The sequence below is a fragment of the Halichoerus grypus genome, chromosome 6 (genome assembly GCF_964656455.1).
Source record: "Halichoerus grypus chromosome 6, mHalGry1.hap1.1, whole genome shotgun sequence".
Taxonomy (NCBI): Eukaryota; Metazoa; Chordata; class Mammalia; order Carnivora; family Phocidae; genus Halichoerus; species Halichoerus grypus.
The window spans coordinates 61,992,285-62,919,938 of NC_135717.1; the positions used below are offsets into that span (position 1 = coordinate 61,992,285).

General features: G+C 38.2%; 7 protein-coding genes, 2 long non-coding RNA genes and 5 pseudogenes across 27 annotated transcripts; 8 read left to right on the top strand and 6 right to left on the bottom strand.

Annotated features, from left to right (window-relative positions):
- Positions 1–25,890: 25,890 nt before the first annotated feature.
- Positions 25,891–157,586, top strand: LOC118551008 (ankyrin repeat domain-containing protein 26-like). 2 transcript variants are annotated; one of them, XM_078075238.1, is made up of 38 exons: positions 25,891–26,324; positions 29,520–29,634; positions 29,787–29,960; positions 32,218–32,324; positions 34,033–34,170; positions 36,252–36,319; positions 45,154–45,190; positions 50,245–50,317; positions 52,902–52,959; positions 53,070–53,254; positions 57,092–57,221; positions 57,528–57,589; positions 67,050–67,143; positions 69,366–69,394; positions 69,488–69,560; positions 72,121–72,149; positions 72,243–72,315; positions 74,665–74,693; positions 74,787–74,859; positions 79,097–79,179; positions 81,614–81,771; positions 90,238–90,408; positions 92,715–92,748; positions 93,096–93,234; positions 97,952–98,165; positions 99,820–100,003; positions 100,954–101,091; positions 102,568–103,524; positions 104,975–105,127; positions 108,929–108,999; positions 109,329–109,422; positions 112,562–112,674; positions 120,066–120,195; positions 139,225–139,515; positions 140,384–140,601; positions 142,045–142,273; positions 156,182–156,227; positions 157,340–157,586. In XM_078075238.1, exons 1-38 carry the CDS (start codon positions 26,074–26,076, stop codon positions 157,477–157,479), a joined length of 5,361 nt encoding a protein of 1,786 aa, XP_077931364.1. In that variant the 5' UTR covers positions 25,891–26,073; the 3' UTR covers positions 157,480–157,586. The 2 variants fall into 2 exon arrangements, with proteins under 2 accessions (XP_077931364.1, XP_077931366.1); XM_078075240.1 differs by lacking the exon at positions 34,033–34,170.
- Positions 157,587–206,024: 48,438 nt separating this feature from the next.
- LOC118555525 (ankyrin repeat domain-containing protein 26-like) lies at positions 206,025–717,635 on the bottom strand. 15 transcript variants are annotated; one of them, XM_078075224.1, is made up of 46 exons: positions 717,424–717,635; positions 715,601–715,742; positions 714,379–714,590; positions 712,514–712,697; positions 711,334–711,545; positions 332,808–333,810; positions 329,899–330,013; positions 329,568–329,741; positions 327,232–327,338; positions 322,914–322,981; positions 313,789–313,825; positions 308,667–308,739; positions 306,113–306,170; positions 305,818–306,002; positions 301,832–301,961; positions 301,464–301,525; positions 297,974–298,067; positions 295,656–295,684; positions 295,490–295,562; positions 293,104–293,367; positions 289,959–290,041; positions 287,641–287,698; positions 287,346–287,530; positions 283,354–283,483; positions 282,986–283,047; positions 279,494–279,587; positions 277,178–277,206; positions 277,012–277,084; positions 274,626–274,889; positions 271,481–271,563; positions 269,279–270,346; positions 266,132–266,280; positions 257,589–257,622; positions 257,102–257,240; positions 255,832–256,045; positions 254,006–254,171; positions 251,385–251,537; positions 247,069–247,139; positions 246,640–246,733; positions 243,391–243,503; positions 235,916–236,045; positions 223,655–223,945; positions 222,574–222,788; positions 220,904–221,132; positions 207,379–207,424; positions 206,025–206,270 (listed from the first exon to the last, which is right to left on the bottom strand). In XM_078075224.1, the coding sequence occupies exons 6-46, from the start codon at positions 333,056–333,058 to the stop codon at positions 206,131–206,133; spliced, it is 6,033 nt and encodes a 2,010-aa protein (XP_077931350.1). In that variant the 5' UTR covers positions 333,059–333,810; positions 711,334–711,545; positions 712,514–712,697; positions 714,379–714,590; positions 715,601–715,742; positions 717,424–717,635; the 3' UTR covers positions 206,025–206,130. The 15 variants fall into 15 exon arrangements, with proteins under 15 accessions (XP_077931350.1, XP_077931351.1, XP_077931349.1 ...); XM_078075225.1 differs by having other exon boundaries at positions 712,556–712,697; positions 715,559–715,742; XM_078075223.1 differs by having other exon boundaries at positions 715,559–715,742.
- LOC144382324 (jupiter microtubule associated homolog 2 pseudogene) lies at positions 347,560–348,293 on the top strand (annotated as a pseudogene).
- LOC118533185 (coiled-coil domain-containing protein 7) lies at positions 360,714–503,276 on the bottom strand. The gene is given in 17 exon segments (XM_078073997.1): positions 360,714–360,743; positions 361,239–361,457; positions 371,194–371,225; positions 388,470–388,564; positions 390,419–390,504; positions 406,001–406,090; positions 406,522–406,552; positions 421,215–421,233; positions 421,236–421,289; positions 439,992–440,048; positions 441,122–441,183; positions 449,772–449,938; positions 455,823–455,855; positions 456,401–456,421; positions 486,788–486,871; positions 501,763–501,855; positions 502,998–503,276. Coding segments are annotated over 17 exon segments (1,452 nt in total).
- On the top strand, positions 444,120–445,886 carry LOC144382029 (uncharacterized; annotated as a pseudogene).
- LOC118533187 (ankyrin repeat domain-containing protein 26-like) lies at positions 503,284–529,323 on the bottom strand. Of its 3 annotated transcripts, XM_078075243.1 has the most exons (6): positions 528,809–529,323; positions 528,514–528,698; positions 524,552–524,681; positions 517,596–517,624; positions 517,431–517,502; positions 503,284–503,328 (listed from the first exon to the last, which is right to left on the bottom strand). In XM_078075243.1, exons 1-6 carry the CDS (start codon positions 528,834–528,836, stop codon positions 503,302–503,304), a joined length of 471 nt encoding a protein of 156 aa, XP_077931369.1. In that variant the 5' UTR covers positions 528,837–529,323; the 3' UTR covers positions 503,284–503,301. The 3 variants fall into 3 exon arrangements, with proteins under 3 accessions (XP_077931369.1, XP_077931368.1, XP_035944176.2); XM_078075242.1 differs by having other exon boundaries at positions 517,431–517,624; XM_036088283.2 differs by lacking the exons at positions 503,284–503,328; positions 517,431–517,502; positions 517,596–517,624 and adding an exon at positions 524,068–524,245 and having other exon boundaries at positions 528,809–529,322.
- LOC144382325 (putative ankyrin repeat domain-containing protein 26-like protein) lies at positions 529,426–552,813 on the bottom strand. The gene is made up of 6 exons (XM_078075244.1): positions 552,424–552,813; positions 546,495–546,609; positions 546,164–546,337; positions 537,122–537,158; positions 531,782–531,854; positions 529,426–529,899 (listed from the first exon to the last, which is right to left on the bottom strand). The coding sequence occupies exons 1-6, from the start codon at positions 552,498–552,500 to the stop codon at positions 529,851–529,853; spliced, it is 525 nt and encodes a 174-aa protein (XP_077931370.1). The 5' UTR covers positions 552,501–552,813; the 3' UTR covers positions 529,426–529,850.
- LOC144382326 (uncharacterized) lies at positions 559,859–563,786 on the top strand. Its single transcript, XR_013449016.1, has 3 exons — positions 559,859–560,205; positions 560,538–560,631; positions 563,755–563,786. It is a non-coding gene; the product is annotated as an uncharacterized LOC144382326 (long non-coding RNA).
- LOC118552734 (jupiter microtubule associated homolog 2 pseudogene) lies at positions 563,793–564,546 on the top strand (annotated as a pseudogene).
- LOC144382180 (patched domain-containing protein 3-like) lies at positions 576,356–595,694 on the top strand. The gene is made up of 4 exons (XM_078074137.1): positions 576,356–576,625; positions 588,343–588,484; positions 591,277–592,547; positions 595,674–595,694. Exons 1-4 carry the CDS (start codon positions 576,356–576,358, stop codon positions 595,692–595,694), a joined length of 1,704 nt encoding a protein of 567 aa, XP_077930263.1.
- LOC118542634 (ankyrin repeat domain-containing protein 26-like) lies at positions 663,924–793,585 on the bottom strand (annotated as a pseudogene). Its single transcript, XR_013448623.1, has 16 exons — positions 793,455–793,585; positions 725,830–726,000; positions 723,477–723,510; positions 722,990–723,128; positions 717,597–717,635; positions 715,702–715,742; positions 710,116–710,215; positions 709,346–710,001; positions 707,720–707,872; positions 703,834–703,904; positions 703,405–703,498; positions 682,456–682,758; positions 681,376–681,590; positions 679,711–679,937; positions 665,280–665,325; positions 663,924–664,169 (listed from the first exon to the last, which is right to left on the bottom strand). The product of XR_013448623.1 is annotated as an ankyrin repeat domain-containing protein 26-like (transcript).
- On the top strand, positions 792,149–795,225 carry OTUD1 (OTU deubiquitinase 1). The gene has a single exon (XM_036103036.2). The coding sequence runs from the start codon at positions 792,546–792,548 to the stop codon at positions 793,989–793,991; it is 1,446 nt and encodes a 481-aa protein (XP_035958929.1). The 5' UTR covers positions 792,149–792,545; the 3' UTR covers positions 793,992–795,225.
- A 22,276-nt stretch (positions 795,226–817,501) lies between these two features.
- LOC118542656 (nucleoside diphosphate kinase, mitochondrial pseudogene) lies at positions 817,502–817,953 on the bottom strand (annotated as a pseudogene).
- Positions 817,954–856,689: 38,736 nt separating this feature from the next.
- LOC118542646 (uncharacterized) lies at positions 856,690–874,849 on the top strand. The gene is made up of 4 exons (XR_004920706.2): positions 856,690–856,726; positions 857,651–857,815; positions 858,905–859,095; positions 873,870–874,849. It is a non-coding gene; the product is annotated as an uncharacterized LOC118542646 (long non-coding RNA).
- Positions 874,850–927,654: the final 52,805 nt, after the last annotated feature.

The following is a 927,654-nucleotide window of genomic DNA, read 5'->3' on the forward strand; positions in this document are numbered from 1 at the left end:
TCTTTTAAACAGTTTATTCCAGTAATGTAGAATGTCTTTCAGTGTGGGTTTTTCTTATGTTTCCTTATGACTACATTCAGATCAGGGACGCCTGGGTGGCTCAGTTGGTTAAGCAACTGCCTTCGGCTCAGGTCGTGATCCTGGTGCCCTGCGATCAAGTCCTGCATCAGGCTCCCTGCTCAGTGGGAAGCCTGCTTCTCCCTCTGCTTGCCGCTCCCCCTGCTTGTGTTTTCTCTCTCTCTCTGACAAATTAAAAAAAAAAAACAACTTAAAAAAACTCAGATCATATATTTTTAGCAAGAGTATGAAGTGGTCCTCTACTCTTCTCATTGCATCCTATCATGTGACCTACAATTTTGATTTGTCCCATTGTTGGTCATGTTAGCATTGATCCTGGAGGTAATATCTGCCAGGTTTCTCCTCTAGAATGGTAACTTTCCACTTTATAATTAATTAGTATTTTAGGGGAAGTACTTTGAGACATGTAAATATCTCCTTCTCAGACACCCTGTGCCAGGCCACGTCTTCTGCAGATGATTGACTGCCCCACAGGCTCTGAAAACACATGCTGGGCTGTTCTTTCCCTTCAGTCTGTGATACCGCATTCTATGTTGTTGACCTTTCAGGGGTGTTCCAACACTGTGCAGGGTGGCTCTCCCACGTTTATGCCTTCCCCATTCTATCCAGGCTCCAACACCTCACTCTGGGCCACCACAGCTCCCTGTTTCTGTTTCTATGCTTCTCAACTGAAAATTTGGGAATAGAAAGAAGAAAGGGGGAAAAGGCTCCATAGGTCTTTTATACTCAACTTGTCAAGCTTTACAAAGCAAAGATTCTGATTAGAATTGCATTGAATCTATAGATAGTTTATAGGGAAAAGACATAATACTGAGTTTTCCTAACAGTATTTTAATTGATTAACTCTCAATGTTTAAAAAATTTCCTATAAAGGTCCTGCAGATATTTTTTAGATTTATTCCCAGTTATTTAATACTTTTGACCCCATTATAAATATTATTTTTAAAAATCAATTTCATTTCCTGTTTGTTGCTAGCTTGTAGAAATAAAATTATTTTGCATCTTGAGCTTAGATTCACCTATCTTGCTAAACTGTCCTATTTTATTGTTTCTCACAATTCTGGAGGCTGGGAAGTCAAAAATCAAGGCACTGGCAGATTCAGTGTCCAGTGAGGGCCAGCTTCCTGGTTCATGGATGCTGGTCTTCCTCCTGTTTCCTCATGAGGCACAGGGCTAAGGGAGCTCTCTCAGGTATCCTTTATTTATAAGGGCACTAGTCCCATTCATGAGGGCTCTACCTTCATGACTTAATCACTTCCCAAAGCCCCCACCTCCAGATAATATTACATTGAACATTAAGATTTAATACATGAATTTGGGAGTGGGGGGAACAAATATTCAGTCTATAGCAAGGCTGTTCCTTGTTCTTGGCCATGTAGGCTTCCCCAATATGGCTGCTTACTTGATGAGGCCAACAAGGAGAATTTCACTGCAGAGAGGGCTCAGTCCTCTTTTAAGGGTTTCACCTGCTTAAATCAGGCTTACATAGAATAATCCCCTTCTGATTAACTCAAAATTAACAATTGTATCTGCAAAATTCCATTACATTTGCCATTTTCTAATGGCTAGAGTCAAGTCACAGATCTTGGCTACACTGAAGGGAAAAGTATTATAAAAGGTGAGAACACCACAGGGCATTTATTATGGGGTCACCTAGGGTCTTTCTGTTACAATTATATTAACAAAGTTCCCTTCTACTACTAGTTTTGTAAGTTTTATCATGAATGTTGAAAGATAATAGATGTTTGTTTTGCATATATTGAGATAATTTTTTAAAAATTTGTCAATGTGGTGAATTACATTATGTGCTCATGTGAAATCAACCTTGCATTTCTTAGGTAAACTGAATTTAGTTGTGATTTCATTTGTCTGTTGCATACATTGCTACTCTTGTTATGATGATATCTTGGTGAGGATTTTCTCCTCTCTGTTCATGGATAATGATAATGCAAGGAGTTTTGAATACTTTTAACTCAATTTACATGGCTCCAAACTTATGCGTATTGTTGCTTTGTGTTTTAATTCTTTCTTGTATCTTTAAAAAATACTCGACATTTTTATAACTTTTACATGATACTGTCAGCGTTCATTTAAAATGAACTACATATTAATTTTTTTTCCCTCTCCTCTTGCATCTCAGAATTTCTATTTGGGATTATTTTTCTTCTGTTTGTTTATGTACATTCTTTAAAATTTCCATGAGTGAGAACTGCCAGGTAATGAATCTCTGTCTAAAATGTCTTTATTGGGCGCCTGGGTGGCTCAGTTGATTAAGTGTCTGCCTTTGGCTCAGGTCAGGATCCCAGGGTCCTGGGATTGAGCCCCACTTCAGGCTCACTGCTCAGCGTGGAGTCGGCTTCTCCCTCTCTCTCTGCCCCTCCCCCAACTTGTTCTCCCTCTCTCACTCCTTCTCTCTCACTCTCTTTCAAATAAATAAAATCTTGAAAAAATAAATAAAAATGTCTTTATTTTCTCTTACTCTTGATATACATTTTCACAGCATAAAGAATCCTAGGTGAGTAGTTATTTTCTTTGATCATACAGAAAATGTCATTCCACTGCCCTTTGTCTTTCATAATTGCTCTTTAGAAATTAGCTGTCCACCTGTTTCTCCTTTGAACATAATCTGTTCCCCACTCTGTTCCTTTTCCCCACTATTTTTGGTTGCTTTAAAGATTTTACTCTTGGGGGGGGAAGAATTCTTTTTCTTTGTGTGTTTACTCCAGTTATGCCATTATGGGTCTAGATTTGGATGTCTTACTATTTATCTTAATATTAATAATGTTCCATAATGAGAATTCCATTTACAAGAGCTCCAAAAACCATAATATACCTAGGCATAAACCTAACCAAACACGTAAAGGATCTATACTCTAGAAAGTACAGAACACTTATGAAAGAAATTGAGGAAGACACAAAGAGATGGAAAAACATTCCATGCTCATGGATTGGAAGGATAAATATCGTTAAAATGTCTATGCTGCCCAGAGCAATTTAAACTTTCAATGCAATCCCTTTCTAAATACCATTGACATTTTTCACAGAGCTGGAACAAATAATCCTAAAATTGCTATGGAACAGAAAAGACCCCGAATTGCCAGGGGAATGTTCAAAAAGAAAACCAAAGCTGGAGGTATCACAATGCCTGACTTCAAGCTATGTTACAAAGCTGTAGTGAAGACAGTATGGTACTGGCACAAAAACAGACACATAGATCAATGGAACAGAGTAGAGACCCCAGAAATGGACTCTGAACTCTATGGTCAGCTAATCTTTGACAAAGCAGGAAACAACATTGAATGGGGAAAAAAAGACAGTCTCTTCAATAAATGGTGCTGGGAAATCTCGACAACCACATGCAGAAGAGTGAAACCAGACCATCCTCTTACACCATACAGAAAGATAAAATGGATGAAAGACCTCAATGTGATACAGGAATCCATTAAATGCTAGAGGAGAACATAGGCAATAACCTCTTTGACATTGGCCACAAGAACTTTTTCAAGTCACATCTCTAAAGGCAGGAGAAACAAAAGCAAAAATGAATGTTTGGGACTTCATCAAGATAAAAAGCTTTAGCAGAGCAAAGGAAGCAGTCAACAAAACTAAGAGGCAATCCAGAGAATGGGAGAAGATATTTGCAAATGACATTTCAGATAACGGGATGATATCCAAGATCTATAAAGAACTTCTCAAACTCAACACCCCAAAAACAAACCAGTCAAGAAATGGGCAGAAGATATGAAAAGATACTTCTCTGAAGAAGACATACAAATGGCTAACAGACACATAAAAAAATGTTCAACACCTTACACCACCTTACACCAGTTAGAATGGCCAAAATTAACAAGACAGGAAACAAGTGTTGGCACAGTTGTGGAGAAAGGGGAACCCTCTTACACTGTTGGTGGGAATGCAAGCTTGTACAGCCACTCTGGATAACAGTATGGAGGTTCCTCAAGACATTAAAAATAGAGCTACCCTATGACCCAGCAATTACACTACTAGGTATTTACCCCAAAGATACGTATGTAGTAAAAAGAAGGGGCACATGCACCCCATAGTTCATAGCAGCGATGTCCACAATAGCCAAACTGTGGAAGGAACTGAGCAGCCATTCAACAGATGAATGGATAGAGAAGATGTGGTACATATATACAATGGAATATTACTCAGCCATCAGAAAGGATGAATATTCACTATTTGCATTGACATGGATGGAACTGGAGGGGATTATGCTAAGCAAAATAAGTCAAGTTCCTATGTGGAATATAAGGAATGGAGTGGAGGACCACAGGGGAAGGGAGGGAAAACTGGGAAGAAAACAGAGAGGGAGACAAACCGTGAGAGAGACTGGACTCCGGGAAACAAACTGAGGGTTACAGAAGGGAGGGGGCCAGGGGATCGGGTAACTGGATGATGGGTATTAAGGAAGGCACATGTTGGGATGAGCACTGGATGTTATATGCAACTAACGAATGGTTGAAAACTACAACAAAAACTTATGATGTATGATGGCTAACTGAACATAATACAAATTCATTTGGCCTTTTGAATCTGTGATTTGGTGTCTCAGATTAAACATATTTACACTTTCTTATCTAGCCTCCATATTTCTTCACCTCTCTTTCATGTTTCCATGGTTGTTTTTTGGTCTCTTCCCTTATATTCTCAATTATTTCTTCTCTTTTCCTAGTTAATTTTCACCTCTGCTGTATCCAGTCTGCTGTCTTACCTATCCATAGAAATTTTAATTGGGGTTATTGCATTTTTAAAATAAGTTTTCTTTGGGTCTTTAAAAAATCTATTTAAATAATATAGTTTTTCATTATTTGAAGACTATGTTTTGTTTTTTGTATCATTAACTGAGGATCTACTTCAGGGGAGGAAAAGATGGCGGAGGAGTAGGGGACCGTTTTCTAACCGGTCCCTGAATTGAGCTGGATATCTACCAGACCACTCTGAACACACAGGAAAGCAGCCTGAGGTATAAGAAGATATATCTAGATCTCTACAAACAATATCACAGGCAGTTGATTTTGAGGTATGAAGTGGGGAGCCGTGATTCTGCAGGCAGATATTGGAGGATAAACGGCAGCAGGAGGGAGCCTGGCCGTCGGGATCCTACACCGCTAGTGAGCGATAGCCTCCCGCGCTGGGGACGGGGCACAGACTCGCACACCGGTAGTGGCAGGGAAAGGACTTTAGGGCAGCCACTGGACTGAAACCTGGAGCGGTGGGGTGCATGGGAACTGGGGGCGGCTGTCAGTTTTAGAAACACAAAGGGCAGAGACGTGCCCTGACCAGGAGGCGAGGACTGGGAGTGCTGCTGAGGGGCACACAACCCAGGATGCTGTAGTTCATAGCACAGACAGAAGCGGAGATAGTGTGGCCTGGAGAGCTCACTGAAGAACAGACTGCGATCTTTCTGCTCTGAGGCAGAGGGTTGGAAATGATCTCTTCTGCGCTGGCTCTCAGAAGAGATGCAGAAAGCCACCAGGGAAAGCCGCCAGAGAACAAAAGCCCCCCAAAACCGGTTTTCACTGAGCCCATCCCCCGCCACAGGGGGCAGGGCAACTGCCCAAACAGGGTTGCCAGAGTAACAGCATGGCAGGCCCCTTCCCCAGAAGACAGGCTGGAGAACAAGAGGCTAGCAACCCTAAGGCTTCTATAAAACAGGTGCATCTTGCTTGGGTCATGGTCAATAATTTGGACTCTGTACATTCCCTCAACCACCCCTCAACTGAATGACTAGGAGAAGGAACCCCCAAAATAAGAAAGACTCAAGAGACTGTGACTTCTGCCACAGATTTATAAATGGATACAGATATAACCAAGATGTCAGAGATGGACTTCAGGGTAACAATTGTGAAAACAGTAGCTAGAATGGAGAAATTGATTAATGGCAACGTAGAGTCTCTAAGGGCAGAAATGAAAGCTGAACTGGCAAAACTTAAAAATGCTATCAATGAGATCCAATCTAATCTAGATAATCTAACAGCTCGGGTAAGCAAGGCAGAAGAACGAATTAGTGATCTAGAAGACCAATTAATAGACAAGAAGGAAAAAGAGGAGGCCAGGGAAAAACAACTCAGAATCCATGAAAATAGAATCAGAGAAATAAGTGACACCATGAAATGTTCCAATGTCAGGATTACTGGGATCCAAGAGGGGGTGCGAGAGAGGACTAGAAGATATATTTGAGCAAATCTAGCTGAGAACTTCCCTAATCTGGGGAATAAAACAAATATTTGTGTCCTAGAGGCAGAGAGGACCCCTCCCAAGATCAGGGAAAACAGGCCAATGCCCCGGCATGTAATAGTAAAACTCGCAAATCTTAGAACCAAGGAAACCATCTTAAGGGCACTTAGGGGGAAGAGATTGCTTACATACAGAGGGAGGAACATCAGAATAACGTCAGAGCTAGCCACAGAGACCTGGCAAGTCAGAAAGGGCTGGCAAGACATATTCAGACACATGCAGCCAAGAATACTTTATCCGGGAAGGCTGTCATTTAGAATGGATGGAGAGATGCAGAGCTTCCAAGAGCAGCAGAAACTGAAAGAATATGTGACCACTAAGCTGGCCCTGCAAGAAATATTAAGGGGGGTTCTATAAAAGGAGAAAGACCCCAAGAGTGATATAGAACAGAAATTTACAGAGGCAATCTATAAAAATAAGATCTTCACAGGCAACATGATGACAATTAATTCATATCTTTCCATAATCCCTCTCCACCTGAATGGCCTAAATGCTTCCATAAAGCAGCACAGGGTTGCAGATTGGATCAAAAGACAGGACCCATCCATATGCTGTCTACAAGAGACTCATTTTCAACCTAAAGATACATCCAGACTGAAAGTGATGGGATTGAGATCCATCTTCCATGCCAACGGACCTCAAAAGAAAGCTGGGGTAGCAATTTTTATATCAGACAAATTAGATTTTAAGCTAAAGACTGTAATTAGAGACACAGAAGGACACTATATCATTTTTAAAGGATATATCCAACAAGAAGATCTAACAATTGTAAATATCTACACCCCCAACATGGGAGCAGCCATCTACATAAGCCAACTGTTAACCAAAATAAAGAGTCATATTGATAACAATACGTTAATTGTAGGAGACCTCAATACTCCACTCTCAGCAATAGACAGATCATCTAAGCGAATATCAACAAAGAAACAAGAGCTTTGAATGACACACTGGACCAGATGGACCTCATAGATATATACAGAACATTCCACCCTAAAACAACAGAATACTCATTCTTCTCGAGTGCACATGGAACTTTCTCCAGAATAGACCACATGCTGCATCACAAATCAGGTCTCAACCAATACCAAAAGATTGAGATAATTCCCTGAGTCTTCTCAGACCATAATGCTTTAAAACTGGAACTCAATCACAAGAAAAAATTTGGCAGAAATTCAAACACTTGGAAGCTAAAAATCACTCTGCTCAAGAATGTTCGGGTCAACCAGGAAATCAAAGAAGAACTTAAACAATTCATGGAAACCAATAAGAATGAAAACACATCGGTCCAAAACCTATGGGATACAGCAAAGGCGGTCCTAAGGGGGAAATACATAGCCATCCAAGCCTCACTCAAAAAAATAGAAAGATCCCGAATTCACCAACTAATTTTACACCTTAAAGAACTAGAGAAAAAGCAACAAACGATTCCTAATCTACGCATTAGAAGAGAAATAATTAAGATTAGAGCAGTGATCAATCAGTTAGAAACCAGAAACACAGTAGATTAGATCAACGAAACTAGAAGCTGGTCCTTTGAAAGAATTAATAAGATCAAAAACCACCAGCCAGACTTATCCAAAAGAAAAGAGAAAGGACCCAAATTAATAAAATTGACTAACACCAAGGAAACAGAATCAATTATTAAAAATTATTATGAACAACTATATGCCAATAAATTGAGCAACACCTGGAAAAAATGGATGCCTTCCTGGAAACGTATAAACTGCCTAGACTGAAACAGGAAGAAATTGACAACGTGAATAGGCCAATAACCAGTAAAGGGATTGAAGCAGTGATCCAAAATCTTCCAAAAAACAAGAGTCCAAGGCCTGATGGATTCCCTGGGGAATTCTACCAAACATTCAAAGAAGAAATAATACCTATTCTACTGAAGCTGTTTCAAAAACTAGAAACAGAAGGAAAGCTTCCAGACTCATTCTATGAGGCTAGCATTACCTTAACCACCAATCCAGGTAAAGACCCCATCAAAAAGGAGAATTTCAGACCGATTTCCCTGATGAATATGGATTCCAAAATTCTCAACAAAATCCTAGCTAATAGGATCCAACAATACATTAAAAGGATCATCCACCACGAACAAGTGGGATTTATCCCCGGGATGCAAGGGTCGTCCAACATTCGCAAGTTAATCAGTGTAATAGAACACATTAATAAGAGGAGGGAGAAGAACCATATGGTCCTCTCAATTGATGCAGAAAAAGCATTTGACAAAATACAGCATCCTTTCCTGATTAAAACTCTTCAGAGTAGAGGGATAGAGGGAACATTCCTCAAGTTCATAAAATCCATCTATGAAAAACCCACAGCGAATATCATCCTCAATGGGGAAAAGCTGAGAGCCTTTCCCTTAAAATCAGGAACATGACAAGGATGCCCACTCTCGTCACTATTATTCAACATAGTACCAGAAGTCCTAGCAACAGCAATCAGACAACAACAATAAAATAAAATGTATTCAGATTGGGAAAGAAGAAGTCATACTCTCTTGGCAGATGACATGATACTTTATGTGGAAAATCCAAAAGACTCCACCCCCAAATTACTAGAACTCATACAGCAATTTGGTAATGTGGCAGGATACAAAATCAATGCAGAGAAATCAGTTGCTTTCTTATACACTAACAATGCAACTGTAGAAAGAGAAATTAGAGAGAAACGATTCCATTTACAATAGCACCAAAAACCCTAAGATACCTTGGAATAAACCTAACCAAAGAGGTAAAGAATCTATACTCTACGAACTACAGAACACTCATGAAGGAAATTGAAGAAGACACAAAAAGATGGGAAAACATTCGATGCTCATGGATCAGAAGAATAAACATTGTTAAAATGTCTATGCTACCCAGAGCAATCTATACCTTCAACACCATCCCGATCAAAATTCCCATGATATTTTTCAAAGTACTGGAACAAACAATCCTAAAATTTGTATGGAATCAGAAAAGACCCCGAATCCCCAAGGAACTGTTGAAAAAGAAACGTAAAGCTGGGGGCATCACGTTGCCTGATTTCAAGCTATATTACAAAGCAGTGATCACCCAGAGAGCATGGTACTGGCACAAAAACAGACATAGGGACCAATGGGACAGAATAGAGGGCCCAGATATGGACCCTCAACTCTATGGTCAAATAATCTTCGACAAAGCAGGAAAAATTATGCAATGGAAAAAGGACAGTCTCTTCAATAAGTGGTGCTGGCAAAATTGGACAACTATATACAGAAGAATGAAACTCGACCATTCTCTAACACTATACTCAAAGATAGACTCAAAATGGATGAAAGACCTCAATGTGAGACAGGAATCCATCAAAATCCTAGAGGAGAACATAGGCAATAACCTCTTTGACATCGGCCATGGCAACTTCTTTCAAGATAACATCTCCAAAGGCAAGTGAAACAAAAGCAAAAATGAACTTTTGGGACTTCATCAAGATGCAAAGCTTCTGTACAGCAAAGGAAACAGTCAACAAAACAAAGAGGCAACCCACAGAATGGGAGAAGATATTTGCAAATGACACTACAGATAAAGGGCTGGTATCCATGATCTATAAAGAACTTTTCAAACTCAACACCCAAAGAACAAATAATCCAGTCAAAAAATAGGCAGAAGACATGAACACTTTTAAAAAGAAGACATACAAATGGCTAACAGACACATGAAAAAAATGTTCCTCATCATTAGCCATCAGGGAAATTCAAATCAAAACCACATTGAGATACCACCTTACACCAGTTAGAATGGCAAAAATTGACAAGGCAAGAAACAACAAATGTTGCAGAGGTTAAGGAGAAAGGGGAACCCTCTTACACTGTTGGTGGGAATGCAAGTTGGTACAGCCATTGGAAAACAGTATGGAGGTTCCTCAAAAATTTAAAAATAGAGCTACCCTATGCCCCAGCAATTGCACTCCTGGGTGTTTACCCCCAAGACATAGATGTAGTGAAAAGAAGGGCCATATGCACCCCAATGTTCATAGCAGCAATGTCCGCCATGGCCAAACTGTGGAAAGAGCTGAGATGGCCTTCAACAGCTGGATGGATAAAGAAGATGTGGTCCATATATACAATGAAATACTACTCAACCATCAGAAAGAATGAATACCCAACTTTTACATCAACATGGATGGGACTGGAAGAGATTATGCTAAGTGAAATAAGTCAAGCAGAGAAAGTCAATTATCATAGAGTTTCACTTATTTGTGGAACATAAGGAATAGCATGGAGGACATTAGGAGAAGGAATGGAAAAATGAAGGGGGGGAAATCGGAGGGGGAGACGAACCATGAGAGACAATGGACTCTGAGAAACAGACTGACGGTTTTAGAGGGGAGGGGGGTGGGGGATGGGTTAGCCTGGTGATGGGTAATAAGGAGGGCACGTACTGCATGGAGTACTGGGTGTTATATGAAAACAATGAATCATGGATCACTACATCAAAAACTAATGATGTATTGTATGGTGACTAACATAACATAATAAACTAAACTAAACTAAAATAAAAAACAAAAAAAACCCCTGAAGATCTACTTTTAACAAGAAATAAAGGTTGGGGCGCCTGGGTGGCTCAGTCGTTAAGCGTCTGCCTTCGGCTCAGGTCATGATCTCGGGGTCCTGGGATCGAGCCCCGCATCGGGCTCCCTGCTCAGCAGGAAGCCTTATTCTCCCTCTCCCACTCCCCCTGCTGTGTTCCCTCTCTCACTGTGTCTCTCTGTCAAATAAATAAATAAAATCTTTTAAAAAAAAAAAAGAAATAAAGGTTAAGGGTAGAGACCACTAATCAGAAAATGGGAATGACTACACTTTTGTTCTTTTTTATTTTTTAACTTTAAAATGTAAAATGTGAAAACCAAACCCCACACTAAAAAGGAGAACTACAGGCCAGTATCTCTGATGAACATGACTAGCAAATCAAACTGAAGAATACATTAAAAGAATTATTCACCATAATCAAGTGGGATTTATTCCTGTGTTGCAGGAGTGGTTCAATATTTACAAATCAATGTGATACACCACATTAATAAAAGGATAAGAACCATATGATCCTCTAAATGGATACAGAAAAAGCACTTGACAAGAAACATCATCTGTTCTTGATAAAAACCCTCTACAAAGTAAGGATAGATGGAACCTACCTCAATATCATAAAGGCCATATAGGAAAGACCCACAGGTAATATCATCCTCAATGGGGAAAAACTGAGAGCTTTTCCCCTACGGTCAGGAACAAGACAGGGATATCCACTCTCACCATTACTATTTAACTATTGTTAAAATGCCTGTGCCACCCAAAGCAATCTACACATTTAACACAATCCCTATCAAAATACCACCAGCATTTTTCACAGAACTAGAACAAACTATCCTGAAATTCATATGAAACCACGGAAGACTCTGAATAGCCAAAGCAATCCTGAACAAGGAAAAACAAAGCTGGAGGCATCATGATTCTGGATTTCAAGCTATATTACAAAACTGTAGTCATCAAGACAGTATACTACTGGCACAAAAACACATAGATCAATGGAACAGAATAGAAAACCCAGAAGTGGATCCACAACTACACAGTCAACTAATCTTCTATAATACAGGAAAGAATATCCAATGGATATTCAACAAATGTTTTGAGAAAACTGGACAGCAACATGCAGAAGAATGAAACTGTACCACCTTCTTACACCATACATAAAAGTGAATTCAAATGGCTGAACGACTCAAGTGTGAGACAGGAAGCCATCAAAATCCTGGAGGAGAACATTGGCAGCAACCTCTTTGACCTTGGCTGGAGCAGCTTCTTACTAGACACATCACCAGAGGCAAGGGAAACAAAAGCAAAAATGAACTATCGGGACTTCATCAAGATAAAAAGCTTGTGCGCAGCGAAGGAAAAAAAAACTAAAAGGCAGCCTACGGAATGGGAGAAGATATTTGCAAATGGCATATCTGATAAAGGGTTAGTATCCAAACTCTATAAAGAACTTACCAAACTCAACACCCAGAAAACAAATAATCCAGTTAAGAAATGGGAGGAAGATATGAATAGACAATTTTACAAAGAAGACATGCAGGTGGCTAACAGACACATGAAAAGATGCTCAACATCACTCATCATCAGGGAAAGGCAAATCAAAGCCATGATGAGATACCACCTCACACCTGTCAGAATGGCTAAAATTAACAACCCAAGAAACAACATGTGTTGGTGAGGATGTGGAGAAAGGGGAACCCCCTTGCACTCCTGGTAGGAATGCAAACCGGTGCAGGTACTCTGGAAAACAGTATGGAGTTTCCTCAAAAATTTAAAAATAGAACTACCCTATGATCCAGCAATTGTACGACTTGGTATTTACTCAAAGGATACAAAACTACAGATTCAAAGGGGTATAGTTCCCCTGATGTTTATAACAGCATTATCAACAATAGCCAAACTATAGAAAGAACCCATCAATCCATTGACTGATGAATGGATAGAGAAGATTATATAATGGAATATTATTCAGCCATCAAAAAAAATAAAATCTTACCATTTGCACCGGTGTGGATGGAACTAGAGTGTATTATGCTAAGCAAAATAAGTCAGAGAAAGACAAATACCATATGATTTCACTCATATGTCAAATTTAGGAAACAAAACAGATGAACATATGGCAGGTGAAAAAAAAAGAGAGAACCAAACCATAAGAGACTCTTAACAAGAGAGAACAAACTAAGTGGTGATGGAGGGAGGTGGGTGCGGGATGGGCTAGATGGATGATGAGTATTAAAGAGGACACTTGTTATGATGAACACTGGGTGTTGTATGTAAGTGATGAATCACTGAATTCTACTCCTGAAACCAATACTGCACGGTATGTTAACTAACTAGAATTTAAATAAAGATTTTTAAAAATGTGCGATGTGATGAGTTGATATATGTATATTTGTGAAAGGATTCTCACAATCTAGTTAATTAATGCATTCTGCCCCTACATATTTATTTATTTATTTATTTATTTATTTATTTATTTATTTAATTTTTGGTGAGAACACTTGTTTTAGTTTCTTAGCAAATTTCAATTATACAACACAGAGTTATCAACTATAGCCACCATGTTATGCATTAGATCTTCAAACCTTATTCATGTTATAACTAAAAGCTTGTGTGCTTCTACCAACCTCTACACATTTTCCCCACTCTCTAGCCCCTGCAATCACCATTCTACTCTGTTTATATGAGTTCAAGTTCAAAAACATTTTTTAAATTTTTTAAAAAAGATTTTATGGATTTATTTGACAGAGAGAGAGAGACACAGCGAGAGAGGGAACACAGCAGGGGGAGCAGAAGAGGGAGACGCAGGCTTCCCGTGGAGCAGGGAGCCCGATGCGGGACTCGATCCCAGGACCCCGGGATCATGACCTGAGAGGAAGGCAGACGCTTAACGACTGAGCCACCCACGCGCCCCCAAAAACATTTTTTTTAGATTCCACATGTACTGGTATCATGCAGTGTTTATCTTTCTCTTGCTTACTTAGCATAATGCCTTTTGAGTCTATTCATGTTTTTGCAAATGATAGGATTTTCTTATTTTAAAGGATAATATTCCTATCTATCTATCTATCTATCTATCTATCTATCTATCTATCATCTATCATCTATATATCATCTATCATCTATCTATCTATTTGTCTATCTATCATCTGTCATCTTCCATCACATTTACTTTATCCATTCATCCATCAATGGAAACAGGATTTTTCCCATACCTTGGCTGTTGTGAATACTGCTGTGAACATAAGAGTATAGATGTCTTTTTGAGATAATTTAATTTCATTTGGATAAATATACCCAGAAGTGGGACTCATGGATCATATGGTAGTTCTATTTTTAATTTCTTGAGGAACCTCCATACTGTTTTCAATGGCAGCTGTGCCAGTTTACATTCCCACCAACAATGTATGAATGTTCCCTTTCCTCCACATTCTCAGCAGCATTTGGTACCTCTTGTTTTTTTTGATAATAGACATTCTAACAAGTATAAAGTTATTTCTCATTGTAGTTTTGCTTTGAATTTCTCTGGTGATTAGTGATGTTGAACACGTTTTCATATATGTGTTGGACATTTTTATGTCTTGGAAAAATGTCCATTCAGGTCTATTGATCATATTTCAATTGGGTTATCTAGCTATCTATTGAATTACATGAGTTCCTTGTATATTTAAATATTAACCCCTTACTGGTTATGGTTTGGAAATATTTTCTCCCCATTTCATAGGTTGCCTTTTAGAAAAATTTTTTTATGTTAATTACTCAGTGCTCATTACAAGTACCCTCTTTAATTCCCATCACCTATTTCACCCATCTCCCCACCCACCACCCCTCTGGTTACCATCAGTTTGTTTTCTATAGTTAAGAGTCTGGTTTTTTGGTTTGTCTGTCTCTCTTTTTTTCCTCTTTGCTCATTTGTTTTGTTTCTTAGGTTCCAAATATGAGTAAAATCATATGGTATTTGTCTTTCTCTGACTGACTTATTTCACTTAGCATTATATTCTCTAGTTTTATCCATGTTGCTGCAAATGGCAAGATGTTGTTCTTTTTTTTTTAAAGATTTTATTTATTTATTTGACAGAGAGAGACATAGCGAGAGAGGGAACACAAGCAGGGGGAGTAGGAGAGGGAGAAGCATGCTTCCCCGCGGAGCGGGGTGCCCGATGTGGGGCTCGATCCCAGGACCCTGGGATCAGACCTGAGCCAAAGGCAGACTCAAGGCCTGAGCCACCCAGTCATCCCAGAACTTTTTTTCATTAATTATATCATTTGACTCTTAGTTTGTCGTAATTTTAATCGATAAAAATATTTTGTGTTTAACTCTATCATTATGAATAATTGCAGTTCTCATAAATTCTGCTTCATTTCTGTTTGAATAAAAACAGCAGAATTGGGACGCGTGGGTGGCTCAGTTGGTTAAGCGTCTGCCTTCGACTTGGATCTGATCCAGGGTCCTGGGATCAAGCCCCGCATCAGGCTCCTTGCTCAGTGGGAAGCCTGCTTCTCCCTCTGCCTGCCGCTCCTCCTGCTTGTGCTCTCTCTCTCTCTCTCGCTCTCTCTGATAAATAAATAAAATCTTTAAAAAATAATTAATTAAAACAGCAGAATTTTCCAAAATTTGAAAAAGGGCTTCCTTAATTTTGTATTCATATCCACGCTTTGCTACCTAACATTCCCCACCCCACCCCATCTGACCAGCAGATACAAAGAAATAAAAAGACAAAGACACAAAATTTGTCCTCTTCTGTCGTTACCACCTGGATTTTGCAAAAACAGCCAGATTTAAAGGATGTGACATTGTGGTGCTCCAGGAACAAACAGAAGTTTTCCTCTTTCTGCACTGAGCTACTTTTTCCCCAACTGCCTTTTACAATTCTTTTTTCATTTGGATCCTAGGGTTATCAAAAAACTGACAGTGTTCATTAAAATATATGAACTAAAGTTCACCACAACACAAAAAGAACAGAGTGAAACTGATGTTAGTGTAGAATTTTGGGAAATGAGTAATGCTCCCCAAATTCCACATTCATGGTTATCATAAACTTTTATAGCTAGAGGGTATAAAAGTAATTATCAACTTTAATCCCATTTTCCACTGATAAATGGGAGTAGAACCAAAAAAGGTTAAATGATTTGTCCAAAGTTCCTAAAGTGGCATTACCTAGCATCTTATGGCACCAAAAGAGATGATACAATTCTTTAATGCTGAATCAGGTAAGTTATCAAACAAATTCATTAAATTAATCAGATACATTGAAAGTATGACACTGGCACAGTAATTTAATATCTTAATTGGGGACAAGGTGCTTAGCTACTTTTTCTTTTAAAGGAGGATATCTCTTGATTTTTGTCTATTTTTAAAACTCAATTCACCTCAAAAGTCAGTTTTTTCCCTTCGAGTTAAATACTGAAGGTTTCTAAAGGTTTATGCTACCTACATTATAAAAACCATACATGTCAAAATGTACCATACTTTATTAAACATAATATGAAGGTTTGACTCAACAGAAACATGTGAGAAAGGTGACCAAAAAAAAAAAAAAAAAAGTGGAGGGGGGCACCTGGGTGGCTCAGTCAGTTGGGCCTCTGACTCTTGATTTTGGCTCAGCTCATGATCTCAGGGTTGTGGGATTGAGCCCTGCATCAGGCTCCATGCTCAGTGGGGAGTCTACTTCTCTCCCTCTCTCTCTCTCCCTTTGCCCCTCCCCTTGCTCATGCTCTCTAAATAAATAAATAAATCTTAAAAAAAGAGTCTGTTTTTTAAAAATGTGGAGGAAAAAAGTGATAATACAAATATTTGTTATTAAAAATATCTCAAAGTGGTCCTGTTGGAATTCTAAGTTCCAAGAGTGAGTACAAAGCAGAAAAGATTGCACATACTGAAACAATAAATAGGTTTAGCTGAAATGTTTGTTTATATCCTTTCTCTTAGTCATTGCTTCTTTCCCATTTTATTGTTTATGGAAATGCAATTTATATTTAAGCCAATAGATAAAAATAAAAACCCTTGAGATGGGGCACCTGGATGGCTCAGCGGTTAAGCGTCTGCCTTCAGCTGAGGTCATGATCCCAGGAGCCTGGGATGGAGCCCCATGTCAGGCTCCCTGCTCAGCAGAGAGTCTTCTTCTCCCTTTCTCTCTCCCTCTGCCTCTGCCCCAGCTCATGCTCGTGTACACATGAGTGCTCTCTCTCACATAAATAAATAAATAAATCTTAAAAAAAAAAACCACTAGAGATTATTATATATTTTTTTAAAGATTTATTTATTTTAGAGAGAGAGAGAGCATGAGCAAGAAGGGCAGAGGGAGAAGGAGAGAGAAGGAGAGAGAAACTAAAGCACACTCCACGCTGAGCACAGAGCCCAATGCGGGGCTTAATGTCATGAACCTGAGATCACAACCCAAGCCAAAACCAAGAGTCGGATGCTCGACTGTGCCACCCAGATGTGCCAGGATAATTGCATTTTTTTAAGTTTTTTTTTTAAGATTTTATTTATTTATTTGACAGAGAGAGACACAGCGAGAGAGGGAACACAAGTAGGGGGAGTGGGAGAAGGAGAAACAGGCTTCCCGCTGAGCAGGGAGCCCGATGCAGGGCTCGATCTTAGGACACCGGGATCATGACCTGAGCTGAAGGCAGATGCTTAACGACTGAGCCACCCAGGTGCCCCAATAATTGCATTTTTTAAGGAATTTTCTTTACGGTTACTCTGGTTCACGAGGTCACATGGTGCATAGCTATATTAGTTTCCCAGTTCATATGCCACTTGGGAGACTTACAGAGAAACTTAAGGAAAACAAATCATAAGAATGTTTTCCTGCACTCCTATCATTTAGATAGTAGAAATAATCTATTTCCAAACACAAGTACGTATTTAGACAACCCCATTTTATACACGAACTTTTTTCCTAAGTGGAAAATCAAAATGACGCAGATAACTGATAAACAGAAAAAAACAAAAGAGCAGCAGCAAAGTGAACCTCTACCACTTTTTGAAGTTGAACTTTCTTTTTTTCCAAATCCAGGATGTCTATCCATAACATGCCCATCTCGTTCTTAAACTTTTGAACATCTTGCTGTAATTCTTCTTTTAGACATACTTCTGATGTTCTGTAACTACATGGTGGAGAAGAACTCACATTTTCTAATTCGGGTTCCATACTTCTATAGTTATTAGTACTGTTATTAACTGCACAGAATGGCTTCTGGAACAAGACTTTTGTTTTCTTGTAAATGTTTGTAACAGCAGAACTTTTGTGCCTTTTTATTTGAGCCATTTGTCTCACCTCACTGGAGCGGGAAAACCTTTTGTCAAAATGGCTTTCTGAATCACTAGACTGAGGTATACGTCCAATGTCTAATTTAGAATTAGTGCTATTTTGGTTCATACTTTTTGCCATTTGCATGTCAAACTCTTGGTCTTCTTTCACTTCAAACGTAGCGAGTGGGTTCCTTACTTTTTTAGTTTCTGTATCACTTTTAAAACTCTTATTTTTGTTAAAAACATGCTCAGTGTCTGGTTTGTTATCATTTTCACAGTCTGATTTATTTTCACTTAAAGAAAAATCAGAAGATGCCTGGCAAGCATATTTGAGACTAGACTTTTTTTGTTCAGGAAATGCCTGAAATACTAGAGGGACAGGCACTGCAAATATATCCTCTTTCTGACAATCAAGTCTATCATTTGTCAAGTTAGAAGGTATTTCCATTAAGTTTGCTCCTTCTTTAAAGTTACCATGTAGTGACTCTTCCTTAGGATAAGGAGCAATTTTGTGTTTTTCACAAGTTTCACCAAACTTCCGCTTTAACTCACTGGTGATGTGTTTTAAATTATTTTTCCACACTAATTTGCCTTGTTTGATCGAGATTTCCTCACGCTTTTGCACAGAAGGATGTTCTGAATATACAGATATATTATCCTCTCTATCACATTTCTTATTCATTTCTGCTTCTCGAGACATTTTTTGCAGATGCAAAAGTGGAACATTAATTTGCTGGGTTTGATTTTCAGATGTCTTTTCTGCCAGGATACATGTTTGTGAAATACCTTTATCCTTAAGTAATCAAGTATGGACAAAGAAAAATTAGAAAATAATTAAAATTTAACTGTTAAATTTCTTAATCTATGTTAAGCTGCTCCCAAGTCACTATACTGTAACAAAGAAGTGACAAATAACTCGCCCTGGCTTAAGACAGAAGAAAAACATAAATCCATAAACTTAACTTTGTCAGTTTTTTTGAAATAAACAATTCATTACATGTTACATCTACCAAAAAATGAATTAGATTATTTTTAATGTTACAAACTTAGAAACATTTTATCTCACCATACCTTAAATAGTGAGCCCCTACAGTGCATTTGAGGATTTTCTTTAAAGATTAATAACTAGAGAATAGGCAAATTTTCAATTATTAGGAGCCAAAATCAGTTAACATGAATCAGAAAGAAAATTCCTAAATCTCAATTCAAATTATATAATATGATAGTGTTATACATCACTATAATTATCTGCTTATATACAGCTCTAAAATAATGTCCACTGAGAGTGGATAAGAAAAATGTTAATAATACTTACTGATTTCCTATGCTGAAATGAAATAACTGAAAATGTTATTATTACCCAACTACAAAGGTCCCACCCTGGAAGGTGTGATTCTACAATAGGCAATTGTGCTGATTTTATGACCCCACTCTCTGAAGTCAACTACACAGAGATCACAAGGTAAAATAAATCTTTAATCTTGGCATCAGTGACTGGCAATACAGAACTGCACATTTTGAACCACTGAGAATAATTACTCCTTCTACATGAATCTGAGTCAGTAGTCATCATTATTATACTGCTCATAATTTCAACTGCTTAAACATATGATTCAATATTTGATGTTACCATCTTTATCACATAAAAAGTTACAAAAATATGAAGAAGGAAACAATATTCAGGAATATTTTTTTTCTCAATTCCAAGGATGAAGTTTAGCTCTAAGTTACTATAAATTCTAACTATTTTAAGTTTTGTAACTTGTAAAATTTTATAAAAACTAAATATTAAATTATAATCTATTGACTTCAATATGTCCATTCAAAAGATTATTTCATTTGAACTGTGTTACATTATTAAAGCAGGAAAAACAATATAAAATCGGAAATTTAAATTTAAACTTAACTTTTTACATACCTGTAGGTGGTTATTTTCACTTTCAAGTCTTTTTTGCTCTTCCTCTGATGTCCTTTCTAAGTCTAGTTCTGCTGGCCAATCTATATATTTAGTTAAAATGGACTACTTAGAATGGTTAGATAAAAGCTATAACCTTCTTAAAAATAGAAAATGACATTTTATCTATTGATAGTTTAAATTAAACTTAATCTTTAGCTGAATATTTACTTTAAGAAATACTTTTAATTATAGAAAACTTCAACAAACCATTTGGGAAATACTAAATGTCATCAGGTTAAAGACATACAAACATCTCAAAGATTCATTCACAAGTTCATCCACCTAACATCAATGAACAAAACAATCAGAAACAAAATTTTATAATGCAGCAGAAACATATAAAATCACAACAGACTATTCTTTACCTTGTAACAGCACCTCTTAACACCCAAAGCTTCAACTACAACATTATTCATGGTTTCCAAAATTATTAGTATTTTTTATGCCTTTATTAGTGTACAACCTTTCTATGGGTGTATGTCCCTGATGAGTGTAAACATTCCTCAAATGTTTTCGTCTACTACTTGATAAATTTCTTCACATCTTTTAGGACACAGACTACTATGTAAAGTCATCCTTGATTATGGCTATTCTTCCCCAGATAAATAGGGGTCTCTTTCTTCAGGGCTACCTTAGTACTTTACCGATTTTTCTAGTGTATCTTCACCACCTGAACTGTAAATTACTTCTTTATTTATCTATTTCTTTTGCTCCTGGACTGTATGGGACAATCTCTCTCACTCTCTCTCTTTTTTTAGAGAGGGGGAGGAGCAGAGAGAGAGAGAGAGAGAGAATCTTGACCGGGCTCCAAGCCCAGCACTGAGCCCCAGACGGGGCTCGATCTCACAACTCTGAGGTCATGACCTGAGCCGAAATCAAGAGTTGGACGTTCAACCGACTGAGTCACCCAGGTGCCCCTGTATGGGGCAATCTCTTAAGTCATCTCTGTGTAAACAGTCTTTATTTTACTCAGTAATTATTTACAGAGTTCCCAGTAAGTGCTAGGCACCCAGGTTTAAAGAAGCATGTAGATAAAAGGTGTCAGGAATGGTTTTCCTGGGGATAATGCCTGAACTGAAATTGAAAACAGTTGAGGTCAGCCAGATTCAAAGGGGTTAGAGGGAGGAAAACGGGGAGAGTACGCAAGGCTGTAGTAAGACAAGGGAGAGAAGCACACAACAGGGTAAATATTTGTCTAAAATACAGGGATCTAAGAGGAAGACATCACCGGCAGTTCAGAATGCCAGAGAAAAGGGCAGACAGCAGAAAGGGTTTCAGAGTTTGGCAGAAGTCAAGATTATGAAAGCTTTATATGTAATTTTAAGATACCTGGACACAAATATATTTTCAACAGTGGTTCATAGTCATATTTACATTTGAGACAGATCACTCTAAATGCTGTGGAGAGGGATGAATTTGAGGGGCACTGTAATAAAAGATGGGAGATGAATTAGAAGGCAGTAATGCAAAATAAAGATGAAGTACACCTGCACTGACAGAATGGTTCCAGAAATATTGAGGATATAAAATGATCAGGGCACAGTACAGAAGAAATCTGTATTAAATGAATAAACACACAATCTTGGGTCCCTAGAGAACTAACTTTGCTCATTACTTTATAAAAGGCATCAAGTGAGAAGAGAAACAATCTACATGAACGTTTTAAGTTGCTTGTATTTATAATTTTAGTTTCAGATCTTCCTTTGTTTCAGGAGCCTGTAGGTATTTTAAAAGTCCTACTTCTTGGATCTACCAAGCTCATGAAGAAGTAACAGCAAACAAGTCACTTGTATAGGTAAATAACTTTGGATTTATTGCCTGTACGCATTACTCTAGGAGATAATTGAAAATCTTTTGAAAATACAGTGTTAATTCTACAAGGAAAGAAAGAACATAAAACTACAGGGGTGAAAAAAATATTGTACGATTTATTAGTACAGACCTGATCATATGAGTGATAAAAGGCATGGAATGAACTGGTACATTAAGTAGAGCACACATTAGAGGTGGTTAATCAATAGACAGAGTATCTTAGTAGAATTAAAATTGACTTTCCATATATTATTTTTAAATAATATAGTGCTCCTTAAAACCAATATTCCATTTATTTATTAAAAATAATAAAGGGTGGGGCGCCTGGGTGGCTCAGTCGTTAAGTGTCTGCTTTCGGCTCAGGTCATGATCCCAGGGTCCTGGGATCGAGCCCCACAATGCGCTCCCTGCTCAGCGGGAAGCCTGCTTCTCTCGCTCCCTCTCCCACTCCCCCACTTGTATTCCCTCTCTCGCTGTGTCTCTCTCTGTCAAAAAAATAAAATCTTAAAAAAAAAAAATTAAAAAAAAAATAATAAAGGGAGGTGCCTGGGTTGCTCTGTCAGTTAAACAGCTGCCTTTGGCTCAGGTCATGATCCCAGGGTGCTGGGATCAAGTGCCGCATCGGGCTCCCTGCTCAGCTGGGAGTCTGCTTCTCCCTCTGCCACTCCTCCCACTCATTCTCTCAATTTCTCTCTCTCTCAAATCAATAAAAATTTTAAATAACAACAATAATAATAAAGAGGCACCTGGGTGGCTCAGTGAGTTAAGTGTCCAACTTTTGATTTAGGTTCAGGTCATGATCTCAGGGTCATGAGATTGAGCGTCCCCCATCAGGCCCTGTGCTGAGCGTGAAGCCTGCTTGGGATTCTCCCTCTCCTTCTCTCCACTCATCTCTCTCTCTCTAAAAAGATAAAATAAAAATAATAAAACAAGGAGATGGACTATGCATACATAGCTGAGAAGATGATACTATATAGTAAATTCTCAACTATTCCCATTACTGCTGGGAAAGCCAACTCTAAAACAAAAGTCATACAGAACATAGGAAATATTTTAATATTTGATTTGGGAAGGTGTTTTTTTTAGTTACAATGAATATAGCTTGACCAAGACTTGTGAATTTAGAGCTATAAAATAAAGCTAAGAAACTATGTTTTGAGTAAGCAATCTTTAGATCTCTACCTAGTATTCCCAACTGGTCCCAAAGTTCTAAATATAATCCTGCTACCTACTCTCAAGTGAATGCTAAAAACTAGCCCAAAGGAAATTACTTTCTCGTAATTCTCATTCAGATGTTCCTTTGGTAAGAGGAAGAAGAGAAAGAGCGCACAAGCAGGGGGAGCAGCAGGGGCAGAGGGAGTAGCAGGCTCCTCACTGAACAAGGAGCCCAATGTGGGACTCGATCCCAGGATCCTGGGATCATGACCTGAGTGACAGGCAGATGCTCAACTGACTAAACCACCCAGGCATCCCTATCTTCAGAAATTTTTAAGCCTTGGACAAACATCACAAATTTATCTGAGAAATGAAAGCCTCGGGTGATCTAATCATTTCCATGTAAAAAGAGAATAAGTCTCAGTCCACACTAGATCCAAAAACTACAGTGCCATGAAACAGAAAATGAATATATAACAAAAATACTTCCCTTCTCTTTTTTTAAACAAGATTGTCTGAGTTAAACCTCTTAAGACAAGGGAAAGAAAAAAGCAAGAAATGCAGAAATGAAACCTTAATACCCTTAAGGGCATTAAACCTTAACGGACCCTTTATCATTTTGTATCCATGAACCCTATACATGGTTTAAAACAGTTCTCTCATGTCATCTGAGAATCCCCGGAGTTCCAAGATCCATCCATTCAATAATGCTAAATGTTATTTGACATTTTCACTCTCATTCTCTTATTAAGTGTACCGTGAAGTTTTCTAAAAATAGGATACATGATAGTATCACAACTCGCATGATTAGTGGGTCAGAGCTCTAACGGCTAACAATGTATGATCGTGTATGCTTATATTTTAAATGCTTGTTTTAATTTCTAATATGGTAAATTTCAACACTTAAACATAATTCCTAATAATTTTTAAATAGTATAAAAGGACCCTAAGGCCAATAAGTTTCAGAATTACAGTTTTAAAAGATTGTGTCTACCGAATATTAGAACTAATTACTTCCCGCAATTTTAAAAATCAAAGACACCACACACACACACACACACACACACACGAGTCCACTAATCAGAACATCTGTTTGGCTTAAGATGATCAACATAATAACACTAAGAAGAAATAAACTTAAAACACAATTGACATGATAGCAAGAGAAGCTTTACTCTAGGGAAAGGTCAGAATTGAAATAAACATTGTGAACACTGGAAAAATCTGAGAGTCTAATAATTAACTTCTGGGAATCCCAAGGAAGTAATGGGATTCCAAACTGGGAACTTCAGGATTTCAAAACATAAAAGTAGAAACTAGAGCTAAAGCTTACATTTTTCAAATCTCTTTTTCTTATGCTTATAAATATCTTTTGTTCAAACATGGGTATCAACAATGGTATCTACCTTATTTATGTCAAATCCTTCAGTTAAATTTGCCACCAAAAAAAAAAAAAAAAGAATTCAGAGTAAGAACACTGTGAGCATTTCAAATATTTTAGTCTACTTCTTTCCACTGTGAAATCTGTATTGTAAAATTTACCTGAGTTGGATGTTTGTTTTTCCTTGACTTCTACTGTTTTATTAGGAACAGAATCTTTCACTTCAACGGTAGGCTGAATGGGTATTGAAACAATATGATTAAGACATGATGTACCTTTCATACAATCTGTAGTTAAAAATTCAAAATAAAAATATAAAAGTTTTACCTTCATGTAAGGATATCTTTTAGGAGAATCTAAAAAGCAAAACGGACATAATGTTAATTATATGTAAACATGAAAGGCAACTAAACATTCATGCAGTTAGTACTAAGCTGAATCCTCATGCTTGGCTCTGAAAATGATTACATTAGGTTTTGGTGTTCTGTTTCTGGAGATAGGAAGGTGGGTTAGAACAGCGACAAGAGAGAAATATGAACCCATTATAAATATTGAAAAAAATGCGAATATATGTATTCAGTGTCATACTTACTGATAATAACAATTGTAGCATTTAGGGAATGAACCCTATAATCTCTTTTGTTTCTAAAATTAGTTTGATTTGGTAGATCATGTTAGTCTTTAAAAGGTTTTTTTGAAACAGCTATTATATCAAAAAATTAGCCATCTTAAAAAAAAAAACAGCCAAAGCTTCCATATTCAAATTAATCTCATTTGAATAATGAATACCAATACAACATATATCTTTGATGTCTCATAGATCTGAGGAGGATGAATGAGTGGCTGTTTTACCCCAACTTTAGCACTCCATCTGCTTTCAGTATTCTTTACGGAGCAGCTATAATTTAATCTGTTTTAGTGCAAATACACTCAAGCCATCTAAAGTGAATTCTCTCGAGTTTCCCCATCAACTCCAAAATTTCCTAGCTAACACGCCTTTCTTTCATGTGGCGGGGAACGCAGAAGCCCAACCACCTGAGCCACCCAGGAGCCCCTGAAAACGGCTTTCTATTGCTGCATCTGCTCAATTGCATGGAGACCGGCTGGGGCCCAGAGGGATATGGAAGAGGAATAAACTGAGGGAGAGCTTTTTTTAAGGAAGTTTTCTGGGGAACGAGGCATTCAACATCCTGAATTTCATGCACTCTAGCCCCAGTAGTATAGGAAGAGTGCTTTTCCTCACCGGCGAGTCTAACTTCTGCAAATGTTAAGAAACGCTCAGCCAACTCTGGCCGTTTGAAGGGCAACCCAGCCCGGCTCACAAGCGATCGCTGAGATTTGAGAAACTTGGACCTCGCACATGCGCTTTGGGCACCGTTGGCCGCAGGCCCTTTGTGCGCACTCACAGCGACGCCGGTTTGTGAGGTGCGCAAGCGCATTTGTGTTTGGCGTCATTACTTTGTTACGTTATCCTGCGCTCAAAGATTACAAACCTCGGAATTTCGCTACTGTGATGTAGTGGCGAGGCGGGTTTGGCTTATCTCTAGCGCTAGTGTTGGGCTCTAGAGGCGGTGAAAAGCCGAGGGGAAGGTGAAGTGTTTGTGAAGCCTCCAGGCTTTGCGATGAAGAAGTTTTTTAGCTTCCGGAGTAAGAAGGACGGGTCGTCCTTTCGCGTTACCAGCTCGCTGAGGGACGGCCCGGGCATCCTGCGTGAGAAGAGAATTGGAACCAACAGCTTCGGGTGGGGGTACAACATCCAAGACAAAGATCTCAAAAAGATCCACAGAGTTGCCAGCATGGGCAATGTAAGAAAACTGCAGGAGATTCTATTTTTCGGGAAACACGGCGTGGACGAAAGAGACAAGATGAACAGGTAATAGGGACTTGGAGGCCGGCTGCCCGAGACGGCGGGGAGGAGGTGGGGCGGGCCGGGAGAAGCGCGCACCTTCCCGGCTCCGCCTGTGGAACGGAGCCCTCCTGTCACCGAGGGCGCTTTGCGGTCTTCCCTCCTGAGGCCCCGCAGCAGGGGTCTAGCGCCCAGGCCGGCTGTCTGAGCATGAAAACGAAAGCTTCAGCTGCCTTTGGACCCACTCATAATTCCCCGTGTAGACCACTTTACAGACAGGTGTTTTTTTTTTTTTTTTTTTTTTTTTAAGATTTTATTTATTTATTTGACAGAGACAGCTAGAGAGGGAACACACACAGAGGGAGTGGGAGAGGGAGAAGCAGGCTCCCTGCTGAGCAGGGAGCCCGATGGGGGCTCGATCCCAGGGCCCTGGGAACATAACCTGAGCTGAAGGCAAGCACTTAACTGACTGAGCCACCCAGGTGCCCCTCTTACTTTCTATTTAAAAAAAATTTCGGAGTGCGGGTGGGGATTGGTATCTTCTGACAACGTTTAACCTCTTCAGAAGTAAAGGGAATGTTTTTATCTGTACTTGTAGATTTTATTCATACGTTAAATATATACATGGTTTTTGTTGTGTGTAGCTTTATTTTTTTTTTTTTTTAAAGATTTTATTTTATTTATTTGACAGAGAGAGGCAGCTAGAGAGGGAACACAAGCAGGCGGAGTGGGAGAGGGAGAAGCAGGCTCCTGGCCGAGCAGGGAGCCCGATGCGGGGCTCGATCCCAGGACCCTGGGATCATGACCTGAGCCGAAGGCAGACGCTTAACGACTGAGCCACCCAGGCGCCCCTGTGTGTAGCTTTATTACATATAAATGATTATAGATTAATCATTTTATTTTAGTTACATCCTTATGAAAATAAATAATATAAATGATACTATAAAAGTGTAAAAAATTTTAGTTGTGTCCTTATGAAAAAGATCAAAAATAGGAAATATAAATGATTTTTGCAATTTCAGATGTATTGCTTTACTTTATAAAAGTTTTCTTTAAAAATACTGAACTCTGGGGTGCCTGGGTGGCATAATCGGTTGAGCATCAGAGTGTTGAAATCGGCGTGGGTCGTGATCTCGGGGTTGGGGGGTGGAGCCCCATGTCGGGCTCCATGCTTGGTGGGGAGACTGCTTGAGATTCTCTCCCTCTCCCTCTGCCCTTCCCCCTGCTTGTGCATACTCTCTCTTTTTCTCTAAAAGAAATAAATCTTTAAAAACTATTGAACTCTCCAACTGTATTTATCTACTCTTTCAATCCATTTATTTATCAAATAGAATCTGAACACGTTATGTAGGAGACATACTCTACCCAGAATCTTTTCATTCTTAAAGACTTCATGTTGCCCAGTATTAGTAAGATGAGAAATTCTATTTATTTAATTAATTAATTTATTTAAAAGATTTTATTTTTAAGTAATCTCTATACCCAACAGGGGGCTTGAATTTATATCATTGAGACTAAGGTTGCATGTTCTACTGATGAGGCAGCCAGGTACTACTAAGATGAGAAATTTTATTTTATTTTTTTAATTTTAAGAAAAGATTGATTGATTTGAGAGAGAGAGAGAGAGTGAATGGCAGTGGCTGGGGAGGGAGAAGGGAGGGTTAGAGGGGGAGAGAGGATCTCAAGCTGACTCCACGTTGAGCATGGAGCCCGAGATGGGGCTCGATCTCAGGATCTGGAGATGATGACCTGAGCCAAAACCAAGAGTCGGACACCCAACCAACTAGCCACCGAGGTGCCCCTAAGAGGAGCAGTTTTAAATTGAAGTATTAGGACTTAATCTCAGTTAAAGCTTTTCCTCCTTCCTTTCAAACGAAAACATTTCTGAAGATAGGAAATTGTAAAAGTTAACCTTTACCTGTCCTTTTGAAATTTATAATAGTATTAAATATTACTATTGATAATTGGTAGTACTTGATTTTCATGTGATTTATAAATCTAAATATTTAATAAAATGAGCTGTCCCTGTTTATTTAAATCCTGAGTTTCCTTTGGCTTAAAGTTTCTTGAAAATCAGAGTAAGAATTACTTAAAAAACGTTCTCCGTTATTTTAATCCTCTTTTCCCATAATGCTTTCAGGAACTAAAATTTATTGAAATGCCAGGCATATGACTAGAACTGCAATAGACCTGTTGTGTATGTCATTATTTCATGTAATGTAAGGCACCATAGATTGTCTGATGCCCCAGTATTTTCTGTACCAATAAGAACTTTTAAAACAATTCTGCCAATTATAGTTGTAAGACATTTTGAATTATAAATTGCATTCCAATGTCAGAGATATTAAAAGGTGACAAAATGAGCATCTTAGAATCACTGAAATGTAGTATTCTTTTTTTTTTTTTAAAGATTTTATTTATTTATTTGAGAGAGAGAGAATGAGAGAGAGCACATGAGAGGGGGGAGGGTCAGAGGGAGAAGCAGACTCCCCGCCCAGCAGGGAGCCCGATGCGGGACTCGATCCAGGGACTCCAGGATCATGACCTGAGCCGAAGGCAGTCGCTTAACCAACTGAGCCACCCAGGCTCCCTGAAATGTAGTATTCTTGCCAATCCTTAAAACATATCTACAAAGTAGGCATAATTGTATCACTTTACCTAATTGGATGTTGTCTTTGTAAAATAGTAGTAATAGTAATAGTTATAATAATATTATATAACAAACTTTGCTTAGATCCTCATTTAAGCATCACGCCGAGGTCTTGTGAGATAACTAGTCTTTATTTATTATTATTATTTTTTAGTAATCTCTATACCCAACATGGGGCTCCAATTCATGACCCTCAAGATCAAGAGTCACATGATCTTCAAACTGAGCTGGGCAGGGGCCCCGAGATAACTATTTTTATCCCCATTTTGTTGATGAGGAAATTGGGGATAAGGCTAAGTAGGTGATAACTGTTAAGTGACAGAGTTAAAGTAGGATTCAAACCCAAGTTAAGCTGAATCCTGAGGTCATGCTCTACCTACTCAGATAGGCTGCTCTTTATTAGTGTGGTGAAGAATCACTAATAAATATTGTACTTTCTTCAAAAGAAAACTAAATCTTTGTTTTGGAGTCATAGGAATAAGATGCTATTTAACGTTTACAATTACATGAATTAACTGTGTGTTTTGACATAGTGCACTATAATTTCCTAAAAAGTTCTTTCACTTTCGTAGGACTGCTCTCCATTTGGCCTGTGCCAATGGCCATCCAGATGTCGTTGCTGTCCTAGTGGAGAGGAAATGCCAGCTTGACCTCTTTGATAAAGATTATAGGACTGCTCTGATGAAGGTATGTGGAAGCAGCTGGGTCTGCCTGAGATGGATTTAATTACTTAGAATGAAAACTTATTGCATTTGAACATAACTAATTGGTGAAACCTGTGGCATGTTTACTTCAAATTCCCAGAATTGACACTCTGTTTCTTGGTATAATACTGACAGGCTGTACAATGTCAGAATGAGAGATGCGTGACTATTCTTCTAGAACACGGTGCTGATCCAAATCTTACGGACATTGCTGGCAATACTGCTCTCCACTATGCCGCCGTTGGTTCGAATACATCAATAGCAGAGAAGCTGCTTTTACACCATGCAAATCTTGAAGTGAGAAACAAGGTACAGATCAACTGTATTTATAAACTATTTGAAATAATATATATATGTATATATAAATATTTTTAGCCACAAAACATTTTATTTACGTATTTATTTATATGTGTAATAAATACATATACTGAATTCTATACATCAGGTCCTGTCATCCTGGACACAACTCCAAAGCCAGGGCAGGGAGGGCTAGAGAAAGGTGATGCCCATGGAGAGGGCAAAGTTCTGTCTCCCAGCCCCACTTCCACCCCAGAAAGAAAATCTTCCCATTAGTGCTTGGGAGTGGATGGTGGGCTCAGAGCCCACAAAGGATTGAAGGCCTAGAGGGGAGTGGAGGTGATGGAGGCTGGGTGCTGTACAGTGGCTTAGGAAATGGGTGCTGCTGCGAATGGGTGGGAGACCCTGACCCAGTGGGGTAACTTGGGTGAATGCAAGTGGGAGGAGAAAGCAGCAGGTTGTAGGCCCTGGGCACTCGAGACCCCAAGGTTCTGAAAATGAGAGCAAGGGGATCAGGTCATGACATCCTACAGGGGCATTTACTTGTGCTTGTAGCCACTCTTCCCGCCACGTACCACATTGGGGTCTCCCATTTCAGAGAGTAGTTCCTGCTCAGCCTTGTGTAGTTCCTCAGTGGGGTGGTAGCTGTACGTGGGGAGTAGTTGATGACCATGCTCCCCAGTCCACCTTCTGTTTCTGTGACATGCATTATTTCTACCACTGCCCTTACAGAAACACTGTTGGTTGACATAGGTAGGGTCAGTTTTTCATATTTGGAAGCTCCTGCATTCCCTGAATGAAAAGATTTTGAAATAACTTAATTGTCTAAGATTTCACTTTAATGATACTTTTTTTTTTTTTAAGATTTTATTTACTTGAGAGAGACAGAGAACAAACATGAGTATGGAGGAAGGGCAGAGGGAGAGGGAGAAGCAGGGGAGCCTGATGCAGGGCTGGATCCCAGGACCCCGGGGGTCATGACCTGAGCCAAAGACAGTCGCTTAACTGACTGAGCCACCCAGTTGCCCCAAAGCCACTCTTTTAATTCCGAGTCCATCTCCTCAGTGACCCATTTGGATCAAGAGTGCCTTATGTTGACATCTGGGATCCTGATACCATTGATAGAAGAGAATCAAGCATGTTTGTGTAACCTGGAGAAAACCTTCTTTTTTTTTTTTTTTTTAAAGATTTTATTTATTTATTTGACGGAGAGACAGCGAGAGAGGGAACACAAGCAGGGGGAGCGGGAGAGGGAGAAGCAGGCTTCCCGCTGAGCAGGATGTAGGGCTCGATCCCAGGACCCTGGGATCATGGCCTGAGCCGAAGGCAGACGCTTAACGACTGAGCCACCCAGGCACCCCGAAAACTTTCATCTTTATTGGAAAACTCTCAAAACTATATCCCTGAATCTCTAATTTCTCAACTGTTAATGCCACAAAAAAGTATTGTCAAATGGGGATAAGCAAATTTAAACGGATTTCTTTTGTGCTAGTTATATAGTGCAGTTTTGTAATATTTCTCAAACATAGATGCTCATTGAATCTTTCTATTGGGGCACAGTACTTACCTTCCAGCAAAGTATATGTTCTTTGGAATGTAATTTAAAAAACACTACTCCAGAGATAATCATTTAGGTTGTTAACTCAATAAAAATACTTAGAGCATTTACTGCTATGTTTTAGATTTTGGAGATATAGAGAAAAAAAATAATCCCTTTCCTCAAGAAGCTCTTGGTTTAGAGGGGGTGCAATAAAATAACTAGAGTATACCATAATAAATACTGTGATAGAAGCCAAGATTCTTGGAACCAGTCAATGAAGTGAGTTTTGGAGAATGACTGCAGTTAATCTGTTGAAGAGGTGGAAGAGGGCTATTTAATTTAGTTTTATTTATTTTATTTTTTAAAAAAGATTTTATTTATTTATTTGAGAGAGAGAGAGAGTGGGCGAGAGAGCAGGAGCATAGGGGCGGGGCAGAGGGAGAGGCCAACTCCCCTCTGAGCAGGGAACCTAACTTGGGGCTGGATCTCAGGACCTTGGGATCACGACCTGAGCTGACCTGAGCCCAAGGCAGATGCTTAACCGACTGAGCCACCCAGGGCCCTTGAGGAGGGCTATTTTAAAGAGAAGGAGCAGCTGGTGAAAGCACAGAAGGGTGAGAGTACTTTCTATATTATATATTTGAGTTTAGAGGATCCTTTATAAGTTTTAAAATTCAGTGTGGAAATATGTAATTTTGTAAATTGTAAATTGTTTTTGCACTTTTACAGGATGAACTCACACCATTTTTACTTGCTGTAAGTGAGAACAAACAGCAAATGGTGGAATTTTTAATAGAAAAAGAAGCAAATGTACATGCAGTTGATAATTTGCAAAGGTACAGTAGTTTTGGGTTTTTTTTTAAACCTTATATTGTTCTAGAGTGGCACAGTTAACTCAAGTCAAAGATTAACTTAATAAGAAGAGGATTCATTTATAATTATATAGTGAAAAATGTCAACATGTCATCAGTTAGGCAGAAAGCAATTATTCTGACGGGGCAACATGAAGAACAGTATATGGTAGAATTTATATTCCTTCATATTATTGACTGATGTCATTTGCAGTCTTTTTTTTTTTTTTTTTGCCATATGATTTTAGCTAAAGGGGTTTCATATTAGTTTTATTAGTTTTATAACGTGTGGACTCCTAACTTTTATTTTACTTTATGATGCAATATTGGACTTCTTAACCCTTTTATAGTATTTTTGAAACTTCTAGTTCATATATATTTTCCTTGAAAGATGAATATTAAACATAAATAGGAGTTGCTGTGTCTTTTGGATGACTCTTTAAATTGCTTTTTGTTTTTGAAGAATACTGATGTTGGATGATCCCTAAGTGATTAATAATTACTATTACCAGATAATATGGGCTCATCATCCTTTTTCATGTTCAGTATATTTTTTTTGTTTTCATTGGTCAGGATAGAAGGATGAAAGATAACTTTAATTGAATAGACTTTTCCTTTAATGAGGACAAATCATAGGTGGGTGATAAAGAGAAAAGAGATGGGCTTTAGATTGACACAAGACTAGGTTTAATTCCTAGCTTTCCTACTTGCTGGGTGTGTGACTTTGGAAACATTACTTAATCATAACCAGATACATTTCCTGATATGAAAAGGAGGATAATAATATATCCTTCAAGGGTGGTTGTGTGTAATATTTTATATATATATAGCATTTAATTTAGTGCCTACCATGTGCTTATCTTAGCATCATTAACTGCAACTATGACTGTTTTATTACCATTAGTATGAATACTGTTATTTTCAGCCTGCAAATAAGCTTTTTTATTTTTTTATTTTTAAAGATTTAATTTATTTGAGAGAGAGAGAGAGCGCATGAGCAGGGGGAGGGGCTAGAGCATGGAGCCAGATGTGGAGCTCGATCCCAGGACCCCGAGATCATGACTGAGCTGAAGGCAGACACTTAACCGACTGAGACACCCAGGCGCCCCTGCAAATAGCTTTTTATACGGACCTGTCCTCTAGATGGCTTGGAAGTACACTGTATCAGATTAAGGAAGAAATGGGAAATTCTTTTTTAAAATCTTTAGCTATTCAGATAAGTGACCTCAGCATAGTTTCTTGTCCATCAAAGGACTTTTTTTTTTTTTTTTTTTTAAGATTTTATTTATTTATTTGACAGAGAGAGAGACAGCTAGAGAAGGAACACAAGCAGGGGGAGTGGGAGAGGGAGAAGCAGGCTTCCCGCCAGGCAGGGAGCCCGATGCGGGGCTCCATCCCAGGACCCTGGGATCATGACCTGAGGGGAAGGCAGACGCTTAACGACTGAGCCACCCAGGCGCCTCCATCAAAGGACTTTAAATTAGCAACTTCTGTCATACCCAAGTAGGAGAAGAGGCTTCTTTTTTGTCCTTTCATTTTAGCCATGGAGGTATTTACAAAGATGAGCACTTGAACATGTTAATGGTCAATTCTGTACTGACAGGCAAGATATTAACCTGATAAAGTATATCAAATTAGCTGTTTAAATAACTCTTAAGTTCCTAAGGGTGAAGTTCTCTCTTTGTTATTTTAGAACAGCCCTCATGCTTGCTGTACATTATGATTCTGCAGATCTAGTCAGGGTTCTTCTTCAGCAAGGTATTAATATCTTTTCTGAAGATGTGTGTGGATGGACTGCAGAACAATATTCTATTTTTAATGATCTTAAAGTGTGTTTACATTAAAATGTTAGTTATTACTAAACTGAGGTATATAATAATTTAACTGTTAGGTTTTTTTTTTTTAAGATTTATTTATTTATTTGAGAGAGAGAGAGACACAGCGAGAGAGGGAACATAAGCAGGGGGACTGGGAGAGGCAGAAGCAGGCTTCCCGCTGAGCAGAGAGCTTGATGTGGGGCTCGATCCCAGGACCCTGGGATCATGACCTGAGCCGAAGGCAGACGCTTAATGACTGAGCCACCCAAGCACCCCTGTTAGTTCTTATGTAACAGATGAGAGTTCATTGTTTGATTCAGGCATTTTTGGGATGGCAGTGAGTTAGCCCACATGATATGCCAGAAATCAAGAAAAAGGCTAGACTAGTAAGAAGTAGTAATGGGTGCAGGATTTTTTATCTCAGGACTATTGAGACCTTTATCCTTAGGGATCCTAACTGTATCTCTTTCATTCCAAGTATAACTGTTATGCATGGGGTACAAATAATGTTACATCTGTGTTTTTTCTTTTCCTTTCTTTCCTTTTTTTTTTTTTTTTGTAGATTTTATTTATTTGAGAGAGAGACAGAGAGAGAGCACGGGTGGGGAGGGACAGAGGGAGAAGCAGATTCTCTGCTGAGCAGGGAGCCTGACGTGGGGCTCCATCCCAGGACCCCAAGATCGTGACCTGAGCCGAAGGCAGATGCTTAACTGACTGAGCCACCCAGGCACCCCAACATCTTTGTTTTTTCTAACTAGTTACTTGGGTCTTGAGATGTTCGGTTTAGTAGAAAACCCTATACTTTCCCTTGAGGGCTATCTCCTATACTTTCCCCCTTGAATTTTCCAAGAACCTGAGGAGTTCCCTAAGACCAAAGAGACCATCTTTTTTCACAAGTCATTTGGAAGGAAAAGACATTCTTATCATTCCCTTGTTTCCTCTGATTCTACTACTACAGCATTGCCATTGAAACTGGTTCTGCGGGGCGCCTGGGTGGCTCAGTTGGTTAAGCGACTGCCTTCGGCTCAGGTCATGATCCTGGAGTCCCAGGATTGAGTCCCGCATCAGGCTCCCTGCTCAGCGGGGAGCCTGCTTCTCCCTCTGACCCTCCCCACTCTCACACTCTCTCTCTCAAATAAATAAATAAATAAATAAATCTTAAAAAAAAAAGTAAGAAAGAAACTGCTTCTGCAGTCTGGTCATGATTGACCTTTGCTCCTAGGATGCCCTTGCTGATCCACATTCCTCAGTCTTCATGGTGATCCACAGTTAGACTTCAAAGTTACAACTTTTTTTTTAGTTTACTACATATGCTTATATGCTCAGCTATTCCAAAGCACCAGCACCCTGTTCTGTCAGCTGGGCCTCCTGGCTTTAGCCACTCACACCCTTCCCTTCACACTCAAAAGCTTTACGTGAAGCCCATATGTTAGCCCAGACCTTCAGGATGAATTATCCTTGTCTTTTCTGCTAGCAGATGGTAGTTGGGACCATTCTAAGCTGTTGAAGAGGTTTAAATAATGCTGTAGGAAGAGACTGGACTTCTCTTTCTCCTTTGTTACTAGACCTATATCCCAAGCCTGCTTTAAATCCTGTCGAGTGCCTTTTCTTATTAGGTGATGAAAGGTCTCATATTGCCCTTCCCAGAGTAGTGGGCATCACCTTTCCCGAAAGGCCATGTTTTGGGTTTAATATTTCATTAAATCCTCTTAACAACCTTGTAAAATAAGGCAGTAAGATGCCTGTTTTATAGAGGAAGTCTTTGAGCCCAAGAGAAATGGCTTGTCCAAGAGGAAATACCTGTGAGACTTAGGACTTCTGAGTTCTAGACACTTTCCATTATGGCAAGCTAACTCTAATTTACTATTTACTAAATTACTAATTCATGACTGGTTCACCTTACTTTTTTCTCCTTTAATTACATACTTAATAAAAAGTGTATAGAACTTACAAATTTGAAGTATATGGGGTACTTCAAGTTTTGATATTAGTTCTGATATTATTTGAAATACTCCTAAGAATTTGATATTTGGTAAATGTTTTTCATATCAGTATTAAAATAGTAACATTGCTTATCACCCTTTTTTATATGTAGCAGTCGCCAATTAATTGCCGAACATGGAGAAGAAATACTTAACAATTATTTGCAAAGTAAGAATGCAGGTAAGACTTTTCAGAGTGAATTACTTTTGGTGGTCCTAACATAGATGAAGTCAGAGTAAGGAAGTTTTGATAATGAAAGAGCAATGGAAAAAAAAAAAAACCTAATGTGTAAATTACATATGTATTTTTTTCTTACTTTTCTTTTCTTTCTTTTTTTTTTTTTTTTTTTTAAGATTGTGTCTATTTATTTGACAGAGAGAGATAGTGAGAGAGCACAAGCAGGGGGAGTGGCAGGCAGAGGGAGAGGGAGAAGCAGGTTTCCCGCTGAGCAGGGAGCCCGATGTGGGGCTTGATCCCAGGGCCTGGGGATCATGAACTGAGCTGAAGGCAGACGCTTAACCAACTGAGCCACCCAGACACCCCTATTTTTTTTTCTTTCTTAATTTCTTTCTCAATAGTCTAGTATTCAGGATTATTTAAGAAGTTAATTGTAGGCATTGCTGTCATGAACAATGGGAACAAATCAGAGGGAGACAAACCGTGAGAGACTGGACTCCGGGAAACAAACTGAGGGTTACAGAAGGAAGGGGGTGGGGGGATGGGGTAACCAGGTGATGAGCATTAAGGAGGACACGTGTTATGATGAGCAGTAGGTGTTACATGCGACTAATGAATTGTTGAACACTACATCCAAAACGTACGATGGACTATATGCTGGCTAACGAACATAATAAAAAAAAATTAAATAAAGTACCTCAGTATGAACAACAACAACAAAAGAAGTTAATTGTAGGTAATTTAAAATATGAGGCGGTATTGTCTGAAAAGAAATTCATTATTTTAGTCATGACCCCTAAAATCCCATATGATATCTTTGTGTAAATAAGAAAAAGAGATTTTTAAGTTAGTATGTTTTATGTTTTCTCTATAAGCGTATTATAATAAATTGAACCTGTTATGAAAATGGATCTTTTAATTTTTACAAGTGGATTACATTTAGTAAATATTATTATATAGTGATTTGTCTCCTTAAAAAAGGAACTATCCTTAAAACTGGGGACTTTACAATACCTTCCTGGTATCGTAAACAAATGGCAAACAATAAGAACTGCAAAACTTAGCTAGTATGCAGCAATACCAATGAGACTTTTTTTTTAAGATAACTGTCTATTGGTTTTGCAATTTACCTATTTTCATTTGTTCACTTAACAAATAACTATCAAGTGTCTTTTAGTTCCTAACTGTTATTCTGATGTTGTAGAACGCAAACATTCAAAAAACACAATCCCTGCCCTCCAGGAATTTGTTACTATCATTGTCATTTTTATTATTTACTCTGCTTTATTCAGTGCTTACTATGTGCCAAGTCCCCCAGTGCTTATGATTACCATTGTTATTTTTTTATTGGCATTTAATATGTTCCAGATACTATGTCCATACTGAGGAATTAGAGTTTTAGGAGAGTGGGTAGAATTTAGGGTAAGTATGCAGACTGAATAGGAAGTTTGCCAGGTAAAGTGGCAGAAGGACGATGTTTGGCAGGAGAAACATCCATCAAGATTACATGTTTTGCAGACGGAACAGCAGTGCAAAGGCTAAGATGTACGAGTGAACTTTGGAGGATTTATGAGCAGTTCAGTTTTGCCAGTACAAAAAGTGTGCTATGGGAATGGTTGGAATGAGGTGAATACTTAGCTAAGGCAAGCTTATGAAAGTTTTTCAGTCCTATGGAAAGGAGTAGATCTTACCCTGTAGACCTTGGGAACTTTATCAGGTACAATGCTTTTAGCTGCAAATAATAGGTGACTTATAACAGTGACTAAAACAGGGGCACCTGGGTGGCTTAGTCAGTTAAGTGTTGACTCTTGGTTTTACACAGTCTCGGGTCATGAGATCAAGCCCCACATCACGTTGGCCTCCGTGCCCAGCACGGAGTCGGCTTGAAGATTCTCTTCCTCTGCCCTTCCGCCCATTCGTGCACTCTCTTGCACGCTTCTTCTCTTTCTCTCTCTCTCAAATAAATAAATCTAAAAAACAAAACAAAACAAAACAGTGACTAAAACAATAGGAACTAGAATTGTTTTGATGGTTCAGTGATGTCATCAGGATCCCAGTTGTCTCTTTTTCAGCTTTGAGGTTGGCAGTATTTCATGTCTCCCTTCCTGGTTGGCTAATTAGCAACAGCTCCAGGCCTAGTCTCACATGACAATATCCAATGACTGGAAGGACTGTTTTTCTTTATATGTTTCTTTCATTAATTAACTAATTAATTTATTTAAGATTTTATCCATTTATTTGACAGAGAGAGAGACAGCGAGAGAGGGAACACAAGCAGGGGGAGTGGGAGAGGGAGAAGCAGGCTTCCTGCGGAGCAGGGAGCCCGATGCGGGGCTCAATCCCAGGACCCTGGGATCATGACTTGAGCTGAAGGCAGACGCTTAACGACTGAGCCACCGAGGTCCCCCCTATATGTTTCTTTTAAATAAGAAGGAAACTCAGAGGCTTGCAGTGAATTTCCTCTAACATTTTATAGGCTAGGTTATATCGCATGCTTGTTCCTAAATCAGTCACTGGTAAATCAGGTACTGTGATTAGCTTAGAATAATCATTTCTCCTTTTGAAGCTGGGGTGAGGCCACCTTCTTTGTGTATGGGGACAATAAATATCCAACTAAAGTTGTAGTTCTCCAGCAAGAATGAAAAATTACGGAATGGCTACTGGGGAGGGAGCCAGCAGTATTTGATGCAGGGATTCATTGGGGAATTTGAAGCAGAAGGGTAATAAGATTAGATTTGAATTAGGGCCCTCTGGTTATGACATAAAATAGGGATCACCAAGCTTTTTCTTTCAAGGGCCAGATCGTGACTATTTTAGACCATGTGGTTTCTCAACTACAATTACCATTGTAGTATGAAAGCAGCCATAGCAATATATAGGTGAATAGATGTGACTGTGCTCCAATAAAACTTTATTTACAGAACCAGATGGCAGGTCAGACTTGGCCTGTGGCCGTAGTTTGCTGGCCCCTCATGTGGAGGATGTATTGAAGGAAACCATGTAAAGAGACTGGAAGACAAAGGAAGCTTATATTTCCTTAGCCTAGTATCAGTCCATTATGAAATTTTCACCCTTCTATACTGAAAAAGTCAGGAGGCTCAGTTTATTCAATTTAAAATGTTGTTCTTTTTCTAGGCCTTATGTCTTTCTCATTTTTTAAAATTTAAACAGTTTTTTTTAAAGATTTTATTTATTTGAGAGAGAGAGATAGGGAGCACAAGTGGGGCAGAGGGGCAGGGGCAGAGGGAGAGGGAGTAGCAGACTCCCCGCTGAACAGGGAGCCCGATGCGGGGCTTGATCCCAGGGCCCTGAGACCATGACCTGAGCTGAAGGCAGATGCTTAACTGACTGAGCCACCCACGCGCCCCCTTTCTCATTCATTTTGCTTAAAAATTTTTTATTCATTGAAGAAATAACAATAATAGTTGGTGGCTTTTTTTTCCCCTGTGGAAGTCATCAGTTAAGAGCTCATGTTTGAGTAGAGCAGTGGCAGGGTAACTATAAAGCAGAGACAGAAAAGAAGTATAGTTAATATGATTTCATGATTATTAAATGTAAAAAGTTAGGGGAGAGAGGAAATCTAAGAAGATTCATATGTTTCCAGGTTGTACACTAGCATTTAAATTGGACATGAAGAATGAGTAGGACTTTATCGGATGAAGAGAGGAGAGCGGTGGGAATAGGGAAGACCAGGTTTTTTTCTGTATATGTTGAATTTGATGGAATGTCCATGTAGTATATTTTCAGTAATTGGATAATCGAATACTAGGAGTTTCTAGCTGGAGATAGAGCTTCAGGGTTGGAGGTGCAGATTTGAAATAATCTGATTAGAATTATTAAGCAAAGTGATAGCTTGGACAAAGATTGAGCTTGTCCATGGTGGAGAGACATATAGAATGAGAAGGAGGCCAGTGAACAAACCCTGGGAATACCAATATATAAGGATGGATGGAGGAGTAGGAGTTAGTAGAGAAGACTGAGGAGTGACTGGGGAAACGTAAGAGAGGAATTAGGGGAAGTGATGTTGAAAAAATTAAAAAAAAATTTCAAGGAGGCGTATTACTGAAAAGAAAGAAATTACTGAAAAGAAAGTTGGAATTCACTTTTAAAAGCTCTTTGGTGGTAACCTTTTCAAAAGAATTTTTGAGTTGTACGATCTATTATTTACATGATTGGTACTTTCTACGTCCAAATATGGAAAAATAACACATCAAGTAAGGTCCTATGTAACTTTTTTGTAACTGCAGTATCTACCCAGACAGGGTCAAGGGAAAATGGTCTAGCCTGGTGAGTAGACTTGCCAACATTTTTCCATAATTGTCAAAACCTAGGAGTCAAGTGGAGGAAAAGTGTTGTCTTTCTTACCTGTTTCTGGTGGAGATACTTGAGTTTTTCCTCAAGTCCTTGATACACTCTTCTGGACGAATACGAAAACAAAAACAGCAACAGGCAGGAAGCCACTGTCAGGCCCTATCTCTGATATGGAATCATGATGCAGCTGTATTTTGAGAGTTTTAAATATTGATCAGAAATAGTTTACAGACCTGCAGTTTGGAGGCTTTTGACCTCTTTTAAATATTTTATGGCAGAAAACTAGTATAATACCGAGGAGAAAATATAAGGTGATATGCTGAATATACTAGTCTCACTAGTTCAGGAATTCTATGTCAGTAAAAACAGTCAATACCTGACTATTTTGGTTAGTGCTGTCTCTCTTGATCCCCTTTTCATTCGCCTTCTTCTAATATCTCCACTTTTACTGCTCCTTTCTGAATTTCATCTCTAAAGAAAGCACTAAGGAAAATTGTCTTGGAATCCAACACTATTAGAACACATTTCTACCATATGTATGTTTGACATATATGTGTATTTCCTTCTAAGATAATGGGCTACCTAATCTAAAGTGTATCTCATATTTTATTAGTTTCTTGTGCTAAATTTCTTTGCATCGGTATCGTAGTGACAAAGTTAGTGATGATGGTCTGCCAAGACTGAAAGCATTTTCTGGATTGTCAGAAATTTTTATCTGATACACTTTTAATGTGACATGCTTTTATATTTTTTTCCAGAAATTGGTAAACTGTGACTTAACAAGAATATGTGGCCAAGTAGATTACCAAGTTTTTAACCATCTATGTATATAAGATAACTCACTTTGTTTTCCCCCAAATGAGCCCTATTGATCTTTAATGATCAAATCCTCTATTTTCAGGGTGGAACGGATAACTCATCTTATATTTTGGATGGAGTATTTTTGGCTTTTCTTTTTTTTTTTTTTAGGGATTTTATTTATCTACTTGACACACAGAGAAATAGCAAGAGCAGGAACACAAGCAGGGGAAGTGGGAGAGGGAGAAGCAGGCTTCCCGCAGAGCAGGGAGCCCGATGTGGGACTCGATCTCAGGATCCTGGGATCATGACCTGAGCTGAGGGCAGACGCTTAATGACTGAGCCACCCAGGCATCCTATTTTTGGCTTTTTGACTAGTTTGTCGACAACTGCCTTTAATAGGTGAACTATGCTTTTAATTCTATAAGAAATTAAGGAAAAGACTGGAAACAAAACTCTATAATCAATAGTGTGTTGTTAAACTGTGTATGATAGTTATATATTTTTCTATAATTATCCCAGTTACCTTATTGATTCATAACTACCATAAAAATGGTATTAAGCCCTATTTATTTATGTATTTATTTTCTTTTAAGATTTTTTTTTTTATTTATCTGACAGAGAGAGACACAGCGAGAGAGGGAACACAACTAGGGGGAATGGGAGAGGGAGAAGCAAGCTTCCCGCTGAGCAGGGAGCCAGATGTGGGGCTCAATCCCAGGACTCTGGGACCATGACCTGAGCTGAAGTCAAACACTTAACCACTGAGCCACCCATGCACCCCGAATTAAGCCCTATTTAGTTGGAGAAAATTGATGTGATCTTTTCATTTTTTTTATAGGAACTTTTATACTGTAGAACATATTGGTAATGATCAGGATTCTCTTTTTTTTTCTGATTAAAATAAGATTGTTGCTTGTTTGACATTATTTTCTAATCATTATGTCATCTATTCTTTTTATGCCTTTATTCAGATGGGTATAGAAAAACAGGAATCTCCAAGGCAGATACTAAGAAAACCAGATTCAAGGAAAGGTGTTCTGTGAAATAACCTTCTGACTGTAATCATGTATAAAACATCAACCCAAATCATAAAAATTTCATATAATGCAGTTAGTTGTATTAGAGGCTCCCAGAACGACACCCAGATTTGGTTATTCACTAGAAGAACTCACAGGTCTTAGCATATTTGTACTCATGCCTTTGGTTTATTACCGTGAAAGGATACAAAGCAAAATCAGCACAGAGGAAAGGTGCATGGAGTGAAGTCTAGAGGAAACCAAGTGCAGGCTTCTAAGAATCCTCTGCCTATGGCTGTCCTTAATTCCTCCAGCATCAAATTATGACAACACATATGAAATGTTGTCTGCCAATACAAGAATCTTATAGAGACTCAGTGCCTGAAGTTTTCTGGAAATGGTAATCATGTAGGCATCTTCTCCCTAGCGTATACCAAAATTCCAGGTTCCCTGAAGGAAATCAAGTATACAGGATAAGACACCTGGTTTGTACCAACACTTAGGCACAGCCACTCTTACCAGCTATGGAATGGTGGGAACCCTCCCCAAATCCAAGTTCACGGATACCAACCAAGGGCCAGCCATTCAAGTGGGATCTAATGGTGGCAGTCTTTGGCCTGCTCTATGGAATCTTTTTTGCACAGGAATTATAGCCCTGACTTAATTTTTGTTGTTGTTTAAGATTTATTTTAACAGCAAGTAATATGATGGTATCACATGGTACTGGTTTCAGTACATGATCTGTATTAAATTGAAGTGCTGGTTACTTTTTTGACTTTTGGTGAATATTTAACAGGTATTTGTACATAAATTACTGGGGCAGTATCAGGTAATTATAATCTGTTTTTTTTATCTTATTAAACTTTCATTATGATTCTTAGATTAAACAATGATGTCTGATTTAAAATTAAAATAAAAATTCTTAATTATATAGATAATCCAGTTTTGTTTCATATGATAGTGAATCCCTGTTTATAAGATTCGATTATATAATTGTCCATTATTTTCTTGCCTAAGTATGCAATTAAAATTATTTGCTTTATGTATTTTCATATACTTCAATTTGGTGGATAATACCTGTATTCTGTTACTTCGGTCTTTATCTTAATTTTCACGGTGGCTGTATCTTACTTTAATACATGGTGATTGCAGGCTTAATGGATACCTTTTTTTTCCTTCACGATAAATAGACCTTACTTTTTAGAACATTTTCAAGTTAACAGCAAATATAGCAGAAAGTACAGAGAGTTTCCATTTACCCCATGTTCCCATACACGCATAGCCTCCCCTGTTGTCAACATCCTGTGCCACAGTGATACATTGTTTTATTTACATTAACTCATCTTTATCATCCAAAGTCCATAATTTACATTCCGGTGCAGTCTTGGTGTTGTACATTCTATTGGTTTTAACAAATGTATAATGACATGGAATAGTTTCACTGCCTTAAAAGTCCTCTGTGCTGTGCCTATTCATCCCTCCCTTTGCCTCAACCCTTAACTCCTAACTTGAAAAGTTTGCCTTTTTCCAGAATGTCATATAGTTTCAGTCATACAGTGGATATCCTCTTGAATGTTTATTTTTTTATTTATTTTTATTTTATTTTATTTTATTTTTTTAAAGATTTTATTTATTTAAGTGAGAGAGAGAGAGAGAAAACTCGAGGAGGGGGAGGGGCAGAGGGAGAGGGAGATGCAGACACCCCCGCTGAGCAGGGAGCCCGATGCGGGGCTCGATCTCAGGACCCTGAGATCATGACCAGAGCTGAAGGCAGATGCTTAACCGCTTAACCGACTGAGCCACCTAGGCGCCCCTCTTCTTGAATGTTTAAAAAATTAAAATTCCAAGGTAATTGAATGTAGTGATTCAAGATATTCTTTGTCCTTTTTTTTTGTTTTGTGTTCATCAGTGTAGGATCTGATGACATATGCCTTACAGACTGAAAAAGTGTGATTTCTATAGACATTTGTCACATAATGGGGAGGGTTGAGAACAATGACATCATGTACTACTACCTAGCACTAACCATTGGTACCATCCTGGTCTAAGAGGTGGGTCTAGATAGACTCTCTAGCAATGAAAGTAGATAGTCTCAAGAGGTTATACTTTATAAAACCAGAATCACTAAAATCACTAAAATCTTTCATACTTACCCCAATTGGAAATAAGGCCAGAGAGAGTCTGTTTGCTATGTTTTGCCATGCTGCAAAGTACAGTGGCTATAGACCATACTTTGTGATGAGATGTTTCATCCTAAACTTAGCAGTCTCTGCTGAAGAGCTGGAGAAGTTCTGTTGTGTTACAGCAAAATAAATACAGTCTCTTTTAACTGCTCCTAGTAGTGGAAGTCCAGAAGAATCATGTTATTTAGGTTTGACATTGTCGGTCTATGATAATGATTCTGCTAATGATACCATTTTCTGTCAGTCTCATAGGGTTTGGTTACAATTATGGTCATTATAAACATTCACTTGGAGGTATCAGATTCTGATAAATACCATTCTTTTCTTGCATTTGGTAAATGTAGAAGAGAAAGTAAGATTTCTTAATGCATTAACTGCCTACCAATAATATAATTAATACTCATTCCAGTGTGGTTTCCAGGTGTGATCTTGAAGGAATGCTTTTTAACAAATCATCAGTCTTATACTTTTAATATTCTGTATTTTTCTATTGTTGATTTAAAATGTATTTTGCTTTTTTCTTTAGTGGCGGATAAGAGTTCTGAAGAAGAGTCTTTAAGCAGGTAGGATTTTTATGGAGTCTTTAAAATTATGTGTTAACTAAGGGAATGCAGAGAAAAGCATTGGTTGAGTTCTGCTCTGGGCTAGACACTATATTATGTGCTTGACATTTATTACTTATATAGTCATTACAATAGCTTCACAAAGTAGCTCTGCTATTATAGCCTATTTTTTATTAGTCAGCTGTGGTGCAGGGAGGTTGATTAATTGACCTGTGATTGCATAGTTAAGGTAGCAGACCCATGATTTGACTGTCAGCCTGTGTGACTCCCACCTCCATTCTTTTGTCCCTCAGCAGCACTGGGATTAAGATACAGATCCTAGTCAGATCAACTCAGTCAAATTTAGTTATGTGTTAATCCTGATTTAGAGTTTTCTTAAGAAACCAGGTTAGTTCAAGCATTTGTCCTAATGTATTTGACAACTAGTGATAACTAGAGGTAATTACTGCAGTGGTAACTAGTTTCTTGTTTTTACTGTCAAAGATTTTAGGGTGGATCTCAGGTACCTATGGCCACAGTACATAGCTTTTACATAAGCAAGACCTAATCAGGCAAATTCTTAGATATAGTGATGTCTGCTCTCCTTGAGATGAATGATTTTTCCAGAAGTGAAGGATATGTAATCTAGGTATAGACCATGTTGCATTAATTAAATTTATCATCTATTTAGAGGATATTTCTAAATGATTCTCTATTTACTGACTTCCCAGTCTAGTTTTCCCTTTAGGCTAGTACCCTTGACTAATTCTGTGAGGCTTCTTTTTTTTTGTAGACCTTTTTCTTTTTCTCCATGACTTTTCTATAGTCTTTTCTTGATTTCTTTTTTTTTTTTTACTTTGTCCTCTGCTTTTCTTGGTGTTTCTTTTAGTCCATTAATTGTTTCCATTTCTGCCAGCTAAATAGTCTCTGTTTTTCTATAGACAAAATTAAAAGCACATAGAATTTCAGGATCTTAAGGAATCTTAGAGATGAATTAATCGAAATACCCTCTGGTACTGCAACCTATGTTCAACATCCTCACCAAGTGGTTGTTTAAATGGAGAATTTGAAACTCAAAAGAGATTAAAAGTGACTTATTTGGATATGATAAGTGACAGAAATGAGATTTAAATTCAGGTTTTTTCCTTTTTTCTCATCTTGTAGGTAAATGTTTTAATAATTGAAAGATGGGGAGGGGGTCTTGTGAACACAGTGAAGGGGGGTAAGGAAGGAATTAGCAGGAGAGGCCAAATTTCAAGAAGAATAACACTGGGTTGGATAGTTTTAGAAAAGATGTCAGAATATTGGGGTTTATGATAAGTTAGATAAAGATGAGTTATAGGAATGAAGGATACACACACACACACACAAAGGAATGAAGGACACAGGATATTGGGAGTTGTTTAGAAAGGCATATTAAAATAGAGGGTTGAAGAGAATCTTGAGCAGCTTTTTTGTTTGTTGGTTTAATTGAATGAACTAGCATACTTCAGGTTTTCTGTTGAGAGATCTTAAAATCATTTGAGCCACTGGGAAGAATCTTTTTACAGCATATAAGAATGTGATATCACCTCCTTCCACCCCAACTTACAGAGAGTGGCTTAGATCCTCTTGAGTAATAGGCGGAATGGAGATTCTACACAACATAGATGTATGGCCCAAGGTAGCGGTCTCCTCACTCCACCTCTTTTCTTAATTCTCTGAAGCCCTGCCCATGTACATGTAGGGTTTGGTGGGGTACGACTGGCTGTCAAATCAGTAACAGAGTTTTATTTGGGTAGTTGATAACATGTCTACGTTGAGATGACTACATGGATGACTGAAACTCCATTTAGCTTGTTCTCCAGGAGCAGGAAATGGCTCCTACTGTTGGTCATTTGAGCCTATCCTTGTTTTGGGAGTCTGTACTTTCATAGGCTAAAGACTTAAAGGTTGGAGAGTACCACTGAGCCCTGCAGAAGAGTGATAATAGGAGTGGGAACTCACAGAAAGAAAGTATTAGGCAGTGTATAGGGAAATAGAGGCACAGCTACCCGGACTCTGTTTTTATAGCAGTCTCTCTTCTTGGGTATCTAGTGCCTGTGAAGGTTTTTAAGGTCTTGCTAGTTTATGTAGACCTAAATAAGGCAGGACCTGTGAAGGAAAAAATTTGGACCTTATAATTTTTAATCTTTTAATCTGGGAATAGTATTCCCACTAGTAACATAAATTTGTTCTTTAACATTTATATATTTATTTATTTCTTTTAATTGAAGCATAGTTGACACAAGATGTTATGTTAGTTTCAGGTGTACAAGGTAGGGCTTGAACAACTCTATATGTTACACCATGCTTACCACAACTGTAGCTACTATCTGTTACTGCAAAATGCTATTACAATACCATTGACTATATTCCCTATGCTGTACTTGTATCCCTGTGACTTACTATAACTGGAATCCTGAACCTCCCATTCCCCTTCACGCATTTTGTCCATCCCCACCCCCTTCCCTTCTGGCAATACAGAATTCTCTCTATTTCTGGGTCTGTTTCTGCTTTTTGTTTGTTCATTTGTTCTGCTTTCTAGATTCTACATATAAGTGAAATCATTTAGTATTTGTCTTTCTCTGACTTATTTCACTTAGCATAATACCCTCTAGGTACATCTACATTGTTGCAAATGGCAAGATCATATTCTTTTTTATGGCTGAGTAACATTCCTCTGTGTGTATATGTGTGTGTGTGTGTGTTTGTAAGAGATACATCTGTTGATGGACACTTGGGTTGTTTCCATATATTGGCTGTTGTAAATAATGCTGCAGTAAACATGGGGGTGCATATATCTTTTCAAATTAGTGTTTTCATGTTCTTTTGAAAGTAAATAACCAGTAATGGAATTACTGGATCTTATGTTATTTTTATTTTTAAAATTTCAAGGAACCTCCATACTGTTTTTCACACCATTTTCTATCCCCATCACCAGTGCACAAGGGTTCCTTTTTCTCTACATCCTCACCAACACTTGTTTTTTGTGTTTTTGATTCTAGCCATTCTGACAGGTGTAAGGCGATAATTCATTGTGGTTAACTTTTGAACAATTAACTTTCAAACATTTCAGAGAATTCCTTGCCTGTCACTCTTAGTTATGGGAACTAAGACTGGGTCTTTACTAGGTATTTCACATCTTCGGAGAGGTGGAGGCAAGATAGATAACGAAAACCTTTTTAAAAACAGAGACCAAATTTTGAAAGACTTGTACTCTAACAACTATAAAACATTGATGACAGAAATTGTGTCAAGACAGAAGAAGTGGAAAGACGTTGCATGCTCATGGATGGGAATAACACATATTGTTAAAATGTCTATACTACCCAAGGCAATCTACAGATTTAATGCAATGCCTATTAAAATACCAACATTTTTCACAGAACTAGAACAAACAATCCTAAAATTTGTATGGAACCACTGAAGACCTCGAATAGCCAAAGCAATATTGAAAAACAAATTGGAAGTATCACAATTCCAGATTTCAAGTTATATTACAAAGCTGTAGTCATCAAAACAGTATGGTACTGGCAAAAAACAAATATAGGTCAGTGGAATAGAACAGAAAACCCCAGAAATAAACCCATAACTATATGGTCAATTAATCTTTGACAAAGCAGGAAAGAATATCCAATGGAGAAAAAACAGTCTTTTCAACAAATGGTGTTGGGAAAACTGGACAGCTACATGCAAAAGAATGAAACTGGACCACTTTCTTTAAAAATAAACTCAAAAATGGGTTTAAGACCTAAATGTGACACCTGAAATCATAAAAATACTTGAAGAGAGCACAAGCAGTAATCTCTCTGATATTGGCTGTAGCAGTGGTTTGTTGTTTTTTTTGTTTTGGTTTGTTTTTCTCTAATTATGTCTCCTGAGGCAAGAGCAATAAAAGCAAAAATAAACTGTTGGGACTACATCAAAATCAAAAGCTTTTGCACACTGAAGGAATCAGTCCACAAAATGAAAAGGCAACCTATGAATAGGAGAAGATCTTTGCAAATGACATATCTGATAAAGAGTTAGTATACAAATATAAAGAACTGATAGACCTCAACACCCAAAACACAGCCCAGTTGAAAAATGATCAGAAGACATGAACAGACATTTTTCCAAAGAAAACATACAGATGGTCAACAGGCACATAAGAAGATGCTCAACATCACTCATCATCAGGGAAATGCAAATCAAAACTACAATGAGACACCACTGCACACCTGTCAGAATGACTAAAATCAAAAACACAAGAAACAAGTGTTGGCGAGGATGTGGAGGAAAAGGAACCCTCTTGGATTGTTGGTGGGAATGCAAACTGGTGCAGCCACTGTGGGAAACAGTATGGAGTTTCCTCAAAAAGTTAAAAATAGAACTACCCTATAATCGAGTAATTGCACTACTGGGTATTTACCAAAAAATACAGAAACAGCAATTCAAAGGGATACATGCACCCCTATGTTTACTGCAGCATTATTTACAAGAGTCAGCCCAAGTGTCCATTGATAGATGGATGGGTAAAGAAGTGATATACATACACAATGGAATATTATTCAGGGATAGAAAAGAATGGAATCTTGCCATTTGCAATGAAATGGGTGGAACTAGAGAGTATTATGCTAAGTGAAGTCAGTCAGAGAAAGACAAATACCATATGATTTTGCTCATATGTAGATTTTAAGAAACAATAAAAATAAGCAAAGGAAAAAAAAAAAAGACAAACCAAGAAACAGACTCTTAACGATAGAGAATAAATTGATGGTTACCAGAGGGGAGATGGGTGGGGGAATGGGTGAAATAGGAGATAGAGATTAAGGAATGCACTTGTCATGATGAGCACTGGGTGATGTATGGAATTGCCAAATCATTATATTGTATACATGAAACTAACATAGCACTTGTATGTTAATGATACAGGAATTAAAATAAAAACTTACTAACAAAAACAGAGGCCAAATTTTAATTATATCAAGAAACTTCATTCAGTAAATAGCTGACCTTTCATTCAATTTTTCTTTTTAATGAACTTGTTTTTGTTGTATGTTTTTGCTCTAAAGTATTTCCATTAAACCTGGTACTGATGATTCATGGCCTACATCAGATGATGAAGACTTTAATTTTGATATCAAGGTAAAGTACTCTTGTGAAATATGTTTTCCTGCTCTGAATTTAGTTTGTATATTATTTACTCTTAAAATTTAGCAGTGGCCTCCCTATCATCATTTTATATTTGTAATGGAAAGTAGACCAGAAGAAACCATTTTGTAGAATTTTTTTTTTAGTCTGGTAAATACTGAAGGTGGAGGCTGAAAAAAATGGGCTGGAAAATACATAATGACAGGAAAATTATATTGGGAAAAGCTTTTCCATAACGGAGGAAATAAGATATTTGGTCAAGGATAAGGATTTTTCTGTGAGTTTTAAGTTATCTTAACATGACTTTTCTTTCTTTCTTTCTTTATTAATATGACGTTTATAATACTCATGCCTAAATGAAATCTTTAGTGGATTCAATTATTGCGGACATTTTTTCCCTTGGTAACATATAGTTTTACAAAAGACTTTTTTCTCTATTTTTATCCTTTGTTGTACATTTAGACTAAAATAATATTAGAAATTGTGGAAATTCAGAAATTTAAATTGTTTCTCAAAATTTATATGGCAAAGGTATTCCACTGTGTTTTCAAAATAATTCCATTAAGAGTAGAGTTAAAACTTTATCTAAGTGAAGAATACATGTTTTGCCTAAAATAATAATCAGCTCTAGAAGCAGAGGCTCTTCATACCCATATGGTAAAATGTCCAATTTCAGAAATCTTTTATATTACACTTTTTAAAAATATCTACTCAATCTTCGTATCAGATTCTAAAATTTAAAATTTCATTCTTATTTAAATATTCATTTTAAAGCCCCTGCATCATTATAAGCTACTGGATGTTAGGAAACGTAATTGTGCATCTCCTGGAACACCTAGAATAAAGTCTTACTTGGAAGAAGCAATTTAATATTTTTTGAATGTGAATAAATGAGCAGACAGATGGAATTCTGTATAATGGAATGTTATAAGTGCATAATGTGTCATAATTAAATACATGAATTTTTAAAAAGATGGCTCAAATTTATATTCTTATTTTTTAAGATTTACTTATTTGAGAGAGAGCGAATGAGAGAGAGAGACCACATGAGAGTGGGGAGGGTCAGAGGGAGAAGCAGACCCCCCGCTGAGCAGGCATCCCCCCCCCCCATGCGGGACTCGATCCCGGGACTCCAAGATCATGACCTGAGCCGAAGGCAGTTGCTTAACCAACTGAGCCACCCAGACGCCCTATATTCCGTTTTTATGTTTAAGATTTATAAGTGCAAATGAATGATGTTGAGGAAATAAATAAATAAGAAAAAAGGTTACAGTGTATTTTTTAGTATCCTCTAATTGTGAGCTCAGAATTTTCTTTTTTTTTTTTTTTTTAAGATTTTATTTATTTATTTGAGAGAGAGAGAGAGAGAAACAGCATGAGAGGGGAAAGAGTCAGAGGGAGAAGCAGGCTCCCCGCAGAGCCAGGAGCACGATGTGGGGCTCGATCCCAGGACTCCGGGATCATGACCCGAGCCAAAGGCAGACGCTTAACCAACCGACTGAGCCACCGAGGTGCCCCATGAGCTCAAAATTTTAGATAAAAATTCATCAACTTTTTTCTTTAACCCCATCTGTGTCTCATTAGATATATCCTTTCAAGGTGTACATTTCTCCTTAGAATTCTCATTACGAATTCTTTCTCCATGTAGAAAGTTGATGTGTTAGAAACATTTCTTTTTCTATTTTTTTCTCTCTGTAGTAATAATTTTTTTTTTTTTTTAAAGATTTTATTTATTTATTTGACAGAGAAAGACACAGTGAGAGAGGGAACACAAGCAGGGGGAGTGGGAGAGGGAGAAGCAGGCTTCCTGCTGAGCAGGGAGCCCGATGTGGGGCTCGATCCCAGGACCCTGGGACCATGACCTGAGCCGAAGGCAGACGCTTAACGACTGAGCCACCCAGGCGCCCCTGTAGTAATAATTTATAGCTTTCAGGTACTGATAAGGTAAAGGTAAGTGGAAAAAAAATTTTTCAGTATATGTAAATATGATTATGGATATACTATAAACAGAAGTCTCATAAATTTTTTGAATTACATATTATAAATATATTACGTATATATTGTAAATATATACATTACATATATATTATAAATATATCTGAAACAGAGGCTTTCGTTCATAGTATATCCCTAATAACACTGACTTTTCTCACTCTACAATTATTTGTTTATAAATACTGTAGTAAAGAATTTAATTTTTTCACTATAAAGTAAATTGTTGGGGTGCAGGTGCCCCTTCAGATCACTATGTTCGTATCCTTTGGATAAATACCTAGTAGTGCAATTGCTGGGTTGTAGGGTAGCTTTATTTTTAACTTTTTGAGGAAGAATTTATATAATAATCAGTTAGGGGTAAGGAAAATAACATTTTGGGACTAGCTATTAAATCTCTCATAATCCTCATCCCAGGAGAAAATATAGGCTTAGTAAATGGCAGAACTGAGATTTGAATCTACATTTGAATGATTCCAAAACCTGTGTGCTCTGTGTAGTGGTGCTCATTTGATAATGGGGTATATTATAATTATTTTATCAAATGTGATACTTGTGATCCTTAAAACTATTAATTTTTTTCTAGACTGTCCCAAAACCAAACTTAAGAGCGCTAATGAATGCTTCTGAGCAATTCAAGAATGGTAAGCTATTTGAAGACGTGTTATTCACTGATTTTTGTCCATTCTTGTATTATTCAGTAATTCAAAATTACAGATATTTTCATGTTCTTTTTATTTTGTTTTTTACTAAGTGGGAACAAAATGCGGCCCTATAACACTAGGAGGTAGAACCTTATCTGAGCACGATAATTCTGATTATGAAGATGAAAATATAGTTGGACTTCTTTACAAACCACCATTCAAAGCCAATGACTTTTCTTGTCCTGCTTTTTCAAAACCTTCTGTCAAGTCGTTAGCAGGCCATGGTGTGATAAAGGTAAGTTGTTCTGTTTTAAACTTTTTTCCCTATTTTTTTCACATACCATCCTCTTGATCCTTATAATGAAAAGAATCTTAGGAAAAAACCGAAGTCCTCAAGATCATAAGGGGAAATAATGTAATAACAACAGAGAGGTAAGTACCAGATTGAGATTTATAAAGCTTGGTGGGAGTAAACAATTCTTAGGTATGCCATTATGGAAGGAAAGAATTAGAAAGCAACTGGAAAGAACAGCTAGATGGATGTGAAGAGGAGGGAGGGGGTGGGGGGAAGAATTCATTTAAGAAGGGCAAGATGAATGTAAAGATTGAAGGGTTGAGAGAGATTATTATAAAAACACAACAGCAGTAGTGAGGCTAAGGGAGAGCAGATACTCTGTATTACAAAATATGGTAGAAATTATTTTAAGTGCAAAATAAGAAAACAAAGTCAAGTAATAAAAAAAATGCTTAGACTCTTCTGAATGACTTACAGCTGACTTTTATGAAGAACTGGAAGAAAATTTTATCCTTCCATTTAAGTTTAATAAAGTGTGCTATCTTATATTTAATTTAGCAAAACCTGTGTTTATAGATAATGCAAAGTGAAATCTGTTTTAGGCCTTAATCAGATTTATTATGAATTTTGAATTTTTGGCCATTGTCTTTCTTGTGGTTTCTTTCTTTCTTTTTTTTTTTTAAGGTTTTATATATTTATTTTTGTGAGAGAGAGAGTGTGAGTGCATGAGCAGGGGGAGGTGCAGAAGGAGAAGCAGACTCCCCACTGAGGAGGGAGCCTGATGCAGGACTCAATCCCAGGACCCTGGGATCATGACCTGAGCTGAGGGCAGACTCTTAACCAACTGAGCCACCCAGGTGCCCTTTCTTGGGGTTTCTGATTTAACTTCCTGTGTGGTAGAATCTTGGTAGGTTTTAGATCTTTTTGAGACTAAAGAGAGGAAATAAGTAAACATTTAGTCTTTTCATTAATTAAAACTGAAATTTCTGATTATGTAAGTGAGGTTCTTAATCTTTATCCAATAAATGAAATAAATTTTAAGCTTGCAACACTCTTAAAGAAAAAATATAAAATTTTGTTTCTGGATTGTGATTTATAATTTATTTTTAATTGTATCTGCATTTAATAGATACACAGACACACATCAAATGAATGAACTCAGAATTTATAGTTTTTTTCTAATATGAACTGTTTGTCATTGTAGAATCATAAGGAAGGAAAGGTTGCCAACAGAGTATACAGAATTATTTCTGGAAGATGATTTTTACTTTTTCAAATATCTCCAATAGTAGATACATTTTATATTATTCTCAGGAAACTTTAGTATTCATAGTTGTTAATTTTTGTTTTAGATTTAAAAAATTTTAAGTAATCTCTATACCCAACATGGGGCTTGAACTCACAACCCTGAGATCAAGAGTCACACACTCTTCCGACTGAGCCAGCCAGGCGCCCCCATAGTTGTTAAATTTAACATGTGAATTCTTTCATATCTGAAACTCAGAAATACTGGTGATTTGATTTTTTTTTGTCCCTTTCTTCTTTCCTCATGTGAATATTGGGTCCTGCTTGATAATCATACATGTATTTGGAGACTTTAAAACCTTCAACTTGGATGATCATGATTATTAATTTTTTAATACTAGATTCTTTCCCCAATCTTTAACTACCATCCTATATTCATAGATAGGAAATTAGAGCTATTAGTATGCTGTTCACAGTGGAATAAGAAAATCATGTGAATTTTAAAATAGGGTTTTATATTTTTCTCGTACATTGTAGTAGTATTTAAAGATGCCTCAAAATTCTGTAATCCCATAAGTATTTCTCTTCTACAATTTACATCTTTTAAAATTAATTTTTAGAAAAGTATTCTTACAAAATCTTGAATTGGTGTTTTGCAATTAAATCTTTTTATTAATCTTAAAAATGCTATTCATTACAGAAATTAATACTTGCCTATATATATATTTTTTTTTTCTAAATATTCATTTCAGAGAGAGAGAGAGAGAGTCGGGGGGAGGGGCAGAAGGAGATGAAAAGAGAGGGAGAGAAGCAGACTCCCCACTGAGCATGGAGCCTGATTTGGGACTCAATCTGACAAACCTGAGATCATGACCTGAGCCAAAATCAAGAGTCAGATGCTTAACCAGTTGAGCCACCCAGGTGCCCACTAACTTGCCTATATTAATAAAAGTATATTTTCTGTCCTTGAAACTAATGTTGAAGTGTATAAAGAAATATTGAATCCCATGGTTTTTCCCCCCTGCTTTTATTTTTATTCTGAAAGTTTCAGAGTTCTGTGTAGGTTTACATTATTTAATTATATCAGGTTAGTATATTTTATAGATATTTATGTTTTATTAACATCATGTGCTTTTCCTGTCATTTTTTCCTACTCCAAATGTATTTGTCTAAAACTTTCTCCTTAAGTCTCCTGGGTGCTTCAAATTTGGTACGTCCCAGATTGAAGACTTTGTTGCTGACCCTTTCCTCTTCCCTGACTTTTTGTAATCTGCTTTGTCATTTGTTTTCCCCATCCTAGTATATTGTACCACTGAAACACTGAAGCAGGAAAAATCCTGGACTCCAAACTTCCCTGAAATTATTACATCCGCGGGCACCTGGGTGGCTCACTTGGTTAAGCATCCAACTCTTGATGTTGGCTCAGGTCATGATCTCAGGGTCCTGGTATCAAGCCCTGTGTCAGGCTCCATACTGAGTAGGGAGTCTGCTTGAGGATTCTCTCTCTTCCTCTCCCTCTGCCCCTCCCCCTGCAACGCACACACACTCTCTCTCTAAAAATAAGTAAATCTTTAAAAAAAAAAAATCCACCACATCTCTACCTCTGAAACCAGTAATACATTATATGTTAATTAATTGAATTTAAATTAGAAAAAGGGACGCCTGGGAGGCTCAGTCGGTTAAGTGGCTGCCTTCAGCTCAGGTCATGATCTGGGGGTCCTGGGATTGAGTCCCAAGTTGGGCTCCTTGCTCAGCGGGAAGCCTGCTTCTCTCTCTGCCTGCCACTCCTCCTGCTTGTGCTTTCTCTGTCTCTGACAAATAAAAAATCTTAAAAAAAATAAAATAAAAAACAAAACAAAAAAATCACCACATTCAGTATTTTGTCCCTGCTTACCATTTTTCATATCTTATTATCATAATTTACTCTCTCACGTATAGTTTTGAAATACTCTTCTGGTTTTGGTTCCTTTATGTTCATCTTTACATTGCTGTCAGACCTTTCTAAAATATATTTCTGACGATGTAACTCCTCTGCTTATTTAGTGGATCCCCATTACATGAAGGAGAAAGTTCATATTCTAGCATGACACTTGCCTTTTTTGGTTCAGTCCTGATTTTCCAATTATCTCTCTCTATCCCATTCCCAAAAGTTGTGTTCCAGTTTTGCCACATTCTGGAGCTATCGTCACTTACTGCGTTATTTCATACTTCATCCTTTCGCTCATTCTAGAATGTCCTTCGCACCCTCCTTGTGCACCTTGTCTGTCTGTCAATATACAGCCCTATCTGCAGCATTTCCTGAGCTTCCCATTTGCAACTCTTTTCTCCTTTGTGCCTTCACTGTGCTTTATTCAGTTCACCTGTAGAACTAGTAAATGATACTCTTCTGTTCTTAATTGTTTTGGTCCATCTCTACCCCTACTAGCATATAGGGCAGTCTCTGTCGTTTATATTTCCAGCTTCTCCCAGGATAGTGCCTATGACTTGACGGGTACGGTATGTATTTGTCTTTCTGAGTGAGTGAGTGAGTGAACAAGTGAATTCATGTGATGTTTTCTGAAGTTGGGTTTTTGTTTTGTGTTGTTTTTATAGGAAGGAGAGGTGCAGCCAGCAACTGGAAAAGAGGACAGTGGTATTAATATTACTGAAAGTGCTCCACAAGAGCAAACAGTTAAGGACAATCTGACTTCTGCTGATAGAGCATACAAAAGTAATAGTAGTGGTAAGTTAGTAAACATCTGTGAATTTTTTCCTATGCTCAAATGCTAGTATAAAGAAATCTGAAAGTATGTAGATCCAGATATGTTATGCATTTCATTAAGATATTTTTCTTTTGCTGTCTTTCTTTTTAAGTATCCCGACTACTACCAACTTTTTCTTCCTGAAAATAATTCAACCCTCTGAAAATCTTTACTGCTATTACTTTTATTTTATTGAAATATTCATGAGTGGGGATAAGCTTGTATATATGTTTAAAATTCATACTAATACATGTTCTCATTAATGTATCTGTGACTGTATTTTATAGTTACGATGTCAGCATTAGGAGTAGGAGAAGAGGAAGATGGAGAATCACCTTGGGATTCTGAGGTACTGTTTTCTTCTTATTATTTTAAAATATAAGCATTGAATGATGTTAAAGCATAAAAGGGATGCTTAGACTTTACTGTGTCATCTCTGCATTTGCCCATAAAAACTATTTCCTTATACTTTTTACCTGTAATTGATAAAATAATTATGTGCTAAATATAATAATACAGCATAATACAGTTCTGCTAATTTGCAAGCTTATCTTAATGAAAGCTATGTAGTATTATTGCAGAAAACTGAGGTTTAGGAGTGATAAGGAATTAGTTTGCGTTTTGAAATTAAGTTATCTAAAAAACTAAAGAATTACTCCAGGCCAACCTATGGCCAGATGTGATTCTGTGGTGTATATGGATGTGCAAAATTCCTGATGAGATGTAGAAAGTTTGGATTATAGTTTTTTACAACTTGGAACTTGAAAAGCTAATGCCTGGGACTTGAAAGTATTTCATATATACATATATATATATATTTTAAGATTTATTTATTTATTTGAGAGAGAGAGAGTGAGTGAGCAGGAGAGAGAGGGAGAGAGAATCTGAAGCAGACTCCCTCTGGGCGCAGAGCCCTACTGATACCAAGAGTTGGACACTCAACTGTCTGAGCCATCCAGGGGCCCTGAAAGTACTTTATTTGGATTGTCAAGTAGATTTACAAGGAGCATTGGGATTATAATAACAATTTGGCTTAGTGGTGTTTTATTTATTTATTTTTAAAAAGATTTTATTTATTTATTTGAGAGAGAAAGAGATAGAGAAAGAGAGCATGAGCTGGGGGAGGTGCAGAGGGAGAGGGAGAAGCAGGCTCCCCACTGAGCACATGGGGCTAGATCCCAGAACTGACTGAGCCACCCAGGTGTCCCTGGTTTAGTGGTGTTTTAATAGGTAAAAGCCATTTTGGATAGTTAAAATAGTATGCATTGAGTATCTTTGTGGCAGCCATACTTGTAGAAACATAAGTATAAAGTAATGATGACCTATTCTAAGGTGACAGACTGTGGAAGGAGGTAAAAAGGGCCTGATGTCTTAGCACAGGCAGGTGCTACACAATGGTGCAAGCACCGTATTTGAAGTCAAAAGATGTGCTAGCATCCTGGTTCTGTCACTTGGTAGCTGTGGGATGCCAGAAAAACTTGTTTAACCTGTTTGAATGTCAGTGACCTCATTCATAAAAACGGTACTAATACCTACCTCTCAGGTATGTGTAATGAACAAATGTGGTAAGAAATGTGAAAACACTTTGTATACTGTAAAGGCTGCTATAGAAATATAGGACAAAAATGATCACAGCAGTATTTAGTGATTTATTAAATATTGAGGATACTTTTTTAAATGTGAAGATTTCTGAAGGACAGTAAAATAAATGGCAGTAGTGTCAAGAAAAGAATGGGAAAGTAAGAACGGGAAGGTGGATTTCTAAGTTGGGGTATGTTACGTTTCAGTGACATTGTATAGGTATACAGTTGACCCTTGAACAGGATGAGGTTGAATTGTGTGTCCACTGACACACAGACTTATTTTTTTGATACAGTGCAGTACTGTTAATCTGTTTTCTCTTCCTTATGATTTTCTTAATAAACTTTTCTTTATATTGTAAGAGTACAGCATATAATACATATAACATACAAAATGTGTTAATTGACTTTACATTATTGGTAAGGTCAGCATTAGGTTATAATTTTCTCTGACCTTCCATGCTCAGTTTACAGAGTCAATGGCCAAATGAGGATTAAGACGTAGATTAGATCTAGAGAGCATATACAAGGTCTTCTATTTAAATGTTTTGGTTTTTAATTTACATTTTTCCTATTTTTAAGTCTAATTGCTTTTAAAGTAGGAAGTTCAATAGGAGATTAGTAGTGAAGTTTTTGGGGAATCAAAAGTTATATGTGGATTTTTGACTGCACGGCTGTCAACGCCCTTAACCCTTGCATCGTGTAAGGGCCGACAGTATAGTGACTTGGTACCTGAGAACTTCTCAGCGAGGTGATTTTATTTATGTTTTAGAGAGAGAGAGAGAGCGTGTGAGAGGGGTGGGGAGGGGCAGAAGAAGAGGGAGAGAGAGAATTCCAAGTAGGCTTCATGCTCAGCACGGAGCCCGACATGGGGCTTGATCTCATGACCCTGAGATCATGAACTGAGCTGAAATCAAGAGTTGGACACTTAACTGATGCTGCCATGCAGGCACCCCCTCAGTGAGATTATTTTAAATGTTTTAACCTTAAATACATTTCTGTTATTGAATATCAGCTACGTACCAGGCTGTGTAAGTTGAGGGGTTAGGCTGTAGTGGTAGGAGCAGAAAAAAATAAGGAAACAACAATCCATTGTAAGTTACTGTAAGTGCTTCATATAAAGAAAATGGAAATGTTAGGTTAGGGAATTTTGGGGGAGTTTGTAATTAGGATGGGGATGAGAATGGGAGTGGAATTTTGTTAGTCAGGAAAGATCTCTCTGAATGTGGCAAGAGCCGCCAAGTGGCGGATGACAAGGACCAGTCGTGCAAAGGTCTTGGAGAAGGACATTCTAGACGGAGAGAACCATGGATCACATCTATTCATCATTTCACTCTTATGTCTGGGAATGACCAGGAAGCAGGAAGATCCACCCATTGTCATAATCATTGTCATTGTTGTGTGTAGAAAAGAAAATGTGCATACTAAAATAAGTGCCTGGTACATTTTAGGTAATTAATAAATAAATGTTCTTATTCTTCCCTTATGAAAGCTTACTATACTTTTTTTTTTTTATTTTATTATGTTATATTAGTCACCATACATTACATCATTAGTTTTTGATGTAGTGATCCACGATCCATTGTTTTCGTATAACACCCAGTGCTCCATGCAGTACGTGCCCTCCTTAATACCCATCTCCGGGCTAACCAATCCCCCCTCCCCCCCCCTCTAAAACCCTGTTTGTTTCTCAGGTCCATAGTCTCTCATGGTTCATCTCTCCCTCCAATTCCCCCCGCCCATTTTTCCCTTCCTTCTCCTAATGTCCTCCATGTTATTCCTTATGTTCCACAAATAAGTGAAACCATATGATAATTGACTTTCTCTGCTTGACTTATTTCACTTAGTATAATCTCCTCCAGTCCCATCCATGTTGATGTAAAAGTTGGGTATTCATCTTTTCTGATGGCTGAGTAATATTCCATTGTATATATGGACCACATCTTCTTTATCCATTCATCTGTTGAAGGGCATCTAGGCTCTTTCCACAGTTTGGCTATTGCGGACATTGCTGCTATGAACATTGGGGTGCATATGGCCCTTCTTCTCACTACATCTGTGTATTTGGGGTAAATACCCAGTAGTGCAATTGCTGGGTCATAGGGTAGCTCTATTTTTAAATTTTTGAGGAACCTCCACACTGTTTTCCAAAGTGGCTATACCAACTTGCATTCCCACCAACAGTGTAAGAGGGTTCCCCTTTCTCCACAACCTCTCCAACATTTGTTGTTTCTTTCCCTGTCCATTTTTGCCATTCTAACTGGTGTAAGGTGGTCTCTCAATGTGGTTTTGATTTGGATTTCCCTGATGGCTAATGATGATGAACATGTTTTCATGTGTCTGTTAGCCATTTGTATGTCTTCTTCAGAGAAGTGTCTGTTCATCTCTTCTGCCCACTTTTTGACTTGATTATTTGTTTTTTGGGTGTTGAGTTTGAGAAGTTCTTTATAGATCTTGGATACCAGCCCTTTATCTGTAGTGCCATTTGCAAATATCTTCTCCCATTCTGTGGGTTGCCTCTTTGTTTTGTTGACTGTTTCCTTTGCTGTGCAGAAGTCCCAAAAGTTCATGTTTGCTTTTGTTTCACTAGCTTTTGGAGATGTATCTTGAAAGAAGTTGCTGTGGGTGATGTCGAAGAGGTTACTGCCTATGTTCTCCTCTAGGATTTTGATGGATTCCTGTCTCACATTGAGGTCTTTCATCCACTTTGAGTTTATCTTTGTGAATGGTGTCAAGAGAATGGTCGAGTTTCATTCTTCTGCATGTGGCTGTCCAATTTTCCCAGCACCATTTATTGAAGAGACTGTCTTTTTTCCATTGCATGTTTTTTCCTGCTTTGTCAAAGATTATTTGGCCATAGAGTTGAGGGTCCATATCTGGGTTCTCTGTTCTGTTCCATTGGTCTGTATGTCTGTTTTTGTGCCAGTACCATGCTGTCTTGGTGATCACTGCTTTGTAATATAGCTTGAAATCGGGCAACGTGATGCCCCCAGCTTTGTTTTTCTTTTTCAACATCTCCTTGGGGATTCGGGGTCTTTTCTGATTCCATACAAATTTTAGGATTGTTTGTTCCAGCACTTTGAAAAATGTCATTGGAATTTTGATCGGGATGGCATTGAAGGTATAGATTGCTCTGGGTAGCATAGACATTTTAACAATGTTTATTCTTCCGATCCATGAGCATGGAGTATTTTTCCATCTTTTTGTGTCTTCTTCAATTTCTTTCATGAGTGTTTTGTAGTTCCTAGAGTATAGATCCTTTACGTCTTTGGTTAGGTTTATTCCGAGGTATCTTAGGGTTTTCGGTGCTATTGTAAATGGAATCGTTTCTTTAATTTCTCTTCCTGCAGTTGCGTTGTTAGTGTATAAGAAAGCAACTGATTTCTGTGCATTGATTTTGTATCCTGCCACATTACTGAATTGCTGGATGAGTTCTAGTAGTTTGGGGGTGGAATCTTTTGGGTTTTCCACATAAGGTATCATGTCATCTGTGAAAAGAGAGAGTTTGACTTCTTCTTTGCCAATTTGAATACCTTTTATTTCTTTTTGTTGTCTGATTGCTGTTGCTAGGACTTCTAGTACTATGTTGAACAACAGTGGTGAGAGTGGGCACCCTTGACGTGTTCCTGATCTTAAGGGAAAGGCTCTCAGCTTTTCCCCATTGAGGATGATATTCGCTGTGGGTTTTTCATAGATGGATTTTATGAGCTTGAGGATTGTTCCCTCTATCCCTATACTCTGGAGAGTTTTAATCAGGAAAGGATGTTGTATTTTGTCAAATGCTTTTTCTGCATCAATTGAGAGGACCATATGGTTCTTCTCCCTCCTCTTATTAATGTGTTCTATCACATTGATTGATTTGCAAATGTTGAACCACCCTTGCATCCTGGGGATAAATCCCACTTGGTCGTGGTGGATGATCCTTTTAATGTATTGTTCGATCCTATTAGCTAGGATTTTGTTGAGGATTTTGGAATCCATATTCATCAGGGATATCGGTCTGAAATTCTCCTTTTTGATGGGGTCTTTGCCTGGTTTGGGGATTAAGGTAATGCTGGCCTCATAGAATGAGTTTGGAAGTTTTCCTTCTGTTTCTATTTTTTGAAACAGCTTCAGTAGAATAGGTATTATTTCTTCTTTGAATGATTGGTAGAATTCCCCAGGGAATCCATCAGGCCCTGGACTCTTGTTTTTTGAGAGGTTTTTGATCACTGCTTCAATCTCGTTACTGGTTATTGGCCTATTCAGGTTGTCAGTTTCTTCCTGTTTCAGTCTTGGCAGCTTACAGGTTTCCAGGAAGGCCTCCATTTCATCCAGATTGCTCAGTTTATTGGCATATAGTTGTTGATAATAATTTCTAATAATTGTTTCTATTTTCTTGGTGTTAGTCATGATCTCTCCCCTTTCATTCATAATTTTATTAATTTGGGTCCTTTCTCTCTTCTTTTGGATAAGTCTGGCCAGTGTTTTATCGATCTTATTAATTCTTTCAAAGAACCAACTTCTAGTTTCTTTGATCTGATCTACTGTGTTTCTGGTTTCTAATTCATTGATTTCTGCTCTAATTTTAATTATTTCTCTTCTAATGCGTGGCTTAGGCGTCGTTTGTTGCTTTTTCTCTAGTTCTTTAAGGTTTAGAGTTAGTTGGTGAATTCGGGATTTTTCTATTTTTTTGAGTGAGGCTTGGATGGCTATGTATTTCCCCCTTAGGACCGCCTTTGCAGTATCCCATAGGTTTTGGACCGATGTGTTTTCGTTCTCATTGATTTCCATGAATTGTTTAAGTTCTTCTTTGATTTCTTGGTTGACCCAAACATTCTTGAGCAGCGTGGTCTTTAGCTTCCAAGTGTTTGAATTTCTGCCAAATTTTCTCTTGTGATTGAGTTCCAGTTTTAGAGCATTGTGGTCTGAGAATATGCATGGAATAATCTCAGTCTTTTGGTATTGGTTGAGACCTGATTTGTGACCCAGTATATGGTCTATTCTGGAGAAAGTTCCATGTGCGCTCAAGAAGAATGAGTATTCTGTTGTTTTAGGGTGCAATGTTCTGTAAATATCTATGAGGTCCATCTGGTCCAATGTATCATTCAAAGCTCTTGTTTCCTTGTTGATTTTCTGCTTAGATGATCTGTCCATTGCTGAGAGTGGAGTATTGAGGTCTCCTACAATTAACGTATTGTTATCAATATGACTCTTTATTTTGGTTAACAGTTGGCTTATGTAGATGGCTGCTCCCATGTTGGGGGCATAGATATTTACAATTGTTTGATCTTCTTGTTGGATAGACCCTTTAAGAATGATAGAGTGTCCTTCTGTGTCTCTTATTACAGACTTAAGTTTAAAATCTAATTTGTCTGATATAAGAATTGCTACCCCAGCTTTCTTTTGAGGTCCGCTGGCATGGAAGATAGATCTCCATCCCTTCACTTTCAGTCTGGATGTATCTTTAGGTTCAAAATGAGTCTCTTGTAGACAGCATATGGATGGGTCCTGTCTTTTGATCCAATCTGCAACCCTGTGCTGTTTTATGGGAGCATTTAGGCCATTCACGTTGAGAGTGATTATTGAAAGATATGAATTAATTGTCATCATGTTGTCTGTGAAGACCTTGTTTTTATAGATTGTCACTGTAAATTTCTGTTGTAGATCACTCTTGGGGTCTTTCTCCTTTTATAGAACCCCCCTTAATATTTCTTGCAGGGCCGGCTTAGTGGTCGCATATTCTTTCAACTTCTGCCAGTCGTGGAAGCTCTCCATGTCTCCATCCATTCTAAATGAAAGCCTTGCTGGATAAAGTGTTCTTGGCTGCATGTTCTTCTCATTTAGTATCCTGAATATGTCTTGCCAGGCCTTTCTGGCTTGCCAGGTCTCTGTGGATAGGTCTGACGTTATTCTGATGTTCTTCCCTCTGTACGTAAGGAATCTCTTCCCCCTAACTGCCCTTAAGATGGTTTCCTTGGTTCTAAGATTTGCAAGTTTTACTATTACATGCCGGGGTGTTGGCCTGTTTTCCTTGATCTTGGGAGGGGTCCTCTCTGCCTCTAGGACTCGAATGTTTGTTTCATTCCCCAGATTAGGGAAGTTCTCAGCTACGATTTGCTCAAATACATCTTCTAGCCCTCTCTCTCTCTCCACTCCCTCCGGGGTTCCAATTATTGTGACATTGGAACGCCTCATGGTGTCACTTATTTCTCTGATTCTATTTTCATGGATTCTGAATTGTTTTTCCCTGGCCTCCTCTTTTCCCTTTTTATCTATTATACTGTCTTCCAGATCGCTTATTCTCTCTTCTGTCTCAGTTACCCTAGCTGTTAGATTATCTAGATTGGATTGGATCTCATTGATAGCATTTTTAAGTTCTGCCAATTCACCTTTTATTTCTGCCCTTAGAGACTCTATGTTGCCATTAATTGATTTCTCCATTCTAGCCATTGTCTTCACAATTGCTAGCCTGAATTCCATCTCCGATATCTTGGTTATATCTGCATCCATTTGTAAATCTGCAGCATAAGTCATAATCTCTGAGTCTTTTCTGTTTTGGGGGCTCCTCCTCCTAGTCATTCTGTTGATGGGTGTTTGAGGGAATGTATAGAGTCCAAATTATTGACCAGAACCCAAGCAAGATGCACCTGTTTTCTTGGGACCTTAGGGTTGCTGGCCTCTTGTTTTCCCAGCCTGTCTTCTGCGGGAGGGGCCTGTCATGCTGTTACTCTGGCAACCCTGTTTGGGCAGTGCCCTGCCCCCTGTGGCGGGGGATGGGCTCAGCGGGAATTAGTCTTTGGGGCTTTTGTTCTCTGGCGCCTTTCCCTGGCGGCTTTCTGCCTCTCTTCCGCGAGTCAGAGCAGAAGAGACCATTTCCAACCCTCTGCCTCAGAGCAGAGAGAACACAGTCTGTTCTTCAGTGAGCTCTCCAGGCCACACTGTCTCCGTTTCTGTCCGTGCTGCTATAAACTGCAGCGTCCTGGGTTGTGCGCCCCTCCGCAGCGCCCCCAGTCCTGCCTCCAGGTTGGGGCACCTCTCTGCCCTTTGTGCTTCTAAAACCGCCAGCCGCTCCCAGTTGGCGCGCACGCGCAACTCCTCCGCTCGGGGTTCCCACCCTGGGGGTTGCAGTTCACGGGCGGGACACGGCGCACCGTGTTTCCTTCTCGGAGGCTGCACTTCGCGTGCGCGTGACCATCGCTCCGGGTTTCTGTCCAGGGGGCTGTGGTTCGCGTGCGCGCGACCCCGCCGGTCTGGTTTTCCACGCCAGGGGCTGCCCTAATGTTCTTTCCCGACGCTACCGGTCTGCGAGTCTGTGCCCGGTCCGCAGCGCGCGAGGCTGTCACTCACAGGCGGTGCAGGATCCCCACGGCCAGGCACCCTCCCGCTGCCGTTTATCCTCCGATATCTGCCCGCAGAATCAGGGCTCTCCGCTTCGTACCTCAAAACCAACTGCCTGCGATATTCTGTTTGTAGAGATCCAGATCTTCTTACATCTCAGGCTGGTTTCGTGGGTGCTCAGAGTGGTCTGGTAGATATCCAGCTCAATTCCGGGGGCCAGTTGAAATAGGGTCCCCTACTCCTCCACCACTTTCCCCCCTCCGCTTACTATACTTTTTGAAGAGTTTCACACCTGTATCTAAAATTTTTTGCTATTATTTAAATATAATTTCAAGGAAAGTTTTTCTTCCTACTTTGCCATTTCATTCAACCATTTCTCCTATCAATAAAAAGTCCAAGCCTTTGTTTATCTAAATGAAGCAGCAGCTACCACAGTGTTCTGTTTATACTCAACATGATATACTCCAAGGCTTCTCATCATGTCAAGTATCTTACTTTAGCACTGAAAAAGTTTCTGCCATTAGGAAGTTTAAATTTGTAGCAAATATACTTATTAAAGAATTTGTTTAAATACATATTTTTAATGTCCTTTTATTTTGGTGGGAAATGCAAAGGAGAGTTAGGTGTTTTGTTAGTTCCTGTTGAAATGTACATATAAATCAGTCTTCTGTCTATGAAAGTATTTACTCTGGCCTTCCATGTTCAGTTTACAGAGTCAGTGGGCAAATGTAGATTAAAAGATACACTTAATCTAGAAAGCATATATGAGGTTTTTAGATGTTTTGGTTTTCAATACATGCTTTTCTTATTTGTAAGTCTGATTGCTGTTAAAGTAGGAAATTCAGATATTTTCTTAGAAAAGGATTAGGAAGTCTTTATGCAGCTCATTTTTGATGTTAATTTTAACAGAGTATTTCTGAGAGTCTTCCAAAGAAAGACATTAAACATTTATTTGGAGCTGCGGATCAGAAAGGACCACGTATATTAAATGAACAAATAGAAGGTAAGAATTGTATTTTCTTAAAAAGTCATTTGATAGAATGTTAATTTAAAATGGGAATACTGATATGTTCTAATATACAAAGAAAGTCACCTATTAAATGCATAGAAAGGAGAAAGATGTGAAAAGGAGATCAATTGTATATCTTATCAGGTGTCAGCAACAGATTAAATTGAGAGTGCCACTGAAGGAGGTAAATGACTGGTTCCATTTCAAGATACTCTAAGACCTAAGGAACATCAGGAAATAAGAGGAAAAGAGGGAATGATGAGAAAGGCGGAGAGTACCGGGAGTAAATGAAGGACAAAGCAGCTCTTTATAGTGGAAGGTGGTAACATAAAATAATTCTTTTAAAAGGAAGAGCAGAGTATTTGAAATGCAGGAATAATATCAAGTGAGCTTCCAGTACCAAAGTTTGTCAGAATAGTATGCCACAATTTTTCCACTCTTACTGATTTCCTCACTGTTGGGAAGACATTAAGGACTGGCATAGCTGATTATGCAGAGCTATGTCCTAGTCAGCTATAAATGTATATATCTTAATGTCATATAAAATGGTGGCACTTCATAAGATAGTATCATTTAGTGCAAAATAAGAGAATTGGAAGGAAGAAGAGAGCAGGGTCAGTTAGGGGGAGATCAAGGAAGCTTTAGCCCTGATAAAAAGTCCATTAGAAAGTTTATGACTTTTTTTTAATTTTATTTATTTATTTGACACAGAGAGAGAGACAGCGAGAGAGGGAACACAAGCAGGGAGAGTGAGAGAGGGAGAAGCAGGCTTCCCGCCAAGCAGGGAGCCCAGTGCGGGGCTCGATCCCAGGACCCTGAGACCATGACCTGAGCTGAAGGCAGATGACTTTTAATACATTTTCAGTTTTGGAGAATCAATAGTGACAAACTTGAGGCTTTTTCTAGAAGGTTCAGTTAAGGTAAAGGAATGTGGCAACAGACTCAGTATGGACCAGAATTTCTCAAATTTTAGTGAATCATCCGAGACCTTGTTAAAAATGCACATTGTGAGCAGCAGGTCTGGGATTCTGCATTCTGACTTCTCAGGTGATGCCAGTGTTGGTGGTCCTTGGGTCATGTGCTCTGTAGCAAGGATGTAGACTTCCCTTTAGAGAAATCTGGAAGGGCCATTGGATAGTTCAAGACATAGTAGGATCAAGGAAAAGCATTATTTTGTTTTTATTGCTGAGCATGTTTTTAGCTAGAGGGGAGCAAGGAGATGCAGAAATAGAGGTTATAGATGTACCATACTATTGCTAAACAAAGAGGAAAGAAGTGGTGGAGATAATCCGTTATAAAAGGGATGTAAAAGCAGAATAATCAAGAACATAGATCCAGAAATTACTTTTTTAAAAAATTTATTTATATTAGGGAGAGAGCGAGCGAGCGACCAGGGCGAGGGGCAACGGGAGAGGGAGAGAGTATTCTTAAGCAGACTTCCTGCTGAGCCTGGAGCCCGATGCGGGGCTCAATCCCAGGACCCAGACATCATGACCTGAGCCGAAATCAAGAGCCAGGCACTCCCTGAAATTACTTTTGAAGAAGGTGGATAGTGAAGGGAAGGAGGGAAGAAAGAGAGGCGTGTTAGCTAGGAAATTTTGGAGTTGATGAGGAAGGTCGAGAGAATTCACTTTAGATGGCTTGAGTATATTTCCACTAAAACATTAAATTACAGCTGCTCCACAAAGAATACTGAAAGCAGATGGAGTGCTAAAGTTGGGGTAAAACAGCCACTCATTCATCCTCCTCAGATCTATGGGACATCAAAGATCTCTGTTGTATTGGTATTCATTATTCCAATGAGATTAATTTGAATATGAAAGCTTCGGCTATTTTTTTTTTAAGATAGCTAATTTTTTGATATGATAGCTGTTTCCAAAAACCTTTTAAAGACTAACATGCTCTACCAAATCAAACTAATTTTGGAAACCAAAGAGATTATAGGGTTCATTCTCTAAATGCTACAAATGTTATTATCAGTAAGTATGACACTGAATACATATATTTGCATTTTTTTTCAATATTTATACTGGGTTCATATTTCTCTCTTGTCGCTGTCCTAACCCACCTTCCTATCTCCAGAAACAGAACACCAAAACCTAATGTAATCATTTTCAGAGCCAAGCATGAGGATTCAGCTTAGTACTAACTGCATGAATGTTTAGTTGCCTTTCATGTTTACATATAATTAACATTATGTCCATTTTACTTTTCAGATTCTCCTAAAAGTTATCCTTACGTGAAGGTAAAACGTTTATATTTTTATTTTGAATTTTTAACTACCGATTGTATGAAAGGTCCATCATGTCTTAATCATATTGTTTTAATACCCATTCAGCCTACCGTTGAAGTGAAAGATTCTGTTCCTAATAAAACAGTGGAATTGAAGGAAAAACAAACATCCAACTCAGGTAAATTTTACAATACAAATTTCACAGTGGAAAGAAGTACAGTAAAATATTTGAAATGCTCACAGTCTTCTTATTCTGAATTCTTTTTTTTTTTTTTTGTGGCAAATTTAACTGAAGGATTTGACATAAATAAGGTAGATACCATTGTTGATACCCATGTTTGAACAGAAGATATTTATAAGCATAAGAAAAAGAGATTTTTAAAATGTAAGCTTTAGCTGTAGTTTCTACTTTTATGTTTTGAAATCCTGAAGTTCCCAGTTTGGAATCCCATTACTTCCTTGGGATTCCCAGAAGTTAATTATTAGACTCTCAGATTTTTCCAGTGTTCACAATGTTTATTTCAATTCTGACCTTTCCCTAGAGTAAAGCTTCACTTGCTATCATGTCAATTGTGTTTTAAGTTTATTTCTTCTTAGTGTTATTATGTTGATCATCTTAAGCCAAACAGATGTTCTGATTAGCGGACTCTCTGTGTGTGTGTGTGTGTGTGTGTGTGTGTGTGGTGTCTTTGATTATTAAAACTGCGGGAAGTAATTAGTTCTATCCTAATATTTGGTAGACACAATCTTTTAAAACCATAATTCTGAAACTTTTTGGCTTTAGGGTCCTTTTATACTATTTAAAAATTATTAGGAATTCCAAAGAACTTCTGTTTAAGTGTTGATATTTACAATATTAGAAATTAAAACTAGCCTTTAAAATACAAGCATACACGATCATACATTGTTAGCCGTTAGAGCTCTGACCCACTAATCATGCGAGTTGTGATACTATCACGTATCCCATCTTCAGAAAACTTCACCGTACACTTAATAAGAGAATGAGAGTGAAAATGTCAAATGACGGGCGCCTGGGTGGCTCAGTCGTTAAGCGTCTGCCTTCGGCTCAGGTCATGATCCCAGCGTCCTGGGATCGAGTCCCACATCGGGCTCCCTGCTCCGCGGGAAGCCTGCTTCTCCCTCTCCCACTCCCCCTGCTTGTGTTCCTGCTCTCACATGTCTCTCTCTGTCAAATAAATAAATAAAATTAAAAAAAAAAAAAAAAGAAAATGTCAAATGACATTTAGCATTATTGAATGGATGGATCTTGGAACTCCGGGGATTCTCAGATGACATGGGAGAAGTTTTAAACCATGTACAGGTTTCATGGATACAAAATGATAGAGTGGCCCTTGTGGTGAAATGTGCATTAAGGTTTCATTTCTGCATTTCTTGCTTTTTTCTTTCACTTGTCTTAAGAGGTTTAAATCAATCTTGTTTAAAAAAAAAAAGGCAAGTATTTTTGTTATATATTCATTTTCTGTTTCATGGCACTATAGTTTTTGGATCTAGCATGGACTGAGACTTACTGTGTTTTTACATGGAAATGATTAGATCACCCGAGGCTTTCATTTCTCATATAAATCTATGATGTTTGTCCAAGGCTTAAAAATTTCTGAAGATAGGGATGCCTGGGTGGCTCAGTCAGTTGAGCGTCTGCCTGTGGCTCAGGTTATGATCCCAGGATCCTGGGATCGAGTCCCACATTTGGCTCCTCGCTCAGTGAGGAACCTGCTTCTCCCTCTGCCTCTGCTGCTCCCCCTGCTTGTGTGGTCTCTCTCTCTCTCTGACAAATAAATAAATAAAATATTTGAAAAAAAAAAAAAATTCTGAAGATATTGGTGCATTGAGGAAAGAACATTTCCATGTAATTAAAAGTAGTACCATTCATTAAAAGGTTTTTGAAATCCCATGTCTTTAGAACACACGGTGCTTATTTATTTATTTATTTATTTATTTATTTATTTATTTATTATGGGATCATGACCTGAGCCGAAATCTCGAGCCAGAGACCCAACCGACTGTGCCACCCAGGCGCCCCCAGAAATTACTTTTGAAGAAGGTGGATAGTTAAGGGAAGGAGGGAAGAAAGAAAGGCGTGTTAGCTAGGAAATTTTGGAGTTGATAAGGAAACTCGAGAGAATTCACCTTAGATGGCTTGAGTGTATTTGCACTAAACAGAAAAATTATAGCTGCTCCGCAAAGAATACTGAAAGCAGATGGAGTGCTAAAGTTGGGGTAAAACAGCCACTCCTTCATCTTCCTCAGATCTATGGGACATCAAAGATCTCTGTTGTATTGGTATTCATTATTCAAATGAGATTAATTTGAATATGGAAGCTTTGGCTGTTTTTTTTATTTTTTAAGATAGCTAATTTTTTGATATGATAGCTGTTTCAAAAAAACCTTTTAAAGACTAACATGATCTACCAAATCAAACTAATTTTAGAAACAAAAGAGATTATAGGGCTCATTCCCTAAATGCTACAATTGTTATTATCAGTAAGTATGACACTGAATACGTATATTCGCATTTTTTTCAATATTTATAATGGGTTCATATTTCTCTCTTGTCGCTGTCCTAACCCACCTTCCTATCTCCAGAAACAGAACACCAAAACCTAATGTAATCATTTTCAGAGCCAAGCATGAGGATTCAGCGTAGTAGTAACTGCATGAATGTTTAGTTGCCTTTCATGTTTACATATAATTAACATTATGTCCATTTTACTTTTCAGATTCTCCTAAAAGTTATCCTTACGTGAAGGTAAAACGTTTATATTTTTATTTTGAATTTTTAACTACCGATTGTATGAAAGGTCCATCATGTCTTAATCATATTGTTTTAATACCCATTCAGCCTACCGTTGAAGTGAAAGATTCTGTTCCTAATAAAACAGTGGAATTGAAGGAAAAACAAACATCCAACTCAGGTAAATTTTACAATACAAATTTCACAGTGGAAAGAAGTACAGTAAAATATTTGAAATGCTCACAGTGTTCTTACTCTGAATTCTTTTTTTTCTTTTTGTGGCAAATTGAAGGATTTGACATAAATAAGGTAGATACCATTGTTGATACCCATGTTTGAACAAAAGATATTTATAAACATAAGAAAAAGAGATTTTTAAAATGTAAGCTTTAGCTGTAGTTTCTACTTTTATGTTTTGAAATCCTGAAGTTCCCAGTTTGGAATCCCATTACTTCCTTGGGATTCCCAGAAGTTAATTATTAGACTCTCAGATTTTTCCAGTATTCACAATGTTTATTTCAATTCTGACCTTTCCCTAGAGTAAAGCTTCACTTGCTATCATGTCAATTGTGTTTTAAGTTTATTTCATCTTAGTGTTATTATGTTGATCATCTTAAGCCAAACAGATGTTCTGATTAGTGGACTCTGTGTGTGTGTGTGTGTGTGTGTGTGTGTGTGTGTGTGTGTGTGTGTGTGTGTGTGTGTGTATGGTGTCTTTGATTATTAAAACTGCGGGAAGTAATTAGTTCTATCCTAATATTTGGTAGACACAATCTTTTAAAACCGTAATTCTGAAACTTATTGGCCTTAGGGTCCTTTTATACTATTTAAAAATTATTAGGAATTCCAAAGAACTTCTGTTTAAGTGTTGATATTTACAATATTAGAAATTAAAACTAGCCTTTAGAATACAAGCATACACGATCATACATTGTTAGCCGTTAGAGCTCTGACCCACTAATCATGCGAGTTGTGATACTATCACGTATCCTATCTTTAGAAAACTTCACCGTACACTTAAAGAGAATGAGAGTGAAAATGTCAAATAACATTTAGCATTATTGAATGGATGGATCTTGGAACTCCGGGGATTCTCAGATGACATGGGAGAACTGTTTTAAAGCATGTACAGGGTTCATGGATACAAAATGGTAGAGTGGCCCTTGTGGTGAAATGGGCATTAAGGTTTCATTTCTGCATTCCTTGCTTTTTTCTTTCCCTTGTCTTAAGAGGTTTAAATCAGACAATCTTGTTTAAAAAAAAAAAGGAAAGTATTTTTGTTATATATTCATTTTCTTTTTCATGGCATTGTAGTTTTTGGATCTAGCGTGGACTGAGACTTACTGTGTTTTTACATGGAAATGATTAGATCACCCGAGGCTTTCATTTCTCATATAAATCTATGATGTTTGTCCAAGGCTTAAAAATTTCTGAAGAAATGGACGCCTGGGTGGCTCAGTCAGTTGAGCGTCTGCCTGTGGCTCAGGTCATGATCCCAGGATCCTGGGATCGAGTCCCACATTGGGCTCCTTGTTCAGTGAGGAGCCTGCTTCTCCCTCTGCCTCTGCTGCTCCCTCTGCTTGTGCGCTCTCTCTCTCTGACAAATAAATAAATGAAATCTTTGAAAAAATAAAAAAAATTTTCTGAAGATATTGGTGCATTGAGGAAAGACCATTTCAGTGTAATTAAAAGTAGTACCATTCATTAAAAGTTTTTTTAAAACCCATGTCTTTAGAACACATGGTGCATATTTATTTATTTATTTATTTATTACGGGATCATGACCTGAGCCGAAATCAGGAGCCAGACACTCAACCGACTGTGCCACCCAGGCGCCCCCAGAAATTACTTTTGAAGAAGGTGGATAGTTAAGGGAAGGAGGGAAGAAAGAAAGGCGTGTTAGCTAGGAAATTTTGGAGTTGATGAGGAAACTCGAGAGAATTCACTTTAGATGGCTTGTTGTATTTGCACTAAAACAGGTAAAATTATAGCTGCTCTGCAAAGAATACTGAAAGCAGATGGAGTGCTAAAGTTGGGGTAAAACAGCCACTCCTTCATCCTCCTCAGATCTATGGGACATCAAAGATTTCTCTTGTATTGGTATTCATTATTCAAATGAGATTAATTTGAATCTAGAAGCTTCAGCTTTTTTTTTTTAAGCTAGCTAATTTTTTGATATGATAGCTGTTTCAAAAAAACCTTTTAAAGACTAACATGATCTACCAAATCAAACTAATTTTAGAAACAAAAGAGATTATAGGGCTCATTCCCTAAATGCTACAATTGTTATTATCAGTAAGTATGACACTGAATACGTATATTCGCATTTTTTTTCAATATTTATAATGGGTTCATATTTCTCTCTTGTCGCTGTCCTAACCCACCTTCCTATCTCCAGAAACAGAACACCAAAACCTAATGTAATCATTTTCAGAGCCAAGCATGAGGATTCAGCTTAGTACTAACTGCATGAATGCTTAGTTGGCTTTCATGTTTATATAATTAAGTATGTGTCCATTTTGCTTTTTAGATTCTCCTAAAAGATATCCTTACATGAAGGTAAAACTTTTATATTTTTATTTTGAATTTTTAACTACAGATTGTATGAAAGGTCCATCATGTCTTAATCATATTGTTTCAATACCCATTCAGCCTACCGTTGAAGTGAAAGATTCTGTTCCTAATAAAACAGTAGAAGTCAAGGAAAAACAAACATCCAACTCAGGTAAATTTTACAATTCAGATTTCACAGTGGAAAGAAGTAGACTAAAATATTTGAAATGCTCACAGTCTTCTTATCCTGAATTCTTTTTTTTTTTTTTTTTGGTGGCAAATTTAACTGAAGGATTTGACATAGATAAGGTGGATACCATTGTTGATACCCATGTTTGAACAAAGATATTTATAAGCATAAGAAAAAGAGATTTTTAAAATGTAAGCTTTAGCTCTAGTTTCTGCTTTTATGTTTTGAAATCCTGAAGTTCCCAGTTTGGAATCCCATTACTTCCTTGGGATTCCCAGAAGTTAATTATTAGACTCTCAGATTTTTCCAGTGTTCACAATGTTTATTTCAATTCTGACCTTTCCCTAGAGTAAAGCTTCACTTGCTATCATGTCAATTGTGTTTTAAGTTTATTTCTTCTTAGTGTTATTATGTTGATCATCTTAAGCCAAACAGATGTTCTGATTAGTGGACTCTGTGTGTGTGTGTGTGTGTGTGTGTGTGTGTGTGTGTGTATGGTGTCTTTGATTATTAAAACTGTGGGAAGTAATTAGTTCTATCCTAATATTTGGTAGACACAATCTTTTAAAACCGTAATTCTGAAACTTATTGGCCTTAGGGTCCTTTTATACTATTTAAAAATTATTAGGAATTCCAAAGAACTTCTGTTTAAGTGTTGATATTTACAATATTAGAAATTAAAACAAGCATTTAAAATACAAGCATGCACGATCATACATTGTTAGCCGTTAGAGCTATGACCCACTAATCATGCGAGTTGTGATACTATCACGTATCCTATCTTTAGAAAATTTCACGGTACACTTAATAAGAGAATGAGAGTGAAAATGTCAAATAACATTTAGCATTATTGAATGGATGGATCTTGGAACTCCGGGGATTCTCAGATGACATGGGAGAACTGTTTTAAAGCATGTACAGGGTTCATGGATACAAAATGGTAGAGTGGCCCTTGTGGTGAAATGGGCATTAAGGTTTCATTTCTGCATTTCTTGCTTTTTTCTTTCCCTTGTCTTAAGAGGTTTAAATCAGACAATCTTGTTTAAAATTAAAAAAAAGGAAAGTATTTTTGTTATATATTCATTTTCTGTTTCATGGCATTGTAGTTTTTGGATCTAGCATGGACTGAGACTTACTGTGTTTTTACATGGAAATGATTAGATCACCAGAGGCTTTCATTTCTCATATAAATCTATGATGTTTGTCCAAGGCTTAAAAATTTCTGAAGATAGGGACACCTAGGTGGCTCAGTCCGTTGAGCGTCTGCCTGTGGCTCAGGTCATGATTCCAGGATCCTGGGATCAAGTCCCACATTGGGCTCCTTGCTCAGTGAAGAACCTGCTTCTCCCTCTGCCCCTGCTGCTCCCCCTGCTTGTGCGCTCTCTCTCTCTCTTCTTCCTCTTACCAAAGGAACATCTGAATGAGAATTATGAGAAAGTAATTTCCTTTGGGCTAGTTTTTAGCATTCACTTGAGAGTAGGTAGCAGGATTATATTTAGAACTTTGGGACCAGTTGGGAATACTAGGTAGAGATCTAAAGATTGCTTACTCAAAACATAGTTTCTTAGCTTTATTTTATAGCTCTAAATTCACAAGTATTGGTCAAGCTGCATTCATTGTAACTAAAAAAAGCACCTTCCCAAATCAAATATTAAAATATTTCCTATGTTCTGTATGACTTTTGTTTTAGAGTTGGCTTTCCCAGCAGTAAAGGAATAGTTGAGAATTTACTATATAGTATCATCTTCTCAGCTATGTATGCATAGTCCATTTCCTTGTTTTATTATTTTTATTTTATCTCTTTAGAGAGAGAGAGATGGGTGGAGAGAGGGAGAGGGAGAAAGAGAATCCCAAGCAGGCTTCACGCTCAGCACAGGGCCTGAAGGGGGCGCTCAATCTCATGACCCTGAGATCATGACCTGAGCCTAAATCAAAAGTTGGACACTGAACTCACTGAGCCACCCAGGTGCCTCTTGATTATTATCATTGTTATTTAAAATTTTATTGATTTGAGAGAGAGGGAAATTGAGAGAACGAGTGGGAGGAGTGGCAGAGGGAGAAGCAGACTCCCAGCTGAGCAGGGAGCCCGATGCGGCACTTGATCCCAGGACCCTGGGATCATGACCTGAGCCGAAGGCAGCCGTTTAACTGACTGAGCCACCCAGGCACCTCCCTTTATTATTTTTAATAAATAAATGGAATATTGGTTTTAAGGAGCACTATATTATTTAAAAATAATATATGGAAAGTCAATTTTAATTCTACTAAGATACTCTGTCTATTGATTAACCACCTCTAATGTGTGCTCTACTTAATGTACCAGTTAATTCCATGTCTTTTATCAGTCTTATGATCAGGTCTGTACTAATAAATCGTACAATTTTTTTTTCACCCCTGTAGTTTTATGTTCTTTCTTTCCTTGTAGAATTAACACTGTATTTTCAAAAGATTTTCAATTATCTCCTAGAGTAATGTGTACAGGCAATAAATCCAAAGTTGTTTACCTATACAAGTGACTTGTTTCCTGTTACTTCTTCAGGAGCTTGGTAGATCCAAGAAGTAAGACTTTTAAAATACCTACAGGCTCCTGAAACAAAGGAAGATCTGATACAAAAATTATAAATACAAGCAACTTAAAACAATTCATGTAGATTGTTTCTCTTCTCACTTGATGCCTTTTATAAAGTAATGAGCAAAGTTAGTTCTCTAGGGACCCAACATTGTGTGTTTATTCATTTAATACAGATTTCTTCTGTACTGTGCCCTGATCATTTTATATCCTCAATATTTCTGGAACCATTCTGTCAGTGCAGGTGTACTCCATCTTTATTTTGCATTACTGCCTTCTAATTCATCTCCCATCTTTTATTACAGTGCCCCTCAAATTCAGCCCTCTCCACAGCATTTAGAGTGACCTGTCTCAAGTGTAAATATGACTATGAACCACTGTTGAAAATATATTTGTGTCCAGGTATCTTAAAATTACATATAAAGCTTTCAAAATCTTGACTTCCTCTTAGATCCCTGTATTTTAGACAAATATTTACCCTGTTGTGTGCTTCTCTCCCTTTTAGACAAATATTTACCCTGTTGTGTGCTTCTCTCCCTTGTCTTACTACAGCCTTGCATACTCTCCCCGTTTTCCTCCCTCTAACCCCTTTGAATCTGGCTGACCTCACTGTTTTCAGTTTCAGTTCAGACATTATCTCCAGAAAAACCATTCCTGACACCTTTTATTTATATGCTTCTTTAAACCTGGGTGCCTAGCACTTACTGGGAACTCTGTAAATAATTACTGAGTAAAATAAAGACTGTAAACACAGAAATGACTTAAGAGATTGCCCCATACAGGGGCACCTGGGTGGCTCAGTTGGTTGAGTGTCCAACTCTTGATTTCGGCCCCGGTCATGACCTCAGAGTTGTGAGATCGAGCCCCATCTGGGGCTCAGTGCTGGGCTTGGAGCCCAATCAAGATTCCCTCTCTCTCTCTCTGCTCCTCCCCCTCTCTAAAAAAGGAGAGAGAGTGAGAGAGATTGTCCCATACAGTCCAGGAGCAAAAGAAATAGATATATAAAGAAGTAATTTACAGTTCAGGTGGTGAAGATACACTAGAAAAATCGGTAAAGTACTAAAGTAGCCCTGAAGAAAGAGACCCCTATTTATCTGGGGAAGAATAGCCATAATCAAGGATGACTTTACATAGCAGTCTGTGTCCTAAAAGATGTGAAGAAATTTATCAAGTAGTAGAGGAAAACATTTGAGGAATGTTTACATTCATCAGGGACATACACCCATAGGAAGGTTGTACACTAATAAAGGCATAAAAAATACTAATAATTTTGGAAACCATGAATAATGTTGTAGTTGAAGCTTTGGGTGTTAAGAGGTGCTGTTACAAGGTAAAGAATAGTCTGTTGTGATTTTATATGTTTCTGCTGCATTATAAAATTTTGTTTCTGATTGTTTTGTTCATTGATGTTAGGTGGATGAACTTGTGAATGAATCTTTGAGATGTTTGTATGTCTTTAACCTGGTGACATTTAGTATTTCCCAAATGCTTTGTTGAAGTTTTCTATAATTAAAAGTATTTCTTAAAGTAAATATTCAGCTAAAGATTAAGTTTAATTTAAACTATCAATAGATAAAATGTTATTTTCTATTTTTAAGAAGGTTATAGCTTTTATCTAACCATTCTAAGTAGTCCATTTTAACTATATAGATTGGCCAGCAGAACTAGACTTAGAAAGGACATCAGAGAAAGAGCAAAAAAGACTTGATGAAAGTGAAAATAACCACCTCCAGGTATGTAAAAAGTTAAATTTAAATTTAAATTTCCGATTTTATATTGGTTTTCCTGCTTTAATAATGTAACATAGTTCAAATGAAATGATCTTTTGAATGGACATATTGAAGTCAATAGATTATAATTTAATATTTAGTTTTTATAAAATTTTACAAGTTACAAAACTTAAAATATTGTTAGAATTTATAGTAACTTATAGCTAAACTTCATCCTTGGAATTGAGATAAAAAAAAATTCCTGAATATTGTTTGCTTCTTCACGTTTTTGTAACTTTTTATGTGATAAAGAAGATAACATCAAACATTGAATCATATGTATAAGCAGTTGAAATTATGAGCAGTATAATAATGATGACTAGTGACTTAGATTCATGTAGAAGGAGTAATTATTCTCAGTGGTTCAAAATGTGCAGTTCTGTATTGCCAGTCGCTGATGCCAAGATTAAAGATTTATTTTGCCTTCTGATCTCTGTGTAGTTGACTTCAGAGAGTGGGGTCATAAAATCAGCACAATTGCCTATTGTGGAATCACACCTTCCAGGGTGGAACCTTTGTAGTTGGGTAATAAACAATAACATTTTCAGTTATTTCATTTCAGCATAGGAAATCAGTAAGTATTATTAACATTTTTCTTATCCACTCTCAGTGGACATTATTTTAGAGCTGTATATAAGCAGATAATTGTAATGATGTATAACACTATCATAGTATATAATTTGAATTGAGATTTAGGAATTTTCTTTCTGATTGATGTTAACTGATTTTGGCTCCTAATAATTGAAAATTTGCCTATTCTCTAGTTATTAATCTTTAAAGAAAATCCTCAAATGCACTGTAGGGGCTCACTATTTAAGGTATGGTGAGATAAAATGTTTCTAAGTTTGTAACATTAAAAATAATCTAATTCATTTTTTGGTAGATGTAACATGTAATGAAATGTTTATTTCAAAAAGCTGACAAAGTTAAGTTTATGGATTTATGTTTTTCTTCTGTCTTAAGCCAGGGCGAGTTATCTTTCACTTCTTTGTTACAATATAGTGACTTGGGAGCAGCTTAACATAGATTAAGAAATTTAACAGTTAAATTTTAATTATTTTCTAATTTTTCTTTGTCCATACTTGATTACTTAAGGATAAAGGTATTTCACAAACATGTATCCTGGCAGAAAAGACATCTGAAAATCAAACCCAGCAAATTAATGTTCCACTTTTGCATCTGCAAAAAATGTCTCGAGAAGCAGAAATGAATAAGAAATGTGATAGAGAGGATAATATATCTGTATATTCAGAACATCCTTCTGTGCAAAAGCGTGAGGAAATCTCGATCAAACAAGGCAAATTAGTGTGGAAAAATAATTTAAAACACATCACCAGTGAGTTAAAGCGGAAGTTTGGTGAAACTTGTGAAAAACACAAAATTGCTCCTTATCCTAAGGAAGAGTCACTACATGGTAACTTTAAAGAAGGAGCAAACTTAATGGAAATACCTTCTAACTTGACAAATGATAGACTTGATTGTCAGAAAAAGGATATATTTGCAGTGCCTGTCCCTCTAGTATTTCAGGCATTTCCTGAACAAAAAAAGTCTAGTCTCAAATATGCTTGCCAGGCATCTTCTGATTTTTCTTTAAGTGAAAATAAATCAGACTGTGAAAATGATAACCAGACACTGAGCATGTTTTTAACAAAAATAAGAGTTTTAAAAGTGATACAGAAAATAAAAAAGTAAGGAACCCACTCGTTACATTTGAAGTGAAAGAAGACCAAGAGTTTGACATGCAAATGGCAAAAAGTTTGAACCAAAATAGCACTAATTCTAAATTAGACATTGGACGTATACCTCAGTCTAGGGATTCAGAAAGCCATTTTGACAAAAGGTTTTCCCGCTCCAATGAGATGAGACAAATGGCTCAAATAAAAAGGCACAAAAGTTCTGCTGTTACAAACATTTACAAGAAAACAAAAGTCTTGTTCCAGAAGCCATTCTGTGCAGTTAATAACAGTACTAATAACTATAGAAGTATGGAACCCGAATTAGAAAATGTGAGTTCTTCTCCACCATGTAGTTACAGAACATCAGAAGTATGTCTAAAAGAAGAATTACAGCAAGATGTTCAAAAGTTTAAGAACGAGATAGGCATGTTACAGATAGACATCCTGGATTTGGAAAAAAAGTTCAACTTCAAAAAGAGGTAGAGGTTCACTTTGCTGCTGCTCTTTTGTTTTTTTCTCGTTATCAATTATCTGAGTCATTTTGATTTTCCACTTAGGAAAAAAGTTCGTGTATAGAATGGGGTTGTCTAAATATGTAATTGTGCTCTCTCTCTGATAAATAAATAAATAAAACCTTTAAGAAATTTATAATTAATGAAAAAAAGTTCTTTTTAATGAATAATGTAGTAACAATTATCCTTAGTATCGAATTTCCATTACAGATTAATGAAGAAAAGAAGAGACACCAAAGTAATGGGACGGCAGTATTAGAAAATGTGTATGCTGTCGCTGCTGCTGCTGCTGGACTAACTCAACAAAGAGAGAGTGGGAAAACTGAAAACCACCTCTTTCCTGTTGGGAAAAAGGAAGATTCTGATGGGTAAGCCTATGGCAATATTTCAATAGTAGGTAATTATTATTTTCCTATAAAACAAATTCTAGTTGGAGCTAACATTCATGATTAACAAATTTTATATTTTTAGTAAGGCTAGTCCATCCTGGGTGCTAATCAGAAAAATGCAAATAACGAGATACCATTTTTTGCAGTCATAGTGATAAATATTTTATTAAAAAAATAATAACCAAAGTTAGCAAATGTGAGGAAAAAGGCATTCCTATACACTGTTGTTAGATGAAAGTGGTAAATCCTTTCTGAAGGGTGATTTAGCAGTGTGTTTCAAAAATTTTAAATATGCTGTCCCTTTTTTAAATTAATTTTTTAATTTTTTTAAAAGATTTTATTTCTTTACTTGACAGAGAGAGACACAGCGAGAGAGGGAACACAAGCAGGGGGAGTGGGAGAGGGAGAAGCAGGCTTCCTGCGGAGCAGGGAGCCCAATGCGGGGCTCGATCCCGGCACCCAGGGATCATAACCTGAGCCGAAGGCAGACTCTTAATGACTGACCCACCCAGGCACCCCATATGCTGTCCCTTTATTCCAATGCTTCATTGCCAGGACTAGATCCTATAGGAAAACATGACTTGCGTAAACACACACACACACACACACACCACACACACACACACACACACACACGAACACATTCTAAGGACATTTATTGTACATTATTGTATATATAAAATATGACAGATATGTTAAGGATATTTATTATAGCATTGTCATATCAAAAAGTTGGAGATAGTCTAAATAGCCGTCAATAAGGAAGTAAGTTGTCACCCCTATAAGACAATGTAACATGCGACCATTTGAAAAAATGAATTTAGGTCTACATGTACTGATTGTTTAACAAAGTATATTTAAAGTGTTCGGTTTGATGTCATGTCTTATGGAAATTTTAGAATGCTTTTAATATCTGCTGAGTTGCAAAAGGAAGTTACCTGCTACACTGGCACTCTATCTTATTACCAACAAAATTGCTAGCTATTAGGTTTTTGGTTTTGGTTCCGTTGAGCTTGAGTGTTCAAATGTTGGACTCTCAAATTGATCTGAATATTACCAAGAGATTTCGTATGTCAGCTTGTCCCATATTCTATATAAACATTTGATTTGGTGATCCTTGTGCTATAAACCAAGATGTTCCTAATGCACTGAATCTTCTTTTGAAGGTACCTTGCATGCATGCTATTAACCTTCCTTTTTAAAGAGAATATATTTCTATATGCACCACACCAAATTTTTCAACAGTGACTTCATATTATATAATTTACGAAAATTCATTTTACAAAATAGGAATATTTTCTGCATTCCAAACCCCTTATACTTCTCTTATAGAATTTTATTTTTTTTAATTTTTTAAATTAAATTTAATTTTTTTTAAAGATTTTATTTATTTATTTGACAGAGAGAGAGAGACAGCGAGAGAAGGAACACAAGCAGGGGGAGTGGGAGAGGGAGAAGCAGGCTTCCCACCGAGCAGGGAGCCCAATGTGGGGCTCGATCCCAGAACCCTGAGACCATGACCTGAGCTGAAGGCAGATGCTTAACAACTGAGCTACCCAGGCGCCCCTCTTATAGAATTTTAATATGACTAATTATTTTGGATATATCCTGGAGTTAGATGATTTTTATCAAGCATGAAATATTGCTGTTGAAACTTAATAGTTTTTCTATGGTCTTTCTAAGCATGAGAAAAAGTGATAATCAGGTTATATAATATTATATATATATTATATATCTAGAAAATTTTTAAGGAGTCTTTTGGTTTTATAGTTTTGTGAATTATTTAATGCCTTGGTCTGCCTTTTTTTTTTTTAAGATTTTATTGATATTAGAGAGAGAGAGTGCGTGGTGGGGGAGAGGGACAAGCGGACTTGGCACTGAGAGCAGAGCCCCATGCGGGGCTCGATCCCACAACCCTGAGATCATGACCTGAGCCAAAATCAAGAGGTTTAACCAACTGAGCCACCTAGGTGCCCCCTTGGTGTGCCATTTTTTTAAAAAAACATTTAGTGCTACATGTATGTAATTTTAAAAATTATATTACAAAATATATTACAGAAATACTACATCATCATTGTGTAAGGATTGAACTAAACAAGAAAATTAAATCATCTATGATCATTCCTCTTAGCTCTGAAATCCTTAAAAGAACCATGTACACTCACTGATCCTGATTTACCTCCTATTCATTCTTGAATTCTCTCTGGTAATTTTCACTCCCACTACTCCAGAATTGATTTTTCAAAGGTTACCACTGATTTTCACTTTAATAAATCTAGACATAATTTCTTAGATCTCATTTTATTTGACCTATCAGCAATATTTGACCCAATGGAGAACTCTCTTCTCCAAAATTCTGTCTTCATTTAGCTTTCAGGATATCACTCACTCACCTGGTTTTCCCCCTGCCTTTCTAGTCTGTACATCTCAGCCTGATTTGCTTCTTTCTCCTCATCCCCCACCTCTTACTTACACATTGACATCTTCCAGGAATCAGTCCTTGATTTTCTTTCTCTTGACTTTTACTATCTTGTATATTCTAATGATCTTCAGGTTTATATCTCCAGCCCAAATCTCTCTGCATAATTCCGGACCTACATATCAAACTGCCTATTTGATATCTCTTTGGGATAGCTATTGGGTATTACGAACTTAACATGTCCAAAATCGAACTACTGATATTCTTTCTTATACCTGCCCTTCTTGTCTTTCCTAATTGAGTTAATGACAGTTCTTCCAGTTGCTCTGCCAGAAAACTTGGTATCATCTTTGACTCATGTCTTTTTCTTTTTCATACATGTCACATCTAATCTGTCAGCAGATCTTGTCAGGTCTTCCTTCAAAAATATATCCAGAAGCCAAATATATCTTCCATGACCAAGCCACTATCATCTGTTGTGTGTATAAGTGTAATAATTAACTACTTGGTCTTCTTGTTTGTTCTTTTGTCTTTTCTCTGTTTCCATTAATTCTAAACACAGTGGATCTATTAAAACGTAAGTCAGATTATGTCTTCCTCTGCTCAAAACCTAATTGCCTCCTATTTCACTCAGAGTACATGCCAAAGTTCTTCCTAACACCTACAAGGCCTTGTATGATCTGTTCATCTTGGTCTCTCCCTGTCCCTTACTGCCTCACTCCTATTTTCTGTCCCTTTCACGCTGTCCAGCCACACTGAATTTCTCACTTTTTTCCCCTCACTATAAACACTTCAAGCATCCCTCTGTACTTGATGTTGACTCTAACTGGAGTGCTTTTCCCTCCAATACCCTCATGGCTTGCTTGCTCCTTGCTCCTTCCTTTTTTTTTTTTCCCCTTCAATTTTTTGCTTAAAAGTTACTTTCTTAGCAGGGTCTTTCTTGGTTATCCCGATTACCTCTTTCCCTACAGCACATCAAAATTTGATTTCTCTGCTTTAGTTTTTCTCCTCTAGTACTATCTTACCTGTGTAGTTTATTGTTATTGTGTTTACTTCACTCATGAGTAGGATTTTTATCTGTTCATCGCCATGTCCTCAGTGCCTAAAAAACGTTCTAGCATATATAGTTCTATTCACGAAATGTTTATTGAGTGAATGGAGTTTAACCTGCATGTATTGTTTTTTGACATCATACTAACTCTCACTTAAACAAAAAGAAAGTTTGATATGGGTCCATTCTGACAATTTAATCTGTCAGTTGTATGCATTTTTTTTTATTTTGGGGGGCCCAATATTGTGGTTACTTGCTATTTATTCTTTTACTGGTATTTATGTTAGATTTAATTATGGTAAAATGGATCAGAGGAATAGCAAACTTCATTTATATTTTATTAAGGAAAATGAAATATGGTGGTAAATTATAGGACTTTAAAAATTGTTGCCAAAGGATTATGAGCCCTCAATATCTGAAATAAAAAGATGAAGTTGGAATTTATTGCCTACTAGTAAGATAGACCTATGCTGGTCACTTACAGTCTTTTCTGACAGAGCAGTCTGCTATTCTTATACAGGGTTTTGGGAAGAGTAGAGTTGAAGGTTTGGGGGACTTTCAGAGAATTAAGTGCTTTGTCATCATCTGAAACACCATGGTAATTTGGGTGAGACTGTTGTTGATTGGTTGGCACACAAGGAATGTGTATGGAATGGTTTTGTCTCCTATTGGCTTTCTTTTAGAAGGGAGGAGCTGACACTGGTTGGTGGGTGAGTGAGGCCAGTGGGCATTGATCAGTCACACACATTTAAAACTGGTTGTGGTGGCTTCTAGTTCCCATGGCTTCCTATTTGGGTTCCCCCCCCAAGTTTGAGGTGACTTTAACTAGATGTTTTCTATTTAAAAGTTGCTTCTATCAATTGTGTTCAAAATGAAAGCTATTTCATATTCTGTAATTATAGATTTATTTTTGAGATTTGGGTTAAGAAGAATTCTTTAATAATTGCCTTCAGGAAGATCCTTCTTTTTTGGATGTTAAATTTTAACTAGAAGAGTTATCTGTGTAACAGTTTTAAGACAATAATTGCTAGCTCTGTTTTTGTTTTCAGTGCTCTTAGGGGCTCATGTTCAATTCCTAAATTAATAATCTCCTGTGGGAAATTTCAGTCTTTTTGTAAATTTATGTAGCTATAGGCTGCTCATATTCTCTTGCATACATTTAGTCCGTGAAAAAGTAATTATAATTTTCTGTTGGTAAATCTAGCTTTTTATATTAGGATTAAATACTAGGCTAAAAGTATACAAAAGTTACCAAATCATTTTCTTTAAAACAATTTAAAAATTTTTTTTATTTATTTGTAAGACAGAGAGAGAGAAAGAGAGCGAGAGTGAGCGCACAAGCAGGAGGGAGGGGCAGAGGGAGAGGTAGAAGCTCAGTGGGGAGCCTGATGCAGGGCTAGATCCCAGGACCTGGAGATTATGACCTGAGCCGAACGCAGACACTTAACCGACTGAGCCACCCAGGCAGCCCCAAATCATTTTATTTTCAAACAAAATTAACCAGGTTATTGCTATTTTTGAGTGATATATATAATGACATATGAGTATTTTTGAATTTTCTCCAGATTTATTGAGGTATAATTGACAGATAACTGTGTAAGTCTAAGGTATACCTATATTAATTTAATACACTTTTATATTGTAAAATGGTAATAGTGTGAATAACTCCATCATCTCACATAATTATCATTTCTTTTTTAGCAACTCTCTTAGCAACTTTCAAATATATAATACAATATTGTTAACTGTAATCACCATTCTGTACATTAGAGCCTCAGAACTTACTACTCTTGTAACAGGAAGTTTGTATCCTTTGGCCAATATCTGCCCATTTCCCACAGCCTCCTACCCCTGGCAAGCACCAGGGTGTAAATTTGTTTTATTTTTTAAGTTTCTACATGTAAGTCAGATCATACAGTATTTGTCTTTTAGTGTGACTTATTTCATTTAGCATAATTCCCTCAAGGTTCATTTATGTTGTTGCAAATGGCAAGGTTTCCCTCTTTTTTGTGGCTAAAATATTCCGTTGTAAATATATACCACATTTTTTAAACCCATGGATCCATTGATGGACACTCAGGTTGCTTCCCTGTCTTGGCTATTGTAAATAATGCTGCAGTAAACAGGGGTGCAGATACCTCTTCGAGATGATTTCATTTCCATCAGAAATGTTCCCAGAAATGGGATTACTGCATCATATGATAGTTCTATTTTTAGTTTTTTGAGGAACCTCCACAGTGTTTTGCGTAGTGGCTGTACCAATTTACAGTCCCATAACAGTGTGCAAAGATTCCCTTTTCTGTACATCTTTGCCAGTGGTATCTCTTGTCTTTTTGATGAAAGCCATTTAACGGGTGTGAGGTGATAGATACATCATTGTGGTTTTGATATGCGTTTCCCTGATGAATAGTGATGTTGAGCCCCTTTTTTGGTACCGTTGGCCATTTGAGTATCTTCTGAGGAAAGCTGTCTATAAAGGTGCTTTGCTGAGTTCTTATTTGAATTATTTGTTTTTTGCTGTTGAATTGTATGAATTCCTTACATATTTTAGATATTAACCTTTTTTCAGATATGTGGTTTGCAGATATTTTCTTCCATTCTGTAGGTTGCCTTTTCATTATGTTACTTGTTTCTTTTTTGTTTTTTAGATTTTATTTAAATTCAAGTTAGTTAACCTATATTGTTTTATTAGTTTCAGGGCTGGACTTTAGTGATTCATCACTTGCATGTAATACCCAATGCTCATCACAAGTGCCCTTCCTGATGCCCATCGCCCAGTTACAGCATCTTCCCACCCACCTCCCCTCCAGCAGCCCTCAGTTTGTTTCCTATAGTTAAGACTCTCTTACGGTTTGCCTCCCGCTCTGTTTTTATCTTATTTTTCCCTTCCTTCCCCTATACTTGACGTAAATGGAACTAGAGTGTTGCTTGTTTCTTTTGCTGTGGAGAAACGTTGTTCCATTCTTTTTGCTTTTGTTGCTTGTACTTTGGATGTCATATCCAAAAGCATTGCCAAGATCAATGTCAGGGAGTGTTTTCCGTTTTCTTGTAGGAGTTTTATGGCTTAAGGTTGTCCATTTAAGTCTTTAATCCAGTTTGGGTTAATTTTTGTGAGTGATGTAAGTTAGGGGTCCAGTTTCATTCTTTTGCATGTGAATATCCAGTTTTCTCAGCATCATTTATTGAAGAGATTATCTTTTCTTCTTTAAGTGTTCTTGACTCTATGCATGGGTTTATTTTTGGGTTCTTGATTCTGTTTCATTGGTCTTTGTGTTTGTTTTGATGCAAGTTCCATATACTGTTTTGGTGACTATAGCTTTGTAACAGTTTGAAAACAGGAAGTGTGATGCTTCCACCTTTGTTGTTCTTTCTCAGGACTGCTTTGGCGGTTTGGGGTCTTTTTTGTTCCATACAAATTTAAGGATTGCTTTTCCTATTTCTGTGAGAAATGTCACTGGAATTTTGACAGAGATTGTATTGAATCTGTAGATGGCTTTGAATAATGTGGATATGTAATATTAATTTTTCCAATCCATAAACAATGAGATATCTTCCTATTTGTGTCTCTGCTCTTTCTTTTATCAAAGTCTTGTAGTTTTTAGTGTACATATCTTTCACCTCCTTGATTGGATAATTTGAAAGTTTTAAAATTTGAAAATTTTAAATTCACAGATTTTTTTTTGGATCCATTTTCCTGTCAGTGATTTCTATTGCTTTTTTGCATTTCATTCACTCTATTATTCAGCTCCAGAATTTTTGTTTAATTCTTTTTTACTATTTCCAGCTCTTTTTTTAAAAAAAGATTTTATTTATTTATTTGAGAGAGAGAGAGAAAGAGAGCAAGTCAGGGGAGGGACAGAGAGAGGGTGAGAGAATCTCAAGCAGACCCGGGGCTCGATTCCATGACCCTGAGAACATGACCTGAGCCGAAATCATGAGTCAGACACTTAACTGACTGAGCCACCCAGGTGCCCTTCCAACGCTTTATTAAACTTCTCATTTTATTCATATAGTGTTTTTCTCATTTTATTGAATTGGCTTTTTTTTTAAAGATTTTATTTATTTATTTTAGAGAGAGTGTGTGTGTGAGTGGGGGGAATAGCAGAGGGAGAGGGACAAGCAGACTCTGCACTGAGCGTAAGCACGATGCATAGCTGGATCTCATGACCCTGAGATCATGACCTGAGACAAAATCAAGAGTCAGACGCTTAACTGACTGAGCCGCCCAGGCACCCCTGAATTGGCTTTTTGTGTTTTCTTGTAGCTCATTAAGTTTCCTTAAAACTGCTATTTTGAATTCTTTTTTGGATAAATTACAGATCTCCATGTGTTTGAGATCAATTACTGGAAGATTTGGTGTCATATATCCTTGACTTTTTATATTCTTTGAAGTTTTGCATTGCTGTCTTTGCTTTTGAAGTAGCCTTTAATGACTACCTTTCCAATGTGTCCAAACCTGAATTTTTTTTGCTCTGGTGGTGTGCTGGAACTTTTCTGCAGGAAATCTGGTTTTCCAAAAAGTCTCTCTCATCTATGGGTGATTATCTAAGACAGTGTTTTCCAGGGGCTCCCAGATGTGGCTGAGAGGAAGGGGCTGGAACCAGTTTATGGGCTATTGCTGGGTCCACAGCTGGACATGTAGTGAGTGTGCCCGTTACCCGATGCATGGGTAGGCAAGACTTTTCCTAGGTCCCTTGGTGCATGGTCCTTGATTCCACAGCTCCTACAAAGAGATCCATAGCAGTTTTGTCCCCACAAATGACATTGTATTGTAATTGTATATTTATCTGTCTTTGAAGCAAGGGATGTGTATTTCCTTGTATATGGTTGGATTTCATAACTGTTCTGTGAATTAATAAATGTTCATTGAGATGGGTAACAGAATTTTACAAAAAAATTGTTTTTATTCTTTACCAGTAAAATTATTAGAAAACATTGGCTTTTTAATGAGTATTTTAACTGGATTTTTTTAAAGTAGTGATCCTGGTTTGCATATGAAGGAAGTAAGGAAAGATGAAAATGAAAAACGGACATCAAAAGTATCTGTGATGACACCAGGGCTTGAGAAGCCTGATTCCCTACCTTCTCGTCCACTACAAGTGAATGATGACAGCACTTCAAGTGAAATGGATCAGGATGAAGTAAGGTAAAATCTATAAATTCTTTATTTCCCTCTGAAGGAAGTTTAGCAGTGATTACTTTTTAGGGAAATAAAACGCTGTCGTGTAGGTACAGGCTAAGGCAAGAAATACTCAAGTATATCAGATACACTGCTTGAAAGGTTAAGATGAGGACAAGTGACTTTGACAAGGAGCAGTTTCAATAGTCACCATGGAAGCTGGACTGTAATGAATAAGTATACAACTCCTTAGAGAATTTTTACGGGGAAAGGTAATAGAGAAATGGATGATAACTGAAAAAGAATGTGGAATTCAAGGGAATTTTCTTTCTTTTTTAATTTTAAGATGGGAGCTTTTAGAGTACATTTGTATGCTGCTGGAAATGATCCAATAGAGATAGACATGGTTATTTAATTTTGTTTGCATTTCCAAATATTAGAAAGCTTATTGATTGTATTACATTATCTTTTTTTTTTTTAAGATTTTTTATTTTTTATTTGACAGAGAGAGAGTACAAGCAGGGGAGTGGCAGGCAGAGGCAGAGGGAGAGGGAGAAGCAGGCTCCCTGCCCAGCAGGGAGCCCGATGTGGGACTCGATCCCAGGATCCCGGGATCATGGCCTGAGCCAAAGGCAGACGCCTAACGACTAAGCCACCCAGGCGCCCCTATTTTAAGATTTTTTTATTTGCTTGACACAGAGAGAGAGAATGCACAAGCAGGGGGAGTGGCAGGCAGAGGGAGAGGGAGAAGCAGGCTCTCCGCCGAGCAGGGAGCCTGATGTGGGACTCGATCCCAGGACCCCGGGACCATGACCTGAGCCGAAGGCAGATGCTTAATGACTGAGCCACCCAGGCGCCCCTGTATTACATTATCTTTTAAAGATTACAGTAATTGTCCTTAGTATTCCTATTCATGTAGTTTTGTGGCAAGAGGTTGTTGTTTGGTGTTTTGGGGTTTTTTTTGGATTTTATTTATTTGACAGACAAAGACATGGCGAGAGAGGAAACACAAGCAGGGGTAGTGGGAGAGGGAAAAGCAGACTCCCGCTGAACAGGGAGCCCGATGTGGGGCTCGATCCCGGGACCCTGGGACCATGACCTGAGCCGAAGGCAGATGCTTAACGACTGAGCCACCCAGGTGCCTGTGGCAAGAAGTTGTTGATTCAGAATTGGTTCCCCAGTGGAGTATTGTCATATAATTGAATGTGCAGATACTATCATTCATAGACTTAAAAGTATATAAATAATAGTAAATATACAAACCCTTAGGCCATTCTGAGTAGAACTAATCATTCCTTGATGATTTTAGATATTCAGTGCCTTTGACAGTATCATGAATAGCTATGGTTTTGTTAGGGACTTTGAAGTATCTGGTTGCATTAAGTTAATATTTGTTTAGATTCTGGGGAAAGGGGAAAGACTTTATTTATAATTGAAAAATAAACTATTAATCTATCATAGATTATTACTTTTAGATTATAAAGTTCTCATTACAAAAGCCATGGTTCCTGTACCGACAGTGTCATTGACACAGATTGTGTGCTCAGTAAGTATGTATTTGTGAATAAACAGTTGAATAAATAGATGAATGCCATTCATGAACTTCTTCAGAAGAAGCAGATCTTTAGTTTATTGAAAGTAGATTTTCAATATTGCCTAGGTATGAAGTCTTTTTATTTTAAAAAAATGTGTAAGATTCATAAATTATTATTTATAATTATAGCTAGAAATGGAATAATAGTAGATTCATTTGCTGTCATATTACTTGGAAACACTTAAATATTACTTTCACCACATATTGTAAAACACATGTTTTGAAGGCACATATCCTAGATTTGAATTCTGGGTCTACCCCTGACCAGCTGTATGGGCTTGGGGAAGTGACTTATTTCTGTGCCTCATTTTCTTCCTGTGTAAAATACCTAATATAATTACCTATGTTTATAAGATTGTTGTGAGGCTTAAAATACTTTCAAGATGTGTAAGGTGTTCATAATAATGCATAGTAGTTGTACAGTAAATCCTCAAAACACTAGTATCATGATTATTAAAAAAGGGTTTCTTTCAAATAAGAACTTAACTTGCACTTTCCCAATAGTTTTTAGAGCCAATAAAAGCTTGTTTTTATTGAAAATGACAACAAAAAATGTGGTATATTTCTTCGTATCAAATAATGGAAGTAACATTATGCTTTTCCTTTGCTTTTTGTCCATTTGATCTAAATTTAATGCTTAGTTAATATTATTAATAATATTGTTTAGATATGATTTAGATATTCTTTGTATTTTAAGTATTTAATACTTGCCTGAAAAGAATTGTCTTTTTTTTTTTAGACCTGCAAAGAAAACGTCTCATGAAAAGAAAGAGGTAAAAAAATATGTATACTTCTATTTCATTTATTTTTTAATTTTCACTTTATTATATTACTTTGATAAATAATATTTATTAGAAATATTATTCCATGGTAAAAAATTACTTTAGGAAGGGTATGGTGAAAAAATAGAAAATCTTCCTTTGTTGTATAGACATTTATTGTGAAAAAGTTATTCAGAAGTACTAATTATTGATAAAGGTCGTTTTGATAAAAATCAGTTCTTTTAAAAAGTACCTATGTTTTTGCTCTTATAAAAGGATGGGTATTTATCATCTCTCTACACTTAGTGTATTTTATGAATATTTGGGGGACATTTTGAAATAGTATTTTTTATTTGTAGGTCAAAAAGCAAATTAATTTTATGGATGAGCTTGACTTAACTGAGTCATCTGGAACAGCTTCAGAGGATTCCAAGTTGCCTTGCTCTAATTATATGAGTTGCAAGTCGCTAATTGTACAAGTTGGCAAGGATTGTAAAGGTAGGACCGTTGTATAAATAGAAAGCCTTTGTACTGTAGTGATATGTGCACATCTTGTATAGTGCTGTACCACACAACAGTCATGAGCTACTCATCTCAGAAATATCTTTTATATGAAAATAGAGAACTGTTGATACTCTCAGCCAAAGGGCTATAATTTCCACTCTATGTTTTGTCATGGGAATGGCACACCTGATGTGTTGTTAACTCCGCTTCTCTTCTGTGCCTTCACCCAAGGTCAGGTTACCATTATTTTTCTCCTAGAATACTGAAATAACCTCAGGACTGTTTTCCCTGTCATTCCACCTCCCAGAATCTTGGTCTACACTGCAACCATAGTTATCATAATTTTTAAAAATTCATGTTTCATCACGTTACCCCCTTGCTTAAAGCTTAGCTATTACTTCTCATTGCTCTAAGGTTGAAAGACCACAGTACTCTAGCTTCATCTTGTATTGTTTCATATCCCTCTTTTTTTTTAATTTTTTATTTTAAAGATTTTATTTATTTGACAGAGAGAGACACAGCGAGAGAGGGAACACAAGCAGGGGGAGTGAGAGAGGGAGAAGCAGGGTCCCCGCGGAGCAGGGAGCCGGATGTGGGGCTCGATCCCAGGACTCTGGGATCATGACCTGAGCCGAAGGCAGACGCTTAATGACTGAGCCACCCAGGCGCCCATGTTTCATATGCTTCTTTCCATCTGTGTCTCAGCCACTGTTTTAGATGTTTTTTCCTATAATAGAGCACTTTTTCCCCCAACAGCTTTAGTTAGGTAAACTGCACATATATGAAGTGTATAATTTGATAGAGTTGACATATGTATATGCATATGAAACCATAACCGTAATTCAGGCAGTTAACATATCTATCACCCGTAAGTCTCATGTCTCTTTATATTCCCTTGTCACGAAACTGCCAAATTGTTTTCTAAAGTAGTTGTACCATTTTCCATTCCCACCAGCAGTGTATGAGTTCTGATTTCTCCCTGTATATTCATGAACACTTAGTATTGTCAGTTTTTTAAATCTTAGCCATTCTGATGGGTATGTAATATATATATCATTATGGTTTTAATATACATTTCCCTAATAACTGATAATGTTGAGCATCTTTTCATGTGCTTATTTGCCATCTGTATATCTGCTTTGAACTATCCAAATCCTTTGTCATTTTAAAAATTAGGTTGTTTTCTTATTTGTTGAGTTTTGAGAATTCTTGTATATTCTAGATATAGTTCCTTTATCACCTATATATATTTTTTAAGATTTTATTTATTAATTTGACAGAGAGAGAGACAGCTTGAGAGGGTACACAAGCAGGGGGAGTGGGAGAGGGAGAAGCAGACTCTCCGCTGAGCAGGAAGCCCGATATGGGGCTCGATCCCAGGACCCCAGGATAATGACCTGAGCCGAAGGCAGACGCTTAACGACTGAGCCACCCAGGCGCCCCTCACCTATACTTTTTTGTAAAGATTTTCTCCCAATCTGTGACTTTTCATTCTCTCAACAGTGTCTTTTGAAGAGCAGTTTTTCTTTTTGATGAAATCCAGTTTATCCATTTGTTCTTCTATGGATTTTTGCTTTCGGTGTTCCTATCTAAGAAATCTTTGCCTAGCACAAAGTCAGAGGTTTTCTCTCATGCTTTCTTTTAGAAGTTTCATAGTTTAAAATCGAAGTTTTATAGTTTTAGGTCTTACGTTTAGATCTGTGATCCATGTGATCCATGTCATCCATTTTGTATTCTTTTTTTTTTTTTTTAAGATTTTATTTATTTATTTGACAGAGAAAGAGAGAGCATGAGCAGGGGGAATGGCAGGCTGAGGGAGAGGGAGAAGCAGGCTCCCCGCTGAGCAGAGAGCTGGACATGGGGCTCGATCCCAGGACCCTGGCATCATGACCTGAGCCAAGGCAGACACTCAACCAGCTGAGACACCCAGGCGCCCCCATTTTGTATTCTTTTTTTTTTTTTTTTACTTATGATGCATAGTATGGATCCAGGTTCATTCTTTTTGCATATGGATATCCAGTTGTTCCAGCACCATTTGTTGAAAAGGCTATATTTTCTCCACTTCATGCCATTGTGTCTTTGTCAGGATCAGTTGACCATATGTGTGTGGGTTTATTTATGGACTCTATTCTGTCCCATTGATCTCTTTGGCCTTCTATATGTCAATATCATGCTGTTTTAATTACTACCAGTTTATGATAATTTTTGAAATCAGGTAGTTAGTGTTAGTCCTCCAGTTTTGTTCTTTTTCAGGGTTCTTTTGCTATTCTATTCTAGATCCTTTGTGTTTCCAGAACATGAATTGTATTTATTTTATTTATTTATGGTTTCCACATGAATTTTAGAGTCAGCTTGTCATTTTCTAAAAAAAAAAAAAAAAAACAACAACTCTGGTGGTCTTCTGGAGATCAGGTTTGGATTATGTTGAATCTACAGATTAATTTTAACAATATTGAATTTTTCAACCCCGAACAGAGTATCTCTCTCCATTTATATAAGTCTTCTTTAATTTTCTTGCTAATATTTTGTAGTTTTTAGTGTATAGCTATTTTTATCTTTTATGATATTACCTGTGGTTATTTTTTATTTTTCAATGCAGTTTCAATTTTTTAATTAATTAAAATTAATTTTTAATTCTTAATTTTAATTTTTTGTTGCTAATATGTAGAAATACAGTTGATTTTTGTATAATGATTCTGTGTCCTCCAAACTTGATGAGTTCATTTATTAGTTCTAGTAGCTTTTTAAAAAATTCTGTCGGATTTTCTACATAAGCAAAGGTTATCAAACTTTAACTCCTGTTTTACTAATTTCTTAAGGTGGAGCCAAAGGTCATCAATTTGAGACTTTTCTTCTTTGTTAATATATACATTCAGTGCTGTAAATGTTCATATGAGTGCCACTATAGCAGGATTTCAGAAATTCTAACATGTTATGTGTATTCAGTCCAGAATACTAATTTCTTTTTTCAGTACTTCTTTGACCCAGGGGTTATTTAAAGATTTTATTTATTTGAGAGAGAGAGAGAGAGCATGAGCTGGAGGGGAAGCAGCCTTCCCTCTGAGCAGGGAGCCAAATGTGGGGCTTGATCCCAGGACCCTGAGATCATGACCTGAGCTGAAGGCAGATGCTTCATCAATTGAGCTACCCAGGTGCCCTGACCTAGGGGTTATTCAGATGTGTGTTAATTAGTTTGTGGTCACAGAGCACACTTTTATGACTTCAGTCCTTTTGACTTACTCCTTTTATTACAATTTATTTTATGACCCAAAATATAGTCTCTTTTGGTAAGTGTTCCATGGATACTGGAGAAGAATGGTGGTGTTCCAGTCTACTATATCCTTGCTGATTTTCTCCCTATTGAAATCTCAGACTATAATTGTGAATTTGCCTGTTTCTCTGTAATTCTATCGATTTTTGCTTTATGTATCTTGAACCTATTAATAGATGCATAAACATTTAGGTTTGTTATGCTTCTTTTAATTGACCCTTCTATCATTATAAAATGACCTTATTTATTGCTGCTAAAGTTTTTTGCTTTGAAATCTATTTTGTCTGGTATTAATATAGCCACTCAGGCTCAGCATTCTTTTGTCAAGTTGTTAATGTGGTCTCTCATATTTCTGGCCTTTTAAAAAATTTGTGTCTTCACACTTAAAGGGTATTTTTTTAATAGGTGGCATATAGTTGGGTCTTCCTTTTTCATCCATTTCGACAGTCTGCCTTTTAATTGAGGCTTTTAGACCATTTTCATTTAATGGGATTATTGATGTAGTTGATTTGAATCTGTCATCGTATTGTTTGACTTCTATTTGTCTTTTCTGCTTTTTGCTCGTATTCTCCTTTTTCTGCTTTCTTTTAAATTAATCAAGTAATCTTTATGATTTCGTTTTATTTATGTGAGTATGTATATGTATGTATTTTGCATACTCTAGCTATAACTCTTTAGTTGTGCTGTTGTAGTGTAGTGTAGTTTAAAGTATATGACTTAAGCATCAGAGTCCACCTTTGAGTAATATTATGCCCCATCACAGTAGTTTAAGAAAACTATAATAGCTTACTTCCATTTCTTCTCTCCTAGCCAGATCCTTCTGGATCTGTGGGATGATAGTTTTCATTATTTAGAAAGGTTTTGGTCATTTTTTCTTCTGTTTTTTCAAGATTTTATTCATTTATTTGAGAGAAGGAGAGTGAGAGAGCACGAGCGGGGGAAGGGGCAGGGCAGAGGGAGAAGCAGACTCCCCAGTAAGCAGGGAGTCTGACACGGGGCTTGATCCCAGGACCCTGAGATCATGACCTGAGCTGACGCCAGATACTTAACCGACTGAGCCACCCAGGCACCCCGAAAATATCTTTTATAGTGAAGTCATTCAATATCTATTTGTTTAAAGTATGAGTGAGTGAATGTGAAAGCACACAGTCCTTTATATGCAAAAAGTACTCACATATTTTATTTCTTTTTTTTTTTAAAGATTTAATTAAATTATTTGAGAGAAAGAGAGCATGAGTGGGGGGTGGGAGAGAAGAACAGAGGGGAAGGCGGGGGAAGAATCTCAAGCAGACTCCGTGCTGAGGGTGGAGCCCGGCGTGGGGCTTGATCCCACGACTCTGAGATTATGACCTGTGCCGAAACCAACAGTTGGATGCTTAACCAACTGAGCCACCTGGCACCCTATGTATTTTATTTGTTTCTGTTTTTTCTCTGATGTAGATTCTACTACTTTAGTAAAAATCCAGGATGCGATTCTTTCGTATAAAAAATTAGTAGAACTTAAAAAAAATCAGTGTAAACAACTTGAAAGAAAAAATAAAGAAATGGAAAATAAAGTTAATGGACTACAAAAGGAGCTATCAGAAACAAAAGAATTGAAATTGCAGTTGGAGCATCAAAAAGTGAAATGGGAACAAGAACTTGTCAGTTTGAGGTATGACATCTTGGTTTTAAGGAAATATTTGAACTACTTACCTTTTTTTTTTTTTTTAATAGGCTCCACAGCCAATGTGGGGCTTGAACTCACAGCTGTGAAGTCAAGAGTCGCATGCTCTACCAACTGAGCCAGCCAGGTGCCCCTTGAACTATTTCCTTTTGTACTACAGATGTGTAGGAGAAGTTTGATAATTGCTAACTTCCCTTCTGGAATTTTTATAGGGAAGAAAATGTCTTTAGTAGTGTGAAGTATGAGATTCTTCAAAATAATTCAGCAAGTTCTTGACAGTGAATACTTCTACTGATAATTTAATGTATATTCCAAATCCTAATTTTAATGACCATATAGAAGTCCACCATATGGAATCCTCATTATTTAACAAATTGAATTTTGGTTATTTTCCATTTTTCTATACTTTAATTAGTGCTGTAAGGAATGTCTTTTATATAAATCTGTTTCTACAATTCTGGTTACTTACTTGGATTAAATTCTTCAATATAGTATTGCTTGCTTAAAGTATAAAAATTTTTAAAGAAGGTCTTTGATCCTATTTTTAAATTGTTCTCTGGGAAGTTTATATTAATTTATATGCCCATCAACAGAGTATGAAATGGCCATTTATCTCAAGATAGGAAAAATTTTAAAAATTTATTCAGTTTGAAACATATGCAGCGATTAAAAAGTAAAATGGAAAATGATTACTGCTAAGTTTTTTCAAAATCTCTCTTATAAAATTAATCCAAAAGTCTATGCTGTAAGCACAGATGACTCTTTATTGTTTACTTAATTAATATGGATCCTGTGTTCTAAAAGGGGTTTTCAGATGATTTATAAAATGGATAATAGGGGCGCCTGGGTGGCTCAGTTGGTTAAGGGTCTGCCTTTGGCTCAGGTCATGATCCCAGGGTCCTGGGATCGAGCCCCATCTCCAGATGTCTGCTCGGCGGGGAGCCTATTTCTCCCTCTCCCTCTGCCTGCTGCTCCCTCTGCTTGTGCTCTCTCTCTCTGTCAAATAAATAAATAAAATCTTTAAAAATGTAAAATGAATAATCAACAAGGTAAATTGAGAATATTGCAGAAGAAGAAACATAAAATGTGTAGGGCAACAGATACTAGACTCCCCAGCCTAGTCCTGGATCACCGTAATCTGCAGGTGTATGTTGTGTAAATGACATCTGCAGGTGCTGTCTTAGACTGCAATTTATTTTTGGAGGTACCTGTGATGTTTTGTGAAGTAGAAATTTACTTCTAGTGAATTTATAAACTGTTTTATAAAGAGCAACTTCTCTTTTTAATTAGTAACTACATTATCTGTTCTAATGGAGGAGTAATTATGACTCTATGGGAAAAATGATAATTTTAATTCTAACTTTCTTGAATAATTTCAAAATTCCTCTCTCTACAATATCTACCAGAGTTAGTACTAAAACTTATTACTAAGCTGCATAATGCTTTCTCATTGCTTCTTTTCAACTATATATATCTTTTGGAAGAGATTGAAGTGAGAAAGTAAACATGAGCCCGAGAAAGGAAAAAATTTGAGAACATAGAAATTTCATTTGGATAATAAACCAACATATGTGGAACCAGATCATAAAATGAACTTTTTATTAGTTACAAAACATTTTAAAATAAGCACATTTATTTGCAGATTTACCTTAAAACAAGAAAAAGAAAAAAGAAGAAATGCTGATAAATTATATGAAAAAATGAGGGAGCAATTCAGAGAAAAAGAAGAGCAGTATAATAAAGAAGTTGAAATGAAACAACAACTTGAACTTACTCTTGCAACAGTAGGTGCGGAATTGAGGACTGTAAGAAATAATTTGGACCAGGTAAATCTTTGATAAAAATTGCATATTTGCATCAGTATGATTTATAATATACCCTTGATTTAATGTATATTATTTAGGTATAAAATAGATAAAAAATTTAATTTTATCCTAATAGGAAGTATAATATTTTTAGCTAAAATATTAACTTATTGGAATTTTTGGCTTCTCATATATGCTCTCTATATATTTTCTGAATGAAGGGTTTGAAGGTAAATTGAGATAAATGTGAATGTTTCCTTTTTTTTTTTTTTAAGATTTTATTTATTTTTAGAGAGAGAGCATGAGCAAGGGAAGGAGTAAAGGGGGAGGGAGAGGGAGGAAAAAGAATCTCAAGCAGACTCTGCACTGAGTGAAGAGCCCGACTCAGGTTTGGATCTTACAACCCTGAGACCATGACCTGAGCCAAAACCCAGGGTAGGACACTTAACCAACTGAGCCACCCAGGCACCCCAGTTTTGGATTTTTTATGTTAAAATACAGGCTCAATCGCCTTGAGACTATGATGGAACCAGTTAAATGTTTTGTAAAGAAATTTTATTTTCACATACTATATCTTCTTGTATTTTTACTTTATGACAAATTTAGCTGTCATTTAAATTAAAATTTGAGTTATTCATGCAGGATAAAATCCTTGTATTTAAAAAGGCTACCTCTTTTGAACATTATTTTTAAGTTCTCTTAAGCTTTTGATTTTTTTTTTAAAGATTTTATTTACTTACTTGGCAGAGAGATAGAGAGAGAGCACAAGTAGGCAGAGAGGCAGGCAGAGGGAGAGGGAGAAGCAGACTCTCCACCGAGCAGGGAGCCCAACGCGGGGCTCGATCCTAGGACCCTGGGATCATGACCTGAGCCGAAGGCAGCCGCTTAACCGACTGAGCCACCTAGACGCCCCTGACTTTTTTTTTTTTTTAATGGTGTGATCCAAAATCCTAATGAAAATATGTCTCTAGGTTGTAGAAGAGCGAAATGACGCTAAGTTACAACTTTCTCGAGAACAGAATGCCAGAGTATTACAAGATGGAATTCTAAAGAATCACCTTTGCAAACAAAAGGAGATAGAAGTGGCTAATAACAGAATGAATTCTGGGGTATTTTCTTTAGTTATTTTTAAGTCCATGTGTGTATGTATTTATATGTATATACATTTTATTTTCTGAAATTATTATTTTTTCTCCATGTATGCGTATATATATTTTAAAAACCAACGCTGTAGATCATGGAAAGCATAGAGGATTTTTAAAGCATATATATGTGTGTGTGTGTGTGTGTGTGTGTGTATTTGGGGGGGCATAGGGGGTGGTGACATTTTTGGTCCAGTGGATAAAGTAATATCCTTAATTTAAATGCGTTTGTCTGCAAGAGTCAAATAGTGACATTCATAATGTCCTCATCCAAAGGAGAGGCTTTTATTATTTTCCATAAGAATTGTTGAGCTTTCCACATGCTCAAAACTATTGCTACTAACAACATATGTTTCAATTTTTGGCAGTTACTTCATCACCTCAGTATTGAAAGAGAAGCTAGCTTAACACTGCCACTGATGAACAGGAGAAGAGTGTAGCCTGTTCAGAGACTTTCTTTTGGATTTAGTCTCTACTTTTGAGAAAAGTAGCAATTTGCTCCAAGTAGTATCCTATTTCATTACAAGGCGCTTTTGAAACAATTATATGCTAATGATAATTTATTGATGAGTGTTTTATTCCTAATAAAATAGCTCAGTGTATTTTCCCCTATTTTAAACATTTTAAACATCATGAAGAGGAAATAAAATTTATTGCAGCAGCAAATAATCTCATGATTTTTCTAAGAGCTGTATAAATTTTACCTTATTTACCATCAGTATTTTGAAATATAAGGCTTCTTTTGTATTTTTGATTTACACTAGAGAAGAGCTGCGGTTTGGTGTAAGAGCACTAGTAGTGGAGTAAGAAGACCTGGGGAAAGTCCTGCAGCTCACTTAATATTTTAAACCTCTCCATTCTAGATTTGTGATAACTAAAAAGTTCACTGATGTCGGTAGAAGTGTTTATAGTATAGTGCCTAGATTTGTCAGTTATCAGTAGATGTAATTCTTATAAGTGACTATAGAAATGTTAGAAAAGTAGAATTTCTATGGAATATTGTCAGGAAAAAAGAATTTTAGGAAATTTAATCTGTCAAAATAAATGCAGAGCTAGGGATTTTATTGTGGGGTAGCTGTGTTAGATATCAGACTGTAAATTCAATTTTTAGTGTAATCAGATTTATTAATCTTTTATTTCAGGCTTTCTGGGTTTGTTGAAAATCAGAGAAAGACCTTTCCAGTTCTGAGATTCTTAAAAATTTTGTCTTGGTTTCTTTTTTCCTTTCATGCATTCACTGTCTTCAATTAAATTTTTGAAACTGGGAATTTATGCTTGTATAAAGTTTGAGGTTTGGACCCAACTTTATTTTTTTCCAGTTGGGATATCCACTTACTGCAACCTATTCATTGTATAAACATAGGTTATTCTTTAATTTCAGAGAAAATCAGGATAATGTCATTTTATTGAGTTCCAGCTAAAAGTCTCCTTTGTTTTACTTAGATGTCTAATAGTCATAAAGAAGAAAAAGATCTGTTGCCTAAAACCCACATGTGGCAGGATGAAATTGCCATGCTAAGACTGGAAATAGACACAATAAACAATAAGAACCAGGAAATGGAAAGTAAATATTGTGAAGACATTGAAATTATGAAAGAAAAGAATGTCAGTCTTCTAAAGACCATAAAACTGAATGAGGAAACATTAACAAAAACAGAATTAGAATATAGTGGACAGATTAATGCTCTGACCACTGAGAATACAATGCTAAAGTCTAAACTGGAGAATGAAAAGCAAAACAAAGAAAGACTGGACACAAAAGTTGGATCATATCGAGCTAGACTAGCTACTGCTCTAGAGGATTATGATCAAAGTCAGGCGTCAAAAAGAGACCTAGAACTTGCTTTCCAGAGAGCAAAAGATGAATGGTTTCGTCTGCAGGACAAACTGAATTTTGATGTGTCTAACCTAAAAGAAAACAATGAGCTTCTTTCTCAAAACCTTTCTAAAGCTGAAAGTAAATTCAATACTTTAGAAATTGAGCTCCATCACACAAGAGATGCTCTCAGGGAAAAGACTTTGGTTTTAGAATGTGTACAAAGAGACCTAAGTCAAACACAGTGTCAGAAAAAGGAAATGGAACACATGTATCAAAATGAACAAGATAAAGTGAATAAATTCATTGGAAAGCAGGAATCCTTAGTGGAGAGATTATCTCAACTACAAAGTGAAAATATGCTGCTTCAACAGCAACTAGATGATGCTCACAACAAAGCTGCCAGTAAAGAAAATGTAGTAATTAATATCCAAGACCAGTTTCAGGATATCGTAAAAAAACTTCAAGCTGAAAGTGAAAAACACGGTCTTTTGCTGGAAGCAAGCAATAGAGAGTTAATCAATGAATGTAATCTTTTAAAAGAAAGAATGTATCAGTATGAAAAGGAGAAAGTAGAAAGAGAAGTAAGTATCCAGAAAGATAAATATTTTTCAAGCTTTCTAAGAGAAAATTCAAAGTAATACTTGATTATTATTATTATTTTTAGAGAGAAAGAGTGCACCTGCACATGAATGGGAGTGGGGCAGAGGGAGAGGGAGGGAGAATCCCAAGAGGTCTCCACATCAGAGAAATCCACCTCATGACCCCGAGATCATGACCTGAATGATTATGGCTGAATTTTGAATCTAGTTGAATATAAAAAATATATAGACTATGATTCAGCATAACTTGTATCCAGCAAATAAAAATTAGACTTGAGAGGTGCTTTAATTTGAATAAAATTGTTGTGTCATCTATGAAAGTTTAAGAGGTTAAGTTATAAATTGTTAATAGTAGGCTGATACTAATAATTTAGTCTTATACTGCTAAAATAATAATTTTAATCTTTGTCACCACATTTTAATACCATGATGAACAGATAAATGGAAATGTTCATACCTGCAATGAGCATGTTGAAATTGAGATTCAATTAAGTGGATTCACTTGACGGTTTACTCCAGATTTCCCACGTGAACTGAAGTGTAGATGCTGTATCTCAGTACTTTTCCTTTGGTAGCTTTTTATACATTTTAGGTTGGAATAATTTTATTTTTATTTATATAAGTTTGAATTTTTAGTCTGAAATCATGTATCTTATGACCTTTTAACCCTTTGCAGGCACTTTTCATTAAATCATAATTTGGGACAAGTGTGGTGAGCTTTAGCAAAACTGTTTGATTTAATCTTCCCACTGCTATTTATAATTTTTTAAGGCAATTTTACAAATAATTTGCTTATTTCAAAGCTCAATGACTATCATTTGGGCATAAGTTTGTCCAAAACAAAGAGAATTGATCTGCGTTGGTGGTATAGTGGTGAGCATAGCTGCCTTCCAAAACAAAGAGAATTGTATCTGTAATATATTAATTTGGCATTGGATCTCCATTTTCGGATTAATGGGGGGTGGCAAGATTCTTGTACTGTAGCAGGAATGGAGGTCAGGGAGGGAGGTGAAAGCCAGGTTATCTAGGGCCTTGAAGCCCATTAGAATGACTTCACTTTTGTTCTGAGATAGTGATCTATTGGAAGGATTTGAGCAGAGGATTGAATATGTGAGGAACTTTGACATTAATTTAAGCCTCTAATGAAAAAGAGGGAAAACATTTCATCATGTAGAATTTACCACTGCTAGGCCCACCTATATACCCATTTCTTTTTGAGACTTCAGTAGGGTGGGAAGCTTTGCAGATTCATCAACAAGGAATGGATAGTGGGGCTGAATTAATTACCTAAGTAACATAACACTGACTAGGCAGGAGGATAACACCTGTATGTGGTGATATTTTTTGAAGTACATATGTTAGAGTTATATATTATTAACATAACTTAATAGTAAGATAATTTATAAAATCAGTAACAGAAACGTCTTATTAGGTAGCTGTGAGACACCTTCAACTAGAACTGGCTGATGCCCTAAAAAAACAATCTATGTCAGAGGCTTCGCTGGAGGTTACATCACGTTGCCGTATTAATTTAGAAGATGAGACTCAGGATTTGAGGAAGAAATTAGGTCAAATCAGAAGTCAGGTATGTATTAAATGTAGCATGTCAACAGTTAATCTGTAGCAGGTTAATATAAAGTGTTTTAGGATGCTGATTTCCATGGACCATTTTCTTTTGTATTTTCATTATAATTTAGTGTAATTTTAGTATCTTCACAATGCACTTATTTCTTAAACTTTGACTTTCATTCTGCTATTTGTGTTATACATTTTTTTTTCTTACAGTATTTACCCTTAGGAAAGTTGAGACTTATGCATCATTCCTCACAGAAATTGAGGGACTTTTTTTTCCTACTGTACAATTTTTTTAAAGATTTATGTAGTATTTGAGAGAGAGCGAAAGTGCGTGCGCATGCACACGCGTGAGTAGGGGGAGAGGCTGAGGGAGAGAATCTCGAGCAGACTCCCTGCCTAGCACAGAGCCCCACGCCAGCTCGATTCCATGATCCTGAGCTGAAATCATGAGTTGGATGCTTAACCAACTGAGCCACCCAGGTGCAATGTTTTTTAATGATCTCTCTGTTACCATGATGAGGTGAGCCATATGAAATCAGAAGATAATCTTTAATGGAATGTTTCAGACAATGGTCTTATTTCTCATGTTCACTTTTATGAACGGATATAGAATCTGTATTGATTTTAGGATAACTTGTACAGAAAAGTCATTTTACAAACCAGTTGAACTTAGGCATTTCCTTCATTGTCTTTTCCTTTTAGATATATTGTAAATGCCTAGAAATATTCAGATCATGTGTGGTATATACACCCAAAAGAGAGAATTAAGAAATTAAGAATGGGTCCTGCCATTGGATTTTTTTTTTTTTTAAAGATTTTATTTATTTGACAGAGAGAGACACAGCGAGAGAGGGAACACAAGCAGGGGGAGTGGGCGAGGGAGAAGCAGGCTTCCCGCCGAGCAAGGAGCCTGATGTGGGGCTTGATCCCAGGACCCTGGGACCATGACCTGAGCCGAAGGCAGCCGCTTAATGACTGAGCCACACAGGTGCCCCCATTGGATTTTTTAAAAACTTTATTGAGATATAATGCACATACCATACAATTCACCCATTTAACATGTATAGTTCAGTGTTTCTGATTATATTCATAGAGTTGTGCAACTATCACTGCCATCAAGTAGAACATTTTCATCACCCTGAAAAGAAACCCTTAGCCCTTGAGCCCCCAGCCTCAGGCAACCACCAGTCTACTTCCAGCCTCTATAGAGTTGCCTATTCTGAATATTTCATATAAAGGGGGTCACACAATGTGTGGTCCTTTGTGACTAGCTTCTTTCACTTAATGTTTTCAGGGTTCATCTGTGTTATAGCATATATCAGTGCTTCATTTTCTTTTTTTTTTTTTAATTGTCAAACAGTACTCCATTGTGGGCCAAAACCTTTGTTCATTCTTCATTTGATGCACCTTTGGGTTGTTTCCCACTTTATGGCCATTAATAATGCTGCTCTGAACGTTGATTTAATTATTGTCTGGACATCTGTTTTTATTTCCCTGCCATCAGATTTTATCCTCTGAGTTAATTGGGTTGATTTCACCATCTCTCAGCCTTTTACTCATGCTGTCCTTTCTGTCCTTTTACTTTCCCTTCCTCTTGCCTAATCCGACACTACTCAGACCTGGCTCATAGTCTCTCATTCTCCATGAAGCTCTCTCTGACTCTTCTAATTCCCACTGACTTTACTCTCTTCACACTTGTCTCATCTAGTCTATGCAGAACAATTTAGTCCTTTATTTTACATTGGTTTTATTTTTTTCATGAGAGATAATTTTGTCTTTCTAAGTACACATTTATCTAAGGGGGAAAATATGGGATATGCATGGTACCTATCCTTGTATAAATTGAGAATATTTTAACTTAACAGTGTTTAGGATAAAATTAAGTACTTTACCATATCAATAATTTCTGATTGAAAACATTGACATAACAAAGCTTTTATTCTAAATGTATTTTAAGCAATTGAATGTAAAATTGAAAGCATTTAATCTGACACAGGAGAACTGTTCAATCAAATGCTTGTTTTTTCCCCCTCACTGTGGAAAAACAGTCTAAATTTGCCTTTCTTCATTTTGTAGCCAGTACTGAGATTACTTTACCAACTATGAAGCTCCGGGCACAGCTTTTCTTTTTTCTTTTTTTTTTTTTTTTTACCTTTCTTTTTTAAAGTTTGTTTGTTTGTGTATTTATTTATTTATGTAATTTCTACACCCATTGTGGGGCTTGAACTCATGAGCCCAAGGTCAAGAGTCGCATGTCCTTCCCACTGAGCAGCCAGCCAGGCGCCCCTGGGGACAGTTTTTTCTGATATGCCATACCACATAGCCTTAATGTATTCATCAGAGTACTTGCTAAAGCAGTGTAACACAGACAGTTGCTAAGATAATATAAACATGAAATGATTTGGGAATGTTGATTTAGCAAGAGTCCATTATTTCCACGTCAGTGGCTTTACCTTGCCTCTGATGGTCATGTACATATTTATTACTCAGTCTAGGAGGTACTATTTGCACTCTAGTACATGAGATTGTCCACTGAGTAGTATAGAGAGGAAGTAAGTTAAAATTATTATAAGTGGAAACAAGTACTGTTAGCTAGTGGAATTGGTAAAAGTTTTTTGAAGTACTGAGGATGTATTCTGGGCCTCATGCTCCCCATTTGCTGCCACTTTCAGTGGTATGAAGAACCATTTCAGTATAACTTGTATAAGAGACCACTTTCATTGGCCTGCCATCTGCCTAAAATATCAAATATTATTAGAACATAACCTACAGCAACAATAATAATGCTAATTGCAGACAGAATTTGGTGTGTGCCACCTACCCTTCTAAATAGTTCATGTATAGGGGCACCTGGGTGGCTCAGTTGTTAAGTGTCTGCCTTCGGCTCAGGTCATGATCCCAGGGTGCTGGGATCAAGTGCTGCATCGGGCTCTCTGCTCCGCCGGAAGCCTGCTTCTCCCTCTCCCACTCCCCCTGCTTGTGTTCCCTCTCTCGCTGTCTCTCTCTCTGTCAAATAAATACAATCTTTTAAAAATAAAAATAAAAATAAATAGTTCATGTAAATTTCCTAAATTAATCTTCCCAACATCCCAGTGTGGTAGATACTATTATTATCTTCATTTTACAGAGAAGAAACTGAGACACAGAAATTTTAAGTAATTTGTTCCAGGTCACACAGCTAATACCCAGTGAGTTGGGATTCAGACCCCAGGCATTCTGGTTCCTACGAAGATAATGCCTCTCATACTATTCCATGAAATATCTAGTTGTCACTGAAAGCAACATGTTAACTTTTATAATCACTGGAACGGCCATGGTCATTCACATATGTGAATATTTAAAACTATAATTGATGTGGTACTTAGAATACAAAAATAGAAATGTTTACCATAAGGTAATTTCCTATCTTTCCCCCTTTGACCAATATATAAATTTGTAGGTTTAGCTGATAAAATATAATTTAAAAACATTAAAAACGTGACATGTTAGTAACTAGAGAAGTCAGCAAACTTTTCTGTAAGAGGACTGTAAATATTTTATTTTATTTTAAGATTTTATTTATTTGAGAGAGAGAAGGAACAGTGGGGAAGGGCATAGGGAGAGAGAGAGAGAGAAGCAGAGTCCCTGTAAATATTTTAGGCTTTGTAGGCCATAGGTCTCTGTTGCAGCAGTTCAAATCTGCTGTAGCCATAAATCAGTATGTAGAGGAGAGTGTGGCTGTGTCCACTAGAATTTTATTTACAAAAACAGCTGATGGTGGTTTTATGCTAGATTACCAGTAGTTAAAATATTTCTTTTTTTTCTTTTTTAGTTGCAAGAAGCGCAAGATCGACATGCAGAGGCTGTAAGATGTATTGAGACGTTGAAAGATCACGTGCAAAAGTACAATTTAAAGCAGTACAGAAAATAACGAGTATTTATAAAGCAGATAAGCAGTGTAGTATGAGAAATATATCAGTTATGATAATAAGTACATCATTGTTAAGCTGGGTAAAAATTTCAGCTTTGTGCTATTTGGAAATACATAAATTTTGCATTTTATCTTTAAATTTTGCACATTAACTATAAAACACAACCAGAAAAATGGCACAATTGCCAAATCTACTTTTTAAATTTTTAAGAATTTTGTAAGACCTTCAGATGTTTGTTTAGAAATTATACGGTACTTTTATAATTTATGTGTGAGAATAATTTTAAAATATTCATTTTAGGCTTGAAGTTGAAAATGCCAAGTTAAAAGTTACAGTCAAAAAACAAGCGGGCAAAATTGAACAACTTCAGGAAAACCTGTTAAGTACAAGTTCGGTGAGTCAGTCTCTTAATTTCTGTCCTGCTGAAAAGGAATTTTTATTTCTCTAGTACTAGTATATAAGACTATTTTGGATAATATGAAAATTCTCACTGATAAAAATGTTTATTATATTCATATGGTTGCTACTTTCTACTGGTAGTATAATTCCTCTTTATAGATGAAGTTGACTGAATTCGTAAATTAATAATTTTTATAGTAAGATTGTAATAAAAAAGATTGTGGTAGTCTAAGATATGCAATATTTTATACATACCACATTTTATTTATCTATCTGGCAGTGGACAATTGAGTTTTTCCACCTTTTGGCTATTGTTAGTAATGCTGCTGTGAGTATTGGTATACAAACGTCAGAGTCCCTACTAATATTTTTCAGTATGTTTAAAAATTCCCAAACTTTGAGTAATAATTTGATCTTGAATTCTGACTTTCTCTTGTAATCCAAACCCTTCAGTGAGATTTGAGAATGGATTACTTTCATGATAATTTGTTGTGATTTGTAATTATAAATTTGTAATTTGTTGTCTTCATCAAGAATGACTACTAGGTCATTATGCAAACATTTTTCTGAAAGGAATATATTTTTCTCTTTGTTGGATTTTGAAAAGGAAAAGAGATGCCAGTGAAAAAGTGGAAATGACTGCTCAATCAGGGCCTTACATAGTAACAGTACTCCTAGCATTCACTGCAAGTTCAGGAACTAATTTTTTTTTCATTAATTTGAGTTAATCAGCCTTTCAGAGATTTAACAATCCAATCTCAGAAAAGATTAATGTGCAATCCTGGATTCTAACTTATTGATATGTAGTGAAAACTATATAACTATTTACCAAGCAGAACCGGATTATCATGCCACTTATACCCTCCTTCATAGGAGAGGCTACCAATGATTTAAGATGAGAAGACTGCATTGTGAGTCCTAAGTTGGAACAATGAGGTAGATGCACCTACCACTAGTTTCTTTTAGTAACAAAAGCTGCATCCTTGCAAATTTCATTATACAGCTATACCTATCAGGGGAACTAGCACATTCTGTTGACTGGTCCTTTTTGTGGCCAAAGAAGCATCAAAAATTATTTTTTTTCTAGATTTCCTATAAATTAGTCACATTGTATTACTATAGTTTTCATTGAGTAAGTAACGTGACAGTATGTGAATGAGAATGCCAGAAGTTGTCCCCCTACAGTGTCATATAGAAATCTATTAAGGAAGGTATCAAATCTTGTAAAGTTTGTAAGAATATCTGTAGGTATTCTGTAGATTCCAATGGAAATGAATTAGGGTTATGACATAAAATTATTAGCCACTTTAAGGTCTACCCTGTGAAACAAAAACTTAGCTTTCAACCAACTCAGTCCATAGTCCTAACATCTCTAGAAGGATTTTGTCTCCTGAATCCCCAGGCCAGAGACTACCTGGGTTAAGATATTTGATCGACATAGTTTTGAGATGAAGAGTCTGAATTGGATAGAAGAGATAGCTCTAGGCTGACTTAAGCTTCGAAACCATATAGTCAACTATGTGTCTGAAAAGAACTTTAGAAGAAGACTTCCATAAGATCCAATCTCTATGGAATAGGAAATTATTCAAAAGAAAACAAAGGCAAACAATTGATAGTCTGACCCTTGTGAGAAACATTTGCATCAGAAAAGAAAAGCAAGACAGAGTATGGTGGTCAGCATCCTAAGGGTAAGGGTGCCCCCTGAGATGACAAAATAACAATACACTCAAAGTAATACCAAAAAGAGTCAACATAAAATGTACAAGATTAGCTGTCTAGGGGTACCCGGGTGGCTCAGTCAGTTAAGTGCCTTCTTTCGGCTCAGACCATGATCTCAGGGTCCTGAGATCAAGCCCTGCTCAGCTGGGAGTCTGCTTCTCCCTCTCCCTCTGCTCGTTCCCGTATTCATGCTCTCTCTATTTCAAATAAATAAATTTTAAATGATTAAAAAAATGAGCTGTGTATAAAGCTAATCCGCATCAGGTAATGGTTTTTGAGTGTGTGGTTGAGAATATTGTCTATGAGGAACTAGAAGGAAGATCAAAAAGTAGAGATGACCTCAGTAAAGGGGTCAAGGCTGGAAATATAGATTAGAGAATCTGGTTTTGAAGCCTTGAGATTTAACCAACTCTGAGAGGATTTGATAAGAGCAATAGCAAGGGTCAGGGACTAACAGCGATTGCTGTCATTTAGAAATAAAATGGGATTAGAGAGCAGAGGGAGGGTATGGTCATTGTTTTCAGCTGTTGCTGAGAAGTAAAGCAGGATAAAGACTTTAAAAAAAAGATCCTTGATGACCCTCAAAATTTTTTAGTGGAATTCCAGGATTGAAACTCCGATTTTAGTGTAAAAGAAGAAAATAAGTGTTGGAAAGATGAATCTGTGGATGAGATGACACATTAAAGAATGCTCAAGTCCAGTGAAAGGGGAGAAGCAGGATGATAGAAAAAGCTGCAAGAGTTAAGCAAAAGTTTTTATGTAATATCGAGAAGACTTAAACTTTATTTAAAGAGAAAGGTAGTTAATAGAAAAGAAGAAATTGAAACCTTGCGGAGATGCTTGCAATGCTAGCATAGAATGAGAGTATCTCATTCTAAAGTCAGACGATCATCAAAACTGTAATGGGGACTGCATGGGAATTTTTCAGAGATTATCTTAAAAAGGTATGATCTCACAAAACCCAGAGTATCTTAAGCTTTGGATGAAAATATTTCTAGGGCATCTTTAGAAACTAAAATGTAAATATAACCACTTTTTAAAATTTTTCATTAACACTTAGTATTAATATGGGTAAGAACCTCTGTATTTAACAAGTAAATTTTGGGAATTCTAGAAAAAATAATGATGAAAATGTAAAATCAGTTTAAGCTGTTTTTAAGAAAGGTCCTTATATTTGAAATTTGTACTTATTGGCATCAGGTTTATAAAACTATATTATGTAAAACTTAAAATTATAAATTTCAAACTACATTATATAAATTTAAAATTATAAATTTATGAAATTTATAAAATGTAGTTTATGAGCCTTTCTAAACACTTTATTACTTATGAATTCATGAGAAATAATATTTTATGAGAGAAGAATGAGTATCTAGATTTTTAAATATAATTTTCTTTAAAAATTTTTTTCAAAGTCTGATGATGAAAAGGGACAGATAAAGAAATTTATTCAGTTGAAACAATCTCTGGAATGTAGTTTGGATCAAGAAATGAAGAAAAATGGTGAATTAGAAAAAGAGATTACTAGGTAAGACTGTAATATTTCAGATAATTTTAACCATTAATTAACTGATTTAAATGTAATTTTACTTTATTAAATACAAATACTTGCCAAAATATTACACTTACTCTTTAATGATTCCTTAAATAATAACAACAGTTCCTTTAACAATAACAACTGTAAGTTTCATTGTCCATGTTGAAGAGTTTCTGCAAGATATCTTTTGTCTTTGGTAATATTTCCTGTTAATAGTGTTCTTCCCTTCCAACAAGTATTTTAATATCTAAAAACCTGTGTCACTGTTTAATCATATCAAAAGTTATCTTGGTTTGGCTTATATTTTCTTTTTTTTTATATTATTTTTTAAATTTAAATCAGTTAACCAACATAAAGTATATTAATTTCAGTGATTCACCAGTCTTATATAACACCCAGTGCTAATTACATTAGGTGCCCTCCTTAATGTCCACCATCCAGTTACCCCATCCTTCTCCCCTCCTCCGCTCCAGCACCCCTCAGTTTGTTTCCTTTGATTAAGAGTGTCTTGTGATTTGTCTCCCATTCTAATTTCATCTTGTTTTATTTTCCCCTCCCTTCCCCTATGCTCCTCTGTTTTGTTTCTTAAATTCTACATAGGAGTGAAATCAAATGATAATTATCTCTCTGACTGACTTATTTGGCATAATACCCTCTAGTTCCATCCACGTCATTGCACGATTTAATGTTTTTTATTGGCTGAGTAATAGTCCATTGTATATATCTACACATCTTCTTTATCCATTCATCTGTCAAGGGACATCAGGGCTCTTTCCACAGTTTGGCTATTGTGGACATTGCTGCTATATACATTTGGGTGCAGCTGCCCCTTCGGATCACTACATTTGTATCTTTGGGGTAAATCCTTAGTAGTGCAATTGCTGGGTCGTTGGGTAGCTCTGCTTTCAACTTTTTGAGGAACCTCCGTACTGTTTTCCAGAGTGGCTGTACCAGCTTGCATCCCAGCAGCAGTGTAAGAGGGTTCCCGGTTGTCTGCATCCCCGCCAACATCTGTTGTTTCCTGACTTGTTCATTTTAGCCATTCCAACAGGTGTGAGGTGATATCTCATTGTGGTTTTGATTTGTATTTATTTCCCTGATGCCGAGTGATGTTGGGCACTTTTCCATATGTCTGTTGACCATTTGATTGTCTTCTTTGGAGAAATGTCTGTTCACGTCTTCCACCCATTTCTTGACTGGATTATTTGTTCTTTGGGTGTTGAGTTTGATAAGTTCTTTCTATATAGATTTTGCATACTAGCCCTTTATCTGATATGTCATTTGCAAATATCTTCTCCCATTCTGTCAGTCGTCTTTTGGTTTTGTCGACCGCTTCCTTTGCTGTGCAAAAGCTTTTTATCTTGATGAAGTCTTTGTTTCCCTTGCCTTTGGAGACGTGTCTAGCAAGAAGTTGCTGCGGCCCAGGTCACAGAAGTTGCTGCCTGTGCTCTCCTCTAGGATTTGGATGGGTTCCTGGCTCACATTTAGGTCTTACATTCATTTTGAGTGTATTTTTGTGTATGGTGTAAGAAAATGGTCCAGTGTCATTCTTCTGCGTGTGGCTGTCCAATTTTCCCAACACCATTTGTTGAAGAGACTGTCTTTTTTCCATTGGCCGTTCTTTCCTACTTTGTCGAAGATTAGTTGACCATAGAGTTGAGGGTCCGTTTCTGGGTTCTCTGTTCTCTTTCATTGGCCGATGTGTCTGTTTTTGTGCCCGTACCATACTCTCTTGATGATTATAGCTTTGTCATAGAGCTTGAGGTCCAGAATTGTGATGCCACCAGCTTTGGTTTTCTTTTTCAACATTCCTTTGGCTATTCAGGGTCTTTTCTGGTTCCATACAAATTTTAGGATGATTTGTTCCAGCCCTGTGAAACAAGTTGATGGTATTTGATAGAGATTGCATTGAATGCACAGGTTGCTCTGGGTAGCGGTAGCATAGACATTTTAACAAATTTGTTCTTCCAATCCATGAACATGGAGTGTTTTTCCATTTCTTTGTGTCTTCCTCAGTTTCTCTCATGAGTGTTCTATAGTTTTCAGAGTACAGATCCTTTGCCTCTTTGGTTAGGTGTATTCCTAGGTATCTTATGGTTTTTGGTGCAATTGTAAATGGGTTCGACTCCTTCATTTCTCTCTCTCCTGTCTCATTGTTAGTGTATAGAAATGCAACTGATTTCTGTGCATTGATTTTATATCCTGTCACTTTGCTGAATTCCTGTATGAGTTCTTGCTGAATTCCTGTATGAGTTCTAGCAATTTTGAGGTGGAGTTTTTGGGGTTTTCCACATAGAGTATTACATCACCTGCGAAGAGTGAGAGTTTGACTTCTTCTTTGCCAATTCTGATGGCTTTTATTTCTTTTCATTGTCTGATTGTTGAGGCTAGGACTTCTAGTACTATGTTGGACAACAGTGGTGAGAGTGGACATCCCTGCCATGTTCCTGACCTTAGGGGAAAAGCTCGCAGTTTTTCCCCATTGACAATGATATTCGCCATGGGCTTTTCATAGATGGCTTTTATGGTATTGAGGTATGTGCCCTCTATCCCTGCACCGTGAAGAGTTTTAATCAAGAAAGCATGCTGTACTTTGTCAAATGCTTTTTCTGCATCTGTTGAGGGGATCATATGGTTCTTGTCCTTTCTTTTATTAATGTAGCGTATCACACTGATTATTGATTTGTGGATGTTGAACCACCTTTGCAACCCAGGAATAAGTCCCACTTGGTTGTGGTGAATAATCCTCTTAATGTACTGTTGGCTCCTATTGGCGAGTATCTTGATGAGAATTTTTGCATCCGTGTTCATCAGGGATATTGGTCTGTAATTCTCCTTTTTGGTGGGGTCTTTCTCTGGTTTGGGCATCAAGGTAATGCTGGTCTCATAGAAAGAGTTTGGAAGTTTTCCTTCCATTTCTATTTTTTTGAAACAACTTCAAAAGAATAGGCATTAATTCCTCTTTAAGTATTTGTTAGAAATCCCCTCGAAAGGCATCCGGCCCTGGAGTTTTGTTTGTTGGGAGATTTTTGATTACTGCTTCAATTTCCTTGCTGGTTGTGGGTCTGTTCGGGTTTTCTCTTTCTTCCTGTTTCAGTTTTGGTAGTTTATACGTCTCTAGGAGTGCATCCATTTCTTCCAGATTGCCTAGTTGGTTGGCATATGGTTGTTCCTAATATGTTCTTAAAATTGTTTGTATTTCCTTGGTGTTAGTTGTGATCTCTCCTCTTTCATTCATGATTTTATTTATTTGGATCCTTTCTCTTTTCTTTTTGGTAAGTCTGGCCAGGAGTATATCGATCCTATTAATTCTTTCAAAGAACCAGCTCCTAGTTTCGTTGCGCTGTTCTACTGGTCTTTTGGTTTGTATTTCATTGATTTCTGCTCTGAACGTTATTAATTCTCTTTTCCTGCTGGGTTTCGGCTTTATTTGCTGTTCTTTCTCCAGCTCCTTTAGGTGTAAGGTTAGGTTGTGTATTTAGGACCTTTCTTGTTTCTTGATTGAGAAAGGCTGTTGTCGTTCTGTACTTCCCTCCACGGATTGCCTTTGCTGCATCCCAAAGGTTTTGAACAGTTGTGTTTTCATTTTCCTTTGTTTCCATGAAATCTTTTAATTCTTCTTTAATTTCCTGGTTGACCCATTCATTCTTTAATAGGATGCTCTTTAACTTCCATGTATTTGAGTTCTTTCCAAATTTCCTCTTGTGATTGAGTTCAAGTTTCAAGGCGTTGTGGTCTGAAACTCTACAGGGAATGATCCCATACTTTTGGTACCGGTTGAGACCTGATTTGTGACCCAGTATGTGATCTCCTCTGGAGAAAGTTCTATGTGCGCTCGAGAAGAATGTGTATTCTGTGGCTTTAGGCTGGAATGCTCTGAATATATCTGTGAAGTCCATCTGGTCCAATGTCGACCTCGGAGAGTCGTGGACGTGGGGCGGCGAAGGAACTGAGGAAAAGAGACGACAGTAGAGCGAGGCACAGGGGACCCCGAGCAAGCAGCCCAAGGTCCCGAGGTTTATTTTCCATAATCTTATATACCTTCTACAGCGATATAGATCTATAATGATTTACAGCAGGGGCTTAGTAAGGCACATTCTTCCATGTACATAGGATTAGTCCAGCATGTATGATAAGAATCTTTAAAGCAGGACAAGGGAACAAGGAGGGCAGTGCACAGTGTGCTATTTACAGGACAAGGGAACAAAGAGGTAAGTGCACAGTGTGCTATTTACAGGGCAAGGGAACCAAGAGGGGAGTGCACAGTGTGCTGTTTACAGGTGGCTTCGTATCTACAAAACATCTTCTGCTGCGTACTTTAGAACAGACCACACACGTCCCAAGGGCATTTCACTATGATCCTTTCGGCTTATTTTTAACCATGCAATCTCAAGTTTTCTCAGAGATCTCGGAGTCTGAACGAACATGCACCAGTGTTTGTTGTGGCATTCTGTTTCCCACAGTCCAGTGTGTCATTCACTGTTATTATTGTATCATCATCAATGTGTTTCTTTAATTTTGTTATTAATTGCTTTATGTCATTGGCTGCTCCCATGTTAGGGGCACAAATATTTACAATTGTTAGGTCTTCTTGTTGGATAGACCCCTTTAATTCATTATGATAGTGTCCTTCCTCATCTGTTATTACAGTCTTTGTTTCAAAATCTAATTTGTCTGATGTAAGGATTGCTACCCCAGCTTTCTTTTGATGTCCATTAGCGTGATAAATGGTTTTCCACTCCCTCACTTTCAATCTGGAGGTGTCCTTGGGTCCAAACTGAGTCTCTTGCAGACAGCATATCGATGGGTCTTGCTTTTTTATCCAATCTGATACCCTGCGTCTTTTGATTGGGATATTTGGCCCATTTACATTCAGGGTAACTATTGAAAGATATGAATTTAGTGCCATTGTAATACCTGTAACGTCACTGTTTCTGTATATTGTCTCTGTTCCTTTCTGGTCTGTGTTACTTTGGGGCTCTCTCTTTGCGTAAAGGATCCCCTTTAATATTTCTCGCAGGGCTGGTTTAGTGATCACAAATGTTTTAGTTTCTGTTTGTCCTGGAAACTCTTCATCTCTCCTTCAGTTTTGAATGACAGCCTTGCTGGATAAATAAAGTATTCTTGGCTGCATACTTTTCTCGTTTAGCACCCTGAATATATCATGCCAGTCCTTTCTGGCCTGCCAGGTCTCTGTGGTTAGGTCTGCTGCCAGTCTAATGTTTCTACCCTTGTCGGTTAAGGACCTCTTGTGCTGAGCTGCTTTCAGGATTTTCTCTTTGTCTCTGAAATTTGCAGGCTTCACTACTATATGTCGAGATGTTGACCTGTTTTTATTGATGTTGAAGGGGGTTCTCTGTGCCTCCTGCATTTGAATGCCTGTTTCCTTCCCCAGATTAGGGAGGTTCTCCAGTATAATCTCTCAAATATACCTTCTGCCACCACCCCTTCCTCTTCTTCTGGGATCCCAATTATTCTACTATTGTTTCGCTTTATGGTATCACTTATCTCTTGAAATCTCACCTCGTGATCCAGTAGTTTATCTCTCTTTTTCCTCAGCTTCTTTATTCTCCGTCATTTTGTCTTGTATATCACTACTTCTCCTTTCTGCCTCATTTATCCTAGCAGTTAGAGCCTCTATTTTTTTAGAGCCTTGATATTTGATTGTATCTCATTAATAGCCTTTTTGGTATCGACTTGATTAGATTTTAGTTCTTTTATTTCTTCAGAAAGGGATTCTCTAGTGTCTTCTATACTTTTTTCAACCCCAGATAGTATCTTTATCATCGTTATTCTGAACTCTAGTTCTGACCTCTTATATCCATACAGATTAGGTCCTTGGCAGTCATTACTGCCTCTAGTTCTCTTATTTGAGCTGAGTTTTTACGTCTTGTCATTCTGTCCAGAGAATAGATGAATGAGCGAACAAAATACTAAAAGAGCAACAACAACCCCAGTGAAATATACACTAAACAAATTAGAAGAGACCCAGAAACAAACAAACAAAAAGAAATAAGAATATACTCAGGTGAATAGAACAGAGAAATACACTGGATCCTGTGTGTATTTTGGTCTGTTTGTTAGAAAAGTACATCCCAAAATTGGAAAGAAAGAAAAACTTATATATATATATATATATATATATATATATATATATATACATACACAAAAATAAATACAATGAAAGGATAGAATGTAATTGTAAAAATGAAAATTAAAAAAGACTTGCAGAAAGTGGTTGCTTTTCTTTTCTTTTTTAATACTAACATACAGTGTATTATTTGTTTCAGGGGTACAGATCTGTGATTCATCAGTCTTACATAATACACAACGGTCACCACAACACATACCCTCCCCAAACGTGGTCGCTTTTCTATTTGTAGAATTGCGGCAATTCTTTTCTTAGATCTCCGGTTGAGTTCACAGGTGTTCAAAATCATTTTATAGCTATCTAGTGAGTTCCGGACCAGACAAAACTAAGCTCTCCTACTCCTCCACCATCTTTTTTGATTCAACTTGCTTATATTTTCTTTCTACATTTTTGAATTATAAAATATAGAGAGAAAAATATATGTCTGACTTAAAGAAGAATAAAATTAGCAATCATGCTTTTACCACTCAGATTAAAAAAAAAAAAAAAGGAGTTTTTTCCAATGTGTGTAGCTCCCACAGGGCTCCCTTTCTGTTTTTTTGCTGAGTACTTAAATTTGTTCTCTGATATTCTCTCATTTAACTGTCTTTCTCTGCATTGTTTTGCAACCTTTTCACTTTGTTAACAGTGTCCTAGCCAAGATACATAACTTCTTTCCTAAAACAGTCTCATAGACCATCACACATTATCTCTTTGCTGATTTCCTTTCTTCTAAAGCTTTGTCTCTTCATTTTTCCTCTCAACTCAGACTTTAAAGATTTTTCTTTCTTGTTCTTTTTTGAGTGATCTCCTTTGATGTTTTTTGTATGTATTTTCTTTTCTTCTTGTAGACTGTGGTTAGTGGGTACCAAAATGTATTTTTGTGTCTTTTTAAAACATTCATGGATAAGTATGCTTTTCTTCTTCACCTTGGATACTGGTCTCTGGTTTATAGTCACTATTGAATAATAGATTATTATATTAACATACTGAAAATAAATATTAATAACTTATGTATAAGAACTCTTAATTTAGTTACAGTATTAATTCTGCCATATGTGTCATAAAAATTTTCTTCATATTTTTTACCTGAGATTATAATTTAGTATGTTCTTAAACAATGTGAGATTGGGACAAATGAGAGATCATAATTTATAGATTTGTTTATATGATAGAACATATTGTGTATTTAAACAATTATTAAATATTTATTCTTAAAGAACCTGACTTACTCATTCTATACCTTCTGCAGATTTAAGAAACTCTTAAACGTGACAAGGAGAAAGTTAAGTGAATATGAAGATGGAGAGCTTACTTTCCCTGGAAATTCAAAAACCAATCAAATTGAAATGGAGAGTCAGATTAATATGCTAAAACAGAAGGTAATTTTTAATTAGTTTTGGGACTCCAAAATCATTTAATTTTGGGAAATAAGTCACTCAGTGCTTTGAGCAGTGAAATGTTTTCTATTAATTTTATATACGTGCTACATTTTTTTTTTTTTGGTAACAGCTTTATTGAGATAAAATGAACGTAATATGCATATTCAAAGAGTACCACAATCAATTTTAGAACATTTTTGTCACCCTGGAAAGAAGCCCTGTACCTTTTACCTGTCACCCTATGCTAGTTTCCCCTTCCCTACTCTTCTTAGCCCTAGGGAACCACTACTTACTCTCTGTCTTTATAAATGTGCTTATTTTGGACATTTCATATCAATGGAATCACACAATGTGTGGTCCTTTGTGACTGCCTTCTTTCATTTAGCATAATATTTTCAAGTTATACCTATTTTGTAGCATGTGTCAGTACTGTATTTCTTTTTATTGCTGAATAATATCCCACTATACAGAGATACCACATTTTATTTATTCATTTATCAGTTGGTAGATCTTTAGATTGTTTTGCTTTTTGGCTGTTGTTAATAATGCTATTGTACACACACACGTACAAGTTTTTATGTGAACATGTTTTCATTTCTCTTGGGTGTATACTTACAAATGGAATTGCTGGGTCATATGGTAACTCTTCTTAACTTTTTTTTTTTTTTAACCCTTTGAGGAACTGCCACACTGTTTTCCAACATGGCTGCACCATTTTACATTTTCATCAGCAGTATTTGAAGGTTCTCATTTTTCCTGATTTTTGCCAATGTTTGTCATTATCTGTTGTTTTTATTATACCCATCCTAGTGGGTGTGAAATGGCATCTTGTGGGGTTGTTTGTTTGAAGTTTTAAAATTCTAGTTAGTTAACATATTGGTTTCAGGAGTAGACTTTAGTGATTCATCACTTACATACAACACCCAGTGCTCATCACAACAAGTACATCATTCATCTAGCCCACCCCCCATCCACCTCCACTACAGCAACACTTAGTTTTTTCTCTATAGTTAAGAGTCTTTTATGGTTTGCCTCCCTTTCTCTTCTTTTTTTCCCCCTTTCCCCTGTGTTCATCTCTTTTGTTTCTTAAATTCCACATATGAGTAAAATCATATGGTATTTGTTTTTCCCTGACTGACTTGTTTGGCGTAGCATAATACACTTGATGAGTTCCATCAATCTTGTGGCTTTGCTTTGCATTTTTCTTAAAGCTAATGATGTTGAGGGGCACCTGGATGGCTCAATTAGTTAAGCATCTGCCTTCGGCTCAGGTCATGACCCCAGGGTCCTGGGATTGAGCCCCACATCTGGCTCCCTGCTCAGTGGGTAGCCTGCTTCTCCCTCTCCCTCTGCAGCTCCCCCTGCTTGTGCTCTCTCTCTCTCTGTCAAAGAAACAAATAAAACGTTAGAAAAAAAAACTAAACAAAAACTAATGATGTTGAGTATCTCATCTTTTTATGTGGTTATTATCCATTTCTATATCTTCCTTAAAGAATGAATCAATTCTTTTGACCATTTCTTTATTGGATTGTCTTTTCATTATTGTAAGAGTTATATATATATCCTAAATACAAATCCCTTATCAGATATAGGCTTTTCAAATATTTTCTCTTATTCCGTAGCTTGCCTTTTCACTTTCTTGATGGTGACATATGAAGCAAAGAAGTTTTTGATTTTGATGAAATATACTTAATCTGTTTTTGTCTTCTGGTGTCCTAAGAAACCATTGCCAAATCCAGTCACAAATGATATGTTTTTTTCTAAGAGTTTTATAATTTTAGCTCTTATATTTGGAGTTAATTTTGTATATATGCTATGAGGTAGAGGTCTAATTTTATTACTTTGTCCCACTACCATTTGTTAAAAAGACTATTCTTATTCCATTTAATTGACACCCTTGTTGAAAATCAATTCACCATAATGTGACAGTTTATTTTTAGATTGTCAATTCTAATACATTTATCTATATGACTATCCTTATGTCACTGCCCAATCAAATTTTATGAGAATTCTTCCCTAGTCGTCTTGCAAATTTATCACTCACTTATGTACTAATAAAAGTGTAGTAGAACTTAACTTTACTCCTGTAGAAATTTTTTGCTTCTTGAAGGAGCCTTTTACCAGCTTATCCCTTGCTGACTCCATGATGGGATGAGAAGTCAGACTCAAAAAGATAGAGTCCTGTTTCTTTTCTCCATTCATATCTTGAGTCTCTCATTCAGTGCCTCCCACATCCGTTTCCATCAAATCTTGGTCATAGGATCTGCTGTCTACTAGTTACTTCATTATGTTTTATTAACTTATTATAAAGCATAGACTCATCCATAAATTCCACCATCCAGGAAGGAAAAGATGAACTCTGGGCTGTCAGCTTTCCTGTTTTGAAATCTTGGTAATCCATCATCTTGTAATTCACAATTAGGTACTATTTTGACCTGGTTCTTCTGTATAACACAGGTGCTGATCCTGTTCTTGGCACAGATCCTACATTCTCAGAAAATACAGTTGTCTGTATCCCTCTTCTTTTACTTTAAATAGAAAGATATGTTCTTTAATAGCTCAATAAATAATTCGTGGAATAAATATTTCATTACATTATTTCAAGAATACAGCTGTAAAATATCAGGTAGTATTTAATTGAGTTATCAGAGACAAATAGTAGATTAGCAATTTGAATGCCAGAAAAATTTTAAAGCCAGTTTGTATGATATGGAAAAGCATTGTGATACAACATAAAGATGAGATGGTTTTACTTACCTCCCCACATAAACAAGCTTGGAGTAAGATAAAGGAGAAATTATATTTAATTAATTATTTTTTTTACGATTTTATTTATTTATTTGACAGAGAGAGACACAGCAAGAGAGGGAACACAAGCAGGGGGAGTGGGAGAGGGAGACGCAGACTTCCCATGGAGCAGGGAAGCTGATATGGGCTCCATCCCAGGACGCTGGGATCATAACCTGAGCCGCAGGCAGATGCTTGATGGCTGAGCCACCCAGGCGCCACCTATATTTAATTTAAATAGTGCCAATGGACAGTACATTTGGTTTGCTACTGAAAAGATTAAAAATGATTCCATATTGTTCTCTTTATTTCCTCACTGAGGAAAGGAGAATGAAGATTGAATATTAGATTGATTAAAAAATACTCAAAGCTGGCTATTTCTTTTAGAATTTCAGTTAATGGAGGTCATGTAAAAGGTCCAATTTTGGTTATTAAACTATTCCTAGTTTTCCAGCTGTTATACTTCAAATCATATTGTCTTTCTGCTTGCCGGTCGTTCTTCTCCCCTAACTTGAGGGGAAAATCTATAGAGGCATTCCTGCCTAGTTATAATAATTTGTAATTGAGGCGTATCTTAGAAAAATGTCTTAAGAGAAAGGAAGATGGTAGCAGAGTAAGAGGAGCCTAGGTTCACCTAATACCTGAAGACTGACAGAAGAAACTCCACAACTAAAGAGACGGAAGAGGACACATCGAAGAGGGTAGAAGTACAGAGATGTGGTTTAGGAGAGAAACAGATTGTGGCTGCTATAGAGGGGAGAGATTTGTGGTCATAGAGAAGGGCAGGAGAGGCGTACATGGAAATGCACAAAGAGAACGTTTCCTCATACCCACTGGCTTGGAAAATGAGAGGGGCTGAATTTCATGAGTTCTTACAACTAGGGGGGCTTAAAGCCTGGAGTTCTAAAGGTCATCATGCTTAGCTGGGATAGAGCCTGTAGGGCACTGTGCTGCTCTTGGAGAGAAGGCAGGTAAACAACCTGGGAGCATACAGCATGGAAACAGTGATCTGAACAGTGCCTGGGGCATACAGTGGGGAGATTACTCACTCTTCTCAGAGCGTGTCCCTGAGAGGCAGTGTTCACGGAGATATTTCTCTAGGAACAAAGGAACCAGCTGGTGCCATTTCCCTCCACTGCCCCTCAGCACCAACACAGAGCCTCCAGTGGGAAGCGGTTCAGCTCTGACACTGGCTGCCTAATTTGCTTACACCAAACCATCCCCTTGCACTCCAGTGGAACTGACCTGATCAATCATTCTTGCCTCAGTTCCAGCACAGCAGGCCTTCCCCCCCACCCCCCCAGAAGACCCCTGCCCACAGCACGTCTCCTGAACAGATTCAGGAGGGCCTCAGTTCCAGTGGAGGTGGTGACAGGTCTCATTTCACAAGCACACCAGAGCACACCTAATTTAAAAGTTGCTATATTCCAGCCAGGTACCAAACACTGCCCACAGCAGGTGGGGAGAGCCTCTGCAGATGACTGGCCTAAAGGATAGAGCAGCCAGAACACAACAGCAGAGTGCATGCAGCACACACTACAGACACTACCCTCAGTGCCAGACCCTGGGCACTACATGACATCTTTTTCATAAGTCCATTACTTTCAGGAGCAGGTGACATAACTGGCTTTTCTAACACAGAGAAGCTGGTAGAGATGTAGACAAAATGAGAAAACAGAGGATTTTATCTGAAATGAAAGAACAGGATAAGGCCATGGGGCCAGAGATTTAAGTGAGGCAGATATAAATATCATGCCTGATGGAGGATTTAAAGCACTGTTCATAAGGATACTCACTGGACTTGAGAAAAGAATGGAAGACATCAGAGAGACCCTTACAACAGAGATAAAAGAAGTAAAAAAGAATCAGAGATGAAGAGTGCAATAAATGAGATTAGAAACATACCTGATGCAATGAACAGCAGGCTGGAAGAAGCAAAAGAACAAATTAATGACCTAGAAGACAAAGGAATGGAAAGCAATAAAGCTGAAGAAGGGAGAGAAAGAAGAATTATGCAAAATGAGACAAGACCTCGGGAACTTAGTGACTCCAACAAAAGTAATAACATTTGTATTGTAGGAGTCCCAGTAGAAGAGAGAGAAAAGGGGTAAGAAAATTTATTTCAAGAAATAATAACAGAAAACTTCCCTAATCTGGGGAAAGCAACACACATCAAGATCTAGGAGGCACAGAAACCTCCCCTCAAAATCAGCAAAAGCAGGCCAACACCAAGATACATTATAATTAAATTTGCAAAATATACTGATAAAGAAAACATCTTAAAAGCGGGAAAACAAGTCAGTAACTTCCAGGGGAAACCCCTTAAGGCTGTCAGGAATATTTTCAACAGAAACTTTGCAAGCCAGAAGGGAGTGGCATGATATATTCAACATGGTGAATGGGAAAAATCTATAACCAAGAATACTCTTTCCAGCAAGCCTATTACTCAGAACAGAAGGAGAGAGAGAGTTTCCCAGACAAAAATTAAAGGAGTTTGTGACCACTAAACTAGCCCTGCAAGAAACATTAAAGGGGACTCTTTGAGTGGAAAAGAGAGACCAGAAGTGACAGTATAAAGGCAAGAAACACAAAAGTAAGAAAAATAAACATTTATGTAAAAAATAATTTAAGAAACTCAGAAAAAAAGTATATAAAATACACCTTTCGAAAGCATGGGGAGAAGAAGAGAAAAGAATTGGTTCAAACTTAAATGACCAGCAACTTTATATAGACTGCTATATGCAGAAGAGGTTATATACAAATTATATATCAAAAGCCACTAATAGGGGTGCCTGGGTGGCTTAGTTGGTTAAGCATCTGACTCTTGATTTCAGCTCAAGTCATGATCTCAGCGTTTGTGAGATTGAGCCATGCGTTGGGCTCTGTGCTGGGCGTGGCTTCTGTTTAAGATTCTCTTTCCCTCTCCCTGCCCCGCTCATGTTTTCTCTAAAAAGAAAAGAAAACCAAAAACAAAACCACTAATAAACATGCAAAGAGAAAGAGTCCAAATATATCACTAAAGAACATCAGCAAAGCATCAAAGACACAAAAAAGGATCAGAGAATAATCTCCAGAAACAACCACAAAACAAGTAGTAAAATGAACATATCTATCAATAATTACTTTGGATATAAATGGGCTAAATGCTCCAATCAAAAGACATAGGATGTATATGCTGCCTACAAGAGAGTCATTTTTGACATAAGGATACCAGCAGATTGAAAGTGAGGGGGTGGAGAAACATGTATCATGCAAATGGACTTCAAAAGAAAGCCAGAATAGCAATACTTATATTGGACAAAATAGAGTTTAAAACAAAGACTGTAACAAGAGACAAGGGCATTATGTCATAAGAAAGAGGACAATCTGACAGGAAGAAGATCAATTGTAAATATTTATGCACCCAACATGGGATCACCCAAATACATAAAACAATTAATGACAAACATAAAAGAACTAATTGATTATAATACAATGATACTATGGTACTTTATTTTTAACATATATATATACAGTTTTTTTAAATATATATAAAAATATATTTTTATTTTTTTTATTTTTTTATTTTTTTAATTTTTTTTTATTGTTATGTTAATCCCCGTACATTACATCATTAGTTTTAGATATAGTGTTCCATGATTCATTGTTTGTGCATATCACCCAGTGCTCCATGCAGAACGTGCCCTCCTCAATACCCATCACCAGGCTAACCCATCCTCCCAACCCCCTCCCCTCTAGAACCCTCAGTTTGTTTTTCAGAGTCCATCGTCTCTCATGGTTCTTCTCCCCCTCCGATTTCCCCCCCTTCATTCTTCCCCTCCTGCTACATTCTTCTTCTTTTTTTTCTTTCTTAACATATATTGCATTATTTGTTTCAGAGGTACAGATCTGAGATTCAACAGTCCTGCACAATTCACAGCGCTTACCAGAACACATACCCTCCCCAGTGTCCATCACCCAGTCACCCCATCCCTCCCACCCCACCCCCCACTCCAGCAACCCTCAGTTTGTTTCCTGAGATTAAGAATTCCTCATATCAGTGAGGTCATATGATACATGTCTTTCTCTGTTTGACTTATTTCGCTCAGCATAATACCCTCCAGTTCCATCCACGTCGTTGCAAATGGCAAGATCTTATTCCTTTTGATGGCTGCATAATATTCCATTGTATATATATACCACATCTTCTTTATCCATTCATCTGTTGATGGACATCTTGGCTCTTTCCACAGTTTGGCTATTGTGGACATTGCTGCTATAAACATCGGGGTGCACGTAGCCTTTCGGGTCCCTACTTTTGTATCTTTGGGGTAAATACCCAGTAGTGCAATTGCTGGATCATATGGTAGCTCTATTTTCAACTTTTTGAGGAACCTCCATACTGTTTTCCAGAGTGGCTGCACCAGCTTGCATTCCCACCAACAGTGTAGGAGGGTTCCCCTTTCTCCGCATCCCCGCCAACATCTGTCATTTCCTGACTTGTTAATTTTAGCCATTCTGACTGGTGTGAGGTGGTATCTCATTGAGGTTTTGATTTGGATTTCCCTGATGCCGAGCGATATTGAACACTTTTTCATGTGTCTGTTGGCCATTTGGATGTCTTCTTTGGAGAAATGTCTGTTCATGTCTTCTGCCCATTTCTTGATTGGATTCTTTGTTCTTTTGGTTTTGAGTTTGATGAGTTCTTTATAGATTTTGGATACTAGCCCTTTATCTGATATGTCATTTGCAAATATCTTCTCCCATTCTGTCAGTTGTCTTTTGGTTTTGTTGACTGTTTCCTTTGCTTTGCAAAAGCTTTTTATCTTGATGAAGTCCCAATAGTTCATTTTTGCCCTTGCTTCCCTTGCCTTTGGCGATGTTTCTAGGAAGAAGTTGCTGCGGCTGAGGTCGAAGAGGTTGCTGCCTGTGTTCTCCTTTAGGATTTTGATGGACTCCTGTCTCACATTGAGGTCTTTCAACCATTTGGAGTCTATTTTTGTGTGTGGTGTAAGGAAATGGTCCAGTTTCATTCTTCTGCATGTGGCTGTCCAATTTTCCCAACACCATTTGTTGAAGAGACTGTCTTTTTTCCATTGGACATTCTTTCCTGCTTTGTCGAAGATTAGTTGACCATAGAGTTGAGGGTCCATTTCTGGGCTCTCTATTCTGTTCCATTGATCTATGTGTCTGTTTTTGTGCCAGTACCATACTGTCTTGATGATGACAGCTTTGTAGTAGAGCTGGAAGTCCGGAATTGTGATGCCACCAGCTTTGCTTTTCTTTTTCAACATTCCTCTGGCTATGCGGGGTCTTTTCTGGTTCCATACAAATTTTAGGATTATTTGTTCCATTTCTTTGAAGAAAGTGGATGGTATTTTGATGGGGATTGCATTGAATGTGTAGATTGCTCTAGGTAGGATTGACATCTTCACAATATTTGTTCTTCCAATCCATGAGCATGGAACGTTTTTCCATTTCTTTGTGTCTTCCTCAATTTCTTTCATGAGTATTTTATAGTTTTCTGAGTACAGATCCTTTGCCTCTTTGGTTAGATTTATTCCTAGGTATCTTATGGTTTTGGGTGCAATTGTAAATGGGATCGACTCCTTAATTTCTCTTTCTTCTGACTTGTTGTTGGTGTATAGGAATGCCACTGACTTCTGTGCATTGATTTTATATCCTGCCACTTGACTGAATTCCTGTATGAGTTCTAGCAGTTTTGGGGTGGAGTCTTTGGGATTTTCCACATAAAGTATCATATCATCTGCAAAGAGTGAGAGTTTGACTTCTTCTTTGCCGATTTGGATGCCTTTGATTTCTTTTTGTTGTCTGATTGCTGTGGCTAGGACTTCCAATACTATGTTGAATAGCAGTGGTGATAGTGGACATCCCTGCCGCGTTCCTGACCTTAGGGGGAAAGCTCTCAGTTTTTCCCCATTGAGAATGATATTCGCTGTAGGTTTTTCATAGATGGCTTTTATGATATTGAGGTATGTACCCTCTATCCCTATACTCTGAAGAGTTTTGATCAAGAAAGGATGCTGTACTTTGTCAAATGCTTTTTCTGCATCTATTGAGAGGATCATGTGATTCTTGTTTTTTCTTTTGTTAATGTATTGTATCACGTTGATTGATTTGCGGATGTTGAACCAACCTTGCAGCCCAGGGATAAATCCGACTTGGTCGTGGTGAATAATCCTTTTAATGTACTGTTGGATCCTATTGGCTAGTATTTTGGTGAGAATTTTTGCATCCATGTTCATCAGGGATATTGGTCTGTAATTCTCCTTTTTGATGGGGTCTTTGTCTGGTTTTGGGATCAAGGTAATGCTGGCCTCATAAAATGAGTTTGGAAGTTTTCCTTCCATTTCTATTTTTTGGAACAGTTTCAGAAGGATAGGTATTAATTCTTCTTGAAATGTTTGGTAGAATTCCCCTGGGAAGCCATCTGGCCCTGGGCTTTTGTGTTTTGGGAGATTTTTGATGACTGCTTCTATTTCCTTAGTGGTTATAGGTCTGTTCAGGTGTTCTATTTCTTCCTGGTTCAGTTTTGGTAGTTGATACATCTCTAGGAATGCATCCATTACTTCCAGGTTATCTAATTTGTTGGCATAGAGTTGCTCATAATATGTTCTTATAATTGTTTGTATTTCTTTGGTGTTGGTTGTGATTTCTCCTCTTTCATTCATGATTTTGTTGATTTGGGTCATTTCTCTTTTCTTTTTGATAAGTCTGGCCAGGGGCTTATCAATCTTGTTAATTCTTTCAAAGAACCAGCTCCTAGTTTCGTTGATCTGTTCTACTGTTCTTTTGGTTTCTATTTCATTGATTTCTGCTCTGATCTTTATTATTTCTCTTCTCCTGCTGGGTTTAGGCTTTATTTGCTGTTCTTTCTCCAGCTCCTTTAGGTGTAGGGTTAGGTTGTGTACTTGAGACCTTTCTTGTTTCTTGAGAAAGGCTTGTATTGCTATATACTTTCCTCTTAGGACTGCCTTTGCTGTATCCCAAAGATTTTGAATAGTTGTGTTTTCATTTTCATTGGTTTCCATGAATTTTTTTAATTCTTCTTTAATTTCCTGGTTGACCCATTCATTCTTCAGTAGGATGCTCTTTAGCCTCCATGTATTTGAGTTCTTTCTGACTTTCCTCTTGTGATTGAGTTCTAGTTTCAAAGCATTGTGGTCTGAAAATAGGCAGGGGATGATCCCAATCTTCTGGTACCGGTTGAGACCTGATTTATGACCTAGGATGTGATCTATTCTGGAGAATGTTCCATGGGCACTAGAGAAGAATGTGTATTCCGTTGCTTTGGGATGGAATGTTCTGAATATGTCTGTGAAGTCCATTTGGTCCAGTGTGTCATTTAAAGTCTTTATTTCCTTGTTGATCTTTTGCTTAGACGATCTGTCCATTTCAGTGAGGGGGGTGTTAAAGTCCCCCACTATTATTGTATTGTTGTCGATGTGTTTCTTTGCTTTTGTTATTAATTGCCTTATATAATTGGCTGCTCCCATGTTAGGGGCATAGATATTTACAATTGTTAGATCTTCTTGTTGGATAGACCCTTTAAGTATGATATAGTGTCCTTCCTCATCTCTTATTACAGTCTTTGGTTTAAAATCTAATTTGTCTGATATAAGGATTGCCACCCCAGCTTTCTTTTGGTGTCCATTAGCATGGTAAATGGTTTTCCACCCCCTCACTTTCAATCTGGGGGTGTCTTTGGGTCTAAAATGAGTCTCTTGCAGACAGCATATCGATGGGTCTTGTTTTTTAATCCAATCTGATAGCCTGTGTCTTTTGATTGGGGCATTTAGCCCATTTACATTCAGGGTAACTATTGAAAGATAGGAGTTCAGTGCCATTGTATTGCCTGTAAAGTGACTGTTACTGTATATTGTTTGTGTTCCTTTCTGGTCTATGTTGCTTTTAGGCTCTCTCTTTGCTTAGAGGACCCCTTTCAATATTTGTTGTAGGGCTGGTTTCGTGTTTGCAAATTCCTTTAGTTTTTGTTTGTCCTGGAAGCTTTTTATCTCTCCTTCAATTTTCAATGACAGCCTAGCTGGATATAGTATTCTTGGCTGCATATTTTTCTCATTTAGTGCTCTGAATATGTCCTGCCAGTCCTTTCTGGCCTGCCAGGTCTCTGTGGATAAGTCTGTTGCCAATCTAATGTTTCTACCATTGTAGGTTACATATCTCTTCTCCCGAGCTGCTTTCAGGATTTTCTCTTTGTCTCTGAGACTCGTAAGTTTCACTATTAGATGTCTGGGTGTTGACCTATTTTTATTGATTTTGAGAGGGGTTCTCTGTGCTTCCTGGATTTTGATGCCTGTTTCCTTCCCCAAATTAGGGAAGTTCTCTGCTATAATTTGCTCCATTATACCTTCTGCACCTCTCTCTCTTTCTTCTTCTTCTGGGATCCCAATTATTCTAATGTTGTTTCGTCTTATGGTATCGTTTATCTCTCGAATTCTGCCCTCGTGATCCAGTAGTTGTTTATCTCTCTTTATCTCAGCTTCTTTATTTTCCATCATTTGGTCTTCTATCTCACTGATTCTTTCTTCTGCCTCATTTATCCTAGCAGTTAGCGCCCCCATATTTGATTGCACCTCATTAATAGCCTTTTTGATTTCTACTTGGTTCGATTTTAGTTCTTTTACTTCTCCAGAAAGGGTTTCTCTAATAACTTCCATGTTTTTTTCAAGCCCAGCTAGTATCTTTAAAGTGATGATTCTGAACTCTAGATCTGACATCGTACTAATGTCCGTATTGAGTAGGTCCCTGGCAGTCAGTACTACCTCTTGTTCTTTTTGTTGAGGTGATTTTTTCCGTCTTGTCATTTTGTGCAGAGGAGAATAGATTAATGAGAGAACAAAATGCTAACAGGGTAACAACGTTCCCAGAAAATATACTCTAAACAAATCAGAAAAGACCTGAAGCAGTGGGAAAAGAAAGGGAAAGAGAGAAAAAAGAAAAGGAAAGAAAAAAAGAAAAAAGAAAAAGATAAAGATAAAAACAAACAAAAGCAGAACAAAACAAAACAAAACAAAAACAGAATGTGATCAAATATGATCAGGCTGGATTATAGATCAGTGCCACACACTAGATTTTGGGTGTATTTTGGTCTGTTAAAAGAAAGTCCCTCCCAAAATTTTAAAGAAAGAAAAACTTATATATGTACAAAAATAAGGGTTGATATGATGAAGGGATGGAATATGACTGTAAAGATGGAAATTATAAAAAATTTTAAAAAAGGATTTGATAAGTTGTTTGAAAAAAGAAAGAAGAGGATTAAAAAAAAAAAAGAAAGAAAAAAGGGAGAGAATGTGATCAGGCAGGGGAGTAGAAAAAAACCATACACTAGAGATTTAGAGTATATTTTGATCTGTTAGAAGAAACTATCTCAAGATTTTAAAGAGAAAACAACTTATATATATATATGCCAAAAATACGGGTAACTACTATGAAGGGATAGAATATGACTTTAAAAATGAAAAATAAAAATGTTTTTTTTAAAAAAGGGATTGATAAGATGTTGGTTGAAAAAGGGAAAAAGAAAAATTCAAAAAAAAAGAAAAAAGGAAAAAAGAAAAAAAGACAGTTAAAAAAAAATAATTAACTTTGAAAGACTAAAGAATCATGGTAAAAAAGCCATGAATTCTATGTGCAGTATTCCCCTAGCGCTGGAGTTCTGCCGTTCTCATTGATCGGTAAACTTGGTCTTGGCTGGCTGTTCTCGCTGATCTTATGGGGGAGGGGCCTGTTGCCGTGGTTCCCAAATGTCTTTGCCGGAGGCAAAAGTGCCCCGCCCTTGCCCGGTCCAGGCTAAGTAATCTGCTCGGGTTTGCCCTCCGGAGCTTTTGTTCCCTGCAAGCTTTCCGTACAGCTTTGGAGGCGGAGAGTGAAAATGGTGGCCTCCCAGTCTCCGCCCCGGCGGAGCCGAGAACTCGGGGTCCCGCTCCTCAGCGAGCCCCCAGAGAAAAGCCGTCAGTCACTCCCGTCTCCCCGGTCTCCGGCCACACTCCGCGCTCACCCGGCCTGTGACCGCGCCTTTCTATCTGGCACCCGACCCCGGGTGGAGTCTCCAAACCCAGCAGATCCCTGCCGTGCACTCCCGCACCTCTCCTCCCGGGGAAAGAAGGTGAGTCTCCCCGGATCTGCCGCTTGTTGGGTCCCTGCTGGAGGAGCAGTGGCCCGACTGTGCCGCGGATCACGGTCTATGACAACCCCGAGCTGAGAGCCCGCGCCTGGGCTCCGTCTCTGCAGCCGGCTTCCCCGCTCCGATACCTGGGAGCTCTGCCGCACTCAGGCACCCCCGGGCTTTCTGTGACCCCGAGGGTCCTGAGACCACACTGTCCCGCGAGGGTTCCACCCCCCACTTCGCCACCAGAGTGACGTCCCTCAGCGGAGCAGACTTCTAAAAGTTCCGATTTTGTGCTCCGTGGCTCTATCACTTGCCAGAAGCGGCCGACGGAGGCCCCTCCCCCACCGTCTATCCTCCCGAATGTCGCCTCGGATTCACTTCTCCGCACGTCCTACCTTCCAAAAAGTGGTCGCTTTTCTGTTCAGAGAGTTGTTGCTCTTCTTTTCTTTGATCTCCTGTTGAGTTTGTAGGTGTTCAGAATGGTTTGATCCCTATCCAGCTGAATTCCTGAGAGGAGACGAAATCCAGGTCTCCTACTCCTCCGCCATCTTGCTCCGCCCCCCTAAATATATTTTTATATATAATATATAAATATATAAATATAAAATATATTTTTAAATATATATATATATATATATATATATATATATATATATATAGTTTTTTTTAATGAAATAAGTTCCTTTTATTCCTAATAATAAAAGTATCCATGAACACAATGTACAGTTTGGATATTTTAGCAAGGAATAGAAATAATCAATAGTTGGGTACTTTAACACCCTACTTACATCAATGGACAGATCAACTAACAGAAACTCAACAAGGAAACAATGTCTTTATATGACACACTGGATTAGATGGACTAAAGAGATATATTCAAAATATTCCACCCTTAAACAGCAGAATACACATTCTGAAACATTCTCTAGAATATATTACATATTAGGCTACAAAACGGGCTTAATAAATACAAAAAAGATTGAAGTCATACCATGCACCTTTTCTGACCACAATAATATAAAACTAGAAGTCAGCCACAAGAAACAATTTGAAAGACCACAAATACATGTTGGTTAAGTAACATTCTACTAAACAATGAATGGACCAACTGGGAAATAAAAGAAGAAATTTAAAAATACATGGAAACAAATGAAAATGAAACAATCGCCAAAACTTTTGAGATACAACAAAAGTGGGCCTAAGAGGGAAGTATATAGCAACACAGGCCTAGCTCAAGAAGGAAGAAAAATCTCAAACTACCTTACACCTAAAGAAGCTAGAAAAAGAATAATAAATGAAGCCTAGAGTCAGCAGAAGGAAGGAAATAGTAAAAATTAGAGCAAAAATAGGGGCACCAGGGTGGCTCAGTTGGTTAAGCAGCTAACTCTTGATTTCAGCTCAGATCATGATCTCAAGGTCCTGGGGTTGAGCACTGCTTCAGGCTCCATGCTCAGCAGGGAGTCTACTTGAGGATTCCTTCACTCCCTCTCCATTTGCCCCTTTCCCCACTCTCTCTGTCTCTCTCTCTCAAATCTTTTAAAAAAAACACAGCAGAAATAAATAGTATAGAAACTTAAAAAAGATAAAAATAGAAGAGATCAATGAAACCAGTTGCTGGTTCTTTGGAAAAATTAATAAAGTTGACAAGGCTCTAGCCAGAGTTACAGAAAGAAAAGGGAAAGGACCCAAATAAATAAAATCACAAATGAGAGAGGAGAAATAACAACACCACAGAAATGCAAACAGTTACGAGAGAATATTATGAAAAAGTATATGCCAACAAATAGACAATCTAGAAAAAATGGATAAATTCCTAGAAAGATATAAATTACCAAAACTGAAACAGGAGGAAATAGAAAATTTGAACAGACCGATAACCAGCAAAGAAATTGAATCAGTAATCAAAAAACTCTGAACAAACCCAAGTCCAGGACCAGACGGCTTCAGAGGCAAATTCTACCAAGCATTTAAAGGAAGAGTTAGTACCTATTCTTCTCAAACTGTTCCAAAAAAAAAAAAAAAACAGAAAAGGAAGGAAAAGTTCCAAATTCATTTTAAGTGGCCAGTATTACCATGATACCAAAACCAGATAAAGACACCACAAAGATAACTACAGATCCATATCTCTGGTGAACCTAGATGCAAAAATCCTCAACAAAATACTAGCAAACTGAATCCAACAATACATTAAAAAAACCATCACCATGATCAAATGGGATTTATTCCTGGGTTGTGGGGGTGGTTCAATATCTGCAAATCAATGTGATACACCACATTAATAAAAGAAAGGAGAAGAATCATCTGATCATTTCAATAGATGCAGAAAAAGCATTTGAGGAAGTACAACGTCCATTCATGATAAAAACCCTCAACAAAGTAGGTTTAGAAGGAACATACTGCAACATAATAAAGGTCATATATAAAAAATGCATAGGTAATGTCATCCTAAATGGGGGAAAATGGAGAGAAAAACTTCTTAGATCTCGCTTCTAGTTATGTGCTGCTTCTCATTAGCACTGTTTGTCATTTGATAAGTTAATCTTGACATTTATTACTTCCCACTTTAATGGAGACCAATTTCTACTATATAAGTTATGTATCTTATTAACTCTTTTTATCACCCATTTATCTGTTTATCTTTTTTGTTTTTTTTTAACAAACTCCCCAAAGTTTAGTGGCTTAAATAAATAACATTTATTTTGTTCACAAATCTGTTAGGAAAAGTGTGGCCAGGACAGCTTGTTTCTGTTCCCCTAGCTTCAGGTGGGGCAGCTGAAAGGTTTGGGGATGGAAGTGTTTGAAGGTTTGTTCAATCACTTCTGGTGTTGTTGATGCTGGCTGTTGACTAGGACTATAGCTAAGGCAGGCAGCTGAAACACCTAGACTCTCTTTGTGACCTGAGCTTCCTCACAAGTTGGAGGGCTAAATTCCAAGTAAGCAGCTTGAGATACAGAGCAAGGCAGAAGCTCTATTGCTTCTGTAACCTAGCCTTGGAATACACACAGCATCACATTCACCATATTCTGTTTGTTAGGAGATAAGTCACTAAGATTGGCCCACGGTCTTTTTATTTATTTATTTTTAATAGAATGAATATTTAAAAACCTATGGACACATTTAAAAACCAGCATATTTTTGTATTCCTCCAACATGAAAAATACACTCACCTCCTGCCAGTACCTCCCACAAATCTCAGTTATCATGGCATTAGATTCAGGCTTGAATCCAAGATCTTACCATTTTAATCAGGTGCAGTGGGGATAAGGTGTCTGAAGTATAGTCCCTTGAGTTCAAGTCCTCTCAATATGAAGACTTGGGAATTAAAGTGACAGTTCTCTACCACTCAAAATGCAGAATGCTGGTAACCTGCTAAGGACTCTTCCATTCAGAAAGAAGATGGGAAGCACGCTAGTCCATAGCAGTTTTGAAATATAGCCTGAAGCATGCTGTCAGTTCTTTAGTTAGGACTTAGTCCTAACCATGGGAATACTTCTCCATGGCTCTTTGCTTTACTCTTTGAGCTCTTGGTTCTGTCCTTTTCATAAGGAATGACCTGTGTTTTTAGCTGTTTTTTCAGCCTGCTTCCTCCCTGTGGGATTTCTAAGACCCAAAGGCCTATTTTCAGCTTGTACTATCTTGGTCTCTTTTAGTCCAAGCTCGCTAACAGTGTTTTTGCTTCTCTAATTCTCTTCACTTTTTTTTTTTTTTTGAAGATTTTATTTATTTGACAGAGAGATAGCACAAGTAGGCAGAGAGGCAGGCAGAGGGAGAGGGAGAGGCAGGCTCCCTGCCGAGCAGGGAGCCCGATGCGGGACTCGATCCCAGGACCCTGGGATCATGACCTGAGCTGAAGACAGCCGCTTAACCGACTGAGCCACCCAGGTGCTCCTAGAATTCTCTTCACATTTTGAGTTTTCTGTGAATATTATTGGATTTCATGCCATTAGAAAAGCCATTCTCCTGGGTCTTTTTGAGATAAGCTTTTCACCTCAGGTTTCCTGTGAACCTCTTATTTGACAATGCCTTTAAAATTCTTATACTCTTAAGATCCTTAAAGAAATTGGAGGCACGCCTTAAATCCTTCCGAGGTGTTAATAAAGGGTTTTATAGTCTTGGCTTCATCCATAGACCATGTTTTCCTCGATTTACTGTTAACCCAGAAGCCATTTATTTTAGCATTATTTGACAATTCAACATGTGGAGAGGCTGTAAATGAGAAACAGATATTTGAACCCAGCAAGTCCTGGTTCCTTCATATTGAATAGTCTTTCTTTAGCTTATCTCCCCTATCAGTTTCCTTTCAAGTGGTTTGTGGCATGAGTTTCTTTCCCTCTAGTGTCCTTTTCTTCACTTGTCTAGAAACCTTTGCTGTAAGCCTCTTCAAGGGCCATCAGGTTTCCACTAACAGTCTCTTGGAAGCCCTTTTGGTTTTCATTCTTACTCTTCTCTACATCCTTTCAGGTTCCACCTACCTCCTGGTTCAAAGGAGGTTTATTTTTAGTTTGTTTTGTTTTTAATGGCAGCACCCCATTTTTAATATCAGTATCTGTGCCAGTTATTTATTGCTGCATACTAAACCATCTCAAAACCTAGTGGCTCAAAACAGCATTTATGTTGTTCACACATCTTTAGACAAGGCTGAGTAAGGCCAACTCATTTCTTCTTCATTTGGCATCACCTGGGATGACTGGAAGCTGGGAACTAGAATCATCTAAAACCTTATTCTTGTTCATGCACATGTTTGGCTGTTGAGGCTGCCTTTTGACTAGGATGTTCGCTGGGGCAGTCTCAGCTGCAGTATCTGCATGAGGACTCACTAGGTGGCCTGGGCTTTCCCACAACAGCTGGATTCTAAGGGTGAGCTTCCGTAGAGAAAGTCAGATGGAGGCTATCTCACATTTTGTAACATGGCCTTAAAAATCACACAGCAGTTCTGCCATATTCTATTCACTAGAAACCAGTTACTAAGGCCAGCACATATTAAGGGGGGCGATTGTCATGGGAGAAGTGTCAAAGAATTTATAAAACCACCACATCCCTTCACCTTGTCTTACCAATCATATCTAAAGGAAAGAAGTTCTTCCCAATTCAGCATCACTGAAACTCCAGCAAGTTTTTTGGTTGTTTTTGTCTTATTTTGTGGGACGTAACAAAGGATTATAATACTCTTGAATTAAGGTTTTTTGTTTTCTTTTGTTTTGTTTTGGTCCAAAAATGTATGGATCATCTCACTAAATTTTTTTACTGAGAGATGCGATTTCTCAACCTTGCAAATCATTTCTTCTCAGAATGCAATTCAAATTAGTGTAAAACATTTGTAATTCAGAAAAAGGCTTATGGCATTAAAATCAGTCTTTATAGATTCATTAATTAGAGTTTTATTTTCAAAGTCTTATTTTGGTAAGCATTTATTTGCTCAGACCCACATAAGTCAATATGATATTCCTAAAACTTCTATAAAAATTATGGAGTAGCAGGGCACCTGGGTGGCGCAGTCAGTTAAGTGTCTGCCTTCGGCTCGGGTCGTGATCCTAGCATGCTGGGATTGAGCCCCACGCTGGGCTCCCTGCTCAGTCGGGAGTCTGCTTTTCCCTCCCCCTGCTCTTGCACTCTTGCTCTCTTGCTCTCTCTCCCTCTCAAATAAATAAATAAAATCTTTTAAAAAATTATGGAGTGTTAAGATGAGGGAAGGGTTAAGGGACTTTCTACTAGGAGATGACTTACAGTTATTTTATGGAGGAAAGATCTGAAACAATCATAGAAAAATAAAAATATAAATGTGTGGCAAAGAGAACGATAGCAGAGATCTCTTTTAGTAACTACTAGTGGTTTTAATTTTGTTCTTGATTTTCTGAGTTATTTGAGGTTCCACATTCCAAGACTCTACTTACAATATAGATAACATTTTGTTGAAAATGAATTTATTTTAAAATTTGAGCACCTGGCTGGCTCTGTCAGTAGAGCGTGTGACTCTTGATCTTAGGGGTTGTGAGTTCGAGCCCCTTGTTGGGTGTAGAGACTTAAAAATAAAATCTTTAAAAAAAAGTTTGGTCATAGTTTTGCATTAGACTATTTTCACTCTACTTCCAAACTGTATTATTTTATTCATGCAGGTTGATGATCTTACAGCAAAACTGGAAACTGCGTCTTCAAAATGTCTATACCTGGATGCAAACAACCAGCTTCTTACCCAGGAGTTATCATCTATGAAGGAAATGCAGAAGAAATACGAAAAACTAAAGAAGAATAAAAAGAAGTTGGAACAACAAGTAGTAAACCTCAGAAGTCATGTAGAATTCAGTATGGTAGAATACAGTAAAATAGAACAATATAAACGGGAGCTTGAAGAAAGAACAAGATTGGACATAACAGAAAAATTAAAAGAAGCCAATCTGTTTCTCCAGGTTAATTTATTGATCTGTAGTATGCTTTAATCATTTCACTGCAAGTTACATTTTGGTTATATGCACTGTATAGTTTTCCTCTACTTCCTTTATAGCAATTTGGTAAATTTCTGGAAGCATTTGTTCCTTCTCTTTAAAAATTTCAGTTTTCATCATCATTCTCACTAAATTGATTTTTCAGAATGATTCACAGTAAGAATCATTTTATTTTTTAAGATCAGTTGGTATAAAACAAGACTATTGACAGGAAAAGAAAAAATGGTGTTTTAAAAATTTTAACCATGGGGTGTCTGGGTGGCTCAGTTGGTTGAGCAGCTCAGGCTCGTGAAATCAAGCCCAGCATGGAGCCTACTTAAAAAAAAAAAAAAAAATTGTACCATACTTGGATTATTTTTTTTAAAAGATATTTATTTATTTATTTATTTAGAAAGCACGGGTGAGGGGATACACAGAGGGAGAGAGAGAATCCCAGGCAGACTCCATGCTGAGTACGACACAGGGCTTTATCTCAGGACCCTGAGATCACAATTGAGCAGAAACCAGGAGTTGGTCGCTCAACCGGCTAAGCCAGCCAGGCACCCCCTGTACTTGGATTATTCTTAAGTTGTAATGTTCAGTTTTTAAAGGTTTTAAATGATTCTATTATTCTCTGAATTACCAGATTGCATGAGTTCTAATATAAGAATGATTGAACTTTATCATTCAGATTTAATTCAGTTGACATTGATGATAAATATTTTCCACTTCAGCTTTTTTTTCACATTTACAATTGCTCTCTGAATCATTGACTCAAAACTAAAGGAAAGAAATATACTATAATTACCCAGATTATAACTTATTTTAAAAGTATGCTTTTAATTTGCTTTAGACACAAGTAGCATCTCAAGAACGCTTAGGACAGTTAAGAGAAACTAATAATGCTTCAATAAGAAATCAAATGGAACTCAGAATTAAAGAACTGGAATTTGAACTATCCAGAATGAAAAGTTCTCAAGAAGATTTTAATAAAACAGAATTGGAAAAATACAAGCAACTCTACCTAGAAGAATTAAAAGTTCGAACGTCGTTGACAAATGAACTGAACAAGTAAGTTAAAACAGAATCATAGAAAATAGATTTAGCTTGTTAACTTGCCTCTAAAGCGTAATTTTTATGGAGCCAGGTTCATGAGATGAGTAGTAAGTGAAAGCCAACTAGATAGTTTAATTTTGGAAAATGATGTTTGTAAAAGAACTTACCTTTGAAATGTTAGTCCAAGACAGTTTGCATCTCTCCTCCTTCTTTTGGTTTTACGTGATTTTATTTTTTTCCGCTTAATATTTTCAGTTAATCTGATCTTCTAGTCTTTAAGCTAATTGTTAGAAGCTTTATAATTTAGACAGCATGGTATTATAAAATTGTTTGTCAGAATTGCCCTAAATAGAAATGAGTTTATTAATATTAGTGAGTTTATTTTTGGAAGAGTACATCTTTAACCCAAACTGCACATCCTGGCAGCTTGGTAAATTTACTTTTTTGATTGTGATTTTTGTTATTATTACCAAATGGAGGGTGCTTTGAAACAAACTGTTCTTTATAGTTTTTCTACCTTACATAAAGGTATACATGTGAAATACAAAAAGATTCTCCTAGGGGCGGAAGGCAGTATAATTCCCAAAGTGGCTAAAAATAGCACCATGGTGGACATGAGGAGGGGCTGGGTGAAAGACAGAAAGGGTAGATTCCACCTCCAGTACCCTGGTAACTGTGTTATAACCTAATTGGCTCTGGAGCTGTTTTCTTTCTTTCTGATCACAACTCTGCCATCTAGCAATTGTTGGTCTAAATTATTCCTCAGTGCCAAATGCTCGATTTCTCTGAGGTAATGAGTGAAATGTACAAGAGTGGTGAAAGCCAATGCTTGAAAATGTCTTTGAGGGATGGTTTATTTTTACTTTTATTTTAAAGATTTTATGTATTTATTTGACAGAGAGCGAGCGAGTGAGCTCAAGCAGGGGGAGCGGCAGGCAGAGGTTGAGGGAAAAGCAGGGGCTCCATTCCAGGACTCTGGGGTCATGACCTGAGCCGAAGGCAGATGGTTAACTGACTGAGCACCCAGCCCCCCGGGATGGTTTTATATTTTTATATCTCTAAACTGGTTTACTAAATATAAGTATATGTAATGGCACCCTGGTTTACTAAATATAAGTATGTGTAATGGCGTCCTCAAGAATCTTGTAAGTACAGCCATTCCAGAAGGCAGCAGGTATTACCTGTTAAGCCATGTGCATCACTAATAGCCATTTCTCTCCCTCCTTAATTTGAATTACTTGTTAGTTAGGAATCTCTAGAAATATATGTACTTCTTTAGAACAATTTTAAACCTATCATTATATATTGTAGGTCTGCTGTGTCACATTTTCAGTGTTAAAACACCGTTTAATGGCACATTCTGTTTACTATTATGGAAACTTTAAAAAAATGCAAGTCATTTAGGAATGATCTGGGGAGAAATGAAATACTAAGCATTGTGTTTTGTAATCTTAACAGGACTAATGAGAAGCTGGCAGAGACCAGTACCAAACTTCTGGTGGAGAAACAGCAAAAAAAGTCTTTGATTAATACTATTACTATGAGCCCTGTCCTAGAATTGCCTACTTTTAGAAATATTAATAATAGTTCACTGTTCAATAGAAATGTTGCTACAAGAGAAAACCTAGTGATTCCTACCTCAGGCTCATGGCCTACAAATAATGGCATTGAGACTTTCTTGGCCAAGGTTAGTTATCTTTTTTTCCTTGGGTTTCAGATTTCTGATATAATTTTTGTTTTTAATTTGGTGAAATTCTGAGTTGTTTAACACACACTAAGTAAAAGTCATAATTATATGTGCTAATAAAGAAATGAGACAGAAATTTTATGACTATTTTTAGTTCCTGGAGCTCTTACTTTCAAGAGATACCTATTATTAACTTTATTTAATAAATATAACTAAACTGACATATTTTATTATTTTTTTAAAGATTTTATTTATTTTATTTTATTTTTTTGAAGATTTTATTTATTTGACAGAGACACAGTGAGAGAGGGAACACAAGCAGGGGCAGTGGGAGAGGGAGAAGCAGGCTTCCCTCCACGCAGGGAGCCCGATGAGGGGCGCAATCCCAGGACCCTGGGATCATGACCGAGCCAAAGGCAGACGCTTAGCGACTGAGCCACCCAGGCACCCCTAAAGATTTTATTAATTTAGAGAGAGAGAGTGCGCAAGAGGGAGAGAGAGCATGAGACTTTCAAGCAGACTCCCCACTGAGTGTGGAACCCTACGTAGGGCCCAGTCTCATGACTTATTTTCTTACTTGAGAGTACATTCTTAATTGCTTTCTTACTTATAGCATTTTTTTTTTTTTTTTACTTATAACACTTCTATTTCAAGTTTTACAAAATGTCTTGTTGAGCAGTTGTAGAGCATTTTCTAAATAGCTAAATCAAGCAAATATTTGATTTTTTTTTTCGAGAGGGAGTGCAAGCAGGGGGTGAGGAGCAGAGGGTAGGCAGGCTCCATGCTCAGTGCCGAGCCCGATGTAGGGCTCAGTCTCACAACCCTGAGATCATGACCTGAGCCAAAATCAAGATCAGACACTTAACTGTGACTGAGCCACCCAGATGCCCCACAATTTGAATTTTTAAAAAGAAGTTCACATATATCTACCTTGCCATCACTTGAATGACTGATGACTAAGATGGGAATGATAGGGAGTCTTTAAATAGCAGCTAGCTTCCTTTGTGTATCATTGTTATTGAAATATCCATTTCGGGGTGCCTGGGTGGCTCAGTCATTAAGCGTCTGCCTTCGACTCAGGTCATGATCCCGGGGTCCTGGGATCGAGCCCCGCATTGGACTCCCTGCTCCGTGGGAGGCCTGCTTCTCCCTCTACCACTCCCCCTGCTTGTGTTCCCTCTCTCGCTGTGTCTCTCTCTGTCAAATAAATAAATAAAATCTTTAAAAATAAAAAAATAAAAAATAAAATACCATTTCAATGAATGCACATAGGTTTATGGTTTTGATGGTATATTCATGGTCTTATTAATGTAGACAAAAGTAGCATAGGCACATGGTAAATGAGGCCTCAATCTTGTTCCTTCATTCAGCATCCTTATTGTCTTGCTCTCTTCCCTTCCAATTTGAGGACTTTCTTTAGTGTTATGCTTGGATGCCTTTAGGTTTTTGGTTTGTGATCACCATGAAGTTCATATATAACATGCTATGTATATAGCAATCTATTTTAAGTTGATGGTTACTTAAGTTCAAACACATTTTAAAAACACTACATTTTTACACCCCACCTTGTTTTATTTACTTGATGTCTTAGTTTACATCTTTTTATTTTGTGTATCCCTTAACTAATTACTGTAGATATAACTGATATTACTACTTTTGTCTTTTAACCTTCATACTGGCTTTATAAAAGTGATTGATCTATTACCTTTAGTGTATGTTTGCTTTTACCAATAAAAGCAGGCAGATGCTTAACCGACTGAGCCACCCAGGCGCCCCCCAATAAAACTTTCTTTCATAATTTTATTTACTTCTAGTTATGGCCTTTCCTTTTTTTTCTTTTTTTAAGTTTTTATTTATTGGGGCGCCTGGGTGGCTCATTCATTAAGCGTCTGCCTTCGGCTCAGGTCATGATCCCAGGGTCCTGGGATCGAGCCCCGCATCAGGCTCCCTGCTCTGCGGGAAGCCTGTTTCTCCCTCTCCCTCTCCCCCTGCCTGTGATCCTGCTCTCACTGTGTCGCTCTGTCAAATAAATAAATAAAATCTTAAAAAAAAAAAAAAAAGGTTTTATTTATTTGACAGAGACAGCCAGAGAGAGAACACAAGCAGGGTAAGTGGGAGAGAGCGAAGAAGGCTTCCTGCTGAGCAGGGAGCATGATGCGGGGCTCGATCCCAGGACCCTGGGATCATGACCTGAGTTGAAGGCAGATGCTTAATGACTGAGCCACCCAGGCACCCCTCCTTTTTTTTTTTTAATTTTAATTTATTTATGAGAGAGAGAGCAGAGCAAGCGAGAGAGAACAGAAGTGGGAGGGGAGGGCCAGAGGGAAAGGGAGAAGCAGGCTCCCTGAGCAGGGGGCCTAATGTGGGGCTCGATTCTAGGAGGTCCCTTAACCTATCCTCATTTTTAAAATTCTTTTTTTTCTTTTTGGCCTGGAGGATTTCTACTACCCTGTCTTGCAGATCACTGTCTGTTCTGCAGCTTTCAATCTGCTGTTGATTCCCTCTGGTGTATTTTTCATTTCAGTTATTGTATTCTTTAGCTCTGATTGGTTCTTCTTTATATGTTCTCTTTGTTGAAGTTCTCACTGAATCCATCCATTCTCCTTCCAAGTTTGCTGAGCATCTTTATGACCATTACTTTGAACTCTTTATCAGGTAGACTACTTATCTCTGTTTCATTTAGTTATTTTTCTGAAGTGTTGTATTGTTCTTTTATTTGGAACATACTCCTCTGTCTCCTCATTTTGTCTGACTTTCTATGTTTGTTTCTGAAATTGTTCTTTTCAAATTTTTCCCTCTTTAAAGTATGTTGCTTTGAACAATGAATGTTAGTTATAAAGTCAAGGAAGAAGAAAACATTTCTAAGTGTTGTCTGGTCATTTTTCTTGTTGGAACTGTGGTGGAGTAGGTGGCAGATGACATTGCTCTTCTTTTTCTGAGTTGAGAACACAGGAGTCAGGCAGGTGGAGATAAGCTTAGTAACTTTATTACTAATAAATACTAACAAATAGGAGGATATGGTTTAGGTAGGTAGCCACAGCGAGCTTCCCAGTACTTTATCCCAAATTAGGCACTTCCACACACAGTTGTAATGGAAGGAACAAATGTTTGATGCCCATCCCACAAAGATGAGAGCAGACTTGAATTCATGCTACTATGGCAGGCACATCTTTTTAAAGAAGAGATTTGGAACCATGTATGTATTGCTTAGTGCCTTCTCCCAAATTCACCCTTTAGGTAAATCTCCCTTCCTGTCGTGAGGAAGGTAGAGAAAAGTCCTCACATGGAAATGAAGGTTTACCTATAATTTCTGACTTGATTTAAATTATAATTTAAGTTAATCATGTCTTTTGTACATACCAACTAATGATGAGAGGTTGGACAAAGCATGCTAGATGGTAAAGAGAAATCTGTTTTGCATTTTAAATTTTGCTATAAATAACCCACAACATAGGTAACTCATTTGTTGATTGATTTGGATAAACCAAGTTTTATTTGAAGGAAATGACTAATTCTTTCAAGGAAGAATTTCCTCAGTTTCAGGTTCTTTGGTTCAACTAAAGATTTTCTCCTTCAAGTTCCTTGTCCTTTGGTTAAAAAAATTTGTGCTTATAAGTTGCGTATGTTGACTGTTACTAATAGGAGTTAAGATAACTTCTGTTCCTTTCTTTTTGTTCATGACTTTAAAATTTATAATTTAGTTAGAAAGCTATTTTGTGCCTAATGCCTGAACATTATTGAGCCACACGACAAAGTTTTATGTATTCATATTCTCTGAGTTATAGTTAAAAATGCATGCGTTGTTCCTGAATATGAGGAAGTAACTGGCATAAAACTCTAGGCTCAGTAAGACCTAAACCACATTCCTGGCTTGCAGCCAGGTGGTTTTTTGACCTCAGGCAAACTACAATCTCTCTGGATCCTTTTTGTCTCTTATGTAAAATTAGGGACTTTGACGAAGTTAGTGACTTTTATATCTTTGGAAAAACTTTTTTTCCAAAGAATAGAACTTAAATTTTTGTGGTTTATTTGCATTAAACTGTATTATATAAAACAGAGACAGGTAGAGCTGTTTCGCTAAAGGAGAGATGAGACTACACCTGTAAACTTCCTTGTCCCTCAATCCTGCTGTGTCTCCAGTGGAACCTTAGATTTCTATGGGCATAGTTTGAAAACTAACAGTTATGAGAAAATCCTTCTAGTTAATAATTCTTCAAATTAAAATTTGCTGATACATTGTACGTTGCTTTTCTGTGTATAATTTTCTTACCCTCCTGTATTTTTGATAAATGGGAAAGTATAAATAAAATTGCAGATGTGTTCTGTTTATTAAGGACTTCAAGCTATTTCTACTATCTAAGCACAATTCTTACCTGGAAATAAACAAAGGTCACAGAAGTAAATTTTTAGGAAAAGAGCTTTTGGGGAAAAGATAGTAACATTACATTGGTAGTTCCTTAAGTCACGTCATATGAAAAAGTGGTTTATATTTTACATAGTATTTATTAATGGTATTATTGCTTCAATAAAAATTACTCCCATCAAGTGGTATTGAGTTATTAATTTTACAAGGCCTGTCTAGTAGTGTTGTCAGATTATTTGTTTCATAAATCCTGAATATAATGTTACTGTCAAAAAGTGTCATGGTTCCTCAAAAAATTAAAAATAGAAATACGATACAATTCAGTAATTCCACTACTGAGTATTTACTCAAAGAAAATGAAAACACTAATTCGAAAAGTTGTATGCACCCTGTGTTTTTTGAAACATTATTTACAATAACGAGAGTATGGAAGCAACCTCTGTGTCCATCAATAGATGAATGGAAAAAGAAGATGTGTTATATGCATATAGTGAAATATTACTCAGCTATAAAAAAGAATGGGATCTTGCCATTTGTGACAACATTGGTAGACCCAGTATTTTGCTAAGTGAAATAACTCAGAGAAAGGCAAATACCATATGATTTCACTTATGCATGGAATCTAAAAAACTAAACTACTAATAGCCTAGTTCGACTTAATTTCTCTATCTTCTGGAAGCCTTACCCATAACATTAAATAATCCATTAACACGTGTTTTGTACATTACAGGTATTATATACTATATTCTCACAATAAAATAAGCTAGAGAAAAAAATGTTATTGAGAAAAACATAAGAGAAAATACAGTACAATGCAGTATCAAAAAAGGTCCATGTGTAAGTAGAGTAGACCTGTACCGTTCAAACACATGTTGGTCAAGGATCAACTATATATTACAAGTATTCCCATCTAGAATGTTCTTACTTAGATCTTTCTTATAAAAGGTATCCTTTCATTTAATGCCGAAAATGGGGTCTAAAGTAGGGTACTGAGGGGTGCCTTGGTGGTTCAGTCAGTTAAGTGTCTGTCTTCAGCTCAGGTATGATTCCAGGGTTCTGGGATAGAGCCCCGCTTCAGGCTATCTGCTCAGTGGGAGTTTCCTACACCCTCTCCCTCGGCCCTTCCCCCAACTCGTGCACTCTCTCTCTCTCTAGCTCTCATTCTCAAATAAATAAAATTGCTGTGAACATTGGGATACAGTTGCCCCTTCCGATCACTACCTTTTTATCTTTGGGGTAAATCCTTAGTAGTGCAATTGCTGGGTCGTTGGGTAGCTCTGCTTTCAACTTTTGAGGAACCTCCATACTGTTTTCCAGAGTGGCTGTCCCAGCTTTCATTCCCACCAGCAGTGTAAGAGGGTTTCCCGTTGTCTGCATCCCCGCCAACATCTGTTGTTTCCTGACTTGTTCATTTTAGCCATTCCAACAGGTGTGAGGTGATATCTCATTGTGGTTTTGATTTGTATTTATTTCCCTGATGCCGAGTGATGTTGGGCACTTTTCCATGTGTCTGTTGACCATTTGATTGTCTTCTTTGGAGAAATGTCTATTCACGTCTTCCACCCATTTCTTGACTGGATTATTTGTTCTTTGGGTGTTGAGTTTGATAAGTTCTTTCTATATAGATTTTGCATACTAGCCCTTTATCTGATATGTCATTTGCAAATATCTTCTCCCATTCTGTCAGTCGTCTTTTGGTTTTGTCGACCGCTTCCTTTGCTGTGCAAAAGCTTTTTATCTTGATGAAGTCTTTGTTTCCCTTGCCTTTGGAGACGTGTCTAGCAAGAAGTTGCTGCGGCCCAGGTCACAGAAGTTGCTGCCTGTGCTCTCCTCTAGGATTTGGATGGGTTCCTGGCTCACATTTAGGTCTTACATCCATTTTGAGTCCATTTTTGTGTATGGTGTAAGAAAATGGTCCAGTGTCATTCTTCTGCGTGTGGCTGTCCAATTTTCCCAACACCATTTGTTGAAGAGACTGTCTTTTTTCCATTGGCCATTCTTTCCTGCTTTGTCGAAGATTAGTTGACCATAGAGTTGAGGGTCCGTTTCTGGGTTCTCTGTTGTGTTTCATTGGCCGATGTGTCTGTTTTTGTGCCAGTACCATACTGTCTTGATGATTACAGCTTTGTCATAGAGCTTGAGGTCCGGAATTGTGATGCCACCAGCTTTGGTTTTCTTTTTCAACATTCCTTTGGCTATTCGGGGTGTTTTCTGGTTCCGTACAAATTTTAGGATGATTTCTCCAGCCCTGTGAAACAAGTTGATGGTATTTTGATAGAGATTGCATTGAATGCACAGGTTGCTCTGGGTAGCGGTAGCATAGACATTTTAACAAATTTGTTCTTCCAATCCATGAACATGGAGTGTTTTTCCATTTCTTTGTGTCTTCCTCAGTTTCTCTCGTGAGTGTTCTATAGTTTTCAGAGTACAGATCTTTTGCCTCTTTGGTTAGGTGTATTCCTAGGTATCTTACGGTTTTTGGTGCAATTGTAAATGGGTTCGACTCCTTAATTTCTCTCTCTTCTGTCTCGTTGTTAGTGTATAGAAATGCAACTGATTTCTGTGCATTGATTTTATATCCTGCCACTTTGCTGAATTCCTGTATGAGCTCTAGCAATTTTGGGGTGGAGTTTTTGGGGTTTTCCACATAGAGTATTACGTCACCTGTGAAGAGTGAGAGTTTGACTTCTTCTTAGCCGATTCCGATGCCTTTTATTTCTTTTTATTGTCTGATTGCTGAGGCTAGAACTTCTAGTACTATGTTGGACAACACTGGTGAGAGTGGACATCCCTGCCGTGTTCCTGACCTTAGGGGAAAAGCTCGCAGTTTGTCCCCATTGACAATGATATTCGCCATGGGCTTTTCATAGATGGCTTTTATGGTATTGAGGTATGTGCCCTCTATCCCTGCACCGTGAAGAGTTTTAATCAAGAAAGCATGCTGTACTTTGTCAAATGCTTTTTCTGCATCTATTGAGGGGATCATATGATTCTTGTCCTTTCTTTTATTAATGTAGCGTATCACACTGATTTGCGGATGTTGAACCACCTTTGCAGCCCAGGAATAAGTCCCACTTGGTTGTGGTGAATAATCCTCTTAATGTATTGTTGGCTCCTATTGGCGAGTAGCTTGATGAGAATTTTTGCATCCGTGTTCATCAGGGATATTGGTCTGTAATTCTCCTTTTTGGTTGGGTCTTTGTCTGGTTTTGGGATGAAGGCAATGCTGGCCTCATAGAAAGAGTTTGGAAATTTTCCTTCCATTTCTATTTTTTAAAAACAGCTTCAGAAGAATAGTCATTAATTCCTCTTTAAGTGTTTGTTAGAAATCCCCAGGGAAGCCATCCGGCCCTGGAGTTTTGTTTGTTGCGAGATTTTCGATTACTGCTTCAATTTCCTTGTTGGTTGTGGGTCTGTTCGGGTTTTCTCTTTCTTCCTGTTTCAGTTTTGGTAGTTTATACGTCTCTAGGAATGCATCCATTTCTTCCAGATTGCCTAGTTGGTTGGCATATAGTCGTTCCTAATATGTTCTTAAAATTGTTTGTATTTCCTTGGTGTTGGTTGTGATCTCTCCTCTTTCATTCATGATTTTATTTATTTGGATCCTTTCTCTTTTCTTTTTGCTAAGTCTGGCCAGGGGTTTATCGATCCTATTATTTCTTTCAAAGAACCAGCTCCTAGTTTCGTTGCTGTGTTCTTTTGTTCTTTTGGTTTCTATTTCATTGATTTCTGTCTGATCGTTATTAATTCTCTTCTCCTGCTGGGTTTCAGCTTTATTTGCTGTTCTTTCTCCAGCTCCTTTAGGTGTAAGGTTAGGTTGTGTATTTAGGACGTTTCTTGTTTCTTGAGAAAGGCTGTTGTTGCTCTCTACTTCCCTCCCCGGACTGCCTTTGCTGCATCCCAAAGGTTTTGAACAGTTGTGTTTTCACTTTCCTTTGTTTCCATGAATTCTTTTAATTCTTCTTTAATTTCCTGGTTGACCCATTCATTCTTTAATAGGATGCTCTTTAACTTCCATATATTTGAGTTCTTTTTAAATTTCCTTTGTGATTGAATGCAAGTTTCAAGGTGTTGTGGTCTGAAACTATGCAGGGAATGATCCCATACTTTTGGTACCAGTTGAGACCTGATTTCTGACCCAGTATGTGATCTCTTCTGGAGAAAGTTCCATGTTCACTCGAGAAGAATGTGTATTCTGTGGCTTTAGGCTGGAATGCTCTGAATATATCTGTGAAGTCCACCTGGTCCAGTGTCGACCTCAGACTGTCGTGGACCTGGTGCGGCGAAGGAACTGAGGAAAAGAGATGACAGTAGAGTGAGGCACAGGGGACCCCGAGCAAGCAGCCCGAGGTCCCAACGTTTATTTTCCATAATCTTATATACCTTCTACAGCGATATAGATCTATAATGATTTACAGCAGGGGCTTAGTAAGGCACATTCTTCCATGTACATAGGATTAGTCCCGCATGTATGATAAGAATCTTTAAAGCAGGACAAGGGAACAAAGAGGGGAGTACACAGTGTGCTATTTACAGGACAAGGGAGTAAAGAGCGGAGTGCACAGTGTGCTATTTACAGTTCCAGGGAACAAAGAGGGGAGTGCACAGTGTGCTGTTTACAGGTGGCTTCCTATCTACAAAACATCTTCTGCTGCGTACTTTAGAACAGACCGCACACGTCCCAAGTGCATTTCACTCTGATCCTTTCGGCTTATTTTTAACCCTGCAATCTCGAGTTTCCTCAGAGATCTCGGAGTCTGAATGAATATGCACCAGTGGTTGTTGTGGTGTTCTGTTTCCTGCAGTCCACTGTGTCATTCACTGTTATTATTGTATCATCATCAATGTGTTCTTTAATTTTGTTATTAATTGGTTTATGTCATTGGCTGCTCCCATGTTAGGGGCACAAATATTTACAATTGTTAGGTCTTCTTGTTGCATAGACCCCTTTAATTCATTATGATAGTGTCCTTCCTCATCTCTTATTACAGTCTTTGGTTTAAAATCTAATTTGTCTGATATAAGGATTGCTACCCCAGCTTTCTTTTGATGTCCATTAGCGTGATAAATGGTTTTCCACTCCCTCACTTTCAATCTGGAGGTGTCCTTGGGTCTAAACTGAGTCTCTTGCAGAGAGCATATCGATGGGTCTTGCTTTTTTTATCCAATCTGATACCCTGCGTCTTTTGATTGGGGCATTTGGCCCATTTACATTCAGGGTAACTATTGAAAGATATGAATTTAGTGCCACTGTATTACCTGTAACGTCACTGTTTCTGTATATTGTCTCTGTTCCTTTCTGGTCTGTGTTACTTTGGGGCTCTCTCTTTGTGTAAAGGATCCCCTTTAATATTTCTCGCAGGGCTGGTTTAGTGATCACAAATGTTTTAGTTTCTGTTTGTCCTGGAAACTCTTCATCTCTCCTTCAGTTTTGAATGACAGCCTTGCTGGATAAATAAAGTATTCTTGGCTGCATATTTTTCTCGTTTAGCACCCTGAATATATCATGCCAGTCCTTTCTGGCCTGCCAGGTCTCTGTGGTTAGGTCTGCTGCCAGTCTAATGTTTCTACCCTTGTCGGTTAAGGACCTCTTGTGCCGAGCTGCTTTCAGGATTTTCTCTTTGTCTCTGAAATTTGCAAGCTTCACTACTGTATGTCGAGATGTTGACCTGTTTTTATTGATGTTGAAGGGGGTTGGGTTTTCTGTGCCTCCTGGATTTGAATGCCTGTTCCTTCCCCAGATTAGGGAGGTTTTCTGCTATAATTTCTCAAATATACCTTCTTCCACCCCTCTTCCTCTTCTTCTGGGATCCCAGTTATTCTACTATTGTTTCGCTTTATGGTATCACTTATCTCTTAAATTCTTGCCTCATGATCCAGTAGTTGTTTATCTCTCTTTTTTCTCAGCTTCTTTATTCTCCATTATTTTTAAAAAATGTTTTATTTTTTTAAAGGTTTTATTTATTTATTTGACAGAGACACAGCAAGAGAGGGAACACAAGCAGGGCGCGTGGGTGAGGAAGAAGCAGGCTTTCCGCTGAACAGAGAGTCCGATGCGGGGCTCGATCCCAGGACCATTGGATCATGACCTGAGCCAAAGGCAGACACTTAACAACTGAGCCACCCAGGTGCCCCTATAGGCCATCATTTTATTTTGTCTTCTGTATCACTACTTCTCCTTTCTGCCTCATTTATCCTAGCATAGCCTCCATTTTTTTTTTATTTTAAGTACATAATTTTTATTAAGTACAGCTCAGTAAGTCTGGAAAAGATAAATAAATAATGTTTTATTGGGGCACCTGGGTGGCTCAGTCATTAAGCATCTGCCTTCGGCTCAGGTCATGACCCCAGGGTCCTGGGATCAAGCCCCGCATTGGGCTCCCTGCTCTGTGGGGAGCCTGCTTCTCCCTCTACCCCTCCCCCTGCTTGTGTTCCCTCTCTCGTTCGTCTCTCTCTGTCAAATAAATAAATAAAATCTTTAAAAAAATAATGTTTTATTTCACCATTACCCATATGTATGTGATAAATTTTTTAAAATTTCATTTTAAAGATTTATTTATTTATCTGACAGAGACAGAGATAGTGAGAGAGAGAGCACAGAGAGGGAGAAGCAGACTCCCTGCTGAGCAAGGAGCCCAACATGGGTTCGATCCCAAGTCCCCGGAATTATGACCTGAGCCAAACGCAGCCGCTTAACCAACTGAGCCACCCAGGCACCCCTAAAATTTCTCTTCAGTTAGCTGACATATATCATTAGTTTCAGAGGTAGTGTTCAGTTAATCATCAGTTGTTTATAACACCCAGTGCTCTACATATCACATGTCCTCCTTCATGCCCATCACCCACTTACCCCATCCCCCCACCCACCTCCCTTCCAGCAAACCTCAGTTTGTTTCCTATAGTTAAGAGTCTCTCATGGTTTGTTTCCCTCTCTGGTTTCTTCCCATTTTAGTTTTCTCTCCCTTCCCCTATGATTCTCTGCACTTTTTCTTATATTTCATATATGTATGAAACCATATGATAATTGTCTTTCTCTGATTGACTTTTCTCTCAGCATAATACCCTCCATTTCCATCCACGTCAGTGTAAATTGTAAGATTTCATCCTTTTGATGGCGTAGTAATATTCCATTGTATTTATATATACCACATCTTCTTTATCCATTCATCTGTTGATGGACATTTGGGCTGTTTCCACAGTTTGGCTATTGTGGATATTGCTGCTATAAAAATTGGTGTCCAGGTGCCCCTTCTGATCACTACATTTGCATCTTTGGGGTAAAGACCTTGTAGTACAATTACTGGGTCATCGGGTAGCTCTATTTTTAACTTCTTGAGGAACCTCCATACTGTTTTCCAGAGGTAGAGCCTCCATTTTTTATTGCATCTCATTAATCGCCTTTTGATTTCGATTTGTTAAGCTTTTAGTTCTTTTATTTCTCCAGAAAGGCATTCTGTAGTGTCTTCTGTGCTTTTTCAAGCCCAGCTAGCATCTTTATAATTGTTATTCCAAGCTCTAATTCCAACATCCTACTTTTATCCACACTGATTAGGTCCCTGTCAGTCAGTACTGCCTCTTGTTCTCTTATTTGAGGTGAGTTTTTCCATCTAGTCATTCTGTCTAGGGAAGAATAGATGAACGAGAGAACAAACTACTAAAATAGCAACAACGACCCCAGAGAAATCTACTCTTAACAAATCAGAGGAGACCTGAAACCAAAAAAATAAATAAATAAGAATTAAAGATGAAAGAGAATATAATCAGGTGATGAGAACAGAGCAGTACAGTAGATTCTGGGTGTATTTTGGTCTGTTTGTTAGAAGAAACTACATCCCAAAATTGTAAAGAAAGAAAAACTTATATATATGGAAAAATAAAATTAAATACACTGAAAGTATAGAATGTAATTATAAAAATGAACATTGAAAAAGTTTTAAAAAACGAGTTGATAAAATAAGATATTGGTTGAAAAGGCAAAAAAATTACAATTGAGAGATTAAGGAATCATGAGAAAAAGCCATGACTTCTATATAGTAATTTCCTCTAGTGCTGGAGTTTTGCAGTTCTGTGTGATCGGTAAACTTGGTCTTAGCCAGATGTTCTTGCTGATTTTCTGGAGGACAGGCCTGTTGTGCTGATTCTCAGGGGTCTTTGCTCCAGCACTATTGCACTGCCTTTGCCAGGGAGCCAGGCTAAGTCAGGGCCTCGGGACTGCTCTATGTGGCTTTTGTTCCCTGAAGGCTTTCCACACCACTTTATAGGATGAGAATGAAAATGTCAGCCTCCCAGTGTCCAGCTCTGGAGCTGAAAGCTGGCACCCTCCACTCTTCAGTGTGCCCTCATGGAGAAGCTGTCAATCACTCTTGTCTCCCTGGTTTCTCTCTGCATTCTGTGTACACCCAGCCTGTGACTGAACATTTTTATCTCAGGCATACAACCCCCTTCGGAGTTTCCAAACTTTGCAGTCTCCTGTGGCATGCATTCATGCCACTCCTCCTGGGGGAGGGAGGGAGGTGTTGCCCTGGTTCTGCTGCTTGTACGGCCCCTGCTCTGAGAGCGGTCGCCCAACTGGCTGCCGTTTGTGGTTTATGGCAACACTGAGCTGAAAGCCCCCTCCTCAGTTTGGAGTTTCCAAACTTTGCAGTCTCCTGTGGCATGCATTCATGTCACTCCTCCTGGGGGAGGGAGGGAGGTCTTGCCCTGGTTCTGCCGCTTGTATGGCCCTTGCTCTGAGAGCGGTCGCCCAACTGGCTGCGGTTCGTGGTTTATGGCAACACTGAGCTGAAAGCCCCCTCCTCAGCTCTCTGATTGAAGCCGGCTTCACTGCTCAAATGCCTGGGAACTCTGCCATACTCAGGCACCCCCATTCTTTCTGTGACCCTGGGGATCCTGAGATAAGGCTGTCCCACCTAGCATTCCACCCTGCTTCTGCACCTGAGCACCTTTCAAGCAGGGATGTCCCTCACCGGAGCAGACTTTTGAAAGTTCTGATTTGCACACCACTGCTTTATCACTTTCTGATAGCCGGCTTATGGAGGCTCCCTCCCCGCCACGGTTTATCTTCCCATGTATCACCGCAGATTCGCGTCTCCACACCTCCTACCTTGCAGAAAGTGGTCACTTTTCTATTTGTAGAATTGCAACAGTTCTTTTCTTAGATCTCAGGTTGAGTTCACAGGTCTTCAGAATGATTTGAAAGCTATCCAGCTGAATTCCAGGGACCAGACAAAACTATGGTCCTCTATTCCTCCGCCATCTTCCTCTTCTTCCAGAAAGTATGTATATTCAGTAGACCAATATTAATTGTACTTTTTATCAGATTCATCTAAATAGCATTACATATGTTTCTTCTCAATTACCTAAAATTAAAATAAGTAGGGATTTATTTCATTTATATGATTATCTTTCTATTTAGGCAATCCCTAACTTAGTTTTATTCTCTAAAAGTGTTCTTTAAAGACCACATTTCATAAGCTATATATAGTTCCTACAATAATGTCTCTTGTTTAACTTGAACATTATAAATAATATTTGACTTATTTCAGATGCAGCAGGAGATGGAAAGGAATATAACTAGAGAACTAGAAGAAGGTATGTTGCCAAATTTATGAATGAATATGGTCATTGATTTCTGAAATGAACTATGAATAGTAAATTGCATCCCTGTCCATTGTTTGGATAATAGGTACTACATTAAATTTTTTTAATATATAGCTAATAAAAAATGTAAAACATAAACATAATGAAGAGCATAGTTATTCCTCATTTAGTCATCGTGTTCGTTCAGACTTTTTAAAAAATCTCCAAATGTCAATGTAGCTGTTATTATTTCTGGCTATAATCTTCCTTCACTTCTGCCATTCCTATGGAACCGTCAACCTGAATACGTGGGCTTTCTCAAATTCTTGTTTCTGCTAGTGGTATAAGACCAAGAAAACCAGACTTGTCTTAGTAATAGTTAAGCAATTATAGTCCATACAGCTGTCACTTGACAGGTGATATTTAAATCTCCAGTCACTGATTTTGTCATTGGCTTACCTTTTGCCATTGAGTAAAATTGCAAGTTCCTTATATGGAATAAAAACACCCAAGTCAATTTGGTTCTTGCCAGATTATTCAGCCTTCTCTGTCGCTACTTACCCTACTCTGTTGCTTTGCTCTAGCACCTCTTCAGCGTAGACTACTTGCAATTCCACAAGTGTTCTTCCTCACTCTTTGTATATGTTCTTTGTATATGTGTCTTCCCTCCACCTGGCACACTTTTTCCTTGTACTTCAGGTATCAACTTACATATCACCTCCACCAAAAAGCAGACAGTATTGATAGAAAACTAGGATGTCCCTTTTGTGTGTTCTTATAGTGTCTTGTTTTATACCTGTCATGGTATATTCAGCTCTAAAATTGCCTGTTTGATTTTTCAGTTTCTAGTATATGATTGTTCAGGGTGGGCTCTGTCATCATCTTGTAATGTCATCTTGTAATGAGAAAACGAGAAGCTCTGATATTTATGCACAATAGCAATTAACTCGGTGGGCAACCATGAGCAAAATATATTTAAAAGTAATCTTGTATTTTATATTGTAGTTCTATGTAGATATTTTTCATTCTTCTTAACACTCATAAGGCTTCAACTTTGTTTTTTACTAACTTCTAGTTAACTACAAAGTATTTTAGATAAAGAATGTAATTCTTTTTCTTTTCAGCTGCTGCTGAATTTGAATCAGACTCATGGTGTAAGACCTCCTCTTTAGAATCTACTTATGAATCACATGTAAATGACGATCTACTAGTGAAATCGTCAAAAGAATATTTACACATTTTGAAGAAAAATTATATGTTCTGAAAGACAAATAGTAAAAATTTATTTACTGGATGTTTGTATAACATTTTAATTGTGTCCTACTAAACGTATTGTGTAAAAAATCTTTAATAAAGGAAAATAGTTCTGGATCATGTGTGTAATGAAAGTTTATATAATATTTTAAGCTATGTTTCTTGGCACCTAATTAACTTTTAAGCAGGTTTTATACGTGGAAACCAGCACTATTGGGTTTTACATGCTTCACGCTGCCCAAATACCAGCTTTTTAAACAGCACCCAAGCAACCAAATTGTCATTAGTACTTCAGGGGTGTTAATTGATAGCGTTTTTGTATTTTCCAGTTTATATTACTACATATGGACCTAGAGATTTACACAGACATCATTTTGATATATTGCTGCTAAGGCTATTGTCAATGTTTGTATGTATTACAATTTTTATAGTGCCATAAAACCTATGTATAATTTTAATTTTAAGTACTGATTCATAGCTCTTTCCTCATGGTGAAATAAGATTTGCCTAAGGCTTTTCACCTTTTCTGTTTATTTTTGATTTACTTTTTGAAAACAGTCTTAAAATTAGAGAAAAGAAAAATTAGAGAAAGAAAAAAGAACTTTTTCCCTCAGAACCATTTGCAAGTAAATTGTTATATTATGCCTGATTCCCATAGCATTTATATCCTACAAGTCAGTATATTCCACATAACTACTGTACAACCCTGACAATCAGACAATTAGCTCTAATACAATTAACACTTGAATAATGTGGGGATTAGGGACACTGACCGCTTGCAGTCAGAAACACGTGAATAACTTTTGACCCCCCAACTTTTGACTTTACTAATAATCTGCTGTCGACCAGAAAACTTACTGGTACCAGAACAGTCAATGAAGCTGTGTTTTGTATGTTATATGTATTCCATATTACATTCTTCCAATAAAGTAAGGTAGAGAAAAGAAAATGTTATTGAAATCATAGGAGAAATACATTTACAGTACTATCATGTATTTATTGAAAGCATCTGCATATAAGTGCCCCCATTCCAACCATGTCAACTATACATACTATCATTTTTTTTTAAAGATTTTATTTATTTGACAGTGAGAGCACAAGTAGGCAGAGCGGCAGGCAGAGGGAGAGGGAGAAGCAGGCTCCCTACTGAGCAGAGAGCCCGACGTGGGGCTCGATCCCAGGATGCCGGAATCATGACCTGAGCCAAAGGCAGACACTTAACCAACTGAGCCACCCAGGCACCCTGTACATTCTCTCATTTAATCCTCATATTTTTAAGTTTTGTCACTTGTCTGTAATATCCTGTACGTAAGGAAGGTCCTGTTCAGAACCATGTATTTAATTCAGATGTTGTGTCTCTTAGTTCTTTCAGTTTAGAATCGTTCCTTAGTCTTTCCTTAATTTTCACGACTTTTAATCTTTTAAACAGTTAATTCCAGTAATGTAGAATGTCTTTCAATGTGGGTTTTTCTTATGTTTCCTTATGATAAAATTCAGATCAGGGACCCCTGGGTGGCTCAGTTGGTTAAGCAACTGCCTTCGGCTTAGGTCGTGATCCTGGTGCCCTGCGATCAAGTCCTGCATCAGGCTCCCTGCTCAGTGGGAAGCCTGCTTCTCCCTCTGCCTGCTGCTCCCCCTGCTTGTGTTTTCAATCTCTCTCTGACAAATTGAAAAAAAAAAATTTTTTTTTAATATTGAGATCATACATTTTTAACAAGAGTATGAAGTGGTCCTCTACTCTTCTCATTGCATCCTATCATGTGACCTACAATTTTGATTTGTCCCATTGTTGGTCATGTTAGCATTGATCCTGGAGGTAATATCTGTCAGGTTTCTCCTCTGGAATGTTAACTTTCCACTTTATAATTAATTAGTATTTTAGGGGAAGTACTTTGAGATATGTAAATATCTCCTTTCTCAGACACCCTGTGCCAGGCCACGTCTTCTGCAGATGATTGACTGCCCCACAGGCTCTGAAAACGCATGCTGGGCTGTTCTTTCCCGTCAGTCTGTGATACCACATTCTATGTTGTTGACCTTTCAGGGGTGTTCCAACACTGTGCAGGGTGGCTCTCCCACTTTTATGCCTTCCCCATTCTATCCAGGCTCCAACACCTCACTCTGGGCCACCATAGCTCCCTGTTTCTGTTTCTATGCTTCTCAACTGAAAATTTGGGAATAGAAAGAAGAAAAGGGGAAAAGGCTCCATAGGTCTTTTATACTCAACTTGTCAAGCTTTACAAAGCAAAGATTCTGATTAGAATTGCATTGAATCTATAGATAGTTTATAGGGAAAAGACATAATACTGAGTTTTCTTAACAGTATTTTAATTGATTAACTCTCAATGTTTAAAAAATTTCCTATAAAGGTCCTGCAGATATTTTTTAGATTTATTCCCAGTTATTTAATACTTTTGACCCCATTATAAATATTATTTTTAAAAATCAATTTCATTTCCTGTTTGTTGCTAGCTTATAGAAATAAAATTATTTTGCATCTTGAGCTTAGATTCACCTATCTTGCTAAACTGTCTTATTTTATTGTTCCTCACAATTCTGGAGGCTGGGAAGTCCAAAATCAAGGCACTGGCAGATTCAGTGTCCAGTGAGGGCCAGCTTCCTGGTTCATGGATGCTGGTCTTCCTCCTGTTTCCTCATGAGGCACAGGGCCAAGGGAGCTCTCTCAGGTATCCTTTATTTATAAGGGCACTAATCCCATAATGAGGGCTCCACCTTCATGACTTAATCACTTCCCAAGGCCCCAACCTCCAGATACTATTACATTGAACATTAAGAATTAATATATGAATTAGGGAGTGGGGGGAACAAATATTCAGTCTATAGCAAGGCTGTTCCTTGTTCTTGGCCATGTAGGCCTCTGCAATATGGCTGCTTACTTGATGAGGCCAACAAGGAGAATTTCACTGCAGAGAGGGCTCAGTCCTCTTTTAAGGGCTTCACCTGCTTAAATCAGGTTTACATAGAATAATCCCCTTCTGATTAACTCAAAATTAACAATTGTATCTGCAAAATTCTGTTACATTTGCCATTTTCTAATGGCTAGAGTCAAGTCACAGATCTTGGCTACACTAAAGGGAAAAGGATTATAAAAGCTGAGAACACCACACGGCATTTATTATGGGGTCACCTAGGGTCTTTCTGTTACAATTATATTAACAAAGTTCCCTTCTACTACTAGTTTTCTAAGTTTTATCATGAATGTTGAAAGATAATAGATGTTTGTTTTGCATATATTGAGATAATTTTTAAAAAATTTGTCAATGTGGTGAATTACATTATGTGCTCATGTGAAACCAACCTCGCATTTCTTAGGTAAACTGAATTTAGTTGTGATTTCATTCGTCTGTTGCATACATTGCTACTCTTGTTATGATGATATCTTGGTGAGGATTTTCTCCTCTCTGTTCATGGATAATGATAATGCAAGGAGTTTTGAATACTTTTAACTCAATTTACATGGCTCCAAACTTATGTGTATTGTTGCTTTGTGTTTTAATTCTCTCTTGTATCTTTAAAAAATACTCAACATTTTTATAACTTTTACATGATACTATCAGCGTTCATTTAAAATGAACTACATATTTATTTTTTTCCCCTGTCCTCTTGCATCTCAGAATTTCTATTTGGGATTATTTTTCTTCTGTTTGTTTATGTACATTCTTTAAAATTTCCATGAGTGAGAACTGCCAGGTAATGAATCTCTGTTTAAAATATCTTTATTGGGCGCCTGGGTGGCTCAGTTGATTAAATGTCTGCCTTTGGCTCAAGTCAGGATCCCAGGGTCCTGGGATTGAGCCCCATTTCAGGCTCACTGCTCAGCATGGAGTCCGCTTCTCCCTCTTTTTCTGCCCCTCCCCCAACTTGTTCTCCCTCTCTTGCTCCTCTCACTCTCTTTCAAATAAATAAAATCTTGAAAAAATAAATAAAAATGTCTTTATTTCCTCTTACTCTTGATATACATTTTCACAGCATAGAGAATCCTAGGTGAGTAGTTATTTTCTTTGATCATACAGAAAATGTCATTCCACTGCCCTTTGTCTTTCATAATTGCTCTTTAGAAATTATCTCTCCACCTGTTTCTCCTTTGAACATAATCTGTTCCCCACTCTGTTCCTTTCCCCACAATTTTTGGTTGCCTTAACGATTTTACTCTTGGGGGGGAAAAAAGAATTCTTTTTCTTTGTGTGTTTACTGCAGTTATGCCATTATGGTTCTAGATTTGGATGTCTTACTATTTATCTTAATAATGTTCCGTAATGAGAATTCCATTTACAAGAGCTCCAAAAACCATAATATACCTAGAAATAAACCTAACCAAACAGGTAAAGGATCTATACTCTAGAAACTACAGAACACTTATGAAAGAAATTGAGGAAGACACAAAGAGATGGAAAAACATTCCATGCTCATGGATTGGAAGGATAAATATCGTTAAAATGTCTATGCTGCCCAGAGCAATTTAAACTTTCAATGCAATCCCTTTCTAAATACCATTGACATTTTTCACAGAGCTGGAACAAATAATCCTAAAATTGCTATGGAACAGAAAAGACCCCGAATTGTCAGGGGAATGTTCAAAAAGAAAACCAAAGCTGGAGGTATCACAATGCCTGACTTCAAGCTATATTACAAAGCTGTAGTCAAGACAGTAAATAATATTTGACTTATTTCAGATGCAGCAGGAGCTGGAAAGGAATATAACTAGAGAACTAGAAGAAGGTATGTTGCCAAATTTATGAATGAAGATGGTCATTGATTTCTGAAATAAACTATGAATAGTAAATTGCATCCCTGTCCATTGTTTGGATAATAGGTACTACATTAAATTTTTTTAATATATAGCTAATAAAGAATGTAAAACATAAAAATAATGAAAAGCATACTTATTCCTCATTTAGTCATCGTGTTCATTCAGACTTTTTAAAAAATCTCCAAATGTCAATGTAGCTGTTATTATTTCTGGCTATAATCTTCCTTCCCTTCTGCCATTCCTATGGAACCGTGAACCTGAATACGTGAGTTTTTTTGCTAAAGTGGCAGAACTTAAAAATGCTATCAATGAGATCCAATCTAATCTAGATAATCTAACAGCTCGGGTAAGCAAGGCAGAAGAACGAATTAGTGATCTAGAAGACCAATTAATAGACAAGAAGGGAAAAGAGGAGGCCAGGGAAAAACAATTCAGAATCCATGAAAATAGAATCAGAGAAATAAGTGACACCATGAAACGTTCCAATGTCAGAATTACTGGGATCCGTGAGGGGGTGGCGAGAGAGGACTAGAAGATATATTTGAGCAAATCTAGCTGAGAACTTCCCTAATCTGGGGAATGAAACAAATATTTGTGTCCTAGAGGCAGAGAGGACCCCTCCCAAGATGTAGGAAAACAGGCCAACGCCCCAGCATGTAATAGTAAAACTCGCAAATCTTAGAACCAAGGAAACCGTCTTTTTTTTTTTTTTTTTTTTTTTTTTTAGATTTTATTTATTTATTTGAGAGAGAGAGAATGAGAGACAGAGAGCATGAGAGGGAGGAGGGTCAGAGGCAGAAGCAGACTCCCTGCTGAGCAGGGAGCCAGATGTGGGACTCGATCCCGGGACTCCAGGATCATGACCTGAGCTGAAGGCAGTCGCTTAACCAACTGAGCCACCCAGGCGCCCTCAAGGAAACCATCTTAAGGGCACTTAGGGGAAAGAGATTGCTTACATACAGAGGGAGGAACATCAGAATAATGTCAGACCTAGCCACAGAGACCTGGCAAGCCAGAAAGGCCTGGCAAGACATACTCAGGGTACTAAATGAGAAGAACATGCAGCCAAGAATACTTTATCCGGCAAGGCTTTCATTTAGAATGGATGGAGAGATGCAGAGCTTCCACGACCGGCAGAAACTGAAAGAATATGTGACCACTAAGCCGGCCCTGCAAGAAATATTAAGGGGGGTTCTATAAAAGGAGAAAGACCCCAAGAGTGATATACGACAGAAATTGACAGGGACAATCTATAAAAACAACATCTTCACAGGCAACATGATGACAATTAATTCATATCTTTCAATAATCACTCTCAACGTGAATGGCCTAAATGCTCCCATAAAATGGCACAGGGTTGCAGATTGGATCAAAAGACAGGACCGATCCATATGCTGTCTACAAGAGACTCATTTTGAACCTAAAGATACATCCAGACTGAAAGTGAAGGGATGGAGATCCATCTTCCATGCCAGCGGACCTCAAAAGAAAGCTGGGGTAGCAATTCTTATATCAGACAAATTAGATTTTAAACTAAAGTCTGAAGAAAGAGACACAGAAGGACACTCTATCATTCTTAAAGGGTCTATCCAACAAGAAGATCTAACAATTATGAATATCTACGCCCCCAACATGGGAGCAGCCATCTACATAAGCCAACTGTTAACCAAAATAAAGAGTCATATTGATAACAATACGTTAATTGTAGGAGACCTCAATGCTCCACTCTCAGCAATGGGCAGATCATCTAAGCAGAAAATCATCAAGGAAACAAGAGCTTTGAATGACACACTGGACCAGATGGACCTCATAGATATTTACAGAACATTCCACCCTAAAACAACAGAATACTCATTCTTCTTGAGCGCACATGGAACTTCCTCCAGAATAGACCATATACTGGGCGACAAATCAGGTCTCAACCAATACCAAAAGATTGAGATTATTCCCTGCATATTCTCAGACCACAATGCTCTAAAACTGGAACTCAATCACAAGAAAAAATTTGGCAGAAATTCAAACACTTGGAAGCTAAAGGCCACGCTGCTCAAGAATGCTTGGGTCAACCAGGAAATCAAAGAAGAACTTAAACAATTCATGGAAATCAATGAGAATGAAAACACATCGGTCCAAAACCTATGGGATACTGCAAAGGCGGTCCTAAGGGGGAAATACATAGCCATCCAAGCCTCACTCAAAAAAATAGAAAAATCCCGAATTCACCAACTAACTCTACACCTTAAAGAACTAGAGAAAAAGCAACAAACGACACCTAAGCCACGTGCTAGAAGAGAAATAATTAATATTAGAGCAGAAATCAATGAATTAGAAACCAGAAACACAGTAGATCAGATCAAAGAAACTAGAAGTTGGTTCTTTGAAAGAATTAATAAGATCGATAAACCACTGGCCAGACTTATCCAAAAGAAAAGAATAAGGACCCAAATTAATAAAATTATGAATGAAAGGGGAGAGATCACGGCTAACACCAAGGAAATAGAAACAATTATTAGAAATTATTATCAACAACTATATGCCAATAAACTGAGCAATCTGGATGAAATGGAGGCCTTCCTGGAAACCTTTAAGCTGCCAAGACTGAAACAGGAAGAAATTGACAACCTGAATAGGCCAATAACCAGTAACGAGATTGAAGCAGTGATCAAAAACCTCTCAAAAAACAAGAGTCCGGGGCCTGGTGGATTCCCTGGGGAATTCTACCAAACATTCAAAGAAGAAATAATACCTATTCTCCTAAAGCTGTTTCAAAAACAGAAACAGAAGGAAAACTTCCAAACTCATTTTATGAGGCCAGCATTACCTTAATCCCCAAACCAGGCAAAGACCCCATCAAAAAGGAGAATTTCAGACCGATATCCCTGATGAATATGGATTCCAAAATCCTCAACAAAATCCTAGCTAATAGGATCCAACAAACATTAAAAGGATCATCCAGGGGTGCCTGGGTGGCTCAGTCGTTAGGCGTCTGCCTTCGGCTCAGGTCCTGATCCCAGGGTCCTGGGATCGAGCCCCACATCGGGCTTCCTGCTCCGCGGGAAGCCTCCTTCTCCTTCTCCCACTCCCCCGCTTGTGTTCTCTCTCTCGCTGTGTCTCTCTCTGTCAAATAAATAAATAATAAATCTTTAAAAAAAAAAAAAAAAGGATCATCCACCAGTAACCAAGTGGGATTTCTCCCCGGGATGCAAGGTGGTTCAACATTCGCAAATCAATCAATGTGATAGGACACATTAATAAGAGGAGGGAGAAGAACCATATGGTCCTCTCAATTGATGCAGAAAAAGCGTTTGACAAAATACAACATGCTTTCCTGATTAAAACTCTCCAGAGTATAGGGATAGAGGGAACATTCCTCAAGTTCATAAAATCCATCTATGAAGAACCCACAGCGAATATCATCCTCAATGCGGAAAAGCTGAGAGCCTTTCCCTTAAGATCAGGAACACGTCAAGGGTGCCCACTCTCACCACTATTGTTCAACATAGTACTAGAAGTCCTAGCAACAGCAATCAGACAACAAAAAGAAATAAAAGGTATTCAAATTGGCAAAGAAGAAGTCAAACTCTCTCTTTTCACAGATGACATGATACTCTCTGTGGAAAACCCAAAAGACTCCACCCCCAAATTACTAGAACTCATCCAGCAATTCAGTAATGTGGCAGGATACAAAATCAATGCACAGAAATCAGTTGCTTTCTTATACACTAACAACACAACTGTAGAAAGAGAAATTAGAGAAACGATTGCATTTACAATAGCACCAAAAACCCTAAGATACCTCGGAATAAACCTAACCAAAGAGGTAAAGGATCTTTACTCGAGGAACTACAAAACACTCATGAAAGAAATTGAAGAAGACACAAAAAGATGGAAAAATACTCCATGCTCATGGATCGGAAGAATAAACATTGTTAAAATGTCTATGCTACCCAGAGCAATCTATACCTTCAATGCCATCCCGATCAAAATTCCCAGGATATTTTTCAAAGTGCTGGAACAAACAATCCTAAAATTTGTATGGAATCAGAAAAGACCCCGAATCCCCAAGGAACTGTTGAAAAAGAAAAACAAGGCTGGGGGCATCACGTTGCCCGATTTCAAGCTATATTACAAAGCTGTGATCACCAAGACAGCATGGTCCTGGCACAAAAACAGACATATAGACCAATGGAACAGAATAGAGAACCCAGGTATGCACCCTCAACTCTACGGTCAAATAATCTTCGACAAAGCAGGAAAAAACATGCAATGGAAAAAAGACAGTCTCTTCAATAAATGGTGCTGGGAAAATTGGACAGCCACATGCAGAAGAGTGAAACTCGACCATTCTCTAACACCATTCACAAAGATAAACTCAAAGTGGATGAAAGACCTCAATGTGAGACAGGAATCCATCAAAATCCTAGAGGAGAACATAGGCAGTAACCTCTTTGACATCGGCCACGGCAACTTCTTTCAAGATAACATCTCCAAAGGCAAGTGAGACAAAAGCAAAAATGAACTTTTGGGACTTCATCAAGATGAAAAGCTTCTGCACAGCAAAGGAAACAGTCAACAAAACAAAGAGGCAACCCACAGAATGGGAGAAGATATTTGCAAATGACACTACAGACAAAGGACTGCTATCCAAGATCTATAAAGAACTTCTCAAACTCAACACCCAAAAAACAAATAATCAAGTCAAAAAATAGGCAGAAGACATGAACACTTTTAAAAAGAAGACATACAAATGGCTAACAGACACATGAAAAAAAATATTCATCATCATTAGCCGTCAGGGAAATTCAAATCAAAACCACATTGAGATACCACCTTACGCCAGTTAGAATGGCAAAAATTGACAAGGCAAGAAACAACAAATGTTGGAGAGGTTTTGGAGAAAGGGGAACCCTCTTACACTGTTGGTGGGAATGCAAGTTGGTACAGCCACTTTGGAAAACAGTGTGGAGGTTCCTCAAAAATTTAAAAATAGAGCTACCCTATGACCCAGCAATTGCACTCCTGGGTATTTACCCCAAAGACACAGACGTAGTGAAAAGAAGGGCCATATGCACCCCAATGTTCACAGCAGCAATGTCTGCAATGGCCAAACTGTGGAAAGAGCTGAGATGGCCTTCAACAGCTGGATGGATAAAGAAGATGTGGTCCATATATACAATGAAATACTACTCAACCATCAGAAAGGATGAATACCCAACATTTACATCAACATGGATGGGACTGGAAGAGATTGTGCTAAGTGAAATAAGTCAAGCAGAGAAAGTCAATTATCATAGAGTTTCACTTATTTGTGGAACATAAGGAATAGCATGGAGGACATTACGAGAAGGAATGGAAAAATGAAGGGGGGGGGAATCGGAGGGGGAGACGAACCATGAGAGACAATGGACTCCGAGAAACAGACTGACGGTTTTAGAGGGGAGGGGGGTGGGGGATGGGTTAGCCTGGTGATGGGTAATAAGGACGGCACGTACTGCATGGAGTACTGGGTGTTATATGAAAACAATGAATCGTGGATCACTACATCAAAAACTAATGATGTTGTATGGTGACTAACATAACATAATTAAACTAAACTAAACTAAACTAAACTAAAAAACAAACAAACAAAAAAAAAACCCTGAAGATCTACTTTTAACAAGAAATAAAGGTTAAGGGTAGGGACCACTAATCAGAAAATGGGAATGACTACACTTGTTCTTTTTTATTTTTTACCTTTAAAATGTAAAATGTGAAAACCAAACACCCCACTAAAAAGGAGAACTGCAGGCCAGTATCTCTGATGAACATGACTAGCAAATCAAACTGAACAATACATTAAAAGAATTATTCACCATAATCAAGTGGGATTTATTCCTGTGTTGCAGGAGTGGTTCAATATTTGCAAATCAATGTGATACACCACATTAATAAAAGGATAAGAACCATATGATCCTCTAAATGGATACAGAGAAAGCACTTGACAAGAAACATCAACTGTTCTTGATAAAAACCCTCTACAGTGTGGGGATAGATGGAACCTACCTCAGTATCATAAAGGCCATATAGGAAAGACCCACAGGTAATATCATCCTCAATGGGGAAAAACTGAGAGCTTTTCCCCTACGGTCAGGAACAAGACAGGGATATCCACTCTCACCATTACTATTTAACAGTACTGGCAGTCTTAGCCTCAGCAATCAGACAACAAAAAGAAATAAAAGGCATCCAAGTTGGCAAGGAAGAAGTCAAACTTTCACTATTTGCAGACAACATGATACTCCATGTAGAAAACCTGAAAGACTCCACCAAAAAAATTGCTAGAACTAATACATGAATTCAGCGAAGTCACAGGACATAAAATCAACATATAGAAATCTGTTGCATTTCTATACACCAATAATGAAGTAGCAGAAAAAGAAATCAGGGAATTGATACCATTTGCAATTGCATAAAAAAAAAGATACTTAGGAATAAACCTAACCAAAGAAGTAAAAGGTCTTTTTTCTGAAAACTACAGAACACTTATGAAATAAATTGAAGAGGACACAAAGAAATGGAAAAACATTCCATGCTCATGGATTGGAACAAGCATTGTTAAAATGCCTGTGCCACCCAAAGCAATCTACACATTGAACACAATCCCTATCAAAATACCACCAGCATTTTTCACAGAACTAGAACAAACTATCCTAAAATTCATATGAAACCACAGAAGACTCTGAATAGCCAAAGCAATCCTGAACAAGGAAAAACAAAGCTGGGGGCATCATGATTCTGGATTTCAAGCTATATTACAAAACTGTAGTCATCAAGACAGTATACTACTGGCACAAAAACACACAGATCAATGGAACAGAATAGAAAACCCAGAAGTGGATCCACAACTACACAGTCAACTAATCTTCAATAATACAGGAAAGAATATCCAAGGGATATTCAACAAATGGTTTGAGAAAACTGGACAGCAACATGCAGAAGAATGAAAGTGTACCACCTTCTTACACCATACATGAAAGTAAATTCAAAATGGTTGAAGGACACAAGTGTGAGACAGGAAACCATCAAAATCCTGGAGGAGAACATTGGCAGCAACCTCTTTGACCTTGGCTGGAGCAGCTTCTTACTAGACACATCACCAGAGGCAAGGGAAACAAAAGCAAAAATGAACTATCGGGACTTCATCAAGATAAAAAGCTTGTGCGCAGCGAAGGAGAAAAAACTAAAAGGCAGCCTATGGAATGGGAGAAGATATTTGCAAATGGCATATCTGATAAAGGGTTAGTATCCAAAATCTATAAAGAACTTACCAAACTCAACACCCAGAAAACAAATAATCCAGTTAAGAAATGGGAGGAAGATATGAATAGACAGTTTTACAAAGAAGACATGCAGGTGGCTAACAGACACATGAAAAGATGCTCAACATCACTCATCATCAGGGAAAGGCAAATCAAAGCCATGATGAGATACCACCTCACACCTGTCAGAATGGCTAAAATTAACAACCCAAGAAACAACATGTGTTGGTGAGGATGTGGAGAAAGGGGAACCCCCTTGCACTCCTGGTGGGAATGCAAACCGGTGCAGGTACTCTGGAAAACAGTATGGAGTTTCCTCAAAAATTTAAAAATAGAACTACCCTATGATCCAGCAATTGTATGACTTGGTATTTACCCAAAGGATACAAAACTACAGATTCAAAGGGGTATAGTTCCCCTGATGTTTATAACAGCATTATCAACAATGGCCAAACTATAGAAAGAACCCAAATGTCCATTGACTGATGAATGGATAGAGAAGATTATATAATGGAATATTATTCAGCCATCAAAAAGAATAAAATCTTACCATTTGCACCGGTGTGGATGGAACTAGAGTGTATTATGCTAAGCAAAATAAGTCAGTCAGAGAAAGACAAATACCATATGATTTCACTCATATGTCGAATTTAGGAAACAAAACAGATGAACATATGGCAGGTGAAAAAAAAGAGGGAACCAAACCATAAGAGACTCTTAACTAGAGAGAACAAACTAAGTGGTGATGGAGGGAGGTGGGTGGGGGATGGGCTAGATGGATGATGAGTATTAAAGAGGGCACTTGTTATGATGAACACTGGGTGTTGTATGTAAGTGATGAATCACTGAATTCTACTCCTGAAACTAATACTGCACGGTATGTTAACTAACTAGAATTTAAATAAAGATTTTTAAAAATGTGCAATGTGATGAGTTCATATATGTATACATTGTGAAAGGATTCTCATAATCTAGTTAATTAATGCATTCTGCCCCCTACTTATTTGTTTGTTTGTTTGTTTGTTTATTTATTTATTTATTGGTGAGAACACTTGTTTTAGTTTCTTAGCAAATTTCAATTATACAACACAGAATTATCAACTATAGCCACCATGTTATGCATTAGATCTTCCAACCTTATTCATGTTATAACTAAAAGCTTGTGTGCTTCTACCAACCTCTACACATTTTCCCCCCTCTCCAGCCCCTGCAACCACCATTCTACTCTGTTTATAGGAGTTAAAGTTCAAAAACATGTTTTTTAGATTCCACATATACATGCTATCATGCAGTGTTTACTTTCTCTTGCTTACTTAGCATAATGCCTTCTGAATCTATTCATGTTTTTGCAAATGATAGGATTTTCTTATTTTAAAGGATAATATTCCTATCTATCTATCTATCTATCTATCTATCTATCTATCTATCTATCATCTATCTATCTATCTATCTGTCTGTCTATCATCTATCATCTTCCATCACATTTACTTTATCCATTCATCCTTCAATGGAAACATGATTTTTCCCATACCTTGGCTGTTGTGAATACTGCTGTGAACATAAGAGTATAGATGTCTTTTTGAGATAATTTAATTTCATTTGGATAAATATACCCAGAAGTGGGACTCATGGATCATATGGTAGTTCTATTTTTAATTTCTTGAGGAACCTCCGTACTGTTTTCAGTGGCAGCTGTACCAGTTTACATTCCCACCAACAATGTATGAATGTTCCCTTTCCTCCACATTCTCAGCAGCATTTGGTACCTCTTGTTTTTTTGATAATAGACATTCTAACAAGTATAAAGTTATTTCTCATTGTAGTTTTGCTTTGAATTTCTCTGGTGATTAGTGATGTTGAACACGTTTTCATGTATGTGTTGGACATTTTTATGTCTTGGAAAAATGTCTATTCAGGTCTTTTGACCATATTTCAATTGGGTTTTCTAACTATCTATTGAATTACATGAGTTCCTTGTATATTTAAATATTAACGCCTTACTGATTATGGTTTGGAAATATTTTCTCCCCATTTCATAGGTTGCCTTTAAAAAAAAAAAATTTATGTTAATTACTCAGTGCTCATCACAAGTACCCTCTTTAATTCCCATCACCTATTTCACCCATCTCCCCACCCACCTCCCCTCTGGTTACCATCAGTTTGTTTTCTATAGTTAAGAGTCTGGTTTTTTGGTTTGTCTGTCTCTCTTTTTTTCCTCTTTGCTCATTTGTTTTGTTTCTTAGGTTCCAAATATGAGTAAAATCCTATGGTATTTGTCTTTCTCTGCCTGGCTTATTTCACTTAGCATTATATTCTCTAGTTTTATCCATGTTGCTGCAAATGGCAAGATTTTGTTCTTTTTTTATGGCTGAAAAATATTTCATTTCTATATACCACATCTTCTTTATCCATTAATCTATCAATGGACACTTGGGTTGCTTCCATATCTTGGCTATTGTAAATAATTCTGCAATAAATATAGCAGTGCACGTATCCCTTTGAATTTGTGTTTCTGTTATCTTTGGTTAAAAACCCAGTAGTGCAAAAAACAAAAACAAAAACGAACAACAACAACAACAAAACCCCCAAAACAAAATACCCAGTAGGGTAGTTAGTTCTATTTTTAACTTTTTGAGGAACATCCATACTGTTTTCCACAGTGGCTGTACAAGTTTGCATTCGCGCCACCAACATTGCGAGAGGGTTCCTTTCTCTCCACCTCCTCACCAACACCTGTTATTTCTTGTGTTTTTGATTTTAGCCATTCTGACAGGTGTGGGGTGATATCTCATTATAGTTTTGAGTTGCATTTCCCTGATGATACATGATAATGAGCATCTTTTCAAATGTGTGTGTTGGCCATCTGTATGTCTTCTCTGGAAAAATGTCTGTGTCTTCTGCACATTTTTAAATTGGATTATTCATTTTGTGTGTGAGTTTTATAAGTTCTTTATAGATTTTAGATTCTAACCCTTTATTGGGTATGTCCAATTTAAAAAGTCAGAATGGCTTTGGTGTGATGTTTAGGATTTTCTATATATAAAATCATGTCATCTGCAAATAGATACAACTTACTTTTTCCTTTCTGATTGAGAAGACTTTTAATTTTTTTCCTTGCTGATTGCACTGAGTAGGTGTGGTGAGAATGGGCATCCTTGCCTTGTTCCTGATCTTAGATGAAAAGTTTTTAAGCTTTCATCATTGAGTGTGATATATGTGGGCTTGTCCTGTATGGCTTTTATTATGTTGAGGTATGTTTCTTTCTATACCTAATTTGTCGAGGGTTCTTATCATGAATGGATGTTGAATTCTGTCAGTTGCTTTTTATGCATCTACTGAGATTATCATATGATTTTTATCTTTTATTCTACTAAAGATGTTATTTATTATCTATTATTATTATTATTATTGTTTTTTATTGACTTGCATATATTGAACCATCCCTGCATCACAAGGTTGAATCCTGCTTGATCATAGTGTAGGATACTTTTACTGTGATGTTGAATTTGGTTTGCTAATATTTATTGAGAATTTTTGCATCTACGTTCAGAGGGGATATTGGTCTGTGGTTTTGGGGGTGGGGGGTTTGTTTTGTTTTGTTTTTTACTTGTTGTGTTCTTATCTGGCTTTGGTGTCAGGACAATGCTGGCCATGTAAAATGAATTTGGGAGTGTTCCTTCCTCTTCAATTTTTTGGAAGAATTTGATAAGGATTGTTGTTAATGCCGCTTTAATGTTTGGCAGAATTCAACCCATGTAACCATCTGGTCCTGGTCTTTTTGTTGTTGAGAGGTTTTTGATTACTGATTCAATGTCCTTTACTCATTATTGGTCTGTTTGTATTTTCTATTTCTTCATGATTCAGTCTTTATAGGTTATATGTTTTTATGAATTTATATGTTTCTTTTAGGTTTCCAATTGTTGCCATAGAATTGTTCACAGTAATCTTTTATGATACTTGTATACTTGTGGTGTCAGTTATAATGTCTCCTCTTTCGTTTCTGATTTTATTTAGTTAAAAGTTTTTTCTATCTGAGTATAGTTAACACAGTGTTACATTAGTTTCAGGTGTACAACATAGTCATTCAGTTTCTCTATCCCTTATGCTATGCTCACCACAAATGTAGCTACCATGTTTTTTTTTTTTTTTTTGAACCACTTAAAAAAAGAAAAGATTTTATTTATTTATTTGAAAGAGAGAGCACAAGACAGGGAGGAGGGGCAGAGGAAGAGGGGGAAGCAGACTCCCTGCTGGGCAGGGAGCTCAATGCAGGACTTGATCCCAGAACCCTGAGATCATGACCTGAGCTGAAGGCAGATGCTTAACTGCCCCTATAGCTACCATGTTTCACTATACAAACAATCACAGTAAGATTGACTCTGTTCCCTATGCTGTGCCTTTTATTTCCATGACTTCTTTATTCCATAGCTAGAAGTCTGTATCTTCCACTCCCCTTCGTACATTTTCGCCCATCCCTTCCCTCCTACTCCACTGGCAACCATCAGTTTATTCTCTGTACTTATAGGTCTGATTCTGCATTTTGTCTGTTTATTCATTGGGGTTTTTTGGATTCCACATTTGTCTTTCTCAGTATGACTTAATTCACTTAGCATAATACCCTCCATGTCCATCCATTTTGTTGCATATGTCACGATCTCATCCTTTTTAAGGCTGCATAAAATTCCATTTTGTATTTCTTCCTTATCCATTTGTCTATTGATAGACATGTAGGTTGCTTTCATATCTTGGCTATTGTCAATAGTGCTGTAATAAATAGAGGGATGTATATATCTTTTCCAATTAGAGTTTTCATTTTCTTGGGTAAATAGTAGTGGAATTACTGGGTCATATGGTATTTCTACTTTTAATTTTTTTGAGGAACCTCCATATTGTTTTTCACAGTGTCTGTACCTGTGTGCACTCTCACCAACAGTACACAAGAGTTCCTTTTTCTTCACAGCCTCGCTGACACTTACTATTTCTTGTGTTTTTGATTGTAGCAATTCTGACAAGTATAAGGTGATATGTTATTGTGGTTTTGATTTGTATTTCCCTGATGATGAGTGATGTTGAACATCTTTTCATGGGTCTTTGGTCATCTGTATGTCTTCTTTGGAAAAATTCCTTTTCAGGTCCTCTGCCTATTTTTTAACTGGATTTTTGTTTGTCTGTTTGTTTAGTGTTGAGTTATATAAGTTCTTTATATACTTTAGATATTAACCCCTTATTGGATATATCTCTTGGAAGTCCCTTATTCTGTAGGTTGTCTTTTTTTTTTTTTTTAAGATTTTATTTATTTATTTGACAGAGAGAGACACAGTGAGAGAGGGAACACAAGCTGGGGGAGTGGGAGAGGGAGAAGCAGGCTTCCCACTGAGCAAGGAGCCCGATGTGGGGCTCGATCCCAGGACCCTGGGTCAGGACCCGAGCTGAAGGCAGACGCTTCACGACTGAGCCACCCAGACGCCCCTGTAGGTTGTCTCTTTTTGTTGTTGTTTATGGTTTACTTTGCCATGCAAAAGCTTCTTATTTTGATGTAGTCCCAATAGTTTATTTTTACTTTTGTTTCCCTTGCCCTAGGAGATATATCTTAAAAAAATGTTGATATGACTAATATCAGAGAAATTACTGCCTGTGTTCTTTTCTAGGATTTTTATGGTTTTAGGTCTCACTTCTAGGTCTTTAAGCCATTCTGAGTTTATTTTTGTGTATGATTTTATTTATTTATTTATTTTAATAAAAGATTTTATGTATTTATTTGAAAGAGAGAGATAGTGAGAGAGAGCACAGGCGAGGAGGAGAGGGAGAAGCACCCGCTGAGCAGGGAGCCTGACACGGGGCTCGATCCCAGGACTCCGGGATTATGACCCGAGCCGAAGGCAGACGCCCAACTGACTGAGCCACCCAGGCGCCCCTGTGTATGGTTTTAGAAAGTGGTCCAGTTTTATTCTTTTATATGGCTGTCCTGTTTTCCCAATACCATTTATTGAAGAGATTGTCTTTTCCCCATTTTGTATTCTTGCCTCCTTTGTCATAGAATAACTGACCTCATGAGTACCGGTTTGTTTCTGAGCTCTTTTCTGTTCCACTGATCTATGTGTCTATTTTTGTGCCAGTACCATAATGTTTTGATTACTACAGCTTCGTAGTATATCTTGAAATCTGGAATTGTGATACCTCCAGCTTTGTTTGTTTTTTTTTTTTTCTCAAGGGTTCTTTGTCTATTTGAGGTATTTTGTGACCAAGAAAAAAGGAGAAAGGACCCAAATAAATAAAATCAGAAATGGAAGAGGAGAAGTAACAACTGATACCACAGGAATACAAAGTATTATAAGAGAATACTGTGAAAAATTATATGGCAACAAATTGGACAACCTAGAAGAAATGGATAAAATCCTAGGAACATATAATCTTCCAAAACTGAATCAGGAAGAAATAGAAAATCATTTCTGATTTGATTTATTTGTGTGGCCAAATTTTTGTTTTCTTCTTCTAAGTGTAGCCTAAATTTTGTTTAGTTTTGTTAATCTTTTCTATTATTTTTCTGGTCTCTTATTTATTTCTGCTCTGATATTTATTATTGCCCCTTTCCCCCCCAACATTTATTTACTTGTTGATTTTCCATCTGGATGGTTTATCTACTGTTGAAAGTAGGGTATTGAAGCCTTCCACTCTTATAGTATTGCCTGTTTCTCTCGTCAGAACTTTTTTTTTTTTTTAAGATTTATTTATTTATTTTAGAAAGAGAGTGTGTGCAGTGGGTAGGGGCAAAGTCAGAGGGAGAGAGAGTCTTAAGCAGACTCTGTACTGAGTGCAGAGCTTGATGTGGGGCTCCATCTCATGACCCTGATCATGACCTAAGCTGAAACCAAGATCTGGATGCTTTCCCAACTGTGCCACCCAGGCACCCTTCTCTTCAGATCTAGTAGTATTTGAAGTAGGTGCTCTCATGTTGGATGCATATATATATTTATGATTGCTGTATCTTCTTGATCAATTGACTCTTGTATCATTATATAATGACCTTCTTTGTCTTTTGTTACTATTTTTGGCTTAAAGTCTATTTTGTCTAATGTAAGTATAGTTACCCCTGCTCTCTTTTGGTTTCCACTTGCATGGAATATATTTTTCCGCCCATTCACTTTTAGCCTATGTGTATTAAAGCTGAAGCGAGTCTCTTGTAGGAAGCATATATTTGGGTCTTATATATTTTATCCATTCAGCCACTCTATGTCTTTTCATGGGAGAAATCAATGCATTTTCATTTAGAGTAATTATTGATAGGTAAAGACTTACTTCCACCATCTTATTGTTTCCTAGCTGTTTTATAATTCCCTTATACCATTCTTCCTCTTTTACTGACTTCCTTTCTGAACTGATGATTTTCTGTAGTGGTATGCTTTGACTCTCTTCTATTTATCATTTGTGAATCTATTGCACGTTTCTGCTTTCTGGTTACCATGAGGCTTATGTGAAACATCTTATATGTATAACAGTCTGTTTTGAAGTAGGCACCTCTTCTGAACTTTATGTCCTGACTTTGGTAATAAAAGACTTTTACCTCAGAGTGGGGGCACGCTGATGCAGGACACCAAGTGTGGGGTGTGGGTGGCAATGGGCCTCTTTGGCTCAGGCTACTGAGGTCCACAGGATTGATAACTCTGTGGTCCTTGGTGAGCATTCAAGGGGTCCGTAGTGGCTTCAAGGGCAGTTGAAGTCCTCAGTGGCACTTCCAGGTACAATGGCTAGGGACCAGGCAGGTAGTGGTGGTGGCCAGAGCTTGTGGTGACATACTTGGCTGCCGGGTCTAGCTGCAGGTGCCAGTGTAGTGTCATGTGCCAGTTGGGCACATAATGTAGTGGTGGGGTCAGGGCAGGCAGCGAAGGACAAGCCCAACTACAGGCTCACGGACATGCACTACTGTGGCCGCTGTATATTGCCATGGGTGCACAGCACTGTAGACTGTTGACAGGAGTCACACCTAGGGTGTGTGGGTGCACAGCTGGAGGGGCTAGCTGTGGCACAGGCCAGTGATAGAATACAGGGCCTAATCCAGGCCCACAAGCAATTACACAAGTCCTGGCTGTTGGTGTGCTCCCCTATGCCTCCACAATCTTACTCCAAGGCATGCACATGTCAGTGGAGGCCAGTGACAGTTGTCAGGCTTGCAGTGTGCAAGTGCACAGCTGGATGGGCTAGCCCCAAGTGCACACATGGTGGTGGGGTCCGTGTCGAGGGCCTAGGCTGGCATCTTACAATTGTGCAACTCAGAGGCCTGGGCTGACTGCTGGTGCAGTTTCCAGGCTCTTTTGGGAGCCAGAGAGAGGAAGTAGTGGGAAGAGACTCAGACAACTGGTGCCAGCAAATGCCAGTACATTGTGGGGTGAAAGCTGGTGAAAACTGCAGGGGTTCCATGGAGGCTAAGTTGGCTATTGATTTCTTCAGTGGCAAAAGCTGTTGGGTTTCTCTGCAGCGGGTCCTGCTGCATGGCTGCTTTTAGTAGCTCCTGTGTTTCTTCTTGTTTCTAGCCATCTCTGTACATCTCCCCTTTGTTGGTCTCTGGATGGGGTAAAAGTGAAGTGGGACCTTCCTGTGGTACCCTGAAGGCTGGGGAAGCTGGTCACTCACTCTGCTTTTCCTTTTCTGGTAAGTGGAACTCTTTCTGGCTGGGGATTTCCCTCTTGGCACTGAGCAGTGCCCACTTGAAGGGTGAGATGATGCAGGCAAAAATGAAGGGTTCTTCTTTTCTTATGCAGTTATTCTCAAGTTTTTTTGTTCCACTGTGTTTGTTGCTAAAGTTTCTTAAGAGGACTCCTGAGCTCTCCCAGAGCCATTTTTGTTCATGGATAGCTGTCTGATTGTTGATCTTTGTGAAGGGATGGAGGTCTCCTACATCGCTATTTTGGTGATGTCACTCCCAGCTTTCCCGGATCTTAACATTCACTCCAAAATTTGTGAATCCTTGTGCTAGATAGTAAAAGAGGGAGAAGTCGAGAACAATGTTTTATTGATCCTGAGTTAGCACAATTCCTTATATTGACAGTCATTAAAAACTTACCTTATTTACTTATCATCACTCTGACCCTTATGATTAATTTTGGAAGTAAAAGCTGCAATATTTTTATTATTTCCTTTATCAAGCACTAGAAGGCCATACCACAGTCTGGGGAGTCATCAGTGCCACTGCTGTCAATCAAAGCCAGCTACTCTCATCACCAGACCATCTCAGAGGAAGAGGAGGGTCCTACAGAGCATCTATTTGACTCATGTTGACCCCTTAAGAGCACACTACAACTAGGCTCACAGCATGGGAATGTCTGCTAGAGATCCCACTAAAGTGGAGACCTTGGCAAACACCATTGGGAGAAACAGGCAACAGGGGACTCCTGCTCTGAAGGTTGGTCAGTGAAAGGCAGCAGTGGCCACACTGAATCTGCAGTGGGAATAATAGGCCTCATTATGTTGCTTCTAATGATGTGCCGTGTGAAGATCCTTCCATCTTTGTGTTATGTAGACAGTGTAAACAGCATAAACACTAAGAGGTTTTGAATCTGTCCATTCCAGCAAGCCTGGAGGCTTGGGAAGAATCCTAAGAATTTATCAGGGGAGCTAGGGTTAGCAGTTTTGGATTTGGGGGGAACCAATGTTCATGTTGTCATTAGAGAGTTGAAGCAGTAATCCCAGAATCTTAGGAGGCTAAATGAAACATTTTTACAGTCTGCAGGTTCCAGGAAGTCCCTTCAGCTCCCAAAGGAAGACATGGCTTATTATATGGGTCAAAGTGTTTAAGTATTACTGCAAAATCTGGCCTACACAGCACCTTGCAGAAGGAGCCACACAAGCTACCTGTACAGGAACGCATTTGTAATCACTTCCTCAGAGCATCTAAGGCAACATCTACAATCAGCAGCCAAGGAGGGAACAGTTCAAACCTGGGTTCCCGCTCAGCTGATATTCGTGTTCTGTGGAAAGGGACTCTATTACCGATGGATGGGAAAGATCCTGCTCAAATGTGAAGCAGTGTTCAGAGAAAAATCCTGGGAAATTGCCAAGTTGTTTCTCCAGGATGATCCCACAAGTCTCCTTGAATTTTTCAAGTCCTGAAATAACCCAACCTCTCCTTTGTATGCTCCAAGTAGCTTTGACAACTCTCCTGAAATACTGGGGCACTGTGCCTAATGCCATATTGGATTCCTCAGTGGGAGAAGTTGCTGCCATCCACTGTGCAGGGGTCATTTCTTTTGAAGATGCTGTGAAGGTGATCCACTGCCAGAGCAGGTTACAGGCAGAGGTGGTTGGAGGGAAAACGGTGGTTGGAAGCACTCCTGCAGAGGAGATCTCAAAGGCGCTTGTCTTTCTTTCCATGAAGGTGTGCATTTTAGCCTTTAACAGTTCTAGCTCCTGCACTCTGTCAGGAGAAGCAAAGCTATAGCCAGGTGTTGTGAAAAGCTGGATCAGGACTTTGAGAAAAGGAATATACTTCTGCATATCTTATCAGTTCCAGCTACTTATCATCGTTATATGATGGATTTAATACTCAAAGATGTTGAAGAGTGCATTGGGAACTTGGTGAGGAGGGAATCAGAAATAGAACGGATTTCAACAGTCACAAGAAAAACAACCCCTGAATGAGATTTTGCTACTGGCAGATATAGGTCCAGGCCTGTTTGAGAGCCAATTGCCTTCACCCAGGTTGTCACAGCTACAACCAAAGGAAGGGAAAATGCTGTGTTTGTTGAAACAGCTCCAAAGAGAGGAATCCAAAGAAATAACAGGGAAATCTTAAGTGAAGAAATCTTAATTTTTCCTTCTCTACAACCAAATGAAGAGTATGAGACCCTTTTTGATTTGATAAAATCTCTGAATTTGGATACATCCTTAATTGGCCATGCTTTTTTGAAGGTTTGAAAACAACTCCAATAGGTTACCCAAAATATTGGTTTGATCACAAGAATCTTAAGACTTCTTTAAAAAGTCTTCAGTTGTGGAACAAAATTGTTTACTTCAACACCCTCTTTAAAAAAAAAAAAAGATTTTATTAATGTATTAATTTATTTATTTGAGAGAGGGAATGAGTGGGGGAGAGGAGCAGAGGGAGAGGGACAAACAGACTCCCCACTGAACAGGAAGCCTGATGCAGGGCTTAATCCCGGGACCCTCAAATTATGACCTGAGCCATAAGCAGATGCTTAACTGACTGAAACACCTAGGCGCCCCACTTCAACACCCTATTGTCAGTGGTACCAATGACAACTTAGATTTTACCTGTTTTGTAACTTAGGATAGGGCGTCTTATGTTTTTGAGCACAAAAACAATGGGACTCCTTTGGTTCCTGTTTCCTGGTTTGTGGAATCTGTTTTGGCCTGTGTGCTGGACAGTTTAAACCTCCAAGTACCTCTGAGTACATGTCAGGTAAGAGTGGGTTTCTTTTCCTTTTTTTTTTTTTAATAAGATTTTATTTATTTATTTGACAGAGAGAGAGATAGCAAGAACAGGAACGCAAGGAGGGGGAGTGGGAGAGGGAGAAGCAGGCTTCCCACTGAGCAGGGAGCCCAATGTGGGGCTCGATCCCAGGACCCTGGGATCACGACCTGAGCCGAAGGCAGACGCTTAATGACTGACCCACCCAGGCACCCCAAGGGTGGGTTTCTTAGCTTCCTGTGTGGTGAGCCAAAACTTCTTAGATATGAATGAGCAGCTGGAATCAGGAGAAAGAGAAACTCTCCCTCTGCCTCTCCCACTTGTGCTCTCTTTCTCTCTCTAAAATAAGTAAATAAAATATTTAGAGAAAACAATAGGGATGAGAATCTCTGCTAATTGAACTAATTACCTTCCTTTGTATGTGAAACCAATTAAGTAAATTCTTCAGATAATCTTTTGGTATTTAGGGAAAATTCTGACTACTAATTTATTTTTAGTGGAATTTTGTACAGATTATTCAGATAAAGAATCAACAATGACCAAATTGATTGGAAAAGTCCTAATCAAATAAATCTTACATTTTGGTCAGTAAAGACTAATTTTTTATTTTAATTAAAAAACCATCCATCGGTAATAGAGTCCCTTTCCACAGAACACGAATATCAGCTGAGCGGGAACCCAGGTTTGAACTGTTCCCTCCTTGGCTGCTGATTGTAGATGTTGCCTTAGATGCTCTGAGGAAGTGATTACAAATGCGTTCCTGTACAGGTAGCTTGTGTGGCTCCTTCTGCAAGGTGCTGTGTAGGCCAGATTTTGCAGTAATACTTAAACACTTTGACCCATATAATAAGCCATGTCTTCCTTTGGGAGCTGAAGGGACTTCCTGGAACCTGCAGACTGTAAAAATGTTTCATTTAGCCTCCTAAGATTCTGGGATTACTGCTTCAACTCTCTAATGACAACATGAACATTGGTTCCCCCCAAATCCAAAACTGCTAACCCTAGCTCCCCTGATAAATTCTTAGGATTCTTCCCAAGCCTCCAGGCTTGCTGGAATGGACAGATTCAAAACCTCTTAGTGTTTATGCTGTTTACACTGTCTACATAACACAAAGATGGAAGGATCTTCACACGGCACATCATTAGAAGCAACATAATGAGGCCTATTATTCCCACTGCAGATTCAGTGTGGCCACTGCTGCCTTTCACTGACCAACCTTCAGAGCAGGAGTCCCCTGTTGCCTGTTTCTCCCAATGGTGTTTGCCAAGGTCTCCACTTTAGTGGGATCTCCAGCAGACATTCCCATGCTGTGAGCCTAGTTGTAGTGTGCTCTTAAGGGGTCAACATGAGTCAAATAGATGCTCTGTAGGACCCTCCTCTTCCTCTGAGATGGTCTGGTGATGAGAGTAGCTGGCTTTGATTGACAGCAGTGGCACTGATGACTCCCCAGACTGTGGTATGGCCTTCTAGTGCTTGATAAAGGAAATAATAAAAATATTGCAGCTTTTACTTCCAAAATTAATCATAAGGGTCAGAGTGATGATAAGTAAATAAGGTAAGTTTTTAATGACTGTCAAAATAAGGAATTGTGCTAACTCAGGATCAATAAAACATTGTTCTCGACTTCTCCCTCTTTTACTATCTAGCACAAGGATTCACAAATTTTGGAGTGAATGTTAAGATCCGGGAAAGCTGGGAGTGACATCACCAAAATAGCAATGTAGGAGACCTCCATCCCTTCACAAAGATCAACAATCAGACAGCTATCCATGAACAAAAATGGCTCTGGGAGAGCTCAGGAGTCCTCTTAAGAAACTTTAGCAACAAACACAGTGGAACAAAAAAACTTGAGAATAACTGCATAAGAAAAGAAGAACCCTTCATTTTTGCCTGCATCATCTCACCCCTCAAGTGGGCACTGCTCAGTGCCAAGAGGGAAATCCCCAGCCAGAAAGAGTTCCACTTACCAGAAAAGGAAAAGCAGAGTGAGTGACCAGCTTCCCCAGCCTTCAGGGTACCACACGAAGGTCCCACTTCACTTTTACCCCATCCAGAGACCAACAAAGGGGAGATGTACAGAGATGGCTAGAAACAAGAAGAAACACAGGAGCTACTAAAAGCAGCCATGCAGCAGGACCCGCTGCAGAGAAACCCAACAGCTTTTGCCACTGAAGAAATCAATAGCCAGCTTAGCCTCCATGGAACCCCTGCAGTTTTCACCAGCTTTCACCCCACAATGTACTGGCATTTGCTGGCACCAGTTGTCTGAGTCTCTTCCCACTACTTCCTCTCTCTGGCTCCCAAAAGAGCCTGGAAACTGCACCAGCAGTCAGCCCAGGCCTCTGAGTTGCACAATTGTAAGATGCCAGCCTAGGCCCTCGACACGTACCCCACCACCATGTGTGCACTTGGGGCTAGCCCATCCAGCTGTGCACTTGCACACTGCAAGCCTGACAACTGTCACTGGCCTCCACTGACATGTGCATGCCTTGGAGTAAGATTGTGGAGGCATAGGGGAGCACACCAACAGCCAGGACTTGTGTAATTGCTTGTGGGCCTGGATTAGGCCCTGTATTCTATCACTGGCCTGTGCCACAGCTAGCCCCTCCAGCTGTGCACCCACACACCCTAGGTGTGACTCCTGTCAACAGTCTACAGTGCTGTGCACCCATGGCAATATGCAGTGGCCACAGTAGTGCATGTCCGTGAGCCTGTAGTTGGGCTTGTCCTTCGCTGCCTGCCCTGACCCCACCACTACATTATGTGCCCAACTGGCACATGACACTACACTGGCACCTGCAGCTAGACCCGGCAGCCAAGTATGTCACCACAAGCTCTGGCCACCACCACTACCTGCCTGGTCCCTAGCCATTGTACCTGGAAGTGCCACTGAGGACTTCAACTGCCCTTGAAGCCACTACGGACCCCTTGAATGCTCACCAAGGACCACAGAGTTATCAATCCTGTGGACCTCAGTAGCCTGAGCCAAAGAGGCCCATTGCCACCCACACCCCACACTTGGTGTCCTGCATCAGCGTGCCCCCACTCCAAGGTAAAATTCTTTTATTACCAAAGTCAGGACATAAAGTTCAGAAGAGGTGACTACTTCAAAACAGACTGTTATACATATAAGATGTTTCACATAAGCCTTATGGTAACCAGAGAGCAGAAACGTGCAATAGATTCACAAATGATAAATAGAAGAGAGTCAAAGCATACCACTACAGAAAATCATCAGTTCAGAAAGGAAGTCAGTAAAAGAGGAAGAATGGTATAAGGGAATTATAAAACAGCTAGGAAACAATAAGATGGTGGAAGTAAGTCTTTACCTATCAATAATTACTCTAAATGAAAATGCATTGATTTCTCCCATGAAAAGACATAGAGTGGCTGAATGGATAAAATATATAAGACCCAAATATATGCTTCCTACAAGAGACTCGCTTCAGCTTTAATACACATAGGCTAAAAGTGAATGGGCGGAAAAATATATTCCATGCAAGTGGAAACCAAAAGAGAGCAGGGGTAACTATACTTACATTAGACAAAATAGACTTTAAGCCAAAAATAGTAACAAAAGACAAAGAAGGTCATTATATAATGATACAAGAGTCAATTGATCAAGAAGATACAGCAATCATAAATATATATATGCATCCAACATGAGAGCACCTACTTCAAATACTACTAGATCTGAAGAGAAGGGTGCCTGGGTGGCACAGTTGGGAAAGCATCCAGATCTTGGTTTCAGCTTAGGTCATGATCAGGGTCATGAGATGGAGCCCCACATCAAGCTCTGCACTCAGTACAGAGTCTGCTTAAGACTCCCTCTGACTTTGCCCCTACCCACTGCACACACTCTCTTTCTAAAATAAATAAATAAATCTTAAAAAAAAAAAAAAAAAAAAAAGGTCTGACGAGAGAAACAGACAATACTATAGGAGTGGAAGGCTTCAATACCCTACTTTCAACAGTAGATAAACCATCCAGATGGAAAATCAACAAGTAAATAAATGTTGGGGGGGAAAGGGGCAATAATAAATATCAGAGCAGAAATAAATAAGAGACCAGAAAAATAATAGAAAAGATTAACAAAACTAAACAAAATTTTGGCTACACTTAAAAGAAGAAAACAAAAATTTGGCCACACAAATAAATCAAATCAGAAATGATTTTCTATTTCTTCCTGATTCAGTTTTGGAAGATTATATGTTCCTAGGATTTTATCCATTCCTTCTAGGTTGTCCAATTTGTTGCCATATAATTTTTCACAGTATTCTCTTATAATACTTTGTATTTCTGTGGTATCAGTTATTACTTCTCCTCTTCCATTTCTGATTTTATTTATTTGGGTCCTTTCTCCTTTTTTCTTGGTCACAAAATACCTCAAATAGACAAAGAACCCTTGAGAAAAAAAACAAAAAAACAAAGCTGGAGGTATCACAATTCCAGATTTCAAGATATACTACAAAGCTGCAGTAATCAAAACATTATGGTACTGGCACAAAAATAGACACATAGATCAGTGGAACAGAAAAGAGCTCAGAAACAAACTGGTACTCATGAGGTCAGTTATTCTATGACAAAGGAGGCAAGAATACAAAATGGGGAAAAGACAATCTCTTCAATAAATGGTATTGGGAAAACCGGACAGCCATATAAAAGAATAAAACTGGACCACTTTCTAAAACCATACACAGGGGCGCCTGGGTGGCTCAGTCGGTTGGGCGTCTGCCTTCGGCTCGGGTCATAATCCCGGAGTCGTGGGATCGAGCCCTGTGTCGGGCTCCATGCTCAGCGGGTGCTTCTCCCTCTCCTCCCCGCCTGTGGTCTCTCTCACTATCTCTCTCTCTCAAATGAATACATAAAATCTTTTACTAAAATAAATAAATAAATAAATAAAATCATACACAAAAATAAACTCAGAAGGGCTTAAAGACCTAGAAGTGAGACCTGAAACCATAAAAATCCTAGAAAAGAACACAGGCAGTAATTTCTCTGATATTAGTCGTATCAACATTTTTTTAAGATATATCTCCTAGGGCAAGGAAAACAAAAGTAAAAATAAACTATTGGGACTACATCAAAATAAGAAGCTTTTGCACGGCAAAGTAAGCCATAAACAAAAACAAAAAAAGACAACCTACAGGGGCGTCTGGGTGGCTCAGTCGTGAAGCGTCTGCCTTCAGCTCGGGTCCTGACCCAGGGTCCTGGGATCAAGCCCCGCATCGGGCTCCTTGTTCAGTGGGAAGCCTGCTTCTCCCTCTCCCACTCCCCCAGCTTGTGTTCCCTCTCTCACTGTGTCTCTCTCTGTCAAATAAATAAATAAAATCTTAAAAAAAAAAAAAAAGACAACCTACAGAATAAGAGACTTCCAAGAGATATATCCAATAAGGGGTTAATATCTAAAGTATATAAAGAACTTATATAACTCAACACTAAACAAACAGACAAACAAAAATCCAGTTAAAAAATAGGCAGAGGACCTGAAAAGGAATTTTTCCAAAGAAGACATACAGATGACCAAAGACCCATGAAAAGATGTTCAACATCACTCATCATCAGGGAAATACAAATCAAAACCACAATAACATATCACCTTATACTTGTCAGAATTGCTACAATCAAAAACACAAGAAATAGTAAGTGTCAGCGAGGCTGTGAAGAAAAAGGAACTCTTGTGTACTGTTGGTGAGAGTGCACACAGGTACAGACACTGTGAAAAACAATATGGAGGTTCCTCAAAAAAATTAAAAGTAGAAATACCATATGACCCAGTAATTCCACTACTATTTACTCAAGAAAATGAAAACACTAATTGGAAAAGATATATACATCCCTCTATTTATTACAGCACTATTGACAATAGCCAAGATATGAAAGCAACCTACATGTCTATCAATAGACAAATGGATAAGGAAGAAATACAAAATGGAATTTTATGCAGCCTTAAAAAGGATGAGATCGTGACATATGCAACAAAATGGATGGACATGGAGGGTATTATGCTAAGTGAATTAAGTCATACTGAGAAAGACAAATGTGGAATCCAAAAAACCCCAATGAATAAACAGACAAAATGCAGAATCAGACTTATAAGTACAGAGAATAAACTGATGGTTGCCAGTGGAGTAGGAGTGAAGGGATGGGCGAAAATGTACGAAGGGGAGTGGAAGATACAGACTTCTAGCTATGGAATAAATAAGTCATGGAAATAAAAGGCACAGCATAGGGAACAGAGTCAATCTTATTGTGATTGTTTGTATAGTGAAACATGGTAGCTATAGGGGCAGTTAAGCATCTGCCTTCAGCTCAGGTCATGATCTCAGAGTTTTGGGATCAAGTCCTGCATTGAGCTCCCTGCCCAGCAGGCAGTCTGTTTCCCCCTCTTCCTCTGCCCGTCCTCCCTGTCTTATGCTCTCTCTTTCAAATAAATAAATAAAATCTTTTCTTTTATTAAGTGGTTCAAAAAAAAAAAAAAAACATGATAGCTACATTTGTGGTGAGCATAGCATAAGGGATAGAGAAACTGAATGACTATGTTGTACACCTGAAACTAATGTAACACTGTGTTAACTATACTCAAATAGAAAAAACTTTTAACTAAATAAAATCAGAAACAAAAGAGGAGACATTATAACTGACACCACAAGTATACAAGTATCATAAAAGATTACTGTGAACAATTCTATGGCAACAATTGGAAACCTAAAAGAAACATATAAACTCATAAAAGCATATAACCTACAAAGACTGAATCATGAAGAAATAGGAAATACAAACAGACCAATAATAAGTAAAGGACATTGAATCAGTAATCAAAAACCTCTCAGCAACAAAAAGACCAGGACCAGATGGTTACATGGGTTGAATTCTGCCAAACATTAAGGAAGCATTAACAACAATCCTTATCAAATTCTTCCAAAAAATTGAAGAGGAAGGAACACTCCCAAATTCATTTTACATGGCCAGCATTGTCCTGACACCAAAGCCAGATAAGAACACTACAAGAAAAAAACAAAACAAAACAATCCCCCCACCCCCAAAACAACAGACCAACATCCCCTCTGAACATAGATGCAAAAATTCTCAATAAATATTAGCAAACCAAATTCAACATCACAGTAAAAGTATCCTACACTATGATCAAGCAGGATTCAAACTTGTGATGCAGGGATGGTTCAATATATGCAAAGCAGGGCGCCTGGGTGGCTCAGTCGTTAAGCGTCTGCCTTCGCCTCAGGTCATGATCCCAGGGTCCTGGGATCGAGTCCCACATCGGGCTCCCTTCTCGGCAGGAAGCCTGGTTCTCCCTCTCCCACTCCCCCTGCTTGTGTTCCTGCTCTCGCTCTCTCTGTCTGTCAAATAAATAAATAAAATCTTTAAAAAATATGTATATATATGCAAAGCAATAAAAAACAATAATAATAATAGATAATAACATCTTTAGTAGAATAAAAGATAAAAATCATATGATAATCTCAGTACATGCATAAAAAGCAACTGACAGAATTCAACATCCATTCATGTTAAGAACCCTCAACAAATTAGGTATAGAAAGAAACATACCTCAACATAATAAAAGCCATACAGGACAAGCCCACATATATCACACTCAATGATGAAAGCTTGAAAACTTTTCATCTAAGATCAGGAACAAGGCAAGGATGCCCATTCTCACCACACCTACTCAGTGCAACCAGCAAGGAAAAAAATTAAAAGTCTTCTCAATCAGAAAGGAAAAAGTAAGTTGTATCTATTTGCAGATGACATGATTTTATATATAGAAAATCCTAAACATCACACCAAAGCCATTCTGACTTTTTAAATTGGACATACCCAATAAAGGGTTAGAATCTAAAATCTATAAAGAACTTATAAAACTCACACACAAAATGACTAATCCAATTTTAAAAATGTGCAGAAGACACAGACATTTTTCCAGAGAAGACATACAGATGGCCAACACACACATTTGAAAAGATGCTCATTATCATGTATCATCAGGGAAATGCAACTCAAAACTATAATGAGATATCACCCCATACCTGTCAGAATGGCTAAAATCAAAAACACAAGAAATAACAGGTGTTGGTGAGGAGGTGGAGAGAAAGGAACCCTCTCGCAATGTTGGTGGCGCGAATGCAAACTTGTACAGCCACTGTGGAAAACAGTATGGATGTTCCTCAAAAAGTTAAAAATAGAACTAACTACCCTACTGGGTTTTTTTGGGGGGGGTTGTTGTTGTTGTTGTTCGTTTTTGTTTTTGTTTTTGTTTTTTGCACTACTGGGTTTTTAACCAAAGATTACAGAAACACAAATTCAAAGGAATACATGCACCCCTATATTTAATGCAGAATTACTTACAATAGCCAAGATATGGAAGCAACCCAAGTGTCCATTGATAGATTAATGGATAAAGAAGATGTGGTATATATACAAATGAAATATTTTTCAACCATAAAAAAAGAACAAAATCTTGCCATTTGCAGCAACATGGATAAAACTAGAGAATATAATGCTAAGTGAAATAAGTCAGGCAGAGAAAGACAAATACCATAGGATTTTACTCATATTTGGAACCTAAGAAACAAAACAAATGAGCAAAGAGGAAAAAAAGAGAGACAGACAAACCAAAAAGCCAGACTCTTAACTATAGAAAACAAACTGATGGTAACCAGAGGGGAGGTGGGTGGGGAGATGGGTGAAATAGGTGATGGGAATTAAAGAGGGTACTTGTGATGAGCACTGAGTAATTAACACAAAATTTTTTTTTAAAAGGCAACCTATGAAATGGGGAGAAAATATTTCCAAACCATAACCAGTAAGGGGTTAATATTTAAATATATAAGGAACTCATGTAATTCGATAGATAGCTAGATAACCCAATTGAAATATGGTCAAAAGACCTGAATAGACATTTTTCCAAGACATAAAAATGTCCAACACATACATGAAAACGTGTTCAACATCACTAATCACCATAGAAATTCAAAGCAAAACTACAATGAGAAATAACTTTATACTTGTTAGAATGTCTACTATCAAAAAAAACAAGAGGTACCAAATGCTGCTGAGAATGGAGGAAAGGGAACATTCATACATTGTTGGTGGGAATGTAAAGTGGTACAGCTGCCACTGAAAACAGTATGGAGGTTCCTCAAGAAATTAAAAATAGAACTACCATATGATCCATGAGTCCCACTTCTGGGTATATTTATCCAAATGAAATTAAATTATCTCAAAAAGACATCTATACTCTTATGTTCACAGCAGTATTCACAACAGCCAAGGTATGGGGAAAATCCTGTTTCCATTGATGGATGAATGGATAAAGTAAATGTGATGGAAGATGATAGATGATAGATAGATAGATAGATAGATAGATAGATAGATAGATAGATAGATAGATGATACATAGATATATAGATAGGAATATTATCCTTTAAAATAAGAAAATCCTATCATTTGCAAAAACATGAATAGACTCAGAAGGCATTATGCTAAGTAAGCAAGAGAAAGATAAACACTGCATGATATCATGTATATGTGGAATCTAAAAAAAATGTTTTTGAACTTGAACTCATATAAACAGAGAAGAATGCTGGTTGCAGGGGCTGGAGAGTGGGGAAAACGTGTAGAGGTTGGTAGAAGCACACAAGCTTTTAGTTATAACATGAATAAGGTTGGAAGATCTAATGCATAACATGGTGGCTATAGTTGATAACTCTGTGTTGTATAATTGAAATTTGCTAAGAAACTAAAACAAGTGTTCTCACCAGAAATTAAATAAATAAATAAATAAATAATAAATAAATATGTAGGGGCAGAATGCATTAATTAACTAGATTGTGAGAATCCTTTCACAATGTATACATATATGAACTCATCACATTGCACATTTTTAAAAATCTTTATTTAAATTCTAGTTAGTTAACATACCGTGCAGTATTGGTTTCAGGAGTAGAATTCAGTGATTCATCACTTACATACAACACCCAGTGTTCATCATAACAAGTGCCCTCTTTAATACTCATCATCCATCTAGCCCATCCCCCACCCACCTCCCTCCATCACCACTTAGTTTGTTCTCTCTAGTTAAGAGTCTCTTATGCTTTGGTACCCTCTTTTTTTTCACCTGCCATATGTTCATCTGTTTTGTTTCCGAAATTCGACATATAAGTGAAATCATATGGTATTTGTCTTTCCCTGACTGACTTATTTTGCTTAGCATAATACACTCTAGTTCCATCCACACTGGTGCAAATGGTAAGATTTTATTCTTTTTGATGGCTGAATAATATTCCATTATATAATCTTCTGTATCCATTCATCAGTCCAATGGACATTTGGGTTCTTTCTATAGTCTGGCTATTGTTGATAATGCTGTTATAAACATCAGGGGAACTATACCCCTTTGAATCTGTATCCTTTGGGTAAATACCAAGTCGTACAATTGCTGGATCATAGAGTAGTTCTATTTTTAAATTTTTGAGGAAACTCCATACTGTTTTCCAGAGTACCTGCACCGGTTTGCATTCCCACCAGGAGTGCAAGGGGGTTCCCCTTTCTCCACATCCTCACCAACACATGTTGTTTCTTGGGTTGTTAATTTTAGCCATTCTGACAGGTGTGAGGTGGTATCTCATCATGGCTTTGATTTGCATTTCCCTGATGATGAGTGATGTTGAGCATCTTTTCATGTGTCTGTTAGCCACCTGCATGTCTTCTTTGTAAAATTGTCTATTCATATCTTCCTCCCATTTCTTAACTGGATTATTTGTTTTCTGGGTGTTGAGTTTGGTAAGTTCTTTATAGATTTTGGATACTAACCCTTTATCAGATATGCCATTTGCAAATATCTTCTCCCATTCCATAGGCTGCCTTTTAGTTTTTTCTCCTTCGCTGCGCACAAGCTTTTTATCATGATGAAGCCCCGATAGTTCATTTTTGCTTTTGTTTCCCTTGCCTCTGGTGATGTGTCTAGTAAGAAGCTGCTCCAGCCAAGGTCAAAGAGGTTGCTGCCAATGTTCTCCTCCAGGATTTTGATGGTTTCCTGTCTCACACTTGAGTCCTTCAACCATTTTGAATTTACTTTTATGTATGGTATAAGAAGGTGGTACACTTTCATTCTTCTGCATGTTGCTGTCCAGTTTTCTCAAACCATTTGTTGAATATCCCTTGGATATTCTTTCCTGTATTATAGAAGATTAGTTGACTGTGTAGTTGTGGATCCACTTCTGGGTTTTCTATTCTGTTCCATTGATCTATGTGTTTTTGTGCCAGTAGTATACTGTCTTGATGACTACAGTTTTGTAATATAGCTTGAAATCCAGAATCATGATGCCCCCAGCTTTGTTTTTCCTTGTTCAGGATTGCTTTGGCTATTCAGAGTCTTCTGTGGTTTCATATGAATTTTAGGATAGTTTGTTCTAGTTCTGTGAAAAATGCTGGTGGTATTTTGATAGGGATTGTGTTCAATGTGTAGATTGCTTTGGGTAGCATAGACATTTTAACAATGCTTGTTCCAATCCATGAGCATGGAATGTTTTTCCATTTCTTTGTGTCCTCTTCAATTTATTTCATAAGTGTTCTGTAGTTTTCAGAAAAAAGACCTTTTACTTCTTCGGTTAGGTTTATTCCTAAGTATCTTATTTTTTTATGCAATTGCAAATGGTATCAATTCCTTGATTTCTTTTTCTGCTACTTCATTATTGGTGTATAGAAATGCAACAGATTTCTATATGTTGATTTTATGTCCTGTGACTTTGCTGAATTCATGTATTAGTTCTAGCAATTTTTTGGTGGAGTCTTTCAGGTTTTCTACATGGAGTATCATGTTGTCTGCAAATAGTGAAAGTTTGACTTCTTCCTTGCTGACTTGGATGCCTTTTATTTCTTTTTGTTGTCTGATTGCTGAGGCTAAGACTGCCAGTACTGTTAAATAGTAATGGTGAGAGTGGATATCCCTGTCTTGTTCCTGACCGTAGGGGAAAAGCTCTCAGTTTTTCCCCATTGAGGATGATATTACCTGTGGGTCTTTCCTATATGGCCTTTATGATATTGAGGTAGGTTCCATCTATCCCTACACTGTAGAGGGTTTTTATCAAGAACAGATGATGTTTCTTGTCAAGTGCTTTTTCTGTATCCATTTAGAGGATCATATGGTTCTTATCCTTTTATTAATGTGGTGTATCACATTGATTTGTAAATATTGAACCACTCCTGCAACACAGGAATAAATCCCACTTGATTATGGTGAATAATTCTTTTAATGTATTGTTCAGTTTGATTTGCTAGTCATGTTCATCAGAGATACTGGCCTGCAGTTCTCCTTTTTAGTGGGGTGTTTGGTTTTCACATTTTACATTTTAAAGGTAAAAAATAAAAAAGAACAAGTGTAGTCATTCCCATTTTCTGATTAGTGGTCCCTACCCTTAACCTTTATTTCTTGTTAAAAGTAGATCTTCAGGGGTTTTTTGTTTGCTTGTTTTTTAGTTTAGTTGTTTAGTTTAGTTTAGTTGTTTAGTTTACTTTAGTTTATTATGTTATGTTAGTCACCATACAATACATCATTAGTTTTTGATGTAGTGATCCACGATTCATTGTTTTCATATAACACCCAGTACTCCATGCAGTACATGCCCTCCTTAATACCCATCACCAGGCTAACCCATCCCCCACCGCCCTCCCCTCTAAAACCGTCAGTCTGTTTCTCGGAGTCCATTGTCTCTCATGGTTCATCTCCCCCTCCGATTTCCCCCCCTTCATTTTTCCATTCCTTCTCCTAATGTCCTCCATGCTATTCCTTATGTTCCACAAATAAGTGAAACTCTATGATAATTGACTTTCTTTGCTTGACTTATTTCACTTAGCATAATCTCTTCCAGTCCCATCCAAGTTGATGTAAAAGTTGGGTATTCATCCTTTCTGATGGTTGAGTAGTATTTCATTGTATATGTGGACCACATCTTCTTTATCCATCCAGCTGTTGAAGGCCATCTCAGCTCTTTCCACAGTTTGGCCATTGCGGACATTGCTGCTATGAACATTGGGGTGCATATGGCCCTTCTTTTCACTACATCTGTGTCTTTGGGGTAAATACCCAGGAGTGCAATTGCTGGGGCATAGGGTAGCTCTATTTTTAAATTTTTGAGGAACCTCCACACTGTTTTCCAAAGTGGCTGTACCAACTTGCATTCCCACCAACAGTGTAAGAGGGTTCCCCTTTCTCCACAACCTCTCCAACATTTGTTGTTTCTTTCCCTGTCCATTTTTGCCATTCTAACTGGTGTAAGATGGTATCTCAATGTGGTTTTGATTTGAATTTCCCTGATGGCTAATGATGATGATCATTTTTTCATGTGTCTGTTAGCCATTTGTATGTCTTCTTTCGAAAAGTGTTCATGTCTTCTGCCTATTTTTTGACCTGATTATTTGTTTTTTGGGTGTTGAGTTTGAGAAGTTCTTTATAGATCTTGGATATCAGTCCTTTGTCTGTAGTGTCATTTGCAAATATCTTCTCCCATTCTGTGGGTTGCCTCTTTGTTTTGTTGACTGTTTCCTTTGCTGTGCAGAAGCTTTGCATCTTGATGAAGTCCCAAAAGTTCATTTTTGCTTTTGTTTCACTTGCCTTTGGGGATGTTATCTTGAAAGAAGTTGCCGTGGCCGATGTCAAAGAGGTTACTGCCTCTGTTCTCCTCTAGGATTTTGATGGATTCCTGTCTCACAGTGAGGTCTTTCATCCATTTTGAGTTTATCTTTGAGTATAGTGTTAGAGAATGGTCGAGTTTCCTTCTTCTGTATATAGCTGTCCAATTTTGCCAGCACCATTTATTGAAGAGACTGTCCTTTTTCCATTGCATGATTTTTCCTGCTTTGTCGAAGATTATTTGACCATAGAGTTGAGGGTGCATATCTGGGCTCTCTATTCTGTTCCATTGGTCCCTATGTCTGTTTTTGTGCCAGTACCATGCTCTCTGGGTGATCACTGCTTTGTAATATAGCTTGAAATCAGGCAACGTGATGCCCCCAGCTTTATTTTTCTTTTTCAACAGTTCCTTGGCGATTCGGGGTCTGTTCTGATTCCATACAAATTTTAGGATTGTTTGTTCCAGTACTTTGAAAAATGTCCTGGGAATTTTGATCGGGATGGCGTTGAAGGTATAGATTGCTCTGGGTAGCATAGACATTTTAACAATGTTTATTCTTCTGCTCCATGAGCATGGAATGTTTTCCCATCTTTTTGTGTCTTCCTCAGTTTCTTTCATGAGTGTTCTGTAGTTCCTAGAATATAGATTCTTTACCTCTTTGGTTAGGTTTATTCCGAGGTATCTTAGGGTTTTTGGTGCTATTGTAAATGCAATCGTTTCTCTAATTTCTCTTTCTACAGTTGTGTTGTTAGTGTATAAGAAAGCAACTGATTTCTCTGCATTGATTTTGTATCCTGCCACATTACCGAATTGCTGTATGAGTTCTAGTAATTTGGGGGTGGAGTCTTTTGGATTTTCCACATAAAGTGTCATGTCATCGGAAAAGAGAGTTTGACTTCTTCTTTGCCAATCTGAATACACTTTATTTTGTTGTTGTTGTCTGATTGCTGTTGCTAGGACTTCTGGTACTATGTTGAATAATAGTGGCGAGAGTGGGCATCCTTGTCGTGTTCCTGATTTTAAGGGAAAGGCTCCCAGCTTTTCCCCATTGAGGATGATATTCGCTGTGGGTTTTTCATAGATGGATTTTATGAACTTGAGGAATGTTCCCTCTATCCCTATACTCTGAAGAGTTTTAATTAGGAAAGGATGCTGTATTTTGTCAAATGCTTTTTCTGCATCAATTGAGAGGACCATATGGTTCTTCTCGCTCCTCTTATTAATGTGTTCTATTATACTGATTGATTTGCGAATGTTGAACCACCCTTGCATCCCGGGGATAAATCCCACTTGTTCGTGGTGGATGATCCTTTTAATGTATTGTTGGGTCCTCTTAGCTAGGATTTTGTTGAGAATTTTGGAATCCATATTCATCAGGGTTATCGGTCTGAAATTCTCCTTTTTGATGGGGTCTTTACCTGGATTGGGGATTAAGGTAATGCTGGCCTCATAGAATGAGTCTGGAAGCTTTCCTTCTGTTTCTATTTTTTTGAAACAGCTTCAGGAGAATAGGTATTATTTCTTCTTTGAATGATTGGTAGAATTCCCCAGGGAATCCATCAGGCCCTGGACTCTTGTTTTTTGGGAGGTTTTGGATCACTGCTTCAATCCCTTTACTGGTTATTGGCCTCTTCAGGTTGTCAATTTCTTCCTGTCTCAGTCTAGGCAGTTTATAGGTTTCCAGGAAGGCATCCATTTTTCCCAGGTGTTGCTCAATTTATTGGCATATAGTTGTTGATAATAATTTCTAATAATTGATTCTGTTTCCTTGGTATTAGTCAATTTTATTAATTAGGGTCCTTTCTCTTTTCTTTTGAATAAGTCTGGCCAGTGGTTTTTGATCTTATTAATTCTTTCAAAGGACCAGCTTCTAGTTTCATTGATCTGATCTACTGTGTTTCTGGTTTCTAACTGATTGATCACTGCTCTAATCTTAATTATCTCTCTTCTAATGCGTAGCTTAGGAATCGTTTGTTGCGTTTTCTCTAGTTCTTTAAGGTGTAAAGTTAGTTGGTGAATTTGGGATCTTTCTATTTTTTTGAGTGAGGCTTGGATGGCTATGTATTTCCCCCTTAGGACCGCCTTTGCAGTATCCCATAGGTTTTGGACCGATGTGTTTTCATTCTCATTGGTTTCCATGAATTGTTTAAGTTCTTCTTTGATTTCCTGGTTGACCCAAACATTCTTGAGCAGAGTGGGCTTTAGCTTCCAAGTGTTCGAATTTCTGCCAAATTTTTTCTTGTCATTGAGTTCCAGTATTAGAGCATTGTGGTCTGAGAATATGCAGGGAATAATCTCAATTTTTGGTATTGGTTGAGACCTGATTTGTGACACTGTATGGGGTCTATTCTGGAGAAAGTTCCATGTGCACTCGAGAAGAATGAGTATTCTTTTGTTTTAGGGTGGAATGTTCTGTATATATCTATGAGGTCCATCTGGTCCAGTATGTCATTCAAAGCTCTTGTTTCTTTGTTGATATTCTGCTTAGATGATCTGTCTATTGCTGAGAGTGGAGTATTGAGGTCTCCTACAATTAACGTATTGTTATCAATATGACTCTTTATTTTGGTTAACAGTGGGTTATGTAGATGGCTGCTCCCATGTTGGGGGTGTAGATATTTACAATTGTTAGATCTTCTTGTTGGATATATCCTTTAAGAATGATATAGTGTCGGGCGCCTGGGTGGCTCAGTTGGTTAAGCAACTGCCTTTGGCTCAGGTCATGATCCTGGAGTCCCGGGATCAAGTCCCGCATTGGGCTCCCTGCTCGGCAGGGAGTCTGCTTCTCCCTCTGACCCTCCTCCCTCTCATGCTCTCTGTCTCTCATTCTCTCTCTCTCAAATAAATAAATAAAATCTTTAAAAAAAAAAAAAAGAATGATATAGTGTCCTTCTGTGTCTCTAATTACAGTCTTTAGCTTAAAATCGAATTTGTCTGATATAAAAATTGTTACCCCAGCTTTCTTTCGACGTCCATTGGCATGGAAGATGGATCTCCATCCCATCACTTTCAGTCTGGATGTATCTTTAGGTTCAAAATGAGTCTCTTGTAGACAGCATATGGATGGGTCCTGTCTTTTGATCCAATCTGCAACCCTGTGTCGTTTTATGGGAGCATTTAGGCCATTCAGGTGGAGAGTGATTATTGAAAGATATGAATTTATTGTCATCATGTTGCCTGTGAAGACCTTGTTTTTATAGATTGCCTCTGTAAATTTCTGTTCTATATCACTCTTGGGGTCTTTCTCCTTTTATAGAACCCCCCTTAATATTTCTTGCAGGGCCGGCTTAGTGGTCACATATTCTTTCAGTTTCTGCCGCTCGTGGAAGCTCTGCATCTCTCCATCCATTCTAAATGACAGCCTTGCCGGATAAAGTATTCTTGGCTGCATGTGTCTGAATATGTCCTGCCAGCCCTTTCTGACTTGCCAGGTCTCTGTGGCTAGGTCTGACGTTATTCTGATGTTCCTCCCTCTGTATGTAAGCAATCTCTTCCCCCTAAGTGCCCTTAAGGTGGTTTCCTTGGTTCTAAGATTTGCGAGTTTTACTATTACATGCCGGGGCATTGGCCTGTTTTCCTTGATCTTGGGACGGGTCCTCTCTGCCTCTAGAACACAAATATTTGTTTCATTCCCCAGATTAGGGAAGTTCTCAGCTAGATTTGCTCAAATATATCTTCTAGTCCTCTCTCGCCACCCCTTCACGGATCCCAGTAATTCTGACATTGGAACGTTTCATGGTGTCACTTATTTCTCTGATTCTATTTTCATGGATTCTGAGTTGTTCTTCCCTGGCCTCCTCTTTTTCCTTCTTGTCTATTAATTGGTCTTCTAGATCACGAATTCGTTCTTCTGCCTTGCTTACCCTAGCTGTTAGATTATCTAGATTAGATTGGATCTCATTGATAGCATTTTAAATTCTGCCAGTTCAGCTTTCATTTGTGCCCTTGGAGACCCTACGTTGCCATTAATCAATTTCTCCATTCTAGCTACTGTCTTCACAATTGCTACCCTGAATTCCATCTCCTACATCTTGGTTATATCTGTATCCAATTATAAATCTGAGGCAGAAGTCACAGCCTCTTGAGTCTTTCTTATTTTGGGGGTTCCTTCTCCTAGTCATTCTGTTGAGGGGTGGTTGAGGGAATGTACAGACTCCAAATTATTGACCATGACCCAAGCAAGATGCACCTGTTTTATAGGAACCTTAGGGTTGCTGGCCTCTTGTTCTTCAGCCTGTCTTCTGGGGAAGGGGCCTGCCGTGCTGTTACTCAGGCAACCCTGTTTGGGCAGTTGCCCTGCCCCCTGTGGCGGGGGATGGGCTCAGTGAAAACCGGTTGTGGGGGCTTTTGTTCTCTGGCAGCTTTCCCTGGTGGGCTTCTGCGTCTCTTCTGAGAGCCAGTGCAGAAGAGATCATTTCCAACCCTCTGCCTCAGAGCAGAAAGATCGCAGTCTGTTCTTCCGTGAGCTCTCCAGGCCACACTATCTCCGCTTCTGTCCGTGCTGCTATGAATTACAGCGTCCTGGGTTGTGTGCCCCTCAGCAGCACTCACAGTCCTCGCCTCCTGGTCAGGGCACGTCTCTCCCCTTTGTGTTTCTAAAACCGACATCCGCCCCCAGTTCCCATGCACCCCACCGTTCCAGGTTTCAGTCCGGTGGCTGCCCTAAAGTCCTTTCCCTGCCACTACCAATGTGTGAGTCTGTGCCCCGTCCCCAGCGCGGGAGGTTATCACTCACTAGCGGTGTAGGATCCCGATGGCCAGGCACCCTCCTGCTGCCATTTATCCTCCGATATCTACCTGCAGAATCACGGCTCCCCGCTTCATACCTCAAAATCAACTGCCTGTGATATTGTTTGTAGAGATCCAGATATATCTTCTTATATCTCAGGCTGATTTCCTGGGTGTTCAGAGTGGTCTGCTAGATATCCAGCTCAATTCAGGGACCGGTTAGAAAAGGGTCCCCTACTCCTCCTCCATCTTTTCCTCCTCTGAAGTACATCCTCAGTTAATGATAAAAAAAACAAAACATATTCTTCAAATAATGAAAAACTATATTATTTAAATAGATTTTTTAAAGACCCCAAGAAAACTTATTTTAAAAATGCAATAACCCCAATTTAAATTTCTATGGATAAGTAAGACAGCAGACTGGATACAGCAGAGGTGAAAATTAACTAGGAAAAGAGAAGATATAATTGAGAATATAAGGGAAGAGACCAAAAAACAACCATGGAAACATGAAAGAGAGGTTAAGAAATACGGAGGCTAGATAAGAAAGTGTAGGGGCGCCTGGGTGGCTCAGTCGTTAAGCGTCTGCCTTCGGCTCAGGTCATGATCCCAGGGTCCTGGGATCGAGTCCCACATCGGGCTCCCTGCTCGGCGGGGAGCCTGCTTCTCCCTCTCCCACCCCCCTGCTTGTGTTCCTGCTCTCGCTATGTCTCTCTCTGTTAAAAAAAATAAATAAAATCTTTAAAAAAAAAAAAAAAAAAAAAGAAAGTGTATATATGTTTAATCTGAGACACCAAATCACAGATTCAAAAGGCCAAATGAATTTTTATTATGTTCAGGTAGCCAGCATACAGTACATCATAAGTTCTTGTTGTAGTGTTCAACAATTCGTTAGTTGCATATAACACCCAGTGCTCATCCCAACACGTGCCCTCCTTAATACCCATCAGCCGGTTACCCCAACCCCCTACCCCCTCCCTTCTGTAACCCTCAGTTTGTTTCCCGGAGTCCAGCCTCTCTCACGGTTTGTTTCCCTCTCTGATTTCTTCCCATTCAGTTTTCCCTCCCTTCCCCTGTGGTCCTCCGCTCCATTCCTTATGTTCCACATAGGAACTTGACTTATTTCGCTAAGCATAATCCCCTCCAGTTCCATCCATGTCAATGCAAATGGTGAGTATTCATCCTTTCTGATGGCTGAGTAATATTCCATTGTATATATGTACCACATCTTCTCTATCCATTCATCTGTTGAAGGGCCTCTCAGTTCCTTCCACAGTTTGGCTATTGTGGACATTGCTGCTATGAGCTATGGGGTGCATGTGCCCCTTCTTTTTACTACATACATATCTTTGGGGTAAATACCTAGTAGTGTAATTGCTGGGTCCTAGGGTAGCTCTATTTTTAATGTCTTGAGGAACCTCCATAGTGTTTTCCAGAGTGGCTGTACAAGCTTGCATTCCCACCAACAGTGCAAGAAGGTTCCCTTTTCTCCACAACTTTGCCAACACTTGTTTCCTGTCTCGTTAATTTTGGCCATTCTAACTGGTGTAAGCTGGTATCTCAATGTGGTTTTGATTTGTGTTTCCCTGATGGCTAGTGATGTTGAACATTTTTTTATGTGTCTGTTAGCCATTTGTATGTCTTCTTCAGAGAAGTGTCTTTTCATATCTTCTGCCCATCTCTTGACTGGTTTGTTCTTTGGGTGTTGAGTTTGAGAAGTTCTTTATAGATCTTGGATATCAGCCCGTTATCTGAAATGTCATTTGCAAATATCTTCTCCCATTCTCTGGATTGCCTCTTAGTTTTGTTGACTGCTTCCTTTGATATGCAAAAGCTTTTTATCTTGATGAAGTCCCAAACGTTCATTTTTGCTTTTGTTTCTCCTGCCTTTAGAGACGTGACTTGAAAAAGTTCTTGTGGCCAATATCAGAGAGGTTATTGCCTATGTTCTCCTCTAGGATTTAATGGATTCCTGTCTCACATTGAGGTCTTTCATCCATTTTATCTTTGTGTATGGTATAAGAGGATGGTCTAGTTTCATTCTTCTGCATGTGGTTGTCGAGTTGTCCCAGCACCATTTATTGAAGAGACTGTCTTTTTTTTCCCATTCGATGTTCTTCCCTGCTTTGTCGAAGATTAGCTGACCATAGAGTTGAGAGTCCATTTCTGGAGTCTCTACTCTGTTCCATTGATCTATGTGTCTGTTTTTGTGCCAATACCATACTGTCTTGACTACAGCTTTGCAATATAGCTTGAAGTCAGGCATTGTGATACCTCCAGCTTTGGTTTTCTTTTTGAACATTCCCCTGGCAATTCAGGGTCTTTTCTGTTCCATAGCAATTTTAGGATTATTTGTTCCAGCTCTGTGAAAAGTGTCAATGGTATTTAGAAAGGGATTGCATTGAAAGTTTAAATTGCTCTGGGCACCATAGACATTTTAACGATATTTATCCTTCCAATCCATGAGCATGGAATGTTTTTCCATCTCTTTGTGTCTTCCTCAATTTCTTTCATAAGTGTTCTGTAGTTTCTAGGGTATAGATCCTTTACCTGTTTGGTTAGGTTTATTCCTAGGTATATTATGGTTTTTGGAGCTCTTGTAAATGGAATTCTCATTATGGAACATTATTAATATTAAGATAAATAGCAAGACATCCAAATCTAGACCCATAATAGCGTAACTTCAGTAAACACACACAGAAAAAGAATTCTTTTCTCCCCCCCGCAAGAGTAAAATCTTTAAAGCAACCAAAAATTGTGGGGAAAAGGAGCAGAGTGGGGAACAGATTATGTTCAAAGGAAAAACAGGCAGACAGCTAATTTCTAAAGGGTAATTATGAAAGACAGAGGGCAGTGGAATGACATTTTCTGTATGATCAAAGAAAATAACTACTCACCTAGGATTCTCTATGCTGTGAAAATGTATATCAAGAGTAAGAGGAAATAAAGACATTTTTATTTATTTTTTCAATATTTTATTTATTTGAAAGAGAGTGAGAGAGAAGGAGCGAGAGAGGGAGAACAAGTGGGGGGAGGGGCAGAGAGAGAGGGAGAAGCCGACTCCACGCTGAGCACTGAGCCTGAAGTGGGTCTCAATCCCAGGACCCTGGGATCCTGACCTGAGCCAAAGGCAGACACTTAATTAACTGAGCCACCCAGGAGCCCAATAAAGCATTTTAAACTGAGATTCATTACCTGGCAGTTCTCACTCATGGAAATTTTAAAGAATGTACATAAACAAACAGAAGAAAAATAATCCCAAATAGAAATTTTGAGATGCAAGAGAGGGAAAAAAAATAAATATGTAGTTCAATTTAAATGAACACTGACAGTATCATGTAAAAGTTATAAAAATGTTGAGTATTTTTTAAAGATACAAGAGAGAATTAAAACACAAAGCAACAATACACATAAGTTTGGAGCCATGTAAATTGAGTTAAAAGTATTCAAAACTCCTTGCATTATCATTATCCATGAACAGAGAGGAGAAAATCCTCACCAAGATATCATCATATGAAGAGTAACAATGTATGAAACAGGCAAATGAAATCCCAACTAAATTCAGTTTACCTAAGAAATGCAAGGTTGGTTTAACATGAGCATGTAATGTAATTCACCACATTGACAAATTTTTAAAAAATTATCGCAATATATGCAAAACAAACATCTATTATCTTTCAACATTCATGATAAAACTTAGAAAACTAGTAGTAGAAGGGAACTTTGTTAATATAATTGTAACAGAAAGACCCTAGGTGACCCCATAATAAATTCCCTGTGGTGTTCTCACCTTTTATAATCCTTTTCCCTTAAGCGTTGCCAAGATCTGTGACTTGAATCTAGCCATTGGAAAATGGGAAATGTAACGGAATTTTGTAGATACAATTGTTAATTTTGAGTTAATCAGAAGGAGATTATTCTATGTAAGCCTGATTTAAGCAGGTGAAACCCTGAAAAGAGGACTGAGCCCTCTCTGCAGTGAAATTCTCCTTGTTGGCCTCATGAAGTAAGCAGCCATGTTGGGGAAGCCTACATGGCCAAGAACAAGGAACAGCCTTGCTGTAGACTGAATATTTGTTCCCCCCACTCCCAAATTCATGTATTAAATCTTAATGTTCAATGTAATAGTATCTGGAGGTGGGGGCCTTAGGAAGTGATTAAGTCATGAAGGTGGAGCCCTCATGAATGGGATTAGGGCCCTTATAAATAAAGGATACCTGAGAGAGCTCCCTTGGCCCTGTGCCTTATGAGGAAACAGGAGGAAGACCAACATCCATGAACCAGGAAGCTGACCCTCACTGGACACTGAACCTGCCAGTGCCTTGATTTTGGACTTCCCATCCTCCAGAATTGTGAGAAACAATAAAATAAGACAGTTTAGCAAGATAAGTGAATCTAAGCTCAATATGCAAAATAATTTTATTTCTATAATCTAGCAACAAACAGGAAATGAAATTGATTTTTAAAAATAATATTTATAGTGGGGTCAAAAGTATTAAATAACTGGGAATAAATCTAAAAAATATCTGCAGGACCTTTATAGGAAATTTTTTAAACATTGAGAGTTAATCAATTAAAATACTGTTAGGAAAACTCAGTATTATGTCTTTTCCCTATAAACCATCTATAGATTCAATGCAATTCTAATCAGAATCATTGCTTTGTAAAGCTTGACAAGTTGATTATAAAAGACCTATGGAGCCTTTTCCCCGTTTCTTCTTTCTATTCCCAAATTTTCAGTTCAAAAGCATAGAAACAGAAACAGGGAACTGTGGTGGCCCAGAATGAGGTGTTGGAGCCTGGATAGAATGGGGAAGGCATAAAAGTAGGAGAGCCACCCTGCACAGTGTTGGAACACCCCTGAAAGGTCAACAACATAGAATGTGGTATCACAGACTGAAGGGAAAGAACAGCCCAGCATGGGTTTTCAGAGCCTGTGGGGGCAGTAAATCATCTGCAGAAGACGTGGCCTGGCACAGGGTGTCTGAGAAAGGAGATATTTACATGTCTCAAAGTACTTCCCCTAAAATACTAATTAATTATAAATTATTAAGGCAGACGCTTAACCATCTGAGCCACCCAGGCACCCCTGATCTGAATTTTTTTTAAGTTGTTCTTTTTCTTGGTGTTTTTTTTTTTTGTAATTTGTCAGAGAGAGAGAAAACACAAGCAGGGGGAGCGGCAGGCAGAGGGAGAAGCAGGCTTCCCACGGAGCAGGGAGCCTGATGCAGGACTTGATCCCAGGACACCAGGATCATGACCTGAGCCAAAGGCAGTTGCTTAACCAACTGAGCCACCCAGGCGTCCCTGAATTTTATCATAAGGAGACATAAGAAAAACCCACATTGAAAGACATTCTACATTACTGGAAATAACTGTTTAAAAGATTAAAAGTCGTGAAAATTAAGGCAAGACTAAGCAACTATTCTAAACTGAAAGAACTCAGAGACACAACATCTGAATTAAATACATGGCTCTGAACAGGACCTTCCTTGCATATAGGATATTACAGACAAGTGACAAAACTTAAAAACATGAGGATTAAATAATAGAATGTACAGGGTCCCTGGGTGGCTCAGTTGGATAAGCGTCTGCCTTCGGCTCAGGTCATGATTCCGGGGTCCTGGGATCGAGCCCCATGTCGGGCTCTCTGCTCAGTGGGGAGCCTGCTTCTCCCTCTCCCTCTGCCTGCCGCTCTGCCTACTTGTGCTCTCACTGTCAAATAAAATCTTTAAAAGAAAATGATAGAATGTATAGTTGACATGGTTGGAATGGGTGCACTTATATGCAGATGCTTTCAATAAATACATGATAGTACTGTAAATGTATTTTGTCTTATGATTTCAATAACATTTTCTTTTCTCTAGCTTACTTTATTGGAAGAATATAATATGGAATACATATAACATACAAAACACAGCTTCATTGACTGTTCTAGTACCAGTAAGTTTTCTGGTCAACAGTAGATTATTAGTAAAGTCAAAAGTTGGAGAGTCAAAAGTTATTCACGTATTTCTGACTGCAAGGGGTCAGTGCCCCTAACCCCCACATTATTCAAGGGTTAATTGTATTAGAGCTAATTGTCTAATTGTCAGGGTTGTACAGTAGTCATGTGGAATGTACTGACTTGTAGGATATAAATGCTATGGGAATCAGGCATAATTTAACAATTTACTTGCAAATGGTGCTGGGGGAAAAGTTCTTTTTTCTTTCTCTAATTTTTCTTTTCTCTAATTTTAAGACTGTTTTCAAAAAGTAAATCAAAAACAAACAGAAAAGGTGAAAAGCCTTAGGCAAATCTTATTTCACCATAAGGAAAGAGCTATGAATCAGTACTTAAAATTAAAATTATACATAGGTTTTATGGCACTATAAAAATTGTAATACATACAAACATTGACAATAGCCTTAGCAGCAATATATCAAAATGATGTCTGTGTAAATCTCTAGGTCCATACGTAGTAATAAAAACTGGAAAATACTAAAAGGCTATCAATTAACACCCCTGAAGTACTAATGACAATTTGGTTGGTTGGGTGCGGTTTAAAAAGCTGGTATTTGGGCCGCTTGGAGCATGTAAAACCCAATAGTGCTGGTCTCCACGTATCAAACCAGCTTAAAAGTTAATTAGGTGCCAAGAAACATACCTTAAAATATCATATAAACTTTCATTACACACATGGTCCAGAACTATTTTCCTTTATTCAAGATTTTCACATGATACGTTTAGTAGGACACAATTAAAATGTTATACAAACATCCAGTAAATAAATTTTTACTATTTGTCTTTCAGATCATATATTTTTTCTTCAAAATCCGTAAATATTCTTTTGACGATTTCACTAGTAGATCGTCATTTGCATGTGATTCATAAGTAGGTTCTAAAGAGGAGGTCATACACCAGGAGTCTGATTCAAATTCAGCAGCATCTGAAAAGAAAAAGAATTACATTCTTTATCTAAAATACTTTGTAGCTAACTACAAGTTAGTAAAAAACAAAGTTGAAGCCTCATGAGTGTTAAGAAGAATGAAAAATATCTACATAGAACTACAATATAAAATACAAGATTACTTTTAAATATATTTTGCTCATGGTTGCCCACCAAGTTAATTGCTATAGTGGATAAATATCAGAGCTTCTAGTTTTCTCATTACAAGATGAAACTACAAGATGATGACAGAGCCCACCCCTGAACAATCATATACTAGAAACTGAAAAATCAAACAGGCAATTTTAGAGTTGAATATACCATGACAGGTATAAAACAAGACACTATAAGAACACACAAAAGGGACATCCTAGTTTTCTGTCAATACTGTCTGCTTTTTGGTGGAGGTGATATGTAAGTTGATACCTGAAGTAAAGAAAAAGTGTGCCAGGTGGAGGGAAGACACATATACAAAGAACATATACACAGAGTGAGGAAGAACACTTGTGGAATTGCAAGTAGTCTACACTGAAGAGGTGCTAGAGCAAAGCAACAGAGTAGGGTAAGTAGCGACAGAGAAGGCTGAATAATCTGGCAAGAACCAAATTGACTTGGGTGTTTTTATTCCATATAAGGAACTTGGAATTTTACTCAATGGCAAAAGGTAAGCCAATGACAAAATCAATGACTGGAGATTTAAATATCACCTGTCAAGTGACAGCTATATGGACTATAATTGCTTAACTATTACTAAGACAAGTCTGGTTTTTTTGGTCTTATACCACTAGCAGAAACAAGAATTTGAGAAAGCCCACATATTCACGTTGACGGTTCCATAGGAATGGCAGAAGTAAAGGAAGATTATAGCCAGAAATAATAACAGCTACATTGACATTTGGAGATTTTTTAAAAAGTCTGAATGAACACGATGACTAAATGAGGAATAAGTATGTTCATTATGTTTATGTTTTACATTTTTTATTAGATACATATTTAAAAAATTTAATGTAGTACCTAGTATCCAAACAATGGACAGGGATGCCATTTACTATTCATAGTTTATTTCAGAAATCAATGACCATCTTAATTCATAAATTTGGCAACATACCTGCTTCTAGTTCTCTAGTTATATTCCTTTCCATCTCCTGCTGCATCTGAAAGAAGTCAAATATTCTTTATAATGTTCAAGTTAAACAAGAGAAATTATTGTAGGAATTATATATAGCTTATGAAATGTGGTCTTTAAAGAACACTTTTAGAGACTAAAACTAAGTTAGGGATTGCTTAAATAGAAAGATAATCACATAAATAAAATAAATCCCTACTTATTTTATTTTATTTTATTTTATTTATTTATTTTTTTAAAGATTTTATTTATTTATTTGAGACAGAGAGAATGAGAGAGAGAGAGCACATGAGAGGGGGGAGGGTCAGAGGGAGAAGCAGGCTCCTTGCTGAGCAGGGAGCCCGATGCGGGACTCGATCCAGGGACTCCAGGATCATGACCTGAGCCGAAGGCAGTCGCTTAACCAACTGAGCCACCCAGGCGCCCAAATCCCTACTTATTTTAATCTTAGGTAACTGAGAAGAAACATATGAAATGCTATTTAGATGAATCTGATAAAAAGTACAATTAATATTGGTCTATAGAATATACATACTTTCTGGAAGACGAGGAAGATGGTGGAGGAGTAGAGGACCATAGTTTTGTCCGGTCCCTGGAATTCACCTGGATAGCGTTCAAATCATTCTGAAGACCTGTGAACTCAACCTGAGATCTAAGAAAAGAACTGTTGCAATTCTACACATACAAAAGTGACCACTTTCTGCAAGGTAGGAGGTGTGGAGACGCGAATCCGCGGTGATCCATGGGAAGATAAACCGTGGGGGGGAGGGAGCCTCCATAAGCCGGTTATCAGAATGTGATAAAGCAGTGGTGCGCAAATCAGAACTTTTAGAACTCTGCTCCGGTGAGGGACATCCCTGCTTGAAAGGCGCTCAGGTGGAGAAAGCAGGGTGGAATGCTAGGTGGGACAGCCTTATCTCAGGATCCCCAGGGTCACAGAAAGAATGGGGGTGCCTGAGTATTGGAGAGTTCCCAGGCATTTGAGCAGTGAAGCCAGCTGCAATCAGAGAGCTGAGGAGGAGGCTTTCAGCTCAGTGTTGCCATAAACCACAAACCGCAGCTAGTTGGGCGACTGCTCTCAGAGCAGGGGCCGTACAAGCAGCAGAACCAGGGCAAGACCTCCCTCCCTCCCCCAGGAGGAGTGGCATGAATGATGCCACAGGAGACTGCAAAGTTTGGAAACTCCAAAGGGGGTTGCATGGCTGAGATAAAAATGTTCAGTCACAGGCTGGGTATACACAGAATGCAGACAGAAACCAGGGAGACAAGAGTGATTGACAGCTTCTCCATGAGGGCACACTGAAGAGTAGAGGGTGCCAGCTTTCAGCTCCAGGGCTGGACACTGGGAGGCTGACATTTTCATTCTCATCCTATAAAGTGGTGCGGAAAGCCTTCAGGGAACAAAAGCCGCATAGAGCAGTCCCGAAGCCCTGACTTAGCCTGGCACCCTGGCAAGGGCAGTGCAATACTGCTGGAGCAAAGACCCCTGAGAATCAGCACCACAGGTCTGTCCTCCAGAAAATCAGCAAGAACATCCGGCTAAGACCAAGTTTACTGATCACATAGAACTGCAAAACTCCAGCACTAGAGGAAAATACTATATAGAATTCATGGCTTTTTCTCATGATTCCTACATCTCTCAATTGTAATTTTTTTTGCCTTTTCAACCAATTTCTTATTTTATCAACTCGTTTTTTAAAACTATTTCAATGTTCATTTTTATAATTACATTCTATACTTTCCTTGTATTTAATTTTATTTTTGCATATATAGAAGTTTTTCTTTCTTCACAATTTTGGGATGTAGTTTCTTCTAACAAACAGACCAAAATACACCCAGAATCTACTGTATTGCTCTGTTCTCATCACCTGTCTGATTAAATTCTCTTTCGTCTTTAATTCTTACTTATTTACTTTTTTTGGTTTCAGGTCTCCTCTGATTTGTTAAGAGTAGATTTCTCTGGGGTCGTTGTTGCTATTTTAGTAGTTTGTTCTCTCATTCATCTATTCTTCCCTAGACAGAATGACTAGATGGAAAAACTCACCTCAAATAAGAGAACAAGAGGCAGTACTGACTGACAGGGACCTAATCAGTGTGGATAAAAGTAGGATGTTGGAATTAGAGCTTGGAATAACAATTATAAAGATGCTAGCTGGGCTTGAAAAAGCACAGAAGACACTACAGAATGCCTTTCTGGAGAAATAAAAGAACTAAAATCTTAACAAATCGAAATCAAAAGGCTATTAATGAGATGCAATAAAAAAAATGGAGGCTCTACCTCTGGAAAACAGTATGGAGGTTCCTCAAGAAGTTAAAAATACAGCTACCTGATGACCCAGTAATTGTACTACAAGGTCTTTACCCCAAAGATGCAAATGTAGTGATCAGAAGGGGCACCTGGACACCAATTTTTATAGCAGCAATATCCACAATAGCCAAACTGTGGAAACAGCCCAAATATCCATCAACAGATGAATGGATAAAGAAGATGTGGTACATATAAATACAATGGAGTATTACTATGCCATCAAAAGGATGAAATCTAACAATTTACATTGCCGTGGATGGAAATGGAGGGTATTATGCTGAGAGAAAAATCAATCAGAGAAAGACAATTATCATATGGTTTCATACATATGGGAAATATAAGAAAAAGTGCAGAGAATCATAGGGGAAGGGAGAGAAAATTAAATGGGAAGAAACCAGAGAGGGAAACAAACCATGAGAGACTTTTAACTACAGGAAACAAACTGAGGTTTGCTGGAGGGGAGGTGGGTGTGGGGATGGGATAAGTGGGTGATGGGCATGAAGGAGGGCACATGATGTGTAGAGCTTTGGGTGTTATATACAACTGATGATTAACTGAACACCACATCTGAAACTAATGATATATCATATGTCAGCTAACTGAAGAGAAATTTTAGGGGTGCCTGGGTGGCTCAGTTGGTTAAGCGGCTGCGTTCGGCTCAGGTCATAATCCCATTGTCTTGGGATGGAACCAATGTTGGGCTCCTTGCTCAGCGGGGAGTCTGCTTCTCCCTCTCTGTGCTCTCTCTCTCACTCTCTCTGTGTCTGTGTCAAATAAATAAAATCTTTAAAATAAAATGAATTTTTAAAAAAAGTTATCACATACATATGGGTAATGGTGAAATAAAACATTATTTTTTTTAAAGATATTATTTATTTATTTGACAGAGAGAGACTAATGAGAGAGGCAACACAAGCAGGGGGAGGGGAGAGGGAGAAGCAGGCTCCCCGCAGAGCAGTGAGCCCGATGAGGGGCTCGATCCCAGGACCCTGGAATCATGACCTGAGCCAAAGGCAGACGCTTAACGACTGAGGCACCCAGGCGCCCCAATAAAACATTATTTACTTATCTTTTCCAGACTTACTGAGCTATACTTAATAAAAAATATGTATTTAAAATAAAAAAAAAATTGGAGGCTCTGCTAGGATAAACGAGGCAGAAAGGAGAAGTAGTGATACAGAAGACAAAATAAAATGATGGAGTATAGGGGCACCTGGGTGGCTCAGTCGTTAAGCGTCTGACTTTGGCTCAGGTCATGATCCCATGGTCCTGGGATCGAGCCCCGCATCGGGCTCTGTGTTCAGTGGAAAGCCTGCTTCTTCCTCACTCACACCCCCTGCTTGTGTCCCTCTCTTGCTGTGTCTCTCTCTGTCAAATAAATAAATAAAATCTTTAAAAAAAAAAAAATTTTTAAAAATGATGGAGAATAAAGAAGCTGAGAAAAAAGAGAGCTAAACAACGACCGGATCATGAGGCGAGAATTCAAGAGACAAGTGATACCATAAAGCGAAAAAATAGTAGAATAATTGGTATCCCAGAAGAAGAGGAAGGGGGGGGTGGCAAAAGGTATATTTGAGAAATTATAGCAGACAAACTCCCTAATCTGGGGAAGAAAACAGGCATTCAAATCCAGGAGGCACAGAAAACCCAACCCCCTTCAACATCAATAAAAACATGTCCACACCTCAGTATGTAGTAGTGAAGCTTGCAAATTTCAGAGACAAAGAGAAAATCCTGAAAGCAGCTCGGCACAAGAGGTCCTTAACCGACAAGGGTAGAAACATTAGACTGGCAGCAGACCTAACCACAGAGACCTGGCAGGCCAGAAAGGACTGGCATGATATATTCAGGATGCTAAACGAGAAAAATATGCAGCCAAGAATACTTTATTTATCCAGCAAGGCTGTCATTCAAAATTGGAGGAGAGATAAAGAGTTTCCAGGACAAACAGAAACTAAAACATTTGTGATCAGTAAAAGAGCCCTGCAAGAAATATTAAAGGGGATCCTTTACGCAAGGAGAGAGCCCCAAAGTAACACAGACCAGAAAGGAACAGAGACAATATACAGAAACAGTGACGTTACAGATAATACAATGGCACTAAATTCATATCTTTCAATAGTTACCCTGAATGTAAACGGGCCAAATGCCCCAATCAAAAGACGCAAGGTATCAGATTGGATAAAAAAGCAAGACCCATCGATATGCTGTCCGCAAGAGACTCATTTTAGACCCAAGGACACCTCCAGATTGAAAGTGAGGGAGTGGAAAACCATTTATCATGCTAATGGACATCAAAAGAAAGCTGGGGTAGCAATCCTTATATCAGAGAAATTAGATTTTAAACCAAAGACTGTAATAAGAGATGAGGAAGGACGCTATCATAATGAATTAAAGGGGTCTATCCAACAAGAAGACCTAACAATTGTAAATATTTGTGCCCCTAACATGGGAGCAGCCAATGACATAAACCAATTAATAACAAAATTAAGGAAACACATTGATGATGATACAATAATAACAGTGAATGACACACTGGACTGTGGGAAACAGAACGCCACAACAACCACTGGTGCATGTTCGTTCAGACTCCGAGATCTCTGAGAAAACTCGAGATTGCAGGGTTAAAAATAAGCCAAAAGGATCAGAGTGAAATGCCCTTGGGACGTGTGTGGTCTGTTCTAAAGTACGGAGCAGAAGATGTTTTGTAGATAGGAAGCCACCTGTAAACAGCACACTGTGCACTCCCCTCTTTGTTCCCTTGTCCTGTAAATAGCACACTGCGCACTCCCCTCTTTGGTCCCTTGTCCTGCTTTAAAGATTCTTATACACGTGGGACATATCATATGTACATGGAAGAATGTGCCTTACTAAGCCCCTGCTGTAAATCATTATAGATCTATATCGCTGTAGAAGGTATATAAGATTATGGAAAATAAACCTCGGGACCTCGGGCTGATTGCTCGGGATCCCCTGTGCCTCGCTCTACTGTCATCTCTTTTCCTCAGTTCCTTCACTGCCCCAGGTCCACGACTCTCCAAGGTCGACACTGGACCAGATGGACTTCACAGATATATTCAGAGCATTCCAGCCTAAAGCCACAGAATACACATTCTTCTCGAGCGCACATGGAACTTTCTCCAGAAGAGATCACATACTGGGTCACAAATCAGGTCTCAACTGGTACCAACAGTATGGGATCATTCCCTGCATAGTTTCAGACCACAACGCCTTGAAACTTGAACTCAATCACGAGGAAATTTGGAAAGAACTCAAATACATGGAAGTTAAAGAGCATCCTATTAAAGAATGAATGGGTCAACCAGGAAATTAAAGAAGAACTAAAAGAATTCATGGAAACAAAGGAAAATGAAAACACAACTGTTCAAAACCTTTGGGATGCAGCAAAGGCAGTCCGAGGAGGGAAGTATAGAGCAACAACAGCCTTTCTCAAGAAGCAAGAAAGGTCCTAAATACACAACCTAACCTTACACCTAAAGGAGCTGGAGAAAGAACAGCAAATTAAGCTGAAACCCAGCAGGAGAAGAGAATTAATACTGATCAGAGCAGAAATCAATGAAATAGAAACCAAAAGAACAGTAGAACACAGCAACAAAACTAGGAGCTGGTTCTTTGAAAGAATTAATAGGATCGATAAACCCCTGGACAGACTTAGCCAAAAGAAAAGAGAAAGGATCCAAATAAATAAAATCATGAATGAAAGAGGAGAGATCACAACCAACACCAAGGAAATACAAACAAATTTAGGAACATATTAGGAACGACTATATGCCAACCAACTAGGCAATCTGGAAGAAATGGATGCATTCCTAGAGACGTAGGAACTACCAAAACTGAAACAGGAAGAAACAGAAAACCTGAACAGACCCACAACCAGCAAGGAAATTGAAGCAGTAATCAAAAATCTCGCAACAAACAAAACTCCAGGGCCGGATGGCTTCCCTGGGGAATTCTAACAAACACTTAAAGAGGAATTAATGCCTATCCTTCTGAAGCTGTTTCAAAAAATAGAAATGGAAGGAAAACTTCCAAACTCTTTCTATGAGGCCAGCATTGCCTTGATCCCCAAACAAGACAAAGACCCCACCAAAAAGGAGAATTATAGACCAATATCCCTGATGAACATGGATGCAAAAATTCTCATCAAGATACTCGCCAATAGGAGCCAACAGTACATTAAGAGGATTATTCACCACAACCAAGTGGGACTTATTCCTGGGCTGCAAAGGTGGTTCAACATCCACAAATCAATCAATGTGATATGCTACATTAATAAAAGAAAGGACAAGAACCATACGATCCCCTCAATGGATGCAGAAAAAGCATTTGACAAAGTACAGCATGCTTTCTGGGTTAAAACTCTTCACGGTGCAGGGATAGAGGGCACATAACTCAATACCATAAAAGCCATCGATGAAAAGCCCATGGCGAATATCATTCTCAATGGGGACAAACTGCGAGCTTTTCCCCTAAGGTCAGGAACACGGCAGGGATGTCCAATCTCACCATTGTTGTCCAACATAGTACTAGAAGTCCTAGCCTCAGCAATCAGGCAATGAAAAGAAATAAAAGCCATCGGAATCAGCAAAGAAGAAGTCAAACTCTCACTCTTCGCAGGAGACGTAATACTCTATGTGGAAAACCCAAAAGACTCCACCCCAAAACTGGTAGAACTCATACAGGAATTCAGCAAAGTGGTAGGATATAAAATCAATGCACGGAAATCAGTTGCATTTCCATACACTAACAATGAGACAGAAGAAAGAGAAATTAAGGAGTCGAACCCATTTACAATTGCACCAAAAACCGTAAGATACCTAGGAATAAACCTAACCAAAGAGACAAAGGATCTGTACTCTGAAAACTATAGAACACTCATGAGAGAAACTGAGGAAGACACAAAGAAATGGAAAAACATTCCATGTTCATGGATTGGAAGAACAAATTTGTTAAAATGTCTATGCTACCGCTACCCAGAGCAATCTGTGCATTCAATGCAATCTCTATCAAAATACCATCAACTTGTTTCACAGAGCTGAACAAATCATCCTAAAATTTGTACAGAACCAGAAAAGACCCCAAATAGCCAAAGGAATGTTGAAAAAGAAATCCAAAGCCGGTGGCATCACAATTCCGGACCTCAAGCTCCATGACAAAGCAGTAATCATCAAGAGCGTATGGTACTGGCACAAAAACAGACACATCGGCCAATGAAACACAACAGAGAACCCAGAAATGGACCCTCAACTCTATGGTCAACTAATCTTCGACAAAGTAGGAAAGAACAGCCAATAGAAAAAAGACAGTCTCTTCAAGAAATGGTGTTGGGAAAATTGGACAGCCACATGCGGAAGAACGACACTGGACCATTTTCTTACACCATACACAAAAATAGACTCAAAATGGATATAAGACCTAAATGTGAGACAGGAACCCATCAAAATCCTAGAGGAGAACACAGGCAGCAACTTCTGTGACCTGGGCCGCAGCAACTTCTTGGTAGACGTGTCTCCAAAGGCAAGGGAAAGAAAGACTTTATCAAGATAAAAAGCTTTTGCACAGCAAAGGAAGCAGTCGACAAAACCAAAATATGACTCACAGAATGGGAGAAGATATTTGCAAATGACATATCAGATAAAGGGCTAGTATGCAAAATCTATATAGAAAGAACTTATCAAACTCAACACCCAAAGAACAAATAATCCAATCAAGAAACGGGTGGAAGACGTGAACAGACATTTCTCCAAAGAAGACATTCAAATGGTCAACAGACACATGGAAAAATGCCCAACATCACTTGGCATCAGGGAAATAAATACAAATCAAAACCACAATGAGATATCACCTCACACCTGTTGGAATGGCTAAAATGAACAAGTCAGGAAACAACAGATGTTGGCGGGGATGCAGACAATGGGGAACCCTCTTACACTGCTGGTGGGAATGCAAGCTGGTACAGCCACTCTGGAAAACAGTATGGAGGTTCCTCAAAAAGTTGAAAATAGAGTTACCCAACGACCCAGCAGTTGCACAACAAGGATTTACCCCAAAGATACAAATGTAGTGATCCGAAGGGGCAACTGTATCCCAATGTTTACAGCAATTCTATTTATTTGAGAATGAGACCTAGAGAGAGAGAGAGTGCATGAGTGGGGGGAAGGGCCGAGGGAGAGGGAGTAGGAGACTCCCACTGAGCAGAGAGCCTGAAGCGGGGCTCTCTCCCAGAACCCTGGAATCATACCTGAGCTGAAGACAGACACTTAACTGACTGAACCACCAAGGCACCCCTCAGTACCCTACTTTAGACCCCATTTTGGGCATTAAATGAAAGGATACCTTTTATAAGAAAGGTCTAAGTAAGAACATTCTAGGTGGGAATACTTGTAATATACAGTTGATCCTTGACCAACCTGTGTTTGAACGGTACAGGTCTACTCTACTTACACATGGACTTTTTTTGATACTGCATTGGAGTGTCTTTTCTCTTATGTTTTTCTCAATAACCTTTTTGCTCTAGCTTATTTTATTGTGAGAATATAGTATATAATACCTGTAATGTACAAAACACGTGTTAATGGATTATTTAATGTTATGGGTAAGGCTTCCAGAAGAAAGAGAAATTAAGTCGAACTAGGCTATTAGTAGTTTAGTTTTTTAGATTCCATGCATAAGTGAAATCATATGGTATTTGCCTTTCTCTGAGTTATTTCACTTAGCGAAATACTGGGTCTACCAATGTTGTCACAAATGGCAAGGTCCCATTCTTTTTTATAGCTGAGTAATATTTCATTATATACATATAACACATCTTCTTTATCCATTCGTCTATTGATGGACACTGAGGTTGCTTCCATACTCTCGTTATTGTAAATAATGTTTCAAAAAACACAGGGGTGCATATAACTTTTCGAATTAGTGTTTTCATTTTCTTTCGGTAAATACTCAGTAGTGGAATTACTGAATTGTATCGTATTTCTATTTTTAATTTTTTGAGGAACCATAACACTTTTTGACAGTAACATTATATTCAGGATTTATAAAACGAATAATCTGACAACATTACTAGACAGGCCTTGTAAAATTAATAACTCAATACCACTTGATGGGAGAAACTTTTATTGAAGCAATTTTATAATACCATTAACAAATACTATGTAAAATATAAACCACTTTTTCATATGACGTGACTTAAGGATCTACCAATGTAATGTTATTATCTTTTCCCCAAAAGCTCTTTTCCTAAATATTTACTTCTGTGACCTTTGTTTATTTCAAGGTAAGAATTGTGCTTAGTAGAAATAGCTTGAAGTCCATTAATAAATAGAACACATCTGCAATTTTATTTATACTTTTCCATTTATCAAAAATATAGGCGGGTAAGAAAATTATACACAGAAAAACAATGTATAATATTAGCAAATTTTAATTTGAAGAATTATTAACTAGAGGGATTTTCTCATAACTGTTAGTTTTCAAACTATGCCCATTGAAATCTAACGTTCCACTGGGGACACAGCCAGATTGAGGGACAAGGAAGTCTACAGGTGTAGTCTCATCTCTCCTTTAGCTAAACAGCTCTACCTGTCTCTGTTTTATATAGCACAGTTTAATGCAAAAAAAAAAAAAAAATTAAATTCTATTCTTTGGAAAAAAAAATTTTCCAAAGGTATAAAAGTCACTAATTTCATCAAAGTCCCTAATTTTACATAAGAGACCAAAAGGCCCCAGAGAGATTGTAGTTTGCCTGATGTCAAAAAAACCACCTAGCTGCAAGCCAGGAATGTGGTTTAGGTCTTACTGAGCCTAGTTTTATGCCAGTTACTTCCTCATATTCAGGAACAACACATGCATTTTTAACTATAACTCAGAGAATATGAATACATAAAACTTTGTCGTGTGGCTCAATAATGTTCAGGCATTAGGCACAAAATAGCTTTCTAACTAAATTATAAATTTTAAAGTCATGAACAAAAAGAAAGGAACAGAAGTTATCTTAACTCCTATTAGTAACAGTCAACATACGCAATTTATAAGCACAAATTTTTTTAACCAAAGGACAAGGAACTTGAAGGAGAAAATCTTTAGTTGAACCAAAGAACCTGAAACTGAGGAAATTCTTCCTTGAAAGAATTAGTCATTTCCTTCAAATAAAACTTAGTTTATCCAAATCAATCAACAAATGAGTTACCTATGTTGTGGGTTATTTATAGCAAAATTTAAAACACAAAACAGATTTCTCTTTACCATTTAGCATGCTCTGCCCAACCTCTCATCATTAGTTGGTATGTACAAAAGACATGATTAACTTAAATTATAATTTAAATCAAGTCAGAAAATTATAGGTAAACCTTCATTTCCATGTGAGGACTTTTCTCTACCTTCCTCACGACAGGAAGGGAGATTTACCTAAAGGGTGAATTTGGGAGAAGGCACTAACCAATACATACATGGTTCCAAATCTCTTCTTTAAAAAGATGTGCCTGCCATAGTAGCATGAATTCAAGTCTGCTCTCATCTTTGTGGGATGGGCATCAAACATTTGTTCCTTCCATTACAACTGTGTGTGGAAGTGCCTAATTTGGGATAAAGTACTGGGAAGCTCGCTGTGGCTACCTACCTAAACCATATCCTCCTATTTGTTAGTATGTATTAGTAATAAAGTTACTAAGCTTATCTCCATCTGCCTGACTCCTGTGTTCTCAACTCAGAAAAAGAAGAGCAATGTCATCTGCCACCTACTCCACCACAGTCCCAACAAGAAAAATGACCAGACAACACTTAGAAATGTTTTCTTCTTCCTTGACTTTATAACTAACATTCATTGTTCAAAGCAACATACTTTAAAAAGGGAAAAAGATGAAAAGAACAATTTCAGAAACAAACATAGAAAGTCAGCCAAAATGAGGAGACAGAGGAGTATGTTCCAAATGAATGAACAATGCAACACTTCAGAAAAATAACTAAATGAAACAGAGATAAGTAGTCTACCTGATAAAGAGTTCAAAGTAATGGTCATAAAGATGCTCAGCAAACTTGGGAGGAGAATGGATGGATTCAGTGAGAACTTCAACAAAGAGAACATACAAAGAAGAACCAATCAGAGCTAAAGAATACAATAACTGAAATGAAAAATACACCAGAGGGAATCAACAGCAGATTGAAAGCTGCAGAACAGACCAGTGATTTCCAAGACAGGGTAGTAGAAATCCTCCAGGCCAAAAAGAAAAAAAGAATTTTAAAAATGAGGATAGGTTAAGGGACCTCCTAGGATCGAGCCCCACATTAGGGCCCCTGCTCAGGGAGCCTGTTTCTCCCTTTCCCTCTGACCCTCCCCTCCCACTTGTGTTCTCTCTCGCTTGCTCTGCTCTCTCTCTCTCTCTCATAAATAAATTAAAATTAAAATAAAAAGGAGGGGTGCCTGGGTCGCTCAGTCATTAAGCATCTGCCTTCGACTCAGGTCATGATCCCAGGGTCCTGGGATTGAGCCCCACATCGGGCTCCCTGCTCAGCAGGAAGCCTTCTTCTCTCTCTCCCACTTACCCTGCTTGTGTTCTCTCTCTGTCTCTGTCAAATAAATAAATAAAATCCTAAAATAAAAAAAAAAGGAAATCCATAACTAGAAGTAAAAAAAATCATGAAAGAAAGTTTTATTGGGGGGCACCTGGGTGGCTCAATCGGTTAAGCATCTGCCTTCGGCTCAGGTCATGATCCCGGGCCCTGGGATCGAGCCCCGCACAGGCTCCCTGCTCCGTGGGAAGCCTGCTTCTTCCACCCTTCCCCTGCTCTCTCTCTCAAATAAATAATTTTTTTTTTTTGAAGAAAGTTTTATCGGTAAAAGCAAACATACACTAAAGGTAATAGATTAATCACTTTTATAAAGCCAGTATGAAGGTTAAAAGACAAAAGTAGTAATATCAGTTATATCTACAGTAATTAGTTAAGGGATACACAAAATAAAAAGATGTAAACTAAGGCATCAAATAAATAAAACAAAGTGGGGTGTAAAAAGGTAGTGTTTTTAAAATGTGTTTGAACTTAAGTAACCATCAACTTAAAATAGACTGCTATATACATAGGATGTTATATATAAACTTCATAGTGATCACAAACCAAAAATCTAAAGGCATCCAAGCATAACACTAAAGAAAGTCCTCAAATTAGAAGGGAAGAGAGCAAGACAATGAAGATGCCGAATGAAAGAACAAGATTGAGGCCTCATTTACCACGAGCCTATGCTACTTTTGTCTACATTAATAAGACCATGAATATACCATCAAAACCATAAACCTATGTGCATTCATTGAAATGGATGTTTTAATAACAATGATACACAGGCTCAGGTCATGATCTCAGGGTTGTGAGACTGAGCCCTACATCAGGCTCTGCACTGAGCATGGAGCCTGCTTACCCTCGGCTCCTCACCCCCTGTACTCCCTCTCTGAAAAAAAAAAAAAACAAATATTTGCTTGATTTAGCTATTTAGAAAATGCTCTACAACTGCTCAAGACATTTTGTAAAACGTGAAATAGAAGTGTTATAAGTAAAAAAAAAAAATGCTATAAATAAGAAAGCAATTAAAAATGTACTCTCATTTAAGAAAATAGGTCATGAGACTGGGCCCTATGTAGGGTTCCACGCTCAGTGGGGAGTCTGTTTGAAAGTCTCATGCTCTCTCTCCCTCTTGTGCACTCTCTCTCTCTAAAATAATAAAATCTTTAGGGGCGCCTGGGTGGCTCAATCATTAAGCGTCTGCCTTTGGCTCAGGTCGTGATCCCAGGGTCCTGGGATCAAGCCCCGCTTTGGGCTCCCTGCTTGGAGGGAAGCCTGCTTCTCCCTCTCCCACTGCCCCTGCTTGTGTTCCCTCTCTCACTGTGTCTCTGTCAAATAAATAAATAAAATCTTTAAAAATAAAATAAAATAAATAAAATCTTTAAAAAATAGTAAAATATGTCAGTTTAGTTATACTTACTAAATAAAGTTAATAATAGGTATCTCTTGAAAGTAAGAGCTCCAAGAACTAAAAAAAAAATCATAAAATTTCTGCCTCATTTCTTTATTAGCACATATAATTATGACTTTTACTTAGTGTGTGTTAGTTAAACAACTCAGAATTTCACCGAATTAAAAACAAAAATTATATCAGAAATCTGAAACCCAAGGAAAAAAAAGATAACTAACCTTGGTCAAGAAAGTCTCAATGCCATTCTTTGTAGGCCATGAGCTTGAGGTAGGAATCACTAGGCTTTCTCTTGGAGCAACATATCTATTGAACAGTGAACTATTATTCATATTTCTAACAGAAGGCAATTCTAGGACAGGGCTCATAGTAATAGGATTAATCAAAAACTTTTTTTGCTGTTTCTCCACCAGAAGTTTGGTACTGGTCTCTGCCAGCTTCTCATTAGTCCTGTTAAGATTACAAAACACAATGCTTAGTATTTCATTTCTCCCCAGATCATTCCTAAATGACTTGCATTTTTTTTTTAAAGTTTCCATAATAGTAAACAGAATGTGCCATTAAACGGTGTTTTAACACTGAAAATGTGACAGAGCAGACCTACAACATATAATGATAGGTTTAAAATTGTTCTAAAGAAGTACATATATTTCTAGAGATTCCTAACTAACAAGTAATTCAAATTAAGGAGGGAGAGAAATGGCTATTAGTGATGCACATGGCTTAACAGGTAATACCTGCTGCCTTCTGGAATGGCTGTACTTACAAGATTCTTGAGGACGCCATTACACATACTTATATTTAGTAAACCAGGATGCCATTACATATACTTCTATTTAGTAAACCAGTTTAGAGATATAAAAATATAAAACCATCCCGGGGGGCTGGGTGCTCAGTCAGTTAAACATCTGCCTTCGGCTCAGGTCATGACCCCAGAGTCCTGGAATCGAGCCCCTGCTTTTCCCTCAACCTCTGCCTGCCGCTCCCCCTGCTTGATCTCACTCGCTTGCTCTCTGTCAAATAAATACATAAAATCTTTAAAATAAAAATAAAAATAAACCATCCGTCAAAGACATTTTCAAGCATTGGCTTTCACCACTCTTGTACATTCCGCTCATTACCTGAGAGAAATTGAGCATTTGGCACTGAGGAATAATTTAGACCAACAATTGCTAGATGGCAGAGTTGTGATCAGAAAGAAAGAAAACAGCTCCAGAGCCAATTAGGTTATAACACAGTTACCAGGGTACTGGAGGTGGAATCTACCCTTTCTGTCTTTCACCCAGCCCCTCCTCATGTCCACCATGGTGCTATTTTTAGCCACTTTGGGAATTATACTGCCTTTCGCCCCAGGTGAATCTTTTTGTATTTCACATGTATACCTTTATGTAAGGTAGAAAAACTACAAAGAACACTTTGTTTTAAAGCACCCTCTATTTGGTAATAACAACAAAAATCACAATCAAAAAAGTAAATTTACCAAGCTGCCAGGATGTGCAGTTTGGGTTAAAGATGGACTCTTCCAAAAATAAACTAATATTAATAAACTCATTTCTATATAGGGCAATTCTGACAAACAATTTTATAATAACATGCTGTCTAAATTATAAAGCTTCTAACCATTAGCTTAAAGACTAGGAGATCAGATTAACTGAAAATATTAAGCGGAAACAAATAAAATCACGTAAAACCAAAAGAAGGAGGAGAGATGCAAACTGTCTTGGACTAACATTTCAAAGGTAAGTTCTTTTACAAACATCATTTCCCAAAATTAAACTATCTAGTTGGCTTTCACTTTCTACTCATCTCACGAACCTGGCTCCATAAAAATTATGCTTTAGAGGCAAATTAACAAGCTAAATCTATTATCTATGATTCTGTTTTAACTTACTTGTTCAGTTCATTTTCCAATGATACTCGAACTTTTAATTCTTCTAGGTACAGATGCTTGTATTTTTCAAATTCTTTTTCATAAAAATCTTGAAAACTTTTCATTCTGGATAGTTCAAGTTCCAGGTCTTTAATTCTGATTTCCATATGATTTCTTATTAAAGTATTATTAGTTTCTCTTATCTGTCCTAAGCTTTCTTGAGATGCTAGTTGTGTCTAAAGCAAATTAAAAGCATACTTTTAAAATAAGTTTTAATCTGGATAATTATAGTATATTTCTTTCCTTTAGTTTTGAGTCAATGATTCAGAGAGCAATTGTAAATGTGAAAAAAAAGCTGAAGTGGAAAATATTTATCATCAATGTCAACTGAATTAAATCTGAATGATAAAGTTCAATCATTCTTATATTAGAACTCATGCAATCTGATAATTCAGAGAATAACAGAATCATTTAAAACTTTTAAAAAGTGAACAATACAACTTAAGAATAATCCAAGTACAGGGGGTGCCTGGCTGGCTTAGTTGGTTGAGGGCCCGACTCTTGGTTTCTGCTCAATCGTGATCTCAGGGTCCTGAGATAAAGCCCTGTGTCGTACTCAGCATGGAGTCTGCCTGGGATTCTCTCTCTCCCTCTGTGCATCCCCTCACCCGTGCTTTCTAAATAAATAAATAAATATCTTAAAAAAAAATAATCCAAGTACGGTACAATTTTTTTTTTTTTTTTTTTAAGTAGGCTCCATGCTGGGCTTGATTTCACGAGCCTGAGCTGCTCAACCAACTGAGCCACCCAGGCACCCCATGGTTAAAATTTTTAAAACACCATCTTTTCTTTTCCTGTCAATAGTCTTGTTTTATACCAACTGATCTTAAAAAATAAAATGATTCTCTACTGTGAATCATTCTGAAAAATCAACTTAGTGAGAATAATGATGAAAACTGAAATTTTTAAAGAGAAGGAACAAATGCTTCTAGAAATTTACCAAATTGCTATAAAGGAAGTAGAGGAAAACTATACAATGCATATAACCAAAATGTAACTTGCAGTGAAATGATTAAAGCATACTACAGATCAATAAATTAACCTCGAAAAACAGATTGGCTTCTTTTAATTTTTCTGTTATGTCCAATCTTGTCCTTTCTTCAAGCTCCCATTTATATTGTTCTGTTTTACTGTATTCTACCATACTGAATTCTACTTGACTTCTGAGGTTTACTACTTGTTGTTCCAACTTCTTTTTATCCTTCTCTAGTTTTTCATATTTCTTCTGCATTTCCTTCATAGATGTTAACTCCTGGGTAAGAAGCTGGTTGTTTGCATCCAGGTATAGACATTTTGAAGATGCAGTTTCCAGTTTTGCTGTAAGATCATCAACCTGCATGAATAAAATAATACAGTTTGGAAGTAGAGTGAAAATAGTCTAATGCAAAACTATGACCAAACTTTTTTTTAAAGATTTTATTTTTAAGTCTCTACACCCAACACGGGGCTCGAACTCACAACGCCCAAGATCAAGAGTCACACGCTCTACTGACAGAGCCAGCCAGGTGCTCAAATTTTAAAATAAATTCATTTTCAACAAAATGTTATCTATATTGTAAGTAGAGTCTTGGAATGTGGAACCTCAAATAACTCAGAAAATCAAGAACAAAATTAAAACCACTAGTAGTTACTAAAAGAGATCTCTGCTATCGTTCTCTTTGCCTCACATTTACACTTTTATTTTTCTATGATTGTTTCAGATCTTTCCTCCATAAAATAACTGTAAGTCATCTCTTAGTAGAAAGTCTCTTAACCCTTCCCTCATCTTAACACTCCATAATTTTTAAAAAGATTTTATTTATTTATTTGAGAGGGAGAGAGAGCAGGAGAGCAAGAGTGCAAGAGCAGGGGGCGGGAAAAGCAGACTCCCCACTGAGCAGGGAGCCCAGCGTGGGGCTCAATCCCAGCATGCCAGGATCACGACCCGAGCCAAAGGCAGACACTTAACTGACTGTGCCACCCAGGTGCCCTGGTACTCCATAATTTTTAAAGAAGTTTTAGGAATATCGTAATGAATTATGTAGGTCTGAGCAAATAAATGCTTACCAAAATAAGACTTTGAAAATAAAAATCTAATTAATGAATCTATAAAGACTGATTTTAATGCCATAAGCCTTTTTCTGAATTACAAATGTTTTACGCTAATTTGAATTGCATTCTGAGAAGAAATGATTTGCAAGGTTGAGAAATCACATCTCTCAGTAAAAAAATTTAGTGAGATGATCCATACATTTTGGACCAAAACAAAACAAAAAACCTTAATTCAACAGTATTATAATCCTTTGTTAACGTCCCACAAAATAAGACAAAAACAACCAAAAAACTTGCTGGAGTTTCAGTGATGCTGAATTGGGAAGAACTTCTTTCCTTTAGATATGATTGGTAAGACAAGGTGAATGGATGTGGTGGTTTTATAAATTCTTTGACACTTCTCCCATGACAATCCCCCCCCCCCCAATATGTGCTGGCCTTAGTAACTGGTTTCTAGTGAATAGAATATGGCAGAACTGCTGTGTGATATTTAAGGCTAGGTTACAAAATGTGAGATAGCCTCCATCTGACTTTTTCTACGGAAGCTCACCCTTAGAATCCAGCTGTTGTGGGAAAGCCCAGGCCACCTAGTGAGTCCTCATGCAGATACTGCAGCTGAGACTGCCCCAGCGAACATCCTAGTCAAAAGGCAGCCTCAACAGCTAAACATGTGTATGAACAAGAATAAGGTTTTAGATGATTCTAGTTCCCAGCTTCCAGTCATCCCAGGTGATGCCAAATGAAGAAGAAATGAGTTGGCCTTACTCAGCCTTGTCTAAAGATGTGTGAACAAGATAAATGCTGTTTTGAGCCACTAGGTTTTGAGATGGTTTAGTATGCAGCAATAAATAACTGGCACAGATACTGATATTAAAAATGGGGTGCTGCCATTAAAAACAAAACAAACTAAAAATAAACCTCCTTTGAACCAGGAGGTAGGTGGAACCTGAAAGGATGTAGAGAAGAGTAAGAATGAAAACCAAAAGGGCTTCCAAGAGACTGTTAGTGGAAACCTGATGGCCCTTGAAGAGGCTTACAGCAAAGGTTTCTAGACAAGTGAAGAAAAGGACACTAGAGGGAAAGAAACTCATGCCACAAACCACTTGAAAGGAAACTGATAGGGGAGATAAGCTAAAGAAAGACTATTCAATATGAAGGAACCGGGATTTACTGGGTTCAAATTATCTGTTTCTCATTTACAGCCTCTCCACATGCTGAATTGTCAAATAATGCTAAAATAAATGGCTTCTGGGTTAAGAGCAAATCGAGGAAAACATGGTCTATGGATGAAGCCAAGACTATGAAACCCTTTCTTAAGACCTTGGAAGGATTTAAGGCGTGCCTCCAATTTCTTTAAGGATCTTAAGAGTATAAGAATTTTAAAGGCATTGTCAAAATAAGGTTCACAGGAAACCTGAGGTGAAAAGCTTATCTCAAAAAGACCCAGAAAATGGCTTTTCTAATGGCATGAACTCCAATAATATTCACAGAAAACTCAAAAAGTGAACAGAATTATAGGGGCACCTGGATGGCTCAGTCGGTTAAGCAGCTGTCTTCAGTTCAGGTCATGGTCCCAGGGTCCTGGGATTGAGTCCTGCATCGGGCTCCCTGCTTGGCAGGGAGCCCGCTTCTCCCTCTCCCTCTGCCTGCCTCTCTGCCTACTTGTGCTCTCTATCTCTCTGTCAAATAAATAAAATCTTCAAAAAAAAAAAAAGTGAAGAGAATTAGAGAAGCAAAAACACTGTTTGCGAGCTTGGACTAAAAGAGACCAAGATAGTACAAGCTGAAAATAGGCCTTTGGGTCTTAGAAGTCCCACAGGGAGGAAGCAGGCTGAAAAAACAGCTAAAAACACAGGTCATTCCTTATGAAAAGGACAGAACCAAGAGCTCAAAGAGTAAAGCAAAGAGCCATGGAGAAGTATTCCCATGGTTAGGACTAAGTCCTAGGTAAAGAACTGACAGCATGCTCCAGGCTGTATTTCAAAACTGCTATGGACTAGCGTGCTTCCCATCTTCTTTCTGAATGGGAGAGTCCTTAGCAGGTTACCAGCATCCTGCATTTTGAGTGGTAGAGAACTGTCACTTTAATTCTCAAGTCTTCATATTGAGAGGGCTTGAACTCAAGGGACTATACTTCAGACACCTTATCCCCACTGCACCTGATTAAAATGGTAAGATCTTGGATTCAAGCCTGAACCTAATGCCATGATAATTGAGATTTGTGGGAGGAGGTGAGTGTATTTTTCATGTTGGAGGAATACAAAAATATGCTGGTTTTTAAATGTGTCCATAGGTTTTTAAATATTCATTCTATTAAAAATAAATAAATAAAAAGACCGTGGGCCAATCTTAGTGACTTATCTCCTAACAAACAGAATATGGTGAATGTGATGCTGTGTGTATTCCAAGGCTAGGTTACAAAGGTAATAGGGCTTCTGCCTTGCTCTCTATCTCAGGCTGCTTACTTGGAATTTCACCCTCCAACTTGTGAGGAAGCTCAGGCCACAAAGAGAGTCTAGGTGTTTCAGCTGCCTGCCTTAGCTATAGTCCTAGTCAACAGCCAGCATCAACAACACCAGAAGTGATTGAACAAACCTTCAAACACTTCCATCCCCAAACCTTTCAGCTGCCCCACCTGAAGCTAGGGGAACAGAAACAAGCTGTCCTGGCCACACTTTTCCTAACAGATTTGTGAACAAAATAAATGTTATTTATTTAAGCCACTAAACTTTGGGGAGTTTGTTAAGAAAAAAACAAAAAAAGATAAACAGATAAATGGGTGATAAAAAGAGTTAATAAGATACATAACTTATATAGTAGAAATTGGTCTCCATTAAAGTGGGAAGTGATAAATGTCAAGATTAATTTATTAATGACAAACAGTGCTAATGAGAAGCAGCACATAACTAGAAGCAAGATCTAAGTAGTTTTTCTCTCCATTTCCCCCCATTTAGGATGACATTACCTATGCATTTTTTATATATGACCTTTACCCTATGTTGCAGTATGTTCCTTCTAAACCTACTTTGTTGAGGGTTTTTATCATGAATGGACGTTGTATTTCATCAAATGCTTTTTCTGCATCTATTGAAACGATCAGATGATTCTTCTCCTTTCTTTTATTAATGTGGTGTATCACATTGATTGATTTGCAGATACTGAACCACCCCCACAACCCAGGAATAAATCCCATTTGATCATGGTGATGGTTTTTTTAATGTATTGTTGGATTCAGTTTGCTAGTATTTTGTTGAGGATTTTTGCATCTAGGTTCACCAGAGATACTGGCCTGTAGTTCTCTTTGTGGTGTCTTTATCTGGTTTTGGTATCAGGGTAATACTGGCCGCATAAAATGAATTTGGAAGTTTTCCTTCCTCTTCTGTTTTTTTGGAACAGTTTGAGAAGAATAGGTACTGAGTCTTCCTTTAAATGCTTGGTAGAATTGGCCTCTGAAGCCATCTGGTCCTGGACTTGGGTTTGTTCAGAATTCTTTGATTACTGATTCAATTTCTTTGCTGGTTATCAGTCTGTTCAAATTTTCTATTTCCTCCTGTTTCAGTTTTGGTAATTTATATGTTTCTAGGAATTTATCCATTTCTTCTAGATTGTCTATTTGTTGGCATATACTTTTTCATAATATTCTCTCATAACAGTTTGCGTTTCTGTGGTGTTGTTATTTCTCCTCTCTCATTTGTGATTTTATTTATTTGGGTCCTTTCTCTTTTCTTTCTGTAACTCTGGCTAGAGCCTTGTCAGTTTTATTAATTTTTCCAAAGAACCAGCAACTGGTTTCATTGATCTCTTCTAGTTTTATCTTTTTTAAGTTTCTATACTATTTATTTCTGCTCTATTTTTTTAAAGGATTTGTTTGAGAGAGAGAGAGAGTGGGGAAAGGGGCAAATGGAGAAGGAGTGAGGGAATCCTCAAGTAGACTCCCCACTGAGCATGGAGCCTGAAGCAGTGCTCAATCCCAGGACCTTGAGATCATGACCTGAGCTGAAATCAAGAGTTAGCTGCTTAACCGAGCCACCTTGGTGTCCCTATTTCTGCTCTAATTTTTACTATTTCCTTCCTTCTGCTGACTCTAGGCTTCATTTATTATTCTTTTTCTAGCTTCTTTAGGTGTAAGGTAGTTTGAGATTTTTCTTGCTTCTCGAGCTAGGCCTGTATTGCTATATACTTCCCTCTTAGGACCACTTTTGCTGTATCTCAAAAGTTCTGGCGAATGTGTTTCATTTTCGTTTGTTTCCATGTATTTTTAAATTTCTTCTTTTATTTCCTGGTTGGTCCATTCATTGTTTAGTAGAATGTTACTTAACCAACATGTATTTGTGGTCTTTCAGATTGTTTCTTGTGGCTGACTTCTAGTTTTATATTATTGTGGTCAGAAAAGGTGCATGGTATGACTTCAATCTTTTTTGTATTTATTAAGGCCTGTTTTGTGGCCTAATATGTGATATATTCTAGAGAATGTTTCAGAATGTGTATTCTGCTGTTTAAGGGTGGAATATTTTGAATATATCTCTTTAGTCCATCTAATCCAGTGTGTCATATAAAGACATTGTTTCCTTGTTGACTTTCTGTTAGTTGATCTGTCCATTGATGTAAGTAGGGTGTTAAAGTTCCCAACTATTGATTATTTCTATTCCTTCCTAAAATATCCAAACTGTACATTGTGTTCATGGATACTTTTACTATTAGGAATAAAAGCAACTTATTCCATTAAAAAAAACTATATATATATACATATACATATATACATATATATACACTGCCTCTCAGGGACATGATCTGAGAAGAGCGAGTAATCTCCCCACTGTATGCCCCAGGCACTGTTCAGATCACTGTTTCCATTATATATTATATATAATATATATATATATATATATATATATATATATATAAAATAAAGTACCATAGTATTATTGTATTATTATCAATTAGTTCTTTTATGTTTGTCATTAATTGTTTTATGTATTTGGGTGATCCCATGTTGGGTGCATAAATATTTACACTTGATCTTCTTCCTGTCATATTGTCCTCTTTATTATGATATAGTGCCCTTGTCGTTTGTTACAGTCTTTGTTTTAAACTCTATTTTGTCCAATATAAGTTATTGCTATTCTGGCTTTCTTTTGATGTCCATTTGCATGATACATGTTTCTCCATCCCCTCACTTTCAATCTGCAGGTATCCTTATGTCAAAAATGAGTCTCTTGTAGGCAGCATATACATCCTATGTCTTTTGATTGGAGCATTTAGCCCATTTATATCCGAAGTAATTATTGATAGATATCTATAGATAGATAGATACATATCTATCAATATGTAGGTGGTTGTTTATCAACCTCCTTATCAATAAGGAGGTGGTTGTTTCTGGAGATTTTTGTCTGATCCTTTTTTGTGTCTTTGATGCTTTGCTGATTTTCTTTAGTGATATATTTGGATTCTTTCTCTTTGCATGTTTATTAGTGGTTTTGTTTTTGGTTTTCTTTTCTTTTTAGAGAAAACACGAGCGGGGCAGGGAGAGGGAAAGTGAATCTTAAGCAGATGCCATGCCCAGCACGGAGCCCAACGCAGGGGTCAATCTCACAACCCTGAGATCATGACTTGAGCTGAAATCAAGAGTCAGATGCTTAACCAACTAAGCCACCCAGGCACCCCTATTGGTGGTTTTTGATATATAATTTGTATATAACCTCTTCTGCATATAGCAGTCTATATTAAGTTGCTGGTCATTTAAGTTTGAACCAATTCTTTTCTCTTCTTCTCCCCATGCTTTAGATAAGGTATATTTTATATCCTTTGTTTCTGAGTTCCTTAAATTATTTTTTACATAAATGTTGATTTTTGATACTTTTGTGTTTCTTGCCTTTATACTGTCCCTTTTGGTCTCTGTTTTCCACTCAAAGAGTCCCCTTTAATGTTTCTTGCAGGGCTAGTTTAGTGGTCACAAACTCCTTTAATTTTTGTCTGGGAAACTCTCTCTCTCCTTCTATTCTGAGTAATAGGCTTGCTGGAAAGAGTATTCTTGGTTACAGATTTTTCCCATTCACCATGTTGAATATATCATGCCACTCCCTTCTGGCTTGCAAAGTTTCTGTTGAAAATATTCCTGATAGCCTTAAGGGGTTTCCCCTGGAAGTTACTGACTTGTTTTCTTGCTTTTAAGATGTTTTCTTTATCAGTATATTTTGCAAATTTAATTATAATGTATCTTGGTGTTGGCCTGCTTTTGTTGATTTTGATGGGAGTTTTCTGTGCCTCCTAGAGCTTGATGTCTGTTGCTTTCCCCAGATTAGGGAAGTTTTCTGTTATTATTCCCTGAAATAAATTTTCTTACCCCTTTTCTCTCTCTTCTACTGGGACTCCTACACTACAAATGTTATTACTTTTGATGGAGTCACTGAGTTCCCAAGGTCTTGTCTCATTTTGCACAATTCTTCTTTCTCTCCCTTCTTCAGCTTTATTGCTTTCAATTACTTTGTCTTCTAGCTCATTAATTCGTTCTTCTGCTTCTTCCAGCCTGCTGTTCATTGCATCAGGTATATTTCCAATCTCATTTATTGCACTCTTCATCTCTGATTCTTTTTTTTAAATTCTTTTATCTCTGTTGTAAGGGTCTCACTGATGTCTCTCATTCATTTCTCAAGTCCAGTGAGTATCCTTATGATCACTGCTCTAAATCCTCCATCAGGCATGATATTTATATCGGTCTCACTTAAATCTCTGGCCCCATGGCCTATCCTGTTCTTCCATTTGAGATAAATTCCTCTGTTTTCTCATTTTGTCTACGTCTCTACCAGCTTCTCTGTGTTAGAAAAGCCAGTTATGTCACCTGCTCCTGAAAGTAATGGACTTATGAAAAAGACGTCATGTAGTGCCCAGGGTCTGGCACTTAGGGTGGTGTCCGCAGTGTGTCCTGCATGCACTCTGCTGTTGTGTTCTGGCTGCTCTATCCTTTAGGCCAGTCATCTGCAGAGGCTCTCCCCACCTGCTGTGGGCAGTGTTTGGTACCTGGCTGGAATGTAGCAACTTTTAAATTAGGTGTGCTCTGGTGTGCTTGTGAAATGAGACCTGTCACCACCTCCACTAGAACTGAGGCCCTCCTGAATCTGTTCAGGAGATGTGGTGTGGGCAGGGGTCTTCTGGGGGCGGGGTGGGGGGGAAGGCCTGCTGTGCTGGAACTGAGGCAAGAATGATTGATCAGGGCAGTTCCACTGGAGTGCAAGGGGACGGTTTGGTGTAAGCAAATGAGGTAGCCAGTGTCAGAGCTGCGCCACTTCCCACAGGAGGCTCTGTGTTGGTGCTGAGGGGCAGTGGAGGGAAATGGCACCAGCTGGTTCCTTTGTTCCTAGAGAAGTATCTCCGTGAACACTGCCTCTCAGGGACATTCTCTGAGAAGAGCAAGTAATCTCCCCACTGTATGCCCCAGGTACTCTTCAGATCACTGTTTCCATGCTGTATGCTCCCGGGTTATTTACCTGCCTTCTCTCCAAGAGCAGCACAGTGCCCTACAGGCTCTATCCCAGCTAAGCCTGATGACCTTTAGAACTCCAGGCTTTAAGCCCCCCTAGGTGTAAGAACTCATGAAATTCAGCCCCTCTCATCTTCCAAGCCAGTGGGTATGAGGAAACGTTCTCTTTGTGCATTTCCATGTACGCCTCTCCTGCCCTTCTCTATGACCATAAATCCCTCCCCTCTATAGCAGCCAGGATCTGTTTCTCTCCTAAACCATATCTCTGTACTTCTACCTTCTTCAATGTGTCCTCTTCCCTCTCTTTAGTTGTGGAGTTTGTTCTGTCAGTCTTCAGGTATTAGGTGAACCTAGGCTCCTCTTACTCTGCTACCATTTTCCTTTCTCTTAAGACATTTTTCTAAGATACGCTTCAATTACAAATTATTACAACTAGGCAGGAATGCCTCTATAGATTTTCCCCTCAAGTTAGGGGAGAAGAAAGACCGGCAAGCAGAAAGACAATATGATTTGAAGTATAACAGCTGGAAAACTAGGAATTGTTTAATAACCAAAATTGGACCTTTTACCTGATCTCCATTAACTGAAATTCTAAAAGAAATAGCCAGCTTTGAGTAGTTTTTAATCAATCTAATACTCAATCTTCATTCTCCTTTCCTCAGTGAGGAAATAAAGAGAACATTATGGAATCATTTTTAATCTTTTCAGTAGCAAACCAAATGTACTGTCCATTGGCACTATTTAAATTAAATATAGGTGGCGCCTGGGTGGCTCAGTCCTTAAGCATCTGCCTTCGGCTCAGGTCATGATCCCAGGGTCCTGGGATGGAGCCCACATTAGGCTCCCTGCTCCACGGGAAGCCTGCTTCTCCCTCTCCCACTCCCCCTGCTTGTGTTCCCTCTCTTGCTGTGTCTCTCTCTGTCAAATAAATAAAATCGTAAAAAATATAATTAATTAAATATAATTTCTCCTTTATCTTACTCCAAGCTTGTTTATGTGGGGAGGTAAGTAAGACCATCTCATCTTTATGTTGTATCACAATGCTTTCCCATATCATACAAACTGGCTTTGAAAATTTATGGCATTCAAATTGCTAACCTACTATTTGTCTCTGATAACTCAATTAAATACTACCTGACATTTTACAGCTGTATTCTTGAAATAATGTAATGAAATATTTATTCCATTAATTATTTATGGAGCTATTAAAGAACATATTTTTCTATTTCAAGTAAAAGAAGATGGATACAGACAACTGCATTTTCTGAGAATGTAGGATCTGTGCCAAGAACAGGATCAGCACCTGTGTTATACAGAAGAACCAGGTCAAAATAGTATCTAATTGTGAATTACAAGATGATGGATTACCAAGATTTCAAAACAGGAAAGCTGACAGCCCAGAGTTCATCTTTTCCTTCCTGGATGGTGGAATTTATGGATGAGTCTATGCTTTATAATAAGTTAATAAAACATCATGAAGTAACTAATAGACAGCAGATCCTATGACCAAGATTTGATGGAAACGGATGTGGGAGGCACTGAGTGAGAAACTAAACATATGAATGGAGAAAAGAAACAGGACTCTTATCTTTTTGAGTCTAACTTCTCATCATATCATGGAGTCAGCAAGGCATAAGGTGGTAAAAGCCTCCTTCAAGAAGCCAAAAATTTCTACAGGAGTAAAGTTAAGTTCTACTACACTTTTATTAGTACATAAGTGAGTGGTAAATTTGCAAGACGACTAGGGAAGAATTCTCATAAAATCTGATTGGGCAGTGACATAAGGATAGACATATAGATAAATGTATTAGAATTGACAATCTAAAAATAAACTGTCACATTATGGTGAATTGATTTTCAACAAGGGTGTCAATTAAATGGAATAAGAATAGTCTTTTTAACAAATGGTAGTGGGACAAAGTAATAAAGTTAGACCTCTACCTCATAGCATATACACAAAATTAACTCCACATATAAGAGCTAAAATCATAAAACTCTTAGAAAAAAACATATCATTTGTGACTGGATTTGGCAATGGTTTCTTAAGACACCAAAAGAAAAAACAGATTAAGTATATTTCATCAAAATCAAAAACTTCTTTGCTTCAAATGTCACCATCAAGAAAGTGAAAAGGCAAGCTACTGAATAAGAGAAAATATTTGAAAAAGCCTATATCTGATAAGGGATTTGTATTTAGGATATACATAAATAACTCTTACAATAATGAAAAGACAATCCAATAAAGAAATGGTCAAAGGAATTGATTCATTCTTTAAGGAAGATATAGAAATGGATAATAACCACATAAAAAGATGAGCTACTCAACATCATTAGTTTTTGTTAGTTTTTTTTTCTAACGTTTTATTTGTTTATTTGACAGAGAGAGAGAGCACAAGCAGGGGGAGCCGCAGAGGGAGAGGGAGAAGCAGGCGACCCGCTGAGCAGGGAGCCAGATGTGGGGCTCAATCCCAGGACCCTGGGGTCATGACCTGAGCCGAAGGCAGACGCTTAACTAATTGAGCCATCCAGGTGCCCCCTTAACATCATTAGCTTTAAGAAAAATGCAAATCAAAGCCACAAGATTGATGGAACTCATCAAGTGTATTATGCTAAGCCAAACAAGTCAGTCAGAGAAAAAAAAATACCATATGATTTTACTCATATGTGGAATTTAAGAAACAAAACAGGTGAACACAGGGGAAAGGGGGAAAAAAAGAAGAGAAAGGGAGGCAAACCATAAAAGACTGTTAACTATAGAGAAAAAAACTAAGTGTTGCTGTAGTGGAGGTGGATGGGGGGTGGGCTAGATGAATGATGTACTTGTTGTGATGAGCACTGGGCGTTGTATGTAAGTGATGAATCACTATATTCTACTCCTGAAACCAATATGTTAACTAACTAGAGTTTTAAAACTTCAAACAAACAAACAAACAAAAAACCCCACAAGATGCCATTTCCCACCCACTAGGATGGCTATAATAAAAACAACAGATAATGGCAAACACTGGCTAAAATCAGGAAAAATGAGAACCTTCAAACACTGCTGACGAAAATGTAAAATGGTGCAGCCATGTTGGAAAACAGTGTGGCAGTTCCTCAAAGCGTTAAAAAAAAAAAAAAAAAAGAAAAGAAAAGAAAAGGTTAAAGAGAGTTACCATATGACCCAGCAATTCCATTTGTAAGTATATACCCAAGAGAAATGAAAACATGTTCACACAAAAACTTGTACATGTGTGTGTACAATAGCATTATTAACAATAGCCAAAAAGCAAAACAATCTAAAGGTCTACCAACTGATAAATGAATAAATAAAATGTGGTATGTCTGTATAGTGGGATATTATTCAGCAATAAAAAGAAATAAAGTACTGACACATGCTACAAAATAGGTATAACTTGAAAATATTATGCTAAATGAAAGAAGGCAGTCACAGAGGACCACATATTGTGTGATTCCATTGATATGAAATGTCCAAAATAGGCAAATTTATAGAGACAGAGAGTAAGTAGTGGTTCCCTAGGGCTAAGGAGAGTAGGGAAGGGGAACCTAGCATAGGGTGACAGGTAAAAGGTACAGGGCTTCTTTACAGGGTGACAAAAATGTTCTAAAATTGATTGTGGTACTCTTTGAATATGCATACTACGTTCATTTTATCTCAATAAAGCTGTTACCCCAAGAAAATGTAGCACGTATATAAAATTAATAGAAAAATCTGTATTTCACTGCTCAAAGCACTGAGCGACTTATTTCCCAAAATTAAATGATTTTGGAGTCCCAAAACTAATTAAAAATTACCTTCTGTTTTAGCATATTAATCTGACTCTCCATTTCAATTTGATTGGTTTTTGAATTTCCAGGGAAAGTAAGCTCTCCATCTTCATATTCACTTAACTTTCTCCTTGTCACGTTTAAGAGTTTCTTAAATCTGTGGAAGGTATAGAATGAGTAAGTCAGGTTCTTTAAGAGTAAATATTTAATAATTGTTTAAATAGATAATATGTTCTATCATATAAACAAATCTATAAATTATGATCTCTCATTTGTCCCAACCTCACATTGTTTAAGAACATACTAACTAAATTATAATCTCAGGTAAAAAATATGAAGAAAACTTTTATGACACATATGGCAGAATTAATACTGTAAGTATATTAAGGGTTCTTATACATAAGTTATTAATATTTATTTTCAGTATGTTAATATAATAATCTATTATTAAATAGTGACTATAAACCAGAGACCAGTATCCAAGGTGAAGAAGAAAAGCATACTTATCCATGAATGTTTTAAAAAGACACAAAAATACATTTTGGTACCCACTAACCACAGTCTACAAGAAGAAAAGAAAATACATACAAAAAACATCAAAGGAGATCACTCAAAAAAAAAAACAGAAAGAAAAATCTTTAAAGTCTGAGTTGAGAGGAAAAATGAAGAGACAAAGCTTTAGAAGAAAGGAAATCAGCAAAGAGATAATGTGTGATGGTCTATGAGACTGTTTTAGGAAAGAAGTTACATATCTTGGCTAGGACACTGTTAACAAAGTGAAAGGTTGCAAAACAATGCAGAGAAAGACAGTTAAATGAGAGAATATCAGAGAACAAATGTAAGTACTCAGCAAAAAAACAGAAAGGGAGCCCTGTGGGAGCTACAGACATTGGAAAGAACTCCTTTTTTTTTTTTTTTTTTTTTTTAATCTGAGTGGTAAAAGCATGATTGCTAATTTTATTCTTCTTTAAGTCAGACATATATTTTTCTCTGTATATTTTATAGTTAAAAAATGCAGAAAGAAAATATAAGCAAGTTGAATCAAAAAAGATGGTGGAGGAGTAGGAGAGCTTAGTTTTGTCTGGTCCGGAACTCACTAGATAGCTATAAAATGATTTTGAACACCTGTGAACTCAACCGGAGATCTAAGAATTGCTGTAATTCTACAAATAGAAAAGCGACCACGTTTGGGGAGGGTATGTGTTGTGGTGACCGTTGTGTATTATGTAAGACTGATGAATCACAGATCTGTACCCCTGAAACAAATAACACACTGTATGTTAGTAATTAAAAAAAAAAAAAAAAAAAAGAAAAGCAACCACTTTCTGCAAGTCTTTTTTAACTTTCGTTTTTACAATTACATTCTATCCTTTCATTGTATTTAATTTTATTTTTGTATATATATATAAGTTTTTCTTTCTTTACAGTTTTGGGATGTAGTTTTCTAACAAACAGACCAAAATACACACAGGATCCAGTGTATTTCTCTGTTCTGTTCACCTGATTATATTCTTTTTACTGGTTCTGAGTCTCTTCTAATTTGTTTAGTGTATATTTCACTGGGGTTGTTGTCGCTCTTTTAGTATTTTGTTCACTCATTCATCTATTTTCTGGACAGAATGACAAGATGGAAAAACTCAGCTCAAATAAGAGAACTAGAGGCAGTAATGACTGCCAAGGACCTAATCAGTATGGATATAAGAGGTCAGAACTAGAGTTCAGAATAACGATGATAAAGATACTAGCTTGGCTTGAAAAAAGTATAGAAGACACTAGAGAATCCCTTTCTGAAGAAATAAAAGAATTAAAATCTAATCAAGTCAATATCAAAAAGGCTATTAATGAGATGCAATCAAATATAGAGGCTCTAAAAAAATGGAGGCTCTAACTGCTAGGATAAATGAGGCAGAAAGGAGAAGTAGTGATATACAAGACAAAATGACGGAGAATAAAGAAGCTGGGGAAAAAGAGAGATAAACCACTGGATCACGAGGTGAGATTTCAAGAGATAAGTGATACCATAAAGCGAAACAATAGTAGAATAATTGGGATCCCAGAAGAAGAGGAAGGGGGGGTGGCAGAAGGTATATTTGAGAGATTATACTGGAGAACCTCCCTAATCTGGGGAAGGAAACAGGCATTCAAATCCAGGAGGCACAGAGAACCCCCTTCAACATCAATAAAAACAGGTCAACATCTCGACATATAGTAGTGAAGCCTGCAAATTTCAGAGACAAAGAGAAAATCCTGAAAGCAGCTCGGCACAAGAGGTCCTTAACCGACAAGGGTAGAAACATTAGACTGGCAGCAGACCTAACCACAGAGACCTGGCAGGCCAGAAAGGACTGGCATGATATATTCAGGGTGCTAAACGAGAAAAACATGCAGCCAAGAATACTTTATTTATCCAGCAAGGCTGTCATTCAAAATTGAAGGACAGATAAAGAGTTTCCAGGACAAACAGAAACTAAAACATTTGTGATCAGTAAAAGAGCCCTGCAAGAAATATTAAAGGGGATCCTTTACGCAAAGAGAGAGCCCGAAGTAACACAGATCAGAAAGGAACAGAGACAATATACAGAAACAGTGACGTTACAAATAATACAATGGCACTAAATTCATATCTTTCAATAGTTACCCTGAATGTAAATGGGCCAAATGCCCCCATCAAAAGACTCAGGGTATCAGATTGGATAAAAAAGCAAGACCCATCGATATGCTGTCCGCAAGAGACTCATTTTAGACCCAAGGACACCTCCAGATTGAAAGTGAGGGAGTGGAAAACCATTTATCATGCTAATGGACATCAAAAGAAAGCTGGGGTAGCAATCCTTATATCAGAGAAATTAGATTTTAAACCAAAGACTGTAATAAGAGATGAGGAAGGACACTATCATAATGAATTAAAGGGGTCTATCCAACAAGAAGACCTAACAATTGTAAATATTTGTGCCCCTAACATGGGAGCAGCCAATGACATAAACCAATTAATAACAAAATTAAGGAAACACATTGATGATGATACAATAACAACAGTGAATGACACACTGGACTGTGGGAAACAGAACGCCACAACAACCACTGGTGCATATTCGTTCAGACTCCGAGATCTCTGAGAAAACTCAATTTGCTGGGTTAAAAATAAGCCGAAAGGATCAGAGTGAAATGCCCTTGGGACGTGTGTGGTCTGTTCTAAAGTACGGAGCAGAAGATGTTTTGTAGATAGGAAGCCACCTGTAAACAGCACACTGTGCACTCCCCTCTTTGTTCCCTGGAACTGTAAATAGCACACTGTGCACTCCCCTATTTGTTCCCTTGTCCTGTAAATAGCACACTGTGCACTCCCCTCTTTGTTCCCTTGTCCTGCTTTAAAGATTCTTATCATACAAGCTGGACTAATCCTATGTACATGGAAGAATGTGCCTTACTAAGCCCCTGCTGTAAATCATTATAGATCTATATCGCTGTAGAAGGTATATAAGATTATGGAAAATAAACCTCGGGACCTCGGGCTGATTGCTCGGGATCCCCTGTGCCTCGCTCTACTGTCATCTCTTTTCCTCAGTTCCTTCACCGCCCCAGGTCCACGACTCTCTGAGGTCGACACTGGACCAGATGGACTTCACAGATATATTCAGAGCATTCCAGCCTAAAGCCACAGAATACACATTCTTCTCGAGCGCACATGGAACTTTCTCCAGAAGAGATCACATACTGGGCCACAAATCAGGTCTCAACCGGTACCAAAAGTATGGGATCATTCCCTGCATAGTTTCAGACCACAATGCCTTGAAACTTCAACTCAATCACAGGACGAAATTCGGAAAGAACTCAAATACATGGAAGTTAAAGAGCATCCTATTAAAGAATGAATAGGTCAAACAGGAAATTAAAGAAGAATTAAAGAATTCATGGGAACAAAGGAAAATGAAAACACAACTGTTCAAAACCTTTGGGATGCAGCAAAGGCAGTCCGAGGAGGGAAGTATAGAGCAACAACAGCCTTTCTCCAGAAACAAGAAAGGTCCTAAATACACAACCTAACCTTACACCTAAAGGAGCTGGAGAAAGAACAGCAAATAAAGCCAAAACCCAGCAGGAGAAGAGAATTAATAACGATCAGAGCAGAAATCAATGAAATAGAAACGAAAAGAACAGTAGAACACAACAACAAAACTAGGAGCTGGCTCTGTGAAAGAATTAATGGGATCGATAAACCCCTGGCCAGACTTAGCAAAAAGAAAAGAGAAAGGATCCAAATAAATAAAATCATGAATGAAAGAGGAGAGATCACAACCAACACCAAGGAAATACAAACAATTTTAAGAACATATTAGGAACAACTATATGCCAACAAACTAGGCAATCTGGAAGAAATGGATGCATTCCTAGAGACGTAGAAACTACCAAAACTGAAACAGGAAGAAACAGAAAACCCGAAAAGACCCACAACCAACAAGGAAATTGAAGCAGTAATCAAAAATCTCGCAGCAAACAAAACTCCAGGCCGGATGGCTTCCCTGGGGAATTCTAACAAACACTTAAAGAGGAATTAATGCTTATTCCTCTGAAGCTGTTTCAAAAAATAGAAATGGAAGGAAAACTTCCAAACTCTTTCTATGAGGCCAGCATTACCTCGATCCCAAAACCAGACAAAGACCCCACCAAAAAGGAGAATTACAGACAATATCCCTGATGAACACAGATGCAAAAATTCTCATCAAGACACTTGCCAATAGGAGCCAACAGTACATTAAAAAGATTATTCACCACAACCAAGTGGGACTTATTCCTGGGCTGCAAAGGTGGTTCAACATCCACAAATCAATCAACGTGATATGCTACATTAATAAAAGAAAGGACAAGAACCGTATGATCCCCTCAATGGATGCAGAAAAAGCATTTGACAAAGTACAGCATGCTTTCTGGGTTAAAACTCTTCACGGTGCAGGGATAGAGGGCACATACCTCAATACCATAAAAGCCATCTATGAAAAGCCCATGGCGAATATCATTCTCAATGGGGACAAACTGCGAGCTTTTCCCCTAAGGTCAGGGACACGGCAGGGATGTCCAATCTCACCACTGTTGTCCAACACAGTACTAGAAGTCCTAGCCTCAGCAATCAGACAATGAAAAGAAATAAAAGGCATCGGAATCAGCAAAGAAGAAGTCAAACTCTCACTCTTCGCAGGTGACGTAATAATCTAGGTGGAAAACCCAAAAGACTCCACCCCAAAATTGCTAGAACTCATATAGGAATTCAGCAAAGTGGCAGGATATAAAATCAATGCACAGAAATCAGTTGCATTTCTATACACTAACAATGAGACAGAAGAAAGACAAATGAAGGAGTCGAACCCATTTACAATTGCACCAAAAACCGTAAGATATCTAGGAATAAACCTAACCAAAGAGGCAAAGGATCTGTACTCTGAAAACTATAGAACACTCACGAGAGAAACTGAGGAAGACCCAAAGAAATGGAAAAACACTCCACGTTCATGGATTGGAAGAACAAATTTGTTAAAATGTCTATGCTACCACTACCCAGAGCAATCTGTGCATTCAATGCAATCTCTATCAAAATACCATCAACTTGTTTCACAGAGCTGGAACAAATCATCCTAAAATATGTACGGAACCAGAAAAGACCCCAAATAGCCAAAGGAATGTTGAAAAAGAAAACCAAAGCTGGTGGCATCACAATTCTGGACCTCAAGCTCTATGACAAAGCAGTAATCATCAAGACAGTATGGTATTGGCACAAAAACAGACACATCGGCCAATGAAACAGAACAGAGAACCCAGAAATGGACCCTCAACCCTATGGTCAACTAATCTTTGGAAAAGCAGGAAAGAATGGCCAATGGAATAAGACAGTGTCTTCAACAAATGGTGTTGGGAACATTGGACAGCCACATGCAGAAGAATGACACTGGACCATTTTCTTACACCATACACAAAAATAGACTCAAAATGGATGTAAGACCTAAATGTGAGACAGGAACCCATCAAAATCCTAGAGGAGAACACAGGCAGCAACTTCTGTGACCTGGGCCGCAGCAACCTCTTGCTAGACATGTCTCCAAGGGCAAGGGAAACAAAGACTTCATCAAGATAAAAAGCTTTTGCACAGCAAAGGAAGCAGTCGACAAAACCAAAGACGACTGACAGAATGGGAGAAGATATTTGCAAATGACATATCAGATAAAGGGCTAGTATGCAAAATCTATATAGAAAGAACTTATCAAACTCCACACCCAAAGAACAAATAATCCAGTCAAGAAACGGGTGGAAGACGTGAACAGACATTTCTCCAAAGAAGACATTCAAATGGTCAACAGACACATGGAAAAATGCCCAACATCACTTGGCATCAGGGAAATAAATACAAATCAAAACCACAATGAGATATCACCTCACACCTGTTGGAATGGCTAAAATGAACAAGTCAGGAAACAACAGATGTTGGCAGGGATGCAGACAACGGGGAACCCTCTTACACTGCTCGTGGGAATACAAGCTGGGACAGCCACTCTGGAAAACAGTATGGAGGTTCCTCAAAAAGTTGAAAATAGAGCTACCCAACGACCCAGCAATTGCACTACTAAGGATTTACCCCAAAGATACAAATGTAGTGATCTGAAGGGGCACCTGCACCCCAATGTTTATAGCAGCAATGTCCACAATAGCCAAACTGTGGAAAGAGCCCTGATGTCCCTTGACAGATGAATGGATAAAGAAGATGTGTAGATATATACAATGGAGTATTACTCAGCCAATAACAAAAATGAAATCGTGCAATGACGTGGATGAAACTAGAGGGTATTATGCCAAATAAGTCAGTCAGAGAAAGATAATTATCATTTCATTTCACTCATATGTAGAATTTAAGAAACAAAACAGAGGAGCATAGGGGAAGGGAGGGGAAAATAAAACAAGATGAAATTAGAGTGGGAGACAAATCACAAGACACTCTTAATTATAGGAAACAAACTGAGGGTTGCTGGAGTGGAGGAGGGGAGAAGGATGGGGTAACTGGATGATGGACATTAAGGAGGGCAGCTAATGTAATTAGCACTGGGTGTTATATAAGACTGATGAATCACTGAACTCTACCTTGGAAATTAATATACTTTATGTTGGTAACTGAATTTAAATTTACAAAATAATATAAAAAAAGAAAATATAAGCCAAACCAAGATAACTTTTGATATGATTAAACAGTGACACAGGTTTTTAGATATTAAAATACTTGTTGGAAGGGAAGAACACTATTAAAAGGAAATATTACCAAAGAACAAAGATATCTTGCAGAAACTGTTCAAGATGGACAATGAAAATTACAGTTGTTATTGTTAAAGGAACTGTTGTTATTATTTAAGGAATCATTAAAGAGTAAGTGTAATATTTTGGCAAGTATTTGTATTTAATAAAGTAAAATTACAGTTAAATCAGTTAATTAATGGCTAAAATTATCTGAAATATTACAGTCTTACCTAGTAATCTCTTTTTCTAATTCACCATTTTTCTTCATTTCTTGATCCAAACTACATTCCAGACATTGTTTCAACTCAATATATTTCTTTATCTGTCCCTTTTCATCATTAGACTTTGAAAAAATTTTTAAAGAAAATTATATTTAAAAATCTAGATACTCATTCTTCTCTCATAAAATATTATTTCTCATGAATTTATAAGTAATAACGTGTTTAGAAAGGCTCATGAACTACATTTTATAAATTCTATAAATTTATAATTTTAAATTTATATAATGTAGTTTAAAATTTATAATTTTAAGTTTTATATAATATAGTTTTATAAACCTGATGCCAATAAATACAAATTTCAAATATAAGGACCTTTCTTAAAAACAGCTTAAACTGATTTTACATTTTCATCATTATTTTTTCTAGAATTTAAATTGCCAAAATTTACTTATTAAATACGGAGGTTCTTACCCATATTAATACTACGTGTTAATGAAAAATTTTAAAAAGTGGTTATATTTACATTTTAGTTTCTAAAGATGCCCTAGAAACATTTTCATCCATAGCTTAAGATACTCTGGGTTTTGTGAGATCATACCTTTTTAAGATAATCTCTGAAAAATTCCTATGCAGTCCCCATTACAGTTTTGATGATCGCCTGACTTTAGAATGAGATACTCTCATTCTCTGCAAGCATTGCAAGCATCTCCACAAGGTTTCAATTTCTTCTTTTCTATTAACAACCTTTCTCTTTAAATAAAGTTTAAATCTTCTCGATATTACATAAAAACTTTTGCTTAACTCTTGCAGCTTTTTCTATCATCCTGCTTCTCCCCTTTCACTGGACTTGAGCATTCTTTAATGTGTCATCTCACCCACAGATTCATCTTTCCAACACTTAGTTTCTTCTTTTACACTAAAATCAGAGTTTCAATCCTGGAATTCCACTAAAAAAATTTTGAGGGTCATCAAGGATCTTTTTTTTAAAGTCTTTATCCTGCTTTACTTCTCAGCAACAGCTGAAAACAATGACCATACTCTCCCTCTGCTCTCTAATCCCATTTTATTTCTAAAGGACAGCAACCGCGGTTAGTCCCTGACCCTTGCTATTCCCCTTATCAAATCCTCTCAGAGTTGGTTAAATCTCAAGGCTTCAAAACCCGATTCTCTAATCTACATTTCCAGCCTTGACCCCTTTACTGAGGTCATCTCTACTTTTTGATCTTCCTTCTAGTTCCTCATAGACAATATTCTCAACCACACACTCAAAAACCATTACCTGATGTGGATTACCTTTATAGACAGCTAATATTTTTTAATTTTTTAAAAATTTATTTATTTGAAATAGAGTGCATGAATAGGGGAAGGAGCAGAGGGAGAGGGAGAAGCAGACTCCCAGCTGAGCAGGGCTCGATCTCAGGACCCTGATATCATGGTCTGAGCCGAAAGCAGGTGCTTAACTGACTGAGCCACCCGGGTACCCCTAGACAGCTAATCTTGTACATTTTATGTTGACTGTTTTTGGTATTACTTTGAGTGTATTGTTATTTTGTCATCTCAGGGGGCACCCTTACCCTTAGGATGCTGACCACCATACTCTGTCTTGCTTTTCTTTTCTGATGCAAATGTTTCTCACAAGGGTCAGACTATCAATTGTTTGTCTTTGTTTTCTTTTGAATAATTTCCTATTCCATAGAGATTGGATCTTATGGAAGTCTTCTTCTGAAGTTCTTTTCAGACACATACTTGACTATATGGTTTGGAAGCTTAAGTCAGCCTAGAGCTATCTCTTCTTCCCAGTCCAGATTCTTCACCTCAAAACTATGTCCATCAAATCTCTTAACCCAGGTAGTCTCTGGCCTGGGGATTCATGAGATAAAATCCTTCTAGAGATGTTAGGACTATGGACTGAGTTGGTTGAAAGCTAAGCGTTTGTTTCACAGGGTAGCTAATAATTTTATGTCATAACCCTAATTCATTTCCAGTGGAATCTACAGAATACCTACGGCTATTCTTACAAACTTTACAAGATTTGATACCTTTCTTAATAGATTTCTATATGACACCGTAGGGGGACAACTCCTGGCATTCTCATTCACATATTGTCACGTTACTTGCTCAATGAAAACTATAGTAATACAATGTGACTAATTTATAGGAAATCTAGGAAAAAAATTATTTTCGATGTTTCTTTGGCCACAAAAAGGACCAGTCAACAGAATGTGCTAGTTCCCCTGGTAGGTATAGCAGTATAATGAAATTTGCAAGGATGCAGCTTTTGTGACTAAAAGAAACTAGTGGTAGGTGCATCTAACTCATTGTTCCAACCTAGGACTCACAATGCAATCTTCTCATCTTAAATCATTGGTAGCCTCTCCTATGAAGGAGGGTATAAATGGCATGATAATCTGGTTCTGCCTGGTAAATAGTTATATAGTTTTCACTACGTATCAATAAGTTGGAATCCTGGATTGCACATTAATCTTTTCTGCGATTGGATTGTTAAATCTCTGAAAGTCTGATTAACTCAAATTAATGAAAAAAAAAAAAAGTTCCTGAACTTGCAGTGAATGCTAGGAGCACGATGTTACTCTGTAAGGCCCTGATTGAGCAGTCATTTCCACTTTTCCACTGGCATCTCTTTTCCTTTCCAAAATCCAACAGAGAGAAAAATATATTCCTTTGAGGAAAATGTTTGCATAATGACCTAGTAGTCATTCTTGATGAAGACAACAAATTACAAATTTATAATTACAAATCACAACAAATTATCATGAGAGTAATCCATTCTCAAATCTCACTGAAGGGTTTAGATTACAAGAGAAAGTCAGAATTCAAGATCAAATTATGACTCAAACTTTGGGAATTTTTAAACATACTGAAAAATATTAGTAGGGACTGAGACTTTTGTATGCCAATACTCACAGCAGCATTACTAACAATAGCCAAAAGGTGGAAAAACTCAATTGTCCACTGCCAGATAGATAAATAAAATGTGGTATGTATAAAATATTGCTTATCTTAGACTACCACAATCTTTTTTATTACAATCTTACTATAAAAATTATTAATTTATGAATTCAGTCAAGTTCATCTATAAAGAGGAATTATACTACCAGTAGCAAGTAGCAACAATATGAATACAATAAACATTTTTATCAGTGAGAATTTTCATATTATCTAAAATAGTCTTATATACTACTACTAGAGAAATAAAAATTCCTTTTCAGTAGGACAGAAATTAAGAGACTAACTTACCAAACTTGTACTTAACAGGTTTTCCTGAAGTTGTTCAATTTTGCCCGCTTGTTTTTTGACTGTAACTTTTAACTTGGCATTTTCAACTTCAAGCCTAAAATGAATATTTTAAAATTATTCTCACACATAAATTTTAAAAGTACTGTATAATTTCAAAACAAACATCTGAAGGTCTTACATAAATTCTTAAAAATTTAAAAAGTAGAAGATTTGGCAATTGTGCCATTTTTCTGGTTGTGTTTTATAGTTAATGTGCAAAATTTAAAGATAATATGCAAAATTTATGCATTTCCAAATAGCGCAAAGCTGAAATTTTTATCCAGCTTAACAATGATATACTTATTATCATAACTGATATATTTCTCATCCTACACTGCTTCTCTGCTTTCTAAATACTCAAGTTATTTTCTGTGCTGCTTTAAATTGTACTTTTGCACGTGATCTTTCAACGTCTCAATACATCTTACAGCCTCTGCATGTCGATCTTGTGCTTCTTGCAACTAAAAAAGAAAAAAAAGAAATACTTTTAACTACTGGCAATCTAGTATAAAACCACCATCAGCTGTTTTTGTAAATAAAATTTTACTGGACACAGCCACACTCTCCTCTACATACTGCTTTATGGCTACAGCAGATTTGAACTGCTGCAACAGAGACCTATGGCCTACATAGCCTAAAATATTTACAGGGAGTCTGCTTCTCTCTCTCTCTCTCTCTCTCTCTCTCTGCCCTTCCCCACTGTTCCTTCTCTCTCTCAAATAAATAAAATCTTAAAATAAAATAAAATATTTACAATCCCCTTACAGAAAAGTTTGCTGACTTCTCTAGTTACTAAAATGTCACATTTTTAATGTTTTTAAATTATATTTTATCAACTAAACCTACAAATTTATATATTGGTCAAAGGGGGAAAGATAGGAAATTACCTTATGGTAAACATTTCTAATTTTGTATTCTAAGTACCACATCAATTATAGTTTTAAATATTCACATATGTGAATGACCATGGCTGTTCCAGTGATTATAAAAGTTAACATGTTGCTTTCAGTGACAACTAGATATTTCATGGAATAGTATGAGAGGCATTATCTTCGTAGGAATCAGAATGCCTGGGGTCTGAATCCCAACTCACTGGGTATTAGCTGTGTGACCTGGAAAAAATTAGTTAAAATCTCTGTGTCTCAGGGGTGCCTGGGTGGCTCAGTCATTAAGCGTCTGCCTTTGTCTTGGGTCATGATCCCATGGTCCTGGGATCGTGCCCCAAGTCGGGCTCTCTGCTCGGCGGGAAGCCTGCTTCTCCCTCTCCCACTCCCCCTCCCACTCCCCCTGCTTGTGTTCCCTCTCTCACTGTGTCTCTCTCTGTCAAAAAAAATAAATAAAATATTAAAAAAAAATTTCTGTGTCTCAGTTTCTTCTCTGTAAAATGAAGATAATAATAGTATCTACCACACTGGGATGTTGGGAAGATTAATTTAGGAAATATACATGAACTATTTATTTTTATTTTTATTTTTTAAAGATTGTATTTATTTGACAGAGAGAGAGAGACAGCGAGAGAGGGAACACAAGCAGGGGGAGTGGGAGAGGGAGAAGCAGGCTTCCCGCGGAGCAGAGAGACCGATGCAGCACTTGATCCCCGGACCCTGGGATCATGACCTGAGCCGAAGGCAGACACTTAACAACTGAGCCACCCAGATGCCCCTATACATGAACTATTTAGAAGGGTAGCTGGCACACACCAAATTCTGTCTGCAATTAGCATTATCATTGTTGCTGTAGGTTATGTTCTAATAATATTTGATATTTTAGGCAGATGGCAGGCCAATGAAAGTGGTCTCTTATACAAGTTATACTGAAATCATTCTTCATACCACTGAAAGTGGCAGTAAATGGGGAGCGTGAGGCCCAGAATACATCCTCAGTACTTCAAAAAAACTTTTACCAATTCCACTAGCTACCAGTACTTTTTTCCACTTATAATAATTTTAACTTACTTCCTCGCTATACCACTCAGTGGACAATCTCATGGACTACAGGGCAAATAGTACCTCCTAGACTGAGTAATAAATATTTACATGACTATCAGAGGCAAGGTAAAGCCACTGACGTGGAAATAATGGACTCTTGCTAAATCAACATTCCCAAATCATTTCATGTTTATATTATCTTAGCAACTGTCTGTGTTACACTGCTTTAGCAAGTACTCTGATGAATACATTAAGGCTACATGGTATGGCATATCAGAAAAAACTGTCCCCAGGGGTGCCTGACTGGCTCAGTGGGAAGAACATGCGACTCTTGACCTTGGGCTCATGAGTTCAAGCCCCACAATGGGTGTAGAAATTACATAAATAAATACACAAACAAACAAACTTTAAAAAAGAAAGGTAAAAAAAAAAAAAGGAAAAAAGAAAAGCTGTGCCCGGAGCTTTATAGTTGGTAAAGTAATCTCAGCACTGGCTGCAAAATGAAGAAAGGCAAATTTAGACTGTTTTTCCACAGTGAGGGGGAAAAACAAGCATTTGCTTGAACACTTCTCCTCTGTCAGATTAAATGCTTTCAATTTTACATTTAATTGCTTAAAATACATTTAGAATAAAAGCTTTATTATGTCAATGTTTTCAATCAGAAATTATTGATATGGTATAAAGTACTTAATTTTTTAATGTTTTATTTATTTATTCATGAGAGTCACAGAGAGAGGGAGAGAGGCAGAGGCAGAGGGAGAAGCAGGCTCCCCGCCTAGCAGGGAGCCCGATGCGGGACTCGATCCCAGGACCCTAGGATCACGACCCGAGCCGAAGGCAGACGCTTAACAATCTGAGCCACACAGGCGCTCCTGAAGTACTTAATTTTATCCTAAAAACTGTTAAGTTAAAATATTCTCAATTTATACAAGGATAGGTACCATGCATATCCCATATTTTCCCCCTCAGATTAAGGTGTACTTAGAAAGACAAAATTATCTCTCATGAAAAAAATAAAACCAATGTAAAATAAAGGACTAAATTGTTCTGCATAGACTAGATGAGACAAGTGTGAAGAGAGTAAAGTCAGTGGGAATTAGAATAGTCAGAGAGAGCTTCATGGAGAATGAGAGACTATGAGCCAGGTCTGAATAGTGTAGGATTAGGCAAGAGGAAGGGAAAGTAAAAGGACAGAAAGGACAGCATGAGTAAAAGGCTGAGAGATGGTGAAATCAACCCAATTAACTCAGAGGATAAAATCTGATGGCAGGGAAATAAAAACAGATGTCCAGACAATAATTAAATCAACGTTCAGAGCAGCATTATTAATGGCCATAAAGTGGGAAATAACCCAAAGGTGCATCAAATGATGAATGAACAAGGGTTTTGGCCCACAATGGAGTACTGTTTGACAACAACAACAAAAAAAAAACAAAAAACTGAAGCACTGATATATGCTATAACACAGATGAACCCTGAAAACATTAAGTGAAAGAAGCTAGTCACAAAGGACCACACATTGTGTGACCCCCTTTATATGAAATATTCAGAATAGGCAACTCTATAGAGGCTGGAAGTAGACTGGTGGTTGCCTGAGGCTGGGGGCTCAACGGCTAAGGGTTTCTTTCCAGGGTGATGAAAATGTTCTACTTGATGGCAGTGATAGTTGCACAACTCTATGAATATAATCAGAAACACTGAACTATACATGTTAAATGGGTGAATTGTATGGTATGTGCATTATATCTCAATAAAGTTTTTTAAAAAAAGTTTTTAAAAAATCCAATGGGGGCGCCTGGGTGGCTCAGTCATTAAGCGGCTGGCTTCGGCTCAGGTCATGGTCCCAGGGTCCTGGGATCAAGCCCCACATCAGGCTCCTTGCTCGGCGGGAAGCCTGCTTCTCCCTCGCCCACTCCCTGCTTGTGTTCCCTCTCTCGCTGTGTCTCTCTCTGTCAAATAAATAAAATATTAAAAAAAAAAAAAAAATCCAATGGCAGGACCCATTCTTAATTTCTTAATTCTCTCTTTTGGGTGTATATAGTACACATGATCTGAATATTTCTATGCATTTACAATATATCTAAAAGGAAAAGAAAATGAAGGAAATGCCTAAGTTCAACTGGTTTGTAAAATGACTTTTCTGTACAAGTTATCCTAAAATCAGTACAGATTCTATATCCGTTCACAAAAGTGAACATGAGAAATAAGACCATTTTCTGAAACATTCCATTAAAGATTATCTTCTGATTTTATATGGCTCACCTCATCGTGGTAACAGAGATATCATTAAAAAACATTGCACCTGGGTGACTCAGTTGGTTAAGCATCCAACTCATGATTTCAGCTCAGGATCATGGAGTCGAGCTGGCGTGGGGCTCTGTGCTGGGCAGGGAGTCTGCCCGAGATTCTCTCCCTCTCCCTCTGCCTCTCCCCCCACTCACGCGTGTGCATGCGCACGCACTCTCGCTCTCTCTCAAATAATACCTAAATCTTTAAAAAAATTGTTTAGTAGGAAAAAAAAGTCCTTCAATTTCTGTGAGGAATGATGCATAAGTCTCAACTTTCCTAAGGGTAAATACTGTAAGAAAAAAAAATGTATAACACAAATAGCAGAATGAAAGTCAAAGTTTAAGAAATAAGTGCATTGTGAAGATACTAAAATTACACTAAATTATAATGAAAATACAAAAGAAAATGGTCCATGGAAATTAGCAACCTAAAACACTTTATATTAACTTGCTACAGATTAACTGTTGACATGCTACATTTAATACATACCTGACTTCTGATTTGACCTAATTTCTTCCTCAAATCCTGTGTCTCATCTTCTAAATTAATACGGCAACGTGATATAACCTCCAGTGAAGCCTCTGACATAGATTGTATTTTTAGGGCATCAGCCAGTTCTAGTTGAAGGTGTCTCACAGCTACCTAATAAGACGTTTCTGCTACTGATTTTATAAATTATCTTAGTATTAAGTTATGTTAATAATATGTAACTCTAATATATGTACTTTGAAAAATATCACCACATACAGGTGTTATCCTCCTGCCTAGTCAGTGTTATGTTACTTAGATAATTAATTCAGCCCCACTCTCCATTCCTTGTTGATGAATCTGCAAAGTTTCCCACCCTACTGAGGTCTCAAAAAGAAATGGGTATATAGGTGGGCCTAGCAGCGGTAAATTCTACATGATGAAATGTTTTCCCTCTTTTTTATTAGAGGCTTACATTAATGTCAAAGTTCCTCACATATTCAATCCTCTGCTCAAATCCTTCCAATAGATTACTATCTCAGAACAAAAGTGAAGTCATTCTAATGGGCTTCAAGGCCCTAGATAACCTGGCTTTCAACTCCCTCCCTGACCTCTTCCTGCTACAGTACAAGAATCCTGCCACCCCCCATTAGTCTGAAAATGGAGATCCAATGCCAAATTAATATATTACAGATACAATTCTCTTTGTATTGGACAAACTTATGCCCAAATGATAGTCACTGAGCTTTGAAATAAGCAAATTATTTGTAAAATTGCCTTAAAAAATTATAAATAGCAGTGGGAAGATTAAATCAAACAGTTTTGCTAAAGCTCACCACACTTGTCCCAAATTATGATTTAATGAAAAGTGCCTGCAAAGAGTTAAAAGGTCATAAGATACATGATTTCAGACTAAATATTCAAATTTATATAAATAAAAATAAAATTATTCCAACCTAAAATGTATAAAAAGCTACCAAAGGAAAAGGACTGAGATACAGCATCTACACTTCAGTTCATGTGGGAAATCTGGAGTAAACCGTCAAGTGAATCCACTTAATTGAATCTCAATTTCAACATGCTCATTGCAGGTATGAACATTTCCATTCATCTATTCATCATGGTATTAAAATGTGGTGACAAAGATTAAAATTATTATTTTAGCAGTATAAGGCTAAATTATTAGTATCAGCCTACTATTAACAATTTATAACTTAACCTCTTAAACTTTCATAGATGACACAACAATTTTATTCAAATTAAAGCCCCTCTCAAGTCTAATTTTTATTTGCTGGATACAAGTTATGCTGAATTATAGTCTATATATTTTTTATATTCAACTAGATTCAAAATTCAGCCATAATCATTCAGGTCACGATCTCGGGGTCATGAGGTGGAGTTCTCTGATGTGGAGCCCTCTTGGGATTCTCTCTCCCTCTCCCTCTGCCCCACTCCCATTCATGTGCAGGTGCACTCTTTCTCTCTAAAAATAATAATGATAATCAAATATTACTTTGAATTTTCTCTTAGAAAGCTTGAAAAATATTTATCTTTCTGGATACTTACTTCTCTTTCTACTTTCTCCTTTTCATACTGACACATTCTTTCTTTTAAAAGATTGCATTCATTGCTTAACTCTCTATTGCTTGCTTCCCCCAAAAGACCTTGTTTTTCACTTTCAGCTTGAAGTTTTTTTACGATATCCTGAAACTGGTCCTGGATATTAATTACTACATTTTCTTTACTGGCATCTTTGTTGTGAGCATCATCTAGTTGCTGTTGAAGCAACATATTTTCACTTTGTAGTTGAGATAATCTCTCCACTAAGGATTCCTGCTTTCCAATGTATTTATTCACTTGATCTTGTTCATTTTGATACATGTGTTCCATTTCCTTTTCCTGACACTGTGTTTGACTTAGGTCTCTTTGTACACATTAAAAAAAAAAAAAAAGTCAAAAGCTTAAGAGAACTTAAAAAAAATGTTCAAAAGAAGTAGCCTTTTTAAATACAAGGATTTTTATCCTGCATGAATAACTCAAATTTTAATTTAAATGACAGCTAGATTTGTCATAAAGTAAAAACACAAGAAGATATAGTATGTGAAAATAAAATTTCTTTACAAAACATTTAACTGGTTCCATCATAGTCTCAAGGTGATTTAGCCTGTATTTTAACATAAAAAATCCAAAACTGGGGTGCCTGGGTGGCTCAGTTGGTTAAGTGTCCTACCCTTGGTTTTGGCTCAGGTCATGGTCTCAGGGTTGTAAGATCCAACCCTGAGTCGGGCTCTTCATTCCGCGCAGAGTCTGCTTGAGATTCTTTTCCCTCCCTCTCCCTCCCCCTTTACTCCTTCCCTTGCTCATGCTCTCTCTCTAAAAATAAATATAATCTTAAAAAAAAAAAGCCAACCTTCACATTTATCTCAATTTACCTTCTATCCCTTCATTCAGAAAATATATAGAGAGCATATATGAGAAGACAAGAATTCCAATAAGTTAATAATTTTAGCTAAAAATATTATAGTTCCTATTAGGATAAAATTAAATTTTTTATCTATTTTATACCTGAATAATATACATTAAATCAAGGGTATATTATAAATAATATTGATGGAAATATGCAATTTTTATCAAAGATTTACCTGATCCACATTATTTCTTACAGTCCTTGCAAGAGTAAGTTCAAGTTGTTGTTTCATTTCAACTTCTTTATTATACTGTGCTGCTTTTTCTCTGAATTGCTCCCTCATTTTCTCATATAATTTATCAGCATTTCTTCTTTTTTCTTCTTCTTCTTTGAAGGTAAATCTGCAAATAAATGTGCTTATTTTAAAATATTTTGTAAGCAGTAAAAAGTTCATTTTATGATCTGGTTCCACATATGTTGGTTTATTATCCAAATGAAATTTCTATGTCCTCAATTTTTTTCCTTTCTCGGGCTCATGTTTACTTTCTCACTTCAATCTCTTCCAAAAGATATATATAGTTGAAAAGAAGCCATGAGAAAGCATTATGCTGCTTAGTAATAAGTTTTAGTACTACCTCTGGTAGATATTGTAGAGAAAGGAATTTTGAAATTATTCAAGAAAGTTAGAATTAAAAATTATCATTTTTTCCCATATAGTCATAATTACCTCTCCATTAGAACAGATAATTTAGTTACTAATTAAAAAGAGAAGTTGCTCTTTATAAAAAAGTTTATAAATTCACTAGAAGTAAATTTCTACTTCACAAAACATCACAGGTACCTCCAAAAATAATTTGCAGTATAAGACAGCATCTGCAGATTACTGTGATCCAGGACTAGGATAGGGAGTCAAATATCTATACATTTTATATAGATAACCCTATACATTTTATGTTTCTTCCTCTGCAATATTCTCAATTTACCTTGTTGATTATTATTCATTTTACTTTTTTTTTAAAGATTTTATTTATTTATTTGACAGAGAGAGTGAGAGAGCACAAGCAGAGGGAGCAAGAGGCAGAGGGAGAGGGAGAAGTAGGCTCCCTGCCAAGCAGAGATCTGGAGATGGGGCTCGATCCCAGGACCCTGGGATCATGACCTGAGCCAAAGGCAGACCCTTAACCAACTGAGCCACCCAGGCGCCCCTATTATCTATTTTATAAATCATCTGAAAACCCCTTTTAGAACACAGGATCCATATTAATTAAGTAAACAATAAAGAGTCATATATGCTTACAGCATAGACTTTTGGATTAATTTTATGAGAGATATTGAAAAAACTGAGCAGTAATCATTTTCCATTTTACTTTTTAATCGCTGCATATGTTTAAAACTGAACAAATTTTTAAAATTTTTCCTGTCTTGAGAAAAATGGCCATTTCATTCTCTGTTGATGGGCATATAAATTAATATAAACTTCCCAGAGAACAATTTAAAAATAGGATCAAAGACCTTCTTTAAAAATTTTTATGCTTTAAGCAAACAATACTATATTGAAGAATTTATTCCAAGTAAGTAACCAGAATTCTAGAAACAGATTTATATAAAAGACAATCCTTACAGCATTAATTAAAGTATAGAAAAATGGAAAATAACCAAAATTCAATTTGTTCAATAATGAGGATGCCATATGGTGGACTTCTATATGGTCATTAAAATTACGATTTGGAATATACATTAAATTATCAGTAGAAGTATTCACTGTCAAGAACTTGCTGAATTATTTTGAAGAATCTCATACTTCACACTACTAAAGACGTTTTCTTCCCTATAAAAATTCCAGAAGGTAAGTTAGCAATTATCAAACTTCTCCTACACATCTGTAGTACAAAAGGAAATAGTTCAAGGGGCACCTGGCTGGCTCAGTTGGTAGAGCATGCGACTCTTGACCTCACAGCTGTGAGTTCAAGCCCCACATTGGCTGTGGAGCTTATTAAAAAAAAAAAAAAAAAAAAAAAAGGTAAATAGTTCAAATATTTCCTTAAAACCAAGATGTCATACCTCAAACCGCTGAGTTCTTGTTCCCATTTCATTTTTTGATGCTCCAACTGCAATTTCAACTCTTTTGTTTCTGATAGCTCCTTTTGTAGTCCATTAACCTTATCTTCCATTTCTTTATTTTTTCTTTTAAGTTGTTTACACTGATTTTTTTTAAGTTCTACTGATTTTTTATACGGAAGAATCGCATCCTGGATTTTTCGTAAAGTACTAGAATCTACATCAGAGAAAAAACAAAAAATCAAATAAAATATATAGGGCACCTAGGTGGCTCAGTTGGTTAAGCATCCAACTGTTGGTTTCGGCACAGGTCATAATCTCAGAGTCGTAGGATTGAGCCCCACGCCAGGCTCCACCCTCAGCACGGAGTCTGCTTGAGATTCTTCCCCCGCCTTCCCCTCTGTTCTTCTCTCCCACCCCCCACTCATGCTCTCTTTCTCTCAAATAATTTAATTAAATCTTTAAAAAAAAAGAAATAAAATATGTGAGTACTTTTTGCATATAAAGGACTGTGTGCTTTCACATTCACTCACTAATACTTTAAACAAATAGATATTGAATGACTTCACTATAAAAGATATTTTCGGGGCGCCTGGGTGGCTCAGTCGCTTAAGTGTCTGCTGTCAGCTCAGGTCATGATCTCAGGGTCCTGGAATCAAGCCCTGTGTCAGACTCCCTGCTCCGCGGGGAGCCTGCTTCTCCCTCTCTCACTCCCCCTGCTTGTGTTCCCTCTCTCGCTGTGTCTCTCTGTCAAATAAATAAAATCTTTAAATTAAAAAATTAAAAAAAATAGAAGGATATGAAACAATACAAGATGAAGCTAGAGTACTGTGGTCTTTCACCTTAGAGCAATGAGAAGTAATAGCTAAGCTTTAAGCAAGGGGGTAACGTGATGAAACATGAATTTTTAAAGATTATGATAACTATGGTTGCAGTGTAGACCAAGATTCTGGGAGGTGGAATGACAGGGAAAACAGTCCTGAGGTTATTTCAGTATTCTAGGAGAAAAAATAATGGTAACCTGACCTTGGGTGAAGGCACAGAAGAGAAGCGGAGGTAACAACACATCAGGTGTGCCATTCCCATGACAAAACATAGAGTGGAAATTATAGCCCTTTGGCTGAGAGTATTCAACAGTTCTCTATTTTCATATAAAAGATATTTCTGAGATGAGTAGCTCATGAGTGTTGTGTGGTACAGCACTCTACAAGATGTGCACATATCACTACAGTAATATACATACAAAGGCTTTCTATTTATACAATGGTCCTACCTTTACAATCCTTGCCAACTTGTACAATTAGCGACTTGCAACTCATATAATTAGAGCAAGGCAACTTGGAATCCTCTGAAGCTGTTCCAGATGACTCAGTTAAGTCAAGGTCATCCATAAAATTAATTTGCTTTTTGACCTACAAATAAAGAATACTATTTCAAAATGTCCCCCAAATATTCATAAAATATACTAAGTGTAGAGAGATGATAAATAACCATCTTTTTATAAGAGCAAAAACATAGGTACTTTTCAAAAGAACTGATTTTTATCAAAACGACCTTTATCAATAATTAGTACTTCTGAATAACTTTTTCACAATAAATGTCTATACAACAAAGGAAGATTTTCTGTTTTTTCACTACACCCTTCCTAAAGTAATTTTTTACCATGGAATAATATTTCTAATAAATATTATTTATCAAAGTAATATAATAAAGTGAAAATTAAAAAAAATAAATGAAAAAAATTATACATATTTTTTTACCTCTTTCTTTTCATGAGACGTTTTCTTTGCAGGTCTAAAAAAAAACAATTCTTTTCAGGCAAGTATTAAATACTTAAAATACAAAGAATATCTAAATCATATCTAAACAATATTATTAATAATATTAACTAAGCATTAAATTTAGATCAAATGGACAAAAAGCAAAGGAAAAGCATAATGTTACTTGCATTATTTGATACGAAGAAATATACCACATTTTTTGTTGTCATTTTCAATAAAAACAAGCTTTTATTGGCTCTAAAAACTATTGGGAAAGTGCAAGTTAAGTTCTTATATGAAGGAAACCCTTTTTTAATAATCATGATACTAGTGTTTTGAGGATTTACTGTACAACTACTATGCATTATTATGAACACCTTACACATCTTAAAAGTATTTTAAGCCTCACAACAATCTTATAAACATAGGTAATTATATTAGGTATTTTACACAGGAAGAAAATGAGGCACAGAAATAATTAACTTCCCCAAGCCCATACAGCTGGTCAGGGGTAGACCCAGAATTCAAATCCAAGATATGTGCCTTCAAAACATGTGTTTTACAATATGTGGTGAAGGTAATATTTAAGTGTTTCCAAGTAATATGACAGCAAATGAATCTACTATTATTCCATTTCTAGCTATAATTATAAATAATAATTTATGAATCTTACACATATTTTTTTAAAATAAAAAGACTTCATACCTAGGCAATATTGAAAATCTACTTTCAATAAACTAAAGATCTGCTTCTTCTGAAGAAGTTCATCAATGGCATTCATCTATTTATTCAACTGTTTATTCACAAATACATACTTACTGAGCACACAATCTGTGTCAATGACACTGTTGGTACAGGAACCATGGCTTTTGTAATGAGAACTTTATAATCTAAAAGTAATAATCTATGATAGATTAATAGTTTATTTTTCAATTATAAATAAAGTCTTTCCCCTTTCCCCAGAATCTAAACAAATATTAACTTAATGCAACCAGATACTTCAAAGTCCCTAACAAAACCATAGCTATTCATGATACTGTCAAAGGCACTGAATATCTAAAATCATCAAGGAATGATTAGTTCTACTCAGAAGGGCCCTAAGGGTTTGTATATTTACTATTATTTATATACTTTTAAGTCTATGAATGATACTATCTGCACATTCAATTATATGACAATACTCCACTGTGGAACCAATTCTGAATAAACAACTTCTTGCCACAGGCACCTGGGTGGCTCGGTCGTTAAGCATCTGCCTTCGGCTCAGGTCATGGTCCCAGGGTCCTGGGATCGAGCCCCGCATCGGGCTCCCTGTTCAGCGGGAGTCTGCTTTTCCCTCTCCCACTACCCCTGCTTGTGTTTCCTCTCTCGCCATGTCTCTGTCTGTCAAATAAATAAAATCCAAAAAAAACCCCCAAAAACCAAACAACCTCTTGCCACAAAACTACATGAATAGGAATACTAAGGACAATTACTATAATCTTTAAAAGATAATGTAATACAGGGGCGCCTGGGTGGCTCAGTCATTAAGCATCTGCCTTCAGCTCAGGTCATGGTCCCGGGGTCCTGGGATCGAGTCCCACATCAGGCTCCCTGCTCGGCGGGGAGCCTGCTTCTCCCTCTCCCTCTGCCTGCCACTCCCCCTGCTTGTGCATTCTCTCTCTCTGTGTCAAGCAACAAAAGCAAAAACAATGGAACAATGTTTCTCCACAGCAAAAGAAACAAGCAACACTCTAGTTCCATTTACGTCAAGTATAGGGGAAGGAAGGGAAAAATAAGATAAAAACAGAGAGGGAGGCAAACCATAAGAGACTCTTAACTATAGGAAACAAACTGAGGGCTGCTGGAGGGGAGGTGGGTGGGAAGATGCTGTAACTGGGTGATGGGCATCAGGGAGGGCACTTGTGATGAGCATTGGGTATTACATGCAAGTGATGAATCACTAAAGTCCAGCCCTGAAACTAATAAAACAATATAGGTTAACTAACTTGAATTTAAATAAAATCTAAAAAACAAAAAAGAAACAAGTAACATAATGAAAAGGCAACCTACAGAATGGAAGAAAATATCTGCAAACCACATATCTGAAAAAAGGTTAATATCTAAAATATGTAAGGACATCACACAATTCAACAGCAAAAAACAAATAATTCAACTAAAAACTCAGCAAAGCACCTTAATAGACAGCTCTCCTCAGAAGATACTCAAATGGCCAACGGTACCAAAAAAGGGGCTCAACATCACTATTCATCAGGGAAACGCAAATCAAAACCACAATGATATATCTATCACCTCACACCTGTTAAATGGCTTTCATCAAAAAGACAAGAGATACCACTGGCAAAGATGTACAGAAAAGGGAATCCTTGTACACTGTTATGGGACTGTAAATTGGTACAGCCACTACGCAGAACACTGTGGAGGTTCCTCAAAAAAGTAAAAATAGAACTATCGTATGATACAGTAATCCCATTTCTGGGAACATTTCTTTTCTTTTTTTTTTTTTAAAGATTTTATTTATTTATTTGAGACAGAGAGAATGAGAGAGAGAGAGCACATGAGAGGGGAGAGGGTCAGAGGGAGAAGCAGGCCCCCTGCCGAGCAGGGAGCCCGATGCGGGACTCGATCCAGGGACTCCAGGATCATGACCTGAGCCGAAGGCAGTCGCTTAACCAACTGAGCCACCCAGGCGCCCCATCTGGGAATATTTCTGATGGAAATGAAATCATTATCTCGAAGAGGTATCTGCACCCCTGTTTACTGCAGCATTATTTACAATAGCCAAGACAGGGAAGCAACCTGAGTGTCCATCAATGGATCCATGGGTTTAAAAAATGTGGTATATATTTACAACGGAATATTTTAGCCACAAAAAAGAGGGAAACCTCGCCATTTGCAACAACATAAATGAACCTTGAGGGAATTATGCTAAATGAAATAAGTCACAGAAAAAGACAAATACTGTATGATCAGACTTACATTTAGAAACTTAAAAAAAAAAACAAATTTGCACCCTGCTGCTTGCCAGGGGTAGGAGGCTGTGGGAAATGGGTAGATATTGGCCAAAGGACACAAACTTCCTGTTACAAGAGTAGTAAGTTCTGAGGGTCTAGTGTATAGAATGGTGATTACAGTTAACAATACTGTATTATATATTTGAAAGTTGCTAAGAGAGTTGCTAAAAAAGAAATGATAATTATGTGAGATGATGGAGTTATTAACACTATTACCATTTTACTATATAAAAGTGTATTAAATTAATATAGGTATATCTTAGACTTACACAGTTGTCTGTCAATTATACCTCAATAAATCTGGAGAAAATTCAAAAATATTCATATGTCATTATATATATCACTCAAAAATAGCAATAACCTGGTTAATTTTTTTTGAAAATAAAATGATTTGGGGGTGCCTGGGTGGCTCAGTCGGTTAAGTGTCTGCGTTCGGCTCAGGTCATAATCTCCAGGTCCTGGGATCTAGCCCTGCACCAGGCTCCCCACTGAGCTTCTACCTCTCCCTCTGCCCCTCCCTCCTGCTTGTGCGCTCATTCTCACTCTCTTTCTCTCTCTCTCTCTTACATATAAAAAAAAATTAATTTTTTTAAAGAAAATGATTTGGTAACTTTTGTATACTTTTAGCCTAGTATTTAATCCTAATATAAAAAACTAGATTTACCAACAGAAAATTATAATTACTTTTTCATGGACTAAATGTATGCAAGAGAATATTAGCAGCCTATAGCTACATAAATTTACAAAAAGACTGAAATTTCCCACAGGAGTTTTTTTTTTTTTTTTTAAGATTTTATTTATTTATTTGAGAGAGGATGAGAGGAGAGAGAGAGCACATGAGAGGGGGGAGGGTCAGAGGGAGAAGCAGACTCCCCGCTGAGCAGGGAGCCCGATGCGGGACTCGGTCCTGGGACTCCAGGATCATGACCTGAGCCGAAGGCAGTCGCTTAACCAACTGAGCCACCCAGGCGCCCTCCCACAGGAGATTATTAATTTAGGAACTGAACATGAGCCCCTAAGAGCACTGAAAACAAAAACAGAGCTAGCAATTATTGTTTTAAAACTCTTACACAGATAACTCTTCTAGTTAAAATTTAACATCCAAAAAATAAGGATCTTCCTGAAGGCAATTATTAAACAATTCTTCTTAACCCAAATCTCAAAAATAAATCTATAATTACAGAATATGAAATAGCTTTCTTTTTGAACACAGTTGATAGAAGCAACTTTTAAATAGAAAACATCTAGTTAAAGTCACCTCAAACTTGGGGGGGAACCCAAATAGGAAGCCATGGGAACAAGAAGCCACCACAATCAGTTTTAAATGTGTGTGACTGATCAATGCCCACTGGCCTCACTCACCAACCAAGCAGTGTCAGCTCCTCCCTTCTAAAGGAAAGCCAATAGGAGACAAAACCGTTCCATACACATGCCTCATGTGCCAACCAATCAACAACAGTCTCACCCAAATTACCATGGTGTTTCAGATGATGACAAACCACTTAATTCTCTGAAAGTCCCCCAAACCTTCAACTGTACTCTTCCCAAAACCCTATATAAGAATAGCAGACTGCTCTGTCAGAAAAGACTGTAAGTGACCGGCATAGGTCTATCTTACCAGTAGGCAATAATTCCAACTTCATCTTTTTATTTCAGATATTGAGGGCTCATAATCCTTTGGCAAGAATTTTTAAAGTCCTATAATTTACCACCATATTTCATTTTCCTTAATAAAATATAAATGAAGTTTGCTATTCCTCTGATCCATTTTCCCATAATTAAAACTAACATAAATACCAGTAAAAGAATAAATAGCAAGTAACCACAATATTGGGCCCCCCAAAAATAAAAAAAAATGCATACAACTGACAGATTAAATTGTCAGAATGGACCCATATCAAACTTTCTTTTTGTTAAAGTGAGAGTTAGTATGATGTTAAAAAACAATACATGCAGGTTAAAATCCATTCACTCAATAAACGTTTGTTGAATAGAACTATATATGCTAGAACGTTTTCTAGGCACTGAGGACATGGCGATGAACAGATAAAAATCCTACTCATGAGTGAAGTAAACACAATAACAATAAACTACACAGGCAAGATAGTACTAGAGGAGAAAAACTAAAGCAGAGAAATCAAATTTTGATGTGCTGTAGGGAAAGAGGTAATCGGGATAACCAAGAAAGGCCTTGCTAAGAAAGTAACTTTTAAGCAAAAAATTGAAGGGGGGAAAAAAAAGGAAGGAGCAAGGAGCAAGCAAGCCATGAGGGTATTGGAGGGAAAAGCACTCCAGTTAGAGTCAACAGCAAGTACAGAGGGATGCTCCAAGTGTTTATAGGGAGGGGAAAAAAGTGAGAAATTCAGTGTGGCTGGACAGCGTGAAAGGGACAGAAAATAGGAGTGAGGCAGTAAGGGACAGGGAGAGACCAAGACGAACAGATCATACAAGGCCTTGTAGGTGTTAGGAAGAACTTTGGCATGTACTCTGAGTGAAATAGGAGGCAATTAGGTTTTGAGCAGAGGAAGACATAATCTGACTTACATTTTAATAGATCCACTGTGTTTAGAATTAATGGAAACAGAAAAGACAAAAGAACAAACAAGAAGACCAAGTAGTTAATTATTACACTTATACACACAACAGATGATAGTGGCTTGGTCATGGAAGATGTGTTTGGCTTCTGGATATATTTTGAAGGAAGACCTGACAAGATCTGCTGACAGATTAGATGTGACATGTATGAAAAAGAAAAAGACAGGAGTCAAAGATGATACCAAGTTTTCTGGCAGAGCAACTGGAAGAATTGTCATTAACTCAATTAGGAAAGACAAGAAGGGCAGGTATTAAGAAAGAATATCAGTAGTTCGATTTTGGACATGTTAAGTTCGTAATACCCAATAGCTATCCCAAAGAGCTATCAAATAGGCAGTTTGATATGTAGGTCTGGAATTATGCAGAGAGATTTGGGCTGGAGATATAAACTTGAAGATCATTAGAATATACAAGATAGTAAAAGTCAAGAGAAAGAAAATCAAGGACTGATTCCTGGAAGATGTCAATGTGTAAGTAAGAGGTGGGGGATGAGGAGAAAGAAGCAAATCAGGCTGAGATGTACAGACTAGAAAGGCAGGGGGAAAACCAGGTGAGTGAGTGATATCCTGAAAGCTAAATGAACACAGAATTTTGGAGAAGAGAGTTCTCCATTGGGTCAAATATTGCTGATAGGTCAAATAAAATGAGATCTAAGAAATTATGTCTAGATTTATTAAAGTGAAAATCAGTGGTAACCTTTGAAAAATCAATTCTGGAGTAGTGGGAGTGAAAATTACTAGAGAGAATTCAAGAGTGAATGGGAGGTAAATCAGGATCAGTGACTGTACATGGTTCTTTTAAGGATTTCAGAGCTAAGAGGAATGATCATAGATGATTTAATTTTCTTGTTTAGTTCAATCCTTACACAATGATGATGTAGTATTTTTGTAATATATTTTGTAATATAGTCTTTTAAATTACATACATGTAGCACTAAATGTTTTTTAAAAAAATGCCAGACTAAGGGGGACACCTGGGTGGCTCAGTTGGTTAAACCTCTTGATTTTGGCTCAGGTCATGGTCTCAGGGTTGTGGGATCGAGCCCCACATGGGGCTCTGCTCTCAGTGCCAAGTCCGCTTGTCCCTCTCCCCCACCACGCACTCTCTCTCTCTAATATCAATAAAATCTTAAAAAAAAAAAAAAAGGCAGACGAAGGCATTAAATAATTCATGAAATCATACAACCAAAAGACTCCTTAAAAATTTTCTAGATATATAATATATATATAATATTATATAACCTGATTATCATTTTTTCTCATGCTTAGAAAGACCACAGAAAAACTATTAAGTTTCAACAGCAATATTTCATGCTTGATAAAGATCATCTAACTCTAGGATATATCCAAAATAATTAGTCATATTAAAATTCTATAAGAGGGGTGCCTGGGTAGCTCAGTTGTTAAGCATCTGCCTTCAGCTCAGGTCATGGTCTCAGGGTTCTGGGATCGAGCCCCACATTGGGCTCCCTGCTCGGTGGGAAGCCTGCTTCTCCCTCTCCCACTCCCCCTGCTTGTGCTCCCTCTCTCGCTGTCTCTCTCTCTGTCAAATAAATGAATAAAATCTTTAAAAAAATTAAATTCAATTTAAAACATTTTGAAAAATAAAATTCTATAAGAGAAGTATAAGGGGTTTGGAATGCAGAAAATATTCCTATTTTGTAAACTGAATTTTCGTAAATTATATAATATGAAGTCACTGTTGAAAAATTTGGTGTGGTGCATATAGAAATATATTCTCTTTAAAAAGGAAGGTTAATAGCATGCATGCAAGGTACCTTCAAAAGAAGATTCACTGCATTAGGAACATCTTGGTTTATAGCACAAGGATCATCAAATCAAATGTTTATATAGAATATGGGACAAGCTGACATATGAAATCTCTTGGTAATATTCAGATCAATTTGAGGGTCCAACATTTGAACACTCAAGCTCAACGGAACCAAAACCAAAAACCTAATAGCTAGCAATTTTGTTGGTAATAAGATAGAGTGCCAGTGTAGCAGGTAACTTCCTTTTGCAACTCAGCAGATATTAAAAGCATTCTAAAATTTGCATAAGACATGCCATCAAACCGAACACTTTAAATATACTTTGTTAAACAATCAGTACACTGTAGACCTAAACTCATTTTTTCAAATGGTCGCATATTACATTGTTTTATAGGGGTGACAACTTACTTCCTTATTGACGGCTATTTAGACTATCTCCAACTTTTTGATATGACAATGCTATAATCAATATCCTTAACATATCTGTCATATTTTATATATATAATAATGTACAATAAATGTCCTTAGAATGTGTTCGTGTGTGTGTGTGTGTTTACACAAGTCATGTTTTCCTATAGGATCTAGTCCTGGCAATGAAGCGTTGGAATAAAGGGACAGCATATGGGGCGCCTGAGTGGCTCAGTCGTTAAGCGTCTGCTTTCGGCTCAGGTTATGATCCCTGGGTGCCGGGATCGAGCCCCGCATTGGGCTCCCTGCTCCGCAGGAAGCCTGCTTCTCCCTCTCCCACTCCCCCTGCTTGTGCTCCCTCTCTCGCTGTGTCTCTCTCTGTCAAATAAAGAAATAAAATCTTTTAAAAAAATAAAAAAATAGATTTAAAAAAGGGACAGCATATTTAAAATTTTTGAAACACACTGCTAAATCACCCTTCAGAAAGGATTTACCAATTTCATCTAACAACAGTGTATAGGAATGCCTTTTTCCTCACATTTGCTAACTTTGGTTATTATTTTTTTAATAAAATATTTATCACTATGACTGCAAAAAATGGTATCTCGTTATTTGCATTTTTCTGATTAGCACCCAGGATGGACTAGCCTTACTAAAAATATAAAATTTGTTAATCATGAATGTTAGCTCCAACTAGAATTTGTTTTATAGGAAAATAAAAATTACCTACTATTGAAATATTGCCAAAAGCTTACCCATCAGAATCTTCCTTTTTCCCAACAGGAAAGAGGTGGTTTTCAGTTTTCCCACTCTCTCTTTGTTGAGTTAGTCCAGCAGCGACAGCATACACGTTTTCTAATACTGCCGTCCCATTACTTTGGTGTCTCTTCTTTTCTTCATTAATCTTTAATGGAAATTTGATACTAAGGATAATTGTTACTACATTATTCATTAAAAAGAACTTTTTTTCATTAATTATAAATTTCTTAAAGGTTTTATTTATTTATTTAGGGGGAGGGAGGTACAGACAGAGGGAGAAGCAGGCTCCCCGCTGAGCAGGGAGCCTGATGAGGGACCGATCCCAGGACCCTGGGATCAGACCTGAGCCGAAGGCAGACTCTTAAGGACTGAGCCACCCAGTCATCCCAGAACTTTTTTTCATTAATTATATCGTTTGACTCTTAGTTTGTCGTAATTTTTATCGATAAAAATATTTTGTGTTTAACTTTATCATTATAAATAATTGCAATTTTTATAAATTCTGCTTCATTTCCGTTTGAATAAAAACAGCAGAATTGGGACGCGTGGGTGGCTCAGTTGCTTAAGTGTCTTCCTTCGGCTCAGGTCTGATCCAGGGTCCTGGGATCGAGCCCCGCATCAGGCTCCTTGCTCAGCGGGAAGCCTGCTTCTCCCTCTGCCGGCCGCTCCTCCTGCTTGTGCTCTCTCTCTCTCGCTCTGTCTGATAAATAAATAAAATCTTTAAAAAATAATTAATTAATTAAAACAGCAGAATTTTCCAAAATTTGAAAAAGGGCTTTCTTAATTTGGTATTCATATCCATGCTTTCCTACCTAACATTCCCCACCCCACCCCATCTGACCAGCAGATACAAAGAAATAAAAAGACAAAGACGTAAAATTTGTCGTCTTCTGTCGGTACCACCTGGATTTTGCAAAAACAGCCAGATTTAAAGGATGTGACATTGTGGTGCTCCAGGAACAAACAGAAGTTTTCCTCTTTCTGCACTGAGCTATTTTTTCCCCAACTGCCTTTTACAATTCTTTTTTCATTTGGATCCTAGGCTTATCAAAAAAGTGAGTGTTCATTAAAATATATGAACCAAAGTTCACCACAACACAAAAAGAACAGAGTGAAACTGATGTTAGTGTAGAATTTTGGGAAATGAGTAATGCTCCCCAAATTCCACATTCATGGTTATCAAAAAATTTTATAGCTAGAGGGTATAAAAGTAATTATCAACTTTAATCCCATTTTCCACTGATAAATGGGAGTAAAACCAAAAAAGGTTAAATGATTTGTCCAAAGTTCCTAAAGTGGCATTACCTAGCATCTTATGGCACCAAAAGAGATGATACAATTCTTTAATGCTGAATCAGGTAAGTTATCAAACAAATTCATTAAATTAATCAGATACATTGAAAGTATGACACTGGCACAGTAATTTAATATCTTAATTGGGGACAAGGTGCTTAGCTACTTTTTCTTTTGAAGGAGGATATCTCTAGATTTTTGTCTATTTTTAAAACTCAATTCACCTCAAAAGTCAGTTTTCTCCCTTCGAGTTAAATACTGAAGGTTTCTGAAGGTTTATGCTACCTGCATTATAAAAATCATACATGTCAAAATGTACCATATTTTATTAAACATAATATGAACGTTTGACTCAACAGAAACATGTGAGAATGGTGACCAAAAAAAAAAAAGTGGAGGGGGGCGCCTGGGTGGCTCAGTCAGTTGGGCCTCTGACTCTTGATTTTGGCTCAGTTCATGATCTCAGCGTTGTGGGATTGAGCCCCGCATCAGGCTCCATGCTCAGTGGGGAGTCTACTTCTCTCCCTCTCTCTCTCTCCCTCTCTCTCTCCCTTTGTCCCTCCCCTTGCTCATGTTCACTAAATAAATAAATCAATCTTAAAAAAAGAGTCTGTTTTAAAAAAATGTGGAGGAAAAAAGTGATAATACAAATATTTGTTATTAAAAATATCTCAAAGTGGTCCTGTTGGAATTCTAAGTTCCAAGAGTGAGTACAAAGCAGAAAAGATTGCACATACTGAAACAATAAATAGGTTTAGCTGAAATATTTGTTTATATCCTTTCTCTTAGTCATAGCTTCTTTCCCATTTTATTGTTTATGGAAATGCAATTTATATTTAAGCCAATAGATAAAAATAAAAACCCTAGAGATGGGGCACCTGGATGGCTCAGCAGTTAAGCGTCTGCCTTCAGCTCAGGTCATGATCCCAGGGGCCTGGATGGAGCCACATGTCAGGCTCCCTGCTCGCAGAGAGTCTACTTCTCCCTTTCTCTCTCCCTCTGCCTCTCCCCTGGCTCATGCTCGTGTACACACGTGTGCTCTCTCTCAAATAAATAAATAAATAAATCTTCAAAAAAAAAAAAAAAAACAACACTAGAGATTATTATATGTTTTTTTAAAGATTTATTTATTTTAGAGAGAGAGAGAGAGAGACAGAGAGAGCATGAGCAGGAAGGGCAGAGGGAGAAGGAGAGAGAAACTAAAGCACACTCCACGCTGAGCACAGAGCCCAACGCAGGGCTCAATCTCATGAACCTGAGATCACAACCCAAGCCAAAACCAAGAGTCAGATGCTCGACTGTGCCACCCAGATGTGTCAAGATAATTGCATTAAAAAAAATTTTTTTTTTAATTTTATTTATTTATTTGACAGAGAGAGACACAGCGAGAGAGGGAACACAAGCACGGGGAGTGGGAGAGGGAGAAGCAGGCTTCCCGCTGAGCAGGGAGCCCGATGCGGGGCTCGATCCCAGGACCCCGGGATCATGACCTGAGCCCAAGGCAGATGCTTAATGATTGAGCCACCCAGGCGCCCCGATAATTGCATTTTTTAAGGGATTTTCTTTACCGTTACTCTGGTTCATGAGGTCACATGGTGCATAGCTAAATTAGTTTCCCAGTTCATATGCCACTTGGGAGACTTACAGAGAAATTAAGGAAAACAAATCATAAGAATGTTTTCCTGCACTCCTATCATTTAGATAGCAGAAATAATCTATTTCCGAACACAATTACGTATTTAGACAACCCCATGTTATACACGAACTTTTTTCCTAAGTGGAAAATCAAAATGACTCAGATAATTGATAAAGAGAAAAAACAAAAGAGCAGCAGCAAAGTGAACCTCTACCTCTTTTTGAAGTTGAACTTTCTTTTTTTCCAAATCCAGGATGTCTATCTGTAACATGCCTATCTCGTTCTTAAACTTTTGAACATCTTGCTGTAATTCTTCTTTTAGACATACTTCTGATGTTCTGTAACTACACGGTGCAGAAGAACTCACATTTTCTAATTCGGGTTCCATACTTCTATAGTTATTAGTACTGTTATTAACTGCACAGAATGGCTTCTGGAACAAGACTTTTGTTTTCTTGTAAATGTTTGTAACAGCAGAACTATGGTGCCTTTTTATTTGAGCCATTTGTCTCATCTCATTGGAGCAGGAAATCCTTTTGTCAAAATGACTTTCTGAATCACTAGACTGAGGTATACGTCCAATGTGTAATTTAGAATTAGTGCTATTTTGGTTCATACTTTTTGCCATTTGCACGTCAAGCTCTTGGTCTTCTTTCACTTCAAACGTAGCGAGTGGGTTCCTTACTTTTTTAGTTTCTGTATCACTTTTAAAACTCTTATTTTTGTTAAAAACATGCTCAGTGTCTGGTTTGTTATCATTTTCACAGTCTGATTTATTTTCATTTAAAGAAAAATCAGAAGATGCCTGGCAAGCATATTTGAGACTAGACTTTTTTTGTTCAGGAAATGCCTGAAATACTAGAGGGACAGGCACTGCAAATATATCCTTTTTCTCACAATCAAGTCTATCATTTGTCCAGTTAGAAGGTATTTCCATGAAGTTTGCTCCTTCTTTAAAGTTACCATGTAGTGACTCTTCCTTAGGATAAGGAGCAATTTTGTGTTTTTCACAAGTTTCACCAAACTTCTGCTTTAACTCACTGGTGATGTATTTTAAATTATTTTTCCACACTAATTTGCCTTGTTTGATCGAGATTTCCTCACGCTTTTGCACAGAAGGATGTTCTGAATATACAGATATATTATCCTCTCTATCACATTTCTTACTCATTTCTGGTTCTCGAGACTTCTTTTGCAGATGCAAAAGTGGAACATTAATTTGCTGGGTTTGATTTTCACATGTCTTTTCTGCCAGGATACATGTTTGTGAAATACCTTTACCCTTAAGTAATCAAGTATGGACAAAGAAAAATTAGAAAATAATTAAAAATTAACTGTTAAATTTCTTAATCTATGTTAAGCTGCTCCCAAGTCACTATATTGTAACAAAGAAGTGACAAATAACTCGCCCTAGCTTAAGACAGAAGAAAAACATAAATCCATAAACTTAACTTTGTCAGATTTTTTGAAATAAACAATTCATTACATGTTACATCTACCAAAAAATGAATTAGATTATTTTTAATGTTACAAACTTAAAAACATTTTATCTCACCATACCTTAAATAGTGAGCCCCTACAGTGCATTTGAGGATTTTCTTTAAAGATTAATAACTAGTGAATAGGCAAATTTTAAATTATTAGGAGCCAAGATCAATTAACATCAGTCAGAAAGAAAATTCCTAAATCTTAATTCAAATTATATACTATGACAGCATTATACATCACTATAATTATCTGCTTATATACAGCTCTAATATAATGTCCACTGAGACTGTATAAGAAAAATGTTAATACTACTTACTGATTTCCTATGCTGAAATGAAATAACTGAAAATGTTACTGTTTATTGCCCAACTACAAAGGTCCCACCCTGGAAGGTGTGATTCTACAATAGGCAATTGTGCTGATTTTAAGACCCCACTCTCTGAAGTCAACTACACAGAGATCACAAGGCAAAATAAATCTTTAATCTTGGCATTAGTGACTGGCAATACAGAACTGCACATTTTGAACCCCTGAGAATAATTACTCCTTCTACACGAATCTAAGTCAGTAGTCATCATTATTATACTGCTCATAATTTCACCTGCTTAAACATATGATTCAGTATTTGATGTTACCTTCTTTATCACATAAAAAGTTACAAAAATGGGAAGAAGCAAACAATATTCAGGAATTTTTTTTTTTATCTCAATTCCAAGGATGAAGTTTAGGTATAAGTTACTATAAATTCTAACAATATTTTAAGTTTTGTAACTTGTAAAATTTTATAAAAACTAAATATTAAATTATAATCTATTGACTTCAGTATGTCCATTCAAGAGATCATTTCATTTGAACTATGTTACATTATTAAAGCAGGAAAACCAATATAAAACCGGAACTTTAAATTTAAACTTAACTTTTTACATACCTGGAGGTGGTTATTTTCACTTTCATCAAGTCTTTTTTGCTCTTCCTCTGATGTCCTTTCTAAGTCTAGTTCTGCTGGCAAATCTGTACATTTAGTTAAAATGGACTACTTAGAATGGTTAGATAAAAGCTATAACCTTCTTAAAAATAGAAAATAACATTTTATCTATGGATAGTTTAAACTGAAGCTTTAGCTGAATATTTACTTTAAGAAATACTTTTAATTATAGGAAACTTCAACAAACCATTTGGGAAATACTAAATGTCACCAGGTTAAAGACATACAAACATCTCCAAGATTCATTCACAAGTTCATCCACCTAACATCAATGAACAAAACAATCAGAAACAAAATTTTATAATGCAGCAGAAACATACAAAATCACAACAGACTATTCTTTACCTTGTAACCGCACCTCTTCACACCCAAAGCTTCAACTACAACATTATTCATGGTTTCCAAAATTATTAGTATTTTTTATGCCTTTATTAGTGTACCACCTTCCTATGGGTGTATGTCCCTGATGAGTGTAAACATTCCTGAAATGTTTTCCTCTACTACTTGATAAATTTCTTCACATCTTTTAGGACACAGACTGCTATGTAAAGTCATCCTTGATTATGGCTATTCTTCCCCAGATAAATAGGGGTCTCTTTCTTCAGGGCTACCTTAGTACTTTACCGATTTTTCTAGTGTATCTTCATCACCCAAACTGTAAATTACTTCTTTATATATCTCTTTCTTTTGCTCCTGGACTGTGTGGGACAATCTCTCTCACTCTCTCTCTTTTTTTAGAGAGGGGGAGGAGCAGAGAGAGAGAGAGAGAATCTTGACCAGGCTCCAAGCCCAGCACTGAGCCCCAGACGGGGCTCAATCTCACAACTCTGAGGTCATGACCTGAGCCGAAATCAAGAGTTGGACACTCAACCGACTGAGCCACCCAGGTGCCCCTGTATGGGGCAATCTCTTAAGTCATCTCTGTGTAAACAGTCTTTATTTTCCTCAGTAATTATTTACGGAGTTCCCAGTAAGTGCTAGGCTCCCAGGTTTAAAGAAGCATGTAGATAAAAGGTGTCAGGAATGGTTTTTCTGGAGATAATGCCCGAACTGCAACTGAAAACAGTGAGGCCAGCCAGAATCAAAGGGGTTAGAGGGAGGAAAACGGGGAGAGTATGCAAGGCTGTAGTAAGACAAGGGAGAGAAGCACACAACAGGGTAAATATTTGTCTAAAGGGGAGAGAAGCACACAACAGGGTAAATATTTGTCTAAAATACAGGGATCTAAGAGGAAGACATCACCGGCAGTTCAGAATGCCAGAGGAAAGGGCAGACAGCAGAAAGGGCTTCAGAGTTTGGCAGAAGTCAAGATTATGAAAGCTTTATATGTAATTTTAAGATACCTGGACACAAATATATTTTCAACAGTGGTTCATAGTCATATTTACATTTGAGACAGATCACTCTAAATGCTGTGGAGAGGGATGAATTTGAGGGGCACTGTAATAAAAGATGGGAGATGAATTAGAAGGCAGTAATGCAAAATAAAGATGAAGTACACCTGCACTGACAGAATGGTTCCAGAAATATTGAGGATATAAAATGATCAGGGCACAGTACAGAAGAAATCTGTATTAAATGAATAAACACACAATCTTGGGTCCCTAGAGAACGAACTTTGCTCATTACTTTATAAAAGGCATCAAGTGAGAAGAGAAACAATCTACATGAACTGTTTTAAGTTGCTTGTGTTTATAATTTTTGTTTCAGATCTTCCTTTGTTACAGGAGCCTGTAGGTATTTTAAAAGTCCTACTTCTTGGATCTACCAAGCTCATGAAGAAGTGACAGCAAACAAGTCACTTGTATAGGTAAATAACTTTGGATTTATTGCCTGTACGCATTACTCTAGGAGATAATTGAAAATCTTTTCAAAATACAGTGTTAATTCTACAAGGAAAGAAAGAACATAAAACTACAGGGGTGAAAAAAATATTGTATGATTTATTAGTACAGAACTGATCATATGACTGATAAAAGGCATGGAGTGAACTGGTACATTAAGTAGAGCACACATTAGAGGTGGTTAATCAATAGACAGGGTGTCTTAGTAGAATGAAAATTGACTTTCCATATATTAGTTTTAAATAATATAGTGCTCCTTAAAACCAATATTCCATTTATTTATTAAAAATAATAAAGGGAGGTGCCTGGGTGGCTCAGTCAGTTAAACGGCTGCCATTGCCTCAGGTCATGATCCCAGGGTCCTGGGATCAAGTCCCGCATCGGGCTCCCTGCTCAGCTGGGAGTCTGCTTCTCCCTCTGCCACTGCTCCCGCTCGTTCTCTCAATTTCTCTCTCTCTCTCAAATCAATAAAAATTTTAAATAACAACAATAATAATAAAGAGGCACCTGGGTGGCTCAGTGAGTTAAGTGTCCAGCTTTTGATTTAGGCTCAGGTCATGATCTCAGGGTCATGAGATTGAGCCCCCCATCAGGCCCTGTGCTGAGCGTGAAGCCTGCTTGGGATTCTCTCTCTCCCTCTCCCTCTCCCTCTCCCTCTCTCCACCCATCTCTCTCTCTCTAAAAAGATAAAATAAAAATAATAAAACAAGGAGATGGACTATGCATACATAGCTGAGAAGATGATACTATATAGTAAATTCTCAACTATTCCCATTACTGCTGGGAAAGCCAACTCTAAAACAAAAGTCATACAGAACATAGGAAATATTTTAATATTTGATTTGGGAAGGTGTTTTTTTTTAGTTACAATGAATATAGCTTGACCAAGACTTGTGAATTTAGAGCTATAAAATAAAGCTAAGAAACTATGTTTTGACTAAGCAATCTTTAGATCTCTACCTAGTATTCCCAACTGGTCCCAAAGTTCTAAATATAATCCTGCTACCTACTCTCAAGTGAATGCTAAAAACTAGCCCAAAGGAAATTACTTTCTCGTAATTCTTCTTCAGATGTTCCTTTGGTTAGAGGAAGAAGACAAATGTCTTGCTAAAAGATATTCTGTTTGGTTGTAGGTTGCATAAAAGGAGTAAACACAAAGTAAATTTTGCCACAAAATTATTTTTGAAAAATCAGAACTATGGGGAAGTCATGGAGAGACTGAATTCTCTATGCTTCTTTATTACCTGGTTTGTGCTCTCTGCTTTCTGGTAGCTCTGATTTACACAGGTCATGGAGTTTATCATTCTCTAACAGAAACACAACTCCAATATTATTAATCTTTTCTTTCTCTATGAAGGTCGTCCGTCCAAATTCTGTGGATGCTGACTGACTTTTGGTCACCGATTGTGATACAGATGGGCCTTTATCATCAACTCTCAAATCCCTGGATCTTTGACAAGGCTCATTAGAGTGGCACAAACCCACAGAAGACTTCCAACAGGAAAAAACTGAAAATAAAATTTCATTTATTAGAATGTAAGTAATAATATAAACTTGGGAAATTTTTATAAATCCTTTTCTCAGAGAAGGAGTCCCATGTCCCACTCTTTTCCCAGACACACTACTACTCATTCGTACCTTATTGTGTTACACATGTCCTATACTTGCCATTCACACAGCTGTATTTAACTGACTCTTTCTTTTTATACTCTAGTATTCCATAGTTTAATTTACTCACCAAGCTCTAGTACATATTCTGTATTCCATAAGAGCTTTTGGTCATTAATAATTAAGATTTTCAAGAGTATGAATTTTTTTAGGAAGAAAATTTATGTCTACCTTTTATGTTTAAATATGTACCGTGGGGGTGCCTGAGTGGCTCAGTCGGTTAAGCGGCTGCCTTCGGCTCAGGTCATGATCCCAGGGTCCCGGGAGAGAGCCCGACGTCGGGCTCCCTGCTCAGTGGGGTGTCTGCTTCTCCCTCGCCCTCTGCCTGCCTCTCTGCCTACTTGTGCTTTCTCTCTATCTCTCTGTCAAATAAATAAATAAAATCTTTAATAAATAAATAAATAAATAAATAAATATGCACGGTGTGTTCTAAAGACATGGGTTTTAAAAAAACTTTTGATGAATGGTACTACTTTTAATTACAGTGAGATGGTCTTTCCTCAATGCACCAATATCTTCAGAAATTTATTTTTATTTTTTAAAAGATTTTATTTATTTGTTTGTCAGAGAGAGGGAGAGAGCGCAAAGCAGGGGGAGCAGCAGAGGCAGAGGGAGAAGCAGGCTTCTCACTGCGCAAGGAGCCCGATGTGAGACTCGATCCCAGGATCCTCGGATCATGAACTGAGCCACAGGCAGACGCTCGAAGGACTGATCCACCCAGGCATCCCTATCTTCAGGAATTTTTAAGCCTTGGACAAACATAAATTCATCTGAGAAATGAAAGCCTCGGGTGATCTAATTATTTCCATGTAAAAACAGAATAAGTCTCAGTCCACACTAGATCCAAAAGCTACAGTGCCATGAAACAGAAAATGAATATATAACAAAAATACTTTCCTTTTTTTTTCTAAACAAGATTGTCTGATTTAAACGTCTTAAGACAAGTGAAAGAAAAAAGCAAGAAATGCAGAAATGAAACCTTAATGCTCATTTCACTACAAGGGCCCCCTTATCATGTTGTATCCATGAACCCTGTACATGGTTTAAAACAGTTCTCCCATGTCATCTGAGAATCCCCGGAGTTCCATGATCCATCCATTCAATAATGCTAAATGTTATCTGACATTTTCGCTCTCATTCTCTTATTAAGTGTACCGTGAAGGTTTCTAAAGATAGGATACGTGATAGTATCACAACTCGCATGATTAGTGGGTCAGAGCTCTAACGGCTAACAATGTATGATCGTGTATGCTTGTATTTTAAAGGCTTGTTTTAATTTCTAATATGGTAAGTATCAACACTTAAACAGAAGTTCTTTGGAATTCCTAATAATTTTTAAATAGTATAAAAGGACCCTAAAGCCAATGAGTTTCAGAATTACGGTTTGAAAAGATTGTGTCTACCAAATATTAGGATATAACTAATTACTTCCCGCATTTTTAATAATCAAAGACACCACACACACACACACACACACACACACACACACACAGAACATCTGTTTGGCTTAAGATGATCAACATAATACCACCAAGATGAAATAAACTTAAAGCACAATTGACATGTTAGCAAGTGAATCTTTACTCTAGGTAAAGGTCAGAATTGAAATAAACATTGTGAACACTGGAAAAATCTGAGAGTCTAATAATTAACTTCTGGGAATCCCAAGGAAGTAATGGGATTCCAAACTGGGAACTTCAGGATTTCAAAACATAAAAGTAGAATCTGGAGCTAAAGCTTAGATTTTTAAAATCTCTTTTTCTTATGCTTATAAATATCTTCTGTTCAAACACGGGTGTCAACAATGGTATCTACCTTATTTTTGTCAAATCCTTCAGTTAAATTTGCCACCAAAAAAAAAAAGGAAAAAAGAAAGAAAGAATTCAGAATAAGAAGACTGTGAGCATTTCAAATATTTTAGTGTACTTCTTTCCACTGTTAAATTTGTATGGTAAAATTTACCTGATTTAGATGTTTGTTTCTCCTTCACTTCTACTGTTTTATTAGGAACAGAATCTTTCACTTCAACGGTACGCTGAATGGGTATTGAAACAATATGATTAAGACATGATGTACCTTTCATACAATCTGTAGTTAAAAATTCAAAATAAAAATATAAAAGTTTTACCTTCACGTAAGGATATCTTTTAGGAGAATCTAAAAAGCAAAATGGACATACAGTTAATTATATGTAAACGTGAAAGCCAACTAAACATTCATGCAGTTACTACTACGCTGAATCCTCATGCTTGGCTCTGAAAATGATTACATTAGGTTTTGGTGTTCTGTTTCTGGAGATAGGAAGGTGGGTTCGGACAGCGACAAGAGAGAAATATGAACCCATTATAAATATTGAAAAAAAATGCAAATATAGGCATTCAGTGTCATACTTACCGATAATAACAATTGTAGCATTTAGGGAATGAACCCTATAATCTCTTAGGTTTCCAAAATTAGTTTGATTTGGTAGATCATGTTAGTCTTTAAAAGGTTTTTGTGAAACAGCTATCATATCAAAAAAGTAGCTATCTTAAAAAAAAAAAAAAAAGCCAAAGCTTCCATATTCAAATTAATCTCATTGGAATAATGAATACCAATGCAACAGAGATCTTTGATGTCCCATAGATCTGAGGAGGATGAAAGAGTGGCTGTTTTACCCCAACTTTAGCACTCCATCTGCTTTCAGTAGTCTTTGTGGAGCAGCTGTAATTTAATCTGTTTTAGTGCAAATACACTCAAGCATCTAAAGTGAATTCTCTGGAGTTTCCTCATCAACTCCAAAATTTCCTAGCTAACACGCCTTTCTTTCTTCCCTCCTTCCCTTCACTATCCACCTTCTTCAAAAGTAATTTCTGGGAGCGCCTGGCTCTTGATTTCGGCTCAGTTCATGATGTCGGGGTCCTGGGATTGAGCCCCGCATCGGGCTCCAGGCTCAGCAGGGAGTCTGCTTAAGGATACTCTCTCCCTCTCCCGTTGCCCCTCGCCCTGGTCGCTCGCTCGCTCTCTCTCTCTCTCTCCCTAAAATAAATAAATAAATTTTTTAAAAAAGTAATTTCTGGATCTATGTTCTTGATTGTTCTGCTTTTTTACATCCCTTTTATTACGGATTATCTCCACCACTTCTTTCCTCTTTGTTTAGCAGTAGTATCTTACATCTATAACCTCTATTTCTGCATCTCCTTGCTCCCCTCTAGCTAAAAACATGCTCAGCAGTAAAAACAAAATAATGCTTTTCCTTGATCCTATTATGTCTTGAACTATCCAATGGCCCTTCCCGATTTCTCTAAAGGGAAGTCTACATCCTTGCTACGGAGCACGTGACCCAAGGACCACCAACACTGGCATCACCTGAGAAGTCAGAATGCAGAATCCCACACCTGCTGCTCACAATGTGCATTTTTAACAAGGTCTCGGATGATTCACTAAAATTTGAGAAATTCTGGTCCATACTGAGTGTGTTGCCACATTCCTTTACCTTAACTGAACCTTCTAGAAAAAGCCTCAAGTTTGTCACTATCGATTCTCCGAAACTGAAAATGTATTAAAAGTCATAAACTTTCGGGGTGCCTGGGTGGCTCAGTTGTTAAGCGTCTGCCTTCAGCTCAGGTCATGGTCTCAGGCTCCTGGGATCGAGCCCCGCACTGGGCTCCCTGCTTGGCGGGAAGCCTGCTTCTCCCTCTCTCACTCCCCCTGCTTGTGTTCCCTCTCTCGCTGTCTCTCTCTCTGTGTCAAATAAATAAATAAAATTTAAAAAAAAAAAGTCATAAACTTTCTAATGGACTTTTTATCAGGGCTAAAGCTTCCTTGATCTCCCCCTAACTGACCCTGCTCTCTTCTTCCTTCCAATTCTCTTATTTTGCACTAAATGATACTATCTTATGAAGTGCCACCACTTTATATGACATTAAGATATATACATTTATAGCTGACTAGGACACAGCTCTGCATAATCAGCTACGCCAGTCCTTAATGTCTTCCCAACAGTGAGGAAATCAGTAAGAGTGGAAAAATTTTGGCATACTACTCTGACAAACTTTGGTGCTGGAAGCTCACTTGATATTATTCCTGCATTTCAAATACTCTGCTCTTCCTTTTAAAAGAATTATTTTATGTGACCACCTTCCACTATAAAGAGCTGCTTTGTCCTTCATTTACTCCCGGTACTCTCCGCCTTTCTCATCATTCCCTCTTTTCCTCTTATTTCCTGATGTTCCTTAGGTCTTAGAGTATCTTGAAATGGAACCAGTAATATAGCTCCTTCAGTGGCACTCTCAATTTAATCTGTTGCTGACACCTGATAAGATATACAATTGATCTCCTTTTCACATCTTTCTCCTTTCTATGCATTTAATAGGTGATTTTCTTTGGATATTAGAACATATCAGTATTCCCATTTTAAATTAACATTCTATCAAGTGACTTTTTAAGAAAATACAATTCTTACCTTCTACCTGTTCATTTAATATACGTGGTCCTTTCGGATCCGCAGCTCCAAATAAATGTTTAATGTCTTTCTTTGGAACACTCTCAGAAATACTCTGTTAAAATTAACATCAAAAATGAGCTGCATAAAGACTTCCTAATCCTTGTCTAAGAAAATATCTGAATTTCCTACTTTAACAGCAATCAGACTTACAGATAACAAAAGCATGTATTGAAAACCAAAACATCTAAAAACCTCATATATGCTTTCTAGATTAAGTGTATCTTTTAATCTACACTTGCCCACTGACTCTGTAAACTGAACATGGCAGGCCAGAGTAAATACTTTCATAGACAGAAGACTGATTTATATGTACATTTCAACAGGAACTAACAAAACACCTAACTCTCCTTTGCATTTCCCACCAAAATAAAAGGACATTAAAAATATGTAGTTAATCAAATTCTTTAATAAGTATATTTGCTACAGATTTAAACTGTTCCTAATGGCAGAAACTTTTTCAGTGCTAAAGTAAGATACTTGACATGATGAGAAGCCTTGGAGTATATCATGTTGAGTATAAACAGAACACTGTGGTAGGTGCTGCTTCATTTAGATAAACAAAGGCTTGGAATTTTTATTGATAGGAGAAATGGTTGAATGAAACGGCAAAGTAGGAAGAAAAACTTTTCTTGAAATTATATTTAAATAATAGCAAAAAATTTTAGATGCGGGGATGAAACTCTTCAAAAAAGTATAGTAAGCTTTCATAAGGGAAGATTAAGAACATTTATTTATTAATTACCTAAAATGTACCAGGCACTTATTTTAGTATGCACATTTTCTTTTCTACACACAACAATAACAATGATTATGACAATGGGGTGGATCTTCCTGCTTCCTGGTCATTCCCAGACATAAGAGTGAAATGATGAATAGATGTGATCCATGGTTCTCTCCGTCTAGAATGTCCTTCTCCAAGACCTTCGCACGACTGGTCCTTGTCATCCGCCACTTGGCGGCTCTTGCCACGTTCAGAGAGATCTTTCCTGACTAACAAAATTCCACTCCCATTCTCATCCCCATCCTAATGACAAACTCCCCCAAAATTCCCTAACCTAACATTTCCATTTTCTTTATATGAAGCACTTACAGTAACTTACAATGGATTGTTGTTTCCTTATTTTTTCTGCTCCTACCACTACAGCCTAACCCCTCAACTTACACAGCCTGGTACGTAGCTGATATTTAATAACAGAAATGTATTTAAGGTCAAAACATTTAAAATAATCTCACTGAGGGGGTGCCTGCATGGCAGCGTCAGTTAAGTGTCCAACTCTTGATTTCAGCTCAGTTCATGATCTCAGGGTCATGAGATCAAGCCCCATGTCGGGCTCTGTGCTGAGCATGAAGCCTACTTGGAATTCTCTCTCTCCCTCTTCTTCTGCCCCTCCCCACCCCTCTCACACGCTCTCTCTCTCTCTAAAACATAAATAAAATCACCTCGCTGAGAAGGTCTCAAGTACCAAGTCACTAGACTGTCGGCCCTTACACAATGCAAGGGTTAAGGGCGTTGACAGCCGTGCAGTCAAAAATCCACATCTAACTTTTGATTCCCCCAAAACTTCACTACTAATCTCCTATTGAACTTCCTACTTTAAAAGCAATTAGACTTAAAAATAGGAAAAATGTAAATTAAAAACGAAAACATTTAAATAGAAGACCTCGTGTATGCTCTCTAGATCTAATCTACGTCTTAATCCTCATTTGGCCATTGACTCTGTAAACTGAGCATGGAAGGTCAGAGAAAATCATAACCTGATGCTGACCTTACCAATAATGTAAAGTCAATGAACACATTTTGTATGTTATATGTATTATATGCTGTATTCTTACAATATAAAGAAAAGTTTATTAAGAAAATCATAAGGAAGAGAAAACAGATTAACAGTACTGCACTGTATCAAAAAAATAAGTCTGTGTGTCAGTGGACCCACAACTCAACCTCATCCTGTTCAAGGGTCAACTGTATACCTATACAATGTCACTGAAACGTAACTTAGAAATCCACCTGCCTGTTCTAACTTTCCCATTCTTTTCTTGACACTACTGCCATTTATTTTACTGTCCTTCAGAAATCTTCACATTTAAAAAAAAGTGTCCTCAATATTGAATAAATCACTAAATACGGCTGTGATCTTTTTTGTCCTATATCTCTATAGCAGCCTTTACAGTATAGAAAGTGTTTTCACATTTCTTACCACATTTGTTCATTACACATACCTGAGAGGTAGGTATTAGTACCATTTTTATGAGTGAGGTCACTGACATTCAAACAGGTTAAACAAGTTTTTCTGGCATCCCACAGCTAGCAAGCGACAGAACCAGGATGCTAGCATATCTTTTGACTTCAAATACGGTGCTGGCACCATTGTGTAGCACCTGCCTGTGCTAAGAGATCAGGCCCTTTTTACCTCCTTCCATAGTCTGTCACCTTAGAATAGGCCATCATCACTTTATACTTATGTTTCTACAAGTATGGCTGCCACAAAGATACTCAATGCATACTATTTTAACTATCCAAAATGGCTTTTACCTATTAAAACACCACGAAACCAGGGACACCTGGGTGGCTCAGTCGGTTCTGGGATCTAGCCCCATGTGCTCAGTGGGGAGCCTGCTTCTCCCTCTCCCTCCGCACCTCCCCCAGCTCATGCTCTCTTTCTCTCTCAAATAAATAAATAAAATCTTTTTTAAAATAAATAACTAAAACACCACTAAACCAAATTGTTATTATAATCCCAATGCTCCTTGTAAATCTACTTGACAATCCAAATAAAGTACTTTCAGGGCCCCTGGATGGCTCAGTCAGTTGAGTGTCCAACTCTTGGTATCAGTAGGGCTCTGCGCCCAGAGTGGAGTCTGCTTCAGATTCTCTCTCCCTCTCCCTCCTGCTCACTCACTCTCTCTCTCAAATAAATAAATAAAATCTTAAAATATACACACACACACACACACACACACACACACACACACACACACATATATATATATATATATATATATATATATAATACTCTCAAGTCCCAGGCATTAGCTTTTCAAGTTCCAAGTTGTAAAAACTATAATCCAAACTTTCTAGATCTCATCAGGAATTTTGCACATCCATATACACCACAGAATCACATCCGGCCATAGGTTGGCCTGGAGTAATTCTTTAGTTTTTTAGATAACTTAATTTCAAAACGCAAACTAATTCCTTATCACTCCTAAGCCTCAGTTTTCTGCAATAATACTACACAGCTTTCATTAAGTTAAGCTTGCAAACTAGCAGAACTGTATTATGCTGTATTATTATATTTAGCACATAATTATTTTATCAATTACAGGTAAAAAGTATAAGGAAATAGTTTTTATGGGCAAATGCAGAGATGACAGAGTAACGTCTAAGCATCCCTTTTATGCTTTAACATCATTCAATGCTTGTATTTTAAAATAATAAGAAAACAGTACCTCAGAATCCCAAGGTGATTCTCCATCTTCCTCTTCTCCTAATCCCAATGCTGACATCGTAACTATAAAATACAGTCACAGATACATTAATGAGAACATGTATTATTATGAATTTTAAACATATATACAAGCTTATCCCCACTCATGAATATTTCAATGAAATAAAAGTAATAGCAGTAAAGATTTCCAGAGGGTTGAATTATTTTCAGGAAGAAAAAGTTGGTAGTAGTCGGGATACTTAAAAAGAAAGACAGCAAAAGAAAAATATCTTAATGAAATGCATAACATATCTGGATCTACATACTTTCAGATTTCTTTATACTAGCATTTGAGCATAGGAAAAAATTCACAGATGTTTACTAACTTACCACTACTATTACTTTTGTATGCTCTATAAGCAGAAGTCAGATTGTCCTTAACTGTTTGCTCTTGTGGAGCACTTTGAGTAATATTAATACCATTGTCCTCTTTTCCAGTTGCCGGCTGCACCTCTCCTTCCTATAAAAACAACACAAAACAAAAACCCAACTTCAGAAAACATCACATGAATTCACTTGTTCACTCACTCACTCACTCAGAAAGACAAATACATACCGTACCCGTCAAGTCATAGGCACTATCGTGGGCGAAGCTGGAAATATAAACGACAGAGACTGCCCTATATGCTAGTAGGGGTAGAGATGGACCAAAACAATTAAGAACAGAAGAGTATCATTTACTAGCTCTACAGGTGAAGTGAAGAAAGCACGGTGAAGGCACAAAGGAGAAAAGAGTTGCATACGGGAAGCTCAGGAAATGCTGCAGATAGGGCTGTATATTGACAGACAAGGTGCACAAGGAGGGTGCGAAGGACATTCTAGAAAAGGTAGAATGAGCGAAAGGATGAAGTATGAAATAACTCAATAAGTGACGATAGCTCCAGAATGTGGCAAAACTAGAACACAATTTTTGGGAATGGGATAGAGAGAGATAATTGGAAAATCAGGACTGAACCAAACACAGCAAGTGTCATGCTAGAATATGAACTTTCTCCTTCATGTCATGGGGATCCACTAAATAAGCAGAGGAGTTACATCGTCAGAAATATATTTTAGAAAGGTCTGACAGCAATGTTAAGATGAACATAAAGGAACCAAAACCAGAAGAGTATTTCAAAACTATACGTGAGAGAGTGAATTATGATAATAAGATATGAAAAATGGTAAGCAGGGACAAAATACTGAATGTGGTGATTTTTTTGTTTTGTTTTTTACTTTTTTTGTTTTTTTAAGATTTTTTATTTATTTGCCAGAGAAAAAGAAAGCACAAGCAGGAGGAGTGGCAGGCTGAGAGAGAAGCAGGCTTCCCGCTGAGCAAGGAGCCCAACTTGGGACTCAATCCCAGGACCCCCGGATCATGACCTGAGCTGAAGGCAGCCACTTAACCGACTGAGCCTCCCAGGTGTCCCTTTTTCTAATTTAAATTCAATTAATTAACATATAATGTATTACTGGTTTCAGAGGTAGAGATGTGGTGTTTTTTTTTTTTTTTTAAAGATTTACTTATTTTTAGAGAGAGAGTGTGTGTGTGCGTGCAGGGGGAGGGGCAGAGGGAGAGGAAGAGAGAGAATCCTCAAGCAGACTCCCTACTCAGTATGGAGCCTGACACAGGGCTTGATACCAGGACCCTGAGATCATGACCTGAGCCAACATCAAGAGTCGGATGCTTAACCAAGTGAGCCACCCAGGTGCCCCTGGATGTAGTAATTTCAGGGAAGTTTGGAGTCCAGTTTTTCCTGCTTCAGTGTTTCAGTGGTACAATATACTAGGATGGGGAAAACAAATGACAAAGCAATTACAAAAAGCCAGGGAAGAGGAATGGGTCAGAAACAACGTCTTCAATCTGGGACATGCCAAATTTGAAGCACCCAGGAGACTTAAGGAGAAAGTTTTAGACAAATACATTTGGAGTAGGAAAAAATGACAGGAAAAGCACATGACGTTAATAAAACATAAATATCTATAAAATATACTAACCTGATGTAATTAAATAATGTAAACCTACACAGAACTCTGAAATTTTCAGAATAAAAATAAAAGCAGGGAGGGAAAAACCATGGGATTCAATAGTTCATTTATATACTTCAACATTAGTTTCAAGGATAGAAAATATACTTTTATTAATATAGGCAAGTTAGTGGGCACCTGGGTGGCTCAGCTGGTTAAGCATCTGACTCTTGATTTTGGCTCAGGTCATGATCTCAGGTTTGTCAGATTGAGTCCCAAATCAGGCTCCATGCTCAGAGGGGAGTCTGCTTCTCTCCCTCTCTTTTCCTCTCCCTCTGCCCCTCCCCCCGACTCTCTCTCTCTCTCTCTCTCTCTGAAATAAATATTTAGAAAAATATATATATATAGGCAAGTATTAATTTCTGTAATGAATAGCATTTTTAAGATTAATAAAAAGATTTAATTGCAAAATACCAATTCAAGATTTTGTAAGAATACTTTTCTAAAAATTAATTTTAAAAGATTTAAATTGTAGAAGAGAAATACTTATGGGATTTTAGAATTTTGAGACATCTTTAAGTACTACTACAATGTACGAGAAAAATATAAAACCCTATTTTAAAATTCACATGATTTTCTTATTCCACTGTGAACAGCATACTAATAGCTCTAATTTCCTATCTGTGAATATAGGATGGTAGTTAAAGACTGGAGAAAGAATCTAGTATTAAAAAATTAATAATCATGACCATCCAAGTTGAAGGTTTTTAAGTCTCCAAATACATGTATGATTATCAAGCAGGACCCAATATTCACATGAGGAAAGAAGAAAGGGACAAAAAAAAAAAAAAAAAAAAATCAAATCACCAGTATTTCTGAATTTCAGATATGAAAGAATTCACATGTTAAATTTAACAACTATGGGGGCGGCTGGCTGGCTGGCTCAGTCAGAAGAGTGTGTGACTCTTGATCTCAGGGTTGTGAGTTCAAGCCCCATGTTGGGTATAGAGATTACTTAAAAGTTTTTAAATCTTAAAACAAAAATTAACAACTAGGAATACTAAGTTTCCTGAGAATACTATAAAATGTATCTACTATTGGAAATATTTGAAAAAGTAAAAATCATCTTCCAGAAATAATTCTGTATACTCTGTTGGCAACCTTTCCCTCCTTATGATTCCACAATGACAAACAGTTCATATGAGAAAAAAACTATAAATTGTGAGTTCATTCATTTGATGTGTGTCTGTGTATCTATTAAATGCAGATACAATTAAAAATAAATTATAAATCACTATCCAGAAACAATTTTATATTTTTTCTTTAAGAGTGTTGCAGCTTAAAATTTATTTCATTTATTGGATAAAGATTAAGAACCTCACTTACATAATCAGAAATTTCAGTTTTAATTAATGAAAGACTAAATGTTTACTTATTTCCTCTCTTTAGTCTCAAAAAGCTCTAAAACCTACCAAGATTCTACCACACAGGAAGTTAAATCAGAAACCACAAGAAAGGGCACCTGGGTGGCTCAGTTGGTTAAGAGTCTGCCCTCAGCTCAGGTCATGATCCCAGGGTCCTGGGATCGAGTCCTGCATCAGGCTCCCTCCTCAGTGGGGAGTCTGCTTCTCCCTCTGCACCTCCCCCTGCTCGTGCACTCACACTCTCTCTCTCACAAAAATAAATATATCAAATCTTAAAAAAAAGAAAGAAAGAAACCACAGGAAAGACAATGGCCAAAAATTCAAAATTCATAATAAATCTGATTAAGGCCTAAAACAGATTTCACTTTGCATTATCTGTAAACACAGGTTTTGCTAAATTAAATATAAGATAGCACACTTTATTAAACTTAAATGGAAGGATAAAATTTTCTTCCAGTTCTTCATAAAAGTCAGCTGTAAGTCATTCAGAAGAGTCTAAGCATTTTTTTTATTACTTGACTTTGTTTTCTTATTTTGCACTTAAAATAATTTCTACCATATTTTGTAATATAGAGTATCTGCTCTCCCTTAGCCTCACTACTGCTGTTGTGTTTTTATAATAATCTCTCTCAACTCTTCAATCTTTACGTTCATCTTGCCCTTCTTAAATGAATTCTTCCCCCCACCCCCTCCCTCCTCTTCACATCCATCTAGCTGTTCTTTCCAGTTGCTTTCTAATTCTTTCCTTCCATAATGGCATACCTAAGAATTGTTTACTCCCACCAAGCTTTATAAATCTCAATCTGGTACTTACCTCTCTGTTGTTATTACATTATTTCCCCTTATGATCTTGAGGACTTCCGTTTTTTCCTAAGATTCTTTTCATTATAAGCATCAAGAGGATGGTATGTGAAAAAAATAGGGAAAAAAGTTTAAAACAGAACAACTTACCTTTATAACGCCATGGCCTGCTAACGACTTGACAGAAGGTTTTGAAAAAGCAGGACAAGAAAAGTCATTGGCTTTGAATGGTGGTTTGTAAAGAAGTCCAACTATATTTTCATCTCCATAATCAGAATTATCGTGCTCAGATAAAGTTCTACCTCCTGGTGTTGTAAGGTCGCATTGTGTTCCCACTTAGTAAAAAACAAAATAAAAAGAACATGAAAATATCTGTAATTTCGAATTACTGAATAATATAAGAACGGACAAAAATCAGTGAATAACACGTCTTCAAATAGCTTACCATTTTTGAATTGCTCAGAAGCATTCATTAGTGCTCTTAAGTTTGGTTTTGGGACAGTCTAGAAAAAAATTAATAGTTTTAAGGATTACAAGTATCACATTTGATAAAATAATTATAATATTCCCCATTATCAAATGAGCACCACTACACAGAGAACCCAGGTTTTGCAATCATTCAAATGGAGATTCAAATCTCAGTTCTGCCATTTACTAAGCCTATATCTTCTCCTGGGATGAGGATTATGAGAGATTTAATAGCTAGTCCCAAAATGTTATTTTCCTTACCCCTAACTGATTATTATATAAATTCTTCCTCAAAAAGTTAAAAATAAAGCTACCCTACAACCCAGCAATTGCACTACTAGGTATTTATCCAAAGGATACGAACATAGTGATCTGAAGGGGCACCTGCACCCCAACAATTTACTTTATACTGAAAAAATTAAATTCTTTACTACAGTATTTATAAACAAATAATTGTAGAGTGAGAAAAGTCAGTGTTATTAGGGATATACTATGAACGAAAGCCTCTGTTTTAGATATATTTATAATATATATGTAATGTATATATTTACAATATATACGTAATATATATATTTATAATATGTAATTCAAAAAATTTAAGAGACTTCTGTTTATAGTATATCCATAATCATATTTACATATACCGAAAAATATTTTTCCACCTACCTTTACCTTATCAGTACCTGAAAGCTATAAATTATTACTACAGAGAGAAAAAAATAGAAAAAGAAATGTTTCTAACACATCATCTTTCCACATGGAGAAAGAATTGGTAATGAGAATTCTCAGGAGAAATGTACACCTTGAAAGGATATATCTAATGAGACACAGATGGGGTTAAAGAAAAAAGTTGGGAATTTTTATCTAAAATTCTGAGCTCATGGGGCGCCTTGGTGGCTCAGTCGGTTGGTGAAGCGTCTGCCTTTGGCTCGGGTCATGGTCCCGGAGTCCTGGGATGGAGCCCCACATCGTGCTCCTGGCTCTGCGGGGAGCCTGCTTCTCCCTCTGACTCTCTCCCCTCTCATGCTGTTTCTCTCTCTCTCGCTCTCAAACAAACAAATAAATAAATAAAATCTTAAAAAAAAAAAAAGAAAAAATTCTGAGCTCACAATTAGAGGATACTAAAAAATATACTGTAACCTTTTCTCTTATTTATTTATTTATGTATTTCTTCATTAATCTTTAGTGGAAATTTGATACTAAGGATAAATGTTATTACTTTATTCATTAAAAAGAACTTTGTTTCATTAATTATAAATTTTTTAAAGATTTTATTTATTTATTTACCTGAGAGAGAGCACAAGCAGGGGGAGGGAGGTACAGACAGAGGGAGAAGCAGGCTCCCCGCTGAGCAGGGAGCCTGATGCGGGACCGATCCCAGGACCCTGGGATTAGACCTGAGCCAAAGGCAGACTCTTAAGGACTGAGCCACCTAGTCATCCCAGAACTTTTTTTCATTAATTATATCGTTTGACTCTTAGTTTGTCGTAATTTTTATCGATAAAAGTATTTTAAATTATTAGGAGCCAAGATCCATTAACATCAGTCAGAAAGAAAATTCCTAAATCTTAATTCAAATTATATACTATGACAGCGTTATACATCACTATAATTATCTGCTTATATACAGCTCTAATATAATGTCCACTGAGACTGTATAAGAAAAATGTTAATACTACTTACTGATTTCCTATGCTGAAATGAAATAACTGAAAATGTTACTGTTTATTGCCCAACTACAAAGGTCCCACCCTGGAAGGTGTGATTCTACAATAGGCAATTGTGCTGATTTTAAGACCCCACTCTCTGAAGTCAACTACACAGAGATCACAAGGCAAAATAAATCTTTAATCTTGGCATTAGTGACTGGCAATACAGAACTGCACATTTTGAACCCCTGAGAATAATTACTCCTTCTACACGAATCTAAGTCAGTAGTCATCATTATTATACTGCTCATAATTTCACCTGCTTAAACATATGATTCAGTATTTGATGTTACCTTCTTTATCACATAAAAAGTTACAAAAATGGGAAGAAGCAAACAATATTCAGGAATTTTTTTTTTTATCTCAATTCCAAGGATGAAGTTTAGGTATAAGTTACTATAAATTCTAACAATATTTTAAGTTTTGTAACTTGTAAAATTTTATAAAAACTAAATATTAAATTATAATCTATTGACTTCAGTATGTCCATTCAAGAGATCATTTCATTTGAACTATGTTACATTATTAAAGCAGGAAAACCAATATAAAACCGGAACTTTAAATTTAAACTTAACTTTTTACATACCTGGAGGTGGTTATTTTCACTTTCATCAAGTCTTTTTTGCTCTTCCTCTGATGTCCTTTCTAAGTCTAGTTCTGCTGGCAAATCTGTACATTTAGTTAAAATGGACTACTTAGAATGGTTAGATAAAAGCTATAACCTTCTTAAAAATAGAAAATAACATTTTATCTATGGATAGTTTAAACTGAAGCTTTAGCTGAATATTTACTTTAAGAAATACTTTTAATTATAGGAAACTTCAACAAACCATTTGGGAAATACTAAATGTCACCAGGTTAAAGACATACAAACATCTCCAAGATTCATTCACAAGTTCATCCACCTAACATCAATGAACAAAACAATCAGAAACAAAATTTTATAATGCAGCAGAAACATACAAAATCACAACAGACTATTCTTTACCTTGTAACCGCACCTCTTCACACCCAAAGCTTCAACTACAACATTATTCATGGTTTCCAAAATTATTAGTATTTTTTATGCCTTTATTAGTGTACCACCTTCCTATGGGTGTATGTCCCTGATGAGTGTAAACATTCCTGAAATGTTTTCCTCTACTACTTGATAAATTTCTTCACATCTTTTAGGACACAGACTGCTATGTAAAGTCATCCTTGATTATGGCTATTCTTCCCCAGATAAATAGGGGTCTCTTTCTTCAGGGCTACCTTAGTACTTTACCGATTTTTCTAGTGTATCTTCATCACCCAAACTGTAAATTACTTCTTTATATATCTCTTTCTTTTGCTCCTGGACTGTGTGGGACAATCTCTCTCACTCTCTCTCTTTTTTTAGAGAGGGGGAGGAGCAGAGAGAGAGAGAGAGAATCTTGACCAGGCTCCAAGCCCAGCACTGAGCCCCAGACGGGGCTCAATCTCACAACTCTGAGGTCATGACCTGAGCCGAAATCAAGAGTTGGACACTCAACCGACTGAGCCACCCAGGTGCCCCTGTATGGGGCAATCTCTTAAGTCATCTCTGTGTAAACAGTCTTTATTTTCCTCAGTAATTATTTACGGAGTTCCCAGTAAGTGCTAGGCTCCCAGGTTTAAAGAAGCATGTAGATAAAAGGTGTCAGGAATGGTTTTTCTGGAGATAATGCCCGAACTGCAACTGAAAACAGTGAGGCCAGCCAGAATCAAAGGGGTTAGAGGGAGGAAAACGGGGAGAGTATGCAAGGCTGTAGTAAGACAAGGGAGAGAAGCACACAACAGGGTAAATATTTGTCTAAAGGGGAGAGAAGCACACAACAGGGTAAATATTTGTCTAAAATACAGGGATCTAAGAGGAAGACATCACCGGCAGTTCAGAATGCCAGAGGAAAGGGCAGACAGCAGAAAGGGCTTCAGAGTTTGGCAGAAGTCAAGATTATGAAAGCTTTATATGTAATTTTAAGATACCTGGACACAAATATATTTTCAACAGTGGTTCATAGTCATATTTACATTTGAGACAGATCACTCTAAATGCTGTGGAGAGGGATGAATTTGAGGGGCACTGTAATAAAAGATGGGAGATGAATTAGAAGGCAGTAATGCAAAATAAAGATGAAGTACACCTGCACTGACAGAATGGTTCCAGAAATATTGAGGATATAAAATGATCAGGGCACAGTACAGAAGAAATCTGTATTAAATGAATAAACACACAATCTTGGGTCCCTAGAGAACGAACTTTGCTCATTACTTTATAAAAGGCATCAAGTGAGAAGAGAAACAATCTACATGAACTGTTTTAAGTTGCTTGTGTTTATAATTTTTGTTTCAGATCTTCCTTTGTTACAGGAGCCTGTAGGTATTTTAAAAGTCCTACTTCTTGGATCTACCAAGCTCATGAAGAAGTGACAGCAAACAAGTCACTTGTATAGGTAAATAACTTTGGATTTATTGCCTGTACGCATTACTCTAGGAGATAATTGAAAATCTTTTCAAAATACAGTGTTAATTCTACAAGGAAAGAAAGAACATAAAACTACAGGGGTGAAAAAAATATTGTATGATTTATTAGTACAGAACTGATCATATGACTGATAAAAGGCATGGAGTGAACTGGTACATTAAGTAGAGCACACATTAGAGGTGGTTAATCAATAGACAGGGTGTCTTAGTAGAATGAAAATTGACTTTCCATATATTAGTTTTAAATAATATAGTGCTCCTTAAAACCAATATTCCATTTATTTATTAAAAATAATAAAGGGAGGTGCCTGGGTGGCTCAGTCAGTTAAACGGCTGCCATTGCCTCAGGTCATGATCCCAGGGTCCTGGGATCAAGTCCCGCATCGGGCTCCCTGCTCAGCTGGGAGTCTGCTTCTCCCTCTGCCACTGCTCCCGCTCGTTCTCTCAATTTCTCTCTCTCTCTCAAATCAATAAAAATTTTAAATAACAACAATAATAATAAAGAGGCACCTGGGTGGCTCAGTGAGTTAAGTGTCCAGCTTTTGATTTAGGCTCAGGTCATGATCTCAGGGTCATGAGATTGAGCCCCCCATCAGGCCCTGTGCTGAGCGTGAAGCCTGCTTGGGATTCTCTCTCTCCCTCTCCCTCTCCCTCTCCCTCTCTCCACCCATCTCTCTCTCTCTAAAAAGATAAAATAAAAATAATAAAACAAGGAGATGGACTATGCATACATAGCTGAGAAGATGATACTATATAGTAAATTCTCAACTATTCCCATTACTGCTGGGAAAGCCAACTCTAAAACAAAAGTCATACAGAACATAGGAAATATTTTAATATTTGATTTGGGAAGGTGTTTTTTTTTAGTTACAATGAATATAGCTTGACCAAGACTTGTGAATTTAGAGCTATAAAATAAAGCTAAGAAACTATGTTTTGACTAAGCAATCTTTAGATCTCTACCTAGTATTCCCAACTGGTCCCAAAGTTCTAAATATAATCCTGCTACCTACTCTCAAGTGAATGCTAAAAACTAGCCCAAAGGAAATTACTTTCTCGTAATTCTTCTTCAGATGTTCCTTTGGTTAGAGGAAGAAGACAAATGTCTTGCTAAAAGATATTCTGTTTGGTTGTAGGTTGCATAAAAGGAGTAAACACAAAGTAAATTTTGCCACAAAATTATTTTTGAAAAATCAGAACTATGGGGAAGTCATGGAGAGACTGAATTCTCTATGCTTCTTTATTACCTGGTTTGTGCTCTCTGCTTTCTGGTAGCTCTGATTTACACAGGTCATGGAGTTTATCATTCTCTAACAGAAACACAACTCCAATATTATTAATCTTTTCTTTCTCTATGAAGGTCGTCCGTCCAAATTCTGTGGATGCTGACTGACTTTTGGTCACCGATTGTGATACAGATGGGCCTTTATCATCAACTCTCAAATCCCTGGATCTTTGACAAGGCTCATTAGAGTGGCACAAACCCACAGAAGACTTCCAACAGGAAAAAACTGAAAATAAAATTTCATTTATTAGAATGTAAGTAATAATATAAACTTGGGAAATTTTTATAAATCCTTTTCTCAGAGAAGGAGTCCCATGTCCCACTCTTTTCCCAGACACACTACTACTCATTCGTACCTTATTGTGTTACACATGTCCTATACTTGCCATTCACACAGCTGTATTTAACTGACTCTTTCTTTTTATACTCTAGTATTCCATAGTTTAATTTACTCACCAAGCTCTAGTACATATTCTGTATTCCATAAGAGCTTTTGGTCATTAATAATTAAGATTTTCAAGAGTATGAATTTTTTTAGGAAGAAAATTTATGTCTACCTTTTATGTTTAAATATGTACCGTGGGGGTGCCTGAGTGGCTCAGTCGGTTAAGCGGCTGCCTTCGGCTCAGGTCATGATCCCAGGGTCCCGGGAGAGAGCCCGACGTCGGGCTCCCTGCTCAGTGGGGTGTCTGCTTCTCCCTCGCCCTCTGCCTGCCTCTCTGCCTACTTGTGCTTTCTCTCTATCTCTCTGTCAAATAAATAAATAAAATCTTTAATAAATAAATAAATAAATAAATAAATATGCACGGTGTGTTCTAAAGACATGGGTTTTAAAAAAACTTTTGATGAATGGTACTACTTTTAATTACAGTGAGATGGTCTTTCCTCAATGCACCAATATCTTCAGAAATTTATTTTTATTTTTTAAAAGATTTTATTTATTTGTTTGTCAGAGAGAGGGAGAGAGCGCAAAGCAGGGGGAGCAGCAGAGGCAGAGGGAGAAGCAGGCTTCTCACTGCGCAAGGAGCCCGATGTGAGACTCGATCCCAGGATCCTCGGATCATGAACTGAGCCACAGGCAGACGCTCGAAGGACTGATCCACCCAGGCATCCCTATCTTCAGGAATTTTTAAGCCTTGGACAAACATAAATTCATCTGAGAAATGAAAGCCTCGGGTGATCTAATTATTTCCATGTAAAAACAGAATAAGTCTCAGTCCACACTAGATCCAAAAGCTACAGTGCCATGAAACAGAAAATGAATATATAACAAAAATACTTTCCTTTTTTTTTCTAAACAAGATTGTCTGATTTAAACGTCTTAAGACAAGTGAAAGAAAAAAGCAAGAAATGCAGAAATGAAACCTTAATGCTCATTTCACTACAAGGGCCCCCTTATCATGTTGTATCCATGAACCCTGTACATGGTTTAAAACAGTTCTCCCATGTCATCTGAGAATCCCCGGAGTTCCATGATCCATCCATTCAATAATGCTAAATGTTATCTGACATTTTCGCTCTCATTCTCTTATTAAGTGTACCGTGAAGGTTTCTAAAGATAGGATACGTGATAGTATCACAACTCGCATGATTAGTGGGTCAGAGCTCTAACGGCTAACAATGTATGATCGTGTATGCTTGTATTTTAAAGGCTTGTTTTAATTTCTAATATGGTAAGTATCAACACTTAAACAGAAGTTCTTTGGAATTCCTAATAATTTTTAAATAGTATAAAAGGACCCTAAAGCCAATGAGTTTCAGAATTACGGTTTGAAAAGATTGTGTCTACCAAATATTAGGATATAACTAATTACTTCCCGCATTTTTAATAATCAAAGACACCACACACACACACACACACACACACACACACACACAGAACATCTGTTTGGCTTAAGATGATCAACATAATACCACCAAGATGAAATAAACTTAAAGCACAATTGACATGTTAGCAAGTGAATCTTTACTCTAGGTAAAGGTCAGAATTGAAATAAACATTGTGAACACTGGAAAAATCTGAGAGTCTAATAATTAACTTCTGGGAATCCCAAGGAAGTAATGGGATTCCAAACTGGGAACTTCAGGATTTCAAAACATAAAAGTAGAATCTGGAGCTAAAGCTTAGATTTTTAAAATCTCTTTTTCTTATGCTTATAAATATCTTCTGTTCAAACACGGGTGTCAACAATGGTATCTACCTTATTTTTGTCAAATCCTTCAGTTAAATTTGCCACCAAAAAAAAAAAGGAAAAAAGAAAGAAAGAATTCAGAATAAGAAGACTGTGAGCATTTCAAATATTTTAGTGTACTTCTTTCCACTGTTAAATTTGTATGGTAAAATTTACCTGATTTAGATGTTTGTTTCTCCTTCACTTCTACTGTTTTATTAGGAACAGAATCTTTCACTTCAACGGTACGCTGAATGGGTATTGAAACAATATGATTAAGACATGATGTACCTTTCATACAATCTGTAGTTAAAAATTCAAAATAAAAATATAAAAGTTTTACCTTCACGTAAGGATATCTTTTAGGAGAATCTAAAAAGCAAAATGGACATACAGTTAATTATATGTAAACGTGAAAGCCAACTAAACATTCATGCAGTTACTACTACGCTGAATCCTCATGCTTGGCTCTGAAAATGATTACATTAGGTTTTGGTGTTCTGTTTCTGGAGATAGGAAGGTGGGTTCGGACAGCGACAAGAGAGAAATATGAACCCATTATAAATATTGAAAAAAAATGCAAATATAGGCATTCAGTGTCATACTTACCGATAATAACAATTGTAGCATTTAGGGAATGAACCCTATAATCTCTTAGGTTTCCAAAATTAGTTTGATTTGGTAGATCATGTTAGTCTTTAAAAGGTTTTTGTGAAACAGCTATCATATCAAAAAAGTAGCTATCTTAAAAAAAAAAAAAAAAAGCCAAAGCTTCCATATTCAAATTAATCTCATTGGAATAATGAATACCAATGCAACAGAGATCTTTGATGTCCCATAGATCTGAGGAGGATGAAAGAGTGGCTGTTTTACCCCAACTTTAGCACTCCATCTGCTTTCAGTAGTCTTTGTGGAGCAGCTGTAATTTAATCTGTTTTAGTGCAAATACACTCAAGCATCTAAAGTGAATTCTCTGGAGTTTCCTCATCAACTCCAAAATTTCCTAGCTAACACGCCTTTCTTTCTTCCCTCCTTCCCTTCACTATCCACCTTCTTCAAAAGTAATTTCTGGGAGCGCCTGGCTCTTGATTTCGGCTCAGTTCATGATGTCGGGGTCCTGGGATTGAGCCCCGCATCGGGCTCCAGGCTCAGCAGGGAGTCTGCTTAAGGATACTCTCTCCCTCTCCCGTTGCCCCTCGCCCTGGTCGCTCGCTCGCTCTCTCTCTCTCTCTCCCTAAAATAAATAAATAAATTTTTTAAAAAAGTAATTTCTGGATCTATGTTCTTGATTGTTCTGCTTTTTTACATCCCTTTTATTACGGATTATCTCCACCACTTCTTTCCTCTTTGTTTAGCAGTAGTATCTTACATCTATAACCTCTATTTCTGCATCTCCTTGCTCCCCTCTAGCTAAAAACATGCTCAGCAGTAAAAACAAAATAATGCTTTTCCTTGATCCTATTATGTCTTGAACTATCCAATGGCCCTTCCCGATTTCTCTAAAGGGAAGTCTACATCCTTGCTACGGAGCACGTGACCCAAGGACCACCAACACTGGCATCACCTGAGAAGTCAGAATGCAGAATCCCACACCTGCTGCTCACAATGTGCATTTTTAACAAGGTCTCGGATGATTCACTAAAATTTGAGAAATTCTGGTCCATACTGAGTGTGTTGCCACATTCCTTTACCTTAACTGAACCTTCTAGAAAAAGCCTCAAGTTTGTCACTATCGATTCTCCGAAACTGAAAATGTATTAAAAGTCATAAACTTTCGGGGTGCCTGGGTGGCTCAGTTGTTAAGCGTCTGCCTTCAGCTCAGGTCATGGTCTCAGGCTCCTGGGATCGAGCCCCGCACTGGGCTCCCTGCTTGGCGGGAAGCCTGCTTCTCCCTCTCTCACTCCCCCTGCTTGTGTTCCCTCTCTCGCTGTCTCTCTCTCTGTGTCAAATAAATAAATAAAATTAAAAAAAAAAAAAGTCATAAACTTTCTAATGGACTTTTTATCAGGGCTAAAGCTTCCTTGATCTCCCCCTAACTGACCCTGCTCTCTTCTTCCTTCCAATTCTCTTATTTTGCACTAAATGATACTATCTTATGAAGTGCCACCACTTTATATGACATTAAGATATATACATTTATAGCTGACTAGGACACAGCTCTGCATAATCAGCTACGCCAGTCCTTAATGTCTTCCCAACAGTGAGGAAATCAGTAAGAGTGGAAAAATTTTGGCATACTACTCTGACAAACTTTGGTGCTGGAAGCTCACTTGATATTATTCCTGCATTTCAAATACTCTGCTCTTCCTTTTAAAAGAATTATTTTATGTGACCACCTTCCACTATAAAGAGCTGCTTTGTCCTTCATTTACTCCCGGTACTCTCCGCCTTTCTCATCATTCCCTCTTTTCCTCTTATTTCCTGATGTTCCTTAGGTCTTAGAGTATCTTGAAATGGAACCAGTAATATAGCTCCTTCAGTGGCACTCTCAATTTAATCTGTTGCTGACACCTGATAAGATATACAATTGATCTCCTTTTCACATCTTTCTCCTTTCTATGCATTTAATAGGTGATTTTCTTTGGATATTAGAACATATCAGTATTCCCATTTTAAATTAACATTCTATCAAGTGACTTTTTAAGAAAATACAATTCTTACCTTCTACCTGTTCATTTAATATACGTGGTCCTTTCGGATCCGCAGCTCCAAATAAATGTTTAATGTCTTTCTTTGGAACACTCTCAGAAATACTCTGTTAAAATTAACATCAAAAATGAGCTGCATAAAGACTTCCTAATCCTTGTCTAAGAAAATATCTGAATTTCCTACTTTAACAGCAATCAGACTTACAGATAACAAAAGCATGTATTGAAAACCAAAACATCTAAAAACCTCATATATGCTTTCTAGATTAAGTGTATCTTTTAATCTACACTTGCCCACTGACTCTGTAAACTGAACATGGCAGGCCAGAGTAAATACTTTCATAGACAGAAGACTGATTTATATGTACATTTCAACAGGAACTAACAAAACACCTAACTCTCCTTTGCATTTCCCACCAAAATAAAAGGACATTAAAAATATGTAGTTAATCAAATTCTTTAATAAGTATATTTGCTACAGATTTAAACTGTTCCTAATGGCAGAAACTTTTTCAGTGCTAAAGTAAGATACTTGACATGATGAGAAGCCTTGGAGTATATCATGTTGAGTATAAACAGAACACTGTGGTAGGTGCTGCTTCATTTAGATAAACAAAGGCTTGGAATTTTTATTGATAGGAGAAATGGTTGAATGAAACGGCAAAGTAGGAAGAAAAACTTTTCTTGAAATTATATTTAAATAATAGCAAAAAATTTTAGATGCGGGGATGAAACTCTTCAAAAAAGTATAGTAAGCTTTCATAAGGGAAGATTAAGAACATTTATTTATTAATTACCTAAAATGTACCAGGCACTTATTTTAGTATGCACATTTTCTTTTCTACACACAACAATAACAATGATTATGACAATGGGGTGGATCTTCCTGCTTCCTGGTCATTCCCAGACATAAGAGTGAAATGATGAATAGATGTGATCCATGGTTCTCTCCGTCTAGAATGTCCTTCTCCAAGACCTTCGCACGACTGGTCCTTGTCATCCGCCACTTGGCGGCTCTTGCCACGTTCAGAGAGATCTTTCCTGACTAACAAAATTCCACTCCCATTCTCATCCCCATCCTAATGACAAACTCCCCCAAAATTCCCTAACCTAACATTTCCATTTTCTTTATATGAAGCACTTACAGTAACTTACAATGGATTGTTGTTTCCTTATTTTTTCTGCTCCTACCACTACAGCCTAACCCCTCAACTTACACAGCCTGGTACGTAGCTGATATTTAATAACAGAAATGTATTTAAGGTCAAAACATTTAAAATAATCTCACTGAGGGGGTGCCTGCATGGCAGCGTCAGTTAAGTGTCCAACTCTTGATTTCAGCTCAGTTCATGATCTCAGGGTCATGAGATCAAGCCCCATGTCGGGCTCTGTGCTGAGCATGAAGCCTACTTGGAATTCTCTCTCTCCCTCTTCTTCTGCCCCTCCCCACCCCTCTCACACGCTCTCTCTCTCTCTAAAACATAAATAAAATCACCTCGCTGAGAAGGTCTCAAGTACCAAGTCACTAGACTGTCGGCCCTTACACAATGCAAGGGTTAAGGGCGTTGACAGCCGTGCAGTCAAAAATCCACATCTAACTTTTGATTCCCCCAAAACTTCACTACTAATCTCCTATTGAACTTCCTACTTTAAAAGCAATTAGACTTAAAAATAGGAAAAATGTAAATTAAAAACGAAAACATTTAAATAGAAGACCTCGTGTATGCTCTCTAGATCTAATCTACGTCTTAATCCTCATTTGGCCATTGACTCTGTAAACTGAGCATGGAAGGTCAGAGAAAATCATAACCTGATGCTGACCTTACCAATAATGTAAAGTCAATGAACACATTTTGTATGTTATATGTATTATATGCTGTATTCTTACAATATAAAGAAAAGTTTATTAAGAAAATCATAAGGAAGAGAAAACAGATTAACAGTACTGCACTGTATCAAAAAAATAAGTCTGTGTGTCAGTGGACCCACAACTCAACCTCATCCTGTTCAAGGGTCAACTGTATACCTATACAATGTCACTGAAACGTAACTTAGAAATCCACCTGCCTGTTCTAACTTTCCCATTCTTTTCTTGACACTACTGCCATTTATTTTACTGTCCTTCAGAAATCTTCACATTTAAAAAAAAGTGTCCTCAATATTGAATAAATCACTAAATACGGCTGTGATCTTTTTTGTCCTATATCTCTATAGCAGCCTTTACAGTATAGAAAGTGTTTTCACATTTCTTACCACATTTGTTCATTACACATACCTGAGAGGTAGGTATTAGTACCATTTTTATGAGTGAGGTCACTGACATTCAAACAGGTTAAACAAGTTTTTCTGGCATCCCACAGCTAGCAAGCGACAGAACCAGGATGCTAGCATATCTTTTGACTTCAAATACGGTGCTGGCACCATTGTGTAGCACCTGCCTGTGCTAAGAGATCAGGCCCTTTTTACCTCCTTCCATAGTCTGTCACCTTAGAATAGGCCATCATCACTTTATACTTATGTTTCTACAAGTATGGCTGCCACAAAGATACTCAATGCATACTATTTTAACTATCCAAAATGGCTTTTACCTATTAAAACACCACGAAACCAGGGACACCTGGGTGGCTCAGTCGGTTCTGGGATCTAGCCCCATGTGCTCAGTGGGGAGCCTGCTTCTCCCTCTCCCTCCGCACCTCCCCCAGCTCATGCTCTCTTTCTCTCTCAAATAAATAAATAAAATCTTTTTTAAAATAAATAACTAAAACACCACTAAACCAAATTGTTATTATAATCCCAATGCTCCTTGTAAATCTACTTGACAATCCAAATAAAGTACTTTCAGGGCCCCTGGATGGCTCAGTCAGTTGAGTGTCCAACTCTTGGTATCAGTAGGGCTCTGCGCCCAGAGTGGAGTCTGCTTCAGATTCTCTCTCCCTCTCCCTCCTGCTCACTCACTCTCTCTCTCAAATAAATAAATAAAATCTTAAAATATACACACACACACACACACACACACACACACACACACACACACACATATATATATATATATATATATATATAATACTCTCAAGTCCCAGGCATTAGCTTTTCAAGTTCCAAGTTGTAAAAACTATAATCCAAACTTTCTAGATCTCATCAGGAATTTTGCACATCCATATACACCACAGAATCACATCCGGCCATAGGTTGGCCTGGAGTAATTCTTTAGTTTTTTAGATAACTTAATTTCAAAACGCAAACTAATTCCTTATCACTCCTAAGCCTCAGTTTTCTGCAATAATACTACACAGCTTTCATTAAGTTAAGCTTGCAAACTAGCAGAACTGTATTATGCTGTATTATTATATTTAGCACATAATTATTTTATCAATTACAGGTAAAAAGTATAAGGAAATAGTTTTTATGGGCAAATGCAGAGATGACAGAGTAACGTCTAAGCATCCCTTTTATGCTTTAACATCATTCAATGCTTGTATTTTAAAATAATAAGAAAACAGTACCTCAGAATCCCAAGGTGATTCTCCATCTTCCTCTTCTCCTAATCCCAATGCTGACATCGTAACTATAAAATACAGTCACAGATACATTAATGAGAACATGTATTATTATGAATTTTAAACATATATACAAGCTTATCCCCACTCATGAATATTTCAATGAAATAAAAGTAATAGCAGTAAAGATTTCCAGAGGGTTGAATTATTTTCAGGAAGAAAAAGTTGGTAGTAGTCGGGATACTTAAAAAGAAAGACAGCAAAAGAAAAATATCTTAATGAAATGCATAACATATCTGGATCTACATACTTTCAGATTTCTTTATACTAGCATTTGAGCATAGGAAAAAATTCACAGATGTTTACTAACTTACCACTACTATTACTTTTGTATGCTCTATAAGCAGAAGTCAGATTGTCCTTAACTGTTTGCTCTTGTGGAGCACTTTGAGTAATATTAATACCATTGTCCTCTTTTCCAGTTGCCGGCTGCACCTCTCCTTCCTATAAAAACAACACAAAACAAAAACCCAACTTCAGAAAACATCACATGAATTCACTTGTTCACTCACTCACTCACTCAGAAAGACAAATACATACCGTACCCGTCAAGTCATAGGCACTATCGTGGGCGAAGCTGGAAATATAAACGACAGAGACTGCCCTATATGCTAGTAGGGGTAGAGATGGACCAAAACAATTAAGAACAGAAGAGTATCATTTACTAGCTCTACAGGTGAAGTGAAGAAAGCACGGTGAAGGCACAAAGGAGAAAAGAGTTGCATACGGGAAGCTCAGGAAATGCTGCAGATAGGGCTGTATATTGACAGACAAGGTGCACAAGGAGGGTGCGAAGGACATTCTAGAAAAGGTAGAATGAGCGAAAGGATGAAGTATGAAATAACTCAATAAGTGACGATAGCTCCAGAATGTGGCAAAACTGGAACACAATTTTTGGGAATGGGATAGAGAGAGATAATTGGAAAATCAGGACTGAACCAAACACAGCAAGTGTCATGCTAGAATATGAACTTTCTCCTTCATGTCATGGGGATCCACTAAATAAGCAGAGGAGTTACATCGTCAGAAATATATTTTAGAAAGGTCTGACAGCAATGTTAAGATGAACATAAAGGAACCAAAACCAGAAGAGTATTTCAAAACTATACGTGAGAGAGTGAATTATGATAATAAGATATGAAAAATGGTAAGCAGGGACAAAATACTGAATGTGGTGATTTTTTTGTTTTGTTTTTTACTTTTTTTGTTTTTTTAAGATTTTTTATTTATTTGCCAGAGAAAAAGAAAGCACAAGCAGGAGGAGTGGCAGGCTGAGAGAGAAGCAGGCTTCCCGCTGAGCAAGGAGCCCAACTTGGGACTCAATCCCAGGACCCCCGGATCATGACCTGAGCTGAAGGCAGCCACTTAACCGACTGAGCCTCCCAGGTGTCCCTTTTTCTAATTTAAATTCAATTAATTAACATATAATGTATTACTGGTTTCAGAGGTAGAGATGTGGTGTTTTTTTTTTTTTTTTAAAGATTTACTTATTTTTAGAGAGAGAGTGTGTGTGTGCGTGCAGGGGGAGGGGCAGAGGGAGAGGAAGAGAGAGAATCCTCAAGCAGACTCCCTACTCAGTATGGAGCCTGACACAGGGCTTGATACCAGGACCCTGAGATCATGACCTGAGCCAACATCAAGAGTCGGATGCTTAACCAAGTGAGCCACCCAGGTGCCCCTGGATGTAGTAATTTCAGGGAAGTTTGGAGTCCAGTTTTTCCTGCTTCAGTGTTTCAGTGGTACAATATACTAGGATGGGGAAAACAAATGACAAAGCAATTACAAAAAGCCAGGGAAGAGGAATGGGTCAGAAACAACGTCTTCAATCTGGGACATGCCAAATTTGAAGCACCCAGGAGACTTAAGGAGAAAGTTTTAGACAAATACATTTGGAGTAGGAAAAAATGACAGGAAAAGCACATGACGTTAATAAAACATAAATATCTATAAAATATACTAACCTGATGTAATTAAATAATGTAAACCTACACAGAACTCTGAAATTTTCAGAATAAAAATAAAAGCAGGGAGGGAAAAACCATGGGATTCAATAGTTCATTTATATACTTCAACATTAGTTTCAAGGATAGAAAATATACTTTTATTAATATAGGCAAGTTAGTGGGCACCTGGGTGGCTCAGCTGGTTAAGCATCTGACTCTTGATTTTGGCTCAGGTCATGATCTCAGGTTTGTCAGATTGAGTCCCAAATCAGGCTCCATGCTCAGTGGGGAGTCTGCTTCTCTCCCTCTCTTTTCCTCTCCCTCTGCCCCTCCCCCCGACTCTCTCTCTCTCTCTCTCTCTGAAATAAATATTTAGAAAAATATATATATATAGGCAAGTATTAATTTCTGTAATGAATAGCATTTTTAAGATTAATAAAAAGATTTAATTGCAAAATACCAATTCAAGATTTTGTAAGAATACTTTTCTAAAAATTAATTTTAAAAGATTTAAATTGTAGAAGAGAAATACTTATGGGATTTTAGAATTTTGAGACATCTTTAAGTACTACTACAATGTATGAGAAAAATATAAAACCCTATTTTAAAATTCACATGATTTTCTTATTCCACTGTGAACAGCATACTAATAGCTCTAATTTCCTATCTGTGAATATAGGATGGTAGTTAAAGACTGGGGAAAGAATCTAGTATTAAAAAATTAATAATCATGACCATCCAAGTTGAAGGTTTTTAAGTCTCCAAATACATGTATGATTATCAAGCAGGACCCAATATTCACATGAGGAAAGAAGAAAGGGACAAAAAAAAAAAAAAAAAATCAAATCACCAGTATCTGAATTTCAGATATGAAAGAATTCACATGTTAAATTTAACAACTATGGGGGCGGCTGGCTGGCTGGCTCAGTCAGAAGAGTGTGTGACTCTTGATCTCAGGGTTGTGAGTTCAAGCCCCATGTTGGGTATAGAGATTACTTAAAAGTTTTTAAATCTTAAAACAAAAATTAACAACTAGGAATACTAAAGTTTCCTGAGAATACTATAAAATGTATCTACTATTGGAGATATTTGAAAAAGTAAAAATCATCTTCCAGAAATAATTCTGTATACTCTGTTGGCAACCTTTCCCTCCTTATGATTCCACAATGACAAACAGTTCATATGAGAAAAAAACTATAAATTGTGAGTTCATTCATTTGATGTGTGTCTGTGTATCTATTAAATGCAGATACAATTAAAAATAAATTATAAATCACTATCCAGAAACAATTTTATATTTTTTCTTTAAGAGTGTTGCAGCTTAAAATTTATTTCATTTATTGGATAAAGATTAAGAACCTCACTTACATAATCAGAAATTTCAGTTTTAATTAATGAAAGACTAAATGTTTACTTATTTCCTCTCTTTAGTCTCAAAAAGCTCTAAAACCTACCAAGATTCTACCACACAGGAAGTTAAATCAGAAACCACAAGAAAGGGCACCTGGGTGGCTCAGTTGGTTAAGAGTCTGCCCTCAGCTCAGGTCATGATCCCAGGGTCCTGGGATCGAGTCCTGCATCAGGCTCCCTCCTCAGTGGGGAGTCTGCTTCTCCCTCTGCACCTCCCCCTGCTCGTGCACTCACACTCTCTCTCTCACAAAAATAAATATATCAAATCTTAAAAAAAAGAAAGAAAGAAACCACAGGAAAGACAATGGCCAAAAATTCAAAATTCATAATAAATCTGATTAAGGCCTAAAACAGATTTCACTTTGCATTATCTGTAAACACAGGTTTTGCTAAATTAAATATAAGATAGCACACTTTATTAAACTTAAATGGAAGGATAAAATTTTCTTCCAGTTCTTCATAAAAGTCAGCTGTAAGTCATTCAGAAGAGTCTAAGCATTTTTTTTATTACTTGACTTTGTTTTCTTATTTTGCACTTAAAATAATTTCTACCATATTTTGTAATATAGAGTATCTGCTCTCCCTTAGCCTCACTACTGCTGTTGTGTTTTTATAATAATCTCTCTCAACTCTTCAATCTTTACGTTCATCTTGCCCTTCTTAAATGAATTCTTCCCCCCACCCCCTCCCTCCTCTTCACATCCATCTAGCTGTTCTTTCCAGTTGCTTTCTAATTCTTTCCTTCCATAATGGCATACCTAAGAATTGTTTACTCCCACCAAGCTTTATAAATCTCAATCTGGTACTTACCTCTCTGTTGTTATTACATTATTTCCCCTTATGATCTTGAGGACTTCCGTTTTTTCCTAAGATTCTTTTCATTATAAGCATCAAGAGGATGGTATGTGAAAAAAATAGGGAAAAAAGTTTAAAACAGAACAACTTACCTTTATAACGCCATGGCCTGCTAACGACTTGACAGAAGGTTTTGAAAAAGCAGGACAAGAAAAGTCATTGGCTTTGAATGGTGGTTTGTAAAGAAGTCCAACTATATTTTCATCTCCATAATCAGAATTATCGTGCTCAGATAAAGTTCTACCTCCTGGTGTTGTAAGGTCGCATTTTGTTCCCACTTAGTAAAAAACAAAATAAAAAGAACATGAAAATATCTGTAATTTCGAATTACTGAATAATATAAGAACGGACAAAAATCAGTGAATAACACGTCTTCAAATAGCTTACCATTTTTGAATTGCTCAGAAGCATTCATTAGCGCTCTTAAGTTTGGTTTTGGGACAGTCTAGAAAAAATTAATAGTTTTAAGGATTACAAGTATCACATTTGATAAAATAATTATAATATTCCCCATTATCAAATGAGCACCACTACACAGAGAACCCAGGTTTTGCAATCATTCAAATGGAGATTCAAATCTCAGTTCTGCCATTTACTAAGCCTATATCTTCTCCTGGGATGAGGATTATGAGAGATTTAATAGCTAGTCCCAAAATGTTATTTTCCTTACCCCTAACTGATTATTATATAAATTCTTCCTCAAAAAGTTAAAAATAAAGCTACCCTACAACCCAGCAATTGCACTACTAGGTATTTATCCAAAGGATACGAACATAGTGATCTGAAGGGGCACCTGCACCCCAACAATTTACTTTATACTGAAAAAATTAAATTCTTTACTACAGTATTTATAAACAAATAATTGTAGAGTGAGAAAAGTCAGTGTTATTAGGGATATACTATGAACGAAAGCCTCTGTTTTAGATATATTTATAATATATATGTAATGTATATATTTACAATATATACGTAATATATATATTTATAATATGTAATTCAAAAAATTTAAGAGACTTCTGTTTATAGTATATCCATAATCATATTTACATATACCGAAAAATATTTTTCCACCTACCTTTACCTTATCAGTACCTGAAAGCTATAAATTATTACTACAGAGAGAAAAAAATAGAAAAAGAAATGTTTCTAACACATCATCTTTCCACATGGAGAAAGAATTGGTAATGAGAATTCTCAGGAGAAATGTACACCTTGAAAGGATATATCTAATGAGACACAGATGGGGTTAAAGAAAAAAGTTGGGAATTTTTATCTAAAATTCTGAGCTCATGGGGCGCCTTGGTGGCTCAGTCGGTTGGTGAAGCGTCTGCCTTTGGCTCGGGTCATGGTCCCGGAGTCCTGGGATGGAGCCCCACATCGTGCTCCTGGCTCTGCGGGGAGCCTGCTTCTCCCTCTGACTCTCTCCCCTCTCATGCTGTTTCTCTCTCTCTCGCTCTCAAACAAACAAATAAATAAATAAAATCTTAAAAAAAAAAAAGAAAATTCTGAGCTCACAATTAGAGGATACTAAAAAATATACTGTAACCTTTTTTCTTATTTTTTTATTTCCTCAACATAGTTCATTTGCACTTATAAATCTTAAACATAAAAAGGGAATATAGGGCGCCTTAGTGGCTCAGTTGGTTAAGCGACCGCCTTCGGCCCAGGTCATGATCCTGGAGTCCCGGGATCGAGTCCCGCATCGGTGTGCCCGCTCAGCAGGGGGGTCTGCTTCTCCCTCTGACACTCCCCACTCTCATGTGCTCTCTCTCTCTCTCTCATTCTCTCTCTCTCAAATAAATAAATCTTTTTTTTAAAAAAAGGAATATAAATTTGAGCTATATTTTTAAAAATTCATATATTTAATTATGACACATTATGCACATTACTTATAACATTCCATTATACAGAATTCCATCTGTCTGCTCATTTATTCACATTCAAAAAATATTAAATTGCTTCTTCCAAGCAAGACTTTATTCTAGGTGTTCCAGGAGATGCACAATTACGTTTCCTAACATCCAGTAGCTTATAATGATGCAGGGGCTTTAAAATGAATATTTAAATAAGAATGAAATTTTAAATTTTAGAATCTGATACAAAGATTGAGTAGATATTTTTAAAAACTGTAATATAAAAGATTTCTGAAATTGGACATTTTACCATATGGGTATGAAGAGCCTCTGCTTCTAGAGCTGATTATTATTTTAGGCAAAACATGTATTCTTCACTTAGATAAAGTTTTAACTATACTCTTAATGGAATTATTTTGAAAACACAGTGGAATAACTTTGCAATATAAGTTTTGAGAAACAATTTAAATTTCTGAATTTCCACAATTTCTAATGTTATTTTAGTCTAAATGTACAACAAAGGATAGAAATAGAGAAAAAAGTCTTTTGTAAAACTCTATGTTACCAAGGGAAAAAATGTCCGCAATAATTGAATCCACTAAAGATTTCATTTAGGCATGAGTATTATAAACGTCATATTAATAAAGAAAGAAAGAAAAAGAAAGAAAGAATGAAAGAAAGAACGAAAGAAAGAAAGAAAGAAAAAGAAAGAAAGAAAGAAAGAAAGAAAGAAAGAAAGAAAGAAAGAAAGAAAAGTCATGTTAAGATAACTTAAAACTCACAGAAAAATCCTTATCCTTGACCAAATATCTTATTTCCTCCATTATGGAAAAGCTTTTCCCAATATAATTTTCCTGTCATTATGTATTTTCCAGCCCATTTTTTTCAGCCTCCACCTTCAGTATTTACCAGAGTAAAAAAAAAAAAAGAAATTTCAACTCGTCATATCTCTACAAAATGGTTTGTTCTGACCCACTTTCCATTACAAACATAAAATGATGATAGGTAGGCCACTGCTAAATTTTAAGAGTAAATAATATACAAACTAAATTCAGAGCAGGAAAACAAATTTCACAAGAGTACTTTACCTTGATATCAAAATTAAAGTCTTCATCATCTGATGTAGGCCATGAATCATCAGTACCAGGTTTAATGGAAATACTTTAGAGCAAAAACATACAACAAAAACAAGTTCATTAAAAAGAAAAATCGAATGAAAGGTCAGCTATTTACTGAATGAAGTTTCTTGATATACTTAAAATTTGGCCTCTGTTTTTGTTGTTTTTATTTTAATTCCTGTATCATTAACATACAAGTGCTATATTAGTTTCATGGATACAATATAATGATTCAGCAATTCCATACATCACCCAGTGCTCATCATGACAAGTGCATTCCTTAATCCCTATCTCCTATTTCACCCATTCCCCCACCCATCTCCCCTCTGGTAACCATCAATTTGTTCTCTATCGTTAAGAGTCTGTTTCTTGGTTTGTCTTTTATTTTTTCCCTTTGCTCATTTTTATTGTTTCTTAAATTCTACATATAAGCAAAATCATATGGTATTTGTCTTTCTCTGACTGACTTCACTTAGCATAATACTCTCTAGTTCCACCCATTTCATTGCAAATGGCAAGATTTCATTCTTTTCTATGCCTGAATAATATTCCACTGTGTATATATATCACTTCTTTACCCATCCATCTATCAATGGACACTTGGGCTGACTCTTGTAAATAATGCTGCAGTAAACATAGGGGTGCATGTATCCCTTTGAATTGCTGTTTCTGTATTTTTGGGGTAAATACCCAGTAGTGCAATTACTGGATTATTGGATAGTTCTATTTTTACCTTTTTGAGGAAACTCCATACTGTTTCCCACAGTGGCTGCACCAGTTTGCATTCCCACCAACAATCCAAGAGGGTTCCTTTTCCTCCACATCCTCGCCAACACTTGTTTCTTGTGTTTTTGATTTTAGTCATTCTGACAGGTGTGCAGTGGTGTCTCATTGTAGTTTTGATTTGCATTTCCCTGATGATGAGTGATGCTGAGCATCTTCTTATGTGCCTGTTGACCACCTGTATGTTTTCTTTGGAAAAATGTCTGTTCATGTCTTCTGATCATTTTTCAACTGGGTTGTGTTTTGGGTGTTGAGTTCTATCAGTTCTTTATATTTGTATACTAACCCTTTGTCAGATATGTCATTTGCAAAGATCTTCTCCTATTCATAGGTTGCCTTTTCATTTTGTGGACTGATTCCTTCAGTGTGCAAAAGCTTTTGATTTTGATGTAGTCCCAACAGTTTATTTTTGCTTTTATTGCTCTTGCCTCAGGAGACATAATTAGAGAAAAAAAACAAAAAACAAAAAACAAAACCCACTACTACAGCCAATATCAGAGAGATTACTGCTTGTGCTCTCTTCAAGTATTTTTATGATTTCAGGTGTCACATTTAGGTCTTAAACCCATTTTTGAGTTTATTTTTAAAGAAAGTGGTCCAGTTTCATTCTTTTGCATGTAGCTGTCCAGTTCTCCCAACACCATTTGTTGAAAAGACTGCTTTTTCTCCATTGGATATTCTTTCCTGCTTTTCACAGATTAATTGACCATATAGTTATGGGTTTATTTCTGGGGTTTTCTGTTCTATTCCACTGATCTATATTTGTTTTTTGCCAGTACCATACTTTTTTGATGACTACAGCTTTGTAATATAACTTGAAATCTGGAATTGTGATACTTCCAATTTGTTTTTCAATATTGCTTTGGCTATTCGAGGTCTTCAGTGGTTCCATACAAATTTTAGGATTGTTTGTTCTAGTTCTGTGAAAAATGTTGGTATTTTAATAGGCATTGCATTAAATCTGTAGATTGCCTGGGGTAGTATAGACATTTTAACAATATGTGTTTTTCCCATCCATGAGCATGCAACGTCTTTCCACTTCTTCTGTCTTGACACAATTTCTGTCATCAATGTTTTATAGTTGTTAGAGTACAGGTCTTTCAAAATTTGGTCTCTGTTTCTAAAAAGGTTTTCGTTATCTATCTTGCCTCCACCTCTCCGAAGATGTGAAATACCTAGTAAAGACCCAGTCTTAGTTCCCATAACTAAGAGTGACAGGCAAGGAATTCTCTGAAATGTTTGAAAGTTAATTGTTCAAAAGTTAACCACAATGAATTATCACCTTACACCTGTCAGAATGGCTAGAATCAAAAACACAAAAAACAAGTGTTGGTGAGGAGGTAGAGAATAAGGAACCCTTGTGCACTGGTGATGGGGATAGAAAATGGTGTGACAAACAGTATGGAGGTTCCTTGAAATATTAAAAATAGAAATACCATAGGATCCAGTAATTCCATTACTGGTTACTTACTTTCCCAAAGAAAATGAAGACACTAATTTGAAAAGATATGCACCCCCATGTTTACTGCAGCATTATTTACAACAGCCAATATATGGAAACAACCCAAGTGTCCATCAACAGGTGTATCTCTTACACACACACACACACACATACACACAGAGGAATGTTACTCAGCCATAAAAAAGAATATGATCTTGCCATTTGCAACAATGTAGATGTACCTAGAGGGTATTATGCTAAGTGAAATAGTCAGAGAAAGATAAATACTATATGATTTCACTTATATGTAGAATCTAGAAAGCAGAACAAATGAACAAACAAAAAGCAGAAACAGACCCAGAAATAGAGAGAATTCTGTATTGCCAGAAGGGAAGGGGGTGGGGGACGGACAAAATGGGTGAAGGGGAATGGGAGGTTCAGGATTCCAGTTATAGTAAGTCACAGGGATACAAGTACAGCATAGGGAATATAGTCCATGGTATTGTAATAGCATTATGCAGTAACAGATAATAGCTACACTTGTGGTGAGCATGGTGTAACATATAGAGTTGTTCAAGCACTACCTTGTACACCTGAAACTAACATAACATCTTGTGTCAACTATGCTTCAATTAAAAGAAATAAATAAATATATAAATGTTAAAGAACAAATTTATGTTATTAGTGGGAATACTATTCCCAGATTAAAGATTAAAAATTATAAGGTCCAAATTTTTTCCTTCACAGGTCCTGCCTTATTGAGGTCTACATAAACTAGCAAGACCTTAAAAACCTTCACAGGCACTCAGATACCCAAGAAGAGAGACTGGTATAAAAACAGAGTCCGGGTAGCTGTGCCTCTATTTCCCTATACACTGCCTAATATTTTCTTTCTGTGAGTTCCCACTCCTATTATCACTCTTCTGCAGGGCTCAGTGGTACTCTCCAACCTTTAAGTCTTTAGCCTATGAAAGCACAGACTCCCAAAACAAGGATAGGCTCAAATGACCAAGAGTAAGAGCCATTTCCTGCTCCTGGAGAACAAGCGAAATGGAGTTTCAGTCATCCATGTAGTCATCTCAACATAGACATGTTACCGACTACCCAAATAAAACTCTGGTTACTGATTTGACAGCCAGTCGTACCCCACCAAACCCTACATGTACATGGGCAGGGCTTCAGAGAATTAAGAAAAGAGGTGGAGTGAGGAGACCGCTACCTTGGGCCATGCATCTATGTTGTGTAGAATCTCCATTCCGCCTATTACTCAAGAGGATCTAAGCCACTCTCTGTAAGTTGGGGTGGAAGTAGATGATATCACATTCTTATATGCTGTAAAAAGATTCTTCCCAGTGGCTCAAATGATTTTAAGATCTCTCAACAGAAAACCTGAAGTATGCTAGTTCATTCAATTAAACCAACAAACAAAAAAGCTGCTCAAGATTCTCTTCAACCCTCTATTTTAATATGCCTTTCTAAACAACTCCCAATATCCTGTGCCCTTCATTCCTTTGTGTGTGTGTGTGTGTGTGTGTGTATCCTTCATTCCTATAATTCATCTTTATCTAACTTATCATAAACCCCAATATTCTGACATCTTTTCTAAAACTATCCAACCCAGTGTTATTCTTCTTGAAACTTGGCCTCTCCTGCTAATTCCTTCCTTACCCCCCTCACTGTGTTCACAAGACCCCCTCCCCATCTTTCAATTATTAAAACATTTACCTACAAGATGAGAAAAAAGGAAAAAACTTGAATTTAAATCTCATTTCTGTCACTTATCATATGCAAATAAGTCACTTTTAATCTCTTTTGAGTTTCAAATTCTCCATTTAAAGAACCACTTGGTGAGGATGTTAACCATAGGTTGCAGTACCAGAGGGTATTTTGATTAATTCATCTCTAAGTTTCCTTAAAATCCTGAAATTCTATGTGCTTCTGATTTTGTCTATAGAAAAACAGAGACTATTTAGCTGGCAGAAATGGAAACAATTAATGGACTACAAGAAACACCAAGAAAAGCAGAGAACAAAGTAAAAAAAAAAAAAATCAAGAAAAGACTATAGAAAAGTCATGGAGAAAAAAAAAAGGTCTAAAAAAAAAAGAAGAAACTTCAAAGAACTAGTCAAGGGTACTAGCCTAAAGGGAAAACTAGACTGGGAAGTCAGTAAATAGAGAATAATTTAGAAATATCCTCTAAATAGATGATAAATTTAATTAATGCAACATGGTCTACACCTAGATTACATATGCTTCACTTCTGGAAAAATCATTCATCTCAAGGAGAGCAGACATCACTATATCTAAGAATCTGCCTGATTAGGTCTTGCTTACGTAAAAGCTATGTACTGTGGCCATAGGTAACTGAGATCCACCCTAAAATCTTTGACAGTAAAAACAACAGACTAGTTACCACTGCAGTAATTACCTCTAGTTATCACTAGTTGTCAAATATATTAGGACAAATGCTTGAACTAACCTGGTTTCTTGAGAAAACTCTAAATCAGGGTTAACACATAACTGAATTTGACTGAGTTGATCTGACTAGGATCTGTATCTTAATCCCAGTGCTGCTGAGGGACAAAAGAGTGGAGGTGGGAGTCACACAGGCTGACAGTCAAATCATGGGTCTGCTACTCATTAACTATGCAATCACAGGTCAATTAATCAACCTCCCTGCACCACAGCTGACTCATAAAAAATAGGCTATAATAGCAGAGCTATTTTGTGAAGCTATTGTAATGACTACATAAGTAATAAATGTCAAGCACATAATATAGTGTCTAGCCCAGAGCAGAACTCAAGAAATGCTTTTCTCTGCATTTCCTTAGTTAACACAAAATTTTAAAGACTCCATAAAAATCCTACCTGCTTAAAGACTCTTCTTCAGAACTCTTATCCGCCACTAAAGAAAAAAGCAAAATACATTTTAAATCAACAATAGAAAAATACAGAATATTAAAAGTATAAGACTGATGATTTGTTAAAAAGTATTCCTTCAAGACCACATCTGGAAACCACACTGGAATGAGTATTAATTATATTATTGGTAGGCAGGTAATGCATTAAGAAATCTTACTTTCTCCTCTACATTTACCAAATGCAAGAAAAGAATGGTATTTATCAGAATTTGATACCTACAAGTGAATGTTTATAATGACCATAATTGTAACCAAACCCTATGAGACTGACAGAAAATGGTATCATTAGCAGAATCATTATCATAGACCGACAATGTCAAACCTAAATAACATGATTCTTCTGGACTTCCACGACTAGGAGCAGTTAAAAGAGACTCTATTTATTCTGCTGTAACACAACAGAACTTCTCCAGCTCTTCAGCAGAGACTGTTAAGTTTAGGATGAAACATCTCATCACAAAGTTTGGTCGATAGCCACTGTACTTTGCAGCATGGCAAAACATAGCAAACAGACTCTCTCTGGCCTTATTTCCAATTGCAGGTAAGTATGAAAGATTTAGTGATTTTAGTGATATAAGGTATAACCTCTTGAGACTGTCTACTTTCATTGCTAGAGAGTCTATCTGGACCCACCTCTTAGACCAATATGGTACCAATGGTTAGTGCTAGGTAGTAGTGCATGATGTCATTGTTCTCAACCCTCCCCATTATGTGACACATGTCTATAGAAATCACACTTGTCACTATGTCTGTAAGGCATATGTCATCAGATCCTACACTGATGAACACAAAACAAAGGACAAAGAATATCTTGAATCACTACATTCAATTACCTTGGAATTTTAATTTTTTAAACATTAAAGAAGAGGGGTGCCTGGGTGGCTCAGTCGGTTAAGTGGTTAAGCATCTGCCTTCAGCTCCGGTCATGATCTCAGGGTCCTGAGATCGAGCCCCGCATCAGGCTCCCTGCTCAGCGGGGGTGTCTGCATCTCCCTCTCCCTCTGCCTCTCCCCCACCTCGAGTTTTCTCTCTCTCTCTCTCTCAAATAAATAAATAAAATCTTTAAAAAAATAAAATAAAATAAAATAAAATAAAATAAATATAAAAAATAAACATTCAAGAAGATATCCACTGTATGATTGCAACTATATGACATTCTGGAAAAAGCAATACTTTTCAAGTTAGGAGTTAAGGGTTGCGGCAAAGGGAGGGATGAATAGGCACAGCACAGAGGACTTTTAAGGCAGTGAAACTATTCCATGTCATTATACATTTGTTAAAACCAATAGAATGTACAACACCAAGACTGAACCGGAATGTAAATTATGGACTTTGGATGATAAAGATGAGTTAATGTAAATAAAACAATGTATCACTGTGGCACAGGATGTTGACAACAGGGGAGGCTATGCGTGTATGGGAACATGGGGTAAATGGAAACTCTCTGTACTTTCTGCTATATTTTGCTGTTAACTTGAAAATGTTCTAAAAAAGTAAGGTCTATTGATCGTGAAGAAAAAGAAAGGTATCCATTGAGCCTGCGATCACCATGTATTAAAGTAAGATACAGCCACCATGAAAATTAAGATAAAGACCGAAGTAACAGAATACAGGTATTATCCACCAAATTGAAGTATATGAAAATACATAAAGCAAATAATTTTAATTGCATACTTAGGCAAGAAAATAATGGACAATTATATAATCGAATCTTATAAACAGGGATTCACTACCATATGAAACAAAACTGGATTATCTATATAATTAAGAATTTTTATTCTAATTTTAAATCAGAAATCATTGTTTACTCTAAGAATCATAATGAAAGTTTAATAAGATAAAAAAACAGATTATAATTACCTAATATTGCCCCAGTAATTTATGTACAAATACCTGTTAAATATTCACCAAAAGTCAAAAAAGTAACCAGCACTTCAATTTAATACAGATCATGCTACTGAAACCAGTACCATGTGATACCATCATATTACTTGCCGTTAAAATAAAATCTTAAAACAACAACAAAAATTAAGGCAGGGCTCTAATTCCTGTGCAAAAAAGATTCCATAGAGCAGGCCAAAGACTGCCATCATTAGATCCCACTTGAATGGCTGGCCCTTGGTTGGTATTCGTGAACTTGGATTTCGGGAGGGTTCCCACCATTCCATAGCTGGTAAGAGTGGCTGTGCCTAAGTGTTGGTACAAACCTGGTGTCTTATCCTGTATACTTGATTTCCTTCAGGGAACCTGGAATTTTGGTATACGCTAGGGAGAAGATGCCTACATGATTATCATTTCCAGAAAACTTCAGGCACTGAGTCTCTATAAGATTCTTGTATTGGCAGACAACATTTCATATGTGTTGTCATAATTTGATGCTGGAGGAATTAAGCACAGCCATAGGCAGAGGATTCTTAGAAGCCTGCACTTGGTGTCCTCTAGACTTCACTCCATGCACCTTTCCTCTGTGCTGATTTTGCTTTGTATCCTTTCACTGTAATAAACCAAAGGCATGAGTACAAATATGCTAAGACCTGTGAGTTCTTCTAGTGAATAACCAAATCTGGGTATCGTTCTGGGAGCCTCTAATACAACTGCATTATATGAAATTTTTATGATTTGGGTTGATGTTTTATACATGATTACAGTCAGAAGGTTATTTCACAGAACACCTTTCCTTGAATCTGTTTTTCTTAGTATTTGCCATGGGGATTCCTGTATTTCTATACCCATCTGAATAAAGGCATAAAAAGAATAGATGACATAATGATCAGAAAATAATGTCAGACAAGCAACAATCTTATTTTAATCAGAAAAAAAAGAGAATCCTGATAATTATCAATATGTTCTACAGTATAAAAGTTCCTATAAAAAAATGAAAAGATCACAAAGATTTTCTCCAACTAAATAGGGCTTAATTCGGGGTGCATGGGAGTCTCAGTCGTTAAGCGTTTGCCTTCAGCTCAGGTCATGATCCCAGGGTCCTGGGACTGAGCCCCACATCGGGCTCCCTGCTCAGCGGGAAGCCTGCTTCTCCCTCTCCCATTCCCCATAGTTGTGTTCCCTCTCTCGCTGTGTCTCTCTCTGTCAGATAAAAAAAAAAAAAAAAAAATCTTAAAAGAAAATAAATACATAAATAAATAGGGCTTAATACCATTTTTATGGTAGTTATGAATCAATAAGGTAACTGGGATAATTATAGAAAAATATATAACTATCATATACTGTTTAACAACCCACTATTGATTATAGAGTTTTGTTTCCAGTCTTTTCCTTAATTTCTTATAGAATTAAAAACATAGTTCACCTATTAAAGGCAGTTGTTGACAAACTAGTCAAAAAGCCAAAAATAGGACGCCTGGGTGGCTCAGTCGTTAAGGGTCTGCCTTTGGCTCAGGTCATGATCCCAGGATCCTGGGATCGAGTCCCACATCGGGCTCCCTGCTCCGCGGGAAGCCTGCTTCTCCCTCTCCCACTCCCCCTGCTTGTGTTCCTGCTCTTGCTATCTCTCTGTGTCAAGTAGATAAATAAAATCTCTAAAAAAAAAAAAAAAAAAAAAAAAAAAGCCAAAAATACTCCATCCAAAATATAAGATGAGTTCTCCACTCCACCCTGAAAATAGAGGATTTGATCATTAAAGATCAATAGGGCTCATTTCGGGGAAAACAAAGTGAGTTATCTTATATACATAGATGGTTAAAAACTTGGTAATCTAATTGGCCACATATTCTTGTTAAGTCACAGTTTACCAATTTCTGGAAAAAAATATAAAAGCATGTCACATTAAAACTGTATCAGATAAAAATTTCTGACAATCCAGAAAATGCTTTCAGTCTTGGCAGACCATCATCACTAACTTTGTCACTGTGATACAGATACAAAGAAATTTAGCACAAGAAACTAATAAAATATGAGATACACTTTAGATTAGGTAGCCCATTACCTTAGAAGGAAATACACATATATGTCAAACATACATAGGGTAGAAATGTGTTCTAATAGTGTTGGATTCCAAGACCATTTTCCTTAGCGCTTTCTTTAGAGATGAAATTCAGAAAGGAGCAGTAAAAGTGGAGATATTAGAAGAAGGCAAATGAAAAGGGGATCAAGAGAGACAGCACTAACCAAAATAGTCAGGTATTGACTGTTTTTACTGACACAGAATTCCTGAACTAGTGAGACTAGTATATTCAGCATATCACCTTATATTTTCTCCTCGGTATTATACTAGTTTTCTGCCATAAAATATTTAAAAGAGGTCAAGACTCCAAACTGCAGGTCTGTAAACTATTTCTGATCAAAATTTAAAACTCTCAAAATACAGCTGCATCATGATTCCATATCAGAGATAGGGCCTGACAGTGGCTTCCTGCCTGTTGCTGTTTTTGTTTTCGTATTCGTCCAGAAGAGTGTATCAAGGACTTGAGGAAAAACTCAAGTATCTCCACCAGAAACAGGTAAGAAAGACAACACTTTTCCTCACACTTGACTCCTAGGTTTTGACAATTATGGAAAAATGTTGGCAAGTCTACTCACCAGGCTAGACCATTTTCCCTTGACCCTGTCCGGGTAGATACTGCAGTTACAAAAAAGTTATGTAGGACCTGACTTGATGTGTTATTTTTCCATATTTGGACGTAGAAAGTACCAATCATGTAAATAATAGATCTTACAACTCAAAAATTCTTTTGAAAAGGTTACCAGCAAAGAGCTTTTAAAAGCTAAATCCAGCTTTCTTTTCAGTAATTTCTTTCTTTTCAGTAATACGCCTCCTTGAAATATTTTTTTTTTAATTTTTTCAACATCACTTCCTCTAATTCCTCTCTTACGTTTCCCCAGTCACTCCTCAGTCTTCTCTACTAACTCCTACTCCTCCATCCACCCCTTATATATTGGGATTCCCAGGGTCTGTTCACTGGCCTCCTTCTCATTCTATATGTTTCTCCACCATGGACAAGCTCAATCTTTGTCCAAGCTATCACTTTGCTTAATAATTCTAATCAGATTATTTCAAATCTGCACCTCCAACCTTGAAGTTCTATCTCCAGCTAGAAACTCCTAGTATTCGATTATCCAATTACTGAAAATATACTACATGGACATTCCATCAAATTCAACATATACAGAAAAAACCTGGTCTTCCCTACTCCCACCGCTCTCCTCTCTTCATCCGATAAAGTCCTACTCATTCTTCATGTCCAATTTAAATGCTAGTGTACAACCTGGAAACATATGAATCTTCTTAGATTTCCTCTCTCCCCTAACTTTTTACATTCAATAATCATGAAATCATATTAACTATACTTCTTTTCGGTCTCTGCTTTATATTTCCCCTGCCACTGCCCTACTCAAACATGAGCTCTTAACTGATGACTTCCAGAGGGAAAAAAAAGCCACCAACTATTATTGTTATTTCTTAAATGAATAAAAAATTTTTAAGCAAAATGAATGAGAAAGGGGGCGTGTGGGTGGCTCAGTCAGTTAAGCATCTGCCTTCAGCTCAGGTCATGGTCTCAGGGCCCTGGGATCAAGCCCCGCATCGGGCTCCCTGTTCAGTGGGGAGTCTGCTACTCCCTCTCCCTCTGCCCCTGCCCCTCTGCCCCACTTGTGCTCCCTATCTCTCTCTCTCTCTCAAATAAATAAAATCTTTAAAAAAACTGTTTAAATTTTAAAAAATGAGAAAGACATAAGGCCTAGAAAAAGAACAACATTTTAAATTGAATAAACTGAGCCTCCTGACTTTTTCAGTATAGAAGGGTGAAAATTTCATAATGGACTGATACTAGGCTAAGGAAATATAAGCTTCCTTTGTCTTCCAGTCTCTTTACATGGTTTCCTTCAATACATCCTCCACATGAGGGGCCAGCAAACTACGGCCACAGGCCAAGTCCGACCTGCCATCTGGTTCTGTAAATAAAGTTTTATTGGAGCACAGTCACATCTATTCACCTGTATATTGCTATGGCTGCTTTCACACTACAATGGTAATTGTAGTTGAGAAACCACATGGCCTAAAATAGTCACGATCTGGCCCTTTAAGGAAAAAAGCTTGGTGATCCCTATTTTATGCCATAACCAGAGGGCCCTAATTCAAACCTAATCTTATTACCCTTCTGCTTCAAATTCTCCAATGAATCCCTGCATCAAATACTGCTGGCTCCCTCCCCAGTAGCCATTCCGCAATTCTTCATTCTTGCTGGAGAACTACAAGCTTATTTGGATATTTATTGTCCCCATACACAAAGAAGGTGGCCTCACCCCAGCTTCAAAAGGAGAAATGATTATTCTAAGCTAATCACAGTACCTGATTTACCAGTGACTGATTTAGGAACAAGCATGCGATATAACCTAGCCTATAAAATGTTAGAGGAAATTCACTGCAAGCCTCTGAGTTTTCTTCTTATTTAAAAGAAACATATAGGGGTGCCTGGGTGGCTCAGTTGGTTAAGCGACTGCCTTTGGCTCAGGTCATGATCCTGGAGTCCCTGGATCGAGTCCCACATCGGGCTCCCTGCTCGGTAGGGAGTCTGCTTCTCCCTCTGACCCTCCCCCCTCTCATGTGCTCTCTCTCATTCTCTCTCTCTGAAATAAGTAAATAAAATCTTTAAAAAAAATAAAAATAAAATAAAAATAAATAAAAAATAAAAGAAACGTATAGGGGGGACCTCGGTGGCTCAGTCGTTAAGCGTCTGCCTTCAGCTCAGGTCATGATCCCAGGGTCCTGGGATTGAGCCCCGCATCAGGCTCCCTGCTCCGCAGGAAGCCTTCTTCTCTCTCGCCCACTCCCCCTGCTGGTGTTCCCTCTCTCGCTGTCTCTCTCTCTCTCTCTCTCTCTGTCAAATCAATGGATAAAATCTTAAATAAATTAATTAGTTAATTAATGAAAGAAACATATAAAGAAAAACAGTCCTTCCAGTCATTGGATATTATAATGTGAGACTAGGCCTGGAGCTGTTGCTAATTAGCCAACCAGGAAGGGAGACATGAAATACTGCCAACCTCAAAGCTGAAAAAGAGACAACTGGGATCCTGATGACATCACTGAACCATCAAAACAATTCTAGTTCCTATTGTTTTAGTCACTGTTTTGTTTTGTTTTGTTTTTTAGATTTATTTATTTGAGAGAGAGAGAAAGAGAAGAAGCGTGCAAGAGAGTGCACGAATGGGCGGAAGGGCAGAGGAAGAGAATCTTCAAGCCGACTCCGTGCTGAGCACGGAGGCCAACGTGATGTGGGGCTTGATCTCATGACCCGAGACTGTGTAAAACCAAGAGTCAACACTTAACTGACTAAGCCACCCAGATGCCCCGTTTTAGTCACTGTTATAAGTCACCTATTATTTGCAGCTAAAAGCATTGTACCTGATAAAGTTCCCAAGGTCTACAGGGTAAGATCTACTCCTTTCCATAGGACTGAAAAACTTTCATAAGCTTGCCTTAGCTAAGTATTCACCTCATTCCAACCGTTGCCATAGCACACTTTTTGTACTGGCAAAACTGAACTGCTCATAAATCCTCCAAAGTTCACTCGTACATCTTAGCCTTTGCACTGCTGTTCCGTCTGCAAAACATGTAATCTTGATGGATGTTTCTCCTGCCAAACATCGTCCTTCTGCCACTTTACCTGGCAAACTTCCTATTCAGTCTGCATACTTACCCTAAATTCTGCCCACTCTCCTAAAACTCTAATTCCTCACTATGGACTTAGTATCTGGAACATATTAAATGCCAATAAAAAAATAACAATGGTAATCATAAGCACTAGGGGACTGTGGCACATAGTAAGCATTGAATAAAGTAGAGTAAATAATAAAAATGACAATGATAATAACAAATTCCTGGAGGGCAGGGATTGTGTTTTTTGAATGTTTGCGTTCTACAACATCAGAATAACACTTAGGAACTAAAAGACACTTGATAGTTATTTGTTAAGTGAACAAATGAAAATAATTGCAAAAGCAATAGACAGTTACCTTAAAAAAAAAGTCTCATTGGTATTGCTGCATACTAGCTAAGTTTTGCAGTTCTTATTGTTTGCCATTTGTTTACGATACCAGGAAGGTATTGTAAAGTCCCCAGTTTTAAGGATAGTTCCTTTTTTAAGGAGACAAATCACTATATAATAATATTTACTAAATGTAATCCACTTGTAAAAATTAAAAGATCCATTTTCATAACAGGTTCAATTTATTATAATATGCTTATAGAGAAAACATAAAACATACTAACTTAAAAATCTCTTTTTCTTATTTACACAAAGATATCATGGGATTTTAGGGGTCATGACTAAAATAATGAATTTCTTTTCAGACAATACCGCCTCATATTTTAAATTACCTACAATTAACTTCTTTTGTTGTTGTTGTTCATACTGAGGTACTTTATTTAATTTTTTTTATTATGTTCGTTAGCCAGCATATAGTCCATCGTAAGTTTTGGATGTAGTGTTCAACAATTCATTAGTCGCATGTAACACCTACTGCTCATCATAACACGTGTCCTCCTTAATGCTCATCACCTGGTTACCCCATCCCCCCACCCCCTCCCTTCTGTAACCCTCAGTTTGTTTCCCGGAGTCCAGTCTCTCTCACGGTTTGTCTCCCTCTGATTTCTTCCCGTTGTTCATGACAGCAATGCCTACAATTAACTTCTTAAATAATCCTGAATACTAGACTATTAAGAAAGGAATTAAGAAAAAAAAAAAATAGGGGCGTCTGGGTGGCTCAGTTGGTTAAGCGTCTGCCTTCAGCTCAGTTCATGATCCCCAGACCCTGGGATCAAGCCCCACATCAGGCTCCCTGCTCGGCGGGAAACGTACTTCTCCCTCTCCCTCTGCCTGCCACTCCCCCTGCTTGTGCTCTCTCACTATCTCTCTCTGTCAAATAAATAGACAAAATCTTAAAAAAAAAAAAAAAAAGAAAAGAAAAGAAAAGAAAGAAAAAAATACATATGCAATTTACACAGTAGGTTTTTTTTTTTTTTTTTTTCCATTGCTCTTTCATTATCAAAACTTCCTTACTCTGACTTCATCTATGTTAGGACCACCAAGAGTAATTCACTCTGAAAAGTCTTACCTGCATTCTTACTTTGCAAATAATTGTTAAGTTTTTCTTCTCTATGTTCGGCAATTAGTTGGCGACTGCTACATATAAAAAAGGGTGATAAACAATGTTACTCAAACAATGAATCGTGGAACACTATATCTAAAACTAATGATGTAATGTATGGGGATTAACATAACAATAAAAATTTTTTTTAAAAAAAGGATGATAAACAATGTTACTATTTTAATACTGATATGAAAAACATTTACCAAATACCAAATTCTTAAGAGTATTTCAAATAATATCGGAACTAATATCAAAACTTGAAGTACCCCATATACTTCAAATTTGTAACTTCTATACACTTTTTATTAAGTATGTAATTAAAGGAGGAAAAAAAGCACGGTGAACCAGTCATGAATTTGTAATTTAGTAATTAGTAAATTAGAGTTAGCTTCCCATAATGGAAAGTGTCTAGAGCTCAGAAGTCCTAAGTCTCACAGCTATTTCCTCTTGGACAAGCCACTTCTCTTGGGCTCAGAGTCTTCCTCTATAAAACAGGCATCTTACTGCCTTATTTTACAAGGTTGTTAAGAGGATTTAATGAAATATTAAACCCAAAACATGGCCTTTCGGGAAAGGTGATGCCCACTACTCTGGGAAGGGCAATATCAGACCTTTCATCACCTAATAAGAAAAGGCGCTCCATAGGATTTAAAGCAGGCTTGGGATATAGGTCTAGTAACAAAGGAGAAAGAGAAGTCCAGTCTCTTCCTGCAGCATTATTTGAACCTCTTCAACAGCTTAGAATGGTCCCAACTACCATCTGCTAGCAGAAAAGACAAGGATAATTCATCCTGAAGGTCTGGGCTAACATATGGGCTTCACGTAAAGCTTTTGAGTGTGAAGGGAAGGGTGTGTGTGGCTAAAGCCAGGAGGCCCAGCTGACAGAACAGGGTGCTGGTGCTTTGGAAGCTGAGCATATAAGCATATGTAGTAAACTAAAAAAAAGTTGTAACTTTGAAGTCTAACTGTGGACCACCATGAAGACTGAGGAATGTGGATCAGCAAGGGCATCCTAGGAGCAAAGGTCAATCATGACCAGACTGCAGAAACAGTTTCTTTCTTACTTTTTTTTTTAAGATTTATTTATTTATTTATTTGAGAGAGAGAGCGTGAGAGGGGGGAGGGTCAGAGGGAGAAGCAGGCTCCCCGCTGAGCAGGGAGCCTGATGCGGGACTCAATCCTGGGACTCCAGGATCATGACCTGGGCCAAAGGCAGTCGCTTTACCAACTGAGCCACCCAGGCGCCCCGCAGAACCAGTTTCAATGGCAATGCTGTAGTAGTAGAATCAGAGGAAACAAGGGAATGATAAGAATGTCTTTTCCTTCCAAATGACTTGTGAAAAAAGATGGTCTTTTTGGTCTTAGGGAACTCCTCAGGTTCTTGGAAAATTCAAGGGGGAAAGTATAGGAGATAGCCCTCAAGGGAAAGTATAGGGTCTTCTACTAAACTGAACATCTCAAGACCCAAGTAACTAGTTAGAAAAAACAAGGATCTTGGGGCGCCTGGGTGGCTCAGTCAGTTAAGCGTCTGCCTTCGGCTCAGGTCACGATCTTGGGGTCCTGGGATGGAGCCCCACGTCAGGCTCCCTGCTCAGCAGGGAATCTGCTTCTCCCTCTGTCCCTCCCCCACCCGTGCTCTCTCTCTGTCTCTCTCTCAAATAAATAAAATCTACAAAAAAAAAAAAAAAAGAAAGAAAGAAAGAGAAAGAAAAAACACAGATGTAACATTATTTGTACCCCATGCATAACGGTTATACTTGGAATGAAACAGATACAGTTAGGATCCCTAAGGATAAAGGTCTCAATAGTCCTGAGATAAAGAATCCTGCGCCCATTACTACTTCTTACTAGTCTAGCCTTTTTCTTGATTTCTGGCAAATGATGTGGGCTAACTCACTGCCATCCCAAAACTGCCTGAATCAAACAATGAACTCTCATCTGTTACATAAGAACTAACAGGGGCGCCTGGGTGGCTCAGTCATTAAGCGTCTGCCTTCGGCTCAGGTCATGATCCCGGGGTCCTGGGATCGAGTCCCGCATTGGGCTCCCTGCTCAGCGGGAAGCCTGCTTCTCCCTCTCCCACTCCCCCTGCTTGTGTTCCCTCTCTCGCTGTGTCTCTCTCTGTCAAATAAATAAATAAAATCTTTAAAAAAAAAACAAAACTAACAGTTAAATTATTATATACCTCAGTTTAGTAATAACTAACATTTTAATGTAAACACACTTTAAGATCATTAAAAATAGAATATTCTGCAGTCCATCCACACGCATCTTCAGAAAAGGTATTAATACCTTGTTGAAGAAGAACCCTGACTAGGTCTGCAGAATCATAATGTACAGCAAGCATGAGGGCTGTTCTAAAATAACAGAGAGAGAACTTCACCCTTAGGAACTTAAGAGTTATTTAAACAGCTAATCTGATATACTTTATCAGGTTAATATCTTGCCTGTCAGTACAGAATTGGCCATTAACATGTTCAATCGCTCATCTTTGTAAATACCTCCATGGCTAAAATGAAAGGACAAAAAAGAAGCCTCTTGTCCTACTTGGCTATGACAGTAGAAGTTGCTAATTTAAAGTCCTTTGATAGGGGCGCCTGGATGGCTCAGTCGTTCAGCGTCTGCCTTCGGCTCAGGTCATGATCCCAGGGTCCTGGGATAGAGCCCCGCATCGGGCTCCCTGCCCGGCAGGAAGCCTGCTTCTCCCTCTCCCACTCCCCCTGCTTGTGTTCCCTCTCTAGCTGTCTCTCTCTCTCTGTCAAATAAATAAATAAAATCTTTAAAAAAAAAAAAAAAGTCCTTTGATGAACAAGAAACTATGCTGAGGTCACTTATCTGATGGTAAAGATTTTAAAAAAGAATTCCCCATTTCTTCCTTAATCTGATACAGTGTACTTCCAAGCCATCTATAGGACAGCTCCGTATAAAAAGCTATTTGCAGGGGTGCCTGGGTGGCTAAGTCGGTTAAGCGTCTGCCTTCAGCTCAGTCATGATCTTGGGGTCCTGGGATCGAGCTCTACGTCTGGCTCCCTGCTCTAGCCCCTCCCCCTGCCCATGCTCTCTCTCTCTCTCAAATAAATAAAATCTTTAAAAATAAAAAATTAAAAAAGCTTATTTGCAGGCTGAAAATAACAGTATTCATACTAATGGTAATAAAACAGTCATAGTTGCAGTTAATGATGCTAAGATAAGCACGTGGTAGACACTAAATTAAATGCTATATATATATATAAAATATTACACACAACCACCCTTGAAGGATATATTATTATCCTCCTTTTCATATCAGGAAATGTATCTGGTTATGATAAGTAATGTTTCCAAAGTCACACACTTAGCAAGTAGGAAAGCTAGGAATTAAACCTAGTCTTGTGTCAATCTAAAGCCCATCTCTTTTCTCTTTATCACCCACCTATGATTTGTCCTCATTAAAGGAAAAGTCTATTCAATTAAAGTTATCTTTCATCCTTCTATCCTTACCAATGAAAACAAAAAAAATATATATATATACTGAACATGAAAAAGGATGATGAGCCCATATTATCTGGTAAGAGTAATTAATAATCACTTAGGGATCATCTAACATCAGTATTCTTCAAAAACAAAAAGCAATTTAAAGCAAAGAGTCAGCCAAAAGACAAAGCAACTCCTATTTATGTTTAATATTCATCTTTTAAGGAAAATATATAGGAAGTAGAAGTTTCAAAAATATTATAAAAGGGTTAAGAAGTCCAATATTGCATCATAAAGTAAAATAAAAGTTAGGAGTCCACACGTTATAAAACTAATAAAACTAATATGAAACCCCTTTAGCTAATATAAAATCATATGGCAAAAAAAAAAAAAAGACTGCAAATGACATCAGTCAATAATATGAAGAAATATAAATTCTACCATATACTGTTCTTCATGTTGCCCCGTCAGAATAATTGCTTTCTGCCTAACTGATGACATGTTGACATTTTTCACTATATAAATTAATCCTCGGGGCGCCTGGGTGGCTCAGTCGTTAAGCGTCTGCCTTCGGCTCAGGTCATGATCCCGGGGTCCTGGGATCGAGCCCCACATCGGGCTCCCTGCTCTGCGGGAAGCCTGCTTCTCCCTCTCCCTCTGCCCCTGCTTGTGTTCTCTCTCGCGCTGTGTCTCTTTGTCAAATAAATAAATAAAATCTTTAAAAAAAAAAAAAATTAATCCTCTTCTTATTAAGTTAATCTTTCTGACTTGAGTAACTGTACCACTCTAGAACAATATAAGGTTTAAAAAAAAACCCAAACTACTGTACCTTTGCAACTTATCAACTGCATGTACATTTGCTTCTTTTTCTATTAAAAATTCCACCATTTGCGGTTTGTTCTCACTTACAGCAAGTAACAATGGTGTGAGTTCATCCTGTAAAAGTGCAAAAACAATTTATAATTTACAAAATTACATATTTCCATACTGAATTTTATATAATATAGAAAGTACTCTCACCCTTCTGTGCTTTCACCAGCTGCTCCTTCTCTTTCAAATAGCCCTCCACAGGGGGCCTGGGTGGCTCAGTCGGTTAAGCATCTGCCTTGGGCTCAGGTCAGCTCAGGTCATGATCCCAACATCCTGGGATCCACCCCCAAGGCAGGCTCCCTGCTCAGAGGGGAGTTGGCCTCTCCCTCTGCCCCGCCCCTATGCTCCTGCTCTCTCGCCCACTCTCTCTTTCTCTCAAATAAATAAATAAAATCTTTTTTAAAAAATAAAATAAATAAAACTAAATTAAATAGCTCTCTTCCACTTCTTCAACAGATTAACTGCAGTCATTCTCCAAAACTCACTTCATTGACTGGTTCCAAGAATCTTGGCTTCTATCACAGTATTTATTATGGTATACTCTAGTTATTTTATTGCACCCCCTCTAAACCAAGAGCTTCTTGAGGGAAGGGATTGTTTTTTTTCTCTATATCTCCAAAATCTAAAACATAGCAGTAAATGCTTTAAGTATTTTTATTGAGTTAACAACCTAAATGATTATCTCTGGAGTAGTGTTTTTTAAATTACATTCCGAAGAACATACACTTTGCTGGAAGGTAAGTACTGTGCCCCAGTAGAAAGATTCAATGATCATCTATGTTTGAGAAATATTACAAAACTGCACTATATATCTAGCACAAAAGAAATCCGTTTAAATTTGCTTATCCCCATCTGACAATACTTTTTTGTGGCAAACATTAACATTTGAGAAATTAGAGTTTCGGGGATATAGTTTTGAGAGCTTTCCAATAAAGATGAAGGTTTTCGGGGTGCCTGGGTGGCTCAGTCGTTAAGTGTCTGCCTTCGGCTCAGGCCATGATCCCAGGGTCCTGGGATTGAGCCCCACATCCTGCTTGGCGGGAAGCCTGCTTCTCCCTCTCCCGCTCCCCCTGCTTGTGTTCCCTCTCTCGCCATCTCTCCGTCAAATAAATAAATAAAATCTTAAAAAAAAAAAAAAAAAAATGAAGGTTTTCTCCAAGTTACACAAACATGGTTGATTCTCTTCTATCATGGTATCAGGATCCCAGATGTCAACATAAGGCACTCTTGATCCAAAAGGGTCACTGAGGAGATGGACTCGGAATTAAGAGAGTGGCTTTGGGGCAACTGGGTGGCTCAGTCAGTTAAGCGACTGTCTTTGGCTCAGGTCATGACCCTCGGGGTCCTGGGATCCAGCCCTGCATCAGGCTCCCCTGCTTCTCCCTCTCCCTCTGCCCTTCCTCCATACTCATGTTTGTTCTCTGTCTCTCTCAAGTAAATAAAATCTTAAAAAAAAAAAAAGTATCATTAAAGTGAAATCTTAGACAATTAAGTTATTTCAAAATCTTTTCATTCAGGGAATGCATGAGCTTCCAAATATGAAAAACTGACCCTACCTATGTCAACCAACAGTGTTTCTGTAAGGGCAGTGGTAGAAATAATGCATGTCACAGAAACAGAAGGTGGACTGGGGAGCGTGGTCATCAACTACTCCCCACGTACAGCTACCACCCCACTGAGGAACTACACAAGGCTGAGCAGGAACTACTCTCTGAAATGGGAGACCCCAATGTGGTACGTGGCGGGCAGAGTGGCTACAAGCACAAGTAAATGCCCCTGTAGGATGTCATGACCTGATCCCCTTGCTCTCATTTTCAGAACCTTGGGGCCTGGAGCGCCCAGGGCCTGCAACCTGCTGCTTTCTCCTCCTACTTGCACTCACCCAAGTTACCCCACTGGGTCAGCGTCTCCCACCCATTCCCAGCAGCACCCATTTCCTAAGGCCCTGCACAGCACCCAGCCTCCACCACCTCCACTCCCCTCTAGGCCTTCAATCCTTTGTGGGCTCTGAGCCCACCATCCACTCCCAAGCACTAATGGGAAGATTTTCTTTCTGGGGTGGAAGGGTGGCTGGGAGACAGAACTTCACCCTCTCCATGGGCATCACCTTTCTCTAGCCCTCCCTGCCCTGGCTTTGGAGTTGTGTCCAGGATGACAGGACCTGATGTATAGAATTCAGTATATGTATTTATTACACATATAAATAAATACGTAAATAAAATGTTTTGTGGCTAAAAAAATTTATATATACATATATATTATTTCAAATACTTTATAAATACAGTTGATCTGTACCTTGTTTCTCACTTCAGTATTTGCATGGTGTAAAAGCAGCTTCTCTGCTATTGATGTATTCGAACCAACAGCGGCATAGTGGAGAGCAGTGTTGCCAGCAATGTCCGTAAGATTTGGATCAGCACCGTGTTCTAGAAGAATAGTCACGCATCTCTCATTCTGAGATTGTACAGCCTGTCAGTATTATACCAAGAAACAGAGTGTCAATTCTGGGAATTTAAAGTAAACATGCCACAGGTTTCACCAATTTGTTATGTTTAAATGCAGTAAGTTTTCATGCTAAGTAATTAAATCAAATCCATCTCAGGCAGACACAGCTGCTACCCCATACCTTCATCAGAGCAGTTCTATAATCTTTATCAAAGAGGTCAAGCTGGCATTTCCTCTCCACTAGGACAGCAACGACATCTGGATGGCCATTGGCACAGGCCAAATGGAGAGCAGTCCTACGAAAGTGAAAGAACTTTTTAGGAAATTATAGTGCACTATGTCAAAACACGCAGTTAATTCATGTAATTGTAAACGTTAAATAGCATCTTATTCCTATGACTCCAAAACAAAGATTTAGTTTTCTTTTGAAGAAAGTACAATATTTATTAGTGATTCTTCACCACACTAATAAAGAGCAGCCTATCTGAGTAGGTAGAGCATGACCTCAGGATTCAGCTTAACTTGGGTTTGAATCCTACTTTAACTCTGTCACTTAACAGTTATCACTTACTTAGCCTTATCCTCAATTTCCTCATCAACAAAATGGGGATAAAAATAGTTATCTCGGGGCCCCTGCCCAACTCAGTTTGAAGACCATGTGACTCTTGATCTTGAGGGTCGTGAATTCGAGCCCCATGTTGGGTATAGAGATTACTAAAAAATAAGAATAATAAATAAAATAAAGACTAGTTATCTCGCAAGACCTCGGCATGATGATTAAATGAGGATCTATGCAGAGTTTGTTACATAATATTATAACTATTACTATTACTATTATTTTACAAAGACAACATCCAATTAGGTAAAGTGATACAATTATGCCTACTTTGTAGATATGTTTTAAGGATTCACAAGAATACTACATTTCAGTGATTCTAAGATGCTCATTTTGTCACCTTTTAATATCTCTGACATTGGAATGCAATTTATAATTCAAAATGTCTTACAACTGTAATTGGCAGAATTGTTTTAAAAGTTCTTATTGGTACAGAAAATACTGGGGCATCAGACAATCTATGGTGCCTTACATTACATGAAATAATGATATACACAACAGGTCTATTGCAGTTCTAGTCATATACCTGGCATTTCAATAAATTTTAGTTCCTGAAAGCATTATGGGAAAAGAGGACTAAAATAACGGAGAATGTTTTTTAAGTAATTCTTACTCTGATTTTCAAGAAACTTTAAGCCAAAGGAAACTCAGGATTTAAATAAACAGGGACAGCTCATTTTATAAAATATTTAGATTTATAAATCACATGATAATCAAGTACTACCAATTATCAATATTAGTATTTAATACTATTATAAATTACAAAAGGACAGGTAAAGGTTAGCTTTTACAATTTCCTATCTTCAGAAATGTTTTTGTTTGAAAGGAAGGAGGAAAACCTTTAACTGAGATTAAGTCCTAATACTTGAATTTAAAATTGCTCATCTTAGGGGCACCTCGGTGGCTAGTTGGTTGGGTGTCCGACTCTTGGTTTTGGCTCAGGTCATGATCTCCAGATCCTGAGAGCGAGCCCCATGTCGGGCTCCGTGCTCAGCGTGGAGTCAGCTTGAGATCCTCTCTCTCCCTCTAACCCTCCCCTCTCCCTCCCCAGCCACTGCCATTCACTCTCTCTCTCTCTCTCTCTCTCTCTCTCTCTCAAATAAATCAATCTTTTCTTAAAATTAAAAAAATAAAATAAAATTTCTCATCTTAGTAGTACCTGGCTGTCTCAATCAGTAGAACATGCAACCTTAGTCTCAATGATATAAATTCAAACCCCATGTTGGGTATAGAGATTACTTAAAAGTAAAATCTTTTAAATAAATAAATAAATAAATAAATAAAATAAATAGAATTTCTCATCTTACTAATACTGGGCAACATGAAGTCTTTAAGAATGAAAAGATTCTGGGTAGAGTATGTCTCCTACATAACATGTGTTCAGATTCTATTTGATAAATAAATGGATTGAAAGAGTAGATAAATACAGTTGGAGAGTTCAATAGTTTTTAAAGATTTCTTTCTTTTAGAGAAAAAGAGAGAGTGTGCACAAGCGGGGGGAAGGGCAGAGGGAGAAGGAGAGAATCTCAAGCAGTCTCCCCACCAAGCATAGAGCCCGACATGGGGCTCCACCCAACAACCCCGAGATCACGACCCACGCCGATTTCAAGACTCTGATGCTCAACCGATTATGCCACCCAGGCACCCCAGAGTTCAGTATTTTTAAAGAAAACTTTATAAAGTCAAGTAATACATCTGAAATTGCAATAATCATTTATATTTCCTATTTTTGACTTTCTTCATAAGGACACAACTAAAATTTTATAAACTTTTATATTATCATTTATATTATTTATTTTCATAAGGATGTAACTAAAATGAAATGATTAATCTATAATCACTTATACATAATAAAGCTACACACAACAAAAAAACATGTATATATTTAATGTATGAATAAAATCTACAAGTACAGATAAAAATATTCCCTTTACTTCTGAAGAGGTTAAACGTCAGAAGATACCAATCCCCACCCGCACTCCCAAATTTTTTTTAAATAGAAAGTAAGAGGGGCACCTGGGTGGCTCAGTCAGTTAAGTGCTTGCCTTCAGCTCAGGTTATGTTCCCAGGGCCCTGGGATCGAGCCCCCATCGGGCTCCCTGCTCAGCAGGGAGCCTGCTTCTCCCTCTCCCACTCCCCCTGGGTGTGTTCCCTCTCTAGCTGTCTCTCTCTGTCAAATAAATAAATAAAATGTTAAAAAAAAAAAACAAAAAAAAAAAACACCTGTCTGTAAAGTGGTCTAACGGGGAATTATGAGTGGGTCCAAAGGCAGCTGAAGCCTTCGTTTTCATGCTCAGACAGCCGGCCTGGGCGCTAGACCCCTGCTGCGGGGCCTCAGGAGGGAAGACCGCAAAGCGCCCTCGGTGACAGGAGGGCTCCGTTCCACAGGCGGAGCCGGGAAGGTGCGCGCTTCTCCCGGCCCGCCCCACCTCCTCCCCGCCGTCTCGGGCAGCCGGCCTCCAAGTCCCTATTACCTGTTCATCTTGTCTCTTTCGTTCACGCCGTGTTTCCCGAAAAATAGAATCTCCTGCAGTTTCCTTACGTCGCCCATGCTGGCAACTTTGTGGATCTTCCTGAGATCTTTGTCTCGGATGTTGTACCCCCCCCAGAAGCTGCTGGTTCCAATTCTCTTCTCAGGCCGGATGCCCAAGCGGTCCCTCAGCGAGCTGGTAACGCGACAGGACGACCCGCCCTTCTTACTCCCGAAGCTAAAAAACTTCTTCATCGCAAAGCCTGGAGGCTTCACAAACACTTCCCCTTCCCCTCGGCTTTTCACTGCCTCTAGAGCCCAACACTAGCGCTAGAGATAAGCCAAACCCGCCTCGCCACTACGTCACAGTAGCGACATTATGAGGTTTGGAGTCTTTAAGCGCAGAATAATGTAACCAAGCAACGAAGCCAAACACAAATGCGCTTGCACACCTCACAAACCAGCGTCGCTGCATGTGCGGACCAAGGGCCGGCGGCCAAGGGTGCCCAAAGCGCATGTGCGAAGTCCAAGTCTCTCAAATCTCAGCGATCGCTTGTGAGCCGGGCTGGGTTCCCCCTTCAAACATTGGCGGGAGTTGGCTGAGCGTTTCTGAGCATTTGCAGAAGTTAGACTCGCCGGTGTGGAAAAGCACTCTTCGTATACTACTGGGGCTAAAGTGCATGAAACTTCAGGATGCTAAATGCCTCATTCCCCAGAAAACTTCCCTAAAAAAAGCTCTCCCTCAGTATATTCCTCTTCCATATCCCTCTGGGCCCCAGCCGGTCTCCATGCAACTGAGCAGATGCAGCAATAGAAAGCCGTTTTCAGGGGCTCCTGGGTGGCTCCGGTGGTTGGGCTTCTGCCTTCCCCGGGGCATGATCCCGGGGTCCTGGGATCAAGCCCCATCTCCAGATGTCTGCTCGGCAGGGAGCCTACTTCTCCCTCTCCCTCTGCCTGCTTCTCCCTCTGCTTGTGCTCTCTCTCTTTGTCAAAGAAATAAATAAAATCTTTAAAAAAAGTAAAATGAATAATAATCAACAAGGTAAATTGAGAATATTGCAGAAGAAGAAACATAAAATGTATAGGGCAACAGATATGAGACTCCCCAGCCTAGTCCTGGATCACAGTAATCTGCAGGTGTATGTTGTGTAAATGACATCTGCAGCTGCTGTCTTATACTGCAAATTATTTTTGGAGGTACCTGTGATGTTTTGTGAAGTAGAAATTTACTTCTAGTGAATTTATAAACTGTTTTTATAAAGAGCAACTTCTCTTTGTAATTAGTAACTAAATTATCTGTTCTAATGGAGGAGTAATTATGACTATATGGGGAAAATGATAATTTTTAATTCTAACTTTCTTGAATAATTTCAAAATTCCTTTCTCTACAATATCTACCAGAGTTAGTACTAAAACTTATTACTAAGCTGCATAATGCTTTCTCATTGCTTCTTTTCAACTATATATATCTTTCGGAAGAGATTGAAGTGAGAAAGTAAACATGAGCCCGAGAAAGGAAAAAAATTGAGAACATAGAAATTTCATTTGGATAATAAGCCAACATATGTGGAACCAGATCATAAAATGAACTTTTTATTGCTTACAAAACATTTTAAAATAAGCACATTTATTTGCAGATTTACCTTCAAACAAGAAAAAGAAAAAAGAAGAAATGCTGATAAATTATATGAAAAATTGAGGGAGCAATTCAGAGAAAAAGAAGAGCAGTACAATGAAGTTGAAATGAAACAACAACTTGAACTTACTCTTGCAACCGTAGGTGCGGAATTGAGGACTGTAAGAAATAATTTGGATCAGGTAAACCTTTGATAAAAATTGCATATTTCCATCAGTATTATTTATAATATACCCTTGATTTAATGTATATTATTTAGGTATAAAATAGATAAAAAATTTAATTTTATCCTAATAGGAACTATAATATTTTTAGCTAAAATTATTAACTTTTTGGAATTCTTGGCTTCTCTTATATGTTCTCTATATATTTTCTGAATGAAGGGATAGAAGGTAAATTGAGATAAATGTGAAGGTTGGCTTTCTTTTTTAAGATTTTATTTATTTTTAGGGAGAGAGCATGAGCAAGGGAAGGAGTAAAGGGGGAGGGAGAGGGAGGGAAGAGAATCTCAAGCAGACTCTGTGCGGAATGAAGAGCCTGACTCAGGGTTGGATCTTACAACCCTGAGACCATGACCTGAGCCAAAACCAAGGGTGGGACACTTAACCGAGCCACACAGGCACCTCAGTTTTGGATTTTTTATGTTAAAATACAGGCTAAATCGCCTTGAGAGTATGATGGAACTAGTTAAATGTTTTGTAAAGAAATTTTATTTTCACATACTATATCTTCTTGTATTTTTACTTTATGACAAATCTGTCATTTAAATTAAAATTTGAGTTATTCATGCAGGATAAAAATCCTTGTAGTTAAAAAGACTACTTCTTTTGAACATTTTTTTTTAAGTTCTCTTAAGCGTTTGACTCTTTTTAAAAGATTTTATTTATTTATTTGACAGAGAGATAGAGAGAGAGCACAAGTAGGCAGAGAAGCAGGTAGAGGAAGAGGGAGAAGCAGACTCTCCACCGAGCAGGGAGCCTGACGCGGGGCTTGATCCCAGGGCCCTGGGATCATGACCTGAGCCAAAGGCAGCCGCTTAACGACTGAGCCACCCAGGCGTCCCTGACTTTTTTTTACTGGTGTGATCCAAAATCCTAATGAAAATAGGTCTCTAGGTTGTAGAAGAGCGAAATGACGCTAAGTTACAACTTTCTCGAGAACAGAATGCCAGAGTATTACAAGATGGAATTCTAAAGAATCACCTTTGCAAACAAAAGGAGATAGAAGTGGCTAATAACAGAAGGAATTCTGGGGTATTTTCTTTAGTTATTTTTAAGTACATGTGTGTATGTATTTGTATGTATATACATTTTATTTTCTGAAATTATTATTTTTTCTCCATGTATGCATATATATTTTTTAAAAACCAACACTGTAGATCATGGAAAGCATAGAGGATTTTTAAAGCATGTATATGTGTGTGTGTGTGTGTGTGTGTGTGTGTATTTGGGGGGGCATAGGAGGTGTTGACATTTTTGGTCCAGTGGATAAAGTAATATCCTTAATTTAAATGCGTTTGTCTGCAAGAGTCAAATAGTGACATTCATCATGTCCTCATCCAAAGGAGAGGCTTTTAGTATTTTCCATAAGAATTGTTGAGCTTTCCATATGCTCAAAACTATTGCTACTGACAATATGTGTTTCAACATTTGGCAGTTACTTCATCACCTCTGTATTGAAAGAGAAGCTAGCTTAACACTGCCACTGATGAACAGGAGAAGAGTGTAGCCTGTTCAGAGACTTTCTTTTGGATTTAGTCTCTACTTTTGAGGAAAGTAGCAATTTGCTCCAAGTAGTATCCTATTTCATTACAAGGTGCTTTTGGAACAATTATATGCTAATGATAATTTATTCATGAGTGTTTTATTCCTAATAAAATAGCTCAGTGTATTTTCCCCTATTTTAAACATTTTTAACATCAGGAAGAGGAAATAAAATTTATTGCAGCGGCAAATAATCTCATGATTTTTCTAAGAGCTGTATAAATTTTATCTTATTTACCATCAGTATTTTGAAATATAAGGCTTCTTTTGTATTCATGATTTACACTAGAGAAGAGCTGCAGTTTGGTGTAAGAGCACAAGTAGTGGAGTAAGAAGACCTGGGGAAAGTCCTGCAGCTCACATAATGTTTTTAACCTCTCCATTCTAGAATTGTGATAACCAAAATGTTCACTGATGTCAGAAGTGTTTATAGTATAGTGCCTAGATTTGTCAGTTATCAGTAGATGTAATTCTTATAAGTGACTATAGAAATGTTAGAAAAGTAGAATTTCTATGGAATATGGTCAGGAAAAAAGAATTTTAGGAAATTTAATCTGTCAAAATAAATGCAGAGCTAGGGATTTTATTGTGGGGTAGCTGTGTTAGATATCAGACTGTAAATTCAATTTTTAGTGTAATCAGATTTATTAATCTTTTATTCCAGGCTTTCTGGGTTTGTTGTAAATCAGAGAAAGGCCTTTCCAGTTCTGGTGGCACCTGGGTGGCTCAGTCGTTTAGCGTCTGCCTTCGGCTCAGGTCATGATCCCGGCGTCCTGGGATCAAACCCTGCATCGGGCTCCCTGCTCCGCGGGAAGCCTGCTTCTCCCTCTCCCACTCCCCCTGCTTGTGTTCCCTCTCTCACTGTGTCTCTGTCAAATAAATAAACAAAATCTTAAAAAAAAAAAAAAAAAAGACCTTTCCAGTTCTGAGATTCTTAAAAATTTTGTCTTGGTTTCTTTTTTCCTTTCATGTATTCACTGTCTTCAATTAAATTTTTGAAACTTTGGGAATTTATGCTTGTATGAAGTTTGAGGTTTGGACCCAACTTTATTTTTTTCCAGTTGGGATATCCACTTACTGCAACCTACTCATTGTATAAATATAGGTTATTCTTTAATTTCAGAGAAAATCAGGATAATGTCATTTTATTGAGTTCCAGCTAAAAGTCTCCTTTGTTTTACTTAGATTTCTAATAGTCATAAAGAAGAAAAAGATCTGTTGCCTAAAACCTACATGTGGCAGGATGAAATTGCCATGTAAAGACTGGAAATAGACACAGTAAACAATAAGAACCAGGAAATGGAAAAGAAATATTGTGAAGACATTGAAATTATAAAAGAAAAGAATGTCAGTCTTCTAAAGACCATAAAACTGAATGAGGAAACATTAACAAAAACAATATTAGAATATAGTGGACAGATGAATGCTCTGACCACTGAGAATACAATGCTGAAGTCTAAACTGGAGAATGAAAAGCAAAAGAAAGAAAGACTGGACACACAAGTTGAATCACATCGAGCTAGACTAGCTACTGCTCTAGAGGATTATGATCAGAGTCAGGCATCAAAAAGAGACCTAGAACTTGCTTTCCAGAGAGCAAAAGATGAATGGTTTCGTCTGCAGGACAAACTGAATTCTGATGTGTCTAACCTAAAAGAAAACAATGAGCTTCTTTCTCAAAACCTTTCTAAAGCTGAAAGTAAATTCAATACTTTAGAAATTGAGCTCCATCACACAAGAGATGCTCTCAGGGAAAAGACTTTGGTTTTAGAATGTGTACAGAGAGACCTAAGTCAAACACAGTGTCAGAAAAAGGAAATGGAACACATGTATCAAAATGAACAAGATCAAGTGAATAAATACATTGGAAAGCAGGAATCCTTAGTGGAGAGATTATCTCAACTACAAAGTGAAAATATGTTGCTTCAACAGCAACTAGATGACGCTCACAACAAAGCTGCCAGTAAAGAAAATGTAGTAATTAATATCCAGGACCAGCTGCAGGATATCTTAAAAAAACTTCAAGCTGAAAGTGAAAAACAAGGTCTTTTGCTGGAAGCAAGCAACAGAGAGTTAATCAATGAATGCAATCTTTTAAAAGAAAGAATGTATCAGTATGAAAAGGAGAAAGTAGAAAGAGAAGTAAGTATCCAGAAAGATAAATATTTTCAAGCTTTCTAAGAGAAAATTCAAAGTAATATTTGATGATGATTATTATTTTTTGAGAGAAAGAGTGCACCTGCACATGAATGGGAGTGGGGCAGAGGGAGAGGGAGAGAGAATCCCAAGAGGGCTCCACATCAGAGAACTCCACCTCATGACCCCGAGATCGTGACCTGAATGATTATGGCTGAATTTTGAATCTAGTTGAATATAAAAAATATATAGACTATAATTCAGCATAACTTGTATCCAGCAAATAAAAATTAGACTTGAGAGGGGTTTTAATTTGAATAAAATTGTTGTGTCATCTATGAAAGTTTAAGAGGTTAAGTTATAAATTGTTAATAGTAGGCTGATACTAATAATTTAGCCTTATACTGCTAAAATAATAATTTTAATCTTTGTCACATTTTAATACCATGATGAATAGATGAATGGAAATGTTCATACCTGCAATGAGCATTTTGAAATTGAGATTCAATTAAGTGGATTCACTTGATGGTTTACTCCAGATTTCCCACTTGAACTAGAGTGTAGATGCTGTATCTCAGTACTTTTCCTTTGGTGGCTTTTTATACATTTTAGGTTGGAATAATTTTATGTTTATTTATATAAATTTGAATTTTAGTCTGAAATCATGTGTCTTATGACCTTTTAACTCTTTGCAGGCACTTTTCATTAAATCATAATTTGGGACAAGTGTGGTGAGCTTTAGCAAAGCTGATTTAATCTTCCCAAGGCTATTTATAATTTTTTAAGGCAATTTTACAAATATTTTGCTTATTTCAAAGCTCAATGACTATCATTTAGGCATAAGTTTGTCCCATACAAAGAGAATTGTATCTGTAATATATCAATTTCGCATTGGATCTCCATTTTCAGATTAATGGGGGGTGGCAGGATTCTTGTACTGTAGCAGGAATGGAGGTCAGGGAGGGAGGTGAAAGCCCGGTTATCTAGGGCCTTGAAGCCCATTAGAATGACTTCACTTTTGTTCTGAGATAGTGATCTATTGGAAGGATTTGAGCAGAGGATTGAATATGTGAGGAACTTTGACATTAATTTAAGCCTCTAATAAAACAGAAGGAAAATATTTCATCATGTCGAATTTACCACTGCTAGGCCCACCTATAAACCCATTTCTTTTTGAGACCTCAGTAGGGTGGGAAGCTTTGCAGATTCATCAACAAGGAATGGAGAGTGGGGCTGAATTAATTATCTAAGTAACATAACACTGACTAGGCAGGAGGATAACACCTGTATGTGGTGATATTTTTCAAAGTACATATGTTAGAGTTATATATTATTAACATAACTTAATACTAAGATAATTTATAAAATCAGTAACAGAAACGTCTTATTAGGTAGCTGTGAGACACCTTCAACTAGAACTGGCTGATGCCCTAAAAAACCAATCTATGTCAGAGGCTTCGCTGGAGGTTACATCACGTTGCCGTATTAATTTAGAAGATGAGACACAGGATTTGAGGAAGAAATTAGGTCAAGTCAGAAGTCAGGTATGTATTAAGTGTAACATGTCAACAGTGAATCTGTAGCAGGTTAATATAAAGTGTTTTAGGATGCTAATTTCCATGGACCATTTTCTCTTGTATTTGCATTATAATTTAGTGTAATTTTAGTATCTTCACAATGCACTTATTTCTTAAACTTTGACTTTCATTCTGCTATTTGTGTTATACATTTTTTTTCTCTTACAGTATTTACCCTTAGGAAAGTTGAGACTTATGCATCATTCACAGAAATTGAGGGACTTTTTTTTTCCTACTAAACAATTTTTTTAAATATTTATGTATTATTTGAGAGAGAGCGAGAGTGCGTGCGCATGCACACGCGTGAGTGGGGGGGAGGCAGAGGGAGAGAATCTCGAGCAGACTCCCTGCCCAGCACAGAGCCCCACGCCAGCTCGACTCCATGATCCTGAGCTGAAATCATGAGTTGGATGCTTAACCAACTGAGTCACCCAGGTGCAATGGTTTTTAATGATATCTCTGTTACCATGATGAGATGAGCCATATAAAATGAGAAGATAATCTTTAATGGAATGTTTCAGGAAATGGTCTTATTTCTCATGTTCACTTTTGTGAACGGATATAGAATCCGTACTGATTTTAGGATAACTTGTACAGAAAAGTCATTTTACAAACCAGTTGAACTTAAGCATTTCCTTCATCTTCTTTTCCTTTTAGATATATTGTAATTGCATAGAAATATTCAGATCATGTGTAGTATATACACCCAAAAGAGAGAATTAAGAAATTAAGAATGGGTCCTGCTATTGGATTTTCTTTTTTTAAGATTTTATTTATTTGACAGAGAGAGACACAGCGAGAGAGGGAACACAAGCAGGGGGAGTGGGCGAGGGAGAAGCAGGCTTCCCGCCGAGCAAGGAGCCTGATGTGGGGCTTGATCCCAGGACCCTGGGACCATGACCTGAGCCGAAGCCAGCCGCTTAATGACTGAGCCACCCAGGCGACCCCATTGGATTTTTTAAAAACTTTATTGAGATATAATGCACATACCATACAATTCACCCATTTAACATGTATAGTTCAGTGTTTCTGATTATATTCATAGAGTTGTGCAACTATCACTGCCATCAAGTAGAACATTTTCATCACCCTGGAAAGAAACCCTTAGCCCTTGAGCCCCCAGCCTCAGGCAACCACCAGTCTACTTCCAGCCTCTATAGAGTTGCCTATTCTGAATATTTCATATAAAGGGGGTCACACAATGTGTGGTCCTTTGTGACTAGCTTCTTTCACTTAATGTTTTCAGGGTTCATCTGTGTTATACCATATATCAGTGCTTCAGTTTTTTTTTTGTCAAACAGTGCTCCATTGTGGGCCAAAACCCTTGTTCATTCATCATTTGATGCACCTTTGGGTTATTTCCCACTTTATGGCCATTAATAATGCTGCTCTGAACGTTGATTTAATTATTGTCTGGACATCTGTTTTTATTTCCCTGCCATCAGATTTTATCCTCTGAGTTAATTGGGTTGATTTCACCATCTCTCAGCCTTTTACTCATGCTGTCCTTTCTGTCCTTTTACTTTCCCTTCCTCTTGCCTAGTCTTACACTATTCAGACTTGGCTCATAGTCTCTCATTCTCCATGAAGCTCTCTCTGACTATTCTAATTCCCACTGACTTTACTCTCTTCACACTTGTCTCATCTAGTCTATGCAGAACAATTTAGTCCTTTATTTTATATTGGTTTTATTTTTTTCATGAGAGATAATTTTGTCTTTCTAAGTACACATTTATCTAAGGGGGAAAATATGGGATATGCATGGTACCTATCCTTGTATAAATTGAGAATATTTTAACTTAAGAGTTTTTAGGATAAAATTAAGTACTTTATACCATATCAATAATTTCTGATTGAAAACATTGACATAACAAAGCTTTTATTCTAAATGTATTTTAAGCAACTAAATGTAAAATTGAAAGCATTTAATCTGACAGAGGAGAAGTGTTCACTCAAATGCTTGTTTTATCCCCCTCACTGTGGAAAAACAGTCTAAATTTGCCTTTCTTCATTTTGCAGCCAGTACTGAGGTTACTTTACCAACTATAAAGCTCAGGGCACAGGTTTTTTTTTTTTTTTTTTTTTACCTTTCTTTTTTAAAGTTTGTTTGTTTGTGTATTTATTTATTTATGTAATTTCTACACCCATTGTGGGGCTTGAACTCATGAGCCCAAGGTCAAGAGTCGCATGTTCTTCCCACTGAGCCAGCCAGGCGCCCCTGGGGACAGGTTTTTCTGATATGCCATACCACGTAGCCTTAATGTATTCATCAGAGTACTTGCTAAAGCAGTGTAACACAGACAGTTGCTAAGATAATATAAACATGAAATGATTTGGGAATGTTGATTCAGCAAGAGTCCATTATTTCCACGTCAGCGGCTTTACCTTGCCTCTGATAGTCATGTAAATATTTATTACTCAGTCTAGGAGGTACTATTTGCCCTGTAGTCCATGAGATTGTCCACTGAGTAGTATAGCGAGGAAGTAAGTTAAAATTATTATAAGTGGAAAAAAGTACTGGTACCTAGTGGAATTGGTAAAAGTTTTTTGAAGTACTGAGGATGTATTCTGGGCCTCATGCTCCCCATTTGCTGCCACTTTCAGTGGTATGAAGAACAATTTCAGTATAACTTGTATAAGAGACCACTTTCATTGGCCTGCCATCTGCCTAAAATATCAAATATTATTAGAACATAACCTACAGCAACAATAATGATGCTAATTGCAGACAGAATTCGGTGTGTGCCACCTACCCTTCTAAATAGTTCATGTATAGGGGCACCTGGGTGGCTCAGTTGTTAAGTGTCTGCCTTCGGCTCAGGTCATGATCCCAGGGTCCTGGGATCAAGTGCTGCATCGGGCTCTCTGCTCCGCGGGAAGCCTGCTTCTCCCTCTCCCACTCCCCCTGCTTGTGTTCCCTTTCTCGCTGTCTCTCTCTCTCTGTCAAATAAATACAATCTTTAAAAAATAAAAATAAAAATAAAATAGTTCATGTATAGTTCCTAGATTAATCTTCCCAACATCCCAGTGTGGTAGATACTATTATTATCTTCATTTTACAGAGAAGAAACTGAGACATAGAAATTTTAAGTAATTTGTTCCAGGTCACACAGCTAATACCCAGTGAGTTGGGATTCAGACCCCAGGCATTCTGGTTCCTACGAAGATAATGCCTCTCATATTATTCCATGAAATATCTAGTTGTCACTGAAAGCAACATGTTAACTTTTATAATCACTGGAACGGCCATGGTCATTCACATATGTGAATATTTAAAACTATAATTGGTGTGGTACTTAGAATACAAAAATAGAAATGTTTACCATAAGGTAATTTCCTATCTTTCCCCCTTTGACCAATATATAAATTTGTAGGTTTAGCTGATAAAATATAATTTAAATACATTAAAAATATGACATTTTAGTAACTAGAGAAGTCAGCAAACTTTTCTGTAAGGAGATTGTAAATATTTTATTTTATTTTAAGATTTTATTTATTTGAGAGAGAGAAGGAACAGTGGGGAAGGGTAGAGGAAGAGAGAGAGAGAGAGAGAGAGAGAAGCAGACTCCCTGTAAATATTTTAGGCTATGTAGGCCATAGGTCTCTGTTGCAGCAGTTCAAATCTGCTGTAGCCATAAAGCAGTATGTAGAGGAGAGTGTGGCTGTGTCCACTAAAATTTTATTTACAAAAACAGCTGATGGTGGTTTTATACTAGATTGCCAGGAGTTAAAAGTATTTCTTTTTTTTCTTTTTTAGTTGCAAGAAGCACAAGATCGACATGCAGAGGCTGTAAGATGTATTGAGACGTCGAAAGATCACGTGCAAAAGTACAATTTAAAGCAGCACAGAAAATAACTTGAGTATTTATAAAGCAGAGAAGCAGTGTAGTATGAGAAATATATCAGTTATGATAATAAGTACATCATTGTTAAGCTGGATAAAAATTTCAGCTTTGCGCTATTTGGAAATGCATAAATTTTGCATATTATCTTTAAATTTTGCACATTAACTATAAAACACAACCAGAAAAATGGCACAATTGCCAAATCTTCTACTTTTTAAATTTTTAAGAATTTATGTAAGACCTTCAGATGTTTGTTTAGAAATTATACAGTACTTTTAAAATTTATGTGTGAGAATAATTTTAAAATTTTCATTTTAGGCTTGAAGTTGAAAATGCCAAGTTAAAAGTTACAGTCAAAAAACAAGCGGGCAAAATTGAACAACTTCAGGAAAACCTGTTAAGTACAAGTTCGGTAAGTCAGTCTCTTAATTTCTGTCCTACTGAAAAGGAATTTTTATTTCTCTAGTTGTAGTATATAAGACTATTTTGGATAATATGAAAATTCTCACTGATAAAAATGTTTATTGTATTCATATGGTTGCTACTTGCTACTGGTAGTATAATTCCTCTTTATAGATGAAGTTGACTGAATTCATAAATTAATAATTTTTATAGTAAGATTGTAATAAAAAAGATTGTGGTAGTCTAAGATAAGCAATATTTTATACATACCACATTTTATTTATCTATCTGGCAGTGGACAATTGAGTTTTTCCACCTTTTGGCTATTGTTAGTAATGCTGCTTTGAATATTGGCATACAAAAGTCTCAGTCCCTACTAATATTTTTCAGTATGTTTAAAAATTCCCAAAGTTTGAGTCATAATTTGATCTTGAATTCTGACTTTCTCTTGTAATCTAAACCCTTCAGTGAGATTTGAGAATGGATTACTCTCATGATAATTTGTTGTGATTTGTAATTATAAATTTGTAATTTGTTGTCTTCATCAAGAATGACTACTAGGTCATTATGCAAACATTTTCCTCAAAGGAATATATTTTTCTCTCTGTTGGATTTTGGAAAGGAAAAGAGATGCCAGTGGAAAAGTGGAAATGACTGCTCAATCAGGGCCTTACAGAGTAACATCGTGCTCCTAGCATTCACTGCAAGTTCAGGAACTAATTTTTTTTTTCATTAATTTGAGTTAATCAGCCTTTCACAGATTTAACAATCCAATCGCAGGAAAGATTAATGTGCAATCCAGGATTCCAACTTATTGATACGTAGTGAAAACTATGTAACTATTTACCAAGCAGAACCGGATTATCATGCCATTTATACCCTCCTTCATAGGAGAGGGTACCAATGATTTAAGATGAGAAGGCTGCATTGTGAGTCCTAGGTTGGAACAATGAGGTAGATGCACCTACCACTAGTTTCTTTTAGTCACAAAAGCTGCATCCTTGCAAATTTCATTATATAGCTATACCTATCAGGGGAACTAGCACATTCTGTTGACTGGTCCTTTTTGTGGCCAAAGAAACATCGAAAATAATTTTTTTTCTAGATTTCCTATAAATTAGTCACATTGTATTACTATAGTTTTCATTGAGCAAGTAACGTGACAATATGTGAATGAGAATGCCAGGAGTTGTCCCCCTATGGTGTCATATAGAAATCTATTAAGGAAGGTATCAAATCTTGTAAAGTCTGTAAGAATAGCCATAGGTATTCTGTAGATTCCACTGGAAATGAATTAGGGTTATGACATAAAATTATTAGTTACCCTGTGAAACAAACACTTAGCTTTCAACCAACTCAGTCCATAGTCCTAACATCTCTAGAAGGATTTTATCTCATGAATCCCCAGGCCAGAGACTACCTGGGTTAAGAGATTTGATAGACATAGTTTTGAGGTGAAGAATCTGGATTGGGAAGAAGAGATAGCTCTAGGCTGACTTAAGCTTCCAAACAATATAGTCAAGTATGTGTCTGAAAAGAACTTCAGAAGAAGACTTCCATAAGATCCAATCTCTATGGAATAGGAAATTATTCAAAAGAAAACAAAGGCAAACAATTGATAGTCTGACCCTTGTGAGAAACATTTGCATCAGAAAAGAAAAGCAAGACAGAGTATGGTGGTCAGCATCCTAAGGGAAAGGGTGCCCCCTGAGATGACAAAATAACAATACACTCAAAGTAATACCAAAAAGAGTCAACATAAAATGTACAAAATTAGCTGTCTAGGGGTACCCGGGTGGCTCAGTCAGTTAAGCGCCTGCTTTCGGCTCAGACCATGATCTCAGGGTCCTGAGATCGAGCCCTGCTCAGCTGGGAGTCTGCTTCTCCCTCTCCCTCTGCTCCTTCCCCTATTCATGCACTCTCTATTTCAAATAAATAAATTTTAAAAAATTAAAAAAAAAATTAGCTGTCTATAAAGGTAATCCACATCAGGTAATGGTTTTTGAGTGTGTGGTTGAGAATACTCTCTATGAGGAACTAGAAGGAAGATCAAAAAGTAGAGATGACTTCAGTAAAGGGGTCAAGGCTGGAAATGTAGATTAGAGAATCTGGTTTTGAAGCCTTGAGATTTAACCAACTCTGAGAGGATTTGATAAGAGGAATAGCAAGGGTCAGGGACTAACCGCGGTTGCTGTCCTTTAGAAATAAAATGGGATTAGAGAGCAGAGGGAGGGTATGGTCATTGTTTTCAGCTGTTGCTGAGAAGTAAAGCAGGATAAAGACTTTAAAAAAAAGATCCTTGGGGCGCCTGGGTGGCTCAGTTGGTTAAGCGACTGCCTTCGGCTCAGGTCATGATCCTAGAGTCCTGGGATCGAGTCCCGCATCGGGCTCCCTGCTCAGCAGGGAGTCTGCTTCTCCCTCTGACCCTCCCCCTCTCATGTGCGCTCTCTCTCTCTCTCTCTCTCTCAAATAAATAAATAAAATCTTAAAAAATAAAAAAAAGATCCTTGATGACCCTCAAAATTTTTTAGTGGAATTTCAGGACTGAAACTCCGATTTTAGTGTAAAAGAAGAAACTAAGTGTTGGAAAGATGAATCTGTGGATGAGATGACACATTAAAGAATGCTCAAGTCCAGTGAAAGGGGAGAAGCAGGATGATAGAAAAAGCTGCAAGAGTGAAGCAAAAGTTTTTATGTAATATCAAGAAGACTTAAACTTTATTTAAAGAGAAAGGTAGTTAACAGAAAAGAAGAAATTGAAACCTTGCAGAGATGCTTGCAATGCTTGCAGAGAATGAGAGTATCTCATTCTGAAGTCAGGCGATCATCAAAACTGTAATGGGACTGCATGGGAATTTTTCAGAGATTATCTTAAAATGGTATGATCTCACAAAACCCAGAGTATCTTAAGCTATGGATGAAAATGTGTTTCTAGGGCATCTTTAGAAACTAAAATGTAAATATAACCACTTTTTAAAACTTTTCATTAACACGTAGTATTAATATGGGTAAGAACCTCTGTATTTAACAAGTAAATTTTGGCAATTTAAATTCTAGAAAAAATAATGATAAAAATGTAAAATCAGTTTAAGCTGTTTTTAAGAAAGGTCCATATATTTGAAATTTGTATTTATTGGCATCAGGTTTATAAAACTATATTATATAAAACTTAAAATTATAAATTTTAAACTACATTATATAAATTTAAAATTATAAATTTATGAAATTTATAAAATGTAGTTTATGAGCCTTTCTAAACATGTTATTACTTATGAATTCGTGAGAAATAATATTTTATGATAGAAGAATGAGTATCTAGATTTTTAAATATCATTTCCTTTAAAAATTTTTTTCAAAGTCTGATGATGAAAACGGACAGATAAAGAAATTTACTGAAATGTTCCAGGCCCCGGAGAGCGACGGAGGCCAGGCGGGCTCGGCCATGAAGCCCCCGGGAGGAGAGGCCAGCAATCTTTTTGGAAGTCCAGAAGAAGCTGCTCCATCAAGCAGGCTCAATAGGATGGCATCTAATATTTTTGGACCAACCAAAGAGCCTCAGAACATGCCTAAAAGGACCAATCCTCCAGGGGGGAAAGGAAGCGGTATCTTTGATGAATCCATGCCTGTGCAGACTCGACAGCATCTGAACCCACCTGGCGGGAAGACCAGTGACATTTTTGGGTCCCCAGTTGCTGCCACTTCACCTTTGGCACACCCAAACAAACCCAAGGACCACGTGTCCTTGTGTGAGGGAGAAGACCCCAAATCAGCCCCTAAAGCCGCAACAAGCTCGTTGCCTGGAGAAGAACCCAGTGAGAAGGGAGGGCCTGGAGAAGTGGGCCGTGCCCAGCAGCCGGGGCCCATGCCCGCGGAGGACAGCCATGAGCCCAGGTTGGGCCCGCGGCGCGCTCTCATAACAAAGTCCTCAACCCACCTGGAGGCAAATCCAGTATCTCCTTCTACTAAGAGGGGCTGCTGCTTCACCTGTAGCCAGACAAGAACCCGGAGAGATAGGATTTCAAATACTATAGTTTCTTTTAGCCCAAAGGAGCCGGGTGGGGAGAGGGTCTGCTGTGTATCTGAAGCCGCTGCTCAGGCCCCACTGCTGTCACAGAGCTGGGGGGAGCTTACCTCCAGACTGCGGGAGACCTGTCTTGGTGGGGATAAAACGGGACTCACTGTAACTGTGCATGTGACGGGACTCAACGAGGGGCGTGGGGGCAGGTGGTGCGAGGCCACGCTGAGGCCTGGTGGCGTGGGGCTGCCCACAGCCTCGCCACACTGGCGCTCTGCTGGCCGACCGGGGGTCTGGGGATCATGAACACAGTAGCAGAGTTTAAGTTTAAAGCCTTGGCAAGAAAATAAGAAACAACCTGTGTGTTGCTGTGGGATAGATGGGCAAGGCACAGGCCAAAACAATACTGGTGGGGACTGGGGTCTCTGGCTGGCCCGGCAGGTTCTCACCCCATTCACCACGGGACCATTTCCATCCCTGGGACTGCCTCTGCAGGCCCCCGGTGCCTCCTTTCCAGTCAGCCCCAGTGTGGTGCTCTGCACGCTTCCTGAGCCACCTCGGTTGCTTGTCCTCGGCAGCTGTCGACAAAAACCAAAAAGTCATTCTCAGTCTCATGCTTTATGGAAAGATTTTGTGCCCTGATCCTCTGAGGTGCTCCATTTCTGCCATCTAAAAGCTTGGCCAGATCATACGTAGAAATCTCTGCCTTTCATTCCCAGGCTGGTTTTGCTGTGAATTGTTCCTTCTTTTCCTGAGTGGCCTCCTATCTGGCCTGTGCCCTTCTCCAGGGATGCAGACAGCTCCCTTGTCAAACCACAGCTCTTCCTGTGGGCAGCTCTTCCTGTGGACAAGCAACCGAGGTGGCTCAGGAAGCGTGCAGAGCACCATACTGGGGCTGATTGGAAAGGAGGCACTGGGGGCCTGCAGAGGCAGTCCCAGGGATGGAAACAGTCCCGTGGTGAATGGGGTGAGAACCTGCGGGTCCTGTGCCCTTCTCCAGGGATGCAGACAGCTCCCTTGTCAAACCACACCTCTTCCCCACCCCCACCCCCCGCCCCCGACTCCTGCAGCTGTAGAACTGTCCACATGCATCCAGGCAATGGGGTGACTGAAATCCTTCATGCGTCTTTACTCCTGTTGACGGTGGGAAGAAGAGATGCTTCAGAACCTTGGGTTCTTCGGTTTGAATCTTTAATAATATCTAAAAAGCTTTTCTAAAATACCAGCTTTACATAAGACTCTGCCCTGTTTCTGACAACCTTTCTAGGAAAAAGTCAGTTGCTCAGGTACAACCGAGAGGAAGAAACTTTGCTTAGCTGCTCTTTATAAAGCTTTGCAGAACCTCTGGACCATATTCAGTTTCCAGAAGAAACCTGGAGACCTTGGCCCAGAAAATTAAGTAGTTTGACATCGAAGTCTCAACTAGCTGATTCCATGATGCTTGTCGGCACAGAGGACGGGCTGGCCAGAGCGCTGTTGCTTTGGTCCCGGCAGGCAGAGTTTCTCCCGGTTGGCCCTACAGGGCTCAGTCTCAGACCTTGCACCTCACTCATGTTGGACCAACAGTTAACAGAGGACAGGCTTCAGGTCGGGGTACATCTTGGTATGAGAGCCTACAAAGCTAATGCTAGGTACTAAAAATACCTGCATCATGACTGAAATTTAAAAAAGCAACAATGCTGTGTTTCATCGTACCCACAGTGGCCTAGACACTTAAGTGCCTGCAGGAGCTATCTGCTGAGCTCTGCCTCTTACACCTGGCACACTGGGGGGACCTGCACGTGGCTTTGTCAACCAAAGACCGTTTGTTTTCCCCCTTTCAACTGCCCTGTTCACTCAGGAGGCAAGAAACTCTTTCCATGTGACTCTCTCAAGTAGTTCCTGTCTCCCCCCTTCAAATGGCCACTTATAGGAAAGTTGTTTGGAATTCAGAGCATTTTTTTCCCCATTAGAAAATGTCATAAATGGTAGTTAGGGTTTAAGCCCAAACACAATAACTTTTGCTTAATGCAATGTTCTCATGGTAGAAGTGAACTTCCATTTATGACTATGTTTTCTTGTGGTTTTTAGTATGCAAGAAAATGACCCGTGGATGCCAAATTGGATTGCCAGGAACCCTGACATTGTACTGCTGGGCCCTGTGGCTTCGCCCCTTCCCTCACTGTCCACCCAGTTCTGTCCATCAGCAGGGATATTGGGTGGAGATGGGGAGCAGAGGTGGGGATGCAGGCAAAGGAGAACTGTAGCAGGAGCCTCTGTGCAGTGTAGACAGATGTCCTGCCTTCCTTTTCTCCCCAGCCTTCCCTCCCTGGGGCTGTAGAAGTGGGTTTAGAGTGCCTGGTAGTCTGGTAACTGGGAAAAGCAGGAGAGGACTTTCTGCTCCTGTGAGCCGGATGGAGGTGGCCATTTATATTTGGAAAATGCTCTATACATCGGGGACTGCCTGTATTTGGAAATTCATTAATTCAGCATCCTGTTCTCAACCTCTAAGCTGCATTTTGAAATTATTAGTCTGTATTTTTATTAAACCTTAAAACTTCTTTTATGTGCATTTGGTGCCAAATTTTTTCTAGAGCTGTATCAAAAACAAGAAGCCTGTACTCACATCAGAATGTAGTTTTGATAGGGGCATTTTGTTTTTACAAGGCAGGATTGGGTATAACTGTGGAATTAAACTTAGCAATCATGTAAAAAAAAAAAAAAGAAATTTATTGAGTTGAAACAATCTCTGGAATGTAGTTTAGATCAAGAAATGAAGAAAAATGGTGAATTAGAAAAAGAGATTACTAGGTAAGACTAATATTTCAGATAATTTTAACCATTAATTAACTGATTTACCTGTAATTTCACTTTATTAAATACAAATTCTTGCCAAAATATTACACTTACTCTTTAATGATTCCTTAAATAATAACAACAGTTCCTTTAACAATTACAACGGTAATTTTCATTGTCCATCTTGAAGAGTTTCTGCAAGATATCTTTGTTCTTTGGTAATATTTCCTTTTAATAGTGTTCTTCCCTTCCAACAAGTATTTTAATATCTAAAAACCTGTGTCACTGTTTAATCATATCAAAAGTTATCTTGGTTTGGCTTATATTTTCTTTTTTTTTATATTATTTTTTTAAATTTAAATTCAGTTAACCAACATAAAGTATATTAATTTCCAGGTAGAGTTCAGTGATTCATCAGTCTTATATAACACCCAGTGCTAATTACATTAGGTGCCCTCCTTAATGTCCACCATCCAATTACCCCATCCTTCTCCCCTCCTCTGCTCCAGCAACCCTCAGTTTGTTTCCTATGATTAAGAGTCTATTGTGATTTGTCTCCCACTCTAATTTCATCTTGTTTCATTTTCCCCTCCGTTCCCCTATGCTCCTCTGTTTTGTTTCTTAAATTCTACATATGAGTGAAATCAAATGATAATTATCTTTCTCTGACTGACTTATTTGGCATAATACCCTCTAGTTCCATCTACGTCATTGCACGATATTTTTTCTATTGGCTGAGTAATATTCCATTGTATATATCTACACATCTTCTTTATCCATTCATCTGTCAATGGACATCAGGGCTCTTTCCACAGTTTGGCTATTGTGGACATTGCTGCTATAAACATTGGGGTGCAGGTGCCCTTTTGGATCACTACATTTGTATCTTTGGGGTAAATCCTTAGTAGTGCAATTGCTGGGTCGTTGAGTAGCTCTATTTTCAACTTTTTGAGGAACCTCCATACTGTTTTCCAGTGTGGCTGTACCAGCTTGCATTCCCACCAGCAGTGTAAGAGGGCTCCCCGTTGTCTGCATCCCCGCCAACATCTGTTGTTTCCCGACTTGTTCATTTTAGCCATTCCAACAGGTGTGAGGTGATATCACATTGTGGTTTTGATTTGTATTTATTTCCCTGATGCCGAGTGATGTTGGGCATTTTTTCATGTGTCTGTTGACCATCTGAATGTGTTCTTTGGAGAAATGTCTGTTCACATCTTCCACCCGTTTCTTGACTGGATTATTTGTTCTTTGGGTGTTGAGTTTGATAAATTCTTTATATATAGATTTTGCATACTAGCCCTTTATCTGACATGTCATTTGCAAATATCTTCTCCCATTCTGTCAGTCGTCTTTTGGTTTTGTCGACTGCTTCCTTTGCTGTGCAAAAGCTTTTTATCTTGATGAAGTCTTTGTTTCCCTTGCCTTTGGAGACGTGTCTAGCAAGAAGTTGCTGCGGCCCAGGTCACAGAAGTTGCTGCCTGTGTTCTCCTCTAGGATTTTGATGGGTTCCTGTCTCACATTTAGGTCTTACATCCATTTTGAGTTTATTTTTGTGTATGGTGTAAGAAAATGGTCCAGTTTCATTCTTCTGCGTGTGGCTGTCCAATTTTCCCAACACCATTTGTTGAAGAGACTGTCTTTTTTCCACTGGCTGTTCTTTCCTGCTTTGTCGAAGATTAGTTGACCATAGAGTTGAGGGTCCGTTTCTGGGTTCTCTGTTCTGTTTCATCATGTTTTCCTATAGCGTATTGTTGATTCTAGATTCTATCCCAGGCCTGAATTTTACCTAACTCAGTTTCTTTCATACAGAGATTAGCTAGCTTTATCCTTATTCACCTGTGTCAAAGACTTCTGATGTTCACCAAACTAACTTTCTTTTCTTAAGGCACATTACTGGTGTATATTTCTAAGTCCCTCCTATAGTTAAATGTGGTAAATTAATTATGAGAGAAAATGGTGTGTACCTCTTCCAGCCTGGTCAGTGAAAATTGACTCATGTTTGGTCTTCCATCTCCTCTTCTGGTAGCTGGATATCTATGCCTAATGTGGCCCAGGAAGCCAATGTAAGATGGCAAAACCTCCATATGCCAGGATACTGGAATGACCCTGTAGAGCAGGACTCCCTAACACAAACATGGACCCTGAACTTCCTGGAAGTATTTACATGAGGAAATAATTTTCTATCGTATGTGAGCCATTACACATTCTGGGCCTATATGTGATAAGAGTTAGCCTATATATTAAGTAATATACCACCATGGGTTTTCATATTGACTATGTAGATAACTGGACAGAACTAAATGATGATAACATGATAATGATAACATTCACACAGTGCTTCATGATATACAAAAGCATTTGACAAACATTATCTCATTTTACTCTAACATGTTTATAAAGTATTATCATCCTCCTATATCTAAGGGTTTTATAGAAAAATATGTTCAGCTCCTGACACATAGAAAAGATAATAGGTCTTACCCTAACCTCTAATTTTAAAAAGACTACTATTCCAATAAGCAACTTTAAAAACAGGTACAAAAACAAAGAGGAACTACTTCTTAAATATGTCATTAAGATATACATATGACAGACCTTTTGTGTAATGCAATCTAATGTCCAGTAGTAGGAGTTCTAAATATTTTTCTTTCACTCCTTTTAAATTTTAAGTTTCTATCACCAGTAGCACAGGGTGATAAGCTGGCTTCCCTATGAAACCAGGCCCAAGAGCACTGGGAACATGCCACCTCATTTGAGAAAACTCTCTCTTGATATTAGTAATATCACAGCTCCACAGCCAAACAAGGCATTGTAATACCTAAGACAGCTATATCAGCAAAAGAAATGAAATATATTTATAGTTACAATATATAGGTAAGACCTTATGAATTATAGGATCAACACAAAGCAGTTCTTCCTTTCTGACAATTGAAGACCAAACTGCTTAACTTAGCATTCAGTTCAAGAGTTTTCACAATCTCATATCAATCTACTTGTAGGCAGTCTCTAAAATGGCTCCCAGTGATCCCTGTTTCATGGTATTCATGCCTGTTGTATTACCCTCCCTTATTTTTGGGCTGGCCCTCTTGACTACTTCTACTTCTAATGAATAGGATATGGCAAAAGTGATAGGATATCACTTCTGAGATTAGATTCTACCTTTCTCCATCCCTCCCTGCCGCTTTCCCTCTCTTTCTCCCTGTTTCTGCCCTTGCTTCCATGTTGTAAGTACCTTCATGGAAAGGCCTCCATGGCAAGGAACTGATGTCCCCAAGCAACATCCAGCAAATATCTAAGGGCCAACAATAGTTACATGAGTATATACTGAGCCCAGAAGTATATCCTCCTCCAGTTAGGTCTTGAGCCAAATGCAGCCAAGGCCAACATTGACATTGAAAATCTGATTTTACCACTTTACTGCCCAGCTCTTGTTTTCTTTGACAGTGATAATGCTATGACTCAGATAGAATCAGATTCATCACTGGACTCCAGAACACTCACCCAGGACCTCAATTTTTGTGCATTTTTGAAGCCATTGTCTTAACTCCTGATTAATTGAGGATCCATTGGTGAGTCCAACTCCTAAACCATTGTTCCATGCAAATGTCCACTGAAGCTAGTAGGGACAGATTTTGATTCTTAAGATTCTGAGTAGACTCCAGAATCTGGTTAGAGTCTCATATAAGTGGAGGCTGGATTAGATTTCCAGGCTTCTCTATTTGTAAGAGGCTAATCTGTAAGGAACAGAAGCTATGTTTGAGTCCTAAGTTTTCTGTTTAAGTATAAAGGTACCAATAGTTAAAAACGTGGGAATTCTCAATTGACTGAAAACCTTTGAAACCTCTTCCTTCCCATCACTAATGTTTCTCCTTCCTCTTTTTATCACCTTCAATCTTCACTAAGGTTCTCTTAAATCCTTTGGTATGTCCCTCTTTAACCACCAACCTCCCTCATCCTTCTGCCTACCCTGCCAGGCTTTCCCTTTCCGACTTGAGCCCCTCGGTTCCCTATAGTCACTTAAACATTAAGCCCCCATACTCCCTATGAAGAGATCTCAAGAGACTCAGACACCCAAATGCAACCATTTCAGGCTGAAAAGAGAGAAAGGGGCTATTTGAAAACAAAATTAGTGTTTTGTCCACTTGATGAGCCAGATAGCCACTAGACATCTTTTCAGTCACTCACCTAAAACTTAGTCCACACCTCCATTAGATTACAGATCAAGGCAAAATGTCCCTTCCACAAATATTGACAAACATGTAACCTTAACTTGTCCCAGTTGCCAGAAACACAATTTGAATAAAAATATAAAGTTGAAAAAAGATGAGAGCTAACTCTTCCATATAAACCAGTTGTTTGTATTACGTTTTACTGATTCAAGTCTAAAATTTTAGAATGAAAGCATTAAGATCTCTTTTTGCATGTTTGTATGTTTGTTTATATGTGTGTGTTTTATATACGTGTGCTATTTTTTCCTCCAAATGATATCATCAAATTACTCGATAAAATCTCTTAAAGGAGTTCTATTCAAATTAGCTTAGAGATGAATGAGTGCCATTATAAATTAAGTATTTCTAAGACAACTCCCAAAAATACAAAAACTAACACAAATGTTTTGGTGGGTTTTTTTTTTTTTTAGATTCATATGATCTGGAATATAAATTGGTAAATAAAGCTAGTTTTAAAATTGTTGTTAAAATAAAAGCAGGCATATACTGAGATGTCAGCTTTAATACATGCAGACATAAAATTTTTTTCTGCCTAAGTTCACTAGTCAAACAAGCTTACATTATAGCTGCTAAATGTTTACAATTATAAATTATAAATCTAACGTAAGAACAAAATGTACAATAAAAATGGATTGCTTCAAAATCATAGGGTATAAAACCAATGCACAGAAGTCTGTTGCATTTCTGTACACTAATAATGGAGCAGCAGAAAGAGAAATCAAGGAATCAATCCCACTTAAAATTGCACCAAAAACCATAAGATACCTAGGAATAAACCTAACGAAAGAGGTCAAAGATCTGTATTCTGAAAACTATAGAACACTTATAAAAGAAATTGAGGAAGATACAAACAAATGGAAAAACATTCCATGCTTATGGAATGGAAGAACAAATATTGTTAAAATGTCTACTATACAAAAACAATGAATCACGGGTCACTACATCAAAAACTAATGATGTATTGTATGGTGACTAACATAACATAATAAAATTTTTTAAAAAAATGTCTATGCTACCGAAAGCAATCTATACATTCAATGTAATCCCTATCAAAATACCACCAGCATTTTTCACAGAGCTGGAACAAACAATCCTAAAATTTGTATGAAACCAGAAAAGACCCCGAATAGCCAGAGGAATGTTGAAAAAGAAAACCAAAGCTGGTGGCATCACAATGCCAGACTTCAAGCTCTATTACAAAGCTGTGATCACCAAGACAGCATGGTACTGGCACAAAAACAGACATACAGACCAAAGGAACAGAATAGAGAGCCCAGATATGGACCCTCAACTCTATGGTCAAATAATCTTCGACAAAGCAGGGAAAAATATGCAATGGAAAAAAGACAGTCTCTTCAATAAATGGTGCTGGGAAAATTGGACAGCTTTATACAGAAGAATGAAACTTGCCATTCTCTAACACCATACACAAAGATAAACTCAAAATGGATGAAAGACCTCAATGTGAGACAGGAATCCATCAAAATCCTAGAGGAGAACATAGGCAGTAACCTCTTTCACATCAGCCACAGCAACGTCTTGCAAGATACATCTCCAAAGGCAAGTGAATCAAAAGCAAAAATGAACTTTTGGGACTTCATCAAGATAAAAAGCTTCTGCACAGCCAAGGAAACAGTCAACAAAACAAAGAGGCAACCCACAGAATGGGAGAAGATATTTGCAAATGACACTACAGACAAAGGGCTGGTATCCAAGATCTATAAAGAACTTCTCAAACTCAACACCCAAAAAACAAATAATCAAGTCCAAAAATGGGCAGAAGACATGAACAGACACATCTCCAAAGAAGACATACAAATGGATAACAGACACACGAAAAAATGTTCATCATCATTAGCCATCAGGGAAATTTCAAGTCAAAACCACATTGAGATACCACCTTACACCAGTTAGAATGGCAAAAATTGACAAGGCAAGAAACAACAAACGTTGGGGGGTTGTGCACTTCCTTTTAAAATCCAATTTTAGTAAGAATCCTAATAAGTCAATTTAGCAACAGTGCCCCATTCTCCATAATTGATCTCCCTCAATACTTAAGCAGGTTCCTCATCCTTCACTATCCCCCAGGTGATAGCTGATCACACTTTTTTGAACACTACATCAAAAACTAACAATGTACTGTATGGTGACTAGCATAATATAATAAAATTAAATTTTTAAAAAATAAAGTAAGGATTTTATTTATTTATTTGACAGAGAGAGAGAGAGCACAAGCAGGGGAAGCGGGAGAGGGAGAAGCAGGTTCCCTGGTGAGCAGGGAGCCAGACGTGGGGCTTGATCCCAGAACCCTGGGATCACGACCTGAGCCAAAGGCAGTCGCTTAACTAACTGAGCCACCGAGGCACTCCTATAGCTGATCACTCTTGCCTATCTTTGGCAAAGATCCTGTTAGGTCAGTTCAGCCAGAATCGCCATTACACCCCCAATGTTTCCTCTTAGTAATTTTCCACTGACCACCAACCTACTCTTTGGCTATAAATTTCTACTTCCCCATGGTGTATTAGGAATTGAATACAGTTCTATACTGAGGTCTTTTTTCTCCTATTGCAATGGCTTTGAACAAAATCTGTTTTTACCACTTGACTGCCCAGCTCTGATTTTTCTTTGATTGCATCTTTGTGAGAGACCATGAACTAGAGCATCTAGCTAAGCCTTCTTTCTGGATTTCTCACTCACAGATACTATGAAATGATACATGTTTGTTGTCTAAGCCACTAAGTTTTGGAGTAATTTATTACGTACCAAAAGATAACAGCCCTTTTTGTTCTTCATTCATTTTTTAACCAGATGAATTTTAAGAAACAAGGGAGGGAGAAACAGTGTTGAAAACAAAGAGAGCTAATTATGCAAAATCATGAAGGTGAGAGAAAACATAGTGTGTTCCATGAACTTAAGGAAGTTCAGTGTAGCTAAAGCATAAATATATGTTTGTACGTGTGTGTGCACACTCATGCTTATGAAGTAATGTGCAGTGAATGGGTGGGGGGGGGTGAGGGCTAATTAAAAATGAGGCTGGCATCTCAAGAAAGGACCAGATCTGACACCTTAACCCATAATTAGGAATCTGTACTTCAACCAAAGAATAATGGGAACCATTAAAGATTTTAGGCAAGAAAGTTAACATGAACAGATTTCAATTTGAAAGATGACTAGACATCAACATGGAGACTGGACTAAAGACAATAAATTCTGGACAAAAGGACAGCAATTAGAATCCTGGTAGCATCCTGGGAATTGCCAGTGAAATCGGAAAAAAAAGGGCAAAATTTTATGGCTAATAATTGGATTGATTAAAAAAAAAGAAGAGACAAAAATGATTCCCAAGATTCTAGTTTCAGCAATTAGGTGTATGAGGATGCCAGGAAATTGTGACTAGTGGGAGAAGAAGCAGTCTAAGAAGAAAGCAATTAGTTCCTTTTAGGACATGATGAATTCTAGATGCTGTGGACCATTTCAGTAGGTAAATTCAGTAAGCTGATAGATAATAGGTCTGGAAATTAAGTGATACTTGGGTTTGACACAAGATTTATTTGGCACTTGAAGCCATAAAGGTATATAAGCATGCTCAGAAAGAATATGTGGAATAAAAAGAGAATCCAGGAGAGAAAACTCAGAGAAACACCAACAGTTAAAAAATGGGCAGCACAAGAGACCAAAACACAGAAATATAAAGAAAACCAAATAATCATTCTGTCTCTAAAACAAAACGCAGAATTCATTAAAAATAAATGGTCAGGGGGCACCTGGGTGGCTCAGTGGGTTAAGCATCTGCCTTTGTCTCAGGTCATGATCCCAGAGTCCTGGGATAAAGCCCCACATCGGGCTCCCTGCTCAGCGAGGAGTCTGCTTCTCCTTCTCCACCTGCCCCTCCCCCTGCTTCTGTTCTCTCTCTCTCACTCTCTCAAATAAATAAAGCTTTAAAAAAAAAAAAAAAGGAAGAAGGAAAGAAATGGTCAAACATGATCAAATAATGCTAAGAGGATAAGTGAGATAAAACTATAAAGCATCCTTCAGAATAAGATCAAGTAAGTTTGTTGTGACCTTGGCAAAAATAGTTTTAATATAGTAGTTGGGAAAAAAGGTTACAGTTAAGTGAAGAATTACTATAAGAACATGGAGACAGTGAGTATGAACAACTTCTAATCCATCAAAATCCTCAGTAATGATTCCTGTTTCATTATTACCAGAGCAGGCCAATCCAAATAAATGATATTATATACACCATCCATGCAAAGAACCTAGTATATAGTAGGTGTTTTATAAGGATTGTTAAACTGAATATTTAATAAGAGAGGTGTGTGTTAATCTATTGAAAAACCACTAAAAATAAAAATCACCTGCCCAGGTTGCAGGTGATGAAGTTACCTGGTAAAATGCTTCAGGTAATGAAGTTGCTCTTTCAAAATCATCTTACTTTTTAATCTAACATTTTCTATTTAACTCGTCATATACAACAGCCTTTATTTTGGTTATGGGGAAAATCCTGGGAAATAAAAAAACACTAGCCCATTAACAAAGTGAGGGTTCAAATGCAGCCACACAGACAGGAAAAGAAGATATCCTGACATGATTTTGAAGCCAGAAAGACCTAGGTTTGAAGTCTACTTCAACATTACTATGATGTTGCATAGTTAGTGTTTTTAGGCTCCAGTTTCATCTTCAAAATGGGGGTGCTTATAGCTATCTTACTACTTATTGTGTAAATGATTGGCACCTATTACTTATTGTGTAAATGACTAGCACATATACATAAAATCATCAGCATATTTTATAATGATAGAGGATATAGAATGCCTAGCACATTTTAAATTGTGTTGCCACACTTTATCTTTGTTTTAAGCCAGTTCACAGAAACATGCATTTCTAAAAAATTTGCTTTTGTATACAATTCAGGGCAAAAAACAAAAACAAAAAAACCCTAATAACCTTAATAATTTCTTTTTCACTAAGAGCAATTTCTTATCTTTCCAAGAAGAAACTGACATAGTTTGCAATTAAAATTATATACAATGGATTAAATAGATGTTGGGGATTAAGGAGTGCACTTGTGATGAGCAGCAGATGTTACACGTAAGAGTTGAATCACTAAATTGTACACCTGAAATTAACATTACACTGTATGTTAACTAACTGGAATTTAAATAAAAACTTAAAAAATTATATACAAAAAAGATTAAAATAAGGATAAAATTACTGTGTGATGATAGTCTCCTTACAAAAGCTAGAGTATTGGCCTTTAATTTTACTTTATTAATTTCCCATTTGCTAGTTTTACTATGCTATCTCTTATACACATAAACTCTCATTCTGAAAACAAGAAGGAAGGACACTAAAGAATATAAAATATTAAAGAAATGAGGGACCTGATAATAGCTATCCTGCTAGAACAAAGACAAGCAAAATTATATTCTTGACAGTTTTGCTTTACTTCTTGAACTTTTTCCATTACTTGTTAATAAAGTTGCTTATGTGTAGACTGTTCTTTTCTTCTAAGGCACAGATTGATAAATCTCAATGTTCAAGAAAGAGCTTCTGAATCCACTGCACAACACAAACAAAAATACATTTTTTCAAGAATTTTTCCCCACAGATAATAGCTACACTTGCAGCAAGCAAAGCATAACATACATACTTAACAAGTCACTATGTTGTACACCTGAAACTAATACAACATTGTGTGTCAACTGTACTTCAGTAAAAAGATAAATTTGAAAACCTTTCCCCATAGTTTAGCATTTATATTTAATTTTGTTAATTTATAGCAAAAATCTTTAGTCTATTTTTTTCTGGCTCTCAAATCTCGGGTGTTTATATCATCATTCAAAACCAATACATACCTAATTTATAAATTTGTATTCAAGACAATGAATTGCTATAACCAAAGGTAAAAGACAAAAGGTCCAAGCAAAAAAACAGGGCAGGGTTTTTTTGAAATAATGTATACAGATGAAGTAAACAACAATATAAAAGAATCTTACAGCACAGATTACTGTTTTTCTGTCTCTACTGTTTTCTCTATTTCAGTAACTTCCTTACCTGGAGGTGTTCTCGGATTTTAGAATTTGTCTTTTGTCCACCTGAATCTGTAACTAGTGATTTCCTTCTTCCTCTCTCCAATAGTATATCTTTTGAATCTTCAACTTTTATTTTACTAATACCCATTTCCATTGTTGTCTTGGTCTTCCCTTCACTTTTAAATAATTCTTTCCCTTGATTTAGGAAATAGTCAAGTTGATGCTTTGCTCTTTCAGCTTCCTGTTTTTAAAAAAGTAATGGTTTATCAAGTATTATGTGTGACATTTTTCTGTCAATATTACAACTTTCGGGAATAAGAATATATTCATGTCCACATTACTTCTCAATTTTATTTTTACTAAATTGGAGAAGCTGAATTAAACCACTGGTATAATCCATAGTTGAATTAACCCATAGATTAAAATTAAAAACTGAAGAAATGCCTTCCACTTTGAGGGCTATTTTTATATCCCAGGAAGTTCCCCTATTATTTTTTTTTAAAGCTCTAATTATTAGAGAGGCATAATGAAACTAAATAAAAGGTATACATTAGAAAAGGTGATAGAATGTAACCAAGGTAATTAATATCTATAGTGTCAAATAAAAGAAAATGTGGAAAATAATTTATTTCTTCTAGAATATAAGGTTTTTAAATGCCACTTTTAATAATTTTTTTCTTAGATCAACAAAAATAAAGTTCACAAATAATCTCACCACAAACAGAAAACTCACTGTTAAGATTTGATATATATCCTTTTTCATTATTTCTAAATATAACTAGTGCATATATGTATTTTTAAAATTTTTAGGCTCCTACTATACATACATGATATGCTCTTTTTATTAAATAATGTCATAGATATGTTCCAATGACAATAAATGTACATCTAAATCAGAATAGCTAATAGAAGGACATTTAATAGTATACTTTTATTTAGCAAATTTCTTATTAGGGACATATTGGTAATTTAAAAATTTTTGCTATTAAAATTTTTTATATTATATACTTGTACAAAATCCCTGTACACACTTTTCTTCTTTATGATAAATTTGTGTAACTGCAATGATTCAATGAAAAGCCTATGTTGTCCCAAAACTTTTGCTATATATTTTCTTCCAGAGAAGTATTAATTCATAGTAATAGAATTATATAAAAGATTACTTATTTTAGCATATATCTGCAAATATTAGACATTGCTGTTCCTAAAATTTTTACTGAAATGGTAAGTAAAAATAAAATCTATCGCACTGTCATGTTAAGTTGCATTTATTTGATAACTAGTGAGGTTGGATATATTCATATGCATTTATTGCCCTTGTGTGTTTCTAAGCTATGACCTGCCTGTTTGTGTCTATTTGGGGGAATATTTGGGGGAAGGGCATTCATATTTCTTATAGATTTGTAAAAGATCGTCATATAAAACATTCTGTTAAGAATTTGCATTTATCTTTATATCTAATGAATCTTTTACCATACAAAAGTTTTAAATTAATAATAGCCAAATATATTGCAATATTCCTTTGCAATATGATGCTTAGAAAACCTTGCTCTAGCCAAGACCATATAACTGTTACCCAGTGTTTATTCTAACATCACACTTCATTTATTAATTTTGGATCTTAAATCAAGCTGCAACTTATTTTGATGTATGTCACAAACTATTACATGAGAACTACTTTTTCATAGTAGTTTACTTTTTGTGACTATTTTGTCTTTCTATAAAAAAGTTTCAATAACTAAAACTATAATATACTAAATTATTACATTCCTTTGAATCTGTTTCTGGATTTTTTATTCAGAACCAAATCCAGAACCACATTGCTTTAGTTATTATAGTGTGTTACATTACATATTGATTTTTGAATGACCAAATCCTTATTATTCTTTTGTATAGTCACCAGTTTCTTATCTCAATATATTCTGTAATAATTCTGTTAAATTAAAAAATAACTCAATTTACATCCAGAAATAAATTGCTTTAAATCTATATATCAATTTGGAAAAAAGTAGAAAATTGAAATATTTATAATATTGAACCTTCAAAACCAAAAATATAAATTTCTATTTCTTCACTATTCATCTATATCCCTCAGTAAAGTATGTTTTTCTTCATTAAAAAAAAAAAAAACTCTGTATTTTTTGTTAAATATGCTACTCGAGTATTATAAATAGAATCATCTCTACACATGAAAAAATGCTCAACCTCACTTGGCATCAGGGAAATACAAATCAAAACCACAATGAGATACCACCTCACACCAGTTAGAATGGCAAAAATTAACAAGTCAGGAAACAAGGAATGTTAGCAAGGATACAGAGAAAGGGGAACTGTCTTACAGTGTTGGTGGGAATGCAAGCTGGTACAGCCACTCTGGGAAACCGTAGGGAGTTTCCTCAAAAAGTTAAAAATAGAGCTACCCTACAACCTAGCAATTGCACTACTAGGTATTTACCCAAAGGATACAAATGTGGTGATCTGAAGGGGCACCTGCACCCCAATGTTCATAGCAACAATGTCCACAATCCAAACTATGGAAAGAGCCCAGATGTCCGTTGACAGATGAATGGATAAGAATATGTGGTGTGTGTGTGTATATATATATATATATATATATATATATATATATATACACATATATACATATACACATACATACATACAATGGAATATTACCCAGCCATCAAAAAGGATAAAATCATACCATTTACAACGACATGGATGGAACTGGAGGGTATTATGCTAAGTGAAACAAGTCAGTCAGAGAAAGACAATTATCATATGGTTTCACTCATATGTGGAATTTAAGAAACAAAACAGGATCATAGAGGAAGGGAGGGAAAAATAAAATAAGATGAAATTAGAGACAGAGACAAACCATAAGAGACTCTTAACTATGGGGAAAAAACTGAGGGTTGCTGGAGGGGAGGTGGGTGGGGGGATGGGCATTAAGGAGGGCACTTGATGTAATGAGCACTGGGTATTATACGCAACAGATGAATAACTGAACTCTACATCTGAAACTAATGGTACACTATATGTTAACTAAATGAATTTAAATAAAATAAGTAAAATAAATAAATAAATAAGTAAATAAATAAATAGAATCATCTCCATTATGGTTTCTAAATGGTTGTTTTGGATAAAAAGGAAACCTATTGTTTTTTTCCTTTTCCTTTCTTTAAATTTTTTTTTTTTTTTTAAGATTTTATGTATTTGCGAGAGAGAGAATGACAGACAGCATGAGAGGGGGGAGGGTCAGAGGGAGAAGCAGACTCCCTGCTGAGGAGGGAGCCTGATGTAGGACTCAATCCCAGGACTCCAGGATCATGACCTGAGCCGAAGGCAGTTGCTTAACCAACTGAGCCACCCAGGCGCCCTCCTTTCTTTAAATTTTAACTCCTGTGTAGTTAATGTACAGTGTTATATTAGTTTCAGGTGTACAAAATGGTGATTTACCATATATTACTCAGTGCTCATCAAGATAAGTGTACTCTTAATCCCCTTCAACTATTTCACATACCTTCCCACCCACCTCCCCTCTGGTAACCATCTGTTTGCTCTGTGAAGTTAAGAGTCTGTTTCTTGTTTTGTCTCTCTTCTTTTTCCTTTGTTTGTTTTTTCTTTTTTTAAAGATTTATTTGAGAGAGACAGCATGAGCAGAGGGGAGAGGCAGAAGGAGAAGCAGGCTCGCCGCTGAGCAGGGAGCCCGACATGGGGCTGATTCCAGGGTCCCAGGATGATGACCTGAGCCGAAGGCTAATGCTTAACCGACTGAGCCACCCAGATGTCCCTGTTTGTTTTGTTTCTTAAATTCCACATATGAGTGAAATCATATGGTAACTGTCTTTCTCTGACTGGCTTACTTCACTTAGCATTATACTCTGTAGCTGCATCCATATTGTTGCAAATGGAAAGATTTTGTTCTTTTTTATTGCTGAATTATATTGCATTATATATATATATAATATATATATTGTCATATATGTAACACAACACATATAACATATATATATAACATACATGTTATATATATATAACATACATGTTATATATATATAACATACATGTTATATATATATATAACATCTTCTTTACCTATCAATGGACATTTGGGGTGCTTCCATAGTTTGGCTATTGTTAATAATGCTACAATAAACATAGATCCCTTTGAATTCATGTTTTTGTATTCTTTGGGTAAAATATCCAGTAGTGTGATTCCTGGATCATACAGTAGTTCTGTTTTTAATATTTTGAGGAATGGCCATACCGTCTTCCACAGCGGCAGCACCCGTTTGCATTCCCACCAATAGTGAGCGCACCAGGGTTCCAGTTTCTACACATCCTCATCCACATTTGATGTATGTTGAGGTTTTCATTTTAGCCATTCTGATGGGGTGAGATGATATCTCATTGTGATTTTGATTTGCATTTCCCTGATGATGGGTGATGTTGAGTATGTTTTAATGTGTCTGTTGGTGATCTAGATGTCTTCTGCCCATTTTTATTTTATTTTTTTATTTAAATTCAATTAGCCAAGGTATAGCACATCATTAGTTTTTTATATAATGTTCAATGATTCATTAGTTGAATATAACACCCACTGCTCATCATATTATGTGCCATCTTTAATTCCCATCACCCAGTTACCCCATCCCCCCCACCCCCTCCCTTTCCACAACCCTCAGTTTGTTTCTGAGAGTCAAGAGTCTCATATGGTTTATCTCCCTCTCTGATTTCTTCCCATTCAGTTTTCTGTCCCTTCCACTATAGGCCTCTGCACTATTCCTTATGTTCCACATATGGGTGAAACTATATGATAATTGTCTTTCTCTGATTGACTTATTTCACTTAGTTCCATCCATGTCGATGCAAATGGTAGATATTCATCCTTTCTAATGGCTGAGTAATATTCCATTGTATATATGAACCACATCTTCTTTATCCATTCATCCACTGAAGGACATCTCGGTGTCTTCCACAGTTTGGCTATTGTGGACATTGCTGCTATAAACATTGGGGTGCAGGTGCCCCTTCAGATCACTATGTTTGTATCCTTTGGGTAAATACCTAGTAGTGCAATTGCTAGGTCATAGGGTACCTCTAATTTTAACTTCTTGAGGAACCTCCATACTGTTTTCCAGAGTGGCTGTACTAGCTTGTCATTCCCACCAGCAGTGTAAGAGGGTTCCCCTTTTTCTGCATCCTTGTCAATGTTTGTTGTTTCCTGTCTTGTTAATTTTTGCCATTCTAACTAGTGTGAAGTGGTATTTCATTGTGGTTTTGATTTGTTTTCCCTGATGCTGAGTGATGCTTTTGAACATTTGTTCATGTCTGTTATCCATTTGTATGTCTTCTTTGGAGAAGTGTCTGTTCATGTCTTCTGCCCATTTTTTGACTGGGTTATTTGTTTTTTGGGTGTTGAGTTTGAGAAGTTCTTTATACATCTTGGATACCAGCCATTTATCTGTAATGTCATTTGCAAATATCTTCTCCCATTCTGTGGGTTGCCTCTTTGTTTGGTTGACTGTTTCCTTGGCTGTGCAGAAGCTTTTTATCTTGATGAAGTCCCTAAAGTTCATTTTTGCTTTTGTTTTCCCTGCCTTTAGAGACATGTCTTGCAAGAAGTTGCTGTGGCTGATGTCAAAGAGGTTACTACCTATGTTCTCCTCTAGGATTTTGATGGATTCCTGTCTCACATTGAAGCCTTTCATCCATTTTGAGTTTATCTTTGTGTATGGTGTAAGGAAATGGTCCAGTTTCATTCTTCTTTATGTGGCTGTCCAATTGTCCTAGCACCATTTATTTAAGAGACTGTCTTTTTTCCATTGGATATTCTTTCCTGCTTTGTCGAAGATTAGTTGACCATAGAGTTGAGGGTCCATTGTCTTGCTGCTTTTAAATTTTTTTCTTTATCCCTATATTTTGTAAATTTAATTACAATATGTCTTGGTGTCAGTCTGCTTTTGTTGATTTTGATGGGAGTTCTCTATGCCTCCTGGATCTGGGTATCTGTTTTCTTCCCTAGATTAGAGAAGTTTTCAGTGATTATTTCTTCAAATAAATTTTATGCTCCCTTTTCTCTCTTCTTCTTCTTCTGGGACTCCTATAACACAAATGTTATAACCTTTGATGGAGTTACTGAATTCCCTAAGTCTATTCTCATGTTGCATAATTCTCTCTTGTTCAGCATCATTGCTTTCCATTATTTTGTCTTCTAGGTCATTAATTTATTCCTCTGCTTCTTCCAGCCTGCTGTTCATTGCATCAAGGATCTTTAACCTCATTTATTGCACTTTTCATCTCTGATTAATACTTTCTTAATTCTTTTATCTCGGTGGTAAGGGTCTCACTGATGTGTTCCATTCTTTTCTCAATCCCGGTGAATATCCTAATGATCATTGCTTTAAATTCTCCATCAGGCATATTATTTATATCTGCTTCACTTAGATCTCTGGCCACAACCTTATCTTCTTCTTTCATTTGGGATACATTCCTCTGTCTTCTCATTTTTTCTGACTCGGCCTTGTACTGTGTGCTAGAAAAGCCAGTTATGTTTCCCTCTCCTCTTCTAAAAGTAAGGGCCTTATGAAGAAGAGGTCAGGTAGTGCCCAGGGCCTAGAGGTTCAGGGAGTGCCTACAGTGTGTTGTATGTCTTCTGCTCTTATGTTCTGGCTGCTCTATCCTCCAGGTCAGTCGTTTCAGAGGCTTTCTTTGCCAGCTGTTGGCAGTGTTTGCTGAATGTGGTTAGTTTTAATTAAGTGTACTCTGATCAGCTTGTGAAATGAGACCTGTCACCACCTCCACTGGAACTGAGGCCCTGCAAAACTCTCTGATTGGTAGATGTGATGTGGACAGGGGTTTGTGCTGGTCTTCTGGGGGATGAGCCAACTGTGCCAGGACTGAGGTAAGTGTTACTGAGAAGGGCAGTTCCACTGGAGTACAGGGGAATGGCGCTTAGTGTAAACAAGCTAGGCCACCAGTGTCCACATTGCACTACTTCCTGCAGGTGGTTCTGTGTTTATGTTGAGGGGTGGGGCAGGGAACTAGTGACCAGCTGCTTTGTTCCCAGAGAGGTGTCTCAGTGAATGCTGCCTCTCAGGGACATGCTCTGAGAAAAGCAAATAATCTCCCCACTGTGTGCCCCAGGCACTCTTCGGATAACTGTTTCTATGTTGTATGTCCACAAGTTGTTTGCCTGTCTTCCCTCCAAGAGCAACACACTGCCCTCTGGGCTCTATCCCAGCCAAGCCTGTTGACCTTTAAAACTGCAGGCTTTAAGCTGTGCTGGTTGCAAGAACTCATGAAGTTCAGCCCCTTTTGTTTTCCAAGCCAATGACTTTGAGGAGACCTTCCCCTTGTACATTCCACTGCATGCTCTTCTCTCTCTTGCCATTCTCGATGACCACAGCTGCTTCCCCTCTGCCACAGCCAAGATCTGTTTCTCCCCTAAACCACATCTCTGCACGTCCTATCTTCTTTGATGTGGCCTCTTCCTGTAGTTGTCAGTCTTCAGGTTGGTTTCTGTGGTATTTAGGATGATTTGATAGTTACCAGGTTATATTCATGGAATGAGGTGAGTCTAGGGTCCTCCTATTCTGCCATCATCTTCCTGTCTTCTCTCTTGCTACTTTAATTTTTTTTTTTTCTTTATCAATACTTTTTGCCATTTGATTACCATGTGTCTTGGTGTGGACCTCCTTGGGTTCATTTTGTTGGAAGATCTCTGTGCCTTCTGGATCTGGATATTTGTTTCCTTTCCCAGATCGGGGAAGTTTTCAGCTATTGTTTCTTCAAATAAGTTTTCTGCCCCCTTTTGTCTCTCCTTCTGGGATCCCTATACTGAAAATATTATGCTTGATGAAGTCACTGAGTTCCTTAAGTCTGTTCTCATTTTGCATAATTTTTTTCTCTAACTTGCTCAGCTTGATTGCTTTCCATTATTGTCTTCCAGGTCATTTATTTGTTCCTCTGCTTCCTCCAGCCTGCTATTTATTCCATCATGTGTATTTTTAATTTCAATTATCATGTTCTTGGTCTCTGCTTGGTTCTTTTTAATCTCTTTGTTAAGGGTCTCACTGATGTCTTCCACTCTTTTCTCAAGTCCAGCGAGTATCATTATAATCATCACTTTAAATTCTCCATCAGGTATAACACATATCTGTTTCACTTAGGTCTCTTGATATGGTTTTGTCCAATTCTTTAATTTGGAACACGTTCCTCTGTCTCCCATTCTGCCTAAGTCTCTTTGTCTGTTTCTGTGTTTTAGGAAAGTCAGCTACATCTCATGCTCTTAAAAGTGGCCTTATGAAGAAGAGGTACCATAGTAGCTGCACTGCAACATGCCCTGTCCCAAGGAACTGATGCTCATGGGGTGTCTCTTACATGTGTTGTGTGTGCCCTGCTGTTGTGTCCTAGCCACTTTTTTCTTCAGTCATCTGCAGAACTCTCTGCCTATTGTTGACAGTGTTTGGTCCCTGGCTGTGGTGGAGCACATTTTACAAGGTACACACCAGTCTGCTAGTGAAATGAGACCTGCCACTGCTTCTGTGGCAGTGGACCAGTGCTGCATGGGTAGGGCACACAATTTTAACAAGGTTGCAGCTTGGGCTTCCATAGGGCCTGCCACCACTGCCAGGACCAAGAGGACCAAAATGAGTAGACCAAAAAAGGAGGTATTGGTGAAGTTTGCATGGGTCTTCTGGGGAAAGGGATCCACAGCACTGGGACTGAGGCAAATGGGAAGTTTGGGTCTACTGAAGGGTGAGAGGGTGGGGCTTAGTGTAAGGTACTGAATGTTGGCGTCATGCTGGTTCCTAGAGATGGCCTTATGTTTATGCTGGAAGGTGGGGAAGAGTGAAGGCACCTAACACCTCCTTTGTTCCTGGAGGGGTTTCCCTTTGATTCTCACCACTCTGAGATGAGTAAATAACTCTCCCTCCCATGTATTCCAAGCATTTTTCAAACTGCTGCTACTATGCTGTGCCTCCATAAGTTGTTTATTGTGCTGTCTCATTAAAGACAGGACTCAGCTTCCTAATACCCTTGGGGCTCTCTCAGAGCCAACCTGCTAATTTTTAAAATTCCAGGCTTTAAGTCCTGCTACTTGTAAGAACTCACAAAATTTGGAGCCTCTTGTTTTCAAAGTCAAATGTTACGGAGATTCATCTTCTCCGTGCAGGCTCCCCAGTGTAATGGTCTGCTTCTCTTCCCTCTTTTTACTCACAGTGTCCCTTCCTCCTGGGGACAGTCCCACATGCATGTTTAGCTTCCCACCATGTCCTCACCCTGCCTACCCTCTTCAATGTGGCCTCTTCTCTACCTTTAATTGTGGAGTTTGTTCTGCCAGCCTTCAGGTTGTTTTCTGGGTTATTTATGCTGATATGAGTGTTATCTAGCTATATCTGTAGGATGAGCTGTGCTTAGGGTCCTCCTATTCTGCCATTTTCCCAGCCTCCTTCCATTGCTTTTTTATATCTATTTTATCTTCAGCCACATTTTGGAATTATATCATTAATAAATTTGTGTATTATCTTGCATTTTTTCAAAGGAAAAGTAATATAAAAATAATTATACTTTTGTCTATCCACTTATGAAAATGTTTGTAGCTTTTTTCATTTCTTTAATCATTTAACAAGAATTTCATAAAGAGTAGTAAAAATCAATATCCTAGTTTAATTGAGTTGAGCTGGAATGCCTGCATTATTGTCCACATAACAGTGTCTCAGTTTGAAATAGATTTATTTTATTTGATTAAGGAAGTTTACTTTTCTTTCTATTTTATTGTTTTGAGTAATAATGAATATTAAATTTTATTAATATATTCCTAGTACATAAAATGAAAGTACTTTAAATCTGGAAAAATAGTACAATACATAGACCTATTAGTTTTCAAGGTCAAAATTATTCATTTAAAAGTTGTTTACAGATATTTCTTTCACTTGTTAACAATTTTAAAAGAAAATAATGTAATTTACCTGGCAAGCCTGTTTCAGTTGTTCCTGAAGGACTTTTTCTCAATTTCCGGAGCATGTGCTCCTTTCTACGATGTAATATGAGGGAGAAAATGCATTCATTTTAGTATTTCTGTTTCTATGAATTTATTGTTACAATTATTATCTTTCTAAAATACACAGATAGCCAAGATGATGACTGGAGCACACACATTACTTGCACTTTTCTCAGGAATAATGGTGGATAATTTCTGCAGCTGAATCTTCCTATTGATTTTCTATAGGAAAGCTGACTTGAATCTGATAAATTATTACTACAGTAAGTTAAATATTTCATTTCTTCTTTTCTCTAGGCCTGAAATATTTAGATACAAACATTTCAAATTTTATGAAAAGAAGCAACTCTACTCTTAGCAGAAAATAAACATAGTTTTGACTTTGTGAGAATGAATGGATTCTGTTACACATGAAATGTCTCAGCAATTCTCCATCAGATGAGAGACAGTTTGAGGAATCATATCTAAAATCCCCAGCTCTGTTTCCTGTATAGCAGGGCAAGTACCTACAGGACAGACCCTGCCACACATAAAAACTACAAACCCTGAACAAAATATAAATATCAACACTGGATAGCAACCAAGAATAGGTAGATTCTTGAGAGAAGGTGATGCTTGGAAGAAGAAAGAGTCCTAGGTAAGATTCTTGTTTCCTGGCTTCTAGTCTGAGGGCAAGCCCTACCTGAGCCAGACAGGGCATCTAATAGCTGATTTAAAAAAAAAAAAGAGTTTTTACACCTTGCAAACCAGAGGAAGGAAATCAGGGCAATCATAACCACTGAAAAACTTAGGGGAAGTCACACAAAAGAGACAATGAGAGAAGGAGACCCAAACTCTGTATAAACCCTTCCCAACCTGCCCCCGCCAAGCCCTGAACCACATATGCATAGGGAAGACCAAGCAGCCTACCAAAACCTAAAAGAACTGAAATGCAATTTGAGCTGCTTCCTAAACACAGAATTTTCATTTTGCATCCAATAATGTTAAGTATATTAATGCAAAACAAACAAAAATAAGCCATACCAGAAGAATATAGCAGAATCCAGAGTTTGAACATGATATTCCCAATATTCAGAATACAATTCAGAATTACTTGACATTTAAAGAAACAGCAAAATGAGACTTACTCATAAGATAAAAACAATCTACAGAGAGTGATCCCAAGATAGATTTGATTTTAAAATTAGTGTACAAGAATTTTAAAGCAATTATAACAATACCCAAAGTAAGGGCAAATATGTTCATAATGAAGGAAATAATAAAAATTTCAGCTGATTATTATGACCTATAAAAAATAGCCAATGTAAATTACAGTAGAGAAAAATACAGTACCTGAATTTTAAAAATTTAAAGGATGAGCATAGGTGCAAATTGGATAGGACAGTGGAAAGAGTCAGACCATTTGAAGATACATCAGTAGAAAATACCTATCTAAAGACATAAGAACAAATATTTTAAAAATGAAGAGGGACTGAGGAACATTTGGAATACTATCAAATATCTAACATGTAATTGCTTTCTCATAAGGAAAAGAGAGAAAGTGATAGAAAAAATGGTTGAAAAAGTAGCTGAAGATTTCTCAAATTTGGTAAGATTTACATACTCAAGATGCTCAGCAAACCCCAAGTTGATGTATATAAAGAAAATCATGCCTACACACATCAGAGTGAAATGTTGAAAACCAAGTGAAAAGAGAAAATCTTAAAAGTAGACGAAGAGAATGCCAAATTACATGAGAGAAATCTTGATTTAAATGACTGCTTCTCATCAGAAAAATATGAATTTTAAATGAAAATGGAAAACCATCTTCAAAGTGTAGAGTAAATGTTTCTCTTCTGAAAGTGTTATTTTAAGAAATGGAAGAAAGATTTAAATCTATATTTTTATTCTCATTGAAATTTGAGAGGATACAAATACAACATCTATAAAAACAGAAAAAGGTAATAATGAGGACAAAAGCCTTCTAGCTCCTGTTCAAGAGATCTCTGTCTAGGACTATAATGTACTGTGGAAACTCACATTCATAAATAGGCACAGAAATGAACAAGCCATCTACTGGGACTAAGTAACTTCAGAGAGGAAGACCAATTTGAATGATACAAAGAGGTATCCCCACTAAGGCAGATCTAAAGGGACAGACAGAAAATAACTACAAGAAAACAGAACTCAGAAAGCTCTGATGGATGCAATTATAGCCATAAATTAAGAGCCCCTGAGATTATTTTTTAAACATAGTTTTGAACTTAAAATGTCGAGAGGGAAGACACTATTGGATTTCCTGGAAAGACGGCAGAGTAGGAGGATCCTAACTTCACCTCATCCCACAGAAACAAACAGATAACACATCAGTGCAAATAACCCAGAAAAAGACACAAAGACTGGCACAACAAACTCCACAACTAAATGTAGAGAAAAGGCTACATCGAAGAGGGTAGGAAGGGTGGAGACACTGTAGGGACCTAAATGGATAGTGCGCCATCCATGGGAGGGAGTGGTCTGTTGGCACAGAGAGGGCTAAGAAATAGACTATCACGCTGAAGACCCTGAACAGGGAAGATGAATCCCCATAGCATTTGGCTCTGAAAATCAGGGGGGCCAGATTTCATGAGTTCTTACAACCAGCAGGATTTAACCCTAGAATTTTCAAAAATCAGTGGCTCCACTCTAAAAGAGCCTGGAGGGTATTAGGAAGCTGAGTCCTCAGCCTTAAAGAGAAAGCACAACTGCTAGTAAGATACAGCTTAGAAGCAGCAGTTTCAAAAATATTTGGGCATATAGGAGGGAGAGTTAGTTAGTAATCCCAGACTTCACTGAGGAACTTCTCCAGGAAAAAAGGAGCTAGCAGGTGCCATTTCCTTCCCCATCCCACAGCATAATCACATAGCCACATGTGGGAACCAGCCAGGCACTGGCGTTCACTACCTAACTTCCCTACACCATCCCTTCCCCCCTCCAGCTGAGGCTGCCTCAGTCCCAAAACTGTGGGTCCCCTCCCCAGAAAACCAGTGCAAACCATGCCAACACTGCATCTCCTGAATTCTTGCAGAGGACAAGTGCATATTATTAAGACTGCACTCCCCTGAGCAGCTGTGGCTGGCTCAGTCTCAGCAGTGGCTACGCACCCCTGTGGGAAGAAGACAGACACAGCCTTATTAAAAGAGCATGCCCCACTACTTTCAAGGGCAAGAGATGTAACTGACTTTCCTAACACACAGAAACAGACACAGAGAGTTAGGCAAAATGAGGAAACAGAGGAATATGTCCCAAATTAAAGAACAAGACAAAATCATAGCAAGAGACCTAAGTGAAACAGTTCTAACTCATAACCTAAGTTCTGCCTGATAATTTAAAGTGATGATTATAATGATATTCAGTGGACTTGAGAAAAGAATAGAAGACGTCAATGAGACCTTTAACAAAGAGATTAAAAAGAAAACAGAGATCAAGAATATGACAATTGAAATTAAAAATACACATGATGGAATAAATAGCAGGCTAGAGGGAGCAGAAGAACAAATAACCTGGGGGCGCCTGGGTGGCTCAGTTGGTTAAGCGACTGCCTTCGGCTCAGGTCATGATCCTGGAGTCCCTGGATCGAGTCCCGCATCGGGGTCCCTGCTCGGCAGGGAGCCTGCTTCTCCCTCTGACCCTCCCCCATCTCATGTGCTCTGTCTCTCTCTCTCATTCTCTCTGTCTCAAATAAATAAATAAAATCTTTAAAATTAAAAAAAAAATTAATAACCTGGAAGACAGAATAATGGAAAGTATTCGAGCAAAGTAAGTGAGAGAAAAAAATATGTATACAAAATGAGAACAGACTTAAGGAACTCAGTGACTTCATCAAGCATAATAATATTCACAGTATAGGGATCCCAGAAGAAGGAGAGACAAAAGGGGGCAGAAAATTTATTTAAAGAAATAATAGCTGAAAACATCCCTAATCTGGGAAAGGAAACAGATATCCAGATCCAGAAAGCAGAGATCCCCCAACAAAATCAACCCAAGGAGGTCCACACCAAGACATCTGTTAATCACAATGTAGTGAGAAAGAGAAAATTTTTTAAGCAGCAAGAGAAAAAACTATTACATACAAGGGAAACCCCATAAGGATATCAGCTGCTTTTCAGCAGAAACTTTGCAGGCTAGAAAGCAGTGCCATGATAAATTCAAAGTGCTGAAAGGGAGAAATCTGCAGCCAATAATACTCTATTCAGCAAGGCTATAATTCAGAATAGAAGCAGCGATAAAGAGTTTCTCAGACAAATAAACACTAAAGGAGCTCATGACCACTAAACCATCCCCACAAGAAATATTAACAGGGACTCTTAGAGTGGAAAGGAAAGACCATAAGTGAGAATATGGAAAGTACAAAACACAACAAAAGTAAAAATAAGTCTATCTGTAAATATCAGTGAAGGGATTCACAAAATAAAAGGATTTATAATATGACACCACATACCTAAAATAGGAGAGAGTGAGAGAGTAAGGAATGGGTTCCAATTTAAGTGACCATCAACTTCATACAGATTGTTACATGCAATGTTCTATACAAATCTAATGGTAACCCCAAACCCAAATCCAGTAATAGATATGCAAAGAATAAGAAAAAGAAATCCGAGTGTATCACTAAAGAAAGCCAGCAAATGATTAAAGATAGCAAGAGCTAAAGGGATCAGAGAAAAACTATAGAAACAACCAGAAAACATGTAACAAAATGGCAATAAATATATATCTATCAATAATTACTTTGAGTATAAATGGATTAAACACTCCAGTCAAAGGACATAGGGATACAGAATGGATAAAAAAACAAGACTCATCTATTTCAGACCTGAAGAGACCTGCAGATTGAAAGTGAGGGAATGGAGAAACATCATGCAAATAGATGTCAAAAGAAAACTGTAGTAGCAATACTCATGTCAGACAAAATAGACTTTAACAAGATTGTAATGAGAGGCAAAGAAGGACACTATATAATAATAAAAGTGGGCAATCTAACAAGAAGATACAATTGTAAATTTTATGCACCCAACATGGGATCACCAAAATACATAAAATGGTTAATAATAAAAATAAAGGAACTAATCCATAGTAAGAAGAGAATTTTAACACCCCACTTACATCAATGGACAGATCATCCAAACAGAAAATCAACAAGGAAACAGTGGTTTTGAATGAATGACACATTCATGAATGTGTGAATGAATGAATGACACATGAATGAATGACCAGATAGATTTAACAGATATATTCAGAAAATTCCATTCTAAAACAGCAGAATACACATTCTTTTCAAGTACATATGGAACATTCTCCAGAATAGACCATATATTAGACTACAAACAAGTTTCAAGAAATTCGAAAAGATCAAAGTAGTACCCTGTACCTTTTGTGACCACAACGCTATGAAACTAGAAATCTACCACAAGAAAAACCTGGAAAGACTACTAATATATGGAAGTTAAATAACATGCTACTAGACAATGAATGGGTCAACCAAGAAATCGAAGAAGAAATCAAAAACTACATGGAGACAAATGAAGCAAAAACAGAACAGTCCAAAATCTTTGGGATGCAGCAAAGGCAGTTCAAACAGGAAAGTTTATAGCAATAAGGCCTACCTCAAGAAGGAAGAAAAATCTCAAATAAGCAACCTAACCTTACACCTAAAGGAGATAGAAAAAAAAAAGAAAAAGCAAAACACAAACCCAAGAGAAGGGAATAATAAAAATTAGAGCAGAAATAAATGATACAGAATTAAAAAAAAAAAAAACAACAACAACAATAGAACAGATCAATGAAACCAGGAGCTGGTTCTTTGAAGAGATGGACAAAATTGGTAAACCTCTAAACAGACTCATTAAAAAAAGAGGACTCTAATAAAACAAAATCACAAATGAAAGAGGAGAAATAACAAATGACACCACGGTAATACAAAAAATTGTAAGAGAATATTATGCAAAATTATATACCAACAAATTGGACAACCTGGAAGAAATGGATAAATTCCTAGAAACATATAACCTACCAAAAATGAAGCAGGAAGAAATAGAAAATTTGAACAGAATAATTACCAGCAAAGAAATTGAATCAGGAATCAAAAAAATCCCAACAAAGAAAAGTCCAGGACCAGAGGACTTCACAGGCAAATTCTGCCAAACATTTAAAGAAGAGTTAATACCTATTTTTCTCAAACTATCCCCAAAAAATAGAAGCCAAAAGAATGCTTCCAAAATCATTCTATTAGGCAAGCATTACCCTGATACCAAAACCAGATAGACACCACAAAAAAAGAGAACTGTCACCCAATATCTCTGATGAACACAAATGTAAAAATCCTCAACAAAATACTAGTAAACCAAATCCAACAATACATTAGAAACATCATTCACCACAATCAAGTGTATTCCTGCAATGCAAGGTTGGTTCAATAATTTCATGATGCATGACATCAATAAAAAACATATGATCATTTCAAAAAATGTAGAAAAAGTATTTGACAAGGTACAACATCCATTCATAACAAAAATCCTCAACAAAGTAGTTTAACAAGAACATACCTCCACATAATAAAGGCCTTATATGAAAAACCCACAGCCAACATCATACTCAATTATGAATAACTGAGAGCTTTTCCCCTAAGGTCAGGAACAAGATGTGGATGTCCACTTTCATCACTTTTATTCAGCATTATACTAGAAATCCTAGCTAAAGGAATCAGACAACAAAAAGAAATAAAATGCATCAAACTGGTAAAGAAGAACGAATTTTCACTATTTGCAGATGACATGATACCATATATAGAAAACTCAAAACACTCCACAAAAAAAACTACTAGAACTGATCATTGAATTTAGTAGGGTACAAAATAAATGTATAAAAAGCTGTTGAATTTCTATACACTAATAATGAAGCAGTAGAAAGAGAAATTAAGAAAATAATCCCATTTAGAATTACACCAAAAACATAAGATACCCAGGGATCAATTTAACCAAAGAAGTGAAAGACCTATACTCTGAAAAGTAGAAAACATTGATGAAAGAAATTGACAATGGCACACAGAAATGGAAAGACATTCCATGCTTATGGACTGGAAGAATAAATAGTGTTAAAATGTCTACACTGGGATGGCTGGGTGGCTCAGTTGGTTAAGCGTCTGCCTTCGGCTCAGGTCATGATCCCAGGGTCTTGGGATTGGGTCCCACATCAGGCTCCCTGCTCAGTGGGGAGCCTGTTTCTCCCTCTGCCTGCCACTCCCCCTGCTTGTGCTCTCTCTTTGACAAATAAATAAATAAAATCTTTTAAAAATAATAGTAAAATAAAATAAAATGTCTATACCATCCAAAGCAATCTACAGATTTAATGCAATCCCTATCAAAATACCAATAGTATTTTTCACAGAACTAGAACAATCCTAAAATTTATATGGAACCACAAAAGACCTCAAATAGCCAAAGCAATCTTGAAATTGGAAAGCAAAGCAGGAGGTATCACAATTCCAGACTTCAAGTTCTATTACAAAGCCATAGTAATCAAAACAGTATGGTACTGGCACAAAAATAGACACATAGATCAATGGAACAGAATATAAAACACAGAAATAGGCTCCATGATTATAAGGTCAATTAATCTTCAACAAAGCAGGAAACAATATGCAGTGGGAAAAAGACCTTCTCTCCAACAAATGGTGTTGGGAAAACTGGACAGCAACATGCAAAAGAAAGGAATTGGACCACTTTCTCACAGCATACACAAAAATAAACTCAAAATGGTTAAAAGACTTAAACGTGAGCCTGAGACCTTAAAAATCCTAGAAGAGAACTCAGGCTTTAATTTCTCTGACATTGACCACAGCAAAATGTTTCTAGATAGGTCTCCTGAGGCAAGGGAAATAAAAACAAAAATAAACCGTCAGGACTACATCACAATAAAAATTTTCTGCACAGTGAAGGAAATAATCAATAAAACCAAAAGGCAACCTATGGAATGGGAGATATTTGCAAATGACATATCTGATAAAGGGTTAGTATCCAAATAAATAGAGACCTGATAGAACTCAACACCTAAAAAACAAATAATCCAATTAAAAAATGAGCAGAAGATATGAACAGGTATTTCTCCAAAGAAGACATCAAGATGACCAACTGAAAAACAAAAAGATGCTCAACATCACTCATCGTCAGGAAAATGCAAATCAAAACTACACTGAGATATTACCCTCATACCTGTCAGAATGACTAAAATCAAAACACAAGAAACAACAGGTGTTGGTGAGGATGGGGAAGAAAAGGAACCCTGGTGCAGTGTTGGTGGGAATGCAAGCTGCAGCAGCCACAGTGGAAAACAGTATGGAGCTTCCTCAAAAAGTTAAAAACAGAACTACCTTAGGGTCCAGTAAATCCCAATACTAGGTATTTACCAAAAAAAAAATACAAAAACACTAATTCAAAGGGATACATGCACCTCTATGTTTATTTCAGCATTATTTACAATAGCCTAATTACTGAAGCAATTCAAGTGTCCATCAGTAGGTGAATGGGTGTAGAAGATGTGGTGTGTGCATATATATATATATATATGATGTAAGTGACACCAGCTTCATAGATTGTTACATGCAATGTTCATAAGAACAGAATCTTTCCATTTCCAACAATATGGATGGAGCTAGAGAGTATAATGCTAAGCATAATAAGTCAGTCAGAAAATGACAAATACCATATGATTTCACTCATATGTAGAATTTAAGAGAACAAATGAACAAAGGCAAAAAGAGAGAGAGAGGCAAACCAAGAAACAGACTCGTAACTATAGAGAACCAACAGATGGTTACCAGAGGGGAGGTGTGTGAGGGGATGGGTGAAATAGGTGATGGGGTTTTAAAGAGTACACTTATCATGATGAGCACTGAATAATATATAGAATTGTTGAATCACTATATTGTGAAACTAATACGAGGCTGTGTAATAACTATATTAGAATTAAAATAAAAAACAATTTAAAAAAGTCAAGAGGAAGTGGAAAGGAGAAAGGCTACTTTTGAGAATAGATTTAGAACTATTGTCAAGTAAATGGAATAAATATTTCATAGTACAGAGCAAACACATAAATAGAAAACAAGACCAAAAATATAGAAAACTTAAAAATTAGATCTAGGAATCATAATATTCAAATATTAGTTTCATAAGGGTAAAAGAAAAAAGATAATAATAAAATAAGTAGGAAAATAAAACTTAGTTGATTAAATAAAAAAAAAATTAGGATCTGGTAAAATTTCTATACTTCAATGAGAAATAAAGATAAGAAGTAAGAAGACTGGGTCCCAAATAACATCAAAGTACTATACCCACCTGAAACTCTCTACCCAAATTTTCCAGGAGAGAAAAATAATATTCTGTCATGTTTAAGCTATTGAATTGTACAAGGTCTCTCTATATAGCAGCCTAGCCTATTTACTAATAAAAATAGAGTTAAATAAAGCAAATCTAGATTTAATTGAATTTTATATAAAGAGAGAAAGGGAAGGGAGAGAAAGAAAGGGAAGTCTCCACTTATGGTAGACTAAAATGGCCATAAATTCTTTATAGTAGCTCCCCTCAAATGTGGAGTCCATTTCTTCAACTCCTCAAAACTGGACTGCCCTGTGACTAGCTTTGGCCAATAGGATACAATGAAAATGGCAGTATCTGAGGTCTGAGCTTATTAGGCCTCAAGACGTCTTCCAGGTTTGTTTTGCTCTTGCTGCTGGGAATCCTTCTGTAAGATACCCTGGGCTAGCCTCCTAGAGGATAAGAGACTAGAAAGAGGTCCCATCTGTCACAGATGCCCCAGCTGGGATTTCATATATATGAATAAAGCTATCTAAGATCATCCAACCCAAGCCAAGCCTTCCCAGAGAGAACACTTAACCAGTCACTAAGAGAAATAATGAATATCTGTGGTTTCAAATCACCAAGGTTTGGAATACTTTGTTATTTAAGAAAACATAACTGGTATACTTAGCAATAGAAAATGTGTATTCTTTTATGTCATTAGAACATTTACAAAAATTGAATACTGGGTTGGATTATTTCCACAATTTTTCCCACTCTATGCCACTCTTGTGAATTTTGGCTAACCTTATGACTTCCTTAAAGAATGTGGTGGAAAACTTTCAATCCGACAGTCTCTAACAAGCTTTACAGGTTTTGCTTTTGCCAGTGTGGAGAATTGATATTGGAAGCTGAAAAACAGGGTAGGGACTCTGTTATGTAATTATAGAACAATTAACAAAACTCAGGCCTAGAGTAACTTGCAGGGTTAAAAACATACCTAATAAACTTGTGGATCTGGCTAAGGAAATTTCCAGCCAGAATTCTAAAAATACTATTCGGCTTATACTACTGAAATGCAATAAAGTTATTGCAAGAGAAATAAACTAAAGAAAGAACTGTTCAATTTTAAAGCAGATATTAGAAGACATATAGAGAATCCAGGACAGTATCTCCAGCCCACAAAAGAAATTCTCAAAGTAAGAAATTACTTTAGGGCAAAGATCAAAGTCATAGTACTGACAGTAAAATGTAGCCGCAGAGTCAAAGTCAAATCAAGGGTGTAACTACAAGACTCCCTGTTAAGACCTCGGAAACACTTAAATATTCTTTGTGGATCCTCCAAAGACAAAAGAACTTGAATAATCTTGAAGGTATTGTCCTGTAGAAGCCTGACATACTTTAAGTAAAAAGAAGTCTATTTCAGAAAGAATTATGGTTGCAGCTTTGGGGTATAAGAATGAACAGTAACATACACAGAAAACAAATTTTTAAGAGAAACACCATCATATTAGACTAAAAAAGACAGCGACGTTTCAAAATGAAAAGAGATCTCTAGGTCCCCAGTAATAGATGAATAGGAAGCAGGCTGAGTGAGCTATTCAGCTGCAAATGTGGGCAATTTCTTATGGCAAAGGAATGATGATTCAGAGAGTAGAATATATGTACCACACTGCAAAATAAGAGCCACTTTATTTTGGATTTAGGAAATCATTCCCAGGGAGCAAAACTAGACCTCAATCAAAGTACATACCCCACCCTGAAAGTCAGGAGAACTGGTGACTTGTGTCTAGTTAGATTTCAGGATTGCCTTCTGTTTTCCCCCTATTTGAGTAACAGTGTCTATTGCAATTATCCTATCCTTTTCTCAATAGTATGTGTTAAGTATGTGTTGGGAGGGATAGGGTAGGGTAACTTCCCTTTTTAGATAGCAGATCTCCAGATCAAGAAGAGCTCTGCCAAGAACCCGTATCTAGACCTGGTACAGATGATAAGACCCTAGACTTTAAGATAAAACTAGAGTGTAATGAGATTTTAGAAGGAAGGGGTGAGCACATTTTGCCTGTGGAAAAAACATTAACATGTGGCCAGAGGAAAGATTATCACAGACTATTTCCAAAAATGGCCATCTATAATTTGTCCCACTCATACATACATATATATATATATTCTACTTCTCTCATCAAGACTCTTTTCCCTCCCTGTGAGTCTGGGCTGGCTCCTAACCAATAAAATGTAATGGAAATTATGTTCTCAGGCTTCTGAGCTCAGATCATAAGAGATCTTGCAGCTTCTACTTTTGACCTATTAGATTCAAGCTGCCATGGAAGGATGCTTGGGCTTGACTATTAAATGATAAGGAATGACATGAGAAAGATTCAGTCCTTAGCCATTCCACCAACCACCAGACATCTGAGGAATTAAAAATGAACAAAAAGGGGGAGAAGAAATTAATAAAGATGAAGATTAAAGGAATTAAATAGAAAACAGTAACAGCAACAAGAAATAAGACGGAACAGTTAAATGAAACCTAAAATCAGTTAGTTGAAAGCACCGGTAATACACAATCGCCTGACAAACCTGATTGAGAGGAAAACAAACAAAAAACAAATACTTCTATAAATGAAAAATAAACGGAAAAAGAGATACAGGAAAAAGAAAACAAAATAAATCCTAAAATAGCATAATGTAAACTTCTAACCAATGGCTTTGAAAAAACCATTAAAAATGGACGAATCTATATTAAAATAGATGCACCAATAATCTCAAAAGGAATTGGGACAAGTGGTCAAAGAGCTATCATTTCTTTTAAAAAAGGCTCCTAAATGATTTCTATATAATCTTCAAATTATGTCTCCCTCATTAAAAAAAAAGTCCTTTTTAAATTCTGACTAAATGTACATTTGTTATATTAATTTGAAAAGATCAATATTTTTATAACATTAAATTTTCCCATTTGGCAACACTAAAATTTAGATTACAAGAAGTACTACTTACAATTCCATCTTAATAAATTCATATAACTTATAATTAACTACTTTATCACTGAGTTAAATTATTCCAAAAACCCTCTAATTGTTCTTCCTGACTGCAAAATCCAATCTGTACCCCAAAATTCATCTTTCATAAAGCTGGCACAGTAATCTTAATAAAAAATACCAAATGGATCATTCTTAATATTCTTCAATAAATCCCCATTTCTTACTCAAAATACAAACTATTAATACCATCCATACTTGGCCTCTCTCAGGATTCCTACTACTCTTCTCCTTAATCCAAAAATCCTATCATACTCAAGCACTTGAATTTCTCTGAATAACCTCTGTTCCCTCGGGTCTTTGTCTTTATACATATTATTTCTAAATAGAAATCCTTCCTGTTTTCTAACACCATATTCTCAATTGCTATGTCATAATTCCCTTTTTATATTGCATTTATTATGTTGGAATTAGGGATATTATGTATCAACTACGTGCTAACATATTCAGCTTTGAAATTAATATAGTCAATTATCTCAATTTTTTTAATAAATTCTTTAGAAGCCTTAGATTAAAAAATTCAGTATTTTTATCAAGTCTGCACCTTCTATATTACATTATATTATGATATATGCAACAAATTTATTCAATTTATTCACGTACATATAGAATGCAATTATAGTTACTGTTTATATATTTAACATCCTTAATACATAAAGAGTAAGTACTTTTTTTTTTTTTTTAAAGAGTAAGTACTTTTAACAGAAAGAGTTCTTGGCACTATGCATAGAAAAGACAAGTTAAGTTTCTATAAACTTTAAAAATTGATGATCCTTGAAAAGAAACAATAAATGGGGAGATCACATTTGCAAGTATGCTCTTAGTCATTTTAGCCCCACCAAAAAAATAGAGAGGATCCTGGGCTATCCAGTCCAACCAGGGTACATCTTATAACTCTTCAAATCTGGTCAAGTTATTTAATATCTCTGAGTTTCCTCTTCTAAAAATGGAATACAGTAGTCTCCCCTTATCCATGGTTTTGCTTTCTGCAGTTTCAATTACCTATGCTCAACCACAGTCTGAAAGCAGTTGACTATAGTCAGAGATCAATAGTACCTTAATGCTATGGCACAATGCCTATGTAATTTCACCTCACTTTATCTCATCATGTATACATTTTATCATCTCATGTCATCACAAGGAGGAGGAATACTGTACAATGAGATTTGGAGAGAAATCACATTCATATAACTTTTATTGCAGTATATTGTTAAAATTGTTCTATTTTTATTATTGTTGTTAATCTCTTACTGTGTCTAATTAATAAATTAAATTCTAGCATAGGCATGTATGTATCTATGTATGTATAAGAAAAAGCACAGAATATACAGGGTTTGGAACTATCCACAGTTTCAGGCATCCCCTGAGGGTCTTGGAATGTATCCCTATGGACAAGGGAGGACTACTATGATAGTAATTACTGCTAAGCCTACTAAAATATGGCATATGTGATTTGACTCAGAAAACAGTCAAATATGTAAAATATTTCTATATTCTAAAATTTTAGGTTACAAAAAAATATGTCCTCATCCATATGATTAAGCTGCCAATTAACCCACCTAGTGGATAGTTGCCTAAAGTAAATACACTCTATTTTTCTAACAAATAATCTGAAAAGCAAGTTAATAGAATAACAAAACACTTTATAACATTTTATCTAAGCATGATTTTGAATTTTTTTTTTTTTAAGATTTTATTTATTTGCGAGAGAGACAATGAGAGACAGACAGCATGAGAGGGAGGAGGGTCAGAGGGAGAAGCAGACTCCCTGCTGAGCAGGGAGCCTGATGTGGGACTCGATCCCGGGACTCCAGGATCATGTTCTGAGCCGAAGGCAGTCGCTTAACCAACTGAGCCACCCAGGCGCCCCAGCATGATTTTGTTAAGTACAATTCTGCTAGTCCATATGATGTCTTTGATGAAAAAAGACCCTTTGTTCAGGCAAATGCAGCCATATGCCAGGGTACACAGTTGGCAAACCATGGGCTGGATTTCAACATCTGCTTTTCCCTTAACCCACTCCCTGCACAATTGTACAAAGTAAGGGCAGCCTTGGGTCCAAATGGATTATTTAATCTACATCCTTGAAAAGAATGTTAGAATAATTACTGGAATAATGATCCTCTAAAAGGTACACAACCAACAGCAACAAAAAACTAGTTCATTTAAAAACTAAAATAAAGTTTTATAGGACTTATTAAAACATTTTAAAAGCATTATAATTACTTGAACAGATAGATAATAATACCAACTGATTCTATTATCCATGCTGCCCGAGGAAGCAAAACCAAATATATTTTCGCTAACTGCAAATGCTGAGTAGGGTTCAGAGAACCTTATTTGCAGTTCAGATTTCACTACCAATTTATTCTTTAACCCCAAGCAAGTCACTTTTTAGCTTCTATTGATCTCTGCAAAATAGCCTAGATCAATGATAGTTCAGAATAGAGTTTGGAAGAGGAAAATAAATTCCTTTAAAATTCTCATTAAATCCATAGACCTTCTCCAGAAAAAATTATACTTACACAAAAAATTTTGACTTTAAATTCAGACAAAAAAGAAATTTTAAATGACATTAGCTGCCACAGACGGAATGTTTATGCCCCCCCTTCCAATATTCATATACTGTAACCTAATCCCCATGTGATGGTATTTGGAATCACCTTTGGGAGGTGATTAGGTCATGAAGGTATTACACTCATGAATGGTTTCATGCCTTTATAAAAGAGGCTCCAGAGATCTCCCTTGCCCTTTCTGCCATGTGAAAACACAGAAAGAAGATGGCCTTCTATAAACCAGGAATTTGGCTCTCGCCAGACACCAAATCTGCTGGTGCCTGATCTTAGACTTCCCAGCCTCCAGAACTGTAAGAAATAAATGTTATTTAAGTCACCCATTCTTTATCAGAGAATCCTACTGTGGTCTGAATTTTTGTGTCTCTCCTCCCCTCCCCCGCAAATTCATATGTTGAAGTCCAGTGCCCAGTGTGTTGGTATTAGGATGTGGGGCCTTTGAGAAGTGATTAGGTCATGAGGGCAGAGCCCTTGTGAATGAGATTAATGTCCTTATAAAAGAGGCCTGAGAGAATGCCCTTGACTTTTCTACCATGTGAGAAAGAATAAGAAGTCTGCAATCCAGAAGAGGGCCCTCACCCCACCATATTGACACTCTGATCCTGACCTTCCAGACCCCAGAACTGTGAGAAAGAAATTTCTGGGGTTTTTAAATTTCATTTTATTTTTTTTAAAGATTTTATTTATTCATTTATTTAGAGAGGGAGAGAGAAGGCGTGCACACACATGAGAAGGGAGGGGCAGAAGGAGAGAGGGAATTTCAAGTAGACTCCATGCTGAGCATGGAGCCCCACACAGGGCTCGATCCCACAACCCTGAGATCATGACCTGAGCTGAAATCAAGAGTCAGATGCTCAACCAACTGAGCCACCCAGGCACCCCAAATTTCTGTTGTTTATAAACTACCCAGTCACTGATATTTTTTTAAAACACTCTGAATGGACTAAAACACAGTCCAAATGAACTAAAACACTAACTTCTAATATTAATTATATAATGGGATTACAATAATTTGATTAATATACAAAATACTGTTCTATATAAAAGAAAATGGTAAATGTGGTAGGCAGAATTCTAATATGGCCAGCATGATCTCCATCCCTGTGGTTATGCTCTGAATATTCCACTCCCTTTGAGTATGGGTGGGACCTGTGATTTGCTTCTAGCCAATAGAAGATAACAAAGTGATGAGATGCCACTTACTTTATTAGATTGTAGTATATAGCTAAAGTGACAAGATATCATTCTCATGATCATGTTACATTATTTAAGGCTCTGTCTTTGCCAAAAAGAGAAATCTTGGGCTGGCCTTGAGGAAGAAGCAAGCTGCTGTGATGTAAACTGCCTGTGGAAAAGGTCCCATGGCCAAGTGCCTCAGTCCTAGGAAGGAACTGAAGTTTGACACATCCACTTGAGCTTAGAAGAGTACCCTAACTAATAGAATGGAATAGAGCCTACCTAACACCTCAACTGCCTTTAGTGAGCATAGGACCAAGCTAGGACATAGCTAAGCCTGCTCAGCCTCCTCCTAACCCACTCAAACCGTGAGACGATATAAGTTGTTTTAATAACTGAAAAATTTATGGTAACTTGTTATGCAGAAATAGAAAATTAAGACCATAAAGCTGAATATTTTATATTCAATATCTCAAGTGGTACTCTCATTTTCTTCCCAAATTTACATTACCTGATTCTTAAAGCATTCAGGTGCATGCTTGTGGGACCCTTAACTCCAGCCACTCACTGAAATGAGTGGTATGATGCTCTGGCTGTTATTTAAAAAAGTTTAACTTGTACCAAAAAAAAAAAAAAAAAAAAAAAGTATTCCAAAGTCAAGATGAAATAAAAGGTTACTTACCTTTCATTGGATCACATAAAAAAGAGTGGGCTCTATAGTTCACAATTACTGAAGGGCTTTTTCTTATTTGATTTTTATAACTCTTATATCTCCTTTTTGAGATAGAGAAGATATTGTTTTACCCATTTTACTGACCAAAAATATAAAGCTCAAGTAGTTTAAAGGGACTTGTCCAGTGTCACAGAACTTAGTAAGACCCTGTTTTAACTCCCAATCTGATCTTATTTCCTCCATGCTATTACCTGTAGTTGAGTAAACCATGGTAATCTTCATAACCTTGACAATAAACATGCTTGGATTTACCATTTTATTTTCTGAAACTTACTGAGAAAAGTCAACCAACAGGGAAGAAATATCTTAGAAAGAACTTTAATAGACACATACAAATATACACACATATACATACACATCCCTATGTTCACATGCATACTAATGTTGTCTACACATATAATTATCAGAGAATATACTAATTAAATTTAGATGCATAGAGAGAGTATGTGTTCTTACCTGGACTTGAAGCAAATCTCCTTTTATTTTAAAGACTTTGACTAGAGATTTCTTCCTGTTATTAAAAAGGTTTTTAAATATATCATGATATTTTAAATTGCATGACTGATTTCTTGAGTAGTACTTAAACCATTTTTAAATAAAATTTCTCAAAAGAAATTCATATTTTTAAGAATCATAATCCATATAAATGATAAATAATTGAATAATATTTCTCAAGCTAATTTCTCATTGGTATGATTAAAATATGGAAGTGAGATAAGGCAAGGATTTTCAAAGTACATTGATCATTTTTTCCTCTCTGGTCATCTTTTCTTAAGTTTTCATTTAAATTCCAGTTAGTTAATATACAGTGTAATATTAGTTTCAGGTGTACAATGCAGTGATTCAACACTTCCATACAACACCCAGTGCTCATCACAGTGCACTCCTTAATCCCCATCACCTATTTAGCCCACCCCCTTACCTACTTCCCCTCTGGTAACCGTCAGTTTGTTTTCTATAGTTAAGAGTCTGTTTCTCGGTTTGCCAACAACACAAGAAACAGTAGGTGTTGGCAAGGATATGGAGAAAGGGGAACACTCTGACACTATTGGTGGGAATGCAAACTGGGGCAGCCACTCTGGAAAACAATATGGAGCTTCCTCAAAAAGTTAAAAATAGAACTATCCTACGATTCAGCAACTGCACTACTAGATATTGACCCAAAGAATACAAAAATACTAGTTCAACAAGATATATGCACCCCGATGTTTATAGCAGCATTATCTACAAAGGCCAAATTATGGAAACAGCCCAAGTGTCCACTGACTGATGAATGGATAAAGAAGATGTGATATGTGTATATAGATATACAAGTGCACTTGTGATGAGCAGTGGGTGTTGTATGGAAGTGTTTAATCACTGTATTGCACACCTGAAACTAATATTGCACTATATATCAAATAACTGGAATTTAAATAAAAACTTAAGAAAAGATGACCAGAGAGGAAAAAATGATCAATGTACTTTGAAAATCCTTGCCTTATCTCACTTCCATATTTTAATCATACCAATGAGAAATCAGCTTGAGAAATGTTATTCCACACACACACACACACACACACACACTGGAACACACACTGGAACATTACTCAGACATTAAAAAGAATGAAATCTTGCCATATGCAACGATGTGGATGGAGCTAGAGAATATTATGCTAAGGGAAATAAGTTAGTCAGAGAAAGACAAATACCATATGTGGAATTTAAGAAACAAAACAAATAAGCAAAAGAAAAAAGGAAAGAGAGTGGTCATCTTTTCTGAGACAAAGGTCAAGGCTGTTTGTCCATCGAATTTCTTTTCAGAATTTGTAAAACTCTATAATTGAATTCACAGTTTCTTTTAAAAATACTTTTATATTAGGATTTGACTAAAGCAAATTCAAAATGCAAAAAAATATTTTATATTACTAAAGAAAATATTCACTTAATAAGGCCACTTTACAATAATCCACATGCATAAAAAATAGATAATTGATTTTATAAAATAAGTACAATCAAGAAGTAGAGTAAAAAAAAGAACAGCCCAGACTAAAGAGTTAATGTGCAAATCACCAATCATTAACCAAACCATCAAGGAAACAATGTAAATCCTTTTGTCCCTAAAATGACTTTCAGATTTAATTCTGTTTACTTATTCCTTAATATCTTGTGTTTCATTCTCCTCTAACCCCCCTTTAGCTCTTTCTTCTTCCCTCCTCAGTCCTCTCCCACCATCATATCCTGGTCTGCTTATAAAACTATGTATTACATAGTGTTATATCTTTTAGAAACTGTTAATAAGTTATGCTTATATGACCTCAAATTGTATAAAATGAAAATACAAATTAACAAGGAAAAAATATTAACATGTAGCTTTATGTCTTACTCTTCTGAATCCTCAGGTTTTCCTTTGTCTTTTTTCTTCTCAGTTTTTATAGTTTTCTTTGTCCTATTGTACATTGACTTTGTTTTCTGTGTAATTTTATATGAGCCAGAAATAGATAGTTAATGAGGTAATAAATTAGACGGAAATAAAAGATAATAAACATTACCAAGATTTCAATTTTACTTTGAGAATCACTATGCTATGTTTCAAGGAAAATTATCTAAACAGAAGCAAAACAAAATTAAGGATACAGTCGGAATGTTTCTTATGGCAATTTACTCTATATATAAAAAAATTAAGTTCCCCTGGCAAATTACAATCAATTCTTCTATAATATAACATATGCCTTCCTGAAAATCATCTCACTATGAAAAATCATGCACTAAAGGACTTCAGGATATATGAGAGAAATGAGGTATGGTGCCCAGCATGCAAAAAACACTGTCAATGATACATTTTAAAAAAAATAGAAACCTAATAAAAACAGTTGTTTTACACAGTTAAATGATTTAAGAAATACTTAGTATGAGAAATATAGCTAGCTCTTTATCTTGAGGAAGACTTGACACTTGTTTGTGGAAATGAGCATTGAATAGGTTGCAACTTGTTATTGTGGTTTTGGAAGAAGGGTTATCTAAAATCGGACAAAAAGTTGTAACAGATGTGGACTCGTGTGGTATACTAAAAACATGGTGAACCGAGATAGTGTATAGAGTAAATTTTCTGCTTTCACCTTGTACCTTTTGCAGATGAAATTGTACATAAACATGTAAAATTCATATTTGGTTCAAATTGTTTGTGTTCAAACAAATTTGCATTTCAAAGCAAATACAGGAGAACTAACCACATACTTTAAAGTATTCTTGAACTACTATGTAGTACCAGATTGTTTTATATAAGAAATTGAGAAAAAACTTAACCATTAGATTATTGAAATTTTTAGATGGCCTTAATAATAGAGACATATTAAGGCACACATTAGGTGTTTATTTCCTGTTTTATACCAAAACTCCCAATAGACACAAATTCAGCAGTGGCAAAGTTCTCTCACAAGTTAAACAAAAAGTGTAATAATACCTCATAAAATATGAAAAATAAGTATAATTTTTAATGAGAATTGTTAAGGTCCCCAAATAACTTTCTAGTTTAAATATGAGTTTTGGGATATATTCCCTATATGGAAAAATCTAATATACATTGACAATCAAAAAATACTTTAAAAAGGAAAAGGAAAAAGACTAAAAAATAGTGCTAAAAAAATGATCAACAGATTATCTGTGAGTTTTGAGAGAACTTAAAGTGACTAACATGCTTATAATTGCAGTACATGATGGAGAGAAGAGGTATGGAAAGAAAATATATATTTGAAGAAACAATGGCCAAATTTTTTTTTTGGAGTAATTTTTTAAAAATTTTTTATTGTTATGTTAATCACCATACATTACATCATTAGTTTTTGATGTAGTGTCCCATGATTCATTGCTTGTGCATAACACCCAGTGCTCCATGCAGAGCATGCTCTCTTTAATACCCATCACCAGGCTAACCCATCCTCCCACCTCCCTCCCCTCTAGAACCCTCAGTTTGTTTTTCAGAGTCCATCATCTCTCATGGTTCATCTCCCCCTACGATTCCCCCCCTTCATTCTTCCCCTCCTGCTATCTTTTCTTTTTTTCTTAACATATATTGCATTATTGTTTCAGAGGTAGAGATCTGTGATTCAACAGTCTTGCACAATTCACAGCACTCACCATAGCACATACCCTCCCCAATGTCTATCACCCAGTCACCCCATCCCTCCCACCACCCCCCACTCCAGCAACCCCCAGACTGTTTCCTGAGATTAAGAATTCCTCATATCAGTGAGGTCATATGATAAATGTCCTTCTCTGATTGACTTATTTCGCTCAGCATAACACCCTCCAGTTCCATCCACATCGTTGCAAATGGCAAGATCACATTCCTTTTGATGGCTGCATAATATTCCATTGTATATATGTCCCACACCTTCTTTATCCATTCATCTGTCGATGGACATCTTGGCTCTTTCTACAGTTTGGCTATTGTGGACATTGCTGCTATAAACATCGGGGTGCACGTACCCCTTCGGATCCCTACATTTGTACCTTTGGGGTAAATACCCAGTAGTGCAATTGCTGGATCATATGGTAGCTCTAGTTTCAATTTTTTGAGGAACCTCCATACTGTTTTCCAGAGTGGCTGCACCAGCTTCCATTCCCACCAACAGTGTAGCAGGGTTCCCCTTTCTCCACATCCCCACCAACATCTGTCGTTTCCTGACTTGTTAATTTTAGCCATTCTGACTGATGTGAGGTGGTATCTCATTGAGGTTTTGATTTGGATTTCCCTGATGCCGAGCAACGTTGAGCACTTTTTCATGTGTCTGTTGGCCATTTGGATGTCTTCTTTGGAAAAATGTCTGTTCATGTCTTCTGAACAATGGCCAAATTTTATTTTCAAATTTGACAAGAACTTCATAGCCACAAACCCACAATAATAAAAGGAAAACTACCTCCAAGACATATCATAACAAAATTATTAAAAGCAGTGATAAGGATAAAATCTTAAAAGCAGACAGAGGAGGAAAGTAGATTATATACAAGGATAAAATGGACAGCAGACTTCTTTTCAGAGACAAAGGAAAAATACCTTTAAATACTAGAAGAAAAGAAACAGTCAAACCTAGAATTCGTTATTCAGAGAAAATATCTTTCCGAACTGAAGGCAAAAGAAAAAAAATGTTTGTCAGAAATCAAAGAGCTGGAAAATACATCAGCTGCTGACCTGAACAAAAAAAAATTACGAAGAACCCTTAAAGCATAAGAAAAATGATACTAGACAGAAAAAAGAAAATATACAAATTAAAGACCAACAGAAATAATAATTAAATGAGTAAATAAATATAAAATATGACTGTTTTTCTTATTATTTAAATCTCTTTAAAAGGTAATAGTTTACAGCTAAACTAATAGCAATGTGTTGTGCAGTTTATATCATAGGTTGTAAAATGTATGAAAATAATAGCACAAAGGCTGGAAAAGGACAAATAAAAGTATATTATCTTAAGGTTCTTAAGTGATTTCATTTTTTTTAGGTTTTATTTATTTATTTTAGACAGAGATAGAGAGAATGAGTAGGGGCAGAGGGAGAGAGAGAGAGAGAGAGAGAGAGATCTCAAGCAGACTCTATGCTGAGCACAGAGTCCAAGGAGGGGCTCGATTTCACAACCCTGAGATCATGATGGAAGCCAAAATCAAGAGTCGGACACTTAACTGACTGAGCCACACAGGCGCCCCGGTTCTTAAGTGATTTCATATTACTTGAATATAGACTGCAATAACTTAAAGCCAGACTGTAAGCCCTTTGCTGTAAAGCAACCAATAAAGCAATCAATTGAGCAGCAAATACAAAAGTAATAAAGATTTTGTTACCTGGAAGTGGGGTGCTATTGTAACATATAACTAAAAATGTAGAAGTGGCTTCAGAATTGGGCAGTAGGCGGAAACTGAAAGAATTTTATGGAGCATGAAAAAAAATATTTAGCAAGTTATGAAAAGAAGAAAAATACTTCAACCTGATAAATGATATTGAGAGAGAAAAAGAGGCAGGCACAGGCATGCTGACTGACCACAGAAACAAGTAAACATTCCCTTTAAAATCGGGAACAAATGAAAAATACCCACTCTCATCATGTCTATTCAGTATCATTCTAGAGGTCAGTATCATTCCAGTGCAGCAAGACAAAAAAGAAAAATAGCATTACAAATTGGAAAGCAAGAAAATTTAGGCTATTATTATTCACACATACTTTGACTTTGCAAGTAGGAAATAAAAAGCTAATCATTATGACAATGTAGGTAGGTTTTGGGATGCAAAATTCAATACACAAAAATTTATTACACTTCTCTAACAACAGTTTAAAAATATCTTTAAAAAGACAGCAATTAAAATAGCATAAAAATATGAAACATTTAAGATTAACAAAATGAATGAGCTTTATGAAGAAAATCACAACATTGTAAGCATTAAAAAAACCTTCAAAATGGAGACATTTTATGTTTATAAAAAAAAAATAGGTATATCTTTTTTTTTTTTTAAAGATTTTATTTATTTATTTGAGAGAGAGAGAATGAGAGAGAGCACATGAGAGGGGGGAGGGTCAGAGGGAGAAGCAGACTCCCTGCCGAGCAGGGAGCCCGATGCGGGACTCGATCCAGGGACTCCAGGATCGTGACCTGAGCCGAAGGCAGTCGCTTAACCAACTGAGCCACTCAGGCACCCAAAAAATAGGTATATCTTGATAGCCTAGATGTAAATCTCTACAACCTGATGTACAGATTCAATGCAATTGTAGAATTTGACACGTTAACCCTAAAATTTATATGGAAATGCAAAGACCAAAAATTAAATAAATTCTTATAAATAACAAGGTGGGTTGACTTGTCCTACAAAATATTAGGACCTATTCTAAATCTCTAGTCACTAAGGATCCCAGGCATTAGCACAGAACTAGACAAGACCAATGGAATAGAATAGAAAGCAGAAACAAATCTTTAAGCAGTGACATTTTCCAGAAACAGCATACCAAAACATACACACCTAGAAGATCCCATTTAGGAAGCTATAATAGAAAGCCATGTGTTAGCAGAAATGAAATAAGTAAGGAGACAGCAAACGGTAGGCCAAATGTGCCTTGTGGCCTTTTTTGTAAATAATTAAGTTTTATTGCAACATAGCCATGCTCATTCATTTATAACTATTTTCATGCCATAGAAGCAGACTTAAGTTGCAACATAGGCTGTATGGCCTACAAAACCTAAAATACTTATCTAGCCCATTACAGTAAATGTTTGCTGATATCTGGAATAACAAAATGGTTAATTTAATAATTAGAGAAACACTACCAAGTTATAGCAGACACAGGATATTTGTGCCCAGTACCCTTTTTACCTTTGTTAAGAAACAGCACCACATTTTAAGGTGGGTTCTGCACCTCCCCCATCTCAAACTGTCCTGGTGACATTTGACCTAAGCAAAGTCAATCAGATCCAATCACCTAAAAAATGACTATTATGGAAGGGAAGCAGTTGGGGCTGAGTAATTCCAGAGTCAGTATCCAAAGAGATGGGAGGGTGGCGGAATAGCCATAAACTCCCTCTCTAAAAATTCTCTGAAAGGACAGAAGTAGCAGCTGTCCATGAGCTCCTATTATTTTGACTCCAAGAGTTGTCCTGGTTCTATCCCTCACCAAATATATTGTTCAATTTCCCTTCAATTCTTTGAATTATCCTAATACACATCCAATAAATCTCTTGCTTTATATAGGTTCAGTTTCTCCTGCTTGTAAAAAAAGTAAATAAACCCTTTAGGTGACATCTGGGAAACTACCGATTAAGATTTGGCACACAAGGATAGTAATCAAATGTAGCTTTAATTAAAATTTGTTGAATACACATAAATAGACCATTTTCCAAAGAAGACACACAGATGGCCAATAGACACATGAAAAGATACTTATATTCACTCATCATCAGGGAAATGCAAATCAAAACCACAATGAGATATCACCTCACACATGTAAGATTGGCTAAAATAAAAAACACAATAACAAGTGTTGGTGAGGATGTAGAGAAAAATATATCCTTGTGCACTGTTGGGGGAAAGCAAACTGGTGCAGCCACTGTGGAAAACAGTATGGAGATTCCTTAAAAAATTAAAAATAGAACTACCTTATAATCCAGTAATCGCACTACTGAGTATTTAACCAAAGACTAGAAAAACACTAATTCGAAAGACTGAATGTACCCCTATGTTTATTGCAGCATTATTTACAATAGCCAAGCTATGGAAGGAGCCCAAGTGTCCATCAGGAGATGAAAGGATAAGGAAGATACAGTATACATATACAATGGAATATTACTCAGCCATAAAAAAAGAATGAAGTCTTGCCATTTACAACAACAAGGATGGATCTAGAGGGTATTATGTTAAGTGAAGTAAGTCAAAGGCAAATACCAAATGTTTTCACTTATATGTAGAGTCTAAAGAACAAAACAAACAATAAGAAAAACTGAAACAAACCACTAATACAGAGAACAAACTGGTGGTTGCCAGATGGGAGAGAGGTAGGAGGATGGGCAAAATGGGTAAAGGTGAATGGGAGGTACAGGTTTCCAGTTAAGGAATGAACAAGTCACAGGAATAAAAGGTACAACCTAGGGAATATAGTCAATATTATTATACTGTGTTGTATGGTGACAGATGGTAACTACACTTGTGACCACAGTATAACATATAAAGTTGTTGAATCACTATGTTGTGCAACTGAAACTAATGTAACATTGTGTGTCAACTATACTTCAATTTAAAAAGTTGGTTGTCTACAAAAATTAAATTATTAAGAGAGATAATTAAGTTAGGAAAGTAAGCCTCCTTTGGAAGAAAACTGATATATTTGTTATTCAAAATCTTGAGCTTGACATAATTCTATAGCCATTATTCTCTTCTTACCATCCTATTACACCAACACTCTTCTCTGAAAAAATACTCTCTCTCAAGATCTCTTCATCACTACTTTGTGTGGATATAACATTACTACTATACATGTAGTAATGCTCCTTCCACATTTCTCCTTCACATTTCCACACAATGATCAGAAATGCTACAAGTAATTTCCAATGAAAGAAGAGCAGTCATTCACTGATTACATCTCACATAGTAAAGTATTGGAAATGTAACCACTGAACTTTAATATATTTTATTTTCAAGTTTTCATTTAAATTTCAGTTAGTTAACATACAATGTAATATTAGTTCCAGGTGTAGAATTTAGTGATTCATCACTTACATACAACACCTAGTGTTCATCAGGACAAGTGCCCTACTTAACACCCATCATCCATTTAATCCAGTTGAAGAGTGAAGCAGTAATGATGTGCAGGAACGGAGACAAAAATGAATAAGAGATATAATCTATCAACAAGCACCAAAGTTTCTATAAATCAAACAGGAAAACCTTGTTGTATCACAGATGATATATAAAAGAGGCCCATACAAAAATCATTGTTCTACAGAGAAGAATAATTGTAGTTTAGAGACATAAAACCTAAAGATATAACACAAGAAAGCAAAATCAGAAACTGTGGCAACATCCTCAAGTCATCTACAAAACTCCCAAGTTTTTTGAATGTGGATCTAACACATGATTAAAGTGTTGCGGGGTGCCTGGGTGGCTCAGTCGTTAAGCGTCTGCCTTCGGCTCAGGTCATGGTCCCAGGGCCCTGGGATCGAGCCCCGCATCCGGCTCCCCGCTCTGCGGGAAGCCTGCTTCTCCCTCTCCCACTACCCCTGCTTGTGTTCCCTCTCTGGCTGTCTTTCTCTCTGACAAATAAATAAAATCTTAAAAATAAATAAATAAATAAATAAAGTGTTGCGAAATTCCTACACTTGGCCAGACTATTCAATTATTTAATATGATAATTTACTACTTTATATCTATTTATGTACTTATTTTTTTTTTAATTTTCTATTCCTACTTGGAACTATACTTAAATGAAATTATTCCTAACTGAACATATGTGACAGCCTTGATCTTATATTGAACACTTGTGTAGGATCACTGCTTCTCTAACTGATTAAGTAGCAAATTTACTGGGCCTCCTTCTGCTTCCTCCTCTACTAAGGAAGAAATATCAAGAAATCAACATTAATTAATTCAAGAGTACTTTCCTTTATTTTATGTTGACCTTACATTGAAACACAGTTTATAAATTTAAAAGGTTAATAAAAATTTGTTTTAAACCATTTGATGTTGTCTATACTTTGACTTTTGTAAGCTATTTAAAAATAGCAAAGGAAAAAAAAAGCAGACAAATTTTATCCTTAGTATTTCTATTCACTCTGCCTGGTATTGTGAACCTGTACACATGCATTACATAACTGCAAATACAATAAAATGTTTTTAAAATATATTTGAGGAGGTGGGAGAGAAGATGGCAGAAGAGTAGGAGGACCCCAGACTCGTCTCATCCCACCAACACTACTAGATAACTATCAAATCATTCTAAATACTGCAGAAATTATCCTGAAGACTAACAGAACAAACTCCACAATAGGAGAAAGAAGCCACATCAAAGAAGTTATGAAGTAGGGAGACATGGTTTGGGGGAGAAACATGATGAGTGATCAGAAGGCCAGCTGAGGACAAAGCAGAAGCAGGCACCCTACATGGCGGCAACCCCCCCTCCCCCCGTGATATGTGTGACATTCCTCAGGCACTCCTGTCTGCCCTAAAGCTAAGGAAAGGAAAAACAAATAGTTAAATAATAGAGATCACAGTCCTGCAGGACAGGAGTCTCCCTCAGTTTACAAATGTCCTAGTGATTTACAAGGAAGAAGCCTTCTTATCAATAGCCGAACTTCCAGAGACCCATAACTCAGTTTCCTGAAGCCCTAACATCACCCTCCCCTCCATAAAATCGAGGGAGGCTGAAGCAGAAGGAAATGTAAATAAAATTCAATTTCTTTTAAACCTACAGCCCATTGATAAGGATGTGTGATAGGAGGAATATAACATTCCTCCAGGAAGCTCCCAACTATCTTACTGTTAATGCCTTACTAGAAGGAAAAACAACCGTAACTTGACAAATAGCAAAACCTCCAGTATCCTGTGTGTCTTCTTTAATACATGAAAGTTCTTTCAAAACCTCCCTTTTCCTTACCTTCCCCCACCCCATAGTATATAATCACCACCCCTCACAACCCCACCGCAGCTCTTTCTGCCCATGGGTCCTGTTCCCATGCTTTAACGAAATCACCTTTTTTGCACCAAAGACATCTCAAGAATTCTTTCTTGACTAGCCTCAAACCCTAAAGTCTTTCCTAGATCCAAACAGACTTTTGGTGCTGCGGAGGAGAGGGAGCTGTGGTCATAGAGAAAGGCAAGTGAGAGAGAAGCACACAGGGTAATGCACAAGGAAAACATTTCCCCAAAGCCATTGGCTGGGAAAACAAGAGGGGTGGATTTTCCTGAGCTCTTGCAACAGATAGGGCTTAAAGACTGGAGTTTGAAAAGTCACCAGGAATGGCTGGTATACACCCCAGAGGGCATTGCCCTACTCCTGGAGAAAAGGCAGGTAAATGACCCAAGGACAGATGGTGTGGAAACAGCAATCTGAAAAATGCCTGGGGGCAGCATTTACAGTGATGCCTCTCTGGGGACAAAGGAGCTGGCTGGTACCATTTCTCTCCCCCACCCCTCAGCATAAACACAGAGCCACCTGAGGTAAGCAGCACAGCACCAACACTAGCTGCCTAACCTGCTTACACCAAGTGCTATACCCATGCACTCTGGCAGTACTGCCCTTCTCCATCAAGCCTGCCTCACTCCCAGCAGAGCAGGCCACTCCCCCAGAAGACCAGCAGAAACCCCTGCCCACAGTACATCTCCCAACAAGAGAGTTTGGCAGGGTTTCAGTTCTAGTGGTAGTATCAGGTGTCATTTAACAAACAGACCAGAGCAAGCCTTGTTAAAATTCACCACATTCTGGCCAAGGACCAAACACTGCCAACTGCAGGTGAGGACAGCCTCTTCAGATGACCGGCCTGAAGGATAGAGCAGCCAAAATACAGCAGCAAAGTGCAAGCAGCACACATCAGAGACACTCCCTGGAAGTGCCAGGCCCTGGGCACTATAAGATCTCTTCCTCATAAAGCCATTATCTCTCAGGAGCAGGTAACATAACTGGCTTTTCTAACACAGAGAAGGCAGAGACTTAAACAAAATACCAAGACAGAGGAATTCATCCCAAATGAAAGAACAAGATAAGGTCATGGCCAGAGATCTAAGTGAAACAGATATATGTAACATGCCTGATGGAGAATTTAAAACAACAGTCAAGGATACTCACTGGGCTTGAGATAAGAATGGAAGAATTCAGGGAGGCCCTTAACCCAGAGATAAGAGTTAAAAAGAAATCATTCAGAAATGAAAAATGCAATAACCAAGATTAGAAATAGACTGGATGTAATGAATACAAGGCTCAAAGAAGCAGAAGAACAAATAAGTGATACAGAAGATAAAATAATGGAAAATAATGAAGCTGACAAAAGAGAGAAAGAAGAATTATGGAACATGAGAACAGACTTAGGGAACTCAGTGACTCCACCAAACATAATAACATTCATATTATGGGAGTCCCAGAAGAATAGGAGAGAGAAAAGAAGGCAGAAAATATATTTGAGGAAATAATAGCTGAAAACATCCCTAATCTGGGGAAGGAAACACAAATCCAGATCCATGAGGCACAGAGAACTCCCATCAAAATCAACAAAAGCAGGCCAACAACACCAAGACATACTGTAATTAAATTGGCAAAATATAGTGATAAAAACATCCTTAAAAAAGCAGCAAGACAGGGGTGCCTGGGTGGCTCAGTCGTTAGGCATCTGCCTTTGGCTTGGGTCGTGATCCCAGGGTCCTGGGATCGAGCCCCGCATCAGGCTCTCTGCTCAGTGGGAAGCCTGCTTCTCCCTCTCCCACTCCCTCTGCTTGTGTTCCTTCTCTCGCTGTCTCTCTCTCTCTCTCTGTCAAATAAATAAATAAATAAATCTTAAAAAAAAAAAAAAAAAAAAGGCAGCAAGACAAAAGTCCCTAACTTACAAGGGAAGACCCATAGAGCAAGCAGGATATTTTTCAAAAGAAACTTGGCAAGCCAGAAGAAAGTGGCATGATATACTCTAAGTACTGAATGGGAAAAGTCTGCAGCCAGAATATTCTATCCAGCAAGGTTATCATTCAAAATAGAAGGAGAGATAAAGAGTTTCCCAGAGAAACAAAAACCAAAGGAGCTCATAACCACTAAACCAGCCCTTCAAGAGATATTATAGGGGACTCTTTGAGTGGAAAAATCTCCAGAAACACCGACTTTACAGGTAATACAATAACACTAAATTCATATCTATCAACAATTACTCTGAATATACATAGACTAAACACTCCAATCAAAAGACAAAGGGTGTCAGAATGGATATAAAAACAAGACTCATCTACATGCTGCCTACAAGAGACTCATTTTAGAACTAAAGACACCTGCAGATTGAAAGTGAGGAGATGGAGAAATATTTACCATGCAAATGCAGGTCGAAAGAAAGCTGGAGTAGCAATATTTATGAGACAAATTAGATTTTAAACCAAAGACTGTAACAAGAGATGAAGAAGGAAATAATAAAGGGGACTATCCGACAAGAAGATCTAACAATTGCAAATATTTATGCCCCCAAGATGGGAGCACCCAAATATATATAACAATTAATAACAAACATAAAGGAACTAATTGATAATAATACAATAATAATAGGGAACTTTAACACCTCATTTACATCAATGGACAGATCATCTAAGCAGAAAATCAACAAGGAAACAATGGCTTTGAATGACATACTAGACCAGATGGACTTAAGTTATATTCAGAACATTCCATCCCAAAGCAGTAAAGTATACATTCTTTTTGAGTGTACATGGGACATTCTCCAGAATAGATCACATACTAAGTCACAAATCAGGCCTCAACAAGTACAAAAAGATTGAGATCATACCATGCATATCTTCCAACTACAATGCTATAAAACTTGAAGTCAACGACAAGAAAAAATTTGGAAAGACCACAAATACGTGGAGGTTAAACAATATGCTACTAAACGATGAATGGGTCAACCAGGAAATCAAGAAGATATAAAAAAAAATTGTGGAAACAAATGAAAATGAAAACACAATGGTCCAAAACATTTGGGATGCAGCCAAAGTGGTCCTAAGAGAGAAGTATATAATAATACAGGCCTACTTCAAGAAGCAAGAAAAATCTCAAATAAATAAACTAACCTTACACCTAAACAAGCTAGAAAAAGAACAACAAATGAAGCCTAAAGTCAGCAGAAGGAGGGAAATAATAAAGATTAGAGCAGAAACAAATGCTATAGAAACTAAAAAAACAATAGAACAGATCATTGAAACCAGGAGCTGGTTCTTTGAAAAATTTAATAAAATTGATAAACCCCTAGCCAAACTTATCAAAAAGAAATGAGAAAGGACCCAAGTAAATAAAATCACAAATGAGAGGAGAAATAATCACAACCACCACAAAAATACAATTATAAGGGAATATTATGAAAAACTGTATGGCAATAAGCCTGGAAGAAATGGATAAATTCCTAGAAACGTATTAACATACAAACTACCAAAATTGAAACAGGAAGAAATATAAGATTGAACAAACCAATGACCAGCAAAGAAATTGAATCAGTAATAAAAAAATCTCCTAAGAAACAAAAGTCCAGGGCCAGATGGCTTCAAATGCAACTTCTACCAAACATTTAAAGAAGAGTTAATACCTATTCTTCTCAAATTATTCCAAAAAAATAGAAAAGGAAGGAAAAATTCCAAATTCATTCTATGAGGCCAGCATTACCCTGGTATCAAAACTAGATAAAGACTCCAATAACAAAGAAAACTGCAGGCCAATATCCCTGATGAACAAGGATACAAAAATTCTCAATAAAATACTAACAAACAAAATCCAACAGCACATTAAAAAATCATTCACCAAAATCAAGTGGGATTTATTCCTGGGCTGGCTGCAAGTGTGGTTCAATATTCACAAATCAATCAATGTGACACAGCACATTAACAAAAGAAAGGATAAAACATACGATCCTTTCAATAAATGCACAAAAAAAGCATTTGACAAAGTACAACATCCATTGTAAAAACCCTCAACAAAGTAGGGATAGAGGGAACATACGTCAACATCATAAAAGCCATATATGAAAAACCCACAGCTAATATCATCCTTAATGGGGAAAAAATGAGACCTTTTCTCCTACAGTCAGGAACAAGACAGGGATGTCCACTCTCACCACTGTTATTTAACATAGTACTGGAAATCCTAGCTACAGCAATCAGACAACAAAAAGAAATAAAAGTATCCAAATCAGCAAGGAAGAAATCACATTTCACTATTGGCAGATGACATGATACTCTATACAGAAAATCTGAAGACTACACCAAAAAATTTGCTAGAACTGATACACGAATTCAGTAAAGTTGCAGGATACAAAATCAACATACAGAAATCTGTTGCATTTCTACACGCCAGTAATGAAGCAGCAGAAAGAGAAATCAAGGAACCAATCCCATTTGCAACTGCACCAAAAACCATAAGATACCTAGGAATAAACCTAACCAAAGAGGTAAGAGATCTATACTCCGAAAACTATAAAACACTGATGAAAGAAATTGAACGTGACACAAAGAAATGGAAAGACATGCCATGCTCATGGATAGGAAGAACAAACATTGTTAAAATGTCTATATTACCCAAATTCTACACATTTAATGCAATTCCTATCAAAATACCAACAGTATTTTTCACAGAGCTAGAACAAACAATCCTAAAATTTGTATGGACCCACAAAAGACTCCAAATAGCCAAAGCAACCTTGAAAAAGAAAAGTAAAGCTGGAGGCATCACACTTCCATACTTCAAGTTATATTACAAAGCTGTAGTGATCAAGACAGTATGGTACTGGCTCAAAAACAGGCAAATAGATCAATGGCACAGAATAGAAAACCCAGAGATGAACCCAAAACTACACACATTCAATTAATCTTCAACAAAGCAGGAAAGAATATCCAATGGGAAAAAGACAGTCTTCTCAACAAATGGTGTTGGGAAAACTGGACAGCAACATACAAAAGAATGAAACTGGAGTACTTTCTTATACCATACACAAAAGGACTGAAGGATTAGGATTAAAGACCTGAATGTGAGACAGGAAACCATCAAAATCCTAGAGGAGAACACAGGCAATAACCTCTTTGACATCAGCTGTAACAACTTCTTACTAGGTATATCTCCTGAAGCAAGAGAAACAAAAGCAAAAATAAACTATTGGGACATCAAAATAAAAAGCCTCTGCACAGAGAAGGAAACAATCAACAAAACTAAAAGGTAATCTTTGGAATGGGAGAAGATATTTTCAAATGACATATCTGATGAGGGGTTTAGTATCCAAAAAAATATAAAGAAAATATAAAACTCAAAACCCAAAAAACAAATAATCCAGTTAACAAATGGGTAGAAGACATGAATAGATATTTTTCCAAAGAAGATATCCAGATGGCCAACAGACACATAAAAACATGCTCAACATCACTCATCATCAGGGAAATGCAAATCAAAACTACAATGCAATATCTCCACGCATGTGTCAGAATAGCTAAAATTAACAACCGAGGAAACAACAGGTGTTGCCAGGATATGGAGAAAGGGAAACACTCTTGCACTGTTGGTAGGAATGCAAATTGGTATAGCCACTCTGGAAAACAGTATGGAGGTTCCTTAGAAAGTTAAAAATAGAACTACCCTACTATCCAGCAATTACACCACTAGGCATTTACCCCAAAAATACAAAAATAATAATTCAAAGGGATACACGCACCCAGATTATCAACCAACAGCCAAATTATGGAAAGAGCCCAAATGTCCATTGACTGTTGAATGGATAAAAAAGACGTGATGTGTATACACACACACACACACACACACACACACACAAACATACAAACATACATACATATGGACATACACACATACACACGATGGAACATTACTCAGCCATGAAAAAGAATGAATTCCTGCCATTTGCAATGACATGGATGGAACTAGAGAATATTATGCTAAGCAAAATAAGTCAGAGAGGGGCACCTGGATGGCTCAGTCGGTTAAACATATGCCTTCAGCTCAGGTCATGATCCCAGGGTCCTGGGATTGAGCCCCACATAGTTAACCCCACATCGAGCCTGTTTCTCCCTCTCCCTCTGCTGCTCCCTCTGCTTGTGCTCTCTCACTCTCTCTCTCAAATAAATAAATAAAATCTTTAAAAAAAAATAAGAGAAAGACAAATACCATATGATTTCACTCATATGTGGAATTTAGGAAACAAAACAAACGATCATAGGGGGAAAAAAGAGGAAAACCAAGAAACAGACTCAGCTATAGAGAACAAATTGAGGGTTACCAGTAAGGAGGTGGGTGGGGGAATGGGTTAAGCAGGTGATGGGGATTAAGGAGTGCACTTATGATGATGAGCACTGGGTGTTGTATGTAAGGGTTAAATCAGTAAATTGTACACTTGAAGCTAATATTAATACACTGTATGTTAACTGGAATTTTTTTAAGACTTAAAAAGAAAATATATTTGAAAACTCTAATTAATTGGAATTTTTTTTAAATGAAATGAAATTTTAATAAATAAATATTTGGCCTAGAAATGTCTTTTGGAATGTTTAAATTTTATGTCTGTTTTTCATAGCATTTTTTTGGTTTTAATAGCTAATATGGTAATTTAGAAAATAGCATTATTTTATTTTTTAAAGCACAGCTGTTAACTATTATTAATATCAAAAACATATTATAAAACATTTAAATATATCTTTAATTTCTATCCTACAATAATACGGTTTTTTAGGTATTCTACCATTTTCAGACACTAAAATTGAACTAACCTCAGTATTCTTCAGCTTTTGTAATTCATTTTCCAGCCCCAATTTCTCCTCTAATAACACTTGAAAATCACTTTCCATTTCTTTGAATTTCTAAAAACAAATATTATAATTTTAGTAATAATGAAAAGCATACATTTCAATATAGAGAAATTATTTGGGCACTTAATTATTAAAGTAAGAAATTCTTCATTAACTCATGAAAATATGAACCATTGGTATTAATCTGCATAATGAATGATAATTGGGGCTGAAAGAGGCAAACAAACTAGAAGTACAATGAATAGAAATTTAGAAGACTATAGGGTATTATAGTTCAATATTTCAGAAGTGAAGGGTTTTTGAGTGATAATAAGGTCTAGTAAAGTCAAAGAAGACAAAGCTTCCCAGCACACATATGCATAGAAATTTCTTGAATAAACTGAGGAAGTATTGAATCTTTAAGATTATTCATCCTGACAATTTCTAGAATCTAACATTATCAAGGGCAAAGTGCAATTTCAAACTGAGAGTGCTATACTTACAGCCTCTAACAAACCTTGATCACTCACAGCTCTGAAAAACAAACCAAAAATATCTATAACGTATTATCCTTTTGCATTTTTATTTTTACTTATATAACATACTTACATATTTTCTTTGAAAAAAATTAAGAATACAAACAAGGTTGAAGTACACTTTGACTACCATTCCAAAAATCGAATTCTCTCTCTAGAGATATTATCAGATTGCTGTGTATCTTTTCAGAACTTGCTTGATGCATTCATAAAATGCTACATGTACCTATTCGATTCTATAATTTTTGCTAGTGGGTTAGATGACTGTTTTGTTTTCTTTTTCACATAAATGGCATCAATGTATATATCGTCCTAAACTTATTATTTTCACTTAACCCAATGTCTGAGATCTATTTATATTAATAAATACAGATATATTTCACTCCTTTTAAGTACCACTTCTTGTTCCATAGCAGGATTTGGCAAACTGTTTCTATTAAGAGCCAGATAGGAAATATTTTAGACTTTGCAGGTCAGATGATCGATCGGTCACTACCCCAGCTCTGCAAAAGCTGCTAGAGATGATAGGTAAATGAATGGGTCTGGCTAGATTTGACTCAGGGGCTGCAGTTTGCTGAACACTGCTCCAAGGTATGAGTAAACTATATTTTTGATAAATGAGTTATTTATTATAATCCAATTTTTTTAAGCTTTAAGATATAATTAACATACCATCCAATTCATTTATTTAAAGTGTACAATTCAATGGGTTTTAATATATTCACCAACTTGAGCATCTATTTTAGCTATTAAATTTTAGAACATTTTAATTACCACAAAAAGAAACCCTGTACCCGTTAACAGTCACTCCCCATTCTTCCCAGCACTGCCTCAACACTGGCAGACACTAATCTACTTTTTGTCTCTAGAGATTTGCCTATTCTGGATATTTCATTTAAATAAAAATATTTTTTTTTTATTTTATTATTGAAAGCTCTTTAGCATAATGTTTTCAAGGCTCATCCATGTTGTGGCATATATCAGTGCTGTGTTCCTTTTAACTGCCAAATATTATTCCATTGTACAGGTGTATACATTTTATTTATCCATTCATCAGTCTATGGGCATTTACATTGTTTCCATTTGGGGCTATTATGAATAATGCTACTATGAATATCCATGGACAAGTTTTTGCTTATATATGTTTTCGATCACTCAGGTATAAACCGAGGAACAGAATTTCTGGGTCATATGTTGACTTTGTATTTAACATTTTGAAGAACTGACAAACTCGTTTCCATAGCAGACACACCAGTTCAATTCCACCAGCAATGTATGAGGGTCCCAATTCCTCTGCATCCTTGCCAACAATTGTTATTGTCATCTTTTTTTTCTTACAGCCATCCTAATGGGTGTGAAGTGGTATATCACTGCAGTTTTGATTTGAAATTCCCTAATGACAATGATATTGAATATCATTTCATGTGCTTATTGACCATTGGTATATCTTGCTTCAGAAAATGTCTATTCAGATTATTTGCCCATTTTTAATTTGGGTTATTTATCTTTTTATTATTGAGGCATAAGAGTTCTTTATATATTCTAGATACAAGTCCCTTATCAAATAGATGATTTGTGAATAGTTCTTGCATTCTGAGTTACCTTTTCACACTCTTGATTTATCATTTGCAGTACAAAAGTTTTTAATTTTATGCAAGTCAACTTATCTATTTTCTTTTCTTTTGTTGGTTGTGCTTTTGGTGCCCTATTTAAGAAGCCATTACCTTACTCAAGGCCACAAAGATTTATTCCTATGTTTCTTCTAAAAGGTTTATAGTTCTAGCTCTTAAATTTAGGTCTTTGGTAATTTTTGAGTTAGTTCTAGTGGAGAGCACGAAGAAAGGATGCAACTTCGTTCTTTCGCATATGGACATCCAGTTGTCGAAATACCAGTTATTAAAAAGACTATTCTTTCCACAAATGATATATCCAATAAAAGGTTAATATCCAAAATATATAAAGAATTTACAGAAGTCAACACCAAAAAAACCCACAATCTGATTTTTAAATGGGCAAAGGACATGAATCGACATTTTTCCAAAGACATACACACAGCAAACAGACAAATGAAAAGATACTCAACATCACTAATCATTGGGGAAATGCAAATCAAAACCATGATAAGATATCACCTCCCACCCTCTATAATGGCTAAAATCAAAAACACAAGAAGTAAGCGTTGGTAAGGATATGGAGAAAAAGAAACCCTTGTGAACTTTTGGTGGGAATACAAAGTGTTGCAGCCACTGTGGAAAACAGTATGGAGGTTCCGTAAAAAAAATAAACAATAGCACTACCTTACAAATCCAGTAATCACACTACTGGGAATTTAACCAAAGAATACAAGAACACTAATTCGAAAGGATAGATGCACCCCTACGTTTATTGCAGCACTATTTACAATAGCCAAACTATGGAAGCAGCCCAAGTGCCCATCAATAGATGAATTGATAAAGAAGATATACAGATATAGATGATATAGATATAGATGGATATACACACACATTCAATGGGGTATTTATTCAGCCATATGAAGAATGAAGTGTTGCTATTTGCAACAACATGGATCTAGAGGGTACAATGCTAACTGAAATATGTCAGAGAAAGACAGATATCATATGATTTCACTCATATGTGGAGTTTCTTGTTTTCTTTTTTTTTTTTTTTTTTAAGATTTTATTTACTTATTTGACACAGAGAGAGATAGCGAGAGCAGGAACACAAGCAGGGGGAGTGGGAGAGGGAGAAGCAGGCTTCCCGCCGAGCAGGGAGCCCGATGTGGGGCTCGATCCCAGGACCCCGGGATCATGACCTGAGCCGAAGGCAGACACTTAACGACTGAGCCACCCAGGCGCCCCCATATGTGGAGTTTAAGAAAACAAACGAACAAAGGAAAAAAGGGAGAGAGACAACCCAAGAAACAGACTCTTAAATATAGAGAACAAACTGGTGGTTACCAGAGGAGAGGTGGGTGGGTGGATGGATGAAATAGATAAAGGGGTTTAAGAATACACCAAGTAATGTATAGAATTGTTGAATCATCTTATACACCTCTGAAACTAATATGAGACTCTTTTAATTATACTTGAATAAAAAATAAAAATTTTTTCTTAAAAAAGACTATTCTTTTCTCCACTGAATTGTGTTGGCCTCCCTGTTAAAAATCAATTGACCATAAATTTAAGGGTTTATTTCTGGACATTCTATTTTATTCCACCGATGTATATAGGTCTAACCTTATGCCAGTACCACATTGTCTTGATTACAACAGCCTTGTATTAAGTTTTAAAATTAGTTAAATGTAAAAGATAATAATAAAAAAATAATTAATTAAATGTGAGTCCTCCAACTTTGTTCTTCTTAAGATTTCTTTGGCTATTCTGGATTCCTTGCATTTGTACATGAATTTTCAGATCAGCTTGTCAGTTCATCAAAAAGAAAGTTGAGATTTTGACAGATTGCATTGAATCTATAGATCAATCTGAGGAGCATTGCCATCTCAAGATTATTAAGTCTAACAGCCCATGAAAATGGAATGTCTATCCATTTAATTAGGTCTTCTTTAAGTTCTTTCAACGTTTTGCAGTTTTCAGTGCACAGGTCTTACACTATTTTTGTTAAATTCTTTCTTGTTGTCTGTGATGTTATTTTAAATGGAATCGTTTTCTTTATTTGTGGAATGTTCATCACAGTGTACTAGCTTCTTAAGGCTGCTGTAAAAAAAAATATCACAATCTGGGTAACTTAAAACAAAAATTTATGCTCTTACAGTTCTGGAGACTATAAATCTAAAATTAAGTTGTTAGAGCCATGCTCCCTCTGAAACTTCTAAAGGAGAATCCCTGTTTGTCTCTTCTAGCTTCTAGTAGTCCCTGGTATCCTTTGGATTGTAGTAGCATAAATCCAATCTCTGCCTCCATAACTTCTTCCCTCTTTGTGTACTGTCTTCTCCAATTATTACAAGGATACCAGTCATATTGGAATAAGGACCAATCCTATCCCAGTATGACCTCATCTTAACTAATTACATCTACAATGACCCTATTTGAAAATAAGTTCATTATGAGATACTAGGAGTTAGAGCTTCAACATAACTCTTTGGGGAACACAATTCAACCTGTAACAATTAGTGTATAGAAATACAATTGATTTTTATTTATAAATATTGTATGCAGCAAAATGTGAATTTATTTCTTCATATATATTTTAGTGGATCCCTTAAGATTTTCTGTATACAAGATCATGACATCTACAAAAAGAGGTAGTTTTACTTCTTCCTTTCCAATATGAACACCTTTCCTTTTTTTTTTTATTTTATTATGTTATGCTAATCACCATACATTACATCATTAGTTTTTGATGTAGTGTTCCATGATTGTTTCCGTATAACACCCAGTGCTCCATTCATTACATGCCCTCTTTAATACCCATCATCGGGCTAACCCATCTCCCCACCCCCCTCCCCTCTAGAACCCTCACTTTGTTTCTCAGAGTTTACAGTCTCTCATGGTTTGTCTCCCCCTGAGGGGGTGGAGAGAGAGAGAGAGGCCTAGAATATATATTAGAGCAAATCGTAGCTGAGAACTTCCCTAATCTGGGGGATGAAACAAACATTCGCGTCCAAGAGGCAGAGAGGACCCCTCCCAAGATCAAGGAAAACAGACCAATGCCCCAGCATGTAATAGTAAAACTCGCAAATCTTAGAACCAAGGAAACCGTCTTAAGGGCAGTTAGGGGGAAGAGATTCCTTAGATACAGAGGGAGGAACATCAGAATAACGTCAGACTTATCCACAGAGACCTGGCAAGCCAGAAAGGCCTGGCAAGACATATTCAGTGTACTAAATGAGAAGAACATGCAGCCAAGAATACTTTATCCAGCAAGGCTGTCATTTAGAATGGATGGAGAGCTGCAGAGCTTCCAAGACAGGCAGAAACTGAAAGAATATGTGACCACTAAGCTGGCCCTGCAAGAAATATTAAGGGGGCTTCTATAAAAGGAGAAAGACCCCAAGAGTGATATAGAACAGAAATTTACACAGACAATCTATAGAAACAAGGATTTCACAGGCAACATGATGACAATAAATTCATATCTTTCAATAATCACTCTCAACCTGAACAGCCTAAATGCTCCCATAAAACGGCACAGGGTTACAGCCTGGATAAAAACACAGGACCCATCCATATGCTGTCTACAAGAGACTTATTTTGAACCTAAAGATACACCCAGACTGAAAGTGAAAGGATGGAGATCCATCTACCATGCCAACAGACCTCAAAAGAAAGCTGGGGTAGCAATTCTTGTATCAGACAAATTAGATTTTAAGCTAAAGACCGTAGTTAGAGATACAGACAACACTATATCATTCTTAAAGGGTCTATCCAACAAGAAGACCCAACAATTGTAACTATCAATGCCCCCAACATGGGAACAGGCAAACACATAAGCTTGGGTTGTGGTCAATCTGGAAACACGTTCAGAGGAATAGGTATTGAGGAGAAAAAAGATGGCGGAGAAGTAGGGAACCCTATTCCAACCGGCCCCCTCCTCTCTAGGAATTCTAGTACTATGTTGAACAATATAGAGTCAAAATAGTTATATTGATAACCAAAATAAAGAGTCATATTGATAACAATACGTTAATTGTAGGAGACCGCAATACTCCACTCTCAGCAATAGACAGATCATCTAAGCAGAATATCAACAAAGAAACAAGAGCTTTGAATGACACACTGGACCAGATGGACCTCATAGATTTATACAGAACATTCCACCCTAAAACAACAGAAGACTCATTCTTCTCGAGTGCACATGGAACTTTCTCCAGAATAGACCACATACTGCGTCACAAATCACATCTCAACCAGTACCGAAAGACTGAGATTATTCCCTGCATCTTCTCAGACCATAATGCTTTAAAACTGGAACTCAATCACAAGAAAAAATTTGGAAGAAATTCAAACACTTGGAAGCTAAAGACCACTCTGCTCAAGAATGTTTGGGTCAACCAGGAAATCAAAGAAGAACTTAAACAATTCATGGAAACCAATGAGAACGAAAACACATCAGTCCAAAACCTATGGGATACTGCAAAGGCGGTCCTAAGGGGGAAATACACAGCCATCCAAGCCTAACACAAAAAAAAAAAAAGAAAGAAAGAAAAATCCCGAATTCACCAACTAACTCTACACCTTAAAAAACTAGAGAAAAAGGAACAAACGATGCTTAAGCCACGCATTAGAAGAGACATAATTAAGATTAGAGCAGAGATCAATGAATTAGAAACCAGAAACACAGTAGATCAGATCAACGAAACCAGAAGCTGGTTCTTTGAAAGAATTAATAATATCGATAAACCACTGGCCAGACTTATCCAAAAGAAAAGAGAAAGGACCCAAATTAATAAAATTATGAATGAAAGGGGAGAGATCACGACTAACACCAAGGAAATAGAAACAATTATTAGAAATTATTATCAACAACTATATGCCAATAAATTGAGCAACCTGGAAGGAATGGATGCCTTCCTTGACACCTATGAACTACCAAGACTGAAACAGGAAGAAATTCACAACATGAATAACGAGATTAAAGCAGTGATCAAAAACCTCCCCAAAAAACAAGAGTCCAGGGCCTGATGGATTCCCTGGGGAATTCTACCAAACATTCAAAGAAGAAATAATACCTATTCTCCTGAAGCTGTTTCAAAAAAAAAGAAACAGAAGGAAAGCTTCCAGACTCATTGTATGAGGCCAGCATTACCTTAATCCCCAAACCAGGCAAAGACTCCATCAAAAGGAGAATTTCAGACCAATATCCCTGATGAATATGGATTCCAAAATCCTCAACAAAATCCTAGCTAATAGGATCCAACAATACATTAAAAGAATCATCCACCATGGCCAAGTGGGATTTATACCTGGGATTCAAGGGTGGTTCAACATTCACAAATCACTCATTGTGATAGAACACATTAATAAGAGGAGAGAGAAGAACCATATGTTCCTCTCAACTGATGCAGAAAAAAACATTTGACAAAATACAGCATCCTTTCCTGATTAAAACTCTTCAGAGTATAGGGATAGAGGGAACATTCCTCACGTTCATAAAAACCATCAATGAAAAACCCACATTGAATATCATCCTCAATGGGGAAAAGCTGAGAGCCTTTCCCTTAAGATCAGAAACACAACAAGGATGCCCACTCTGGTCACTATTGTTCAACATTGTGTTAGAAGACCTAGCAACAGCAATCAGACAACAAAAAGAAACAAAAGGTATTCAAATTGGCAAAGAAAAAGCCAAATTCTCCCTCTTCACAAATGACATGATACTTTATGTGGAAAATCCAAAAGACTCCACCCCCAAATTACTAGAACTCATATAGCAACTCAGTAATGTGGCAGGATACAAAATCAATGCACAGAAATCAGTTGCTTTCTTATACACTAACAATGCAACTGTAGAAAAATTAGAGAAATGATTCCATTTACAATAGCACCAAAAAGCATACGATACCTCGGAATAAACCTAACCAAAGAGGTAAAGGATTTATACTCTAGGAACTACAGAACACTCATGAAAGAAATTGAAGAAGACACAAAAAGATGGAAAAATATTCCATGCTCATGGATCAGAAGAATAAACATTGTTAAAATGTCTATGCTACCCAGAGCAATCTATGCCTTCAATGCCATCCCAATCAAAATTCCAATGACATTTTGCAAAGTGCTGGAACAAACAATCCTAAAATTTGTATGGAATCAGAATCGCCAAGGAAATGTTGAAAAAGAAAAACAAAGTTGGGGGCATCATGTTGCCCGATTTCAAGCTATATTACAAAGCAGTGATCACCAAGACAGCATGGTACTGGCACAAAAACAGACATATAGACCAATGGAACAGAATAGAGAGCCCAGATATGGACCCTCAACTCTATGGTCAAATAATCTTTGACAAAGCAGGGAAAAATATGCAATGGAAAAACACATTCTCTTCAATAAATGGTGCTGGGAAAATTGGACAGCTTTATACAGAAGAATGAAACTCGACCATTCTCTAACACCATTCACAAAGATACACTCAAAATGGTTGAAAGACCTCAATGTGAGACAGGAATCCATCAAAATCCTGGAGGAGAACATAGGCAGTAACTTCTTTGACATCGGCCACAGCAACTTCTTTCAAGATACATCTCCAAAGGCTAGTGAAACAAAAGCAAAAATGAACTTTTGAGACTTCATCAAGATAAAAAGCTTCTGCACAGCAAAGGAAACAGTCAACAAAACAAAGAGGCAACCCACAGAATGGGAGAAGATATTTGCAATGACACTACAGACAAAGGGCTGATTTCCAAGATCTATAAAGAACTTCTCAAACTCAACACCCAAAAAACGAATAATCAAGTCCAAAAATGGGCAGAAGACAGGAACAGACACTTCTCCAAAGAAGACATAACAATTGGCTAACAGACACATGAAAAAATGTTCATCATTATTAGCCATCAGGGAAATTCAAGTCAAAACCACATTGAGATACCACCTTACACCAGTTAGAATGGCAAAAATTGACAAGGCAAGAAACAACAAATGTTGGAGAGGTTGTGGGAAAAGGGGAGCCCTCTTACACTGTTGGTAGAAATGCAAGTTGGTACAGCCGCTTTGGAAAACAGTGTGGAAGTTCCTCAAAAAATTAAAAATAGAGCTACCCTATGGCCCAGCAATTGCACTCCTGGGTATTTACCCCAAAGACACAGATGTAGTGAAAAGAAGGGTCATATGCACCCCAGTGTTCATAGCAGCAATGTCCGCAATAGCCAAACTGTGGAAAGAGCTGAGATGGCCTTCAACAGCTGGATGGATAAAGAAGATGTGGTCCATATATACAATGAGATACTACTCAACCATCAGAAAGGATGAATACCCAACTTTTACATCAACATGGATGAGACTGGAAGTGATTATGCTAAGTGAAATAAGTCAAGCAGAGAGAGTCAATTATCATATGGTTTCACTTATTTGTGGAACATAAGGAATAGCATGGAGGACATTAGGAGAAGGAAGGGAAAAACAAAGGGGGGGGATCGGAGGGGGAGATGAACCACGAGAGACTATGGACTCTGAGAAACAAACTGAGGGTTTTAGAGGGGAGAGGTTGGGGGGATGGGTTAGCCCGGTGATGGGTATTAAGGAGGGCACGTAGTGCATGAAGCACTGGGTGTTATTCGAAAACAATGAATCATGGAACACTACATCAAAAACTAATGATGTACTGTATGGGGACTAACATAACATAATAAAATAAAATTTAATTTAAAGAAAAAATTTTAAAAAGTAAAAAAAGAAAAAGTATTAGTTCTTTCTTAAATGTTTGGTAGAATTCCCCTGGAAAGCCATCCAGGCCTGGACTCTTGTTTATTGGGTGGTTTTTTATTACTGCTTCAATTTCCTTGCTGGTTATGGGTCTGTTCAGATTTTCTATTTCTTCCTTTTTCAGTTTTGGTGTTGGTCATGATCTCTCCGCTTTCATTCATAATTTTACTTATTTGGGTCCTTTCTCTTTTCTTTTTGGTACGTATGGATAGAGGTTTATTGATCTTATTAATTCTTTCAAAGAACCAGCTTCTAGTTTCATTGATCTGTTCTGTTCTTTTGGTTTCTATTTCATTGATTTCAAAGTTCTAATCTTTATTATTTCTCTGCATCTGCTTGGTTTAGGCTCTATTTGCTGTTCTTTCTCCAGCTCCTTTAGGTGTAAGTTTAGCTTGTGCATTTAAGTGTTTTCCAATTCTTTGAGAAAGGCTTGTATTGCTATGTACTTCCCTCTTAGGACCGCCTTTGCTGTATCCCAAAGGTTTTGAACAGTTGTGTTTTCATTTTCATTTCTTTCCCTGAATTTTTGTAATTCTTCTTTAATTTCCTCATTGACCCATTCATTCATTAGTAGGATGCTCTTTATTCTCCAAATGTTTGAGTTCCTTCTAAATCTTCTCTTGTGATTGAGTTCAAGTTTCAATGCATTTGTGATCTGAAAATAGGCAGGGAATAATCCCAATGTTTGGGTATCAGCTAAGACCTGATTTGTGACCTAGGATGTGATCTATTCTGGAGAATGTTCCATGTCCACTCAAGAAGAATGTGAATTCTGTTGTTTTAGGATGGAATGCTCTGTATATATCTGTGAAGTCCATCTGGCCCAGGGTGTCATTCAAAGCCCTTGTTTCCTTGTTGTTGTTCCAGGGTGTCATTCAAAGCCCTTGTTGCTGTGAGTGGGGTGAAGTCCCCTAGTATTACTCTATTATTATCTATGTTTTTCTTTAATTTTATTATTAATTGGTTTATATAATTGGCTGCTCCCAAGTTAAAGAGCATAAATATTTATAATTGTTAGATTCTTGTAGGATAGACCCTTTAATTATGACACTATCCATAGTGTCATAGTGTCATCTCTTATTACAGTCTTTGGTTTAAAATCTAATTTGTCTGATATAAGGATTGCCACCCCAACTTTCTTTTGATGTCCTTTAGCATGATAAATGGTTTTTCCACCCCCTCACTTTCAATCTGGAGGTGTCTTTAGGTCTAAAATGAGTCTCTTGTGGACAGCATATAGGTAGGTCTTGCTTACCCAAACTGATACCCTGTGTCTTTTGTTTGGAGTATTTAGCCCATTTACATTCAGAGTAACTATTGAAGGATATGAATTTAGTGCTATTGTATTACCTGTAAAGTCCCTGTTTCTGTAGATTATCTCTGTTTCTTTCTGGTTACTGTTACTCTCGGACTCTCTCTTCACTTACAGGACCTCGCTTAATATTTCTCACAGGGCTGGTTTTAGTGATCACAGATTCTTTTAGTTTCTGTTTGTCCTGGAAGCTCTTTATCTCTCCTTCCATTCTGAATGACAGACGCTGGATAAAGTATTCTTGGCTGTATGTTTTTCTCATTTAGTACCCTGAATATATCATGCCAGCCCTTTCTGGCCTGCCAGGTCTCTGTGGATAGGTCTGCTGCCAGTTCCTACCCCTATAGGTTAAAGAGTTCTTGTCTTGAGCTGCTTTCAGGATTTTCTCTTTATCTCTGAAATGTGCAAGCTTCACTATTTCATGTCGGGGTCTTAAACTATTTTTATTCATTTTGACGGGGTTCTCTCTACCTCCTGGACTTGAATACCTGTTTCCTTCCCCAAATTAGGGAAGTTCTCAGCTATGATTTGCTCAAATATACCTTCTGTCTCTCTCTCTTTCTTCTTCCTCTGGGATCGCAATAATTATTTTATTTTGCTTTATGGTATTGCTGATTTCTCGAAGCCTCCCCTCATGGTCTATTAGTTGTTCTTCTCTCTTTTCCTCAGCTTCCTTCCTTTCCATCAACTTGTCTTCTATGTCACTGACTCTCTCTTCTGCTTCATTTACCCTAGCTGTTAGAACATCCATTTTAGACTGCATATCAGTTAAGCCATTTTAAATTTCAGCCTGATTAGATTTTATATCTGCACTAAGAGATTCTCTGGTGTCTTTTATGCTTTTTTCAAGCCCAGGTAGTAATTTTATAATCATTATCCTGAATTCCGGCTCTGACAGTTTACTTATATCCATATCGATTAGATTTGTGGCAGAGAGTATTACCTCTGGTTCTTTGTTTTGTTATGAATTCCTCCTTCTAGTCATTTTGCCCAGAGCAGAAATAGATGAATGAGAGAACAAAATCAAAACTATCAACCACGACCCAAGAGAAGTACACATTAGACAAATCCAAGAGATCAGAAACCAAAAAAGAAAAGAAAAAAAGGGAGAAAAGAGAGAATGTAATCTCACAGGCGGACAAAACCGGGTAATCCACTTGGTCCTGGGTGTATTTCGGTCTGTTAGAAGACACTAAATCCCAAAATTGTAAAGAAAGCAAAATTTAGACATATATACAAAAATAAAATTGAATACAGTGAACAGAAGCCAAAAATGAAGAATATATCTATAAAATGTAAATGTAAAAATGAAAATTAAAAAAAGACTTAAAAACAAAGAGTTGATAAAATAAGAAACTAGTTGAAAAGGAAAAGAAAAAGAAAATTTTAAACCGAAAGACTAAAGACTCATGTGAAAAAGCCTCCAATTCTTTATACTATTTTCCCCTAGCACAGGAATTTTAAACTTGGTATTTGCCTGAGGATCCTGCTGGTCTTCTGGTGGAGGGGCCTGTTGCACTGATTCTCAGGTGTCTTTGTCTGGGCAGAGTTGCACTGCCCCTTGCCAGGGGCCTGGGCTCAGTGTATGCTGCTTTGGGTTGTACTATGTGGCTTTTGTTCCCTGAAGGCTTTTTGTACCACTTTAGAGGATGGAAAAAAAAAGTAAAAAATGGTGGTGCCCCAATCTCCAGTCCTGGAGCTGAAAGGTCCTGGCCCCCACTCCTCAGTGCACCCTCGGGGAAAGGCAGTCAATCCCTTTCATGTGGGCCAAACTCCCCAGACTCCTGTGGTGCGCACCCACACCAATCCTCCCAGGGGAGGCAGGGGTGTCTCACCACCACCCTGCTGCTTGCTGGGCCCCTTCTCAGGGCGCATTTGCCCAATTGTGCATGCACTCCCGCTGCTCCTCCAGGGGGGAAGGAGCTGGATTTCACAGTGGTTGTCACTTGCTGGGCCCCTACTCTGACAGCAGTCCCCAACAGTGCTGTGGTTCGCAGTTTATGGCAACATCTAGCTGAGAGGCCACTCGGGGGCTCACTAATTGTAGCCGGCTTCCCTGCTCCAATGCTTGGGAACTCTGCCACATTTAGGCCCCCCCTTTCTTTATGAGACCCTGGGGATCCTGAGACCACACTGTCCCACCTAGGATTCCACCCCGCTTCACCACCTGAACACCTTTCAGGCAGGGTCATTCCTCACAGGGGCAGACTTCTAAAAGTTCCGATTTTGTGCTCCACTGCTATATCACTTTTTGGTAGCCTGCTGACAGAGGCTCCCTCCCCCCATGATTTATCTTCCAATATATCCCCTCAGATTCACATCTCCACACCTCCTACCTTGCAAAAAGTGGTCACTTTTCTATTTGTAGAATTGCAGCAATCCTTTTCTTACATCTCAGGTTGAATTCACAGGTGCTCAGAATGATTTGATAGCTATCTAGCTAATTCAAGGTACCAGATGAAATGCGGCTGTCCTACTCTTCCACCATCTTCCCTCCCTCCTAGTTCTGAGGTTATTATATCTTAAAACTGCACTAAGCCTTTTGTCACACCCTATCTTTATTTTAACAGAATTTTCAAGGATGTAACTGTAACAAGTTGTATAAAGAGGCATCAATGGAGACCCTAAGTTCCCAGTATCACATGCCAAAGTAATGGGTGAGGCAGATGACCATTAGCACTTAAAAAAAAAAAAAAAAAAAAAGCAGGCAACCAAGAAAGAGCACTAAAACCTTTCATTGATATGGACAGTATAAAAAGGGTCAGGAAAGAAGATTTAGAAAGAGTATTTCTCTTCAGAGAGCTATTGGGTGCCTTGAGCCATATACGAACCCTTAAGGGAGAGGAGGATATGCTTGCCCTGATCTCAAGCCTAGTGAGAGGCATTTTAAGGAGAATACTTAGAAAATTTGGTGTTATCTGCAGTTATGGAGAAGGAAGCCAGTGACAGTCAAGTAAGACTTTTCCTGTATACCTTACACCTTTATTCCCTCTCTTCCCAAACACATGGAGAACAGAAACTACAACTAGTTAGTTGGAAAGGAGGTAATGAAAGAGAAAAGCCAATCATAAACCCTAGCAGTTTTCAGCTGGTATACTAGGTAGGAGGAAAAGGAAATTTTAACTTAGAATAAAAATTAAAATATTGACTGTAATATTTGACAAGGAATTTTAATTTCCCAATTAGGACAGTGCTTCTAAATTAAATTTAAATTAATTATTATCTGAGAGTAATCAAAAAAGTCATGATTTACCCTAGTTTTTATCCGGGAGCAGGGGGGAAATAAGCTTCAATTAGCAAATATAAATGAAACAAAAGTGTCCAAATAAAAGTTGATTTGTGATTTCATTCTACAGGACACGCTTTTTCAACATACAAGTTTTTTACTAATTTAATCTTAGTCACCTGAAAGAACTGTGGGTAATTCACAGTGACTATTCTAGGTACCTCATATAAATGAAATCATATAACTTTGTCTTCTTGTGACTGCCTTATTTTACTTAGCATAATATCTTCAAGGTTCATTCATGTTGTACCATATGTCAGAATTTCCTTCCTTTTTAATACTAAATAATATTCCATTGTATGTATGTATCACATTTTCTTTATCTATTTATCCGTTTTTGGACACTTGGGTTGCTTCCACCCTTTGCTATTGTAAATAAGGCTACAGTAAACATGAGTGTCTTTGAGACCCTGATTTCAATTTTGCAGGGTATCTAACCAGAAATGAAATTACTGGATCATATGGTAATTACATTTTTAATTTTTTGAGAAACTGACGTACTGTTTTCCACTGTGGCTATACAATTTTATATTCTGCATGATTATAATTTTAAAATTACCATATCACAAAAATTGACATAAGAACACTAAAGTTTTTTAACAGTGGTCTTATTTATGTTTCCAATTTTTCTAAAATATATGTCTACTCATTTTCATAATTAAGAAAAGGAGTTATTTTAAAAGCTTACCTCTCCAACATATTTGACTGTTTTCAAATATTTTCAACATGACATCCAATCGCTTCCTCAGGGAATAAGCAGTTTCTATCATGAAGAAAAAGGAAAAAATGTAAAGGTATTACAAATGGCTAAAACTATACCTCTATGCTGATATAACTCACTGCTATATGTGTGAGAACTAGTGAACATAACGAGGAGACAGTACTCAAGGAACAAATGCTTATGATAAATATAGTTACCATTTTATTAAAGTCCCGATATGTCACTATGCTACTTTACCATTCTCTTAATCCTCAAAATAACCCCCCAAAAAAGGTATTGTCACCATTTTCAAATAAATAAATAGAGTCTTAGAAAGGTTCTATAACTTGATCAAAACTATGCATCTAGTAAGTGACAAAACTGGATTGAGGTCAGTATGTGTGACCTCCTTATAACATTGCATATAAGAGGACTCTCAGATGCTAAGAGAAAACTGCTTTGGTTGCTGCTGCTAAATCAATAAAGTCTATGTGAAGATCCAACAATCGATTAAGTTTTCCACCTGAAACAAATAACCAAAAGGTTAACTAAAATGCTACTTAAAAGGAAAGCAACATAGGGGTGCCTGGGTGGCTCAGTTGGTTAAGCGACTGCCTTCAGCTCAGGTCATGATCCCAGGGTCCTGGGATCGAGTCCTGCATTGGGCTCCTTGCTCAGCAGGGAGCCTGCTTCTCCCTCTTCCTGCCACTCCCCACTGCTTGTGCTCTCTCTCTCTCTCTCTCTGGCAAATAAATAAATAAAATCTTAAAAAAAAAAAAAGAAAAAAAGGAAACCAACATAATGAGAATCCATTGTAATCAATGAAGTCTCAGGGTAATAACACAAGATTCTTCAATCTTGTAACACAAAAAGTATATGACAGAAGACAAACTTCATTAAGTTTGATGCTAGATAAACCAAACATGGAATGTACAAAGATAATATTAAATAACATGGAAGTAGTCCACAGTTCCTAAATATCAATTATATTTTTTTCTATTCCACATGTCAAAATAGTGATATAGAGAAATATGATAAATGTTTAGGCACTGAGAAGAGAAAGGAAGAGGATAGAAATCAGCTGAGCCTTAAAGAATGGTAGAGTTTTATTAGAAAAAAACAGCAAAGTCATAAATAAAGACAGGAAATTAGAAATGTGCAACATATATCAAGGGAACCAAATAAGTAAACATGATTTCATGGGTCATGAGATCAAGGCCCAAGTCGGGCTCCCTGGCAGCGGGGAGTCTGCTTGAGATTCTCTCTCTCCCTCTGCTCCCTCCCCTCACTCATGCTTTCTCTCTCTCTCTCAAATTAATAAATAAAATCTTTTAAAAATAAAATAAGTATATAAAGAAACGAAGTAAACTAGAGGCTTTGCTTTAGGAGAGTGAATACTCCTTAAACATTCAAAATGTGTATTAAAAGGAGTCATCTTTAGAAAAATCAAATTTAGAATTTTTTATAGGCAAGAGAGAATACTTAAAATGCATAAAATATGAGGCACCTGGGTGGTTCAGTCAGTTAAGTGTCTGCCTTCAGCTCAGGTCATGATCTTGGGATCCTGGGATCAAGGCCTGCATCAGGGTCCCTGCTCAAGCGGAAGTCTGTTTCTCCCTCTCCCTCTGCCCTCCCACCCCTCATTCACACTCTCTCTCAAATAATTAGTCTTATAAATAATAAATAAATAAATAAATAATAAATGAATAATATATTATACCATATCAAATTAAGATTAATTTGATAATAGCATAGGGCATCATTTAAAATTATGCCCTGGATTTGGTAAAGGATTACAAAGAACATCAACTGTTATTTCTGTCACAATTTGAAAGTACAGTTCACAGAAGGGAGAAAAAGGCCCTGCTATGGACCAATATTCGTCTGTTGAAACCCTAATCTCCAATATGATGGTACTTGGAGATGGGGCCTTTGAGAGGTAATTAAATCATTAGGCACATGAGATACAAGAGACAGGAGAGAGGCTACTTCCTTTCTCTATTTTCCATCATTTGAGAGGATAATCTGCAAACCAGGAAGAAGGCTCTCAGAAGAACTGACCATGCTGGAACCCTGATCTCAGACTGCTCAGCCTTCAGAATCATTAGAAATAAATTTCTGTTGTGTATGTCACCCAATCTGTGGTATTTTGTTATAGCAGCCTAAACTGACTAACACAGGCCTCCATCTGTGATGCCACTAATTTAGGAATTTCAACTCAGTATCATAGAACGTATAGATGGAAACATTATACTTCCATTACCAGGTGGAATAGTTTGAGGAATCAACCAATTGTTCTTCCTCAAATTCTCATTATGAATAATTTGAAAACCAAAAAATAAAAGAGATCAGGAAACCCATTTCTTTATTTTTTTCTTTTATTATGTTATGTTAATCACCATACATTACATCATTAGTTTTTGATGTAGTGTTCCATGATTCATTGTTTGCGTGTAATACCCAGTGCTCCATTCAATACGTGCCCTCTTTAATACCCATCACCAGGCTAACCCATCCCCCCACCCCCCTCCCCTCTAGAGCCCTCAGTTTGTTTCTCAGAGTCCGTAGTCTCTCATGGTTCGTCTCCCCCTCCAATTTCCCCCCCTTCATTTTTTAAGATTTTTTTTTATTTTTAAGTAATCTCTACACCCAAGGTAGGGCTCAAACTCACAACCCCGAAATCAAGAGTCACATGCTACTGACTGAGCCAACCAGGTGCCCCCATTTCTTATTCTTACTGAAATGTTCTGGTGAAGATCCTCTTCCGGAGAAGAGTACCCCTGGTTACCAAAGTGGCCTATGAAGTAATTTTGAAGTAGCTAAAATGGGAAAGGGAGATTTAGCTGCATATTGTGGGGGAATGTGGACCTCTTTTATCTCTTTTATAGAAGCTGCAGTATTTTATTAATTGATAAAAATTATTAATAATTAATGCATATTACTTATCAGTTGACAGGTTTTCTTTTCCCTCTTTGGAAGAGGTCTGAGAAACAGCTAACATGTAGGATTCATGCACATAGATGGATTATAAAAATGGGACAAAAATGTATATAAAATGCTTTTATCTTGCTTTATCCCCTTAAATGTCAAGGAAAATGTTTCTAAGCAGTTTATGTAAAGTTATTCTTTTTAAAAGCTACACAACATTCCATTGCTATGAATTGACCATAATTCATTTAGTCAGTCCTAAAATGCATGTTGTTTCCATGGTTTTGCTTATACAAATATACTAAGAGTATTACTGCTTGTAGAAACAGAAATATAAAAATTATCTATATGAGCATCTCTGGGAGAATTATAAATTATGACATAACCATAAAATAGAATACTATATGTCCATTAAAACTGCTAATACATCATGCCAGTATCTCTGTTGAGACAAATTCCTAAAAATAAAGGTGTTCGTTGTTAAGGTATGCACATTTCTATTTTTACAGATAATACTATAGTGAGTTCCATAAATTTGAGAACAATTTTCATTCAAACCAATGAAGTATGACAGAGTTTTTCTCCATATGGTCACCAATATTAGTTGTTATTAATGTTTAACTTCAATACTGTCTTATAAATAAAATATTTTTTCCCATAATTTTAATTTTCATCTCCATGATCCCTAATCAAGTCAAGCTTCATTTCATTTGTTTTTGGACATTTTTATTTCTGCTTCTGTGAAATGCCTGTTCATATGTCTGTTCATTTTTCTCCTGAATTGTTTGACTTTTTATTATTCATTTGTAGGGGCCAATTAATACTAGTATATAATGTGTAACAAATATCTTCTCGTCTGCTATTAATTATTTACTTACTAATATTTATGGATTATTTCAAATGTACAGAATTTTTATACTTAGTCAAATCTATTGATTTTTTCTTTTATAGTTTCTGGGCTTTACTTCATTCTTTAAAAGTCTCAAGATAAATTAATCCCCTTAGTTTTATTTTATATTTTATAATCATGAACTTTGGCATATTTACTGAGTCATACATAAAAATATATTTACCATTTAATGAATAATTACAAAGCAAGTATCCACACAACCACCACTCAAAGTCAACAACTGGGTGCCTGGGATTGCCAATATCCCAGAAGCTCTTTATGTGTCCCTCCCCATTCACAACCCTTTCCTTCAGCCTATTATCCCATTTTTTCCTCATCTTTATATCTTTTCCATCTTTGTTAATATCCCTAATCAACATATTTTAAATTTTCCCAGCTTTTAGTTTCTTACAAATGAAAATACTCCCTGTATTTATGACTTGCTTCTTTCAATCAATATTACATTTGAAAAATTAATGGTGTTATGAGTAGCCATTTCATTTTCATTAGGGTATGATTTTCCATTGCATGAACAGGCCACAATTTGTTTATCTACTCCACTCTACAAATATTTGGAATCTTCAATTTTGGGGCTATTACAAAAAAAAAAAAAAAAAAACAAAAAAAAAACAACTTGGTATGAAAATGCTTGTACATGTATCCCAGAGCATATGGACAAGAGTTTAAGGACATCACCAAAATGGCAGAGTAGGAGACCCAAGCTTCCATCTCTCCCCAAAGATCAACCACTAAACAGCTGTCCATGAATGAAAACAACTCAGGTAGGGCTCCAGATTCTACTTAAAAACTGCAGCCACACACTGAAATAAAAAACTTAAGAATAACTGCATAAAAATGAAAGGAAGAAAACCTTCTTTGTGCCTGCACTATCCTATTCCCCAAACCATCATTACTTAGCACCAAACGGGAACTCCCCAGCTAGAAAGAGTTCCCCTGTCTGGTAAAAAAAAAAAAAAAAAAAAGAGTAGGGTCAGCAACCAGCTCACCCAGCCTTTCCTCAACTCTATAAAGAATCTACTTAGGTTTCACCCCACCCAGAGACAGGTGAAGCTGACACCTATAAATACAGCTAGGAAAAAGGAAGAAGCACAGGTGCTACCAATATCAGCCACAGAGCCTGAGTCACTATGGTTCCCTGTGACCTGCTCCACAGATGACCTCAGCAGCTTCCATCACTGAAGAAACCAATGGCCAGTACAGCCACTGAGAACACCCTGCAGATTTCACTGGGTTTTGTCCCACAGGTATTTGCATTGGCTGATGCCAGCTGCCTGAATCCCTTCCCAATTCCCCCTCACCCCCCCCCCCACACACACACACTACCACCACCACCACTGGAACCCAAGAACCAAACCAGCAGCCAGCCCAAGACTCTATGGATGTGCAAGTAAAAAACCCCAGCCTAGATCCCCATAGCTAACACTCACAGCCATGTGGTCACTCAGGGCTAACCCCTCCAGTTGTATACCTGCATGCTTCCAGCTCAACCCATCACCAGCTTCTACTGCCATGTGCATGCCCAGAGGGAGACTAGGTAGTCAGAGAAGAGCCCTGCCAACAGCCAGATCCCCGCAGCTGTTTGCAGGCCCAGAGAGGCCCCTGTCTTCTGTCACCGTCCTGCACCACTGCACTCACCTGTTGCTAGCCCTTCCAACTGTGCACCTGCATACCCCTAGCCCATTACCAGCCTCCACTGCTGTGTGCCTCTAGCAAAACCCAGACGCCACAGCAATGCACCCAGACAGCCAGGTTCCCCAAGCTCTCTGTGTGCCCACAACTGGCCTCAGCAGTTGATGTCTTCCCTGGACCCCACCGCTACATATGTGTTTACAACTGGCCACTGCCACTACACACACACCTGCTGCTGGCCTTCAGCCAAGTGTGTACACCAGCTCTGGCCACACCACTGTTTGCCCTGGTCCCTTGTGGCTAGAACCTAGAAACAATGCTGAAGACCTCAACAGTCTCTGAAGTCTCTGCAGACTCCTATAATATTTGCCAAGGACCATGCAGTTGTTGATGCAGTGGACTGCAACAGCCTGAGCCAACAACTCACAATACCTCCAGACTAGTTCTGCCACACACCCCCCATACTTGGCACCAGACCATAGGGTCATGTCACACTCCAGCATCCCCCGACCTGTAGTTGAAGATCTTTCCTTACTGAAGTCAGTCTATAAAGTCTAAAAGAGGCAACTCCCTTTGCAAATGTACAGACAACTATGAAATGATACAGGGATCACAGAGAATCAGGGAAACCTGACTCCACCAAAGGAATACAATAAATCTCCAGTAACTGGTCCCAAAGAAATAAAGATACAGGACTTGCCCATAAAAAAGGAAATCCTGCCATTTGTGACAACACAGATGGACATTGAGTACATAGTGCTATGTGAAATAAGCCAGAAAGAGAAGAACAAATACTATATGATCTCACATGTGGAATCTAATGCTGGAGTGGTAGGGGAAATTTCACCCAGTGAAATCTGCAGGGTGTTCTCAGTGGCTGTCCTGGCCATTGGTTTCCTCAGTGATGGAAGCTGCTGAGGTCATCTGTGGAGCAGGTCACAGGGATGGGGGGTGGCTGGGTGATAGACATTGGAGAGGGTATGTGCTATGGTGAACGCTGTTGAGTTGTGTAAGACTGATGAATTGCAGACCTGTACCTCTGAAACAAATAATACATTATATGTTAAAAAAAAAAAAAAAAAAGAAGTGAAGAAGAGGATAGCAGGAAGGGAAAAATGAAGGGGGAAATCGGAGGGGGAGATGAACCATGAGAGACTATGGACTCTGAGAATCAAACTGAGGGTTCTAGAGGGGAGGGGGGTAGGAGGATGGGTTAGCCTGGTGATGGGTATTAAAGAGGGCACGTACTGAATGGAGCACTGGGTGTTATATGCAAACAATGAATCATGGAACACTACATCAAAAACTAATGATGTAATGTATGGTGAGTAACATAACATAATAAAATTCTAAAAAATAAAAATAAAAATATTGAAAAAGAAACAGGGAGTAGGATGGTGGTTTCCAGGAGCTGTGGCATGGAGGAAATGGGGAGATGTTGGTCAAAGGGTACACATTTTCAATTATAAGTTCTGGGAATCAAATGTACAACATGGTGACTATGGTTAGTACCGTATTGTATACTTGAAAGCTGCTATGAGAGTGGAGCTTTAATGTTTTCACCATAACAACACCAAAAACAAAATGGAATTATGTGAGGTGCAAGATGAATAAACTACCCTTATTGTAGTAGGCATTTTGCAATATATACATATCAAATAATTTTGACCACCTTAAACTTATATACATCAATTATATATCAACAAAGCTGTGAAAAAAGAGTTTAAGGGTATATACATCCATAACTTAAAGAAAAGCAATTTTTCAAAGTGAGTGTGCCAGGCACCTGGGTGGCTCAGTCAGTTAAACATCTGCATTGGGCTCAGGTCATGATCCCAGGATCCTGGGATTGAGTCCCACATCAGGCTCCCTGCTCAGCCGGAGAGTCTCCTTCTCCCTCTGCTCCTCCCCCTACTTGTGCAATCTCTCTCCCCTGCCCCCACAAAAATAAAATAATTATTTAATTAAAAAAAAAAAAACAAAGTGATTGTGCCAATGTATACCTCACTCGGTGTATATATGAGGATTTCCTCTTGGTATATGCCCTTGTTAACACTTAATATTGTCACAATTTGGATGCCTTTTATTTCTTTTTGTTGTCTGATTGCTGTGGCTAGGACTTCTAGTACTATGTTGAATAGCAGTGGTGATAGTGGACATCCCTGCCGCGTTCCTGACCTTAGGGGGAAAGCTCTCAGTTTTTCCCCATTGAGAATGATATTCGCTGTGGGTTTTTCATAGATGGCTTTTATGATATTGAGGTATGTACCCTCTATCCCTATACTCTGAAGAGTTTTGATCAAGAAAGGATGCTGTACTTTGTCAAATGCTTTTTCTGCATCTATTGAGAGGATCATATGATTCTTGTTCTTTCTTTTGTTAATGTATTGTATCACGTTGATTGATTTGCGGATGTTGAACCAACCTTGCAGCCCAGGGATAAATCCGACTTGGTCGTGGTGAATAATCCTTTTAATGTACTGTTGGATCCTATTGGCTAGTATTTTGGTGAGAATTTTTGCATCCATGTTCATCAGGGATATTGGTCTGTAATTCTCCTTTTTGATGGGGTCTTTGTCTGGTTTTGGGATCAAGGTAATGCTGGCCTCATAAAATGAGTTTGGAAGTTTTCCTTCCATTTCTATTTTTTGGAACAGTTTCAGAAGGATAGGTATTAATCCTTCTTGAAATGTTTGGTAGAATTCCCCTGGGAAGCCATCTGTCCTGGGCTTTTGTGTTTTGGGAGATTTTTGATGACTGCTTCTATTTCCTTAGTGGTTATAGGTCTGTTCAGGTGTTCTATTTCTTCCTGGTTCAGTTTTGGTAGTTGATACATCTCTAGGAATGCATCCATTACTTCCAGGTTATCTAATTTGCTGGCATAGAGTTGCTCATAATACGTTCTTATAATTGTTTGTATTTCTTTGGTGTTGGTTGTTATTTCTCCTCTTTCATTCATGATTTTGTTGATTTGGGTCATTTCTCTTTTCTTTTTGATAAGTCTGGCCAGGGGCTTATCAATCTTGTTAATTCTTTCAAAGAACCAGCTCCTAGTTTCGTTGATCTGTTCTACTGTTCTTTTGGTTTCTATTTCATTGATTTCTGCTCTGATCTTTATTATTTCTCTTCTCCTGCTGGGTTTAGGCTTTATTTGCTGTTCTTTCTCCAGCTCCTTTAGGTGTAGGGTTAGGTTGTGTATTTGAGACCTTTCTTGTTTCTTGAGAAAGGCTTGTATTGCTATATACTTTCCTCTTAGGACTGCCTTTGCTGTATCCCAAAGATTTTGAATAGTTGTGTTTTCATTTTCATTGGTTTCCATGAATTTTTTTAATTCTTCTTGAAACATGAAAAAGTGTTCAATATCGCTCGGCATCAGGGAAATCCAAATCAAAACCTCAATGAGATACCAGCTCACACCAGTCAGAATGGCTAAAATTAACAAGTCAGGAAATGACAGATGTTGGCGGGGATGCGGAGAAAGGGGAACCCTCCTACACTGTTGGTGGGAATGCAAGCTGGTGCAGCCACTCTGGAAAACAGTATGGAGGTTCCTCAAAAAGTTGAAAATAGAGCTACCATATGATCCAGCAATTGCACTACTGGGTATTTACCCCAAAGATACAAAAGTAGGGACCCGAAAGGCTACGTGCACCCCGATGTTTACAGCAGCAATGTCCACAATAGCCAAACTGTGGAAAGAGCCAAGATGTCCATCAACAGATGAATGGATAAAGAAGATGTGGTATATATATACAATGGAATATTATGCAGCCATCAAAAGGAATAAGATCTTGCCATTTGCAACGACGTGGATGGAACTGGAGGGTATTATGCTGAGCGAAATAAGTCAAACAGAGAAAGACATGTATCATATGACCTCACTGATATGAGGAATTCTTAATCTCAGGAGACAAACTGAGGGTTGCTGGAGTGGGGGGTGGGGTGGGAGGGATGGGGTGACTGGGTGCTGGACACTGGGGAGGGTATGTGTTCTGGTAAGCGCTGTGAATTGTGCAAGACTGTTGAATCTCAGATCTGTACCTCTGAAACAAATAATGCAATATATGTTAAGAAAGAAAAAAAGAAGAAGAAGAATGTAGCAGGAGGGGAAGAATGAAGGGGGGGAAATCGGAGGGGGAGAAGAACCATGAGAGACAATGGACTCTGAAAAACAAACTGAGGGTTCTAGAGGGGAGGGGGTTGGGGGGATGGGTTAGCCTGGTGATGGGTATTGAGGAGGGCACGTTCTGCATGGAGCACTGGGTGTTATGCACAAACAATGAATCATGGAACACTATATCTAAAACTAATGATGTAATGTATGGGGATTAACATAACAATAAAAAAATTAAAAAAAAATTGTCACAATTTTTTTAATTTAATTTAATTTTATTCTGTTATGTTAGTCCCCATACAGTACATCATAGTTTTTGATGTAGTGTTCTATGATTCATTGTTTTCGAATAACACCCAGTGCTCCATGCAATACATGCCCTCCTTAATACCCATCACCAGGCTAACCCATCCCCCCAACCCCTCCCCTCTAAAATCCTCAGTTTGGTTCTCAGAGTCCATGGTCTCTCATGGTTCGTCTCCCCCTCCGATTCCCCCCCTTCATTTTTCCCTTCCTTCTCCTAATGTCCTCCATGCTGTCGCTTATGTTCCACAAATAAGTGAAACCATATGATAATTGACTCTCTCTGCTTGACATATTTCACTTAGCATAATCTCCTCCAGTCCTATCCATGTCGATGCAAAAGTTGCGTATTCATCCTTTCCGATGGCTGAGTAATATTCCATCGTATATATAGACCACATCTTCTTTATCCATTCATCTGTTGAAGGGCATCTCGGCTCTTTCCACGGTTTGACTATTGCGGACATTGCTGCTATGAACACTGGGGTGCATATGGCCCTTCTTTTCACTACATCTGTGTCTTTGGGGTAAATACCCAGGAGTGCAATTGCTGGGCCATAGGGTAGCTCTATTTTTAATTTTTTGAGGAACTTCCACACTGTTTTCCAAAGTGGCTGTACCAACTTGCATTTCTACCAACAGTGTAAGAGGGCTCCCCTTTCCCCACAATGTCTCCAACATTTGTTGTTTCTTGCCTTGTCAATTTTTGCCATTCTAACTGGTGTAAGGTGGTATCTCAATGTGGTTTTGACTTGAATTTCCCTGATGGCTAATGATGATGAATATTTTTTCATGTGTCTGTTAGCTATTTGTATGTCTTCTTTGGAGAAGTGTCTGTTCATATCTTCTGCCCATAATGGACTTGATTATTTGTTTTTTGGGTGTTGAGTTTGAGAAGTTCTTTATAGATCTTGGAAATCAGCCCTTTGTCTGTAGTGTCATTTGCAAATATTTTCTCCCATTCTGTGGGTTGCCTCTTTGTTTTGTTGACTGTTTCCTTTGCTGTGCAGGAGCTTTTTATCTTGATGAAGTCTCAAAAGTTCATTTTTGCTTTTGTTTCACTAGTCTTTGGAGATGTATCTTGAAAGAAGTTGCTGTGGCCGATGTCAAAGAAGTTACTGCCTATGTTCTCCTCCAGGATTTTGATGGATTCCTGTCTCACATTGAGGTCTTTCATCCATTTTGAGTTTATCTTTGTGTATGGTGTTAGAGAATGGTCGAGGTTCATTCTTCTGTATAAAGCTGTCCAATTTTCCCAGCACCATTTATTGAAGAGACTGTCTTTTTTCCACTGCATATAATAGTAAAACTCGCAAATCTTAGAACCAAGGAGACCATCCTAAGGGCAGTTAGGGGGAAGAGATTCCTTAGATACAGAGGGAGGAACATCAGAATAATGTCAGACTTATCCACAGAGACCTGGCAAGCCAGAAAGGCCTGGCAAGAAATATTCAGAATACTAAATGAGAAGAATATGCAGCCAAGAATACTTTATTCAGGAAGGCTGTCATTTAGAATGGATGGAGAGATGCAGAGCTTCCAAGACCAGTAGAAACTGAAAGAATATGTGACCACTAAGCCGGCCCTGCAAGAAATATTAAGGGGGGGTTCTATAAAAGGAGAAAGACCCCAAGAGTGATATAGAACAGAAATTTATGGAGATAATCTATAGAAACAAGGACTTCACTGGCAACATGATCACAATAAATTCATATCTTTCAATAATCACTCTCAACCTGAACAGCCTAAATGCTCCCATAACACGGCACAGGGTTGCAGGTTGGATAAAAAGACAGGACCCATCCATATGCTGTCTACAAGAGACTTATTTTGAACCTAAAGATACACCCAGACTGAAAGTGAAAGGATGGAGATCCATCTACCATGCCAATGGACCACAAAATAAAGCTGGGGTAGCATTTCTTAATCAGACAAATTAGATTTTAAGTGAAAGACTGTAGTTAGAGACACAGATGGACACTATATCATTCTTAAAGGGTCTAGCCAACAAGAAGATCTAACAATTGTAAATATCTATGCCCCCAACATGGGAACAGCCAACTACATAAGCCAACTGTTAACCAAAATAAAGAGTCATATTGATAACAATATGTTAATTGTAAGAGACCGCAATACTCCACTCTCAGCAATAGACAGATCATCTAAGCAGAATATCAACAAAGAAACAAGAGCTTTGAATGACACACTGGACCAGATGGACCTCATAGATTTATACAGAACATTCCACCCTAAAACAACAGAAGACTCATTCTTCTCAAGCGCACATGGAACTTTCTCCAGAATAGACCACATACTGCGTCACAAATCAGGTCTCAACCAATACCGAAAGATTGAGATTATTCCCTGCATCTTCTCAGACCATAATGCTTTAAAACTGGAACTCAATCACAAGAAAAAATTTGGAAGAAATTCAAACACTTGGAAGCTAAAGACCACTCTGCTCAAGAATGTTTGGAACAACCAGGAAATCAAAGAAGAACTTAAACAATTCATGGAAACCAATGAGAACGAAAACACATTGGTCCAAAACCTATGGGATACTGCAAAGGCATCCTAAGGGGGAAATACATAGCCATCCAAGCCTCACTTTTTATTTATTTTATTTTATTTTTTTATTTGAGAGAGCGAGAGAGAGCACAAACAGGGTGAAGGGCAGAGGGAGATGCAGACTCCCTGTTGAGCAGGGAGCCTCGTTCGGGACTTGATCCTGGGACTCCAGGATCATGACCCGAGCCAAGGCATTTACCCAACAGACTGAGCCACCCAGGTACCCTACACTATTTAATTTTTGATAGTCTGAGTGGTATGAAACACTTTCCCATTGTGGTTAATTTGCAATTCCTTGATTATTCAGTTTTATTGGCTATTTGGATTCCTTCTTTGGTTAAATTTCCTTTTTTTTTTTTTTTTTTTTTTGCCTGCTTTTACTGAAATAATTGTCCTTTTTTCTGGATTTGAAATAGTTCTTTATGTCCTTTGTATACTAATTATTTGACAGTTTTCAGTATTCAAAATCTCTTTTCCACTCTGATTTATTTCAAATTTTCCTGATAGTGTGTATTGACAAACTGAAATTTTTAATTTTAACATAGTCAACTTTATCAAACTTATCCCTTATGACTGGTACTTTTATGTCTGGTTTTAAAAATCGTTTTCTTACCACATAGTAATGAGGATATTCTCTTAAATTATCCAAGAAAATACTTATACTTTCGCCTTTCGTATGTAGGTGTTCAATGACATGGAGTTAATTTTTGAATATGTTATGAGGTAGTGCTCCAATTTTATTTTTCTCATATAAGTATCAATGGTCACAATACCACTTATTGAAAATGTGCTGTTTTCTCAACTTACCTATAGTGCCACTTCTGTCATGTATCATGTACCTAAGTGCATAGGTCTGATTTGGGGCTTCGATGATATTCAGTTGGCCTCCTTGTCTATCTTTACCCTGTCTTAACTATTACAGCTTTATAATAAGCCTTCCATCTTGGAAAAATTTTTTTTTTCAAATTTTATTTTCACTAGTATCCAAAAAGATGCACTTCCTACAGATAAATTTAATGAAACCTTACAAGAACTTTTTTCTAAAAACTACAAAACATTGCAAAAACAAATTAACAAAGACTTAAAAATGGCGATATAAACTATTTTCATGTAATGAAAACATCATCAAGTTAAGAAACTAAATGTTTGATTTTGAGTTTATTTTTGTGCATGGCTTAAGAAAGTGGTCCAGTTTCATTCTTCTGCATGGGGCTGCCCAGTTTTCCCAACACATTTGTTGAGAAGACTGTCTTTTTTCCATTGGATATTCTTTCCTGCTTTGTTGAAGATTAATTGACTACATAGTTGTGGGTTCATTTCTGGGTTTTCTATTCTGTTCCATTAATCTATATGTCTATTTTTGTGCCAGTAACAGACTGTCTTGATCACTACAGCTTTGTAATATAACTTGAAGTCAGGAATTGTGATGTCTCCAGCTTTGCTTCTCTTTTTCAAGGTTGCTTTTGCTATTTGGGGTCTTTCGTGCTTCCAAACAAATTTTAGGATTGTTTGTTCTAGCTCTGTGAAAAATGCTATGGGTATTTTGATAGGAATTGCATCAAATCTGTAGATTGCTTTGAGTAATATAGACATTTTAACAATATTTGTTCTTGCAATTCTAAATGTGAGACAGGAAACCATTAAAATCCTAGAGGAGAACACAGGGAGTAACCTCTATGACATCAGCTGTAGCAACTTCTTACTAGATATGTCCCTGAGGGAAGGGAAACAAAAGCAAAAATAAACTATTGGGACTTCATCAAAATAAAAAGCTTCTGCATAGTGAAGGAAACAATCAACAAAACTAAAAGGTAACCTTTGGTATGGGAGAGAATATTTGCAAATGACATATCAGATAAAGGGTTAGTATCCAAAATATATAAAGAACTTATAAGACTCAACACCCAAAAAGACAAATCATCCAGTTAACAAATTGGCAAAAGACATGAATACATATTTTTCCAAAGACACATAAAAACATGCTCAACACCACTCATCATCAGGGAAATGCAAATCAAAACTGCAATGAGGTATCACCTCACACCTGCCAGGACAGCTAAAATTAACAACACAGGGAACAAGAGGTGTTGGCAAGGAACCCTCTTGCACTGTTGGTGGGAATGCAAACTGGTGCAGCCACTCTGGAAAACAGTATGGAGGTTTCTGAAAAAGTTAAAAATAGAAATACCTTATGATCCAGCAATTGCACTACTAGGTATTTACCCAAAGAATACAAAAATACTAATTCAAAGGGATACATGCACCCTGATTATCAACAAATAGCCAAATTATGGAAAGAGCCTAAATGTTGATTGACTGATGAATGGATAAAGAAGATGTAGTAGAGGAGATGGATGATAGACAGATAGAGAATGATCAATAGAGAGATGATAGATGATAGATAGATAATTGATAGATGATAGATAGATAGAAATATATACAATGGGATATTTCTCAGCCATGAAAAAGAATGAAATCTTGCCACGTACAATGACATGGATGGAGCTAGACACTATTATGCTAAGCAAAATAAGTCTGTCAGAGAAATATGATATCAACAAACAAAACAATCATGGGTGGGGGGAGAGAGAAAACCAAGAAACAGACTCTTAACTATACAGAACAAACTGTTACCAGAGGGGAGGTGGATGTGGGGATGGGTTAAATTAACTCAAAATAGATCATAGATTTAAATGTAAAATGCAAAAATATAAAACTTCTAGAAGATAAAATAGGAGAAAATCTAGATTACATTAGGTTTGAAGATGACTTTTAGATACAACAAAAGCACAACCTATGAAAGAAAAAATGAATAATTTCAATTTCATTAAAATTAAAAACTTCCTGGGGCACCTGGGTGGCTCAGTTGTTAAGCGTCTGCCTTCGGCTCAGGTCATGATCCCAGGATCCTGGGATCGAGCCCCACATCGGGCTCCCTGCTCAGCGGGAAGCCTGCTTCTCCCTCTCCCACTCCCCCTTCTTGTGTTCCCTCTCTCATTGTCTCTCTCTCTGTGTCAAATAAATAAATAAAATCTTTTAAAAAAATTAAATTAAGTTAAATTAAATTAAATTAAATTAAATTAGAAACTTCCATTCTACAAAAGGTGCCATTAGGAGAATGAAAAGAGAATCCACAGACTGAGAGAAAATCTTTGTGATTATCTGACAAAAGGCTTATGTCCACAATATACAAAGAACATTTAAAACTCAATAATAATAAAGCAAATAACCCAATTAAAAATGGGTAAAATATCTGAGCAAATACCTCACCAAGGATGGCAAAAAAAAATATGAAAAAATTCTCAACATCATATATTACAAATTAAAACAGTGAGATACCACTAAACAACTTTTAGAACGGCTAAAATCCAAAATTCTGACAACACCAAATGTTAACAAAGGTATAGAGCAACAGGGATTCTCATTCTCATTGTTGGTAAGAAAACGAAATGATGCAGCCCCTTTGCAAAACAGTTTGGCAGTTTCTTACAAAACTAAACACACATTTACTATATGACCCAGCAATTGCATTCCTTGGTATTTACCCAAATCAGTTGAAAAACATGTCTACACGAAAAAGTTAAGTTTGCAGCAGCTTTTCTGTCATTGCAAAAAATTAGAAGCAACCAAGATGTCTTTCAATAAATAAATTGATTAAACAAACTATGATGCATCCACACAATGGATTATTATTTAGTAATAAAAAGAAATTAGCTATAAAACCCAAAAATCATTAAGCAGGAAACTTAAATGCATATTGTTAAGTAAAAGAAAGACTGTATGAATCCAAATACATAACATTCTTGGAAGGGCAATACTACAGAGATATCAAAAAGATCAATAATTGCCAAGGACTCAGATGGATGGAGGGACAAATGAATAGGTAGAACATGGGATTCAAAACAGTGAGACTCTTCTGCATGATACTATAATGGTGGATACATGACATTTTACATTTCTCAAAACCTATAGAACTCTGTTGCACAAAGATTGAACCCTATGTAAACTATGGAGTTCAGGTAATAATATATCAATATTGGTTCATCAATTTTAACATAGGTAGCACATTAACGCAAAATGTTAAAACTTTGTGCAGGGAGTAGGAGGCAGAGAATGGATATATGGGAACTCTGTACTTCCTGCTCAATTTTTCTATAAACCTAAAACTGCTGTAAAAAACAATTAATTCCATGGGTGGCTCAGTCAGTTAAGCATCTGCCTTTGCCTCAGGTCATGATCCCAGGGTCCTGGGATCGAGCCCCACATCGGGCTCCCTGCTCAGTGGGGAGCCTGCTTCTCCCCCTGCCTGCCGCTCCCCTTGCATGTGCGCTCTCGTTCTCTCTCTCGCTCTCTCTCTCTCTGACAAATAAATAAATATTTTTTTAAAAGAAAAGTTAATGCCACTAATTATGAAATGAAGCAACATCAAAATTAAATGGTGGTATAAAAACAGAGTGGAATACAAAGGTAGCTTTTGTCTTGTTGATTAGGCTATGCTATCAGAATTTAGAGAACGGGAAGAGAAGAGAATAAAGTTTGTCTGGATAAGATTAAAAAAAAAAAAGGTACTTTTAACAGAAAAAGAGTGTATACAAGTAAAACTGAACAATATTGAGACAGTAGATCTATATCAAAAGAGCCCAGGGACTGAGGCCGCTGCCATGGAAAAAGATAGTTCATGGATACAGAGAATAGATTGGTGGCTCCCACATGTAGGGGGTGGAGGTGGGGTGGGCAAAATGGGTGACGGAGGTCAAAAGATACAAACTCCCAGTTATAAAATAAGTAAGTCATGGAATGGAATGTACATACAGGATGGCATCTAGAGTTAGTAATGCTATATATTGCATATTTGAAAGTTGCTAAGAGAGTAGACCTTAAAAGTTCTCATCACAAGAAAAAAATTCTTGTACGGTGTGGTGATAGATGTTAACTAGACTTATTGTGATGATCATTTTGCAATATATACAAATATCATACACTTGAAATTAATGTCATGTTGTATGTCAATTATACCTCAAATAAATGAATGAAGAAAGAGACAGAAAGTAACAGACAGACAAAAAGAAAGAGAATATTTTGAAATCATCACTAACATTTCTACTATCATATTTTATTCTTTTGGCTTGGTTGGAGGATATGTTCCATCAGCCCATATGTGGGCATAAAGACTTCTGGTTTTGTCCATGATAGAGCATCAGGGACTAGAATTATCCTTTCACTTTAAACCAATTAAAATCTGGATGAAAATATGTGAAAAAGCAATATTCAGACATTGGAAAACAAAAGGTGCAAGACACTAATCTCGGACAGAAGGAAAACAAAGAAACAGAGCCCTTTGATGACCCCATCTTACTTCCTGACGTTTCCAGGCCACAGCAAAAGGAAGGGGGACCCAAACAGAGTCTATTGTTCTCCTGGAGTTCAGAGACAAGGTTTAGAGGTTTGGAAGCCCAAAGAAGCTAGAATTCAAACGGCACAGCATTAGAGAGAAGGCAGGTGCACAGATAGAGAGAGAGCTCCGTAGATGTGCAGAGGGTTTCCTTTGAGGTAGAAAGAAGTTTTCGCTCTCCACTCCAAAGCTCTAGATAACTTTCTCTCCATCTAGTCATTCAGGACTCTCTTGGGTCAAAGGTATCTACAGAACTTGGGAGTGCTGTAGCATCAAGCTGCCCTCGGCTTAGATATGGCAACATTAGGGTTTAAAGCTGAAGTTGAAAGAGGACAGGATTCCCATCAACCTTTTCCGACCAAATCTTATTTTCCACTTCTAAATTGTATTCTATAACATACATTACATGATTGCTTCAAAATTCTTTCCAGTACTAAGACATAAGCAAGGTAGTTTCTCCCTTCTGTTGATAAGTAGTCAGGAGTTTAACGTACTAGTTCTAGCAGCTCTTTATATTAATGAACTGACAGGCACTCAGCTGTTGTCAAGGAATTAGTGCATATGAGATGATCTATAAGTCATAGAAAAAAAAATCTACAAATGACCTCTTAAATTTATCACTGTTCATCTCAAAGTCCTAGCACTCCTGAAACATTTCAGTAGCATATTCCAATCAAAACTAAAAATCCTTCAATCCAAGTGATAGCAAGGTATTCCTCAAAAATTAATCTATTTTTTGTGGCATGTAGCCTTCACTAGGAATTTCAATCCTTGATTGATAGCCTGCTCAACTGTATGACTCCAAACCCCAAGGAATCTATGTTATTACCATAATAATAACTTTAAATTATAGAAAATTATAAAAATTAATGCATTTGACATGTTATTAACACAATAATGCTTAAACAAGTAGAAACTTACGTGGATCAGTTGCAGAAACATCTATAAATTCTTCAGTTGAGTGGGTTTTTATGAATTCTGAAATAATAGTAAGTTTGTCATATGTTTCAAATATCAATTATATGTATTGAATTTAAATTTCATAGTTTTATTTAAATAGCATTAAAGAGAAAGAAAACTCTAAGAAAAACAACAGAGCCGTCAACACTGGAGATCCCCCGAGTCAGGCAACACACGGTAATATCTGAACGAATGTGTATCAACTAAGTGATATGAACTCATCGTCTTCTCAACAACACTTATTTTTCCTCTTCTATTCTCTTAACATTACCATGATTTAATCTCCCTTCCTTTCATATCCAGTCACCAAGTTTTGCCCATTTTACCAGTAAATTTTCTCAAATCTGCCCCTTTTCTTCTTATTTGTGCTCTAATGTAAGCACTTACCACACACCTAAAACAGAGCAATAACTTCCCTTTCCTATTCCTAATCCCCAAATGTAGCTTCTACAAATGGCCAGAATAATCTGTCTACAATTGAATCCAATGCCACTTCCCTACAAAAAGTCTTCAGTGATTCCCTATTATATATGAAAACAAAATTCCTTAGCACACCATCCAATCCCTCTGATTGGCCCTTTCTTACCATATCCCTACTTACTGCTGCACATTCTAATACCATTCTACTTGTAATGTCCTGCTCATGCTGTTTGTCCATGCTACATCCTCTTTGTAAAATAGCAGATATCTCCCTTCTTCACTTGACTAAATTTTATTCATTCTTTAAGGTTGCATAAAATCTTCCCAACTTCCTTGGGTTGAACAAATTGGCTATCTGTGGACTCACTGCCAATTACACATAAATTTTATCACGTGTTACACTATATATTAAAGTGATGCATAATGTGCTTGTGTCCTTACTAAGTTATGTATTTCATGGTGGCTAACAACCATGGTTTATTTGTTTTGTTCAACTCCCAGACTCTGAAACATAAGAACTTTTACTGAAAATATTAAACTCACTACTGAATATCTTTTTAAATTTGCTAGTGTATAATTTTATGGCTATCAATTTTTAAACTCTAAGTCTCAAAATGTTAATGTAATGTAGAAAACCCTATAAATGCTAAACATGTATAAAATATCATCACCTTCGATTATCTGCTGTACAGCTTCGTAACTATGCACTGCTCCTGGTGAATTTTCACTATCCCTGTTAAAATTTTAATAAGTACAACATTTATTTATTATCAAAGAATAAGAGTTAAGAAATAGAATATATGCTCTAGATATATGTAGTTTATAAAATAAAATTTAACATAATCTTTAACCTTTATTCAGACACTAAGGTAAATTAGTATAATTGCAAGCAAATAAGTATAAAAGTCACACTATGTAATTCTATGAATGCTATATATTCCATGAATATAATTAGGTATACCAACAACATTAACAACAAAAATAGCAAAAGTAAATTGGGTAGAAGCATGAGATTTAATAGTGTAATCGTTAAGAACACAAGTTCTAGAGTCAAACTGCTTGGCTCAAAACTTGTTTCATGCACTTACTAATTTATGATTTGGGGTAAGTTACTTAACCCCTCTGACTTACAGTTTCTTCATCTATTAAAATTCGGGTATTAGAGTACATATCTCATAAAGTAGTGGTAAAGATCCAATACATGTAAAGTTGCAAGGAAAATACCTGTACACACCAGACACTTAAATTTCAGGTGTTACTATTAATATATGGTCTGAAACTAATTTTGTGCCTCACAATAGATAACTCAAGTGACTCTATCTGAGCCTCTGAACTAAGGATCCAGTTATGTAGTGCTTACTGGAGCCAACTCAAGCGCCCCTCCTTTTATTCCTTTAAATCTAGTCATTGACAGAGATATAAATAAAGTAATCGCATAATAAACAGTAGTCCCTCCCAATTACTCTAACACTGTAAAATAAATGGGTTAGTATATGTCCAATGCAAAAAATGGCTCTATGTAAATTTTTACTTAGATAAGTTACTATACCAGATATAGTTGGCAATAACAGAATAATAGGGGAACAAATGAGTTGATTTAATTCAGATACTCAAAAAGTTATACATATTTATTTACTGTTTATATGTGATAGGAAATATGTAGATGTGTGTGACTAGTTCTGAACTTGAGGAAATAGTCTTTCCAGGAAGACTTACACATAAATCATTAATTCATAATACAAAATTACTAGGTACAGGCATACATTATTTTATTGTGTTTCACTTTATTGCACTTCAAAGACTGCATTTATTACAAATCGGTTTGTGGCAACCCTGCTTACGGAAAGTCTATCGATGCCATTTTTCTAACAGCATCTGTTCACCTTGTGTCTCTGTGTCATATTTTGGTACTTCTCCCTATATTTTAAGGTTTTCATTATTATTATATTTGTTAGGGCTATCTGTGATCACTGATATTTGATGTTCCCATTGGGATTGCTTGGGAGTACCATAAACCATGCTCATATATGGCAGCAAATTTAACAACAGCTGTTGTGTGTGTTCTGACTGCTCCAACTAGCCTGTCCCCCACCTCTTTCCCTCTCCTTGGGCCTTCCTATTCCCTGAGACACAACAGTACTGACATTAGGCCAGTTAATAACTTTATAATGGCCTCTCAGTGTTCAAGCTAAAGGAAGAGTCTCATGTCTCTCACTTTAAATTAAAAACTAGAAATGATTAAGGTTAGTGAGGAAAGTACATCAAAAACCAAGATAGGCTGAAAGCTAGACCTCTTGCACCAGTTATCCAAGTTCTTAATGCAAAGGAAAAGTTCTTGAAGGAAATTAAAAGTGGTATTCCAGTGAATACACAAATGATAAGGAAGCAAAATAGTTTTATTGCTGATCCAGAGAAACGTTTACTGGTCTGGATAGATCAAACCAGCCATATTATTCACTTAAGCCAAAGCATAATTCAGAGTAAAGCCCTAACTCTTCAATTCTATGAATGCTGAGAAAGGTAAGGAAGCTTCAGAAGAAAAGTCTGGAACTAACAGAGGTTGGTTCATGAGATTTAAGGAAAAGAAGCCATCTGCATAACATAAAAGCACAGGGTGGAGCAGCATGTGCTCATGCAGAAGCTGCGACAACTTATCCAGATTTAGCTAAGATAATTAATGAAGGTGGCTACACTAAATGACAGATTTTCAATGTAGGCAAAACAGTCTTTTATTGGAAGAAGATGGCACCTAGTACTTTCATAGCTAAAGAGAATCAATGCCTGGCTTCAAAGCTTCAAACAGGCTGATTCTCTTGTTAGGGGCTAATGCAGATGGTGACTTCAAGCTAAGCCAATGCCCATTTACCATTTTGAAAATCCTAGGTCCCCTAAGAATTATGCTAGAGAGGTTGGAAGATGACGGCAGAGAAGGAGAACCCTAGGTTCACCTGGTCCCATGAATACAACTAGATAAGAATCAAATCATCCTAAATACCCCAGAAATCAACCAGAAGACTGGTAGAACAAACTATAGCTAAATGTAGAGCAGAGGCCACATCGAAGAAGGTAGGAAGTAAGGAGATATGGTTTGGGAGAAAAACGGATTATGGCCCTGTGGTGGGTAGGGAGCTGCAGCCATAGAGAAGGGCAAGAGACAGACTAGAGCTCACATGGAAGATGAATCCCAATAGCAATTGCTTTGAAAAGCAAGAGGGGCTGAATGTCGTGAATTCTTGCAACCAGTGGGGCTTGAAGCCTGGAATTTTAAAGATCCATGGGTTTGGCTGGGAGAGACCCTGGAGGGCACTGGGGTTACTCTTGGAGAAAAGGCAGGGTAAACAGCCTGTGAACATACAGCATGGAAACAGTGATCTGAAGGGTGCCTGGAGCACAGAGTGGGGAGGTTATATGCTCATCTCCCACCATGTCCCGGACAGGCAGTGTTCACAGAGAGACCCCTCCGGGAACGAAAGAACTCGCAGGCACCATGTCCAAAACCTTCGGGATACTGCAGAAACAGTTCTAAGAGGCAAGTTTATAAAGGCCAACCTCAACAACAACAACAAAATCTCAAATAAACAACCTAACCTTACATCTACAGGAGCTAGAAAAAGAACAACAAAACCCAAAATCAGCAGAAGGAAGGAAATAATAAAAATTAGAGCAGAACTAAATGATACCAAAACTTGAGTCCCTCTCTGAGGATCTAGACCCTGATGCTGAAGCTCGCTCCATCTCAGGACTGTGACTGGGATCTCCAAGATTTGGACCCCATATCTTCAAGTTTCCACCTTGATCCAGACATCATTAACCCTGTCCCTCTGGTTCTTTTTTTTTTTTTTAAGATTTTAATTATTTGAGAGACAGAGAAAGCAGGAGCAGGGGGAGGGATTGAGGGAGAGGGAGAGGGGAGCTGACTCCCCTGCTATGCAGGGAGCCCCAGCGGGGCTGATCCCAGGACCCTGAAATTATGATCTAAGCCAAGGTCAGATGCTTAACCAATTGAGCCAATCAGGCGCCCTGTTCCCCCGGTTCTTGACTCAGTGTGCACCTCGGCCCCACCAAAGCCCCAGACCTCACCCCCTCTCATTCAGGCTCACTGCTACACCCAAGGTCCTGGCACTAGCCCCACGGTGCTCCCTGCACCTGCCAGCCCTCTCCAACCCTTGTCCTGACCGGATTATGGTCAAGCCTTCTGCCGCTGCTCTGGACTGAGCCAGCACTGCCACACCCACAGCGGCAAGAAGCCAGACTGCTGCCTGACTTGCAGTAAGTCGTCCGGCCACGACGCCGCGCTGGCACAGCACCGCGGCATCCACACCGGCCGGTGGCCCGACCCGAACACCATCTGCAGCAAAGCCTTCAGTTGGCACTCCACACTGCTGAAGCAGTGCGGCGGCCACAGCCCCAAGAAGCCGCAGCACTGCCCCGTGTGTGTCAAGGCGTTCGGCGCGGCTTGCTGCTAGCGCAGCACCTGCGCATGCACAGCAGCCTTCGGGCGTGCAAGTGCCCAGTGTGCACCAAGGGCTCAGGCAGGGCTCAGCGCTGTTGAAGCACCTGCGAGTGCACACCGGCGAGCGGCCATTCCCATGCCTGCAATGCGGCAAGGCCTTTGGCCAGAGCTCAGCACCTTGGCAACACCAGTGCTTGGGGGCGCGCGCGCGCGGGCGCACACACATACACACACGCACACACACACACACACACACACACACACACGGACACACGGCAGAGCGCCCCTACCGCTGTCCCCACTGCCACAAGGCCTTCGGCCAGAGCTCCAACCTGCTGCATCACTTGCGAATCCACACCAGCAAACAGTCCTATGCCTGTCCCCACTCTCCAAGGTGTTTGGTGGGAGAGCTCCTCCCTGCTGCAGCACCTGCATATGCATTCCGGGCTGTGCCCCCTACCGCTGTCAGCTCCGTGGCAAGGCTTTCTGACAAGCCTCCAGCCTCACCACGCACAAGTGGGTGTATGAGGGTGCAGCTGCAGCTGCCACCACAGTCCAGGGCCTCAACCCTGCTTCAGTGTTGAGGCCAGAGCAGGTCTCCCTCCTGGGTCCTGATGCTCTCTCTTCCTGCCTCTATCCTGGGGCTTAGCCCTGAACCCAGCTCTGGCCTTGGTCCTGACCCTAACTCTGTGCAGGGCTCCCTCCCTAATCCCACTCCAAAGCTGTTTCTGGCTCTGAATCTACCCTCACTCCTGATTCTGTCATACCTTCTGACCCTAAGCCTCGTCACAAGGCCAATCCTGACTTGTGGCCAGCCTTGACCATGGATCTGGTCCCTACCCTACCAGGATCCTGTACCCAACTCTGAGTCTCACCCTGAACCCTGCTCTCCCACCCATGACACTGTCAGTCCAGCCCTCCCTACTGGCTAGAGTCCTGAGTGAGTGTAGGAGCAAAGGACACTGCTGGGGCCCCATGGCTGAAGTGGACTCCCAACACTCAAGGGGCCTGGGAAAATTGGGTGTCATGTAGTTCAGTAATATCCTCCCACTGCCTCTTGGAAAAAAAAAAAAAAAAAAGGATAGAGAATCTAAAAAACCAAAACCAAACAAAAAACAGGTAAATAAAACCAAGAGGAGCTGGTTCTTTGAAAAAATAAATAAAATTCGTGAGTCTCTAGCCAGACCCATCAAAAAACAAAGAGAAAGGACCCAAACAAAATTACAAATGAAAGAGGACAAATAACAACCAACACCACAGAAACACCAACAACCATAAGAGAATATTATGCAAAACTATATGCCAACAAATTGGGCAACCTAGAAGAAATGAATAAATTCCTAGAAACATATAAACTACCAAAATTGAAGCAGGAAGAAATAGAAAATTTGAATAGACTAATTACCAGCAAGGAGATTGAATCAGTAATCAAAACTCCCAAAGAGCAAAAGTCCAGGACCAGACAACTTCATAGGTGAATCCTACCAAACATTTAGAGTTAATACATACTCTTCTCAAACTATTCCAAAAAATAAAAAAGGAAGTAAAACCTCCAAATCCATTCTATGATGCCAGCATTACCCTAACACCAAAACTAGATAAAGACACCACTAAAAAAGAGAACTACAGGCCAATATCTTTGATGAACACAGAAGCAAAAATCCTCAACAAAATACTAGCAAACCAAATCCAACAATACATTTAAAAAAATCATTCACTACAATCAAGTGGGATTTATTCCTGGGTTGCATGGGTGGTTTAATATTTGCAAATCAGTCAACACGATACATGACATCGGTAAGAGAAAGGATAAAGAAACCATATGATCCTTTCAATAGATGAGGAAAAAGCATTTGACAAAGTACAACATCCATTCATGACAAAAGCCCTCAACAAAGTAGGTTTAGAGGGAACATACCTCAACATAATAAAGGTCATATATGAAAAACCCACCGCAAATATCATACTCAATGGGGAAAAACTGAGAGTTTTCCCTCTAAGGTCAGGAACAAGACAGGGATGTCTATTCTCACCAGTTTTATTCAACATAGTACTAGAAGACCTAGCCACAGCAATCAGACAACAAAAAGAAATAAAAGGCATCAAAATTGGAAAAGAAGTAAAACTTTCACTATTTGTAGATGACATGATACTCTAAATAGAAAACCATAAAGACTCCGCCAAGAAAACTGCTAGAACTAATAAATTAATTCAGTAAACTCACAGCATACAAAATCACTATGCAGAAATTTATTGCACTTCTATACCCTAATAATGAAGCAGCAGAAAAAGAACTTAATAAAACATTCCCATTTACAAATGCACCAAAAATAACAAGGTAACTAAGAATAAGCCTAACCAAAGAGGTGAAAGACCTATACTCTGAAAACTGTGAAACACTAATGAAGAAACTGAGAACACAAAGAAATGGAAAGACATCCCATGCCCATAGATTGGAACAACAAATATTGCTAAAACGTCTATACTACCCAAAGCAATCTACAGATTTAATGCAATTCCTAAGAAAATACTAATAGCATTTTTCACAGAGCCAGAACAAAAAATCCTAAAATATATATGGAATGATCCTGAAATGATCCTGAATTTCCAAAGCAATTTTGAAAAAGAAAAGCAAAGGTGGGGGTATCACAATTCACACTTCAAGTTATATTACAAAGCTACAGTAATCAAAAAGTAGATGTTGGCACAAAAATAGACATATAGATCAATAGGAAAGAATAGAAAACTCAGAAATGAACCCATGGTTATATGGTCAATTAATCTTCAACAAAGCAGGGAAGAATATCCAATGGGAAAAAGTCAGTCTCTTCAACAAATGGTGTTGGGAAAACTGCAGAGCAACATGCAAATGATTGAAAATGGACCACTTTCGTAAAGCATACACAAAATAAATTCAAAATGGATTAAAGACCTATACATGAGACCTGAAACCATAAAAATCCTAGAAGAGAACATAGGCAGTAATGTCTCTGACATTGGCCATAGCAACTTCTTATTAGGTAGCTCTGCTGAGGCAAGGGAAACAAAAACAACTATTGGGACTACATCAAAAAGCTTCTGCACAGCAAAGGAAACAATCAACAAATCTAAAAGGCAAGAGATGGAATGGGAGAAGATATTTGCAAATGACATATCTGATAAAGGGCTAGTATCCAAAATATATATAAGGAACTGATACAAATCAACACCAGAAAAAAAAAAACAAAACCCAAATAATCCAATTTACAAAGGGGCAGAAGACAAGAACAGACATTTTTCCAAAGAAGGCATCTAGATGGCCAACAGACACATAAAAGCATGCTCAACATCACTCAGCATCAGGGAAATACAAATCAAAACTACAGCGAGATATCATATCACACGTGTTAGGATGGTTAAATGTAACAACACAAGGAACAACAGCTGTTGGTGAGGATGTGGAAAAAAAGGAACACTCTTGCACTGTAGGTGGGAATGCAAACTGGTGCAGCCATGGTAGAAGACAGTATGGAGGTTCATCAAAAAGTTAAAAATAGAACTATTCTATGATCCGGTAATCCCACTACTGGATATTTACCCAAAAAAATATCAAAAAAATTCAAAAGCATACACACCAATGTTTATAGAGCATTATTTACAACAACCAAATTACGGAAGCAGCACAAGTATCCATCAACTGATGAATGGATAAAGAAGAAGTGGTATATTTACACAATGGAATATTACTCAGCCATCAAAAAGATGAGATCTTGCCATTTGCAATAACATGGATGGAGCTAGAGAATATAATGCTAATTGAAATAAGTCACTTAGCAGAAAGACAAATACCATATGATTTCACTTACATGTGGATTAAAGAAACAAAACAAACAGGCAAAAGTGGAAAAAAAGAGAGAGACAAATTAAGAAACAGATTCTTAATTACAGAGAACAAACTGATAGTTACCAGAGGGGAGGAGGATGGGAGGTTGGGTGAAAGAGGTGATGGGATTAAGGCGTGCACCTGTTGTGATGAACACCGGGTGATGTATCAACAATTCTGTTGAATCACTATATAATCACTAAAAAAATAAAATAACAAAAGTTGAGTAAATCAGAGATCTAATGTACAACATGGTGTTTACAGTTAACAATACTGTTGTATACTTGAAATTTGCTAAGAGTGTGGATCTGGAGTGATCTCACCACAAAAAAAAAAAAAAAAAAAAAAAAGTAACTGTGAGGTGGAATAAAAGTCATGAAAGGTATTCTGTGATGATAATTTATTCATCTATTTAATTTTAAGGCAGCTAAACCTCAAATATCAAAAGTGAGTGTCAACAGTTAATAGGAGTATCATTGTAGTCACAATTTGAATCTTCCATCTGTCAAAAAAAAGGCTTTTCTCAACTAAAAAATAGGAAATTATTCTTTGGAACATATCCCTGTTCCTTTGAAATTTTTAAAAATGCTGTTCATAAACAATTATTTAATTATATCCTAGTTTCCTATTTATTATAGAAGCTACATAATCAAACTGTGAGAAGATTTTAAACCCAGATATTCAAAGCCAGCCATGTCCAATAGAACTTTCTAACAACAACCACATTGGTTACTAGGCAGTTGAAATGTGGCTCATGTGACAGCAGAATTGATTTTTTAATTAAATTGAACTCAATTTTAATTTTAGTAGCCACACGTGACTAGTGACTACTGATTGGACAGTGCCATTTCAAACTATAAAAATTTCAAATAGGAGCAAGCTGACTATTTGATTTGATTTAGAAACTCTATGTACAGTATAATATCTGAACCATTATCTTACATGCATTGCTAAGTATATACCAATTCATTGTTTTGAATTCTATTAACTCTTATATTTTCCTTACTTGGCTTTAGACAATGCGGTCCTCAAGGAGTATTTAGACTGTTGTTTAAGGCGATTTTTCAGTACTTCTAGTTCTTGCACCTGCTCTACTACTTGCTCAATGTTTAAGGTGACTCTTTTGTCAGGTGCTGGAAACTCTGCCTCTAAAAAAGTTTGATCTTTACTTATCTAAAATGATAAAATTAGCCAGTTACTTAGGAAATACCCATTTTGCTCCTATACCTCAAAGAAATTTCATCATTTACCATATTTAAATAATTTTATAATACTCTTATCTATTGCTATAATCACATACTGATATTTTATAAATATAATTTTACGAGTAATTACCTAGCAACAGAATTATAGCTAAGTGTTGACTTTTACATGTCAAAACTCAATCTTCTGTTTAATATCTAAATATATAAGAATTTTAAGCAAGTTCAATAATAATTGAAACAGGATCAGTCTTACCTATGATAAATATGGAAAGACAGTAATTTGCTCTCAAAAGCAATACCTTCTACTAGTAACTCCCAGAAGTTAATATATAAAAGTCTATGAAACTGGCATTCCTTGGTCTGTCTGGGAAAAACTGAGACCCATTTGGGCATCTCAAGACTTTTAGAATAGACCAAGGGACAGAATAATGAGCAATCAGGAGAATCAGTAAGATACACAGAATAATATGATAGACCATAACTGATATTCTACGTATTAAGTCTGTTTAAAGAAAGCTGAGCAAGATGAGTGTCTCCCCGCTAACAAAAAAAAAAAAAAAAAAAAAAAGGCACAATGAAAGAAACACAGAAACAGCCAATATGTGGAGACATAAACAAGCAGAGTAGCAATTGAGACAAAATTTTTTTTTTTTTTTTTACAAAACAGCAGTGATCTACCTTTGTATATATACAGTTCCAACCCTAATGATAGGAGTGGAAGCTAAAAAAAAAAAAAAAAAAAAAAAGAGGTAGTAGTCAAGACATAGACGTAAAACCTAGCAAAGAGAAATTCTAGCAATGGGATTTAAAAGAGACTTCATTTTAGTAATGCCTACTTGAAATGGAATTAGGATATAATAGCAGGAAGTATATACTGGGCAATGAACTAGAAGTCTGAAATTGAGGGATGCAGAACAGGTGGAAGGGAAATAGGAGATGTATGGAAACTCTATGGACAAAGGCGTGATCCCAAAAAGAGGACATAATTTGGTATATCAGATATATTGCCAAATCATAAATGGAGTCTAAAAGTGATGTAGCCAGTTATCAATTTATTGCCTCTCATCTAAAAATCCATTCTTCATTGTCCTGCTTATAACAGTGGAACATTTCTCTCTTGACAGGTATCATGTTAACCTTTATTGATAGACGGTCCTAGACACTACAGAAAGAAGCAGCTTTCTTCCTAACTCTGTTATCTCTTTCTGCTTAATCCTAGGACACTGCATAATATACCTAGTAGAGCACACTCCAGAAAGTTTCAACAGCACCACCCCCATAGGTGTCTTCCTCACAAGGTCCCTGGCATGACTCATTCCCTTGGGCAGCTTCTCCCAGAACTTCTTAGCAAAATCTACCAGTGCAGAACCTCTCTCTGGGAAGCTTTTTAGCATACCACCCTTGTAGGCATCAAGAGGTATAGTACCTCCCTGGAAGATGGCTTTTCCCAGCACCACAGAGGACGGCTTCCCAATGTACTGCCATCATGGGCAGCTTCCCAGTAAATCCCAGTTCCCACCAGCATGGCACCCCAGCAAACTTCTCTGCCACTCAGTGATGACAGCTGCTCCTTCTTCACGGGTGCAGACCTTAGCCCTGGGTGAGGAAGAGGGTAAGGAGAGGGGTATTAAGATTTGTTCCTTAAGTACTATGCTTCCATCCTATCATCAGAGGCTGCTCTTTATACTTTCTATCCCTGTATTCTTTAGAGTTGTCTTTATCACTTATTCTCCTGTTATAATAATTCTTTATATTAAACTTTTCCTATTCAGATTACTGTGTAGTTTTTATCTTTTGATCAGTCCCTAAGTGATACATTATATTTCCCATTAGGAATTCAATTTAAACTTAAGTCCTTTCTGGGAGAAGAGATGATGTCACAGAACTAAAGGAATATGGAATAGACAATGAGATTATAGGCTATAAGATTTCATCAAAGAGACATACTGGGCACAGGTTCCAGCAGAACAACTCTGAAGCTCAAAGGCTACATGCTTATCCTACATTTCTCTGCTATGGCTCACCATACATTATGAAGGCTTCCACATGTATCTTGTTAATGCAACAAGACCACAAGTATATAAACCAGCATGTACTAACAATAAAATGTGTCAGCAATAAATATGAGATTATTCCACAATTCTCAAATGTTAGTGTACATAATAATCCTCTAAAAATCCTATTAAAAAGTGGATTCCTAACCTATATACACACAAGAAAACTTTAATTCAGTAAGTCTGACTTGGAGTTCTGAAATGTGCATTTGTAACAGGTATCTTGGGTGATATTTAAACATGATCCATCAAATATATTTTAAGAAACACTCATCAAAAGGCAGAAGATAATACACTTTGGCAATGTATCTGATACACCAAATTAAGTAATTATTCAAAAGAATTAATTATGGATCTAAAAACTAAAAAATTTAGAATTCCAGATCAGAAGTTTAGTTGTACACTGAAGATTCCTCTTGATGAACATGAATGCATAAATCAGGATTTCAGGAATACCAGAAATTATGGTAACTGGCACTAAGATGTAAATAGTAGATACAGAGAAAAATAGACACATATGACAGCTATTTAGGTTATAAAATCAAAAGGACTCAGGAATGTACTGAATATTAGGAAATTGAGTTGTCAAGGTAAATCACCACACTTCTGGTTTACCCAAATGGATAAATACTACTACCATTCACTGAGATACGGAATACTGGAGGAGGTATAAGTTTAGGGGTAAAAAATTCTTGGCTTTGACTCTTTGGGTTTGAGGTGAAATAGTCTAGAGGAGTTCAGAGGACAGTTTTGAGCAAGAGGTGTATATTTCTAAATTACCAGTATAAAGGTAATACTTAAATAGAAAAACTGGTTGAGGTTGCCTAGGGGGAGAAGTTCAGAGTAAAGAAAAAAAAGGAAGGCACAGAATGAAATCTCAAAGCACTCCAATATTTACTGGTTAGAAAAGGAAGGTGACTCTACAAAGTAAACAGCTGAAGAGGTAAAACAATAGCCAGGAAAGTGTAATTCACAAAAGCCAAAGAAATAGTGTTTTAAAAATGAGGAAATGATCAACAATGTCAACTATGGCTGAGGTAAAGAAAATTGCCTATTGAATTTCACAGTATAAAAATTGCAGAGAACCATACAGAATGTTTTCTTTCTTATGGAGAGAGAATCCGGTCTGGGTAGGCTGAGAATGCTTTGGAAGTAAGAAGAGTATATACAGTAGTAAATTGATATCAAAAAAATTTAGTTCTGAACCAGTAAAGTATGGCCCTTAGCTGAACTGTTAAATTTTTATAGAAAATCCATAGACAATTCCAATTGTTTTGATAGCCCTAGTTGGCCCAGATTAACCTCCTCACTAAGTGCCAGTTTTTATTAAAAAAAAAAAAAAAAAAACTCAACTAGTTTCATTGTTCCTAAACTGTCTGCAAGGCTTTTCTCTCCTTTTTAAAAAATTTTTTTAAAGATTTTATTTATTTATTTATTTGAGAGAGAGAGAGAGCAGGAGCAAGGAGGGGGCAGAGGGAGAGGGAGAAGCAGGTTCCCTGCTGAGTGGGGAGCCGGACAAGGGCTGGATCCCAGAACCCTGAGATCATCACGTGAGCCGAAGGCAGACACTTAATGAACTGAGTCACCCAGGTGCCCCTTCTCTCCTTTCTTTTATAAATCTTGGGTTTTGCCTTTATTCTCCAACAATAATCTAACAACTATTTTCCTCGTGAGTAAATTTGCATACAAAATAATTTTTAAAAGTTGGTTATGAACGGCAAAAGAGAAATAGGCCTGTAACTGTAGGGAATGTGGCATCAAATTAGAAAGATATGAGCATATTTAAAACCAGAAAGGAATGACACAATTTATTAGGAAAAGTTTAATATACAAGAATGATTAATCAAGTTTCTTAAGATCCAGAACAAGTAAAAGAATGAGTTTTATGTAGGAAGAGGAATAATATCTGTTTAACAAGAGGAAAGGAGTGTAGAATGAGCATGGATATAAATAAATTTTTATTTGATAGCAGAAAATGAAGGAGTTCTAGCTGGTGGCTTGTATTTTCAAGCATTTTAAGTGACTGACTGACAGTGAAAATGAAAATGGGACAGAGGGAATGTGCGTTTGAGATGATAGATGAAAAGGATTGAAATTCATTTTGGAAATACAAAGGAATTGCCAGGCAGTATTTGGAATAATTATGTCTGAATAACTGTGTCACTTCATCAGTGTTTCACAGCTAAGCTAAAGGCCCAAAGAGTAAATAATTGCATTTATTCAAGGTTAAATTTTGTTAAACGAGTGCAATGAAAAAAGCAAGAGGTAAAGAAGAGTAGGAAGTTAAGAAATTCACTGTTATTAAGTACATATTCTCCAAGCTTAAAAGAAAAATGAGTAAAAAACCTACAGGAAGGTTAAGAAATGAATGCACTAGTGGTCTTGATAAAGTCAAAGAGTGGCCAGAATAGTATTTAAATAATAACTGATAAGATAGGAATTTGTAGTTCAAGAATAAGTTGCCTGAATTAGTGATTTTTAAAATAAAGCAATTTGGTTAATGATAAGGTCTAGACTATGACAGGAAGTGAGGGTCAAAGGTAAAGAAAGACACTAGTTCTGGGGAGATGAGTCAAGGAACTGAGAAGCTAGGATTTGGGGTGGGTCTTCACACTGACAGGACTAGGAATAAAAAGAGGAAAGTGAGACAAATCCATGAATAAAATAGAATAAAAAGAAGTTGGTAGATGAAAGGAAGAAGGCAGAAGGCAAGCTAGACTGTTCAAGTTGCAAAGTATGCATTTTACAAGAGGGGAGAACAGTGGACTTCACCTCAGTTCTCCATCTGTGGAAAGATAATGATCAATCTACCATAGTCAAAGAAGAACTACTTAACACTCTTCCAATGTCAACCATATCTATCCTAAAGCAAATAGTATACAGTCCATAAAAGTCTACTCTGGAGCCAAAGGTAAAATAATAAGAGGGTACTAGGAGATAGTTACAATTTCTATCTTTACTTTTTAATTTTATATCCCAAATAAATGAACCTATTTAAATTAAAGTACCTGGGATTCAAGAGTGTTTAATTGGACTAAACCATAAGTATAACCAAGGGAGAACAAGAATCATTCTATAAATCACTGAGGCTACCCTAGAAATCATTCTGCTATATTAACAGCATAAAGCCTTTCCCAAAATAGAATTAAAAACCCTTAAGGTTAGAGACCACTAGCTTTCAAAATGGTCATAAAACATCTGAAAATCTAAAGTACAAAAAAGAAATCATTAAAATAACATTAAGTTTAAAGAAAACCAATATATAATTTTATAAGTAAATAGATTATCATATTATACATGCTTTTTTTATTTTTTTTAATTTTTTTAAAGATTGTATTTCTTTATTTGACAGAGAGAGACACAGCGAGAGAGGGAACACAAGCAGGGGGAGTGGGACAGGGAGAAGCAGGCTTCCCGTGGAGCAGGGAGCCCAATGCGGGGCTCGATCCCAGGACCTGGGATCATGACCTGAGCTGAAGGCAGACGCTTAACGACTGAGCCACCCAGGCACCCCTATACATGCTTTTTTAAATACAGGAGAAATGTTTAAGTTGATAAGTTTTGTCTTGTCACTTACTCTTCTATGTAAATTAGGAAAGAATGATAATTTAATTTTAGGAGAAACAATGTGTCAAACTCAGAGAATTCCAGATACATGCAGGAATGTAGTGTGTAATCACTGAGAAACATTTTGTTCTACCCATTTATTCCTTCTCTATCTAAATGAAAAGATTATAAACAACGATTATTCAAAATTTTAATATCAATTTAATTCACTATTAAGAAATGTTATATTACCTCTTCCATCTGATTGACCTGTCGCTGAAACCACTTAAAAAAAAAAAAAGGAATACTTATTGGCAAGTTATTCAAACATATAGGTACACATGAGTGCATTTGTGTGTGTGTGTGTGTGTGTGTGTGTGTGTGTGTGTGTGTGTGTTGTCTCTTCATCTATCAAATGTCAGCCCTGAACCAAACATCATTATCCTAGGGTTCAGAATGGGCCTAATGCAACATACAACTCAAACATAACATTTTTAAATATGTATAGTAGCAAGTTTGGGAATTTTTTTTTTTTTTTAAAGATTTTATTTATTTATTTGACAGAGTGAGAGATAGCGAGAGCAGGAACACAAGCAGGGGGAGTGGGAGAGGGAGAAGCAGGTTTCCTGCCGAGCAGGGAGCCCGATGCGGGACTCGATCCCAGGACCCTGGGATCACGACCTGAGCCGAAGGCAGACGCTTAATGACTGAGCCACCCAGGCGCCCTGGGAATTCTTTTTACTTCCTCAAAACTTAGAAACCTCTTCTTCATTAATATGTATTTCTGTATTAAATGTTAGTAGGTTTAAACTGCAATATATTGAACATACCTTAAAAAGAGATTCCAAAATCTGGAAAATAAAGTTTTAATTAAAACATTTAAAAATAAAAATTCTTCACAGTGTATGATGTAATAAAATAAGTCTCTATAATTCTCAATCAGAAAAATGCACAAATTACTACAACTATAACTCTATAATCCAAAATCATAATACGTTTATAATTACAGATATAGTTTTTAGTATATCTTGCATAGACAATTCTAGAAAAATTTCCATCTTTAAAGATCTATATTAGGATACCCCAAAATAATTCACATATATGATTTCATATATTTTCTTAATATAGATAAGGAAAAAAATTAGGATTCCTCTTGGAAGAGATTTTTTTTCTTAGAGCAGAGAATATAGTAATGAAAAGCATTATCATAAGAACATTATCTCTTCAATAGGACTTTGCTCTGATAACGGGCCTAAAAATCAAGATATAAAATATTATACTACTACTTGATATTTTTGATTGAAAATGCAAAGAACTGGTTCGGGAGACTGTGACAGAAATTGAATATCCAAAATGAATCATACAATCCAAAATACCAGTATTTAACACTTAGAAAATGTAATGTTAAAATGATTATGTTTGCCACACAAAATAAAAGCCCATTCTATCATATCCAGATAAGAGTTTTTAATCACTTTGGTAAAGAAAAATATTACTACATTCATTCAGGCAGTAAAAAAAAGCTACTTAACTAAAAAATCAGGCTAGTCTAAAATTCCTCTTCTGTCACACTAACTCTAAATCAATAGTTCAAAAATTGTGGTCCCACAATCAAAAGCATCAGCATCACCTAAACAAAGATATTCATTGGCAATGTAAATTCCTAGGCCCTACCCCAGTCAACGGAATCAAAAACTCTGGGAGTAGGGCCAGCAATTTGTGTTTTAACTAGCCCTCCAATTGATTCCACTGCACGCTAAAGTTTGAGAATCACTGTGCTAAGTAATAAGAAATCAGAAATCTAAGCAAAAAGGGCTGAGATCATCAAGAAAACATACCAAAGTAAATAAATATCCAAGTCTGAAGGAAAATATTTTCAGCTACATAAGGATTTAGAAACTAATGTTCACTGAGGCATACTACCTTGTAATAAACTCATTCTTCCCACTATCAAAAGAGATTCCACGGTTCTCAAAACCTCTTTTCCTATCTCAGAAGATGATGGGAAACCATCATATATCAATTCATCCACTCATTAGAGCCAGAGTTCAACAACTATTTAAACTACTAAAAGCCTGGAGAACAAAGGCTTCCTCAACTACTGAGACATCAGTTCTAGTAATGTTAAATCTAGTATACGTGCTGCTGAAGTGAGCACTAGTAATGCTAAATCTAGAACATTACTGATAAAAGTGGAAACAGACCAGAAGTGAGAAAATCGATTTTAGGCAAACACTAAATAGAAAGAGAAAATTCTGTGAAAATATGGAAGAATATATATAAAGTTCCCCAGGAAAATATTAAACTTCCAACTCTAATTTTAAAGATATTATCATGTAAGTGTGAAGCCAAGATAAAACTATTTTCAGAAATTCAAAGGCTCAGAAATGTTTTCACCACACATTCTAACCTAGCAAACAAAAACAAAATTTTTTCTTAGAATAGTGAACACATGAAAAAACTATAGGCAAGGTAACCAATAAATACCCTCCTCTTATTGTTTCAACTTTTTATTTAAATTCCAATTAGTTAGCATATAGGGTGATATTAGTTTCATGAGTAGAATTCAGTGATTCATCACGAACATATAACACCCAGTGCTCATCACAAGTGCCCTCCTTAATACCCATCACCCATTTAACCCATCCCCCGCCCACCGCCCCTCCAGTAACCCTCAGTTTGTTCTCTACAGTTAAGAATCTGTTTTAAGGTTTACCTCTTTTTTCCCCATGTTCATCTGTTTCATTTCTTAAATTCCACATATGAGTAAAATAATATGATATTTGTCTTTCTCTGACTCACTTACTTCACTTAGCATAATACACTCTAGCTCCATTCACGTTGTTGCAAATGACAAGATTTCATTATTCTTTATGACGGAGTAACATCCCATTGTGTATATATACCACGACTTCTTTATGCATTCATCAGTAAATGGACATTTGGGCTCTTTCCATAATTTGGCTATTGTTGATAATGCTGCTGTAACATAAACATCAGGGTACATGTCTCCCCCTCTTTGGATTAATATTTTTTTTTAAAGATTTTATTTATTTATTTGAGAGAGAGAATGAGAGAGAGAGAGAGAGCACATGAGAGGGGGGAGGGTCAGAGGGAGAAGCAGACTCCCTGCTGAGCAGGGAGCCCGATGTGGGACTCGATCCCGGGACTCCAGGATCATGACCTGAGCCGAAGGCAGTCGCTCAACCAACTGAGCCACCCAGGCGCCCTGGATTAATATTTTTTTATTCTTTCAATAAATACCAAGTAGTGGAATTGTTAGATCGTAGGGTAGTTTTATTTTTAACTTTCTGATGAACTTCCATACTGTTTTGCAGAGAGGCTGCACCAGTCTGCATTCCCACCAACAGTGTAAGAGGGTTCTCCTTTCTCCACATCCTCACCAACATCTGTTGTTTCCTGTGTTGTTAATTTTAGCCATTCTGACAGGTGTGAGGTGATATTCATTGTAGTTTTAATTTGTATTTCCCTGATGATAAGTGATGTTGAGCATTTTTTCATGTGTCTGTTAGCCATCTGAGTAAATACCCCACTCTTAAACAAAATTGTGGCTTTGGGGCTGGCACTCAATGCCACTGTCATAAAAGACTTCCTAATGAGAAGATGGCATAATATTTTTTAAAGTGAAATAATAACCTGTAACCAAAATTCCAGATAGGCATATTGTGTCACTGAAGCCAAGAGAAGTCCTGAAGGACTGGCAGCTTTTGCCTTTGTTTCATCTAGCTCAAAACTCTCTCAAGGCAAAAAACAAACAAAGCAAAACAAAAACAAAAGAACAAAAAACCCAGCTAAGTAGAGGGCATTCCTCTTTCACCTTTGGCTTATCTTTATCTCAGGGGAAGCAGAAAATGAAGGCTAACTCAAGATTTGCAAACAGCCTGGCTAAGCTTTGAAGGAGTGCCCCAACACAGAGCCAATCTTAAAGGAACAGGAAAAAATTTTTTTCTCCTTTTCTTCTTTCTTTCTTTCTTTCTTTATTTTTTTTGTGGCTCAAGGCATTTAAGGAAATCTTTCTCAAATCCACCAGCTGACCACAAGCAACAGGAACAGAGGCCTGAGAGACAAAATATTTAATCAAGGAATACAGACTTTCAAAATAAATAGTTAGACTTCTGGTTTCCAATCCAGCATTCAAGGAGCCTGGATCTTTTGTTTATCTTTTTAAAGAACCAGCTCTTGGTTTCATTCATTGATCTTTTACTTTATTAAAAGTCTTTTTATTTTTTTGTGTTCTGATCTTTATTAGCTTTTCTTCCTTCTATTAACCTTGGGCTTTGGTCTTTTTCTGGTTCATTTAGGTAGATTGCTTATTTGAACTTTCTCTTGTTTCTTGAGGTAGGCCTGTGTTGCTATGTATCTCCCTATTAAGATAGACACAATTGATAACCCTTAGCCAAACTCATCAAGGAAAAAAAGAAAAAAACTCAAATAAATAAATTCAGAAAGAAAAGAGAAGAATCAACTTACACCACAGAAATACAACAGAAAATAAGAGAACACTATGAAAAATTATATGTCAGCAAACTGGACAACCTAGAAGAAATGAATAAAATCCTAGAAATAGGCAATCTTCCAAAACTGGATCAGGAAGAGACAGAAAATCTGAAGACCAATTACTAGTAATGAAATTGAATTGGTAATCAAAAACTGCCCAAAAATAAAAGTCCAGGACCAGATGGATTCATAGGTGAATTCTGACAACCATTTAAAGAAGAGTTACTACCTATTCTCAAACTATTCCAAAAAATCAGAAGAAAAAGGAAAGTTTCCAAATTCATTGTACAAGGCCAGCATTACCCTAATACCAAAATCAGACAAAGACACCACAAAAAAAGAAAACTATAGGCCAATACCATTGATGAACATAGATGTAAAAATCCTTAACAAAATACAGGCAAACCACATTCAACAATACATTAAAAGGATCATTCACTACGATCAAGAGGGATTTATTCTGGGGCGCCTGGGTGGCTCAGATGGTTAAGTGTCTGACTTTGGCTCAGGTCATGATCTCAGGGTCCTGGGATCAAGCCCAGTGTTAGGCTCCTTGCTCAGCAGGGAGTATGCTTGTCCCTCTCCCTTGCCCTCTGCCCCTCCCCCACTCGTGTGTGCTCTCTCTGTCTCTCAAATAAATAAAATCTTTTTTAAAAAAAGAGGGATTTATCCTGAGGGGGCAAGGATGGTTTAATATTCACAAATCAATGTGATACATCATATCAACAAAAAAGATTAAAAATCATATGATCATCTCAATAAATGCAGAAACAGCATTTGACAAAATTCAACAGCCATTCGTGATAAAAATTCTCAAGAAAGTGGGTTTAGTAGAAACATACATCAACATAACAAAGGCCATATTAAAAAAACACACAGCTAACATCATATCCAATGGGGAAAAAAAAATAGAGCTTTCCCCCTAAGGTCAGGAACAAGACAGGATGTCTACTCTCACCACTATTAATTAATTCAACATAGTACTAGAAGTCCTAGCTACACCAATCAGGCAAGAAAAATAAATAAAAAGCATCCATATTGGTAAGGAAGAAGTTAAACTGTTGTTATTTGCAAATGGCCTAATACTATATATAGAAAACCCTAAACTATTAGAACTATTAGAAATAATAAAGGAATTCAGTAACATTGCAGAATATAAAATTAATATGCAGAAATCTGTTGCATTTCTAGCAAGATAGGAGAAGGAGAAAGTAAGAGAACAATTGTATTTACAATTACACCAAAAGAAATTAAATACCTAGGGATAAATATAACAAAGGTGGTGAAAGACCTGTACTCTGAAAACCATAAAACACTGATGAAATAAATGAAAGATAACACAAACAAATGGAAAGATATTCCATGCTCACGGATTGAAAGAATACTGTTAAAATGTCCATACTGCCCAAGGCAATCTACAGCTTTAATGCAGTCCCTATCAAAATAGCAATGGCATTTTCACAGAACTAGAACAAACAATCCTAAAATTTGTATGGAACCACAAAGACCCCAAAGAGCCAAAGCAATCTTGAAAAAGAAAAACAAAGCTGGAGGTAGCAGAATTCCAGATTTCAAGATATACTACAAAGCTGTAGTAATGAAAACAGTATGGTCCTGGCACAAAAATAGACTCATAGATCAATAGAACAAAATAGAAAATCCAGAAATAAACCCATGCTTGTATAGTCAGTTAATCTACAACAAAGAAGGCAAAAATATACAATGGGGAAAAAACACTCTCTTTGATAAATGGTGCTAGGAAAACTGGATAGCTATATGCAAAAGGATGAACCTGGACCACTTTCTATACCATACATAAAAATAAACTAAAAATGGATTAAATACCTAAATGTGAGACCTGAAACCATAAAAATCCTAGAAGAGAACACAGACACTATTTTTTTTTTTTTTTTTTTTTTTACACTGACCACAGCCACTTTTTTCTGGCTAGGTCTCCTAAGGAAAGAGAAACAAAAGCAAAATAAACTATTAGGATTGCATCAAAATAAAAAGCTTTTGCATAGCAAATGAACCACCAACAAAACAAAAAATCAATATACTGAATGGGAGAAGATATTTGCAAATGATGTATCTCATAAGGGGTTAACATCCAAAATATACAAAGAACTACATAACTCAAAACCAAAAGAAAGAAAAGAAATAAAAACACAATCCAATTAAAAAAAGGGCAGAGGACTTGAACAGACATTTTTCCAAAGAAGACATATAGATAGCCAATAGATACATGTAAAGATGCTCAACATTATCAGGGAAATGCAAATCAAAAGCACAATGACATATCACCTCAGCTATCAGAATGGCTAGTATCAAAAAGATAAGTAACTACAAATGTAGGCAAGGATGTAGAGAAAAGGGAACTCTTGTATACTGTTGGTGGGAATGTAAGCTGATGCAACTGTTGTGGAAAACAGTATGGAGATTCCTCAAACTAAATTTAGAAATGCCAGTCTCTGGTTTTGATTGAAGAATTTAATCTATATTTATTTAATTTATATTTATTATATTAATATATAGAATTTAATCTATATTTAATCTATATTTATTTATTTATTTTTAAAGATTTAATTTATTTATTTAAGAGAGAGCATGAGTGTGGGGGAAGGGCAGAGAGAGAGGGTGAAGCAGACTCCCTGCTGAGCAGGGAGCCTGATGTGGGGCTCCAGGACCCTGGGATCATGACCTGAGCTGAAGGCAGACACTTAACTGACTGAGCCACCAAGGTCGCCTTAACCTATATTTAATGTAACTACCTCCCCGGAATGATTTATTTCTGCCAATTTGTTATTTTTCTGTAGATCATACTATTTTGAAACTATTAAACTATTTGAAACTATTTTAAAAGCTCATTTCCTCTATTAATTCCTTTTGTTTGGTTTAACTTTTTGTAGTATACTCTTTTGATTCCTTTCTCATTTCCCTTTTTATATATTTTTAAATTATTTATTAGTAGTTACCTTAGGGTTACAATGAATATCATAAACCTTTAATAGTATAGTTTGAATTGATGCTAATTTAACTTCAAAATTACACATCTCTGTTCCTATACAGTTTCATCCTCTCTTTCTACTGTCATAAATTAGATCTTTATACATTGTGTACTCATTAACATAGATTTATAATTACTTATGTTTTATGCTTTATATTGTATTGAAAAAAGTATTCAAAAACCAAAAATACATTATTTTTTGTATTTTTTATTTAACTACATAGTTACTTCCTTTCTTATTTTTTTATTTGAATATATTTGACACACAATATTACATTAGTATCAAGTATACAACACAGTGAAGGGATTCAACAACTCTGTAACTTATGCTATGCAAGTATAGCTACCATCTATCACCATCCAATGCTATGCCAATGCCATTGGTTATATTCCCTACACTATACCTTTCGTTCCCATAATTTATTCATTCCATAGTTGGAAGCCTGTATCTCCTATTCCCCTTCACCTATTTTGCCTATCGGCTACCTTCTGCTCTCTGGCAATCATCAGTTGCTTCTCTGTATTTATAGATCTGATTCTGCTTTTTGTTTATTCATTTGGTTTTTTAGTTTCCACATATAAGTGAAATCATACAGTATTTGTTGCATTGGTGGTATAGTGGTGAGCATAGCTGCCTTCCATACAGTATTTGTCTTTTTCTGACTTATTTTACTTAACATAATATCTTCTAGGTCCATCCATGTTGCCACAATGGCAAGATTTCATTCTTTTTCATAACTGAGTAATATTCCATTATACATATATATATGTGTGTGTGTGTGTCTCACGCACACACACACACACACACACACACACACCACATCACCATTATCAATTCATCTATCAATGGACTCTTGGGCTGCTTCCATATCTTGGCTATTGTAAATAATGTTGCAATAAACATAGGGTTTCCTATCTTTTCAACTTAATATTTTCATTTTCTTTGGGTAAATATTTGGTAGTGGAATTATTAGATCATATGGTAGTTCTATTTTTAATTTTTTGAGGAACCTCCATACTATTTTCCACAGTAGCTGTTAAAGTATAATGAATCTGAACTAATTAAGAATAATTTAGTCATACTTCTTTAGTCATTTAAGTTGGGAGAGATTTTTGTATATTCTTGGTATTTAAGGACTGTTTAAAATGAGATTGTCATAAAATGAAATTTAATGTTTTAGAATAATGAGATTTTAGTAGATAAAAAGAAATAATATTTTTATTCCACTATAGTAATTGTTATTTTCATGTTACCACAAAACTACCTGGCAAAAAACTTCCTGCTTATTTCTAAAATATTAAAAAATTTTTTGAAATAAAATGAGATTATAGATAATAAACCAGTAGTGGAGATAAAATGATACACAAAAAAATTATTCAATCTAAATTAAGGCAGGGTGGGGCACCTGGGTGGCTCAGTCAGTTAAGTGTCTGACTCTTGATTTCGGCTCAGGTCATGATCTCAGGGTGTGAGATAGAGCCCTGAATCAGGCTCCACATTCAATGGGCAGTTTGCTTGAGATTTTCTCTCTTTCCCTCTCCCTCTGCCCTTTCCCCCGCTCAAATAAATAAATAAATAAATATTTTTAAAAATTAAAAATAAAAAAATAAAGGCAGGGCATGACAGAGGATCAATACCAAAAAATAAAAAAAAAGCAAAATGGCAGTCTTACACCCAAACATGTTATTTTTTTTTTTTTTAAGATTTTATTTATTTATTTGACAGAGAGAGACATAGCGAGAGCAGGAACACAAGCAGGGGGAGTGGGAGAGGGAGAAGCAGGCTTCCCGCAGAGCAGGGAGCCCGACGTGGGACTCGATCCCAGGACCCTGGGATCATGACCTGAGCCGAAGGCAAACGCTTAACGACTGAGCCACCCAGGCGCCCCCAAACATGTTATTATTACACTAAATGCATATGGTCAAAACAGTCCAATTAAAGGCAGATATCATCAGACTGAAAATTAAAAAAAAAAAAAACAGTTTGTCTATAAGAAACACATTTTAAATAGAAAGATATAAATGGGTTAAGAAGAAGAAATAGCATGACAGCACCAATTGTAAGAGTAACTGTATCAATATCCGACAAAGCAGACTACAGAATGAGAAATATTATCATAGACATATGAAATACTATTTCATAATAACCAAATGGTCAATTCATCTAAAAAGCATAATAAATTATTGGATTCAACTAATGATATTTTGCTTAGGATTTTTACACCTGTTTACAAGTAAAATTGCACTCTAATTTATCTTTATCTAAATGTCTATATAAGCTTTAGGTACAAGAATATGTTAGCCTCTTATAACAAGTTGGGGAATTATCTGGGTTTGGGTTCCGCCAAAAGCAGATACTGAGACAAGAATCATGTGAAGTAGTTTGTAAGGCAATCCCAAAAAATATGGGGAGAGAGTGGAGAAATCAAAGAATGGTGTGTATAGACCATAAACATGAGTTTTTACTAGGAGCAACTGAGTCTCAATCTCATGAGGGACCATTTTAGAGCATGTGTGAATATACTTCATATATGTCCACAAAGGATACTTACTCATCAATTCTGGGAATATTAACTCTGCAGCAATTCCAGTCTGCCAGTCAAAAACACACGATGTACTTCAGTTAGAAGCTAGCATGAATTTCTGAACTTGGATCAGACAGTTGTTTGAGGTTCAGTGGAACTATTATTGTACCTCTAGTAAACAATTCCACCCCTGTAGGATCACAGCCTCCAATCCCGCAGTACCTAGACTTGCAGGGACTGGAAATAAATATTCCCAAAGTGGATCATTGGGAGTGATGAGAAGAGGAGCCAAATCTACTTCTTTGATTCCTGGATCTGTGTAACTCTAGTAACTGGGAACATAGCACCACAGTTGGTTCAACATATATACCACATCTTGCTGGACAACACCTTACCCCCCTCGTGTTGTATTATTATTGAGATCAGCCTAAGAACTATTATATACTCCTGGTGAACCAAAGCTTTGATCATTGTATGGAGACTCATCTCTAATTTTATTTGCCTTAACTTCTAATTTGTCTAACAATAATAAAGCTATGCTAGCTTTAAGTTACCATATATTTATCATTTTACTTTCCTTTATTTATTTTTTTAGTTTTTTTATTATATATTTTGTAGTCACCATGCAGTGCATTATACCCCAGAACTTCTTGTACCTTTTGATCATCATCATCCATTTCTCCCACCTCTCACCACCACCACCAAACACCACCACCCCGCTGCCACCTCTGGCTACCACCAATCTGTTCTATGTTTCTATGAATTAAGTTTTTTAGATTCCACATATAAGTCAGATCTGACTTATTTCACTTAGCATAATGTGCTCAAGGTCCATCCATATTGCTGCATTTGGCAGGATTTCCTTCTTTATGGAAGAATAATATTCCATTATATAGAGAGATATCACATTTTCTTTATCCATTCATTGATTGAGGGACACTTAAGTTGTTTCCATGTCTTGGGCTTTTTTAAAAAAAAGACATTATTTATTTATTTGAGAGAGAGTAAAAGAGAGGGAGCACAAGCAGGGAGGAGGGGTAGAGGGACAGGGAGAAGCAGACTCCCTGCTGAGCAGGGAGCCCGACACAGGACTCAATCCCAGGACTCTGGGATCATGACCCAAGCCAAAGGCAGACGCTTAACTGACTGAGCCACCCAGGCGCCCCTTTGTCTTTTACCACATTGTGAATAATGCTGCAATAACCATGGGGGTGCATATATCTCTTCAAGACAATGATTTCATTTCCTTCTGATATACACCCAGAAGCGAAATTTCTGGATCATAGTGTAGTTACATTTTTAGATTTTTGAGAAATTCCACATTTTTTTTCCCATAGTGGAAATTTACATTACCACCAGTAGTACACAAGGGTTGCCATTTCTCCACATTCTTGCAAGCATGTGTTCTCTTGTCTTTTTGATGATAGTCATTCTAACAAGTATGAGGTGATATCTCGTGGTTTTGATTTGCCTTTCCCTAATGACATGTTCAGTGACACTGAACACTTTCCATGTACATGTTGGCCATTTGAATGTCTTCTTTGGAAAAAAATGTCCTCTGCCCATTTTTTACTTGGATTGTTTGGGTCTCCCCCCAGGGAATCATGTAAGTTCTGTATATATTTTGGATAGTAACCCCTTATCAGACATATGCTTTACAGACATTTTCACCCATTCTGTAGGTTGTCTTTTCATTTTGTTGATGGCTTCCTTTACCGTGTAGAAGCTTTTTAGCTTGATGTAGTCTCATTTATTTATTTTTGTTTTGTTGCCATTGCTTTTGATATCACATGCAAAAGAATCATTGCCAAGACTGACCTCAAGAAGCTTACCCCCAAGTTTTCATCTAGTAGTTTTATGGTTTCAGGTCTATATTCAAGTCTTTAACCCATATTGAGTTGATTTTTATGTATAAGGTAAGATAGGGGTCCAGTTTTCCCAAAACCATTTATTGAAGAGACCATCCTTTCTCCACTATATATGCTTGGCTCTTGTGTCATATATTAATTGATCATATATGTGCGGGTTTATTTCTGGGCTCTTTATTCTTTTCCATTAATCTGTGTTTTTATGTGAATATCACACTATTTTGATTACTATAGCTTTGTGATAGAGTTTGAAATAGAAGACTGATGCCTCCAGCCTTGTTCTTTTTTTCAAGATTGCTTTGGCTCTTTGGGGTTTTTTTTTGTCATTCCATACAAATTTTAGGATTTTTTTTTTCTATTTCTGTGAGAAAATATCATTGGAATCTTAATGCAGGCTGCACTGAATTTACAGATCACTTTAGATAGTATTGATATTTTAATATTATTCTTCTGATCCATGAACACTAAGTATATTTCCATTTATTTGTATCTTCTTCAATTTCTTTCATCAATGTCTTATAGTTCTTAGTGTACAGATATTTCACATCCTTCACATCCTTAATTTTTTCCCTAGGTATTCTATTCTTTAATTTTTTACTTTCAACCTTTCTGTATTTTTATGCTTTAATATGTCTCTAGTAAACATATAGTTTAAATTTATTTTTCATCAATTTTTCTCTCTTAATTGGTACATTTAATTGGTATATTTACTGATATATTTAGATTTATTTCTACTCTCTTACTTGTGAATCAACTTCCTTATTTTTTCCCTCTACCTTTTTAGAATCTTTTGGATTTTTTTTTTTTTTTGTCATTCAATTTTCCTCTACTAGAGTAAAAATTCTACATACTACTTATATTATAAAAAAAGAAATTTTTAACAGGAATACCTAACTTATTGAAGTCTTTACTATTCTCCCAAAAAATACAAGGACCTTAGATTATACTATAATTGCAGTTAATTCCAAATCTAAGTTCTTTCCTAATGTACATAATTATCATGCATTTTGATTCTATTTTATTTTCTTATCCATAAGATTTAAATTATTAATATATATTTATATTACATGCATATATATACACTCATTCAGTGTTTACTACATTTATCATGTTGGTTGCTCTTTCTACTTGTTTCTCAGACCTTCCCTCTGGGTCATTTTCTCTCTCCAAAAAACACCTCTTAGTGTTACTTTCTGTTTGTTATTGAAGTATAATTGACACACTATGTTACATTAGTTTCAGGTGTACAATATAGTGATCTGACAACTTTATACATTACAAACCGCAAATGTAGCTACCATCTGTCACCATACAACGCTATTACAATACCACTGACTATATTCCCTATGCTGTAACTTTCATCCCTCTGACTTATTCATTACATCGTTTAAAGCCTGAACCTCCCACTCCTCTTTATTCCTTTTTGCCCACACCCATCCTCTCCAACAACCAAACTCTCCAGTTTATTCTCCATATTTATGGCTCTGTTACTAATCTTTTGTTTGTTCATTTGTTTTTTTTGTTTGTTTTTTTGTTTGTTCATTTCTCTAGATTCCACATATAAGTGAAATCATATAATATTTGTCTTTCTCTAACTTATTTCACTTAGCATAAAACGCTCTAAGTCTATCCATATTGTCACAAATGACAAGATCTCCTTCTTTTTATAGCTGAATAATATTCCATTGTGTGTGTGTGTGTGTGTGTATATATCACATCTTCTTTATCCATTCATCTAGTGATGTACACTTGGATTGCTTCCATATCTTAGCTATTATAAATAATGCTGCAATGAACAAGGGGGTATATATATCTTTTCAAGTTAAAGTTTTTGTTTTCAAACTTAAACAGGTGAAAGTAGTAAAGGAAAAAGAAAAAAGAACTAATCCAAGTAACTCATCAACATAGAATTTAACATATACCTTATACTCAGTCTTGGACAAGAATGCTGCTAAGGGTGAGGGGGGGCAGGTAGTTCAAAAGAAATCACAAAATCTTTTTAGTAGGTTTGTTTTTGTAGTGATACAGGAGAAGAAATTCTTAAATAATCTTGGAAGTATTATAAGGTTGAACAAAAGAGTAAATGTACTGATGTTAAGAGTTAGAATTCTAACTGTGGAAAGAAGGACATATACATATGAAATGAAGGAAGGTAAGAATAAGCCCTGAGTTGAGAGACTGGTATTAAAGGTGTCTGTGACAACTCCAGATTTCTTTTTTTTTTTTTTTTTTAAGATTTTATTTATTTGAGAGAGAGAGAGAGACAGCGAGAGAGGGAACACAAGTAGGGGGAGTGGGAGAGGGAGAAGCAGGCTTCCCACTGAGCATGGAGCCTGATGCGGGGCTTGATCCCAGGACCCTGGGATCATGACCTGAACCGAAGGCAGCCGCTTAACTGACTGAGCCACCCAGGGCTCAGTCCATTCATGTATATATGCACTTTATTTGTAAATAGGAATATAAGTATATGAACTGTGTATATGTATATGTGTGCATATATACATACATTTCCTAGTTCTGTCTGCTGAAATGGCATAAAAGCATTTATCCCAGGATCACTGGACACAATTAACTATCAGATATTGGTTTCTAATGCCATTCCACATCAAAGAAACAGGATTTTATCAGCAAGACGCTGAATATGAAGCCTGAAACCCTCCTTTCCCTGGAAAAATAGGGATTTAACATCAAACAAACCAAATGCCTCTGAGAAATCCCAAAACCAGTTAAAAGTTTCCTGTATCTTAGGCAAAGACAAAACCAACCACATCAAAGTCCACTAAAAAAGATTTGATACTCTCAACATTAACTTGCCAGATCCTCTCCTTATTCTCACATGGCAGCACAATTGGGAAGAAATCCTCAACTCTTGTTTTCCCCTTGGGGATGGAAAGGAGTAGAACACACATCCAATATTCTGACATTTGGGGCAAGGGGTTATCCAAGCAGCCAGTTTCCCTCTTGCCTCTATCCAAGTATTGACAACAATAGGATGCCAGATTGAGAATCTCTGAGAACTAAGACTAGAATACACGATGCACTAGGGTTTGCAGTACCAAAAACAGACACAGGGTGGAGCGCCTATACTGAAATTTATAGCAGCACCAGGGAGGCACTAGGGGGAGTACCTGAGTAGAAACCTACAAGCCTCTTCTAATAGATTACATGCACAAGCCCAGAGAAACACGTATTCAAAAAAGACTGAAGAGGTCTCCAGAATCCAGGCAGACTGAATGGAGAAAGTCCTCCCTGTAGGAAATCAGACCACAAAATCTAGAAGAGTTGGTTGACGCTTCAGAGACCAGATCTGCACAACAAAAAGTAACAAGACATACAAAGGAAAAGGGAAACCATGGCACATTTAAAATTAAATCTCCAGAAACTAAAGAAGCAGAAATATACGAATTGCCAAAGAATTCAAAATTGTCATCATAAGGATATTTAATGAGCTAAAAGAGAGCACAAAAAGACAACAAAGGAAATCAATAGATGAGCATGAGAATATTGAGGAAAAAAAAAACTATGAAGAAAAACCACACAGAAATTCTGGAACTACAGAATACAATAATCGAATTGGAAAAAAATCCATTAGGGGAACTCAACAACAGACTTAACCAGGTAGAAGAAAGAATCAGCAAACTAGAAGACAAGACTTCCAAAATAATCAAGGCAGAAAAGGGGGGAAAAAAAAGAGAGAGAGAGAAAGAGAGATCCTAAAGGACATATGGGATACCATGGAACAGAACAAAATATGTATTATGGGAATTGAAGAAGGAAGAAAAAAGAAAGGGGCGTGGAACTTATTTGAAGAAATAATGACTGAAAATTTCTCAAATCTGAGGAGAAAAATAGACATACGAATTCAAATAACTTGAAAAACTCCAACTAGGAAAATACCTGAAGAGATCTACCCTGAGATCAAACTGTCAAAAGTCATAGAGAATTTTGTCGACAGCAAGAGAAATACAACTCAGTACATACAAGAAAGTTCTCATCAGATCATCAGCAGATTTCTAACCATTAAGATTATGGGCTACAAGGGAACAGGATGATATAGTCAATACACTGAAAGAAAAACTGCCAAACAAAAATACTATATCTGGCAAAACCATCCTTCAAATATGAGGGAGAAATCAAGACTTCCCCAGATAAAAAAAAAACTACTCAAAGGAAACCATCACCACTAGACCTTCCTTATGAGAAATCCCGAAGGGAGTCCTAAAAGTCCTAAAAGTTAAGGAGAAAAGACAATAAACATCAACACAAAACCATATGAAAATACAAAATTCCCTGGTAAAGGTAAATATATCCACAAATATCCTGTAGTATTGTAAAATACATGAATAGATCACTTATAAATCTGGCACAGAATTTTTTAAGATGAAAACTAATTATAAATTTAAAGTAATGGCTTGCAATGTAAAAAGAGGTAATTTATGTCATGAGTAACAAAACAGGAGGGACAGGGATGTAAAAGAGTTTTTATAGGCAATTGAAGTTGTTATCAGTTTAAAATAGATTGTTATAACTTTAATAAGTTTTATATAATTGCAATGGTAACCACTAAGGAAATATCTATAAAATATACACAAAGGGAAATGAGAAGGGAATCAAAATATGTCATTACAAAAAAAAAAAAAAAAAATCAACAAAACACAAAAGAAAATACCAAGAGAGAAAAAGAGGAACCAAAAGCTACCAGACAAACAGAAAACATTAACAAAATGGCAACAGTAAGCCCTTCCTACCAGTAATTACATTAAATGTAAATGGATTAAACACACCAACAAAAAGACACAGATTGAATTCATTATTTTTCTTAAAAATAAAAAAAAAAGATCCAACTATATCCTGCCTATAACAGGCTCTTTTTAAATCTTAGGACTCACACAGGCTCAAAGTAAAAGGACAGAAGAAAACATTCCATAGAAAAAGGAATTTAAAGAAAGCAGGGGTGGCCATTCTTAGACAAAATAGAGATTAAGACAAAACTATCAAAAAAAGAAAAAGAAGGATAGTACATAGTGATATTAGGGTCAATTCACTAGGATGATAAAACAGTTATAAATACACATACACCTAACATTAAAGCACTCAAATATATGAAGCAAACACTAACAGAACTAAAGGGAGAAACAGCAACACAATAATAGTAGGACATTTCAATATCCCCACTTTCAGTTATGGCAAAAACAATCAGACAGAATATCAATTAGAAACAAAGGACTAAACAATACTGTAAAATAGACATAACAAACATACAGAATACCCCACCCAACAACAGCAAAACACATGTTCTTCTCAAGCATACATAGAACATTCTCCAAGATAGACTACCTGTTAGGACACAAAGTAAGTTTTAACAAATTTAAGATCAAAATCACACAAAGCATTTTTTCAAACACAATGGTGTAAACTAGAAATCAGTATCAGAAAGAAAAAAAAAAATCCACAAACATGTAAAAATTAACATGCTCTTCAACAATCCATAGATCAAAGAAAAAATCATAATGGAATTTAGAAAATATCTGAAGGTAAATGAAAACAAAAAACAAAATACTATGGGATTCAGCAAAATCAGTACAAAAAGTTTATGGTGGTAAATGTTTACATTTAAAAATCACAAATGAACAATCTAACCTTTCACCTAAAGGAACAACAACAAAAAAATTTTAACCCAGATTTTGCAGAAGAAAGGAGATAATAAATATTAGAGCAGAGATAAATGAAATAGAGAATAGAAAAAAATCAATTATACCAAGAGTAGTTTTTGAAAAGATTAACAAAAGTGAACAAGCACTTGGCTATATTAAGTATGAAAAAAAGAATATTCAAATAGCTAAAATTAGAAATGAGAGAAGAGATATTATAATGATGTCCACTCCACTCAAAGACAAAAGATCATAAAAGACTATTGGATAACATAGAAGAAATGGATAAATTCCTAGAAACATACAATCAATCAAGGCCAATCCACGAAAAAATAAAATATAAAAAAATCTGTACAGACCTGTAACTAGTGAGGAGATTAAAGCAGTAATCAAAAACCTCCCAAAAAAGAAAAGCCCAGAACCAGATGGCTTCACTAGAGAATTCCATCACTTAAAAAAAGAATTAACACCAACCTTTCTCAAACTCTTCCAAAGAATCAGAAAGGAGGAAATTCCCAAACCAACTCCATAAGGCCAGCATTATCGTGATATCAAAACTACACAAAAACGCAAGAAAACTACAGACAAATATCCCTGATTAATAATGATAGAAAAAAAGGATGCAAAAATCCTACAAAATACTAGCAAAAAGAATTTAAAAGCACATTAAGGGACACTTGGGTGGCTCAGTCAGTTAAGTGTTCAGCTCAGGTCTTGGTCTTATGATCATGAGTTCAATCCCAGTGCTGGACTCTATGCTGGGCGTGGAGTGTACTTTAAAAAAAAAAAAAAAAAAAAAAAAGAAAGCACACATTAAAAGGGTCACACAGTAAAACCAAAAAGGATTTATGTCTGGAACACAAGCCTGGCTCACTGTTTGCAATAACATGAAACAATGTAATACGCTACATAAACAAAATGAAGGACAAGAACCACATGATCATTTCAATAGATGCAGGAAAAGCTTTTGATAAAATTCAACACTCCTTCATGATTAAAAAAAAAAAACTCAATAAACTAAGAATAGAGGAAAACTAACTCAACATAAAAATCCATATATAAACAGGCCATAGCAAAGAGCATATTCACTGGGAAAAGACTAGGAGGTTCTTCTCTAGGATCAAGAATAAGGCAAATCTGCCCATCTCACCAGCACTATTCAGCATAGTACTGGGAGTTCCAGAGAAATTAAAAAACAACAAAAAGAATAAAAGGCATACAAATTGGAAAAGAAAAAGCAAAATTATCTCTATCTGCAAATGACATGATCTATATGCAGGAAACCCTAAAGATTACACATACACACACATACACACATGCACACACACAGACACACACACCACTCACACAATGTTAGAACTAATAAATTCAGCAAAATTGCAGGACACAAAATCAACACTCAAAAAAATCTGTTATATTTCTATATATTAACAATGTCCAATCCAAAAAGAAAATTAAGAAAACAATCTCTTTTACTATAGCATCAAAAATCTAAAAATATTTAGGAATAAACCTAACCAAGGAGGTGAACAATATATACACAGAAAACCGAAAACACTGCTAAAAGAAATCAAAGATACAAATAAATGGAAAGACATCCCACGCTCATGGATTTGAAGACTTAATATTGTTAAAATATTTATACTATCCAAAGTGATCTACAGATTCAATGTAATCCCTATAGAAATCCCAATGGAATATTTTGTAGAAATAGAAAAAAACATACTAAAATACACATGGCATCTCAAGATACCCTGAATACCCAAAACAATCTTAAAAAAGAAAAACAAAGTTGGAGGCTTCAAACATCCTGATTTCAAAATATACTACAAAGCAACTGTAATTAAGAAAGTGCCTTATTGGCATAAAGATATATACATACCTACACATAAAACTGATACAGTTTTATTATACCACAGTTCAATTATATCTCGATTTTCAAAAATTAAAAAAATAACCTGACACAAATGTAACATTGTGTCAACTACACTTCAATAAAAAATAAAGTAAAAAATTTAAAATATAAAGAGACCAACAGAACAAAACTGAGAGACCAGAAATAAACCTTTGCATATATAGCAAAATAAGTCTTGGCAAGAGTACCAAGACAACACAATGAGGAAAGAACAATCTCTTCAACAAATACCACTGCGGAAACTGGATATCCACATGCAAACAAATAAAACAAAATTGGACCCTTACACCACTTACACCATGTACAAAATTAACTCAGAATAAATCCATGACCTACATATAAGATCTAAACCTATTACACTCCTAGAAGAAAACAGAATAAAAACTTCAGGACACTGGATTTGGCAATGGTTTCTTGGACATGACTTCAAAAGCAAAGGCTTATTAACAAAAGCAAAAATAAATAAGTGAGACTATATCAAACTAAAAAGTTACTGCATAGTCAAAGAAACAATCAAGGACATGAAAAGAGCAATCTATAGAAAGAGAGAAAATATTTGCAAAGCATATATTTGATAAGGGGTTAATATCCAAAATATATAAGGAACTAATACAACTCAATAGTAAATAAATAAATAAATAAATAAATAAATAAATAAATAAAAATGGGCAAAAGACATTTTTTTCAAAGGAAGACATACAAATGGCCAACAGGTACATAAAAAGGTGCTCAGCATCATTAATCATCAGGGAAATGTAAATCAAAATCACAGTGAAATACTACCTTACACCTGTTAGAATGGCTATTACCAAAAAGATAAGAAAAAACAATTGTTGACAAAGATTTGGAGAAAAGGGAATCCTGTGCACCATTGGTGGGAAGGGAAATTGGTACAGCAGCTATGGAAAACAGTATGAAGACTCTTCAAAAATTTAAAAACAGAACTACCATATAATCTAGTGATCCCACTTCCAGATATATATCCAAAGGAAACAAAATTAGTATCTCAAAGAAATACCTGCACTCCTATGTTCACTGCAGCATTATTCACAATAACCAAGATATGAAAACAACCTAAGTGCCCATGGATGGATGACTGGATAAAGAAATCGTAATACACACACACACACTGTGATTTTATTCAGCCATAATAAAATAAGGAAGTCCTGCCGTTTGTGACAACATGGGTGAATCTGGAAGACGTTATGCTAAGTGAAATAAGCCAGACACGAAAAGACAAATATTGCATGATCTCACTTACATGTGGATAAGAAGAAAGAAAGAAAGAAAGAAAGAAAGAAAGAAAGAAAGAAAGAAAGAAAGAAAGAAAGAAAGGAAGGAAGGAAGGAAGGAAGGAAGGAAGGAAGGAAGGAAGAAAGAAAGAAAGAAAGAAAGAAAAAGAAAGAAAGAAAGAAAGAAAGACCACCAAACTCAGAGTAACACAGAGTAGAATGGTAGTTACCAGTGGCTGGGGGTCATAAAGAGTTATTGTTTAATGTATATAGTTTCAGTTTTGCAAGATGAAAAGAGTTCTGAGATGGACAGAGGTGATCATTGCACAATATTAATGTATTTAATAACACTGAACTGTACACATAAAAATGGTTAATATAGGGGCGCCTGGGTGGCTCAGTCGTTAAGCATCTGCCTTCGGCTCAGGTCATGATCCCAGGGTCCTGGGATCGAGTCCCACATAGGGCTCCCTGCTCAGTGGGAAGCCTGCCTCTCCCACTCCCCCTGCTTGTGTTCCCTCTCTCGCTTTGTCTCTGTCAAATAAATAAATAAAATCTTTAAAAAAAAAAAAAAGCTAACATAAAAAAAATGGTTACTATAGTAAGTTGTACAGTATGTGTATTTTGCCACAATAAAAAATTAGAGAAGATATATATCAATGTACATATAAATGAATGTGCATATACAGACATACACAACATGTGTGTACATATATATGTGTGTGTATAAATGTGTATATGTATATATATGTGCTTGTGTGTATATATACACTCACAGCATGCTAGAAAACATTTTCTAAAATGTTAATGATGCGTATATACTAGATTGAGACTACAGGTAACATGTTTTCCTATATACTTTTCTCAATTTCAAATGTTCCACAATAATATGTTTACAATAAATGGCTCCTGGGTGGCTTAATCAGTTAAGAATCCAACTCTTGGTTTCAGCTTGGGACATGATCTCAGGGTTTTGAGATCCAGCCCCCAATTCAGACTCTGTGCTTAGTGGTGAGTCTGCTTAAGATTCTCTCTCCCCTTCCCTCTGTCCCTCCTCTCGCTCATGCATTCTCTCTCTCAAAATAAATAAATCTTTAAAAAATAATAATATGTTTACAATCAGATAAGAAACAATAAATACTATTTTCCAAAAGTCAAAAAATAATAAAAGTTGATCCCATTTACAATTACACCCACAAGCATAAAATACCTAGGAATAAATCTAACCGAAGAGGAAAAGGATCTGTACTCAGAAAACTATAGAATACTCATGAAAGAATTTGAGGAAGACACAAAGAAATGGAAAAAAGGTTCCATGCTCATGGATAGAAGAACAAATCTTGTGAAAATGTCTATGCTACCTAGATCAATCTACACATTTAATGCAATCCCTATCAAAATACCATCAACTTTTTTGGAAGAAATGGATCAAATAATCCTAAAATTTGTATGGAATCAGAAAAGACCCTGAATAGCCAGAGGAATGTTGACAAAGAAAAGCAAAGCTGGCGGCATCACAATTCCAGACTTCCAGCTCTCGTCATCAAGACAGTATGGTACTGGCACAAAAACAGACACACAGATCAATGGAACAGAATAGAGAGCCCAGAAATAGACCCTCAACTCTATGGTCAACTAATCTTTGACAAAGCAGGAAATGGAGAAAAGACAGTCTCTGCAACAAATGGTGTTGGGAAAATTGCACAACCACACGCAGAAGAATGAAACTGGACCATTTCCTTACACCACACACAAAAATAGACACAAAATGGATGAAAGGCCTAAATGTGAGCCAGGCACCCATCAAAATCCTTGAGGAGAGAACGGTGGGAAAAAAAAGATGGTGGAGGATTAGGGAAAGCTATTCCAACTGGTCACCGGAATTGAGCTGGATATCTACCAGACCACTCTGAACACCCATGAAATCAGGCTGAGATGTAAGAAGATAGATCTGGATCTCTACAAACAGAATATTGCAAGTGGTTGGTTTCCAGGTATGAAGCAGGGAGCCATGATTCGCCGGGCACATATCCGAAGATAAACAGAAGGGGGAGGGAACCATGGGGATCCTGCACCACCAGTGAGCCATAGCCTCCCGCGCTGGGGACAGGGCACAGACTTGCAGACCGGTAGTGATGGGGAAAGGACTTTAGGGCAGCCCCCCTGGACTGAAACCTGGAGGAGTGGGGCCCGCGTGCGAACTGGGGGTGGCTGGCGGTTTTAGAAGCACAAAGGACAGAGATGTGTCCGAACCTGGAGGCAAGGACTGGGAGCGCAGCTGAGGGGCTCACAACCCAGGATGCTGCAGTTTATAGCAGCACAGATAGAAACGGAGATAGTGTGGCCTGGAGAGCTCACTGAAGTACAGACTGCGATCTCTCTGCTCTGAGGCAGTGGGTTTGAAATAATCTCTTCTGCTCTGACTGTCAGAAGAGATGCAGAAAGCCACCAGGGAAAGCTGCCAGAGAACAAAAGCCCCCAAAACACAGTTTTCACTGAGCCCATCCCCCACCAACCCCCACAGAGGGCAGGGCAACTCTGCCCAAACAGGGTTGCCTGGGTAACCGCAAGGCAGGCCCCTCCCCCAGAAGACAGGCTGGGAGAACAAGAGGCCAGCAACCCTAAGGTCCCTTGCTTGGGTTGTGATCAATAATTTGGACTCTGTACATTCCCTCAACCTCCCCTCAACATAATGACTAGGAGGAGAAACCCCCAAAATAGGAAAGACTCAGAGACTGTGACTTCTGCCATAGATTAACAAATGGATACAGACATAACCAAGATGTCGGAGATGGAATTCAGGGTAGCAATTGTGAAGACAATAGCTAGAATGGAGAAATCGATTAATGGCAACAGAGAGTCTCTAAGGGCAGAAATGAAAGCTGAATTGGCAGAATTTAAAAACACTATCGATGAGATCCAATCTAATCTAGATAATCTAACAGCTAGGGTAACTGAGGCAGAAGAACAAATTAGTGATCTAGAAGACCAATTCATAGACAAGAAGGAAAAAGAGGAGGCCAGTGAAAAACAACTCAAAATCCATGAAAATAGAATCAGAGAAATAAGTGCCACCACGAAACATTCCAATGTCAGAATTATTGGGATCCCTGAGGGGGTGGAGAGAGAGAGAGGACTAGAAGATATATTTGAGCAAATCCTAGCTGAGAACTTCCCTTATCTGGAGAATGAAACAAACATGCATGATCTAGAGGCAGAGCGGACCCCTCCCAAGATCAAGGAAAACAGACCAATGCCCCGGCATGTAATAGTAAAACTGGCAAATCTTACACCCAAGGAAACCATCTTAAGGGCAGTTAGGGGAAAGAGATTCCTTAGATACAGAGGGAGGGACATCAGAGTAACCTCAGACCTATCCACAGAGACCTGGCAAGCCAGAAAGGGCTGGCAAGACATATTCAGGGCACTTAATGAGAAGAACATGCAGCGAAGAATACTTAATCCAGCAAGGCTGTCATTTAGAATGGATGGAGAGATGCAGAGCTTCCAAGACCAGTAGAAACTGAAAGAATATGTGACCACTAAGCCGGCCCTGCAAGAAATATTAAGGGGGCTTCTATAAAAGGAGAAAGACCCCAAGAGTGATATAGAACACAAATTTACAGAGACAATCTATAGAAACAAGGACTTCACAAGCAACATGATGACAATAAATTCATATCTTTCAATAATCACTTTCAATGTGAACAGCCTAAATGCTCCCATGAAATGGCACAGGGTTGCAGACTGGATAAAAAGACAGGACCCATCCATATGCTGTCTACAAGAGACTCATTTTGAACCTAAAGACACATCCAGACTGAAAGTGAAGGGATGGAGATCCATCTTCCATGCCAACGGACCTCAAAAGAAAGCTGGGGTAGCAATTCTTATATCAGACAAATTATCTTTTAAGCTAAAGACTGTAGTTAGAGACACAGAAGGACACTACATCACTCTTAAAGGGTCTATCCAACAAGATCTAACAATTGTAAATATCTATGCCCCCAAGATGGGAGCAGCCAACTACATAAGCCAACAGTTAACTAAAATAAAGAGTCATATTGGTAACAATATGTTAATTGTAGGAGATCACAATACTCCACTCTCAGCAGTAGACAGATCATCTAAGCAGAAAATCAACAAAGAAACAAGAGCTTTGAATGACACACTGGACCAGATGGACCTCATAGATATATACAGAACATTCCACCCTAAAACAAAAGAATACTCATTCTTCTCAAGCACACATGGAACTTTCTCCAGAATAGACCACATACTGGGTCACAAATCAGGTCTCAACCAATACCGAAAGACTGAGATTATTCCCTGCATCTTCTCAGACCATAATGCTTTAAAACTGGAACTCAATCACAAGAAAAAATTTGGCAGAAATTCAAACACTTGGAAGCTAAAGCCCACTCTGCTCAAGAATGTTTAGGTCAACCAAGAAATCAAAGAACTTAGACAGTTCATGGAAACCAATGAGAATGAAAACACATCAGTCCAAAATCTACGGAAAACTGCAAAGGCGGTCCTAAGGGAAATACATAGCCATCCAAACCTCACTCAAAAAAACAGAAAAATCTCAAATTCGCCAACTAATTGTACACCTTAAAGAACTAGAGAAAAAGCAACAAACAATGACTAAGCCACGCATTAGAAGAGAAATAATTAAGATTAGAGCAGAGATCAATTAAACAGAAACCAGAAACACAGTAGATCAGAGCAATGAAACTAGAAGCTGGTTCTTTGATAGAATTAATATGATCGATAAACCACTGGCCTGACTTATCCAAAAGAAAAGAGAAAGGACCCGAATTAATAAGATTATGAATGAAAGGGGAGAGATCACGACTAACACCAAGGAAATAGAAACAATTATTAGAAATTATTATCAACAACTATATGCCAATAAATTGAGCAACCTGGAAGAAATGGATGCCTTCCTGGAAACCTATAAACTCCCAAGACTGAAACAGGAAGAAATTGACAACCTGAAGAGGCCAATAACCAGCAATGAGATTTAAGCAGTGATCAAAAACCTCCCCAAAAAACAAAGTGCAGAGCCTGATGGATTCCCTGGGGAATTCTACCAAACTTTCAAAGAAGAAATAATACGTATTCTCCTGAAGCTGTTTCAAAAAAATAGAAACATAAGGAAAGCTTCCAGACTCATTCTATGAGGCCAACATTACCTTAATCTCCAAACCAGGCAAAGACCCCATCAAAAAGACCGATATCCCTGATGAATATGGATTCCAAAATCCTCAACAAAATCCTAGCTAATAGGATCCAACAATACATTAAAAGGATCATCCACCGCGACCAAGTGGGATTTATCCCCGGGATGCAAGGGGTGGTTCAACATTTGCAAGTCAATCAATGTGACAGAACACATTAATAAGAGAGAAAAGAACAATATGTTCCTCTCAATTGATGCAGAAAAAGCATTTGACAAAATACAGCATCCTTGCCTGATTAAGACTCTTTAGAGTATAGGGATAGAGGAAACGTTCCTGAAGTTCATAAAATCCATCTATGAAAAACCCAAAGCAAATATCATCCTCACTGGGGAAAGCTGAGAGCCTTTCTCTTAAGATCAGGAACACGACCAGGATGCCCACTCTCACCACTATTATTCAACACAGTACCAGAAATCTTAGCAATAGCAATCAGACAACAAAAAGCAATAAAACGTATTCAAATGGGCAATGAAGAAGTCAAACTCTCTCTCTTCGCAGATGTCATGATACTTTATGTGAAAAATCCAAAAGACTCTATCCCCAAATTACTAGAACTCATTCAGCAATTCAGTAATGTGGCAGGATACGAAATCAATGCACAGAAATCAGTTGCTTTCTTATATACTAACAATGCAACTGTAGAAAAAGAGATTAAAGAAATGATTCCGTTTACAATAGCACCAAAAAGCATATGATACCTTGGAATAAACCTAACCAAAGAGGTAAAGGATCTATAATCTAGAAACTACAGAACACTCATGAAAAAAACTGAAGACACAAAAAGATGGAAAAACATTCCATGCTCATGGATCTAAAGAATAAACATTGTTAAAATGTCTATGCTACCCAGAGCAATCCATACCTTCAATGCCATCCCGATCAAAATTCCAATGACATTTTTCAAAGTGCTGGAACAAACAATCCTAAAATTTGTATGGAATCAGAAAAGACCCCAAATCGCCAAGGATATGCTGAAAAAGAAAAACAAAGTTGGGGGCACCACGTTGCCTGATTTCAAGCTATATTACAAAGCAGTGATCACCAAGACAGCATGGTACTGGAACAAAAACAGACATATAGACCAATGGAACAGAATAGAGAGCCCAGATATGGACCCTCAACTCTATGGTCAAATAACCTTTGACAAAGCAGGAAAAAACATGCAATGGAAAAAAAACAGTCTCTTCAATAAATGGTGCTGGGAAAATTGGACAGCTATATACAGAAGAATGAAACTTAACTGTTCTCTAACACCCTACACAAAGATAAACTCAAAATGGATGAAGGACCTCAATGTGAGACAGGAATCCATTGACATTGGCCACAGCAACTTCTTTCAAGATACATCTCCAAAGGCTAGTGAAACAAAAGCAAAAATGAACTTTTGGGACTTCATCAAGATAAAAAGCTTCTGCACAGCAAAGGAGACAGTCAACAAAACAAAGACGCAACCCACAGAATGGGAGAAGATATTTGCAAATGACACTACAGACAAAGGGCTGATTTCCAAGATCTATAAAGAACTTCTCAAACTCAACACCCAAAAAACAAATAATCAAGTCCAAAAATGGGCAGAAGACAGGAACAGACACTTCTCCAAAGAAGACATACAAATGACTAACAGACACATGAAAAAATGTTCATCATCATTAGCCATCAGGGAAATTCAAGTCAAAACCACATTGAGATACCACCTTTCACCAGTTAGAATGGCAAAAACTGACAAGGCAAGAAACACCAAATGTTGGAGAGGTTGTGGAGAAAGGGGAACCCTCTCACACTGTTGGTGGGAATGCAAGTTGGTATAGTCACTTTGGATAACAGTATGGAGGTTCCTCAAAAAATTCAAAATAGAACTACCCTATAACCCAGCAATTGCACTACTGGGTATTTACCTCAAAGACATAGATGTAGTGAAAAGAAGGGCCATACACACCCCAATGTTCATAGTAGCAATGTCCACAATAGCCAAACTGTGGAAAGAGCTGAGATGCCCTTCAACAGATGAATGGATAAAGAGGATGTGGTCCATACATACAAAGGAATATTACTCAGCCATCAGAAAGGATGAATACCCAACTTTTACATCAGCATGGATGGGACTGGAGGAGATTATGCTAAGTGAAATAAGTCAAGCAGAAAAAGTCAATTATCATATGGTTTCACTTATTTGTGGAACATAAGGAATAACATGGAGGACATTAGGAGAAGGAAGGGGAAAATGAAGGGAGGAAAATTGGAGGGAGGGACGAACCATGAGAGACTATGGACTCTGAGAAACAAACTTAGGATTTTAGAGGGAAGGGGGTTGGGGGGATGGGTTAGCCTGGGGGTATTAAGGAAGGCACGTACTGCATGGAGCACTGGGTATTATATGAAAACAATGAATCGTGGATCACTACATCAAAAACTAATGATGTATGGTGACTAACATAATAAAATTAAATTAAAATAAAAATATAAAATCCTTGAGAACACAGGCAACATCCTCTTTGACCTCAGCCACAGCAACTTCTTCCTAGAAACATCACCAAAGGCAAGGGAAACAAGGGCAAAAATGAACTATTGGGACTTCATCAAGATAAAAAGCTTTTGCACAGCAAAAGAAACAGTCAACAAAACCAAAAGACAACCGACAGAATGGGAGAAGATATTTGCAAATGACATATCAGATAAAGGGCTAGTATCCAAAATCTATAAAGAACTTATCAAACTCAACACCCAAAGAACAAATGATGCAATCATGAAATGGGCAGAAGACATGAACAGACATTTTTCCAAAAAAGACATCCAAATGGCCAACAGACCCATGAAAAAGGGCTCAACATCACTTGGCATCAGGGAAATCCAAATCAAAAGCTCAATGAGATACCACCTCACACCAGTCAGAATGGCTAAAATTAACAAGTCTGGAAACGACAGATGTTGGCAAGGATGCAGAGAAAGGGGCACCCTCCTACACTGTTGGTGGGAATGCAAGCTGGTGCAGCCACTCTGGAAAACAGTATGGAGGTTCCTCAAAAAGTTGAAAAGAGAGCTACCCTACAAACCAGCAATTGCACTACTGGGTATTTACCCCAAAGATACAAATGTAGTGATCCAAAGGGGCACATGCACCCCAATCTTTACAGGAGCAATGTCCACAATAGCCAAACTAGGGAAAGAGCCTAGGTGTCCATCAACAAATGAATGGATAAAGAAGATGTGGTGTATATATATACAATGGAATATTATGCAGCCATCAAAAAAATGAAATCTTGCCATTTGCAATGACGTGGATGGAACTAGAGGGTATTATGCTAAGTGAAATAAGTCAATCAGAGAAAGACAAGTATCATATGGTCTCACTGATATGAGGAATTAGAGAAACAAGACAGAGGATCATAGGGGAAGGGAGGGAAAAATGAAACAAGACAAAACCAGTGAGAGAGACAAACCATAAGAGACTCTTAATCTCAGGAAATAAACTGAGGTTTGCTGGAGTGGAGGGGGGTGGGAGGGATGGGGTGGCTGGGTGATGGACATTGGGGAGGGTATGTACTATGGTGAGCGCTGTGAATTGTGTAAGACTGATGAATCACAGACCTGTACCCCTGAAACAAATAATCCAGTATATGTTAATTAAAAAAATTTTTTTTAATAGTATTATATACATATTATAGGCAAAAAATATTTTCCAAAATAATTAAATATACTGAAATGTAGATGGGGATGCATATGGATTCTGAAATAAAATTAACTTTGTTTTGTTAGTCTTTTCAAAAGGTAATATTTGGGACAGTAAAAGGCAGTAAGACCAATAGATTATAGTTCCAAATGGAATCAAAGCACTTTTGGAGCCAGAATATTAGACAGTAGTACTTTTACCCTCACTCAATAGTACATACCAAATAGTATGTTCAGTATTATATCATTTTTTCTAAATCTTTATAACTTTGGAAAATCAGGAAGGGAAACAAAAATATGTTAACAGTAGTTGGTTATCTTGGGGAAATAGGATTATGGTAATTTTTGTTTTCTTCTTTATGCATATCTTTTTTGAAATTTTCATTAATTATGACATATTACTTTTGTAATATAAATTACCTTATTTGGATGGAACTGGAGGGTATTATGCTAAGCAAAATAAGTTAGAGAAAGACAAATACCATATGATTTCACTCATACGCAGAATTTAAGAAACAAAACAGATGAACATAGGGAAAGGGAAGGAAAAATAAAATAAGATAAAAACAGAGAGGGAGGTAAACCTTAAGAGACTCTTAACCGGGCGCCTGGGTGGCTCAGTTGGTTAAGCGACTGCCTTCGGCTCAGGTCATGATCCTGGAGTCCCTGGATCGAGTCCCACATCGGGCTCCCTGCTCGGCAGGGAGTCTGGTTCTCCCTCTGACCCTCCCCCCTCTCATGTGCTCTCTCTCATTCTCTCTCTCTCAAATAAATAAATAAAATCTTTAAAAAAAAAAGAGAGACTTAACTATAGGAAACAAACTGAAGGTTGCTGGAGGGGTGGGGGGGATGGGATAACTGGGGGATGGGCATTAAGGAGGGCACTTGAAGTAATGAGCACTGGGTGTTATACGCAACTGATGAATCACTAACTTCTACCCCTGAAACTAATAATACACTATATGTTAACTAAATTGGATTTAAATAAAAATTTTTTAAAACACTAAAATATAAATACTATTAATACTATGTTTTCGGGGCCCCTGCGAGGCTCAGTTGTTAAGCGGCTACCTTCGGCTCAGGTCCTGGGATCGAGCCCTGCATCGGGCTCCCTGCTCCACGGGGAGCCTGCTTCTCCCTCTCCCACCGCCCCCCCAACTTGTGTTCCCACTCTCGCTGTCTCTCTCTTTCTCTCTGTCAAATAAATAAATAAAATCTTTAAAAAAAATACTATGTTTTCATTTGTAAATATGAAAATACTAATGACCCAATCAATGCTGTACTTAAAGGAAAATTCACAGATCTAAATGCCTACATTAAGAATAAAAAAGTAAATAAAACTTTCTAATGCCTTTTATAACTCCTTAAGGCATTGTATTTAGACTAATACTGCTGAATGGATTATCACATTCAAGTTCAAACAACCAGTATAGCTTTAAATATTGTATTACTAAAATTGTTATTAATAACAATTAATGATTTTAATAAATTAATATACAATTTATTAATACAAAATTTAACATTATTAATAATTTAAATCATTAAAATAGTAAATATTTTATACTTGACAGTTTACACAGAATACATACATTACGTTCTTCCTTAGCTGCTTCTTCTAACTGAGCAGCAAATTGTGAACAACATCTCAAGAATGAATTCAGATCATCCCCAACCTTTTGAAAAGAATAACAAAAAAAAGTTACTTTCATTTCAGAATCCATATGCATCTCCATCTACACTTTAGTATATTTAATTATTTTGGAAAATATTTTTTGCCTATAATTTATGTCCCTTCAAACCTATAAGACAAGAAATCATGCTCCAAATGCTATACTAGCAAATTCCTCCAGAAAGTGAAAGAGAGTACATTCTGGGGGCTGGCCCATTAATGACATATATCCTGCTATGCCTCTTTTATTCTCCCCTGCATCACTGCAGAAAAGCAAGCATCCCAGATTTAAACTCCTGAGAGTTATGAATACCCAAAAAAAGGTAGCCACTCTGTACACAGAAATATATAGAAATATCTCTTTGTGTTAGAAAATGAATGCTCATTATGACTTCTCAATATAAGTATACTTGCCAAGAGCTGTAGTCTTTTACCCTCACTCAATGGGCAAATGAACACTTTGAGGAAAAAATAGTGGCAGATGAAAACATCATAATGACTGAATCTTTTCTAGTAGAGTAGTGATTTGTAAATCAGAGACAACCTATGGTACACAAACCTCAGATGCTCATATAGAGTTAGGATTCTCATAGAATGTTCTCCATGAGGAATATGTTCATTTAACACCACATTTTAAAACATACTCACAGGCTGATACACTTTTTTTTTTTTTTTTTTTTTGTCATGAAAAAGACTTATACCCATATAGGAGAGGGGGAACAACTGAATTAATCATTCAGGAAAGTGGGAAAATGAATGAACTAGGTTTATTAATTATAAATATAAGATGAGACTATAAGCATACTTGGGGATTTTTTCTCCTACTCACATTCAGATGCCACAAATATAGAGAAGATGGTGACTGATTTGATCAGGGTTGCAGTTTCACAAAATAAAATCAATATAGCATGGCAGGGCAAGAAATTACATATGCTTGGGAGCAATAATAATAATGGACCATGGAAGTTAAGCTAGGTAAGTTAAGACCACAAGGAGGATTTGGGACAGTAAAAGGCAGTAAGACCAATGGATTATAGTTCCGAATGGAATCAAAGGACTTTTGGAGCCAGAATATTAGACAGACTAAGTGGGAAAGATAAGAGGTAGTGACCACAGATTAAGATGATTGAAACAAATTATGGAAAAGTTAAAGTTATTGGTTATGACAAAGACTAGAGGATACCATCTTGTCAGTTGCTGAGATAGGATAGAAGACAAGATCATTGGAGGAAAGGAATTCAATGAACTGAGATGTTGGATTATTTGCAAAGATCATCTACATGGATATCAAAATCATCCAAAATTATGACAACAGTGTTGTGAGACAAGTATATAATAGTCTTAAAATAGTATCACTTATACTATTATTATAGTATTTTAATGGTCATTATAATAGAGACTATTAGTTGCCTACTAACAGGACCTCAATTTTATTGGGGATGCCAACATGCATAGCTAGTAATAATAATAATAAGGGGCACCTGGGTGGCTCAGTCAGTTAAGTGTCTGCCTTCGGCTTAGATCATTATCCCAGGGTCCTGGCATCAAGCTCTGTGTTGGGCTCCATGCTCAGCGGGGAGCCTGCTTCTCCCTCTCCCTCTGCCCTCCCCATGCCACTCGTGTTCTCTCTCTCTCTCAAATAAATAAATAAAATCTTTAAAAAATGACAATAATAATAAAATTTCCAGCCTCCTTTACCAATAAGGGTAGCCTCGTGTCCCAATCAGACCAATGAGACAAAAAGAGATTGTTGGGCAGCACTTCTAAAAAGATCTTTAAAAAGGAAGCAGAAATGCCACTTATGATTATGATGTGAAAATGTATGAGAGGTATTCACTTTGGTGTTAACATCCAGAAAGGACGGGGCACCTGGGTGGCTCAGTCGGTTAAACGTCTGCCTTCGGCTCAGCTCATGGTCCCGGAGTACCAGGATCGAGCCCCACATTGGGCTCCCTGCTCAGCGGGGGGTCTGCTTCTCCCTCTCCCTCTGCTCCTCCCCCTACTCATGCTCTCTCTCGATCTCTCTCTCAAATATTTTTTTAAAAGAAAATTAAACATCCAGAATGGAAAAATATATAAAATTATATAATTATCACCCCTTTCCTTGAAGATACTGAAGGAGAGGATAGGATAAAAATCTGATGAACTGAACTCCACAGAAGAACACTTTATAGATAAGCAAAGAACCAAAGACATATCCATACCTAAAGGGAGCATGGTGGAGAAAGAGTGCTTGGTCTAGTGTGTGCAAGGTGTGTCAAGTCAACCAAGTCAAAAAGCAGGCCTACCATTGACAAACAGAATTCAGAGGATGAAGAAAAACCGGCTGAGCCCTTGACAGCCATTTAGGCTAGCAGAGAGACTGGAATGAGAAAAGCTCCCAAGGCAAATCACTCAACTCAACCATTTTTCTTCTACCAAACCCCTCCCCATTTGAATTTTGCCAATATGGTAGCAGAAAAGGAGGCCTACATTCCTTAGGAATGGTCAGAATTAAAAAGTCTGACAATACCAATTTTGGTAAGGATGTACAGCCACTGGAACTCTCCCAGAGAGCTGGTAGGAACATAAATCGTTTCGCCACGTTGGGAAGTAGTTTGGCAATTGCTCATAAAATTAAACATACACTTATAAATCACCAGTCCTATTCCAAAGCAATTATCCAAGATGAATAAACACATATGTCCCCCCAAAGACTTGCACACAAATGTTCACAGAAACTTCATTCATATGGAGGGGCACCTGCACCCCAGTGTTCATAACAGCAATGTCCACAATAGCCAAATTGGGGAAGGAGCCAAGAGGTCCTTCGACAGATGAATGGATAAAGAAGATGTGATATATATCACATCTATCCATATATATATATGGATATATCACATCTATCCATATATATATCACATATGTCCATATATATATCTCACATATATCCATATATATATATATATATATCACATATATCCATATATATATATACACATACAAATGGATATATATGGATATATAGATATATATACACACAATGGAATATTACTCAGCCATCAGAAAGGATGAATACTTACCATTTATATTGACCTGCATGGAACCGGAGGGTATTATGCTAAGTGGAAATAAGTCAATCAGAGAAAGACAATTATCATATGGTTTCACTCATATGTGGAATATAAGAAACAGTGCAGAGGACCACAAGGGAAGGGAGGGAAAACTGATTGGGAAGAAATCAGAGAAGGAGAAAAACCATGAGAGATTCTTAACTATGGGAAACAAACTGAGGGTTCCTGAAGGGGGGTGGATGGGGGAATGGGGGAACTGGGAGATGGGCATTAAGGAGGGCACGTGATGTGATGAGCACTGGGTGTTATACACAACTGATGAATTGTTGAACACCACAACTGAAACTAATGATGTACTATGTGTTGGCTAATTGAAGTTAAATTGAAAAAAAAAAAAAAATGAAACTTCATTCATAACAGCCAAAATAGCTACTGGATCCAACAACCTAAATGTTTATTAACTGATGAATGGATAAACAAACCGTGGTAAAGCCATACAATGGAATATTCTTCACAATAAAAGAAACAAACTACTGATACATACAACAACATGGAAGAATCTCAAAAACATGATGATGAAATAGGGAAGACTAGATATATAAGGCTACATATTATATGATTTTATTTATAGGACATTCTAGAAAAGGCAAAAGTATAGTGATGGATCAGTAGTTGTCTGGAGCCAGGGTAGGAGAGAATTGACTGTAAATGGAGTACAAGGAGGCTTTTGGGGATAATGAAAATGTTTTAAGGCTTGATTGGCATTTACACAACTATAAAAAAAACAGGAACTAAGAAACAGAGGAATCTCATCCTGCATGTTCTTGTGGTAATTGTATTTTGAAGCTCTGCCAGGATTGAACCAAGATGTGAACCAAAACTTTAAAATCAGAGTTCAAACTCTTGCCAGCTAAAATACTGGCAATATCAAAGAAATCAGCCCCTCAGGGGAAGCAGCAATAGGAGAGATTATGGGTTAGACAAATCAGGCAACAATTCAACTTAATTAAAATATGGACCAGTTCCTGCTCAAATCAATTCTTGTAGGAAAGAATTATTAGCTGTTCATCCTAAATGCCAGAAAGGAAACAGTAAGCATTCTCTAGAAAATAAACATTGTACCACAGTTTCCAATGTGGTAGAAAGCAGGAGAAATATAAAACCCCCTAAAAAGTAACCAAAAGATAATACTAAATATGAAAATTATGATATTTAAAATAAAAATTTCATTGGCTAGAATTTAACAGCAGATCAGACACCACAGAAAGGATTGGTGAATTTGAAGATAGGATAACATATATTGCCCAAACTGAAGCACAGAAAGAGAAAACACTGAAGTAAATGAAGAGAGTGTGAGTGACTTCTTACACAGTATCAAGCAGTCTAATAGAGGTGTAATTAGAATCTCATAAAAAAGGAGCAGAGAAGCAGTAAAAGATCTAAAGAAATAATAATTGAAAATTTCCAAATTTGTTGGAAAACATCAACTCACAGATTCAGCTTGATGGACTCTGAACAGAATAAATATACAGAAAGCCTCAGCTAGGTATACCTTCTATCAAACTGCTAAAGCCCAAAGATAAAATCTTTAAAGCAGACAGAAAAAAATAGGGAAACAATAATATAACACAATAGCACAAAAAAACATAAGTGAGGTCAATGTTATTATACTGTTATAATGTTCTCACATGAGAAATGAAGTGTATAATATTAATTCAAGGTAGACTGTGGTAAGTTTAAATACATGATGAATCCCTAGAGCAAGCACAAAAAAAAAAAAATTGCCTAAAACTAAGAAAATAAAATGAAATGCTAAAAAATACATAATTAACTCAAAACAGAAAAGAGTAAAGAAGCAAAGAAGATATGGGACAAAAAGCAAATAGCAAGAAAGTAGACTTAATTCACATTATTTCATGAATGTGTCATTATAATAAATTAATTACATGGCAATACATTTAATTGTATCAATTAAATGTAAATGAACTAAACCTATTAAAAGACAGACATTGTCAGACTGGATAAAAAAACAGATGCATCTATATGCTGTTTCAAAGAGGTACGGTAAATAAACATCGTTTGAAAATAAAGTTTGAAAGAAGATATAATACACAATAGAGGGAGGAGCAAGATGGCGGAGGAGTAGGAGACCTAAATTTCATCTGGTCCCGGGAATTCAGCTACATAGGGATCAAACCATTCTGAACACCTATGAACTCAACAGGAGATCGAAGAAAGGAATAGCAACAACTCTGTGAACAGAAAAGTGACCACTTTCTGGAAGGTAGGACGTGCAGAGAAGGGAATCCGAGGCGATATTCGAGAAGATAGACGGGGGTGAGGGGGCCTCCGTCGGATGCTACTGGCAAGTGATAGAGCAGCGGCGCACAAAATCGGAACTTTTAGAAGTCAGCTCTGCTGAGGGACGTCGCTCCAGTGGCTAAGCGGGGGATGGAACCCTCACTGGGACAGTGTGGTCTCAGGACCCTTGGGGTCACAGGAAGACCGGGGCTACCTGAGTGCAGCAGAGCTCCCAGGTATCGGAGCGGGGAAGCCGGCTGCAGAGACGGAGCCGAGGAGTGGGCTCTCAGCTCCGGGTTGCCATTAACTGTGATCCACGGCACAGTCAGGCCACTGCTCTTCCAGCAGGGACCCAACAAGCAGCAGATCAGCAGGGAGACTCCCCTTCCTCCCCTGGGAGGAGCGGCGTGGGAGCGCACCGCAGGGATCTGCTGGGTTTGGAGACTCCACGCCGTGTTGGGTGCCAGAGATAGAAACGCTCGGTCACAGGCCAGGTGAGCATGGAGTGCAGCTGGAGACCGGGGAGACAGGAGTGACTGACTGCTTTTCTCTGGGGGCTCACTGAGGAGTGGGGCCTCGAGTTCTCAGCTCCTCCGGGGTGGAGATTGGGAGGCTGCGATTTCACTCTTGTCCTCCAAACCTGTACGGAAAGCTTGCAGGGAACAAAAGCTCCCGAGAGCAAACCCGAGCAGGTTACTTAGCCCAGACCAGCAAGGGGGGGGGGGCAATTCCGCCTCTGGCAAAGACATTTGGGAACCATGGCAACAGGCCCCTTCCCCAGAAGATCAACAAGAACAGCCAGCCAAGACCAAGTTTACCGATCAATGAGAATGGCAGAACTCCAGCACTAGGGGAATACTGCACATAGAATTCATGGGTTTTTTCCCATGATTCTTTAGTCTTTCAAAGTTAATTTTTTTTAACTTTCTTTTTTTTTTTAATTTTTCTTTTTCCATTTTTCAACCAACATTTTATCAATCCCTTTTTTAAAAAATCTCTTTTAGCCATCAAAAGGAATGAGATCTTGCCATTTGCAACGATGTGGATGGAACTGGAGGGTGTTATGCTGAGCGAAATAAGTCAATCAGAGAAAAACATTTATCATATGACCTCACTGATATGAGGAATTCTTAATCTCAGGAAAAAAAACTGAGGGTTGCTGGAGTGGGGGGTGTGTGGGAGGGATGGGGTGGCTGGGTGATAGACACTGGGGACGGTATGTGCTATGGTGAGCGCTGTGAATTGTGCAAGACTGTTGAATCACAGATCTGTACCTCTGAAACAAATAATGCAATATATGTTAAGAAAAAAAAGAAAAAGATAGCAGGAGGGGGAGAATGAACGGGGGGAAATTGGAGGGGGAGACGGACCATGAGAGACGATGGACTCTGAAGAACAAACTGAGGGTTCTAGACAGGAGGAGGGTAGGAGGATGGGATGGCCTGGTGATGGGTATTAGAGAGGGCACGTTCTGCATGGAGCACTGGGTGTTGTGCACAAACGGTGAATCATGGAACACTACATCAAAAACTAATGATGTAATGTATGGTGATTAACATAACAATAATTTTTTTAAAATCTTTTTTATTTTTCATTTTTAGAGTCATATTCTATCCCTTCATAGTAGTTAACCTTATTTTTGGTATATATATATATATATATATATATATGTTGTTCTCTCTTTAAAATTTTGGGATAGTTTCTTCTAACAGACCAAAATATACCCTAAATCTCTAGTGTATGGCTTTGTTTTAGTCTCCCGCCTGATCACATTCGATCCCTTTTTTTTTTTCTTAAATTCTCTTCTTTCTTTTTTCAACCAACTTCTTATCAATTCCTTTTATAAAATCTTTTATAATTTTCATCTTTACAGTCATATTCCATCCCTTCATAGTATTAACCCTTATTTTTGTACATATGTAAGATTTTCTTTAAAATTTTGAGAGGCACTTTCTTCTAACAGACCAAAATACACCCAAAACCTAGTGTGTGGCACTGATCTATGCACCAACCTGATCATATCTGAACATATTCTGGGTTTTTTTGTGTTTGTTTGTTTTTATCTTTTTCTTTTTCTTTTTTCTTTCTTTCCCTTTCTTTTCCCCCAGTTTCAGGTCTGTTCTGATTTGTTTAGAGTATATTTTTCTGGGGATGTTGTTACCCTGTTAGCATTTTGTTCTCTCATTCATCTATTCTCCTCTGGACAAAATGACAAGATGGAAAAAATCACCTCAAAAAAAAGAACAAGAGGCAGTACTGACTGCCAGGGACCTAATCAATATGGACATTAGTAAGATGTCGGAATTAGAGTTCAGAATGATGATTTTAAAGATACTAGCCGGGCTTGAAAAAAGCATGGAAGATACTAGAGAAACCCTTTTGGGGGAAATAAAAGAACTAAAATCTAACCAAGCCGAAATGAAAAAGGCTATTAATGAGGTGCAATCAAAAATGGAGGCTCTAACTGCTAGGATAAATGAGGCAGAGGAGAGAGAATTCGTGATATAGAAGACCATATGATGGAAAATAAAGAAGCTGAGAAAAAGAGAGATAAACAACTACTGGATCACGAGGGCAGAATTTGAGAGTGAAGTGATACCGTAAGGTGAAACAACATTAGAATAATTGGGATCCCAGAAGAAGAAGAAGAAAGAGAGAGAGGGGCAGAAGGTATATTGGAGCAAATTACAGCAGAGAACGTCCCTAATTTGGGGAAGGAAACAGGCATCAAAATCCAGGAGGCACAGAGAACCCCCCCCAAAATCAATAAAAATAGGTCAACACCCCAACATCTAATAATAAAACTTACGAGTCTCAAAGACAAAGGGAAAATCCTGAAAGCAGCTCGGGAGAAGAGATCTGTAACCTACAATATTAGAAACATTAGATTGGCAACAGACCTATCCACAGAGACCTGGCAGGCCAGAAAGGACTGGCATGATATATTCAGAGCACTAAATGAGAAAAATATGCAGCCAAGAATACTATATCCAGCTGGGCTCTCACTGAAAATAGAAGGAGAGATAAAAAGCTTCCAGGACAAACAAAAACTAAAGGAATTTGCAAACACAAAACCAGCCCTACAAGAAATATTGAAAGGGGTCCTCTAAGCAAAGAGACAGCCTAAAAGTAACATAGACCCGAAAGGAACACAGATGATATACAGTAACAATCACCTTACAGGCAATACAATGGCACTAAATTCATATCTTTCAATAGTTACCCTGAGTGTAAATGGGCTAAATGCCCCAATCAAAAGCTACAGGGTATCAGAGTGGATAAAAAAACAAGACCCATCGATATGCTGTCTGCAAGAGACTCATTTTAGACCCAAAGACACCCCCATTTTGAAAGTGAGGGGGTCAAAAACCATTTACCATGCTAATGGACACCAAAAGAAAGCTGGGGTCGCAATCCTTATATCAGACAAATTAGATTTTAAACCAAAGACTATAATAAGAGATGAGGAAGGACACTATATCATACTTAAAGGGTCTATCCAAAAAAAGATCTAACAATTGTAAATATCTAAATGGGAGCAGCCACTTATATAAGCCAATTAATAACAAAAGCAAAGAAACACATCGACAACAATACAATAATAGTGGGGGACTTTAACACCCCCCTCACTGAAATGGGCAGATCACCTAAGCAAAAGATCAACAAGGAAATAAAGACTTTAAATGACACACTGGACCAAATGGACTTCACAGACATATTCAGAACATTCCATCCCAAAGCAACAGAATACACATTCTTCTCTAGTGCCCATGGAACATTCTCCAGAACAGATCACATCCTAGGTCATAAATCAGGTCTCAAACAGTACCAAAAGATTGGGATCATTCCGTGCATATTTTCAGACCACAGTGCTTTTAAAATGGAACTCAATCACAAGAGGAAAGTCGGAAAGAACTCAAATACATGGAGGCTAAAGAGCATCCTACTAAAGAATGAATGAGTCAACCAAGAAATTAAAGAAGAATTAAAAAAAATTCATGGAAACCAATGAAAATGAAAACACAACTGTTCAAAAGCTTTGGGATGCAGCAAAGACAGTCCTAAGAGGAAAGTATATAGCAATACAAGCCTTTCTCAAGAAACAAGAAAGGTCTCAAATACATAACCTAACCCTACACCTAAAGGAGCTGGAGAAAGAACAGCGAATAAAGCCTACACCCAGCAGGAGAAGAGACATAATAAAGATCAGAGCAGAAATCAATGAAATAGAAACCGAAAGAACAGTAGAACAGACCAACGAAACTAGGAGGTTGTTCTTTGAAAGAATTAACAAGATCGATAAACCCCTGGCCAGACTTATCAAAAAGAAAAGAGAAATGACCCAATCAACAAAATCATGAATGAAAGAGGAGAGATCACAACCAACACCAAAGAAATACAAACAATTATAAGAATATATTATGAGCGACTACATGCCAGCAAATTAGATAATCTGGAAGAAAAGGATGCATTCCTAGAGATGTATCAACTACCAAAACTGAACCAGGAAGAAATAGAAAACCTGAACAGACCTATAACCACTAAGGAAATTGAAGCAGTCATCAAAAATCTACCAACAAACAAAAGCCCAGGGCCAGATGGCTTCCCAGGGGAATTCTACCAAACATTTAAGGAAGAATTAATACTTATTCTTCTGAAACTCTTCCGAAAAATAGAAATGGAAGGAAAACTTCCAAACTCGTTTTATGAGGCCACCATTACCTTGATCCCCAAACTAGACAAAGACCCCATCAAAAAAGGAGAATTACAGACCAATATCCTTGATGAACATGGATGCAAAAATTCTCACCAAAATACTAGCCAATAGGATCCAACAGTACATTAAAAGGATTATTCACCACGACCAAGTCGGATTTATCCCTGGGCTGCAAGGTTGGTTCAACATCCGCAAATCAATCAGTGTGATACAATACATTAATAAAAGAAAGAACAAGAACCATATGATCCTCTCAATAGATGCAGAAAACGCATTTGACAAAGTACAGCATCCTTTCTTGATCAAAACTCGTCAGAGTATAGGGATAGAGAGTACATACCTCAATATCATAAAAGCCATCTATGAAAAACCCACAGCGAATATCATTCTCAATGGGGAAAAACTGAGAGCTTTCCCCCTAAGGTCAGGAACACGGCAGGGATGTCCACTATCACCACTGCTATTCAACATAGTACTAGAAGTCCTAGCCACAGCAATCAGACAACAAAAAGAAATAAAGGGCATCCAAATCAGCAAGAAGAAGTCAAACTCTCACTCTTTGCAGATGATATGATACTTTATGTGGAAAACCCAAAAGATTCCACCCCAAAACTGCTAGAACTCATACAGGAATTCAGCAAAGTGGCAGGATATAAAATCAATGCACACAAATCTGTGGCATTCCTATACACCAACAACAAGACAGAAGAAAGAGAAATTAAGGAGTCGATCCCATTTACAATGGCACCCAAAACCATAAGATACCTAGGAATAAATCGAACTGAAGAGGCAAAGGATCTGTACTCAGAAAACTATAAAATACTCATGAAAGAAATTGAGGACGACACAAAGAAATGGAAAAACGTTCCATGCTCATTGATTGGAAGAACAAATATTGTGAAGATGTCAATGCTACCTAGAGCAATCTACACATTCAATGCCATCCCTATCACAATACCATCAACTTTTACCATGAGAGACTATGGACTCTGAAAAACAAACTGAGGGTTCTAGAGGGGAGGGAGGTGGGAGGATGGGTTAGCCTGGTGATGGCTATTAAAGAGGGCACGTTCTGCATGGAGCACTGTGTGTTATATGCAAACAATGAATCATGGAACACTACATCAAAAACTAATGATGTAATGTATGATGATTAACATAACATATTAAAAAATAAGATTAAATAAATAAATAAATAAATAAATAATACCATCAACTTTTTTCAAGGAAATGGAGCAAATAATCCTAAAATTTGTATGGAACCAGAAAAGACCCTGAATAGCCAGAGGAATGTTGAAAAAGAAAAGAAAAGCTGGTGGCATCACAATTCTGGACTTCAAGCTCTATGACAAAGATGTCATCATCAAGACAGTATGGTACTGGCACCAAAATAGACATATAGATCAATGGAACAGAATAGAGAGCCCAGAAATAGACCCTCAACTCTATGGTCAACTAATCTTCAACAAAGCAGGAAAGAATGTCCAATGGAAAAAAGACAGTCTCTTCAACAAATGGTGTTGGGAAAATTGCACAGCCACATGCAGAAGAATTAAACTGGACAATTTCCTTACACCACACACAAAAATAGACTCAAAATGGTTGAAAGACCTAACTGTGAGACAGGAGTCCATCAAAATCCTAAAGAAGAACACAGACAGCAACCTCTTCAACCTCAGCCACAGCAACTTCTTCCTAGAAACATCGCCAAAGGCAAGGGAAGCAAGGGCAAAAATGAACTATTGGGACTTATCATGATAAAAAGCTTTTGCACAGCAAAGGAAACAGTCAACAAAACCAAGGGACAACCGACAGAATGGGAAAAGATATTTGCAAATGACACTTCAGATAAAGGACTAGTATCCAAAATCTATAAAGAACTTCTTAAACTCAACACCCAAAGAACAAATGATCCAATCAAGAAATGGGCAGAAGACATGAACAGATATTTTTCCAAAAAAGACATCCAACTGGCCAACAGACACATGAAACAGTGCTCAACATCGCTCGGCATCAGGGAAATCCAAATCAAAACCTCAATGAGATACCACTTCATACCAGTTAGAATGGCTAAAATTAACAAGTCTGGAAACGACAGATGTTGGCGGGGATGCGGAGAAAGAGGCACCCTCCTACACTGTTGGTGGGAATGCAAGGTGGTGCAGCCACTCTGGCAAACAGTATGGAGGTTCCTCAAACAGTTGAAAATAGAGCTACCATATGATCCAGCAATTGCACTACTGGGTATTTACCCCAAAGATACAAATGTAGGGATCCGAAGGGGTATGTACACCCCGATGTTTATAGCAGCAATGTCCACAAAAGCCAAACTATGGAAAGAGCCAAGATGTCCATCAACAGATGAATGGATAAAGAAGATATGGTATATATATACCATGGAATATTATGCAGCCATCAAAAGGAATGAAATCTTGCCATTTCAACGATGTGGATGGAACTGGAGGGTATTATGCTGAGCAAAATAAGTCAATCAGAGAAAGACATATATCATATGACCTCACTGATATGAGGAATTCTTAATCTCAGGAAACAAATAAGTCAAGCCAAAGACATATATCATATGACCTCACTGATATGAGGAATTCTTAATCTCAGGAAACAAACTGAGGGTTGCTGGAGTGGTGGGGGGTAGGAGGGATGGGGTGGCTGGGTGACAGACATTGGGGAGGATATGTGCTATGGTGAGCGCTGTGAATTGTATAAGACTGATGAATCACAGACCTGTACCTCTGAAACAAATAATACATTATATTTAAAAGAAGAAGAAGATAGCAGGAAGGGAAAAATGAAGGGGGGGAAATCGGAGAGGGAGACGAACCATGAGAGACTATGGACTTTGAGAAACGAACTGAGGGTTCTAGAGGGGAGGGGGGTGGGGGTATGTGTTAGCCTGGTAATGGGTATTAAGGAGGACACATACTGCATGGAGCACTGGGTGTTATACGCAAACAATGAATCATGGAACACTACATCAAAAACTAATGATGTATGGTGATTAACATAATAAAAAAAAAGATATAACACACAATGACTAATCATAAGAAAGCTGGTATCAGATAAAGGAGACATCAGAACACAGAACTGTATCAAAAATAAAAAATAATTTTGGACTTTCAGTTCTGGCAATGATGGACTAGGCCCATTCCTCTAATCCTCCCTCCTGCAATTAAAATACCATAGACAACACAACAAACCAATACAGGAAAATTGAAACATAGAAAGAGAAAGGCAGAGTTCTCAAAACTTGAGGAATACATGAATTCCTTAGGTTTTCTTTTTACCTACATATAAAATGTAGGGAGCACTGGAACCTGGAACTTCCAATAAGCACAGACTTAAAAAAAAAAAAAAAAATCCCATAAGAAAAGCCAAAGAGGGCACCTGGGTGGCTCAGTCAGTTAAGCGTCTACCTTCAGCTCAGGTCATGATCCCAGAGTCCTGGGATTGAGCCCCACATCGGGCTCCCTACTCAGCAGGGAGTCTGCTTCTCCCTCTCCCTCTGCCCTACTCATGCTCTCTCTCTCTCAAATAAATAAATAAAATCTTTAAAAAAAAAGAAAGAAGAAAGGAAAGAAAAGTCAAAGGACTGTGAAAAGGTGTCTCTAGCATAATCCAAAAACTTTCTGACTATACCTATCCTACCTGAGCCAAACACCAAGAAAAAAAGTGCACCTCTACCCATATGTGTCAGTAGGGCTGAAAAATAATATGGCAGTGAAAACTGGCCCTCCAATTCCCCCATCAGAGTGGTGCTGGTGAAACTAAGCAGGGAACTGAACTTCCATTCCTGTCTGGAAGTAGTAGTCACAATGAGTCAAAGATATCTGCTCCCATCACTATTATTAAATATAATGCTGGAAGCCAGAGCCAGCACAAGAGAAAGAAATAAAAAGCATTCAGACTGGACAGGAAGAAGTAAAATTGTCTCTATTTGAGAATGATATAATTATCTATGTAGAAAATTCCAAGAAATCTATAGAAAATCTAGAATGAAAAAGTACACTGAATAAGATTGCAAGATATCAGATAAACATATAAAAATCAATCATATTTCTATATACTAGTAACAAACACGTGGAAACTAAAATTAAAAACAATGCTATTAAAAATCATTCCAAAAAACATGAAATATAAATGCATAAATCTAACAAACCATGTATAGGATCTGTATGATGAAAATTATAAATTGGTGATAAAAGAATCAAACAAGATCTAAATAAATGGAGAGACATACCATGTTCACGAATTGAAAGACTCAACATAGCTATTTTATTACATGGAGCCAAACTCAATCCCTAACTAACAAAAGTAATTAGAAAAATAATACTCTACAAGTATTAAAAGTACAGTTGAATATTATGAAATGTGTAAAATAATTCAACTCCTCAATAGATTAAAGGAGAACCACATACTTAATCACCTTAACAGTTACATAACTTCACTATATACCAGGCATTTGCTAACACTCAATAACTTCTTGGTTTTGTTTTATTTTTTAGCAAAATAGAAATAGAAGAATACTTTCTTAACATGATAAGGAATATACAACTCAAACCAACAAGTAACCAAATGTTTAAAGATTAAATAGAATAGGAATTAACAATAAAAGTAGGTTTAGAATATAGATATGTCTTAATTAAACTTTAAGCAGAGGATAGAAAAATAAGTACTCTACTTTCAAGTTCCCTAACTGGGTCATTTTCATGGATGGGGAATTCATTCTGAGAATATAAATGGAATCCAAAAGAAAATCTTAACCCTTTTCAGTGTTAATGTCTCTACATTAGGGTTATATATACTTACCAATAAAGTTAATTCCTCAGGTTCAGGCTTCACAACTGATTTTTCTCCACTTTGAATGCCAAATCCATAGGTTTCTTCCAAAGTAGAAACAACCTGTGAGTGAATCAAAGAAAATTAAGTATTTTTATAGTTTAAAATTATTATATTAAATGTAAAAAGACATTTAATCAAACATGTCAGGATGTTCTTAGCAGTGAGACTTATTTCTGCCAGTGCCACAAACTTAAATTTTCCATCTCACACCCCATCTCATATCACCATAAAGAAATGATGCGAAACAGTCCTTGACTCTACCCCCTAGCAATGGAGAAAGTCCCAATGACTCTTTTTTCTGTGTTGACAGGCATGTAAAAGACTATGAATAGTTGAAGCATCAACTCCACTTATTACCAAAGTATTCCTCAAAATATGACTGACTCAACTTTCTTCTTTGAAGAGAAGTGGGCAAAACAGAAATGGAAACCAAAGAGCCATAAAGGAAATTCTCTGAGCTAACGCCTCAAACTTTGAGGAAATTTATATTTTGGAAATTTGACAAACTATGTTCTTTTTATATTTGTACTACTCCTCATTGTTCTCATTTGGTATTTGGTACAACCACAATTCAATTCTGGATCATTGTGCAAAGAGAAACTCAGAGAAAAAGGAAATTTTTTTCCCCAACACTAAGAGCTAAAGTTTCTAAAGTGCTGAGAAGACTTAGCATAGCAGGAATAAGACTTAGAAAGACCTATCGTTAGAAAGATCTGCTTTCAAGGCTGGCGTTGGACTGGTGTCTCAGTACTTGGATTTTAGGTGTGTTCCCATCATTCACTGATAACGGTGGCTCATTGTCCCTAAACTGTCTGCACAATGTGGTTTATGCTAAACATCTGCTTTCCTTCAGGAGTCTGGAATTTCGGTACATGCTAGGCAAAGTATCCAATAAAACTCTGGGCACTGAGTCTCTAATGAGCTTCTCCAACAGACATTTCACGTGTTGTCATAATGTGTTATTGGAGGAATTAAGCACATCCTGTGTGACTTTAAAGGAAGAGGAATCTTGGACCTAGTTTCCTCCAGTCTTCACCCCATAAGCCTTTTCCTTTTGCTGATTTTGCTTTGTACCCTTTCACCGTAATAAATCTTAGCCATCAATAGGACTATATTTTGAGTCTAGTGCACCTTCCTAACAAATCACTAAGCCTGGCGCTGGTCATGGGGACCCCAAACACAGGGACCAACAAGTGTCTTACCATCTTCAGATGTTTGGTAATTTTCCTGATCAATTCATCTTCTGCTATTAACTCCTTTGTCTTACTTGATGGAATGGGCAAAGCATACCTTACGATGGATTCCCCTGTTGGTGGAGATCCTACGACCATTGGTTCGAGTTTCTCACGTACTGATTTTGTACTATGTTTTTCCTTTGGTTTAGGTGACAATGGTAAATTCAACAGTCCTTTTTTGTAAGTGAATTCTGGAACATTTGCCAATTTATTACTAGCGGCTAACAGGTGTTTTGCTGGCTTCATTTTGTGATTTTACTTTGCTTCCAAATTATAGATGAAAAAATTGTATTCCTCCCTGTGAATAAAACATTAAGATTTCAGATTAAACATTATGGCAGGATTATCAATCACCATGAAGATGGTGAGTCCCAAAATCAGCTCTACAGGAATTACAAAATGGAGAGAATAATGTTCCTAACAATAAATACCAACAAAAAATTAAAAAAATAAGCAAATAAAAAATACTGTGAGATATCCCTACAAGTGGCTGAAGGCTGATTTATGTATGGGCATTTAGGATGGGGGCTGAAGAGACAGAGACAGTGGCAGGAATGAGAGAATTTCTTTAGGAAACTTTAAAATTTTATTCTTACCTTTCCCCCATTTTTTTAAGGTAATATATGCCCTTTACCATTATTTCTATAGGAATAATAGCCTAGGCCCAGTAATATCAAGGCAACACCAAAGTTGGACTGAGATAAAAAGTACAGACTGGACATGTCTTAGGCTTTCATTCTTCTACTCCTCCCTCTCTCCAAAGCTGATTAAAACTCAGGACAATGCCTTTTCCCAAAGAGTTTTTTTTATTTTTTTTAAAGATTTTATTTATTTATTTGACAGAGAGATAGAGAGCACAAGTAGGCAGAGAAGCAGGCAGAGGGAGAGGGAGAAGCAGACTTCCCACTGAGCAGGGAGCCCGACGTGGGGCTCGATCCCAGGACCCCGGGATCATGACCCAAGCCGAAGGCAGCCGCTTAACCGAATGAGCCACCCAGGCACCCCTCCCAAAGAGTTTTAAACTATATGCTTGACCATGGGAATTGTCTCATAGACTGACAAAATTAATATAGAATAGCATTGGTTCTCTGTTGTCTGAACTTAGATGTCTCATTGTTGTAGGTTGAACTGTGTCCCCGAAAAAAATATGTTCAAGTTCTAACCCCTGGCACCTGTGAATATGACCATATTTGAAAATACAGTCTTTGCAGAAGTAACCAAGTTAAGATGAGGTCATACTAGATTACAATGGGCCCTAAATCCAATGGCTAGTGTCATTATAAGAAAGCCATATAAGGCCACCTGGGTGGTGCAGTTGGTTAAGCATCCGACTCTTGGTTTTGGCTCAGGTGCTGATCTCAGGGTCATGAGATCGAGCCCCATGTCAGGCTTTGCGCTCAGCGTGGAGTCTGCTGGGGACTCTCTCCCTCTCCCTCTGACCCTCCCCCTTTAGCACCACTCTCTCTCTCTCTCTAAAATAAATTATTTTTTTTAAAAAAAAGAAATCATGTAAAGACACCATAGAAAAACAGGGGTAAAGGTCATGTAATGACAGAGGAAGAGACTAGAGAAATGCAACTACAAGCTAAGGAATGTTAAAGATTGCCAGTATCCTTGCTAGGAAGAAGCAAGGGGAGTTCTTCTCTAGAACCTTTAGAAGGAACGTAGCACTGCAAACACCTTGATTTTAGATTCCTAGACTCCTGAACTATGAGAGAATAAATTATTATTGTTTTAAGCCACTTACTTTGTGGTATTTTGTAATGACAGCCCTGGGAAACAAATACACACATATAATTTCCCTAAACGATGGGAGGGACATAAACTGGGGCCTGGCTTTTGACCATTTTATGATAATAGATTACCAGACAAGAGTAGCCGACACTCCCAAGGGCATATGAGCTCACAGATGAAAATAACTTGACCCTGAAAAATACAAGTTTTGCAAAAGAAAAACAACAAACTGGAGGGAAAAAAAGTCCAAGGGCTCCTGGGTGGTTTAGTCAGAAGAGCATGTGGCTCTTGATCTCAGGGTTGTAAGTTCCAGCCCCACGCTGGGTATAGAGATTACTTAAATAAACACATACATACATACATACATACATACAAACTTAAACCAAAAATACACAAACACCCCCCCTACACACACACACACACACACACAGAATATTAGCAATAGAAAACAGGTACACAGGGTATTTTTTTAAAGACTTGAGTAGAAATATTACAAATGAAAAATGTAATAAACAACATAACTGATCACAGACTAATACTGCTGAAGAATAAATTGGGAAAATGGAGGATCAGACTGAGGTGTTCTGCCAGAAAGCAGCAGAAAAGATAAAGAAATAGAAATGAAAAATAAAGATGTGTAGAATTATATAAATGCCAAAAACCACACAATAGAAGATCCAGTGAGAAAGAAAATATGGACAGGAGAGAAATATTTGAAGAAATAATAAAGATAAATTTCTCAGATTTAAGAATAGTGGCACCATAGATCAAAAGTGTTCACAAAATGCCAAAAAGTAAACAGATAAACAACAAAACACAAACACAGAATGAAATATAAGAACCTCAAAGAGAAAAATCTGAAAGATTTCAGAAAGAGTATATAACCTAAAAAGGAGGAAGAATTGAATTTCCACCAGGTTTTAATAACATCTCTCCTCAAAGGATTGATCTTGTCTAACTTGAAAGATCTTGTCTAAATTGAAAACGCCCTGGATGCAGAGTTTAGCTGAAGGATAAAAATGATGCAAAGATAAGCAGCATTTATCACACATTCTTGAACATGAATAAAGTGAAATGTATAATATATATCATCAGTAAGTATTAAGAGTTAATATCAGATTTTAAAGAATTTAAAAAATTAACAATCCTATGAAAAATGGGAATATATAGGCCTGCATTTGTTGATACCAAAAAAAAAAAAAAAACATGATTAAATTTTTAGAGTAGTACCTAGTATAGAGAGGGTCATCTAATAAATTTTAAGAGCCTGATAATAGGTATTTTTTTTATTTAGCCGAAACCATGGCAAAAGTCAGTGGCATCCTGTTAGCACATTGCTGCAAAATACAAATATTAACACCAAATAATAGACTATTTAGGAAGTAAAATAAACCAAATAATAAATATTATAGGATACATTATGAATAAAATCAGTTGAATAAGGTTTTTAAAAACTAATTATTTCTCACTTATTTTGGACACAATCCCTCAAGTAAAACACAGAAGGCACATAACAATTATTGATATAATTGTGGATTTCCAAAATGCAAATATTTCTATATGTGAACATGTATTAGGATTTTAACCAATAGATGACACAGCTGGAGAAGAATCATACACATTTTTAAGAGCTTACCAAAAAAATAGTTTAAAAATATATAATATATATATACACATATATGTATGTATGTATGTATGTATATATAACTGGGATACAATGCCTCAAATACATATGAGAAAAACAAAGCAAAGAGAAAATACTCAAAAACTAAAATTCTATGACATTTTGCACAACTTGTCAAGACATTTTTTTAACTTGGTCATGAATGATAGAGCAAAAATATGACAACACTGAAAATTTTTATTTCATTCACAAACTATACAACAGCTTTATTGTTTTAGAAACACCGCAGTTAATTAAAAACATGGTCACCAAACATGATTTTTAAATCATAATCAAATAAGTATTAGGAAACATTATTTGATGCCATGTCACTAAAAATTTATTTTGAAGGAAGAATGCAATGCTCTTTTGGAAACTGTTCATAATAATAATAAATATATACATTATAGAACATAAGCCAAAGTCCCCTGTTGGGAAATATTCCCTTTTTTTATATTTTTCTCATATTAACTGCGGCATAATGTTTTAAGTAAAGTTAATGTAGTAAGCGATACAGAAACCAAAATTCAATTTACAAAACTAAAAAGCATCAAAAGAATTTCAAAGAAATTATATTGCCAAAGGCATTCCATCAAAAGTGTCAGGTCTGAGAGAGAAAGACCAGCAAACAAGACTTAAGAATGAGTGACTAATGAGTCAGAAGGTAAAACCAAGAGGGGATACACAGAAAATACAGTGAGAAAAACTTATGCCTGAGCGATGATCTTTGTCAAATGCTGGTCAGGTAAGAGGAAGACTAAGAACCAACGGATTTAGCAACATGGAGGTAGGTCACTTGTGACCTAAAGTACAGCAACAATTTCAAGAGTGATGGAGGTGAATGCCTGATTGACCTAAGTTCAAAAGAGAATTGTCCAAGAGGAAGTGGAGACAGTGAATATGAATGTTAAGCACCTGAGAAATTGTGCTACAAAAGGGAGTAAAATATGGGCAAGAGGAAGATTTTTTTTGGATGAGAAAAGTAACATGTTTGTATACTGTCATAGGTTAAATCATGTCCTCTCCCCAAAAATATGTTCCAGTCCTAACCCCAGAACCTGTGAATGTGACCTTATTTGGGAATAAGGTCTTTGTAGATGTAATCAAGTTAAGATGAATTCAAGCTGGACTAGGGCGGTCCCCACCCCCTGAGTGGTGTATTGGAAGAAAAAAACAGACTTAGATACACACAGGACAGAACACCACGCGAAGGCAGAGACTGGCCCAATGACTCTACAAACTAAGGGACACCTACGACTGGCAGCAGCCTCCAGAAGCTAGGAAAGAAAAACATGGAACAAATTCTCCCTCAGAGCCTCCAGTAGGAACCAACACTGCCAACACTTTTCAGCCTTCAGCCTTCAGCCTCCAGAAGTCAAAGAGAATAAATTTCTGTTGTTTGTGGTACTTCTTTTAGGCAGCCCTAGGAAACTAATACATATGCTGATGGAAATGACCCAAGAGAAAGCAAAATGTATTTACTGGTATAGAAGGAAATTGATGGGATGATATCCTGGAGTAAACAAGGGGAAATGGGTTTTAACGCACAAATGCGCCCGTGCACTTAAGGTAGGCACAGGTTACATTTATCTGTGGTAACAGGAAGGCTGGGATGCCGGCCACGTCAAGAAACCAAGTAAGGAAAAGCCGGGACACTCACCAGGTGCTACAAAACCACCTCATCAATGAAGTCCACATGCACATACAAATAAAGGTCACGTGGAGTGAACGCTTGTATTTACAAGAAAATGTTTAAGGATTTTACATAGTCTCTTCATTTAACCCTCCCAATCATGCTAGGAGGTGTACGTTATATCACCACAGATTTGCTCAAGTTCATCAGTCACCTGCTACCACGGAGACAGATCCGGTCCTCCTTCCAGGGGTCACTTCAAACCCTCTCATGATACAGTACACAATGAAATGGGGGTGGGGGGCACAGGATAGGAAAGCTCTGATTTGCCTTAGAGGCACAACTGCCACTGAGAGAGGAAAAGTAAACGCTTTTGCCAGAGAACCCAACGCAAACTCTCACAATCCGATGAGGAAAGTACCGCGCACGCCTCCGCTCCTAGCAGCCCGTGTACCTGCCGAGGCTGTGGGAAGCCAGGCTCCTGGGTGGTTTTGCCTGGGCGAAGAGGACTCTAAGGTGAAAGAGTTGGAAATTCCGAGCCTCCCAGACTTCCTACAAGGCGGGAGCCTGCAAACCCTGCAGACTCCAGCCCTGCTATTTTACAAACTGACATTTGGGCGGGAAGGCCGGGCCTCTGCGCCCTGAGACGGCAGCAACGACCAGGACCCGGCGCACAGCCGCAGGGTAGGCGGTTGACGCGCGTCACCGATGCCCCCCAGCCGCGCGCGCCCCCGCCGCACCCCCCCCCCAGCCGCGCGCGCCCCCGCCGGCGAGACCCGCGCAGCGCGAGGAGCCAGAGCTTGAGCTGAGTCTTTTCGCCCAGTGGAAGGCGAGAGGAATTTCGGCAACGGTGGAACCCTAAAAAGTAGTTAGGTTCAAACCGCGCCCTCTTTCTCGCTCCCCAGGCTTCCCTCCGGGACGCTGCACAAGTGAGATTCTTTTAGACATTTGGCCTAAAGAAATAAAACAGGGGCCTATTCGGTGCTTTGAGAACTTGGGCTTCACCTGCAAAACCTGGGCCTCCAGCCGCTCATCTGCTGCTATCTAAAGTTATTTTCAGTCCGAGGATTTGTAGAGTCCTTTACCAGACTCTAAGCTCCCACGGAATTGTGCTGCGGCTTCGCGGTTTTAAAAATAAAACGGACTAAAAAGTTGAATCGTGCCACATAAGCAGTGTCTTGCCATCAGTTTCTCTGCCCTGCTTTCATATGCAATTTTCCAACGTAGAGCTTTTTTGATAGTTTGACTTAATTCTTTTTTCTCTTAAAAAAAATGAAGGTTATTGATTTAAAACACTCTCCAAATAAAGTTTTATTGCCCGAAGTAAAGTGTTTTATATTTAAAAATACTAACTTGATATAATTTAATTTTTAATAATGGCTGTGTTTGGTTTACTCTACGAATATTCAAATAAATAGTCCAGAGCAAAAGCTGAAACAAGAAGTGCAAAAATGGAAGAGGGCTCAAGATCGAGGCATAGAAGGATCCTGAACTCACCTCTTCCCCCCAAACACAAGAAATCTACAGCTACATATGGAGAATTTCCCTCTGCAAGGGACTTTGAAAGCTAGCTGAACAGCACCTCCACAACATAGGAGAAAAGGGCCACATTGAGACAGGTAGAAGAGGTAGAGACCAAATCTTGCAAGAAACCCCACCCCAGGCTCAGCAGACCCACAATTAGGAGAGATCTCATAATATAGGGGTTGTCCCTGAGGAGGGAGGGATTTGTGCCCCACACCAGGCACCCCAACTCTTGGGGCCTCTACCAGAGAGACAAGCCCCCAAAATGTCTGGCTGTGAAAACCAAAGTTTACTTCCAGGAGAACCACTATAAATACAGAACAGAAAATCCACTCTTAAAGGGCTTGTGCACAGACTCACTTGCCACCCTCAGACCCCAAGGCAAATGCAACAATTCAAAAGGCAAAGGAGATTCATTTGCTAATCTTAAAAATATTTCAATTTATGTTCAATTGATACTGTGGTCATTGCAAGGATCTGGGACAATTTAAATTCTGACAAAAAGTGGAATTTCCCCTTGACTCGCGCATTTTCTAATTTTCAGTTATATAGAAGGTATGTGACACATTTATTCATATACATGAATCCAATATGCTTATATGTAACGAACTTTCTATATATTGAGATATACATGTTTAAAAGACAGGAAACATTTGTGTTTTATCCTTTCCTAGGTATCAGCACACAATAATAAATGCTTGTTGAGTGAATGTTGTCACTTTTTTTCAAAAGTGCAAAAATGTGGGGCGCCTGGGCAGCTCAGTTGGTTGAGCGACAGCCTTCAGCTCAGGTCATGATCCTGGAGTCCCTGAATTTTTTAATAAAGAAACAAAATGATCTATGTAGAAAATCTGATGAAATCTTCAAAAATTAATAAGTTTAACTTGGTTGCAGGATACAAGATCAAAATACAAAAATCAACTGCGTTTCTATATGCTCTTGATGAACAATGAGGAAGTAAAATACCATAAATACCACTTCCCATGGCATTAAAAATATGAAGTATTTATGCATAATGCTGAAAAATGTGCAAAACCTCTACACTGATAACTATAAAAAATTGCTGAGAGAAAATAAAGGTCTAAGTAAATGCAGCAATACCATGCTCATGAATTAGAAGATTTAATAATGTTAAGATGTCACCTCTCCCCTACTTAATGTATCAGTTCAAAACAACCCCAATCAAAATACCAGCAGGCCTCTTGGAAGAAATTGGCAACCTGATGCTAAAACACCTATGGAAATGAAAAGAACCTGCAATAACCAAAACAACTTTGAAAAAGAATACAGTGGGGGGGCTTCAAACAAAAAGCATAGTCCCAGAGGAGTTCCTGGTGCCCCTGGGAATAAAGTCTTATTTACAACTGCTGAGCAACGCCCTCCCTCCCCCAGGTGGCACCCACAGCTCTCATAGCACGCAGCTGACAGTGGCTCCAACATGGCCTCCCAGCCGCTGACACACCTTAGGGTTCTTTCTTCTGTTCAAATCATTGAGAACCTATGTTTTTTGGAGAGACTGCATAATGGCAGTCAGTCCAATCTGTTCTTTGTTTGTTTATAATAACAGTTCGGTGGGATTTGTCCATCCCATGAAATGCCTGAATAATAGGTATGGGAATGTGTGTGAGAACGACAACAAAAATTTTCATAAGGTTTTGCATAGGAGGTGAAGAAACGGGCCATTTGCTGCTATTTCCAATACTGAGAAGTAAGATTAAGAGAATAGCAATCAAATTGTAGTCAAAGCCATGTGGCAGATAGCAATTCAGAAGTCAGTTAAATTCAGGACGCCTGGGTGGCTCAGTCGACTGGGCGTCTGCCTTCGGCTCAGGTCATGATCCCGGGGTCCTGGGATGGACCTGCATCGGGCTCCATGCTCAGTGGGGAGTCTGTTTCTCCCTCTGCCTGCTGCTCCCCCTGCTTGTGCTCTCTCTCTTTGACAAATAAATAAAATCTTAAAAAAAAAAAAAGTCAGTTAAATTCAAGGAACTTGCAATAGTTTGGGAGGGCTGGACCAAGATACTGTCCTTGTGAGGAAGGGTCCAGGAGCTATGCTAAAAGACAAAAGAATATTAATATTCTTTCATTTCCCAGTACCTCCCGCTGTTTAAGGTGTTGCATCCCCAGGTGCTTAGGTTTTCTTCCTATCCTTCCATTGCCACAAAATTAATGTGTCCCATTCCTGTAACTATAACTTCTTTCAAATTGTCCTCCACTCTCACCCAAATTTTTCATCTAGAAGAATCAGTCAGAAACAAGAGATCCAAAGGGGTTTTTTTTATAAAGACCCGCTATGTCCCCTTCTTTCTGCCCATGTGGGCCAGTATGTGGGAGAGTACAGACCCAAGGTGGGACAGTAAGAGCTGGAATACTATACAGTATATGCTCTATGATTTCCCATGGGATTTTCTCTGTTTCAAGGAACTTTCAGTAAGAGGGCCAGAATGCCCTTATGGCCAGAAAAAAAACATCTCAAATAACTCAGACTTTGTACTGTCATCTTTGAAATCATCTAAGATTGGCTTGATAGAATTCAGGAGCAGTTGAGCCGTAAGAGGGCCAAACTATGGTCATTCCTCTTCAAAAAACATTACATGTCCCTCCCCCTCATCTCCTAAGCTAACAATCCAAAGTTCTAAAAATTTGCATGAATTCTCCCCATAGGGGTCACAAATTTCCCCCTTTTGCATTTGGTGTATATGTGTGTCTCTGTAAGTGATGTCTAAAAAGGATCAGAACCTTCCTCTAACCTGGGATGGATCTTAGTACCAATTGTTTCAACAGGGCAGGCATAAGGCTAACCATCAAATTGTCCCTTCAGCCCCCACCCCAAGGAGTAAGAACAACTAAGTTATCTACCATTCAGGCAGCTACCGTTGACCCTACTTCCCAGTATACGGCCTGCAACCATCTCCCTCCTCAGCAACAGGGAACAGAGTGGATACTTATTTATTGCTTGATTGAATAATTGAATAATATGGCTGCTACTAAATCCCAAGGATGTCCCTCAAATCATATTAAATGGGGAAGCTCTGGTCTTTCCTATTCCAGAAAGCCAGGTCTTGTCAATATTCAGTCTTTTTTACTGAAACCATCAAGAACTATGAAAGGTCTACAATTTTCCTTACCTGCTGGAAAACAAGTTAGCCTGCCACAATATCATAGACACTGGCATAACATTTGAGACTCCTGGGCTAGAGACAAAGGACCACTTATTAATCGCAGCAATAACAGCAACCAGAGTTGCTGGCTCCCCAAGCCCCAATTCCTACAGGGCAAAGCAACAATGGCTAGGTAATGCTGGCACACTCAGTGAGTTGGGCTCCCTGAGAGAGACAGCCCCGGTCTTCTCTGAAAACACTGCTAGCAAACCTTCTCATCTATTTTCCAGTGAGAGACATTGTCTTTATTATCATGAACAGCCAACAAATCTGCCCTCTGTCCCAGAGAGAGATGCCGTGTTTTCCAAAGCTATTTGCCGTACAAATCTCCTTGGAAAGGTATCCAGAACAAAATCTATCAGAAGATATGCAGAAACAAGAGAGAATCATGGAGAACTATCTCCCAACAGCTCCATCAATACATATTAAGTCAAAATGGATCATAGGCCTAAGTGAAAACCTAAATCTATAAAGCTTCTAGAACAAAACATAGAAGTAACCAGGATGACTTTATAGCCAACAAGGTCAAGAGTCCAAAGAGCTTGACCCACATAGAGGCACCTTGCCTAGAAGATTTAAGGAGGCACTCCCTTTTAGGTCCTGAGCCTGCACTTGCACAACCCAGAAAGTACCTCCTGAAATTTGTGATTATCCACTTGGGCTTGCCATAATCTCCATGCTGCATCTTTTTCCATTACTGATAGTTCCAAATTTGTTTTCCTTAAGTATCTCTGTAAGTCTCCCAAGTGGCATATGAACTGGGAAACTAATTTAGCTATGCACCATGTGACCTCCTGAACCAGAGTAACCGTAAAGAAAATTCCTTAAAAAATGCAATTTTCGGGGCTCCTGGGTGGCTCAATCATTAAGCATCTACCTTGGGCTCAGGTCATGATCCCGGGGTCCTGGGATTGAGCCCCGCATCGGGCTCCCTGCTCAGTGGGAAGCTCCCTGCTTCTCCCTCTCCCACTCCCCCTGCTGTGTTCCCTCTCTTGCTATCTCTCTCTCTGTCAAATAAATAAATAAAATCTTTAAAAAAAAAAAAGTCACAAACAAGGTCTTAAGTAGAGGCATGTGGATAGACATGAAATTTTCCATATCACACGTAATTACCTACTAGAAGACATCACCACAGAAGAAGCACCAAACAACTTAGTAGATAAAACAATATAGCTAATTGATGTTAGCCAAACTTTGTCCTCATTCATACGAACCTGGCACAGTGGGTGCCAATTGTTTCAACAGGGCAGGCATAAGGCTAACCATCAAATTGTCCCATGAAGGCTTTCAGCAGCCTGTACTCTTTGCTTCAGGTTCTCTCTTGAAGGGAGATGTCCCCACATGAAAGAAGTGGTCACAGTAGGAGAGATGGGGCTACACATCAGTCCAAAATCATGGATTTCCTCTTACCAAAGCCAATCAAGCTACTGTTGCCTCTGAATATCCACCATGACAGCAACAGAGGCCAATAACCTAGTGTGACATTATTCCTTGAGGAGACCACCTACCTGGCCATTTGGTGGCAGGTTGATTAAATTGTGCCCATTCCACCCTGGAAGAACCAGTGAAATATGTGGGTCTGGAAACCAAGGGATAGAAGCAGGAGATATCCCAGTTAGCATCATTCCCAATAACCACTAAGGAACTTTGTTCTTTTCTTCCTGCAACTCTGGACTTCGAAAACTTAAAAGTCTAACTCCCCAAAGGAAAAAGCAAGCCTCCTATTGAGCTACAAGCTAGAGCTGCCAGGGCTGCCACCTAGACATCCCAGGATCCTTGTATCTAGGAACCAGGAGGCTGGAAGAGGAATCACTGTGTTTACAGGCATAAATAATACTGATCAGCAGGGTAAACTAGAACTAATGTTACACAATGGTAGCAGGGAGGAATATATGAAATTTGGGTGATCCGCTTGAGTGCCTCTTGGTACTCCCTTTCCCAATTACAACTGTGAATAAGCAAATGCAGCAAACCTAGCCTAAGAATTGTGTGGGTCTAGGGGTCAGACCACCCAGGAGTTTGGGTCACACCACCAGGTAAGCTGTCATGACCAACAGCGGGGATAGCCGAAGACAAGGAAATTTAGGATGGAGGCGGGGAAGGGAATGGATAGTGGAGAAGTGTTTCAGCCCCCAAACCAACTGCAACAGTGCAGACTGTAATTTGGCCCATAAACCTCCCTCTTTTTAAGTTTATTCTCAGGAAGAAAGGTCCATAGGAGCTGTGGAGGAGCTGCGCCTGAATGTGTAGGAGAACTACATGTGAAGCAAAGCATGAACTGTGACAGCCATGAAGACCTCACCTGTGCCGATCACATCTCCCTTCAAGAGAGAACCTGAAGCAAAGAGTACAGGCTGCTGAAAGCCTCCAGCTGTGGATAACTTCAGGCTCTGTCTCAGCCTTTGAGCTGAGTCCACTTGCCTCCTTGAGCATCCCCCAGCCCATAACTGAGCACACAGTGATATAAAGCCTTGCTATTTTGGCCAATGTAGAACTCCTCCATGGGCATTCTTTGGACTTGAGATCTCCACTGGGCTTCCAGAGACTTTCTCACAGCTATGCCACAGTCTGATGCTCGAAATCTTTTTACTTAACCCTCCTTCCTCCTCCCTCGCCTTTCACAGGTATCAGATCTGCATCATCATCTGAAAGCTTCCTCTGCCCCTCCTGCTCCTTCTCTCCTTTAACTTTCACTGTTGTAACCCCCAATAAATCTTTCACTTATAACTCATCTTGGCATCTGCCTCCTGGAGGGCCCAAATCAACAGAGACCTAAATGTAAAAACAAAAACCATAAAGCTAGGAGAAAACATGAGAGAACATATTCGTGATCTTGATATAGGCAAAGTTGTCCTAGACAAGACACAACTATAATATGAGTTGACTGGTACTTAGACAAGTGCTAACTATAAAAAAAGAAGTTTATAAACTGCACTTCTTCCAAATTTGAAAATAAATTATCTTTCAACAAATGAATACATAAACAAGCTATGGTGTATCATTACAATCATTAATACTGTTCAGCAATAAAAAAAAGGGAACTATTGATACACAAAACAATTTGGATGAATCTCAAAGGCATTATGCTCAGTGAAAGAACCCAATCTCAAAAGGTTACACACTGTATCATTCCATTTATATGACATTCTCAGAAAGACAAAAACTGTAGTAAGGGAGAAAAGATCATCAATTTCCAGGGGTTAGAGGTGGGGGATTATTTGATCATAAAAGGATAGCATAAGGGAGCGTTTTGGCATTATGAAACTATTCTGTATCTATATACACGATGATTATATCCATGCATGTGTTAAAATTCACAGAAATGTACACCAAAGAAGTCAATTTTCCTATATGTAATTTTTTAAATACAAATTACAAAAATAATCCCCCATGTATTGATGCTTCGCTTAAAATTATTCAGTGAATGAATGTTTGGAACTAAAGTTGCTGGGGTATATGGTAAGGGTGTGTTTACTTTTGTCAGAAGCTGCCAGGCTGTTTTCTAGGGTGTTCTATATCTTCATTGGGATAGTGGTCACACACTATGTACCTTTGTCAAAACTCATCAAACTGAGCACTTAAGGTGGCTGCAATTTATTTTATGTAAAATATACGTCAATAAAGCTGATTAAAAAGAAAATATTTTAAATTATTCCTACATATCAAAAACAAAAGATTTGAACAGGTATTTCATAAATGAATGCATAGCATCAATAACATTATTTCTCATTAAGGCAATGCAAATTAAAATACAGTGAGATACTGCAAATTAAAATACAGTGAGATACCACTACATAACCACTAGAACTGCTAAATATTACTGAATACCACATGTTCTGAGAATATGGAACAACTGGAATTCTCATACGTTGCTCATGAGTGCATGAAATGACAACACAATTTTAGAAAACATTTCGGTCATTCCTTACAAGTTAAACATAATCTTACCCTCTGACTGAGCAAATCCATTCCTAGGTAATGAAACATGTACACAAAAAGACAAGAGCATGGAATGTTTAATCATAATAATACCAAACTTGAACCGTACAAATGTCCATCAACAGGACGACGAGTAACCAAACTGTGTCACAATCATAGGACAGAATGCTAATCAGCAATATAAATAGCAATCACCGCCACACACAATAACCTAAATCTCACAGACATTATGTTAAGCAAAAGAAGCCAACACAAAAGTGCAGATACTGCATGATTCCCTTTATATGAATTTCAAAAACAGTAAAACTGATATATAGTGATATATATTAGTCAATCTCCAAGATGCCCTCAATGATCCTTGTCTCCTGGTTTTCATATCCTTGTGTAGTCCCCTCCTACACTGATCCATGTCTGGCCAAGCGACTGATACGATGTTAGGGGTAAAGGCCAGAACTGAAATAAACATTGTGAACACTGGAAAAATCTTAGAGTCTAATAATTGACTCCTCGGAATCCCAAGGATTTTTAAAAATCTAAAGCTTAGATTTTTAAAATCTTTTTCTTATGCTTATAAATATCTTTTGATCAAACATGGGTATCAACAATGGTATCTACCTTATTTATGTCAATTCCTACAGTTAAATTTGCCACCAAAAAAAAAAAGAATTCAGAATCAGAAGACTCTGAGCATTTCAAATATTTTAGTGTACTTCTTTCCACTGTTAAATTTGTATTGTAAAATTTACCTGAGTTGGATGTTGGTTTTCCTTCACTTCTACTGTTTTATTAGGAACAGAATCTTTCACTTCAACGGTAGGCTGAATGGGTATTGAAACAATATGATTAAGACATGATGTACCTTTCATACAATCTGTAGTTAAAAATTCAAAATAAAAATATAAAAGTTTTACCTTCACGTAAGGATATCTTTTAGAAGAATCTAAAAAGCAAAATGGACATACAGTTAATTATATGTAAACATGAAAGCCAACTAAACATTCATGCAGTTAGTACTAAGCTGAATCCTCATGCTTGGCTCTGAAAATGATTACATTAGGTTTTGGTGTTCTGTTTCTGGAGATAGGAAGGTGGTTAGGACAGCGACAAGAGAGAAATAAGAACCCATTATAAATATTGAAAAAAATACGAATATATGTTCAACGGAACATGCAGTTAGGATTTCAAAGTAAGATTATGTTTCAAATGACTACAACTAAAATAGAAAAGTGCACATATACCAATGTGAACATGCTGATTGATGGGGAGAAAAGCAATTTTTAATCAGAGGAACAAATCATGACCCTGAGAGAATAAGCGTGAAAGCCAATGGTAGAAGGCAACAGCACATCCTTAATGCAGTACAGCAGAATCATTTATACCCTTATCCTACAAGTATTTACCATGTTCTTCAATTTGCCCCATAATTTAGGCAGTACACAGTTGTGATGATAGTTCAATTGAATGCATAACTTAGTTTTCATCAGAGAAAGTGTTATGAATTCATCAGCTTGGATATACACTTGTAGGATAATAGTTAATAAAAGTATTCATTTTTGCCCATACCCATGTGGCCTATTGCTATGCCTACATTTCTTGTATCCTCTAGTTTAGCCATCTTAAAGTTTCTTGATCCACTCATGCAAGAAGGTATATAAAACACATCTAAGAAGTGATGTATAATAAGCTTTCAATATGGAAATATGACTACCAAAATGGACAAAATCAATTTAATTGCCACAGAATTTTTAGATACTGAAAATCATTTGTATTTCAAAATCAGTGTCATACTTACTGATAATAACAATTTTAGCATTTAGGGAATGAACCCTATAATCTCTTTTGTTTCCAAAATTAGTTTGATTTGGTACATCATGTTAGTCTTTAAAAGGTTTTTTGGGGGCGCCTGGGTGGCTCAGATGGTTAAGCGTCTGCCTTCGGCTCGGGTCATGATTCCAGGGTCCTGGGATCGAGCCCCACATCGGGCTCCTGGCTCAGCGGGGAGCCTGCTTCTCCTTCTCCCTCTGCCTCTCTCCCTGCTCATGCTCTCTCTCTCTGTATCTCTGTGTCTCAAATGAATAAATAAAATCTTTAAAAAAAAAAAAAAAAGGTTTTTTTGAAAACAGCTATATCAAAAAATTAGCTATCTTAAAAAAAAACAAAACAGCCAAAGCTTCCAAATTCAGATTAATCTCATTTGAATAATGAATACCAATAAAACAGAGATCTTTGATGTCCCATAGATCTGAGGAGGATGAATGAGTGGCTGTTTTACCCCAAGTTTAGCACTCCATCTGCTTTCAGTATTCTTTGCGGAGCAGCTATAATTTAATCTGTTTTAGTGCAAATACACTCAAGACATCTAAAGTGAATTCTCTGGAGTTTCCTCATCAACTCCAAAATTTCCTAGCTAACACGCCTTTCTTTCTTTCCTCCTTCCCTTCACTATCAACCTTCTTCAAAAGTAATTTCTGGGGGCACCTGGCTGGCACAGTCGGTTGGGTGTCTGGCTCTTGATTTCGGCTCAGGTCGTGATGTCGGGGTCCTGGGATTGAGCCCCGCATCAAGCTCCAGGCTCAGCAGGGAGTGTGCTTAAGGATACTCTCTCCCTCTCCCGTTGCCCCTCGCCCTGGTCGCTCTCTCTCTCTCTCTCTCCCTAAAATAAATAAATAAATTCTTAAAAAAAGTAATTTCTGGATCTATGGTCTTGATTGTTCTGCTTTTACATCCCTTTTATTATGGATTATCTCCACCACTTCTTTCCTCTTTGTTTAGCCATAATATCTTACATCTATAACCTCTATTTCTGTATCTCCTTGCTCCCCTCTAGCTAAAAACAAAATAATGCTTTTCCTTGATCCTATTATGTCTTGAACTATCAGTGGCCTTTCCAGATTTCTCTAAAGAGAAGTCTACATCCTTGCTACGGTGCACATGACCCAAGGACCACCAACACTGGCATCACCTGAGAAGTCAGAATGCAGAATCCCAGACCTGCTGCTCACAATGTGCATTTTTAATAAGGTCTCGGATGATTCACTAAAATTTGAGAAATTCTGGTCCATACTGAGTCTGTTGCCACATTCCCTTACCTTAACTTAACCTTTTGGAAAAAGCCTCAAGTTCATCACTATCGATTCTCCAAAACTGAAAATGTATTAAAAGTCATGAACTTTCGGGGTGCCTGGGTGGCTCAGTTGTTAAGCATCTGCCTTCAGCTCAGGTCATGGTCTCAGGCTCCTGGGATCGAGCCCCGCACTGGGCTCCCTGCTTGGCGGGAAGCCTGCTTCTCCCTCTCCCACTCCCCCTGCTTCTGTTCCCTCTCTCGCTCTCTCTCTCTCTGTGACAAATAAATAAATAAAATTTTAAAAAAAGTCATAAACTTTCTAATGGACTTTTTATCAGGGCTAAAGCTTCCTTGATCTCCCCCTAACTGACCCTGCTCTCTTCTTCCTTCCAATTCTCTTATTTTGCACTAAATGATACTATCTTATGAAGTGCCACCACTTTATATGACATTAAGATATATACATTTATAGCTGACTAGGACACAGCTCTGCATAATCAGCTACGCCGGTCTTTAATGTCTTCCCAACAGTGAGGAAATCAGTAAGAGTGGAAAAATTTTGGCATACATCTCTGACAAACTTTGGTGCTGGAAGCTCACTTGATATTATTCCTGCATTTCAAATACTCTGCTCTTCCTTTTAAAAGAATTATTTTATGTTACCACCTTCCACTATAAAGAGCTGCTTTGTCCTTCATTTACTCCCGGTACTCTCCGCCTTTCTCATCATTCCCTCTTTTCCTCTTATTTCCTGATGTTCCTTAGGTCTTAGAGTATCTTGAAATGGAACCAGTCATTTAGCTCCTTCAGTGGCACTCTCAATTTAATCCGTTGCTGACACCTGATAAGATATACAATTGATCTCCTTTTCACATTTTTCTTCTTTCTATGCATTTAATAGGTGATTTTCTTTGGATATTAGATCATATCAGTATTCCCATTTTAAATTAACATTCTATCAAGTGACTTTTTAAGAAAATACAATTCTTACCTTCTACCTGTTCATTTAATATACGTGGTCCTTTCTGATCCGCAGCTCCAGATAAATGTTTAACGTCTTTCTTTGGAAGACTCTCAGAAATACTTTGTTAAAATTAACATAAAAAATGAGCTGCATAAAGACTTCCTAATCCTTTTCTAGGAAAATATCTGAATTTCCAACTTTAACAGCAATCAGACTTACAGATAACAAAAGCATGTATTGAAAACCAAAACATCTAAAAACCTCATATATGCTTTCTAGATCAAGTGTACCTTTTAATCTACATTTGCGCACTGACTCTGTAAACTGAACATGGAAGGCCAGAGTAAATACTTTCATAGACAGAAGACTGATTTATATGTACATTTCAACAGGAACTAACAAAACACCTAACTCTCCTTTGCATTTCCCACCAAAATAAAAGGACATTAAAAATATGTAGTTAATCAAATTCTTTAATAAGTATATTTGCTACAAATTTAAACTGTTCCTAATGGCAGAAACTTTTTCAGTGCTAAAGTAAGATACTTGACATGATGAGAAACCTTGGAGTATATCATGTTGAGTATAAACAGAACACTGTGGTAGCTGCTGTTTCATTTAGATAAACAGGGCTTGGAATTTTTATTGATAGGAGAAATGGTTGAATGAAACGGCAAAGTAGGAAGAAAAACTTTTCTTGAAATTATATTTAAATAATAGCAAAAATTTTAGATGCGGGGATGAAACTCTTCAAAAAGTATAGTAAGCTTTCATAAGGGAAGAATAAGAACATTTATTAATTACCTAAAATGTACCAGGCACTTATTTTAGTATGCACATTTTCTTTTCTACACACAACAATAACAATGATTATGACAATGGGGTGGATCTTCCTGCTTCCTGGTCATTCCCAGACATAAGAGTGAAATGATGAATAGATGTGATCCATGGTTCTCTCCGTCTAGAATGTCCTTCTCCAAGACCTTCGCACGACTGGTCCTTGTCATCCGCCACTTGGCGGCTCTTGCCACATTCAGAGAGATCTTTCCTGACTAACAAAATTCCACTCCCATTCTCAACCCCATCCTAATTACAAACCCCCCCAAAATTCCCTAACATTTCCATTTTCTTTATATGAAGCACTTACAGTAACTTACAATGGATTGTTGTTTCCTTATTTTTTTCTGCTCCAACCACTACAGCCTAACGCCTCAACTTACACAGCCTGGTACGTAGCTGATATTTAATAACAGAAATGTATTTAAGGTCAAAACATTTAAAATAATCTCACTGAGGGGGTGCCTGCATGGCAGCGTCAGTTAAGTGTCCAACTCTTGATTTCAGCTCAGTTCATGATCTCAGGGTCATGAGATCAAGCCCCATGTCGGGCTCCGTGCTGAGCATGAAGCCTACTTGGAATTCTCTCTCTCCCTCTTCTTCTGCCCCTCCCCACCCCTCTCACACGCTCTCTCTCTCTCTCTAAAAAATAAATAAAATCACCTCGCTGAGAAGGTCTCAAGTACCAAGTCACTATACTGTCGACCCTTACACAATGCAAGGGTTAAGGGCGTTGACAGCCATGCAGTCAAAAATCCACATATAACTTTTGATTCCCCAAAAACTTCACTACTAATCTCCTATTGAACTTCCTACTTTAAAAGCAATTAGACTTAAAAATAGGAAAAATGTAAATTAAAAACCAAAACATTTAAATAGAAGACCTCGTACATGCTCTCTAGATCTAATCTACATCTTAATCCTCATTTGGCCATTGACTCTGTAAACTGAGCATGGAAGGTCAGAGAAAATCATAACCTGATGCTGACCTTACCAATAATGTAAAGTCAATGAACACATTTTGTGTGTTATATGTATTATATGCTGTATTCTTACAATATAAAGAAAAGTTTATTAAGAAAATCATAAGGAAGAGAAAACAGATTAACAGTACTGCACTGTATCAAAAAAATAAGTCTGTGTGTCAGTGGACCCACAATTCAACCTCATCCTGTTCAAGGGTCAACTGTATACCTATACAATGTCACTGAAACGTAACATACCCCAACTTAGAAATCCACCTTCCCGTTCTTACTTTCCCATTCTTTTCTTGACACTACTGCCATTTATTTTACTGTCCTTCAGAAATCTTCACATTTAAAAAAAAGTGTCCTCAATATTTAATAAATCACTAAATACGGCTGTGATCTTTTTTGTCCTATATTTCTATAGCAGCCTTTACAGTACACAAAGCATTTTCAAATTTGTTACCACATTTGTTCATTACACATACCTGAGAGGTAGGTATTAGTACCATTTTTATGAATGAGGTCACTAACATTCAAACAGGTTAAACAAGTTTTTCTGGGATCCCACAGCTACCAAGTGACAGAACCAGGATGCTAGCATATCTTTGACTTCAAATACAGTGCTGGCACCATTGTGTAGCACCTGCCTGTGCTAAGAGATCAGGTCCTTTTTACCTCCTTCCATAGTCTGTCACCTTAGAATAGGTCATCATCACTTTATACTTATGTTTCTACAAGTATGGCTGCCACAAAGATACTCAATGCATACTATTTTAACTATCCAAAATGGCTTTTACCTATTAAAACACCACGAAACCAGGGACACCTGGGTGGCTCGGTCGGTTCTGGGATCTAGCCCCATGTGCACAGTGGGGAGCCTGCTTCTCTCTCTCCCTCCGCACCTCCCCCAGCTCATGCTCTCTTTCTCTCTCTCTCTCTCAAATAAATAAATAAAATCTTTTTTAAAGTAAATAAATAAAACACCACTAAACCAAATTGTTATTATAATCCCAATGCTCCTTGTAATCTACTTGACTATCCAAACATAATACTTTCAGGGCCCCTGGATTGCTCAGTCAGTTGAGTGTCCAACTCTTGGTATCAGTAGGGCTCTGCGCCCAGAGTGGAGTCTGCTTCAGATTCTCTCTCCCTCTCCCTCCTGCTCACTCACTCTCTCTCTCACTCAAATACATAAATAAAATCTTTATATATATATATATATAAAATACTTTCAAGTCCCAGACATTAGCTTTTCAAGTTCCAAGTTGTAAAAAACTATAATCCAAACTTTCTAGATCTCATCAGGAATTTTGCACATCCATATACACCACAGAATCACATCTGGTCATAGGTTGGCCTGGAGTAATTCTTTAGTTTTTTGGATAACTTAATTTCAAAACCCAAACTAATTCCTTATCACTCCTAAGCCTCAGTTTTCTGTAATAATACTACACAGCTTTCATTAAGTTAAGCTTGCAAATCAGCAGAACTGTATTATGCTGTATTATTATATTTAGCACATCATTATTTTATGAATTACAGGTAAAAAGTATAAGGAAATAGTTTTTATGGGCAAATGCAGAGATGACAGAGTAAAGTCTAAGCATCCCTTTTATGCTTTAACATCATTCAATGCTTATATTTTAAAATAATAAGAAAACAGCATCTCAGAATCCCATGGTGATTCTCCATCTTCCTCTTCTCCTAATCCTAATGCTGACATCATAACTATAAAATACAGTCACAGATACATTAATGAGAACATGTATTATTATGAATTTTAAACATATGTACAAGCTTATCCCCACTCATGAATATTTCAATAAAATAAAAGTAATAGCAGTAAAGATTTCCAGAGGGTTGAATTATTTTCAGGAAGAAAAAGTTGGTAGTAGTCGGGATACTTAAAAAGAAAGACAGCAAAAGAAAAATATCTTAATGAAATGCATAACATATCTGGATCTACATACTTTCAGATTTCTTTATACTAGCATTTGAGCACAGGAAAAAATTCATAGATGTTTACTAACTTACCACTACTATTACTTTTGTATGCTCTATCAGCAGAAGTCAGATTGTCCTTAACTGTTTGCTCTTGTGGAGCACTTTCAGTAATATTAATACCATTGTCCTTTTTTCCAATTGCCAGCTGCACCTCTCCTTCCTATAAAAACAACACAAAACAAAAAACCAACTTCAGAAAACATCACATGAATTCACTTGTTCACTCACTCACTCAGAAAGACAAATACATACCGTACCTGTCAAGTCATAGGCACTATCGTGGGAGAAGCTGGAATTATAAACGACAGAGACTGCCCTATATGCTAATATGGCTAGAGATGGACCAAAACAATTAAGAACAGAAGAGTATCATTTATTAGTTCTACAGGTGAAGTGAATAAGGCACAGTGAAGGCACAAAGGAGAAAAGAGTTGCATATGGGAAGCTCAGGAAATGCTGCAGATAGGGCTGTATATTGACAGACAGACAAGGTGCACAAGGAGGGTGCAAAGGACATTCTAGAAAAGGTAGAATGAGCGAAAGGATGAAATATGAAATAACGTAGTAAGTGACGACAGCTCCGAATGTGGCAAAACTGGAACACAATTTTTGGGAATGGGATAGAGAGAGATAATTGGAAAATCAGGACTGAACCAAAAAAGGCAAGTGTCATGCTAGAATATGAACTTTCTTCTTCATGTAATGGGGATCTACTAGATAAGCAGAGGAGTTACATCGTCAGAAAGATATTTTAGAAAGGTCTGACAGCAATGTAAAGATGAACATAAAGGAACCAAAACCAGAAGAGTATTTCAAAACTATACGTGAGAGAGTGAATTATGATAATAAGATATGAAAAATGGTAAGCAGGGACAAAATACTGAATGTGGTGATTTTTTTGTTTTGTTTTTTACTTTTTTTTTTTTTTTAAGATTTTTTATTTATTTGTCAGAGACAGAGAAAGCACAAGCAGGAGGAGTGGCAGGCAGAGAGAGAAACAGGCTTCCCGCTGAGCAAGGAGCCCAACTTGGGACTCAATCCCAGGACCCCCGGATCATGACCTGAGCCGAAGGCAGCTGCTTAACTGACTGAGCCTCCCAGGCATCCCTTTTTCTAATTTAAATTCAACTAAATAACATATAATGTATTACTGGTTTCAGAGGTAGAGATGTGGTGATTTTTTTTTTTTTAAAGATTTACTTATTTTTAGAGAGAGAGTGTGTGTGCGTGCAGGGGGAGAGGCAGAGGGAGAGGAAGAGAGAGAATCCTCAAGCAGACTCCCTACTCAGTATGGAGCCTGACACAGGGCTTCATACCAGGACCCTGAGATCATGACCTGAGCCAACATCAAGAGTCGGATGCTTAACCAAGTGAGCCACCCAGGTGCCCCTGGATGTAGTAATTTCAGGGAAGTTTGGGATCCAGGATTTTTCCTGCTTCAGTGTTTCAGTGGTACAATATACTAGGATGGGGAAAACAAATGACAAAGCAGATTACAAAAGGTCAGGGTAGAGGAATGGGTCAGAAACAACGTCTTCAATCTGGGACATACTAAATTTGAAGCACCCAGGAGACTTAAGGAGAAAGTTTTAGACAAATACATTTGGAGTAGGAAAAAATGACAGGAAAAGCACATGATGTTAATAAAACATAAATATCTATATGTGAACCTACACAGAGCTCTGAAATTTTCAGAATAAAAATAAAAGCAGGGGGGAAAAAACCATGGGATTCAATAGTTCATTTATATACTTCAACATTAGTTTCAAGGATAGAAAATATACTTTTATTAATATAGGCAAGTTAGTGGGCACCTGGGTGGCTCAGCTGGTTAAGCATCTGACTCTTGATTTTGGCTCAGGTCATGATCTCAGATTTGTCAGATTGAGTCCCAAATCAGGCTCCATGCTCAGTGGGGAGTCTGCTTCTCTCCCTCTCTTTTCCTCTCCCTCTGCCCCTTCCCCGACTCTCTCTCTCTCTCTGAAATAAATATTTAGAAAGAAAATATATATATATAGGCAAGTATTAATTTCTGTAATGAATAGCATTTTTAAGATTAATAAAAAGATTTAATTGCAAAACAGCAATTCAAGATTTTGTAAGAATACTTTTCTAAAAATTAATTTTAAAAGATTTAAATTGTAGAAGAGAAATACTTATGGGATTATAGAATTTTGAGGCATCTTTAAGTACTACTACAATGTACGAGAAAAAAATATATATATGTAAATATATTTATAAAACCCTATTTTAAAATTCACATGATTTTCTTATTCCACTGTGAACAGCATACTAATAGCTCTAATTTCCTATCTATGAATATAGGATGGTAGTTAAAGACTGGGGAAAGAATCTAGTATTAAAAAATTAATAATCATGATCATCCAAGTTGAAGGTTTTAAAGTCTCCAAATACATGTATGATTATCAAGCAGGACCCAATATTCACATGAGGAAAGAAGAAAGGGACAAAAAAAAAATCAAATCACCAGTATTTCTGAATTTCAGATATGAAAGAATTCACATTTTAAATTTAACAACTATGGGGGCGCCTGGCTGGCTCAGTCAGAATAGTGTGTGACTCCTGATCTCGGAGTTGTGAGTTCAAGCCCCATGTTGGGTATAGAGATTACTTAAAATTTTTTAAATCTAAAACAAAAATTAACAACTATGAATACTAAAGTTTCCTGAGAATACTATAAAATGTATCTACTATTGGAGATATTTGAAAAAGTAAAAATCATCTTCCAGAAATAATTCTGTATACTCTGTTGGCAACCTTTCCTTGCTTATGATTCTACAATGACAAACAGTTCATATTACGAAAAAAACTATAAATTGTGAGTTCATTCATTTGATGTGTGTCTGTGTATCTATTAAATGCAGACACAATTAAAAATAAATTATAAATCACAATCCAGAAACAAAATTCTGTATTTTTTCTTTCAGAGTGTTGCAGCTTAAAATTTATTTCATTTATTGGATAAAGATTAAGAACCTCACTTACATAATCAGAAATTTCAGTTTTAATTAATGAAAAGACTAAATGTTTACTTATTTCCTCTCTTTAGTCTCAAAAAGCTCTAAAACCTACCAAGATTCTACCACACAGGAAGTTAAATCAGAAACCACAAGAAAGGGCACCTGGGTGGCTCAGTTGGTTAAGTGTCTGCCTTCAGCTCAGGTCATGATCCCAGGGTCCTGGGATTGAGCCCTGCATCAGGCTCCCTCCTCAGTGGGGAGTCTGCTTCCTCGGCACCTCCCCCTGCTCGTGCACTCGCATTCTCTCTCTCACAAAAATAAATATATCAAATCTTAAAAGAAAAGAAAGAAACCACAAGAAAGACAATGGCCAAAAATTCAAAATTCAGAATAAATCTGATTAAGGCCTAAAACAGATTTCACTTTGCATTATCTATAAACACAGGTTTTGCTAAATTAAATATAAGATAGCACACTTTATTAAACTTAAATGGAAGGATAAAATTTTCTTCCAGTTCTTCATAAAAGTCAGCTGTAAGTCATTCAGAAGAGTCTAAGCATTTTTTTTATTACTTGACTTTGTTTTCTTATTTTGCACTTAAAATAATTTCTACCATATTTTGTAATATAGAGTATCTGCTCTCCTTTAGCCTCACTACTGCTGTTGTGTTTTTATAATAATCTCTCTCAACTCTTCAATCTTTACATTCTTCTTGCCCTTCTTAAAAGAATTCTTCCCCCCACCCCCTCCCTCCTCTTCACATCCATCTAGCTGTTCTTTCCAGTTGCTTTCTAATTCTCTCCTTCCATAATGGCATACCTAAGAATTGTTTACTCCCACCAACCTTTATAAATCTCAATGTGGTACTTACCTCTCTGTTGTTATTACATTATTTCCCCTTATGATCTTGAGGACTTCGGTTTTTTCCTAAGATTCTTTTCATTATAAGGATCAAGAGGATGGTATGTGAAAAAAAAATAGGGAAAAAAGTTTAAAACAGAACAACTTACCTTTATCACACCATGGCCTGCTAACGACTTGACAGAAGGTTTTGAAAAAGCAGGACAAGAAAAGTCATTGGCTTTGAATGGTGGTTTGTAAAGAAGTCCAACTATATTTTCATCTTCATAATCAGAATTATCGTGCTCAGATAAAGTTCTACCTCCTAGTGTTATAAGGCCACATTTAGTTCCCACTTAGTAAAAAACAAAATAAAAAGAACATGAAAATATCTGTAATTTCGAATTACTGAATAATACAAAAATGGACAAAAATCAGTGACTAACAGGTCTTCAAATAGCTTACCATTCTTGAATTGCTCAGAAGCATTCATTAGCACTCTTAAGTTTGGTATTGGGACAGTCTAGAAAAAAATTAATAGTTTTAAGGATTACAAGTATCACATTTGATAAAAGAATTATAATATCCCCCATTATCAAATGAGCACCACTACACAGAGAACCCAGGTTTTGCAATCATTCAAATGGAGATTCAAATCTCAGTTCTGCCATTTACTAAGCCTATATCTTCTCCTGGGATGAGGATTATGAGAGATTTAATAGCTAGTCCCAAAATGTTATTTTCCTTACCCCTAACTGATTATTATATAAATTCTTCCTCAAAAAGTTAAAAATAAAGCTACCCTACAACCCAGCAATTGCACTACTAGGTGTTTATCCAAAGGATACGAACATAGTGATCTGAAGGGGTACCTGCACCCCAACAATTTACTTTATACTGAAAAAATTAAATTCTTTACTAAAGTATTTATAAACAAATAATTGTAGAGTGAGAAAAGTCAGTGTTATTAGGGATATACTATGAACGAAAGCCTCTGTTTTAGATATATTTATAATATATATGTAATGTATATATTTACAATATATATGTAATATATATATTTATAATATGTAATTCAAAAAATTTAAGAGACTTCTGTTTATAGTATATCCATAATCATACTTACATATACTGAAAAATATTTTTTCCACTTACCTTTACCTTATCAGTACCTGAAAGCTATAAATTATTACTACAGAGAGAAAAAAATAGAAAAAGAAATATTTCTAACACATCAACTTTCCACATGGAGAAAGAATTGGTAATGAGAATTTTAAGGAGAAATGTACACCTTGAAAGGATATATCTAATGAGACACAGATGGGGTTAAAGAAAAAAGTTGAGGAATTTTTATCTAAAATTCTGAGCTCATGGGGCGCCTCGGTGGCTCAGTCGGTTAAGCGTCTGCCTTTGGCTTGGGTCATGATCCCGGAGTCCTGGGATGGAGCCCCACATCGTGCTCCTGGCTCTGCGGGGAGGCTGCTTCTCCCTCTGACTCTCTCCCCTCTCATGCTGTTTCTCTCTCGCTCGCTCTCAAATAAATAAATAAATAAAATCTTTAAAAAAAAAGAAAATTCTGAGCTCACAATTAGAGGATAATAAAAAATATACTGTAACTTTTTTTCTTATTTATTTATTTCCTCAACATAATTCATTTGCACTTATAAATCTTAAACATAAAAAGGGAATATAGGGCGCCTGGGTGGCTCAGTTGGTTAAGCGACTGCCTTCGGCTCAGGTCATGATCCTGGAGTCCCGGGATGGAGTCCCACATCGGGCTCCCTGCTCAGCGGGGGGTCTGCTTCTCCCTCTGACCCTCCCCCCTCTCATGTGCTCTCTCTCTCTCATTCTCTCTCTCTCAAATGAATAAATCTTTAAAAACAAGGAATATAGGGTGCCTGGGTGGCTCAGTTGGTTAAGCGACTGCCTTCGGCTCAGGTCATGGTCCCGGAGTCCTGGGATCGAGTCCCACATCGGGCTCCCGGCTCAGCGGGGAACCTGCTTCTCCCTCTGACCCTCTCCCCTCTCATGCTGTTTCTCTCTCTCTCTCTCTCAAATAAATAAATAAAATAAATAAATAAATAAATAAATAAATAAATAAATAAAATAAAATAAAGGAATATAAATTTGAGCCATATTTTTAAAAATTCATATATTTAATTATGACACATTATGCAGATTACTTGTAACATTCCATTATACAGAATTCCATCTGTCTGCTCATTTATTCACATTCAAAATATATTAAATTGCTTCTTCCAAGCAAGATTTTATTCTAGGTGTTCCAGGAGATGCACAATTACGTTTCCTAACATCCAGTAGCTTATAATGATGCAGGGGCTTTAAAATGAATATTTAAATAAGAATGAAATTTTAATTTTTAGAATCTGATACAAAGATTGAGTAAATATTTTTATAAACTATAATATAAAAGATTTCTGAAATTGGACATTTTACCATATAGGTACGAAGAACCTCTGCTTCTAGAGCTGATTATTATTTTAGGCAAAACATGTATTCTTCACTTAGATAAAGTTTTAACTATACTCTTAATGGAATTATTTTGAAAGCACAGTGGAATACCTTTGCAATATAAATTTTGAGAAACAATTTAAATTTCTGAATTTCCACAATTTCTAATATTATTTTAGTCTAAATGTACAACAAAGGATAGAAATAGAGAAAAAAGTCTTTTGTAAAACTATATGTTACCAAGGTAAAAAATGTCCGCAATAATTGAATCCACTAAAGATTTCATTTAGGGCGCCTGGGTGGCACAGTCGTTAAGCGTCTGCCTTCAGCTCAGGTCATGATCCCAGGGTCCTGGGATCGAGTCCCACATCGGGCTCCCTGCTCTGCGGGAGGCCTGCTTCTCCCTCTCCCACTCCCCCTGCTTGTGTTACCTCTCTCGCTCTCTCTCTGTCAAATAAATAAATAAAATCTTTAAAAAAAAAAATAAAGATTTCATTTAGGCACGAGTATTATAAACGTCATATTAAGAAAGAAAGAAAGAAAGAAAGAAAGAAAGAAAGAAAGAAAGAGAGAGAGAGAAAGAAAGAAAGAAAGAAAGAAAGAAAGAAAGAAAGAAAGAAAGAAAGAAAGAAGAAAGAAAAGTCATGTTAAGATAATTTAAAACTCACAGTAAAAATCCATATCCTTGACCAAATATCTTATTTCCTCCATTATGGAAAAGCTTTTCCCAATATAATTTTCCTGTCATTATGTATTTTCCAGCCCATTTTTTTCAGCCTCCACCTTCAGTATTCACCAGAGGGGGGAAAAAATTCAACTCGTCGTATTTCTACAAAATGGTTTTTCTGACCAACTTTCCATTACAAACATAAAATGATGATAGGTAGGCCACTGCTAAATTTTAAGAGTAAATAATATACAAACTAAATTCAGAGCAGGAAAACAAATTTCACAAGAGTACTTTACCTTGATATCAAAATTAAAGTCTTCATCATCTGATGTAGGCCATGAATCATCAGTACCAGGTTTAATGGAAATACTTTAGAGCAAAAACATACAACAAAAACAAGTTCATTAAAAAGAAAAATCGAATGAAAGGTCAGCTATTTACTGAATGAAGTTTCTTGATATAATTAAAATTTGGCCTCTGTTTTTGTTATTAAGTTTTTATTTTAATTCCTGTATCATTCACATACAAGTGCTATATTAGTTTCATGTATACAATATAATGATTCGGCAATTCCATACATCACCCAGTGCTCATCATGACAAGTGCATTCCTTAATCCCTATCTCCTATTTCACCCATTCCCCCACCCATCTCCCCTCTGGTAACCAACAATTTGTTCTCAACCGTTAAGAGTCTGTTTCTTGGTTTGTCTTTTTTTTTTTCCCTTTGCTCATTTTTATTGTTTCTTAAATTCTACATATGAGTAAAATTATATGGTATTTGTCTTTCTCTGACTGACTTCACTTAGCATAATACTCTCCAGTTCCATCCATTTCATTGCAAATGGCAAGATTTCATTCTTTTCTATGCCTGAATAATATTCCACTGTGTATATATATCACTCCTTTATCCATTCATCTATCAATGGACACTTGGGCTGACTCTTGTAAATAATGCTGCAGTAAACATAGGGGTGCATGTATCCCTTTGAATTGGTGTTTCTGTATTTTTGGGGTAAATACCCAGTAGTGCAATTACTGGATTATAGGGTAGTTCTATTTTTAACTTTTTGAGGAAACTCCATACTGTTTCCCACAGTGGCTGCACCAGTTTGCATTCCCACCAACAATCCAAGAGGGTTCCTTTTCCTCTGCATCCTCGCCAACACTTGTTTCTTGTGTTTTTGATTTTAGTCATTCTGACAGGTGTGCAGTGGTGTCTCATTGTAGTTTTGATTTGCATTTCCCTGATGATGAGTGATGCTGAGCATCTTCTTATGTGCCTGTTGACCATCTGTATGTTTTCTTTGGAAAAATGTCTGTTCATATCTTCTGATCATTTTTCAACTGGGTTGTGTTTTGGGTGTTGAGTTCTATCAGTTCTTTATATTTGTATACTAACCCTTTGTCAGATATGTCATTTGCAAAGATCTTCTCCTATTCATAGGTTGCCTTTTCATTTTGTGGACTGATTCCTTCAGTGTGCAAAAGCTTTTGATTTTGATGTAGTCCCAACAGTTTATTTTTGCTTTTATTGCTCTTGCCTCAGGAGACATAATTAGAGAAAAAAAACAAAAAACAAAACCCACTACTACAGCCAATATCAGAGAGATTACTGCTTGTGCTCTCTTCAAGTATTTTTATGATTTCAGGTGTCACATTTAGGTCTTAAACCCATTTTTGAGTTTATTTTTAAAGAAAGTGGTCCAGTTTCGGGCGCCTGGGTGGCTCAGTTGGTTGGGCGACTGCCTTCGGCTCAGGTCATGATCCTGGAGTCCCGGGATCAAGTCCCGCATCAGGCTCCCTGCTCAGCAAGGAGTCTGCTTCTCCCTCTGATCCTCCCCCATCTCATGCTCTCTCTCTGTCTCATTCTCTCTCTCAAATAAATAATAAATAAAATCTTTAAAAAAAAAAAAAAAGAAAGTGGTCCAGTTTCATTCTTTTGCATGTAGCTGTCCAGTTTTCCCAACACCATTTGTTGAAAAGACTGCTTTTTCTCCATTGGATATTCTTTCCTGCTTTGTCACAGATTAATTGACCATATAGCTTTGGGTTTATATCTGGGGTTTTCTGTTCTATTCCACTGATCTATATTTGTTTTTTGCCAGTACCATACTGTTTTGATGACTACAGCTTTGTAATATAACTTGAAATCTGGAATTGTGATACTTCCAATTTCTTTTTCAATATTGCTTTGGCTATTCGAGGTCTTCAGTGGTTCCATACAAATCTTAGGATTGTTTGTTCTAGTTCTGTGAAAAATGTTGGTATTTTAATAGGCATTACATTAAATCTGTAGATTGCCTTGGGTAGTATAGACATTTTAACAATATGTGTTTTTCCCATCCTTGAGCATGCAACGTCTTTCCACTTCTTCTGTCTTGACACAATTTCTGTCATCAATGTTTTATAGTTGCTAGAGTACAGGTCTTTCAAAATTTGGTCTCTGTGTTTAAAAAGGTTTTCGTTATCTATCTTGCCTCCACCTCTCCGAAGATGTGAAATACCTAGTAAAGACCCAGTCTTAGTTCCCATAACTAAGAGTGACAGGCAAGGAATTCTCTGAAATGTTTGAAAGTTAATTGTTCAAAAGTTAACCACAATGAATTATCACCTTACACCTGTCAGAATGGCTAGAATCAAAAACACAAAAAACAAGTGTCGGTGAGGATGTAGAGAAAAAGGAACCCTTGTGCACTGGTGATGGGGATAGAAAATGGTGTGAAAAACAGTATGGAGGTTCCTTGAAATATTAAAAATAGAAATACCATAGGATCCAGTAATTCCATTACTGGTTGTTTACTTCCCCAAAGAAAATGAAGACACTAATTTGAAAAGATATATGCACCCCCCATGTTTACTGCAGCATTATTTACAACAGCCAATATATAGAAACAACCCAAGTGTCCATCAACAGATGTATCTCTTACACACACACACACACAGACATATACACACACAGAGGAATGTTACTCAGCCGTAAAAAAGAATATGATCTTGCCATTTGCAACAATGTAGATGTACCTAGAGGGTATTATGCTAAGTGAAATAAGTCAGAGAAAGACAAATACTATATGATTTCACTTATATGTAGAATCTAGAAAGGAGAACAAATGAACAAACAGAAAGCAGAAACAGACCCAGAAATAGAGGGAATTCTGTATTGCCAGAAGGGAAGGGTTGGGGGACGGACAAAATGGGTGAAGGGGAATGGGAGGTTCAGGATTCCAGTTATAGTAAGTCACAGGGATACAAGTACAGCATAGGGAATATAGTCAATGGTATTGTAATAGCATTATGCAGTAACAGATAATAGCTACACTTGTGGTAAGCATGGTGTAACATATAGAGTTGTTCAAGCACTACCTTGTACACCTGAAACTAACATAATATCTTGTGTCAACTATGCCCCAATTAAAAGAAATAAATAAATATATAAATGTTAAAGAACAAATTTATGTTATTAGTGGGAATACTATTCCCAGATTAAAAGATTAAAAATTATAAGGTCCAAACTTTTCCTTCACAGGTCCTGCCTTATTTAGGTCTACATAAACTAGCAACACCTTAAAAACCTTCACAGGCACTCAGATACCCAAGAAGAGAGACTGCTATAAAAACAGAGTCCGGGCAGCTGTGCCTCTATTTCCCTATACACTGCCTAATATTTTCTTTCTGCGAGTTCCCACTCCTATTATCACTCTTCTGCAGGGCTCAGTGGTACTTTCCAACCTTTCAGTCTTTAGCCTATGAAAGCACAGACTCCCAAAACAAGGATAGGCTCAAATGACCAAGAGTAGGAGCCATTTCCTGCTCCTGGAGAACAAGCGAAATGGAGTTTCAGTCATCCATGCAGTCATCTCAACGTAGACATGTTACCAACTACCCAAATAAAACTCTGTTACTGATTTGACAGCCAGTCGTACCCCACCAAACCCTACATGTATATGGGCAGGGCATCAGAGAATTAAGAAAAGAGGTGGAGTGAGGAGACCGCTACCTTGGGCCATACATCTATGTTGTGTAGAATCTCCATTCCGCCTATTACTCAAGAGGATCTAAGCCACTCTCTGTAAGTTGGGGTGGAAGTAGATGACATCACATTCTTATATGCTGTAAAAAGATTCTTCCCAGTGGCTTAAATGATTTTAAGATCTCTCAACAGAAAACCTGAAGTATGCTAGTTCATTCAATTAAACCAACAAACAAAAAAGCTGCTCAAGATTCTCTTCAACCCTCTATTTTAATATGCCTTTCTAAACAACTCCCAATATATTGTGTCCTTCATTCCTTTGTGTGTGTGTATGTGTGTGTAACCTTCATTCCTATAATTCATCCTTATCTAACTTATCATAAACCCCATATTATGACATCTTTTCTAAAACTATCAACCCAGTGTTATTCTTCTTGAAACTTGGCCTCTCCTGCTAATTCCTTCCTTACCCCCTCTTCACTGTGTTCACAAGACCCCCTCCCCATCTTTCAATTATTAAAACATTTACCTACAAGATGAGAAAAAGGAAAAAACTTGAATTTAAATCTCATTTCTGTCACTTATCATATCCAAATAAGTGACTTTTAATTATCTTTTGAGTTTCAAATTCTCCATTTAAACAACCACTGGGTGAGGATGTTAAACATAGGTTGCAGTACCAGAGGGTATTTTGATTAATTCATCTCTAAGATTCCTTAAAATCCTGAAATTCTATGTGCTTTTGATTTTGTCTATAGAAAAACAGAGACTATTTAGCTGGCAGAAATGGAAACAATTAATCGACTACAAGAAACACCAAGAAAAGCAGAGAACAAAGTAAAAAAAAAAAAATCAAGAAAAGATTATAGAAAAGTCATGGAGAAAAAGAAAAAGGTCTACAAAAAAAAGAAGCTTCAAAGAACTAGTCAAGGGTACTAGCCTAAAGGGAAAACTAGACTGGGAAGTCAGTAAATAGAGAATCATTTAGAAATATCCTCTAAATAGATGATAAATTTAATTAATGTAACATGGTCTACACCTAGATTACATATCCTTCACTTCTGGAAAAATCATTCATCTCAAGGAGAGCAGAAATTACTCTATCTAAGAATTTGCCTGATTAGGTCTTGCTTACGTAAAAGCTATGTACTGTGGCCATAGGTAACTGAGATCCACCCTAAAATCTTTGACAGTAAAAACAACAGACTAGTTACCACTGCAGTAATTACCTCTAGTTATCACTAGTTGTCAAATACATTAGGACAAATGCTTGAACTAACCTGGTTTCTTAAGAAAACTCTAAATCAGGGTTAACACATAACTAAATTTGACTGAGTTGATCTGACTAGGATCTGTATGTTAATCCCAGTGCTGCTGGGACAAAAGAATGGAGGTGGGAGTCACACAGGCTGACAGTCAAATCATGGGTCTGCTACCTTAACTATGCAATCACAGGTCAATTAATCAACCTCCCTGCACCACAGCTGACTCATAAAAAATAGGCTATAATAGCAGAGCTACTTTGTGAAGCTATTGTCATGACTATATAAGTAATAAATGTCAAACACATAATATACTGTCTAGCCCAGAGCAGAACTCAACCAATGCTTTTCTCTGCATTCCCTTAGTTAACACATAATTTTAAAGACTCCATAAAAATCCTACCTGCTTTTAGACTCTTCTTCATAACTCTTATCCGCCACTAAAGAAAAAAGCAAAATACATTTTAAATCAACAATAGAAAAATACAGAATATTAAAAGTATAAGACTGATGATTTGTTAAAAAGTATTCCTTCAAGACCACACCTGGAAACCACACTGGAATGAGTATTAATTATATTATTAGTAGGCAGTTAATGCATTAAGAAATCTTACTTTCTCCTCTACATTTACCAAATGCAAGAAAAAAATGGTATTTATCAGAATATGATACCTACAAGTGAATGTTTATAATGACCATAATTGTAACCAAACCCTATGAGGCTGACAGAAAATGGTATCATTAGCAGAATCATTATCATAGACCGACAATGTCAAACCTAAATAACATGATTCTTCTGGACTTCCACGACTAGGAGCAGTTAAAAGAGACTGTATTTATTCTGCTGTAACACAACAGAACTTCTCCAGCTCTTCAGCAGAGACTGTTAAGTTTAGGATGAAACATCTCATCACAAAGTTTGGTCTATAGCCACTGTACTTTGCAGCATGGCAAAACATAGCAAACAGACTCTCTCTGGCCTTATTTCCAATTGGGGTAAGTATGAAAGATTTTAGTGATTTTAGTGATTCTGGTTTTATAAAGTATAACCTCTTGAGACTATCTACTTTCATTGCTAGAGAGTCTATCTGGACCCACCTCTTAGACCAGGATGGTACCAATGGTTAGTGCTAGGTAGTAGTGCATGATGTCATTGTTCTCAACCCTCCCCATTATGTGACAAATGTCTATAGAAATCACACTTTTTCAGTCTGTAAGGCATATGTCATCAGATCCTACACTGATGAACACAAAACAAAACAAAAGAGAGGACAAAGACTATCTTGAATCACTACATTCGATTACCTTGGAATTTTAATTTTTTAAACATTCAAGAAGAGGGGCACCTGGGTGGCTCAGTCGGTTAAGCGGTTAAGTATCTGCCTTCAGCTCAGGTCATGATCTCAGGGTCCTGAGATCGAGCCCCGCATCGGGCTCCTTGCTCAGCGGGGGTGTCTGCATCTCCCTCTCCCCTTGCCCCTCCCCCTCCTCGAGTTTTCTCTCTCTCTCTCTCTCAAATAAATAAATAAAATCTTTAAAAAATAAAATAAAATAAAATAAAAATAAATTTAAAAATAAACATTCAAGAAGATATCCACTGTACGATTGCAACTATGTGACATTCTGGAAAAAGCCAAACTTTTCAAGTTAGGAGTTAAGGGTTGAGGCAAAGGGAGGGATGAATAGGCACAGCACAGAGGAGTTTTAAGGCAGTGAAACTATTCCATGTCATTATACATTTGTTAAAACCAATAGAATGTACAACACCAAGACTGAACCGGAATGTAAATTATGGACTTTGGATGATAAAGATGAGTTAATGTAAATAAAACAATGTATCACTGTGGTAAAGGATGTTGACAACAGGGGAGGCTATGCGTGTATGGGAACATGGGGTAAATGGAAACTCTCTGTACTTTCTGCTATATTTGCTGTTAACTTGAAAATGTTCTAAAAAAGTAAGGTCTATTTATCATGAAGAAAAAAAAAAGGTATCCATTGAGCCTGCTATTACCATGTAGTAAAGTAAGATACAGCCACCGTGAAAATTAAGATAAAGACCGAAGTAACAGAATACAGGTATTATCCACCAAATTGAAGTATATGAAAATACATAAAGCAAATAATTTTAATTGCATACTTAGGCAAGAAAATAACGGACAATTATATAACCGAATCTTACAAACAGGGATTCACTACCATATGAAATAAAACTGGATTATCTATAGAATTAAGAGTTTTTATTCTAATTTTAAATCAGAAATCATTGTTTAATCTAAGAATCATAATGAAAGTTTAATAAGATAAAAAACAGATTATAATTACCTAATATTGCCCGAGTAATTTATGTACAAATACCTGTTAAATATTCACCAAAAGTCAAAAAAGTAACCAGCACTTCAATTTAATACAGATCATGCTACTGAAACCAGTACCATGTGATACCATCATATTACTTGCTGTTAAAATAAAATCTTAAAACAACAACAAAAATTAAGTCAGGGCTATAATTCCTGTGCAAAAAAGATTCCATAGAGCAGGCCAAAGACTGCCACCATTAGATCCCACTTGAATGGCTGGCCCTTGGTTGGTATCCGTGAACTTGGATTTGGGGAGGGTTCCCACCGTTCCATAGCTGGTAAGAGTGGCTGTGCCTAAGTGTTGGTACAAACCTGGTGTCTTATCCTGTATACTTGATTTCCTTCAGGGAACCTGGAATTTTGGTGTACGCTAGGGAGAAGATGCCTACATGATTATCATTTCAAGAAAACTTCAGGCACTGAGTCTCTATAAGATTCATGTATTGGCAGACAACATTTCATATGTGTTGTCATAATTTGATGCTAGAGGACTTAAGCACAGCCATAGGCAGAGGATTCTTAGAAGCCTGCACTTGGTTTCCTCTAGACTTCACTCCATGCACCTTTCCTCTGTGCTGATTTTGCTTTGTATCCTTTCACCATAATAAACCAAAGGCATGAGTACAAATATGCTAAGACCTGTGAGTTCTTCGAGTGAATAACCAAATCTGGGTGTCGTTCTGGGAGCCTCTAATACAACTGCATTATATGAAATTTTTATGATTTGGGTTGATGTTTTATACATGATTACAGTCAGAAGGTTATTTCACGGGACACCTTTCCTTGAATCTGTTTTTCTTAGTATTTGCCTTGGAGATTCCTGTATTTCTATAGCCATCTGAATAAAGGCATAAAAAGAATAGATGACATAATGATCAGAAAATAATGTCAAACAAGCAACAATCTTATTTTAATCAGGAAAAAAAAAGAGAATCCTGATGATTATCAATATGTTCTACAGTATAAAAGTTCCTATAAAAAAAGAGAAAATATCACATAAATTTTCTCCAACTAAATAGGGCTTAATTCGGGGCACATGGGTGGCTCAGTCATTAAGCGTTTACCTTCAGCTCAGGTCATGGTCCCAGGGTCCTGGGCTTGAGCCCCACATCGGGCTCCCTGCTCAGCGGGAAGCCTGCTTCTCCCTCTCCCATTCCCCCTAGTTGTGTTCCCTCTCTCGCTGTGTCTCTGTCAGATAAATTAAAAAAAAAAATCTTAAAAAAAATAAATACATAAATAAATAGGGCTGAATACCATTTTTATGGTAGTTATGAATCAATAAGGTAACTGGGATAATTATAGAAAAATATATAAATATCATACACAGTTTAACAACACACTATTGATTATAGAGTTTTGTGTCCAGTCTTTTCCTTAATTTCTTATAAAATTAAAAACATAGTTCACCTATTAAAGGCAGTCGTTGACAAACTAGTCAAAAAGCCGAAAATAGGACGCCTGGGTGGCTCAGTCGTTAAGGGTCTGCCTTCGGCTCAGGTCACGATCCCAGGATCCTGGGCTTGAGTCCCACATCGGGCTCCCTGCTCCGCGGGAAGCCTGCTTCTCCCTCTCCCACTCCCCCTGCTTGTGTTCCTGCTCTTGCTATCTCTCTGTGTGTCAAGTAGATAAATAAAATCTTTAAAAAAAAAAAAAGCCAAAAATACTTCATCCAAAATATAAGATGAGTTCTCCACTCCACCCTGAAAATAATGGATTTGATCATTAAAGATCAATAGGGCTCATTTGGGGGAAAACAAAGTGAGTTATCTTATATACATAGATGGTTAAAACTTGGTAATCTAATTGGCCACATATTCTTGTTAAGTCACAGTTTACCAATTTCTGAAAAAAATATAAAAGCATGTCACATTAAAACTGTATCAGATAAAAATTTCTGACAATCCAGAAAATGCTTTCAGTCTTGGCAGACCATCATCCCTAACTTTGTCACTGTGATACAGATACAAAGAAATTTAGCACAAGAAACTAATAAAATATGAGATACACTTTAGATTAGGTAGCCCATTACCTTAGAAGGAAATACACATATATGTCAAACATACATATGGTAGAAATGTGTTCTAATACTGTTGGATTCCAAGACCATTTTCCTTAGCGCTTTCTTTAGAGATGAAATTCAGAAAGGAGTAGTAAAAGTGGAGATATTAGAAGAAGGCAAATGAAAAGAGGATCAAGAGAGACAGCACTAACCAAAATAGTCAGGTATTGACTGTCTTTACTGACACAGAATTCCTGAACAAGTGAGACTAGTATATTCAGCGTATCACCTTATATTTTCTCCTTGGTATTATACTAGTTTTCTGCAATAAAATATTTAAAAGAGGTCAAAAGGCTCCAAACTGCAGGTCTGTAAACTATTTCTGATCAAAATTTAAAACTCTCAAAATACAGCTGTATCATGATTCCATATCAGAGACAGGGCCTGACAGTGGCTTCCTGCCTGTTGCTGTTTTTGTTTTCGTATTCATCCAGAAGAGTGTATCAAGGACTTGAGGAAAAACTCAAGTATCTCCACCAGAAACAGGTAAGAAAGACAACACTTTTCCTCACACTTGACTCCTAGGTTTTGACAATTACGGAAAAATGTTGGCAAGTCTACTCACCAGGCTAGACCATTTTCCCTTGACCCTGTCCGGGTAGATACTGCAGTTACAAAAAAGTTACGTAGGACCTTACTTGATGTGTTATTTTTCCATATTTGGACGTAGAAAGTACCAATCATGTAAATAATAGATCGTACAACTCAAAAATTCTTTTGAAAAGGTTACCACCAAAGAGCTTTTAAAAGTTAAATCCAACTTTCTTTTCATTAATACGCCTGCTTGAAATATTTTTTTTAATTTTTTCAACATCACTTCCTCTAATTCCTCTCTTACATTTCCCCAGTCACTCCTCAGTCTTCTCTACTAACTCCTACTCCTCCATCCACCCCTTATACATTGGTATTCCCAGGGTTTGTTCACTGGCCTTCTTCTCATTCTATATGTTTCTCCACCCTGGACAAACTCAATCTTTGTCCAAGCTATCACTTTGCTAAATAATTCTAATCAGATTATTTCAAATCTGCACCTCCAACCTGGAAGTTCTATCTCCAGCTAGAAACTCCTAGTATTCCATTATCCAGTTACTGAAAATATACTACATGGACATTCCATCAAATTCAACATATACAGAAAAAAACGTGGTCTTCCCTATTCCCACCGCTCTCCTCTCTTCATCCGATAAAGTCCTACTCATTCTTCATGTCCAATTTAAATGCTAGTGTACAACCTGGAAACATATGAATCTTCTTAGATTTCCTCTCTCCCCTAACTTTTTACATTCAATAATCATGAAATCATATTAACTATACTTCTTTTCTGTCTCTGCTTTATATTTCCCCTGCCACTGTCCTACTCAAACATGAGCTCTTAACTGATGACTTCCAGAGGGGAAAAAAAAGCCACCAACTATTGTTGTTTCTTAAATGAATAAAAAATTTTTAAGCAAAATGAATGAGAAAGGGGGCGCATGGGTGGCTCAGTCAGTTAAGCATCTGCCTTCAGCTCAGGTCATGGTCTCAGGGCCCTGGGATCAATCCCTGCATCGGGCTCCCTGTTCAGTGGGGAGTCTTGCTTCTCCCTCTCCCTCTGCCCCTGCCCCTCTGCCCCTCTGCCCCACTTGTGCTCCGTATCTCTCTCTCTCTCTCTCTCAAATAAATAAAATCTTTAAAAAAATTGTTTAAATTTTTAAAAATGAGAAAGACATAAGGCCTAGAAAAAGAACAACATTTTAAATTGAATAAACTGAGCCTCCTGACTTTTTCAGTATAGAAGGGTGCAAATTTCATAATGGACTGATACTAGGCTAAGGAAATATAAGCTTCCTTTGTCTTCCAGTCTCTTTACATGGTTTCCTTCAATACATCCTCCACATGAAGGGCCAGCAAACTACGGCCACAGGCCAAGTCCGACCTGCCATCTGGTTCTGTAAATAAAGTTTTATTGGAGCACAGTCACATCTACTCACCTATATATTGCTATGGCTGCTTTCACACTATAATGGTAATTGTAGTTGAGAAACCACATGGCCTAAAATAGTCACGATCTGGCCCTTGAAAGAAGAAGCTTGGTGATCCCCATTTTATGCCATAACCAGAGGGCCCTAATTCAAATCTAATCTTATTACCCTTCTGCTTCAAATTCTCCAATGAATCCCTGCATCAAATACTGCTGGCTCCCTCCCCAGTAGCCATTCCGTAATTCTTCATTCTTCCTGGAGAACTACAATTTTATTTGGATATTTATTGTCCCCATACACAAAGGTGGCCTCACCCCAGCTTCAAAAGGAGAAATGATTATTCTAAGCTAATCACAGTACCTGATTTACCAGTGACTGGTTTAGGAACAAGCATGCGATATAAACTAGCCTATAAAATGTTAGAGGAAATTCACTGCAAGCCTCTGAGGTTTCTTATTTAAAAGAAACATATAGGGGCGCCTGGGTGGCTCAGTTGGTTAAGCGGCTGCCTTCAGCTCAGGTCACGATCTTAGGATCCTGGGATGGAGCCCCACGTCAGGCTCCCTGCTCAGCAGGGAATCTGCTTCTCCCTCTGTCCCTCCCCCACCCATGCTCTCTCTGTGTCTCTCTCTCAAATAAATAAAATCTACAAAAAAAAAAAAGAGAAAGAAAGAAAGAAAGAAAAAGAAAGAAAGAAAGAAAGAAAAAGAAAAAACACAGATGTAACATTATTTGTACCCCATGCATAACGGTTATACTTGGAATGAAACAGATACAGTTAGGATCCCTAAGGATAAAGGTCTCAATAGTCCTGAGATAAAGAATCCTGCGCCCATTACTACTTCTTACTAGTCTAGCCTTTTTCTTGATTTCTGGCAAATGACGTGGGCTAACTCACTGCCATCCCAAAACTGCCTAAATCAAACAATGAACTCTCATCTGTTACATAAGAACTAACAGGGGCGCCTGGGTGGCTCAGTCGGTTAAGCATCTGCCTTGGGCTCAGGTCAGCTCAGGTCGTGATCCCAACGTCCTGGGATCCAGCCCCAAGTCAGGCTCCCTGCTCAGAGGGGAGTTGGCCTCTCCCTCTGCCCCGCCCCTATGTTCCTGCTCTCTCACCCACTCTCTCTCTCTCTCAAATAAATAAATAAAATCTTTTTTAAAAAATAAAATAAATAAAACTAAATTAAATAGCCCTCTTCCACCTCTTCAACAGATTAACTGCAGTCATTCTCCAAAACTCACTTCATTGACTGGTTCCAAGAATCTTGGCTTCTATCACAGTATTTATTATGGTATACTCTAGTTATTTTATTGCACCCCCTCTAAACCAAGAGCTTCTTGAGGGAAGGGATTATTTTTTTTCTCTATATCTCCAAAATCTAAAACATAGCAGTAAATGCTTTAAGTATTTTTATTGAGTTAACAACCTAAATGATTATCTCTGGAGTAGTGTTTTTTAAATTAGATTCGAAAGAACATATACTTTGCTGGAAGTTAAGTACTGTGCCCCAATAGAAAGATTCAATGATCATCTATGTTTGAGAAATATTACAAAACTGCACTATATATCAAGCACAAAAGAAATCCATTTAAATTTGCTTATCCCCATCTGACAATGCTTTTTTGTGGCAAAGATTAACATTTGAGAAATTAGAGTTTCGGGGATATAGTTTTGAGAGCTTCCCAAAAAAGATGAAGGTTTTCGGGGTGCCTGGGTGGCTCAGTTATTAAGCGTCTGCCTTCGGCTCAGGCCATGATCCCAGGGTCCTGGGATGGAGCCCCACATCCTGCTCGGTGGGAAGCCTGCTTCTCCCTCTCCCACTCCCCCTTGCTTTTGTTCTCTCTCTCACTGTCTCTCCGTCAAATAAATAAATAAAATCTTTAAAAAAAAAAAAAAAAGATGAAGGTTTTTCTCCAGGTTACACAAACATGCTTGATTCTCTTCTATCAATGGTATCAGGATCCCAGATGTCAACATAAGGTACCCTTGATCCAAATGGATCACTGAGGAGATGGACTTGGAATTAAAAGAGTGGCTTTGGGGCAACTGGGTGGCTCAGTCAGTTAAGCGTCTGTCTTTGGCTCAGGTCATGACCCCCGGGGTCCTGGGATCCAGCCCTGCATCAGGCTCCCCTGCTTCTCCCTCTCCCTCTGCCCTTCCTCCATACTCATGTTTGTTCTCTGTCTCTCTCAAGTAAATAAAATCTTAAAAAAAAAAAAAAAAAGTATCATTAAAGTGAAATCTTAAGACAATTAAGTTATTTCAAAATATTTTCATTCAGGGAATGCAGGAGCTTCCAAATACGAAAAACTGACCCTACCTATGTCAACCAACAGTGTTTCTGTAAGGGCAGTGGTAGAAATAATGCATGTCACAGAAACAGAAGGTGGACTGGGGAGCATGGTCATCAACTACTCCCCACGTACAGCTACCACCCCACTGAGGAACTACACAAGGCTGAGCAGGAACTACTCTCTGAAATGGGAGACCCCAATGTGGTACGTGGCGGGCAGAGTGGCTACAAGCACAAGTAAATGCCCCTGTAGGATGTCATGACCTGATCCCCTTGCTCTCATTTTCAGAACCTTGGGGCCTGGAGCGCCCAGGGCCTGCAACCTGCTGCTTTCTCCTCCTACTTGCACTCACCCAAGTTACCCCACTGGGTCAGGGTCTCCCACCCATTCCCAGCAGCACCCATTTCCTCAGCCCCTGCACAGCACCCAGCCTCCATCACCTCCACTCCCCTCTAGGCCTTCAATCCTTTGTGGGCTCTGAGCCGACCATCCACTCCCAAGCACTAATGGGAAGATTTTCTTTCTGGGGTGCAAGGGTGGCTGGGAGACAGAACTTCACCCTCTCCATGGGCATCACCTTTCTCTAGCCCTCCCTGCCCTGGCTTTGGAGTTGTGTCCAGGATGATAGGACCTGATGTATAGAATTCAGTATATGTATTTATTACACATATAAATAAATACATAAATAAAATGTTTTGTGGCTAAAAAAATTTATATATACATATACATATTATTTCAAATACTTTATAAATACAGTTGATCTGTACCTTGTTTCTCACTTCAAGATTTGCATGGTGTAAAAGCAGCTTCTCTGCTATTGATGTATTTGAACCAACGGCGGCATAGTGGAGAGCAGTGTTGCCAGCAATGTCCGTAAGATTTGGATCAGCATCGTGTTCTAGAAGAATAGTCACGCATCTCTTATTCTGACATTGTACAGCCTGTCAGTATTATACCAAGAAACAGAGTGTCAATTCTGGGAATTTAAAGTAAACATGCCACAGGTTTCACCAATTTGTTATGTTTAAATGCAGTAAGTTTTCATTCTAAGTAATTAAATCAAATCCATCTCAGGCAGACACAGCTGCTACCCCATACCTTCATCAGAGCAGTCCTATAATCTTTATCAAAGAGGTCAAGCTGGCATTTCCTCTCCACTAGGACAGCAACGACATCTGGATGGCCATTGGCACAGGCCAAATGGAGAGCAGTCCTACGAAAGTGAAAGAACTTTTTAGGAAATTATAGTGCACTATTTCAAACCATGCAATTAATTCATGTAATTGTAAGCATTAAATAGCATCTTGTTCCTATGACTCCAAAACAAAGATTTAGTTTTCTTTTGAAGAAAGTACAATATTTATTAGTGATTCTTCACCACACTAATAAAGAGCAGCCTATCTGAGTAGGTAGAGCATGACCTCAGGATTCAGCTTCACTTGGGTTTGAATCCTACTTTAACTCTGTCACTTAACAGTTATCACCTACTTAGCCTTATCCTCAATTTCCTCATCAACAAAATGGGGATAAAAATAGTTATCTCGGGGCCCCTGCCCAACTCAGTTTGAAGATCATGTGACTCTTGATCTTGAGGGTCGTGAATTCGAGCCCCATGTTGGGTATAGAGATTACTAAAAAATAATAATAATAAATAAAATAAAGACTAGTTATCTCACAAGACCTCGGCGTGATGCGTGATGCTTAAATGAGGATCTATGCAGAGTTTGTTACATAATATTATTATAACTATTACTATTACTACTATTTTACAAAGACAACATCCAATTAGGTAAAGTGATACAATTATGCCTACTTTGTAGATATGTTTTAAGGATTCGCAGGAATACTTCATTTCAGTGATTCTAAGATGCTCATTTTGTCACCTTTTAATATCTCTGACATTGGAATGCAATTTATAATTCAAAATGTCTTACAACTATAATTGGCAGAAATGTTTTAAAAGTTCTTATTGGTACAGAAAATACTGGGGCATCAAACAATCTATGGTGCCTTACATTACATGAAATAATGATATACACAACAGGTCTATTGCAGTTCTAGTCATATACCTGGCATTTCAATAAATTTTAGTTCCTGAAAGCATTATGGGAAAAGAGGACTAAAATAACGGAGAATGTTTTTTAAGTAATTCTTACACGGATTTTCAAGAAACTTTAAGCCAAAGGAAACTCAGGATTTAAATAAACAGGGACAGCTCATTTTATTAAATATTTAGATTTATGAATCACATGAAAATCAAGTACTACCAATTATCAATATTAGTATTTAATACTAGTATAAATTTCAAAAGGACAGGTAAACGTTAACTTTTACAATTTCCTATCTTCAGAAATGTTTTCGTCTGAAAGGAAGGAGGAAAAGCTTTAACTGAGATTAAGTCCTAATACTTGAATTTAAAATTGCTCATCTTAGGGGCACCTCGGTGGCTAGTTGGTTGGGTGTCCGACTCTTGGTTTTGGCTCAGGTCATGATCTCCAGATCCTGAGATCGAGCCCGATGTCGGGCTCCGTGCTCAGCGTGGAGTCAGCTTGAGATCCTCTCTCTCCCTCTAACCCTCCCTTCTCCCTCCCCAGCCACTGCCATTCACTCTCTCTCTCTCTCTCAAATAAATCAATCTTTTCTTAAAATTAAAAAAATAAAATACTTAACAATAAAATATTTTAAATAAATAAATAAATAAAATAAAATAAATAGCATTTCTCATCTTACTAATACGGGGCAACATGAAGTCTTGAAGAATGAAAAGATTGTGGGTAGAGTATGTCTCCTACATAACACGTGTTCAGATTCTATTTGATAAATAAATGGATTGAAAGAGTAGATAAATACAGTTGGAGAGTTCAATATTTTTTAAAGATTTATTTCTTTTAGAGAAAAAGAGAGAGTAGGCACAAGCGGGGGGAAGGGCAGAGGGAGAGGGAGAGAATCTCAAGCAGTCTCCCCACCAAGCATGGAGCCCAACATGGGGCTCCACCCCCAACCCCGAGATCACGACCCACGCCGAATTCAAGACTCTGATGCTCAACCGAGAGCTGCCACCCAGACACCCCAGAGTTCAGTATTTTTAAAGAAAACTTTTATAAAGTAAAGCAATACATCTGAAATTGCAATAATCATTTATATTTCCTATTTTTGATTTTTTTCATAAGGACACAACTAAAATTTTATAAACTTTTATAGTATCATTTATATTATTTATTTTCATAAGGATGTAACTAAAATAAAATGATTAATCTATAATCCCTTATATGTAATAAAGCTACACACAACAAAAAACATGTATATATTTAATGTATGAATAAAATCTACAAGTACAGGTAAAAACATTCCCTTTACTTCTGAAGGGGTTAAACGTTGTCAGAAGATACCAATCCCCACCGGCGCTCCCAAATTTTTTTAAAATAGAAAGTAAGAGGGGCACCTGGGTGGCTCAGTCAGTTAAGTGTCTGCCTTCAGCTCAGGTCACGATCTCAGGGTCCTGGGATGGAGCCCCGCATTGGGCTCCCTGCTCAGCGGGGTGCCTGCTTCTCCTTCTGCCCCTCTCCCCTTTCGTGCTCTCTCTCAAATAAATCAATAAAATCTTTTTTAAAATAAATAAATGAAAAATAAAAATAATTGAATAAATAGAAAGAAATTATTTTTGTCTGTACAAGATTCATATTCTTGCTCTTCTCCAGGATTACTTCATTGATAATAAACTTTTATTAGAATTTTTACATACCTTTTCCTGTAGAAATCACAGATTTATTTAAAGGAAAAGAAAAATTCACTTACAAATGCTCAGAAATAACAAATTTTATATTCTGTACACTTTTTTGGCTAACACAAAACCATAGACTGTGTGTATAATCAAAATGATTTTTTTAAGGTTTATTTATTTGAGAGACAGCACAAGCAGGCGGGAGGGGTAGAGGCAGAAGCAGACTGCCCACTCAGCAGGGAGCTGGATGGGGACTGGATCCCAGGACACAGGGATCATGACCTGAGCCCAAGGCATACCTTTAACCAACTGAGCCACCCAGGCGCCCGCAAACGGATTTTTTCCCCTCATTTAATGATTCCCTAAGGTACAGCTTTGCATGTCAGTGTATATCTATTATTTAAGCCACCTTCAGTGGTCACATATTATTCCATCCTATAGATACACTGCCATTTATTTATAAAGGCCATTAAATGAGTTCTTAATACATTGCTATTTTAAATCGTGCTGACAAAAGCAAATTGTATGACATTTATCTCTATTTCCTAAAGCTATTTTAGTTTAAATAAAATTAATGGGTAAAGAGAATACATAGCCGAGACTACCCGAGCGACCGCGATCCCCGCGAGTTTGCTCCCTCGCCCCGAGAGTACACCTACCGCGATTACGGCCACTCCAGTGCCTGCGACGACTGCCCCTCGAGAGGCCAGGGCGACCGAGACGGCTACGCGGGGCGCGACCGCGACTACGCGGACCATCCGAGTGGAGGCTCCTATCGAGACCCCTTCGAGAGCTACGGGGACGCGCGCAGCGCCGCCGCCGCGCGGGGGCCCCGCCTTCTTAGGGCGGAGGAGGCCGCTGCGACCACTACCGCGGCTGCTCGCCTGACGTGTATGGCGGCGGCCGCGACAGTCACGGCGGCGGCCAGAGCGACCGCTACTCGAGGGGCCGCGACCGGGTGGGCAGAGCCGAGCGCGCGCTCTCCCGGCCTTGGAGGGGGTGCCCTCCCGCGCGATTCTTACAGCCGCTCTGGCCGCAGGGTCCCAGGGGCGGAGGCCGCCTGGGAAGCCGGTGGGAGAGAGGGGGAGGCCGCAGCAGATACTAAGTACTGACAGACTCGGGACCGAAATTCCGTTTTCAAGGAAACTAACGAAGTCTGTGCTCTGGTAAACTACCCAAGGACTAGTACAAGGAAGACTTGTTTTCACCTTTTAAGAAGTTTCTGTTAACTTCCTCTCCATAATTTTTGTGCTTTGGGGAGGAAAAAGTTAAAACTCGTTTAATTGCGTTTTGGAATTGTTAACGTTTCTTTCAACAAGCTCATGTTAAAAGTATAAGACTTGAGAAAAAAAAAAGAGAGAATACATATTTTTTTAATGTGGTACTTACCACCGAACTATGTGAAAAGTCAAGAACAACTTAAACTTTAAGCAGTAGTATAAGTATCATCACTCCTTATCTTCACAAAGGTTGTAGATGGAAAGCATATTTCACTCCTTTTTTTTTTAAGACTTATTTATTTGAGAGAACACGCACGAGCAAGGGGGAGGGGCCGAGGGACAAGCAGACTCCCCACTGAGCAGGGAGCCTGATGCCAGGCTTGATCCTAGGACCCTGAGCATATGACCTCAGACGAAGTCAGATGCCCAACTGACTGAGCCACCCAGGCACCCATATTTCATTCCTTTTTTAATTTGAATTTCTTTTCTTACCAGGGACACTAAATATTTTTTCCTATAACCACTGGTCTCTTGTAGATATGCAAAGAAGTTACTTTGCGTAATTTCAAATTGGTTTTTCTTTTTGATTTAAAAGACTTCCCTATAAAACGAAGATATATTATCGTGTCTGATACAAATACATTGTAAATATTTTGCAAGTACATTGTCTTTTATTTTGTTATTATTTTCTGATATACAGAGTTTTATTTTTTTATGTTGCTAAATCAACCTCCAGAATTGTTGCTTTTAAAGTCATTCTTAGGATGGTCTTTGTCAACATAAAAAATGGGTATGTATGCAATTGTGTTTTCTTCTGGTAGTTTTCTTATTTTGCATTATTTAAAAATTTTAATCTATATTCACCTGGAACTTACTTCTGTGAGATAAAATTGTAGTTTTCTCCAAATACCGGATATTTCTCCACCACTTATGAATGATTCACCTTTTCCTACTAATATGAAATGTCACCAGTATCAAGTTATAAAGTCTTATGTATATTTGGGTGTTTGGCATTTTCTAGTCTGCCCCATTCATATATGTGTCTTTTCAGCTGTTAGTAAATGTATAATTTGTGGAAATTTAAGGTACATTTTGGTTTCTGGAAGGGCAAATCTGTATACTATATAATTTTTTTGTTTTTTTTTTACTTTTAATTCCAGGTAGTTAACATGCAGTGTCATATTAGTTTCAGGTGTACAATATAGTGATTCCAAAAATTTTCTTAATTTCATCACGATGATAAAAGAGAGCATGTTAGCTCAAGACTTTTAAAACCATGATGATTTTATTTGCTTTATGGAATATCGATAAGTATAGGAAGAGTACACATTTTGAGAAATTAGTCTTCCTATTCACGAAAAGAACCATCTTCCCAATTCGAAATTTCCTTGGAAGGTCCCTCAGTAAATAACATACATACAAAGTGCACACAGATATAAATTATATATTGGATTATATCGAAAGAATTTTTAGCCCAGAAGTTGATCTGTTATGGGAATAGATCTTTTTTATAACATTATCCTATAAAAAGATGTCCCTTAAAAATAAAATACTATATATACTTAATTTCTATTCTCTCACTATTGAAATTTGGTTAAATCACGTCGAAACTGTCTGTAGAGGCACCTAGGTGGCTCAGTCGGTTAAGTGTCTGCCTTCCGCTCAGGTCAGGATCCCAGGGTCCTGGCATCGAGCCCCACAGCGGGCTCCCTGCTCAGCCAGGAGCCTGCTTCTCCCTCTCCCACTCCCCGTTTCTGTTCCCTCTCTAGCTGCCTCTCTCTGTCAAATAAATAAAATCTTAAAAAACAAAAACAAAAACAAAAAAAAAAAAACCACCTGTCTGTAAAGTGGTCTAACGGGGAATTATGAGTGGGTCCAAAGGCAGCTGAAGCCTTCGTTTTCATGCTCAGACAGCCGGCCTGGGCGCTAGACCCCTGCTGCGGGGCCTCGGGGGGAAGACCGCAAAGCGCCCTCGGTGACAGGAGGGCTCCGTTCCACAGGCGGAGCCGGGAAGGTGCGCGCTTCTCCCGGTCCGCCCCACCTCCTCCCCGCCGTCTCGGGCAGCCGGCCTCCAAGTCCCTATTACCTGTTCATCTTGTCTCTTTCGTTCACGCCATGTTTCCCGAAAAATAGAATCTCCTGCAGTTTCCTTACGTCGCCCATGCTGGCAACTTTGTGGATCTTTCTGAGATCTTTGTCTCGGATGTTGTACCCCCACCTGAAGCTGTTGGTTCCAATTCTCTTCTCACGCCGGATGCCCAAGCGGTCCCTCAGCGAGCTGGTAACGCGACAGGACGACCCGCCCTTCTTACTCCCGAAGCTAAAAAACTTCTTCACCGCAACGCCTGGAGGCTTCACAAACACTTCACCTTCCCCTCGGCTTTTCGCCGCCTCTAGAGCCCAACACTAGCGCTAGAGATACGCCAAACCCGCCTCGCCACTACATCACAGTAGCGAAACTCCGAGGTTTGGCATCTTTGAGTGCAGAATAACATAACCAAGCAGCAAGGCCAAACACAAATGCGCTGGCGCACCTCACAAACCCGCAACGCTGCATGTGCGGACCAAGGGCCGGCGGCCAAGGGTGCCCAAAGCGCATGTGCGAGGTCCAAGTCTCTCAAATCTCAGCCATCGCTTGTGAGCCGGGCTGGGTTCCCCTTCAAACATTGGCGGGAGTTGGCTGAGCGTTTCTGAACATTTGCAGAAGTTAGACTCGCCGGTGTGGAAAAGCACTCTTCCTATACTACTGGGGCTAGAGTGCATGAAACTTCAGGATGCTGAATGCATCGTCCCCCAGAAAACTTCCCTAAAAAAAGCTCTCCCTCAGTTTATTCCTCTTCCATGTCCCTCTGGGCCCCAGCCGGTCTCCATGCAATTGAGCAGATGCAGCAATAGAAAGCCATTTTCAGGGGCTCCTGGGTGGCTCAGGTGCTTGGGCTTCTGCCTTCCCCGGGGCATGATCCCGGGGTCCTGGGATCGATCCCCATCTACAGATCTCTGCTTGGCTGGGAACCTACTTCTCCCTCTCCCTCTACCTGCTGCTCCCTCTGTGCTCTCTCTCTCTCTGTCAAATAAATAAATAAAATCTTTAAAAAAAGTAAAATGAATAATAATCAACAAGGTAAATTGAGAATATTGCAGAAGAAGAAACATAAAATGTATAGGGCAACAGATATGAGACTCCCCAGCCTAGTCCTGGATCACAGTAATCTGCAGGTGTATGTTGTGTAAATGACATCTGCAGATGCTGTCTTATACTGCAAATTATTTTTGGAGGTACCTGTGATGTTTTGTGAAGTAGAAATTTACTTCTAGTGAATTTATAAACTGTTTTATAAAGAGCAACTTCTCTTTGTAATTAGTAACTAAATTATCTGTTCTAATGGAGGAGTAATTATGACTATATGGGGACAATGATAATTTTTAATTCTAACTTTCTTGAATAATTTCAAAATTCCTTTCTCTACAATATCTACCAGAGTTAGTACTAAAACTTATTACTAAGCTGCATAATGCTTTCTCATTGCTTCTATTCAACTATATATATCTTTCGGAAGAGATTGAAGTGAGAAAGTAAACATGAGCCCGAGAAAGGAAAAAAATTGAGAACATAGAAATTTCATTTGGATAATAAACCAACATATGTGGAACCAGATCATAAAATGAACTTTTTATTGCTTACAAAACATTTTAAAATAAGCACATTTATTTGCAGATTTACCTTCAAACAAGAAAAAGAAAAAAGAAGAAATGCAGGTAAATTATATGAAAAACAGAGGGAGCAATTCAGAGAAAAAGAAGAGCAGTATAATAAAGAAGTTGAAATGAAACAACAACTTGAACTTCCTCTTGCAACAGTAGGTGCGGAATTGAGGACTGTAGGAAATAATTTGGATCAGGTAAATCTTTGATAAAAATTGCATATTTCCATCAGTATTATTTATAATATACCCTTGATTTAGTGTATATTATTTAGGTATAAAATAGATAAGAAATTTAATTTAATCCTAATAGGAACTATAATATTTTTAGCTAAAATTACTAACTTATTGGAATTCTTGGCCTCTCATATATGCTCTCTATATATTTTCTGAATGAAGGGATAGAAGGTAAATTGAGATAAATGTGAATGTTGGCTTTTTTTTTTTTTAAGATTACATTTATTTTTAGAGAGAGAGCATGAGCAAGGGAAGGAGGAAAGGGGGAGGGAGAGGGAGAGAAAAGAATCTCAAGCAGACTCTGCGCTGAATGAAGAAGCCGACTCAGGGTTGGATCTTACAACCCTGAGACCATGACCTGAGCCAAAACCAAGGGTAAGACACTTAACCAACTGAGCCACCCAGGCACCCCAGTTTTGGATTTTTTATGTTAACATACAGGCTAAATCGCCTTGAGACTATGATGGAACTAGTTAAATATTTTGTAAAGAAATTTTATTTTCACATACTATATCTTCTTGTATTTTTACTTTATGACAAATTTAGCTGTCATTTAAATTAAAATTTGAGTTATTCACGCAGGATAAAAATCCTTGTATTTAAAAGGCTACTTCTTTTGAACATTTTTTTTTTAAGTTCTCTTAAGCTTTTGACTTTTTTTTTAAAGATTTTATTTATTTATTTGACAGAGAAATAGAGAGCACAAGTAGGCAGAGAGGCAGGCAGAGGGAGAGGGAGAAGCAGACTCTCCACCCAGTAGGAAGACCGACGCAGGGCTCAATCCCAGTGCCCTGGGATCATGACCTGAGCCGAAGGCAGCCGCTTAACCGACTGAGCCACCCCGGCGCCCCTGATTTTTTTTTTTAATGGTGTGATCCAAAATCCTAATGAAAATATGTCTCTAGGTTGTAGAAGAGTGAAATGACGCTAAGTTACAACTTTCTCGAGAACAGAATGCCAGAGTATTACAAGATGGAATTCTAAAGAATCACCTTTGCAAACAAAAGGAGATAGAAGTGCCTAATAACAGAATGAATTCTGGGGTATTTTCTTTAGTTATTTTTAAGTACATGTGTGTATGTATTTGTATGTATATACATTTTATTTTCTGAAATTATGTTTTCTCCATGTATGCATATATATATTTTAAAAACCAACACTGTAGATCATGAAAAGCATAGAGGATTTTTAAAGTATATATATATATATGTGTGTGTGTGTGTGTGTGTGTGTGTGTGTGTGTGTGTGTATTTGGGGGGGGATAAGGGGTGATGACATTTTTGGTCCAGTGGATAAAGTAATATCCTTAATTTAAATGTGTTTGTCTGCAAGAGTCAAATAGTGACATTCATCATGTCCTCATCCAAAGGAGAGGCTTTTAGTATTTTCCATAAGAATTGTTGAGCTTTCCATATGCTCAAAACTATTGCTACTGACAATATGTGTTTCAACATTTGGCAGTTACTTCATCACCTCTGTATTGAAAGAGAAGCTAGCTTAACACTGCCACTGATGAACAGGAGAAGAGTGTAGCCTGTTCAGAGACTTTCTTTTGGATTTAGTCTCTACTTTTGAGGAAAGTAGCAATTTGCTCCAAGTAGTATCCTATTTCATTACAAGGCGCTTTTGGAACAATTATATGCTAATGATAATTTATTGATGAGTGTTTTATTCCTAATAAAATAGCTCAGTGTATTTTCCCCTATTTTAAACATTTTTAAACATCAGGAAGAGGAAATAAAATTTATTGCAGCAGCAAATAATCTCATGATTTTTCTAAGAGCTGTATAAATTTTATCTTCTTTACCATCAGTATTTTGAAATATAAGGCTTCTTTTGTATTTATGATTTACACTAGAGAAGAGCTGCGGTTTGGTGTAAGAACACTAGTAGTGGAGTAAGAAGACCTGGGGAAAGTCCTGCAGCTCACTTAATGTTTTTCACCTCTCCATTCTAGAATTGTGATACCTAAAAAGTTCACTGATGTCGGTAGAAGTGTTTATAGTATAGTGCCTAGATCTGTCAGTTATCAGTAGATGTAGTTCTTATAAGTGACTATAGAAATGTTAGAAAAGTAGAATTTCTATGGAATATGGTCAGGAAAAAAGAATTTTAGGAAATTTAATCTGTCAAAATAAATGCAGAGCTAGGGATTTTATTGTGGGGTAGCTATGTTAGATATCAGACTGTAAATTCAATTTTTAGTGTAATCAGATTTATTAATCTTTTATTTCAGGCTTTCTGGGTTTGTTGTAAATCAGAGAAAGACCTTTCCAGTTCTGAGATTCTTAAAAATTTTGTCTTGGTTTCTTTTTTCCTTTCATGCATTCACTGTCTTCAATTAAGTTTTTGAAACTTTGGGAATTTATGCTTGTATAAAGTTTGAGGTTTGGACCCAACTTTATTTTTTTCCAGTTGGGATATCCACTTACTGCAACCTACTCATTGTATAAATATAGGTTATTCTTTAATTTCAGAGGAAATCAGGATAATGTCATTTTATTTTTAAGCCATGCTTAACCAACTGAGCCACCCAGGTGCAATGTTTTTTAATGATATCTCTGTTACCATGATGAAGTGAGCCATATAAAATCAGAAGATAATCTTTAATGGAATGTTTCAGAAAATGGTCTTATTTCTCATGTTCACTTTTGTGAACGGATATAGAATCCGTACTGATTTTAGGATAACTTGTACAGAAAAGTCATTTTACAAACCAGTTGAACTTAGGCATTTCCTTCATTTTCTTTTCCTTTTAGATATATTGTAAATGCATAGAAATATTCAGATCATGTGTAGTATATACACCCAAAAGAGAGAATTAAGAAATTAAGAATGGGTGCTTCCATTGGATTTTTTTTTTTTTTTTAAGATTTTATTTATTTGACAGACAGAGACACAGCAAGAGAGGGAACACAAGCTGGGGGAGTGGGCGAGGGAGAAGCAGGCTTCCCGCCAAGCAAGGAGCCTGATGTGGGGCTTGATCCCAGGACCCTGGGACCATGACCTGAGCCGAAGGCAGCCGCTTAATGACTGAGCCACCCAGGTGTCCCCATTGGATTTTTAAAACTTTATTGAGATATAATGCACATACCATACAATTCACCCATTTAACATGTACAGTTCAGTGTTTTGATTATATTCATAGAGTTGTGCAACTATCACTGCCATCAAGTAGAACATTTTCATCACCCTGGAAAGAAACCCTTAGCCCTGGAGCTCCCAGCCTCAGGCAACCACCAGTCTACTTCCAGCCTCTATAGAGTTGCCTATTCTGAATATTCCATATAAAGGGGGTCACACAATGTGTGGTCCTTTGTGACTAGCTTCTTTCACTTAATGTTTTCAGGGTTCATCTGTGTTATAGCATATATCAGTGCTTCATTTTTTTTTTTTAATTGTCAAACAGTACTCCATTGTGGGCCAAAACCCTTGTTCATTCATCATTTGATGCACCTTTGGGTTGTTTCCCACTTTATGGCCATTAATAATGCTGCTCTGAACATTGATTTAATTATTGTCTGGACATCTGTTTTTATTTCCCTGCCATCAGATTTTATCCTCTGAGTTAATTGGGTTGATTTCACCATCTCTCAGCCTTTTACTCATGCTGTCCTTTCTGTCCTTTTAGTTTCCCTTCCTCTTGCCGAATCCTACACTATTCAGACCTGGCTCATAGTCTCTCATTCTCCATGAAGCTCTCTCTGACTATTCTAATTCCCACTGACTTTACTCTCTTCACACTTGTCTCATCTAGTCTATGCAGAACAATTTAGTCCTTTATTTTACATTGGTTTTATTTTTTTCATGAGAGATAATTTTGTCTTTCTAAGTACACCTTTATCTAAGGGGAAAAATATGGGATATGCATGGTACCTATCCTTGTATAAATTGAGAATATTTTAAGTTAACAGTTTTTAGGATAAAATTATGTAGTTTATACCATATCAATAATTTCTGATTGAAAACATTGACATAACAAAGCTTTTATTCTAAATGTATTTTAAGCAATTAAATGTAAAATTGAAAGCATTTAATCTGACAGAGGAGAAGTGTTCAATCAAATGCTTGTTTTTTTCCCCCTCACTGTGGAAAAACAGTCTAAATTTGCCTTTCTTCATTTTGCAGCCAGTACTGAGATTACTTTACCAACTATAAAGCTCCGGGCACAGCTTTTCTTTTTTCTTTTATTTTTTACCTTTCTTTTTTAAAGTTTGTTTGTTTGTGTATTTATTTATTTATGTTATTTCTACACCCATTGTGGGGCTTGAACTCATGAGCCCAAGGTCAAGAGTCGCATGTTCTTCCCACTGAGCCAGCCAGGCGCCCCTGGGGACAGTTTTTTCTGATATGCCATACCACGTAGCCTTAATGTATTCATCAGAGTACTTGCTAAAGCAGTGTAACACAGACAGTTGTAAGATAATATAAACATGAAATGATTTGGGAATGTTGATTTAGCAAGAGTCCATTATTTCCACGTCAGTGGCTTTACCTTGCCTCTGATGGTCATGTAAATATTTATTACTCAGTCTAGGAGGTACTATTTGCCCTGTAGTCCATGAGATTGTCCACTGAGTAGTATAGAGAGGAAGTAAGTTAAAATTATTATAAGTGGAAAAAAGTACTGTTAGCTAGTGGAATTGGTAAAAGTTTTTTGAAGTACTGAGGATGTATTCTGGGCCTCATGCTCCCCATTTGCTGCCACTTTCAGTGGTATGAAGAACCATTTCAGTATAACTTGTATAAGAGACCACTTTCATTGGCCTGCCATCTGCCTAAAATATCAAATATTATTAGAACATAACCTACAGCAACAATAATGATGCTAATTGCAGACAGAATTTGGTGTGTGCCACCTACCCTTCTAAATAGTTCATGTATAGGGGCACCTGGGTGGCTCAGTTGTTAAGTGTCTGCCTTCGGCTCAGGTCATGATCCCAGGGTCCTGGGATCAAGTGCTGCATCGGGCTCTCTGCTCCGCCGGAAGCCTGCTTCTCCCTCTCCCACTCCCCCTGCTTGTGTTCCCTCTCTCGCTGTCTCTCTCTCTCTCTGTCAAATAAATACAATCTTTAAAAAATAAAAATAAAAATAAAATAGTTCATGTATGTTTCCTAGATTAATCTTCCCAACATCCCAGTGTGGTAGATACTATTATTATCTTCATTTTACAGAGAAGAAACTGAGACAGAAATTTTAAGTAATTTGTTCCAGGTCACACAGCTAATACCCAGTGAGTTGGGATTCAGACCCCAGGCATTCTGGTTCCTACGAAGATAATGCCTCTCATACTATTCCATGAAATATCTAGTTGTCACTGAAAGCAACATGTTAACTTTTATAATCACTGGAATAGCCATGGTCATTCACATATGTGAATATTTAAAACTATAGTTGATGTGGTACTTAGAATACAAAATTAGAAATGTTTACCATAAGGTAATTTTCTATCATTCCGCCTTTGACCAATATATAAATTTGTAGGCTTAGCTGATAAAATATAATTTAAAAACATTAAAAACGTGACATTTTAGTAACTAGAGAAGTCAGCAAACTTTTCTGTAAGGGGATTGTAAATATTTTATTTTAAGATTTGATTTATTTGAGAGAGAGAAGGAACAGTGGGGAAGGGCAGAGGAAGAGAGAGAGAGAGAGAGAGAGAAGCAAACTCCCTGTAAATATTTTAGGCTTCGTAGGCCATAGGTCTCTGTTGCAGCAGTTCAAATCTGCTGTAGCCATAAATCAGTATGTAGAGGAGAGTGTGGCTGTGTCCACTAAAATTTTATTTACAAAACAGCTGATGGTGGTTTTATACTAGAGTGCCAGGAGTTAAAAGTATTTCTTTTTTTTCTTTTTTAGTTGCAAGAAGCATAAGATCGACACGCAGAGGCTGTAAGATGTATTGAGACGTCGAAAGATCACGTGCAAAAGTACAATTTAAAGCAGCACAGAAAATAACTTGAGTATTTATAAAGCAGAGAAGCAGTGTAGGATGAGAAATATATCAGTTATGATAATAAGTACATCATTGTTAAGCTGGATAAAAATTTCAGCTTTGCGCTATTTGGAAATGCATAAATTTTGCATATTATCTTTAAATTTTGCACATTAACTATAAAACACAACCAGAAAAATGGCACAATTGCCAAATCTTCTACTTTTTAAATTAAGAATTTATGTAAGACCTTCAGATGTTTGTTTAGAAATTATACAGTACTTTTAAAATTTATGTGTGAGAATAATTTTAAAATTTTCATTTTAGGCTTGAAGTTGAAAATGCCAAGTTAAAAGTTACAGTCAAAAAACAAGCGGGCAAAATTGAACAACTTCAGGAAAACCTGTTAAGTACAAGTTCGGTAAGTCAGTCTCTTAATTTCTGTCCTACTAAAAAAGGAATTTTTATTTCTCTAGTAGTAGTATATAAGACTATTTTGGATAATATGAAAATTCCCACTGATAAAAATGTTTATTATATTCATATTGTTGCTACTTGCTACTGGTAGTATAATTCCTCTTTATAGATGAAGTTGACTGAATTCGTAAATTAATTTTTATAGTAAGCTTGTAATAAAAAAGATTGTGGTAGTCTAAGATAAGCAATATTTTATACATACCACATTTTATTTATCTATCTGGCAGTGGACAATTGAGTTTTTCCACCTTTTGGCTATTGTTAGTAATGCTGCTGTGAGTATTGGCATACAAACGTCTGAGTCCCGACTAATATTTTTCAGTATGTTTAAAAATTCCCAAACTTTGAGTCATAATTTGATCTTGAATTCTGACTTTCTCTTGTAATCTAAACCCTTCAGTGAGATTTGAGAATGGATTACTCTCATGATAATTTGTTGTGATTTGTAATTATAAATTTGTAATTTGTTGTCTTCATCAAGAATGACTACTAGGTCATTATGCAAACATTTTTCTCAAAGGAATATATTTTTCTCTTTGTTGGATTTTGAAAAGGAAAAGAGATGCCAGTGAAAAAGTGGAAATGACTTCTCAATCAGGGCCTTACAGAGTAACATCGTGCTCCTAGCATTCACTGCAAGTTCAGGAACTAATTTTTTTTTCCATTAATTTGAGTTAATCAGCCTTTCAGAGATTTAACAATCCAATCTCAGAAAAGATTAATGTGCAATCCAGGATTCCAACTTACTGATACGTAATGAAAACTATGTAAGTATTTGCCAAGCAGAACCGGATTATCATGCCATTTATACCCTCCTTCATAGGGGAAGCTACCAGTGATTTAAGATGAGAAGACTGCATTGTGAGTCCTAAGTTGGAACAATGAGGTAGATGCACCTACCACTAGTTTCTTTTAGTCACAAAAGCTGCATCCTTGCAAATTTCATTATATAGCTATACCTATCAGGGGAACTAGCACATTCTGTTGATTGGTCCTTTTTGTGGCCAAAGAAACATCGAAAATAATTTTTTTTTCTAGATTTCCTATAAATTAGTCACATTGTATTACTATACTTTTCATTGAGCAAGTAACGTGACAATATGTGAATGAGAATGCCAGGAGTTGTCCCCCTACGGTGTCATATAGAAATCTATTAAGGAAGGTATCAAATCTTGTAAAGTTTGTAAGAATATCCGTAGGTATTCTGTAGATTCCAATGGAAATGAATTAGGTTATGACATAAAATTATTAGCCACTTTAAGGTCTACCCTGTGAAACAAACACTTAGCTTTCAACCAACTCAGTCCATAGTCCTAACATCTCTAGAAGGATTTTATCTCATGAATCCCCAGGCCAGAGACTACCTGGGTTAAGAGATTTGATGGACATAGTTTTGAGGTGAAGAATCTGGATTGGGAAGAAGAGATAGCTCTAGGCTGACTTAAGCTTCCAAACAATATAGTCAAGTATGTGTCTGAAAAGAACTTCAGAAGAAGACTTCCATAAGATCCAATCTCTATGGAATAGGAAATTATTCAAAAGAAAACAAAGGCAAACAATTGATAGTCTGACTCTTGTGAGAAACATTTGCATCAGAAAAGAAAAGCAAGACAGAGTATGGTGGTCAGCATCCTAAGGGTAAGGGTGCCCCGGAGATGACAAAATAACAATACAGTCAAAGTAATACCAAAAAGAGTCAACATAAAATGTACAAGATTAGCTGTCTAGGGCTACCTGGGTGGCTCAGTCAGTTAAGTGCCTGCTTTTGGCTCAGACCATGATCTCAGGGTCCTGAGATCGAGCCCTGCTAAGCTGGGAGTCTGCTTCTCCCTCTCCCTCTGCTCCTTCCCCTATTCATGCACTCTCTATTTCAAATAAATAAATTTTAAAAAATTAGCTGTCTATAAAGGTAATCCCCATCAGGTAATGGTTTTTGAGTGTGATGTTGAGAATATTGTCTATGAGGGACTAGAAGGAAGATCAAAAAGTAGAGATGACCTCAGTAAAGGGGTCAAGGCTGGAAATGTAGATTAGAGAATCTGGTTTTGAAGCCTTGAGATTTAACCAACTCTGAGAGGATTTGATAAGAGGAATAGCAAGGGTCAGGGACTAACCGCGGTTGCTGTCCTTTAGAAATAAAATGGGATTAGAGAGCAGAGGGAGGGTATGGTCATTGTTTTCAGCTGTTGCTGAGAAGTAAAGCAGGATAAAGACTTTAAAAAAAAGATCCTTGATGACCCTCAAAATTTTTTAGTGGAATTCCAGGACTGAAATTCCGATTTTAGTGTAAAAGCAGAAAATAAGTGTTGGTAAGATGAATCTGTGGATGAGATGACACATTAAAGAATGCTCAAGTCTATTGAAAGGGGAGAAGCAGGATGATAGAAAAAGCTGCAAGAGTTAAGCAAAAGTTTTTATGTAATATCGAGAAGACTTAAACTTTATTTAAAGAGAAAGGTATTGAAATTGAAACCTTGCAGAGATGCTTGCAATGCTTGCAGAGAATGAGAGTATCTCATTCTAAAGTCAGGCGATCATCAAAACTGTAATGGGGACTGCATAGGAATTTTTCAGAGATTATCTTAAAAAGGTATGATCTCACAAAACCCAGAGTATCTTAAGCTATGGATGAAAATGTTTCTAGGGCATCTTTAGAAACTAAAATGTAAATATAACCACTTTTTAAATTTTTTCATTAACACGTAGTATTAATATGGGTAAGAACCTCTGTATTTAACAAGTAAATTTTGGCAATTTAAATTCTAGAAAAAATAATGATAAAAATGTAAAATCAGTTTAAGCTGTTTTTAAGAAAGGTCCTTATATTTGAAATTTGTATTTATTGGCATCAGGTTTATAAAACTATATTATATAAAACTTAAAATTATAAATTTTAAACTCCATTATATAAATTTAAAATTATAAATTTATAAAATTTATAAAATGTAGTTTCTGAGCCTTTCTAAACATGTTATTACTTATGAATTCGTGAGAAATAATATTTTATGAGAGAACAATGAGTATCTAGATTTTTAAATATAATTTTCTTTAAAAATTTTTTTCAAAGTCTGATGATGAAAAGGGACAGATAAGAAATTTACTGAGATGTTCCAGGCCCCGGAGAGCGACGGCGGCCGGGTGGGCTCAGCCATGAAGCCCCCGGGAGGAGAGGCCAGCAATCTTTTTGGAAGTCCAGAAGAAGCTGCTCCGTCAAGCAGGCCCAATAGGATGGCATCTAATATTTTTGGACCAACCGAAGAGCCTCAGAACATCCCTAAAAGGACCAATCCTCCAGGGGGGAAAGGAAGTGGTATCTTTGACGAATCCATGCCTGTGCAGACTCAACAGCGTCTGAACCCACCTGGTGGGAAGACCAGTGACATTTTTGGGTCCCCAGTTGCTGCCACTTCACCTTTGGCACACCCAAACAAACCCAAGGACCACGTGTCCTTGTGTGAGGGAGAAGACCCCAAATCAGCCCCTAAAGCCACAACAAGCTCGTGGCCTGGAGAAGAACCCAGTGAGAAGGGGGGGCCTGGAGAAGTGGGCCGTGCCCAGCAGCCGGGGCCCATGCCCGCGGAGGACAGCCATGAGCCCAGGTTGGGCCCGCGGCCGCGCTCTCATAACAAAGTCCTCAACCCGCCTGGAGGCAAATCCAGTATCTCCTTCTACTAAGAGGGGCTGCTGCTTCACCTGTAGCCAGACAAGAACCCGGAGAGATAGGATTTCAAATACTATAGTTTCTTTTAGCCCAAAGGAGCCGGGTGGGGAGAGGGTCTGCTGTGTATCTGAAGCCGCTGCTCAGGCCCCACTGCCGTCACAGAGCTGGGGGGAGCTTACCTCCAGACTGCGGGAGACCTGTCTTGGTGGGGATAAAACGGGACTCACTGTAACTGTGCATGTGACGGGACTCAACGAGGGGCGTGGGGGCAGGTGGTGCGAGGCCACGCTGAGGCCTGGTGGCGTGGGGCTGCCCACAGCCTCGCCACACTGGCGCTCTGCTGGCCGACCAGGGGTCTGGGGATCACGAACACAGTAGCAGAGTTTAAGTTTAAAGCCTTGGCAAGAAAATAAGAAACAACCTGTGTGTTGCTGTGGGATAGACGAGCAAGGCACAGGCCAAAACACTACTGGTGGGGACTGGGGTCTCTGGCTGGCCCCGCAGGTTCTCACCCCATTCACCACGGGACTGTTTCCATCCCTGGGGCTGCCTCTGCAGGCCCCCGGTGCCTCCTTTCCAGTCAGCCCCAGTGTGGTGCTCTGCACGCTTCCTGAGCCACCTCGGTTGCTTGTCCCTGGCAGCTGTCGACAAAAACCAAAAAGTCATTCTCAGTCTCATGCTTTATGGAAAGATTTTGTGCCCTGATCCTCTGAGGTGCTCCATTTCTGCCATCTAAAAGCTTGGCCGGATCTTACGTAGGAATCTCTGCCTTTCATTCCCAGGCTGGTTTTGCCGTGAACTGTTCCTTCTTTTCCTGAGTGGCCTCCTGTCTAGGCCTGTGCCCTTCTCCAGGGATGCAGACAGCTCCCTTGTCAAACCACACCTCTTCCCCACCCCCACCCCCCGCCCCCGACTCCTGCAGCTGTAGAACTGTCCACATGCATCCAGGCAATGGGGTGACTGAAATCCTTCATGCGTCTTTACTCCTGTTGACAGTGGGAAGAAGAGATGCTTCAGAACCTTGGGTTCTTCGGTTTGAATCTTTAATAATACCTAAAAAGCTTTTCTAAAATATCAGCTTTACATAAGTGACTGTTGACTCTGCCCTGTTTCTGACAACCTTTCTAGGAAAAAGTCAGTTGCTCAGGTACAACCGAGAGGAAGAAACTTTGCTTAGCTGCTCTTTATAAAGCTTTACAGAACCTCTGGGCCATATTCAGTTTCCAGAAGAAACCTGGAGACCTTGGCCCAGAAAATTAAGTAGTTTGACATCGAAGTCTCAACTAGCTGATTCCATGATGCTTGTCGGCACAGAGAACGGGCTGGCCAGAGCGCTGTTGCTTTGGTCCCGGCAGGCAGAGTTTCTTCCCGTTGGCCCTACAGGACTGTCTCAGACCTTGAACCTCACTCATGTTGGACCAACAGTTAACAGAGGACAGGCTTCAGGTCGGGGTACATCTTGGTATGAGAGCCTACAAAGCTAATGCTAGGTACTAAAAATACCTGCATCATGACTGAAATTTAAAAAAGCAACAATGCTGTGTTTCATCATACCCACAGTGGCCTAGACACATTTTTTTTATTTTTATTTATTTATTTATTTATTTATTTATTTATTTATTTAATTTATTTATTTGACAGAGAGACACAGCGAGAGGGGGAACATAAGCAGGGGGAGTGGGAGAGGGAGAAGCAGGCTTCCCGCGGAGCAGGGAGCCCGATGCGGGGCTCGATCCCAGGACCCTGGGATCGTGACCTGAGCCGAAGGCAGATGTTTAACGACTGAGCCACCCAGGCGCCCGGAGAGAGAGAATCTTAAACAGGCTGCACATCCAGCACGGAGCCCAACATGGGGCTTGATCTCACAACCCCAAGGTCATGACCTAAGCCAGAATAAGGAATCAGATGCTTAACTGACTGAGCCACCCAGGCACCCCTAAGATTTTATTTTTAAGTAATCTCTACACGCAACGTGGGGCTTGAATTCACAACCCCGAGATCAAGAGTCCCATGCTCCACCGACTGAGCCAACAAGGCGCCCTGCTGTTCTTTTTTCTTTTTTTTAATGACAGATTACTTACAAAAAAAACCCAAAAACAACAATCAGGTTGTTAGCAGAGCTCTAATCAGCAAAAATAAATGCCAAAAGGTAGCAGGAAAATATCTTTTACATACCTAAAGTAAAGAACTCATAACCTAGAATGCTATACATAATAAATTATTCAAGAAGGAAGATAATGCAATGTATATATTCAAGTATGAAAAAATACGAGTTTACTCCTTACTGACATTTGTGAAGAGACTGCTGAAGAATATGTATCCATCAGCCATAAAACTGATTCAAAGAATGAAGGAGGAAATTCAATGGTGAGCAAATTCATTTGAAAAACACAGCTAAACTAAATGAAGTATTGAGTGTGAAAAAAATAACCACAGTATGGGGTGCCTGGGTGGCTCAGTTGGTTAAGCGTCTAACTCTTGATTTTGGCTCAGGTCATGATCTCAGGGTCCTGGGATCGGGCTCCAGGTTCAGCAGGGAGCCTGCTTGAGGATTTTCTCTCTCCCTCTCCCTCTGCCTCTCCCCGCCCCATTCTCTCTCTCTCTCTAAAATAAAAATAAATAAATCTTTTTTTTTTTTTTTTTTTTAAGATTTCATTCATTTGACAGAGAGAGACACAGCGAGAGAGGGAACACAATTAGGGGGAGTGGGAGAGGGAGAAGCAGGCTTCCCACAGAGCAGGGAGCCCAGTGCAGGGCTCGATCCCACCAGGATCATGACCCAAGCCGAAGGAACACGCCCAACGACTGAGCCACCCAGTCGCCCCCAAAATAAATAAATCTTAAAAGGAAAAAAAAATAACGACAGTAATTTTCATGGATGTGTGTAAAAATCGGAAAATTCTAGATAACAATACTAGCAAAGCTGATGGCAGGGTGTTTCAACTTGAAATAAAAAATTATAAATATTTCTGCTGCTTTTGGAAGAGAACAGCTAATAATTAACCTTAGAACTTGTTGGAGAGGGGCACCTGGGTGGCTTAGTTGGTTAAGTGCTCAACTCTTGATTTTGGCTCAGGTCATGATCTCAGGGTCATGAAACTGAGCCCTGGAGTCAGGCTCCCCACTCAGTGAGGTGTCTGCTTCTCTCCCTCTTCCTCTCCTTCTGCCCCTCCCCCTGTATGTGTGCTCTCTCCCCCTAAAATAAATAAATAAATCTTAAAAAAAGGAAAGAACTTGTTGGAGGAATGTAAAACTAAGATACATGTTAAAAATTTAAGAGGAACTTTTAAAGCAAACCACGAGAATCAAGAAAAAAGTACTACTCCAACAAAAAGAGCAAGAATAAAAATAGAAAAAGCAAGTAGGGGTAAAAGCTTGGTAAAAAGATGACATAAGATAGGATAAATTCTAAGGAAATTAATAAATTTTTGAAAATTTATCTTTAGAATGCTACCCATCAAAACCTATAGGGTCATTAATCCAGTATGTAAGTGAAAAGTCATAGTTTTACATGCATTTATTATAAAACAAGAAGCCGTCAACTTAAGTCAGAAACAAATTTAAAAAGTTGGAAGGAGAAAATAAAGGCAAAGGTAGAAATTAAAGAAACAAGGATCAAAGAATTTTAAAATAGTTAAATTGCAAAATCAAAACCTGCTTCTCTTAAAAGAGTAGTAAATAAAAAAAGCTTTAAAAGCCTTCCTAAGGAAAAAAGAGAGTAGACACAGATTAATATTAAGAATGGAAAAAGGGTCAGAAGTATAGATAAAGAATAGATTTTTTTTAATTCAAAAAATGTTTGAAAATGTTATGGCAATTTAAAAATTAATGACAAACACATTTTTAGAAAAATTATCAAGTTGGCTGAAAAAGAAATTTAACACCTGATTCACCCAATATTATCAAAGAAATTGAATTGGTTGATAAAAATTTCCATCTCTTAAAGGCACTAGACCCAGAGAAGTCACAGGACAGATTTAGCAATCTTTGAAGAAATAGGTTGTTTCTGGTCCACTGGGAAGAAGGCAGAGTAGGAGGGCCCTAAGCTTGCCTCCTCCCACGGATACAACTAGATAACACTCACAGCAATGTAAATCACCCAGAAAATGACCCAAGACTTACACAAGAAAGAGAAGAAGTCACATTGAAGAAGGTAGGAAGGGTAAAGACACGGAAGACGTGGTCTAGGAGCTAAATGGACCGTGGACATCCTTGGTGGAGAGGGAGCTGGTGGTGCAGAGAAGGGTACAAAACAGACTTGCACACTGGAGAGCCCACAAACGGGGAGGACAAATCCCCAAAACATTTGCCTTTGAAAGAGAGAGAGGCCGAACTTCATGAGTTCTTATAACTAGTGGCACTTGAAGCCTGGAATCTTAAAAACTGGCAGGCTCACCTCTGGGAGAGCCTGGAGGGTGTTAGAAAGCAGAGTCCCCACCCTTAAAGAGACAGCCAACAAACAGGCCATGCAGATACAGCACTAGAACCAACAGTTTGAAAAACAGATGGGGCAGACAGGAGGGAGAGTGATTTCCTCATATCAGAATGTGGCCCAGAGAGATAAGGATCATGGGAAGACCCCTGCAGGGACAAAGGAACTGGCAGGTGCCATTTCCCTCCCCGTGGCCCCCAGAAAAAAACAATGGCCATCTGTGGGAACAAGTGCTGTGTCAATACTTGCTACCTAACTTGTTTGCACCAAGCCCCCAACCCCTTGCTTGGGCAGATCCACCCTTCCCAGTGCTGCAGGGCCCCTCCCCGAGAAGACCAGGCCACCTGTCCACCACATCTCCAGACCAGCACATTTTGCGGGACCTCAGTTCCTGCAGCAGCAGGGGCAGGTCTCATTTTGCAAGGAGACCACTGCACATCTTGTTAAAATGCACCCCCACCACTGTTGGGGACCAAACACTGCCCACAATAGGCAAAGAGAGCCTCTGCAGACAACTGGACAGAAGGAAAAAGAGGCCAAGACTCAACAGCAGAGCACACACAACACAGAGGAGACACTCCCTGAAACCCCAGGGAACAGGGGACACTGCATTGCAAGGCACTATAGGACCTCTTCTTCATAAGGCTACTATTGTTAAGAGCAAGAGAAGTAGCTGATTTTCCTAACACACACAAACAGACATGGTTAGACAAAATGAGGAGACAGAGAAATATCTCCCAAATGAAAAGACAGCACAAAACCACAGTAAGAGACTTAAGTGAAATGGATATAATTCTGATAGAGAATTTAATGATCATAAAGATATTCACTGGACTTGAGAAAAGAGTGGAGGACATCAGCGAGACCCCTTAACACATAGATGAAAAAGAACCAATCAGAGATCAACAAGACAATAAATGAAATTAAAAATATACCTGGTGGAATAAATAGCAGGCCAGATGAAGTAGAAGAGTGAATTAATGACCTGGAAGACAGGAATGGAAAGCAACCAAGGTGAGCAAAAGAGAGAAAAGAAAATTATGCAAATTGAGAATAGTCTTAAGGAACTCAGTGACTCCATCAAGCATAATAACATTTGTATGGTAGGGGTCTCAGAAGAATAACAGAAAAGGTGGCAGAAATTTTATCTGAAGAAATAATAGCTGAAAACTTCCCTAATTTGGGGAGGGAAACAGATATCCAGATCCAGGAGGCATAGAGAGTGCCCCAAAAACTCAACCCAAGGAGGTCCACACCAAGACACATAGTAATTACAATGGCAAAAAGTAGAGATAAAGAAAATATTTTAAAAGCAGCAAGAAAAAAGAAGACAGTTACTTACAAGGGAAACCCCATAAGGCTATCAGCAGATTTTTCAACAGAAACTTTGCAGGCCAGAGGTAGTGACATGATATATTCAAAGAGCCGAGAGGGAAAAATATGCAGTTAAGAATACTCTGTCCAGCAGGACTATCATTCAGATAAAGAGTTTCCCAGACAGGTGTGCCTGGGTGGCTTGGTCAGTTAAGCCTCCAACTCTTGATCTCAGCTCAGGTCTTGATCTCAGAGGTGTGAGTTCAAGCCCCTCATTAGACTCCACGCTGGGTGTGGAGCTTACTTTAAAAAAAAAAAAAACAATGGAGTTTCCCAGACAAATAAAAACTAAAGGAGTTCATGACCACTAAACCAGCCCCACAAGAAATATTAAAGGGGACTTTTTGAGTGGAAAGGAAAGAACATAAGGGAGAATATGAAAAGCAAAAAACACAAAAGCAGTAAAAATAAGTATTTCTGTACAAATCAGTCAAGGGATTCATAAAATAAAAGGATGTAAAATATGACACCACATACCTAAAATGTGGAAGGAGAGGAGAAAAGAATGGGTTTTAACTTAAGCAACCACCAACTTAATATAGATTGCTATATACAGAAGATGTTATATACAAACCTAATGATAACCACAAATCAAAAACCACGAATAGATATTCAAAGAATAAAGAGAAAGGAATCCAAGAATATCACTAAAGAAAGCCAACAAGCAAGAGAGGAAAAGATCAAAGAAAATCTATTGAAACAACCACAAAACAAGTAACAAAATGGCAATCGATACGTATATCTGTCAATATTTACTTTGAATGTAAATGGACTAAAGACTCCAATCAAATGACATAGGGTGACAGAGACCCATCTGTATGCTACCTACGAGAGACTCAATTCAGACCAAAAAACACTGCAGATTCAAAGTGAGGGGATGGAGAAATATTTATCATGAAAAGGGATGTCAAAAGAAAGCTGGGTAGTAATACTTAAATCAGACAAAACAGACTTTAAAACAAAGATTGTAACAAGAGACAAAGAAAGACACTGTATAATAAAGGGGGACAATCCAACAAGAGGATATAACAATTGTAAATATTTTTGCACTCAAATACATAAATCAGTTAATAAAAAACATAAAGGAAAGAATTGATAGTGATACAATAATAGTAGGGGACTTTAACACCCCACATACATCGATGGATGGATAGTCCAAGCAGAAAATCAACAAGGAAACAGTGGCTTTGAACAACACACTGAAGCAGATGGATTTAACAGACATTCAGAACATTCATTCCTAAAATAGCAGAATACCACATTCTTTTCAAGTGCACATGGAACATTCTCCAGAATGGATCACGTATTAGGCCACAAAACAAGTCTCAACAAATTCAAAAAAATTGAAAGACCGTGCATCTTTTCTGACCACAATGTTATGAAACTAGAAACCAATCGGAAGAAAAAGTCTGGAAAGAGCACAAATACATGGAGGTCAAATTACACGCTACTAAACAATGAATGGGTCAACCAAGAAATAAAAGAAGAAATAAAAAATTTCATAGAAACGAACGAAAATCAAAACACAATGGTCCAAAATCTTTGGGATGCAGCAAAAGTGGTTCTAAGAGGAAAGCTTATAGCAATACAGGCCAGCCCCAAGGAACAAGAAAAATTCTGAAATAAACAATCTAACTTTTACCTAAAGGAGATAGAAAAATAAGACCAACAACATTCAAACCCAGCAAAAGGAAGGAAATAATAAAAATTAGAATAGAAATAAATGATATAGAAACTAAAAAAACACAAAAGAACAGGTCAATGAAACCAGCAGCTGATTCTTTGAAAAGATCAACAAAATTGATAAACCTCTAGCCAGACTCATCAAAAAAAAAAAAAAAAGAAAGAAAGAAAGAAAGAAAGAAAAGAAAAAGAAAGAGAGAGAGAAAACCCAAATAAACAAAATCACTAATGAAAGAGGAGAAATAACAACCAACACCACAGAAATACAAATAATTTTAACAGAATATTATGAAAACCTATATGCCAACAAATTCAACAATCTAGAAGAAATAGATAAATTCCTAGAAACATATAAATTATCAAAACTAAAACAAGAAGAAATAGTTAATTTGAACAGACCAATTACCAGCAGTGAAATTGAATCAATAATCAAAAAACTCCCAAAAAACAAAAGTCCAGGACCAGACAGCTTCACAGGCAAATTCTACCGAACATTTAAAAAAGAGTTAATACCTATTCTTCTTAAACCATTTCAAAAAATAGAAAGGGAAGGAAAACTTCCAAAATCATTCTGATGAGGCCAGTATCACCCTGATACCAAAACCAGACAAAAACACTACAAAAAAGAGAACACAGGCCAATATCTCTCATGAATATAGATGCAAAAGTCCTCAACAAAATATTAGCAAACTGAATCCAACAGTATGTTAATAAAAAAATCATACACCACAATCGAGTGGGATTTATTCCTAAGATGCAAGCGTGGTTCAATAGTCCCAAAACAATCAACCTGATATGTCACATCACTGAGAGAAAGGATAAAAACCATATGATCATTTCGATAGATGCAGAAAAACCATTCAACAAAGTACAACATCCATGCATAATAAAAACTCTCTGTTAAGTAGGTCTACAGGGAACATACCTCAACATAATAAAGAACTTACATGAAAAATCCACAGTCAACATCATAATCAATGGTGAAACAATAGAACTACCCTTTGATCCAGTAATTGTACTACTGGGTATTTCCCCCAAAATACAAAAACACTAATTCAAAAGGATACATGCGTTCCTATGTTTATTGCAGCATTATTTACAATAGCCAAAATACGGAAGCAGCCCAATGTCCATCAACAGATGAATGGATAAAGAAGTGGTATGAGCACACACACACACACACACACACACACACACACACACACACATAATGGGATATTATTCAGTTATAAAAAGGAATGAAATCTTGCCATTTGCAATGGCATGGATGGAGCTAGAGAGTATAATGCTAAGCAAAGCAAAATAAGTCAGTCAGAGAAATACAAATACCATATGATTTCACTCACAGGTAGAATTTTAGAAACAAAACAAACCAGCAAAGGAAAAAAAGAGAGAGAGAGAGACAAACTAAGAAACAGAGTCTTAACTATGAGAATAAACTGATGGTTACCAGTTGGGGGGAGGGTGGGGGGATGGGTGAAACAGGTGATGGGGATTAAAGAGTACACTTATCATGATGGAAAAACAAAATAAAGAAAAAGAGGGGGAAAAAAGAAACAGGTTATTTCTATCTTATATAAACTTTTGCAGAGAATAGAAAAAGAGAGAAAATTACCCTTATAAGGCTTGTTAACCAAATTGGACAATAAAAGAAAATTAGAGGCCAATCTCACCTCAACATGAATGCAGTAATGCTATATAAACTTTAGTAAATGGAATCCGCATTATATTCTAACATTTAGGGTTTTCAAGCATTTTTTTCCAAGATTAAAAAACAATAATAATACCATTTGCCACATACATAGATGAAGGAGAGACTCCATATGTTCTTCCCAATAGATTAACACACATGATTTGATAAAAATTTAACTCATTCATGAAAAAACAACTTCGTAGCAAACTTTCCTTACCTTCATAAAGGTACAAAACTAAAACAAACAAAAAATCCCACTCAATGGTGAAAATATTTCTAATAATAATAGCCCTTATTGAATTTCATGTTTTACATAATTTCACATGTATTAAATAATTTAATCCTAAGAACCCCAATAGCAAGGTATTATCTTCTCCATTTGACAAGTGGAAAATGTGACAGAGAGAGGTTAAGTAACTTGCCCAAAATCACACAGGTAGTAAGAGGTAGAGCTGGGACGTGAACCCAGGCACATTAGCCTCAAAGTCCGTCCATACCTTTAACTAGGATGCCATAATTTCTTGAAAAATATCCAAAACCGCTTAATTTCCACTGCCCGTGTAGACCATGTACTCCTGGATTGAATGTGGATTCTGTCTAGTCCTGTTTGAGCAGAATTTATGTGGGCCCTAGAACTTGTGTCTTAGGGTCACTTTCCCCTGAGGTCCCCATATCCATTTCAGTGATAGAGTCATCCTCAGTAGATTCCTGAACAGAATCTGTTATTCATGCTCTTTTTTTTTTTTTTTTAAAGATTTTATTTATTTATTTGAGAGAGAGAGAATGAGAGAGAGCACATGAGAGGGGGGAGGGTGAGAGGGAGAAGCAGACTCCCTGCCGAGCAGGGAGCCCGATGTGGGACTCGATCCAGGGACTCCAGGATCATGACCTGAGCCAAAGGCAGTCGCTTAACCAACTGAGCCACCCAGGCACCCTGTTATTCATGCTCTTAAAGTCTATGCCCCTTGGGGTCTAGCAAGGATCAATACTTCTGCCATGTTCTCTCCCCACCAAAACTAACCTTTTTCAGCTTTTGGATTTTCTCTACTCTTAAGAACTTACTTCACTTCAATGGGATGCAGAAGATCTTCCCTTTCTCACATTGCTTTCTGTGGTGGAGATCCATGACAAAGACTACCTGGTCTTCCGGGCTACATTTCCTCTACTCTTTTTAAGAAGGTTCCCTTAGTTTTATAAATGTTATCCTGCCCCTCAGAGTGATCCCTTTCCTTCTCAAAAAACCTGTAAGCAGCCTTGTTTGGTGGGACTGAGTGCTCTCCCTTTATTATTTCCCCTTGAATTTAGGGCTCAGACATTTGGTTTGCTAACATAGTCTTCTATTTTTGTTTTGGGAAGGCTCCCATAAGACAGAAGTATAAAGCCAAGGAGTTACTGAATGATCAAATCACCCACTGTTTACCGAATCTTGCCCACCTTCACCTCCATTGGATAAATTCATACTCTCCCAATGGACTTCAAGCCCAGGGTCAATCACTTTGGTCGCCCCTGGTTCCTTGTAGTATTTCTCCTCTTTCCTGTGCTTCTCTTTTGAGAAGATTTAACTCTAGAAATTCTTGGTCCCCTAGGGCTCAGGACATACAAAAATCTTTACCTAAATAACTTCATCACTTTGAGACCGAATTAATAATATGTGAAAGATTCTAATCTAATTGCCCACATTCTAGACTTAAAAGTCTATTCAGATTTTTTGTAACCACTGTGACTAGCTCTCCTGTTCTTCAAGGGAACATCCCCAAGGGCACCTGCAGTTAGTCAGGTATCCCCTGGATTTGTGCTCCCTCTGGGAGCATTAGTCTGGTTTCCTCTGTTACATTTTTTAAGACTCTAGTCACTCTCTCTAACCTATTAATTTTTAACTACCCCCTCCCCCTTTAAAGTCCTACTCAGTAAGCTGTCAAGTCTGGTTATTGTTGCTGTGTTTTCCTTTCTGTACGTTGAGTGTGGCCTTCAAGATCTCCCCTTTCCTGTTCTGTCTAATGTGCTCTCCCAAATTCCAACAATTCCTTTAAGGAAATCTTAATTTTTCTTTCTCTCAAGCATTCTCTAGCTTGTCTTCTGCTATTTCCTGAGCCATGTTTTTGGGCATCGCTATACTATAAAAAATGAGAAATTCACCTTATTATATAAAAAGGAATTTAATGAAGCTCAATGATAAAGTAACTACTTCAAAGAGTTTTACCATCAGCATTGTGAACCCCAAGTCCATAAAAACCTGAGTTCTCCTGCTTCCAAGAAGTCAAATCCCAAATGCACAAGTACTTATCAACCTTCTGCTTGTGTCACAGTTGCTAATGTCCCACTGAACCAAGTAAGTCACATGGCTAAACCCAGAGTCAATGTGGGAGGGAACTATGAAAGGTCATAAATACTGGGAGCCATGATTCATTGGAGACCACCAATATAAAAGCCTACCTACCACCCTACCATTCATTATATGTACATGCATTTTAACAATATGCTTCTTGGGGCACCTGGGTAACTCAGCCAGTTAAGTGTCTACACCCCCATAGGGAGTCGGGCCAAGGCTGAGCGGCGCTTTGTGCAGGGACATTTCACCACCAACGACTCTTACCTCTTCTCCATCTCCAGGAAGAGCACCGAAGTCAACTTCGCTTATATTCTGGCGGTCTCCAACACTGCCTCACTGCTGGAACAAGAAATCCTAGAGGAAATTGGTAAATTGGACGATGTGGTACAGGATCTGTGTGTGACAGAGGAAAACGGAGCCCAGATCCGCTAGTCAGGTGTGCGCTAAGAACCAGGGCCCCTGCGTGCCCTCCAACCCACTCCTGGCTGCCTGGAAGATGAACAAGAACCTCGACCTGAGACACATCACCTTCCCAATCTTCAACCAAACGGGTCAGCCCATCTACCTGGCCGGCACCATTAGGGGAACCCTTTCAGGCAAGAGGATGGGAATGAACCAGTTACTTGTGAAGGCCAAAGCCATGCGGCTTCTGTACTGCCTGAAGACGGAGGATGGAGAGGTCAACGAGCTTAGCAAGATGTGGTTGATCCATTTCCTGAACCAGCTTAGCAACATGGAAACGAGTCTGGCCCTGAAGAAGATCCAGGTACCTGGTGGCTGGGCTTGATAGGGAGGCCAGGAGAAGGTGGGAGGAATAAGGACACTTTCCAAGGATCATAGCAGTAGCACTCCCTGATTATTTGATGGAGTCCTTGGCTTGAAGCTGCGAGTGCTCTACTCTATTTGGTACTTAATCCAGAGTCCTTAATCTCACACATCAAAGGTTGCCACAAATCTTAAATCCTTAGTGATGTTCTGGTGGAAAACACAAATCCTACATCCTCAAGGTAGGTCTGTTCCGTACAGACTTGATCATCAGGTTTCCTAGTCAAATGACTTTGAAATTCCTACTTTTAGTTAAAGTCTCTGCTGTTTGGGGGAGCCCCCTAAAACTTGTTTGGAGTTCACTGAAATAAAAAATAAAAAATAAAAAAATAAAAAAAAAAACCCTTTAAGCAGAACTTCCATGGTGTTTTTGAAAAGAGAACTAGCTTAGCATTTTCCGAGTAAGTGATCGCACAGTGCCAGGCACATGCTAACTATTCTGTAACGTTGGGCCAGCAAGCCTACTAGTACTTGTGAATAAGCCTGGTCAAAGTGAGACAACTACTGGAAAAAGCCTTTGAATGCTAGAGCTTTCTGAAATATCAATGTAATTAAAATAGTAAAAGACAACAACCTAATAAAATTTAGAAAATGTGACACTTTTCTGTGGCTGTTAATGACTTCACGGTCTTATACAGAACTCAGATTTTGTATAGTCAGGAGTTTTAAACTTTGGGTTTTTGCAAGAAACTTCGGAAAGCATGCCAGGGATTTGTGGGAAGAAGCAAAACTATGTTGCCTTCTTTATTCTAAAGTCACAGTTCACATATTTTGATCTTTTACTAAATTTTAACCTGTTGTTTCAATGAATAAGCTATAGTGTTTCAGTCGTGTTTGTAACACACACAGATATTGGAGTGAAAAGTTATTTACTTGTGTATATTTTTGTGGCAGGTGGTCTATTTTCACATCACTTTCCAGACAACTGGAATTTGAAGCAACTTCTACAACCGTGATCCCTTTGTTCCACTTGGCATAGCTTCTAATCATATTATTTGCAATCACATCATGCTACAGGTAAAACAGCTTTACTGGTTGTTTAACTCTTTTTAAAAATTATTTGCGTGTGATGAAATACATATAAAAGATATAAAATATGTCATTTCAATCATTTTTCAGTGTACTATTCAGTGGCATTAATTAGGTTCACACTGTCAACCGTTGAATTAGATTCAACGTGCAACCGTCACAACTATCTGTTTCTAAACATTTTCCATCGCCCCAAACAGAATTTGTATAAGCATTCGGCAGTAACCTTCCATGGCCCCAGTCCCGGTTAACCTTCATCTACTTTCTATCCCTATGAATTTGCCTATTCTAGAGATTTCATATAAGTGGAATCGTACAATATTTGTTCTTTTGTCACTGGCTCATTTCACTTAGCACAATGTTTTCAAGGTTCAACTATGACGTAGCATGTATCAAAACTTCATTCCTTTTTATGACTGACTCATATTTCATCGTGTATAAACAGCACTGTTTATCCACTTATCTGTTGATGGGCACTTGGAATGTTTCCCCCTTTTGGCTATTGTAAATAATGCTGCAATGAACCCTGGTGTACAAATATTTGTTTGAGCTTCTGTTTTCAATTCCTTTCAGTATATACCTAAGAGTTGAATTGGTGAGTTGTATGGTAATTCTTTGATGAACAGCCAAACTGCTTGCCACAGAGGCTACCCCATTTTATATCCTACCAGCAATGTATAAGGGTTCCAGTTTCTGCACATCCTCACCAACACTTGTTACTTTTTGTTTTATTGATTATAGCCATCTTAGTAGTGGCAAAGTGTGGCTTGATTTACAATTCCCTAATTACTGATGATGTTCAGTATCTTTTCATGTGCTTATTGGCCATTTGCCTATCTTCTTTGGAGAGATGTCTATGCAAGTCCTTTGCCCATTTTTTAATCAGGTTGTTTGTCTTTTGGTTGTTGAGTCCTGTTGTTAATGAGTACTTTGTGTATTTTGGATATTAAACCCTTAATCAGATATATGATTTGTAGGGGTGCCTGGGTGGCTCAGCTGGTTGAGTGTCCCAACTCTTGGTTTCAGCTCAGCTCATGATCTCAGGGTTGTGAGATCGAGCCCCTCGTCAGGCTCAGTGCTGGGTGTGGAGCCTACTTAAGATTTTCTCTCCCCCCCCTTCCCTCCCCCTGCTCATGCTCTTGCTATCTCTCTCTTTCTCTCTTTCTCAAAAAAAAAAAAAAAAAAAAAAGATACATGATTTGTAAATATTTCCTCCCACTCCGTGTACTGTCTCTTCACTTTTTTGATATGTCTTTAATGCACAGGAGTTTTTAATTTTGATGAAATCCAATTTATCTTTTATCATTTTTCTTTTGTACTTATGCTTTTGGTGTTACATCTATGAATCCATTGACAAGTCCAAGGTCATGCACATTTTCCCTGTGTTTCCTTCTAAGAGTTTTATGGTTTTAGCTCTTATATTTAAGTTGTTGATCAGTTTTTAGTTCATTTTTGTATATGGTGTGAGTAGAGGTCATTCTACTCACATATGGAATTCATTCTGGCACATATGGAAATCCAGTTGTCCAAGTACCATGTGTTGAAGAGACTGTTCTTTCCAAGTTGGTTGGATTTGGCATCCTTGTCAAAAATCAATTGGCTGTAGATGTATGGGTTTATTTCTGGACTCTCAATTCTATTCCATTAGCCTACAAGTCTGTTGATTTGCCAGTACCACACTGTTTTGATTGCTGTAGCTTTGTTGTGAGTTTTGAAATCTGGAAATCACAGTCCTCCAGTTCTTTTCTCCTTTTTCAGGGATATCCAGGGATCCTTGCAATTCCATATGAATTTGAGGGTTGGGTTTTCCATTTCTTAAGAAAAAAAAGGCCAATTGGAATTTTGTAATGAAGATGGTGTTGAATCTATAGGTTGTTTTAGGTGTGATTGACATTTTAACAATACTGTCTTCCTCCCCATGAACTAAGGATTTCTTTCCATTAATTTAGGTCTTCTTTAGTTTCTTTTACCAAATTTTTGTAATTTTTAGTCTTTCACTTCCTTGTTTAAATTCATTTCTAAGTATTTTATTATTTTAGACACTATTTATTTATTTTTTATTTTTTATTTTTTTAAAGATTTTATTTATTTATTTGAGAGAGAGAGAATGAGAGACAGAGAGCATGAGAGGGAGGAGGGTCAGAGGGAGAAGCAGACTCCCTGCCGAGCAGGGAGCCCGATGCGGGACTCAATCCCGGGACTCCAGGATCATGACCTGAGCCGAAGGCAGTCGCTTAACCAACTGAGCCACCCAGGCGCCCTAGACACTATTTAAATGGAATTGCTTTCTTCATTTCATTTTTGGATTGTTGATTGCACACAAATAGAAACACAACTGATTTTTGTGTGTTGATCTTGTATCTTGCAGCTTTGCTCAATTTGTTTATTAACTCTATTAGTTTTATTGTGGATTCTTTGGAATTTTCAGATATAGAATCATGTAATCATGTAAAAAGGAATAGTTACCTTCTTCATTTCCAGTTTGAATTCCTTTTATTTCTATTTCTTATCTAATTGCTCTGGCTAGCACTTCTACTTCAGTGTTGAATGCCATTGGTGAAAATGGGCATCTTTATCTTGTTCCTGATTTTAGAGGGAACTCTTTCAGTCTTTCACTATTGAGTATAATGTTAGCTATGCAGTTTTCATAAATGCCCCTATCATTTTGAGGAAGTTCATTTCTATTCCTTGTTTCTTGAGGGTGTTTTTTGTTTTTGTTTTTGTTTTTGTTTTTACCATAAATGGGTATTAGATCTTGTCAGATGCCTTTTCTGCATCTATTGAGATGATCATGTGCTTTTTATCCTTTGCTCTATTAGTGTGGTATATTACATTGATTGATTTTCCCATGTTGAACCACTCTGGCATTCCTGGGATAAATCCCACTTGGTCATGATGTATAATCCTCTTAATGTTCTATTGAATTGGGTTCGCTAGAATTTTATTAAGGACATCTGCATCCATATTCACAAGAGATGTTGATCTGTAGTCTTCTTGTAGTCTTTGTTTGCATTGGTATTAGTGTAATGTGGCCTCATAGAATGGGTTAGGAAGTGTTCCTTCCTTTTCAATCTTTTGGAAGGATTTGAGAAGGATTGGTGTTAATTCTTCTTTACGTGTTTAGTAAAATTCACCAGTGAAATGATTTGGTCTTGGACTTTTCTTTGTCGGGAGGTTTTTGATTACTGATTCAATCTTTTTACTTGTTACATGTCTGTTGAGATTTTCTATTTCATCTTGAGTCAGGTTAGGTCATTTGTGTGTTTCTAGAAATTTGTGCATTTCATCTAGGTTATCTAATTTGTTGGTGTAAGTTGTTTATAATTTTTTTATAATCCTTTCTATTTCTCTAAAATCAGTAGTAATGCCTTCACTTTCATATCTGATTTAGTTATTTGGATCTTCTTTTTTCTTTGTCACTCTAGATAAAGGTTTGTCAATTTGTTGATTTTTTTATATAACCACCTTTTACTTTGGTTGATTCTCCTTTGTTTTTCTATTCTCAGTTTTATTTTTCTCTATTTTAATCTTTTCATTTCCTTCCTTCTGTTAGCTTTGGGTTTTGTTTTGTTTCTATTTCTACAGAATGTCTAGAAATCGCCATAAGGTGATTTAAGATCTTTTTTCTTTTTTTAATGTAGTATAAATTTATCTGTGAGCACTGGTGTTGCTACATCCAGTAAGTTATGATATGGTATACCGTGTATTTCTTTTCATTTGTTGCTAAGTATTTTCTAATTTCCTGTGTGATTTATTCTTTGGCCCATTAGTTGTTTAATTTCCATATATTTTGAATTATCCAGTTTTCCCTCTATTATTGATTTGGAGCTTCATTCCATTGTTGGTTGAAAAGATACTTTGTGTAATTTCAATATTTTTACATTTTCAGACATATTTTGTAACCTAGCATATGATCTATTCCAGAGAATGTTTCACGTGCACTTGAGAATAATGTATATTCTGCTATCATTGGGTTGAGTGTTCTATATATCTCTGTAAGGTCTAACTGATTTATAGTGTTGTCCATTTCTTATGTTTCTTTATAGATTATTTGCCTAGGTGTTTTATTTATTATTGAAAATGGTAAACTGAATTCTCCAACTATTACTGTAGAGCTACCTATTTCTCTCTACAAGTCTGTCAAAATTTGCTTCGTGTATTCTGGGTCTCTATTGGTGGGACATGTATGTTTGTAGTTTTTATATCTTCTTGACGAATTGGCCTTTTTATCAATATATAATGTCCTTCTTTGTCTCTTTTAACCATTTTTAAAATAAAATCTATTTTGTCTTATATTAGTATATCCAACCCTGCTGTCCTTTGGTTACTATTCGTGTGAAATATCTTTCTCCATCCTTTAACTTTCAATTTGTTTATGTCTTTGGATCTAAAGTGAGTCTCTTGTAGATAGCAGAGAGTTGAATCATGTTATTTTATCCATTTCGTCAATCTCTACATTTTGACTGGAGAGTTTAATACATTTACATTTAAAGTAATTCCTGATGGGGTGGAAATCGGAGGGGGAGATGAACCATGAGAGATGATGGACACTGAAAAACAAACTGAGGGTTCTAGAGGGGAGGGGGGTGGGAGGATGGGTTAGCCTGGTGATGGGTATTAAAGAGGGCACGTTTTGCATGGAGCACTGGGTGTTATGCACAAACAATGAATCATGGAACACTACATCAAAAACTAATGATGTAATGTATGGTGATTAACATAACAATAAAAAATTTAAAAAAAAGTAACTGCTGACAAGGAAAGACTTCCGCTATTTGGCTATTTGCATTCTGTGTATCTTATAGCTTTTTGTCCCTCATTTCATCCATTATGCCTCTTGAATGTTTAGTTTCAATTTTTCTAGTGAGCTGTTTGATTCTCTTGTCATTTCCTTTGGCAATGATTTTGTGAGATTTTCTTACCATGGAGATTCATGTAATTCTAAATTTTAAACAACCTACATTAAATTGATACCAGCTTAACTTCAAAAACACACAAATATGGTGGCGCCTCGGTGGCTCAGTTGGTTAAGTGTCTGACTCTTGGTTTCAGCTCAGGTCATGATCTCATGGGTGGTGAAATTGAGCCCCGCAGCAGGCTCTGTGCTCAATGTGGAGTCTGCTTGAAGATTCTCTCCCTCTGCCCTTCCCCCCGCTCATGCTCTTGCTCTCTCTCAAATAAATAAGTCTTAAACATAACATTATTTTAATTTATTATTATAAATTCAAACATTATTTTTTTAAATTTCCTTATCACTGCTCTCCTTTAGCTCTGTCAGCATATTTAGAACAGTGTTTATAGTGTTTGTTTACTAAGGCCTATCTCTCTCTTTACTCAAGGATTATTTCTGTTGATTTATTTTGTTTCATACATATTTTGAGCCACTTTCCTCTTTCTTTGTATACCTTGTGATTTTTGCTGTTATTGTTGTTGAAAACTGGACATTTGGCTGTCATAATGTAGTAACTGGAAATCAGATTCCCCCTTCCCTAGAGTTTTCTGTTGTTTTTTAATGTGTTTATTTAAGACTGTAGTGGTCCATTTTCTTAGTGATTTTCCCAAACTATTATTGTAAAGACTGTAATTCTTGTTTTTCTAGTTTTGAATTTTCTATACCTTAGCTTGTGTTTAGCTAGTGTCTTGACATAGATTTCCTTGGATGCCAGGAGCTCTCCCACTTTTTGCAAAGTGGTTCTATGCCTGGACCCTCCTTCAGCACTTAGCAAGGCTTACACTGTGCCTAGGGATCAGCCCTAGGTGAAAGCTTAGGGTCTTCTCAGGTTTTTTTTCTGAGCATACATCTTGCCCTGAGCAACTTTCTAAATTCCCCAGTATACCTGAGTGCTTTTTACTGTCCTAAATTCCCAGAGAAATGCTACTCATCTTTAGCCATAGGCAGTCTTTTGTATTTTTGAGCTGTAATCTTTTGCTCCATGCACTTGAGGTTTGGTAATTCAACTTGTGGCATTTCCAATTTTCTCAACCTGAGTTGAGTTAGACAAAACAGAGGGGTGCTTCGCATCAGTCCTTCAGGTAGCCCCCAAACATGTTAGAACAGACATAAAATATTTTAGGAATACGATCTGCTCTGCTTCCTCCAGAAACAGGGAATTGGTTCCATACTGGTAACATGAGCTGGTACGGCTTTAACACTGCCACTGCCTTAATGCTGTGGCCACCTTGAGCCTGTGGTCACTTTAACACATCTGCCACTTTATGGTCACTGCCACTTTAAGACTTCTACCACACTGGAGAGGGAGAGGGACAGGGCATGTAAATTCACTAGAAAACCTTCCTACTATTTTGAAGTGCTCCCCCACCGTTTCTTTTATTCAACACTTGCTTAGTTGTTGTAAGCTCTTGACTATTTTTCAGAGTTCACAGAATTCTGAAAATATATGCTTGTTTTCCTATATTTCTGGGGCTTGGGCAGGGTGATGAGACTTGGGAAATTCCTACTCCAGGTTTTGCTGATGTCCAGCACTAAACTCTTATTTTTTAAACTTTTTTCCCCATTAGCAATAGGGTGCAATCAGAGAGAATAGTAAAAACAAATAAAGAAATTGTGGCCAGGGATGCCTGGGTGGCTCAGTCAGTTAAACGTCTGCCTTTGGCTCAGGTCATGATCCCAGGGTCCTGGGAGCGAGCCCCACTTCTGGCTCCTTGCTCATCAGGGAGCCTGCTTCTCCCTCTCCCTCTGCCTGCCACTCCCCCTGCTTGTGCCCTCTCTCTCTGTCAAATAAATAAATAAAATCTTTAAAAAAGAAAAAAAAAAAGAAAAAAGAAATTGTGGCCAGTTTTGTTTGATTTGGCGTATGTTTTTTATCTTACATATTGTGCCAATTGTGACTAATTATTCCATTTGGAGGCAGATATGCTGATAGACCTAAACAACAAGTCCTTATTTCTATTATAAGTTTGAACTAGCACTTCTAAGTATATAAAAAAATTAATCTCTAATTTAACTGACTTAGGTATCTTCATTGTTCTGATGTGGGGTTTACCTTGTTAAGCACTTAAAAATTGTTATCTAGGCATTAGGGTTGACTTGGGCTGCTGTGATCAGAAAGCTAAAATATGAAAAATATCAGCAAAACAAAAGAATTTAGGTATAGAAAGAACCCCACAGATTATATCATTCCAGTGATTCTCACAGCAGTCACAGAGAGAACTCTAAACCCACGTATTCTGAGGCCCTGCCCTATTGAACCAAGTCTCTGGGGGTTCAGTTAGAAAATCTATATTTCAAAAACTTCTCTAGTTGATTCTCATGTGTAGGTTGGTTTGCGAACAAATGATATCATTTAACTCTCTAGATTTTAAGGTAGAGAAAAATGAGGCCCCAGGAGGTAAAGGGAGTTAACCACAGTGGGTACTTCTTTCGAGTCAATAAACTATCTTACAACTTTGTTAGTCTGGAAAGAAAGACCACATACCCTAGAAAACAAACAAACCAAAATACTAAAGAGGAAGGGTAGGAGGGAGGGAGAGAGGGAGGAAGAATGGGGAGGGGAAAAGACAAAATTCAGTCTTGTTAAAGTCAGTAGAGTAAAAAAAATGTTAAACTAGTGTGGAATCTACAAGGTACCAACAACTGGCTTGATACAACTTTTCTACTAGATAGTTGGTTCTGAAGATACAAGTTTATATCAATTCTTGCTTATCTTTACAAATGATTATGGACAGTAATACAGAAAATCTTATACCAAAGGCAATTAGAAAATGATTTATATTTATGTCTCTTTGAAGACTTTATGTGGATGTAACCAACATACTGAACACATGGGACTCATGAGGTATAAACATACAGCAACTTGATTTTGGTCTCCCTTTGTTCCCTTTAAGTTTTGTAGGTAGAGCAGGTTCTTCCTCTGTCCCATGAAAACTCAGGCAGGTCCTGTGACTTTTGTGGTCATTCTTAGGTAAGACAAAACGCTCCATTCAGAATTAAAATGTCCGTGTCCATGTAATAAACAAAAGTGGTAACTAGATTTGAAGCTAAGTTTCCCCCCAGCACTCTTAGCCAGAGCATGCTGCGCGGGATAGTCCTCAATGGGGAAGAAGGGGATTCACCAGCCCTCGTCTATCACTTCTATCCCTACTTTCCATCTTGCCAAGCTGCCTCCTGGGTTGGAGCATGCCCAAGGAGAAGAGGAAAGGGAGCAGGGAAATTCTTAAGGTACAGATGCTGCCATGATGGTTCAATTCGATGATTCAATTCAATTTCAAGCCTTCTCTGGGCTTGAAAATAAAACTAATTCTCCTATGAATGTGTTTGTAAGTTCCTCGGACATCTCCCACTCCTACCCCTCTGTTATCACTGAGAATCTCTTCTCTCTGTTCTGGGCGGGGCCTCCTAGACAGTCCCTAAGACATTGCCTATCCTGCTTGCCTCAGATACTTACATATGAAGGTTATTCCTTGCATGCATGCATTTACCTCACACAGAACCCTTATTTGAACACATTTTAGGGTTCTATATTTATTGTCTTATAGTGAAGTCATATGAACAATAGTAAGACTTTTTCAAGTTTATGCTCTAATTTAAACCTTATTCAAGTAGTGGTATGTTGAGCTTCTAGACTATTTCAAAATTGTCTAACATTTTGGAAATGACAAAACTTACCCCAAATATTAGATCAGTTTCTGAAACCATCTGGGGAAAATCTTTCCCTTCTCAAATACACTGTAAATTATTGTTTACTCATGGGAGACATCATTACCTTTCAAGGAAGATGTGGATCTCTCACCAAACATACAGATTGTTTTCTAAGAGCAGTAATTTCTAATTTAGCCCTTCTCTGCTAAGTGAATAAAAAATTCAGAAGATTGGCCATTTTGCTGCCAGTGATGCCCAAATCGGCCTGAGCACTAGAATCGTATGAGGAAAGTTTTAGACATAGAGACTCAGCAGCTTCACTACAAACCTACTGAATCAGGATCTGCATAGTTAGGTTCCAGGAAATCTAAAGTTCTAAGACTCTCCTAGGTCCTTCTGATAAACTGCTTAAAACAAAATCCTTCTGGGGGACTGGAATATCTGCAAGTGTATTCACCAAACTCCTATAGTGTTCCACTTTCAAATCTTTTCTTCCATTGTCTATTGAACATTAAAATAAAGGCCATTGAGAGAAAGCCAACTCAGCAACTAGTCAAAGTAAAGTCATACTCCCCCATCTGAAAAATTCACACCAAAAAATCTGGAAACTTGAAAGAAGGAATAGAAATAAATGTCATATGTAACTTTTATCCTCCTTAATCTTTCTGATTTCAGAGTTCATCTTTGTTACTTTCTTCTTTTAAACTGCTATAAGCCAGTAGTGTTTTAAGAAAGTATTCATTATAGTCAAATTTTATTCTAACAAAGCAATTTACTTTTGCTCTGGAATTTTGCGTATGTGGTTGATTTGGGGCCCTGAATTTAACTCCTAGCACTGGTGGGCTGAAAAAAAGTGAAATACAACCATGGCGTAGAAATTTTTTTTCATAATAAGAAAGTTTAGCTACTTTATTGTTACAACAGTAAAAGGTCTTTAGTCATATTCTTGCTGTGTTAGAATCAGTGCTTCCATTTCCATAGTTGACTCCTAGTTTTCAATCCAACCTTCGCTTCTCTCTCTTCCTAAAAATATCTAGAGACGAGTATCAGTCATTTATTTTGAAGCAGTTAACAAACAAGTGAAGTATAAAACCAGAGATTGTTGTCAATATTTTAAAACGCAATGTGGAGGGCACCTGGGTGGCTCAGTCGGTTAAGCGTTGCCTTTGGCTCAGGTCACGACCCCAGGGTTCTGGGAACGAGTCCAGCATCAGGCTCCCTGCTTCTCCTTCTCCCTCTGCCTGCCACGCCCCCTGCTTGTGCTCCCTCGCTCTCTCACTGTCTCTCTGACAAATAAATAAATAATCATTTAAAAAAATGTACTGGTGTGGTTGTTGGGTAGGTCAAGTACTGAATTCATACTTTAAAATGCTGTCTATATATTCTCATTTCTGGGAAACAGGCACGTCTATGTTATTCAAAATGGACTACATTTCCAATTCTTTTGCAATTAGTAGCAACTTTTCTAGAGCCCACTTCAGCAGTAGACAAGAATCCTGAACATGTTTTAGGAGGAGTCTTTCTACATTTTGCTAACCACAATACATATTGAACTGGCTCTGAAGTACAGGAGCTCTTTAGGATTGCATCTATGGCTAGCTGGGGTCAAGGGTTGGGTGAAAAGAGCACTGGGTATGGGTACTTTCTCAGCTACAGCTTGCCCTCCCTTTGCTGTTGTATTCCATTTACACCCTTTGAAGAGCAGAGTGGAATTAACCATTGGGAGTGCTTTAGTATATCTTTGTGGTTCTCAACTACCAGTCAGTGGGGAGTAGTGCTTGCTCAGCTGCAGAAGAATCACCCAGGAAGTTTGGCAAAAGCACAGATAACTTTTCTGTTCCCTCTCTCCTTTTTCCCACTTGGTCTGGGATGGTGCCTGGGAGTTAAAGGTCTCCAATAGACAGGCATGAGAATTATTGCCCAAGAGCTTTCTGACCAGGTGTCCAAGTCGAGAATGTTATAAACTGATGGAATTTCAGTATAGAAGCTACCACCACAGATCTCATGATTTTTCCCTCCAAATTTACAAGTGTGACTGTGTACGCAACAAAATGTGGGTTGCAGCCTTTGGAGTGATTTCTGCGGCCTTGGCGGTGGTGAGCAGCTTTGGCCTGATGCTGTACATTGGGGTGCCATTTGTGATCATAGTTGCAAATTCGTTTCTTATTCTGGGTGAGTAAAACAAAACATGAGACTACACATCGTATATGTGAGGGTGCAGGGTAGATAAGGGAAGGAGTTTAGGTTAGATTAAGCAAAATAATTATATTTAAGTGGCTCTATAGATCCAAAATGAGGTGACAGAAAAAAAGAAAGTCAAATTGAATCATGTGTCCTTAGAGGTAGAAAAGTCTAGTACCCCAAATGGAAAAACACAGACAAGGGACGTGAACAGGCGGTTCACACCCCAAAAGTCCAAAATATGAATCACTGGAAATATAAGAAAAAAAAATTTGATCTCTCACTTAACTGAGGGATGAAAATTAAACCAAAAGTGAGACACCTTGTTTTCTTATCAGATTAATAAATATCGGCAAGATTGAAGGAAGGTTGTATGGAAATGAACACTCATTCTGCTATGGGACAATTATAAACTGGTACACCCTTACTTTAGTCCAGTTTTGCAACAAATCAAAAGACTTAAAAATTAAACAGGGAATGCCTTTGGCTTATTGATTCCACTTCTAGGAATTTGTCCTAGTAATTGGACAAGTGCTTAAAAAGTAGAAAAATTATGTTCATTTTGGCATTATGTAGAACAAGAAGGTTTTGAAAACCATCTAATCCCCTTATCAGCATGGGATTGGGCAACTCAAACGTAACATATTAAAATTTTGAGTCATATTCAGTCCTTAGAAAGAGGTAGATTTATAAGATATATATATGATATATAACCTCTACCAGAAAAATGCCAGTTGTGAAACAAGGTGTTCGAAATAGAGAGATACAGTTGTATGGGCGTAGTTGTATAGGACAAATTCTGGATGGATATATGTAAAAATGAAGGGTGGAATTACAGTTGTTTAAATTTTTTCTCTGTATTTTCCTGTACTTTCAGAATTTATAATAAGCATGAGAAAACAAAGGTGTTCATATTTGAGGAAGTAAGGAGCTTGGAAGAAGTAGTATTTGGTTTCCTAGGGGAGACACTGGATGTCTAGTACCCAGCCATACTTAGTCACTCAGTACCCCCCATGGCCCATAATAGCTATGGTTAAGGTGTATATAATTGATTTAATGTAAACCAGGATTATATAGTATGTGTATTCACGGGAGTGTGAATGGTTCTCTGTGTGTGTGTGTGTGTGTGTGTGTGTGTGATTTAAGCAACTCAAGCAAGAAATGTGTGAGGACAATTTCTGAATAAGGTTCTATAAATAATAAAACTAGTTTTTAAATGCCTCATAAATATCAATGAGTTCATTCTTGGTCCTTAGTACTTCTGATTCTTCCCTTTTGTCCAGCTGAGTACAACTGAAATCCTCAAGGCTGCTAGCCATGGGATGTCAGGACGCAGTTTGTGACCGACTGTGTAGACTTACGTTATTTTAGAGCCTTCTGCCTTCTTGATCATACCCATAGAACATCTGATCAGAGGCAAAGTTGCAATTCCTAGTACCCTCCCATGGAGAAGATCCCCCCAAATTGAAATGAAGATCAGCGTTTTATTCCACTTTTTTATTTACTTGTTTATTTTATTGAGTTTGTATCAATATACATGAGTGGAAGTAGTGTCAACTCTAGTAGAAAGCTCGAGGGAGGTGAAATTTATCTGCAACATGCTCATGCTGTCCTTACTAATCCCCTTTCTTCTTTCTAGTCCCCCTTTCCAAGTCTTCAGTGGTGATTTCAAAGTCCTCAAATGTTCTTCTGTCCTCTGTATTCCAAACCAGTCATGAAACATCCCTGTGGAAAAGAATTACCTTAGTAGGCATTAATATGTAAGGGATTCTTAAGATTTACTTTGGTGCGTATGTCTGATCACAAGAGTACTTGCATTTTAGGGGCGCCTGGGTGGCTCAGTCATTAAGCGTCTGCCTTAGGCTCAGGTCATGATCCCAGGGTCCTGGGATCGAGTCCCACATCGGGCTCCCTGCTCCGCAGGAAGCCTGCTTCTCCCTCTCCCGCTCCCCTGCTTGTGTTCCCTCTTTCGCTGTGTCTCTCTCTGTCAAATAAATAAAATCTTAAAAAAAAAAAGAGTACTTGCATTTTACTAACAATGCCTTAACCTGGGAAAGTAAGTTTAAATGATAACTTTCTGGGTACCAAAAACAGGCTAGGAGGAAAAGGGTGTGTGTGTGTGTGTGTGTGTGTGTGTGTGTGTGTGTGTGTGTGACGGAGAGAAAGAGAGAGAGAGAACTATGCGGTGCCTCTCAAATCATACCACATTGATAGTTAGACGCTAACTGTAGAACAGATAAGTCCAGCTTATATTTTAAGCAACAGAATGTTGGCTTGATGTGTTTGTGCATCTGTATAAAATGGTTTATGAGGGAAAATGGTCTCTCAATTAATCCAGTGGAATCAAAGATACACTGCTACTCCTGCTTCGACTAACACCCACAACAGTTTCCTGACTCATCATTCAAACACCCTACATGAAGACTAGGAGTAGAGTATCCTGTGCTATGTACAAATAACGGGAGTACGTACAAAGCACAGAGTCGTCACAGAGGAGGGGGTGAATTCTGCTGTGGATTCAGAGGCAACCAGAGAAAACAACAGGGAAAATAGTATCAAAGCACAGATTGGGCAAGATAAATAAGACCTCTTATAAGAGATGGACAAAGAAGATGGTTTGAGTTTATGTGTTTAGTTTTTAATGGATATTAATAGGCATGAAGATTGTTTCCCTTTTTTAACAGGTGTTGGGGTTGATGATGTGTTCATAATGATTTCTGCCTGGCAGAAGACTAGCCTCAGGGACAACATAAAATAGTGGCTGTCCAACGTCTATTCCAAAGTGGCTGTGTCGATTACGATCACCACCATCACCAACGTCCTGGCCTTCTATACAGGGATTACGACCTCTTTCGGGTCCGTACAATACTTTTGCATCTATACAGGAACAACCCTGCTCTTCTGTTATTTCTATAACTTCACCTGTTTTGGAGCATTTATGGCTCTGGATGGTAAAAGACAAGTAGTCTGTCTACACTGGTTGAAAAAGCCAGAAACTCCTGACCAAAAATGTTCCTCATTGAAAAGGTCCTGCTGTCTCCCATGTGATTCTCTCCCGGATGAACAAGAAACTGATATCCATCCAATGAATTTGTTCTTTCAAGACTATTTTGCCCCTTTTCTCACAAGCACTGGGTCCAAATTTTTTGTAGTGCTTATATACATTTTGTACATCATAAGTAGTATCTATGGGTGTTTCCAAGTGCAGGAAGGTTTAGACCTTCGAAATTTGGCAAGTGACGATTCCTACATCACACCATATTTTAATGTAGAAGAAGAATATTTTTTGGATTATGGTCCCAGGGTTACGGTTATTGTTACTGAAACTCTTGACTACCGGGATAAAGATGCTAGGCAAAAACTGGAAATATGTCTGGCAGATTTGGAAAACAGTGACTATGCAGACAAAAATCTCACAGAGTTTTGGTTACGAGCGTATGTGCAATATATGGAAAACAGCAAGCAAGATGTAAATGATAAGGACACTTTTATGAACGGTTTGCCCAATTTTTTAACACATTTTCCACTTTTTGTGTATGATATTAATATTTCATCATCACATGAAATCATTTCTTCCCGGGGCTTCACTCAGACCATGGGTGTTTCTTCTTCAACCGATAAGAAGATGATGTTATCCCAGTTACAAAGCAGAGCCGAAAAGTGCGAAATTCCCCTAATGGTGTATAACCAGGCATTCATATATTTTGATCAGTATACCGCAGTATTAGAAAACACTGTTCGAAATGTCATTGTTGCATCAACCGCTATGTTCATTGTTTCCTTATTGTTAATTCCTCATCCACTGTGTTCCTTGTGGGTAACTTTTGCTATTGCTTCTGTGGTTGTGGGAGTAACGGGTTTCATGGCATTCTGGAATGTCAATCTTGATTCCATATCCATGATTAATCTTGTCATTTGCATAGGGTTTTCTTTCGATTTTTCTGCACACATTTCTTATGCATTTGTTTCCAGCTCTAAGCCCTCAGGAAACCAAAAAGCAATTGAGGCATTGTATCTGCTAGGCTACCCAGTGTTACAAAGTGCACTTTCAACAGTAATAGGGGTGTGTGTTTTATCTGTAGCTAAAGCATACATCTTCAGGACATTTTTTAAGATTATGTTTCTTGTTATGGTATTTGGGGATGCTCATGGCCTAATATTTATTCCAGTATTCTTAACTTTTTTTTGAAGGTTTGTTTGAATATCTACTAACAAATCAAAACCAATTGGCGCGAGCCAAGCTACTCATGCTGTTTGACAAAGTCCAAGTATGGGGGATGATCCTGAAAACAGGAGACTCCACAGCTGGCTCCTGCTATTCTCTTTCATTTTGTTTATGGCAATCTTTATAATTGTGGGAATATTTCTGGGGTTTCATGATCAAGTGACTACTCATCTTAGTTACGCCTATCTAAGCAATCATAATGAAACTAATTCCACGAAGAATTAGTTTCTATAGAACAAAATAACAAGATGGTCACGCTCTGTCTAGCACCTTTCTCTTTGCGTACTGTTTTTTAGTTTTAGCGAAAGCCAATAAGCAGAAATCAATAAAGGTCATGTTAATCATTACAAAAGAAAAATGAAAGAAGGCTATGGCTGTAATCCAGAAAATGATCTAAGATTTGGAAAAACAAAAATATCCTAACATATGAATAAAGTTCCTCCAAGGCTGTCAGGAGGAGATGCTTGCAACCTGATCCTGTGTCTGTGTCTCCTCATTCGCCGACGCCGTCCTTTCCTATGAGAGACCCACCCCGGCTGGAGCTGGACTCCAGCAACCAATTATAGAATTCCTGACTGTCACAATACAATCTGATAAAAATGTACTATTAGAAATAGTCAATAAACTAAAAACAAAGGCATGTTTCCTTGGCTTGGAAATCCCATTTAAAAATGTTATGTAAAATATCCTGAGAAAACTCAATTAGTCTTACATTAAAATACCTTTACTAAATTAGGAAGTGTTGTCATCTTTATTATAGTCTATACAACCAAGCATAAGGTATGACTTTCCAATTATTTTTTCCTTTCATTTCATTGTTAGAAGTTTATGCCTGGAATTCAAATATTTTATACATTATAATATAAATGGAATATTATTTTCATTGTACTTCCTATATCATTATTATGTAAAAGTACAACTTATTATTTATTCTCCCAGTCTGGGGGCTGTGTATGCATTTTCTTAATGGTGTATTTTAATAAAATGAAATTTTTAAAGTTTTGAAATCCAATTTATCATTTTTTTTATGGTCAGTGTTTTCAGTGTCCTCTCTAAGAAGTCTTTGCCTATTCCAAGATTACAAAAAAAATCCATCTATGATTTCTTGTCAAAGCTCATAATTCTAATTTTACATTTAGGTCTATGATCCATAGATCTGTATTTGTTGAGACGTGTGGATAGAAGTTCATTATCTTCCCATAATAGTTATGCATTCAGTTTTCCAGCATCATTAGTAAAAAGACTACATTTTCAGCATAGGATTAATTTGGCACCTCTGTCAAAGAATCAGCTGACAGTTTATGTGTGGCTCTATTTCTGTGCATTGATCTGTGTGTCTATCCTAAAGCCAATACCACAGTGCCTTGATTATTGAACTTTTATATTAAATCTTGAAATTAGGTTGTATAATGTGTCCAGCATTTTTCTTTTCCAAATTATTTTGGCTATTCTTGGTTCTTCCCATTTAGATACTAATTTTAGAATCACTTGTCAATTTATCAGAAAGCCTTCTGGGTTCATGACTCAGTTATAGTGAATCTACAGATCAGTTTGGGGATAATAGGTATCTTAGTCATTTGGAATCTTCTAATTTATGAACGTGGTTTACCTTTCCATTTATTTGTGTCTTCTTTAATTTCCCTCAGGAATATCTTATAGATTTAGGTAGATTTACTTTCCAAGTATTTTTATCTTTATGGCATTGTAAATAAACTTAAATTCCTTTTCCATTTTGTTTTTGCTACTATATAAAAGTACAATTGATTTCAGCATACCTAAATTATATTGTGTAGGTTCATTTATTAGGTTCATTTATTAGGTTCATTTATTAGTTCTTGTAGATCCTTGTAGTTTCTTTAGCAGTTTTTATCTGTGCAATTACGTAAAGGTCACATAAAGTCCATTTTATTTCTTCTTATATAATCTTTATCTCTTACTTGACTCATTGCAGTGGCTTAAAATATCCAGTAAAATGTGGGAAAACACACTAAAGGCAGATCTCATTGCCTTGTTCCCAACTCTAGAGGAAATGTTCAATATTTCATCATTCAATATGATGACTACCTTGAGGTATTTCATAGTTGTTTCTATCAGATTGGGGAAGTTCCTTTCTCCTAGTTTGCTAAGATGTTTTACCATGGATGGGTATTGAATTTTGTCAAATAATTTTTGTCCCTCTCTTGATTATCATGTTATTTTTTCCATTTTAATCTGTGAATGTGGCAATTTATGTTGAATGACTTTTTAGTATTTACACCAACCTTGCATTCCTAAGATGACTCACATTTGGTCATGGCATATTAGTGTTTTCATATATTACTGTCTTAGTTTTGTCATTTTTGTCAATGATATTTGTTCCTGTGATCATGAGGGATATTGGTCTACAGTTCCCTTTTCTTAAAATGTCTTCCTCAGGTTTTGATAACAGGGTTATGCTGCCCTCAGGAAAAGAACTGGTAAATATTCCTCTTCTATTTTCTGAAATATATGATGTATGGTTGATACAATTTCTTACTTAAATGTTTGGTAAAATTCACCAGTGAAGTCATCTGGGCATAGAATTTTTCTGGAAAGGTTTTTTTTTTTTTTTTTTTTTTTTTAATTTAAAATTCACTTTCTTTAACAAATATAAGGGCATCCAGATGTTGTTTTCTTCTTGGATCAGTTTTGGTATGTTTTAATTATCCCTTTTAGCTAAGCAGACAATGGATTGTTTTCTTATTATCATTTTAATGTCTCTAGTGATGTCCACTGTACAATTCTTGATATTGGTAATTTGTATTATATCCCTTCTATTTCTTGGTTGAGGGATTATCAATTTTATTAAATTTTTCCAAGAACCAACTTTTGGCCTTATATTTCCTCTATTATTTCTCTATTTGCTACTTCACTGGCTTCTACTCTTTGCTCCTTCTTGTTTTCTACTTTGAGTTTAATTTTCTTTTCATTTTCCAGCTCTTTAAGGTAGTAGCTTAAGTGATTGATTTTAAACCTTTATTCTGTAAGAAAGCATTTAATACTATAAATTTCCTTCTCACTACCATTTTAACTGTATCCACAAATTTTTATACAATGGGTGTTCCTTAACATTCCTTTCAAAATAAGTTCCCATTTCTCTTGTGATTTCTTCTTTGATCATGGATCAGACAATGCCTTTGCTTTCTCTTCATTTTTTTTTAAGAATACTTTAACTGGATATAGAGTTCTAGGTTGAGAGGGTTTTTTCCACACTTTAAAAATGTCATTGTGTTGTCCTCTTGATTAGAATTCAGCTTCCATTGTTATACTGTTCTCCTCTATGGAATATGTCTTTTTTTTGCTAGCTGCTTTTAAGATTTTTCTTTTATTACTTGTTTTCAGCCATTTGACTATGATGTGATTGCGTGTGGTGTTTTTTCTATTCAACCCTCTTGGGTATCTTGAGCTTTTGGACCTGTAGCTTGATATTTTCTATCATATTTGGAAATATTTTAGCCTTTATTTCTTCAAATGTTTTTCTAACACATTGTCTCTATCTTCTCCTTCTGGGACTCTAATTACAAATATGTTCTTGTTATTTTTAGTTGGTGCATAATATTGTAATATTCTTCAAGTTTGCATTTTATCATCAATAAATTTGAATTTGTTGACACCTTCAATAGACTCTTCTCTATAGCCCATGTTTTATTGAAAAAACAGTCTTTCTACATATGGTGAGATTCCTGGTAAGCTCAGGAATATTCTACTATGTGAAGGTTATTAATTATGCTTTTGTGTTTGGAAATATTTAAGTATTTTAGTCAATATATGTTCATCACTACTGCCCCTTTTTTATTTCATTGAGGTTATCATTCTTAGACAAACATTTTATAAAAAAAATTCATCAAATAAGTTCTCACTCTTTCTGATTATCTTCAATGTTTGGCAGATAATGGGAGATGTTGCAAAATAATAGGTCTTTTCAATTTCATTCCATTCATTACAGAATGTAAATTTATCCCCAAAATGGAAGCTCATCAAAAAATTCTTCTCCCAAGAAATTACAAAGCACAATTATAAAATTGCAAAATTAAATCAGATACACTGTTTGAGCTCTCCTTGTTTGATCTGTTCATTTCCTTCCTCGCTTTTGTAGTGACAAATTCAATGGCTTCCTAGTCACACACTTTGTTTTCAATGGCTTCAAAACTTTTAAGTTTCTTTGGTCTTCCCATCATTGAACACTTGATTAAAGATTCACAAGTGATTTTGAACAAATTTTGCAACAAGAACAAATAGAGGACTCATTTACAAACTAGTCCAATACCAATGTAAGGCACTAGATTGATTTTCAAAGTAGTTTTTCGAAGAGTCAAGCATTTGTAAAATCTGGCTGATGTTGCACAGCTAAGAGGAAAAAGTACATACTGTCATGCTTGAATATTTTTAAATTCAATGTCAGTTTTATCACCAAATATTTGTTGTTCACTTGCTTTAAGTATTTTATTAGCTCATCTTGTTCCTTCTGCATGTATTCCTCAGATGTAATCTTTGATTATCCATTCATATTTACAAATGAAGCCTATTTTGCTTAGTATAGGTCATTATTAAGTTTTCTATGTGATTGTTAACTCTATCTCCCTGAGCCAAAACTGGGTTTCCACAGTTGTTCAGGTATACCACCTAATTTAAATTTGGATGTCTTATTTTAAATTATATTATTGTTATTATTAATAGTTGAATTAAAATAAGCCTGGATTGGTTTGATATACCTCTGCTTTTACTTTTTACTTTCAGATTCTGCCATGGTCTGGTCTAGTGATGTGGATGACACTGAAGAGAATTCTCACCTTAACATATGGTTAACTCTGAAAGTCACCCACTGATAAACCACCTCCCTTCCAGATCCTTTACAAATGCTATGTAACTAACACTTCCCTTCCACTGTCAGTTGGCAGAGTGCTCACTGAATAAAATGAAGTGTGCTCAGACATGAGTGGTTAGGGACAGCTCTCTCTTCATTGGATGATTTATTGGTAAAACCATACTAGCCATTTTAATAATAAGTCCCAACATTTTAGTGGCTTATCCCAGTGGAAGTATATTTCTCACTCATGTAACAATTGCAGTAGATGTTCCTAGTCAGTGAGTAGCTATCTTGACCATGGTAGTTCAGGGACCCAGATTCCTGCCGACTTACGGTGCCACAATTTAAATGGGTTCCTCTCTTGCCTCTGTCTAGATGGCAGACAGAACAGAGAACTTCTTAAAAGTCTTGGCCTATAGGTGATACACATCACTTCTGCTTATATTCTGTACTCGATTACAGGCCACATGGCTACACAAGTAGGTCAAAGGGACTAGAAAATGTAGTCCTTGAGTGGGCAGCCATGTTTCAATTGCCATTCCATATTATGGAAAGATAGCACAATTTTTGTTTGACAGCTAGCACTCAATGTCATTGATTCTTTTTTTTTTTTTATGTTATGTTAATCACCATACATTACATCATTAGTTTTTGATGTAGTGTCCCACGATTCATTGTTTGTGTATAACACCCAGTGCTCCATGCAGAACATGCCCTCTTTAATACCCATCACCAGGCTAACCCATCCTCCCACCCCCTCCCCTCTAGAACCCTCAGTTTGTCTTTCAGAGTCCATCGTCTCTCATGGTTCATCTCCCCCTCCGATTTCCCCCCCTTCATTCTTCCCCTCCTGCTATCTTCTTCTTCTTCTTCTTCTTTTTTTTTTAACATATAATGTATTATTTGTTTCAGAGGTACAGATCTGTGATTCATCAGTCTTGCACACTTCACAGCACTCACCATAGCACATACCCTCCCCGATGTCTATCACCCAGCTGCCCTATCCCTCCCACCCCCCACCACTCCAGCAATCCTCAGTTTGTTTCCTGAGATTAAGAATTCCTCATATCAGTGAGGTCATATGATACATGTCTTTCTCTGATTGAATGTCATTGATTCTTAACCTCTTACACTACACTAAAATAAATTCCAGCTGGTTATTTAAATATTTTTATGAAGTATATCATTATAATCACAGAAAGGGAAAAGTCTGTCTATTATGACACAAAATCTAGAACTCATAAAAGCAAAGCGTTAGTTAATTCACCTACAAATATGCGCCATGGTAACCAGCAAAGGTGGCAGGGGTGGGTGGGTGGAGGGAAGAACTCATGACTCAAAACACAGGTAAAAGTGATCATTTCTTGAATATACGAATGGTTCTCATCAATCAAGAAGAAAATACCAACAGTCCAAAAGGTAAACCAGGAAAACACATAAGATGAGAGTTTACCCAAAGAGGAAATATGATGATTCTAAGCAATAATTTAAAAATAAAACCAAAATAAGATACCAGTGGCCCAAATCAAATGATTTATTGACATTCTGGGATAGGCTATGGCAAAACAAAACCTCATACACTGCTTTTGAGGGTGTAAATTAATAAACTTCTAAGAATATTAATTTACCAATAGCTCTAGAAATTTAAAAGGGGATATCCTTTGGCCCAGTAAATCTACTTCTAAAAAATTATCTCACAGATACAGATCTTGTGCTCTGAATAAAAGACATTCATTCACTTAGTATTGTTTATAACAGAAAAGACTAAACAACCCACAGACCTATCAACAGGGTTATGACTAATTTATTATACCCATATAAGTCATACCCATATGAGTCTTTCACTCATACACTGGAAAATCATAGAGCAGTTCAAAAGAATAAGATATCCATATGCACGGACATGTTAAGATCCTTGGATGTATTAGATGAAAAATGTAATTTGCATACACAAATAGTATATAACATTTAAGAAAAACATATACCTGCATGTATTTTGAAATGTGTAAATGCATAGAAAAGGGTTTGTCAGGATGAACATCCACTTTTCAATTTATGTAATTCTAACTTTTTACAAGGAGAATAAATGTATGCACCAATTACTTTTGTAATTAGGGAATAAAAATAACTAAATTAGGTGTACCAGATTCACAAAAGCCTTACCTAAGAACTATGCTGCTGGATGATCCCCTGACAGGTAAAAACTGCCAGTTAGAATTCATTTGTGTGTTTGTGTCTGTAAGCAAGCCTAATTCCCCCAATAAACTGTGAGTCCTGTAGAACATGTAAGCATTTTATGCATCTTTAAGAAGTGTTTCTTGTATTAACGGAACTCCTGAGAGGACAGGCACACCACAAACACATTTCGCTCAAGCCGCTTGCTCCCCACCGAAGGAAGCCTCCAGGCTCCAGGCCCGAGCAGCCGGAGCTCAAACCGACTGACTCCCTTACAATTTCTCCAGGAAACCGTCGGGTGGGGTGGAGATGGGCGCTCCGCCCAGTAGCTGCGGTCTCATCTGCGGTCAGGTTTGAGAACATCCTTACCTTCCCGGAAATGAGCCTCAGTCCCTCTAAGGTTGCTCCTGAGCGGAGTCCGATCACTACCCAGGACGGAGCCAGGAACCGAGAGCAAGGCTGGAACTGGAAGCCATACTGGAGCCTGAAGGGGAGTCGGGGGCGGGGCCAGGACTGATTGTCAACCTGAGAGGGGTTGTCAGCAGTCATCAGTCAGCACTGGGGTCAGAACGGCAGAGATCCTCAAGGGAAGGGTCGGAGCAGCTCTAGAAGAAAGGGTAGTGTGGGGGGCAGGGGCCGGAACCAAACCAAACATCCGGACCTAGGTCACAAGCATTCTGGACATCAGATCAGGGGTCCTAAACTAAGTGGAGACCAACATCGGGAGGGTTTCTAGGAGTGTTCTGGGTGTCGGAGCACAGGCTGAAGGCAAGCCAAGCAGGAAGTCAGCCCTGTTGCTTGGGACTCTTGGACCTGGGCATAGATTTAAAGAGGAGAAAGATGACCCCAGTAGGTAAAGGGACTTGAACACAGTGAGTAACCTTAATAAATTACCTCGTAATCCCATTATTCCGGAATAATGGACAAACTACATCTCTTAAAAAAAAACAAAAAAGAAGGGGAGGAGCAGGAAGAATGAAAAAAACTTGTGTTGTAAAATTAGTGGGATAAAACATTTAAAACATTTCTAGCCCTCTCCAATCACATATCCTTCTCATCTCCAACTTGCTAAGTTGGCTCCTGGGTTAGAGCATGTAGGATGGGCTCCACAGCTTCTCCGGTTCTCTGATTAGGCTTCCCGGTTAGGTGGGACTGTGGGCAATATTCTGCAGTACACAGGCTTTGAATTTGCTTCCCTGCCTGGGTGTGGTGACAGAACAGGCTCCAAGGCTGGTATGACTGGCCGGATGGGTACATGAATCAGGCAGAACTTGCCACCAAGTTCCCTGACCCGACCGGCCACTGGCTAGCTCTGGAGATCGGCAGAGCCACTGGCTGGGCTCTCTGTGCAGCTACTACTATATATGGGTCTGTAGGATTGTCTATGCATCGTCCCAGGTACTCTGGTTAGGCTTCCTGTTCTGGCAGGACAGAAGGCTATATTCAGCATTAGGCGGGGCTTTGAGCTCGCTTCCCTGCCAAGGCTGAAGGATTGAATGGGCTCCAAGGTGTGTATGGCTCATTTACTGGGGACATAATCAACCTGAGCTGCTCCCTGGCCAGACAGGGCCACCAACTCAGCTCTGCAGATGGGCAGAGCCACTGGCTACAATATCTACTTGGTTGCTCCTGCAAGGAAGACTGCTGTTGGCCAAGATCTGAGCACTAGTTGCTGTAAACCCTACCCCAACTCCTCCATCTCAATCTGATCCCCAGGGTTCAAGCCTCACAGATTTCCCCTACGAGCCTTGTGAGGCAAGACCCAAGTGGGCCTTCCAGGAAGCATCCCACAATGCTGGGAGAACTAGATGTTCATCTTGGGCTCTTTTTTTCCCCACTGGAGAAACCATAGGCCGGGGGAGGGAAATGAGGGGGTGCCTCTCAGTGCCTCGCTGTGCTGGCCTGGGGAGGGGTGATGCAATCAGAGTATACGGGCTCCTCTCAGCCTTCTAATGAAATCCATTTTTAGTCTCTGTGTTGGCGGGGGGCTTCAGCCCTACCCACGTGTTCTGGGATTTTCAAATGGTGTCTTGCTTATGGAAAGTTGCTGGTTGTTCTTGTGAGGAGGACAGCAGTTGGGAACCACTGTGTTGCCATCTTGATGCCGTCACTCCCCTCCATGTCTGGTTTCATCTTTAGACCATGCTTTCCTAGTAGTTCTTTGGATTTGATCTTTTCTAGAACCATTTCTTAATTCTAGCATTGTTTGCTTTCAAACCTACCAGTTGCTTGTGTTTAACAAATTTCCTCTAACTTCTCTCTCTCTCTCTCCTTTACGTTATGCAAAAAACTGCAAAAGGAAGTCAGACTGCACCTGCAACCTCCTGCCTGAAAAGATTCTTAGTTTAATCATCCAGCTGATTCAGTGCCTTTTCTAGTTCCCACGATACCACAGTATTGTGCGTATCGACAGTGCCTCTCAACTTTTTGCCACCATATAGCAGGGACTCTCTTTTTCCCAGGCTCCAATCATATTCTTCTCACTTACCGCCTCCGTGGCAGCCTCCTCAAGGGCCACAACGTCGTTAATAGTAACTTCAAGGCCTTTTGCCTTTCACTAAAAGTCTCCTTAAGATGTTCTAGCTTTTCCCTACTTGCTCAGTCACTCCTACATTTGGGGGGTTTTGTTATAGTAGCAGTACCAATGTCTATATTAATTCTTTATTGTTCCCTAACAAATTACCCCAAAACTCAGTGGCATAAAACAATAATCACATTTATTGTCTTTCATATTTTCTGTGGTTAAGGAATTGGGGAATGGCTTTGGATGCACTATTTTGCAGTTCTCGTGAGATTTAGTCAGACGTCAGTTGGGGACGCATATATCTGAAGGCTTGACTGGAGCGGGAAGAAGATTCATTTTCAAGGTGGCTAACTCATGGGCATGGCAAGTTGGGTTGCCTATTTGTGAAGGTCTCAGTTCCTCTCCATCTGGGCCTCATTACAGGGTTGCTCATGATGTAGCTGCTGGCTTCTCCCAGAACAAGGGATCCAATTGTCCTTTTGTCCTAACCTAGAATGTCACCCAGGGGCACCGCTAATGCACACTGTTGGTCATACCAACTCATTCTAACTCAATGTGCAAGGAGACTAAAGGATATGACTATCAGGAGGTGATGATAATTGAGAGCCATCATTGAGTCAAGCTACTATTTGCCATTGTTGATTTCTGCCAGAGTTATGGGTCATATTTTCCTTCTTTGCATGCCTAGTAATTTTGTATTTGATGTTGGACCTTGTAGAGTATATGTGTGGAGTATTAAATCGCTTCCTTTATTTTATTTTATTTTATTTTTTAAAGATTTTATTTATTTAGTTGACAGGGAGAGACACAGCAAGAGAGGGAACACAAGCAGGGGGAGTGGGAGAGGGAGAAGCAGGCTCCCGGCTGAGCAGGGAGCCCGATGCAGGGCTCAATCCCAGCACCCTGGGATCATGACCTGAGCCGAAGGCAGATGCTTAATGACTGGGCCACCCAGGCGCCCCTCTTGGCTTCCTTTAAATACTGTTGGACTTTGATCTGACAGGAAGTTGTTTATATGTCAGGTTGATCCTTTCAAGACTTGTTTTTAAGCCTTGTTAGGGCGTGTCTAGAGTAGACTTTAGTCCCAGGGCTAGTTGTGCCATAGTATGAGGCAAAACTCTCTGGAGTTTCTCCTGAAAGCCCCAGTGCAGACTCTGCATTCTGGCTGTTCAAAATTTAACCGTCCCCCAGTTCTGGATGAGCTTGGGCGACTTTTTAGCATCTATTTCTCTAATTATGTTTTGCCTCAGCCCATGGAGTTTTATCCATGCATGCGTGGTTAAGTATTTAGGGACAGACTCTGGCCAGGCTTTGCCTGACTTCAAAGAAGTTCGTCGTCCTTGGGGCGCCTGGGTGGCTCGTCGTTAAGCGTCTGCCTTCGGCTCAGGTCATGATCCCAGGGTCCTGGGATCGAGCCCCGCATCGGGCTCCCTGCTCTGCGGGAAGCCTGCTTCTCCCTCTCCCACTCCCCCTGCTGTGTTCCTGCTCTCACTGTCTCTCTCTCTGTCAAATAAATAAATAAAATCTTAAAAAAAAAAAAAAAAAAGAAGTTCGTCGTCCACATCTGTGACTGGGGATTTGAGGACAAACTGCAAGGGACCCCGTGCACATTGCTGAGGCACTTTATCGCTAGAGCTCTCTCTTCCCTGGCACTCAGCCTCACATATTTCAGCCACCTCATCCCCCCTAAACTCTGCTTGGTCTCCTCGACTTAGAGAAAATGCTATGCTTTGCTTAGATTCTCCTTCCTGGGCCGCAGTCTGGAAAATGTCTCTAAGGAGGTCAGAGAACCGGGTTCTATGGTCCACCTCATTTGTTTCCTTTTTTCCAGGGATCATAGTCCTCCACTGTTTATTGCCCGGTTTCTGAAGACAGTTGCTCAACACATTTTGTCTTGTTATTTCCAATAAGAGGACAGTCTTTCAATTATCTCATCGGAGCTGGAAACAAGTCCCCTATCTTTTTTCCTATTTATGTCATTCATTTTGCTATCTAAGTTTACAGTTTGGGTTCAATCTAGTTCATCTCCTTGAAGTAAGCCTTCAAGTAAATTAATTATATGGGACTTCAATATGTCTGGAAAATCCCTTTTCTCTCTCAATAAAGTAATAGCCATATAATGCGAAAAATGATCTTACAATTCCCTTGATTGTCTCTTTAACTTTCTAAAATAACAACAAGAAAGACTTTGCTTTAACGAAGTAAATAGGTTTTCAAGGAAATTACAAAAGAGACTGATACATATACTATGCCAATTGCCCAGAAAGTTCAGAAAAATTCTTCCATATAACACTTTTGCCTTAATTCCAAAGAATACATCACCACTATAAATAATATCCTTTTATGCTGCAAATCTGCAAGATAAGATGACTCTCACCCTCTATTCCCACCCCTCCCCCCAGCTTTTTTCCTTTTCTTTATGGAGAAAGATCCTTGAGGTGATTTGAGTAAAACTTTGTCAGTTAATATTTGTCAAAGTATATAGTCATACTGTCTAAAGTTAAAGAATTTGTTGGCCATATAAGTATGAAACTGTAGGGGCGCCTGGCTGGCTCAGTCGGTAGAGCATGTGACTCTTGATCTCAGGGTTGTGAGTTCAAGCCCCATGCTGAGTGTAGAGGTTACTTAAAAATAAACATTTTTTTTTTAAAGTATCAGCTGAGAGTAACTTTAAAAAAAAGAGATAATCAAATTATAACACAGCTATACTTATAATGAAGAACATACAAGCATTTAAAATTATCACTTTGATTTGATACTCAGTCCACAACTGAAGTCTGTTATTGTTTTAATATATATATACATAGGTATATATGTATACATATATACACACATATATGTATGTATATATGTGCATAAGCACACATACTTTGTACATAATACATAATAGAATACTTATTACCTGATGCTGTGCAGAGGAGAGCCTCAGAGAATGAATATCCGACTAAAAGAGGGAGGGTAAATGAGAAGCAGTTGTTAACACTTCTTTCTTTTTGACAACAGTAATAATAAATCCCCTTTCTAGTGTTAAAAGCCTGCAATCCGTTCATTCATTTCACAAATATTTTTTTGAGCATCTGGATTGCAATTACCATGGAGTCCAGCAAGATAACGTGAGACCTCATCACTAAATAGGAATGTGTGTGTACATACATACACAAGTTAGTGTCTGTGTGTGTCCATGTGTGTTTGTGGCAGGGCAGGAAATTGCCACAGCGGTTTATGAGCAAACTGGGGGGGAAATGAAAGCTTATTCTTATAAGTATATTAACATACATTAACCTGGAATGTAAATTTAGGTAAAGGAAGTGCAGTACTCCTACATATTATCAATCATGATTATTGTTTTCTTCTCTTTTCTAAAATGGCTTGGGATCGGCATCAACTTTCTGGGTATCAACAAGGAAATTGATTTTGAATTATAAAGTATGTACCTTATTTTAACAGAATGTATTAGATTTAAGGGTTCGCTTACTTTTTAGTAAGTAGAAAAACAAAAAAAACAAAAAACGGAAAAAAAAAAAAAAAAAAAAAAAAAAGCACTGACGCTCCAGGGAGACTTCATAATAAAAAGCCCATACCTCATTATTTTGCCATAACAAAAGCCTTCACTCACTGGAAACGCCAAGCCCTCCAGATCTTCAGCACACTGGCGTGTTGAAGGATACTCTTATAAATGCAGGAATCACTTGGAGTACTACCTTTTGGAAAGTAGAAGAGAAAAAGGAATTCCATAATGTGACACAACAAAATCCAACCAAAGGGACATTTTTCTCAAGTCCGGTGTGATATCTGTGCCCTAAACATTTGTGGAGAATCAGCCTATCGGACACTACAAAGTACGTGGAGGTAGATTGACTTTAGGGATATACGAAATCCAGTATCTAGCAACAGAGAAATATAGCAAAAAGCACTGGCGTGTGCTTTCGGGCAAAATAAGTGACTATGTTTTGTACAGACATGTCAGATGTCCAGAGCCTGCCTTAAGGGATTCAGAATGGTACATTTTTTTTCATCCTCTGTCATAATGTTGGTCCAACAAAATAAAACTCACACACTTAAAGTTTCAGGTTGACTAAGCCCATATGACAGTTAATTCATTCAAATAATAACTATCATCAACAGCATGATGAGGACAATCATCTAGGTCATGATGTTAAAAGACCTTGAAAAAAATTAATAAAATGAAATAAATAAGTTTTCTTCCTCCAAAATAAAAACTATATTCCAGGTGTTAAACTGCTATGGAAATCATAAAAAAAAAAAAATGTTAATAGGAAAAACACACAACTCATCAATAAAACCCTAAAGCCAAATAATCTTGAGCCAAGAATCAATTGCAAGCCATGATAGAGCTATTGAGGTTTTTTAAAAGTCATTTATTGAAGAGACAGATATTTGGCATAGAGATGGCCGAGCCTAAAACAATCTTAGTAGGTATGCATAGTTTTTGAATAGATGTTACCAATAGAGGTAGCAGTCAGTAATCCCTCTTACTTTCTTTCTCTCTCTCTCTCTCTCTTTCCTCTCCTCTCTCTCTCTCCTTCTCTTTCTCTCCCTCCCCATCTCTCTCCCTTTCTCTCCCTCCCTCCCTTTTTCTCTCTCCCTCTCCCACCCTCCTTCTCTCCCCCCCCACCTCTCTCTCTCTCTCACACACACACACACACACACACGCGTGCACAAGATTGCAAACTAGATTCCCAAATATATTAATCCTTTAAGGTTTTACTTTCCATTTTTCCATTTTTCTCTTTCTGCTGCGTTATTTTCCCCACAATTATTTTCTCAAGAGATATTCTCTGAACTAGGCAACCAATGATATCACATAAATATACACCCACATAAAGAAACACAGACTTTTTTCCCTCGGTTTTTGTCTCCTACCCATACTGGTTCTATCTCTAAAGCAGTCTTTTATAATGTTATTCAAATAACAGGCCACCAGATATTGTTGCTCTAAGAGCGCACCTGTGTCTTTCATCAGCTCTAGTGGAAATTCTGGGAGCAGGCTACCGCTGCTAGGTTCAAGAGTCAAAGAGGGGACAGGGTTTTATGAATTTTTCAGATTGCTGACCAAGAAATATAGTTCACCATTTAAAAGTGAAGGTCATAATATTTCTGGAACAGAAATTTGGTAACTTTAAAAATAAACAATAGCTTACTTTTATTTCAACACTTTCTCTGGTGTTTAAAAAGAAATACATTATCGAGGCCTTTTGCCAACAATTTGTTAGTAATAAAATGAATAAGAGCTAGTGTGTTGCACAATTCCTTTGCCATAAGGAATGAATAAATATAATCTATAATTTCAATACCCTTTTCTTTTTTTCTTTTCTTAAGATTTTATTTATTTATTTGAGAGAGAGATACAGTGAGTGAGGGAACACAAGCAGGGGGAGTGGGAGAGGGGGAAGCAGACTTCCCGCCGAGCAGGGAGCCTGATGCGGGGCTCGATCCCAGGACCCTGGGATCATGACCTGAGCAGACGCTTAACGACTGAGCCACCCACGCGCCCCTCAATACCCTTTTCAACACCAGTTACAGATTTTCCACACCACTCGTGGCTTATTTCATCCTCCCACAGACAAATGCATACAAGACAAGCCATTGTCCCCACAGCACTTTCTTACTATCTTGCTGAAATGTGGTGGAATGCATTACAGTTTCAGGTGACTTCAGGAATGTGGAGAAATACTTTGCTCATTCCCTGAGAAAAAGCTTCGTTATTTTCTTCATATGAATTCTGCTCCCAGTGATTGACTCGTGTATTAGCGTTTTGAGACCAAAAACTTTTCAGCAGACTGTTTTTCTAGGGTAAAGCTTTACTTATCACAGCCTGTGTTCTCTTCACTCAGTCCCCATTGCCACTGGTTAGAAGGAGTAGGTGATTCTGAAAGTTTCTAATCAACAATGGCTACTTGCCTCAATTTGGCTAAGGCATCCTCCTCTGACCGAAGGAAGAATCTTCAAATCACCGACGGTTGGCAGCACCAAAGGGTGCATATATGAAGATCCAAGATCAACTTAGGGTATGTTGTGCTGTATATTACTTTACCACATTTATCCTGGGTCAGCGGTGCTGGGAAGCAGTTGGGTGTACTTACAAATAAAGTTTGAAGGTACCTAGATTTCCATGTACCCATTCAGAAATGCAGAGATGATAACCCTGCCTGTGCCTTTTGAAAAGAGCAGAGGTAGTCATCCTACTTCAGGAGAATCACAAGGGCCTTCCTCCCTTTCAGTCACCTCCTCCCCTGGCCATCTCCAGCCAGGGACCTACCCAGACCAAAGCCACTGTATACAGAGACAGTGCCCATCACTAAGACAAGAAATTGTCTTATCTACTGCCACAGTGACCCTGTTTCATTTCCTAAAGATCAAGAGACCAACTCCACTTTGGACTGGTGCAACAAATCCCCAGGACAAAATGGCAAAACCCAAAGCAAAGTTTTGTCCTATGTTTAGTCCCAGTTATGAGACACAAATCTTGACATATTCCTGCCTGTGCATGTGACATTTGACAGGTAAGAGTCTCCTCAAGTCAGGGTTATTTATTTTAAGCTATAAATGTGACATCTTGTGGGTTTTTCAATGTCAACGGTTATAGCTTTTTAAATGCAAATTATTATACTGAAGGTAATATTGTGAAAAAATGAATAAAGCAGGAGCCTGACCTCCCAAGATACAGTTTGAGCCTTTAGACTTAGAAACTCCCAGAAGCTTAGAGACCCAAGTTTGAGAAACACTGCATTTAAAATTAAAAGCTGTCCTTTAGAGAACCATTCAGCACAAAGTTGTTCGTGAGGACAAAGGAATACGCCCAGCACTGAAATCAGCGAGGGGAAAGGGGGAGAGGGTTGTGTCTGTTCTTGCCTTCCTCCTCTCCTCCCATCCTGCTGCTGGCTCTGAGAAGGGGTGCGATTCCCGTCACTGTCATTCCTCTAAAATAGCTGTTGTTCACTCTGTTAAGGCAGGTTTTCTCTTGGGTCTCCTTGGTGGAGTTTTTGCATCCCCCAGTGCAGATACTCTTGCAGCTGACTTCTTTTAAAATCCCCTTTGTGGTTCACGCCACATAAACTCCTGCTGAGGTCCCCTGCCCTCCAGAGAGGGACCCGCCTGTTCACTCAAGCACAGCTCGTTTGTCTGTGCAATATCCTCCAATCCATGAAATCGCATACCCTTACTTCCCAAACGGCGTGTTTTTCTGCTGCCCTTCCTCCTTGCGGCGCTGATGGATTAACTCCTGCCAAACTCCTGCCTTCAGAATTCTTAAGGCAGGAGTCATGCAAGAGTCTCTCCACCAGGAGGAGAGAGGAAAAGCCATTCACAGGCTCACATGCACTTACATACGTATGTATTCCTGATGTATGTCAAAGAAAACTTCAAGAAATCTTTATTCTTTTTAGACTGTTGGAAATTACCATCCCTGCACTTTATGGATGCAATGAGGATTCTATCACCCACTGTTCTCAGCTGAAATTCTGTGAAAACAGGGAAAGCCACATTCCTTTTTTGCTTTACAGGTCTGGAAGTTATCGTAAAACAAAAATGAGACCAGAATTCTTCATACATAAAGCATTCACTGATACAGAGGAAAAACCATTGGACAAGCAAGAAAATCACCATTCACACACCATCTCCGTGTCTTCCCAGCTGCACTCCTGGGTAAGAGTAGCTTTACCTCAGTAAACTTCCTGTTACTCAGCTAGAAAATGAAAAACACACATATACACATACATCTAGAGTATCTGGAACAGGATATCTAGACTATTTAGAACAATATCTCGCTTATCATTAAATCGAATGCTACAAATTAAAACATTTTATGAGAAAGACATTACTAAATTATCACCTCCTTAAATGCAGGGGCCACATCTCATTTCCATTTCCATAGTAAGTGCTCAAATGTTTACCATATGGATAAATTTTTGAATGAACTTAAAATGGAAGAAATACTAAGATGGCAAGGATGTGAGTGACACCCAAATACATCTGCGTCCTAATCCCCAGAACTCGTGACTATGCTTTGTTGCGTACAGAAAGAGAGTTAAAGGGCGCCTGGGTGGCTCAGTTGGTTAAGCAACTGCCTTCGGCTCAGGTCATGATCCTGGAGTCCCTGGATCGAGTCCCGCATCGGGCTCCCTGCTCGGCAGGGAGTCTGCTTCTCCCTCTGACCTTCCCCCCTCTCATGTGCTCTCTCTCATTCTCTCTCTCTCAAATAAATTAATAAAATCTTTAAAAAAAAAAAAAGAAAGAGAGTTAAGGTTGCAGATGGAATTAAGATTGCTAATCAGCTGACCTTAAGACAGGGAGAGTATCCGGGGTTATCCAAGTGGGGCCAATGTAATCTCCAAGCTCTTAAAAGTGGAAGAAACCATGACAGGCTGGGAAATTTTTCAGTGTTTGCCATACCACAATTTTTCTTTCACCTGTAATGAAATTGATGAAAGTGGTTAATTTTCAGTTTCATTCCTGAAACACAGCACTACAAGATTCTGTCCCATGATGGAGATAATCTATACGTATATGCATGCAACAGCAGAAGGAAACTGAAGCACATGATGTTTTGCCAAATTCTTTGTTGTACACGTACAAACATGCGCACGTGTGTGTGTGTGTGTGTGTGTGTGTGTGTCCAGCAAATTGTGCATGCCTACCCAGCCATATCAGTGAGGAGAACTAGCCTGTGGCCCAGAGCTTTCTATCTTTCTTCTCTGCCGTGCTCAGTGTGTCTCTCATCTGCAGACTAGTTCCCATTGTCACAAGCTGGCTGCAGCCTTCTCAGGACCCCATTCAGACACAACAGCATTGAGCAGAAGGAGAGCGACTGTTCATGCGTGTGCCTCTGATAATCAGAGAAGAGCCTTTTCTCCAAGAACCGGAAGGCTTCTCACATCTCACTGAGCAGAAATGCAGTGGCATGCCCACATCAGATTCAATAACTGACAAGGATACTGGATCACAATGACTGGCTTGGATCAATTAGAATTTATTGCTGGGGCCTGGATAGTGTATCTTTCTCAAGTCACATGAGTTGGGGCCACACACTGGAATGCAATAAAGGCTCTACATCAGGAAAAAAGGTAGGAACAGCTTTTAGGTAGGCAAACAAGATTTTTTTTTTTCTGGTAACACTTCTTGAAACTTCGACATGCTTCCCAATGTGTAGGGAAGAACACCAACTGCAATTGTCCACAGCCAATCTTAGATCATCTTGACTATCCTATAATGCTATCCCATCCCAGGAATAGTGTGAAACTTCACTTGAAATGGTGCTAAATTAATTTATTCCATTTAGTCTGCTTTTTATGTGGCTAGCGAGGAAATAAGGTGGGAGCCACAATTTATTTCTTCTGAGAAATTGGGCGATTATATCCACAACCTACTCTGAAAGAACACACACAGTGGCCTGCTACATACGCTCCCTTTCGTGTATGCCATCAGAGTTTCTGCTGGCCACTTCAAGACAACTCTCAAGACGGCGCAAACCTACCAGTAATCACACACTGCATGTTTTAGATAGAAAAATATGTTGCAAAGCAATATAAGCAACCTTTCATCTAACAAATATTTATTGAGCTCCTATTACATTCTCTTGCCTGGGACTATATGGTAATAATGATTGGCAAAAACAGACATAATTCATGACCTTGTGGAGCTTGAGTCCAGTAGGGAAGACAGGCATCATTGGCTAACAATAATAATAGAAGCAAATGTAAAATTATCAGTGATGAGTGCCAAGAAATAGATGCAAGGGGGGTCCACAAAGGCAGACTCGAGGAGGTAAAGCTTGAGCTTATATTGTGGGAAGATAGGAGCCAACTTGGTAAGTAGTGGAGGAGCAAAAGAGTAATCCAGATAGAAGGAGCCTCACGTGAGAATGTTCTGTGGCAAGAGAGAGCATGGCCAGAGAGGTTGGAGCATAGATGAGTGAGGGAGGTGGTGCAGGAGAAAGCCAGAGTTTAAGGGAGGGGCCAGATCATACAGGCACAGGTGACTTATGTTTAGAAATGGAGCCTTTATCCTAAATGTCAAGGGGAATTTCTGAAGTGTCTTGCCCAAGGGGTGGTATCATCAGATTCATATTCTGCCAGGGTGAAGGTCAGATTGCATACAAGAAGGTCACTTTTAAGGCTAATAATGCAATATACCACATAAAAAATGGTGTCTAGACTATGGTAGAAACTGATAGAAGAATTCAAAAGATGTTCCAGAGGTAAAAATTTCAGAATTCAGTGGCAGATAGGATGAGAGATAAACTAGCATGTCCAAATGAATGGTGGTACCAGTCAATGAAAAGGGAACAGGGAAATAGGACTTGGGGTGGAGGGGATATCCAAAATACATGAAGGTCTCATACAACTCAATAGCAAAACAAAACAAAACACAGTCTGATTTTAAAATGAGTAGAGGCTCTGAATGGACATTTTTCCAAAGAAGACATACAGATGGCCAACAGCTACTTGAAAAGATGTTCAACATCACTCATCATCAAGGAAATGCAAATCAAAGCCACAGTGAGATATCACCTCACATCTGTTAGAACCGCTATTAAAAAGAAGACAAGAGATAACAAGTGTTGGTGAGGATATGGAGAAAAGGGAACCCTTGTACACTGTTGGTGGGAATGTACATGGGTTCAGCCACTGTGGAAAACAGTATACAGGTTCCTCAAAAAATTAAAAATAGAACTACCATATGATCCATCAATTCCACTTCTGGGTATTTATCCAAAGAAAACAAAAACAGTAACTTGAAAAGATAGATGCATCCCCATGTTCACTGAAGGATTATTTATAATAGCTGACATATGGATACAACCTAAGTGTTCATTAATGGATGAATAGATAAAGAAGATGTGATATATAGATATAGATATCCACTATATATAGAGAATGTGGGAAGTTATTCAGCTGTAAAAAGGAATGAAATCTTTCCCGTTGCCATGACATGGATGGTCCTTGAGGGCACTGTGCTAAGTGAAATAGCCAGACAGAGAAAAACAAATACTGCATGATCTCACTTATAAGTGGAATCTCAAAACTGGTGACTTCAGTGAAAGGTGTTGAGAATACCTCTTTCGAGCCAGAGGCTACATAGGAATGGACTGGACAGTAAGTGGGAGATGAGGAAATGGATGCCGTGACTCCAAATCTTCTCTGAAGGACTCTGAGGGTGGAGGAGAGAGATACAGAAGGGTAGCTGGAGCAGTGTGTGAGAACCAACTCTAGTTATTTTAATGGGAGAGTCTTTAATATATTTGAAAGCTAACACGAGGATTCAGTGAGAAGTAGAATGAAGTTACAAGACAGAGAAGGGGTTATTAATACTGTAAAGAACTGGAGAAAAAACGGGAAGATGGAATTTGAAATACAAGTGGGGGGACTGGCCATTGAGGAAAGAGCAATCTAAGCTGGGAATGGTAAGAGTAGAGGCCCAGGGTACTGGGAGGAGCAGAGCGTGAGGAACCTGTCTGTGCCAGTGAGGTTCAAAGTAGTGGAAAGTGACGACCACATGATCTGGAATAATGGAAGGCTGTGGTCAGAAGGTAAAATGCTGTCATTTCTGCCTCTGGAGATGAGGTGATGGATGATGGCAAGATGGAAGTTATGACCCTGAGAGTGACTACTAACGTGGTGTGCAGAACACCTGCGTGAGAGAACACTGGACCGGAGGGGCTGCCATCACTAATTGTACCAATGTTGAGTTGTTGAAACTTCAAATAATGTTAGGATAACATCTTCTCTGATTTACAGGTGCGTGTTCTTTAGGAAATATTCCTTTTCCTAACGTCCATAGTTGTTTTTGTAATAGTCTGCCCTATTTTCTAATTGTATGAAATGGAAATTTAACTTCCAATATACGTGCTAACTTTTCAGATTTTGCGCCTCTTCAGCCCACTAAGAATGGATTATTCTCTATCTCATTTCCTAAAGAGCTATAGGAGGATTAGCAGGGTAAAAATTATGCCTAAAAGTCAAGCTTCTTACCTGGTTTTTGGTTCATAACCACTCAGTCAAAACCCTTCTTTCCACAGCTTTGCCATCAAAGTAAATGTTAAATGCTCTGAGAATGCTGTCCAAAATAGTGTAGAAATTGTCAGTGTGAGACTGTGATGAACCACATTCAATTCTCTCAAACTAAAGCCATCTAGTTTTCATAGCAGGGGAGATATTTTATTAGTCTGTGTCCAAGTTTTCCACAAGAAAAGCACAGTCATTATGTTAATATAATGGGTTGAACCTTTATCAAATAAACTTAGAGAGCCTAAAATATATGAGTATATAATTAAACTTTGCAGTATGCTGTTGAGCTCTACAAAAGCTTCTGATACCTGGTACCAAGAAGGTTTACCCAGAAGAACTCTTCCCTTCATATATTCTTCTCCAGATTTGGCAAGAGACATCTTCCCAGGCACTCACAACAGAACACTTGTTACCTTTGTGAAATGGAAGTTAATGAAAGTAGCTACATCTAGAGCTTTCATTATTGGCACAATTATATGACCACACGTCAGTATAAGGAAGCATCCCCAATCCCCACTTTGAACACAAAGATTTCAGTCCCAAGATTTCTGTTGAATGTCCCATTTCAGGATTCTGAGCAAGTCCTACATAAGTAGGTCAAGGGAAATCCAGTCACATTTGGTGATGGGGTGGAGGAGGTGCAGAGAGAGGGATGGAAGGAGGGAGAGGGAAAGCGATTGATTTTAGGTCGGGAGACTCTGAGACCAGAAATTCTTCTCAAGTCAACCTGCCCACCATTATGCTTACCCATAGAAGTAAATGGCTAAAAAGAACAGGAAATACTAGAGGGTAACAACAGGTCAAACCTGTAATTCTCGGGGTGCCTGGGTGGCTCAGTCGTTAAGCGTCTGCCTTCGGCTCAGGTCATGATCGCAGGGTCCTGGGATCGAGCCCCGCATCGGGCTCCCTGCTCAGTGGGAAGCCTGCTTCTCCCTCTTCCACTCCCCCTGCTTGTGTTCCCTCTCTTGCTATGTCTCTCTCTGTCAAATAAATAAATAAAATCTTTAAAAAAAAAAAAAAAAAACACCTGTAATTCTCTCCATGAGACTTTCCTCCTAGGTTGAAGATCTCCAAACTTAGATCTAGTCCTTATCCGTAATTACAAACTGTGCATTTTCACTGTATTTGGTAGATTAGTTCTTACTGCATTGGGAACATTGGCTTGGGGCCATGTTACAGTCCTGACATTTTCCTAGGAAGATATAATGGACATGGGTTACATTTAAAATCTGTCCATAAACATTTTCTTTTGAGTATTGCACCTTGTGTGGTCCATATAATTCTTATGCAGTGGTCAGTCAGGTGGGCACACAACCCAGACCAATCAATGAGGGTCCTTTGTAGGAATACTGGGAAAGAGACTAATGGCTTCTGAGATTGAGCTATAAAAATCATGAAAGTCTAGTGCTGCTGGGACAATCTTCCCTGCACCCTGGACAGATGTGAGGGAGAATGAAAACAAAAGGAAAAAAAAAAAAAAAAAAAAAGAGGCAACAGTGGAGCATCTATATGCAGCTGTTTGAAGTCATTCAAACCCTGAACTTTTAAGTCTTATGCGTTGATAAATTCCCTTTTGCTTAAGCTACTTTGCACTGGGTTTCTATTACTTATAACCCAAAGGGATTGGACTGATGAAGAGGAGGAAAACAGGTGATGAAGGGAGGGTGAGGAGAGGAAGGTCTTAGAACTATAGCTAGACAACAACCTTACAACAGCATTTATGACAGGAAGATGGCTGGTTCCCCATCGGTTCCCTTCATTTGTCTTTTGTAGGCCCAGGACAGTTTGCCAAACCAAAATATGTTAACAGAGTTAAGTCAGAGCTGAGAAGTGGGTGGAATTGCCTTCTACTTTTTGCTTCTGCCTTAGGCATGTCTCCTTCTCTGATCTCTTCCCTCTCCTTCCTCAAACACACCCTCAGTAATCCCCTCACTTCAAAATATCATTTCTAGGAGAGTTCAACTCTCAGCACAGCTGACATTCTTACCCTCTTTCTCATCCTAGCCTATATTCTCTGCCAACTCATACTCTTGGACCAGACAGGGAACTCCTGGCCAAGACCACTTTACATCTGACTTCTCTTCTCTTTACATCTGACTCAATTTAAGTTGCCCAATGCCTTTTTCACTTGCAAAACCCCCAGAGACACTCCTTTCCCTCCTGTTGAGATTCCAACCATTTAAATCACACCCCTGTAACAAAGGAGGCTTCCATATGCTGTAGCATTGGCCTCTACAGCATTTGTTTATTCTCATTATACACACACGTAAGCGGATCAAAACATTTGTATGCTAAGGAAAATATAATTTAAAAATGATATGGTCCTTGTATATATTTGGGCAACATATCTCCTCTCTAAACCCTTCGGGTAAATTATAGACAATATCTGATATCACTTATTATTCTCAATTAGATATGTTCAGACACCTTCTCATTAATCCAATCCTACTTACTTTAGAACCAATCACACTTCACTGGAGTAGCCCTCTACTGTCTTTACCAGGACTGAACCACTAAATACCCACATTTAATAGTAATCCCAGTTAATTACATTTCTCTTTCCCTGGCATGAGCTATTATTTAGTACTCTAATCCAGAAAAAAGAAAACAGAGATCATATACTACTCTGTGCCAAATTATTTTGAAACTGTAGTAAACAGCTAATATTGTCCCCAACTACCTCTCAAAAATGGACAAAATAATTAAGATCTATAATTAGGCAGGTAGATCAGGGATTCTTTGTCCGAAGAGGCAAATGTTTACAAGCTCTGAAAAGCACAGATGGCTGGTAACCATCCATCTTAAGTTTCAAATCTTTTTTATGCCTTCATTCATTTTACCAACATATATTGAGAGCTAAGCATCAGTCACAGAGATGAACAAAACACATTCCACATATTTAACAAGTTCACAACATAATGAATCACACAAGCATCACAGAATTAATCAAGATAAACTCAAAATGGATGAAAGACCTCAATGTGAGACAGGAATCCATTAAAATCCTAGAGGAGAACAGAGGCGGTAACCTCTTCGACATCGGCCACAGCAACTTCTTTCAAGATAACATCCCCAAAGGCAAGTGAAACAAAAGCAAAAATGAACTTTTGGGACTTCATCAAGATGCAAAGCTTCTGCACAGCAAAGGAAACAGTCAACAAAACAAAGAGGCAACCCACAGAATGGGAGAGGATATTTGCAAATGACACTACAGACAAAGGTCTGATTTCCAAGATATATAAGGAACTTCTCAAACTCAACACCCAAAAAACAAATAATCAAGTCAAAAAATGGGCAGAAGACATGAACAGACACTCTTCAAAAGAAGACATACGAATGGCTAACAGACACATGAAAAATGTCCATAATCATTAGCCATCAGGGAAATTCAAATCAAAACCACATTGAGATACCACCTTACACCAGTTAGAATGGCAAAAATTGACAAGGCAAGAAACAACAAATACAGAGAGGTTGTGGAGAAAGGGAACCCTCTTACACTGTTGTTGGGAATGCAAGTTGGTAAAGCCACTTTGGACAGCAGTATGGAGGTTCCTCAATAAATTAAAAATAGAGCTACCTTATGACCCAGCAATTGCACTACTGGCTTATTACCCCAAAGACACAGATGTAGTGAAAAGAAGGGCCATATGCACCCCAATGTTCATAGCAGCAATGTCCACAATAGCCAAACTATGGAAAGAGCTGAGATGGCCCTCAACAGCTGGATGGATAAAGAAGATGTGGTCCATATATACAATGAAATACTACTCAACCATCAGAAAGGATGAATACCCAACTTTTACATCAACATGGATGGGACTGGAAGAGATTATGCTAAGTGAAATAAGTCAAGCAGAGAAAGTCAATTATCATACAGTTTCACTCATTTGTGGAACATAAGGAATAGCATGGAGGACATTAGGAGAAGGAATGGAAAAATGCAGGGGGGGAAATCGGAGGGGGAGACGAACCATGAGAGACTATGGACTCCGAGAAACAGACTGAGGGTTTTAGAGGGGAGGGGGGTGGAGGTTGGGTTAGCCTGGTGATGGGTATTAAGGAGGGCACGTACTGCATGGAGCACTGGGTGTTATATGAAAACAATGAATCGTGGATCACTACATCAAAAACTAATGATGTATTATATGGTAACTAAGATAACACAATAAAATTAAATTAAATTAAAAAAAGAATTAATCAATATTATTGGTCATTCTTTGAATTAAGGCATTAAAAGCCAGGAGGTAATATCTAGCACTTAAATTATAACAAACATAGAATGGTATTTAGGAAAGGTGAGTTGTTTTGGCAGGAAGTAAAAAAAGTTTTGGAACATACAGGAATGCAGAAATCCTGGAGACCTGGGACCTCCACAGTGATAATAGATAAGAAAAAGGTATGTGAGGGACACCAAAGAAAACCCTGCCTACTTAATTTTATCAGTGTGTGCACTAAGAATGCAAGAATGCAAGTGTATGACCCACATGTCTTTTAGCTTTGGCATTTTCCAAAGCTTCGAAAATACTCATTCAAAAAATATTTTCAGAAGCATAGAGATCTCCTCTGCAGCCAGTACTGTTTTTCCTTAGGCACAGGGCTGTGTAAGATTCTTCTAGAGTAAGATCCTGTCACTGCATCCATTCTCAAAACAGCCCCATATTTCAACCTGGAGGTTACTCCTTCCTCAGTCTAGTCCACATACACTGGTCCAATGGTGGACCAGATGTCTCAGGTCCACAACAATCAGCACATCACATTCCCCTGCCCTTGGAGCCTGGTTGGTGAGTGGACATATGAGTGATTCCCAGATCTCTAAATAAAGGGCTTGTGTTCCCACTAGACTTGAATCTTGAACTCATCTGAGTCTAGAACTGCCTTAGTCATCTTGCCACAAAGAGAGAGCCTAGAAGTTCCAGGGGGCCGTGACAGGAAGCTTGCATATAAACCAGCCCAGTGCAAGGCATGGGCTGGGGGTCAGATATCAAGCCCTCATGATGTTGTTGAGCCCAGAATCCAATTGTTCTGGAAGCCAGGCTATCTGTGGACTTTTCAGTTGAATGAGAAAATTTCATCTCTGCCCTAAGTCCTTTGGAACAGTTTTAACACTTGTAAACTAATGTGGAAAACAATGAAAACAGACAGGCTTCATCAATGCCATCTCATCATTCCTGGGCCCTATCCCAAACTCACCAGGGCTTAGAGTCTCACAAGGATGTCACAACTTCAAGTTGCTTTAAAGGCAACATCACAAAAAATGTGATCATGGAATGTTTAGCCAAAATCTATTTTGTAGTCATTTTGAGAAATCTAAATTTTATTTATAGGATAATCTAGAAAAACTAGCAGGAAGCAATTAGATACAATCTGCTTTGATTCTTGGCCTTGGCCATCCAAACTCATAAATGCGTTACAATTCTGGTAACGAAGACAAGACATATATATAGCCAAATCCCAAAGCATGTAAATAGATTTCTAGTATTTATTGCTTTTTAGTTGCTGGCTTATACTCATTTATATGAGTTTGTATGAGAAAATGCTCATAAAATTGCCAGTATGAGGCTTTGAGTTTGAAACTTACTCTGTAATTTAACATTTGTGAGCAAAATTACTGCAATATTCCACCTTATTCATTAGTCACTCCCTCCACATTGAAGCTTTGTTATAAGCAATGCATATTATAAACCTTATTCCACCTACAAATTCTTAGTTAATGCAGTAACTCTAGTCTTACAGTCTATGAGCCTGTATGTGAGGGAAAGTTAAAACCAAACGTCACCCAACAGCTTGTAATCTTGAAAAAAATGTAAAAAAAAAAAATGAAAAACAGCAGTGTCAAACTTTTAAAAATGGGAAACTGGTGCCATCTTGTGGTTATGAAGAAGTAAAAATAAAAATTTTATCTCACCTTTTTCAATATATTAAAGAATCATTGCCAAAACCAGGCCCACCTTAAACAATCATTTCCCTCAGTGTTCTGAAATTCCCAGATAAAGCCTCTTTATTCCTCCTTTAGAATATTGTTCATGTGGAGAGTTTTCCTTGACAATCAGACTCATTGCAATCTCAGCCAGGAAAATCTAATTTCCTGAAAAAATAGTTTCCATGATTATACTTTGATTTTTGAATCAGAGATAGATCTTAACTCTGAATACTAAGATAATGCATTCATGGAAAAAAGCTTTAAAACATTTTTTAGGCATTAACATGGTAATCAGCAAATGTCTTTGAGAGATCGTTCCAAGCACTAGAAACAACATGTGACTTGATTTTTAAGAGTTCATGAAAGTACAGGTTGACTTCCAGAAAACATAGTGCTATAAAAAGAAGTGTTAAAATCCTTCCCAGGAATGTCTGGACTGACCAAAGAAATATGATGAGCATGAGCCAAAATGTCATCCCAAATGTCCACATCTTATAGACTAGACTGAAGGAAAATGCCATGAGCTAACTAACATGCATCCTTACTTTGAATATAAAATGGTGCCATGGAAAGCAGAAGCAGGCCTTCTTCTGCATTACAAATGCAATCTGATACATCCATGGACACATGAGTCCATGAAGACTAAAGGGATCTCCCAGTGAGTGATAATATTTGGGTGGTATGCATTTATACTAGCATGTAGGACCTCCTAGTGTAAGTTGATATAGTAATTTAAATAGTTTGTTTAAATTTAATAATATACCTCAGTAAGAAACACATTGGTACTTTATAGGACTAGAAAGTAAATATACAGGGGTGCCTGGGTGGCTCAGTCAGTTAAGCATCTGCCTTCAGCTCAGGTCAGGATCTCAGGGTCCTTGGATCTAGCTCCACATTGGCCTCCCTGCTCAGCCAGGAGCCTGCTTCTCCCTCTCCCTTTCCCCCCTCCTCCCTACCTTTCATGTACTCTCTTTCTCTCTCTCAAATAAATAAATAAAATCTTTTTTTTTTTTTAAGAAATTTGTAAATATACAAATTTGTACTACTTGCCTGGTGGAATTATTGATAGGAACAATGAGAATAAAAATAGTAGTGGACTTTGAGGATGATTGTGGAGTTGACCACAGCAAGAAGAGAAAGAAAAAATTGAAGAGTGAAAGAGTCAGCGAGGGGAGAGAGAAGGAGAGCAAGAAGATATTACATAAGCATAGGGTAGAATTGTTGTGTGGTGATCGTATGTGGCTGAGCAAATTAAAGAGTAGTAACAGTAAAAGCCAACATTTGTTGAACACTCACCATATGCCTGGTAGAATGTGAAGGTCTGATTGTGCAATATTGTATTTAATCATCTTTCAAAAAGAAAAAAAATAGGTAAACTTCCTAACAATACTAGAATTAGATGACTAGGTGGGATTTTTCACAGAATTTTTCTTTAACTTCAAAATTCCAGAGATGGCTTTTAATAAAAATGACATTCTTCATCAGAGCCTAGCATGGTGTCCATGCATTAACTAAACAAATATGCCAGACTTTTTTTTTAAAGGAGAGGCTGAAAGATTTCTAAATATTCTAAAGTTGGAATAAAATGGCCATATAAGCACACATTTTTGAAATCTCTCTCTTTTTAAGAAAAGATTTATTTATTTATTTATTTATTTTAGAGAGAGAGAGTAAGCAGGAGGAAGGGCAGAGGGAGAGAGTAGGAGAGAATCTCAAGCAGACTCCCCACTGAGCCTGGAGCCTGACGTGTGGCTCAATCCCACAACCCATGAGATCACGATCCATGGGCTCACGACCAGAGCCGAAATCAAGAGTCAGATGTTTAACCAACTGAGCCACCCAGGCACCCTTCTTGAAATCCCTTTTGAAATCACTCTTGAAAGCGAATGACATGAACTTGAAAAGTAAAAACAGTGAGAAACAGGTCTTCCATGATATAACTTCCATGATGAAACAAACAAACAGAAACAGGTCCAATCTTATACCACAATCTTGCACCAAAGTAAGGCCAGGAATGGAAAAGTGACTACCTTTCCAGAGAAGAGTATGCGAAGTAGCAGCAAGTGGGGAAATTCTGGAAAACCCCACAGTGCCAGCAGGTCAGGAGCAGAAAGAGCATAGGAAGTTTCCAGCCTCTTTTCCCACGCTGGCAGGAAAGGGATCAAGGCCTACCCTTGGAAGAGCCGCCAAACTTATCTTCCACTTCAGCCCAAGGAGAAAACACTGAAGGGCCAAAGTCCAATCACCATTTTTACACTCCTGGCAGTGGAAGTAGCAGTGATTCAACTAAGAGAGGAAAATCCAGGATTATTTTTTTCACATTTGAATGTCTCTGTAATCTAGCTACTTAAAAAATCTATGGCAAAAGAAATTTTCCATCTCCCAGATGGAAGAGTAAGTGATAATACAATCATCATTTCTTGTACTTTTCCTTTACCTTCGAATAGAAGAGTTATCTTGTGCTCCATTTTTTTTAAAATTTTATCCTAAATGTAGGTCTCTGATTATTTTTTTAGTTATTGTCTAAAAATTCCTCCATGAGGCATTATTAGCATAGAACTAATATACATTTATCATAGTGAAGAAAATATTTGTTGTAAGAAAATAACTGCCCTTCCATTCTCTTTTGTGGATCTTTCTGAGAAGTTCTGGGACCTTTCTTACTGCTAAAAGAATTAGATTTTGCTCTAGGCTCTGAAGTGGGACAGAATGGTATATTAATTGAATGACCTCAATGGCCATTATGAATTTAAAGATGAACGTTCACTTCTGTTCTATTTCCTATTCCAAATTTTGCCCGGCTATATTGTCCAAAATAGCCTCTCAGAGTTTCTGCAAGAGATTAAAATAACAACATTAAAATATTAAAATTAAATCAAATATTCCAAATTAAATTAAAATATTCCAAAAATCATATGTCAACATACCATGATACTCCAAAATTAAATAAACCCTCCTCTCATTATTAATTTCCCAGCGATATAATTAAAAGATATAAATCTTAAAAAATTAGGGGAACCTGGGTGGCTCAGTCGTTAAGCGTCTGCCTTCGGCTCAGGTCATGATCCCAGGGTCCTGGGATCGAGCCCCACATCGGGCTCCCTGCTCGGCGGGAAGCCTGCTTCTCCCTCTCCCACCTACCCCTGCTTGTGTTCCTGCTCTCACTGTGTCTCCCTTTGTCAAATAAATAAATAAAATCTTTAAAAAAATGTTAAAAAATTAAAATCCAAAATCTTTCAGTTACAGTCCCAAAGGGCTAATGTGTGAAAAAATCCTGCTGTCCCTGGGCATTATGAATCCAAGAAATTAAAGTCCCAAATCTCAGTTTAAAGTCTAAAATCATTCTCCCCAACTTCACACTCTGCTCAATTTCAGCTGGATCAATTTTCCAGGTCCCCATTCTTTAAGCGGTTGAAGCCTGGACTGTCTTTCTCTAGAGTGGCAGCAGTCCAGGGCTTCAGAAATGTGTTTGTTCGCTGCTACACAGCTCAGCAGCCTCACTTTGAAGGATCTAAAGCATGCAAAATTACACAGCAATTGTTTGTCACACCTACACATTCAAAAAAATAAAGCAATCCCCAAATCTTAGTATAGTTATCCCAAACATAATTATGCTCCAAATCTCAGCACTTAGTGTTGTCAAAAGCCATAATAGAACCTCAAAAGTATCTGAAAAATATTTCTTTCAACTTTACTAGTCAACCTGTGTTGCTTGTCTGGGGTCCATGAGCATGACCCTAAAAACCAATTAGGATTGCACAAGAATGTTCATAGCATTATGCATAACAGCCAAAAAAAAAAAAAAAATGTAAACAATCCAGGGGTGCCTGGGTGGCTCAGTCAGTTGAGTACCCAACTCTTGCTTTCAGCTAAGGTCCTGGTCTCAGGGTCACTAGATTGAGCTCTGCTAGGCTATGCGCTCAGCAGGGAGTCTGCTTCTCTCCTTCTCCCTCTCCCGCTGACGCTCCCCACCACGCTCTCTCTCTCTCAAATAAATAAATAAATCTCTTAAAAAAAATGAAAACAATCGGGGTGCCTGGGTGGCTCAGATGAATAAGCGTCTGCCTTCCGCTGGGGTCATGATCCTGGGGTCCTGGGATGGAGCCCTGCATTGGGCTCCTAGCTCAGCAGGGAACCTGTTTCTGCCTCTCCCCCTGCTCGTGTTCTCTCTCTGTGTATCTCTCTGTCTCAAGTGAATAAATAAAATCTAAGAAAAAAATGTAAATAATCCAATGCCATCAACTGATGAATGGATAAACAAATGTGGTATATCCATGCAATGAAAAATTATTCAGCTATAAAAACGAATGGGAGTTGCTACATGCTATGATATGGATGAACCTTGAAAATATTATGCTAAAGTGAAAGTCAGTCACAAAGGCTACACACTGTATGATTCCATTTATTTGAAATGTCCAGAATAGGCAAATCGGTAGAGATAAAAAATAGATTCATGTTGGCCAGGGGGTGGGAGAGAGAATTGCGATTGACTGCTAATAGGTGTGGGGTTTCTTTTTGGTGTGATGGAAATATTCTGGACAATATTCTTTTCTTTTTAAGATTTTCATTTATTTTTTGACAGAGAGAGACACAGCGAGAGAGGGAACACAAGAGAGGGGAGTGGGAGAGGGGGAAGCAGGCTTCCCGTGGAGCAGGGAGCCCGACGCAGGGCTCGATCCCAGGACCCTGGGATCATGACCTGAGCCGAAGGCAGATGCCGAACGACTGAGCCACCCAGGCGCCCCTATTCTGGAATTTGTTAGTGGTTTTAGTTAATGGTAAACAGTTAGCTAATAGTAATAGTTAATATACTAAAAATTACTGACATGTACACTTCTAAACCATGAATTTTATTTATATATAATATTTATTCATTCATTCATTTTTAATCTCAATCATTTTATTTTTTAATTTTAATTCCAGTGTAATTAACATAGTGTTATATTAGTTTCAGGTGTATAATATAGTAATTCAACACTTCTATACATTACTCAGTGCTCATCATAAGTGTGCTCTTAATCCCCTTTGCTTACTTCACCCATCCCCCCACCCAACTCCCCTCTGGTAACCATCTGATTGTTCTCTAGAGTTAAGAGTCTGGCTTTTGTAAACGAGTCTTTTTATATCTCAATTTTTAAAACCCTTGGGAGAACCTCTCAAAAGAGGTTAAATTTGACACCATGAGATTCACCACTTTTGTGGGACCAGGGTGTAGTAGGGGCTGGGATTCACTCATTTCTTTTCTCAGGGATTGTCATTTGAGATATTCCTGTCTCTCTCTCTCTCTCTCTCTCTTTTTTTTTTTCCTTAAAATTTGCAATGGAAGCAGTCCCAGGCATCAGATCCTGAGAAGAAGCTCTTCCCTTTCAGCATTTTCACTCAAGTTTAGACTTCCCCTTGAGTGCCATTTTTCTGCATTGGTGTGGGCTCCAACTTGGCGACGTAGCCTGCACTCTCTCCCACGAACTGGTATTTTTGGTCCTGAGCCACAATGGTGGCTGCCACTTGCTGTGGAATTTGTTAGGGCTAGGAACCCAGCTTCCCAGGGAATGTTCATCCCCAGAACTGTTTCAGCTGGAGAACCACTTTCAGCAAGTTCCTGAAATAGAGGGGCTTTTGATGACGTGCACCTCTAGAAGCTTCGTGGGACAAATCCCTGTGTCATTTCTACTCAAGAGACCGTGCATCCTAGGGTTTGCGATGTTACAGGCTCTGTCTATCAAAGTGGGGAATGATTCTTAAAGGTTGTTTATAAACCAGGTGTATCCATGGCTTAGACCCTCCATAAATTCCTCCCTTGGCTCTGAATTCAATTCAAAACAGCATAAAGAGGGGCGCCTGGGTGGCTCAGTCGGTTATGCATCTGCCTTAGGCTCAGGTCACAATCCCAGGGTCCTGGGATTGAGCCCAACCTCGGGCTCCCTGTTCAGCGGGGAGCCTGCTTCTCCCTCGCCTGCTACTCCGCCTGCTTGTGCTCTCTCTCTGTCAAATAAATAAATAAAATCTTAAAAAAAAAAAAATCAGCATAAAAAGGGAGCAGCCAACCCACACTTGCACATACAATTTAAAGCTCACTTACACGCTAGTTATTAAGCTCACACACATGATTTAGTTGTATTAAATTCTCGGCCTGCAGACCAGGTTGAAAAATCAAATTGTAAAAGTAGCAAATAATTATCCCCAGTCAAGATGCTCTCGTCCATTTGAGTGAATCCTTGCCTCAGATGCACTTGTTACTGAGGCCCTGATGGCCCACGGTCTGCAGAGACCCTGGAAAGCTATTAAATACCAGTGTCATTGCAATCTCACTGCACAAAATAGACCACTGCAAACTTCTAAGGACATGAATCCTCATGGCCTGGCTCTGCAAAAGCCACAGTCTGAATATCAGTTTGTTCCTGATACACAAACAGAAATAGGTAGCTTATCTGTAACTTCCTACATAACCCCAAAGCCTTCAAACCTTAACCAAATACAAAGCTCTCTCCATATAATGATCTCAATGGCTTTAAAAATCTGCATCAAAATCCTACACTCCAAAACAGAATACACAAAAATGGTAATAACAACTGTCTTTAAGTGATTGGATGATGAGTGATTTTTATTTTTGAATTTTAATCTCCAAAATTTTTCTATAAAAATTAAGATTATTTACACAATCAGAAAACAACCTAACTGCCTCTATGTCGTGGAAGAACCACACTTCCTACTCTCACTTCCAGAAGCCAAGGGATGATTATAATTCTGACACTTTCTAGAAAGTGCTGTAGCCTGCTGACATTGGAATGAGTCTGGATCTCACAGTTGTATCACCGCTAGCCCACTGGCCTCTATTTGTCCCATAAAGTTATGGGGTTTAACATAGAATATCTGAAATTATAAGCAAAACAAAAACAAAGCTAAGTGGCCAAACATTTGGTTTTTGTATTCATTTACCAGATAGCCAGTAAGCTCACAAAAGCCTTGACTGTCTTCCAGAGAGAGTCGCAGAGAATAGACAACACGCCACAGTTGCACCTTCACTAGCTAAACAAGTCCACAAGATGGCGCTGTGATCATTTTCAATTTAGAACATTTGTTGTACTAGAAGAAATCTGAGCAGGCATTAAACGGATGTTTACTCTCATGGTGAAGTCTATAAAGACACATTTTCAAGTTAAAAGAATGTTTGACCAAACTAAATCAACTCCTAGCATGATGAAAAACATGCCCGTATATGCAAGTACACAGCCCCCGTCCCTGGAACCAACACTTGACAATGTTTATCAATGTATGGGTTAAAAAAAAAAAAAAAAAGTGAGCCATCTTCCCGTCACCTAAGAAAAGCAGTTGAGGCAATAATTTGAAATTCCCTTCCCTGAACTGTATGGGTAAACAAGCGCTCCTTCTTCTCAAGGGTCTTGAAGGAGAGGAGAGTGTCAGGGGCCTCCTTCCAGCCATACTGTCTCTTCTTCCTCATCTCTCAGACCCTCCTCAACTTTTCCCACCAAGCCACAGAAACTGCTTTTGCCCTCCTGGTTACCAGATTCAATGGGTACTTTCTTGCCCTCAACCGCATTCAATATGGACCCCACTTTCTTTCTGCTTTCACATAGTCCTGGTTCCTCCTCCCTTTTGGACAATTTCTCCCTGGCTCCTTGGCTGGCTTCCCCCACTGCTGAAGCAATGAATGTTGCAGTACTTCAGAGCTCAGTTCTGGTCCTCTTCCCTATACAAACTCTCTGCAAGTGACTTCATCCAGTTACATAGCTTTAAAGACCATATACTTACACTGATTTATATTTCTGGGTCAGACTTTCACCCACGTTCCAGTCTCATGGACCAAACTGTCTACTCAACACTTCCAACTGGATGTCTATCGAGCATTTCAAAATTACTGTGTCCCTAATGGAATATTCCCTTTTTTTCTCCCCTTCCCACCTCAATATGTTCCTTTCTCTTTGTCGCCATCTCAGCAAATGATGCCATTACATACTCAACTGTTCAAGCCAAAACCTAGGAGTCATCCTTGATTCCCCCTTTCCTGGGCCTCCCAGTCCAATCTAGCACTGACCAGTTGACTGAAACCTCAAAAAATATCTTATCTCTACCCTTGTCCAAGCTATCCACGTACCTTCCCTGGAAAATTACAATTGCCTTCTAAATGGTCTTTCAATTTACATTCTGGCCTCCTTATGTTCCAATAGGCTGAGTTTAAAAACATAAATTCAGATAATATCACTCTATTGCTTAAAATCTTTCAATGACGGGAGCCTGGGTGGCTCAGTTGGTTAAGCGTCTGCCTTTGGCTCAGGTCATGATGCCGGGGTCCTGGGATGGAGCCCTGCATCGGGCTCCCTGCTCAGCAGGAAGCCCGCTTCTCCCTCTCCTCTCTGCTCCTGCTCTTGCTATCTCTCTCTCAAATAAATAAATAAAATCTTAAAAAAAAATCTTTCAATGACACCCTATCATACTTAAAATACAAATTTTTAAAGCTCGTCTACAAAGCACCCTGTATGATCTAGTTTCCAATTTCATCTTCTACTATATATCCACGTATTTGATTCTTTTTTCTATTTCTTTGTTACCTCAGATCTTTGCACTTTCCCCTTTTATTTTGAAAACTATTTCTCAGACTCTTCGGCTCTTTCTCTGGCTGGCTTCTTCCCCGCCTTTAGGTCTTTCCTAATGAAAGTAGCATATATACATACATTAGTTACTCTCTGTTGCATCACATTGTTTTCTTATTTGTCACAGCAGTTATGACAAACTGCAATCATCCTGTTGTCTGTGCCTAGCTTACTGTATATAAACCTGGCCAGACTATCGACCTACGAAGTCCTTTATCTTGTTGATCTTCATGCTTTTGTTCCTAATACTGAATATAACAAGCCACAAAGTCAATCGTCAATATACATTAACTAAATGAATTAATTACATATCCATAAAACAGAATACTAAGAAACCATTACAACTTATTTTTTAGAAGTATTATTTTATAATAAAAAGGAAGTTCACAAAAAAATAGACAAAGGTTGTTGTTGTAATAAAACATCTAAATGGATCTATTACACCTCAATACAGCTAGAAAAACATAAACGTATAAAGACAGTTGCATAGGGGCACCTGGGTGGCTCAGTCGGTTTAGAGTCTGACTCTTGGTTTCAGCTCAGCTCATGACCTCAGGGTCGGGAGATCAAGCTCCATGTCAGGCTCTGCACTCAGTGTGGCGTCTGCTTGAGTTTCTCTCTCCTTCTCCCTTTGCCCCTTCCCCACCTCACTCTCTCTCTCTCTCAAATAAATAAATCAATCTTTTTAAAAAGAGAGACAGTTGTATAGAAAAGAGTGAAAGGATGTTGAAACATTGACAGTAGATCTTTATGAGGGTGGGATTTGCAATTGACCTTTGTTTTCTTCTTTATCCTTTCCTCAATTTATTTTTTGTAATTGCAGGTATAATTTTTACATATAAAAAAATTTTAAAGGAAGAAAAGGAGAACTAGGAAGAAGAAGACAAAGAAGAGCTGTTAATCATTGTATTTTCATCTCCCATAATAGTCATCAATTCTTCAAGACAGCAGCAATAAGGTTGAAGATACTTGGACTAAAGGTTCATTCCCATTGCATCCAACACTCTGTCAAAGGAGTAAACAAAGAGCTGAATTTATTGCTTGCAAAGCAAGGGAGAGAACTATCCTAGTTAGGAATGGTCTCTCTGAGCAAAGCAGAAAACTAATCTTCAATGGGGTTTTGGATGTGTGAAGTTCTACTCACAGCAGAGTGAGCATTTAGAGATTGATTGACCTTTAGCTGTGCAAGTGTAGCTACTGCAACACATCTGTTTTGAATTACTGACTTCCAGAAGCCGGGGGCTGCCACTGATTTGCTAGGTCTTAGATGATGTGTTTATTGATGTAAAGTTATCATTAATCAATTGGACAGCTTTAAAACCAGTTCTGGTGGTTACTTTCTGCTGTAGCCAAAGAAAAAGAAAAGAAAACTTTCACCCTTAGTAACGTCTATCTGATTCCTCTCTGCCAAAGCTGCAGGAATTGTCCACATTGCATCACTATTGTTGATTCCCCTTGAAGTGAAGTTTTGTTTGTAGAGGACTGGTTCTCAGTTTGAGAATCGATCAGCATGATTTGATCCTGTTTTTGTCTTTGTATCACTTGTTGAATCACTTGTCAGAACAGTGGCTGTGCAGAAACATTTTAGATTCTGGACAAGAGACATTGATGGTGAGACACTTAAAAATAACTAAAAATATTATAAAAAAATAAAAAGTAAATGGGGCACCCCGAGGGGCTCAGTCAGTTAAGCATCCGACTCTTGATCTCAGTTCAGGTCTTGATCTCAGGGTCGTGAGTTCAAGCCCCACATCAGGCTCCTTGCTTGGCAGGGAGCCTGCTTCTCCCTCTGCCTGCCGCTCCCCGTGCTGGCTTGCTCTCTCTCTCTCTTTCTCTCATTCTCTGACAAATAAATAAATAAAATCTTTAAAAAAATTTTTTTGAAAGAAAATGTGAATTCAAAAATAGCATAAGAAAAATATTGTAAGTATTTGTATAATGTTAGGAGTCGGGAAAACTAAGCAAGACTCCAAAGGCAGAATGTTAAAGGGAAAGACAAATCAATTTATCCATGTAAGGATACCAAATATTTCTTTTTATAAAAAATAGAAAATCTCACAAATTAAAACACAAAGGAAAAGAATTTTCAAAATACACGCCATACCATAGTCTCCATGTAATGGAGAGACTATTCTTAGTTCTACTGTGAAGCCTAAATATATCCTTGGGCCTCTGGACTAATACTGGCTTAGTATTCCCTAGAAAATTCAAGGCTAGTAAATGTACACAAACTTACGAAATAGAAGCATGTTATTACTTATAGCTCTTGTTAAATTTACTAAAATTTAATGCAGTGCTTGGCATAGAGTGAGACCTTAACTGGTATTAAATGTAGTATAGCATAGTAGTAAAATGCTTTAGAATTAGGCAGTGGTGTTTTATTTACATATTTATAAAAATTTTTAAAAGTAGTCTCTATGCCCATGAGGGACTTGAACTTATGACCCCAAGATCAAGAGTTGCATGCTCTACTAACTGAGCCAGTTGGCATCCCTAGGCAGCGGTGTTTTAAAAACTTTGTATTCTTGTAAGCCATTAGTTTTTTCTAATTTAAATTTAAAATCTATATATTTATTTTAATTGTGTAATTACTTACCATCATATTTGTCCAAGAACACTAGCCCAACAATAAAAACAATGGGGATGAGGGGCGCCTGGGTGGCACAGTCGTTTGAGCGGCCGACTGGGTTTCAGCTCAGGTCGTGATCTCAGGGTCGTAAGATAGAGCTCCACCTTGGGCTCCATGCTCAGTGCAGAGTCTGCTTGAGATTCTCTTTCCGTCTCCCTCTGCCTCTCCCACTTGTGCTCTCTTTCCCTCTCTAAAATAAGTAAATAAAATATTTAAAGAAAAAAACAATGGGGATGAGAATCTCTGCTAATTAAACTAAATACCTTCCTTTGTATGTGAAACCAATTAAGTAAATTCTTCAGATAATCTTTTGGTATTTAGGGAAAATTCTGACTACTAATTTATTTTTAGTGGAATTTTGTACAGATTACTCAGATAAAGAATCAACAATGACCAAATTGATTGGAAAAGTGCTAAATCTAATAAATCTTACATTTGGTCAGTAAAGACTAATTTTTTATTTTAATTAAAAATTTTAGATTTAGCCTTCACTAATTAAATGAGTTACTATAGGGAATGCTTACTAGCATTCAAATTTAAATGTTGTTAGTTTAAAATATCAATTGAATATTAATAAGTGTTGCCTGAAATTTTCAGGAAAAAACTACATAACACATGTGTTAAATTTAACACGTTTGATGGATCCTGTTCATAATCTTGTACTTCTATTTTCACTCTGATTCATCATGATGCATGAATTAAAAAAAAAAAAAAATCTACAGACTGTGGTCACTCTCTGCTATTTCAAGTCTTATTTGATTGTTCTTCCAGAAAAAAATTTAAGGTTTGCAGAGCTGCTCCTGGATCAAGCAGCTTGATTAGAGGAATCTGAAACTTTAGATCATGAAAGAGCTTACTCTGAACTGTCACAGCCGGTTATGCCTAATGATGTAAGCAACGTGGATGTGGTAAAGTCTTCAAGGTTCGTATTCACAAATTTACTAGCTAAAGAAGTGATAGACTCATCTGTTGATATCTGAGATGGATAATGAGGATAAGCCATGCAAGAATCTTCCAGAAAATTGAATTCATCTTGGAAAGCTTTTGGGAAATGAATTCTGAGAGATGGAATTTGGGGAAAGTTTTCCTGTAATTTCCTGAAATTCAATTTGATTATAGCTTGTTGAGAATTATTCAGTATTAAACATTTTTTCAAGGTGCTCATGGATTTCTGATAGTTGAAGAGTAAGTACTCCTTTGGTGGCTAAAACACTTTGAAGATGGTGTTTGTTTAGCAGCAATCCAAGATTCAAGGCTCCCCAAGGTAATTGTCCACTGAGACCACAGTTCCCAGGTAGTGACAGAAGACATCTAGTGAAGATTTAGCAGCAGTATAGTTGGCTTGCATTGCATTCCCAATACAGGCAGAAACAGATGAACAGCACACAAAATAATTAAGTTCCTGCCCTCTGGTTGCAAGGCAAACATTTATTTTCCAGATACTTTGGGATTTAACACTTTCTCAAATTGACACACATTGAGAGTCCTAAGGGGCCCACCATCCAAGACTGCAACACTATGCAATACACTTTTGATTTCATTCTTTGAGAAGATATTTCCTATTGCATTTATTGCCTTTTCCGTCTCAGAATGAAAACCGACATTACAACAAAGGCTAATAATCCTGCTTCCTTCATTCTAACTTTCCAGAAATTGCATTTCTTTCAACTGCTCAGAAGTTGGATTTTGTCATGAAAGAATTGCAACAGAGCCCTTCCTTTCTGTTTACAATAAACTTCACAGTTTCAAATCCAAGGACAGAGAGACTCCTTGATACAACATGCACCCCATTTACTTTAAAAAGTTTCCTCTTTGCTCTACACATAGATATTTGTGGAAGTTGACATTCTGGAACATTGACTTCTAACACAGCAAGGGGGGTGGCCCCACGTGTGACATATGAAGACAGAAGAGGATTTGCCAGTGTATTTTATTGAAAAAGAGAGCAAGCTAAATTTAAATTATTTTTCAAATTTACTACTTTTAACCAATTACAGATCTTTGGATGCTATCAGACATGATATCTGTAAAACCTGGCTAAGATTTAGAATGTGGATCTGGACATGATTGTGACCATTATGCAGTAATTGCTATAAAAATCCAGACTGGCTTTGGCCATAGGAATATGACATCTCAGAGGTGAGGAAAGTCAGTGAATGTTTCTTTGAAGAGTTCCTCTAGAGATGGGAGAAAAATAAGTGCCTGGCAGCATTCTATCTTTTGCCATAGAGCAGCAAAGAGGGAGAGAAGACTGCCCCACCCCTAGCCTACTTCCTTAGCAGCTAAGGTCAGCACCTCACCTAGAACTGTTCCTGGCTGTGGGAAGATAACAGCAAGCATGGAGAGACATTTGGCATTTGGTAATATCTGGGTGAGAATTTCCAAGCTATCATAAAGTATGATGTACATGGTACATTTCTAAATACCGAAAACTTCTTGCTGTGAAAGCACATGGGGATGTCAGGAATTAAGACCTTTGATGATGCCACAACAGGAAAACAGGTGGCAATGTGATCACCCATCTTCACTTCTTTAACATCCTTGCCTATGGCTGTTTCTGTACCACTGAAGTTCACAGTGCAGTAATTTATGTTTCTCCATTGTGTCATCAGCCCAATATAAAGTATTGCCAATATAGCAGCTGGAGGTCTTAACAGGAACATAATCTGAGTGAACACATATTTTATCAGTCCCAGCTTCCACAACTGTCACCATCAACTGTCACCTCTACTACACTGTAGGGATCTGAGGTGTAGAGAGTAAACAATTCGGAGTTCTGGTTGCCTTTGTGAGGTTTGCTATTGTAAAGCCTCTCAAAGAAAGTACACCTGATTTCAGGAATGGATATTCTCCCCTGATCAATAGGGAGTTTTGGATAATCTTTCCTCTTACATTTAATAAAAGCTTCTGCAAAACTTGTTGTGTTGTTGGGCTTTTATCACTAATATCTATCATCGGAAATGTGATGCATGGCACTTCATTTGAAGTCATGCCAGAGAGAACAGATCCTGGATTAATGTGATCCACATTTCTTATTGTTACATAGTGATTACTATCACAGAATAATCAGCACTTTGGTCTTTTAAGGCCCAAATAATTTGATGAAATGACTCATGGCACTTTGATAGGTACTGAAGAAGTATACCTGGAATCTCTTCATTTAGTTGTGTAATTCCTCATATGCATGAAAGATGACAGAAGTCTTTTATTTCAGTTTTTATCATATCACGTACTCTCATCTCAGGATGTTGGCCTGTTTCCCATTCCTGAAACCTAATATACTTGGAGTCATAAGGCAAATACTTTGTAAACTGTTGAGTTATTGCAAATGTGTCAGCTAGAACTAGTAATGGAAGCACTTCACCAGCATACCCAAGCATCTGAGTGTGTGATATGTGTTTCCAGTGTTTTCTGGAAGAAAGTTATCATTAGAATTTTTGTTTACTATACATGAGCCCAATCTCTTCTAGTCTTGCTAACTGGTAACCATATTTGTCCATAAAAAAGGCCACACACTTCAAAGTAGTTTTCTTAACATTTGATGACCTTTATGTATATTCATTTCCCCTTCCAGATTTTTGGAAACTGGCAATGTGCCTATCTTTGATGAAACACCAGTTCTTCCTCTATTTTTTCTGTCTCTTGTGGCCATGACAACTGTCATTTGTAAGAAATAGTCTAACAGCATTGAATGGATATGATAGTCATACATTTCTCTCTACAGACCTTTATTAATTTTGATGGTTGTTATGCTTTCCATTACCTCATCAGAAAATAAAATCGAAGGCAGCTAACACACAGAGTAAGGCAGAGACTTAGCCAAAATGCCAAAACAGAGGAATTTATCCCCAATAAAAGAAAAAGATAAAGACCATGGCCAGAGATCTAAGTGAAAGATATAAGTAACATGACTGATGGAGAATTTAAAGCAACAATCATAATGATACTCACTGAGTTTAAGAAAAAAAGACATCAGTGAGACCCTTACAACAGAGATAATAGAGTTAAAAAAGAATCAGAGGGGTGCCTGGGTGGCTCAGTTGGTTAAGCATCCGACTCTTGGTTTTGGCTCAGGTCACGATCTCAGGGTCGTCAGATAGAGCCCCACGTCAGGCTTTGAGTTCAGTGAAGAGTCTACTAAAATTTTCACTCTCCCTCTCCCTCTGCCCCACCTCTCTCTCTCTCTCTCAAATAAATAAATAAATAAATCTTTTTTTTAAAAAAAAGGAAAAAAAGAATCAGAGAAGAAGAATTCAATAAACGAGATTGGAAATAGGATTGATGCAGTGAATAGCAGGCTGGAAAAAGCGGAAGAATGAATTAGTGACATAGAAGATAAAATAATGGACAATAATGTAGCTGAACAAAAGAAAGAATGAAAAATATGCAACACGAGAATAGACTTAGGGAACTCAGTGACTCCATCAAAAGTAATAACATTCATATTGTAGGAGTCCCAGAAGAAGATGAGACGGAAAAAGGGGCAGAAAATTTATCTCAAGAAATAATAGCAGAAAACATCCTTAATCTTGGGAAGGCAACAGACATTCAGATCCAGGAGGCACAATGAATGCCCATCAAAATCAACAAAAGGAGGCCAACACCAAGACATATTGTAATTAAATTTGCAAAATATACTGATAAAAAAACATCTTAAAAGCAGCAAGACAAAAGACGTCTTTAACTTACAAGGGAAAACCCATAAGGCTAGCTGAAGATTTCTCAACAGAAACTTGGTAAGCCAGAAGGCAGTGGCATGATACATTCCAAGTGCTGAATGGGAAAAATCTGCAGCCAAGAATATTCTATCCACCAAGTCTATCATTCAGAATGGAAGGACAGATAGTTTCCCAGATAAACAAAAACTAAGGGAGTTCGTGACCACTAAACCAGCCCTACAAGAAATATTAAAGGGGACTCCTTGAGTGCAAAGGAGAGACCAAAAGTGTCAAAGACAAGAAAGGATCAGAGAAAATCTCCAGAAACAATGAAAAGCAAGTAATAAAATGGCAATAAATACATATCTATAAATAATAACTTTGAATCTAAATAGACTAAATGCTCAAATCAAAAGACATAGGGTGGCAGAATGGATAAACAAAAAACAAAAAACAAGAGTCATCTATATATCTATATGCTGCCTACAAGAGATTCACTTTAGACCGAAAGATACTTGCAGATTGAAAGTGAGGGGTTGGAGAAACATTTAGCACACAAATGGATGTCAAAAGAAAGTCCAAGTAGTAATACTTATATGGGTCAAACTAGACTTTTTTGTTCTAGTATTGTTTTTTATCCTGCTTTGGTATCAGGGTAATACTGGCCTCATGGAATGATTTTGAATGCGCTCCCTCTATTCCATTATTTGTAAGATTTTGATTAAGATTGTCATTAATTGTTTGTTTGTTTGTTTTTAATGTTTGGTAGAATTCACCAATGAAACATGTGGTCTTGGTCTTTTCTCTGCTGGGAAATTTTTGATTCCTAATTCAACTTTCATTCCTGTTATTGGTCTAAGAAGATTTCCTACTTCTTGGATTCAAGATTCATGGTCCAATCTTGGTAACTTGCACATTTTTAGGAACTATCTGGGTTTTTTTCCTAAGTTATGTGATTTGTTAGTATCTATTTATTTATAGTAATCTTTTATCACAGTATGTATTTCCGTGGTTATCTGTTGTATTGTTTTCTCTTCCGTTTCTCATTTTGGTTTTTGAGTCTTCTCTCATTTTTCTTTAATTAATGTAGTTAAAGCATTGCCAATTTTTTTTAAACAGGTCATTACTTTCAATGTTATGTTATTGCTTATTCTGGTCTCTATTTTATTTATTTCTGATTTTTCTTTGTTATTTCCTTCCTCTACTAAATTTCAGCTAAGTTTCTTCTTTTCTAGTTCCTTGTAATGTTAAGTTGTTTATTTGAACTTTTTTTTTAAATACAAGCATTTATAGCATAAATTTCACTCTAACGTCTGCTTCTGCTGCATTCCATAGGTTTTGGAATTTCCTTTTTCTTTTAAGACATATTTTGATTTGCCATTTGATTTCTTATTTGGCCCATTACTTGTGCACTAGTGTGTTGTTTAATATTTACATATTAAATATTTAATAAAATGGTATTTAACTATTTGAAATGGTACCATATTGAAAGCTAACATGGAAGAGTATTTCATAAAATTTATCACCAGTTAAAATCAACTAACACCTTTGAAAGAGGCTCTAAAGAGAAATATCCTTTTTTCACTCAAAGCTTTTTTTTTTTTAAAGATTTATTTATTTATTTGAGAGAGCGAGAATGAGAGAGAGTACATGAGAGGGGGGAGGGTCAGAGGGAAAAGCAGGCTCCTCGCTGAGCAGGGAGCCCGATGCGGGACTCGATCCCGGGACTCCAGGATCATGACCTGAGCCAAAGGCAGTCGCTTAACCAACTGAGCCACCCAGGCGCCCACTCAAAGCTTTTATAAACTTCCTCTGTTGCATAAACTGTTGATGTTGAAGAGATTATTTTAAAGTTTGTTTCTGTTTCTCCTGATTCCAGCTGCTCATTCATATCTAAGAAGTTTTGGCTCACCACACAGGAAGCTAAGAAACCCACTCTTGGGGTGCCAGCGTGGGTCAGTCATTAAGCATCTGCCTTCGGCTCAGGTCGTGAACCCAGGGTCCTGGGATCGAGCCCCACATTGGGCTCCCTGCTCAGTGGGAAGTCTGCTTTTCCCTCTCCCACTCCCCCTCCTTGTGTTCCTGTTCTCGCTATCTCTGTCTCTGTTAAATAAATAAATCAAATCTTATAAAAAAAAGAAAGAAAGAAAGAAAGAGAAACCCACGCTTACCTGACATGTACTCAGAGGTACTTGGAGGTTTAAACTGTCCAGCACACAGACCAAAACAGATTCCACAAACCAGGAAACAGGAACCAAAGGAGTCCCATTGTTTTTGTGCTGAAAAACATAAGACGCCCTATCCTAAGTTACAAAACAGGTAAAATCTAAGTTGTCATTGGTACCACTGACAATAGGGTGTTGAAGTGGGGCGCCTAGGTGTTTCAGTCAGTTAAGCATCTGCTTATGGCTCAGGTCATAATTTGAGGGTCCCGGGATCAAGCCCTGCATCAGGCTTCCTGTTCAGTGGGGAGTCTGTTTGTCCCTCTCCCTCTGTTCCTCTCCCCCACTCATTCCCTCTCTCAAATAAATAAATTAATAAAATCTTTTTTTTTTTTTTAAAGAGGGTGTTGAAGTAAACAATTTTGTTCCACAACTGAAGACTTTTTAAAGAAGTCTTAAGATTCTTGTGATCAAACCAATATTTGGGGTAACCTATTGGAGTTGTTTTCAAACCTTCAAGAAAGCATGGCCAATTAAGGATGCATCCAAATTCAGAGATTTTATCAAATCAAAAAGGGTCTCATTCTCTTCATTTGGTTGTAGAGAAGGAAAAATTATGATTTCTTCACCTAAGATTTCCCTGTTATTTCTTTGGATTCCTCTCTTTGGAGCTGTTTCAACAAACACAGCATTTTCCCTTCCTTTGGTTGTAGCTGTGACAACCTGGGTGAAGGCAATTGGCTCTCAAACAGGCCTGGACCTATATCTGCCAGTAGCAAAATCTCATTCAGGGGTTGTTTTTCTTGTGACTGTTGAAATCCGTTCTATTTCTGATTCCCTCCTCACCAAGTTCCCAATGCACTCTTCAACATCTTTGAGTATTAAATCCATCATATAACAATGATAAGTAGCTGGAACTGATAAGATATGCAGAAGTATATTCCTTTTCTCAAAGTCCTGATCCAGCTTTTCACAACACCTGGCTATAGCTTTGCTTCTCCTGACAGAGTACAGGAGCTAGAACTGTTAAAGGCTAAAATGCACACCTTCATGGAAAGAAAGACAAGCGCCTTTGAGATCTCCTCTGCAGGAGTGCTTCCAACCACCGTTTTCCCTCCAACCACCTCTGCCTGTAACCTGCTCTGGCAGTGGATCACCTTCACAGCATCTTCAAAAGAAATGACCCCTGCACAGTGGATGGCAGCAACTTCTCCCACTGAGGAATCCAATATGGCATTAGGCACAGTGCCCCAGTATTTCAGGAGAGTTGTCAAAGCTACTTGGAGCATACAAAGGAGAGGTTGGGTTATTTCAGGACTTGAAAAATTCAAGGAGACTTGTGGGATCATCCTGGAGAAACAACTTGGCAATTTCCCAGGATTTTTCTCTGAACACTGCTTCACATTTGAGCAGGATCTTTCCCATCCATCGGTAATAGAGTCCCTTTCCACAGAACACGAATATCAGCTGAGCGGGAACCCAGGTTTGAACTGTTCCCTCCTTGGCTGCTGATTGTAGATGTTGCCTTAGATGCTCTGAGGAAGTGATTACAAATGCGTTCCTGTACAGGTAGCTTGTGTGGCTCCTTCTGCAAGGTGCTGTGTAGGCCAGATTTTGCAGTAATCTTAACTTAAACACTTTGACCCATATAATAAGCCATGTCTTCCTTTGGGAGCTGAAGGGACTTCCTGGAACCTGCAGACTGTAAAAATGTTTCATTTAGCCTCCTAAGATTCTGGGATTACTGCTTCAACTCTCTAATGACAACATGAACATTGGTTCCCCCCAAATCCAAAACTGCTAACCCTAGCTCCCCTGATAAATTCTTAGGATTCTTCCCAAGCCTCCAGGCTTGCTGGAATGGACAGATTCAAAACCTCTTAGTGTTTATGCTGTTTACACTGTCTACATAACACAAAGATGGAAGGATCTTCACACGGCACATCATTAGAAGCAACATAATGAGGCCTATTATTCCCACTGCAGATTCAGTGTGGCCACTGCTGCCTTTCACTGACCAACCTTCAGAGCAGGAGTCCCCTGTTGCCTGTTTCTCCCAATGGTGTTTGCCAAGGTCTCCACTTTAGTGGGATCTCTAGCAGACATTCCCATGCTGTGAGCCTAGTTGTAGTGTGCTCTTAAGGGGTCAACATGAGTCAAATAGATGCTCTGTAGGACCCTCCTCTTCCTCTGAGATGGTCTGGTGATGAGAGTAGCTGGCTTTGATTGACAGCAGTGGCACTGATGACTCCCCAGACTGTGGTATGGCCTTCTAGTGCTTGATAAAGGAAATAATAAAAATATTGCAGCTTTTACTTCCAAAATTAATCATAAGGGTCAGAGTGATGATAAGTAAATAAGGTAAGTTTTTAATGACTGTCAATATAAGGAATTGTGGTAACTCAGGATCAATAAAACATTGTTCTCGACTTCTCCCTCTTTTACTATCTAGCACAAGGATTCACAAATTTTGGAGTGAATGTTAAGATCCGGGAAAGCTGGGAGTGACATCACCAAAATAGCGATGTAGGAGACCTCCATCCCTTCACAAAGATCAACAATCAGACAGCTATCCATGAACAAAAATGGCTCTGGGAGAGCTCAGGAGTCCTCTTAAGAAACTTTAGCAACAAACACAGTGGAACAAAAAAACTTGAGAATAACTGCATAAGAAAAGAAGAACCCTTCTTTTTTGCCTGCATCATCTCACCCCTCAAGTGGGCACTGCTCAGTGCCAAGAGGGAAATCCCCAGCCAGAAAGAGTTCCACTCACCAGAAAAGGAAAAGCAGAGTGAGTGACCAGCTTCCCCAGCCTTCAGGGTACCACAGGAAGGTCCCACTTCACTTTTACCCCATCCAGAGACCAACCAAGGGGAGAGGTACAGAGATGGCTAGGAACAAGAAGAAACACAGGAGCTACTAAAAGCAGCCATGCAGCAGGACCCGCTGCAGAGAAACCCAACAGCTTTTGCCACTGAAGAAATCAATAGCCAACTTAGCCTCCATGGAACCCCTGCAGTTTTCACCAGCTTTCACCCCACAATGTACTGGCATTTGCTGGCACCAGTTGTCTGAGTCTCTTCCCACTACTTCCTCTCTCTGGCTCCCAAAAGAGCCTGGAAACTGCACCAGCAGTCAGCCCAGGCCTCTGAGTTGCACAATTGTAAGATGCCAGCCTAGGCCCTCGACACGGACCCCACCACCATGTGTGCACTTGGGGCTAGCCCATCCAGCTGTGCACTTGCACACTGCAAGCCTGACAACTGTCACTGGCCTCCACTGACATGTGCATGCCTTGGAGTAAGATTGTGGAGGCATAGGGGAGCACACCAACAGCCAGGACTTGTGTAATTGCTTGTGGGCCTGGATTAGGCCCTGTATTCTATCACTGGCCTGTGCCACAGCTAGCCCCTCCAGCTGTGCACCCACACACCCTAGGTGTGACTCCTGTCAACAGTCTACAGTGCTGTGCACCCATGGCAATACCCAGCGGCCACAGTAGTGCATGTCAGTGAGCCTGTAGTTGGGCTTGTCCTTCGCTGCCTGCCCTGACCCCACCACTACATTATGTGCCCAACTGGCACATGACACTACACTGGCACCTGCAGCTAGACCCGGCAGCCAAGTATGTCACCACAAGCTCTGGCCACCACCACTACCTGCCTGGTCCCTAGCCATTGTACCTGGAAGTGCCACTGAGGACTTCAACTGCCCTTGAAGCCACTACGGACCCCTTGAATGCTCACCAAGGACCACAGAGTTATCAATCCTGTGGACCGCAGTAGCCTGAGCCAAAGAGGCCCATTGCCACCCACACCCCACACTTGGTGTCCTGCATCAGCGTGCCCCCACTCCGAGGTAAAAGTCTTTTATTACCAAAGTCAGGACATAAAGTTCAGAAGAGGTGCCTACTTCAAAACAGACTGTTATACATATAAGATGTTTCACATAAGCCTCATGGTAACCAGAAAGCAGAAACGTGCAATAGATTCACAAATGATAAATAGAAGAGAGTCAAAGCATACCACTACAGAAAATCATCAGTTCAGAAAGGAAGTCAGTAAAAGAGGAAGAATGGTATAAGGGAATTATAAAACAGCTAGGAAACAATAAGATGGTGGAAGTAAGTCTTTACCTATCAATAATTACTCTAAATGAAAATGCATTGATTTCTCCCATGAAAAGACATAGAGTGGCTGAATGGATAAAATATGTAAGATCCAAATATATGCTTCCTACAAGAGACTCGCTTCAGCTTTAATACACATAGGCTAAAAGTGAATGGGCGGAAAAATATATTCCATGCAAGTGGAAACCAAAAGAGAGCAGGGGTAACTATACTTACATTAGACAAAATAGACTTTAAGCCAAAAATAGTAACAAAAGACAAAGAAGGTCATTTTATAATGATACAAGAGTCAATTGATCAAGAAGATACAGCAATCATAAATATATATATGCATCCAACATGAGAGCACCTACTTCAAATACTACTAGATCTGAAGAGAAGGGTGCCTGCGTGGCACAGTTGGGAAAGCATCCAGATCTTGGTTTCAGCTTAGGTCATGATCAGGGTCATGAGATGGAGCCCCACATCAAGCTCTGCACTCAGTACAGAGTCTGCTTAAGACTCCCTCTGACTTTGCCCTACCCACTGCACACACTCTCTTTCTAAAATAAATAAATAAATCTTAAAAAAAAAAAAAAAGTCTGACGAGAGAAACAGACAATACTATAAGAGTGGAAGGCTTCAATACCCTACTTTCAACAGTAGATAAACCATCCAGATGGAAAATCAACAAGTAAATAAATGTTGGGGGGGGGAAAGGGGCAATAATAAATATCAGAGCAGAAATAAATAAGAGACCAGAAAAATAATAGAAAAGATTAACAAAACTAAACAAAATTTTGGTTACACTTAAAAGAAGAAAACAAAAATTTGACCACACAAATAAATCAAATCAGAAATGATTTTCTATTTCTTCCTGATTCAGTTTTGGAAGATTATATGTTCCTAGGATTTTATCCATTCCTTCTAGGTTGTCCAATTTGTTGCCATATAATTTTTCACAGTATTCTCTTATAATACTTTGTATTTCTGTGGTATCAGTTGTTACTTCTCCTCTTCCATTTCTGATTTTATTTATTTGGGTCCTTTCTCTTTTTTTCTTGGTCACAAAATACCTCAAATAGACAAAGAAACTTTGAGAAAAAAAACAAAAAAACAAAGCTGGAGGTATCACAATTCCAGATTTCAAGATATACTACAAAGCTGTAGTAATCAAAACATTATGGTACTGGCACAAAAATAGACACATAGATCAGTGGAACAGAAAAGAGCTCAGAAACAAACCGGTACTCATGAGGTCAGTTATTCTATGACAAAGGAGGCAAGAATACAAAATGCGGAAAAGACAATCTCTTCAACAAATGGTATTGGGAAAACAGGACAGCCATATAAAAGAATAAAACTGGACCACTTTCTAAAACCATACACAGGGGCGCCTGGGTGGCTCAGTCAGTTGGGCGTCTGCCTTCGGCTCGGGTCATAATCCCGGAGTCCTGGGATCGAGCCCTGTGTCGGGCTCCCTGCTTAGCGGGTGCTTCTCCCTCTCCTCCCCGCCTGTGGTCTCTCTCACTATCTCTCTCTCTCAAATGAATACATAAAATCTTTTATTAAAATAAATAAATAAATAATTAAAATCATACACAAAAATAAACTCAGAAGGGCTTAAAGACCTAGAAGTGAGACCTGAAACCATAAAAATCCTAGAAAAGAACACAGGCAGTAATTTCTCTGATATTAGTCGTATCAACACTTTTTAAAGATATATCTCCTAGGGCAAGGGAAACAAAAGTAAAAATAAACTATTGGGACTACATCAAAATAAGAAGCTTTTGCACGGCAAAGTAAACCATAAACAAAAACAAAAAAAGACAACCTACAGGGGCGTCTGGGTGGCTCAGTCGTGAAGCGTCTGCCTTCAGCTCGGGTCCTGACCCAGGGTCCTGGGATCAAGCCCCACATCGGGCTCCTTGCTCAGTGGGAAGCCTGCTTCTCCCTCTCCCACTCCCCCAGCTTGTGTTCCCTCTCTCACTGTGTCTCTCTCTGTCAAATAAATAAATAAAATCTTAAAAAAAAAAAAAAAAGACAACCTACAGAATAAGAGACTTCCAAGAGATATATCCAATAAGGGGTTAATATCTAAAGTATATAAAGAACTTATATAACTCAACACTAAACAAACAGACAAACAAAAATCCAGTTAAAAAATAGGCAGAGGACCTGAAAAGGAATTTTTCCAAAGAAGACATACAGATGACCAAAGACCCATGAAAAGATGTTCAACATCACTCATCATCAGGGAAATACAAATCAAAACCACAATAACATATCACCTTATACTTGTCAGAATTGCTACAATCAAAAACACAAGAAATAGTAAGTGTTAGCGAGGCTGTGAAGAAAAAGGAACTCTTGTGTACTGTTGGTGAGAGTGCACACAGGTACAGACACTGTGAAAAACAATATGGAGGTTCCTCAAAAAAATTAAAAGTAGAAATACCATATGACCCAGTAATTCCACTACTATTTACCCAAGAAAATGAAAACTCTAATTGGAAAAGATATATACATCCCTCTATTTATTACAGCACTATTGACAATAGCCAAGATATGAAAGCAACGGGCATGTCTATCAATACACAAATGGATAAGGAAGAAATACAAAATGGAATTTTATGCAGCCTTAAAAAGGATGAGATCGTGACATACGCAACAAAATGGATGGACATGGAGGGTATTATGCTAAGTGAATTAAGTCATACTGAGAAAGACAAATGTGGAATCCAAAAAACCCCAATGAATAAACAGACAAAATGCAGAATCAGACTTATAAGTACAGAGAATAAACTGATGGTTGCCAGTGGAGTAGGAGTGAAGGGATGGGCGAAAATGTACGAAGGGGAGTGGAAGATACAGACTTCTAGCTATGGAATAAATAAGTCATGGAAATAAAAGGCACAGCATAGGGAACAGAGTCAATCTTATTGTGATTGTTTGTATAGTGAAACATGGTAGCTATAGGGGCAGTTAAGCATCTGCCTTCAGCTCAGGTCATGATCTCAGAGTTTTGGGATCAAGTCCTGCATTGAGCTCCCTGCCCAGCAGGCAGTCTGCTTCCCCCTCTTCCTCTGCCCGTCCTCCCTGTCTTGTGCTCTCTCTTTCAAATAAATAAATAAAATCTTTTCTTTTATTAAGTGGTTCAAAAAAAAAAAAAAACATGATAGCTACATTTGTGGTGAGCATAGCATAAGGGATAGAGAAACTGAATGACTATGTGGTACACCTGAAACTAATGTAACACTGTGTTAACTATACTCAAATAGAAAAAACTTTTAACTAAATAAAATCAGAAACAAAAGAGGAGACATTATAACTGACGCCACAAGTATACAAGTATCATAAAAGATTACTGTGAACAATTCTATGGCAACAATTGGAAACCTAAAAGAAACATATAAACTCATAAAAGCATATAACCTACAAAGACTGAATCATGAAGAAATAGGAAATACAAACAGACCAATAATAAGTAAAGGACATTGAATCAGTAATCAAAAACCTCTCAGCAACAAAAAGACCAGGACCAGATGGTTACATGGGTTGAATTCTGCCAAACATTAAAGAAGCATTAACAACAATCCTTATCAAATTCTTCCAAAAAATTGAAGAGGAAGGAACACTCCCAAATGCATTTTTCATGGCCAGCATTGTCCTGACACCAAAGCCAGATAAGAACACTACAAGAAAAAAACAAAACAAAACAATCCCCCCGCCCCCAAAACAACAGACCAATATCCCCTCTGAACATAGATGCAAAATTTCTCAATAAATATTAGCAAACCAAATTCAACATCACAGTAAAAGTATCCTACACTATGATCAAGCCGGATTCAAACTTGTGATGCAGGGATGGTTCAATATATGCAAAGCAATAAAAAACAATAATAATAATAGATAATAAATAACATCTTTAGTAGAATAAAAGATAAAAATCATATGATAATCTCAGTACATGCATAAAAAGCAACTGACAGAATTCAACATCCATTCATGTTAAGAACCCTCAACAAATTAGGTATAGAAAGAAACATACCTCAACATAATAAAAGCCATACAGGACAAGCCCACATATATCACACTCAATGATGAAAGCTTGAAAACTTTTCATCTAAGATCAGGAACAAGGCAAGGATGCCCATTCTCACCACACCTACTCAGTGCAATCAGCAAGGAAAAAAATTAAAAGTCTTCTCAATCAGAAAGGAAAAAGTAAGTTGTATCTATTTGCAGACGACATGATTTTATATATAGAAAATCCTAAACATCACACCAAAGCCATTCTGACTTTTTAAATTGGACATACCCAATAAAGGGTTAGAATCTAAAATCTATAAAGAACTTATAAAACTCACACACAAAATGAATAATCCAATTTAAAAATGTGCAGAAGACACAGACATTTTTCCAGAGAAGACATACAGATGGCCAACACACACATTTGAAAAGATGCTCATTATCATGTATCATCAGGGAAATGCAACTCAAAACTATAATGAGGTATCACCCCACACCTGTCAGAATGGCTAAAATCAAAAACACAAGAAATAACAGGTGTTGGTGAGGAGGTGGAGAGAAAGGAACCCTCTCGCAATGTTGGTGGCGCGAATGCAAACTTGTACAGCCACTGTGGAAAACAGTATGGATGTTCCTCAAAAAGTTAAAAATAGAACTAACTACCCTACTGGGTTTTTTTTGGGGGGGGGTTGTTGTTGTTGTTCGTTTTTGTTTTTGTTTTTTGCACTACTGGGTTTTTAACCAAAGATTACAGAAACACAAATTCAAAGGGATACGTGCACCCCTATATTTAATGCAGAATTACTTACAATAGCCAAGATATGGAAGCAACCCAAGTGTCCATTGATAGATTAATGGATAAAGAAGATGTGGTATATATACAAATGAAATATTTTTCAGCCATAAAAAAAGAACAAAATCTTGCCATTTGCAGCAACATGGATAAAACTAGAGAATATAATGCTAAGTGAAATAAGTCAGGCAGAGAAAGACAAATACCATAGGATTTTACTCATATTTGGAACCTAAGAAACAAAACAAATGAGCAAAGAGGAAAAAAAGAGAGACAGACAAACCAAAAAGCCAGACTCTTAACTATAGAAAACAAACTGATGGGAACCAGAGGGGAGGTGGGTGGGGAAATGGGTGAAATAGGTGATGGGAATTAAAGAGGGTACTTGTGATGAGCACTGAGTAATTAACATAAATTTTTTTTTTTTAAAGGCAACCTATGAAATGGGGAGAAAATATTTCCAAACCATAACCAGTAAGGGGTTAATATTTAAATATATAAGGAACTCATGTAATTCGATAGATAGCTAGATAACCCAATTGAAATATGGTCAAAAGACCTGAATAGACATTTTTCCAAGACATAAAAATGTCCAACACATACATGAAAACGTGTTCAACATCACTAATCACCAAAGAAATTCAAAGCAAAACTACAATGAGAAATAACTTTATACTTGTTAGAATGTCTACTATCAAAAAAAAACAAGAGGTACCAAATGCTGCTGAGAATGGAGGAAAGGGAACATTCATACATTGTTGGTGGGAATGTAAAGTGGAACAGCTGCCACTGAAAACAGTATGGAGGTTCCTCAAGAAATTAAAAATAGAACTACCATATGATCCATGAGTCCCACTTCTGGGTATATTTATCCAAATGAAATTAAATTATCTCAAAAAGACATCTATACTCTTATGTTCACAGCAGTATTCACAACAGCCAAGGTATGGGGAAAATCCTGTTTCCATTGATGGATGAATGGATAAAGTAAATGTGATGGAAGATGATAGATGATAGATAGATAGATAGATAGATAGATAGATAGATAGATAGATAGATGATACATAGATATATAGATAGGAATATTATCCTTTAAAATAAGAAAATCCTATCATTTGCAAAAACATGAATAGACTCAGAAGGCATTATGCTAAGTAAGCAAGAGAAAGATAAACACTGCATGATATCATGTATATGTGGAATCTAAAAAAAATGTTTTTGAACTTGAACTCATATAAACAGAGAAGAATGCTGGTTGCAGGGGCTGGAGAGTGGGGAAAACGTGTAGAGGTTGGTAGAAGCACACAAGCTTTTAGTTATAACATGAATAAGGTTGGAAGATCTAACGCATAACATGGTGGCTATAGTTGATTACTCTGTGTTGTATAATTGAAATTTGCTAAGAAACTAAAACAAGTGTTCTCACCAGAAATTAAATAAATAAATAAATAAATAAATAAATAAATAAATAAATAAATAAATATGTAGGGGCAGAATGCATTAATTAACTAGATTGTGAGAATCCTTTCACAATGTATACATATATGAACTCATCACATTGCACATTTTTAAAAATCTTTATTTAAATTCTAGTTAGTTAACATACCGTGCAGTATTGGTTTCAGGAGTAGAATTCAGTGATTCATCACTTACCTACAACACCCAGTGTTCATCATAACAAGTGCCCTCTTTAATACTCATCATCCGTCTAGCACATCCCCCACCCACCTCCCTCCATCACCACTTAGTTTGTTCTCTCTAGTTAAGAGTCTCTTATGGTTTGGTTCCCTCTTTTTTTTCACCTGCCATATGTTCATCTGTTTTGTTTCCTAAATTCGACATATGAGTGAAATCATATGGTATTTGTCTTTCCCTGACTGACTTATTTTGCTTGGCATAATACACTCTAGTTCCATCCACACTGGTGCAAATGGTAAGATTTTATTCTTTTTGATGGCTGAATAATATTCCATTATATAATCTTCTCTATCCATTCATCAGTCCAATGGACATTTGGGTTTTTTCTATAGTTTGGCTATTGTTGATAATGCTGTTATAAACATCAGGGGAACTATACCCCTTTGAATCTGTAGTTTTGTATCCTTTGGGTAAATACCAAGTCGTACAATTGCTGGATCATAGAGTAGTTCTATTTTTAAATTTTTGAGGAAACTCCATACTGTTTTCCAGAGTACCTGCACCGGTTTGCATTCCCACCAGGAGTGCAAGGGGGTTCCCCTTTCTCCACATCCTCACCAACACATGTTGTTTCTTGGGTTGTTAATTTTAGCCATTCTGACAGGTGTGAGGTGGTATCTCATCATGGCTTTGATTTGCATTTCCCTGATGATGAGTGATGTTGAGCATCTTTTCATGTGTCTGTTAGCCACCTGCATGTCTTCTTTGTAAAATTGTCTATTCATATCTTCCTCCCATTTCTTAACTGGATTATTTGTTTTCTGGGTGTTGAGTTTGGTAAGTTCTTTATAGATTTTGGATACTAACCCTTTATCAGATATGCCATTTGCAAATATCTTCTCCCATTCCATAGGCTGCCTTTTAGTTTTTTCTCCTTCGCTGCGCACAAGCTTTTTATCTTGATGAAGTCCCGATAGTTCATTTTTGCTTTTGTTTCCCTTGCCTCTGGTGATGTGTCTAGTAAGAAGCTGCTCCAGCCAAGGTCAAAGAGGTTGCTGCCAATGTTCTCCTCCAGGATTTTGATGGTTTCCTGTCTCACACTTGAGTCCTTCAACCATTTTGAATTTACTTTTATGTATGGTATAAGAAGGTGGTACACTTTCATTCTTCTGCATGTTGCTGTCCAGTTTTCTCAAACCATTTGTTGAATATCCCTTGGATATTCTTTCCTGTATTATAGAAGATTAGTTGACTGTGTAGTTGTGGATCCACTTCTGGGTTTTCTATTCTGTTCCATTGATCTATGTGTTTTTGTGCCAGTAGTATACTGTCTTGATGACTACAGTTTTGTAATATAGCTTGAAATCCAGAATCATGATGCCCCCAGCTTTGTTTTTCCTTGTTCAGGATTGCTTTGGCTATTCAGAGTCTTCCGTGGTTTCATATGAATTTTAGGATAGTTTGTTCTAGTTCTGTGAAAAATGCTGGTGGTATTTTGATAGGGATTGTGTTCAATGTGTAGATTGCTTTGGGTAGCATAGACATTTTAACAATGCTTGTTCCAATCCATGAGCATGGAATGTTTTTCCATTTCTTTGTGTCCTCTTCAATTTATTTCATAAGTGTTCTGTAGTTTTCAGAAAAAAGACCTTTTACTTCTTCGGTTAGGTTTATACCTAAGTATCTTATTTTTTATGCAATTGCAAATGGTATCAATTCCTTGATTTCTTTTTCTGCTACTTCATTATTGGTGTATAGAAATGCAACAGATTTCTATATGTTGATTTTATGTCCTGTGACTTTGCTGAATTCATGTATTAGTTCTAGCAATTTTTTGGTGGAGTCTTTCAGGTTTTCTACATGGAGTATCATGTTGTCTGCAAATAGTGAAAGTTTGACTTCTTCCTTGCCGACTTGGATGCCTTTTATTTCTTTTTGTTGTCTGATTGCTGAGGCTAAGACTGCCAGTACTGTTAAATAGTAATGGTGAGAGTGGATATCCCTGTCTTGTTCCTGACCGTAGGGGAAAAGCTCTCAGTTTTTCCCCATTTTTTTTTTTAAAGATTTTATTTATTTATTTGAGAGAGAATGAGACAGAGAGAGAGAGCATGAGAGATGGGAGGATCAGAGGGAGAAGCAGACTCCCTGCTGAGCAGGGAGTCCGATGCGGGACTCGATCCCGGGACTCCAGGATCATGACCTGAGCCGAAGGCAGTCGCTTAACCAACTGAGCCACCCAGGCGCCCCTCAGTTTTTCCCCATTGAAGATGATATTACCTGTGGGTCTTTCCTATATGGCCTTTATGATATTGAGGTAGGTTCCATCTATCCCTACACTGTAGAGGGTTTTTACCAAGAACAGATGATGTTTCTTGTCAAGTGCTTTTTCTGTATCCATTTAGAGGATCATATGGTTCTTATCCTTTTATTAATGTGGTGTATCACATTGATTTGTAAATATTGAACCACTCCTGCAACACAGGAATAAATCCCACTTGATTATGGTGAATAATTCTTTTAATGTATTGTTCAGTTTGATTTGCTAGTCATGTTCATCAGAGATACTGGCCTGTAGTTCTCCTTTTTAGTGGAGTGTTTGGTTTTCACATGTTACATTTTAAAGGTAAAAAATAAAAAAAGAACAAGTGTAGTCATTCCCATTTTCTGATTAGTGGTCCCTACCCTTAACCTTTATTTCTTGTTAAAAGTAGATCTTCAGGGGTTTTTTGTTTGCTTGTTTTTTAGTTTAGTTGTTTAGTTTAGTTTAGTTGTTTAGTTTACTTTAGTTTATTATGTTATGTTAGTCACCATACAATACATCATTAGTTTTTGATGTAGTGATCCACGATACATTGTTTTCATATAACACCCAGTACTCCATGCAGTACATGCCCTCCTTAATACCCATCACCAGGCTAACCCATCCCCCACCACCCTCCCCTCTAAAACCGTCAGTCTGTTTCTCGGAGTCCATTGTCTCTCATGGTTCGTCTCCCCCTCCGATTTCCCCCCCTTCATTTTTCCATTCCTTCTCCTAATGTCCTCCATGCTATTCCTTATGTTCCACAAATAAGTGAAACTCTATGATAATTGACTTTCTTTGCTTGACTTATTTCACTTAGCATAATCTCTTCCAGTCCCATCCAAGTTGATGTACAAGTTGGGTATTCATCCTTTCTGATGGTTGAGTAGTATTTCATTGTATATGTGGACCACATCTTCTTTATCCATCCAGCTGTTGAAGGCCATCTCAGCTCTTTCCACAGTTTGGCCATTGCGGACATTGCTGCTATGAACATTGGGGTGCATATGGCCCTTCTTTTCACTACATCTGTGTCTTTGGGGTAAATACCCAGGAGTGCAATTGCTGGGGCATAGGGTAGCTCTATTTTTAAATTTTTGAGGAACCTCCACACTGTTTTCCAAAGTGGCTGTACCAACTTGCATTCCCACCAACAGTGTAAGAGGGTTCCCCTTTCTCCACAACCTCTCCAACATTTGTTGTTTCTTTCCCTGTCCATTTTTGCCATTCTAACTGGTGTAAGGTGGTATCTCAATGTGGTTTTGATTTGAATTTCCCTGATGGCTAATGATGATGATCATTTTTTCATGTGTCTGTTAGCCATTTGTATGTCTTCTTTCGAAAAGTGTTCATGTCTTCTGCCTATTTTTTGACCTGATTATTTGTTTTTTGGGTGTTGAGTTTGAGAAGTTCTTTATAGATCTTGGATATCAGTCCTTTGTCTGTAGTGTCATTTGCAAATATCTTCTCCCATTCTGTGGGTTGCCTCTTTGTTTTGTTGACTGTTTCCTTTGCTGTGCAGAAGCTTTGCATCTTGATGAAGTCCCAAAAGTTCATTTTTGCTTTTGTTTCACTTGCCTTTGGGGATGTTATCTTGAAAGAAGTTGCCGTGGCCGATGTCAAAGAGGTTACTGCCTCTGTTCTCCTCTAGGATTTTGATGGATTCCTGTCTCACAGTGAGGTCTTTCATCCATTTTGAGTTTATCTTTGAGTATAGTGTTAGAGAATGGTCGAGTTTCCTTCTTCTGTATATAGCTGTCCAATTTTGCCAGCACCATTTATTGAAGAGACTGTCCTTTTTCCATTGCATAATTTTTCCTGCTTTGTCGAAGATTATTTGACCATAGAGTTGAGGGTGCATATCTGGGCTCTCTATTCTGTTCCATTGGTCCCTATGTCTGTTTTTGTGCCAGTACCATGCTCTCTGGGTGATCACTGCTTTGTAATATAGCTTGAAATCAGGCAACGTGATGCCCCCAGCTTTATTTTTCTTTTTCAACAGTTCCTTGGCGATTCGGGGTCTTTTCTGATTCCATACAAATTTTAGGATTGTTTGTTCCAGTACTTTGAAAAATGTCCTGGGAATTTTGATCGGGATGGCGTTGAAGGTATAGATTGCTCTGGGTAGCATAGACATTTTAACAATGTTTATTCTTCTGCTCCATGAGCATGGAATGTTTTCCCATCTTTTTGTGTCTTCCTCAGTTTCTTTCATGAGTGTTCTGTAGTTCCTAGAATATAGATTCTTTACCTCTTTGGTTAGGTTTATTCCGAGGTATCTTAGGGTTTTTGGTGCTATTGTAAATGCAATCGTTTCTCTAATTTCTCTTTCTACAGTTGCGTTGTTAGTGTATAAGAAAGCAACTGATTTCTCTGCATTGATTTTGTATCCTGCCACATTACCGAATTGCTGTATGAGTTCTAGTAATTTGGGGGTGGAGTCTTTTGGATTTTCCACATAAAGTGTCATGTCATCGGAAAAGAGAGTTTGACTTCTTCTTTGCCAATCTGAATACACTTTATTTTGTTGTTGTTGTCTGATTGCTGTTGCTAGGACTTCTGGTACTATGTTGAATAATAGTGGCGAGAGTGGGCATCCTTGTCGTGTTCCTGATTTTAAGGGAAAGGCTCTCAGCTTTTCCCCATTGAGGATGATATTCGCTGTGGGTTTTTCATAGATGGATTTTATGAACTTGAGGAATGTTCCCTCTATCCCTATACTCTGAAGAGTTTTAATTAGGAAAGGATGCTGTATTTTGTCAAATGCTTTTTCTGCATCAATTGAGAGGACCATATGGTTCTTCTCGCTCCTCTTATTAATGTGTTCTATTATACTGATTGATTTGCGAATGTTGAACCACCCTTGCATCCCGGGGATAAATCCCACTTGTTCGTGGTGGATGATCCTTTTAATGTATTGTTGGGTCCTCTTAGCTAGGATTTTGTTGAGAATTTTGGAATCCATATTCATCAGGGATATCGGTCTGAAATTCTCCTTTTTGATGGGGTCTTTACCTGGATTGGGGATTAAGGTAATGCTGGCCTCATAGAATGAGTCTGGAAGCTTTCCTTCTGTTTCTATTTTTTTGAAACAGCTTCAGGAGAATAGGTATTATTTCTTCTTTGAATGTTTGGTAGAATTCCCCAGGGAATCCATCAGGCCCTGGACTCTTGTTTTTTGGGAGGTTTTGGATCACTGCTTCAATCCCTTTACTGGTTATTGGCCTCTTCAGGTTGTCAATTTCTTCCTGTCTCAGTCTAGGCAGTTTATAGGTTTCCAGGAAGGCATCCATTTTTCCCAGGTGTTGCTCAATTTATTGGCATATAGTTGTTGATAATAATTTCTAATAATTGATTCTGTTTCCTTGGTATTAGTCAATTTTATTAATTAGGGTCCTTTCTCTTTTCTTTTGAATAAGTCTGGCCAGTGGTTTTTGATCTTATTAATTCTTTCAAAGGACCAGCTTCTAGTTTCATTGATCTGATCTACTGTGTTTCTGGTTTCTAACTGATTGATCACTGCTCTAATCTTAATTATCTCTCTTCTAATGCGTAGCTTAGGAATCGTTTGTTGCGTTTTCTCTAGTTCTTTAAGGTGTAAAGTTATTTGGTGAATTTGGGATCTTTCTATTTTTTTGAGTGAGGCTTGGATGGCTATGTATTTCCCCCTTAGGACCGCCTTTGCAGTATCCCATAGGTTTTGGACCGATGTGTTTTCATTCTCATTGGTTTCCATGAATTGTTTAAGTTCTTCTTTGATTTCCTGGTTGACCCAAACATTCTTGAGCAGAGTGGGCTTTAGCTTCCAAGTGTTTGAATTTCTGCCAAATTTTTTCTTGTCTTTGAGTTCCAGTTTTAGAGCATTGTGGTCTGAGAATATGCAGGGAATAATCTCAATTTTTGGTATTGGTTGAGACCTGATTTGTGACACTGTATGGGGTCTATTCTGGAGAAAGTTCCATGTGCACTCGAGAAGAATGAGTATTCTTTTGTTTTAGGGTGGAATGTTCTGTATATATCTATGAGGTCCATCTGGTCCAGTGTGTCATTCAAAGCTCTTGTTTCTTTGTTGATATTCTGCTTAGATGATCTGTCTATTGCTGAGAGTGGAGTATTGAGGTCTCCTACAATTAACGTATTGTTATCAATATGACTCTTTATTTTGGTTAACAGTGGGTTATGTAGATGGCTGCTCCCATGTTGGGGGTGTAGATATTTACAATTGTTAGATCTTCTTGTTGGATATATCCTTTAAGAATGATATAGTGTCGGGCGCCTGGGTGGCTCAGTTGGTTAAGCAACTGCCTTCGGCTCAGGTCATGATCCTGGAGTCCCGGGATCAAGTCCCGCATCGGGCTCCCTGCTCGGCAGGGAGTCTGCTTCTCCCTCTGACCCTCCTCCCTCTCATGCTCTCTGTCTCTCATTCTCTCTCTCTCAAATAAATAAATAAAATCTTTAAAAAAAAAAAAAAAGAATGATATAGTGTCCTTCTGTGTCTCTAATTACAGTCTTTAGCTTAAAATCGAATTTGTCTGATATAAAAATTGTTACCCCAGCTTTCTTTCGACGTCCATTGGCATGGAAGATGGATCTCCATCCCATCACTTTCAGTCTGGATGTATCTTTAGGTTCAAAATGAGTCTCTTGTAGACAGCATATGGATGGGTCCTATCTTTTGATCCAATCTGCAACCCTGTGTCGTTTTATGGGAGCATTTAGGCCATTCAGGTGGAGAGTGATTATTGAAAGATATGAATTTATTGTCATCATGTTGCCTGTGAAGACCTTGTTTTTATAGATTGCCTCTGTAAATTTCTGTTCTATATCACTCTTGGGGTCTTTCTCCTTTTATAGAACCCCCCTTAATATTTCTTGCAGGGCCGGCTTAGTGGTCACATATTCTTTAGTTTCTGCCGCTCGTGGAAGCTCTGCATCTCTCCATCCATTGTAAATGACAGCCTTGCCGGATAAAGTATTCTTGGCTGCATGTGTCTGAATATGTCCTGCCAGCCCTTTCTGACTTGCCAGGTCTCTGTGGCTAGGTCTGACGTTATTCTGATGTTCCTCCCTCTGTATGTAAGCAATCTCTTCCCCCTAAGTGCCCTTAAGATGGTTTCCTTGGTTCTAAGATTTGCGAGTTTTACTATTACATGCCGGGGCATTGGCCTGTTTTCCTTGATCTAGGGACGGGTCCTCTCTGCCTCTAGAACACAAATATTTGTTTCATTCCCCAGATTAGGGAAGTTCTCAGCTAGATTTGCTCAAATATATCTTCTAGTCCTCTCTCGCCACCCCTTCACGGATCCCAGTAATTCTGACATTGGAACGTTTCATGGTGTCACTTATTTCTCTGATTCTATTTTCATGGATTCTGAGTTGTTCTTCCCTGGCCTCCTCTTTTTCCTTCTTGTCTATTAATTGGTCTTCTAGATCACGAATTCGTTCTTCTGCCTTGCTTACCCTAGCTGTTAGATTATCTAGATTAGATTGGATCTCATTGATAGCATTTTAAGTTCTGCCAGTTCAGCTTTCATTTGTGCCCTTGGAGACCCTACGTTGCCATTAATCAATTTCTCCATTCTAGCTACTGTCTTCACAATTGCTACCCTGAATTCCATCTCCTACATCTTGGTTATATCTGTATCCAATTATAAATCTGAGGCAGAAGTCACAGCCTCTTGAGTCTTTCTTATTTTGGGGGTTCCTTCTCCTAGTCATTCTGTTGAGGGGTGGTTGAGGGAATGTACAGACTCCAAATTATTGACCATGACCCAAGCAAGATGCACCTGTTTTATAGGAACCTTAGGGTTGCTGGCCTCTTGTTCTTCAGCCTGTCTTCTGGGGAAGGGGCCTGCCGTGCTGTTACTCAGGCAACCCTGTTTGGGCAGTTGCCCTGCCCCCTGTGGCGGGGGATGGGCTCAGTGAAAACCGGTTGTGGGGGCTTTTGTTCTCTGGCAGCTTTCCCTGGTGGGCTTCTGCGTCTCTTCTGAGAGCCAGTGCAGAAGAGATCATTTCCAACCCTCTGCCTCAGAGCAGAAAGATCGCAGTCTGTTCTTCCGTGAGCTCTCCAGGCCACACTATCTCCGCTTCTGTCCGTGCTGCTATGAATTACAGCGTCCTGGGTTGTGTGCCCCTTAGCAGCACTCACAGTCCTCGCCTCCTGGTCAGGGCACGTCTCTCCCCTTTGTGTTTCTAAAACCGACATCCGCCCCCAGTTCCCATGCACCCCACCGTTCCAGGTTTCAGTCCGGTGGCTGCCCTAAAGTCCTTTCCCTGCCACTACCAATGTGTGAGTCTGTGCCCCGTCCCCAGCGCGGGAGGTTATCACTCACTAGCGGTGTAGGATCCCGATGGCCAGGCACCCTCCTGCTGCCATTTATCCTCCGATATCTGCCTGCAGAATCATGGCTCCCCGCTTCATACCTCAAAATCAACTGCCTGTGATATTGTTTGTAGAGATCCAGATATATCTTCTTATATCTCAGGCTGATTTCCTGGGTGTTCAGAGTGGTCTGCTAGATATCCAGCCCAATTCAGGGACCGGTTAGAAAAGGGTCCCCTACTCCTCCTCCATCTTTTCCTCCTCTGAAGTACATCCTCAGTTAATGATAAAAAAAACAAAACATATTCTTCAAATAATGAAAAACTATATTATTCAAATAGATTTTTTAAAGACCCCAAGAAAACTTATTTTAAAAATGCAATAACCCCAATTTAAATTTCTATGGATAGGTAAGACAGCAGACTGGATACAGCAGAGGTGAAAATTAACTAGGAAAAGAGAAGATATAATTGAGAATATAAGGGAAGAGACCAAAAAACAACCATGGAAACATGAAAGAGAGGTTAAGAAATATGGAGGCTAGATAAGAAAGTGTAAATATGTTTAATCTGAGACACCAAATCACAGATTCAAAAGGCCAAATGAATTTTTATTATGTTCAGGTAGCCAGCATACAGTACATCATAAGTTCTTGTTGTAGTGTTCAACAATTCGTTAGTTGCATATAACACCCAGTGCTCATCCCAACACGTGCCCTCCTTAATACCCATCAGCCGGTTACCCCAACCCCCTACCCCTTCCCTTCTGTAACCCTCAGTTTGTTTCCCGGAGTCCAGCCTCTCTCACGGTTTGTTTCCCTCTCTGATTTCTTCCCATTCAGTTTTCCCTCCCTTCCCCTGTGGTCCTCCGCTCCATTCCTTATGTTCCACATAGGAACTTGACTTATTTCGCTAAGCATAATCCCCTCCAGTTCCATCCATGTCAATGCAAATGGTGAGTATTCATCCTTTCTGATGGCTGAGTAATATTCCATTGTATATATGTACCACATCTTCTCTATCCATTCATCTGTTGAAGGGCTGCTCAGTTCCTTCCACAGTTTGGCTATTGTGGACATTGCTGCTATGAGCTATGGGGTGCATGTGCCCCTTCTTTTTACTACATACATATCTTTGGGGTAAATACCTAGTAGTGTAATTGCTGGGTCCTAGGGTAGCTCTATTTTTAATGTCTTGAGGAACCTCCATAGTGTTTTCCAGAGTGGCTGTACAAGCTTGCATTCCCACCAACAGTGCAAGAAGGTTCCCTTTTCTCCACAACTTTGCCAACACTTGTTTCCTGTCTCGTTAATTTTGGCCATTCTAACTGGAGTAAGCTGGTATCTCAATGTGGTTTTGATTTGTGTTTCCCTGATGGCTAGTGATGTTGAACATTTTTTTATGTGTCTGTTAGCCATTTGTATGTCTTCTTCAGAGAAGTGTCTTTTCATATCTTCTGCCCATCTCTTGACTGGTTTGTTCTTTGGGTGTTGAGTTTGAGAAGTTCTTTATAGATCTTGGATATCAGCCCGTTATCTGAAATGTCATTTGCAAATATCTTCTCCCATTCTCTGGATTGCCTCTTAGTTTTGTTGACTGCTTCCTTTGATATGCAAAAGCTTTTTATCTTGATGAAGTCCCAAACGTTCATTTTTGCTTTTGTTTCTCCTGCCTTTAGAGACGTGACTTGAAAAAGTTCTTGTGGCCAATATCAGAGAGGTTATTGCCTATGTTCTCCTCTAGGATTTAATGGATTCCTGTCTCACATTGAGGTCTTTCATCCATTTTATCTTTGTGTATGGTATAAGAGGATGGTCTAGTTTCATTCTTCTGCATGTGGTTGTCGAGTTGTCCCAGCACCATTTATTGAAGAGACTGTCTTTTTTTTCCCATTCGATGTTCTTCCCTGCTTTGTCGAAGATTAGCTGACCATAGAGTTGAGAGTCCATTTCTGGAGTCTCTACTCTGTTCCATTGATCTATGTGTCTGTTTTTGTGCCAATACCATACTGTCTTGACTACAGCTTTGCAATATAGCTTGAAGTCAGGCATTGTGATACCTCCAGCTTTGGTTTTCTTTTTGAACATTCCCCTGGCAATTCAGGGTCTTTTCTGTTCCATAGCAATTTTAGGATTATTTGTTCCAGCTCTGTGAAAAATGTCAATGGTATTTAGAAAGGGATTGCATTGAAAGTTTAAATTGCTCTGGGCACCATAGACATTTTAACGATATTTATCCTTCCAATCCATGAGCATGGAATGTTTTTCCATCTCTTTGTGTCTTCCTCAATTTCTTTCATAAGTGTTCTGTAGTTTCTAGGGTACAGATCCTTTACCTGTTTGGTTAGGTTTATTCCTAGGTATATTATGGTTTTTGGAGCTCTTGTAAATGGAATTCTCATTATGAAACATTATTAATATTAAGATAAATAGCAAAACATCCAAATCTAGACCCATAATAGCGTAACTTCAGTAAACACACACAGAAAAAGAATTCTTTTCTCCCCCCCCAAGAGTAAAATCTTTAAAGCAACCAAAAATTGTGGGGAAAAGGAGCAGAGTGGGGAACAGATTATGTTCAAAGGAAAAACAGGCAGACAGCTAATTTCTAAAGGGTAATTATGAAAGACAGAGGGCAGTGGAATGACATTTTCTGTATGATCAAAGAAAATAATTACTCACCTAGGATTCTCTATGCTGTGAAAATGTATATCAAGAGTAAGAGGAAATAAAGACATTGTTATTTATTTTTTCAATATTTTATTTATTTGAAAGAGAGTGAGAGAGAAGGAGCGAGAGAGGGAGAACAAGTGGGGGGAGGGGCAGAGAGAGACGGAGAAGCCGACTCCACGCTGAGCACTGAGCCTGAAGTGGGTCTCAATCCCAGGACCCTGGGATCCTGACCTGAGCCAAAGGCAGACACTTAATTAACTGAGCCACCCAGGAGCCCAATAAAGCATTTTAAACTGAGATTCATTACCTGGCAGTTCTCACTCATGGAAATTTTAAAGAATGTACATAAACAAACAGAAGAAAAATAATCCCAAATAGAAATTCTGAGATGCAAGAGGAGAGGGAAAAAAAATAAATATGTAGTTCAATTTAAATGAACACTGACAGTATCATGTAAAAGTTATAAAAATGTCGAGTATTTTTTAAAGATACAAGAGAGAATTAAAACACAAAGCAACAATACACATAAGTTTGGAGCCATGTAAATTGAGTTAAAAGTATTCAAAACTCCTTGCATTATCATTATCCATGAACAGAGAGGAGAAAATCCTCACCAAGATATCATCATATGAAGAGTAACAATGTATGAAACAGGCAAATGAAATCCCAACTAAATTCAGTTTACCTAAGAAATGCAAGGTTGGTTTAACATGAGCATGTAATGTAATTCACCACATTGACAAATTTTTAAAAAATTATCGCAATATATGCAAAACAAACATCTATTATCTTTCAACATTCATGATAAAACTTAGAAAACTAGTAGTATAAGGGAACTTTGTTAATATAATTGTAACAGAAAGACCCTAGGTGACCCCATAATAAATTCCCTGTGGTGTTCTCACCTTTTATAATCCTTTTCCCCTAAGCGTTGCCAAGATCTGTGACTTGAATCTAGCCATTAGAAAATGGGAAATGTAACGGAATTTTGTAGATACAATTGTTAATTTTGAGTTAATCAGAAGATTATTCTATGTAAGCCTGATTTAAGCAGGTGAAACCCTGAAAAGAGGACTGAGCCCTCTCTGCAGTGAAATTCTCCTTGTTGGCCTCATGAAGTAAGCAGCCATGTTGGGGAAGCCTACATGGCCAAGAACAAGGAACAGCCTTGCTGTAGACTGAATATTTGTTCCCCCCACTCCCAAATTCATGTATTAAATCTTAATGTTCAATGTAATAGTATCTGGAGGTGGGGGCCTTAGGAAGTGATTAAGTCATGAAGGTGGAGCCCTCATGAATGGGATTAGGGCCCTTATAAATAAAGGATACCTGAGAGAGCTCCCTTGGCCCTGTGCCTTATGAGGAAACAGGAGGAAGACCAACATCCATGAACCAGGAAGCTGACCCTCACTGGACACTGAACCTGCCAGTGCCTTGATTTTGGACTTCCCATCCTCCAGAATTGTGAGAAACAATAAAATAAGACAGTTTAGCAAGATAAGTGAATCTAAGCTCAATATGCAAAATAATTTTATTTCTATAATCTAGCAACAAACAGGAAATGAAATTGATTTTTAAAAATAATATTTATAGTGGGGTCAAAAGTATTAAATAACTGGGAATAAATCTGAAAAATATCTGCAGGACCTTTATAGGAAATTTTTTAAACATTGAGAGTTAATCAATTAAAATACTGTTAGGAAAACTCAGTATTATGTCTTTTCCCTATAAACCATCTATAGATTCAATGCAATTCTAATCAGAATCATTGCTTTGTAAAGCTTGACAAGTTGATTATAAAAGACCTATGGAGCCTTTTCCCCCTTTCTTCTTTCTATTCCCAAATTTTCAGTTCAAAAGCATAGAAACAGAAACAGGGAACTGTGGTGGCCCAGAGTGAGGTGTTGGAGCCTGGATAGAATGGGGAAGGCATAAAAGTGGGAGAGCCACCCTGCACAGTGTTGGAACACCCCTGAAAGGTCAACAACATAGAATGTGGTATCACAGACTGAAGGGAAAGAACAGCCCAGCATGGGTTTTCAGAGCCTGTGGGGGCAGTAAATCATCTGCAGAAGACGTGGCCTGGCACAGGGTGTCTGAGAAAGGAGATATTTACATGTCTCAAAGTACTTCCCCTAAAATACTAATTAATTATAAATTATTAAGGCAGACGCTTAACCATCTGAGCCACCCAGGCACCCCTGATCTGAATTTTTTTTAAGTTGTTCTTTTTCTTGGTGTTTTTTTTTTTTTTTTTTTTTTTTGTAATTTGTCAGAGAGAGAGAAAACACAAGCAGGGGGAGCGGCAGGCAGAGGGAGAAGCAGGCTTCCCACGGAGCAGGGAGCCTGATGCAGGACTTGATCCCAGGACACCAGGATCATGACCTGAGCCAAAGGCAGTTGCTTAACCAACTGAGCCACCCAGGCGTCCCTGAATTTTATCATAAGGAGACATAAGAAAAACCCACATTGAAAGACATTCTACATTACTGGAATTAACTGTTTAAAAGATTAAAAGTCGTGAAAATTAAGGCAAGACTAAGCAACTATTCTAAACTGAAAGAACTCAGAGACACAACATCTGAATTAAATACATGGCTCTGAACAGGACCTTCCTTGCATATAGGATATTACAGACAAGTGACAAAACTTAAAAACATGAGGATTAAATAATAGAATGTACAGGGTCCCTGGGTGGCTCAGTTGGATAAGCGTCTGCCTTCGGCTCAGGTCATGATTCCGGGGTCCTGGGATCGAGCCCCATGTCGGGCTCTCTGCTCAGTGGGGAGCCTGCTTCTCCCTCTCCCTCTGCCTGCCGCTCTGCCTACTTGTGCTCTCACTGTCAAATAAAATCTTTAAAAGAAAATGATAGAATGTATAGTTGACATGGTTGGAATGGGTGCACTTATATGCAGATGCTTTCAATAAATACATGATAGTACTGTAAATGTATTTTGTCTTATGATTTCAATAACATTTTCTTTTCTCTAGCTTACTTTATTGGAAGAATATAATATGGAATACATATAACATACAAAACACAGCTTCATTGACTGTTCTAGTACCAGTAAGTTTTCTGGTCAACAGCAGATTATTAGTAAAGTCAAAAGTTGGAGAGTCAAAAGTTATTCACGTATTTCTGACTGCAAGGGGTCAGTGCCCCTAACCCCCACATTATTCAAGGGTTAATTGTATTAGAGCTAATTGTCTGATTGTCAGGGTTGTACAGTAGTCATGTGGAATGTACTGACTTGTAGGATATAAATGCTATGGGAATCAGGCATAATTTAACAATTTACTTGCAAATGGTGCTGGGGGAAAAAGTTCTTTTTTCTTTCTCTAATTTTTCTTTTCTCTAATTTTAAGACTGTTTTCAAAAAGTAAATCAAAAACAAACAGAAAAGGTGAAAAGCCTTAGGCAAATCTTATTTCACCATGAGGAAAGAGCTATGAATCAGTACTTGAAATTAAAATTATACATAGGTTTTATGGCACTATAAAAATTGTAATACATACAAACATTGACAATAGCCTTAGCAGCAATATATCAAAATGATGTCTGTGTAAATCTCTAGGTCCATACGTAGTAATAAAAACTGGAAAATACTAAAAGGCTATCAATTAACACCCCTGAAGTACTAATGACAATTTGGTTGGTTGGGTGCGGTTTAAAAAGCTGGTATTTGGGCCGCTTGGAGCATGTAAAACCCAATAGTGCTGGTCTCCACGTATAAAACCTGCTTAAAAGTTAATTAGGTGCCAAGAAACATACCTTAAAATATCATATAAACTTTCATTACACACATGGTCCAGAACTATTTTCCTTTATTCAAGATTTTCACACGATACGTTTAGTAGGACACAATTAAAATGTTATACAAACATCCAGTAAATAATTTTTTACTATTTGTCTTTCAGATCATATATTTTTTCTTCAAAATCCGTAAATATGCTTTTGACGATTTCACTAGTAGATCGTCATTTGCATGTGATTCATAAGTAGGTTCTAAAGAGGAGGTCATACACCAGGAGTCTGATTCAAATTCAGCAGCATCTGAAAAGAAAAAGAATTACATTCTTTATCTAAAATACTTTGTAGCTAACTACAAGTTAGTAAAAAACAAAGTTGAAGCCTCATGAGTGTTAAGAAGAATGAAAAATATCTACATAGAACTACAATATAAAATACAAGATTACTTTTAAATATATTTTGCTCATGGTTGCCCACCAAGTTAATTGCTATAGTGGATAAATATCAGAGCTTCTAGTTTTCTCATTACAAGATGAAACTACAAGATGATGACAGAGCCCACCCCTGAACAATCATATACTAGAAACTGAAAAATCAAACAGGCAATTTTAGAGTTGAATATACCATGACAGGTATAAAACAAGACACTATAAGAACACACAAAAGGGACATCCTAGTTTTCTGTCAATACTGTCTGCTTTTTGGTGGAGGTGATATGTAAGTTGATACCTGAAGTACAAAGAAAAAGTGTGCCAGGTGGAGGGAAGACGCATATACAAAGAACATATACAAAGAGTGAGGAAGAACACTTGTGGAATTGCAAGTAGTCTACACTGAAGAGGTGCTAGAGCAAAGCAACAGAGTAGGGTAAGTAGCGACAGAGAAGGCTGAATAATCTGGCAAGAACCAAATTGACTTGGGTGTTTTTATTCCATATAAGGAACTTGGAATTTTACTCAATGGCAAAAGGTAAGCCAATGACAAAATCAATGACTGGAGATTTAAATATCACCTGTCAAGTGACAGCTATATGGACTCTAATTGCTTAACTATTACTAAGACAAGTCTGGTTTTTTTGGTCTTATACCACTAGCAGAAACAAGAATTTGAGAAAGCCCACATATTCACGTTGACGGTTCCATAGGAATGGCAGAAGTAAAGGAAGATTATAGCCAGAAATAATAACAGCTACATTGACATTTGGAGATTTTTTAAAAAGTCTGAACGAACACGATGACTAAATGAGGAATAAGTATGTTCATTATGTTTATGTTTTACATTTTTTATTAGATATATATTTAAAAAATTTAATGTAGTACCTAGTATCCAAACAATGGACAGGGATGCCATTTACTATTCATAGTTTATTTCAGAAATCAATGACCATCTTAATTCATAAATTTGGCAACATACCTGCTTCTAGTTCTCTAGTTATATTCCTTTCCATCTCCTGCTGCATCTGAAAGAAGTCAAATATTCTTTATAATGTTCAAGTTAAACAAGAGACATTATTGTAGGAATTATATATAGCTTATGAAATGTGGTCTTTAAAGAACACTTTTAGAGACTAAAACTAAGTTAGGGATTGCTTAAATAGAAAGATAATCACATAAATAAAATAAATCCCTACTTATTTTAATCTTAGGTAACTGAGAAGAAACATATGAAATGCTATTTAGATGAATCTGATAAAAAGTACAATTAATATTGGTCTATAGAATATACATACTTTCTGGAAGACGAGGAAGATGGTGGAGGAGTAGAGGACCATAGTTTTGTCCGGTCCCTGGAATTCACCTGGATAGCGTTCAAATCATTCTGAAGACCTGTGAACTCAACCTGAGATCTAAGAAAAGAACTGTTGCAATTCTACACATAGAAAAGTGACCACTTTCTGCAAGGTAGGAGGTGTGGAGAAGCGAATCCGCGGTGATCCATGGGAAGATAAACCGTGGGGGGGAGGGAGCCTCCATAAGCCGGTTATCAGAATGTGATAAAGCAGTGGTGCGCAAATCAGAACTTTTAGAACTCTGCTCCGGTGAGGGACATCCCTGCTTGAAAGGCGCTCAGGTGGAGAAAGCAGGGTGGAATGCTAGGTGGGACAGCCTTATCTCAGGATCCCCAGGGTCACAGAAAGAATGGGGGTGCCTGAGTATTGGAGAGTTCCCAGGCATTTGAGCAGTGAAGCCAGCTGCAATCAGAGAGCTGAGGAGGGGGCTTTCAGCTCAGTGTTGCCATAAACCACAAACCGCAGCTAGTTGGGCGACTGCTCTCAGAGCAGGGGCCGTACAAGCAGCAGAACCAGGGCAAGACCTCCCTCCCTCCCCCAGGAGGAGTGGCATGAATGCATGCCACAGGAGACTGCAAAGTTTGGAAACTCCAAAGGGGGTTGCATGGCTGAGATAAAAATGTTCAGTCACAGGCTGGGTATACACAGAATGCAGACAGAAACCAGGGAGACAAGAGTGATTGACAGCTTCTCCATGAGGGCACACTGAAGAGTAGAGGGTGCCAGCTTTCAGCTCCAGGGCTGGACACTGGGAGGCTGACATTTTCAATCTCATCCTATAAAGTGGTGCAGAAAGCCTTCAGGGAACAAAAGCCACATAGAGCAGTCCCGAGGCCCTGACTTAGCCTGGCACCCTGGCAAGGGCAGTGCAATACTGCTGGAGCAAAGACCCCTGAGAATCAGCACCACAGGTCTGTCCTCCAGAAAATCAGCAAGGACATCCGGCTAAGACCAAGTTTACTGATCACATAGAACTGCAAAACTCCAGCACTAGAGGAAAATACTATATAGAATTCATGGCTTTTTCTCATGATTCCTACATCTCTCAATTGTAATTTTTTTTTGCCTTTTCAACCAATTTCTTATTTTATCAACTCGTTTTTTAAAACTATTTCAATGTTCATTTTTATAATTACATTCTATACTTTCCTTGTATTTAATTTTATTTTTGCATATATAGAAGTTTTTCTTTCTTCACAATTTTGGGATGTAGTTTCTTCTAACAAACAGACCAAAATACACCCAGAATCTACTGTATTGCTCTGTTCTCATCACCTGTCTGATTAAATTCTCTTTCGTCTTTAATTCTTATTTATTTACTTTTTTTGGTTTCAGGTCTCCTCTGATTTGTTAAGAGTAGATTTCTCTGGGGTCGTTGTTGCTATTTTAGTAGTTTGTTCTCTCATTCATCTATTCTTCCCTAGACAGAATGACTAGATGGAAAAACTCACCTCAAATAAGAGAACAAGAGGCAGTACTGACTGACAGGGACCTAATCAGTGTGGATAAAAGTAGGATGTTGGAATTAGAGCTTGGAATAACAATTATAAAGATGCTAGCTGGGCTTGAAAAAGCACAGAAGACACTACAGAATGCCTTTCTGGAGAAATAAAAGAACTAAAATCTTAACAAATCGAAATCAAAAGGCTATTAATGAGATGCAATAAAAAAATGGAGGCTCTACCTCTGGAAAACAGTATGGAGGTTCCTCAAGAAGTTAAAAATACAGCTACCCGATGACCCAGTAATTGTACTACAAGGTCTTTACCCCAAAGATGCAAATGTAGTGATCAGAAGGGGCACCTGGACACCAATTTTTATAGCAGCAATATCCACAATAGCCAAACTGTGGAAACAGCCCAAATGTCCATCAACAGATGAATGGATAAAGAAGATGTGGTACATATAAATACAATGGAGTATTACTATGCCATCAAAAGGATGAAATCTAACAATTTACATTGCCGTGGATGGAAATGGAGGGTATTATGCTGAGAGAAAAGTCAATCAGAGAAAGACAATTATCATATGGTTTCATACATATGTGAAATATAAGAAAAAGTGCAGAGAATCATAGGGGAAGGGAGAGAAAATTAAATGGGAAGAAACCAGAGAGGGAAACAAACCATGAGAGACTTTTAACTACAGGAAACAAACTGAGGTTTGCTGGAGGGGAGGTGGGTGTGGGGATGGGATAAGTGGGTGATGGGCATGAAGGAGGGCACATGATGTGTAGAGCTTTGGGTGTTATATACAACTGATGATTAACTGAACACTACATCTGAAACTAATGATATATCATATGTCAGCTAACTGAAGAGAAATTTTAGGGGTGCCTGGGTGGCTCAGTTGGTTAAGCGGCTGCGTTCGGCTCAGGTCATAATCCCATTGTCTTGGGATGGAACCAATGTTGGGCTCCTTGCTCAGCGGGGAGTCTGCTTCTCCCTCTCTGTGCTCTCTCTCTCACTCTCTCTGTGTCTGTGTCAAATAAATAAAATCTTTAAAATAAAATGAATTTTTAAAAAAAGTTATCACATACATATGGGTAATGGTGAAATAAAACATTATTTTTTTTAAAGATATTATTTATTTATTTGACAGAGAGAGACTAATGAGAGAGGCAACACAAGCAGGGGGAGGGGAGAGGGAGAAGCAGGCTCCCCGCAGAGCAGTGAGCCCGATGAGGGGCTCGATCCCAGGACCCTGGAATCATGACCTGAGCCAAAGGCAGACGCTTAACGACTGAGGCACCCAGGCGCCCCAATAAAACATTATTTACTTATCTTTTCCAGACTTACTGAGCTATACTTAATAAAAAATATGTATTTAAAATAAAAAAAAAATTGGAGGCTCTGCTAGGATAAACGAGGCAGAAAGGAGAAGTAGTGATACAGAAGACAAAATAAAATGATGGAGTATAGGGGCACCTGGGTGGCTCAGTCGTTAAGCGTCTGACTTTGGCTCAGGTCATGATCCCATGGTCTTGGGATCGAGCCCCGCATCGGGCTCTGTGTTCAGCGGAAAGCCTGCTTCTTCCTCACTCACACCCCCTGCTTGTGTCCCTCTCTTGCTGTGTCTCTCTCTGTCAAATAAATAAATAAAATCTTTAAAAAAAATAAAAAAAAATTTTAAAATGATGGAGAATAAAGGAGCTGAGAAAAAAGAGAGCTAAACAACGACCGGATCATGAGGCGAGAATTCAAGAGACAAGTGATACCATAAAGCGAAAAAATAGTAGAATAATTGGTATCCCAGAAGAAGAGGAAGGGGGGGTGGCAAAAGCTATATTTGAGAAATTATAGCAGACAAACTCCCTAATCTGGGGAAGAAAACAGGCATTCAAATCCAGGAGGCACAGAAAACCCAACCCCCTTCAACATCAATAAAAACATGTCCACACCTCAGTATGTAGTAGTGAAGCTTGCAAATTTCAGAGACAAAGAGAAAATCCTGAAAGCAGCTCAGCACAAGAGGTCCTTAACTGACAAGGGTAGAAACATTAGACTGGCAGCAGACCTAACCACAGAGACCTGGCAGGCCAGAAAGGACTGGCATGATATATTCAGGATGCTAAACGAGAAAAATATGCAGCCAAGAATACTTTATTTATCCAGCAAGGCTGTCATTCAAAATTGGAGGAGAGATAAAGAGTTTCCAGGACAAACAGAAACTAAAACATTTATGATCAGTAAAAGAGCCCTGCAAGAAATATTAAAGGGGATCCTTTACGCAAGGAGAGAGCCCCAAAGTAACACAGACCAGAGAGGAACAGAGACAATATACAGAAACAGTGGCGTTACAGATAATACAATGGCACTAAATTCATATCTTTCAATAGTTACTCTGAATGTAAACGGGCCAAATGCCCCAATCAAAAGACGCAAGGTATCAGATTGGATAAAAAAGCAAGACCCATCGATATGCTGTCCGCAAGAGACTCATTTTAGACCCAAGGACACCTCCAGATTGAAAGTGAGGGAGTGGAAAACCATTTATCATGCTAATGGACATCAAAAGAAAGCTGGGGTAGCAATCCTTATATCAGAGAAATTAGATTTTAAACCAAAGACTGTAATAAGAGATGAGGAAGGACACTATCATAATGAATTAAAGGGGTCTATCCAACAAGAAGACCTAACAATTGTAAATATTTGTGCCCCTAACATGGGAGCAGCCAATGACATAAACCAATTAATAACAAAATTAAGGAAACACATTGATGATGATACAATAATAACAGTGAATGACACACTGGACTGTGGGAAACAGAATGCCACAACAACCACTGGTGCATGTTCGTTCAGACTCCGAGATCTCTGAGAAAACTCGAGATTGCAGGGTTAAAAATAAGCCAAAAGGATCAGAGTGAAATGCCCTTGGGATGTGTGTGGTCTGTTCTAAAGTACGGAGCAGAAGATGTTTTGTAGATAGGAAGCCACCTGTAAACAGCACACTGTGCACTCCCCTCTTTGTTCCCTGGAACTGTAAATAGCACACTGTGCACTCCCCTCTTTGTTCCCTTGTCCTGTAAATAGCACACTGCGCACTCCCCTCTTTGGTCCCTTGTCCTGCTTTAAAGATTCTTATACACGTGGGACATATCATATGTACATGGAAGAATATGCCTTACGAAGCCCCTGCTGTAAATCATTATAGATCTATATCGCTGTAGAAGGTATATAAGATTATGGAAAATAAACCTCGGGACCTCAGGCTGATTGCTCAGGATCCCCTGTGCCTCCCTCTACTGTCATCTCTTTTCCTCAGTTCCTTCACCGCCCCAGGTCCACGACTCTCCAAGGTCGACACTGGACCAGATGGACTTCACAGATATATTCAGAGCATTCCAGCCTAAAGCCACAGAATACACGTTCCTCTCGAGCGCACATGGAACTTTCTCCAGAAGAGATCACATACTGGGTCACAAATCAGGTCTCAACTGGTACCAACAGTATGGGATCATTCCCTGCATAGTTTCAGACCACAACGCCTTGAAACTTGAACTCAATCACAAGAGGAAATTTGGAAAGAACTCAAATACATGGAAGTTAAAGAGCATCCTATTAAAGAATGAATGGGGCAACCAGGAAATTAAAGAAGAACTAAAAGAATTCATGGAAACAAAGGAAAATGAAAACACAACTGTTCAAAACCTTTGGGATGCAGCAAAGGCAGTCCGAGGAGGGAAGTATAGAGCAACAACAGCCTTTCTCAAGAAGCAAGAAAGGTCCTAAATACACAACCTAACCTTACACCTAAAGGAGCTGGAGAAAGAACAGCAAATTAAGCTGAAACCCAGCAGGAGAAGAGAATTAATACTGATCAGAGCAGAAATCAATGAAATAGAAACCAAAAGAACAGTAGAACACAGCAACAAAACTAGGAGCTGGTTCTTTGAAAGAATTAATAGGATCGATAAACCCCTGGCCAGACTTAGCCAAAAGAAAAGAGAAAGGATCCAAATAAATAAAATCATGAATGAAAGAGGAGCGATCACAACCAACACCAAGGAAATACAAACAAATTTAGGAACATATTAGGAACGACTATATGCCAACCAACTAGGCAATCTGGAAGAAATGGATGCATTCCTAGAGACGTAGGAACTACCAAAACTGAAACAGGAAGAAACAGAAAACCTGAACAGACCCACAACCAGCAAGGAAATTGAAGCAGTAATCAAAAATCTCGCAACAAACAAAACTCCAGGGCCGGATGGCTTCCCTGGGGAATTCTAACAAACACTTAAAGAGGAATTAATGCCTATCCTTCTGAAGCTGTTTCAAAAAATAGAAATGGAAGGAAAACTTCCAAACTCTTTCTATGAGGCCAGCATTGCCTTGATCCCCAAACAAGACAAAGACCCCACCAAAAAGGAGAATTATAGACCAATATCCCTGATGAACACAGATGCAAAAATTCTCATCAAGATACTCGCCAATAGGAGCCAACAGTACATTAAGAGGATTATTCACCACAACCAAGTGGGACTTATTCCTGGGCTGCAAAGGTGGTTCAACATCCACAAATCAATCAATGTGATATGCTACATTAATAAAAGAAAGGACAAGAACCATACGATCCCCTCAATGGATGCAGAAAAAGCATTTGACAAAGTACAGCATGCTTTCTTGATTAAAACTCTTCACGGTGCAGGGATAGAGGGCACATACCTCAATACCATAAAAGCCATCGATGAAAAGCCCACGGCGAATATCATTCTCAATGGGGACAAACTGCGAGCTTTTCCCCTAAGGTCAGGAACACGGCAGGGATGTCCACTCTCACCATTGTTGTCCAACATAGTACTAGAAGTCCTAGCCTCAGCAATCAGGCAATGAAAAGAAATAAAAGCCATCGGAATCAGCAAAGAAGAAGTCAAACTCTCACTCTTCGCAGGAGACATAATACTCTATGTGGAAAACCCAAAAGACTCCACCCCAAAACTGGTAGAACTCATACAGGAATTCAGCAAAGTGGCAGGATATAAAATCAATGCACGGAAATCAGTTGCATTTCCATACACTAACAATGAGACAGAAGAAAGAGAAATTAAGGAGTCGAACCCATTTACAATTGCACCAAAAACCGTAAGATACCTAGGAATAAACCTAACCAAAGAGACAAAGGATCTGTACTCTGAAAACTATAGAACACTCATGAGAGAAACTGAGGAAGACACAAAGAAATGGAAAAACATTCCATGTTCATGGATTGGAAGAACAAATTTGTTAAAACGTCTATGCTACCGCTACCCAGAGCAATCTGTGCATTCAATGCAATCTCTATCAAAATACCATCAACTTGTTTCACAGAGCTGGAACAAATCATCCTAAAATTTGTACAGAACCAGAAAAGACCCCAAATAGCCAAAGGAATGTTGAAAAAGAAATCCAAAGCCGGTGGCATCACAATTCCGGAACTCAAGCTCCATGACAAAGCAGTAATCATCAAGACAGTATGGTATTGGCACAAAAACAGACACATCGGCCAATGAAACACAACAGAGAACCCAGAAATGGACCCTCAACTCTATGGTCAACTAATCTTCGACAAAGTAGGAAAGAACAGCCAATAGAAAAAAGACAGTCTCTTCAAGAAATGGTGTTGGGAAAATTGGACAGCCACATGCGGAAGAACGACACTGGACCATTTTCTTACACCATACACAAAAATAGACTCAAAATGGATGTAAGACCTAAATGTGAGACAGGAACCCATCAAAATCCTAGAGGAGAACACAGGCAGCAACTTCTGTGACCTGGGCCGCAGCAACTTCTTGCTAGACGTGTCTCCAAGGGCAAGGGAAAGAAAGACTTCATCAAGATAAAAAGCTTTTGCACAGCAAAGGAAGCAGTCGACAAAACCAAAAGATGACTCACAGAATGGGAGAAGATATTTGCAAATGACATATCAGATAAAGGGCTAGTATGCAAAATCTATATAGAAAGAACTTATCAAACTCAACACCCAAAGAACAAATAATCCAGTCAAGAAACGGGTGGAAGACGTGAACAGACATTTCTCCAAAGAAGACATTCAAATGGTCAACAGACACATGGAAAAATGCCCAACATCACTTGGCATCAGGGAAATAAATACAAATCATACATAGGATGTTATATATAAACTTCATAGTGATCACAAACCAAAAATCTAAGGGCATCCAAGCATAACACTAAAGAAAGTCTTCAAATTAGAAGGGAAGAGAGCAAGACAATGAAGATGCCGAATGAAAGAACAAGATTGAGGCCTCATTTACCACGAGCCTATGCTACTTTTGTCTACATTAATAAGACCATGAATATACCATCAAAACCATAAACCTATGTGCATTCATTGAAATGGATGTTTTAATAACAATGATACACAGGCTCAGGTCATGATCTCAGGGTTGTGAGACTGAGCCCTACATCAGGCTCTGCACTGAGCATGGAGCCTGCTTACCCTCGGCTCTTCACCCCCTGCTTGTACTCCCTCTCTGAAAAAAAAAACAAAAAACAAAAAAACACAAATATTTGCTTGATTTAGCTATTTAGAAAATGCTCTACAACTGCTCAAGACATTTTGTAAAACGTGAAATAGAAGTGTTATAAGTAAAAAAAAAAAAATGCTATAAATAAGAAAGCAATTAAAAATGTACTCTCATGTAAGAAAATAGGTCATGAGACTGGGCCCTATGTAGGGTTCCACGCTCAGTGGGGAGTCTGTTTGAAAGTCTCATGCTCTCTCTCCCTCTTGTGCACTCTCTCTCTCTAAAATAATAAAATCTTTAGGGGCGCCTGGGTGGCTCAGTCATTAAGCGTCTGCCTTTGGCTCAGGTCGTGATCCCAGGGTCCTGGGATCAAGCCCCGCTTTGGGCTCCCTGCTTGGAGGGAAGCCTGCTTCTCCCTCTCCCACTGCCCCTGCTTGTGTTCCCTCTCTCACTGTGTCTCTGTCAAATAAATAAATAAAATCTTTAAAAATAAAATAAAATAAATAAAATCTTTAAAAAATAGTAAAATATGTCAGTTTAGTTATAGTTACTAAATAAAGTTAATAATAGGTATCTCTTGAAAGTAAGAGCTCCGAGAACTAAAAAAAAAATCATAAAATTTCTGCCTCATTTCTTTACTAGCACATATAATTATGACTTTTACTTAGTGTGTGTTAGTTAAACAACTCAGAATTTCACCGAATTAAAACCACAATGAGATATCACCTCACACCTGTTGGAATGGCTAAAATGAACAAGTCAGGAAACAACAGATGTTGGCGGGGATGCAGACAATGGGGAACCCTCTTACACTGCTGGTGGGAATGCAAGCTGGTACAGCCACTCTGGAAAACAGTATGGAGGTTCCTCAAAAAGTTGAAAATAGAGCTACCCAACGACCCAGCAGTTGCACAACAAGGATTTACCCCAAAGATACAAATGTAGTGATCCGAAGGGGCAACTGTATCCCAATGTTTACAGCAATTCTATTTATTTGAGAATGAGACCTAGAGAGAGAGAGAGTGCATGAGTGGGGGGAAGGGCCGAGGGAGAGGGAGTAGGAGACTCCCACTGAGCAGAGAGCCTGAAGCGGGGCTCTCTCCCAGAACCCTGGAATCATACCTGAGCTGAAGACAGACACTTAACTGACTGAACCACCAAGGCACCCCTCAGTACCCTACTTTAGACCCCATTTTGGGCATTAAATGAAAGGATACCTTTTATAAGAAAGGTCTAAGTAAGAACATTCTAGGTGGGAATACTTGTAATATACAGTTGATCCTTGACCAACCTGTGTTTGAACGGTACAGGTCTACTCTACTTACACATGGACTTTTTTTGATACTGCATTGGAGTGTCTTTTCTCTTATGTTTTTCTCAATAACCTTTTTGCTCTAGCTTATTTTATTGTGAGAATATAGTATATAATACCTGTAATGTACAAAACACGTGTTAATGGATTATTTAATGTTATGGGTAAGGCTTCCAGAAGAAAGAGAAATTAAGTCGAACTAGGCTATTAGTAGTTTAGTTTTTTAGATTCCATGCATAAGTGAAATCATATGGTATTTGCCTTTCTCTGAGTTATTTCACTTAGCAAAATACTGGGTCTACCAATGTTGTCACAAATGGCAAGGTCCCATTCTTTTTTATAGCTGAGTAATATTTCATTATATACATATAACACATCTTCTTTATCCATTCGTCTATTGATGGACACTGAGGTTGCTTCCATACTCTCGTTATTGTAAATAATGTTTCAAAAAACACAGGGGTGCATATAACTTTTCGAATTAGTGTTTTCATTTTCTTTGGGTAAATACTCAGTAGTGGAATTACTGAATTGTATCGTATTTCTATTTTTAATTTTTTGAGGAACCATAACACTTTTTGACAGTAACATTATATTCAGGATTTATAAAACGAATAATCTGACAACATTACTAGACAGGCCTTGTAAAATTAATAACTCAATACCACTTGATGGGAGAAACTTTTATTGAAGCAATTTTATAATACCATTAACAAATACTATGTAAAATATAAACCACTTTTTCATATGACGTGACTTAAGGATCTACCAATGTAATGTTATTATCTTTTCCCCAAAAGCTCTTTTCCTAAATATTTACTTCTGTGACCTTTGTTTATTTCAAGGTAAGAATTGTGCTTAGTAGAAATAGCTTGAAGTCCATTAATAAATAGAACACATCTGCAATTTTATTTATACTTTTCCATTTATCAAAAATATAGGCGGGTAAGAAAATTATACACAGAAAAACAATGTATAATATTAGCAAATTTTAATTTGAAGAATTATTAACTAGAGGGATTTTCTCATAACTGTTAGTTTTCAAACTATGCCCATTGAAATCTAACGTTCCACTGGGGACACAGCCGGATTGAGGGACAAGGAAGTCTACAGGTGTAGTCTCATCTCTCCTTTAGCTAAACAGCTCTACCTGTCTCTGTTTTATATAGCACAGTTTAATGCAAAAAAAAAAAAAAAAAATTAAATTCTATTCTTTGGAAAAAAAAATTTTCCAAAGGTATAAAAGTCACTAATTTCATCAAAGTCCCTAATTTTACATAAGAGACCAAAAGGCCCCAGAGAGATTGTAGTTTGCCTGACGTCAAAAAAACCACCTAGCTGCAAGCCAGGAATGTGGTTTAGGTCTTACTGAGCCTAGAGTTTTATGCCAGTTACTTCCTCATATTCAGGAACAACACATGCATTTTTAACTATAACTCAGAGAATATGAATACATAAAACTTTGTCATGTGGCTCAATAATGTTCAGGCATTAGGCACAAAATAGCTTTCTAACTAAATTATAAATTTTAAAGTCATGAACAAAAAGAAAGGAACAGAAGTTATCTTAACTCCTATTAGTAACAGTCAACATACGCAATTTATAAGCACAAATTTTTTTAACCAAAGGACAAGGAACTTGAAGGAGAAAATCTTTAGTTGAACCAAAGAACCTGAAACTGAGGAAATTCTTCCTTGAAAGAATTATTCATTTCCTTCAAATAAAACTTAGTTTATCCAAATCAATCAACAAATGAGTTACCTATGTTGTGGGTTATTTATAGCAAAATTTAAAACGCAAAACAGATTTCTCTTTACCATCTAGCATGCTCTGCCCAACCTCTCATCATTAGTTGGTATGTACAAAAGACATGATTAACTTAAATTATAATTTAAATCAAGTCAGAAAATTATAGGTAAACCTTCATTTCCATGTGAGGACTTTTCTCTACCTTCCTCACGACAGGAAGGGAGATTTACCTAAAGGGTGAATTTGGGAGAAGGCACTAAGCAATACATACATGGTTCCAAATCTCTTCTTTAAAAAGATGTGCCTGCCATAGTAGCATGAATTCAAGTCTGCTCTCATCTTTGTGGGATGGGCATCAAACATTTGTTCCTTCCATTACAACTGTGTGTGGAAGTGCCTAATTTGGGATAAAGTACTGGGAAGCTCGCTGTGGCTACCTACCTAAACCATATCCTCCTATTTGTTAGTATGTATTAGTAATAAAGTTACTAAGCTTATCTCCATCTGCCTGACTCCTGTGTTCTCAACTCAGAAAAAGAAGAGCAATGTCATCTGCCACCTACTCCACCACAGTCCCAACAAGAAAAATGACCAGACAACACTTAGAAATGTTTTCTTCTTCCTTGACTTTATAACTAACATTCATTGTTCAAAGCAACATACTTTAAAAAGGGAAAAAGATGAAAAGAACAATTTCAGAAACAAACATAGAAAGTCAGCCAAAATGAGGAGACAGAGGAGTATGTTCCAAATGAATGAACAATGCAACACTTCAGAAAAATAACTAAATGAAACAGAGATAAGTAGTCTACCTGATAAAGAGTTCAAAGTAATGGTCATAAAGATGCTCAGCAAACTTGGGAGGAGAATGGATGGATTCAGTGAGAACTTCAACAAAGAGAACATACAAAGAAGAACCAATCAGAGCTAAAGAATACAATAACTGAAATGAAAAATACACCAGAGGGAATCAACAGCAGATTGAAAGCTGCAGAACAGACCAGTGATTTCCAAGACAGGGTAGTAGAAATCCTCCAGGCCAAAAAGAAAAAAAGAATTTTAAAAATGAGGATAGGTTAAGGGACCTCCTAGGATCGAGCCCCACATTAGGGCCCCTGCTCAGGGAGCCTGATTCTCCCTTTCCCTCTGACCCTCCCCTCCCACTTGTGTTCTCTCTCGCTTGCTCTGCTCTCTCTCTCTCTCTCATAAATAAATTAAAATTAAAATAAAAAGGAGGGGTGCCTGGGTCGCTCAGTCATTAAGCATCTGCCTTCGACTCAGGTCATGATCCCAGGGTCCTGGGATTGAGCCCCACATCGGGCTCCCTGCTCAGCAGGAAGCCTTCTTCTCTCTCTCCCACTTACCCTGCTTGTGTTCTCTCTCTGTCTCTGTCAAATAAATAAATAAAATCCTAAAATAAAAAAAAAAGGAAATCCATAACTAGAAGTAAAAAAAATTATGAAAGAAAGTTTTATTGGGGGGCACCTGGGTGGCTCAATCGGTTAAGCATCTGCCTTTGGCTCAGGTCATGATCCCGGGCCCTGGGATCGAGCCCCGCACAGGCTCCCTGCTCCGTGGGAAGCCTGCTTCTTCCACCCTTCCCCTGCTCTCTCTCTCAAATAAATAATTTTTTTTTTTTGAAGAAAGTTTTATCGGTAAAAGCAAACATACACTCAAGGTAATAGATTAATCACTTTTATAAAGCCAGTATGAAGGTTAAAAGACAAAAGTAGTAATATCAGTTATATCTACAGTAATTAGTTAAGGGATACACAAAATAAAAAGATGTAAACTAAGGCATCAAATAAATAAAACAAAGTGGGGTGTAAAAAGGTAGTGTTTTTAAAATGTGTTTGAACTTAAGTAACCATCAACTTAAAATAGACTGCTATATACATAGGATGTTATATATAAACTTCATAGTGATCACAAACCAAAAATCTAAAGGCATCCAAGCATAACACTAAAGAAAGTCTTCAAATTAGAAGGGAAGAGAGCAAGACAATGAAGATGCCGAATGAAAGAACAAGATTGAGGCCTCATTTACCACGAGCCTATGCTACTTTTGTCTACATTAATAAGACCATGAATATACCATCAAAACCATAAACCTATGTGCATTCATTGAAATGGATGTTTTAATAACAATGATACACAGGCTCAGGTCATGATCTCAGGGTTGTGAGACTGAGCCCTACATCAGGCTCTGCACTGAGCATGGAGCCTGCTTACCCTCGGCTCCTCACCCCCTGCTTGTACTCCCTCTCTGAAAAAAAAACAAAAAACAAAAAAAACCAAATATTTGCTTGATTTAGCTATTTAGAAAATGCTCTACAACTGCTCAAGACATTTTGTAAAACGTGAAATAGAAGTGTTATAAGTAAAAAAAAAAAAAATGCTATAAATAAGAAAGCAATTAAAAATGTACTCTCATGTAAGAAAATAGGTCATGAGACTGGGCCCTATGTAGGGTTCCACGCTCAGTGGGGAGTCTGTTTGAAAGTCTCATGCTCTCTCTCCCTCTTGTGCACTCTCTCTCTCTAAAATAATAAAATCTTTAGGGGCGCCTGGGTGGCTCAGTCATTAAGCGTCTGCCTTTGGCTCAGGTCGTGATCCCAGGGTCCTGGGATCAAGCCCCGCTTTGGGCTCCCTGCTTGGAGGGAAGCCTGCTTCTCCCTCTCCCACTGCCCCTGCTTGTGTTCCCTCTCTCACTGTGTCTCTGTCAAATAAATAAATAAAATCTTTAAAAATAAAATAGAATAAATAAAATCTTTAAAAAATAGTAAAATATGTCAGTTTAGTTATAGTTACTAAATAAAGTTAATAATAGGTATCTCTTGAAAGTAAGAGCTCCAAGAACTAAAAAAAAATCATAAAATTTCTGCCTCATTTCTTTATTAGCACATATAATTATGACTTTTACTTAGTGTGTGTTAGTTAAACAACTCAGAATTTCACCGAATTAAAAACAAAAATTATATCAGAAATCTGAAACCCAAGGAAAAAAAAGATAACTAACCTTGGTCAAGAAAGTCTCAATGCCATTCTTTGTAGGCCATGAGCTTGAGGTAGGAATCACTAGGCTTTCTCTTGGAGCAACATATCTATTGAACAGTGAACTATTATTCATATTTCTAACAGAAGGCAATTCTAGGACAGGGCTCATAGTAATAGGATTAATCAGACTTTTTTTGCTGTTTCTCCACCAGAAGTTTGGTACTGGTCTCTGCCAGCTTCTCATTAGTCCTGTTAAGATTACAAAACACAATGCTTAGTATTTCATTTCTCCCCAAATCATTCCTAAATGACTTGCATTTTTTTTTAAAGTTTCCATAATAGTAAACAGAATGTGCCATTAAACGGTGTTTTAACACTGAAAATGTGACAGAGCAGACCTACAACATATAATGATAGGTTTAAAATTGTTCTAAAGAAGTACATATATTTCTAGAGATTCCTAACTAACAAGTAATTCAAATTAAGGAGGGAGAGAAATGGCTATTAGTGATGCACATGGCTTAACAGGTAATACCTGCTGCCTTCTGGAATGGCTGTACTTACAAGATTCTTGAGGACGCCATTACACATACTTATATTTAGTAAACCAGGATGCCATTACATATACTTCTATTTAGTAAACCAGTTTAGAGATATAAAAATATAAAACCATCCCGGGGGGCTGGGTGCTCAGTCAGTTAAACATCTGCCTTCGGCTCAGGTCATGACCCCAGAGTCCTGGAATCGAGCCCCTGCTTTTCCCTCAACCTCTGCCTGCCGCTCCCCCTGCTTGATCTCACTCGCTTGCTCTCTGTCAAATAAATACATAAAATCTTTAAAATAAAAATAAAAATAAACCATCCGTCAAAGACATTTTCAAGCATTGGCTTTCACCTCTTGTACATTCCGCTCATTACCTGAGAGAAATTGAGCATTTGGCACTGAGGAATAATTTAGACCAACAATTGCTAGATGGCAGAGTTGTGATCAGAAAGAAAGAAAACAGCTCCAGAGCCAATTAGGTTATAACACAGTTACCAGGGTACTGGAGGTGGAATCTACCCTTTCTGTCTTTCACCCAGCCCCTCCTCATGTCCACCATGGTGCTATTTTTAGCCACTTTGGGAATTATACTGCCTTTCGCCCCAGGTGAATCTTTTTGTATTTCACATGTATACCTTTATGTAAGGTAGAAAAACTACAAAGAACACTTTGTTTTAAAGCACCCTCTATTTGGTAATAACAACAAAAATCACAATCAAAAAAGTAAATTTACCAAGCTGCCAGGATGTGCAGTTTGGGTTAAAGATGGACTCTTCCAAAAATAAACTAATATTAATAAACTCATTTCTATATAGGGCAATTCTGACAAACAATTTTATAATAACATGCTGTCTAAATTATAAAGCTTCTAACCATTAGCTTAAAGACTAGGAGATCAGATTAACTGAAAATATTAAGCGGAAACAAATAAAATCACGTAAAACCAAAAGAAGGAGGAGAGATGCAAACTGTCTTGGACTAACATTTCAAAGGTAAGTTCTTTTACAAACATCATTTCCCAAAATTAAACTATCTAGTTGGCTTTCACTTTCTACTCATCTCACGAACCTGGCTCCATAAAAATTATGCTTTAGAGGCAAATTAACAAGCTAAATCTATTTTCTATGATTCTGTTTTAACTTACTTGTTCAGTTCATTTTCCAATGATACTCGAACTTTTAATTCTTCTAGGTACAGATGCTTGTATTTTTCAAATTCTTTTTCATAAAAATCTTGAAAACTTTTCATTCTGGATAGTTCAAGTTCCAGGTCTTTAATTCTGATTTCCATATGATTTCTTATTAAAGTATTATTAGTTTCTCTTATCTGTCCTAAGCTTTCTTGAGATGCTAGTTGTGTCTAAAGCAAATTAAAAGCATACTTTTAAAATAAGTTTTAATCTGGATAATTATAGTATATTTCTTTCCTTTAGTTTTGAGTCAATGATTCAGAGAGCAATTGTAAATGTGAAAAAAAAGCTGAAGTGGAAAATATTTATCATCAATGTCAACTGAATTAAATCTGAATGATAAAGTTCAATCATTCTTATATTAGAACTCATGCAATCTGATAATTCAGAGAATAACAGAATCATTTAAAACTTTTAAAAAGTGAACAATACAACTTAAGAATAATCCAAGTACAGGGGGTGCCTGGCTGGCTTAGTTGGTTGAGGGCCCGACTCTTGGTTTCTGCTCAATCGTGATCTCAGGGTCCTGAGATAAAGCCCTGTGTCGTACTCAGCATGGAGTCTGCCTGGGATTCTCTCTCTCCCTCTGTGCATCCCCTCACCCGTGCTTTCTAAATAAATAAATAAATATCTTAAAAAAAAATAATCCAAGTACGGTACAATTTTTTTTTTTTTTTTTTAAGTAGGCTCCATGCTGGGCTTGATTTCACGAGCCTGAGCTGCTCAACCAACTGAGCCACCCAGGCACCCCATGGTTAAAATTTTTAAAACACCATCTTTTCTTTTCCTGTCAATAGTCTTGTTTTATACCAACTGATCTTAAAAAATAAAATGATTCTCTACTGTGAATCATTCTGAAAAATCAACTTAGTGAGAATAATGATGAAAACTGAAATTTTTAAAGAGAAGGAACAAATGCTTCTAGAAATTTACCAAATTGCTATAAAGGAAGTAGAGGAAAACTATACAATACATATAACCAAAATGTAACTTGCAGTGAAATGATTAAAGCATACTACAGATCAATAAATTAACCTCGAAAAACAGATTGGCTTCTTCTAATTTTTCTGTTATGTCCAATCTTGTCCTTTCTTCAAGCTCCCATTTATATTGTTCTGTTTTACTGTATTCTACCATACTGAATTCTACCATACTGAATTCTACTTGACTTCTGAGGTTTACTACTTGTTCCAACTTCTTTTTATTCTTCTCTAGTTTTTCATATTTCTTCTGCATTTCCTTCATAGATGTTAACTCCTGGGTAAGAAGCTGGTTGTTTGCATCCAGGTATAGACATTTTGAAGACGCAGTTTCCAGTTTTGCTGTAAGATCATCAACCTGCATGAATAAAATAATACAGTTTGGAAGTAGAGTGAAAATAGTCTAATGCAAAACTATGACCAAATTTTTTTTTAAAGATTTTATTTTTAAGTCTCTACACCCAACACGGGGCTCGAACTCACAACGCCCAAGATCAAGAGTCACACGCTCTACTGACAGAGCCAGCCAGGTGCTCAAATTTTAAAATAAATTCATTTTCAACAAAATGTTATCTATATTGTAAGTAGAGTCTTGGAATGTGGAACCTCAAATAACTCAGAAAATCAAGAACAAAATTAAAACCACTAGTAGTTACTAAAAGAGATCTCTGCTATCGTTCTCTTTGCCTCACATTTATACTTTTATTTTTCTATGATTGTTTCAGATCTTTCCTCCATAAAATAACTGTAAGTCATCTCTTAGTAGAAAGTCTCTTAACCCTTCCCTCATCTTAACACTCCATAATTTTTAAAAAGATTTTATTTATTTATTTGAGAGGGAGAGAGAGCAGGAGAGCAAGAGTGCAAGAGCAGGGGGCGGGAAAAGCAGACTCCCCACTGAGCAGGGAGCCCAGCGTGGGGCTCAATCCCAGCATGCCAGGATCACGACCCGAGCCAAAGGCAGACACTTAACTGACTGTGCCACCCAGGTGCCCTGGTACTCCATAATTTTTAAAGAAGTTTTAGGAATATCATAATGACTTATGTAGGTCTGAGCAAATAAATGCTTACCAAAATAAGACTTTGAAAATAAAAATCTAATTAATGAATCTATAAAGACTGATTTTAATGCCATAAGCCTTTTTCTGAATTACAAATGTTTTACGCTAATTTGAATTGCATTCTGAGAAGAAATGATTTGCAAGGTTGAGAAATCACATCTCTCAGTAAAAAAATTTAGTGAGATGATCCATACATTTTGGACCAAAACAAAACAAAAAACCTTAATTCAACAGTATTATAATCCTTTGTTAACGTCCCACAAAATAAGACAAAAACAACCAAAAAACTTGCTGGAGTTTCAGTGATGCTGAATTGGGAAGAACTTCTTTCCTTTAGATATGATTGGTAAGACAAGGTGAATGGATGTGGTGGTTTTATAAATTCTTTGACACTTCTCCCATGACCATCCCCCCCCCCCAATATGTGCCGGCCTTAGTAACTGGTTTCTAGTGAATAGAATATGGCAGAACTGCTGTGTGATATTTAAGGCTAGGTTACAAAATGTGAGATAGCCTCCATCTGACTTTTTCTACGGAAGCTCACCCTTAGAATCCAGCTGTTGTGGGAAAGCCCAGGCCACCTAGTGAGTCCTCATGCAGATACTGCAGCTGAGACTGCCCCAGCGAACATCCTAGTCAAAAGGCAGCCTCAACAGCTAAACATGTGCATGAACAAGAATAAGGTTTTAGATGATTCTAGTTCCCAGCTTCCAGTCATCCCAGGTGATGCCAAATGAAGAAGAAATGAGTTGGCCTTACTCAGCCTTGTCTAAAGATGTGTGAACAAGATAAATGCTGTTTTGAGCCACTAGGTTTTGAGATGGTTTAGTATGCAGCAATAAATAACTGGCACAGATACTGATATTAAAAATGGGGTGCTGCCATTAAAAACAAAACAAACTAAAAATAAACCTCCTTTGAACCAGGAGGTAGGTGGAACCTGAAAGGATGTAGAGAAGAGTAAGAATGAAAACCAAAAGGGCTTCCAAGAGACTGTTAGTGGAAACCTGATGGCCCTTGAAGAGGCTTACAGCAAAGGTTTCTAGACAAGTGAAGAAAAGGACACTAGAGGGAAAGAAACTCATGCCACAAACCACTTGAAAGGAAACTGATAGGGGAGATAAGCTAAAGAAAGACTATTCAATATGAAGGAACCGGGATTTACTGGGTTCAAATTATCTGTTTCTCATTTACAGCCTCTCCACATGCTGAACTGTCAAATAATGCTAAAATAAATGGCTTCTGGGTTAAGAGCAAATCGAGGAAAACATGGTCTATGGATGAAGCCAAGACTATGAAACCCTTTATTAAGACCTTGGAAGGATTTAAGGCGTGCCTCCAATTTCTTTAAGGATCTTAAGAGTATAAGAATTTTAAAGGCATTGTCAAAATAAGGTTCACAGGAAACCTGAGGTGAAAAGCTTATCTCAAAAAGACCCAGAAAATGGCTTTTCTAATGGCATGAACTCCAATAATATTCACAGAAAACTCAAAAAGTGAACAGAATTATAGGGGCACCTGGATGGCTCAGTCGGTTAAGCGGCTGTCTTCAGCTCAGGTCATGGTCCCAGGGTCCTGGGATTGAGTCCTGCATCGGGCTCCCTGCTTGGCAGGGAGCCTGCTTCTCCCTCTCCCTCTGCCTGCCTCTCTGCCTACTTGTGCTCTCTATCTCTCTGTCAAATAAATAAAATCTTCAAAAAAAAAAAAAGTGAAGAGAATTAGAGAAGCAAAAACACTGTTTGCGAGCTTGGACTAAAAGAGACCAAGATAGTACAAGCTGAAAATAGGCCTTTGGGTCTTAGAAGTCCCACAGGGAGGAAGCAGGCTGAAAAAACAGCTAAAAACACAGGTCATTCCTTATGAAAAGGACAGAACCAAGAGCTCAAAGAGTAAAGCAAAGAGCCATGGAGAAGTATTCCCATGGTTAGGACTAAGTCCTAGGTAAAGAACTGACAGCATGCTCCAGGCTGTATTTCAAAACTGCTATGGACTAGCGTGCTTCCCATCTTCTTTCTGAATGGGAGAGTCCTTAGCAGGTTACCAGCATCCTGCATTTTGAGTGGTAGAGAACTGTCACTTTAATTCTCAAGTCTTCATATTGAGAGGGCTTGAACTCAAGGGACTATACTTCAGACACCTTATCCCCACTGCACCTGATTAAAATGGTAAGATCTTGGATTCAAGCCTGAACCTAATGCCATGATAATTGAGATTTGTGGGAGGAGGTGAGTGTATTTTTCATGTTGGAGGAATACAAAAATATGCTGGTTTTTAAATGTGTCCATAGGTTTTTAAATATTCATTCTATTAAAAATAAATAAATAAAAAGACCGTGGGCCAATCTTAGTGACTTATCTCCTAACAAACAGAATATGGTGAATGTGATGCTGTGTGTATTCCAAGGCTAGGTTACAAAGGTAATAGGGCTTCTGCCTTGCTCTCTATCTCAGGCTGCTTACTTGGAATTTCACCCTCCAACTTGTGAGGAAGCTCAGGCCACAAAGAGAGTCTAGGTGTTTCAGCTGCCTGCCTTAGCTATAGTCCTAGTCAACAGCCAGCATCAACAACACCAGAAGTGATTGAACAAACCTTCAAACACTTCCATCCCCAAACCTTTCAGCTGCCCCACCTGAAGCTAGGGGAACAGAAAGAAGCTGTCCTGGCCACACTTTTCCTAACAGATTTGTGAACAAAATAAATGTTATTTATTTAAGCCACTAAACTTTGGGGAGTTTGTTAAGAAAAAAACAAAAAAAGATAAACATAAATGGGTGATAAAAAGAGTTAATAAGATACATAACTTATATAGTAGAAATTGGTCTCCATTAAAGTGGGAAGTGATAAATGTCAAGATTAATTTATTAATGACAAACACTGCTAATGAGAAGCAGCACATAACTAGAAGCAAGATCTAAGTAGTTTTTCTCTCCATTTCCCCCCATTTAGGATGACATTACCTATGCATTTTTTATATATGACCTTTACCCTATGTTGCAGTATGTTCCTTCTAAACCTACTTTGTTGAGGGTTTTTATCATGAATGGACGTTGTATTTCATCAAATGCTTTTTCTGCATCTATTGAAACAATCAGATGATTCTTCTCCTTTCTTTTATTAATGTGGTGTATCACATTGATTGATTTGCAGATACTGAACCACCCCCACAACCCAGGAATAAATCCCATTTGATCATGGTGATGGTTTTTTTAATGTATTGTTGGATTCAGTTTGCTAGTATTTTGTTGAGGATTTTTGCATCTAGGTTCACCAGAGATACTGGCCTGTAGTTCTCTTTGTGGTGTCTTTATCTGGTTTTGGTATCAGGGTAATACTGGCCGCATAAAATGAATTTGGAAGTTTTCCTTCCTCTTCTGTTTTTTTGGAACAGTTTGAGAAGAATAGGTACTGAGTCTTCCTTTAAATGCTTGGTAGAATTGGCCTCTGAAGCCATCTGGTCCTGGACTTGGGTTTGTTCAGAATTCTTTGATTACTGATTCAATTTCTTTGCTGGTTATCAGTCTGTTCAAATTTTCTATTTCCTCCTGTTTCAGTTTTGGTAATTTATATGTTTCTAGGAATTTATCCATTTCTTCTAGATTGTCTATTTGTTGGCATATACTTTTTCATAATATTCTCTCATAACAGTTTGCGTTTCTGTGGTGTTGTTATTTCTCCTCTCTCATTTGTGATTTTATTTATTTGGGTCCTTTCTCTTTTCTTTCTGTAACTCTGGCTAGAGCCTTGTCAGTTTTATTAATTTTTCCAAAGAACCAGCAACTGGTTTCATTGATCTCTTCTAGTTTTATCTTTTTTAAGTTTCTATACTATTTATTTCTGCTCTATTTTTTTAAAGGATTTGTTTATTTGAGAGAGAGAGAGAGTGGGGAAAGGGGCAAATGGAGAAGGAGTGAGGGAATCCTCAAGTAGACTCCCCACTGAGCATGGAGCCTGAAGCAGTGCTCAATCCCAGGACCTTGAGATCATGACCTGAGCTGAAATCAAGAGTTAGCTGCTTAACCGAGCCACCTTGGTGTCCCTATTTCTGCTCTAATTTTTACTATTTCCTTCCTTCTGCTGACTCTAGGCTTCATTTATTATTCTTTTTCTAGCTTCTTTAGGTGTAAGGTAGTTTGAGATTTTTCTTGCTTCTCGAGCTAGGCCTGTATTGCTATATACTTCCCTCTTAGGACCACTTTTGCTGTATCTCAAAAGTTCTGGCGAATGTGTTTCATTTTCATTTGTTTCCATGTATTTTTAAATTTCTTCTTTTATTTCCTGGTTGGTCCATTCATTGTTTAGTAGAATGTTACTTAACCAACATGTATTTGTGGTCTTTCAGATTGTTTCTTGTGGCTGACTTCTAGTTTTATATTATTGTGGTCAGAAAAGGTGCATGGTATGACTTCAATCTTTTTTGTATTTATTAAGGCCTGTTTTGTGGCCTAATATGTGATATATTCTAGAGAATGTTTCAGAATGTGTATTCTGCTGTTTAAGGGTGGAATATTTTGAATATATCTCTTTAGTCCATCTAATCCAGTGTGTCATATAAAGACATTGTTTCCTTGTTGACTTTCTGTTAGTTGATCTGTCCATTGATGTAAAGTTCCCAACTATTGATTATTTCTATTCCTTCCTAAAATATCCAAACTGTACATTGTGTTCATGGATACTTTTACTATTAGGAATAAAAGCAACTTATTCCATTAAAAAAAACTATATATATATACATATACATATATACATATATATACACTGCCTCTCAGGGACATGATCTGAGAAGAGCGAGTAATCTCCCCACTGTATGCCCCAGGCACTGTTCAGATCACTGTTTCCATTATATATTATATATTATATATATATATATATATATATATATAAAATAAAGTACCGTAGTATTACTGTATTATTATCAATTAGTTCTTTTATGTTTGTCATTAATTGTTTTATGTATTTGGGTGATCCCATGTTGGGTGCATAAATATTTACACTTGATCTTCTTCCTGTCATATTGTCCTCTTTATTATGATATAGTGCCCTTGTCGTTTGTTACAGTCTTTGTTTTAAACTCTATTTTGTCCAATATAAGTTATTGCTATTCTGGCTTTCTTTTGATGTCCATTTGCATGATACATGTTTCTCCATCCCCTCACTTTCAATCTGCAGGTATCCTTATGTCAAAAATGAGTCTCTTGTAGGCAGCATATACATCCTATGTCTTTTGATTGGAGCATTTAGCCCATTTATATCCGAAGTAATTATTGATAGATATCTATAGATAGATAGATACATATCTATCAATATGTAGGTGGTTGTTTATCAACCTCCTTATCAATAAGGAGGTGGTTGTTTCTGGAGATTTTTGTCTGATCCTTTTTTGTGTCTTTGATGCTTTGCTGATTTTCTTTAGTGATATATTTGGATTCTTTCTCTTTGCATGTTTATTAGTGGTTTTGTTTTTGGTTTTCTTTTCTTTTTAGAGAAAACACGAGCGGGGCAGGGAGAGGGAAAGTGAATCTTAAGCAGATGCCATGCCCAGCACGGAGCCCAACGCAGGGGTCAATCTCACAACCCTGAGATCATGACTTGAGCTGAAATCAAGAGTCAGATGCTTAACCAACTAAGCCACCCAGGCACCCCTATTGGTGGTTTTTGATATATAATTTGTATATAACCTCTTCTGCATATAGCAGTCTATATTAAGTTGCTGGTCATTTAAGTTTGAACCAATTCTTTTCTCTTCTTCTCCCCATGCTTTAGATAAGGTATATTTTATATCCTTTGTTTCTGAGTTCCTTAAATTATTTTTTACATAAATGTTCATTTTTGTTACTTTTGTGTTTCTTGCCTTTATACTGTCACTTTTGGTCTCTCTTTTCCACTCAAAGAGTCCCCTTTAAAAAATGTTTCTTGCAGGGCTAGTTTAGTGGTCACAAACTCCTTTAATTTTTGTCTGGGAAACTCTATCTCTCCTTCTATTTGGAGTAATAGGCTTGCTGGATAGAGTATTCTTGGTTACAGATTTTTCCCATTCACCATCTTGAATATATCATGCCACTCCCTTCTGGCTTGCAAAGTTTCTGTTGAAAATATTCCTGATAGCCTTAAGGGGTTTCCCCTGGAAGTTACTGACTTGTTTTCCTGCTTTTAAGATGTTTTCTTTATCAGTATATTTTGCAAATTTAATTATAATGTATCTTGGTGTTGGCCTGCTTTTGTTGATTTTGATGGGAGTTTTCTGTGCCTCCTAGAGCTTGATGTCTGTTGCTTTCCCCAGACTAGGGAAGTTTTCTGTTATTATTTCTTGAAATAAATTTTCTTACCCCTTTTCTCTCTCTTCTACTGGGACTCCTACACTACCAATGTTATTACTTTTTTTTTTTTTTTAAGATTTTATTTATTTATTTGACAGAGAGAGAGCGAGAGAGGGAACACAAGCAGGGGGAGTGGGAGAGGGAGAAGCAGGCTTCCCGTGGAGCGGGGAGCCCGATGCGGGGCTCAATCCCAGGACCCTGGGATCACGACCCGAGCCAAAGGCAGACGCTTAACGACTGAGCCACCCAGGCGCCCCCAAATGTTATTACTTTTGATGGATTCACTGAGTTCCTGAGGTCTTGTCTCATTTTGCATAATTCTTCTTTCTCTCCCTTCTTCAGCTTTATTGCTTTCCATTACTTTGTCTTCTAGGTCATTAATTTGTTCTTCTGCTTCTTCCAGCCTGCTGTTCATTGCATCAGGTATATTTCTAATCTCATTTATTGCACTCTTCATCTCTGATTCTTTTTTTTAATTCTTTTATCTCTGTTGTAAGGGTCTCACTGATGTCTCCCATTCTTTTCTCAAGTCCAGTGAGTATCCTTATGATCACTGCTTTAAATCCTCCATCAGGCATGATATTTATATCTGCCTCTCTTAAATCTCTGGTCCCATGGCCTTATCCTGTTCTTTCATTTCAGATAAATTCCTGTTTTCTCATTTTGTTTATGTCTCTACCAGCTTCTCTGTGTTAGAAAAGCCAGTTATGTCACCTGCTCCTGAAAGTAATGGACTTATGAAAAAGACCTCATGTAGGCCCAGGGTCTGGCACTTAGTGTAGTTTCTGCAGTGTGTGCTGCATGCACTCTGCTGTTGTGTTCTGGCTGTTCTATCCTTTAGGCCAGTCATCTGCAGAGGCTCTCCCCACCTGCTGTGGGCAGTGTTTGGTACCTGGCTGGAATGTAGCAACTTTTAAATTCGGTGTGCTCTGGTGTGCTTGTGAAATGAGACCTGTCACCACCTCCACTGGAACTGAGACCCTCCTGAATCTGTTCAGGAGACGTGGTGTGGGCAGGGGTTTTCTGGGGGCGGGGGGGAAGGCCTGCTGTGCTGGAACTGAGGCAAGAATGATTGATCAGGGCAGTTCCACTGGAGTGGAAGGGGATGGTTTGATATAAGCAAATTAGACAGCCAGTGTCAGAGCTGCACTGCTTCCCACAGGAGGCTCTGTGTTGGTGCTGAGGGGCAGTGGAGGGAAATGGCACCAGCTGGTTCCTTTGTTCCTAGAGAAGTATCTCCATGAACACTGCCTCTCAGGGACGTGCTCTGAGAAGAGCGAGTAATCTCCCCACTGTATGCCCCAGGCACTGTTCAGATCACTGTTTCCATGCTGTATGCTCCCGGGTTGTTTACCTGCCTTCTCTCCAAGAGCAGCACAGTGCCCTACAGGCTCTATCCCAGCTAAGCCTGACGACCTTTAGAACTCCAGGCTTTAAGCTCCCCTAGTTGTAAGAACTCATGAAATTCAGCCCCTCTCATCTTCCAAGCCAGTGGGTATGAAGAAATGTTCTCTTTGTGCATTTCCATGTACTCCTCTCCTGCCCTTCTCTATGACCACGAATCCCTCCTCTCTATAACAGCCACGATCTGTTTTCTCTCCTAAACCACATCTCTGTACTTCTACCTTCTTCGATGTGTCCTCTTCCCTCTCTTTAGTTGTGGAGTTTGTTCTGTCAGTCTTCAGGTATTAGGTGAACCTAGGCTCCTCTTACTCTGCTACCATCTTCCTTTCTCTTAAGACATTTCTCTAAGATACGCTTCAATTACAAATTATTACAACTAGGCAGGAATGCCTCTATAGATTTTCCTCTCAAGTTAGGGGAGAAGAAAGACCGGCAAGCAGAAAGACAATATGATTTGAAGTATAACAGCTGGAAAACTAGGAATAGTTTAATAACCAAAATTGGACCTTTTACCTGATCTCCATTAACTGAAATTCTAAAAGAAATAGCCAGCTTTGAGTATTTTTTAATCAATCTAATACTCAATCTTCATTCTCCTTTCATCAGTGAGGAAATAAAGAGAACATTATGGAATCATTTTTAATCTTTTCAGTAGCAAACCAAATGTACTGTCCATTGGCACTATTTAAATTAAATATACGTGGCGCCTGGGTGGCTCTGTCGTTAAACATCTGCCTTTGGCTCAGGTCATGATCCCAGGGTCCTGGGATGGAGCCCACATCAGGCGCACTGCTAGGCAGGAAGCCTTCTTCTCCCTCTCCCACTCCCCCTGCTTGTGTTCCCTCTCTCGCTGTGTCTCTCTCTGTCAAATAAATAAATAAAATCTTTAAAAAAATAATTAATTAAATATAATTCCTCCTTTATCTTACTCCAAGCTTGTTTATGTGGGGAGGTAAGTAAGACCATCTCATCTTTATGTTGTATCACAATGCTTTCCCATATCATACAAACTGGTTTTGAAAATTTATGGAATTCAAATTGCTAACCTACATTTGTCTCTGATAGCTCAATTAAATACTACCTGATATTTTACAGCTGTATTCTTGAAATAATGTAATGAAATATTTATTCCATTAATTATTTATTGAGCTATTAAAGAACGTATTTTTCTATTTAAAGTAAAAGAAGATGGATACAGACAACTGCATTTTCTGAGAATGTAGGATCTGTGCCAAGAACAGGATCAGCACCTGTGTTATAAAGAAGAACCAGGTCAAAATAGTATCTAATTGTGAGTTACAAGATGATGGATTACCAAGATTTCAAAACAGGAAAGCTGACAGCCCAGAGTTCATCTTTTCCTTCCTGGATGGTGAAATTTATGGATGAGTCTATGCTTTATAATAAGTTAATAAAACATAATGAAGTAACTAGTAGACAGCAGATCCTATGACCAAGATTTGATGGAAACGGATGTGGGAGGCACTGAGTGAGAGACTCAAGATATGAGTGGAGAAAAGAAACAGGACTCTATCTTTTTGAGTCTGACTTCTCATCATATCATGGAGTCAGCAAGGCATAAGCTGGTAAAAGCCTCCTTCAAGAAGCCAAAAATTTCTACAGGAGTAAAGTTAAGTTCTACTACACTTTTATTAGTACATAAGTGAGTGGTAAATTTGCAAGACGACTAGGGAAGAATTCTCATAAACTTTGATTGGGCAGTGATATAAGGATAGACATATAGATAAATGTATTAGAACTGACAATCTAAAAATAAACTGTCACATTATGGTGAATTGATTTTCAACAAGGGTGTCAATTAAATGGAATAAGAATAGTCTTTTTAACAAATGGTAGTGGGACAAAGTAATAAAATTAGACCTTTACCTCATAGCATATATACAAAATTAACTCCAAATATAAGAGCTAAAATTATAAAACTCTTAGAAAAAAAAACATATCATTTGTGACTGGATTTGGCAATGGTTTCTTAGGACACCAAAAGAAAAAACAGATTAAGTATATTTCATCAAAATCAAAAACTTCTTTGCTTCAAATGTCACCATCAAGAAAGTGAAAAGGCAAGCTACTGAATAAGAGAAAATATTTGAAAAGCCTATATCTGATAAGGGATTTGTATTTAAGATATACATAAATAACTCTTACAATAATGAAAAGACAATCCAATAAAGAAATGGTCAAAAGAATTGATTCATTCTTTAAGGAAGATATAGAAATGGATAATAACCACATAAAAAGATGAGGTACTCAACATCATTAGTTTTTGTTTAGTTTTTTTTCTAACGTTTTATTTGTTTATTTGACAGAGAGAGAGAGAGAGAGAGCACAAGCAGGGGGAGCTGCAGAGGGAGAGGGAGAAGCAGGCGACCCGCTGAGCAGGGAGCCAGATGTGGGGCTCAATCCCTGGACCCTGGGGTCATGACCTGAGCCGAAGGCAGACGCTTAACTAATTGAGCCATCCAGGTGCCCCTCAACATCATTAGCTTTAAGAAAAATGCAAATCAAAGCCACAAGATTGATGGAACTCATCAAGTGTATTATGCTAAGCCAAACAAGTCAGTCAGAGAAAAACAAATACCATATGATTTTACTCATATGTGGTATTTAAGAAACAAAACAGATGAACACATGGGAAAGGGGGAAAAAAAGAAGAGAAAGGGAGGCAAACCATAAAAGACTGTTAACTATAGAGAAAAAAACTAAGTGTTGCTGTAGTGGAGGTGGATGGGGGGTGGGCTAGATGAATGATGTACTTGTTGTGATGAGCACTGGGTGTTGTATGTAAGTGATGAATCACTAAATTCTACTCCTGAAACCAATATGTTAACTAACTAGAATTTTAAAACTTTAAACAAACAAACAAAAAACCCCACAAGTGTATTACTCCGTTCTGTTCACCTGATTATATTCTTTTTTCTTTTTCTTTTTTTTTTTTTGGTTCTGGGTCTCTTCTAATTTGTTTAGTGTATATTTCACTGGGGTTGTTGTTGCTCTTTTAGTATTTTGTTCGCTCATTCAGCTATTTTCTGGACAGTATGACAAGACGGAAAAACTCAGCTCAAATAAGAGAACTAGAGGCAGTAATGACTGCCAAGGACCTAATCAGTATGGATATAAGAGGTCAGAACTAGAGTTCAAAATAATGATGATAAAGATACTAGCTCGGCTTGAAAAAAGTATAGAAGACACTAGAGAATCCCTTTCTGAAGAAATAAAAGAATTAAAATCTAATCAAGTCGATATCAAAAAGGCTATTAATGAGATGCAATCAAATATAGAGGCTCTAAAAAAAACAGAGGCTCTAACTGCTAGGATAAATGAGGCAGAAAGGAGAAGTAGTGATATACAAGACAAAATGACGGAGAATAAAGAAGCTGGGGAAAAAGAGAGATAAACCACTGGATCACGAGGTGAGATTTCAAGAGATAAGTGATACCATAAAGCGAAACAATAGTAGAATAATTGGGATCCCAGAAGAAGAGGAAGGGGGGGTGGCAGAAGGCATATTTGAGAGATTATAGCGGAGAACCTCCCTAATCTGGGGAAGGAAACAGGCATTCAAATGCAGAAGGCAGAGAGAACCCCCTTCAACATCAATAAAAACAGGTCAACACCTCGACATATAGTAGTGAAGCCTGCAAATTTCAGAGACAAAGAGAAAATCCTGAAAGCAGCTCGGCACAAGAGGTCCTTAACCGACAAGGGTAGAAACATTAGACTGGCAGCAGACCTAACCATAGAGACCTGGCAGGCCAGAAAGGACTGGGATGATATATTTCAGGGTGCTAAACGAGAAAAATATGCAGCCAAGAATACTTTATTTATCCAGCAAGGTTGTCATTCAAAATTGAAGGAGAGATGAAGAGTTTCCAGGACAAACAGAAACTAAAACATTTGTGATCACTAAACCAGCCCTGCGAGAAATATTAAAGGGGATCCTTTACACAAAGAGAGAGCTCCAAAGTAACACAGACAAGAAAGGAACAGAGACAATATACAGAAACAGTGATGTTACAGGTAATACAATGGCACTAAAGTCATATCTTTCAATAGTTACTCTGAATGTAAATGGGCCAAATGCCCCAATCAAAAGATGCAGGGAATCAGATTGGATAAAAAAGTAAGACCCATTGATATGCTGTCTGCAAGAGACTCATTTTAGACCCAAGGACACCTCCAGATTGAAAGTGAGGGAATGGAAAACCATTTATCATGCTAATGGACATCAAAAGAAAGCTGGGGTAGCAATCCTTATATCAGACAAATTAGATTTTAAACCAAAGACTGTAATAAGAGATGAGGAAGGACACTATCATAATGAATGAAAGGGGTCTATCCAACAAGAAGATCTAACAATTGTAAATAAAATATTTGTGCCCCTAACATGGGAGCAGCCAATGACATAAACCAATTAATAACAAAATTAAAGAAACATATTGATGATGATACAATAACATCAGTGAATGACACACTGGACTGTGGGAAACAGAATGCCACAACAACAACTGGCGCATGTTCATTCAGACTCCGAGACCTTTGAAAACCCGATTTGCTGGGTTAAAAATAAGCCGAAAGGATCAGAGTGAAATGCCCTTGGGACGTGTGTGGTCTGTTCCAAAGTACGCAGCAGAAGATGTTTTGTAGATAGGAAGCCACCTGTAAACAGCACACTGTGTACTCCCCTCTTGGTTCCCTTGCCCAGTAAATAGCACACTGCGCACTCCCCTCTTTGTTCCCTTGTCCTGTAAATAGCACACTGTGCACTCCCCTCTTTGTTCCCTTGTCCTGCTTTAAAGATTCTTATCATACACGCTGGACTAATCCTATGTACATGGAAGAATGTGCCTTACGAAGCCCCTGCTGTAAATCATTATAGATCTATATCACTGTAGAAGGTATATAAGATTATGGAAAATAAACCTCAGGACCTTGGGCTGATTGCTTGGGGTCCCCTGTGCCTCGCTCTACTGTCGTCTCTTTTCCTCAGTTCCTTCGCCGCCCCAGGTCCACGACTCTCCGAGTTCGACACTGGACCAGATGGACTTCACAGATATATTCAGAGCATTTGAGCCTAAAGCCACAGAATACACATTCTTCTGGAGCACACATGGAACTTTCTCCAGAAGAGATCACATACTGGGTCACAAATCAGGTCTCAACCGGTACCAAAAGTATGGGATCATTCCCTGCAGAGTTTCAGACCACAATGCCTTGAAACTTGAACTCAATCACAAGAGGAAATTTGGAAAGAACTCAAATACATGGAAGTTAAAGAGCATCCTATTAAAGAATGAATAGGTCAACCAGGAAATTAAAGAAGAATTAAAGAATTCATGGGAACAAAGGAAAATGAAAACACAACTGTTCAAAACCTTTGGGATGCAGCAAAGGCAGTCCGGGGAGGGAAGTATAGAGCAACAACAGCCTTTCTCCAGAAACAAGAAAGGTCCTAAATACACAACCTAACCTTACACCTAAAGGAGCTGGAGAAAGAACAGCAAATAAAGCCGAAACCCAGCAGGAGAAGAGAATTAATAACCATCAGAGCAGAAATCAATGAAATAGAAACCAAAAGAACAGTAGAACACAGCAACAAAACTAGGAGCTGGCTCTTTGAAAGAATTAATGGGATCGATAAACCCCTGGCCACACTTAGCAAAAAGAAAAGAGAAAGGATCCAAATAAATAAAAGCATGAATGAAAGAGGAGCGATCACAACCAACACAAAGGAAATACAAACAATTTTAAGAACATATTAGGAACGAGTATATGCCAACCAACTAGGCAATCTGGAAGAAATGGATGCATTCCTAGAGACGTAGAAACTACCAAACTGAAACAGGAAGAAACAGAAAACCCGAACAGACCCACAACCAGCAAGGAAATTGAAGCAGTAATCAAAAATCTCGCAACAAACAAAACTCCAGGGCCGGATGGCTTCCCTGGGGAGTTCTAACAAACACTTAAAGAGGAATTAATGCCTATTCCTCTGAAGCTGTTTCAAAAAATAGAAATGGAAGGAAAACTTCCAAACTCTTTCTATGAGGCCAGCATTACCTTTATCCCAAAACCAGACAAAGACCCCACCAAAAAGGGGAATTACAGACCAATATCCCTGATGAACACGGATGCAAAAATTCTCATCAAGATACTCGCCAATAGGAGCCAACAGTACATTAAGAGGATTATTCACCACAACCAAGGGGGACTTATTCCTGGGCTGCAAAGGTGGTTCAACAACCGCAAATCAATCAACGTGAAATGCTACATTAATGAAAGAATGGACAAGAACCGTATGATCTCCTCAATGGATGCAGAAAAAGCATTTGACAAAGTACAGCATGCTTTCTTGATTAAAACTCTTCATGGTGCAGGGATAGAGGGCACATACCTCAATACCATAAAAGCCATGTATGAAAAGCCCACGGCAAATATCATTCTCAATGGGGAGAAACTGTAAGCTTTATCCCTAAGGTCAGGAACACGGCAGGGATGTCCACTCTCACCACTGTTGTCCAACATAGTACTAGAAGTCCTAGCCTCAGCAATCAGACAATGAAAAGAAATAAAACGCACCGGAATCGGCAAAGAAGTCAAACCCTCACTCTTCGCAGGTGACGTAATACTCTGTGGAAAACCCAAAAGACTCCACCCCAAAATTGTTAGAACTCATACAGGAATTCAGCAAAGTGGCAGGATATAAAATCAATGCACGGAAATCAGTTGCATTTCCATACACTAACAATGAGACAGAAGAAAGAGAAATTAAGGAGTCGAACCCATTTACAATAGCACCAAAAACCGTAAGATACCTAGGAATAAACCTAACCAAAGAAGCAAAGGATCTGTACTCTAAAAACTATAGAACACTCATGAGAGAAACTGAGGAAGACACAAAGAAATGGAAAAACACTCCATGTTCATGGATTGGAAGAACAAATTTGTTAAAATATCTATGCTACCGCTACCCAGAGCAATCTGTACATTCAATGCAATCTCTTTCAAAATACCATCAACTTGTTTCACAGAGCTGGAACAAATCATCCTAAAATTTGTACGGAACCAGAAAAGACCCCGAATAGCCAAAGGAATGTTGAAAAAGAAAACCAAAGCTGGTGGCATCACAATTGCGGACCTCAAGCTCCATGACAAAGCAGTAATCATCAAGACAGTATGGTATTGGCACAAAAACAGACACATCGGCCAATGAAACAGAACAGAGAACCCAGAAACGGACCCTCAACTCTGTGGGCAACTAATCTTCAACAAAGCAGGAAAGAACAGCCAATGGAAAAAAGACCATCTCTTCAAAATATGCTGTTGGGAAAATTGGACAGCCACACGCAGAAGAATGAAACTGGACCATTTTCTTACACCATACACAAAAATGGACTCAAAATGGATGTAAGACCTAAATGTGAGACAGGAACCCATCAAAATCCTAGAGGAGAACACAGGCAGCAACTTCTGTGATCTGGGCCGCAGCAACTTCTTGCTAGACACGTCTCCAAAGGCAAGGGAAACAAAGACTTCATCAAGATAAAAAGCTTTTTGCACAGCAAAGGAAGCAGTCGACAAAACCAAAAGATGACTCACAGAATGGGAGAAGATATTTGCAAATGACATATCAGATAAAGGGCTAGTATGCAAAATCTATATAGAAAGAACTTATCAAACTCAACACCCAAAGAACAAATAATCCATTCAAGAAACGGGTGGAAGACGTGAACAGACATTTCTCCAAAGAAGACATTCAAATGGTCAACTGACACTTGAAAAAATGCCCAACATCACTTGGCATCAGGGAAATAAATACAAATCAAAACCACAATGAGATATCACCTCACACCTGTTGGAATGGCTAAAATGAACAAGTCAGGAAACAACAGATGTTGGCAGGGATGCAGACAACGGGGAACCCTCTTACACTGCTCGTGGGAATACAAGCTGGGACAGCCACTCTGGAAAACAGTATGGAGGTTCCTCAAAAAGTTGAAAATAGAGCTACCCAATGACCCAGCAACTGCACTACTAAGGATTTACCCCAAAGATACAAATGTAGTGATCTGAAGGGGCACCTGCACCCCAATGTTTATAGCAGCAATGTCCACAATAGCCAAACTGTAGAAAGAGCCCTGATGTCCCTTGACAGATGAATGGATAAAGAAGATGTGTAGATATATACAATGGAGTATTACTCAGCCAATAAAAAAAATGAAATCGTGCAATGATGTGGATGAAACTAGAGGGTATTATGCCAAATAAGTCAGTCAGAGAAAGATAATTATCATTTGATTTCACTCATATGTAGAATTTAAGAAACAAAACAGAGGAGCATAGGGAAAGGGAGGGGAAAATAAAACAAGATGAAATTAGAGTGGGAGACAAATTTCAAGAGACTCTTAATCATAGGAAACAAACTGAGGGTTGCTGGAGTGGAGGAGGAGAGAAGGATGGGTAAACTGGATGATGGACATTAAGGAGGGCACCTAATGTAATTAGCACTGGGTGTTATATAAGACTGATGAATCACTGAACTCTACCTTAGAAAATAATATACTTTATGTTGGTTAACCGAATTTAAATTAAAAAAATAATATTAAAAAAAAGAAAATATAAGCCAAACCAAGATAACTTTTGATATGATTAAACAGTGACACAGGTTTTTAGATATTAAAATACTTGTTGGAAGGGAAGGACACTATTAAAAGGAAATATTACCAAAGAACAAAGATATCTTGCAGAAACTGTTCAAGATGGACAATGAAAATTACAGTTGTTATTGTTAAAGGAACTGTTGTTATTATTTAAGGAATCATTAAAGAGTAAGTGTAATATTTTGGCAAGTATTTGTTTTTAATAAAGTAAAATTACAGTTAAATCAGTTAATTAATGGTTAAAATTATCTGAAAAAAAATTATCTGAAATATTACAGTCTTACCTAGTAATCTCTTTTTCTAATTCACCATTTTTCTTCATTTCTTGATCCAAACTACATTCCAGAGACTGTTTCAACTCAATAAATTTCTTTATCTGTCCCTTATCATTAGACTTTGAAAAAATTTTTAAAGAAATTATATTTAAAAATCTAGATACTCATTCTTCTCTCATAAAATATTATTTCTCATGAATTCATAAGTAATAACGTGTTCAGAAAGGCTCATAAACTACATTTTATAAATTTTATAAATTTATAGTTTTAAATTTATATAATGTAGTTTAAAATTTATAATTTTAAGTTTTATATAATATAGTTTTATAAACCTGATGCCAATAAATACAAATTTCAAATATAAGTACCTTTCTTAAAAACAGCTTAAACTGATTTTACATTTTCATCATTTTTTCTAGAATTTAAATTGCCAAAATTTACTTGTTGAATACAGAGGTTCTTACCCATATTAATACTAAGTGTTAATGAAAAATTTAAAAAAGAGGTTATATTTACATTTTAGTTTCTAAAGATGCCCTAGAAACATTTTCATCCATAGCTTAAGATACTCTGGGTTTTGTGAGATCATACCTTTTTAAGATAATCTCTGAAAAATTCCTATGCAGTCCCCATTACAGTTTTGATGATCGTCTGACTTTAGAATGAGATACTCTCATTCTCTACAAGCATTGCAAGCATCTCTGCAAGGTTTCAATTTCTTTTCTATTAACTACCTTTCTCTTTAAATAAAGTTTAAGTCTTCTCGATATTACATAAAAACTTTTGCTTAACTCTTGCAGCTTTTTCTATCTTCCTGCTTCTCACCTTTCACTGGACTTGAGCATTCTTTAATGTGTCATCTCACCCACAGATTCATCTTTCCAACACTTAGTTTCTTCTTTTACACTAAAATCGGAGTTTCAATCCTGGAATTCCACTAAAAAAATTTTGAGGGTCATCAAGGATCTTTTTTTTTAAAGTCTTTATCCTGCTTTACTTCTCAGCAACAGCTGAAAACAATGACCATACCCTCCTTCTGCTCTCTAATCCCATTTTATTTCTAAATGACAGCAACCGCGGTTAGTCCCTGACCCTTGCTATTCCCCTTATCAAATCCTCTCAGAGTTGGTTAAATCTCAAGGCTTCAAAACCAGATTCTCTAATCTACATTTCCAGCCTTGACCCCTTTACTGAGGTCATCTCTACTTTTTGATCTTCCTTCTAGTTCCTCATAGACAATATTCTCAACCACACACTCAAAAACCATTACCTGATGTGGATTACCTTTATAGACAGCTAATTTTTTTTAATTTTTTTAAAATTTATTTATTTGAAATAGAGAGTGCATGAATAGGGGAAGGAGCAGAGGGAGAGGGAGAAGCAGACTCCCAGCTGAGCAGGGCTCAATCTCAGGACCCTGAAATCATGGTCTGAGCCGAAAGCAGGCGCTTAACTGACTAAGCCACCCGGGTACCCCTAGACAGCTAATCTTGTACATTTTATGTTGACTCTTTTTGGTATTACTTTGAGTGTATTGTTATTTTGTCATCTCAGGGGGCACCCTTACCCTTAGGATGCTGACCACCATACTCTGTCTTGCTTTGTCTTGCTTTTCTTTTCTGATGCAAATGTTTCTCACAAGGGTCAGACTACCAATTGTTTGCCTTTGTTTTCTTTTGAATAATTTCCTATTCCATAGAGATTGGATCTTATGGAAGTCTTCTTCTGAAGTTCTTTTCAGACACATACTTGACTATATTGTTTGGAAGCTTAAGTCAGCCTAGAGCTATCTCTTCTTCCCAATCCAGACTCTTCACCTCAAAACTATGTCCATCAAATCTCTTAACCCAGGTAGTCTCTGGCCTGGGGATTCATGAGATAAAATCCTTCTAGAGATGTTAGGACTATGGACTGAGTTGGTTGAAAGCTAAGTGTTTGTTTCACAGGGTAGACCTTAAAGTGGCTAATAATTTTATGTCATAACCCTAATTCATTTCCAGTGGAATCTACAGAATACCTACGGCTATTCTTACAAACTTTACAAGATTTGATACCTTCCTTAATAGATTTCTATATGACACCGTAGGGGGACAACTCCTGGCATTCTCATTCACATATTGTCACGTTACTTGCTCAATGAAAAGTATAGTAATACAATGTGACTAATTTATAGGAAATTTGGAAAAAAATAATTTTCGATGTTTCTTTGGCTACAAAAAGGACCAGTCAACAGAATGTGCTAGTTCCCCTGATAGGTATAGCTGTATAATGAAATTTGCAAGGATGCAGCTTTTGTGACTAAAAGAAACTAGTGGTAGGTGCATCTACCTCATTGTTCCAACCTAGGACTCACAATGCAGTCTTCTCATCTTAAATCATTGGTAACCTCTCCTATGAAGGAGGGTATAAATGGCATGATAATCTGGTTCTGCTTGGTAAATAGTTATATAGTTTTCACTACATATCAGTAAGTGGAATCCTGGATTGCACATTAATCTTTTCTGAGATTCGATTGTTAAATCTCTGAAAGGCTGATTAACTCAAATTAATGAAAAAAAAAAATAGTTCCTGAACTTGCAGTGAATTCTAGGAGCACTATGTTACTATGTAAGTCCCTGATTGAGCAGTCATTTCCACTGTTTCACTGGCATCTCTTTTCCTTTTCAAAATCCAACAAAGAGAAAAATATATTCCTTTGAGAAAAATGTTTGCATAATGACCTAGTAGTCATTCTTGATGAAGACAACAAATTACAAATTTATAATTACAAATCACAACAAATTATCATGAAAGTAATCCGTTCTCAAATCTCACTGAAAGGTTTAGATTACAAGAGAAAGTCAGAATTCAAGATCAAATTATGACTCAAACTTTGGGAATTTTTAAACATACTGAAAAATATTAGTAGGGACTCAGACGTTTGTATGCCAATACTCACAGCAGCATTACTAACAATAGCCAAAAGGTGGAAAAACTCAATTGTCCATTGCCAGATAGTTAAATAAAATGTGCTATGTATAAAATATTGCTTATCTTAGACTACCACAATCTTTTTTATTACAATCTTACTATAAAAATTATTAATTTACGAATTCAGTCAACTTCATCTATAAAGAGGAATTATACTACCAGTAGCAAGTAGCAACATTATGAAGACAATAAACATTTTTATCAGTGAGAATTTTCATATTATCCAAAATAGTCTTATATACTACTACTAGAGAAATAAAAATGTCCTTTTCAGTAGGACAGAAATTAAGAGACTGACTTACCGAACTTGTACTTAACAGATTTTCCTGAAGTTGTTCAATTGTGCGCGCTTGTTTTTTGACTGTAACTCTTAACTTGGTATTTTCAACTTCAAGCCTAAAATAAATATTTTAAAATTATTCCCACACATAAATTTTAAAAGTACCATATAATTTCTAAACAAACATCTGACGGTCTTACATAAATTCTTAAAAATTTAAAAAGTAGAAGATTTGGCAATTGTGCCATTTTTCTGGTTGTGTTTTATAGTTAATGTGCAAAATTTAAAGATAATATGCAAAATTTATGCATTTCCAAATAGCGCAAAGCTGAAATTTTTATCCAGCTTAACAATGATGTACTTATTATCATAACTGATATATTTCTCATCCTACACTGCTTCTCTGCTTTCTAAATACTCAAGTTATTTTCTGTGCTGCTTTAAATTGTACTTTTGCACGTGATCTTTCGACGTCTCAATACATCTTACAGCCTCTGCATGTCGATCTTGTGCTTCTTGCAACTAAAAAAGAAAAAAAAGAAATACTTTTAACTACTGGCAATCTAGTATAAAACCACCATCAGCTGTTTTTGTAAATAAAATTTTACTGGACACAGCCACACTCTCCTCTACGTACTGATTTATGGCTACAGCAGATTTGAACTGCTGCAACAGAGACCTATGGCCTACGAAGCCTAAAATATTTACAGGGACTCTGCTTCTCTCTCTCTCTCTCTCTCTCTCCCCCTCTGCCTTCCCCACTGTTCCTTCTCTCTCTCAAATAAATAAAATCTTAAAATAAAATAAAGTATTTACAGTCCTCTTACAGAAAAGTTTGCTGACTTCTCTAGTTACTAAAATGTCACGTTTTTAATGTTTTTAAATTATATTTTATCAGCTAAACCTACAAATTTATATATTGGTCAAAGGGGGAAAGATAGGAAATTACCTTATGGTAAACATTTCTATTTTTGTATTCTAAGTACCACATCAATTATAGTTTTAAATATTCACATATGTGAATGACCATGGCTGTTCCAGTGATTATAAAAGTTAACACGTTGCTTTCAGTGACAACTAGATATTTCATGGAATAGTATGAGAGGCATTATCTTCGTAGGAACCAGAATGCCTGGGGTCTGAATCCCAACTCACTGGGTATTAGCTGTGTGACCTGGAACAAATTACTTAAAATTTCTGTGTCTCAGTTTCTTTCTGTAAAATGAAAATAATAATAGTATCTACCACACTGGGATGTTGGGAAGATTAATTTAGGAAATATACATGAACTATTTTATTTTTATTTTTATTTTTTAAAGATTGTATTTATTTCAGAGAGACAGACAGCGAGAGAGGGGACACAAGCAGGGGGAGTGGGAGAGGGAGAAGCAGGCTTCCTGCGGAGCAGAGAGCCCAATGCAGCACTTGATCCCAGGACCCTGGGATCATGACCTGAGCCGAAGGCAGACACTTAACAACTGAGCCACCCAGGTGCCCCTATACATGAACTATTTAGAAGGGTATGTGGCACACACCAAATTCTGTCTGCAATTAGCATTATTATTGTTGCTGTAGGTTATGTTCTAATAATATTTGATATTTTAGGCAGATGGCAGGCCAATGAAAGTGGTCTCTTGTACAAGTTATACTGAAATCGTTCTTCATACCACTGAAAGTGGCAGCAAATGCGGAGCATGAGGCCCAGAATACATCCTCAGTACTTCAAAAAACTTTTACCAATTCCACTAGCTAACAGTACTTTTTTCCACTTATAATAATTTTAACTTACTGCCTCTCTATACTACTGAGTGGACAATCTCATGGACTACAGGGCAAATAGTACCTCCTGGACTGAGTAATAAATATTTACATGACCATCAGAGGCAAGGTAAAGCCACTGACGTGGAAATAATGGACTCTTGCTAAATCAACATTCCCAAATCATTTCATGTTTATATTCTTAGCAACTGTCTGTGTTACACTGCTTTAGCAAGTACTCTGATGAATACATTAAGGCTATGTGGTATGGCATATCAGAAAAAACTGTCCCCAGGGGCGCGTGGCTGGCTCAGTGGGAAGAACATGCGACTCTTGACCTTGGACTCATGAGTTCAAGCCCCACAATGGGTGTAGAAATTACATAAATAAATAAATACACAAACAAACAAACTTTAAAAAAGAAAGGTAAAAAAAAAAAGAAAAAAGAAAAGCTGTGCTCGGAGCTTTATAGTTGGTAAAGTAATCTCAGTACTGGCTGCAAAATGAAGGAAGGCAAATTTAGCTGTTTTTCCACAGTGAGGGGGGAAAAACAAGCATTTGATTGAACACTTCTCCTCTGTCAGATTAAATGCTTTCAATTTTACATTCAATTGCTTAAAATACATTTAGAATAAAAGCTTTATTATGTCAATGTTTTCAATCAGAAATTATTGATATGGTATAAAGTACTTAATTTTATCCTAAAAACTGTTAAGTTAAAATATTCTCAATTTATACAAGGATAGGTACCATGCATATCCCATATTTTCCCCCTTAGATAAATGTGTACTTAGAAAGACAAAATTGTCTCTCATGAAAAAAATAAAACCAATGTAAAATAAAGGACTAAATTGTTCTGCATAGACTAGATGAGACAAGTGTGAAGAGAGTAAAGTCAGTGGGAATTAGAATAGTCAGAGAGAGCTTCATGGAGAATGAGAGACTATGAGCCAGGTCTGAATAGTGTAGGATTAGGCAAGAGGAAGGGAAACTAAAAGGACAGAAAGGACAGCATGAGTAAAAGGCTGAGAGATGGTGAAATCAACCCAATTAACTCAGAGAATAAAATCTGATGGCAGGGAAATAAAAACAGATGTCCAGACAATAATTAAATCAACGTTCAGAGCAGCATTATTAATGGCCATAAAGTGGGAAACAACCCAAAGGTGCATCAAATGATGAATGAACAAGGGTTTTGGCCCACAATGGAGTACTGTTTGACAATTAAAAAAAAAAAAAAAAAAAATGAGGCACTGATATATGCTATAACACAGATGAACCCTGAAAACATTAAGTGAAAGAAGCTAGTCACAAAGAACCACATATTGTGTGACCCCCTTTATGTGGAATATTCAGAATAGGCAACTCTATAGAGCTGGAAGTAGACTGGTGGTTGCCTGAGGCTGGGGGCTCAAGGGCTAAGGGTTTCTTTCCAGGGTGATGAAAATGTTCTACTTGATGGCAGTGATAGTTGCACAACTCTATGAATATAATCAGAAACACTGAACTGTACATGTTAAATGGGTGAATTGTATGGTATGTGCATTATATCTCAATAAAGTTTTTAAAAAAACTTTTTTTAAAAATCCAATGGGGGCGCCTGGGTGGCTCAGTCATTAAGCAGCTGCCTTCGGCTCAGGTCATGGTCCCAGGGTCCTGGGATCAAGTCCCACATCAGGCTCCTTGCTCGGTGGGAAGCCTGCTTCTCCCTCGCCCACTCCCTGCTTGTGTTCCCTCTCTCGCTGTCTCTCTCTCTGTCAAATAAATAAAATCTTAAAAAAAAAAAACCCAATGGCAGGACCCATTCTTAATATCTTAATTCTGTCTTTTGGGTGTATATACTACACATGATCTGAATATTTCTATGCATTTACAATATATCTAAAAGGAAAAGACAATGAAGGAAATGCCTAAGTTCAACTGGTTTGTAAAATGACTTTTCTGTACAAGTTATCCTAAAATCAGTACAGATTCTATATCCGTTCATAAAAGTGAACATGAGAAATAAGACAATTGTCTGAAACATTCCATTAAAGATTATCTTCTGATTTTATATGGCTCACCTCATCATGGTAACAGAGATATCATTAAAAAACATTGCACCTGGGTGGCTCAGTTGGTTAAGCATCCAACTCATGATTTCAGCTCAGGATCATGGAATCGAGCTGGTGTGGGGCTCTGTGCTGGGCAGGGAGTCTGCCCGAGATTCTCTCCCTCTCCCTCTGCCTCTCCCCCCACTCACGCGTGTGCATGTGCACGCACTCTCGCTCTCTCTCAAATAATACCTAAATCTTTAAAAAAATTGTTTAGTAGGAATAAAAAAGCCCCTCAATTTCTGTGAGGAATGATGCATAAGTCTCAACTTTCCTAAGGGTAAATACTGTAAGAAAAAAAATGTATAACACAAATAGCAGAATGAAAGTCAAAGTTTAAGAAATAAGTGCATTGTGAAGATACTAAAATTACACTAAATTATAATGAAAATACAAAAGAAAATGGTCCATGGAAATTAGCAACCTAAAACACTTTATATTAACCTGCTACAGATTAACTGTTGACATGCTACATTTAATACATACCTGACTTCTGATTTGACCTAATTTCTTCCTCAAATCCTGTGTCTCATCTTCTAAATTAATACGGCAACGTGATGTAACCTCCAGCGAAGCCTCTGACGTAGATTGTTTTTTTAGGGCATCAGCCAGTTCTAGTTGAAGGTGTCTCACAGCTACCTAATAAGACGTTTCTGTTACTGATTTTATAAATTATCTTACTATGAGGTTATGTTAATAATATATAACTCTAACATATGTACTTTGAAAAATATCACCACATACAGGTGTCATCCTCCTGCCTAGTCAGTGTTATGTTACTTAGGTAATTAATTCAGCCCCACTCTCCATTCCTTGTTGATGAATCTGCAAAGCTTCCCACCGACTGAAGTCTCAAAAAGAAATGGGTATTTAGGTGGGCCTAGCAGTGGTAAATTCTACATGATGAAATGTTTTCCCTCTTTTTTATTAGAGGCTTACATTAATGTCAAAGTTCCTCACATATTCAATCCTCTGCTCAAATCCTTCCAATAGATTACTATCTCAGAACAAAACTGAAGTCATTCTAATGGGCTTCAAGGCCCTAGATAACCTGGCTTTCACCTCCCTCCCTGACCTCCATTCCTGTTACAGTACAAGAATCCTGCCACCCCCCATTAATCTGAAAATGGGAGATCCAATGCCAAATTAATATATTACAGATACAATTCTCTTTGTATTGGACAAACTTATGCCCAAATGATAGTCACTGAGCTTTGAAATAAGCAAATTATTTGTAAAATTGCCTTAAAAAATTATAAATAGCAGTGGGAAGATTAAATCAAACAGTTTTGCTAAAGCTCACCACAGTGGTCCCAAATTATGATTTAATGAAAAGTGCCTGCAAAGAGTTAAAAGGTCATAAGATACATGATTTCAGACTAAATATTCAAATTTATATAAATAAAAATAATTCCAACCTAAAATGTATAAAAAGCTACCAAAGGAAAAGGACTGAGATACAGCATCTACACTTCAGTTCATGTGGGAAATCTGGAGTAAACCGTCAAGTGAATCCACTTAATTGAATCTCAATTTCAACATGCTCATTGCAGGTATGAACATTTCCATTTATTTATTCATCATGGTATTAAAATGTGGTGACAAAGATTAAAATTATTATTTTAGCAGTATAACACTAAATTATTAGTATCAGCCTTCTATTAACAATATATAACTTAACCTCTTAAACTTTCATAGATGACACAACAATTTTATTCAAATTAAAGCCCCTCTCAAGTCTAATTTTTATTTGCTGGATACAAGTTATGCTGAATTATAGTCTATATATTTTTTATATTCAACTAGATTCAAAATTCAGCCATAATCATTCAGGTCACGATCTCGGGGTCATGAGGTGGAGTTCTCTGATGTGGAGCCCTCTTGGGATTCTCTCTCCCTCTCCCTCTGCCCCACTCTCATTCATGTGCAGGTGCACTCTTTCTCTCAAAAAATAATACTAATCATCAAATATTACTTTGAATTTTCTCTTAGAAAGCTTGAAAAATATTTATCTTTCTGGATACTAACTTCTCTTTCTACTTTCTCCTTTTCATACTGATACATTCTTTCTTTTAAAAGATTGCATTCATTGATTAACTCTCTATTGCTTGCTTCCAGCAAAAGACCTTGTTTTTCACTTTCAGCTTGAAGATTTTTTACGATATCCTGAAACTGGTCTTGGATATTAATTACTACATTTTCTTTACTGGCAGCTTTGATGTGAGCATCATCTAGTTGCTGTTGAAGCAACATATTTTCACTTTGTAGTTGAGATAATCTCTCCACTAAGGATTCCTGCTTTCCAATGTATTTATTCACTTGATCTTGTTCATTTTGATATATGTGTTCCATTTCCTTTTCCTGACACTGTGTTTGACTTAGGTTTCTTTGTACACATTCTAAAACCAAAGTCTTTTCCCTGAGAGCATCTCTTGTGTGATGGAGCTCAGTTTCTAAAGTATTGAATTTACTTTCAGCTTTAGAAAGGTTTTGAGAAAGAAGCTCATTATTTTCTTTTAGGTTAGACACATCAAAATTCAGTTTGTCCTGCAGACGAAACCATTCATCTTTTGCTCTCTGGAAAGCAAGTTCTAGGTCTCTTTTAGATGCCTGACTTTGATCATAATCCTCTAGAGCAGTAGCTAGTCTAGCTCGATATGATTCAACTTGTGTGTCCAGTCTTTCTTTCTTTTGCTTTTCATTCTCCAGTTTAGACTTTAGCATTGTATTCTCAGTGGTCAGAGCATTCATCTGTCCACTATATTCTACTATTGTTTTTGTTAATGTTTCCTCATTCAGTTTTATGGTCTTTAGAAGACTGACATTTTCTTTTATAATTTCAATGTCTTCACAATATTTCTTTTCCATTTCCTGGTTCTTACTGTTTATTGTGTCTATTTCCAGTCTTAGCATGGCAATTTCATCCTGCCACATGTGGGTTTTAGGCAACAGATCTTTTTCTTCTTTATGAGTATTAGAAATCTAAGTAAAACAAAGGAGACTTTTAGCTGGAACTCAATAAAATGACATTATCCTGATTTTCTCTGAAATTAAAGAATAATCTATGTTTATACAATGAATAGGTTGCAGTAAGTGGATATCCCAACTGGAAAAAAATAAAGTTGGGTCCAAACCTCAAACTTTATACAAGCATAAATTCCCAAAGTTTCAAAAATTTAATTGAAGACAGTGAATGCATGAAAGGAGAAAAGAAGCCAAGACACAATTTTAAGAATCTCAGACCTGGAAAGGTCTTTCTCTGATTTACAACAAACCCAGAAAGCCTGAAATAAAAGATTAATAAATCTGATTACACTAAAAATTGAATTTACAGTCTGATATCTAACATAGCTACCCCACAATAAATTGCCTAGCTCTGCACTTATTTTGACAGATTAAATTTCCTAAAATTCTTTTTTCCTGACAATATTCCATAGAAATTCTACTTTTCTAACATTTCTATAGTCACTTATAAGATTACATCTACTGATAACTGACAAATCTAGGCACTATACTATAAACACTTCTACCGACATCAGTGAACTTTTTAGTTATCACAATTCTAGAATGGAGAGGTTAAAAACATTAAGTGAGCTGCAGGACTTTCCCCAGGCCTTCGTACTCCACTACTACTGCTCTTACACCAAACTGCAGCTCTTCTCTAGTGTAAATCATAAATACAAAAGAAGCCTTATATTTCAAAATACTGATGGTAAATAAGGTAAAATTTATACAGCTCTTAGAAAAATCATGAGATTATTTGCTGCTGCAATAAATTGTACTTCCTCCTCATGATGTTCAAAATGTTTAAAATAGGGGAAAATACACTGAGCTATTTTATTAGGAATAAAACACTCATCAATAAGTTGTCATTAGCATATATTTGTTTCAAAAGTTAGCAATTATCAAACTTCTCCTACACATCTGTAGTACAAAAGTAAAGAGTTCAAGGGACACCTGGCTGGCTCAGTTGGTAGAGCATGCGGCTCTCGACTTCACAGCTGTGAGTTCAAGCCCCACATTGGGTGTGGAGCCTGTTAAAAAAAAACAAAAACAAACGTAAAAGGTTCAAGTATTTCCTTAAAACCAAGATGTCATACCTCAAACCGCCGAGTTCCTGTTCCCATCTCACTTGTTGATGCTCCAGTTCAATTTCAACTCTTTTGTTTCTCATAGCTCCTTTTGTAGTCCGTTAACCTTATTTTCCATTGCTTTATTTTTTCTTTTAAGTTGTTTACAGTGATTTTTTTTAAGTTCTACTAATTTTTTATACAAAAGCATCGCATCCTGGATTTTAATAAAGTAGTAGAATCTACATCAGAGAAAAAACAGAAACAAATAAAATATACAGGGCGCCTAGCTGGCTCAGTTGGTTAAGCATCCAACTGTTGGTCTCGGCACAGGTCATAATCTCAGAGTCGGGGGATCGAGCCCCACGCGGGGCTCCAACCTCAGCACGGAGTCTGCTTGAGATTCTTCCCCCGCCTTCCCCTCTGTTCTTCTCTCCCACCCCCCACTCATGCTCTCCTTCTCTCCAATAAATTAATTAAATCTTTAAAAAAAAAAAAAGAAATAAAATATGTGAGTACTTTTGGCATATAAAGGACTGTGTGCTTTCACATTCACTCACTCGGACTTTAAACAAATAGATAGTGAATGACTTCACTATAAAAGATATTTTCGGGGCGCCTGGGTGGCTCAGTCGCTTAAGTGTCTGCCGTCAGCTCAGGTCATGATCTCAGGGTCCTGGGATCAAGCCCCGTGTCAGACTCCCTGCTTACTGGGGAGTCTGCTTCTCCCTCTGCCCTGCCCCTTCCCCCGCTCGTGCTCTCTCACTCTCCTTCTCTCAAATAAATGAATAAAATCCTTAAAAAAGAGAAGAAAAAATGACCAAAACCTTTCTAAATCATGAAAACTATCATCCCACAGATCCTGAAGGATCTGGCTAGGAGAGAAGAAATGGAAGTAAGCTACTATACTTTTCCTAAACTCCTATGATGCGGTATAACATTACTCAAAGGTGGACTCTGATGCTTAAGTCACATACTTTAAACCCTAATCACTACAACAGCACAACTAAAGAGTTATAGCTAGAGTAAGCAAAATACATACATATACGTACATACATATACATACTCACAGAAATAAAACTAAATCATACAAATTCCTTCATTAGTTTCAAAGAAAGCAGCAAAAGAGGAGAATAGGAGCAAGAAGCAGAAAGGACAAGTGGAAGTTAAAGTTACTGATGGAAATATGCAATTTTTATCAAAGATTTACCTGATCCAAATTATTTCTTAGAGTCCTCAATTCCGCACCTACCGTTGCAAGAGGAAGTTCAAGTGGTGGTTTCATTTCAACTTCTTTATTATACTGCTCTTCTTTTTCTCTGAATTGCTCCCGCTTTTTTTCATATCATTTACCTGCATTTCTTCTTTTTTCTTTTTCTTGTTTGAAGGTAAATCTGCACATAAATGGGCTTATTTTAAAATGCTTTCTAAGCAATAAAAAGTTCATGTTATGATCTGGTTCCACATATGTTGGTTTAGTATCCAAATGACATTTCTATGTTCCCAATTTTTTTCCTTTCTCGGGCTCATGTCTACTTTCTCACTTCAATCTCTTCCCAAAGATATCTGTAGTTGAAAAGAAGCAATGAGAAAGCATTATGCGGCGTAGTAATAAGTTTTAGTACTACCCCTGGTCGATATTGTAGAGAAAGGAATTTTGAAATTATTCAAGAAAGTTAGATTTAAAAATTAGCATTTTTCCCATAGAGTCATAATTACTCCTCCCTTGGAACAGATAATGTAGTTACTAATTAAAAAGAGAAGTTGCTCTTTATAAAACAGTTTATAAATTCACTAGAAGGAAATCTCTACTTCACAATACATCACAGGTACCTCCAAAAATAATCTGCAGTCTAAGACAGCACCTGCAGATGTCATTTACACAACATACACCTGCAGATTACGGTGATCCAGGACTAGGCTGCGGAGTCTAATATCTATACATTTTATATAGACAGCCCTATACATTTTATGTTTCTTCTTCTGCAATATTCTCAATTTACCTTGTTGATTACTCTTCATTTTACTTTTTTTTTAAGATTTTATTTATTTATTTGACAGAGAGAGAGAGAGCACAAGCAGGGGGAGCAGCAGGCAGAGGGAGAGGGACAAGTAGGCTCCCCGCCGAGCAGACATCTGGAGATGGGGCTCGATCCCCGGACCCTGGGATCATGACCTGAGCCAAAGGCAGACCCTTAACCAACTGAGCCACCCAGGCGCCCCTATTATCCATTTTATAAATCATCTGAAAACCCCTTTTAGAACACAGGATCCATAGTAATTAAGGAAACAATCAAGAGTCGTATGTGCTTACAGCGTAGACTCTTGGATTGATTTTATAAGAGAGATACTGAAAACACTGAGCAGTAATCATTTTCCATTTTACTTTTTAATCGCTGCATATGTTTCAAACTCAATAAATTTTTAAAATTTTTCCTGTCTTGAGAAAAATGGCCATTTCATACTCTCTTGATGGGCATATAAATTAATATAAACTTCCCAGAGAACAATTTAAAAATAGGATCAAAGACCTTCTTTAAAAATTTTTCTACTTTAAGCAAACAAGACTATATGGAAGAATTTCTTCCAAGTAAGTAAGCAGAATTCTAGAAACAGATTTACATAAAAGACAATCCTGACAGCATTAATTAAAGTATAGCAAAATGGAAAAGAACCAAAATACAATTTGTTAAATAATGAGGATTCCATACGGTGGACTTCTATATGGTCATTAAAATTAGGATTTGGAATATACATTAAATTATCCGTAGAAGTATTCACTGTCAGGAACTTGCTGAACTATTTTGAAAAATCTCATACTTCGCACTACTGAAGAAGTTTTCTTCCCTATAAAGATTCCAGAAGGGAAGTTAGCAATTATCAAACTTCTCCTACACATCTGTAGTACAAAAGTAAAGAGTTCAAGGGACACCTGGCTGGCTCAGTTGGTAGAGCATGCGGCTCTCGACTTCACAGCTGTGAGTTCAAGCCCCACATTGGGTGTGGAGCCTGTTAAAAAAAAACAAAAACAAACGTAAAAGGTTCAAGTATTTCCTTAAAACCAAGATGTCATACCTCAAACCGCCGAGTTCCTGTTCCCATCTCACTTGTTGATGCTCCAGTTCAATTTCAACTCTTTTGTTTCTCATAGCTCCTTTTGTAGTCCGTTAACCTTATTTTCCATTGCTTTATTTTTTCTTTTAAGTTGTTTACAGTGATTTTTTTTAAGTTCTACTAATTTTTTATACAAAAGCATCGCATCCTGGATTTTAATAAAGTAGTAGAATCTACATCAGAGAAAAAACAGAAACAAATAAAATATACAGGGCGCCTAGCTGGCTCAGTTGGTTAAGCATCCAACTGTTGGTCTCGGCACAGGTCATAATCTCAGAGTCGGGGGATCGAGCCCCACGCGGGGCTCCAACCTCAGCACGGAGTCTGCTTGAGATTCTTCCCCCGCCTTCCCCTCTGTTCTTCTCTCCCACCCCCCACTCATGCTCTCCTTCTCTCCAATAAATTAATTAAATCTTTAAAAAAAAAAAAAGAAATAAAATATGTGAGTACTTTTGGCATATAAAGGACTGTGTGCTTTCACATTCACTCACTCGGACTTTAAACAAATAGATAGTGAATGACTTCACTATAAAAGATATTTTCGGGGCGCCTGGGTGGCTCAGTCGCTTAAGTGTCTGCCGTCAGCTCAGGTCATGATCTCAGGGTCCTGGGATCAAGCCCCGTGTCAGACTCCCTGCTTACTGGGGAGTCTGCTTCTCCCTCTGCCCTGCCCCTTCCCCCGCTCGTGCTCTCTCACTCTCCTTCTCTCAAATAAATGAATAAAATCCTTAAAAAAGAGAAGAAAAAATGACCAAAACCTTTCTAAATCATGAAAACTATCATCCCACAGATCCTGAAGGATCTGGCTAGGAGAGAAGAAATGGAAGTAAGCTACTATACTTTTCCTAAACTCCTATGATGCGGTATAACATTACTCAAAGGTGGACTCTGATGCTTAAGTCACATACTTTAAACCCTAATCACTACAACAGCACAACTAAAGAGTTATAGCTAGAGTAAGCAAAATACATACATATACGTACATACATATACATACTCACAGAAATAAAACTAAATCATACAAATTCCTTCATTAGTTTCAAAGAAAGCAGCAAAAGAGGAGAATAGGAGCAAGAAGCAGAAAGGACAAGTGGAAGTTAAAGTTACTGATGGAAATATGCAATTTTTATCAAAGATTTACCTGATCCAAATTATTTCTTAGAGTCCTCAATTCCGCACCTACCGTTGCAAGAGGAAGTTCAAGTGGTGGTTTCATTTCAACTTCTTTATTATACTGCTCTTCTTTTTCTCTGAATTGCTCCCGCTTTTTTTCATATCATTTACCTGCATTTCTTCTTTTTTCTTTTTCTTGTTTGAAGGTAAATCTGCACATAAATGGGCTTATTTTAAAATGCTTTCTAAGCAATAAAAAGTTCATGTTATGATCTGGTTCCACATATGTTGGTTTAGTATCCAAATGACATTTCTATGTTCCCAATTTTTTTCCTTTCTCGGGCTCATGTCTACTTTCTCACTTCAATCTCTTCCCAAAGATATCTGTAGTTGAAAAGAAGCAATGAGAAAGCATTATGCGGCGTAGTAATAAGTTTTAGTACTACCCCTGGTCGATATTGTAGAGAAAGGAATTTTGAAATTATTCAAGAAAGTTAGATTTAAAAATTAGCATTTTTCCCATAGAGTCATAATTACTCCTCCCTTGGAACAGATAATGTAGTTACTAATTAAAAAGAGAAGTTGCTCTTTATAAAACAGTTTATAAATTCACTAGAAGGAAATCTCTACTTCACAATACATCACAGGTACCTCCAAAAATAATCTGCAGTCTAAGACAGCACCTGCAGATGTCATTTACACAACATACACCTGCAGATTACGGTGATCCAGGACTAGGCTGCGGAGTCTAATATCTATACATTTTATATAGACAGCCCTATACATTTTATGTTTCTTCTTCTGCAATATTCTCAATTTACCTTGTTGATTACTCTTCATTTTACTTTTTTTTTAAGATTTTATTTATTTATTTGACAGAGAGAGAGAGAGCACAAGCAGGGGGAGCAGCAGGCAGAGGGAGAGGGACAAGTAGGCTCCCCGCCGAGCAGACATCTGGAGATGGGGCTCGATCCCCGGACCCTGGGATCATGACCTGAGCCAAAGGCAGACCCTTAACCAACTGAGCCACCCAGGCGCCCCTATTATCCATTTTATAAATCATCTGAAAACCCCTTTTAGAACACAGGATCCATAGTAATTAAGGAAACAATCAAGAGTCGTATGTGCTTACAGCGTAGACTCTTGGATTGATTTTATAAGAGAGATACTGAAAACACTGAGCAGTAATCATTTTCCATTTTACTTTTTAATCGCTGCATATGTTTCAAACTCAATAAATTTTTAAAATTTTTCCTGTCTTGAGAAAAATGGCCATTTCATACTCTCTTGATGGGCATATAAATTAATATAAACTTCCCAGAGAACAATTTAAAAATAGGATCAAAGACCTTCTTTAAAAATTTTTCTACTTTAAGCAAACAAGACTATATGGAAGAATTTCTTCCAAGTAAGTAAGCAGAATTCTAGAAACAGATTTACATAAAAGACAATCCTGACAGCATTAATTAAAGTATAGCAAAATGGAAAAGAACCAAAATACAATTTGTTAAATAATGAGGATTCCATACGGTGGACTTCTATATGGTCATTAAAATTAGGATTTGGAATATACATTAAATTATCCGTAGAAGTATTCACTGTCAGGAACTTGCTGAACTATTTTGAAAAATCTCATACTTCGCACTACTGAAGAAGTTTTCTTCCCTATAAAGATTCCAGAAGGGAAGTTAGCAATTATCAAACTTCTCCTACACATCTGTAGTACAAAAGTAAAGAGTTCAAGGGACACCTGGCTGGCTCAGTTGGTAGAGCATGCGGCTCTCGACTTCACAGCTGTGAGTTCAAGCCCCACATTGGGTGTGGAGCCTGTTAAAAAAAAACAAAAACAAACGTAAAAGGTTCAAGTATTTCCTTAAAACCAAGATGTCATACCTCAAACCGCCGAGTTCCTGTTCCCATCTCACTTGTTGATGCTCCAGTTCAATTTCAACTCTTTTGTTTCTCATAGCTCCTTTTGTAGTCCGTTAACCTTATTTTCCATTGCTTTATTTTTTCTTTTAAGTTGTTTACAGTGATTTTTTTTAAGTTCTACTAATTTTTTATACAAAAGCATCGCATCCTGGATTTTAATAAAGTAGTAGAATCTACATCAGAGAAAAAACAGAAACAAATAAAATATACAGGGCGCCTAGCTGGCTCAGTTGGTTAAGCATCCAACTGTTGGTCTCGGCACAGGTCATAATCTCAGAGTCGGGGGATCGAGCCCCACGCGGGGCTCCAACCTCAGCACGGAGTCTGCTTGAGATTCTTCCCCCGCCTTCCCCTCTGTTCTTCTCTCCCACCCCCCACTCATGCTCTCCTTCTCTCCAATAAATTAATTAAATCTTTAAAAAAAAAAAAAGAAATAAAATATGTGAGTACTTTTGGCATATAAAGGACTGTGTGCTTTCACATTCACTCACTCGGACTTTAAACAAATAGATAGTGAATGACTTCACTATAAAAGATATTTTCGGGGCGCCTGGGTGGCTCAGTCGCTTAAGTGTCTGCCGTCAGCTCAGGTCATGATCTCAGGGTCCTGGGATCAAGCCCCGTGTCAGACTCCCTGCTTACTGGGGAGTCTGCTTCTCCCTCTGCCCTGCCCCTTCCCCCGCTCGTGCTCTCTCACTCTCCTTCTCTCAAATAAATGAATAAAATCCTTAAAAAAGAGAAGAAAAAATGACCAAAACCTTTCTAAATCATGAAAACTATCATCCCACAGATCCTGAAGGATCTGGCTAGGAGAGAAGAAATGGAAGTAAGCTACTATACTTTTCCTAAACTCCTATGATGCGGTATAACATTACTCAAAGGTGGACTCTGATGCTTAAGTCACATACTTTAAACCCTAATCACTACAACAGCACAACTAAAGAGTTATAGCTAGAGTAAGCAAAATACATACATATACGTACATACATATACATACTCACAGAAATAAAACTAAATCATACAAATTCCTTCATTAGTTTCAAAGAAAGCAGCAAAAGAGGAGAATAGGAGCAAGAAGCAGAAAGGACAAGTGGAAGTTAAAGTTACTGATGGAAATATGCAATTTTTATCAAAGATTTACCTGATCCAAATTATTTCTTAGAGTCCTCAATTCCGCACCTACCGTTGCAAGAGGAAGTTCAAGTGGTGGTTTCATTTCAACTTCTTTATTATACTGCTCTTCTTTTTCTCTGAATTGCTCCCGCTTTTTTTCATATCATTTACCTGCATTTCTTCTTTTTTCTTTTTCTTGTTTGAAGGTAAATCTGCACATAAATGGGCTTATTTTAAAATGTTTTCTAAGCAATAAAAAGTTCATGTTATGATCTGGTTCAATGTTCAACTACTATGATGTAGTATAACATTACTTGTAGTATAACATTAATTTTCTTGAACTACTATAACATTACTTGTAGTATAACATTAATTTTCTTGAACTACTATGATGTAGTATAACATTACTCAAAGGTGGACTGTGATGCTTAAGTCATATACCTTAAACCCTAATCACTAAAATAGCACACCTAAAGAGTTATAGCTAGAGTAAACAAAATAATATACATACTCACATAAATAAAACTAAATCATAAAAATTACTTGAGTAGTTTAAAAGAAAGCAGAAAAAGAAGAGAATAGGAGTAAAAAGCAGATAGGACAAATGGAAGCCAAACAATACGATGACAGATTCAGATCAACTACATCAATAATCCCATTAAATGAAAATGGTCTAAAAGCCTCGATTAAAAGGCAGACTGTCAAAATGGATGAAAAAGGAAGACCCAACTATATGCCACCTATTAAAAAAATACCCTTTAAGTGTGAAGACACAAATTTTTTAAAAGGCAGAAATATGAGAGCCCACACTAACAACTTGACAAAAGAATGCTGAGCCTGAGTGACAAAATAGATTTCAAAACAAAAAACATAAGCAGCAATAAATAAGGTCATTTTATAATGACAGAAGGGTCAATTAAAAGAAGCATAACAAACCTAAGTGTTTATGCATCTATTAATAGGTTCAAAATACATAAAGCAAAAATCGATAGAATTACAGAGAAACAGGCAAACTCACAGTTATAGTCTGAGATTTCAATAGGCAGAATATCAGCAAGGATATAGTAGACTGGAACACCGCCATTCTTCTCCAGTATCCATGGAACACTTACCAAAAGAGACTATATTTTGGGTCATAAAATAAATTGGAATAAAAGGAGTAAGTCAAAAGGACTGAAGTCATAAAAGTGTGCTCTGTGACCACAAACTAATTAACACACATCTGAATAACCCCTAGGTCAGGGCACCTGGGTGGCTCAGTTGATGAAGCATCTGCCTTCAGCTCAGGTCATGATCTCAGGGTCCTGGGATCAAGCCCCACATTTGGCTCCCTGCTCAGAGGGGAGGCTGCTTCCCCTCCAGCTCATGTTCTCTCTCTCTCTCTCTCTCAAATAAATAAAGTCTTTAAATAACCCCTGGGTCAAAGAAGTACTGAAAAAAGAAGTTAGAAAGTATTCCGGACTGAATACACATAACATGTTAGAATTTCTGAAACCCTGCTATAGTGGCACTCATATGAGCACTTACAGCACTGAATGTATATATGAAAAAAGAAGAAAAGTCTCAAATTGATGACCTCTGGCTCCACCTTAAGAAATTAGTAAAACAGGAGTTAAAGTTTGATAACCTTTGGTTATGTAGAAAATCTGACAGAATTTTTTAAAAAGCTACTAGAACTAATAAATGAACTCATCAAGTTTGGAGGACACAGAATCATTATACAAAAATCAACTGTATTTCTACATATTAGCAACAAAAAATTAAAATTAAGAATTAAAAATTAATTTTAATTAATTAAAAATTGAAACTGCATTGAAAAATAAAAAATAACCACAGGTAATATCATAAAAGATAAAAAGACCTATACACTAAAAACTACAAAATATTACCAAGACAATTAAAGAAGACTCATATAATTGTAGAGAGATACTCTGTTTGGGGTTGAAAATTCAATATTGTTAAAATTAATCTGTATATTCAACATAATCCAAACTTGATTTCCAGAAGACCACCAGAGTTGTTTTTTTTTTTTTTTTTTTAGAAAATGACAAGCTGACCCTAAAATTCATGTGGAAAAAATGAATAAAATAAATACAATTCGTGTTCTGGAAACACAAAGGATCTAGAATACAATAGCAAAAGAACCCTCAAAAAGAACAAAACTGGAGGACTAACACTAACTACCTGATTTCAAAAATTATCATAAACTGGTAGTAATGAAAACAGCATGATATTGACATAAAGAAGGCCAAAGAGATTAATGGGACAGAATAGAGTCCATAAATAAACCCACACACATATGGTCAACTGATCCTGACAAAGACACAATGGCCTGAAGTGGAGAAAATATAGCCTTTTCAACAAATGGTGCTGGAACAACTGGATATCCATATGCAAAAAGAATGAACCTGGATCTATACTATGCCCATCATAAGTAAAAAAAAAAAAAGAATACAAAATGGGGGCGCCTGGGTGTCTCAGCTGGTTGAGTGTCTGCCTTGGCTCCGGTCATGATCCCAGGGTCCTGGGATCGAGCCCCATGTCCAGCTCTCTGCTCAGCGGGGAGCCTGTTTCTCCCTCTCCCTCAGCCTGCCTTTCCCCCTGCTCACGCTCTCTCTCTGTCAAATAAGTAAATAAAATCTTAAGAAAAAAAAAAAAGAATACAAAATGGATGACATGGATCACATGGATCACAGATCTAAATGTAAGACCTAAAACTATAAAACTTCGTTTTTAAACTACGAAACTTCTAAAAGAAAGCATGAGAGAAAACCTCTGACTTTGTGCTAGGCAAAGATTTCTTAGATAGGAACACCAAAAGCAAAAATCCATAGAAGAACAAATGGATAAACTGGATTTCATCAAAAAGAAAAACTGCTCTTCAAAAGACACTGTTGAAGAGAATGAAAAGTCACAGATTGGGAGAAAATCTTTACAAAAAAATATAGGTGAGGGGCACCTGGGTGGCTCAGTTGTTAAGCGTCTGCCTTCAGCTCAGGTCATTATCCTGGGGTCCTGGGATCGAGCCCCACATCAGGCTTCCTGCTCAGCAGAGAGTCTGCTTCTCCCTCTCCCACTCCCTCTGCTTGTGTTCCCTCTCTAGCTGTCTCTCTCTCTGTCAAATTAATAAATAAAATCTTCAAAATATATATAGGTGATAAAGGAACTATATCTAGAATATACAAAGAATTCTCAAAATTCAACAAATAAGAAAATAACCTAATTTTTAAAATGACAAAGGATTTGGATAGTTCAAAGCAGATATACAGATGGCAAATAAGCACATGAAAATATGCTCAACATTAACAGTTATTAGGGAAATGTATATTAAAACCATAATGATATATATATTACATACCCATCAGAATGGCTAAGATTTAAAAAACTGACAATACTAAGTGTTCATGAATATACAGGGAGAAATTAGAACTCTCATACACTGCTGCTGGGAATGGAAAATGGTACAACTACTTTAGCAAACAATTTGGCAGTTTCGTAACAAGGGAATATAAAGAGACATGAGACTTACGGGTGATAGATATGTTAACTGCCTGAATTACGGTTATGGTTTCATATGCATATACATATGTCAAAACTATCAAATTATACACTTCATATATGTGCAGTTTACCTAACTAAAGCAGGTGGGGGGAAAAAAGCTCTATTATAGGAAAAAACATCTAAAACAGTGGCTGAGACACAGATGGAAAGAAGCATATGAAACATGGGCGCCTGGGTGGCTCAGTCGTTACGAGTCTGCCTTCGGCTCAGGTCATGATCCCAGAGTCCTGGGATCGAGCCCTGCATCCGGCTCCCCGCTCCGCCGGGAGCCTGCTTCTCCCTCTCCCACTCCCCCTGCTTGTGTTCCCTCTCTCACTGTGTCTCTCTCTGTCAAATAAATGAAATCTTTAAAATAAAAAAAAGAAAAAAAAAAGAAGGATATGAAACAATACAAGATGAAGCTAGAGTACGGTGGTCTTTCACCTTAGAGCAATGAGAAGTAATAGCTATGCTTTAAGCAAGGGGGTAACGTGATGAAACATGAATTTTTAAAAATTATGATAACTATGGTTGCAGTGTAGACCAAGATTCTGGGAGGTGGAATGACAGGGAAAACAGTCCTGAGGTTATTTCAGTACTCTAGGAGAAAAATAATGGTAACCTGACCTTGGGTGAAGGCACAGCAGAGAAGCGGAGTTAACAACACATCAGGTGTGCCATTCCCATGACAAAACATAGAGTGGAAATTATAGCCCTTTGGCTGAGAGTATTCAACAGTTCTCTATTTTCATATAAAAGATATTTCTGAGATGAGTAGCTCATGAGTGTTGTGTGGTACAGCACTATACAAGATGTGCACATATCACTACAGTAATATACATACAAAGGCTTTCTATTTATACAATGGTCCTACCTTTACAATCCTTGCCAACTTGTACAATTAGCGACTTGCAACTCATATAATTAGAGCAAGGCAACTTGGAATCCTCTGAAGCTGTTCCAGATGACTCAGTTAAGTCAAGGTCATCCATAAAGTTAATTTGCTTTTTGACCTACAAATAAAAAATAACTATTTCAAAATGTCTCCCGAATATTCATAAAATATACTAAGTGTAGAGAGATGATAAATACCCATCTTTTTATAAGAGCAAAAACATAGGTACTTTTCAAAAGAACTGATTTTTATCAAAACGACCTTTATCAATAATTAGTACTTCTGAATAACTTTTTCACAATAAATGTCTATACAACAAAGGAAGATTTTCTATGTTTTCACTATGTCCTTCCTAAAGTAATTTTTTACCATGGAATAATATTTCTAATAAATATTATTTATCAAACTAATATAAGAAAGTGAAAATTAAAAAATAAATGAAATAGAAGTATACGTGTTTTTTTACCTCTTTCTTTTCATGAGATGTTTTCTTTGCAGGTCTAAAAAAAAAAAAACAATTCTTTTCAGGCAAGTATTAAATGCTTAAAATACAAAGAATATCTAAATCATATCTAAACAATATTATTAATAATATTAACAAAGCATTAAATTTAGATCAAATGGACAAAAAGCAAAGGAAAAGCATAATGTTACTTGCATTATTTGATATGAAGAAATATACCACATTTTTTGTTGTCATTTTCAATAAAAACAAGCTTTTATTGGCTCTAAAAACTATTGGGAAAGTGCAAGTTAAGTTCTTATTTGAAAGAAACCCTTTTTTAATAATCATGATACTAGTGTTTTGAGGACTTACTGTACAACTACTATGCATTATTATGAACACCTTACACATCTTGAAAGTATTTTAAGCCTCACAACAATCTTATAAACATAGGTAATTATATTAGGTATTTTACACAGGAAGAAAATGAGGCACAGAAATAAGTCACTTCCCCAAGCCCATACAGCTGGTCAGGGGTAGACCCAGAATTCAAATCCAGGATATGTGCCTTCAAAACATGTGTTTTACAATATGTGGTGAAGGTAATATTTAAGTGTTTCCAAGTAATATGACAGCAAATGAATCTATTATTCCATTTTAGCTATAATTATAAATAATAATTTATGAATCTTACACATGTATTTTTAAAATAAAAAGACTTCATACCTAGGCAATATTGAAAATCTACTTTCAATAAACTAAAGATCTGCTTCTTCTGAAGAAGTTCATCAATGGCATTCATCTATTTATTCAACTGTTTATTCACAAATACATACTTACTGAGCACACAATCTGTGTCAATGACACTGTTGGTACAGGAACCATGGCTTTTGTAATGAGAACTTTATAATCTAAAAGTAATAATCTATGACAGATTAATAGTTTATTTTTCAAGTATAAATAAAGTCTTTCCCCTTTCCCCAGAATCTAAACAAATATTAACTTAATGCAACCAGATACTTCAAAGTCCCTAACAAAACCATAGCTATTCATGATACTGTCAAAGGCACTGAATATCTAAAATCATCAAGGAATGATTAGTTCTACTCAGAAGGGCCCTAAGGGTTTGTATATTTACTATTATTTATATACTTTTAAGTCTATGAATGATAGTATCTGCACATTCAATTATATGACAATACTCCACTGGGGAACCAATTCTGAATCAACAACTTCTTGCCACAGGCACCTGGGTGGCTCGGTCGTTAAGCTGCTGCCTTTGGCTCAGGTCATGGTCCCAGGGTCCTGGGATCGAGCCCCGCATCGGGCTCCCTGTTCAGCGGGAGTCTGCTTTTCCCTCTCCCACTCCCCCTGCCTGTGTTTCCTCTCTTGCTATGTCTCTGTCTGTCAAATAAATAAAATCTTAAAAAAAACAAAAAAACAAAACAACCACCTCTTGCCACAAAACTACATGAATAGGAGTACTAAGGAACTAAGGACAATTACTGTAATCTTTAAAAGATAATGTAATACAGGGGTGCCTGAGTGGCTCAGTCATTAAGCATCTGCCTTCGGCTCAGGTCATGGTCCCGGGGTCCTGGGATCGAGTCCCACATCAGGCTCCCTGCTCGGCGGGGAGCCTGCTTCTCCCTCTCTCTCCGCCTGCCACTCCCCCTGCTTGTGCATTCTCTCTCTCTGTGTCAAGCAAATAAAAAAATCTTAAAATAGGGGCGCCTGGGTGGCTTAGTCGTTAGGCGTCTGCCTTTGGCTCAGGCCATGATCCCGGGATCCTGGGATCGAGTCCCACATCGGGCTCTCTGCTGGGCAGGGGGCCTGCTTCTCCCTCTCCCTCTGCCTCTGCCTCTGCCTGCCGCTCCCCCTGCTTGTACTCTCTCTCTGTCAAATAAAAAATAAAAAATCTTAAAAAAAAAAGATAATGTAATACAATCAATAAGCTTTCTAATATTTGGAAATGCAAACAAAATTAAATAACCATGTCTATCTCTATTGGATCATTTCCAGCAGCATACAAATGTACTCTAAAAGCTCCCATCTTAAAATTAAAAAAGAAAGAAAATTCCCTTGAATTCCACATTCTTTTTCAGTTATCATCCATTTCTCTATTACCTTTCCCCATAAAAATTCTCTAAGGAGTTGTTTATACTTATTCATTACAGTCCAGCTTCCATGGTGACTATTGAAACTGCTCCTTGTCAAAGTCACTTGTCCTCATCTTAACCTTTCAAGCAGTGTATCTGATATACTTGAGTATTTCTTGCCTTAGCCTGTACCTACACGACAGCGTTTTATTTCCCTAAAAAGTAATCACTGCTAAACTTCCTTCAGAGGGAAATAAAGAATTTATAGATTTTACCTTACTTCATCCTGATCCATTTCACTTGAAGTGCTGTCATCATTCACTTGTAGTGGACGAGAAGGTAGGGAATCAGGCTTCTCAAGCCCTGGTGTCATCACAGATACTTTTGATGTCCGTTTTTCATTTTCATCTTTCCTTACCTCCTTCATATGCAAACCAGGATCACTACTTTAAAAAAATCCAGTTAAAATATCCATTAAAAAGCCAATGTTTTCTAATAATTTTACTGGTAAAAAACAAAAACAATTTTTTTTGTAAAATTCTGTTACCCATCTCAATGAACATTTATTAATTCACAGAACAGTTATGAAATCCAACCATATACAAGGAAATACACATCCCTTGCTTCAAAGACAGATAAATATACAATTACAATACAATGTCATTTGTGGGGACAAAACTGCTATGGATCTCTTTGTAGGAGCTGTGGAATCAAGGACCATGCACCAAGGGACCTAGGAAAAGTCTTGCCTACCCATGCGTCACGTAACGGGCACACTCACTACATGCCCAGCTGTGGACCCAACAATAGCCCATAAACTGGTTCCAGCCCCTTCCTCCCAGCCACATCTGGGAGCCCCTGGAAAACACTGTCTTAGATAATCACCCATGGATGAGAGAGACTTTTTGGAAAACCAGATTTCCTGCAGAAAAGTTCCAGCACACCACCAGAGCAAAAAAAAATCAGGTTTGGACACATTGGAAAGGTAGTCGTTAAAGGCTACTTCAAAAGCAAAGACAGCAATGCAAAACTTCAAAGAACATAAAAAGTCAAGGATATAGGACACCAAATCTTCCAGTAATTGATCTCAAACATCAAACACATGGAGATCTGTAATTTATCCAAAAAAGAATTCAAAATAGCAGTTTTAAGGAAACTTGATGAGCTACAAGAAAACACAAAAAGCCAATTCAGGGGTGCCTGGGTGGCTCAGTCAGTTAAGCCTCAGACTCTTAATTTTGCCTCAGGTCACGAGATCCAGCTATGCATCCTGCTTATGCTCAGTGCAGAGTCTGCTTGTCCCTCTCCCTCTGCTATTCCCCCCACTCACACACACAATCTCTCTAAAATAAATAAATAAAATCTTTAAAAAAAAAAAAAGCCAATTCAATAAAATGAGAAAAACACTATATGAGTAAAATGAGAAGTTTAATAAAGCGTTGGAAGGGCACCTGGGTGGCTCAGTCAGTTAAGTGTCTGACTCTTGATTTCGGCTCAGGTCATGATCTCAGGGTCGTGGGATCGCGCCCCAGGTCTGCTTGAGATTCTCTCACCCTCTCTCTGTCCCTATCCCTGACTTGCTCTCTTTCTCTCTCTCTCTCTCAAATAAATAAATAAAATCTTTTTCTAAAAAAGAGCTGGAAACAGTAAAAAAAGAATTAAACAAAAATTCTGGAGCTGAATAATAGAGTGAATGAAATGCAAAAAAGCAATAGAAATCACTGACAGGAAAATGGATCAAAAAAAAATCTGTGAATTTAAAATTTTCAAATTTTAAGACTTTCAAATTATCCAATCAAGGAGGTGAAAGATATGTACACTAAAAACTACAAGACTTTGATAAAAGAAAGAGCAGAGACACAAACAGGAAGATATCTCGTTGTTTATGGATTGGAAAATTTAATATTACATATCCACATTATTGAAAGCCATCTACAGATTCAATGCAATCTCTGTCAAAATTCCAGTGACATTTCTCACAGAAACAGGAAAAGCAATCCTTAAATTTGTATGGAACAAAAAAGACCCCAAACCGCCAAAGCAGTCCTGAGAAAGAACAACAAAGGTGGAAGCATCACACTTCCTGTTTTCAAACTGTTACAAAGCTATAGTCACCAAAACAGTATATGGAACTTGCATCAAAACAAACACAAAGACCAATGAAACAGAATCAAGAACGCAAAAATAAACCCATGCATAGAGTCAAGAACACTTAAAGAAGAAAAGATAATCTCTTCAATAAATGATGCTGAGAAAACTGGATATTCACATGGAAAAGAATGAAACTGGACCCCTAACTTACATCACTCACAAAAATTAACCCAAACTGGATTAAAGACTTAAATGGACAACCTTAAGCCATAAAACTCCTACAAGAAAACAGGGAAAACACTCCCTGACATTGATCTTGGCAATGATTTTGGATAGGACATCCAAAGTACAAGCAACAAAAGCAAAAACAATGGAACAACGTTTCTCCACAGCAAAAGAAACAAGCAACACTCTAGTTCCATTTACGTCAAGTATAGGGGAAGGAAGGGAAAAATAAGGTAAAAACAGAGAGGGAGGCAAACCATAAGAGACTCTTAACTACAGGAAACAAACTGAGGGCTGCTGGAGGGGAGGTGGGTGGGAAGATGCTGTAACTGGGCGATGGGCATCAGGGAGGGCACTTGTGATGAGCATTGGGTATTACATGCAAGTGATGAATCACTAAAGTCCAGCCCTGAAACTAATAAAACAATATAGGTTAACTAACTTGAATTTAAATAAAATCTAAAAAACAAAAAAGAAACAAGTAACATAATGAAAAGGCAACCTACAGAATGGAAGAAAATATCTGCAAACCACATATCTGAAAAAAGGTTAATATCTAAAACATGTAAGGACATCACACAATTCAACAGCAAAAAAACAAATAATTCAAATAAAAACTCAGCAAAGCACCTTAATAGACAGCTTTCCTCAGAACATACTCAAATGGCCAACGGTACCAAGAAAGGGGCTCAACATCACTATGCATCAGGGAAACGCAAATCAAAACCACAATGATATATCTATCACCTCACACCCGTTAAATGGCTTTCATCAAAAAGACAAGAGATACCACTGGCAAAGATGTACAGAAAAGGGAATCCTTGCACACTGTTATGGGACTGTAAATTGGTACAGCCACTACGCAAAACACTGTGGAGGTTCCTCAAAAAACTAAAAATAGAACTATCATATGACGCAGTAATCCCATTTCTGGGAACATTTCTGATGGAAATGAAATCATTATCTCGAAGAGGTATCTGCACCCCTGTTTACTGCAGCATTATTTACAATAGCCAAGACAGGGAAGCAACCTGAGTGTCCATCAATGGATCCATGGGTTTAAAAAATGTGGTATATATTTACAACGGAATATTTTAGCCACAAAAAAGAGGGAAACCTTGCCATTTGCAACAACATAAATGAACCTTGAGGGAATTATGCTAAATGAAATAAGTCACACAAAAAGACAAATACTGTATGATCTGACTTACATGTAGAAACTTAAAAAAAAAAACAAATTTACACCCTGGTGCTTGCCAGGGGTAGGAGGCTGTGGGAAATGGCTAGATATTGGCCAAAGGATACAAACTTCCTGTTACAAGAGTAGTAAGTTCTGAGGGTCTAATGTACAGAATGGTGATTACAGTTAACAATACTGTATTATATATTTGAAAGTCGCTAAGAGAGTTGCTAAAAAAGAAATGATAATTATGTGAGATGATGGAGTTATTAACACTATTACCATTTTACAATATAAAAGTGTATTAAATTAATATAGGTATACCTTAGACTTACACAGTTATCTGTCAATTATACCTCAATAAATCTGGAGAAAATTCAAAAATACTCATATGTCACTATATATATCACTCAAAAATAGCAATAACCTGGTTAATTTTGTTTGAAAATAAAATGATTTGGGGGTGCCTGGGTGGCTCAGTCGGTTAAGTGTCTGCGTTCGGCTCAGGTCATAATCTCCAGGTCCCTGGATCTAGCCCTGCATCAGACTCCCCACTGAGCTTCTACCTCTCCCTCTGCCCCTCCCTCCTGCTTGTGCGCTCACTCTCGCTCTCTTTCTCTATCTCTTACAAATAAATTTTTTTTAAATTTAATTTTTTTAAAGAAAATGATTTGGTAACTTTTGTGTACTTTTAGCCTAGTATTTAATCCTAATATAAAAAGCTAGATTTACCAACGGAAAATTATAATTACTTTTTCATGGACTAAATGTATGCAAGAGAATATGAGCAGCATATAGCTACATAAATTTACAAAAGACTGAAATTTCCCACAGGAGATTATTAATTTAGGAATTGAACATGAGCCCCTAAGAGCACTGAAAACAAAAACAGAGTAGCAATTATTGTTTTAAAACTGTTACACAGATAACTCTTCCAGTTAAAATTTAACATCCAAAAAAGAAGGATCTTCCTGAGGGCAATTATTAAACAATTCTTCTTAACCCAAATCTCAAAAATAAATCTATAATTACAGAATATGAAATAGCTTTCTTTTTGAACACACACAGTTGATAGAAGCAACTTTTAAATAGAAAACATCTAGTTAAAGTCACCCCAAACTTGGGGGGGGGGAACCCAAATAGGAAGCCATGGGAACAAGAAGCCACCACAACCAGTTTTAAATGTGTGTGACTGATCAATGCCCACTGGCCTCACTCACCCACCAAGCAGTGTCAGCTCCTCCCTTCTAAAAGAAAGCCAATAGGAGACAAAACCGTTCCATACACGTGCCTCATGTGCCAACCAATCAACAACAGTCTCACCCAAATTACCACGGTGTTTCAGATGATGACAAAGCACTTAATTCTCTGAAAGTCCCCCAAACCTTCAAGTCTACTCTTCCCAAAACCCTATATAAGAATAGCAGACTGCTCTGTCAGAAAAGACTGTAAGTGACCAGCTTAGGTCTATCTATCAACTTCATCTTTTTATTTCAGATATTGAGGGCTCATAATCCTTTGGCAAGACTTTTTAAAGTCCTATAATTTACCACCATATTTCATTTTCCTTAATAAAATATAAATGAAGTTTGCTATTCCTCTGATCCATTTTACCATAATTAAATCTAACATAAATACCAGTAAAAGAATAAACAGCAAGTAACCACAATATTGGGCCCCCCAAAATAAAAAAAAATGCATACAACTGACAGATTAAATTGTCAGAATGGACCCATATCAAACTTTCTTTTTGTTTAAGTGAGAGTTAGTATGATGTCAAAAAACAATACATGCAGGTTAAACTCCATTCACTCAATAAACATTTGTTGAATAGAACTATATACGCTAGAACGTTTTCTAGGCACTGAGGACATGGCGATGAACAGATAAAAATCCTACTCATGAGTGAAGTAAACACAATAACAATAAACTACACAGGCAAGATAGTACTAGAGGAGAAAAACTAAAGCAGAGAAATCAAATTCTGATGTGCTGTAGGGAAAGAGGTAATCGGGATAACCAAGAAAGACCTTGCTAAGAAAGTAACTTTTAAGCAAAAAATTGAAGGGGGACAAAAAAAAAAGGAAGGAGCAAGGAGCAAGCAAGCCATGAGGGTATTGGAGGGAAAAGCACTCCAGTTAGAGTCAACATCAAGTACAGAGGGATGCTTGAAGTGTTTATAGTGAGGGGAAAAAAGTGAGAATTTCAGTGTGGCTGGACAGCGTGAAAGGGACAGAAAATAGGAGTGAGGCAGTAAGGGACAGGGAGAGACCAAGACGAACAGATCATACAAGGCCTTGTAGGTGTTAGGAAGAACTTTGGCATGTACTCTGAGTGAAATAGGAGGCAATTAGGTTTTGAGCAGAGGAAGACATAATCTGACTTACGTTTTAATAGATCCACTGTGTTTAGAATTAACGGAAACAGACAAAAGACAAAAGAACAAACAAGAAGACCAAGTAGTTAATTATTACACTTATACACACAACAGATGATAGTGGCTTGGTCCTGGAAGATGTGTTTGGCTTCTGGATATATTTTTGAAGGAAGACCTGACAAGATCTGCTGACAGATTAGATCTGACATGTATGAAAAAGAAAAAGACAGGAGTCAAAGACGATACCAAGTTTTCTGGCAGAGCAACTGGAAGAACTGTCATTAACTCAATTAGGAAAGACAAGAAGGGCAGGTATTAAGAAAGAATATCAGTAGTTCGATTTTGGACAGGTTAAGTTCGTAATACCCAATAGCTATCCCAAAGAGCTATCAAAGAGGCAGTTTGATACGCGGTCCGGAATTATGCAGAGAGATTTGGGCTGGAGATATAAACCTGAAGATCATTAGAATATACAAGATAGTAAAAGTCAAGAGAAAGAAAATCAAGGACTGAATGAAGGCACCAGTCTGTGAAACAGCCATACTTTTGCTTACTGTGCTTTTCCTGGCAACTTTCCATAACTGACTCCCCTCCCCCTATCCAATCCCCATCCCTTGTCTTTAGGTGATGGCATTTAAGGTGGTGGCTTGGGCCATTTTGGGGAGTTACTCAATTTTCCTGGGTTATCTGCCACGTATACAAGAGGCATACAAGCTATTAAATTTCTGTTTGTTCCTCCCCTATTAGTCTGTCTTTCATCATGGGGTTGGTCTCATCCCAGAACCTACAAGGGTAAAGGAAAAATTGTTTCCCCCCATCTCCTAACTGGTTTCCCTGTTTCTGCCCTTATCTCCATTATAATTTATTATCAAAACAGCAGCCAGAGTAATCCTGTTGATAGATTAATCCTATCAAATCATTCCTCTGCACCAATCCCCCCTCACGGCTTCCCATTTTGATAGTGTGATTTATACTAAGAAATCTGTATTTTGGTCTTCATCCACAGTTCCTGCCTCAAAGCTCCCAAGATCCTTGGAATTTCCTAAGTGACTTGAGCAATGGGATCATCTTTTGTTATATTTGGTATTTTGTCCTCAGTTCCTGAAATAGTCTCCGTGTGGAAAAAAGGTGAACGGTGGGTCTTTTGTAATTCCTAACAAACTCCTTTGAACCACATCTGAGTCAATGTTAATGGGGGCATTTTTGAAAAGCCCCTAAGGATGGAAGCTGGTTGCCAGGGAAACCAACCACAATTAGAGGGTGGGACCTCTCAGTCCCACTGCCACATCCACTTCTGGAGGGGCAGGAGGTAGACTCAATCACCAAAAGCCAATGATTTCATCAATTTGGCCTATGTAATGAAGCCTCCATAAAAAAATTCTGAACTACAAGTTTCAGCGTGCTTCTGGGTGGGCGAAGCAGAACACATCCAGGCGCCAGGAGGGTGGCACACTCCAAATTCCATGGGGACAGAAGCTTCTGTGCTCCAGATCCTTCAAGACCTCACTCTAAGAATCTCTTTATCTGGCCATTCATTTGTATCCTTCAATATTCTTTGTAATAAACCAGTCACCCCGTAGGTAATTGGTTTTCTGAGTTCTACGAGTGGCTCTAGCAAATTAATTGAACCCACAGCAGGGGTTATAGGAATCTCTAACTTCAGGCTGAACGGTGAGAAGCACAGGTAACAACCTGGATTTGCAACTGGCATCTGAAGGAGGAGGGGGCAGTCTTGTGGGACTGGGCCCTTCACCTGTGCGATCTGACGCTGTCTCTGGGTAGCAGAGAATTGAGTTAAACTGTAGGACACCTAGTCAGTGCCACTGTCTGGCACTGTCCCCTTACCTCTGACCTCTCCGCTGCTCTCCCCTTCTCCCTCTGCTCCAGCCACACAAGGCTCCTTGCTGAGCCTGAGACATCCAGGCCCACCCCTTCCTGCTTCCTGTTCTGTCGCGGGAACACTTTGTTCCCTGATAGATCAGAATGGTTCCTCCATCAAGCCTGCAGGTCTTCACCCCAACATCATCTCTGAGAAGCTTTCCTGGACCACAGTGTCTAAAATTACAGCCCACTTCCCTGCTCCACACACCAGTTCCTCTGCTCCCTCCCTGCTGTTCCCTCCTTAGCACACACCACTAACTTCTTTATTACATACTTTCCTTGCTTATCATTGGTTTCCTGACTAGAATGGAAACTTGACAAAGGCGGGCCTTCAGTCGGTTTGTAGATTGCTGCTTGCCCAGGGCCAAACTCTGCCCAAAACCCAGGACTGCATCCGTATTCCAGCCTCTCCCATTCCTCCCAGAGCACCAACACAGCCCCCCTAGCCTGGGGGCGGGGGGGGAGGGGGATTAACACTGGCATCAGTGGTTCCTTTGTTCAGGCACGTGCATTAACTGAGCACCTGGCACTGTCATTTTGCCCACTGAGCGCAGCCAGGGTGTTTTGCTGGAGAGCTCCACACCAGGCAATGCCCAGGAATCCAAGGCAGGAAGTCATTCCTATCAGTAAACAAGCAGAACAGGTTAGACGCTGTGCCCATGGTGTTATTATGGGCCATTGCCAATACGTGCTTTCCACAACCACCAATAAACCAGGGCCTGTGTCTACCCTGATCTATTTTCACAAATGGACCCACTTACGCTGAGCTGGCAGCATTGTCTCACTGGGTCAGTCTCCACCATGGGGCAAGTACCGTGCTGGTCCTTTCTTCTCACTCTGCAGCCTCAGTGTGCCGGGCTTGCCTCTCCAAGCCGGCCTACCAGGCACCATGAAGCCCTTGACTTAGGGAACTCTAAGTGCTTGCACAGTAGCTAACCTAGTGCTGGCCACTTACTGATTTTAAAGGGTTTTTGGAAGGAAAAACACATTTTTCCAGACTCATCAGCTCTATATTATCCGAACAGACACAATATGGGCAGAGGGGGGGCAAAGGATGACGAAAGGGAGGAAATGTAAAGAAAGGATCAAGGGATAACAATGACGTTGGCAAACACCTACAGGGTACTCTGTGTATATATGTACGGCGCTCGTCTAAACACACTTCGCACATGCACCCCTTTCCTGTTCACTCTCAGCTACCAAGTAGCACCGCCCACCGCCGCCACGGCGGTTTCCCCACGAGGTAACTGCGACAGAAGTTTTTAAGGAACTCGCCCAACTCAGGGGCCCTGTAGAGGGTCGCAGGATTTGAACCCAGGCACTCTGGCTCCAGAGTCCGTGTTCTCAGTTCATGTGAATAGGCTTAAGAAATCAAATCAGCCGGCCTGGGGCCTGGCGCGCGGGCGGGAGGCGCGGGAAAGGGGCGCGTGGCCCGAAGGAAGGGGAGGTGGCGCTGCGCGGGGCGCGGCGGCTCGTGCGGCTCACCTGGGGCTGAACCGGAACTGATCTTCCGGCACTCCTCGGTCTTGGACGTGTCCTCCTCGCTCTCCATCGGAGCCGGGGACCGGCCGGCCGCTGCTGCCGGGGCGCCGGCCGCTGCGGCGCTGCTGCCGGGCCGCCGGCCGTTGCTGCCGGGCGCCTTCTGCGCAGCTGCGGGCTAGGGGCAGCTGGGAGTCCAGAACCCGGCGTCCGTTGCCATGGCGACCCCTGGGGGGGCGGAGCGCGGGAAGCGGCGGGCGGGGGGGGGGGGCGCGCGGCGGACCTGGAGGGGGCCGGTTGCCCCTGCCCGCCTGCCTCGGGGCTGCTCGACGCCGCGCGCTCTGTCCCGGACGCCCTTGGGCCAGGCCGCCGCTGAAATGTCCCCACGAAAGCTGGGCCCGTCTCCATCCCCCTGCGAGGTGCCTCCACGCGCCCAAGCTCTCCTTGCCTTCTTTTCTCCCGAGCCTCTGCGCTCAGCCTCCCGCCAGGCCAGCGCACTCGGGGGTCGGGGGTCGGGGGTGGCGAGGATTCCAGAGCATCTTCCTTTTCACACGAACACCCTCCCCACGCCAGGTTAGAGCCGGAGCTCAGCGACCCTCGCCTTCCTGGCCTTCCGCCCTGTGCTACAGGGCAGCCTCAGGAGGAGGAATAGTGCACCCTTGCAATAAGCAACCATGCTTAGGACCTCATGAGCCTTGGCTCCAGGGGCAAAGCCATAATAGGAAGGAAGCGGGTGGCCTGATGAATTGCCTACACCTGCCACTTGACCACAGACGTAGGCGTTTCATGGACAAAAAAAAAAAAAAATTCTTTGCAGAGATTAAACAGCCTACATTTCTATTTAATATGAAGGTCAGAATTCAGGCGTTAAGTTTTAAGCTCTACAGGCAGTGTGGGATTTATTTTTACTAGGTTTCTACAATAGTGAGAGAAGCTGCGTAATAATGAAACGGTTGTTCAACTTCTGTATCATGTATTGACAATGGTGAGTATCTTTTCTAACATCATCAGTATGTCATTTGCTGGTTTTAGAACTAAGTATACCATATTTGCATTTCAATATATGGTCTACAGGAAACAAAAGATTTTCTCTCTTATAATTATGGGAAAACGAAGTTAGTTTGATATTGGAAGCTCAGAATACAAAAAGGAAATGACTGTAGCATTAACACAACTCTTGTATTTAAAAACAAAGATGGAAGGCCCCAAATGCCTCCCCTTCCCCAAAAAATGTAACCAATGCCAACATGATCTTCTGTAAAGGTCTGTTTTCCTTTGAGAAGATGAAGAGAGAAGAAAAAGAGTTACTTTGACTCTACATAGATTTTTGTTTTCAAAATCGAACTTCTAAGTCTCTTGAGGGAAATTTTGCCATATAATCAAAAAGTATTTTAAAAGAGAGAAATGTATAAATCTATAATAAATTATCTTTTCTTAAGTGACTTTTTTTTTTTTACCACAATGCATATAAAAATTTTTAAATAAAGAGAAAAATTCCAAGGTAAAATTAAAACCTAATTTGGTTAGGACCAGGCCGAGGTAGTGAAAAGATGGTGACAAGCTGTTGGCTCTTTCACTAATGCAGTTCGAAGTATGTATTTTGAAACTGAGGAAGGAGGTCTCACCATAGACTTCATGAGTCATTGGTCAGCTCTGTGCAGCATTTGTTGACTGATATGGACTGCATAGTTCCACCCTCCCACAAAAACATGAACAGAACAAAACCTCTTTGTTTGAAGCCTTGCTATAACATATCACAGAATTTCAGATTTCAGTGTCTGGGAGACCAAGTTATGAGCATGACTGTTTTTGAAACTCTTAACTACATAACACTTCTCTTGTTGTCAGTTACCTATGCTTATCTCTCAGGTGTTCTGCCTTATAAAATTGTTCATTTCAGATCATATTCTCGCCTATAACACCTGGGTTGGGCACTGTCAAAGCATCTGTCATACTGAATCCAGGCTCTTTGTATCACATCATGAATTAATTGATGGTTTTTAGTGGAGAGCTCATGAGCTTGAGAATAAACATTAAAAAGAAAGGAAGGGAGGAAGGAAGGAAGGAAGGAAGGAAGAAAGTAAGAGAAAGAGAGAAAGAAAGAAAGAAAAAGAAAGGAAAGAAAGAAAGAAAAGAAAGAAAGAAAGAAAGAAAGAAAGAAAGAAAGAAAGAAAGAAAGAAAGAAAGAAAAAGAAAGAAAGAAAAAGAAAGACTCCCTGAAATTTAGTTGTTTTAGAACACTGGGCAAATTATTTAACATCTCTGAGCCTCTTTTTTCTCACCAGTAAAAACTGGATAATGAGCTTTTCTCAGGGTGGTTGGCAGTAATCTATAAAGCGAGAAAAGCACACAACTCATGCAGGACACAAGACAAATACTAACCAGTGTGTTCCTCCTTTCTAAACCACAACTAAGGAATACACCGTTTAAAGTCTTCCATTTCTTAAAAGTTGAACGTCTCATATGCTAAAATAATTTTTACTTTTTAAGATAACAGGATTTACGGCACGATTTTAAATTTTCAAATGCCCCTTTGAAACAGGTATAAATATAATGTGTATTTATATTGAAAAGAGCACCTACCAATTATTAAAAGTGATAACATCTCAGATTAAATAGCATGAGGATTTGATTACAAGTCAAGTGCTGACTCTGAACATAGTAATTTATATATTCCAGATGGATATTATCAGTCCTATAGTCTAATAAAAGCCAAGAGGTTTCAGGTTAGGTTTGTAATTTAAATTCTTTCTGGAGTCATCATATGTAAAGTGCTTATTTTTCTTTTATCACCAGCTGTAATCTATGATTAGGTGGTGCAGGCTCTGTTAGGTAAACTTGTTTTATGTTGTGCTTCATCCATAACCAAAATTCTTAAATAAAGGAAATAGCAAGGTCTTTAGCCAGGACAATATTATGCGACTAAATCCTGTATGGAAAAACTCCTGAGACTAGATCATTTTAATGTCTTAAATTTTGTGGCAATGACATGACATATCCACTCTTGTAAAAATCCATCAGGAAGTGTTTGTCACGTGGCTAAAGCTGAAAACCAAGATGGGAAGCACGAGGGGAGTCTGGGCAGGAGCAGTCTTGATGTGGAATTTGGATCTTACTGCCAAATGTCCTTGAGCACTGCGGTAGAGGTTATCTTCTATGTGGAGCTAGTCTAGATGTTTAAAAGGGAGGTGAAAAAAATGTGAAGAAAATGGTAGAGCTTAGCCATCTGCAGAAGTGAGTCCACCTGCGAGAAGATTTGTGACCGTGCTGCTGAGGGAAATTCGGGAAATCTCTCTGTCTGGTCAACCGACTATAGTGGATCTGCATGCCTGGAGCATAACCCAGCCAATGTGCAACGCATACATTGCAACATGCAGTGAGTGGTTCGGGAAAGGTAGAGGTCTGATGGAGAGTAAGAAGAGGGCAATTACCATAGTTCATGCAATCTCGGATTTCATCCAAAGATGATAAAGATGTGGATCTTAGAATCGGTGAAATAAATAATAAGAATTTATGAGCCAAAGACCTTTTCTGGGGGCTCCATTTCATCAGACCACAGAGGGATTTACTTTCATGAGGAATGGAACATTCATCAGACCGCCATAAATTACCTACATTGGACCATGTAGTGCTCTGTTCTTTTTCCAGGGCTGCAAGGTAATTCAGATTCTCGGGTATGTGGATTCGCAAGAAAGACTTAATCTAGACAGCGAACGTGTGATTTTGGTTAGCGTGAGTATTCCCCTGTATCCGGACCCAAGTGAACTGATAAGATACAGTATTTAGACCTTCCACAGGAGGACTAGACTCATTTCCCAAAACGAACCACCAGGTCAGGCTTTGCCTAGACGGTTAGCTTGGCTCTCCAACTAGTATTCCTGGTATCGCAACATTAATACCCTTCATTGTCCTTCACTTCAAACTCTCTCTCAGAAATATGGTACAAAACATTCTAATTTAGCAATTTTGAGAACTCATGGGGAATATTGGACATAGGAGAATACGATATTGTGAAATTCAGGTTTGTTATTGTTATACCTGATTATTTACCTAGAAATGCTTCAGTGTCCACTCAGAAGGACCTGTCTTACATGGGTTCTGCTATACCAACGTCCTGATAAGCAGTGCACAGTCAAGCAGCGCCTGGTGGCTCAGTCAGTTAAGCATCTGCCTTCCACTCAGGGCATGATCTCAGGGTCCTGGGATCGAGCCCCACATCAGGCTCCCTGCTCAGCGGGGAGTCTGCTTCTCCCTCTCCCCACTCATGCTCTCTCTCTCTCAAATAAATAAGTAAAATCTTAAAAAAAAGGGGGGGGATGCATAGTCCAGGAATGGGCACCTACTGTTACTCAAATCAGGCAGTCCACCCTTCAGAAGGGACTACTCCAAGCTCTGCTCTTAACTGTTCTAGACCAATAAGCCACCACTGTGCTCCTTAATATACCGAATATCAGCAGTGGCCTTTTTTTGGTGAATGGGGTGGCCTATTGACTAGTACCGTAGGTGTTAGAAGTGGGCTCAAATTGGTGAGTTTAAAGCTCTCCAAGATATGTAGGTCAGCCAAAAATAGTTCAGAAATCCTCCCACCTTGCAGGAACAGTCGGCAAGAGTCTCATGGAGGCTAGAACTTAAACCCTGAGGGATGGGGCTTCGAGCTTGATGCCCTGCCAGTCCTCCATCCAGCCTTTACTTTATAATTGCCTGATGCCTACTAACAAGACCTAGGATATTGCTTCTGGAATGTTATCATACCTGCTTGAAGGGAATCATTCATGCTTGCTGGTAGTTCACCTGAAAGGACAGAAAGGTGGGGCTCTGGGGACCTCTACAAACAGGCTGCATAAGCTGTTTGTGGTCTGCTTGCACAAGAGTGTTTTTAAAAATAAATGTGGGAGACTGGCTTTCAATATAAGCTGAGAGCAAGGTGTCGGGGAAACAGCTAATCTTTACCTTCATCAAACTTCTTTGAAGGATACAGCACCAATGCAAAGAATTGCATGTGATCAAATTAGGTCAGTTTTCTAGGAAGCCAGAAAAAAGAATAAAAGTTTCTTTAATGTAACTGATTTTGATATGTAAGATCTGTATCTGTTTAATTCATCCTTATATCCCCAGCCCAGCCTGGTGCCACCCGCATAGTAAGTGTTCAATATGTATTTGTCAAATGAATCATTGTTGGAGAAATTCTGAAGAAGTTCCTTAAAAGAGCAATTCTTAAAGCATCATGCACCTCAGTGGGGGCACTGGAGAGCTAGGCAGGAAAATACTGTTGGCTGCTATTTCTAGGTGGGGAGAGATTAATTCAAGCTGCCAATGTCTGATGGCTGCAGGAAATCCTGCACCCCACAGTAGTGGGAGAAGATGTTTGGGCCAGAGAGACCTGCTGATCTGCTGCCTCATTCTTTATGAAGAAGGAAACTCCCACGATCAAGGCATAAGTGAAGAGAAGGGAAGGTTTGCAAGGATAATTTTCCATCAGGACATTCTAGGTCTAGGTTCAAGCCACCAATGGAAAACATTGGCCCAGTAAGGAAAAATTGTGCTTGACTATAATGGCTAATTTTATATGTCAACTTGGCTGGACCACAGTGCCCAGATATTTGGTCAAATATTATTCTAGATGTTTCTGTGGTGGTGTTTTTGGCTGAGATTAACATTGAAAGGTAGATTTTGACTAAAGCATGTTATCCTCCATAATATGGGTGGGCCTCATCCAATCAGTTGAAGACCTGAATAGAACAAAAGATTGTCTTCTCTTGTGCAAAAGGTAATTCTGCAGCAGGTGGCCTTTGGACTTGAACTGCAGCATCAGCTCTTCCCTGAATCTCCAGCCTGCCTGCCCGCCCTGCAGATTTTAGACTTGGCAGCCTCCATAATCACGTGAACTAATTCCTTAAAATAAATCTATCTGTATGTTATATACAGTCATCTTATTTGTTTTGTTTCTCTGGAGAACTCTGGCTAACACAGTGACCACTGAAAAATTAATAAATTAATCAAAGGATACCCTTATATTTTTTGCAGCTCTTAATACCAGTAATAGTGAATGTGATGGTTAGTTTTATGTGTCCACTTGACTGGGCTAAGGGTTGCCCAGATAGCTGGTAAAACATTATTTCTGGATATGTCTCTGTGGTGTTTCTGGAAGAGATTAGCATTTGAATCAGTAGAATGAGTAAAGAAAATCCCCCTCACCAATGTGGGTGGGCATCTTCCAATCTGTTGAGGGCTTGTATAGAACACAATGGTGGAGGAAGGGCTACTTTGCTTTCTGCTTGAGGTGGGACATACATCTTCTCCTACCCTCAGACATTGATGCTTTTGGTTCTCTGGCCTTTGGACTTAGACAGAGACTTAGACCAGGGTCTCCTGGTTCTCAGGCCTCCAGGTTTGGGCTGGAACCACACGACTGGTTTTCCTGGGCCTCCAGCCTGCAAACAATAGGTTGTGAGACTTCTCAGCCTCCATAGTCACATGAACCAACCCTTCATAATAAATCTTTCTTATTGATTCTGTTTCTCTGGAGAACCCTGACTAATACAGCAAATATATTTATAGGACTGAGAAAAATAATCATTACAAGACCAACATTTATTGAGTGCTTACTATGTGTCAGGAACTTTTCTAGGCACTTAACACATCATTTGATTACCTGCAATTTAAAAATGAGAAAATGGAGACATCAAGAGGGTGATTTACTTGTCCAAGTTCATAGTTTGCAGGGGTGAAACTAAGCTCTAAACACAGATAGTCTTGTTCCAGAACTTACATGCTTCATCATTATGCTATATTGCCTCACTGAACTGTCATGAGGAACAAATTATTTCAGTTCTTCCCATAATGTTAGTTTTTGCAATAGCCTACGGAGTACCTCTCAAGCTGTCAAGCACATATTAGCAACTTAATTATGAATCTGAGTTGCTGGGGTTGCTGTAGAGAATCAAACACATTAACCCCTGTATTACTGGAGGCCGGTTATCAGAGAAATTCACCTTTGTGAGAAATTCATGAGAATAAGAAATTAAGCAAAAGATATGTGTGCTTAAAGAGGCTACAAAGTTCATGCCTAAATCTTAATTGCTTTACTCCTAAGAAAGCTTCTTAACCTATTACTTAGACCCTATATATCCTTACCATTAGGTACAATTCCAACAGAGTTTGAAATCTGCTTTCTATCTCTGCAGACAGTAAAAGTGGGGAGATGGGCTACCGAAGATGATCACTACATTATCAGCTGGTACAAGGGCATTGAAAGTCTAAAAAAATCCACAGCAAAAATTCGGACAACATGAGAGGTTTAGGTCATTAGGTGAGGAGCAAATAGACCTCCACTTGTCACTGGCCCTGAGGACATCACTATAAAATAACTAAGGTTCATAATAATGACCATGAATCATTGATTAGGTTTAATGCAACTATGTTTAACACACTCTCTTTAAAAGGCAGGTGTGTGCATAAAACAGTGTTTCAATTCTAAAAGTTATTCTAGCTGAATTAATTTTCTGAGATGGCTTAATAAAACTGAAATTCCATTTTATGCCTTAAACAAAAGGTGACATTTCTTTGTTACTCGCATGAGATTGCTTTGTGTTGTTGCAATGTCAAGAGTTTTCAGAGCTGAAGGGACCTTAGAAATAGTATATTTTAGTCCAGTCACTCAAGGGCATATAAGTAGCTAGACCATAGCTACATCTAGGATTTCATTTCCTTTTTAAATTTTTTTTAATTTGAAAATTTTTTCACTCATTTTCCATTCCCACAGAGTTGGCAGGGAATTCTGCTCCACACCACTACCTAGGGATCCAGTTGATAGAAACTTCTTTTTCTTGGGGTGCCTGGGTGGCTCGGTTAGTTGAGCATCCAACACTTGGTTTCAGCTCAGGTCATGATCTCAGGGTTCTGGGATCCAGGCCCGCACTGGGCTTTGCACTCAGTGGGGAGTCTACTTGAGGATTCTCTCTCTCTCTGCCCCTCCCCCCGTTCGCTCGCTCTCTTGCTCGCTAAAATAAAAAAAAAAAGAAACTATGAAGAGAAGGAAGGAGAAAGAATCAAGTGCCGGCAATTAAATACATTGACCCCTTCCACCCACTCCACTGACGAGAAAGAGTCACATGGCTCTACCAACTGCAAAGAGGACTGGACAATCTATTCTTGCAAGCGCTCAGGAAGTGGAAGGAAACCGGTATCAGTGAACACTAGTAATATCTACCAGTGTTCTTTCCGTTATATCACCCTTCTTAAACAACTTTGCAAATTTCAAGGTAGTGATGGGGATAATAACACTGACGGTGACAATGGTAATGATATCTGATATCTGCACAGGTCCTTAAAGTCCAGAGAATGCTTCTCTCATTTACGTTATTAACTCAACCTTGTGCAATAACATCATCTTTTTCACATGAGAAAATCAGGCTCAGAGAAAGTCCAATTGAATGGAGTGATTTGTTTAGGATCCTATAAATGAGTCTTTAGGAGATGAAATACTGCCGGTCTAGTCAGAGCCGAAGAAGACCTGAAGAGGAAAAATGGGAGAGGCATCTCATCCAGGGACAGGCCAACATGAGAAACCCATTCCCAGAATTCACTACAGAAGAGCTTTGAAGCACAAGCATTCATAAAAGTAAAGAAATAGTGGAACTGGTTTCTAATATGACTCCTTCACTTATAATCAAATGCACACTTTTATTTTGCAACAAAACATGTCTGGTGCATAAGTATAGACACAATATCTATTATATTAATGTAAAACAAAGTAAAAACCACACATTCCTAATAGAAAGTATTAAGTGTTATGTAATGACACTATTACATTTGAAAGATTACATCTGGGCTAGAAATTTAAGGGATGAAGTCATGACAAAAAAAATTACAGTTGTGAAATGAATCAATCCTGTCTGATCTATGGGAAAACTTAATAATTAGGATTTTAGGAGCAAAAGTAGCCAAATGAGAATGACAGACCCAATCACGCAGCAAGTATTTGGTATTAAGTTAGTCCAGGGATGGTTAATAAATAAATAAATAAATAAATAGAAAGTCACAGGACAGAATACAGAGGAAAGGTGTGGTCTTCTGGGAATTTATACATCATTGAAAAAGACAAAACTAATACATGTAAAATGATACATGTTCTTTTTTTTTTTTAAGATTTTATTTATTTGTCAGAGAGAGAGAGAGAGAGTGCGCACAAGCAGGGGGAGTGGCAGGCAGAGGGAGAAGCCCGATGCAGGGCTCGATCCCAGGACCCCGAGATCATGACCTGAGCTGAAGGCAGATGCTTAACCGACTGAGCCACCCAGGCATCCCATGATACATGTTCTTATAAAATGGTCTATAACAAAGTGCTGTTTCGTCCAGTGAAAACTCCAAAAAATATAGGAAATGTGAAGGAAAGTAAATTCTAAGAAAGAAAAGAAGGAGGCATACTCAGTGAACATTTCATGCAAAAGCTGATGGAGATTCAGGACTTAAAGCCTGAGTATAGTCTGGAGAGGTGAACAGGAAAAGGGAGTCCATTCTAGAAACAGCATGAACAAAGGCTCAAGATGTATTGTGCTCCCGGGAAGGTGGCATGCCTTGTGGCGTGCCCATGTGTGTTATTAGTTGTGTAGATGCACTTCTATCCCACTGGATTATTACATCTTCAGGAAAGGGCCTTATTCATCTTTATATAAGTGGAATAAGCATTGCATTCTGTAGCTAAACAGTGCTCAAAACTGTTTAATTCGTATGGTTTAATTTTTTTTTTTAAGATTTTATTTATTTATTTGACAGAGAGACACAGCGGGAGAGGGAACACAAGCAGGGGGAGTGGGAGAGGGAGAAGCAGGCTTCCCGCTGAGTGGAAAGCCTGATGCGGGGCTCGATCCCAGGATCCTGGGATCATGACCCGAGCCGAAGGCAGATGCTTAACGACTGAGCCACCCAGGCGCCCCTGGTTTAAAATTTTTGCTTAGAAGCATAGAAAAAGGGATTCACATAGGTTCCAAACTTTTCCTGAAGCTGTTTGTTGCTGATTTTAAAATGGAAGATTTTATTCCTAATGATTTTTTCTCCGTTACTACGAAAGACTCAAACTATAATGGGAAGACTAATGCCAAGTTGGCTTGTACCACATGCAAAGCACTCAAGTAACAAACCCACTTCTTTGTAACTTTTTGTTATACCATTACCTGGGGAGAAAGTTGGAACCGTTGCCAAGCCAAGACAGGATTCCCTCATTCAGCTCATTTCTTCTTGAATAATTCATTGGCAAAGTTCCTTTTACCTGCAAGAAGCCTAGAGTTTCTTATTGTGTCTTAAAGAATTTTAACTGAACCCCTCCTTATCTTGATGTCAACATGGTCTTATGTATTATTATTTTTCACTTTTAAAAAAATCTGTTCACACTCTAAAGCTTGAAACAGTTTGTAGTTTTTGTTTCTTGTTTTCATTATTTTCTCAGGCTGCTTAGCTCAATTAACAAGCTAACGAGGCCAATGGTGTCCAAGATCGTGAGCATGGCTTGTCTCACACCTTATCCCTTCCTTGGCCACAGACTGCTCCCTGACCCCCTGTGATAGGGTGATTTATAAGAAAGACGTATTTTAGTCTTGCCCAGTTTCTGGCACAGAGTTCCAAAAACCCTTGAAATTTCCCAAGAGAGAAGAGATAAAGGTGTCTAGTTATTCATAACAAGTCCCTTTCAACCCACCAGTGTATGTTAATGAGGGAACTTTTGGCTAGCCTGATGATGGGGGTGATCGCCAGGGGACCAAATGAGGATCAGAGGGTTGGAACTTTCTGCCTCAAATCCCATTGTCCAGAGAGGGAGGAGGATCTGGAGGTTGAATGAATCCCCAAAGGCCAAGGATTAATCTATCATGCCTATTGTAATGAAGCCTCCCTAAATAAATACCCACAAAAGAAAGGTCTGGAGAAAGCTTCTGGACTGGTGAACACATGGAGGTGCTGGGAGGATGGCACGCCCAGAGAGGGCATGGAAGCTGCACCCCCCCCTTTCCCCACACCTGGCTTCATGCATCTCTTCCATCTGGCTGTTATACCAATACTACTACTACTACTACTACTAATCCAGGAATCTTGTAAGTCCACTGTTTTCCTGAGTTCTGTGAGCCCCTCTAGTAAGTTGACTGAACCTGAGGAGGGAGTTTGGGGACCTCCAATTTATAGCTGGTCAGTCAGAAATCTAAATGGCAAGCTGCACGTGTGATTGGCCTTTGCGGGGGGGGCACTCTTGTGAGACTGAGCCCGTAGCCTGTGGGATCTGACGCATCTCCAGGTAGGATAGTGTTAGAATTGAGTTAAATAGTAGAACACCCAGCCCATGTTGCAGAACTGCTTGATGTGTGGAACCCACACATCTGAAGTCAAAAGTGCAGTGTGTAGTGAAGTCTTAAGAGTAGAAGACACGGGACAAGTTTTTCTTTAGGTTCTTTAACCTCCATCTCTAAAACGTACCTACTTAATCATTCGTCTGAAGTGCTGGGTTAGTTCAGGGGTTGGAGTGTAGCTATTGGATGCTCTAGTCCAAGGACTTGCCTTTCTGACAAATGGCATTGAGCCTTTAATTTGTCAAGGACAGCAATCATCAAGGTTCCAAGGCTCAGTTTTTCCCCCCTATAAAAAGAGGATGATGATTAATATGAATAATTATTAAGACTATGTACCACCACATAAAAGGGAGACATGAAATTATTTGTGCCCTGTGAGTACAACCATTTAAAAATGCCTACAGCTATAATAGCCCAAGAATGAAAGGGAAAACAAAATAAAACCAAAAAGGAAAAACGATTATGTTTTACGGAGGTGGGATTATGAATGAACTTATTCTTTCCTCTGAATTTTCTCTGCACATTGTTACTATAAACAAACCAGATGTTCAAAACTCCTCTAGACACTGGGCTCTGACTTTCCTTTCATGTCCAAATAAAATGGCTTAATTATACATCCCAATGTTTTCCTGTAATTGTTTTTTTTTTAATTCCCAGCAGAGATGTGGGTTCTTGCCCACGTGCCCGTGGCTATGGTCCATTCTCAGCACAGCTTCTCGAACCTAAGCAGAGACCAGCCTTTTTCTCAATGTAAAAATCACAATTAACTCAAGGCTATTAACTCACTCTTATCTTGTAGGCTCTTTGAGGAAAAAGAGAGGATTATAGAACAGCACATAACACAAAACAACTGGAAATTGGATGTTATATACCTCTTTACCCCACCACACATACCTAGCTAACCTCTCCCTGAAATATTGATCTTCCATCTCTGACCAGATCAAATGCCCCCTATAAATATAATCTTGCCCATCTCTTCCTAACATTTCAGACTGTTAATGCCACTTTTACTTGTGTGGTTACTGTAATTAATAGCTTCCTCTCTCATTGTATTATAAGCTCCATAAGGGCAGGGTCTATTTTTGGTTTTATTCACCATTGTATTCCCAGCACCTAGCACAGCACCTGGCCCATAGTAAACATTAAATAAATATTGCCTGAATAAATAAGTAAAGATTGTTAACATTTATTGAGCACAAGAGATTTTATGGGCATTGTGCTTATATGCTAGATACGACATTGTTCTCAGTGCTTTATGTATAGCATCTCATTTAATATTAACAACTCTGTGAGATGTATATGGTTCTTACTCCTGTTGCACTCATGACAAAACTAAGGCACAGAGAAGTTGTGTGATTGCCCAAGATCACACAGCTTATAGGTGGAAGGACTGGGATTCAACCTGTGTCCTGAGCCCTGCTCCTAACCTAGGTGCACGTTGTTTTAAAGAGATGAATCAGTGAATAAAGAGAGAGATTCATCGAATTATTTATCCCAGGAAGAATTTATTGTCCATCTACTTTTCTAGGCATTTGGAAAAAGGTGAAATAATTCCCTTCTGTCACGTAGCTCAAAGCAGTGTGTGTGCGTGGGCGCGCGTGCGTGTGTGCGTGGGCACGCGTGCGTGTGCCCGTGTGTGTGCGTGTGCGCATGTGCACAGCTGCTCACGAGATAATTGACAAGTGAATGTGTAACATGCCAGGTGATATGTGCTGTAAAGAGTAAAGCAGGCTAGAGGAATGGAGAACGAGGCAAGCTTCTGCTGTTTCTGCTAGTGTGGCCAGGGAAGGCTTCTCCAGAAAAGTGATTTGTGACAGCTGAGGATTAAGTCAAACAGAATACATACAGATGATTTGAGGAATGTTTTCCCATTAACAAATGATTCAATTAAAATTATATGAACAGATAAAATTTAGAGCAAATATTTATTAAGGCTTCCTGCGAGCCCAGACCTGGGGAAAAACAGCAAAATATCCTGGGAGGTCATTTTACACAGCGTAAGAGTGGTTGTTCTAAACACCAGGGTAAGTTAGCCTGGAAGTACCTCTGCTCTGTGTTTGGCTGGTTTGCTGCGTGGTCCTGGGTGGGCTCCCCGTGGGGAGCAGCACTAATCAAAGCACACGATGTCACCAACTAAATGCACCCCTGACTCATTAAAAAAAAAAAAAAATAGAACACAGTCTTCGATTCATCCCTAGATCGGCTCAGGTGCTGGCTTCCCTGCGACTTTGCAAGGGAAATGTGCTTTTTTAAGTGTCTGGTGCTGAGGCCCACTGAGTCGGCACTTTGCCTGAAAGAGCCATGCATTTCCTTCAGATGTTCGATAGGCACCCAGGTGTAGGTGAAGCATTTAAACCATCTGACTCAATGTCATCTAGGAGAAAATCTAACCAGATCTTTTGTTACTAAGTCCTTGTGACAAAATGCATGGAGGGAGACCCACAGAACACAGTTTTGATAATAATGATTAGGTATTTTGATTCCTGAAGCAAAGGAGTTCTAAGGAAAAAAATCAAGCAGGTATTGAGTGGCATCTACTATCACTAGAGTTTCTAAATAAGAACAAAATTCACCTATTGGTGCTTTGCATGTATTTACTAGGATCATTTCTCTCCACACCTTGCCTTTTTTCCTTCTTTCTTTCTTTCTTTCTTTCCTTTTCTTTCTTTCCTTTTCTTTCTTCCTTTTATAATTCATTCTGTAGCAGTACACAAACCAGCAAAGCCACATTCAGGACAGTTGGTTAACTGATACACCTTGAGGTTTTTGAAAACAAAGCAGCTGAACATGTCCTTTGTGTCAAAGGAGAGGAAGTAGAGATTGGTTAGGGAGCTGGATTCTATTAAGAAACCCATTTAGTCAGAATGCTTTTCTGACTGGGAGGTATATTATCCATTTGGGCTTTCCCCTATTGATCTGCTCAAAGTCCATTAAAATATAGATTATATCTCAGGAAAGTAGAGGCAGCGATAAAAGTTAATTAAGCTAACATTTAATTAGCAATGCAACAGTAATGTCTAGAAGCACTACCTCTGAGAAGGCACCCCTATTCCTGTCTTTGAGGTGACACTATTCACACGATGTTTGGATAAACTCCCGGATGTTGCTATTGAGATTGTTGAAGGTTAGTTCTTGAACTCTATGGTTTGACTTGAGGAGAAGGAAATGGTCAAGACTTTCTCCCTCAGCCTGGGTTTGGTACCTGTATCATTTAGGAGACTTTCAGCAACAGGTAACTGAACATCCCAATTAAACAATAAATGTATTGGCTCGTGAACTTGGGAGTCGAGAGATAAGAGAAAAAGTTTTCCCAAGGATTGACTCAGTCTAGTAGCTCCAAGTCCATGTCTCTGCAATTCCCTCAGCTCATTCTCAGGCCAGTAGCAAGATGTCTGCCACCACTTGGAGCCTCAGTTAACATCGAGATGCAGAGGGAGAGGGGGTCACGTGCAAGAGTTCTCTTAAAAGAGCATGAACAACCCACAGGAGGGGGCAGAATATTTGCAAATCATATAGCTGATCAGGTCTGGTATTCAGAATATATAAAGAACTCTGACAACTTAAAAATTAAAAGACAAATAACCCAATTTAAAAATGGAAAAAGAATTTGAATAGACATTTCTCCGAAGATATACAGATGGCCAATAAGCACAGAGAAAGGTCAACACCATTAGTCATTAGGGGAATGCAAATTAAAATCATAATGAGATACTGCTTCACACACACTGGGAGAGCTGTATCCAAAAAGACAAACAATAGCAAACGTTGGTGAAGATGTGGAGAAATGCACATTGCTGGTGGGGATGAAGAATGGTACAATCTGGTAGTTCCTCAAATAGTTGAATCTAAATTGACCATCTGATCCAGCAATTCCACTCCTCGGTATCTTCCCGAAAGAACTGGAAACATGTGAACACAAAAAAACTTAGGCAAAAATGTTTGTAGCAGCATTATTCATTATAGCCAAAAAGTGAAAAAACAAAAAAAACACAACAACCCATCAACTGATGAATGGATAAACCAAATGTGGTTGGTATATCCGCACAATGGAATACTCCATCATAAAAAGGAATGAAACATTGATACCCACTGCAGTGTGGATGAAGCCTGCATGCATTATGCTCAGCAAAAGAAGCCAGACACAAAAAGCCACATATTATATGATTCCACTTACATGAAATATTCAGAATCGTCTAAAGGCACAGAGAATAGGTTAATGGTTGCCAGGAGTTGCAGGGAGACAAGAATGAGTATGAAGGTTCTTTTGGGGTGATGAAAATATTCTGGAATTAGATAGTGGTGATGGTTGCACAACTTTGTGAATATACTCAAACTACTGAACTGTACACTGTAAAAGGGTGAATTGAGTATTACGGTGTGCACATTATATCTCAATTAACAGCAACATAAGAGCATGAACACTTGTTTCCCAAAGTTCTCAGAAAAGCTCTGGATGGCCTGAACTGTGACACATGAACCCAGACCAGTGTCCCAGGTGATGACTTGCATCTAGTGTGAGGCCTGTGGCTTCTGAGTGACTTAGGTTCCTCAGCCCCCATCCCACGCCCAGCACCCCACACCCTCAGCTGGGATCAGCCCTCTGACCTCTGACCTTACGACTGCTACCCAAAGAGAAAGAGGTGTAGAGGATGTCTGGCAAACACAATTTCTGTTCTTGTGCTTCTCTCCTGACATCCCACATCTTGGGCATGTCTGTGTACCTGCTCTTATGCTACTATAATGTTTTATAATTGTCTTTTTGGGGTCTCCGCTACCAAATCACAAGCTCTTTTTTTTTTTTTTTAAAGATTTTATTTATTTGACAGAGAGAGACACAGCAAGAGAGGGAACACAGCAGGGGGAGTGGGAGAGGGAGAAGCAGGCTTCCCGCGGAGCAGGGAGCCCGATGCGGGGCTTGATCCCAGGACCCCGGGATCATGACCTGAGCCGAAGGCAGACGCTTAACGACTGAGCCACGCAGGCGCCCCCCAAATCACAAGCTCTTTGAAAGCAAAAGCTTCTGAGTATCCCCAACAGCTATGACAGTCTAGCTATGGAAAGTAATCAGTAAATAGTTATAGGATAAATAATTGATGTGAAACTCGGAAACATCTCCTATTCTGGCTGATGGCCAAATTTCTCAGTATCAGCAGTTCATTGTTTGGATGAAGTCATGCCTTCTGATACAGCCTCCTAAGCACTGAATCACTCGGCTTTGTGTGAGTTTATCACCTCCACTCTGACCCAGGGAACAGAGCTAGCCCGAGCTTCCCAGAAATAGAAAAAACTTGAAGAGGGGCTTGTCTACCTGACCTTTTAGTTTGGAGTCAGCTCACACGACAAAATCATGGCATATTGGTTTTTTTGGTGTTTAAAATATGAGCTTCCAATTATTTAAGAAATACCAAAGCTTTACCTGACCTGTTGTATCAGAAGCACACACATACAATGACATCCTCAGAAATAATTGGCTCCAATTTCTGGAATGAGAAAGAAGTATTTTAACATAAGGGGAAATAAAGGCTTAATTTAAAAGTTTTTTTTTTTTAAAGATTTTGTTAATTGATTTTTCGGAGAGAGAGAGCGAGCACAAGCAGGGGAAGCTACAAGCAGAGGGAGAAGCAGGCTCCCCGCTGAGCAGGGAGCCCGAAGTGGGACTCCAGCCCAGGACCCTGGGATCATGATCTGAGCCGAAGGCAGAAGCTTAACCGACTGAGCCACCCAGACGTCCCTAAAAGTTATTTAAGATGGTAAATAAATATGGACAAAGGGGAAATGATAGAAATCATTTATGTTTTGTTTGAATCCCAGGGTCCTCTGGTAGGAGCTTTTTTTGTTTTCTTAAGATTTTATGTATTTATTTGAGAGAGAGAGGGAGCGGGAGGGAGAGGGAGAGAGAATCTGAAGCGGACTCCAAGCTGAGCTCAGAGCTCGATCCTATGACTGCAAGATCATGACCTGAGCCAAAACCAAGAGTCAGATGCTCAACTAACTGACTGAGCCACCCAGGCGCCCCTGCTAAGGAGCTTTTGATGAGATCTATAAGGATCCCTTCAGCTCTGATGCCTTATACTTGTACGTTTCATCACAGAATAGTTTGTTTCAAAAAGTTTTTAAAGAAAGGCCACAGAAGAACCACAAAAGATGCCAGTAGCCAAAATAACCTCAAGAAAGACGAACAAAGCTGGGGGTATCAGGCTTCCTGATTTCAAGCCATACTACAAAGCTATAGCCATCAGAGCAGTATGATACTGGCATGAAAATGGAGACATAAATCGATGGAACAAAATAGAGACTCCGGAAATAAACCCATGTGTATATGGTCAATTAATTTATGATGAAGGAGGTAAGAATATCCAGTGGGAAAGTATGGTCTCTTCAATAAAAGGTGTTGGGAAAACTGGACCTCAACATGCAAAAGTATGAAACTAGGCCACTATCTTACACCATATATAAAAATTAACTCAAAATGGATTAAAGACTTGAATGTAAGACCTGAAACCATAAAACTGCCAGAAGAAAACATAGGAGGGTAAGCTCCTCAACACCAGTCTTACTGATTTTTTTTTTTTTAATCCGATTCCAGAAGCAAGGAAAACAAAAGAAAAAATAAACAGCTGGGACTACATCAAAGTAAAAAGCTTCTGCACAGTGAAGGAAACCATCAACAAAATAAAAAGGTAACCTACTGAATGGGAAAAATATTTGCAAATCATATATCCAATAAGGGGTTAATATCCAGAATACAGCATACAAGTCAACACAACTCAATAACAAAAGACCAAATAATCCAATTTAAAAATGAATAGAGGATCTGAATAGGCATTTTTCTAACAAAGACATACAGATGACCAACAGGCACATGAAAAGATGCTGAACATCACTCATCGTCATGCAAATCACAATGATGTATCACCTTGTACCTGTCATAATGGCTATTACCAAAAAGCTAAGAAATAAGAAGCATTGGCAAAGATGTAGAGAAAACGGAACCCTCATGCACTGTTGGTGGGAATGTAAATTGGTGCATCTGCTATGGAAAACAGTATGGAAGAGTCTCAAAAAATTAAAAATAGAAACACCATATAATCCAGCAAAATCTATGTCTGTGTATTTATCTGAAGGAAGCAAAATCATTAATTCAAAAAGGTATCTGCTCCCCCATGTTCATTGCAGAATGATTTATAATAACCAAGGCATGGAAACAACCTAAGTGTCCACTGATGAATGAATGGATAAAGAAAATGTGATATATATGTGTGTGTGTATATATATATATATATATATATATATGAATATATGAATACTATTCAGTCATGAGAAAGAATAAAATTGACAACATGATAGATCTTGAGGGCATTATGGTTAAGTGAAATAAATGAGAGAAAGATGAATATGGTATGATCTCATTTATATTGGAACCTTAAAAAAAGATTCCAAGTGCTCTACGTATAGGGATTCTTTTAATCCTCATAAGAACCCTATGTAGTAAGGACTATTAGTACTCCCATTTTACAGATGAGGAAACTGAGGCATGCATTTGTGTAAGCAAATGGTGGAAATAGGATTCAAATCTGGGCAGCCTGGCACCAGAGCCTGGGCTCTTAGTTTTCATAGCTATTGAAAGATGAGAAAGTGTGCAGCATCCATCCACAAAGTATATGGAATAGCACACATAGCACTGATTTTTGACTCTGTGCTTAAGCCAGATGCACCTGTCTAGCAGACAGTGTGCTCCTACCTTCACAGCATCTGGAGAAAAATAAAGTGAAGCTGGAGAAGTTCCAGCAAGAGACCACTGAAAAGCATTGGAGATATCACAAGCATTTCCCATTTAAATACAGGCTGACACAGTTCAGATTCTTCATTTGGAAAAACGAAGGCCACTATGAGTGAACATTATATTCATTAAGAGTTTTGGGTACGAGCTATACAACCAGCTCTGGTCCATCTTGAACCTGTCCCCTGGAACAGGTGTCCCATGGAACTGATGGGTAGGAATGCATGTGCCCCCGCCCCAGGATGAGGATTTGGGACTAGGGTCTGGAAAACATCACATCTCTTTCCGTTTCCCACTCCGGGAGGCTTTATGGACATGAGATCTGCAAGGAGCACACGACTCCATGCTTAGGGGAACCCATGTTTGGTTTAATGCTCTACTGTCTTAATCGTATCTCCTAACCCGTGTTTTGTGAGTGAAATCTGATGGACAATGGAACACGTGTGTGGAGCAGAGGAGATACACACAATACGCACATCCACTACAGATTTTTATCTATCCCCCAGTTCACATATAGTGGTGGTGGTGTCCCATAAATACAGAGTTTCAGTAAACCCACAATGCATGGGAGTTCAGTGAGACTCAAAGCAGGTTATGGCTAGGACTGAGTAAGCAGGAGCGTGGACAACATTGATAGGCCATGCTTTCCTAGAACCAGAATTTGCTTCCCACACAGGTAGAACACAATAGCATTCTAAGAAACACGCGTGACCAAGGAATCACCGGGCCAGGGGCAAAGTGACATGGTAAAAACAAGGGCAACATCCAGAAAGGGACTCATGTGGGAGTTGTCAGCACCAACATTTCCAACGGCTGGAGGAACGAGTCCGTCAGTCCTGAAATGGTGGACAGGATCTAGGCAGGGTACCTTAGCATCAGTACACCTCATTGCCTGGAAATGATACATTTTTTAAATGGAATTCTTTTTATAGGGACTGAACAGTCCTAGTAATAAGTAATAAGAATAAGCACTGTTCCAATAATTACCTGGAGGTGCTCTGGGAAATTGGTGAATCACTTTTATGTGTGAAATTGTTGGCATGTGACTCCACGAAGTTAGTCTAAGTGACAGCGTTATTAAAAAAATAACAGTAGTAAAATTTTAAAATATGTCCGGTTACTGGAGAAGGTTTTAATAGATTGTCTAGGGGCGCCTGGGTGGCTCAGTCGGTGAAGCGTCTGCCTTTGGCTCAGGTCATGATCCCAGGGTCCTGGGATTGAGCCCTGCATCGGGCTCCCTGCTCGGCAGGGAGTCTGCTTCTCCCTCTGCCCCTCCTCCCTGCTTGTGTTCCCTCTCTCAAATAAATAAATAAATAAATAAATAAATAAATAAATAATCTTAAGAAAATTAGATTGTCTGGGCTCAGTAATGATAGGGCTAGGGGACTCGTTGGGGACACAGAAGAAGGTTTCTTGCAAAACCACATGACAGATGAAGGACTAGTTGGGAGGAGATGGTTTTTTATTTCTTCTTCGGGAAGCCTCCAAACTTCACAAGGAAATGGGCCAGAGGGCCTGAGCTGGCCCTCGGAAAACCCCTCCGGACCAGGGACCCTGAGTTGGTGGCACTGCTTTAGCAATCCAGCCCAGAGTTTCTCTAAACCCACGTTGGAAGATAGAAAGAAGTAGAAAACAACTTAGTTTAAAGAACGTAGATAAAAAGTACTTCTTCCAGAGGGGGCCCACCTGGCTTACAAGTTGAGTCCCTTCCCAATATTTCCTGCAGCCCCAGAAATCCAGTAACCCACTGCTTCCCAGAATACAAAGCTCAAAAGTTCTAGGGGGCAGGAGAGAGAAGAATAAAAGGACACTGAAGGGCCATTTTCACTCGCTCATAAAGAATCTGAAGGAAAAGAAAGCTACTCCAAGTGGTACCAGAATGGTGTGATCTTGCTCCAACTTTGTCTCAGTGGGCCAGGCAACATATTTTTTTCAGAATCTAATTATCCTTCACTTTCTCATTTTTTTCTCTTCCCGATCAATTACTAATAAACATTTATTGAGACATTCCCATATGCAAGGCAGTGTATAAGGTATTCTGACGAAGACAATATTGAATAAAACATGACAAGGAGATGTCTGTTCTGTTTCGGAAAGTATGTTTACTGTGACTCCTTCTGAGTTGTTCTTAACCCACTAATGTCAAAATGACCCACAGGGGGTAATGATGTTCAATTAATGAACCTCTTCTCTGTGACCTTTTAATGTGATACCAAAACCCTATGTGGGCAAGAGTGGACCTTTCTGAACACATTTCTGTGCAAAATTGTTATTCCTCAGATCTTGTCTATATCATGTTATATAACAAAGGATTGGCTGCAAATGTATCCATGACACAAACCTTCTTGATTTTACCCAGAAAGACAGTACACTGTAATTACTAAGGTTTCTCTTTGGTGATTAATCAGAGAACTTTGAACCTGCCTTCCACAAAGCATAGAGGGAAGGGATACTTCCAGGCCATCGTAGAGTAGAATGTTTCCCCTCTTGCTGCAAGAATGGATTGCATGTTCCCAGAAATACTTTAATGGACTCCAACTCTCCCAAATTGTTTAGTACCTATATGATAACACAAAAGAATTTCAATATTGCTTCAATAATAAGTGCTTCAAAGGAAATCTTGTAACATGAAGATCACAAGAAAAAAAAATCCACAGACCCTTTAATGAACCTGATGTGAAATGAGCCCACCATGAGCACAGTGGCTCTGACTCATGCCTCAAGCCTGTTCTGCTTCAGCAGGCTCTCAAGATCCAACAAGTCATCTGGTGACTCAGAACAGAAAACAAAATGCTCTGTCCAACTTGTGTTTCTGAAGCATTTACTGGGTGGAGCCCTTTATGATCCAGCTGAATCCTTTTTTTGCAAGACATGCAACAAAGAATTCAACGAACAAAGCAAAACAAGTCTGTAGCATTCCAGAAGGATTCCCTAATCTAAATATAAACTATGCAAGTTACAACTAATCTGGCAGATCACACATGAACATAGGGAGGGTTGTGATGGACCGAGACAATGAAAAGGCTAATGCTGGCAAATTGAATTGAATTTGGTGCAGTTCATCGATTATTTACACTCGAGGACATCAGGACATAAAAACATTTTAAAATTGTGACAGTTTGGATTAATGGGATCAGTTCAATGGACAATCTGCTTATATAAACTTCATGTACTATTAAGGTTCTTACTAAAATTATAGCCTGGGGCTATATTCTGGCATCTTAAAGAATATGAACTCAAAGCATTTTTATAATTATGCCCCTAACTTTTATTCACTTTTCCACTATTAGATATGATCACACAGGCAAACACAGATGGGGGGTGTGAAAACTCAGGGATAAAGGGAATTGTGAATCACGAGACAATAGCTCTACATTTGAATTTCTATAGGACTTATTTTTTTTCCAGTTTTATTAACATACAGCTCTGTATAAAATTAAGATAAACCACATAATGACTTGACATACATACACGGAGAATGACTTAGGTTTTGTTTGTTTGCTTCCTTTGAATTTCCACAGCCCTTAATTTCTTAGCTTTGGAAGTTTTTGTATTTAAAGCAAATACTTCTTGAATGGCAAGTATTAATTTGAGAGTAAGAGAGGCTGCAAGAAAATAAAGACCACCAAAAGTAGTTCACTTCTTTTGTTACTTCAAATACTTTAGGGGTTTTTCATCATATACTGGGCTTTGCTAACTGCACTGTTTTAAAACAATTCTACACCTTCCCCATTTTTATTTTGAAAATTAAAAAACTATAGGAAAGTTGAAAGAACAGTACAATGAACACATACTCTTTACCCAATTTCACCACTTTTTAATATTTTGTCACATCTGCTTAGCTATGTATATATCTATGCACATGTATATATACACAAATATGTATCTGGAATATTCTGACTTGTTTTATTGATTAAATTCTTTGTTCTTTGTTTAGCAAAAAAAAAAAAGAATTCAGCTGGCTATTCATACACATACACATATGGAGGGAAAGAGAGGGAGAATCATCTGAGAACAAAGAACATTTTTTACATAACCAATCAGAATAGAATGATCACATTTAAGAACATTAACATTAATTGTATTATACCATTTAATATATAGTCTATATTTGAATTTCCTCAGTTGTTCCAAAAAATGTCTTATAGTTGGGTTTTTGTTCTTTTTTTTTTTTTTTTTCCTAATCTGGGTTTCAAGCAAGGTTTGTACACTCCATTTGGTTATTCTTTAGTTCTTACTTAAAACAATTTCCCGGCCTTAAAAAAAATATTCTACACTAATGACTTTTTCCCTAAGAATCTTGACCAATGTCTCCCATTCTGGATTTCTCCAGTTGTTTCTTCATTATTGGATTTAGGCTAATCAGGTTTGGCAAATATACTTACGTTGCTGTCAAAGCAACATTTAAAGTCAAATTCTGAATTTTCTTTGTTTGATATTATGGCTTCCTCCAAACTCTGGTGTATCAAGACTTTAAACCAGTTTGATTTAAAAAATTATTTTATATTATAAATAGTTTGGTCCTACTAGCAAATACAACATGTTTCTTTAGCATGTTTGTTTTTGTAAGGACAGGGGATGTGTTTTGTAGACTTTTATTTTAAACCTTCCTAATACCAAGCAAATGCTTACCATACATAGTTTTTTACCCTGGCTCATCCAGTGATCACTTATGGCCATGTTCATACAGCTTATCATCTGTACCTCAGTGAGTCTACAAAGTTGTTAAGAGGGACATGATCAAAATAAATAACAAGTAAAGAACTATAGATAAAGGTATGGGATGCCTGGGTGGCTCAGTCAGTTAAGCGTCTACCTTCAGCTCAGGTCATGATCCCAGGGTCCTGGGATCAAGTCCTGCACTGGGCTCCTTGCTCAGCAGGAGCCTGATTCTCCCTCTGCCTGCTACTCCCCCTGCTTGTGTTCTCTCTCTCTCTGGCAAATAAATAAGTAAATTTTTTTAAAAAAGAACTATAGATAAAGGTACATGTTAGCTTATGACATTCTGAACTTAACCAGTTTTTCTAGATTATTAAAATTGCCAGGTACATGTTTTGGAGTTATCGATCTTTGCAATTAAACCTATAAAATAAACACAATTCCCTATGATTTCTCCCTAATTTTCTAGAGTTATCAATGGAGAAGGGCTGCGACTGGGAAGGTTAAATCTTCCAATAATTAATGAATTGGTCTAAACATCAACAGAACTGGATTCTTACCTTCATCGATATGGTCATTACCATTCTTGAGTCACATTCACTGAATTACCACAAGGTGTAGTGTTCATCTGGATCATCAGGGTTTGATTGGGATCTTAAACACAACCGAGGTTGGGTTCTCACCATTTGCACCTTAACATCGGCTAGTCACTTACAGAAACAGAAACAATCCTAGGATCATGAGACTGAAAAGAAATTTCAAAAGGACATCGTGGTATTTCTTATCATCAGGTGGGCCCCAATTCTCCTTCCTGGCAGCTGCAAATCTACCCTATTTGTAATAACTTTTTCCACCATGGCCTTCTGGGTAAAGTACTCCCCATGGTCAAGATCTTTCATATTTAACTTAAATTGTTTTCTATGGGTAGCTTAGACATGAGAGCTGTCCTCCAGTTGAAAGCTTTTCTCCAGTTTGGGCTCCAGTGATATTCTGTAGGCAGAAGAAGTGCCTCTCTTTTGCTTTTCCTCATGGGTCTTGTTTCCTAAACCTTTAATCATTTTTATAGCTTTCCTTTAAACTCTCTCCAAGTTCTTTGTCTCCTTTTAGATACCAAGCCCAGAATTAAATATAGTATTTGAAAGGGTATGATTAGTACCAAACTTAGAGGACAATTGCTACGTGGTCCCTACATGCTGCGCTCTAAGATTTGTTAATGGTTTTCAAAAACTCTCAGACTTTCCAACAACAGCAACAGCAACAAGGCTTCCAAGGGGCAGTCTTGAATATTATATTATCATGTTTTAGCACTCTTTTTCACCATGGTCCACTTTAGTGGGACAAAAGGCCTGTTACTGGGAAAAGCTCCTCCAAACTGCAGACACAGATCCTAGAAAGAAGTGTCAGGAGAACTCATAATTCGAGCCATAATGCGTTCGTGTCATAAGGTCTAGTTATTGCAACATGACAGGCCCAAAGTGCTGATGCAAATTCACATCACCGCTCACTCTAGGGTTAATCCAACCACCCACGACAGCAGCATTGCACTCATTCTGAAGAAGCCACATTGGAGCGTTTTATGCTTAAAAGGAAGATGATAGAAATTAAAAATCACAAGGATGTCAAAACCCTGTTGACCCTGGCCTGACGAAAAAGTAATTTCCTGGAAAACTGTGGAAAGCCCAAGCATCTGTGAGTGTATGTTTACAGTGGGAGCGTTGACATCATTGCTTCACACTTCCGAGCAGGCAAAATTCCTGGTGGATTACCTAGGACTTTCCTTGGTAGACCCTAACAAGATGTCCATTTTTCTTTCTAGTAATATTAGCCAAGCTCCATTTATTGAATGTTTACTCTGTGTCAGGCAATCTATTGAGCCCTTCTACACATCTCTTTTGAATCATATCACCCCTGTGAGGTATGTATTATTATTATTATACCCTATTTATAGATGAGTCAATTGAGGCCCAAAGGCACATGGTTAACAAATGTCATAGTGGGGATTCCTACCCAAGTATTTCTCACCTGTTATAACTACTGTTACATGCCTTGTGAATTTTAAATATCAGCACTCCAATAGTGTACTAAAAGTAGAACTCATTCAAAAAAAATAAAAAGGGTAGAACTCATTCTTCTTCTAAAATGAAGTTCTCTGGGGGTGCCTGGGTGGCTCAGTCGGTTAAGCAACTGACTCTTGGTTTCTGCTCAGGTCGTGATCTCAGGGTCATGAGATCAAGCCCTGGGTCAGGCTTTGTGGTCAGCGGGGAGTCTCCCTCTGCCCCTCCTCCCGTTCTCTCTCTCTCCCCCTCACTAAAAAAATAAATAAAATAAATCTTAAAAAAAAAAAAATCTGAAAATGTACAATGTTCATGTGCAAAATCAGAAGAAAAGACCACCATTCTTAGATGAGTTCCTGGCCCCAGGAGAACCCTTTAAAAACCACTGCTCAAAGCAGTCAGAATGATATAGAATGCTCTATAATGACATGGCACGGGAGAGACATCAACTGACCGCATGCCTCCTCCCCTTTTCTCTAGGCTTGCATTTGGCTGCCTTTCCCACAGTTAACTCTGGCTGTAGGAGGAAGTTCTCTCTGGTGGCCTGGGGGCTGAAGTGATATTTGCCCTTCAGCTGCCCATGCACAGACCTCCAAGCTCTTCTCCTGGCTGACTGGGGCTACACACAGAGTGACCCTGAAATTCAATTGTTGGAACTGCCATCAGCCTAACTTTTTAAATGACTTCATAAAGACCAAAGCCAAGTCCTTCCTCCCCTCCCCTGAAAACTGGAACTCTTAAGTGAGCAAGAATAAAATAAATTCTTTAAGCCACTGTATTTAGGTTCTATCTTTTGAGGCAATTTGGCACACTCCAATTCACATGCATATATGCATGGTAAGATGTCAATACATATTTGACATGAATATAATAAGTTGTAAAACAATGTTTAGAACAGGATCCATTTCAGTTTGCCAAAGTATTCAAATCTGGAGGAATGGGTACCAAAATATTCACAGTGACTGATTCTGGGAAGAACTACAGGGTTTTCAGTTTCTATCAAATATAAATTTCCAATGTTTAATGCTAAAAAATAATAAGTGTGTTTCATTTGTAAAAAGAAAATAAGTCATAGTGAAAAATGTTGCCTTTGGCTTCACTTTATAGGAGGCAGATGTCCCCTTTTTAGCAATGTTTTGTAAGAAACCTGCAACAGATACATAAATCTCTCCTCAGAACACAGATTAAAAACTTTAAAAGAAGACAGGTATACCTTATTTTATACTACTAATGTATTCTTAAAATATTATCTATAAAACATACTCCTATTCATCAACCCTTATTTTCTCAGTGTCATTCAAAATGAAATTCAAGAGATGTTTGCCAGGAAGAAAAACATAACTCTCAGTAAGAGAGCAAGCTCACCTACTAATGTGTCAACTTTTGAAAGCATATGCTTTAAGGAAAATGATATTTGTTAGTTAAAATATTAACATTCATATAAGCTAAGTGCCAATGCAAATAGTCTTGTATTATTTAACATTTAGAAAAATATTCAAGACATAAAAGGAAAACCACCATTGATAACTCCTTTGAACTGAACAAACTGAAGCTCTGTTAATCCTCTCTCCCTCCCCCCAGTGTCATATAGCTAGTAATATATACGGGATTGCCCGAGCTGTGCATCATGAAGAATTAGTGGTGCATCTGATTTCTAAAAATGATTTTTCTGTTGTTATTTAAAAAAACAAAACATAGATACAAAAACACACAGTAGGCAAGATATCAAATTAATCAGTAAAAAAATAATATTACTTGAACGTCATCATACATATTTAATAATTTTCTTGAATTTTAAAGCTGTAAGTCGGATTTTCAGTGTACACATGAGGGATTTTCCCCCAAAAGAAAGGACAAAATATATTGGATAGAGTAGGCAGTTAGCTAGATATGAGCAGGGAACAAGTGCTTTCCGACTGATAAGAGGATGGAGGCCAAGTTCCAAACAGTTGGGTGTTGGGCGGGGAGGCGTTTGTCTTTCTTTCTTTCTTGTGCGGTTGGTGGGGTTTTGGAGCCTTTCGAGGTGGTATACAATTGTATACATGAGAAAAGAGGTTTTAAGAATTATTGCTGGGATTTATGCAGTGGATGGCCTTTGATGTTTTAGAACTTAGGCAAGGTTAAAAGACTAGAAATTGTTGTAAAAAGTAATGTTGGCCTTTTGAAGGATGCTTCTTTGAAAGTCTCTGGGACTGTAAGGAGTACCTCCTACCCATAAGGAGGCCCCTGGGGGAGCCTTCCTCTCATCTCATGCAGCGGTAACCTGTAGTTGAAGAGATGGGGTCAATGAGATGTGTTCACCCAATACCCATGCCTCCTCCTTCTAGATCATGCACCAAAGCACCCAGGACCCCAGATTTTCCTGCCCAAATGACCTCAGGTTGAATTACAGGGCTTGTCCCTGATTCATTTTTGGGTCCTTCTTCCCAAGAGCAGATTCAGCAGCTAGATGTGCGCCGCGGGTGATGCAGGGCACAGAGTTCCAATGGACTGGGAGAGGAGGACAAGATTGGGCCCTGTGCAGTCAGCTTCTGGCTTGTAATTCCAAGGAGTCAGAGAATCTGAAATTGAAATCTGGCCTTCCAGATCATCATAAGGGTATATTCATCTAGGTAGGAAGATCGAACATAATGTATTTAACAAATGTTAATTTGATTTATATTTAAATACTTTGTCATATGGTATGTGAACCTCCATTTGTACTCAGGCCCTAAGCCCACAAGTAACAGAAGCAGCCTCAGGTTTGACTGCAGAGAGCCATGCCTCTCCCAGGTTCATCAGGATTACCCCTATAACAAAGGCACACGAGTCAGAGTGTGACTTCTGATGTGCTTCATCTGCATAGAAATCTGGAGTCAGACTGATGGACCTGGTTCAAACCCCACCACCACACCCCTTACCTGCTTGACTGTGGGCAAGCTGCTGACCCTCGCTAAGCTTCATCTAGAAGCTGATTGATGAAGACCTTTTGGCATCGTATCTGGTACGTAAACTGGTGTTCAATGACAGTGATGGGGATAAGTGACTTGTAAAGTCAACAACCTTTGTCTTTGAGCCATTTCCATATTGCCATTCACTTCTTGGGCCAAGACTTTAGAATGCCTGAGCTGAAAGAATATTTAGTCATTTTGTAGAACATAACATTTAGGAGAACCTTTGGTATCAAAATAGTCCTGAGTTCTGGTTTCTTTTTATTCCCTACTAGGTGTGTACCTGAGTATGAGTCACTAAACCTCTTTGACACTCAGTGTCCTCAATTATAAGACAGCAATACTAATAGTAACTAATCCAATGCACCATTATAAGGATTAAATGAGAAAAATATGCAAAAATGTTTGTCATACAGGAAGGGGATTATCTTCAAGTGTCATACTTCAAACTTATATTGAGTTTTATTCAGTGTAATATTATTCTATTGAATTTCATTCAAGTGACAATTTCTCTAATTTACTGGGATATTTTGAATGTCCTTGGGGTCTGCCGAATGAAAATCAAATCTGTGTGTAATTATTTGGTACATCCGGGACAGTTATTTTTCTAATTTTTTTTTATTGTTGCGTGACTGGTTTTGTTTTTTATTGGAGAGTTATATTAGCTTCTGCTTTGATTCCATTTTTACTGCTGACAGATGCTTATCTTTCATCCTTGGGCCTTCAAACTCATAAAATACCATGTCATTTCTGGCTCTTTTTAAAAGCCAAAGAAAATTGTGATCATACTTGAAGTCAAAGTAAAATGTGACAGAAGATCTGAGGAAAAGAAGTATATGTGCTGACTGAAGTGTCTGGAAGGAAGAGCAATGACCTTGAGTCTACTCAGAGGGACAAACAGACACATGGAGCTTGGCTGTGCCCATAGGAATTCTGCAGCAGACACGCAGAGTGCAAGAATCCGAGCTACTCCAATCCTGGCTGACATGACATTTGGATTGTGACTAGTACAGTGTGGAGAGATCAAGCGCCAGAGACTCAGATTCACTTTTCCTTTTCTCCTTCCTCTTCCAAGGGGGATTATTTAATAGCCTGTTTACACATACAACACTTGCTTACTCTAATAATAGCCCGTGGACCTGAATCATCCTGCGTCACTGCACTGTCATACAGAGTCCTCAGCTGTTTCCACGACTTGTGTGGTTGGCTTTCAACACGATCTGGAAACCGCTAAGAATGTGCAGGGTAATCAGTGCTTTTAATTTTAGCTATGCATGACGTGAGGGATCTTCTATGTATCTCCACTGACCTGGCTTTAAAATAGGGAGTGTAACGATGAAGGAAATTCAGGAGAAAACTTTGGCGTGAACCCCTTCACAATAATATATGTAGGTACATACAAATGTATTTTAAATATATTACTATAAATGCGTCTTACTGCTATGATTACTACACATGCAATCAATTTCCTGACATAACAGAGACAAGTACCTGTATAGATTAACACTGTTACACGATGGGCTGCTGGGGCGCTGATCGCGTTCAGTTTCTTGATGTGGGAGCTAGTTAGTGAGTGTGTTCGGTTTGTGAAAATCCAGTAAGCCAAAGACTTATGATATGTGCACTTTTCTGTATTAAATTTCAATACACAGTTTGAAAAACTACTTAGTCTCACTTTTTTTTAAGAAATATTGAGCAATTGCAATAGCGTAGCATACACACACGACAATACATATTAGAGCTGTTGCAAAGGTCAAATAATTTTTGAAAATTTTACAAAATTTGATAGACCTAGATCTCTCATTTAAATGGGACTCTATTTTATCTTTTTAAAATCCAACCCCCATACGAAAAATAACATTTTCATTTCACAACAATAGAGGCATAATACATTGAATTTTAAAATAACTCCTCTCTTCGATCTTACGTCTCTTTGTTGTAAAGATCTTAAAAACTAAGTTGGTAGACACTTTCTGGAGGCAGCATCTGTAAAAATACAAAATGTTCACGATTTTGATCAAGCAACTCTGCTATAAGCATTATCCCACGGGGACGTCTGGGTGGCTCAGGCGGTTAAAAGTCTGACTCTTGATTTCAGCTCAGATCATGATCTCAGGGTTGTGAGATCAACGAGCCCTGAGTCAGGCTCCTCACTCAGTGGGGATTCTGCTTGAGATTCTCTCTCTCCCTCTGCCCCTCCCCAACCCTCACTCTGTGTGCAGGTGTGCTCTCTCTCTTTTAAAAAAAAATAATTATCCCAGAAATACACTGAGAAGTCTAAGTCATTTTTGATATTTCATCATTCATACACTCAACTTTCAGTTGACATGTATTTATTGAGATCTACTCTGTAGTAGGTGCAGGGCTAGGTTTGGGGATATAGTAGTGAACAAGAGAGGTGTAGTCCAACTTTAATGGGGGACTCTCACAAAGTTTCTATGCCAGAAGAGAGCATAGATATGAAACAAGTCACAGGATTCATGATTTTGTTACACATTTCATTTACAAGAAAAAAAACAGTGACAAATTATTCAAATTATTTAAATAAATACAGTTTAATGCCAAATAAAAGAGAAGAATGGGCCACTATGAGAACATGTAATTAAAGGTTGTAGACCAGCTTGGAGAAGTGAAATAGAAAAAATTTTGAAACAACATAAAGTTCATGAGAGGTTAAAAGTTCAGAGACAGGTTAACACATTATAGTAAATCTAACACAGAATCACATATAACTGTCATAAAGAATTAGGCAGCTGAAAAACATGTACATATGTCCAAAATAAATTATAATTATTATCTATAATTTGAAAAAACAAGTTGCAAAATAGCATGTGCTGTGGTATTATCCTAGTTCTGTAAATGAAAATAATTACAATAGGTAGTTATATATATAAAATGCATAATGAAACATAAAATATGAGTGTGTGTGTGTGTGTGTGGCTGTCTATTCACCATAATCTCTTCTTACCTTTTTCCTGGGCATCTCTGTAGACATTTCCCAGCTCTCCTTGTGTTTAGGTGTGGTCAAATGACTAAATTCTCAAAAGAGAATATGGCTTAGGGGAGTGTGTACGTCCAGGCTCTTGGAGAGTGGACATACTTCCACTTTCTCTTCTTCTTCCACCAACTGGAAGCTGGGTTCAATGGGGACCTATCTTAACATTCAATGACAATGACAATGTTTCGAGGATGGCAGAGCAGTGACTAGGAACCCGGGTCCTTGAATGACCATATGGAGCAGAATTTCCCTAACAGCCTGGAATTCTTACCTGAACATTTAAAACAAACAAACCAACCAACAAACAAACGCCAACACTTTATTTTCTTCAGCAGTTTTAAGTTTATAGAAAAATTGAACAGAAAGTACAGAGATTGCCTATAAGCCCTCCCCCTCACCCCCAGTTTCCTCTATTAGTAACATCGTGCGTTAGTGTGGTATATGTATCACAGTGGGTGATTATTATTAACTGAAGTCCATAGGATACATTCGGTTTCACTCTTTATATTATAGATTCTATGTGTTTTGACAAACGTATAATGACATATGCTACCATTACAGTATCATACGAAATAGCTTCGTTTCCCTAAAAATGTCCACCTCTTCATCCCTCTCCCTGCCCCACCGCAACTCCTGGCAACCACTGATCTTTTTCTGTCTCCATAGTTTTGCCTTTTCCAAAATGTAATATATTTGGAATCGTGCAGTTTATGGCTTTTTTCTCACGTTGGTATTTTTAGGTGAAAGAAAAATAAGCCTCAGTGCTTTTAAAGTCACTTAGTTCCTTTGTAATTACAGCAGCTTAATCTTTATCCTAATAAAGTGAGTACAGGCAGAGAACAGGTTTAGAGGATGGTAACCTACATGAATAGAGACTGTCCCTGGGTGGGGTTATGGGAGACTAGCCTTTTAGGATATTTATTTCTACTGACAAAGATTCTCTCCTTGACCTAACTGTAATCTGGTGCCTCTAAACCCTCTGCTTGACTAAGCCTGATGTGGGGCTTCTCTCTCCTGGATTGCACAATCCAGTTTCAAGCAAGAACCCTGATAAGTCAGTTTAAAGAAAACCCCTAGCCCTTGGCATCTGATGAAATTCCTCATCTGCCCCTCCTCTCCATTTTATCATTGTGGCTTGCCTTCAGTGGAAATTCTACTAGGTCTGGTAAGAATCCCTTTACCTTTGAGATTTCCTCTTTTCTATCCATTGACCTCCAGCCTGCTCCTTGCATATAATGCCCCACTTGTCCTTGTTGGAGTATAGTCTCCCCTACTACAAAGCTCCACTGTAGTGGCCCGACCCCCTTGAAAAAAGTCTGCCTTACCATCTTCGACAAATGTCACAAATCATTTTTTCTTTAACACTACAATGTTTGAATCTTTAATGCGACCTATAATTTTGTGACTCAATAAGTCATATATACACAAGTAGGTTTCTATTTTTTTTAATTTTATTCATTTATTTTTAAAAAGATTTTATTTATTTGAGAGAGAGCGCACGTGCATGAACAGAAGGAGGGGGAGGGGAAAGAGGGAGGGGGAGGGGGGCACCAGACTCCCCACTGAACAGGGAGCCCGATTCGGGGCTTGATCCCAGAACCTTGAGATCATGACCTGAACTGAAGGCAGACGCTTAACCAACTGAGCCACCCAGGCTTCCCAACAGGTAGGTTTGTAATTGTCTTCTTAAACTAAATTCAGAGGGATAGGAAGGAATCACAGTATTAGTGAGTTTAATATATAGTGTAATTATATATTACTACAACTGACCAGTGGTATACACCTGATTGACAGGCTGTATGCACCTGAGGTCAAACCGTGCAGATATGAGTCCACCCATGTGTGCAGGTCACAGTGCCCGAAAAAGAGATACATGATATAAAAGAGATAAATGATATAAAGATACAAGCCTGCTTTTAGGGAAAGTAAACATTCAGATTAAGAGATTAAGGTAAAAGCTGGAGTGCCTGATGGGTAAACCTTTACCGGCTAGAAATTATCAAATTATCTTGACAGGGCGTACACCTGAGACACAATCACAGAGTCATTTGTTTAGATGGCGATGCAGAGAGTGATTTGTTCTGGAATCCAGGCCTGACTGATCCCAAGGGTGAGGTTTTATGGCAAGAACCAGTTAACTTTAGGCATGGATGTTAAATTATTTCAAGACGGTTCAAGAAATGTAAATATTTTGCAAATACTTGGTATCTCAAGATTTTCTTACTTTATCTTAGAGAGTTTATGGCTGGCTGACGGCACCATAAAGGGCACTGGAAAGGGAAAGATGCCTTTTCAGTTTGTTAATGATACTCGCTAATGTTTGTTGCTTGCTTTGGATGGGTCCAGCACAGAGCTAAGTCAGTTTCATGTGTGTTGTCTCATGTAATCCACATAATATATGAGGTAGGTGCTAATATTAAACTTATGTCTATCCACCAACACCCCTATGAGGTGGTTACTATTATAAGATGCATTTCACAAATGAAGAACCTCTCAAGAACATGGGCACAGCAAGTAAGGGGGCTGGGCCAGGGTTTAAACTGGGCTTGTTTACATTCCCAGCTTGAACTCTTAACCGTGCTGCATTATCTATAAAGACATAGGAGGGAAAGGTCTTGAGAGCAAGACCTCAAGAAGGAAAACCCCACTTCTCGACCAACCTCTTCCCTGTCCAGATAGGGCAGGTGAGTCACACAGCTCTTGGTCACGTGCTCGGTAGCAGAGCCAGGGTGTGGAAGCCGTGTTTCCAGACTCAAGGCCAGTCATTTACCACTTGTCTGGATACTTGCAGACATTTGTGTGGTGGTGGTGGAAGGGGTATCTGTCAATAGGAGAATGTGTGGAGGCTTCCGTTGTTGGTAAAAGACACTAAGCTTCTCTCCAGAAGCATCATCAATTCCTCATCTCCCACCCTGCTGTCACTTATGTTCAACTGTGTGGCGCTCCGAGCAAGAGAATTCCACATGTAAAGTTATTACTGAGATGTACCCAGCATTTTAAGCATCATTTAAACATTTTCGAAATGTATGATCTGGACATAGAACGCTTGACTAAGAGCAAGTTGTTGCCATAGCACTCCAGACGGCATTCATGGTGCACAAACCTATTCCTAATATAGTTTCGCTAATAAAAATAGAAAGCTGAGAGAGCAGTGACTTTAAGTCGGCTGAGGGGAGTGGGAAAATAAAACATACTTTGTTGTACTTTTTACCGTTTTCGATGCTGTTATTTTAACTGCAGCCAACAGGACAGCTGCCATCATAGGTCGTCACTCGACTTATTTACCTGTTTCTTAGGCCTGTTTTCCTGTTAGCTGTAGATAGAGGATCCTCAAAACTCCTTATTGATCAGTTAGACAGTCACTCCTCAGTCACTACACGAGCGTAAATGGTCTTGTCAGGGGAACAGACTGAGCTACAAGGACTTTAAAATCACCTAGCCCAGACCCTTCAACACAAACACTTTCTCCTTCTCTCTCTCTTTTTAAACACACACACACACACACACACACACACACACACTACCTCTTCTACATGAGATGAAGAGATACCATCTTACACCACCAAGCACCAAGCATGTGCCTTTTTGGAAGCCCTTCCAAGAATTCCTCATGGTACCATTCTTGGGACGATAATAGCAATCTCTGATCACTCCCCAGTGAACATAGATTTCTCCCTGTTGTTTGCTGCCGCAGTCCCTCATTCATTTACTTTGGGGAGAAAAAAGGGGCAGCTGATATTCGGAAGCTCTTCTGACATTCACAGCTAGACCGTGTTATTCTGCTTGGAGACATAAACAATCTCACAGACTATCAGATTCAGACAAGGTTACTCTGAGACCAGGGTAAGATGAGACAAGGCAAGGCCACTTCATCATTTTGGCTAAGCACAGACAAAACCAGGCCACTGTAAGTAAAACTCCCCAAATACCAAACTTTCCCTTCTCTTACTAAATGAGTGTCTGCTGCTTCTGTACCCAATCACAGACTTGTCCCCCACTTTCTGACAGCATCCCATGTGGGACAAACCCTACTTCCTTAGGCCCTCCCCCAAATCACCCAACCATGTTCTTCCAACTCAGTTCTACACTCTGTCACTGAGACACCCCACGATTCCCCATGGTATGTTCTCCTCACTGCGATGAGTAATAAACCAACTTGTTCAACTCTAAGTGTGCTCTGGATGGTCTTTGGCTGGATAGAATTGACCCCCATAGCATGGACTAAATGTTTCAATTATTTTATGTTTACTTTTTTCCCCTCTCTCCTCAAATAGAAGATAGATTTCCAGAAGACAGAGACCAAGTCTATCCTGTCCCCTATTATATTCAAAATACCTGGTCTTTATCTGGAATATAGTTCAATATTTGCTGAATAAATGAATGAATACGGGAGAAATTGGGATTAGATTCATATTCCTTGGATTCTTCACATCTTTCCTATACGGCAAGGAAACCAGCACTTAGGTAGTAATCAGCCTCTTGTTAGGAACTACGAACATACACTGGAAAATGGACATGAAAACACTTTGTAAACTGTACTCACTCTTATCATAACATTCGACTTAGTGGTAATAAAAATTTTCCTCCAGAGTTTGGATTTCAGTGAATCCCAACAACTGCTGTGAAGATGTTTGCTTATGTCCCCCGCCCATAGTCTCTTTCTTTCTAATGTTTCATTGGTTTTCTCTCTGATTACAAAAGCAACAGTTTATTTTGGTATTTGGAACTTGGTATTTGGAAATGTTAAAGAATATAGACAAACGTAAAGAAGAAAATAAAGCCATGTCTTGTCCTTAAAGCAGGCTCCTTTTCCCCAGGTTCAAGTTGATGTCACCTCATGGTTTGCAGAAGGAGACTCAATGTTTAAATATTTAGAGCTTGAAAGAGCAATGAAAATTATGTTGTATTAAGTGGTGAAGAAAGGAACTTGGAAGGTATTCATGAGAGGACTCAGGAAGGCCAGAATACTGCTCTGCTAAAGAACCAGTCACCTCTTCTGCCTCTTAGGCCTGCGCATCCCACCTTGAAAAATGCCACAGAAAACAATTTCTCTTTATTACTTGTGCCTGAGCTTCTGAGAGCCTGGGTGAAAGGTGGTTTGAGTTTGCTGTGAGGATAGAGCAGTGGGACAGAGAGGGGTAGAGAGCCGGAGGGGACAGGAATGGAGGTGGAGGGGTGGAGGGGAATGGGGGGTGCTTCCCGTCTCTCTGACTCCAGTCCAAGTCTTGAGCTCTTACCACTCTGTGGATGGCTTTACAATTCAAGACCTCATAGCCAGGACCAGCAGGCTCAGAAATATATACATAGTTCTACCCCAGGATTTTTACCATCACCACCAAAAACACCTTTTCCACCCTTGGTTATTCCCTTTATTATCTTCTCCAATAGACTGCTATCCTTTGAATGAATTCCTCTGGCCCAATGCATATATTGGGGGAGCACTGGTTTCAGTAGTGTATCTCTTTTTTTTTCCTTGCAAATTCGAGCCACATATTTATCAGATAAAAATCATCACAAATTTTAAAACATGAAGATGGCACACATCAGTGCTGTGATTCTGATGCTAATAAACAGAAATGTTAGTTGACAGCCAACAAGCAATAATGTAAGTAACATCCAGACACTTTAGCGCTCTTCATGGCTATTATTGCTCACTAAATTTTATTTATGCATGACATTAATTATGTGTTAGATTGATAAAATTGGGGTTGTTAAAAAAATCTCTAGCATGTTGAAACACTCTGGTAACTGTCTGCTCCATTTAATAAATCCCCGGAATCTCTATGATGTCATCAGCAGCCAATCAGAGCTTTTGTTGGCATGTAGTCACCTCACTAGATAACTGTTTACTTCCTGCCATGTGCTAGGCATGTTCTGAGCACTGTCCCAAGAAAGATGAAAGAAACAGGCCCTTTCTGAAGAACTCATAGTGAATTACCATTGATATAGTCCAATAAAAAATAGAGACATTGATATTTAACTGGCTTGTGCAACTTTACGGAATTATGATTTTACTCATCTTTTAAGAATACTAAAAGTAGCTCTAATTCCTTATTATTATATTCCTGGACTCCTGGTGGAAACCACCGGTTATGTCATAAATTTCAGCAAATATCACCAATGTCCCAAGAGATCAGAATCTCTATTCCCAGTTTTATTATGACTTGCCTGTGGTTTTAAAAATGTCTTAAATATGTAAGGGTATTAGTAATCAGTTCTAAAATGAGGAAAAACATAACAAACTAGTTTGAAGTTGGGAAACATCTGAATTAAGTGATACTGCATGTACACCTGGAGTGAGGCAAGCCCTCATCAGCCTTGATCCCCAGATGCTGAAGTCCTTTCAGTTTCCTTTTGGATGGTCATGGATGCAAAGTTCCAATTATCACTGGAATTAACTTAAAGTCACTCTTTATTTATCTATTTATTTTTAAAAGATTTTATTTATTTATTTGACAGAGAGAGAGACAACAAGAGATGGAACACAAGCAGGGGGAGTGGGAGAGGGAGAAGCAGGCTTCCTGTGAAGCAGGGAGCCCGATGTGGGGCTCGATCATGACCTGAGCCGAAGGCAGATGCTTAACGACTGAGCCGCCCAGGCGCCCCTAAAGTCACTCTTTAAATGAAGATACTATCTAAGAACTATGTATTAAGAGCCTGTTCTTTATTCCTGACAGATGTCGTCGTTACTCCATCTACTTGGGTATCCCAGCAATGAATGATCGATCCGAGTCAACTAGATAAACACATTTACAGAGCAACACATTCTCCTTTTTGATGCACAAGATTTCAGATGGATCCCAGAAATTTCACTCAAAAAAAGGGCCAAAAGACCCTCAGAATGAACACTACCTGGACTCAGATTCATCGCAAAGATCCATTTGTGAGACTAAAATGGAATTTCCTTTCTTCCCATGAAAGACCAGAACCTGAAAAAGCAGTATGGCACAGCAATGAAGAACGTTTGCACTGGAGGGGGACTGCCTTGGGTTCAAGGCCCTGCCCTGCCACTTCCTGCATCTTCTGTACCTTAATTTCATCATCTGTAAAGTGGCCATAATAATAGTACCTATCTCACGCAGGGACTGTGAGGTTGAACTAATATAATTGAACTATAATGCTTAAACAGTGCCTAGAACATACTAAGGATGTTAGTCATTATTCTGTGGTTTTATCCAAAAGTATTCTGTTAAAAAATATATTTCCTGAAGTAGCGATAATCAGATAATTTCTCCAGTAGTGGCTTCAGAAGAAATAGGCTCCCCCCTAAATTTTTTTAAAAATTTGCTTGTTTTTGTTTTTTCAATAAAGATCACTTGATCTTCGTATGTTATTGAGTAAGCAGAGATCCAACTGAGAGTGCCTTTCTTCTTAGAGGGTTTTCCAGTAATGCAAAAATTGCTATGTGGTTGAACTTTGCTTCCTGAGTCTAGTATTTTTTCCAAGTATCAAAAAACGACTGATAGAATTTATTGGTGTACTAAGAACCTTCTGCCTATGTCTTCATTACCATACTCAGAAGGAATCCATTAAACTAATCAATATATGCTTATGGTTGCCAAGCTGCAAAGAAATCCAATATCCCTAAGGTTGTAAGTGAAGAGGCCACAGTTTTAGCAATGCTCGGTGACCCATCTTTTATCATTCTGAGTCATTTGTAACCGCCTAAGCTCTTCCTAGAGTTAATCCTGTTCTAAGAAAATGTCCAAGTAAATGATACAGTATGGTATTTTTGAGGCTCGGCCTCACTTCAAGAGCCAGAGAGAGAGGGGAAATTTCTCTCTTGAAAATAAAAAAGAAGAAAAGAAAAAAAAAAAAGTCAAAACCAAGCCCTTTGGAAAAAGAGAAGTCCCTGTCTTCCACCAAGCATTTTGAGATTGTTTCCCCATTCCTGTGATCTTTTGTTTGCTATGCTTAGTTTTGGAGGAGCGTGAGTGCCTGAAATAGAAAGGAGAGATCGCATTCAGATTAAAAAAAAAAAAGAAGAAAAAAGATTTCGCAATCCCAAAATGTCCAACCGGAAGCTATTTTAATGAATGACAAATCTTTACATTAGGGAGATTTACAGAGCAACAGCAGAAATTTTGCAGTGCAAGCAAATTCAGTGCAGCGTAGGTTAGAAAGTCTCATGGAACAGTAAGAATGACTTGACTATTCTTGCAGGATTACTCAAATATCTCTCTGGAGAGTGCTTCATTTAGACTCTAAATTTTAGAACAGTAATCCCTGACACCAGAAAGAGGAAGAAGCAACATGCCAACTGAGTTATTTGGTTTTTATGCAAAAAATAGAACATGTTCAACTTAGTTCCCTAGGTACAAGGAACACACATCCTACTTGAGAAAGATAACCAGTAAAAGGATTAAGCCAAACTTTAAGGAGATAAGAGGATGCCTAGCAATTGATTCTTTTTTAGCAGCTTTATTGAGATATAATTCACATACCCTGGAATACACCCATTTAAAGTGTATATTCCATGTTTTTAAATATATTTACAGAGTTGTGCAATCATCAGCATACACTAATTTTAGAACATTTGCACCATCCTCCAGGGAAATCTTGTACCCGGTAGCAATCACTCCCCACTTGCCTCCTTACTCACCCTACCTCTCAGTCCTAGGTGACCACTAATCTACTTTCTGTCTCTATAAATTTGCCTATGCTGAACATTCCATATCAATGGGATTCCACAAATGTGGTCATTTATGCCTGACTTCTTTCACTTAGCTTAATGTTTTTGAAGTTCATCCATGTCGTAACAGGTATCAGGACTTAATTCTTGTTTATTGCTGATACTCCGTTGTGCTTTATTTATCCATTGATGGTTGATTTTGTTTGTTGCCACTTTCAAGCTGTTATGAATAATGCTGCTGTGAACATTCATTTCCAAGTTTCTGTGAGGACATATGTTTTCATTTCTCTTGCAGAGATCCCTAGGACTAGAATTGCTGGGTCATATGATAACTATATTTAACCTTTTGAGGAACTGCCGAATTGTTTTCCAAAGTGGCTTCACCACTATATATTGTCACCTGTGATGTATGAGGGCTTTAATTTCTCCAAATACTTGCTAACATTTGTTATTGTCTTTTTCCCTGCTTTATTGAGATATAATTCACATACAGTACAATTCACCTACTCCAACTGTACGATTCAATGGTTTTTAGCATACTCACAGTTGTCAACCATCAGCACAACCAATTTTAGAACATTTGATCACCCCAGAAGAAAGCCTCATCCAGTAGCTGTGACTCTCCATCTCCCCCCCACCTCCAACCCTTCAGACACTCATCTACTTCCTGTCTCCATATATTTGTGCTCGTTTTCTTTAAAGACAGTCCAGTAAGAAGTTTTATTTAATTGTGGCTTTCGATGTACATTTCTGTATAGACTAATGGTGTTAAACATCTTTTCATGTGCTTATTAATCATTCCACATTTCTTTTGGAGAAATGTTTATTTAAACACTGCCTATTTTTAAAATTGGATTGGCTTGTCATTGTTGAGTTATAAGAGTTCTTTAGACATTCTGGGTCAGTCTCTTATCACATATGTTATCTGCAAATATTTTTCTCCCTGGTTGTTGTTTCACTTGGTAATTTATTTCTTTAGACCACTCCTTATTCCTGGAAACTCCACATCTTCCATCGAGCTTGAGGCTGCATCTACAGATCTGACTGCCCTCTCCTTCCTTCAACTTGGTTGAGCACCTTGACCTGCAAATCTTTTCCCATTTTTTTTCCATGCAGACAGTCTTAAAAATCCATTTCCACTTCTCTATACCTCTTTTTCCCTAAAAACAAGTAGTTCTGGTAAATTTGTCTGCCCTACAGCTTTGGCTTCCATCAGAAAATGTAACCTCAGATTGCGGCATGAAAGCCAGTCGTCGAAAAGCAACAACACTTCTTTATCTGTAACAAGGCATTTATTTAATTTTCTGCTTGAGAAAGGGTTCTAGACATTTGGTTCAATTTTTTTTTCTTCAGAAGGCTGAAGGCCCTCTCTCCTTTTCGGGCTTTAGTTTTGAAGTAAGTCATTATTTGAGTGCTTATAACATTGTTTTCATCAAGAATACAGAATGATTTTTACCACTCAAGAGTAGAAATACAGGGGCGCCTGGGTGGCTCAGTCGTTAAGCATCTGCCTTCAGCTCAGGTCATGATTCCAGGGTCCTGGGATGGAGCCCCGCATCGGGCTCCCTGCTCAGCGGGAAGCCTGCTTCTCCATCTCCCACTCCCCGTGCTTGTGTTCCTGCTCTCGCTGTGTCTCTCTCTGTCAAATAAATAAATAAAATCTTTAAAAAAAAAAAAAAGAGTAGAAATACAGCCAGGTATGTATGGTGTATATAAGTTCATTCAAAAAAGATTCCTAATTAAATATGACATAATTATACTAGTTCTTTGTACTTATTTGAAGGTTTAAGATTCATCCTCCCCTTTTAGTTCTAAAGGTAAATAGAAATATTTGTCTTTATCTTGTGACAAGATAGATTTGATTACAGGTTGCTTGGATTTAAAAAATACCATATAGCAAAATTAATTAAGGACACTATAATCATGAGATTAAGAAAGAGATAAATTAAATATAGATTATATTTTTAAAATATAACTAAGTCTATTCTGGGCACTTTATTAATCTCAAAAATATTTATTGAAAATGTGTTTAAGGAGAAAGAATGTAAAATGTATACAAGATGCCCACTAGCTTGCTACTAAAAATTAATAATTTATAATACACAGCATTTTTAATCTCCTCTGCTCCACAGTTCTCAAAGTTCAATTTCAATTGAGTAAATATTCTTACCCCATTTTATAGGCCGTGAAATGAAAGCATGGATTGCCGTCTAAAACGTAAGAGGCATGTTGATATATTTACACGTAGTAATTAAATATAAATACAGATTTCTGTTCTGTTTTCAGTCTTTGTAGTTATATGTGAACTTCCTCAAAGTGAAAGGGTTTATTGTCATTATGGGAGAACACATATTCCTCTTTAAACATTGACTTATTTAACAATTATGGTATTAATGCACAGCCCGAATAGAGATGCAACAGGGAAAATGGACCGATCTTTTCCTGATGTTCACGAAGCTTGTGATGTAGGAAATGGGCAAGTAACCACATGGTATACCAGTGGATGAGGCCCAGGCTGCTAGGAAAGTATCAACAAGAGGCATCTAACCTGCACTTGCAAGGAAGAAGCGTCATCTAAATGGAGACCTTATGGATGAATAAGAGTTACCCAGGTGAAGTGTTCGAGCAAAAGGACCAGTACCTGACAAAGCCTACTGATTAGAGAGACAGAGTCCAATTAGGGGACTTAATGAAGTTTCCTATGATTAGAAGGTAAAGGGGAAACAGAGCATGAGTTTTGAGAGATGAGAGCTGAAAAGAAAGCCACCAACCCCACTAATCTGTGTTGAGAAAAGCAATGGGGAGATACGGGAGGATAACAGGATGAGATTTGCAGTTTAGAGATAACATCATCATCATCCTCCTCATTACTAATATTTATTGTGTTGATCACATGTCAGACACTATGCTAAATGTTTTATATCAGACACTATCTAACACATTTTTCAAGTACAATTACTGTAGCTGACAATAAAATTATAATATATATTATGCTATAATTATGTATATATGTAATATATATATATTATGCTATAATTGTCAGAAAGTGGAAAGGAGAAACGTACTTTATTTAAATAGGGCTTTGTTCCATGATTACAAGCGCAAGTGAGGCTTTATGTGATGTGTGGACCCCAGCTTTAGAGAATATCATTTGACAGTGTAAACAAACAGGATACTTTTCATTTTGAGAACATAGAATTATTTGGGAAAAATGGTTAAACTACGGAGTAGTTTTGAATAAGCTTGGATTATGTTTAATTTATTTCCCCATAGTGCCATTTTGTGTTAGCTTAATGACGTGTGTGTGTGTGTGTGTGTGTGTGTGTGTGTGTGTGTGTATGCGTAGTAAGGTAAGTGGGGATTTGGTGGGAAGGCCTTGGAAGAATGTTACAAATGTACACCTTGAATTATGGAAATATACATAAAGTCTTTGAGAAGTCATAAAATTATCAGCAGAATAGTATCTTTATACTGATAGTTTTCTCAAAGGCATTGTTGAAATGAAGAGCTTTAGAAATTATCATAAAGTTACCTTGCAAGCCATAGGCTGGACATGCTTCCAAAAGTGCCATTACAAATATTTAGTAACCAATAGGATACAAGCACCAGTTAATCCAAACTCAGGCCACAGAGCTGGAGGCTCCCTGTTGGTTTCTGGGTGCTGGGATATCTAGGGGTGCTGAAGGAGAAACCATAGATGCTACAGCAGCTGGGAAACCTCAGAGGTCATAGGGCGTTGGTTATTTACCAAGGAATACGGAACTATTTCAATATTTTATTAGCAACCAGTATGATCACATCAGTAGGTATTGGCTTAATATTAGCTGTACATGTTCTTATTTTTAGTATGAATAGGAAGAGCTATATAAAGATGGCAAGATGGTAGGCATCTGTATAAGCTACAGAAAAATGTGCTCAGAGAACACTGCATTTGAAAACAATCAGTAAATTTAACATCCTTCAAATAGACTTCTGTTCCAAAGAAAAATGAGTCAGAACCCCAAAACAGAACATAAGCAGAGCCCAAATTCTAAAAAGTATAACATTCATCATAATGGAGATAGATTGTGCTCAACATTGAAGGAAACATAGTGTTGGTTCTTCACTAAATAAGGACATAAAATTGTCCAAATGGACTCTCCCATTTTCGAATATTTATTGAGTTCTTAGAATACCCTAGAGCATCAAGAGCAAAAGTAACATTCTCCTGGGGTGCCTGGCTGGCTCAGTCACAACATCAGGGTTGTGAGTTCAAGCCCCACATTGGGCGTAGAGATTACTTTAAAAAAGAAGTAACATTCTCCTTGACAAGGACACCTTCCCTGTTAAAGTGTGATAGAGTAGAAGCTTGAAAGCAAAAATGTCTCTCAGATCTGCCACTTGTGGCTGGATGATCTCTGACAAGTTCAAGTGTTGGTTAGAAGTACTGGTTTAATTGCTTTCATAGAGATCAAGATAACAGTGGCTTACATAAAATGTATTACTTTATTTCTCTCTCACTTAAAAGTCCAAGATGGCAGGCAGTCTAAGCTGATAGGCAGCTTCATGTGGTCATCTGAGAACTTGGGTTTTGCCATGCCATAATAAGGTTGTGGTCTTATCTGCATGTTGGAAGCTGACTCAGCTCCACATCTATGTTCCTGCCTGCTGGGAATGGGGCAATATAGGTCAGTGGAAGGCACTCCTTCAAAAGGCATGACTTACAAGTTACATACATCTATTCTGGTCACATTCCATTGATTATTATTGAATCACTTGGCTATTACCTAGCTGCAAGGGAGGTTGAGAATTGTAGTCTCTAGCTGGCCAGCTATGTACCTAGCTGAAACCATGGAGGTTCTAGTACTAAAAGGAAGAAGGAGAAGATGGATATTGGGGAACAGTTAGTAGACCCTGACCCCTTTAACTACTCTGATCCTTAGTTTCACCTTTGTGAAATGCAGAGAGTTGTATTAAACAATCAGTGTGTAGAAAACTCCTAGCCTGGTGCCCAGCACATGTTGGAATGCTCAACAGTAATTAGTTCCTTCCCTACCCGTCTTCATGCAACGGTGGCCTGGTAGTGTTCATGGGATTCATGTTTACAGAGTGCCCAGCTAGGTAACAATGCAGACCTGGTGTAAGAACAGTCATGTGGTGCCAATCCAGTTATTGTTCTTCATTCTGTGCCACGTCCATGAAGATGTGTTCATGAGGTTTACTAAGGCACGGGGTTGACTGGTTTACTACTTTTATTATTTCACAAGTTTTATTATTAAATAGTTTCTTCCTTGAGCCCCAGGATCCCTTTGTATTTTGATGAAATGAGTTTAATGACCTAAAGGAAGCTTCTCTAGGAAATGTGAAGGATCCCTTTGGGATCTAAGCTCTGAGGAAGAGTCTGGTACAAATCCCACATTGCCAGGTGTTCTCCTCTTTCTCCCCCCAATTCTACTTTCCTAAACATATCCCTAGGAACTAGGCTCCCCTGGGGACCAGGCTCCTTTCTCTTCTATCCTGGTCCTAGGTTCCGGAGACCCTTTATAGTTCTTTCTCTGCTCTTCCCAACAGTTTCAATATGCCAGTCTTAAGATATCTTTCATCTCTTATTACCTAAAGGGGAAGCACTGCTCTTTTCCTAATCCTATTTCCCTTATTTCTATAATATGTTGTCCCCAAGATGGCCCCCAACAATCCTCACCTCACAGTATTCACTTTCCTGTATAGTCTATTTTCACACTGAGTCAGAACTGACCCATGTGATTCACAGATTATGGTGAAAATAATGGTGTGTGACATCAAGACTAGGTCATAAAGGCCACAGAAGCTTTTGCTTTGCTCCTTTTTTGATTCCTTTCCCCATGCCATAAAGACACAAGAAACCTTTTGGGAGAAGCCCATGTGCCAACAGCCAGCAACAATTTGCCACTCATGTGAATGAGCCAGCTTGGAAACAGATCCTCCAGCCCCAGACAAGTCTTCTTGAACTTGCCTCCACCACAATTTGACTCTGATTTTAAGAACTACCAAGCTATTACTGCATTTATGTTCTATCCACACTGTAAGAGATAATAAATGTGTGCTGATGCTTTAAACTATTATGTTTTGGGCTCATTTATTACATAGAAATAAATAACTAATATACTATTAATCTTTGTATTTGGGAGGATAGTCATGCATTTCTTTCCTCAAACCTTCCACTGTATTTGTTGTGCATTTTCCTGGGTGAATCATTACAATTCTTTAGTCAGGATGAGTGGGGTGCAAAGTAGTTCTCTACAGACAGATGATACTGATGCAATTGCAATCAGCTGTTAATAATATTAAGTTTCTTTAGGAATTATTTCTTTTTTAATATATAAATTAGAGTGGATTCAAAGTTATCCACAGAATTTTCTTGTTTAATTCATCCCAGTTTGTTTTCATAAATGGGAGGGAAAGGACCCCTGTTGCAGGCTGCAAGACAGAAGTACTCATGGCTCATATCTTGCCTCACCTACGAGAAACAGCTGCAATGCATCCTTAATAGTTATAGGAATAGGGGCGCTTGGCTGGGTCAGTCGGTAGAGCATGTGACTCTCGAGTTGTGAGTTCGAGCCCCATGTTGGGTATAGAGATTCCTTAAAAAATAAAATAGCTGTAGGGGGCTGCCTGGGTGGCTCAGTCAGTTAAGCATCCAACTCTTGATTTTGGCTCAGGTCATGATCTCAGGTTTGTGTGATCGAGCCCCGAGTTGAGCTGGGCGTGGAGCCTGCTTAAGATTCTCTCTCTCCCTTTCCCTCTGCCCCTCCCCCCCTAAAAAAATAGCTGTAGGGATTAAAAAATTTACTTCCATATTTTACTTCCTCATATTCACACCCTCCCACCGCCAAATCTCAGTATACACATGGGAGTATAACACTAGTAAAAGTTATATATTCCAAAAGAGAGAGAGATTGAGAATCCATTCTCAGAACACATGGATTAAACTTCACATACAAAACATACTTTCTCCTGTATCGTCTCCATCTTTCCCATCCATAGTGACAGTCATAGCATGGACAGTATATATGTGAGATCACTAAACAGACTGTGGGATGCCTAACCCAGGAATCCTGGTAATATTACAAGCATCAGTTATATAGTTGAAACAATCACGTGATAATACATATTGATCATTAATGCAGCCAAATCATCAGCTTGGCCATGATAGTTTCATGCACAGATTCTGATTCCACAATACAGTTGCCCATCTTTAGGATCTAAAAATCCTTTTTTTTTTCTTTTTATCACTTTTCTTCCCAACTTTCTCTTTGTTCCCAAGATATTGTTATTTCTTCTTTTGAGTTTTCTTCTAGATGCATCTTTCTGGAATTCTAATGGAATGATAATATTGAGACCACTGAAGTGTTTAAACTTACTTGTGAAAGTGTGCATGTCTTTGTTGCCACCATCAGCTCTAATCACTTCACATGGGAGGAGATCTCTACAGTGACTACCTTTTGCTCTCCAAATTGTAAACACGTATGTTTGTTGGCTTAGGTTTCAGAGTCTTCTATCGGCTGTGTGTTGACTTCCCCAGAACCAGCCTTATTATTCTCCCGCCCCAGCATATTCCTTGTCCAGAACAGGGTCTTCATTGTCTCATCCCAGACTTCTGTCCTTTAGGACAAAACTAATCTCTTATCTCCTTAGTAAATCTTTGTTAGACCAAACAGACTCTAGCTACAGTATTCCTCAGTGTTGCTAGTGGTACAACAGCATTTACTCTAAGTAGCTTTGAATACATTGCATAACTTCAGGAGGTTCAGAGATTCCCCCAGGCAAGTCAGAGCGGGGGCTGGAACCAGCCCACATTTTAACAGGGGCTGCTCCGGGGAAGGCCTCCATCACCCTGTGAGCGTTCACATGGGTGCCACACTTGCACAGATGATGCTGGCAACCCTGGCAAGAGATGCTTTCCCCCATGCACCTGTTTGTTCCTGTTACTCTCTTCTGAATTTAAGTCCTGGGCCTGTGGTGTGTTTGATGGCTGGAGCCTTGGTCAAATCCTGGACCTCATTTCATGGGAGCTGGGAGGATGAATCCAGTCTTCTCGCTGGGGAGGAAGGGCTCTTAACCAGATGAAAAGGATGTTTCAAAAGATGTTGGGCAGTGACAAACATGACAAATGCCCTCTGTAGTCAGTAACTCTTAGAACCATATGTGCTGTGTTTCATTTAATTTGAATAAAATTATGAGGATTAACTTATTCAGCAACCATGATTTTATTTTATTATTTATTTATTTTTTTAAAGATTTTATTGATTTATTTGAGAGAGAGAGAATGAGAGAGAGTGAGCATGACGGGGGGAGGGTCAGAGGGAGAAGCAGGGAGCCCGATGGGACTCGGTCCTGGGACTCCAGGATCATGACCTGAGCCGAAGGCAGTTGTTTAACCAACTGAGCCACCCAGGCGCCCTATTTATTTTTAAATGATAGTTGACACAAAATGTTGTAACCAGGATTTTAAATAGGATCTACTCTTAAAAAAATTGTGACATCAATAATGTTAACTCTCATTTAACTTCCTAGCATGGTTTTCTTAAATCCCGGACTCTGTTTCTTCCTACATGTTTTTCTGTGTTTCATCTGAGAAACTTACTCTAACCTAATCCTCTTATCTTTTTTTTGAAATTGTGGCTGGGTGGATAAAAGAAGGGACACCCTTGAGGCCTCCAATTCTGTTACATATTTGGCTGCTAATTCTTTGAGCCCAGCCCAGCTATTCTTATTCAGGCATTTATATTGAAACATTCTAAGAAACAATATTTTGGGGGAAGGCTAGGGTATTACATGACTTAGTTACCTCATTTATACTGTAAGCTTTTTAAGGCTGTTTTCATATCGTTTCCTGTGGCATAAAGTCATTTAATTTCTTTTACACTTTATTTATTTATTTATTTATTTATTTATTCATTTATTTATTTATTTTTGGTAATTTCTACACCCAACGTGGGGCTGGAACTCACCACCCCAAGATTAAGAGTCACATGCTTTTCTGACTGAGCCAGCCAGGTGCCACAAAGTCATTTAATTTTAAGGTTAAGGGGGGGGTCTGGGTGGCTCAATCGGTTAAGTATCTCCCTCCGGCTTGGGTCATGATCCCAAGGTCCCGGGATCAAGCCCCACGTGGGCTCTCTGCTTGGCAGGAAGCCTGCTTCTCCCTTTCCCTCGGCCTGCCTCTCCCCTGCTTGTGCTTGCTCTCTCACTCTCTGTCAAATAAATAAATAAAATCTTTTAAAAAATTAAGGTTGAAAGGAATCATAGAGATCATTAAACCCTCATTTTATACATGAAATAATTAAGGGCCAGGGAGATATAAAGATTTGTTCAAAGCCAATCATTTAGTTTTGAAGTTGAGAGTAGAAACCAAAGCTCCTGGTTCTAGCATATACTAGCAAATTTTAAGACTCATACACCAAAATCAGAGATCCTAGATTTTCATGGGTATGACAGAGGAATGGGTACTGTAGGAGAAAATAGGGAAAAATATGAAAATAACTATTTTCTCTTCTGTCAGTTATTGATAGGATGACCTCTCCTGCTATTTTGTCTGGGACACTTTTGGTTTATCCCTGACGACTGGAATAATTATTAAAAGGAACCCCTTTCACTCTTAAAAATGTGCTGGAACATAAATTATAGGTTAGTTAACTTAATGAAAAATTATATTGTTCTTCAATGATTCCGTCTGCTCAACAAACCTATCGAGGTAAAAGGGTCAGAATATACTGTAAATACAACGATTAATCAGAGTAAAACTGAGGCCATAATTGTTTTCAAATTCCAAGTCACCACCATTGGTGGGCCATGAAATGAATTTAGGGTTATAATCAACATTTAAAAGAAGGAATAGGGGTGCCTGGGTGGCTCAGTCAGTTAAGTGTCTGACTTTGGCTAAGGTCATGGTCTCAGGGTCCTGGGTACGAGCCCCCCCGCCCAACTCCCTGCTCAGCGGGGAGTCTGCTTCTCCCTCTGCCTCTCCCCCACTTGCGTGTGCACTGTCTCTCTCTCAAATAAATAAATAAAATCTTTAAAAAAATTAAAGAAGGAGGGGCGCCTGGGTGGCTCAGTCGTTAAGCGTCTGCCTTCGGCTCAGGTCATGATCCCAGGGTCCTGGGATCAAGCCCCGCATCGGGCTCCCTGCTCAGCAGGAAGCCTGCTTCTCCCTCTCCCACTCCCCCTGCTTGTGTTCCCTCTCTCGCTGTGTCTCTCTCTGTCAAATAAATAAATAAATAAAATCTTTAAAAAAAAAAAAAAAAAAAAAAATAAAAAAATTAAAGAAGGAATAGAAGAGAATGCATGTATATAGTAAAGGTAAGCATTATTTTATGAGACTTGTTTCAGTTATATGTACATACACAGTAGAATATGTGGTCTGAACATAACATCTGTTTCTTATTGTAGGTTGTAGTAAAAAAACGAGTGGGAAAGCCACTGCATAAAGAAATCCAAAACTTTAACAACTCTAAAAAAGAAGATGGAAGATGGAAGCTCATGATAGTTTATACCACTTTGCAGTAAGCTACTAGATGAATTGGCTGTATCAATAAGGTAACCAAAATTGACAGGCTTTGAGACATGGTAAGGAATAAATATTAAAGTTTTCACTATAATTACAGAGTCAGAGGAAGCAATAATCACCTTAAAGGGTATATCCTTTAGTTATCTTCATATTTCAAGGTATAATTAAGCAGATAACACAATGCAGATCCACCTGCTGCAAAAACTATTTGGCACTTACAGACATCTTTATGTAAAGATGTGACAGGATTTCTAAAAGACTTAAGGATAACTGATTTATTAAAATGCTATCAGAGAGAAATGCTATAGAAGTATATATATATATCACATATATATAAATAAAAGGTTTTATTTATCTATTTGAGAGAGAATGAGTGAGAGAGGGCATGAGCAGGAGAAGGGGCAGAGGGAGAGGGAGAAGCAGACTCCCCACTGAGCAGGGAGCCCGATGCAGGGCTTGATCTCAGGTCCCTGGGATCATGACCCAAGCTGAAGGCAGACGCTTAACTGACTGAGACACCAGGCGCCCCTTTTATAACACACTTGTTTTTTTAAAAGCACTTTTGAAGTAGCTTAATGTCTATCCTCCATCTTTTCCTTTTCTTAAGTTTTGGCAATATAGTTCTATAACGGCTGGGCATTTTCACAATTGACCTCTTAGTCAATAAGGGTTCGTCTCCCAGCCTGACCTTCAACCTATGTAGAGGGAGGGAGGAGTGTGAAGGTGCCTCCTTGCTCCCCATTGGTCCCTAGGAGGGGTGAGCCAGTGAGCCATATTGCTATCATGTTCACTTATTTACGGATATTTAACTGTAAACAATGGAGATTGTGGATATTTTAAGTGTGGGCATACAACCAGATGACTGAGTAATGTTAGAACCACCCTTGGCAACAGATTACAGCACTTAGTGCATTGTTAATTGTGTGTGTGTGTGTGTGTGTGTGTGTGTGTGTGCGCGCGCGCGCGCGCGCGCCCCTGTGTGTAATGCCTTGTTTTTGCTACTTTATGTTAAACCCTTTATAGACAGGGGCTATCTTAAACTGTCCGGGCTTTTATAACAAAATACCATAGACTAGTGAGGATAGCTTGCTTGTAAACAACAGAAATTTATTTCTCATGGGTGGGGTTAAAAAAGGGGAGGGCAGGTTAAAAAAGGGGATGGGGTAAAAAAAAAAAAGATTATTTCTCACAGTTCCAGAGGCTGGAAGTCTGAGATCAGGGTGCCAGCACGGTCAGATCTGGTGAGAGCCCCTTCCGGGTCACAGACCTCTCATTGTGTCCTCACATGGTGGGAGGGGCCAGGGACCTCTGGACCCTCTTTTGTAAAGCACTAATCCCATTCATGACGGCTCCACCCTTGTGATTTAAATTCTTCCCCAAGTCCCCACCTCCTAATACAATCGTCTTTGGGGGTTAGGATGTTAGGATTTCAACATAAGAATTTCCGGGGGCCACAGATATCGAAACCATATTAGGAGCCATATCTTATATTTTCATTTCTCCCTCTCCAACTAGCAGGCCTAGTTATTGTTAGTAGACCTGATCATCATATTGGTGAAGGCAATCAGAAGCAGGTAACAGAGAACAGAACAAGATATTTCTGGTCTAACCGCTCCTTTGCTAATATAATACCAGATCTGATGAACAGAGTTCAGGGAACACCTGAAGTGTTTGGGTTCCTCCCCTTTGTGCTGGAATGATTCAAAGCTGTGTGTGGGAATGGATTATTCTGTTCAGATGATGTCATCTGAACCTCCCTGTGAATACCAGACCTGGCTTTCCTTCTGTTCTCTCAATAGTCCATTGAATCCACAAGAAAAATGCCATTGCATGAGTAGGGACCTGAGCCATATTGCTAGTCACTAGGGGAACTGTTGGACTATTTATCAAAAGGGTCTGCACAGTTTCCACGCCTAAGTTTAGGAAATGATTACACATATTTCCCAGCCTTCTCTCCATTCCTTATCCTTTCTTTTTTCCTATAAAAAGCAAAAATCTGCTGATTACTTGATCTAGTTATCCTAAATCAATTTAGATTTCCTGGAGTTATGAGATTGTTAAGTAATGGGATTTTCAGTGATACTAATAAATACAATTTCAGGAGAGCTATAAGGTGTAAATAATTAAAAGGAGCTTTCACTGCTGCCTGGAAATTTCACTTCCAGCCAGGGGCATGTCAGCAGTGCTAAATGTGCTGGGGAAAGAACACTGAGGTGTTGGCATGCTATGGTGCCCTTTATTTATTTATTTGTTCACTTTAAATTGTCAATATAATGGAATGAATATATGTCAACCCACACAATACTTCCCGAGATGCCTGCCTTTATTGCTTAAGTTCCATTTTTCCTTGACAATATTTAGAAAATATTTATTGAGAGCCTCCTATGTCTCAGGTACATTTCAGAATCTTTTTCCACAACATGCTACATATTTTAAGTTTGGTTGTTTCTATATATGGTTAAGTTGGGACATACTCCCATATGGCTTGTGCATATCAGTTCTCAATAACTGCTTTTTGAACAGAATGTAAAATTATTTTTTATACTATGATGATTACACAAAAAATTTAAGACAAAAACAAAATTATAAATTCAAATAGCCCAGCTTTTCAAATATCCTTTCACCTGGCCCCAAATAACTTGATTTCAGTAAGCTTCAACTCCTTGATATAATCTTAACAATTACATTTAAGCTGCTATACAAGTACCATGAATTTGTCAGAAAAATCATTAAGGTATATAAAATGTGTGACTCATAGTAGGCTTTTTAAAAACAGCTTTATTTAGATGTAATTCACATACCATAAAATTCACCCTTTTAAAATGTTCAACTCAGTGTTTTTTAGTATATTCCCAGAGTTGTGCAACCCTCACCATAATCTAATTTGAAGCATTTACAATACTCCAAGAAGAAATCCACTCCCATTGGTACTCCCTCCCGATTCACCCTTCTCCCTAGTCCTCGGCAACAACTAATCTATTTTCTATCTCTATGGATTTGCCTATTCTGGATATTTCATATAAATGGAATTAGGCAACACATGTGGCCTTTCATGTCTGGCTTCTTTCACTTAGAATGTTCTCAAGGTTCACCAATGTTGTACCATATATCAGTACATCATTCTTTTTATGGTTGAATACTTCACTGTGGATATCCCACATTTTGTTTATCTATTCATCAATTGATGGATACTGGATCCTTTGCACTTTTGGGGTATTATGAATAATGCTACCATGACAAAGATGACTTACAAGTTTTTGTGTGGACATATGCTTTCATTTTTCTTGGTTATACATCTAGGATCTGGAATTGCTGGATCATGTGATAATTCTATGTGTACGTAACCTTTTGAGGAACTGTTGTTTTACAAAGTGTCTGCACTTTATAAAATCCCACAAGCAATGTATAAGGGTTCTGTTTCCTCCACATTTTCGTCAACACTTGATATTGTCGATTTTTTTTATTAGAGCCATCCTCATGGGTGTGAAGTATATCTCACTGTGGGTTTTGATTTGTGTTTCCCTAATGGCTAATGATTTGGGTTTTTTTTTTTTCATTGCTCTCTGAATATCTTCTTTGGAGAAATGTCTATTCAAATTATTTGACTATTTAAAGGACTGGGTTGTCTTTTAATTACTGAGTTCTAAGACTTTGTTATCTATTCTTTGTATATTTTAAAGTCCCTTGTCAGATACATGATTTGTAAATAGAGTCTCTCATTCTTCAGTTTCTCTTTTCACTTTCTCTATGGTGTCCTCTGAAGCACAAAGCTTTCAGTTTTGATGAAGTCCAATTTATTTTTTCTTTTGTCATTTGTGCTTTTGTGTCACATCTAACAAATCACTGCCTGATCCTCAGGCACTGAGATTTCCTAATTTCATCTAAGGATTTGATAGTTTTAGCTCTTACATTCATCCATTTTGAATAAACTTTTATATATGTTGTGCGGTAAGGGTCCAGCTTTATTGTTTTGTATGCAGATATCCAGTTGTCCCAGCACCATCTGTTGAAAAGACTATTCTTTCTCCCATTGAATTGTCTTGGCACCTTGCAAAGTCAATTGACCATGAACATATGGATTTATTTCCGGACTCTATTCCACTGATCTTTATGTTAATCTTTATGCCAGTACCACATGGTCTTGATGTCTATAGCTTTGTAGTAATTTTTTTTAAGATTTTATTTATTTATTTTAGAGAGAGAGCATGCAGAGGGAGGAATGCAGGGGAGATGGAGAGAGAATCTCAAGCGGACTCCTCACTGAGCATGGAGCCCCCTATCGCTTGTCTTGTTGCTACCCTTTGGTCGATAGTTGCTAAAATTTCCTGTTTTTCTTGCCTATTCAATAACTGTAATTTTGGTTTAGAATCGTATTTTCCCAAACTTCTGCTAGTTTTCGTCACAGCACCAAAATATGCTAGACAGATGATTTTCCAGGATGGAATCATTAGGAATTCTTTTCAGATGGGAGTATCAAGGAATTGGATTTGCCCTTCTCTTTCCTACCCTGATCTCTTGCTATCACTTGCAAGGAATTGCAAGTTCTCTGGACTCCGTAGGGCAGAAAACAATTCCCATTTCCAAGGCTGGCAATCATTTCTGCTTTGAGTTTCCTGAAGTACCATTTCCCCCGGGGGGAAGACTTTCCAGATTAAAATATAGAGTGGACAGGATTCCATAGTGAATATGCAGTCTTACACGGCCCACCACTTCCTCCCCCCCAATCCCACAAGATAAAATCGGAAAAAAAAGAGCCTTCATGTATGTTAAAATTTTGTATTTTCATATGTTTGTTTATATCTGTCTGTTCCTAACTTGGTACATTTTTCCTGTGTTTATCCCAACCTGTTAAAATGCATCTTGTTTTAGGATTTAAATGGGAGTTTCCTTATCTCCCTCCAGGTTCCTGTTATGCTAGCTGTGCTAGGCACATAATGGGTACTTAGTAAATATTATTTGAGACTTATTTTATTAATTGTCTTGTCTTCTGTTTCAGAACACCAGCTACTGAAAGGCTAAAGGTAGAGCTCAGTGTGGTGTTTAAGACACAGAGCAACAGATAGCCCCTCAAAAGCAGTGATGAAATCTAAGTAATCTCCCTTTTCTAGTTAACCATGGGGGCTACCAGATCCCAATTGGGTAGTGACCAGAAGTTTTTATTTCCTCTTGAGTTGATTTAAGGAACAGGTTGGAACGACCTAAGCAAAAGGCTAACTGCTGGGATCCTGCCAGTTACCGACGTTCCTCCCCCGCCATGGCAAATTAAAAGCCCTGGCCAGCGTCAGGACACCGGGATCACAATTCTGGTTTCTCCAAACTGAAAAACCTTGGGAACTCATTCTCCATTTACTTCATTCAGTAAATATTAGCTCTAACTCTAGGCCAGGTACAGTGCTAGGGGGATGTCACCAAAAGAGCAAACATGACAAAGTATTTTCATTCAGGGAATTTACATGTCAACGGAAGGTTTAGGGAAGGCGGGGCGGGGGGAAGAGTACACCATAGCCTACAGCTATTTCCCCATTTCTTACGAAAGGCGGGATAGCTTCCAGGTTCAATTTGAATGTTTAGGGCCTGTTACTGATCAAAGCTCAGAATACAGCAAAAGCTGCCCGCTACTATGAAGTCAGTACATGGTTGATCATATGAATACTTTGGCTTTCCTTTACGGAGAGGGTACAACAAACACAGTTGCCCGTAACGCTTCAATATTCTACTCGGCCTCGGTGTGCATCACCTGACTCGGACCCCTGGTTAGTAGTTGCACCTATCTTCCAAAGGCCCGAGGTGTTAGGCATCTGGCATTTCGAAAGGCTGGTTGAAGGGCTTCCTTCGCCCAAGTCATGTATTTGCCAGTCGACATGGGATAGGGGTGCAGAAAAGTTGCTTTCGGTTGAGGAGGGTAGCAAGGTCCTGGGGAGGACGCGAGGCATCACGCTATTTTAACATTTTAATCCGAAGAACTGAATCAAAAGTCGGCAGTGGTGCCACGGCCCTGCAGAGGGCATGGAGGCTTTAAGGCAGCGCTCCGTCCTCCAACCGAGCCCGGAAGCTTCCTTCGGAACGCACGCTCTCAAAGCGGCGTAGCTTCCCCACACAGCGCCCATCCCGCCACCATCCGCAGCAGCAGCGCACAATGGCGCAGCACCGAAACCCGCGGCTGAGGAGCAGCGAGCGCAGGAAGGCTGCCGCCTCCTCGCCCGCAGCTGCCGGGAACGCCTTGCCCCCGCAGGCCGCCCGCTCCGCAGCGCTCTCCCTCCCGCGTCCCACCCGCGCGCCCACCCCCAGCGCCGCGGGCCACGCCCGTGACGTCCGCCGAACGGGGCGGGGCGCGGGCCGGGGGGGCGGGGCGAGCCCGCGCTGTTGAATGGGGCGCCGCGACGAGCCGCACATTCCAGCGGGCCCACGTGACGCGGCCGCGCGGCCTGAGGTAAACAACCGCGGCCCCGCCTCCCGGCCCCTCCGCGCGCCCTGCACTGCTCCTCGCCGGCGGGACGCGCTCCAGCGGGGCGGGCAGCTTTCTCCGAGAGTCCCCAGCGGCCGCCGCGGCCTGAGCAGCGGCAGCGGGCGCGGCGCCCCGGGTCCGCGGACCGAGCGCGCCGGCCGGGGTCGAGCGCGCGTCCCCTCCCCGCCCCCACCGCGCGTTGTGGCGCAGCAGGAATTTGGCGGGGACCCGGGCGCTATTTGCGGCTCTTGACGCGCCGGCGGCCGGTGGCCCTTCGGTCATTTCTATTCTAGGTGCACTGGGTCATCGCGCCCGGCCGGCCCCCTCCGCCGGGCCCGGAGGGTGTGTCCCCCTCACCCGGGCTCGCCGCGCCTATAAGGGGCCCGAGCGGCGGGCAGGGACATGCAGCTCTACAGCAGCGTCTGCACCCACTACCCAGCCGGGGGACCGGGTCCCACGGCCGCAGCCCCCGCTCCCCCCGCCACCGCCGCAGCCGCCGCCCCCTTCAAGGTCTCTCTGCAGCCCCCGGGACCCGCCAGCGGCGAGCCAGAGCCCGAGACCGGTGAGTGCCAGCCTGCCGCGGCCGCCGAGCCCCGAGAAGCCGCCGCCGCCCCCGCCGCCAAGATGCCCGCCTTCTCCCCCTGCTTCGAGATGGTGTCCGGGGCCGCCGCCCCCGCCTCGGCCGCCGCCGGCCCTCCCGGCGGGTCCTGCAAGCCGCCGCTGCCGCCGCACTACACGTCCACGGCGCAGATCACCGTGCGGGCCCTGGGCGCCGACCGGCTCCTGCTGCACGGGCCCGAGCCCGGCGCCGCGGCGCCCGCCGCCCAGCGCAGCCGCTGCCTCCTGCTGGCCCCGGCGCCCGGCGCCCCGGTCCCGCCGCGCCGGGGCTCCTCGGCCTGGCTCCTGGAGGAGCTGCTGAGGCCCGACTGCCCCGAGCCTGCGGGCCTGAACGCGGCCCGGGAGGGTCCCGACAGAAACTTCCGACTGAGCGAGCACCGCCAGGCCCTGGCCGCCGCCAAGCACCGAGGCCCCGCGCCGCCCCCGGGGAGCCCGGAGCCTAGCCCCGGGCCGTGGGGCGAGGAGCACCCGGCGGAGAGGAGTCTCCGGGGCTGGGAGAGGGCGGGCGACCGCAGCGACCCTCCCGGCGCGGAAGAGGCACGGCGGCCCGACCCGGAGGCGGAGGCGCCCCCGGCGCGGAGCGGCGACGCGGCCCCGAGCGGCGCGGCCGAGGCGGTGATCGCCTCCAGGTCGGATCCCAGAGACGAGAAACTGGCCCTGTACCTGGCGGAGGTGGAGAGGCAGGACAAGTACCTGCGACAGAGGAGTAAGTACCGATTTCACATCATTCCCGACGGCAACTGCCTCTACCGAGCGGTCAGCAAGACGGTGTACGGAGACCAGAGCCTGCACCGGGAGCTGAGGGAACAGACGGTGCATTACATCGCCGATCATCTCGACCACTTCAGCCCCCTAATTGAGGGCGACGTGGGGGAGTTCATCATCGCTGCTGCTCAAGACGGGGCGTGGGCCGGCTACCCGGAATTGCTGGCCATGGGGCAGATGTTGAATGTGAATATACATTTAACTACTGGAGGGAGGTTGGAGAGCCCCACGGTGTCTACCATGATTCACTATTTGGGCCCAGAGGATTCCCTAAGGCCTAGCATTTGGCTCAGTTGGCTCAGTAATGGACATTATGATGCGGTGTTTGATCACTCCTATCCCAACCCAGAGTATGACAATTGGTGCAAACAGACTCAAGTGCAAAGAAAACGCGATGAAGAACTTGCCAAATCCATGGCCATATCCCTATCCAAAATGTATATTGAACAAAATGCATGCTCTTGAAGTGTCTGGAAACCTACACCCTGGGAGAATTGCATACATAATTTGTGTTGGGAGAATTATGAACTCTAATCAGGGTAATAGCACTTTTAAACTTCCTAGTAGATTTACCATAGGTGTAATGCCTTAATCATTTTTGGAATGTTTTCTCCTCAGAGCTGAAGGTTGCTGGGCACCTAAATGATGTTTCATGATGGCTTTGGGTGATCCTACTGCTATTTATAATTTGCTGTATAAAGTTGGCCACTACTTAATTTGCAAGCTAGTTTCTCACGGTGTAAATTTGTTCATTCCTGGTCATCTGTTTTCTATAAAAATGTATTTTTGCACAACATTTTTAAAAATTGGTGTTACCTTCATCTATGACGTGTTCCATTTTGACAAACAGCTTTCCAGCGTAAAGCCAGAGAAGTGCTTTATATGAAGTTTATTACTTTGAACAGAGTTTCAGATTTAGTAGTTATTTTATGTTCGATTTGAATTTTACGATTCTTAGATAATTATTTCAAATGGATATTGATGCATTTGTGTTACCAGATGATTGGCCCATTCCGTTTTAATGAAAAACAATTTGTTGTTTTGGAAATCATTATTTTTCTAGAAATGCTCAACCTTTTAAAGAGAAATACTTAAGGGAAGGTTGTGGGAAGAATTTTCTTTAAGGGATAGTACCAGGTCTTACTTGAATGAAAGTCTGATATTTGCTGGTGGCAGAGTGATGACTTTTGGTTGGCATTTAGAGTAGATTGTCTGGCGCTCTGATTGTTTTTATTTATATTTGTCATTTTGTTATAAAAGCATTTTAACCTTGTGACAAGATAAGCCTCCTGCTTTATATAGCTTCTTGGATTCAACTAAGAGATTTAAGAAACTACTAGCATAAATGCCTCGAATCAACCTTGGCAGTTGTTTTATAGCAGGAGAATACTGTCTTAATATTTTATTCCTTTTAAATTCTTTGAAAAAGCAAAATAGGATTGCCCTGTATTATGTACAAATAAAAATGTCTGTAAAAACAGATCTTGTATGGTTTGCTGGGTCAAACAATGTTCTCAACCTAAAATCTATCTCATTTCCACTTTACTTCTAGTCATATTTATTAAGTACTGCAGTTTGTACTTTTTTTTATTTTGTAACATTTTGTGATTTTTTTGTACAATACTGTATTTGTACAATAGAGCGATTCTCAGCTGATGGAATGAATGAATAAAATGTGTAATTTTACTTTTACAACGTCTTTTTGGCCAAGGTGGTTTTTCAATTAAGACGTGACACTTGTAGGAGCGTCTCTTACATGTATACCATTTTTTTCATGTGTAAAGATGTCACAGAATTAAGAGGGAAATTTCTTAAGTTCTCACATGAACAGGGTAGGATAATCATTAGTAATTTCAAAGGATAAGTCTTAGTTAAATATACTTTTAAAGATGGAGTAATTCAGGACATTGCTGTCATTTCTAGTTATAATTCCTGTCTAAAACTATAGAGGTACCTGTTGGCAAATAAACAAGGAAGAGCAAGTACTATGTTAACCAGCACAGCGTTTAATTATCATAGTTTTGAGTTTCACTTACTCTCAGCACAGATTTAAATGTTTCAGGGAGTAACCAAAACAGTGTCCTAATTTTTATCCAGTCTGGCATCTTGAGACCACAGGAATCTCTTAATTTTGAGATGTGTTATTGGATTTAGTGGATAAGTACACCTGTAGACATAATCTGGGTATGTTGTTTATTGCAGAATAAAAACAGCTAGTTCAGATGTTTTACTTTACAGTTGATAGTTCGTATGTTTATATTTCACGGTTATAGACACATTTGAGCTTGAGTTCATTGCTTAATCACATTTTTGGAAGAAAGCCATTGGTTATCAGGACAATTTCCTTTAAATGTTAACTAATGAATTTATTTTAAATGTTAGCTAATCATGCATCTCTGGTTTTTTGGGTAAGAAGAGGTTTGCTTCATGGTTTCACTGATTAACTTGGGAAAGAAATTATTTTATTGGAATTACCTGTCTAAATATGCTTCTTTCCCCTCTTCTCCCCTTAATTTAGACATGTATAAAATTTGGGTCTGCTTAAAACTTACACAAATGAATAGACAAATTAGATAGAATTTCCTAAAAAGCCATCTATAACCTCATTACTGTTTTTGAAGAAACAAATTCTTCTGGGTTCTGTTTCATTTTCCAATTAGAATCCCAAGTCCTTGATTTAGATTCTCAAGGGTGATGTGTTTGAAAAATTTTAATGAATCTTAAGGTTGTATTGCATGGCAGCATGTTTTTTTTTAGTTGTCTTGCCTAAAAGGTTTGTTATGTCTTTCCTGTCCTCTCTATGGCTTGGTTTTTTGAAGAATTGTAGTATTGGCCTCTCCCTTAGGTTCAGTGTGTATTCTCTACGGCCGAACCAGTTCTATGTATTAGCAGCCATCCTGGATCACTGAAGATAAGCAGCTGAAGAGGTGGAAATGTGGTTGACTCTTAATTTCCTTTTCAGCAAACAGATTTTATTAAAGTTTATTAAAGTTTATTCCTTCAGATACTTTCTATAGCAGCTAAGAGGCTCAAAACTGTATGAAGGAAACACTTGATGGCTGTGAGCTAAAGTTTCTTTAGAGTTTACTCCCTTCCCCATAAAGTCTGCAGGAGGAGGATAAAATCTCTCAAGTCAATCCAACTGTGGTTTCAGGTAAATTAGTGTGAAAATCATACTATTAACTTGAAAATTTTACTAGGGTGGTCCATGGATAAAAACTGATACAAATCACTATTAGTGTGATTTTTTTTAAATTACTGTTTCATTTTTAAAAATTAAATGGCATAATACTTCAACATTTTGGCAAAAACCTAATTTCTTGAATCTGGTTCATTTTCCATTCATATTTCTGTAAGATAAGAAAATGTACTCATTTTCATGTTTAATTGGACTAAGCAGTAGACCTATTGATAAGTGCCAGAAGGACATGTACATACGATTCTTTTTTTTTTTTTTTTACATGTGATTCTTTAATTATATTTTTCTGAACTTGTAGCCCATGTGCTTTATATGCCAAAATTTTCATTAGGCACAAAGCCTTTCTTCAGATACCACATTCTGTAAAGGAGAGGAGATGCCTTAGGATTCCTTGAACATCAGAACTGGTAAGCCTCAGTTTGGGTAAAATAGTCCTTATGTTGCACTGTTTTCTTCATAACTTTGGTATTTAAAAAAAATGGATCTTGAGCTAATCTCACTACTTCATTAAAACTTGTTTTATGTGTTTTCCCTCTTTCCCTAAAAGGTGAGAAAGTTGAACTCTTAAAATTTTACCATGGTATTCAGTGTGCTCATATGGAGGAAAAGTGTTACAGAATAAAAACAGATTTAAACCTTTGGATATCTGATAATTTAATACGCAGGTAAACATACTGGATAAATTCAAGTGTATATTTCAAATGTGTAGCATGTTCACACTTAACACTTACTTGTCACATGAAATCTTAAGCCCAGACCTTATTACTATTTTTGACATTCCTGGAGTGTCTATAACCATCTCAAAGAGGCACCAAGGAACTTGATGGCATCTAATTCAGTTTTGTTCCCTAAATGTACTAAGTGCAATAGACAAGGACTATATATTATGTTCCCTGCTGAATCCCTTGGTTCCAACCCAGTAACTAGCAGAGCAAACACTTAGTAAATATTTGTTGAATGAAAGAATAACTTGAAGGAAAGCGGGAGCTTTGGGAAATACTTATTTGGTGGATGTGAAATTAAATAAAAATGACTGGAGTCGACAATTAATTGGGAGTTACCACGAACAAAGTAATCCCGAGCATTTTAAAGAGAAGTGGTGTTAAAGAAAGACAGTAAAGCCTGTAATGGAAAAAAATAGATTTTGAAACCCCAAAAGTAGAATTTGATGCTATCTTTGTGCCATCTTCCAAACATCTTGAGAACTAAACTAAGAAAACTTATTTAAAAATAGAACTTCCATTAACCTGAAGCAACTGTGAAGGTGTGGCCTTGTCTGACTTGCTCTGACTTGCTTTAGGGGTTACACCTACCTCAAGGCCAGTGTACAGCAATTCCTAGTTCTGCTGTGTGTTCTTTCTATAGCCTGGTTGGGAAGGAAATGCTGGACCGATTTCAAGCATGCTTAGGATTGTTGTGTTCAACGGGAGGGGCTGCAGCCTTACGACATTGGTCAATGGGGCCTGGGCAAGTCACACAAATCAATTCCAAACAGATCTACTGGGGGAAAAGGAGCAGCGTTATTTCCTCATGCTGTAAATTAGGTCAGCGACAGTTACTCCGTGAGGAGAGGTCAGAGAGAGAGTTCACTGTCATCAGATAAAACTGTTATCTAGCCTGGTTTTCACAAGTGAATTTTCTAATTGAACAGCCATTTCTGTGTAAAATATAAAGCAAAACTGCTTTTGATAAAATTCGTTAAGAAACAATCTGTGGTGCACTGATTTGCCTTTGTAAAATAACTGAATATAGTTTAATCTTCCTTTTTTCATGACTAAGGGCTTTCACGATGGGCATGGCTGGATGGCCCGGAAGCCTTGGCAGATTGCTGAGGTGTGACAGTCCCTTTGTACTTTAAAGGACCTCAGAGCGCTAGGACTGTTATCGTTGTGTTTTATACTTTTCCTGTCTCCTCCCTCCAGCCCATCATGATTTCCTCCGTTGACTTAAACACGCCAACAAGTGTGCTTGTCAGAATTGACTCTAAGATCATAGGAAATGGGTTTCTAATTTGAGACTAGGATGCTCAGCTATGAGTAACATGCTTAAGCTTTAGTTTTGGGTCAACCAGAGAGCTTTCTTTGCTTTCATCTTTGTCTTCTTTTTTGCATTCTGTGGTGGTATCCTGAAATGCTGAATCTGTCCCATTAAGGGACCTCTGAATGTATGCATTGCCGTATTAAAACAAAACAAGACAAGACAACTTGAGGTTAGCTATCTTAGTCCTTAGAATTGCAGTTGATTTGTCATTGCCTGGTTAATAGTTTGCTTCCTCTCTGCCATATGTAATGCTTTTGAGTAGGTACCAGCCAGTGTCTTCCTTTTGCTTTCCCTATTTAGTTTTCTGGTTCACCGAGATGTGCTAATTGTGAAGTCATTCAAATATCAGTTCTTCACTGAAGACTCCAAATTCCAGTACACATAGATAGGTCTAGTACAAATGTGACAACTGTCTTTTGGAATCCCTCTCCTGTATTCTCCTGTAATGAACGTGTGTTATGTCTCCACTGGGTAAATGTAGACTCTGTGGTTTTATGGTGTGCAAAGTAGGTAATTGTGAAGGAAATTTGTACCAGTGGGTCGTGTAACACCTGTGTGGCCCATTTGTAAAATAAACTCAGATAAAGCCTTCAGTTCTAATGACCAACAGGAGACATTCACACCTTCTGTTTCTTACAGTGAAATTTGACCTGTCCTGGTGATGTAATAGGAATGAAGAAGTGGGAGAACACCGTGAGGAAATTCTTAGCTGTCGCTTCACTGTCTCTTTGTCATCTCGCTGAAAAGTGCCAGACCTAGGGGGACTTAACAGATTTTTTACTTAAAATCTAAACAACACTCCTATCTCAATAAACAGTAGACGCCTGAAACGGAAACCTCAGTCACTGCTTATTCCACAGAATTCTAGGACGGAATTAGAAGAGAGATTGAAGATGTGCGTTAAACGTTTCAATATAAAGTCATTTCCTCTGACAGATTTTTCATTACCTTTCCACATTATCGATCGTGGCTGCTGGCAGAAGCCAGTGCTGCTCAGAATAGCGGTGATTTGCAGAGAGATGATTAGATGGGTTTAGAAAGCCCCGGGAACCTACAGGAATAGACAGTGCGATTTTCATAGTTTAGCTAAGCTTGTAACAGAAGCTGATTTCTCTCTCACTTGACTGTTCCAAAGGGAGCAGGCCAGGCTGTCAGGGCAGCTGTGGTCGGGAGAAGACACATTCCCCAGGACACTGTCGCCATGTGCGAGATCGAAGCTGGGGCCACCACCCTGCCTGCCCCAGAGCTCCTAGAAAGAGCACACACACCCTGAGGTGGCACACTTCGCTTCTGCTCTTGTCTCTTGGCCCGAATTTTGTCAGATGGCCTTATCTAACTGGGGAATATCATCCAGACTGTTCCCAGGAAGAAGGGTAAATGGATTTTTGGCAGGAAAATAGCAATCTTCTCCAAATCTTTATTCGTCAGGAATGGTTTAGGGTGAAAATATCTCTAAGAAGAAAATGGTAGTATGAAAGTATCTGGGAATAAAATTGGCCTGAACTTGTTTCACATTACGAAGACGCAAAAGTAGGATTAATCGTTGCCACAACTTAGGGTTCCTTATCAGCTCCTCAACAAAGTGTTTGCCGCAGGCTAAATATATACATGTGCAAAGGCTTCCACGTTTTGAGAAGGCTGCTATTTTTCTAGTTCCTTTCCATTCTTAATTGTTTCTTAGTATATAGAAATATCTTGAAAATCTGGCCTTCAACGCAAGCCCTGGTTTTCTTCAGAAAGAACAATATAAAACTTTTTCCACTTATGTTTTTATAGATCTTGCTTCTTTCGGATATTGCTGGTTTTACTTCTCTTCCTTTCTCTATTTTCCAATTATTTTTTTATTTACATTGTCCTCCTTGGTTTTCTTTTAGAAAAGTTGTATGGGGTCTACTGTGCTTAAAATAAGGCGGTCTTTACTAAGTTTTACTAATTTGCTGATCTTATTAATTTACTCAGTCTTTTAAAGAAAATGTCTAAAGCTCACCTCATCCCATAAGATGAGGCTTACCAGGGCGCCTGGGTGGCTCAGTCGGTTAAGTGTCTGACTTTAGCTCAGCTCATGATCCTGGGGTCCTGGAATCGAGCCCCACATCTGGTTCCTGGCTCAGCGGGGAGCCTGCTTCTCCCTCTCCCTCTGCCCCGCCCCCCACTCATGCTCTCTCTCTCTCTGTCTCTCAAATAAAATCTGTAAAACAAAAAAAAAGATGAGGCTTACCTTCAGTATAACTCTTGTAACTCATATTCACTTTCTTAAGGTTAATAAGAATCCCTATAAATGGGTCAGAGCAGCCAACTGTAAGCATAACCCACCCCAAGAGATGGTCACTAAGGTTCTTGTTGAGAAGGGGGCCCTCCCAGTTGAGACAGGGCAGCTATATTACAAGCATAGCCTTGGCAGGGGTTAATCAAAAGTAATTGATAATGTAGGGGCGCCTGGGTGGCTCACTCGGTTAAGTGTCCGACTCTTGATTTCCGCTCAGATCATGATCTCAGGGGTTTGAGATCAAGCCTTGCATGAGGCTCCACCCTGGGCGTGGAGTCTGCTTCAGATTCTCTCTCTCCCTCTCCCTCGGCCCCTCCCCCCTCTCTAAAAAAAAAACTGATGTAAAGAAAGCCATAACTGACTTAAGTGCCCATATCCAAATTATCTATCTGTCTGTCTTGCTGCAGAAATGTATTGTCACAAGAGAAGGATAGTGGTCTGTACAATGACTGGAGAAAAGAGAGTCAAAGAACACACTAGTCAATGTGGCTGCATTTATCTAGGTAAGAAGGTGTTCTGGGCAAGTCACACTAACATGCCGAATAGATAAGAAGGGAAAATACTTCTTGGAAATACGCGGTAAATATTCATTCAACAAATATTGACTGCCTTGCGAGTAAGTACTGTGCTAAGTAGTAGGTAAACTCACAGGCTATATGGTAATAGATCTTTAAAAACTGGAGGCTATCATAATCCTATCTTATGTAAATTATTTTGCTCATGAGAGGTCTTTGGAGTCAAGCTAGCTGGGGTTCAATGTGAGGGTGAACCACTTACTGTAAGCATGACTTTGGGTGAGTTAGTTAACCTCTTTAACCTTGCATCCATTTGTGTAATGGAAAGAGTTACTGTATTTATTTCAGAAGGTTGAGTAAGGATTAAATTAGAAATAATGTATAATGTATATATCTCAAGCATAGAGTTAGCACTCAGTAAATGTTAGCTACTTCTGGAATTATGACCTTTAGAATCACAGGACAGGTTCATTATGTGCATTGAACCTGGCTTCTAGCTTTCCTTTCAGGTTTAATCTTGATTTTCTATTTTATGCTCATTCTGATTTAAATGAGTTTTTAGTATTGATTGCTGACTGGTATTATGCTTCATTATTATTTATGAACAGGGATTTGCTTTTCTTTATTCATGCAAATACTTTCTTTTAATATTTTTGCATTGGCATATTTAATATTCAAATTCGATTTCAAAACTTGAAGAGTGCTTTCGAAAACAGTGATTACTGTACAGCTCCATATTTGTGACATTTATATTTTCCGTTCGTCAATACTTGTTGATAGCTTCCATTTGCCTGAAAATATCAAAACTATGTTTGAAATGGATACACTTTTTTTCCTTGGACTAGGGAGTTTTAAGTGAAATTTTGACCATCTTGGTACATGTGCTTAAGAATTGTGGGATTCTTGGGGTGCCTGGGTGGCTCAGTCTGTTAAGTGTCTGCCTTCGGCTCAGGTCATGATCCCAGGGTCCTGGGATTGAGTCCCACATCGGGCTCCCTGCTCAGTGGGGAGTCTGCTTCTCCCTCTCCCTCTGCCCCTCTGCTCTCGTTCTCTCTCTCTCAATTAAATAAATAAAATCTTAAAAAAAAAAGAAGACGAACTGTGGGATTCTTTCCTTTGATACAACATTCTGTTTTGCTTGCATCCTGTTTAGTATAATGTCTCACCCACCAAATTTGATCTTATATTTGGGGGGTACGATTTTGAATTTCCTAAATTTGCAAATCTCATTTTATCCTCCCCACCTTTTGAGCAGGAAGGAAGAAGAGGGATAATCTCTGTTCTAAAAAAGATGAAGTCAAAAGAGAGAAGTTGATTTTCATAGCCAGTGGCAGTGTTGGGACTAGGACCCAGGCCTCTTTACTTTAAACCAGAAAGTTTTAGGTGACAGCATATGTGTTTTCCCCAGTGGACTGGCAGTGGCTGCCAGGGGCCCTGTATTGAGTAAAGGCCACACTCAGGCTCGGTAGGGGAGAGTCCACAGTTAATGAGAGCAGAAGGAAATGGCAACCCACGTGACAGATATTTGCTTTTTCCATGTTAGACCGTGTTGCTTACGTGCCCTTTTTTGCGGCTACTTTGCAGGGTGGAGGAGGAGAGCTTCAGTTATAATGATTCTCTATGAAAAATTAGCTATGTTTAATTTTGCAACTCTCAGAAAAAATAAATATTCATGCTTCAAATTTCACTGTTCCATTGTTAAGGAAGCAGACAATGAAATTTTTGGTATTAAGAAAACATAATTTTCAGGGCAATGCAAACAGCCACATAGATGGGGATCTTTAGTTTCCCCAAGAGATGGATGTATATGTCTCTATTTATATATCTTTATTATAATATCTATATGTGTATGTGTGTGTATTTTAATATGTAGGTGTATGTATATATATTATATCTTTATTGTATTTGTGTGTGTGTGTGTGTGTGTGTGCGCGCACACATGCACAGAATATGGCTCAGAGTGGTGTGCTGGGTCTGGAGTGGGCCATGGGGATTATTATAGGTTATAAATCTCCCAGGTGATTTTGATGTTCAGCTAGGTTTAGGGACTCTTGAACTACAGGCAGATCTTATGAATCTCACTCCATGACTGAGCAAGTGCTCTGTGAAGTTGAGAAAGATCAAGCGAGATAAGAGGAAGAATAAGGAGTCTGATGAAAATTCATAAACTCATGAATGTTATGAACAGGATGAGTATGGAGGCGCTCACAAATCTTGAAATACCAAGATGATGTAAATTGATTCAATTTGATTCTTGCGTGTGTAATTATATCCATATTTGTCCATAATATGTAAGCAGAGGAAACACGGAATTCAGAGCGTTGTGAAACCTGTCAGGGCCAGAGCCCGTTGGCAGGCTCTTCTAGCTGGCCTGCCTTGGGGAGCTGCCCTTTGCCACAGCTCCTAGGACACTGTAAATGGTCCCTGGGAAGGTCAGCTTCATTCTGCTTCTTAAAAGGAAGGGTCTGATATTAGTCAGGATTCTTTGGATTGCAAATGCCGGACACTTGATTCCAACTGGCTTCAGCAAAACAAACAAGGGGAGGGGGGGCCCTACGGACTGACCTATGTTGCTGGGCAGGATCCTGGTGTAGCTCACAGAGCTGAAGACGCAGCTGCAAGACCAGGTCCTCGGGGTCCGGAATGAGGTCTTCCCTGTACAAGTCTGTCTCTTCTCTGGCTTTCATCTCGCAAACCTCTGCTGGCCTCATGCTTCCTAGTACATGAGACATATCCAGTGACTGCAGGGGGTCCCCAGATAGCACCTCCAGTGAAAGGGAGTCTATTTCCTTGTCTCCAGATCAGTGGGTCTCAAACTGCAGTGGGCATCAGAATCATCTGACTTTTTTGCTACAGGACAGATTTCGGAGCCACCTCCAGAGTTTCTGTTTTTGTCTGTCTGGGTGGGGACCAAGCATTTGAATTTCCAACGTGTTTCCAGGTGCCGCTGATGCTGCTGGTCGTCCTAGGACCACAGGGAAGAACTTTCCCTTTCCTCTGGGCTTGGTGCGTGCTGTTTGCTATGCATTGCTTGGTCCCCATTGTTTTCACAATTATCAGAGTCAAATTCAGTGCTTTACCTGCTGTTCTCATTTACTCCTCAGGATAATCCCATGCAGTAGTACTATGTCGTTATGTATAAGTGAGGAAGAGGAGAGATGAGTGCCTGGCATACATTTGGCCTTACATAAGTTTTTCAAAGTATAGAGGGAATATTAGATTTTTTAAAAATGGCATTTTCTACATATTTTCCACCTTTCCCTCTCAAAATACTTCCTGAAAAATGATGGGGAAAAAAAATCATAATCTCACAAGGACAAAGAACCTGGAAAAAGAGATGACAATAATAAAAGTGTGGACACTGGAAAGAGGGGTGGTAAATAATTTAGCAGATAGGAGAGCCAAAAACCTTACCAGGCTCGGGGGGGGGGAAGTCCAGAAGCAGCCCCCCTCTGCAGAGGAGAGCAAAGGCTAGAGACACCGGTTACCTTGGCTGGTGACAGTGCACGTGGGGCTAAAACCAGTGAACATGGAGACACAGCACAGCCCCTGCCTGCACTCAGATCTGAGAGTCCCGGCTGGCCAGGCTGAGACCTTTCCCTACCTGCCATACCCAACCGTTAGGCAGATTTCTTCCCAGGAGAATAGACTGGACCAGAGAAAAGACCTCCAGAGTCTCTCAGTTGGGATCCTCAGGAAAACAGGCACACCAGGTCATTTAGAAGGAAGCCACCACTGGGAGCCACCCAGCACACACATTCCAAACAGCTTTTCTCCCGGAAATATCAGTGCCATTGATCATGAGGCATTTAATATCATCTCGAAAATAAAAGCGAGATGCCAATAAGTGAAAAAGAAACAGTAAGTGAGAAGGAAAGAGAAAGGCAACCAAATGCAGTGAATGCAAGAAAATCTAAAAGGAGAAAAAAAGTGAATAAATCCCTAATTTATATCCTCCGAGAAATAAGACAAGATCTTGGATCCAGGAGAACAGAGAGCTGCTATTTTTAAAAAAAATTCTTGTAAATTAAAAATAGCATAGCTGAAGTTAAATATTCAGTAGCAGTTTGGAAGATAAAGTGGAGGAAATCTCTCAGAAAGTGGAATAAGGACACATGGAATGAATAATAAAAACCAAATAAGAAAATGAGGAGACTAATCTGCGAAGCCCAATATTTGACAAACAGGTATTCGAGAGATAGAACGAAGACAATGGTTGAGAAGAAAGATTATACAAATGAATTCCTGGAACTCAAGGATAGCAGTCTCTTGACTGTAAGGTCCCACAGGATGTCCACAGTGTCATCAGGGACAGCCATATAGGTTGTGTCTATGGCTTAAGATGGGAATAGTACTCCCCAGAGTGGTGCAGTGCACAACATGTACAACTGTGTGTGGCAGCCCAATGAATGCAACCCACACTGTGTCATTTTGAATAGATATTTCACAAAGTATTAGGGATTAAAAAAATAGCCTCAATGCTTTCAGAGAGGAAAAATAAGTTATATCCAGAACCTTAAGAACAAGAATGGTATCAGACTTCTCAACAGAAACGGTGTAACTTGGATGCTTTGCAAATTCTGAGGGAAAATGATTTCCAAGCTACAATTCTATACCCAGCCATATCAGTATTCTTAATTGTAAACAGCAGAAGCTATATCATTAGTTTAAGCAGATAAGTTTATTGAGCTTACATTGTTTAGTGTGTTTATGGACTGCTCTGGTGAGCAAGAGAATGCAGGCTTATCTGCCAAATTGGCAGGATCCATACCCAACAACTATTGTGGGGGCTGCATCTGAGAAAATCTCTCCACTAGCACACCAGGTCCAGACACCACAATGCCACAGCTGGCAGCAATAATGAGTAAGTTCTGCTATGAGCCTTCCTTCCCCTACGGAGTAGATGTCTCTGTTTCCACAATTTACCAAAAAAAAAAAAAAAAGGAAACAGCCAATGTCTCATGTTGCTGACTTCTGAGCTGAAATTACACAGGTGTGTGTCCTTGGAAGAGTTTAGCCAGCCAAAGTGCACGTTCTAGATTTTACCTTGGAAAAGTGAGACTCAAGATGTGGGACATTTACCAAGGGACAGGTGACCAGAAGATCTTGGGTAGCACTGAAAATAAATAATATTTACTATACCAGCCAAACTATTAAGAATGAGGGTAGAATAGACGTATTTTTGGACACTGAACTCTCAAAAAATGTACCAGCCCCTTGGCCTTTCTCAGAAATCTCCTGGCATGCATCCTACCTCCATGAGGGTGTAAACCAAGGAAAATGAAGACATAGGGTCTAGGAAACAGGCCTTCATCTCAGATGAGATAAAGGGACCCCGCATAATGGTGGTGGAAGGAACCTCCAAGTTGACATCTGGGCAGCTGGTCTACAGAGAAACTGGAGCAGGGGGCTCTGGGCTTCGGGTGGGCTGCTTCTGAGAACTCTGTGAGTATCAAGAGGGGAATTGACACTGCTGTTGAATAGTTCGGGGATAGGTCAGTGACAGGAACACAGAAAACGAAGCAAATAGAAGACAATTATTATTTTTAGGGAGAACAAAAAGTTGTATGAGAAAAGGAAATATAACCAAAATATGAAATGTTTATACTCAACTGTGAGACATAATTACATAATCATAAGATGTATGGCCTGGATATTGATTTGGCAAAAATGAAATATATAACTGGGAAGATAAGGTGAAGGGGAAGTATATATATGTGTGTAGGAGAGTTAAAATCTTATCTTCCATAATAGAAAATCAATATTTACTATCTAAAAATAAAAACCAAGAAGTTTAAAAATATTTTTGTTAAATATAACTACATTACATATTTATGTGTGTATAAATCACATTTATATTAAAAATTCACATAATAATAAGCACATTATTTTTAAATATGAGGCATATGCCAGAATAAAGATTAAAGGACAGAAACCAGCTACCTCTGTGGAGGGGGGAGGTTGTGGTAGGGAACTATTGTTTTTCATTTTAAACTGGGTTGAACTATTTGACTTTCAAAAGTATGAATATATAGAACTTAATAAAAATAATGATTCCAGAGTAAATTCAATATATTACAGATTCTTGCAAGCTCTGTGTTCCAGATTTGAGTTGTTCAGCAAAGTTCTTAATGCTATATTATGATGATCAAGCCCGAGTTCTTGTACTAGTGTCTGATACTGGAAATGGCATAAATGAGAGATCTGTGTGTAATGGGAGAGAAAGCAACAAATAAAGTTATGTTTAGTCTATATTTAAATGAAGGTCTCGTCAACACAAATCAAAACATACGCTCAGGGCATAAGAGTAACTGAAATTTCAAGAGAAATGGCAGAGAAAAGAAACCAGCATGTCCAGCACACTGTGGATTCCATGCTGGAGTAATTAAGCCTCCGCAGTGGTCATCACTGGTTAGTCACTGAGGCATCTGAGAGCTGGTGGTTGGAAAATTCATACCTCCTCACGCAGATCTTGTATTCAGATAGCCAGAAACTTTCAGTGACCCCCTGGAGATGCAAACCAAGACATCATCCCCTACTTAAGGATATAATAGTCTAGTGGGGACATAAAATAAGAAAAGAAATTTTAGGGGCACCTGGGTGGCTCAGTCGGTTAAACATCCGACTCTTGATTTCAGCTCAGGTCATGATCTCAGGGCCCTGGGATTGAGCCCTGCATTGGGCTTCACACTCAGTAAGGCGTCTGCTTGGGATTCTCCCTCTCCCTCTGCCCCTCAACCTGCTCACTCTCTCTCTCTCTCTAAAATAAAAAATAAAGAAATTTTAAGAACACAAATATAAATTTTTTTTTTTGTTGAATAAGTTGACTCTTGGTGTTCAGAAAAGTGGAAAATCAGCAAGATTTGGGTCGTCAAAAGAGGTTCACAGAGGAGGCTGGACTCAGAGCAGACTGTGAAGGGAGAAAGGATTTGAGTGGTAAAGGGGGAAGAGGGGAGGGCATCTCTGGGACCACACACCCCTGAACGCTGGATGTTACAAAGACTGTGGTGTGTTCAGATCAGTAGAAAAACAGTTCTTTGTTACCTTGAGAAGTTCCTGTGGAGCACTGGGGAAATGGTTGGATAGGTGGGGTGGGGCAACATTACAGAAGATAACGACAGTCTGGAAGAAGAGGTTAAAATTGATGCATTAAAGATGGTCAACTTTAAAACAGGGAGTGATTTTTCTTGATGTATCTTGGCTTAATATAGAAGTTTGGTTTTTTTCTTATTATAGAATTAAACATGTTAATTATAGAAAATACATGTATCTTAGGTATTTTTTGATAGAGTCTCATGGGACAGTTCTGTTAGAAGTGGAAAAGCTTGAGGTTTGAGATGAGATCCGGGCTAAGGTCATGACATTGCCCCAGTAGTCTGTGACCTTAGGGGGAGTTCCTTATCCTTCCTGAACTTTGGTTGGTTTCTTCATCTTTTAAGTTGGGCAAATGTGGTAGACACCTTTTGATTTTCTCAGTTCCCTCCCCCTTTCTCTGGAAACTTTCCTGTGCCCCCATTTGCAGGGATCAATTCTTGGGAAGCCTTACACCCCCACCGCTCTGGGGTACACATCTGGCTGAAGTTGCACTTATCAGTTTCGTTCTTTTGGAAATTTGGCATATTTGTGGGCCTGGGATGGTAACATTTTGAATTTAGGAGGCCCTGGGTGTAACCTCTTCCATAGAGTCCTGGGGAAGCAGGAGAGATAGCTGGTTCGCAGAAAGGAGAAGAATGAAATAAAGTGGTGAGAGATCTGGGTGATGGAGTGAGAATCTCCAGATTTTCATTTCCAGCACTGACCTCTTTCGAAGGCTCCGCTGCCTTCCTGCATCCTCGTCATAAATTAACTTTTTCCCTTAAGCTAATTCAAGTTAGTTTTCAATGACTTAAAAACAAGAGTCTTAACTCACACAAGATAAAAATAGCTCTTTGTATAGATTACGCACTTCCCCATATTGCTTGGCTTTACCTGCAAATTTTGACGTTGGTCCCTTCTGGGCGGGAGATCCCAGTCACCATGTCTTCTCCTGGTACCATTGGCTGCCTCTGCTGCCCCCTCAGTGCAGCTTCAGCATGGCACCCATCACCTGTCATGGTTTCAGTGACGTTGGATCGGAGCCCCAGAAGCCACAGCTCCTCCCACCCCTTCTGGACTCCAAGGAAACACTGAACCATGGATCACAGGATCTCACTTCTCCAGCAGCCGCCCAAAGGGCCAGCTAATCCAATCTATACTGTGGTCGAGTCCATCAGTTGGCTTTTGCTATGCACCCCAAAATGTAACATCTTTACACAACAAATCCTTTTTTTCTCACAATTCTGAGGGTGACTGGGCTGTTCTGGTCTACACTGGCTCCTCTTGGCTGGAGAGTATAGAATGGAGCTACAGGCCTTAACAGTTGGCAGCTGGTTGGTCTGTGGGGACTCACCCACATGTCTGGCAGTTGGTTCAGTGTTAGCTGAGACAACTGCATGTAGCTTCCATCTGTGGCAACAGACTAGCCTGGGGTTATGTACATGGTGGCAAGGTTCCGAGCTGCCAGAGAGGGCATGCCCCAATGCATGTGAGCTTTTCAATCTCTGCTCAGTATCATATGTGCTAATATCCCATTGGCCAAAGAAAGTCATATGGCCAAAACTAGATTCAAGGGGTGGAGAAATAGACCTGTGCTCTTGATGGGAGTTGCTGCAAAGCCACATTACAAAGGGATATGGACAAGGATGTATACAAGAATGGCAGGAATTATTGTGGCCATTTTTGCAAACTCTACCACAGAGCTTTAATGCCTACTGGGGTGAAGTTGGATGATTAGAAGATGGAACAGAAATATCCACAATCACTTTGTCTTCTTTCTCCCCGTTGGACTGTTCTGAGGTGCACTGATTTCACATGCTCTCCCTGGAGGTATCCTGTGTGACTGTGTGATTGTCATGATAGCTTTCCTTCCTTCCCTATTCCTCAGTCCCCACTCTTGCTGCCCTGGGCTGGTACCCACCAACAGAGCAGGCATATAGGCTTTGCCTTGGGTTTCTTTCATGTGTATTCTGAGCTAAGATACTATTACGTCAGATTCTCAAGGGGATTAAAGAGGATATAATGTTTCTGGGTTATACTCCATAAGTTAGTATTACTAACAAAGGTATTTCATAATAATAAAATCTTAATGGACTTTAAAAGGTTAGGAATATCTTGCTGTACTGCACTTCCTTTATTGTACCTTGTAAATATTATGTTTTTTACAAATTGAAGGTTTGTGGCAACCCTGCATCGAGCAGGTCTACGGGGGCCATTTTTCTGATAGCATTTGCTCATTTCACGTCTCTTTGTCACGTTTTGGTAATTCTTGCAATATTTTGAATTTTTTCATTATTATTATATTTGTTATGGTGATCTGTGGTCAGTGCTCTTTGATGTTACCACTGTAATTGTTTTGGGGTGCCATGAACCACACTCATATAAGATGATGAGCTTAATTGATAAATGCTGTGGGTGTTCTGACTGCTCCACGGACCATCCATTCCCCTGTCTTTCTCCCTCTACTTGGGCCTTCCTATTCCTTGAGACACAACAATATTGAAATTAGGCCAATTCATAACCCTACACTGGTTTCTAAGTGTTCAAGTGAAAAGGAAGAGTCTCATGTCTCCACTTTAAATCAAAAGCTAGAAATTATTAAGCCTAGTGAGCAAGGCATGTCAGAAGCTGAGATAGGCCAAAAGCTAGGTCTCTTGAGCCAAACGGTTAGCCAAGTTGTGAACGCAAAGGAAAAGTTCTTGAAGGAAATTGAAAATGCTACTCTAGTGAACATATGAATGATAAGAAAGGGGAAACAGCCTTATTGCCGATATGGAGAAAGTTTGAGTGGTCTGGAGAGAAGATCAAACCAGCCACAACATTCCCCTAAGCCAAAGCCTCATCCAGAGCAAGGTCCTGACTCTCTTCAATTCCATGAAGGCTGAAAGAGGAAGCTGCAGAAGAAAAGTCTGAAGCTAGCAGAGGTTGGTTTATGAGGTTTAAGGAAAGAAGCCATCTCCGTAAGACTAAAATGCAAGGTGAAACCAGCAAATGCTGATGTAGAAGCCACAGCAAATTATCCAGAAGATCTAGCCAAGATCATTCATGAAGGTGGCTATGCTAAATAACAGATTTTTACTATAGATGAAACCGCCTTCTCTTGGTAGAAGATGCCACCTAGGACTTTCATAGCTAGAGAGGAGAAGTCAATGCCTGGCTTCAAAGCTTCAAAGGACAGGCTGACTTTCTTGTCAGGGGCTAATGCAGCTGGTTACTTGAAGCCAAAGCCAATGCTCACTTACCATTCTGAAAATCCTAGGGCCCTTAAGAATTATGCTAAATCTACTCTGCCAGTGCTCTATAAATGGAACTACAAAGCCTGGATGACAGCACATCTGTTTACAACATGGTTTACTGGATATTTTAAGCTCACTGTTGAGAACTGGTGCTCAGGAAAAAAAGATTCCTTTCGAAACTGTACTGTTCATTGACAATGTACTGGTCATCCAAGAACTCTGATGGAGATGTACAGGATTAATGTTTTCATGCTTGCTAACACAACATCCATTCTGCAGTCCATGGATCAAGGAGTCATTTTGACTTTCAAGTCGTATTATTTAAGAAATACATTTCATAAGGCTATATATAGCTGTCATAGACACTGATTCCTCTGATGGATCTCAGCAAAATAAATTGAAAACCTTCTGGAAAGGATTCATCATGCTATATACCATTAAGAACATTCATGATTCATGGGAAGAGGTCAAAATATCAACATTTACAATTTGGAAGAAGTTGATTCCAGCCCTCACAGAGGACTTTGAGGGGCTTAAGACTTGAGTGGAGAAAGTAACTACAGACGGGGTGGAGCAGCAGGAGAATCAGAATTAAATGTGGAGCCTGAAGATGTAAGTTGCTGCAATCTCTTGATCCAACTTGAGCGGTAAAGGAATCGCTTCTTCTGGATGAGCAAAGAAAGCGATTTCTTGAGATGTGATCTACTCCCAGTGAAGATTCTGTGAAGATGGTTCACCTGACAACAAAAGACTTAGAATATTACATAAACTTAGTTGTTAAAGAAGCAGCCGGGTTTGAGAGGACTGACTCCAATTTTGAAAGAAGTTCTACTGTGAGTCAGATGCTATCAAATAGCTCTGCATACTACAGAGAAATCATTTGTGAAAGGAAGAGTCTATTGATGCAGCAAACTTCATTGTTGCCTTATTTTAAGAAATTGCCACAGCCACCCCAACGGTCCATAACCACCACCATGATCAGTCAGCAGCCATCCACATCAAGGCAAGACCCTCCATCAGTAAAAAGATTATGACTTGCTCGAAGCTCAGATGATGGTCAGCACTTTTTAACAATATAACATTTTTAAATTAAGGTAGGTGCATTGGTTTTTTTAGACATAATGCCTTTACACATTTAATGTAAACATAACTTTTATATGCACTGGGAAACCAAAAAATTCATTGGACTCACTTTATTATAATATTTGCTTTATTGTAGTGGTCTAGAACATATGTCTGAGGTATGCCTTAGCAATTATACAGGCCACATTCTCAAGTCACACTGCAGTAAAACTAGAAATTAATACTTTTAAAGAAAACACTCTAACTTGATGGATAAAAAAACAAAAACAAAAACCACAAATGTTCCTAAGTAGCATTTGGTCGATAATACAAACAACAGACTATTTACAAAGTAAGAGAAAAGGGAAAATTAATGTTTAGAAATCTGCATGGTATGCAGCCAAAACTTCTCGTGATTAAATTCCTTAGTGGTCTTGATAAACAAAAAAAGAAAGTAAAAGGATCTAAAGTGAGTATTCTACTTAAGAGATTAGAAAAAAGAACATAAAACAGACCCAAGGAAAGAGGTTACCAAAATAGCGGAGGTGTGCTGGAGTCCGCCCTTCCGGGCTGCTCAGTTGATTTTCAGGAATTTGGGGAGGTTGTTAAATAGCCATGATTAAAGAATCACATTAGATAAATTTTAATAACTTGTGTTAAAAACAAAAGTGATATCTACTCAAGTCATCACTTCTTAACTAATTTAGTTCATTTTACTACTATCTACGCTCTTGAGTTTATTTATGTCAATTGGATCTGTAGAGTGGAAATACCATGCATCTATTCACAACTCTGCATTTGCCAACGTCAAATTGGCAGCAGGAAATCAGCCATGGTGGGAATATTTACATCATGGCATTTGGCAGGGCTACAAATTAGAGCCATTGTCTCCTCCTCCTTCTCTACAGAGCTGTTGTTAATGAGCATACCACTGGCTATCAATAGATAATCTTTTTTAAGGAATATGAATTTTCCAGGTTGAGATTAGAACAAAAATAAAGCATGAAGATGCTTTATAAAGTTCAAACTTATTTCAAGGTGGTGGAATGCTCCAACTCTCAGGGATACATTTCTTTTGTTGTGATGCTTGCAGTTAAATCAGTTCTATAATTAATGCAAGATGGACCTTAACATTCAAGAGTGAGCCAGGTCTCATAATGCTTTTCTGGATTGGTAATAAGTAAGGACTGGACTATACAGAAGTTTTCTGGCCAAGTTGCTGGGTACTTCTAGGTTATCTAGAATCTAGAGATGGGGGAAATGTATTGCGGTATATGTATGGATTTTTGTCAAATGAAATATATTTTATACATGTTTTTCTATAAAATATGAGAAAAATGTAAGTAGGTTGGTGAGTATTAAGTGAAAAAATAATGATGACTAAATCCTTTTTCCACGGTGGGGGTTATTTTCTTTGGCTTTGAAATAATTCTTAGTAAAAAATCCTTTGTAAGGGTGCCTGGGTGGCTCAGTTGGTTAAGTGTTAGGGTTAATCTGCCTTCGGCTCAGGTCATGGTCCCAGGGTCCTGGTATCGAGTCCCATATGGGGCTCCTCGCTCAGTGGGAAGCCTGCTTCTCCCTCTGCCTGCCGCTCCCCATGCTTATGCTTTTTCCCTCTCTCTCTCTGTCAAATAAATAAATAAATTTGACAGAGAGATAGAGAGAGAGCACAAGTAGGAAGAGTGGCAGGCAGAGGGAGAGGGAGAAGCAGGCTCTCCGCTGAGCAGGGAGCCAGACGTGGGGCTCGATCCCAGGACCCTGGGATCATGACCTGAGCCGAAGGCAGCCGCTTGACCGACTGGGCCACCCAGGCGCTTCATAAATAAAATCTTTAAAAAAAAAATCATTTGTAGCAATTTGCATTAAAGACATTTTAAACTGTAAGCTTATTTTAAAAAATAAATTAATGCTCATTTAAAATGCAGAATTACCTTAAATACGTTGGCTTGAGGAAAAAGTGGGAGCCAGCATACAGCTCCTTTAGGTATCAGTAGTTTATTCCTGCTTGGTTTTTCAAATTCACTAAATTGATTTTGGGAAGAAAAGTTTGTCTTAATTCACTCTGTATACCTGATTAAGTTTTTTTTTTTTTTTTTCATGTTTCACCGTATTAACATTTATGCAGAATGCAGAATGGATTTTGGAAGAGAAGAAATTGTAGTGTGATGAAAGTTTGCTGACACAGTTTTCCCCTTTATGCCCAAGCTGTGTTGTGGCCCCTGTGAGGGAAAGGAAATATATTGGACCAATTTACCATTAGAGCAGAGAATATCGTCGTTGAGCAGTCTATGCCTCAATTTTTAAGAATGCTTAATTTGTGCCCAAGGTCCTTATGGCCTATAGAATATATTCCATCTTTTTATTTCTTCATTTGATTTTTTTAAAAAAAGAGTTACATTAGACTTTAGCTTTTTTTTTTAAACCAAGACCTTTCCTTGTGCTAATGATTATTTTTACAAATTCTCTTTAAATAATGATAAGATTTATTTTCAAGTCAGTTAGAAAATTTTCAACTTGAAAACAAACCATTTCCAAAGATGTCTTTGAACTCAGTCTGACATCTGAACTTTCTTTTTTAATTTGTTCTTGGCATTGTTAGCTCTTGTGCATTCCCTGGGCTTATTAGAGCATGTGAAGCTCTTACGACTTTCAGTTAATATAATAAAATCTGTTAATGTAAATTTATCTTAGTGTTCTGCATGTGTTTGCTGATTCTGCACACTTGAGTCATTCAGATCTAAATATAAAAAAATCATATTTTGAAAGTAAGGAACTAAATGATCCTTTCCAATTATGTTAAAATACTTAAGCCTTTGGATTTAGTTTTAGTCTAGATTAAAGATCTCTGGGAAATATGACGCTGCATGCTTTTCATTTTCCTTTGAGAGATAACCTAGCTGGTTTATAACATATGTGAAAGTGGATTTTCTAGCTGAATGGGCTATCGTGAGATTTGGGCAACTCTAGTGAACAAAATGGGATGAAGGACAGATATTGTGGACCATACCTCTTACTGGGTCTAAAAATATATCCCTGGTCTGTTTAAGTAAGTACTCAGTTTGAGCCTTTAAGCATGATTTGAAGAGTCTACTGTTAGAATCCCGATAGTTCTTTTACCTGCCTAACCCAGTGTAAATAAATATTTATTAAGTGTTAGGTAAGAAAATCATAATCTAGAAAAATAGTCCATGTTTTCCAGCTAATTTTATATTTTTACTTGAAATCTCTTACGTTTTTAATTATAAGTTTAAGTAACAATCTGGGTTACTTTACTCGTGGATTTGCCCAAGTAAAATTGAGGGATTTATCTGCAATCTATTTTTGTATCATGATAATTCATCCATTGGAAGCATGTTTGACATGCTGAGGATGAAGTGGTGTCTTCTAACGAAGACTCCCAGAATAGAATCACCGTATTAATAAACCCACCCGTGAAATCCATTAATTGAGCGTTGTTTGTCAACTAGTCACAGATCATGCCTGTGTTGACACTTCTCAGTCTTTAAATTTCATTAATTCCTGGCTATTGAGCTCATTAGGTGTTGTTAGTAGAACAAAAGGGTAGTAAGCTTTGAAAAATGATAAATGATGGTTGTTTACTTAAATTCCAAAAGCAGAGTCTTTAAAAAATACCTTTATATGAATTTTAAAGACCCTCTAATTGACATAATAATCAATTAACAATCAAATCTGTCATCACCAGAACAGCTACTACTACTTGATTGATTTTAACTAATAGATACCAAGCAACTGATGGCCCTTAGTACAAATGGGATGCCCCTACAGAATAGACTGTTTGGCTAACATATTATGGATATTATTGCAAGATTTTGTCCTATTAGTTGTCAGTCAAAGAGAAAAAAAAGTGGGGCGCCTGGGTGGCTCAGTCATTAAGTGTCTGTCTTCGGCTCAGATCCTGATCCCAGGGTCCTGGGATGGAGCCCTGTATCAGGCTCCCTGCTCTGCGGGGAGCCTGCTTCTCCCTCTCCCACTCCCCCTGTTTGTGTTCCCTCTCTCGCTGTGTCTCTCTCTGTCAAATAAATAAATAAAAATCTTAAAAAAAGAAAAAAGAAAAGAAAAAAAGTAAGAGTTTTTCACAAAATACCTATGAGGGTAGGGTCGAAGTGGAGCTGAATTTTTTTTCTTTTTCTTTTTGCGAGAGGTTAAGATTTATTTCTACTCTCCAACTCTTACAGCTTTGCATAAAGTCCTCATTCCTACCTCAGAGATGGCAGAAACTGTAATAAGCAATCCGCCCCCCCCCACACAACACATGAATTTTAATGTCCCTCCCTTTGGGGGACGGGAGGTCACACTACACACTTTAAGAGACATTCCAAAGATTGTCTGGCACTTTAGTACAGAAAGGGTTTGGTCTAATCTCTTGCTGACTTAGGATACTAAAAGGAACATAAAGTTGGTTGCTCAACCCCTCTGGGCTGGGGCGGGGCAGGAAGTGGACAGGGAGGTGGTCTGGGACAGATGGGCAGACCATGGGAGTGGGCTCAAGTTCTTGTGACACAGGTAGTTGATCCTGGGTGGCTGCTGAGGTGGCTATAGATGCTCTGGTGGCCTTCGTCTGCCTACTCCACCAGCTCACTGCTCTGGAACTACAGCTGGTGTCCCTCTGGGCCCCCTCCATGGAGTCACTGGCATGGCCCTTGAGGTGCAGACCACGTTGGGGCTTTTCCAGACCATGGCCACCACAGGGTCGGAGCTCATGTAGCTGATGAGGCTGGATAGAAGGGCTTCCTCTGCAGCTCAAGACAGTGCTCGGCAAGGATGTTCTCTGGTGCCTGAGAACCAGAGCACCTTCATTTCCACCAGCTTGAAGCCCCTTCTCTCAAAGCTCAGGATAATGTCTACAGGGAGTCACCGCTGCACCCCCTCTGGCTTCACCACAACAAGGGTCCATTCCCGCATCCAGGAGGGCCCTCCTGAGCTGGGACGCAGAAGCAGTCTTGGCCAGGCGCCAGGGGCCCCGTGGACTGCTCAGCAGTCCTGGCAGTGAGGCACACCCCAAGAGGCCACCCATGACCCCCTGCCTGTGAGCTACTGGCTCTGAACTCTTTTTGTGAACACAGCAGAGATAAAATTGGTAATAGACATATTTTCCTGTAACATTTACCAATTAGTTGTTGTCCAAATGAATACATGAAAATAAACTTGTTATATTCCAGCACTATGATTTTTGTGAATTGGCATATACCTGAAAATTTAAGAGAAGTATTCATTTATTCAACAGATATTTGTGTAATGAAGTAGGAGATGAGGTTGGAGATGACGGCAGGAGCCAGGCCTTGTAGTGTCTTGTAGGCAACCACAAGGAGTTTGGGCTTTAATTCTAAGCAAACTGGAAAGCAATTGAAGGGTTTTAAACAGGAGAGTAAACAAATAAAATATTTGATTTACTGTGTAAAAATATCTCTGGGCTGAGTAGAGAATAAACTGCAGTAAGGCAAGAGTTAAGGGCTTATGGCAATAGTCAAGGCCAGAAAGGATGGCAGCGTAAATTGGGGATGGGTCAAGGGCAATGGAGAGAAGTTGGCAGTCTCAGGTTGTATAGTCTAGAAGCTGGTAGTTGAGCAAACAGAGAATTTAAACTCCACTTAATACCTAGACCTTCCTTTCTTAGATGAAAGATGATCTTGCCTCTCATTTTATTCTTCAACCTGAAGTTTTGGAAAAAGATCTACAAATCATGCTGTCTCATCCATTCTACAGTTAAGTGTCTGAAGAGAACAGTATGACTGGGCATGCAAAACAGAACAGAACATACAGACCACTAAATATTTAAAAATGGTGTCCTGACAGAACTATTTAAAGTTTCAGGTGAGTGGTTTTCAGTGGAGAGAGCTAGGTAAAGCTTTCTCCCTGTTGAATGACCCAAGATAATTGTTGGTGAGAACACAATTCCTGTATCACTGAAGCCAATTTTCTCCTGAGTGGAGATGCAGTGGGCAAGGAGGTCACACAGGGTATGGGAAGGCAAACAGGTGACGTTGAGATTGTCTAAGCAGCAGTCCAATATTTGGGCCTGTCACCAAATGATTTGTGATTCTCATATACATCCTGAAAGTTCAGTTTGGTTGAGGAGATTTTTGATTTGAAGCTTTCAGGAAATGATTTAGTGAGGGTGGTTTGGCTGAGGAGAGAAGCCATCACTTCTTCTGTGTTCTTCCTACTGAGTGTTTAGCACAACACCAGTACAAGGAGGCACTCCATTTTCTGTGAACACGTTTTTTTCATCTATTTGAGGATATAACAGATAAACATGCAAAAGCAATGAACAAAATAGCTTGAACACTGAGAATTTCAATATGGTGGAAAGAGCATAGACTTTGAAGTTAGCCATAACTTCAAACCCTGCTTCTTGCTCCGACCAACTGCATGATCTCAGACAAATTACTAACCTCATCATCTTTTTTAGTTTTATGTGAAGGAAAAAAAAAATGGAGTTTTTTTTTTTTCCTTCCAGTTTGCTAGGATTAAATAACAAAAACCTGAATGGATTTTTTTTTTTTTTAAAGAAAGAAAAAAGAAAACTGTGAACAGTAATGGTACTTAATGCATATTCTGAGATTCAAGAAATAAATTTTGAATTCAGAGCAAAACAACAACAACAACAACAACAACAACAAAAACCCAGCATCCTCATGTTGAAGGAGTTAGGATCATTGGTAAAAAAAAGATAAGAAAACAGTTAGCATATCCATTTGTTGTAATTGTCTCAAGGTTGGAGATGAATGGGAGTGTTAGCTTTCCTGCTATTGAATAATCAGACTAGAGAAGCCTAAAATGGGCAAATTGTGCAGTACAGGCAAGTGTAAAAGGAATTAGAGAGGGAAAGAGGAGTGTAGGCTTTTAGTAAAGCTGGAAACTATTAGTCTCAGAAGGCTGATCAGAATGTGGATAAGCATGTGGGAGAAGGGTGTGACAGGAAACTGGAAATATCTATTACCTTTCTCCTGCACTGAAATTCTCTTCCCTGGCCAGCATCCGGGCTCATAGGGCCAGCCAAACCAGATGATCTTTCTGTGTTCCTTTTCCTGGTTCAATTTCTGCAGGACTCTGACTCTCAGCCAGAGTAACTCAAAAGGTCTCTGCTTTCAGAGCAGGTTTCCTGCCAACTCCTGTCTCCACATCTTCAAAATCAAGGTAGACTCTTACGCTGCCAAATGCACTGGGACAAAAAGCAGAATGACTCCGATTTCTGAGAAGCAACAATACATACAGAGGGCCTCTCTTCCCCGGTGAAGCATATGGCATGCTTTGTAAAATAGAGAGATCTGGAAATCGGTGCTTCATCTTTAAGGACTGAGAGAACTCAGAATCTAGGCTAAGGGGCTGTGGATATGTGAAATGAGATTACCCTGAGATTCAAGTGGAAAAAATCCACCCATTGCAGGTTGGTGATGAGGGACGGGTGGTCTGTGAAGGAAGGGCAACACTACAGACGGTTGCTGTCAGGAAATGAGCAAAGTAAATGAGTAAATGGCAATGAACAAAATAGCTTCAACACTGAGAATTCCAATATGGCTGAATGAGCAAAGTAAATGAGCAAAGGTGGAACCTTGTGCACAGTGTGCGTTCAGTGAATGTGAATTATTGTCTCCAAACAGTGTTTCCTGATTTGCCTAGTGATAAAAAAAAAAAAAACCACGTGGAGGGCCCTGTTGAATTTGAAGATTTCCGGGCCCCTCACCGAAGATTCTATTTCAATTGGCCCATAGAAGGGTAGGGAAAGTGGAATTTGTATGCTTAGCGAATGTCCCAGAATTCTTTCGGTTTCTCTTGGTTTAGAAAACGCCACCTTAAAGCAATGGTTCTCAGGGTTTGGTTGTTCCCCTAGGTACTCCACCCTTAGAGTCCTGGGTGGGAGTGAAGAATCTGCATTTTTATGATTCCAGGGTAATTCTGATACCCATGGTGAGGGAAAGGGGCTTGCCTCCCTCCCCTTAAAATAAATGTCTCCTTAAAGAGACTCACAGACTTCTTGTCAACTATTCCCAAACTTTGGTTCTTGGCCCAAATATCAAAATTATTGGGGTCTGGAAGGGGAGGCAGGTGAGTATCTTTCAATTCCGATTCCTACGCTTATCCTGCTGAAATTCTTTCTCAGTACGTTTTGGGTGCGGCCTGTGCCTCTGTGTATTTTCCGTTTCCTTAGGCAAGTCTGTGGTGCACCCTGGTTTAGGACCCATTAGACCTTAGCCCAGAGCAAGGCAGCTTGATTGGTATTTACATACCTTAGGAAAAAAATGTGTCAATTCAGAGTGGGATTGGTCCTTGGAGAAACACAAGGTTAAAAAAAAGAGAGGCCCAAAGCAAGTGAAGAGCCTCAGCCAGGGCTCCTGCTGGCTCATTCCGGCTTCGAGGTTTCTAGATCTGCCCCCTCTCTGGGGCTGCCTACATCAGCCAGTCCAGATAAAAGAAACTGCCATTCAGGGCCTCACTAGGGCTTTCTTCCAGGTGGGCCTAAGAAGTCCCTCCTGTAGGGCCCTCTGTTGGGCATATACCCACGGGCTTCACAGCCTGTTCCTTTTGACCTTAGCCTGGGATGTAGCTTCTGGATTCCCTGATCTCTGTCAGTTCCCTCCTGTCAGCCCTCATTGCCCCAAACAGCTTCCTGATCCAACTGTCCTTCGGTGAGCCTGCTAGCCCTCCCTGCCCCCTCCAGAGCTCGCGTTCTGTGATCAACACATCCCCTTCGGCCTCCAACTATCTTGGACTGTTTTCTTCCCTTTCTTGACTCTACTGCGACCTTCTCTTGTTGGGGCTATTTATTCCCTCTTTCCCTAAATATCTCACAGTCAGGATGAGGGGAACAGTATCCTTTGTGGTCCTCTCCAAAGCCTTTTCAAGGTCATGGGTCCACAGTGGGGGAGGGGGGGCATCTGTCTTTCTCCTGGTTCTTAACCTATCACCTCAGCTCCTGATTGTCTTAGGAGATGGAAGAATAAAAAAAAAAAAAAAAAATCTAAGAAAAAAAAAAAGAAAAAAAGAGAAAGAGAAAGAAAAGAAAAAGAAGAGAAAGAAAAAAAATTTAATCATAAATTATCTGTTTTACAACTAAAGAAGAAATCAAGAAAACTGTGATTATTACCAATTATTGCACAATTATTACTTTTTGGTATATAGAAGAAGGGGATGTAAAAACCGATTATCACACAATTATTACTTTTTGGCATATAGAAGGGGATGTTAAAACTGATACACTCTGGGGCGTCTGGGTGGCTCAGCTGGTGAGTCTCTTTAAGGAGACATTTATTTTAAGGGGGGGACTCAGTCAGTTAGGCGTCTGCCTTCGACTCAGGTCATGATCCCAGAGTCAGGGTCATGCATCTCCCTCTCCCTCTGCTGTTCACCTCCCCACCTTATGTGCTGTCTCTCCCTTTCTCTCTCTCTCTCTCTCAAATAAATAAATTTAAAAATCTTAAAAAGAAAAAAAAAAAGGAGATGGCAGGATCACCTTACCTCCTGAGCCACTTGATTCCTTGATGGTGTGAAGGATGTTGCATGTGTCTGAGCACATCGAGTGTCCCTAATGTGTCCAATAGGAGAACAGAAGTCGCCTGAGGCAGAGGGATTATTAGGCCAGGTTGAATGAGCAGTACTGAAAAATGCACAGAGGGGCATGGGGAAGCCTGCCTGAAACATTTCTCAGGGGCTACTTATTTATATTAAAAAGCAAGCAGGCGGGAGGCCTAGGTGAGTCAGTTAAGCATCTGCCTTCTGCAGCTCAGGTCATGATCCCAGCGTCCTGGGATCGAGTCCTGCATCTGGCTCCTTGCTCAGCAGGGATCCTGCTTCTCCCTCTGCCTGCCACTCCCCCTGCTTGTGCTCTCTCTCTCTGACAAATAAATAAATAAAACCTTAAAAAAAAAAAGCGAGCAGGCATTAGTACCTCATATTCAGCTTATGAATTACCACAAAATTTACCTATTATGTTGTGAAAGAAGTTAAGTTTTTAGATATAGAGTAATCCTCAGAGTTGGGGACAAAGGGAGAGGTCAGGGTGATCAGCCCTGGATGCAGTCAATAAAGGAATCCATTGATGTAGAGAATTCACAGTGATCAAACGAACCAAAAATTGATGTGATTAAAAAAAAATCATCACATGCTGGCAATTCTAAATAATATTAGTAATAAAATGTGCTTCTCCTAAAAAATCAATTCTGAACAATTGCTGTGGTTCTTGTTGAGTTAACTGTGGCATGAGCTTCCAGTGAGCACATTCTCATTACGTACCCTTCAATCGCCATTGCACTATACCCAGAAGTTAATTTGGAAAACTTCCGGTTATTCAGTGGGCGCTCTATGTGTTTTTATTCACAGAATACACTTATGGAGGTTTGGCATCTCTGGAGCTAGCTTGAATGGCCTTGGAGAAACAAGCCGTGTGGTATTTCATATTCCTTCACTTGACAGTAGGCTTAAAATAGTGATAACACAGGCATTGTGAGGACAAGAAATGACTTACTTCAGATCTGTCATTCTCTGTGACCTCTTGGGGTTTCTACTTGCATTAAAATTTTGAAATTGTGGAAAAGAGCATGAACTGCAAGGTGCAGTATTTTTGTTTGGTAAGCGCAAGTTTCAGTGTCACACGTGAAATATTTTGTTGAATTTGAATATTATCTTTAAATTTGAAATGTTTAAAAATTTAATCATAAATTATCTGTTTTACAACTAAAGAACAAGTCAAGAAAACAGTGATTATTACCGATCATTGCACAATTATTACTTTTTGGCATATAGAAGAAGGGGATGTTAAAACTGGTACACTCTGGGGCGTCTGGGTGGCTCAGTCGGTTAAGCCTTCAGCTCAGGTCATGATCCCAGAGTCCTGGGATCGAGCCCCACATCGGGCTCCCTGCTCAGCAGGGAGTCTGCTTCTCCCTTTGCCCCTCCCCCCGACTCGTGCTCTCTCTCTCTCTCTCTCAAATAAATAATTAAAATCTTAAAAAAAAAAAACCAAAAACCTGATCCACTCTGATTGTCCAATATGGATAATATACTAGATGTGCCACTGGTTCCTCAAAATACCACTGTTGGCTTCAACTAAAATATAACATGTTAATCAGGGTAGAGAGAAAATAGACATTATAACCAGCTTTTTGTCTCCTTCCTCCCATAATAATTCAAGACAAAGCAAAGGACTAATGAAGACCTCCAAGTGTGCTTTGATTTGGGACCTATGCGTGTGTTTCACACACCAAAGGACTTTGTTTCTTGACCCTTTGGTATTCCAAAATTTGCATATGTCTGTACAATGGTAATTTCAGGAGGGGTTGCCTTTTAAATATGGTATACATGTGGAGGGGTATTTTAAATTTGTTGATTATTCATTTCATGGCAAAAAGGTTCCTAATCATTTAAAAATAGGCATATATTCCTGGCATTGAGCGGTACAATTCAGGAAGTAGTGCCAGATACTGCCACCAAGTTTAATTTCAATAGTGAGGTGTTTTGCATGTTCTAATGGCAACACTTAGTGAAAGTTATTTTGGAAAATTAAGCTCTTGGATAAGCTATTTGTGAATCCCTGGATGTCCTGCTGGCCAGGACTACTGTCTCAGATGGGTCAAGCTCTCACTCCTTAGGTGCCATTTGACCTCCCCTGCGTGCATTCATGCAGCCACTGAGAGTGATCATCTGTGATACTTAAATCCTTTCCTTTCGCTTCTCCTCCTCTCCCCTCCCCCTCCTCCTTCTCCTCACCACCCATCTGCCTTTTTGTCCTCCTCTTCCCATTTCTTTACCCCATACCAAAGGCTTATGGTTCAATTCCCTTGGTACAGTCTCATAAATTAATTTGTATATGATGCAATTCCATGGTATTTGGCAAGTCACAATATTTTGGTTTCTATTTTCATTTTACTTGCACAGTTCAAGAAACACAGAATGTAGGATTAAGATCAATGCATGTAACATGTATTGATTATGTGCATGCTTTTGCAGAGTAGACTGACCTTAAAAGGTATTTGCTTTGGGATTTTGCCAAAAGCATACTTCTGATTCTCTAGGGTTAACGAAGAGTGAAACTGTCAGAGCACCAAAAGTCAAAGGGTTTTTCTACTGTCCCCTTTGTTTTCTACCCAAAACCATGTTAAGCAATATCTAGATATTACTCTCATTGGTTTGGGGGCATCGACAAATGAGATATTTCTTTTTTTTTTAAAGATTTTATTTATTTATTTGACAGAGAGAGACAGTGAGAGAGGAAACACAAGCAGGGGGAGTGGGAGAGGGAGAAGCAGGCTCCCCGATGAGCAGGGAGCCCGATGCGGGGCTCGATCCCAGGACCCTGGGATCATGACCTGAGCCGAAGGCAGACGCTTAAAGACTGAGCCACCCAGGCGCGCCAGACAAATGAGATATTTCTTCATAAAATCTTGGAATAATCCCAAACTCTTATTTACTCGGGCAAAAGTGGATACGAAGGAATTTGCCTGCAACACACAGCTGGGCTCTATGACCCTGAGTGCATTTCTACTCCAAAGGGCAGCAGTGTTCTACCCCTTACCACCTCCTCTAGGATAGAAGATGTTGAGAAGACATTCAACCATGGCTCTCTTCCCTTTGGAGGCATGTCCGCCGGCCAGATTTTCTCTAATAACTACCCTAATTGGCAAAGGTGCACACATTTTATGTGACAGAAAAATTCTTACGGGCATTTTGCAAACATAACATGTTCTTCTCTTGCTGCAATATTTGTCTTTTGGGAAACAACTTGCAGAGCCTTGTGGTAAGTTGCTTAAGAGTATTAAAGTTTGTTAATTCCATTTTTTTCTCCCTACCATAGAGGCGGAAAAAAGTCTGATGAATATCAGGGTCCCTAGGCTCATACAGGGGCATTGGACCAAAGGTCTTCCAGAAGAGCAGTATTTTACTCTAAAATAAAAAGAATTGGCTTACCAGAACTGGATCTTGACTGGAGTCCATGACAATTTAGAGACCAGAGTCCAAGGGGCATCTTTGGCAGGGCTGCAGGATTCTGGAGAGCCCTCTAAAAAAAAAAAAAAAAAAGACTACACTGTGTTTTGTTTTGTTTTGTTTTTGTATATATATTTCATCAGTTTTTCAAATGCTTCTCTGACTTTCTAAAATGATCTTGTGCAGCATTCCAGAAGCTAAGGTTTGCTTCTCAAATTATATTAAAATTAATTCCTTTTTTTTTTTTTTTTTATGAGAGAGAGTGTGGGTGGTGGGGAAGAGCAGAGGGAGAGAGAGAGAATCTCAAGTAGACTCTATGCTCAGCCTGGGGCCTGACTCAGGGCTTGATCCCAGTACCCTGAGATCGTGATCTGAGCTGAAATCAAGAGTCAGACGCCTAAGCAACTGATCCACCCAGGCGCCCCTGAAATTAATTCTTAATAGGTACGCCATTGCCTAATTCCATCTTTCAGGATAGAATTTTTCAGAGCCCATATGTATCTATCACCCAGCGCTGACAAGCATGTGGCCAGCCCTCTTCCTCTCTTATCCAATACCTCCTGCCCCATCTCTGTTATAAAGCAAGTCCCAGACAGCACATTAATTTATTGAAGGGAATGTTTAAAGAAATAAAAATACAGGGGCGCCTGGGTGGTTCAGTCAGTTGAGTGTCTACCTTTGGCTCGGGTCGGGTCCTGGGATCGAGTCCGGCATCAGGCTGCCAGTTCAGCGAGGAGTCTGCTTCTCCCTCTCCCTCTGCCTCTCCCCCCAACTCGTGCTCTCTTTCTCTCTCTCTCTCTCTCTCTCAAATACATAAATAAAATCTTAAAAAAAATACACTTCTCTGGATGAGAATTATGATCCCATGTTGCGTATATATTAACAGTATCTTGGAATTTTTGGAAAGCACATCCGTGTGTGCCATGTCATTTAATTCTTAAGGTAATCTTTGACATGCAAATCTTTATTCCCACGTTAGAAATGAGAAAACTATGGCTTTGACAGAGATTGTCATTTCTACCCCGTTACAAAACAAATGCTTACAGAGATGGGGCTGTCAGATCCCAAGTCTTGGCCGCCTCTTTCCTGCACACCACTACCACCTCACAGACTGGTAGTTGTGAATGAACTTCAGCCACATCCTTATGTGAGAGAGAGAAAGGGAATTTCAAGTGGTTCATGCATTTTACAACCTAATCTTCCATTAGTTTGGAGATTTTTGGAGCTCAACATCCTTAGATCAGTAATTGTGTTTAGTCCTGTGTTGTGTAATTGACTATCAGGACCTTGTAGGAAATTATTCTTACTATGGACAAAACACTAGGTTTGAATCAGGTTAATATGTAACTAGCACATTTTCTGTCCTGGGGAACTTGGTTCCCTTCTGTGTGCTACAGAGAATTGATACTCTGACAGTTCCTAAATGCGGTGTTTATGCATTTATTTTGTGCTTAAACTTGCTATGTGTTAAGGGGATACCAAGATGAGCAAAGCAGATCCTGGCCTCAGGAAGCTTACAATCTAATGGGATGGACAAATAGATAAATAAATATTTGTAATACTTGTCAAAATAATTATAGATAAATTTAGAAGCTCAGAAGATAATAAAAACTATTCACCGTTTATGAATGACTTCTCTGTTAAGAAATAGGGATGTGGGGCACCTGGGTGGTTCAGTCGTTAAGTGTCTGCCTTCAGCTCAGGTCATGATCCCAGGGTCCTGGGATCAAGCCCCATATCGGGCTCCCTGCTCCGCGGGGGAGGCCTGCTTCTCCTTCTCCCAATCCCCCTGCTTGTGTTCCCTCTCTTGCTGTCTCTCTCTGTCAAATAAATAAAAATCTTAAAAAAAAAAAAAAAGAAAGAAATAGGGATGTGTGTTGTTTATTTTAATGCTCCAACACACACCTTTAAAGGCAAATATTATTAATCTGAGCTACAGCTGATGAAGTGGAGGTTTGTATATCTGGTGATTTGGGCATCTCGGGTGAAGGGAGTAGCCTCAGACAAGCGCCAAATGAGCAAGGAGTCTGGGAGGCAGAGAAACTTCTCCGGTTCAGGTATCAGGAAACAGTGAATGAAAAGGTCAAAAGCATTTTCAAGGCCTCTTATCCGTAATGATAAGGAAAGACACTGAGTGGATATGTATTGTCAAGTGTAAGCGGAACAGGGAAAGTGTGGTTTCAGTGGTGTCTACTGATCAGTGAAGTTCGTATGGACCTTCTGAGTGATGATGTGATTATTTTGGGGGAGGCCATGGCCTTAGAATGCATAAAACTCTGACTCATGCTTTTTATTTTCACCCATGGTTCTTTCTTTTTTTTCATTCTAGACTGCGATCAGCTCTCTGCTATGAGCAATTTGCTAGCAGCTGAACTTTAGTTAAGACCTTGTAAATCCCCTATACAATTATATTACCTACAAAGAATAATTTGATAGTGAGTTAAGCCAATGGACATTTTTTTTATTTCATATTGTTTAATCATCTCTGTTCCAGGTGGCAGTGGCTTAAGCAATTTGTTTTTATCATCCAGGTGTCTCTTTGATTACTTAAATTTGATTGGTAGGTTTTCTAACTTAAAAATGAATCAAAATGAAGGCAGTGAAACTATTCTATAATAGTGGGTCCATGTCATTATATATTTGTCAAAACCCATAGAATGTACAACACCAAGAGTGAATCCCAATGCAGACTATGAACATTGAGGGATAATGATGTATCAGTGGAGGTCCATCAGCTGTAACAAATATACCACCCTGGTGTAGGATGCTGACAGTGGGGGAGCGTATGCATGTGTGGGGGTAGGAAAATCTCAGTAGTTTCTGCTCAGATTTTCTGGGAACCTAAAACTGCTCTAAAAAAGAAAGTCTATTAAAAAATTAATACAAGTAGAGAAGCGATGAAAGCCAGAGCCTTCTGTCTAGGTAGTTTCATATGGGAGTTCAGAAGCTGGTGGTAAAGGTGGGGGTTACTGTGTCATAGTGCAATGGGGGGCGGCAGGGAGCCAGGGTTCTTCCAGCTGCACCAAGGTGGCGAGAGGTTCCTCAGAACTAATAAATTCTCTTGTGGTGTGAGAAGAGTCAGCCAAGAAGAACATGACAGAGGAGAGATCTTAGAGTCAGAAAGAATGTTATAGAATTCTAGAAGTGTGGCATTCATTGTCCTGTTCCATCCAGAATTGATGCAGAATGAACCCTCACTTTCCAAAAAGCCCTGTAGTGATGTCTTCCCTTAAGAGTACATCTTGATTTTGTCATGAAAGTTGGCTCCTAGGCCATTTTAAATTTTTACTTTAAAGTTCAAAACGCAAACAAAAACATGTATATCTAATCTAATCAAATCTGTCAGATTCTGCCAAGTATCTCAATATTTCGTTAAAAATCATGGCAGCTAAACATCTATCTCTATCTCTAGATAGATAGATGTACAGATATATATAGATACATATCTCCCTGGCATAAATGTGCCCTTTTGCTCTTGCAAGACTGTTTGACTAAGTACTCTCTACCATCACTTATTCTTTCTTCTCTAAACTCACTTGTTTTGAGTTTGCTTCTTTATTTTTACTGAATACTTTCTTTTGACTCTTCGTATTAAAAGCCGTAACACACACACACACACACACACACACACACACACACACACAAATCTTGAAAAAAAGCAATAACACTGTATCAGGAATTGGAACCAAGTTTCTTTGATATTCCTATATCGCTGGTTTCTGGAGACCTCGTGGTCCCTGATCTTGTATATCTTCATTAGCCACAACATAGTTATATTTGTTTAGGGTCCTGGTTCCTGGGTCAGTCATTTTATTTCTTTAAAGAACTATATGACTTGCAATTACAGGAAGGGACTAAGTGAGTCAGGAAATGAGGATTCCTGATCAATTCTTCAGTCACTTTCCTGGAGTGTTGGTGAAGTCTGTGAAATCTTCCTTGCATAATTCTTATCATAAATCTGGAGTTGCCCAGATCAATCTTACCAAGTAGGAAAGAAAACTGGTATGATTCTGTTTGAGGGGATAAAATAACTAAGTATCTTGGATTCAGCTACTGTACTTCTGTACAATTGTATTGTATGTTGAAATTTACTATCTCATTTTTTTTAAAGATTTATTTATTTGTTTATTTTGCAGAGAGGGAGGGGCAGAGGGAGAGAAAGTCTTAGACAGACTCCGTACTGAGTAGGGGTCTCCACGTGGGGCTCTACTGTGGGGCTCAATCTCACAACCCTGAGATTAGGACCCGAGCCAAAACCAAGAATCGGGCACTTAACTGACTGTACCACCCACGCACCCAAAATTTACTGTCTTAAGAGAAATATGGCTTCAGAATTTTTTTCTTGCATCTCAATCTGCCAATCACAGAGAAATTCAGTAAATGCCTAAGAAACTAGGTATGATCACCTGTGCCCTTGAATTTTTTTTTTACTTCCACCATAATATTTTATTAAATTTTTTCCATGCTCCATAAAATATTTATGATGTCTATGTCTTGGCTGTTTTACGTTGCAGAACTGTATGATTTCTAACTGATGCTCTCTTGTTAATCCATTGGCAAATATTTACCTCTATTCTGTTCAAATGGAACATCCTGGAATTATTTGATACCTCAAAATATAATATATTTCTTTGGGTGTTTAAAAGATTATTAATGATCTCTAAAATTATTGTTTGTAATTTAATCTTTCAATTAGTTTTACTTGTTAAGTCAGAAAGTAAAGCTACTTTCTTCAAAAAATAATTTTTTTAGGAAATCAGAGGTGTGCCCTATGATATATGAGTGTGTATCAGTAAATGTTACCTAGCTCCCTCAGTTATTTGCAGTGGTAATATACAACACACTTCACAATCTATAGGGTATGAGTACCAACCAAGGAGAACAAAGCATTGGTCTTAGAACCAGAGAAAATTATGGGATATCAAAGAGAGGGCTCCTGAGGTAGTTGATATAGCTGTACCAAGAAGACCCAGCTAGCCATCTGTTCTATTGTTGAAGAACTGTGGCAAGAGTCTAGATTCCATCTTGATATAGGTCAGCCGAAGGAAGGATTTACAATGCATTCTAATAGAGCAGCATGACACTGAGGAAAGTCTTCAAAATCAGAAAGGCCAGTTTGGATTCTGCTTTTATGGCTTGTGTGGCCCTGGCTTTGAAATTTCTTTTCCTCTGGGTGTGAGAGTTTCCTTCATTTTAAAGGAGCATGGCGATATCCTCCATGTAGGGTTGCCAGATGGTTACAGCTAACATGGGTTAAACACAGTCGCCAGCCCACAGGAAGTGAGCGGTCACTGAGAGGGGTTGTCACCATTCCCTTCATTTCTGTGGCCCCATTCTTCTGGGTTGCTCTTTCGTTCTTGGAAAGCCTCTCCTTGGGCTCTTCATCTTCTGTTCATGTCTTGAACACTAATGCTTCCCAGCTGCCTTCTGTTCTCTTTGTGCTCACTCTTTGCACTGATCTCATCCAGAACCCTGACTTTTGCCCTAACCTCAGGAACAACTTCCTAGCCTGAACCACTTCTTAGCATTTCTCTTGGGCTCCAAATCCAACTCGTTACTAGGAATTTCTGCTTGAATATCTCCCAGCTACCTCAGACTCCACATGTCCGCAACTGAACTCACTATCTTTCCCGACACACACTCTCTCGTTGCCTCTCCTACCTGGGTTAAAATAGCGCCATTCACTTACTCTCATAAGCTAGAAAACTGAGGGTCACTTTGAACATTCACTACCATTTTTATACCCAAATATGTCATCGATTCCTGTCAATATTGCCACTTAAATATCTTTTCATCTCTACCATCCTAGTTCGGGCCCCATTCTTTTCCTGCTATTAACTAGCTTTCCCCGTTTCCAGCATCAACCCTCTCCAAACTATTCTATGCAAAGACAAGATAATTTTCTTTTTGATACTACTTTCTTTTAAACTTTTAAATAGTACACTGGACTGTGCTGTAAGGTTAAACCCTAGCAGTTTTTGAATGCTTGATATGGTGAGATTGAAAATAAGCAGCTAATGGGGTGCCTGAGTGGCTCAGGGGATTAAGCCTCTGGCTCTTGATGTTGGCTCAGGTCATGATCTCAGGCTCCTGGGACCAGCCCTGTGTTGGGCTCCCGGATCAGTAAGGTGTCTGCTTGCTTAAGACTCTCTCTTCCTCTCCCTCTGCCCCTCCCCCTGCTCGCTCATTCTCTCTCTCAAATAAATAAATAAATCTTAAAAAAAAAAAAGAAAAGAAAAGAAAAAAGAAACAGCTAAGATCTGCCCTCTGACCTGCACTGGGCAATGGATTGTCCCTACACTGTGTTGATATAACAGAGGCCGACCAGTCGTTGGTGACTGACTTTTGGTTGATTTCATTTTAGAGGACATATGGTCAAATCACATACTTCGTTGAGGTTATAGTTTCTCCTGAAATAAATAGATAGATGTCATCCTAGGAGTGATCAATCCCGGAGCATGAAACTTGGACAGTAAGCTGAGGTGAGGTAAAAGGCTTTTTTCTCTTTAATACCAGAATTTCCTTCAGTCTATACTCTGAGGATTTCAGGGCATTTCCGGCGAAGTAACAACAACGGCTACACCGGGGAAGCTGGGAGCAAACCAGCCTTATTAGAGACCAAGGATATGCCCTGGGCATGCACAGTAGAAATTCTGCCGGTGGTTCTTCCTTTCCGGTGTTCCCAAAACTACAGCGACACTCGAAGTTATAGCCTGCTTTCTGCTGAACTGTGGGGAAACAAGGGAAAGGGTCCGTTTGATACTTGCGACAAAATTAAATGACTAAATACATGCAACTAGAAAGGCTAGACAGAGCTAAAATAACCAGTAAGTAAATATTGTTGAAATATATTCACTGCTCAGTGAATTGAAGTCAGCAGTAATTGAAGGCGAGTACATTGTAGCAGACAACTGGACCCTTTTCAGCACTGATGGGTCTTTATTTACTTGCACTACGTGTTTTATAATCCTGTGTGTGGAAATAATTGAATGACCTTTAAAAGGTAAAATCTTCTCTAGTTGTTTGATTTTCAGCTAGATAACAATCCTCTGAGAAAACAAGCTTTCATAAACAGTAGGTGGCCATGTTTCTTTGTTTTTGATTTCATTGTTCTGAAGCCTTTCACTGTTGACTGTCATTCACAGGTTTTGTCGACTGGGGGCACTTTCTGTGGATAGCAGCGCCCCCTGTCCTCTTCCCACCAAGATATTTCAATGTTGCCTTGGCTGGTGATGTTGCTTTGGCACTTGCTGTTGATCCATTATCTTGTGTAGGAACTTGCAGCTCTCCAATTTAAATCTATCTTGTTAATGCTTCCTTGTTCTACTCTTGGAAAGTAGATCTGAGATTTACTGAGTCTCAAAAGGCATTTTTATGTACCAATTATTTTAGCCTAATATCTTTGAAGGCAGCAATTAACATAGTATATTTAAGTAGCTAAGTTAAAAAATATATATATCTAAGTTTTTCCTCTGCATATCCAGGCCTCTGAAATGTCACTGATCATGTGTATCCCATGCTATTTAGATCATGGGGAGGAGGTGTTTCAAATTAAAGTAAAAACAAATTCAGACTTTCCATTCCTAAAGTTAGTTTTATTTTATTGTTGTATAACAGATTCACGTGGGAATCTGCTTCTGTAAATTACCTTTAGTTTCTTAAGAATACTCTTCTCACAGAGTTAAGCTAAGTATCTTTTCAGCCTTTTTCTAAATATTTGCATTTATGGATAGGAAATGGAAATATTTTTAGTTTTTGTAGCACCAACATTATATCTGAACTTTTTATAATGGAACAAAATAGACCAAGATAATGTCTGTTTTATAAATTGTTATACAATTATAAATGGTTTTATACTAATTGAATTAAATGTACACTAATATTTAAATATTCATGTACTGCAATATTTAAATACTTGTTTTCTTCTAAGGCCCAAGATAATGGGGTGTTTATACCACTAGATCTCCAACTTTAGTTTGTACCCTGATTGTCTGGAAAATCCTGGCTCCTATCCTGATATACCTCAGGGCCCTCAAGAGGGCCAAGAATTCACCTTCCTAACAAGTTTTTAGGTGATGCTGATGCTTCTGGCCTGGGGAACCCCACCTGGAAAACCACTAGTTTAAACATTCAGAGGGATGCTTTTCATAGGGCTTGTCTGGGTACCGGAATGTTTCTGTGGCTGATAGACACAGACAGGGACTTCTCATAGGTGTTCCAAATCTAAGTCCTTTGGTCTTACATCTCCACTTAATTTCATGATCTTTGGAATTCTGGCCCTAGGGATGGGAAGAGGGCTGATGCCATTAGCCCCAAATCAGCTATGGGAGAGTAGGCAGGAGTAGAAGAATGTGTTAGTTTAGATTTGTATGAGTTGAGTTGGACATCGGGGTAGAAGTGTGCTAAAGGCAAGAAGAAATTATGGACCAGCACTCAGGAGCAAGAACAGGGCTGTAGAGAGTAGGAAACTAATAACTTACTGATGACCTAGTGGTTCATGCCTTCCCTGCCTTGTTTCACTTAATCCCCCCAAGTCTCCCGAGGGTAGTCAAAAAGTATTCTTATGTTTATCAATGGGGAAGGAAACTGAGATTTGGAAATTAAGTAACTTGTAATTAATAGTTGGGGACCCAAATTTGAACCCCAATTGGTCAGTTTCTAAACTCTATTACATTTGTGGATGAGAGAGTTTGAGAAGGGAAGGTAGGCTTTAGTGTCTTATCCTGCAAAAGGATCAGGTAGCAAGAAGGCTGAGAAAGGTCATTTAGAGTTGCTGTCTGAAAAGAAAGCCTTTAGTATTTTGATTGATGGTGTAAGTCCCTCAACTGTGGAGGGCAAGGAAGAAGAGGCAATGAATGAAGACCTGCTTTTTGAAGATTGGTTTTAAAAGGAAAAAGACAAGAGAATCATATTTTGAGGATTAGGGTTTTCCCTAATATATATAGGCACCTGTTATGGACTGAATGTTTGTGTCCCACCCAAGTTCATAAGTTGTGGTCCTAACCTCCAGTGTGATGATATTTGGAGGTGAGACCTTTGGAAGGTAATTAGGTTTTGATTAGGTTATGAATATGGGACCTCCATGATGGAATTGGTGCCCTTGTAAGAAGAGGAAGAGAGAGATGTCTGTTTCTCCATGTACACGTACCCAGAAAAGTCCATGTGAGCACACAATAAGAAGGTGGCCATCTACAAGCCAGGAGAAAGACCCTCACCAGAACTGGATGATACTGGCACCCTGTCCTTAGACTTCCAGCTTCCAGAACTGCGATGAAGTAAACGTCTGTTGTTTAAGCCACCCAGACTTTAGTATTTTATTAGAGCAGCCCCAGCTAAGACAGCGCCCATGCAAATTGGTGGGTTGTTTATTCAGACATGGTCCATTAAAAGGTGGCTCAGAGGGTTTTGAATATATGAAATTGGTGTCTCTTGATGTCTGTTCCCATCCCTACTTCTGTTGGAACACTTACAAACAAGCAGGGTATTCCAGTCTTGTCAGTGTTCTCCTGCCAGATACGCTTAATTATGTAACTGGGTGAGGTGTGCATTGCCTCTTACATAAGAACCGGTTTTTCTGTCGTTTATCAAACTAGATTGGGCTACTTCTCTTTCGCTCGTGTGCATGTGGTATGTGAGGTGGGGAAGGTGGTGTTAAAAGCATTCCTTGAATGGCTTTCACTTTTAGTTTGAGCTTCAGTGCTGAGGAGCTAAAGTTCTTAACACTTAACACTAAGGAAACCAACTCTATTATATTTAGGTGTCTGCAGTGTTTAGAGAGCTGTCCAAAATAAATGAAATATCAAGTTATTGATTCATATGGGTCAGTCCCTTCATAGAAAAGAGTGTAAAATGTTCTTTCCTTTCTGCTCTGAACTCATTTTATCTTTTAATTTTGAAGTAACAGTAGAGATGACTTATAAATGACTACAGATTTTTTTTTCTGCAGCAGGACTAAAAAGATTCCTAGCTGATTTATTACTGATCTCCCAAATATGTAACAGGTAGAGCCAGAGAATGAAAAGCGTAGTAAACATGAAGCTAGTGGGGCTGAACTTCTTTTTCAACCAGACAGAATATAAAATGACTAATACATCACCAAGATACTAATTAGTACCTAAGATAAAATGATATTGCTGATATCACATAATTTCTATGAATTGGAAATGATTTATGGGTTTTTCTTTTGTCTGAAGAATAGTCTAGCTGAGGTTTTTAAATGGCTAGGAATTCTCCCTGAGGGTAAACATGAAGACTGTGTGAAGCTATGCTCTTCTTATTCTTTAGCAGTTTGAGGTCTCAAGAGTAGACAGAGACTCAGATTTCCCCCAAAGTCAGCCCTGTGTGTAGGTGAAATTTAATAGCTATCCACAGAAGATGAGAGAACCATCAGCAGCTTCTAAGACAGATATAGATATAGGCTTTTACAGCCCAATGGTGGCACTATCCTTCTTCTAAGTCACCTGGAACAAAAAGGTTTATAAAACCATAACCTTTTTGTGTCTTATCTGTAAAATGGGGATAATAGTAGTATGCACTTTATAGAGTTGTTATGAAGATTAACTATCAATGCATGTAAAGCCCTTAGAACTATACCCACCATAGAGTAAGCCCCCAATTAAAGTAATATATTTATTACCTAGCAGGGAAAATGGAATAAGTCCTCTTCCCACAGCTGTCAGCAAAGAGTTAAAAAAAAAAAAAAAAAAAAAAGCCTGAGACAACTCAGCCAGGTAAACTCAGCAGCGAAGGGGCAGATTGGAGAACACTGGTGCAGAAGGGGCCACCCATGATGTGGAGGGCACATCACGACCGAGATCTATCTTGCTTGCTTGGAGGGCCCTTCTTGTGGGGACAATGTCTCCCACTGGGTGGCCAGGGTAGACAGGGACAACCCTCTTAATTCCCTTTCCTTGAACTAGGTGTTTGCTTTTGGATTATTGTCATCTCTGAGCACAAGCTCCAACTTGAGCAGCCTTTGAAGGAAGCTACTTTTTCCCATGCAAAACTCAGGGTTCACTTTGAAGTAGAAGGGACTCTACTTCTTGCGCATTCTCTCAACTCTTGCCTTCGTTTGGGAAGACAGCATGTTGTTTGCCTCTTTAAGTATGTATGGACAGATCCTTTTCCGAACGGACCTCTCTAATCAAAGAATCACAAAGCCTCCTCCAGATATATATTTAGAAATGTTGCCATGGTCACTGTTTCCCGTTTGGGTGTCTGTCATCTGGCTACTGCAGCCTGCAGGTGAGACTCTTCCAACAGCTCATCACATATGTCTGCGCCAGTACAGTGGGGGGACGAAGACTCGGGAAGAATCCCTTGTTGCCATCAACAGTCTTGCAATTACAATTTTACTGTAATTGGACAAGTCCCTTGGCCTCCATGGACCTCCATTCCCCCCTTATGTAAAATGAGGGTGCTGGGTGAGCCTCTCAACTCCTTCAAAGTGTGATGTCACATTTAATACACATGACCCCAGTCACAAAGAAGTTAACTAACTCTAGGGCTGCTAACATATTTCTTACGTACTGATCACAAAAGCGATTTGGCAGAAATCCTTTCCACTCGACAATCTCAAGGAGATTGGATCTAGTGACCCAGAAGCCACTATTACAGTTGACTTCCCCTTGGGCTCCATGCCGTCTAGCCTGACCTATCCCACCCTCACTTTACTTGAAGCAGGCTTTGCTGTTATTTACTTCTTGGAGACTCCCAACATTCAAACCAGTTCATCAGAAAGATTCTTGGGCTCATAATACTTCATGGAAGGGAAAGGTTTTAATTCTAGCCTGGGCAGGATCAGACTGACCTGGGTAAGACTGGTCGGAGTATTGTCTGGGATTCTTCTGTCATTGTCCATTGCGAATGTAGGGACAGTTTGATAATACTTTGAATAGGGTTGTTTTCCAGACATGATCATGACAGCATTTTTCTAGGTGGTTAGCAACCGTGGAGAGAGGGCATGCAAAGAAAATTACTAATACGGACTATGAGGTGGCGAAATTGGATTTTTTATGTATTCTAGGGATGACAAAATGATCAGCAAGAAAGGGTAATTCTGACTCCATCAGTAACTGGGAAACTCTGAGGTGAGAATAAATGAGCCCACGGATATTACATCTGAAGATGAGATTTTCTCCCTGTATATTTCTAGCAGCCAGCCATTTAAGTGTGCACATAGTCTACACATGCAGAGCATGAACTTGGAGTGTTCGGATCAAAGGTTTTGTAAATTATTTCGTAAATTTCTTGGGGTAGGCATTGTCTAATACATGTTGTCTTAGCCCAAGTACCTGAGTTCATTACACTCAAAGGTTTAGCTGCTTCAGATACTCTTTGAGATGAAGAGAGGAGATACCTATATACATAAATAAATTTCATAGTGTGTTCAATAAATATTTTAAGTGAAAATGTGGCCCTCTTGTCTGTGAGAGAAGCTCATAGGTACTCTCGAGCAAATGACTTCTTTAAAATGTTCTATTTTCATTTTATCATTATGGTTTGGGGACCTAGAAGATTTAAGTCCTATCAGAATGCACAAACCAAGAAATTTTCTTAGTACAGTTATCTCCCCTCTGGTTTGTTAGGCTTGAATGCTGTCAGGGAGTTTTAATGGGGATGCTAAAATCTAAAATATTTTATGAAACTGGTAAAATGATTTAAAGTACTAAGGGTTCATTTACTAATAAGCCAAGCTGTTGCAGATATGTCTCCTTCTCTTTTCCCGAGAGTTTCACAAGGCCCAGGAGTACACACCTACTCATTCAACACGGTTCAGAAACTGTTTCAAGGCTTCATCTGAAAGAGTGAGGGTGTTCACATCCCTTTTCAGTTACTTTTTTATTAAAAAAAAATTTTAATTACCAACTATTGTAGACCTGTAAAAAGTATAGATGACAGGATAATTAATACTCAATGTACTGGTCACCTGGTTTAAGAAGATCACAAATACAATTGAGGTCCCCATGAAACCCTGTCAAAAGTTTTCATACTTTTACTATATACATATATAGCCTTAAAATTCTGATATTTTTGGCATATCTTTAAATTTATATGTACCATACTACATATGTCCTTCTTCAAAAACTTTGTTTATCTGTATATTTTTGACATTTAACCATGTTGGCAGTTGTAAATTCCATTTTGTTCACTTTCACTGATGTTTGGTATTTTATTAGGTGAATAGACCAAAGCTTTTTTTCATCTGTTCTCCTGCTGTTCGGTTGTTTCAAATTTTTCTGTTTCAAAAGATATTATGTTAATCATTCTTTAGGGATAAATATGTAGGAGTACACACACCTTTATCAAGACTAGCTAGGACCAAATTGTTCTTTAAAGTGGTTGTACCCATTTACGGTTTTCCTGAATAGTGTCGCTATTGCTCTGCATTTTTGCTGACACTTAACAGAATTTTTTATTTTGACCAATCTGATGAGTATGAAATCATATTCCTTATTGTTTAGTAGGCATTTTCCTGATTGCTCGTTAAAGCAGAGCAATCTGCTTTATGCTTATTGTCTATTCACATTTCCTGTTCTGAGAATTACATTGTTATATTGTTTTGCTCATTTTAAAAAATTGTTTATCTTCTTACTGATTTATAGGAGTTCTTTTTTTTTTTTAAGATTTTATTTATTTATTTGAGAGAGAGAGCATGAGAGGGGGGAGGGCCAGAGGGAGAAGCAGACTCCCCACCAAGCAGGAGCCCGACGCAGGACTCGATCCCGGGACTCCAGGATCATGGCCTGAGCCGAAGGCAGTTGCCCAACCAACTGAGCCACCCAGGTGCCACAGGAGTTCTTTATAATAAAGTATTCCCCTCCCCCCATTTAGCTTTTAATTTATCTTGTAAATCATGTGGTATAGGGATCTAATTTTATTTTATTTTTCATGTAAATAACCAATTATTCTAGTAGAACATTTTCTGAGAGAGAGAGAGAGAGAAAATGAGTGGGGGGAGGGGCAGAGGGAGAGGTAGAGAGAATCTTAAGCAGGCTCCATGCCCAATGCTGGGTTCGATCTCACGACCCTGAGATCATGACCCGAGCAGAAATCAAGAGTCGGAGGCTTACCCGACTGAGCCACCCAGGCGCCCCTCAAGTAGAACTTATTGAATGGAATTGTCTATGCTAGGAATAGGTGATTTTTTATTAATCTTATTTAGGTTTGTTTTGCTTCTTGAAACTAAGGGATCAGATTGTTATCAATTCTGGGAAAACATAAGGCATTATCTCTTTGAATATTTTCTTTCCTGCATTCTCTTTATTTTCTTTTTCTGGAACTAATATTAGAACTATGTTCGAACTTCTGTCTTCTAAGTTTCTTGACTTCTTTTTCCTCTTTTTCACATTCCTGATTCCCTGTTTTGCCTTCTGTGCAATTTCTTCCGAGTTAAGTTCTCTCTTACTAATTTTTTCTTCAGCCGTGTCTAATGTGCTGCCTAACATTTCTAAGTTTTAATATCAATGATTATATTTTTCATTTGTATGACTTGTAATTTAGTCTTTTTCAAATATATCTTATCTTTTTAAATAGTGTTTTTTCATGTGTTCAATTTTTCTTTTGCCTTTATTTTGGCATACTTGTTTTATGTCTCTGATACTTTTGTTATCTGAGGTTCTTCCACCATGTGTTGATTTTAGGTTGGTCCTTCAGTGTGGTTTCTTTGATTATTTGTGAGTTTTGGATTGTGAAATCATCTCAAGTGGGACTTCTTGGTGGGAATCTTGCACAACCTCCAGAGCAATTTTTAATCTCCTCCTGCCGAGGATATTTCTAGCTTGGTAGGACTTTTTTTGTTTATTTGGTACCTTTTTTGGTTCAGACATCTCTAGACAATGGAACAGGTACATGATTATACATTTTGGGGGGAGGTAATTATTTTTTCCCCAAAGCCTAGGCCAAGATAAACAGTCTTCTTTTCTGGGGTGGCTTTTTTGTTTTTTGTTTTTTCAGTCTACCTTATAGGGGGGTAAAACCTTCTGGAACCTTTTCTGATTCAGGTTCCTCAGTTCTACCTCCTTTGCCTCAGAAAGGCACCAGACATTATCTGTTACTCATGTGGTGATTAAGAACCTCAAGTTCTGGTTAAAAAGACATGCAAAACCCTGTAGGACTGTTTAGTATTATCAGTCTCTTCTTACTTTCTAGTTTAAGTGTTTCAGTCATTTTTGGCCACTGTAGATTTCTCTTGCATAATTAATTACGTTTAGTTTTATAGCAGGAGCATTTCAACTCCCAAACTGCCAGGAAGGGAAGTCTGTTTGCTTACCTCTTAAAGCTTTAGTTATTTAGATAACAGTCTTGAGTTAGGATGAAAATGATTTAACCAGTGATAGAGCCAAATAATCATAGAGTGTAATATAAATGTGTTTACTTTAAAAATTGGTATTGTGATTCTGCCTGCATTAGACTGTATCTTCAGGAAAATAACTTGCTCTTGACTGAAAATGTTTTTATTCTTTCAACAAGCTAGTACCAAGTGTTTGTGATCTGCATGACAGCGTGGGATGCACCTCAGTGTATTGACTACTGACCTATTTCTCTCTTGGCCAAGAGATAAACAAACCCATGTGTGAATTGGAAAAAATGACAACCAATGTAGTGCAGCTCTTCCATAAGAAAAATGTCTCCTTAAAACAAAACAAAAAGAAATTAAGTGGTGCTGGAATTTTGACAATGTTGTCATGAACTGCTGCCAATTAAAAGCAATTAGCCCCATTGTTCTTTATTAACTGGACATGCAGCTTAATGGAGCTCAAAGAGCTCACAGTCTGAATCTGATCTGATCTCTTTTTGCAAGTAATTATGACTAAAGGGAAGACTCAATAGATATATCTACAATTATACATATGTGTATGTCCATTTTGTTCCCTTAGAAACAGTATCCTGTTATTTGTACCAATTTTCTAGAAAATTAACTTTTCCAGTTGGGCAAGCTTGGTTTACTTGGCAAGAGAATGCATAAAAGCACCCATTTACATCTATTGATTTGGCAGAGACATAAAGAGTATGGTGAGTAATATCCTTCATTTGGGTATACCTCTCCTGAAAGATTGCTGCAAGGGATTTTGAAACGAAGTGTTCTTTTGAGAAAAAAATAACCAAAACTTAAAAAATAATTTTATTATTATATTAATAAACCATTTTTATTATTACTTTATCTTATGCCTGTACCAGAAAGTTTCTCTGCCCTTAATGGCTACGGGACCTCTAGGTATAAGGATCAAGTAACAATAACTATTTCTTGGGGCAAAAGAGATCTTAGGAAATCTATTCCAAGGTCTTTGTGACCTTAAAGCAAGCCAGAGCATAAGCAATCTCCACATTGCTCTTTCCATGGCCTTAAGCTCTTGGGAAGTGGCTCTGAAACCACAAATGACATCTCTTGAGTATGAAGACAGAAGGCAAATATCCATTAATGCATTGTCATGGCTTCTTTGACATTTCTCTCACCAATGCCTGAGAGGTCCATGGGATCCCAACAGCCAAGGGTGATAGAAAAGTCTGTGGGACCACTTTGCTTCTCCATAGGTGAGTTGACTAGCAAGACTGCAAAGCTGCCAGGTTCCCTAGGACTGAATTCATGATTTCTTTGACTCCATAAATCATCAAGGAATGAATGATGAATTTAAAAACACTTAATGAGAGTCTACCAGGTGCTGGGGTTGAAGTGACAGAGGCAATTAAGAAATAGTTTCTGCCCTGAAGGAATTCACAGGGTGGTGTTGGAGGTCAGTACAATAGATGAGTGTGATGTGGATGGAGTAGGGGCACAGATCCAACTGTGGGAACGTGGGGGAGAGGGTCAGGAAGGGGTCCTGGATGAGGGACCTCTGACTTGAGTAAAGAGGGAATTGCAGGGTGCAGCTGAGGCATGATGGGAATCATATTGCAATAAATAAGTATATCAAATCAACACATTGTATACCTTAAACTTACACAATGTTATATGTCGACCTTATCTCCATTAAAAAAAAGAAGGGAATTACATGTGTGTTAGCCAAGTGAAGTGTTCTCAATCATCAGAGAAAAGCAAAACTTAGGAACACAGCAGGCATGGCTATTTTTTGTAATGAACTGTTCCATTTAATTATCCTAAGTTTTTGTTTAATTTTTTTAAAAGATTTTAGTTTTTAAGTAATCTCTACACCAACGTGGGGCTTGATGCCACAACCCCAGGATCAAGAGTTGCACGCTCCACCAACTGATCCAGCCAGGCACCCCTGTTTAATTTTTATTCTCTTGACAACAGCCTCTCCTATTATGTACAGTGTTATTTTTAGAAGCAAAAGCCTCTTACCTTCTGAATAACTTAGATGTTACCAATCACAATGGACACCTAGTGAGTGCATGCTTCATCATCCACTCCCAGCCTGGGCCTGACTTGCCAGGAAAAGATGCCATGAGAGGGTGACAATGGACATTTCCTGTGCTCAGAAAGCACGCCAACTGGGAGAGACTTGGAGTGGCCGTAGCTTGATTTTCAGTGTGGGGCCAGCATGAAACCAAATGCACCTTATAACTGCCTTGCAGAGCTTTGACCATTTGTTTTGGGCTCCAAACTGGTGAGTCGTAGAATGCAAACAGTGGATTGAAATGAAGGAATGTAGCTTTAGGGTGAAGGCATTGCAAATAAGTGGCAAACACTCAGAGATTCCCAGGACAGAGCATTCTCCATCCCCATGCCAATGAACTGACAATTTCCTACAAGAAATTTAGGAAATTCTTGGTTTTATTGTGGAAAGGAAACAATTTAATTCAACACGAATTCTCTGAGTGCTAATTTTTGGACAGCTACTACAATGAATGCTGGGTTTATGATGGTGAAAAAAGACTTATTTCTGCTTCAAGTTACTCACAATGCAGACAGACTCTGAAATAGGTATTCACAACGCAATGATAGAGTGGATTTGGCTAATTTATGAAAAGATTATATCCCTGTGACCTTATGACCACTAATTCCCTGACCGGCCTGATAAAGTGCAGGGGAGATCATCAGGCCTTGGTTTTCCATCCAAGATCTTTCCAGAACTGTCTGTCATGCCACAATTTTGCTTGCATTTCATACCTCCAGATCTCAGTTCTAATTAATAGTTTGTCAATTTACCACACCACATTTGTGGAACTGCCCGGCGGCATGCAACCCCGGTTCTTTAATTTCTAGACTTAGGCTCTGTCTGCAAACTACCTCTGTCCCTGAACCCCCACCTCTGCTCAGTGTCTCCCCCCACCCCGGTGTTAACCTAGACCCCCATTTATCCTCAGTCTCTGATCTTGTCCTCTTCCCCTCCCGAACCCTGCCCATTCAAAATATCCCTGACTCGAGTCTTGCCATTTTTGAACCCCTGTGGGTTTCAGCAACATAATCACTCATCAGAGTTGCATCCTGGGTGGTTTAACCCCACGGGTGGGACTTGCAAAACTAAAAGCAGGATCCTGAAAGAGCTGAAGGTGGCAGTAGAAGACACATATTCTCTGGTCCTGCTGCTGGGAGAAAAAACCCCAAACAGCGAATACAGGAATTCTAGCTAGTTTCTGTTTCTCTTCTCTTTACTGCTAATTCATCGGATTCTCTCTCCTTTCTGATTTTTTCTGAGTCTTCCCAATTGCTTTCGAAGACTTTGTGCAAGCAGAGATAGCATTTCTTGTTGTTCTTTTTTCCCTCCCCATCCAGAAATATTAAATCTGCTATCCTTTGCCTTTTCACCCATTTTAAGTCTTAATAAATGGGCTCTAGGGACTGTTAAAAGGAAAAACCACAGGCCCCAAACGGCATCGCTTAGGTGAAGGCCCAAGTCAGTAAACCGGGGCTCAATGAGTAATCTCATTGTACCCCAGAAACAGAAATCTTAACCAGTCAGTCAGGAATTTCCTGCTACTCACCAAAGAGGTTTCTGTCTCTGGGCCTTCTCCATTCAGAGAAGAAGAGGAGGTAATCTATATAATAAAACTCTCTGCCCTTCCCCTAAGGGAAGGTGATCTTGCCTGAAACAACCTTTTCTTTTTTTGTTGTTGTTAATAACTTTCTTGCCCCACCTTCCTTCCTTATAAAAACCTTCCATTTTATACCACTCCTCAGGGCTCCCCTCTGTTTGCTAACTGGGGTGCTACCCAATTCACGAATTGTTTACTAGAGCCAGTGGGTTCTTCAAATTTACCCGGTTGAATTTTGTTTTTTAACAGAACTAATACGACAAAGAACGTTCTCCTGTCTTCTTTAATACAAAACTTACCAAAAGAATACAGGCTGAGTAAGATTAACATGTGCTTTTAGGCGATTGCCTGTAGAATTTTTTAGCCATTGGCTAAATTACTAAAGGAACTTCCTCAGGATTATCTATCCAGCCGTCCCTGAGGGTCAGACCAGGTCTGCTGCAAGTGGCAAATGATGGAAAACCTCAGTGGCTTACACAAAGGGCCGCTTTTTACTCACCTGAGGCCATTTTGGAGGGTTAAGCTTTGGTGTTTCACTCCAGGATTGGGGCTGAAGGAGCAGCCCCCATGGGGGATAGTGCTGATTTAGGTAAAAGGGAAAAGAGAGAAGGCAGAATCAGGATCATTCCTAAAACTGATGCTGTCTGGGGACCCAGAGGGTGTCCCACAGGATCAGCCAAGAGGGTCCTAGGCTTCACACACACAGGGTGGAAATCAAATGGGAGCCAGCAGCAGGTGAGCGCAGAGTTTATTGAAGACGGAGAGACAGCAGATACAGATGGGCCATCTATCTGGGAGACTCTGAAAGGAAAAGGAGCATAAGTCTCCCCTTTGCCTGGGGTGTGGGGTTTTTATTGGTAATTGTGGTCTGATGCAAGCATCCTCTCAGGCAAGGCATCCCGGAACTGGTCAGAACAAGGACAGGGGCCAGGTGTCCTTCATAAGTCACTCATTCCCCAAAGTCAAGGGTCTTGGCATCAAGGTATTTATAGTCAGTGGTCTTGGAGAACGTTTGTGATGACCCGCTTGGTCACTCCTTAGATGTTATCTATCGTGCTGGAAGACTCCACAGAGAAATCATTAACTCTTTGACCTTTACGAGGAAGACATCCATTAAGGCCTGAGTTAGGTGGGGGTGCAGGTCCTAGCAAGAATAGAAGCAGAAGAAGAAGCAAAGGGAAAAAAAAAACCACCTTTTTCTTTCATGGGGTCCCCTTGGTTGCCCTGTCTAAAACTCTGATGGCACCTGTCACTTTCACTCATGTTTCCCTCACGTTTCATTGGCCAAGCAAGTCATGAGGCCAAATCTGGGGAAGGAAGTATATTCTTCTGGCAGAGACTTGTGGGAGGAAAAGGCCTGGTTAGGAATCCAAAGAACAACACTGTGACAAAAATATGGTCTATTAAGGTGGCCATTTGGCTTTTGTTAAGGGTTCAATATCAAAATGGAGACTTATACAAGGTCTCAGGGGAGAAAACCTAATCATTTTTGTCTTCTCTTCCCTTAAAGCATGTCAAAGAGTCTACAGGAAGTACAGGAAGTCCTCAGCTTTCCATGTGTCCTGGGGTTGAAAAGGGCATCTCAGAGTCTGGGAATTCCTGGCAAGACTCCCCCACCTGGCCCTTATCCTTCAGGACACTCCCAGCCTCCCCTCGCTCTTCGTTTCAAGAATCTCGGGCTTCATGTCACCATTGCCCTTGGCATCACAGATGGAGTTCCATGAGGAGATCCGAGCACAGGTGGTTCACGCAGGGCCTTCCTTCAGCATTGGCGGGGGGACGGGAAGGGGCAGGGAAGGCCGCAGAATGGGGCCCAGGCAGTGCGGGTGCAGCAGAGGCCCCGGGCAGATCCTGCCGTGTCAGGGAGAGTTCCGTGCAGCTCTGAACACGCCTTTCTTGGTCCCTGTTGTGACTGAACTAACAGGAGTTCACTCCTTGGGGAGTGACAGGCAGACACTGAATTCACCAGGTGGAGTTGTCTCGAAAAGGAAACTCTATTTGCAGCAAAGAAGGAGATCATGGAGAATAACTTCCAAAGCCATGACTCCCCGAGTGGGCGGTGAGTGGGTTTCTTGTATTTGGGGTTAGAACGAATATTCGGAAAGGGGAGTTTTGTGGTGGCAGGTAAAGGTGGGCACCAGGCTGCACGGGTGTGCTTAGAAAACATGCCTCTGCATATAGCCTATAGGCTTGTGCTCCTCCTTGGGTGGAGACTGTGACGTTATAGCGAGGTGGAGGTAGCTGTCGGGCACTCCGTGGTCCATCTGAGCAGGTGCCAGTCAGTGGTTGAGCTCAAACAGGTCCAGAGCTCTTCCTCTTGTTTGCCTCCAAAAGAGAAGGGTCACATTCCTATGAAGAAGGGGCTGGGGGTCAGCGACGGTCCCAAGGTCTAGCTGGTGACAGTTTTAACCTCATTAACCCTATGGGGCACGGTTTCCCAATCACCTGCCCCTCCCCCAACCCCTGACACTTGGGCTTTTTGGAATTCACTATGTTTATGTCTCCATATCGGCAAATTCTTCTCTAACCGTTCCTCACGTCTTCGTGCTCTGAGGGAAACCTCGCTCTTCCCTGAGGCCACTGTTTCCTGGGCAGACCTTCCAAAGGATGCTCTTTTCCTGCCTACACCCTGTATCGCTTTGGGCACAAAGAGTGGGTGGGTATCCTCCTTTTCCCCACACTGCCACTTCTAGACCTTTCTTCTCCCCTCTGCCCTAATACTCCGAGCCCCAATTCTCCTATCCAGAGACACAGCCTTCCCCGACTGCTCCTTGATGCAGACCATGGGTCATTCCTGCCCATTCCTTGAGGACTTTAGTTTCTGGCACACTAACTCCATTAACACAAGTTCACAACTTTAACACAACATCATTTTTGTCAACATCATTTTTGTCATATAAATGTCCATGCTTTTAACTCATTGATCTCCCAGTTTGTTACCTCCCCTCCTGGAATGGCTTTGGGCCCCACCCTTCCTCATCACATTCCCCTTGTTCGTTGCCCTGATTTTGTTGTTATCAGTGATTATATTCCATCCAAAGTTCCCATTTTAAGCATCTCCACTCTCTAGCCATCATCTTGTATCTGTCCAACTCATTTCCTCTGGGATTCTAACTCCAGTAATTCTTTGATCTTGTTGGGACCTCAAATCACACTTTCGCTCTGTCTGCTCTCGGTCCAGCTGAGAATCCATGTGTGCATCCATCATCCATTGCATTGCTTCTCCCTGGTGAAAAGTTCAACTCTTCACCCACTGCAGCTGGACAGGGCTTGAGAAAAACATGCTTGTTAAATTCATGGACTCTTTTAGCCCATTCCAGCAGCTAAAACAAAATACCACAGACTGGGTGGTGTATAAACCACAGAAATTTCTTTCTTACAGTTCTAGAGGCTGGAGGGTGTGAGATCAAGGCACCAGCATGGTCATGCTCTGGTGAGAGCTCTCTCCCTGGCTTGTAGCTGGTGCCTTCTGGCTGTAGCCTCACATGGTGGGAGGAGAGCAAGAGGGGCTCCACCCTCATTACCTAAGCACCTCCACAAGCCCTACCTCCTGATACTATCACATCAAGCAGTGGGATTTCAACTTATCAATTTGGGGGACATTCATACCATAGCATGAAACTTCAGTGAGGTCTGTCAGTCATGACCACCATAGTTATGGAGTCTGTTTCCTTCCCATCTGTTCCAGATAACTCTTCCACACTTTCTCCTTTCCCTTCAAACTCCCAACATCTCCTTCTCCCTCTCAGCTGACTTAGTATTTTATCGAGGAAATAGGAGCAAAAAGAAGACTTTTCACATGTTCCCATTTCCATCTGTGTCCATATAGTCCTGTTGATCCTATGGAAGAACTGTCTTGGTTTCTATCCAAAGTCATACCCCACACCCCCTCTTATGTAGTAGATCCTTTCCCTTCCTACACATACTCAAGGAAACTGTTCAGTGTTTGCCCTCTCTTATACACAATCAAATGATTCTTGTTTAATATATTAATACTATCAGCAAAGAAACATGTTGTCCTTTCTTCCATCTTAAAATTCCTCTCTTGACCCCACATCCCCCTCTAGGTACTGCCACATTTCTCTGTACCTCTCACAAACAAAACGCAGAAGAGTTGTCTGCATTCATTATCTTCTCTTCCTATCCTTCCCCCCACTGCAATTCATCTTTCATTCCTGTCCCCCCACCAGCCAACCAAAAAGGCTTTCACATTGTAGGTCTAATGGTCCATTCTCTGTCCTCATCTGACTTCACCTCTTAGCAGCATTTCACACAGTTGATCACTTTCTCCTTGAAATATATTATTTCAGCTCCCAAGACACTGTAAGCTCCTGGTTTTCTTTCTACTTTGCTGGCGAGTGCTTCTCAGTCTCCTTTGCTTACCCCTCCCTATCCTCTGGGGTTGCTAAATATTACAGTACTTCAGTGATTCTCCAGCGAACATTTTCTCTCCTCTAACCATGCCTCCACCCGAGGGAGTTTATTCAGTTCCATGACTTTAAATGCCATCTAATGTTTTTGTAACTCCCAAGTTTATTTCCACACCCTGGGTCTCTGCCTTGATTCCAGACTCATAATACAGTTGCCCACTTGACCTTTCCACTTGGATGTCTCACAGGCAGCTCAAACTTAGTATGTACAACATTAGACTCTTGATAATATCTGTCATGAGGTTGTTTTGAGAATCAAGTGAAGCAATGCATACATTGTATTTGGATTATCTGTCATGGTAAGCACTCAAGTAATATTACCTATTATTATAACTGCATTCAGTAAATATTTGTTAAATAAATGGTTATTATAGTAAGTCACTGGGTAATAATATGCTTTCTTAACTAGTCAGCAATAATAAATACATGTTGATGATAAAGAGAATGAGTAGTATGGTTTATTTAATTTAGTGTTTACTATGTACCAGGCACAGTTATAGGCACTGAGAATGTAACAGTGAAAAATACAGACAAAATCCTTTTTCTTTTGAAGTTTACATTCTGGAGGGTAGAAGGGGAAGGAGACAAATAAAATATATACTATGTCAGATAGTGATAAATGCAATGGAAAAAAATACAGTAGGGGAGAGAGATTAAGAGTGCTGGGGGTGGGCACCTGGGTGGCTCAGTCAGTTAATCATCTGCCTTTGGCTCAGGTCATGATCCTGGGGTCCTGGGATTGAGCCCCACATCAGGCTCCCTGCTCAGCGGGGAGTCTGCTTCTCATTCTTCCTCTCCCTCTGCCCCTCTCCCCCTGTTCGTGTTCTCTTTCTCTTTCTCTGTCTCACATAAATAAATAAATAAAATCTTTAAAAAAAAAAAAGAGTCCTAGGGGCTTGGTAGGGGAGGCTCTTTTAGATAGCATGGTGTATTGGTAAATTATTGCTATTGCTATGTAACAAACCTCTCCTAAACTTAAAACAATATTATTATTGGGGCGCCTGGGTGGCTCAGTCGTTAAGCGTCTGCCTTCGGCTCAGGTCCTGATCCCAGGGTCCTGGGATCGAGCCCCGCATCGGGCTCCCTGCTCAGCGGGAAGCCTGCTTCTCCCTCTCCCACTCCCCCTGCTTGTGTTCCCTCTCTCCCTGTGTCTCTCTCTTCAAATAAATAAATAAAATCTTAAAAAAAAAAAAAAAAAAAAAAAAAAAAAAAAAAAACAATATTATTATTATTATTGTTTACTGTTATCTCACACAGTTTCTGTGAGTGAGGAATTCCAGAGCACCTTAGCCCGGTCGTTCTGGCTCAGAGCCTCTTATGAGCATGCAGCCAAGATGTTAGCTGAGGAGACTGCCATCTGAAAGGGGGGCTAGGTCTGGAGTTGGCAGGGGGCCTTAGTCCTCGCCATGTGGACCTTCGCATAAGGCTGCTTCATGTCCTTACAGCATGGCAGTTTGCTTCCCTCAGAGAAGATGATCGAAAACAGATCAAAGCATGAGCCCCATGTTTTTTATGACCCAGTGTCCAAACTACACATTGTCATTTCCACAGTATTCTGTTGGTTACACAGGTCAGTCAGGCTCAGTGTGGGAGGGGACCACACAAGGCTGTTGGTACTAGGAGGAGAGGCTCATGGACAGCTATCTTGGAGGCTGGTTACCACATGGCTGCACAGTCTCTGACCCTCCTTCTATCAACAAATGGGATCTGTATCACCTTCTCTTCTGTCCTGGGAAGTGAGGGGTGCTCTGAGACTGCTGAGGCCGACAGAATATAACAGAAGTGACACTATGTTAGTTTCTGAGCCCAGGCTTTAAGAGACTGGGAGCTTTCCCTTACTGTTTCTTGAAATGGAATACCTGCCCCACCGTGTTGAATTCTGACTACTCTGAGACCCCTGTGTTGTGGGGAAGCCCAAGTTAGCTCCAGGAGAGACACCAGACCTCTGAATAAAGAAGCCTTCAGATGATTCCAGCTTCAGCCTCCATTTGACTACGACTGCCTGAGTGCTCCAAGTGAGAACCTCCCAGCTGAGACCTTCCACCCCCAGAGTGAGAAGAGATAATAGTAATTTGTGTAAATCATCAGTTAGGGGACAGTTTTCACAGCAGATGATGGGAAGTCAGGGATAGCTACTCTGGGAAGATAACATTCCACCAGGGATCTGGCTGTTTGAGGAAAGGGCTGTCCAGGCAACAGAAAAAAAAATAATAATAATTGAGAGGCCCTAGAAGAGGAGCAGGTTTGGTGAATTTGAAGAACAGCAAGGCAGCCCATGATGAATTAGAGTATGCGAACCAGAGAAATGTAGGTGATGAAGTCAGATTATGTTGGTTGGGGCTTAGAAATCATTATAAAAACTTTCAATTTTACTTTGAGAGATACAGAAGTTATTGAAAGTGTTTATTGAACCAGAGAAGTAACATAATTCATTAAACTTATGTTTCATTTCATTTCATTTTATTTTATTTTACTTTATTTTATTTTATTTTTTTTTAAGTAGGGACTGAACTCATGACCCTGAGATCAAGACCTGAGCTGAGATCGAGAGTCAGACACCTAACAGACTAAGCCATCTAGGTGCCCCTAAACTTTATTTTAAATGGCTCAGTCTGGTTGTTCTGTGGGAAAAAAAAATTTAGGAAGACAAGAGTGAAAGAGGAGCCGCTAAGAGACTGCTCTTATATAGTCCAGGGGGTAAGCTGGAGGTGATGGGGATTGATAGAATTCTGGAAATGGATTGAAAGTAGAGTCAACAAGATCTACTTATAGATTGGATGTGAGCTGCAATGACAGAAAAAAATACATCAAGAAGGAGTCCTAGGGATTAACCCAAACAGCTAAATGAACCAAGTTGGTATTTCCTAAGATGGGGAAGAAAATGAGGAGAATTCGTGGCTTATTTTGGGGGAGGGCTAAAGTTCTGTTTTGGAAAGCTTAAGCTAACTTCCAAGTAGAAATATAGGTTAGATGGATATGTCTGGGGTTCAGGGTAGGACTAGATATATAAATTAATGAGTCATGAGCATTTAGATGGCATTTGAAGCCATCAGACTGAGATAATCACAGAAGTGGTCAAAGAGGTCCAAGAAGAAAGCCCCAGGACATTTCAGCATTTATAAGTTGGCAAGAAGAGGATCCATCAGAGAAGTTGAGACTGAGTGGCCAACGATGAAGGAGGAGAGCAAGAGTGTGTTGTCCAGAAACCAAGAGAAGAAATATTTCAAGAAGGAAACATGGTCATATGTGTCAAATCCTGCTGAGAAGGAGGAAAACGAATAAAAATTGATGATTGGATTTGATCATGTAGAGGTCATAGGTGACTTTGATGAAAGCAAAGAGGTGATATAGTACCTAGAGGGAAATGTGGGGACAATAGAGGTATTTTAAGATGGAATCATGTGTAAATGCTGATAGAGATGATTGAGTAGAGAGAGAAGAGTTGGTGATACAGGCGAAAGGAGATATTTGCAGAGTTGAAGTTGCTGAGTAGGATAGAGGGAGTGGGATCTAAAACACAAAGACCAAGTTCATTGTTATAAAAGGGAAGACAAGGAATATGCCTGCTACAGGTGCAAAAAGTTAGTGGATTTGTGGACAGGGATTTTATTTTTTCTCATTGAAATAAGAAGCAGTCGGCTGATCTTGCAGAGAGTAAGGGGTTTGGGAGGTTTGAGAAGAGAGAAGGAGTTGTGGAATATTTGTTTAGGAGAGAAGACTCTCTAAAAGCACCCAAGAATTGGCAGGCAGCATGAGGACCAACCTGTTGCTTGTGGTTGTGATTTTAGAGAACGAGCAGTCAGCATGATTGTGTCTTCCTTAGTTGCACGGGCGCAAGTGAGGAGTGGGGAGAGAGAGGCAGATGTGGTCAAGGTTGGAATTTTTTAGGCAGTTACGAGTAAAGGAGTGATGAAACTGACATTGGGGGGTGTCTGCAAAGAGTGCTGACACCGCTGATCATGGAATTTGACCTGAGTGTGAAGAGAAGTGAGGATGGGGGAGAGGAATGAACAATGAAAATGAGGTGCCAGTATGGCCAAACACTGTTGGAGTTGGGGTGTAAGAGAGGGTGAGCTGGTGGGAGGAGCGTGAGACTCTGAAAGTGGGCTTTTGGATGGGATGCACTTGTTGGTAATGATGGGGACTAGGGTGTGAGCATGGAGAGGGGTGGGGCTGAGGTGAGAGGGAAGCAGATCCTTGCTGGTTAAGAGTCAAAGATTGGTAGGCTGATGAGTTAAATGTATCTTCCATAGGGGGTATGGAAATCCCCAAGAATGATGACAGGAGTATTGTTGACAGTGTGTGGGCTCTAAAACCTTGAGTGAATGAGAAGCAGTGACCGAGAGTTCTGTCGACATTGACAATAATTAAAGGTTGTAAGTACCTGCTAATGCTAATTTTATGAGATTGTCTGTTTCATTCAATCAGTATTGGTCCCACTTTACTGGACTAAAAACGGGGAAGTCAGTCTATGATATCTCCAAATTCCCCCTGTTCTAAGATTTGACAAAAAGTTTATTTATTCATTAATTTTTTAAAAAGGTTTATTTATTGGGGCACCTGGATAGCTCAGTTGGTTAAGCATCTGACTCTTGATTTTGGCTCAGGTCATGATCTCAGGGTTGTAGATGCTTGGCAGCCTGCTTAAGATTCTCTCTCTCTTTCTCCCTCCCCCCACCCAAAAAAAGAAAAGTTTTATTTATTTAAGTAATCTCTATATTCCACATGGGGCTAGAACTCATGACCCTGAGATCAAGAGTCCCATGCTCCTCCAATTGAGCCCAGCCAGGTGCCTCTTGACAAAAAATTTTAAATATATATATAACCATCTTTGGAAACTCTTCTGATTACTAGAGAATAGTTGAACTATAAGTATTTCCAGTTTTCTGACCATATAAGGAAATCTATTTATTTTAGGCTATAATGTATAATTGTGCTAATTTATAAGGGCATTTTCTTATGACTAACAAGATAAACAAGGGTCTTGTTGGGTTAAAAGAGGTGGAGAGAAGGAGGGAAAGGCAAAATTCAATTCTACAAGTGTTTATTAAGTACTAACTAGGGAAATTTGGAATTAATGTTGTTGGAGGTGTTACCATTAAAGAGAAAATCGCATGGCTTTTTAGTTTATGAAATGAGTCAACAGGGAGTCCTTGGCGCCAGAACTCCAATTGAATGAACACCCCCACATATCCAGAGAGGATTCTCTCACTCCCCTGTTCCCCCTCTTCCCCGACCCCACCGCCATCCTCCTGTTAAAGCACTTTCTCATTGCAATGTAGTAATTCGATTTCTTCTCTACCATCCTGTCTGGAATTGGAGGTCGGGGAGGAAAGGATTGTTTCTTATTCATCTTATTACAAGCGCAGTGCCTGATACGCTAATGGGAGCTAGAGCCACACATTTATTTGCTTCACGGTGTATTAAAAATGATCATCTTATAGGTTGTTGGTCCTGTACAATTTAGGAGTTTGTAGGTATTTAATATATTGGAACTAGAATGTGAGAAAATCCCATGACTAGGTAGTTTGATAGGATTGCTGGTTTCTGCTGCATGTCATCCCTTATGTTGAATCTCATACCTGTGTGTGACAATATGTTCTTTCCTCATTCAGATGCCTTCTGATTTAAACTTTCATTACACCAGGAAAGTATTTCTAATGATCTAGGTCTTTTAGAAACTCTGGGGCCAAGAGTCCTCAAGACACCTAAAGGAAGAATTTTGAGAAGCTAGGCCCTCTCTTGGCCTTGCTTTGTAGGGGCTTTGGACATGGTCTCCCACTTTGGTGCGTCAGGGCAAAGTGTGAATGGGAAGAGTCTCACCGGTTCCTTATTTCTAACAGATGATATTTTATTTATTTATTTATTTATTTATTTATTTATTTATTTAACTCTATTTCTAACTGGACATCGTGCCATTTGCCCCAGCCCTGAAAATACTCAGCGAAGCTCTGACAAGAACTCTGAGGTGGTGCTTGGTTTTTCAAGAACCCTCTCTTCTGACAAACCAGGCATATTCCCGATGCCTGGGCCATCCCAGTGGTCACTGGTACAGGGAGCAGTTGGGACTCATGGCGGGGGTGTGTGCATGTGTGTGGGTGTGTGTGTGGGGGTGGTTAAATCATTCACTGTCTCACCTTCGCCTCTAATCAGCTAAGAGACAGTAGGCAAGTTGCTTCCCTCTATGGACATCTCTTCTCACCTGTAAAATCAAGGGTTGACCCAAGAGGACCCAGTCGGTCTTTTGCAACTCTCATTTCTGAAATGCTGTGAACTTTTTCTTTTTCCCGTACGGGTTGTGCTTGGAGCTCTACCTGAGCCCTGCCTAGCCACTCCCTTCTTGAGAGACTTTCAGTCGCAGTTTTCTCCCATCTGCACCTCAGTCTTCTGGTTTTTATCTCTCATATCATCGTTTTCTTGTTCATATCTAATCTGGGTTGGTTTACAGACCTTCTGGAAACATTGAAATCGACTCAGCATGCGCTTATTGAGGTATTCATCTGAGTCATACCCTGGGGACACGGACAGACTGGAAAAGCTCTGTCCCCCAGGCTCACACAGCTCAGCAGAAAGGCCAGTTACCTCGATTGCTGCAGATGCCACTTTAAAGACCCTACGTGTTCATGAGCATTACCTCTCTCTCCCACCCTGCAAATTTCATTTATGGATTTCCAAAAGGATATAAGGAAGTTACCAGTAGGATCAGTGAATACGCATGGTGATAAGCATTTTTCTCTGCTTTTTTGGAGCGAAGATAATACGGACCTTCCATCTGGTATTAATTCAGTTGGGCTATTCCGTTTGGCAGAACTGTTATCTTACTGTGACTATATTTTTTTTAACAATGGGGGAAACATTAAGTAAAAAGTAGGGTGTTTAAAATTCTGAGGACTTGGATGGGGCGCCTGAGTGGCTCAGTCATCAAGCGTCTGCCTTCGGCTCAGGTCCTGGGATCGAGCCCCGCATCGGGCTCCCTGCTCCGCGGGAAGCCTGCTTCTCCCTCTCCCACTCCCTCGGCTTGTGTTCCCTCTTTCGCTGTGTCTCTCTCTGTCAAATAAATAAATAAAATCCTTAAAAAAATAAATAAATAAAAATTAAAAAATAAAATAAAATTCTGAGGACTTGGAGTTGGAAGGAAAGCAGTGCCTGCGCGCTCTGTGGAGCCCCGGAGCCACCCTGAAATGAAAGGAGGGAGGTCAACCTCAGCGGAGTGAAAGGCGCAGTAGCGCCCCCTGATGGTGATGTTGTTGAATTACTTTGCTGACACACTGTTTACCCGTTAAGCGTGTTTGAAAAGCAGAATTTTAGCTTCACTTCTGCTCCAAGAGAAGAAACTCTATTTAGGACAAAGGAAATCTGTCCATTCCCACTCCAGGAAGGAGCTGAGCCAGAGTGGAGGCCGGGAAATGGCAGCTTCCTAGGTTTCTATAGTGAGCTTCGTTTTGTGACCTCATAGCCACAGACTTCCTGTAAGCACAAAAATACTTCCAAGGAAAAATTCCAGTGAGTTTTGAACTGTCCTCACTTCTGCTCCTCTCCATTATCTTAAATATTAGAGAATTTAGAACATTATATTTTATACACTTTATACTTGATTTGTTTGGTAACTCTTGTTGTTTTCGTTGCTTGGTAGTTTTATTGTCTGATTAATTGTTGTTGACATTTATCGTGAATGAATGACTATAGAAAAAATTATATCAGTTTCATACAGGATTTGTAAAACACTAGAAAACATGCTTGCTGTTACAAAATACTTAATTAGAAAAAAATGCATCTTTTAAATGTAATTTATCTCATCTTTTACCACCACTTCTGGGCTATTATATCCTCTCTTGAATTGCTAGCTCTTTGAAGTAGAACATTATTTTGCTCACTTTTATGTTCTTTCCAATTCTAAGTGTCTATCACAAAGGAAGAAGATGATTGATGAATGTGTGGTTTAATGGTCATGGATTTTAGAAAAACTCTGTGATATAAGCAATGAAGGAAATCCTTGACCCACCTTGACAAGAGAGGACAAGTGACTTGCCCATGGTCATATGGCTCACAAGTGGAAGGGCCGGGATTCAAACTCAAGCAGTTTGGTTCCAGAGTTCCCCATATATAGTCAGGTGTACGAGTTCGCATACACCCCTTCTTCTGCCCTCCCACTGCGACTGATATGGTCTTCCCTTAAGACCCCTGTTTTTTACACTGGTATCCATACCCCTGCATGCAGCTCACTCACTTGGGGGGTGGTGGGGAGCTGAGATGGGGCATGTAGCTTGGGTTGAAAGTACCAGTGGGGTCCCATTCCCTGGCCAGACTTACTGCATCATGGGTGGGCAGTAAGCCTGCAGACCATGCTTGCTGAGGAACTTCTGGGAGAGAAGTGTCCTCTCTCTTCTGGAAAAACTTTGGATTACCAGCTTCTTTCTCTCTCCTTAGATAAGAATGGGAGCAGGCAGCTGTGGATAGCCAAAGGAGGGCCACTGGAAGTGAAGCTGACATGGCCAAGGGCAGACAGATGCAGAAGTACACCTGGTCTTGGATGACATTGGTAACTGAGTCAAATCACCCCTGAAACCAGCCCTACCTCTAGCATTTGGTCATGTAAGCCATTAAGTCTCTTTTATTGTTTCAGTCATTTTGGGTTTTTTTTTTTTTAATTTATTATTTTTTTTAATCGCCCAGTGAAAACTATTCATGGCCATAATTTGGCAAGATAGGATTCTCTTTCTCAAAAAGCTAACTGGTTAGAATTTTGACCAAGCGTAGTTGTTAAGCTTGGAAAGAAGTAATTAGATCTCAGTGTTTAAGAGCTATGTGATAACTAGTTCAAGTTATATTAACATCTCTATATTCAAAAAAACCTAAATGTCAGGTGCCTGAGTACAAATATAAAAATATCAGGACTTGCTGTTACTGCAGCTGAACCTAAATGATGGCTCCCTTAGGGAGAATCAGTACTTTTCTTTTAAGCCAAGCTCAGATTCCTCTATGTATTTCCAAATGACAAGTAATAAATGCCCAAAGAAAATATTTTTAAAATACCTCTACAGAGGCTAAAAATTTAGGAAAAAATGCTACTTGCCTCTTACAAGAGTTAGAAAAGTCACCCCCTAAGCTCCTCCTGTATAGAGGATTTTACTTCTCTCCTAAAGTAGAGTCAACTAAATAACTTTTAGAATGGAAGTTTTGATTGTTGGTGATTATAATGACAAATAAGTCAAAGATAGAGACAAATAATCCAAAGATAAAACCAATACCTTGAAAGAGCATTTCTTTAAGATTTCAGTGGTCCTGAAATTTTAAACTAGAAGGTAAGAGCTTCTGTTGGTATGAAGAAAGCCTAGAGAACCAGTATCTTCAAAATAAATATCAATTCCTGATTAGGAAATCTATAAGCCCCTCGTATTCTAAGGTCCTTGTTCTGTTTTTCCTTCTTTGACAGAATCTATAGGCTAAATACTTTCCTTTCCAGCTTGTAGACAACCTCCTTTTTCTTCACCTCCTGGCACTCTATCTTGAACAAACAAAATTATAAGATGCTTATTAAAGTTGAGGAAAAAAATAACCATTTTCTGCTCTTGTTTTATGTGTATCAGAATGAGTAGAGGGTCCCAAGCCATCTGATATAATGGACGCTGTATCCTTTATTTCAATAACTAATTATTAAGGAAGAATGGTTTGATTTTCAAGGTCCCCAGACTACAGCGAGCTCAAGCACTTGGCTGCAAGTTGTTTGCCTCGAAGAGACATAAATAACCACAGCTGCCAGGAAATAGAGCAGGTAATCTCTAGAAATGCTTATTCTGAATAAATTAAAATGAAATACAACCCAAGACTCCAGCCCTTCAGACCCCATCGAATACTGTGTTCCCAGTCAACTGGTAAGATTTTAATTTATTTTATTATTACATTTTTATGACAAAATGTAACAGAACTCATTCATTTTGTCCATTAATCCTCTCTCCTTCATAAAAATGACATACATGATGATGACCTATATTAAAGTAACTGTCTACCATGTGTAGCGTTATAGTGATAATCTATAAATAGCATAAAAGTTTATAGAAAATTAAAGTTTCATATGAAGCATATAACTGCAGAAAGAGATATAAATCTTTAAGTATTTGGTTTTTTCTGCACGTATATTATTTTAGCCACTTGAGCCACCTAGTGGTAATATCTGTGAGATATGATTTCTTATACTGAAAACTAATATAAAAGCTTTTAACTGTTTCCAACTTAATAGGACTGAAGTAAATAAAGTGAATTATCACCATTGTATAATTCAGATTTCCAAATTAATATTTATTTATTAATAGACAAATACATTTATAATTAATTAGCAAAGTAAGCTAAGTGTTATGTTTTTATAATTATTTTATGATATTCAATCTACCAATTTAGCATGAATATTTGTTAATAAAGGCATTTATTATTAATTTATAAATTAAACAAATAAATTATTAAAACATAACTCTTTGCTTGTTTCTTCTAGTAAAGAAAAACATAGCCAAGAAAATAAAAATTATATGAAATAATTGATGAAGGGGAAGTTTTCAACATGTATAACAAAGAAATAGGTATCAAACATTTAATGAACTAAAATGACTAATACATTTTAGAACTTGTTGTATTTAAATGTAACCTTCGATAAATGGTCTTGGATATAGCCATGTTTTCCAAATCTGTCTTCTGGCGTATCATTAGTCTCACGTTTTCTTACATTCAAAGAACAAGAGTTCATTATCAGTTTGCTTCGTGATTCATTAGAAATACTCCATACACAGATTGCACAGTGACTAATTTTAGATTTCTTTAACTGGGAATTGCAGCTCAAACTAAGTTTCCACGCTGGCTCTGTTCTGGTGCAATAACTTCCAGCAGAGCCAAATCACAAAATACTTGCTAACTTCACGTGTTAGAATCCACATTCGTCTTTGCCTTGTTAATCTTTAAGGAGCTTTTTATTTGTTGTTCCAAGAATGTCAGGTTCTTTGGTTTCTTGCTTTCTTAAATTGCCATATGTCTCTAAAGAGGGTGTGTGTGTGTGTGTGTGTGTGTTTAAAAATCAGAATCAGCACAGGGACGCCTGGGTGGCTTAGTCGTTAAGCGTTTGCCTTCGGCTCAGGTCATGATCCCAGGGTCCTGGGATTGAGTCCCACATCGGGCTCCCTGCTCAGTGGGGAGCCTGCTTCTCCCTCTGCCTGTTGCACCCCCTGCTTATGTCCCCCCCTTCTCGCTCTCGCTCTTTCTCTGACAAATAAATAAAATCCTTAAAAAAAAACATAAAAATCAGAATTAGCACAAAGGAATGATAGATTTGTCCTCTTTGAATTCACCAAGCTTCCTACTTAGTAGGATTGCAAAGTCATAATATGAAACCAGTAGGGCAAATATTCTCTCTTTTGGATGATCCAGCTTTATGTAAACTCTGCTCTCCCCCCCATCTCATTTGGTTGGCATTATGTGAGCAGAAGACAGGTAGTTTTCATGAATGGTTCCTAGAAGCAAAGGTGTCTACAGAAGTATAGAGGAGTGAAGAGGGTCAGACTGAGAGCCAATAAGACCTTTAAGGAGTAATTGAGCAGAATAAAAATGAAATCAGCTCCAAAGGAGGAGCAGCTTCCCTGATATATAAGGCCCCCAGGCAGATCTGGTGGGGGGAATGAGGCACCAGAGGGAGGATTCTGCTGTAAGCATACGGGGAATGTCTATTCTTTTGCCCTTCTGGGAATGCCGTCTTTCTGGACAGAATGTGTGGTCGTGGGGTAGACATGTTGTGTAAGCTGGGCCAAGCAGAGAATTTCCTCAGGCATTTTTAACTTGGGACCAGTGCAAATGAGTCTAAAATGGTCTTTGGGGGAAACCTGGGTGGTTTAGGGTACTTCTTGTTGCTCTTTTGAGAAAATCAGCCCAAGAAAGGAGAGATAGAAACCAAGCTACAGAGACACAGGATAGGAAAAGTGTCTGAACCAAGAGTGTCTGAACCTCACTTAGTTTGATTTGGGTTTCTGTCACTTGCAACCTGGAGAGCTCTGCTTAATTCAGAGTAGATGCCGCCTGCACACTGACAAGTGACTTGTTCAAGTATTTCAGTGAATAGTATGTGCTGAAAGGTAAGGGACCAGGTTCCAGAGCCCTGAGAATCAGATAGATAATGACCAGAAGAGCCCGCCCAGACTGGTGTTGACCAACACAGGGTCAGTCACCTCATGCGATATTCATAAAACACTAACATAAGGTGTGCACATATCGGTGTTTGAAGGATTGCTGGAGCATATGGAATTTTCATCAACCCTGAAATGTTCATTACAGACCGTATGTTTCCTCAGTTTCTTTTTTCACCATTGACATTTCTACCAATACATTGTGATGATGACTAACTTTTACAAGTGGCAAAGTACCAAGGTACTTAATACTAGTTCTGGATTGGGATTGGTGCTAGCTATATCAGTATTGGTGCCTGTTATGACCACAGCCGCATTGAGTAAAATGGCCCAATGTCTCCTTTCCTAAAACAGTTAGGTCCCGTGCAGCCCCGTTTGGTCTCAGGTGACTTACGCATCTGCATCCTCATTGAAACTCCCACTCTTAGCTCCTTAGACAAATTCAAATTTGAAAATGTAGTGTTCATGAAATAACACAAATCCCCAAATAAACTTTAGAACAGTGAGTAAACCCATCCAGAGAATATGGAGGAATAGGACTTTCCTTTGTTCTGAGTGCATTTTTAATGTAGAGTGGTAGACATCAGCTAAAGCTAGGGTCTGCTCATGTCCAATCTGGCCTTGATTCCCCACCCACTTCTCATTCTTCATGGGCTCTTTGAATGAACTTCTTTACTCTCACAATTTTAGCCCCCACCAATGTGCTTGCTAATGGCTCCTGAATTTGTATCTCTACTACTGAATTCTTTCTTGAACTCAAGATATGTATATCTAATTGTGTATTGGACATTTCTTCTTAGTTCTATGGAAATGTCCAAGTCAATGCATCTAACAAGTAAACTCTTCCTGAATTCTTCATATTCCCTGGGACAGAGAGTGGTATCACTATCTACCTGGGTGCTTAAGCCAGAAACATATGAATCATTGGTGACTCTTTCAGTTTTTGACCCCTATATCTTATTGTATGTATGATTTTTCCACACCATCTCTTTATTATTCCTCAGATGCATCTCTTTCTTTCCACCCCCGCCATTATGTCCTTAGTCAAGATCCTTATTATTTCTTGTGTGGCTTATTATAACAGCCTCTTAACTTTTGTCCCAGCCTTGAGTTATTCACCACTTTAAAAAAATATTTTATTTATTTGAGAGAGAGAGAGAGACAGCAAGAGGTGGGGAGGGGCAGAGGGAGAGAGAGAGAAGCAGACTCCCCACTGAGCAGGGAGCCTGAGCCACCCAAGTGCCCCTGAATTATTCACCACTCAATATCATTCTCCTTTTTGGAATTAACTTTCTCAACTGAAGATCTCATAGTGTCATTTAAAAAATCTTGCATGACCCCCCAGCCAAAGGACTGTAAGTCCTTCTGTATGACTTTTCCTCTTCCTCCCACATGATCATTAGCCAGCCCCTTCCTACTCTTCTACTTCCCAGCTGTGCGAGTTGTATCCCGAATGGGCTGTGCGCTTGCTTGCCTCAGTATTCACAGCTCCTTCTGTGAATACTGCTTCTCAATTCAGCCCCACCACTCCCTTCTTCGGAAAGGCTTTCTTAACCTTCTTACTCTGTGGATAGTCCTACCACAAACTTATCACAGTGTCGTGCTATCATCTGCTCACTCCCATGTCTTCCCAAATGTGCTGTGAAACCCCTCGAAGCTAAAACCAGCACCTGGCCATTGAATGAATAAACAGAGTCTTGTATCCAACCGATGAGTTCAAAGATGAATAAAACCATGACCCATTTACTAATTATTCTGTTTGGAGTTTACCCTCGGGGCAGCATCAATTCTGAAGCAATCAATAAGAAAAATGAAGATGGCGGTGCTATATTAGTATTGACAAAAGACTGCAAAGGAGGATCCTCCTGCCATTATCTGCTCACTTCTAGCAGAACAGACTGGTGGGTGAGAAAGATGAAATATGGTAACTTGAACTGACATAAGTTAGGATGGGAGGAAGGCAGTCATTTCATTCTGATAGAGTAAAACCTGCATAGAGACTTTGCTCCATTGTTAACTTTTAACCAGCTCTAATGAACATTGGCAGGTGTCTGAATGAAGAACTTTGAAAGCTTCTGATTCTCCTCCCAAAAAGACTGGAAAAGGCTTTTCTTTTTTCTTTAAAAAAATTTTTTTAAATTTATTTGACACACACACGCAGAGCATGCACAAGCAGGGGGAGTGGGAGAGGGAGAAGCAGGCTCCCCGCTGAGCAGATAGCCTGGCAAGGGGCTCGATCCCAGGACCCCGGGATCATGACCTGAGCCGAAGGCAGATGCTTAGCTGACTGAGCCACCCAGGTTCCTCTGGAAAAGGCTTTTCTAGAAGCAAGACAGAAGAGGAGCTATGTGGAGTCCTATGAGGACTCAAACAGAAGAACAGATTTTTGGATTTTTATGCTCCCAACTCAACGGAATTGGCCAGGTAGTTGTTTTCAGTCTGTTTCCTGTTGTTTTATCTATTTAGGCTTTTTCTGTCTCGATAACATTTAGCAAAATAGCATTTGCTTTTCTTTGTAGGTCAACTAAATTATTTGTAGGAATTTTGCCCCTTTTCTCCTGGGACCCCAAGCCAGCTCAACTACCTGTTGGAGATACCATGGTCTTTACCCTCCACAAAGGGGAGCTAGAGACACACTTGAGGGACATAAAGCAAGGGATTTATCATACTGGTCAAACAGAAAATTTCAGGAACATTTATTTGGTGCCAACTCAAAAGTTGCTTCAGAATTTCTATAAAAAAGAGGATTAGGGGCACAGTTTGTTAGTAAAGGGGAGTAAGAAGGGGTTGAGGAAGATACGGAGATTATGGAATGGTAGGGTGAAGCTAAATCCCTTTGGAGCCCCCTGTTTGTGTTACTGTGGTAACTGTTTTCTTAGTAAATTGTGCTGGACATTGTGGGGAGTTTAAAAAAAAAAAAAGAAAAACTTGATTAAAATGAACCCTGCCCTGAAGGAAATTAGAGTTCAGCCAGGAGAGACAGAAAAACTAACAGGTTTAAGAGGCTATTAATCAGGGACACCGGGCTGGCTCAGTCGACTGGTAGAGCATGCAACTCTTAATCTCTGGGTCGTGAGTTCAAGCCCCACGTTGGGTGTGGAGCCTACCTTAAAAAAATAATTTAAATAAAAGAAAGGCTATTAACCCAGAACAATTTTCTGGAGGCCAGTCAGTGCAGCTAATTGACTGGGAATTCTGGGCTTGATGACACCATTTAAATCCCTTCTGGTCCCAAACCCAATTTGGTACCACTTGGTGGTCATTGTGTCTGTCCTCTGGTTAAATATCAATAGGGATGATTCTGGGTGGTGGGCGTGGCTGGGCTTTCAGGGCAGCAGTGGGGATTCGAAGATCTCTGGGTCACTTGTGCCCCTTTCTTCAGCCCAGTGAGGGGAAATTGAGCTGAGAGATTACTGGGGATACAAACATGCTCCCCTCACAGCCTTATTTCCTAAAACAAGGTTGCTATGGTCTCTCCACCCAGTTTTACCTCCTCATCCCATCTGTTTTCCTTTCAGAAAGGGAGAGTTTTGCCTGCTCTGCTCTGTTTGAAAAGTGGTATTGGGCACAGGTGAAGACACTTGCCAATTTTCAATTGCATTGTATCTGAATTTACATTATCCTGGGGCATGATTATCAAGGGAATTTTCTATAATAATGTTCTCTCGGAGTTGAAGGAAATCAGGGTTCTGCCCTGAGGAGAAAGAATTAATATATAATTAGTGTATAAGGTGGATATGTGTGAATAATAATAACCAAGGGTTATTGAATCTTTACTATATGTTGGGCATTGTTCTAAGCAATTTATTCATGTTGTCTCATTTATTCCTCACAGTGGCCCAGTGCAGTCTCTCTGTTTATCATCTCCATTTTAGAGATGTGGAAATTTGGGTATAGATAAACTAATTTGCCCAAGAGCACATAGCCACTCAGTGGCGAAGTTGGAGGTATAAACTCAGCCAGTCTTACTCTGGATACTGTGTTTTTAACCACAAAGTTATTTGGAAGTGAAACAGTATAGGTTGTCTTATCTTGTTTGTTTTGCTTTAAAACTAGCTCAAACTCACAGCTTAGCTCAAATTCACAGCTGGACAATAATAATTAAAATCTGAGCAGCGAGCTTTGTTATAAAGGGAAGAGTACCACTGGGGTAGGAAAACCCTGCAAACACTTGGAATGTTAATTTCCCATTTCCAAAGAAATTCTGATTTGATTTTTAAACCTAGCCTCTTATCTCTTCACAGAAACATTTTGCAGCCTTACTTGTTTTTGTCTTTCCCTAAAGACTGCAGCTTTTCTCTCTTAATTTCTTCTTCTTTCCATTTAGGGATGCCCATGTCTACTGCATCATGGGGAAAAAAACCTTGGCTGCTTCCTCTTGCTTTTTAGAAAGACCTGTTTCTTCCTTCCACTTCCACTCCACTTCCTCAAGGTTTGTCTCCTGAAGCTCCAGGTAATCTCTTTTCGAAGTTCAAAGGCATTTGTCATTTTCATTGCTTCTGGCTCTTTTAGTTTCTGTATTACTGTGAGATCCAGCTCTTCTACTTTTTCCAACTCTCATCTTCCTCCTACCCACTCTCTGTGGGCTTGTCCAATGGGTATTTCTTAGAATGATGCTTCTCTTTCCATGAATTCTTTCCTTTGGAAAGGTCAAGGTCATCTGTTTTTAAAGTTTCACCTTTTTCTTTCTTACTGGCGACTTTATATCTATCTTTACCTTAGTCATTTCCTCTTGCCCAAATGTATTTATTTCCAAGTGCTTCCTGGAAATTCCCACTTAAGGATTCCACTGTCACCATTAGGCTCAAAGTGAATAGGCCTTAGTTCATAATCAATATTTCCCACGTGAGTTCTCATGAGAACAACAATAATAGAAAACCCTTATGCAGCATGTACACTAAGCGGGGCACCGGTCCAGTTAGCATCATGACTTTACAGATGGAGGAACTCAGGCCTTGAGATCTAAAGCAACATTCCCCCAATTGACATCACATAGCCAAAAAGTGGAGGAGCCAAGATTCACCCCAGGCAGTTCTAAGAATCCTTACTCCTGGCCAACACTCGATATTTCTATGCCATGTTTTCTGATTTCTCACAGTCAAAATTGTATTCATCAATGTTCTTTTCTTCCAGCCCAATTCATAGCTTTTTACTTTCAAGATGTTTTTGGTATCCGTGTAAGTCAGGGTCTGCAAAGGCACAAATGGCCTATTCAAAAACAAACAAAACCCAGTGGTATGGTTAAGGAAACCAGCAAGGGATGGTGGAGCTCCCAGGTGCTAACACACTGGGATGCTGTCACCACCCCTAGTCTTGAAAGGGCAAGAGGGGTGAACAATGCTATGGGAGTCCAGAGAAAGCTGGGTCTATGGAAGTGGGATCATGTGCCAGTAAGGCATGGGGATGAAGAGAATAAATACCCCAACTCCCTCTCTTCATGGCTTCTGATTTCCTACCTGTGCTTCACTGCCTCATACCTGGATCATTGTGGCTGCCTCCTCAATGATCTAACCTCATTTCCCTCCACTTTATCCTGCTGCCCTATCACAAGACCAGACTCTCTAAGATGCCATATTCTCTCTGTCAGTTTTCTTCTCACAACCTTCAAAGGCTTGTCATTGCTTCTCATTCTATTATCAATGGTCCTCCAAATCCTGAGTCTAATCCCTCTTTCAAATGTTCTGTTCTGCAACTCTCCTAGCCCTTCACTCCAATTGGCCTCCTCATTCCTGTCCCCTTTTCTATGAACATACCACTCTCATATTTGAAGCAAATGCTATGGTTCATATCCTTCCCTAGGCCTGAAATGCCTTCTTTGGTCTTCTATCCAAATGCTATACATCCTTCAAGACTCATCTCTTCTGTAAAAATTTATCTGACCATGCCTATGTACATGGTCCCTCTATCTTCCCAAGTTTCTACTGAACTGTGGATAACACCTTACCAATTAAGTCTTTTCTAGATCTTTCATAAACATGTGCCTCGTCTCCTCTAACTGATAGGTAAAGATCCCCAAATCAAGAGTATGCTTTTAAAAATTTTTTAATATATATATATTTTAAAGATTTTATTTATTTGAGAGAGAGTGAGAGAAAGAAAGAGACAGAGAGAGCAAGAGGAGGGGGGAGGGTCAGAGCGAGAGGGAGAAGCAGACTCCCCACTGAACAGGGAGCCCAATGCGGGACTTGATCCAAGGACCCTGGGATCATGACCTGAGCCGAAGGCACCCGCTGAACCCTCTGAGTCACCCAGGCACCCTCAAGAGTATGGTTAAGGATTCATCAGTGTGACTCCCATTTTCTAAGCTATAACAATTTGGAGGGGTACAATTAAAGCAGTGTGGGGATGGTTAACATGCCAACAAAAAGTAATCTATTCTCTAAGCCCCCTACTGTACAATCGGGGCAACCCCAGCTTTCAAGTCCCTCCCTCTCCTGGCAGGGCCCCCGTGCTCTCCTTTGCTGCTAGAAGCACTTCAGATGAAGTGCCCAGGGGCATCTCTGTTGTGCTTCTTCTTTGATAAAAGAATAAATAAATAAAATTGATCTGTGCTCTGTAGGCATCTTTCAACTTTCCTTCTGGTGACTTTTCGTTTCCATATGATTGGCATTCTTCTTGTTCTTTTTGGTATAAACCATCCTGTTTGCCAACAGCTGCCTGTTGGGTGGGGTAATTTGGTTCATATGCCAAGGGAATTCCAATCTACTGACCCCTAGCTAGTATTTCTGGCTTAACCTGGGCCATGTCAACTCTTCCGACGTGTAGGGCAATGCCTGAAAGATGATCTTCATTCCTATTCTTTGTTCAGGAATCTCAGTGCTGGAGCTGTGAGCTCCTTCCAGCCGAGAACCCTGCTTAGAACACTGTGACATGCTTGGACATAGCTGAATTCCCTTAACAACCATTAACAACTTGTTCTCACAGGACCCTATCCATCTGTCATCTACTGCGATGTCTACATATTGATTTTTTTCTCTTTGCTTTTCCAATCTCATAATGTAAAGACCTTAGAATTTCCTTTGCTGCTACTAGGAAGGCTTAAAACTCAACCTTTTAATAGTTAAGTAGAGGCAGGATGAGTTAGTGAATATAAATGGACTCATTCCATTGGTCATTTGGATGGATTCTCTGACCTTATAATAGAAGACTTTCTCATTTTTTAAATTTCTCTACCCCATCTTTTTCAATGAATGTTCCCAAGATGACAGGTTCTCTGATAGCTTAATCAGAACTAGAGTAATTTAAAAAACCAATCCTAAGAAAGGCCAGTGTATTTCAGAGGGAGGAAGAATTTGCATTGTGAAATCTATTTATAACAGATATACTGGGTTCATCTGAATGACCTATGTACAGTTAAAAAAATTATTCGTTGTGCCCATTAATTTTGGAGCAAGGAAATGAACGCGATGTTCAACCTTTTCTAATCTACTGTGGTTTGTAATTAGGTGATGAAAAGCAGGCTTCTCCAGATTCAGCAGCTGTTAGCTATCTATATGTTTCTTCCCATCAAGTAAAAGCTATATTGCTTTTTTAGAGATCACAGAAATGAAAAACATCACCAGACTAGCTAAATCAAGACAGGGAATGGAGGAGAAAAAAAGAGAACCATTTAAAAAAGCAATTGAGTCCATACAAGAGCATTCCTTCTGAAGATTTTGACATCCTAAAGGAACTTTCTGTCTACCTCAACTCTTATAAAATTGTATGATGTGAAAGAAGAAGCTAGAGCTAGATGGGGACAGAGGAGGGGATCTGGGCCGTTCCCTTTTGCAAACACAAAGACCTTCTTTTGTTAGAATGGAAACGGGGGAAAAAAAAAAACCAGAAGCTGAACTTGGTGGGTTTGAGGGCTTGCAAATGCAACCAGCTGAAACTTTGTAAACATTTAGCATAAAACTCATTTTTAATCTCATAAACTTAATTTTTTCCCCTAGCATATGGGATGCATAAAAAGGAAATAAAACTTTAGTAAATTGAGCCTTACTTGTGCTTTATAAAAAAGAAATTGAATTGCTCTAATGGCAACTGTAGCCGGCATTCAGCTTCGAACAACCAGTGTAAATCTAGTTTTTAGTGCTTGATTTAGTAAACACTCAGCTGCAGACAGGCTCCCAAAACATCTCTGAATGCAGGGTTTTCCGTAAAGGCAGTTATGTAACCTCTGTGTGTTATGCCTTTAAAATATGTGAAGAATAGCAGAAACCCTGATTGAGATCTCTGACGATTATCCTTTACTCTATATTTAAATCTGCATAGAGTTTGCTCCTCATTCTACACGGCGCTTGCACAAATGGATTCTAATAGGCTGTAAATTTCAATGTGTGTGTAATACTCATTAATAATGTAAAAAAAGTAGCGTGCTAATAACCAGCTTGGATGCCAGAGTGGAGTTGGCCCGTGGTTTGGTTATCGTATCTCCAAGTGATAATCACAGCCTGTGTGTGATTCTGCCCTTCTCTGAGCCTTGTCCTGCTCCCCCACGTTGAGGCTCTGGAAGAAACCCCGCTTCAGATTCTGTTTAGCAAAGGCGGCATGTGCCGGGCTCGCAATTTTGGCTAAAAATAGAGAGAAAATCTTGTCCCTGACAAACAAGATGAAACGTCCAACTGGTTTTAAATTGATGCACAAATAACTGTTAGGATTCTAAGGCCAGTTTATCCTAAATATTTCTTAGTGACCTGGGGTTAGTGGGGACTTTCGTGTTTCACTTGTTTTTCCAATCACTCCATATATTCACCGGTAGACAAAATGAGGGTTGGCACCTTATGGCGTTCCTGCCAACCTAGTCTTTTATAATAATTCTGGCTCGGATGGCCAAGGTTAACCCTGGGAACAATTTGGAATTAGGATAAATTGGTGCCTCTTTCTTCTTCCATAAACGTCTTACAATATCTCAGGCTTATGTTTAGCTGGCTGCCAACCAACCCTGTCTAAGGATTTCTCTATTTCTCAGGGGCACTTCCAATTTGGAAAGAGACCCTCAGATGTGGAAAAGTCCTCAGACCCCAAATTTGTGTTGTTTGTAAGCCAGGATCTGGGGTTAATCTTCTGGGCAGAGGGCAGTTTGTTCTAAAGCTGGCTCTGGGCAGAGTGGCTGGGCTTTCAAGAAGGAAATTTACATACACCCTCTTTCTTTTTCCCACCATCTGGTCGTTCGGCTGCCAGCAACTGGAGCTATTAAACAAATGGAGATTTTATGAAATTTGAAAACAAGACTGCTGCACAGCATGGTAGGTGGAGAGAGTCACGAGCTGATGGTTCTACTCATGGCTTGGCTGTTACCAGCTGAGCAACCTTGGGGAAGTCACTCAAACTCTCTGAGCTTCTGTCCTTCCTACCTTTCAGGACGGTGGCAGGGCTACATAAAAACACAAGAAAGTAATTTGAAAACTCCAGAGTACTACACAACTCCAAGGGACTTGGATTATTCAAGGCAGTGAGGGTTACATACACAATGAGGAGTATCTTCTTATTCCCCAGGAAAGGCTGATGATCATCACTGGTACCATTGTGTTTCAGAGAAATTATGTGAGCACACAGCAGATCCTGTTATGCTTGTGGATGAAATTCAGGATCCTGGAGAAGATTGGATCCCTGACTACTCAAACAACTAAAAAGAATAAAAGCACTACTGAAGTCAAGTGAAAGTATTAAGGGGAAAACAGATGGGCTTTTCCGGATGTAATCTGTTTTACACCTCTCCCCAGCCAGGAGACACACTCAAATAATATCTCGTCTCCTTTTAATATTCAAAATCAATCACCTGAGACACCACCTGTTTATGTTGGAAGTCCAGCATTTCTGTGTGTTTTTTTTAATTTTTAATTTTTTGAATTTAAAATCAATCATTCACAGGCATATAGTTTAAAAATTTGAATAGTAATAAAAGAGCTATTACAAAATTTACTTTCCTGACTTGCCCCTTCTCAGGGGAATCCTGGTCCCCGGCCACAAGGGCAGCAGCTTTCAGCTCTTTAATTTTTTTTATTTTTTATATATATTTTTAAAGATTTTATTTATTTGACAGAGAGAGACAGCGAGAGAGGGAACACAAGCAGGGGGAGTGGGAGAGGGAGAAGCAGGCTTCCCGCCGAGCAGGGAGCCCGATGCGGGGCTCGATCCCAGGACCCTGAGATCATGACCTGAGCCGAAGGCAGATGCTTAACGACTGAGCCACCCAGGCGCCCCTCAACTCTTTTAAAGCTCCTCCTGGCCTTTACAACTTTCCCAAGTTTTACAAACAATGCATATACTGCTATTTCTTTAATCGTCAATTTTAGACATTCTCTATTGAATTCCTATCATGGAAGAGAGAGGTTGCTCTTTATGCTGCTGTCATTTTTGCTTCTCCTTTCTCAACTTCCCAATATAATTCTATTACAGTTTTGGTGAAATTAGTATTAGGATTATTCTCATATCCTTTATAACTGGGCATGGTCACAAGCCATGGTTATTTTTCCTTCCTTTATATTTTCCATAAAGTTAATAATGCTTGTCTTTCCTTTGCTGAGTTTTCTTTGTATCTATTTTTAATTATTTCAATTTCTTCTAATGGCCTTTCAGTGAAACACTCCACAAAGGTCAATCACAACACACACAGTAACTATCAGATCCTGTTTTTGAGACTCTGACCCTTTGTGCCTCCCGTCTGGCTGGACTGTGGTCATCTCTGGATTACCTTTGCTCCCATTCCAGGCCTGGAACCCCTACCTTGCTCTATTTTTTTCACCTATCTTATTTTTTATTGAAGAACATTCTCTAGTAGTTTCATCTAGTAGGTGTTAGAGTAGCAGAGGGAATCAGGATAGCAGCTTTTGTCATGCCAATCTCTCCAATCACACTATTTCATTCATTCCTTATACTTGTGCCCAGTTATCATTAGAAATCTCTCTACCGCCATCTTGAAAATTGTCCTTTTTCTCTCTCCTGTTTTGAAGTGACTCTTCCTTGTATCCTATGTATTTTTCCTCCATGTACTCCCTCCCTCTGGTGAGGGCATCTTCAATTGCTTCCTGAGATAGTGTATCTGAGAAGTACATTTTTTGAGAGCTTACATATCTAAAACAGTTCGAATTTCACCTCATCTATAATTTATGGCTGGGTACTGAATTCTAAGTGGGAAGTTATTTTCCTTTGGAATTTTGAAGGCCTTGCTCCATTGTCTTCTAGATTCTGGTGCTGGTGTTGGGAAGTACCAAGCCCGTGCAGAGGCTTTTCTTGATCCACAGTGTTCTGAACTGATGTGCCTTAGGGTGACTCTATTTCTGCCCCCGTACTGGGTGCTTAGTGGGCCTCTCAGTGTGGAAACTGATGTCTTTAGTTCTAGGAAATTTGGCTTCTAACTTCCGCTCCTCTGTTTTCTCCATTCTTTCTGGTAATCAGATAATTCTGATATTGGGGTTCCTGGAATTGTTCTCTAATTGTCTTATGTCTCTAGTTGTCCTTCTGTTTATCTTTTCCCCCGTTTTCTAACTCATTAAGTTTTTTTTTTTTTAATTTCTGTTACCATGTTTTTAATTTTCAAGAACACTTTTTGTTTTCTGAAGGCTCCTTTTTACAGGATTCTGTTCTCGCTTCAGGAATGCAGTATCTTTTCTTGTGCTTGGGAGGATACTAGTTGCAGTTTTGTTGCTAAAGCCTTCCTTTTCTTGGATTGTTTCAGCTTTCTCCAAGTTGCTCTTTTCTGTTTGCTCTGATCTTTATCTTCTACCTTTGAGGGTTTCCCCATATGTCTGCCCTTGTTTGTCTGCTCATGATCAAGAGGAGGGAACTAAAACTCTGATTAGAGTCTCTGCAAATGTGCTTGGGGCTTGTGAACTTTGACCGTCACCATGGGGTCATCATCACCTGGGTCATTTGTAGGGGAGCTCTCAGTGTTAATATTTTGAAGTCTTTTTCCTTTTCTCTCCTATTATTTTGCTAGTCTTTTTTTAATACCTTTTTATTATTATTTATTATTATTTTTAAAGATTTTATTTGTTTATTTGAGAGAGAAAGAGAGAGCGAGCATGGGAGGGGAGACGGTCAGAGGGAGAAGCAGACTCCCTGCTAAGCAGGGAGCCTCATGTGGGGTTGGATCCTGGGACTCTGGGATCTTGACCTGAGCCAAAGGCAGATGCTTAACTGACTGAGCCACCCAGGTGCCCTTGTTTTGCTAGTCTTAATGAATTTTTTTTTCCTGAAATTTCTAGCTCTTCGTAGCATCATGCACTGCAGCATCTTGTTATGATGCTGTGCCTTTGAATAACTTTTGTTGTTAACTAAGACATTGTGAATTTCGTTTCTTTTGTCTTTTACTGACCTTGTGAGCTACGTAACTATAAAATGTGGTTTATTACATAGTGCCTCTTGGTATTATATTCTTTTTGAAAAAGAGATTTTTCCATTGCAAATAAGACAAACTGATGTCTTTAAAACAAAAGAAGTATTTCCTGGTCTCCTTACTTGAAACACATGATTTTCATCAGCTGTTTTTCTCTTGTTGGCAGCAACCATTTGGAAAATGACAGACTCGACTCACACCATCCACATCCACTCTTCTTGCCGTCTGCCTTCCCTCCAAGCCAACAGACACACACTCCTACCTGCAAAGCAACTCCAATCAAAGATCATCCTCCAACTGCCAGACCCTACTAGTGGCTCATTCATCAGCATATGCATTACAGATGTCGTAGGGTGTACCCAAATTAAGATAGGGCCTTGTCTCTCTAGCTATTAAGTAAGAAGAATTCTGATATTAGACCTCGGGCTGCCCCGTCTCTCCTAACCTCCCTTTCCCCATCTTTAAAAAGCGAATAATGACACTAATTTTCAGGGTGGTCATGAGTGTTAAAACAAATTATTAGGCGGGAGGCTTTTTTTTTTTTTTTGGTCACTGCTTTAGAACAATCTCAAGACCTGGGGCTTTTCAAGGAGGGTTTTGAGGGCCTTAAAGCATGCTTACTCTGCAGGAGGATGCGGGTACCACCCAGCACCCTAATACACAGCTTTCAGGGCATATGTTGTTTCAATAATTGCTCACTTCAAGGTATTTCCTTATGAGGTTGCTTTTGTTCCTTATAAAAATTTTATTACAGAAAAGAAAGCCAGGTTATGAGAAATAATTGCATTTGATTTTTCATATTGTTGTAAGGGACAAATGGAAACAAAGTGCTGTGTTCATTCTCTTCCTTCTTTTCAACTACAGGTTCTGTTAGATGGACTCCAATGAGTGGTTTTACATTAGTACCTACTACAACTACACTGATATACATTAAACATGTCTATTCATCAGGAAAATTAGGCCTGATCTGAGGAGATGATGCCAGAGCATGAAAAAAAACATGGATTCTAGAGCCAGATTGGCCTGGGTTGGGGTTCTATCTCTGTCTCCTGCCTTTTCCCTTTGTGTGAGTCACTTATCTGGACTGTAGTTTCCTCATCTGCAAGATGAGGTTAATGACACTTCACAGTGCTGATGAGAATATTTGGTGAAACTATGATCATAAAGTGTTTGGTACATAGTTGGTGCTCAGTTAATATTATTCCGTTCTCTTCTGTTTAAATGTGGGTTTTTTTTGTCTTATATTTATTTTAAAATATACATACTATATTTAAACATGGGTTTATTTCAAAATAATACCAAATAATTGTTTTTCCTAGTATTCTATATTTCCTTGTAGGTTTTTTATACCTTGGCCTGAGTTCATCTTTCAAGCAGGGTGCAAGCTACAGGCTTCCCTGGGTAACCACCCACTATGACTCAGAATGGTTGCTCACTGACCCTGAGGGGAACAGTGTGTGGGAACAGATAACCCTCGGCCTCGCTTTCCTTGTCTGATGCTGCTATACCTCCATGACCCCCAAAGTCACCAGTGTAGCAACAAGATGTCTCTACTATGAACAGCTTTTTCCTACCCTGGGATCAGATGGGCACAAAGGAAAGAAATACCTGTGCTCTGTTACGAATGCATGCATATTAATTTCAACTACTCTTCCCAAGATAACATCTGTCCACTTAGTGCTTTAGTCAAAATGAACCTCATAGTCCTTCCAGCAGCAGTCACTTTATTATTCCATCTCTCTGTGTATTTGTATTTTCTATTATTCTCTCTCTCCATACATTTGTTCCTAACTTCAGATATTTATCATCATTCTTCTTGGGAAAGGGTGGAGGAGAGGATTTCAATTCATTTTGAACTTTTGAGAAACCATTTGTATTAAATGTCTAAGTATTTGAGCTTTTAAATGAGATGTTTTATTAAAAGCCAGCTATATTACATCCATAGGATCCATGCTAGCCGAGGAAAATCCAGCCAACTTGCTATGCATTTATCCAACAGGACCGGGGTGGATGGGCAATACAATTGTAAGGATTATGTTAAGTTGCAATTTGAATTTTTAAGTGGACCCCCAAACACATTCTTAATGTCTGCTAACTGTTAGGCTTAGAAATAACATAGTAACCACCAATCCATAAAGTACTTGTTAAATACCAGGCAGAAAATGTCTGGAACAGAGAAGTAGAGTAGCTAATGTTTAAAAGCAAGAGTCTCAGGGTTAGAAAGACAGATTTCAGTCCCATCTCTTACTAGTTGGGGGGGTCTTGTATAAATTTTTTTACCCTCATTTTTTAACCTAAGAAATGAAGATAATAGTTTTCAATTTACAGGTAATGAATATCAAGTGGAATAATGATTTCACATTACTTAACATAGTTTCAATATACATTACATTTTAAATGAAAGTTCAAATAAATGGTTTTTATAATTTTAATTATCATATGAACATTTCATTAGACAACCATTCAGATACCTGTCTATGTATGTAATTCATGAAGACATGGAAACCTTTTTTTTTTTTACATAAATGGGATCAAACTATACATGCTATTCCATTATCTGATTTATTCACTTAACTGTATGTTGTAAGATTTTCCAAGTCAAAAATAAAGATCTCTATCATCTTTTAAAATGAGTATAGTGTATTTTATTTAATGTATTTGTCATAGTTTATATAACCATCTCCTTACATGTAGACTCAATTTGTGTCCATTTTTCTAATTAAAAATTCTGGAATGGAAATCCTTATGGGTGCGTTTTGTTGTTTTTTCTTTAAATACACATTCATTTTTCTCTACAGGGTAAGTTCCAAAAAGCAGGATCACAGGATCCTTAAATACTCCTATTCTAATTAAATTGATCCACTTTGAAAAAGTTGGTCATCTATACTTGAGACCAATACAAATTATGGTTTTGATTATTTTCTCGAAGTATTCCTCCCTAACATATCACACATTCTTGTTTTCATTTATTTTTAATTATATAAATAATACATAATTTTTTGGTAAAAATCTGTACAGATACAGCAAAACTATTCACAACCCCAATCCCCTCAAAAACAAACAACTGCTATTAGTTTCTACATCAGTAAATGAAGCTACTGTATGTAGACATATCATGATGTAACCATGTTTCAAATTATGGACATGTGAAACATTTCTGAAATTTTCACTTTTGCAAGTAAGATGCCAGTCCAAAATCTTTATACATGCTTGTTATGTATATGTATGACTATGTCTTTAAAACAGATAACAAGAGTGGAGTTACAGGGCCAAATAGTACGCACAAATAAAGCTTTAATAAAATGCTGCAAAATAACCTTCCAATGAGTTTTACAAGTCCCTACTCCTACAATAATATATGAAAATAGTCATCTCGCCACACCTTTACCAACAGGATGGTATCAATCTAAAATAATTTTTGCCAATTTGATAGGTGAAAAAATGCCATTTTTAATTCATATTATAATTAATAATGAAATTAAACGATCTTCAAACTTCAATGTTTCATCCACAGCTATTATTAATTTTCTATTAGGTTCCTTATTGACTGTAGCTTATTTTATAGGTGTTTTTGTATACGGTGAAGATGAATGTACCTATATAGCAATTCCTGTTCTTTTACATACATTGCAAATATTTTTTCTAGTTTATAGTTTGATTTTTAACTTCGTTTATATGGTCTTTTCTTGTGTAGTGTGTGTGTGTGTGTGTGTGTTTGTGTGTGTGTGTGTGTGTGTGTGTTTGTGTGTGTAGTACAAGATAATAAGCACATTTTCCTGGGCGCCTGGGTGGCTCAGTCATTAGGCGTCTGCCTTCAGCTCAGGTCATGATCCCAGGGTCCTGGGATCGAGCCCCGCATTGGGCTCCTTGCTCGCGGGAAGCCTGCTTCCCTGCTAGTGTTCCCTCTCTTGCTGTTTCTCTCTCTGTCAAATAAATAAATAAAAATCTTTTAAAAAAAATAAGCACATTTTCCTTGAATTTTTAACTTTATATATTTTTAATAGCTTAGATAGAAATTACATATCATAAATTCTCCTATTTAAAGTACACCATTCAGGAGTGCCTGGATGGCTCAGTCAGAAGAGCATGCAACTCCTGATCTTGGGGTCATGAGTTCAAGCCTATGTTGGGCGTAGAGATTACTTAAATAAAAACTTAAAAAAAAATAATGTATACATTCAGTATTTCTCAACATACTCACAGAATTGTGTATCCATTACCACACCCAGTTTTAGAACATTTTCATCAACCCAAAAAGAAACCCCATATCCATTTGTAGTCACTCTCCATTTCCCCTCCACGCTCCTTTGTCTTCCCACCTGAGACAACCATTAATTAATTTGTTTTTTGGTTCTGTAGTGTTACCTATTCTGGACATGTATAAATGGAGTCATGTTATATATGGTCTTTTGTGACTGGCTTCTTTCATTTAACATAAAGTTCTCAAGTTCTATCCATGTTGTAGGTTCATATTTTTAGAATTAGATCCTAAGTCCATCTGGAATTTATTGATGTATAAATTGGGTAAATAATCATATATATATTATCTAAATATATATATTTAAAAAAGCATAGCCAGTTGTAACAATATCATTTAAGATTCAGTCCATCTTTTCCCTGCTAGTCCAATGTGTCTCCCCACCCATATGTGGACCTGTGTCTGAACTCATTTGTTTATTCTTGTGCCTTGATCACATGGCTTTAAGGGCTGTAGCTTTACAGTATAGTTTTGCTACCTAGTAGGCCAAGTCTTCCCTCATTTTCCTTTTCCCAAAATTTTCTTGGTTATTCTTCCACATTTTCCCTTCCCTTGAAATTTTCGAATCAGCTTGTTGCATTTCATTAAAATCCTACTTAAATTGTCATTGATATAGTAGATCAATTTTTGAAGAAATTTCATCTTTATAATATTGGGTTTTCCTATATTCTTATGGAATTTATAGCTATATTTTTTATTCATTAGAGGGAGTGTAGATATTCCACCTGGAATTAGCTTTTTAATTGGTTATTGATGTATAAGAAGGTCACTTACTGTGGTAGGAGCTGCAGAAGGAGGAGGAGAGTTTGATAAAAAGATAATGAGATCGGCTTAATTGTCGATGAGAAATGAAGATGAAGATGCACACACCAAATGTTGCACCATTTATTTTGGTGACTTTTTAGGAATGGCAATGGGAAGTCAGATGATCCATGAGGTCTTTTGAAGGAGAATATGGTGTTTGGACCAAGAATGTTTGAAAAAATTAGATTTGAAAAGAGCAGAGCTTCTATCCTATAGTTGCAAATTTCTTTTTTAATAAAGGGGAAACAAAATACAATTAACTGTTTAATTTGACTTAGCTCATGTTGAAAGGCTACTGGAATAAATCATTCCTGAGCTCATGGCTGGCCATGCTCTCTACAGCCTGCCTTACTCTAAGATCTGGTTGCAGCTGTATCCTTCCATTATCCCGGGTTTCAGCATGGCCCATGGTAACCTGAATTTCCTAGGCAACATATGTGGTTAAAATGAAGGTGAAGATAACAGTGGCCAGTTTCTCTTCTCTGTACACACAAACTCTTATAAGATACCTAATTTCCCAGTGTGAAGTCCTCCAATATCTCAGGAAACCCTCAGGGGTATCTTGGTGGATTTCCAAGCATTGTCCTCTTAGGTTCTTTGCAGAGCCTGACATCTCTCCCTCTCTGCCATGGTGACCCAGTGCACTGTTCTCTGATGTCCACCAAGACTCTTGACTGGTAACTCATGGCCATGTCCTGTTTTGTGTCCAGCACAGGGTCATGCTGCCTTTTAGTTGAGCCACACTGATTTTCAACATGGTCTGTCAAAGATGCTGCAGCAGATGCACCAAAGACCTGCTGCATTTTCTACCAAAATGGACATACGCTTTCCTCTTTCTCTAAATACCATGTAACATTCTTATCGGGCCAGAAGAGAGCTGTCTTGGGCTCTCAACAAACACCTGTCTGCACTGGATTGGGTAGCTGGATGTGCTAAGTGACTGCACTGTACCCAACATCTTCTTCCTCTCCAGTTGTCCAACTGTGTGTGGGGCCTTGACCTTGAACCAAGCTTGTGTATCAACATCTTCGGTCTTGGTTCCATACATACATAGACCTCTGGTGTCCCACCACCGGGACCTTCCAGATATGACCAGAAGGTCTGAATCCTAGGATGACTACAGTTTAGGTTCAAGCTGGAACCCCTTCTGTTCATCTAAGGAAATGATTCAGAATCATGCATTAAGTTTGAATCATCCTAGTAGGTTTGTGTCCATCTGCTCATACTTGCAAGGAAAGAGACAAATTGTGGTTTTGGGCATATGGCTTTTGCTACTAAACTTTATTGTCTTCTCTTAATGGTGAAAATGATACATTGTTTAAAACTAAGGAATTATTAGAGCATGTGACTAAATGTATAATAAAATACTATATAAGTTATATTGATAATTTGATGCTCAAACTAATGGAATAAGTGTGAAGGCAGGAATGGATGGAACATGGAGAAAATTATGGCCATAGGCCAAAAAAGCCCAGATTATTTCTTGGCTCATCCTTCTTCTTTTTTTTTTTTTTTTGATTAGGAGTGGCAGGAAGTTGTTGGAGAGGTTGCCTGGATGGTCATTTCTCTTCTCATCCAGTAGCTAGCCTTTTGGTAACTACCTTCCCTGTATTTGTCCTTCTCTTTACTTCAAAAGGATGAAGAGGTTTGGTGCCCTCAGCTGCCAAAGCCTGCAGGACCTGCTATGGATGACATTCATTATGACTTCTCTGGTTTAGATTTATCTGAGCCACTGAGAACATATGACATAATTTTAGAGAGTACCACCTTGATGATTTTAAAGAGTTGCACAGTAGTAGGAAGAGATAGAAAGGTGAGTATCAGACATGAATACTTGAGAAGCATGCTGCTCTAAGTCAACCTCAGCTTTCAGACAGGACCTCCAGTCGGTTGTCCATTCCAATCTAATGCCTATCTCAAAGATTCCTGTGGTTACATAGCCCCGTGTCTCGCAGGCATTATTATTTAGGAAGAGTTTTCTGACTTTTAAAACCTAAGTCATTTATTCCTGTTCCATCTGCAGTGAAAATGACAAATAGTTGAATCCTCCCTGTTCCAAATTGCATGTGGAATGGAATGTAAAGGAAAGTATAGAAGCTCTGATGTCAGACAGACCTGAGTGTAAACCCTGGCTTCACCACTTATCAGCTGTGTGACCTTGGGCAAGTCATTTAACCTCTCCAAATCCTGCTTTTTGTAGCTCTACAGTGGAGTTCTAATGCCCATCTCAGCGGGTAGTTAAATGAAGTGAATGAAATGATAGATGTGAACATGGCTGGCATGCATTACGTGTTCAACAAATGCCCTTGACCTTTATGCTATTTTCAGATATGCCCTATGCCCAAGTAATTATTTTGCATCAATTCTGTTGTTTATGTAGCAGGTGACATCAGCAAAGAAAGAGTTCATTACAATTAAGGAAGTCTTTGGAAATGGAGTTACAGCCTGAAGATCGGACTGATATCCAGGAGATGGAATTATTTTGCAACCTAAGATTAGTTCAGTGAAAAAGATTAATGAGTCACATTATAGAATCAGCTCAAGCTAATGACAAATGAAAATGTTCTGGTTTTTAGCTAGAGTTGATTTAATAATATTTGTGCAATAACAGCATTAAATTCAAAGTCTGTTCTAGTGAATTGGCCTTTACCCAGAGCTTTCCTCTCAGAGGTAAGGTCATTCTCATCTTCTGATTAACTGTGTTGGGGGCAGCCCCCTCGATGGTGCAATTTCAGGGCTGGCAAGAAACCCTCCAATTCTCAAACACCCTGCTCTTTCTCCTCCCTCCTGTGATGTAACTATGAGGTGATTGAAGCTTTCATCTACCTATTTCCATGAATTAAGTCATCTGGAAAAATCCTAGATGAAGCGAGAATCAGGCATTCGTACCTTAATTGGCATTAATTTATCTGACTAACCCCGGCAGAAAGTACAGTCCCCCGGTAAGTTGTTTGGGGAAGAACAAGTCAGAGCAGGAGACTAGAACCCTTGGGAAGAAGTGGGTAATGTACAGGGACTGAGCAACTACTGGTGAGGGGTTATTTATTACCCCAAGCTGCCAGAACATTGTTTATGTTTCAGTTGGTATTTGGGTCAATTATGCCTTCTTCTGACATTACTGTTTTCATACTTCTGTCATTCCCACTAGGCTATAAAATCTTCAAGGGAAAAGAGCTTCCCTTTCATATCTCTGACTTTTCCTCAGAGTGCCTTCCTTGTGTCTAGCAGGCATTCAATAAATGCTTGTTGAATGAATAAGTAAGTCAGTGGAAGTAAAGGGATATTCAAAGTGAAATGAAGAGGCATTGAAGAAAATCTTTTTTTTTCTTCTTTTAACATAGGGCTGAATTTCATAATTCTATGTTCATTTGTTGCTCCAGCTAAACTACCCTTTTGTGAAGTCCTTTCTATTTTCTGCCTAGATTTGGGTCTCTCTGCCCCTTCCTTTTCATCTTCCTGCCCCCATCACCTCCAATATATCTGAGCAGGCTCACCTTGCACGTGAACTTGATGGCTGTTTCTGCTTCTTTCTTCTCATTGGAATCCTGGAGTCCACTCTGATGGTGTTCAGGGTGGCCAGGAAGAAATCCACCATTTGATTCTAATATCACACAAGCGAGAAACAATCAGGGTTCACCATGCTTATGAAGTGCTTTATTTTTAAGTTTAAATTACAGTACAAAAATCAATTAGTTCACTAATAGAAGCAAAGAAATATTGAACACACCAACTATATGCCAAGACTGGAAATAGAGTGTTGCACATGATACATACTGCAGGGGACTACTGAAAGCTCTTGGATGCATAAAAAATTTTGTTGCCCTGAACAATTTTTAAAATTTGTTCTGGAATATTGGAATGGTTTTCTATTACAGAAAAATTCATTTCAATGTTTCTTTTATTGAAATGGATTACGTTGGTTCTTTCACCTTCTTTTTTCCCTAGGGGAGAACAATATATTCAGATTTTTTTTATAATTAAAATGTTTATCTTGAGGTAATTGTATATTCTCATGCACTTTGTAAGAAATAATACACAGAGATCCATGTACCCTTCATGCGGTTTCACCCAATGGTAATATTTTTGCAAAACTACAATACAGTATCACAACAGGGGATTGACATTGATGCAGTCAAGAGAGAGAACATTTCCATCACCACTAAGATCCTTCCTATTGCTCTTTATAGCTACGTCCAAATCCCACCCCACCCCTGGCAACAACTTAACCTGCTCTCCAGTTCTATACTTTTGTCAATTTCAAGATGGTTATATAAATGGAATTATATAGTCTGTAACCTTTGGGAATTGGTGTTTTTCACTCAACATAATTCTCCAGAGATTCATCCAGGTTGCTATGTGTATCAGTAGTTCATTCCTTTTTAGTGTTATGGTATGGTTGTACTGCAGTTTGTTTAACCATCCATCCATTTCTAGTTTGGGACTATTATAAATAAATCGACCATAAACATTTGTGTATAGGTTTTGCAGTGAACCTCAGTCTTCATTTCTTTGGGATAAATACCCAGGAATGTTGATTGCTGGCTTATATGGTAGTTGCATGTTTAGTTTTTTGGTTTTTTTTTTAAAGAAACTACCAAACCATTTTCCAAAATGGCTGTACCATTTTACATTCCCACTAACAATGTGTGAGTGATTAAATTTCTTAGCTTTTGTGGCAGCATTTGGTGTTATTATTTTTTATTTTAGCCATTCTGATATGTGTGTAGAGGTATCTCATTATGGCTTTAATTTGCATTTGTGTAATGGCTAATGATGTTGAACATCTTTTTATATGCTTGTCATTTTTATATGTTCTTTGGTGAAATATTTCTTCATGTCTTTTGCTCATGTTCTACTTGGATTTTTAAGTTTTTTTACTCTTGAGTTTTAAAAATTCTTTACATGGTCTAGATATTAGTCCCTTGTCAAATATATCACTTGCAAATATTTTCCCCCCAGTCTGAAGCTTGTCTTTTAATACTCTTAGCAGAGTCTTTTATTGAACAAAAGTTTTTAAATTTTATGAAGCTCCATTTATCAATTTTTACCTTTGGATTGTGCTTCTGGTGTCGAGTCTAGGAAATCTTTACTTCAGTCCTGAAGAATTTTTCCAATTTTTTTCTAAAAATTTTACAGTTTTACATTTTAAGTTTGTGATACATTTTTAGTTCGTTTTTCTATAAAGTGTGAGACAGATTGAAGTTTATTTTTTTTGCCTGTGGATGTCCAATTGCTCCAGCACCATTTGTTGAAAAGGTTATCTTTTCTCCATTGAATTGCTTTTGCACCTTTGGCAAATTTAGTTGGGCATATTTGTGTGGGTCTATTTCTGGTTTCGCTAGTCTGTTACATTGATCTATGTGTATGTTCCTTCACCAGTATCACCCAGTTTTGATTACAATACCTGTATAATATGTCGTGAAATCAGGTAGACCAATTCCTCTTACTTTATTCCTTATTTAAAAAAACATTTGAGCTATTCTAGTTCCTTTGTCTTTATATATAAGGTTTGGTATAATCTTGTATAATGTTTGCAAAAGAATCTTGCTGGGATTTTGATAGAAATTATATTAAATCAATCTGGGGAGAACTGACACTTTCACTCTGTTGAGTCTTTCAATCCATGAACACTGTATATCTCTCCATTTACTTGGATCTTCTCTGATTTCTTTCATCAGTGTTGTGTAGTTGTTATCGTAAAAGTCCCATACATGTTTTGTTAGATTTACTCTTAGTGTTTAATTTTTTGGGAGGTTGTAAATGATATAGCATTTTTATATTAGGTGTTTATGTATTCATTGCTCATATGTACAAATACACTTGATTTTTTTCCCGCCGTTATCGAGAAATAATTGAGATACATCACTGTTTAGGTTTAAGGCATACAGCATGATGGTTTGATTTACATATATCGTGAAATGACTACCACAATAAGTTCAGCTAACATCCATCTTCTCATATAGATGCATTTAAAAAAAGAAATAAGAAAAGAGAAAAGGAAAAGATTTACCTTCTTAACAACTTTCCTATATGTAACACAGCAGTATTAGCTATAGTCATCATGTTGCACATTATGTACTTTGTGCTTATTTATCTTATAACTGGAAGTTTGTACCTTTTGACCCCCTTCCTCCAATTTCCCCTCCTGCCACCTTCTGCCTCTGCTAACTGGAAGTCCGATCTCTTTTTCTATAAATTTGTTTTGTTTGTTTTTTTATAATTAATTTCCATATATTTACCTTATATCCAGTGACCTTGCTAAACTCACTTATTAGTTCTAGGAGTCGTTTTTGTAGATTCTTGTGACATTTATATATAGAAATCATGTCATCTGAAAATATAGACAGCTTTATTTCTCCATTTCTGGTCTCTACGTCTTTTTATTTTTTTCATTTTTCTTGTCTGAATGCACTGGCTAGAACTTCTATCACTATGTTGAATAAGATTGGTGAGAGTGAACATCCTCCTCTTTCTCAATCTTAGGAAAGCTTTCAGTCTTTTACCATTAAGTATAAGGCTAGCTCTGGATTATTTTTAGATGTTCTTTCTTAAGTAGAGGAAGTTTCCCTCTATTCCCAATATTCTGAGGGCTTTTACCATGAACACATGTTAAATTTTGGCAAAGCCTTTTATTCATCAATTGATATAATCATGTAACTTTTTCTTTAGTCTGTTAATATTATGAAATATGTAGATTGATTTAAAAATATTGAACTAGCCCTACCTTTCTAGAATAAAACCCACTTGGTTATGATAGCTAATTCTTTTTATATACTACTATTTACTAATATTTTGGCATCTATATTAATGTAGTATATTATTCTGTAGTTTTATTTGTACTGTCTTTGTCTAGTTATGGTATTAGGGTAATGCTAGCTTCATAAATAAATTGGGAAGTGTTCTCACCTTTCCTATTATCTGAAAGATTGTGGGTACAATTGGTGTTAATTCTTCTTTAAAAGTTTGGTAGCATTCTTCAGTGAAGTTTCTAGGCCTGAAAATTTCTTTTTTGGAAACTTAATACTGTGAATTCAATTTCCTTAATTGTTAGAGGGTTGTTCAAAAATTATGTATATCTTATTGAGTGAGTTCTGATAGTTTGTGTTTTTCAAGGAAGTAATTAATGTCATCTAAGTTGTCAGATTTACGTGTGTAGAGTTGATAGTGTCCCCTATTACTTTTTTACTGTCTGCAGGGTCTGTAGTTATAGTCCATGTTCCATTCCTACATATATTGGTATTTTGTGTCTCTCTCTCAGTCTTGCTACAAGTTTGTCAATTTTTTTCAACAAGCTTTTTGTTTTACTATTTCCTCTATTTTTTTTGTTGTTTTCAATTCATTGATTTCTGCTATCTTTATATTCCCTTCCTTCTGCTTGCTTTGGATTTATTTTTGCTTTTCTTTGTCTATGTTTTGAGGTGGGAGCTTAGGTTATTACTTTGAGACTTTTCTTTTTTTCTGATGTCTGTATTTAGTGCTATAAATTTTCCCCTCCACATTGCTTTAGTTATGTCCTATAAATTTTGATACATTGCATTTTCATTTTTATTTAGTACAATGTATTTTTTAATTTACCTTGAAACTTTCTCTGACCCATAGAATACTTAGAACTGTGTTGTTCAGTTTCCAAGTGTTAGAGATTTTCTTGTTATCTTTCTGCTATTGATTTCTAGTTTGACTTCATTGTGGTTGGAGAAAACACTGTAAAACTTTAATTCTTTTAAGTTTTTTTGAGGTTTGTTTTATGGCCCAGGATTTGGTCTATTTTTCATGTATCCTTCATGGGGACTTGAAAAGAATGTACATTTGGCTGCTATGGATGGAGTGTTCTATAAATGTCTGTTAGATCCTGTTGTTTGATGGTGTTGTTAAGTTCTTTAATATCCTTGCTGGTTTTCTGTCTAGTTGTTCTATTAATTGTTGAAAGTGAGATATTGAAGTTTCTGACTATAAAATGAATTTGTCTTTCTCTTTTCAGCTTTGTCAGTTTTTGCTTTACATTTTGTAGCTTTGTTGTTTGGTGCATGCACATTTAGGCTTACTGTGTCCTTTTGATGAAATGACCCTTTTATCATTATATAATGTTCCCCATCTGTCTTTGGTAATTTTCTTTGTTAATTCTATTTAGTCTGATATTAATGTATATATGACATTTCTTTTCTATCCTTTTACTTTCAACCTACTTATACTCTTATATTTGAAGTGAATTTCTTTTCTTTTCTTAAAATATTTTATTTATTTATTTATTTGAGAGAGAGAGAGAATGAGTAAGAGAGAGAGCATTAGCGGGGGTGGGTGGGGGAAGAGGCAGAGGGAGAAGCAAACTCCCCGCTGAGCAGGGAGCCCAATTTGGGGCTCAATCCCAGGACCCTGGAATCATAACCTGAGCCAAAGGCAAACACTTAACCAACTGAGACACCCAGGCACCCCTTGAAGTGAGTTTTTTATAGATAGCAAATAGTTGGGTCATTTATTAATTCACTCTGCCAATCTCTGTCTTTTAATTGTTTTTAAAAGACCATTTACATTTAATGTAACTAATTGCTATGTTAGGGATTAAGACTTCTATTTTATTTTTGTTTTCTATTTGTTCTCTGTTTTCCATTTCTCAAATTTTTCCCATGTGGGTTACTTGAAAAAAATTTTTAAATTTCGTTTTTATTTTTCTGTATAGTGTTTTTGAGTATATCTTCTTGTGTAGTTTCTTGTTATTCTCTAGGCATTACATTTAATAATTAGCTGTCATCATTTTACCAGTCCAAGTGAAGTACAGAAATTTTACCTCTCTTCACATTCCTTCACCTTCCCTTGTTTATAACATACAGTTGATTTTCATCATCACAGTAGTTATGTTTTATAAGGTTTCTGTGAACACTGAATTAGCAAATACTAAATCACTTCTCCTAGGGGAAATACAGAATTAAATTCCTTCAAGCCTAGATTACATTTTCATCAACTAATCAATACATAACTGTTTTATGTATGTTTCCATTTAAAGACACCCTTATTTAATATATATTGTTGATTCAGTAACATTGAACTCATGGCTGACAGCACTATAACTCATGCCTGAATGAATCTTATCTAACACATATATTTTCTCCATAAAGCACATTACAACCTTCTTGCACTTTGGAACACAAGACAAAACTTCAGCATCGCACTTGGAAGCCACTTTAAACAGCATTTATTCATAAATAAAAAGCATAAAAAATGCCACACTAGGTAGATGGAGAAAGCATTTGTTTACAGTATGAGAGTTGAAACAAGAAGAAAGAATGTCACCTTGTTTGACCTCAGCTTGGAACACGTATGTCAATGACTCAAATTTTCTGCTAGTCAGCACTTATCTGCAAATACTGTAAAAATTAATTAAATTTTAATGAGCCAATGAATTTGCAAATACAGAATCTGTAAACAATGAGGATAGACTATAATTGCTTTAAATATTTAGAATACATTTAGAACCACATAAGACAGTGTTATCATTTTTGCTAAAATCATAAAGCAATTTGGAAAGCTTAAGGAGATAATAAAAGCTTATTATATTTATTTATATTTTTGCTTACTTTGTTCTTTCTCCCTTACTGATATTCCAAGTCTCCTTCTTTAATCATTTCTTTTTTGTTTAGAGAATTTTTTCTCTCCATCCTTCTAGGGTAGGTCAGCTGGTGACAAATTCTTTTTGTTTTTTTTAATCTGAGAATGTCTTGATTTCCTCTTCATTCTTCAGGGATATTTTTGCTGGGTGTAGGATTTGAGGTTGTCAATTCTTTTCTTTCAGCACTTGAAAAATGTGTCACTTCCTTCATACTTCCATAGTGTCTGATAAGAAATTTGCTGTTGTTTGAATAGTTTTCCCCTAACTGTAAAATGTTACTTTTCTTTGGCTATTTTCAAGAATTTTCTCTGCCTTAGTTTTTGGAAGTTTAATGATCAAAGGTCTTGGCACGAATTTCTTTGAGTTTATCTCTTTTGGGGTTGACTCAGCTTCTTGAATTTGTAGCTTTATGTTTCCTGTCGGATTTGGGAAGTTTTCAGCCATTACTTCTACAAGGGCATTTTTAGCCCAAACTTTTTTCTCTTTTCCTTCTGAGATTCAATGACATGAATATTGGATATTTCCTTACAGTCCTACAGGTCTGAGTCTCTCTTCAGTTTTTTTCTCTGTTGTTCAGATTGGATAATTTAAGTTTACTAATTCTTTCCTCTGTCCTCTTCATCCTGTTGTTGAGTCCATCCACTGGGCTTATTATTTAGTTATTGTATAAATATCAGTTCTACAATTTCCATTTGGCTCTTCTTTATTATCTTCTAATTCTCTTCTGAGACTTTCAATATTTTTTTTGCTAAGGCTTTCTGTTTTTTCATTTCAATGTGTTCATAACTGCCTTTTGAAGGATTTTTTTTTTTTTTTTTATCGTGGCTGCTTTAAAATATTTGTTAAATAATTCCAACATCTCTGTCACTTGGTGGTGGTAATCATTGAATGCCTTTTTGCATTTGGTTTGTGATCTTCCTGGTTCTTTGTATGATGGGTGATTTTTTATTGAAATGTGGACATTTTCATATAATGTTAGGAGTCTCTGGATCTTATTTAAATCTTCTGTTTTAGTTGGCAATTTCTGACAGTTCTCTGGAAGGAAGAGGGGAAGCACTACTATATTATTGCTAGGTGGAGATAGCAGCCCAGATTCTCTGTTGGGTCCCTGCTGACACCAGTGCAGGGAGGCTCCTTGTTACACCTGAGCCGGGATGGGAGTTCTGGCTCCCCATGTGGACTGCATGGGTACTGCAATGGGGCTGGACTCCTTACCATTGGGTGGGGGTGAAATTTCTGACTCTCCGTTAGGCCTCTGATATCCACCTCATATGTTTAAAAATATATATTCCTTGTCTCTAGAGAAAAGATACGACTAAGTTTCCTTGATGAACTTCTGAATTTTTCATTTCTATCATCTCCCTGCTGATGAATTTTTTTATTTAGAGTAAGTCTCTTCACCTGTCTGGGCCTGGCAACTGCCCAGATGCTCTATCTTCACCCATGGTGAATTTTCATATGCACAACTACTGTTTTCTCCTATTTTTATTCCAGTATTTTCTGCTTCTCTTGCTCCTCCTCTATTCCTTGGCTTCTCATTATTTACTCCTTTGAATGTTTGTCTGTCTTTTCAGAGCATGTTGCTTTTAAAATAAGCAACAACCAAGGAGGGGGTTAAGTTAAAGTGCTAAAATTGTAAGTCAGTGCCTCTTGACCTGAGGCATCTCCCCCTGGGTGCAGGGGGGCATCTCAAGTTGACTGTGGAAGGGTCAATAGGAGAGACTGGCTGAGGAGCTGATGTTGAAGACTGAAACCCATTTCCTTTGAGGAAAGGAAATAGTGCAAAACTATTTGAGGTCACATTTCCCTGTCTTAAGCCACTTGAATGGTGTTGTGGCAATCATAAGCTATAAATAGATAAACTTTGCAAGAAGCATCTTAAAGAACCATCGGGAAATGTCTGGCCTTGTTCATGATATTTTAGAAACCAGCATGTTAGCAGCTGATAGCATTGTCTCTAATTTCACTTTTGCAAATATTATTCATGGACATTGTCACCCCTTTGTCAATCTCTGGGATTCTCAGAAGTATCCTTTTATTTAATGTCCCATCCCTGCTGCTCTGCACATTCTTGGGATTCTGGATGGCCAAATAGGATTTGAGTGATTGATTAGCAGGTTTTACTAATGATTTCAATTAGCTTTATTTGTTTAGCATGTAATTACCTTTTCCTGGTAATTAGGATTTAGTCACAGTATTCATACTTGATATAATTTTGGATAAAGATTACCCCAGTTAAATTCAACTATATTTATAATTTCCAAGCAATTGTAGAACAATTTATCTAAACTTACAGTGCTTCTATCTTCTGAGGGAAAAAAAAAAGCCTGTTTTGTTTTGTTTTAAAATATGAAGTAGTTTTTGCTTATGAAAGATGACTGACAACACAGGTCATGGTTTTAAAAATAATGGTATCCAACAGATAGTTCATTGGATAAAATTGGTATCAATCTAGGATATAGTAACCTTTTCTTTGGAGAGGCATTTGAATGAGTTGGCCTTTTGGATCCATTTGTTAGGTTAATCTCTTTTTAGAATCCTAATTATGCCATATTTGGCATCTGGACAAAAAGAGCATAATGTCCCTGTCCACCTATGTTCACGGACCCCAGTAAAACCTGCTTGTGGGCTACGGCATTCAGCTGGTGTCTGAGCAGGTCTCCTTTTATCCCCTTAGTGAAAATGAAGTGGTTATCTGGATTTATCCAGGTCAACAGAAGAGGCAGCTGAGCGGGCCTTTAGCTGATCCTTCTTTGAGTACGTGGGCAGCTGTGTGGCTCCCTGAGCCCTTGCTGAGAAGAGCAGAAGCGTCAGGGCACCTTGCTGGGGTGTCGTAGTGATGGCTCCTTCCCTGGCCTTCAGGTAAGGCTGCGGGGATGAAATGGAGCCGCTGCCCGTTGGACAGTGTGCTTCTGTCAGCCATGTTCTTCCGCCAGCTGGCTCTTGGAGGCACTAATGAGGAGTGTGAACTGCTTTCTAGAACTACTTTAAGGTCACCCTAATTGGTTACTTTGTGTTATAAAGCCTTTCAAAGAGACTAACTACATATTCTTTTGCTCACAGCTGCATATTAATAATACTTCCTCTGGAATTTGATTAAAGTGGCATCAACTCTGGTATTTGTATGATTTGATAGTGGTTACAGAATGATCGCAACTGAAGCTCCCAACGTGACACAGTTCCTCCAGCCACCCCGGGCGGACTTTGGCACCAAGGAACTCCCGTGCATATGCTTTCCCGGCCACCTGGTTGTTGTGAATGGCAGCTCATCAGCAGGTGAAGAAGCCACAGGCCAGGGGACGCGTCACCGTCAGCAGTAATGCTGCTGCCTAAACAGTTTCAGTCCCTTCGGCTTGGTTTTCCCACAGACACTGCTGACTGGGGCTGCTGATAAGCTGAGTAAGGCTGGAGGTCAACAATCCAGAGACTGCTCTTGATTATTAAAGGATCAATACGTCTTAAGGCACACGTCCACTGGGGACCAAAGACCTGGGTCTCAGGGAGAGAAGTTTTCTCCTTCTCTTTAAATTAGCAAAGACAGGTGCACCTGGGTGGCTCGGTCAGTTAGGCGACTGCCTTCGGCTCGGGTCAGGATCCCAGAGTCCTGGAATCCAGCCCCGCATTGGGCTCTTGCTCTGCAGGGAGCCCGCTTCTCCCTCTCCTCCCCGCTTGTACTCTCTCACTGTCTCTCCTTTTCTCTCTCTCAAATAAATGAATAAAATCTTTAAAAAAATAAAATAAAATAAATAAATTAGCAAAGACAAACACACAGAGCAGTTGTGTGTGGGTGGGGGGTTAGTTAACGGTCGTTCCTATATTCTAACTCTAAATTTGGAACGGAAAATACTGAATAAGGAAGCACCTCTTATTCTCCCGACTCAAGCTTCTCGGTAATCGAGGAGTCTGTTTGCAGACATGATCTACACTTAATGAGCTGGACCTTGACTCGGCCACACACCGTGGAGCACTTGGACCCAATAGCACAGAGCCTTAGCAGGGCGCTGCAACTACCAGGACTTAGGGCTTCTCTTATCCTAAATTAAGCTCCTCAACATATAATTATCCATCCCACACACTGAACCTATCTCCAAGGTAAATGTTTCTACGCAGCTGACGCTGGTTCACAGTATAAAAACAATCCTCCTCTCTCTGCTCCCTGTCGGCCACGAGGGACCCGGGGAGTCCTTGCTGGGTGATGTGTGCTTCGGCCAGGGCGGCCCTCACATTTTTCCTGCAGTGATCACAGGACACTAAGGGTGAGCCTGAAGAAGGGTTAGCTGTGGCTTTTCTCCCCCCTTTTTTCTTTCCTTCCACAATTGGAGGGAAAGGTGTCAGGATTTTGTTAAGTGCAATAAAATTGGATTTAATAAGAAAAAAATTAGGAAATCACTCGATTGAAATACCTTACAATGTTAGCAATGGAAAAAGGTGAAAAATTGGGGCGCCTGGGTGGCTCACTCGGTTACATGTCTGTCTTCAGCTCAGGTCATGATCCCGGGGTCCTGGGATAGAGCCCTGCATGGGCCTCCCTGCTCAGTGAGGTGTCTGCTTCTCCCCGTGACCCTCCCCCTCTCATGCTCTCTCTCTCTCACTCACTCTCCCTCAAATAAATAAATAAAACCTTTTTAAAAAGGATAAAATAAAATTAGTGGCTGGGCGGGTTATCTCCAAATGCATATTGCTGACAAGATGATGAGACTCTCTTGAAAATTTGACTGTAATGACTAATCAGAAGTATCTGTTCCAAATCTGAACGAGATTAGGTTTCTGGGAGTCTGCAGGAGTATCATGAGTACATGGCAACTTCCCCTTTTAGTTGCTGTGATGTTGCACATCGATAGCAGAGAAAGTGAAGAACAGAGACAATTCACTCTGAAAAAACAATAAAATAATGAACATAGAAAAATAGTTTCAAGCGCATTAATAAGCCTAAAATTCAAATGAAAGCAATCTATTTTTGTCTACCAAGTTTGCAAAGGTAAGAGAAACAGTAATTCCCTGTGTTGGCAAAAGGTGCTAGGGAGCTACCAGAATCAGATAGACTGGTTTTGCTTCTTAGCTCTTCCTCTTACTAGCGAAGGGGACTTGGGCATTTCATTTATTTTCTCCAAGACTATTTCCTGTTCTGTAAGATGCAATAATATTAGTAACCACCCCACAAGGGTTTTGAGAGATTTCAGTGAAGTAATGGTTATAAAGTGCTTAGTATATCATCTGACACAGAGTAAATGCTCAATTAATATTAGAATTACAATAATTACTGTTGGAAGCTAGAAACCCAATACACTAATGGGGGAGTATGAACTGGCAAAACCCTAAATAATAAAAACTTGACATATATGTTAAAACCTTAATAATAAGTATACATCTGACTTAAGCTTTCCATTTCTAGAAATCTCTTGGGAGGAAACAGGACACAATAATATGTTTTACAAGGATATATTTCATGGTATTTTTTATAATGACAGAAATGGAAACAATTTAATTACCTAATAGTAAGGAAGTAGTTAAAAATTATGGTTTGTCCGCCTACTAGAGTTTCAGTCAGGTGTCTCCAAGAGATGCAGAGCATGTTTTTGAGGAATATTTAATGGCTGAGAGGAACTATACTATGTGAAAATAATGGTTTTAAATTTGTCTGTAACCAGTCAACAAATACTTCTGGGGCATCAGCTGCATATGGGTACCAGGGTGGGTACCACGGATAAGGTCGTGAATAAAGCAGACAGAGTACTGCCCTCACAGAGCTTCTGGTCTCTCCACTGAAAATGTGTTCTTTTTATAACAAAGAGAACTCTTAGTGAAACAAAAGGGGAAACTATATTAGTTTGTTAGGGTTGCCATAGTGAAGTGCCATGGGTTAGGTGGTTTAGACAACAGAAATTATTTTTCTCACAGTCAGATTCTGAGGTACTGGTGGTTAGGACTCCAACATCTGAACTTGGTGGGAAGAGACAATTCAGCTCATAATAGAAACCATTTGATAATATTTCTTCTCTGACAATTACTCTTTTGAGCTATATGGTAAAGAAGCCATGTGCCTCTTCCTTTTCCTTTCAATGGGGGCATTTTTAGCCTCTTTGGAGAGCCCTTTTTTTTTTTAAGATTTTTTATTTATTCATTTGAGAGAGAGAGAGAGCATGAGCAGGGAGAGACGCAGAGGGAGAGGGAGAAGCAGGCTCCCCGCCGAGCCAGGAGCCCGATGTGGGGCTCGATCCCAGGACCCTGGGATCATGACTTGAGCCGAAGGCAGACGCTTAACCATCTGAGCCACCCAGGCGCCCCTGGAGAGTCCTTTTAGGAAGACTAAGAACAGGTACCTCTCTTTGAAAGCCTGTTCATTGGCCCTAGCATGGGCAGCTGTGGAGATTTTAGTTTAGGAGAAGGTGATCTCAGATGGGAAGTCCTAAATCATCTGTAGATGATTATGATGTTATGGTGACATTCATGCGTTTCCCTGGCACTTCAAGTCTGAGTGAACTTCAAGTATGAACTTAAAGCTTCTAGTAAGTCCAAGGTCCCCAACTCAACCCAGAACTAAGGATTCCACGTGGACCTCTCAGGGTTAGGGAGGACTTCCTGAGGGTGGTGTCCCAAGGTCTAACCAGATTCAGATGCATAGTCTGAAAATGAAATCTTCTGGGTGTGGCAAGGGCCATCCAAGAAGAAGGAGTCATTGATGAAGAACAGTAAAACCAGAAGCTTCTTTTATGATATAAATCCAAATTTACTTTCATTAAAAGAGAGATACACAAAAGAAGGGATAGATGACTGTTTACAGCTGGATGATTACCACAGGGTCAGATTGATGGAGACGTGGACGGGAACCTACAGACCTCAATTCCATCCCCTTGTTTTAAAGGTCGGGTAACTGGCCCACCAGAGCTACCTACGTTCGCCCAAATTTCACATGCCATGAGCAGCAAAGACTGATCTCAAGTCCAGGGATCTCGATCTTGATCCAGGGTCATTTCTGTGCTATACTATGAGGGATGGTGGGAGCACATGTGCTGGAGGAAACAGTGGACCCGTCCCCAGCTGCAGACTGATGGGCACTCTGGGCACTCTCTTTGGTCTCCTTTTGGTGGTGGTGGTGCTTTTTACCTTCATCATAAAAGTTAGGTAATACAGTCCCTAACACTAATATTCCATGGGTCTTCCGTGGGCGCCACTCATTCTACGAATGATTTCCAGCATACTAACAACGAGAGCCATGGCGTCATGTCTCGTCTAAGGAAGACTGAGAATCAGGAGGTTAAAAAAAAAAACAAAAACCGTGGGAAACGAATGATAAAAGAGTTTGCAATCTTGTGTTTGCCTCCACCTACATTAAAGAGTCAGCTTCTACCTCCCTACTCATAGAGTGATTACAAGCTGATACATTTTGTTTTTTCAGATTCCTGCAATGTCATTTTTTAAAAAAATATTTTTATTTATTTGAGAGAGAGAGAGAGCACACAAGCAGAGGAAGGGACAGAGGAAGAGGGAGAAGCAGACTCCGTGCTGAGCAGGGAGCCCAACTTGGGGCTGGATCCCAGAACCCTGAGATTATGACCTGAGCCGAAGGCAGACACTTAACCGACTGAGCCACCCAGGTGCCCCATCCTGCAATGTCATTCTTACCTCTGTTTCTATTAGCAAGTGAAACATCTTCATCTCATTTTCTTCTCCTCTTGAAATGCTAAGCTATAGTTTTCAGGGTGCCAAATGTCAAGGGATTGATGAAAGTTTTTTTAGCTTTTCTTTTTGATTAGCTTTAAATGTTTTTTTTCTTTTCTTCCTTCTCTCTGTCTTTGTGTTCTCTTCAGTGTGTGATTAGGTTTGTTTTCAAAAGGTGTTGTAATCTTAGCAAAATTTTCATTAGCATTCCCCGTGCACACTTTAATTAAAGGAAACTCATGCTTTGCTCAAGCCATCAGAGAAATGAAAAGTATAGTCTAATGCTAAACATGCTTGTACTTTGCATTAAGTTAACTGGACCCCCTTCTCCGATGTAAGAACAGAAAGAAGGCCATAGACCAACACCCACTCACAGAAAAATTCATAAGTAGCAGGGTTCCAAGACTGTTTCCAATTATCTCATGTCCTTTTGGTTTTAAAGGACAAAGATCTAAATGAGGAGTTGTACCTTCCTGGATGAAACAGAGCACTAATTGCTGACATTTTTACATGCTGCTGAAGAGTGTACGTGAGATGTAATGCATATATTTCTACAAGGTTCCTGTGTCAATTGTACAATTTTTTTTTTAAGATTTTTTTTATTTATTTATTTGACAGAGAGAGACACAGCGAGAGAGGGAATACAAGCAGGGGGAGTGGGAGAGGGAGAAGCAGGCTTCCTGCCGAGCAGGGAGCCCGATGCAGGGCTCGATCCCAGGACCTGGAATCATGACCTGAGCCAAAGGCAGACGCTTAACGACTGAGCCACCCAGGCGCCCCTTAATTGTACAATTTTTTACTTGGGTTTCTTGCATTAGTCCTTTTACTAAATTGATGGTGCTAATTTCATTTATTTTACAAAAATTGAAATTTAAACCATTAGGCTTTCCTTCAAATACACGGAAACCTAATAAACTGTATTTTACTTGTCAAATAATCTTTTATCATACATAGTGATTATGGAAATAAGGGTTCTTAGAATTTTCTGCTTCTTTTTTATTTCAGCAACAAGGGAAGACCATCTATTTTATTTTGATATGAACTCTCATTTTCTGTGATTTTTAAATGAACCTAAAACATTGCTCTGGAGTATCAGATCCAAGAGTCTTTATTTTTAGCTACCTTCACATGGTCACTTCAAAAAATTGCTTTTAAAAAATCTTTCATTTTTGCATTCTTTTGGTCAGTGTGACTTAGAAATTACTCAGGTTGGTGAGTAAATTTTAAAACAACTCTCCATGTGCCAAAGAACAAAATGTTACAAGAACTGCCTGTTGATTTGCTGTGGTTCTTTGACAAAGAATCCTGAGCTAGCCAGGAGTCCACTGAGGCCTAGAAAGAATTGACAGTTACGGTGCATGACCCCTGCCCCTGGTCCTAACTCTTTCCATTTCCTGTTGTGGGCCTCTAGCTCCTTGTTCCTGCAAGTGTTGGCCATGGGACCTGAGAAGTGAAGTAAGAGCAGTTGAAATGTCCACAGAGCAAAGAGTGGATGGGACTCCATCCACCTCAGTTCATGATCAGTGCACACTATGACCTGAAGGTAATTCATTAATTCATAATGAGAAATCACTGTCACAAAGATTTGAAATACTTAGAATCTACATGTCCTTCTCCTCGTGGACAGACTGACATGGGAAGTCAAATAATCATTACAAAATTGCTATATGAGAATGGAATTAGAAACTAGGGAGTTAATGGCATCCGGCTAAAAGAGTTGAATGTATCCATTTCATAAAAGGGATGTTCTTCCTAATGGGACCACAATACTTGAAGTCCATTAGCTAACTCTCCTTCATCCCTGGATATGCTTGGATAGGCATTCTACCATTTACCTCAGTGACTCACCTTCTTCTATGTTTCCTAACTGACCAGCTCCTTTAATAATTTATACATTCTTTATTTAGACATATCAATATATTTAATCATATCATTGTGAAATTAGCCCTGCCTGGGAGCCATGCTATCTCTTTAAAATGATGGTCATTCATCCATCAAATATTTATAGAGTGTCTCCTGTGTGCCAGGCCTTGTATTTTGCATTAGGCACACAGTAGTAAGTGAAGACAAACAAGTTATACAGTCTGGTGGGGGAAATGATTAAACAAGCGATTATAATCACGTGTGACAGGTGTTAGAGAAGGAAAAGAGTGGGGAGTTATGGATCACATCATCCTTAGTCTAAGGGACTCAGGAGGGTTTCTGGGAGAAAGTGATGCCAAATTTGAGAACTGAAGGATGGGGTTGGGAAGGGCAGAGATGAGAAAAGTACTCTTGGGAACTTCCTGTGTGAAGGCGTACAGGGGAGAGAGTACAAGTGACCTTCAAGGCACTGAAAGAATTTCATTAGAGCAATAACATAATGTGGAGATGATAATGGCTGGTGAGCTCAGCAAGGACCAGATCAGAAAGGGTCTTATTAGACCTACTGAGAAGACTGGACTCTCTCCACGCTTGCTGCATTTCATAATGAGCAGAAATAAACCCAGAAGGTTGGCACAAAGGACGTCCACACAGGCTTCTTGGATGGGCTGCAGCACAGCAATATGCCTTGGAATAGTCTGTGGGAAAAGTGGAGGAAAGTGGAGGGATTCATTTGCCTGTTTTTTCCCATCTCCTGTTTTCCATTATTAAGGGTTACCCCAGGTATATCAGTTACAGGTAGCCAGAGAGGCAGAACCAATGGGAGACTCTACCCATGGGTTTGTTACAGGAATTGGCTGATGCCATTGTGGGGGCTTGCTTGACAGTCCCGTAAAGCTGTCTCCATATCTGATGCTGGAGCTTGAAGTCCACAGGGCAGGTGGTCTGGAAGAGATGATCATGAGCAGGCTGAAAGTCCGTGAGGATGGACTAAAGCCTACATCTGTTCTTGCTTCCTTTGATCTCTGTGAAGAAGGTGGTCTGGCAGAAGCTGGCGCTCTTTGTCATCAAGCTTAACACACACCCATGGCCTAGGATTCACAAACACTGAAGGTGAATTGAGAAAGTAGGACAATTGCAGGCCCAGCTGCTGCTTCATGCCAATGCAGTAAGTCACCCAATTAGCAATACATGTCAGCTACAAAATAGCATCTTCCTTTTGTCCACCTAACAAATCTCCCTAGAATCCCCCTGTGGTCCATCTTGGGGCATGGCTTTCAGACCAGAATGCCACTTACTTCTCCTCCAAACCTCATTCTCGGGCCAGTTCTTGAAAGCACAAGACCTAGTGGGAAATTAATTCTAGGTAGCATCATCTGGCCTCTGTAGTGTGGGGCTTCATCCAAGTGTAGAAGTTCTAAGAGAAGCCAAAAACCTTGAGCAGCTGTTGTTCAGGCCTGGCATGTGTAGAACAAGTGTTGGTTGACCCCTAGCAACCAACACTTGGTAGCAGAATGGGCTGGGAGACAGTATATCTGAGAGAATCTGAGGTGCCTCATAAAATAGAGCTATCTGTTGTGAAATTTCAATAAAATTATATATAAGAGGACATTTAAACCTGAGTGGAAAATGTTTTAAAACTGAGTCAGAAGACTTTGAAAAGTTTATTTTTGTTGGGCAAAGAAACATAACATTTCAGAAGCCTGTCAACTGAAACCTATAGTTCTTATGTATTGACTCTAAAACCTTTTGCATGATAAATAATTTGCAAATTTGGGTACTTTACCACTAAAGTTTTTAATATACATATATATCATTATACATTACCCATGTTTATAACACAGGATGGTGGCTCACTAAGATTGAGAACTACAATTCTAAAAGCTGGTTCTGAATGAGAATAACCTTTCATTCAGCTTCTTAAATGTTTTTATCAATAAAACTTAATGATAGGACTATTCCCTTTGATTTTAGTGCCTGGTTGTAGGAGGGGGAGGGATTAAACTTGATCATGATGTTCCTTTGTGGTTTGAAATAGTACTTTATATTATTTTTTAAGTAATTGAATTATCAATTGATCAATTATCATGACTTTCTTGTGGGCTGTAGATCAATTTGAATTTCTTGGTTAACTTCAAGTAAAAACAAGCCACGGGGTACTTTTAGAAAACTAGACAGTAGGAATTATCATGGACAGCTTTACAAAGGAGGTTGAGATGGTCTGTAGCCATCCTTTGTCTCCACTTCAACACTCAAAAAAAGTTCTTCAAATATTAGACAAGACTCTTTAGACTGTGACAGAAAACTGACTTGAAGTAGCTTAAGCCAAAAAAAAAAGCGGGGGAGGAATCTATCAGCTCTTGTAAGTGAAGTCTAGAAGATTTCCCATGTGGCTGAATTCAGAGACTCAAATATCTCTGTCTGTCTCTACATCTCATGCACACATGCACAATTTCTACCAAATCCAGCCCGAGGTATGCTCGACCCTGAATCACTCACTAAGCATTGTCAGAGGATGGGATGTTCCAGTTGACCAATGTGAGCAAGGTGGTTGGCAATCCCACTGTGTAATAATGAATTAACTTTACCCAAAGAGAGATCTGGCCTTGGTCCTGGCTCTTGCAACATAATCCCTAAACCCTTAGAATTTCCAAAGTGATGGGAGTGTCTTTGTTATCCGTGGTTGGCCCCTTGGACCACATCTGATGGTTTATTCTAACGAAGTGATTCAAAGTGAGGGTACGGCAATGCCAGAAAGATCAGCCATTTGATGAGAAAGTTGTGACTTGAAGCCATGAGATATCAGCTTAAAATCAGGGGAACGGTGGCGGTTGGAAATTGAATTCAGCCATGTGGGCAATGATTCAATGAGTCATGCCTAAGTAATGAAATCCCACTGAAACTCTGGAGACCAAAGCTTGGGTGAGTTTCCCTGGTTGACAATTTCTTTTATTATTGTAACATTTTGATGCTGGGAACATAATGCCTCCCTGAGTATGATAGAGGCTTCATATTTAGAACCCTCTCACACTTTACCTTCTGCATCTCTGGTTCTAATTTGTACCATTTTGTTGTAATAAAACCATACTTCTAGTAAACTGGGGGTGGTCATGGGAGCCCTTAAATTTGTAGCCAGCTGGTCTGATGTGAGGATGACCCAGGGAACCTCTGAGGTTCTGGTTGGTGTCTGAGGTGAGGGTAAGTTTGTGGGAACTGTTCCTTCAGACTTTGAAGTTTAGCATACTCATCATAGTTGGCGTCAGAAGTTTTGAGGAGACTTGGTAGTCTAGAGGACTGTGCCCTTAACCTTGAGTTTGTCTACCTCTGGTACCCACCACTAGCGAGCAGCAGTTTCTGAAAGGAAAAATGCTGGGTGAACAAAAAAAGAAATCAAACAAAATAAATAAACAAAACAAAACAAAAACAAATGCCCAATTAACTCCTTTTTTAATGTGCTCCATCACTCTCAAAAATATGGTACCTATAACAATGCCCCATGGCTACTGTTACGGACTGAACGTTTGTATTCCCCCCCAAACCCATATGTTGAAGCCCTAAACCTCAGTGTGATGGTATTTTGAGGTTGGTTTTTTGGAGGCAATTCGGTTTAGATGAGGTCATGAGGATGGGGCTCCCAATATGGGAGTAAAATTCTTTTAAGAAGATAGAGACCAGAGCTCAGTATCCCTCCCATGTAAGGTCACAGAAAGAAGATGGCTGTCTACAATCCAGGAAACAAGTCTTTACCAGGAATTGAATCTTGATCTTGAATGTCCAGCCTTCAGAACTGTGAGAAATAAATGTCTGTTGTTTAAGCCACCCAGCCTGTGGTATTTTGTTATAGCAGCCCAAGGCAACTAAGATACTACTAAGACCTTTCAGGACATGCTTACCCAAAGCTGTAAACTTGGACAACATTTTATGTTTTGTACCCTCTCTAACGACCAGTCCTGAAATAAAAACTTGAGTTATGTAGTTAGTTATTGATAATAAATTAGTGTGCTACCTTTCTTCTAACATTTACTTTTGAAAGTCACTGAGTTTTTAACCCAAATCACAGAGTCATCTAGAACGTAAGCTTCAGGAGGGCAAGGACTAATTAGAAAGCTGCCTGGTGTCAAAATGGTCAATTAAGACAATGAGCCAAACACTCAAGGCTTTATTCACTTCCTGCAATAGTGTCAGCAAATGGCCACAAAAAGAAAGAAGGTGCTGGCTTCCCCACTGTTCCATGTACTCATAAATGGAGCTGAGTGAGGACAAGGTAGACCAGCACACTGCTGAGGGAGCACTAAACCACAGGCTCCTGCCATTTTGTGGAATGGGGAATTGGGGGCAAGAGAAGGAGAAGGGCAAGGAGTGGAAAAGTACTGAGTATGAGTCAGAGTGGAGGAAGAGGTCTTCCAGTACCCTCCCGGCCATCAGGAGGTTCCCTGGGAAGCCCACCAGGCTAAAACCTTATAATTAGCTATGGTCAGGCCTGAAAGATCACACATAGGATTTTGGCCTGGGGTGGACTCCTCAGGACCCTTGTCTGTCTGTTCCCTAATGCATCGTAAGTGCCTGAGACAGTGCGAGGCACAGAGTAGGCACTCAGTAAATTATTTTTATAGCTGGCAACACAGAGCCACTGAAGATGCTCCGGGAGCTATTCCATTGGCCCTAATAATGTCACTGAATGTTAGAGCACCTGTCTCCAAAATTGATGAGCTCCAGCAACATGTCAGATGCCCAGTGCAACCAGGTCTCCAACAGAGCAGTGAACACTGGAATCGTGGCGTGGGGTTGGGAGGTAGAAGAAAGACAAGGGCTAGCAAAAGACAAAAAAAATGTGAAGAAATGAATAGATGATTACTGAAGGTTTGGGAAGTGCCCTTTTGTGCTCATTGCATGAAAATGTAGCTTTATAATTCTAAACTCTCATGTGAGGAAAGCAGATTAGGTTGTAAATTTGTAACAACTCCCTGCACCTTCTGCCATTTGGCCTTTGGGCTCATTCACAATGTAATGGTCACGATGAGCTTTGTTCCCAGAGGTCAGCAGAAGAATGCTCTTCCCATCTCTGATTATAGCATGTTCTCATTTAAGAGGGGCCTCTCCTGATCTTTGCATGCTGCTCCCCCATCTGTCCTTCCCATTTGTAAATTTGCCCGAATCCAGAGCCATAACTCACAGTTCACTCCGTAACGTGGGATGTCTGCGGTGCTCAGCGTTAACTCACCGGATTGAAAGGATCAAAGAACCTAAACTTTTTCTAAGCAAGAAAAGCCTGCTCTGTTGAATGTTTCTTGGAAATTTGCATATTTTCATTTCATTGCCTTAGAAATTATTACCAGGAAGTTAAATCTTTGTAGTCTATAAACAATATGATGAAGTGCGATTTTTTTCTCCTTCTAATGGATTTGTTTTTAAAGAAACAAAACTTGGATTCAAATATTTCAAAGATGTTTTCTATGATCCCGTGTTATTTAAAACTCATTCATTAAACATCTGATGAATAGGTCTATTACATTTTTTTTAAAGTTGATTGAACGCTCATTTTGGAAGGATGGAATGAATTATCACACAATGATTTCATTTCAATATGTCTTTGTAGGTGGCCAGTGTTATATGGAATTGAATCACAATGTGCTCTACAAATTGACAGGCTAGCAATCATTATTTTTCATGTAAAAGCAGGAGTCTATCTTTAATCTCATCATATTTTCAGATGGAGGTGGTGAAGCATTATTATTTGTCCCGCACAGAAAATTACGCCACAAAATAAGTCATTTGCAGGGTTTGTCATAATGGTTCAACAGTTACAGTGACAGAAAAAAAAAAAAAAAAAGAGTAGTGATGGCTAGCCTTCAGTGCACAGTGAAATAGTGAACAATTTGTTAAATATCCCTGGAGTCAATTAAACTGGCATATGATCAGTTTGGTGGCTGCCAAGCCTCAGTGGGAGCCAATTAGAATTCACCAAAAATGAAAATGGATGAATCTGGAAACACAGTGTTGGATTTATGGGGGAAAGCAAACAAGTCATTGAGCCAAGAATAATGTTGGTGGGCATTCTCTAAAGGAGATTGGTAAACAGAGGACTATAGAGCTGTTCCACGTTCACAGTGGTTTGAATGTTTCTTCTGCAATATTTTAAGCCATTACTGCAAAGGAATTAACATTAGTTGGATTTAGCCTACACAACGTGAGAGAACCATTCCGCAAATTGCAGCCATTATTAATTTTGTTCCAGAAGCTGCCTTGCATGAAACATTAGAGTGATTTTTCTTTTCTTTTTGCATTTAAACTACAGATAAACACTGCAGATTGCTCCAGATGAATGCTATGGAGACGCTGAAGACTGTCCGACAATTTCTTTTAAAGTCAGATATTCCATTGTGAAAGATGTTCAAACAGCCTAATGATGGATGTTCATTAGTTCACTGCTGTCCAGACGAGTTACTACTCCACGTTTCTGATACTGATCATGTTTTTGCAGTCATGATTGAGTTGTTGAAGAGAAAACACTCCACGTAGCTCTCTCGACTGTGTCCAAACCAGCACCAACTTGAAATATCATTGGCTTACTCAGCAGCATCAAACCCCACAAAGCGAATTGGTTAGATCCATCCCAAAGACTTTTCTGCAGCAGTAAATGGATTTGCCCTCTTTACAGCAGGGAGCAGAGTTCCAACGCAATTATTCTTATTGGAACAGACTAAGGAATTTACTTCAAATGAGGTTGCTGGTTGTCCTGTGGAGGAAGCTGTGTCAGAATAAATATCCAGCTACTCTTCAGAGACATAATTTGTTCATTCTCCCATGAAACACTTGTGCCACATGAGTGGTAGATAGCCAACTTTGCTTGGATGGAGGAAACAGTCTTTCACTGTAGCAAAACTTGTATGTGGCTCAGGTAGGGTCCCATTTTAATGAAAACAGTTTAACATTTGGTTCTTTGCAAGGAGCCATTTCCATATGCCAGATGTCCTGAAGCAATAAGCCTTTGTTACTTGTTCACAATCAATTTTATTAAGGGAAGAATTCCAAGTGACAGATGTCACCAGTGAATGTTCACATCAGTTTAATGAAGACCTGGCTTTGGAATGTATCATTGCAGGGCAACTCTTTAAATGCAAAGCCTATACTGTTACAATTTGACAAGATAGGGTGCTTTGAGGATTTATGGGAACAGGCACGGACAATTTCTCGCGTGGCAGAGCATATACTTTATCCTTCTTCAACTACAAACCTCCCTAAACTTAAGATAGTGCTTGAATATAGTGAATACTCAGGAGGTACTTGGTAATGAAAGAGATGATGACTATGGCCCAGAAGTAGGCACAGGATGGGATGTGCTATCAAGAGCAAACAAAACTTTATGAAAGTGTGAAAATTCATTCTTTCTTTTCAAATACAGTGTGTCCCTACTAGGTATAAACTATGAGGAGAGAAATTCCAAGTGATATAAGTTTACTCTGTGATAACTTGATGTGGCTTGGGTTGTGGATGGTGGCATCTCCTTTCTTCATATTGCATTTTTAAGGTCTACCAACTATGAGCTTCCAGGTTTTTAAATTTATTTTTATTTATTTAAGAGAGAGAGAGAGAAAGAGAGAGAGGGAGGGAGGGAAAGTACAGAGAGAGAGGGAGAAGCAGGCTCCTCACTAAGCAGAGAGCCCGATGTGGGGCTCAATCCCAGGATCCTGAGATCATAACCTGAGCTGAAGGCAGACGATGAACCAACTGAGCCACACAGGTGCCCCCTATGAGCTTCCAGTTAATAGAGGGTCTTAATATTGCCTTATAACAATCTGGAAATGAGGTAGTTAGTTCTGTCTCTAAAGTGGAGCCCTTTGGCAGGGCTTCTTCCATTGGACTGAGTTAGATAATAGGAGACCTGAGGATACTAAAAATGACCTTGGGAGCATTTACATAGGTCATTCCTAACAGCAACACCACTATGGATATTTAAAGCAGCCATCGAAGGCACTTAATGCTTATATCTTATTCCTTGTCCATTGACTCTGTTTGGAAATGTCAACACCATTTTGTATTTGTCTGAGATAGCCTCCATTTGTATATGTCAAGCTGGGAGACACACTTCAGTTGACCTCATAAAGTAATGCTCCTTGCCAGAGACATGCCCCCTAGTATCCTAGACTTGACCATTCCCTGTCCTCACTGTAAAATGGTCATTGAGAAACATGTCCAATCTTTTTCCTCTTTGTGTGCCTTGCCGGGGTGACACAAGTATTGCTATCTTTTGGTAGAGACTACTCTTTCCCCTTAGACTTTCTAATCTTTTAAACATTTAACATTAAACTGAAGGCTACAGCTGAGCTTGATCTTTCATTGGTACCAGGGATAATAGTGGGACAGACAGTGTTGGAAATATCTCCTTTTCAAAGGTATGGCTCCTTTTGCTTTTTTCCCCCATTTGGTATTTGATTAAATCAGTGCTTCTAATTTATCAGCATGTTAGTAACAAAACCAGTCAATTTTTGCTGGGGCCACTCCATCTTCTAGTAAAGTCTCTAGGACACAAAGAGTACATTTATCATGAAGAGATTATAAACGTTCACTCTGACATTTCAAGGGAGACTGATTATATGTATTCTTTTCATGAGATGCTGAAAGTCTATGTGAATATCAGTTATACCCAAGGAACTACCAGATCTTTATGACTTTCCTACCTCCAAAGTTTGACTATTGGAGCCCACAGTTAGGGGAAAGTTTTACTTTTCAGCTTGCTCTGAACTGAATATTTGCCCCCCTCGCATTCATATGTTGAAACCTAACCCCCAAGGTGATGATATTGGGTGGTGGGGCCTTCGGGAAGTGCTTAGGTCATGAGGTCTCTTATCAAAGTGAGCCGAGAGAGAGCTAGCTTGTCCCTTCCACTGTGTGAGGTGACAGGGAAAAGGTGTCATCTGTGAACCAGGAAGTGGGCTCTCGCCAGACACCAAATCTGCTGGCACTGTGATCTTGGACTTCCCACCTTCTAGAACTGTGAGAACTGAATCTTTGTTGTTTAAAAGCTACCCAGTGCATAGTGTTTTTGTTATAGCTACCCAAACTGACTAAGATGCTTAAATATGATTTCCAGTATGTTGTTAACAAACAGAATTTTTAAAAAAAGATTTTATTTATTTATTTGAGAGAGAGAGGGAGAATGAGCAGGGTTGAGGCAGAGGGAGAGGCAGACTCCCCGTTGAGCAGGGATCCTGATGTGGGTTCGATCCCAGGGCCCAGAGATCATGACCTGAGCTGAAGGCAGACACTTAACCAACTGAGCCACCCAGGCATCCCAATAAATGGAATTTTAAAAGCTTTAAGTACATTTCTAAATATACCGATAATTGAGAAAGTAAACATTTTTTACAGTTTTGTTTGTTTGGTTTTTTGAGAGAGAGAGAGAGACTGTGTGTGCATGCAAGTGGAAGGGGAGGGGCAGAAGGAGAGAGAGAGAATCCCAAGCAGACTCCACACCCAGTGTGGAGCCCAACCGGGGGCATGACCTCATGATCTGAGGGGAAATCAAGAGTCAGACGGTTAATCAACTGAGCCACCCAGGTGCCCCCCAAACCCTTTTTCTTAATGATTTTCTGAATCTACCCTAAATTTCTTCCCATGCAAAGAAATCATTTGCTTTCAAGACTGGGGCTCCATGGGTTATATAAGAATATATGTTATTTACTATTTGTTTACCATGTGAACAATGGGCATGTGAAAATTCATGTGTAATTAATTAATTAGCAATCATTTATTTAATAGTATTCATTACCTGGAAGATTTTAGGTAGCTTCTGTGTTACCAGGTCACTGACAAATCACTGCAGTTCCTCCAAGTAGCCTATGTGAATCCACAAGACCTTGCAGATGAAGGCCCAGCAGGCCTATCAAGTAGATGATGCCACATTGTAATTGTGCGATCTTGCAGCAGAGAGCAAGTTAAAGAGCGTCCTGGATCTTACTAAGAGATCTGTTTCTAAAACACAGACAAATCTGCATTTGGTAGGGAGAGGGGGGAGGTGGTGGAGAAAACTATCTGTTGGGGCACGTGGGTGGCTCAGTTGGTTATGTGTCTGCCTTCGGCTCAGGTCATGATCCCAGGGTCCTGGAATCGAGCCCCACATCTGGCTCTCTGTTCAGCGGGGAGTCTGCTTCTCCCTCTCCCTCTCCTCCCTACTAGTGCTCTCTCTCTCTCTAAAATAAATAAATAAAATCTTAAAAAAGAAAACTATCTGTCAACTTAAAAAAAAAAAAGGGTTGGGTAAGCATATTGGGGGAAATGGAGAGTTAAGAACATTGTTAAAGAAAGTGCCTTTTTTTTTTTTTTTTTTTGAAGCATAAAACTGGTGTCCAAACTAGGAATAAGGAGTGGCATGGGAACCAGGGATGCATCTGAAATAAGCATGGGTCAAGAAGTCTTGAGTATATTACTCATTGACAATAAATCTCTTGTCATTAAACATGTAATGAAAAGGTGCTCATTTGGAGGAAAGTTGACAGCAAACTTCATAATGGAGACATTAAATTCATACCATGTGGATACACTGCCCAGTATTAGCATCACTAAAATAACTGGTACAACCAGGTACTACACGCCTCATGATATGATGCAATAGGACTCTGCATCATCCTTGAAGTAATCTTGTCTGCAAAATGCAACCTGAATCTAATCAATTTTCTAGACCTGAAGTTCTGTTACAGGAAATACAGAGAAGAAACAGTTGACTTGATGAGGAAGTGACTGGCCAAGTTCAGAATGTGTGACATTCCGAGAATATGACTCAGCTTCTCTATCAAACTAATGGCACAAATAAAGGGAGGGAGAGAGGGGTGTGGTTGTAAGATAGAGAACACCCAACATATTAATTAAATGCTGTGTGTGGACCTTGTGTGGAACGTGATAAAAAGATAAGCCAACTGTAAAAAGACATTTTTGAGACAATTAGGGAAATCCAAATATTGTTTGGGTTTAAATGCAATTAAAAAAATTATTGTTAGTGTTATTATCTGTGATAATGGCAAGGTAGACATGTTTCCTTTTAAAAAATGGAGGGGGAGAACTTGTTAGTTAGAAATACATACTGAAGTGTTAGATATAAAATAACACAATGTCTGGGTTTTAATTTAACATATTGCAGCAAAAAAAAAAAAAACAGGGGTGGAGGGAATGAAGCATAAACAGCAGAATGTTGACAATGGCTGAAGTTAGGTACATGTAGGTTTATTATACTATACTCTCTATCTTTGACTATTTGTAAATTTCCATAATAAAAACTATAAAAGGGGTGCCTGGGTGGCTCAGTTGGTTAAGCGTCCAACTCTTGATGTTGGCTCAGGTCATGATCTCAGGGTCGTGGGATCGAGCCCTGTGTGGGGCTCCACACTGGGCATGGAGCCTGCTTGGAATTTGCTCTCTCCCTCTCCTTAGGCCCCTCCCTCCCACCCCCAGGTGCTCTCTCTCTCTCTCTCTCAAAAAAGAAAAGAAAAGAAAGGGAAAGAAAAGAAACAAGAAATGAAAAGAAAAAGGGTTTGGAGTAATAGGAAATATTCTATAGGCAGCAATTTATCTGGGCAATATTTATTTTTCAACTAAGCCCTTACATCTCCATTAACTTATTCCCACATCTGCATGAGCGGACATTCTGCTGAAATAATAGTAACAGCTATCATTTCATGGGTGCCAATCACAGTAAGAGACTTCACATTCCTGAGGCTCTGAGAGATCATATAATTTGTCTGAAACCAAAGTCTCTCTTTTTTTTTAAATTTTTTTTTAAAGATTTTATTTATTTGCAAGAGAGAGAATGAGAGCCAGAGAGCATGAGAGGGAGGAGGGTCAGAGGGAGAAGCAGACTCCCTGTTGAGCAGGGACCCTGATGTGGGACTCGATCCTGGGACTCCAGGATCATGACCTGAGCCGAAGGCAGTCGCTTAACCAACTGAGCTACCCAGGCGCCGGGAACCAAAGTCTCTTAAGTGTGACACTGCATTGCTCTCTTGTCTGAAAGTCCTAAGAAAAGCCATAGCCTCTGCAGTTGGCACATTGTACAGATTTGTGGAACAGCCATTAGTAATATGAAGAATGCTCAAGACAAAAGATGGTACTCTAAGAGCTGGACTTTGGGCAATTGCCAATAAGACAGAACTCTTTGCATTGACATCTTAATGACAGTGCCTGAAAGCCACCAACCAGCACTCCCCAGTGAGGAGCACATGATTAAAGAATGTGAGTTGAAGATGGAGAGGGGGAAACAGACAATGAGATGGGGCAGTGAGGACATCATTCTGGCTCCATTGTTCTTGGCCAAGGTCTTTACCAAGAGAGAACAGATGAGTAGCCCATCTAATCCCACAACCAGGCTTGACTTGACTTAAATTATTTGTAATTTGCTGCCTATATTTGTAGCAAAGTAATAAGGTTTAATTATTTTCAACCAAAACTTAAGTTGTAATATATTTTTAAATTTGAAGACTCTAGTCAGTTTTTATTAAGGACGGTACCTGGATCAGATGGACTTGACCCATAGGTGTAGTCAAATTCTGGGTGCTGTAATGGATAGATTAAGTGACAACCACACTTCAAAAAAAGCTCCCAAATTGGGACAATGTTTGAAAGAACCAACAGTTATACCTGCATTAGAGCAACACACACGGACTTAGCAGATTGCTTATTCTTATCATCAATAATCAATACAACCATCACAAAATGGGCAATTCATACAGATCTTCCTTACTTAACTACTGCAAAAACAATCTAAACTATGTAACTCTTACCATTTAAAAACCAGTGTTTTGTATGGTGACTAACATAACATGATAAAATAAAATAAAATAGTTTTTATCTTTGCTTATTATTTTGCTCAGTATAATACCCTCCAGTTCCATCCACGTAGATGTAAATGGTAAGACTTCATCTTTTTTGATGGCTGAGTGTGTATATATATATACACACACACAGCATCTTCTTTTCCATTCATCTGTCGATGGACATCTGGACTCTTCCCACAGTTTGGCTATTGTGGACATTGCTGCTATACACATCGGGGTGCATGTGCCCCTTCGGATCACAATGTTTGTATCCTTTGGGTAAATACCTAGTAGTGCAATTGCAGGGTCATAGGGTAGCTCTATTTTTAACTTCTTGAGGAACCTCCACACTGTTTTCCAGAGTGGCTACACCAGCTTGCATTCCCACCAACAATGTAAGAGGGTTCCCCTTTCTCTGCATCCTCACCAACTTCTGTTTCCTGACTTCTTAATTTTAGCCATTCTGACTGGTATGAGGTAGTATCTCATTGTAGTTTTGATTTGTATTTCCCAGATGACAAGTGATGTTGAGCATTTTTTCATGTGTCTGTTGACCATTTGGATGTCTTCTTTGAAGAAATGTCTTTTCGTGTCTTCTGTCCATTTCTTGATTGGATTTTTTTTTTTTGAGGGGGGTGTTGAGTTTGATAAGTTCTTTATAGATCTTGGCTATTAGCCCTTTATCTGATAGGACATTTGCAAAAATCTTCTCCCACTTTGTAGGTCATCTTTTGGTTTTGTCGACAATTTCTTTTGCTGTGCAAAAGTGTTTTATCCTGATGAAGTCTCAAGAGTTCATTTTTACTTTTGTTTCCCTTGCCCTTGGAGACATGTCTAGCAAAAAATTGTTGCAGCTGAGGTCAAAGAGGTTGCTGCCTGTGTTCTCCTCTAGGATTTTGATGGATTCCTGTCTCACATTTAGGTCTTTCATCCATTTTGAGTTAAAAAAAATTAAAAAGGTAAAAAAAACAAATAAAAACCAGTGTTTAATTACACTTGCGATACATGAGTATATTCTCCCTCCAAAAATCCAAAACACTACTACTGGCAAAGCAAAAATCCAATATTTATCCTGGGGTTATAAAGTAATTCTTCCTGAATAGATTTCCACAAGTAAAGAAAAGCAATTAATTCAAATGAGCTTACTTTTTGCAGCCATGGAAGGGGAAGTGCTGAGGATGAATCCTCTGGAATTTGCCCAATTTTTTGTTTGTTTCCACGGGGGAGCCTGGCCATGTGTTGCATTAGTTAACAACTCATGTCTGAGGCTCACTAAAAGGAATTTCAGGGGTCATGTAGTTTATCGCCCATCTGGAAGCAAGACCAGCAGGGATTTCATTTCCCAGGGGATTTGGCAATGACATACACTCAAAAAAAGACCATGGAGATATTTTCTGTTTTGTTTTTCTAAGATTATTTCTCTTTATGCAGATTCTATAATCAGAATAGTATCCATCCTACTACTTAAAAAAAAGAAGGGTAACATTTTCTGTGTCATGATTCTAAAACATATTTTTAGCTTTGTTTTTGTTATCTTTTCCTGTAGGGCTCCCATTAAAGTATGCCAATGAGAAGAAAAACAAAATTAAAAGCTGTTCTGAGAAATGAGAAATTAAGATTCTTGGAGGCATTTTTTTTTTCATGTAGAAGGAAAATTGGAGATTTGAGGTTACTTTCATTACTGCTCTTCAAAAATCACAAATAGCTTTTACTTTTTTCCTCTTTCTCCTTCTTTTTTAAGCAGTTCAGACAGTTTTATTTTAAAATAACCTTCAGCTTAGAAAAAAGGCAATGTAAAACTTTAGTACGGCAGAAGAATCTGGATAAATGTTTAGGGCACTTATTCCCTGGGGAGCTGGGGGACTAAGGTTAGCTCCTATACCTGAATTACCAGTGGGTCTTTTTCAAACTATGTTTTCTGAGTAAGGGCAAGAGAGAATTTGAGGGGCTTGAAGGCGATAATGTGAAGACAGTGGCCCCTTTCCTACAGAAAGTGGTTTAGGCTGCATTTTGTCAGAAATGTTGAGAGGTTCTCAAATGAGTAAACATTTCTAGATTCCTCCTCCTTCCCTTCTTTTCTTTTCTTTTTTGGAGAGATTGTGTTGAACACCTGAACTTACTTGCTCACTTACTTCGCACCAAAGAAGCTGAAAGAAGCCAGGTACTTGTTCCCACTCCACTTCCACCAGCAAAGTTTGAGAAAATGGTTCGGCTTGACCAATCACATGCTCTCATTGGAACTTTGAATTAAGAGCAAATGGCGCACAAAAGCAGGGCATCTCCAGTTGCCAAGGGCAGTGGTGCCAGTGGCCAGGCTCAGGGCCCAGAGCTGGGAAGAGGGGACTAGCAGCAGAGGGGGACCCGCATGCATTTCTGGTCCTGGTTCCCTGACTTTGCCAGGAAAATTTTGGGAGCCACTCGATGTGCTTCTGGCACATTCTTTTTCTGCTTCAATCATTCAGAGTGGATTTCTGTTGCTAAGAAAACAATCCTCACTGACAGAGGCTCTTACTGAGATTTGGACCTCAAGATCTTGAAGTGAAAAAAAGCACAGAAGCATTCATTTGGGGGCTGGGGGCAGCATTTGTAACATCTGACCTGCTTCCTTGCACCAGATTTCTCTCAGGGCACTTTGCTTGCCTAAGTACCCCCAAGGGAGAATGATGTAATCACCAACACCTCAGAGGAAACAGAGTCAGAGGCGTAATTTCAAGGAAGATTAATGCCACTCTTTCCAACCCTTTCAACATTGGTTGAATACTTACTCTTTCTTGGAGACTGATAGTTCTGGAAAAGGGACCCTGTCTTGAGGTTCAGTGTTGGGGTTTACTTAACTACGCCTTGTCGAAGACGAACTTGCCAGTAGCTGATAGTTCCCTTTTCCTGATCCCTTCCTACCTGCCCGTTGAATCCATTTTTGGGTGGTGAAAAGTAGCAACCCGAGCTAAGGACGGCTATTACCTGCTAAGGCATTCTGAGAAGGAGCCTCTGAAAATGAGAATATAATTTATCAAGCAGTGTGTGTTCAATGATTCAGAAAGACCCATATGTGCTTTTGTTTCAGCTACTCTAATGAGAATGTGTCAACTTCAGTTATATTCTTCTATTATCAGCCTCACTCCTGGCTAAAGCAGAGTAGCTGCTTTCCAGAGAGGCATGTTCTTATTGCAAGGATATGCTAGCTTTGCACAGAGGCTTTCTTCATCACATAGGATCTTCAGATTAGGACTGAGCCCCCTCTGATTGTCAAAAACCAGTATATTATTTCTAGAAGGAATTTGACAACATTCCAGCATCATTATCCACTACCGATTTTTAGAAAGGAAAGAAAAAAAGTCTAAGGCAGTATCTTCAAGAGTGAGTGATTCTGAGGGGTGTGGGATGGGCTGAAGCCAGAGGCCGAGACAGAACAAGATGTCACATTGTTTAACAGACCAAAGGAAAATGACATTTCTTCCATTTCCCTGCTGAAATGAAGGTCAAGTCTTCGGTTTGGAGACAACTGGTGTCCCAAGGGGACAGAATATTTTATGGTTACAGGAATGTGTTGTCCAATAAGTAGATGTTGAGATACATGAACGGCCAAGGATTAGTATAAATGTCTACTGAGGGAAAATGATCCTCACCCGAATTCAGCAAAAACCCTGATGCTTTTGTATCACAAGAGAGAACCCTGAGGATAAAAATGGGAATTTAGTGTGAAGCAAATAATCTTTTTTTTTTTTTTTTTCCAACTCAATACCCCATCTGCCTTAAGGGTGAAAAACACATAAAAGTCTCCATGGCAGCAGGAATTAAACAGGGGTTTGTCCTTAAATAGCTCAATATGCTCTATGTGGGGGCAGAGTCTAATGCCTTATTTGTGATGATGGTCATTGAAGGGTGGGCTACATATAAGGCAGAAGACGAGTTAACCAGTAGGAGCTTCTCAGAATCTATTTCTATGCCATCTCTTGGGGCGTCTGAAACCAAGGTACTTCACCTGATGCTCTGGGATGACATTTCCATGCTGATTCCTTCCCAGGCAATTTGCAATAGACAATCTGCAATTCAAAGACACATCTTCACAAATTTGCTTTGTTTTACTGTTTGGTGGATATCTCTATACGAAACACCAGTCTCAGGAGACTTCAATAACAACTGTCAGCCCTTATGAGGACAACACAGTAGACAGCAAAAACCGAGTCCTCCTTGGAAAAATGTAATCTCACGGATTCTTGGATGGAAATCCCATCTGTAACTTACTTGCTCCATCCCTCTCTTTTGAGTGATGTTTGTGTGTTCATTGACTAGTTTCTAGTGTTTATGGCTTCATAACATGCCTAGGCCATCTTGATGATTGTTGGCAGTTTTAACAAATTACTACAATTTTGACAGCATTCAGTCACTCACCTTTTTATGTTCTAATAATAATAAATAGTACTATTTACTGAGTATCTACTGTTGCCAATCACTGTGGTAGATGCTTTATGTACATTATCTTCAATTTTTATAACAAGCCTGCTCTCATTTTAAGGATTATGGAATTATGGCATGGAGATTGGCCAAGTAATTTTTTGCACACTAGCTGTTTCTTGTTTGCAATATTTGTTTGGTTTTATTGCATGAGTTTGGGGGGGGATTCTTGCTGGCATTGGGGGTTGATTAATGCACGTTCCTGATATTTCACTTCTTCATGCACATCTTCCTGCCATATCACTAACACCTCATTCGATTTTGTAATTGTTTCTGATCCTTTTCAAGTTAAAGCGGCTTACCTCTCCCTTCAGCAGGTATCAAATTTGGCTGCTGGCTGTTGATAGGCATTATAAGAGGCTGCAGATCAAAGATGCTGCATCAAATAGAGAGTGCTTTGGCTCCCAGAGAGCAAGCAACTTGGGCATTCCTTTCCATCACAGCAATGAGACGTTAGTAAGAATTAACTAATTTGCTGTCTATAAATGGGTGTCTTTGACTCAAAGCCCTAAAACTATGCTAATACTGCCTATTATCTATTTGAAACCTTCTACTGAAGTTTTCAGAAACCGTAAAAATGTATTGCCTTTGAGCACACAAAATTGTCCTTTTTCTAAATGCTAGGTCAGTTAAGCATGCACATAACATTAATTAGATTTCTTTAATATTTGCCAACATGCTGTCAAACAAAAGAATACATATAGGACATGCATGAACGAAGAATTCTTAAATATGGATACAAAATGAGCATCCTGACAAAGAGCTGTAAGATTTTTAAATAAAATTTCCCAAAATGACTATAACATTTCTCAAAATACATTCTTCGTGACATGAGCCCCCCAAGTTGTTCTTTGGAAACAAGAATTTAAGTGGTCATATCAATCTGGGGCACAGTGAATGCTTTATTTCTTCCTTAGAGAGTCACAATGTACATTAGCATATTGTAGAATCTGCAGCCCTCTGCTGTAGGAAATCTGTGCTTTCCTCAAACCCATTTTTTTCTCCAATGCATTTGACCATGGAAGATTTTTATTGGGTAATACCTTTTAACATCCCGTAGACCATGCTTTGGGAAATGCTGGACAGTGAAAATGGAAAGAAAGAGACAAGTTTAAGCTTTTCAAACATGGAGGCTTCTACCAGGGAGATTTTGAGAATGCTGATCCCTGCAGGCAGGTTTCTTGCAGGTTTGAGCCTCTGAAAGAAATTTTTGGGTTCTTCAGCAGGGACAAATTTGTACTGATATGCCCATGGTCAGTGCTAGACCACCTTCTAAAAACCTGGCGTGTAATTTGGACCAGATCCCCACCCCATCCTATTCCCACCCCTTGATGACACTCTCCTCTGGAGAGGAGATCCGGTGTCCACTCCTCTCCCCCACTCCCCAACCCCACATACAAGTGAGGGGACGAAGTCTTGAAACCTGCATAATCCACCCTCATATGTATTTTTTATAAGAAATTTGGTGCATTAGAGTCTTTTTCAAATTATGGCACATATGTCCTTTTTTTCTTAGTGGAAAAATAAGACTTTTGACTATCCTATGATCAGTCTTAAGGTCAGTTTCTATGCATTGATTTCTTTAGATCTATTGAACAAGAAAGGAATTCTTAACTGTCACAATCTATTGCCTTATATTTGTTTTGAACGTGAATATTGCATTTCATGTGTCATATGCTTTACTACACTCTGTTATATCATTCTTAGGAACTATTCCAGGTAGAGCATGGCCCTTTCACACTGGTCCACCTGCTCCCAGAAAGGAGCTGTGTCAGTTTTCATTAGTGCTTATGCTTATTTAACAAGCATCCAAATGGAAAAGGTGACAGGGCAGTATAGGAAGTATAGGAAGGCTCTACTGTCCCTAGATCAACAACTTGAACTTTTTTCTTTTTAATTATGTTATGTTAGTCACCATACATTACATGATTAGTTTTTGATGTAGTGATCCATGATTCATTGTTTGCATATAACACCCAGTGCTCCATTCAATACGTGCCCTCTTTAATACCCATCACCAGGCTAACCCATCCCCCCACCCCCTCCCCTCTAGAACCCTGTTTGTTTCTCAGAGTCCATAGTCTCTTAAGGTTCATCTCCCCCTCCGATTTCCCCCCTTCATTTCTCCCTTCCTACTATCTTCTTTTTTTGTTTTTAAATATATAATAACAACTTGAACTTTAAAAGAGATTTCGTGTCTTTCAGCTGTCCTTAAAGGAAAAGGACTAGATCACGGTTTCATATGTTTGAATTCTTGGGCCATGGCCTCTCTCCAGCTTCCTGGCAGGACGTCAACCAGCTTTCAGTCTTGCCAACAGATTTGCGACATGTGACTTCTGAAGAGGGCTTTCTGATCTGGATGACTACACTGTGCCCCTTGTTGAGACGGAATGTGGAAGGACATTCATGGGCCTCATGGAAGCTCATTCAGCCTAATGTACTTGGAAATGAATTCGCTTGTCAGAGAACAATTGACAAAAGCAAGAAAAATGTCGATTAAATTTTGGGTCTAAAAAAAGCTGCTCTTAATCATTTCTTAAAATAGCAGCACTCCATTTGATCATTGAACCCACAGAAATGTGCAGGCCTGAAATTTGGTCAGCTTTGTTTCAAAGACGTGCTTGTAAAGTCTGTGTAGCCCTTTGTTGCCTAAAACAAAACAACAACGAAAAACAAATCAAATGCACAAACACACACACACACACATACCAATTAACTAGAAAAAAGTCTATTACTTCCTTAGCCCCTCCCTATAATTCCTAGTATTATTCAGGAATAAAACTAGCTTTCTCTCCAGTGAACATATTTTATTAAGAATTTTTTAGCATTCAGGGAAATCTCCAGCCCAGAGATAGTCAGGCCTATGGTATCATGTCTGTGTCTTCAAGTGTCTCAGTCTTCTGAAATACCCATGGAACACCTCTATCAGTGAGGATTACAAAGTGTGACCCAAGCCTGAGGGGGCCTCTGCTATCATTTCTACATGGCCGAGTTAATCATTTCCCTCAACGGTGTCCCACTGGTGTAGAAGGAAGAGACTGGGAAATCTGCTAAAGCTACAGTGATTGGACCTTGGGGTCACCAGGCAAATAGATAGATGGATAGTTACATAGATACATAGAGATAGATACATAGATATAGGATAGTGCATGAAAGAGAAACTTGTTGCAAGTTACGTTTCTTGGGGAATAGACTCTAACATGGAGAGTAGTTTACAGGATGCCTATCAGCACACTTGGAATCAGTCTCTATGGAAGAGAAGGGATAGCAGCAGGATTGGGCAAATGGTTTGCGAAGCTTTGATGCTGGGTGGTCCTTCCGTGTTGGGCCAGTTGGAGCCAGGGTACTGTCCCTTCACACTCTACTGGTCAGTCATTGGATTGATCTGTCCTGAAGGGCAGGGTGGTTTGTTAGCAGACGCAGTTCCCGAAGGGGCCTGACAGCTGAGAGGTTTCTGCCAGGAGAATGCCCAGTCCTTCATCCCGGAGGGAGCATCCACTACAACACTCTGCAGTTTTCTCTCTTAACGCAGCGGAAACTCAGTTAATGACCCTAGAGAATCAGAGCTCTGTTAGGTTAGAAAGTTTTATTTTTTTTATTTTTTTATTTTTTTAAAGATTTTATTTATTTGACAGAGAGAGACACAGCGAGAGAGGGAACACAAGCAGGGGCAGAGAGAGAGGGAGAAGCAGGCTTCCCGTCGAGGAGGGAGCCCGATGTGGGGCTCGATCCCAGGATCCTGGGACCTTGACCTGAGCCGAAGGCAGATGCTTAATGACTGAGCCACCCAGGGGCCCAGAAAGTTTTATTTTAAAGAAATATTTATGACTCAGGAGAAGCAGTGGCATTCAGGGGCAATGGTGCAGTTTTCTACAAGTTGGGGACAAGTTCTGCCATAAACACTTCTCTCCCGGGGGGTAGGAAAGCAGTTTCCGTTGTGAGGAGTTAGGTAAATGATGTCCCAACCTTGGCTTTAGCATTCTTTCTTTGGTGTCCTACTATCCCACACCTCCACCTCTCTCTTCTCCTCTTATTTCACCTTCTCCCTTTGCCCCCCAGACCCCTAAGGCACACATTTTTTTTTGCATATTTAAAACTATTTTATTTTTAATAAACTTTTTTGTATATGCACATTCCTTTGATACCTTTTACATTATATTTCACCCTTGGTAATGAAATTCTGACAATGAAGAATGTGCTGAACTTTTTCTTTTGTTTTATGAAAAACAACATGTATAGGATTTAAATGCAAACCAGATGGCCAGGCGTTGAACCTGGCCCCATCACTCATCTGCTGTGCCAATTGGGCAAGTTGTTCACTCTCTGTGCCTCAGTTTCTTTGTCTGTAAGAGAGAGAACAATAGCCCTTTTCAGAAATTATAGTAGGTATAGTAACAACTATAGTATAGTTGTTATGAGAATTAAAAGAGTTATTTGTGAAGTGTTTAGGATAGTACCCGGTACGTAGTAAGCATTATAGAAATATGTTCTTACTAAAAAGTAAATTAAAATACTCCAGGCATGTTATCTATATTTCTTTATCTGGAAAGGGTGAGGTTTTGGAGGTGGGAGGAAGGAATTAACATTGTTAAGCACCTGGGGCGCCTGGATGGTGCAGTCGGTTAAGCTTAAGCGTCCGACTCTTGGTTTCGGTTCAGGTCATGATCTCTGGGTCCTGGGATTGAGCCCCACGTGGGGCTCCATGCTCAGCAGGGAGCTTGCTTCTCCCTCAGCCTCTGCTCTTTCCCCGGCTCATGCGCACACTCTCTCTCTCTCTTTCTGAAATAAATAAATAAATAAATAAATCTTAAAACAAACAAACATTATTAAGTACCTACTATATGCCAGAAACCATAAGGCACACAGTTTGCTCTACCTAATCCTCATGATAGTCTTGTCATGCAGATATTATCCCCTTTTACAGATGAAGAAATTGTGATTTGCAGAGTTTAAATTGCCCACCGTCATGGAGCTGGTGAGTGGTGAGCTGGAATTCAGCCCAGGATCTCCTGACATTAATGGCTTGTTGTTTCCATTTCTGCTTGGTCCCTCCCATCCCATTCTCACTCCATGTTTATGATGCCCCCTCACAGTGGCTTTCCATTTTGCAGTGAACAAAAATTGATGTACTCAGAAGTGATACAAACCAGAACTTCTAACTCTCATGAGAATTTCCCCTGAAACTGTTAGTTTCATTTTGTTTCTGCTGCAACACGAAACAAAGAGTAATGGTTTGAAAAATAGGACTTGACAACATCATTTATATTATAATTTTTCCCGTATTATGAACTTTTCCCCTAAAACAATGCCCTTTATGGCAAGAAGATTAGCTTACTTTTGTCCTATTGTTAACTGCAAAAATTACGCTTTAGTTTTTGGGGTTTATTTGTATTCAGTGAATTCATGAGCAAACATTTCTACACAGAAGCAAACTCAAAACTGAGAAGATTAATTCATAATAAGTCAAATTTTGATGCTAAAATAGTTTGATCTGAGATTACCATTGACTACAAATTGCCATGTGTGTTTACTTGTTAAAGATGTCAAGTGTAATTAATTCAGTGGACCCCCTATTTGACAACCTCTGTTAACAGGATCTGCAGAATACATACTGTATGTTAATTTTCAAATTAAACCTGCCAAGGGGTTATTGGCTTTGTGAAAGTAACTGCTTTGCTCATTTGACCAAACTTTGAAAATCCCATCAGGAGAAAAGAAATGATCATTTATTAAAGACTTACTGTGTGCCAAGCACTGTGCTAAGTACTGTTACCCACATTAATCTTACTCATCCTCCATGCATTCCTGTAAGGTGCAGCTATTAGCTCCTTTGTGAAAAAAAGTCCCAGAAAGCTTTTTTCCAGACCCTATGAGACGTGCGAACTCTTACTCTAGGCCTTTATGTGCAAGACTCATTGTTAACATATATGTGCAGACCGAATTTCCCTTTCCATGTTCTGGGGGGAATGCAGAGGACAAAGAGAAAGAAGGGGATTGAATCACTCTATCACCCATGTGTTTCTCAATCACCACCAGTGTTCGAAACTCTGAGAACTCCTCAAGGGGCTTGTGTCCTTGCTTGAGGGCTAAAGGGGAGAACCTGGTAGATTGATCTTGTTCATGTTTGGTTAGGGAAGAATGCCGTCTTGGGTGGAGGAAACAAGGAGTGGAAAGGAGAGGAGATTCTGGTTGGCTGCTCCTTGTGAACAGTATCAGAAATAAGACTTTGGTCAGAGTCATAATAGCGAAGGGAATGACTTGACCCAGGAAATTGACCCTGAAACTCTGTGCCTCTTCCCCCAAACTTCTACCCTAAGCATTGCCTCACTGCCTCATTTCCCACCAGTCTCATCATTAGTCCTACCCACTCGAGTTCCTACACTAGCCTACAGAAGCCTCCATAAGTGTTCTGGGTTGGAGAAGTTCTCACCATGGGCTGACCTCAGATGGGAGAAGGGACAGATGAAGAGGATGTTCACATTTCATCTCAGCATGGGAATAAAATGCATTTCTGACACCTTGAAATGTGAACTTGAAACAGAACTTATTTCCCATGCTATAACTGTAAGAAATGGTACATAGACTCTTACATTTTACTGGAGCTAAACTCCAGCAATAGTTTGTGAGAAATAGGTTGTTTGGTTGGCTGGTTGGTTGTTTTTTAATGAACTGTCTTGAGGACCTAACAATCATGAACAACAAAATTTCTCTAAAAAAAGTATCTTCCCAATTTCTTAAAAATTTATTTTTTACAACATTTTTAGCAAAATATCATAAGATGGGGTTAGCTTAAAGTTAAAGAGCTATGGAAAATCAAAAGAATCTAACAAATTTCCCCAAATGGGAATGAAACAACTGACAAATGAGATTAGGAATGGCTCCAAAAGGGAGCAAAAAAGCTCACTTTACTTTGAAACAATTAAGTAATTTATAAAATACATTAATGCTCAAATTTACTACATTGTTTACTAGCCTTTATCTCAGATAACATGCATTTACCACAAGATAAAATGCACATATATGAATTTATTTTACTAATTTCTTTTCTTTCCTTCTTTCTTTCTTTCTCTCTCTCTTTCTTTCTTTCTTTTTCTTTCTTTCTTTCTTTCTTTCTTTCTTTCTTTCTTTCTTTCTTTCTTTCTTTTTGAGAGAGAGAGCGCACATGTGAGTGGGGGAGGAGCAGAGGGAGAGGGAGAGAGAGAGAATCTCAAGGAGGCTCCACACTCAAGTGCAGAGCCAGACGCAGGGCTCAATCTCATGACCCTGAGACCATGACCTGAACCGAAATCACTTAATGCCTGAGCCACCCAGGCACCCCACTAATTTATTTCCGTTTAAAATTTTATGTATTTGCCCTAGACACAGATAAATAAATGTGTACTACAATTTCTTTCTGAAACAGATTTATACTGTGCTAAATATTGTGTCCAATTTTTTAAATTAATAAAACCGATCAAACCTCCTACTTTGTACGGTCTTGCAATATCTCATTGTACTCTAGCTTTTATCATTTTCAGTATTGTCTGAACCCATGCTAAGTGGGGTTTTCTCCTGTATTTTTATTTCTGGACTTCTGTATTTTTTATTGGGCCTTTAATGTATGTATGGTCACAAACTAAAAGAAAAAAAATCTTTGCTTACGTTCTAGGCAAGGTATGGTAGCTAAGGAAATGCTTGCTGTTTCTTTAATATTTTTCTACATAATTGGATCTATTTTAGCAGTCTGAGTTATTGCAGCTATTATAAACTGAACAATGGAGTAAGGCCAATTATTCCAAAGCTGCATTTAATGGCTGCTCACCTAGCACAGATATCTCTCTTCAAAATCAACTGCAACGCAACATGCATTTTCTGAGGAATTCAAGAGGCAGGCTCATCAGCACCATTAAATAGCAACATTTTGAACTCTAGTGGCAGACATTAAGAATCTGGGACCATCTGTACTGTTATCCTGCTTCTTAGAGTTCTTGGCCAGTTGTACTCTTAACTATATTTAAAAAATGCAGATCAATGGTTAGGAACTACATCAAATGATTTTTGTTCATAAAATCTTCTATATGAGCAAGGAACGTTCTCATATGTCCTGTGTACTCAATATAGATGTGTTTGCCCAAAATTAGCCTCAAAATTGGCTTGAGCAAACCGTCATAAGCATTAGAGAAAAATGTCAAGGTTAAAATCCAAATGAAAGGTACCAGTTGAAAGAGACTGGGAAATGGAGTAATAAAACTCAGTTTCAAAATAGCAACTGAGTAACATAAGCTAGTAATATGGACTCTGTGTGTCCAGGAATGATGTCACTAAAGCAAATCTGACACCTAACAACTCCCAGGCTATTTGACTGACTCCTCTTTGCCTTAAGAAAAGTGGTCCCTGGAGGGATGTTTGTTTTCAGCACCTCCCTACTTTATGTGATCTCCCATCACTGCTCACCTCAACATCTCGCTTCAGTTTCCCGAGTGTTGAGATCACTCCCTGCCTTATACCCTTCCTGGCCAGTGTCCCACATCACCAATCTTTCCTGCCTCATCCCCACCAAAGTATATCTGCATGCATTCACTTCCTTGAGAGCATGTCTCCCACTGACAATCAAGCATAGCATGATTTGGGAATCAGATAGGCCTGGGCTCAAATTCTGGCTTGGATAATTATTAACTGTAAGAACTTGGGTGAAGTATTTATGAACATCAGTATGTTCGTAAGTGAAATGAGTGTTACAATAAGAGTTCCTAATAAGGTTGTTGTGAGGAATACAACACATAATATGATATCTGAAAAACAGCAGGGCCCTATAAATGAAAGATATTATAACTGACTTGATAATTCACAGTAAAAAGGGAAAAAAAGTTTCACATTAGTGAAAAAATCTAGGAAAGAACGCATAAATACTTTATAAAAATTATAAAACTTTATTGGGAGAAATTAAGGAAGATCTAAATAAATGGGGTGATATGCCACATACATGGATTAAAAGAGTTAATATACTAAGGATTTAAACTTTTCCCAAATTAAACTACATATTCAATGCACTTTTGATAAAAATCTCAATAGACTGATTTTCATATTGACCAGCTGATATTAAAGTTTATAAAGAAATAAAAAAAAATCCCAAGAATATTCGAGACACTCTTGGAGTAGAGTATCAAGGACAGAGGATTTATTCTGCCAAATATTAAAACTTGTGGAGCTACAGTAATTATGACTGTGTGATATTGTTACAGGTAAATAGACCCAGAGAATAGGAATACCTAAGACAGATTCATGTATGTCTTGATATGATATACGACATAGGAAATATTCCAGAACACTTGGGGAAATGATTGTCTTCTCATTAAATAATGCCAAGATAACTAGGTATCTAAGTGGGAACAGAATGAAACTGGACCCCTTCCTCACACCGTATACAAAAGTCAACTCCAAGTGGGTTGTAAACTTGAATGTGAAAGAAGAAAATTGTAAGTGTTTATATATTTATAAATATCTTCAGGACATTGGGCAGTATTTTAAAAGATGATAGGAAAGGAAAAGAGTATAATAACATTAAAGTAATTGAACTAATGAAAAGACACTATTTTAAAGAGTGCGAATATACAAGCCACAGAATGAGATCTATGCAACACAGAATCCACAAAGAACTTATATCCACAAGTCAATCAGAAAAAGACAGACAACCCAATTAAAAAATGAGCAAAAGACTTGAATAAGCACTTCATCCAAAGGAAATCCAAACTACTAAAAAGAATAAGCAAAGGGGCGCCTGGGTGGCTCATTTGGTTAAGCGACTGCCTTCGGCTCAGGTCATGATCCTGGAGTCCCGGGATCGAGTCCCGCAGCGGGCTCCCTGCTCGGCAGGGAGTCTGCTTCTCCCTCTGACCCTCCCACCTCTCATGCTCTCTCTATCTCATTCTCTCTCTCAAATAAATAAATAAAATCTTTAAAAAAAAAAAAAAAAGAATAAGCAAAGATGTTTAAGTCCACCAATTATCAGGAAGTACAAGCTAAATCATAAACAGAAAGCCAATGTCACACACACCAAGAGTGGCAAAATAAAAAATCTGATAAAAACAAGTGTTGGCTGGGATGTGGAAGAATGAGAGCTCTTGTGCACTGTTGGTGGGAAGAGAAATTAGTATAATTACTTTGGAATATAGTTTGCATTTTCTAATTAAACTGGAGCTACACATAACTCATGATACAGCAATCCCACTCCTGGGTATATCCCTAGAGAAATACATGCATTTGCATTTCAGAAGACATGTATAAGAATGTTCTAAGCAGAATTTTGATAATAGTCTTAAACTGTAAATGAACCCAATGTCCATTAACAGTAAAATGGCCATAAACATTAAGTGGATGGATAAATTGTGGTATGTACATTAGTACACTGAAATTCTTACAACAACATAAAAAAAAATTAGAGCTTGTTTTGGGGAAAGTATCTTACAAACACAATATTGATCAAAAGAAGCAGAGCACAGAAGAATGTATACAGTGTATTCTTAACTGATATAAAATTGAAAAATAGGAGAAACCGTACTTCATAGGGGATGAAATTATAAAGAAAAACTATGAGAGTTAAGACGGAATCACCCTAAGAATCAGGGCAGTGGTTGCCTCTAAAAAGAGAAAGAGGGTTTCAATTAGGAAGGGACACAGTGTGGGCTTTCAGAGGAGCAACAAATATTTCATTTTATATCTTGGACATTGGTTGCCAGCATATTTACTACATAATCATACACTATACTGTATATTTGAATGTTTTTGCATTCTTCTGTATGTGTGTCATATGTCAATATATATATATACATATATTTATATATACACATATACATATATATATATATATCCAACCCAGAAAGAGAATCATGTTGGTATTATTTTAGACTCCAAAATAAAGCAGTTATTATTCAGCCTTGTGCTTTGAAACATAAAGCCAATGTCACACTAACATCTTGAGCAGCCTTCCAACCGTCATTGGCAAGCTGTATTTAATGTTAATAAGATAACTTACATAAATAAAAAACTTACTATGGCCCAGGCAACGTGCTCAGGGCCATAGTAAGTGTGTGCCCAGCACACATTAGCTGATTTAATCCTCCCAGCAACCCTGTGAGGTAAGTGTTATTATAATCATTTCATAGGTAAGAGTCATGCATGTTCATCAGGAAAGCATTCGTGGAGAGTCTCACTCAGATTGAAAAAATGGCAGAGGTGGACTCCAACCCAGGTCAGTCTGACAGTCCAGAAGGCATGCTGAGCTACTGTCCTGTGTTAAGCCCTTGTTAATGCTAAGACATCGTAATTCACCGCAAAATCTGGAACATAACCAGACTGCTCGTTCACAGAGATGGTTCCTACAGCATGGCATTCACTCGTTCCACTGGCACCCATGTGCCAAGCTCCACATTGGGTTTTGTGGCTACACAGAGGAAGAGGACACCAGCCTTACCCTCAGGGAGCTCTTGGTCTGGGAAGAGAGTCAGAGAAGTAAACAAATAAAATCAGTAGTTTATGGGAGCTCTAAAATGGGGTGAGGACAAATAGGGCTGGAGGAAGAAAATAGGCAAAGGTAAGAGAAACTGTTTTAACCAAACTTTAGCCTTTTAGCCAACCAACCTATCCTTCTTTACAACCTGCTCCTTTACTTGCCTCTAACTACCTTGAAGTTAAAACTCTGTCCTATCACTTGTTTTTTCACTGGACTCCAAGTTTTTCATTCTTTGTCTTAGAAGATTTGATTCTTTTGGATTCCCCTCTCCTCACCCTCCTGCCCCCCTTCCTAGCTCCCCACCTCTCATCCCTACCTTTCCCCCCTTCTCTGCCTCTTCCCCTTCCTCACCCTCTTTTGGCTTCCTATATCAGATCTGTTCTTTAATGTCTGGATCAAATGCACCTTTCTTTGTAAGCCTCCTGATAACCCCCACCCCCCCACTCTTAGGAGTGAGCATTCCCTTTCTGATATCCTTCCACATTTTATTCATGCAATTTTTGCAGTCTATATCATATTTGATTTTGTATTATAATTATTTATGAGCATGTTTTGTCTCCCCTGCTAGAGTGCAAGCTCTTCCAGCCCAGAGACCATGATTAATTTTGCTTTGTGTTTGTCCACAGCCTTGCTGAATAGAAATGGGCACTTAACCAGAGCTTAGAGGTGTTTGGAAGAAACCTGACCAAATTTTTGGAGGTTGGATGGGTCTTTTGGAACAAAAGTGTCCTGAATTGTATAATAATATCAACTTACAGTACTTCAACATATTAAGACATTTTTAGTTGGGAAGAATGGAATCAACAAAGAGAGATTCTATCTACAAGCCGAACGCTACTGCTGTATTTTCTCCTTTTGCAAGAAAAATCATTTATGAGGAAACATAGCTGTGTTTTCACATGTATAGAATACGAAAAGGGTGGCTAATCACCCATTGATCTATTCCACCATGCTCATGAATTCTACTATCAGCAGTAACAACTATAGAATTTAGAGCATGAAAGGTATAAAATACCATGT

What these genes read in the sequence shown, in the direction of transcription:
- LOC118551008 (XM_078075238.1), top strand. Translation starts at nt 26,074, where the DNA reads ATGAAGAAGTTTTTTAGCTTCCGGAGTAAGAAGGACGGGTCGTCCTTT. An exon ending in AATCACCTTGGGATTCTGAG is followed by an intron (nt 57,590 to 67,049) that starts GTACTGTTTTCT and finishes TAATTTTAACAG; the next exon opens with AGTATTTCTGAGAGTCTTCC. An exon ending in AAAGTTATCCTTACGTGAAG is followed by an intron (nt 72,150 to 72,242) that starts GTAAAACGTTTA and finishes ATACCCATTCAG; the next exon opens with CCTACCGTTGAAGTGAAAGA.
- LOC118555525 (XM_078075224.1), bottom strand. Translation starts at nt 333,058, where the DNA reads ATGAAGAAGTTTTTTAGCTTCGGGAGTAAGAAGGGCGGGTCGTCCTGT. An exon ending in TAGGTCAAATCAGAAGTCAG is followed by an intron (nt 247,140 to 251,384) that starts GTATGTATTAAA and finishes TTTCTTTTTTAG; the next exon opens with TTGCAAGAAGCACAAGATCG. An exon ending in TTGGAAAATGAACTGAACAA is followed by an intron (nt 221,133 to 222,573) that starts GTAAGTTAAAAC and finishes TAATCTTAACAG; the next exon opens with GACTAATGAGAAGCTGGCAG.
- LOC118533187 (XM_078075242.1), bottom strand. Translation starts at nt 528,836, where the DNA reads ATGAATGCTTCTGAGCAATTCAAGAATG. An exon ending in TTCTGAGCAATTCAAGAATG is followed by an intron (nt 528,699 to 528,808) that starts GTAAGCTATTTG and finishes TTTTTTACTAAG; the next exon opens with TGGGAACTAAATGTGGCCTT. An exon ending in CAGGCCATGGTGTGATAAAG is followed by an intron (nt 524,682 to 528,513) that starts GTAAGTTGTTCT and finishes TTGTTTTTATAG; the next exon opens with GAAGGAGAGGTGCAGCTGGC.
- LOC144382325 (XM_078075244.1), bottom strand. Translation starts at nt 552,500, where the DNA reads ATGGGCGACGTAAGGAAACTGCAGGAGATTCTATTTTTCGGGAAACAT. An exon ending in ATCTTGAAGTGAGAAACAAG is followed by an intron (nt 537,159 to 546,163) that starts GTACAGATCAAC and finishes TTTTTTCTTTAG; the next exon opens with TGGCGGATAAGAGTTATGAA. An exon ending in ACTTTAATTTTGATATCAAG is followed by an intron (nt 529,900 to 531,781) that starts GTAAAGTACTCT and finishes TTTTTTTTAAAG; the next exon opens with ATTTTATTTATTTATTTATT.
- LOC144382180 (XM_078074137.1), top strand. Translation starts at nt 576,356, where the DNA reads ATGAACAAGAACCTCGACCTGAGACACATCACCTTCCCAATCTTCAAC. An exon ending in TGGCCCTGAAGAAGATCCAG is followed by an intron (nt 576,626 to 588,342) that starts GTACCTGGTGGC and finishes CAAATTTACAAG; the next exon opens with TGTGACTGTGTACGCAACAA. An exon ending in AAATTCGTTTCTTATTCTGG is followed by an intron (nt 588,485 to 591,276) that starts GTGAGTAAAACA and finishes TCTATTCCAAAG; the next exon opens with TGGCTGTGTCGATTACGATC.
- OTUD1 (XM_036103036.2), top strand. Translation starts at nt 792,546, where the DNA reads ATGCAGCTCTACAGCAGCGTCTGCACCCACTACCCAGCCGGGGGACCG.